Source organism: Pieris brassicae, chromosome 4 (assembly GCF_905147105.1).
Source record: "Pieris brassicae chromosome 4, ilPieBrab1.1, whole genome shotgun sequence".
NCBI lineage: Eukaryota > Metazoa > Arthropoda > Insecta > Lepidoptera > Pieridae > Pieris > Pieris brassicae.
The window spans coordinates 8,683,583-9,837,015 of NC_059668.1; the positions used below are offsets into that span (position 1 = coordinate 8,683,583).

Here is a 1,153,433-nt window from a genome sequence, read left to right on the forward strand (position 1 = left end):
ATCTATGGCACCCACGTAGCCATTGATTAAGTTTGTGTCTGTGGTTCCGAAGCAAATCGCGAGAACGCGCACTCCTGTTCTACCGTGTGTTTGTTCGGCCTGGAATTGAAAGAGGTTAGAACCAAATGAGAAATGTGTGTGTAATTTATATGCTCGCCAGTAATAATAGTGTTTGAGAGTTCGTTCACACAGTTAATAGAAACTGTAGTGTTATAAGTATTACCGTGTTACTAGTTATAAAATAGTAACTATACGCGACGATATTAACTACTAAATGAGATATCTATCGGAGTTTGAAGCCAAGATAGTGTTAAGAGCATACCTTAATTAAACTCGCAGAAACAAATACTAATTCTATTTAATTTTTTAAACATAAGTATTATATAGTTAATGAAACCAATTTACATATGTTAAAGTATTTACAATATTCGTTACCTATGTAGTAGTAATATTATAAATGGATAAATGAAAAACTAAAATAAATTAAAAAAATTTGGTCCCTGCGCACGTTTGATGCTGGCAGCATTTCCTCGATGTATTGTGACACTTATTCGTTGAGTGAGGAAATTACAAGCGGTGATATTACCGGTGAACCATAAGCTTGAAATTAGATACATAGTATATAGATACCAGGTGCCAATTTATATATTTAATTAGCGCATGTGCACTTGAACAGTCCCTTCTTCAAAGGGAACAAAATCAAAGTTCGTGTGACTTTTATTATTTTTACCCTGCACCCGCAGTTTTTTTTTTCTGTACATTTTTTGTGGAAGGCAATATTATTATGGAATAAATATGCTCAATATTCATCAACTTACGCCCAGACAGTTACTAAATTGTAGCACTGCTGATTTTGCTGCACTGTATATCGGAAGCAAGGAAGACTGCATCAGACCAACTATAGATGAGATGTTCACTATGGTACCTCCTTTCCCATCATTGTCCTTGCGCATGAGGTTGTAGGCTTTTAGCGAACTTCTAATTAGTGAAGTCTAAAAATATGTATTTTATTAATGTGTATCTGTTATATATATCTGAAGCGATGCGAAAATTTAAAAATCTTATTTATTAATTTATCTTCTACACATGACAAAGACTCCATGCAACGTTGCCTATATACGTAAACCTGTGTATATAGACGATATTATTAGTCAGTTTAAATAGAGATAACATAACATCACCTACTTTTCTTTAAAGAAAACTAATCAATGAACCAGGGGCCATAGTGTGGGGACTAGCGTTATATCAATTTTGTCACAACCATATTTCTGTCCTGAATAAAGTTTTATTTATCGATTTATTTAAACTGACTGAGAAATATATCTATCCCATTGCCTTGATACATATGTGGCCTCATTTAGCTGGATTCAAACATATTGTTTGTTTGTCTCAGTTATAACATTTTATTCTCAGAACAAAATGTACAACGTAAAAATGTGTCATTATATTATTTCAGAATGGTGGTATAACTGGTAAATTTACGCATAGTTTGGCTTGGTTCCCGATATAATAATCACTGTTTCCTGTTGAAAGTCACATAAAAGTAATGAAAGCAGTTAGAGTTTTAATTGCTTCGTTATGTATTATGCTTGAAGGACAATAATAAAATATTAATTTTACAATAAACAATAAAAAATGTTTTAACAGGGTTTACACCTTTTCACGAAACAAAACAATTAAATTTATTGTTTCATTATATACAAGGCGATTATGGGACATCATGGGAAAGTACCTAAAGTACCTAGTAAATATCGGTCCCATGATTTTCTAAAAATGAGTTGTTTCGTTTGGGAATCGAACCGAGTCAAATCTGAATAAAACACCCTTTAATATTTCTAGGAATTCTATTATTTAGTAACTAACCCTAGAATGATATATGTCGGTAGATCTTTTGTACGCTAGTTATAACACAAAAAGCCGATTTAAAACGCATTTAATTATTATTGTATTTCAAATTTAATGTTGAATGACACTTGACTTCAATCCAATCTCTTAACGCTAAACGTCATGCGAGATACATTCAACTTCGATGTCAAAATTTGGAAAATTATTATAGAAACGACGTTTTTGCTTTTATGTTATATCATAAACTTGCAGACCACGACAGACACTGTCATGTACACATGTCCTAAATATAAGAAAACCCATCTAATAATATATATTAACGATTCTCTTATAAAAAAAACATTTAACACAAACAATTTCAATAAAACCGGTTTTGGTGTTTTATGACAATCACGCGAACAAAAGAGATCAAATGCGTTGAAGCAAACAACGAATTGTATTTGAAAATAAAATGATTTATGCTTATGTTTTGGTTCTTTTATTATACGTTATACATATTACCCACCATTTAAACTTTCTTAAATATTTCAAGATCAAAATTAGCCAAATTTCTGTTCAGCCATTCTCGATTGTTGGCGAGACAACAGCAATTAATTTTCATTTGCATTTAATATCACACTGAAGCCGCTAAAAGCTATGAAAATCAGTTACTTACAACATTAACTTCTAATGCTTTCAGATAGAAATCGGGTCCGTCATTCATAATACCAGCATTGTTGATTACAACGTCAATGTAACCAAATTGTTTAAAAGTCGCATCGAAGGCTGCATCCAACTCAGCTGTCGTAACATCACATTTATGAAACTTGGCTATATCAGATCCATATTGGCAATTTATTTCCGCTTCTAGTGCCTTTCCATTTTTCACATCAATATCCAAAATTGCTATGTGCTGTAAAAGTATTCACCAATAAAAAACACGTAAAAATATGAATAGTAGGTAGTGTTTATAAAATGTTAATTATGCGTATTTTAAATCTTATGAAAGATATAATTTTAGCAAAACTAAATATTGTATATAGGCTTACAGTAATAATGTGTATTATACACTTTTACTTGTTGTTTTGCTTCTTACATCCCTAAAAATACAATAGATACACAAACTTCCTTTATAACAATTATCATCCGACTTATCTATAAAGACGGATCCTTACTATATTTATACCTAATTCCAACTCTTACAAATATTTAAATTCTATTACCTTTGCCCCTTTCTCTGCTAAGGCACAAGCGACACCTTTGCCAATTCCCGCCGCTGCGCCAGTAACCAAAAATATTTTATCTTTCACATCAAACATGTCTGCTCCGTCTCACTAATAACAAGCGACTGATTGCTGTCTGATTCAAAGCAGTGTATGCTTGAATTTATTTAAATATATTCTTATTTACGTCGTTTTTGAACTCCTATTTATCAAATCCGGCAATCCCTTTTGACTTTGCTCAGTGTTTGAATAATTTATTATTTATATATTGTTTAGTACCCTTTGTTAAACATCAGTTATAACAATCAGTCTTATCTATAAGCAATAGTGGTGGAGAATTAGCAGAAAGTTCTTATCGTACTTTGATTTGAGATATATGTTGCCTGAGGGAATACCTTATTGGGAGCCTTTGACATACACTGAACAGATTAGGGTTTCACGTAACTGTATTATATTTTGTCGTCATGGCCTGAGAATAAAATTCTAACTAACCCACTAAACTAATTACCATTTCAATACAGCTCATGAAAGACTTCCTGTATTCTGTGTACATTTCGTGTAAAATATGAATAATTTGATTTCTCAAATGATATTTTTTCCATAGCAATGGATGCATGCATCAACTCAATTAACTTGGTAGGTATCATCATTATTTAGAATACTAAAATTAATATATTTGAAATGATTTTAAAAAAAATGCCTAAATAAAAGAACAAAATATTTTTAACAAAACACGATCAATATTCGCGAATTCAATTTCACGTGACCTAGAGACGTAAACAGTTTCTACAACGTCCGTTTCCGCTAAATGTGATTAGCGCAAATGAATTCAATATAAAATAACGAATAATTTAGACAAATGCATTTATTACGCAATGAATTACCAGATTTTTACGTACTTTTTAATTCAGTACAATATACGGTATACAGTTTTTTCTTGGTGGGAAATTAAAAAAGCGCGATCTATTTTTTCGAAAATTATACTTTAATTAAAATAAAGATTATTTCTTTGTAAATAACAGTATTAATAGACAAATTAATTATAAGTATAGTATATAAATAATAAAAATGGAAGGAACGAGGGGGGCGGGCTTGACCCACCCACCTCAAAAAAGAGACCACGACCGCGGCTCGAAGATCTCCAAAATGTTACTGATGGTGGCGGCGGAGGCGCTGAGAAAGACTCGTATATCCCATATCGCAAGCCTAATTATAAAAGGCTATATCCTGAAAATTCTATTAATATGGAATTTAAGGTTTTTATTGAAAACTAAAATATTCCGGATAGGCTGGGAAATAAAAGCCCAATATATTTAAAGCACATATTCTCTGAAGTTAAAGGCATCGTGGCAATAAGGCGTATTAGCGCAAATAAAATTGTTGTGATATTTAAACAACATAATACAGTTAACAACCTGATACACAATATAAGTTTTCTTGAGAAACATGATATGAAAGCATACATTCCAGCAGCTCAAATTGAAAAAACTGGTATTATCAGATTTGTGCCTGCAAGTATTTCAAATAAAGAACTATTTACTAAATTAACTTCTACAAATGAAATAATTGCAGTTAGGAGATTTATGAAAAAAACTGGCAATGAATTAGTCGCAACACAAACTGTTCGTATCACGTCTTTGGCAAACTCTTTACCTGAGAGTGTCCAATATGATATATTTTTTACAGTGTTTGAATATGTATCATTATGCAAAAATTTGTAATGGCAAACAGCGTTGCTTTATTTGTTCAGGTGAACATTCATATAAAGACTGCAGTAAACAAAATGAGATTTGCTGTGTAAATTGCAGTGGACCTCATTTAGCAATATCCAAAATGTCTCCGATAAAAATGAATAAAATTCAAGAAAAGAAAAATAAAATAACGTATGCAAACGTTGCCATCACAAAAGATAACAATGAGTTCCCTACCCTTCCACCACGCTCCAACCCCATAAATAAAAAAGTGATTAGTGTAAATAATGAACCCAAACATGTTAATAAATCTGTAAATATTAAGCCGGTCTCACAGGCTGTAAGTATTATTGATATAAAATCACAAATAATTGCAAACAGTGATGTACTTATGGCCCTGGTACAAACACTTGTTCAAATAGGCAATAAGAATGATAATGAACCTATAACTACAACATTTATTAAAGATATACTTATTAAAATTTTGTCAACATGATGGATACATATACATATACAACATTGTCTCTACGTATTGCGCAATTCAATGTTCAAGGCGCAAATCATAAAAAAAAACATATTACATAATTCTTAAATGAAAATAATATTGATATTTTTTTACTAAAGGAGACATGATTAAAATACCATCGTGATTTATGTATTTTGAATAATTACTTCCTGACGCCTAAATGTTAATTTATACCAGATGTATTCCTAATACTTTAACAGACGACTAGAAACACCTTCGCATGGACTGGTGTCGCCAAATATTAGATAAGTTTAACGGTGGTGACTCAAATCCTGTATTTGACATCGTCACAGGTGATGAACTCTGGATATATTGCTACGAACCCGAATCCAAAAGACAATCAGCTCAGTGGGTGTTTCATTTCGAGGATTGGCCAACTGAGTTAAAGAAAGGAATAATTCAAGTAAAAAAGATGATTGCCTCATTCTTTGGTCGGAAAGGTCATTTCGCGACAGTTGTGCAGTTGGAAGGACAGTTACTACAGACTGTTATGTCAATCGCTGTTTGCCTGTTGTCTTGGAAAAAATTCGACAGCAGCGCCCTCGAAGCAGGTTCCTCCTTCACCCTGACAACGCTTCAGCGCACTCCGCAAAACGCACTGTTGAATATTTGACTATAGCAGGTGTCGAGATAATGAGTCATCCGCCACAGTCCTGATCTGGTACCCTGCGACTTTCTTTTATGCCCAAGAAATAAAGATAAAATTCGAGGTATTTGCTTTACGAGCTCTGAAGATGCGGTGAAAGCGTAAGAAAATGCCATAGAAGCGAGCTATTGAATAGGCCCACTGCTTTTCTCAGAGGTTCCATCGAAGCGACGATATGTAGAGAGGAACGGAGATTACTTCGAAAAACAATAAAAAAGTATTGGCAACTTTCTACATTAAGCCGTTTTTCATTTTCAGTGCTGTAAGAAAACTAGGGGTTAAGAGAAAGAAACGTTTAGAAACGAGACTCGAAAAGATCTGACTCCCGCACGTAAAAATGTATTAGATTTTGGGATCTTGCCCTAAATATCAAACAAATAAATCAAAAAATATTCATAGTACTGACGAGGCAAGCTTGGAGATCTTAGCTTCCATTATGCAAGTACTTGCATACAAGTTATTACTCCTGTTTGTACAGTGTCTCTCATAAGTAGAAGACGTGCTGTGGTAAATATTAGGTCCTTACATATGAAATTGGCGTTTTGTCGTACTGGCCACTTTGACCTCAAATACCTCCTCTTTGGTTAGGAATTTCAAATTCATATTTTTGTACAGCTATTTACTCATGTATTTGTGCTTCGATGACCGTCATTCATTTGTTTTTTTCTTCTGTTTTTTTCTGTTTGCGTCACTCATTTTACAAAATGGAAAACTTAAAGTATCGCATTATTTACGAGTACGAGTTCCGCCGTGGCACTAGTGCTGCGGAAACGACTCGAAGGGTGAATGATGTGTATGGCGGTCATGTTACAAAAGAAAACACAGTTCGTTTTTGGTTCCAACGTTTTCGTTCTGGAAATTTCAACCTGCAGAACAAGCCCCGTAGACGGCCTGAGACCCAAGTTGATAATGAAGTATTGAAGGCTATTGTGAAAGCGGATCCATCGCAAACCACGTCTGAGTTAGCTGCAGGCTGCGGTGTTAGTGATAAAACTGTTTTAATTCACTTGAAGCAAATTGGAAAGATTAAAAAGCTTGAAAGGTTACCCACCTCACGAATTGACTGAAGCAAACCGGCAAACGCGCGTCGACTGCTGCGTTACATTACTGAACCGACGCAATAATGAAGGTTTTTAAACCGAATCATTACCTGTGATGAGAATTGGATTTTTAACGATAATCGGAGGCGCTCAGTGCAATGGTTGGATCCTGGCCAGCCAGCCAAATCCTGCCCAAGCGAAAATTAACCCCAAAAAAGTTACTTGTAAGCGTTTGGTGGACTAGTGCCGGTATTGTTCATTGCAGTTTTCTCAAATCTGGCCAGACTATTACGGGTGATGTCTATTGTCAGCAATTGCAAACGATGATGGAAAAGCTAGCGGCTGAACAACCTAGGCTGGTCAATCGCTCCACGTCACTGCTACTTCACGACAACACTAGACCACACACTGAACAACAGACGGCTACCAAATTAGAAGAGCTTCAATTGGAATGTCTAACACCTCCTCCGTACTCCCCGGACCTTTCTCCAACAGATTACCATTTTTTTCGAAATTTGGACAACTTCTGGCAAGGGAAAAAATTTAACTCTGATGGGGCAGTCCAAATCGCCTTCACAGATTTTATTGATTCCCGTCCGACTTTTTTTTTAGTAATGGGATCAATGAACTACCTATGAGATGGCAAAAGTGCATAGAAAACAATGGTTCATACATTGATTAATTAAATATATTGTATTTAAAAATATTCGACTTTTTGTTCCTCCCATACAAAACGCCAATTTCATAAGTAAGGACCTAATATTAAAATAAAATATAAATATTATTGTTTTCTCTGTAGTGGGATACAGAGAGAACAGAGAACTTTTTATAAGGAAGATTTCTGAAAATGAGCTGGCTCGAGTGTTGTGCATACAAGTTTGCACCTAATGGCATGCAAGTTGCAATGTGTTTACAAGTTGTTGTTTCCACTTTACAATTTGCATGCAACTTGTAACTTGTATGCAAGTAATTTGCATAATGGAATCGCGGCTTAAGGTACAAAAACCCAACATTGCACGCCGGGACCGCTATTTGAAGGAACAGAGTATCGGCGCTAAAGAGCCTCCTGTCCGTTTGCCCCGTGTTTTATAAAAAAACATCTCCCACTTAGGGTATTGTGTTTTGTTAACATAGCTTTTACACATTGAAAGAAAACACTTGTTTACCGGATTGAAGCTAGGTATTATTATAAACTTATAATTATTTTACATAATCTCCCACTTAAGAAAGTAAAGTAACATCAAGAGTTAAATAATAATAGTATAAAACGATTGATAAAGAATTGGTGATAAAAATATGTTTATGTCAAAGTCAAATAACATTTACGGTGATAAGACCAAGGTTTTTTGTTTTTTACAGTCTTCAACGGAAGGGACTAACAACTAAAGTCTAGAATTATATTAAAATGTAAAATTTCAAATAATATGTTGCAACAGAGGCTATTTATTTAAAGGTTCATAAATATGTGGGCATTTCAGATATATAATAAATGAATAAAAAAATCATTTAGAGTACAAACTCATGTGAACTAAACTAATAAAAAAATAATAGAGTAACAAGTACGCTAAAACCACTGCAACGATTTAAATAAAATTTGGTCTAGAGATATTTTGAAAGTTCAGCATCGTAAAAATCTATCTCCTAAATAAATTAAGATGATGCCTAAAGCGGACAAAGTCGCCGGCAATTAGTGTTCATACAATAAGCACTGTACGTTTTTTAGTTTAATATGTATAATATTAGTTCATAGAATGATTTGCATTAAATTGATAATTACACCGGACTCTTATCGTAATTAAAACAAATATCAGATGTTAAAAGTTACCGAAACAATAAGACGTGTTAATAATGTACAATTTAAACGATAAAATTGTTTTTGTCACTGGTGGTGCAACTGGTATAGGAGCTATAGCTGTTAAATTATTTCTCGAAGAAGGAGCTAAGGTATGTATTTTAACGCGTTTCAGTTTTTTACGTCTTGATTTATTTGTCTATTTGTAAATAGTTCCCACTTCCCAGTTTTAACACATTTGTTGCGTTGCGGAACGTTGCGGAATTTACAGGCACAGAAACCTGGTCATGTAATTGTTTAAAAGAATATTCTATCCTATGAAAATGTAAATAAATTCAGTCCAGAATTGTAGTTTTAGAGTTTCTCCTATTTTTCTTTTTACGTATTATTCAAATACTTTTTGTATACCTTTAAACATTTTAGCACGTCACCATAACAGATGTAAACGTGAACGCGGGAAAACAATTGGAAAAAGAATTGGAAACAGAATTCAAAGGACGCGTTAAATTTGTCAAATGTGATGTCAGAAATGATGAAGAACTATTTGATATCTATAAGACAATCATTGATGACCATGGGTTTATAGATGTCGTGATAAATAATGCGGGTATAATGAATGATAGTCCTGCTGTATATAGGACAGCGCTGAATGTCAATATTGTGAGTATTGTATAATAAACTCAGAATCTTTAAGTATCAGCTACAAACGTTTTATCTGTGCTAATCATAGGGAATTTATCTAAGCTTGTGTATGGCTCACTACAGTTAATTGGAGAGTGCTAAATACACAAAACGGGATATAAATTTAAAAAACATGGATCAAGAATGCCCAACAGACCTTAAATGATATTTTTTATGTTGTATATTTTAACAACAAAAAAAGTCTTCTTTATAAAAATCCTTTTAAGCTTATTTTATCAACGGTGACGTTAATTAAATTTGTAATTAATTGTAACCGTTAGATGAAGATGAGTCCTCAACAACTTAAATGTGTACCAAATTCATGTGAATTTTCAGAATGCCTTAATAACGAGTACGTTAAAGGCTAGAGATCTCATGCGCACGGACCGTTCAGGCAGAGGCGGGATAATTATGAACATATCTTCCATTGCGGCATTAATGCAGAATCCATACCTGCCCGTCTACTTTGCAGCTAAAAGCGCAGTATTGCAGTTTAGCATTTGCATTGGAGTAAGTTCTTAAAGTTTTTGCTTGTGTTGCACTTACTATTTCAATGGACTTATGTTTTTTGTCAGAATTTGTTGAAGCTTTTGTTGTTTCATTCTTATTTTGCGGAGGGAAATAAAAATGTGGTAATATTTCGACGTCAGAGGTTGGCCTAGGGGCTTCAACGTGCGACTCTCACCCCTAAGGTTGTAGAATCGATTTCCGGCTGTGCACAAATGGTGGAGGCAGGAGGTATCATCTATCTACTTGCCTATTAAATTGACAAATGATCATGAAATAGATAGATAAATCTGAGGCTCAGACCCAAATAGGTTGTAGAGCCACAATTTTTTTTATTTAATGTATTTTATAAACGACTCGTAGAAGTTATGAACGGTAGAAGAAACCTAGCGATTATCTCCGCGCAGATTAACAATCTTAAAGGGGCATGTCAAACGTCAATATGGTTATCATAACATAGAAACAGTAAAATCATACCGATCGGCTTTAGCACGAATATAAGAGATATTTCTAAGAACTCAAATTTTGATTCATTTATAAAATTGCATTTAGGTCTATGGTTGTCGTCATCAAATTTATATCACTTTTCGACCATATCCAAATACTCTAAAAATATCTAAATCGCATAAAAGGTCGCTAAAAGTCAAAGAATTCCCTGATGGTCATGTTTCCATTATGCTCTTTATAAAAAATCTAGAGTCTTCGAATAATTTGTAATTATGGGAAGTATTGAAACGAAGAATTGATAATCTTATCTGAAGTCGATGAAAATCATAGTTTTAAAAGTAAATTTAATTAACTAGAGGGAGAAACTCATTTAACTTATCATTATCAAAAATGTACACTAAACGATAGTGTGTGTCAAATATGTAATTAAAGTATCTTTATCGTATTTGATAACTGAACTGGAGGTCACTAAACGGACAATTAATATTAAACAATTTCATGCAAGAGAATGCAATAATATGCATAAAACTAAAAACTTTATTTTTTTCATGAAAATTGAGAAAAATATGATCTATTAACACCCTTGAAAATTCATTTATACTAGACATCGGTGAAAAGGGGCAACGCTAGTTCGGTAGGATTAAAATTTAAAGGAGGCAAACAAAACCGGAAGAGCGGGTCCCGCGAGGTATTGCGCCCCGGCTCGCCCATGAATATTGTAAATAAAAATATTACCGATGCAGCCGGGGCGTATTTCGCGACGTCTGCCATTCGCGAACTAGTAGAATTAATTAAATGTATATTGTTTTTATTTTTGGAAAAAATGTGGTATAAAAAGTCCCTGGACAATATGGCAGGGGCAGTAGAGGGTTATTAATTAATTTAAAAAAAAGAAAAAAAAAAGAATTAAAATTTTAAAGAATACCTCCCTACGACCGGGTTGTAAATATTAATTAAATTATTATTTTATGACGCACGAGTTCTTTTAATTAATAAAATCGTAAAGGTTTTAGTAAGAAACTTACTGTGGTTTCTGATAATGCACCCTTGAGTAACGCCTTTATGGAATACATAGCCACAGACTTGTGCCTCCTTTCAATGTGTTTAGGAGGTGCAGTATGTGTGATTTCGACATATTGTTTACGACCAGTCAGATAACTTTCCAGCCAATCCAAAGATAATCCTCGGATTCCGTAAAGTCTACACTTTTGAAGAAGAATGCTATAATCAAATGCTCATGTAAAAAAAATTACAGAAACTCCTTTCGCCTACCGATATGTTCCAAAAGTCCCTTAATTTAAGAGAAAGATGCTCGAATATTATTTTAACCTCTTTGAAAACCGTAATGATCATCATTTATAACCCTGAATTTGCCTTAGTCTTATCTACGTGGCGTCCACTGAGACATGTCTATAATTCCGCATAATAAACCCGGATCTTTAGATGGACACTTTTTTAAGGTGTCTCATTAAAAAAAGTGCAAGAATTTTCGCTAAGTGCATGAAGTTCTTTTACGTGATTAATACTACCTAACCTTCTTACCTTCTTAATATACGTACACACAACAATTATCTAAGATCTCTCTCTCGTTACAGGCGCAAGAAAACTATGAGAAAACTGGTGTTAAAGTCATGACCATGTGCTACGGTGCTACAGATACAAGTCTACTTAGTAAAGAGAAAATGAAACCTTTTGACGAAGAATTTACGGACGAACTCTATGACTGCATTAAACAATTTCCTCTTCAAAGGTGACTAAGCCTAGACTTTATTATTTAAATCTATCTGCATTTTATTATTTCTACTACTAGTGTTTCTAATAAATTTGTAAGACCTGGAAGAGATCGCTCGAAAGCGATGAGTCAGCCAGTTGCTCTCCTATTTATGTAATTTTTTTATATATAGTTGTAACGAAGTGTTAATAAATAGGTTGTAGGTTTGCTAGTAGAAAACACTGTATGAACCTAAATGTACATTACATATACATGTTAATATTGTGCTAATGTACAGAAAAACTTATCGGAATTTGTTGGAGACAGGAAATTTGTTGTTAAGTGCGAATCAATATTTAAGTCTTGCTTAAGCCAAATCAGGGGGCGTAGCTTAGCTTAGCGAAATTTGTCGACACGAACTGTCAAGCTAAGCTTTTAAGTTGGCATAGATCATTTGCAAAGCCCATATTTTGGTTTTTATTTTTATTTAGGTAGGCAACAGCTTTTAAAAAAAATACGAAATGTATTTATTAACAAAGAATATCAGTTAACCGCACAAGATCACAACAACTTTCTCTGCAGCTGTGATACTTTTGACATTTAACACCTTTCGTCTTCAGTCACCGTGACCACGCACACTGAAAAGTACGCGAAACGTCGGAAAAAAATTAAAATTTAGAATTATGTAAATAACTATAAGTTTTAAAAATAATACATAGCTTTAATCCATTCAAAAAGTGTTTTTCTTAATGTGTAAAAGCTATTTTAACAAAAGACAATACTACATCGGTTATTATTCATTTTTAGTGCCAATTCTGCAGCAACGGGTTTGATAGACGCTTGCAAGCGCGGTGACAGCGGGAGCATTTGGCTGGTGAATAACAATAAACCCGTTGAAGACATTACACCAGTTGTGAAAAAAGCATATGCCTTGCTCACAGATCTTATTGTATAGATGTTATTTTAGATTGTGTTTTTTTCTTCGCTTATATTGTGAGCACCCTTAACACTTTCAATATTTTTTGTATTTGTGAACTTATATAAATAATAAATACTGACCTACCTAAGCAAGATTTTTATTACATCAACCGTAACTAGCAGATATATGATAATAATCTAATGGACGAGTAGTATGACCTCAGAGTTGACAATCGTAAGCTTGCGATAGTCTATCGACAAATTCATGAACGCAATGAACAAAATTATGACAGATGACAAAATATGTCCAAATACGGAACATACATTTAACCATGTAAATGCGAATAGATAAATGACATATTTTGTTTATGATTTAGGTAATAGAATAGTATTTACATGTACAAGTATGATATAATTGAAACCCAATCTATCGCGCACGTGCGCCTATAGCAAAGTTTGTCGACACTTTTTTTCATAGCGATTACCTATAATTATATTATACAAAAAGTAAAGTTAACCAGTAAATCAGCAACAACCAGTTAATTAGCAAAAATTTTAGATGCAACAAAATTCCACGAGTAAAAAGTCAAGGTAAACAAATAAGGATTTTATAACCCCCTTCCATTATACAGAGCGTGTAAAAAAACCCTACTTTTATAATGCCAATCGAAAGAATGGCCAAAATCTAATAACTCTTCTTAGCTAACATAGTATAGAACGACCTATTATCTGCATTCCGTAAGCGGCTAGGCTGGTTACCGATTCGTCAGCGACGTGATGCTCAATGTCTCCATCTCCTATATTCCATCCTGTTCAACCCTAAAACTCCTTCCTATCTCAAAAATGATTTCAAATTTTTGGGAGCCCATAACTATAGCTTACGCTCTTCCGAAAACTATACCCTTGAAATCCCATCTCATAACTCCTCCTTTCTTGGCGATTCCTTTAAGGTCTCTGCAGTTAGGCTATAGAATTCACTACCCGTCCCTATTCGCTTAGCTCCTTCTCTGTCTTCCTTTAAATTTCTTCTTCATTACCTGTCCACATTGTATCCCAAACTTTCTTACTAACTACTAACTGACGTGAGACTTATCTTAAATTATCTTATATAATCGTGATTTATGTTCCTCTTTACTTTCTATTTTTAATGTATCATCTTTTTAGTTTAGTTTGTTTTTATTTTGTTCCTGTTTAGTTTTGTCTTAACAAATATGTACAACATGCATTTTTGCACTACTTGCCTATCTTATGTAATTTAATACATTTTTATTTAATTATTTTTCTTTACTCACAGTGGTTGCCTGGAAGAGATCGCTCGAAAGCGATAAGGCCGCCAGTTGCCCTCCTTTTGATTTAATTATGTTTAAATATTTTTTTATGTTGTAGTGTAACGAAGTGTAAATAAATAAATAAAAATATTTAAGAAGAAAGGAACAGCGTAAATTACCATTTTAATCAAATTAAAAACATACATGAAACTGCTGTAGTAGTGGGTATTTTTTCTAAATTAAATAAATAAATGCTCAAAATGTGATCCCTCTTGTCTTACGCAAATCGCCAATCTTTTAATGAGTCCGCTGCCGGAGTGTAGTACAGTCTTGCCTTGGTCTACTCAGCACACCAAGCTTCTTGTATGCTACTTTAGCCTTTCCCTCCAAATGACCGCGAAATTAAACTTCGTTCGATATGTCAACGCCAAGTATTCCGAAGCTGGCTGTAGCTTTAAAAAGAAGTGTCTTTGAAAAGAGTAACGTCAAAGGGTGCAAGCTTACCTTCTTGGGGATAAATTGGACTAGATTTTGTCAACCCCAGTCCGAAACTCCACATAGCAGAATTTCGACTTTAAAAACAAATTTGCGTCGAAACTGATCGACAACTGCCCGAGAAATACCTGCCCGGCCAGTGTTAAAAAAATCCTTAGTGCTGTCGTCCGCTTAACATTGAATATTGGTGGCATTCAGACTCGATCGAAAGCTTTTCCTATATCTAAACAAACCGCTAGCGTTTGAGAGGGGTATCACTAAGGGCGGCGGTATCACTTAACATCAGATGGGCTGTTTGCCCCGTTACATAAAAAAAATATGTATATTTCATGTTATATTTCGAAGCGAACGAACGAATAGTAATTTGATAACATACAAGAGCGGTTCTAAATTAGGGTCATGTCCTTATCAGTTAACAAATGCCTCAAGTAGAAAATAAGATTAACATAACAATCATAAAATATATCTTTTGAAATTTCATTACTGAATACGTTTATTTTACTTGTGGTTAAAGACGAAGAATGTAGTAAAATACAAAACTAACATAAAATGGATTGAGGCGGTTAAGTTTGATTTAGGATGAAAATTGTCCTGCAGCTTCCTTAACTTCAAATTTCAACCGCTTTTACAATATATCGTATAAAAATATTTAAAAATTGACATTGACGCCCACTCGATCAGTTATCTTATATTAAAAGAACTAGATCGATTATTGGTTTAAATTTAAGTTAAGAACTGCTCAGCCACCATATACTATTTTTTTGAAATATGCCAAAGCGAAGATTTTGCACAAACATTGTTATATTCTGAAATGCCATAATATTATTATACAAATATTAAGCATTGATTTAATTTGAAGACATGTGCTTGATGATGTCAACTATTATTTAAACCAAGCTTGCTCGTGATTTTAACCAAGAGTTGCACCGAGAAAAACTGTATGAACTTAACACTTTGAAATAATTAATCCAAACCAATCTTCCACTATTGAATGAACAACAGTATTTGATACTCTTATGAAAGTAACAAATGATTAAACTGGATGGATTTACGTCTTAGGTGCACCTGGTGAAAAACGGCTCAATGTAGAAAGTTGCCAATAATTTTATTGTTTTTAGAAGTAATCTCCATTTATCAACCTTTAAATATCTACGGAGCACTGATAATCCATTTGGTCCAACTTGTGGAAACTCTGTAACATAGATTTGCGTTACTTTTAAATACAATCATATCGGTGAATAACCTGTCTATCTGTGTTATGTCACTTGAGGCACACAATTTTTAAATATTTATCACCTTTAGGTTCCCACTGTCCCTTTAGATTATTTTCCAATCAGATTTGAACCATTCTGTTCAGATTTTTTTTACGCCGACTATAAAATAGGTAGAAACATAAAACTGCCACATTAAAAACCTTTTTGACAGAACGAAGTCTGTCGGGTCCGCTAGTAGTACAATAATATTGTTAGGTCTGAAGATGTGGTATTGAATTTGTGAAGAAATTAAATATGCTTTTAGAGCAGTGTTGGTGGCTGTGCGTGTGATTTTCAACTCCTATAGATTTTCGAAGCAGATTTACGAACCTAGACAGGTTTGTGTTTCAAATATGTACTGCATCTGTTTTTGGCTAGATATTGTTTAACATTCAGAAACGAGACTTACAAAAATCTGACTCGCGTACGTCAAAAATGTTTTGGATTTACGGATCTCACCCTAAAAATGAAACAAATAAATCAAATATATTTATAGTACTTATGTGGCAACCTTCAGGATCTTTTGGTACGAAAGTACCCAAGTACTTTCGTACATTGCATATAAAAAGATAAAAAATTGTAAACACTGTTATTATTTAAATATTAATCAAGGTCCATTAAGATTTGACTTGATATTGATGTTTAACCAAATAAAATAAAATAGCCTAAAATACATTTAACCACTAAAGCAAGGACGCGGAGCACGAAGAATTTCGTACAATGACCCCTCATCTTATGTCTTTGTCGCTAGCGCATAAACATATTGCCGTTGCGCTCACACAGATGCAGTGACCGCCGTATTCAGGGATTGTAAACCTTTTAGTCATAACCATAAAGACTTGTGGTGGTGCACATGCACTTTGGTTTGTTTTGTTATAAGTAGTAATTCTTTTTTTAACGCTGAAATAAAAGAACATTCCGTGCTGGGATACGCTCGTGTGTAGTTTCGTTTTTGAGTTTAAGTTTGTTGTGAGTGGTGTTTGTGTGTTTGGTCGTTGAATTTATTTGCTGTTATGATTAATTATAACGGTAAGAAGTAAAATGGAACCAACCGAGTCTACGTCCCGTCCTTTCAAGGAGTTTGTGTCTCCGCGTAATAAACGCAAAATGTCTCATTTTAGTAAGAATGAAAAAGTTATGATGATTAACGTATTTAAGTACGTAAAGGAAACGTGGCCTTCTGATAAATATGCTTCAAAAGAAGAAATGAAGGATAAAACTTCCGATATTTTAGGTATATCGAAATCGGCGGTATACAGAGTATTAAAAGAATATACTAAAACCGACACGGTCAAGCCGGCGGCGACACCGAAGAAGCGATTATCAATCGTAGATAAGTGGTTTCAAGAAACGCTACCTAAACTTGAGCCAAATTCTATAGTAGTTATGGATAATGCCAGCTACCACTCAAGACGTCAGGAGAAAACCCCAGTAACAAGCTGGAAAAAATATGACATTCAACAGTGGCTATCTTCAAAGGACATTTCTTTTGAGGACAATGACACAAAAGCTCAATGATTAGAAAAAATTAAAAATGTTAAAACTCAATATCAGTCCTACGTGATTGACGAAATGGCGAAGGCAGCTGGTGTGGAGGTATTAGGATTACCTCCTTACCACTGCGAGTTAAATCCTATAGAGTTGGTTTGGGCAGATGTCAAAGGGTATGTAGCAAGAAACAATACTACATTTAAGATGGTCGACGAGAAAAAATTACTTCAAGAAGGATTAAATAGTATCACTATTGAAAAATGGCAAAACTGCATAAGCCACGTTATAAAAGAAGAATTAAAATTTGGAGGACTGGATAGTCAAATAGATAAAACGGTTGACTCTTTCATAATCAACGTATCTGACGAAAGATCTGATAGTTCATCAGAAACAGATTACTCTGACTAAAATTAAATGTTTATTTTTAAGAGTATTTCTGTTTTTTTTACCAAATCTTAGTCTGAAACATAACTTTTCCTTTTTATAAATCCATCAAGCCGTTTAGTCTAAATAGCGAGCTAAACATTTAAATTTGGCGCCAAAAATCCGCTATTTTGTTTTCAAAATTATGATATACCCAGTGTAACTATCACAGTATATACGAATCTAACGACACCTCTCAAGCGAAAATCCATCAAGCCGTTCAGGCTGCAGAGCGTGCCAAAGAATTATACATACATACACTCGAAACACATAACCCTCCTTCTGGCGCAGTCGGGTAAAAAGCTATCCTTGGGTTCTTACCTATATTAAGTCGATGATCTTATTTACAAAGCTAACTCAAATTTTAAACTACCGTTTTTAATATTCGTACTTATAAAAAAAATGTTTTTAACCACTGGCAGTAGGCCCAAAGGTCATTGTACGAAATTCTTCGTGCTCCGCATCCGTACTATAGTCTATTATTTTAATCTGTGAAAATGCGGTTACTGTTGCAGGTGGCGCTGGGTCTACACTCAAAACCCTCTGCTTTTCACTGGGGTATGGAGGACACACGCTTTCAAGAAACTTACATTAGCCTGTAAAATTGAAAATTTTAATGTTACAAAAATTCTGAAGTGGCTATAGGTATAGGTATGTTTTGGTACACAAAAATGTGACAAATTATACAATAAAAAAAAATCACTAAGAGTACAGCTTGCTTTTCGGGTTCATCATCGCTAATATGTAATTAAATATGCCGCCCTAAGCAGTTGCTTAGGTGGTATAACTATACCACGATATATAGACGACTTTAGATTAATAGGTACAATATAATTTCATAAAATGATTTGCAATAAAGTGGTTCTTACACCGGACTTTCTTTTTCTTTATCTTTTGTGATAAAAATAAATATCAGAAGTTAAAATTCTCGATAAGAATAAGACGTGTTTTAATAATGTACAATTTAAACGATAAAATTGTTTTTATCACTGGTGGTGCAATTGGTATAGGAGCTATAGCTGTTAAATTATTTCTCGAAGAAGGCGCTAAGGTGTGTGTTTAGTTTTTAACGCGTTTTAGTTTTTTACGTCTTAATTTATTTGAATATTTTTAAATTAATAATTTAATAGTTCCCAGTTTAATTGAAAAATTCGCAGCCAATTGTTTATTAACAATAAAACCTAATTCTATGTCAATTACCGGTAAAACATTGCGGAATTTACAGGCACAGAAGCCTGATCACGCATTTTTCAAAAAAAATACTATTACAGGATACGAAAGCATACAAGCTTATAAAGTGTAAATAAATTCTAGCTTTTGAGTTTCTCCTGTTTCTTTTTACTTGTAAGTCAACTTTTTTGCATACATTTGTACATTTTAGCACGTCACCATAACAGATGTAAACGTGAATGCGGGAAAACAATTGGAAAAAGAATTGGAAACAAAATTCAAAGGACGCGTTAAATTTATCAAATGTGATGTCAGGAATGATGCAGAACTATTTGATATCTATAAGACAATCATTGATGACCATGGGTTTATAGATGTTGTCATAAATAATGCGGGTATATTGAATGATAGTTCTGCTATATATAGGACTGCGCTGAATATCAATATTGTAAGTATATTTCGATAAACTCGGAATCTCTAAGTATCAACTACAAAAGTTTTATCTCGCTTATCAAAGTCAAAAATGATTTATTCACATAGGTAACATAATGTACACTTATGAACGTCAAAAAAAGAAATATACGTTACATTTTTCTAATTTACATTTACTGCCAGTTCTCAAATCATATAGAACAGAAGAGAGAACTGGCAATAACCTCTCCGCCACTCTTTTCAATCACCAAGTTCTTTTGTTTTACACAATGTTTGTAAGGAGCTGCAACCATTACACCATGTTCCACATGACATCTTAAGTAAATAATAATAATAAAAACAAAGATTTGTCTCAGATTGTCAAAGATCCTATATCAGCAGGAGGCATGGTGAAATAGGAGCACGCACTTAAATTCTCGTGGCAACAACACGAAAATACATAGTCGAAATAACTAACATCACCGCATACACGAATTCAAGTACGACCAGTCACCACAAGTAGTACCCGTTCACGAGTATGACGCATGGCCAGCCATCGGCCCCATCACTATATTTTAGGAAGAGAGACAACCTGACGCATGGACGCCGCCACAAGCAATGACATTTAAGCGAGCATGACGATCCTTGAAATGTGAACCTGGCTACTTAAGATAATAATAATAATACTAATCATAGGGAATTTATCTAAGATTGTGTATGGCTCACTACAGTTAATTGGAGAGTGCTAAATACACAAAACGGAATATAAATTTTAAAAACATGGATCAAGAATGCCCAGCAGACCTTAAATGATATTTTTTATGTTGTATATTTTAACAACATAAAAGTATTCTTTATAAAAATCCTTTTTAGCTTGTTTTATCAACGGTGAAGTTATTTAAATTTGTAATTAATTGTAACCGTTAGATGAATATGAGTGCTAAAGTCCTCAGCAACTTAAATGTATACTAAATTCATGTGATTTTTCAGAATGCCTTAATAACGAGTACCTTAAAGGCTAGAGATCTCATGCGCACGGACCGTTCAGGTAGAGGCGGGATAATTATGAACATATCTTCCGCTGCGGCATTAATGCAGAATCGATTCCTGCCCGTCTACTTTGCAACTAAAAGCGCTGTACTGCAATTTAGTATATGCATTGGAGTAAGTTCTTAAAGTTTTTGCTATTTTAATGGACTTTAGAAAATATGGTTCTTTCTTCAAAATTTGTTGAAGCTTTTGTTGTTTCATCCTTAATTGTGGAGTGAAATAAAAATGTAGTAATAATCCGATTTGAGATGTTTGAATTCAAGCCGTTTAGTTTTTTATTTAATATGTATTTTCTGAAAGCAGCGCAGTGTGATACGGTAGTGTTCGTTATATATAAAAATATTCACACATTCCATTATTTACGTTTATCAAATGGCATTGATGCATTTCATTCTCTTCTATGACCGAAAGAACCTTTTTAGGTCTAGGCTTCAGATTTCAGTATCTTTTTTATGATCATTTGTCAATTTTATCTACTAGCCTAGTAGAAGAACAGTCACCTGTGCGTGATACACGCTGTCTAAGGTACCTAAGCCGGTTTTCTTACGATCGTAGGGATGAGAGTCGCACGCTGAAGCCACTAGGCTAAAACTGCTACATTTGTCTATTATACAAAGCGTTTATACATACAATTATTCAGTGTCACTTCAACCCTTTCTGGGTTTTGGCCTCCTCCACAGTTATTGTCCACTGGTCTCAATCTTTTGCTACTTTCTTCCAGTTAGTAAACTTTCCAATCACTCTTAAGAATTCTTAAGAATGCAAATTTTCCATAAATTTTCCTTGGTTTGCCTCTTGGTCTTATCTGAATGGGTGTCGTAGGTAATATATCACACTGAATTCGAAGGAAAGCGAAGCTAAATTCCCTTACTGTCAAATAATTCCACATGAACCAGCATCATTAGATGGACACTGGACTTGCGCATTATAATGGTGCAAGAATTTTCGCCCAAGTGCTTGAAGTTCCCTTACGAGACTAATACTACATACCTACTTAATATGAATTTATGCTTCAATTGGGTTCAAGGAGGTCATAGAATATATGCGAAATAATGAAATGTTAATTGCTATATAACGAATTAGTGCAAAGTAACAGTCGAACGGAGTGCGGACGTCTAGCTATACTCTCGGGGCGTAACGTTACTTTTGGAAAACGACACACCTATGAAACCTAAAAGCCTGAGTGAGCTAAATTCCTTGGCTCGTACAATGAATTTCTTGATATCTTACAATAACAAACCAGTGGCAATAACTTTAAGTCTTGGAAATAATTTAAATATCCAATCCGCGATGATTTTTTGTTTGTTAACCAGTAAGCTTTCTGCGCCTGACTCACGCCGTCGAGTTTTAGGTTAAGACATGCTGGTTTCCTTATGATTTTCACAAGCGATTGCTAATTGCACACATAGAAGCAAAAGTCTATTTCTACACAGGCGTTATTCAAAAAGTTATTAGAGTTGAGAGGCGCACGCTCAAGAGTCTAGCCCAACGCCGCTCACACTACATTATCTAAGGTCTCTCTCTTGTTACAGGCACAAGAAAACTATGAGAAAACTGGCGTTAAAGTCATGACTATGTGCTACGGTGCTACAGACACAAGTCTACTGAGTAAAGAGAAAATTAAACCTTTTGACGAAGAATTGACGGACGAACTATGTGATTTCATTAAAACATTTCCTCTTCAAAGGTGACTAAGCTTAGACTTTATTATTTAAATATATGAGCATACAAATTTTTCAACTACTAGTGTTTCTAATAAGTTTTCTAGTAGATTTTTTTTTGTCTGTATGGACCTAAGTACATTACAGATAAATTAACATGTTAATGGTGTTGTAATTTCCAGAACAACATATTGTTGGTGTTAGGTTAAGTTCGAAGCGATTTTATTATTTTCTTATCTTTATGGTGTTGCTAAAGTTGTGCTTGCAAAATCAGTCTTTATCTTACTCTGTACTTTTTAAATAGCGACAACGATAATCTTGACTATTTTGTATGCAAGCTCGATTCAGTTCTCTCAATATACGTAGCGCTGATGTCGCAACCTTGACATCTCGCACAAACCTATTCATGGGATAAAGGTAGTTTAAATACACAATACTTTTTACTAGGGTAGGCCCTACCGTAACTCTGAAGATTACAAAATATAAAACAAATTTAGACTAAGTCGAGGGCACAAGTAATATAAAATACTTTAAAATGAATTATTCCTTTTTAGTGCCAATTCCGCAGCAACGGGTTTGATAGACGCTTGCAAGCGCGGTGACAGCGGGAGCATTTGGCTGGTGAATAACAATAAACCCGTTGAAGACATTACACCAGTTGTGAAAAAAGCATATGGCTTGCTCACTGATCTTGTTGTATAGATGTTATTTTAGATAGCGTTTTATTTGTTATGCGCTTACGTTCAGAAACCTAAACACTTTTTATATTATTGTATTTGTGAATTTATATAAATAATAACTACTAACATATCTATACAAGATTTTTATTACATCTATCGTAACCAGCAGATATGAAATATTGGCCGAGATTTGATCGTACGACCTGAGAGTTGACAATGGTAAGCTTGCGATTGTCGTTCAACAAATTTATTAACATAATGCAATATGACAAAATATGTGCAAATACGTACTATTATACATTTCACCAAGTAACTGCGAATTGATATGTGAGATAGTTTCTTTAAGATTTAGGTAATATAATAGAATTTACATGTACAAGTATGTCATAATTGAAACCTGGTCTAACTCGCAATCCTATCACAAAGCTTGACTACAGATTTTTTGCATTTCAACTTCTGCAAAGCGTTTCCCATTATTATATTATTCAAAAAGTGCAATTAAGCAACAACCACAAACATTTTAGATCACCACGAAAATTCCACGAGTTAAATATTTAACAAAATAAACAAATAAGGATTTTACAACCATATACCAATGTATTACTTATATATAGCACTATTATTTTTTCTCTGCAGAAAACCACTATTTTTGTTATATTGACCACACTTAGATCATTACAGTTCGACAGTAATCATTAAGATACTTAATATAAAAAAATAAACAAATAAAAATTATATTGTCCAAACTCAGACGCTACAGACTATCCATCTGATATAGACAGAGGAAGATGGTAGTTAAATTTCTCAATACAGTCATATTTCATACTTGTATTGACATTTAACGGAATAATGTCAGTGTCAACAAGTCAACTTTTGGGATACTTGACTTTGAGTACTTGAATACAGGCTTGACTGACGGCAGAGTAGCGTGCGTTATATCTATGAATCTGTAGAGTGTAGTGTAGTGTATTGTAAATTGTAATTTTTTTGTGGTGACGAATCACCAAACAGTAAACTTCGATTTTCTGCTTTCATTTCATATGATTCACTCTCTATACAACACAAAGCTCAATATTTCAAAAATTCAGAGTTTTTCTTATAAGTTCTAAGTTACAGTGACTTCTTTGCATCAATTAAACTGTGTCGTAACTTGTGTAATAAATATTTGTTTATTTAATATTTCACTCAGACTATCGGTGTACTATTTTGTCTATATTAAAACCATTAATTCTCAGTGTTGAAGAATACAAAATGAATCCATACCAAGTAAGTAAACAATTAACATGAATTCGAGTGTAGTTTTGTGCAGCCTTGTTTTGTTTATCACAAAATAATAAGAGCCACTTACCCAAATTTTCCTTTTAAGGGACCGCCACAATATCTACACAATATTGGATTTACGAACAACGCTCCACAATCTTTTGGGAATCCTATGCCAATGCCAGGATTCCCTACAATGGGTTATCCGGCACCCCAGCCAGGTTACCCAGCTGCTTCCCCTGGTTACCCTCAATCTAACTATCCCACTCAAGGATATCCTCAGCAAAATACAGGGTACTCTCAACAAAATCAGGGTCACCCCCAACAATCTCAGGGATATCCCCAGCAATCTCAGGGATATCCCCAACAATCTCAGGGTTATTCCCAACAATCTCATGGTTATTCACATAACCCGGCTCAATCATACCCAAGTGCTCAAGAATCGGCTCAAACTAGATATCCCCAACAAGGATACCAGGCAAGTGGCTACCCACAGTCAAACCCACAGGCATATGCTCATAGTATACAAACTCATCAGGCTTATGGTGCATCAAATCCTGTAGCTAGTACACCCAAGGTAAGTTAAATCACATTAATGTGCTTACTTTATTTGTGATAAGCAAAACATTGGTCCTTTGCTTTTGTGTTAAACTATTAGCTTACATAATTTTTAGCAAACTGAATGTTTAATTTCTGACATACTTTTGTTTGTATACTAATCTATATCTATAAATCTATATCTGATGCTAATACAAAATAATATAGCCAAAATTGTTTACAACAACATTATCTAAAACAACATACTGGTTATGTTGACCAACATCAAAGGTCCTCAGCTGAATTCTATTGTATTAGGTACTTAATAACAACATCATCGGTTGACTAGTGGTTTTTATGACCAAATATGAGTAGCCCCATTGATGTTGTTATAACAGATTTTGACTGCAGTTAGACAATTTGTATTATAAAATTTGCATGATGCCTATGTGAGAATTATATTGGTTATTCATTATTTATGAGGAAACACAGTTCCATAATATTACTTCTCTTAAAATTCGAGTTAAAAGATATTCCATCATATTTATCATATAGGTATACAAATGCCCATATGACCTTAAAATAGTTAAAATGACTTAATTTACATTTGCTGCCAGTTTATCATTTAACTTGTAGATTTAAGAACTAGCATTGTTTATTAAATTTACACTAGAGTATTAATTATCTTTCTCCTTTTTACGCCAATTGCAATTTCAGTATTTTAGAGTTGCTTTTGCTCTAAAAGATTGTGCAACAAAACTGATTCATTTTTATGAATAAGGGTTTACATTTGTTAAATTTAAATGCTATGCTTCTGTAGAGTGACTAAAGGGTGAAAAATATACTATTATTCACTAAGAACTGCTAGAATTGTGATTCATGTATGGGTTATCCTTGATAAGTTTATCATACAGATAATTTCATGTTAACTGTGTATCTTCAGATAATATCTTGTTTTGCTAAACAAAGATAAGGATATATATATTTTATCAGTTTAAGGGCCTCTTAAAATGATATGACTAATGATACATGTATTGATTATAAGCTCTTCAATGACATGATATGTAGATAAGGTTTTTTTCAGTGACTGACTTCATTCAAATACGAAAATTAGTTTTAATTAGAGTTGCAATACTTTATTTTTAATATAAGATTACTAAGCATTTTTTTAACCCATGTTTGTGGCTTGATATGATTTTCTTTGGTTTGCTTTTGGTTTTCTAACCAGGTCCAGAAGGTTCATTATATTCATTAACATAACAAAAAACAATCTTACATTGGGAATGCATTTCCACTATGTCTTATTGTTTTGTAGGTCTTCCCACAATATTATTTTATATTATCAATTTAGCAGTTGGATGATGAAGAAATTGTCACTTATTTAATAGCAAACACCTTTAACAGATCACACATAATATTGGTAGTATAGCTACATTCGTTTTGACTCTATTCAAGGAACAGTTTACAGCAATTACATTGTTATGCTCACTTCGTCTCACCGCACACATTTATCACAATAACCTATCCAGTCTTGACTACGATCTTCTCTACAATGGATGTAAATCCAGTGTTTTTAGATTTTAAAATATACCCATATTAATGGTTATGGTTATGTGAAAGTGCAGTTGGTTACATTTGTTGTATATTAGTAAAAATTTGATTTGAAATATGTCTTCGGCAATGTCTAATTCTAAGAGGAGTACCTATAGGACGTCACTGGGGCGACGTGGATTTAAATCTTTTCGTTACACGGTACATTTATTTATTGTGCATGAACATTGCATTTACTAATACTGCCTTATAAGTATGTGCATGAGGATAATATTATAGTGTCCTTGTACTATGTAATAGTACTTTAACATATATACTTAATATTTCAAAAGGGAAATCTTTGATTTCACTTCAAAAGTAATATATGTTAATTATGTTAAGCTAAACAGTGGGTTGTAAAGTCAAGAAATAAACTAAATTTAATAATTTCGACGTAATTTTCAATTACTGATAAGTTATTAATAACGGCATACAAGTAAATGATAAACATAAAACAGGAATGAAATATCATAAATAATAATTTTAAATGTAAATGTATTTCTGAGACCGTTATCATATTTCATGAATTACGAACTTACATTCGAGTACATTTATGTAATTCTATTGCTTCATCCCTATTTTTTTATAAGAGCTTAAGCATTCCTTAAGTATTTTTTATAGAAAAAATCCTTAAACGATTTATTTTTTTAACATACAGCGGTGTTGCAACGTTTCCTGTTTCGTGTGTACCTTTATACACAAGGTCATCAGCGTCTAACAAGTCGATTTTTAGGTTGGTTTTAACATCTTGGACCCAGAAGTGCGGAGTGTTCGTGTGAAATTGAAAGGAGATCGTTAATGTCGTTATGCCAACAAGTATTTATCGCTTATAACAAACAATTTACTGAATAGATAGTTATATAGATAGATATACCTCAGGGTTAAAATTTGTACCTAGGATAATACTTCATTATCTAACGTTTAATTATTTTGCAGTCCAAACCTACAGTGGTTCCTGTGAACCCCTTCGATCCTCGCGACGATGCGGCGGTTCTCAGGAAAGCGATGAAAGGATTCGGTACGGATGAGAAGGCCATCATCCAAGTACTGACACGTCGAAGCAATGAGCAACGTTTGCGGATAGCGTTTGAATTCAAGACTCTATATGGAAAGGTAATGTATATACTATGATTCTTTGAAACTGTAGTAGATACAAAAGGGCGACGATGAATATACCGGCTGTAAATAGACTTATTTCGATAAATAATAAATAAGGTTTTTTTTTCTTAAACAAAATATTGCCATGGTATCATATCTATGTGGACAGGATAATGAAATCAGAGTTTACAAAAATAAAGAAAGAAATTAAAACTTAACTGCTATATACTTATAAATGTATTTAGATAAAGATAGTTTTTAAAATTTCGCGATTTAATAACATTTGTATAGGTACGATTTAGAGTTGCAACTTAGCGTTTTCACTTTTGTATGTCAAATCTGGTACATTTTGTCAACCGGGAGTTTTTTTAGGGCTCCTCGACTGTCAATCGAGGTTGTTTCATCAAGGGCGCTGTAATATTTTTCATACTGTACAGTTTTGCAATTAATACTAAATTATAGTGCGACTGAAAACTTGAACTCATAAACAGACCGGAACGTTCATGAACAATACCAATTACTATGTACTACAGCTAGTCTAACTTTAGTACTAACTTTGTTGAAATTTTTGTTATCGGACTCGGTCATGCTGTTTGTGATCTGTATTACTAACGTCAAACATACTTTCACTTGTTTTAATTCTGTCCGCGTATATAATTTTATGTACCTACCGCTACTTTCTTTAAATATATATTTTGTATAGCGTAGTATGTTTACATTGCAACTTTAGAAAGCTCTTTATAAATCTACATATTAGATTTTTGAAGTTATACTTCTTTTGGCGCGTTAGGGAAAAATTATGAGAGTAAATTTTTACGATGCGCGCGCACACCGTCACCGGACACCCTGAAGTTAGCTATAGTCAACATTTTAGGTTTTTATGATATTTAAATAAACTATATTTAACTAGATAATGCATTATAATAAAACTTTAAATGTATTAAATACCTTTTTTATATTGTTAGTGTCGTTTGTTCTACAAACGAATAATACAATTTTTGAAAAGATTTTTATCTTGTTACGACAAAGAAGTATAGCTTCTAATGCGTATACATACGTACACATAGGTTTTATTTGTTTATTGTCTAAGAGAAGGTGAGATTCAGATACGATATTTAGGGCTAAGTATTGTATTGTACTATTGAATGACAAAGTAGTACGTTTTTGACGTATGAAAGTCATACTTAAAACTCTTTATACATATCTGCATATTATATATATACGGTTTTACCTGCGTAAATTCTATCATAGCGTGCTGTAGTTAAATTGTTTTTCCTTTAGAAATTGAATTTGATAGCCGGACTTAAAATTTTAATTTCTGTTGCAATTATAACCAGTATTAGCATGATTAGTAGTAAACTAAGGAGCAGTGTTGGCCTTGTGGCTTCAGCGTGTTACTCTCATCCTTTAAAGTCGTAGGTTCGATCCACGGCTGTGCAACAATGGACTTTCTGTCTATGTGCGCTTTTAAATTCGCTCGAACGGTGAAGGAAAACATCGTGAGGAAACCGGCTTGCTTTAGTCCCAAAGAGTCGACGGCGTGCATCAGGCACAGAAGTCTGATCACCCACTTGCCTATTCAATTAACAAATGATCATGAATCAGATACAGAAATCTGAGGCCCAGACCTAAAAAGGTTGTAGCGCCATTGGTTTTTATTAGTAGTAAACTAAGTATATAGGTATCAATTAATATTATTAAAAGGTGCGGCGTCAACTTTCGTGTTAATGGTATTATGTCATCACCATTTATCTTTAATTTCATAGATAATAAGGTCGCCGCAATGTCAGTAGGACAGGCTACAGTCGGGCGTAAAAAAGGTTTATATTTATAAAACAAACAGTTCAAATTGTTTGAAGCATTGTTTGAAGGGGAAGGAATAGACCATTGCCCCACAAATTCACGATCCGCCCATGGACCGGAGTCTAAGAAAATTAAATAGTTTGCTTTACTATTGAATACTTAATAAACGCATAAGTTAGAAATTAATTAAGGCTAGCTTATATGTCTTAAATAAATTTAAATTAACAATACATAATTATTAATTAACAATACACGATATAGTAGATATGATAGAATGGCTAAACTTGCGGCTATTAAGCTTGACATCGGATCCCAGATGTTGTACCTAAGGATCATTCAAAAACAATTGCGTACGTTCAACAAAAGACAACAGACAGTTCTTGGATATTAAAAAAAATGTGTGCGTGTACTAGTATACACACGTAAGAAGTGTTTACAGAAATTGGTTTAATAAAGTTAAATTAGATAAAGTTTAACAAAAGGCTTTTATTATCATAGACATGAATACAAATGATATAATTATTTCATTCTACCTCATTACTTCCTTACTACCTTAATAATCTTAGTATTACAGAATTTTATTAATTGTAATAGAATTATTAGTATCATTGTTATCGTTATTATATATTTTTGTTATTAATCGCTTCGAATCTCTTCGAATCAACCGTGGGAGGGACAAGAAAATCAAAATGGTGGGATGGAGGGAGGGATGGTGCGTAGCGGAAAAATGTGACGCGTAACCGAAAATGTGACAGTTTTTTTTCCAATGCCGATAAAGAAGATACACTTCAAAAAGTTTTAATTTGAGGCCTAATATAGCATATAAAAGTCATTGCCACTAGCAGCCATAGCCTACTAGTTTTGTTATTCCTCAGGATCTCGTATCAGACCTGAAGAGTGAGACAAGCGGCAAGTTCGAGGATCTTATAGTGGCGTTGATGACGCCCTTGCCACAGTTCTACGCCAAGGAGCTGCATGATGCAACAGCTGGTATTGGTACAGATGAAGATGTCCTCATTGAAGTCATGTGCACTATGTCCAACCACGAAATTCACGTCATCAAGCAGGCATATACAGCAAGTAAGTACATTTTACTATGTTCGTATGAGAAACATGCTAAAAAATTTAATAATTCCAAGTAGTGAGTCTACTATTATATTTTTGATCCACCAAGAGATCGCGAGGAAAACCCTCGTATATAAAAACCCAGTATATTTTGACTTACGGGCGTCACAATTAGAGCTCATTTAAATCTTGTCTCTGAATCGTTTCGTTAATTCTCAATTCACTTATCCAAAGTTAGAGCCTATACATTTGTTCAGAAGATATAATTACAATTATTCAAATCAAAACATTTGACAAAATGTTGGTATGCAGATGTTATACAAGAAATTAGTAGGCTGGCTTTTGGTAACTTTGGCCAATATTTGGCATTCGAATACGTATTAAGGGTAACATTTACTTGAAACTCCTAAACTATGTCTTAAGAGATATATTGGATAGTTAAATTAAGGAATTCATAGGGTCAGCCCTAAGATATATAAACCTACCTTAAAATTATATAAATTGTTTATTACAATATTTGTCAAAGTTTATACACGTCGGGTGTATTAAAATAAATTAAAAGTTTCTGAACTATTAGAATGCACCTCGCATTCTAGCGAACCATAGGGTAGTGAAAGACTTCAGTAAATTTCAATATTTTCAAGTGAACAATTCAGCGTACGATATTTGATAATGGTTCAAAATATGGATACAATTATTTATTTATTTTAACGCGAATGGCCAATAAAACAACGTGAAACTATTTTGTAAAGAAAGGCTAAATCTTGACTATAGTGAAGTTTATGTGGCCCTGTACACTTAGAGTACAGTAGACACTCAACTCATATGTCGGAGACGATTTTTTTGACTTTGCGGAGAAACAATTTTATATATCATTGCTTGTGGCTGCATCCATGCGTCGGGTTGTCTCTCTCCCTAAAATAGGGCGAGGGGGGCGATGACTGGCCATGCGTCATACTCGTGAACGGGTGCTACTTGGGACCGGTCGTACTTGAATTCGTGTATGCGGTGATATTCGTTATTTCGACTACGTATTTGCGTGTTCTTCCCACGAGAATGTAAGTGCGTGCTCCGATTTCACCATGCTTCCTGCTGATCGAACAAATCGTCGTTTTAAATTTATTTTATTATTATTCATTACTTAAGATGTCCTGTGGAACATGATGAAATGGTTTCAGCTCCTTACAAACGTTGTGTAATACAAAAACTTGGCGATTTAAAAGAGTGGCGGAGAGTTTATTGCCAGTTCTTTTCTTCCGTTGTATGCCCTTTATTTGAGAACTGGCAGTAAATGTAAAATTAGAAGCATTTCATATACATTTCTGTTTTTTTTATATACGGTTCAAGTATTACGTCACGCAATTTTTGGAGATTCTTGGACGGTAACGTTTTCTGTATCCCATAGTAAAACGTTTAGTGATCACCCCCAGTGACTCTTTATACCTAAATCTTACCATTAAATATATCGTACGGTACTGGAAAGTCGAAAATAATATTATCAATAACGCTCAATTCAGTCCCCGCCCCGCATCGTAACGTTTTACAAGAGGAAAAAAATTCGTTACGTAATACTTGAACGCTCCCTTGCCTATATGAAAAAATATAAATAGATGAATCTTATATGGTGAAGTTTCTATGGTAATTGTACTGCCAGTCAGTACTGTTAGTCATAGTCGACACCAAAGAAGTTAATTGCGTGTACCAATTCCATGGTTGGTTGTGAGCTGACGTATGGGTAATATTTTAATATACCTAGAGCTATAAGGCATGAGGTTTAGTATAAACGTATTTTTGTATAGAAACAATTTTGTTTATATTAAAAGTATTGGTAGACATGAACATTCTAATGAACATATAAAAAATAATAGTCGTACTTTCAAATGTGCGAGTTAGATTCATTGCTCAGATAATGAAATGGCCTTGAATGACAATGAGTAGCTTCCTGTCACAGTACTTATCAAACACTGGATTTGCAATAAATGGGAATTACCTACTTAGGTACTTCCCGATTTTAATTCGAATTAAGTTACATCTACGTTGTAAAGAACTTAAATTATAATGAAAATAATATTGTTTTATTGTTAATAATAAATCATATCAATCCTTTAAATTTGGTTCACGATTTATACTTTTTCAAGAAAATAAATTTTGGTTTTAAGGCAACCGAAACGTCGACTGTAACTATGAACCAACAATGTAACCGTTACTTTTGAAATTTTAAAGGAAAATGAACACAATAACGTTATTTAAAATGTCTATAAAGGCGTATAAATGTACTAAAGCTGAAATTGCTTTTGTATGTTTTGTCCTTATCGCTGTCATGTAATTTTGAATATAAATAAGCGGGACGAAATTTTTTCAAATTTTTTAAATTTAAATTTTTTCTTGTACATTCATGAATGAGATTGTAACTGTCTTATAAAACGTGGTAAAAACGCCATGGTGATATAACGTTTTATTATAAGGCCGTAAGCAATAACAGAGATAGTCATTTGTTACCATTACATTACCACTGATAATAAACAGTTTATTGGTCTGAGCATCGCTATTGTACTCAAGGGTATGTCGTGGCCAATAAGACAACGGTTCGTTGTTTCCTTGTACGCGTCAATAGTTTCGGGAAAATACAAGATGGTTTGCCAATGGATGACGTCACGTCCCTCGTGACTCACGTCGGGCGTAGGTCATTTTATTGACTTTTTCATCGCTTCTATTATCGAGTACTGTTTTATGTTGGGTTTAAGTATATTTATTACTTGAAAAAAGACGTAATGACAAGGATACGAAAGGGGATGCTTAGATGGTTTTGACATTAGGAACGGTTAAAAAGCAGGATATTCAATTCAACCGTGGATGGTTAAGTCGGGTTGGGTAAGCCTTGTACATACCTGGACCAAATCCAGGAGGTACTAGAGACAAGTTAAAACTGCCCATGACTGACGAGCATGCATAGTGAATGCCATGAAGGTGGATGAAGCAAGATGTTCATGATCCGTGGTTTTTGGGGGAAAAGGCGAGAATATATAAATAAATAAATGATTTTACTTTTATTAAATGTAATGTCGACAAGGTGCTTCTTGAAGGTCCCACAGTTGAGATAGATTTTAGATTACACACTTGACATAACATATTTAATACAAAAAAACATTGGATTGAAGAATTATATGTAAAGTTTTATAAGGCATGTCCTACGATTTTAGTTTATACTTTTAATGACCTCAGTCCTTATGTATGCATTTTGATTTATGCTGTACCTACTTAGTAAATGTTTTATATATAATCAAAATTATCTTTTGTACTTCCAGTGTATGGAACTTTGTTAGAGGACGATCTTCGTGGAGATACATCAGGAAACTTCAAGCGTCTCATGACATCATTATGCATGGTAAGATAATTTATCTGAACCTAGGAGGAAATGCTGAACATAGAGATGGATTTACCAGTTTCGTTTTGCCGTTGCTAACTCCTGGTAAAGTAAGAATCCAAATGTATCCAGATGTCTTCCATAAGTCTGCTTTGAATGAGCGTGACATTTATCACTTACGGCACTACTTAAAGCCCTATTCCAGCACGAGTTGTTGTGTCAGTGTCTCGGGGTGGACAGCGGTGCGCAGTGGAGAGCTGGAGCACTGAGGCGCACCCCGTTATAACAATTAGTTATGTAAAAAATTAAATTAATGAATTTTTGTTTCTGAAATGGATTACTTGGCTTGCGATAAAATGTATCGTGTAAATTTCAAAAGTATGTTGTATATACATTTTCTTCATAAAATGAATTCAAAGTGTCAAAAATTTGCTGTGTTTGGTTTCTTTTCCATCGAGCGAAGTTATTTAAATCGTGTATCGATCTTTCAAAATGGATACATAAACTGCTCAATACCCATATATTTTTCCCATACGCCCTACTTCAAGAAACGATGACTAAAAATGGAAAGAAACAATGTACTTTTTTGGAGTTTGGCGACCGGATAGGTCCTTCAACTCAAATTTTTAACTAGCGCTTTAAAATTGTTAAATTACGTAGCGTCTAATTTGGTCGAGCTAATAAGTTTGAGGCGACTGTCACAGATATGTTAAGATATAAGTTAAATGAAACATTGTTTGAATCTGGGTGAAACAGACTTTAATCGATTAAAATATAAACTTATAACTAACATTAAATTAGAGGTAGGTTGCGATGCTAACAAAACCTAACTTGAATTATCTAAGGGTTCAAAAATTTAAATGACACTTCGATACAAGTACAGTAGACCTTACTATGCATTATTGGCAACAAGACTGTTGTATTACAAAGTATGAGCGTGGAGATAACTGAAGGACTCATATTGGCTTCAAGTGCGACGGCTGCTAATATTTGGACCACGCTTTTTAACTAATATATGTAACTTAACTAATGTTTTACATAACTCGTGTAAATAATTATTTTAAACACTACCGAATCTGAAACAGCTTTATTGGGCAGCAAAAGCTAAACTGATATGAGTGGTTCCATCACGCTTCGACACAAGGCAACGAAATTGCAACTGTACATTTCTCAACTTCGTGTAAAACTTTTACAAGTTTCTTATAACATATTACTTTTTGTTTAATAGAAGTGCCTTAACGAGAATTGGTTTTAATTGTGACTTTATGTTTTATATGAGATTCTTCAAGTTTTGTTCTGATTATTTTCCAAAATAATTACTTGAATCGAATATGTGTCCAGACTGATCACAATCTGAAGGAAATAATATTGTCGCTTGATCTATCCTAATACTTTTGGTATAACTTTTCAGGGCAACAGATCTGAAGATTTTCATATTGATCAAGGGAGGGCTAGAGAAGACGCTAGAAGCCTGTTGCAAGCAGGTAAGTTATCAATTATTATGTAACATGTGAATTATATATTGTAATTATAACGAACACGGCGATAAAAGGGATTTTAAAATAATAATAAAAATAAATCAATGGCGCTACAACCTTTTTAAGGCCTGGGCCTCAGATTTCTGTATTTGTTTCATGATCGTTTGTGAATTAAATAGGCAAGTAGGTAATCAGCCTTCTGTGCCAGCCGTCGACTTTTTGGGTCTAAGGCAAGCCGGTTTCCTCACAATGTTTTCCTTCGCCTTTCGAGCTAATCTTAAATGCGCACATAGTAAGAAAACCCATTGGTGCACAGCCGGGGATCGAACCTACGATCTCAGGGATGAGAGTCGCACGCTGAAACCACTAGGCCAACACTGCATGCTATTTTAGAATAACGGTCTTATATAAAGAAAAAAAAGTTGCGTTAGAAATCTTCGTTTGGGCCTCAGATATCCGTATCCGTTTTGTTATAATTATTTTTTCTTAATAGACTTGTGAGAAATGTCGTTAATTTTTAAATTCCTCACATTCTGGTTTCCTTACGTTCACTTTCCTTCACCGTATGAGTGACATTTATTTTGTATTTTGTTAATATGGCTTTTACACATTAAGAAAACACTTTTTAAACGGATTGAATCTATGTATTATTGTTATTAACTTATAATTATTTACATAATTTTAAACTTTCCGACGTTAGGCGTGCTTTACAGCGTGCGGGGTCACGGTGACTGAAGACAAAAGGTGTTGAATGTCAATAGTATCACAGCTGTAGAGAAAGTTGTGTTATCTGTATTTATATCCCTGGAGTTGAAATAAATACAGATTTCTTGACATTTATTTTATTTATTACAGAAATACATACACTATCCTTACAGACTATGCCAATACGATAATGTCAAAATTAAATGAAGTATAATATTAAACACACAATATCGATACTGTGAATTCACTCTGCGAACATATAAATATGTCGTTATTGTCGGAGACAGCATTAAGTAGTCGCAACGTCCTGGATAACGGGGATCTGTGCAACAGCCAGTCTGTTTTCTTCTTGCCCTTGGTATCGCAAATAACCTATGCCTTCGCCGTCACACATATCCAATAGGTACAATGAAACCCAGAATTGGCACGTGCGCACGGAGATACGTCCATTATAAGATTATACAAAATAATTGTATTCTTTTGTTTTAAGGTGAACTCCGTCTGGGCACTGACGAGTCGGTATTCAACGCTGTGCTCTGTTCCCGTTCGTTCCCGCAACTGGCGGCCATCTTCCAGGAGTACCAGTTCCTGACAGGACACGACATCGACGATGCCATCAAGGCAGAGTTCTCGGGCGATCTTGAGAAGGCGCTTCGTGCTATTGGTAACTTTTTAACATACCTGCCAACTAACTTAAATTTTTAAAAGTTTTTTTGACTAATTTCTTTTTTGGTTTGATTTAAATATATATTATTAGAAATGTAAAACAGTCATCTCTGACCAGTACTACCACTACTACATCAGAGTTAAAACTTTTGTGTTTGAATATCGAAACGAATAATTGCTTCTCTGTGATTGGTCTAGATGCTAACCAATTAAAATCTATAATTTAGTGTATTCTAATCAAGAAAGATGCTATATACTTCAAAGGTTGGCAACGCACTTGCAAGCCTCCTTGTATAGTCCATGGGCGGTGGTGACCACTCAGCTCCAACATGATCGTGCCCTGTCCCATAAATTTTAATTATTTTAACAAAAATCTTGTGATTTCAGTGAAAGTAGTGCGCAACAAGCCGCTGTTCTTCGCGGAGGGACTTCACAAGTCCATGAAGGGTCTTGGTACCAACGACAGGCAATTGATCCGTATTATGGTCACCCGCTGTGAGGTCGACCTGGGAGACATCGCCGAGATGTTCCAGGCCAAGTATGGGGAGTCTCTGCAGAGCTGGATCGAGGTACAATTTTTTTTTTACTTTATATCTTTACACGTACACATGTAACATTACAGTCATTAAAATAACAATTAGCTTCATATTATCCTAGTATTATAAATATAGGTCCCGTCTGTTTTGTTAATTAAAGACGGTTCATATCATAAAAACCTGATAAGGATGGCAAAACCGTTTTATGATTATTTTTGAAGTGAAACTTCTTTATCGGCGTTGGAATTTTTTTTTACCGGTTACGTATTTCGGTTACTCGTCAGATTTCTCGGTTACGCGCCATCTTTTTCTTGCCCCGACTACGGTTGATTCGAAGAGATTCAAAACCATAAATGACAAAAATATATAATAACGATAACAATGTATTATTTGTATTCATGTCTATTATAATAAACGCCTTTTTTTGTTAAACTTTATCTAATTTAACTTTATTTAACCAATTTCAATAAAGTTGCATATAGTAGATCATTTTTCGAAAAATAAGGTCATAAAGAAGTTTCACTTCTTACGTGTGTAGTACTGCCTGTACGCTTTTTTATCTTGTATTTTAATAAAAAAATATTTTTCATTGTTTCAGGGCGATTGTTCTGGCCACTACAAAAAGTGCTTCTTGGGATTATTAGGTTTATACTAAGCATGTTGTATCACAAACTTTCTCAATCTCCAATTTAAGATTATAATTAAAACTTTATTTTTTTAAACGACATACATATTCTCAATATTTTTATTTTTTATATACATTATCTAACGGTATTTGTGTAAATGTTTGTTTGCGCGGCGTAGTTATCCTAACTGCGCTGATGAAATCAAGTGGTTTTGTGGTATAACTTGGCTTATAATTCTCTAATTATATACTTATACTAAATAAATAATACTACTGCGCGGGACATCATGTCACTGACAATTTACTTTCATATATAATAAACGAAATATTGTTGTAAATCTAGAAATTAAAAAAAGACTTCATTGAGTATAAGAAAATTAACCGCTGTCAAGTGTCAAGTGTCAACTGTTAACTGTCATCTGTCAAATGGTTGAATATTGCCGCGCAAATCGAGTTTATGTCTAATCGTTCTTTAATATAAATTGGCATAAAACCGTCCAAATGATCTGACTATTTTCTTTATTTTGAATTTTATATTATTATAATTACACATTTCTATATATAACAGTTTTTTTTAAATATTAAAAAGTATTGTAAGACCATTTATTGAAATTCAATTTCAAGTATTTTTATAAATATTAAGATTGTTTAATGTTTTATATTATACACGAACTCTCAGACTGGATTTTACACGCATAAAGCCCCAACTTGTTCTAAATTATTACGTAGAGAAATATTTTATTATCGTACGATATTAGTTTTAATTTGTCTTCCTAAGTTTAAAAACGTTCTCAAATATATTATATATAAGAAACAAACCCAACGAGTACTCATTACAGCAAATTTTTACAGATTAGTTTTCGAATTAGAAGCCGTGTTAAAGTGCTTATGAAATGCCGTAAAAAAATTAAATTAAATAAATTCATTAGAAAATTGTTAGTATCTAAGCTGTTTGAGAAAAATATTTATAAATATACTATTACGATGTTTCTATTGCTTGTGCCTTTATCTCGTGCTATTTGTGGCCAATTTGTATTGTACGAATGCATATTTATACTTCTATACTTAATATTATTTGATTAAATGGATGTATTAAAAAACGTGTTTTCTTTTCTTCAACTAGAATTCCTTATGACGTGTAGCAGAGCTCAGATAACTTCAAAAAGTTCGGTCGGATATTAAACAAATATTAGATCCTTACATATGAAATTGGCGTTTTGTATGGGAGGAACAAAAAGTCGAATATTTTTAAATATAATATACTTATTTTATTAATCAAAGTATGAACCATTGTTTTCTATGCACTTTTGCCATCTCATATGTAGTTCATTGATTATTTAAATTTTTATATTATGTTAAATTTTTTCCCTTGCAAGAAGTTGTCCAAATTTCGAAAAAAATGGTAATCTGTTGGAGCAAGGTCCGGGGAGTACGGAGAATGTCTTAGACATTCCAATTGAAGCTCTTCTAATTTGGTAGCCGTCTGTTGTGCAGTGCGTGGTCTAGCGTTGTCGTAAAGCAGCAGTGGCGTGGAGCGATTGACCAGCCTAGGTTGTTTAGCCGCTAGCTTTTCCATCATGATCGCTGACAATAGACATCAGCCGTAATAATCTGGCCAGATTTGAGAAAACTGCAATGAACAATACCGGCACTAGTCCACCAAACGCTTACAAGTAACTTTTTTGGGGTTAATTTTCGCTTGGCGGATTTGGCTGGCTGGCCAGGATCCAACCATAGCGCTGAGCGCTTCCGATTATCGTAAAGAATTCATTTTCATCACAGGTAATGATTCGGTTTAAAATACCTTCATTATTGTGCCGGTTCAGTAATGTAACGCAGCAGTCGACGCGCGTTTGCCGGTTTGCTTCAGTCAACCTTTCAAGCTTTTTAATCTTCCCAATTGAAGCATCTAGTGAATTAAAACAGTTTTATCACTAATACCGCAGCCTGCAGCTAACTCGGACGTGGTTTGCGATGGATCCGCTTCCACAATAGCTTCCACAATATACTTCATTATCAACTTGGGTCTCAGGCCGTCCACGGGGCTTGTTCTGCAGGTCGAAATTTCCAGAACAAAAACGTTGGAATAAAAAACGAACTGTGTTTTCTTTTGCAACATGACCGCCATACAACTCACTCATTCACGAGTCGTTTCCGCAGCACTAGTGCCACGGCGGAACTCGTACTCGTAAATAATGCGATACTTTAAGTTTTCCATTTTGTAAAATGAGTGACGCAAACAGAAAAAAACAGAAGAAAAAAACAAATGAATGACGGTCATCGAAGCACAAATACATGAGTAAATAGCTGTACAAAAATATGAATTTGAAATTCCTAACCAAAGAGGAGGTATTTGAGGTCAAAGTGGCCAGTACGACAAAACGCCAATTTCACATGTAAGGGCCTAATATATTCTTTCAAATATATCTGCACTCAGTATAAAATATAAACCAAAATGATTTTTATTATGTATTTAATATCCATTCCATACAGTTAATTCATGTACATGTAACATGAATTAATTGTCGATTATCGTTTAAACCTTTATGCAATATTTAAATTACAATAAAAAAACTCATCTAATCCGTGTAAATGGATATTTTTTTGAGTGAAATAGATATTGAAAACAATGATTATTGGTAAATAAATTTTGTTGAAGTACGTTGATTCCATTGATATTCGTGTCCACAAAGTTATTAAATAAGAATTTAATTTCAAATTTACAAAACCCTTTTTTTACTCAAGTAAATTAAAAGCAAAATTATCCCGGTTGGAGCCGATCTGTTCCAAATCCATGATGGATCGTCCAAGGAGTAATAAAAATTAGATAATCAGCCGCCGAAAGCGACTTGATGAATGAGGTATCAGATAGTCAAACAAAATGCAGGCAATCTATTCTACTTGTAAGCCGAACTACGCTTATTTTAGATAAAAAAATTCAGTTAATTCCTACTGACACAAAATTAAACATCGCGCTAACTACGATGTACAATTTTAATATTTTATGATATATCTACTTTTTCTTATTTATGCTTGGAAAGATTTTATATTACGTCTAAAAACATTAAAAAAAACTGGTCATTTAAACCCTTTAAAGCTAATAAGGCATTGTATCTTGTTTTTGATCCATTTATCAATTGCCCTATACAATAGAAAAAGGTATAAAAAAGTATATCAATAAATGTCCACTCAAAGCAATGGCGGTTATAGCGTTCGGGCCAGGGGTTAACACAGTTAAAGTTTATGTGTATCCTATGTATACACGTTTATGTAATCAAAATAAACCGACACAAGCTATTTTCTATAATAAAAACCATATTAAATATAATTTAATAAAATGAAATTCATGACTTTATGACCGCCCTTTAGTCAAAGTCACGGGCCCAATGGCTACATAAATATATAAAGGTAACCTTACGTAATATCAAGTGTAATTCGCGTATAGGCGTCTCTCATTTGTATATTTCTTACGACATACATATTTTATCCCTTTACAAATGTTACTGTATTGTTCTGAAGTCAGCTCTTTACACAAATTACATAATTTAAACTTCATGTATGAGAATGTTGATGAATTATGTTGAGAGGTTTGTTTCTAAGAGGTTACTGAGCTATTCATTGTTCAACTAATTTAATTAAATTTGCGTATTTATAAGTATTAAACACGGGTAACGAATGCGTATAAACTTGCAGATCATTTATATAGGTTTAGTAAAACAAAAGACGGCAAACATTAAATTTAAAAAATACGTTACCAAGTCAAATTCAAAAGTCATTTATTCATATAGGTATCACAATTTATACTTATGAACGTCAAAAAAAAGATATATACATTAATTGCTTCTAATTTTACATTTCCTGCCAGTTCTCGAATCAAGGGCGTAGAACGGAAGAGAAGAACTACTGGCATTAAACTCTCCGCCACCCTTTTTATCGCCAAGTAGTTTTTTTGTTTTACACAACGTTTGTAACGAGCTGCAACCAATACACCATGTTCCACGTGACATCTTAAGCAATAAAAAATATATAATAAATTAAAAACAAAGATTGTTCTCAGATTGTCAAAGATCCTCTATCAGCAGGAGGCATGGTGAAATAGGAGCACGCACTTACATTCTCGTGGTAACAAAACGCAAATACGTAGTTGAAATAACTAACATCACCGCATACACGAATTCAAGTACGACCAGTCACCACAAGTAGCACCCGTTCACGAGTATACAATAGCTTATATAGTATAAAAAGAAACAAAATTAATCAATCGAGTCAGAGTCCCAAAGGTAAATACTGCGTGGTAAATTAACAGTTCATTACAATATAGCTGATATTTGACCACGCGGACATTTCGATTCAAGAATATATTATTTATTTAATCACCCACCTACGCACTTCAACAGATTTCCAACACACAAATATACATACATATACATGTTTAAAATATTCCTAATATGGTAATGATAATAATTAAAAATTTAGAATATTACAACAAATAAAAAAGTCCCTTGAACGCTCGCCTCATTTCCTCGTTATATTGCGAAATTTATTCGTTCAGCGAGGAAAGCACCAGCTCTGAGGTCACCGGTACTATCTACCAGGCGCCAACTTAAATCTTTGACACCTGTGCCTGATTGGGAAAGTCTCCAAAGGGAACAAAATTAAAGTTAAAAATAAATAATACAAATTATTTTATTACAAAAACATAATGAACTTTCAAAATCTTCGACGAACAGAACACATTGACGAAGAGCTGATAACATATTGTTACTGCTTTGAAGGAAAATGCTGAATATATTTCTTCATTTTTTATGTATTTAAAGATTAAAAATACCAGAAAAAAAACAATTATTGCAATGACAAGAATTACAGATACCTAGTTAACTTAATGAACCCCCTGATCAAATAACTCGGAACACAATACTCACCAATCATCTCCTTCCTTTAACGAACGACGAAGGATAATTTGTATTGTGGGTGTTACTTTATCCAACCTCATATATTCGTATTAAAAATATATCAGTGGCGCTACAGCCTTTTTAGGGTTGGGCCTCAGATTTCTGTAGCTGTTTTACGATCATTTGTCAATCTAATAGTAGATGATGAGCCTCCTGTGCATGACACACGACGTCGACGTCTTTGGGTCTAAGGCAAGTCGATTTCCTCACGGAGTTTTTCTTCACCGGTTGACCGAATGTTAAGTGCGCACATAGTAATATATATTAGTTAATCGGGGATCAAATCTACGACCTCAGGGATGAGAGTTGCTAACTAAAGCCATCACTGCTCTCACCCGTTCGCATTATATATAATTTTTAGATATTATGTCGAAATTAAAAATCACGGTACTGACTAAGGCTTACTTCTAGACCAGATGTTTCACTCATAATTTTCTTACTAAATAATAAATATCATGGAGTTGGTTTGTTATCAATGGATTTTGGAAGCCGCAGTTCCGCAGCGGATGAATTTGCTGCTTTAACCAATTGAATAAACGTAAACGTATACCACGTTTACGTTTATTCAAATTCGACACGATTATGATGGAATTAATACAGTGTTTTTGAAGTTATACTACTTTTGGCACGTTAGGGAAAAATGATGCGAATAAATTTTTACGATGCTCGCGCACACCGTCACAGAAACCGACACTCTGAAGTTAGACTAGTCAAAATTAAAAAAAAAACAATTTCATTAATTATGTAGATTTTTTTTGTGTGATATTTAAATCATCTTTCAACTAGATAAGTTATGATGAAACTTTCAATGTATTAAATAACTTTTTTCTATTGTTAGTGTTGTTTTTTATATATTGGTCACTTCAAACACGTAGTTCTTGAGCGTTTAGGGTACATTGAAAGTGGTTGAAGTCGAGCCGTCGATATGTGGACAATCAATTGTACATCAAAGATTTTACATCTAAGAATCTTTTAAGCAACGATCTATACAAATCCCAGATCCTACTACGTTTCTTCAAATCAATTCCTTTTATCAAAGCATATGTTAGGAGCTATTTACGGATAAAAGTTCAATTTGAAATAATTATTATACTTTCATAAAATGCAGTTTATTTATATCTTAAAGCACTTTAGTAATACGTAACAAACCGACAGTTCAAACTAATTGCATTTATCTTAAAGTAGTCCTTCTTGTTGCGGAAAATCTTAAATGTACTCCATAGCGCTTAAATATGCTTGCAGTGACTGAACCAGGATATAGTTTAATCCAAGGTAGCTTTAATTTTCCTCTAGAACTTCAGGGACGTATTTATTGCTTCATAGATGTAACGCGTTTGGGGCTTTGTGAATAACTCATTCTTAACGTCTTACTTTCTGGGTTAAATTTACGGAAAAAGTTGTTTCTGTTTCAATATATTATTAGGTATTAATTCGGAGTTAGATCAACGACGAACGACGAACAACGAACGAGATAGCATATAAAATTACTTTTTTTGAATTTCAATTTTAGAACTTTTCGGTAACCTAATGTTATTATATTGCATTCATTTGTTTTTGTGAATTGGCGGCAAATCTAAAACTCTTGTTACGCGTGAAGATCAACCTAATGCGAGAAAATTTTCGGTCAATGATTTATCCTAAATTCTGTGTATTAAATAAGTTAATAAGTCTACTATCTACTTTAGGTCATGTGGGACGTGGTAGCAACCCAAGAACTCGGGTTCTTGGTACCTAGGGTCGTGCGACGGCAAAGGCCAAATTTTCCACTTCCCAACTGACTCCCCATTAGATCCCCGTTGACAAAAACGTTGCGCCCAATGCTGTCTCCGAAATTATCGACATCTTTATATGTTCACAGACTGAGTTCATAGTAGCGATATTGTGAATTGTATTTACTATTACATATTTCTTTCGACATCTCCGTATTGGTTTAGTACTGCAAGGATAGTGTATGTATTTTTAATGTATAGTTAATCTACATACTACAATTAAAATAACAGGCATAAAACTGCAGAGCAGAGCTGGTTCTGCAATATAAAATGTGTCTTGGCCTTAGAAACAAGAATCATACTCGTTTCCCTATCCCGTGTAGGGCTCAGCTAGTAAACAATAAAGTGACAATATATCAAGTAACTGTTACAAAAGCATCATCATTTGTAATATTAATGTAAAAGTCTCGGGGCCTCATAGTACCGCGCCTTTTCCCGCATTAATCTGCATCCAATCCTGTCAAACCAATTGTAGGATAGCTGTATTTTAATAGGAACTCAATTTTTGCTATTAAAAAGCTGATTGTCAACAATATTTCGCGTGTATTGAAACAATGGATTTTAGCTTTTACGGTGAAAGAAAACACCGTGAGGTAACCGGAAAATACTAGTTCATGAGAATAGAAAATATAATTATCAATGAAACGCATGAATTGAATTCAAAATCCAGTAAATCTTTTTGTATGATTAAATAAAATAAAATATGTAATTAAATCATGTATAAATATATTTGGAATGTATAATTCAGTTTGTTATGGAAGAGCTGGGACCCCTGACAGAGGTATTTTACTTAAAAGGTAATCGTAATCACAATTAAAAATTAAAAAGCTTACAAGAATAAATGTTGCTCTCAAAATGCAATTTTAATAAAGAATTTGAGCAAGCAATTTAAATTTTAACCTTACTGTTATTTCGTCGTTTGCACAGGTTAATTAACATATGCCAGTAGTCCGTGGATTAATTGGCAATTGGTGGATAATTTCACTGTGGTTATCCACCAGATGCATAATATTAATGCGATATTAACAGAGTTATAGGTAAGTTGTTCCTTCTCCGTGGGTCCTTCTTAGCTTTTCCAGCGGAAGAATAATCCTATTCCTTCATTAGTAATATGTAAATTTAATTATGGAAACCTTCAGTTACAATAACCTTGTCAACAGAAATCGTACCTTTGAGTTCGTACTTATACGAGTATGTCTTGTCGTTGACTATTTTGCTTCGAAGGCGGACTAAATAAATAGTTGAACATTATCTAATTATTTTTGATGAAACTCAAAAACTAACTCTAAATACGAAGCCCGGGACTTTATGAGAGCGTTTTTATTATATTAAAATAATTAAATTATGTATTAATGCGATAAATTAAGAAATAATTTTATACAATTGTTTGAGACGTATGATTTTCCTTTGAACAAAGGCGGACAAAATTAATAATTTTCAAATGTCCCATTCGATGACTCGTCAAATATTTGCTAAGAAGATTTCCACCCTCGGCGAGAGGACTATGATGAACGACGAAAATAATTGTATTTTCATAAAACCTTCAACTGGTATTTTTCAAGTTGTTTATCGGACTGTGATTTTTGTATATCGCCCACACTTTATATATTATTATAAAATAGCATACAGATTAGACATATTGATATAAGGATAATAAATAATAAAGGCAGTATGTAACTGATATATATTAGAGAGATATACATTTTTCAAACCTCCAAAGACGTGATTTCATTTATTGGTATTAATTGGTCTATGCAATTAATATCTCTATATATATAAAATTCTCGTGTTACAATGTTCATTCCCACACTCCTCCGAAACGGCCCGACCGGTGCTTATGATTGTTTTATGCATATTCAGTAAGTCTGAGAATCGGCTACTATGTATATCTTTAAAACCCCTAAGTGATAAAGGTGTCCAACTGTCCAGCCCAATTTTTTTAGACATTTTTTTTGTTTCTATTTTTTATGATAAGGCATACAAAAATATATACAACCCTTAATTGTCACCCCTCCACGATCAACCCCTGTTTTTATTACAGTAGATAGGTTATTTTTATTGAACTAAAAAAATCCTGGAAATAATATACACGGCAAAACGATGTTTGCCGAGTCAGCTAGTACATATGTATTCCTCTTACGGTGAAGGAAAACCAAAAAAACCCCGCAAGTCTTTGGCCCAACATTCGGAGGGCAAGGCACAGAAGGAAAATGACCTAATTATCTATAATCACATATTTTCACGAAACGGAAACAGATGTTTGTGCGCTACACAGGTATTGTAATATATATTTATACCAAACAATTAGCATAAATAGCTTTAGCAAATAAGCGTATCACATATTAAAATTCTTGTACGACAAAGATTATTAAAGCTCCAGGCTGTATTAAAACTCAAATGTAATTCAAGCAACATTCCCTGCTTGAAGTCTGAAATAATCTAGGCTGAATCGTTTTCACTTTATATGAAAAATGTATTAGTTTTTAAAATACTGTTTTATTGGGGAACAGAGAACGGATGATCGTTGAATTTGAGTTTTTTCTTGAGGATAACACTTGAAGAAGACAATCTGTCACTGTAGCTTTTATTTCTATACATCGTTTCTGAAATCATATCATAATCGTCAATCTTGCACTTGCTTTCTGTATTGGCGAATAGATGGTATTGATATATTTATATGATTTTTACGTTCTCATTTTTACCATGCGTAACACGTAATTCTTTATACGTTTTACGTCGCTTTCATCGTCATGTTAAGAAAATTATTTGTTTTTAACAAACATTAATTTTTGGGTCCAAGGGACTCAGATTCGATGTCTCGAATCTGACGTTAGCGTTAAGTATGAGTCCCATATGACGTATTGAATTTTGACTAGGAATTTAAAACTTTTTAAAGTAATTTTTTGCCTATTTTATTTACCGCGCAGTGGTACGACGAATACACGACCCCTCTGTTTTATTTAATTAACAAAACATATAATATATTTTATACAGATTACAATGCATATTTTGTTACATGGGTACTAACACATGTAACCCATGTTACTAAACAATTACCGCTATACTATAGCAGATAGAACATAGTATTGATAAGTAGAAAAAACTTACGTATGACATAGATAGCCGTAGGTGTATATGAACCCGATTCATCACGTATACCTCTTTCTTTAAGAATAAAATCACGTTAAAACGTTTATCAAAGTAATACTACAATAATAAAGAAGTAATAGAAACCGCAGAAAAGACTGGCAGACTATTGCTAAAGATATAACCATGTGATACAACTATAATACTACTGAAAATAAAACAAGGCTTTATTATAATTATATTATTTAAGAAAACATTTCTTGTTGCAATATTTTCAGTGATAGATATTGTCTCTTCAAGTGTTCTTCTGCAGAATAAACTCCAATTCAACGAAAATCCTTTTTTGTTTCCTCAATAAAACAATATTTTTACATCTGTTTTATTTACATACCAATAGAATTGGCTTCAGACAATCTTTCGCATGTTTGCCAACGTTGGAATGCGATAAATCGGATTTTTTCTTTATAATCAGACAAAGGCATGTTCAATGTCTAGTCGACCCCTCATAAAACGGGAGCATTCGCGAATTTGTGTTTGAGACATTTTCCCTATTGTAGGTAAATCTTTTGTATTATTTTTTTATGCTCAACTTGGTATAAAGGCCTAGGTGGACGAGGGTTAGATTTAAAGTAATGTAAGACGTATTACACTATTGAAATAACCAAAAAAATATATTTAATATCCCTTTGGTGTAGAGACTCTTGGGCTGTGAGGTACAAATGGGTTCGTTTGAACCTACCTTCTACCTTGATTTCGCTAGTTATAGATTTAATTTGGCACCTGTTGTACTGGTGAGTAAAAGCTGGTGCTTTTCCCGTTCAGTGAATAAGCATCGCAATACAGCCGCAGAGACTAAACCTTTTTAATGTATTTTGGTTTTCTATTCATGCATTTTTAATTATTATTACAATGTAGGTTTAAAAAAATGAAAATAATTATCTATTAACAACATCGTCGTTAAGAAATATAATTTATTTAAAACTCTTCCATAGCCGCTTCTTTTTCTTACAAATTAACCTAGTGTGATATTGTTTTAACTATTTTTACTTTCAGTATATTTTGAAAGAATGGTACATGCTGTCAATATGAACAGTGTAAAGATTCAATGACAACAACACAAACATTGTTGTTGAAACGTTGAAGCCAGCTCATTTACAAGATGGCTTTACTTGGTGTCCAAATGTGTTGGGCAAAAGAATTGCTTAGTGCTGTGCGGTTGAGTTACCGACTTCAAAACAGTCGTGCGGCGACGACATAAAAGTATTTTATAAAGCAGGCGGCGAGGTGACAATGATGATATTTCGGAATTTTTGAGGTCAGAAAAAAATTAATTGAATTTCTTCATTCTAGGCCTATCTCAAGACGTCACTTTGCATGGTCTAGAAATGTATATATGATTCATATATTAAACCTCGAACTAAAAGTTGGCATGGCCCACCCTTATCACTTGGAGTAGAAAAAATAGTTTTTAACCAATTATCAGAGCCAGCAAATAAAACGAAATAGAATGTCATCTTCGGTCAAGCCATTTCAGAGGAGTTTTCAAACACTTTGACACAAGAAGTTTAAAGGCCAGCAAGGTTACAGACACTATCTTTTAAAGCTGTTTCGCAAGCTCGTTTGCTATAACATAAATCAAGTTTTTATATATACTAAAAAGTTACATTAATATTATGAAGTACCAAATATAATATTTCCTAGATAACTACTGATAAGGGGGTTCATTAATATCGGCTTTATCATAGTATCTTTGAGTTGATACTTCACTAAGTGAACTTCGTGAACATTTTACACTGATGATCAGAATTCAAGAGCATAATTGACATTTGTCAGTCTCATCTTGCTGCAAGTTGCAACTTGGCGTGAACAACTAATTTCACCAAATATTCATATGATATGTGTTACAATGGGAAACTGTTGTAAGCCTGTTTGAAAATTAAATATTTATTTCTATATTTTAATGACAAATTTATCTATGGCAAATTACTTTTTGACTATCAATTTTGTTATACACATTTAAATTAGGCAATGAAAGTCATATTACGACACGTCACAGCAAAAAGATTTTATTTAGAACAAATTACAACAAATCCTTTCGGATAACTAGTTAAATAAACACTATTATTGTTCAGATTCAATTTAAAAACCATCCAAAGTTTTCTGCATGATTTTTAATAATAATTAGTTGGTATTCACGATATATGGCCTATTAAATCGTGTCTCTCGCCATATTCGCCGTTGAATAGCCAATACGAAATTTTAAAAATACTAACGACGCGCTACCAAGATGTTCCGACCGCTAGGTTGTGTACAAAATCGAACCGTTGCTACTGGAGCCTTCGGGCCGGTCAATTAGTGGTTTGACTGGACGAGGTTTCTCCCTTTAGGTGCTGGTCGCACCCTCCCTGCTCCACAAAGGCCACCTAATTTTATTTAAATTATTGTTGAAATGTTATGTATTTCGTAGGTTTTACTATAAAAAGAACCAGGTGAAGGTTTATTTCAATATTATGTCATAAAAAAGAATTCCTATATCAATCTAAATAAATAAATAAAGTTTAATCTAAATTAATTTTAGATTAGATAAAGCATCGAAGCCGAAGTTTTGAATATTGCAATACTTTTTTTTAAATATGTATTTCTAATTTGAAATACGTAACATCAAACAGAAATAACAATACATAGGTAGACACATTTTGCATCTTTTCAAATTTATCATAATTCTTTGTTCTTTTTGTTCTTTCTTCATCTCAAGGATTTTGCATCACCTTCAGCAAACATAGAATGAAACATTTCTAAGCCGGGATCAAACTTTATTAAATGTTCTGTGGATCTATATATAAAGCCGACATAAACCTCTTAGAAGTTATCTAGGAAATATTATTTAGGGCTTCAGAATATTAATAGAACCTTGTTTAATTTGCAGTAGTAATGTAAATATATAGCTTCTTTATGTGGGGAGCAAACGTACCTCGACGACGACACCCATGTTGGGTGGCATTTAAACTTAATTTGACATTCATCACAGTAATTGCAAACTCCACCGAAATGGCTTGAAAGTTTTTTATTTGCTTTGTGAAAAGGTCGTTAGGCATTGGTCCTAAACATATGAACATTACTGGAGATAGAACGATCTTAGTATCACAATTTATTTCACGGAATACGAAACTGTTAATGGGTAAAGTTTTGCGACTCTTATTAGTTGCATGATATTAGTTGCTTTGCTCTGGTCATATTCGTTGGTTAACGTTTGCCATGTTAAGTTTAAGTATATAAATATCCACCCCGTTGGGCGCCATTTTATGGGTTTTTTAACATTAAAAAAAAAACAAATTAGCACATATCAGGATATTTATAAAAAGAACCTCAAACAATTAAACTAGAAAAATACTAAACCTAAATATATTAAACTAAATCTTCTCATTAACTAAATAAATGCGGGCGCCAGAAGGATTTTGGTTTATCCTACCAAACTATATGTGGTAAACTTTACCACATAAACAAATTTCTTAATTTATCATTCAATACTGAACATCGTATTTGAGGGCGTTTCCCAAAGCTAAAAGGGAAGAAAACATTTCAGATAGCTTCACAACAAAAAAAACCAAATGTTAAATTAATAATTAGAAAAAACATACCCCTCAATACAGTTATTTCCGAAATAATTCAAAATTATACATCACACCACATACAATTTATGTCTTTAAAGCGTCGAATACACGGCAATCACTGCCCGTGCCTCTCGTTTTCTCCCTACCCTCATCCTACTATAGTGTTATGTGGCAATTTCTCTTATATTCTTGTATATTTTTTGCCAAATACTGGTTATATTAACTCAATGCCCAATGGTACATATATATCAACAAAATATGCTGAACTAGTGAAAATATTGTTTCTTAATAGTCATCGTCTGACAATTTTGTTTTACACACTCACATCGTTCACAATTGCACGAATATAAATTTAGTATATAAAGAGCCCCTTCCTTTATAATAAAATCTCCCAATCTATGGATTATTCCCCAATCTTAGATGATGAGACTATCCAGATATGAACTTACAGAACGCATAATATTTTGCTATCTGAATTGGATTTCGATTTTACAGAGGCTTTACTATTTTGATATGACTTGGTTCTAAAACTAACACAGACTCGCTTACAACAACTCTCAGCCCCACTCCTAAAAACAGAGAGTATAACACGCACACACACCTATCCACATACATATACATTCACACATACCTAAGGTGGACCATGGAATGGATCAAAGAAGTTATGGAATGGTGCCCTAGACATAAAACGAAAAGTAAAGGTACATCGTAGATGTAAAGATATAAAAAAGATGGCAGGAGTGACATGGACGAGGAAAACAAGAGATAGATATTTGTGGAGATCACTTGGGGAGGCCTATATTGAAAAGCAAGACGCTACAGAAAGCGGTGTCTAAGGAAATAATAAGATAATATTTACATTTGCTTTAACTAAATTTCGTTAATAACTTAGTAGAAATAAGATAAAATGTAACTTACAAGATTGTAAATAAAGGCTATTTTTTATTTTATTTTATACTCAGACTACATTTAAAAAACATGTATTAAACAAGCACCATATACCACAGAATATTTAGAATATACTGAAGTACTCTTTTGTTTCTTTCTATATTTCTGTTCTATTCTATAAGTTGTGTTTACGCTGCCATGAAAACAAGCAGACGTAAGTTTTAGTAAAACACTGATTAAAAATGTGTGCGTGTACTAGTGTACATACGTAAGAAGTGAAAATTCTTTATGACCTTATTCTTCGAACAATGATCTACTATGTGCAACTTTACAGAAATTGGTTAAATAAAGTTAAATTATATAATGTTTAACAAAAGGCTTTTATTATCATAGACATGAATACAAATAATACAATTATTTCATTTTACCTTATTACTATTGAGATTATTACAGAATTTCATGAATTGTAATATAATTATTAGTATCATTGTTATCGTTATTGTTTATTTTTGTTATTTATGGCTTCGACTCTCTTCGAATCAAATGTGGTATGGTGGCGCGTAACCGAAAAATGTGACGCATAACCGAAATATTTGACGGTAAACATTTGGCCAAAGAAGTTTCACTTCAATAAAAGACTAATGGTAGACAGATTTAGTTTTAATAAGTGCAAGTCAATGTCATACAAATATGAACAGGTGAATTTTATGCTAGCGTTTAATAATTAGAGATTTTTATCATACAATCGTTTTATCCTGCAAACGAAGCTAAAAGAAAACGAATAAGGTTGTTTGTTACTCGACAAACAACCGTTTGATGTGCTTAATTTAATAACGACCAACAATCAATTTTGCTTAAATTAATAATTGGAAAATCGTTAAAATATCGTTTAATCGGAAAAGCTTATGAATTACACTTGATTAAAGCCTGTGACTTATGGGTTTAATCTTGCTTGATTTCGTAATTAATTTGTTTGATGTAAAAGTATTTGGCAGAGGAACAACAAAAAAATTCGGCCAGCAGTATGATGACATAAAATCTACAATCTTATATGGGTGTGATTATCACGTATCGTATTAGTAGTATATATAATAATCCAGTGGCGTCACAACCCTAAATGTGTCTTTGATAATTTTTATTTCATAGACAGATAAGTCTTACAGGTGTCGTCAATTTTTGGATTTTCCTTCACCGTACAATCGAATGTTAGATGCCTCACATAAACAAAAAGTCCACTACACGATTGAATCACTGACAGTCGCGCGCTAAAGCTACTAGGCGAACTGCTGCTCGCAACAGTAGTGTAACATTTCAACTTTCTTTTCCGAAAACATTATTGTGTACTAGCTTCCAGCAGAAACGTCGAGTCATTTACACAATTTGGTGTTATATTTTAATGAACAAAGGTATTTTAAACGATTAATTATTTTACCCAAGCCCGATTAATATCATTTAACTAAAATAAAACTATTTGCAATCAACGTATCCCGCAACTTTGAATAGAAGTTTCTTATAGAACTATGCCATTCGGATTTTATCCCTTCGCGTCGATAGTTAATTCACAAGTTTCAGAAATTCCAATTTTCATACTAATTAGATGAAATGTTTAAATATCCTAACTAAATAAAATCCATAAAATAATAATAATTGTCTTTTGTTTCTGTTACTTTTACAGTTAAGCACATTTATATTTCTATCGTCTCATTCTTTTTAGGTATCTGTGTGTGTGTCGTATTTTGGCAAAGGCCTCCTCCAAAACCCGCCTTTTCTGTCTGCGCTGTGCCAGTCTCTGCAATTTCTCAATTTGGTCTATTTACCTTCTAAATTGACTTCCTTTCTTTCTTTTGTTATACCTTGGGCACAAGTTTAGCACTTCATAAAATACTATAAAATAACTCTGTTAATTTAAGTAGATAATTTTGATTTTTTTTATTCGTTAGAACGGAACTCAGAGGCAGACTCTAATGCAATAGCAATGAGAACAAGTAAGACATAACAGTCCTCATACATGTATCAAGACTTCAAGATTGAAGAATGTTTTGTCACTTCGTGTTATATGCATTAAACACCCTTAAAAACAACAATTTTGTAATTGTTTAGTAGTCATACAACATATATTTTGTTATGTTTATATATTAATAATGTGTCAGGCGCGTGACAAGGACAAAGTATTTAGATACGGTTTAAAGTTTATTATTAATCTATTCACTGAACTAAAGTTATAAATACATACATAAACGCAACTTTAAATGTGACATCGTATGCAATATATTTTTAAATGGATTCAGAAGTACCTACTTCCCTAAATTGATGTTGAATTCAATCTCTTGAGTTAATCGTCCAGGATATTCAAGGACCTGTTGGTGCTTCTAAGTGTGATCTTATGTGATTTCCTTTAACACCTGGTTTAAATAGACATGTGAAATGTGTTTCTTAATTATGTAAATGAATAAAGATATATGAGGTGGTGAGGTTAGACTCTTTAGTATCAAAATAGAATGATGGGTTTTATGGATAGAAAATTAAATTAACGAGATATTCGATTAATGAGTATAAAATATATAAAAATGAAATATGTGTTTATTCATTTTGAGTACAATTGCATTACAATGTGTAAGATTTGGGAACCCTTTTAAGTAAAAAAATACCTGTGTCAGGGTTTCCAGCTCTTTCATAATAAACTTAATTATACATTCCTTAAAATATTAAATTTATATATAATTTAGTTACATCTTTTATTTTATTTAGTTTTGTTATTAATTTTTAACTGTTATCAACACGCTTGAGTGCATGTGTGTGAGTGCAAATGTGTGAGTGAGTCAGTGAGTGAATGAATAAAGTCTGTAACTACATACTAGGCCTCAGAAGAAGCTCTAACTCTGCGTAGGGTATGTTCATAAGCCAGTCCTTTAGTCGTGTTTTTAGATTGTAGATGGTGAGCGGGTAGATGTTAAGCAGCCTATTTAATTTATTATAGATGTAGTCTGCTTGCATATTGCGTCTGGCGAAGTCAGTCCTTACGGTCTGACCGACGACAACATCCCTATTTCTTTTTAAGAACAGCCTACTATCAAATGGTAGCGCTCTGTGTGATTTTAAAATTAGAACTCAGGACATATAGCTTCCTAACGGAATGTATAGTACCCAAAGTAAACTATTCGCCTAAAATGTTTGTAGTATAACGTATTTATGTTTTTATCACCTCTTAAGCCTGCACTTAATAATGCAATCACTTGGAGGATGATAATGTTAAACGAACACCAGCGTGTACCGGTACGTGTAGTCGAGATGCAGCGTAATCATAAGCAAACGAAATGCGCTATAATGTGTCTTTTGTTTTACCCTCCCATTTTTCGGTCCTGATATCCACTTCTGTTCAGTATAGACATAAACAAACAATATTTAGCTAAATTTAAAATATAATAATAATTAATAGTAAGAAATTTTCTAGCAAAATGTTGTCTTTTTCGTACTCCTCGAGCGTAGTTTCAAGTTTATGGAACTGCCCATGTTCACATTATTCCCAAAAAGGCGACCGCTCGGACCTCATTAGCTACAGGAAAGTAAGTATAAACTTTAAATTTTATCCGCATCACTTTGGAGACTGGAAGTCTTCCGCGTCTGCTTCACTAGTCATTTTATTTTGCTAATGAGCAGTTGAAGATACTGCCTCCGATTGTTTAAAAAGAGGGCATACTCCTTACTCAACGGCCGGTAATATACCCACTAAAATGGGTGTTCATGGGCTGCGATGACTGCCTTTTATAGGAGTCCCATAGATTTGTTTGTCTTCATATCCTTTAGAAATAAGCAATATACAAAAGGTGTTTCCTAAATAAAACTTACTCCATATATAGCCAGTCTGTATCTTATAACAATCTATTTAATTTATAATACAATAAAACACATTGATATAAACATCTTTAAGGATATAAACGCGAATTTACGCAACTCAATTCGTCTAATCAAAATACAAATTCTTCTACATCAATTTTTGTATTACACTTATATTGTGCCCTTTCATACATGATATACTCATTTCTCTTTAACGCTCAACAAATTTTTGCTTGAAAAATATTTCAAGACGCTGATACCAATTTACCAGTTCAAAGGAACACAGCCACAGGAGGCCTGTGTATAAATCAGTTCACTTTCAGATGCAAATGTGTACTCGAGAGACCAATTACAAATACGATTGTGTTTTAAATACATTAGCATATCATAGATTCCGATAACTATAATATGTTAAATAGGTGGAAAAGCACTGCCACAAACACCTGAATGATGATATCGAAAGAAACACATAAATACTGTACCTATTTGGTATTCGTGTCTTTATAAGGTACTGAGTATTGTAATGAAAGGCTCTTCAAGACAGGATTATTTAATATGAATGTTGGTACAATACTAATCTATATTAAAACTTCCATACATTTGTATTAATCATGTAGGCACAGTACATCCCCCTTAATAAAATAAATAAATTTATATATATCTAGAAACATAGCAAATATTACAAAAAGAAAGTAGAATAATTTCTATAACAATTCATTACCAATTCAAGAACATAATTTAAGGTGTATAGACACAATAAAAATAAAATAATGTAAATTAACAATATTTGGTTCAGTAAACTAGATTAAACATCCTTTAAAATAAAATAATTATACAAATGGCACAATACCATCCACCTCGACGTCCGTCGTTCCAGAACTGTGTGTTTTTAAGGAACTTTTCGTGGAACCCGCTGCCCACTGGTATTTCCGATCCAATTCGAGTTAGGGTATTCCAGAAAAGAGCGTACCAATACTTAAAAGGCCTGTAATGGGTTAGTGAGCCTTCTGGCAATTTGTGAGCAATCCGTTTGCCTCCACAAAAAATGTTACAGTAAATAGTACAAATTCGGAAATTATATGACATTTTTTTTAGTCCAATAAAAATAACCAATCTACTATAATAAAAAAATGGGGGTTGATCGAAGAGGGGTGACAATTAAGGGTTGTATGTATTTTGTATGCTGCAATCATAAGAAAATAAAAACATTAAAAAAATTGTCTAAAGTATAATTTTTTATACTAATTATCAGACATAATGAATATACATAAAAATCATAAGCATTGATGGAGCCGTTTCGAAGGAGTATGGGAACAAACATTGTGATACGAGAATTTTATATATATAGAGATATAGAGATTAACTCAATTTACACCAAGTATGCAATTAACTCAGAAATTTGTAAAATATTCGCTGTTTATTACAATGGAAAGAATATCTTGTAAGACTCGGATAAAGATAATTAATAATAATATAGTACGATCGTAAATGTACAGTATCGACATGTACAGCATAAATAATTGTTCCTGAATAAGAAAGATTTTTCTACGTAGTATAACGGACAAGTATAAAACTATGTTTATGTCAGTAAAATATAGTTCCTCTGTTAATGTATATGTCAAGATAAGTGTGTGGCACTTTTCCGCACATTTAAATTCAACTCAAGTAGAATTTACATTATACGAGAAAATAAGCAAAGTTCACTTCATCCTCTTATAAGTTCCTCTGAGACAGCGCTAGTTTGCTCATATTTTCCATCAGGCGCTAAATTTTAAAACAATGAGGTCACACTTTTTTACGTGTCAAAGTTTTCCAATATTCTTATTTAATCCATGAACCAACTATACAATCTGCAACTAACTAATATAACCTCTTCTTATAACATACTTTTTAAATATCCCATTTCTTGATTTGTTAATCGATCTTTTTCGTATGCTTGGACAAGATAAGGCGTAGTATATTTGCATTTTAATTTTGTTACAAAAATGATATCAGATATCATTTCCAACATAGAAATACGAACAGAGACTTTACGTTCCAACTATATTGTGACGGCAGTTAATCTTAGCTAGATGAATTGTTGTCATATTTTAAATCTCACTGGATCCTCTTTGGAGTTTTAGTACTTTCATTAATTATTAAAGAATTTCTTCCGTCTAGTGGCATGCCGCACACATGTTTTGAATTTAGACAAAATATTAAAGTTGTCTAGAAAATTCGACCTTAAATTTCTCTATGATAACCCTAATCTTGTACCTCTAAGATTGTATATTGAATACATTACTGTAATTAATATTTCTATTTATGGTTAGTTTATATCGATAAAGTTGATACAAACTTATTCTATTTAATAATAAGAATATAAATAACACTTCTACCGTGAGCCTCGCGATTGTCCTCAATATTTCCTAAGGCGCTAGCCAATCACAGAAACCGCTTGGTCTGTGATGGTTTATAGAACAATATCCGGTGATTTGTTTGTAGTTTTGTAAATAACAGTTTTATTGACCAGTCCCATAAAAATTCGTGAAAATGTCATCGTTATTTAGGACGTTAACTGGTTAACGGCGGAACAACCAAGCGCTGGGCTAGGTTCTGTCGGTAGGTCCGAGGTTCGGATGGGCATTCTATTTTGTGGAACGATTAGAGATTGTCACAAAAATTGTTAAGTCTAAATTAGTGAGCAAATATAGAATATTTGCCAAATCTATTGTTTTCATCTTCAAAGCGACATCCTGCATGACCGGCTGAAAGAGTACGCAACACTATAGTATCTGTAAAAAAGTCGCTTACCGCAAACCACGATTAGTAAAATTTTAAAATATTATACATACAGTCAAAAAAGAGACGGCAGTTTAACTAGTGACTGGCTGGCCCGAAGGTCCTGTGGCTAAAGTCGAGAAACTAATATATCCTTAGCATTATAACTTTGTTAGTGCGTTTCAGTGTACGGCGTCATAACAGCGATTGTGGCCGTAGAATGTAGCTGTTGCTACAAGTTCTTGTGCCCGCTATAAATATTAAGAACGAAATTGTGTAACTTATAACAATTAGTTATATTAAAAGCTATGACAGGACGTTTTCCATGTTACATAGAAATTCTAATGTGTGCCATCTATAGAATGCTTCTTAAGATGCAGTCAGGTTTATCTTTTTCTCGACGAGTGCGTTTGAAAATAAACGTATTCATTCAGAAATGTCTATTCAGATCCATCGGAGCTTTCATTTTTATATGCACTATTTATAGAAATGGGATTCTAAGTTTAACTTTTTCTAAGGGACAAAGTAAAAACATATCCGACATCGTTGTTGAATAGGAACTAACAATAGTTCAAAGCTAGTACGAAAAACGTCCATAGATATTTTAACAACTAAATGTAAGGCTAGAAAAATGTTAGGTATTATTGAAGTGAAACTTCTTTATCGGCGTTGGAAAAAAAAACGTCACATTTTTCGGTTACGCGTCACATTTTTCTTGTCCCTACCACGGTTGATTCGAAGATATTCGAAGCCATAAATAACAAAAATATACACGATACGATAACAATGATAGTAATTCATAATCTTAGTAGTAATAAGATAAGATGAAATAATTGTATTATTTGTGTATATATAGATCATTTTTCGGATTTTTTTAAAAAACAAGGTTATAAAGAAGTTTCGATTCTTACGTGTGTAGACTACTACACGTAAACATTTCTTTTTTCTTATTTGTTTCTATCTAACTAATTTTATGTGGCTAGGAAAAGCTAGACACTGAGAAGATTGGAAGATAAGAAGTCCATGTCCAAGGACAAGCTGTAAAAAAGAAATTGACCGGCTTGCCGATTACTTATAAGTGTTTTTAGTACTGTACACTTCTATGTAGCAGGATAAGTATTTTACAGCAATAAGGTTATTACTATTAACTAATTAAATCTGCCTTCGGACTGTATTGACCGTCTTACAGATGAAAATAAATCAATGACGCTACAACCTTTTTAGGTCTGGGCCTCAGATTTCTGTACCTGTTTCATGATCATTTGTAAATTGAATCGGCAAGTGGGTGATTAGCCTTGAAGTGCCTGCCGCGTGCCGTCGACTTTTTGGGTCTAAGGCAAGTCAACTTCCTCACGATTTGATGCTTTATCGTTTGAGCTAATGCTAAATGCGCATATAGAAAGAAAATCCAATGGTGCACAGGCGGGGATCGAACCTACGACCTCGGGGATGAGAGTCGCACGCTGAAGCCACTAGGCCAACACTGCTCTATTTGGCCATTAGTTTGGTAAGTTTTAAAACATTGATTTCCCAATTATTCATTGAAATCAAATTATATTAAGACGTGTAATGAACATGGTTTTTATTTGAATTAAAACAAAATAATATATTTTGTTATACAATTTACTTTCAACAAAACAACTTTTGGCGCGTTAGGGAAAAATTATGAGAGTAAACTTTTATGATCACAAAAAACCGACACCTTGAAGTTAGCTATAGTCAACATTTTAGTTTTTTCTATTGTTAGTGTTCTTGTTTGTTTCTAAAATCGTAGAATAATTTTTTTGAATAGATTTCATCTTGTTTCGCCAAAGTAGTTTAACTTCTAACTCGTGTAGATAAAAGTACACGCAAGTTTTTTTAATTGCATTACAAAACCAGTAAAATGATAATAATTTCATAACAATAACGGTGGTCTTTAGCATTTATCTATTAGAAATCGTATTTACTAATAAATAGTGTGAAAAATAGGTCACTGAACGTATTTCTTCCAAATTTATCGGATCGTAAACACCATCTGGGGAAATAGATGGCGCTAGCAACACTGACTTCCAATTTCAATGCAATGAAATATGACATGTTTCATTGCAAGCGTGGACACGACAGGACAATTGAAATAAATTATAGATTAAAAGAAATCTCAAATAACTTATTTAAAGAAATGTACTTGATTTGTCTTCTTGAGCCGAAATATAAAAAGGTCTCCTCGGCGGGGAATCGAACCCCGGTCTCCCGCGTGACAGGCGGGGATACTAACCACTATACTACCGGGGATGTTGTTATGATTTAAATAAAATTCATGTAATTTCATCTTTGACAAATTGTGTTTTGTGTTGTTAAGATATGATTACTCTAGTATGATAGTGTAGTTAAACCGATTCATTTTTATAAATAAAAGGCTTCGACTTATTTATGGAAATTTTACTTTTGGTTAACTTATGCGCCACCATGCCGCACATATAGGCCGCATAACATTCGCAATCAGTTTAAGTGGTACTAACAAAGTAACAATAATAGCTAAGCGGTTTTCGTTTTTAACTGACATTAGAAAAAACTGAATGTTTTAACGAGTTTTTTTTGTTCAACGCTATGTTGACCGATTTGATGACAAACAAGATTTTCTTTTTGACATTCATAAGTGTACTTGTTTACCTATATGAATAAAAATATTTTGAGTTTGAGTTTGTAATTAGGATTTCGTAGTCAAACAATTATTTTAAGTTCACCAACGATTATATCGTGAACGCATTTTTAAACACACTATAATATTGATAATAACAATAGAGTTACTACGTTTTTACATTCATACGTAATTATTAGTAATTAATATTTGTATGGAAGAGTGGTTTCCATGAGCGTATTGGAAATGGACGAACATATTTTGATCTAGTATTTTTCGAATTCCAAATGAATGAAAACCTATGCGTTAGTGCATTTAGCACATAGTCTTTGAAAATTAAATGCGATACTAAGGTTTTGACATCTCTAACATTTTTCCATTGTATATTTCACTATTCGAATTCGTACGCGTATCAAAAATAAAATTTACAACTAAATTTAATAAAGAATGCCGAGAATAAGAAGCTTAGAAAATGGATAGAGGACAAACAGTATTCAACATGACAAGTGGATATGTATGGGACACCTCAGGAGATGACAAGTAAAACTATAATGAGTTGGTACATAACGCGGACAATACAAAAGATGGGAAACCAGGCAAGGTTTGGTCAAGACTGATAAGGGCTATGAAATCTAATTAAACTGTCATTATTGCATCACCATATACTTGACGATTATATAAGATAAGACTGACCTATTTACCTTTAATGCGCTTTAAAGCTTGTCTATGAGATGTCAAAACTAAGTTTCGAGTTTAGAGCTTATCTTAGTTATATCTCTGGTTCTACAGCAATCGTCAATTTACTGGGCTAAGCGATAACTCCATTAATCAATGGAAATATATTTGAATTAATTACACATATGAAAAGCGTTATTGAAGAGCTGCCTCACACAAGTAATTTTTAATTAAAACCTTTTACCAATAAAACACATTTTTAAACAAAATGTAGTATTAGCCACTAAGCCCTCAAATTTTTGGATGTTTCTCTTATATATACATTAATATATACTTGTAGAAGGATATTTTAGTGCGCAGTAGGAGAGTTGGAGTTTGGGAGGGAAATATAAGATCATGAGCAAAACGAAATCATTTATAACAATAAACAATATTATGTACAAGGACTTTAACAAGAGTGGCAGCGTCAAATTAAAAAACAAAATACGTAACTATGGACAAATGTAAAATGTCGCCATTTTGAAATGTCAATGCCAATGTAACATTGTCAGTTTCTTGGTGCGTAAAATAAATAATTCTACTATCTACCAACATCTAAAGAAAATCTATTCATTATTATTCCTTGCCTTTTTAATTAAAATGGCAAAGTTTTAATTATCGAAACGTTCGAAACGTAAACGAAAATTTCTGATTGCTATGTATCTTAAAATATTATATTAATAGTACATGTAACAAAACCTATCATATCAGTTGTTCCTAAGTTGTGTGACATTTATTTAAAATTTTAGCCATAATAACAATAAATTTTAGCCTATTTTCTAGATACTAGTATGTAGTATCGTTTTATTACACATTTCATTCAACATTATACATTTCAAAAAAATCAAGTTAGCCTGCATGACTTCAAATTATTCCCCTTATAATGGTTAATTTAATTTACTGGCAATACTAATATCAATGACAACGATACCGGCCAAGAAAAGTATGTTTTTCTAGTACGAGCTGGTCCGAAACTTCACCCGCGTAATGTAGAGAAAATGAACGAAATTTTTATAGTCAATAAAGAGACAAAATAAACAATTGACGATAACTTTTTATTAAACTTCAATTAAACAAATTAAATAGTCCTTCGAGCTGAGTACATATATTTTAATTTTTTAAATAAAATATAGACCAAGATTCGGAGGGATTTAAATTCCTTAAAAGATAACAGCAATGGGAGAAAATAATGTACTTAATTAAGCGAATTAGACGGATAATCGAGAAGAATTTTAATTAAAACTTACAATAAAAGTGGTTAAAAGTTCACCGGAAACCATTATTGAGTGATTATTCTAACGGCTATTCAAAGTGTTTCATTACCTCTGTTATAGCCTCTTAAAAGGCTGTTTTAGTCTGAAATTCACAATTACGTCTCAAATGAATGGTAATAATATACTTTTCTGCAATTCCGGGAATTCACCAGAATATTTATACATATAAAACACAATGAATAAATTTGAATTGATTTGTTATGGTACAACTAGTAGTCGATCTGGTTGAAATAAAAAAAAACAATGTTATAAAGAACAATGAACATAAAAGTTTGAATGACAACTGACACATCCCAAAAATGACAATTATATGATTAACATTTGAAGATAAATTTACAATATTTACATGATTTTTAGATATATATACAATTAAGACCAGGGTGTCATAAGTATGGCGGAGAAAAAGAACGAATATCCAGCGAGCGTGGAGGCCGACCGGCGGCTGTTGGAATTTGAAACATGGGAGGATTATTTAGATTCACTCATTGAAATTGCTGACCTGCGGAACCTCAGAAGTATACCCTCGGCCCGAACTATCGCAGCATTTGGTTATAGGTAAAATATTAATGTTTGTTCAGGGATTTGCGCTGTGAAATGGAAACTGAATCGTTTATTTCGTTGGCTAGTTCCTTACATTTTAAACTGGCCACAATCAAAAAACCACATTAGCTATCGAGAGCATTAAGAGTGGTAAAACAATGTTTATGATTTAAAATCATAATAAGAATAATTAAAAAAATACTACTAAACTACTCGTAGAAAACGAATACGTAGTATTCGTATTAATAGTAGTACGTAGTAATAGATATAAGTATAGTTTTCTAACAAGAGAACCATTTATGAATCACCAATTACCTCGATATTTCACTGATAATTCTACTTTATACGCAAATGAGAAATCTTTATGGCTATCAAATATAATACATTATATCAGCAACGGGGCTTCCTAAATATAAAATTTTCACAACAGTAAGTAGAAAGTAAGTAAAGAGCAGTGTTGGCTTAGTGGCTTCAGCATGCGACTCTCAACCCTGAGGTTGTAGGTTCGATCCCCGGCTGTGCACCAATGGATTTTCTTTCTATGTGCGCATTTAACATTAGCTCGAACGGTGAAAGAAAACATCGTCAGGAAACCGGCTAGTCTTAAACCCAAAATTCGACGGCGTGCGTCAAGCACAGAAGGCTGATCACCTACTTGCCTATTGATTAACAAATGATCATGAAACAGATACAGAAATCTGAGGCCCAGACCTAAAAAGGTTGTAGCACCATTGATTTATTTTCTAAGTAGTAAGTAAGTGACTGAAAATATCATATTTTATTCTGACTTATACTAAATCCGCAATTGTAGTATTACGACAAAATGTCCTTTCAGTAACAAAATTTAAATAAAGCCAACATTTTGTGAAATTGTTTTGGACGTATTGTAATATTCCTTTCGTAGGGCAAACGGTGACACATTGCAAGAGAAAGAATTCTACAAACGTCGGAAAGTTATACATGGTATAGTCTACCCGACTGTGAAGCCTTATGTACTGGTCAGTGAGGGTGCTGATGAAGGTGATGCATTTAGTAGAGAACTGGCTGTAAGGGAGAGGGCAAATAGAGTTGGAATTCTTCAGGTAAGTCATCGTTACCTAATCTATACGTAAATCTCACAAATATTCTGATTTGTAAAAGTCCACGTAAAATAATTTATACAATTTACTCGTATTTTGATTATTTAATATTAAAATATAGCGTTCGTTCGTTCGCGTTTAGAAATTTAGAACCTCTTGTTTTTAATATATCCTAATACAGACAGAAGTCAATTGATCATTTCTATTTGTGATAAAAATCTCTTAAACGAGTTTTAATAGGTTTAAAAAAAAAAATAAGGCCCCTCTCACCCATAGTTTTACTGTCGGGTGCTTCGGTTTAACACCTTGTATTTCAACACGATTTGCTATCGCTTTTTATTTAGAGTTGTTACTTAAATTTACCACACACTTTGTTATTTGCAGTCGATAATTTTCATTCGTCACTTCACTAAAGGCGGTTTTGAAATTTCCGGCTACATAGATTACGCACATCGGCTTATTGTGGAAAATTGGGCTCCATTTTTTAAAGGAAACAAAATGTTATTGCCACGGGACAGTGATCTTGGCTACTATCATTGGAGGCATGGCACTGTGCGAAGCAATATCAGCAGGAATTATAAGGTATTATTAATATACATATATATATATATATATATATATATATATATATATATATATGATGTGGAGAAGTTATTGATAGCGGTCCTAAGCCTACCACCTCTAACTAAAAAGATCTCGGAACAAAAAGCTTAATTAATTTATTGTGATGGCTGTGGGTAACGGAGGTTTTGAGGCTTTTAGCCAAATATATATATTTGGAAGGCACACTCAGCTGAATACTTATTTTTTGTGTCGGGGCAAACGCGCAGTACCGCCGCCCATAGACACTCACATTGGCAGAGGGCTCGCAAGTGCGTTGTTGGCCTTTGCCTGTTTATGAAGAAAACAATCGTTAAAGGTCCACAGGACTGCCTTACATCCGTCTGTAACCTATTAAGTGACTTAGACTGTAGGTAGTATGCATGCGAGTTAATATACCTAATTATTCTTAGCACTCCTCGTGGACATTTACTTATATAATTCAGAAATAGCGATCGGCATCAACTTTGGTCTACGTAAATATAAGCATTCATTCTTTATACGCAAATAACTTGATGGATATCAGACAATTTCTTAAATGTCATAAATTTTTTAGTAAAAACCTAAATCGACGCGGTTTTGTAATCGGTTAAAAAGGTTGTACATATATTTGCTGCCTGTTCATAGATGACATCACGTGCTTGTAGTGAGTTAGATGTATATTTTATTCAAAATATGAGTATTATTTTAACTAGGAGAGCTTATTGTACAAAGTTTGGACCTTTTAATTTAGGGGTCTATAACTACGCGTATTTAGACTAAACCCTACAAATTTAATAGGTTTAACAAAAGTTTATAGAGCTTATAAGTTTCACCGTATAAACCTTCATGTAAAGCTGTATTTGAACGTACATTGAGTTGATTTAAGCCCAAATTTTCTACTATTAAAAGAAAATTGTTTTATTGCCCTCTATACTCTGAATAGAGCAGTGTTGGCCTAGTAGCTTCAACGACTTTCATCCCTGAGGACGTAAGTTCGATCCCTGGCTGTGCACCAATTTTCTTTCTATGTGTTCTTTAACACTCGCTCGAGCGGTGAAGGAAAACATCGTGAGGAAACCGGCTTGCCGTAAACCCAAAAAAAGTAGACGCCGTGCCACCTCCTACTTGCCTATTAGATTAACAAATGATCATGAAACAGATACAGAGATCTGAGGCCCAGACCTAAAAAGCATGCAAAGCAAAAAAATTAATCAAAATCAATTGATTAATTTTTTATACTCTTATAAACTCCGAAACAGTTGGACATAGAAATAAAGACCGGTTAGACTTGAGAAAAATGTCTTGATTCAATTTTTTTAAAGGCTAGTAGCACTCTTAACTTACTCAGAGGCAATCTATCCACGGTCTACGGTATTGTTTCAGTAGATGTTTGCGTGTGCAGACACCAGACTGCAAAACCTATATAGTTTAAATAAATATAATAGTAATGTGTAGTATGAATGTATAGTACAACATTCGTGACATCTAAGTAACACGAAAGTATTAACGTGTCAGTACGACACAGGGGCTAGTCCGAACAAGCAATTTTTGATTCAACATTTCCCAAACTTTGGGTCTCCATCGCATCTCATACAATATTCCCTTTGCAAATGCGAAAATATTTCAGTAAAACGATGAAATGCAAATCCCTCCAGGTGCCGAATGTATCGTTTTTTCTCGCTTTTCATGTTATTAAATAAGTTTCGCTATTAAAAGATGAATGCTCTCGTGTAAATTCTAAAGTGAGACTTTTGTCACTTGTTTATTGTTTTTGAGTGTCATTTATTGTTGTTAAAGTTGCCGTATATATTGCATCAGAGCAACTTGTGTGAACACTATAATTTAAGCTTTGCAAAGCTTGATTAATTAGTTTAATGATCGAAGCATTGGTTATATTGCGGTTGCCTGCGCAGCAATGTTTGCCTGAATGCGTCTAATAGTAATAATACTGTTATCGTATAGATTTTTGTTAACATATAGCGTAGGTTTAATCCCCGGCTGTGCACCAATGGACTTTGTATGTGCGCATTTAACATTCACTCGAACAGTGAAGGGAAACATGAGGAAACCGGCTTGCCTTAGACCTAAAGTTTACGGCGTGTGTCAATCTCAGGAGACTGATCTCATGATCACCTACTTGCCTAATGATTACGAAACAGATGCCGAAATCTGAGGCCAGACCTATGAAGGTTCTACAACCTTCTACTACTAGTTCATAGCATAAAGGGTATTGTGTAGTCTTGAAACTTAATTTATATCTAGATTGTTAGACATAAAATGACCGGCATGTAGTGCCGGAATTAAATATACAAAACACATACGCAAAATATCGAACTAACCATCGCAATTGCTGGCAGTGTCTCGGGCGCGTACGAACTTAGAAAAGCACGATTTACGCGTGTCTTGCGCGCCCTAAATACTATTGCTTGTGAGACAGATGTTTTTATTTGCACACTGGCTGAGTTCACAAGAATTGCAATATATATAATTAGTTATACAATGGTTTAGATTTTAAGTTTTTACTTGTTACGTTTATATTATGTTTTTAGTTTAGTTTTCTATTGTATTAGTATTAAGTTACTGTAAAAATAGGAAATAAGGAAATAAATAAAAACTTATTTTTAAAATTTCGGTTATACATTATGAATTTTAAGTTTTACCTTAGAGAGATGATAAAGACATCGGAGTAGCCTGTATTATTAATTGAAATAAGCAAATTAAAATTACTATAAATATAAGCTTGTGTGTTGATTTAGTAGGAACGAAATTTAACAATTTATTAACAAATTATTTTAAATTTTTAAGCTGCGTACATATTATTTGAAGAGGTCTATTAAGAGGGTGTGCATTTATTTAATAAATAACCGTCCAAATATAAGGCGTGTTTCACCAGTGTAAAAGGGACCGTAAAGATACATATCAGAATGATCATAAAATTAGGATCGCGGCTGTCTGTTGGCCAGCGTCTTAGGGCCATACCTCACCGAGTTGCCATGACCCTTAGTATGAGAGGATATTAAGATTCTCATGTAAATCAAAAATATTTTTGTAAAATTTAGTTCTTCAACCATTTAATTAAATAAACTAGACTTGCCTGTTTGTTATCGTTCTATAGAATATACAGACTTTAAATACACAACGAATTTAATATAAATTATTACGTAGATATATTGTCTTTCACAAGCCACAAGCTCCAACTGGCATTGTAATGGGATGTATTGCGTCGATGTTACTGACAGCTTATTAGAGTTCAGGAGATCGATATAACTCATATTACTTTTGATTGGAAATTATTGCCGACGTTTGAATGAAGTATTTTACGAATAAAAATACTGCATTCTTAATTTAAACTCCAATAAAATCAATTAATTCGGTTTCATTAATTTATAAGAGAAAATTCCCATTAATTCTAATGTGTCTATCAAGCTAGTAACAAAAACTGTATATTGAAAATAAATTAATAATTGTTCAGTGATTTGTAATCGAAGTTAGGACCTACGGCGAATAATGTTTATAATATCTATATAATATGTATATGTATGTTTATAATATCGAGTTTGTGGGCACATAGGGACCGCAGCGAAATATATATAATGGAGACCCAACAACAATCTTGGTAGTACAAAAGAATGGTAATGCAAAAATTTATTGGAGTCAGGGGTTTGCCACATTTAGGTGTTAACAGAAAAAATATTATGTCTATATTTACATTCACTATCAGTTGCTTTTTTATAGAACAGGATGCAAACGGGCCGGGCTCGCCTAATGTTAAGTAATACCATAGCCCATGGACTGTCAATGCCAGAGAGCTCGCGAGAACTTTGCCGGCTTTGTAAGAATTTTTACGCTCTCTTCTTGAAGGACTTCATGTCGAATTTGTTCGAAAATACTTCAGCGGGCAGGTGGTTCTACTTAGTGGCTGTGCGGCAGAAACTGCCTTAAACGGCGGTCTTTTCCATATTGTACACTACGTATATGATGAGCAGTATTGTTTGATTTTGATTGCCAAATGATTGGTCGGTTTTTGCGGCCAAGTAGAATGCCGATGGCGCGGTGAAGTTTCCAATGGAATTCTTGCATAGTTTCCGTCACTCCAATGCATATCAAATTCAAATTAGATTGGGAATTTAAATTGAACTTGTTACGAAGTTCTAGTTTAGTTTCTTTGAAAAAATTACTGTGCTATTCATCTAACACTAATTGTTTGCGGGTTTTTAATTCAGTACAGTGAATATGACCATGTTGGAACCAAAAATATAGTAATGTATCATATTCTATAAACAAGATATTGAAGTTAAACTTCTGTATTGGCGTTGGAAAAAAATTTACTGTCACATTTTTCGGTTACCGTCACATCTTTCGGCCATCTTTTTCTTGTCCCTGCCACGGTTGATTCAAAGAGATTTTTAGCCATTGATAACAAAAATATATAATAACGATAACAATGATAGTCATAATTATATTGCAGTTAGTGAAATTATGTAAAAATCTTAGTAGTAATAAGTATTATTTGTATTTATGTCTATGATAATGAAAGCCTTTTGTTAAACTTTATCTTAGTTAACCAATTTCTGTTGCATATAGTAGATCATTTTTCGAAAAATAAGGTATAAATAAAGTTTCACTTGTTACGTGTGTAGTGCGCACATATTTTTTTATTTGTTCTTTACATTATGAGGAATCTTAATTTGACTTTTATTTATTTTCAAAGACGGAAAGCAGTTTAGTAAAGTTCGATTATATAAAAATAGATTGTGATGCGTGTGCTTTATTAACCATTATAATTAATGCAATTTAGCTTTTTTGACAGATAGTTAAGCGTACGTAATGCATTTTGTTTTTCATTACCAGCCCGTTATGGACCCAGACCGTGGCCTTCTATTCCAAAACCGTCATGACCACAAAATAATCTGCCCAGACCCACAACAAGATCCAGGCCAAAACACAAGCAAGCAACGAATATATTCGCCTAAATACACACACATTGAAATATACGACCACGTCGTAAGGCGAAAGAGCTGAGTTATAATATTTTATTATCATAATTCATATATCCATATCAAAGGAATAAGTTTGTATGATATTCGAAATTTGCTATCAAAAATAACAAATAAAAACAAAATATTGTTGTTTTATTCGCGATGTTCACACGATTGAGTTCACACACCTTTGCGTGAACTATACGTGAAATCGAGTAGTTAATAGCGCAGCGTTTTGTGGATTTATTTGTTACGGAACACGAACCATCGAAAATATTAGGCATACAATATTTAGGTTCTATTGAGCTGTCATGATATGACATTATAGTAATTATGTCAGATAACTACACTTAGACTATCTGAAACTGTGCTGAGGACTCTTGACATTTAAACAATATTTTGGCGTGATTAAAAGACATTTTATAAATACTAAATATAATATATAAAAAAATGTAATACTTTTTACTTTGGTTACTGAGAACATAACATGCTTTAATTATTGTCATTATATTTTTTCTTTACGATATTCATACACCAGCTATAATCCTGAATAAGTTAAAAACCTTTCTAATGCTATGAGATAGACAGAGCTAGGCTATTCGAGGCCATAGCACCTTGAATAAGACTGCTGCAATTGAACAAAAAACATTATTAATTTTTTTCGTAAACATTCCAATTTTTCGCTATTTATGTTTATTTCTTTTAGTGCCTCTCCATTACTGGAGGTTGGCCGTCAGTCTCTTGAAGCGTGTTTTGTCCTGTGACAGATGCAGCAACTCTTCGTCTTCATCTTCGTCCACTCCCTAACGTTGCGAACTTTAACTTTTACGTCTATCCTGGATTTTATCCATTATAATTATTTGAAAGAGCTGGTATCGGTCATGGCGCACATTGGGGCCAATTGTAATACATTTATTAGATATAATAATAATATTATATAAAAAGCGATAATTTTAATACTAACCACTTAATATATGTCTTTCTAAAATATTAAATTAACTATCCTAGTTTCAACTCCAGCAGTTTAGTTGGCAAAATGCGTAAGGGAGATTCTATTTTTAAGTCCCGATGAAGCAATCAAATCACTTGCACATTAAGAAATAAAAGATTTAAGGAACATTTGCGCCCGGAGCGTAAAGGACAGATTTTTCATCTGTTAAATTTTCTAGCAACTCTTGTACATGCCAAATCTAGATTTACAATTTAAATATGTAATTTCAAAGCGAGCAAAATTCTATCAATACATACAGAATACTAGTTAGTACTAACTAGTTTTAAGTTTTCAGAGCATTTCATCACCGAGCCTCAAATTATACGAATGTAAATTAAGTACAATACAATATTAGGTAGCTATGTTTGTGATTGTCCTGATTCGAGTCTCGATCTTTTGGCAGTTTCTCGTGATGCGGTGTGGACCACGGAAGTTCTTAATGTTATACCAAATATGTCTTCATGATAACGATTTTCTTCCTGAAAATATAAATAAAACAATTAACTATTTGATTTTATTTAAATAAGACTAACGGTATTTTATTGTGTCTTTTATCTTTATTTTTAAAGAAATGTGATAGGGACAAAACATTTCCTTATTCTTAGAGTTGGTACGTTGCACGAGCGTTAAAGAAAGAAACATAATTTTGTGTCAACAAAGTTGAAGGTTACATCTGAATTGTGGAACAAGTGTTTATATTCATTGTTGTATATACCAGAAAATTCAAAATAATTATGATTTAAAAATGACTGATATTATATCTTCGCAATAATTTATATTTTTTTGCTTCACATTAATTTTTAAGCTGGATGATCGGTAGGCTTTGTATAATAAAGCTAATTTATTAAGGTTTTACAAAGATGTTTTCCTCGGATACAACAATCGATTGGACACATTAATACAAATCAACCCATACCATTAAAAATAGCATGAAATCATCGACTTCCGTATCTGATAGTTTGCCGTGTGTTCTGATGATCTCTTTTAGTTTCTGTTGAACTTCTTCAGCCATTTTACAGTCTCCGCATACGTAGAAATGGCCTCCTCGGTTAAGAAGCATATTTGTTATTTCAGCACCTTCATCTTCTAGAAGAGCTTGTACGTGTTTCTAGAAAGTGGTCACAACAAATATATAAGGCATACTTTTAAATTAAACTTCCTTAATAGATATTAATGTGAATCAAGTGTTTGTTAATACTCTAAAAATAGATAAACTATGAAAAAAGCATACCTTACCTTATTCACAGGCTCTCTTGAAAATGCGACCACGGCTTTATTTAAAACGCCATCTTTGATAGCTTCTTTCTTTTCGTCCTTATACAAATCCATTCCTCTATATCTGCACCCAAAGAATAAACATATAGGTCCATGGTCTTTCACGTTGTTGTTTTGTATGAGATGCCGTCGATGATGCCAGAAGCCTCTGAACGGGGCTATGCCGGAACCGGGCCCCACCAATATGAGAGGCACAGATGTGTCGGATGGCATATGGAAGTTTGGAGCCCTAAAAACGAAATTAAAAGAAAGATAGTGTGTTAAAAGATAAATTAAAATAGAAGATAAGTGTAGATAATATTATCTATTATTATAACGGTGTAACTCCGCTTGAAAGTTTGTCAACTGATTTATAATGTGTATGCAAGGTTTCACTTGTCAATATGATAAACTTTTAACAAACAATGCACTGAAAATATCTGCTTATAAAGAAATATGAGATTGTTTGGGGACTGCGAACATGGAATAGACACACAGATCACAGATCGGATCGCGAGTCCGTGGGACTAAAAAGATGATGATGTACACCAATTACGATAGAGCGAACCGCGTCATGATGTCTTTGTTATAACATTCTCATCAGTATCTAATATAGATCTTATTTTGCTTTTATCCCGAAAAAAATATATTTAAGACGTAAAAAAAATATATTTATATGTAGAATAGATTTTTATGTTCTTACTTTTAATAAGGCATTTTTGTAAATAAAAAAAAAACAATGACTCTGCAACCTTTTTTAAGTTGGGCCTCTGATTTCTGTATCTGTTTCATGATCATTTGTTAATCTAATAGGCAAGTAGGTGATCAGCCTTTTATGCCTGACGCACGCTGTCCACTTTTGGGTCTAAGGCAAGTCTGTTTCCTCACGATGTTTTTCAAAAATATAGATATATATATAAATAGTTAAATATTTTTTAATAATAAGATTAATGGTAACATAACAATTATTTGCTAAGTGGTTAAGTCCTCAGATTTGTTAAATTTATTAAAATGAAATGCCGCTAATATTTACCTCCTAATAAACGCGATGACTTCATCACCCGGCTTTAGACTTTGTAAATAAGTTGAACACACACCGTAATGTGTCGGGCCTTCACCATCTAAAAATATTAAGAGATATAAAACAAGATGTCTTTTATAAGTACTTCATTTCAACTCCACATGAGCCGTAGATCAGATAACTTGCAACCTGAATTAATTATATTTTTTGTCATTGAATTTCATATATGTATACTGTATGTAATGGTTAGTATTTGGTAAACCGGGACTGAAGATGCCACTGAAATACTGTGTCCGAATTGGACTTCAGGTTTACAAATTTTGTTTAGTTTGTAGTAACTTTATGTATTCAAACAATTTGTTGTCTGTACCGAAAATGTAAAAATAAAAATAAATAAAATAACTGCTAAAAATTTATCAGAAAATCTTAAGTAAGGTGAGGTTTGACCAATATACAGGGGCCTCACAGATAACTGAGAGGTTGTCTATTTATTTATAAAAAAATCAATGGCGCTACAACCTTTTTAGATCTGGGCCTCAGATTTCTGTATCTGTGGCATATCTGTATAATTTTTTTAATCTAAAAGGCAAGTAGGTGATCAGACTTCTGTGCCTGACGCATGTCGTCGACTTTTTGGGTCTAAGGCAAGCCGGTTTCCTCACAATGTTTTCCACCATCGTTCGAGCAAATGTTAAGTGCACATAGGAAGAAAGTCCATTGGTACACAGCTGGGACGAAGCTACGACCTCAGGGATGAGAGTTGCACGCTAAAGCTACTAGGCCAACACTGCTCAACACTTATTTATAAATCGGGTCAAAAGTCAAAGAATAGCTATCTTTGACTTAAAACTTAAAACCTATCTTAAAAGCGATGACAAACCTACTCCTGAAAAACAGTTTTCAGAACCTGGTCACAATCAGTTTTTGACAATAATTTTTGATTAGCATTAAGTACCTTTACCCGTTAGGTTATGAACAACGTCTATTAATATAACCAGCACCACATAGTTACATTCATGAAATTCAATGGTAATTCCTCGTTTAATAGATAATCAAAAGCAAATAGTTCCTTTTTTTATATAACAGAGTGCAAACGGGCAGGGGGTTCACCTGTTAAGAGGACTCTCATGGACTCTCAATACCAGAGGGCTCGTGACTGCGTTGCCGACCTTTAAGTTTCTGAGCTAAACGTTTAACCAAACAATCTACAGCTTTACAGCTTCTTTATTGTTCTCGTATTAACTCACTTTGTGTTTTATATATGACCACGGCGACAGTTACGTGTATCCTATTTGGGTGTGCCAACGGCGAGGATGAGATAGAATAAAATCTTGGCTGAAGCGGAGGCAGCAATGCGGCTATCAAAGACGCCTGAGGACGACATGATGGTATTTGCTGTAGTACTTCAGCTAGATTGGGATAGAAATGATATCTCCAGTCGTCATACTTGTTTGAGTCCTGTAAAATAATGACAAGAAAAAAGATTTTAATAGTTTATTATTTGGTGATTATCACTTAATGGAATTCAATCAGGTTTACAAAAAGTTGTCTTTTCATACCTGATTGACGAATATCAAATAAGAAAGTATTTACTAAACGTGTTATAATCAGAGAGTGTGATTTTTTTTTCATAAGCTTTGATACACACGTAAATAAATATTAAGATTAACTATACGACCTGCGGGAAAAAGTATAATAAAATCGCTACTAATAAGTAGGAAATTTATATAATAATTAATTTTGAGTATTTTTCCAGTTTTTTAGGTATATTTGTTGATACATAATTGAAGGCCAAAATTCCTTACGTTCATTTATATCACTGCATAAGTAGACTAAATTTCCCAAAGGTAGAATAGAAGTCATACACAGAAATTGCTCAGAAACTCCATAAATTGGTTGCTGGAATTATTAAACCCTCATATTTTGTAATCTTCGCCGATTTCCTACTATTTACCTCGATTAATTCTGTCAGACATTCTGCATCACTTTTATCGCTACACACACTCGCCAAGTACTTCAAAACTTTGGTGGACGGAGGTGTTGTTATGTCTAGGAATCTGGTAAATAAATCCCGTACTGAGACCGCTGGTAAGCGTTCATGTTTCTCCCATGTTTTAATGGCACCTTAAGAAAATGTAAAAATATATTAAATTTTTCAGTGTTTTATTTTTTATAAATAATCATAGGAGGCTGGTTATTTTTATGGTCTCTCGGAGTGAGAGATAATAAACTATACATTTGTAGGCGTACTAAAAGTTGTATCAACCTAATGAAATCAGTTGTGTCGCTAGTTAATTAAAGCCACAAACATTTTTCGATTATCTCGATTAATATAGCTCCAATGATGTTGGCATTTAAAGTAAAAATTGAAGAGACTAAAATTTGCAATAGATTTTATTAGTCAAACGGTTTTTGAAATAGACTGTAAAGACTGCATAGAAATTAACATTCTTAAACAGGTGTTGTACACCAAAATGAATTATTAAGTATGAGTAATGAGTATAAACTTTTAGCCTTTCATTTACGTGATAGATGGCCGTGACGCTACCCTCGTTCTTGTCGTCTTTCTTAGAAAAGGACTTTATTATATAAGCTAGATCTAGTTGGCTTTACGTCTCCCGCCAAGCCGTACATATTGGTGAGTAGCAGTAAAGTAGCACGGTGTTCAGCGGTAGCCGTGTCACCTGTCCTATTGATTTTTTGGCGGTCTATGCGTTTTTCTCTAGATATAGGCATATAAGCCGTAAATATATACATTGTAATAAGCCATAATAAATATATTGTTGAAGTGTAACTTCTTTATCGGCGTTGGAAAAAAAATACCGTCACATTTTTCCGTTACGCGCCATGTTTTATCTTGCCCCTACCATCTTTGATTCAAAGAGATCGAAGCCATTAGTAACAAAATTATATATAATAACGATAAAACTGATAGTAATAATTCTATTGCAATTAATGAAATTCTGTTATAATTTTATAATAATCTGTAATTTTTTCATTTTATTATTTGTATTGATGTCTATGACAATAAAAGCCTTTTGTTAAACACTATCTAATTTAACTTTATTTAACCAATTTCTGTAAAGTTGCACATAGTAGATATTTTTTTGAAAAAAAAGGTCATAAAGAAGTTTCACTGTTTACGTGTGTACACTAGCACATGCACACATTTTTTAAATTTCATTAGTATTTATTTTGATGAGAATGTAGTCATTAACTTTGCTTATAAACCTGTTCTAATCTAAGTCAATCTGTTGACTTCTGTTTTTGTTTAAGTAATTGCACAAATATATATAATCATGACCTAACTCAGATTGCCGGACCTAGCCATGTTGTTTGTTTAGTACAAAAAAGTTATACAATATTCACATGTATATTATTAGTATAAGTAATAAAATTGCTTCGTATATATATTCAAACTTTATTAGTCTTTATAAGTAAAGCTTTTAGTGAGGCTGTTAGGTTGTTCATGCTAACTGTTTTGAACAAATCTTCACTATGCATATATAGAAATTAGACCTAATTAAAATATACTTTATAATGCTAGGCTAGTGGCAGGATCGTGAAACCTGAATTTGCCCTAATGGGTTTTTCGTTGTTTGCGTTTCTGAACTTCTTAACATAATACTTTATTATAACACAAAACAGGAAAAAATAATTGACGACCGTAAATCGGTGTTAGTGCCCTAACCATATTTCTTCCAGACGACCCAAACGTAAATAATATAAACATACAAAAATAAAATACAAATAACTCTTTTGGAGTAAGTAAACAAAATATAAACTTGTTCATACCCATGGGAGTGAGGGTTTCCTTCATCACCTGAAGTTGTAGTGGTTTTTCAAACGCATCACTTTCTTTCAGTCTTAATAATATAGTGTTTACAATTTCCTCTCTATTACAAGCCATTATTCCTATGTGATCTCCTGGTTCATATTTTAACTCAACCTAAAAATACAACTCCAATGAAGACATGACTTATTTATTGAAACATACCAGGGCATCTAATTTAGCACTTGAAAAACGCGGCAGATATTTCGATATACATTTGTTGAGACAAACGAGCAGGATCCCTTTGAATAAAGTGCTGATCACTTCTCGGGAACGGAGCTTTTTTCTTGAAGGCTTCTAAGTCGTATCGGTTTGAAATAACAAATAAGCAGCTAGTTCTACAAAGAGGTGATGCGTGGAATTAAAAAGTGCTCTCAGTTCCTACTGTCTAAAAATTCATTCCTACGGTTGCCACATCGATAGAAAAAAACTCACTGTACAATTTATAGCAATTAAAAAACATGTATTGTAACGATTTCAAATTAAGAACTTTCGTCCATATAACTAGCTTCAAAGATGCAAGGAACGAAGAAGGTATCAAATAGCCACTTCTTTCTTGCGTCTTTATGTTTAGCTTATAAGCTTATCCAAAACACGAACGCCACTTAGAATAAAAAACAAAGGTTGTGAAATCAGCGGTAGGGCTATAATAGAACTATATCGAACTTGGATATAAAAACGTCGCTATTGTAAGTTACAGAGCTGTGTTGTGGAGCGCCAGGTGTTGAGATATATACGCGCAATAAAAACAAACCGTGCAAGCTTTTTAAATGTAATAATGTTTTGTCTTTTGTTACAATACAATCTTTTCCAAACATGGATTAGGTATTCTTTTTAGACACTGAAACAGCCTATACGTAACAACTAACTTCATTATTGATAAAGAACATATCAAAAGAACCCTTTTCATCGCAGCAAAAACATAATATGACAGACAAAGACAAAAGCATATGACTTGAGTTATAAGAGTGCAAAAATAATGAGGTATACTTAGTCTTTGGTTATATAAAAAATAACATGCCGCATATCGCATGAAACCTTTTCCTTATAATATTTGAAATATTAAAATACTTACATCAACTTTCATATCTACAAATATAGTGGCTCGATCTGATGAGTAGTCTCCTAAAGGCTTATTTTCCTGTACTCTACAGGATATCAGTGTCTTCTTATAACTCTGTTCCAGTGCTGATATGATTGGCACACCTTTATCAACATTACTAAACCTTACTGTGTCTTTGGTGATTGGGATCGCTCCGAAGGATTTTTGTGCATTTTTAACAGTATCATTTTCTTCTAAACAAAACGTCTCGCACGCAATCTGAAATTATGTCAGTATAAATAATGTGTGTTAATTATAAATTATTGCTTTATAGGTTTTTTTTTAACTGAAAATAAATGTAAAAATACATGTATGATTTTTACAAATAAATGAATTTGTGATATATTTCTTTATTTGTGCGGGTTTTTTTTATAGGTTTACTAATCCAAATCTCAAACAATCTCCACTTGAGCACTATCACATAAGTCAAAGTTCAATAAGAACAAAATTTGACAGATCTTAAAAGGAGATTGAAGTTTCAGTGACGTTCTAGTTTACGGGCCTAAGAAGACGTTAGTTTATCCATAAACTATCAAAATGTATAGTTTTTATAAACATCTGTATATAAAATGTATCCTTAACTAAAGAGTAACAATAATGTACTACTTCACTACTTACATGAAAAATATTTGACGACCAGGTTTTGAATTGTTGTTCCTGCCCATACATCTCATCGCCACAATTTATGTCTAACAGCCTCTCACCCCCAAGATCTTCTAGAACTCTGTCAACTGTTTTACCAAAAAAACAGAATTTCGGATACACGCTAGAACCTAGCGCAAAAACTGCATAGCATACGTTACTTAATGGTCCTATGTGTTCTGCTGTTGACGTTCCCCCAAGACTACCTGTAGAATTCAATCATTATCATCATGGCTATAACTTCTTAATAACCTAATCACCATATAAAAAAGTTTTCTTAAATTAGCATTCAAACTTTAAAGCTCAATTGTTAACCCTCTGCACAGTATTCTCAAATCGCAAATAATATACGACTTCTACTACGACTATTTGTATGTAACGGAGCAGTGTTGGCCTAGTGGCTATAGCGTGCGACTCTCGTCTCTGAGGTCGTAGGTTCGATCCCCGGCTGTGCACCAATGGATTTTCATTCTATGTGCGAATTTAACATAAGCTCAAACGGTGAAGAAAAGCATCGTGAGGAAACCGGCTTGCCTTAGATCCAAAAAAGTGGACGGCGTGTGTCAGGCACAGAAGGCTGATCACCTACTTGCCTATTCGATTTACAAATGATCATGAAACAGATACAGAAACCTAAGGCCCCAGACCTAAAAAGGTTGTAGCGCCATTGATTTTATTTATTTATTTGTATGTAATAATTTAATATATTGCAAATACAAAAATGTGTTTATTCATTATAAGTATGCATTACAATGTGTAAGATTTGGCAACCCTTTGTTCTCAACTGTATGAGTGAGTGTGTGGCAGTATGTGCATATAAGCAGAAGCCAAAACAATAACGATAAACGATAAGATAAATATGCAATATTTCTATTTTACTGTGACTTATAACATGTAAGTCTGTTTTAACTGGCAAAAGTAAGGTATGATATAAGCTGATTGCCAATTTCTTTATAATTTTGTTCATTATGAGTAAATTACACAAAAAATTATCATACAAACAGATGACCCAATTGTCTTATTGAATCAAAATATTTCCATTACGCCAGCCTTGAATATGTTCGCAGATGCAAACAATACTTTTAAAATTTATTTCTTAAAGGAAACTCCATTTGTATATCTAATTTACGTTAATATTGTGTACGTGTCTGTCGAGCTTACTTTTATTAGATTCCAGCCGAGTCAGTGATCGCTTGTATTCATTATTACTTCGACTGGACTCCAATCGAGATAACTGCCTCTTGTATTCATTGCGTGGTGTCATCACACTGTTTGCCCTCATTAAGGATTTTGGCGTTGGGGTTTTGTAACTAAACAAGACAGTTTAACTTTACAAAGAGAAATCGAATTATAATTTTAAGACTATCCTATTGTTAGTTGTACTTACAAAAAAAAAACATGTGTGTGAACTTATGTACATGCGTTTGAAGTTATAATTCTTTGGCGTAACAAGATAGAAATCTTTTAATTTTTTTTATCTTTCGCTTTATTCCAACGTTTGTAGAAAAATCGACACTAACAATAGAAAAAAGGTACTTAAAGTTCTTTTAAAACGTATTATCTAGTTATATAACGTTTATTTTAATATCACAAAAACTTATTTCTACATAATTGAAGAAATGGAAAAAAAATATTTTAAAATGTTGACTATGCTAACTTCTGGGTGTCGGTCTTTTGTGACGGTGTATGCGCGCATTGTAAAAATTACTCTAATTTTTTTCCCCTAACGCGCCAAAATATGTATAACTTCAAAAATATGAAAGTAAAATATCCCGAAATTGGTACAATTTCGTAGCAAACTGTTAATCCATCTTTTCAATTAATTACGATGTTTCATGGACCGAAATCTTAACAGAAGAATCTAAGAATTTAATACTTATTCAATATAAACGAAAATAAAATAAGTTGAGACCCGTGTCTAGTTTGACCAAAGTCATATTTTACGCTAATTCTACTAAAAGTTAAGTGAAAAGATAAAACGACAAATACAATTTAATAAATGTCATTCTTACATAGCTTATTGAATCTTGGATTCCGTTTACGAATAAATTTTCTTTAACTAAATATTCGTGAACCTCTAGATTCTCTTGACAATATGAATATTGTGTAATTATACTAGCCTCTGCTTTTTGTATATGATATACGCCGAAATTAACTTATATTTATTGTGAAATAGCATATTATTTTTCGAAATTTTAACTTTATGAAAGCAATGCAAATGACATATAAAAAAATTTAAAGCTTTCAGAACATCTTTTCCTTCTAGTTCAAGTCGAATCGTTTAGATAATTAATATTTTAAGTTTTAGTAAATCAAATATACAACAAATAAAGTGTTAAGAACAAAACTTCTACTGACTTCTCAAGACATCACTTAAATTACTCATTAGTGTAAACTAGATTATTACTTCATTTGATATTGCTACGAAAACAGGCATACAACGGCAGCATATTTTCAATATCTGCGAACGGGTTCACATTAAACACGATTAAAGACTGTTCCAAGGATATTCTAATTTAACAGATCAGAAATCATCAGAAATAACACATTTACAAGCCTGCACTTTTAAAGATTAACTCACCCTGCGCTGTCTAACTGCTCATTTTGATTCTTCTTCTCATTATACAGCATTTGAAATAGATGTTCAGCAAAAGCCTGGGAAAGGCCATGTAATTAGTATGAACCAAAGCAAAATTGCATTTCTAGAAACTGCAAAATGCCTTAATGAATGTGCTAACTAGTTATGTTTTAGTTCAAAGTATATTACTCATATTTTACTTATAAACACAAATATGAGCTGGAGTTAGCAAAGTTCAAACAAATATAAATAGTTTTGCGAAATATTTTGGACTACTCTTTGTTGAGTCCTAAGTATAGTTTATAAAGCCTTGGTATTATTTAGCTAGCTTTAATAAATTACAATTGTCCGCACTACTTTGTAAACTATCTCGCAACCAGAAAATAGTGCAAAATATTGTTTACCATAAGACAGTATTGCTATATGAGAAGGCTTATGTAAGTCCATTATCTTTTTAAAATAATATAACGATCAATAAAGGTGATACTGGCTATATATTTGTATACACCATTCATTTATTGCTACAATCTTAAGTTAAAGACTAAAAGAAAAGTTTATTTCTCTTGAAATTCAAAGCAAACATGCTTTTAAGTTCTATGTATAGAAACAGAAGTTTATGAGTACTTACAACGCCGTTCGCAGGTGGCTCGCCATTGCCGAAAGTTGAAGTTACGATGAGAAGGAGTGTTTCGTGCTCTATCGAAAACATATCGTAATCTGCCATACATTGGACCTGTTCAAAGAATCTATTTGAGAACTTTGGATAAAGTTTGTTTGGTTTTATCAATTGATCTCATTGATTCTAAGATGACTTATCGTTGAACCTGAATTCCCTGAATTGTGGATAATCTTTAGAAAGTTTGGTGCGGTAAATATCAAAATATATTTGACTTGACCAATTGAAAAGTTATATTATATTTTCAAATAACTTTGATATAGTTACTAATTTCCTTGATCACTATTTTCTTACAAGAATAATAATCATTTGAGTAAACGTACTCAATTATATCACACACGTGAGCAATGTGTAATTTAAAAGTTAACCATTTACCTGCATTTATCTTGAAGAAGCGTATGTATCTAAATGGTTATAATGAACAATAGTGTTCATACAAACTTGCCTGAGCGTTGAACGCGTATCCAAATATAGTTCCTAACTCCTTAGCATATTGTTCAGATTTTCCTGTTTCCGTCGCATACAGAATAGTTGCTTTGATACGCTTAGACAGAGCCTGACTGAATAGTTTCGAAGTAAACTTGACAGCTCGCGCAATTTGCTTGAAGTGAAACTTCCTTCGAGGCTTGTTACCGTCAGAGTTGGCCCACTGGTGAGTCTTCCAAGCGGGCTCCTGAAGACAATGCGGTAATCCTTATAATCTTTGTTAAAATATTTATGTTTTATTTAGGATACTATTTTTAGCAAATTTTCTAATATTTTAGGTCAGCGACTAACTTTTAAAGTCTAAAAAAACTAGTGCACTCAAATCAGAGCTGTGCACCAATCAATGGGATTTTCATTTTATGTACATGTATAATCAGAAAGAAACTTGTCTATATATACAAAAAAATGATCAAAGAAACGAATGCAATCTGATGTCAAGACTTAGTTTGTAGGTAGCATCACTTATTGTTATTCTAAATGTTAAAATTAAAGTTGCTTACACATGAATACAGCTGGTTTGCAAGGGTTAAAAATTTCATTGCAAATGTGTTCTCTATTAATATGACCAACAATTTAAATTACGCTCATATATTGTTACATAATTAAACTAATTTTAAGGATATTAATTTTGATATAGAGGTGTATACTAAATAGCGATTAATTATAAATTCCAATTTAATAAAAAAACATCGATATTGCACTAAAACGTATAAAATAACTATATTATATTTGTATTGATTGATTTAAGTAATGATTACTGTAAGAAAATGATATGTACAAAGTTCTTATTCACTCGAATTCACAAAAATAGTATAATTTTAGATCACTTCTGTGATATAAATCACATTTAATTTGACAACTAGTCAAAACGACGACATCGTTTAGAAAAACAAACCGGTTATATTGAACAAAATAAAAGGTCTGAATTTTATGTATTAGGTACTTGTTAACAACGTCATGGGCTGTTACGACTATCGGTTTCTACGACTAAATATGAGTAGTCCCTTGGATGTCGTTAAAACAAATTAGAATGTACGTCACTTACATCATTAATTGGAAACAAAATTGACCACGAAAGTTTTTTCAGCAAATATCTTAATTATCTTACTTGATAGTCATACGAAGGCCTGATATGATACAAAGCCATCTCTTGATGAAATACTGATGTCAGCGAGGAAGACATCGGTGGCACAATCCATATCCAATCTGATGGACAGCCACCCCTAGAACAGAGATTTCTTTCAGTCGCACTCTTCATTTCTGAAGGTCGTGTGACTTCCATATCTTCGGCAAGCCTCTCGACCTGATGATGGTAGGACCCGAAATGGCCTTTACTTAATCGGTACAGGGAGTAGGGGATCGGCCTCGAGGTCTGGTGTCCTCTACTCTGCCATTCACGATGAGTTTTTCTAGGCTTTATGGATCTCTGCGTGTTACAAGTCCCAAAATAGGATGCGTTGGTAATAAAGTGTCGAATGATGATTTTTTACTTGTATACGTAATGTACTAATTTATTTCCTTAGCTGTCCAGGAAATTCCGAGCATTCGCCTCCAATACCACAGAGAGAACAGAGATACAAATACAAATATGTATTGCGTGAGGTCTTAGGTCATCATGTGTACCGTATCTAGAAAAGATATCCATTACCGTTTATAAGTTACCTGCTCTTGTTTTCATTGTCCAAATGCTTTATAAACTGATCTGATGCAGAGTGGTGGTCTACTATAGAGGTATTGTCTCGGTGAAAACTGTGTAATACAGCTATGTTCACCTCAACTAAGGCTTTGTCCTTCCACAGAGAAACGTAGGAGCTTGTGTCTAAGCCCATTTTCAGTGCAACGGACTGAAAGAAAACGTATGGCGATTTAGCTGGCTTATAACGTATTGCATCAAATATTAAAATTAGCCTTTTTTCGATACTGATAAGTAAAGTAAAACGAACTTTCTAAAATAAAAATATCTAAATCATTTGTCTCTTTCTGTCAAATTGTGTTCACGCTATGATTTAAAGAGAGACGGTAATTTAAACTATGGATTTTGATTTTATGAGTAAGAGAGTACGCTTTTATAACTTCCTGAGTCTTAACTAAGATTTTATCTTACAGGACTCTTTACCGTAGCAGAATTTAAAAGAATTGTGAGACTACGATAGTAGATAGTAAAAAAGTACTACTTAGACGTAATAATGATTTACTATATTTTGTTTCGTTGTAGGAATACACTTCTTTACCTCAATTATGTTAAGTCGATTTACGTCGCAAAGATTCCGGCAACCTATTTCAGTACCCATATACCAGCCATTGAAGGCTGTGGCGGTAAACTCTAAGCCACCACAGTCTAGGCTCATATTGGAAACTGCTGGCAAGGCGAACCAGCGCAGACCCAGGTCTTTGAACCAGTCATACCTAAAATAAGGTAAAATCATTAATATATTATTTATAAGTGTAAAAATTAAAGAAAATTTAACCCTATTGAAACTTTTTCTATCCTTTATTGTAAGTAAAAATGTAACATAATTGCTTTCCGAGAACTCACGAAAACAATATAATATGTACGTAATACAAAAACTTTTATCTCGACTTTCAAAGATTGGTAAAATTAACATTTTTTGACATATTGAATGTGAATCAATGAAAATATAAAATCAATAAAAAATATCTTCATATTTTCACTTCACTTTATATATATAAACGTCAATATTAAAAAAGACAAAGATCTATTAAAATCCAGTTCCCAAATCAAGGGCGTAGAGCAGGTGATAAAAACTAGGAAGAAAATCTCAGTTATTTTTAATCGCATCTTAAATACTCTAACAATATTTCATGTTTATAGAATGTAGTTAGTGCAAATATTGTTCCTTAGTGTATGTTTGTGTTGTGCGCGCTGATAGTATAGCATAACGACTTACTGAGGATGTTCCATATGCACTTCCATAATTATTTCACGAGGAATATCGAAGTATTCAGGATCTTTGCCATCAGCTGAGAGAACCAAAGGTAATATATCCCATGCGGTTCGAGGTGGTTTCCATCCTAGTTTTATGCAGACCTACACATAAAAAATCCAAATCAGACACAACGATTTTACCCTATAGAATACATGAACTTGGGGTTATTTTTTCGGCGGTACTAAGGAAGTTGCATTATACAATTATCTTGGCCGATTCGGCCACAACTGATACAATCCATTTACGTAGGACATATAGGACACGAGTATGTGCACAGACATCGCCTCACTCTCTATTCTATAACTCTTATAGGCTGATGATGGAGTATCATGAGATGCACAGCTTAAAGTCCTCATCCAAAGCAAATAATATTACCGACGTAGCCAGGACGTGTCTGGCGACGATGTCTGACGCGAGACGAATGAAATGATTTTAATTTATGTATATTTTTAGTGTAAATATAATAGATGATAAAGTCCCAGGACACAATGACAGGGGAGTAGATCGAGGGGAAAAGAATATCTTTCACCGTATTCAGATTTTTCTTGTAAGAACTTGTGTTGAGCAAGCAATAATAATTATTATAAACACAATGCAGGAAAATGAACGATAATACTTCTTAGAACTTTCGTTTTTATTATCATTCAATCATTAGATTATACAATTGTCTTCGCCTTCCTGTTACCAAGGCAATAAATAATTGACCATCAAGGATTTTCCGTCAATTCAACTGCCATTGAGTTGTAAAAGATATCTTCGTTAGATTTTTATTAACTATTAAATTATAGTACCAAATAATAATTTGAATAATTACTTAAAATTATAGCTAAGAAAACATGTTTCGTAAATAATATATATAGATATATATCTGCGTTCAAAAACGTGATGGACGTGAAAAACGCGTAAAATTTATTTCGTTTTGTAATGTTACTATGATTGTATTGTTGTTGAGTTTCAGTATAAAAACTAGCTAACTAAGAGACATAAATACACATAGAGGATACGATGAAAACGACCTTCACATGTTTAATATTTGTCCTTAAGTATATTAGTATTATGTTGTGTGGTGTCCGATGGCAAATAAAATGTTTACTCAGAGGAGGTTTTTTTTCAACCGATTACAACAGAAGGTACGCGCTAATATCTACTAAATCCAATGTAGTAGGTATATCAGAACATTACTGTCAGCTGTCATTGTCATAATATGTCACAGAGCTCATAGATTAAAAACGTAAATACATAGTCATCATTATTAATGTCGAAGCAATCACGTTAGTGTCAGCTGCCCTTGTCAATATTATTTAATAACATCAAAGTCAAATTAGTTCACAACCTTTATCTAAATTGTCAATGTAGCAACATTGCATAAAATTAATAGTAGTGACTACACAGTCATAATTATTAATATAAACTTCATAGGCAGCTTTTGTACTACCGGTCAGGCGATTGACCACACCTCGGCTTGGGCCGTTGCACCCTGCAACGAGGTGTGAATCTCAGGACGCCTTTGCGCTAGTTGCGGAAAAACGCCCATTCCGGCCGAGCTACGCTCGCCAACAGCCCGAGCTGATCTATAAAGGCCCTTAAGGCCAACAGCGAGAACCCATTAAACATTGCGGACTTGAGTTTGATTGAGCCGTTACTCTAATTTCGAAATTAAACGGCTGATTCCAACACACTAATTTTTGACGGCAGGATTGCTCCTGGTTTTCCATGACGTCCTTACTTCTTACTGTGTCTAGTTCTACTACTCCGTCCACTTTATCCTACCCTCTTTTCCCATGAATTGTTTTTATCGTTCCCTTTGCCCTAATCTCTCATACTCTGTCATATCTATACAATGACTTCACAAAAACGTGAAATGACAGTTGTCTTAAATTAAATATTTAGGATTGGATATTAATATAAAATTAGGAAAGTCTCGTCGATTAGGGTCTTATATTAAATGGAATAAGGTTACAAATTAAATACGTTGTAGCTTTTTACCTCTGTAAACTCAACTCTCGCTGGGTCACCCAGCACTGAGCCGTCTGGCTCAATATATCCAGCGTACGTGATGAGCTGTGGGTTCCATATTCTGTAGTCATGATTGCCTTCTGTCCTTTGAGGAAATATGGTTATTGCAGACCTGACAAATATTAACTTAATTATTTTTTTATATCTTTACAGTAATTATATCACTCAGGGATAATGCAGGTATCTGATGTGAGATATCCCTCCAGTAGTTTGAGTTTATACACTATAAACAAACATCTTTCCTCTAGAAAAAATTAAGTATACATTAAACAAAATTTTACGAAGCGATGCCTTATTTACATCTACATAGTCATATTATTTGAATGATAATTTTAGGGAGAAAGCATTGAAAAGAACTGTAGGAGAGATGAGCCAGAGCCCAACACCTACAACTGATTAAATTTTTATGGACGAAGAGTGTAATTCACAAACCTGTTTTTACAGATATTTATGATTACAATAAAAATAAATATCTAATTAAGTACTAGATTGTTTATGTGATCGCGCGTACAAATATTGGCTGTGCGGCAATAAATTATGTTTTCTATGTGGTAATGAAATCATTCTCGTACCGCAAATTTATCATGACTCAAAAAAATATCACAAAACAGATATAAAAATCTGCGGCCATGACAGTATCTACTGGTTTTCATTTTTACGTTTGAATGAAAACAGTAACAGTATCTCACCAATTTTTTTATTACAATGTTCGTAAAAGGATAACGTATCCCCATCATTCTCACCTCGTTATGATAAATTGCGTGACAATAAATCAGCATACAAATGCGTAGCCCACAAATAGAGTTATTACCTTATATTTCCCTTATTCGTTGCATATTTTATATGATTACAAAGCGCCTCGAACATCCCACTTGTTGTGGTCACCTCTCTACAGTCGAATATCTGTAAAATGTTTCAGATAAAATGATTTTTTTAAGAAAAATATATTATTAATACATTATAAATTAATTGAAATTTGCTTAGGGGTGAACGTTGTGTTTGTGCCTCAGATGTGCATTAATTTGTCCGCGTTTACGGGCCCGTAGACATGGTAATCTGGCGGCACGACAGTGCGCCCGCCAAGTCGAGCAACCCGCCCCTCCAAAAGACCCCCTATATCTTCTTTATCGATAAAACTGCATGAATTAATTATATATATTTAATTCAAACATATAAGTACTTTGGTATTGAATCCCTTGAATGTAGACGTAATTTTTGAATATTGTTTAATGAGTAGCTGAAAGAATACTTTAATAAAATAAAATAAAAGTAAGTAGTTATATTGATATGGTCACTATAAGAAGTTGTCAGGTTAGTTAATCGCGTAATAACATAAGAGAGAAAGTCCCTAAAGTAGGGACTGAATAAATTGACTTGGATCTCACAACTTTTTACGGTAGAACGGTAAAACAATTATGAGTTATATTTTCGATGGCATATAATTTTCTTCAATATACAACACTTATAAAGATTTTGTTTACTATAAAGTTGTTTAGTATAAATGATATGATTTGTTTGTTAAAATAATATTTTTAGCTATTGATTTTAAAACAGTATAGTGTACGCCACATTTCCCTGGCAATTAAATAAAAGTATTTTCAAGGAAAATGTTTTTCTTTAAATCGTCTGCGATTTTGTTTTACTAAAGTGATATGTTCAAACGTTTTGTTTTGCTCGTTATGAAGTTAATTTTAGATTAGGCTTGTTAAAAGTTTTAAAGGGTGGTACACCGCACAAGTTGATGAAGACAAACTTTCAAAATTTTGAAATTATGTAAATTATAATTGTTACAAGATTCTCAGTTTTAATAAATTTACCTAGGAGTGTTTCGTTTCGTTATTGGGGTATTAATAATTACACGCGAAAGGCCCTCCAAGTCACCAGACTCACGCAGGAGAAAAACTTATTTCACCCGGAATCAAACCTGTTGTATGTACTGCCACAAATTACTTTCATTAGAATTGTTAAAGCCTGGTATTCCGCTAATCCTACATTTATGAATGTGCGTTGACAAAGCGGCGGATAAAAAATATCACTTAAAGTCATCTACAAAGAAATTTTACCTGTAACTTTTTCCATTGTATTCTCCCAATGCATCTAGCAGCATTCCTCCAGGCTAACTTCGCCCCGAACACCAACTCTGGCGTCTTCAATTGATATGTCCCTCTAGCATTTATCTCTTTTTCAACCTCTTGTAGTCTTTTCATGTGAGCATCTGTGTTCTCTCTATATCAATAAAAATAATTTTATCACGACATATATACAAAGTTGTGTATTTGAGTCCCCACTGTGCATTGTGTTACTTTCAACAAGCAAGTATTATACTCGTAAGGTGACCAAAACATCGTATGATGAGACAAATAGCCTGTAATTGTGATATTCAGAAGCCTGATAACGTGTTATCATAGGATATATATATATAGTATCGTTGAAATCAAATCCAGAAGCTTAGGACTCACGCCAACGATTCTCGGGTGATTCTTTCTCACTTCTATTGGAAATGAAAAGGAATGAAAAACCCTCATTAACCCGTAGGTATAGAACATGTTAAGATTAAATCAGTCAAATTACACTTACCGTCGTATTGATGAAAAATACTCTCTGATAAATAAGGTTGCATCTTTGATAACCTCTTCTGGTTGTCTGAGTGTATTTCCACGGCCCGGGATGTCCATGATACTGCTTTGACAAACTTTCTCGGAACATTTTGTGTTCTGTGAAAAGATAATATTTTTTTCGTTAAAAATAAAGTTTTTGGCTGTGTAAATATAGTATACACTTATATAATTGGTTTTAGTTTTACTATTTATTACTAGTTTTACTATTCCTGTAATATAGTTAACAACTTGCTACTTGTGGTGAGTGGTCGTACTTAAATTCGTGTAGTTATTTTGACTACTTATTTGCGTGTTGTTCCCACGAGAATGTAATGCCTCCTGCTGATAGAGGACAAATCTTTGTTTTTAATTTATTTTATTATTATTAATTACTAAAGATGTCACGTGAACATGATGTAATGGTTGCAGCTCCTTACAAACGTTATGTTAAAAAAAACATGGCGATTAAAAAAAGTGGTGGAGAGTTTATTGCCCATCCTTCTCTTCCGTTCTACGCCCTGATTTGAGAACTGGCAGTGATAAGGATAAGGATCGTATTCAGAAACATAGTTTTCGCTTCTGGCTTCTATTGTTTTTGGTATGATTACACAGAATATCTTTTGTAATCTGTGATACCAGATAAAATTTAACAAAGTATAAATTGCTAAAACATATTAATCTAATTTGAAACTATCAATTAAAGTATGGATTGTTATAGAGAAATTAATTTTAACTTTATTTAAATTTAAATTTTGTTTTCAAAAATAAAAATTTTAATAGTTTATATTATAAACATATTTATATAAAAATTTATTGATTAATTTGAAGTATCTTTAATTTCGGTTTTTGTAATGTGTTAAACGTTACATCGTTCATATTTTTTACAAAGACTTAAACAATATCCGCTAGACAACTACTACACGAAATATCCAAACGGATTAACGAAAAAGAAAAGACAATAACATACAGACAAAAAGGCAGTAGTCGGGTGGGCCACACGCAATGTTGGCACGATTTAGATACACATTTGTAAATTTAAGTCCACGAATTTATATATATATATATATATATATATATATATATATATGTATGTATGACTAACAGTTTTAATTTTTTTAAAGGAACACCGCTTTTACAGTATAAGGAAATTTTATAAAACAAAGTGGAATTTCAGCATTTTCTAGCTCAGATTAATACACGGCACCTCTGAGATTTGAGATAGCTTTTGCAACCTACGGAATGCTTTTGAGCTAGATTTTGTTGATAGAAATTATTTTAGATGAATTTGAGAAATATTTACCAAAAGTTTTCAATACACTGACCTAAATAAGCAAATCATAATAATCTTCGAAATTATAATAAAATCATAAGTTGCTTAGTCGCAATATACATGACAACATACATACGCAACATGAAACTTATTAATTTTATTTTAAGTATATCGTTTTAGATAATTAATAAAATGTCTTGTCGCCCAGGACTAAGCTCTATAATGCATTATTTAACTAACGTATCATCGAATTCGTTCGGCACTCTGTTGAATATCGTTAATCAACATAAATAGTAAATTTAAAAAAAAAACTACTTTTATATGCAATTGTCGCGTTCCTAAACAAGACTGCTAAGGTTACATTAATATAAACCGCAGCGGTTTTCTAATGTAACATATTATGACTATATTATATTATTATGTTAAATAAAGAAATTTAAAAAAAATGTTTGAAAAGAGCTGAAAAGAGGCTTATGTTGTATACATTAATGGAGAAGTTATATAACTTTGTTGTGTGTACGTCGTGTAACTAGCAATATTTGAACAATTGAATAATTCTCCAAACCTCAAAATTAGTAATATACCTCCGTCCAAAGAATAACATTAAGAGTTTAATATTAATAGTAAATTAATACATTCTTTTCTTACAAGAGTTACTTGCACTTTTGTTAATAATAATATTTCTTTTTTATCTTTCTAATGATATAAGTTACCCGTGATTTTGTACTTTTCAAGGTATTTAAAATAAAAAGATTGCAGAAAAATAATGAAGGTTCATATAATAAAATTAATGGTAAATTAAAACATTCTTTTCTTATGAGAGTTGCTTGCACTTTGGTTAATAATAATATTTCTTTTTTATCTTTCTAATGACAGAAGTTACCTGTGTTTTTGTACTATTCAAGGTACATAAATTTCAAAATATTGCGAAAAAAAGAACGATGGTTCAAAGAATAACCTTAAATAAAAAAAATATACTTCCTTTACTTACAAGAATTGTCTGGACTCTTGTTAATTGTCGTATTTCTTTCTTATATGTCTAACAATATTATTTATATGGTTTGCACTATTCAAGGAATATAAATTTAAAAAATTGCATAATTAGAAAAAAGGGGAAACGCTGTTTGATTGTGAAAGTAGCGAAAAATGTGTATTGAGCCAAGTAAAGTGCATTTAAGAGAACTTAAAATATTTGTCGTATCAACAAACACAGACAAGTCAAGTACTATAAGTAACATTAGTTGTGCAAGCAACAGATACAATACAAATATAAATTACCTACAGATACATTTCAATCTCGTAGTCTTTTTTTACACTATTATCTGTGGTTTCGTTGTATATATGTTCTACACATACATATCGTAAGGAGAAAATAGTACGAGACAAAGATTATGAAGTTTGTTAAACGAAACGATTTATTTTGACCAATACAGGATCTAAATACGCCGAACCGGTTTGCCTTAGCTCACTTAAACAGGAATAAGATGCCTAAAGAGGACTAAACCTTTTGAGGTAATAAACGTAGCGTAGTGAATATAGGTGCAAGTGCGATGACTCGGATACACGACCATAGTGACAAAGCATTATAGATCGAGACTGTTAATGAACATTATCTTAGTTTAAGCTATTCATTTGTATCGTTGAAAATTAAGTCAACATAATATTACTTATTAGCCATAATTATTGTATAGTTGATTTGTGAACTTTATTGTAGGAAAAGAAAATTCTCCGCCGCTTTTTAAAATTATTTTTTACATGTTCCTGATTGTTTATTTTTTTATTTAATGAAATAGTAATTTATACCGTAATGTTAGGTAACGAACGTGTCTTTCGTGATATTTGTTACTACATCTAAGAACATCGTTCAATCTCTAAGAAACTTTTTAAAAACTTTCAAAAGGTCTATTTCGTCTAACTTGTCAAGTGAACAATAGGTTTCTAATGGAAAACCTACAAACCTTGCCATTATAAATAACAGTACAAATTCACTGAATGAAAACAATATTTTGTATAGAATATAGAAAAGGCTTTTAAGATACTAAGCGCTAAACGGATACCCGTATCTTAGAACATTTTGACATATTAGTCACAGTTCCCGCTTAGAAATTAAATCATATGTGAGCAAAATCTCAAAATTACAATCAATTAAATACGCTAGCTTTCGTCTAAATATTTCTATTGTTGACGAAGGCGGATGCAATGAATCAGACATCATCAAGATACAATCTTGAATTTTTTTGTGCACAAATTGTCTTTCAATTACTGATTATTTCGATTGTAAAATCATGTGCTTATCTTTATGTAAGTATCAGTTGCAATATTTAATTGGGAGTACAGTTTGTGCTGTCAAAAGAGTTGGTGTACTGAGTTGCTGTAGGGTGGCTTAATCATTATATTATTTCTTTAGCGCCATAGTTCAAGAGCTGTGTTGGTTTCTGAGTTTCTCGCTAAACACGAAAAACGAGGGCAACATTTTCTTATTGTTTAGGACCCGAATGTCGTATGGAGTTGAGATCATGGTTCTTAAAAAAATAATTCGGGTCTGTTGGGACGTGACTCGAAAGCAAGGGTCTAGAGTGGAATGCCTAAGCCTAGGTCAATGCAGTATCTGAACAAATGGAATGAATAATCACTACTTTTCGAACAAATTGGACTTCGACTTCCTTAAAGAAATGAGCGTAACAATTCTTAAAAGGCTGACATTGAGGGTCTGGGCCGCGGTATCACTTAACATCAGGTAAGCCTCCTGCCCGTTTACCTGTTCTATAAAAAAGTGCATGCGTACAAAGTACACATGACAGAAGTAAAACTTCTTTGTAAATTAATTATAACTAAGATGGAAGCCCCAATAGATGATCATTTACCAGTATATGATCACTCCATGTATTTGAATATGTATATTACACTGTATATACATTGTTTACGCGCTACTGATAATTTAACTAAGTAAACAATCTGCGTTTACTGCACAAGACGTTATGCGACGAAATTGCCATCTAAAGTTCTAATATTAACTACTAAACGAATACATCAACCAATAGCGTGTATTTCCCGATCTCCCTTTCTCACTCTTTCTTAATCGGTCTCAATCGGTCTCTTCCTTTTCTTCGATAAAAACGCTTCATCCGTAAAAATGGTACCCTCATGCGCCTAAAGAAGTTTCACTTCAAAAAACTATAACTTTATTATAACACACAATTAGCATATTCTCGTATGCTATGAAAATTAAATCTTTATGGTAATGAGTCATAAAAGCCAAATGATCATGTCATTTAAAGACAATTAAACTACTATTATGCGTTGAAAGCTCTTAGATTAGATCTAAATTACGTTATTATATACACACTTATAGTTGCTTTACCTATTTTTTATTTCTAATAAAGTTTTTTTACGAGAAATTATTAATAAGGCACAATACATATTACTTGAATACTGATTATGTAAAACTAGTGATTTCGTTTTTATGAATAAAATATTATGTCGTAATGTTTTAAAATAATTTAAGTCTAAATAAAACTCTCGAGAACTCTCCTTTCGTTTCCTGAAAAGCACTCGAAAGGTAAAATTGTGTAAATAATGTAAAATATAAACAAAGTAATAATTATTTAAAATATATACATATAATTTTAAAATACATTATATAAGTATACCCTGTGTCAGTGTACGTTTATACAACTAGCATTTCGATAATTATTTGTTAAGCAAGGAATGCACCAGCTCTGAAATTAAATATCTCTACTCGATATTGAACAAAATCAAACTTGGAAGAAAGAAAAACTTATTTTTTGGAAGCTTCTTGGAAATGGAAGAAAAAAATTACCTATGACGCAGAAATATGTATTGGTTGAAACAAAAATTATAGTCGATTAACTTTTACATATAATTTTTCTTAATAACTAAATAAAAGTGCCCCATTGATTACTGGACAGTATACTAATATGCTATGCAATTTGAGAATTACCGTCTCATTTCCCAAGTGGCTACTGCGGAGCTGTGTTGACTGTGTGGAATTTTAAGAGGTGCGGTGCAGATAAAAGTAGATAAGGCTACAAGGTACCTTAGGGCAAGAACTATCAAATCAGTATTTTATGCTGTCTCTGGGGACGAAGCCTATTTGGTCCAATCTATTTACATATAAATACATTTTTTATATATTGCCAGATAGAATTCTGTTGTAATAAAAAAGTTTTATATAGAACGATTAGATTACGCTAGAAGAATAAAATGCATTAAACTCCGTTCACTACGACATCGTTTAGAACAACATACCGGTTATACTGACCAAAATCAAAGGTCCCGGCTAAATTCTATGTTTTAGGTTCTTAATGGGAATGTCATCGGCTGCTACGACTATCTTTTTTTACGACCAAATATAAATAGACCCTTTGATGATAACAGATTTTGACTGTATTGAATGCAAGTAATTGTCTATCCTAATTCTTTTAGCATACTTTGTTTTACATAGAACAGGTCACCGACGGGCAGGATGCTCACCTGATGTTAAGTGATGCCCATGGACACTCTTAATATTAGTGGGCTTGTGGGTGCGTTGCCAGCCTTTTAAGAATTGGTTCGCTTTTATTGAGGGATCTTAAGTCTAATACCGACAGATAGATTTATAATTCTACTTTTTCACGTTTTTAGTTTTACTTTATATTAACCACTCGCGTACAACAATAGAATATAAGCGAAATAATGAAATGTTAATTGCTATGTAAGGAATGAATGCAATATTACCGTCGAAAAAAGTGTCTGCGCTTGGCTATACTCTCGGGGAGCAAAATGTACAACCTTGGCTCGAACAACATATATGTATTAATTATATAACTTTCATGTGTATGTTTAAGACTTGCAACTAAAACAGTACTATAGTTCAATCTTTCTACTCTATTTCAACTCTTTTATTTATAAAAAAATCCTGATATAAACTATAACCAAATCACACCAAGATATAAAAAATAATTTTATGAGCAAGAGGTTTGATCTGTAGTAGTCTTTTGTTTAAAGCACTCGGGACATCGAGTTAGCTAAAAAAAGTATTAAATTAGAAGACCCGTTAAAGTTTTATTTATTTACAAGAAACATAATTTTGTCTTAACCAGATACCCTAAAGCAGAATGCAAATCTAATAAAAAATAATACACAGAATAAACAAGGAAATTAAATAAGAAAAAAAACCTTAATAACATTTACAAAATTACAAAACATATATATGCCTTACATATATTAGGCACTGACGAATAGTAGAACTTTTGTCAGTTCACTCAACAGGCAATAAAAAAGGGTCCGTTAACCTATGTAAGTCGACTAGTTATATTTGAATGTTTGAAATTTGCAAAATCTAACCTACAAATACCGGAATATTAATGGTTTAAATCTACAACGCATTCTCAGTATATTGCCTCGTTTAATTCCCACACAAGGCCTTTGTGACGCCGATATCGCATTGATATCAATAGCAAACAAATCTGAATAAATATTGTCACATATGATAACACAACATCCTAATAGCACTATTAATAGGAAAATCGTGTTCTCGCTTAGCAGAGTTTTTATGAGGAAAGGCACCTGTGTACGATGGCGTATTATGTATCGATACTTAAAGCTAAGTATGAGTAAAAAAGATCCCGTGTAGTTTGTTTTGTAGCTTAAACAGACCGATCACATACTTGTTTAATCAATTAAACTATAGAGGTCTGTCTCATGTCGCATCCGGAAATTTAAACCAAGCTGCCCTAAGATGGCCTGATACACTTATTACTAGCATTCCTTTAGCCCAGTAGACCAAAAATTATGTTTAAATATTTTCGGTATAGATTCTGTAATATGTGCATTATGTAATATGAGTGTAAAATAAATCGTGAAATTATCTTGTTTTTAATAAAGTCAATTACCATTTAGACTTTGAGAACTGTGGGTTAAGTCTCAAACCCTAAGTTCTACATAAATAATGATTAAACTCAGTAAACCCTATTTCAGGGTTATACTTTGACACAGAGCTTCAAGTTGTTGAATAATGAGCTTTCTATTGTAAGCTTTACTTTCCAATCCTCTGAAATATTGACTACGATTTAATATAGGCTTCCCTTTACCTGCAAGAAGTTTTTAATGTCTATATTTATAAAATGAAAACTTTTTTGTAATGCAATCGATTAACTGAAAAACTACTGAAGCAAAATAATATTACGCGAGTAAGATAGGCTATCTTTAAATAAATCTGTTCACGTATTTATGTAGCCGCCGACAAAACATAAGCCGATTAGAAACTTTAAACGAAAACAGTGTTCGTCATATATTTAAAATAAATTCCTATAACGAAGAAAAATTTTCTTTGTTAGATAGAGTTGTTTACTATAAAATGTCTAAAAAAATACTTCCAATACAGTATTTATAATACATACAATACATTATTAACACACATAGTAATAATGATAACTAATAAACAAAAAAAATAAAAAGTCTGGTCCCTGTGGTAGTTAGTGTAGCTTACCTTACCTTATTACTGGCAGCACTCCTCACTGTATTACGATACTTATTCGTCGAGCAAGGAATTCTACAGCTCTGAGGTCACCGCTACTATCTACCAGGCGCCACCTACAAACTAGTAATAGCCCAAAAAAGACAATGTACTGTACATTATCTTTTTTGGGCTTTACTTGATACGTTATGAGACTCGCAATAAACTGTATTACAAACGAAGTCGAAGCAACAGTTAGTAGCACAGGCATTGTTTGCTGTGTCGTCCCATAATTATCGTCACGATGTGCCTGTAGCTTCTTTCAAAGACTGGCATCGCACTCGTGACCAAAACGTTTTCATTCAGTTAATAAAACAAGTGTTCTTATCGGAAAACGGTGAAATCACGTCCGCCTTCCAAGCTTTCTAATTACTTGGTGATACAATTCGAAAGAGCAAATTAGAATTAACGTCACCAAAGACATATATTGATTGATAAGAATTTCAAATCGCGTCTAATATAAATTCATTCCGCAAAGTAGACGTCATAAAGTTTATTATACGGATAATCGCCGGAGGCAGAACCGGTCTTGCGCGTCTATCGTGGGATTTGACGTTTAAATATCGCCGTGCATTAATACGATACGTATTTCGCCCATGAATTTTAGTAAAAGTTCGCTATTAGTAATGTTCGGTAATTCGGTAAATTACTTTCGAGTCCACTTGCGAACTCGCACTGAGTGTTTGCCTTAATCCACCAATTATTGGACCGAGTGAGTTCGCTTGTAAACTCGATCAATTACTACAGAATACGAACTTTAAGACAAAGTGGTATAAACTTATAAATTTTAAGTTGTAACATATGAAAGACGCTGCACACCACCGCTATATGGTACCAGCCACTGACGTATTTCCAAACCAATTTGACTAAGGATCCTTCAAGATATGAGCATACCATTTCTTAAAAAGCCGCGAGTGCTTTATCCTGTGTCTTTTATAAATTGTGTTGATACTGACAGCAGACGTATAGCAAACTATATTTAATTGTTTTTTAGTATTTATACAAAATATGCACTTATACGCAACTATATTATTATATTTAAAAATAATCATTTACATACTCAAATTAGGTATTCCTTCAATCTTAAAGGAACTAAGACAAAAGCGAGAACTACCAAACGAATAACTCGATAAAACTCACACTATACCTAAAACGTTAAGGTATTTCCCGCATCCGGGTGACCGACGTAATTGCAGATTGGTCATGCGACTCTGTTGGCGGGTGTCGAATTGATTGCTATCTCATTATTATGTATTAATTACGTACATTGCCCATGGTAACACAGAATATATTATACGATTTTTTTAAAGACTTCTCTAGATTACAGAAAATTCGACGTTATTTGCTTATAGTTACGATTAGTTTTTTTAACATTAAGTATACTTCTACTCTCTCTTCTTATAGTTATTTTTAAAATCCTTCAACTTAACTACTTGAATAAACTGAAACATAGACATAAAATTTTGTTGCTTCTACAAAGTTTCAATATCTCTTGAGAGCAGTGTTGGCCTAGTGGCTTCGCTGACTCTCATCCTTTAAGTCGTAGGTTACATTGCCATTTGCGGACAATTAGACTTTCCGTTTTATGTGCGCATTTAACATTAGCACGAACGGTGAAGAAAAAAACCGTGAGGCTTGCCCTAGACCCAAAAAGTCGACGACGTGTGTCAGGCACAGGAGACTGAACACCTACTAACCTATTAGATTGACAAAAGATCGTGAAACAGATACAGAAATCTGACACCCAGACCTAAAAATGCTCTGAATTGGTTTACATCTTACTGAGTATCCCACTAGTATACGACACTTTAATCCTTTTCAAAAGTCAAAATGTATGTTTATAAACTCTTTTTTATTTAAATGACAAAAAACGTAGTCAATTATCGCCTATCGATGAAATCAGCTGAATTAATAATTTCTAATAATTTTGACAACTGCATTATGTCAGAAGTTTCAGTACATTCCAATTCATAGAAACTGAAAAATAAAACTTTATGATAGCTATTACTGTTGTTATTACATTTTGTTATCTCTATGATTGCGTAAATAAATTATGTACGTTAATCCCACGTGCACCCTCGTTTTGATGCTTACGTTCAACAATTATTTTTACATATATAGCGACTATCACTCGGCAATTGCAAATGTCCATGGTCGGCGGAAACCGTCTACGAAAATCAGATGATTCCTCTTGACCCCTATTATTTTAATTTACAATTGCAGAGTTTTTTCTATCAAAAAAAACTTTAAGTTACATAAGAATTTAATTCGAAACAGACATTTAAAAAAAAATGTATCAGTATTTGAATGAATTTGTAATTGAATGTATCGTTTTTCGAAAGTTTTTTTTTTATTAAAAAAATTCGATAAACTTAGTCAACCAGTTCTAGGCCAGTGGAATAATATTCTTAAATGTTAAGTTATGCGTTTGTACCATCTGCACTTATGTTTTATGCACACAATTATGTGGGATGTCTGACACCCAAAAATTACTAATGTGACAGGCACAGAAGTCTTAATATTACCAAAAAATAACACATATTTTATCGCCACTGGATTATAATATTTTTATCATCAACAATATAAGCATATTCATATGAAAGATAGGTATATTTATCTTAATATTTATAATGACCGAGTCGAATGCGTTATAATTGGACTTCTAGGTCATAGTAAGCAAATCGCTGATCTGTGAAATGTATGTAAATGTCATCGAAGTTACAAATTGATCCGATCTATTCATCTAGTTCTCTCGTGATTTATGGCATGGTTATCTGTTTATAGACTCAAAGGAAATCTACAGACATAGCAACCATTAAACAATACCACTAAGTTACAACAAACTCTATTTTCTACAAAGAATTGGATTGTTATTAAAAATGTAGGGGATGTATGTTGTGGGGTATATTTCGTGTATATTGTATTCTTTTATTTATTGAGCAAGATTTACGGCAAAAAATTAAGTTACTTACTAAATATAAAGTTATTTGTACGCCATTAAACAAATCAAAAATTAAGTACTTAGTAATTAACTGGATTGGTAACAATAAAATAATTTTAATCCAACTATATATATATATATCAAACTTACTAAAAATTAGCCGAGGAACACTTAGGGTAGTATAACTTATAGGCTTAGAGACTATGCGTTTTAAAAAAATGGATGGCGATCCCTGCAAGTATTAAACCCCATCTCCCCTAGCTATATGTAAAAGCGTATAGCCTAGTGTGTGAAGGATACTGCCTGTGTCAAGTATCTTCACAAACCAAAAATGGGCGTAGAGAGGCGGATGCAACCGCATCGCATGTCGGGAAGCGGATAAGGCTCTGCTGTTACCGCATCCCGCCTAAGGCGATTGCTGGTAGCGCCTTGGGGTTTTAGTGGGTATGCACAATCGCGAGTCCCACATAACCCTCCCGCACCGCGGTAAGCATTGCATTTTCCCAAATAAAACAAAATATAACTTATAAATATGATACACTATACATTCCACTGAGGAACTCAAATGTTAGAGCTCTCCTTGCCGACACCACAGTTGAGGCGAACAGGTCAATATTAACAGTTAAATTGTTAAATTTATTCGCCGATCTAACCATCTAGACGTTCCCTTTGTAATTGATGTCGACTAGGTGTATACAATAAGTGCATAATTCACGTCTTATTATACACACGGAGACACACTTTAGTTAGTAACTCAGGGCAATCAACTTAACTGTAGCTTAATTCATTAAATATGAAACCTGCTATCTCCAACCTTGCTTGCATGTTGTTAATTAATCAGATAGGAAGATATTTACTGGAGATGTCTGATATTTTTTTTGTATGAGTTCTATACGATTGTTATAAACGGCACAACCCTACATAAGCTCTAATTCTGATATTATCTGTGAATCTTTTGTTGCACGGATCTCTTATAAATAATTTTATAACTCAAATTAAATCTTAGATGCGGGACTAGAAATCATTGTATGGCTACAAATTTATTTGGTATATTTCTATTGCAATAATGAGTTTAGGCAAAATATTTGAGTCATATACTAGTGAATCCTTTAATTCACAGGGAAATTTCCGAAGACTTAGCGTGGGCGTAATATTTATTATAACACTTTATTAACATCACAATACTACAAAACAAGGCAAAAACTAAAAGTCGACTATGGTTGTAAATGCTTTCTGTTTTAAGTAGTTTTTTCCAGACAAACTCATATAATGTCTGTTGAATTGATTAAATCACGTCATACAAAATAGTTCCTACAGGGTTGGGAACCGACTTCATTATAATAATTGTTGACAGGCAGTCTTTGTTGTAAAATTAACACAAGAGTGGGCTAATTCCCACGAAGCCTTTGGAAAATTCGGTTGCGTCACCCTTTAGACACATGGTTGTAAGCACAATAAATATTACCGGTTAACCAAATTAAAAAGTAAAGTTTTGCCTTAAGAAAGAAGGAGTATCGATGTAGCAAATATATATTAGTAAGTGCAGCTTGGCTGAGGCCAATAAAAAATATCCACTAGTGCAACACAATTAAAGGATTCGGGCTTTTCAATAGTTAAAGAAATAAAACCAATGGGACTGATAACACAGAAGTTGTTCACGTGGAATTCTCATCGTATCTTCATAGATTTAGTTAGTTAAGCAGAATGCTGCCTGTTTTTGCAACAATACAGCTGAAGAGACAGTATTATCTGTTCTGACTACGAATGGATGTGATCCGTTTTGTGATCATTTGTCAATCATAGGCAAGTAGGTGATCAGCCCCTGTGCCTGACACACGCCGTTATCTGTTTGGGTCTAGGGCCGGTTTACTTACGATGTTTTCCTGCAGCATTCGAGCGTATGTTAAATGCGCACATAAAAAGAAAGTTGACTATTGATGGGGGGGTTCGAACCGGGGATCGAACCTATGACCTCGGGGATGAGGGTCGCACCTTGAAGCCTGACGTTACTTACAAATATACAGTATTTCAAATTTTTAAATTAATAAATAGAAAATTAAAACAAGTTTAATAAGTTTGATCCCTGTGGCAGTGTACCTGTGTGTACCGGTGTAACGCTGGCAATATTTTCTCGGAATACTTATTCATTAAAAGAGGAAAGCCAGCAGCACTAGGGTATCCGGTCGTCACCTATCAATCGTCAAGTTAAATCTTTAATTAGCGCCTTTGCACTTGAACCCCAAGGCCCAAAAGTCTCTACTCCAAAGGGAACAAAATCGAAGTAGGGGGAAAGATTTTAATATTTTAGCCGTTTATTATTATCCGCCTGTTCTGAGGCTGTCCCAGCTATTTTGGTTGTCCGAGGGAGGTACAAGTGTTAAGTGAGTTACTTAATACCTCCGATTACAATATATAGTCAAAACCGTTTACGACGACAACGTTTCGAACAACACATCGGTTGTACTGACCATAATCAAAGGTACCGGCTGAATTCTATTATATTACGTGCTTAATAACGAGGTCATCAGCTGTAACGACTATCGTATTCGTACATTACGTATATTACTCATATTTACGACTAAATATGAGTAGTGCCTTCGACGTCGCTATAACAGATTTTGACTGTGGAAATTAGCAAAAGAAAACATATATAAACTCAATTCAATATTTAAGACTATACTCACTGCTCCTAATTTAGTTTCAACGTGTCCTCAATTTTCTTCACGATTGAATCGTGACAATATGAAAATTATTTCACAATCATCATTACCAACCAATCTTCCATGTTAGTAACTGTTTAGCATGATATTAAGATGACTGGTTATAAAACAAAAAACTGTGTTTTTAAGTGTGAAAATTATCACATTGTGTAGACGGAACTCGTCAATTCATTGTAACTAGCATTTACTCGTGCAGGTACAGTCAGCATTGGGTATTTTTAATTGTTAACGGTACTGTCTTCATTATGCGCCAAGAGAACGACTTGATATAATTTCCCACAACACTGTCTTTATGTAAATAAGTTACATTGTAAGGAACATCAGAAAATTTCATAGTCTCATTAATGAGATGTGTAAAGATTATTTATTTGTTTTATATGTTCTGAATTTACATACAAATGTAAATCAAACTAACTGTGTATACTTGATGATGCATACTCGTCGCGTATCTTTATTAAGGGGACTTTGCGCGTTTTCTTCTAGTAGAAAAGCAACCAAAACTCACTGGATCCATTTATTTGGATCAATTACTGGATCAATAAATATTTTGAGAGATTTTTTCGGTGTTGCTGACTGTTTTGTTGATAGTACCCACACAGGGTATAATTGACATTATTTACACTTTAAATTTGTCTAAGGAATTTTATTTGAGTTCTTACAAATTGCAGTAACTTATATTGTATATTAGATTTGTCATCGTTACGATACCTTTTATATTTATTAAGAATTAATCACATACATAATAAAGTTTGGAATCTGAACACGTAATTAATTCTCGGGCTAAGCGGGATTAATAAAACTAATGACGGTTCTAGTACAATAATGGAACTAAAAATAATTATACTACAAGTGATTTATATTTTCATTTATATTGTGTTGAACGGAAAACATATTTTTGGGTCATAATTAGTATTGGTTACAGCAGTTTTGGTCAGGGAGACAATGTCAAGGAAAATATGTAACAACTTTGCATGTGTAGTTTTTTAATCAATTATTATTGGAATACGAATACATTTATATAAAGATATACCTCCAAAATTGAAAATAGAAATCGTAAATATAGCGTATTCAATTACTGTTTTTTTTCCTATTTACCTTAATACAATACATAATAACACTTGTAAGTAAGAGTAATTTATATTACAAAACATCAAATAAATCTCTTCAAATCTTCTATGCTACATAGGTGGAAAAAAATCATTGGAACTATGTATGATAGGAAAGAAAATAAAATAAATAATATATAATTAAGAAGACCGACAAAGGTATCAGATGTTACAGTAAAAATAAATAAATTTAAAAGGAAATGATATTTCACATGATAAAAGGAATATAAAAGTGGAGCAAGAAAGTACTAAACTGTTGCCCAAGGTACAATAATCGCAACAGAGGAAGACAATTTAGAAGGCGGATATACCAAATTAAGGAAACAGCAGAACACAGAAAATAATGAGATGATATAAATATGTAAAAGTATCTGAAAGGCTATTATTATTGAAGTGCAAAACCTTGTCAGGTTGAAGAGGTGAATGCGAACTAATTGAATAATAAACAAAACATTCTGCGCATCCAGTTCATATTTTTCACTGACCACCAACGTACAGTTACTAAAATAAGCAATTCTGTCAATGTGGCAATAACCAAACATCCACTGTTTGTAATTCAGATCTAATAATAGCCACATACATCAAATAGCTCTGAATAAACTCACTTTTAAATGCCTTTATTGTTTGGAAAATCTTTAAATGTACAAATGTTTATAAACATTTCTAAACATATCATCGTTAAATCAGTCCTTCATTATTATAATCATTATAGATAAATTCAGCTTTTAATACTTCTATGAAATTAGTTATATAGTTTTGTACGTTGTGTAGTGTTAGCCTAGTGGCTTCAGCGTGCGACTCTCGATCCTGGACTGTGCGCCTATGGAATTTCTATGTGGGCCTTTTTAATATTCACTCGCGAAGCGGCGAAGGAAAACATCGTGAGGAAACCGGTTTGCCTTAGATCCAAAGAATCGACGGCGTGTGTCACAGGAGGCTGATCACATACTAGCCTATTAGTTGACGAATTATCGTGAAACAGATTCAGAAATTTAAGGCCCAGGCCTAAAAAGATTGCAATGCCATTACATGGTAAATCAATAATAATTATTATCAAGTATGCTTTTAGTAAAATAGCAATTTAGATTTTCTCATTGAGTTTTCTTACTTCGAATCCAAGTTCAGGGATTTAGAAAAACACAGCCTAGGGCTCTACATATAGTACTTCTTACAGTTTAAGATACAGGCTCCGGATATGATTATGTCCCATTCGAGACCCTTGGTCCGAACGGTCCTTAAGCTTTTGAAGGAAATAGCAAGGTTTGTCGACATCACAGGAGACCAAAGAGGTGGAAGCTACATCGAACAGAGAATTAGTCTTAATTTGGAACCTTGCCTAAAGGGACTCCTTTTAATAATATTTTAGTTATTATATTTTAAGGTTAATTATAGTTTTTTTTTGCATTAGTTTATTATTGTAATTGAGTACTAAGGGTACGTATGTGTTTATTATATCTTACATATTCCTAAGTACATTGTTTTGTAGATTGACATGAACTTATCGCGTGAAAGATTTAGTCAGTAAACGGCTTGCTGCTATAAATTTTCGATTTGTGATAATATCATTATAATAACTATAACGGTGCTATGCTTTTGTTAGTTTAATGAGGTCGATGGCGTGATGTCATAAAAAATTCATTGCAACATTGAAATTGGTTTGAGGTATGGAAAGCATTATTATTGTGTAGCTTACGAAAAAAAATACTTTTGTTTAAATTGTTATTATATATTTTTTCGTAGTTATAGTTGATTTAGGCATCGTTTCTTCACTGTAAAATTATTATATACATAGCGCGCTATTTTTAACGAATCTTTTGAACACATGATTGGTATTTATTATTTATCAACAGACTGCAACCCTCCTTTAAAACAAACTCGATCCACCTAGGGGTCGCGCTTGAAAAACGATGCATTAGATGACCTGTAATGAGAAGTTATTTGTTCTAAATAAAATGAAGGTTTCATTAATATACCATTAAAAGTTGTACTTCTTTTGGCGCGTTAGGGAAAAATGATGAGAGTAAATTTTTACGATGCGCGCGCACACCGTCCCAAAAAACCGACACCCTGAAGTTAGCTATAGTCAAAATTTTAGTTTTTTCTACAGATGTAGAATAAATTTTTTGAAAAGACTTTTATCTTGTTACGCCAAAGTATAACTTCTAATGCGTGTACAACAACACAAGTACCCAGTTTTTTTTTTGTTTTAGGAAAACCCACCACTATTTATTAATATGATAAATGTTTAAATGCTTTAAATAATTAGTCTAACATACGAATATTTTTTTTGATTGTAGGCTATTTTAAAAGGATAATTTGAAAATTGTGGTTTATGACATATATATATTACAGTATGATCATTTTGTTAGCATCTGTTTTTAAAACCAAGGTGTCCAAGGCGATTACTGACAAATATTCACAGTAAAATGAACTTAATCAAACATTGTTATTTATCTATTAATGTTTTTTTACATAGAATGAAGAACATTCCCAGTATCCTTGGAGTTTAAAATTTAGTGCAGTTTAGAAAAGTTAGCGCAGAAAATGATTCATTCAAAAGACTTCGTTTTCAATATAGGAGAGCTTTATCTCTTTTTTATCAACCAGCTTGCAATGCAAACGAATTCTTCGTGTATAGGGGCATTTCGATTCGGACTATTTATTCAAAGAGATGCTCACTATGAATTATACGTAAAAGTTCTGTATATCCAGATCATGAGGCGTTTCAATAATTATTAAACATATATTTGAGAATGTAACTAAACTGGTTAGACTTTCACAGTGCGTGAAAATGTCCCATCTCAGAATTAATTTTGTTTTTATTGTTTATCGATATAGAAGTTACCTATTACGAATATCAATGAATGCTTTAAAATAAACTAAGATTAAAAAATAACAGTATATCTTGTACTTTTATGAGCACTTTGTGGTCGCACCATTACTCGTTAATTAATTAAAAGCATCAATCAAAAAAATGGATTTCTGGTGCTCAAATTCAAACAGCATCAGTGTTACGAGATCGACTCGACTGAAGTTCTCTACGTCATGCTATTAAAAAAATGTCACACGACTATTTTAGATTTGACTATAAAACATAAAAAGTTCATGTATCCGCTGTTAAAAATCTATTGTTATGATATAAAAACAACCTATACTCGCATTACAGTTTATTAATGTATCCAAAGGCCATGTTATAATCTTAATTAACGATCCATTCTTTGAGATACTTCGAAGAAACCTTCTAATGGCATTTGAAGTATATTATAAAACTGCTTATACAAACGTGTAATCAGGAATTTATTTAATTTTAGACTTTCATAGTGATCTAACTGATGTATTATCAAAGAGTTTGATACGATTTCCGATAAAGCGTTTAGACTTGATTATGAAGACATTTACAGCAATCAAATCTAATTAAGGCAATTAAATTTCAAAACGTTGTCTGTGTGACATTGAGAATCGAAATATAGCGCCAAGTATAACTTCCTTCTATCAATTCCAATACGTTTTTGACATATGAGAGTCCTACTAATGCTTAGTATTGACTTCGAATCTGAAGTAGGGTAGGGAGGTGTCAAAGACGATAACTTATGAAGATAAGTTCATATATTTTTTTATACATGGGTGTTTTCTTCGACATCATGAATCTTTACTTAAGACTACAACTTAAGACTAATTTAAGTCTAACCTAATTTACTAATAAGGATTTTTGACATAAGTGTCCAATAACACTACTTACAGTCTCTATTAAAGGGAAGACAATCTGTTCTTGTGTTCTATTTTATCACTCGCTGTTTAGCACTTAATACTAACTAGTTCATACATAAATGATTATTAAACTGTTGTATCTGTTAGTGCCCGATGTACACCAATGAACTGATTGTGTAATAGTGATATTTCAGTGTCTGTATCATAAATATTTTTTTACGCAACTAGCTGTTCAACTAAATCAATAAATTGTTACCGGAGTGGAACTGAGGATTTTTCAGAAAACATGTTCCGTAACGCGTGACTAAACTGTGTAATAGCTACTAAATAAAATATAAAATAATCAGTCTCTCACTGACAATTGCACAATTGTTAAAAGCGCTGGAGTGAGTTTATATTATAAATTCGCTTTTTTATTCGTTATTAAAAATACATTAATAAATCTTTGCTACATTAAATATAATATTGTATACACTAAAGTAGCACTTACACGATGTTAAACATTCAACATTCTGAGATGTCTATTGAATTTTTTATAGCTCATTTTCAAGAGAAAAACGGAACATTACTATTACTATCGCCCCTGGGGTACGGTTCGGAAAAATTCTAATACTCAAATATTTTATTTAACCGTTAAACTGAATGCAATTTTCGCTTCCGTAAATGTAAGAGAAACCTTTATTAAAACAGTATTTTTTTAGTTTAGCAACAGATGATGTGAGTTTTTAATTTAAAATGGTTAATAATGAAAACCAATTGTTTTTAATTGTTTATACTTACAAAATGTGTGACATCTTCGATGTGCGAATGTAATGTGTCGATGTTCTCGTCAGAATATAGATGGTTTTTCAGTCTTAAAGGTTGTGAAACCTTCAAGCGTAAGTTCGGTTTCACTTTCTTCTCATTCACACTATTCACATCACTAAACGGACACCCATGCCCATTCACACTTACTCTATCAACATTGTCATGATCTTCCATTTTAAAAATATTTTTGTATGTTATGATCACTCGATTCTGCAACGAACTAACTGTGTGATCAGTTGCAACATATTATATATGTAAACGGCTGTAAGACTCGAAGCAGACTGACTATAGTCGCGACAACCGGTCTAAGGCCGCTCTAAACATCACAAAATAATCAGCAAAAAAATATCAACAAGTCTCGTCACGTCACGAAATTTCAATGTCATATCTACGGATCTTATCTTTCTCTTTGATTTCTGATATCTCATATAAAGGAATTATAAAATGCATTAGCAACTAGTTATGAAAATATTGTTTTTGTGAATTGTTACTGTAGATACCAGGCATAGCGTATAACAAAGAATGAAGAATGTTAGAATGTTCTGGTTTTGCTAGAACGAAAAACACGGGCTATTCGCAGAATAATAATTTGCCTTATCTATAAAGCAGATCATAATGATATTTAGATTTGTTAATAGTCGAATAAGCGCGGACACGTACAAAACCCATATTTTTAGTTTTGTATTTTAGACACTTTCGTACACTTAATTCGATGATGTTGGGTCTCACAATTCTGCATATTCCATTTTATAGACATCATCAGCCCTCTGTATCGCTTGTTGTTGATACAAGGCGTTTTTCAGCACCGTACAATCAAATATTTATTACCTCCATAGAAATAACAATGGGCTCTTAGTAACACTAGTGGTCAAGTGAATGATATTATAAGGTTGAGAATGTCTTATCACTTTCTAGTGTAACACTGCGCTAAATAAAGGTGTATTTATGTAAGGGAGATTAGTGCATTGAATCGGTGAGACCTACTTACGATATCAAGAAATCTATTTATAGTGATGGCGTCGGTAGATTATCTTCTATTGTATGCAATAACGTGAAATCAATTGTCTGTTATTACATAGTTTATCATTAAACTACCAATAAATGTGGCGCATTTTGTTTCAAACGTAGATTTTCTTTTCAAACCTCAAATTAAATAGATAAGACTCTATTGTATTAATACATTTATAAAATTGTGTGGATTATATATTTTTGATGCAGAAATTGCCTATACGCTAATGTTATAGCGGGTAACTTTAGAAACTTTACTTGAACTTCTACCATTTTGTCTGGTCAACCTTTTGATTTAAGAGGTGGTGTGTTGACTTGGACCTATGGAATTCTTTTCAGTTTTTGTACAAAGTATTATTTATTTTTAACAAAATTTTAAAACATTTTTAGTATGTGACATCAGCTGGACATAGGCTTCTTTACAAAATGTCCAGTACCACTGGTTCCCCGTGCTCTGAATTCTCTATTTGTAATAATGCTTGGAAGTATAAAAAATTTAAATTATTTACTTAGGTATAGAATGTATTGCATGCCTATTTATTTCTAAATGCCATAAAGAAAAATATATTATTTAAAGTTAACTTGTGTGCTTTGTATTTAATATATTTATATTACTTGACTATTATTATTTTTTATTATACCTACGAGCTATGGTCTTCGACAGCTGTTACACCTATATTTCGATTACCTAGGAATTTCAACCAAAACAATGTTCAAGAAAACTGATGAGATAAGTTATCGTTGAAAAGTAATTGAATAAATATAGCAATACAATTACGTAATCATAAACTTTTTAAATGTATTTTATCTAATAAATTAATAGGCGTAGGTTAACGCAATCGCACTACCTAATGGTAGGTTAAGGATCACCAGATCTCTCATTACCATCAAGCTTAAACAATTCATCGTGTGCTATAACCGTCAATAGCACGTTTCGCTTAATTGTTATTGGTTGAAATATAATCGCGTGTATGGATAGTTATGGTATGGTAGTTAAAAATAATACAAAAACTTTAGGTCATACTCAGTAATCAGTGAAATAACAATGAAATGTGTCACCGCCACTACAATGGGTTATGGGACGAACCTGTAAAGAAAATAGCGACCTTTGATATTGTTCTAACTTCAGTCATAATCCAAATCACAAATCAGGTACTTTCCGGATTTCCTAAGCTCACTCACCTTTTCTAAGTATTTGATTGACAGTTGTCTACGTGCTCTATGACGTATGACAGTAAGATATACGGATCCGGTTGGAATACCACGTCAGATTTTAATACAAGATATGGGGTATTCCAGCCCCAAATAAAATTTCACGAGCTTATCTGATTGTATTGTTACTTATGCCAATGTAGTTTTAAATGTTTATTTCTTTCAGTGAATTGGTATTTATTTACCCAGACAAACACGGTTGCATTTAAACTTTTCCATTACAAATAGTAGTAGTAGTAAGGAAAAAGAGAAAGACAGACAGATATAAAAGAAATAGGAGACGTAACTTGGACCTAAACAGCAAACATTAGAAAATAATAGAAGTAGCTGGAAGACGCCTATGTGTCACAGGATACGCTGATCACCAAAATCGGCACATGTGATGTATTAGATTAAGTTAGGTTATGTATCTAAAATAATATTTATATATATTACGTGCATATTAAATGTTTAATATATATTTTTTCGATACGATTGTATCGAATTGTATTGTTTTATACGATTGTACATGAATTACAATCTTGCCTATTATTACTTATGGCTTATATGTAATATTATGTTGACTTCATTTTCTAAGGTAATGTTCATTAACAGTGTTAGTGTTCTATAATGTTATGACACTATGTACGTGTGTCCCAGATACCGCTCTTGCACTTAGATTCACTACACTAGGTTTATTAACTCAAAATGTTTAGTTCTCTTTAGACGTCTTATTTCTGACGTGCAAGAAATTTGTTTGCCTCAGCATTCACATGGCTATGTAGCCGTTTTAGTGAGCTAAGGTAAACCGTTTCGCCGTATTTAGGACTGTATCCATTTTTAATATACCATGGTGCATTGACAATGTCTAGAATCTTGTTCTGAAACCGTTGTATTATTACTAAATTGCTCTTCGCTGTACAGGACCCTAAGTTGAATGCCGAATGTCTACACAGGCATTATCACTTGTTTATAAAGCAGAAATTTGTTATGTAATAACAGGGGCGATTGCCTTCCTATTAGCTAGTACATTTGTTTGTATTTTATATCTACTTAATCTCTTTTCTTGTTCACGTGTTGTTTCAATCGCAATTTAGCATCTAGGGTCATTATCAAGTATTTAGCTTATTAATTATTATTACTGATAATAATTACAAATTGTTTCTCTTAATTTATTACAGATTTTCGATTAAAAATTCTACGGCTTCATAAGTTGCGACCTTATTTAAATAATACGGTTTGCAAATTGCATTAAAACCACATTCTTGTTTTATTTTGTCCATTATCGTTAAGTAAATGTTCCATATTGAATAATTTTACATAATACGATAACTTTGTTTGTTTCAACGACGCCGATTGATTTATTTATGGATTAACTTACATAAATTATTATAAAAATAGGTTAGAATACCGAAGTTTCTCCGAACCAATTAGGCTCAATCAAGAAAAGAGCATACCAATTCTTAAAAGGTCGGCAACGCCCTTGCGAGCCTTCTGGCAATGTGAGTGTCGCGGTATAACTTAAAATCAGGTGAGCCTGCTGCCCGTTTGCCTACTATTACATCAAAAAAGGTATGTACTGACTTATTGAAGAGTTCATAGATCTAAGTGACACTTATGTTATTGGACATTATCGGAAACGTCAAGTTTGCGATAATTATAATTGCGATTGTTGACATTTTGTTTACTCTTTTATTTTTTCTTCCTAGGGTTCTGGTGGATGTCTCTCTTTTTTTCCCAGTGGGCCATTCGAAGTAAGATTATCTTTGACCCATCAGTCAGCAAACGCGGGCAATATGACCGGCCCATTATATTACACAATTAACCACGGAATATAATATAAATAAAACTTCGCAGAGGAATAATGTAAACAAATAAAAATAGCCTGTATTCGAGTACTACAAGGATTATATTAAGTTTATGTTATTATATTTAATATTAGTACACGACCTTCGACGGAGTGAAGGCCTACACCATATTCTTCCATTTGTCTCTCATCTTCCATACTATTTTTCAATCTACCCCGAATTAAGTTCGGTGACGGTTGTTGTATGGATATGTTCAAATAAAACACTTTGTTTGAAGCTGGGTAAAAATTGGCTTAAATTGTTTAACACATGAGCCTATAACTAAGATAACATTAGTGGAGTTGCGACGCTAACAAAAAACTAACTAGACTTATTGACGAGTTCGTAGATTTAAGTGACAGTTATTGGACATTATCGGAAACGGGATTATTAAATTATAATTAGAGTGAAGTAAAAACTAACTACTCATATTCCCTTCAAGTTTGCGATGATTGTTGACATTTTGTTTACTCTTTTAATTATTACCTAATAATATATATATGTAACTTAAAAAATATTAGGTAACATGACTCTCGCTATCTCTTTTATTTTTTCTTCCTTGGGTTCTGGTGGACGTTTCTCTCTTTTTTCCCAGTGGGCCATTCGAACGAAGAAAAATTCTCTGTGATCCATCTGTCATCACAAACGCGGGCAATATGACTGGCCCATTTCCACTTTTTCAGTGTCCGTTTTTCAATACTGTTTTTAGTTTGTTGAAATATTTAATCTTCATTAATTAGTACTTATTACATCCACACTTATGATATAAAAATAAACTGAATATTCACATCTTTATTAGTCTTAATTGAAAATAGAATCGCCGGCACGTGGTCATTGTAATTTGTTTGATACCGCTAACCAATAACAATAAATTGAGTCGGTTTATATGACAGTCAAAATCCCTAGACAGTGTTTTATCAGATAAACTTACAAAAGCTAAAATTTTCAAAGAGTTAACCAAAACTGCTTTTTTTGTCGTAGATTGAAATGAAAGGTTTTTTAAAATGTAATTCTAGGTAAACAGGCAGGAGGCTCACTTGATGTTAAACGCCGCCCATGGACACTTCCGACAAAGCTCGAGAGTGCGTTGCCAGCCTTTCAAGAATTGGTACGCTCTTTTGTTAAAGGAACCTATGTCGAATTGGTCCGAAAATACCTCAGTGGGCAGCTAGTTCCACATAGCTGTGGTGCACGGCAAAACTGCCTTAAGAAAAGCTCAGTTGTGGAAAGAAATATTGTACATTGTTAGCAACTACTATTTTTATTTTACAAAGTTTATATTCAAATAATTTCATAACACAATGTACATAACTAACCTGCTATAAATTTTCTCACTAAGTGAATGTAATTCTTTGAGAAATAAGGTATCTTTCGAACCTAAGTAAAGATGATAAAGTATTTATTGCAAAACTTCTAGAACGAACATAAACGAGAAGGAAGGACGCCAGTGCTATATATATCAAGTTGACTGATTAAAAAGTAATTGATTACTGTATAGCTTATATCAGTTAAGTATTTAGAAATTAAATTTCATATCTGACACTTTTAATTATAAAATAATAATAATCATTGACCCAAAAACGCTGTTATTGTTAAGATGCGAAAATGGATTTTTAGAAGTTTCGTTAATTTATATTAACAAACGAATATGTCTGTCGGGAGACGGAACCATCTAGGTATGGATCCATGCGCCGGGTTGTCTCTCTCCCTAAAGTATGGCTAGGGGACCTAAGCCTGGCTATGCGTCATACTCGTACAGGTGCTACTTGTGGTGACTGGTCGGACTTTCGGTGTATGCGGTGATGACAGTTACACCGACTATGTATTTGCATGTTGTTCCCACAAAAATGTAAGTGCGTGCTCTTATACCATGCCTCCTGCTGATAGAGCACAAATCTTTGTTTTTAATTTATTATTTATTAACTGTGAATTACTTAAAAAGTCACGTGGAACATGATGTAATGGTTGCAGACATGGTCCTTACAGACAAGGTAAACAAAAAACTTGGCGATTAAAAAGAGTGGCGGAGAGTTTGCTAGTTTTTCTTGTCCATTGTACACCCTTGACTTGAAAACTAGCACTAAATGTAAAATTAGATGCATTTTATATGCATTTCTGTTTTGACGTTCATAAGTGTATCTATATGAATAAATGATTTATACACACTTTGACTAAGGATGGTTAAGGAAACAATTATTAGTACGAAGGAACTTTATTAAGTAATTAACGAAGACTCTTAAGATTATATTTAAATTCATAAGAATATAACCTCTTCGATACTTGAAAAAGTGCGATCAAGTTTTGATATGAATTGATAAAATTTAGTCCCAAACGTGCAATTCAAATATTGAAAGATATATTTGTAAATATTTCATACATTTAAATGTTTTATTAGTTTAACTTGAATATTAATACGTATTGGAGCAAGAAATAGAAAATATTAATTTACTTACAATTCTTAGGACTAGCTTAAAGATTATTAAGGGATTACAATTATATGGAACGATAAATATATTTAAGTCCACAATTTTAACCTACTGATTATATTGTAAAATATTTGGCATAGAATTAAAAATTTATTTAATAAAATTACATTGCAAATAAATGCGCTTATTTTTATTTACAATTATTTTATACAATTAACAAAAATAGTTATTTTATATTTTAGGTGTGATACGATATTTGATATTATATAAATCATTTTAATATTGCACAACATGATACACAAATAAAACAAAAAAAAAATATGATCGTAAACAAATGAATATCAATATAATAATACTGATAGCTAAATATTAAAACTTCAAACGATACGATTATAATCAACATTTCAAATAAACAACTAACAATATCGTATTTAAAAACAACTCTCATTAAATGCTATTTCAATCGGTGAACATAACTATTTACAATACACAACCTCGTTTTAATCAAAATTATTAAGCTTTAAAAAGTACAATTGACTTCAATCATTAAAATTTTTAATAAACGAAAACAATATCCGAATATGCTATAAATTTTCATATCAGTTTTTTATTCTGCAATTAGGCCAATTCACTTGTATCGATTAAAGTATATATTTATTAAAGTGATTGATTATAAAGCATTCAAAAGTTTTATCGCAATGTTACTTTGTAAAAACAAGCGAAAATTTAATTAAAGACAATTTTGCGCTAGCGTAATTTGCGCGAAGGTAGGTAGGTATATATCAATGCATCAAGAGTCGAGACAAAGCATATGTAAAGTTATAATTGAGAATTACAATTTATGTTTTTTGTTCCAACGTCAATGTTCCATTTATCTGAAGTTGGTATAAACTTTCGTTTTTATTAGTATTAATACATATTTTCTCACTGTTTAACAAGTTGTTGGTTTTGCTAGGTTTCATAATTTGAGATCATACGGGAAGACCGGCGTCAGGGTTGAGCAGCGACGCGGTTTCTTCTTGCAGATTCTCGGGACGCGCTGTGTACTTCCGCAGTACGAAGAGTTATTCCAAATATGTCTTCGTGGTAACGATTCTCCTCCTAGATAGGGATAAAATAGTAGATGGAATTTACTTCAAGTAATTCGTTTTTAAATCTGGTAATTTTGAAGTCGTAATTAGTTGGATAGTAAATGACCAACAATGATTATAATCTTTACTGATTTCTCACGGATGATATAATCACACATATTTTAATATTTATATTTCCTCCAGTTATCCCGTAATAATATTGCCATTCTATTCTTACCTTTAAAATATACATGAAGTTTTGTACTTGCTCATCAGTCATGTTACCATGTTTCTTGATAATTCCTTTTAATTTCTGATGGACATCTTCCGCCATTTTACAATCTCCACATACGTAGAAATGGGCTCCGGAGTTTATAAGCAAATCATGGATTTCTGCTCCTTCGTTTTCAGCTAGTTCTTGAACGTACATCTAAAAAAATAAAATGTTCATATTTTCTATGTGACGACAGTTTTATCGTGTTTTTTGCACTGCATATCTGCAACATTAATGTTGCTATACAGTTGAAATTTGTGAAATACATGAATGCACCTAGTCCCAGACGTCCCAGAATTCCCAGACCAATGCATATATTTATTTTTCTTACCTTTGGAATATTCTTCTCTCGTGACAAAGCAAGGAATACTTTAGACAAGACCCCGTCCTTTACCGCTTGTTCCTTCTCTTCTCTGTATAAATCCATAGTCTTGGTCCTACATCCGAAGAACAACCATACAGCACCAGCGTTTGCGCGTGTTCGAGAATTCAACAATGCTCTACGATGATGCCAAAAGCCTCGAAATGGTGCTATTCCAGTACCGGGCCCAATTAGTATAAGAGGAACTGACAGATCTTGGGGCAAATGGAAGTTTTGAGCACTGGAAGAAGATGTATCAAGAGTATTATTTATTTTCTGCATAATGATATTTTAAATATAAACATTATTATTTGTTAAATAAAAGGCATCATCAAAAATCGTTTTCATAGCTCATAATTATGGTGATTTTGATAATATAAAAAATACAGAAAGTGTTCCTAGTCACTTACACTATTAAATGTACAATAATTCTATTTCAATTCCAACGTCTTAACTTTGAGCTAAAATTAACTATGATAATTATTTTGGCATAACTCAATAGTGACGTAAGTTCCCCGAAACTGATTATAACAAATGTTCAGGCAGAACGAAGGAAAATGTATGAAGTATGAAGAAGAGGAAAATGTATGAAGTAAGAAGTACCTTCGTATGAAGAGATAAACCTCGTCGCCTGGTTTACGATCCATGAGATAATTCGAGCAAACACCATAGTGGACAGGTCCTTCACCGTCTACAATATTACATTTATTTTTATTATAAGAAATCAATTATTGCCATGCAGGCCACCAAGATTCTCAAAATTCGTTTGTATTTATCATAATAAGTACTCTTAAGTCTTTCGCCAACCATCAATGTCACGTCATATTCGTTCCCGCCAAAACGCAATGCCACGAGCATAAACCATAAACATCGTGCGTCCACAGATTATGTTCGTAAGAATTGTTAAAGGAGAGCTTCTAATATATAAATATTTAATTAATATATATTATATTTCAAAATTCGATCTATATCTAAATAATGCAAGAATGGTTTTATCGAAAGATGGATGGAAATTAACTTTTTTATTAAGATCTATCGAATTATATTGCAGATCTGAGTCCGTCTATGTATAATTTTAAATAGAAAAAATTCATTTATGAGTTGTCTAGAAAAATAGCGACAATATTAAATTGTGTTATGAATTCTTGTTGATGTAATAAACAATAATACACGGAGCTTTTGCTTTGCAGAGATTCCGTTGCTCGTCCAAATATAAATAGCCAACAATTTCTTTGACTCATTTCCGTAGTGGACTTCAAAGTAAAAATTATAATTATCATTAAAATTCATGTGTGTCATTAGGAATTGATGAGGTTAATGTTATAGTGACTAAGACTAATGTTTCTCTACTAGATGTCGAACGAATGAGATAGCCCGATTCTCGAGACCGCAATCCGTAATTATTTACCTCAATAAATCAGAATTCTACTCAAGGACGATGTTGATTTATTACGAGAGAGTTCTTTACATTGTTCTACATATACACTCTTAACTTATTAAAGAATACGGATATTATATTTGGGAGTTATGACAAGAATTGGTAAAATTTGGTTTTATTTTATAGGGAAATAATTACAATACGAGATAATGAGGCTTACAGCTACAATTATGTTTTACTTATATTTTATCGAGTAACCAGAATCAGTTTAGTTGAAAATTACATATCAAGTATTTAAAGTAGTGTTTTTCAAGTACAGGAATAATTAAAAAAGACAATAATAATTCCAAAGTTTCAGAAGTACATATTTGTCTTACCTTGAGTCCTATATGTTACAACAGCAACTGTAAGATGCAGTCGTTTCGGATGAGCTATTGGAGAAGAGGATATTGAGTAGAATCGTGGTTGAAGAGGCGATAGAAGAGCCGCGAGAAGAGAGGCCCGAGGTTTCACTGAAGGAAACTGGTCCAGAACTTCAGACAACGTTGGAAAGTAATAATGGCGCCAATCTTCGTAGGCCGCTGGGTCCTGAAATATTTATAAGTCTTACATCTGGATTTATAATCTTACATCTGCAAGATGCACAGTTAAAAGATGGACTTTATGAAAACCACCAAGGAGAAGAAGGCACTAGGCACCCTGGAAGAAGGTGGATAGAAAATATAGCAGTGTTAGCAGGAAGCGAATGGAGAAAGACAGGCATGGATAGAGAAATTCGGGAAAACCTGGAGGAGGACGTGAAGGGGTTCCTATCCATGGTACTTAAGGAAGTTTGGAGAACGAGTAACAAGAAAAAAATATATATAACATATTTAAATTGTTTATTAATATTGGTAAAGATTGCAAATAAATGGGCTTCATTATTATGATACATCTGGGTTTTATTCAAAATGCCAGTAATTGCTACGAGTCATCAAGTTTCAGTAAAGATTCAATTGTCAATATTTTCTAGAAAGACAATGCGTCGGGGAGAAACTACATTCCAATGAAGGACGGGGCAAACACGTCTATTTAATCAGTGACAGTGACACCTAACAGGTTTTGTTTAGCGTAAAATTGAACTCAGAACCTCCAAAACATATACACAATGAACCAGTTATTTATACGCACATAACACTTTTTAGATCTTAAATAATTAATATCACATCAATCAATACATATTTTAATACCATAAGTGTAAATACCAAATATATCTTTATCTTCCTTACACTCTGACATTTAGGCTAACGTTCAGAGATATGAAGGTATGAAAATAACTATTATATTTCTCAAATCATTTTTTTTCTTCACAATTTTAACTTAAAGAACTACTTGTTTCTGTATTGAAAGATTAGGATCCTAATCACACTCTCATTTACACCCTATAAGTTAAAAATTAACGGTGATTTTGAAAAAAAAAACATTAAAAGAAATCCTTAAAAATCCGTCGCCTAGGATGTTGTAATCGGCCAATACTTTATATTACGTCAACATTACATGCTTACGACATAATTATATATTTATATATACGATGAAAATTACACAAATACTAAGCCAATATACCAGGTAATAAAATCGTTGAATAAATAGTTACCGTAGCTAATGTATTAAGTTGTTTCCTTTCTGTATCATTATCACATGTTTTAGCTAAATATTGAAGCAGTATCGTCGTGGGTGGTGTTGTTATATCCAAAAATCTCGTAAACAAATCGCGAACGCTTACAGCTGGTAGTCTCTCGTGTGGTTCCCATGATTTAACTGGTCCTAAAGTAAACATTATTTTGTAAATACTTAAGTCATAAAATAAACTAGTTTGAGGCTAGCCGGATGTTATCGTACAAAATTATATAATTAATTCATTAAGACGGGGGAAATACGTGCAATTAATGCTCGATTATTTGAGGGTTTGTTATTCTCCATCAGATAGAGACATTTCTGTATCAATGTCTGATTTACGTTAGATACTTTCTTTCGCCTCATATTATATATTTTTTTATAGAGCAGGGAGTAATCGGGCAGGAGGCTCACTGTTAAGTGATACCCCCACGGACACTCCCAATGACGGTGGGCTTGCGAGTTCGTTGCCGACCTTTTAAAAATTGGTACGCTCATTTCTTAAAGGACCCTATATCGAATACGTAAATACTCCAGTGGGATCCAGGTTCCACATAGTACTGGTGCGCGGCAAATATATTTACATCGTTTTGAATTTTAGAAATTGAATTAAGTATGTGTTCAAGTGTGCTTTTTAAAAGAAACATAAAACATTATACATGACAATAAACGATGTTTAGTTAAAAAGGGAAGTGCACTAGCCCCCCCCACACTAGTATTTAGTTGTTATTCCCTGTGTCGTGAGCAGCTAGTCACTTCCGATTGACATATTAACGGAACTTAAAATGATAATTTCTACATAACACTTACAATTTTATACTTTTACTACTGTTTCACGAGTATAACTTACCACTTGAAGTATGTGTTTCTTTCATAAGTTGCAACTGTACTGGAATGTCGAAATCATCAATATCCGTCAACCTAGCTAATAAATTATCTACTAATTCTATTCGATTGCACGCGATTATTCCAACATGGTCTCCTGGGTCATACTTAATTTCACTCTAAAAAAAACAGATTTGTCAGATCCTGCATACAGAAAGATAAATTATATCTCTTCCAAGACATCACATAATGTCTTATTTCCTCTTCGTGTTTTTATTTTAATATAACTTGTTAGACCGTTTATATTTAAATATAGGTAGTATCGAAAGCTTACCTTGGGTTCCAGATCAATGAAAATTGTTGATCTCTCAGCGGTAGCGTCGCCTAAATCTTTATTAGCTTTTACAGTACATGTGACCAATTGCCTATTTAGTGCGGATTGTAAGCCGTTTTGTAGTGTTGGTGGTTTAACAGCTGGATATGCAAATCTTACGGTTTCTTCACTTAAAGTAACAGTACCGAGAGCTCGTTTAGCCTCTTGTAGAGTTTCATCGTCATCCAAACAGAATGTTTCACATGCAACCTGTGAATTGTCACTTTTGGTAAATAAGATTCATTCTCACTGTAATTCTCCAATTACTTATAAAGGTATGTTGATTGCTTGTCTTCTGATTAAAAAGTACCTGCCGTAATCCTTACGATTAACTTTAACTTGAAGAAATTCGTGGGTTACAGGTTTAAATTAAACATGTAATTTTCATTGTATAGCAACCAGACAATAACTTTTGAATTTATTTTTAATTACATCCTTCCTTACTAGATATTTTCATTGTAAAGAAAAGTTTTAACGTCATCATATACATAAACTGCTGTCTTATTTTAAATAAAAGCAACTTTGTTATTGTCTGATTGGGCAATTCGGTGAATGAGCTGATATACTGATAAGATATCTTTATGATTTATGACGAAACTTGGAAAACACAACATGACAGGAGATAGATTAACAATACAAATATTGTTCTTTCAACAGGTGCTGACTGTTACTTTCATTTTGTTTACTTTAATTACACTCACACCATAACTTAGTATTAAATATATATTTATTTGGCTTAATAATAACAATGAGTAGTGTTGGCTTGAGACAATTTGTAAGGGAAAAACGGTAAGACAACCGGCATGCCATGCTCAAAATTGAATGGTATGGATTCAGGCACAGACGACTACGACGACGATCTATAAACATAAATGATCACGGAACAGTTACCCAAAATCTGTGGCTAATCAACAGTTAAAGAACTCACACTTAACCAATAGACGTTGATTATAATTAAGTTATAATTATAAGTAAAACAATTGTAAACAACAATGAACAATAAATCTAGCATTTACTTACATTGAAAACACTAGACGCCCATTTCCTAAACGCTTGATCTTGTCCGCACATTTCATCCCCCATAGCAACATCATGGATCCTCTCTCCACCTAGATCTCCAAGTAGTTTATCTACATATTTGCCAAAGTTACAGAAGTTTGGATAAGCACTCGATCCAAGAGCAAATACTGCAAATCTAACATTGCTAAGTGGACCAAAACTATCGATTGAGGTGGCATCCGTTGCACTTCCTGCAAAATAACAGTATAATATAAACATTAAATAAACGTTATAACATAGATACCTGAAATTTTAAAAAAGGAATTTTTAGTGCCAGTTTTCTTTTACATATTGACATAAATTTTTCTTTAGTTTTATAATTTATGAATCGATATATTATTTTTCTTCGCGTATAAGTGTGACATTAAATCTTGTATTTTTTCCTTCATGTAAATTCATACCAGTGAAATGCGTTGGTAAGCTTTAGTGATGATAATAAAATATCAACACAATAGCTTTAGTGAATGTATATTTTTTAGCAGAAGGCTCACCTGATGATAGGTGATACCCTCCGCCCAATGACAGAGGGCTCGGCCGGCCTTTTATGAATTGGTACGCTCTTTTCTTAAAGGACCCTACGTTGAATTAGTGTGATATGGCCATATTGGTAATATCTATTAAAATTTGATATTAAATCATTTATTTAAAAAAAGTACCTTTAAGAGATTCCAATCTACTCAATTGTTTAGGATTAGTTACTGCGTATCTCTGCATTTCGATTTGACTATTCGCTTTGATAAAGGACTTGGGTGTCAGCATTTGTGATGTCCTATAAGAATATAAATAACAATATTAATTTTATATACAGACAAATCTTTCAAGACTTCTTTACTTACACTGTTAATTTGTTACTATTTTTCTACTATTAAGTAATGTGTGCATGTTGTGGTTGCAACTGGCCCTGAGTCAGCATTATGCCAAAAACCTCAACACTAATTGTTTGCGCCACAGACACAATTAAAGAAAAATAATGTATTAATAAATTATTATAAATTCAATAGTCTTTACTGTTTTCTATTTTTACTCATTTTTTTCCGAAAACACACTAAGATCAAGGCAGGAGGAAACGAAAAACCCTGTGTAATGATTGAATAAAGTACTTAAATTTTTTATCTTACCCAGTGCTTTCATCTCCAACCTGATCAGCATACAGAATCTCACAAAGATTTTCCGCAAAGGCCTAAAACAAAATATATTTTTGTTTTACAAAAAAAAAAACAAATACACGTTCGTTAATCAGACGTGTACATCCTTTCTCATTATTTTCTTAATAACTATATATCAGCTAGTAAGTAGCGTTTCCTACGTTAATCGCCTTACACTTCCCAATCGGATCATTTGTGGTGAATTCAATGTAATTTATTGGTTACATAGTAATATTTGCTGTTTTATTTCTATTAAAACTATTACAATGTAATATTATGAAGTAAATGTATTTCAAAAGGACTATACCATATAACCTATACTTGGATATTATACGTGCTTCCGAATTTAATTTAACGAAGCGTTAGTCAGGTTTTCCGTACAAAATTTACATCTATTTTAACTATGTTTTGTTAATTCCAATTAGCAAACTGTATAAAATATCAACTATAAGAAATAGTTTTGTTTGACAATAAGATTGTTTTTAATAAAAATATTTAAAACGACGTTTTTTTAAGTAATATAATATGGCAATAATAATACGATATTTCGATTAAAGAAAACAGAATGCATCGTTTTCATTTGTTCATTTTTTATTCAAAATAGCCAGTATCATTTTGCAGTTAGAGATAAAAACTTTTTTGTCACGTAAATAAACGGAGCACGTTAATAATAAACTTTCATATGTCCCGTTCAGCACGTTAGAAGTGAATCACAAAGTATGTTTCAAAAAAGCTTTGACATATCCGAGAAGGTGTAGCATAAATGTATTTAATACTTTATATAACCCTCCACCATATATTAATCTATCGATTGGTAGAATTTAAACAGTTTATCTTACAGTTAAAGCTCCCCAACATAAATTTTGGTAAGGTACGTATGCTGTAAATCACTTGTTCTAATGTATAATTAACCTCTTTTGTAATCTGAACTAAACTCGTTCCAAACCAAGATTCTTTTTAAAACATTTGTTATATGAAACAGTGTTTTGTTTTTTATGTTACTTATTATTAGTAACTGCTATTTAATCAATGAATAATACGTCTTTTTAATAACTGTTTATAATTATTAACTTATTATCTATAATATAGTCTACTATTTAGGTGAGTATTACATATTTTTTGCCAACCGAAAGTCTATACTTTGCTAAAGGTAAATTTGATATAAAATAATACAATTTTAATATGTTAAATTCTTTTACCACTTACCACTCCATTTTCAGGGGGATCTCCATTACCAAAGGTTGACGTAACGACTAACAATAGAGCTTCGTGCTCGATACAGGTGATGTCATAATCCATCATGCAGTGAACCTGCAAGAAAAATACATTAGCAATCTTTAAAAATCATTAATATATTAATAATAATTATAACATCCCGGACATAATTTCTCTGTTTAATGACTATATCCGACACGAATTTTTGGGCAAGTACCTGAATATTTAACAATCTTGGTTACCGGGAATAGTCGACTCTGTTCCTATCATGTGATTGAATTACTAATTCGTTGAGGCGGATTCATTTTATATGAGCCATACTTGAGCTTTTAATTCAATTAATTGGTATCCTATCAAGTCAAATAAAACATTCCAGATTATTATCCAAATGTTAATAATAATAATAACTTATTTGCAAGAATTTGGTACAAAAATAATATGGTTGTGCAGTCTAAACTTTGCATTTATTTATTCTCTTCCACAAATAAGGGCGTGCGAATTTGTCATAAATGGTAGAATTTTACATAGAAGGCACATAGTATTGTCTTTTTAACATAGCTTTTACACATTAAGAAAACATTTTTAAACGAATTAAAGCTATGTATTATTATTATAAACGGTGACACCGTGACCACGCGAAATGTCGAAATTTTTTAAAATTTAATATTATGTAAATAATTATAAGTTTATAATAATAATACATAGCTTCAATTCGTTTAAAAAGAGTTTTCTTAGAAGTCACATGTTATATTATCAAGCATATCATAGTCAATTCTTATATTATTTTATCACTACATCATATTATTATTAAGTTATCAAATTTATATTAATAATAATGTTTCACTCGATTTTTTCCAAAAGTTAATTAAGTTTTTACTAAATTATGATAAACCCATATTGACTCATACAAAAGTTGGTTTTCCTATACGTTTCCAGATACATTTTTGGCATGGCTAATTTCTCCCCATATCTACTTCGACAGTTGTCCATTCCCGTTTACTTAAAAATATTCATGTTTATGTGAACGAATAAGTTCAAGTTAAAACACGTTACCTGTGCATTAAACGCGTGACCAAATATTACACCCAACTCTTTGGCATACTGCTCCGATTTGCCAGTCTCAGTGGCATACAAGACCGTGGCCTTAATCCTCTTAGAGAGGGCCCGGCCAAACAGTTTGGAGGTGAACTTGACAGCGCGCGCGATCTGCTTGAAGTGGAACTTTCTATTGATGGGCCGTTTGCCAGTAATCGGCTTTGATTTCTGCCATTGATGTGTCTTCCACGCCGGCTCCTGGAATTTTTCGACGTCTATATTGTGTTTTGACAATATTAATAAGAATTATCGTGCTATTGTTAAACAAATTTATAAGACGTTTATTCCTATATAGTATAAAATAGGTTTTTTTTCTACACATCTACTATTTTAGATAATTAATTATTCGAGTTATATTTATGCTTTTATACACTAGTGTGATAATATAACAAAAAATACCTGATACTCGTAGGAAGGTCTCAAATAGTAGAGCGCCATTTCTTGGTGAAATACTGGCGTGATCGAAGACGACATTGGTGGTACGATCCATATCCAGTCAGCTGGACATCCAGATCTGTAGTAAATGTATCTTAGAAGCAAGCTAATATATCAAATAGCCAATATTCATGGATATTTATTATACTATATAAAGCTGGGTTTACCACGTTGCATTCAATACATTGCGTTTTGTTTCAAGAGAGAAAGAATTAGGGGTGTGTTTGAGACGTTTTCGTACGGAGACTAGAAAATTGATTATTCCCTCTTCTCAAAGGGAATCTGTCAGTCCAGGGTCTAAAGATTTAAAAAAATTAACGGCCTGCCAAACAAACAAAAAGGTAGGCTCTTAACTATATAAGCACTGTAATCAAATTACGGTGCGGCAAATCTCGCTTCTGAAAAGGACTACTGGAGAAGTTTACATGAATCGAGGATTTGAGTAAGGCGACTGAAACAACAAAAACGAAAGAATATACTCTAATTTAATGCGGGTTGCATAAAGACAACTAAATTTAGCCTCAACGACAATTAGGTCATATTTCTCGTAAAACAGCGCTTTATTTTAATGATATTATGCCTAAATACAGTTCACACGAAACGTTTACATGTCTTACGTGTTGATAGTTTAATTACTTTGCGTCTGTTTATCCACACTTGTTATGACTCGAAAACCTTGGTTATGTAGTTAACTGTTATGTAAATTTGTACAGTAAGTAAGGATTCTTTTGACATTTTAGTGCAACGAGTGTTTAGAATATTTTTATGCAAAACATAACGTTTCCTTGTACTTCAAATGGGATTTAGAATCGTACTATTTTGACGCCTGCCTATAAACTACTATGCCAAAATCGCATTGGTTTCATCAACATTTTAATGTCTATAGTATATTGTATGTTCTGAACTTCCGTATTAACTTTTGAACTGAGAAACTTTATAAGCCTAAACCTTTTTCTTTTTCTATAGGATTCCATTCTAAAACTGTCGCAACTTTTATAACTTTCTGTAGCATATTGTTTTGTCTCGACTCACAGAAAAGTTTCAATGATTTGTAGAAAAATTTGCTTGCATAGAATTATAATTATGAATCGCTCAATATTTAAATTTTGTGTTTAATAAAGGCGATGCAGGTCTAAGAGGGATAGTCAAAGTTTTGTAAGTTATAAATATCTGAAATACCAAAGATCTAGTTAGAAGCTAAAATATACCTTCAAGTAGCGTCTCGTTCTATCAGTCATTAAGATTTTAGGAAAGAAGGTTAATACGTGAAACCATTTTTTTTTATGATTTATAAATTTGACAGCGCTCAAGACGAGATTGTGACTTGAGATACGAATTTAAATATATCTAGACTACGAAAAGGTATCACAGATGTCACAGAGCATAGTATTAAATGAGTACGGTTAATCCTTATTTAAAATATCACTTAAACATATAAATAAATAAGTTGTAATAAATGTATGCATCATGGCATTGTTCTGTGGTATGTATATATTCTCTATAGTGTTCAAACTTTAAAAAAATATTTTAAAATTTCCATACTCAAAGATTGTACTTACCGAAGGCGATTTTCATTGTCTAAATGTTTAATGAAGCTCTCGGACGCAGTGTGGTGATCTACAATGGTCGCGTTGTGTTGTTGGAAGCTGTGTAGGACAGCCACATTCACTTCTACTAGCGCTTTGTCCTTCCATAGATTCACTGGAGTCCGCGTGTCTAAACCCATTTTTTCAGCCACTTTCTGTTAAAAAGCGTTACATTAAACAATTGCTGTATATTTGAAGTCCCGCAATGTCGAACATTAGCTTTTCGCGTCATAAATAATTAAGGTATATACATAGAAAAAATCTGCATAAAATCTCTTTTTACTGAGAGTCAGACAGCGCTATTGGGGAAATCAATATCGGTTTGGACCGCCGTTTTACACAGAAACCAGTGATTGGAGCATGATGAAAACTGTTCATAAAAACAATAAAACGCAAGGATCGTATCGTGTATCTATGATTCAACTATACTAACATGATTTAACTATATATCTATTTAAAAACAAACAAAACATGCTTAATAATTAGTTTCGCGTAGTTAATTACTATGCGATATATTACGTTTTTGCTAAGGAGAAAGTTACAGGTGCATCCTGTTATTACTATTTATATAACATTCAACATATAAAAGTATTCCACTTATAAAAGATAAAATTTTTTAGAACAAACCTCTAACATATTCAGTCTATTAGAGTCACAGAAGTTTCGGCATCCAATTTCAGTGCTCATGTACCATCCATTGAAGGCGTTTGCGGTGAACTCTATGCCGCCACAATCGAATCTCATGCTCGACACGGCTGGCAGGGCATACCAGCGAAGTTGGAGATCTTCAAACCATTCATACCTGTGTTCAGATTTCATAAAAGTAGTAAGAACAGAATTTGACATTGGTATACATTCTTCGAGTATGGTAATACCATTGGTAGATCCGAAATTAAAGTGACAATGAAAAGCTTGCAAAAAGTTTAGGCCTTTATTTAAAAAGAATAGGCCGTAATAGTAATAATAGTAAAGGCATTAAAATTTCTGAAATGTCCACTAAGGATTTTTCGAATTCCAATTGGCATATGCACTCTGTAAAACTGTAGCCTGACACGGAAGACGAGATATCTTAGACTTGTATTATTGAAAGGGAAATATCCAAAATAATTGTGCATGGGTAAGCATTTAGTACGGGTAGAGAAAGCTTTATAAAAAAATATAGCCGTAAATGTGACCGAAACCGCAAGATATCATGAAAATAAAGGTACGATCTTATATTGTTCGTTACGTATTTAAATAAAAATCTAAGCTCTATATAAATATATGTCGGAGCAATGGCATTACTATCAGCTGTCATTGTTATTATATGTATAACAATGACAGCTGACAGTAAACAAATTATCATTAATGTCTAATAATTTTAAAACCGTTACGTAGGTTTATTTGATTTGACAATAATAATGGATCTACAATTTACATTCATATATATTAAAATGTTACACGTATATTAATAAAGCTATGAATCATATATTACGGAAAAGGTTGGCGTATTAACCGCGTTACTATAATTTTGAAACTATAAAATTATTCTAAAATACGACGAGCGTTATTCTATGAATTGTAATTAACAAGCAATCAACGCATCAATGTTCCATGTAAACATCCGATTTTCATCACACCTACCTCTCCTACCTACTCAAATATTTCTGAACGACTGTCACATTTGAAATTGAACAGTCATTCCCTAATATCGTGTGCAAAACTATCGTGTGACTCTCAAGAATCATATTTAAATATATTAACATTTTTATAACTTTTTATGATGAACAATTTTTATAGCAAGTTACAACTATGTAAATGTTTTATATTTTGGCCGTAAGATTGTAAATTTGTAAGAATATTGTTATACATGCGTGCCCCTTGTGATTGGAATTTACATATATCATATATTAATACTCTTAATTGTCAGGCGCGCAATTTTTTTAAATGCTGAATCAGTTAACTTAAATAAAACATGTATTTTTTGCCGTGGACTCTTATTATAAAAATACCTATTTCTGAGGCGTATTATCTACAGACAAAAATATGTTAAAACTCTTGGTGTCAGATGACACGAGAATTTCATATATATAATAAATTATTTATACATAATTTTTAATATCAGGAAAGAGCATTACAATCACTTATCAAAAGATACGCAAAACGCCAGTTAACAATATCAACGGCGTTACATTATTGAATGGGCTCGATTTATGGGCAATAAACACAGATTGGAGATCACCAGAGCTAAGTTTTACGATAAGCAATCTGCACGGTATTTGCCAACCTTTCGTCCAACGTACAATAATGCATTCAACGAGTGTTTATGCTCGCATAAATCTTTGATGGAAAATCTGAGACGCGTCGTAAGTGGTCGCGTTTTATCGATACGCCATTGTACGTATTTTTCGGTTGCGTAACTAACTTTGAGGGTAAAAATACGTTGTAGATAAATAAAGAAAAGTGTCGACCTGAGGGAGAACGCCGGTTATACACCAACTTTCTAAGCTCGCATTTAAAACTCGCTCGCACGGCGAAGGAAAGGAAAATCATACTGAGGAAACATGAATTAGAAACAAATGATAGAAAAAGTAAATCACGAAACAGTACAACACGAACAGTATTGGGACCGGATCGAAAAGGTTGTAGCACCTCTGGTTTCAATTGATATATAGAAGGGTAATGTAGGCAATAAAGTAATGCCATATTGGGCCAATTGTTTTTTATAATTTATTAATGGCGTATTATTATTATTACGCCATTAATATATGTTATTAATAAGCGTGCTTTTACTTCTCTATCTATTCGTACATGAAGGTGAATATAGAAGTTACTTGTTTTTTAAACATAGTATTACTTTTTTAGATGTAGTGGATTCGTGATTAAAAATCTTGCAAATCGTGTATGAAACTGGCAGCACTGGGTCTGAATAAAAAATCAACTGGCAGCCCTTGTACATTCGTACATTAGGTGCATAAACCAGATATAATGGAAAAATAATGGCCATCCAGATTAATGTACTGTTTAATTGAAAACAACTATTTCTAGCAACGTAAACAACTTCGGTGCTACCATTAAAACAAGATATATTAAGGAATTTGTGTATTGTATAATTTCGAAAAATAATATCAAAATTAAGTCAAGCTGGTTTTAGATACAGGTATATAATGTCAAATTACAGTCCTGCTACATTTTTTGTATATTTTTGTGACTCTGATACTGTCAGCACATATTAAATATTGTAAGATGTCCTTCTTTCTACTATAGTGATGTATCTTTTGTTTTCTAACAAACAAATAATATAATCCTGCCCCAATGCTAGTCACGTGATCTGTATTACGATAGTTATTTGGGATTATCGTCCGTTCGTAGCTTATGGAATAATAAATATAATATAAAAATCTAAATTAAATTGTTGACGATAAAGATAAAAATCTATTTCTTACGAGAATTATGTCCGAACGATTAATAAATTATAAAAAAACAATTATGCGTCGATATAACACACGATACATATAAATAGCGAGAAACATAAAAAACTACAAAACTAACAGCTAAATCAAACCAGTATTTATGGAATTTTTGAGTTCAAATACCGTATCATTTCGCTTAACTCCCCGAGGCAATCCTTCAATTGGTTATCCGATAATCACCTTTTAATATTTAGGAATTGAAATATATAGTTCTTTACAATAATAATAATGGTCTCCTGAGGTTTGTTCGAATCTGATACATTTGTATATCGATGCTAGCGGACCCGACAGACGATTGTACAAACTTCTTTAATAATAAAAAAGATCAAATGAGCCATTGAGTTTAATTACAAACACACTCACAGAAGATTTAGATGTATAAAGTTGTGAAATAAACACTTTCTGAAACGGAAACCAAGACGGACTAAGACGAAGAATCCCATTGTTTTGGCTTACAAAAGTCCTACTAAATCGCCTTTAGACTTAAAAATCGATGACCTATGCTTTATTGTTTAATTATAATTCTCTACGTTGCAGGTAAAATTCCACACACGTATTCCTTTGAATTCGAAAAGTTTTTAAAACGAAAACAATGAAATACTCACGATGGATGAGTCATGTGTATTTCCATAACAAGTTCTCGGGGTATTTCGAAGTAGTCAGGGTCCTTCCCATTCGCAGAAAGGACTAGAGGCAAAATGTCCCACGCTGTGCGTGGTGGCTTCCATCCCAGTTTCAAACAAAGCTGAAAATTTTACTTCATTTAGTATATAGTATTTTATTAAAAATATTTGTAATAATTTATTAGTTTTTTGGTTCCACACTATTACGTTGGCAATCAATCCCAGGATTACAAGGCTTGTGCCTTACCCATAAGCCAATCACACTTCTGCAATTCTTAAAAGAAATATAATAAGATTATATGATAACAATTATATTCATCTAAAGAGTCAACACAATTAATAAATTATATTTTTTAAAGCATTTGGAACAATGTCAATTCTTTTCCACGTGTCGATCATATTTTATACATAATTTTATTTTAAATTTAATTATTACTACATAAAATGAATCAAATAGGGAATATTAAACAAAAAAAAATTAATTACACAATGAGGTTATTACCATTTTATTATTGTTTTGTAAATTAGGTTTTTTTATATAACAGAGGTCAAACGGGCCAGAGGCTCATCTGATATTTAACCCATGGGTACTTTCAGTGGCAGAGGTACGCTCTTTTCATGAAGGACCCTAAGTATTTAGTTTGTGGAGACACCTTATACCTCAGTAAATTCGCAATGCATGGGATCCCCTAAAACCGTGCCATCAGGTAGTCTATAACCAGCGTAACTGATAAGCTGGCTGTTCCATATTCTGTAGTCATGCTTTCCGTCTGTACGTTGTGGGAATAGCGTTATTGCTGATCTAGAAGAAATAAAGAGTTATATTAGTCTATGGGAACTATTAGAAGTAAGCACTCAGCAGTAAGTGTGAAACTAGACTTCGATGCGATCTTAATTATACTTGATTGCCACGAGGGGCAAAGTTTGACGTATCAGCCTGGCTGGCATCGTAGCTGTTGAATGGACCAATAATGATGTGTTTTGAGAAAGCTGACGTGATAGAGATAGTTATTTGCATATACTCAATTAACAGATAAAATTACAACTTTTAAACAAGTGTCAGGCGTTTCAAGGCCATCCTTTTTTTAGCTGTGATTTTAAAATCTCATATATCCTATAATATTATTCATATGACGTGAGATACTTCCTTACTCTAGGACATACATTATCATCTCATTAAGCATTCATTCATTTGGGATAAAAATACATTTACTATATTTGAATATACAGTTAAAGTTGTAGCCATAACTCAAAGCGTAGATAAGACTATTGTGTACGGAAATTTAGTTTCGATTAGAACTTGGAAGTTTTAATTTATCTGTACAGTTAATATAAAACCTTATTAAAACCTATACTAATAAAATAATACTATATAAACTTTCTCTTTGCCTATTAAATGACTTAATTTCAGATTAGTATCATAGTTATAGTTGGAATAAACATTTACATTCAACATTTAAGTTTTTTTAATTAAAAAAAATTCTAAGAAATGAAAACTTTTGATTGATTTGTACTTTCAATAATAAATACCTTATGTTTCCTTTATTTGTGCTGTATTTAATATGATTGCAGAGCGCTTCGAACATGCCACTCGTGGTTGTCACTTGCCGACAGTCGAAGACCTGTCAAAAGAAGTTTAGTATCACTTAAATTATTGTAATTAATATTCTAGAGAATGACGGTTATAGTTCCTTACTGAAAAGGATTCTACACTGTTTTAATTAAAGCTAGAGTTAAACTAAATAAAGAACTTAAGACATAAGAAGCTAATAAGAACGATTTACTTTTTATATCGTGTGAGTAAATAGCAACAGAACTTTGAGTTTAATATAAACTTTAATCTCGTCGTGGAAACCGACATATTTCAAATATATTTTTGTAGTCAAACTATTAATAATAATAATAATCCAGTAGCGCTGCAGCTGTTTATAAAAATTAGCCTATTTTTATTTCATAGACAAGTAGGCTTACTACCCGTATGCCTCAAAATATTTTCCTTCACCGTACAAGTGACTATGACCCACTGATGCTATTGCGGAGATCGAAACTACGACCTGAGTGATAACAGCGGCACGCTAAAGTGTCTACGCCAACACAACTCTTAGTCACACTACACTTATCCTATTTCTCAGTAGTACAGCTTTTCTAGTCGTTACTTGAATTTACAATACACCAAGAACAAAACGTTTTACAAACTGAAAATATCTAAGCAGTAACTTCACTCTCGAAACGCTTACAGTAGAAATGAACATATTCAATGTTAATTCTCCCAAAATCCCTAGTACATTAACAAAAGAGATTCGAGCACGTAAAATTTTGAAAATAAACCCACATCCTGAACAATTGTTGAAATTAAAATACCATTGTTCTTTATATGACCTCTAACAAAAAGTAGGAATAAATTTGTAAAATAAATCATTTCACGAAATCCTACGAACCGCAAACGAGTTTCATTCTGATTAACCCAAGCAATCAGTTTAAGAAGTGTAATTACGAAATGTATTCTGTGTATCAGATGACTTAAATTTAGGCCTGGTAAATGCTCTCTAAATCCTCTCCGATGCCTTGAATGAATAAAGTCTTTAATGTTATTACGTCAGCCGCTCAATCAAGCGACTTAATTAGAAAAAAATATTGGAATTTAGCGCCGATAATTGAAGACTTAAGTGGTATGTTAATCTGGATGTTATGTTAACTTTAGCTTTTTTTGTTCAGTTGTAAAAAAGAAATCCCAAAGGAGCAAGGTCTTATAATGAATACTACAATAGTAACGTTTGTTTATACTCAATTAATTCGTAAGGTAGATAAGATAGTTTTTTTGTCAATATAAATGTTTAACTTATGCTTATTTATTTATTAATTCTTTTGTTTTAAATACACATATATAACAATTTTCTACAGTGTTATTTACAATACAGTATTTCAAATATGAACATAAAATTAGCAGACAAAATCTTTTAAAAAAGAGAAGAAAAAATATAATGTCCTATGTTAAGTTCACAGCGGGTTTGACATGTAATAATAACAAAAATAATCCACAATTTTTAAATATACGTTTTAAATTGCTTTGGCAATATGGGCGATGGCCATGTCTTTTTCTGTTTCATTAATATATTACTAAATTGGTTGGGTCCAAGACACTTTTTAAATACCAATAAAAGTATAAGATTAAGATATTGTCTGCCCTCATTCGGGGTATCGGTATCAAAACTAAGGCTATAGCCAAATACACATTTCAAGGATCGTCATGCTCGCTTAAGTGTCATTGCTTGTGGCGGCGTCCATGCGTCGGGTTGTCTCTCTCCCTAAAATATGGCGAGGGGCCGATGGCTGGCCATGCGTGATACTCGTGAACGGGACCTACTTGTGGTGACTATCTATTTGCTTGTTGTTCCCACGAGAATGTAAGTGCGTGCTCCTTTTTCACCATGCTTCCTGCTTATCGGACAAATCTTTGTATTATTATTTTTAATTACTTAAGATGTCATGTGGAACATGGTGTAATGGTTGCAGCTCCTTAAAAAAGTTGTGTAAAATAAAAACTTGGCGATTAAAAAGAGTGGCGGAGAATTTATTGCCAGTTCTCTTCCGTTCTACGTCCTTGATTTGAGAACTGGAAGTAAATGTAAAATTAGAAGCATTTAGTGTATATTTATTTTTTGTTTGACTTTCATAGGTGTACATTGACGTTGAGTTTGACTATATGCATTTGATTCAATAGTCTTTTTGTTCGCCTAATAACGTAACACTCATATGTATCGTTACATCGGCTGTTTTTCTTCAAAATCCTTGTATTTGTTTGTTCACAATTTTACAAAAAAATACTCTAACAACACATCAAATTCTGCGTCTCTACAGTTTACTTTTCTTTTCTGTACTGTCCATGTTTTACAGTTTTCGGTTTCATATCAACTTATAAAAAATTGCATAATGTGTCCAACAGCGTTGAGGCGTACATTCATTAACACTAACAAAATAGATGCTTTCGGTCCGGCCCATATTCGTTTTTGTGTCCTAACGTGAAATGAGAGTTTTCTCATTAGAGCCAGAAAATTCATTTTGCCCTACTTCTCGCAGTTTCAAACTAAGCAGATAATTGATTTTACTGTCAATATTGCTTTTCTTGTTCCTTATAATTGGACGTAAGATTTTGTGATTATAAGGTTGCATTATTTTAATTTTAAATGCATTCAGACAAGGAATTTTGCTGTCCTATGTGGAACCAGCTGCCCACCGATATATTTCCAAACCAATTCGGCTTAAGGTCCTTCATGAAACGGGCGTATTCTTAAAACGCCGGCAACGCACTTGCGAGCCCCCTGGCAATGTGAGTGTCTATCAGGTATCATAGGGTGAGCCTTCTGCCCGTTTACGCCCGTTTTATAAAAAAAAGTACAATAATATTAAGAAATGCTTGTTATAAGTTGTGTCTGACACCGTAAACTATAAATTTGACGTACAGAATAAAACAAAAAAGATTTAGGTCTCAGTTACATCTTAAAGACATTTTTGAGCGACAAAGAACTTCCGTAATAAAAGACTTGGCAAAAATATGCAGTCATGAGTTAACACTTGGTAAGTATCCTATTAATGTTTTCGGGAACTTAGAAAACCTTTTAAAAAGACATTTGAATTTGGAACTGGACTTGTTCGGCAAAATCAAATAATTATTGCATGATAGTTATCAGTAGTTTTTTAGTACAAAGAAAAAGGGCAAAAACGTAGATACAACAAACACACAAATACTCTCAATAGTACAACACTGTATTACAGTTAGGTCGTTTAATCTCTGATGGGGTTTGGGGGTGACACTTCTTTTCAACTATATATAGCCTTATTTTCCGCGAACACGTAAAAATTACGTCAAATACGAGGTGTATATATATATTTAATTGACGCCGCACAAAGATTATTAAATATGTAATTTTAATCTTACCAAATTTACTAAAATTACGAGTAGGTACTTTTAATTAATTTATCTCTAAACTAAAAACTCTTAGTAAAATATCTAACATGAGAAAGTGTCCAATAACACTTCTTGCAGTCGCTATTAAGGGGAAGACACATTGTTTTTGTGTTTTTTTTTTCAGTTCCCAGTTTTGAGCACATAAATATTATACTAATTACTTAAGAAAAAGATTCAAAGTTGAGACTTAACTTTATCCTTATATACGTATAGATGCCAAATATCCCTTTGGTTTTTGACACACTGTTAGGGTGTATATATAGATATTTATGAAACTTGGTATTACGTATTCTACGTAGACAAAGCGAGAGCGTAATGTCTTAAAATAATTATGATCATCTTTATTCTAGGTTTTCTGTTTCTGCCGGTATATTACAATCTCCGAGAACGTGTCAAGATTTCAAATATAAGGTACTTGCTGTTGTTTTGAAATGCAATATAAAAATGCAGAGTACCTGTCACGTACACAATTTGCGGGATGGATATGCACGTCCCAGAAGAATAAAATGTGACCTCAATCTACTGTTAGACTACCTAAAATTCTGCAGCACCAAAAAATTAACATTTAAAAATAAACTAACTCAGATTTACGGTTGAGTTTTAATAATAATATTTAAACTAATAAGTTAAACAATAAATAAGGAAAACATTTCAAACCGTCATTTGTGACGTGCTCTATTGAATACAATGCATCATTAAAACTGGAATTGGTTAAAATTTGCTGATAATAATATAAAAATAAATTATATTAAAAGAGTTACCTAAAATTGAAATGTCACTTTTTCCATATTATTGAATAGTTATATAATAGTTTGTCATCGCTTACTTAATACTTCATAATTTCTAAGTTCTTGCTAAGTTCACTTAACTACGTAACATTTATCTCCTGTAATCGTTCATACACCTAGGAAATATTTACACACAACAACCTTCGTAGTGATAAAAGTGAAATGGCTCACGTGAATGTTTTATCATTCAGAAGACAATCGTGAGTAGAACAAAGCAAAAGAAAGCTTTATTTGAACGTAACTAAGAATGATACACAACATTTCAGATTGAAAAATGTTCCCTTATATCAACTTTCTAGTTATATTTTGATTTAAAAATATCGAAATATTTTATTTAAGTGAGGTGTATACCTTCTTACGTCTAACTCTCATTAAGATTCACGAAATACTCGTATTTATAAAACTTAAGGGCGGACGTTTAACGTAGATTATATTAATATATATATATATATGGGAATAAACCGCCTTCTTATTCTACATTTCTAATTTGTAAACCCATCCGCGAATACTTTTGGGATGGGCGGCCCGCCCTAATATTTAACTAGCAGCCTGCGTTCTTTCTACTAAAGAGCGTAACACCAATACCTGAGATTACTTTCGGTTATAATTGTTATGATAATGTACCTGTAACTTGGACCATTGTATTCTGCCAATGCATCGACTTGCATTTCTCCATGCCAACTTGGCTCCGAAGACCAGCTCAGTTGTGGTTAGTTGATATGTCCCTGTCTTCGCCACTTCCTCTTGCACAGTACCCCACCGCGCTTCATGAGCTGGAGTATTAGCTCTAAAAGAAAAAAAATTAAGACAATTTTAAAATCAAATTACGATCAAGACGTTATATAAATATTCGGATAATAAAACACAATAATCGATTCTCATTGAGTCCTAAAGACTATTTCATGGCTCCGTTAACAACATAGAATTACGAAAAGAAATTTGATCTTTTATTTTCGGCAGATTTATACGTGTATGTCGAGGAAAATTGTAGTGTCTGTTTTAGTGGGCTTTTCTTCGTGTCAAGTAATTAGTCCTGTACAGGAAATAGAGCCCTATAACTATTGCAAGGAATCAAACATTATATGTTTTGACTAAGGCACTGAGGCGACCACTTAGAAGACATAATTATTAAAACCTCATCAAAATAACGAAGATTCCCAAAATAATAATACATAATAAAAGTATTACAAACAGAATTATATACGATATATCTGTATATCTTGTTGAATGCTCCCCTATTCGTACAATATTTTCAAAAACACTTTGTCATGTAGCGACATTGTTTTGTTTGCGTTATTCGACAGCTGACATTGTTTTTTCTGACAGCTGATAAAATCAACTAAACATTTTTGTGTCAGTTGTCAAACAAAGCATAATTTACCCGTGTTATAATAAATTTAATTGGAAGGGTTTATCCTTTGAATTTTGTACTAGTGCGTTGCTTGGACTTTCTCAATTTAGAATAAAATATGATTGTATGATTGTAAAATTAGGTGGTACGGTTGAATTGCGTTTAATTTAATTAGATTATAATTACACTGATAGGTTGTAATAATAAAACAAGAAACAATAAGTACAACTCGGCTATGATGACTGCAAAAATCATACCAAATCATTTGATAAAGTATATTTCTAAATACAGTGTAATATATATAATGTCTTTTTCCGGACCAGTTAATTATGTTGTATTTTTTAAATTATTTTATTAATATCTTGCGGTATTGAGGCATCTTCGTGTTAAAGCATATTCAAGTAATTCCAATTTGTAAAGAAAAGATCTGATCTCTTAAAAAGTTCGGTACGTATGCTGCCGACAGTCGAGAGTCGGTATTACGGGCTAGGACAATAAAGCGTCAAACGAACGTAAACACTTCCGCAGTTGTAACTAATTTCGGTAGCTTAAAAAGTACTTTTTATTATTTAATTGTCGTTGTAGGTGATGGGTGTAATGCTATGTAGTGTGTATAATGGTATGGAAGACAAGCTAAACCAACCTATACCGAGTGATTCTAATGCTTTAGGGGGTTTGTCGTTAAATCGAAGGATGTTACATCGAGTTTATACTATATTTTGTAGCAATAGAAAATGGAAAAAAATATAAAATGCATATTTTTTGAGCTTTATATAACTTTTATTTTCTTTAGTCAAACTTAAAACTAGACTAGAAGATTATATATAACATAATTACGAAGACAAAAAAGTTAAAGATCGTCCCTAGACGATTAAAACATCACTTACCTTCGTATTGAGGCAAAGTACTGTCCGAGGAAATCCTTAGCATCATTTAGAACTTCTTCTGGCTCCCTTGGTATGTCTCCACGACCCGGAATCGCCATCAAACTCCCCAGACATGTTTTTTCGTTGCATAATGTAGACTGTTATCAAAAAAAGGTCTAGATTAGTTTTTACGTATATACGTAAGGTTTTAAGTTGGGCCATTGACCTCTTAACGATTACTTAATAAACTCTTGATGATATTATAAATTACAAATATATTAAATACTTTTTTTAAATAGCTTAGTGATACTGTATTTGGTTGGCAAACATTTTTTTTTTTAAATCTTGTAATATCAGCCAGTAAAATAAATGCCGATATATCAGTAAAGTAAATCGTATCAACATACTTTATAACATAAGTTCGGGAGCTAACACAGAGAGGGATGTTGTAGGGACAAAGTGAGTGATTGAATTGTGCCCATACTGGATAGATTTGAATCTCGTTAGGGAAGGAAATGGCCGTATTTGTCGCGCTATTTCCCGTTTTACTGCCACTACGAACTTCAAATTAATTCGTTATTAAGTTTTTAATATTCATTAAAAGTAATATTGACATTTATTAAAAAATAAAAACATGGACAGAACCAGGCCAGAACAGATTGTATTAATATTTTAAAGTTAGACCATTTTTCCTCCACTAAAAAGGTTATTTGAACAGTCTGTGAAAATACGGAACGTCGCATATCACGGACAAGTCTTGTCATCATCGATACGACTTGTTGCGATTTATTATTAAGCAAATTTTAAAAGACGCGCTGGTAGAAGGAAAAAAATGTCGTAGTTACGGAACGTACGGGAGTGGACCGGAGTCACATCTACCGAGGAACTGTTTAGAGCATACCCGGCAAAGTTGTAAACAGCATTATTCGTAATAAAGAAGAAGAAAAAACACATGAAGCGTGGGTCTTCGGAACTTCCCATAAAATTAGGTACAAATATGTTTTCCTTTCCTAAGGTAATGATGAATGAAAACAACTCTTGCCTTGATGCTCAAAGTCAACAAAGTCTCAGCTAAGATGACCTCATCGGCATGTTAGGCATACAGCAAGATCCAGTTTTTCTCAGACTTAGAAATCCAAACATTCATATAATATTAGGCTAATAAATGCCCCCATTACTTGTTATTAATGTATCGTGCGTATCACGTGTGTACAAAATTCTTTTGAGCAATTTCATTTCATGCTATATGTTGTTGTTGGGATATAAATTGCAGTCATTTCTTACGTGTTCCGGATGAAGTTTGCATTTCATATATGTCTTAATATTTAGTGCAATATTCCTATTTTTATTATACATTTCTATAGTGCTTACGGCCGAAGTTGGTGTAAAGATCTTATCTTTTTGAAACTAATTTGTTAAAGTACATTTGTTTTAGTTATAGTATATATCGGCACCTAAATCTAACCAATATGAATATTACGTTCACTATTTTTCGTTTACATGTTATCCCTTAACAGCACTCACTTTTAAAAAAAATTCCAATTTTAGTCTAGAGTTCGAAAATAAACCAATTTATAAATTTATAAACTAAGCAAACCATATTACTAATAACAAACGTATTACTGATGATTTACCGTATATAATATGTGTTTGTTTATTACCTAATGAACTAGGCACATTTCAAGCTTCGATAAATTCTAGTTAAATAAAGAGATATCCTGTATTACAGTACAGAGGAGTGTTGGCATCATTTTTGAGGTCGTATGGTCAATCCCCGGCAGTACACCAATGGACTTTTTTTCTATGTGCGCATTTAACATTCGCTCAAACGGTGAAGGCGTGTGTCAGGCACAGGAAGGTTATCATCTCATTGCCTATTAGATTAACAAATGATCTGAGGCCCAGACCTAAAAAGGATGAAACTGATTTATTTTATTTTATTTTATTTTATTGTAGTACAGTTACTTAATAATTCATATTATTTTCATGTACATGCCCAATTCCCATATGAAAAAGCATAAAGACTTGACCCACCAACAAACTTGGCTGAAGACAGATTTCTTCAACTAAAAAAAAGTACGAAATTACAGCTAATTTCGTGGTACAAAAAAAGCATCCACTTTTATGATATTAGGATATATAAAAAAATATAATTCAACAGTTTGTGTGAGTCACATTTAAATAAAGTCTAATAGCTATAAAAATCTTTAACATTTCAGCAATATCCTTTAGTATTTGTCTTCCGTTGGGTCTTTTTCTGTGTAGAAAATCGTACTCATTATTCAGCCGCGTAAGTATCAGGCATTTCTTGTTACAAATTATAGCTTACGTAAAACTTTACAGACTTCTAACTTAGAATAATCTAGACATTAGATTATTTTTGTTCTGTTTTACAGAGTACACTAACAATCTGTCAGTTGCATTCTTTCCAAAATCAATAGTTTCGAAATTTGAAAACAATTTTTTTTCTTATATACAGAACTGGTCAGACGTTTGGCCATAATTCTACCTGATGATAAGAGAGATGTGGCCTATTGGAGGGTACGCCTTTCCAGGAGATGTCTGTTTAACCGCTGCTTAATAACCCATATTCATTAATTGTATTTATTTCCACAAACTTTATTAAACCTAGTAATTAATTAAATCATTTATCCAAAAATAGTTCCAAATTACTTTTTTTTTTAAATCTACTCTTACTTAGTACATCTTAGGAAATATTAACAAGCTATTATTTTTATTACAAAAAACTGTATTGTACCGAAGTATGTATCATCCAAGCATTTTAAGTTGGCGCGATACAAATTGCCACGGGCGAGGCCCGGAAACTTTGTTCTCGCTATTGTTGATGCATTCTTTTTATTCTTGTCTATCGATACAGAAGATTGCCAAATTACACACGATGTATTGTTATTATAAAAATACATCGCTATAGGACGTTTCCAAAAGCCCGTACTTACTAGGCCAGTATATATATTACTATGTTATTTTTATTTCGGCCATACAATGCGTAAAGGCGTTGAGAACTTGTAGAAACTGATCACGTTACCATTCAAAAACCATATGGACCGATCAGGGGAAAGACTCATCGTCCGGTACACTGTAAGAGAGACTCTGAACAAATATCGGTGGAAACAGAACACGGCGCTTAGACATGAGCTGCCGATTGATGAGAGACCCGTATAATATTACATTGTTCAATTAAATACACAGTAGTAAATACAGCCGGACAGAAATAGCGAATGTGTTGTAACAAGATTGATTCAGTTTTATAATATTTTTATATTAAGTCATAAATTAATACAATAGGCTTAATTTCCTTTTTGTTGTTTGTACTTCAAGATTTTTTTTATTGTTTAAATAATATTTATGGCGATTCGTTGAATACACGGACTTTCAGTAATACAGTTTTTGAAGTGAAACTTCTTTAGGCGCATGAAGGTAATTTTTCTATGGATGAAACGCAATCATCATTATATTTGCGTCACGATGTGCAGCGTTTTTGTCAAAGAAAAGTGAGAGCGATTGAGACCGATTGAGAGAGAGTGAGAAAGGGCAAACGCAGCATGAAGCAAATAGCTATGGAGCGAGAGTAGAATGCAAGCAAGTGAGAAAATTCGAGAGAGAGAGTGAGATAGAGCAAACATCGCAACACACACAGTGTTATGGAGCGAGATGTGGGAGAGAGCTATAGTGAGAAATATTGAGAGATAGAGAGTTAGGGAGATCGAGAAAAAATACACGCTATTGGTTGATGTATTCGTTTAGTAGTTACATATTAGAATTTTAGATGGCAATTATGTCGCATAACGTCTTGTGCGGCAAACGCAGATTTTTTATTTATTTATATTATCATTAGCATATGTACAATGTAATAATAGTAAAAATTAATTTACAAAGAAGTTTCACTTCTGTCATGTGTACTTTGTACGCACGCACTTTTCTTTAACTAGTACTGTCACCTTTGCTCGTGATTCAGTCGTTTTTTTTTATGTTTATGCAGTACTGTTAATAATATAAAAGTTTATTAACAATTCATACGAAGTCCCATACGAGTCGAGGTCTATATTTGAAACAACGGCGCAGTGAATGAAGCAAGTGGACAAGTCTTATCAGTGCAATAAAATTAGTAATACTTCTGTCATTAGTCTACTGGTTATAGATAGTACATATATATTATGAGGTTTCATAGTCCTAATGTGTAACTTTTTTTAGCGATGCGATAGTCTGTGCAAATATTATTAGCAATTAAAATCAATGTTTAGCGTTTATAATAGTATGATCCCAAAGCGGTTTAACCCAACCACCGCTGCCGCTCAATAATTACCGTATGTACAAATCGGTTCGATAGCGTAACAAAAATTGTCGCATAGGCACAGAAGGCTATATTTGGATAGTCGTTTAAATAAACGTTTGGTATATAACGAAAATAGTATATCATATTTGCATTATATGCTATATTGCATATAGATGTTGCATCACAAATGTTTTGGGTGATTATACTGAGCTGAACACGTCACTGAGTAAAGATTGTAAAATAATGGTCATTTACAAGTTGCTTGCGTTTAATATTCAATAGATTCATGCTTTATTGTCGGCTAATAGACGGATTTGTCAACTTTAATTTGTTATTAGTGACTGTTCAGTATGTATTGTAATTATATATTCTATTTTATCTAAATTATGTCAGTTGGCTGTTATGAATATTTACAACGATAAAACGTAATATTTTAAACATTGTAAGTGTTGTTTTACTAAGTAATCTAAGAGAATCATATTATGTTAGACTAAGTGAACAAATTTATTCTTATATTTGAGTTAATGAATAAGGATATTAAGTTGTTAGTCTTCTTAAAAATCTTAGTTTAATTTAGCTAAAACTAGTCAAACTAGTAAAATTTTACGAACACTAAATCACATATTAGGAATCGGTACCTGTGATATTATTTCCCATTTAACATCCTAGTCATAAAAATATTATCACTCACCACTCTCGGGCAGGTATCGTCATACAAACGATCATACAAATACTCCCTCGATTCATGATTCTTCAACACTTTTGGCCTGATAACTCTACGCGGCGTTTTCTTATCTAATTTCAATATTTTCAAACTTTCAACTTCCGGTTCATTTAAATGATCTATCGGACAAGATTTGGGTATCTCAACCTGCACATTCGCAATGTCTATGGGATTATTAATATCTGTGGCAACCACCCCAGGAGCCATAGTGTCATCAAGCGACGCGGTCGCACTAATCACGAATAGATGCCACCGGTATATTTATAACACTTTTATCGTTTGTGACAAGAGTTTGTTTTTAATATTTGCTAACGAAGATTCGTATCTTGACAGCTCAAGTTAGTATGTCAGACAAATAGGATTTGTACATTACTAGCCGCCGTCTACAACTGCTCTCGTACGTGGGATTGTCGAATGGGCAAAGTGTTAGCCTATGAGATATTTATTTGTTAATTTAGCTATGCAATATATATTTTTTTAATCTACTGTTTGAGTAGTAATTTACACTTGCAAACTAGCTTGGTCAAAGATTTATTAATTTGTTACATTAATAGTATATATATATACAATTAAATCACATATCTGACGAAATAAAGCAAAAGATTCTATTAAAAAATGCAGGCGTCAACGTCACACCACTCCCAATCTGACACTTTCTAAGTAAACACTTCGGCGATGAAGTTCTGTTAACGCTGGTTCTCTGCACTGTCTTAATTTTTGTCATATGTGTATTTCATTTTGTTTACATAATCATTATATCATTATATTCTACACGAATAGTATATAATAGATAGTGCGTAAAAATTGAAAATAAACACGGCAATCCTTTTAAACGCTTCTTATTGAACAGTATTTATAGATATGATATGGATAACAAGTTATAACTCCTTACAATGTGTGTTAAGCAATCTTGTGTTTACTCAGACATTCTTAATACTTGACTAGTATTATCAAAGCCCAATAACAATAAAAGTAAACTTTGTTGGATATTGTCCAACTTTAATATTCAGCGCTCGTGTGAATTCATATTTGATATTAGAGAAAAAAACGTAATCCGATTCCACTTACTAGGTAATATTGATGATATGTACGAATATGCCGTATCGTGATATTAAAATTTCGAATGTCAAAACCATTCTACAATCAGGCGGGTCTATAGATATATGTAATTGCTTGCTGGTAATAGTATAATTAAAATTTTACAAAATTTGTATCACCAAGGAGATTTTATTCTTTTTTTCGCAATTTCCATAGATCTAGTCAGGCATATTACAATTTTAGAATGGCATACGCTTTGCCCGCTTATATATTCGTAGGTTACGTTCAGTTTAGCTTTTGTCTCATAGGTTTTGTTCCAACTTCCGAGATGAAGAATAGAATATAATAATGATGCTGCATAAATCAGTACACACAACAGTACCTTGAAAATCGTAATCCAAGGGTAGATCTAGAATTCACATGAGTCACTCTGATTAACTTGACATATAAACTTTATTAAATTGAAATATAAACTTTATAAAATTGAGCAATGAACTTTATTAAATTGAGATACAAACTTTATTAGATTGAGATACAAACTTCATTAGATTGAGATACAAACTTTATTAGATTGAGATACAAACTTTATTAGATTGAGATATAAACTTTATTAGATTGAGATATAAACTTTATTAAATTGAGATACATACTTTATTAGATTGAGATACAAACTTTATTAGGTTGAGATACAAACTTTATTAAATTGAGATATGAACTTTATTTAATTGAGATATAAACTTTGCATATTTACGACCGTGTTTGTGTTTACTACTAAAATTACAGATTTGGGTCGTTTTTATACAGGATTCTGAAGAAGTCCGATTTCTGTAAGTTCCACTAAAGAACTTTGCAAGTTTAATTAATAACTATTTTACTATGACATTTAGTTATTTGTTTTTCAAGTTCAGCTCAAAGTTACAGACAATTATAAAACATAATCTATTTATCACAAAGTTGATTCACTCTTTTCTACATATTTGGCTATCGGTAAATAAATATTATTCATTTAAACAAATATAGCCGACACAAGCTGTTTGTAAATAAACTTTATCGGTTGTGCAAACTATGTGTTACCGTAGTCATGTGCTCGTTATTAATAATATTTAATTAAAGTCATGCATTTCGTGCTGATTGTCCATGATATTTGCCCGTTGCTGTCTTTGTTTAGGATTTCACGAAATTAGGGGAAACATTAAACCCAACTTTATTCTATAGATAAATATCTTATTTCTAATATATTCATCACATAATCTCTACTTTATCCACCATGGCTTGGGTATTAAATAAGCCTATCTAATGGGGAATGTGGCATACTCATTATATGTTTCATTACATCTTGAAGTTATTTAAATTATTTTGAACAATTTCAGTTTAACAATATTAGTTTTCTATAACTTTTCACAATTTCTTTTGCAATAGCCATGCCCGGGGGAGCAGAATATTATCATCAGTTACTGAAGAAGAATCTTCAGTCGCACTCTTCATTTCTGAAGATCGCACTACTTTCTGCACTCTCCCCGATCTTCGGCAGGCCTCTGCGCCTTGGTGTCGGTTAGACATGTAAGGGTCTTTACTTAATCAGTCTAGCAAGTAGTGGATCAACTTTGAGGTTTGGTCAACTCTGCCAGCCACGATAAGTTTTTCTAAACATTCTGTATCTCTGTGTTGCATGTCCAAGAATTGTTTGTGCGTTTGTAACAAAGTGTCGAAAGACCCGTTTGTTTCCTAAGTTGTCCAGGCAATCCTAAGCATTCGTTTCCAACAACACATTTCCAGAGGATCTATTCTTCACCAAATTGGTATTGTTTTTGTACCTCATTGTAAAGTCAAGGTAAAAAATGTAAATTATTCATTCAGAATAGTGTACACTCCATTTATTGAGGAAGTTCATAGACCATATAACGACTGAATCACTCGTGAAACCATAGACACGGCTGATACAACGGAATTAAAATATTTCATCCTTATTTAAAATAAATTGGAATATTTTCGTAACGCATACAATCAGCTAGTACTTCATTAAATTTAAATGCTTTCAAGCTGTATTTAATAGGCGAATCTATGCTTTCTGTGCCAACAACAAAATTTACTATTGTTCGTGGTTTTTAAAGCCTCATTTTATGGCATACTTCCTGTTATGCACTGTTTCCTTATAAAACTTCAAAAAAGGTAAAAGGATTCTGTGCGTAAAATAAAAAGAAAACTAAAAAGGTAAAAGCTATTTATATTCCTTCACTAACACAACAAAGTACCGTAGAGTTATGAGGATACTATTGTTTCTGTGTCTTACAAATAGTACAATATATTAGGACAGATGGTGTTTATAAGGTGCACGAGCAGCCTCCGTTTATGGTTAACCAAACTGGGTTGCGATGATCTGAGTAGCAATTGCACAAAATTAAATAATTTAAAAAAAATCTTCACCTTTCTTAATATCGTAAAACATTAATTTAACTAAAAAACTACTTAAAGTATGTTCATGTTACAGAAATAGAAACAAAATTCAATACATTTTTGTCATACGCCAGTCATACTTATTTGTTAATTCATTAGTGGATAAGGCTGAGATATTAAATAATTAAAAATGGTAATATTAACTTCGGGTTAAACAGACGTAAAAATGTGGCCACTTCATGTTTCTTTCGAGCAACGAAACTTGAACAAGCAAGATGGTGCCGTATTATGTGTATTCCAATTGGTTCTACGTGGACTTTGTAAGTAGACTAAAAACAGAGACGAAACTCATTTTCTACTTCAATTAACTAAGGGTCGAAATCATTATGGTTAGTCGATAAAAACGTTTTAATTTCTTGTTGAGTCAGCGTTATATTTACATCTAACATCGCTATATTATTTATATATGTAGCTTAGATTTCTTAGGGCCTCTATCCGTCGGATCTGGCGTCGAATTTGATTCCCAGTTGATGTGACGGAATCTCGCGTAACGGGTACAATTTACTGTTAAGTCAAAGATGGTAACTGAAAATTAGGAATTCCATTGCTATTAGCACCGCGGAACACTTATTCTTGCAGCCTTGAGTTAGAATCCTGGTGATCGATTCCCGGTGAAAAGATTATTGCGTTTGCATTACACAGAAAACTGCTTACTTAAAATAGCAATAAAATGAAGATGCAAAACAAGATAATTTTAATTTGTGCTTTTAAACGTCTTCCGAAGACAAGAGTTCTTTATTACAACCTCTTTAATCTTTGGGAACTTCTAAATCGTAAATTACAATCTTAACTTTCGTATTCAAAGCAACCAAATTTGTTTTGTTAACAATATGTAATAAAGTTTTCATAGACCCAAAGACGCAATTTAAAAATAATTATTTTTAAATTACGCGAAATTTTTAATACAAGAAATCCGACGTACAAATATTACTTTGGGACATTCAACAGCGGGTTTGCAGAGTCCATATATAAATTTAAAACATATTGTTACGAGCTAGGGGATCGGATAGAAAATGCCGTAGATTTATTCAAGGGTTTATTTCTTGATAAATCAATGAGGAATTTATGGGCACAAATTAATTGCAGAGATTCACTAATAACGCACAAAAACACAGTCACTAATTACTTCACTTATGCACACTTCACACAGTACTTTATCATTTGTATTCACTTTATTCGCACTTTATCGCTTCGGTGTTTCTCTCTTGTTATCGCATTCAAAACTAAAGGTCTAGTCGCGTTTTGGCTCGCTTATATATCCCTGGGAATAATTCTAAACAATATTCGAGAACTTTCTAGGCGGGCTTGCTACTGAGTAGCGATTGCACAATTCTAGAACGTCCGCACTCTTTGTCTCTTTCGCACGTTGCTCCGTCCTTGTCGTACGGTGTTCTAGAGTGCTCAGTCTAGTTTCGAGAAAGTTCTGATTTTCTCTCTCTCTCTCTCGTATCATTTTGTCCTTGACTCACACCTAGAAAGTTTGGTCTAGAATATTCCTTCATCAAAGGGGTATACCAAGGCCTGAAAACGCCTGAAAACGGGTCCCCTGAAAACTGCACCACTCTACTACACATGTTCTGAAACCGACTGAAAAAAGGTTTCAGATTCCTGAAAACTAGGGTAACATTATGGAAATTACAATTTTCTAATATGTGATTGACCCTCTCCTGAAACGGTCAGAAATCATATTACAGCCTGCTGAAAAGTTCTCTAACTAGTGGAAAAATCTAGAAACATTGCAGTCGACCCGTCTTCGTAACAATATTTTGTAAAAAGTCAGCTGTTTGACTAGTCCTCGAGCAGTCGAACGATTGCCCCGCCCGAAGGCTCCAGTGGTTGATAATATAATAACATCTATCATGTATATCATAAACATATAAACTTTAAATTTTAGTAATTATATTAAAGTAAATTATTTCAAATATATGAGTAGGATTTTTTTTACCGTATAAGTTTTTAATACAAATTATTCTGGGGGCTGTGAAATGAAAGTATGAACGAAACGTGTTCCATTGTCAATGGGAGTAATTAGCACATACGTTTACAGTAAGCTTGACCACCTCAGCCTTTTTTTATTTAACAGGGCGCAAACGGAGAGGACCCACCTGTTGTTAAGTGATAGCTCACAAGCAGCCGTTTAAGAATTAGTACGATTTTTACTCGAAGGACCTTAAGTCAAATTGTTTTGTAAATACTCCTGCGGTAGCTGATTTCACTAAGCGGTTGTGCGCGGCCCTTTGTCATTGAGAGTGTTCATGGGCGGCGGTATCACTTAATATCAGGTGGGCCTCCTGCCAGTTTGCCACCTCTTCTATAAAAAAAAATATATAATTATTATTGCGTTTCATCTGTAAAAAATTACCCTCATAAAAATAAAGGTCCGTATAAGCCTATCAATATATTTTTACACTTTGATTGTCTTGGAATATAAATATTTAAACAGAGTACCTTTGAAGCCGGATTCATTACAAAGCTCCCTTAACATTGCAGGACAACATTAATATTCGACAAGTTTAAGAAACCTTATTTCATTTGTTTATGAATATTCATTTACACGAAAAATGTCAGAGATATTTGAAGGAATTGTTTTTAACGCTTTGTCATTTCTGTCCATTTTTTGGAAGTAACTCAACTTCCATAAACTGTGTTGTGTTTGGAAAATGTGTATCATAACAGGTGTATTTATATAGAACAAAGGGGAAATGGGCAGGAGGCTGACTTGGTGTTAAGTGATACTATAAATCTCACTTGAAAACTCACTAAAAAGCTGGCGAGTGCGTGTCTAAGACTTTAAAAATAGAACAATCGTTGCTTCAGTACTGTTATCTTTATTGATGCTTTTAGATGATCGGGCTATTTTAGTTTGTTATATAATTTCTAGTATTTATATGTATTTTAATGCCAAATCATAGGCTATTTTTAGATACATAGTCATATTTTTAGATCAATCAAATATGTAACATTAAAAAAAATATCAGTCAAGCCGTATTCGTGAGATTGGTTAGATATAAGTTATTTTAGTTAGTTAATTTTTAGTATTAACATACTATCTCCAATTACTTAACTTAACGAAGAATAAAAGACACAAACTATCTATTTTCAATCGTCATCATTAATCTGCAAACACCTCATTGTTGACTTAAGAAACTTTTACTCATAAATTGAATTAATTCTTGGTTATTTGTCAGCTGATACACATTATTTATTCACCACTTTAGTTTATCAGTAAAATACTTTTTCGTATAACCATGTGACTTTTAATACAAATAATGTGGGAATCAACAATTCGTCACGATATACGTATGTACAGTACACAGTATTCTTAGAAATTCGAATTGGTAAGAGTGTGTGCGACTTTCATCCCTAAGGTCGTAGGTTCAAATCCCGACTGGGTACCAATGGACTTTCTGTCTAACCGTAAGGTTACCAAATTGTCTCAAATCCAAAAAACTATGACGTTAGATAGAAATAATAATGATCAATTAAACGGATTAAATCTAAGGCCAACACTCATTCAGTGTTGTAGTCCCACTGGATTATTATTTCGTAGATCTATTGTAAGTGTATGTGTAGATATCATCTTTAAATTCATAACATTTATGTCATTTACTAATAACTATTTCTATAATTTAAACGTCCTCAATATCATCCGGTTTACAAAAAATATATGAAATCAATATCTTTATTGACTTTTGAGGGAGCCGTTAACAATAAGTTTCGCAAAAGTTTCCTAGTTTTTAAAGATTCTGCTTGATCGCTCCATAAACATTTCAACTACATTTCTGCTTAAATACCGGTACTGAAGTCATTAGTCCTTTGAGTATTGTCTAGCTTAATATTAAGCTTTCGTGTTAGTGCAGTTTAACAATGTACCGAGAGAATACATTTTAAAACTAAATGGTACTTAAGAAAAATAAATTTCAGGCGAACACGTAACGAAACTCAGCAGAAATCTATTTGAAAGAAGACTTTAAGTTTAATCTTTTCACTGTATTAAAAGGTGATTAAACAAATTTTTAATATTTTTATATGTCAGCAACTTCTCTCTTATTCTTCGAAGGCAACCATCGTGATCCAACCGACATATTTTAGACGTCAATCAAAGAAACAGTTGTGAGGCCTAATGCGATCTGACGCAGATGAGATCTTAGTCTTACTGATTTATTTATATGTAAGTTTTTTTTTATATATAACAGAGGGCAAACGGGCTGGAGGCTCTAACTGTAGAGGCACTCACATTGCCAGAGCGCTCGCAAATACGTTTACGGCTTTTTAAGATTTTTTACCCTCTTTGCTTTGCTTATTTCACCCAAGCGGTTTCAGCACTTGGTTCTGGCACCTATTCACATCTCTCATGTAAAACATATCAATTTAAGCTGTAAATCCAATAGCTGACGTCTATATTAATTAAATATATTTTACACACGTCACGTCACGTCACGCTTGATGTGTTCACGTCGCATTATAGTTATAAACTCTTTTCCCTTTCCTTTGGGTTTTTTGAATACGGTCGCTCACTAGTAAATATGCTTTCAGGCTTGTCAAATTCAAACCCACGTTTTAAGTAGGTTGTAAGGGGTAACCAAAGACCCAGGGCTCAAGTACATAAACCCATATATACTATTCAATTATAATCAAAGATTATTTCGTCAAAGAGCAGTGGTGTGTAGTATTGTGCTCAAGGGTATGTTGTTTGATCGTAGGACCGTGAAAATCAATGTAACGGACAGACATTGAAAAGACATTAAGGCTCATAATATATATAGTATGTTAATTACGAAATCAAAAGGAAAACTTGAAAACTCTGTTAGAAAAAGCCGTTGCGATAAAGACATTCTTCCTTCTTAGTAAACATAAGATAAGTAGGTGGCAAAGCGTGGCACAGTGCAAATATGAATGGCAGGATGTCGAGGCCTTTGGGCACATAGATACCTAAATGAAGATTGAAATAGAAACGTGCTTAAATGTAAAATTATCTGAGTTAAAGGCTAGTACTGCCTACTTACTTCTGAACCCGAATCATTTATTGCATTGTAAAAGGACGTCTGGAAAATTATTGACCACAAAGCCAGTGTTTCCCAAAGCAGGGCCCATGCCTCATATTTGGCAATTGGGGGGCAATTTGATTGTTAAGGGGGGGCTATTCGGAATTGTATTAAAGTTATTTGTAATTTTAATTTCAGTTTTTCATTATGTTTTAAAATTTTCCTTTTAATTTCTTCCTAAATCTATCATTTCAATATGTTAAGTTAACAATTAAATTTTTAATATTATATAGGGAATAGCCATTTTAAAAAGGCAAAGGTGGTGCACGACACAAAAAAGTATGTTATCCAATGAGACAAGAACAACACAATTATGGATATCATAGAGATTACTAGAAACAAACTTTAATTAGGAAATGTATTATAAAACTAATTTATCTGAATATGTTTGGTGAATTAATTTAAAACCTTTTTAGTATTCGTTTGATAAAAACATGAATTTTACTTAGATTGCATTAGTCATGAATAGAAAACTATTTGTTAATTATTTTTAGATGTACACAATAAATAGGTTATTACCGCTTAGGTTATATATGCTATACATGAAAACAAAATATTTTTTATTCATGTAACTTATGAACATCAGTAAAAAAATATGTTTTTAAACGCCAGGTTATCTAATTAAGGTCAAGAACAGAAGAGAATAACTGGCAACAAACTCTCCGTCAGTCTTTTAAAAAGCCATGGTCTTTTTCACAAAATATTTGATAAAATAATAAATAATAAAAAAGCGAATGTTTTATCTCTACCAGCAAGGCGTTAATTTGCATACATGCCACATTACTATCGGAACAACACACACACAATCAAGATGAATAAGTATAGTCAACGTCCGGAAGATTCTCTCGCTTTATATCCTTTACCTAAGTTTCAGTGTGTACCTACTTGAGATAACCAAAATATTAATTTAATAAAACTGCGTATGATAAAATTACACACCGCTAAATTTAAAGCTAAACTTGAAAGTTAAACTATTAAATATATTTCTCGAACTTTGCTTTAATTAACAGTGAACAATAATTCATGTTATTACACGAAGTATTCAAAGTCGTGCCTTATCTCAAATCGACGAAGATTCGTCAAATCAATACATATTGACCGTTTTATAATTAGCTGCTAATAATTGGGATGATCCTTTAGACTCAATATATTTTTATTTGACTAATCAAGTCTACTCTAAGTAATTGTATCCCTTTATTTCTTTTACATTTCTTTATATGATAATTTCTCTTCATAAGTAGGTGTCTCGGAGTGGGAAAAACGGTAGAAAGAAGCTCATACCATAAATCCATAAAACAAATAATTTCTTTAGATGTCATAAGCGGCTTCAAAATTATTAGACAAAATAGACCTAGCCCAGAAATGATGCAGATCTTAATGGAACATGGGGCGTTTGCTGAATATCTGCACAGATTTAGCTTGAAGTCAGGTCCACGATGTACGTGCGACCTAAAAACAAGTCAGACGGAGATGCATCTCATTATAAAATGAGCTGTATTTGGAGCATCCAGATGTGATCTGCAGCAACAAATCGATGTAAAAGTGAGTACCTAGTATTTAACCAATATATTATGAAGGTTTATATTACAACTAGAGGATTTCTGCAGTAAGATAGTGAATTTACGCGTCAGTCACTGCAACAAGGACGTAACGGAGGTGAGACGACGGGCCCCCATTCGCCTATGAATATAAAATAGAAATAACATAACATATATTTGTACAATAAGTAAGTAGGTTTATCCTTTTATCTACGTATATGCTGTACATATATATTGTAATCCACAGTTTTGGTTAATTGGCTTTGTGATTGACAAATAAACCTAAGTACAAGGGTTTAACTTTGGACGATACAATAATTGTTTCAGCCAATATATATATATTTAATTCTCATGTATTCATTACACGTACGTATTCTCTATTCAAAATAATAATTATCGGGAGCCCTTTTATTAGACGCAGATTTAAGTACCTATTCATTGTAATTTTTTATCTATATTAAAGTAGTCAGTGGATCAGCGACGCTTATGCATGATGAGAGATGATAAATTGTACCATTTTATTTGATGTACCCCGCGCACCATACTACTTCACTCACTGCATATTGCTATTGAATCGAATTTGAATTCACCACTACCACTTTGCACCCTTGGGAAAACAGGCCCTTGTTTGTAAACCTAAATAGCTAATTTGTTTTCATCAAAATAATATCATAGACGATATTTCGATTAATAAGTTTTATACGTGAAAATTAATTTAAATTTTAAATTAATTATAATTGGGACGTGTATCTCGCTCGTATATACATAATATTAAGTTTCTCATCTAAATAAAATATAATTTTGTAATGAGAAATAAAGTTCTATAAAAATTAACTTTTTACTATAAAGATTGGTTTTCTAAGCATGTTTGCTTAATAAGTAATAATAAAAGAAGTGCTATGCAAGCTTTTGATACATTAACAAGCTGTATGCGAGAACATGAACGAATATAAACAGCTTTTAAAACCGGAAAAAACTTTTACCTGATTTAGATATAAATTATCTAATAGATTAACTCATTTTCATTGTATTTGCAATTTAATTTCAAAATGTAATATCACAGAAACTATTGCTACTTAGCATAGAACGAAAGAAGAAGAGTGAAACGCCGTTTTTAGAATTGTTGAAGTTTTTTTTTATTAAGTAACAGTTACAAAGTAATAAACGCCTCTTCATGACTGTTAGGCTACTGAGCAAATGCCACAGATTGGATTTCTTAGCAAAGATTTTTGCCGATTTTCCGAGTGTCAATGGGAATGTCATTTAAGATCACCTGCCCGTTTGAAAAACAAAAGAAAATCGCCATTCAAATAATTCTACACATCTAATACGTAGGTAGGTAGGTAGGGTGGACTCAATTTCCGCACTTAGACGCGTAGTCGGTCCGTTGTGCGTAAAAGCCCTAGCTAACTTAGCCTGCCTCCAGAAGCACAGAAGTCTCCCGGGCACTTCACAGGCTTCGCGGAGCGACCTCACTGTTCCGAGGATTTTTGTGCGTTGATTAGCCACAGCCTCGCATTCCAGGACTGCGTGGGTGACTGATTCCTCTGCGCTGAAACAGCCTCTGCACAAGGGGCTGTCAGTCGCGCCTAGGACGAAAAGATGTTTATTAAGGATACAATGGCCCGTGATCTAATACGTAGTTGTCGCATGTTCTGTTCGTAGCCGTCGTCACCGACAGAAATAATGAAAAAAAAATACGAAGACAATTTTACTAAACGTTTCCATTTAAAATGATTCACCTGTTTATCGCATTGCCTTCTCTGTAAAATTAATGTTCAAGATATTCAAGATATCTATAAAGGCAGCTGAGTCTTACCACATTCAGTTGTGATCTGAGAATACAAGCGACTTATACAACAATCAATTTACTTCATATTTCATTTAGTTCAGTAATACCATATGAACATGAATTATAATTCTACTTTTTGACAAAATATTGTTTAATGAACAGTATATAGAGGAAGGCACTGATAATTTTAAGATGTTTTTGAACCACAAAAGTAATAATAGCTCATGAAAGATAAAAATGGACTCTCTCTCTTAGCTCTGAACTCGGCAAGGAAACATCTGGAGTGGATTATCTGTTTTCACCAGTTTTTGTCCAGCATCTCTCTTATTATTTTATCATCAGTTTCTCCAAGTTATCATGGCATCGGTGCATTAAGTAAGTAAAAGTTTAGTAAGACACTGTCAATCAAAATTTCCAACCAACGGTTTAGAGAGATTTTAATTAAACATTTCTTTGTCAATAGAATAGACCTCTCAATGCAACCATTCAAGAACAGAACAGAACCTTCTCTCTTCTCAGTCGTAATCTTCTTTGCTGAAGGTGGTGTCACTGTAAGGTGTGTGCTGCTGATGATTTCCCTACACTTTCTTCGGCCTATAGCTTCCCTTAGTGCAGCTGTTAAGAACCGTGAGATTCGTGACTTATTCGCACCAGCGGTTAAGAAATCTGCCCAGCGGCCTTTTGTCTTTCATCTTGCCAACGACAGCTTGTCCAGGTTATCTGGTTCGCGACGGGTGATATGACCAAATTAAAAACTGAACCTAAGAGGGTTTAAGCATAATCTCATAACATATTTTTAACTCGTAACTAAAATATATTTTTTTTTATTTTAATGTTTCTTTTGTTAACTGTTACGAGTATCACAATATATATTGTATGTTATAATCACAAGTTCCGCTGAGTCAGACGTCACGTCACATAATGAGTACGAAATAATTACGGCGTAGTCGGAATTACAATGCGTAAGAGGCATAGTATAAGATAAGGGAAGGTTATTAAATGTGTGAATATGAGCATACATTTTATTCACGTCAAAATGTGTGATAATTGACGCAGAGATACAGAATGGTACATAAACTTGACACGTCGGGTTGATATAATTTCCACGCGCATTCCCGATGAATTAAATACATCTTTAACGTAGTTTCAGAAATATCGTCTGACATGTATAATGGAATATAATGCTTTAATTCACAAGACATTCTTGTGATGATTATTACTAAGAGCTTTAACTACTTTGACAGTATTGTTGGAAAACAATATGAATATTGTATTGTCTTTTATTAACATAGCTTTAACACATTAAGAAAACACTTTTTAAACGGATTGAAGCTATGTATTATTATTATAAACTTATAATTATTTACATAAATTTTTTTCGCGTATTTACAGCGTGCGTGGTCACTGTGAAGACAAAAGGTGTTGAATGTCAAAAGTATCACAGCTGTAGAGAAAGTTGTGTTATCTGTATTTATTTCGCCGGAGTTGGTATCGACTAAAAGACTTATAATTATAATACATAGCTTCAATCCGTTTATAAAGTGTTCTCTTTATATAAATATTACAGTAATTATGCTGTTGGCATGATTTTAAAAGAAAAAAAATAACACAACTTACGTTATTTTCAAAATTGATTATATTGTGTGAACATCTTGAGTTAGTTTTGACTTTAAAGATATTTCATAATAACCTTTAAGCTTGTTTTAGCGTGTAAGTATTCAACAACAGATACTGTACAAAGAAAAGGCTACAGCACTAAAATTCAATTTAACCTTAGGAACTCAACAACTTATTTAGTTTAAAATTCTAAGAGCCAAGCCAGCCAGCTAACTGTAAACACAATTAGTATCAGAAGTTGATGTAATGTAAGAAAGAAGATGTAATGAGTGAAGAGTGAAGTATGTTTTAGTCATTTAGTCGGAGCCGTTGGCTGAATTCTACATAGCACTGCATAAACTACACCTAAATTGCCGTAATTAAAAAATGACACATGGGCAACGTCTAAATCTGTTAACTTAAGATATATTTTTAGATCGGCTTTTCAGCGGAAAATCTACTTATTAAGCTCAAAATAATACAATGCGCTGAGGTGATGAGAACATGGAGAAACTGTTCGTGGTTGGTAACACAGAAGGCAAAAGACGTTTAACAATCAGATGGACTGATCAAGTTAAAGACTCATCGTCCTCAAAAGTATACACTGTCGTAATAGAGGCGATTGACAGAAACCGGTGGAAACAGATAGTCCGCTCTAGATGTTTCCTTGCTGACCACGAAGCTAAGTATAAGCTATCGATTAAAGAGAAAGAGAAGCTTAAATTAACACAGAAAGTAGTAGAACAACGCAAACAATATACAATTATATCATTTGGTCAAAGGCAAAAATTCAAATAAGTTTTACTTACACAGTTACTATACCCTGATACAGTACGATATACGAAATGTGCCAAAGTACTGCCTGCTAATGAATTTTATCGTCACCTTATGTTTACGTAGGCTTTTATTAAACGTTAAGATTTATTGAACCCTTCCATTTACTTTCATTGTGTATTTAAATTTGATGACTGTACCTACATTTTTAAGCACCTTTTACAGTTTTTAGATACATTTTTAAATCAACACGTTACGAATCTCCTTGAATTACTAAGTAAATACAATGTATTCCCATAATAATCTGCACAAATACAATAAACTACTCGTAGTCCTGGATTACGAGGCTGTGACTAAACAACGTGCTGAAATCCTCGGAGCAGTGAGGTCGCTCAGTAAAGCCTGCGTAGGGCCCAGGAGACTTCTGTGCTGCTGAAAGGACCTAGACTGGCTAAAATCCTGTTTGATTTTACGCACATCGGACCAATTATGAGTCTAAGTGCGGAAACTGAGTCCGTGAACCTTAACCTTAACAATGTACTCCAGCATAATTAACTTATTCTGGACGGTGTGCGTTAATAAGGCCTTACTGTTGCCCAGCTCCGTTCAATAGATACGATACCGTGGGGTTTTAGTATGTAGAGTACAGTGACTGAGTCCCAACTGTCCACACATGCTATTGCATTAGCGCATTGAAATGCAATAAAAATGCTTAAAGATTTGTATTTAATATCAAAATAAGCATCAGCAGTTTTAAATAAAAGTAATAAATGCCAAACATATGACTCATTATATATGTACGTTCGTGAATTGTAGCTAGCAGCGAGCGTATTTCACACTTAAAGTAGTAACAGAAACAACACTTTGCGGGTTTACGGTCGTCATACAAGCAAATGCCCCAAGTTTTGCCGATAACATCTTCGAACGAAACTTTCAATGTATTAAGGTCATCGGTTCCTGTAATTGTGGTGTAATCTGAATAATTTTGTTCTATTTTAAGGTTTCTTCTATGTTTTTGTGCTGTTTGTGAGAAAGTGTTCCGTTTTAAAGAATAGTATTAGGCTAGCTTCATCGTGCTACTCATCCCTGAGAGCGAAGGTTCGAATCCGAAAAAGACAATTAATGGATTGTCTATATGCACATCTAACACTCGGTCATACGGTGAAGAAGAAAATTGATAAGAATGTTATCTATTAAAAGCGTGTGGACGACAGTGTGAAGGCTGAACAGCCTACGTGACTGTAAAAAAACAAATGATCACGAAACACAACAAACGATCAGATCTGAGGCCCGGAACTATAAAGTAACGCTTTTTTAAATTTATATTGAATGTTTTAAGATAAGATTCAGATTCAAGACTTTAGCATATTTATGTATTTTTGCGATATATCAACGTCAGACCTTAATACGTTTACGCTTAAATCTTAACCTTATAGCAGAAAATTTAAACAGTGCATTCCAGGACAAGGACAATGCACAAAGCCTTTTTTATCACAGTTCTTTTTTAGTATAGATTTCATATGGTATAATTTTAATTTATACTAAGTTAAAAAAACATTCTTAGTTTAAAGAAGTTCCATTTATTCGTAATTCCTTGATCACCAAAAATTTGAATATTTCTATAATATATAATAATGCATAAATTCTCGAAATAGTTTGTAGTTGATTATTATATCTATAAGGTATACCTTACTCCATACACTTCCATATTCCATATATGGAATATGGAAGTGTATGGAGTAGGATAAGCTTTGTAAACCGGGGAATTATCGGCCAACCGCAAATCATTGGCCGAACACAATACACATTGAGCCGTTTACGTTCAAGGGTCAAATGGTACTACATATGTTTAAATTTATTATTTGGAAATATTGTATTTTGAAGCTAATTCTATAGAGCAGGAAAAAACTAGATGACTACTGCTAATCAAGACTAACCATCACCTTCACTTATCCTCCAAGAATTGGTTTTCTTGAAACAATGAAAGTAGTATTGATATGGAAATAGTTCAACGGGCAGCTGCTGCCACCTACCGACTTCGGGTCCTTCATGAAAAGAGCTTGCCAATTCTTAAAATGCCGGCAACGCACTCGCGAGCCCTTTGTCCAAGGGCGGTACTTCTCACGCATATCACTTATCATCAGGTGAGCCTTCAGCCCGTTTGGCCCCCATTCTTTTAAAAATAACCCTAGTTGTGAACATTTTAATAGATTATTATCGCTAGGACCGCGTATTTCAGAATAAACGAAACAAACTTGTAAAGGCAAAATTTGCTTTCTCAAGTCAGTTTAAACAACTAGTGTAAAGTTCTCTACTGCATAGGTACTTAAAAACTTTACTAAACTTAAAAAGTTCTCTTCTAACTTCTATTAAATTTACATTTCCTCCTTAGTGTTTCTCAAACGAAATTTCGCGATACATACCAAATTTAGTTCTTGAGATGTTAAGTAAGTACTTGATGGACCCCATAACGGCAATTAAATAATCAAAAGACAAAACACTCGTGAAATTTCTCTAACGGGCTCTGTGTACAACATTTAAAATGTCATTTGTAATCTACTGCGACTGCGCCTCGATAAAAAACAAATCTCAAACTAAAACAATTAAAAACCACTCAAATTGTACTAGCGAGTAAAATTTTAAAACAACATTATATCACTATAAAACTAACCCTGAAGTTGACTTTTATCGCTAGTACACGTGCAATCCATGTTGATTCCATGTATTTACGATGTGAGCAGCACCCAAAGGGTTTCAGCTGGCTTTCGTATTGAGAGTAATCTTTTAGTCGTAACTTTATGTTATTTCTTTACTATCGATACGCCTATATATTGAAGGGAGCTTTGGGAGGTTCTAAACGAATATTTAAAATGTAAATGTTTGGTTTGTTAGGAATATTCAATCAAAATTTACGGAAAGTACTCTTGGATAATTTTATTCCTGGTCGGAAATAATTATAATGGTCGACGATGAGGACTTAATCTTACTCAATATAATTAAATTTAGTAAAATATTTTTTTTTGTATAAGTACGTTATAATTATTAACTGTGTTTTATGTTTGAATGTGTATTACGCTTTTCGCTTTTGTGTATGATGTAATTATTTAGATAATAAAAGGTAGCTGTAGGAATACTCATAAGGAAATATATATAATAAGCGTTTTTAAGGCAGTTTTATCCGCGCACCACCACTATGTGGAACGAGTTGTAAACTGAAGTACTTCTGAACTAATTCGACTTAGGGTCCTCTAAGAAAAGAGCGTACCAATTCTAAAAAGGCCGACAACGCACTCGCGAGCTGGCATTGGTAGTCTCCATGGAAGACGTCTTCCTGAGTGTGTTCTATTATACTATGTTTATAAACATAGTAAAACATTATTGAACTGATAAAAGCTTACACTTTTTACTACAAATATTATCACTTGGCTAACTTCCCACTTAAAATTAGATTTAGAGATTCTTAGATCATTAAATAATTACAATTTTAATTGTCGTGAACTTCAAATGAAAGGACAATGAAGATTAATATCCAAGTGGAAATGGAATAAAGTCCGTAGAAAATTTTGTACTTACAAACATTGTTAAATAAATAAACGGTACGACAAAGAGAGTTATTTATTTAATATTAAAATTGGCTTAATCGTGCCATTCTAATCCCTGATGTCGGAAGTTGGAACCTCAACAGTGTCATTTCTATACTATACCTTGCTTATTAATAAAAAATAAATTGCTCACAAAACAGATATAGAAAATCAGAGGCAAAGACCAAAGGTTGTAGCTCCACTGGTATCATGTATATGTCGGATAAACGATGCCGTTTATTTTATTGGAATGGCAACACCACGCAAACGAGATATCATAGACATTTTACAGATTTCAATTATCAATAGAATGTGTCAATATAACAGTAGTGCCTCGGATCGTTGGTTGAGTTCCAATTATTCTCTTATCGCCTATACCGGACATGCTCACTGACTTATTTTAAAATCAACATGGCAGACAATGATGGCCACGTGGTGAATAATTATTTCTTCGAACCAGCAACATATATATTTCTCAATTATTAATATTACTTATATTTAAATACTAAACGTACAACGATGAGATTTTATATTTATTTCTTAACGAATTCATCGAACACTGGACAGAAAACTATTTTGACCTGAATATTCATAATTCAGAATATTTGATATTGGAATGGATAATATTCGAATATTAACAAGGGTCTATTGTTTTTAAGAGCTTCTATAAATATTCAGTACCTGAAAGACCGAGATGTATTTTTTTTCCATTTACAATACATTGAAACTGAGATATGCTAATAGGCCAACCTCTTTACGTTGGCATATCTTTATTGAGATTCGTTATGTACGCAGGAGATTTGGTTCTATATATTTATAAAACACAATTGCGACCACAGAGACACAAGTGGTGTCTTCGAGAAACTGTTCTTAACAGGAAGACCACACATTCTTAGTCTTCTATTTTATTATCTGTTTTCATGTAAATAAAGTCTTTATCATTACACTTCTAATTCAATAACTTCTTTGCTAACTCCGAAGAAGTATCACGCGACCAGGCGCAGGGTCAAACAGATGCATGCGAGGCACGGGGTTAATCAAACACTGCCAAAGTCCAAACTTTGAAATAGCGTGATATAAATGTATCGCACGATCGGGTGTTAATCAAGAAACCTTATTAAATTTGCTAACTGCCAAAAACAATTAAGCGTATTTTTATAAACGCCACAACCCTATTCCATACGCCGAACACATCCATAAAGTTACGAAACACAACTCGCATTTAATATCGCGCTATACTTACTAGAATTTTTTCATTATTTAAAGGAACACCTCGATCATAACTTCAATACGCTAAATTAACTTTAGCACTTCCACCGAGGTCCTTAATAAAATTACGTACTTTAAATGCAAAGACTTGTTCGTGTAATGAAATCAATATTTTTTAATATAACCGTCGCGTGTCGATATTATTTCCATAGTAATAAGAAATTATCAGGTCATGTTCCGTATGTGTTTTAATTGAAAAATGTATTATTATCGAAAGCATCATAATTATATAATATACAAGACAATTTTAATAAAGTCAGTCAAGTTAGTAGTTGATGACTGAGTTGACATTAAAGCTTCATCGTCTACTTTTCATTGTTGTTGATAATTGTCTACCATTTGAATAATTCTTCATTGCCTCTTGAGGCGAAAACTGTTTTCAACAAAATTTATTTACTCTCATAAAATCAATATAGAAATGACCTCAGCACTTTGGACAATACTTCATTTAAATCCTTGTTCTGGAACAACTGCTATTGAGATTGGATAACGCCTTTATTTCGCAACAACGAACAAAATTAAATTTATTTATTAATTTTTTCTTTTAACTTAACGCGCACTACATGTCGTCTTTGGTAAATTCGACTTCACGGGATTTTTTTATACGGTATAAATGATGATATGCTACATGAGAAAACCACTGTGGTTTGTACGGGGGTAACACCGAAAATGTTTAGAACGGGCCAGTGAGAAACATTGGTAATGAAAACGTTTTTTGAATTTCAATTTTAGAACACTTTGGTAACCTACCTACCTATATTGCATTGCATTCATTTGTCATTTGTTTTTGGAAATGGCGGCAAATCTAAAACTCTTGTTACACGTGAAAATGAACCTAACGCGAGAAAATTTTCGGTCAATGATTTATTATGACTTTCGTTGTGGGCTTACTCAACAACAAAGCTATGATAGGCTCCGATTAGCACTTCTTAGTGAAGCCCCATCTCGAGCCACTATTTACAATTGGTTTAACGAGTTTAAGCGTGGACGTAGCAATCTCAATGATGATCCACGTGAGGGACGTCCTTTAACAACGACTACTGAAGATAACATCAGTGCTGTGCGACGCATGATAGAGGAAGATAAGAGAGTGACAGCAGATACAGGCGAGCCTAGGCCTAGGTATGAGTCAAATTTAAAAAAAATATTCATGACAGGAAGCTTTGTACCAGAGGGATTCCGCATACTTTAACCGACGACCATAAACCCCTTCGCATGGACTGGTGAATATTTGACTATGGCAGGTGTCGATATAATGAGTCTTTTACCATGCAGTCCTGACCTAACGCCCTGTGGCTTTCATTTATACCCAATAACTAAAGATAAAATTCGAGGTATTCGCTTTACGAGCCCTGAAGATGCCGTGAAAGCGTACGAAAATGCCATAGAAGGGGTCTCTTCTAAGGAAGAATGCGCCCACTGCTTTTCTCAGTGGTTCCATCGAATGCGACGATGTGTAGAGAGGAATGGAGATTACTTCGAAAAGATTACAAGTATTGGCAACTTTCTACATTAAGCCGTTTTTCGTTTTTTAAACATTTTCAGTGTTACCTAGGTATAAATGTAACCATAGTCAAATTGATACCAATATAGATTTTCAACATACTTTTTATGTTAGTTATTAAATAGCCTATTGTTAAGCACATTACTAACTGACTGGGACTGAAATCGACTGCATTTATTAGCTGTGGTAGCATATACCTTAACGTTATTTCGCCATAGACGTTGTTTGCTCTCGATGTACAGAGTGGAACAGCTCGGATACGTCATGCTCAACTCGTGTTTTTATGTCATCTCGAAAAAATCAAATATTCAAAAACAAAACAGTAACAGGTAAACATCATAACCATTTGTATAACACGGTTCTATTATCCTTTAATAATACATGTTAATATAAAATACATTCGGGACAAACCTTTCAAAATCAGCATTATTCGAATTTACCTTTTCATGTGTTCTACATTTGTTTTCTAAACTGAGGGACCCGTTTTGCAGGAGAATCGTAAATTTAATACAGTCCCCTTCATCAAGTTTATAATTGTAAGGGTAATATTGTGATTAGCAGGGATCATTGGTTCCACCTGGTTTATTAAAGGGAGTCGATTTCGCTACCAGATGTCAGGGCATTTATATCTTATTATTTAACGCTAAACCTGATTTTAATGAATATGTAAATGGCTTAAAAAAATGTGTGAGTGTACACACGTAAGAAGTGACCTTTATGACCGTATTTTACGAAAAAAGATCTACTATATGCTTTACAGAAATTGAATAAATAAAGTTAAATTAGATAAAGTTAACCAAAAGGCTTTTATTGTCATAGACATGAATACAATTATTTTATTTTGCCTTATTACTAGTAACATTATTACATAATTTCGTTAATTGTAATAGACTTGTTACTATCATTGTTATCGTCATTATATATTTTTCTTATTAATGGCTTCGAATCTCTTCGAATCAATCGTGGTAGGGACAAGAAAAAGATGACGCGTAACGGAACAATGTGATGCGTAATCGAAAAAGGTGACGGTTATTTTTTTTCTAACACCGATAAAGATGTTTTACTTCAAAATTTTAACAAAATTAAATCTTTTTCCAAATGAACTACACAGAACATTTATTATGCTCTGTATTATGTATGCGTCTATTTAAAAATAAACCAGTGGCCCTTTTTCACTCTAAGCCTAATATTTCTGTATCTGTTTCACGATCATTTGTCAATCTAATAGGCGTGTCAGATCAGTCTCCTGTCGACTTTATCGGTCTAAGGTAAGCCGGTTTCCTCATGATGTTTTCCGTCACTTAGAAAGAAAGTCCATTTGTGCACAGCCTAGGATCAAACCTACGATCTCAGAGAAGAGAGTTGTACTCTGAGGCTACTAGGCCAATACTGCAAAAAATTTAAAAACAATTAAAACATATATTTTTCTTACAAGAAATACCTTTGCGCTTTCTGAGATCTTCCTTATGTTGCATACACTTGCATTATTTTATTCTACTAATCATGGAAGTTTTCGTAATAGCAAACATTTTCCTAATAACAATACTGCATTCTTAAACACTTAATGCTTGATGAAATGCTTGATATTTCCTAAAAGGGTGTCTTGCTTTGGGAATTTCTGAATTACAATTATAAGAATTCAAAATTCCAAATACCAAACATTTGTGACCCAGCAAATTCTCAATAAATTCGTCTTATTTTCAAAATAATATTTACAGCAATGTTGTTGTTTTTATATTTATTTAACAGCCAATATGTATTTCTACTGACACTCAAATTTCTTCTGTCTCGCCTGTCAACGGTTTTAAGCATGGCTTCTTTCTCTATTGTCCTGATTTTATATCCAAAATACGTATTTAAAATATCGAAACCAATACTGAAAAGTGAGATATTTGATTATTCTTACACGAGGGGCTGTTCTCATTTCGACGCATATTTTTTTTACCATAATTACGAATAATTTTTACGTTCATTATTTTATCAAAACGGTTACACGATATACAAACTTAACAAATCGGCTTATTTACTGTATTCCTTTTTTAAATATAAATAGTTTTATATTTAGTTTAATTAGTATTTTATGATGAATTAGTTTTGCTTGATTATAGTTGTTAACATAAATAACCACACCATACATCTAGATAGAACAAACCTTTCATGTACTCGTGGCAGTACTTTAAAATTGTATCTACTATTTTTTACCTTGTTTCTAAATCGAATACAAAGCACTCGTTGTTGGATAAAATATTTTTTTGTTTTTATGAAGTAACCATTACTAACATTGAATTAAGAATCAAATTTAATTTTGTATTTCATAAAACACCGTTCACCACTCACCACAATTCGAGATTAATCATTCCATGGTCATTTTTCCAAAAGACAAATTCTTCTTCAGATATTTACTCGCGTATTTGCGGTATCTTCAGATTAAACTCCAGGGACTGAGTGACTTAAAATTGTCGGTTTATGAATAAGTTATTGAAAGTACATATTTTACTTTGATTTAAAATTATGATTTTATGGAATTATTTCAGTTCTTATCTGTTTATCTAAAAATATCTATATGTGTGATTGTGTGTATTTACACTGAGTAGTGTTAGCAGTCCACCCTAAGATCGCCTGTTCGAACCCCGGCTTGGCACTAGAATGTCCTACTTCGGCTGCGCATGATAACTTCGTACGAAAATCCACGACGTGAGTCAAGTCCGGTAAAAGACCGCTCAGTAAGCTTACGAAGATAAATTGTCAAAAACATGCAGAACTCTGTCTCCTCCTAACCCAATCATTATTACATAAAAACAATATATCCTGCATCACAAGCCTACTATTTATATACGTAAAGTTTCTACTTTACGTATGAATACGGCTACAAAATCTCTAGGTAATGTCTCAAATGAATATAAACATAAATGTTATATATATTTCCATACAAAACTTTGAAACGCGGCTTGAATACAAATTAAATTAAGTTAATTATACGTTTTCCAAACTTTTGTAATTGTATTATTTTTAAAAGTTTCCCACTGTCGACATTTTAATCAAATAATTGTAATTTGGCTGTAAGAAGTCCAGATTTAAGACAAGTGTTTTATAATACAATGATTATTTAATTTTTTTAAATGCTACACTTGAAAACTAAAAAAAGTTACTAATAGACTTATTTTTAAAAATGATTACTTCTGTAATATTATTATAATTAAATAAGTTAATTATTACGTTGTGATATATATATGATACTAGCAGACCCGACAGACGTTGTCCTGTCTTAACTATGAATATTAATTTCGAATTGGTGGAATTAAAAAAAATATTTCAATCTTACCAATACTCCATATTTAATTGAACTTTTAATATGATATTAGGCGTGATAGGTCTGAACTTACGGTGATGTACACAAAGAAATTTATTATTTGTTAGAAATCATAAATTAATTCTTTTAAATGTATTTTATCAATATAATAACTCCGATCGAAGCTCTTTTAAAAGATATTCTTATTAAATTTATAAGAATATATTATATTTAAGAGGATTCTTTGACGATTCCCTTGCCCGCATTCTGTCAATGTTATGTCAAACATACAACAACAAAAAAAGTTTGAATGGATTGAAAAAAGATTGCTAGGCTGGTTTACTTAACATGGTGGGAAAATATTATTAAATTTTCCACAGAATTTTCTTAATTTTTAAGAACCTCCTCCTGATAATAACAAATAAAACAAAAAAGAATTAGCGAATTCGGTCAAGCCATTCACGCGTGATGCCGTGACCAAGGGAAATAGGGATTTATTAATATATATAACGTATCGCAGGTGTAAAAATCTTGGCACGAATATTGGTCCCAAATACGCTTTATTTGTATATCTAATTATTTGGCAGCAACCAGACCATTTTGTTTATTTTTTTTGCCTAAAAACTGTCCATTATATCAGATTATTTCGTTCTGAATTTAGACAAAAGGCAATAAATAATCTGGCTTTCCAAGTTGTAACTTGTTACCGTATAAAATTTATTACAAGTTTTCTTTCGTTACAGATTAAAGCCTTCCAATTTGAGACATTGCGTAAGTGGGACTCCAAATTATGGCATAAAGGTTTAATCAACACGTTTACTATTAACTATATTTAATAATTTCCTTTTAAATAATAAGTACAAATGCAATACAAAAAAGTTATTTTTTATTAATTTAAAAAAATCGAAGATCCTATGAGTTTTAATTCTGATTTCCCTTGTTGATTAAAAATATCATTACAGTTTATTATTTACTATTCGTTCACTTAATGAAAAAATAGTTCATTGTCACTTACAAACTACGCCGTTTTAATTGGTACAAAAAAACTAGTTTTAAAGGACTTAAAATAGTTACATTTTTCAATCATTAAATAAACAAATATTACAAATGCACTAGAAATTTTTTATATGTTCCAACTAATACAGAATAAATACAAACACTTATATAAACATACTTTAAAAACTTACTGCTTTCAAACTAAGAACATGTATAAAACTAAAACGAAAATTCTGAAACTTTCCTGAATATCACGTAAAATACCGTAGAACTAGTTCTAGTATCAGCATAAACGTCAGCTTATAATGGATATGAAAAATTTCATCACTCTGTTGCCTTTTAATCAGGTAACGTACATATTAACGTTTTGAATATACTATCTGCTAGAGAGCTCCCTTTTAAAGCTATAACATACATAGTCTTTAATCGTATTTGGTCGTATAAAGAACTTAGAGACGCAATGATAAAGTACTTTAGTACACCAGAGCTTCAGAAAATGTTTTGCTGGGCAGTGTCATTTTTATAAATTTATTATATACAACGGCAAGTCACAATCTAATCACCCTTCAAATAAATAATGAATAAACTTCATGTAGGAACTTCATTCTAATATATTATATATACGTATACACTAGGACATACTAAGCCAATCTAAACCAAAATTAAAAGTAATACACAATATGTGCAAAGACAGTGTTCGTCCATTATTATTGCTTTCGATATATTTCATGAACGAAATCAAAAAACACACATTTTACATTACAGAAAAGAGCATACCAATACTTAAAAGGCCGGCGACGAACTCGCGTCTCGCGAGTTCGTTGGCATTCCATGAGCGGCGGTATCACTTAACATCCGGCTACCAAGCCTTACCAACCGTTTTCCGTTTTCTGTTCCTTGTATGAACAAATTATTTTCTACTCGCTGAATGAAATGCAATCATTTCAATCAATCAATCTATTACAATCTCAGGAGCTTTTGTTTATTGCAAGCCTCTGCAAATATCATTCTAATAATTGGCTTATCTGACAGATACTTTTTCTTCTTTGAAATAAGAACATTTTTAACCTAGGTTATATGAAGGCATTTTTATAGAATGAGGGTAACGTACAAGAGATGTACCTTATGTTAAGTGACCTGAAGTTTTTAGACAAAGATTTCTTACTTTCGTTTCCCATACATTATTGTATAAAAATAAAAAATATAAAACGTGTCGCGCCCAGTCCTTTTTTTATTATTTGGCATACCTTGCTTTGTATTGCTTTTGTAAACTCTTGCGTGACGTATGTTTTGAATTCGTATTCGAAAATACTGCGTAAGGTCTTTAAGTAGTAACATGTAGGAGACAAGTATTCATGACCGTAGATAAGCTAAGTGACATATATATTTCCCATACTTTACTAATAGTAGAATGTAAAGTTTGTATATAGTAAAATGAAAAAAAAATGACTAACTTTTACAACTTAAGTGTTCTTAAAGGACGTCGAACTTTGCCTTGGCTTGACCTAGCACTTCGATTCGATTCCCATAAAACAAACGACTTTTTCTTTTAATTGCAAATGACAGGTGCAATTTTTATTTTTAAAATGATTAATCTTCCATTAATTATCAATTAAATTAATTTAGAACAGAACAAAATTCTTAATAATTTAATTTAAGTTTAATTTTTTTTTGTGTTAAATGGCCAGAATGCTCGCAAGTGCGTTGCTGGACTTTCAAGGCCTTTTTCTTGAAGGACCCTAAGTCGAATTTCATAATACACGAAACGCTGGTTACAGGTTGTGGAAAACAACTCTTGAATATCACTTCTCTACGAGCTATAATTCCTGGATAATCGAAAGTGTAATCAAATTTAACCACATCCTTATAGAACGATGGTATCATAAATCATTTTCGATTAGCATATAATCTGTTGAAACCGTTCATGAATTAATTATTACTTTAGAATTCTTTTCATGTGTAGATAATGTGTGGATAATAGCTGATTTTTTAAACATTGTTAGGGCATATAATATAGATACAAACAGAAGTTCACGTAGATATAATGTGGTTAAAGGATATGGCTTTAAATTAAAAAGAAATAACACTACATCACAACCTCTATGAGGTCTGGGCCTTAGATTAATGTACCTGTTTCGTGATCATTGTTTATTTAATGGGCTAATAGTCAATCAGCTTTCTGTGCCTGAAAGCCGCTCGCTGAACGCCACTAGAGCAATGCTGCTATTGATTGACTTGATCATTTTGATCATGTTGAGAAAAACGATACTTAGACGAAACTGAAAATTATTTTTATAAACAACAGAGTTCTAATAGCAAGGCTATTTAGCTTGTTTTTAACATGTCAAGTTTAAGGTGCTTCATATGTGTCAATATTTTTGTTGAACTTAAATCCTTGCTTTAACTAATGAATCGGTAAGGGCAACTATGAGCTTACCAGGTTACTTCAGTACCCAATTTATTGGTTACCTCGATAATAAGTTAACATTTGGCTGGCCTACTTGCCTTAAAAAAAATCCAACGTCGCTGAAATTTGTCTATTTTTAGAGGTCTCAAGGGGCGAGCAAGATGCATAGATAACTGGTGGACCTTAAAGAGAACTATATAGCCCATGGACATATGGAAAAAGCTGGAGAAGGCCTTTACCCATGAAACGGTTCCGATAAATGGTACCAAAGAAAGTTCCAATATGGAGTAACAAGGAAAAAAATGTATGTTATAAATCAAAACTGTATATTCAACATTTTTAAAAGGAAACAAACAAGCTTTATTTTAATTATTATAATTTAAATCCACATTCCATTCATGTTAAATATAAAAATAAACTAACAACTGACTAAACAAAATTCGTAGCAACTTTTTTAAATATAGCGGAACTAGTACTCTCATTAAATTCCTTTTAAAATGTTATACTGATACGTGTCTATAACAAATTTTACCAGCGAAGCACACGGTTAACGTAATTGAGTTAGCCTGGATTTGCCCTCACTGGTTTACCCAAATACCTCGTATTAGACCGTAATATAACGAAAATAAAACGGGATGTAAAGGACAACGCCCATAAAAAAATATTTCATGGGATGTCACTTGTCCAATACATTTCAAAGATGTTATTATGTTCATAAATATTTCTGTAGGATTTACTTTGTCCACTAAAATTATATAAAAAATCAGGCATCTTAAGTTAGGCATTGTGTATTGACTCTTATTTATAATGTTTAAAGAACTTCATTTCTTATTCCAAAGAATGTATTTTTATTTAATTTTCACCCGTCCTAATTTAGTCTACTAGGCTTATTCTGATATGTTTCCTTAACGCCCTTTTAAAATGGTTACACGCGCTAATATTACGAATTTTCGACGGTAATTGGTTAAATAATTGCACACCCTCATACTTAATAGTATAGCGAGTAGTGGTGAGTTTGATTTTTTTGAATGATAAGGATAGTACCTTAGGAGAGAGTTATATAAAGTTTTTTAATCTTCATAATTTTGATTTCTTGGTAGATTTTATTAGTCTGTGTTAAATTCATAATGAACAATGCATCGTCTTAAATATGTAATTTGACGTAGGTGTATGTTTTGTTTGTATTATATTTATTATATTATAAATTCTGTATGTCTGTTGGAAATAAATTATATAGTACCGTTTACTGTGTATTCCGTTTGTTGCCTATTATGTATGGCGTACCTTTTCTTATTAGAACTAGCTTTATTCTAAACATTAAATAAATATAGATCTCTGCATTGAGCCTCCAAGTTTAGGTTTCCCGTGCGAACATCGACTACTGTACGGCAAAGATACTGAGGAAACTGGCATACTCTCAAACGATCGACAACGTAGATTTGCAACAGATGACACTAAGTTTAAAAAAAAAATATGACAAGACGCAGAAATTTATAGCCGTTAATAGCGTAATACACCAACATTATCTTATGCGAAACCTGAACAGTTAATATATTTTTTATACTAACTGGTGTCTCAAAAGAAAGTTTACATTTATTTATTGAGCGTTATGTGAAAATGTTAGACGAATTCTTGGTGCCTGAACTTCAAAACTTTCCTGGCTACCAAAGAACATGGTTCCAGCATGACGGAGCAACGTCACACACGTTCAATACGTCTCTGCCACGAGTTCATGAAATTTACTCAGGCAAATTGATCTCCAGGACAGGTGACACAAATTGGTCTACGTCAGTCCAGATTTAACCCTCAGGGATTTTTTCTTATGGGGTTATCTTAAATCTAAAGTCTACGCCAATAAGCCACTTCTCACTTCAATTGAAAGAAAATATCCTTCACAAAATGCCAGCTATCACTGAGTCTACCTACCGAGCCGTCATAAGTTATTTTTTGTTCCATTAAATGAGTGCCTCGAACGTGCGGGTCTAAATATGGACGGTAATATTTTTAAGAAATAAATTCCCAAAATATATACTTTAATAATGAACAAACACTTTTTTGTTAAGACTTATTTTTTTTAAATCAATCGATACATATGAACTTCCTTTTGAGACACCCTATACTATACTATAGTTAATTCTTACACGACGAATTCTTAAGTATCGTCACAGGTGTACAAATAGCAAGTGTTCTACTAAATTCTCCATATACTGAAGTTCACTTACGCAGTTTATTTAGGACAATTCAAATACAATGTCATGTGAGCTTACTTGAAATGTCTTCAACAAAATTCCAGGCGGTGGTTATCCTTAGATCACTATTTAGGAGGACATCGAATGTATCAATATGTAAAAGAGGGTAAATTGACGTAATTTATAAGCACAATAGGGGTCTAAGTGATCGTAAACTAACTAACCTGTCAATAGAATATTATCTTTGTTGACTTTGTCTGAAATTTATAAAGGTTACTAGTAATTTAAATTAAATGATTAGAAACTATAAGAGTTGGCTCTTTCTTACCATAATTAGTAAATTAGCCTACAATAACTATAACATGGAATCCTGAGTTTATATAGAACTCACGTATAAAGAAATGTAAGCAATGGATAAGTTCGCTTCTATACTATTTATTTTTCAGCATTTAACCTGTTCATAGGTAACTACAATGTTTAAATTGATAGTGTGTTGTTAATGTATGTGTGTTCATTTAGTAGTCTGTTTTAATGGGGAATATATAGTAAATATTAATAATAACGTTAATCTAGTATCATTTCAATCAAGCTAACATTAATTTCTATAAGTAAAAAAAAATCCTTAAGCCTTATTTTTAGTAAGCGTAAAAGTAATTTCACTGCTAGACAACGCTACGACAGTTCCTTGAAGTATTTTTATAGAGCAAAGGGGAAAGGCGAGGGACAAGGACAGGAGTCTCATCTGATGTTAACCGATACAGTCGTCCATGGACACTCTTAATGCCAGAGAACGCGCGAGTGCGTTGCCGGCGTTTTAATTGGTACGCTCTTTTCTTGATTTCCTTCTAGGTAGGAGATACATGGGCACATAAAAAAAATTACTATCGTACTGGCCACCATGGATAGTGGCCAACGAATTTATAATGCTACAACAAATTATCAAGAAACCCTAATAAACTCTAAACCCGAAGGTTAAAGCAACGGTTGTAATGTTTGATGAATTCATAATTCAAGATATCCTCCAATCACTGGAACGAATAAAAAGTTATGTGCAATAAAGTTTTACTTACGGAAATGTTAAACAGAAAAATTACCTAACGTGCTTTAACGAAACTAGTTATGTAAGGAAGAATAATTGGATTTTCATCTAACCATATCCGTCGGGACCCAAGTTTTCCTCTCCCAGGCAAACGTCCAGCATTCTAAAATGCATTACATACATTTTTGCATACGTGTTCATATGAGATAGACATTTATGAACGCGGGTTTTGATATGATAATGTTGGAATTTATGTTGTGATATTGAATGATATGTACATTTTAATATCCGATATTGAGCTGGATGGACATAGATAGCCTTCAGAGCTTACTGTTGTGTAATGAATATAGAAAAAATTAAATCTCATAAACTTGATAGTGGGTGTATTTTATATTAAATAAATCTCGGATTTCAAATGGAATGTATTTCCCATAAACAACTGGAAACCGTAGGATGTATGTTGCCGCCGTTTGGCCGGGCTACATTCCAGAAGTTTGTTGTGGTAGGAATTTCTTTAAACACTTGAAAAAAACATACACAAGGTAGTCAAGTAGTTATTTAATTGGCCTAACACACATACACACATTAAAAGATGACAAAAAAATATTTTCCTTGTGTCTCTTCTCCGAAACATATATTATATGCTTAATGTAAACACAAATCAATTACCAAAGCAAAACAAATCTCTCTTATCACAAACATTTATACGCCCGTTTGTTAAATACAGGTGTCCATACAATTTTAATTCCTATACCAAGTCATTATGATTTCCCCCGACAGTCGTATCTGACAGCCAATGGCCGATAAGGCTTTAACGTTTGTTTGAAAATGAAATTATAAGGTAAAGGGTTTTTATAGGCTAATTTAAAAATCAAACGTAAATTTCATCTGATAACGGTTTATCGTGACTTCTCAATACATAATACATAAATGTGTGACAGAGTTACAAGCTATAAATAATAATCAATCTTTTATGAATGGGAACACTTGCTAACATATACGTAGAAAAAAAATTCCATAGGGCAGTCGTGATGAGGCAAGACACTAGGCCAACACTGCTGAAGGTTAATACGTTTCAGTTAGTAAAGTTACTTATGACAATTAAATTAAATACTGTTGTGTCTAATGTTTTTATATTTGTTTTATAGGTTTTACCTTTATTTACAAAAAAATGATAATAACCGCCGCCTAATTTATCTATCATAGGGTTATTTGTTTTAACCTTGGAGGTTTTAACGGAGGACCTGCTGCAGATAAAAGCCAGAGATTGACAAAAGGTGGCACCGAACTCTGGTCATTTCCGAGACCAATACACTTTGTAGGCCGCAGAGACAGCGGAGTGAGAGAGAGTGAGTGAGTAAGATTTGTTTTAATTACGTTTTAATTAATTTACGTCAACCATTTAAGTTAATTTTTAATTAATGTTCCAAATTTTTAACGTAGGTCACGTCATTAAAATTGAATTCTGAAATCTGTATCCTATAAAGTTTTATTTACATCAAACAAAATTATATTTGTTATCTCGTTAAATTTTTAATATTGTCACGTAGCGTCATGTTTAAGTTAGCTACAATTTAATAATTGTAAACACGCTGCCGACGTGACAATAAGAGTACCTATTGCTAAAGCTTGAATTCAATCTTAAGAAAATAGAGTAAAGAATTCAGCTTTAATTACAACAGAGACAAAGGAAGGAAATGAGACTGCAAAATAAAGTACACTTTTTGAATATTTTATAAAGGAACGATCCTCGAGGACTTTAATACCTTGGTTTGTCACTCTCTGTAACAGTGATTATTAAGATGAGCAGTGTTGGACTAGTGGCTTCAGCGTGCGACTCTCATCCGTGAGGTTGTAGGTTCGATCTCCGGATCTACACTAATGCATTTTCTTTCCATGTTGGGCACATAGAAAGCAATTTTATATTTTTTACATTTTGTTAAATTTAACATTTAACATTAGCTCGAATGGTGGAGGAAGACATCGTGAGGAAACCGGCATGTGAAAGACCGAAAAAGTTGATTAATAAATGATCATGAAACAGATACAGAATTCTGAGGCCCTGACCTAAAAACGTTGAAGCGCTATTTATTTTATTATTGAGAAACTTATTCATCTTCCGTAGCGGGGTAATAGTAAAACTGTCTTTATGATAAGATTCATAAACGAGACATAGCGCAAAGTTTTTAACGTCAAAAATGTTTAGCATATGAGATGTGGGATCTCACTCTAAATATTGCAAATCATAGTTGTTATCAAACCAAACCCTTCTTGGCTTATAACCCATTGCTATACATTTTCTTTAGCAAACTATTAAAGTATGGAATACGTTACTAGCGGAAATATTTCCATTTCTACATGCATTCAAGTTACTAGTCTTTTACAGGTTCTATGCTTTCCATTCTGCTGTGGTATGTGTCCATGTTACTTTGAGTAAAGATGAAGAATTTATCACGTAGAAGTTATTATTATGAAAACACTTCGCTTGACGTAAAAAAACAGTATATCTACGAAGTTATAAAGAGAAACAAACCAATTACTAAAATATAAGACCTGTATAGAATTCATGATACACCTTGTATCATATTTTGCATTTAAATTGTACATACAAACGTCTCTCCATACTAATAAACCTTATGACAACGATTATACTTGAAGCTACAAAAATCTCATACAATATTAGTCTGTAGCGAAAAAAATATATAAAATTCTACACATTTTTACCTTGAGTATAGCAGAGTTATTGTGGACTCATCCCTATGATGGTACGTTTGCAAGTTGACTGTGCCCTAATGGATTTATTTCTAGAAATATTACGTGATTGAAGGAACTACTTCGATGTATCGGCTGATCAACGTGACTAACAAAAATATTCAATGAAATAGAAACAGAAATGTCTTTCCTAATTCCCGCTGAGATACTACCGGACTTGTTTGTCATACAAAGTGTATATTGTGTACAGACTATTATAAATACTGATTTGAGTTACGCAATGATCCGCTGGTACATGATTTTTCAAGTGTAATATTTATAAATTAATAATTTGTTAGGCTTAATTATCTGGTTTTACAATATTAGGATGGCTTCTGATATTTGACAGTCTCTCACTAACTGCGACTGCTTAAGATGAGAGGCGTGAATCAAGCCAGTCTTCTGTTCTCTTTTAATTTGCTCTGGTGAATTTACCGAGTTCCTCGAACATGCTTGACAGGTGTTGTGACATCATTTGCTCTGTTCAATTTGCGAAGAATATTTAAATCTCAATGATACTGAGTCAGGATAATTCAGGGTAGATTTTAAATCCTTATAAAATAAAAACTTATACCATAAAAATTTTCATTAAAATATGTAATTCATTTTCCAAGAAAACACCTACGCTCCTTATACGATGAAGACACATCATTACTCTCACAGAAATAAGCGGAAGTATAATGAAATTTTATCAAGCGAACGCAAGAAAATCTCAAATAGTTATTTTGTTTTGAAAATGCAATACTCGAGTGTATGGTGTGTACTTTTAATTATAATAATCCAAATTCATAATGAACAACAGTATTTTTAACGTCTAGTTTAATTTGCGACATCCGAAGCTTTTCATCTATCAATTATTATTATTATTCTTGAATCAAATCTAAAAGTTTTTAAAATATCTCAGAAACGGTAGCTCGTAGGAAAAAGTATTTATATATTTTTTTTATAGATAATTTTATGATCTACAATTTGATCGAAGGTCTGACTTTTATGATAAAACTTACGGTTTGCTGGAAATCGCTAAAAACTCATTTAAACTCATACCTTTGACATTGAATAGAAAAAATCCATACACGGGAATGATGGGGAACTTTTAAATATTTTTTATTATTATGTTTTGAACAATTTTACTGATTTTCAGCTTGTTGGGTATTTATGTACCTTCACTCTCATTTTTTGTTCTAAATTGACCGGACTATTATCACTACAAATTTTATAATTGATGATATCTTTTAATTTAATTCATGCAAACGAAAAGCCAAAATAAACAAATTTAAAAAATGAAAACGATCCTGATAATAATATGAGCAATAATAAATAACCTAGTGGCACAACAACCCTTAAAGTTGTCTAGGCCTCGGATTGCATTCGTTTCTTTGATATTTTTACAGACAAGTAGGTATTGACTGTTTTCTTAGTTAACTTTGATATCTATTATTTATTTAATGAACATATGTTAGATTGATGTTCCATTGCTTATCTATTTTTATAAATAGGCTATCTCGCTCTTACAACTTAATTACTAACAGTAATGAAAATATTTATATATTTGAAAACAAGTTTAAGTTTCTATTTACTTTTAGTTATTTTTAATTTTGTGTTTACTTTTATCGAAAGTTTGAAATTTTTATGTTTGTGTGTTTGTCATATTTAACAGTTTTCTTCTTTTCAATAATTTTTAAGCAAAAATGTTGATTTAGGACTTAACAATAAAACATATTAAAAGAATATTTTTATTAATAATCTTACTTGCTTGGGAACGGACCCTTTTGCCTTATACGATTCTATTAGTCCGTTGAAATGAAATGAAGAACATATAAACTATTTCTAAAATATTTTTATTATAATTTTTCAAAAATATTACCTAAATAATGTATGTACTTAATATTCTCATTATACAGTTAGTAGCTAGTTTATAGATACTACAAATGTAAATCAATTGAGATGAAAAAATGTTTACAACTTTATAAAAGATGTTTCTTTGGTAAAATATATTCCTTGCCTTACTTTAATACAAAGAAAGTTTTGATAGTACTTCAAGTTTCGCTTAAATAAATTGTCGAATTATTCTCTTTGTAACAAAAACGCCTATTTTAATATTGAGCTCTTGGATAAGAACTTGAACTTTGTGATAAAGTTTATTACAAAGAAATATAGTGATTTTACAGGAACAATTATAACACGAAAGTTTTAAACCTCATTATTATTGATCTTACATAATTAACCTATTATACATGAAAGTAACTCAAATATGTATTCCAAATTCAAAATATTTGTGTATTGCACTGAGATTGTAGGCAAATACGATTCACTGAAACGTATGGGACAAATTGCAGGATTCGTAGGCAAATAAAAGTCTATTTGCGACTCGTGTACATCTCGAATTTATCTTGTAAAGAAAGAGTGCCGATTTAAGAACGCCTTTATGGTACTACTTTCTGATTAGATATTTGCATTTATATATAATTTACAGAGATTCGATTGGCTGATTGCAGTTTACTGTATAAAAAGTAAGTACTGTAAAAAATGATTGAAATGGGCGCTTTGTGTGCCCTATTTGGGGTTCTAATCAAAATTATGAACAATTTTGGTGCGGAAATAACTCTTGCTGTCGTGCTATTGAATTTTCAATTAATAATCCTCAAGCAAAAATGTTCATGTTTAAGATCGAAAAATCGACTATACTTTGACAAAGAAGGCTAGACACGATTTTTTATAATTAGATCTTAAGAACAAACACATATGAGGCCAAGACCAAAGGGTTATAAGCGCCAATGTTTATTTATTATTAGAGGCTTGTACTTCAGTGACCAAAGCACACAAGTGAATAAATATAACATAATATGAACAAAGCTCAATGTTACAATTGTTATTTTAGTAGAAAAAAAACGGTTAAAATATGCACTTCTAGTTCGTTAGCTAAGTCTACATTTTGTGGACTTTTTGTCTATTGTGTGACCACATATTTACGCACCTACCTTGTCTGTGCTACAAATTCGGCATTCAACCTTTTTGGTCGCTTATGCGTAAGACATAATAATATCATAATTTCTTTTTGAAGTGAAACTTCTTTAATGACGATGGAAAAAAAATTACCGCCACATTTTTCGGTAACGCGCCATCTTTTGCTTGTCCCTACCACGGTTGATTCGAAGAGATTTGAAGTCATTAAGAACAAAAATATATAACAGCGGCAACAATTATAAATGAAATTCGGTAATAATCTTAGTAGTAATAAGGTAAAATGAAATAATTGTATTATTTGTATTAATGTCTATGATAATAAAGGCCTTTTGTTAAACATTATCTAATTTAACTATGTTAAACCAATTTCTGTAAAGTTGCATATAGTAGATAATTTTTCGAAAAATAAGGTCATAACGAAGTTTCACTTCTTACGTGTGTACACTCACACATTTTTTATTTACAGGATTGTCTTAAAACAATTTACATTAAATGTACAATACTGTAACTAAATAACAGTTACTAATAAACTTAATTTAATTTAATTTAAATATTTACCTATTATCCCATAATTATGGAGAATGCCTTATAAATGATCTTTTTTCAAATGCAGTTCAGTTGATTAGTTTTTATTTCGTTTTAAACTCATTTCCCACTATGTTGGGTAAATATTCTGTGTGGTGGTTAAATATCGCTTATGTAAATCTAGTTTGCTGAAGGGAGACATGGTGCAAGATGGTAGAATGAAATGGATGGTGCTTCGCTATAAATCTATTAAAATTTTAACTAAACACCTATCTGAAACAAAACACCATACATTTTTGTTATTTGTAACCGTATTTCGTGTTAGTTTCCACAGATTATTGCTGATATTGTTAAACAGAGGATAATCCTATCCATTAGCATTTACAAACGATTTCATGATAATTGTTATTACGAAATCAAATTAAATATTTAATTAATAACAATTTCACTTTATTATTTCATTATATGTTTAACCAAGCTACTGTTTATCGTATAATCAAAAATAGTGGAGTATAATGCAATATTTTATTTAATTATAAACACTATTGATAAGATCTTCGTTAAATTATGTTTAGTACATAGATACAATAGTACATTTGTAGTTAGTATGTATAATTTTTCAACAGACTGCGACCCCCTTTTGAAACAAACTCGGGTCGAGTTTGTTTTTGTTTAGAATTATACAATCTTAAAATTCAAAAATATAACGACGCCATTGTTTTGTTGTTGCCCAGTCAAGTGCACCCATCTTGTTAGCATCATTCATAAAGGATTCCTTCATTATGTACTGTTTTCTTAGAGATTCCTATATATAATGTCTGTACTAAAAAAAATACTTTCATCTTAAGTTAAATAAAAAGAGAAATTCCATATCAGAGGCACTATTTTTATTTCTCTGTAGTTTATTGTGTTAGTTTCCTTGAGCCTAACTAGATTGAAGCAATTTAAACTGCGAAGTAAGTGGAATAATAAATGTTGGATTCATTCCTAGACAGCAAAGTGCCTTTTAACAAATGTTTTCTACCAAATGTAATATAAATAAAATAAAAAATACAGGACTTGTGTTGACACACGCAAAGTGCATTATTCTGACGAGCCTAAAGAAGTTGGTGGGGATCATCCCAAGATCTGGGGGAGCTGGAGCCAGTTGAAGAAGACCTTTGAGTCTTTAAAACATCCTTGAAAAAAATAAAGTTCCTTTTGTTAATATGATTTAATTATTATTATTGATTGGAAAATTCGTTCTAAATGGTATGAAATTATGTTTATACATCTGCGACTCTGCCAGTTCTCTATGCGATTAAAACCGGGAAACAAACTCAAGAGTTTCTTCCCGTGACTTCACTATAACACATATATATACATATTACTTAGGCATAATAATTAAATATCCATACCATAGTAAAAAAATAAGTAGAAATAAGTTTAAGCTTTTGGTATTAAGGACCGTTTTCTATACTCGATCATTAATTTTAAATTATTTCCAATCCAGATTTTTTGCGAGATCGATCGAGAATCTGCATTTCAATATGACAATCCCTGCTTAGATATCCTACAAAAAAATGATAGGTCGTAAATTAGCGTCCCTTATGTGGTTACGCGTTGCCCTTATTTGTGATATTACTACTTGAAGACGTGGTTAATAAAGAAAAATGCATAGATTTTTTGTTAAATCATAATAATTTTTATATAACAGCATATTAAATTGAAAAGTATTTTATGAGGAATGGATTGAAATATCAAGCTCTACTAGTAAAACTTGGATTGGGATTGAATAGAGAAAGTGGCCGTATGAGAGTTTATAAAATATCCATTACATTATTGACTTACGGAAGTCAGTGTGCTAAGTTTCGGAATCTTACCAAAAAATATCTGAGTCGGTACTGTATAGCAATCCCTATATTTTAGTATACAATTTTATTTTAGTCTCAATGTTGAGACGTACAAAAACTTAACATTAGGATTGCTATTACTGCTGACCATACTATATCAAAAACATTGGATTATAGGAATCGTACTTACCTATAAATCTCGTATCTGAACTTCAAAAGTTATAGCGCGGCTAGTTTCGCTTCGTATCGAACATAACCCAATACGTGAACATCCATTGCATTAGTTTACCCGTTTTGCCATATTATTAATAAATAATTTATACAATTTCCCCAAAAGGACCCTCAAATATAAAGATAAACATATGCAATAACATAATATTTCATGTGAACCTTTAGCTTTATAGAGAATCAATGTTGCAAATAAATTTGACTGACTCAGCAGTAAACTGAGTTCAAAGTGTTAAAAGGGAATCTTTTACGACAAGCTTATAGAAAGTGGTTTCATATGAATGTGTGAATGAATACTCAATAGTCTTTATATAGTTAGATTTGTGTTATCTTCGTATTGCAAAACGTTTCAAGAAATGTCAACTGTCAATGTCAAATTCAATCGTATCTCAAATCTCGTTTATCATCTATTAAATAAAGTGAATAGGAAAAACGACGAATAATAATTTGATCCAAACAGTTCTATCTCTCGTATATATAATTGGTTTAATGTAAATAGCTTACCAGTTAATGATAATAAAACAAAATGTATTAGATTTACAATGACTAGCGTGTTATTGGTAAACTGAAAGTTAAGGACAGTGAACTAAACGTTGTTGACAAAACTTTATTCCTTGGTATAGCAATAGATAATAAACTCTAGAGGGGCCCACACATAGCGACTCTTTCAAATATAGCTCTGCAGCAAATGCAGTAAAGAAAATCTGACAGGTCACTAATCAGGACACGGCTAATACTGTATCTTATCAAAGCTGCTTTCACAAGAAGTTTGACGATTATTTATTAATAAAGATATGTTTTATGTAGTTTTGCACTTCTTACGCTTATTTATTTGTTTTCACAGTGTTTGCCTGGAAGAGGTCGCTCGGAAGCGATAAGGCCACCGTTGCCCTGCGTTTTTTATTATTATACTGTATACTTGCTACGAAGTAATAATAAATAAATCTCTACATCATTAAATTATACTCATTTGTCTGTTTATCACAGCGTAAACATAATTCAATAGAAAGAGACTATATAGTTAACAGTTTAGAGAGAATTAGTTATATTAAATTAATTTATCTAAAATTCATACAATCATCACACATTGGCGGTCTCATAGTATACTTCATAATGTTCTTGCATAACGGTATAGGTACTACACGTCTAATTGAAACATTTCTTTAACGGATATTAATGGTTTATCAAATCCGAATCAAAATCAAAATCAAAGCAGTAGCTGTAAAAAGTGACTATGTATAAATAAAAATATATATCATTTACATCAATAAAGAAAAAAGATTTTAAATTATTTTATATAGTATCTATTCCATTGCTTTTGCTTATAAACCTAAACTAACTGGGTACTCTCAAAGTACTTGAGTTATAAAACTGAATTTAAATTTAGAACACTGACGCAAGTATTAATCATACTTCCATTATTGAACGACTTTTTAACGTTGACATTCGTAATTCAAATTAAACAAAATACTTTTTTATTATTGAATGATATAAAAACTTCTATGCACCAACCTCATTGTCAGAAACATCAGAAGTATACCCAACTCGTAAATTATGATAAACTTATAGATACCCAATCGCCTGATCAGGTCACGCTTCTCTACGTGAGGGTAGTTGTTTGTGAAACTGATAACAGACAATGCCTTTTTGTTCATATTTAATCTATTTTGGTATCATATATTAATAATTATTTAAGGGAAACAACGCATTACAAAATTGCCGAGTGGGTATGTCCCAGAGGTTAAAGCAAAGTTTGTTCAAGCAATAATATTGTATATATTCCGATTTTATTTTTCAGCCTCACAAATCATATCAAAGATTTATCGGTAGAATAATAAATATTTATTATTCAAAAAACGTATGCACTTGATGACAACGCGGGATATTGTTTTTGTTGCTGTGTTGAATCTCTTATCAAAGTATTTTTGTTAATATTTGTATTCAGTGACGGTTGAAGGCTTTTTCTAAGTTTAAACCAAGTAATGGCAATCGGAAATTTACGAGAGTAAGTTGGGAACTTGGCGCCACTAATCTTACTATTTTGTAACTATAAATACAAATAATTATATCTGATAGTGTATATAAAGCTCTGTACTCTATCTGGCGGACACTGTAATACTTAAATACTAAGGAAGTTCTGAAAACAACACCGTACTCTCAGGGCCTTGCTCCAACAGATTACATTTACATATGTGGCCCTAATATTTTGTGAATCTAAATTGCTAATTTAAGTTCAGTTATATCCTGAACATATTTTTATTTTTTTTTAAAACCCAATCAACGGGATAATATTAACAATATGTAATGTTTATATTATTAAATGTAAAAATACGTCAATTAATTAATATGTTAATAAGTTTAAAAAGAGTTCTCACTTCTATGGCTTAAAAAAGCTTTAAACTTCTTACAGCTACACTCTCAAATGATGTTACAAGAAAATGTTTTTCTATAATTTATTCTGGCTTATTAAATAAATCACTGAAATAATACCAAAAACAATACAAACCAGACGAAGTATGACAAGAACAATATTTCTGAATACGATTATGTAAACTTGGCTTGACTGTGTCTCGGCTAAACCCGGACTTCGACTGTCTTACAATAACGTCTATGTATGTCAGCCTTGAGCGCGAACTATGTCTACGCTAAGTCCCACTTAGCGTTAAGTCTCGACTTTAAATCGTACTCATATCATTAGTGATTGTTAACATGCGTTTAGACTCTTTGTAATTTAAAAACAATTATTATATCAGAAAATTATTATATATCGCCCAACAATCAACAATCGCTGTTATACCTGCACTTTTGAATCGAACTGTTTTGATAATTACTAATAATACCAAAATTACCAACATCGTATGGTTATGTTCAGTATGACATGTGCTCTAAGTCGTGTTAATTGAATTAAATATATTGTATACTCAACATTCAAATACGTATAATATACCTTTACCTGGCTTGGTGGGCTTGGCGTCTCCCACCAAGCCCACCAAACCGACTTTAAGTAAATAAAGTCCCTTTTGAGTTAAGAATTTGAAACTCCCTTGCTTTTTCTCGGCCACAGTCTGATCTGTCTGATCCCGGCTATTAGGTAAAAAAATCCTATTAAAAAAAATATACCTTTAACAAACACTCAGTTGACAAAAGTTACTTTACGATTCACTTTACATAAGCCACATATATACACATTTAAAGTTCATACATTGTGGAAATGAAAATAATAAAAACGACAGAAAAAATATTTCGCTTATCATCGCTACTGTGGTTGTACCTTTAACGAGTTAATACGTCAACAAGTATGTTATTACCTGGTGCTTTGCATAATTAACACATTAGAGCAATAAATTACCGGTACAAACTAATTGAGACTGCGTACAAACTACGTTGCTCGTTTTGTTTGGCATTTCCACTCCCTGCTGCATTTCGAGAGGAACAATTTTATTTCAAAGGATTTTACTTTCTTATCCTTTCATTTGAAAAATCTCTGTGATGTATATGAAAATTAAGGAATAATAATTATTTTGTAAATATTACGGTGTAGTATAACAAAATGAAAATGGAAAAATAAATATAAAAATAACACTAATATATATCTATGACCTAAATTGTTCCATAAATCCCCCTTATTTATAAAAACAATCTTACAGTATTTAAACGAAAGTATTCTTTAGTCTCTTTCTGTCAAAATATGTTTACGCTGGCAAGAAAAGAGAGTGATATATTATTTATAAATAAGGAGGGGGGAAACTAATTTTACGCTACCACTTACCAGCTGACTATTTCCATACATAGAATCATACGATTCTGCCTTAGATGAAACGTTGCGCAATTTGCAGGGCTTCTTCAAGGGCGCGGGTGGCGTCTTATGCGGAGACTGGTTGACGTGATTCACGCTAGTCTTCTCTTTCTCTTTTAACTTGCTGTTCAAGTTATTCTTGGTGAAGTTACCGAGTTGCTCGAACATGCTTGACAGGTGCTGTGACATCATTTTGATTTCTAGCCAATAACACGCACTAGCATTGTCTGGTTAAATTTATCACATTTTTTTGAAAATCTAGAAAATATTTTACAGTATAAACGATCTCTTTTTAGCTTTTGAGGTTTATTTAAAAATGTTTCACCATTATGTTCATAAGAACTGTCCATGTCCAGAATTAAAAATATTCCTTTCTATTATTTAGTGTATAATGAATAATGCGGTATTATCCTGTTTCTATGTGTATATGTGGCGCTGTGTCTAGAGCATGAAACGCTCATATCGAACCCCAGCTGTGTAGCCCTGGACTTTTCTGTCTATGTGCGCATTTAACACTCCCACGAAGGGTGAAGGTAATCGTATGTAAGTAAGCAGCTTAGACCCGAAAATTTGTCGGCATGTCAGGTGGTGAAGGTTGATCAACAACTTGCCTGTTAGAAAAATTATGATGACGAAACAGATACAGAAATCTGAGGCACACACCAACGGCTGTAGCGCCACTGTCTAACGTGTTGTTAAGTTCTAGTTCTTCTTCTTCTATCTCGCTTCACTACCTGAAGGAACTACCAGATCCATTATATAGTAGATCTTTTTAAAAAATTGCGTACCAGTTCTTAAAAGTTTTGTAATGTGAATGTTCATGGTATCATTTAGATGAACCTCCTGTCCGTTTGGGCCCAGTTGTATAAAAATCCCGTTTAGCAACAATTATTCTGATATAACATTTGGAGCACAAACTATTGATTAAAATAGCAGGATAAATAATAACTATGAAGTTGCAACAAACAAAGTAACTGACTTAAGATTATATTAACCTTGGCATAATATTAACTATGTTAAAAGTTATTGAAAATCTGGAACAGCGAGGAAGTGAGAATATTGAAACACTTGGAAACAATGGCGTCACAAACATTGATACTGTCATTGCAACTTGCTAAGTTAAGGTTGCCAGTTAACACTTAAGTTAGAACTTAATTATTACTCTAAAAATTCACAGGAAGAACGTAGTTTGCCAGTTCTATTAAAAACTTTTTTTAAGCATTACGTTCTGATTTAGTCTGCTGAAATGGTTTTCATTTATAACACCGCGCAAACCCTTGCCCTTCTCGCTAGTGTGAATCTGGATCCGCTGAACTCCAGCATCAACGATGGTCGCAAAGTGTGGACTGCAAACAGTCCATAATGGCTTTGCCAGCTGTGAACCCGCAACTGACAAAGCGACTTCTAAGCCTAAATAGAACCAATCTCAAAACAATGATAGGGACAATTACGGGCAATTAAATCTCCTTAATAAACATCTTTTTGTCCTAGGCGCGACAGACAGCCCCTTGTGCAGAAGCTATTTCAGCGCAGAGAAATCAGTCACCCACGTAATCCCGGAATGCGAGGCTGTAGCCAAACAACGTACAAAAATCCTCGAAACAGTGAGGTCACACGGCAAATACTGTGAAGTGCCCGGGAGACTTCTGTGCTTCTGGAAGGAGTTAGGCTGGCTAAACTAGTCAGGACTTAACGCACAACGAAACAATTACAAGTCCACCAAACTACCAACCAACACGGCACAAACGGACAGGAGGCTTACCTGATATTAAGTGATACCGCTCAGCCATCCATTTCAAAATTGGTAAGCTCATTCCATATTAATTCATTGTACTCGATGAAGAAGAGGATTGACTATCCTTTTTAACCAACCAGAGTCACAACAACGCAGCGTCAATAGCTCAAAACAAGATTAAAATAATTCCTTTTCCCAAAGATTCCCGAAGAGAACATAGAATTTCAGTTATTTCAGTCCTGACATACCTCTTTCGCTTCATCCAATGACATTTACTCTGCATGTTACTTTTGACCTGTCCCTTACCCTGTATTTGGTCCAGGTACGTACGACAAGGCCTAACCAACCGGACCTCACCATCCATGATGTCTTGTGTATAGTAAGCCGTTTATCATACAATCTTTCAAAAATAATGTACTAGAATGTACGAATTTTTAATCTGCCAAGACAAGGTAACTCAGTGGAAAACACTGTACTTAATATGATCAAAGTAAGCTTATGTTACAGAAACGAAAGATTACTTCTAACATTTCTAAAAAGACATTACTTAATGCTTACAAACGACATTGTTATGAATTTTGAAAGTTTATTTAAAAATAATTTCGCCTTTTATCTGTATAAACACTTGTTACATTCCCACCTCTAATTTAAAAATACATAAATCAAACTTTTTTTTTAGGCTTCATGATCATTTGTTAATCGAATAGGCAAGTCGGTGACCAGCCTTCTGTGCCTGACGCACGCCGTCGACTTTTTGGGTCTAAGGCAAACCAGTGTCCTCACGATGTTTTCCTTCACCGTTCGAGCGAATGTTAAATGCGCACATAGAAATAAAATCCATAGGTGTACAGTCGGGGATCGAACTTACGACCTCAGGGATGAGAGTCGCACGCTGAAGCCACTAGGCCAACACTGCTCTTAAATTCAAACCCACTTCTAACCCAATGCTTTATGCAACTTGAATGCAGTTCTCAGATCTCAATATTCGTGGCGCTGATGTCTCAACCTAGAGGTCGAGCCCAAAATTGAAATTGCGTATTTAAATGAGATTGATGACGCTATCTAAGGAAAGAAACGCCTCTCGACACTTTGTTACGCACGGATCCAGTTTCTTTGAATATGTAACACCAGGTCCAGAAAATTTAGAACAACGTGTCGTTGTAGATTAAGGTACCAGACCTCAAGGCCGGTCCCCGTATCGCTGGACCGATTAAGTGAAGATAGGCCTTACCACAGGCGTAGGGACTTGTCGAAGACACGGGGGAGTTGAGGAAGTTTTGCGGTGGCACTAAAGCGACCTTCAGAAATGAAGCGCGTGATTGATGAAGATGTAAAAGCTAGCTAAAATATGCACATACTTGGGTTTTTTTCTCTCAACTATCACTAATACAAGCAATATCAGTATGCGTTTTACTCTTACATAGACAATGTAACATAATCGCATCTATATATAAACCTAAATTTTAATTGAACCTGAAAGATATCTCATAATCAAATAAATTTTCGGTTGTATTGTCATGTCATGTCGAATTCAGAATATTTCCTTTAATAACCATATCACCCATTGCCTGACTAGCGACCATGAAATCTCGCATCAGTTCACAACTAATAATAGGTAGAAAGTGTACTAAGATACAAGTCAATGGAGCTGAACATAGAACCGTGATATTGGAATATCAATGAAAACCCAGCAGGAAATACCTTGTTTGCTTGGCTGGAATTGCCCTTTGATTGCTAACTCATGTTTCAGTACCGTACTACAATAAACCAAAATAAACTATGATCGAGTATAAATTATTACGCGTTCCGTTATTTTTAAATTTAAATAATATTATTATATTTCATTATAAACATTGTGTTTATGTTCGCCATCTACCTAGGCCACACATCAGAGCTAACTTTGGAAATTGATTCTATTTTCTTGTTGCTTTGTTTGAACGGCTCAATAAATAACTACGAATGTTTATAAGAATAAAGATAGATATATAATTATATTTTTTAATAAATAAACTTTTTTTAAAAGTAGAATCATTATATAGCTAATAGCCTTCCTCTGGTATTGTCTTTGGTTAACATAGCTTTTACAGATTGAAAGAAAACCGATTTTTCCGACGTTTCGCGTGCTTTACATTATGCGTGGTCACCGTAACCAGTTTAAATTTAAAATTATGTAAATAATTATAAGTTTATAATAGTACAAATAGCTTTAATCCGGTTAAAAATTTGTTTTCTTTCAGCCTTCCTCTATATTGTCAAAATATTGAAGACCTTACAGTCTTTACTCTCATTCACGCACTCACTATTCATATTAATTGTTATAAACACGATAAATAATTGAAATAATTTTCGGTGAATTATTTTTACTATTATAGATGGATTTCATAACAATATAAATTCGTATACAAAAATGTTAGCTAAAGATTTTTATTAAACTTTTGTGTAACGACCTGAATCTGAGGAACTAATTGTAATAAATTGTTTATAGAATTCAACGTATAATCTAACTTTAGCTTGTAATCGTGAACATTGAAACCCATATTATGATTCCATAGTTAGTGTTTCTTGCAGCTAATACCACTTCAAAAATATAATTTTTGTATTCTAAATTTTCTACCCAGTAGCCGTAAATCTTGCATATTGTTTCATTGCTCATAGAAGTATCCACGCCCGAAATGAATTCAAAGGAGAAACAATATTTTGACATTTTGGAGAGAACAAAGGTCCCGTAATGCGCAAATAAACGAGATGAATTGCCAACAAAGTTGCGTTATCTGATCAAAGTTTGGAATGACACTTACTCACTTTCAGGGAAAACGATTGAGCACGTTACACCGGATTTCGGGCTTATGAAAATAATGTTGATTATTTTTGAACAGAAATTAAAAAACAAGAAAGTGAAGTCGCATTTTCGCAAGTCGCAAGTCTAGAAGTTCTTGAAATCAATTATAAAATATTTTCAAAGGTTGTTAGCAATCTCCTGGGCATAAAGAAACATGATTGTTGTTTCACTGGAAATCAAACTCAGTAACTCCTGATTTAAGGAAAAGGTGTTTAAAATATTTTAGTCTTAATCTTTTTGATTGCTAAGTATCTTTTCTTTTTATATTTTCTTCTAAATCTTAAAACGAATATGAAAATTTCTAGTCCCTTAAGGAAATCGTTATTAACGGCGACATTTCATTGAGAAAGTTGAAATTTTGTAATAATTAAATTCATCTAAATTTATAGAAAGTTGCATTTAATATTATATATATATAAAGAAAGATATACATTTGAGATTTGACTTTTGTATCATTTAAGGTAAAAGAACCAAAGCTGAATATAAAATCACAGCTGTCATTGCGTTTATTTAAAATTAGGATAATATGCGTTTGCAGTCTGTAATCGCTTTTATGATGTTCATTTTTATTTATACCTTTTAATAATTTTTCTTTACCTGCGCATGAAATACCCGAGTAAAACTTAAGGAGTCCAGGCCAAATTTATGCTTTAGCATGCTATAGTATTTTTAAAAGCCGTGTGCAACAGATAAGTTTTAATTAACCAATAAAAGGTTAGTTTCTATCAATATATATAAAAATGTATCCCTAATATCCTTGGTCACGGCATCACGCCTGAACAGCTGGACTGATTTCGCTAAATGTTTTTTGGTGTGTTTGTTATTGTCAGGAGAAGGTTCTAAAAAGAAAAAAATAAGAAAATTGCGCAGAAAATTATAAAATTTAAGATTACTTTTGTTGAGCAACTTTTATTTTTCATTTCATTAAAACTTTTTTTAAGTAACCTTATGGCGTTTGACATTACATTGACATAATATGTGCTGCAAATATCGTCAAAGAGGATGTAAAAAAAAATATTGTTTAAAATATTATGCTTCGATTGGAGTTATTATATTGATAAAATAATTACAGTCCCTAATTTTTTGTAGCATTAATCTTGAAATTGCATGTTTTTCATATGGCCGCCGCCGTTTTATGTCGCCTGTTTCCATATCGGAATACCAACAAAACTATTTATATACGCCAAAAAAACAAACAAAGAACATTGTATATCATAAAGCATTTTTAGTTAAATATCTAATATAAATTCATCATTAAGTACAGTGCACCCGTAAAAAAATACTAAATTAATTTAATGTTATGTAATGGTGATGCAAAAATTCAATTTTCTGTAAAAACTTTCAACATTTCTCTACTCTACGTAAAAAAGTTTTTAAGGTCTTTATGACAAACTTCTCAAATATTACAATTGATGTAAATTTCAAAATAATAATATATTTAAGGCTTTATTGGTAATCCGGTAATCTCTCTATAAAAGGCAATTGAAAGAGCGGTATATACACCTAACAAATATTCAATTAATATTGAAACGTAATAAAAAATTATAGAAAATATTTCCTGTCACTTCAACTCTAAATTATTTTACGAATAGAAGCGAAGAAGTATCATGGAAGATAAATAATTATTTTTTGAAAAAAGTCCTCTGAGTCCTCTTAGTTAGCGACTGGTTTAAAGAAGCAAAGAATAGTGCCTTAGCGCCTGAATGGATCTTAAATTTATTTGGATTAAAATGGTTTTAGTAACCAATATCTAACATACTGATGTTAGGCAACGAGGGCTATAGTGGCGTAGCACCAGCTACGACGTGTGTAGATGACGTATCATTTATACAGTAGTTTTTACTTACCATAAGATAAGAAATACACATAAATAGTTACACCAATTAAATGTGTTATTATTAGGTTGCGAAAGTTTTTACGAAATACAATACTTATTTTATACTTTAATATAATTGTTGTAGGTATATATGTTGTAAATAACAGTTTATATAACTCTTGAAATATAACTTTAATTCAGAATAAATTTACTCAATTAAATATTGAAATTAGTAAGTGTAATATATTATGATTTTAACTATTTTTATTCTTTATTAAAGTTATTTAAAATACCTGAAAATTTATGAATTAATTATTACAATTAAGTTATTTATTTCGTATAACAAAATAAAGAGAAAAGAGATCATCTATACTCAAAATTTTAAGCTTAGTAAAATATATTTCAATTACTTTTAAATATAACTTCATTAAAAGTTTCCAACCAAACTTATATATTTTTTTTCTTAATGTATTATTACTTTTTCGATTATAACGTGCGGAATATCATCTCGAGACGTCCGCTTAAGATGAGGGTTACGCGAAAACTGGTGCTTGGTCATCCGCCGTCGACGTCGAAAGCATGCAGAATCTTCCAAGCAATACAGGACGCATGCGCGATGTAGCTCCGCCCACAAAACTTTTCATTCACTAAATAAGTTTAGCACTTTCTCTTCAAAACTTTGCGTGACTTGATACCCATTTGAAGAATACCATGAGGTTGTTTAAAAAGGCCTATTTCGACCACGGCTGTGAAATTTCTTTATATATACGTAAATTACAATCTCTCCAACAATAAAGAAATATCTACAACATTTGTTCCGCAATAATCTATATAGATAAATATAAAAATAAATTCGGTTGTCTAGACTAACTAAACTCGAGAACTAGACGGATTTGACTAATCATTATCGTAAAATATTTGTGGAAATTGAGGGAACGTTATACGTCAAGAAAAATACTAAAAACGACAATTGAATTTTCCAATAAAAACGGTTCCTTGCTTGGAAATATTTGAACTCAGTCTTTTAGAAATAAAAAATTGTCAATTGGTTGTCATATATTAATAGATACCTTCAGTAATTTGTGTTTCATAGCATATAGGTCTGACCTCGTTGGTCCTAAAAAAACTTTGTTTGGTAAAAACATTGTATTGAGTTTTGAGGCAAATATATGTTGTGATGTTCACTGGGTGATCTTGTTGCAATAATCATTTTCAACTTCTAGTAAAAAACATAAAACGCAGATATATCTAGCGATATTGAGGGTCCACTATAGTATAATATATCTGTAGGAATGGTTTGTGTGGTTAAATACCGTTCTATTGATATTCCATCCGAACAGATTCAGGGGCATATTTTTATACTATCATATATATATATTACACGTATTAAGTGTAATACGTGTAACTAATAAGTTACACGTATTACTAACTAATAAGTAATAAGTGATTGTATTATTACAACCTCTTTATCGTTGTAATAATACAATCACTCCTTTTACAAACATGTTGTCACTTTTTTTTTATTAGGGCTAATCCGTTGTTAACACCTTAATATTACTTACGCATGTAGTCATACCCAATTACATTTAAATCAATTATGTTTTATTATGTATCGCGTTGGTTTCATGAAATATAAATATTCAATTTCAAAACACCGAAATAATAAATCACCCCAGCAAGCGCTGTATGTCAGAAATATTTCGTCAAGTAAAAAATTGAGACCCTTGAATAAAAACAATTTGCAGGTATTTTGTCATGCGGTAAACATCCAAGATTAGCAGTGACAGTGTTTTTATGATGACACGCTAACGGATTACGAACCCCGAGCACCCCGTTAACCGTCGTAAAATCTCACGTGTCCATGCACTCGTTTTATGTAGTACGTCTGTTGAACTGCTTAAAAAAGTGATGATACATGAGTCACACGTATGTGATGTTGTTGAAATTGGACAATATTTATAGTGGGTGTGAAACGATGTAAGTTGGATATAATTAAAAAATCCGAGTGCACAATATAGAAAGTTTATTGTACACAGTACACGTCACAGAAGTATAAACAAGAAGGAGTAAAAAGTTTAGTAGAAGAAATAGCACATATAAAAAAAATAAAATTAAGCGGAGTAGTATTTTCTCAACGGAAGTAAAAAAAATTATCAATATTTATAATATATAAATACGGAGTGCGAAAGCGGTCTGGTCGCCGCGGGCCGGCTCAGGTAGCCGCGTATAATGGCAATAACATGCGATCTCGCTTGCGCGCTACCTGAGCCGGCGCACGACTCAACAGAATTAACTATATAAAACAAGCTTCGTCACGTCCGTCTGCTCATTTAAATTAAAAATTTAGTATTACATTTAGCATAGGGCACTACATATTTGTGTTTTTCCAACAAATATCTTGGAAACTATAAATCGTATCGATAATAGCTAGAAAAAAGTCCAAGTTTCATTAAAAAAATAGTTTATACTTTATCATATCATTGTAATGATTCACACAACAGTCGTAATATAATATTTTTTTTTTAAATTAAAAAAGCACCAACGCAAACGTTACTTTGATTGTATTCTCTTATTATATGTTTACCTTTAATATATCAGAATGTATCGTTTGCATATAAAAAGACTCACAGAGAGTAACGCCTAACATAGTGATGCAACTACCGCTGGCATATTACCAACGCCTAGTTAATCATTCCATATTTTATATTATAGAACCTTTAGAATGGAACTTACAGAAGTTGATTTATAAACAAATATAAGCTACAATTAATTTTAACGAAGTTAAACAAATATAAAACTCATAACAGTAAACGAAAAGGGGAAACACGTGTAATAAACAATAAACCTTACCCTATTTAAAGATAAAACGGTTGTGTTGTCTCTGAATTACACCTTATTAAATGTATTGTAAAATAAATCAATAGAGGTTAACGTCAATTGCTAAATTAATTGCGAACTCACCTCACATTTTGATGTTATTCGATTCGATTTCGGTCAATAGCGAATAGCAATATAGCGAAGTAAATGTGAGTTGGAATCCGCCTGAGTTTTCTTCCAGAATCGAGAGCAGTGTTGTTCCCCAGGTCGAAAGTTTGGCTCTGTATGGATTATTTTATCTATATCTGTTCTATCTGTTACGTTAAAAAACTTTTATGATTTATAATGAAAACCTACAGTTTTTGGAACAAACTACCTACCTACTTGGGTTGTTAGAAGAATGTAAAACTGTTTTAGCGTCACACCCTTTTTAATACTGAATAGTAATTAGTATAAAATTCATTAATTTTTCATTAATTGATAGTTCAGAAGTAAAATTGTGTATGTTCAGGGCGGATTGAAACATTCTATCACACACATAGAAAAATAATTGAAACAGTTGTAATTAAATAACAGTAAGCGATGAGTCTGCGTGACGTAACGGGACCTCACATACAGGCTATTAAAATCCTTGAAAATAATAACGTTCATAAAAGTTAATGACATTAAATGAGATTAAACAGGACAATTATAGCATATGTCGTTTCTGAGATCATTTCAAACCAGCTTTATTGCTTCATTTGTATTTCATTCCAGAAGTTACTGTACGAAATATAACTCTTTAGAGCCGGTAAGTATATACAAAAAAAATGGGCTACAATCTTTTTTAGGTCTGGGCCTCAGATGTATGTATCTGTTTCACGATCTTTTGTAAATTGAATAGGCAAGTAGGTAATCAGCCTTCTGTCCCTGACGCACGCCGTCGACTTTTTGGGTCCAAGGCAAGTCGGTTTCCTCACAATGTTTTGCTTCACCGTTCGAGCTAATGTTTAATGCGCACATAGAAAGAAAATCCATTGGTGCACAGCCGGGGATCGAACCTACGACCTCAGGTATGAGCGCCGCACGCTGTAGCCACTAGGCCAACATAAGTATATTTAGGTCTATAAAAAATCTATTCTTGTGTCACAGTTTCTACCACCTCTGACACGGCTGACCGATTTAACTGAAATTTTTTGTATGTATTCGGTAGGTCTGAGAATATTTCGTACATTTTTATTCCTCAAGTAATTTAAGTATTTAATTTATGAATTGAGTACTAAAAATACATACCAATTATTTTCACTGTTCTGGCACCAATACCAATTTACCAATAGCCAGTTTACCGATTTATATGGGAAAACGTTTGCCTAGTACACCTAATTATTATACAATATTTTTGGTGGGAGCAATTGATAAGATATTAGAATTGTATTATAAACTCAGGTCTATTACAATAATAATATTGCCTCTGTTATAATTGTAATAGACAATCTGTCAGTACCAGTTCTGGTAACCAGCTTGAACGTTGATTATGTTAAAGTTTTTGTATCAAAAATGTTTCATTCGACCCAACAATTTATAACTTTTATCTATTATATTTAATAGACCATAAAGATAAAATAAATTAAAATTACCGTTCTCATCAACTATTTTGAATAATTTACTCTGTTTTTAATAAGTAGAGAGCAGTAGAAAATTGCAATATCAAGAATCATTATAAAAACAATATAACGTCATATTTCAAACAAATTACCAAATAACTTTAAACAAAATTGTGTCATTTACACTTAAACGACTAGAATGTGACCATAATAGGAAAATTCGTTGAAAATTATTGTTTTGGAACAACAATGGCTGCAGACAATTTGCGTCCCCAACGATCAAAATAACCTTTTTTGGAAGCAATAAACTACCTGTTTTGGTTCATTAATCTTTTTGTAAGAATATTTAAATTACATTGAAGCACGCTCTGACGATAAGTCTAATGCATACTATATGTTGCAAAGTATTTCTTCAAGTGAAAGTTATATCATCATTATAGTCAGATAGGACAAAAAGTCAGCTATGCTAATATTGAATAAGGCTAAAGCGAGTTGATGAAGCATTTTGATTACAAATAAAGCTCCGAAACTTTAACTCCTGTTTAGATAATTCGATAAATTTAATTGAACATTAGACTCTAAACTCCGTGAAGGGTTATGGCATATTATAATGGTTATGCGGAAAAAATATACTTTTAATTGCGAACAATAATTACACAGAACTTCAACAACTTTCATTTGTACTACATAGTGGCGCCATCTAGTAGCAACTGGGAAAACTTCTACTTATACTTTTTAAATTTGTTTCAATACTCCGCATTTCATAATATAAATACAGCATTTGTGAAATTTATTAAATCCTTTCCCGAAAACATCTGACGCTTTCAAAGTAAGCGTTGGATTTATTGGCAATAAAAATTTAGCTTCATCAGCGCTTTTGTTGTACGATCATTAAATCGGTACGCTAACAATCCATTGGTACAGTTGGTAAAGCATTTTATCCATTTCTTAAATATCATCCTCGGTTCTAGCCCCGCGTATAACTACTTTAAATTTTGTAAAACAAAAAACTTATAAAAGTGTATGGTTTTCACCTAATTTTAAACGTATAAGTGCTTAATACAAAATAACGCTTACAATTTGGCATAGCTTAATAAAAACATTCACTTATTAGCTGTAGATTCACTTATAATATGTTTATTTATCAAAGAATACTAAAAATTAAGCAGCTTCTATGTAAAGATAGATTCCTCATGCACTTGATTCATTTTACGTGTGTAAAATATAAGAATTAACCCGTTTATTATATATTTCGTATATACAAGTGTAGTAGTAGTAAAAATACATAAATAGTCAAATTTGTGTGTCAAATAACGGTCTCCATCGATTCTCTGCAACACGTAGCAATGCTACGGAATTTCATTTGTATGCATGCAACAGATAGACTTTGTACCCATTCTACGATTGGATTGGGAACGTGTTATTTAAAATAATTGATAACACATAGACCAAACGAATTGTATATTGCAAAGAATTGTGTTAATAATGTGTAAAAATTTGTAAATTTCAGGTATATATCGATAAACGACGAAAAAGCTTGAAATACGACATTAAAATTTTGTTGCCTTTGTCGATAAATTTTTAAACATTTAAATTGTATAAATGTCAGTGTCAAAAAGAAATATTCAATAATTGTTATTGCAGATGTGAGTTTAGCCTTGAGTTCTTGGATGTCTTATAGAGAAAACATGATTGTACGTATCAATTACCAATCAAAAACATATTACTTAGCTAATGATGGGCCCGGGTGACCTTCAAATAACCCTTTTTAACGATTTATGTTTTTCTAACAACCTAATAATTTTATACATAGATCCTTGCAAGCGTCTTATAATCCTTTAACAGCTGTGTATCGCTCAGCTGGTCACAGTAATCGCATGATGCACTGCATCTCGGTTGCCGCGCCATTGCCTGCCACTATTTTCCGCCAGACGTAACAACACGCCCCACTGCCCCGCTCGGGGGACATTGTACATAGCTATGATTGCATGTATGCAGCGGATGGCTCATTGAATGACTAGGTCAATTTAACCCTATTTAATTTAAAAATCGAACATTTTCTTACATTGAACTTATTTCTTTGTACACGTAAGATGTACATAAAATAGAGCCAGCAATGTAATTTAAATTTATTTTCTTTGCTCAATCAGTTTACAGTCGTTGGTAAGGTAGATTGGTCTTTGGGTTAGAAACAATTATTTCGATTTTCAATATTGTTCTACCATTAAAAAGACTTATGCCTTTTTCATTGATTTGCCAAATGAAAAAAATCCTCAGAAAACAAAACAAAATCACTAAAAATCAACTAGTACATTTATGCTTACTATTTGCGCTTTCGGTTTCAGTGCGTAAGCAGTCGCGCAGACATCTTAACTGCTTAATATCTTAATTAATTACACACCAGAACCTATGGGTACGGCTCTTTTGATTATTTACGTGACTAGATATTTACTGGATCGATCTTTATTAGGAAATTACAGATCACCTTGATCTACTGTCAAAAATAGATTCGGAAATCCATATCACTAACAGAAACGTTTGGTTACATTCGTAAAACGATATCCATATTTATTACACGGAACTATAAATATCCCGAAAAATGTCGCGCGTAAATGAAATTCCGGTAATAATTTACTTGGATACTGGACTAAATACATGCTTAATCTGGAATATATATTGAATGAAAAATATATTATTACATTCATATATAAAATTAAATATTCATTATATATTTTTAAAACTAAGATAAACTGAAATAGTTTTAAAGCAATTCATTTGTTTTTAATTTACTTGAGTTACCTGATATATTATTTATACATATATTTACCGTGAGCTTATATAAAGCCTAGTTACTAGACTGGCGTAGATTGTCTAAAGTTCTGTATGGGTTAATTTTAAATTTTATTAATACGAAATGCCAGTGAATCTAAAGGAAAAGAAATATATTTTTAAATTAAACTGAAATAAATCGATACCGATTGAAACGTGCACGTCCTCGTTCATAAAAACCTGTGACACTAAATTTGTAATCTAAATTCCTAGAGTGCATAGATTTGCTGGCACATGGTTGCAAAGCTCTCGGATTACTCTATACTCTAGTGTCAGTTAGAGTACTAACTAATCGGTTTAAGATTATATAAACAAACTATATAGCATTCCCTAATTTACATTATTATTTGGTTTTTTTTCCTTTAAAGTAGAGACTCGGCGCGACAAGGCGCTAATTAAAGATTTTACTATGTCGATTAATGATATTGTAAATACTGTATATTTAATAAATATCATGTATTATAAATAAACAAAAAAAAGTTTGATGTCATAATTACGACGTTTAAACCTTACTGTATATTTTTTGTTTAATCGAAAACGTATATTAAAATTTTATATATAATCAATTGTGGTTAGCAAATGAAGCCATAAAGTGGAAACTATAGTCTGAGTTTAACTGGAGCTGAAATTCGAAATATATAAACGTTTTGCTAACTTTAAAATAAGCTCTTCCGTTTCAATTGGTAATAAAAGATCTACCTTTGCGTACCTATCTACGTAGTAGATATTTAAATCGGACATATAATGTACCTGCTAATTGTTATTATTATTACACCTTATTACCTGTGCAAAGATAATATTTATAATAAATAAAAAGAGCTACTTATTTCTTGCCAAATCAAATTTAACTGTACTTAATAATATTTATGTTCTAATTAGTTTTCAGGAACCCCTCCAAAGACCAAAGGATCTCCAGGTATCTCTGTCATGTGCAAGCTGCATCCAGCTAGAGCCGATTTGATAACGTCATCCGATAATCTCGTAAGCGGTCTTTCTCTGTATTCCTCTTCCTCCTACAACAGGGCCTTCCACCGGGTCTCCCTTATGGTATACATGCACTACTCATCTACATTTAAGCTTTATAACATAGTTTAGGGTATCCGTGACTCGCCACTGGATATATATATTCAGATAAATATATATATATATATATATATTTATTTATTATTTATTAACACTTCGTCACACTACAATATAAAAATGAACATAATTAAATCAAAAGGAGGGCAACTGGCGGCCTTATCGCTTTCGAGTGATCTCTTCCAGGCAACCACTGTGAGTATTAAAATTAAATAAATAAAAATGTATTAAATTACATAAGATAGGCGAGTAGTGCCAAAATACATGTTATACACAGTTATTAACACAAAACTAAACAGGAACAAAAAAAACAAACTATAAAGTAAAAAGACACATAAATCACGATTATTATTACACCTTATTATATACAATATCTAAATGTAACGTATCTCCCTCGATGCTATACCGTAGGAAGGCGTGTAGGACGAAAAATATTACTACATACATGAAATTAACTGAATAACTATTCTATGTGGACATTTTCTTAGCTAAAAGATGTTGTAATGTTAACACATTTTAAATTCTATTAATATTACTAAGCTACTATCGAGATTGAAATTCACCCTAGATAAATTAAGTTGTATGCTTGTACCGGCCCAGCTTTAAGAAAGAATCAATAGTGAAGTTTAATTAAATGTAAACAGAATGCAACAAAGAGCCTCTGAAAGGAATACTCATTTTATTTTATCGATATTTCATTTTATCATAGTGGATCTTATGTTCTGACGATAAACTATATTTATGGAGACGTGAAGTCGAGTTTGCAGTGTTAAAAATTGTATCCCTGCTTCCTCCTCCCGTCGTCTTTTTCTTAGTGAAAGAGAGCCGAGAGTTTATTTATGGTAGAGGTAATGACCTTGAATGAGATGTTAAATACGTGCGGTATTGTAATAATAATAATAATCGTTTATTTGCCAAGATAGTGGTACAGTGGTTAGATCGATCAACTACAAATATTCGCACACTCAGCCATATATAAATAGGCGTGCAAATGTCATATACATTTTTACAATGTCTTATAATAAGAACATAAAAAAAGTCAAAGGTAAGTTATTAACAATAGGTATCAAATGTAGCATTCTTAGCCTAGCTGGTTTTGCAACCAAGCGACTCAATTGTAAGTATAGCCACAAAACTTGGCCAGGTTGCCGATGGTGCGCGCACTAAAAAACATCCAAGTAGAATAATAAAAAATACCTCAAAAAATCACACGTCTAATGATTCTGGGTCGCTTTTTGCTGGAAACTATGTAACTGCAATGACCCGAAGTTGAAAATGAAATTGAAAGACACAGATTGGTTACAATTTTTTAAAATATATATTCCACTTATTATTTTTAAGAGACGATTAACAATGTTTTCTTAATTTTAATTTTTATATCTACAGACGTGATGAAAACTAAAAATTCAGTATAGTATTATCAAATTAAAATACATTTAACTTCAGGCTATTAGAATCGCGTAGAAAGCTCATTCTATGCAATGGCTTCGGTTTCATTGATAATGAATTAAGTATAGTGCCAACTGCTTTACAACATATATTAATTATATAGTAATAGTAAATATATTAAACATTATAATTCATCAAAAAGTTAAAACCTCTTACAGCACACAAACAAAAATATTTAGTTTGGAAGCACAGAGCACTGCAGAAATTTACTTTACAATTCCAGGATTTTCATTGAAATTTATTGTATAATATTTAGAAATCCACAAGTTCCAAAGTTTTATAACACATATAATACTTGCGGGTACTGATGTCATGGTTTTTTTCCAGTGTAAATTGAATAGTAAACCGTGTAGCATATGTAACAATAATAAAATTGACATATTTCATTGCGATTGGTCATACAAAAAAACAATAATTAAATATATCATTTTATAAAGGTCTCGCTCGTATTCGCTAATTTGACAGGATGTCGATCCAGGACATGGAGAAGGGACGTTGCTATATTTTTAATATGTGCACTACTTCTTGTACTGTGAAGAAAAAACATACTGAGGAAACCAGCATGTTCTAACCAAAACAAATATAGCGTGATTATTCTTCTTCCTATAGTGCATCTCCTTTCGAAGGTTGGCGATGATCATGGCAACTTTAATTTTCGATTCCACGCTTCTAAAAAAAAACAATTCTGGTGCTTTTACCAAACCATAGTCTAAGATTCTTTAACCAAGATATGCGTCTGCCGCCAGATCTTATTACCTGTCACTTTGCCTTAAATTATAAATTGAAGGAGCTTGTATTTTTTGGTTACGTGAAACGTGTCCGACATACTCAAGATTTATTGTCTTAACCATCAGAAGCACTTCTTTGTTCTTCTGCATTCTGTGCAGCAAGGTTTTATTTTATGTGCAGACCGCATACAAAATATTTTAACCCAGATCTCGAACCCTTTCAGACGTAACATCGCGAAATGTGTGCTCTAAGCTGTAATTTTGATTCTAAAATTCAAAATAATTTAGTCATATAGGTAAAAAAATGTACACTTATAAAAGAAATATATATATATATATATATATATATATGAAATGCTTCTAATTTTATATCTACTGCCAGTTCGCAAATCAAGGGCGTAGAACGGAAGAGAAGAACTGGCAATAAACTCTCCGTCACTCTTTTCAATCGCCAAGTTTTTTGTGTTACACAACGTTTGTAAGCAGCTGCAACCATTTCACCATGTTCCACATGATGATGATGATAAATTATAAACAAAGATTTGTCCTCTATCCTTTATCAGGCATGGTGAACAAGGAGCACGCACTTACATTCTCGTGGGAACAACACGCAAATTCATAGTCGAATTTAGGCGCTTGTCACAAAGTGCTTTTTTAGTTTTGAAAAGGCGCTCCGCGCTTGTTCAATTCTACAGCAGATTTATATAATAACGTAGGAATCAATTAAACAGATACAAAAATATATTAGCTCCTTTAAAATTGTGGAACTTTCTTCAAAACAAACATTTTAATGTAATATATTTCCATAGGAGAAGACCTAAGTAATTGTTATAGTGTATCATTTCATATAAATCATTTTATTACTATCCCAACAATATAAAACATTAGAAAATGTGGAAAATATTCTCTCACTGTTATACCGTTGAGATTTTGTCCGACCCGAATTTAATAAGGGCTTAACCCGTCTTTACTTGAAGAAGGTAACGTTAACAATATTATGGACCGCAGTTGTATACACAGTAAAAATGTTTGAAATACTATTTAGTCAGTAAAATATGGATAAAGGTTTCTGTGCATAGCTTCTACGGTTTCTCTTATTATAAATGTAGAAACCAATGTTTTTAAATTCGAATTGAATTATTTATTCCATTCCAGATGACAATTCAAAAGTATAAATCCTTCAAAAGTGATCATGTGTGGCTATGTTAGACATGGTTTTTAACTAAAAGTTATAATTATTGTTAATGATTAATCCGACCAAGTCCAAAACTGTTCACAATTGCTGAATATAAAATAAATAAAATGTAAAAAAATATATAGCATTAAATGTAGGGTTCGGATAAAAAATTACATATTAGCTAAAATCTACTGTTGCAATATGATGTAAGTTCGATGGCAGTTTTTTGTATGGAAACGTTTAATTAAACCTTTTTGTTTGAAGCTGGGTAACAACTGACTTTAATGGTTTAAACTATGAAAATTGGTTCAAAATAGGGGTAGAGGGGTTGCGACGCTAAGAAAAACAAACTTGGCTTATCTGACAGTTCATAAATCTAAATGACACTTAAGTTATTGGAGATTATCGGAGCCGAGAATGTTAAAAGACAATTTGTAAGTGTGGTATAAATGCGGGCTCATATTGGCTTCAAGTGTGATGATTGTTTATGCTTCTAATCTTAATATATATACATCTCCTGTCACGATGTTTGTCCGCGATGGACTCCTAAACTACTTAACCGATTTTAAATTAATTGGCACACCGTGAGCAGTCTGGTCCACCTTAAGAGATAGGATAGCTTAGATCTTTAATTATAGTCACAATTATCTGTGAACTCCAAAAGATTCTAACAGATGTCGATACTTTTCGACTGGATTGAGTAAGTAATCAATAGATGGCACAGAATACCGTGAAATTCAAATATTTCTACTTTTTTAATTTTTGGTGTTAGCATAGCCAACCACGTGTTACTTAGACCGAAGTGTAAATCAAATTCAAATTATAGTGACGATAATAAAGTAAAATTATTCTTTCGTGTCACGGTATTAAGGCTAACTAAAATCACATTAAGGAGAAACCAAGTTCGCGGAGGCAGCTAGTTATTAACTAAAATATGGAGCTTAACTAAATTTTCTTTATAATAAGTTTATATACCCGGCTACTTTTTTTATTTATTGATTTCCTCCATTACATACTTTAATTCTTTCCATACTTACTTATTTAATGCGTTGCATTTGTTTACAAAATTGCCTTTAGAAGGGTGGGAGTTGATGCTATTTGATACATTCTTACTTCCAGCCTCACTAAAGTTTAGTTATATAACTCATGTATCTACCTTAAAAATTTAGTTAACTGCTGCTTTGTTTTTTATGCCATTCGCCTTTGTTATTTTAGTATAGTAGTTTTTTTTGTTCCAAGTACATGGTCTTTACATATAATTATCAAATCAATGTATACAAAATATTGTAAAAACTATTATACATTCTCGTTGTATGGAGTTTCTTGCCCCTTCTTCTTCATATGAAAATACCTTTTGAAAGGCCACTAGAGTCTTTTTTTAATATTTTTAACTTGGTGTTTTGACTTTTAAAAGTGTCTTTTTAATAGGTCTAAATTAAATAAATGATTTAACTTTGACTTTAACTTAACTAAAATCTAGATACTTCAATGCTTCGACTTCTGATAATAATAATTTCGAGTTAATAGGAAGATCACCTTCTCTCTAAAGGGAAACAATCATAACAGGCACAAATCCATTATAATATTGTATAATTTATATTATTATAGCATACATCGAAATTTTATACACTGAATAAAATACATATCTTGAGTTACAATTTGAGTTCACAGGTAAAATCCCACGGGATGCTTTTGATGTTGGACAAAACAGACCAATTTGCTGGATCTGTCGCTGTCACCCTAAACGAATGATATTCTGCACCTATAAAAAAGATTCTGGGAATTCAAAGGGCTTCAAAGTGAAATAGTTATTTATTTATTGTCTTATATTCTATTCTTATCGTAACTTAATATATTAGGTCCTTACATATGGCTTGGCTAATTGCGTAACAATTTTTAATATCTAATATCGCCCGACTAATTACTAGTTGATAACTGCGCTTATCATAATTATTAAGCGACACGAAAATACGATTGTACGTTTGTTTGTACATAGTATCTTTAAGTAAAACCTATAATTTAAGCCATCTGTTGACCAAGTGGATTTAGCGTATGATTCTCATCCCTGAGGTCTAAGCCCGGTTGTGTGGTAATGTACTTACTCGGTCGTACGGAAAATGTATATGCGAGTAAGAGCCATAACGTCGGTGTGTGTCAGGCACAGAAGACTAATCACCTACTTGCCTAATAGTAAAAACAAATAATCACGAATCACAGACATCTGAGGCCCAGCTTAAAAGGTTTTAAATGCCGTTATTTTTTATTGATTAACTATCAGTAAAAAAAATAATAGCGCTACAACCTTTTTAGGTCTGGACCTCAGAATTCTGTATCTGTTTCATGATCATTTGTTTATCTACTAGGCTGGGTAGATGATCAGCAGCAGCCTTCTGTGCCTGATGCATGCCGTCGATTGTTTGGGTGTAAGGGAAGCCGGTTTCCTCACGATGTTTTTATACACAGTTCATTTGCTCGAACGGTGAATAAAAACTGTTGAATGCGCACATAGAAAGAAAGACTATTGGTGCACAGACGGGGATCGAACCTACGACCTCAGTGATGAGAGTCGCACGCTGAAGCCACTAGGCCAACACTGCTCGATAAACAATCAATACCCATAAATGATTTATAATACAAATTCGCTTACTATCCTCGAATACGTAGTCGCTAGTAAGAGTCTAGTCAATGATATAATTATCGCTTAAATTTACATTATTATTATTATAAGAATAAATTAGTATTTTAACCACAACATAACAGGCCCATGTTGATAGATTACAATTTGTTGATTAGCCGGCGGTTAGAAATTATTTTCAGTGCTGAAAGTATTTTTAGTTAAATCAAACTATGTTAACATTAAAAATATAGCATGGCGCCATAATCAATTTGATATTCAACTCAAAATATTCCTTTATTTTTCATGTCTTTACTTTACTTTCTATTTGTAAACTAGAGGGCGACACATATTCCCGTGACATGATAACATTCACTTCTATCAAACACGACTATTAGATATCTGTAATTGTTGATTAACTATCTGTATACATAAAAATGAATCCCTATTTCCCTTGGTCACGGCATCAGGCGTGAGCGGCTGGACTGATTTCGCTAATTTTTTTTTGTTGTGTTTGTAATTGTCAGGAGTCGGTTTCAAACTATTCAAACTTTTTTCTTATAACATTATGGCGTTTGTCATTGACAGAATACGTGCTGCAAGTATCGTCAAAGAGAATGTAAAAAAAAGAATATCGTTTAAAATAAATGCTCTTATCGGAGTTATTATATTGAGAAAATACATTTAAAATAATTACAGTCGCTAATTGTTTGTGGCATTAATCTTGAAAGTCATGCTTTATATAACCAAAACTATTTATATACGCGCCAGAAAAACAAACAAAGAATGTTTTATATCATATAGCATTTTTAGTTAATTATACCTATTCGAAATTAATATTTATAGTTAGACAGAACAACGTGTCGGATCCGCTAGTTATAATATTAAACTAATGCTCTAGGGAGTATAGAGAAACCATTTTTTTAGCATCTGACTACATATGTGGTGAACTTATTCAATTTCATACTAAAATGTTTTATGTTAATACTCTGAATACAACCATATAAATAAATAATCTTTTAAATAACGTTAACTTTTATAACGCCTGATAAAAAAGTCTATTTACAAACAAAACCATCGTTCCGTTCACGAAATTAAACAAACCGAACCAAGAAATGCGGGCAAATAAAACGGTTGTAAATCCGAAGATTATTACATTTAAGAATATTTTGGAATTCCAGAGGGTATTACGTGGCGCTAAACAAAATGCTAGGATTTTAAAACATCGTCGTGTTTTCGTATTGGAGATGTTTTTCGGGGACCAATTAATCATGTCATTACAGCGTAAAATTCAAAGAATTAAACATATTACAATTCTTTGAATTTTACGCTTAATGCTAAATTATCTGAAATTTCAGATGTACAGACTGAAAACAGTTACAAAAACAAAAAGTTTGTACTTTTTGTTTGGTTTTGGTAATGAAAATCAATGATTTGAAAATCAATCGCTTCTAAAATACATCCTAAACGGCCTCCAGCTAGACCACGCACTCATCAAGTTCTTCTCTTCTGTCTGTGTATTGTGATGATAAGTATTTACTAGTAACAAATATTAGCAAGTATTTTACATATTTATATTGTATTAATAACTTTAAAAGTTGTTTCCGAAGCGATATTCCAACAGCTGAAGCCCGAAATATCAATTCCGGCCCCGAATTGATTGATAGGCCCACTTTGACACTTGCCCTACATAATTTTGTATTAAGTAATAGTTGACACAATTGTATTACGTTGTTATCCTTATTGTGTTATTGTTTATGTTTACCATGTTCGCGTACAAAAAAAAGAAAGGAATTCAATGACTTTTCGAAGATTATGATGTTGATGGATACCTCAAATCATAGGTTATGGATAACTAAGAATTATTCAGTTCTTTAAACGTTTATTTCTATTTTAAAATCAATACAGATACGATGATACGATAGTATCTAGCATAAAATTAAACACCTTAAAATTAAAACGATTACATAAAATATGAAAAAAGAATCTGTCAATGATAACTGATAAGTATAGTTTATCTTAATAGTATTAAATTTATAGATATAATGGGTCCAAGCTCCTTGATCATCCAGTCCAAGTCGCACAGTCCAGCAAAAGTTTTCTCGACTCTTCGCTGGGAACCGACATTTGTTGGTATGGGGACAATATACCATAATTTAAAAATGTACTTAGAAAAGATTAATGGACAACAAAAGGATTTCTGTTAATTTAAAATCACTTTATTGTATAATAGCTTTATCATATTTTTAGTTGAATTTGGCCATACATAAGCTGTAAATAAATAAACCACGACTCCTATGAACTCATGCGCACCAACCTACTCAACTCATGACTCCGATAAGCATATGGTCTTGCTATTCCCGTTAGATGTCCATCCCACCGGCGTTTAAGAGTTATGAAATTAAGTGTATATCTTGTCGTTAAATAACATCCTTAGTTATTGTAACTAAAAACTTACGATGTCATCCATAAATGATACAATTGTCATCTTCCAAAAGGGATGCGAGCGGTAAGGGATAATCGCTATTTTATGTTTACAGAGTATTAATGAAATATAGGCAACCCTTATACTGTAACATTCCATTGTGTATAAACAGGATACATCTACAATGTTCAGTGTAGTCTGTGGTGTTCAGTTGCTGCAACAGTTACTATTTAATTATGTAGACTGTAATATTATAACCAGTATCACTCGATCTCTCACACTTGTAATTTATTATTGATATACTACTAGAAGTGAGTTTCCATTAATATCGAGCCAAATTTAACAAATACACATATACGGTAATGTTTTTTTTTTGTTGTTAATTATTAGAAATCCAAGATGTTTACATATCAGTACTACTATAATATAAAACATTACATTCAGACTCTCAAAACATCAGTAAAATAATAAAACTTGTCACGATATTAAATGATCTATTGAAATCTCCGTTTTTAGAATTTAAAGTACGCACTTAGTGTTTTATAAAAAAATACACGTGGTAATATTGTTTTCATGCTTTAACTGTGATGTGAACTGAATAAAAATTAATAGTGCAACCTTTTTAGGTCTAGACCTCAGATTTCGGCATCTGTTTCAAGATCATTTGTAAATCTAATAGACAAGTAGGTGATCAGCCTTCTGTGCCTGATGCACGCCGTCGAATTGTCGGGTCTAAGGCCAGCCGATTTCCTCACGATGTTTTCCTTCACCGTTTGAGCGAATGTTAAACGCGCGTATAGACAGAAAGGCCATTGGTGGCCAAGGTGTACAGCCAGGGCTTGAACCTACGATCTCAGGTATGAAAGCCGCACGCCACTAAGCCAACACTGTATGTAACTAAATTCGTTTAAATATATGTGTTACCGTAGAGGCTATCCGTTCAAATCTCAACCCTAGAAAGGCGCGTGTTAATGATCTTATCACTGAATTTTGGCAGGTACAAAATACAACCAAAAGAGCAAGCGTTGTGGTTTTTTGTTTGTGGTTCGAGGTGGTACTGGAATGTCAATTAGGCTTCTATCTGTAAAATCACTTATACTACATGAAGCCTTAATAAACTTTTGAGATACACATTGGAAAAGTGCCATCAAAAATATTTTATTTCATATATTATATACGATACTTTAATTTTACCCAAGTGGAGGAGCCTTTTTCTGCAGAGAACCGGGCTGGTCTGGCCAGTGTGCACCTATCATCCATGAGGTCAAACGTGTGAACCCGTAAAACCGTACGTTCGAGCTGGGTGTGCAACAATCAAGTTTTGGTGTATGTGCGTATTCAACACCTTTACGTGCGAGAAGAGAGTAAAGGAAAACATCGTGAGGAAACCGGCATACATTAGACCCAAAAAAGTCGACGGCGAGAGTCAGGAACAAAAGACTGCCTCACCACCTAAATAAATGATCACGAAACTGACACAGAAATCAGACCACGAAACTTGTAACGGCACTGTTATAAATACTCTCTATATAGTCATATTACAAAAATAGCTAAATTATAAAACGTATTAAGGTTAGTGCCGTGTTTGTAATGTTTACAGTATTTTCTTCATATAAAAGTAATGAATACTACATAATCAACATTTTGTAACAAGAAACTGCTTATAGAAATGTAAATATGAAACCTATATAATGAAATTCGAAATTTTAAAAAAATTAACAGAGTTTTGATTCCGGGGCAAACGTCACAGGAAGCTCACCAACTTATTTCACAGCAACGCTTTACTGATCTACTGAAAACAGTTAGGGAAAACAACAAATGAACGTCGAAGTAAACGTGTATTACATAAAAATAAAATTCATACGACAAAATTAACTGTACAAATAATCCGTGACTCAAGTACTAGGTTTATCCATGATACTAGGCATAATAATATTGTGGGTTTAAACCCTGCCAAACCAATAAATAGAATCTTCTCTCGAATCGACTACCTTCTTTTCTTACTACAATACTATAATAAGGTACTATGCGCTTTGCGTTTATTTGTATATACCTAAATATAGATACTGATAATAAATCACTTGAGTAAATACACTTTCGTGTCTATGTATAAAATTGTGTTTACGCTGTGATGGAAGATACACATGATTACATTTGTCATAAATACCATCCGTATCACCTCGACATCCGTCGTTACACAACTGAGCTTTTATTAAGGCAGTTTTTGCCACGCGTACCAACACTATGTGGAACCGGCTGCCCACTGAAGTATTTCCGAACCAATTCGACTAAGGGGACAAGAAAAGAGGTACCAATTCTTTAAAAGCCTTTAGAGACAACGCACTTGCTAGCCTTCTGGCAATGTCTGACACATCTTTATTTATTTTATTAAATATGAAAAGGTAAAGACATTTTACATAAGCTTAACGTTTTGAAATGAAACTTACATGTGAAAGTTCTAAGAGCTTACTAACTTAGCTTTGTTTGGCTTCAATATTGCAACAGTTATCACGTGCAAGATTACAAAATCTATTGAACGATAGCGGTTTGGTCTGATGTATTATTAACTATCGAACAGCCAGGTGTACTTAATTATTATTTATAAGGTATTGGAAAAATTGCAAAATTCTATAGTTTTTGCAATACCAAATGTTATTGTAGGTATAGTAAATACGATTTAATTTACTTCATGAATTCTAAATGGATAATTAGAACAAGTTTATGGAACACAGCTACGTTGAATACGTTATACGTTATACGTTGAATGATGTGAAATCTTTGGTGACATTCAGCGAATAGTATACACAAAAGCTTTAATTAACCAAAACTATGTAAAAAACGCCGAAATGCCCTCCTTATTGATTGATATACATTTAAAAGATCTGAGACTTATATTTTCAATTCTAAACTCCTTGCCTTACTTAACAGCATACTGTAACAATTATGTAGTTGTAAAATATCGATTCAAAAAGTTCGAGAATATAAGAACTAAGTTTAACTTTTTAACTTGACCTTTATGTAGGTTTCATGTTTAATATTTTACTGTCAGGCACCAAATGATATCTTGAAAAACACCAAACAGTTCGCAGCTCGAAAAAATAAATTACTTAATTGTAAAAAAACTATGTATATTTTTACAGAATGATATGTATAGCTTTGTACCTTCCGATAGAATATATTGTAAACTAAATAAAATCTTTACAGTCCATACTCACTTAATATTTACTTCCGTATGACAACTCTCTCCTCTCCTCTCTCCTCAATTCTCTCCGTCTGATAGCTCTGAATCTCACAAAGTCAAGATATAAACAAACAAATATTACAGTTGTATCTAAATGGACCACTCTGAGGTTTATTATCTCCTAACAATATTATTTTTAATGTGAACGATGTTAACACGGTCTCAATGGCAAGTGTCACGTCCCCTCAGGCGTTTTATCAAGTTAATGAGACGGCCAAGCGACAAGGTTTAACTGACCCTTTTGTCCCTCGATTTTGATATTAATTAAGCGGAATCTTGCTGTTTGATAGATAATTGGTATCATGTCTGCTGTCAAAAATTTCTTATTGTCAATAGGCAAATATTTTTATACTACTATAGATGACAATTTCTTGATCTCTATAACGTTCGTAAATGGATAGTAGGTTTGTGGTTGATTAGCGTTTATAATACAGACATAATATGTTTGATATAGATTCACTGGCGTTAAGAATAAAAAGCAGTATTTGTTTAATTTATTTTTAATTGTAGCTCATTCAAGGTTCAAAGACGTTAAAACCAAGCTAATGTTTATAATAATTGTATTTAATTGTAAAGGAATGTGTACCGTCCAAAACAGTATTTTCTACTTATTAAAGTTTTGAACTGTCTGAATATATAAACTAAAGTTATCGTTCTACATATGATATTTTATTCACAAAACTTAATTAAAAACTTACTTAATAAACTTAAGTCTATGACGAATTATAACTTATTGAGAACAGTTCGTATTTAGTTCTTTCAACATCTCGGGCAATCTGAATGTAATTAAAACTTTTTTGTTTTATACATTACATATAATTTTAAAAGCAAAACAACAATGCACACATTGTTTATGTATTCTATTACCCAAGCCTTAAAAATTGCGTGACAAACTTGTTTAATAAAATACATATAGTTTAAAACAAAATATTTGAAGCCAACCTGTGGGCATGTAACACAATTTTAGGTTCTGAATTTCCTAAGTACAAGCCAATAAAATTAGATATCGCGTGTTCTATGCACTGTTTGTTTAATATAATCACTAAGGTTACTAAATTACAATTATTGGCACTAAACTATCACAAGGTCATCACGCAACTTGAAACAAAACACTATTTACAAGACCACTGTCGCTGAAATCAACCCATTCTCATGATATGTCGCCGACGAAGCAGCCTCTCCATTGCGTAGAACACGCGATCTGACCCTCAGTAGGGACAAATTATCCCTCCCGCCCCGGGCACAGCGACTGAATCCGGGAAATGCACCCTACAAATTTCTTTGTAAGTTTTCCCTTGCCTCGGCCTTTCCGCGTGTCTATATCCGTTGTACCCATTGTTGTAACCATTGTTGTACCCATAATTATAGCCATTATTTCCATACCCACTATACCCATAAGATCGCCTGCCATTCCCATTGATCGCGTCGTATATTGCATCAAAGAAAGGCGCTGCCTCAATCGTCGCCAGCGCAGCTAGCAGAACGATCGCAACTATCATAGTTTTCATCGAAGGCATCACGGAAGGGTGCTAATTGTATCAATTCAGTTGACGGTCAATACGGCCTCAGCCTGTCGGAAGCTCGGCACGGTGGTTAATACGCGAATGATACCGGGTGCCTATCAGAGACCGCTTATATACCGTCCTCGGATCATCCGGAGATAAATATTGTGTACGCGCAGGGTTCACGGTTAGTTCCCTGGAATCGCGAAGTGTTTATCGAGTTTAGAAGGGTAAGTTTCGTAAGCATGTTTTGACACAACAGGAAGGTGTGATAAGAAATGTGCTAAAATTGTCCGCATAACGGTTACATTGAGGTCAAATTGTTATCAAATTTAAGTCGTTTCCGTGTCGCGCGCACAATGTACAAGACGTTTATTTCATGCACAACAACAGATGTTTTAAAAAAATAATTTTAGAATTTAAAGCATTTAATAATGTTTACAAACAAAAAAGTGATTTTATCGTACATTTTGTTCAAGTCTATCACGTACAAAGAGGGCAATTTCACAAGAGCGCAATGTTAGGGATTATTGGAGTCAAGTTCAGCGGCTGGTACGTTCAACTTTGGCCGTGAAAATCTGCTCACTTATGTCTTTTTAAAACACTTTCACAAACTTGTTTTGTTATTGGACATGCTATTTTTTTTAATAAACTCATTTTTTTTAAATATATAAATGCTAAAAAATATGATTGATGTAAGTGATAAAAATATTGCTTCCATTTGCAATCATAAAAACAGTTTAGGGTTTATATTATTAACCAATCCTATAATAATTTGATTATCTAATTATCCATACTCAATAATATAACAAAGAGATTAAGTATGAACTTTGTAGCTGTAATTAAAATTAATCGTGTTAATCAATGTTTACAGTATAATCTAGGCCAAGTTCGAGCTAGTTGTGTTTGATAAGTTTCTTAGTACGACGAATAGGGACTTATCATTTATAACTAGATGAAATAAGACCATATATCACCTACTAAGTTCTTGACACAGTCACGGAAAATCCAAACAAAAATGTGAATTCCCTTCGTAAACGCATGTTATTAGTCGACAATAGACTAACGTTCTAAATTAGTGAGTCATTTCTTTCCTGATTCTCAGTAAGTTATCTGTAAATAACTATAGAATTATGCATATGGAGTACTCAATCACTAATTGAAGACCCAGTAGTCCAGACCAGTCGATTATACCGGTAAGAACGTCAAACGGCCTCACCTGATTTGATGTGCTACTGTCGCCCAGAAACAATCGCATTGCCAGATGAATCGCAAGTGCGTTGGCGGGCTTTAAAATATCTAGAGTATATAATATTAAAAATAGTAATATTGTTTTTAAAATCGTTCGTACAACATAGACAAACAATTTTTATCCAGTGGCTTTTGTATAGACCACAGATAAAGTTGTAGTGTATTTATTTGCGACCACAAACTATAATATATCATCTAAACCAGTGTGTTAAGCACGTTCGGTATCGTTTAGGTTAAGTTAAGTTTATCGATATCTCTCCGTCGCTCCGTGAAGCCGAACTAGGTTCCTTTTGAGCTTCTGGAAGGAACTAGGCTGGCTCAACTACCCAGGACTTTACGCGCAACGAACCAAATATGCGTCTAAGTGCGTAAATTGAGTCCACAATACTAGATTTCAGATTCAATTCGTATCACTGACATTTCAGAACCTGACAGTAATCTGTAAAATTGAATACAAACTTTGTGTGTACATAATGCTTAGTATGACTCTATAAGCCGCGCCACTCGTAGGGCAAATCCAATAAGAACTGTCAACAATTTCGTTTCAATATGAATTATAGAGTAGATACATCAGTGCTAGATCATTATGTTGAAAATTTACTTACTGTGACATTTCTTAGTGATTTATTCCGAAAACCTACCATTAAAGTTTCTTAAGCGAACAATTAAATTTTTAATATTTAAAAGTTATTTATGTTAGGTAGGACGTAGGAATTTTAGAAAGGCTATGGTTCGATCATGTCCATACATATGTTTGTTAAAATGTCTAGTGTATTTCAATATTATATTATTATAATTATATTCTTATTACAAGCAATAAAGGTGATGTTAAAACGTAAATCGTAGATACAGCCCATACTCGGCATGTAGTTGTAAAATATGTTTTTAGAATTTACTCAAGAGTTGCACGAAAGATAAATCGCCTTACAGTATAGGCATTAAATTGTAAATGTGAATTCCACCAAGCAGTACAAATAGATTTCCTAAATGTCTGAACATATATGGGCAAATTACGAAATGTTAGGATCAAAAGTCCGTCAATTATTGTATAGGAATGTTATATACTGGTACATATATTTATTATAATCTTTATAGAGAACTTAAAAGGTGTAATTTCCAACTTCAGTAATTTTTTTTAAAAGCCCATAGACACCCATTGTAGCGGATGCGGTGCCGGCCTTTGAGGGAGGAGTATGTTCTCAATTTACAAAATTGGACCTAGTATCTTCCAGAGAAGACCTCCACTGAACGTCGATTTCACAGTTTTCTAGATTACAAAATAGAATGCCTTACGTTTCCGACGTCTGTGTGAAGTTAAAACGGATCGTACGGTAATGAAACGAGGCAAGGGGATCAACCTTCTTGATCTTCCGAACACTCCCGATAGTACATTTTGTAGAAAACGTATACAGACGCAATGTCTCTGCGTAGAGAGAGATCTATCAAGGCAGTACCACATTAATAGATTGGATATTAACAATTCGACGAGCCCTTCGCTGAATTTGGTAAAAAGGAAGAAACTGGGAGCACGGCCCTGAGATGTGACCAGTATTCAAATATCTTAATTACATTTGAATATAATATGGGTGATATTACCAAGGTTCCTAAAACCTTCACGAAGCTAATAAACACATAATTATATTATAATATAACTATGTTGAGGACTCACTACATGACATTTGAAATGTCTAATAGGTCACAGGTTAGCGCTACACTAAGTCATGTGACTTATAGTGTCAATTGTCATGAATGACATTCAAAACTATATTTACGTCTAACGATTGCCGTAGGACAAAATTTATGAATTATGCAATTTATTATACAACCAAAAACTTTCAAGTACTTTATGTAATCAACACAATACACTGCTTCCATGTTAACCTGAAATTAACACATTACTCTACATTTACGCCTGGTAAAATATGTAATAAAATTCTCAAACAGAACTTATATAATTAAGGGGACGCAAACTAGTAATTCTGATTTGCCAAACTTGAAATAGCGTTACTAAATAAATTAGGTCGATAAATCCGAAGGTCAATAACCTTGGATCTGTGATTGATATATGGACCCTTAGTTAAGCCCTTGAATATAGAATAGACATTTTTATTATTTCAGATACGTATTATTACTTTGGTTGTGTTACTAATTTACATAAGACTATATGCAATTGTGGTAAATGATATCCTTATCAACCTTCAAAAATAATATTTTACTTATTAGAAACTTAACCACCTCTAACAGGAAATCCAATACCGATTTATTGCTATAAGTATTCATTATTGTTTCCTATTAGAAACAATACATATTATTTTAGGCACTAAGGACGATCTTGTTATAAAAATAATAAATTCACTATATGAATATTGGACGGAACAAAACTACGCGGTATACGGTAAGCTCTGTAGTCATAAAAAACTAGTTTGTGTAATTAATATATTCGTATTCTTCATACATAGTCTAATAACAATATATTTATGACAAAAAATCCCCGAGTCCCATATCATACATGCATAATTTACATTTAAACGTACAAAGAACTTGTGACTACTTTTTCCGTGCAGTGACTAGTAAAAGGATGATCTGTTTTTGACGAATACTAATTATAATAATTCTTAGAAATAATAAATCATAGATAAATTAACAGTTAGACCGTTATATGTATTACATTATTGTGCAGGGCTAGTCCGAGAAATCTATATCGATCGAATCAATTTTTTTATAGAACACAGCAAACGGGCACCTGAGGCTCGAGGCTCATCTGATCTTAAGTGATCCTGCCGCACGTGGACACTCTCAATGCCAAAGGGCTCGCGAGTGCGTTGCCGGCCTTTTAATAATTGGTAAGCTAAGAGCGCGATACGATTTTTTCAAATAACTGACGTCATCAAACTACGAAACTCACATCCGTATTCGGTGGTAACTTTTTCAAAATCTCGCTGTTGTTTCTGAATCGCGATATATTTTATGAATAATTTCTAGCTATAACAGGTTTTATTTTGAACACATGTGATGATTTACGACATAGTGGTATTCATACGGCATTGTTATCCACAGCAGTACACGGTTGACTAGAAACAAATATCCTTTTTACAAGCTGTTTCACTTCATGCTTATCGTTTAATTGTTGAATCTGTTAATATGTTAAGTCGGATTCACAATAAAATGGTGATAAAAATGACACGGTGTATTTTCAGCTCGATAGAGCACAGTCGTTTTAGAATTTATTATTCTTTATTTCTACATAATTTATTAAATTTTTAAATTAAAAAATATATATATTTATTTACAGTGTATTATATATGGCGGACCTATGCGGCTTCCTCAATACAAGGAGTCCCATTAGTTGTGTACTGTACTTGCAGGCTACTCGATTGTGAGAAAGTTGTATGGATCTGGTTTTTTAAATTGCCATGTCTTTTTGACATATCCTTTCTATTTGATATAGAAAGTGTGACGTTTGAGCAAAAATAAAATGAAATAAAAACATCATAATTGTATGTAATAATCGCGTAAATCAACATAAACTGTCTAATTAATGAGTCAGGGTATGTATAGATGACGGGGTTAAAAAATACACAATATGTATAAAATGGTGTTATTTTTTTTTATTTTACATAAAATATGGGGAATATAAACAAACTTTTTTATGCATGATACATAAATATCATTGATAATTTCATTTTATATTCCAATTAAGCGTTATCGCCACCAAATTTCACAAAATGCCACAAATGCATTGATCAACAGTCACTGGGGGCATAATTAGTATCCGCAAACTGATCAGTTAATAACCAAATTCCTAATCAATCCCGCGATTCTAGAAATACAGATAATTTATCCAATTATGTGGTGTCAATTTTCCGTATAATTTGCCCTAGATTAAGTACTAATAGACTGGTTACCGCTATACTCTGTAAAACATCCACCATTTCCCATAGATAGGTATTTCACCGTGATAGATGTCAAATCATCAATTTAGCACATCATTTCTCAAGCGGGGAGTCACATTCACAATAAATACAAACTAGATATATATATATAAAAGATTCGTTTATTAAAGGAATGAATGATTATAGTGTAGTGTTATAAAACTGAATTATAATTTCACATTGACGGGGTGGCAAGACTGTTGTACATAACTTTGTCTTTTTCGTGGGTCACGACATAAAAATGGTTGAGAAACCATGATTTAGTATAATAATAATAAAAATTTTGACAATCCTTTCGACATCTTTTAGTAATTTCCAAAATTTTAAAAATAATGTTATTTTTTTACGATGTGCACGCACACCGTCACAAAAAGCGACACCCTTAAGTTAGCTATAGTTTTGTGATATTTAAATCAACTTTATTTAACTTGATAATTCTTTATAATAAAACTGTCATTGGATTAAATATATTTATAAAATTTTTGAAAACTTTTTCATCTTGTTACTCCAAAAAAGTATAAGACGTGTTAAGTACATACACATCTCTTTCTTTTTTACTATACATACTTAAAAAATAAACTTTGACTACAAGAGAATGTATGTGGAAGTCAGAAATCGGATACAAAATTAAATGATTTCACATATAATTTCAATATTTTTACTAACTTTTAGATGGGACAGAAAATAAATTCTGGCTACGAAGGTGGCAAAGATGAAAACGATATTTTCCATTATTATTTCCACAAGACTATCCTCTAATTTCTGTCTACGTAATTTGCAAAGGCACTTAATCATTAGATGTCAGATGTCAATGAAACGTTAATGACATTCCTTTGTCACACTTAAATTTGACATCTAATAATCTGTCAAACAAATTATGTCACCATTCACCGTAGCAATCCGCCAATTTAATAATTATCTTTGATGTCACCCAACAAACCTTGTATTAAATAGCGTATTTTTAATTACAGGAAAATAACAAGAAATAATTATATTAATATGTCTGACTCATGTACTCTAGTACAAATCTAAATATTTGTTGTTCTATACTATTATAATAAATTTCAACAGATATTTCGATTAAACAATAGTATGGTTGACACACTGATTGATATTTTCTTCATAGTAGTAATATAAAATGCACGAATCACCGCAACAATGCAATACAACTATTTACATTTATTCTTATCTGTATTATTGTAGTATTATTCTTATCTGGTATCTATACTACTCAGCCTACCTTTTTAGTAGTTACTTAATACACTAATATTTTCAATTATTATATTATATTATAATTATTTATTATATTAATTATTATATTATAATCGAATATTATATCATATTTTGCGCTTCAATGATCATTTATATATAGATATTAACTTTGGTCCTTCGAACTTTATTTCACGGATAAACTAAACATGTTTAAAGCTCTAGTCAACTATAATTAATGAATATAATATTATTATGAAGTCATAGTCTCCAGTCCATTAATATTTTGTGGGAGATTTATGGTTAGTGTAAAACATTTTTATATCTCGTCAATATAAGAATAACAATAAAACAGCCGTTTAATATCCATTCATTACAAAAAAAATATTTCTAAGATTAGATTTTTAACATTCTATACATTTTTCCCCTTCCCCTTCAAGGGTAAAGGTTTACCTAACAAACTCCGTCCATAGCTTCCTTTCTCTTCTCTTCGCTTCCTGCTATCGCATCTATTTGTTCTAAGGCCTTTTTTCGAGCACTTTCTTCTCCTTTCCCTTGGTCCTTTTTATAAGTTGTCTTTAAAGTCCTTCTTTTATGTGTATATCTTGCTATATGCCCCATCTATTGCCACTTCTATTTTAGGGCATAATGTTAGGCATCCATGCGTCGGGTTGTCTCTCTCCCTAAAATATGGCGAGGGGGCCGAAGGCTGGCCATGCGTCATACTCGTAAACGGGTGCTACGTGTGGTGACTGGTCGTACTTGTCTTCGAATATGCGGTGATATTACTCGCATCACTATTGTTTTTTGTCTAATTTTTACCTTATCCCGTCAATATCAGATATTAAGTAAAAATATTTTGGCCTTACTCGGAGTTTGTTCTACTGATTCTTTATGCCATTATGTTATTTTTTGTACATTTCAGTCATACCAACAAGCCCGGGGCTCCAACGCAACTTTGATGTGTATTTACAAGAAGATTACCTTGTAATGATTTTTGAGTCTCATTCATGATATAAAGACTGCATAAAGGTCGGTAAAAGATCCCTTTAATAGTTTTACGGCCATATCCGACTATTAAACAAAGTGCTTTAGAATAGCGTAATAAAAGTGTGGCTCGCTTGCTCAGTAAAATGCTGGTTAGCGAGCTATTCCTTTATATATGACCAAAGAATACATATATTACGGATGCAGAGAGAAGTTTCAGATACTTGATCCAAAAGAACAGACTATCACTACAGAATAGTGTTAAAAAAAAATTTGACGTTTAATTAAAGTCGATTTTGTATGTAGATTAGAGTCAACAATCCGTTCAGAATTATTGCAGAAAATCTAAAAGAATGTGAGAATCATATCGCATTTTTTCATTGCTTTTATACTGTTTTTTTATAGAACGCTTACGGGCAGTAGGCCACCTGAAGTTAAATGATACCGCCGCCCATACACACTCTCAATGCCAGAGTGTTGCTGTGCGGCAGAAACTGCCTTAAATCAGTTGTGACATAAACGGCCGCGGCGGACGTCGAGGTCATTATGCATCCTTCAAACTACAAAGAACTACGTAATATGCAAACACCTCATAAGAAGCTCTAAAGCTCGAAATACTTTACAAAATGTATATGAGAAAAAATTCTTTATGGAAATGCAACACTCACAAAACAAAATATAGGTTTACTACATTTAGGTTCTCTTAAATCATAAAGTTATCTTAAATCTTATAGTCTCTAATCTTAACCCCGTTTCATCGTTGTTATCTATGAACTTCCTTTTCTTTCGTCTTCTGTTTGAATTTACACTAACATAAAGTGACGTATAAAAATATTTACCCAGGATCAGGAGCATCTTATTCTACAGAAAAAGTTATGGTGTATTTAAACTGCCCGCGAAAGTATTCGAGATGCTACTAATCAGTTTTTAGGAAAAGAGAATCTCAGGCTAAGCTGACTGACCTGAAGACTTGTTTAGTATGTCTGTATGAATATGTATATAAGCGATAAAATATCTTTATGTACAGATTGATGTAAGAGATTGATTAATATAGCCTAAAGGAAGTAGGTGCTATGCATATCATATGAAACTTGACTGAATTTTTATTTCATTATATTTGGAAAATAATTTGGGGCCAGGGGGCCTCCACTAATTGGTTGCCCCGAGCACTCCAGACCTCTAAATCCGGTCCTGGCTTTATCACGTAGATATATTGAGACAAAGAGCAAAATAAACACTGTATATATTTACTTACAAACTGCGACATATAGTTTTGCTGCGTAGTTTATATGATTACAAATGTAACTTAATATATAATAAATTTAAGATAAAAATAGGTAGAACAAATAAAATACTAAGATGTATAAACGTTTAAAACAAACCAGGCTTGCTTTTCTATATCTGATTCGTGAGCATTGGTTTTTCTAATAGGTAGTAGTATCAGTCTTCTGTGCCTGACGCACGCAGTCGACTTTTTGGGTCCGAGGCATGCCGGTTTCCTACCGAGTGTTAACTGCGCACATAGAAAGTCCAGTGGTAGACAGCCAGGGTTCGAACCTACGACCTTAGAAATGTGAAGAACGTCGTTATTTTTTAGACTTGAGATATCCGGTTTCCTTACGTTTTCCTTCACCGTCAAGCGAATGTTAAATGCGTACAGAAAGTCTATTGATCCACAGCCGAATCGACCTACGACCTGATGAAAGATTTCACGCTGAAACCAAGGTACATGCTGTGAACATGTCTACTAAGTTTCTATTTACACGAAATCGCATCAATAATTCTAGTGTAAATAAAATCCTTGATAAATTATTTTCTTATTAATAAAAAAAATCACAATCAAAGACCTCAACTTCACTTGATAAATTTCAATTGACCCTTTTTTATATAGTAAGTTTTTTTTTGTATAGAACATTGGGCAAACGGCAGGCTCATCTGATATCAGGTGATACCGCCGGCCATGGACACACCCAGAGTCCAGAGGATTCGCGAATTGCTACTTTCTTTTCTTAAAGGACCCTAAGACGAATTGGTTTCACATAGCTGTGGTGCGCGGCAAAAACTATCTTAAAAGCGCTCAGTTGTGGAACGACAGACCGGACGGTGATGAAACTCAGCTGCAGGTCCCAATCCTAACAACTCCTCCGAACAATAGAAAGTAAAAGCTATGCATATAAACCTAAATCCGCAATTCGGATTGTTGATTACGCATGTGTGTATAAAACTAATACAAACGTATATGATAACTGTAAAGACAAGTTTGTAAAAATGGTTTAATTTGTCAGGTTTAGCATGAAATACTTGTTCGTACGTTCGCACTATATAACGAGCTGTAAAAAGCGTGAAGCTCACATAACGACATTCAAGCGGGTAGTGCATAGAGAGATAAAAGGCTGCTCACAGCCACGCGTTCATGCGATAAATAGACTTTTAGAACCACATTAATGGAATGCTTTTTACCTATTCATGAATATTTTTATATATAAGTTTAAATAGAACGCTTTACCTCCTCAAGAGAAAATCCTTTAAATGTTCTTTGTATTAGATTTTGACATGAAGTCTATTTTTTAAACCACTTCATCAAAATACCGTTCATATCATTTATTTGAAGATCAAAATCCTTTACATAAATTGTATTTTGTATTGACATCGCTTTATAAAAATGTCTTTAATATGATATTCTTAAAAGATAGCGGGTATAATGTAGCGATATCAAAGAACAAGTAAAGGCTGCTAATTATAAACACTTAATTCCGAAAGGTTCTCCTCCTCTACACAATGGAATAATATGTACGGCACTGTTCTGTTCTGTTATGTACCTTCTGTTCAATCTTAGAGTCCTTATAAGCAACCCTTCGCTTTGATCATACCTATCCGTACCAACCCGTAACAATTATTCTTTCGCCGAGAATCGACAAGATTTCCGTGTTCATAAGCCGTAATAAGTAACCCAATATAAATAAAATGATAAAGATGTATCATACGTTAAGTGTCTTTAAAGTTAAGATTTATTGAGATGAAAGTTTTCGTATAAAATTACACATACGAAGAGAAATCATACATTCAATACGATTATATCTGACACAGTTTTTCGTTGCGTATAATCCCATAAGGCAACTGAAATTTGTTTTCATAGAACGCCGGAATTTCCCGAATTGACATGAATTTCATTATCCCAATGTCCCCTTATCGTAATTTTAGCTGGATAAATATATTTTGCGATCGAACATCGAATATGTTAAGTGTTTTCTCCTAATGCAAAAGTTTTGAGATTGGTTTTAAGTAAAATAATTAATTTTTGTAGATACATCACTTTTGTTTGAATGTGTAAATGCTTAATTTATTTATACAGACATTATAAATATGCAAATGGTACAATAATCGCCTTCCGCATTCTTTAGTTGATTCCTCAATAAACTACAAAATATTACTATAAATATTAAGCGTGTGACTAACATAAGAAATGCATAAAAGTTTCTTTGTTGTGCATTATTGCAACCTGCGTTGTTTACTCCAGTAAGGCATATAATTTATGCGTGACACGATCATCCAAAAGCCTAAAGCCCCAATTCTTTATTCTCAGTTATAATACCATTAAAAGTGTTATAATACCAGAACAGTGTTGGCCTAGTGGCTTCAGCGTGCGACGCTCATCCCTGAGGACATAGGTTCGATCCCCGACTTTGCACCAATAGAGGTTATTTATGTGAGCGCATTTAATATTCGCTCGAACGGTGAAGGAAAACATCGTGAGGTAACGGGCTTGCCTTAGACCCGAAATTACGTCGGCGTGTCAATCTCAGGAGAATGATCACCTGATCACCTAACCGCCTATTAGATTGACAAAGGATCATGACAGATACAGATACAGAACTCAGGACCAGAACAAAAACTTTTGTGGCCCCACTGATTTATATCTTTTCATACTATTAAAAAAGAAATATTATTACAGATTTCTTAATGCGTTTATAAAGGGTATTTTGGTGTACATACTAATAATTGTTTTGCGTTAAAATAATCGTAGATCTCAAATATTTACTACGTTTATTTAAGTTTGGAACACAATATTTCCTAACTGTATTAAGATCATATTAAAGATAAGTTATAATGCAAATGTAACGCAAACAAAATCGCGGTCAGTTAAATCCAGCACTAAAAATACGTCCGTATTATTTCAAAAGTAAACATAATTAAAAATTTCATCGTACGCGACTCACAATCGCCCGTTATGCGACTTAAAATTGTTAATCAACTCAGTGACATACGGTAGAAATACGCTGCCACAAAAACCTAATTATTTATTTTTAAACTCGCTAGCGTTTGCCGTCTGCTTGGAATTATATTAGAGATTCTTGCTGCTACTTGGAAGAATGCTTCTTAGACCCTTAATTTTTGAAATCTAGTCGAAAGTTCACTGACCTTTATAAAAAGATCTCATGAAACTTTCTACCAAACATGTGATTAGTTTATTTGCACCACAATTTACATAATTGTATCGTAACTGGGTTACTCATTTAAAAAAGTGTATTTTAACGCATATCGGGTAAATAATCCGCATTGTTAAGTCAATAAATATATTTAAATTACTAGTAAAATTAATTTGTAGTTGGAAGTGAAATATTTTTACTGTATTTTTATACTTAATTCTTTTTTGTAAAATGTATGTTCATCGCAAAAATGTCAAATTGTGCATATGGTATAACAATGACTATACGGTCACGCTGGAATGTGTAATATGTATTTTCAAGAAGAACATTAATTTTAAGTTGTTTGTAAAATTATTTTAAAACTTTTATCCTATTTCTTTTATAAATCAAAACGTTCTAACAAAAAAATCTTCGAATAATAATTTATATGAATAAAACTAGCGTCTTTTCTAAACAATCTACAAGAAACAAGTACAGGTGACCCCAGAGCTGGTACATTCCTCGCTCAACGAATAAGTATCGCAATACAACGAGGAAATGCTTCCATCGTTAAAGGTACACTGCTTCGGGGACCAAACTTTTTAAAATTTGTTTCAATCATCTTTTTATTAATTTTTAATAATCTTTGTCAAAGAAATATAATTATTTCTTTACATATTTATAAAAAATTTGGATATAAAAACGCCATGTATCACAGAAATCTGGTCATCACCTAAACGCCTTTAAGAAAGAACAACAATAAAGATATTGAACGATCCAGTTTACGTGACGCCAACAGACAGCGATTCGAAATTGCCACGGTATGTATTTATAACAAAATCTCAATGGGATCACGGAAGACACACTAATAGTTGTATTCCTGGTTCATCCATTTATCTATTGTAAACGGCCTTAGAAGTTCATTGGCAACGGGTAACCTTTCAGCGAATTCCGGGTTGTTTACAAGTAATTTTGTGTCAACCTTCAGTACATGTTATGAGTTACTGTCCCAAAATAGGGATGCAACTGAATTTCAAGGCATGCGTCTTTTTATTATATTACCTCTTTTGTTTTATAGCCAGCTTGTTATTTTTACTAATTAAACAATTGTCATACACGAAGATCGTAAGGAATATATTTAGGTAATAATATTCGGAACTATTAACGTTTTGCTATAATTCCCGAGTGGTTAATGTAATACTGAATTGTGACAGATGTACCTAATGTTAAGCAATGTTAACAATTTAACGTATATATATATATATATATATATATATATTTGAAATATACGAGATATTTAAAGTAGGTTTAACTCAATGTGAAAAGACCACAAGGGGATAGATTTTTGGCAAAAGATGCTTTTATTTAATTATGTAAGCGGTAATGCTTTTCATCTAATTATTATAAAGACTTAACACAGTAACAATAGAATGAAAAATCTATGGAACTGCTTTTTTAATACCTGTTCTAATTATTAGTCCATAATTAAAATATTCCTAAAGAATTTTGTACGCAAAAAAAATGATATTTTATAAATGAATTTGTCATTTATCGTAATATATTATTTCTCTAATACAATATTATTTCTCTAAATCAATTAATATATGTCGAGTCCCGTTAGTTGTAGCGGAAAATCAGATTATCACTCATTGCCAAATGAATTTTTGCATCAATCATCTTAACGGCCTTAGGCCTATAATCGCCAAATTTTTTGATCAGCACCGAAACAAGCGTTTTTATGACAACCGATATGACTATATAAATATATTTATTTTAAATTGTGACGCCTAAGCCGTGTAGCTGTGTTTGTGTATGCTGTTGAAGTCAATAACACGTTATGAAGTAGAGTCACGTGTTTGATTAATAGGAATGGAAAGAAACGAAAGTATTAAGTATGTAGACATGTAAACATCCTTTTAACAGGTTTGACAAAGGAACTGCACATTTTTTTTACTTAATTTTGCATATAAAAAGAAATGGTGGGTTGTACGTTACTTGTCTTAGTTTGTTCTAATTTGTACCTAAATATTAGTTTAACTTTAATTGATTCAATGTATAGTTTAAAAAGCTCAAAATTCTGAAAGCTAAAAATAAAATGTTTTATAGATATTAAAAGAACCTCTAAAGTTAAATCACGTAATTATTATGTTAGGTAAACGTAAAAATTATAGTCATTACATTAATTGTAATTGCACTTGATGGTGCAAGTAAAGTAAGCTTATCGTGCCCGCTTCAGACTTACGACCAAGTCGCTCATTTACTGGCCCGTCTAATATTCTGACCTTACACAAATATTATTGTTAATTCGATTCAATGTCGTTATGTGTCGGTTGAGGATATTATTCTCAACTAACCTGACTCATCCGTAAACATTTCATTAGGATACTCCAGATTGTAGCCTACTATGTATTGGTCGAGTATTTTTGCGAGGCATAAATGGTACATCCAATAAAGATACAATCCGGGAAGCTTTTTATGTATATTGTTAAAAGGCAGGCAATGCACTTGCGAGCCGTCTGGCGTAAGTAATGGATATATTGTGTGTTACATTGTAATATATTCATTTTACCCATCATATTTTTTTAGTTGTTTTTCTTACTAATCTTGCCTGGAAGAAATCGCATTGTTTTTCTATAAATGTAACGTTTTCTATAAGTGTTAATAATTAAATATAACATGGTAATAGTCCTTGTGAGATGTACTACAGCTATTAAAACGTATATATAATCTATACGAAGCAGCTTTAAAAAATACCAGAGAAATAGTATCAGAAATGAGTCCAGCTCATAACTCGGAGTAATTTTTACGAAAATCTCTCAATTAACTTAGATGTAACACAAAACGCGGTGTAGGTTATATTTTTTTATTTTTATTTAACACGTATTTAATAATTAAAAACCCAATTCTCTATTTCGATCTATATTTTATTATAAATTATTAAGCATTCTAAAATAACAAATTAATATTTATTTTACAACATTCATACCTCTAATCTATTTTATTTTTAACATATCTGTTGAAACCACTTTTAATTAACACTTTTAATATAGAAAGCAAACCTAAAACCATTAAGATTACTACAATAATGATACTGATGAGCACACTATAGACATCTAGTAGCGATTTCTCAAACCACGTGCTCTGTTTAGACGGTAAGCTCGGCGGTGCAAAGCGATGTCTTGCTACGTACTCTGTCCAATAGATGGCGCTATTCAAAACATCTACGGGTCTGTCATTCCACAAACTTTGAATATTACGAGCGTTATCTTGCATCCTGTAACAGTGAAACTTATCAAATATATAATATTACTAGCTGCCCCCGCGAACTTCGTTTCTCCTTAATACCGTGACACGAAAGAATAATTTCACTGTACTATCATCACTATAATTTGAATTTGATTTACACTTCGGTCTAAGTAACACGTGGAAATATTGAATTGTAGCTTATATGACACGTTTGTCAGTTTACCATAGCAGTACCATCTATTGATTCCTTACTCAATCCAGTTGAAAAGTATAGACATCTGTTAGAATCTTTTGGAGTTAACAGAACTGTCAATTAATTATAGACAAATAATTTGCAATAAAATAAAATTGCGACTATAATAATAGATTAAAGCTATCCTATCTCTTAAGTTGGACTAGACTGCTCACGGTGTGCCAATTTAATTTAAAATCGGTTAAGTAGTTTAGGAGTCCATCGCGGACAAACATCGTGATAGGAGATTTATATATATTAAGATATAATATTATGGGTCTGTGCGCAGCTTATAAAAAGGTTAACATTATTTTATATTTCTCACAAATTTGTCGGAAATATTAACAATTTTTCTTAACTATTCAGTTTAACGAATTAAGATAAATTTTAGCACTTTTTATGCAGCGCTTTTAAGCTTTTTACCGGAAAAATGCTGTAAAAAAATCAGTGCCGTTACCACCTTTTTAGTTCTGAGTCTGTATCTGTTTCATGATCATTTGTCAATACAATAGAGAAGTAGGTGATCAGCCTCCTGTACGTAACACATGCAGTTGACTTTTTGGGTCTTAGGCAAGCCGGTTTCCTCACAATGTTTTTAATATATTAAATGCTTCCTTTTTCCATTCGTGCACAACCGAGGATCGAACCTACGACCTCAGGGAAGAGAGTCGCACGCTGAAGTCAAAACATTCTGTTCTCTGTAACAGGATTTGTCAACTATACTTACTTTTTTGACGTTAAATATTGTATGGCATTCGTCAAGCTGTCAGCATTTACTTCGTCGAAATATAATATTTTTCCCAACCCCGACTGTTCAATTGTGGCCGAGTTTGAAAATTGATCCCCAAAAAATGGTATTGTCAACAATGGTTTTCCACAATGCGCCGCTTCAGACAAACTGAGCATTCCACCGTGTGAAATAAATGCTAGGACTTTTTCGTGACCTGAGAAATTTTAAATAATGAATTATAAAAGATAAGATTAATATATTCTATATTCTCGTAAACCTCCCTTAAATAAAATTTGTGTCTAGTGTAATGATTTACTTTCTGAATGTAGAATTTTTATACAAAAGTGATACACAAAATAATATATTAAGTAAATAGTCACACATTTTTTTTGATTCTCTAACACACAAAACACGCACACCTTCATAAACACATTGTACGTGACAAATACAGAGACCAATATTTCTAAGTATTATATTTTACTAGGCCGTTCATCGCATACAGATACTATAAAAGCTTAACGTATCAGCCGTATGTTCGTATATCGTACTCTTATCAACAGATACAACAACACTTCGTCTGTCGAGGACCAGGAAAATCGCGGCGGCCGCGTGCTGTTAATGCTGTTAAAGCCAGAGTTCGTTGAAACCCCATTCGGGTGCAAAAAATCTTATCGCGAGAAATGAAGATTCAATGAACCAAAAAAATTTCACGATTGAAGAACACTACAATAAGCAAAATGAAAAAATGTATGCTCACAGTTCTAAAGCTGCTGAAGTGATGGGAAAGGTACAACGTGGTCATCATTGTAGTGGGCGTGTCTTATCAAGGAGTCACAAAACTACATTTTTGTGAAAAAGAACCCCGAAACTTCAGCCAGAGTGTATCAAGATACAGTCTTGAATCATGCTGTGAAACCTCTCAGCAATACACTTTTTAAAAATATACCGTGGACTTTCCAGCAGGATTCTACACCTGGTCACAAGGCACGCGCTACCCAAGTTAAGAAACCAATGTTCCGGTCTTTTGAAGAATTGAAGACTGCCCCTCATCTAGCCCAGAGCTCAACCCTTTAGACTTCAAATTATGGTCAGTTTTAGAGGACATGGCCTCCTCTAAACGACACGGCGACATTTCTCTTGAAAAATCTTTGGAGCCAGCAGTGGCGAAATTTCCCTTGAAACCGTGCATAAATCGATAGATTCGTGGACAAACAGCTTAAAGGCCTGCATAAAAGCTAAAGGTGACCATTTCAATAGAATATTTTTCTTTTTTTTTGCTGAGACTTTAATAAATATATACTTAATATAATTTTTTATAATATTACATTACTTCATTTAAAAAAAATGCATTTTAATTTGTACCCGAACTTATGCCTGAACTAAGTAAACCTGATAACATTTAGTTGAATTAAATGTTTTAATAAAACCTAATTTAAATGAGGTTTTCTAATTATCTCCAGATTCCGCGAAGGTCGTATGTATAGGTAAAAACCCCAGTCTTGGCAATCTCCGTTTTTTACGTACCGTTTACGAATACCGTTATATTAGTACCAAACAACGCGTGCAAAGATATTAGAATAAACATTTTATGAATAAATAAAATCATTTAATTCAGACCATTATAAGTCCATATATTGTTAGTAGAGTAATACTTATAACTATTTTAGCAAAATTATTAAAACATTTAATTCATAAATCTCCGTTGATTCGAGGTACCAGGTACATAGGCATGTTTATGAACCCAGTGTCTGAAAACAGCACATTCGGGTTCATTAGCTATAACCATCAGGATATTGTTAGTACTCGCACGAACCCCACGCATCAGTTAGGCTGTCCGTTTGCGGATGATTGATGAAAAGTCATCCACATGTGCATCTGCAAACATACCTGATGCGCTACAGTACCGCGAGAGCCCCAACAACATCCTGAAAGCGGTATTATATTGCACTCGGAGAGCATTGTATGCCCGCCGCGTATATCCAACCCACAGGGCACATGTATAAAAGGACTGGCAAAATGCCTTGAACAAGGTTACCTTAACCTGTGCGGTACAACGGTAGAACCTGCGGGCCAGCATATTGCAACGGACAGCCAACGCTCTCCGTTCCCTTTCAATATCTGCATCGTCTTTAAGGTGCTCAGTTACAATATGGCCAAGGTACTCCGTAACCCTCTTCAGTGGAACACCTCCGAGCGTTACTGGTGGCACATAAGTTTCTTTGCTGCCTTAAAGACGACCAGTTTACTTTTTAGGCTCAGTAGCACCATGTCGTCAGCGTAACTGATGCTGTTCACACAGTGACCATCAATCGAGCAGCCGACACGTGCGCCACCGAGTGCCTCGATCAGCTCATTTATATACAGGTTCAATAGTGCCGGTGAGGTTAAACCCTCCTGCCTCACCACGCATTCCAACCTGTACACATTAAAAAATAACATAGACCGCTCCGCAACACACACTTTGATCGCGACAATACGCTCACTCACACATGGGATCACAGACACCGATTGAAATGAATAATTTCTCCATAACAGGACTACGCCACCGTAAGGACGGCCATGCCCCAATAAAAATAAAATTTGTTTATCAACCCCAAATCAGGTACTTCAGTTGATAATAACCAGGTTTCTTGGAGTGCTATTATATCCACCTGTGTACTCAGTAGCCGTATCCATAGATCTCTTTAGGCTCTTACAGTTGAAACTCATAATTTTATGTGGCTTATGGTTGTTTTTATCCATTGTGAGTAATTAATTTCTGTTCATCACTTGTTTAATAATCCATAATCTTTTTTAAATTTCATATTTACTTTGTCTAATTGCACGTCAACGCCGGTCTTGCTCATAATATAATTAGAAATGTCTTCCGTCTGGCAATTGACATCAACATTATATATATGTATAAAACGGTATTCTCGTATTTGCCGCTTTAGATGTATTGTAATGACTATCCGCTTTTCCCTTCATCGCAGTGAATCTGTTCTTATTACGCTTTCGTTTCACCATTCATCATTTTTGCAAATTTTCCCATTACTCGCACTAGTATTCGAACCCGCGACCCCCGAAGCCCGAGGCGCGAACAGCGCGAATAGCAGCGCAGCCGCATCGGCATATGAGTTCTTGCTAGGCTGACTCACCCCGATTCTTGCTGGTCGCCGCAATGTTACATGCGCAGGTGACACCGCAGGTCGTTTACCGCCAGAACCGGTTTCCCCGCTTAGCCGCACGCGTACGCGAAAGTGAGAGGTCGCTATGACATGCTACCCTGCGTGCGAGCGAATCAGGTGACATCGAATGAGCCACCGGCCGTTGAATCTTTGTGTTGTCAATGCGAGAAATATGAATGATATCCTTTGATTCGCTTTGAAATATGCGAAAGACCAATTGGATCACTATTGCAATCAAAACTGTCTTCTAAAGTAGCAGCCTCTCTTTTTATTTCCAGATATCTCCGAAGTTTGATTTAAGACCATTTCTTTTGTAGCATAATTTTCTTTTATAAACAACACATTATCTTGCAGTTTAATAATGTCCCTTAACAATCTCGTGGCATCTACATGGTCAAATGTGACCGAGGGAAGACGTTGTGAGTCCCTTACTACAAAAATAGGTACCAATTCAGGGTCTGTTTCTTTGATTACACATAGAATATCTTCCATATCTCGCTCACTTTTTTCTTCTCTTTCGAGTTATAGTTTGTACCGACTCGAAAAGGAATTTTTTGGCCTGTGTGATTTCATCCGTCGTGAACGCAGTAGAACACAGTCGAAGTATACTATCTTCATCCATTACATCAGCTTTGTTTTGCACAAAAGCCAATAGCGCACAAATAACTATGTTACAGTTATTACACATCACGATATCCATATTGAAGGACTGACCACGCGGACCACCTGTACGCGTGCGCACACAGCAACGACCGTGCGCTAATTTATATCTATATATATAGCTTTGTTGGACTGACCGCTCTATTTTCATCAAATATATCGAATTGATATAATCTTGTATTGCAAACCATTTATTGCGATATATTATATGACATCAATAATTATCAAGATATTGTAGAGTTGAAAACAATTTTAACGCAACTATTAGCGGATAATAATACTGTGCTTATAAGTAAGATAAATATTATTTCTTTCGTATTAGTTTCCCTCTAGGAAGCGCACCTGATCGATAGTGACCTAACACCGCCTACGGACTCGCCTGTGTACCTTATGCCGACAACGAATTATATTTCGACTATTCAATGCGCAGAGGCAATGAGAACTTGGAGAATCTGATTGTTATTGGTAATATAAAAGGGAAAACATCACGCGGCCGTTCACAAACCAGATGGACCGATCAAGTGAAAGACTTATCGTCCACAAAACTCTACACTGTTATAAGAGACGCTGGGCAGAAACCGGTGGAAACAGATTGTCGGTTCCACGTGTTTCCTTACTGACCACGACTCTTAGACATGACCTCCCGACTGAAGAGAGAGAGTTTCCCACAACGGTGTAGGTGGTAGGTGCATGATTTGTAATTTCAAACATTACTGTAGACTCATGATATGTCTATCGAAACAGAAGCTAAACAAAGATTCGAAGCGTCTATTGACTCAGCTATATAACCCTTCAAATAAACACAATAACATAATGCAGGAGTTAAATGTGCATATCTACAGGAAGATATAGAATATACTTACATAAGACATCACGTTGCGGGAACCAAGGTCGTGTATAAACATTTTCACTTGTAATATTCGGAGATTCGATTTTCCACAAAACCTTTTGTGGTATCTTTTTAAAGGCATCCAGAAACGCTTTCATTTTCTTTGTACTTAATGTACTAGCATTCAAATTAGAACCGAAACTCACATAAATTGCCCCGTGAGGTGCTGATGACAGGAATGTGTCAATATCCTGGAAATAAAGGTGTACTAATTCAAAATATGTACGAGCTTTTAATTTGTAACGATTGGTCTTATCAGACGACAATTTTAAATTTGCAGCGTATACAATAATATCTTCCGTGAAGTATTTTGTTTAACTTTATGCAATATACCTATTTATATAAAGTCAGAAATGTAAATTAAGTATTTTACAGTAAAATTTAAAAAAAATCTTGAATGTCATATATAGTCGTAAATATCTGTTGATTCGACATATTTGTATGATCTAATTACTGCTTCGTATTTGTAGCCTGCTGTCCGTTATCATTGAGCCAATAAACTACTGTATAGATAAGGCAATGCAACCTAAAACAAACACTTACCTTTGGTATCTCTTTGGCTTTATTAATATGTATTCCGCCAATTTCAACGGCTTGTGGGGGCAAAAGACGGGCCCCAGTTACAGAGAAATGCTGATACACAAACATCATCATCATTTTCTCCATTATAGCCTCTTCCACATCCCCACCAAATGTAGGTATATGTCTCTTGAATATACTATTAATTGTTTTAAATATTTGAGGCTGCAAAACATGTTGCGCCCATATATTGGTTAAATATGCTTCTATTTTGTGGTATAGCGAGGGATTCTGACCGCCAGTAGAGAAATAAAAAGCGTCTGAGGAAAAATCGAACGTAATTCCCAGCCTTGAATACGACCAAGGCAAGAGCGTGTGTGACGTGATACCAATAATGGGTGCGTCATACAAAGTAGCAGCAAAAGCAGCACCACAGTCACTCATGAATTGTTCAACAATGATCACATCAAATTTTTGCTTCTTAGCTAGAAAGTCAACAACCTCCTTACTCGTGACTAGATGCTCACAGTCTTGTCCTACGTGTTGAGATCTTGCCAGAAAATGATAGTATATATTAATCAAACGCATATAATGGGAGTTAGAACCCTCATATGCCGACATAGGCGGCATCCTTATATGTGGATATCTATCACGGGATAGATCAATAAACGTCATATTAGGGGGCGGGTTTTTTTCCAAGTAGTTGTTCATAACTGTGACCGAGTGTCCCCTCCTCGCCAGTTCTCGGAAGAATCTGTCGAAGGCCATATAATGGCTTTTAAGCGGCAGAGTCACGATTGCGAGTACGTTAAGCGCGGCAGCATGATTAAACCATTGAATCACTATTATAAATACGAAAAGCTTTATCGAATTCATAACTTTATCCTAAGGTCAACAAACGCAATTAGCGTGTCGCGAGTCGTTCTCGATCAGAGGACCATGATCAACTGACGATGCGTTTCGACATTCACTACGCTATACATAAATGTAAATCATTATACAAGTTGATTACGTATGTGTTAGTACACGCAAAACCACGCAATATTATGAATCCGACAGAAATATGCAACAGTCACGTTGTTATAATTTTATGTTTGTTGTCTCAACATTTTTGTCTTTAACTTGCGAATGCATCTATAGAAGTTACAGACACCTTCCTTCTAAGCAGAGTTTAGTATTGAAAAGTATAGTTTAATAATATAGTTCTTAACTCTGAGATCTCTTTGACTAACGGCTATGCAGGAAAATACTTACATTTCTATGTGTGCAAAAAGCAATCGCTTCTGAAGGAAAACATCGTGAGGAAACCAGCATGCCTTCACCTAAAAATTGACGGCGTGTGTTAGACACAGAAAACTCATATGTTAAGAAACAAAAAAAACATCGCGAATTGAATATAGAAATGTGAAACCTAGACTTAAAGTTAGTGCCACTGGTTTGTTAGTGCATTACGGTAAATATGAAAATATTAAGAAACTCATAGTAAGTAGACACAGTTAGGCATTTGTTACTGGTTTCTTCTGTACATTAATCACTTACTGAATTTGTTTAGTAATAAATGCGTTCTTTATGCGGATTATATCACAATGGTCGTATCCGAAGTACTACCCGTAACCACGAATCGTTATTGAATGCAACAGTACGGTCACGAAATGGTTGGGAAATAATAATTTAAGTATTATATAAAATAAAATACTAATTAATAATATAGAAAATAATAATTTAAGTATAAATTATGTAATATTTTAAAACTAACTACTATATATAATTTCGGAATTATAATAATAGCAGACCAAATTAGCTTAAATATAAAATCAGGTCAATCGAAGAAGTCGTATCAATTTTTCTAAGCAAAACACTAGACCAAAATCTTACTTGGAAACAATACATTTTATCGATATATAGGCGCCTAAATAAATTTGTGTTTACTTTGAGTCAAAGTAGCAAACTTCCCTCAAAAATTAATGGTTATCGGAAAATTTATTAATTTATTATTACTGACAAAAACATATTAGGGCTTTTATGTCTCTTGCAAGCTGTAGACCATTCTTTTCGAACTCGGTATTTTTAACAGTACCAAGTTTATATACTAGAAGCAGTTATGACTGTAAAAAACTGCCAAATTTATTCTAAATATTTAAAGAAACTTGCCTGTCTGTACCGAGGGATCAACACGGCTGTAGTATCGCATCAAACTATTTAATCACCTTCCTAGATGTTATAGGTCATTGCCTTATAATGTTCTAGAGGAAGCTGATTAAATTTAAAGACAAGGTGCGTGGGAGTATTTTGACCATAAGTTTGACAACAATTATAAACAACTAAACTTATTATTATTATGATAATTAATATGACATTTGCATGTCTATTTTTATAGGGCTGATTGTGCGCTTTTTAAAATTTGATTAATGAAATCTGAATGTACCAATTTATTTGCGAATAAAATTATCTTATAGTCTTATCATGTGATAAGGTTAGATAGCTTAGTGGTAATAATAAGGCATTACATTATAAATAAATAATTTATTTAAATTAACACAAATTTCAACAATAATAAAAAAGACACAATTTAAATACATATAATTTAAAACAATCGCTTTTGAACAATATAAAGGCAAACGGCTAGAAAGAATAAAAATGCGAAAAACATGATAACTTTATCGGTAAATTCCCGGCGACCATATTTTTTCAAAAGTTTACTGGATTGTTGAATTGTGCTGCTCGTGTTTTGTAGCTCAGACTGTGTGCCCTGGAAAGAAATTTAAAAAAACCTTGTAAATACTATCTACGAAATACTGGCTAACTTAGTTTGAAACAATCACAAATTGCACAATGAACACTCGCTTAATGGCTGAAGGAAAACGACATGAAGAAACGGGCATACCAAAGACCCAAATAAACGGCGTTTGGCACCTACCTACTGGTCTATGAAATGATCATGGAACAGATAGAGAAATCTAAAGACCAAGACCAAGCGGTTCTAGTGCCACTGTTTTTTTGTTAGGGAGCGTTCAAGTAATTACGTCATGCAATTTTTGAAACCCCCCTACCCCCATGAACGAGCCGTAACGTTTTCTGTATCCATTACAAAACGTAAACTTAAAACTTACCATTATGTAGTGTAAAGTACTGGAAAATGGAAAATAATATCATCAATAACGTGTAATTCAAACCCCGCCGCGCATCGTAACGTTTTACAAGAGAGCCCCGCTCGAAATTCGTTACGTAATACTTGAACGCTCCATTATCATAAATGAAATAGCAATTATAGACTAGAAGCAATTCAAGACTTTAGCGACTATAACCATTTTTTTGGATTTTAGACATGCCGGTTTCTTTACTACGTGGGAGAAATTGATTGCGAACATAAACTCCGGGATTCGAAAGCACGACTCATTGCAGTTAATAAATAACATACACATGAGTCGAAAATCATTGTAGTGACCTTTTGTTATGCAAATTTTAACAGGCAACCTACTTATTGAGAAAAAAGTCATTTACAATAACTTTTTTCTGAATAAATTTCTATGAAAAGACTGTAGCTCCGAGTTCAGCTCACATTTTGAGCCTCTCAAAACCCGTAGGTACTCTTGGAGATTAGGGTGTCCACTGTCCGTAGACAAAATATATTTGTTTATGCGAAACAATTTTTTACATAAATTTATTAATTGTAGGTTTATTTTGATGCACTGTATATAGATTTCACACACTTGTCCATTGAATGCATTTTGACCCAGTTAAAACATTTTAGATGAAATGAGATACTTTATATTTAAAGGACCCAAAACCCCTAGAAGAAATAGTGTACAGAAATTGTATTTTTTACTTGATTTTTTTTAGAAACAGACAACAGATTGATTGAATATATAAAGTTACTACAAACTAAACAAAATTTGTAAACCTGAAGTCCAATTATACCTGTACACATCCTTTCAATGGCATCTTTAGTCCTGGTTTACCAAATACTCACTATTACATACAGCATACATATAATAAATACAATGACAAAAAATAAAAATTATTCAGGTTGCAAGATTTCACCACAAGTAATCTTTTTAAACTCATAAAAGCTATTGTGAAAAATATCAACATGAGAATAGTATATTAGTGATTCTGAAGGGACTGCATTTTCTGACGTTTATTGGAAGGAACCATTGTTTTACCATAGAAGAAAGCCAATGTTGCATAAGCATGACATACTTGAAGTTTACATGGTTGTGAAATTCTTGTGAGAGGTGAAATTTATATGTTTCTCCCTGATTTTAAAGCTTCCAAGTTTAAAAGTTCACATTCGATCAATATGTATACTACAAACTAACTTACATGCACGGCTGTACTTGAAGACACCAGATTATCAAGTGTATCTTGGCTTCTTTGTGTGGTTGCAGCTAGCTGTCTGCTTATTGTTAACAATTGCTCCGTTACTCCTATGTAATATTAAACCTCTTCTTAAATTATATATTACATCCATATCTATAGATTTTAATAATTTCAATATGATTCATATAACCTGCTTTTTATAGATCAGACAGACAATATTGAAAATTATTAGTTTGACTAAGGACAAAATGTTTATGCTAAATACGAAACAGGACCTTTTCAATTTTGTTGTTTGTTTATCACTAAGATACAACTTAATGTTTTGACCCTAAAAGCTCATAGTCTCATAGAAAGAGTCTGTCTGTACTGGTACAAAAATTAAAATAATAAAAATGTTGTCATTAAATGTAACTGCAAATACTACTGTTGAATAATATTAACAATAAAATAATAAAAAACCTGTAGATGATTTGAGCAACCCATCTCTGTCCACTTTTTTATTTCTCAACCGTAAGACTGACTGTTCCCCTTCAGGACTTTTCAATAACTCTTCTCTTTGTACCCTTTCTATTTCCAACATGCTTTTTATATTTGCTTCTTTGAATTCCTTGATGAGGCTGGAATAAATAAAATATATTGTATATTAAAATTAACAATGGTATATTTAATGGAATCCAATAAAATAAAAAAATTCTTGGTTATGTAGGTCCTGTTAAAATTTCTACTGTAATATAAAATAAGTTTCATTCAAATTACATATTGCCATTATTTTTGAATATATAAAATAGGGTTGACCTAGTGGTATAAGCGTGTCTCAACCATACCATTTACCAAATAATGAAGGACGACATTGCAAGGAAAATTGTCATCTTAGACATGCATGGTCTTAAACCTAAACATCAACATCATGTGTTAGAGACAGTAGACTGATTACCTACATGATACTTGGTATCAGTCAATCAGAGGGCAAGGCGCGTATGGGACGAGTGTTTTTTTTTTTAAATTTATACCAAGCAATCTTGGTCACAATGCCAAATGTACATAAAAATTACCAAGCTTGTAAATGGCGCTGTGATTCCAATTCTGCAGTAAACCTTGCATCCGCTGTTTCCTTCACATACAAGTCTAGTTTCTCTAATAAGTCCCTTAAATTTGATATTACCACTCTTCCTTTCTCGTTTAGTTCATTTAACTTTTCCATGGAATCGTTGCATTTTAAAATATCCTGGAACAAGATAAGTAATAAATAATGTCATTTTTTAAAATAACAAGTATTTAATCATATAAGTACAGACGTGAATAATAGCTTTCAATTGAAAGTGGTACTTAGCAGCGGTTTTCACATAATTTTGATATTTAATATCGATATTATCTAAACTTTCATGGAATTTTGCCTTTGCTAATTTTTGTTCAGCATCCATGACTATATTTCCTGAGTACAGCAATTCTAATCATATGATTATTAAATATAACATTAAAATATGTAAAGAGATTTTCTAAGTAAAGTACAATCGATAACGAAAAATTGTGGATAAAGGAAATATCCTAGATTTAAAAGTTTTACTTTAAACATAAACAGTTGGACAACATTGCCAATTTGCCATAGATAAAACAAGTTGTTTATGCGATAGATAGCAAATTACAGATACTAACGAATGTCAAACATAGGACAGAGTATAATTATGCCTATTGCCTACTGCTAAAAACTCAAATGTCGACAGGCAATATTTAAAACAAAGATAGATATCTGTATTTTAATATATATGGTAATAAATAGCTTAATATATATACCAACAAACATCTTGAAAAAATGTCCTTGCCTGTACAGAAGCGACTTTTAGTTATTACTGTAAGGGTGGGGGGGGAGAGTGACATGCCAATCGCGTGATTGGTAAATCAGTTGACGTTTGTGTCCCGCGCTGTGTACGATGCGCACCCCCACTCCCTTGTGTAATGCTGAAGATGTTTGCCAGTATTTGTACAATATTTATAAACTTCAAAGTACATACACAATAGCAATAGCGCCTTACCTTTTGAGCTAATTGATACGAATAGTGAAAAATATCAATTTGCTCTTGAATTCTCACCACTCAACATTAACGCTCAACATGACTTTTTAGCGGTAATTAATTTAATCTTATTCAAGCGAGAGACAGTTTTCAAGAAATAAAGGATGATGTGCTTTTGCACCTCTAAGAGATGTTCTGCAGATAGGACAAAACAATTTAAATTTTTTTGCGGTCAAAAGGCAGGACGTGCAAAATATATGACCGCAAATCGTGGCAGAGACGGGCTGTGTTCCAAGATCTTCATAACAAATGGGGCATGTAATTTTTAAAGATTTTCGATTTCGTTTATTTTTCGCCTGAAAAAATCAAGCTTTATAGAATGCATTTTGGTAATAGTATTTCTATAGTTGCAAATTCTATGAATAAAGTATCTATATTCTATTCCTTTCTTAATAGAATTTGCAATAATTTCCATTCGACAAAACAAATCTTTTTAACACACTTTTTAACCTACTCTGTACCTACAAAAGCGATAATGATAGCGACCTCGACTTCAAAATTAAGTTACAGAATACTAGCGCCCATCGCTATCCAAATCACCACTTTTACTATAATTTAATGGATGTTTTATTTTCCTTTATACAAGACTTTATTTCATTTTATAAATGTTAATTTATATTAAAGCAACATTATAATGTGTTCACTATTCGAGATGGAGCTTTGAAGAATTTAGATATTTACTCACTTTTGAAATTCTTGTTTTACTCCCTCTTTTTTTATTTTTATTCTTCTTACCCGATCCTCTAGTAGAAGCCATATGTTTCAACATAAAATGTATAAAAAGAGCATAAATAAATAAAGAGTAGTAAACAAATTTTCTGGTAAAAAGTACTATATAAAATTTAAATTAAACACAAGTAATTTCGACATCGTATAGATATTATCAATTTGAGGAAAAAAATCTTCTCAATATGTAAACATAAACATGACAATCATATAAATAGAACTTTTTAGGGAAACCTCCTTATAGACGTTTTATTTTATACTCCAAAATTGAGCAATTCGCGGAATCGCAATGCTTTACAATTTTTAAAACGCACACATAAACGCCGTGTCAACGTGCATGATCGATTTAATAGATTATTAAATCATAATTAATATATTATAAATAATTAAAAATATTTTCATAGGTTGAATATTAGTTGCATATATACCACAGAATAGTGGAACATTTTATCAAAATGACGATAGCTCCTATAGTCATATTGAATCACAAACCAAATCAAAACTTATGAAAGTGACACGAAATTCGGAAACATTGCTGTTTTTTACTACTTTTAATATAATATGCCACTAAAAAACTATTTTATGTATATTCGCGCTTCGGTAGCATACAACACCGCGCTTCGTAGGCGCTCGTCGAATGGTAGTAGGGCGAGCATACTGTATACATGTAGCCCTGTTGGTAAAATCGAATGTACAACATAATGGCTGCTCATGTATCTCAAAGTGCGCAGCTAACGCCAGAGCAACGCGCGTTCTAACCAAAATCTGTAAATTGTATGTGCTTCAATCAGACGTCGTTGTTCTTAAAACGCGCGTTCCCAAAGCGCGCGCTTCAAAACGCCTAAACGCCCCCTCTTAAAAAAATTTTGAGCAACTTTTCTTGATTATTGCAATTAATTTAAAATAGCAGCCGAAGGTCTGAATATGGTTCTATTCTTCATACAAATATTTTTTTAAGTTTATTACAAAACCTTGCATAAAGCTACGTCAAATAAATTTGTTCAAAAAGAACATATTTTTTTTACTTTATTGTGCTTAATTTAGATAAATCCTAATTAAAATAAATTTATTACAAAGATATATAATAACAAAAGTTGTAAGACAATAAAAAATAATGAACTGATCTGAAGAGTCCTAAGAAGGTGGTATATTTGACTTCAGTGTAAAGTTTGGATATTTAACAGGATAGGGCTTGGATGGGATCATACTATAATAAAATGATGCCAAGTATGATGTAACACATTGTTCATTCGGTACCAGTAGAAGAGACAAAAAAGAAATTGGAATTTTGCGTTTATTCTAGCGCACATTAATTTCCTATTAAAATGAATAAATACAAGTATTTTCTTACAATTCATATAAAATATATGAAATTATAAGTTGCAATTGTAGTAGGACACACAGCTTCCTAGATATGGACTGATAAGCCTCGCGCATCGCTCACCATCGCATTTGGGGTCGTCTTTTACACCGTTCGCATCTTGGTCTTTTCCATGATGTGATCATCGATCATCGTTTTATTTTCCATCTTGAAGACTAGGCTACACTATAGAAGTGGATGGGACATATCCACTACTATTTTAACTTTTTGGCATACTTGTCTAAATACAGATTTAGAGCCACAGAGCTCTCGTGATTTTGCAAGACGTATTTTTTGGATACGTTTAGCATCTGACAAACTGCTGCTTTATTTACTGAATACTTTGAGTATTTGATGTTTGACAAGCGTAGGTAAGGCATGGCGAGAAGTATTAATAATCTTAGTTTTAAGGCTAAGTGACGTGTCAGTTTTGAATATTGACTGCAAGCTCCAAGTTATACAAGTTCACTGTAATCTGTGTTCGACGCAAAGAAGAAACTGTGTTATTATGAGAACATAATAAATAATAATACTTCTTGAAAGCCCTTTATTCTAATATTTACAAATTACAATATTAAGACTTATTCTAGTTATATAATATCTAACACAAGCTCCACATTTGCTTGTGGCTCTTCGACATCCGCTTTTGTAAATATAATTTCCACGTCATGTCATGTTACATAAAGGGTGTTAGACGACGACCACATAAGCGATGGGATATTTATAAAATAAATTATAATCGGTAATAATAAATAAATCTATAAACATACGACATTTATTATAACCGTAAGGGTTCTGAATAGGTGTCTTAATTCATACTTGCTAGTATTATTTATTGATTTCATAATAATAATAATAATTTATGTCAAGAATATGGTACAAAATGAGTAAGGTAAGGTACATTAGTAAATTTGCATATTCTGCCACACACAATGGCTTGCCCGCCATTTGTCTTTAAAGGAATTTTACATTTTACATTATTAGTCATATGGATTGGTCAATTCTTATATTGAAATGAATAAACATTATATAATTATTTACGTGTAATCTGTATTATTTCCTAAAAGAAACAGGAGCGTTTCCTCATTTATATGTTACACAACACAGCAACACTTTCTCTTTCCAGATTTAACAGAAACTATATCTTTGGACTACATCTATGTAGTTATAAATAAAGCTAAAATTATTCAACAACATCGTTGAGAACTGCAAAAATTGAATATGCGTTATACAGCGCCTGAAAAAGAAGATAACACGGTGCAGGATGCATTATAATGCTTAATATAAACTCAAACCCTGACAGAAATGTTTTAAATCATAAACAAATGTAATATAGACAATAAAACACCGACAACTGTTTACAGTCCCGGGTGGGGCCGTTAATAATAAAATTAATATTTCACAGCAGTTTGAGCAATCCTAGGCTACAAATGACCACATAAAGAGCTTGCTTTGTTGTGCAACGGACATCTGTTTCATCGTAAAATTACGGAAGTGACAGGAACACTTCTGACCACGCATTCGAGCACTCTAGTAACTTCTGCATACATCGCAAGTCTGAATAGAGATAAGCCGCCAGGGCTAAGTCGCTCTGAAGAAAGGTATGTTTGAGACACATCATGATTCTGCTAAGGATTTTTAGAGTTTGTGCGGATAGAGAACCGGCATGGCAGTTAAATAAACTAGTATAATTGTTACGATAATAGATGATTACTATCGAAGTGTATTGACGTAACAATAACAAATAATAAAAAAATAATAACAAAGAAGTTTAAGCACTGCAGCGACCACAGACAAAGACGTACAGACTCTACAATCGGATTGGCTAAGATGGGAAAATAGCCATGGATTACAGTATTTAAGTACCTGACTATATGTTTGTATGCACATGGTAGCCATGCCTCCAGCGCTTAATTTAAGAGGCTTCTGCGCAGCTCGAATCACTGTTAATAAATCTCTCTGAAGATCAGAAGGCCATGATGTCCATGCACTCTGATACGCTGCTAATGCTACACCTTCGCTCTTTCAAAATAAATATCGTCTTATTAATTTACGTTTGATTTATGATTATAGAAAAATAACTTCAAATTCTTGCAAATAATATAGAAGGATGACTTTATACGATTTTTCTAACGTTTGTCTACTTTTAACCATAGTTTATGTTATATTTATAACGTTTTTGAATTTTGTCATATTTGCTCTTTTCAGATTTTTTACCCGAGTCAAATAAGATTTTGGTTTGAATAACAAGGTTTTATTTATCATAAACTTACCTTTTCAATCAATTGATCACCTAAATAACAAAATATGTACGCGTTTAATAACGCAACTAAAAGAAAAGCGATGAAATTTGCTAAGAGAGTTTTCTGCTCGCGTCCGACCTATTAGGAATACCGGAAAAGTATTTAAATTTAGGTATAAAGGAAAATGTTTTTCACTTTGTAGCTATGCATACTTACAACTATAACCATTAACGCGTTCAGACACAATTCTATCGTCACAGCTAAGTTCTGTATTAAAAAGAATTCTTTGAAAATGTTCGTCAATGTATTTGAGTATCTGTAAACAAGACCGGGGCCATTAGACTTCATAAAGACTAGAAACACTTCTGGTTAAACCGTCTTTAATACTTCCATCTCATTAAAAACATTACCTCATTAACCGTACATGCTTTTTAATTATTTGCGTAAACTCCACTCTCATAGCACTCTCATTATCCGTAGAATGGACCAAGCTGCGTATTCTTTCTTGTAATTCATCCAACTGATCGCAAAGGTACATGATTAAGGTGCATACAATGCCTTGAACAGCGAAAGCTCTATACATATGTGGTACGACAAAAGTAATAGCTGCTATTTGATTTGCTAAAATTAAATTAATTTTACTGTCCATGGGGTCAAACGGCACCCAAAGTTCAACAGTCATTTCTCCATGATATTGAGCCAAAAAACAAAATATCGACACAATTATAGTAGACAGAATAGTTATGAAAATGATATGTGCAGACATGAACTTCACTCTCTCTTCGCTCACTTTATCACCGGAGTATTTAATTTCGTTAATTAATTTTTGTAACTGTGATCTTTTTATGACAAAGAAGAATATTTTCAGTCCGAAATTGTATGCGACAAGTGTTTTATCCAAATTTGCCATCAGTACAAGTGTATCGTGTTTGAATTGAAAGGTACCGATTCCGGTGATTATAACGTAAATTATTGCTAAGATATGTAACGTAATTTCGTAAATTTTATACACCGTAGACTGTCGATTTGGCCATAGTCCAACATAGTAAAGATATTTTTCATTAAAGTAAAAAAAATCTTCTTTGTCGATCAATAGGTGTAGCTTCAACATTTTTGCTACAAATTGTGATGTACATAGATATAAAAAAGCAATTTGATTCGTTCTGCAATAAGGGAATAATTGGTTGATCACTATTCATTATTGGTGAACTTTGTAAGACTCAAGTTTTATAACGATCTGTCCTACAAGCGGTTAACTTGAATTATTGAGGTAAGCAACTGAACAAATGCAATTAGTTTTTTTAGCATTCAAAGGAAAATGTAACTTAAAATAATCTTGAATTTTTTTTATAAGGTCTGATATTACGAATGTACTTTTAAGACTGACTATTTCATTTTCATTTATCTTCAATTGTATTGTGTGTATTAAATAAAAATCAATAAACACAATCACATTGATTATGTGGACGATAAAGATTGAGGCGGCGTGCATGCGTCGGGTTGTCTTTCTCCCTAAAATATGGCGAAGGGACCGATGGCTCATACTGGCGTCATACTCGTGAACGGGTGCTACTTGTGGTGACTGGTGGTGCTACTACTGGTGGTGGTTGTGCTATTCGTACTTGAATTCATGTATGCGGTGATATTAGTTTTTCGAATACGTATTTGCGTGTTGTTCCCACGAGAATGTAAGTGCGTGCTCCTATTACACAATGCCTCCTGCCGATAGAGGACAAATATTTGTTTCTATTTTACTTTATTATTATTAATTACTTAAGATGTCATGTGAAACATGGTGTAATGGTTGCAGCTCCTTACAAATGTTCTGTTAAACAAAAATTGGCGATTAAAGAGTGGCGGAGAGTTTATTGCCAGTTTTTCACTTCCGTTCTACGCCCTTGATTTGAGAACTGGCAGTAAATGTAAAATTAGAAGCATTTTATATACATTTCTGTTTTTGACGTTTATAAGTGTACATTGTCTTACCTATATGAATAAATGATTATGAATTTTTGAAAGAGTATAAACAACCATTAAATATATCAATTACCCTTAGTGAAGAAGAGCTTACTAATTAAGGAAAAACGTTGTGTAAGAAATCTCTCTATGTTACTACTGTTAAAGAATTTTCTAAATCGGGGCAGTATTTAAAAAAAAAACTCTACTCAAATACCTGCAACTTTTATATAAATATAAAATAAGTTCAATATAATATATATAGACATTCGAACTTATTAATTTAAGATCTCAAATCAGTCAAATATCCAAGTGAATTTCAGAAATGTCTAGGTGTTCGTAGACTTGTAATTCAACCCTTATAACTAAATACTTCAGGGATTAATAATAACACATATAAATAAATAGTATTTAATTTAAATCAGTCAATACAGAAGCAGGAATTAAGAAAAAGCTTCATGAATAAACGTCAGCTTTGTCTTTGTGTTCAAGGAAGTGTTCTTGCATTTATTCCTTAATAAATTAACTAAATTCTTTGGTCCACAGCAGAATAGGTTGATATGGTGTCTGGAAAATAATAATTTAAATTAAACAAGCATAGTGAAACTTGTGTTTAGAAAGGATATAAATATAGACTTGTTCGTAGTAGAAAAATCGTGATGTAAACGGCATGCTTTAGTCCCAAAACGTTGACCGAGTTTGAGAGGCACAGGAGGCTGTGTACGTTAACTTGCCTATTAGAAAAAACAAATGATCGCGATATAGAAATCTAAGGCCTAGACCTAAAAGGTTTTCACTTAAAAGCACCACTGGTATGTCGTGTACATGAATATCGTAGCATTTTTATGGTAAAATCATTTCTAAAATCGTTCCGGTTTATTTATTTATTTTATTAAAGTATTCCTACTAAAATATTCCTACTAAAAATTCAAACATATACATTACACACAAAAGCCATACATAAACATAAAGCACAGCACCTGTTTATACTAAAAAATAAATCAAAACCAAAGCATATATTTATTAAAAAAATCTAAGATTCATTGATCATTACAACATATATTTAATATAAAGGAAGAATAACCAAGCCATTATTAATAAAAGATACCAGAGTTTCTTAAATAGTTTTTTAAGCATATTTTTTTCACATTTATTATTTGCTTATTTAGTTTTAATACAAATAAATCTTTGCCTTTTATTAAGTTTTTATATATAATACACATAGATAAAGTACTCAATAGATTGGGCAGTATTGAATTTTATTGTTTGACTTCAGAAACTGAGGGCATAATACTAATTGCAATACGCGTGAAGTCCCGTACCCAATGGGACACTGAACTGCGTTATAATCTCGTCGATAATTTTCCGTATAACATTATAAGAACAATGTTGACCTAGTTGTAAGTGAGCCTCACATTATTGTAGTGCGTTCAAACTCTTAAAATGTGTATTCCTATAGATTGATACTTTCTTCTTCTTCTTCTCATTAGAATGATGGTGGACTTCGTCAGACAGGCCTTTAGCTCAAATAACGTCCACGTGTATAACACAACGTTTGCCCGTAAAAGAAAAATCATGAATATAGTTTTTTTGTTAAAGATGACGCAAACGGGCGGCAGGCTCATCTAATCTAAAGTGATACCACTGCCCATGAACACTCACGCTGATAGAAGGCTCGCAAGTGCGTTGCCGGCCTCTTAAGAATTGATAGGCTCTTTTTTTGCATTCACTTACCCTGGATACAAATGTACCCAAAATCGAAAAACTCGATCCCAATACGGCCTCCCCCGTCTAATCCTACAAGCAACGAGAGGATAATCCTTAATCAAGTCACGCTTTCCGTCAATTTTGATATTTATTTCTCCATTACTCATTTTAATATCAATTTTATTCCTTTTATCTATCGGTTTCAAAAGAGCATCTTCGTAATTTTGAGGTTTCTTAACAAAATCTTTATGAATTTTCACATCTATAAGCGTGTGTCTTTTATATTTTGGAGTGAGAAGAGATTTCTCTTCTTCACACAACTTATCTCTTTTCAAAATGTGGGTTAAGTCCCCTCTCTTGTTTATTTGTATTGTATGTGTTGCAATTGTTTTAGAATGTGTAACGTATACTTCTAAGTGAAGTCTATCTGGACGATTCGCGTCTCTCAGCTCGCTGATACATTTATTTGCAAGTTCTACAAGTTTTGCAATTTCTTGTTCAGTACGGACTATCCATATTAAATGAATTCTTCCTGGATTACGGCTTCGTGGATTTCTAGAAAAAATATTTCGTTGACATATATAGGGGAGTGTTAAATTAAGTATGCAAGTATGCAGTGCATTCGAATCACGGAATCAATGGAATTGGAATGGAAAACTTTTTATGAGCGCATGGTTTTTTTATAGAACAAGGGGCAAAGGGGTAGGAGGCTCATCTGATGTTAAGTGATACCGCCCCATGGATACTCTCAATGCCAAATGGCTTGCGAGTGCGTTGCCGGGTTTTTAAGAATGGGTACGCTATTTTCTTGAAGGAAGGTTAACAATTGACAAGAAGTGTCAGACACAAATGGTTGACCTACTTGACTACAAAATAAAATAGGGTTATTATTTAGTTTTTTTTTTATACAACCCTACAACCCTAAGAGTAGCGCCACTGGATTATTATTATTTTCTGCCAACTGGCAGGAGGCTTTTCTGATGATACCACCGCCAATAGACACTGACATTGCTAGAGGGTTCGCAAATGTGTTGTCGGATTTTAAAACCATCTATCAATCTACAATCTTTACATCTATACAAGTTAAAACACAATTATCACTTATTACAGAATATAAAATACCTGCACAGATTATCCAACATAGCAACAAATGGGGTGATGCCAACACCAGCCGCGACACATATGGCTATCTCGCTCTTACACACTCCTTCCATGGGACTTGAAAAGGGTCCGTCTATAAGCACACTGCAAAAGGAGATTTAACGTTAAGTTTGTGACATATAAAAAGCCAGGATCGATAGGATTAAATTTCCACATGAACTGTGCACATGTATATCATTACAAGACCAAAAACCACTTGACCTTTTTCTCTTACTCTTCTTTAAAATAGCCTAAATAAGCTTTAAAATAGAAAAATATCTTAACATTTTTTCCTTAGTTTAATGTCCCGTCTATATTGTGTCTATATAGCGGGATAATATAAATGTATTTATTACTACACTACTACTTTGGCTCTAGATTGTCAAAAACTGGTTCTTTTAAATTAAAAATACGGTAATTCATTAGTTTCTGTATATATTCTGTGCGAAGAAAATCTACACATTATTACTAATGTATTCGTTTTAACTAAATAAATAATCTATCTTTATGAAATAATTTAAAACCTTGCGAATCGTGTAATGTCGAATCTAATCAGACTTATAGCTATAAAAAAAGTCTGCACCGTTTCAAGTATCACTATCTCTTATTATTACAGCGTAAACATAATTTGAAAAAAGGAGACGAAAGTGTGAACAGTACGAAAATGTTTTACCTAATTTTGTCGTGTTCTTGCTCCAACAGCACCTTTTCTAAGGCTTCCGTCCAATCCCCTTTCACCTTGATCCATAGCTCAAACACTTTTTCAGTCGTCGGAATCTAAAATGCTAATGTTATTTTAGGACAGAATTGTGTATAAAACCTTTTTTATTTAATACTTTTTTCATTGCTTGCAACGTGCGTTGAAACATAACCTTCCATAATATTTTTAAAAAAACATCATCTTCATATTAATACTTTTTTGCAAGTAATAGAAAGGTGTAAATTAATATAAATTAAAATTATTTATATTTTAAATATATACCTTATTATAGATTTAAGACTGTTTTCACGACCAGTTTGTTTGTTTTCTGGCGACTTTTTGTTTTTAATATTATGGCAATAGTTTTGACTTAGTTCCAGTTTCAAGTAAAAGGTTGGGAAACTACACGCGAGACATCAAAAGAAAACAAAGGGATAAGCTAGTTAAAAACAAAATATGTACATAAATAAAGAAGATAATAAATTATAATACAATAAAGGATAAAGCAAAAGGCAGGAGGTTTTAGTCGGAAACGGAAAATGTAGTAATTGTAAGTAATACAGGAAAAATACTGTGGCGTTTGTGACTGTTCGATACCCAAATTACGACATGTAATTATTATTCCTAGAGATTAGCTTTTAATTTATTTCTCGTTTTTTAAAAAGCCCTGAAGTGCTAAATTTGATCTCAATCATATCTCACCTTGACAACGGTGAATGGATGCCACTCGATCATAGAGACATCTGCGCATTGTACTAGAACGTATTGCCCGATACGACAGGAGAGGTTTTGATGAGATCGAAGCGATAAGCTTATGGTTCTGCCGGGCATGTGTCGTACCTGAAGTGTATTTACCACCCAAATATTAGTGGATCAATATTTTCAGCTAATACAGACTGATTTTGTTGTAGTGTTTAAGCTATCATTTACTATATAAATAAAAAGAAGTCGTAGAATCCCTCCTCCGCATGCGACAAGAGTATGTTCCATGTACGAATACGAATTATATGCGCAATTCGCCAATGTTTCGGGTGTTATCTAAGTACAATACAATTTTGGAAGATATTCACATTTTCCACCTTAACAATGGTGCTCATGGAAAAATATTAGGTAGGCGGACTTTGACTTTATTTAGTATTAGTAAAAATCATTTTTCTTTAAAACACTTGGTAATTTAATTTCAGTTACATTTTTTTATATTCATGTACTAAATTGACTTATGTTTTCCTGTTTCGTATATTTTGTTTAACAATGTAATTTGTTTTGGCTTTGTATATTGTCTAAGTGTTTTATATGAAGTACAGCTAATAAATTTAATATGTTGCTTAGCACAATACTCGAGGACCTAAAAACATTTTTGTTCCACAAATGCGAACAAAATCTATGGAAATAACAAAGTGTACCTTATGTTGTATAAAAACCTAAAAACGTATATATTGAATCAATAATGTCTTATTATTAATTGATAGTCACTTAAACCGTGTTGTAATCCCCTTACTTATACAGACTTTTAAACACTTCTTAAAAATGTATTATTCTATAGTCAAGTAACAATATTGTATATAGTTTTCTCTATGTCACAAATAACTTAGTAAATCCCCGCAGCAGTTCAAGACTTGGAATAGCAATCAAGGACGGATTTTTCCAGAGCAAAGAGCACGTTTTCATGTGCCTGTTCAACCTAGTTAGTAGAACTGAAGGAAGTCAAAATCAAGTGTTAGATATACAAGAATGCCTCAGCACTCTTTCTTTTACGTCCATGCCACTCCGCAGAAGCATCTTTGTGCCCAGGATAGATCGCGTCGTGGTGTTGTTTCCTACTCCTACTGCTCTATGGCATAAAGAACATTGCTGAACTACACTAAAATTACTTTTACTTGACTATAGATACGAGGAAAACTTAAATTATATTACTTAAAATATAAGTGTATAAATCCAATCAGAGAGCTTTTAGTATACTTATATATTGTATATAATACCTACCTACATACCTAATTGGAGATTAGCTAATAATTGTTATTCAATTTACGATTGCGGCTTATGAAAAGTATTTAATGAATGTGTTCCTAATAACATAATGTAATTAATGAGGTAAGTGAATAATGGATCCCTATATCCCTATATATGTCTGTACTAGGCCAGAAGAGATCGCGAATAAATAAGTGAAATGTCATTTCATATTGAAAAGAGTTTTTTACGCCGGCTTTTTCTCTCGGCCTATCTACTTATTTAAATTTATCGACGTAGAATAAGTGATACTTGTAACTTATGTTCCATATTAAACATATTGTTACGAGCTAGGGGATCGGATAGAAAATGCCGTAGATTTCTTCAAGGGTTTATTTCTTGAAAAATCAATGAGGAATTTATGAGCACAAATTGATTGCAGAAATGTACTTATAACACACAAAAACACAGTCACTAATTACTTCACTTATGCACACTTCACACAGTACTTTATCATTTGTATTCACTTTATCGCTTGTTTATCGGTGTTTCTCTCGTGTAATCGCATTCAAAACTAAAGGCGACTAGTCGCGTTTCGGCTCGCTTATATATCCCTGGGAATAATTCTAAACAATATTCGAGAACTTTCTAGGCGGGCTTGCTACTGAGTAGCGATTGCACAATTTTAGAACGTCCGCACTCTTTGTCTCTTTCGCACGTTGCTCCGTCCGTGTCGTACGGCGTTCTAGAGTGCTCAGTCTAGTTTCGAGAAAGTTCTGATCTTCTCTCTCTCTCTCTCGTATCATTTCGTCCTTGTCTCACACCTAGAAAGTTTGGTCTAGAATATTCCTTCATCAAAGGGGTATACCTAAGCCTGAAAACGCCTGAAAACGGGTCTCCTGAAAACTGTACCACTCTACTACACATGTTCTGAAACCGACTGAAAAAAGGTTTCAGCTTCCTGAAAACTAGGGTAACATTATGAAAATTACAATTTTCTAATATGTGATTGACCCTCTCCTGAAACGGTCAGAAATCATATTACAGCCTGCTGAAAAGTTTTCTAAGTAGTGGAAAAATCTAGAAACATTGCAGTCGACCCGTCTTCGTAACAATATTTTATTATTTTTATTTTAAACAATTATATTATGACAGAAAATTTTATCGCCTCTGGAAACGGATAACAGTTTATATGACAAGTTTTCCAAGGCGCAATATAAAGAGAATATTTTAAAATTTCGAAGAGTAACTTGACACAACTTTTCGCTTTTTAACGAAAAAGAATAAGAAAAATTGATCAAGTACACTTTTTCGTAGCAGATATAAAATTATACTGACGTTGCTTCGTATGTAAGTGGGAACGTATTTCTCAAATCGTTATTAAAAACATCGTGGAAAGCTCAGAAGAATTCACGCATGATTTGGCAAAATGAGGTTACATTTGTAACTTTATTTAATAATAAAAACTAAAAAATCTCTTCGTGTTGTTTCGCCCGTGTACTTCGGTACAAAAGCCTATATAAGTTGCGATTCAATATAAGATATTATAATATAAGATGTTGAATCGCAACTTACAGTTCCAAAATATTATATTATTATTTGTAATATTTCATTCATAGGTGTATCTGGGGGGTTTTAAGTCTGTTACCCCTCTATAATTTTGAACTGATAGTCTGACATTTAGGTGGGCACAGACTAGATATTCGTATGACAGATGTGTTTATGCGTGTTGTTAAAACTTATGCAAAGTCGCGGACACTGCCTACTCGATTTCAATGCCGACGTACGCCCCTACAATGCTATGCTATAAGCGGATTATACACAATCGGTTAGTGGGCCAAATTGACACGAATACTTTGGCCTATATAATTCTAAGGCACACGACTTCCTCTTAATGTTTCCCTTTTTATCAAAATACCTAATTAGATAATTTAAAAACAATTTCATATTTTTTATTACCAAGATTGGTTTGTATTACCAAGAGAATTAAATGAATTAATCGTTTTTTTTTATATGGCTTATTTAAGACTGTTTTGTAAGGCATGATTTATGGATTATACTTGAGAAATTTCACGTCATATCCACAATATGGAATACAAAATATTATATGGGACCTATTCGCTGCTTAATCATTTGACACCACGATTATCCAAATAGGTCGGGTGACGGACAGCGTAGTGATAAATAAAACTTCACGTCGAATTAATAACCTCCTCCTTCTATTTGAAGTCGGTTAAAAAAATAACATAACAAAACAGTTCTTTGCCCCAGTTGTCAAAATCGTCACGAGTACAAAGATATATGTCGATGTATAGTGTATACGGTTGAACAAAATATCTTAACTTTGAAAGATATATATTAGTAAAGCAGACGAATAAATGATAAAGTAGGTACATACTTTGACTATATCCACTTTTGACAAATTTCTTGCGAAAATCCTCCAAAATAAGTCCAAAAAATAACACGTTAGTGGCAAAGCCATCCACAGCCAAGTCTGTAAATGAAATTAAAATATTATTATCCAAGCTGATAGCTATTGAGACTTTGATTGACGCAGAAGATATAATATTAAGTGCATTCTATATTATAACCCTTTCATTCCGATGGGACGGATTTCCGCAATGATCACAGACCAGGACATCACCCATAGACTACAAATGTTTATTGCAGAAGAAAAATCGATAACTTTAGATAATCATAGAAACAAATATACATATTTTTATTTAATTTTATATTGAATCCTAATTGTATTTGCTGGCTTTTAACAATCTATAGTATATTCGTAAAGTCCCTTAATATTTTTCTATGTATTTATTCTGTTCCTTGATTATATCTGTACAGATTTGTTTGTGACGATTTAAATAACTTATTACATGCTATCGCATCTTTAGCTTAACAATATTCTAAACCATTATGTTACCTAAGGTATACAAGCTCCAATGAAAATCTACTAACAACATACAACTAAAAATACATCAAATCAATGTCACGGCAAAAGGTCGTTCCCGATCATAAATTCCATTGAACGAAACATTTCATGATGAACACAATTAGAATTTACATACCAATCGGTCTCTTCCTTTATATGACTGATTAAGTTGATTGAATCAATCAATACAATATATGTTTAAACGTTTTAGGGTGCACAGTAAGGTTAATTCATATACCTTATGTTCCAACTGACTCGAGTCCTATTCCGAGGATATTTGGGGTGGTTAATAATGAGTTGATTTGAGGACAAATAGACGCTGCTATACTTGCTACATATAAAAAAAATACAAAAATTTGGTCCCAATGGCGTAAGAGTAGCTACCCCAAATGCTGCCAGCTTTTCTTTGCTGTTATTACATTTATATTTTTATTAGTGTTTACAAATAAAACGAGTCAGCCATTGGAAAAATATTAAAACACATTTAAAAAGTTTGTTCCCTGTGGCTGTGTACCTTTAACGCTGCATTGGCAGCATTTCCTTACTGTATTGCGATTCGTATTCGTTGAGCGAGGAAAGCATCAGCTCTGAGGTCACCGGTACTATTTACCAGGCGCCAACTAAAATCTTTAATAAGCGCGTACACTTGAACCCAACGGCCAAGAGTCTCTACTCCAAATTAAACAAAATCGAAGTTGCAGGAAAGACTCTTATATTTGAGCCGTTAATTATTTTCCACCTGCACTGGGGCCGCGAAAATTTTGTGATAATTCGTTTCTTTTTCTAATAGGCAAGTAGATTATCTCCCCCACCCAAACCGGTGAGGTTTTGAGTCTAAGGCATGCCGGTTTCCTCACTATATTTCTTCACCGAAAAGAAAATTTAATTGATGCAACGCCGTGATTCGATCACACTTCAGGGTTGAGGGTCACATGCTGATGCTAGGTCAGCACTTGTATATGCTACTTGTTACGGTTAACATCATCAGCACATTCATCCATTCTGCATTTCTGCATGGCCGAATCTCCTAAGCATTCCCTTTCGTATCCTTGTCATAACGTCCTCTTAACAAACACTGCTCACGTATCTCACCCATTTTATCACTCCATTTCCACGGGATTAATTCTACTCATTATATCTCTGTGACACCCAACATTCACACCCGTATGTTAACGTCAGGATTAGCACCATGTTCGGACAGTCGAGCCTCGTTTGAGATTTCGTAGCTACATTTACTACTTGTATAAAGGAATGTAACGCGATCTATTCCCAGCAAAATAACATTGTGAAATTCGGAAGGTTTTGGTATTTTATTTGTGGCCTAAACGTTATTAACGACAAGTTTTAATAAATTGCGGTTAAGTGAAACACTTAGCGCCAGGACAACTAATTAATTAATGTTATGCACACAGCATGTGCAATTGAATCGTTTAATGGCTTGACGAATTATTGATTTTACTCGAACGGAAAATGGATTACCAATTAACATTCATGCAGATTTATGTATGTAATTAATTCTCCTATACTGCAGTAGTCTATGATACAATTTCTAATTAGTATGTGTGGTTGATAAAGGGTATGTCTTGCATATTACAATTAAAATATTTAACAGCTGTTTTACAGTATATTGAAATCGAGAGCAGTGTTTGCCAAGACTTCAGTGTGCGACTCTCATCACTGAGGTTCTAGGTTCGATGCACCAATGGACTTTATATGTGCGCATTTTAAATTCGCTCGAACGGTGAAGGCAAACATTGTGAGAAAACCGGATTGTCTTACCCAAAAACTCGAAGGCGTGTGTCAGGCACAGGAGGCTGATCACCTACTTGCCTTGCATTAGATTGACAAATAATCACGAAGCGGCTTCAGAAATCTTAGAACCAGACCTTAAAAGGAATGGGATTAGGCGTTATAACGTCAGAATTATTTGTGGGCAGTCCAAAAGAGATGTAATAAAAATACGTTAGTTTTGGTGCAGATGAACAATAGGCATTGGTGTTGCGGACAACCTACAAAACCAGACCAGACCATTTGACTCCTTGCGATATTTCTCTAACGATATCTTGCTGAGCAAATATCAACCTTAACTTTACCTAGGATACATTAGGTCTAACATAACGAGACAAATTGGTACATTAAGAGCATTCCCCCAACAAGTGCGCCTAATGATGCTCCCCTTTGCTAAAAGCAAAACCATTTTACAGAGACGCGAGGTAGGGCCTAAGTGTCATTTAACTAATTGATATAAATGGCGACAATATTTCATTAAAACAATATGAGCGGTATTAACATGATTTAAGGAGTAATTAGAATTTCATTTATGCATAAACGCTGTAGGTTTTTAAGATGGGGTCCGTAAATTCATAAACGTTGTCAAAGACTTTAAATACTATATGACTCTAGTATTGTCTAGTATTTCACATTCAATGTTGCTCATATTGCCGCTGAGCGTTATAACGTTAATAACACACAAATTTATTTTTATTTACACTTATATGTACAGTACAAATAATAATTTATATCAAATCAAAGCAAAATCATATCATATTGGTAACACAATGTACACTTATGAAAAAATATACATATTAAATGCTTCTAATTTTCCATTTACTGCCAGTTCTCAAATCAAGGGCGTAGAACGGAAGAGAAGAACTGGCAATAAACTCTCCGCCACTCTTTTAAATCGCAATTTTTTTGTTTTACATAATATTTGTAAGGAGCGGCAACCATTATATGTTCCAATTGACATCTTAAATATTTAATAGTTACAAATAATACATGTATATCAAATCAAATCGAAATCATATCATATTGGTAACACAATGTACACTTATGAAAAAATATACATATTAAATGCTTCTAATTTTCCATTTACTGCCAGTTCTCAAATCAAGGGCGTAGAACGGAAGAGAAGAACTGGCAATAAACTCTCCGCCACTCTTTTAAATCGCAATTTTTTTGTTTTACATAATATTTGTAAGGAGCGGCAACCATTATATGTTCCAATTGACATCTTAAATATTTAATAGTTACAAATAATACATGTATATCAAATCAAATCGAAATCATATCATATTGGTAACACAATGTACACTTATGAAAAAATATACATATTAAATGCTTATAATTTTCCATTTACTGCCAGTTCTCAAACCAAGGGCGTAGAACGGAAGAGAAGAACTGGCAATAAACTCTCCGCCACTCTTTTTAATCGCCAATTTTTTTGTTTTACATAATATTTGTAAGGAGCGGCAACCATTATATGTTCCAATTGACATCTTAAATATTTAATAGTTAATAAACATTTAGCGCACCACCGCTATGTGGAACCAGCTGCCAATGTATTTCAGAACCAATACGACTTAGGGTCCACAAATACGACAAGGGATAGGAAAAGATCACACTAATCCTTTGGCACTAAGAGGGATCATGGGCGGCGGTATCACTTAACAACAGGTGAGCCCACTGTTCTAACTAAAATATCTAAGATTTATTGCAAATTTGTTTATTAACAGAAAGTTTTAATATTAAAATAAAATAAGGAGATTAACAACTCACCTTTGGTTTGATTGCACGAAACTGAGGAACATAATATAATAGTGTTTCATTATTCTCGAACATGTGACTAGTGCCAAGACTAGAGTCTAGAATCTCTTCTTTCAGTACTCCGCTAGAAAGAACATGAAATTAGTACTTAATTAACCCACTTATTGACTCTATATAAGCTTCTCTTCTAAATAATCTTAATATACTATTTATATTTCCAAGGAAAAGGATTTTTATTCCTACATAATTATGTGTTAACGGTGTATATTCGTGGATGCCTACGACATTAATTAAAAGAGTCCCCTCGTGGATTGTAATACTGCGATATTGTGGACTACTCGTTTGTAAGAAATGCATGGATCTGATGATGAATGATCTTTAAATTCTCATGTTATTTTCACACATTAATATCTTTTCTAAAATATATTTTTTATATGTATCTGATTTTCCTTCTTGTGACGTGTGTTATGTATGTGAGCAAAAATATAATTCACTTAAATTATTTGTCAAACTTGGTACATAGATAGCATCGTCAATGCATAAAGTGCAACAGGCTCCAGTGTTTGGAACACGTGCACCGAATGCCAGACGACAGAACCCCAAGGTCCTTATTGAACTCACAAACCGGGGGCAAGATAAAACCCGGCAGACCGAGCCTGCGTTGGAGTTGTAAAGGACCTCGAAACAGTGGGGTTTTTAATCACTGAATATATGCGATGACGAAGTATATTTGAGGAGGCTAAGGCCAACAAGGGGCTGTATAACCATTGATGATGAATGATATCACGAAAACGACAGGATATTTTGCCTGATTTAAAATTAAAAATGTTCTCAATATGACTCATGGTTTCTGAGAAATTTCGCAAACAATGCGCTTACGACTAACAGTGGAATACCGCTGTTCTGCGGTATCGAACCTGGGTTTTTTTTATTTTATTTTATTTACAAAAGTTCGCCACGCTGATGCACTGGTATATAAATATAAATAAAATACAACATTTATGTGACACTTTAGCCAAACTAATTCTAGCAATATAGATCAAACTCATAACCATTATTTATTTAATAAGCACAACAATATTACAATTACAGAAGAACTATAGTTACTAGAAGCTATATACGGTATAGGTTTGTAAAATTCTACCTTCAAAAGACATGTGTATAAATTTGATAACTGTCGTCGATGAGTTTGTGACACATAGTATTTAAAGTAAAGGAACTTTTGTATGGATGAAAAGGAATTTCGTAATAGATAAGCCCGAGTCTAAAAAAGGATATATCCAAGGATAGGTCCATACCTTATCGGATGTATCATCAGTAGAGCCATAAATGGTAGGTATAAATGGTGCGTGTACCAGAACGCGTTGTACAGTCTCCTGCGCACCACTCGTGTTGACGTCACGCCCATACTTATGATTATAAGTAACATCGACAACCCAGTCACGCCTGCTAGACTCATTAAGAGATTTAAGGGATTCTGAAATAAATATTAAGATGTCCTTTAAAGATATTTTTTTCAAGAATGGGTCAATCGGGCAGGAGGTTTATCTGATGTTAAATATATGGACACTCTCAATGCCTAAGGGCTCGCAAGTTCGTAGCCGGCCTTTTAAAATTGGTCGAATAGATTTAAAAAATAGATTAGGTTGAGTTTTGTATATAATGAAAAGGTGAAAAAAATATCTAAATGGGCGGACTCATTGCTAAAAGCAGTTGCTTATAGAAATGCACAAAATATAATAATTAAAAAAATATTTGGGCTCTCATTGGCTATTCTAGGTATTTGAGAATGATATGACGCTTGGTCAAGTGACTCATTTTCACCGCAAAGTTAGTCTAGAGCGTCCAGGAAAGAACTAAATCCAGTTAACGTTAACACGAGATCATATGCCCTTGTTCATAAAAGTCTTATCTTATTTACGTCATTTTAACTAAAACAAGTCACCAGTTTCAACAAAATTTGGTTACTTAAAACTTATCAAAAAATTAAAATATATACGCCATAAACGAGAGTAAACTTATACTTAAAGTCCAAGATTAAATCCTCATTAAAAAAGTAATTACGTATGCTTTCAAACGCACCCAAAGATTCGCATTTAATCACCTACGTGCCTCAAGCAAGTTGTTCATATGCACAGGTAACAATTATACACTGTCTATACAAACGACAATACCCATCCTGACTCTACAAATGTACTTCAATTTTACAGCCAGTTTTTCACTGGCACTTCGCTTTTAATTTCCTGCATATATTCACTCAGATTTAAATTAAAAACAGCGCTACCGTTGCGTTTATCTATTGTATTCGAAACGAAACTAACCATGTATGGTTGCGGGATTACAATGTAAAGTTATCATTACTTTTATTTACATGTAGAATATTTTTATAATAAAAAAAATGTAATGCTTCTTTATGATCTTATTTTTCAAAGAATGGTCTACTATTCAACTTTACAGAAATTAGTTAAATAAAATTAAATAAGATAAAGTTTAACAAAAGGCTTTTATTATCGTAGACATGAATACATATAATACAAGTATTTCATTTTACCTTATCACTACTAAGATTATTACAGAATTTCATGAAATGTAATAGAATTATTACTATAATTGTTATCGTTATTATATATTTTTGTTTTAATGTCTTCGAATCTCTTCGAATCAACCGTGGTAAGGACAAGAAAAATATGGCATGTAACAGAAAAATGTGATGCGTAACCCAAAAATATGACGGTATTTTTTTTCCAACGCCGATAAAGAAGTTTTACTTCAATAAGTAAAGATTTTATTCGTGACAAAAATATGAAGCCCCAGTGTTGTGGGTAACTAGATAACACTTATTCTGTGGTTACATGGTGTATGTTTAAAAGAATTGTTATAAGTAAAAGTAGTCTTAGTCGTATATGACATTAAGTATGCGTGAAGGACAATATGTGAATGGGTGTGTAAGCGTATTTATTGGAGAGTTCTATATGTGTTCTGTGTCTGTGTTAATTTTTTGAACCAGTAAAGTAGTAAGTGGTAAGTAGCCTCTGTACATTCGAAATTCAATTCGGCTGGCTTATATTTTTTTTGTTTTTTTGAGTTTTTATCTGAATAGTTTGATTATCACAGAATCCATACAATAGACACCGCAATTAGACAAAAAAATATATTTAATAATAAAAATGCCGTGCGTTTTGCGTACTGTTAAATTCTCACTCTCCGGGACAATTTAAGCTGGCAATTTTACATCTCAAACAGCAACTAACAATCAAATATTATTTTTCTGAAGTACTCTTTCGTCTTTATTTACCAAATTGATTTCACGCTGTGATGAAAAGAGATCAGTGTCATTTGGCGTAAATCTTAACTAACATTAAAAAGAGGCAACGTTTGTGGTATTGTAGTAATCTCGGAATTTCTGGAACTGATTTTGAATATTCTTTAGCAACAGAAAGCCACGATACTTGTATCATAGGCTATTTATTTACCCGAAAATATAAGTTTAAGTTTGTGTAACAGGGCGGTGGATACTTAATAAAACTAAATTAGCATTGGTTGTGGTCTCTTCTGCGTTAAGAAAACATATTTGCGATATACTTTTTAAAATAATAACAAACACATTAAGTATATACCATTTCACTTTTAATATTAATCCATTCTAAAATTTGATGTAATGTAAATCTTAAGAATAAATACTTACCTCATTCTTGTATCTAGCCAAATTAATTTCGATCCGCTCCTCGTCGAAGTTACGCGAAAAATTCCACAGATTAACAAAATGTGATACGGAGTGTGTTACTGAAACAATTAGGCATTTGAGTATGCTTAGACAGGGCTTAGACAGACACTTCCTTAGATCCTGACTATGTCAAGTTTTGAACAGTTAAGCAGTTCTGATATGGTAAGCGCTATTTCATATTAAAACCTAGACAGAATAAACACTTCTCATCCAGAGCTTGACCTACTGGATAGTGAGCTGGATAATTAAAAAATAATAATAATACTTTTTAGATTTTTTTATTATTAAGTGCCTATGTTCGCTGTACTTAACAATAAAAAATACTTTAAAAATGCATTGTTTTTTTTAGTAAACCTTATGTTTACCATAATTGTCATGTTTTTTTAGATAAGATAGTTAGTAGTAACATATACTGTATATATAGTATAGTATATAATGTGGCTAATAAATAAATAGACTTTTAATTCTAGTGCAGACGTGAGTCTAAGATTGATGTGATCTGTTAGAATTGTAACGTGAATCCTATTGAATTTGCGAACGCATTTTACGCAGTAAAATAAGACTACTCTACTCTACTACTAACTTAGACTATAGTCACACATATATATTTGCTTGTATTATTACTTAAATAAGGTGTGTGTATCACACGATATAAATTTTTGATATAAAAATCAATTTGCTAGTGGATTCTTATATTTTCCCTTGTTTCGGAACAGGACACTACACTGTAGTGTGTAGAGTATACCCTAATGCAACTTCCTCGTTTAAAATTGAGTCCTTTGTTAAGAAGGGGCTCTAATAAACGTCTAGGTACTTTTAGCCCTTACGGTTTTCGTATTAACTTTCTACGCTCAGAGCAATTCCCAAACGATGCCGTCATTAGCCTACGTCTGGAGGACTTAATGGTGTTCCTAGAGTGGCTTTTGCTTTTTAGGACTAAAAAAGATTCTGGGACCTTTGTCAGCAAAGCTACTTACTTTTTTCGAAATTAAGCCGGTGGACGTCTAGACTCTGGGCCCAAAAAGTGAAAAACATTTTGCGTGTTTGTATTCTCTCAAATTACAGTAGACATAATAATAAACAAGAAATTGTGCCTGTATAGTATTTATAAGCCCGTGTAATAATTGTTTACAGTATATTCACATTAATTACATTGTATTTATTTTTTCAGTACCTACTATTGACCGAGAAGGGGTCTCGGATAAAGGTCTTCATCGGCTTTTTCCAAACCTCTGTATAAGTCTATCCATGGCTTTCTCTCTCTATCACTTTCTACTATCGCTTATATATCTTCTATACACATTTTCTAGGGTGCCTTCTTAGTACTAAGAGTATATACGTAGATTGTGATCCAGACTATCAAACAACAACACTGAACGTTAAAAAACGAATCATAATTTTCTCACACTCTTCCCGAAATCTCTGCTGTTTAATCATTTGTTATAGTCGTGGGGTCAAACTGGCACGAAGCCCTCGTAATGTTAATTCAGCCCATAAATACACATTGGTGATAGGATCGCAAGACCAGCTCTTTTAAAAAAATATGTTAAAGAATTCCAACTGTGATTTAGTTTCCTTTGGAGAAGACTTTTGGGACGTGAAGTTCAAATGCACAAATATTAAAAATACTCTATATTTGTGTATTGGAAATCAGTTTAAATATATGCAATGTGGCCATAGTACCAAGTCTTTTAAAGAATTACATCATGTCCTACAAATGTTATATGAGTAGTAACTTTGGGTGAATTAGAGAAATATAACTCAGGAACGGGAATAAGTGCCAGTTCTGGAAGTAGAACAGGTTAATGTCATCTCGTAACTTGCGTACGTTTTAAGATTGTACTATTTGCGTTGCAAAACTGCAGTTCACAAATGCTGAACCTGCAGGCACTTCTTGTTCACCGACAAAACGAAACAAAAGAATATTATGAATGACGAAATTATGTCCGGTCCGTTCTTTCGTACTTCTTAAAACTTGAGAGCTGAGAGAACTTGAGAGGTTTCTTTGTATAGTTTGAAATTAGGCTTTTACGGTAATTGAGTGGCATTTAATCTATTAATTAGTTTTAAAAATGCTTAATACACATACCCAGCAGATTGCCGACTTTAAAGGGACAAATAAGAAAATCATCTCTTAGTAAAAGAAATAAATTTACGATAATTTGATAAGAATATTATCCTTTGCTATACATACTGTATATGTATATAATACTTTGTTCATAGTATTGTCTTTTGTTAACATAGCTTTTACACATTAAGAAAACACTTTTTAAACGGATTGAAGCTATGTATTATTATTATAAACTTTTAATTATTTACATAATTTTAAATTTAAATCGAAAAAAAAAATAAATATAAAATTATGTAAATAATTATAAGTTTATAATAATAATACATAGCTTCAATCCGTTTAAAAAGTGTTTTTTCAAAACTTCGTTTTGAAAGTGTCTTTCCTTGTGTATAAGTCACAGCCAACAAGCTTTATAATCCGTTCAACTAACAGCTTTTAACTAAACAGCGCCTGACTAGCAGCCTGAAAGATATTCAGCCAGTTGATGAAACGGCTAGGCAGATGACTTGGATCGATGACGTTTCAATACTTGACACGGCAGGAACAAGACACCTAAAGAGAGCCTTTTGAGTTAATAAACCTAGTGTAGTGAATATAAGTGCAAGTGCGAAGTCTGGGATACACGACCACAGTGTCAAAGCATTATAGTTCAATATTGTTGAAAATTAAGTCAACATAATATTACTTATTAGCCATAATTATTGTATAGGCTAGATTGTAATTCATGTAAGGCCTCACTTTCTTTTGTGAACTTTATTATAGTAAAAAAATTACTTACCTACCGTGTGGACTGTTAATTTAAAATTTTAGTTCCACTTTTACATTTAATTTTATTTTCTGCCACTCTCAAACTGGAAACGATATCCTTCAAACGCAAGGCGCTGTTCGGTTAAAAGGTTAGGCTGTTGATTTAACAGCTTATTAAGCTAGGCTGCGACATACATATACGAATCCGAAAAATCATCATTTTCGCGGAAGCATAATTCATGTGTGTCATAAATTAATTATCAGTTCCCTTCTGTGCCTGACGTGGTCTAACACGAGTTTTCTTTCTCAGGATACTTTTTACAGCGTATAAGCAAGTAATAATTGCGAGTGTCATTTGTGTGTAACCGAGGTTCAAACCCACGATTTCGGGCATGAACGTTCTTATTCAACTACCTGTAAACGTAATGACTGTAAGCACCAAGTAATAGAAATAAAGTAAATACTTACCGCCAAAGATGACCAACGTAATGCCAACTGTCATGTGAAAACTCTTCGCCTTCTCCAACCAAAGGAAAAATAGTCCTGGGCATAGTTTGGAAAAGAGGCGATATAATTTCTGATTCATCTTCTTACATAGAGGCAGCAAAATAATTGCGCAACAAACATTTAGAACAGTTGCCGTACCCCGGGACAAGCATAAACCGACCTGTAATGCAAGCTTCAATATGAAAATTGTACTAAGCGTTCATAAAATCTTTATTTTTAATATTGGTTGCTTTAAGAGTGTTCAAAAAAACATTCTTCGATTTTATACTTATAATTTCGTTTAAGATGTAACCAGAAAAATGTATTCATTTCAAAATCTTACCCCTAATATTTGTCTTAAGTAGTAAAATTGTCGACTGTTGTAATAATAAATAAAAGTCTTGTAAAACAGATAAATAACTAATGAGATCCATGATATCTGAAACAAAAGAAAATCGAATTATTGTTTCTCATAATTAATAAATAATTATTTTATTTTGCAATAAGAAATACACATTCTAATCAGATTGTATTATGTAAAATTCGCATAGTGTATGGGGCAATTTTTGGAGGGTTTTAGCCTAAAGTGTCATACAATACTAGTCAACTAAAAAATAACTACTAACACTAAGAAATTAACTAACCAACTAATAATAATAATGGTTAAATTGTTAAATGGTTAGAACGCAATTTAAATTTTTAAGCTTAATAGTTATTATTGATTGAATTTCAACCAGGACAACAATGTATTTAGTTGCTTTTTATATTCATATTACAATCACAGACTACTATACGACACATAGTCACAACGTTTATAGCTAACGAAACATTCTACGCAGACTACTGCATCGTAATAACTAGAATTATGATGTTAAATGAGAAGCAACGTGGATATCAAGATGTAGTGTCGGAAGCCTGGCTGAGGTGTACTAGCGTCCTATTCATGTGCGTAAAGTCTATTCAACTGCTTTGACAGCGCACCTCCATTGAACAACTGAATGAGTCTATGGAAACGAGTCCGATGACAGCTCGTATAGGTGTGGGCCCGCATTAATTATTGGATGTTGTGGAAATCTCATTTGCATGACAGCTTCCGTATAATCTATGGAGTCCTAAGCTTGTATTAGTAGAATCTTTGATTTTTTTTCTAAAAACCAGTACGAATGTAAAGTCCCCTTGGTCGTATTACCGATTTTTAACAGAATTAAGTTTTATTTAAAACTTTGTCGTAATCGATTTTTTTTTATTAATTGCCTCTTCACTGAGACATAATTGAACGTTACGATCCTGCCTTAAGACTAATAGGTAATCTAAGTCTAACCTAATTTACCATATGAAAGTAAGTAAGATGTTTAACATATGAAAGTGTCGAATAACACTTACAGTCTCTATTAATTCACATACCACTGTTAATCACTTATAACTAATATACACCAACACTAATTGAAATGGTTTTGTCCTTTCAAATCTTCACAATAGGCCCATGATGTGAAGAAGTTGAAAAGCCTCGACATTCCCGTAATGGTTCTTCTTTATAATAGGAGGCAAGGCAGGCAGCTCATCTGATGCACAGTGATACCGCCTCAAGCATCGCAAGTCTGTTGCCTTTTGGCAATGTGAGTCAAAGTGGAGCCGGGTGGCCTTTTGGGATCCAGCAATATTTTTTATGTTCTGTAGACGTTCTGTACATTAAGGTCGTCATCGCGAATGTATTCAGGATTCACCTTAGCACTTAGTTTTGGAATCCTTAGATTATTTGGACTACATAACATAGGAAAACGTGGTGTCGAAGATCGTACAATTCACTCTGCTGTCGATGTGACCCCAAAGTAACCTTTGACCTTCGAAACTAGAAATATTACTAGTGAGTTAGGATAAACAAAACGTATTATATTTAAACTTGTTAGTTCAGGTTCTCTTATAATAATCTTTATACTATAAATAAAGCAGAAGAGCGCGGCCGATTCGATACTTCGTGAGTTAAATATTTATAAAAATAGTTTACGTGATTAATTTTATGATAACTGTATTCTTTTTAGCGCATCTGTTTATTAATATACTGTGTTCGATATACTTAGATATGGATTAGATGAACACTATGGGTACGGATCTATGATTCAGAATCTAAAATTTCGTTAGTTTCAAAAGTTTATTTATTTGCTCATCAGTATTCCTACAGCTGCAAAGCACAGTTAACAATTTTTACCTATTTATATTAAAAAATAAATCAAAACCAAAGCATATATTTTAAAAAATGCGAAATTCTTAGTTCTAACATTCATTGATCATTACAACATATATTTAATATAAAGGAAGAAAAACAAGGCCATTATTAATAAAATATACCAGAGCTTTTTTTTAAATTATTTTTCAGTTACATTAAATATATCTATTTGCTAGTTATTTGTGTTATAATCAGAAAGTATAGTTTTTAACAGACGTAGATAAGACTAACAAGTACTGTAAATCGTTTTGTTACTATTTAGCTTTTCTAGTTATTGTTATCTATAGCTATATTATAAAGAGGGATAAGTTATTTGTTTGTAAGGAATAAACTCACAAACTACTAAGTAACATTTATGGTCAAATTATTATGTATTTTTATAGAACAGGGGTCAAACGGGGCAGAGGGCTCGAGTGGGCGTTGCCGGCCTTTTAAGTATTGATACGCTGTTTTCTTGCAGCTGGTTCCACATAGTGGTGATGCGCGGCAAAACGCCTTAAGAAACGCTCAGTTGTGGAACGACGGACGACGAATTTCAGCTGCAAATGTTAATCCAAACAAATCCTCTGAACACTCTTAATGCTCTTGATGCAGAGGGAGCCCAGATCTCCACGCAGCGCCAAGGGATTAAGCCGCTCGGCGAGGGATTGGTCGTCGACGATTTGAACCGCTCCTCGTTTAATACAGTCAAGTGAAAGGAGCTGGTACTTGAAAACTACCGCCTTGTTCAACATTTACGTTTTTTTTCCTTGACAATCCAATTCAATTAAAAGTTATTATTAATGAAATTAAAATAAATGTCGAAGCAGTGACCTGGTCGTAGGCTATATCCATGCCTTTTTATGTCATCGTTATGTATAAAACAATTATACAATATAAACAATATACAATATAATAAACATTAGACCCTTGCAAGTAAATAATTCAATTAGTACATAATATCCCTAATCTTCAGAGATGTAGGGCTCAGGTGAATGTCCTTCGATAGTTATTTGTATACGAGTACATTATCAACCCAACAGTGTTAATTAATTACATAGAATCACATTGGAGACACCTGCCTACGTAAAAATGTAAACATATTCAATGTCTAATATATCAAGTGATAATAAAGTTAACAGGCGTGCGATAGCAAAAAAATGTACTAAAATCTTAGTAATGTTTGTTTAATATATGTCAAACAGTGCTGAAAAATATAGTTTGATGCATATGCCTGGTAAATGTTATTTTATAAGAACCTAATGTCAACTGTGTAACAAACATATATAATATTGTACCTAATATTAGGTTTAAAATAAAGTAATCATTAAATATAACATAAAACAATAACTAACCTCAAAATATAATAACGAAAATGTTATATTATTAAAAGGAGTCCCTTTAGGCAAGGTTCCTTAGATACAGGCATCGTTCCCCCTTTGAATAGCGAGACTAATTCTTTGTCCGAGGTAGGCTGACAGCTCTGCGGTCTCCTGGGATATCGACTAACCTTTTTCCTATTTCCTTAAAAAGCCTTATAGCGCGCGGACCAAGAGTATATTTTATGGAGACGATATATGAATATACATATAATCATAATATATAGTGCACAGGCGCTAATTAAAGATTTAAGTTGGCGCCTGGTAGATAGTAGCGGTGACCCCAGAGCTGGTGCTTTCCTCACTCAACGAACTAGTATCGTAATACAGGGACAAAATGCCAACATTAAAGGCACAATGACCACTTTTTAAATTTTTCGATTTATCCGTTTTTTATTATTATTATTATGTAGGTTAAGAATATTGTAATATACTGTGGCCATAGGTCAGAATATGATAAATGCAATTTCATTACTTTACAGGACAAGCAATTAAATTATTAAGAAATCTTGAAGGCACTACTAAAATATAAAACATTCGATATATAAAAAGTCATACTGCGCAAAAATGTTCCTATCATTGGCTGATCTATGACCACAGATATAAAAGAGAATTAATCTGAGGGAAATAAACAAATTACATAGAGAATTATAAAAAAAGGTAAGCGTATAAAAAAGCTATATCTTCTGTAGTGATCAATATTTTTTTCTAATAGGCAAGTAGGTGATCGGCCTTTTGTGCCTTACACACCGTTTACGTTTTTGGTGTAGAGCATTTCTTTCTTCACAATGTTTTCCTTCACCGTCCAAGCGAGTGGATAAATACGCACAGAAAGTCCAGTGGGGCACAGCCAGGGTTCGAACCTACGACCTCAGAAATGAGTCGCACGTTGCATCAATTAAGCCACTGTTGTGAAAATTTACTACGACAAAAAAATAGATACAGAATCAAAAAATATATGTAGTTAGCAGCAAAAGTTGATTTAAGGAATATAGCACATGTACCAAATATCCCTAAACTTTAACCACAAAACTTGCTATAGGAATCCGACTACGTAACCAAATGTATGTTGTGGGTTCATATGTATTTGTGGCATTTCTGGCTAACCAAGTCATGTAACTATTCGTTACTGTACAATAGTTTACTAAGAGTACATAAATCTATATAGAATAGTTTTTAAGTCATTTTATAACTAATCTAGCTGTGTGACTCAAACTATGTGTTGGCCTTTTTTTTCGGGTTTTTATACGGATATAAAACGAATGTTTAAATCGTTTGTAGTTCTAGTTACGTATAAGTACAAAAACCCTACTAGAAAACAAATGAAAAAAATTGCACGATTCTAAACCATATTAGTACAATTTATTATTTCCATATTTACATTTTAAGGCATCGTTTTCCACATATTGTCACCACATTTATTGTATGAAAATAAACAAAATCGAAAATGTACTGCGACTTTTTACTACAATAAAATTTAACCTATATCAGATATTTTGTTTTAATAATCGATTGAATCTATAAAGCGACCTATTGTATTAATTTTAAAAACGTTTTCGCAATTATTGGGAAGAAATTTAAGGCTATCACGAAATCCTTTAAAATGCAACAAAACGAATATAACTTGTCCACACATAACTCTTTTGACTAAAACCATACGTTACATGTTGCAAAAGCACGCTGTTCACTGCCTTGAAACAATGCATCATTTGCATGTCTTTATTACTTTAGCAGTAATGTATAAAAATAGGCCTTTACTTTTCGCGAAACGTGTTGACATCATCTTGACTTCTTGGAAATCTCAGCGAACTTGAATTCATTTCTACAGTGATAACGTTACAGGAAAGTAGAGTTTAAGTTACGTATAAATTTATTTTATGACATCAATTACTGAAATATTATTACTTACCAAAAAGAACCGCTGTTTTAAATAAACACAACCGATATTGATAAAACGTGCCATTTAACATAAATTTACACGCACGATTTAAATGTTAATGTGTCATTTAATTTCATAAAATTCGCGCCTATTTTATATGTCACACATGTTTTGGCGCGAACACAGTCGCGGTGTTGCTATGGAGGCCGGCGTGTGACTGCCACTACTAGAATGGCGAGTTCACGCTCGGAGATAGGTCATCGCAGCCTCCCTTTAGCCCAGCTGTTGTGTAAATTGCCTGAAGAATAAAGCACATTATCGTTGAACAAGAATGATTTTACGTAAAATTTCATTAATTTTAATTATTAACATTATGACGGACTTGTAATTATTATTATTAAGTATTCGTAAGTGTAGACAAATTCTGAACAATCAGTTCAGAATTTGTCTACACTTATTTACGTACGTTACGTATTTCGTGTTTACCGAGTTAACGCTTCTTAACTATAGGATCTGTAATTTAGCATTAAATAATTTAGAACCTAAAAGATATATTTATGATGAAGAATTCTCCCTATAGACTTGTGTCCAGGTCATCTACATATTTTATACAATTATTTAATAATTTAAAAGAGTAAAGGTTAAAATAATTCAGGAATCTCTATGGTTTCGATTTTTTATGGGTATGAAATTGTGCTTTCCGCCGACACCCACAACACTTGGAGGCTTGCAAATGAGTTGCCGGCCTATACAACGAATGCGAAATCCGCTTACCTCGTCCCAAGATGGCTTCCTAATGTACCTCATACATATTCAAGAAATTGATTTATTTTTATTTTAATTGCTTGTAAAAAAAACTAGCCTTAATTTAAAATTAAGTTAACTATGTATCGATAGAAGTACTTAGAACCCAACAGTTCATACCAAAACTATTTAGAACAGATCATTAATCATGGTCATTTATTGGACAAAAGCGAAAATGTGTGGGCGAGAACAGTAACTGAATATAAATAGCTCTATGGCTAATGAATGACAAATTTTATATGAAAATCGCCGTACTATAATTAACCAACTTGGCCGTTAGAAATACACATGCATAGTATACCGTTTCCTCCACGTCTAAGCGGTTAACATGTTGTGTGCGTTTAATCCGGGAGTTCAAACGATTCCGGTGAAATACTTCGTATTTATAAGTCGGTTAAAAGTAGACGTAGAATTATGCCTACGGACATCACAGGATGGTTTCAGGATCACAAAAACATAAAAAAAACACTTGCATTTAGATATAGGTATGAAATACACGTAGAATTCTTATTATCCTATAGTATAATATAATATGCATATACATATTATATTATACTATATATTCGTAGTTTATATTCAGTAAATGTCTCTCGATTTTCGTGATATTCGATATTTTTTGAAAATTCACATAATTACCTACATCACTTTTCATTTATCATTTGCAAATGAAGGAATTTATTCAATCTGTTTAAACATAAAGCATATTTTTTTAACCACCATAACGTTTTCTAATCGCAGGTACTATATTATCTATGTGCCCATTATGCCACACCACACACGTTTATCATTTCTTGAAGTTTACTGTCAGCAACTAAATACACTTGACTTTGTAAAATCAAAGTAAAAGGAATAGTAAGGAAAATTTTTAATTCAAAATTGAGATATCAAAAACTGTCGTTATCTTAATAACAGACACATTTATTATTATGAAATATAGTTTATAAAATTGATAATAAGATAAATTTCAGACTCAAGAGTATTTACTATTTCACGGACAATTATATAATTTGCAGGAAATGCAACACGTAACTGACGCATTTAAGTTGATACAAATTAATATTTTTGATAACATTTTGCATACTTTTCTAATTTAGCATAGGTAATTGATAAATATTTCGTCTAATTGAAAGATTATTTTAAACTAGTTAAATAGTTTTAAAATCTATTCAGTAAAAAGAATTTTAACGGAACCTGATTACCACGACTTATATATATACTCTTACCATTATTCAAGACAACATAAGGGTCCAGAGCAATTAAACAATGAAAATAGGCACAGAAAAAGCGAAAAAATTTACCCCTCATCGATTTTGGAGTCGATTAAAAATTCACAGATATGACAAGAATTAATAATACTAATTATTTATTAGTATTACATCAATGTCAGTTTTTCCAAATTTTCTATTAGTAAGTTGTCAAAGTTAAAATTGAATTCATTTCATCAATAGTCAATTGTCATCATTGTTATCACTACTTTTCAAAATGTGTTTACATTTTACAGTTCAACTTTTTAACAAAGTTTAACAGAACTCAAAGCATATACGCAAACTTACATTAGGATATTATAATTGAAAAATTGTTTAATATGGACCCGCCATCGCCATGGAAAACACCAAATCAAGTTATGCAGATACATAAACTTAAAAAGCGGAAAAAAGCTTTACAGGTATGTTTATCGATAATATGTGTTATTTGTAGTAGTGTGACTATAAACTAATTATAGTTAAGTTTCCAATGAAATAAAACCAATAACAATTTTACAGGAACGTATGAAACAGTCCTCTAACTCGATTCCTACAGAAACAAGTTCAACAAGCAAATCATCAGTTAACTTAGATTTCTCTAGGATTCTTAACGGTGATAAGAGAAAAAATCCATTTTCCAAGTAAGTTCTTTTAATAAAATATGACCTTAATTAACCTTACATGCAGAGCACACAGTACCTGTGTAAAATGAATCTGCTTCACTCAAATAACTAGCCCACTATAACTTGGCTTACATTGTAAGCTTTAGGTGCTAACATCCATTTTAATAAAAGCAGAGGAGCCATGTAGAATATTATGTTGTCTCATTTTAAAATTATCCTGAATAATCTGAACATGTGTTCGGTACAGAAAAAGGTTTTATTTCATTATACTGCTTATATATATAATTTTATAATACAGGAATTTCATCTTAAACTATTCTTTATAGGACAGCTGCACAACAGAATAAAAAAGTAAAGTTAGAAGATACTATACAACTAGATATATCAAATGATAAAACTCTTTTTGCATTATTAAATTTACCTAAAGTAATTGAAAAATCACCACATGAAGTTGACACAGAAAAATTATCAACATTTTCCAATCTCCTACAAAAATTCACTGCTGAGCATACATTAGAAAATGTAAGTAATAGATTGTGTATTTTTATTAGTTGAAATAAATAATCAAAGACACTTATAAAGCTTTATTGAAGCTTTTGGCCACTGACCAGAAGTGTTTCCTACTAAATTCATTGTTATAATGTGTTGATTAATTCTGTTTTATTTATTATTTAACCACTTTTACACACTTCAATTTGTTCATACCATATTCATATCAATCCATGTTTTATATCTTTACTATTTATGCTTGCAGAAAGTAACAGAGAAGAAGTACAAGAAACTGCCAATAGACTGGGCTCTGAAAACAAAATTAAGACTTATGTCAGCTAAACCATTCCCATGGACAAATAAATTAAAAGCTAGTGAGGAAGCTTCAGGAATAACTGGGTATGGGTACTTTATAATATCTAGTGTTGAAAATTGAATAAAGATTGATTTTCAGGAAAAATATTTTTAAAACATATAACTTAAGATTATATTAATTTAATTTAGGAGTGACTACACTTACACTAAAAACTAATTTAAAATATTTATAATGCAGGTTTGTCCGATGCTTAGACACAACATCTTCATCTACATTAGACACATCACCGAGAGCTCGTTTTCATCAGACATGTTTATATTGGCAACATCCACACTTGCCTTGGTTAAATCTCTTTCCGCGGTCTGGCAGAGTTGCAGCCACCAGCTTCCTGGCTACCAATGAAGAAGTCAAGAAAGCCTTGCTTACAGAATGGACAGAAAGTTTTAGATCTCTGTTTCAGGTAACTTCCATAATCTCTGCATATTTATATGTACTCACTCATTCTTTCAGGAAAATAAAAAATATATTTTATTAAAAAAAAAAATTTCTTTTCAACAACAACAGCAAAGATAAAAAAAGAAAACCAACTTAAAACGCCTGAATGTTATATATTAATATTTTTGGGTGGATAACCTTGATAAAGCCAAATCTATCCGGTGTATCAGTCTAAAGTTCTCTATTTACCTTTTTGTATGGATTTGGTTTTACCAAATTGTCAATTCTTTTTTTAAATTTATTTATTTCACACGATAATAAAATAAATCATTAGAAAACCGCTATAATTAGTATTTATTTAACCATAGCAGTCTTGTTTAGTTTAGCGCGACAAATGCATATAAAAGTAGTTTTTTAATTTACTGTTTATGTTGTTGTAGCGTTAGGCTATCTGATATCTGACTGGCAAATACCTCAACATTCTCTCACCATATATGTTGTTTTCTCTCGATGTACAGAGCCGAACTTATGTTACAAACTAAGTCTCATCTGTTTTTTCTGAGTACATATTTTATATAAATATAATATAATTAAGGTATTGGTGATACCAGATACCAAGTCTGTTTAATTATAAATTATACTACTCATGATTTGTTATCACATCTTAATATTTAATTGTTTTGAACATTGCACAAAAATTTGTAATGTTGTTTTGTAAACTAAACTCTAACCAAATATTTTTATTACAGCTATTACGTGCACTACACTGCCCATATTTTTATGTCTGTGGCAACACATTTACATGTCTGTTCCTAGCAGCTGGAATCTGCGGAATGACTGAACCCACAGCTCTAATAGCACCCACAACTAGGGGCTTCCGACAGACCTTAAGGCAAGAAGGTAAAGGATAAGTTAAAAACCTAGAATTATGAATTTCTTATTATTATGAAGTTACCTAGACTTTTATTGACTTGTAGGAAAATAAATATTCTAGAATATGTCACTAAAATTAATAATATTGAAGCTTTTAGTTTATATTATAACAATTTCTTAAATATCTAAATGCTTTTTGAGCAGTGTGGCTACAGCGTGCGACTCTCATCTCTGAGGTCGTAGGTTCGATCCCCGGCTGTGCACCAATGGATTTTCTTTCTATGTGCGCATTTAACATTAGCTCGAACGGTGAAGGAAAACATCGTGAGGAAACCGGCTCGCCTTAGACCCAAAAAAGTCGACGGCGTGTGTCAGGCACAGAAGGCTGATCACCTACTTGCCTATTCGATTTACAAATGATCATGAAACATATACAGAAATCTGAGGCTCAGGCCTAAAAAGGTTGTAGTGCCATTGATTTTTTTTTTATTTTTGGATAAGATTACAATTCAAAATTACGATATATTGTAAATATCATGGATTATATTATATATTTAATTATAAATAAATTTACGGTCTCATTTCTTGTGTCAAACTAATGACGTAAGACGAAATATCTCCAAATTGAAACTTTTGTATGTGTATAGCGAATACATTCAAAATAAAAGCCGATCTGAAAAATTCTTCCATGATTGCTACAGTAATATAGTACATAGCGTACATTTTTTTACATATATAAAAATGTAAATGTGAAGCCGTGTCGGGACAAGCCGATAGAGTGTATGTAGAGTTTCAAATTTATTCTTTTTTCTCTATTTTACAAGAGTACCGAGAGTTTTTTACGTCGGCTTTTTCTCTTGGCCTACATCCTCTGTCTCCTTTGCCGATGAGTAGGGATGTCTACCGATGCAAATTAATAACTTGGAATAAGTGATACCTGTATCTTATACTCCATTTTTTTTTGTCTCCAATTTCTAGACGTGGAATACACGATGCCACTCAGGCCTGATCAAAAGAAGAAGATGAATACCTCAGAGGAAGATCGAAAGAATTCCTCCCACGATAGTTGTTATGACACAATGGACACCGGGGAACATGCTTCGGGGGATGAAGAGGATCCTCATGAGTTCCTTTCTCAAATGGGATTGGAAACTGATGAGATTAATAAGATAAATAATGCGCAGGTCAGTATTGCATTTTAAAAAAATATTTGTAATTTTGTGTATTAAATCAACTTTAGGCGTATTCTTCGACGTCTCTTGATTTTACTAACAATATATTTTTTTAACTTCTTTAATTATATTACCAACATATGACCTGGGGAGATCATATGTTATGTCAAAAATTAGTCAAAAATCTAGAATTGTATAGGAAAACACTTTATATTCAAAGATCTTCCTTCAAGAATTTTCAAAAATCGACTTACTATACATTCGGATAAAATGTATGTGTGTTTTAAGTGAATTATTAATATTAATTTGATAAAGTAATTATATATTTAAAAATGTAGTGTTAAAATAATATAAGAATTGACTTTTATAATATAATTGATAATGTAAATTCATTACGTGTGGCAGAATATATTGAGTTTAGCTTGTACTACCATAATATTTTAAATAAATAATTATTATTATCACCCCCTAAAACCTCAGAAACTTCACCTCTTCGTGGTATTGAATGACCGCAACTAGTATAATTATTTCTAGTCGAATTTTAATATAGGCTCGACTAGCACATACCGCAGAAAGCACAGTCGACAACGCAGCTGAGTCTTTAGTGGCTGTACGAGGCGCGGATGCGCAGGCCCTGTTTAATTTCCTCCTCAACTGCAAGTCTCTAGTCAGCCCCAATGGACCCTTTGCGGGGGTCCCGCCCACTTTATTATCTCCTACAGCCTTTCATGGAGGAACGCTGCAGTCTTTAAAGGTAATATTTATTTTATTTTAATTTATACATATATGAAAATTTTACCAGTTAAATTGTACCAATCTTGAACAGCATAGGACAGACACATTCAGATTCGAGACCTAAAAGTCCGGTGTTTGAGGTTTTTGTAGTGGGTGGGGTCTCGCTACCCCTCTGAATAGCAGAGGGATTTGAGTGTAGACCCAGCCCCACAGTCCCCGTTTCAAGCTCGATATCCTTGGCGGGGCCTGCGCAAGCGCATTTTCATCTCATACAAAAAAAAGCATTCTAATCGTGGAAGAATTTTTCAGATCGGCCTTTTTCACTCTCCCTCTCTCTCCCACTCACTCTCACTTTCAAATAACTTGACAAAAGATATTCGAAACGCAGATATTTCTCTATATATCTAACCTTAAAGCCAGATATAGCTCGCGCTAAGTAGCTGAATTTAATTATTCTGAAAATTATTATTTTACTCTAAATTATTAAATACAATGCGGAATTTTTATGTTTACTTTTTCATAAATATTTTATTAACCCTTTTATGTTACAGGTGAATTATATTAGGCGCGGAAAGAATTATTCTTCAATATATTTATAATTTTCAGGTCCGCGAAAACGTAATCCTATCAGATAGTAAAAAGTATTACTCAATAGAGTTGAAAGGTCCACTTCTGCCGACTGCTCTTCACTCAATATTCAGGGTCTTAAATACCACATCCAATGCTCAATACAGCGCCACTTTCGCACATCATCAGCCAACGCTGGCCTTCTCTTGGGCGGCAAAAGTTATTTCTGAGGGTAAGAGGTTATTATATTATAAGTACATATTGGACAACAAGCTTAATCGAGTTAGCATTATTAGTAAATAATTTCATTGATAATCCCAAAATTCAAAAGAAAAATTTCTTATAAGGCATTTTGTCTTTAAAGTCGTGTAGCCAGCATATGCATATTTTAATTCGTAAAATCAGACATATTTTTTTTTTATTCGACCTTACTTTTTCTAATGATACAGCATTTACCAAAACCGCCTTACAATACCTAATTCAAATATTTAAGGAGCAAAGCGAAATTTAAACAATATCAAACTACTTATAGGAAGTAGTTTGATATTGATTTTTATATTATAAAAACAGAAAGGTTGGCAACACTATATAATCTACAATTTCTTTAGTATCAATGGCTATTATATTTTTATAGATGAATCGACAAAAGAAAACGAGCCCAATCACTTCGCCAAAGCGTTTAACAAGGAAAACCTCTCAGACTGTGGTATAAGTGAAGATTTATTAACACATTTTTGTTCCTCTGAAGCAAATGGCATCCTTTCTTTAGATAGTGTTAAATATAATTCGGAAGATGATACGTTTACATGGTGATATATTTAGCTAGCAATAATAGAGGTTTACCTTGAGCACATTGCGGTAACTGACATTATTACTGATTTGACAGATGTTTGAGATATTTGAGAATTGACAATTGACATTTAATGGGTGTTTAGCCGCTGACACAAAATAAAATAAAACTATATATAAAAAAATATTGTTCCACCATGAAATTGAAAGAAGTTTTGTGACCATTTTCAGCAGAAATAGATTGACGTCATTGGACACTCATACCTGCCAAATATTTTAGCTAGAGATAAATATGATTTATTTTTATATATTTGAAAAATAATGTAGATGTAGCGATATTTCTTGACTTCCTTAAAAATTACGTCTCGTTGAGTAACTTCTGTACTTAGGTAATTTGTCAAGGTGACAATTGATATGCGCCACGAAAACTTAAACTAAAAAATTGTTGGTTTAAAATTAATGTGTGAATTTTCCCAATAAAATTTGTTTGATGTGTGTGTACAAAACTTACATATTTTTAAGAGATGCAACGCCTCTTTATATAATTCCTATTAGTTTAATTATATAATTAAACCGGGAAACAAATTTGTCGAATTGTAACCTTTCTTCAAGTTAATAAAAAATACCAGTAACTTTTATTATATCATAATTATCCACAACATGCAAAAATCAGTTTATATTTAAATATTTTTAATAATTAATCATTATATATAATTATTTTACGACTACCATGATTTTTGTTGATTGAATTTAAACCTTTCAAACAGTTCTTTACATTTTAGACACATTGTAAATACATATATTGATAAGACAGTGTTCTTGATATTAAATCAATTTATTATTAAGCTATTATTTATTTCGTGAATTAAATCTTTACATAAATGTGTTTTTTTAATTGTCTGGATAAATCATATTAATCATAAAATTTATAGATTATAAATATTGGATATATTTATAATCCATAAATTTTATGTCTCATAAGAAACAGAAACAGGTAAAATAAAACTTGAGTATACTATTATAATTGTTTATTAATTTTTTTCATTTTTGGTAAATCAAAAATAAAGTTTTCATAAGTCCACATATAACTTATGCATCAAGATTCATACACATAAGAGGAAATAAATAAATTCATGGATTCGGGATTCCATTTCAAAATGACCTTATCAAAATGTTACTTAACATAGCTGTACTAAATACTAATTATCACTTTCAAACCCAAGGTGGAACAGGAATCTTGGAAAGCTTATAACTAAAATATTCGTCTAAACGCGTTACACCAAAGGCTGAAACAAAAATTGTTTACATTAATAATGCATACATCCATCGATGCCCGGCGTAAACTTTATTTGCAAGGTACAGAAAGTAAAGCTGGCAACATTTTTTTTAGAGTAATGTTGTCTATGTTTGTCTTAGTAATGTCATTGAAGGAATTCACGAAAACATAAATATCCACTATTGACATATCGCATGAAAAGAAAAGTGGGAGATTGTAGTATACATCAGATCCTTAAAATGTCATAATTTTTTTAAATATATATAAGTTACATATTAACTAGTCCAGGTACTAGAATACCGCATGAACATGAATATATAAAAGACAAACCTGTTAACAGTGTTCAATATCCGGCAAGTACACTACGCGTGCTTATGATTTCTGCAACAAGAAAACACCAATTAGTCAAAGAGTGGACGACTCCCGTATGGCGAAATCCAATACATTTTTGACGTACAGGAGTACGAGTACGTATGAATAACAAGTACGTATTCATGGTAACAATTCATATATGTTATATTCAAGTAAATAACATTTTTATTTAATTATTTTGGGAGCAAGGCATATCGGTACTCACGTTGGAGGAGGGCGTGGCAGGTTGTCCGGGCACAGAGTACTGAGGCCGGAAGTTGGTGAAGTTGGCCGCCGTCGCAGCCGCTGAGAAACCTGGCAGTGTGCCCGTTTGGAAGCCCGCGGGGAACTGTGGCATTTGGCCTGGAACATTTAAATAAATTTCTCAATTACCTAAATTAATTTTTATATCATAAAGCACAACAAATATTCACTTTAAAAAAATCATTCAATACTGAGAGTAAGAAATATACTGACCTGCGGGTACTGGGTTCCCAGCAGTAGCGGCGAGTCGCGAAAGGATAGACCTCTCGGACATCTGGAGACGCTGGGCCACGGGAGGGATGCGAGCCAATGTGGCTGGCAGACGAGACACGTCTGACTTCATGTCTGAGAGGAGTTCCTCCAGCTGGTTCAATACCTGGAATTAATAATGCAACATAATATAATTATAATGTGCGCAATAATTGTTATAAGGGGAAAATAAAAACAATGAAAAATAAATGCTTTAAGATGTCTAAGATAAATTCTAAAATATAGAAATATAGCAATAGTTGTGTCGCTCTTGCAATGTTTTTGTATGTAGGCAACGGGTCTTTGATAGGGTTTGTTTAGATGCTTAAAATTAGTAACTGATCTAAATATATATATATATATTGGAGTTTTAAACAAACAAAAAAAAAACAGTATGTTTAGAATGGACTAACTAAAATAATAAAGGCTTTATGAAAGAGGTTTGAAAATCCGCCTTGGTCATAGATATTATTAAAAATACCTTATGCAACACGGCATTAGCAGGCTTGTTCCCAGCAAGAGATTCCTTGCTCAGGTGTTGGTGGGACTCTGCAAGGCATTCCACTTCGGCGAAGCGTGCGTTGAGCGACATGGCTGGGTGGTTCGGGTCCTGGGTCAGGTTGAGGTAAGCAGCACGGCGGAGTTGCTCCTCGATTACCAACGCTTGCTCTAGCAGCTGGAATTAAACATTTTGGCTTGTAAGTAATAATAATAGGTAGACACGGTCTAATCGACTAGAAAAACATAGACATAGAAATTTATTTTGATGATAGGAAACCCTACCCAACATTTCAGAGGATGCCAAAGGTTAAATTCAGTAATTTCAGTACATAAACATTATTAAGTAACACGTCAATTATTTGTTCAACTCTAGAAAAGAAGTTTATCTGTAATATTTAAACTGTCATAGTCTTGGAAACAACTTACTTTGAATCTTCTCGCCAAAAACTTATTCTTGATCTCAAGGAAGTTGCCTTTACCGACGTCCATCTTAAACGGCTCGTTAATGATGGCAAACCGTAGGTCATTTTGTATGTCTTGCCACCTTCCGTAACCGTGAGTGACAATACCGGCCAGAAGCCAGTAGTCGTGTCGTCTGTGCCATATTTCATATTCTCGACCCGGTGCCGCCGCCCTCTCCTCGTTCAACCACAACGTGTGAAGCTCTGTGAAACCTCCATCAGCGATGTTGAACATGAACTTGCGACGCTCTACCTTCAGATCCTCCTCCTCTTTCACGAGAACCACGTCATCGTCGTCCTCGTCCTTTTTCTCTTCTTTAGGTTTCTCAGAAGCTTCAGACTCTGCTTTCTCACTCTTCGCGTCGTCTTTCTTATCATCATCCTTTTCTTTCTCGTCTTTATCTTCTTTTTTGTCATCGGGTTTCTCCTCGTCTTTAGGTAATTCCTCGTCAACGGACATTCGTCTCTCCTCTTTAACTTCTTCCTTGATCTTAGTCTCTTTATCTTCGGTTTTAACTTCCTCCTTTATTTCGCTCGTGTCCATGACTTCTTCCTTTTCTTTGGCGTCTTTAACGTCAGGCTTTTCTTCTTTTATTTCTTCTTTGTCGTCCTTATCTGAGCTTCCAGGTGTAGGCGCTTGTCCCGATGCCTGAGCTGCCTGTGTCGGGGCAGGTGAAGGTGCGGCCGAAGCACTGGGAGTGGCAGAAGACGTTGCCGGACTAGGAGCTGAACTTTCTGCGCCTGCTATCTTAACAGGTTCTACCGGCTTCCTTATCAATTCTGGCATACTGTAATACCCATTTATGTGCTCAAATTCTTGTACTTTCTTTCTGATGAGACTCATAACACCAATTCGTGTCAAAACGTGTTGCCGTGAAAGGCTCTCTCTGGGCACGCCGTCTGCGAATGTTTCTGCATTATCTGCTCCCGGTTCACATAAATGCCGCATAAATAGCGATACATAGGCTTTGAAGTTTCTCTCAGATTTACCTCTCAAGTCTCTAACTAACCATTGCGAATTAAATGCATCTTGTGGTGGCATTCCGTAGCGCATGATTGCGTTGAGGAATGATTTTCTCTGTCTCGCGTTGAAGCCAAGTACTTCCATGTTCCCTCCGACCCTCGCAAGTAAAGGCGGAAGAGGTCTGTCTCTCTCTTCTCGTCTTTCGAGACGTCTCTTGCTTCTACGACTGAGATCACCATTGTCATTCTTTTCATCGAAGTCGTCATCTTCTTTGTCATCTTCGCTACCTTGCGAAAAGTCTGAATTGTAATCTGAACCATTTTCTTGCCATGTAGAATCTTCCCTGTTTTCTGTTTGAGCGACACTTCCGTCGTTATAGTTAACTTGTTTACGAACTCTTTTGCCTTTTCCGAGTGTTCTGGCTTGATCTTCCTGATGTTGTTCATAGTGATGTCTAAGCAGTTTAATCCAGTAGGCTGGGTCGGTGTTCTCGGCTTCTTGTTTAATAATTTCGGTATCCACTTCTTCCTCGTTATCGCCTTCTTTTGTAGAATAACTGGCCACTTTGAAAGAACTAAGATATTCGTTAGCCCACGATTCTTTCTGTTCAATACCTTCTTTGGAACGATCGAGCAACTCCCCTACAGCTCTGTCATCATAATGAATAGCCTCTTCTTTGCCTTCTTCTTCCTTAAACAATTCTTCAGTACCAAATCGTAAAATGTCATCTAATTCCTGTTTCGTAAAATTAGCTCCTTTTCCACCCATTCCAGGACGCACGACCAAGTGAGTCAACATCATCTTTCTCTTGGCCACCTGGGTTACTCTTTCTTCTACACTGTTACGCGTTACGAATCGATAAATCATAACTTTGTTGGCCTGACCGATACGGTGAGCTCGGGAGAACGCTTGGATATCGTTGTGAGGGTTCCAGTCAGAGTCGTAAATAATGACAGTGTCAGCGGTTGCCAAATTGATACCCAAACCACCGGCTCGGGTTGACAACAGGAAAACAAACTGCTGGGCACCAGGAGCATTGAACCTATCGATAGCCTCCTGACGTATCGTTCCCGTGATTCCACCGTCAATTCTTTCGTACTTGTATCCCTCTCCTTCTAAGAAGTCTTCCAAAATGTCCAACATTTTTGTCATCTGGGAGAAGATTAGCACTCTGTGTCCTTGTTCTTTAAGCTGCCTTAACATTTTCGACATAAGAACTAGTTTTCCCGATGCTTTCACCAAGGCCTGAGTGTCGTAATTACCGTGAGGGCCTAAAGGAGCCTCTTCGGCGGCAACGGGAAACAGGTAAGGGTGGTTACAACACTTCTTCAAATCCATCATAACGTTGAGTAGCGAAACTGTCTGACCGCCGCCCTTTGGATTTAGCGCTTCGTAGTTCCTTGTTAAGATGTACTTGTAGTATTTCTTTTGCATCGGAGATAACTCGACACGGACGATAAATTCTGATTTCGTAGGCATGTTCTTGAGTACATCGGCCTTGAGACGACGCAACATGTGCGGCCCGAGCATCTCGTGGAGCCTCTTCACCTGCTCTTCCTTTGATACGTCGGCGAATTCGTTTTGGAAGGCGGCTAAGTCGTTGAATTTATCTTTATTTAAGAAGTTGAGAAGATGGAAAAGTTCTTCAAGGTTATTTTGCAGGGGAGTACCGGTGAGGAGAAGTTTGTAGTTAATTTGATATCCAGCCAAAAGCCTGAAGAACTTCGACTGGTTACTCTTGAGTCTGTGAGCTTCGTCGACGACGAGGACGGCCCACTCTATGGAACCCAAACACGTGGAATCGATAGAGATCAGCTCGTAAGACGTCAGCAACACGTTGAATTTAACTTGGGACTTAATTTTCGAGGGTCTGCCACCTCTGTTGGCGCCATCGTCGAAAGTCAACTCGTTTTCACGTATAACCGCTCGAGAATCCTTATCACCGACGTACGTAATACAATACAAATCTGGAGCCCAAAGTTCGAATTCTCTCTCCCAGTTAATAATAGTAGATAATGGGACAGATACCAAGAAAGGGCCTTTACAGTGTCCTTCTTTAAACAGGGAGTTCAAGAATGTGACCGTTTGAATAGTTTTTCCGAGACCCATCTCATCGGCTAAGATGGTATCGATGCCTTGACCCCAAGAATATCTCAACCAGTTGAGACCCTCTAACTGGTAAGGATGCAGCTGCATTCCCGTTTCATAGACGTATGGCGGTTGATCTTCATATTTCTTATTCAAATTAGTGGTAGGTCGGTCTGGAGGCGGATTATATTTTCTACATCCCTTGCCCTGAACACCACTACTATTTTCATCATCGTCAGTGTTTTCTCTATTTTTGCTCTTTCTGCCGGCTTTTTTGCCCTTGCTGCCCTTAGACTTCCCCTCGGACGTAAAGTAGGCACGCATATCCTGGAAAATAAAAGTTGTTTATTAAAACCAATTAAATGTTAACATATATAGCTACTTTAGAATTTCGTTTCAGGGCGTCTTACCTGATAGTAGTCGACAGCGTTTTTCAAACCGGCAATATCCGCATGTTCAGATTCCCATGTACCCTGGTCATAAGAAAGATCTCGCCATTTCACCAAGTAGTATGTAGTGCCATCTCGGGATGTACGGTGGTTGATAACTCGATGGACAATCAGCCATTCAGGTTTGACACCATATCTGTAAAGCGTTTCATCGGTTTCATTATTATTTTATTTGAATTTAGCTTAAATATTAAAAGGCGGTGTTCAAGCTTTTCACGCAAGTTTTACCTGTAATACTGCTCATCCAACATTTTCTCATTCAAATCAGATTGTTGTACATGTCTACTAGTGCGTCTTCGTCCTTCTCGCTCCTCCATGCCTTCATCGAGCTTCGGTGGTTCTTCAGGGTCTGATTTACGCATGTAGTAGCGGTACATTAGTGGGTGGAACACGTCCAGCTATATTAAATACAATAATTAATTAATAAAAAACAATATTATACGGTCCCCTCTGGAAATGTAAATATATAACTCGGAAACTACTGAATCAGGAGCATAGCTGCACTCAGAGTTTTTTTAATTAGCATTAAATTAACTTGACATTAAAAGTTCTATTAAGCTGAATTTTTTTGGACAAACCTGTATCTCTGAAATCCAGCTACAATGCCAGTAGGATTTTTCGTGCCACTTTACGAAGAACTCTCTGGAGCGAGGCGCTTTAGACTTGCCGGTATGCTCCTTCCAACGCCATGTTAAAATCTTTGCCACTTTACCATCCATCGGTGGACACTGTAAGAACATGTAAGGTTTATTTGTATTATTTTATATGGTTGCCTTGGAGTGCGTTGGACCTATGACAAAAATTATACAGGTGCAAGAAATCACTTAATATACCAAAAGGATACTGATAAAGATTAGATCTGTTTGACATAAAGTAAGACAAAATTACGTTTATAAAATAAGTTAAATGTGTTTATTCATTAGTAACAATTTACGGGAAGCTTTTAAGTAAAAATACCTGTGTTAAGGTTCCCAGCTCTTCCATAACAATTTTTTTAACGCTTTTTACAATACGCGTGAGTGTGTGGGGACATGTTATTGAGTCTAATGTGTTAGGTCATGTTAGGTCTCTGAAGGTCTCAGAAGGTAGGAAGGTGTGTTCAAGCCAGTACTTTAATAGATTTTTTTAAATTATGGACAGTGAGTGCCTATTGAGTCTGGTTTTCAGATATGGTTTCTCATAATAGATTAATAATTGGATTTTTTTCATTACATTAATAACGTAAATATGCAAAATCTATAAGATCTAAGATTAATAATGAAAATTGTAAAACGATAAGGGTGAAAGTGACACTGATTCTAGAAAATTAATGAATAACATTAGTGGAGTAAAGCGTCATAATCAACCATTACCACAATTTACAGAAATCTGTTTAACTTTAAATAACCACACATATTTTCTTGTTAGAAACTAAGTTTTGATTTAAAATAAATAACCGCTGCATAATACAAAAAGGTACTCACACTGCAGCGCGGACATTTCCAATCTCCATCTGGTACTTCATCCAAAGGCGGGTTTAAACAGAATCGATGATATGCCGAAGGACACGAGTCACAACAGAGCAGTTCACCGCCATCTTTACATATCCTGAAATGATATTTATTAATTAATATTTAAAAATGTGGGTTTAAATCTATGTTCTGCGTCAACAAGTCAATGATTGGCTCCAAATATTTTCCTAATTATTTCCTAAGTATTCTTTTTACTGTATCTAAACGCGTTAAATATACAATATATACGTCGCAGCTTATTAATAATATTTCAATTAACAGCCTAGCCTTTTAACTAAACGGCGCCGTTTTTAAAGTAGTAGTAGTAGTTAAATGCTAGACTGTTAATTGAACGGCTTATTAAGCTAGTTGACTGCAGCATATAAAGAAGAAAAATAATATCGGCATTCACTATTTTGCCTGATATTTAAGTTAGACTGCTTTTATAGTTTGTTATTCGTTAAAACACATTTTATATTTATTTGAGTAATAAGTATTTGCTATTATTACTAACCTACAGAACTCCTGATGCTCATCATCATCATCCTGGTCCTGGGTACCTTCGGCCTCGCAATGAGGACAGGACCAGCGGCCTTCGGGAGTCTCCTCCAGCTCTGGTTCCAGACACACCAAATGGTATGCACGAGGGCAAGTGTCGCAGAGGATAATTTCACCACCTTGTTGACACACCTGAAAAAATATTTCATTATATATATTAAAATAATACAATGACTAAGTTTTTCTGTAGTTACTTACATCTTCTATCGTCAGCTAGATCCAGCTATTTAATATTTATGTAAGATGATTTTAGTTGTTTATTAGTCATTAAATTTTTTATTTTATTTTTAAAAACAAGCTTTCAAAATTATGCTTAAACAGATTAATGTGCAAATCTCTGTTTCATTTATTAAGAACACTATTTATTTATTTGCATTCTTTAAAATATTAGAATTACGTAAAGTACAAAATAAATAATTAAAACAATTGATGTCATAGAAAATGAAACTCAAGTATATTAAGAAACAAATATAAATATGAAAAACTGCTTTCATTGCCTCATTTACATCAAAATAATTTTTTTATTGGAAATGCTGTTTCTGATGGAATCGACGTGAGATTGCAATCATATTTTTTTATGTTCTTATAGAGTAAATTTAACGAAAAAACCCACGGACACCATGTATATATTATCAACCTATATTACTCTACATAACTTCAAGTCATATTACCTCACAATAATCTTGATGTTCATGTTCCCCTTCGGCACCATCTGGGAACTTGTTTGTTGTCTTCAATTTGTTCCTCTTCTTCTTAGTTTTGTTACCAATTTTCGTCTTCGCTTTCTTCTTGGGCTGCGGCTATAAATATTATGATGTTGAAAATTATTATTAATATACAATAAATGTACTCTAAGTTGAAATAATGAGTAATGACATGACACGCTTTTTACACTAGAAAGAAAATATATATAGTAAAACATCCTCACAGGCAAATTGGGATCCTCTTCTTTCGGTGGAGTGGTCTCTTCAGCCACACTGGGGGCAAGTTTGGGTTCATCCGCTTCCGCCAACATCTGTTCGAACTCGGCGTCGGAGTCAGAATTCGCCCCTGCGCTGTTCTCGTGGTCTTCTTCCTGTAATTATTTAATATTCAATTTTGAGTGAGATAATAATATATGTTTGTCAACCTAAGCACAATTATTAGTTCTTTTAATTCATAAAACGATTCTTATTTAATGGCAATGATAAAATACATGCTAAGCTTTGGTCAAAACAGAATTTATCTGCACTAATAATGAACTGGATTATTAGGAGTTCTGGGTTAGATCTCGAACACTAAACCAAACGAGAAACTAAATGTTATCAATGAAACAAAGACAGAAATGTGTTAGGGGCCGTAGCCCATTGCAAGCTTATGTATGGGACTGAAAATAAGAACGCATACACTGAAATATTTAAGGAAAGTATATACAGTGTAACGTCCCTCAATTTAACGACGACCTCCCTAAAGCGTCGAAATCAATTGGCTTTGCTTGATTAAACTTGTCTTTCATACAATGAACTTCCATATACTCTACATAGCATTACACCCACTCTCAATAATAACAAAAATTGAGTAATAAAGTAATTTTTAAGTTGCCACAATTAGTAAAAACTACGCAGCTGTGTACGCTGTTTTGTCGCTTTATTATCCTAGCCTGCAATTAACTCGACTGTCGGCATCATGCATACAAACTTTCTAAGAAATTCGTTCTTTTGTTTACAAATTGGGATTGCTTGCACAAGTAGACTGTTATTGACCAAGACTAATCAGTAGGAGTCATGGATCATCTTTACGTTTTTCTTCTCTTTATTTAACGACAACTCTATAACGCCATAAAATGCACAGTACCATCAGTGTCTTTATATAGAGTTTACACAGTACAAAAAATTTATGTATGAATACTGTCTATTTTGTAGGACATTTATTTATTAAATATTTTTAATTAAAACCACTTACGCTGCTTGTCCGTTTGCGTTTGCTGAACTTAATTTTGAGCGTAGGTACTTTAGGCTTGCGACCCGGCTTTCCTCTAGGCGTGGACGTATTGCCATGTTTTGGCTTCCTGCCGCGTTTACGTGGCGCTGGTGTGCTCTCATCACTGATCATGTCGTCTTCTTCCTCTTCTGGCTCGTCTATCGAGTCTTCTATCAGCTGTAAATATCGCATAGTTATTTATACATACGAAAGAGTTCTTTTGATTGCTGTTCAAGAACTTTGTTAAGGTAAATTAGTTGACTAATTAAATTATCGTTAACACTTTATATATATAATCAATGGCGCTACGCTTTCCTCACGATGTTTTCCTTCACCGATCGAGCTTAAAATGTGCACATAGAAAGAAAATCCATTGGTGCACAGCCGGGGATCGAACCTACGACCTCAGGGATGACAGTCGCACGCTGAAGCCACTAGGCAAACACTGATCTAACACTTTCTAAACTTTTTAAATAAGTTACCTTTTCTCTAGGCGGACGTCCACTCCTCTTAGGCGCGTAATCTGAGGCCGTTGAAGTGTTTGTATTTTCTTCAGAACCACCAATATTCTGATTATTTCCTCCGTCCAAGTGAGGGTTTGTCTCACAAAAAAGTCGCCACTTTGCTGCGACCAACATCATCAGTTTTGAAACTGGTACCTAAAAAGGTTAATGTCGTACCAAATTATAAGACTGGGGCAGTATATATCGTGTATTATTGGTTAATTGATGATTAAAAAAAAAACTTTTATGATCAAAGAAACAAACTTATACCTTTCAAGGCGTGACATACTCGCCAATTCGTAAATACCGTTGATTTTTGTAAAGGTGAAGACTTGTAACAATAACTAAAACGTCGAGTTACTTTAAGGCTGTTGAATAACGATTTGATAATGACGTTTTAAATCGTAATTATATTAGTATATATCTAGTTCCGTCCGTTCAAAATACAAGGTACGTCAAGGTAAAGATTCTCAAAAGTCTAGTTCTGTAGCCTAACCTAGCCTGTAGATATCTTAAGAATGCAAAAAATACGGATTGGTGAATTTTAAATAATTAAATTTCCATGTAAAGAGAAGGTTAACTATAACCTAAAAGTGAGATTCATTGTCGAGACAGTGCTAAGCTTAAATCATATGTAAAGAACCTAATCGATTTGATATACGTCATCCTTACCGCTATGTCTCGACTTTAAATCGCGTTAGTGGCAACACTTTTTGTAGCATTCTATTAATAATAATAATAGTACGGCTCTATTTAAATACAAAAACATGGAGAGAGCAGTTTATGGAAGTGCTGGTGTGTGGCAGAATCTAAATCAAGTCACTACAAATTAACAAATTGTGCACTAAAGATTCAATGATAAGCTAAAAGTCGGCGATGGTCTTTAATTCTCAGTAGTGAGTTCAATTATTTAGATAATCAGACTAAAAAACAGGCAAGAATGTAAATAATATGTAAAGCTAATTTTCTTTTAATTTCAGTGAAAACTGCATACTAATCCCAATTAATACAAAGTCTTGGATATACTATAAATCTGAAGAAACCATTTCCCGCTTTATTGATAGTGTAAACCTTCTTAATTGTAATATTCTATAGTATTTTGTTCTTAATTGTAATATTCTATAGTATTTTGTTGATAATACAACTTCAATCTTACCTTTGGATTCTCCTTAACAATAAATGGTCGCACATGCTGCTGGAATAGCTTATAACTGGTTAAGTTTTCGAGATCTGCATCTGAATACTGAATGTCTACATCTGTGAGACCAAATGATGAACACACTTCTTCCACGGTGGGCATACCTGGCAAAGGGCATCCAATAATTTCAATAATTAAAAAAAAGCAGAAACAAATAACGTCTTTCCCTAAGATGTAGAATCGAGACTTAGCTCAAAGAGTCCCATATGACAAAAAACATTACATTTGACATATTAGTATCTGTATTAATTAATTGATATCAGTGTCTTGATCATGCGACATGCCTCTGTTGCATTTAAACTTGAAGCAATTATTGCTTTGCCAGGAATAAAAACTTTAGTTATATAGACTGCATGTTCAATTATTATGATATTTCTTCTATACTGTAATATTAAACATTAAATTATTAACCTCCCCTTACAGATATTTGAAGTCTGTAAAAAATATGTAATTATTTTCCCAAATCAGAAAAACTAAATTCCAAGAAACCTTCTTCCTCATAAATGCAAATTTTAAGTAATTTGAAACCTCACAACAAAAAATAAAAATTAGTGTAAAATACAATTACAAATTACTGAAAACCATGTATTTTTGATGAGGTATAATACTAATATATTCATACCTGATCCTGAATCAGAAGCAACTGGAGTTGATGTGTTGTGCTTGCTTCCACGCCCCTTGCGTGATTTCTTGCTGGATGAAACTGCACTCAATGCATAGTCACTGTCACCTTCAGCCTCCATTTCCATACCAAAATCTTCATCCTAAGGGAGGGTAAGTATTTAAAATATTATTATTTTTTTATCAGATACAAAAACAAATTGATTACATTATTAACAGTCTTACAGTCGTATTCAACAATCAAATTGATTAGCAAAGCACTATTATTTTTGCTGTAATTTACAATGTGTAGTACATTTTAAAAGGGTTCCAGGTTCAAAAAGGAATATTTAAATATTAAACACAGCACCACTGTCATCATATTTATTAGCCAAACACATGCTACCCATATTTAAAGTCTTAAAAGCGTGTACATAACCAGAAAACTTACTTCTTCACTCTCATTCTTTCGCTTCTTTTTCTTCTTTCTTCCTTTCTTTTCTTCACCCCTTGCTTTTCTTTTCTTTCCCTTTTTCTTCTTTCTCCCATCTTCTGGAGAATAGTCATCATCCTCCTTACACAAAAAAATTCATTTACACTTGTGACTAAAATACAAGAATAAAAAAAATGGTTTTGAATTGTTTGCACATATAATAAAATTTTACCTCATCACTTTTTAATAACAGTGTGTACTACTGTGATGTCAAAGAATTGTGTTGTCTGCCTGACTTTTGTTTTTTGATATTACACAATCATTTCACAAAATGTTAGTGTTAGTGTCTATATAGTAATATAAAATAAATTGATACATTATAATTGGGGTTACTATTTATAAAACAAATTAAAATTTGATTGTTCCCTTCTAATATAACAAATGTTCCCAACTAGCCAATAATATAAAACCAAGAGTTATTTAAAATATATTATTTAAGTTCAGGTGTTCCTTATCAATATTATTATATATTAATATACCTTCATGAAGGTATCTCTTCTGGATCTAAAAATTTGTCCAGAAATTGATTTATCATTTAGAACTATAGTGCAATAGTTTAAAATGTTACCTTTGGTGGAGCTTCATCACTTTCTGCAGAGTTCTCATTCTGGCCTTCACCTTCTTCTACATCTTCGTCCCCTGTAAAGTTAATTCACCTTTACCACTCATAATATAACCAATATTTCACTTATCTTGTATAACACCTTTAAAGCTTTTTTTAATTTCGCAAATATCATACTGCCACCGGTAAGGTCACTAATCCCTTTGTTTGGCGGCGTCCATTTTGTTAAGTAGTAATGAGGGGATAATGCATGTTCTTTTCTGTCACAAGTGCCACATACAAATATTTACAAATGAACCACAATCATTATACCATAACAAGACTTGAATACGCGAAAATATTACCCATCATGGACCATTAGAATTATTTAGAAGAGTTAGAATCCAGTCGAAAATTTTTCAAATTTTAATTGCATACCGCAGGTAAACAGATGATACCGCTATTCACATTTTAGCTATGACATGCTAGAAATTCATCGTTTACCTGCAAAAGAACCATCTACTTCTTCGTCTGATGCCATTTAAATCACGATTTAACACAATTTAAAACTTTAATAAAAATTTTAACCGCAGAAAGGCAAAGGACGCGCAGTTTTTGCGACAAATGGTTTAATTAATACAGAAATTGATGCCGCCGTCACTACGATGAACTAGCGTAGCTAAGAATGAGATAAAAGATAACTTTTCTCGCTCATTCAAACGAACATTCTATGGCACATTGACTTGTTATTTTTATCAATACTAAGATAAAAGATGGCGTTCTTAAGATTTTTTTGTTTGTTGCCAGATGAAAGTGACATTGATTATACTTTTCTAATTAATCAAAAATATAATTATTTAATTTCATATTTTTTAGTATCATAATATAGTAAATTATAAACTCAAATTTTATTGGTTTTATTGTGCTGATTGCTTTGTGTTGCCCACTTTCAATTACTATTTTATTTAATTTTTCGGAACTTTTAATGAAAGGTTTCATTAAAAGCTTTCAAGACAACTACTTAGAAATAAGAAAAGACTTTTGAAATTATTACAAAGGCTTTTTAGTAATTGTAATAAATCCCAGCAAATTAAGAAATAAGAATGAAATCAGCTAAATGAAACGGTTTTCGGTCACAGTATAATAACAATATTAATAAATCTAATAGTAGATTATCTTGTCGAAGAACAGAGAGTACGAAGCAGAGTATCCTTATCTAAATTCCTACATCCAAACAAATAGAATCATCACTCCATAGCGTTGTCTCGCATAGGCAACTCACAGAGTTTAATTAAATTAAATTGTCGATAAAAAATGTCAAGATTATCAACACTACTAACTAGCCCGGAATAAAGTAAATAAGTTGACGCATTAAGAACTGCACTGAACAGGCTTCGTCTTTAATCATATTTATCTGTCTGTCTCGCTCGCTCTTGCAGATCAAATAGAGAGGCGTTCCTTAGGTCTTCTCTCTTTTATGTTATTGTATCAATTTTCGCTTCTTTAATATTTTCAGCGTACTGGGTATTTTTGTAATTTTCGTGATAACATTGTGATTTCACTTTTTTTAATATTATGGCAATCGTTTAAACTTTATGCCAGTTTCAAGTGATTTAGGAGTCCTCGACGATTTCAATATTTTATCTGTGGACTATGCTGTAGACTATGGTCAAGTTGTTATCCGAAACGCGAAAACTAAAGAGCGTAGGCCGTTGAATGCATCATATTATATGCTCGGGAGTGAAAACTTTATTATTAAATTAGTGTACTAAATCAAATTTAAAATTTTGTTAATATATCGTGAAAATAAGTAGCTATTATTTTTAATAATCTAATAATTGTCCTCGTTTGATTTTATATAATATAAAAGACGTTATTGAGCATTAATTAAATTACTGTGGTCCGTGTCTTTTCTCGTTTATAAACATGAATGCTCTTTTGGACTACGGTTCATCATCAAATGATTCCGATACCTCTGACAGCAGTGACGATGAAAAGTATGTAAAAGCTTATAATACTTTATTCTATTGTGTTCTATGGTATCGTAGTTTTAAAGTATTTTTAAGGTCAAACTAACAACAAAGTATAAGAATGATTTACGGAAATTTGAGGATATAGTTTACTTGTTCTGTACTCCTTAGTTTCACATAAATATATAAACATTTACATTGTTAAATAAATATTCTATTAATGTAGAAATCAATCTTATAAAATATTAAATTCCCAGGGCATTGTTTTATTTATTATTTTGCTACATTTTCAGGACCCTAAATGAAGAAACTAAAGATGTTGAAAAACCAAAACTGCCAAAACCAACATTGGGTGAGAACAGTCTTCAAACATCAGTATTTGCAAACCCGTTTGCACAAGCAGAAATGGCCAAAGCAGCTATCTTGGAGAAGCATGTAAAAATGGTATATGTTGACTGTCCATATTCTTTTATTTAACTTTCAATAAAGATAATAGAGTTAATATTTAATCTGTGTCCATTATCTTTAATACTCACAATTCTAGTCTATTCTGAATCTGCCAAACTAATTTCATTACTTATTACTCTGAATAATTACCAAAACAAAAAACAAACTAAACCAAAAAAGAGGTTTTAATTTTTGTTGGCCCAAAAGTGTGTCCAATTTTATATACAATCGTCAAGTACATAGGCCATAACTGTTAAGGTTCCAGGTAGAGATAATATGCAAATGATCAATGGAAAGAAAATCTGCTGGAATTTTCGCAAGGGTAGATGCAGATTCGGACACAATTGCAAATATGCCCATGATTCTGACCTACAAAAGACTACCGAAGAGTTAGAAGCTGAAAAACAGGTATATGATAGACCTCTTCCTTAAAAAAAATTTACCAATTTATTTCAAATCGTGACTACTTATTTCATTTAATCATTGACTTCGGTAATAGTTATATTCGATGTTGCCTCTGAGGACGGTATTACTGTGACAATTCATATAGCGAGGCGACGCATGCCGTGCCAGAAATCGGTTTTACGTCCGGCTATAGATGTTTCACATCAAAAAACTAAGTCTTTGGTTTATTAATGTTGTACTTACTTCTTATTAATGTAATTACTATGGTTTTATTTTTTACTTCACTATTTTTATAAGACTATCAATAAGTAGTAAAATTTCACACCACCACAGTAAAGGCATAATTGTTTGCTGGGATCAAAAATGCTCCCTAAATATAATGAATAATCAAAGTTAGCACTAAGTCTGTGACCCATATTCTATAACATCACTCAAACTTAAGTCTTGCTTTCAAGAGCTGTTAAGTAATTTTTTCTAATTACACTTTAACATAAAGACTATGCTTAAGCTTGTTATGATGAAAATTATAAGTGTGTCTTTATGTAAAATGTTCCTATTCTTTTTATTAAACAGTAATTTAAACATTAAATTTTTCAGAAATTAAAAACTGTTGTATGTGAAGGGAGTGGAACAATGACATGCACAGTTCCACCAGAAATTGAAAAAGAGGCCGTCAACTCAACTGATGACAGCATATGGGAAGGAGGTGTTAGAAAAAAGAAAAGGCGGCCAGGCTTAAGTGCAGGTCTTGTGCCCAGTCAAAAGGTTATTAAAATGTATAAGGAGCAAAAGATAAAGAATTCATTTAAGTAAATAACAAAAAAAAAATTTTTTGTTTTACTAGTAGCCCATTTTATTATAATCAAAACTGAGTTTCTTATTTCTTCAAAACCAGTGGTGCATCTGTTTCTAATTGGGTCTAAAGCATGTGTTCCTTACAAAAGTCTTCATTCAATTGTTAAATCCACATATACAAATAAAAGTCTATTGGTGCCGCACGAGGGAGCAGCGAAAGGCGCATGCTCAGGTCACTGGGCCAACATTTCTCTCTAGTATGGGAGCCCACAATACTAAATAGGGATTTAATCTAGCGGTAGAGATGCGAAGCTTAGATATAAAAGTGTTGTATAATGTTTTCATGTTCCCCCCACATGAGACTAGATTTCAAATCGTAAGATTATATATTTCCTTCAAAAAAATCACACTCGAGAATGTCAGGATGACGTTTTTTACTACATTTAAGCCCTCTCCTTCCTCCTTCCTTGATGAAATATACACTTTTTAATTTTAACTCGCTCTACCTTAATCTGCAGTGAATCTATCGAGAATTTCTGATAATTATTTTTTTAAACTAATCTGATCCTTTATCGTTGACGGGCGGCCATATATATGGGGCTCATATTTGGTTACTTAACCTGGTACACTGTATCAATCCTGAAATACCCTATTGGGCTCCCCTACTGTTGTCAAGTTTTTTTTTAAGTTTAGACAAAACTATTATGTCATCATTAACTAATATCAAGTCTAATGTATGGATTTAAGTTACCAAAATTTATAAGCCCCAGTAATATTAAGCCATGATGCCACTAAATAATTACAACATAAATTTAAAACTGTTTTTATTTACGAAACAATGCTTGTAAAACATTTGATTTACATGTAAGATTCTTACGAAATCTTACACTGGCTCTTAACAAAATAATAGATAAAATATGATGCAATCAAACTTGCATGTTTTGTAAATATGAAGCAGTGATAGCTCTTTCAATAAAACATCTGCACAGCCATACACATTGTTTCCCTGGCACAATGCCAGTTCCATAGCCTTATTGCTGTAAGTATTTGTGGATATTCTAATCTAAAACCTACTGTTGTAGTAACAATGTGTCTAATACTAATGAGAAACAATTTTCATCGTGGCAATGTCTTTGCCACTAAAGCAGAGAAAACTATAGTGACGTCACAACATCAAGACATTTAAAACTTTATATGACGAAATTCGAACTATTCGTAATTTAATATTTGCTAAACTCAAGATGCTAATTTAATTACTGCATGGCTTAATTTCAATTATTGCAATGTAGTAACTAATAAAATATATTTAAACATTAAATACTGTATTTCATAAAGGCAAGTGTACAGATATACTATACCCACTGTGAATTAATCTACAGGACAAAAGGCACAGAACAAAATATTTCAAATACAGTTGATAATTTCATATGAAAAAATATTCTACTAATGGTATTATAAAAATAGTATGTTTTTTGGCGTTTACAGTCACATTGCCATGCATTAAGTACGCGTTGAATTTGGTGTATATTATCAATACAAAGTGGAATATTACAAAAAGATCTTACATCTATATATAAATAATTTAATTCTATGTCTTAATAGCAACTTTTTTCATCTTTGGTGACGAGACATGAATAGTGCTTGTCTTGAGTTGTTCCATATCACTATCATGGAGACTTGGAATTCCATTGATTGGGCCATGTCCGTTCAATTTAAAAGCTCCGTGCCCATTTACTTTATGTCCATTTATTTTACATGCATTTAATTTATGATCACAATGCCCATTTATTTTTTCTTCACATCCACTTGTTTTTCCATGGCTATTCATTTTAGTGTCGCCATCGTGAAGTTTATCAGCATGTCCATTTAGTTTCTCTTTTCTTCTAGCTTGTCCTATAAATAAAAAATGCATTTATAACATCGACATCCATTATCTTATAAACTGGCGCAACCGAGTTATGAGTGTAATTATGAGGGTAGAAAATAAGGTCAGTCATAAATTAAATTCAAGATATATTGTATCAATATTTAAATGAAAGATCAGTTTCCATATAGTGCGATATTTAGGCTTACTACAGCATGTCTAGCTCAACACTCACTACTGTACGCAATGCAGTGGCTAACACAACATAGACACACTAAGGCCACATTTACACTGACAGGTAAAATTACCCCTTAAATTTACCTTGTTCTAAATTCAAATACGTTATTCATTTTTCTTGACTAATTGTACAATTTTTTTAAGCCTTTCTCTGTTCTATGCATTACATTGTGAGCCTTTAGGCGTTGAGGTTGCCTGTCAGTGTTAAGTAACCTAAATCACGAGACTAGCTATAGACAACAATGCAAAGGGACTAGGTAACGCAATTCCGCCAGTTTATCGAAACATGCAACTTGTACATGTACTTAAAATTTTGACCATATTAAAAACTACTCATTTATAAAAGAACCTTTTTTGCTGACTCTGAATGCATGCAAGAATAAAAATATCTTTACATGATAATGTATAAATTTAAATTTTGCACCAACTTGGGTAATATTTTTAAAATAATAACTTTATGGCTTTTTATGAACCATTTATTGTTAAAGTATTTTTTTTATTACCCATGTAGGCTGACTAAAATAATTGATGGGCTGGACTCACCGTTCGCGCCAGACCCGGCGTAGTACCTTTTTGATGTTTTCCAATCTTCCTTTAATGACAAATTATACATAGAGTATGCTGGGTCACCCGTAACCTCCTTCTCAATTGTCAAAAACTTAGGCAAGGTTGCCAAAAGTGCGTCTTGATCGTACGCAGCGCTATACGTCTCTAGCAGAACCATTCCGCGACACCTGAAATATTCAATTGTTTTAGATCAACAACCCTGTCGAATAATGTAAAATCCCCAAACCGTAATTACCTGAATAAACTGCTTTTAGTATATAAGGAGAGTAATAATAGATAGATAACGCTCCAAATTATTTATATATACATAAATACAGATATTAAGTGCGAACACAAAATCACCTTGGATGCGTGGGTTGTCTGTAAATGTCCAGTTGGTAATACTGGTTGTTGTAGATGAAGCAGCGGCGTTTCTTGAATATCGTGAAGTGCGCGTCATCCCGTTGAGGAAGCATATTCAGGTAATCTCTGTGTGTCAGCTGAGTCCTCACTTCCACGGACTGACCATTTAGGTGGAATTTCCTCATAGTGTGGATGTAAGACCAATGACCCTTTTGGCCACGCTTCCTTAACCGCACTTGAGCTTTACGGAAGTCGCTCTGTAAGTAGTTGTGTTCCACGTCGAAGTCCTGAAATTTCGGGAACTCTGCATCCACCGGAAGCGGGCATTTGACAAGAAACTTCCGTTTTTTCGCGTTGACATTGAGTCTGTCACCGGTGTCTATGCCTATACGTTGGCAGACGCAAGCGATCAGACGATTCATCTTCTTGTCGAAGTCTGTGGAGTTATCAATAACGTCGAAATAGGGATGTCCAACCCATGATGCTGCCGCGTTGTAATCAAGCTCTCTGGCCAATTCTACTCCTTCGGACCGACATGCGTGTTCCTGAAGATGTATAAATATTACAAGTATTAGTTTTTTTTACTGCTACGATATGTTTATTTATTTTTATAGAACAAGGGGCGAACGGGCAGAAGGCTCCCCTAATGTTAAGTGATATCGCCGTTCATGGGAACCGCCAATGCCTGAGGTCTCGCGAGTGCGTTGCCGGCCTTTTAATAATTGGTATGATCTTTTTTTGAAGGATCCAAAGTAGAATTGGTTCTGAAATACTTAAGTGGTAAGCGCGGCAAAAACTGTCTTAAAAAACGTCAACAAACGTCAACCAACGTCCGATGATGAAACTCAGCTTAAAGGAGCATCAGCAGGTATTAAAGGTTTTTTGTTGCGGAAAACGGGCAAGCTTGTGTTTTTGATGTTAAATTAGACTAGATTCTTAAACATGTTTCCATGGTACCAGCCAGTAATTATTAATATTAAATATATAATAATTTTAAATATGCTGTATAGTTCTGTTTTTTCGTATTTTTATTTGTCTGGATGGATGGACATCGTTTGGATATCAACAAATCGGCAGTGATTTGTGATTAATCAATCAAATGTAAAATGCATAATTTAGTAACTGGCAAAACGCCTATTAAGATTGATCGTTTCTAGTATCGCAAAATCTCAATATAGAGATACATTATCGCTATATTTGATGCTGACGTCTTATGACTACCAATAACGGGATCACGTGAATTTTTATATCATAATAAAATATTATCGCAATTGTTACGTGGCTATGAAATTATAATAAAAAATAAATTATATGATATCGTAAAATTGATTTTAAATACCGTTAATTGACACATAAAATAATTGAAAGAATCTGTTCTGCGCATATTGTTGGGTTATATTTTTAAAGGTCAAAGTTCATAGATTTAATATGATTTAGGTTATCAATCATGGACACCTCGATAAGGCGTGAATTTTGATTGATATGGCATTAAGCCAGGAAATGGACACTCAAGCTCGTCCTTGTCCTTACATTCCACATTTAAATAGTATTAAAAAAATAACGTTTTTAATAATAACAATAATTTAGAAAAATTAAACCGATTTCAAATACCTTATTTATGGTATGTACCTCTACTAAACTAGAAATTAAATCTAGAATCCAACTCCGTAATTTAAATACGATAACGACTGACAGATGTTTAAATGATTTTTGAGCAGTTTGAGGACTTACACGAAATTAAACAAACGTGCTTGGAAGCCTAAATATATATATTTAGGCTTCCAAGACTCCTTAGGTACCGTAGCTTCACCCTTCCCTTTCTATATTTAAATGGAGATCAGACGAATGTTTCATGTTACATTAAAAAATAGATAAATGGAATACGGAGTAATACCAGTTTGTAACGAGATTAACATTGATGCAATAGTTGCAAACTAGATTTGTCCAGAATGAGCCAATAAATGAAATACACGTTACATACAAAGTGTAGAGTCATTTATCAATCATAATATAACTCATATCTCGAATAGTTTCTTTTATTTACGCGAGTTCTCGTACTAGTACACACGGAATGCCTCACTACTAAATATACGAGATAAACGGCTTATTTAATTGAAATTATATTCTACTATAAATTTATAATATGCACGGACCGAGCGGATTTCCTTCTTCGTGTCTGTTATTCTAGTAATAACTTAATGTCGAATCTTGATATCAAACCCATTTGCTAATAGGCGATCTGTCGTATATATTATGTATATTATCTGAATACCAAGGCTACAATTGTTACTTAACATTTACGTACATTAATGTTGTTACATTTATGTACATATATGATATTTATCGAAATCGAAATAAATTGGATATTAACATAAACATAACATATGTTTAAAAGGATGAAAATTGTTGGTGTGAAAATAAAAAATCAGTTATTGTATATCACAATGTACACTTATGAACGTCAAAAAAATGATATATACATTAAATGCTTCTAATTTTACATTTACTGCAAGTTCTCAAATCAAGCGCGTAGACCGGAAACTGGCAATAAACTCTCCACCACTCTTTTTAATCGCCGAGTTTTTTTTTGTAATACACAACGTTTGTAAGGAGCTGCATCCATTACACCATGTTCTACATGGCATCAACAGGAGGCATGGTAAAATAGGAGCATGCAGTTACATTCGCGTGGGAACACGCAAAAACTGTAAGTTCATATTTTTAAACCGTATTTATGGATAAATACACATTATCATCAAACAAATTATTAAATGAAAATAACACTTTTGAACATGTAGCGGAGAAAGATCTGTTCAATAATGGCAAATATATGTAGAAAAAAAATGTATCCTGCCTTTTGTTTGTTAGCACCTAGACTGTAATTTATATATTCTGTGCATTTATAATTTCTTCATCAAACAATCGAATTCGTGTGAGGATTATAATTTGACAGCATATGAAAACGAAAATATGTATATTTTATCAATATCAAACTGAAATGACGTCACACTATCTTTGCACTGCACTTGCACGAATACGAAATAATGAATAACAATATTTTTTTCATAGACATTTAAATGTTGGAAATTTCAATATAACTTCGATTGAAGAGTTAAGTATTTTTATAGCTTTACCTCAGTTGAATAGAAGTCTTCCGCACCGTTTGCTGCCGATACCATATGAACAATATGGTTATACCGGTTGTCGCGCAGTTCCACACAGTTCCAGTTATTCGCACTTAACATAGCCTCCCATTTTTCTTTGGAAATAACTGCAAAAAATATTTAGATATGAAACTTAATGACTAATATTAAATGTAGATTTACAAATCAATCAAAAACGAGCCCTAAGCAAATTCTATGAGTAGGAATAGATAAAATTAGAGTAATGTCAACGCAACGAAGAGCAATGTCAGCCTTCATCGTGCGACCATCATCCCTGAGGTGTAGCTTCAAACCCCGGCTCACAGGAAAGTCTCGTGAGGAAACCTGGCCTTAGACCACAAAAGTCCACGGCGGCACAGACAAAAATAACAAACAGATACACAAATCTGAGACCCAGAAGCTTGTAGCGTCACTGGTTTTTCATTTGCAACGCAAGGTTGAAGTAGAAATGCCTAAATATTGTGTTGAAGGATACGTCAAAAAGCGGCTCTGTACAAAACTAATTCTAGTACATAGACTACTCATATCGTAAAAACCAATAGTCGTAACAGCCGATGACGTTGTTATTAAGTACAATGGAATTCAGCCAGGATTTTTTGATTTTGGTCAATATAACCGGTATGCTGAACGATGTCGTCGTAAACGGTTTTGTCTGTATTTATAATTAGTTATAAAAAGATTTAGGTTTTATGTTTTCTTGTTTTGTTCTATACATATTAGATAGGGCCAATTACACCACACACGCATTACACAATTACACCTTTTTCTTTCAAAACAATTGTTATCTCTCTATTATTGTTAAATATTTTTTTATTATTGTTATTTTATGTATTTCTGTGTGAGTTTTGTTAGTAATAAATGTTATGTCTTTGCCTATATTAATTAGTAAATAAGTTTTCTATTGTATTAGTATAATTACTGTATACATAGAAAATAAATAAATAATTGTCCAAAAATGTCCTTAGAATGTACAAAATCATGGTTGCCAATACCATAAACATACTTTTACTTTTCAATAATATATCTAACGATGTAGGTTTATTACCTTTGGCACCGAATAGACTTAGCTTAGCCAATTTTCGTGAAATGTACATTATCTTTGACCGGACACAAGTAGTTTTTCTATTCGCCATTTATACCACACCCACAATTATTGTGTATATTTATTAGCGAAAACACAAGAATTTTAGACATAAATGGGTGAATTTTAATGAACTTTAAGGGTAACTATCAGTCACGACTTGCCGCTAAGTCAGAAATGTATTGGATTTTAAGAAACGAAAGACATGGCTGATTTTTGCCATATTTGTGTTTCGCGTAACACGATGATTCAACATTTAATAAAATTTTGATTATAGTTGTAATATTAAACGGTATTATGTTAATTAATGCCGTGGGGAGTAATTAAATATTGTATACAATCTATGTAATACATACTAACAACTAGTTACATGATATCTTTATTATACCTTCATAAACAATCTCAGTCATAAAGAGAATTGTTAATAAAGAAAAAAATTCATATTACGTCAATTGTTTCCCAGACTTTTAACTAGCATATTTTACGCCTGAATTTCACTGTGAAATTTAGTAATAGAAAAAGTGTATGTGTAAAGAGAAGTTTATAATTTTATTGTTTTTCTTGTTGGATCATTGAAAATCAACTGTCAGCTTAATTGGACCTTCGAGCCGGATCGACGAACTACCGACCTTAAGTATACAGAGGTCGCTAGTTCGTCGATCCTGCTACCAGCGATTAGATAAATAATAGCGTTTTAAACTTCTAAACTAAATACCTACAGCAACTCAATATTGATTTATATGGTGAACGTCATAAATGAGGCTTTTGTTTCTAAAACAATGCTTCTATTGATATGATATTTAATGACAGTATAGAAATAAGATAGTACTTTTTCTGACACTTCAAGGTTACGTGATTTACAACACGTAAACAAATTAACGAACACTGCGGTCCCACCGGCAGTCATTTTGTCGTAATATGATGTGAATACCTAAACTCTTTCTCGGCAAATGGACTTTTGAATACAATATTTTTGTTAGATATTGATGTCTTCCATAAAACTGTAGAATATCACTAAGCTCTATTGCCAATATTTTCCGCAGCAAACACGATATAGGCAGTTCTATTGGTATTTCTTTACACGAAGTTTCTCAGTGATCACAACTTTTTGATAATACTATATAGCTATTGGATTCTCATAGTGAAAGTATTTTAGTAGTAAGATGTAACGTGACAATGAAAACAAACTGGAACACCCATCAACCATTGTTTAATGGAAATTTGCTACCGTACTTACATGCACTAGCGTCCATGGCTCCTCGATCGCATATAATCAGACAGTTACGCTGGCACGTCCTGCCCAACTCAAAGAAGGTGTTCTCAATTTGTATCATGGTCTTCAACAAATTCTCTTGGAATTTGTTAGCTGAAACAAACCATATTACATTAAAATGATAGTAAAGTTAGTTCAAAACTTTTATTTACAGCTCAGATATAAACAATCATAGCATTCATTAAATAACAATTGTTCTAGTTATTACCGTCATAATAAACACTTTATATGGACTAATTAATAAGGCAATTAATATAAATTATTTGTATTTACAACACAGATTCTTTAGAATACAATTATATAGTATCTAGTCACCAGGATAATGAAAGTGGTGGAATATTCTCTGTAAAAAAATAGCAAAACGGTAATGTGTACACAGTATGACTCGTGTTACAGTTGACACAACTAGCAAGTGTCCATTGCTATTTGATGCTATGAAATGGAGAATGGATACATGATTTCGAAACACATACTAAAAGATACTCTTAGTTCACAATCTAAAAATACACTGTATTATTAAATTATTAAGAATATACATATTTTATTTAAAATATTAGCTTTGATAGCCAGATGGATTATTTAGTACTACTCAACTATTCGGTAATTCGGAAATTTTACGTCGTAGAATTGTTATTGTAATAAATATCGTCACATTTTAACGAGTGACGGGGACCCGTAAGTAGGCGCGGCCATGATTGTCTTTTAATTTTAGCCGCCTGCCAACGAACTTTGCAGACTTCGCATACCCACACAGTCAAAGCGGAAAAACTAGATCACGGAAAAGTATTGACGTACGAAAAAAAAAAACAATCGCTGGCCCGTGACTGAGGTTGTCGAGGCGACAATTTACGACGCGATGAAAAACCTAACAAAACGTGAAGTGTTTCGTAACTATAATTCCGAGTAATTTTATCTTTTAAATCTGTCTTCGGAAATAATTTAAGACACTCCCCAATCAGAACAATGGCCCTACAACCTTTTAGGTCTGAGCCTCAAATTTCTGCATCTATTTCGTGATCATTTCTAATAGGCAAGTATGTGATCAACCTTTTGGGTATAAAGCATGTGTGCCGGTTCCCTCGCGACGTTTTCCTTCACCGTACGAGCGAGTGTTAAATGTGCATAGACAGTAAGTCTATTAGTGCACAGCCAGGGATCGAACTTACGACTTCAGTGATAAAGTCGCACGGTATCACTAGGCCAACACTGCTAAATAATAATACTCTATATGTAAATACGTGATTCAAATAAAGAACCTATATTTAATTGATGAGCCTACAATGAGGACAGCATTAAGATAACAACCATGAACTTGATTTAGTACTTATTAGTTTGCGCGTGCAAACATAATACGACACGTCATATTTTATGTAATAACTTGTAGTTATCATGTGGCTTACAAAGCGTGACTTATTGCAAATTACTACTTTGTATAAATAAATAGACAAAGCAAGTTTTATGTAAAATAAAGATAATAAATTACTTTTATTATATAAATAAAACGAATGTTGGTAAAGAATTCCAAATCTTGCTTGTTATTGTTCTTATCAGATAAGATTATTTTGATGATATCGCCCGAGCACAATAAACAGGTAATACACAGATAGCAATGACTATGTAAGCGTCATTGGTATATCTACAGACCGTTAAGGTTGTTTATCTTTGGAAAATATACAGATTGCATATGTTTTGTCGTACAAATTGCTAACTGCAAACTGACGGTGTTTGTGTAACATTTGTATATTTTCCAAATACTATTTCATTATTAATAAATAACAAAAACGGTTGACTACTAATATGTACATAAGTACTACTAAACGCTATCATTGGTCTGGTACTACTACACTTTGCCATATAAAAAAATAAAAACATTTGTTATAATAAATAGGTTATCTTATTATCGTTATATTATATTTATAATTAACTAAGATAAAACTAACTATTTTACAATTCTATAATTTTTTTCTAAAACCTTATGCCGATTCCTAACATATTGAAAGCGATAATTTACTATTTAAGATAAATTGGTTAATACATAAAGCCTAATTTTGCAACCGTCAATAAATTGAAAATACGGAAGGAATTAATTAGCATATCGCGTGCCTTTCCAAAACGACTACGAAAATATTTCTCTTTTTATCTTTACAACAGCCTTGTAAGTTTTCTTTTGTCTACCAAAACCTTTCAATGATTCTCTATAAATCTTTAAGTAAAATGAAATACTATAGTCTCAGGATATTATTATGGAAATAAGTTCGATGGCCAGTAATTTGGCAGGCTCTTCAAATGGACATTGTACTGACACGTCATCACGATTCACGTGAGACGAAAACCCAAGTAGAAAATTCTACAGATTTAAATTTTACATGACACTAAATGCTCGCTACATTGCCATCGACTAGCTGATGCCACTTAATGATGCGTTTAAGGCCATCAGAACACCATTAACGATAGCTTAAAACGATGTTCGAAACAAGTAACTATTTTGTTGCATAGTATTTAAAATTAATAGCCAGAGGTATTATTAGCGAACCTACGGTGATATCGACTCACCACAGTCGTTTTGGTTGGCCAGAGCAACTGCGGCTGCGACGCATCTTTTGCAATCCTTACGGCATTTATCGCTCGACATATTTAGTCGTGGTTCAGCTATAATAATCCAAATGATCAATTTTCTTTAAAGGTTTCTTTGTAATAATGAGCGCGAGGCCGTCCTAAGTTGATTTGTGACGAAACCAACTACGTGCTCTCAACGTATACATTATTGTATTTAAACAACGAAACTTCAATTGTCAAACTCTTTCTTTTTATAACGAGAAAAATTCTCTGTCTGTTAGCAATACAATGGGTAGCGCTATGAAACATCACGCAGAACTTGATATTTTAGGAATAAACACAATAGTACGTGGGTGGTATACACATTCATGCGAGCGGATGTAAACAAAGTCATTGCATAGCACTTGATGAGAACAAGATAAAACCTATGTTAAGGCGACCATATCAAGTTATTTTCAGTTCACAATCAAGTTTGCTGCTAAATTAATGCTATGAAGTAATTGAACAAAACGCCTCAATAAGCAGCCAGGCGTGTAAACCTTACGTTTTCATGTACATTAATATTTATACATGCTTTTAAGTACTGTTAATTATCTGTAAGGTTTCATAAACGATTACATTAATTTACATTACAAACATGAAATCAGAAGCTAATTAAAAGAGCAAATTTGAAAATTTGATGTTGCAATCCGACTGTGAACAAACGGTCAATACAATGTCGTGTATATTTATATCCAGATTCCAGGCAAGCCATGAACATGGCCGTGAAACGAATGCGTCAAACGCTTGTAACCACCCGTGAAGCCCCATAAGCATTTTACCGTAAAAATGAATTTCCAGTATTGTAATACATTAAAATGGAACAATTTAATTATGATAAAAAGTAAATTAAAATACTGACGAAAAAACAGGTGTAACGTGTAACACAATATCGTGATAAGGACTTTATTCGCATCTTTCATTTTAATTTAATTTTGTACTATAACACTAAGTGTTCGCTGTGTGCGAAAATATTCAGACACGTGACTATTATAAACTCGATCAGTTCAGAAGCTCTGTAAGCTTTTAAAACGAAAATAAACATCATGTCACAAGTGATTCCCGTCCGGGGCGAATCGGCGAGGACGAGCCGTGTCTTATTTAGATCAAACAATGTTAATGATAGAGCCGTCTAGGATTACAATTTTTTGTTTTCGTCACACTTGTGTTCGGTATTTTATGGGAAAACAATTAGCGCCTACATGTATTGTTAGGTATACCTCCTATTGCATATTGGCATCAAGATGAAGAAAAAACTACGTATTAACATAAACAGGACGTTATAGAAATTGTGTTGAAAGTGCATCCAGAACATAATGTTGGCAATGACATATCACTCAAGATGACAAACAGCTGTACAAACATTGGCGGTAGATGATTTATAGCTAGATAACATTCTATGATCGTCTTTATTTCCTATGTGTTATTTCTTCTATTTTAGTTTATGGAATTTCGCTGGGTTTTTTTTTCAATACGACAAACTTGAATCCAAAATAGAACATGATTGTAGTTTTAATTAAGAAGGGCATAATAATCTAAAATAATTATTTGGCAATGGTTTCTTTATTTGACCTACCTCACGTGTCTTATCTGACATCTACATCTCGATAATTAGCAATCTAATAAATATTAAAGCAAAGGATTTTGTGTCGAACACTGCTAGTACACAATAAACGCAAATGAATCATATGCTCATCATATGATTCTATTACTTCGATACAACTACAGTCGAAATCTGTTATAACATTGAAGGGACTACCTATATTTGATGGTAAAAACCGAAAGTTGTAACTGCCGATGACGTTGTTATTAAGTACCTAACACATAGAATTCAGCCAGGACCTTTGATTTTTGTCAATATAACCGGTATGTTGTTCTAAACGATGTCGTAAACGGTTTTGACTGTACCAAACTGAGTTGGGTCATGTTGCTTTTATTATTAATTAAATGAATAAAGTTAATTACGTTTTTGTATTTATTAAAGTTTCATTATTACTTTATTCAATACCAAAGACTACGACATTTAGGTAACTGTGTACAAAATTACATCAAGAAATGACTGGTTTCAATTGACTTGTGCTATCATGTTAAATAACATTTCTAAAAATGTTATATCCAATCTGTTTAGCTAATAAATATAAATAACAATGATTAACAGTCAAGGTTACAATAATAATGCAAGCATATTAACTGAATTAGACATACTTTAGTATATATAATACATTATATGTACTTAAATGAAATCTAAATTATAGTACAAAGTTAATTAATCTTTGAAACTCACCTTCCTCTGGGCTGAGATCTACAAACTTCACACCACCACTGAAAAAGAAAAATACAGTTGCAATTTCCAATTAGGATAATTTATAAGGTGGAATCTTCAATCAGAAAGTATCCAATGTAAAATTAAATTCTATTATTTTGTTTATTTTTAGTTAAATAAAATGTTATCATTAAGAAATATAAAAGAGAAAGAACAACATTATAGTAAGATCATAATAGTACAAAAGATATTGGAAGTTTCAATTTAAGAGGGTCAAAAAGTGAACATTAATTTAATAAGTAAATAAATGTCATATCTATGCATTATGCACCGTCTTCATGTTGGTTGCACTTCATACCTTAAGAGGACGGTAGCCGTTTCCGGCACCCGGAACACCTGGAAACAGATACAATGTGGAACCATGTCTTATCGGATCTCCATTTGGAGAAACCAAAACCCACATACATTATCCAATACACATTAAGCGGAGCGGAAAAGATGAAGTATTTAAATCTAATTAAATTTCGTAATTGATTTACATATTAATAGTTGACATACATTATTCTACTTAACAATTTGTAGCAAAGTAAAAAGCTCAATATGAATTTAATTAAAAACCAATTTTCCACCAGGACGAAAATTTAGGATGTCGACCAGAAAACAACATGCAAGTGATTAATGGCCATTTTGTATATGAAATTGTAAAATCATAATTACCTTCCATCCCAAGTTTTCGAAGAAAGTACTAAGACGTGACTGGCCGGTGGTTTTTCCGCCGCAAGGCCCTGTTTAGGTTAAAGCATTTGTATAATCAATGAGAATATTTAGTTGCCCCACGTGGTACAATGTATCTAATAAATAAAGAAATGTACTAAGTTCATTTAACAAGTTATTAGAAACTCTTTTTAAAAATCCTTTTATTTTTAACTAAATAATTATAATTATGGACTAAAAACTCACCTCCGGTCAGCACTAACTTGTATACAGTTTTCTGGGATTGATTCGCCATTTTCAAGAAAAGCTTAGAAATAAATAATTAAATCTAAATACACTACGCGATTACGATGAAAATTAATTATCATAAAATTGATGAATAAACTATATGCAAAAGAGCCATCACAGTTTAAAATGCATCGCCCGATAGGCGTGCCGTGAAAAGAATGAATAATTGAAATTGCACAAATTTTAAAGCGCGACCGCGACGTGATCGTTTATACATGTCAACGTCACGCTATAAGTGTCAAGTGGCAGCTGTCATTTTTTGTCAACCAGACATTCAGACATATAACAATAGATTACAATATAATTTCTACATATATATATATATATATATATTATTACGGTAATAAAAATCAAGTTTTCGCGTAATGTAATAAAAAAAACAAAAATCTAGATTGCATTTTTAAATATAAGCGCAACCGATACTGAGATAACTATGTAGTTATTTAAAATCCGTTTTATTTATACCGATTCTTATTTTAACTTTACCAATTCAGTTAGTAGTTATCAATGAATGAAAATATGTACAATAGGTACATTACAGATAGGGATGAAATGGCAGGGCAATTCAAACACGATTATGTATTGTACCAATTATTTAAAATACTCCCGAATAATTGATTGATATTGGGCACTGAAGTTTCGAACATGGATTATTATAATTTTCAGCTATTACTTTTATATTTATGTAACTTTTAGTATCTGATTCAAATGTTTTTTGAAGGGATAACACCTGAACAGGAATATGACGCCAGTACTTTCCCAAACACCTATTTTTTATTTCGCAGTAAGCAGGTTCTCCAAAATTATCGTCCTCGTCTGAAATAAAAGATTTGTCACTTAAAAAACAATTTGAGTGAAAAATATTTAATTTTAGTTACCATTACAATCTGGTACTTGCTCTTGATCTACCCATCTGGTTTCAATATTAACACATATAAAACATGTCCTTAATTCATTACTAATACATCTTGCAAGGTTAACAAAAATGTTAAGAAACTTCAAACCTGAAAGAAAATATTTAACATGCTATGAGAACATTCAATACATATTAAACAATAATACGAAGTAGCTATGCTTAATACTGATCTGAAGAGTTTGTTGTTTAAACTTGCTTATCTCAAAACTTACTAGTTTAAGGTACAAAATTGTTTTTGTGATAAAATAGCAATAATACTATATACAAGTTAACACAGGTAAAATTGTAAGGCACAACTAATCTTATAACATACCATGTTTTAATTATGGAGTCAATAAAAATAATTTCATTTCATTGAAAATCTAAAGCCCTATCTGCTGTATCCTATTATCCTATATCTTATTTTTATGATATGTAGCGTCTTACCAATTTTATTATTGTCTCCAAAATGCTGGAACATTAAACACGGTAGTGAATCTAGTATTACAAGAGATAAACAATCAAAAACTATCTTTTTAGTTTTTATAGATTCTAACAAGCATATAAGATCATTCATTGAAAAAATTTGCACTATATTGATGTTCAGCATGATAATTGCCATTTCCTAAAACAAAATTTTCTCAATGTATTGTATTTTTTTAAATAATAATTAGGATATCTCTCTTTTAATTTACATGAATCATAGTATCAATACCTTGTGTGATAGCCCATGAGCTTCTAAGATTTTTTGAATTCTAACTGCTGAAAAATCTCCTTTTGTATCAATGTAAATTACAGAATTAGACAACTTTGCACTGTTAATTGCTAGTTGCATACATAACTGGGATTTCCCAGAACCGGCTAAGCCACACACTTCAGTTAGAAATCCAATTGGAATGCCCCCATTTAAAATTGTATCTAATCTAAAAATTTAAATATTTAATAACTATCCTAAACACAATTGAAAATAACTTATAGCGTTTTATAAATTTATGCAATTGGAAACTTTTATAAGTTACCTTTTAATACCAGTTTCCAGATAGCTTTTTTCAGTTAAAAATCTGGTGCGTAAAGTAGTCCCAGAGATTGATGGGGCGGAATATTTTTTAAAAATAATATCTCGTATATCTAATACACAAGCTACTTCTAATTTTGTAATAATTGATATCTTTTCAACATCTTCTTTAAGAAAATCTGCGATTGTGTTTATACAATTTTTTGTCATTTTTTTAAGCAGCACAGTAGATAAAGATGAGTGAATAGTTGAATTCAATTTTTCCATTTAGTAAGGTAATTTAGTACTATTAACAAATATAATTGCAAAATCAGAATTATTACCAATTACAAATAAAATAATCTACTTCATTGCTCTTAGTGGAAACTTAAAGTTTTGAAACGTCGAGTCAAAAAAATCATACTCTCGAGTCTTGACTTCACATTTTCAATTTTCATTTAATTATATTAACCGTAACTCCACAGAGCATAAGAATTAAGTGGCGGTGGGTATGATTATATGTGATAACTCTTGTCTGTGAACTATATAGCCGAGAACTTCCGCAAGGCCGAGAACTTTCTCCTCTTCTTTTTGCAATTTATATCAACTCGTTAACTTTCCTTTTTTCAACTAATTTTCATTCATACGTCAATAATCTTCAAATTTAAGTTCAATTAAGGCTCAATGATCTCCCGCAACCCATACAATCTACTAACTATGTGTTGGCAAAAATCGTTGACTGGAGTAAAAGTTTTGGTCTACTAATTAATCCTAAGCAGAGTAAAGTAATGGCATCTCTTATATTCCATTATGTTTAACCCGAAAACGCCTTCCTATCTAAAAATTACTTCAAATTTTTGGGAGCCCATAACAATAGCTTAAAACTATATCCTTGAAATCCCATCTCATAACTCCTCCTTTCTTGACGAATCCACCTTAAAGGTTTCTGCAGTTAGGCTATGGAATTGACTTCCCGCCTCTATTTGCTTAGCTCCTTCTCTATCTTCCTCTAAATTTCTTCTGTACAAACATTACCTGTCCACATCGTATCCCTAGCTTTCTTACTAACTACGAACTGACGTGAGATTGATCTTAAATTATCGTGAATCATAGTTTTTTTAGGATAGTTTGATTTTTTGTTCCTGTTTAGTTTTGTCTTAATAATTACGTGTTATATGTATTTTTACACTTCTTGCCTACCTTATCTAATTTAATACATATTTTTTCTCTTCTGACAGTGGTTGCCTAGAAGAGATGGCTCGAAAGCGATAAGGCCGCCAGTTGCCTTCATTTAATTATGTTCAATTTTTATATTGTAATGTAACGAAGTGTTAATAAATAAATTATTTTGGATTTGATTTTGATTTTGGAGCACAAAATTAAATACAGACCATCGAGTTCGCAGCCTCTCACCAGAATGGGGAAAAAACACTTTCTGAAATTTCGCTCTTTTCACACATACAAATTGTTAGCTGAGGGTGCAGAAAACATCAGAAAACCGTCATGCAGAAATATAGTTGATGTGGTAGCAAAAATAATTGGTTTCCAAATTTGCCGCCGTAGGCTCCAGCCTACTCAGCCTGTTGGTAAATCTAAAACTGATTATTTTATATTAGCGATACGATTGGCTTGTGTGGGTGGTTTGTTCATACGCACGGAATGATAACTAGCATTATCCATAACAAGGTCTTGTTAGATTTGGAATTACATTCTCTGTCACCCATTTTGTAAAATTTTACAAAACCACTTCGTCCTCCTGCGTTTAGAATGATACACCTCACTCGAAGTAAATACTTTTAGATGAACCTGAATTTATTCACGGTCAGTGTGATTTCTGTCAAAATCTACATTCATAATACTGTTTTGCGTTTCGTTTCACACGTTTTAAATCAATCAAAAAATCAAACTCAACTCCGGCAGTTAAAATTACTTGGAAGACCTTCCAATGAAGGTCTTTCGAGATACCTACATAACCAGTATCATCAAATTCAGATAACGTATTTCTAAATCCAATTCTTCTAACCTCCGAGATTCCCTTCCTCTGATGAAATCAATATTCTGTCGAAGAATTTGTAACAGTTTCTTTACTGTTGGAATTACCTTTCGAACGATATTAAAGTATTCCTTTACTTTATTCCCAATCAACTGTAAATCGAAACTGTCCAATTTGCTTTTATTCTTCCTCCCTCTCCTCCATTTACCAGGCGTGGAAATATCATGAGATTCAGGTAGACTTTTATTAATTTACAGGATTATAAGTATACTACGTCAGCTAAATTAGTTTAATTTAATTAATTGAAATCTAGCTAAGAACGTAAACTTCCTTAGGTGCCCTTTTGTTTTTAATAGACTTTATTAGCTTCTATCGTTTGAGAGAAGTTAGCAAAACACTAGAAAATAAAATACTTAAAAAATATTTACGTTTGAGATATATTTTTTTTAACTATTGGATAGACAAATATTCTTCAGAGAACTGACGCTCGCATAATCTGTACACTTGCGAGTTGCGGTTCGCCTGCCGCCATTCTTGTTTGCTGTCAAAAATCGAACGCGAGAAACTGAAAAGCTTTGCTCAATGTCGTGAATCATTTGATCGTTGTTCGCAATTTAAATCGCATATATCGAGTTCTTCATTATTTATTGATGTTTTATTTTATTTTCCATCATGTCCAATATATCTCTTGATAAGGAAACGTTCTATCGGCGTATGAAACGGCTGTACGCAGCATGGAAGGTGTGTATCAATAACCACAATAACGCCGTTGTGTGTTGCATTGGCTTATATCCTATTAATTTCAGGCTGCAGCAGCTGATACTAAAAGTGAAGATGTATTGGCAAAGGTGGATTGTTTGGTATCCTGTGTTGGAGTTGATGAAGATACACTTTACAGCAAGTCGACAGCTTTGCAGGTACCTATTGGAAATGAAATGTTTCAATGGCACGAATATTATCATTGTCGTTCTATGATAATTTACATTTTCTTTCTTTTTAATAGACATGGCTGTTTGGATATGAGCTTCCAGACACAATAACTGTACTTACTGAACAGAGCATGTGTTTTCTTGCAAGTAAAAAGAAAATTGAGTTTTTACGACAAATAGAAAACGGAAAAGAAGAAACAGAGCTACCTCCAGTAAAATTATTAATTAGAGACAGAGTAAGTTTACATTTACTCAACATTTTTGAATACAGTTGTGGTAAGGTTGATTCTTTCTTTTTTTTAATCAATGAGCCAACAGTTTTCCTAGACAGAATTTTAACAGTATATAAATGTTGCTAAAGTGTATGTGACCTGGATTTTACTAAGCCTATAATTTGGAATGTTATTATGTACTTTGTAATATATTATTTATTTTCAGAATGATAAAGATAAGGAAAATTTTAGTAAATTAATTCAAGAGATTAAAAAATCAAAATCAGGAAAAACACTTGGTGTATTTGCAAAAGACAATTATCCTGGTGAATTTTGTGAGAGTTGGAAGAATGTTCTTAAGGGAGAAAAGTTTGAAAATGTTGACATAAGTTCTTCAATTGCTTTATTAATGGCAACAAAAGAAGACCCTGAAATTATCACAATTAAAAAAGCATGTTTGGTTACAGTTGATGTATTTACTAAATATTTAAAGGATCAAATAATGGAGATTATTGATTCTGATAAGGTAACTTTATTGCGTAATGTTTATTTGCCAGTTACATGATAAAATGTCTCTTATGTCAGCCATTCTCTTAGCTTTTTACCTAAATAAATATACATTTAAGAGTGTCTCTACAACCCTCTACTCTTAAACCCTAATTAGTGATTGTATGAATAAATCAAATCTGAATATAATATGATAAATAGACAATAAGTTAGTGTATAACTAATGTATTTTTTTTTAAGTTTCTTAATATATACTACCAATTCTAATATAAAGGTGGTCTAAATGGATTGGAAGAATCACTAATTAACTCAAAACAAGTTACAATAGTTTACTGTTCACCAAAGCACACACCGATTATAATTCTATTGTGTTGCAGAAAGTTAAACATTCAAAATTAGCAGAAGGTGTAGAAGCAGCAATATCGGATAAGAAATATGTAACAGGAGTTGATACAAGCCAAGTAGATATGTGTTATCCGCCAATTATTCAATCTGGTGGCAACTACAGTTTAAAATTCAGTGCAATATCAGACAAAAACCATTTGCATTTTGGAGCAGTTGTCTGCTCACTGGGTGCCCGATATAAGTCATACTGCTCAAATATAGTCCGCACATTACTGGTCAATCCAACAGATGATATTCAAAGCAATTATAATTTCCTTGTCAATTTGGAAGAGGAAGTTATGAAACATTTGGTAGCTGGTGCTAAATTATCTTCTGTTTATGAAGCAGGACTGGCCTTAGCTAAGAAAGAAAAACCAGATCTTGTTGATAACCTTACCAAAACTTTTGGGTGAGTAACTAGAATATAAATGATGGCGTGATTTTCCTCTCCTGTTATTTTTACATTCACACTAAAGAAATTTTAAAAATTTCAGTATTGTCAATGCAGCACATTGCAAAGTTTACTTATAAGAGTAAGTACCTTTAAATGTATTTTCAGATTTGCAATGGGTATAGAATTTCGTGAGAGCTCAATTGTGATCGGTCCAAAAACGTCAATAGTAGCAAAGAAGGGAATGGTGTTTAATATCAATATAGGCTTAGCAAATCTCAGCAATAAATCGGCATCAGATAAAGAAGGAAAGGTAAGATTTCCACTTCCACCACATAAAGTGATATTTTATTTATACTCAATAAACAAGTCAGCTTTTGCCGCGCACCACCACTATGTGGAACTGCCCACTGAAGATATCCAAACTGATTTGGTTCTTCAAGAAAAGACCGTTCCAGTTCTTAAAAGGCCGGCAACGCACTTGTGTTGAGTGTCCCTGCTGCTGTATCACTTAACATCAGATGAGCGTGCTGCATGTTTGCCTCCTATTACATAAAAAAAATTATATATTAGAGATGAACAAGCAGGTAAATAATATTTATCATAAAAATTTCAGACATATGCTCTTTTTATTGGAGACACGGTATTAGTGAATGAAGAGCAACCTGCATCTCTACTCACACAGTCTAAAAAGAAAATCAAGAATATTGGTATCTTTTTGAAAGATGATGATGAGGAAGAGGAAGAAGAGAAGGAGAATAAGACTGAAATTCTTGGTGAGTCATATTACCTATTTTAATTATATAGACTTTATTAATATTGAGGTTAATAATTGATTCTCAAAATACTTAAGAATTTTTATTTTGTAATTCTTTTGACTTTATCTCAGAACATTAATGGTTCAACCACATCATGGTTGATACAATGCAAAGAATTTTAAATTACTAATCTAAATTTGGTTTCTATGCAAAGTTTATATTTATATGGTTATTTAACAATCTAGAAGTGGGAATCATATATATCTTAGACATGAAATATATGATTCCCATACATTAAAATTGCAATGTAAATAATCTAGAGGATCTAAATCCCTTAACATTTAGACTTTAATAGGCCCAATTTTCTTTAAAAAATTTATTAGACTTAAAATTAATCCACTGTTTTTACTCAGGGACATTGTTTGTATATATTTGATGATTTGATTTTTTTATATTTGATGCTGTAAAAACGGATGTGCTATATTGATACAATTTTACAATTGTTTACATGCTAATGTGGACGGACAGAAAATGGAGGTGAGTTTATTGTCATAACCGCTGCATGTTATTTTATATATGCTATGTTTTATTGTCTATTCATTGTTTCTCTAAAGTGTCATTATTACATTAAAATACATAATATTAAACTGTTCAACGCAAGTTGGTTAGTAATATGTAAAAACTTATCAGGATTGTACCCTAAACACGTTTATTTATCAGGATTGGTCCAATAGCCAAGATGTCTAGTTACGGAGAGACGCTTTTGCGTTGGACTGTGTCATGAATAATTGTAAATTCAATTCATAGTTACATATTTTTAACAACATATCATACTGTAGTTTCAAGAGACTTGATTTAACCAACATAAAATCACCGAATTTGCTTTATTTGCTTAATAAACAGACCTTTAAATGGACATATCATTTCATAAAGAGTGCTTTTAGGGCGTGGCAAGAGAACAGCTGTTATCGAGTCCAAACTCCGAACGGAACATTCCTCAGAAGAAAAGAGAAAAGAACATCAGCGAGAGCTCGCGATAGCTCTAAATGAGAAAGCCAAGGAGAGATTGGCGAAACAGTCGAGTGGAAAGGAAGGAGAGAAAATTAGAAAGAGCACTGTCTCATACAAAAGTATCAGTCAGATGCCAAGAGAAAATGAAGTGAAGGAATTGAAGTTGTATGTTGGTAAGTTAAAATATACTGTAAAGAAACACCATATGTCACCACCACAGGTCTTAGACCAGCTAATTGTCTACCAGCTTCCCTCATAAAGGTCTCCAAGGTTCACATATCAATAATTATATATTTACTGCAGCTTGATTATGCCATAGATCACATCTGAATTTCTTTATGCGTTTCATTCGTGTTTTTGTCTTTTCTTCCATCATTTATTTTAAAATTGTACTTATATTTTTATTTAGACTATATATAACTCGCGTTACATATATATAACGCCACCCAAACGCACGTTCTTCCCCCAACGATTTTTCTCTTTCAGACGCCTCTTGCATCATTAAGTACTTTCTTAAAAACTAAATTTACCCTATATATTCTAAAACTTTGATATAAAGATTTTCTTCATTTGCATAATTTTAACCTTAATATTTTAGATCGTAAATACGAAACTGTTATACTGCCGATATTCGGCGTCCCAGTACCATTCCATATCTCAACGATTAAGAATATATCGCAGTCGGTAGAAGGAGACTATACGTACTTGAGAATTAACTTCTTCCACCCGGGAGCCACAATGGGAAGAAACGAGGGGGGAAATTATGCACAACCAGACGCCACATTTGTTAAGGAAGTGTAAGTACGAGGATTATGCAAACTCAAAATTCCCAAAGAGGGAGATATCTCTCTTATTTTCATGATTATTTTGAACATTTTTATTTAAAAAATGTTATTAGAAAATTAATTTTAATATAACTTAATGATTGCTTTCAATCTAATCTAATCTTACATTTCAACAAATTATGTTTGTATTTGTTAGTGTTTTGAATTTGTTACCGATAGTTAAATGTCTCACATTATATTCCAGAACATACCGTAGTACAAACACAAAGGAGCCAGGTGAAATATCCCCTCCCTCGTCAAACCTCAACACCGGCTTCAGACTCATAAAAGAAGTTCAGAAAAAGTTCAAAACAAGAGAAGCAGAAGAGAGAGAGAAAGAAGATTTAGTTAAACAAGACACATTGGTTCTTTCACAGAGTAAAGGAAATCCCAAATTGAAAGATTTGTATATCCGACCCAACATTGTCACAAAACGAATGAGCGGGTCCCTCGAAGCTCATTCAAATGGTTTTAGATTTACTTCAGTAAGAGGAGATAAAGTAGATATTTTGTACAATAATATTAAAAATGCATTCTTCCAGCCGTGTGATGGGGAAATGATTATATTGTTACATTTTCATTTGAAACATGCTATTATGTTTGGTGAGTAAAATTATAATAATTAATAAGACTAATTTTTAATATTATTGTGTCTGAGAACAGCCATCAACTCAAATTTTGACAGGTGTTTGTTAACAATAGACAGTTGACAGCTGATAGATGACATTTAGCACCTACAAGCGATTGTTTATTGATGTATGTGTCCTGTGAATTTTTTAAATAATTTAGCATGAAAACTATTTAAAATATATTTTTAAACAATGTCTTCGGTAGAAAATTGTCTATTTATGTATGTGAATGAACGATAAAGTATATGTTTCGCCTAATGGCTCAGAGTTGTTAAATATTATGACACTATCTGTCATATAGTCTTGAAGCCAAACAAAACAAATGTTGACTTTCACTAGTATAATACTCGAAAAATAACTAATCTTGGCGTACAACCAATCAGGGTCCAGAATATTAACCACTCATTGTATGGAAATTGTATTCGTTTTACAACAAACTCTCAAGCGAAATAAGATAATTATCTCAAAACTCGCGTTTAACGTAAATTAAGCAATAAAGGTTTTTATAGATTTGACCATTTTTTAATTAATCCTAATCCTTGGGATTAATTGGCTAGAGTTTCTTGCCAGTTCTTCTTGCCCGCTCTACCCCCTTGACTTGCGAGCTGGTGGTAAATGTAAATTTAGAATCAAATTAACATCTTTCCTGTTGACGTTCAGTGTACTTAGATCCCTATATGAATAAAGTTATTTTGAGTTTGAGTGTCGAGTTAGTTTAAAATATTATTATATTTTGTGATTTCAGGTAAAAAGAAACATGTAGACGTTCAGTTTTACACGGAAGTGGGAGAAATCACCACAGATCTTGGTAAACACCAGCACATGCACGACAGAGATGATTTAGCAGCGGAGCAGAGCGAGAGAGAACTCCGGCATAAGCTGAAAGTTGCTTTTAAGAGTTTTTGTGAACGAGTTGAAAATATGACCAAGCAGGAAGTGGAGTTCGATACGCCTTTCAGGTATATTATTATGAAATATTGCTAAATAGGGAAACTATGCACTAAATACATTCTTTCGAGTTCTGGGTAGAATCTGATTTGAGTACAAATATGTCAGACAGAAAATATTTTTTTTTGACAGGTCTTGAAAGTAATTGTTTATATGAGCCATATTCAAAAAATTTTTTGGAAGAAAATAATTTCCATTGACCATCTTCGTTAAATATTAACGTTTTTGCTTTTTTTAATTTATCTATTTAAGTTAAGTGTACGCGCATTTGGTGGTCAAATGGCCGCTGACATGCTTGTCACGTGATCAATTATTATTGTGTTATAAAACGAAATATTATCTCTTTTACTAGCGTTTCATATTTCTTCTTACAGAGAACTTGGATTCCCCGGAGCCCCATTCCGCAGTACAGTACTCCTTCAGCCCACATCGGGAGCCCTAGTGAATCTAACCGAGTGGCCTCCATTCGTCATTGCCTTAGAAGATGTGGAATTAGTTCACTTTGAGCGAGTCCAATTCCATTTGAAGAATTTTGATATGGTGTTCGTGTTTAAGGATTATGCTAAGAAAGTGGCTATGGTCAACGCGGTGCCTATGAACATGCTGGATCATGTTAAGGAGTGGCTAAAGTGAGCGTTTTTCATGAATATTTTTAATATACTTTTACAAACTGCAGTTATACCATTTCACACAGCCATTATTTTTCTTGAATTTTTATGAATAATTATAACAAGGAGAAAAGTGAAACAATCTAAATCCTTTTTATTTGATAAAAAAAATAAGCGCAAAATAAAAAATCAAAATCTCATAATGTTAAACTTTTAAACAATTTATGTTTCCAGTTCCTGTGATATACGTTACTCGGAGGGTATTCAGTCTCTCAACTGGACTAAAGTGATGAAAACGATCACAGACGACATCGAGGGCTTCTTCGATAATGGGGGCTGGTCCTTCCTCGATCCTGAGTCGGATGCTGAAAATGAACACCAGGTAGGTGGTAAATTGAATGATCTATAGATAATTATTAATAATTTTGAATGCTCAGACGTAAAATGGTTTAATGATTGCAGGAAGAAGAATCTGAAGAGGAAGACGACGCGTACGAGCCGACAGATGCAGAGTCTGAGGAGGAGTCTGATGATGATTCGGAGTATGACTCCGAAGCCTCGGATGCTTCTGATGAATCCGGGGATAGTGAAGGTAAGATTTTGAATCCATTAACTAAGTTTACCGTTTTCATAAAAAATGCCTAATTTTTAATGTACTTTAATATAATGAACAAAATGGTTATAAGGGATTTTCTAATTGAGTCCCAAAAACAAATAGAAAAATTTATGGTCAAGATTCCATGTCCTCTGCATACAAATATTTGTATTAATGCATTATTATTCAAGAAGAAGACGAAGAATCCGGCAAGGACTGGTCGGATCTCGAGCGGGAAGCGGCAGAAGAGGACAAGAAGGAACGTACATTCGATCGCGGAGACGAATTTGAACGTAAACGGAAAGCCGGACAAGGACAACCTTCTCGGTATGACGAGAAAAAGAGCAAACACGATAAGCACAAAAGTTCTAGCTCTAATCACAAAAGCTCCAGTTCCAGTCATAAGAGCAGCCATAAGAGCCCTTCGAAGCATAGTAGCAGCAGGTGAGATTCATCATTTTACAAACCTCTTAGTATAAGTTAATCCACAAAGCACAACAATACATAACCAGGTATATCTGAATATATTACATGAACACAGAATATGCATGATCATTGAAAAACTTATTAAGAATAAAATTGATCGTAAAATCGTCGTAAATTAATTACTAAGGTAGAAGCCCCAATAGATACTCATGTACCAGTATATGATCACTCCATGTATGTGTATAGGTATATTCACACTGTATACTACACAAGACGTTATGTGACAGAATTTCCATCTAAAGTTCTAATATGTAACTACTAAACGAATACATCAACCAATAGCGTGTATTTTTATCTCAATCTTTCTCACTATAGCTCTCTCCCACCTCTCACTTCATGGCACTGTGTGATACGACGTTCGCTCTATCTCACTCTCTCTCAATCGCTCTCTCCCTTTTCTTCGACAAAAACACTACACATCTTTGTGACGCTAATATTTTTTTTGCGTTTCATCTCGTTGAAGTATACTTCAAAAATTGAATTTAAAGAAATATAAATAAGGCCCGTGGCGGTTGCTGGAGGGATGTTCAAATAAGTGTCATTTGTCTTTAATCGTTTAAAACAAGGGCTTATATCATAAACTTAGGGGTAGTCAGGTTGCAATGCTGGCCTAACAAAAAACAGTATCTTATTTATGGGTTCTTAATATTAAGTGACACATCTCTCACCTATAAGGAATATAAGTGATGTCGACCTATTGGACACAATGTATGTATGAAAAACTAAAGGACTAATTTATTACTACCAAAAACTGACGTTATACTTGACTAATCTTTTTTCTTTTATTTTATAAAAGTTGCCTAATATGATGAAAAGTTTTAAACAATAAGATTGAATAAAAGTAACTTTAAATTTATTTTAAACTTCTATTTCAGTCCATCGAAGAATCGCGATAAGCACCACAAGTCCTCCCACTCCGTTGCCCGTGGCCACAAGTCGTCCCACAGTGACCGTGACAGGCACAGCAAGTCCAATGGTGACCACAAGAAGCACTCCAATTCCCGTGACCACAAATCTCACAAACGTTCACGTGATGACAGCAGAGAAGAAGGCCGTAGCCCTAAGAAATCTAAGTGAGTTTATGCTTTTGTAATTGAGTAATGAAATGGCTTAAAGGTCTCGTTACCAGGCCATAAAATTAAATAAAAAAAATAAAAAAATGAGTAATGAAAGGAAAAAAATGTTCTCTATACATTTTTAATTCCGACGCCAACTAGTTAAAGATAATTAAAATTTTATTTTTCAGGAAATAAGGATATTTTTGAAGCTTTATTTGTTAATTGATACCCGGTGATCTTCGCGACGTTTTCGTCACATCCCAGACCAGTCCGTCTTTGAGTTGTTCAAATCTGTCAAACCACTTATTCATTGTTGGTAGATATGTTTGTCCCTTTCATACTGAGATAGTGAGAAAGAGACACCATAACTATTATAGTTCTAGTGAATGAGGTGGTATATGTTTTGTATGTATGTAGATTATAATTCCATGTTTAATTTAAATTATACCAACAATAAAAATAAGGTTTTATTAATTCGTTATTTTATTTGCTGTTCTGATTAAATTAAAGGAACTACATAACATCAAAAATATAACTTATTTGAGTAACAATCTCTTGGATTGATTTATCTTACACAAGCTCTATAAATAAAATCATATATAGTCCATTATTTACATAAAAAATTTACATGCCAGTACCTTCTTTTATTTAATTATAAATACCTAGTTTTTATGGCTAGAATATGGTAACACTTATTTTAATTCTCTAAAAAAGTCTATTGAGTTATGTTAAGTTTTAAATTATTTTTGCAAAATCTTATGGCATAATCTAGCTTTAAAATTGAAAGATACCTATAAAAAAATTAACAAACATGCCGTAGATTATCTACATCAAAAACACTGACAACATTGACTAAAAAAATAAATATTTTTTTGCTATAGCAATATTATGGTATGTCATCCGTCTCTTGCGCGGCCACAACTGGCCCTCGCGGTAAAACTGTTATTCTCTTCGGATCTAGTTTCAAATCTTGAGTTTTAACTTTTTCTTGAGTTTCCGCTGAACTCCAATATTTCTTGTTGACGAGCATTAGTAACATGAGCGCGGGTAGGTGTATAAGTGAAAATCTAAATAATTTTCTTGAACTACTGCTATCTGATTTCTTGTAAAATTGCCAAGCTGTAAAAAATATAGAATGAGAATTAAAAAGGTTTTACTTTCATAATGTAAAATGAGGTCTTAATACATGTATTTCAAGGTCCATATTACAATGGAAGCTCCACACGAAGCTTTTATATGAAATTTATGTGACTTTATTAAATTATTTCCAAAACACGTTCCTATTTTTTGGTCCTGATATATTTCATAAGAAAATGATTTACAAAACTTACCTAAGTACGAAAAATAAATATTAAGTGGTAACGATTCGGCCGCGAACCAAATATTGGTAACACCGAGGTAGGGAGCGCCCAGACAAATGGCGGTTATTAATCCTGTGTGTCGTAACGCCACTCTGCGACATAGAGCTGTAAGAAATCAGTTATTAAAATTACAAGAAATTTAAAAGAAAATTTATGATACTTTATTAATTTGTATTGTTAAAGTTGTGTGGATATCCTATACATTATCACTTATATTTTGGCTTAAAATATAATATGAAGCGTATTATAGCCCAAGAATTCCCTATTTTTTTTTTACAGATTACTTTATGACTTATCAATTCCATAAAAGTAAATAATATCTAAGGCCAAGGCTCCCTCACTAGATGAATTCAAAAAAACCATGTTTGTTTTAATAAACTTATATCATTAGAATGATTAAGAATTAATTTTTCTACTAACCTGGGTCAGTGACTGCCATCATTCTGTAACCCGCGCGAGAATAGTCGGGTCTTAAGTTCCAAGACAGCGCGTTAAAATGTGGAAATTGCCATGAGTATAGTATGACGCCTAAAACTAACGCACCCATGTCTAAGGAACCTGTACAACCTGCCCAGCCCATTAATGGTGGAATTGCACCCACTGAAAAAAATTAAAAGTAGAAGTAACTTTCAGAAGAGTTAATTGCATCTCATATTTCGTTTATTAATTTACAAAGTATTCCAAAGTTAAAATAGCTTTATGAAGAAAAATATAGAGAATCATAGATAGCTTCTATCTAATTTAATATTGTAATATTTGTAAAACTATTGACAAATGAAGTGTATTAATAAAAAAAATTGGTCTAAGAAAACAATGATTAAATAATAATGCTACAAATGGCGCGCAATTTCTAGTCTATACTCTATGGCATATTACAGTTTAGAAATCATTCAACTTCTGGGATGAAACAGTTATTATTAAATGCAATAATTAAAATGTAACATTACAATAAATTAAAGCATACCAATAGATCCCAACCATGTATTAATAATGGACATTCTCTTCATGGGTGTGTATATGGATGTATAGAGCACTAAGTTAGTTGCTCCCAAGGCTGCAGTCAGAGGGTTAACTCCTAAGTATAATATACTGAGTCCAGTAGCACTTGTAGCTGCTGCAAAACCTATAGCGTGCACTGGTCTGAAACAGATTTGGGGTCATTACATTAGCCACCAGAGTTTTATGTTGTGGTTTACTAATTCCGAAATATTTAAAATACTCACTCTAGCAAACCCTTAACAAGCACCCGATTTTTAGTTCTTGACATCTGAGCATCAAATGGTACTTCATGGTACTGGTTGATTGAATTAGCAGCTGAACTAACAAGACCTGTGCCCACAGCACAAAGGGCAAAAGTCGAAAATTCAAATGGAGCTGGTGCAAGAGCATATCCAGCCATTGATGTCATTACAACTAAGGCTGAAATAAAATAAAAATAAACCTTATTTAACCTTTAGGTTCCTCTTTACATACCTGATATGTTCAAGAAATTTGATTAGACATGAGGATTTTAGAGTCATGGATATCCATGACTCTAACATGGCTATATAGCCATATTTGTTACCATGGTTACTTCCTATTGAGAATTATGCTTATAGTATCATTAAAAATTACCATCCAACGTCAATATAAATTATTTAATGTAAGGAAAATACATACAGGTCTTTAAAAATAAGCAATTATTTCTATTTGATTTTCCTCAAAGCTAAACACACAAATAGATGTTATATATTTATACACTTACAAGTTAATCTAAACTTGGAGAGCATCATACAGTAATGGACTAGGTTATTCTTGACATCATGAGTGGGGGTCTCCTTCCACACCCTTGGGTCTTGGGGAACATTTTTACTCTTCTTTTTTATTGTAGACTGAGTTTGACTTATCAATGGGTTACTATAAACATGTTTAGATGTTGATATTCTGGCAAAATGCTGTATTGATTGTTGATTCTGAAATAATAAAAAAAATAAAGACATTTGATTTCTGAGAAAAGGCCTATGTCCACTAATAGTAAAAATTATTGTTAAATTTTCTAAGACCGTATAATTAACAATAATTATAACTTACACAAACTTTAAACAGGACAGACTGTGTTGATAACCCATGGAGACCATTTTTAAAACTCAAAGTGTAGCAAACAAGCTTAAAATATGTCATTGTATTAATTTTGGCGTCTGTTTTAGGTTAACATCCTGAAATGCATTATTCAATTAGTTTATTAAATTTAAATGGCTTATTACTTAGTTGAATTTTAGTTTGTATCGATAGGGAATTATCTTAATATTTTTTATTTTACCAATTTACATTGAACAACAGAGGTTACATAATATGTTTGAACATAAAAACATAACATACCCAAAACATATATAACAAAACCCGGTTAATTAGCTATATGTATTTTACATATCAAAATTAAAGGTATTTAAGTAACCAATAATCAGCTATCTGGTTAAAATAAAACATTTTTACTCATTACTCATATTAAAATAATATTTCCAATAATTCCGTCTTATTTAATCACTTACTTGAGAATTATTTAAGAAGCAAATTTTAGTAAGGCAATTAAATTCAATTGTACTATAAGTATGAAAAAAAAAACAATTCTTTCCAAATAGAATTCAAAACAGTATTTTTAGGTTAATTTCATTTAACCTTGTAACTCGTACACTGAATTCGCCTGACTACTGACTTACTTTACTAAACAGCTTTACGTCAACAAACAACCACAGAATACAATATCATAGGATATATGTTGTTGATAAAATGAAAATATTGAGAGAGGGTTCCGGTAAACATGCTCAATGCTCGACAAACAAACGTTTCTGAAAGGTAAGGAATAGTTACACAAACTAACCAAGTTACAATACATAAATAGTTCGTTTCAGTTTTTATATGTAAACAGCTGGCAAGTTTTTCTTTCTTTCAGCGGGCAAATTTTTATGAAAATTTGCCGACATGAACTGTTATTTGGCTACTGTAAGGCATTTTGACTAAGCCTCCTAAGTGTTCCTTGTTACGGAACACATAATAACAAACTTTCGGAACCCCAATAATGTTTATATCAATTACATTACAACAATACATATTTCATAATTATATTTTTCTCTTTTCATGACGTTCTGCATCAGCAGAGGATGAAACGAGAAAAATATAATTATAAGGAGGGCAAGTGAAATGGTAACATTGATTCTAAACTGAAGTTTCTATAATTTTTTTGTTTTTATTTTGATTCGAGATTTGAACGCGGAAGTGGGTACCGTTGTCTGTAGCTTTATTTGTCTAAATACGTATTGCTCGGTTTTTTAAAGTTATAAAAAATGTCTAAATTATGGTAAGCAATAAATTTCCACCGTGGTACGGCTAATTTTCACGAAAAATGGCTTCTAGAGGAGATAAAAGCAATGGCGAGGAACAAATTGTCGAGGTAAGTAAATCGATTTGTCCCACTTAGAAATGACAATCTCTTAGCATGACACGATCTTATTGATGTAATGATAATCGTCTTTTCAGACGCTGGCGGAGGTGTTTCGATGCTTCATTTGTATGGAGAAACTCGTAGATGCCCACCTATGCCCTCATTGTTCCAAACTCTGCTGTTACGCTTGTGTCCGACGGTGGCTGACGGAACAAAGGTCCCAGTGCCCTCACTGTCGGGCTGCACTCCACCTACACGAGTTGGTAAATTGCCGTTGGGTGGAAGAGGTCACTCAGCAAATAGAAACCATGCAACAGACAAACTCAGCTACTCAGAGAGAAAGCTTTAGAGATAGGTGATTAAAAATTTATTCTAGTCAGGTTCTTGACAGAATTGAAACAAGAGACCAACTCTTGTTTATTTATGAATTCATTTTACATTTATTTAGAAATTTTAATAAAGAGGAAACTGATTATTCCTCCCTAATACACCTTGAAAAAGCGTACCTTAAGGTCAAATTGAATCCATGAATACATGCCAATACTTGTTGCTTGCACTATTTTGAAATTTACTAATAATCTTTTACTTTTAAAATAATCCATGAATTGTTTATATGATTAATTTATTTTTGTCGTTTTTAATATCATTATTATATTCAAGTCAGTTTATTAATTAAGATAATGATTAAATATTATTACTTAGGTAGTCCTGACATTATTACTAATGAAATGACTTAATTATAGATGTCCATCCCATCAAGAGCGCCTAACAGTATACTGTTGGACATGCCGTCGGTGTATCTGCCATCAATGTGCTCTATGGGGTGGTACACATTCTGGCCACACATTTAAACCACTGGAAGAGGTGTATGAGCAACATGTGACCCAGATAAGAGATGAGGTATCCCAATTGAGGCGAAGACTTATGGAGCTTATAAGTCTAGTGCAAGAAGTGGTAAGATAACACTTATTTTGAAAAGCCATAGGAATTCATTGTAGAAAACTGTTTCTCCTTAAAAACAAATATTTACAATGAAGCTTAGATGATTTTATTTTTTTAATTTCTATGAATTTTATTTTGATTTTTTTTTATTAAGGAAACCTTAACATGTACTTAAACGAAACAACTTTTGATGTACTATACATCTACAAGTGTAGTCTTGTAAATATTAATATTATGTAAATAACATGTTTTCTTATATGCTATAAATGTATATTTAAATCATTCATCCACTCAATCAGCCAATCATTTTCATTCCACAATTCTTATAAGGGGAATTAACAACAAAGATAAATAATGTTTATATATTGTGTTACAAAGTACTTTAATGTTAACTTATTGGATATATGGATATTTGAAATAATGTTGTAAAATTATATAATGAACAGCTAATATGAATTTACCTATACTATGAATTTACAACAAAATTTTATTTTGACAAGACAGTTAATCTTGTGACTTTGTTATAGACGGGACTACTGTATAACAACAGTTCCAATTCTTTTTTATAGGTAGTGATTGTATTCTAGCGGCTAAACCTTAAACCCCTTTTTAAATTTCTGTAGCTCTAATGTCATAAAATATCTTGGTACAAAAAACGATATTAAAATGTATGTATATCCCTGAGTAACATACCCTATATTTATTATTTTTAATTGCAGAGAAGATAGACAAAAATACAGACATAAAAATAGTTTTTTTTTCTTAATTCTACAAACTTAGTATGTAGAATATTTTTCTTTTAGGAACGAAATGTCGAATCTGTTCGAGCGGCGAAAGACGAACGAGTACGTGAAATTCGTAATGCCGTGGAACTAATGATCTCACGCCTTGACTCGGCACTTAAGGCAAAACTTCTCACTCTCATGGGACAGAAGAACAGCCTAACACAAGAGACTGAGCAGTTGGAACATCTCCTTCAAGAAGTTGAACACCAGCTGCACGCTAGCACTAGGTCAGGATTTTGTATATATAAAAATATCAATTTATATACCAAAAATTCTTTGAAGATCTTCTAAATTTTGTGTAATAATAATAATTTATTTGCAAAGAATATGGCAAAAATGTTATGGTGGTACAATCGGAAATTCGCATATTCTGCCACACAATGGCGTACAAATTTGTCTTAAAAGGAATTTTACATAGAAATGATATACATTATGAGTCATATCAATTAGTCAATTCTTATGTTATTGGTAGTGATAAAATATCACATGATACATTTCCAAAAGAAGTACAGTAAGTAGATTTTTAAAACTCTAGTAGGAATATCTTTTAATGTTTTTGGTTATTACTCAACAAAACAAATTTTAAGTTATGATACAGTCTACTATATTTTATTAAAATATTAGTTTTATCTGTTTTAATTATCTTTGGGAAAATATTGCAAGTCATTTTTTCAATTGACTTCAAAGTATCGAAGGAAGTAAGATATGAGTTGATATTAAAAATTAGTATAAATAAAACAATTGAATTTTTACAATTATCACAGATTCACATTAAAAATAAAGGATTAAAATTGATCATCATCAGCCCTTGTTTTGGTTCATTTCTGGACGTAGACGATCTCGTCCAGTCCACCTAGTCGTTTGGATTAAAATGATATTGGTTTATTTTCATGAATTTTACAGATCTGAACTTATCGCTAAAAGTGGCGACTTGTCAAAGATGATTCATCAAGTCCGCAAAAAGCCTATGGCTAGCTTCGTTACTGCGCCGGTACCGGCCGATTTTCACAGGTACCTTATACCTTGACATAATTTAACCTTTTTAATATAAGAAATTGAGTAAAACCTGTAAACCAAATGAAAAATAATTATCTTTTTTTCAGAGAAACAAAATCATGATATTAGTAACCTCTTTTTATATGTATAAAAGTTTCGTTCTTTGAAGTGTTAAGTGTCATGTCTGTGGCAGCTAGTGTTGCTAGCATCATCTATTTCCCCCAATTATTTTTATAAATAAGACAATGTCCGTGTAATTTAAATAAGTGAAACATTGATATTTTACAGTGAAATCGTGCCAAGTTACGATAGTAGTACGTTCCCGCTGACGAAATTCACTCAACTTCAGCACGCGGCTGCACCCGTATATTCTGCCCCACTCCATGTGCACGGTCTTTGCTGGAGGCTAAAGGTCTACCCTGATGGCAATGGTGTGGTTCGGGGAAGCTACCTTTCCGTGTTTTTGGAACTGAGTGCAGGCTTACCGGAAAATTCAAAGTAAGTTGTTTTCTTTTTGAAATTGTCTCCGAATCTTAAGTCATTGAGAGTTTTGAATTTGTTTAAATATCCAACCAACATCTTGCAGTTCTATATAATATGGTAAAATAATTTTTACCAATTTTTTACGATAAAATTTTCCCATAATAATTTTTAAAATATTTTGATTTTAACTATTATATTAAAGTGTTACCTTTGAATAACGATATTTAATTTGTGTTTTGCAAATGTTGTATTAAACTAAAAGGAAATTGTTACGACAAATATTAAAATGTGCAATTCTGTAATGCAAGTCATTTGATTGCAAGCCGTTCTCATCTCAGTGTAGGCAAGAGGTGAGTTGAGTGGAATATATTCGTTAGTGGCACTTTGTTGGCATGAGGCTCTTAGGAAATGCTGTTGGAAGATTGCAACTGAAATAACTTATGTGTTAGAAAGTTTAGAAGATATTGAGATGTTAAACCCTGCATATGTCGCAGTAACGTAGTTAAATCAGAGAGATAATTGAATCTCTATTTAATTAAAAATCGATATTCAATCAAGTCGCTAAAGTTCCGTCAGATATGTGAATGAACGAAACGTTTAACGAGTTTGAGGAAACTTGTTCCTAGGCTACATGACTAACATAACCCTAATCATTTACAAAAAAGCAAAACACCGAATATACAAGCTATTAGTTCTTCACGATCACATCGAATTAACAATAACAAATGAAATAATCATGGCGGAGTTTAGTTTTGCCATCTTGTTTTACATTGTTAATCAACACGCTGGCTTTCGGTCAGACTGATAGTTAAACGTTTTCGACGCTGTTTTATTTCAATCAAAATGCTAGCGACTTGACTGAATACCGACATTTAATTAACTGTCTAGAGATTCAATTATCTCTCTGATTTAACTACTTTACTGCGACACATACACGAGATGCGTTCAATATTATCTGTACATAGAAATTTCTATAGCCTTATAATATGACTGTCTTGTGAATTTCAATATTTCATCGTATTTTTATCAGTAAATTGTTAAAATTGCATTATAATTGTATCGGTCCATAAAATCATAGTTATTTCAGTTTCCCAACTTAAATTTCTAGCGATATTGGGCGTTGAAGCTTATTTAATGTCGATCATTGGCTGCTGCAAAATGATCATGCCTCATATCTTCGTGCTTTGCTTTTTGTCTTCTAGAAGTATGGCGGGTCTTTCATAATCATTATAGTACAGAAAACAAAATTACTATATTTATTAATTTTGTTATAAAGTACGGGGGTCTTCAAAATTCAGGTGAATTTTTGGACCTGGATTGATTTTATAAATGGCATTGAATTCGAGTATTTATTAAATAAATGAGAAAAAAAAGTGGCGGAGAGTTTATTGCCAGTTCTTCTCTTCCGTTATACGCCCTTGATTTGAGAACTGGCAGTAAATGTAAAATTAGAAGCATTTAATGTAAATTTCTTTTTTTGCCGTTCATAAGTGTACATTGTGTTACCTATATAAATAAATGATTTTTGACTTTGACATCCGTTAAAGCATACAGTAAACTCTCGATAATTTGAAACAAGCTTCAAAATAATAAGCATTAAAATAAATACAAGCAAAATTTTATTATTTCTATATTTGTATTATATATTGATACATTATTATACAAAAATATTCTGAATTTTTATTTCGAAAAGAAGTTCGTAATTTTATTTTGATTGAGTGACTTCAGTCTATAATTGTCCAATAGAATTTAAAAAAAACCAATTGATATGTATGTAAACAAACGGCAGTTCTGTGCTTGATAAATACTTCAAGGTAGCAGAGCCCATGCTTCAAATTATCGCATGTTTATGTTAAATGCCAATTAACATCGATTTTTTTTAATTTATCGAGTACTTTTCAAGGGATCGAAAAATCATTAAAATTATCGTGAGTCGACTATGTAGATTTAGCGGCCATTATCTGAAATAAAATAGAAATCCCCTTAGGTACGAGTATCGTGTAGAAATGCTTCATCAAGTATCCCGAGATCCATCAAAGAATATTGTACGCGAGTTTGCGTCTGACTTTGAAGTCGGCGAGTGTTGGGGATACAATAGATTCTTCCGCCTCGATTTGCTCGCCAGCGAGGGATATCTCAACCATGAGACTGATACTCTAATTTTAAGGTGAGTTCTCCAAAATTTATGGATTCATAAAGTAACAGTGTCAAAATAGTTTTCCAGCTGTGATAATCGATTGTTTCCGAGCAGATTTTATTGACGTTAATTAAATTATGCAGTAATATAGATTATTTTCATAATGAAACAAGCCACATATTACCAATGACGTCTCTAATCGCATTATTATGCCCCATACTTTAATCTGGTTATCATTTTAATATGGTTTCTCGTTTAACATTGAACATCTCGAGAAGATGAAATAAATGATACACTTATTCTCAAGTTAAGAAAAGCCTTTGATTAAAATGCTTTCAATTTCCGCGTCGAGATTAAGCGCGAAACATGACTTCCGTTTGTCAAATTTGACAGATATATCTACGTCTACGTCTATAACTCCAATATGTTTTAATAAACTTTTTTTGTGTATATTGATTAAGAATGTTTTATTTATTAAGACACTGAAATATTTCCGAACCAATTCGACTTAGGAAGCGTACCAATTGTTAAAAGCTGGCAACGAATTTGCGATCCACTGGCAATGTGAGTGTCCATGGGCGGTATAATTAAACATCAGATGAGCCTCCTAGATTGCGACCTCATATATGTAGAAAAAAGTAAATAAATACCGCGTTAAAGGATATATGAAGAAAATCAATTTCAGGTTTCAAGTTCGTCCGCCAACGTTCTATCAACGTTGTCGTGATCAGCAGTGGTACATTAACCAGTTAATAACTCTGCAGAATCAACATATTCTGCAAATTAGTGATCTCAAGGAGGTACTACAGATATTTGATATACATATTTAAAAAATCATATATAAAAAAAAATAAAAAAAATTTATAGGAATTTTTTAAATGAAATTTCCTATTCAAACGTTGGTTTCACAAAATGTTCTTTCAATAAGTAACTATATCGTTGTAGGAGTCGAAAAAAGGCTCTCGCCTACGTGGATTGACATACAATTTCTTGAAATGTTTAAATAAATTATCTTTATTTATTTTTGCTGTTCATACATAAACTTAAAGTACAGAAAACACCTGGTGCCCACCAAATTTTGAATTCCTTATAAACTTAATAGACGAAAACAAAATACAATGAATACAAAATACGATACGAAAACATTACAACATACATTAAGGTCTTCGGGGTGAACAATGTCATTTTCGGGTGTTATTTTATTAATTTTATACATTACCCATTATTTGAATTATGTATGTTATTAATAACTATATAAACGTGAATTTGGTTTAAGTTTTCGAGATATGTATGATTATTTGTGTGTATTAATTTGTGTGTGTTCATTAAACAAAACAAAAATTTGTTTAGTTATATGTACAATATAATTCAGCCTTAATAGGCTTCCCTAGTAAGTCCTATATAATACCTGTGACAGGGAAGTTTCGCTTTCCTTTAAATTTACAAAGTTTCAACACGGGAAACCAATATGGTTTTAAAAATGACGATACTGTAAGAATAATAAATATATGAATATATTATGATGACTATGTATTGTGTGTGTTTGTGTAAGACGAAACAAATGTGTGCGCGTGTTGCATGAAAAGATGATGATGAGGAGATGAACTTTTTTTTTACACAGGTAGATAGATATTGCCATCTTATCGCCTACTAAGGTTGATAGCTTTACTAAACAATGTTCCAGCGTCTCAATTTAGAGATGTCTCGCAACTCAATGGCTGCAACTAGAGCCTCGAATGGCTCGGTGACGTCACAAAATCCCAATGAGACTGAAGGCCAGGCCAACCAATTGGACTTGACTACCACAGAACCCGCGGTGTTAACCCAGTGGAAGTTCACACCGCAGACTGTCATCGCTGGCCCGCGATTGATGAGCCCTGGTTAGTTATACATTAATGCAGGTTTAGACCACATCATAAACAACTCGAACCTATTTAAAGAAAACACTTTTTTACCGAATGAAGCTATGTATTATTATAAACTTATAATTATTTTACATAATTTTTAATTTCTTCTGATGTTTCGCGTGCTTTACAGCGTGCGTGGTCACGGTGACCATATGTGACCATTATGTAAAATGTGTTTATAATAATACATAGCTTCATTTCGGTAAAAAGTGTTTTCTTTAAATGTGTAAAAGCTGTGTTAACACTAGACAATACTAACTCAAACTTACTTTGTTTGCCCAACGCTTTTTCCCTGTCTCAGGCCCTTTCCGCTTTCTTGAATACAAAATTTTCATTATCGATTTAGAACTTTATACATTCACTAACAATCCCATACATATTGTTATCCTGTCCTATGCTGACAACGGAAAGTATTCTTTTCGTATAACAGTAGTTTAATTATAAAATTGTGAGTGTTATATAGAAATTATTGTCAAGCGGTTGCGAGCCTTCTGTCAGTGTGAGTGTCCTTGGCGCTGGTATCACTTAACATCAGGTGAGCCCACAGCCCGTTGGCCTCCTGTAACATAAAAAAACTACTGTTAACATATCAAAAGAAGTGACTAGCTCACACAGGGAATCCGGGCTAGTGCACTTTATCTGAATGTCTTTTTTATTATGTATAATAAAGTTTTTTTTTCCTTTTTAATATTTTGTATATCTATTAATATTTTTTGTTAAATATCTAAGATGTTTGTATAATGAACACTAATTTCTTAATCTACTGTCATGTACATGTAAAGAATGCGAAAAATTTTACATTTTCATTAATAATGAATAGTACTTATATAATAGTAAACTTTAGAGCAGTGTTGGCCTAGTGAAGTCGTATTCAAACACCGGCTGATTTCTTTTAATTTAACATTCGCTCGAACGGTAAAGGAAAACGTAATGAAATCACTTTGGCTTGCCAAACGTGTGTCAGGCACAGGAAGCTTCTCACCTACTACTGGGCAACCATTAGATTGGCAAATGATCATGAAACAGATAAAGAAATGAGGTCTAGACCTAAAAATGTAGCGCCGCTGATAAATTTTTATTAATATTGGCTTTCAGGTATTTTAAATAACTCGTTGTTTGAAGAGAGCTGCGCAAGCGGCGTTTGTCGTAACAGCATGAACTCGGACGCGTGTTTCGGTGACTACGCACATCTCGGGCGGGTCAATCAGCACGCGTTGGACGCGTATAATCTACCCTCTACTTCGAGGTATTTTTATAGCAATAACTAACAATAAGTATAAGTTCTTCTATCTTTTCTAAAATCTATTATGGTAAATATAAAATTTACGACAACCATTAAAAATATTCGTTTCCAAAATAGAGACAATAAAAGAAAACACTTTTAAACCGGATTGAAGCTATGTATTGTTATAAATTTATAATTATTTTACATAATGGTCACACCTGGTCACCTTGACCACGCACGCTGTAAAGCACGTGAAACGTCAGAAGAAATTTAAATTTAAAATTATGTAAAATAATTATAAATTTATAATAATACATAGCTTCAATCCGGTTTAAAAGTGTTTTCTTTCAATGTGTCAAAGCTATGTTAACAAAAGAGAATACTAGAGACAATAAAATAACTACTGTAAGGGCTTGTTGAGACTAAAACTCAATTGTCCTTAGGTATTATTATTCCTCTTGACATATTTGATTACATTACAGTATGTACATATAATATGAGTTATATAATATTAACCGTCCGAAAAGGTCCACGTCTTCACCGGCGAAGGAGATTTTTATACCCTTATATTTTTGATTTTGAAAATTATTGGCCACGCGAGTCTTTAATATGTCGTTAACTACGGTGAATGGATCATGCCGATCCGTTAGGACATGTCGGTGTCTCCTTCTTCTTCTTAAAGTGCCATCTCCTTGCGATGGTTGGCGATCATAATGGCTATTTTAATTAAATTATTAATTAATAATTAATCAATAATTAATTAAACAATGACTTGGTGCTTTTTGGTCAAAGGCCATTCATTTTTTGGCCATTCTCTCATAAGTTTTTCAACCGGGACGTGCACCTGTGGCCATGTCTCCTTCTACCTGCCACATTGGCTTTTATGATTAGTTCAGTAGTAAGGAGCTCGTATTTTTTGGAGTTACGTAAAACGTGTCCGGAATACTCAAGTTTCCTTTTCTTAACCGTCATAAGCACTTCTTTGTTCTTCTGCATTTTGTCGGGGCCTCTTACGGACTCTTTTTGTCGAAAAGGGTTTCATTATATAGAAGCGTTTCGTGTAGGCTTCTTTGTCGTAGTGTGATATTACGCCAACGAGAGTCTGTCGCAATACATTTATTTTTTACTAAGGTGGATTAGGTCGTTAATAGGCTCTTTTTTTTAAATTCATCAGCCCAATACGGAGTATTTCAAACTCTGAATAAGTAGAGTTCATTCTGTTATTTAATTTATGTATAGATCAACAAGTTCGGTCCGTTCGTGCACGCAAAGTCCGTCAGTGGCAGGAATACATTCAGCTTTATCTCCTGGATCGAATTCGCGGATCCGAAGGGAAAGGCCGGAAAGGGCTGAGCGATCCGATCGGATGGACAGACCTGATCGATTGCCACCGCCAGATAAAGACACCCATCTTACGGGTAAGGTTGAGGTATTTAAATAATAATAATAATAAAAGGCTTTATTTCAGATACTTTACATTTATATTTCTGTCATCTCATTACTTCCTAGGTATCTATGCCCGATAGCAAATAGGCAAACCACCTGCACTGTGCCACTCTGCCACGTCTGCTGTTTCCTTAATCTGGTCTGTCCACAAATGGTCTTTCGCTTTTGCATTAATTGTACCTTGGGCTCCAGTTCATTGGTTTATATTTCGCAAACTACTTAACCAATTTTTTTTTATTTAATAAGACTTAGACTCAGAAGGTAGCAGACATATTTCTATAGGATTTTTAGATTGCGAGACATTTTCATAACGACAATTAGATTGTAAAATATTCCTAGTTTTAATATGGTTAAACAAGTTGTATTTGAATAGGTGTAGCGAGTACACCAATAACGGAAGCCTCAGGGGGATGCGCCGGCGCACTCTGTACGTCAATTTCTTCTCCTGAGTTGCACAGTGCTGCTCCGCCGGCCACTGCACCTGGAAATTCTGAGTCCAGCAGTGATACCGGGGTAAATATGTGGTCTTAATACTTCCAGCATAATTAAGTTTAAATCATTTATTTATTTAAATATGTACCTCAAGTAAATTTACTGAAAAATGAATTGCTTGTAAATTTACATTTCCTGTTCTCAAATCAAGGGTTGAACACGAGAAATCTTTAATAAAAATCATATATGGAAGTCCTTGGTCATCATAACACCGATACTGTTAGGTGTATTCCCCAATGAACCATATGTCAATGACGCAAAAATGAGTCAGTACCATACTCCAAGGAGAGTCTTATTAGAGAAACCCTGAATTAAATGTAGTACTGATCGTGTTACCATGTTTGCGATGTAAAAATATCGTAATTTTTTTTATACATAGTTAATTAAATCAAATTTAAACAATCAAAATCAAAACTAAGGTATTTTGGCATCAAATTAACTTAACGAATACATACTCTATATTGTTTTCAACTGAAATATTTTGCCTTATCTATGGTTGCGAAAGTTTCGCGCCAAATGTTATATCCTACTGGCGGACACGACAGATGTTGTCCTGCGTGATATTTCGACTAGCGATAACGATTAGGATGTTAAACAAAGTATGAAAGTACCGTGCAGCGCCATCTGAAGGGCTGATTTGTGAATCTAAACCACCTAAACGCATACTAAAAAAAACATTCAATTCGGCCGTTTCCATCCGATCCAGCCGTTTAAGAGGAGTTAAGTGGCATATACATTTACAATAGAATTATATATATATATGTAAGCTATCCTATCTTTTAAGTTAGATTTGCACACGAAATCGGTTAAGTAGTTTAGGAGTAGCGGACAAACATCGTGACGCGTAATTTATATATATTAAGATTGACCTATTATTATTATTTAGTCTCAATTTAATATAGAAAGAAAGAAAAACTTTGTTATTTATAATAATAGGATATTTTGGTGAAAGAAAGTGCACTAGCTACCACATTAGGATTTCCTGTGTTGCGAGCAGTCTCTTCCTTTTGACATGTTAACTGTACTTAACTTAATAAGTTCTACATAACACTATTTATAATTAAACTATTTTTGAACATTAAGAATATTTTCTGCATCAGCATAAGACAGATTGACAAGATGTTGTTTAAGATTTTTAGTGAATGTATGTAATGTGAGTTTTGAAATGTTAATGAAAATTTTGTTTTTAAGAAAGTGGTTATGGGAAGGCCCTCTAACAGAGAAAAAGCGTTCGGCGAAGAAAATGCGTTATTGGGTAGCTTTTAGGTCTACGTTGTGTATGATGCGGTGTGGTCTGTTGTTTCCAAATAACTCTGCATATTACGTATAATCGTTATTAAGTCAAAAGTTTTTTTTCATTGAACAATTTTGAAGTCAAGTAGCGAAAGGTTTTTAAATAGTCATCCAATAGGTGAATAAATTAGTATTAAAATTTCAGGAAATAATGTTCAGTGAATTGGACGGATTTGTAGACGAAAACAGCGTAAACCACATCGAAGAAAACTCAAACGAAGAGAATGACGTCGACGAGGAAACTATGTCTGGTAAGAAATTGTATTTCCCTGAAAGCGACGCGACATTTATGAATCTCATTAACCTTTCAATGTATTCCCATTATCTTACCAAAAACCAAGGCCGCATATCATTTTGCATAGTGTGACATGATCTGAAAATAGCTTAGGGTTTCCTGTGATTAAATTATACGGACATATATGTATGTATACGTCCCAGGCTCTAGATGGAGTATTTCAGGAGCCTTTGACTTGCCAGTTACAGGTACAGTGTAGGAATATAAGTATATAATAAGAATTTTATTGAACTATAAAAGTCCAGTAGTTTAAAAGCAATAAAAAATTACGAAAATATTTGTTATTCTCCGCTTATTCCATTGAGTTAACTCGAACAGACAAATGAGGTTCGAGTCGAAGGAACCTTTATTAATATCAGTGTTTTCGGCTGAGTTTAGCGAGTAGCTTATCTTCAGCCAACAAGATTCCCTTAAAAACTGGTTTATTCTTTTGTGTACTTTAATTCTTAGAGGTTTAAATGGCGGAATTAAACGTGGCGTCTTTTAGTCTGTGGCAACTAATGTCTGGCCTACGGTTATCCATAGCCCATAGCCCATACCACAGTTTAGGAGAGTCTGTGGGGACTATTTTTTTGGGCTACGTAAAAATGGATTCCCATAGATTTAATTATTTTAAATTTTACGCAGATCGCGATTACATAAATGCAAGATGTCTGTGAATCACTGAAATTTTTGGAGTCGTATTTTTACAGGGTTGCATATAGATTTTATTAGATCTAATTAGACTTCATATATATACGTGGTCGTGTTGCGTTCGCGGTCTGTATATAATTATTTTCTTGCATTAAAATGTATCACAGTACTTTTCTATCACATTCCTTCAATGAATCCTTCCAACATCCAATCCTTTTCCTCACACAGACGGCTCATCAGCGAGTTGTTCCTGGTGCGCATTGGCTGAATCACCGACGCCTGGCTCCGCTCATTCTGCTCGCTCTGCGCACTCTGCTCAATCTGCCCGCTCGTACCCTTATCCTGAATTGGCTGAGTCGCCCCCATCCCTTTGCTCTGATGAACCCCCTAGACGTCGAAGAAAATCCTATTGCAGACCGCACGCAACGCGCGACACACCATATACACGTCCTTAGGCGATTCATTATGTAAAAATAACCTAAAAAAATAACGAAAAAATTGATCTCTTCAGTACGTATGAAATTATTAGTGTTATGATGGCAGTGCTCATACTTATATTTTATTTTAGTTCATTTTTATTAATTAATTTTGAGATTTTTGCAAATTCTTTTTAAAATCTCGTAGTTCATACGAAAATCACTTTGGAAGCGTAAAAAGTTTTTAGTACACGATTCAAGAAGTGAATTACAAAATACCAATGTTTTTATACTAATAAACAAGTATTATTTACTTATTTATGTTACAAGAGATAAAAAAATTCATAAGAGAATTTTTTAATGACATTTAATTAAAATAGTAATAATTTCTAACGATTTTCTCCTATTTATATATGATTTATAAGAATGGCTTTGTGTTTTTTTCAAATAAAAGTTAAATATAATTTTAGTTTTATTCATACAATTGTATAATGGATAAATAAATGTTAAATAACTTTTATATTGTTGTTAACACACTTCTTAGAAAGGTTTGCTTTGAGGAAAGTTTTTTTTTAAGTTTGAATGCATGAATAAATCGTAATTAATAGTTATTTAGTAGATAAGAAGTGATTATAGTAGAATTTATCTACTATATATGGTTTAATTAAAATTTTAATAAGTATATCTAATAAATAATAGAGCAGTGTTGTTCGTTCAAACCTCGGTAATCATCATGACGAAACTGGCCCTGTTTCGACTATCTGCGTCACTTACAGTGCTACATACTTTTATTGGCCGGAAAAGTGTCGCTGTCATGTATATTAGTATTGCCCATTATTCTAAATTAACTATTATAAGGGAAATAATTTGAAGCCATGCAGGCTAACTTGATTTTTTTGAAATGTTTTAATAAATACTAGTAGCCATAATAAAGAAGAAAGATACAAAAGAAAGGTTTAGGACTTTAATAGTTGTTTTAACCTATTCTTAAATGAAGCAGTAGAGGAGTACGAAATAAATAATGTTATATTAAAATATAATTGTGTATTAAGGCGAGAACGACATAGAGGGAGCTGTCGGCGGTGGATGTTACAGTACTGAGGCGGACATTTTGAATCGTTTACTCTACGCGGTACGAGGCCGTGGCGTGACACCAGCAGGTAATATATATGGCGATATTTCATTTAGGTTTTGATATCTCATTAAGAAAACACTTTTTAAACGGATTGAAGCTATGTATTATTATTAAAAACTTATAATTATTTACATAGTTTTAATTTTTTTCCGACGTTTCGCGTGCTTTACAGCGTGCGTGGTCACGGTGACAATAATACATAGCTTCCATCCGTTTAAAAAGTGTTTTCTTCATGTGTAAAAGCTATTTTAACAAAAGACAATATTTTGATATCTCTCTATTTATAAATCTGTTGGGTTTTTTCAGTACTCTTTTCCGGTAAATTGAATTCGTGGATCATTGAAGTGAAGAAGAATAAAATTGTCTGTTTTAATTAAATTGTGATTTAAATGTTTTAGATTGGTAAGCCACATAATTGAGACAGGATTTTTACAAAAAATTAAATCGTAATGATATAAAAATCCATAATACTAACAGAAAATAAAGCCAGTGGCGCTACAACCTTGTTAGCTCCTCAGATTTTTGCTTCTTATTCATAATAGCCAAGCAGATGATCAGGCTGCTGTTGACACACGGCATCGACCTTGGGTCTAAGGCAAATCGGTTTGAAAAATTAATGAAGTTTTCGATTGGCAGGTAGTGACGGTACAACAGTTGCAGTCCCATCCACTAACCGAAGCGATGACCCTCAGCTGTCAACGGCTGCTCATACTGATATGCTGCTTCTGAATCTCATGAAGATTAATGGACTGACGCCTAAGACCACGAAACCTCAAAATGGTATTTTTTATTATTATCTCGTGGGATTCCTTACTTGCATTATTGCATAATATACAAATTATATTATAAAGTAAAATTATACTGAAATCTTGAGAATTGTTTACTAAATAATACGAATTTTACGAAACATTTGAAGACATATCTCAACTTACTTGAACTGCTTTTGAAACAAAACAATTTTTTAACCGGATTAAAGCTATTTGTATTATTATAAACTTATAATTATTTACATAAATTTAAATTTTTCCGACGTTTCGCGTGCTTTACAGCGTGTGTGGTCACGGTGACTGAAGACAAAAGGTGTTGAATGTCAAAACGTATCACAGCTGTAGAGAAAGTTGTGTTACGGTGTCCTCTATTTTCGCGAAATGTCGGAAAAATTTAATTTTAAAATTATTTAAATAATTATAAGTTTATAATAATACAAATAGCTTTAATCCGGTTAAAAATTGTTTTCTTTCAATGTGTAAAATCTATGTTAACCAGATACAATACTATAATGTGCCTTTGGTGACTCCTTTACCGGAGTGAAGTCAGTCTCATGAAGCGTGTCTTGTCTTGTGACAGATGCAGCAACACTTCCGCATCCGCAACGCCACTCCAAAGACCGTTTATCCTGGATTTTGCCCATTATAATTAATTGAAGGAGGTGGAAGGTCTACTCTTAACCACTTAACACCTGGACTACTAAAAAGTTTTTAAAATTATAAACAGTACTTACCTTTTAGTTCTTAGCCGAAAACCACAAAAACTGATGTATTATTTGGATATTTTATTTTTTGCAATTTATTATATAAGAAAATGTCGGACAAATAAATGCTTAAATTATATTAGAACGTAGAAATTAGTAAAAAAAGTTAAATACAATGATGTAATGCTTTTTTATTAAATGTAATATGTGTGTATACCCTTTCAGCAGCCAAGCGCAACTGGTCCTCGCGAACCCAATCGGCGGAAGAAGTGAGTGGTCGCGGGGCGAGGGGAGGTGGTCGTAGCACGGGTCGCACGCGCACGTTGCGACGGCCACACCCCTCCACGCTCGCTGCTATCTCCTTTAGGATGTCGTCTGGACAGATATTGCCCGATAATAGTATGTATTTTGTGCTTGGAGGTTCATTTATACAAGAAAAATGAATTACAATATTCAATGTGACAACTACAAAGCAAACGTAACAATCACGGAATAATAAGATGTCATATCTAAATATAGTGAGTACAAGTTATAGTGTTAAGTTTGTTTTGGAGAAGTAGGGACAAACATTCGTATCTTTTACTATAAGGTATCAAATTCAGCCGCTTAAGGGAAGTTCAGTAAGATACACACGTACAGTAGAATTATATATATATGAAGATAAAAAACGAGGACCCGGCGTCCTGTACACACGTCTTAAATACCATTTTTTTGAAAATACGCTTTGACAAACTTGAACCGTCAACAAACATGTAATCGTAAATCTAAACTATTCTCGAAATCCACTTAAACACACAAAAAATTTCATCAATATCGCTTCAGCCGTTTAAGAGGATCACAATCACAGATGTATAAGAAAAACACAGTTTTATTTATTCTAACTAGAGTATATAATATTTTTTCCTTCTTAGATTAGGCATTAATATGCCTTGATTTTTTTTCAAATTTTTATTTATTATATATCTTGAACCCCTCAAGAAACTTGTGGTCTCTAACAGTAAGATCGAGCCGTGGCTCGTCAAGTAGCCGCGTGAGCAGTCCGCCCAGTAGTCCCGGCCGATCGCCCACTCACTGCAATTGGCCCAACGCTGAACTAAGCGATAATGATGACGTCGAGGCCATACTCGATTATAATGTGAGTTCCAATTACTTAATTTAAAATAAAAAATATATATAATTTACAGATATGTTCCAGAATTCCTGTAACGATTTTGATGAGACTCGAAATATACATTTACGAATTTTAACATCTTGCCTGAAGTATAAATGTATTATCTTGAATATTGTTCAATTCCAACAATCACATGCATGCAATTAATAACATCCTTTTTTTAAGTCGGTTCTAAGAAATTGCAGAGACTTTATTGCCAGTTTTCCTTGTCAGGTCTTCGCCCTTTATATGACAATTGACAGTAAATGTTAATTTTAATGTGTGTAACATTGTGTTATCTAAAAAAAATATAATTTATTTATATAGGTCATCAAGTCAACCACGGCTGCTTTATTTTAATACAATTTAGATTTTTTATAAGTGTTTACTTACATTTATGAATTATTCAATATATATATATATTATATTATATGCCGAATTTGTGTATATATATATATATTGTATTTGTTTATATATATATATATATATAGCGCAAATTCGGCCCCACATGAAGAACTGTTCTCACATCTGGGCGGGAGCTCCCCAGTACCAGCTTCAACGACCGTATTCAACGATGAGCGGCATAAAGGGCAGTCATCGCAGCCCATAGACACCCATTTTTAGTGGGTGCGTTGCCGGCCTTTGAGGGTGGAGATGTAGGATCTCTCTGAATCTTCTACCGCACCACTACCATGGCGAGTCTTCAGAGGAGTTATTAGGACTTATACCTGCAGCAAAGTTTCATCGTCGAACGTCCAAGCAGAATACAAAATACCATCCGTATTACCTTGATCTTCGTCGTTCCACAATTGAGCGTTTCTGACGCGCACCACCATGCGCGCACCGCTATGTGGAACCAGCTGCCCGCTGAAGTATTTCTGAACCAGTTACACTTGGGGTCCTTCAAGAAAAGAGCGTACCAATTCTTAAAAGGCCGGCACTCACGAGCCCTCTGACATTGAGAGTGTCCATGGGCGGCGGTATCACGTTACTGATGATCCTACCCGTTTGACTCCTGTATCAATAAAAGAAAATTTAAAGTACCTATTAAATAGTAGATGACTTAGCAAAAATGATTGTACCATAAAAAATGATGTCTTATCATTCAGTACTTATTAAAATATTTTGAGTCTGTATTGCAGTCTTGTGGCTGTTTTTCTAGGTTGATTGGCGATAAATCTAATATCCGCGTACGTTGGTTACAGGATAGCTTATTCGATATGCTCCTCAACAGCCTGTCCCTAGATGGGACATCCGGCGAAGAAGCTCCTCCTGTTCAGCCCTGGAGCCCCGCCAGAGATCCTCCTAACCACGATTGACGCACCCGCGAGTACCGGCACTAATGTCGGTACAATATTGACCGGCTTCACTTGCATTTTGCAACTACATAATAAATGAAATTATATTTTATTTGCAGTTAGTCGTGACGCCACTGCCAAATCTGGTACATGTTTGTGTCTATAATGTTTTCCCCTTACTCATAAAACCTAATTGGAATTCTAAAACGTAGACTATAGATGCGTTGCCATGGTTACCATTTTTAGATAAAAAAACGAAACTATACAAAACTCGGTTATCATTTGTCTTCGTGACACGATTCTTATTATAGATTTAGCTATCTCATTTCAACAGTAAGAACAACATTTGGAAGAAAGAGATGAAAGATTTTAGTCAAAGTTATTTGAGGGAATTAATTACGTCAAAATGTTTGACTCCTCAGGCAGCAATAGTGAGTCTTAGATCCTTGTAGCGTATTTAAGGATATAAAAATAGTAAAAGATGAAAAACAGTATTTTCAAATGAAAGTGATTTTAATGTTCGATTATGTGTAGTACAAATTACGATATTAGAAATATGAGTGTGCTTTTTGCAATGATTGAAGAATTTGTTTAATACTCGCTAGAGAGCAAGACTTGCCTTGACTTTGGCTACCTTCTTACTGACAGCTAATAAGAAATTCATTGACGTGGCTATTCGGCCACTATCTATTTACTCTCTAAATAGCCTTGCTTCTAAAATGCTTGTCAGTACAATCGTAGCCTAAAGTCGTCCTGTACAGTTAGATTAAGTGTTAAGTTGTATCGGGTCATGTCAAAATCGCATATGTTCATGAATATATATGGTTATTTTTTATTATGTTTCGGTGTAATTCTTAAAAATTATTTTCGCCTAATTCAAATTCAATTTCCAAATATTTCAGTAATTTGTTTATCGTAGCAATTTTTTTTTATCAATTGATATAATTCGAATTTATTTAACTGGATTACGGGAAATGCTGTAATTATTATATTAAAAAGAAATCTCTTAAATTTAGTTTTGGAAGTTTGAAGTGAATTGCGTGTTTTTAACACTAGGTTAAAGTTAAATAGGAATATTGAGAGTTTTGATTCATGTTGATTATTGATTTGACATGGTCCGAAAGGTTTTAGTTTCACATATTCAACTTTGCGTGAACATTCCGATTGTTTTGAATAAAGTAAAAGGGTTATGCTAGAAAATGACAGATTTTGTCTTTCGATTTCCGATGTTTAATAACTTTTGGGGTGATTTTTTTTGATCTAACACTTAAGATGTTATTTCGAATTTGTCTAACATAAAAACGAAAGGTGTCGTGTCTATGGATATATTGACTCATTAGCTTGACATTCTTCAGTTTAATGTGTCAAATACCGATACAAATGAATTGTCAATAGCAATTGACCGTCGTTTTATCGAGTGACAGGTCAACCACAGTGACAGGCTTACGTGCAATGTCTAGAATAGAGTTAATATATTGAAACAAATTGATCTTGTGTAACATAGCAATCACTTTTTCCAGTTTCTTCAGTCAGTGTTATTGTTTTTTTTAATTTCGTAAGGAAATTCCTTTGCTTATAGCCAGTCTTTTAAATAAATTGATTGATGAATATTGTCTTTTATTTACGCCCCACAGATTTACACTTAACGCATAAAAAAGTATGATTTTTATTTATTTAAAGCAACGATGTCATTTTGTGATTAATATATCTAGTTCTTGTCGTCTTTTTATGATTTATGCAAATATTTCTAAAAAGAAGCTACTTTATCTTATTTTTTTCAATATCAGATTTAATGAATTGATTCAATTTTAGAAGAGTTAGGTTAAGTTTCATTTCATCTTATTCAATTTCATTTTCATTTTATATCAATAAAAAAAATCCACTGAAGACTTGGCTGTATGGGCATAGTTCCCTTTGCCTACCCAGAATGGGTGAAGAAAACAAAAAAAAAATATCTGCTTATATTCAAACACAAACTCAAAATATCTATTCATATACCTAAGTAAACAAGTACAATTATAAACGTCAAAAAGAAGTTAAATTAATTGTAAATTTACATTTACTACCAGTTCGCAAGTCAAGGGCGTAGAGCGAGCAAGAAGAACTGGCAAGAAACTTTCCGCCAGTCTTTTTAATCGGCATGTATTGAGTCATACAAATTGTTTGAATTGGAGCAAATCAAGGATAGGGATCATTTAAGCATTCGTCAAATTTATAAAAAGCTTTATTGATTCATTTACGTTCATCGATAGGTTTAAATTGATTTGGGGATAATTCTCTAATTTCCCTTGGGAGTTTGTTGTAAAACGAATACAATTAGTATATAAGGAGTGGGTTATCTTTTGGGGCCTAGTTGGTCGTACACTAAAATTAGTTCTATTTCGCGTATTATTCTGGTAAAAGTCACCATTTGTTTTAAAATCGTTTATATTTTTTTGTACAACAAGGCTTCAAGAATATATTGACCAAATAGTGTCGTAATATTTAATTCCTTAAACTTATTCCATACCGACTTCCTCGGAGAAACACAACAATTACCCTGAACAGCCCGCTACTGCAGCACAAATATGGATTGAACCTTTGCAGCAGCACCTCACAGTAGAATACCGTACTACAGAACGCTGTGAAAGTGATGACGCTATGATACACAATTTAAGCCGTGTCCTTATCAGTAAACTGTCGGATTTTCTTTATTGCATATGCTGCAGAACTCAGCCTATTCGAAAGAGCCTCTTTGTGTGGCCCCCTGGAGTTTACTATCTATGATATATAAACAGTTTGGTCAACAAAGTTTAGTTCACTGTTCTTAATTTTCAGGTTACTAATATCCGCTTTACGCTAGTAGTTGTAAATCTAATACATTTTATTTTATTCTCATTAAACAGTCAGTTATTTACTTACATTAAACCAGTTAACTATACGACAGGTAGAATTGTGTACATCGTCCAATAATACGTTTTTCCTATTCACTTTAAATAGAAGTGAAGTGTCTTCAGCAAACAATACCATCTCATGAAATTCGTTGACGTGTCGTGGGAGGTCGTTTTTGTAAATCAGATATAAGAAAGGCCCGAGAATCCAGTCTTGGGGGACGCCGATTGACACCTGCGAACCCGGAGAGGTAACTCCATTGACATAAATCTTTGGATCCTTTCCTTTAAATATGAATTCATTAGGCTGGAAGCTTTGCCATCAACGCCATAGTATTGAAGCTTTCCAACCAGTATATCAGAATGAACACAGTCAAAGGCCTTTGAGAGGTCAATAAAGACGCAAAATATGATTCTTCTCAGGCATTAAATATGTTCGAAATCAACTTCACACCGGTATCGAGCCTTAGTAGAACCATGCTGTTAATTATGTAAGAGATTATTTTTATTAAAATGTAAAGAAAGTTGGCAGCATTCTAGCATTATCTTTTCAAAAACAGCTCAACGCAGGGAGCACCGAAACAGGTCTGAAGTTTGACGGATCAGACTCACTACCCGTCTTGAACACTGGTGTAATCTTACTGAATTTAATTTCGTCCGGAAATACTCCACAGTGGATACATCTGTTAAAAATTATGGACAATTCAGAGCTAATTACATAAATAACGGAATTTAAGTTGACATACCCCATATATCTTTACTTTTCTTAAAATTAATAAGCTTAAAAGTTTTAACGATATCATTACAAGTTATACGTTTAAACTGAAATTTAATATTACATTTAGGTAAACATTTTTCTGGTAATGAAATCTTAGCTGCAGGTGAAAAATCCAGGGTGTTGTCGTATTTAGTGGTACATTTGTAAAAAACTCTTCACTCAGCTTGTTTGTCAGAAGTTTTACCTGATTCTTAATTTATTATTTTCCAGGTAGCTTTTACTTTATCCATGCTATTTTTATTTTTGAACGTAAATAATTTACTTTATAATAAATTTTGCAATCGTTTTTAAATTATTAAGTACAACCTAACATATTCCCTAAATTCCACACTAGTGTTGTGTTGCTTTTCGTCATACATTTCGTAAGATTTTAACCTTTTTCTGTGTAACTGCTCATTTGTCGGGAGCTTCGAGGTTTTAGGCGAGAAACTCAGGATTTTATGCAGTGAGAAGTAATTTTTCTTTATAAACATCTTCTCCACAAATTAATTAACATTAAAATTTAATTCAATTACATATTCCTAGGGGAAAGAGCGATATATCAAGATGCTCAGATAAAAGATGGACTTTAACGACAAACATATGGAAACGACCCAAGAGAAAGAAGGTGAAGCGGGCGCCCTGGTAAAACGTCGAGAAGACGAGAAGACATAGAAGCGTTAGACGAATGCGAATGAAGAAAGATATCCATCGATAGAGAAATTTGGAAAATACTGGAGGAGGCCTTTACCCGTGTACTTTATCAATAGTATCAATCAATAAATAACAATAATATACCAAGCTTTAAATGTATTGTTAACATTTGTGTACGAGCTAAGGCTCTATATTTTGCTCACTCAGGCTTTCTTAGTTTTATAAGCCTGATGATCCCTATGTACGTGCCAAGGTTTGTACATTTTGCTCTTTTACAATCGTGACAATTTCCTATGTTTGTACGTGCCATGCCAGTACATTTTGACCACTAATAAGCGTGACGATTTCCCAAATCGTCGGAGTTACGACCCGAGAGTATAGCCCGACGCAGGCACTTTCTTATACATTACATCTATTCGTTTCATAGCAATTAACTAAATCATGGGAGTTACACCCCGAGAGCATAGCTAGACGTAGGCACTCTCTATGACTGTTAAAGTTGCATTCATTCGGTACATAGCAATTAGCACATCGCACAGCGCGAGTGGTTAATATGGAGTAAACCAATAAACCTCTATTATTTAAAGCAACCCGATGGCCCAGGAACCGTACAATTTGTAAAGATTGGAAATAAACAGGCTTTATTATCATTATATAGGTTAGAGAGAGTAGTTTTTTTGGATGTTGCTGCATGCTGCAAATAATACAATACTTTTCGATTCACTTATTTATTTTCATTTTTCCAAAATATACACAATGAAAATGACTGCTGGTTAAAACCAAACTCGCGACTTAACATCGAATTTCATAGCAGAATATACGAAGACATAACAGATAATTTGTATATAATGTATGGGCGTGTCTTTTATATGCTGCGAGCAGCTGCGCACGCGACTACTCTACGTAAGATGCAGTAAAATTAGTAAATTCCCTGTCGCTAAGTAAAATATATTTACAAAATAAAACTTTGAACGAACGCTTTGAAAACATTCAACAAACTTGAGATCGTCTTAACGTAAAGATGGTAAAAGAATTTTTATAGTTAATCAAATTACACAATACCGTAATATTTACATATTTCTATTTTTTTAAAAGGAAATTGTGCCAAATCACGTTTCACATCTTTCGCAAATAAATAACAATTGAATTTAGCCTAAAATACTTTTCATCAATAAACAAAACAATAAAAAAATAATTGCATTCAACAAAGCTACAATAACAAATTTAATATAAATTAATATTAAAAGAAATGTACAATTTATACAAAGTTAAAAACGTGACACATCACTTCACTTCATCACTAGACGCTATTGCAGATAATTCATAATTAAGAGAATAAAATATTGCGTCCATTATTTACATACGTATTATGTACATTGACCTAAAATTATTCGGCAGATCGCCATTGAACTAAAACCTCACGCTGAACGAAACACTAAAAGGTAACTTCAACTCAAATAAAAAATATTCTCGTTACTTGCGAATAAGTAATTACCGCGAATATTCTTTACCACAAACTATTATAAGATAATTGTGCAATACAATCCGAAATATCGCTACATCTATTGCGAAGGCAAGTAGGTGATGTACGCTGTCTTAATTCCTAGAATATAGTGGTGTTACATTTGTGGTCATATTTTGAATACCTCTTGGTACAATTTACTTAACTAAGCCGTTGGCCGATTAACGATAGCACTAAACATTAGCTTTGCACTGTCCACTCGACTCCGTGAAAATAGGTTTTCACCTAAAGAGGGAGTTGACGGATCGTGCATTATTTAACTTAACTTCTCAATAGTTGCCTTCCAAACGTTCACTCCGATCGACTTTACCGGACCACTCGCCGTGGTCAATCGTTCTTTGGCATTATTTAGTGAGCTCAATTTCATTAATCTATTTGATAATATTGCACTATGTGATAAAATTTCATGTCAATTCAAAAATATTAATCTAAAATTTCGATTATAATTAGAAAGTGTCGGTGTATGGAGTATGAGTATTATATTCAATATAAATATATTCGCGATCTATACTATTCAGTCAATTGAAAAAAATCAAAATATTAGCCTCTCTCTGAACATTCGAGTTATTCGGTTCTGCCACTCTTGCGCGAAGCGGTTCGTTCGTTCAGCACATATTCAGCACCATACAAATTGGCACCTATTGATACACTATTAAACAAGCACCTGGCACATTCCGCGATAGCACTGGAAAAGGCGATCACAGCCTTCGATTCAACGTTCCCTAATAAAAGCACGATGCCGTTTTAAACATGACAAGTCGTCATCTAAAATTATCAAGCAATTGGGCGTTTGTACGACATGTTTGTGAAAAACGGCATCGGTTGATAATGTGAAATAAAGTCACCAAAATCTGTAGCCACTCTGTATCAATCACTGTCTGAATCTCGTTCGATGAAACTATCAGACGTTACAAAAAACTGAGAGAATATTCGGAGAGCGACCGTCAAACGTGCGACTCGAGAGGCGGTCGGGGAGGTGGCACCAGAGAGACTGGCCAGACACCGCCCGTCAAGTCCGGCGAAGATGTACGGGTGTGTCGCGCAGACCAGCCATCTTTATCGAAATCCTTCGTGCCGCCCACCGTGTGTCTGCGTTTTATTCCTCTCTCGGGCATCCCGTTCTTTCGCTTCAACTTTGTCGACCGCCAAGCGCCGGCTTCCCTACGCCGAACGATGTTCCACTCGCCCTTCTCTATTTTACTCAAACGCTCCCCTTTGTTCAACGACTCGGAGCGTTGCAATCGCTCCACTCGGCAATTGAGGCTCTCAGATCTCAGGACGCGAGTTTCACTTCGATCTTCTCTGTTGAGGGATTCCGACCGCTTAAGTTTGGCACAGTCGTCCTCCTTTTCATTTTCCGCGTTGGCCTCATCGAGCGCCGCGCTGTTCCGTTTCACGCACTCAGGGTTTGAGAGCCGTATCTTGTAAGTGGGATACGGTCGTTTGTCGTTGTCCGGAAGAGTGCCTCCTCCGCTGGAGTTCTGGGATCTCGTGTCGACGTCCTTTTCGTCGTTGCGTTCCTCGTGACTAGTTTTCTTGGGAATGATACAGTTTTCTTTCTCCGAGTCGTCGCCATCGTCTCTCGCGAGGCGAGCCCGGGGCCAACGCGCGTCGGGTTCGTCGGCGCTGGAAGAAGAGGAGTGACGGTGGTCTCTCGCGAGCCAAGCCGCCTTCAACTCATGAGCGCGGATCGCCGGAGACACCCGTTCCTCGCGTTCGCTTTGCAGACTCGCCTCGGAGGGCGTGCTTTCGGTGGACTTCCCTTCCTCGATGTCGTCTTGACACTCGTCCGCGTAAGGAATGCTGCCGTCGTCGAGCGGCGACGAGTTGTTGAGCGTCCGCAGTTTCTGATCGAAGGTACTCGTAAGAGAAGACACTAGATCTCCTGTTCCTAGAACAAACGTTAAAAATAAGCGTGGGAAAATGTTAAAGTTCACGTTAATCACGAATACAAAAGCATTAATTCCTCGAACAGAATACGAATGAGGTATGGATGAAGAGTTATGTACATGATGATGACTCTTGATGCACGAGCGTCGCAAGCCGTGCTGTCAGCAGCTGCTGTTAAGCGTTAGTTAGTTATTTGTGGTCTCGGGTCAACGCTATTGTTCACACTCACTCAATAACTATTTGAACGCGGAGACCAAGGTAATTACCGCGACGAGAATAGACTTTACATTAGTGCGATGAAATGTTTTCAACAGTAAAACAGCATTGTTTGCATATTGATTGTTGTTTCGGTGCCAAGCATTTTTAAAATTGGTTAAAAAAACTTCTCAAATATTGTATATATTAATTCTTTTAATTTACATTTATTTGAACCGTATGAGTGAGTATAAACAAAAGGTCATCATTGACATCGTCCGCGTACACGCACACACTTGCAAACGCACGCTCACATTCCTATACCTTTGAATGTGGACAAAAGAAAGGGATTGCTGTGTCTACTCTCTGACGTCAGAACTGGACACCTAATGGGCAAATAGTAGACCTTACATTATAATAATTAAAAAGAAATGCATATATCTAAAACACATATTTTGTTGGATTTCTCCTCTAGCTGCGACCTTACATTTATTCTAATTAAATATATTTTAAATAATTATAAATTATTTAGGTCTAAGACTTACCGTCAATAGAGAAGTTGTTCAGTGTGTGCCGCGACATCTCCTGCCGACCTCGACTTACATTGGTAATAGTTTCCATCTCGATTCTGTAAAGAAAAATTACTATATCACAACATGAAAATACGTATTTATAATAATAATATAAAAATATTCCTGTATTAATTATTAGCTATGAAAAGAAAGTAAAACTTTATTATTGTTGTCTCTCTCCCTAAAATATGACGAGGGGGCCGATGGCTGGCCATGCGTCATACTCGTGAACGCGTGCTACTTGTGGTGACCGGTCGTACTTGAATTCGTGTATGTGGTGATATTAGTTATTTCGACTACGTATTTGCGTATTGTTTCCACGAGAATGTAAGTGCGTGCTCCTATTTCACCACGCCTCCTGCTGATGTCATGTGGAACATGGTGTTATGGTTGCAGCTCCTACGTTGTCTAATTAAAAAAAAAACCTCGCGATTAAGAAGAGTGGCGGAGAGTTGATAGCCAGTTCTTCTCTTCCGTTCTACGCCCTTGATTTGAGAACTGGCAGTAAATGTAAAATTAGAAGCATTTAATGTAAATTTCTTTTTTATTGACGTTCATAAGTGTACATTGTGTTACCAATATGAATAAGTGATATTAGACTTTTGACGTTTGACCTCTAAAGAGAAAAATACATTGCGCGAATTGCGTTTGGGTAGCTTATAGATTTGCGTTATGTATGAAGTGGACGGTTGGTGTTTGTTTAAAAAAAATGCACATTTTCATTAATTATTGAAGTTGAGTAGCGAAGATTTCCTATCTTAAAAATGGCGCGTAAGACACGCGTGTAGCGAAAGGTGACTTAGTCTAAAGGAATGGCCTTGATCTAAATCAACACAAACTTAGTGTTCATAAATTGGAATCCTCACGTAAACGTCAATTAAAGGAAATTGCTACAATTACTATTGTGTACATTAAACGGGATATGTTGTAACCGTTTAAGAACAAGTGTATTTATTTACGAGTCAACTCTTTGTGTGGAAAATCGTTAATGTATTTTCGTAAGAAATCGTATTTGATTTAAGGGTGTATAACTATATTATATATATATACCTCGAAATTTCAATAACAGCAATTTAAAAAAAATCTATATGTTATTGAATCATTTGCACTATTATTTGGATATTCATAATAGTTTGAATAGATTTTATTTTTCATTACCTGAAAAAGCATGTCTTATTATAGAAATGTTTCAATTTTCAATAAAGTAATACTGACTTGTTATGAGCGTCACTCGCGTAGTGATTGAGGCCGTCGTAGCGCGCGAGGGGCGTGGTGAGGTGCGCGGGGGGCGAGCGAGGCGGGGAGGGGGAGCGCTTCTCGCTCTCCCATTTTTTCTCGCTCTTGCGCGGCTTGCGCTGAATCTTGCGGTTCGCCGCTGATATTATTGACGAGACTATGTCCCGGGTGGACACGTCTTTGCCTAGAAGATTACAGGATTTATTATGTTAATAACGTTGTTGTTGATAAGACGTCATACATATTTCTGATATCGTATGTTAAAATATATTTGCGCATATTAGTAAATAAAATAATTGCAAGTACCTTCAATTTTCTTGACGTTGTGTATGAGGAGGTCCCTGGAAGGCGCAGGCGCAGGTGAGAGGGGGTCGGCGGAGGGGGGAGGCTCCGAGGGAGGACTGCCCTCTTCCTCCTCGAAGTACCACGTGTACTGAGGGGAAATATACTAATGTCAACCATGTGCGATATATTAAAACTTTAAACATATTCAATCATTAGTAAGGAATAAATACAGGAAACAGTTTTGTGTTAAGAAAATATTTATAAATCATTGTTATAAATTTTGCCTGAAACTAAGGAACGACCTAGCCTAAATCTTTATGAAAACAGTAAATTCCAAATGAAATAAACCACTCACATGAGTAAGAAAAGACTCAATGATCCGGCACTGACTGGACATGTCATTCACCATTGCCAACATATCATCGCTGGCTGCTCGCACGAGCGTCGGGCCGAACACAATCGCGAGGTTCCGCGCCTCCATTTTGTTGTATTGCGCCTGCGACGCCACTCGTCTCAAATGTTGAATAAGGTACTTTAGTGTTTCGTAGTGAGCTTCTGGTAGCGCTTGTACGAGGCGTTTTAGCTCGCGAGCGCGCTCGGTGGATCTGTCCGCAGCTGTAAGACATGATTTTGTTAGAAACACAAGGATTTTATGAGATATTTTTCTGATTTAAATTTTTCTGACGGTCAAAGCTCTATTTAATAATAATAATTAAGCCTTTACAAAAGTCACACACTTATAGAAAAATAATTATTTTTTGTTCCAAGGAATCTCCTGTAGAGTATATGCCTCCTCTAACCAGCTCCATCTCTCTTTCTTTTCCTTGGTGGTTTTCTATCTTGTTACCGTGTGTGCCATTTAGTACAAAGCACGGTTTAGACAACATTAGTTTCAACTTTCGTGTATAACATGCACCGTAGGACACAGCAACAAATATATCGTTATAATTCACGAGACTTAAAGTTCCAATGATAGAAATTATTGCTAATAACGAAGGGAGAATTCTATTATTTTGTAAAAAACCTACCTATAAACGCTGGATACATCTCAGCGGTAAGTAATGGGTCAGGCAGTCTTCGGAGGTATGCCTTCAAAAGACTCGAAGCGACGTGCACATCTGCCCATCGAGGGTCTCCTTCTGGTGGAGGTTCCCCCCTGTCCAAAGCAGCAGCAAGGGCTGCAACACCTGCTGCATTACCAGGCACTCTGTATACGCCTACTGTTCGAAGACCATAAGCCTGAAATTGTTAAATAAATGGTGAATTACTTATAGACCCCTAATGCAACCACTGTGTAACTCAAAGACAGGCTGTTAACTATTATCTGTGGCAAACAATATTTTGGTTAAAAAACACTTAGACATCAGCAAATAAAAATGATTCTCTTCAACAGCTTACCTCAACAGCTTCAGCAGGTAGCGTAACAGCGCGGGGTACTGTTGGATGACTGGGGTCTGAAGGGCACCGTTCTAGGGGAGCCCCGAGCCAACCTGTGACAGCAGGGGGAGCCGGGGGCCCAGCGGTTCCAGGATGCATTCGCCGAAGTTGCTTAGCCATGCGACCTTTCCACGTTTTGTTTTTGGGAGACGAGGGTAGTGTGGGCGTTGGTGGGCCTACCATTGATACTGAAAAAAAGTTATACATTTACACTACGGCTTTCTTGGTTCTGTTGGTTCAGGATGAACATTAGAAATTCTGCGAGTACCGCAGTGACAGATTTTTTATTACCTGTAGGTGATCTATTCCTTCCGATCTTCTTGTTCCTCTGTGGCGGGAGGGGAGATGAGCTGTCTGCGGGAGGGGTAGTCGTTGGGGCGGGAGGGGGAGCGGGCTCCGCGGGAGGCGGCTCGGCCGAGTGTCTGCGCAGCGCCGCCAGCCATCTTTGCGCATCTGCTGCACCTTCAGCCTGAAATAAAAAATAAACACATTATAATTATTAAAAAATCTTTATTTAAAAAATTAAGAATTTAGTAATCTCATAAGACCATTCTTAACCCTGCGTATTTACGGCGTAGGATTGGGGATTAAATGACTGAGGATTTTCCTAACAGATTATAAAATCAATATATTTTACTATAATTTATCACTATCGATTATAGCGTTATAAAATTGATTTACGAACGCAACAGTATTGATGTATATGAATTTGTAAACAAAAAATGAATCATACATTGCATTTAATAATAAGATACTGACTTGAAGCAATAATTCTGCACCAGCCGCTGTCGTGACCCGTACCACGTGTTTTCGCTTTGTATAGTCGTCTGCGAGTGCGGCCAGCGAATAGCGGACATCGAGAGCGTCGCGGGAGCTTTCTGCGTTTGCGCCTGCGCCGCTCACTGCACCGGGGCTCTAAAACGAAAGAAATGAGATGTAAACAACAAATTCTTTAATTATATATGAATTATAATTTTAATGCAATTAAGGAAGAAAAATATGAGTTGATAATTGCAGTTATTATTGAATCTCCATGTTTGTAATTGAGACTGGAAATTACATATTTGTAGGTACTTTATTAAGAACGAAAAAATCAATGGCGCTACAACCCTTTTTAGGTCTGGGCCTCAGATTTCTGTATCTGTTTCATGATCATCAATCTAATAAGCAAGCAAGCCTCATGTGTGTGACACACGCCGTCAACTTTTTTTTTTACAAATAAAACTAATCGAAACAGCTATTTCGAAATGCTATATTACTGATATTCTTTATTCATTCTTCAGTGAATCACGTAGACAGGCGCTTTTGATGTGCGTTTATTCAAAAGTTTTAGGTAAACAAGTCAGAAATGCAATACAGCTAGTACACTTTTCGTACTACTTTTCACTGAGTCAATATTCATCTAAAATTCTTTAACAAAGGCGCCCATTATAACTTTTGTGGGTTGCAACTTTCCAAAATGAACTGTGTCGAATTTTAACTTTGTTATATTAGTACGTGTGTACAGTGTAAAGTTTGATAATATATTTTTTAATGGAAGACCTCCCTGGTGCTCCAGTAGCTCCATTATAGATAATATGTATATATGTCGAGTGCTTTGCACAACAGTTAAGTATAGCATTAAACTTCAATGTTGTCTATTAGGAAATCTTTTTAAACTTATGATTATAAACAAAAATATAGCCCCAAAGGCCGTAAGGATAATTTTAAACGCAATTCGGCTTAATAACAAACGTCTCAGTTTGTCAGTCAGTTGTCGTCCGGCGGACGCACGCGCAATAAATTTCAATTTCATTCGAGATCATTCTGTTTAAAATCTAGACACCGGTCCTTGCCCTATAATTTTGCAAATTAGTGTACACTTCACCTTAACTAACGAAACGCTTTGACAATTGTTTGTATGTTATTTTTAAATCAGGAGGAATGTTATAGGCATTGCATTTGTAAACTTCTATTTTTATTGTTGTGACAGTAAACATAACTCAATTTTTTTTAGATTTACCTCAAGTGGGATGTTTTTGCTGCTCCCCTAGAGTTATTGGAGGAAGTCAGCAAGAGATTTTTACGAGAGTTACAGCATCAAAAAGAAAATAACATCTTTACTAAGGTAATAATAATAATAATATATTCAAGAATACGGTACAACAATATTATGGTGGCACAATCTAAACTTCGTATATTCTGCCACACATAATGGCGTGCAAAATTGTCTAACATAATTAAAGGGAAGAATTTTATATATTACTTTACAGAGTCATATCATAATAGTCAATTCTTATATTATTATTTTTTCACGTTATTAAAATATTATCAAATTAATTATGACGTTACGTATGAATAAATGGTAAGGATAACTAAAGAAAGTTAAGTTGATAAGTCATGGTTTTATGGAAATTACCTAAAATATAAGGATAGTTCGCAAGGTTGGAGAGGTCGCAAACAATCCAAAATAAACGCAAGCCACGCGGGCGAGGCTGCGGCCGGAAACTTTTATCTTAAGTTTTGTTATAGAACTATCAAATGCTTTTGTTATATCGGTTATATTAGTCTTATTTAAGGATCAAATATATGTACGAGTATATCAACAATGCTTCTACCTAAACCTAGTGAGAGAAACATTTAGAGATTTAAGGCTTACTGTTGCAGAACATTAAAAAGTGTTTTTAATTATCTATAGATTGATAAGTATGCATATATTTGTTATTGTAAGCTTTCAAATACAATTATACGGGTAATTTGTAATCGGCATATTGTCTGGAGCTTTCACCTTCTAATTATAGTAATAAATGTCTACACATTGTCAGAAACGAGCATCAAACAAGCATGACGGTTATTTATCGTGTCGAAAGCTCAGAGAAAGAGTTGAGAAAGTTGCATGAAATTAGATATTATTTTTCAGGATAGTGTCTGTTAGCACGCCATTGCAAAACAATTGAATATTGAATTTCATGATTTATGTTACGTCAAATTTGGGTTTGACTTTTGACTAGACAAATTTAATTTTACAGATTGTCATGTGTATCATCTATCACATTATATACAATGTAAATAGGACTTATATATAAATATTATAAAGTATTTGTCTTTTCACAATATTGCCCTTTTCAGGTTTACATACTACAGGCATTAAAAAGACGATCTTTGTGAGAGGCTGGTGCTTATACCTAACAGGACAAGTCCTCTGGTAGCAGGTCACACATGTTTAAGACAAAATAAATTAAGAGATTTACGATTCGCATAAGACCTTCTATTGTTAAATACTGACTTTTAATAGTGTACAGTTACAAATATGCACAAATAAATGTTTAATAGAATTTCTTTAAATATATTTATTAACAAGGTCTATCTACTACTATTTTGTATCCATATACAAACGTTGCAATGCATGAAAATACTTCCAAACACATAACAGAACAACCACAAAAAACTCCAAAAATCTAGCACAAAAATATGAAGCGAAGTCGTTAGTCGCAATCACGTGACTGTCAAAAATAAAGTCCTCAAGATGTCTGATATTAGTGTTGGCGAATATTGCGAAATTTTAAACAATTAACTGCGTAATTCACTGTTCCTAGTATTAATGTCTTCCGGGTTAAGGCGTATTTGGGTTACATACATAACGTATTGCGAACGAAAATAAGCATAAACAAGGGAGCGTGAGTAACTCTTTCAATACGAAATTCTGGAATCTGGTGTGTTCCCTAAAATCATTTTACTTTATAGCCAATGTAAGCTTCACCAGATACCACCAATTTTTGGTGCTACAATATTCAGTGAATCCATTTACGTCCTTAATATAGCTCGGGTAACTTAATATGACCCTAAATATCACTTTGATTTATGAACCGTCTGGTCCGAAAATGTATGATAATGAATGCGAAATACTTATTCACTATATGAAACTCATGTTTTTGAAGTGAAACTTCTTTATCGGCGTTAGACAAAAAATTTACCGTCACATTGGTTAAGCGTCACGTCTTCCCGTTACGCGCTATCTATTTCTTGTCCCTACCACGGTTGATTCGAAGCCATTAATAACAAAAATATATAATAACGATAACAATGATAATAATCATTTTATTACAATTAATGAGATTCTGTAATAATTGTATATGTATTTGTATTCATGTCTATGACTATGATAATAAAAGCCTTTTGTTAAACTTTATCTAATCAACTAATAACCAATTTCTATAAAGTTGCATATAGTAGATCATTTTTCGAAAAATAAGGTCATAAAGAAGATTCACTGTCTTACGTGTGTACACATAAATGTAAATGCGTGCGTGTAGTGTTTGTTTTTATCAAACTCATTCGCTTAATTTTATATATATTAAAATTTCACAAAAATTCGTCTACTATTGTAAGACGGCAAAATGTGTTAACGCTGAAATGAAGACAGGACAAATCATCAATTGTTAATTGATTTATATCTTATGACGAAGACTTACGTAACTTTATATACAGATATAGTTAGTTGCTGCCAGGATTAAGGTTACATAGGGACTAAACTTTTAAAATTTGTTTTACTTTTCTCTTTATCCATTTTTTAATTAGTATTATCCCTATTTTGGTTACGAATATTTTGTATTAAATATATTACTCGCATTTGTTGGTAGTTTAGATGTTATTATTGAATTTAAAATATTTTAAATCCCTAACCATGAAAACGTTTAAACATCAAGCGGAAACAATGACAGAAAAACGCCGCCTACGCACATAATCCAATATTGCAATGAGGATTTAGCTCATAAGATGCATTGTTTGCAATACTTTCCATTAAAATTTCAAATAAATATTTGTGCAATTTTATATGTCAATTGTCAATTTACACAACAGATATGTTTTATTTTGGATCTAAAGATTATGTCAAAATCACTAATAAATCCAACTATCTCTAAATGAATTCAAAGCTTTTTATTGTAAAAGACTTAACACAATAAACTAGTTTGAAACGAGACAATCAACACGTTTTTGATAAACGCCGTGAAATTAACAAAACACGCAATAATATCTCTTAAGAACATTTTAATATACGTGAAAAACGTAAGCAAGACAAGACCCGTGACACCAAAATAATGAAGATAAAAACCAACCTTAAATCAAAATTCATAAGACAAAGAGTACGTAAAATGCTGACAATGAAAAGTGCATATTTTAAAAGAAACTAATGTTAAATGTCAAGATAGTTAAGGCGGGACGGTGCTATCGAAGGAACAGCAGAATTTGTATAGTTTAGAAAGACAGAAAAGAAGATAAAGCTAATTGTTGATAATTAGTATGAAAATATGGTCTCTATCGTTTTTGTTTTATCAAGAACGGTTCACTTTATTTCTCGTACAGTCGACTTATACAAATAATATTCTAACACATAAATACAATAAATAAATCAGTTGCGCTACAACCTTGTTAGGTCTGGGCCTCAGATTTATGTATCTATTTCATGTCCATTTGTCAATCTACTCGCCAAGTCGACGATCATGCCTCACACACCCCGTCTCTTTTGGTCTAAGGCCAGCCGGTTTCCTCGCGATGTTGTCCTTCATCGCTCGAGCGAATGTTAAACGCACATAGAAACTCCATTGGTTGATCCGGGGATCGAACCTACGACCTCAAAGATGAGAGGCGCACGCTAAAGCCACTAGACCATCACTGCTCTCACACACTGTCACATTTAAAACGTTCTAAATATACCCAAGCACTATGCATCATATAATTTAAATCACAGATCGTAAGTCTTAGAAATACTAAAAGATTTTAACACATCACTTCCGATATAAAAAATGATCTCCATCTAGCAAGTCATAATTCAATTTGATTCGATACAATCTAAGTATTTTGATTATGTGAGAATAGTTATACTTCTTCTTGGCATTCGGCAATAGCCTCAATAGACCATTGATCACGAACGCTTTCTTGAACACGCTGGTGTTATATCAAAAGTTACGTCGTCAGTCTTTGCAGACCACCTTCAGGTCTATAAGTAAGGTTCAGTTGAACTTCGAACAACAATAGTCGTTTCATACAAACATATATTTTGCTATCAAATCAGTGATAACCGTAGTTTAGTCAACTATATTACGAAGACACTTTCCATTAAAAAAATAATCGCTCTTGACCCATTGGCGCAATTAGCAGGTCAGCCAGACTGACTCGCTATCGAAAAAGTGATGTAATTTGTACAAGAAAGGTGACTATTAGCAAATCCCCTATAAACTACTCGTTTCTATTCACAGTCAGTTCCTCATTAATACGCAACATTTATTGACAAAAGTTATTTAATATCCACGCATATTATTATCGCATTGCCAAAAGGCTTGCAAGTGCGTTGCCATCATTGTAAGACTTGGTATGCTCTTTTCTTGAATGACCGAAGTCTAATTGGATTTTTGAATCGAATTTTTGGCGTGACAAAAACTGCCTTAAGAAACGCTCAGTTGAGGAACGACGGACGTCGTATTTTGTATTCCGCCTTGACGTCCGATAGTAAAAACTCAGCTGCAGGTATTATTCCGAACAACTGCTCTAAAAACTCTCCAGTGTAGATGAGGCAGACTATGCAGAGAGAATCAGTGTTGGTCTAGTTGGCTTCGGGATGCTTCACCCTTTCACCCCTGAGGTCTTAGGTTCGCTCACCGGCTCTGGACCAATGGACTTTCTTTCAATGTGCAAGGATGAAGGAAAACATCGTGAGGACACCGGCTTCTTTTAGACCTGCACAGGCTGATCACCTACTTGCCTATTAGATTGACAAATGACCACGTAACAGATACAGAAATCCTAAAAAGGTTGTAACGCCACTTATTTATTTTTATTCAACTAAAAGATTCTCTTTCGACACAATATAAATTGTATCCCTTAAATGTACACTGGCATTTAGTAAAATAATTTATTCGTTCTGCCTTGATCGTGACTAAGAATATCATTATTTTAAAGCGTGCTAATTTCTAAAGTTCATCTCATTCGTGACTATTTCTATTCTCTTAATAATAAAAACGTGAAAGTCTTGTATTTTTGTCTAACATCTGAACGGATTCTGACGACAAAGTAATACCGTAAAGATAATCTTTATGCCTATGGGGAAAGCAAATTTCAATTAATTTTGTTATTAACTATCTCATTGATTAGTTTCAAGACTATGTATCCGCAATTACATAGAAAGTAGATAAAAAACGAAAAACAGATATGGCGAAATTGACCTCATAGTTGTCGGCAAACATCAACAAATAACACTTTTTGGGTCAATTCTCTAATAGAAGCTTATAATTATCAGAAATGGAGCGACGCAAGCGCAACATCAATCTTCATGTTATCATACCGACGCTATCATTATACACAATTAACTAAATGACATAAAATTTAATCAGATATTGGATTTAAATACGATCACAATGATTTGAGGCTTTGATGGAAAATATAAAGTATAGTTATAAAATAAATGCGTGCGAATGTTTTTATTAAATTATTTACGCATTAACGGTGATTTATATGGAAGCAGTGACGAATTGTAATTTTTTTATATATTTGCGTATTGTGCGCCTAAAATAAGATTCCTAATGAAAGACGTGTTACAATAAAATAACTTATTATATCAGTACCACAGTACATACCTGCACCATTTTTACAATCCACACATAATATTCACTCATCGAAGTTAAAGATCTCAAGGCAATACGATTTTCTGAGAATCAGAAATATTCCGATGCGTGCACAAATAAAAAGATGTTTACTCAACCGTAATGGCGATTGGAATAACTCACCAATATATCGGTGTACCAGAGTGTCATGGCTTGGCCGGTATCCATCCGCGTCAGAGCGAGTCGCGACAGCTCGTGGTCATTGTCAACGATTGGCATCCGCAACACGAAACAATTGTTTTCCACACTTCAATTTTTCACTCGATTTATCGATGACAAAAACCGGTAATCGCGCTATTTTTTTTAGGTTAGAGAGAAAAGGAGCGACGAACGGACGGGCGGCGCGCACGCACGTCTGCAGGACTGTGCGCTCTGTCGATCGTCAGCAGAGAAAGTGATCCCGCGCAGACTCCGCGGCGTCTGCCAAATCGGCGTTTTCACGGTTTTGATTGTTTTTTCCAGATAAATGGTTTGTTACAATGGGGACATAATCGCGGCGCCATTATCGCTTGTCACAAGTCTGTGCCGCTTTCTGAGCTGCGGCTGTGTTTTTTACACGGAAGTGGTAATTGTGTGAGCAATAAACAGATCGAACTCGGTTACAGCATGCGCGATTCTTACAACATCAGCGCGACCATAAACACGTAACACACTTTTTACGATTCACGTTTGTCATCAACGGTTCATTAATATTGCTCGTAAAATTTAGAAGCGTTCGAAAATTGATTTCTTAATTGTCCTTAGTTATAATCGATGATCAAAATGATAATCCGTGCGATAAACGCATCTCAGCGGAACCCGATTCGATATGCTTTCCAGTTCACTTGGTACTTCACAGTTTTAAATTTATAGTGTTTTTCAAATTGTAATCTACAGCCTGTATTAATGGAGCTTTCACTTATTTGATAACATAAAAACCTAAAAATTTCCTTTAAACAATCTATGCCAAAGAGAAAATGTGACAAACATTCGTTCCAAAAAAGATGAATCGTACTGCCAACAAGTTCTGAGAAATAATTATAAATCTACTGTTTTAATATCTTATAACACACTTTATTACGGGGACGCGTAATTGGAGATTTACGGGTCAAAAATTTTTAAAAAGATTTATTGGTGCGTAATTTTAGTAAGTTCAATGAACACGTTTGTCGGTATAAGATTAAATTTGTCGAGTGATTGCTTCCGTACTAGTATTTTCTTTGACAGAAGTTAATTGGGAGGTTTTCGCACTTTCCGCTTCGGGAAATAGACCGTATAGAATTGTTCACCCGTTAAACATTGGGGCGTTAACCGACCGCTCCCGACCGATCAACACTTATCTAGGCCCAATATGCTATTTATATATTTAATTTTAAGAAGAAACGTACAGGAAATTAACATAATTTTCGTCAACCATACGTCAGTATAACACAAAACGAACATATCGAATTTCTATATAATGTGTAAAATAATACACAAATTCTATCCGAACAACACATTTTTGCTTCCGTTTACTTCCACGGAGCTTCTTAGGCTGTCCATATGAAAATCTATTGTCTTCATTTATTTACGGCATTATTAAGGTGCATAAATATGTATTAGTCCTAATCCACTAAATAATATGATTTGATAAAATGGTTATCAAACCATATATTATTTACACCATACAAATTACGAATTAGGGCGAAAATATAATAAGCATTTGTTTTAGAATTAATCTTCTGTCCATGGATACATTGCTAGAATTTTCTTACTCTTAAAGATTTTGTAGTCGATTATAGAAACCGCCAAAGATCTTTCAGTTGCTGATAATTTTAGGAGGCGAATATAATTCCTATTACATAATGAAGATTAAAATTTAGATTGAATAATGATTAAATCGAAGTGCATTAAGCGTTTTAAGTGAAAGTGAGCTTCCATTGACATCACAATTGATTGATCACTATCTTATTTTGTGACGTCTCGTGTGATTTATGACGAAATCAGCGAATTATTCTGACATTATTCTGTACGCACTCTATAAATAAAATTTATTTCCGTCAGATTTACATACATTTACGTAATGTAATAGGTATTACAATTTTTACGACTAACGTGACTAAGTGTCGAATAAACAATAGTTACGATGATTCACGGTTTTAAGCTGTTTATGCAAAATATACTTAGTATTCGTCTAGTATACTACTTATTTATATTTCTAGTTCTTAGTTAACTACTGAATAAAATAACAATTTCACCTAAGCGTCCTGAAATTAAGGCGCGGTATCACTTCTGGGCATTGTTAGTTTTTCATATATAAAAAAGCTTAGGTTAGTAAAAGACTGAAAAGGCAGATAGAAAACTAGCTTGAAGATAAACTAATTTAAACAACCGTTAACGCTCAAAAAACGACTCTGAGTACGGCTGTGTTTAACCATCCAAGCAAAAGAAGAATTAGTATGCACACATTGATCGCGTTTCTATTATCTAACGGCTATTATAATAAGAATTGACTGTGGTTTCGAAAGCTGTGGTTTGGTATCAAGTAGGCATTGTCTTAGTCATTACAGAAGACTTTTTATACGTATTATTAAATTAAGTGTGGGTGGTATAAGCTTTATTTGGCAACATTGAGTCACACTTATGTAAGACTTTGAAAGCTGTAAGCTTTAACTAGCCAGTGAAACAGAGCTTTTATTGTAAATTATTTTATATAAATAAACAATTTCCAATTTCGTTAACAGGTATTAGATTCATTATTTTGTTAACAAATAGATACCAACTTCAGGAAATAGATGGCGTTGATATACATTTCAACAGACACGACTTATAATATGAAATAGTTTTCCATCAACATCATATCGCCGACCACGAACCCGTTACATATGATACAATAGAAATATATGTATATCCGTCCAAGAAGTTGTATTGAAATGTTTTCGCGTAAACCAAAGACAAACTATTATATTACAACTGAAACTATAATTTGCATTGACGCATGCGGTATTTTAACAGACGAATAACATTCTTAAAATGATTGCCTTCCTTAAACAGATTAAAAAATATATATTTGGAATTTGACTTAAAAAAAAATTATTTTCGTGAATCATAATAATTAATATTAATATGATAACGTAATAATATGTTCATCACATTTATATAAAATAATATAACTGACTTTCTGATATGATTGATAATGTAACGCCATTATGTGTGGCAAAATATGAGAATTTTAGCTTCAACCACCATTATATCTTTGTACCATATAATTTCAAATAAAATATTATTATTTTAGTACATATGAATAAAATATATTTTAATCGATTTTGCATGCTTTTAATAGCATTTTGACGTCATACAAAATAGCAATCCAATCAAAAATAAGTTAAAAATATCCTTTGTGAATTCGGTAATTGACTGTGAAATTAAATCGAACTAGATTTCTTTATTAAACCGATACATTCAGTTGATTTGAATTGGAACCGGGTCAGCATAGCCTGACGAAATTTTTCTTCGACTTGAACATTTGGTATACTTGCATTTAACTGGAGAATAATGACATAGAAAAACTTGCAAGTTTATTCTAGACATCAGTTGATAAAGTGATGAGATTTTAAATGACATGTACAGTCCCTTCACACGTTATGGATTTATAAATTGACTTCCAGTAAACGGCACGGTCCCCTTTAACGAATTTTCGTATTACGCGATTTCAGTCCCCTGTATAACACGGGAATTCCCCATATTACACACGTTATATTTATCTACTGTGACATTTGTAATAATGTGCGCACTTATTTCGTTCATAGCATAGCTTTTTTTCTTTAAATCCCTATTAACGAGAAAAGTTAAACGTGAATCATACGAACATAACGCGTTATATGGGGACATACAAACGCGTTATGCGAGAATACGCATAAAACGAGTTTCCTATTATGAGGAACTAAATGAATTAATATAAATATTTTGACATTGTACGTACGTACATGTGGAGCTCATTGTGTCCTTTGAAATTCTATAACCCATACTATGTACCACTTCCTAAGCTACTATAGACTTATATATCAGTTAACAGTCTGACAATATTGTATTAAATACTAACTAAATATCTTTTACAACTATATAGGATTATTTAATTAACGAATTATATAAAAAAGGTTCGTATCTCAATCTCGTTTGACCTTGGTAGCACTTTGTAAAAAAGCTCTAGAATTTGATTGATGTTTATATGTATCCCTTTCACGAACAGTCGTCGACTCAGGTGAAAATGCTCTTGCGGGCTCTTGGTAATTGCCGAGTTATGTAAAATATGTATAAAAATCATATTTTCAGACGTTGAAAAAGTCCTAATAGATCACAAGCTATTGAAACTGTTCATTGTTATGAATATCATCATCATCTTATTATAGTAAAATGATTTTCATTTCGTAATATGTTCCACTCATCCCAGATATGTTACGTCAGCATGACGTCACGACTACATTTGGGTCAGTCTTTATTAGAAGTCGTGTTTACAACCTAAATCCGTTTTAATCGTGTTGATATTGTAAACGAAATAATTAACTAAGATAGACTTTGATGACTTTATAACTATCAAATTCGAACTAAAAATATATTAATAACACGTGAAACTTTCCTCTTCGGTTTAAATATCGATTTAGGTCTGGGCCTCAGATTTCTGCATCTGTTTCATGATCATTTATCAATCTAATAGGCAAGTAGATGATCAGCCTCCTGTGCCTGACACACGACGTCGACTGTTTGGGCCTAAGGCAAGCCGGTGCCCTCATGAAGTTATCCATTCGAACGAATGCGCAATTAGAAAGGAAGTGCACAGCCTGGGATCGAACCTACGACCTCAGGGATAAGGGATGAGAGCCACACGCTGAATCCACTTGGCCAACGCTGCTCTATATTGCATAGATACTTAACAAAATCGCAATATTATGCGAAAATGTAACTCAGTTTTTTTCTATAAACAATTATTTATACATTTGTAATAATATACGCAAAGATTACACTGTCAGAAGCTTTAACAAGATACTTTGCTTTCTATCCCGTGCGTAATGTTATCCTCCAGTAATGTGATAGTAATACTATTAACCTATTTTACACTATTCAAGCAAGGAATTATGGAAGCCAATTTTTTATATACTTAAAGGAATTCACAATACGTTAAATGTTGTATTCCTCAATGAATCCTAATTATTTAAGTTATAAATAAGTAGTGACTTCATATATCTTCTTAACCTGTTTCACCCTAGTGAAGCGTCTATTGTTACAGATTCTCAACAAAGCTCTTGACCCGGCTTTAAAACTTTATTTAAAAGCCCTGACATGTAGATTTTTTTAAAGTTTAAATAGATTTTCTATTTCCATTATAATATATATGTACACTGAAAGAGAATCACCAAGAATAGAGACCAGGAGAATTATTCTGGAGATGGTCAAGACCCTTAAAAGGTTGTAGCGCCACTGGATGATGTTGTGTATATGGTTCTTGTGTGGCGAGGTAGCTTTTGAACAAACAAAATATGTACTGTAAATACTATTAAGTAAGGTGTTTATTTAGACCATAAGTTTTGATAATTACCAATAGCTTAACTGTTCTTATTATTATGAAATTATGATATTAATAATGACATTTGCATACCTATATTATATATGGCTGAATGTGTGGAATTCCGGTATTTGTTACCATAGTTAAATAAAATATATGGGAATAACATCGTAATTATCTTGACCAATATATTTTTGTCATACAGGAGCCGGACTAGTATCTGCAGCGGACGTCGAACGACGAAGGAAGGGTCGGTCGTTCCACAACTAACCGTTTTTAAGGCAGTTTTTGCTGCGTACAACCACTGTGTGGAACCAGCTGCCCACTGAAGTATTACCGAACCAGACTTAGGGTCTTACAAGAAAAGAGTGTAACAATTCCAATTCAGCCCAAAAAAACCCTTAAACTTTGTAAATACCTGGTACATATTTTTTAGACAATCAAACTATCACTTTAATTACATCAACCTTTCAAAATAAACCGAAATTTGAGACGCCAAAAAATCTAATCTAATCGAAGCAAATTTGATTATGGACAATTTTAATAATTTTAACATTGTTCGGCATCTTATTAAAAACTACATAAAATAAATCTATTTCTCACAATAACCATTCCAAGAACAATCGGTCAAACATCAATCGCCTTGCAATTATTGTTTATGAACAAAATATTACATCAGTTGTCAGCTAATGACGTATAATTTCGCACATGGTGTAATCTCGCGTCTATTTCTACGTAGCGTGGGGGCATTGACCTCGGCAGCGTGCGCGGGCGCAGACAGCTGATTCTAGGATAACTGACCGACAGGCAACTGCAGTTATCTCGATTGTATACCTGCCTACTTATACCCTATTTAGGGATAATGTTGAGGAAGTATTGATATAAGGGGATACGAATCTGATACAGGCTATTTATATTTTTTAATTAACGTACATATATACGCACGTAGAAATCAAATAGTTATATTTTTAATCGATATACAAAGAGCAGTATGTTTGTATTTTTTATATAGAACTATTAGCCTTCTTAGATTAGATTAAATTAAGATACACTTTCAATGCCGAAGGGTTCGCGAGTGCGTTCCCGGCCTTTAAGAGTTGGTACGCTGCTTTCGTGAAGGACCCTAAGTCGATATACTTCAGAGGGAAGCTGGTTCCACATATGGGTGGTGCGCGGCAGAAACTGCTTAAAAAAACCCTCAGTTGTGAAACGACATGATCGTTGAATGGGTAAAGTACAGTAATTACATCAAAAGCGGTTTAATATTGACATATTAATTACTAATACAAATGACATTACAACCCGAACAAATAGTTAAACTTTAACATTAATTTGTCTAAAAGTAGTTTTCGGAAGTAAAATCTCAATTTAAAGACAACAAGAACACGTAATGTTAATAGCACAAATTAATTGTAACTTCCTGAATAAACACTGAGCCATTTACAATACGCATAATATACAAAGAGTTCGCAAAATGCAGCCACTCAGTCTGGGTGCGCAGGCGCACAAGTGCGGCCATGTGTTCCCCATCTCATTGCGTACACTTAGCTCAGTGTTTTGTATCATTAGGGCTAGTCCATTGAGTTAAAACTACTATTATACTCTTAACTACTACTTACTGCTATATATTTTCTCGATTCATTGAACTTTTGAAATATACATATGTATTAAGTATTAAAAATATGTTGCGTAGTAAACAAGCAATTGAAATATTAACTTTAATACTATATAGTTATATATTCTAGAAACACCATGAGTCACAAGTCATAAAATTTCTATATTTTAGATCGCAATTAACCGGTTAAAATTTAAGAGACGATAGATTTTGTATTTGTATTAAGGGGACCGATTGAGCGATATTTTTTCTTTGGTTTTAATTTTTAATTGATATATGAAACCATTAAAATTAATATATTAATTGTTTTTATTAAGTTTTCTATGGAACATTTTAATGAACCCAATAAATGTTTTTGTGCATAATTCACCGAAAAATCATATAATAAACTTAAGAACGCTCGGCACATTAAAACATTGGTACGAAAAATACAATATTAAATGTGACAGGCACTTATAAGCAAACAATCATCACTAAGAGATAAAAAAAAGAATTAAATATGAATTATTTGAAACCAATGAGGAATGCTAGTGATATATTTCGTGTCAATTAATATGTTAAGTTCCATCGTGTTCTTAGCTTTAGATGCCTTATCAAACAACTATACGATGTTGTAAATGGTACATGTCGTTTCAATTTAATTAAGTGTCAAGTATTCATTTTATAAAACAATGATTGCGTGCGATAAGATGCATTATTTATGCTCCCATCTCGACACTTGGTCGATTGTGTTGTGTATACATTTGTACGACTTATAATGCACTCCTCACCCTGTCATGAATATATCATTCTGATGAGAAAATTGTTGACAATTGTTATGATCAGTGGAATAAAAAGTCCTCTCAGCGATTGAAATGTTTCTTTTGTCCCTTTTGGTGAGGACAATCAAGAAATAAATTGTCTATAGAATGCCTTTTTTATGTATGGAGGCTCACCTGATGTTAACTCACCTCACATTGCCAGAAGGCTCGCAAGTGCGTTGCCGGCCTTTCAAGAATTGACCTCTTTTCTTGAAGGACCCTAAGTGGAATTGCTTCAGAAATACTAACGATTTCTCTTGATGTTTGGCTCGACCTGACCTGAAGCGGCTTATTTGGAGCTTTGGTAAGCCATTTACAATCCAACCCCTTATTTATTTATACTCATAATATTTTTTTTGTACAAGCTCACATCTGAATCCCATATAGATATTAAGTTCGCATATTCTGCCACACACAATGGCGCGCTAATTTGTCTTTAAAGGAGTTTTACATATTACATTATTAGTCATATGAATTGGTAAATATAGTAAAACCTAAATCCAGTTGGTGAGATGTCGGAAGCATTGGCTACGTGCTTGGGTACCCGCTACGTGTTTGGTTTAGGAAAACAGTGATGAGTAGCTCCACGTACTGATTCCCGTGAGGCTATATTGTAACTCACTAACTAATTTGAATATAGATTACTATACTGTCTACTGTCTATATTTCGCAACATCCAGAACGCGTTTAATCATATTATAAATTATAAGTCATTATGTCAAGTAAACCACAACCTATATTACATTTAGCATTAGGCTAAGCAGTCGAAATATAGCGAGCATACTTGTCTAATAAAATCCAGGATATATCTATTTTAAAGATCAAAAAAAACATCGTAAGTGGAAAACATAAATAACATAATTACGTGATTTGAATAGGTTTTACAAGCTTTACTAACCATAGGGGTTAAGCTTCAGTGGTTATTAATTAACTAGGGTAATTCAAACATATATGAAATTAAATAAATGTACAACAATTCGCCTCATTTAATTGGGAAGGCACATGGCGTTTGACACAAACAGAAAATTGGCGTCAGAAATTATGACCTTGCTTATGTGGGATTCTACAGTATATAGACAATATACAGTATATAGATACTTCAGCAGTTACAGTACTCTGACGAAAGCGTTATGGAACATCTTCTACCTTATAGACCATTGCAGACAATAACACAGATGTTAACTTGGTAATTTGATAAAATTTATGGAATTATATAATTAATGAATTTGACGGCAGATGCAATCTATCGTGTTTAATTTTAAATGTGAAAATGAAAGAATGTTTGACGTAAGACGATGCAACGCAGAACTAATCTAGATTTGAACTGAAAACTTTTATTTTAGTCTAAAGAAAACAAATTATATGATATATATTTCTTATGTATATGTTTATGTATATTGTATTAAGACCCAATGAGACTTCTACATTTGTTTCCTCAATAATTTTTGATGATATTCTGTGTTGTATTCCTTGAATTATATTTCTCTTCATCGTAGGAGTGAGTACTCCTTATTTATTAGTTTACGTATAATAAAATATCAATTGGACGTCAGTGGGGTTCCCAACATACTCAGGGTTTAGAACAGCACGTGTCGTAAATTAGCTAATTTGGGCAGTGCTCAGTATACTGTACAAATTATCGTTTCATGCTGTATTCAGTAGGCACTCTTCGGTATTCAAAAAATATTTATTAGAGATTTCCTACAAGTTTCCTCATGTTTATTTCGGAAATTAAAAAGAAAAATCTATAGAAAGCAGTTACAATAATGTTTTAATTGTGATAATTGCAATTCTAGAATATTTCATTGCATAAAATATAAAAATCACGCATGAATTACCATCATTTTTCGCTTCACCTACTTTTGAAGTTATATATCTAGAGGTGTAATCATATTTCATCACAACATAGCTGATATTTATATTATATTTACACAAGGTTATGAAAATTAATTAATTTGGTTAATCTTTAAACAATGCTAATATTTAGGTATAGGCATAAATGTAGTTGAAAATTTATATAAAACATAACGCATTTAAAAGCGAATTTATTACATTAATCGGGTATAGTATTCAAAAGGTTGAATTACTATAATAATACATACGATAGCTAGCAAAAAAGTATAAGAAATATATAAGAAGCCTACGGGACGCCCAAAAGGAGCAGTCACAAAGGACACCCATTTTAGTAGGTGCCTTGGCGGCCTTTGAGGGATTTTAATCTTCCATATAATAATTAAATTATTTTTATAATATATTACGTACGCACAGTCAACAACTTCGCGTTTACATCCATCATAAAAGTTCAAGTTAAAGTTATTATAGTAATTTTTAAAAAAGGGGGCAAAACAAACATAAACGAATTGTACGCTTTAATAGGCAAAAACAGCACATTTAGTAACTATTACTAACTAACAACCTTGTTACTATAAAAAAAAGATATCTTTGCAATCAATCGTAGCTTTCGTAGAAATATTGTACTAAAGCGTTATTTATTTAATATTATCTTTTGAACATAATACGGAATCTCCATTAGTAATCTCCATTAATACTTGGAACAAACGCAGGCAGCAATTTCCCCGTATTATCTAAAGTTAGTAATTCTTTTTTTGGATAAGGGATACTCTTCTGTAATAAAATTCCAGAGGCTCTTTTATCTCTGCCTTTTAATAAATTTAAGAAATGTATTTTAAAAAAACTGTGTAAAAAGGCTTACAACAAATTTAACGATTATCTAGTTGATAAAAGGGCCTGGGACTAGTGCTAGACAGGCTACTTCTAATTAATTTGTGATATTTGTTTTAAAATAAGTGTTGTTTGATGATTTGATATTTTAAAAGAGTACCGAGAGTTATTTACGCCAGCTTTTTCTCTCGGCCTACATCCTTTGTCCTCTTTGCCGGTGAGTAGGGATGTCTTCAAGTTTAATGACGTGGAATAAGTGATACTTGTATATTTTTTTATCAACCCAGCGATTTGGTAATACAAAAATATCGTGTCACAATTTAACAATCGCACATTAACATAGAACTCGTACGATTTACACATTCAATTATTAAAGTCTCGAGGGCCTAACCATAATTTATTAGCTTTAAAGCCTTTTCAAAGATGCTGATCCACAATCTACATAACTCGCACGCCTCTGCACAGAATATATTAGCGTCACAAACGGACAGAAACAAGTGATTTATGTGTACGTATCGTAAATCATCTATTTACAATTTAAAATGTCGATCCAGATTATGAAAGAAATAAGCTTATTTCAATTAGACTTAAGGGAAAAGGTTCTCTTTGGGTTTAATAATATAAATGTTTGACCTTAATGTAGTTTATATTAACTTCTAATTAAAATAATTTATGGTATCAAAATTCCTATTACAAATTTTACACGACTGTCTTTCCCTTAATGGATACTGTAAGAAGTGTTATTAGACACTTTCTTCTGTTTAATATTATTAGTAAATTTAGTTACACTTAAATTACTTATTAGTCTTACGTTCGGCAAGATCGTTAAATGTCTTTGAGCAGAGACAATTAAAAAAATACAAACATTATTCTTACTTTTAAGTTGCTGATGTTCGTACGTTATTGAGTAAAAGTATCCTCGCAATGCCTTATTTTATTTGTTCAGTCAAAACAAATAAATATTTAGATATACCAATCTTACCATAGAAAGTAATGGGACTATTTGGACCTCTTTTGATCAGCGCCTGCGCTATGTCTCAACCAAACAACTCTACTAAGATTGAAGCCGTTATAACGCCTATACGTCTATACGTTATATGCCGAATGCCTAATAAAATTTGCTTTTGTTATAGGATTATATTTCTATTAAAATATATTCGTTTAGAATGTAATAAATCTTTGGCCGCATAAGAGTCTGATACTGACAAAAGAGACAGCTGTGTTGTGATTTGCAATTCATCACTTGTCCTGTTGCGTGGCACTATTACACCGAGAATACAAATTGGATTATTTTCAAGTTATGAAATATATGCTTTATATCAGGTCATACTATATTTAGTATGGCTTTCAATCAAATTCAGCAGTGCGACCTAGTGGCTGAAGGTCGTAGGTTCGATCCCCAGCTGTCTATGTACGCATTTATCATTCTCTCGAACGGTGAAGGAAAACATCTGATCTACTATTATATTGACAAATGATCATGAAACATATACAGAAGTCCGAGGCCTAAAAAGGTTGTAGCGCAACTGGTTTTTTTCAAATCAAATTCAATAATGATTTTTAGTTGCAAACACTTTTCCAGCAATTGTAGGCCGTAGAATCACATTTAATATTTTAAATACACAAAGCATTGCTTTGTTTCGGGGTTGTGATTCAATTGAATGCAGGAAATAATTATGTTTTTATACAATAAATCATGCACAAAAGTCATAAGGAATCAATCAATGCGTAAACCAATAAAACGATTCGAATCACACCTCTTCAAGGATGAATAGCGAGTGCAATTGGAAGGCGACTCACGCGCAGGCACCGGCATGGCGTCACATCCTCAACTCAATGGGCCACGATAATTAATAAAAGAATTGCGACCGCACAAGGCAACACTATGTTCGGTAATCACATTGTTGACGTTCTTGAAATCGAATGGTTCGATGACAAAAAAAAACCATGTCGCACAACAGCGGTGAATCATTTTTGTGAAACCATTTTAACTCTCTTTTGTTTACAGTCTTTTGTTTTTATCTTAGGAATGTCCATTATCTTGCACAAACTTTTCGATAATGCTAATTTTCAATTCTAAATCGATATCTCGAAATAGCCCATTACTGACATCACGAGCCATAGAGCATACTAGATTCTCCATCACATTTGTGCTATTGTATAGCATTCTATCAATGCGAGATTCCCTTTGTTATAATGCGGCGCGGCGCATATAGAAAGTAAAGTGGTGCACAGCCGGGTCTCGTACCTACGACCTTAGGGATGAAAGTCGCGCTCTCAACCACTAGGCCATCATCATAGTTCGTAATATCCTAACATGAAATCAAAGCAAGAAACTCCATAGTCATGATACAGTTAAAAAATGGTAAAAAAGTTCTGTTATTTATGATCATCCATCAACCAAGAACGGCTGACTCGGATAAAGCCTACATGACAGGATCCTATCAGCTGTCATGTCATTTATGCCTCGAATAGACGGCAGGGCATGCAAGGCCAAAATCCCGACCTTTCATTCCAACCTGCGCCTTGTGCCATCATTGTTTTGCCAATAGCTGTTAAATACTATATGTTATATAATGTACGTGTGACTTTTATTCTATATGCAGACTGTTACATACCTTTCTCGTTCCTGTCTATTTAATAAAATGTATTACGTAGATACTTTAAAGATCTATTGTAACCACACGTCATAAGCGTCTTTTAATGTATCTCTGTCGTCTATGTATTTTGATTTCAAATTTACTTTATATTTAATTATTGTTAGTCAGTTTATTTACTACGATATTTAAATTTAATATTCAACGAGTGATAAACTTGATCTTTTTAGATGCAGTTGACAAACATATGTATGTTATGATGAGCAACCTGCTGAGTTGTTTACGCATTTTTATTATAAATTTATATCTTCGGCTTTATCTTTAACAACTTTATTTACTGAAGAGAACTTGTATTACATATTTGTATCTCTCTAAAAGCTTTAATTCGAGTTTAGAGGAAATATTCTAATAAAGAAAATATATATACCAAATATAAAACCCAAAATGTCGACGGCGTGTGTCAGGCACAGGAAGCTGACCACCGACTCGCCTATTTGATTGACAAATTATCATGAAACAGATACAGAAATCAACCTAAAAGGTTGTAGCGCCACTTATTTATTTTCGGTAAAATATACGTTTTATGTTTAGTTCAGATAAATGGCCTCAGTTTGCCCTCAAACATGAGTTATTGTATTCATATAAATGTTTTCGGGGCGTTCACCGCTAAATTAGCTAAGTGATAAATCTTTATAAAATCCCTGTAAAGCTGAAATTGTTGTGATTATTCAAAGCTCTATAGAAACTTTGTAACGAGTGACTGACCTTTTAGGGAATATTAAATATAATTAATGATGAAAGGTGGAAAAAGGATCAGCATAATGAATCTGAATTAATATTTACGTTTAAAAGGATTTTAACAAGGCAATGTCCTATAACAATAGTATTATCTATTGCAAATAAAATTATTTTGAAACAAAGTTTTGAAATGAATTATCTGAGGTTACTATACTTCTACAGAAGCGATATCTCATGAATAGACATTTATTTATTTATTAAAGGTCACCAAATTATCTTCATATATGCTATATCTACATTATGTTACAAGCTATATTTACTAAAATATATGACAGTTGTGGTAAACGTAATGTAATTTTTGATTTTACTATTAACAGCGGATTATCAGATAGGCACTTAACAATGCTTTTTTTTTAAATTTATCAGCCCACACCTAATAAGTCGAGCTAAGTGATAACAGAATAACCATTCGACTTAATGATACTTTGGGATTTTATTCAAATGTTATACCTGTCCCATGCGTGAGCTTGCTTTATAATAACCACATACATATGTTAAAAAGTCAGTTAAAAATATACAGTATTCATAATATTCATAACCTATACAGCAATAGTAATTATTAAAAATTGATAAATAGAAAATTAAAACAACTTTAAAAAGTTTGGTCCCTGTGGCAGTGTACCTTTGATTAAATTTTTAAAGGCAAAGTGCCTCTATAGCGTAGCCGATTATTTGGACCATAGATTTCACACCGTAACTAACCTAACATTGACATTATTTTATATATTAGAAATTCTAAAAATGTATATGACATTTGCTTGCCAATTTATATATGTCTGATTGTGAGGATATTTGTAATTGATCGATCTAACCACTGTACCACTTTCTTGGCAAATAAACGATTATTATTATTAACGCTGGCAGAGTTTTCTCGCTGTATTGCGATACTTATTCGTTGAGCGAGGAAAGCACCAGCTCTGGGGTCACCGCTACTATCTATCAGGCGCCAACTGAAATCTTTAATTAGCGACTGTGCACTTGAACCCCACGGACCAAGTGGCTCTACTCCAAACGGAACAAACTCGAAGTTGGTGGAAAGACCGTTTATTATTTTCCGCCTCCTCTGCGGCCGCCCCTGAATTTTGCTTGTCCGAGGTGAGACGGAGTAACGTATCCACACATGTAGCATCCCATGCCAAAGCCCGTCCCATAAACATAAAAAGTTTTTTAAAGTTATCAGACAATATAATCCTACAGCAGCGATCATGCTTCAACTTGACAGCGAGTCATTCGGCACGCGAATATATTTAGGCTTGCGACACACGTGCGTCAATTGGGCCGTGATAATCGCACTAAGTGCCGTTGCGTAACCGGGCGCCGCCCGACCGAGGAAACCGCAAAACATGGAAATCAAGTCGATATCGGATGATTCTTGCGCATCAACATTCCACTGAACTAATTCATTAGATAGACAATATTATAAGAATTACTAATATTAATAAATAGATCAGAGGCGGCACAATCGAGGCCTCAGATTTCTGATAATATGTCAATCTAATAGGTGATCAGTTTTTGGCTCTATGGCAAGCCGGTTTACCTCACGACGCGATGTTTTTGTTCACCGTTCGAGCGTATGTTAAATGCGCACATAGAAAAAATGTGCATTGGTTGGCACAGCCGGGGATCAAACCTACGAATTCGCAAGCTGAAGCCGCAAGGCCAACACTGCTCACTAATAATAAAGGAAGTTAAATTTTATTAACGTAATAAAAAAGCTAAAAAAATCTTCATACCGAATAACATATTTCAGTTTCAGAACAGTTTCAGACAGTTCCACATTGACATTGATATAGTATTGTGATTTAAGAAAATTAGGTATCACATAAACTTGATAATGTAATAATATATTTTAATAATATGATGATGTAGTAATAAAATAATACAAGAAGTGACTACTATGTAAAATTCTACCTTTTAAGACAAATTTGCACGCCAATATCTATGGCAGAATATGCGTTTAGACTGTACCACTATACTATTTTCGTACCATACTTTTTCAAATAAATTATTATATAATAATATTATTACTAACGTAAGTAGTTATTTTATACTTTTATAAAAATATCCCATTTTATTATGTGTACAAATCGTACAAACCAAAGTACTGTCAAGTAAATTATATTCCAGATTGTGATATATTAAAAGCGTATATACAAATATATTTCCCCTTTCATCCAAAACAAACATAATAATATGTTTACTAACTTGAAAATTCGTGATGTTAAAAATCCATTCGTCATGTTCGTGCGTGTTGGAAATTGTTAAAATTATACAAAGAATACATATGAACCTTCAATATAATTATATCAAAATTATAAACACGAATCTAAAATAAGCTTCCTCAATTTAAATTAAGTTTATAATTTTTCCCAGGTGTCCCTTTGTCCCTTATCAAAGATCTTAAAGCCAACTGGCAGAACGATTTGAATACGATTACATATCATTAGTATTTGGGCTCTTATCTTCGCATTCTTTTATCGTGTACAAATGGGGTTTCTATGTTAAGAAGGCAAATACTGGCTGAATTGTTCTACACGATTTAAAAGGTTAATCGCTAAGAGCAATGTTGTTAACTAAGCGACACCTTAATCTAAGGACGACCGTTCGAATCGCGGCTGAACCGGCCGTGTTGTTGTGGTTGTTTCTGAACCGACTTGTGTTATTGTCTGAGGAGGCCCTAGGATGCCTTGGATTTATTTATTGTTATAATAGGTACTTGAAACAATTACCGATAATTATTGTCAGTGTTTCAACAGTGTTTTACTTTACGCATAAGGTTTTAAACCTTATCCGTAATATAAATTATCAAAACTCATTCATATCGAACTTTATATTGACATAACTTTTATAATTAAACAAATATATATCTATTTATTCCTACAACTAAATTTGCATTTGACTAAAAATATCTAAATAACACTACGTACATACAAACAAACGATTGAAATAAATAAATCCTAGTGAATAATGCAAAAACAGGAGCGAAGCTTCTTTAAGAACTTTATTTTCTACTTGAAAACCTTTTAATATTGATTTTGTCTTCCAAGCCCAGAATGGCGAGGTCTTAAAATTGCTTGTAATTGAGAAAACGTTTATAGCCACGACGATTATGCAAATTCGAGCCAATGGCAGATTGCACGCGAATTTCAGATCACATCCACACAGAAATTACAATATCTTATTATGAGCCAAGGGTGAATATTTTAACAATTTAGTATTTAATTTGTTTATCATAAAATTGCCGTGACTGCTCATATCAATATCGGACACTTATTTGGAGTTACTAAATGAAAAATAAAATGAAGAAGCTCATTAAAGCCAATTAGTTTTTGACAATATTTTTAAGGAAAGCACATGGGAAGTAAACAATACATCTGATTAACAATCGTAATTTCTGTTTAAATGTCAAATGTTTAATAACATTGTGGTTTTTTATAGGGCCGGACGCTTTTTGGAGTGACACCGCCCAGGCTTTCTTTGCTAGAAGATAAGAAGAATTGGTATGCTCTTTTCTCAAGTCGAATTAGTTGGGAAATACTTAAGTTGTTAGCTGGTTCCACATAGTGGAACGTCAGACATTTACATTTACTTACAAAAACAAATTTTCAAAAATAATTTCTTATTAAATATTAAATTTATGAAATAATTTAGAAATCACGAATTTCCAACAATTGAAGCAATTAACTTTAGTGGGCGAAACAACGTGATTTCAAAGTAATTACTTTTATATTTAATAAATTACCACTATCCGGTATGAAATAAGAAAAAAATATTAGCCATTCATTTTGTTAAATCATATAAAAACTGTTTTCCCACAATACAACCAATGCACTGTCGTGTTATCAAGCGTATATATAACATTAGAATTAACATACATATATTATAGTGTGATTTAAAGGAGGACGCAATGACAAGGATAACAAAGGGAATGCTTGGTGGTTTGGCCATGTAGAACGGATGAAGGAGAAGCAGGGAACAACTAGGATATATAAGGCAACCGTGGATGGTGAAGTCGGGTTTCGTAGGCCTTGTCGTACACACCTGGACCAAATCCAGGACGTACTAGACAAGGGACAAGTTAAAAATAACCATAACCGACGAACAGACATGTTGAATGTCATGAGGAAGCGAGAGAGGTATGTCGGGAACGTAGCTGGTGGACATCCGGGGTCTCTGCTTAACAATTAGTGTAGGCGTAATGATATAAATAAATATTACAGGATGTCATGGACATATACAGTCAAAATCTATTAAACCGAAATCGAAGGGACTACTCATATTTGGTCGTAAAAACCGATAGTCGTAACAGCCGATACTAATACTAAATACTAATACCTAATACTATTACGCGCCGCCGGGACCTTAGATTTTGGACAATATAACCGGTATGTTGTTCTAAACGTTTCTATACAAAATGTTATAACTAAATAATAATATTCAATATAGTAAAATAATATAACTTATTGTTTACAGACAACTACGTGATCAGCCACGATTTATGGGTCTAAAACATATGTTTTTTCACGATTTTTCTTCGTATCGCTAAGTGTGATAAGCAAATTTTTGCGGGTTAGAACACTAGTAGTTCGTAATTCAAACACAAAAAGAAAGTGCAATTGTATTTCCTTCTATTAATCGCGTATGATTTGATTGTTATACGTAAATATGCGTAAGGTAAAAAATAATAACTATACATAAAAGATTTTGAGTTAAGGATTCAGCTTAAAATTTAGTACAAAAATATAACATTCTTATTTGACTAATTATACAAATAAAATTTATAACTGTTTGAAATGTTGTAGGTGTAAAGCTATTTATACATTGCTAAAATTAGTGCTGTGTTTATAACATGCATATCACTTTCATGTTTGTTATTTGTGCTGTTCTGAATTAGCCTAATAGACGTACAATTTAATTTATAACCTATCTCATTGCTATACAAATTTATCTGTAATGATCTGAACCACGATGACAAATATTAACTAGTTTGAAAACATAGGTATTTTAGCCATATTCTATGTGGAGGTCTACATAGAACTATTCGTTGTCTATATAAACGGCATAGTTTAGTCAAATTACACGAAGCCGGCGTGCGTTTGAATGCGCTAGAACCAGTTGCTAAAGACTTGTTCCTTCGAGCAAGGTCCTGGCACAGACTCGGTCAAACCTAGGATTGTTACCCCTGACAAACTTGTTTATTATTTTTACATTAACACCCCAGGCCAGTCTAAATGTTGCCATAAATAGTGCGATCGTGTTTTGTCTGTGGCATAAATTGTTTATGGTAATCGTTTTATTTAAAGCTTTCAGAATGATTGCTACTCTGTATTCTATGCATTTTATTTTAATATTTTCGTAGTTTTTTTATTAAATATAATATTCTCTCAAAGGTAATTAATAATGGATAGAATGAAAACCTATTTGTTATGCAGAAGTCACGGCCATAAAATATTGCGTAACATAGTTTCAAATGTCATTCAAGACAGCCTTCAAGGAAACAAAGTACCAGGCGTTTATAGGTATGTCGGAGACCGACGTCACGTCACGCGACCAGCACGAGGGAATCACGCGCCACCCCATCTCCCCCTGGAACTTTTGTGACTTCATTATGTAAAAGTATACTTTTTTATCGCGATTTGTGTATTGGTTTTGTAATTAGACTTTGATCGAAAATTTCCCATTGAAGAGTGCCACTATGATTATTGCTATAACATAGACCGATCATTGTTTTAACTACGGAATAAGAAACCTGTGTCTAATATACAAGTTTAGATACAAATCCCCGTCAAACAAAAACAACTGTTCCATTTTTAGTTTTCAAAGGACTTAGGCTATTACATTCCACTTTCATTTATATAAAGTCGATATAAGCATTCTAATTTTATCATCAAAATAAAAATAGTTATTTATGTCTTCTTTTTATAGTTTGAGCTCCGGGTTTATTTTGATGACATTTATGTATAAGCTACCTAAGTCGAAGAACATTTAACGTAAATCTAGTTTTACATATACGCATAATAAATATGTTTTTATAACTGTATTGTAAAAGTCAAATAAAAATGTCTCGATTGCTAATTTGTTATTTGTTGTTTATCTTTACGTTACTTCGCTTCGTACTAATGTGCATTCATAAACAATTATTCGTTTACTTTCTCTAGATTTAAAAGGCTTTTTCCAGGTCCAGACCCAAAAAGATTAAATTTATTTCAGTGTGAAGACGATATTCATAATAATTTCTTTTTTTTTTGCAAAAATAATTATGCATTTCAGACTTTCACTTTAATAATAATACTGGTGTTATTAAAGAGTATATTTTTAAATGCTTTACGCTTAAACAAGAGATATGCACAGATTACTACGACGTAAACGACGAAGATAAAATCGTTAAAGAAAAAAATATTGACATCGCAGTATTAACAAATAAACTTATATAATAAATTCAAATTGAAACGGCAAAATGAACGTATAATGCGATTGCATTATGTAATATATAGACGATTTAATTAATTTAAATATTAGTTTTTATTAAAAGGAATCATTTATCAATTATTATACACATACATGTATTTATTACCTAATTAAGGTACAATAAATGAAATCAAATATGCAAAATATCAAGTTTTATAACCACGACGAGGATCGAGAGAATTTCTTAGTTTGAATTTATAGAGCCATTTACCGAATGAATTAATTGTTAGTGTCTTCAAGATTTACTAAATTGAGATGTTTTAATGTGGTTGTTAATTGGATGTACTTGGGAATAAATTGCACAAGATAAATGCAATTTATTCGACTTGGACTAAGGGACATTAGATCTTCCTATCAATAGGTACCATTAATATTTTAAACTTTAAAAAACCATTTAATACACAATAAAAACTCTGTGTGTACCTAATTCACGAGACAACAATAATAAGATTCACAACTAAAATACGTTAAGTTTACTTTTATTTCCTTTAAACTTAAGAAAAATGACTAGATGAGTGAGAAAATGATGAATGAGAAATGAGAAATTTCTTTCACTGAAATACGAATCTATGAACGATAAATATATCGCGTGAAGTCTTGATGGTTGTAATTTATAATGGTTTTTAAATTTTATGGCACCCATAAAATTGTAATTGCTCATTTTGTAATCTTGTAAGTAGTGCCTAATGGGACGACCGAAAACCATAATAGTATTTAATATTATTTCATTATTTCTACGAAAATAGTGGATATAACTTTATAAATTTAATTCCTAAGAACATCACTAACAACTTAATAAAAGCTTGTATACTTGAATCTTAGTTCCTCTAATTCACTCTGTATCTTTTAAAGTTCTATATATCTTTAGAAAAATGAAATCCTTACCCACGAACCCGTGGAGCCCCAGCGCTTAAGCCTTTTTCCGAAAATGTTTTGACACTGCGACAAACAGGAAACAGAAGCCGCTGGTTGGATTTTACCAAAGCTCTCAAGTCTGTCCAATGTCATTATCACTGACACCACTATTCAACTTAGTTCATATCACTCAAACGCGGTAACTAACGCGAGGAGCGTGCGTCCTCCTCGCCGGTAAGAGCGCGAATGAGGTCTGGTGTATACATTTTCCGAATGCCGGGAAAGTTCGCCCGCCCAATGTGCTTTGGGCGTATGACGTGGGGAAATTTTTGTCTTACATATAAGGTATAGGCTAAGCTATGACTTTTGTTTTAAGAGGAAACAAAAGACATGTTTAGATGGATAATTGTCATGCATTATGGTTCGGTTGGGTGGTCAAAAAAATTACGTAATGTAAATGTAATTATAACGTTATATTATAGAGTTATACAATAAGATTGTTCTTTACAATTTGAAATTATATATATAAAGAAACTTTCAAATATTCTTCATATTTTTGAAAAGAGAAGGCCATTAGTAAAACAAAATAGAGGAGACAAGATATCTTACTAATATAATACATACTTTTGAAAAAAATAATTTTAACTAACCTGACTGATGCATAGGTCATGGTTATTAGAACCTATTGTAAGAAGAGGTCAGTAATGAAGCTTTTATATTACAAAATTTAATAATAGTCTTAATATTAACAAGTTGTAATTAAAATATATACAAGGATTTTAGGTAACATCAATTATATCAAACAAGCTTTTATTAATTTCGTTATACACACAACAGATAATTTTTGTATGGATTTCTTAATACATATTAAGAAATCGAGTTCTACGAATTAAGTTTATAGAACCTACGTAATATATTCACATAAAAAAATATGAAATTTTAATTTTCGATTTCGAGCGATTTCAAAGTGAACTTTTTATAGTTGTATGTGTTTATGTACTACTTATATACCTCGGCAAATGATGGATATATAAAAATGAGCGGCCGCTCTAGTTGTCACATGGCTGGGCATTTATTACATAAATGCCTGTTACTGTTAATTCATTCACCATTAGAAAGAATTTATGAAATTTAGTACTTTATTACTTTATTTGGTACATACACTCAATATCTGTTATAACGACATCGAAGGCACTACTCATATTTCGTCGTAAAAACCGATAGTGGTAACAGCCGATGACGTTATTAAGTACAATAAAATTTGCCCGGGACCTTTGATTTTGGTCAATATAACCGGTATGTTGTTCTAAACGATGTCGTCGTAAACGGTTTTGACTGTATATACAAAAAATAAATAAATATATTTCTGATTTCTGTATCTGTTTCATGATCATTTGTTAATCTAACGCCGTCGAAATTTTGGGTCTAAGGCAAGCCGGTTCCCTCACGATGGTTTCCTTTACCGTTCGAGCGAATGTTCAATGCGCACATAAAAAGAAAGTACATTGGTGACTGCCGGGGATCGAATCTACGACCTCAGGGATGAGGGTCGAGTTACAAATATACACATCTTTATAAAGTATAAATTAGTATTCATTTAAATAATTTTATTAATAAAAATTAATAAAAAAAAACTTTTCACGTACTCGCATGCAGTAAAACTAAGGCATTAACGCTTAACGAAGTTTTTTAATACGGTACCACTTTTCCGGTTATAAACCTTGCTCTACCTCGGCCTTACAAATCATACCTACAGTTTTTCAACTTTTAATTATCCACGTTGCATTAATGTCGGTACACCGCACACGCGGTACTTTGTCCAAAACATTTTTTTTAATTTATAAGTTATAAAAAAAAGTATGCATACAATTATACAAGAAAATATGACATTACAAATTTTACACCCATACACATCAATTGGACCATAAGAAAGGTACCAAGGGAAAAATTAAATAAGCAACTACAGAAAAAATACCTAAGAAGAAATAATAAACTAAATAGAAACTTAAACCTCATTAAGAGCCTCATAATCAAAATAACGGAAAGTTGGAAGTTGTAATATGTATCATTACTTTCATCAAGGTTAGTTATTATCTTGAAAGAGCGAGATAGCCTTTTTCGCTAGACCATTAAAAGTAAAGACAGCATATACCACAGGGACAGCTGAATAATAATAATAAGTATTTTATTACCTTAGAGAAGGAATAATGCTTTGTTTTGAATAATTAACACAGATACCGACACAGCCCTAAAGCAACAAGCAGTGTTGGCCTACCTAATTTGGATGTGATTCTCAAGTAAAGTGCGTTCTAACGCCAATTGTGCATCTACTGGTAACAAGTGGCTATTAGCCGATTAAGAAATCAATAAACGCAGGCGCAGAAATGTAACTAATCCAACCCAAAAAACAAATACTAAAAAGACGATTTTGTTAACGTCTTTTGTTGCTTCGTAATATAAAAGTATTGTGTTTGCGGCGTACACTAAACGATCCGCACTAATTAATACGATCTGATTAAAGTTATGAAACTAAGAGAATCCGCCGCTATGTCTAGTAGTTAAATACGTTATAATAATTTCATGCGCGGATTCCAACTGAAGGGAATTTTACAATACTTCTAGCTGAGCGTTGCGGTTTTTCGCGGTAAATCGATAACGTGTTATAAAGCTTTCTTGTATATTTTAATTTGTAGTTCTTGATATAAGCGTTTTAGTTTGGGCATAATATATAACACTGTATATATGTTAATCAAATGTATTACTGATAATTTAACGTAATTATTATTTATTTATTAATACCGTGATTTTATTTCGTTTATAACGTTTAAACTTTTAACTGTTTAAGAGTTATTAAGTTTTATTACTTCAATATCAATGTATATTATTATGATAAACATTATTTCGTAGGGCGCGTAGCAAGATCGTGTTAACAATTTAAGCATATATTTTAATCGACAACTGATGATAAAGTCTCCATACTGCCTCCACAATTTAAATTCTAGAATACATTACGGTGCACGCAATTATATCACATTTTTGTCGAACTTCACATTTTCACACTGTTTGAATTATGGTGTCAGTGGTAACAAATATTTTACATACACAACATAGCGACATATTTCCCATATATAGACGTGATGAATGATACGGCCTCCGTGGTATTTAATGACTGATGAAAGGACCTGGGTTCGTAGGCCGTCGAAACAACAATGGTGTGCTTGGAATGTGTAAAGTAACTTCACAGGACACATGAACTGAAAGGAGAAGGACAAGGACTTAAGAGGGAAGATTCACAGTCTAGACTATAACAATTTTCACGCTCCGTATACGTTTTTGGGAATCTAAGTTATCTAATACTTCTATGTGGTCGAATAAGTTTAACTAATGTAAGATTGTAAGCGATAAATAAGTTCGGTACCGCTGTATTGTACAAATGTCGCAAATATATCGTTTGTACAATCCCATCTTTTTCTATTTTTTTGAGCGATTGTTGTCGTTTCTAGGCTGTTACTTGTATAACAAACTTAACAAAAGTGTGAATATATACCCTAAAACTAAAAAATGTGTAAAGCAAATAATTCATAAATTTTTACTTACTTTGAACTATGACCAAACGGAAACTCTGCTAGTTGTATTGAAATAATATTAACATATGTTCTCAGGCGTGTGCCTGATATACCCAGACACACCCTCCTAACGCTCACTTACACACACACGTACACATACACCTTTATTTCTTTTAACTTCTAACAAGTTGACTGTTTCGTTTTGTTTTCTTTATTTAAACGTAAAATTTATTTGCCTACCCTATATGTATGTACTTTATGTTACCACTCAGTATGACTTTGCTGTGGAATGGAAGCCTGGTTATCCTTGTCACAGGTTCTTACCTCGTCTGGAAACCAGTCTCCCAATATCTTCGTAACTGTAATCTTATTTGTTGCAAATGCTATATGAGAGAAATAAAGAAATTATTATTATTATACAGCAACAATTTCTGAATCTCTTACTAACTCACTTCTCGGTTACAAAAAATATACACAATTTTGTATATATTATACATATATACCTATATATACCTTTTGCACTAACGACTACAAATTTAAAATGATTTATTAGAAATGTAACGCAATTCCGGGACTTGTTTATTACCCAGAGAGGAAAAGTTTTAAACACTCACCTTGCGAGGCCTTAATGTAAATAATTTTTGATAGCAATGACGAATCCAGTTTATATAGTAATTTAAGTAAATAAACATAGCCACGCTGATATCTCAATGTCTCCTATTTACTATTCTATCTCAGGATGAATAACAATTCAGTTAATTAAAGAATTTGGTTTAGACCAGTTCTATGATTATGTACAATATATTTAAAGGATTTGTTTACTGTTTCTATGCAATGGGTAATATATAATTCACTATAAAATTTGGTCAAAGCTATATATGATGTCCAGATTCAGCCTCCTTATAAACAAGGTTGCTCCCCTGACATTTTAAATTCGATTTTCGTTTATTTTATATAATTTAATTGTTTTGTTTAATATTTGTATTACCTCTTCGTGTATGTCATGTTTGCCTATAAGTGCATTGTATCAGTGGGTCGAGCGTTGGCAAGCTTTTATCAATCAAATAAGAATAATAATGATTTAATAAGCCAATAATAGATAGGTCATATATTTAAGACACCAAAAGTATCACAAGTTTAGTGCAATTCACATTTTCTACTCTTATTTAAAATAAATCAAATATGAAAAATTTGTCAAACAAATCTTCTTTTGAAGATTTCACACACGCAATATCTGTATTACTTGTGTACAAAATCATTTTTATATTTAACATTTAGTTATAAACTTAGGTAGGAACTCGAGGGTAAATTACAATTTTGATTATGTTCATTAAACAACTGCAACTGTATTTCAGAAAAAAATACTCTATTTTAAAAAGTTATTAACTCGTCCTTATAATTATTAAATCTTAATAATAGACCGTCTCACTGATTTATTAACCCTGTAAAATATTTCTTCATTCCGTTCATTAGAACATTTTGTTATTTCCCCGATACTGTAAATCTTCCTACAGTAAATAGTTAATAGATCATTGGAGGTCAACATTGTGACCTTTGCGCACGCGTCACCATCAATCTTCCCGACCGTGAAGTTTTATTATATGTCCGCCTATATGTCTTTGTAAAACGAATGTAAAAATATTGAAACATTAATTTAAAAATGTTATTCAAACGTTAAGCGTCACTGTATTATATGAATTTACTTTTTAATTACTAAAATGAAAGAATGAAATAAATCATTAAAAATACCAAACTGGGCTGTATTAAGCTGAAAATACATACAATTAATTTAAGGTGTAGGGGGGGGGGGGGTTGTTCAACTGTGAGTTTTTGATACTCAAATTGAAATAATTTTACTTGAATTTATGTATTTTTCCTTTAAACTTTAACAATAAAACGTGAAGGTAATCACTGGACACTGGTTCTAGTATGAACTATATAAATTAGTCGAAAGACAACTTATCTAATTTGTGTCTAAAGCTATACAATACCAATAAATCTTTACCAAAACCGAAATAATCACTCGTGAAGAAAATAACGTAATTACGAGTATACTAACTTTTGTAATATATTCAAAAATGTTAAATAAGTATCATTGGCAAAGATAATTAAAATTATCTTCAATCAAAACTTGGTTTACGAAAGCATTTCTACTCCGGAATCACGCTTCGTGGAAGGACATTCGCAATATTACTGATACGCATTTATTACAGTAATAAAAATAAGGTGGTTTTAATTAAACACGACTTTAAACTTGCAAATCATTACGTCAAATATCTGTAAGGAATTTGGTTTTGGCCTATTTGTGTAATCCTGAATTCCTACGTTCAAAATCTGGCGAAAGATATACTATGTTAGTAAAAGAGTGCACGGTACATTTGTTTTTTTTTATTTTTATGCCAGTACTGTGATTCTAGAATAAATAAACTCGGTAAAGTCGAAAGTTCATAACAAAAAACAACCTATGCACGAAAGTCTTTCAAATTAATATTATTACTTATTATGCCGATATAAATTTGAAAAGTATCTTGGTATTGGCAGTAAAATAACGGATGCAACTCTACTTATCAATATAATATATAAATAAGTCTCTTACCGGTAGACACCCAGTAGATAAACCAACATACCTGTAAGAATAAAAATAAAATTAAAACATCAGTCTCAATAAATGTAATTGCGAAATATCTTAATAAAATATTGATATAAAATCTGTATAGTATGTAATAAATTCACATTTATGTCTGTATGTTAAGGAATTTAAAACTAGTATAACTTTAAAGGTGCAAATTGCTTTGGAAGGTCTCAATTCCAAATTCTACTACAAAATCGCAAAAGCTATTTATTTCCACACCTCTCAAGCGTTAATATCGCCGGTCCAAATATGCCAAGGAATGTTATGAATCGTACTTTTCCGTATTAACATATATTTTTAAAGATAAACACGCTGTAAATTACCTTTTTAAAAGAAATCTGAACGAGTTATGACAGAGACAGTGATAAAAGTAAAGAATTTACTACCGTTGTTTGATGTTATTTTTACGTAATAATTGGATTTGTTACATCAACGGATGTCGCCGCTTGCCCTACAATTCAACATTTTTAAACTATATTTTATTTACCATATATAAAGCCAGACGAGCCTATATTAAAATGAAATCAAATGTGTTTTACGCATGTTTTTTTTATATAATTTGATTTGATGAAATTAATCGTATTAAATTTATATTGTATATATATATATTTATTCTCATTTCTACTATATAAGTACGTATACAGAAGACTATTTAATCTGTCTTTGACATCATTCATGCTAGATAACTAAAATAACAAATAGGATAGGATGTAACATTTCTCAATGTATCTGAAATTAGAGTTACAAGAAAATAATCTAGGTATAACGGGCGACGAACCGCCCCGCCCGCCCACGGAAAACCGGTTAATCGTAACATGTGTAATATTATCTCGGAAAATTTAGGTCAAGTTGCAATAAAAACCGTCAAATCGCGTTTGTTTACATCCAAGGTCACCTTGAGTAGTTTGGATAACTGCAGTCGATTAGTGGAATGAGGCTTAATTTTACAATAAAGGAAACGAATTATGTAACAAATTATTTCCATTCCTAAATATAGTATTTAAATTCTTACAATTAAAAGAAATTATATAATAAATGTTTCTTTCGAATAATGTTTATTAAATTGCGTTTATTGTACGAATATTTATGTTTCTCGACGAAAGGATCAAACATTTTTCCCGAAACATTTGTTCAATAAATTTTATTATAAGAAATGCCTTCTAGACTGATTTGTAAGTTAAAAGAGATTTTTGATTACAAAAAGATTCGAATCGAAAGACGAAGTCGAATCGTTCCATTCCACGGATCACTCGCTGTAAGAAAATATTTCCCGAACAACGTAAAGTTCTCTCTGCTCCTTTTCCCTTTCTTTTATATATTGAACACTGTTTCTATATATAGATACATTGCGCCTAAAATAGTTACACAATGTGGTCTCGCTTTTCAATTTGCAAAGTGACATAAGAGTGACAAGGACAAAATTTCACAAATTCTTTTGGTAACTTGGCTTTGTTCACAATATTTTTATGATGTATTATTTAATTAGGTTAAGCGCAAATATTTAATTTTCCTCGTTCTGAAATAACAAATTTAGCCGAAAAACCCGTAAATTATTATACAATTAACACAATTTCGCCGAATCCCGTCGTAAATTTATTTAAAAGTATACAATTTAACAAAAATGCAATGATTCAACACGACGCTAAAACATGAGTATTTATTGACTAGGTTAAGCCGGCATACAATTTCATCCCTACAAATGATGAGCATAAGGAAATATTAATAATAATGAAAAATCGCATTTCCAGGAAGAAAAACATGGCTCCAAGTGCATCTATATTTACTAATATTATAAAAAGTAAAGATTTGTATGCTGGTAAACGACTTGTTGTAAAAAAACTTAAAATCTACTGGCAAAACTCAAAAATTAAAGTTATAGTCCTGACACAGGCTATATTAATGTCCAAAATACAAAAAAATGTCCAGCCCTGCGAATACCATTTAATATGTTATAATGAAGCCAAAAATCTTTCAATTATTTGAATAAATTGTCAGACTTCCGAATTTCAGAACAAAAGACAGATGCGCCGGGGCACGAAATCACAATAAACCTACAAAGGTTTACGATCTCTTCACTCGACACAATACATATGGAGAATGTTATAATACTTTGTATTATAGAGTTTATTGTATAAGAATTAAGACGCAACAGTTCGAACGAGGGCATTAATTAATGTAGGATGAAAAATGCTTCTTCTCTAGCGTCATATAACGCCATAATACGTCTCTTATAAGTTCTAAATTCTACGATGATTTTTAAGATGCTGGTTTAACGACGATTTCTTTTACTACTAGTGTATATGTGTGTGTTAAAAAATAATAGAGCTTGAATCATATTTGTGTTGGGCAAATAATTTTATCTAAAACCGGCATGGTCTTCTTCAGTTTGTTCATGGTATCTTTTATGTTATGCATTTTTATCTGTAAGTGTTGTCGTAATGCATGAAAATATTTCTAATGTACACTTCTACTTCTCAGTTCTTCGTAGTAAAGGTTTTCACTATAATTTTCGGGATTAAGTACATATTGAATAATAGCAGACTTCATAAAATAACCACATTATTGCAAATAAGAAACTACTTCATGGCTGTCGTACTAAACGTATGTAGGTTTATAGATTTTCAGAATTAGTATCAAAATAGATTCTCTATTCGCGTAGATAATATATGTATAGTTTTCCCTTGAAAATTTAACAAGGAAAAAAGGCAAATATGTGGTACCTCTCGTACCTTCATAAAGCATTCTATTTTCTTTTCAATTTCTTGCAGATACAACTTAAGTTATTTTATTTTAAATTACACTATAAGCTACTTAAGTGTGTTTTTAACCTGGTTAAGATTTATTAATAAATAAGGATATTTGCTAGGAATTTATATTAAAAGAAAAAGACAAACTTCTGAAGCGTAACATCTCATAATAGTATTTATAAAGCATATTTTTCATTGCATTCAAATGAATAGTTAATTTAAAGAACGTCTTTTAGAGGCAAAAAGTCTATATTTCTTCTAAACATTCTCGTCACGTCATTATAAATTCTTGTCCCCAATTCATGTTTTAGGCCATCCGCATCCTAGCTGTCCTTTACAACGTCCTTGGATCATTTACAAGGTATTATCCGAAACGAGGTTATGATTTTTCATTGTATATAACGCGTTAGTCTTATTAGCCAAAGTGTGTCAGTTAAGACCTAATTAACGGTTGTAGACACCGATCTATTATTGTAATAAATAATTTTAGATACCGAGGGTATATATTAATAGATAATTGCAGAATACATGGCCGAGTTATGTCATGTTGAGCTTTACGAGGGATAGTGAAGAGCGTCAGCGCGAAGAGCCGACGCTCCGACGAATGGTGAGACACAAATCAACACTTGAAAAGTAGGTGTTCTATTATAAAGTCGTATTTTTAGAGACAATACCGTAAAAAAATTACCCTAACGTGGTATGTACTCACTTTTACACCATTACACAACACCGATTTAGGTATTACTAAGTGTATAATAATATAATTTATTTAATAATCTTTATTGATTCTATGTATATATGATGTATTCTATCTTTGGCTATATCTTTAGTTTTTTTTAATACATTATGTTAGCTGTATGGTAATTTTATAAATTATATATTATAATTATTCAATAAATTATATTTAAACAAGGCTTTCTACCACAGTGCGACAAGAAAGCTTTAACCGATCTAGCTATACCAGGTATCAATACTGGTCTTGGGCAGTTTTCATAACTCTTTTGATAGAGTAGAGCGATCTTTTCGTTATATATATTGGAAGCCAGTTCTCTGCGTTGATTTGTCCTTGTTAGTTTATATATGAATTAAATAAGGGTCCAGTTTTAACTATAAATCTAATGTTACTAATGGCGCAGATCCTGATTGGCTACGATGTTTTGGACACTATGGTAACAGTTCGAGAGATATTTATTTGAAATGTTTATTTATCAATATAAAGTCAAAATCTAAATGTTAAACCTATAGTCGTAACAGCCAATGACGTTGTTATTAAGTACCTCATACAATATAATTCAGCCAGGACTATTGATTTCGGTCAATATAACCGGTATGTTGTTAACGATTTTGACTGTAGTCAGTTATATTTAAAATAAACTATTAATATAAGAAAAGTATTTATACCGTTAAAAACAACCGAAAGCTGGTTTAAATAATGTTCTATCTCATATATAGGACACGACAGAGATAAGGACAAAATATTGAATTGGTATCTGAGGCTTTCAGGGTAAGATCTAGAGTCGACACTTATCTCTAAATAGGGTTCAATGACGCCAAACGCGTTGGACGATACTTGCTACTATGAGTAGGAGGCACAAGACGTAAATCTTCAACAAAACAATTCCTCGAGACCCATTTCCATGAAAAAGTTTGCGATCGCGAAAATATTTGTTTTGATACAATTATCCATACTAATTCATATTCCATAACCTTTCATTTAATCATTTTAAAGAAAACCTACATTAAAGAGTATGTTTTACGCACACACCCATTCGCACAATCATACATTCACGTATATTTAAGGTCTTATACGAGTTGATTAGATGTAACACAATACAAATTTTCTTAATTCCAGTAAATCCGGAGCTCACGCTAGCGTGGGACTGGCGTTATATCAATTTTGTAACAACCATTTTTTAAGAATAAATATTTTTTACTAGTAATTTAATGTAATTTTTTTTTTAATTCTACAACTTTTAACGCAACTGCCTGAATGAGTATTAAACAATTATCTACGTAATGTTTTTGTTTGAAAGATCTTACAAAGTAATGGTACGGTGCCAAACTATTTTTTTATGGAGAGGTATGGAGGCTGTTCGGCGACTTATAATTGATAAGTAGTATTCTTAACATTGTTACGGAGACGGGTCGACTGCAATGTTTCTAGATTTTTCCACTAGTTAGAGAACTTTTCAGCAGGCTGAAATATGATTTCTGACCGTTTCAGGAGAGGTTCACATATTAGTTAATTGTAATTTCCATAATGTTACCCTAGTGTTCAGGAAGCTGAAACATTTTTTCAGTCAGTTTCAGAACATGTGTAGTCGAGTGGTGCAGTTTTCAGGAGACCCGTTTTCAGGCGTTTTCAGGCCTAGGCCTAGGCCTAATATTCCTTCATCAAAGGGTATACCCCTTCTCCTTCCTCCTTCCTTCTAATATTCTAGACCAAACTTTCTAGGTGTGAGACAAGGACGAAATGATACGAGAGAGAAGATCAGAACTTTCTCGAAACTAGACTGAGCACTCTAGAACGCTGTACGACAAGGACGTAGCAACGTGCGAAAGAGACAAAGAGTGCGGACGTTCTAGAATTGTGCAATCGCTACTCAGTAGCAAGCCGTCTAGAGAGTTCTCGAATATTGTTTAGAATTATTCCCAGGGATATATAAGCGAGCCGAAACGCGACTAGTCACCTTTAGTTTGGAATGCGATAACAAGAGCGAAACACCGAAGCGATAAATTGCGAATAAAGTGAATATAAGTGATAAAGTACCGTGTGAAGTGTGCATAAGTGAAGTAATTAGTGACTGTGTTTTTGTGTGTTATTAGTGCATCTCTGCAATTAATTTGTGCCCATAAATTCCTCATTGATTTATCAAGAAATAAACCCTTGAAGACATCTAACGCTTTTTCTATCCGATCCCCTAGCTCGTAACAATATCATATAACTCACGTTAAAGATTCACTTGTATTCCTCAATGGGCACTCCCATCGTACATTTAGAAAAATATTTACTTGGGATCCGGGAAATTGATAATTCCAAATTATTCATGTTTTAGTCAATGTTCGAAATAGATACATTTAGAGTGGGATGTTCTACGTAGCCTACGAATAACAATAGCAGCAGATAAGCAAGTGCTTCTAAATATTTCAAAACAAATTGTAAAGGTTCTTTAAATGGCGATACACGTAAAACAACTTATACGAGTATATATATTCGATTGAATTATACAGAGATATTAGATATTTTAATATCAATGAATATTTTTGATTGATTTTAATTATATTCGCTATAAACATTATTAATCATACATTTTCACGGATGCAAATAACATAAATATGATTCATTTCTCTCCTAAATTATCGGAATTTGGTCAACGCGTGTCAAAAGTTTTAAAGCTCTTCCTGTTATTTTTATAAGACCTAATTGCCCCTAATGGTCGTAACACAAGCCTTCCTTGTTATTGTATTTTTTCATTGAAGTCTCGTTATACGCCATATTTTTGTTTACCTGGAGCATATGGTTTTAGTAAGATGCAATGACGCAACGCTTATTACAACAAAAATATAAATAACTCTCTTAGTTACTCATATTGTAATAAACGCGAATAATGTTATCTGTCACTATTCATTATCTATTATTCAGGCATTTTATCAATTTTATTTCTCCGTCCCTAACGTAACTTTAGGTCCCACTACGTAAATGATATTATGTTACTAGCGAGATTTAACAATCTCAATTTTACGAGTCTTAAAACATCTACACTTTCCATATTATTTTTACATTTCAACAGCCTTTTTTAAAATCAAAATATATGTTATTTGTGTTATTTAACTTTATGTTAATTTCTGTGTGTTCTAAATATACATTTACCTCCAGTTCTTAAATCAAGTGCGTAGAGCGGATATAACAGGCAATAAACTCCAAAACATGCAACCATTTTGAGATGGAATGGATTTTTCCGTAGCCCTTACAACTTTGAAGAATATCAGACACAGTTCACACAAGGCCATCTCTCTGCTACGTTAAAGAGCATGGATTTCGAGTTTTATCATTATACTAGAGCACGTTATATTAAGCTCACTTTCGTCCCATGTAACTATGTTTCAATCTATGAACAAAAACTTGTCAAGAAAATATAATATCTCTCTACGATTTCGTAGCACCCTAACAGCTACGACCTATGTATAAGCGTTAAATATTTATTGGTGCCCAAAGTCAACGACCCAAGATCCAAACATAATAAGCCTTTCCGATATATCAGTTACGTGACGAGTTCGTCGCCCTTAATCAATCTCATTTCTCGTACCAGTAAAATGCCCAGGGCCACCCCACGTTTAAACTATATATTGCAAATTGCCTAGGCCTAGATAAATTTTCTTATATCCTTGTATGGTGAATTAAAATATCGTGGCAAAACGGGCACGTTTCAGACATAGAGGTTCATCACCTATTTGACTAGAAAATAGATCAATAAAACAGCTGTAATCGAAGGCCAAGGGTTACGGCCAATATTGTTCCTAACACACAACACTACTGTCTTACAGTAACATTACGGATTTTAACGTTTTATTATTTATTATTGCGATAAAATCTAAAGAATATTTAAGATTCAGTTACAGCCCTGAATCATAAAACCAAAATCACGGAAATATCAATCCATAGGAGGTCTCATGCTGAGGTGAGTTACCCTTGTTAGTGGAAATTTCCAAGTCGACCGATTTCCGAATTTATTTAATCCACATGGGTTTAAGTAGCTCTTAACTTGATATATTACTTTATAGTATTAATTAAAATATTCTTAACGTACATATTAATAATATGGATAAATAATATATAATATTCGTACAATAATAATAATACTTACAATCTGAAAATTTGTAATGCATAGGAAATTGTGCTTTCTTTTATATTTTTTAAATGCCTGTCTATGGAGTATCGCAGCCAACAAGCTTAATAAGCCGTTCTATTAACAGCCTAGCTTTTTAACTAAACAGCGGCATTTAACTAGCGGCCTGAATGATATTCAGCCGATGTATCAGAGCAAGTAGGTGATCAGCCTTCTGTGCTTGACCTGCGTCGACTTTTTGGGTTGAAGGCATGCCGGTTTCTTCACGATGTTTTCCTTCACCTTACGAGTGTTAGATGCACAAAAAGACAATGTCGATTGGTGCGCTGCGGGGATCGAACCAACGACAGCGATGAGACTCCGCTCTGCTGCTCCATAGGATTTATTGAAAATCTTTTCAAGTTTAATTTTTTAGATAGTTCATGAATATTATGCAAGCTTTTTGCGAAATCTAAATTTTCTAATTTTCAATCTTGTTCCATTTGCGAACTATCACTGTATAATGTGCTAATGATTACATGTAGGCGTTAATAGCCTTACGAACGGAGATTGTAATCTAATATTCTTTTATTACGTTTGAGGACATTTGTCGAACGTCGGACGTTATCCAGAGAACTCTTAAAACGGAACACATTTGTTACAATTGAATCTGATCTTGTATTTATGAAACAGTGCTGGTTTTGCGGCTAACCAGTGTTCATAGTTATACATAATTCTCCATAACCTTGTGATAATCGCAGAGGTATGTTAGTTTCTGATCATTATAATATGACTATATTTTCTGAATGGACTACTAATTCCTTACATATGGCTTTTTTATTATTAATCCAAACTTTACCTGGACTTAAAACCAATTTAAATGTATGTCTATTGATTTTTAAACTGTATATATAATTATTTTATACAGTCAAATAGATACTAGGTACCAAAGGATTAGTACTATAGAAACCATGATTTGAGAACTGTCAATGAAAATAAAGATGCATTTTTTAAATATAATTTTCTTATTAAGTTCTTTGACAAATATGAACAAATGATATTTTGATAATAAAACTACTTATTATTTTAATTGTATTAGGAATGTTAGATCAATTTAATATTTTTATCACACTTGGTTATGGAGTTGAGTGACTTATATTAACTATTAGTAAGTTCATAAATTTAATTACCATTTATGTCTGTATACATAGTATAGTGTAATCTAATAGGTAGTTACAGATGTAACAAATTAGCAACACTAAATAAATAGAAAACCTTAAAAAATATTAAAAGATTGCCGTCTAAAGTGGTGCAACCTTCTCCTGAAACCGCGTGAGCTTTGTTCAAGAATTTACTAGTACCACAAAAGCTCTAACATCATAAACGAGAATTTATGTTACCAGTTATGCTAAATTTAACTAACAATACCTTTTCCAAAGCATTAGCGTATATCTCGAGTAATTTATATTCGTTGACGTGAGCGTTATTTGACGACAAAGATGTTATGTCCGGCCGGGTTTAGTGAGAAGGCATATATCACTGTTTGTTTGGTAAGCACGAAATGTACTATAATATATTAAGTCAAAAATTTTGCAGTCAAATGCTCTACTCCATGTTTTCATACACCTGATCGTATGGATGAATAGTCTTGGTTGGACTAGTGCATTCACGGTGCGGCTCTCAATATCAGAGATCGTGTCCTAGTATCACGGCTGTGCGCTAATGTATTTTTCTCTCTACGTACACAATGTGCATGAATACATGCTTTTTTTAAACTTGTATACCACTACCTACCTAATTAAAGGCTTCTATTGAATTGTATTATCGAGTTACTAAAATTCATCAAAATCCGTACTTATAACAATATAAACATGGACTCTCTGTAAAAACGTTTATCACGAATCATAGCTGTCACGTTGTCAAATTGGTCGTGACAGTTTAAGACAGTACATATAAATATTCGTAAATGTTTCAGTTTATATGAAGTTGCCACATAATTTGCGGAATAAACAAATAACAATGCATTTCAGACGTCGCCATCTTTGTTCTACGCCACGGACCTTGCTGTAAGAGTTCGTTAAACTTTGTATTCGGAAGCAATTGCAAATCTGAATTGCTTTGACGTCTTATTAATGGGATTGTTTTTGATGTTTTATAATCTGTACCATATCATAAACCTTATAATTATTTATATCATCGAGTTAATTTTCATTTATTAAACAAAAACACGATAAAGTTAAACCAAAATATATTTTGTACGCATGTAACATATGAACATCTTTTGCTTACTTTCAAAAGAAAAAGTGGAAGAAACAGGAAATTGTTTAAAGAGTTTGTTGCCAGTTCTGCCTCTCCTGCTCTACCTGCCTACCTTTGATTTAGGAACTGGACTACTTTGACTAGGAGTTTTGATTCGATTTGATTTATTTAACTATCCGGCTGTCTATTTTATTTACAAGACACGTGTAAACCATTATACTTTGTACTACTAAGTAATGAAGTGATACTTTCCTTTACGTCGAGTGTTACTTTGCTTTTATTACAGTCGTCTCATTACCACCGTACTGCGAACTAGACCTACCACTGCTGAAGTAATATTACAAACACCTATATCTAAAGAATCGTTTACGTAACATGACGCAATCAGGTCACTCAGCATGAATTGCTACAATTCGTGATGAATAACCACGATGATTACTTTATTTCCCATTTTTAATCTGTGATGCAATATTGGTGTGACAACTCCATTGATGTTAAATCACGCAAAACGTAAACACGATCGGGTTAGACTCGTAAAACGAAGATAAACGTGAAACATTTCTTTATTTACTCGTAAATTATGTGCGGATAATTGGGTCATTATGACGTATAATATATATTTATTGTATATCTGGTATACATTATAACCATCTACATAGTTTGCGCCGAGAATAGTTCTACAATTAAAATAAAAAAAAACAAACCAGTGAGGTCAGTTAGGTGAATAGGTCCGGGCCACAGATTTCTGTATCTGCTTCATGATCATTTGTCAATCTAATAGGCAAGATTTGGGTTTAAGACAAGCATGTTTCCTCATGATGTTTCACCGTTCGAGAGAATGTTAATTGCGCATATAGAAAGAGAGTCCATTGGGTAACAGCCGGGAATCGAACCTACGACCTTCGGGATGAGAGTCGCACGCTGAAGCCACTAGGCCAACACTGCTTTTTATTATTTATATATTTAATAATAACAGTAATTGCTCTGAGTACTAAAAATTTGTATAAAAATAGCTGACAAATACAATTTACATAAAACTGAACAAATAGTTCCGTTCGTGTATTGGATATTAAAAAAACGCTTTTACCGTACAGAGGCCTCCATGTAATCGTCACCAAGAATTCCTAAACTGGTTTGTTTTTGAAAAACTGCTAAGAAAGCCTTATTACTTGGTTTGTCTACTTTTAATATCTGTTTTACTTAACCCCCTCCATAAAAACTAAATCAGGTTAACTGCAAGTAAAGTAATATTGTGTTAACATTGAAGACATAAGCAGTCGAGACGGTACAAAATAAACAATTATATATAACAATGGTTAACGAAATATGATTCATTAAATAATGTCGTTAGATTTTTTATTTATTGTATACACAATCACCAGAAAAAAGCAAGTTTACATTAGTGTGATGGAAACATAAACTGTTTTTCTGTCCACTAGGACACTTTTATAACCGAATGTCTTAATAAATTTCAAATAAATATTTGACTTTTCAACTCAAATCATATCTAGGTTAGTAACACTACGTCTACACGTATAGCGTCCAGCCTTCAGCATTTATACGACCCACACCCGTCACTATTATCTTCTCCGCGATTGCTTCAGATTTTTACCACCCAAAATAACCAAAAGGTCAAGGTTTTAACATTCATTACACTAGCAAGTAGGAAAGTTGTCATACTCCGAGTTGTCCATTATGATCTAACGTTTACCATTTAGGTAATTTTTTGTAAGAGGTTAGGAATCCTAAAACAGTTTTTAAATTTTTTATTAGGTGTAAATTGCTATGCCTCGAAGTAAGTCTATAACATTGTTGGCGCGTCAAAATATATACCGATAACGCGAGCATATTTCTTTAGAATCGCATTCGACAGACTGATAATTAATCATAACTATAAATTCATGGCTAAAACCGCTCTCATAGGCATATATTACAATAGACACACATTTAAACATATCTGTTGTATATAATAATTTTCCATATTTTTTTTTTAAATAAGCAAAAATTTATTTTTTTAAACATTTAAGCGATAACAGTCCCCTCCAGTATAGCTACATAGTACATACATCATTTTTAAAAATAAATTGTTTACTTAAGAAACATCAATGAAAGCTTTTAGGAAGAAATCACTAAGAAATTATTAACGAAATACAGTAAGGAAAATTTCAGCACCTAATGATGTCCCTGTGGGGCGTATACGTCATAACTGACGCCATTTTAATATCACGTAGGGTTCATCTAATCAAGAAAGCGTCGGAAGCTATATTTAGAACGGTTTTATGAGCACTTTGCTAATTATGTTGTGGCATTGAAACGTCACTTCGGAGCTGTGCAAAGTGAACCTGATTGTAGGAATACTAAATTATTACGGTTGTTTTAAGAGAACAGAAAAATATTTCCGTCCGTAGAAATTTATAATAAAAATAATCTAATGGCACAACAAGTCTGTGATTGTGAAACCCTGTTAAATTCCAAAATTATTAATATTATTTGGAATTTGAATTTTTCCATTATGTTTTGAAAATTTAAGTGAATTTTTTTTTGTAATATGAAAAAATTATGTGTGTTATATATTGGGCCTGGCACATAAAAAGGTAAGGAGACACCGTTTTAAGGTCCGTACGCGTACGTGTAATTATTTTTTTTTCTTCTTTTTTTTATTCTACTCCAATGTCATTTAAAAAGCATGGAAAAATTCGCGGCTGATTTTTAATTTAACAGCTTTATTGATACAAAAATGATGACTATCTATACACTCTTAATCAAAATGGATCACAGTAAACAAACGGCATCCAAACGAATTGAATTCACGCTGTTCGGTAAATAATTGACCAATTAATCTTACACTTTTGTAAATAACAAACTAATGTATGACTTTATTTTTTACATGTGGAAAACAGGAACCGCGCACTTTACAGGGAAATGTATATTGGACACTCCAGCCTCTAATATAATTATCCCCAAAATGTATGAATTTACGAATTACAGAGGAAACATCCAAACGTTTAATCAAATACATATATAATACACATAATTTACAATTCTTGTACTGTACCCCCTGTATTTATTTTGTTTATTGTTCCACATTAGGGTTGCCTGGAAGAAATCGCTTGTTAGCGATAAAGCCGCCTGTTGCCTAACTTATGTAACCTACTTACTTTTTTTTATTTGTATAATTATGTTTATTGTGGCAACAAAGTTTAAATGAATAAATATATTTCAGTAGTTCTGTTGAAGAATACAAATACATATGAATAACTTGTACCAATCTACATTTTATTTATATTTATATGGACGGGTAAAAGCCTCTTCCAAGGCATTAAACAATTTATCATTCCGAATTATTGATGGTTTATTTAAAATTTAATTGCAATCGAAACTAAATATATTCATTGGCACATCGGTGACGCCAGAAAATACTAGAAAGACTGATTTTGAAATCGGGTCAAGTGTTGCGCGAATAAAACAATACGACAAATACACAAAGGGGATTTAAACAATGTTGTTTATTTTGGGTGTAAATTTTGTTTTGATTTAATAAATTTATTTTTCCGGTTTTAAAACCATCTGACATCGTAGGTTGGGACCTGTTTGGCTATGCACCAATCGACGTTCTATCTACGTGTGCAATTAACACTCGCTCGTACGGTGATGGAAAATATCGTGACAAAACTAAACCAAAAAGTCGTCATATCACCTACTAGCCCTTTTTATTTAGTGATTTCTAGATAATACTATTTCGACCCTCTGCAAAACCATAGATACAAATCACAAAACTATATGCTATCGGATGGAAATTTCAAAGTAACACAATATATACCTACAACTTTCATCTCCAATTTAGGCAGAAAATTATTATAAAAGGCAAAAGCCTGATTTGCGTGATCAACATCGGATAAGCTGACATTTATATTAAAAAGGGTTTAGATTTTGTTAACCTTTATTTAAAAAGGCCAGGGGTGAGGTTGTGATAATCGAAATTCGATAAAAACGGACGGACTAATCGGTGGACGGAAGAATAATCCAATACCAAGATTAGCTATTTGTATGAAATACACGAATAAACCTGAAGCACGAAAAGTACAAATAAATAAATATCTCGTCATAAGTAAACGCGTACCAAATTAACTAATTCAGAAATTTAACCAGAATAGGGTCTAATTTTATTTATCGGAAAGGCTTCGCAGGCTAGCCCCGTGCAAGCCTCGCATACTGCACGTGAGCTTTAAGCGTGCACACGAGACCCGTTAAAGCCTCTAAAAATCCTCCGTTCACTGCTCACGTTCTCCACGTGCTAGCGCACTTGGCAGTTGAAAGCTTTTCAAGTTTCCTGTTGAGTTGGAAAACTTTTACAACTTTTATAGTTTATTCCTGTTTTAGAAAGTTGGTTTTTACAGAAATATATACATTATCCTTACAGAACTCAGATAAGATAATGTCGAAAAAAATATAATACACATCCCGTTAACAAAGACTGCGCTTACTGAATGTCTTCTCCGAAAGTATTGACATCTTTATATGTTCGTAATAGCAAATATGTATTGAATATTTTTATGACAATATGGTATTGGTTTAGTACCATAAGAATAGTGTATGAATTTTTGTGAATAAATAAAATAAATATTTGAATCGAATTCTTATTGGATTCCGAGTCCCGGCTTACTATAACTTCTGTATGTCAAAAAAGTTTTTTGATTTGCTAAACAGGATTAATTCAGTCTCGAATTTGAATCTTATCGTGGAGAAATAAATCTCAAAAGATTAATTTAGATTTCATTACGAAATGTGCGAATTATCAATCATTTTAAATTGACCCAATTTTTACGTTTCTACACATAATCTATTTTTTTCTTAGTAATTCTTTTAAATATTCGTTGATAAATTAGTTTGACATAGTTGTCTCGCGTCGCTAGACCACCGAGTCACTTTAATAAATTATCATTTCAGCGGTCACTACGATTCATTACATAATATAAAGTATTAGAAGTCTGTATATTTTAAACAAAATAGTATATGTAAGCGTTCTTTGTTTCATAAGTTATTATGAAATTTGGTATAGACTAAATACAAAGACATTTTCATATGATGTAGATATATTTTATAATAAGATTTATAATTCATGATTACAATAATAATAATTCTTTACTAATCCACATCTTATTGACATTTAACAAAAATAGATATAAATAAAGAAATTCTGCTCTAAAATGCGGTCCCTATCCGGGAGAATACTCCAACATTTTCCACCATATTTTATTTTGTGCCAACGTCATCCATCATCCAGTCATTTTCTCAGCTACCCTTTCGTTTACGACGGCCCATCGCTTTAATGGTCTGCCCTTGTTCCTTTTTGGCCAGTCCATTCGGTTACTGCTTTAGTATTATGATACTGAGTAGTAATTCTACTTGTCATACCTGACTATAAATCCATATAATTTGTCTAAAAAGGTACTTTCACATATAAAAAAACTGTGACTCTACAACCCTTTTAAGCCTGGGCTTCAGATTTTTAATCTATTTCATGATCATGTGTCAATCTAATAAATCTAATAGGCAAGTACGTGATCAGCCTCCTGTTCCTGACACACGCCGTCGACTTTTTGGGTTTAAAGTAAGCCGGTTTTCTAACGATGTTTTCCTTCAACGTTCTAGCGAATGTTAAATGCGCACATAGACAGAGTTCCATTGGTGCAGAGCCGGAGATAGAACCCACGACCTCAGAGACTGAGTGTCCCACGCTAAATCCATTCGGCCAACACTGCACAATTTAGACAAAACTATAAACGTATATCATAAACCTGTGTTCTAGTAGAAAATTGAAAATGTCAACTTTATACACAACCTTTTACAGGATAAGAAAAGAAGTTAAGAAAAATGACAGGGGCCGCTCTAGTCTTTGGTTAATTAAATAATCAGTTACAAAATTACGAGAAATCTGTATATGGGTCATGACGCAAGTGTTTTGTTCCCGAACAAATTAAAAAGAGGAAGTTTTGTGGAATTTGCTCCAGTTGCAGTTCGATGCTCGACAGTGTTTGAATGGTGACACACTTCTGTGGCTGACACACAGACCGAGAGAGGTGACACATTTTGGTTTGCCAAATATCGTAGGATCCTACTACCGGCCGCGGCATAGATAAACGACTCACTGAATCTACGCGATGATTCGAGTGAATTTTCGTATAGAAATATGACAAGGACTTCAACTTGAGACTGACAATATAGTAGTTAAACAAATGAAAATAAACAAAATATTCATGATTTTGACAAAAGATTCATGATTGATTTGAATTGATTGCCAAGAAATTAAACAATTTTTTTTACATTTTCATTTGTATCTTTTATCGTCTAATATAAAGGTGTTTGCACCTATATAATAAACGACATTAAAATGACATTAACCTATTATTATACTGTAAAATGTAGCACAATTTATTACATTACAAATTTATACGGCTTCAATGTATAAAATAAGGCCGCATTGTCCTAAAAAGCGTAGACAATGATTCAGTGTCCCATATGAGAGCACGTTCTTTAGACATTTACAAGGAATTTTACTTATAATTGACGAAGATTAATGTTAAAAAAAAATTGGCAACGTGTTTGCGAGACTTCTGGCATCGGATACACTTTAGAGCCGCCTTTTTTAATCAATACCGATATTGATAACTAGGTATTTTAAGGTTAGTTTAATCAATATAGGTGAACCTCCTGCCAGTTATATTTCAAGCCAGTACATCGGAATCTATAATGGCTATGTATTGTTCAATAAATTTTAGAGATACTGTTCCAAATGTAAGTAGTATTATGCTTGGTTATTTATTTCATCTTGGTTTAATATTGTTTTATAAGTTTCGTAAATCTATATATATATAAATGAGTCCCTATTTACCCTGGTCGTGACGCATCACGCGTGAACGGCTGGACCGATTTCGCTAATTCATTTTTTGTTGTGTTTGTTATTGTCAGGAGAAGGTTCGTATGAAAGAAAAACAAGAAAATAGCGCGGAAAATTAGAAAATTTAAGAATACTTTTGTTACGATACCAAATTTATTATTATTCAAACTTTTTTCATGTAACCTTATAGCGTTTGACATAACGTTGACAGAATGCGTGCTGCAAATATTAAAGAGGATGTTAGAAAATTAAATATCGTTTAAAATAAATGCTTCGATCGGAGTTATTATATAGATAAAATACATATAAAATAATTACAGTAGCTAATTGTTTGTGGCATTAATCTTGGAAATCCATGTTTTATGTCGCCTATTCCCGTGTCGGAATACCAACAAAACTATTTATATAAGCGCCAGAAAAACAAACAAATAATGTTCTTTATCTTAAAGCATTAGAATAATAAACACTTTGTTTCTGAAATATTATATATCTACTAATTCGAAATTAATATTCATTGTAATAAATAAGACTGGGCAACGTTAGTCAGGTCCGCTAGTTATTAATATATTTACATTTAAAAACCTTTTACATACATAAAAAATAGGCTAATGATTAGACAACGAGCGTCCTTATCCCAAACAAATGATGTCTTCCAGTCAATGATTATAAATATTCCATAGAATTGTTATATTTTCATTTAAAAAGAAAATAAATTTCTTTTCATACAGGAAATGGTATTTTAAACGTATACCCCGAGTTTATTTAATCCATCACAGTGGCCATAAATCTAGGATTTGCTATTTACAGATGAAAAGCAAACGTAATTTATCCCTGGCTAACGGCTTTGACCCAGTTTCCAACAGGTCCAAGGATTCCGAGGATAAATGTCTAAAGCTTTCATATCTGAATTCTCATCTCATTTGGGATATAGAATTATTCAATGTTGTATTTATTTACGTTTTTATTAACTATTCATTATACATTTATACATATTTATTTATCTATTTCTTAACAATTATTCTTAATGTTAGTTTTTTAATTTAATATTATTTACACAAGACTTAATGAAGTCTTGTGTAAATAATTAATTAGGTAATGACTTACACTGCTAACTTTTAATAATACTATTATTATTTGTTTCTACTAAGTATTAGTAATATTACATTCTTATTCATTTTTGCGACTGAGGCGCAAACTAGCTGCTGTGGTCTCTGGTAGAATGACCAGTGCTGTGGAACAACTCTGCTCCTCAGCATAATGCCGAGCCAGCAACACAAATACAACTACAGCAAACACGCATCACAAACGTAAAACGCAACTTGTTCTTTAAAAAAATATATTATATTGAATATAAATTACGATCATTTGTGTGATGATCGCCTTTAGATAAACTTCGGTCAATATTCATATACAAAATGATTTTAACTTAATCTTTATACATAAAACGGTTTGTATTGCCATGAGATAGTGTAATTTCTAAGGAAGGTTTAAGTGTTATTATGTTGTATGGTTTGATAAAGGCCGTGAAAAAAAAATCAGGCCAAGAACGGAATCCACCCGGACGAAGCGCCGGAAGATAGACACCAACACATTGTTAACAAAATCGGTAAACCTGTTGATAAAAATCGCAATCTATTTAGAGGCTATATCTGACGAAGCCTTAACCCGTCAGCGGTTTTCGTAGGAAGTGATTATTGTTTATTTTAATAATTACCGACAGGAAACGCGGCAACTTTAAACATGTAAAAATAAATAAAGTAATTTATCAGGCGACTTATAATTAAGTAACTTCGCTCGTCCAAGTAATTTACGTCAGTGAAATACGTTTTTCTCGTGTAAGTTACAACGATGCGCGAAGCCTTTTATGGCAAACATTAAGCAGTACGCTTAAGACCAGGATATTCGAGCAATACCTTGTATATTAGACTCATTAAATAAAAGATATTTATAAAAATATTAGTTTTAGAATAAATATGAAACGAAATGTTCTAATTACCAACTTTTTGACGCTAGTTAGTTGATAAAAAATTTATTAGTTTTGACAGGAATATATATGAGGATAGACCCAAAAAGTTGTCGGCGTGTGTCAGGCACAGGAGGCTGATCACCTACTTGCCTATTAGATTAAAAAATGATCATGAAACAGATACAGAAATCTGAGACCGAAAACGGTTGCAAGCGCCACTGAATTTTTTATATATGATGATATTGTCCGAGAAAAGGCTGTAACTTTTTCTCAGTCAGGCTTTCTTAGTTTTATAAGCGTGGCGTATTCCTAAATCGTCGGAGTTACGTCCCGAGAGTATAGCCAGACGTAGGCACTCTCTACAACTTTTACATTACATTCATTCGTTACATAGCAATGGACATTTCATTATTTTACTTATTCTATTGATGTACGCGATTGGTTAATATAGAGTAAAACTAAAATACTCTAGTATTTTAAGCATAGGTTCCTTCAAGAAAAGAGCGTACAAAATCTTAAACGGCCAGCAACGCACTCGCGAGCCCTCTGGCATTCAGAGTGTCCATGGGCGGCGGTATCACTTAACATAACTATTTTATAAAAAAAAGCACCCCGATGACCCAGGAACAGTACAGATATTCTACGACTTTCTCAGAGTTATTAACTGTATAAGCCCATGTCGAAAGTATATTCGAACATCCTGCCCCTTAAACGTACGCAAGGAAGCGGTCGTGAGACTTTAAGAAGGAAATATTTAATTTCGATAAGGTGTTGTAATATTCCTTTTTATTTACTCTAGTAACACGTGATCCATATGAAACTTGTCTCAATTTTTTATATTTAATTAATTAATCATTTTTAAGTTATATTTATTATAACATTCATTTTCATTAGTCTCTTTTATAGGGGTTTTTGACGTTTGTAATAAATTGGTGTAACATGTTTTTAATTATATAAAATCGATAAAAAAAGTGTGAATTTGAGATGGTAAAGTCCCGCAATAGGTTCTATATAAAATAGAAAATTCCTTGTATCCACAACTGTAGCTTTCATATTTCAAATTTCGAATTTGTTAAAACTTGCTTTGGAATATGAATTACGGATTAAAACGTCAACGTCATTGTTTACTATAGCTATAATTCCCCAGGGCTTAGCTTTATCCAAATATATTGCTATTGTTGCCATCTATTTCAGTCTCCAGGCGTCATATTAACGTGATTGTCGTATTTTGGTAGAGTCCGTATATCATACTTTAAACACAAGGTAACAAGACACCTGACATTGTTATACCGTCTAGACGTTTGTCCCTTTCCGATATAACAACGATGAGAGGGACAATGTTATCAATGGAACTCTTTCCTTATAGAGAACAATTTGTCTCATATGTACTCATATGTGCTGAAATTCTTAATTGTGATTGTTTTGTGCACGTGTTTTTATAGAGTAATAGGCAAACAGAGTCACTGAGTAAAGAGCTAATCATCAATGGAAACATGCAACTCCAGGATGTTTTTGGGTATATTTTCGGCCTTCTAGGATAATGCTCAATCTTTTTTTTTGAAAGCCCCGACTGGAAAATATAATAAAAACCGTGTGTACTTATGTACACGCGTTAGAAGTTATACTTCTTTGGCGTCACAAGATGAGACTGTTTTCAAAAATGTTATTCTACATTTGTAGAAAAAACGAGACTCCCAATATAAAAAAGGTATTTAATACTTTGAAATGTTTATTATAACGTCTATATAATTATCTAGTTAAATAAAGTTAATTTAAATATCACAAAATAAAATGTTGACTATAGCTAACTACAGGCTGTCGGTTTTTTGTGACGGTGTGCACGCGAATCGTAAAAATTTACTCTCATAATTTCTCCCTAATGCGCCAAAAGAAGTATAACTTCAATAATGAGTCCCTTTGAGTTTTGTACAACTTCCTTTAGCACTCACTTCATTAGAGTTTCTTAAAACTATTAACAATAAATCAATCTGTGGGTTTAGAATGTTTGAATTATTTAAATAATTAAAATTAGGGCGAGCCAAGGCGTAATGTGGGTGTTAAATTAAATAATAGACACTATCAAACTGATTATCATTTTGTATAATGATTAGTGATATTTACTACTAATAATACATAATATAATACTTTGCTACCTACTGTCAAATCTTCAATGCCTTATTAACAGGACATATGTTTCAAACGTTTTTTAATTCTTATCAAATTAAAATTATCAACGTCCATGCTCTATGTTGCATGCTCGTTCATGTTTATCGTTGTTTTTTATTTCAATCTAACAGGTACACGGTCGGAGGCTCACCCGATGTTAAGCGATACTGCCAATGGACACTCTCAATGCCAGAGGACTCACAAGGTCATTGCCGGTGCAAGAATTGATACGATAATTTCTTGAAGGATCCTGAATCAAATTGGTTCTGATATACTTTAGAGGGCAACTGGATATAGGGGTGGCACGCGGCAGAAATTACCTTAAAGAACGAATTTAGTATTCTGTCTCCACGTCCGATTATGAAACTTAGCTGCTGATTAATCAGAACAACTCCTCAAAATACTCTCCGTGGTAAATGCGATTTTTCAAGCAAGTAGGTATGCCTGTTTGAGTCTAAGACGCGTCACGCTCACGATGTTTGTCTTTACTCCAACAGCAACTTTCAATACCATTGCTGGTGTTTGAACTCACGGCGAAAGATTAAGATTCGCGTGTTCAGCTCTGCTTAAAAGATAAATCTCATAAGTCGTAGGTATAGCAGGAGCAAGCGAGTTAAGAAATAATTCATACATTCCTTAATACATTCCAAGCATTATATTTCGGCATTAGTCCATTTTACTTTCTGGGAAATTCCAATTTCATATTGAAATGTCTTCCGACTCACTTTGATCTTAAATCTCAACTTTATTAGACGTCAATAAGTCACAAATTACTACGAACGTATTATATTCGTAAGTAATAGTTAAGCGGAATTACTTCAAAGGTGCTAAATTCGTTTTGAATGTGGTTAATTATCATATACATTATGCTATTCAAAACTAAGAAAATCCAGAATCACGTATTTGAACGCAAAATATTGCAGTATGGGTACTTTTTTTATAAACATGTTGGCACAAGTTATCAATTCGTTCTCTGATTAGAGGAATTTTGATTCGTTTAAGCAACGTGATCGACGATGTTATAACTATGCGAGTACCAAACATATTAATAATGTTTTTAAACGAAATTTACTCTACGTATAAATTATTTTTAACGATCATGATCAGCGAAAGACAAAGCACTCTTTCTAAAGATAAAACGTGATAAAATTGCGATAATTCCGTAAAAAAAAATATAACTAAATTAAATTAAAGACATTCTTTGAGTTTATAATTAGATAATATTATGCTAGTTAACAAGATACGCAATGAGCGTGACAGAAATAACAAGTAACGTACAAAGCATATGTCGCCTTATCAATTTTAAGATATTCAAATTATAACGATAGGAATCAACGAATACATCTTCAATATGTTGAAATATTTCAGTGCTCACCGAGGTATGGCACAAAAGATCTTTTTAATTTCGAAACGACACTAGCTTGATAATCAACCTTGACTGAAAAGAAATGAAGTAATAACTGGACAAAATATTTTTAGTTCCTAGGTTGTTAGTAGTTATAGGCTTGCGCGTAATATCCGTGCTAAAAATAAATTTAAATAGAATTGCCATTGGATCAAAATACGCCCTAAATTTACGAAAATTGTACAATGCATCAGTAAAAAATGTTTAACTAAATACATTTATACAGTACTGGATATATAACGCGATTATTCCTATCACAATTAAATCGAAAGTCACCCAGACCAAATCATAGGGCTATACCAGTTACGAAACTATTTAAATGGTGAATATTAAGAAAATTCTCCGTTACTGAATGTCATATGGACTGTGGTAGTCTGTCGAGCAAGAAAGAAGCCAGGTGGGTTGTCCTATATGGCAGACAGGAAATGTCCAGTTGTTGGCACGATAAGGACTAAGGCCAAACGGAGTTTGTATTCAACAACGTACCAAAATAAATCAACGAACAAACAATGAATGATTGATATTTTTTGAGACTAAGATAACGATAAGATCTAGATTCAATTGGTAGTAATAATAAGTAAGGATCAATACATAAAGCACATATTCTATATCTTATCTTTGGTTAAGATAGCTTTTACACATTAAAGGAAAACACTTTATTAACCGGATTAAAGCTATTTGTATTATTATAAACTTATAATTTTTTACATGATTTCAAATTTAAATTTTATTATATATTTACATATATTTTTATTTTATATAAATATTAAGATTATAGTGTGTCTAGCTTTCTTCCTATTCATATGGCTAACACAAAATAACAACGAAATTTGTAAGTTAAGATTAGAAGGAAAATCAAGTCCGAACAGTGTTATAAATTACAACAATGTTAACATGCGAACAGTGGACTGTAATTAATTAAATTTAATACAATTTTAACCCTCAAATTAACATGAAGAATTTATTTACGAGTGTCCTATACAATTTAAGATCATTGGCACATGTGGTAAAGTTTTGCGAAACAAAAGATTTTTACTAGCCCTTTCAATTCTTAATAATTTTTTTGCTCATCAGTATGCACATCGTATTTTGGCTAATACATTTTAATATTAGCAAATTTTTATAATATAATGAACACTAATAGCAAAATTGTTTAATTAATACAATCTTTATAGAGCTGTGCTATTGTATATTAATAAATTAAAAGTAGATCTTTATTAACACAACTCGCTAAAAAAACGACCTTAGTTCACATGTGTCAAAATCTTCCATTACAGCGCGTGCGAAAAATATTTACCACATAGTGGACATAAGGTGTGTACATAGAAAGGAAGTTTGTTTTCTCCGTATATAGAATATTTCCGATCAATTTCGGCAACGTTACTGACAAACAATGCTTCCGCTCGCAGTATTGAACAAGTTTTGAATTATTTCTTAGCAAGTACAATTTTTTTTCACCAAATTTTTACATCCTTTCTTATATTTGGAATATCACATAGGTGATAAATGGAAGAGCTATTTTAATTTGGTCCTAGAACGAGTATCAATCCTCTGCCTCCTACTGTCTACTTTATGAAACGTTACCAACAGTACTATTTCTCATTTATAATATTCAAATGATTTCTTTATAATGTAAGATTATGTTTATTTTATTATATATATATATATATTAATTGTGAGTCAATTAACCTTTAGCAGAGGTTCTTCGTCTGTTTATACATATTATTATTTATATGTTTTCTTTGGATTTTATTTTATTTAATTTTAGTTTTATTTTTGTTTATTAATTATGCACTTCTTGTACTTTACCCTATGTAGGTGTTTCTTTTTTTTATTCTCCCATATTAGAACTATCTGGAAGAAATCGCTTGTTAGCGATTAGGCCGCCTGTTGCCCAATAACTTATGTAACCTACTTACTTTTTGTTTTTTTTGTTTGTATAATTATGTATATTATGGCAACAAAGCATAATTAAATAAGATAATACAAAAGAGGAATATAGTTTATTGTCGGATAATATTCCGTTAAATTAAATTAGTATTTGATTAAATATTTATTATTAGGAAACCTATTAACTATATTTTTTTTAGAAAATTCATTCATTCTGTATTTATAATACCTTGTTTGAACCTGAGGCACTGTCTCTTTCGATCACAGCCTAAACACAATTGTATAAAAGAGACGATAGACTTTAGTTAAAATATCGAAATTTAATGCATATAAATAAGAGTTAAGGTTTTCTAGATTTACGACTTACCTGACTAGGATGATGTCTATACAGGTACAGCTTGGTGCCATGGAGTACCGCCCATACTTGCTTCCACGATCTGTCGCTGGCGCGCTGATAAAGAAAACCATAGTATATAGTATAACATTAGTAGTATCCATAGACTAGTCGATCAAAATGGTGGTATGTAGTCCAGACATACCCGTTCATAAAAATAATATTAGTATAATTGCTTTTAAATTATGTTTACGCTTTGTGGAATAGTAACATAGGTAATTTGGTGAAAACTGTGCAATTGGACTGATATTTAATTAATGAGGGGGATGGTAAATTCCAAAAATCTCTGATAAGTGGCCGTTCGAGTATTACTTAAGCACTATAAGGGGATCTGTGATTTTCTTATTTGGTGATTACGTATATATTTACACTTTACACACACATTGTATATACTTAAAAACGAAATGCATTTCTGAGGATTCCTACAAAAAATTAATAAATTTATGTACTATTATTTTTGAGAGCTTTGCTTATTTTTGCTGCCAAGAGGAAGAGGGGGATAAATTTTAGTAAATGTGTTTACGTTATACTTCAACGGCCCCATAGGGAAAAAATGGCGTATTTTATGTTCTAGTCATACTAACAATACATTTATTTTAAGGAAATGAAAATATATCAATTTTTATAAGCTTAGACTAACAGCTATAATTTTGAAGTTTCTTTAATATTTAATTTCTATTTTTACTTTTAAATGTCATGCAATTCTCACCTTTCCATTACTGACGACCATTTTGACTTGGACATTCCCTTGTACATCTCCTTCAGATGCTTCCACGTTCTCCTCTGTTTCTTCACTCTTCTTTTCGGAACTGTTAATAATTAGCATGTTTAGGTCCTTTACAATTTATTTAATGATATAATCAATGAATCCCATAAATTTTGTTGTTGAATTAAAGTTGAAAGATTGAAAATAAAATCTAAAAGTGTCATATATTTTTACGATTTACTGAGAATATTTTTTTTAGAAAAACACACAAGGCACATATCATGCAATTAAAGCAAGCTTAACACAATTTCCCAAAATGCGTGGCCCTGTAAATTCATATTTAACGGGTCGTAGTAAAGCATGCATTATGAGCTCCCGAAATAACAAAACAACTAAGACAAATGTCTGAACATCTGTTCGATGGAGTTAGCGAAAACGAAGCGGTTTGCTGAACTTCGCCATCTATATTTATCTATTTTCTCTTAAGCACACGTGATAAGCGTCATCTATCGGAACATCGCGACATCATGCGACGTACCGAATGGAACCTGTCGCTTGGGGGTCGAAAATTCTCAGCAACGGAGTTATGTCGTCCGCGAATCGAGGGGGGCGCCACTTGCGGTAGGCACTGTATTGTTGGTACGATACAAATTCCACAATATTAAAAACGTTAATCACCATTACTACTACTAAGGGTGCAAAAATCTACACGTTAAAGAAATTACTGAAAATGAACTACCACAGAAACTATATGGAAAAGATTTCTGAATAAGAGTACAAATTTTTTATATGTTCTTCTACAATAGTATGGTGTTTTAAAAAATACCTTCTCAACGCGTGAAGATCGACTTCTGGTTCCACGTCACCGTCTAGGTGCAACCGATCACCCCAAGTTGCTTTTAAGTAAGAGACTCTTCTCATTGCACGTTCTTCTTCTGGAAGTGGAAAAAGAGTCATCATATCAGTCATAATATCAAATCTTACAACTAGATGTGGCAGTTTCTCGTTGACTATTTCCGTACAGCACTCGAAACTCGTTACATATCTGTATTTTTTAAAGTTAATATGTCTACGTAACGCACATATATATTATGAACCGGATATTTATATGATATTTATCATCTTCATGAGCAGTATAAGGAGACAAATCATAGATATATCTATTGCTGCTGAATAAACATTGAAATGTTCCACTCACCCCCCATTTGTGCATCCTTCTTCTGCCGTCTCGTAACAAGATCGTCAGCAAAACCTGTTAAAACAGAGAGAAATGTTTAGCAGCTGAAAGCACAGTTATAAAATGCAACGTTTACTTTGGGTTAGTAGTAGCACACCGAAAAGCACATCGCATTCTGTTAGTTGCCGGCAGAGAAGGTTATGTGACCCCCTCTTATGCACTTGAAATGGAAATGTTCATGCATACAAGCTTTGGACGATTTGAATCTAGTAATAAATTTTTTCCGAGTTTAACACGGAATCACGTGAAGTTAGGAACATTTAAAGCGGCCATTTTGCGGCACTATCTCGCGACTATATTCACTGTATCGCGGGAAAAACATGCAAATAATAATGAGGTATGCACAACAAGAGTGTTTCGAACTGTCTGTGGTGGTGTTTAATGAAAAATTAAGATGAGGCAAGCTGTCCAGTACGCATAGAGGGGGTTAACAGAAGTCTGCTCGGGACCTGAATCAGCGGGAGTGCTTGGCGTGGGTGATGGCGAAGTGGCAGCCGAGGCGGGGGGTGAAGGCGCCAGGCTCAGCTGCGTGGGTCTTTGCGGCCAGTGCCTCGTGTGATCTTGGTGCGCCTCGACCCCCGAGTGCCCCAGGTGGCCATCGTGCCCCAGCGAAACCTGATTCATCGCCTCCATTTGTTCTCTGTTCAGCCCCATACGTCTCTTCGCGTGACTGCCATCTTGGGGTGGAATATAGTATTAGGTGGGCTCTCAAGGCCGGGTAATTTTGAAATAAGGCCTAAATTTTGTGTTCACAGTGTCAATAATGTGAAAAGGATCTTCTATGGGAAGGTGTCTCGTGTACATCACTATCTATAAACTCGATGAAATGATCCGATATATGAATCACTAAACTCTACACGATTACGTTAAACACTTAAAAAATAACGTTCAATGGACATATAATATATCATAATCAGAAATACCTTGCATCATTATTTGCTAAGCTATGGGCAATAGCGGCAGTGCACCAAAAGATGGCATTATTCCCTAAACCTTTATTATAAGCGTGTCCTTACGGATTTTCCGAATCGAAACATTCCGAATGCCGCATCCGCAATTCCCTTATTTGCTATTTTTATTAATACAAGCACAAGCATTACCTGTGGCATGATGTCTTCTAATAGGTAATCCTTCACTTCCGGTACTGTTTGACCTCGTTCGCATTTGAACCTTTTCCGTTTCTGGAAAAATATATTTAAAAATTATTATACAAATAATTACAAATGTACCTGAGAAATTATTTTTCTTCAACACAGAGGAGGTTCATTTTTTTGACAACTAGAATGTTTGGATGGTACAAAAAATTCGACATCAAATAATAAAAGGATTTTTTCTAAAACCTACTCATAAATGCCTTTTGTTTGCCACTGTTAGCCTTTCTAAAAATATTATGCCCCCTCCCTATAACTACATATATAATTTTTAATATTAAAAGAAGAGAAGAAGGAATCACTAGAGAATCGTTAACGAAACACAGAAAGTAAATGTTCAAAATATAATTAAACACGTCGAGTCCATTTATTTTAGCAATCAAATTTTGAGCAGTGGGACTGGGAGTTTATTATATTTACTATTATCACACCTTTTTCCCGAAGGGGTAGACAGAGACCACGGATCTCCACTTGCTTCGGTCCTGACATACCTCTCTCGCTTCATCCACTTTCATGACATGCACCATGCATGCTCGTTAGTTACCTAAATAATTACTCACCGGGCACATATCCGTCTGGAGGTGGGCAATGCAGGTGTTTGCTGCCGGTGATCATCAACTGGTTGCCCGACAAGCTTCCGCCCAGGGGGGCTGACTCGTGTTCTAACTCTGAAAAGCGTAAGCAAACCGTTAGTAAAAATCTTAGAATTTCTCAGATTTAAGACGTATATATGTCGCAATAAAATAGTTTAATCAGAGAGTTAATTGAATCTATAGACAGTTAATTAAAAATCGATATTCAGTCAAGTCGTTAGAATTTTGATAAAGCAGCGTCGAAAATGTTTAACTATCTGTCTGACCGAAAGCCAGCGTGTTGATTAACAATGTAAAACAAATATATATATTATGATGTGTTGTCTTTCTTTGCTGAAGGAAACCAACAAAGTATCTAAGGAAGCTTTAGATAATAACATATATATATGAACAATGATTTGAGAATTCATTGAAAATATATTCTCACTTATAGAAAAATTTCTATAGTAATGGTTTAATACGGTAGAATCAACATCGGCTCTGCTAATGGAGTTTTCTCTGTTTGTTAAAGGAAAGCATCAAAGGCTAAGACTTCTATACAAATAGTCTACATGTGTCCACCACGACCCAGTTGCCTATAATATCAGCAATTAATTACATTCCACTGGATATATATGTAAAGTTAAAAAGAAACTATACAAAATGAGTTGATTGATTACATATTATATTACATTTACACATATGTTTTTATTGTAACTATACCTTGTTGCGGTTGCACATCTAGCGATCTAGCTTCTCTTCTATTGGCTCTGGTCTCAAACTCTTTTCTTCTGAGTGCCACACTAGGTTCCAGCCGAGTTGTGGAAAGCCGGGCTAACTCACTTCGAGCTACTTCTGTTCTTTTCTCTCCTACACCACGGGCTTCTTCTAGCTGCCGCGTTCTGGCTGTTACCAGTTGTAGTTCAGGTACTGGATATCTATGGACAGATTTTAAAATATGTCAAAATTAGTTATTTATAAAGAAATAACGTCCAACACTCAAAGTCATTTCTAATCATTAAATTTTTTTATGTTATTCTTGTGTTTTCACTTAATGCATTTAAAGTATTATTTACCTATTATCCTGGTTAGTCGTCATTTCTTCTCTGCTATCGTTATTAGTTCCATTCATAGTTCCAACATTATTGCTTTGAAACGGCGCTGTCTCTTGTATGTTGGACAACGTCGCCACAAACTGGCTTCTATCTTGTTTGAGCTTTTTATCCACGCCGTTGACTTCTCCATAAGCACTGTATGTGCCACTGTCTACACTTGTAGCACAATCCTCTCTTCTCTGCTCTGGGGCCGGTTGGTGGTGAGGAGGAGAAGCTGCAGGCGGTGGAGAAGAAGGAGGTGGAGGCCAAGCTGGCTTCTGTAGCTTTTGTGGTCGCGCGTAAAACTCCTTCTGTTTGATCGGAGGTGGCACGTCCGGGGTTACCCATCCTGTGGGTTGACTGGGACGTCTGAGAAAAGCCTCTTTCTGCTCGAGGCTCTTTCGTATTCGGGAGAGGATAATCGAGTCGTCCAGTTCTCGGCCCGTCAGTGTTGAGTTCGAGTCGAACGAGCCGAGACTGTCTTTGCTTTCTGTGGCTGATGATGGCAGGGATATGTCAGACTCCCGTCTTCTGGAAAACATTTATAACATAATTAGTACAATTATACCATGAGAGACATTAATTTTTGTTCTCAGTTAATAGACCAAAATAGGATTGAATAAAAAAACTGCAGCAAAAGATAAGTTTCTAGTAAGCGAGTCTCCGATGTTTATAAAGCTGCTAGAGTGTAGATGACACTTACCCATCGTGTATGATATAATGCGGCGCGTTGGTTAATCTGGCGTCAAACCTCTGTGGTTGGGGTGCTACTGTTGCATATTCTGGATCCTCTCTCATCCTTGCGGGGGCTTGTGGACCAGGCAAGGCAGGAAGACTGGCTCGTGGACGCCTGTATGCGTCGAATAGCCGCGATTCGTGCTCTGTGATTGGAGCCGGCATCTCTATGGGCCGCTGATTCGATTCGGGGTTGTAGGCTGCTTCGCTGAAATACTGTATACAAATTCATAATCAATATGCTTTCAATAAATGAATCGTACAAATAGTCCAATTAGATAGATACAGATAAGACAGATGTTACTGGCAGTAACACAGACTTGATTCCCAGCAATGTGTGCTTTTCAGCGGATGACTCTGCTGCTGTATCACTATCCTATATATATTTTGTTTTTCTTTCATCTACTTTCACACGTAGGTAGGCAAACAATATTTAGAAAAACCACTTACCCTCTGTAATAGATCGTGATCTCTCGGCACGACAGTTAATCGTAGCACTCTTGGTTCTCGCTGCGCCAGTTGCACGACTCTCGCGTAGGGCGCCCGCGAGCGCCCACAGGCCACGGGTTCGCCGTTGACCGCCAGCACCCGGTCTCCCGCTCGGAGGCCAGCTGCCGCTGCTGGTCCACCCGCCCGCACCGACCTCACGAAGATCGTGTCCATGGGCGCGCCCACTGCGCCCACGGCCAGGTGACGCGCATCCTCGTATAACTCCTGGATAAATGATTATATTGAAGTACGGGTTGAATTAAGTGAGTTATAAACATTAATTTCTTTGATCTATATTAAATTAAAAGTAGTTCAGTGAATACCTAAACTGGAAACAAGATTACAGAAAGAGGCTTAAAACGAACTGTAAGACGATGCACATCACGAGACCTTTATATATCATCATGTCACGCCCAATTAGATGTCTGGAAATGTGATAAAATTTGCAAGCCTAACAAAGGAGGAAAACTATAAATACCTGTAAAGAGTCCGGTGGGTAAACGACCAGATGCCTTAGCGTGAAACCAAAACCGTGCCTAGCGTCAGGTCGCTGAATGACAATAGTGCGGGGCGCGGAGGAATGGGGCGAGAGGGGCCCAGCAGTAGACGTCGGTGGCGGCAGGGCCACGGGCGGAGCTTGTAGTAGTGGGGGCTGAAATGATAATAATTTTTTTAAATATACAAAAAAAAAATTACTTTATTTGACTATTTGACAACATTACATTTTGTACTTACATTCTAAAGTTTATAACATACAATAGGCAACGAAACGTTAAGATATTCATTTTGGTTAACCTTATACATAATATACTTCTATGAGCACTAGCGTTTAAAGGCCTAGCCTGTATCTTAAATGCTAGTTCCTTCCAGTGTCAATAAGAAATTTCTTAAGTTGCTTTTTATTAGATGTTTATTAATTTTAATATAATCTAAATGAGGGTAGAATCTATTTAAGCTGTTACAATGGGTTAGACCGTAGTAAGTGTGAACTTCGATTAAGATTCTATTTAAATTTAAAGGTAAACATTACTTATTTGTATGTCAATTAATACCTGGAGAGTTGTCGAGAATTTGGTAGAAACAAATTGGAGGTTAGATTTTTTAATATATATATAAAAGTAATTTTATTCAAAACCTTATTATATATATATATATATATATATATATATATATATATATATATACGACTGACCGTACCGACATAAATACAGTGATTATAAAGTTCCCTACAATTAATAAATATAGTAATAAACACACTTAGAAAAATCATATAGCTATTAGCCCAGTAATGAATTAGTATACTCGTTATAACTTAATAAATTTACTATAATTTAATGAGCAAATTTATTAATTTGAATCAATCAAGACCCATCAATCAAACGAGCTTGAAGGAAGGTGATAATAAGCGGATGCATATCGAATAAAATTAATCAAACCAATTTCTAATAAACTCTATTGCACCTGCTAAAACTAGACACTAAAATTATTTTATATAACATCATATATTAATCGTTATGATGGTTATAATCGCAAATGACTTCAGAATTTACACTGCAATAACTGCATATTTATAACTGGAATTTCTTTATGGAAACGAAAGAGAAATAGACTCATAGAATAAGGTATTTATATTTATTTTATTTCAGTATTATTATTCACGAGAGAATAACTCTCGCTTCATCCACTTTCATGTCATTCACAACTATTGCATGCTCGTCGGTTATGGATACTCCTTTTCGATATTCCTACAATGGAACGTAAACTTATTAATAGCCTATTTCATAGGTCACAACATAAAACATGGTCTTTTAGAAATTAACGACCTTTCTCAATTCTAAGCGGCAAGTTCGCAGTAAATTCTGTAACTAAGGAGTGTGTTAACATTTAATATTCAATAAATATTATAGCGATAACCTGAGACGACGTGCTAATGGATAGAAGAAAATTATTACAAATTCAACTCGTCGCCAACCACAACGGAAACATAACTCTAAGATAATCGCGACTTAGAACTGGTCAGCAAAAATAATGCCTCGCTCAAAGCTGGCCCATTTCAACTTACAAAGTTACATATCATTATGACTAGTAATATTACTTTATACGGGCAGTTATAATATAATATAGACATAGTTTGTTTAACTGTTACTATACGTATAAGATAGGATATTTACAGCTATCATCTACTCGTAATTGTACGCGTTTGACGTTTGACCATAAATTGTGGTCATACGCGTATGAATGCTGTGCTATTTACTTTTTTTATGAGACAGGAGACGGACAAGAGGCTCAGCTGATGTAAAGTGGACATTTACGTAGCCAGAAGTCTTACAAGAGCGTTGCCGGCCTTTAAAAAACGCTGTGGTACGCTCTTTTCTTGAAGGACCCTAAGTAGAAAATTTATTCGGAAATACTACACTGGGCAGCTGGTTCCACATAGTCATGGCGCGGCAAAAATTACTTTACTGACTTGACTCAATATTTTAAGAGTCTCTGTTACAGGTGTGATGTTATCTGTGTAGTAATATAATCTGTGCAATTGTTTTATGGGACGTACTTTTCCATTTAGCCATCAAAGAATGAGGGTAGCAACTAAAAAGCTCATATTTGAAACAGATCAAGAGATTTTAGTATTAAAGAAGCCCTACAGAAATGTATCACATTACTAAGATTAATGCGATCGCTTCATGAGATTTCGTCATGTTTCCTTCCGCTCTTATAAGGCTTTGGACACCCTTTCCGTCTGCTTCTAGGATCGGTTTCAGCTTTCTGTTGAACGTATCTTTTACTCGGATACATTCTAAATAGAGCAGTGTTAGCTACAGCGTGCGACCCTCATCCCTGAGGTCGTAGGTTCGATCCCCGACTGTGACCAATGGACTTTCTATCTATATACGCATATAACATTCGCTCGAACGGTGAAGAAAAATGTCGTGAGGAAACCGGCTTGCCTGAGACCAAAAGTCGATGGCGTGTGTCACGCACAGAAGAATCATCTACAAGAAATCCGAGGCCCAGACGTAAAAAGGTTGTAGGAGCATTGTTTAATTTTTTATATTCTAAATATAAGGAGAAATACAATACAAATATAAATTTTACTATGAGTAGCATTACCAGAAGTATCGTGGAGTAACGGAAATTTGAAATATTTGAATATAATAAAATCCAATCAGTGTATTGAATAATCAAAACAAATTGAAATTCCTAGAGCAACATAGGCTGCTAATAATCAATAGATTATAAGTTCCACTTTGCTTTTAGTACCAATTACTCGGTCCATTCTTGTTCACATTAATCATTTGCACCGACGGGAGCCGATATTTACGCGTTGGGTCAACCCATTAGCCTGAAGTCATCTAGTCTTCTACCATGCAAAAAAGGCAGTACTTAGCAAGGTCTTTCATGTCGATAAGGGCTATAATTCCATACAATTTTATAAAAGTCTCTGAAAGCAGGTAGGTAATTTGCTAACAGCTTCATCGATGTATTGCTATATATAGGAATAAAACGAACAGTTAATGGCGATGAAAAATCATAGGTATATTAACAAGAATTATTATTATACAGATATATTGGCATAACCGTATAAGCGAGATGTTTAAGTCCATTCGTCGACCCTTTATCGATAGATAATAAACGTATTTAGAAAGTAAATTGTAATCAGCCAATTCTATGGTCTATTACTGTAACCTAAAAGGTTTTCATTCACAGATTATATTGCGGGATTTGTTTGTTTATGGCATATTTGTATCATTTTATATACAAGCAAAGAAAAAATATTTTTTTATTATAATAATAATGTCGTGTATTTGCTAAGATAGTGGTACAAATGGATAGATTAATTATAAAAACACGCTCAATCAGCCGTTTATAAATAGGCTTGTAAATGTCATATTATTTTTTATACATTGACATAATGTTTAGTAGTTTGGTGGCCTAGTGGCTGCAGCGCTTTCATTTTTTTCTTCCCAATTTTTTTGATTATTCTTCTTATTCGATTATTATTATATTCCTTTTATGTGTTTTGTTAGTCGTAAATGTTGTCTATGTCGATCAGATGAGTTATCTGTGACTAGTTTTTATAGAATAATATCGTAGAATCATAGTTTTAATACATCATTAGAACTCATGGCTTAATTAAAAAAAGATTTTTTGTTTATCTTTTACACCAATGCAATTTAATCTGTCTTGGGCAACAATTAAAAACATATTTTATTGCACAATATTTATACGTTTTAAACGTCCCGGTCATGGCCTTTATCTTCTCTAACGATAGAAGTGATTAAGGAAACGAGATTTCGATGATCCAACTTCCATAAGATTATCGGGAACTAAGCCCATTAAATATTACTCAGATGACGTAATTGTAAAACTTTTTTAAACTTTGAAAATCACATTCGTATAAATTTTGCTTATTTAATTTCTATTTTAATTAGACGTTTAACGGACGGTAACCTTCATACCACCTACATATATTGTGTCAAAATTTGTAATTTATTTAAAACAGACCAAAGACTTTACTACAGCTATGTAACACAAAATCCTATAGGCATCTAAATATATGCCAATCATGTGACAATTTTTTAATTCTTAAAAGATAAAAGTTCAAAGATTTTCCAACTGGGTAAAGATTTTATGGAAAAATTTCTTATGAAAAAACTTTCCCTGAACTTCCAATAATAAGTATTTCAAGATTATAATTAGCCAAATCGTTCCAGCCATTGTACATTTTTATTTATATAGATATGTTTAAATAATAGAGTGTTTAAACGAGTAGTATTTAACTCATTATACAGTGAATGTTACTATAAAATTTTATTAATTTTAAAACAGATAAAAATAAACAACATAAAGTATTTGGGATATATTTATACAGTTTTCGTCACTTAGCTGTTTGTGTAGTAGCTAAAGCTAGGATTAATATTTAAACTTATCATTTAAAAATCAAAACTAGTTTACCAGTGAAGCCAGGCCACCTAGCAACCCTAACCTCAACACTATATCATGATATATATACGTATATCATACAAGCGCACGAGATGCTCGAACAGATGACAAAAATAAATAGAGAAACCAAAGGAGAAATCGTTTGTTTACTATGAAAGTTTTGTATGCCTGTGGAAAATATGAAGTACAGCTAAGATAACCTTCTCTCAAATATTACCTAGAAATAACTTTCATAACAAAAATATATAAACAATTTCCTGTTTACAACACGACCAATTAACTATTTGTATTATTATTATAACAAAATACTAGCTAAATACAGAATTATTTTTCGGAGAAATAAAACATTTGTTTACTAGTAAGAACTTTAAAACATCTTAACACATTTATATATATATAAATGTGTCTCCGTCCGTGTGTTATAGTAATCTTTGTTTTATAGCGTCTTTATTTTCCATGTATAAAGACTGTTAAGGCTTCAGATTTCTATGTCTTTCGTGATCATTTGCTTTTCCTTTCCTACTAAGCAGGTGATCAGGCTTCTGTGTCTGTCACATGGCGCCACTTCTAGATCAAAGGCCGATTTCCTCACGTTCTTTTCTTTTACTGTACTAGCGAATGTTTTGTTACGGGCCTCCGACCTCACTAATGAGAATCACACTCAGAAGCCACTAAGCCAACACTACTTTTCTCTGTTCATAAAAGTGTATTAAAATTCGTTCGATTCAATTTCAAGAAGAGCGACTTTGTTTTTACTATATAAAGGTTTCTTTCGTAAAATAACAGACTATTACAAATGCAAAAGCAGTATTGGCTTAGTGGCTTCAGCGTGCGACGCTCATCCCTGAGGTCGTAGGTTCGATCTCTGGCTGTACCAATGGATTTTCTTTCTATGTGTCCATTTATCATTCGCTCGAACGGTGAAGGAAAACATCGTGAGGAAACCGCCTTGCCTTAGACCCAAAATTTTGACTACCTAAACAGGTTGTAGCGCCATTGATTTATTTTACTACAAATGTAATAACAGTATCTATTTTATGCTGTGTTAATTTTGAGTTGTATTTTATTACTATTACGGTTTTGTAAGCAACATTTTACCTATGTTTTAAGTAACCACTGTTAGCTGATCAATAATTAAGGGCTTTAATCGAAAAATGTTTCAAGGCTAATTTTACAATAAATTGTTAAAGATTTTTTTGTGGGGACTTGTACATGGACTTCAGAGTAGAAATACTAACAATGTATTATAAACTAATATTGGTTTTATTCTAACCTTTGTTTATATTCGCCTTTTCCTATAGAATGTGAAAGTACTCACTTGTACCAAGATATTTAGCGGATATAAATTAGAATTAATTACATTATTTACATTGACGTTATGAGTTTATGTTTACAGATAACATTATTTTTATAGAACAGGGTTCAAACGGGCAGGAGGCATCTGATGTTAAGTAAAACCGCTGCCCTTTCACTCTCAATGCCACAGGGCTTGCCGGCCTTTTAAGAATTGGTACCCTCATTTCATGAGGGACCCTAAGTTGAATAGGTTCGTAAACACTTCAGTGGCTTGCTAGGTTCCACACAGTGGACGTACGCGGCAAAAACTGCCTTAACAACGCTCAGTTGTGGAACGACAGATGACGAGGTGTATGTGTGGACTCTGTTTCCGCACTTAGACGCTCAATAGGTCCATTGTGCGTAAAGTCCTGGCTAACTAAGCCAGCCTAACTCCTTCCAGAAGCACAGAAGTCTCCTGGGCACCTCGCAGGCTTCACGGAGCGACCTCACTGTTCCGAGGATTTCTACACGTTGCTTAGTCACAGCCTCGCATTCCAGGACTACGTGGGTGACTGATTCCTCTGCGCTGAAACAGCCTCTGCACAGGGGGCTGTCTGTCGCGCCTAGGACATAAAGATGTTTATTAAGGAGACAATGGCCCGTAATAGTCCCTATCATTGTTTTCAGATTTATTCTATTCAAGTTTAGAAGTTGTTCGGTAAGCTGTCGGTTCGCTGCTGGCAGAGCCATTTTGGACTGTCTGCAGCCCGCACCTTGTGACCTACGTTGATGTTGGAGCTCTGTAAGGGAAGGAGCGGATACGGACCTGCAGGCCTCATCTCCGAACCTCTTCTCGCAAGCTCATCGGCAGCATCGTTGCCAAGTGATCCACTATGTTCCTTGATCCACTGCAGGGTAACTCTGTTTGTCAGGGTTATTGCCTCCAGTGCATCGTGACACTCCAGTATCAGTCTACTGTTTGTCTTTTTGCTTATCAACGCCATCAGCACAGACGCACTGTCGGATACGAACTTAATACAAAAGTTATTAATTCCTAACCGGCTCTGGCTGCTTCAGTTATAGCGACACATTCGCACTGAAAGATCGAGCTGTATGTGCCCAAGGGTAGGTGTATGTTGATGATGACGAGGTGATACATATTCATAATATTATAAAGTAGTATGTGCTCTGTAGAATACGTTAAATAGTAAACGGATTAAACTTTGACTTTTGCGAAATTTCCTTCAATGCGTACAACGGAAATCCGATTATGCAATTTGAAATAATTAAAATTCCCAATTACTTCGTTTAATTAATATTTATGGTTATTGCAAATCTTATTGACTCCGGTCGTAAAATATATTATCACACCTGAGTTAATCCAATTAACAAAATATTAAAAAAAAAATAAGAATTTCCATAAAATTCATTTTATGCACTTTTTAAATTGAGTATTTTTTTGTAACACAATTTTTATTTTACTTATGTGTATAAGGCCAAACATATCAACCCAAGAGCTTTCATTCATAATAAAAACAAACTAAAGCCAGCTATTTTTGGCTTGCAGTAGCGCGTTCTTGCAGGGGCACGAACTAAGGGAAACTGTTATCATGACTCCCGTCCATAAGGGGGGTGTCCATTTATCCGACAGACCGACCACAATCCCCGCGTCACTTTAAAAAGTTTCCGCGACGTGAAATGATTTCCAACGAATTAAAAAAATAGGACACACAACACTGATGTTATGCGACCGCTATGGTAGGGCTTACAGGCACTAATAATAAAAAGAAAGTAAAAAAAAACTTAACAAGTTTGGTGACAGACCTTTAACTCTCTTTATTCCAAAGGGAACAATATCGAAGTAGGAGGAAAGCCTCTTCCTTGGGTAGAATGCCTGGCGAACCCCGAGGGCCCATCTTAAGGGCGTGTGAAGGGTTGAGGTGTTTTTAGTGAGTGGAGTCTCGCTACCCCTCTGAATAGCAGAAAGATTTGAGTGTAGACCCAGCCCCACAGTCCCCGCGTCAAGCTTGATATGATATACAAAAAAAAGGAGGAAAGACTCTTATAATTGAGCCGTTAATTACTTTCCGCCTGCTCTGGGGCCGACTCAGCTGCGTGGTGCAAGGTCAAACGAGTCCACCCAAGTAGCATCCCATACCAAAGCCCGTCCCATCTTCCAAGAGATCGACGAAATAAATGTCTTGTAATTTTACTTGCAAAATTACATGACTTCTGATGGGTCACGTTTAATGCGAACTTTATCGGGAAACGTGATATTTTAAAAGTTAAGCTCATAATATACACGTACTAAGTAGTGACTTCACAATCGCATTATATGTATAACGATTCCAAGAATAAACGACTCTATTTTAAAGAACATAAGTTATAGATTCCTTTAAAGCTATTGATGACATTAAACTTGTATTACGATGTTACTTGAACTGATGTCATGTAGGGCTTCCGACTTGTTTCACACCATATATATTGTGTTTAATGGCATAGCGTAGAATATTTTATTAATCAGTATTTAATTTTTTACGAAACTAGCGGATCCAACAGACGTTATCCTTACAAAAAAAAATTCTCCACTCCACTTGAACACACTAAATTTTTATTAAAATCTCTCCAGTCGTGTAGTAGTTTCATTACTAACACAAGATTTATATATACATTTGTTGTTTATTTGCTGTAAATATAAATAAACTATATACCAGGTGTCATCTGCCGGGATGATTTGTAAATCTAAACCATCCAGGGCGCCACACAAACAAAAAAGCTGGGGTGGAACGAATGGATGGAATATTGCATGATATCTTGCTTGATAATAAAATTCAGCCGCATTCACTACTTTTTAATGTAAAGGTGTAAATAACTAAATATTATTATGACATTATGTTCTTATTACATGAGATTGATGACTTAATGAAAATTTTTATGGCATTTGCATATTTTTGTGTTGCGAATTTGTATAATTGTTATAAATGTACCACTTACTTGCAAATAAAAGATTTATTATTATTACACAAAAAGTGCTTTGAGACAACTGAGTGCCGACAGCTATTTCAACTTCCTGGACCAAGACGTTGAAATCTTGTCCATTTCCCGCTATTATATCAATCGCATTGGTCTGGTTATGCATCGGTGTAATTGATTAGTGGGAGACACCGACAACCACGGCGTTTGTTCGTTATTGAAGTCTCGATTACACGATAAAGTCTAGATTTAATTTTTCCGTAGGCTTTTAATGCAACAATACAATTCTTGAATATTTGTCTAATTAAACATAAATCTGAATTCTATTATATAACTGTTAAACTGAGCAGTGTTGGCCTAGTGGCCTTAGCGTGCGACTCTCATCCCTGAGATCGTAGGTTCGATCCTTGGCTGAAAATCAATAGACTTTTTTTCTATGAGTGCATTTAACATTCGCTCGAAAGGTGAAGGAAAACATCGCGAGGAAACCGGCTTGCCTAAAAGACGACGGCGTAGGTCGCACACAGGAGGCTGATCACCTACTTGCCTGTAAGATTGATACTGAAACCTGACGCCCAGAACTAAAAAGGTTGCAACATCTCTCTTTAATTTTGATTTATTGTACCTCCTGTTTTAAATTATATACAAAATATACTTTTTTTAAGTATATATTTTCTTTAGTTAATTCTCTCGAAAGCCTTAAGAAGCTTCTGTATAACTCAATATATAAGTAAATAACATTAACTCTCACTACTTATTACTTTTAACAGCTTTTTGTATATACAGCAAATTTTGCTACCGCTTGGTTACACGCGTAGCGCGTTTAGCGGGGTCCATTACGAACAAAATAACCACAACTTTAATAACCTCGGCTCATTAGAGGCCGCACAGTGATTATTTAGTTTCACGTCAAAACGATCCTAAATTGCCGTTACACAGATTGCAAACTACAGTAGGATCCTATAATAACGCCAGTTGCTTCCTTCATTCATTCATAACGGTCATGTTGGATGGAATTCCATAGAGCAGTCATGCATTCATTTTCTATTTTTATTTATATATAACAACACTCCTGCACTAACATTGACATAAGTGCACTATAAGTAACGAACAAAAAAAAAATAAACATCATGTTTCGTCTAAGTCATATTCGTATCAATCTGATTATCAAAAACTTTTCGTAAAGTGATGAACCATACGTTGCTTTTTAGGTCTGGGCCTCAAATTGCTGTATCCGTTTCATGATAATTTATCAATATAATAGGCGAGTAGGTGATCAGCCTCCTGTGTGTGACTCACGCCGTCGACTTTTTGGGTCTAAGGCAAGCCGGTTTCCTCACGATATTTTCTTTCAACGTTAGAGCGAATGTGAAATGCACACTTAGAAAGAAAGTCTATTGGTGCACAGCAGGGCATGGAGACTACGACCTCAGGGATGGGAATCGCACTTTGAAGCCACTAACTAGCCCAACACTGCTCATTAATTAAACAGGTACAATAAATGAATTAAAATATTCAATTAAAAATTCACATGAATCACTTAACGTTGGTAATTATGTACGTTTATGAACCGTTTTAGCAAATGTCTCTAATGATTATAGTTTATGGACCTGGCCATTATGCGGCGTGGCTGTCCATTACCAGTAATTTTCTGAGCCTATGGAACCATTTTCGCTGTTCGTAAAGGGCAAACAAATTATTTTAGTATAGTGCTTGACTTGATAAAACGGTAAGCGTTTTCTTTGAAAAAGTACTGTTGCCTTTTTTTTAGGTCTTTTATAACATAAAATAGCTCATTTTTTCAAATATTAAAAGCAAATAAGTAAGTTAATAAGAACACAGGAAATTTTCAATCGAACATCAGCGCTCGTACGTAAAAAACTGAAAAACAGAATTTCATTTCGGACGACAGTGCACGTTTGCATAATAGGCTTTACTTTTGCAGACAGGCTGTCTAGGACAAAATAAATGCACTTGTTGACGCAACTGTACGCTTAACCACAATAATGACTGCGGTGAGAGTTGAATCGTCTGTCGTCGACAGAAATCGAAAGTCCACAACGATCATTGCTGTTAAGGACAATTATATGAATCGATACAATGCGAGAACATAAAAGCGATACGCAACAATTTGAGAACGTTACACCGGAATGCTTATATTTATTTATTTATAATTTTCAAGAGATTTTTTTATAATATATTTAGAAAATAATGTGCTCGGTGTATTATCAATTTATTGGTTGAGGTGTGAAGTAAACGGCAACGGTGAGATACGAAGCCGTACAAAAATAAAAGACGTTATAACTTATATAAAAAAAAAATTAAATGGAAATGGGCCGGTCACCAAAGCCGCATTTGTGATGGCATATGGATCAAAAAGACCTTTAATTGGAATAGCTCAGGTAGAAAAAAGAGAGGATGCCCACCAAAAACATGGAAAGATGAAATAAAAAATAAAGCGGGGAAACCTTGGAAAATTATCGCAAGGAACAGGACAAATGGAAGAAGCTGGAGGAGGCCTTCACTCCGTCGAGTACTAGTGAAAACATAAATGACATGGACTTAGTGTAATAATAATGTACTCGATATAAGGTTATATTTATTTTATTTAATAACAACTAAATCATTGTCACCCTTATTACGAAAGCTCTGTCGATTACATATATATTCGAATTGTGAGAAAAATACGAGAGTTGAGTTCGGTGGCCGTTGTAGTGGAGATATATAAATTAATTATGACTTTGTTTGAAGCTGGGTGTCAAAACATGAGCTAATAACAAACAATTGGTGTAACAGTTCTTGAATCTAAGTGACACTTTAATACATATAACGACTGATCTGTTTGGATTGGATTGAAATTACAATTGATGAGTGTGAAAAAAACTAAAGGGCTCATTTTGGCTTCAGGTGTGCGATGCTAACATTTGGTTTGCCAATTCAACTTAGGGTACTTCAAGAAAAGAGCGAATCAAGTCTTAAAAGGCCGGTAACACACTTGCTAACCTTCAAGGTAATATGAGTGTCCATAAGCGGTATCGCTTAACATCAGCCTCCTGCCCGTTTGCCTCCTTTTAATATAAAAAAAAACGTTTCTAATCATTAACTAAAATATCTATGTAATTTAACTAACGTTAGGTCACCTCGAGGGTAATATAAAAAAATGAGATAACGTTACACTGCACGTCATAAGACCAGTTAATTAAGCTCATGCCACATTATAAGATACGAGTTCCTGTCTCCAGTTAACCGCTGTTTGCTGTCCAACTGTCTAGTTAGCGCCTCGAATGACACCAAGATCCGATACCTAACAAGCAAAATACGTAGTGGGAAATATCTGCTATATTTAAGTTTAATCTTTAATCTGCAAGTCTATAAGGAACTACTTTTACTTTTACGTATAAGTCTATAAGGAACGAATATAAAAATCGTCTCCATTGTTTCTTAGAAAAGCCCTAGCTATTCGAATCGTTGACGACCAATATTTCTTGATCCCTTAGCGTTGCGAAAAGAAGTATCGTCTCTGCATCATCTACCGAATTTACCACAGAGAGTAATCGGAGATGGTGTTCGGAGTAATACCTGTTGAGTTTCATCGACGTACGTCGTTCTACAACTGAGCGCACCACCACAACAACCTGCCCACTGAAGTGTTTTCGAACAAATTCGACTTCGGGTCCATTAAGAAATGGTTAGCGAGTATCACCAACCGTAGCCCCCAAAGAGTAATTTAAACTTAAGAATTCAATTGATACAAACACTGTCTAACAGAACAATCCTGCTACACAGTATTTGTCTTATACTACAATAAAAATATAAAAAACGTTATTAATTGTGGTTATTTATACAATTTTATCGTACGTTTATAAGGGAGCTTTAAAGTAATACATAACAAATTTTGGTGGGGGGGTCCTGTTGTAGAACGTTACGATGCGGGACGGGGATTGAATTACTCGTTATTGTTAATAATTTTTGACTTTCCAGTACTTTACACCACATAATGGTAAGTTTTAGGTATAAGGAGTCACTGGGGGTGGTCACGAAACGATTTACTATTGGGTACAGTTTACGTTAAGGCGCGTTTTATGGGGGGGGGGGGGGGGGGTTTAAAGTCAAGAATCTCCAAAAAGTGCGTGACGTAATACTTGAACGCTCCCAATGTCACAGCACTACTCTTAAACGGCTGATCCGATTTGATGTTGTTGTATGTGTTTGGCGGTCTGGATGGTTTCACAAATCAGCTTGGTCCCAGTCTGAATCGTCCAAATTTTAGTCCGTTAGCCAAATAGATTTCCATACCTGATAAGGTTTGTCGATTCACTACTTAATTACAAATACTTTATCATTTAAAGTTCGATTGAATAAATGTTCTTTGGACAACGTATAAAGACATAACTCTATAGGTAAGAACTTCCGTAATACTAAAACTGAATAAATCCAAAGTGAAAACTAATAAACATCAACAATAATCCACTCGCATACCACTTTCGTCCTAAATAAATACGAGTGATGTAACAATTGCTTAATATCGATAAATATATAACATCGATAAGCTTTTGTCGTTTACAAGTGAAATGAAATCGGAATGTTGGTCATTTAAGTTGTTCAATTTCCTTTTTTAAATTATTTTACATATCATAGGAATGCAGTTTACCAGCTGTGAATCAAGAGCAGTGAAGTGATTTCGAAATCACGATAACATTAATAATTTTGCCTGCATCCGTAACATTTAAACCAAACTTAAAATTGCTGAAAGTGGTACTTTAAGTAGAGAAAGAATAGAACGGCATGGCAGACACAATTTTTTCAAAAACACTTCATTGAGAAGAACGCTCTTTTGTTCACTTACATAATATAATTGTCTTATAAGGCCCGTAACACACATCCGAGCGAGCACGGCAACACTAAGCCGCGCTATGTGGAATACCCACTGAAAGAATTCTACTTAGGGTCCTTCAAGAAAAGAGGGCACCAATTCTTACATGGCCGGCGACTAACATCAGGTAAGCTTCCGGCCCGTTTGATTAGGCATATTAAAAAAAGACAACGGTAAGAATAGTTCGCATATTAATTCACATCACTAGCTCAACGAATGTCTACTAGTCCGTGACTTGCATTACGAATCGATACATTTTGGTCGTAAAACAAAAATACACGTTCAATTTCTGAGCGTAAAGAAACGATCGTTTTCCTGTCCGGTAGCCTCGGGCTTGCGTGTTCGGACGCACTTTTAACCACTCCAATAAATACGTAATATTATGCGACTTCCCTGGGTTATATAGCGAAATCGATATCGATAATATTCGATGACGCATCCCTATTTCAATTATTAAATAAGGGCGAAGTTTACCATCATATTGTATTTACCTGAAACAAGAAAATATAATCATTAGTTAATGTTATTTCCATAAAATATGTTAAATAATATTTTTAACTATTTATAACTAATAAATGTCAAATCATACTTGTGGTGTCTTTCTTAATAAAATAGAATCAAAGTTGTGGTGTCTTTCCTAATAAAATAGACTTAAAGTTGAGGTGTCTTTTCTAATAAAATAGAGTCAAAGTTGAGGTGTCTTTTCTAATAAAAAAGTTTGAAAGACGGCAGTATAAATCCATTCCTGAAATAAAAAATAGGCCCTTCGCAATCTTACAACATTCATTTAAACGAAATCAGTGTTATTACTCTATTTTAACTTAATTACTTTTTCGTCTCTTTTTGTGACTTTGCGTTTACGCTATGATGAAAAGAGACAGATTACTTTAGTAAAAAATGATGCATTTTTTAACGGATACAGGGGTAAATGTTTCACAAAACTTTCACGAAATGAACGCAACAATAATACAAAATTGATTTTTGATAATACATTAAATTTCCCTTCCAATTCGCTTTCCCATTAGCACATTCGTTACTTGCGCAATGTTATGAACTGCCAATGTGCAAATTATTATGCTCCACCATTACTGTGTTACATGGAAATTCGCTTAGCACTAAACATGTTATAGGCTATTGATGTTTTCGATATCTGAATTCAATGTTTGACTAGATAAGGCTATCTGTGAAATCGATAAACATTTAAGCATAGGTTTCATAGTGAACCCTGGCTCTGTTTGTATAGGATTTGTATAGCCACATAACACTTTTATATATCTAACTAGCTGCCCTCGCGAACTTCGTTTCGCGTTAATGTGTTTTTTTTTACTAAGCCTGCTATTTTAATAACTATAAACCTGTCTGTTCGCTTTTCGGGAATAAAAACGTAAGTACGAAATAAAACTAAATAAAAAAAAGTATTTTCCTTGGAGAGAATTCCATAAAAACTTCTTTAGAGTTGGTATAAATAAAATAAATAAATACTCAATTTGGTCCAGCCATCTTCCAGCTTTGAGCTTAGCAACACATTATGCGATTGATTTTTATTTATAAAGATAAGTATCAGTTATTTTTAGTATTACTAAGAAACATTCAGTCACTATGAACAGTTATTATTACTTAGGTTAAGAATATTATAAATACTGCATATTTAAGAATAAGTATAGCCGAAGTAGGATTATTGCTAAATCAGATTAACACTTAATATATCTAATTGATATCTGTTATTTTTATGATTACTAAGAAATATTTGTTTTATGTATTTACATTTTTAGAATTGATATTTCACTTATATTAATTCTAGAATTACAGCCTCAGGGATCAAACTTGTTAAATTTATGCTAGGTTTCCAATTATTAATAATAATTTCTAGTATGTAGGTTAAGAATATTGTGACTGTAATTTTATAAATACACAAATATACCGTAAATTAAATTTACCTACATGTTAAAAAAAATTTAAACATTAAAGTGGTGAAGAGCACCTATTTATATATTTTTTTATAGAACGGGGCAAACGGGCAGGAGGCTCATCTGATTTTAAGTGATACCGCCGCCCATTGACACTCTCAATACCAGAGGGCTCGCGAGTGCGTTGCCGGTGTACCTTTTAAGAATTGGTACGCTCTTTTCTTGAAGGACCCTAAGTCGAATTGGTTCGGAAATACTTCAGTGGGCAGCTGGTTCCACATAGCGGTGGTACGCGGAAAAAATTGCCTTGAAAAACGCTCAGTCGTGGAACGTGGATTTTTATTATTTAAAGTAATAAAATCTTCGACTAAAACTTATAAAATTATATAGTACTCATGTTTCAAGGTTTTTAAATACCATCAATTTGCGAAGTGTTAGTCTATTCTCATATCCAGGTCACCTGCGTCACGTTTTATATTTTGGGCGTGTCTGTCAAACGTCAATGTGACAGGTTTAATTTGTAACCAGAATGTGGGAGACGCGTAGGGGTGACTAGAGACAACATTGGAATCAGCCACAGGTATCGTATTAATTAGTAGTGTTATAATTTTAGTGCTGGGTGACGACTTTTTTAAACATTTAAAATGTGTCAAAATTGGTTCAAAAATCATTACATAACTTATTGATTACACTGAAGTTGTTTGAATGGATTGGATTAAAACAATTCAACAGGCTGTATTTTGCAGAAATGACTCACGGTGTCTTCTATTTTCGCGGATTGTTTGTCTTGAGGTTTTTTTCATTCTTTATCAAACCAAGCGATTCTCTTTCAGTGCCTACCAATTCCAATAACCACAGGTACTAAAACAAAAATCTGTAGTTTATATTCTGTGCGTCACCAGCTAGGCGGTTCAAGAATTATCAATTTAATTTTTGCTTACTTTTTGTCCAGACATAAATAGATATTACATAATACTGAACACGCGTTAACCGTTTGACAGCCCTAGACGTGGGAATGCCTTTATATTAATAATCTAGAATAAGATGTTCCAAATTATGATACGGCTTTCATCACTAACATCTTTTAATTTAAATACATTTCGTTACGCGTTCGAAACAAGAGATTTCATCTAAATAAAACTAGACTTATTTATGATACAAGATACTAACGGATAGATCTTATTATGTAGCAATTATTATATAAATACAATTTTATAAACAATACTTCGTTTATTCGACTTACAAGTAAGTTTTACTAAAATAATAATTTATTTAATATTGAAATCCGTTATACGTGATTAACTTATGCTAAATCGTAGACAAGAAATCAAAATATTTAGTAATAATGATATTATAATTAACCAATGTATACGGTAGATACGTTTATGCGTTTGTTTTACTAAAGTTTAAGCGGGAATCAAATCCAGAATCCCTACTGAGACTGAATATAGGTAGCTGTATGAATACGATATTTATATGATAAATTTCAATATAAATTATAAAAATACTACACAAGAGACAACACACTACTTTATCTTGTATAAATTTGCAAAAATAATTAAAAAAATTGCAAATACCGATGATTATGTCATAACTTCCAAATCTCTTGTTATACGGCTTACTAAGTAGGCAATCTGTTCACATAGCGATTATCTAATAATCCCTCAGGAAGCTCCAGTTATTGAATCATTATGTATGTTCGTTCTCAGCCTTAACTAATGTTCCCATTAAAGCTATCCGCGCCTGGAATGCGGAATGACTGCCAATTGACATTATCCACTTACGCTGCCCTGCTGGATCAAGTTACGAGCGAAAGTACTAAATTAATATGACTTTATTTAAAATTTTTGGCTTAACTGAACTATTTAGAGTTCAAGAATTATCAGACTACGCGAAAACTATTATTTCAATAGTATTCAACGGCCCAGATATATCTCAATCCGAACATGTCACACTAAGCGCACAACTCGAAGCCGGAAACTTTTATGGAGAGAAATATTTGAAAATTAAAAAATTATTTAGTTTCTATGGGGAAATATACAAAAAATTCCACACGTTGGTATGTAGATACTAAAACGTAAGCTAGTAAAAAAACATCCTAAGGCGAAACGAAGCTGGCGGGGCAGACTATTTTAAAATAAAATGCAATATTTGACGGTTTTTGTTAGAAATAATAATTTTGATGACGAATAACCCGTGACGTCTGGAATGGTAACACTAATTTAACATCCAGAAGAAGAGGGCGCCCTAGAAAGAACTGGATAGAAGATACAGAAGCTATAGCAGGAAGCACGAAGCAAATGGAGAATGAAAGCCACTAGACAGGTCTGGGAAAGGCTGGAAGCGGCCTATACCCTAAACTTAAGAAAGAATATAGAATAGTATTTGTTTTTAGACACGTCTTTATACCAATTTTCATACTGTATACTGCTATAGATAGGGAAAGACACATGTAAAGAAAAGATGCACGCCACGTTGCAAGAGTAAAATACCTATACTACTTAGAGAATAAATGTAAATAAATAGTATTAATAAAATACTAATTTTCGTTACACATAATTACTCGAAAACCTTGCACTGAGAATACATTAAATATGTGTATTAGACATAAACGAGAATAGACCAACACTTGTAAATCTATGTAAAATATACAAAACGCTCTCCTTATATCAATAATCTACAAACAACCCGTGATTTAGTATCGCTGTTAAATTGAGACATTATTTAGTTTCTATCACGATTGGAACCTTTCTCTGGCTACACTTAAAATTTTAAAGGAACATTTAGTTGATTAAATTCATATTATAGTGCCTTCAACACGTTTTTAAAATTTGTATGAAAATCATCATCATAAAATCATATTATTTTTTAAACTACAGTATCATATTATAGCAAATATATTTCAAGCTGAGGTCGTAGATTCGAACCCTGGCTGTGCACAAATGGACTTTCTGTGTGCGCATTTAACATTCGCTCGAACGGTTAAGGAAAACATCGTGAGGAAACCAACTTGCCTTAGACCCAAAAAGGCCATAGTGTGTATCAGGTACAAGAGGGTCATCCTTACTTACCCTTTATATTGACAAATGGTCATGAAAAAGATTCAGAAATCTGAGGTCCAGATCTAACAAGGTTGTAGTGCCACTGGTTATAAGGAAGGTTACTATTTTAAAATTTTCTCCTTGTTTTCTTCTCAATTCTAACGTAAAAGTATATATGAAACATAGACAATTAAAGACATTTAATTAAGTCTGAGTAATTAGGCCAACGATAAATCATCTTGGAAACAAAAAAGTTGCGCAAACGCAAGGAGAAAGTGACGTCTCAAGATGGACCTGTCATCGCTATTGTCTGTGGTCAGACATTGCTCTCGAAACTTAATTAGGTACATATTACGAACAATATGGAACAATGGAGACTTATGGTTAAATTTGTGACATAATGTAGCAATTCTTACAGTGTTTCAAATTTACATAAAAGGTTCACACAGACACACACATATTTGTTTTTATATTTGTGTACAAGTATACAAATATCAAAGCTAGAGAATTCAAACCAAATTACGTATATTTGTTACGTACGGACGATTGTGACAGTTAACGGGGATCCTATATCGTTAATTTGTAAATCACTTTTGGCGCTAAATCTAGACTCTGAATTTTATCCTTATTGCTTAATGTGCTCATTAAGATAACTTTTATAGTAAACACATCCGTTCTATTTACGTTATTAACGTGATATGGACAAAAAATTATATTTATTAATTGAAATCCCTCACACACGCAATTAAGGAAACATATAGTATCAAAGTATCAATAAGTGGATATGGACGATACAAATAACGCTTATAATATCTCTTGTCTTAATTACTGAAGATCGTGCCTGTCTTGATACACCCTAATCTTCGACTTGTTGCCTTTACAAATTGTATCCTCAGCTTGACTCAGTGCATTAGGGATGTTGAGACACATAATTGTCTTAATTTGGTCAGACCGATCGGCAATCGTATCCGACTTCTCCCCCCATCACTCCTCGGGTCCATAATCGGTTAGGGAACCATAATATATATAATATAATAATGATTAAGTAACTATACAATAAAAATATAACAAAATAATCAACATTATTTATGGATATAAGTACAATTTATATGCCTAATACGTAATAATAATATTATAGTATTTATTATACCGGGAAGGAATTACAAGTTTATATTGAATTCAGTTTGACAGAATTACAAATCGAGCGATCAAAAATTTTGTAAGCTGGCTCACGTAAAGCTTAGAAAGTAAAATTGCCTGTAAATAATGTTAGACGTGACATAAAATCTGATTGTTGGTTTGTGAAATCTAAAATTTTCTTCGGTATTACAAATGTTACGAAACGAAAATATAATAAGCTTTTATAACACTGATATAGTGTTATAAAAGCTTTAACATATTTTCTTCCACAGATTACGGCGTATAAGACACAGATAACTGATCACCGATACACGAAACTTGGCATGTTTTTGGAATGTTAGGAACAGTTTTGCACATGTAGCTGGACCTAAAACGGTTTAAGGCTTAAAGGCGTTATGGATTTAAAAAAAATGTGTATATGACACACACATACACACACAGAGCAATAGAGATTTCAGTGATCCCACACGAACTTGGGAGTGATAGCTTGACCCATTATCCAAAAATATAAACAATTAAAATAACTTGCTCAACGAATAAGTATCGCAATACAACGAGGAAAGGCTGCCAGCGTTATATGTACACTGTCACAGGGACTAAACTTGTTTTTATTATTACTATGTTAAGAAATTTGTAAATACATTATATTTGATTGTTATGATTACTAATAAACATCATTAAAACAATAATAAGCCTATTAATAATAAAAATAGCCAAATTCCCAAGGCAACTGTATCATTTACATTTTATTTGCTTGGATGTCGCGAATTGGAGAAGAGAATATTAGAATAAGCGTCATAGTTCGGACTCGTGAGTATCACACCAAGTCTGACGCAGAATTTTACGTATGATTAAAAAAAGACTTTGCTATTAATCATTAGCTATCATCAATCCTCGTTTACGAAACGTTCAAAGATATTTATAGAGACCACAAACTATCCGTCTGAAATAAATGAAATTGTGTAATGTTAGCTTACACTGACGTAACAATGCCGTTTAAATCCAGGAAAACGTACGTTTTTTATTCTCACTTTAGTTTATAAATTATCGCATCAATTTTTTTTTCAAGTTAAATGTCGGCAAGCATATGGCTGGCACTAGCTAATGAAGCTTTAAACCTAACTTTAAACATACCTTAGTATAGTAGTATTAGGGAAAAGAATCGCAAACTATGTTGCTAAGCGCACAACACGAAGCTAGCTAGACCAATTCCAGTATTTTTTAAAAATTATTACCTGAACTATGAAGGTTTATATGGGAAATCAATGCGCGGAAAAAATCTAAAACCCCGTATTTATTCTGGAAAAGCAAGTAGTCTCTATGGGGTAACATAGCAAACTGGTCCATATGTTGGTATGGAGCTACTAAAAAGGTTGTATAAATAAAGAAATCTTATTAAGGCGAAACATAGCTGTAATAGAAACTTTCGCAATAATTTTTGTATTGCAGTTAGCTTACCACAAGTATTTATTTAAAATTACTTGCGTATTATGAAGCGTATAGTTCCATAACAATTATCACAAAATATTTACGTAAAAATACAACAAAATAGTATTAAAAAATAATGGCGTACAACCTTTTTAAGTTTAGGCCTCAGAATTCTGTATCTGTTCAAGACTGTTAATCGAATAGGCAAGTAGGTGCCTGACGCACGCCGTTGACTTTATCGGTCTAAGGCAAGCCGGTTTCCTCACGTTGTTTTCCTTCACCGTTCGAGCTAATGTTAAATGCACACAAATAAAGAAAATACATTGATGCACAGCCGGAGATGGAACCTACGACCTCAGGGATGATAGTCGCACACTGAAGCCACTAGGCCAACACTGTTCACTACAAAATAGTATTACTCACTAATAAAAAATCCAGCGTAAAAATATACGTCAAAAAACAATTGACGAATGGCCGAAATATTGAGTTTAGTGACCTCTCTTGTCCATTTACATAATCTACAAATGATGTAATGTAACATTGGTACTAGATCACAAAGCACGAACTCATTTATTTTTTGCGACCGCTATTGCAAAAAGCTATACAACTCAAAAGCTATTAAGATTAAGGCGCGAATTTTAGAACGTATCGCGAATCCATCTTGCTCTCAGTTTATAAAGAGCGAAATTATCACTGAATAAATTCAAAACTCTCGTTAAACGTAAATTAATCAAGAAAACTTTTTATAAATTTGACGATTATTTAAATGATCCTAATCCTTGAGATTGATTTGCCCCAGTTCAAACAATTTGTATGACACAAAACTGGGTGATTAAAAACAGTGGCGGAGAGTTTCTTGCCAGTTCTTCTAGCCCGCTGTACGCCCTTGGCTTGCGAAATGGTGGTAAATGTAAATTTAGAATAAATTTAATATATTTTCTGTTGACACTTACGAAGAGTGTACTTGGTTACCTATATGAATAAAGTTATAATAAAAAGTAATAAAATATCGAATATATTACATTTTTTTAAAATTTCAAACCCCTGATTTTATAAGTATTGAAGAAAACAAATACTATTTTCGGAGAAATGGCGCTGGTATAGACTGCCCCGTTTTCATCTGAAATCTAGAGTATATTTTTTACCTGTAAATATTTTTTTAAACTGCGACGTTTTAAAGAAATATGATCTCTGAAAAAAGAGTTACTATCCACTAGTTAACAAATTTCATTGTACGTACATTATAAAAAAAACACTACATTGTACGATTTAATTTCAAAGCCAATTTCGTCTTATCAGAACATGTGGATAAAAGTTTTAGCTTACTACATAATACCTTCCTTGCCTTTAATGAAACAAATCCCTGTTTCACGTTGATATATGAACATAACGTATCAAAAGAAAACACTATCTCACGAATGATATAGCTTGTTATTTTAATTTTGACAACTGACAATGCGCCGGCGCATGAATCAACGTCCGCCGGTTATTTGGTTTGGATTCGCGCCAACGAGTGGAGGCTAAAAAACATCGACCTTGTTCCTTGAGATTGACGGTTACTCGTATTCAAACAAACACACATGTTTATTGCCCCACTTATTATGAAATTGATGTGCCAATAATATTACGTATTGGCGAGACATTTGTCTTCTTCTTTTGGTGCCTCTCGATTTTCCTTTTGGCCGTCTAGTCTCGTGAAGCGTGTCTTGAGTCTTGACCTGTCCCAGATGCAGCCGCAACAAACGTTGCGAAGGCATCATTTTTTTCTACTACCAACACGTCGTTTACCTTGGATTTTATCAATTTAAATTAATTGCATAAGTTTTTTTGAAATTTCAACTCGATTCAGAACTTCGTTACAGAACAGAGAAATTCGTTAACAGCCCAATTAATCTGTATAATTGAATTCACTTGCAAACTCGCATCACTAACAGTAGGAATTGCTAATTCTCTACATAAACTGTGGCCCTAAAAAGTGTAGAGGCGAATCATTTGTCAAAGCTTCTTCTGGATACAAGTTAGAGTAAAGTGTTTGTGTTTGTAAAAATATTAGCAGTTTTTGTTTAACTTGAGTTCAGCAGCATGTTTTTTATATCAGCAGGACAGTCATCGCAGCCCATGGACACCCATTCTGTGGGCCTGAGGGAGTATACTATTTCTTTAAACAATTGAAAATCCTATCACCCAGGTAAGAGCCGTGAGTCGATTACAATGGAATGAACGAATCAGTATAAGAAAAACACTTTTTGAACGGATTAAAGCTATGTATTAATTATTTTTAGCTATATATTAATTTTTTTTTCCGACGATTCGCGTGCTTTTCAGCGTGAGTGGTCACGGTGACTAGCACGCGTAGCAAATTTAAAATTTAGAATTATGTAAATAATTATAAGTTTTTAATAATAATACATAGCTTTAATCCGTTCAAAAAGTGTTTTTCTTAATGTGTAAAAGCTATTTTAATAAAAGACAATACTACGAATCAGTATAATTAAATAAAATGTAATATATTAAATTAGTAAATGTAATATATATATATATAATAGTATAATTAAGTAAAATGTGTCTTTACTAACATCATGGAACATTTCGATCTAGCCTAACCTAAGACTAATAAGTTATTTAAGTCTAACCTAATTTACTAATACGGACATTACACATAAGAAAGTGTTTAATAACACTACTAATAGTCTCTATTAAATGAAAGACACTCTGTTCTTGTGTTACATTATTTTGCAGGATTAAACTAGAAATATACATATTTAACTTTGAGTGATCCCGCATAGTTAAAAGTACTTTATTTATATTAGGTCCTTACATATGAAATTGGCGTTTTGTCGTACTGGCCACTTTGACTTCAACTACCTCCTCTTTGGCTAGGAAATTAAAATTCAAATTTGTACAGCTATTTACTCATGTATTTGTGCTTCGATGTTTTTTTCTGTTTGCGTCACTCATTTTACAAAATGGAAAACTTAAAGTATCGCATTATTTACGAGTACGAGTTCCGCCGTGGCACTAGTGCTGCGGAAACGACTCGAAGGGTGAATGATGTGTATGGCGGTCATGTTGCAAAAGAAAACACAGTTCGTTTTAGGTTCCAACGTTTTCGTTCTGGAAATTTCGACCTGCAGAACTAGCCCCGTGGACGGCCTGAGACCCAAGATGATAATGAAGTATTGAAGGCTATTGTGGAAGCGGATCCATCGCAAACCACGTCCGAGTTAGCTACAGGCTGCGGTGTTAGTGATAAAACTGTTTTAATTCACTTGAAGCAAATTGGGAAGATTAAAAAGCTTGAAAGGCGGGTACCTCACGAATTGACTGAAGCAAACCGGCAAACGCGCGTCGACTGCTGCGTTACATTACTGAATCGACACAATAATGAAGGTATTTTAAACTGAATCATTACCTGTGATGGAAAATGGATTCTTTACGGTAATCGGAAGCGCTCAGCGCAATGGTGGGATCCTGGCCAGCCAGCCAAATCGTGCCCCAAGCGAAAATTAACCCCAAAAAAGTTACTTGTAAGCGTTTGTTGGACTAGTGCCGGTATTGTTCATTGCAGTTTTCTCAAATCTGGCCAGACTATTACGGCTGATGTCAATTGTTAGCAATTGCAAACCATGATGGAAAAGCTAGCGGCTAAACAACCAAGGCTGGTCAATCGCCCCACGCCACTGCTACTTCACGACAACGCTAGACGATACACTGCACAACAGACGGCTACCAAATTAGAAGAGCTTCAATTGGACTGTCTAAGACATCCTCCGTACTCCCCGGACCTTGCTCCAACAGATTACCATTTCTTTTCGAAATTTTTACAACTTCTTGCAAGGGAAAAAATTTAACTCTGATGGGGCAGTCCAAATCGCCTTCACAGATTTTATTGATTCCCGTCCGACTGGTTTTTTTAGTAAAGGGATCAATGAACTACCTATGAGATGGCAAAAGTACATAGAAAACAATGGTTCATACTTTGATTAATTAAATATATTATATTTAAAAATATTCGACTTTTTGTTCCTCCCATACAAAACGCCAATTTCATATGTAAGGACCTAATATTTAGATGTTCATAATAGGCTGATGACTACCATCACATTTACGATTACGTCATGTATGATGTATCTGACATTCGTTCCCACCCAAGTTCGAGGTTCATTAACCTCTTATATAACATTTTGCTAATTCACCGAACACCTACCACATTAACGCTGAATCTTTAATGATGGAGATTCTTTGATACGCCATCTAAAGGTGTAATAAAAGCTCTATTTACGGCTTAACATTTTTCATTAAAGTTTGCTTAACATTGAGATTTTCAAACTTTTAACGTATTCGTTACGGATTTTTCTATAGAGCAAAAGGGTAGGATGCTTATCTGATGTTAAATGATACCCGCCACCCAAGGCAATGGGGTCACGAGTTCATTGACGGCCTTTTAAGAAGCCATCTTTTTTTAAAGGACCTAGTCGTTGTTCGGTAACACCTCGACGGGAAATATGGCGGTGATGCATGGCAAAAAGTACTAAAACCGCTCAGTTGTGGAACGACGGACGTCAAGGTAATACGGGTGGAATTATGTTTATGTATGGTGACTACCTAATATAGTAATTCTACGTTTCAATATCATTCATATAATAAGAATTCCTTAAACATTTACGCCAAAAACTGTCATTCTACTAACATCCTTCTAGAAAGAACGTTGCGAGCCCTCTGCTAATATGTGTGTCTATGGGCTGCGGTATCACTTAACATCAGGTGTGCCACCTGCCAGTTTGAGTTTCAGTACATGCTTTGAAAATAAGTATAAATTTCCAAAAGGAAAAATTAAAGATGTTTGCCTAGCATCCCTGGCTATCAGAGATCTACCACCCGCTGTTAGGCGTGGGCCCTTCTGTGTACCAAGTATGTACCTTGGTTTATGTTCTTGACAGATGAGCTATGACGTCATGTCTTGATAACATCGACATGATGTTTGCGTCTACGAACAACGCCACACTACGAGTTAAGTGCGACGCGCGAATTTATGTGTTCTGATATAAAATCGCTGTGCGATTGTTTTAATAGAAATGCCTGCGAAAAATCTAACAAAATTTCTGCTTTTGATTTTAAGCTAATCAAATAAAAGTCTATTTTCTCATTCATTATTGCTAATATATTTGTTTTTAATAAGAATAGGAATACATTGACGTATTGGTGAGGAGCCCTGATTCGCAGGATGTTGAGAGAATCGTACACCTAACACTTTCATATTAAATCTAAAATCTCTTAATTTTATTTGTATAGTTTAAGTTTGGACGACAATTATACTCTTTAAGAGTTTATTTTACTGCCAACGTGGAAAATGTTTATAAACTAGCTAACTAGAGTTGCTAACAGTGGTTGGCTGGAAGAGATCGCTCGAAAGCGATAAGGCCACCAGTCCTTTTCATTTATGTCAACTGTATTATATATATATGTGTGTAATGTAAATGTATTTATATGTTTAAGATAAGTAACATTTTTAACTTCAATCATAAAAACGAAATCAGTCTAACGGCACTCTTTTGCATAAAATAGTTTTATCTCTTTTCATTACAGCATTAGCATAAATTGACAGAAAGAGACAAAATAGTACCTTAAATTGTGTGCAAATAAATTTTATTTTTATAATACTTTTTCATAATAAACTATAGTTATATGTAAAAAAACTCTATTAGCAATTCAGTGAAATTAATTTATATTCCATTAAAAAATGGCTTCCGCGCCTTTTTATTAATGAAGAGAAAATTATCGCATATAAGGCGATATAGGAAAAGTATAATGCTAACACCGTTAGGAAGTCATTCTAAATATGTATAAGACAGTTGACTATCTTTACAGTTGTGAAATGTCATTTATTTTTGTTTTACATTACTTTAACTGATTACCTACAACAAAATGAAAACAATACAGTTAACCATCCTAAAACAAGGTAGATTGGTTGCGTGTTGTAGAAGTATTCTGTCATAACGCGTTGTATAACCCCAGGGTACAAATGATTCACGTTTTACTTTTTCCGCTAAAAGAAAAATTGAATATTAAGAAAAAACTAAGTTATGAACGAAATAAGTGCGTACAAATCATGATAAATGTATAGATATATAACGTGTGAAATCCCCGCGTTATACGAGGGACTGAAATCGCGTAATATACTGTTCTGTTTAATATTAATAGAATGTAACATAAGTCAGGTTTAAATCTGTCAAATCAATTTATAGTTTAAAGGTTTCGATCATAGCTTTTGACAGTATTTACGACGAGATTAATGGCGATATGAGGAGTGATAGTTTCTGAATGGCTTAATGATGTAACTCAGATATATATATATTTATATATTTTATAGAACTGGGGCCAATTGTAGGGCTCATCTAATGTCAAGTAATGGCGACGCCTTCAATGTCAGCTCGCCTAGGACCCTAAGTCGAATTAGTTCGGAAATACTTCAGTAGCCACATGTTTCCGTAGAGTTGTGGTACGCAGCAAAAACTGCCTTTAAAACGAAGGAAGGACGGTGTCGAGTCGATACGGTTGGTATTTCGTATTTTATCTCGACGTCCGATAATGAAATTTAGCTTCAAGTACCCGAACCAATAGTAAAGCGAGCATTGAAACTATATCCAAATAGTGTTCAAGTCGTTGGAACTAAATAATAAAACAAATTTTCACTTTTGACTCTCGTAATAGTTGATTTTTTTCCTCTTCATTATTTCGATTCGATTAAATATACTTAAAATATATCACTACTAGTTCTTTGCACTGCATATCGCTTAACATTCTAGCGGATTGTAGCAATTAGTTGAAGCGATCAATCTTGTCTATCAGCACCTATCACATACGGTCGTGAAAGTGTTATGTAAAACACATATACTCATATTAGTCATCCTAGGCTTTAGCGGTTACATAATCAAGTTTAGAGGCGAGCTTTTGAGAGATATTGAAAAATAATACTTAAATTGGCGGAACAAAAATTGCGTGTATTTTTTGAGGTTGATCTGATGTTAAATGACACCGCCCATGGACACTGACATTGCCAGTAGGCTCGCAAGGACCCGCAGTCGAATTGGTTCGGAAATACTTCAGTGGGAGGCTGGTTCTACATAGTGGTGGTGCGCGGCAAAATTGCCTTAAGAAACGCTCAGTTGTGGAACGACGGACGGACGTATTTTGTATTTTGCCTTGACGTCCGATGATGATACTTAACTGCAGGTATTAATCCGAACAACGCCTCTAAACACTTCCCACGGTAAATGCGGTAGAAGATGCAGAGAGATCCCACATCTCTACGTTAAGCTAAGGGATAAATTCGCACGGAAAAAGAATGGTCGTTGCCGATTCGACAGTCTAAAGAAATTCGTAGCTGTCATTATCAATTCCATTATTTTTCACGTTATAACTTATTCATAAACTAGATATTAACTAGTAACTAAACATAGTTACAAATTAAACTACTAAAAGGAATACTACATAATACACCAGTATTAATTTAATTATGTTAAATTTTAATATTGTAATGTAACGAAACACAAAATAGGAAGAGTGAACTCGCGCACAAACACAAAAACGAATACTGCACCAGCGTAAAAAGTACACTGCCACAGGGAAATTAACAATTAAAAGGTACAAACACGAGCCATAAACAACTGTAAAATCTATACGCGCATTATTTATTACCAAATTAAAAAAGATGTCCCATATTCTTTTCGTCAGTATAACGTAAATGCCTTACTTTAAAGTATGTAAAGTACATAACCTTAATAAATAAGGCTCGTCATTGCATCATTCTACGTCTTGATATCATAATCAAACACCCTATATAAGGTAGAAAAACCATCTGTTGTCTATATTCATTAATAATTGGCAATGATAGTTTTAAAGAATTATATTCTTTATTACAGTGTGTTATGTTAGAAAATCCATTGGGCCCTGTAAACATAAATCGTGTCGATTGATAGATGGTGTGACAAGTATAACTAGTATTAGGAATAATTTAATTTATAAAAAAATAATTACAAACTGACGATGGATTTTCTTTAACAACATTTCATCTCAGGCACAATACGTCAAATACAGAGACAAGAAAACACAAGAGTAAAGAGCTAAAGGGAGGCCTAAAGTTATAATGTAGTAAGGTAATAATAATATCAATTTCCTTTCGTTAATATTTAAATCTCTTTGTATATGTTTAGTTTAATTGCTTTTTGTTGTACATAATTTACGATAGCTATAGTTACGTAATAAAAAATAAGTAATGAAATTAAGTTAACTTTAGCAAAAATTGTAAATGTTATTTAAATTTAACTAAACCCTTACAATGATAAAAAATGTAGATTGTTCTTTAAAAAAAGTCACGTTATAAATAATTTAACCGTTTTCTTTAAATAGAATCTCACTATAATTATTATTTAATACTTGTGTGTGTTGTGTGAATTTTTAGTATAATTATTAGATTTAGAAGTCTTTATGACGGAGCTTTACAAGAGTTTCAAGATTTTTTTCATTTCCTTAAATAACTAATATTATATATATGCCTTAGGCTTAATGCTTTGTCACCGGTCAGATTTCCCTCAGCGGGAAAGTCGGTCGATCGAATCATGTCATGTCTTTTACCCTAGATGGCGCTACAATTTCCGATACGACTTTTAATTTCTATCGCAAAAAGGTTAAGTTACAAGGAAAACTATGCTGTATAGTTCGAAGAAACAGAATAAGGATGAGAAGAAAATGAAGGAAAACGGTACGGCATGTTCTATAGTAGAGATTTCTTGTTAAATTAAATGTTTTAATGAATTATCTGTGTATGACATTTAGTTATTTGGGTATCTCTGCTTTTTTTGAATTACGGATAATTTGCATAGTCCTTTTAGCTGATACCGATAGTATATTAAATACAGTAAATTATTTATTTTATTGACTTCAATTCAGATTGTTCCACTATTTATATGAGTTATACATTAGAGTTAAAAAATATCCAAATATTTTATTTTTACTCACGTATTTCATTCTACAGTTTTTTTATAAAACCTATATATATTTATTGGTAAATAAGTTATATCATAGTTATAATAATTACTTTATGTATCTAGTAATTCCATCGAAAACATAACTTGTAAAAAAAAACAAGTCTCGCAACGAAGTTCGTCTACTGTAGTTGTGAGGTCCATACCAAGTCGCTTAATTTATTCAGTCCCTACTTAAGGGATTTTCTGTCTTAAGTAACTACGTAATTAACTAACCAAATAACATCTTAAACTGACAAGAACAATATTACAAATAGTTTATGTCTTAAAATAAATACACTGACTTAACCATCACATGGAAACATAACGGTACCTCAGAAGTATTAGATGTTATATTAAATTAGATTATTTAGTAAAAATTCAGGCTATTCAAAATATAATAGAATATCCACAACAAAGTTATAGGTCGAGAATCGTCTGAAATGCTTCAAGAAATGCTGTGCCCTCAGGTGTATTAGTGGTGTTTATAGTACTGTGTTAAGAATATTAAACATTTCATAAAGCGTAATTGTCTAATTTCATCATCTCATTCGTTGTTTAAAAATAGAATTAAATGTGCATGTGTAAAACGCGATGGCATAAGGACATATTAGAATTATATAGTATTTAAAGTTTTATCAGTAGAGGTTTTGGTTTAATTAGTCTTTAAAGTCCTTTTATTATGTAAGAGTCTGAAATTGTCATTGTGGTGGCAGTTCGTGATAGGTTGTTTTTTTTGAATAATTAAAAATTTCTCAATCAAATACAGCTATTTCATGAGCAATAAAAGAACATTTTGAAATTGTACCTAGAACAATTTGAATAACCGCGGTCTTGGCGCCTTGGAAACAGATAAGCGTCGTAAATTTTAATCGATACTAAATCTATAATTTACATTTGTTTACACATTCGTTAACACCACGTACAAATTGATTTCTCTCACGGCGTTGCTAACGCAGTTGTGATTCAGTGAAAACAGAGAAAATACCTTTTGTTTTGTGACTTTTGCCAATTACGATTCAAACCAACTTCGAAACTAACTATATTTAGAATTAACTAATATTTCTCCAGCGAAAAGTTTTAGTCGTGCAAGCATTTTTAAAATTTGCCTCAAGTTTATATATATATAAACTTAATATATATCACAAAAGTTTGCAGTCACAAATTATGTTTTCAACATAACACATTAACCCTGTAAGTACACACTTGTACTGGTACATGACAAAGAAACTGTCTCACTTATATAAAATATCATCAGCCATCTTATTTATAATCTAGAATATATACCATAACAAATATAAACTTTAATATATATAAAACCAATACAAGAAATAACTTTAAAACATAAAAACAAAAACTGCGTCTTACAATAAAATATGCGGTCGTAAAAACTGAAGTTCATTGACACGTTTGATTCATACAACTCTTATAGACAATGGTATGGAAAGGCAATGAAAATAATCAATCGCATTTCATATTCCCATTGCTTCTCTAATCACAGTTCAAGAGTATTGTTTTGAAAGAAATGCCTGCCTTATGCCTTTGATACCATTGATATCATCAATAGCCATAAAATTTATAATGACCTAATTAGTATGTATCTTAATTAGATCTATGATAGTACTAGAAACTTCTTTGTGTTAACCTTCACCTTACAGTAGTTAAGTGAAATGACCTGACAATAACAAATATAATAATAACAAAATCAAATCATCGTAATATACAGAATCAATGAATTAATGACATTGCAAAGAAGTTAAGTTAATGAGTTTCTAGATGTTCATTTGTTTTAATATTGACTATAACAGGTCTTACCATCTCCCAGACGCATGGTAATGGATGGCGAGTGGTGGAAGTTGTGCGAAGCAACTAACATGACCTTCAGAAATGAAAATCGTGACGGAGTAATATTGACAACACAGCGGTATCGAGGACTTGACAAAAGCTTTTCTGAAAAGTTTAATACATAAAGCTCCCAACATGGGTACACACAACAGTTATAAAAAAGCTTTAGGTATCAAAGATAGATGCAGTGTTAATGCAAATTAAGGCTCGAATATTAAAGCGGAAAGCGCTGATAAGTTAGTGGAATAGCGTAAACGCATTCAGCGCTTTTCAGTTGGGCATTTATATCGTGTCAAAACAGACAGTGGACCGCCAGAAAATGAAAGAAAGGTCGTCCTCGTGCACGGTGGGCTGACAAGCTCAATTAAGTAGGTGAGGAATATTGCGTGAAAATTGTTAAGATAGAGAGAGATGGAGCCAAGTATAGAAGGCTAAACTCTATAATTAAAATTCCATACAAAAAAATTTAAGTGTGCATCTCTTGTAGAGATGGATGAATGTTTCAAGGAATAAATAATTAATTATCAACATATATTAAAAGTCTTGCCGCTTTATTCAATGTAACTATTGACCACATGCTATCTGCTGACCCTCAGCGATTCTGGACAACAGATAAGCAAAAGCATTAGAATCGTGCGCTTTATCGCTTGTTATCTTCACTAACAGTTGTAACGAGGTGCTAGGTGTGAAATATCGCGGCCCAGACGCTAAATGAACCGTGAAATGTCGGATAAATATGCAACATTCTTGTAAAGGAGAACGGACAGCTAGGGTTGGCCAATGCGCGCCTACTTCTAAATATCTTTAAAAGATACCGAAAATTGTTATGACAATATACAAGCAGATCTACGCACTTAATATGTAAACATAGCGATAGCGATTCTGATGCTAGCATTGCATTGATAACACTATCACCACCAGCCAGTTGGTAAAAAAAATAGATTTTTGCGTTACCTCTACGTACGTTACTAAAGATACGTTTCATATTTAAGATACGTTTTTAAGAGTTTAAAATTGTATAATTCACATCAATTTAAGACTATAAAATGGTGTCGATCATAGGTTTGTTTGATAAAGTCGTTTCATGAATTTTAAAACACATTTATAATATATCGTACGCTATTAAAAAATAATTAGTTGACAGCCCTAGTTTCAAGTTCTTTTGCAAGTGATTAAGCGATTTTGAGATCTACGAGCCCTGTTCGATATCAATGCTCGATAAATCACTAGTGATGTTTTCATTTAGAGTTAATAGAGTCGGACTTGTGAGGAAATAGAAGCTATGTGTGCTAATGGTATCTTATGAAATATTTAAACACATATTGGCTCTTGAGAAATACTAGGCTTTAGGTTGAAGCTTAAAAAGGAATTTGTATGTTCAACGATACATAAAATACAAATTTAATTAATTATTTTTCTAACGGAGTAAACGCGGATTATCTGTTAAGACATATTTACATAAAAATTAGATTATTTAGACTGAAATATCTAAAACTGAATGGAAAATTCTGCATCCGAATATTGTTTAATAGGACATCGAAACCACGTACTCCAGATATTACTAAACCACGAAAGCGTTACGAGTATAAAATATTTTTTTTAAATGCTATACTATAATTGTTTATACAATTGTATATATGCATCGTGTATCGAAAAATAAAACTGAACGTTTAAAATGTAAATCAATTCCTTATTCCCGAATAATTTTATAAGCAACAGTTCAAACAACAACAGGGGCATCAGAAATTACTAAATGTCATGTTGCGCGTTGTATAATTACTTTGTTAATAATGTATGCAAAACAGGAACTTATCGCTATATACATAAAGTCGAGAGTTTTAGGCAGATTTGTATGAAAGAGGACAACTGAATGTAATTTGGATCGCGACTGCCATGTCGCAATCCGAGATAGAAAACTAGTAATTTCGATCATTATACAAATTTTCATTCCCACGCTTTCGTGTAATTGAAATTTCTCTCAACACAGTCAAGTTAAAACTACTGAAAATTTTCCAAATTAATCATACTGAGACGTCAGTGGCAAACTAAGTTAATAGAAGAGGAAAATGTTATTTTTATTAATATTTAATTATTGAATAACATTAGTGACGCAGCGCTTAAACACTGTAACACTCGTAATACAGCAACGCAGCAAAGAAGTCATCATTTGAAGTCCGACAATTCCTACAATTAATAATTTGAAGAATGCACAGACCTGTCATTTGTTTTTTAAAATTCTTTGGACAATGATAGACGCTCACTCAAAAACAGATTACTGGGAATAATTGTGTTTAACTGTTAAATTATATATTAAATCTTTTATTTATTTGAGTCGAAAGTGGTTATGTATTATGTATGTAGACGCTTGTTATTTTGAACTCTTGGGTTATTTGAAATTTATATCTGGTCTCTTGAGTTTCATCTTATCGAGACTTGACTGTAATTGATGTTAATATATATACAAGCCTAACACCCTGGGTATATCTTAAGCCGCAACATATATGGAAACTATATCATAACAATAGTTACGATAACTTTTCAAAAACGCACACTAAAACAGATGCGACCTTTTCGTATTCGCGCCCGCGCAGTCTCGTCCTACATTTATATATATCTTCGAGGGTTTCCTGCTGTTTATTAATTACATATTTGTTTACATCACGTGGCGGGGTGAATGACCGACGTTACCAAATAAAAGTGTAACACTATAAATCTGCCATGTTTTCTTGAGAGTTTCCGGATTTCACTAGATGTTGATTTAAAATATTTTATATCAGATATCAAAACTAAAGCTGTTGAATTTCCCGCTTACTTTGTAGAAACATAACAATGTTTGTGGATATTATGAACGCAAAGGATGCCGTTCATGTCATAATGAAATTGGTAAATTTCAGACTTTGATTTTGTTCCCTTTGGAGTAGACTCTTGGGCCGTGGGATTCAAGAGCACAGGCGCTAATTAAAGATTAAATTTATGGCCTGGTTAACCGGTGGCCCAAGCGCTGGCGCTTTCCTCTTTCAACGAATAAGTATCGCAATACAGCGGAATTGGAAATGCTGCCAGAATTAAACGTACACCGCCACAGGTACCAACCTTTTAAATTTGTTTTAATTTTCTATTAAACAATTTTTATTATTATTAATGTAGGTTAGTAATAAATTAGTTAATTGATATATAGAACGCATTAAAGCCGTATATATAGTATAGGCTTTTTTAGTTGGAAGCGCCTCACCTCCTATTATAATCATTCGTTGTAAAGCAAGGTGATTTTATTGACTTCCCGGTGAAACTAGTATCGTTCAATCCATTATACATTTATTTCTGCTCAAATTAAAGCAAGCTTCAGCAATAAAAATCTAATCATTGTCACACTTAAGACTTTCCACGGTTAATCCCAACGACGTCCGTCGGTTAATTTAACGGGAACTTTCCTGTCCCGACCGTTTCGATAGAAATTATTCAATGAACACGCGACAGGAACAGACGGGTTGCCTTCTATCAACGGAGTGATTGTGAAATCACATTGACGTGAATTAAGGTTTATAAACTCAAACCCAAAATAACTTTATTCATATAGGTAACCATGTACACTGATGAAAGTCAACAGAAAAGTTGTTAAATTCATTCAAAATTTACATTTACTACCAGTTCGCAAAAACAAAACATTTTCCATATGAGGGTGGTTTATCTTCTGGAGCCTGTGGTCGTACGCTTAGATTACTTTTTTTTCGAGTATTAATTGGTGAAAGTCACGATTTGCTTACATTTTTTGTACATACAACGAGTTTTCAAGAATATATTGACCAGATAGTGTCATAATATTTAATTGCTTCAACTTGTCTCTAAGTGTTTACAAAATCTTATAAAGCTGACGTTGTTTGTATGAAGTACCGTAATCCGAAATAAGCATGAGGCATATATTTGTAAGTCAGCATTGTGGAATTACTGAAGTAGGTGATCAGCTATTATAGCCAGACGAATGGCTCTACCATCTAGACTGGGTTTAGATTTCTGTATATTCCATGATCATTTGTAATAGGTTAGGTTGATCAAGCATGCCTAACACACACCGACATGTAGGTCTAGAGCATGCCTCACGATGTTTTCCTCCATACAAGCGAGTGTTAAAAGCGCACAGACAGAAAGTCCATTGGTACACATCAAACCTACGGGGCCCGAGTCTCTCGTTGAAATCATTCGACCAAAACTGCTCAATTATGTAATATAATAATTTGGACATCGCCTCTCGTCGTAATATTTATACCCCAAAATCAAAGCCGCGTAAGATACAAACTGATCACTGATGCTTATAAAACATAAATGATTACAGAAACAGATGCAGAGGCTAAGACCCATGGGTAGTAGCGTCACTGGATAATTATAAATATATGACTAATACAAATTGTGAACTTAGATATGCTCATAAAGGCAATCCTATTTCATCATGATACCTTAGTAGACCAAGTCGCACTTACATCGATAATTTATTTAGATAAGCCGAGGTCGTTCTCACCATTCAGAACCATCTCACGACATACCTGTTGACAATGGAATATAACATTAATTTCATAATAAACTTACGTAAAAACCTTTGTACATTACAACATTCCTCACATTTTAAAACGCTTCATAGCTTTGAGAAGATTTAACGCAAAAATAATGTAACTGAAAGCTTAATTGTGATCTGTCAGAACTTTTTCTTTAAGATTTCCGGCAGCATTTTGTAAGGAAATATGTGTTATGGATGACATATGAAGCGTTTGCTACAATATTATATTTATTAAAATGATTTACGGTTTTAAAAAACCTTTTTCGGTATGTGTTATAGAAAAGGATATAATTTGTAAACGATTATAATCTTTTCAGGAACTTCTTCTAGAAAATGCTTCATTGTAAACTTATAATCCTTAGATTTTATTAAAATATATTTTGTAATACTTAATCAGTTGCTGAACAATACTTTGAAAATTGTCAAAGATATACATTTATATATAGTTGTGTCATTAAATACTCTTAAACAAGTAACAAAAACATTAATAATTTTATGTGAATTCAGGTTTTACAGTATATGGCCTTCATGTAACGTGGGAATGAGCTGTAGGGCCGGCGCCTGCGCAGGATATCCGCCGGGATGTTATTGGTTTTTCACTTAGGTCAACCACACCTTAGGGCTACAAATAGGTTTAATATAAATTCTTTAAACGTATAAACGATGTTGTTAAATATAAAATAAGAACAACGCTTCACGAAAAAGTATCGCAATGCAGCGTTAACAGCGTTGTCAGCATTAAAGGTCTACCACAGGGACCAAACTTTAAATTAGTTTTATTTTCTATATATCAATATTTATTTAATATTATTACTATGTAGGCTTAGAATAGTGTACATTTTTGAGTTTGAAATAAAAATGAATATTTAAACCTATATTAATTACACATACTAACAATCTCAGTTCATCTTAAGTTATTTCCAATCAATTGCAAAGCAATAAACAATCAGTGACCGCTACTGTCTCGTTTGTTAACCGTAATCCAACGCTTCTAATACAGGCGAATAGAGTCTAAATTCCTTCACCCCAAACTTAATAATTACTTTAGCCTTTACCATTTACACATGCAGTTATCCTGACCTTTATGTTAATGTAAATAGAGTTGGCATTTGTTTTGTCACGTGTCGCTATTCATGTCGCTTAGGGCATGGACACGCATATCTTTGTATCTTGAGGTGATACGGAGTGAATTCATTAACCGTCGGCTGTATGTGTGTAAATAGAACGGAAGCTGTGCACATAAGTCTCTCTGACAGCTTGCTTTATGGTGCTCCCTTTGCTTTTATGGTGCCTAGATGCACACAGCTAGATGTCTGGAGTTGGATAGTTTCTATATAGAATTTTGGTGTAATCAGTGAACTGGCACCGTCTTTTGTTTTATCAAGTGTCTCAATAGATCACGTAACTTACTTCTAGACTAAATATTACTAACCCAACTAATAGAAAATTGTTGAGAGCTTAATTCCAAGGCTGGTCAGTTGGTACTGCTAATAAATAAAGGGTTGCGAAACATGCCAAACAATAATTATAATGTTTAGACCGACTAACTTTCATACTACCAACATTTTTTTCATGCCTAAGGTAATGTAAATTTTTCGTGCTGAATTCAAAACGCAATGCCAATTAACGCTAGTACTTCACTCCAATAGTTAAAAACATCGTTAGCGAGGTTTTCAATTGAATGCGGAGAATGTTTCATACTTTAAAAATTAAAAATAACCCCTAAGTCATCGGAATAAGTTTATAATTTAAGCTGGCAGTTATGACCGTTAGTCGTCTGCGCGGTTGAAAATGCAGGAATTAAAAATTCATCCCACTTGAAAAATGAAGGCTGCGGTCCTCGAGACGCTCTTTGTCTCATTTTATCACTACGTGGGGTTTCAGCTGGGGTGAACGACCGGTGTGTTGCGGTAGGTCGGAAAATCACGGTGACGTCACTGATGCGACGAAGCGGTGTATGACGTAAGCTGATTCTTATCTGTCTCTGACAAGAGTAATAAAGTAGATTTGATCGGATAATGAGCTAGATAATGGCTCAATGGCTATAGTGATATTGTGAGTTTATACGTAACTTGTGTACAGTGAGAAGTGGACCGGAAAGAATAATTTGAAAGATCTGTTCATTCATTTGTGGGAAGCGGTTGTACTGTGTTAAGAATATCAAAAACAATAAAACATATTTAGTACATCGTCAAATAATTCTAAATTCAAATTATTTCTTTATTTACAATCGTCTTAACCTACATAGTAGAAATAATAATTCAACATTTATTAATTAAAACAAGTTTTAACTTTATAATTATGTACTTTTAATTGTTATTAATAAATACTTGTTCCACAAAGACTCGAGCAATATTTGCTCTTTAAATCACAGAATTGTTACGTTAAAAGTAAAAAAAATATTTCCAAACAGACTCGATAATAATAGAACATTGCAAAAAAATACAATGGATAAAAGGAATGCATTCAAAACTGTTCCATTTTTATAATGGACTGCAGATGTACGAGACACAAATACTGGGACTTTGCAATTGGCACAAATTATTTGCATGAATAATACTAGCGAAGCCCGAGTTATACGAGTACATAAATGTCAATATCGATTCCTTCTTACACAAAGGCTTATTTGGGAAATCATGTGTCAAGTTTTATTTTATGTAATAGGAGGCAAACGGACAGGAAGGACGCACGCCTGGTGTCAAGTTATCCTGCCGCCCATAGGCACTCACATCGCCAGAAGTCTCAAGTGCGTTGCCGGCATTTTAAGAATTGGTACGCTCTTGAAAGACCCTAAGTCGAATTGAAAATAATGCTCACCTAAGCCGAAACGAAATATTAATAAAATAATATTTTTCCCGCCATTTTTACATCTCCTAATGTTTAGATGACAATCATTAAAAATGGCAGCATGGGTGCACTCTGTATATCTTCCATCCCTTTTACATATGTCTAAGATATGCCCTTTGATCGCGATATTTACCATATTCCCGTACATAATTATTATTCTACAAAACTCGTTCTCGAAGTCTGTCACAATCACGAGAATGGCCTGAATAAAAAGCAGTTAATGGCAACAATAATGTGGTGTTAATATATTGTGTAATAAGTGCCATTATTCGCGGCTCAGCAGGTTGACAAAAAAATTCAAAAGGGGATTGAAATCAACAGGAGGCCAGTAATTGCAATAAGCGATTGAATTATTACGATTCAAAAATATTTCTGTGTATAAAAGTCTTATGCTTTAACTTTATTATTCAGAAATATTTAAAATGTAATTTATATAAACGTTCATTTAAAAAGGAGCTTTTTTATTTTAGAATTACATCGAAACACACGATATGTAACGCGAAAATGTGGTTTTGAAAAATCTATATAATTAAAATAAAAAGCTTTCCCATCCCAATTAATCTATAGTTATATAATATGTGTTATATTAAAATCCAATTAAAAACTGCTTAATAGTACTAAGCTTAAAATATTTTTAAAATAAAGTAAAATACTAGTTATTTCACTTTCCCTTAATAAACATCTTTATGTCCTAGGCTAAATATGCAGAGGTTGTTTCGGCGAAGAGGAATCTGTGTCTGGAATGCTAACCAACGTACAGAAATCCAGCAGCAGTAAGGTCCCTCCGTGAAGCTTGAGAAGTTCTTAGAAGACTTCTGTAATTCTGGAAGGCTAAGCTGGCTTAGTTAGCCAGGAATTTACGAACGGCGGACCTAAATGAGTCCGCCAACCATTGACCATTAACTATCCTAATGACAGATATCTAGTGAAATATGTATGCAATTCTTATGAGAAATTAAGTTAATCTTAACCCAAAGATATAATAGTTAAAAAAACACATATATTGGAAAAAGTAGAGCATACACAACCAGCATTCTAGCCCTCAAATAACAAGTACACTTCCAATGCATGGGTGCTCCAGATAACAATGGTTTTGCTCATGGCGATGTAATTTGCAAAGGGTTGCCTTTTGTTGCCAAGAAGCGAACTCTTGACAATGATTTCAGAGCCCTCTATTGGCAGCATGAGAGCACTAGATGGCACCCTCGTTACAGCATGAATAGAGAAGGTGTTATATTGAAGTCCTACCTAAAATTTTACTTAGGTCAATTACTTATAAACGCACACATTAGTGATTGCTGAGACAGTCAAAATAATTGTTTTACACATTCTATTATCACGCTTTAATCCAGATCTTCGTCTCAAGTAATTTAGTTTGTTAGTCTGTTATGGTTACCTATAAGTGCTTGTCACTCAATCAATATGCCGAACGTTGACAAGCTTTTATGAAAAAATAAACGTAGCTAAGACAAAAGATCGATTTTTGTTCGATGTATGTTCTATCACAGCAATGCGTGATACATCCAGACACTCAGTATCACCCACTAAACACTTCACGTGATACCGACAGACATGCAACGGAGTTCTAAAATAACAATCATAAACAGTAACCATAAAGCGAACAGATGTTGCAACAACAGGAACTCGAGCAGAACGGCATGTCCTGTAGAGTATTCACATGATACGGCAAATAGAATCGCGCCAGAATCTCTTTTATAACTTGATGGTCTAACTCAGTGTTTCCTAAAGTGTGGCTCACGCTCCACAAGAAGGGAATTTGATTGTTAAGAAAGGCAGTTTTTATACATAACATTTTTTATATGACAAGCAATGCCAGAGGGGAAGTTTTCTTGACAGACCGTAACTCGAATTGATTCAGAAATACTAGAAATTGGACATACTGAATATTGGGCAGCTGGTTTCATATAGTGGTGGCAAAAACCTCCTTATGTATAATATGGAGTATTGAACCTATTGATTACTTCGAGGTATTCCCCGAAATGACTATACATATTTACTGTAATTTTTACACAAGATTCTTGTGTTTTGAGAAAAAATATACAATCTCGGCAACTAATGAATAAAACAGACCATAATATTACTTCGGTCAACGATAAAATGAAAAATAAAATTTGCATACTTTTAAACTGCTATTACGAGAATAAGAACCAAACCGAATTAACTGCAAGTGCATAGTTATCGCATGTTTTGTTTTCATATCGTCATTGCGTCACGTAATCTGATCTCATGATATTATTGTAATTTCCGCCTCTTATATTAATAATATTTTGAATATGATTTTGTATCAATGTATTTGTACATACATTTATAAATAAACAAATAAAAGTAGTTTAGTTTAGTTTTAAGTTCTTTATTATTTTATGTAAAGATTGTCTGAAAGAAAATGATTTAGGAGTATTTTCATTTCCATCCGTTGTCTTCATATATTTAATATTACTTTCCTGATTTCTGTAATGTAATATGTATATTAAAATATAATTGAGACACTATCAAGTATGACCGTTTCAATTCATTCTAATAAAAGTATATCGTTATCCATTTAAAATATTCATTATATGACCAGTATTGTAAATAATAAAACGTTTTCAATACCTGAAGTACCTTCACGTTGTAAAAGCCCTATACAATTTCTCAAAAACGTCATTGAAAAAAATATCGATATGTCTACATCTTTCAATACATTATCGCAATGAGATTAGTCTGTCATACAACACAGTAAATTTATTGCGGCCAGACGGTGACTAATATCTTGAAGGATAGTATTAGAAATCATATTTTGTTTATATTTTTTAAGTTATACAACAATACAATAACATACATTACTGGTTTTAAAGAAAATTTTATTATTTAGGTGTTTTTTCACGCAAGCGAATTTAACTCTCTCTAAAAAGCTTAAGTCCAGAAATACACGTGTTAAAATCAAAAGTTTGAATTAAATAACTGTTAGAAAGTTTATGAGTCCCATTGTGGAATAGGGACTTATTGAACCTCGAAGCTTTTTCGAAAATTAAAAAACAATCTATGAACGTTGTCTTAGACTGCATGAAACGCAAGCTGCCAAGCAAAGTCCTCACTTTTTACTTCTAAAGTTTTCATGCAATCTCATAAGGCCCTTTACTAGAAATGAGTCAGACGAGACAATTACGGAATATCTAAATATAGATCATGTGTAGTTGACCTTAATACGCATCGAATTGCAAGTGTATATTAAGCGATAGTGGCAATAAAAATATGACTTAAGGATCTTATTAGCAACATCTAGACTATTCGCATCTTCTATCGCATTTACCATATGGAGAGTGTTCACAGAAGTAGTTCGGACTTATGCCTGCAGCTGAATTTCATCATCGGACGTCAAGTCAGGATACAAAAAACACCTAGACGTCCGTCATTCCACAAATGAGCGTTTCTTAAGGCAGATTTCGCCGCTGGCCACCTCTTTGTGGAACCAGCTGCCAACTAAAGTATTTCCAACTAATTCGATGTACTGTCCTTTAAGAAAGGAGCGTACCAATTCTTAAAAGCCAGCAACGCAATTGCGAGCCTTCTGGCAATGTTAGTCTCCATGGGTTCATATCAGTTAACATCAGCTGAGTGCCCGTTTCCACTATGTTTGCCCCTATTCTACAAACAAAATAGATTCTTATTGTTTTATACAGAACTTTTCCACCAACAATCCCACCTGATGTTAAGTGGAACTCGGCCTATTGGAGGACATTTTTGTCCAGGAGATGTCTATTTAACCCACGCTTAAATGAACCCATATTAATCTGTCTAGGGAGAATGGAAATGGGCAAGTTCCACTCCTTTTCTGTTCTTACGAGACACAACGAAATCGTGCAGTTGCACCTGGTGATGTCAACTACGCAGGGGTGAAACTCCAGCATGCTTATAGATGAGCGATTTTTTTGTTTTGTAGTTCCATCGAGCATTCTTTCATGGGCCCTCTAAATCAAAGTATTCTTTCATCTCTTTTACTCAAATTGTGCCCTCGCTGTGATGAAAAGAGATAAACACCAAACCATCTTTACATATTCAACCTTCTGATTATAAAAATGTTATGCTAGCGCTACATTTTTGTACCTGTATTATTTATTTCCTAAGTCAACAGTATAATCGTCAATGCAGACAGCAATTATTATGACGTATATATACTAATATACTCTTGTTGAATAGCTATACATTATTCGTCTACTGTGTGCATTTTTAATATATATATATATATATATATATATATATTTGCGTAGTTCATTACATAAGTACATTTGGAGTAAAGACTCTTGGGCCGTGGGGTTCAAGTGCACAGACACTAATTAAAGATTTAAGTTGGCGCCTGGTAGATAGTAGCGGTGACCCCAGAGCTGGTGCTTTCCTCGCTCAACGAATAAATATTGCCAGCATTAAAGGTACACTGTCACAAGGACCAAACTATTTGAATTTGTTTTAAATTTTATTAATTATTTATATTATTCCTTTGTTGTTATGATTACTAATAATCTCAGCTTTAAGTACAATGGGATTTGCTTGAAGTAACATAGTGTATAACCTGCTTGTGTTACATGACGCGTAATATTTAAATCCTTTTACGATAAGTAGATTGTAGAAAGGGATTCGAATATAATCTATTTCACTCTTCATTTAATTATAAGTTCGTAAAATAACACTTGAATAATGAGGGAAATGGGTTGCTTTATCCGATCTTTTATTGGGAATTTCTTACTAAAATATTTTGTATGATTAATTTTTTTCAGATCGCCTCTGAAGTATTCAATTCTGAGTGAATTAGCGGAATAAAATCATAAAATCACGTTTGATGAATCAAGACAAATGCTTTGAGTATCTAATGAGGAAATGAATCGTGTGTACCGAAACCACTGAAGTCATTTTAATTAAATTTCCAATACATGGTCATAAGTTCATTTTATCCAGAAAAGCTAATAGTAACACTCTATAAGAAGAAATATTTTTCGTGTTATTCCTATTTTTTGTTTACACTTGCTACTAAGTATTGTACGGTACTGTGTACGGTTTTTTATCATGATTGTTACTTCTTTGTACTGTAAAGATAAAAATTGAAAACTTTTTAGAATTAGTTTTAAAAAAAACATGGCTTTAGTAACTGTTTTTATAATTAGGTTGTAAAAATGTAAATAATTTAACGGCTCGCTGATGTTTGACAGAAGTTGTATAAAGTGAAAGTCATATTTCCTGCGGATATCTTTTGTTATCTCTCATAATTACTAAATTGTTATTTTAATTTATAGTTTTTTACAAGTATGTGACTTGTAGGCATGTTATTCACAAAATTCTACTTATACACATACAAATTATCATTTGTAGATGTATTCATCAGTATTATGTTTGTAATGGGAACCCTGACACAGATATTTTTAATGGTTCTCAAATCTTACACATTATTGTTTAAAATTAATTTTTGAATGAATATTTTTTATTTGATTACTGACAACAACCAAACAGTATTATTACTCACGAAAATCCATTGACGAAACAAAAAATCTGCTCCAAATTGTTATAGTTGGTTCGTTTTCGAACTTTATTACGATCTTGACAACATATTATTATAAATCATCATCATAAAGTATACTGAATGAAGCCTAGATTAAATATTCTATTCCAAAGATAATTCAGAGACAAGCCTGGATATTTTATTTTCGCAAATGCTATGCATTATGGGCTATTCAAATGTTGTCTTAATGTAAATTCTTTACCATATTTTGCTATCTAAAGACTATCTAAAAGAAACGTTGACAGCGCCTCGTGCACAAAGTATGTATTTAAAAACAGCATTTATCTTTTTAAATAATTTAACCATAGCTTTATAGATTTACCACAGACTTGTTTCATCATCAAACGTCGAAAGAGAATACGATATTCTACCCGTATCACCGTAGTCACGTTTCACAACTGATTAAAATGCCTAAAAAAAACGTTTTTAGGCATTTTTTGTCGCGAATTTCCGAACTAATTCGATTTAGGCTTCTTCGAGAAAAGAGGTTACCAATTCTTTAAAGAACGGCAACTCTCTCTGGCATAGAGAGTGTATGTATCACTTAACCATAGCGTTGAGGTGAGTCTCCTCCCCCGTAATATAAAATCATAGTAAATTGCAAGAATAGCAATGAGAAATGCTTTTGTAGTACTGCGCACGCGACCTTGGAGTGATATCAAAATTGCATCTTTATTGATGCATTATTCGCATTAATTCAATAAACGCTACAGTCCACAATGATGCACAATAGAAACATGAGTCTCTATTTTGGTATGTTAGTTCGGTTACATGTATCTAAGTGTTTAATATCTGTATAGTGTTTATACTAGTAGTGATTTATCTATCAGAGTACACATTTTTTTAGTTACATGCAATTAATTAAATAGTGATTATATATTCTATGTGACCAAATTAAGGAAACAGCAAGTAGTACATGGCAGAGAGTGGTACAGTGCTGACAGGAATGGCTGCTTGTGGGCGAGGCTTTTGCCAAAGAAGGGCACACACCTAAGAAGAATGATACTTTTACACTAAAACGTTTAAGTGTATACAAAAGTGAGCCAAAAATAACACTTCGAACTGAAAGTCGTTTCATGTGTAGTATGTTTTAGATGCTGGGTGTGGCTTTATGGAGGGAGTCTTCGAAGAGGCAAGAAGCGACAAAGGTTTGTTTTTAGTCGAAAACGAACCAACTTCTTGGGATTAAATTAGACTAGATTTAGTCCACCCTATGCAATTTGTCTCCCAAAGCATAGGGGCATGTCACAACACAGATTTCCTTCGCACAACCTGGCTGGAAATCTTCTGCGAACTGGCCAACTGTGGAATCGACTCCATATGGCGGATGCCTTCCAAGTAGAAACAAACGGCAAAGCATTACAAATGGGTGTTCATGGATTGCGGTAGTTGCCTTATGCGCTCGACTTAGACGCTGGCTCATTTGCCCCTGTGTTCAAAAAAAATCCGCGTAAGAATTTGAGGGTATCGCCAATAATAAACTGAGCAATAAAATCTTAATATCCAAAATACAGCAGGAATAAACTGCAAGATGTTTGCAAATGTAAGTGCGACGCGCTCGTAAAACGAAGCTCTTAAGATATGCTATAATGTATTTTATTGATACTGAAGAAAAAAGATCATATAGAATTAATTTCCTTCGTTATTTAAGGTCTGTTAAAATTAAGGCATTGCAAAAAAATATCCTTTTTAATATTAAATATGATTGGGTACAATATTAATTCATAATTTCTATATGAATATTGAAATGGACTGTAACTTTCAATCGACAGATTATGCTGTCCGTAACCGAAACACAAATGTCGCAACTTAAAGGCAGGCAACGCACCTGCACTCGGGCAATGTGAGTGTATAGGGGCGGCAGTATCATCAAACATCACATGAGCCTCCTGCCCCTTTCTTATATAAAAAAACCTTGAGATCGCGTAAATCTAATACTAAATATTGAAGTAGGTATCGCTATTATCATAAAACTGAACACGGTAATACTCTTATTATCTCATCTCTCTAGATGCTGGACAAAACCCGGTAGAAACTATAGCTCTAGGTGTTTTCTTCCTGACCACGACGCTAGGACATGAGCTGCCGACTGAAGAGAGAGAGAGAGCGATCATTAATGCCATAATATTGTCTTTTGTTAACATAGCTTTTACACATTAAGAAAGACACTTTTTTAACGGATTGAAGCTATGTATTATTATTAAAAACTTATCACCGTGACCACGCACGCTGAAAAGCATGCGAAACGTCGTCGAAATGTCGAAAAATTAAAATTATGTAAATAATTATAAGTTTTTTAATAATAATACATAGCTTCAATCCGTTCAAAAAGTGTTTTTCTTAATCATTAATGCCAGTTAAATGCCAACGCGGAGGGTTGAAGTATAATGGATTATCGAAACGGAATGAGTCCAGAGATGCTGTTGACCAATCACAATTGAACGACGCGTTGTATCGTTTTCTTTTTCAAACGGAAAGAGTATGTAGGTCATTCTCCAGATAAACACATTATACAGTTCTTTTTAATGCAAATATAATGCTAAATTAACTTTCCATCGTTTTACGCTCTATATCAACGAGTCAACGAACTAAACTACAGATGAGTATTAAACTAACTTCATTCACAATTTTTTGCTCATTAGAAAAGGCAAAAAACTATTTAGCATTTATACAATTTAATGAATGTTAAGTATTCAAAGTGAAATGAATTCAGTATGGACTTTATATAGAACCTTAACAAGCGTCCGAGTAAGTTTAGAAAATATTACCTTTGCGTATATTTTATATTAAAACGATTTTAATCACTGAATCTAACAGCTTACCATTCCTTATTGATCATGGTATTTTTACTTAAGGTATGTAATATAACACTTAGAGTATAGACTCTTAGGTCGTGGGGTACAAGTGTGGCACTAATTAATGATTTAAGTTGGCACCTAGTAGGGAGTACCTGTAACCCCAGAGCTGGTGGTTTCCTCGCTCAACGAATAAGTATCGCAATACAGCGAGGTAATCCCGCCAGCGTTAAAGGTACACTGTGTACCTGTGCACCACAGGGATATTTTTAAAATATGTTACATTATTTTTTTAAAATTTGATATTATTATTACTATGTAGGTTAAGAATATTGTAAATACTGTATATTTGTGTGTTGGAAATAACTGTCATATATTCAGTAAACCTATAATATATAATAGACAATTAGTTACAGCTAGTTAGTGTTAAGTGCTAAACAGTGGTAGGTGTGAAAACTAGAACACAATACAAACATAGGGTCTTCCCATTAATAAAGAGATATTTATATTGGTAAATTAGGCTAGATTAATGTCCAATGATGTCTTACTAGAGAACCAACCCTATATAAAGGTATAAAAAATAATTAAAATTTACAGTAAAATTATTTTAAACGAATACACAAATAATACAGTTTTCAAATTAGTTCGTTCCGCTTTGCGCATCTTAGATAAACATTGCGTATGATTACATCATGAGTAACGGAAGTTTTCTAATATTTAACTATGTAATTTTGAATAATTACCACTTCCAGTGTTCTAAGCATGACGTCTTGACGCGGGAAGCACTGGTATATTAGGCGAAGTGTACTTGAGATGGCTAAGACCCACAAGGGGCTGTATAACCATTGATGATGATGATGACGTCAGTACTTACAATTCTTTATAAATACCAAGGACCTCTAATAAAATACTTTATTCATATCCAAACTAATTCTATGGTAATAAATTAACTAACGTTTGGAATTTCATCACTTCAAAAATCTACCTCATCATTAAGCGCATCTTAAGTGCATCGACTCCGTAACACCAGTTGCACAATTCTTTTGAATATTCAATTACTTCATAGAACGCCTTTCGAGGCCGAAGCTAATCTCAAATTCAATTTTATAATCAACATTTATCTGCCAGTTAAATACAAAGGTATGTTTGGGTCTTAATCATTAGTCAAGTCCCGTTATTTATAGGCATTTGTTCATTTTTTTCCCGGCTAAAACAAAATTTGTTCTGAGAGGGTTCATAACTGGACTATCCGGGTTATAATAATAATGTATTATTATTTTTTTATAAATTTCTCTGCATAAAGACATCATATAACATGCGATCTAGCCTAACTTAAGACTAATAAGTAATTTAAAACTAACCTGATTTACTAAAAAAGATATTTAACATAAAAAAGTGTCCAATAACACTACTTACAGTATCTGTTAAAGGAAATACTCTCTCTAATCATATGTAGTTTTAAATAATTAACAAACAGGGCCGCTATAACCTCTAAATCTCTATGTATGAAACATAAAAAAATTACCAAGCTCCTAATTAAATAAATTAAAATGACTGAATTAATGAACTTTAATTTTTTTCTATACACATTTTTATTGCAAATGCTTTTATCAAACAGCGCATCGTAAATTACGCTGTGGAACCTGTTAGCGAATGACATAATCAGTAACGCCACAGACTAGTAAACAGATTAAATTTCATCAACCACAGAAAAAATATCATATGACATCTTCATAAAATAAAAATTACCAACAATATATTAGGGCCATGTGAAATTGACGTGTACGTACTGAACACTTTTACTGCAAATATCTCCTCTTTGGAATTACAAATAAAAAATGTCCAGCTATTTACTCGTGCATTTGTTTTTCGTAAAACCATTAATAATTTCAGATTCACGTTTAATTTTTTTTAAATCAATGAATAAATTTTTAACGTAGCGTAATGGCCAAGCCACATATTTTGACTAACGTGTACAGAAAGAAATAAAGCACAGAATGTTAGGCCCGAACAATACCGCCAAGTTCAAAAACCCTATTAAGCTATTGAAAGCAGTAAACGATGAAAAAATAAGCGTGAAAAAATATCATCCATCACCGACGGCCATTGAAAAGGCTTCATCCAAACACTTGTTGTGTAACATTGCCATAAGTCATAAACACAAAACCGCAGGTGAATAAGTGCAATTCAAGATAAAGTTAGGAAATAAGCTTTTCAAAACTTTCGACTTCACAAAAAGGAAAATCTCTTTAATAATACTACTTAATACATACTATTAAAGTGATACTGTTTGCTTTCGATAATTTGATAATAATATGCAATAAATTTGTAAATTTTGATACACGTTTGTCCACCTATTGATATTTCAAGTTATGGATGAGTCCAAATTTTTCAATCAAAATCGGTTGTGTAGTTATCGAAATAGTTACGTATAAAGGATTATCATTATCATATTTGTTCCGCTTATGTTGTCTCAATTGAAAGTCAGTTTCAATGTTAAATTACTTGTATTATGTACCCAGTATTATTTCCTTTAAAGAAATATGAGGCAGTGATTTGTATAGTATAGACTTCATCGCAGTCGTATCTTCGAACCGCCCTAAATTTTTCTCTCTACTAACTAAACACTGTCATACAATAAAACATTATGAGGAAACCAGAGCTATACCACAACATCTAATTGTAATTGAGATACCCTGATAACTAACTTAGTTCTTAGTTCATCATACTAATCATATGATTTAAAGCCCGCATGAAAATTGCGAGCCTTCTGGCAATGTGTCTATGTCTAAAGTCATCTCTTGCCAGTTTACCGTTTGTTATATTAAAAAAAAACATAGATGGAATCTCAGACTAATCACTATTTAACAAGTAAGAATTATTTTACATAACAATTGTATTTATTTACAAAATAACGTCAGCATTAACAATTATCATAGAATTAAGGGCAAAGCGCCACAACATTACTTCACCAGTCATTCCTATACGATGATTCATCCGACTCCAGTAAAAGAATAATAAAAAGTGACTCACTACAATCGTGTCAGGAATTGCCTAATTTTTGATTATTGAAACTAAGACGGAACTGTGAATAATCGATACTCTAGTTTCGAGACTTCGGTCAAAGTCGTTATGGTCAATAGAACTATTCTATATTATTATCTATTTCATAGATTTGACATTGAATTAGTTTTTGTACTTGATTTTGAAAATAACGTTACTACTAGTCTTCATTAAGTTTTATATACTAAAATGGTAATCAGTTTTAAGTCAATTAGAAATCGCGGAACAATAAATCTCCCAAATCTCTATTACATCCCAAAGTGAACAGAATATAGAATAATAGTGTTTCATTTGAATTGTTTAAATTAAATTTTGTTCCTGCAAGGGATCGCTCGAAAGTGATAACGCCACCAGTTGCCCTCCTCTTCATTTAATTATGTCAACAGTACCGCACAAAGTGTTTATAAATAAAAAAATATCTGAAGAATTAATTCATTATTTTACAAGGACATATTGTCTTAATAAACTTATATTTGGGCGAATGAAATGGGTTTAATAGAAAGGAATACAATATATCGAATTTGAAATTTGAAAAATATACTAGATTAGTTTAAGTTAACTTGGTCAAAGTAACATTTAATATAAGCTTCTAGTAACTTGATAACACAAAATTTCACAATATACCTGGTAACACACAAGCTTTTTTCTCCGACATACCTGAAACAGAAACAAAATAAGTTTAACAATCTGCAATATTCTAATTATAGTCTAATGTAGGCAATTTATCCAATTATTCCATGTTTGTACTCAAAAGGGCACAAATCTTGAAATTGTCTCGAATAAGTTTCAAATTACGTCTTGTGGTTTGTATTACATCATGATTACAACTCCATCGTGACTTGTTGGGTTGTTTGTTATTTATGTAAAATGTTATGGGTTCTTGATTTGTCGTTATTAATTTTAGTCTTCAAGAAATACGAAAACTGTAACAAAATTTGAATACGAATTTTACTGTATGTCATACAGATAATTAAAACAGAATGTAATAATAATGATACGAATAATATCATCTACGTAAACAAATTATTTAAAGTTTCGTAAATTTCCTCTATTTGATTACAAATGATTCCACTGTAAACATTGATAGCGTGTAAGTCATAAAAAGCATGAAATGGGGAAACGCAGTTTTCAAGTTCAGTTACACCAATTAAATTACGTGCTAATTCGTATAAATTGAAGAAACTGGTCAATAAAACGAGATTCACCAATGTTAACATATCATTAGAACTCATTTGTATCAAACGATAACGGTACATACCAATGTACTGTAATTATTTTTATTTGTATGTAATATTACGTCATCCATTGTCACAATACTAACCCGATGTGAAACAAAATTATATTGAGAAATTAATGTATATTAAGATTTTTTAAGCTTTCATAAATATTAAAATAAGTTAATCCAATCGGAAGCTATAATGCTAACATTTCGTTTTTTGTTGATATATTTCGAAGCCTATAGCTTACGTAATTTAGATAAAACAATTAGTTAATTGTTTTATCTAAATTAACTAAGGATATATAATAATAATAAACTAAGGATATAGCCAAATATGTAATACATAATATATACAAAAGGGTTCAAACATTTACGAAAAGAAAGTAGTACCGAAGTCGGCTGTGTTGTTTGAGGGTGTGAAAGCGAGTGTACGTGAGAGTGTGTGTGTGGGGTGTGCTCATGATGGAGGTTATTTAGTGCTCGCATAGGTATATAATATTATATATTAGTGATAACTTTTACAAATTAACGATTACTCTGTGTAAACCTTGCTTGCGGGTTGGAAGGTCTCAAATAAATCCCTCTTAATCTGTGTAACGATAAATAATAACACAAAGCTTTGCCAACTCAACATTTTTCTTGTGATGTTTAAATTTATATTACCAAGATGTCTTTTAACAAAATATGCTTAAAAGACTTAAATTTAATTAAAACTGACGCAAAATATCACGTTCGTTTCGACTCTTTGATCTGTGTTACGAAAATTCGAAATCAAAGAATTGTTGTTTGGCATCCTTTATTTGTTGTGTAATACGTGTCAGTAACACATTGAGTCAATTGAATTTCGTATGTTTAGTCAAAATTCGTCATACATTTGCAATCAAGGGATCTTGAAATGAGTTTTATTATCGTAACGAATTAATCGGGAATAAACTTATAAAATAAATATGTATATCCTATTAACTGTGTTTCGATGATTTTACATTTAGTTTAGTTTATGTAATAAAAGTGCTAATTATACTCTTTCGCATTAGGTATAGACGAAGAAATTGGTTATAAAATACATTATATTTATCTAAGTTACAGTCAAATTATACACAAAGAAATAAATAATTTATAATCATAGTAATTACGTTAGTACTGATAAAATAACATCATACAATATACATTTATCGAACACAATCGTCATATATGCTATATAAGCGTACTTAAACGAAGTATTCAGATATATTTGTGACTAGAAGGAGAGCATTCTGGTGCAAGTCATTGCAAACAATGGCTAGTGTGAGCGCACAATGAGTGAACTATGTATGGTACAAGTATTGAGAATGGAGTTAGGTGACATTTAGTAATAGGAAATATTCACTTCACTTCGAAATCGATGTATTCAGGAATATTGAATTAACATAAGAAATATCCTATACATTTATAAGTACGACAGAATTTCTCTTCTGCCTCGTAACTAGCTACTTATAAATATTAATTTTGACGCATTACACTAAGATGAGCTTTTACTTTTTTATGATTTTTTAGATTTTAATTAGTATACTGTCACGTGTAATGTTTTTTTGTAAATTATGCACTTCTTGTTCTTCCCTCAGCAGGTATTTCTTTTTTTCCATACTAGGGATGAAGATACCACTAGCGATAAGGCCGTCCGTTGCCTAATACCTTATGTTACCTGTTTTATATATGTATGTTTAAGGTAAAGATAATGAGAAAGAGAGAGAATTTTCTTGAACACTTTTATTTTGAGACAGTTTTATCTAATACAGACATATATTAAAATATTATAAAGCAATATTTAACATTCTATCTAAAGCTTTAATTATTAAAACATAAATAACAGTCAGACGAGCCTCATATACGTAATTATACTTTAAAATATTGAACGTTTTATATAATAGATATAATTATTTATGTCTACGATCTAAGTGTTTTAAATTCTTCAATTTATCATATATAATCGTGTCCATCTTGAATAATACAGAAACTTGGACCACGACCGATCCAGAGCTGATAGAAAGATAAAGCACAAGTTTCGTAATAGTCCGATAAAATCGCACTTTCAAGATGTTCAGTCCAGTCGAACAAAAAGTAATATTATGCAATTTATCAGACCACTTTCTTTGACATTAAAATCGACGTAACGCTTTTCATTTGAATATTATTTGTTGCTTGTTTGAATTGTAAGAACATATATTTACATATATAAAGATATAAAAAGAGAGAGTATTAAACAAAATGCGTTCGATCCAAAACATAACTTGTTTCGGGGTTTGGTTTGTCTCAATAATGTGTTTGCCTGCTCCATTGTGTTTATAACGGAAATGATAAGCGTTTCTAAGATAAAAATGTTAATTTTTTTGTCCAGTTTGTTAAATTTTATTGCATATAATCGCCTCTCTTTAGTCGGTAGCTCATGTCTCAGCATCGTGGTCAGCAAGGAAACATCTGGAGCGGACAATCACCGTTGTTTCCACCGGTTTTTCTCCAGCGTCTCTCTTATAACAGTGTATAGTTTTGAAGACGATGAGTCTTTTACTTGATTGGGCTACCTGGTAGGTGAACGGCCACGTGATCTTTTGCCTTTTGTGTACTTGGAGCCACTTGGAGAAACTGATCGTAGTACCAACCACGTTCTCATCGCCTCCGAGGTTTCTTAATACTCACATACAATCGACTAAAATTATAGTTTTATAAAACTTTAAACGTTCAAGCTTCGTTAACCTTAAAAAATCAGATCATAATTGAGGTATAAGGAAAATAATCTAGGGCAGTCAATATACTTGACAAGTCTAGACCAAATATGGTTGCGTCATAATTCGTTGTGGACTGCTTGCCTGAAGTCCGATGGTCGTTCAGAACCAGTCTTGTATCTGATGTATTTCCGATATGTTGAGTCTTGAGCGATTAAAAAAATATTTCTTATAAAACAGTTCCTCAATTTGAATAATAATGTATTTTTCAGACCACACTTCCCGGGAAATTTATGAATTACCGTAACGACTCCTGGTACTATTCGCTGCAATCCATTATAATTAATTCTACTGTAGATGCTTCGAAATTTGATTAATCATTTCGATATTTGAAAATGGAAACTCCTTCAATTAATAAACCCCTTTTGATATTAGTTAGGAATTAAATATTCGCCATTCACGTTACATAAAATGTCCTCGTGTTGTATCAAAAGAAATATACACGTAAACCTGTTCAATGTAATGTTGAAATGTTGAGTGAATTAAATTGAAAATAATTGCAACCGTAGGCTTCGCAGTAAGCGCCAAGTGAAAAATGATATGAAAGTCTGGTAAGTCTGGTAGCCGCTCGTGACTCACGCGCATCTAGTTCATATGTGTTTTACGTAAGTCGCTTTTGTTGCACCAACCGACATGTTTATGACGTGAAAGGGCACGGAATTATTAAAAACACGACCGGCTTCTATACTAAGATACGTATTTGCTACGAAACATTGTTTTGTAATGCCGCATTTGACATTTTAGTAACTGAAGAGAAATATTGAAGCGTAGTGACCAGGCAGATTATTCAATCTGTTCCTGTGATACTTCTACAAAAATTCATCGGCCATCCATCCCTTAAGCTGTACAACTTATAATTTGATTCATATTTAGATTTGTTATTCGATTAAGGCTTTTATGTATTGCGTAATCTGTGGAAATACTGGAAATTTAATAAATGATCTTACAACTCATGATTTAAACTACAGTAATTAAAATAAGCAAAAGCGTGTCTAGCGAGCCCTACGGGTACAGAAAAAAATCGATTAAAATAGTACATGTATCTCTATATATCTAAAATTCTCTTGTCACAATGTTCGTTCCCATACTCCTCCGAAACGGCTCGACCGATGCTTATAAATTTTTTATGCATATTCAGTAAGTCTGAGAATCGGCTACTATCTATCTTTCAAACCCTTGACTAATAAGGGGCCGTCAACCCTGAAAAAATTTCTTTTATTATTTAGACAATTTTTTTTGTTTTTTGATACATCATACAAAAATACACACAACCCTTAATTGTAAGCTCTCTACGATCAACCCCTATCTTTATTATAGTAGATATGTTATTTTTATTAAACTACAAAAGGTTTCTTGGAAATAATATACCTACATGGCAAAACGACGTTTGCCGGGTCAGCTAGTAACATATATAATTCAAAATAAATTAAGAATTTATAGATTATATAAAATGAATGCAGTATGAATGCGACGACAATCAACCCAATATTTGTTTGGTTTCAACAAATAAATCGGTAATTGATAATTATTGTTTAAAATAACACAAAAAATATCCTTAATCGAGCGAACTAAGACTACCAGTTCACTTGAAGTCGAACCCACGGCTTATAATTATTAATAGCTTGGTTCATTTTGGACGCACACGTTAGTAATGCAATATGCTGACGTCTTCGATTATTCCGCATTCGTAATGTTTTATCAACTAAATTAATGCCTCGAGATAAAACGGTAGAAGCTAAAGGTGCTTCGATAACTCAGGGTTACGTTCATTGACGATTTATCAAATTGCGGACGTGGGTATAATGATTCGTTATTTTTACGATATTGGAGCGGATAGAATGTTCGCGTCTAAACGTTTACGTTAGATAATACTTGTTTAAAGATAGAAGGCTTCAAAGAACTATTTTAGGTTTGGTACAACATGTCAGTGTAATTTGAATATAGTATATACAGTAACGAAATCTCAGTGAAAAAGAAGTCTAAACAAATTAGATAAATTGAGCACTGTAAATAGTGCATTGTGGCACCGTGGTCCTGATTGTTGATAAACGTTGCGCACGCGACCACGTAGCATCTGTCTGCGCCGGCGCACGATTTGGGTCAAGGCGACCGCAGGACTGCTGAATTATTACAAATTGCTTAGATCGTGAACCGCAGGTACTTTTAGAATAAAGGGCATGCAGAAACTAAAACAAATCATTTCTACATTTTAAATTGACATGCCTCATTGGTTACCTACAGGAAACTTTAAAGTATATAAAAATGGCCAAAATCAGGGACTGTTTTAGGACGAGTAAGCGAAAATAAAAGATTAATTTGTTATGGCATTTCTTCAAAGAAATAAAGTCTAGATTAGCTCAAACCGTTAAATGCTAGCTAAATGTGGCCAAGGCGGTATAATAAATAGCGACCTTTAAATTGAATAGGCGCACATGTCGTAGTGACCCCTATACATGTGGGAACAAGACACAGGTGACTGAACATGTGCTCTTACGGAATGTGAACAGGGAAATTGGCTAGGGGTGCTGCGTATACGCAAGTATTGTTCACACGTAATATGATCGATTGTACATTTATAAGGTGAACAACCTTAATTACTACCATCCTAGTACAGAGGTATTATTTTTAATGCAAACTGTCAATATTCAAAGTTAAACAATTACGTATATATATAATGAAAAACATATCTAATTGATCTACTACTGACTCCAACTGCTGAGAAGTATATATGATAAATTCTCGTTTTGATTTGTCAAAGGAACTAATTTTAATAAGATTAACAGAAAAAAAAAGAACCTCCATTTTGACAAAAATATTCATTAAGATTTTAGTTTTTACTCAATAAATAAAGCTGAAGTAATATTTTTAAGTTAAAAAAGAACGTATATAATGAAAAACAATTATTCCTTAGTCTCTCGCTGGCCCCAGTTCTGTGAAATATTCGAAATCAGTAAATAATGTTTGCGTTTTCATTTGTCAAAGAGGACTAATTGTAACAACGAGCAACAAAAATAAAATAACGACAATTATACGTTAAATTTTTATTTTTTACTCAATTATACTGCAGCTGGGGTGTAAGTCCGGTCCAGTTTCGCTTGACTGTTCAGCGACAAAACAAGAAACAATTTTAGTGAGGGTCTCCACATTCCAATGTTAGAGGGTGCGCGCCCAACTGTGACCCCCGAAGCAAGTTGCACTACGAAATACGAAGCGTTTGTCATGTAAATGAGACATAAAATTACGATCTAAATCGCCATAAAATATAACATTTTCTGTATGTTTTGTATGTAGTTGTGGCAAGGGAGCAAAATTAGTATACAAAACGCGATTTTCTTGAATCTCACGTAATCTCAAACGTCTTTTCAAAATACTAAGTCTAAGTTTCGTACCTGCACTAGATATTTGTTCGTCGTGAAATATTGTTCACGTAACTTCTATATTCTAATTCCTCTACTGATGTAATGAATGCATGCACTCAATTAGATGTTACTAGATGATTATAAGTCCCAACATCTTATTGTCTATCGTACATAAACCTTTTTCATACGCTAAAACACATATACACAATGCATGTTCACCATAATTGCACTCTTTGTTTATCTCCACGCGTCCCAACAACACAAAGAACGCACACAGTCGTCTACGCCTAGCCAGTTTCAAACGATAATCACCTGCACCAACTGCGAACGATACAAGAGGGCTTCGTAAGTCTAAAGCTGCACTTGTTATACGAATATCGCCTTATAGGGTTGAGGCGTTTAGGCGCAACTGCTGAAGGGTGTTTCCCCATGAGTTAGTTTTGTCACTACTAGACGCCAGATGTACATTAATGCGTGTATTCGAAGATCCCGAAATGTCTTATATTTATAGGAATTTCAGTCTCAGTGAAATATTTTGTTATACAATCTCAGTAATACCAACATAAATATACTCCAGCGACAACAAACCATGGTAGATCAACCAACGACGTAGTTCACGAACTCTTTGAAATGAGAACAATCAAAGATGAAATCCGGAGACTGGCATCATGAACTTGCTCGCTAACTCACCATAAAACAGCATGTGAGACGACTAAAACATCACCATATTCTAGAGCTAGACGACCGGCTGTGGCTCTAGGCAGTAGGTACTTCCAATGGACTTCCCAAAATACCTAATTTATATTTTAGGCTTTAAGTATAGATCATATAAAGGATTGCCCTAGAGTAAGATATTATATGACGTAAAGTATTTCAATATTATTACATTATTATATATGTGGGGACATTGCTCACCTATAGGTATAGAAATCTTAATAATAAAATCTACCATGGGAGCCGACCCGACCAATCGATGTAGCTGTTTACTTCACTAACATTTTTCCTGTTTGTTATCTAACAACGAATCACTATTTCAACAGTTTCAATGCCCGCTATACTATTTGTTCGGATTAACCGGCTGAGTCTTACCATGGGATGTTGAGACAGAATACAAAATTCCATCCGTATCACCTCGACGTCCGTTTTTCCACAACTGAGGGTTTTTAAACGCAGTTTCTGCCGTTCACCACCACTATGTGGAACCAGCTGCCCACTGAAGTATTTCGAAGAAAGTATCAATTCTTAAAAGACCGGCAACGCACTCGCGAGTTCTTTCTTTAAATAAAACTATTGACAAGTACGAAAACTCAATATTTAAATGAGGATTGCTATGGAAGCTACATAATCAGCTTTACCCGCTTTTGCAACCGTTATCAGACATTATGCAATACATTTATGAAGAAATTAAGTAAATTATTTTCAAAAATCTCGACACATGTAAAATGCATGTCGGCGAGAATTAATTTGTGAATTAAGATAAAGTAAATGTTGTTTGAATTACATCATTAATTTGCTCCGGATATAAAGTAGCTTTTTTGGGAGTTATATTAAACATATAACTTAATTAAGATTATAAAAGTGAGGTATAATTTCTATAGTTACCTCACTTTAAACTTTAATATTATTATTGAATTTTAACCTACATAAAGAATTTGTCGGGATTTAATATTTGCTAACATTTACTAGGCACTCACACTACAGCAGTCTTTAAAAGGAAAATAGCGTTTAATAAACTTACATATGTACATTTATTATATTTGAATGAAATAAAGTAAATATATAAATCAACTTGCGGATCCGACAGAAGTTGCCCTGTACACACGTCTCACATAAAAAATCTAATAATGTAAATCATTCTCGACTCAATTCAAAATCGTTTATTCATATAGTTAACACAATGTACACCTATGAACATCAGACTTCACTTGCATACACAAAAATGCTATTAAACTCTGTGCAGCCGTTTAGGAGTTTAATTACGAACACTTGCATAGAAGATATATATATATATATAAGATATATTTATTTGCTGTATAGATAAATAACCTAGATACCAACTACAGCGCCATCTACTGGGCTGTTTTGTGAATTCAAGGCGCCACCCAAATACACAATGTCGTCATTTTGTATACGTACAGTAGAATTATATTTATAAAAAAGAGAGTACAACCCGTAAATAATATAATAAAACAAATTTCTATAAAAATGTGTATGAAAATGGGCTGACCTTCGCCAATTATTTTACTTAATTAAACAGTAACTAGTCAATCAATTCGAGGAATGATCTAAAAGCAGACATTACGAAGCGTGTTCTGAGTAATGAAGCGCAGATATTATTAGACCCACTTGACAAATGGATTTCAGAAACAAATCACAATCTAAAATAACTAATCGGCCACTGCGTGAGAACGATTCGATATAATACATATTTGACTGACTGTGGTTCAGAGGGGATATTTTGGACAAGGGTTGGCAAATTTGACAAATACGTAATTGCTTAAAGTTACTTAGTAAGTTTTCACATTTGACACTCTGCCTTAGTGAAGACAAAATCTCTATTAAAGTGTCATATGTCATCAAATATCGGCACAGGAGACATCAATTAAAACAGTATTAGACAAATTTTTGATAAGTAAGAGGATAATTTTCTACCGCCACTGTGCGCCTTACAAACATTGCATAAAACAAAAATCTTGGCGATTAGAAAGAGTGGCGGAGAGTTCTTCTCATCCGTTCTACGCCCTTAATTTGATTACTGGTAAATGTAAAATTAGAAGCATGTAATATGTATATTCTTTATTGACGTTCATAAGTGTACATTGTGTTCATAAATGAATTTGAATTAGAATTAATTAGTAACTTGCACGGCGATATTAACTGAAGTTCCTGTGTTGGAATCCTGGCAAAATTATATTTTACATCACATTTCATGCATAAAAATATGAATAAGTTACAGATGTGAGTTTCGACACACATCATCGTTATGGTTAGCCATGACGGGGCTTTGACATTACGGTTGTAAAAAATTAGGAAATAATTCTAGACTTTAAACAAACATAAATCTATACCGTTGTCATCCCTGAAGCTTATCTAATCTCCGCCCCTGCGTAACCAAACAATGCGAATAATAGGCGCATGCGCACTGCATTGTGCGATTTTGACGCGAATTTTTTTCCCTTTTTTGAACAAAAGCTATGAACAATCGGTCAACGGGAGTTCACGGTACACGAATAATAACAATGGATATGATGAAATTATCCATCGTGTATTAAAAAGTGACTTACGTTGAAATATTTTAATAACGGTTTCCCTCATATGGGGTTTTAAAGTATTTTTTTATCTTACTTTTTTGGGGATCAAAACAGGCAGTTATGGCACCCGAAAGACCATAGTTAAGCCGATCAGTAACACGTTGGAGATTGACAATTCCACGAGGCCTTCGCTAAATTAGGTTCAAACGGAAGAGGCTGGTATTTGGAAGCACCGGCGCAGAGATGTGAGCCGTATTATTCAATATAGAATAGTATATAATTTTTTTATAAATTTTTACGTATTTATGTTATATACAAATTAACAGTCATTCAAACAGATTACAAAAACAATAAAATTATAACGTTTATACAAATTAGTGGGCCTTAGATTACTGTATCTGTTTTAGTAGTGTAAGATTATATTTGTTAAGTATATTTCATCTATAATTAAAAATCCTATTTCCTCAATACGTATAAACACCAAGTACATATGAGATGAACACATCAAATCCGTCTGGCAGACACGTGATGCCGACGACCCTATCACTGCGGGACGTCCCTGCATTATTTAGCTACGCGTTGCACTCCCCCTAAGTTTGGCAACGCGGACGGATCGATGTGTTTGCCAATTTAATTTGGAGTAGTTGTAGTGCAGGTATTCTGTACTTATAACGTAAAAATATTTCAAGTGAAAGCTTCATTATTCCATGTACTTTAAAACAATATACGTGATACTGGGTATTATATCTGCTAGCTAAATATTATTAATTTGACAATCATTTTTAAAGACTATATCGACACCACTTCGTTATACATATTTGTCATTCAATTGTTGCCAATATCTTGATTGATCCCGTAAAATTCCAACACATACTCACTCAAACAGATGCGAATTTATCCACGCATGCAGTTTTCATATCAAGAAATTTAAAACAATCTTAGAGCAAAAATCTAAACCAGAACCAGAACGAACCATATTGAAGTTAAGTTACAGACTTATCGTCTTTGGTTCGAGTTTTTTTTTAAATTGCCGTCTATAGGTGTACCTTCCTGGCATAGATTAACGGCACGGAACACAAAGCTGGTCCTAGGCCCTATACCTGGAATGTTTAATCTTGGTTTGAGTCCAACAGATTATTTATTTTTACAATAATTCAAAAATGAATCACACATCGGATCATGAAACTAATCGTCCCATAGATAAGCGTACATTTTAATAACATTGTTAAGGCCGTTAACAAAATCCTTTTCGACATGGGATTCTATAAGCATTTATCACGTTATAAATTTTCCTCGGCATTGTGCAAGATAGCCAATAAATTGTCATGCTTCGTATGAAACAGGGGTTGGAATACCCTTATTATATTCGGGGTTATTTTGGACAAAACTAGGGTGAATGTTAAAGACTTTAATATTGATTAATAGTATTTCTGGATAAATATTTCTCATAAACAATCGCTTTGAAAATAATATCGCTATTATTAACAACATTGCGATTAAATTTTGTATTTAAAGAGTATTATATTTTAAAATTTAAAATAATAATTAAAAATGAATAAATAGAAAATTCAAACAAATTTAAAATATTTTGGTCCCTGTGGCAGTGTACCTTTAACTTTGCCAGCATAACATCGGTGAATTATAACAGAACTAGTTTTAACTACAAGTGTACATTATATAATTTATTTTACTACTTAGCTAAAAAATGTGCAAATATAATCATTTTAGTTCTTTAGTTTTAGATTTTATTTCTGCTTATCCTTTATGTTGATAGTGAAAATATGTTCAGAAGAGTGGTTTTGAACAAAATTGGAATCGCCTAGCTCTAGAATTCACTATTATGTCAAGCAAATGATTTGTAGGTTGTAAAAAGATATACCTACTATATAATAAATATCTGTACTGTATATATTATAGTACTGTACTGGATTAATGAGCTATATAAGTACACCGCATCTCAATATAACAAATAAGTATCTATTGCACGCTACGATATAAGCGTGGACTAAGAAAATGTGCAGATGACGGAAAATTTCGTTTATCTAATTGATTTGATACATACGATTCTCTGTATTAGTTTAGTTAACGAATTACATAGGTTTTTTGATTAAATCAATCCATACAACAATTTGTTACTTTACATTTCCTAGTATGAGTAATAGTTGTGTTGAGTTGTAAAAGATTAAGTTAGATTTTTTTCTTTTTTAATAGTCTAGTTTTTGTATGGCCCCTTTCAATGGACCTTTTACATCGTCCGTTGATTGAACTGATATAATTTCTACTGTTTGTTAGTGCCTACTGTAGTTAGTTGTGTTTTTCTATGTATCTTTGGCTTGTTTATCGTAATTAATTTCTTTTGCTTGTGTTTTGTTGTTGTTCGTGTTCGTGTTGTTCGTGTGTGATTAGATTTTAATTAGGAGAGGATTGTATTGTTTTGTAAATAAATAATTAAAAGTTATCAAAGTACATTTTCGACACGACTGGTAAACATTATGTACTTAAAGAAATGCTATCTTTCAAGGTTAGTCAAGTACAGAGATATGATAGCAACGACGACCAGATAATTGTTTAATGACTGTACAATATTTTGTAAACATTGAATTAAGATTCAGTAGACAATAGAATTGATCACTAAAATGACATAATGGTTTATATATTAGTTTTTTTTAATACATAAGGGTCTGGGTCTGCTGAACAGTTTTCAAAAGTATTTTAGTTGGATAAGTTACAATAATAATAAGCTTATAAAAAGGTTTATAATGTTAAAATAAATTAATATCCACTATAAGTGAACTAGACTTAGGATAAATGCTTAATGCTGTGATATTAGTTGCATTAAGCCAGTTTAGAAACGTGAAGGCCACGCTTCACAGGCGACAATGGTTAAGAGAGCTATTCGAATTTGAATTTCAGTTTTTCATTGTTTTTAAAATTTACCTACTGTGTTTCTTTAACAATTTCCTAGTAAAGTTGCTTAACCGAACAACTAATTTTATTAATATTAAATATTATGTATGTTTATGAAGGCCTTATAATTTACTGTCAAAAAGCTGTCTTATAAGCCGGTTCCATAATATAAGTTTATTAATGAATGACTCAAAGCAGCCGAATTCGAAACCCTATTCTTAAAATCCAAAGCGTCGATTAGTGGGACGAAAATCTCAGGAACTAAAAGTTTAAATTGAGAAATACTCTCACAGAATTAACGCAGTTGAGAACGCGACGTAAACTAATATATTGTTATCAAAAGTGATTTGTTTGAAGAGATCCCTGAAATATTCTAAAGATATTGACAGGTACATTTGACAGACATTGGTCGCATAGCATCTATTTGTGATATCAATTTATTCAATTGCTACGGCGTGACATGCGGGCTCTGACTAGGGTTGTAAACAAAAAAATTGCCCTTGTACTCGTAAAATTATTCAGATATAAATGAATATTTGTGGAGCTAGTGGTTTTGGTGCCTGGTTCAAACTAAAAACGTACCCATTTCAAAGGTAGTATAAAGATTAATAAACTTGTGTAACAAAGTATAAGTGTAATATCATAATACAGTAACAATAATTTTTGCGATAGCGATCTGGCCGTCAATTGTGGAATATCGTTACCATGGTAACCCTTCAACCATTAAAAACAATATATAAAAAATGTCATCTAAGTTATTTTGTTTTTGTAGTCATATCCTGATTCGCCGCCAAATAACTTAACAACGCACATCAAAACTATTGCAGTTTCGCCGTCGAAAACTTGATGAAAACAAATAAATTATGGTATATAATGAACACAGTGCCAGCCCTAAATCAACAAGGGCCCGAATGAATAGACAAATCGCCTGGCCATTTCAGCACTCGGATTTGATTGATTTATTTGTCTGAAGGTAAATCATGCCTCGACATGCTTGAATTGATGTGGCATTTACATATATGACATTTGAAATAAACCCCACAGGGGAACAGATGCAACCTAGATTCTGATACGATAACCTATTCCTATATAGTCAGCGTCCACGACGACTAAATGATGTTGGAACTTTCGAACGAGCGAACGTTTACTAACGAAATTTGTATGAACTACCATAAGTTTGAATTATTCAACCACGAGAAATCTTATAGTGCATGAAGTTTCCTAGTCTGTGCAAACTGGCAGGTGGCTCACCTGATGTTTATGTGATACCGCATAGACACTCACATTGCCAGAGGGCTCGCAAGTTTTAAGAATTAGTACGTTCTTTTATTAAAGGACTACTTCAGTGTTGGTGCGCGGCAAAAGCTGCCTAAAGAAACGCTTAGTTGTGGAACGACGAACGTCGAGGTTATGCAGGAGGAATTTAGTATTGTGCCTCGACATCCAATGATGAAAGTGCTGCAACCAATCGTATTTACTTGCGTAAACACTTTCTAAGTATGACTGATTAAGAATCTGTAGATTACTAGCACTACGATGACATTATACCCTAAACGCGTTACCAAAGTTATTCCGTCCGATATTCTTGTCGAATATATATAACTGTCAATGGCCAACCTGTCAATGGTAAGGCTGGTCGAGTATCCTCCTACTGGTAGAATCAAACCCGAATCAAAATGGTAGAGAAATACCAACAGAACTTTTTTTTATAAAACAGGAATAGTGGGCAGGAGGGTCACCTGATGTTAGGCATGGACACTCTTAATGCAAGAGGGCTCGCGAAGCCGAACTATTTCAATGATTTAAACACAAATGAAACATCAACACATTATTTTTCGTATTTTGTTAGCAAATTTTAAAATTCTAATTAACTCGACTGCAATTCAAAGAACACATTCTTAATTGCAATAACAATGTAACAATGTAGTACTATGAGACTTTGTCCTAAATATTTTCAATCAACTGTCTCGTTCGTTAATCCTCTGTTGTCAGAAGTGTTACAAATATATGCGCGGCAATGTGCATTACATTGCATATGTAATACGTGCGATATTTGCATGAATCACGAACAAGCGATAGCTTGATTGATAACGAAAGTTGCAGACAGCCTTCAGTCAAGTTAGGGTCAGTTACTAAAAAACTTCTGTGAGGAACTTGAACCAGTTATAATAATTAAGATTAAGTTGAAGATTATCTTATGAGTAAGATTCAGTACTAATCAGAAGTGTTGGCCGAGCGGCTTTAGCGTGCGACTGCCTTCCCTAAGGTCGTAGGTTCGATCCCCGGCTGTACACCAATTCACTCACTTTCTATTTGCGCATTTAATATTCGGTGGAACGGTGAAAGAAAACATGAGGAAACCGGCTTGACATAGACCCAAAAAGTCGACGACGTGTGTCAGGCAGGAGGCTTATCACCTACTTGCCTATTAGGTTATGAAATAGATACATAAATCTGAGGCCCAGACCTATAAAAACTGTAGCACCACTAGTTTATATATTTTATTCCGCAGGAAGAGGAAGATTCAGTCGAGGAAACTACATATTCATGTCGAGTTTAACATTTTTTGTCGGAGTTGGTTTAAGCGTCCAAACTCTACTCGAACCTCAGACTAATTCACGAACGCTTGATAAGTATCAAGTTTTCATAGCTTAGATTTTAAGTACGTTGCACTAACCACAACATTTGTAACAGATACTGTTGAGTTTATTCACGTAAGGAAATAATATCGTACGTCGATGTGAAAGAAATATGCGGAATTTCACTGAATTCATCTACTAAATTTAACATTCATATGTTTTGAGCGCGACGATCGAATAATGCCAATTGCTCAGTTTCTGACAAAATTTTCAACATTGCTTTTTGTCCCATATCTATACTAATATTATAAAGTATTTGATTGTTTGTTTGCATTGAATATACTCCGAAACTACTGGAGCGATATGGTAGATTATTTTACTTTGGAACGCTTCGATATAGCTGATGAACATAGACTAGGCAATATTGTCGAAAAAGCTTAAGGCTCTGTATAAAGTTACGATAGTGTGAAATTAAAAAAATCCTATATCGCGTATACTGCGGAAACTATTCTCAATAGAGCAAAGTGATGTATTACAGTTTTATCGGAGACATCAATACCTATCTACAACTAATCAATACTATGTCAAACAAGTAAAAAAGATTCACAAAACCACACAATTAAAAATTAAAAATAATAATTTCGTTATACAACAGTGATACAGTTGTTAAGAGAAATTGTAAGTCTTATCAACTCATATATAACAGGAGGTTTGTGTGACAAGTCTCGCGCGGAAACGTTTCTGATTAAAAATTGCTAGCGTCGATGAGTAGTAACAACTTTTTGTGTCTTCTAGCTTCTCAGCCCGTTATGGCCTGCGCAGGCGATAGTAGGCTAATTAATGAATAATGGATGCGCTGTATTTCATGAGTTTCACCATCTGTTCCTGGGTGTGTCTAGTGGGAACTAGGAAGTTTGTTTATTTTTTTTATTTCCCATATAAATATTATATATTAACTGGTGCTGTACAATACACCAATAATTATATAATTCAAAATACATAAAAAATAACCAGATCTTATAAATAATAAACAAACAGGTCTTGTGAACTCAGCTAGTGTACAAACAAATAGGACTACCACAAGAGAAATCTTATTTAATCCCTCGCTAACTAAGTTGCAATGATCGCGCGGTACATCCGGAGATTTCAAGGATCTAAGCTCAGATGCTGCAACCTGTAGACACCGCCCTCATTACATCGACATTATGCACTCCGTAAGCATCCTAAATAAGTCCTATTCTGAGGCGTAGCTAGTCATAGAATACAAATCAGTTGCGCTTCAACCTTTTAGGTCTGGGCCTCAGATTTCTGTATCTGATTCATAATCATTTGTCAATCTAATAGTCAAGTAGGTGATCCGCCACTTGTGCCTGACACACGCCGTTGACTTTTTGGATCTAAGAAAAACCGGTTTGCTCACGATGTTTTCCTTCACCGTCCGAGCGAATGTTAAATGCACACATACAAAAGAAATTCCATTGGTGCACAGCCTACTCCTTTTAACTGTAAATCTTAAATGTTAATCGGAAGTAGTCATAACCCAAGTCATTCCATATGCAATACGCTGTCCCTTATATACGCCAGTCTGTCAATTATTGCATTGTAGGTACTCGATTCGAATTGTATTTATCGATATATTCCAGGATTTTGTCAAAAGCTACTTTCTATTGGATTTGTAATTCTTGACTATCGTTTTATCGTTAGGCAGCTGACGTTACCATGTTAGGTTATTCGCTAGGAGTTACCTAACTCCATGGACAATAAATCAAAATGATAAAGATAACATTTCTGATACGTATATAAGTGAGGAGAATAGAATAATAAGTAAACTCTGTTGCAAAAAAGACGGTAGGTATCTAAGTAAATTTACGTTCGAAGGTTCATTTAATAAACTTAGACTTCAATTCTTCGTTATCAACTTTGGTCGGGGCTTGTTCTGCAGGTTGAAATTTCTAGAACGAAAATGTTGGAATCAAAAACGCACTGTGTTTTTTTTGCTTTTGCAATACCGCCGCCACACACATCACTACTCCTTCCAGCTGTTTCTGCAGCACCAGTGCCACGGTGGAACTCGTACTAGTTAAGTACGCGATATTTTTGTTATATTCTATTGAATAAATAGAGCGACGCAAAGAAAAAAAGAAATGGGAAAATAATCATGGTTTTCAAAAAACAAATGCACGTGAAAATAACCGTGAAAATTGAATTTGGAATTCCTAATTAAAGATGAGATATTTGAGGTCAAAGTGGTCAGTACGACAAAACGTCAATTTCAGATGTAAGGACCTAATATTTGTAATTAAAACCCAAAAATTACTAGTACTAACACAAGCTATATTTATTTCCAAAATTCCAGCTATGTGACAGAACTATTAAGAATTTTTTCATCTGATATTCAGTGATAACGCCTCCCATGGACACTCAATTTCAGAGGGCTCACGAGTGCGTTGGCAGTCTCATAAGAATTGGTACGTACGTACGTTCTTGTAGAAGCATAGACTGAGTCACGAATACTAAATAGAACTTAATTATACTAATTACTCCAGTACTATAAAAAAACCAGTTCAGAAAATAGACCCGTAACTTGGATTCTAAGAAAATGTTCGGAATTAAATTAATTAATTAACTGCCACCGGAGATGATGTGATTACGCGATAATGATCTAATATGACGATGTCTATTAGCAAACGTTTTAATTTTTTGCCTGACTACGTAAGTTTGAATATCTCTAAAAAGGTTCGTTTTTTTATAGTACGTTACAGTTACATAAACAATTCTGATTCACGGTTAATAACTTTAAAAAAATCTATTCGAAATGCAAAAAAAATGACCACAGGTTAGCTGACTGCACCAAGACACTCTGATAAAGGTATTTTTACTTGTTATTGGCTGGCTTCATTAACAAAGGTTATTCGTCTTTTACCGATCAGGTTGTGCCTTTCGCTAACTCTGCGCTAATATGGAGACGCGCAGGTGTTGCTTTTTTACCTCGATACCATAAAAGCACCCTGGTTCACCTGCGCGACCCAAGTTCTATTGAAACGAGTTTACATGAACACTTGTTAACTAATATATTTACTATTGTCTTTGGTTAACATATCTTTTACACATTGAAAGAAAACAACTTTTTAACTGAATTAAAGCTATTTGTATTATTATAAACTTATAATTATTTTACATAATTTTAAATTTAAATTTTTCTGACGTTTCAAAAAATTGTTTTCTGTTAATATATTTAGTATATAAAATGAAATAATAAACAGCTCAAATAAAAGAAGTCTTTTCTCCAACTTCGATTTTGTTCCCTTTCGAGTAGACTCTTGGGGGTTCAAGTGTACAGGCGCTATTTAAAGATTTCAGTTGGCGCCTGGTAGATAGTAGTGAAGCCCAAAAGGTGGTGCTTTTCTTGCTCAACGAATAAGTATCGCAATACAGCGAGGAAATGCTGACAGCGTTAAAGGTACACTGCCGCAGTGACTTAACATTTAACTTTGTTTAGATTTTCTTTTTAATTATTATTGTTATTACAATGTATGTTAAGAACATTGTAAATACTGTACTACTGTTGTGATTACTAATAAACATTATTCATGCTGAACCATAGGGTATTAGAGGTTTTAAAATTTTAAGTCCAATTTTATTTTAGTATTTAATGACCTAAGCACGAGGTCACCTCTAAAACCTCCAATATATTTTCCTATGACATTAAACCAAAATATCCCATTACGTTGAAAGCCGACTTTTGAGTAATAAAACACGGATTTTAGATATGTAACAATAGATGATCTACATATGTTTCAAGGAATTTTATGGGTTTTTCGAGCGTATTACGCCGGCATTAGAGTACATCGTTTGATACTAGGTTATGGCTGATGTGCATCGCTGCGTCTGCGCAGGGATAGTGTTATGATTACTCTACCGTTAGCCTCTGACACCGCTATGTGAGAATATTTAAATGACGTGAAAACTATTTAGTTCAGCGCAATGTTAAAGAAATGGTAATTTTATACAAAAGAAACACTGGGTTAGTCGATAAAAGCAGTATTGGAGAGTCTTCAGCGACTCTCTTCTACAGGGACTTCGACCACAGGGTCGAAGGTTCGATTCCCGACTGAGCACCAGACATTCTATGTGCGCATTTAACAATCGCTCATACGGAGAAAACATTAAACACAAAATTAGACATAAAAAGTCGATGTATGCCAGGCACAGAAACTTGATCTACTTGCCTATTATTAATGATCACGGAACAGATACCTATAGGACCTTAAAAGTTGTCGATAAATATAATCAAATATTTTTCTTTAAATTCATTCACGAAGCGATAATACGATAGATAAACACTTTATTTTCGTAAACATCAAGTGAAGACAACACGCCAAATAAACAATTGCAATGACTACAAGATAGACGAAAACAAAAAATAGCAATAAAGCATACTCAAGACTACATTCAATGCAAAATTTAAACTCTATTTAAATATAAGGCATCTGTGTTGCCTTTTAAGGCCGGCCATCTCCTTTTCGGATGCACCTTCGTCAGGCGACATTCCGTATGCCCTCCAATTACATTGAAGCCAAAAAATAAACTTTATTGTAAGACCGTTATCCGAGAAGTCCTTGTGCCGTGTTCCAATTTTCTAGTGCAGCGTATTATTCATTTTTTACAAAGCCATCCGTGCCAACAGTGTAATAAAACTGGAATCATATTTATTCATAAGCCTTTAAAAAAATTCATTTATGTCGTCGAAGACGAGTTTACCGATACGTGACCTCTTAACCAATATTTGTCAACATATAATTCCGAGTAAAATAAATAAAGATTTGCGTTACAGAAACATTTCAAGAATTTGAAGTCCATCCAATTAAAGGTACACAACTTTTACATACCGCATTTACTGATAATTACACCGTTTATCATTTTAACCTGATTTAGCGACAAATTGTTTTTGCTTACCTTTATCTTTAAATTTATCGCTACCAAGGGTTGTTGGAAACATTTAAAAACGATTATGGTTAATGAGTAATTACGATACAATTTTGATAAAATACATAATTTTGGTCTCGAACAACACATAACATGGCCAATCAGATACATAATGAAAATTTGTTATACTTGTAGAAAATAATACATGTGTGAAAATAACACGAGGACTTAAGAAGGCACAGCGCTAACCAGATCTATGCAACTTCCGCACAATCGAAAATAGGAATGAAAACGGAAAGTGCTTACTAATTCTTAAAAGACCGACAACGCATTCGCGAGACATCTAGCATTGGGTGTCTATTGGCAGCGGTATCATTAAATTAAAATCAGGTGATACCTCCTGCCCGTTTGCCCACTGTTCTATAAAAAAAAGTCGAATACCCCGCAATATCGAAGTACACAACTCACTAGGGGAGTCTTTGTAAAGAAGAAGCCGCATACCACCGCCAAGCTTCCGCGAATAAACATAAATACATAATTATGTGGCAATAAAGAAAATAATAATAATAGCAAATGCCACGGCAAAGTTTCTAAAGTTTTTTTGAAAATACGACACACTCTGTAAACAGGACCATTAAACGATGAATTAAGACTATAGGAGCAAGGCTTGACACGAAAGCGAAACCAGCTCAAATAACAAACGCATCAAGAATCGGTTGGACCGGTCTCCGTCTTGTTACACTTTTTGTCGGCCTGACACGAATAATTAACGTAATGAAACTTTCGGTAGACTGAACGCATTGTTTGATATTTATGACCTGATGACACCAATAGACAATTTCAGTTGTGATCTGTCTTCATTAGTGCATTACACGAGGGCTTTATTTTTGTATTAAATTACATTTACTAAGCTTATTGTGTATGTATTTCTTTTGTTTTTTTATAGGATTAACTGATGTTAAGTGATATCTTCTTTTCCTAAAAGGAAGTTCCCTAAGTTAAATTGGTACGAAAATTCTTCAGTGGGCAGTTGGTACCACATAGTAGGTGCGTGGCAAAAACTGTCTTAAAAAAACGCAGTTGTGTAACGACGGACATCGAGGTGATACGAGAATTTCGTATTCTGCTTCGATGTCCGATGATAATATCTAATTCGATAAGTAATACCTAATTCGACTGTGTTGCGCGGTACACATCATCTAAAATTGCTTTTTTGTACCTAAACAATTTCGATACGTTACTACCATTATAAGAATAACTGTAAATTTAGATGCAAGGTTACCAATGATAGTGCTTATGCACGAGTGTGACTGGAGCAAGGAAAATTGATGTACTAATAATAAACATAACAATGGCTGGTCCCGTTTGATGTGTGCACGTCATAGTGACTGCCTCTCGTAAAACTAAAGTTAGCTCATTTGTACCGTCAACAATGATCGGAACATTATAAATAACTAAGATTTTGCAAATAGAACGAGCGATCCAGCAAGTTGACACAAACACTTAGCTGATAACAAAAACGTTTACTCTATTACATTTAATATATTTGTTTACAAAATAAATTGGAGGGTTTACCAAATGTTTTAGTCAAGTGAATTTTCTCTTAAAAAGAAAGACACATCATGATCACATCAGTTCTTGTTTTACGTTCGGGCAGTGAGGTGCGGTTGCAATGCAACAGATCTATTCTGTAGTCAATAGACCTTTGAGTACATACGAGGCAGATCTGTTTTATGACAGACTTCGTTACTTTAGTCGTAAGATTCCGCAGCCGTTGTTGTTCCGTCACCAATAATGAAGAGATAGAAATAAATTAAATTTTTAAATTGCATATTTGTATTTCTTACTTAGTTTGTTGTCGTGGTTTATTGTTTAATTTCTTTTCTCTTCTATGAATCCATCCCCATAAATGTTGTGCAGACTTATCATTGATTCACATGCATGGATTGCGTTTGTTAGTGTGGCTTTTTAAAATAAATAAATATTATAAAACAAATTAAAATACTTACCCGAACTGCTTACATGCCGAGGAAATGCTGTCCGTATTAGCACAGCCACAGAGATCAAACTTTTTAAGTTTGTTTTCATTTTATATGATTCAAATTTTCATTATTATTTTGGAAGGATTATTAAGGATATTGTAAACACTATATTTGTGTGTTGAAAGTAAATATAACTGAGAATAAAACTTCACCAATTACGTGCTGAGGATATCGTGTGTTAGCGCCACCCAGAAGAATGTCGCATGCGAATGGAGTATAATAAATCGTTTTAAGCATCAATTTAAACTGGATGAGCAGCAGCATTCCTGATATCCTGGCCGAAGGCCAACAGGCAATTGAATGAGTGACGCTAAGAAACCAAAAACAAGAGGTAGACAGTCACGAACTGACTATTTTGGGGAGGTCGAATAATGTGAGTCAGACCGTGCCACTTGAAGCCCATTGAGTTAGACGATTGCAGGCACTTCGGTACGCACCCGACATTTTACGTACCATCTGTTACGCACGAATTATGCAAATCATGACTCTGCTGTAATGCCTTCCATCATTTGTCATCTATGTCTATCTATATAGGGATTCATTTATATATATATAAATGAATCCCTATTTCCCTTGGTCACGGCATCACGCGTGAACGGCTAGACCGATTTCGCTAACAATTTTTTGTTGTGTTTGTGACTGTCAGGAGATGGTTCTTATGAAAGAAAAAAAAACAAGAAAAGTGCGCAGAATATTGGAAAATATAAGAATTCTTAACCACCATATTAAGTAAAGACTGACTTTTGTTACGGGAGCGCTTTTACTATGAGAAATGTTATCAGATATAATGCTAAGAGAAATGAATATCGTTTAAAATGAATGCTTTGAACGGAGTTATTATATTGGTAATCAATATTCATAGTTAAGACAGGACAACGTCTGTCGGATCCGCTAGTTTAAAATAAAGATATAACTAGATTAAAATATTAATTACATAGAAATTACATTCTTAATTAAACGTGTTACGGTGCTTGCGAATCACGCGTACAATATTTTTTCTTAATTTTATTTATAATACTATCTAGCCTCAGCTTAGTTTGGTTTTCATTATTATTTACTAAGTCTTCGTTATTAAACGTTCTAGTACGATCGTCTAGGATAAAATATGTAATATTCATTAGTCCCGTAATGCCTGTTGTAAAATCGATGCGACTGGCACATTTGTAAAAATTCTAGTACATATTGTAAGCAACTAAAATAATAATAAGTTTATTTTCAAATAATTTACTAACACGATGTACACAACTAACCTATCCTAAATTTCCTTACTAAGTGCATAATATCATTCCGATATCATAAATAATGAATTCTATCACGCAAACAATTAGATCTACTACGCATTAGAATATAGATAAGAACACTAATTCCTAGGAGAAATGCAACGAACATAATTGAACATAAGCAATATTTACATATCAACAGACATTTAATAAACAAACGAAGGCGTCACTAAGTGAAGCTTGAAGCAAGAGTGTGTCAAACGTGACTGTGCCACTCAAGAGCCAAACACCCATAATACGCACGTGAGCAAGTTTTGAACGAGACTTAATAATATTAAAGACAAATCTACAAAATTTCCGCAATAAGTGCAATTTTTAAGTATTAAGAATCGAAAATCATATTTTTAATGTTTTTTTTACTATAATGTGTCTGATATGTTTTACGAATTCCTTTTTCAAAACTGTTCCATATCCATAGGCTGGAGGAGTAGGAATAGGAGGGGACAACTCTGCGCTCTATAACAACTCATTTGAGGGTCCTTAAAGAAAAGAGCGTACCAATTCATAGGCCGGCAACGCACTTGCGAGCACTCTGGCAATGTCTATCACAATGGGCAATGGGTATCACATAACATCAGATGAGCCTCCTGTCCGAAATTGGTTATCATCCGAAGTTTAAAACAAAAGCATCGAATTACTATGCAAGACTTCCTACGAATTTATTCCTCAGGGAACGCCTAAATTATGCTTTTAGCCATTTTAAAGTCATTGAGTAATTGCATTCAATACTTCTTAACGTATCGAAATATCGTGTAACTAATTCTGGCATTTACATAAGTCATTTTTCTTATTCTCGTATTTTCAAATTTTAATAACATTTATTCATTGGAGCACCATTTACTATTAACACTCAATTTATAAAATACTCAGAAACAATTTAGGTTAAAAACAGTTAAGAGTCCGAAGCAAACCAGTTAATTAGTCAAATCAACGAATAGGAATATGATATGTGGCGATCAAATTTCAACATAGTGGCCTTGGAAATTGTTTATCTCGTTACTAAAAATGTATAACAATTCAATTTAACCCATAATATCCCAACAAAAATCCAGTTTATTGGTGACCAAAAGCTGGTGCTTTACTCGCTCAACGACTAAATTTCGCAATATGCTGGCAGAATCAATGGCACACAGGGACCAAACTTTTAAATTTTCTCTTCATCAATTTTTTATGAATATTATTGTTATTATTATGTAGGTTAAGAATATTGTAAATACTGTATATTTGTGTGGTTATTTCCGTTAATCGTTCTTTAGTATTTTTTTTAGTAACACACATTACCATCGCATGTTACACGGAATTGTAAATTCTTTGATACTCAAGAATGATCATGCTATGAAAAACCGTATTCCGATGATAATGTATGCTGTAGTGAAATTATAAATTCTACGTACTGAAACTGAAAACGGAAAATTCTGTCGCAAATTTGATAAGAGCAATAAACAGGAATCACATAAAGCGTTTTATCATATAACCGGCGCTTTGTTTAGATAAGAAGGTATTGTTGTAGATAACTGGGGCTTGTTCAATTTGTTCGCCAACCGCAAAAAAATCTAAACGGTATTTCGATTTGCTCACCTTAACTTCAATATTGGCGTTCATCCAACCTCAGTCGGCTGAAGCTGCTGAAATAGTCCGTCACTCAACACCACAACACAGTACTGGGTCAAAACAGATCAGCACAGAATTAGCAATCGAAATGTATCAAACACAAAACAATAACCAAAATCGGTCCTTCACGTCACAACTACCACAGGTGCACGAATACGTAAATACGCTTTGCGACACGTGCGCTCTTCAGAGAAACCCGCGATTAATCGAGCGAGCGAGGAGCGGCGCCCCTACTACACGACCGCTGCACGCTGATGGCACAGCACTACTGAGGTATCGCGTACGTTTGATCGCTTCACTGTTCTCAACCCCTTGTCTCATCCCTGTTGTCAAGATATTTGCAACGTGTAAAAAAATGGGAACGCGTCACGAACCGCGTTTAAGCCGAGCTATCTTAACCACTTTTTCACTTAATTATTCACGCCTTTTAAGGTGCAGAATTAAAGTACAAGCGTAAATAGTGAACGTCCCGGCTCGGATTCTCATGAGAAATGATAATCGTGATGCGATTATGGCTATGCTGGTTTACTTTTGATGTAAAAAGTTCGTAAGTAATTGCATGCGCATTTGTGACGATAAATAAAACCAGATATACGTAATTACAATATGAAAAGTGTAATGAGACCGGATTAATAAGAACGATTAAAGAGAAACATATGCAATTATTATGATCTTTATTCATACAAATTCGAGTTTTTTTTACCTTGAGTGCGTGCGTGCGTTAATAGCCGAGACTTCTTTAAGATACATTTAATACACACGTTACTTTTTGTACTTTTACTTTAAAAAAAAAACAGTGGCACTACTTCTTTAGGTCTGTGCCTCAGATTTATATATATGTTTCATGATCATTTGTCAATCTAATAAGCAAGGTTATCAGCCTCCTGTGCCTGACACACAAGTTTGAGACTAAGGACAGCCGGTTTCCAGATGTTTTCCTTCACCGTTCGAGCGAATGTTAAATGCGAACAAAGAATGACAGTAAGTTGTTACATATCCGGGAATCGAACCTACGACCTCAGAGATAAGAGTCGCTCGCTGAAGCCAATACTGCTGCTGTGTGTAAGGATATACAACACTTACTTTGGATTTAATTGGTTTTGATATTAAATTTGTTAATTTGTAACTAAGATTATGTGGTGTTTTCATTAAAGGAGGAAATACCTACCTACTATTATAGACAATGAGTATTGAAAGTGTGCCACATCCTGAAAGCTAATGGGCGGATGACGGCTAGGATCACGTAGACTCAACGGTACTGTACTGCACTCATTTGAATAAAACACTGGGTTTCGAGGACGCCGTACAACGAAAAACATGTTTGTATGGAAATACAACTACGCTTAGGATTCAAATGTTTTGTGAAAATACGTCAAAGTAGTCCAGAGGTTTCTACGCGAACACGTAAGCAGAATTATATTTTCAAATTACGAAGAAAAAATGCAAGATGACTGCCAACTTTATTGTATTTAAGTAATTATTATATGTGAAGGTTTTTATCAAATTATATTGATACGTATACATTTGCTAGTCTCTATATCTATCTATGAAAAACTAATTTCAAAATCTTATCAATTAATATCCGATGAATTAACACATAAAATGTTTACATCATAATTGGTGAAGTAACAGCGTACGATGGTATTTACATTAATTAAAAAAAAAATGCTCAAGGCCCATGTATAACAGAGAAAAGTAACACAACCGCTGATACATAATAAAACCATCTAGATACTTCATTAATCCAATTCTGTTTCGCAATCCATCTGTTCAGCCGAGTGTAGTTGGAACTGTTTAAATTCTATACTACTTTCATTTATTTATAAATAATAATACATATTTAAATATAATTTAAAACTTTTAATTAATAAATATTAATAAAAATAAAACAGTTTGGTCCCTATGACAGTGTACCTTTAACGCTAGCAGCACTTACCCGCTATATTGCGATACTTATTGTTTGACCGAGGAAAGCATCAGCTCTGTGTCACCGGTACTATGTACCAGGCGCCAACTAAATGTTTCATTAGTGCCTGAGCACATGATCACCACCGCCCAAGAGTGTCTAATCTAAGTTTGAGGAAAGACTCTTATATTTGATCTGTTTATTATTTTTTAAAACTTATATTTATCATTGTTAAAGTTACAATGTATTTATAAGTATAATATCATAGTATGACAACCGCCTTTCGCGGTAAAGGCCTCCAATAAGGACCAGCAGAAAAAATGGGACAATGTAATATTAGCTATGTAATATAAAGCTTCTATCGTGTCTCTTGGAGAGTTTTGGTCTTTTAAGGTCTACCAGGCTTAGAAAATTAGAAGTGAATCAATCTTATTTCATCATAGTGTAAATAAAATTTGACGGAAATACATAGAATTGGTTAACTTTTTGTAAAGCATTACACGTAACTTCTTTTCTTAGATAAAATTATTTTTTTATATTATTTTTTCTGACAATATAGTTCATAAAGGAAAGTGCGACTTTACATGAATTAAAATCTATATATATATAGGGTATACAATAATTATGGCTAATAAGTATTATGTTGACTTAATTTTCAACAATACTAATTAATTAAACTAAGGTAATGTTCATCAACAGCCTTAGTGCTCTGTAATGTTTTGACACTATGTTCGTGTGTCCGAGATACGGCACTTGCACTTAAATTCACTTCACTAGATTTATTAACTCAAAAGGTTTAGTTCTTATAGGCGTCTTTATATATTCTTTATATTATATATATAAAGAATATATAAAGACCGCATATTTATGAAATTGTTGCTAATAATGAAAATGTTAATCTTACTGATAATGTGGAGTTTACTTAACTAAAAAAATAAACCTTACTGCTCAGTTTTACCGATAAACCTTTAAGATAAAAACAACTTTCGAAATAGCATTCAAGGATTAAAATTATTTTATTCTTTGCCGATTCTGATATCAAACTTTCTCTTTTCCATTGTATCTGAGGTGTCGAGCGATTTATCGACACCTCGGTATCGGACAACAAGCCGGGAATCGAACCTACGCTCGCGGAAAACAAGTTTCCGTATGACTCACGAACTAGAACGCTTGATTGAAAAACATTCAAGAAAATACATTTACAATTTTGTTTATTTTGTTTACATTAACTGTACTTTAAAATGACCTTTTTTAAAAATTAATATTCTTATTTAGTAATATTACAGATCGGTACCTTGCACTTTATGTGATATATAGACTGTCCAGGCGTTAACGCTTCGCACAGCTGAATATTTATATCTCAAAGATTTTTTTAAGTCTGTTTAATTCAAGCCATAAAAGCTAGTATTCTAATTGTGAAAGTTTTTTGCAATAGGTTTCAAGTTTATGTAAGTATATTTTGAAATTAAAGCAAAGTTGGTGTAAGTATTATTTTATAATTTAAAAAAAAATATCTTTCTAGTCGTGCACAGCAAACAAAATAAATATAATACGCTACAATAAACTCAAAATAACTTTATTCATATAGGTAGACAAGTACTCGTATGAACGCCAGAAAAGAAGTTAAATTAATTGTACATTTACATTTACTACCAGTTCGCAAGTCAAGGGCGTAGAGCGGACAACAAGAACTGGCGAGAAACTTTCCGCCACTCTCTTTAATCGCTATAAATTGATATTGAGTTCAAAACATAATATCTTTCCAAAAAATTAGATTCATCATCATATCAATGGCTGTACAGTGTACATCTAAGTAAGGTGTAAGGGTATAGATACTTGCGGAGGTATCACCTCCACCAGGTTTCGAGGTCTGTGACAACTGTATCCCACCGACGTGGCCTCAGTCCAGCGGGTTTACCGAGTTTTCTCTAGTCGAAAAATGTCGATTATATTAAATAAAGCAAAATCAGATTAAATAACAATTTTCCCATAACAAAATATACGATTCCAGTTCGTGAACGATTTAGGTTTGACAGTATCTAATTATCACCGCCAAAGGCCAATGAAATACAGTGAAATACAAATGTCCGCGAACAGCCCGGAGAAAAATGTCAAACGCGACAGGAGATTAAAAGCACTTGTTTCCTTTTAGAAAGGAAACAAGTGTTTGCAGTTTGTCGCGATAAAATCAATAGGAGCAAGGTTCTAATCGGAGACACTGCATGTGTCCCTGTGACCTTAAATGTCATTTAATTGATATATTATTTAACTAACATAACTTCACGTATGGACGTCAAAGAGCCACTTAGCCATGTTGGCTATTTTTTTACAGCGAGAACAAATCACTTTATAACTTTGATATTTGTTTCTTGTATAAAGCCGTCATAATATAGAGTAGAAACAGTTTTGACGGGTGCAGAGATTTAAGATTTATTAAAATGGACCATAATGAGCCTTTAAAGATTTGTTAATTTTATTACTCTGACAATAATTATATATAAAACAAATTAAGAGCGATGTGAATATAAATTCATTAACAAATAATTTCCACTTAGGATTAAACCAATTGCGACTTAGGGACCTTCAAAAAAGAGCGTACTAATTCTTGAAAGGCCGGCAACGCAGTTGCGAGCCTTCTGACAATGTGTGTGTCTGTGGGCGGCGGTATCACTTACATCAGATGAGCCTGGTGCCCGTTTGCCTCCTATTACATAAAAAAACACACGGATGTCTACGGCTGTTAAAAAATATATATTTAAATATGAAATTATTAAATAAAAAATTGTGAATAATTTGTTTAGTAAAATATTGAAACTATGATATCAAACAGTGCCTAGATAGCACTGGGCTAAGATTTATAATCGTAAACTTATCGTCGGATGCAGTCGGAAGTACCATATCACGCGGCCGTCGATAATGCAGGCAATTAATACTGCGCCCGCGCACCAAGACAGGTAGTTGTAGGAAACATTTCTCTGGTTAATTGATATTTGCATAGTTAGTTTTGTTCCACAGTCTAAATCATATTATAACAAACTTCAAACTAGCTTCGTACATATATTTTACAACAGGAGATTTTCTTTGACAAAGACTGAATATTATTAATAAAAACTACCAGTGTTGACTTTGTCACACTTTAACGGATATACAGTTCCACATACTTTTGTTGACCAGCGGCTGAAATTGGTGCTACCGTCGCCATTATGAAATGTCAGACTGACATTGTTTATTTTCTGTAATTTCTTGGTGAGTACCATAAATCATTTATTATCTACCAACATCTGATAAAAATCCAACTAAATAGTATCTATTTTAATTCCTTGCATTATTACAATGGCAAATTTTTATATAAGCGAACAGTTCTAAGTATCTTAAAAGATATTATATTAACAGAACGGGTAACAAAACCTATCATATTGTTACGAGCTAGGGGATCGGATAGAAAATGCCGTAGATTTCTTCAAAGGTTTATTTCTTGATAAATCAATGAGGAATTTATGGGCACAAATTAATTGCAGAGATGCACTAATAACACACAAAAACACAGTCACTAATTACTTCACTTATGCACACTTCACACTGCACTTTATCACTTGTATTCACTTTATTCGCACTTTATCGCTTCGGTGTTTCTCTCTTGTTATCGCATTCCAAACTAAAGGTGACTAGTCGCGTTTCGGCTCGCTTATATATCCCTGGGAATAATTCTAAACAATATTCTGAGTTCTGAACAAAGTTCTGATCTTCTCTCTCTCTCTCTCTCGTATCATTTCGTCCTTGTCTCACACCTAGAAATATTTGGTCTAGAATATTCCTTCATCAAAGGGGTATACCTAGGCCTGAAAACGCCTGAAAACTGCACCAGTCTACTACACATGTTCTGAAACCGACTGAAAAAAGGTTTCAGCTTCCTGAAAACTAGGGTAACATTATGGAAATTACAATTTTCTAATATGTGATTGACCCTCTCCTGAAATGGTTAGAAATCATATTACAGCCTGCTGAAAAGTTCTCTAACTAGTGGAAAAATCTAGAAACATTGCAGTCGACCCGTCTTCGTAACAATATCAATTCTTTCTAAGTTTGTGTCGCATTAATTTAAGCCAAGAACTGTATTTTCTAGATACTAGTATTGTATTGTATATTGACATTTCAATAAATTGTTAAGTTAGCCTGCATGACTTCAAATTATTCCCCTTATTATGGTTAATTTTGATTTACTGGCAATTCTAATATACATGACAGCGACGCTTTACAGACCAAGAAAAGTACTGGCACTGTAAACGAGATTTTATTACTTTAGTAGACTCAATGGAATATTGCAGTATTAACCTGCCGGTGGACGGCGTTAATATCTTTTAATAGGCAATTAAATCAAATAGTATTCCGTCAATTTGATGCGACAGCCTTTCGCTGACTACAATCACTGTATATTATATGTCGCAACCATCAAGCTTAATAAGCCATGCAATTAACAGCCCAGCCTTTTCACTAAACAGCGCCGTTTAACTAGCGGCCTGAAAGATATCTAGCCGTAGAGTTTGGCTGGCTGGGGTAGAACTGGCTGGCCAATGCTTAGCCCATTTGTACGATAGAGTGGGCTATATTGATTTTAAAAATTAAATTGCTCGAGACAGCTACAGCAAAATTCTCATTATTAAACACTACACACTTCCATTGTAGTACTTGTTGTTTTTCATTAAACTTTGGAAAACACCATTAAAGTTGTGCTTTGACGACGCCATATTGATAGTATGAAGAGATTCGCTTTGAGTTTGGGAGTGGCAGAAACTGGAACTAAATTTAAATTTACAGTCAGACTAGGCAAATAATGAAACCTCATCGGTCCCACTCATCTGTTTAGCCTAGCTGTTTGATTAAATGGCTAAATATCTTTCAGGCCGCTAGGTATACGGCGCTTTTTAGTTAAAAGGCTATGCTGTTAATTGAACGGCTTATTAAGCTAGTTGGATGTGACATATATATATATATAGGGGAGGTACGGGAGCATTGGGCAGTTGAGAGGTTTGGGCACCCCCTCATTTCTCAAAATCTATTCTAGATATTTTTTGTTTTCTACCAAAGCACGAGTTTAATAACTGGCAACACCGCTTATCAAAAGTGTCAGCTGTCATTTCACTTGGTTGTCAAATGACATGCGCATATGTTGCGTACAGAAGTAAATATTTTGTTTGTGATTTGAAGAAATATAACAAAAAAATCAGCAAGAAAGTCTAAGTATCTGTGTTAACTTCTTCTTTTGTATTTAATAAAGATTATATTATATACTACAAAATATAATGATGGTTACTTCTTGTTTAACTGTAATACAAAACCCTCAAATCAACACAGCTGATACTTGCAATAAAAGCTTAAATAATATGTAAAATTAATTTCTCATTTTCGGTTTAACCTTTCGCAACTGATATTACATAAACTGTATCCGGAAGTTGAACACTAGTGACCTTAGCTTAGATTAATTTACAGCGTCTTACGTGAAGATTTTAAGCATATAAGTACCTTATGAGAACGGGACCTGTAGGTACTGTGCACGATTTTGAACTTTGAGGTTCTAACATTTTGTTGTTATTTATTTCATAATTAACGGAATCGAAGTCCTTATTTCATAACAATGATCCCAGGATATATGATTCGCGGTATCACTTTAGTTAACAAATAACATAGGTTACAGATACCGGCAAACATCTTGAACAAAATATGTCCTTGCCTGCAGAAGCGATTTTTAGGTATCACTGGGACGGGGGACGGCGGGTGGAAAGTGACGTGTCGATCGCGTGGTTGGTAAATCATTTGACGTGTGTGTCCCGCGCTGTGTACGATGCGCAAACTTCCCCCCACTGCCTTGTTTAAAGCTCAAGACGTTTGCCGGTATCTGTACAAACCTATTTTATAGTTTATAGTAGGTATAATTGCTTAAAACAGCAAGTATTTTTTTGTGATTTGTCAAATTTCCGTCTCCAGGAATCTCTTTAACAAAACATAAGTCGACCAGAACTATTAGTCTCCTAATAAAATAACATATGCAAAAATTAGCAGACAAGAATATAATAAAAACTAATATAATAAAATAAATAAAACAAGGCAGCGTCTCAAATCTGTGTTAAGAGATCAATAACCTCAAATTGCAAATTATTTCAAACGACGAGTTCAACTTGACGAAATACCGTCTTTTGTTAGTTTTTACATTAACCCATTTCGCGTCCGTTATTTCGCGACAAAAACGATTTTACGGGTTTTAAAAGCGAAAAATAAGATTATAGTGATTATCTGCTAAATCCGTGAAATTGTTAAATTTTAAATAAAGATGAAATAGCAGCACAATGTTCACTAATCAACGTATATAGAAAATATTTGGTGTCTCTTGCACTATTTTTGTTTACATACACTTCGTTGCAAGAAATAGAGTATAATTAAAATAATTAAAAATTACGGCAACTGACTGACAAAACCGCTAATCATTATACTCCAGAGACCAGTCCCTTAATTCCCGTATTTGAGCCATGATGACCGAGGAAGACCATTTCTGCACCTGTTTTGGTCTTGTTTTACTTTACTTGCTATATCTTGCTTGCCATCAATGTCACATGTAGTAAAAAATCAAATTCGAAAAATGTTCTGTTTTGCTTAGTAGACTGATCGAGTTTATTATGTCTACCCACATTTGTGTTGCTGTTTTGTTTTGTTATTTTATATACCCTAATTATTAATCTTAGTTTTATATATTGTTTCTCAGTCAGCGAATTATGTATGGATTCTTATGAGAAATACATTTATTCTAAAGCCGTTTTATAAGCAAGCAGGTAAACCTTCTTTCCTTCTAAAGGAGGTACACATTAGACATAATTTTTTTATTAGAACTTAAAGAAAAAAAAAACGAATTAACGCGTGTTTTCTTATTGGGCCTCGTCCTCTTTGAAAATTTGGCGATCATGGCTACTTTGATTTGGTGCTTTGGCAACCGGCAAAGGTTTTTTTTAAAGTAAAAGTTTAAAAAAGGACTATTGTTATCATTACCAGTACAGTGATCCCCCTTATACCACGGTACTCTCATAACGCGACTTCAGTCCCTCCTACAACGCGGGGATTGCACACGTTATATTTCTGTACTGTGACATTTATAATGATTATTTCATTCATAACATAATTTTTTCTTAGTATTCGATTTAAATCCGAGAGTTAAAAGTGAATCGTTTGTACATAACACGTTATATGGGGTCATACAAGCGCGTTATAAGAATACTCTTACAACGCGTTTCCTATATCGCGAAAACAATCCACCGTGTAATAGAAGGGATTAATGTACTAAAAAAAACAAAAAATGTTCGCTTAACTCGACTAAAAGGTGACCAGTTTCACGTTCACGCTTCAGTCGTTCTAAGAGATTTATAAACAAGTCACTGGGTTTTAGTTTTAATCTACTTTTTATAGGTTATATCGCACGAGCGAAAGGTTTTTACTCCACTTTTAAAACCCTTTTTAATTAAAGCTTATTTATTATTATTAAAGTATCGAAACATTCAAAATTTAGCGTTTATAAACTTTATTCCTCATTAAAAAATTTGTGAGGCAAAGAGACATATATGTCACTAAACCGGCATATAACAAGTATAACGAATAACGCGTGTATAAAGTGCACACAAAAAATCTTTGGACTTGCGATTCAGGACATGTCGTGAGAAACGCCGATTTTTATCTGACCTTGGCGTTCAATTTGTGTCTTAGTCCTCGAAAAACATTCATCTCCATTATAATCTCAACTATATATGACATTACATATAATTTATACATGCAGCTGTTTCTAGACGGAGTGTAAAAGTTTTAGTTTCGTGGAATAATATATTGTTGTGTATTCATTCCTTATTCCCGAATCGGTAGATAGAGACCATATATATCCCGCCTCGTCGATTATGGGTATTTTTGAGCTGTCCCTTCTCTAATGCGTCCTGGAATTGGTACAGCTCGACAAGGCCCTACCTACCTACTGTTAACAAGGTCAAGAAAGAAATATAACAACGCAACGAGCTATTGAATTTTGGTCTTACAAAAGACAAAACTTTCAAAACACCTGAAGAATTCCTTTAACGTTATCATAAAAAATAAATTAAAATTAATGTTATGTTTTAAATTATTACAATGTAGATTAATAATATTATAAATACTGTATATTTGTGTGTTGGTCTTGAATGAAAAAAAATCACTAGTAAATCACGTTAACTAAATCTCTACATATTTCCCGCGTTTATAATTCAATAGAATGTACTTCTCGAACGAACTTACTGAATATTTTCCTTTAGCTGTACCACTACATTCCTTACCTGTAACAAAACAAATATAATTAATTAAAATGTAATATGATCTGCAGGACTATTTCTAATTTGATTTGACATGTGTACAATAATAAGACCAATTCGTTAAGGTCCTGTTACAAATTAGTTGTGACAGCCTAACTCATTAATAAATGGACTTATTTTGTTTTTTGACCTTTATATCGCATTAAATTTCAAGTGAATAACGTTTTTAATCGGGATATATTATTTATATTCGATACAGAATCAATATTTCAATTTAATTTCGAAATAGACTTAAAAATGCATTAAAACAACAGTTTCTTTTGGACCATTTTGTCGGCTTAACACCATACTGACGAGTTCTAATAAAACATCAACACACGTCATGTCATGAAATTATCTTCTTTTCGACCGCTTAAGCTTTTTATAACATTTCCATTTTCTTTTGGGTCAGGAGTCAAACCAGCAGGCGGGTAACTTTGAATAAAATGACCTCATTTTTAAAGTAAATCCACCGCTCATAGCGGATGTGTTGCTGACCCTTCAGGGAATGGTACGCTCTTGTGGTGAAGGCGTAAGTCGTATTGCTTTAGAAATATATCTACTGGCATCTAGTTCCACCAAAACCTGGTGCGCGGCAGTAAGTGCCTTAATTGCGCTGTGTTGATGCACACCAGGCGTCGAGATGGAAAGGATGGATTTTACATTCTTCCTCAACGTCCGGCGATGGAATTCAACCGCAGGTTTTAGTTAAATAAATAAATCATCTAAGGTCACACAACAATCATTTAAGGTCTAAGCCTCAGATTTCTGTATTTGTTTCATGAATATTAATCTAATAGGCTGGTCCTGTGTTTGACACACGCCGTCAACATTTTGGGTCTAAGGCAAGGCGGTATCCTCACGATGTTTTCCATTACCATTCGAGCGAATGTTAAGTGCGCACATAGAAAGAAAGTCCATTGGTGCACACACGATCAAAGCTACGACCTCAGTGGAGACAGAGGCACGGTTGAGCCACTAGGCCACCACTGCTCTTAACATCATCATTAATCAAGATAAAATCATTTCTGCAAAAATACTTGAACTTCTACCATGTTACCTACATCAATGCAAAATTTACATGTATGAAAAATAGCCCCGCTTATGACAGCTACACATTTCTGATAACATTGCTCGCCCATATAGACAGCAGTGCCTACCCAGTCCTTGTAATATATCGCTTGAACCGGCTCGAACTGAGTGGCCAAAACTTTAAAGGCGTTAATAGAGTCTGCCAAGGGAATACCGCCTTTATGAGGTCCAGGCGCGCGAGACCGACTGTAAAATAATTGAAATAAGCACCAGGAGAACAGATGTAAATCAGTGATGTTAAAGATCAAGGCCCTAGCGATTATATTGTTTCGTGAATAAAACAATGAGTAAGTCATGTCGAAAATGTTCGATAAATATCTACTTGTCATATGGTGTTGATAAATCAAGAATTAACTTTAGGTATATAAAAACATGGATTAATTACCCTTACTTGAAGCGTAAGGCGTCAACATAAAGTGGTATTTAGAACGCATTTTTGCCGTGTAAAATTTGTCGATTATGACGGTAGTTACAATATTTATTTTTATCTCGTACAGCGAATAAAATATACATATATATATATACAAACAATTATACTAAAAATAAAGCCAATGCCAATACATAATAATTACAAAAAGGTTGAAACATTTATAAAAGGGAAAAAAACACTAAAAATTATTCAATACATTTAACTAAGTAATACCTAGTTTGGCTGTGATGTATGATGGTCTAAAAGTACACATTTTCACGTACGGTATATGTGTCTGTGGGGTATGCTCATGACGCAGGTGATTTTGAGCTATGAATAATTCTTAAGACTCCTTTTAACCATATTCCGCGATAGCTTAAACAAGTCAAGGCTTAAATATTGGTCGTTGTATGTTCGGGCAGCGCGATACAAAACTTTACAATATTAATTTCGTACTCCAACAGCGAACGGAAATTACACATACAACAATTATACTAAAAATTTAACGGACACGATATGATGGTTCAAATATTTACGAAACTTACAAAAATAGATTAAACACATCTAACTTTATACCTAATCAATCACAAAAATTAGTTTTATGAAATTACTATATCAATAATAGGGTGGCCAAAAAGTCGTGGATCAAAAGCAACTAAGCATTAAATAAATAAAGGGTCATCAGCTGCAACAAATTGTTCTACGGTAGGTCCTTCAGCTCAACCCCTGTAATGTTATCATTTATTTTGCGTTTTATTATATTTAATTTTTTTATTAGTTCTTATTGTTATTCGAAAAATTCTACAACCTGTACCTTTTTCATGATATCCACTAGATTGGTACTGATGAGTCTTGCATTAGACATGCTATTTATGGTTGTATTGAAGATGATATTGAGGAATACGATATAAAGATTTCTGATATCATAACTTTTTGTTTACTTCGGACTCCATCGTGAAACATAATTACTCTATAGAAAGATGACCCTGTATTACAAATTTTGGCGCATTAATAGGGATTCGGATAAGGTACGCCTTAGTAGCTATTTATCTTTGTTAGAATTCTGTTCGTTTGCAATTTTCTGTTTTATTTGTTAATTTTGAGTCGTATAATAGTATAAGGAAATGGATCTATAAAAATAATTACTATGCACAATACTCTGTGTACATTGCATTGTATTACATTGCTTTCTTTAGGTTACTTTAGTATAACTAAAGAAAGTAATGTGATTATATCTGTCCTTAATCACGCTTAATATGTATTTATTGTAAAAATGTTATTGAGATATCAGTTTTTTCGACCACCATTGTATGACAAGGCTCGCAATTGGCTTAAGGATTTCGCAATGGATCAATATTTACATTAAACTAGTTTTAAAGTCTTCATTCGGAGCGCAACAAAAACTTTACCTTCTGCATTCAGCCCAAAATCGAACGCGATCATTCACATAGGAATCTCATTTTTTCGGCGAGTTGACATATCATCAAAATTTCTTCGTGCAATTCGCCCAAATTTGGTGAGGCCGAACGGGAGCTATGCAGTCGTTACATTATAATACGGATTTAATTTACACAGAGTATTGTGCATCGGATCGACTCATTCGAAAACTATAATCACTTCACTATGTAATATTTAATCGGATCGTAAATGGTAAAAGAATTCATGAATTCGATTCTCGAGTGGAAATTAAGCAACACGTAACGATCTCAATTACAAACTACGATTACTTTTTGTTCGTTTAATAGTTCATTTATTGCTTCGAAATTAATTATTGAGTCATTAATTATGATTTATTCGCCTTAAGGACCTGAATTTTGATGAATAAATGAATTATTAAAGGACTATTTTGCGCTCATAATATTCCGTGTATTGCAAACCAATTTTTTACCATAATGCTTCCTGTCTCCGGCTGCGATGAATTTTTCTATGTACATTAAAACAATTACTCATAGGCCTAAGGCTGATTAATTGATTCGACACTGAGCACTGAATATATACCTATAATATAATACAGATATCTTAACTCAGGGTTATGTAAATTTCATTTATTGTCGCTTTCGAGCGATCTCTTCCAGGGAACCACTGTAAGAAAAAATAAAAATAAATTATATGAGGAAAAAAGTCAGCTCATGTCTGAGAGTCGTGGTAGGCAACGAGGCATCTGGAGAGGACAATCGGTTCCCACCGGTTTCTGTCCAGCGCCTCTCTTATGACAATGTACAGTTTTGTACACCTGTACGTTGTCAGAAGTGCGATGGGGAAGAATATTAAGTAATAAACTTTATGACCAATAAAATTTTCAAAGCTTTCCTTTGAATTTACGATATGGCATTCAAATGCAGTCGTTAATTTCATCATTAGGGTAAAATATGTAGTGAAAACATACAATATATACCTTTTCTTATTTATAATCCATTTCATTGTCTACGTAATTATGTAATATAATTGCTTGGCTTTGTTCCATTACATTTGTCTAAAAACCTTCATATCTTTTGCACTTCTTGCTTACCATATATATGTATATATGTATGTATTTCTAGCAGTAGTCGCCTGGAAGAGATGTATCGCTCGAGTTGCCCTCCTTTTTATTGCATTATTATAATAGTACTATATTTCTGTATACATGCAACGCAGTATTAATAAATATATATTTTTTATACTTATTGCTGTACATACGCCAAGATAATAAGGGGATAATTAAATATACAGACATGCCATTCTTATCTCTGACGTCATAGGTTCAATCCCCATTTGTGCACCAATGGACAATCTATATTCGCATTTAACGCTCGTATGGTGAAGGACAACATCGAAAGGACCCAAAACAGTCAAAGGCGTGTGTCAGGGGGGAGACGACCTTAGAGCTTTTGTCCCCAGGGTTATTTGACTACGAATACATTTTATCTATTGCTTAGCTATTTTTTAAACATAGACCTACAAAAATCGTGTGGCATGATTCTAGTCGAAACAGACACAAGGAACTCACGAATTCACGACACTGACATGACATAAGCGCGTCTGGAGTATACATGGTACAATAATATTTATGGTATGTATTAAATATGATTTTAGATCTATGAATGTAATAATAATATTCATAAAGCCTTGTTTTATGTCCATTACCTTAATTTAAATTTATAACGTTGTTAGTATTTATTAAAGTCAAATGTTAGTCACCTGTGGATATTGACCCTTTTGGAGTAAAAACCTCCTCGAACCCTTTCCAAATGCCAATTTCATATCTATGCTTATTATTGTTAGCTTTTTTAGCGCTAAAGGAATAGCCGATGAAAACAGCAGATTTAAATAGCTTGTGACGTGGATACGTCGACCAATATAGTTTGACCCGTCGGTCAGTATACGTCACGAGCATCGGTGACTCAGTTGAAGGCTTATCGGTCTGTGGGCGAACAGGACCACAATTAAAATCCTCCTACATTCTGCCAATAAACCTTAAATCTTATCAGATTTGTATCGGGATTTGTTACTTTCCGATTTAATCTTCTTTGACTTAGTACTTACTTAAAATTTCAACATTTAAAAGTGAAAACAGCATTAGGTTGTATGAAAAATAACAGATAAAATAAATTTGTATGTTAAACAAAGTAGTAGTAATAAGAGCTGGGATTTCTAATAAATGACAAAGACGCAAATCAAAGAAATAACTCCACCACAAAGGCGACCTCTGGTCTATTAAGAGAACGTGGGCAAGAACAAACTTTTATATTAAACAAACGAAGGCTGACCTGATGTCAAGTGATACAGCTCCCCATAGACACTCACATTGCCAGAGGGCTAACTAGTGCGCAGGTAGACTTATAAGGTATCCTCTTCTCTTGAAAAACCCTTAGTCGAAGTCAGTGGGTTCCAAATAGCGTCAAAATTACCTTAAAACGCTGAGTTGTGGAACGACGGACGTCGAGGTGGCACGGGCGGAATTTCGAATTAAAAACCAATCATTTAGCGATAATTTGTATAATACCGACCTTTAGGTACAGACAAATAAAGATAAGCCTACGTCAAAAGCGAATAAAATGAAGATTAACTTCCGTAATTAATATGTTTAAATGCCATACACAATCGGCAATAAAATCAACATAGCTAATAAAATGTGAAAGTCTCGTAAAAATTATTGCTCGTAAAAATTATACACAAGATTAAATCGTTATCAATATATCTCAGTAGGCAAACAATAGCTTTAAACTACATAAAAACCGCCAATTTAACTGTCAGCGCACGTCGCCATTTTTGGCGTTTTAAAGACATCACTATGCAGCAATGTGGGTACGAATAATCAATCGATTCGGGAAGTTCAATTCGAATATTTTAATCGGAATCGTTTATCTCGTTATTGTGCCCATTTCCGTGATGTCAGACATCTCCATCGTTCCACTACATCAGCCACGTATCTTTGATTCATCGGAATGCATTTGATTGTTGGCACCGATTTTTCGGCTGTGTCGAAATTGTTACTTAAAAATCGACTCTTATAAAGTACCCAATTATCTCAAGTATTACGCAAGGCAGTTAGTTATTTTTCAGAAAATTTATCACGAGGATCGTGTTTGACTTATTTCTCGACGTCTTTTACGTTAAAGATTTCGAAAAAGGCTTTCATTTTTTTATAGAATAAACGGGCAGAGGAAAATATGTTAAGTGATGAGCTGTGAGCTCGCGAGTGCGTTGCCGGTATAAGTCGAAATTTAGCGTTAAGTATGACTTTGTATGAAATTATTTATGAATCACATTCAGTTGTAGTTTAAAACATTAATACTATAAAAAATATACTTGAGTAAGGAAACATTTAAATTTTTCTGGGTATAAATTTTTCATAACATTACAGAAACACATAAAATAACAATAATAAAAATGAAAACTAAGTGAAAAATAATAATAATAGAGAGATAACAATTTTTTTAATGAAAAAGGTTTAATTGTGTATTGCGTGTGTGCTGTGGTTGTAATTGGCCCTGGCTCAGCATTATGCTGAAGAGCAGTTGTTCCACAGCGAACCAGCAAATCTAGGTTGTAAGGCGATATCCTTAATCCAATGTGTCTTGTATAAGGTCTGACCTCATATCAGAGTAGTTTCATATCTCAGCTGTCAATAAATCTATCGCTCTACTTAAATACATGCATAAAATTGCATTAATTATTGCTATTCAGAATGAGCTTTCACAGACGATTATCTTGAATTCATTTGTTTTCTATAGAATAACGAAATTAAACAAAGTTGCCATAAAAAAAACATATGTGTTCTTATGTACCCGCGTTAGAAGTTATACTTTAGCGTAACTAGACAAAAATCTTTTTAAAATGTTTATCTTTCGCCTTATTCTACGTTTGTAGAAAAAACGACATTAATAATGGAAAAAAGGTATTTAATACATTGAAAGTTTTATTATAACGCATTATCAAGTTAAATAAAGTTTATTTAAATATCACAAAAAAAAAATATTTCAACATAATTCAAGAAATGGACATTTTTATTTTAAAATGTTGACTATGCTAACTTCAGGGTGTCGGTTATTTGTGACTGTGTGCTGGTGTTGGTTTTTTGTGACGGTGTGCGCGTAAATCGTAAAAAAATTAACTCGCATAATTTTTACCTAACGCGCTATAACAAGTATAACTATCGGAAACTCTATAATCTTTTATATTTTCTCAGCTCGGTGTGCCTCTTAGCAAAGACGTTCTCTAACTCTTTCCACTGTACTCTATTCTTTACGATTCCTCTCCTTTTGTAGCCTGCTGTCGTCCTCACATCTTTTGCTCGGCCTCTTCCATCCGTCCATGTCCAGTAGCTCTTATGTCTGTGTTTCTTTGTGCTGATTAGTGTTTCCCCAAGTTTCGCTGCCATGTGTAAGGCAGGGTAGAATACAGGTGTAAAGACAATGCTCTTTGTTTTTCTGCTGCAACCATGACGACAATGGAATCACCATTCATGATGATGGTCATATCAGTTGAAGAGACAATTTGCCCCAGATAAATGTATTAATCAATACAATTAATTTCCTTTAATATATTCGATATAAATACTTCCCTCCAGGTGTTAAATTTCACACTAATAAAAATAGTTTTTCTAGTAAATATTGTTTAGATAAAACAGGTTGCGCGTGCGCTTTCACTGTTGACGGACCGGTCGCAATTTGATTCCAAGACGGAAACACCCTCATCAATAAACATGTTTGAATATTTAATTGCTTTTGGCATTAAACTGTTTAATATAGAAATTAATGAGTTCTTTAAGTTTTTTGGACTCTATTTATTTCCGCTTAATTATGTATTTACTTATGTTAACATGTTAACCTCCGACGACGATGAGTAGCTTTCGGTTAAACTGGTAACAACTGCGGTCTTTTGGTAGAATTTATTGAGAAATAGGTTTGATTTATTAAGATTAATTAATCTATGTTTAGATGAGGCTTATTAAATACATTCTTCTTCAGATGGGCCGTCCATTCTTAAAGGTATACGATCTCGACAGTTTGGCTCGTCCATACGCTACTTCGAAAAGGCTCAACACCATCCCAATCAGTTGGTGCGTAGAAGCACCAATTATAGCCCCATCCTGAGACATAAAAAGGCCCGCAGGAGGACATGTCTTAAAGGATGTAGTTGAACGAATAACAATTCTTCTTCAGTGGCACTCTTAATTTCTGAAGGTCGTGTTAGTAGGGCCCTACAACTTTTTCCACTCTTCCCTGTCTTCGGCTCGCCTCTGCGCCCGGGTGATGACTGGAATGACCCGTTAGGGCCTTTACTTGATCGGTCCAGCGAGTAGGCGATATAAATAACAATAGTTAATTACAAATTAACAGCCGCTTGGCAAAGCAAAGCTTAGGGTACCACCTTCACCGGGGAAGGCACTTTACTTCCCACTTCGTTCACTCCAATGAGCTTCTGTCCTGCCCTTCAGGCGAATGAACCCCGCGGGGGCGCAAGCCGAAGTTCGAGTCTTACCGGAGACGACCTAAGGTCGCGGGAAAATTCCATTCCGACCAAATAACGCTCGCCAAAACAGCTTGAGCCTAGCCGTCAAGGCTGTCCGCCCAACAGCGAGAAAAAAAAGCAGTAGCTTTATTCAATGGGTAGAACATTCTATTCTTTTTAAAGTAGCAAGTCGCTGGTCATAGTGTCACTAACAGAAATCATTTTACGATTACCGTAAATCCTTATATAATAATAGAGGGTTGCAACCCCGTGGAACATTCTCTTCCTATGTGCGTTAAAATTACGTATTTTTGCACTTTTTGCTTACCTTATCCATTTTTTTTCTTAGAGTGGTTACCTGGAGAAGATCGCTCGAGTGCGATAAGCCAAATTGCCGTTCCATTTATTTCATTATGTCAATTGTATTAGATTTAGTACTGTTAATAAATAAATAACATTTGCCTATATGAACATTGAGTAAAAATTTCAAAATTCACAACAGCGGAAAACTTTATACAAATATTCAATTTGTCAGATAACGTGAATGAGTAACTGCGTGTCAACTAGTCTTAGTTAATTTGCGTCAGACACGCAAACGCACTCGCGATCGTGTTTGACCCTTGCATTAATTTTATACATGAGAAGGGAATCGCTTATGATTAAACAGACGTGTTTAGACACGAATTCAACTTTGAACTGAGGTATTGTCGCTTGTTACGTTTTGGAATTTACCGTAATCAAAATATTAAAGTTATTAAGTCTTAGACTATGCATTATAATTTATAAGATTTAGGAATCCTTATAAGTAAAAAATATATGTGTTCCCAGCTCTTCCGTAATAAACGTAGAACTTAATTGCATAATATATTTATTTGTATTCATAATAATCATGAACTTCTGATTTTTTATTTATATATTATGTATATCAACATAAAACTGGAAAACGATATGATTTTGATCAAGTTATGATCATAATCGTCGTGAGATGTCATGTGACTTGATGTCACTGCAGTGCACCTTTTTAAATATGCTGCCAAATATGTTTTTTTTCTTTGATTTAAAGTGGCGTTTGGGTTTTGGATGAACTTAAATAAGCTAAACAATAATGTACACATGTACATAGAAGGATAAACACTAGCTTCTCCGGATATATCATACATTATGTAACAGTATGTGCCTGGCTGAGGGTGGATGTCATATGTTATATTATATAAGTCTTGGTTTATATTAGATAAATATATGAATATGCTTCTGTATTTAAACCGCAAACATGAATGCGAAAACCGAAGCTTCTAATTACTGAGCAAGTGGTTACAATTATTACGACTCGTATAAAGTACGCAATTTAAAATAAAAACTTCACAGTTATTCGATATGTCAACAGGGAATCTCTATAAGTGATGTCAGTAAATCGATCCGTTATCTAATCGATTAAGAGTCATGTTAAACAAACATGTTCGTAAAAGAAAACCGCCTTGTTCCATTCGTATGATGAAGTGTGGGTTGTAATAGTAGGTATTAGATAACATTGGGGAATACAGTTATCAAACTTATAGTTATGGTTTTTTTTAATAGAGAAGCATATGCATATATTTATCTAATATAAACCAAGGCTTATAAAAATAATTAAAACTTTTATTTTATTTATTATATACGATTAATATTAACCATTATATCGTTAAATAACATTATCGCCGTCCAGCATTTGCAGATCGTTTTTTTAAATAAGTCAGTGCACACTTCCGACAGATGAGAGGTAGCGACCAGAAAGAACTGAACTCTATCGATTCAACTACTGACAAATTGACATTGACACAATGACAATTTGCAACCTGTCAGATGTCTATGAATTTATAACAATAATTTATGTGACGGTGGAATTCAAAATGGTTAAGAATTTTGTTTCCGACCGATGGCTTTTATTACTGAAATATTATGTAAAAATCAGGTTACATAAGTAATTAGGCAACGCGCGGCCTTATCGCTAACAAGCGATTTCTTCCAGGCAACCCATAATATTATTATACTTCGAAATAAAATTCACTACTGAAAATTCAAATATGACATAATAATTGGCAGTTGTGTGGAACTGCCACGTTCTTAAAATATGCGACTTTAAAAGTTGACTTTGCTACTAATAATCTAGATTTTAAAAAAGGTTCAGTTCGCTTGTAAAGGCTTGTAGGCTGGTATTAAAAATACATAAGTAATATATGTATTCAAAAATATTCTTAAATTTACAGATTTTTAAGAAAACTTAGAGATTTAAAAACTGAAAAACTCTATATTTCAAATTATTTACTCAAATATAAATCCAGATCCAAGCTACGATAACAATCAACCACTGTATATTCTATCCACTGTGATAAATCTGTGTCGTTTTGTCTAGTCACAATTTGATAGTCGAGTTATGCAATACGAATAATCGATAAGTTTTATGTGTTTACTAACGACCGCCTGCGGTTCCGCCCGTTGTATCGATAGATCTTTACACGCCTGTTACAATGCCGATGCATTTCCTAGAATAGGCACAACATTAGTGTTGAGAAATCTAGACTAGATTGGTTACAAAATGCGAACTAAGAATAGTTAACCAGCGATTGAAGTTTCGTATACTTTTCGGCTATATTAACGCTAGTATTTCATGCCACAGTGTCGAACTCTAGAAATTCAAAATTATATTTAATGAACGTCGGTTCTGGTGCGGAAATGAGCGTGAAAAAGTACCAGTAATGTCTAGCGAAAGACTGGATCTCCACTCACTACACCTAACAGGGGGCTTTAGTGACCTAAAGTCCAGGGTTTATAAGTCTAACGCTTGGCTACGTACAGTATCAACATGCATTAGTCGAAATTTTTTAATTAGCTCCCGAATTCTACCGATACTCTAATGATATATGAAAAGTGACTTATTGTTATTTTTAAGTTTTTTTTAATGCCATCAATAAAATACATAGGCGACCAATAAATCTAAATTGCGGTTTGCTGGTTTAGTTATATACCTCACCCTAAGTAGAAAAGAACACGGAATAGTCGCAAAGATACTCCCTCGTCTCGAGAGTAAAAAATAAATTCCAAAATCCAGAAACCGTCCGTTGTTTTTTTACTTTATTACATACATTTTTTACTTTAGTTAAAATAATACCATTACACTAATTTAGATTTTTAGTTATTATTTTTTTATATAACAGGGACAAACAGGCAAGAGGCTCACCGGATGTTAAGTGTTACGGCCGCCCATAGACAATCATAGGCAGAGGTCTCGTGAGTGCGTTGTCGGCGTTTAAAATTCATTACTAAGATTATTTCCAAATGAAATGTTTTAGTATTATAACAAATCAATTAATATACAAATATTGCTACTGCATAAACACAGGTGGGTCTAAAATCAGACAATGTTTGCGGGGTGAAAGGATTACAACAATTAAAGCGAATAATGGTCGAGTATCGAACCCGGTAGCTTTGAATGTCGCAACCCCGCCTCGTGACATGTAATTTCGATATAGTTTTATATCTTTTATTGTATAGTAAATGCACTTAATTTGTTTGAAACATGCGCTAATTTATAAGGAACTTCAGAGTAACCTTTTAGTATTTAAGTATGCTATTTAAGAAATATCGCATGCATATCCGAAACATTCTTGTATATATGTGCAATGCCCTCCACGAATGTAAGCTACCATCAGGGGTGATTGAAATAGTTAAGGATATAAACTCAAAAAGTGTAAGCCGAATCAAACTAGAAAAAAGGGGACCCACTTATATTATTATATATTAACCAACATAATAATAAGTGCCTTTTATATCAGATAGTTTACATTTATATTTTTATCATCTCATTCTGTTCTGTGTCCTTTTTCTGCACAGTTTTCTGATCTATCTATATATTATAATTGTCATAATAAATAATAAAAATATAATAAATAAAAATAAATCCTATCGTCTCCACCAGCTTATTTATTTACTATTCTGGAGTCCTGTCATTGATTCCTAGCTGGATCATTCCTTTCTTTTGAAAGTACAAAGTAAACATTTGTCCGTTGAAGGAAAAGTTTGTGAGTCGGAAACAAAAGGCTGATCATATATTATAGTACTATATACTTCATAACGTTTTTTTCTATAGGACAGGGATCAAACGAACCAAAGTCTGATAGTGAAAGGCTTGCCCGTCTTTTAAAATCGCTAAGCATTTTCTTGCATTAGTTCGGAAATACTGCCATAGGCAGCTGGTGCTACGTGCTGGCGGTGAGCGGCAAATAATTACTTAAAAATGCTCAATTGTAGAGCAACGGACATCGAATGGTACCAAGATACTCCGTTTTGACGTCTGATGATGAGTGCATTTAATTATTCGGCCATATATATGAGTATCGCTTCATCTTCATTAACAGAGAAGATAAATCCTAGGTAATTCGGAACGGCTCACTTGTTATTAATAATCCGTTTCAAACAAATGCTTCGTCACGTAATACAAGTTTTATAATTTGGCACGAAAAACTCAGTTCACTGACCAAAAAGTCTTCGTGAGCCAAAATTTTAATATTTGACTCAGATTTATTCTTGGCGCAGTTTTAAATATATTATTGGCATTTTCTATTAATTGCATATTTCACCATTGTGTTTGTTACCCAGTTTTATTATATAAATAAATTGCTAATTTGTCAGGAGGTTTACCCCACAGGCTCAGTTTTGTCGTCTCTCAATTTGTAGGTGCTCTTCTTAATACTGCACACTGCCCAGTATACAGGATTTGATAGGGTTAGCATATCGAAAGAAGTCAAATTCCGCAGTCATCTGAAAAAAAAACAAACTGACTTCCAAAAAGCTCAGACTCCTTTAGGAAAAAAGCGTATCAATTCTTAAAAGACCGGCCGTACTTGCGAACCTTCCTGTATTGCTTAACATCAGACGAGCTATTGGCCTTATTTCTATTTAAAAAGTACCCATGCCACTCGTAATTCAGGCTTTATAGACTATTAGATCTACAAGAATTTACTACATTTAATTTAATTCGAAAATACAACATGTTATATATGTGGCATAACATAATGTTTACAATAATATCCGTTAAGGCTATAAACTCAGTGTGGGGTAGAAGGAAAACGAGTGTTGAAAGTGGAAACTATCAATTTTATTTACGTCGCTGATATAATTGCCGCTATTTGATAACGTTAATACGATTGCAATGATGTAATTTAATTTATTATTATTGAGTAGAAAGTGTTTTTGCCATCGCGAATTGTTTAAGAATTATTTATAATAAAATAATAATGGTATCTATCGCGACTCAGATTTTGAAGTTAGCGATGCGTTTGATTAGAGAAAAATTAAAATTAAACAGTTTATATTTCATAATAATATAAAACAGGAGAAAAATAAAAGAAGAAAACGCTTTGTTACGTATAAACTCTTTTCTTGAATAAATGAAATACACTACAATAGATTTATAATATACAAGTACAACTATCGAAATTTGCGTGGAGGGGATTACGGATTTTTCTATAGAACAGGAGTCAAACGGGTAGGAGGTGTCCATAGGTGGCGATATGACACTGTCTCGCCAGAGTTGCCTGCCAGAGGGATCTCAATGTGTTGTCGTCTTTTAAGAATTGCTATGCTCTTTTTTAAGGAACGTAACACTTTCTTATTTATGACAATGCTTAATCAATAACATATACCAACTCGTCTGTATTTATGTTAAAACGACTAGTACAAACATTTCTCAAAAATCAAATAACGCAAATCAACCCTGTATTTAGTAAAATAGGAAATAATTAAGAATAATACGAGAAGAGACAGGAGTTAACCTTGAATTGAAAACTCGGAAAAAAAGGATTTGAGGCTATATAAAGCTATTGCTTAGATTCATTTCGAAACTACGTCAAGACAATCTTGAATTTAACTATACGATGTACCTTGACACATAAAACCACATTATTAATACATTTCATATTTTTATGTATACAACCTTCTTAAACTAATTTTCACATATCATGTATCAAATTGTAGTAATTATAGGTAATTTTAAAACGTAACACCATGTTCTATTGGTATTCTACGATAGAAGCCTATTAGACAATTCAAACCAAAGTTTCAACAGATTTATAATACACAATTATTTATATTGAATTGATAGATAGTATAACTATCGCAATTTGCGTGGAATGAATTACGGATTTTTTCTATGAGTGTCAAACGGGTAGGTTGATGTTAGGTGATATCGTCGCCCATGGACACTGTCAATGCCAGAGGACTCTCGAATGTGTTGTCGTATTTTAAAAATGACTACGCTCTTTTTTTTAAGAAACTTAGGTTAAACTAGTTCGGAAATACTTCAGTGGGTAGCTTAACATAGTGGCGGCAAAATTGACTTAAATAATACTTTGTTGTCGAGGGCTGTAAAAATATTTAGACTGAAAAATACAATTTACACGACTAATAAAAGTCTAAATTAAGCAGAGATTCTAATGCCAGTATTGAAAAAAATATTTCATATCGATTACAGCGTATTTGTCTTTCGCACAGATGGATTGACATATGCACTTTCACGTTTCAAACACGTAGGCGTGGATTATCCAAGACAAAAGCAAAATATATTTAAAAGCACAGACTTGTAAAAACAGTTCATTACATATCCATCCCTTTTGAGAAAAAAATCAGATGACGTTAATAAATGGACACCTCTTCCACTACGATTTTTAATTTTTGCCAGAAAATGTATTGCAAAAATTTTGGACTGCTGCGTGCACAAAATTGCAAAGACAAGTCGGCAACGGCAGTTATCCCAGTATTGATTATTATAATATTGAAACTTAGTTCAAGGTTATATTGTCCTTTGTAACTCTGCTCAGCAGTCATACATATCTATAAAGACGATATAGATATATGTCTGTATCCTGGAGGTTCCTTTAATCCCTGTATTGTATCATTTACGTTAACTGGAATAAATATTATAAACTGTCTGTAACATTCTGTTGCTGAACGCCTCTAAACTTAACATTGAATAGGTATTTTTTACTGTAATACAAGTCATGGTAATTCTAAACACGGTCAATAGAAAGAGCAGATCACTATCTAGACAGTTTTCTTGGAAGCAATTATGTGCGTATGACTCATGCCAATCACAATAAACTCAGAGATAAATTACTCGTAATATAAAATTAATCCTTTTAATATTTTAATATGCACGACAGTTGTAATAAACACTTTAATTGCATAGCCGCAAATAGATTATTAAAATAAATAAGAGAATGGTACAATATACAATTATTATAATACAATATATAGAGCGCGTGACTTTCTGCCTATGTGCGCGCATCTAAAATTCGCTCGAACTGTCATAACATCGTGAGGAAACCGGCTTGCCTTAAACCAAAAAAGTCGAAGTGTCAGGCAAACGAAGCTGATCACCTATTAGCCTATAATATTGACGAATGATCATGAAACAGATACAGAAATCTGAGATACAGGTCTCAAAAGGTTGTAGCGCCACCGTTTTATGTTTATATTGGGTGCCGATATAAAATCTCAGGGCCGTAAGGTGAAGGATGAGAACGAAATACATCATACACGCAGCACTTAGCCATAAGCTTCATTAATTTATGACAATTAATAATATGACATAATCTGTCAATTAGTACTCTTGATAATATAACGAAAACTTTTTCGATATTATTATCCAATACCCATTCAATTACAGCGATAATAAATGTCCGATTGTAATACGCAGACCTAATGAAGTGACGCGCGCAGACAGGCGTTAACAGTAAATCACCGACAATGCTTTTGGCAATTCCTGGCACATTCTCGAACTTTCTACCGCAGAAACGATAGATTTCACTGTTAAAAAAATCAATTACATAATCATTTGTCAATCTAATAGGTAAGTAGGTGATCAGCCTCCTGTGCCTGACACACGCCGTCGAGTTTTTGAAAGAAACACAAAGAAAGACCAGTGGTGCACAGATGGGGATCGAGCTTATGACCTCAGAGAGTCGCACGCTGAAGCCACTAGGCCAGCACTGCTCGCTTTCACTGTTAATCCATCCAATTATGCAATTTATGCATTGCATCAGGAGTCGTGTCTCCTCATGATCAATTGTCAGACCCTTAATTTAATCTCGAAATTAAAGGGCTAAGGTGAAGATTTAATGATGCACGGTCTATTCTTTGTATTACAAATCGTATTTGTACTATGACATTTATTGCTTGGTATTTGTGTAATATAACCTTTCTCGTATCAGTTAGTTCACTAATCATCTTATTGTTCTGTAAATTATTCAACTTAAATCCTGGTAGCTCGTTAGTCATTGAAATTTTACATGTAATGTTAGCTGTAATGTTTCTTGATGGCTCGTCTCAATCACTTAATCATTATTACGATTCTTCTCATTTCATTGTAGATATTTCTTATTGCCATGTGTTGCCAATTAATAGTTAAGTACCAAAGTTGTTGTGTTAGTTAAACATTATATATATTTATAGAACAGGGGGCAAACGGGCAGGAGGCTCACCTGATGTTAAGTGGTACCGCCGCCCATGGACACTCTCAATGCCAGAGGGCTCGCGAGTACGTTGTCGGTCTTTTAAGAATTGGAACGCACTTTTCTCGAAGGAGTCTAAGTCGAATTGGTTCGGAAAAACTTCAGTGGGCAGCTGGTTCCACATAGCGGTGGTGCGCGGCAGAAACACTCAATTGTGTCACTCAAACAATCAAGGTGATGGTATTTTGTTTTCTGCCTCGACGTCCGATGATGAAACTCAGCTGCTGGTATTAATCCGAACAACTCCTCTGAACACTCTCCATGGTAAATGCGGTAGAAAATGCAGAGTGACCCCACATCTCTACGCAACGCCAAAGGAAATAAGCCAAAATATATAAAATCCCTGTATTAGTGGTTTGTCTGCCGAAGAGGGAGGAGAGTGCTTTGAAACAGTTAATTCCACAGTACGCTAGTTCTGGATGACTTCTAACCACCTTCTACCGTGATGAAATTAAATTATAAGCTTCCTTAGCACTAGTTTAAATTAGCAAATCAGAAAATTTCTATTCGCTAATTAATTGTAACAAGCATTACACCCACGCCTTGTAGTTTTGGGTTGATTATATAACTCAACTGGATCATATGATAGCTGCTTTACCAGTGACACCAATTTAGGTGTGAATTCCATTTATAAATAAAGGCATTTCTTGTATGTTAATTTTTTAAAGAATAAAGTGAAATCTAGTTGCAATATTGGTAAAAAATATGTCATCACCATATATGTACGTATTAATATAGTTATCTCCTGCATTGTTTTTATAACAGCATGGACTTCACATATGGTTATCAAATCAATGTATGGAAAATATTGTTATTTTAAAAGATGAATTGAATGGAAATTGCTTGCCTATTAAATTAAATAAAGGGCATCTTGTTTTAATATTTTGACTTTGAAAGTGCCTTTTTAGTCGGTCTTATTATTTATTTCATAAATGATTTGACTTGACTTTGAAATTTTAAAGATTGTTAATAACTCCACATGATTATTTGCCATAAGTATACGTCTATAGTGAAAATTCAAAATTCGAATTGCTTCTGGACTTGAAACAGCCAGTGTTAAGCTGACTCACGTAGTCAAGGGAAACACGAAAAGTGAACATAGCTAATTACCAATAAAAATTGTTGTGAACCATAAATCACATACATTCGACAATTTCCCTTAATTGGGTGTGGTTTCCCAATCGGTTGATTTCAATCTCGATTTGTGTGGCCGCAAGGGAAGAGGATTGCCCTGACTCTAGGGTTGTCACATCCAGAGCATTCAACTTAAATAAATTCACAATACATTTGATAATCCTTGAAAAGTACAGTAATCATTAGATATAATCGAAGATTTACACTTCAATAGCCGACTGTTTCAACCGTTATAGTATCTTAGTATGTTTCAATAAAATTTTTGGCAACATTTTGACAACCCTAGTCATGACACTGACCATACGTAAAGTAATTAGCCCAATTGGACCACACAACGAACATACAAGCGCCTACATTTAACTTTCATCTTGGCACTTTAGGTTGTATGAATCATGTATAATGTAAGGGTACAGATTAATATTACAGAGCTATTGACACTCCAAGATAAGCGAAGGAAGCTTTTGGGGCCATTACCGATTTTAATTTACACCTTGGCTGGTAACAATAAAAATGTTAACGATACAACGTTAAAGGAATGTTTTACAATTAAGCTTCCAACACAAATTTGAGCGTACTCCATCCTCAAAGGCCGGCAACCCACCCACTATAAATGGTCGTTTATGGACTGCGATGATTGCTCTTTTTGGCCGTTCCGCAGGCTCGCTTGCCCCCCTATTATATGAAGAAAAAAAAAAGAAAATAGTCTTTATGTTTGATAGAACAGGGGCAAATATGCACGAGGCCTTTTAAAAATTGGTACTCCCTTTTCTTGAAGGACTCTTCGTAGAAATGATTCGGAAATACTTCAGTGGGCAGCTGGTTCCACATAGTGTTGGTGCGCGGCAGAAAACTTAACTATTTTTATAATTAGAAAACATCTTAAATAAGCTTAGTATGATCTCTTCGGAACGTATTGCTTTCCAGAATATTCTCAAAAATTCTCCACAAAGGTCACTTGCTATATAATTTATATAATCTACCCATCTACGACATAGCTTTCCTTTTCATCTTTTCTATCTAGGATGGTTCTATAAACCGGTTTAAAAAAATCTAACACACAAACATTTCTGAAGGTCATACGCAAAGCATGGGGTCTTCCTCAAACAATGTATTAAAACTACGTAAACCATGAGATGACGTATTGGCGACGCGGATCCGGCGGGCCAGCGGTTTCCGACTCACTCATAAATATCATGAGGATATTTTCCGAGTCACCCGGGAACGGGGAAATGTCAAGCCCACCAGTTTACCCTTTTAGAAAAGGGGTGATAGGAAAAAATACCGACAAAATAATTTAAAACATTAACATAAATTTTGGTAATGTCTTGTGTGATATCTTCACCCATCTGTGAAAGTTACAGTTTCACTTGTCATACCACAAATGAGTTTTGTGCATCATTTAGAAAGTAGATCCTTGTAAATTCAATTAATGGTTCTGGGTTTTGCGTTGGTTCGGATTACTCGAGTGAAATTGAGTTTACACGCTATTAAATTTATTTAGGGCAAATCACTGGAACTGGTTGGATTTAGTTCGACTAATAGGTTAATTCAAAATAGTTTTAATTCAACTCAAAGCGATTTAACTTGCAAACTGGTAGTAAATATAAATTTAGAATCAATTTAACATCTTGTCTGTTGATAAGTGTACTTGTATTTTTTTTGTAAATAAACCTTCGATAGCTTTTCAGTTACCCGAAAATGCACATAACAGGGAGAATACTTTATGTGCGTGCTACATCGATATATCAAAGAAAGTAGCATTAGTTCTATTTATAACTCAAAAATTTGACTGATTATCGGTGGGAAGGTAGCTTAGAACCAAGAGACGGACTACTTTATATCCTGTTTCCAAGGGACGTGACATATAACATGGTATAACAAAACGCAAAAAAAACAGAAAATCAAAAATATAATATCACTCAAAACACCTAGCCGTAAATTTTATAACAAAACAAAAATGTCGTCTAAAAGGTAAATTGGTAAATAACACGCAATTACAAAATAATTATATTAACAAAGAGTAGCCTGAAGCTTAAAGCTTTAGCCCTAGCCATATAATTATATGGCTATATTAAAAAAGCTTAATATATTCATAAACGCGTACTATGGAATAGCACAACCCTGTCAAATGACAATCTTCTAAAGGAAATACGACTCGCTAGTATCGAAAGCTCTATATGGAGACATAATAGATGATTTCTAGAACTAGCATTTATCCCCATATCTTATACAGTAGATACGATGTTTAGTTCAACTAGTGACTTAAAGAAATTATTTAATGACTTCATTTCAGAAATGGAGGGCTTTAATGTTAACGATGTCATGTGTCACATCTCAATTGTAACTCAAAAATAACATTGTATTGACATATACCAATGTTTTATCGTACTTCAAACACTTTTTAGAAACTAATACGTTATCAATACTATTTGCGCTCAATCGGTGTCAGTCAATGAAGGATGACATTTCTTGATTTTGACTGACACACGAACCGGTAATGGTAGGCAAGAATGAAGTATACCGTATATGCGTTATTCTTTACAATGATTAAGGATCCAGTGCATGGAGTAGGACATGCCACCTTTGATGGCTTACCATCAAAGGTAAGTCTGCGTGCTAGTCTGATCAATTTTTAATTCTTTCTTTTATATACTGACACTCCGCAGCCAGACCAGCGCATATTTTACCGAGAGAATAAAGAATATTTGCTAATTTATGACACGCAAGACTAAAAACGTGAAGAGATTTCTTCTAAGAATTATACAACTTGACTTAGAATAAGTCTTGACTCGCTAGACTCCATGTCGACACGGCCATATATGGATGGAGAATTTAACTCATCTTTATAGTGTACGTTTATGGCAGTACTTGGTTTGTGGTGAATTTATTGTATTAAGGCCTGATATTTCCTACTTTTCTAGACCAAGTATTTAATTAGATTATTTAGCATCCAAAAATCATGCTATTCCATTAAAGTTCAGGGGCTTACCTTGTGGGAACACATTCAACATTGATTTGCGACGTTTATTTATCTAGTTAATAACAGGTAAGATGATCTTTTGCTGATTACGTGATACAATTTACTTGTAGTGAATTGCTGTCTTAAAAATACTTACAATATTTGAATAAAGGCAGCCTTACCTGGAATAAAAAAAATATTTTTAAATTTTAATTAAGCTAAGAGTGTAAATATACTGACTACCACTGACTTTATTAGCAAACTAGGAGGCGCGGGGGCACCGCGAACTTCGTTTTGCTAAAGTTCGTTTCACAAGGCACTTTTTCGAACTGTGGAATCGACTCCGAGTGGGGGTTTTCCCTGAGAGATACGACCTCCAACTATTAGAGAGAGATTCCAAAGTTAGAGTGTACTCCTGTGTTTGTTTTCGTAAATTTACAATCTTATCTATGTATAAAATTAGATTAAATAAAACTATAGAAAACCGTATGTAACTTTTTTCATGTCGTGTGATTAGCGAATAATTACTCAGCATTTTTTAACATTTCATAATGATTACCTTATTGCAAACATAAATACAATCCTGACTTGTAATTTTACAAATGCATAACGCTAATGTCATTTTGATTAATATTTGTTCGTTCGTCTTCTTCGTTTAATAGATATCAGATGGGCAAATTAAAACATATCTACGAGCCTGGAGTAGATATACAGGTAGCCAAAACATCGTGGATCAAAAAGTGTTCTTCGGGAGGTCCTTAAGCTCAACCCCTGCAGAGTTATAATTTATTTTGCATTTTTATAATAAAATTGACTTTCTTATGAAAATTCAAATTAGATACAAGCTATAGTTTGTTTCGAATATCTATTCCAGAAAACTACTACTTTAACCTAATACATGTAAGACGTACAGAAACAGTTTAAGCATAAAATAAATTTAAAAACAATGAATACATAATAATACACAATCAATAAATTCATTTCATTTTCATTTTTTCTCACTAACTTAAAATTAATTCAAAGCTTCAACGAGACAATTATATAACATCAGTTTTGTAACATTATTTATTCACGGTAATACGAATTTAACGAATTAATTAGATTTAGTTCCGCAAATAGGCATCTCAATTAATAAACTTTCCAAAATGCTTAATCTCAAAAATGGGCTTTGATTACTCTAATATAGAGTACATTTTCGATTTTTGTATCAAAACTCGGCTTTAATAGAAGCATTGACATTGGGTGTTTACGTAACGAAGTGTATATTTGTTATTATATTTGTACGTATTTGGTTGCTTTGCGATCGGATTGATATGGACTAATATTAACTGAATTTATTTAATTGACCTATACAGCGAGAGTTCTAACATTGTAAGGGTAGATTGAAATTGTACCACAAGCTTACCCTCACTTTTTCAACTTTGACATTACTTTCCTTTTTAGTTCCGTTGAGTGGTTTTTTTGCTCATAATAATGACGCCATAACTATTTTATAAAAATATTTTTTTTTTACAAAACCTTGCCAACGCTCGGCACACTAATACATAAGACAAATAAAATACAAGGATTAATGTGACAAGCACTTAAAGGAAAACACTACAAACACGAACACCATGGCGATTTCTATGTAAATGTTTCTATGTACATAGTACATTACGCAAATATTTGACATACAGTATACCAACCGTCTAATACTCATAAGCTAGTATTAAAGATAAAGTTGCTCCCGATAGGCAGCAACTGCTATAACAATAATCTGGACATCAATCGTTCAGTACAAGGCATTAAGGCCTGCCTTGGCCGTTTTGTCCCATTACTCCGCTGACGTTGGCTTAAGTGTCAGTTGTAAACATTTATTGCCTTGGCTAATAACTGAGCTAAGGAAGAAATATTGGCATAAAGTATTATATAAAGCATTATTAAAACGATTTTTTTTTGAGTACAATCTAATAAATTTAATTGTAATTGTAATTCGATATTTCACCTACCTATAAAATAATTTATTCCGCCTCATTATTATTATTTTAGAATAGATTGTAATATCCAATGTCTCAGAGAAAAAAGGTCTCGGAAACCTTGGAATCTCAAACCATATCGAACGTTTTAAATTTAATTTAAAATAAATATTTTTTATCAACTAAAGGCTTTCGAAAGGCATTGCAGGCCCTTCTACGAAACCCGTGAACTCAATCCGCGCGGATTAAGATATCGATTTCACAGACAAATAAATAGCTGTTCTATGATTAAAATATCAGTGTTCGTGACTTTCACTGTGATTGTATGCAAACTAGTATAATTTAAATAATGTAGTTTCCCTGTGTCGGGTGCGAATCGCTACTGTATATGGCACTTGCGTTGGTGTTTATGAGACACTTGAAGCACTTTGGTGAACAAGAGCAACTTCCTTAATGCCAGGGTTTAAGTATGTTATGAATGCCCAAGAATGGTATTGTTGGAACATTGTACTAAGATGTAACATATCCTCAAGAAGCAAGGTGAGTCCTAAAGCTGCCGCGTGTATATGTGTGTATATTATAGTGATAACTTTCAAAGAAACAAGTGAGTTACGATATGTATACTAATTATATTATCTATAATACATAATTAGAATTATTTGTATATTTCTAATGAATGAACTAAAAATCGATTTAAAAATTTATTTAATATCTAAATATGAGCTTTTAGTATAAAAAATAACAATGAAAACAAATTGTGTTCTGTTACTTGGTAGCTATTACACCCTGATAAAATGTAGATGTTATCAGCATAAAATAAATCAACGGCGACATATGGAGAAAGCTTCACTGCCTGTATGGTCCCATGTCAGTTGTCAAGATCTTTGCCAAGCTAAATAAGGCTAACTAGTAAAGCCTCATTTTAATCCAAATTATTCCAAACGCATGCGCCACCCTAATCGTAAACGCAGTATTAGATAGGGTTGAACTATCATATATATTGCATTAAGGACAGGAAAAGTATGTAATTCGAAAATATATATATTATAGATCAATAGGCAAACGGGCAGGAGGCTCACCTGATGTTTTGTGATACCGCCGCCCACGGACACTCAATGCCAGAGGGCTCACGTGTGCGTTGCCGGCCTTTTAAAATTGGTAGGCTATTTTCTTGAAGGACCCTAAGTCGAATTGTTTCGGAAATACTTCATTATAATATTATTTAGTTTATTAATTTATTATTTATACCGTTGTGTAAGCGTTATTTTAAACGGAACATTCATTTCAGCTCTTTCATTACTAAAACAAAGCCTTAAAGAGTGTGGATAGAAGATATAGAAGCTATTAGCAGGAAGTGAATGGAGATAGAACGCCATGGAAAGCTGGAGGAGGCCTCCACCCGTGAAGTGGTTCCAATCACTGCATGTGCACACCTCCTGTCACCACCTGCCACCATATGCACCAGCATATTACGAATATTTTTTAAGACACTTGTTGCCGCGCACCACCAAAACCAGCTGCCCACTGAAGTTTTCCGAACCAATTTGACTTAGGGTTCTTCATGAAAAGAGCGAATTAATTCTTAAAGGCCGTCAACACATTTCCGAGCCCGCTAACAATGTTAGTGTCTATGGCCGGCGTTATGATTTAAGCGAGCCGCCTGCACGTAAACAATACAAAAAATTATAACAACGTCATACCCTGCAACGCGCTGTAGTTATTTAGACCGCTAGATATATAACTTAGCCACTTAACTTTCGGGCCAGTAGTTAGACTGCTCGACGAACCTCCCTTGAGGTTGGTGGAAAAGAAACATTCACACATGCAAATCTTTTACTATCGTATTATGGTGAAACATGTTATGTTCCTACCGCTTCCAAAGATTTCATAATCCTTCAACTTTGATGATATAATAATAATATAAGGCTTTATTCAGACAGAGTTTTACATAATTTAAATCTTAAACTAGTGTCTCTTATGAGTTGGTGACACCGACAACCCATCTGTGCCAAAGTTGGGCAAAGGCCTCCTCCATTTCTTTCCACTCTGCTCTGTTCTGAGCTTTCCTTGTCCATATTTTCCCAGTTTCATTTCGTCCTCCCACCTTCGAAACCGTCTACCTCGTTCTCTTCTCTTATTTCTTGGGTATCAATATGATCTTTTTGTTCCACTTTTCTATACCTCTTATTATATGACCTGCCCATTACAATCTTCGTATTCTAGTTGTGACATTGACATTGATGATATAGTGAACACAAAATCGTACAACGCTCCTATTTTTCTTTGAATGGAATCTTGCTGTTGACCTTAAGGGCCTTTACAGCTCAGCTCGGGCTGTTTTGGTGAGCGTAGCTCGGCCACAATGGCGTTTTATCCCGCGGCTAGCGCAAGGGCGTCTCCTGAGAGACTCGAACCTCGGCTTGGGCTGTCGCGGGGTGGTCAATCGCCTGAAGGGCAGGACGGAAACAACGCTCCTAAATGTGTCAAAAATCATTTATCTATTTGACACAGACGATATTTTTTGAAACCAGGAAAGCACTGATCAAAAACTCATATTCTTAACAGAGGACAGTATGATATGACAATATAAAGGTAAACAGTTAACCTCTGGTCACTTGGCTGACCGAGTGGACCGATCAGGTGACACTGCAATGGCCGATTATTCATGAATTTCACGTTACGTCGCAAGCGATATGTTCCGCTATTTGTTTCGTGTATAAATAAAACATTTTGCCAAATGCGGCAAGCCTGGCCTTTCTCGTTCCGATCGTAACGGTCCCGGCAAATAATATGAAAAGTATCCCAAAATGATTTTCCTTAACTCGTTCGAAAAAAAATTTGAAGGCATGAAATAAAAATATTCTTATTTATTCAAAGCTAGGCAAATCCTTAAACAGAATAATAAAAAACAGTATACGTATATAACTTGTATCTCTATGTTACAACCTACAACTTTTTCAATATAAACCACAGACAAAGAAACTTTTTAATATGTACAATACGTAACTTTATAAATAAGCGCGCTCTATATGCGCTGTTTTTCAAATCTAGGTTACACGATATATCTTTAAACGTAGTAGATATATTTTATTTATTTATTTCCAGTTCGTTACATTTATAGAAAAAAACAAATAACATAATACATAACAATTGTAAGGGATGCAACTGGCTTGTAAGGAAAAAAATCAAATATGATGGGAAAAGTGCAAGAAGTCCATAACCAAATCTTATAAAAAAATAGAATTACCTAAAATATATGTTTAAGGACATCAAACAACACAAAGGTTTTTGAAGTGAAACTTCTTTAGGCGCATACCTCATGCTCATAATTTTTTTACGAACGAAAAGAAAGAGTGAGAGAGAATGATCGAGAATAAAATACACGCTATTAGTTGATGTAATCGTTTAGTAGTTACATATTAGAACTTTAGATGGCAATTCTGTCGCATATCGTCTTGTGCAGTAAACGCAGATTTTTATTTATTTATATTATCATTAGCGCGTATAGTGTGTAAACAGTGCGAGTTAGATATACAAATAGATGGAGTGACCATATACTGGTACATGATCATCTATTGGGTCTTTTACCTTTACCTTTAGTAATAATTAATTTACAAAGAAGTTTCACTTCTGACATGTGTACTACGTACGCACGCACTTTTTTATTTTAAATGAATTTATTTAAAGAAAAGTTATTATTGTTTTAAAGCATACTTTGGTATAAATATTTTGTTCTTATAGTTGCGTGTTTATGTCTAATACGGGTGGTCGTTTCACACGCAATCGTAATGAGAAATATAAATGTTGACTTATTACCAAATATTGGCGGTTTATTCTTAGAAAAGTTGACAAGTTTTGTCGTTATATCGCATGAGACATACTGATCTGTTCTATGAAAAAATACGTCAAATGTACTACCCGTTTCAATATCTAATAAATGAGACGTACTAGTACGGGGTTACTTATTTTTAGACTTCGTATTTACTAGCAGTTTGTTCAATAATTTCGAAATTAAAATATTATGTTTGCGAAACGAACAAGAACTTCCGCGTTATATATAACAATTTATACACATTAAATTATATTCTTCACATCTTATCAACGTTAAGCACGCTTATTTGGCACAGTTTTGGTTAAAAACAGAATTTAACGTCAAAAGCTTTAAAACTGATATCAAACTGATGTCTGGATATCACGTGCATAACTTGTACATAAATATACATATTCTCAATCGTTCTTTAAAATACCCAAATTTATAAATTCTAACACTACTAAGCAGAGACAACGCCGCACATAGCCAATCAATAAATCCTACAATTTATTAAACGAGGTGAAAATGGCTAATAAGCGTTTCGCAAACTGCACCAAACCTTAAACGGAATGCAATCCCGATCGATAAAATTTTATGATTTTCTAGCCATGTAAATCGCTATTAGCGGAATGTGAATTTTTTATTGAGAAGAAACTTCGACGGTGGTCCGTTTCATAATTCCACGTATATACGAAACAAAATTTCACTTATTTTTAACAGTTATACTCATGATGTTGCCGTGGCATAATTATTTATTAAACACTTTGGAATTACAAAACTAGTACAGTGAGAAAGCTTAGATGATCGATAGATCTTAAATATTGGGCAATGTGCGGAAGTGTCGCTTTAAAGTGATTTCGTCCAGGTATGGAGAACACCCACCATTCTATGGAGAAATAAAATAAACAAACAGTCTTGTTCCAGATTTCATCACTGCCCCAGTGGCTGAAAACTTGTACAGTCCGCTTCTCTAGACAATTCCTTTTCTAAAATAGCGAGCCAGCCTAAAAATATAACATACTTCTTAAAGGCCAACAACGCACACACAAACACGAGTGTCCATGTGCTGCAGTAGGCGCCTTTTATGGATGATGGTCATCTGGATCCACATAGTGGTCTATGTGGATCCAGGTGACCACTGAAGTATTTGCGAAACCGTCTTGTTAGACCCTAAGTCGACGGCGTGTGTCAGGAGGCCGATCACCAATTTGCCTATTAAATTGACAAATGATCATGAAAATATACAGAAATCTGAGGCCCAGACCTAAAAAGGTTGTAGTTTTTTTGTAACTTAGTACTCTTTTATATCTTTCCGTCAATTTCAATTTATATTATAATACGGGGTTGTTAGATTTTTTTCGTTTTTATGATTATGAATAAGCATATATAAACTTAACATAATTGACTAGACGACATCAACAACCTTCAATAGTATATAATAGTGACAGTAAATCGAACGTTACTTCATCTATTGTAACTAATTAGAGAAAATAAAAAGATTATAAAAAAAAAAACCATAACTGTAGTCCGATTGAATGATTATTAATATCTATAACATTTTACGTTGGCCCCGCTGCACGTGACCTACTTGTAAACCGATAAATCTTATTTAAGATAGTTATCACCTATGTATTACTTGTTTGACCTTTATAAGCGCCAACAATGATATTTAAATCAAAATTATTCTCACGATAATTCTCACCTTTGTTAAGGTGCTAAACTATACTAAAATATCTTCACTAGTATTTGAATCATAATTTGAGTTAGGACATTACAATTTCTTGTTTATATTTCAAATAAAAGCTAGACCAATATATATTTGATACAAAGGAAACTATTAAAATTTGATAACATTTAAAAAACAAAAATATAAATACAAAAATTGATATTTTTAAAATTTTCGATGCCATGCTTCGAAAATCTGTTGATCTGTTGTGTGTATTTCTATGAACACGATATATGGTATTTTAAAAACACTATTTGGGATTCACACTGATGAAAATAATTAATTATGAACTGTGTAATAGAAGTGGTAAATCTATAATCACAATATCAAAAAATCAACTAAAAAAAACTTGATAAATTCGACATAAATTAATAAACCAGCGTCGCTTCAACCTTTTTAGGTCTGGGCCTCAGATTTCTGTGTCATGACCATATATTTTTCTTAATAGACAAGTACGTGATAAGGCATCTGTGCCTGACACACGACTTTTTGAGTCTACGGCAAGCCGATTTCCTTTAACGTTCAAGAATGTTAAATGCGCATAGCTATAACATTCATCGGTGCACAGCCGGGGATCGAAACTACGACCTCAGGGATTATTATTCGACATAGCCCATTTAAAAACATTATTTGCAATTCTGTCAATCAAGACAGGATGCCCCTTGCAATTAAATAAAAAAAGGAATTATGTCCAGGTGCAAAGCAAGGCGAGATAGTGAATTAATAAATAAATTAAATTCCCATTTAATCTTCCATAAGCATCATAGAACTAGTTTGAGCAACATTTCTTTTCAATGCAACCGTACGTTAACTGCTTAATGAGATCGCAATTAAGAATCTTGATTTAAAAACGAACTAGAAAATGGACATATGAAGACAGCATGCCATAAATTACTTGAATTTGAAATTGTTCATAAATCATAATTATTCCTTATCTCGCGGAATTTCTTCATTTTGTAGGATAGTATAAATGTATATCAGAACTCACAACCGAGCTATATAGACGATATACATTCAATTCAAAATATAACCATGACGAGCTCATATGGCTGTCAACAAGGCTCTCTTCGCTTCAAACGGACAGGAGGCTCACCAGATATTAAGTTGGACACTTTATACTAGAGAGCTCGCGAGTGCGTTGCCGGCCTTATAAGAATCGGTACACGCTTTTCATGGAGCACCCTAAGTCGTATTGGGTGGGAAAGACCCCAACAGGCTGGTTGCACATAGCGTTGCTACGCGACTAAAAATGCCCTAAAAACGCTGAATTCATATTCTCTTGTGTCCTATAATGAAACTCGGCTGGAGTTTGTTAGGTTGAACATTCTATATGGTACATGCGGTAATAGAGATACCCAACTTCTTTACGCCAAGGGATCAAGCCGCTCCGAAAGTGACTGGTCGGTGACAATTTGAACCGCTCATCGTTGAATACAGTGAAGTGGAAGAGCTGAGACTGGAATGATCCCGCCCAAATTGTACTTCACGTGGGGCCGTATTTGCGTTTTATGCAGTTGCGAGAGATGGCCCGTGCCTTTGCTCTTCAATGTCATCGCTATGCTCAACTACGAAACTATTTTAGTCCCAGAATTATTTATATGTCCTACAGCTAGTATTAATTATATATAACAAAAAAAAATATAATAAAGATAAAGCCAAAGATGGAATACAGAATATATACAAAAACGTTCAAACATTTACGATAAGAAAAAATATTAAATTTATTTAACTATTTAATTCGGATGTGTTGTGTGATGATGTAAAAGTGAGGGTATGTATATGAAGATGTGGGTGTGTTTTATTATACACAAAATCCACTTATTCCATCTTGTATTTGTGCGAAAGGAAAACAAAAATAAAGTTTGTTTATAGTTGGTAGATGTAAGGCGAACAATAAACGTTCTTTTTAGTCATTACACGCAACAATGGATGCAATAAATGGGTGTAGTTAAGGCATGTGCGGCTTGAATTACCAACAGAGAATCTGTGAAGCATTGATAGTACAAATGACTAGGTAATAAAAGCGTACCTTACTTTGTAATGGCCTTTCTTTGTCCGAGCCAATAGTGTGGCATAAAAATGCATATAATGTGTTAAGTTAATGTATAGGTTGACTAAATGTAAAACATCACAATCATTTATTATCTTTATTTTTTAATTACATAATTAACAGTTTGGTTGTGCCAGTCTAGTTCCAGTGTCACGATTAGGGTAAATAACCGCTTCCACCTTACTTAGTACTTCGCGTACTCCAGCGTGCTTCTGTCCTGCTTCGGCCCTGGCCGAGGTCCGAGTCTCTCAGTAGACGCGCTTGCGATAGTCGCGGGAAACAAGCCATTCCTTCTCAGCTGTTCTTAATAATATATTCTATTCCAAAAAAGAAAACGGTAATCATACGTCGTCCTAACTCTCACTGTACGACCACCGCCGTACCGAGCAGAGTTGCAGGTATGGTACTAATTATTTTGTACTTAAAACAAAACTTTTTACGCACATATAACTATATTTAATAGATAGTATTCATACCGCATTGTTATTTTACTTTCAAAGTTCTATATATTATCCAGTGACGATTGAGCGGTTTCTAGCGAAAAAATACCAAAACGTTCATCTCGTCCTTGGCTTTTCTTGTTCCTAATTCAAACAACTCCAATGATTAGTTAGGTTTCCTAGTTTCGTTACGCCACTGTCGATCCTATAAAGATATGCACGACGTAATCAATACCAGTAGTAGTATATCATAGTAATCTATAACACCGAGGCCGGTCGCAAACAAATCACACAAGTCCCAATAAATCGTACCCCGTGAACACGGCCTATTCATCTTTATCGACAAATTCTCGAACGATAAACATGGTATCAGTTACGACAAATTGAAAGGAAAGTGGTTTGTCTACTCTGAAAGTTGGGTTTGATTAATAGATAAAATTTATATAATATCATTTTTATTTGATCATAGATTTGCCGAAACATTATGTAATCTGTCATCGCGATTTTATAATAATCAAAAGTCGTTTGGACGCGTATGAAAGGACGCGTATGGGGTCATGAACCAACGTGCTAAAAGGAATAAAAGAAAAGTTTATCTAGACATTTTACAACAAACAATTTATATCTTCACGCCTTCTTTCTGAAGTAGGTAGAGACCACGGGATCTCAATTCATCCATCTCCAATCTCTACGGGATTTGGTCCAGGTATGTACGACAAGGCTATGTAACACGACTTCACCATCCACAGTTGCCTTGTATATCCTACTTTTTAACCGCTTCTTATTCATCCGTTCTATATTACCACCTAAGCATTCCCATTCCTATACTGGTCATTACGTCCTCTTTTAGCCCACACTCACACTATCTCACTTTTACATCCTTATCCTATCCTATCAGGCATTACACCACACTTCACTTCTTAACGCTCTCATTTCTACGGGATTTATTCTACTCTTATTATTTCTCTGCCACACTCATTCACTACATAGTGTAGCCTCGAATAGTGTTTTAGCTTTCTCGAATATATTTAAAACAAAAAAGATTTTACTTTTCTTTTACAATACCGTATTAGTAACACGGCGTCGGGACCTCGCAGGTGTAGTATAAAAATCTTAGCCTGCGTCGTGACGGCACCTCACGTACGATCCGTTGATAAATCTCAAAGTAACGAGCTTCAATATAATTACACCCTCACACGGCACCGATCTTTATGGCGTCATTATCTGCGCTCGCGCAATATACACGATTTATCGTTTTCGGCTTTCCGGGGTTTTGGATTGGCAATTTCCTAGGACGTGTCTCCTTGACATTTGAATGCAGTTTCATTCTAAAACTTTTTTAGACTCTTCATTCCGGAAGCAGTAAATGATTCTCTTATATATTGGGTAACATTTAATAACAGTAAAGTGAGCATTGATTCCACAAAAGGTGTGTATCAGTTGAGATGTCACTCGACGAAAACGTTTCAATGCGCGGAAGTCGTGTCGTACGAAAAAGGAATCATTACAAGCATTTACATATAATAATGGCCCAATATCAGTATTTTTTGTATGAACAACGAGGAAAATCGTGTAGTTTTATTTGTTTAAGATTTCTCTCAAGTTAAGCAAGACGTGTCGACATTGACAAACAAGAAGATTAAATTGCAGGAAAAAGATAATTTTTCGATTACCGAAACCCAATAATCGATTTCTTGACCCTCAGCTCGATAAAATAACAATCGTATAATAGAGTAAAGATATATAATTCTTAAAACCACTACCAGTAATAACGGTAATTTACTAAAGTTAGAAAAAAACTTGAAATCAGCCAGCCTGGTTTTGTACTGACGGCTTGAGAAGGTTTAAAACACAACTACAATCAACATCCTATAAATCCACACAAAACTTTCCAGTCCAACAGTCGGCAAAATAAACACAGTAGGCCGGCTCGGGCGTTAGAAATTGTTATAAATAAGAAATATCTATACACAATAAATTCATTGAAATCGACAGAGGGCGTTACAAGTGGACGGCCGCAAATATTCACCATTGAATAGCCTTTCACCATAAATAGGGGAATAATGCTTATAAAATATTTCTTGTCACCAAGAGTTGCCTAGAGTATTGTGACAATAGCTCCGTACAATACAATTTATAGATGAACAAATTTGGACTGTTTGTAAGTACTTACAATCTAATACTATACCATACCTTTTTCTTTAAAGATTTATGAATTATATAATATTACTAACCCGAATCAGAATACACCTATTCATATATCCAGGAACCTTTTAATTAACTACATATTTCATTCGTTTTCTGTAGAGTGAAACGTAATTGTTGCGAAACCAAATGAAATATTTTATTTGAAAACTAACTTAGAGTAACAATTAAAGGAATTACGGCGAAAGCGATTTATTAATTGGAATTTTAAGTTATTCGGTAATAGTGAATGTTTAGACATTTTTATGATTTCGTATTTGGTAATAATTTGCAAATTTAAAGTTAATTAATCTTTAACATTCAATTCAATTTCATTCGAAATACAATAATTTTTTTACTTTCCAGCTTTTAAGATACCTTGTTTAGTACTCATGTATATTTTTAATTAAATAAATATTTTTCACGTATTATAAGCATTATCGTCATCTGTCATAAACACACTTAGTTTCGCTCTAGCTGATTGATGATAAGTAATTTGGTTAAAACATTGTAAGACCATTCGCCATTGGAAATATGGCTGGATACGTAGCCAAGTACAACGACGATCAGTGGACACAGATACTGGTAAAATGGCCGGGGCCATGAGGTCTTGTGCCAGATGGACAGATGAAATGGCGATGATGGTGGGGGTAAGACGGCTAATAGCAAACAATAGAAAATTCTGGAATGCCTTGAAAATACAACATTTTCATTTTGATTACAGTTAATGTTAATGTCGTATATATGTGTTTGTATTTTTATGGAATAAAACAAAGTTATATTTTTATTATAACTGTAAAATCCATTTTGTTAAGTCGACACGTTTATTTAAAGCAATAGGGAATATAGAGCCTTAGGGAATCAATCATAACCAACTATTTTTGCGTACTCTATATTTAGCTGAAGCAGGCCCAGAAAAATCTTAAGTGTCATATATTGATCGATTGTTACATCACTGTGACGGTTATTGATTATACTTCAATACAAGAACAATCTAGACGTTTCAATGAAATCATCCAAGTCATTGGCCTGCGATGAACAATACGATAAAGAAAGTTTATCTGATGACAAAAAATTAAACAAAGCAAGTGAAAGTATGAAGGGATTTTAACGCCACGTGTCAATAATGTAAAAATGGATGGATATTTATTGTATGGTATCATTTATTCACATTTAATTAGTTACAGCATATCGTTCTTAGGAGCACACATAACTTCCAAATGGAGCATGGGACCGCCACAGTTCAGCGTCGTTAATTTTTTTGCGTTTTACTTACGCCTGCTGTGTCTATCAATCCGAAATAATTATTACGCCGGACCAAATCAACCGGTACGCCATGGACGATTGCGCCTAGATTGCAGTTATCCATTACGATAGATGCATTATCTGTGAAGCCTTTGTTTGACCCAATTATCTAACTTCATAGATAAAAAAATGCTCCCATAAAACTGGACCACCAGTATTAATCTTATTACGAAATTTGGTCTGATTTGCGTGAATTGGCGTGTGTAATCGTAGTGAGAACAAATGTTGGTTATCTGATGACTCGTAAGACTATTCCCTTATTGCTGATTCCTTGAATTCTTAGTATTAACGAAAACCCAATGCAACGAGCAATACTGACAACTCAACAAATCTTGCTTTAATATTGAATATAACTTTGATTAATTGTTAGCTGCAAAGTGAAATTAAAAGTACAATTAACGGTTCTCGAAAGTTCCGTTTCGTTAAGATGTTTCGCACAAAACAAATTTTGATTTATAAATATTAGATCCGGCGCAACAGCCAATAAACCCATAAATTTTCCTTCTCCGTTATTAAAACTTAATTGAGAAATATTTTTATTGTAATATTATATAATAAGTTATGATATAGATAGCTTAATATCCGTTAAAGCAGTTTTATTTCTAATGTAATTAATAACATTATTTGTAACTAAAGTCAAATGTTTCGGTAGGTATAGCTATAAGCTTTAAGAGCAGTGTTGGCCTAGTGGCTTCAGCGTGCGACTAGCATCCTTGAGGTCGTAGGTTCGATCTGTGCAGCAATGGACTTTCTTACTATGTGCGCAATTAACATTCACTCGAACGGTGAAGAAAAACATCGTGAGGAAACCGGCTTGCTTTAAACCCAAAAACTCGACGGCATGTGTCACTCACAGGCTGATCACTTACTTGCCTATAGGCTATAACATTGACAAATGATCATGAATTAGATTCAGAAATCTGCGAGCCAAACCTAAAAAGGCTGTAGCGCCATTGATTTATTTTTGAGCCTGACAAATATGTTTATATGAGATTACATTTAACCTATAAATTGTTTATTTGTGCAGTGCCTGTGTCACCAAAAACCCTATAAATACAATATGGCTAATGTCACGGATGGTCGGACGGAAAATATTTTACGACGTTGACACTAACATATCGGCTAGTCCACAACATCGCATTATTACGAGAATTGATATTGCTTGCACGTTACTAATTGGACATCAAGGCGCCTATTCGACTAGACTTATCTTAGAATTCACAAAATCGTAAGTAAATAAAAAAATACTAGATATTTCAAGTTTTAATAAGTATATGATTGAACAAAATAAACAAGTACCTTCTAAACTAACCATATTCTGGCAATATGTGTTGCGACAAAAAAAAGATATAAGTTCCGAGTTCCAATACTTCTCGTTACAAATTTAGGCACTTATTTTAAATTATTATTATTATTGAAAAATCAATTTACTAACCTCCACGCCGGGGCAACGATTTAAAAGTGACGCGGGGAGTGTGGGGTTCTGTCCGTAAGGTGCAATGGACACCTACCTACAAAAACCTAACAGCCCCATCTGTTCGCTATGGAGGGAGTTAACAGTTTACCTTAATCCGTGAACCTAACCTAACCAAACACTAATTAAAACGTTATAATTTAAGAATTGTAATTTACACGATCGTCCCTAAAATTGTAGTGTTCTACATTTCGAATTTAGATTTCTCCATAGATCTAAGTGAATACTTGTTAAGATAAACGACCGCGTCTCGAGCGATTTAACTGGTGTAATTCGAGACGTGCTTGCAATACTGAGGGCAAGCATAGCTGTGATGCACTTTCAAATGCGTTTACTACCATCGTAAAACGCTTTTTGTGTTCTCTAGTATATTTTAGATTGCCTTCCCTTGATTTTAAACTAATTATTTATAGCAAAAACATAGCTGTAATACCACAACCACTGACTTGTTATATTTGACTATACAATATTTACTCGTATGTAACATAACTTGAATTAGCATAGAAAAAAAAAATTAAAACAAATCCAAGAGGTGTTTATAGACATATACAGATATTTCATACTCCATTATACAGGATACCAATGGTTATCTAAAGGCACTAGTTCCCATATAAATTAAAAAAATAACGTATTTTTTTGTTTAATACAAGCAAGATTTGGCATATAAATTTTACATGGATTTGTGTGATGTATTTGAAAGAAATAAAAAGCATTATACTATTACTCGTAATAAAATCCAAATACAGATTACTATATAAAATGTTTTCTATTACGTATAGAAATACCAGAAATTTCTCGATTTCTTTAAGAAACATTTTTCATATTGATTACGATGTACGCTGCAAAAAATACCCATATTAGTTATTTGCACTACATGGTCAAGTTATATAAAATAAAAATTCACAAAGGCGCGCGTAGAGAAGGTCTCTCCGCATCTTCTGATTGTTCAGATGAATTCGGATTAATACCGGCAGTTGAGTTTCATCGTCGGACGTCGAGGTAGAAATTCCATCCGTATCACCTCGACGTCCGTCGTTCTACAACTGAGGTTTATTTAAGTCATTTTTTTTAAGTTAGCCGCGCACCATCGCTGTGTGGAACCAGCTACCAACTGAAGTATTTCCGAAATAAAATGACTTAGAGTCCTTTATGGAATCAGCGTACTACTTCCTTAAGGCTGGCAGTGCACTCGCCAGTCCTCCTTGAGTGTCCATGGGACTTCGTTAAGAATTTTTAAGATATCTTTTATAATAACAACAAAGTCCATATATCTCATAAATCGAATTGCTGTCCACCGTATTAATTGCGTTATTTATGGCTTAATAATACAAACAAAACGAAACTCTTTATGTAACACTAGAAACTTGGGTTTAAGGGCCCACGCTCAGTACTAAAACATAATCTTGAGCTTAATTTTATTGTATACATTTATGATTATTGTTATATGTACCGTCAGCAATACGCTTCATTTCGCATTTTGTACTATTTTATATTAATTTGGTGACAATTTCGAAGCTACGCGAATACTACTTCATTCGAAGTATGCTCGTGGTTGTTTTACAGTTAGGTTTTTATATTACAGGAGGCAAAAGATAGACTCGTTGTTAAGGTTGTGGGACGCCTTAAAACAGCAGTTATCGCAACCCAAAGACGCCCATTTTAGTGTTGCTTTCATTAAACAATTGGAGGTCGTATCTACCAGGGAATACCTGACCGAGACAGAGACCGGGAGTCGTTTCCGCAGTTCACACACAAGAAAATGTCTTGTGAAACGGATCGTGGAAGATTTTCAAGCATCAAGGCGATGCTGATGAAATTTTGAATGAATGCTGTTCAAATATATATTTAAAAAAACCTCACCTTCTTACTCTGGGCCAAGTAGGTCTTTAGTCTTTTGTGCCTGACACACACCATTTTAGGTCTAAGACATGCCGGACACTTTCATAACTGCGAGTGCTCAAGTCGATTAGGTCCACTTAGGGTTCGTTCATACGAGCACAGACATGAAAGACATGAAATGAATGAAGAAGCAGCACTTCTTATTTATATAAATAATAAAGATAAGGTAAACAGTGTTGCCGACCATACTTTATTAGGTGAAAGTTTTGAGTACTGCTTAAAACGATTATTGGAGGTACTCAAGCTATTACTGCATTACGTGGGATGAGTACAAATGAAGGATTGCGTACTTAGGACATTTTTATGATAATAAACTCTAAATCTTTTTGGAATTTATGTGTATGCTGTAAACGGTTATACAAAATCTCGTAATAAACTCCGAATTTTTTTTAAAAATTTTGGTGTACTATTTAATTGTGTGACTATATTCCAGGAATCGCATTTTTTTTACAGAACTAAAAGTCGTGGCCACAATCCCACCTGATGTTAATGCGTGAGATGCGTCACATTGAAGGACACGTTTCGGAGACACCTATTTAACTGCCGCTTCAATGAAAAAGATAGACAGTCTAGGCTAGAAGTTCTTGCAAAACTTTGCTGTTTTTACAAGAAATGACGACCCCTATCGTGCGTGTATTTGGGGATTAATTAGTGTCAACATGATCTGTCGGCAGTTAATATTGTTATCATTGTTTTATTGTTGTTGTTAATATTGTTGATTGTTACCATGAAATTTTTGTATAAGGAAAAAAACCTGACGGACTCCAATTAATTTCATAATAATGCTTCATTATACCTACGTAACATGCTATCATTTATGCATTTCATAAAAAAAAGTGTGTGTACTTATGTACACACGCGTCAGAAGCTATACTTCTTTGGCGTAACAAGATAAAAATCTGTCCAAAAATTTTTTCGCCTTATTCTATAAAAACGGAATATCTAGTTAAAAAAAAAATTATTTAAACATCGCAAAAAAATACATAATAAAAAAATGGTCATTTTTCATTTTAAAATGTTGATTATGCTAACTTCAGTGTTTTGTTTGTGACGGTGTGCGCGCGCATCGATAAAATTTTCTCTCATCCTTTTCCCTAACAAAAAATCAAAGCCAGGACATGAGGTGTTTAATTCAAAATGGCAAGCTAGGGATGACACAATTTAATAATATGGATAAAACGACATAAGCTCATTTGTCGAGTTAATATGTTAATGTGAGCGACCAGTCACGAAGCTGGGTTCAACTGGTTCTGTTACTAATTTTGTTTACAGCTTTGACACATTTGTAAAACACACTTTCTATCGACGCAGGTCGATGGCAATCAATAAAGCTGTCGGTTTCGCGAATTATATTATTTACAACTTAATAAATTTGTAAATCCGATTAAAGGGGTCGACTCGACAATTCGATTGAGATAAAGGAGTACATTAACTTGATATATATCGATTCGAAAGTGCAGTGTTGGTCTAGTAGCTGAAGCTTGCGACACCAGAAGAAAAACATCGTTAGGCTGCCTTAGACCCAAAATTTCGACGGCGTGTGTCAGGCATAGAAGGTTAATAACCTACTTATCTTTTAGATTGACCGGTTTCCTGACGATGTTTCCTAGCGAATGTTCAATGCGCACATAGAGATAAAGTCCATTGGTACACAGCCGGGGATGGTACCTACGACCTCAGGAATGAGTGTTTATAAGGCTATCAGTTAATATATCTATAACTATAATAATAAAGAAAACACTTTTTAAACGGATTGAAGCTATGTATTATTATTATAAACTTATACACGGTGACACCGTGACCATGCACGCTGTACACCACGCGAAACGTTGGAAAATTTTAAATTTAAAATTATGTAAATAATTATAAGTTTATAATAATAGTATATAGCTCAACAAAAGACAAAACTATGTGCAACTATAATAATTGTAAATAATTCAATAATAATATGTTACTAAGCATCAGGCATTGAAGACATCAATGTATATTACATATAATACATCTGTCATCAATGTGCGAAGTTTTCAGTTCAGTACCTAGATAAACTTGGCCTAATTCAATACAAACAAATTAGGTGAAGCAGCGGAAACAATCGTTTAAAACAGTAGCAATTTTCGAGACAACACGATACAATCAAATCCGTATAAGGCCCGCAAACCGTAACAACAATGAAACAATATCGGTTTCACTTTTATCAATAAAATCAATAGATAACGGTGATTCACTATAATGGAGCACAATGCACTATTTTGTTACATGTATAATGGCTTAATCAAGTTTAAAATAGAAAGTGGCCGATACACTTTTATGCAATGAATTAAAATCGGTCAGGTTATGCAATGTGATTAAATGTCGGAGTACATGATGATTCATGACTATCTCGTGTTAGATTATGTTACAATATATTTTTATACATTTGTATCGCGGAGATAAGCGAAATTAGGTAACAAGTTCTGTTTATCCAACTTCGGTTTTGTTACCTATAGACTCTTGGACCGTGGAGTTCAAGTGCACATGCGCTTATAAAAAATTTAAGTTGGCGCCTGGTAGATAGTATTGGTGACCTCGGAGCCGGTGCTTTCCTCGCTCAACGCATACGTATCACAATACAGCGAGTAAATGCGTTAAAGGTACAGACACCGCCACAGAGACCAAAATTTTTAAATTATTACGTTGTAATTGTAAATACAAATTTTATAACGTCTTAGTCTTCGACTGAACTTTCACCCGCGTGTAGTTTATTAACACTTTGTTGCATTACATATTTCGTTCGACAATTAGATAACATAATTTAAGGAGGCGATATGCAGCTTTATCTCTAACAAGCGATCTCTTCCAGGCAGTCCTGTTAAGACAAAAACCAAAAACAGTGCAAATAGTGTCTAACTAAATTAAAAAAAAAACTCACCCAACTTATTACAAAAAAGTGTATTTTTACGACCTCTTTAATAACACTTAAAATAGACCTAAAACGCACTCGCGATACCTCTGGCATAATGTCGTATAAGAATCAGTTGGATTTTACCGCCATTAATATATTTCTTAAATTTCCCAGAAGACTAGCTAATACGTTGCCGACCTTTTAAGAATTGGTAAAAAGAACAATATAAAGATAATTAAGAAAGTAAACAAATTATTTTATTTTAGTAGTATTTCTTATATTAGTCTGTCCTCCAATTTTGATTTTGTTCCATATAAAGAGACTCCATCAGGGTTCAAGTTATTGGTTGCACCAGTGACCTCAGAGCTGGTCCTCGCTCAACTAATAAGTATGGCAATACAGTGAGGAAATGCTGCCAGCGTTAACGATACACTGCCACAGGGACCAAACTTTTGAAATTTATTTTAGTTCTTATTACTATTTTCTATGTTTAGTGTTTTGAAAATAGAACAATTTGATTGAAAAGGCATCAAGTACAGCTTTCTAACAAGACTGGGTAAATTGTTAATTGCCAGGTCCACATAAAATAATGACTACTGTAGTCTAAGTGAGCACATAAATTATATCATGTTCGTGTAAGCACTGATTATCGACCAAGCGCGAGTTTTACACGAACGGAAATTTAACATAGAAATTCAAGTTCCACAAATAGTATCTTTATAGTAGTGGTAAAGTGGAAGTCGATGCGAAAGTCGAGCTAAATTCGTAACACGTATTTCGCAGCTCCTGGAATACCTCGGCAGAACAAAAGACCGCGCGACCGCCTAGATGCACTGAAGATATCGACAAGTATGTTAGACGCCTACGTTCAGAATTAAAAAAAAGAGGCTGATGATAGTGAGTAGTGGTAAAATATGCCATTAAAAGACTAATTCCACTTATCCTGTAACAAAAGAGCGTATCGATTCTTACAAAACTTGACGCACTTGCGAGCTTTCTGGCGATATAAGCGTCCATGTCCGGGTATCACTTAGTACTGTTTTAAAGGAGGATGCCGACTGCAGAATGACTTCAAAAATAAAACAAAATAATGATCAATCATTACTTGGTTTTGTTTTTGTTTAGTTTAGTTTTCTATTGCATTAGTATTAAGTTACTGTAAAAATAGGAAATAAAGAAATAAATAAATGTAAAAAAATACAGGTTTAAACCCACACTTCACGAATTAAAGTTAAACAAATACAATGAATGAATAATTTGTAGATGCGTTATTCACATTATCGTTATCGTGAATGCGCAAAACTCATACTAGGCGCGGTGCAACGCGTGGGCGTAGAGTACCGCTAATTAATGCATCTAAACGCATTTGTACGGTGAAACTGGGTTCTTGTAAACAGCATAAATAAATAACAATTAGAACATTATAATCCTCGGGAACAAGAATAGGGTCAATGACCTGGTTTTGAACAACGAAAACTATATAAAGAACTGACTCTGAAAACAATAAAGATACCATAAGAGGCCGGCAACACACTCGCTAAGCCCCATATCAATGTAACAAAAAATTAAATACCATACTAAAAATGATTTGATAACTGCCGGACACATTATTTAATATTCCATATACTAAAATGTCCTTTAAATCAGAAACAAGATTGGCCAAGACTTAAAACAATAAAGCTGAAAATAAATTTAAATTTGGAAGGAAGCTTTCACTGGCAGTGACAGGTCTATACGCGATAATATATCTCGAAACCCGACTTGTATAATAGTCTTGTTAAGAGCATCACCGAGGTCAAGTGTCGAAGTATAAATTTAAATCATAGCTAATTACCTGAGGGCGAACCTCAAAGCGAACAGGGTTATCCACTTATACACATCCTATGACTCCCGGTAGCATAAACTGTGTGGGTCATAAAGTAATAATGACTGCAACTTTCGCTGTATGAAAATGGAGGTTAAGATAAGTTTGAACTTGAAGTTGGAACTAGGCGACGTTAAAGGCACTATACGTATAAAGTTATTAAACGAAACGGAATGTTTTTTAGAAAATTCAACAAACGAAACGTTCCGTTTCATTTATTTCGTTCTATAATTTTAAATATATATTTTTTTATACGTTTTATAAGTTACTAGTTATGTTGGCTTAAAGAGTGCGACTGAACCCTGAGGTCGTTCGTTCGCATCACAGCTATGCAAAAAAAAAAATTTATTCATGTGCGTGATTACGCTTGCGAGCAAACCGGCATGTCTTAAAACAAAAACCCGACGACGTATCAGTCTTCGGAATGGGTAATCTGCGACCCAAAAAGTGCTTTGCCTCCGATATGGGAATCATCTTTCTGCTGCAGCAGGTCCTTTTTCACTCGATCCAGCGATACCTAGGCCAACCTACTATTATCTGGCTCAGGTGAGCCTAGAAGGCTGATCACCTACTCGTATTCAAAAATAAAAAGACCAAAATGGATACGAACTACGCGCAGGACCCACCCTAAACTACCTACACCACTAAATGTTTATTTTATTTAGGTAGCGTTTATAAAAATTACAAAACCAAATGCATAATAAAAAAGATTTGCCTATACATTGGTGTGTGCGTACGGATGTGTATATGTGTGTGCGTGTTTGTATTTAATATATTACTTTATAAGTTATATTTCTAATAACATGATGAAAATTTACAAACGTCACAACAGACTTAATATAATCCAGGATCATTCTATTCTTGGCCACCCACAATACACGACACTGGATTAAAAAGAAAATGTTCGAAAATCGACACACTTGCTAATTATTTTTTATTAATTCCTCTTCCGCTCCGCTTTAACATCCGTTACCCAGTTTCAAGTATTTATTATTGGCAGTTGACCTTAAATAGGATCAAAGGAAGCCTTTCAAAATTGAAGCACGCGTCTCCGATAAGACTGATTTATGTTCCGACCTTTTACGTTTGATAAATTCGCTAAAAGCAACATTAACTGTTTGTACATGGATTATTTCTACAGATCTAATATCAAATCCTTGGCGTTATATGAATGTTGGCGTCACATTTCTGCATCTGTTGCATTTGAGGTCTACTTAAAAGAACGTAATAACGTAGTAATATTATCTTGTGAAGATTACAAATATTCAAAGATTTTGAAGACGAAAAGAGAACATTTCGAAAAAAAAAACAAACGACTTGAATGAAAACTGTTCATTACCGTACCGTACCGGCTTTGATGCGGTTGTGTTGGTACTACCCGAAGTGCTTTCTGTCCAGTTCTCTGAGTAGAAGAGTGTCTGGAGTGACTCGAGTTCCACATACTCCTATCGTTTTTAACGGGAAAGGGAAAAGGCATTTACATGTATTCCACGCATTTGCGGAAAAATCACTAAGTTGGAATACCTGATTCAATCCTGAAAGGAACACCTTTATGACCTTAGAGTTTCCCAGTAATTTGTGGACATACAAGAACACTTTACCAAGGACATATTAGCATACTGAATTATTTTCCAATTCCTACAATATAGGTCTGACAGTCGTCTTTTTTTTAGGTCAGCTAAATACAATTATTTGGGACCTAAATAATAATGAATTACACAAATAAAGTAGAAAAATTGCAGTTTTAAATTAGGCCACGGACTGCCATGACGCGGATTTTCGGTAGTAGGTACCCCTGTGGCAGAAGAAGCAATGAAGTGTTTGGAAGAATTGACATTCAATATAGTATTAGGTATTTTATTATTTGAATAACATACGTTTCTTTTTAGGTTAAAACACCTGAATAAATAATTATATACTTACGTAGGTACGTCAAAGACATTATTATCATAAACAACTTTAACATGAAAAATGTAATGTATATATATATAAATATATATATATACACAAAACAGTGGCGCTATAACCTTTCTAGATCTGGGACTCAGATTTCTGTATCTGTTTCTGTAATTGGGAAGCAGGTGATCAGCCTCCTGTGCCTGACACGCCGTTGACTTTTTGGGTCTAATGCAAACCTGTTTCCCCACGATGTTGACAGTCCATTTGTGTACAGCCGGGAATCGAACCTACGACCTCAGGAATGAAAGACCCACGCTGAAGCCACTAACTAGGACAAGACTCATTAAACCATATGATCATTAGTTGATATTGTTGTAATAAATTTGTTCACCGAGTTATGATCTAAACAATTATCTCTGAACTAAAAATTCACTTAATTATCAAAAATTTTGCAATCTTAGATGAATGGCTTCTTATATAACGCTGCATGTTCGCGTTTCTTAACATGATCATTAATTAGCAGAAATGTTAACATGGAACAGCCTGGTGAAAGCATTGTTTGGAGCATGGTGCAATAAAATCTGGTAAGTGGTAACAACGATTTAGCAAAAACAAATGCTATACATACCTTTTATCGAAGGGCGAAAAACCTATCAAAGTTTAATACTATATCCGCGAACATCATTAAGAACATAGTTTTAGATTTATGATATGACTCATATGTCGCAAAATAACTTTACAGTTATGTTTATTTATATCGTATAAATAACATAAATTATAAATAGGATAAAACTATACATTTAACAAAGTGATACCGAATTTGGCTTTGTTGTGTGAAAGTGAGGTTATGTACGTGTGTGTATTGAGTTTAACAATTGTACTTTTGATCACAAAAAAACACTCAGCAGCAAAAGCATCAGAAAAACTGAGAAATAAAAAAAAATATACAAATGAGTCCTATGGAGTGAACTTAATAAGTTTAGTGGATTAATGTCATATGGATAGTTTTGTTTGTTTGTGCGTTCGCATGTCTCGGCGTAAAAAGTAGTTTATCTTATACTAGTTTTATCAGCTAATACCATCGACCATTATACTATATTTCGATTATGACCCGATCACAATAATCTGTGGGAAGAGTGAGGGCGGCGTGGGCTTATGCAAAAGGTGTTCGTTATCCAATAACCATAGCACAACGTGTCTTATCAGTTGTCGAGACCATTATCTAAATTATTAGGCTTTAAAACGGCTTTCGATAATATTGAGATTGGCCCATTGCGCTGTCTATTAATAAATAAATTCCATAACTCCCATGCTTCGAAGACATGTCTAACCCGAGTGCTGTATCACGGGAGTAGACACGACAGCTTAGTGCTCATTCAAGGGATATATTTAGGCCTATCATTGAATGAAATAAACGGGTTTATTTTCACTTGAAGATCTTGCTTAAAATAATACTAGCGTTCAATTCCGCATGGATATTTATTTTACTAAATATGTAATAGATATATGGATCGCTTTTTGTAGATATGTCTTCTATAAAATTGTAGAAATAGTTTTCGTCGCGTGTGCTATACACTTATATACCTTAACATTATCAATTCATACAGATCCCTGTGTCCATGAATATTGAATTTTAATAGTGAAACAGAAAACAGAAATAGAGAATATTCAATGCAAACGAACAGTAAAATCTTTCCTTTTAAAATTGTTCTTCAATTTATATTAACTTACAAAACAATATGAACCTTCCCGTGTTCGCTATGTTACCTGAAACAAAAAATTGCATTATAAGTAAATTTTACCCCGAAATACATAGTACATTATCTATGAACAACTACTATTTGGCATTGATATAGGTCAGTTATGGAATTATAATGCTTCTTGACATTTTAATGTATTCATAAGTCATGAAGGGCGGGCCCAAGGTCGGTGAAGCATGTCGAGCGAAGGTCGAGTTCAAGGGTTGTTGCAATGATATATCGATTGCGTGTCTGTCCTGGATTTAAATATTACGCTTAGTGTAGATTTTTATCACAGGAAGCGACCGGCCCTTATGTTAAGTGATCTGCCCTTGGACACTCTCAATGATAGAAGGAACGCGATTGGACAAAACTGTTTTAAATAACGCTCAGTTGTGAAACAACGTTGAGGTGATTGAGGATGAATTTCGCATTCATATTTTTATCAATTTCTAAATCCCTATTTAATCTATTTGCTCGGTTATATCGATAACGGTAACAACCGAGCATTTACCCGAAATATTAAGAAACTTCAGTTACGCAACTGGAAGATTTCTGCAGAAAGGTGGTGAGATGTTTCACTCACTGCAACAAGAGCGTAGCAGAGGTGAGACGGGCCCCCACTAGCAAATATGTAGTAATATATATATACTTGTATATATTAGGAAATTTCTTATTTATGTTTGTACAATATATATGTATAAAATAAGGTCCCGCACCACAAGAGTCGGGGATATTGAGTAATTTATATTTAAAAAAAACCATATTTAACATACATTTTCGGGATCAAACACCGGGATGGACACGATTAAATTTACCAAACGAAAAACACTCGTTAATTGACAACATAAAACAATTGCCATAACAGTCTTTAAAACCACAACCCGACTAGAATGCATTGCAGGATGAAATTAATTTACAACATAATCTATATAACGGTGTGTATTGAAAAACTCCAATAACGTTAGCGAGTTGTTAATCGTTTATGACTGAGTCATAACAAGTATAATGGGTATATAAAACCCACCAGCGAGGGTGGCGTTAACCCAGATTGTTTATATCCTAGTCTCATGAGGGTGAGACCTTGTTCCAGTTACCTTCACCTTTATTATTATGACATAATGGGAAAATTTTGTAACAGTTTATTAGTTTCTAGAAAGTTGAAAGAGTTGTTATATCCAAAAATCCTACTGTATACATCTGGCGCTATGGCTACACTTGTTGCCTAAATAACGTATATTTAGGGCCTGTTTAATGCCAGAGTGCTCATGAATGCGTTGGTGGCCTTTTAAGACTTCAAGGACCCTACGTCGAATTGGTTCGGAAATACTTCAGTGGGCAGCTGGTTCCACATAGTGGTGGTGCGGTTCCACTCACTTGTGGAACGACGAACGTCGAGGTGACACGAATAGTATTTTGTATTCTGCCTTGACGTCTTATAATGAAACTATACTGCAGGTCCGAACAACTCCTCAGATTACTCTCCATAGTAAATGCGGTAAAAGATGCAGACTTCGTTGGGTTCATTATTATTATTTGGAACGCAGTACTTTCACCCATAAAGGACTCCCACGCGGAAGAGTGAACGAGGAATTTCTTTCTTATAAAATTACACAAGGAAAACGATTAAACAAATATTTCCCGATTATCGATTAAACATTCACTTATTGTAGAAATGCGTCAGGCAATAACTTTTTGTTGGTTCTTTTAAACGTATGACGTGACGAACAATGAATATTTATTCTTGAATATATGATGAATTGAGCAGGTTTTAAGATGAATTGCAACCGTAAACACAAGAAAAACTGTGCAATGCGGCCTTGTATAATATGATCCAGACAATAAAGGATAAAATAGAATTGTAATAAACCAAATGAAATGACAATAAAAGAGGAGTTAATAATAATCTTAACATAATAATTTAACACACAATTATTCGAGCAATACGACGTATACGGTTATTTTTTTAAAGGTTTCTTGGAAATAATTTGATATTTCTTAACTGAAGAAGTGAACTCAAGAAATGTTTTTTTTTTAATATCAACAAAATTTCATAAAACGGACTGCAATGAACAGTTGATATATAGCTCGTTGCCGAACATAAAGTTTGGTATCGTCATTTCGATATATGAAATGAATAATTTAATCTCGAAAAAAGAGTTGCCACAACAAACGAAACAAGGCTAGCGCACTGATGCCGTCATTGGATCATCGTAAGATATTTAAAATCCAATCATCCCATTTGTACTTCAGAAGAACGCGTTTTGGCCTTATCCGATATCCAGATTGAGCATTCTGATAAACGAACTAGGTTTGAATATGCATAGTTGCTCCCCTCACAGTTTGAAATAAATCTTCGTTTAGTTTTCATAGTTTTTTTTAATCTTTTCGTGTTTGTTAAGTGCTGTTCACATTAAATCTTATTTTACTTTTCTTGTACCAAAGAGCCGAGTGTTGGCAAGCTTCAATAAATTAATGTTATATTATTTAAACGTTTTATCCCTAATAACTAGGGATCTTATTAATTTCGTTTAAAATCCTCTCGTATTAAATCATTAAAGGTAAAAAAGGCGGAATGCAAAAAGAATATTTAACATAACGAAATTACGACACAAGAAACAATGGTAAATGCAAATTGCGACCGCTCGGCGAACAAAAAAAAACCATTTTGTTCAATTCAGTGTACCTTAAAGGCTGTACGCATTTAAGGCAAGCGGAAAAATGAAAATAAAAATAGCGAGAAAGGCTGAACGGGACTTTGGAATTCTGCATAAAAAGCTGCGCCTAGCAATTTTGTTCGTGAAATTTTTGCGTCACCTTTTTGTAGACATTTTGATATGTAAATATATTCGACAATGAAGCAATCAACAATATCTTACGGTTGGTTATTTTCGTGTTTCTTCTCGAATTATTTTGCCAATATACTTTGATTTACCAATTGATTTACCATTTGATTAGTGATTACCAATTCACTAGATACGCTCCGTATCTAGTGAATTGGTAATCACTATAATATATATTTTATTGAAGAGAGGGTTCGATTACTGGCGAAACAATTGTCTCGCTTAGGTTGAAAAAAATTAATTAAATACTTCCTACTTAATTTCGGGACTTCAAAAACAAAAAAACTAAATCAAATATTGAAACCAAATTTTAATTCAACATATTTTTTGCGTCTTTTCACTTCAGGTTAATAAAGACAGAAATTTTGACAGCTTTCTATTTCAAAAATCATAACTAAATCAAAGTCTAAGTGAATCATACGTTATATGTTCCGTAAGAGCTATAAATAATTCAAAGCTCCAACCAAATAAATTATGTATTAGTTCAATTCGAGCCATTAGTCGAATTTCGTGTTTGTATCAAAGAGAAAGTGGCTACCAGTCTTCACTGCGCCCTAAGTGTCCTATTTCATAAACTGAAACGATAATGGAACTAGATTATCGCTAAAGAAACTTTTACACTTGACATTAAAAATTATCTTAATAAAGAGGCTAATTATTATGGATGTCAATACAATTTGAGTTCCTAGTTGTTCGTCACTGTAAGGTGCTTGCTGCCCTTCTAGTCATAATCTCCACTTCGTTCAGTCTATAGCTTCTTGCTGACGACGACTTGCCGGCAATTTGTTTTTCAGAGGCCGCTCTTGCGAACGGAGGCTATGTGCTTACGGAAGTAGATGCCGCTATCGAGCGTGACACCTTGATATTTGACGGACGTTTACCACGGGATGGCTTGCCCGTATATGCCCTCTTTCAAGAGGCGCGACTGCGACACTCTTCGCGGGAATTATTTGAAATCCCCATTTCCGAAACGGTTGCGACGCGGTTGCGGTCTGCAGTCTGTTCACGATGACACATTATGTCTTGTGCTGATGTCTTTGTGCGTGGTATAGAGAGCAGTGTAACCGCTTGCCGACGATAACAAGCTTGTACAAGTTATCTGGTTTGCGACGGGCGATATGTTAAGTAAGTCTTCAATTTAACTGACAAATAAATAATTAAATTTCGTAATAACAGGGATTTAGTCGACACATAATATCTTCTCCAATTCATTAGTGTACTTGAATCTTACTAAGAATATCAACAGAATTACCGTTGGTGTAGCCGTTTTTCATAGCTTTATAGATTACGATAAATACACGAGTATGGCGATAAAAATCACAATTCGATTGGGTCACAATGAAGTCCGTCTCATAAAATATATAAAAATGGATATTCATAAGCTTATAACATAGTCCCTTCGTTAATAGCACGTGCTACAAGCGATGTCTAATCGATTAATACTACATTAGCTTGTAAGAACCCCATAATTTCTGGCTCGTGGTGGAAAATAAGACGGTGCTTTTATTTTCCGTAGAAATTGTATATGCTCTATATTACTTTTAACAAACGAGTATATTTTTTTTAAAGTTGTAATTTTTTATGGTACAGGAGGCTCACCTGATGTTATGTGATACAGCCGCCCATGGATACTCGCACTGCCAGAAGGATCGCAAGCGCACTGTCGGCCTTTTAAGAATTAGTACGCTCTTTTCTTGAAGGACCCTAAGTGGAATAGGTTCGAAAATACTTCAGTGGGCAGCTGGTTAAACATAGTGGTGGTGCGCGGCCTTAAGAAACGCACAGTTGTGGAACGTTGGACGTCGGGGTGATACGGATGGTATTTTGTATTCTGCCTTAACGTCCGAATCTTCTGCGCAGACCAGCCCGTTTTGAATTGTATGTTTGAAAAGCTAAATCATTATTTGTCGACACATTTAAAATTTATATAATTGGATAATCATTTGAAAGTAAAATTATATTGCCACATTAAGGAAATAAACGTACAATATTTTCGCAATAATTTACAAATTATCACGTGAAATCATATGATTTACAACGGTCGGTTCGCAATCGCTTTCTAACCTGCTTAATAAGACGAAAATGGATAAAAGCTTGGAGGCATTTTCAAAACGTTTGCATCTAGGTAAGCCAAGCGCTAAATTTCGAGCCCTTATAGCCAACATTTACGATACTAAGTATTCGTAAATTAATATAAATACTTGGAGCCTGGTACACAGACTCTGCCTCACTCAATTGAGAGGTCTCTGATCGGTGTTTCTGTACGATTTTAATCAGAAATAAGGAGATACGAAGAAGATCAAAAGTCACCGACATAGCGTATCAGCTCAAATGGCAAAGGGCCAATAAACGGATCGACGATTAGGCAGTTCATCATCAGTATCAGTTTGACTTGACTGAAAACTTGGCGATTAAAAAGAGGGCCGGAGAGGTTCTTGCCACTTCTTGCCCTTGACTTGCGAACTGGTAGTAAATGTAAATTTAGAATCAATTTAACATATTTTCTGATGACGTTCATAAGTGTATTTGGTTATATGAATAAAGTTATTTTGAGTTTGAGAACAACGCGTCAATATTCTGTACAAGTAGTTCCCCTTTTTTATGTATCAAAAGGCAAACGGGCTGAAGGCTCACCTGATGTTCTGTGATATGTGTGATAAGCCCAGGACACTCATTGCCAGAAGGCTCGCAAGTGCAAAATCGACTTTAGTTTTCCTATATATCTTAAGGTTATACGTATTGTTAGTGCTGAGGACAACATAAGTAGCTTATCGAATGCCGTATAAGTTGTATATAATAAAGTTGTATGAATATATAATTCAGCGGTCTCGTAGAAGCTTCTAGCTTTAAGAACAAACTAGTATACATATAATAGATATTATCTTCCCGGGACAGTGTTATATTAAAAAATATGCAGGAACGCATCATTATTGCTCTTAGAAATTCATACAAATTTCTAATAAATTTCTGTTCTTGACTTAACTGAAGCTGGAGACGAAAACTTAAAAAAATAATAAATCTATGGCACTACAACCTTTTTAGGTCTGCGCCTGAGATTTCTGTATCTGTTTCATGATCATTTGTTAATCTAATTGGCAAGTAAATGAACAGCTTTCTGACGCACGCCATCGAATTTCGACGGAAACTTACATACCCATCATTTATTTCTCCAAAGCCTAAAAGTTCAATTCCCCCATAAATCAGTCTGGAAATTTCCAAGACAATACATAACAGTAAGGATGGCTAATGGGTGAGATTTGTGGGGGTCTGATTCAGAAACGTGGGCGCAGACTTCCTGCTTCACCCACGGGAGCTGCTCTATGATATACTGAACTGTCGACAGCGCATTTAATAGCTATCTCTATTGCTATTCTAAAACTTTAGCGGTAGTTAGGGCTGCCAGAAGAATCGTTAATATAACTGCTGAATGACTATGAAATGAAATTAATAACTGCGTCTTCGGTACCAATACTACAGTCTTTAAATTTTTAAATAAAATTGTTTTTTGAGTTTTTATCTTCAGCCTCGTATTTATTATAAAAGCTTCGAGTCGATTAACCTTAATATTAGCTTTCACGTTTTTATAATTTTTAGATTTATTTTAGTTTTAGTTGGTTCATTACCAATGTTACATGTTATTTATATATTTTGTGTATTATTATTATTATTAGTACTTCACTCCAGTAGGTATTTCTTTTTACCTTTGGTTACCTGGAAGAAATCGCATATTATGTATAATTTAGGTAACGAAGTGTATATGGTGTAATTCTAGTGTACTCCTCCCTCAAAGACCGGCAACCCATACATTAAAAATGGATGTCTATGGGCTGTGATGACGGCCCTTTGGACGTCCCGCAGGCTCATTTGCTCCGCTATTATATAAAAAAAGTACAAAAAAAAATGATTGAGACCTTTTCGAGACATCCCTAGTGGAGATGTTTTCGTTGAATCATGGATTGGTGACGAAAAGTTTATAACTGAATAATCATTTTATTTACATTCAAATCATTTTGTAGATATTTCATACCTTATCATATATAATTTGCAGCTGATTCTTTAATAAATTATATTAATGTAAGTAAATGCTACAAATATCGTAACTTGAAAAAAACCAAGACTCGCAACGCAGTTCTTCTACCGTAGTTGTGAGGTCCATAACAAGTCGCTAAATTTATTCAGTCCCTACTTAAGGGACCTTCTGTCTTAAGTAACTACATAATTAGCTTACCAAACAACATCTTATACTGACAATATCAATATTACAAATCTTTTATGTTTTAAATAAATACACTGACTTGGCCATCGCATGGAGATACATGTATCTCATCTGTAGTTCATGTTATATTCAATTAGATTTTATAGTGCGATCGCTGGGGGATGTTATATGATACTGGCTGAAGGAAAACATCGTATACAAATCAGAAGAGTAAAATAAAGTATTAAATTCGTACATAAAACAGTTTAATAAACGATATTAAGAAATAACAGAATGATATTTCTAGATAGGGCCGAGCCGCGTGCGCCGGGTTCCTCATTTTGGTAGTGTCATAATCATTACATAAGTAATAATGAGTTCTGATTATTTTACTGATAAGTTGTCATAAATTATTAAAGGCTTCCAGATATTTCTTATCTTACCATGAAACAGTCATATTTCTTTGCCGTAAAATATTTAAAAGAAAGCTTTTAAGCACTGGTCAAATAGGCTTCAAGCGAGCCAGCGAGGTTGAACTTCCCTGTCAAGAAATCTTGTTCCCAATAGCACTAGTTTATATCCTCAATTGCTAAATTTGTTTGTGTGGAGATAACTATATAAATGAGTCGCACTACCATCTTAGGTCTGGGTCTCCGATATCTGTCTCATAATCATTTTTCAATCTAGAAGGTGATCAACCTCCTGTGCCTAACACATGTCGACATGTTGGGTCTTAGGTAAGCCGGTTTCCTCACGATGTTATCCTTCACCGTTCCAGCGAATGTCAAATGGGCACATAGGCACGAACCTACCACCTCAGGGATGAGAGTCGCAAGCTGAAGCCACAAGGCCAACACAGCTCCCAGAATGAATTTAAGCTTGAAATACTTAAGTGTATGAGGAGTGTGAATTGTAACGTAGATACAGCGATGAAATCACAAACTCTTTATGTGATTTCATCCAAACATAAATTGCACCATTTATGGATATAATAATTCCACCCAGCCCACAAACATTATAATCGGTAGCAAATACAATTTATGATTTTATTTTATCCGCAACTGAATGCGCGGGCGCCTTGAACAATAGATACTGATAACTGTAGGGACCACATTTCCATGTATATGTCTATATCTTATCTAGTACGTTCTTGTGCAATTTTAAGAATTAAGACACCTATATATATATATATATATATATATATATATATATATATATAGAGTTTATTTTAATAAAATAAATATACAATGATTATCTTCTCACATAATACCGTTCATTACTTAAATGAAAGGAAAATAAATAATTTGTTAAAGAATACAGGACAGTATGTCTTATACACAAAAATCAACAATCCCTTCCTTTCTGTAACAGGGGAAGGAAGGTGTTGTTAAGCGAGACATACCATGGAGACATTGCCAGAAGGCTCGCAAGTTTCCGGCCTTTTAACAATAGGTACACGCTTTTCTTGAATTTTAGTTTTGGCAACACTGAATTTCAGTTAATTTATTAATTAAGGTTCGTCAGGCCTTGGTCCTCATCGACAATATTAATATTAAATTAATTATTATATTAATATTAACTTTGAGTTTAAAAAAGAATGTATATTGTAAAAGTCACATCAATAGTTATGTGTGGTAAATGACCACTATCGTCTATTCATACGTCTGGAAGGCCAAGTGACAATTGAATTGGTTTTTAACGCTTATATATAGAGACGTTGGATTCATCACCCAGAGGGTTTAATCATATCCGGAAACTTCCAACAGTTACTGCGTAAAATACAATACATTAATTTTGGTAAATACGACGTACGGCGAATTGAACTGACGTCATATATTACGTCGTAAAGTATAATATTTAGGTGAAGATTGTTATTAAAAAAAACATATTTTAGTGTCTTAAATAAACGAAATCAATTAAATGATAATTTAGATTATAAATTTTAATAAACGTATTAAATTATAAAGCTTACATCACAGCGAGCTTTACAGTAAACATATTTACGTATTGACTTAAATTCTACATTTTAATAAAAATAATCTTATTATACACAGAATAGATAGGGACCTAAGAGCCTAAGACTTAAATTTTTTCAATTGTTTTTTGTTAAGTCGCTTAAAAACACAAAAGCTATAGAAATTATCTAATATTTATTGTATGATTAATACAGTATTTCTTTTAATTTCCGTAAATAAATCTTGCTATTTGTATCCGGTTTATACTAGATAAGTTTTTTCAAAAATTGATAAATAATTATCTGGCAATAAACGTACTGTTATTATAAAAACTCGACATTAGTAGAACATTAAACCACAGTCTAGTACTACTAGGTTATAATAGTGTAATTTTGTTTTTGCATAGCGATTAGATAATGGTAACTCATCAAGAAAATTATGGACAATTTGCTTTCAACGTGCAAGTAAACATTTTCTTTATAGCGCATAATTTAGCACGTGCTTTCGAATTTCCCTTTTCATAATACACTATTGTGATTTAGGAATATGAGTAGGACATCGATTATCGGAGCCATATTGGCTAGACAAAGGATCGAATAAAGGATTTGGTTGAGATCTGTGCCTTCTACAAATTGGGATCGCCTTTGCAATTTGTAGAAGACACAGATCTCACATCTCATCTCTCTCTCTCTAAAACTTATTGTTAAACATGGACTCTGAGTCGAGAGTGCTCCGTGACTTCCGTATGTCTCATTTGAATGATAAGTATTTTATTCGAGTAATAACAATTAAATTTAGTTTTAAAGGATGTTATTAATTTATTTAATATCAGTAAACTACCTCCGACTGAGTGAAATTCCTTGAAATTCTTCAATTTCTCCAAGATCTTCACTACTATTTTCCAATCCTTCTCCGCTCGTTTATTTCATCTCATAAGGTTTTTGGTGGGCGTTTTCTCCTTCTTTCTCTACTGGGCCATTCAGGTCAGGATCTATTTGTAGCCTCTTAATATAATAACATCTAATGAACAGTGAATGCTAGAATATAAAATTCCCGGTATGCAAACGGATTTAACTTATTAATCCTTTACAGTGTTTTTAATAAGAAATTTATTTTATTCGAGGCATTTATAGTATTATTATTAAACAATTTACAGGATCAAAACACGCATCTTAATAGTAAATACTAAATCATAATAAGCCCGCGTCCCGACAACCACAGTCAAAAGGATCTAAAAACTTTTATTAATTTGTTATATGAAATTGATTCCTCTCCTTTTGATCGTATTAAATCGAAGAAATTTTCAATATCCAATACTTGTTACTTCACGTACAAGATATAAAGATATCGAAGATAGCAATATCGTGATCGTCTGTAAAATCAATACGGCGAAGGAATCGTGATCAAAGTGGGTGTTTAACCTTTGGCCAAAGGCGTGCGGCGCATATGCTGCGTCAAACCATCCATCATGACCACTATCTAAGGCAAATTAACCTAACACAGACGCCACTGAACTAACCAGGGTGCACGAACCCTCTCCAGGAAGCCGTGGTTCGAAATAGCAGGTCTCATAGAATGGTTGCTCGTGTATTTTACTGGCCGAATGGGACATTAACAAATCGGTTTGCGCGAGGCATGTCACGCTTTGCTGTATTTGACTTTCTTTCGCTTGTTAAGGATCTAGGAGATCAGAGGTATGTAACTTGTAATTAAGCATAAGTATTATAATAAATGTCTTCTAGGAAAACAATTTTTTAACCGGATCAAAGCTATTTGTATAATTATTTACATAATTTTAAATTTAAATTTGCCGACGTTTTCCGTGCATTACAGCGTGCGTGGTCACGGTGACTGAAGACAAAAGGTGTTGAATGTCAAAAGTATCACAGCTGTAGAGAAAATTGTGTTATCTGTATTTATTTCCCCGGAGTTGGTATCGACTAAAAGATTCATTCATTTCATTTCAATTTAAAATTATGTAAATAATTTAAGATTATAATAATACAAATAGCTTTAATCCGGTAAAAAAATTGTTTTCTTTCAATGTGTTAAAGCTACGTTTTCCAAAGACAATACTAAATGTCTTCTAGTCGAGCACTTTTTTTGAGACCAAACGACTATAGTGAAAGAACGTAGCTACGGAACGTTGCTACAGCGCCAAATAAATGGACTATCCGTTCAGTCAATAGATATCATAACGTAAATCTACATAACATGCAAATTGAAGAATATTTTTACATACATTTGTCGCGCGCTCCTGACTGCTAGTTTTTGTGTATAGAACAAGGGGTGGAGGAGACTCACCTGATGTTATATGATATCGCCGCCAGGGTTCTATGTCAAAAGGCATACCGAATTGCGAGATATTTTATAATAACGAGATTTTTAGTTAATTAAACTTTAAATTCGGAACTAAAAGGCTTTCTGTATTACATTACACTTTTTTTTTTAATACAGAACAGAAGTTTGGCCACAATCCTGATTTTAATATGTTGAGATGATTAAGATGTGGCATATTGGAGGACACGCCTTTCCAGGACCTTATTTAACCGCCGCTTTTATGAACTTATAGTATACCTACTATATACGGAAGTGGTTCCGATCTTTATGATTTGTTTTAATTTTATATAAAAACAATTAATAAAAACATAACCCAGTGGCGTATAGCGGAATCAATTTCCTTAAAAAAAATATATTTTAAGACATATTTTTAAATAATTAATTTGTATTTAAAAATAGTAATTACATCGCAAATCGGATTGATTAAAAACAGTCCAAGCATGTTATCAGTCCTTCAATCCATCAGACGTCAATAGCCCAGCAATTACTAATGTAAATAAGTTACGGCCTTGGTAAAGGATACAAATGATGAATGACTGCAATTGGCGGTTTAATGCAAGTCATAATTCGTCGTGGAGATATTGCCGATACTGGATATAAGAAAAATATTAAATGAAGGTTTTACTGAACTGTTGATTTTGCTATCTCATCAATTTATCTCGGGATTAGTGTTTTGTTAATGCGATTGATTATAGGCAGTTGTTATTGGTTGTATGTAGTTTGTTTAGTCTATACCAATGTGCGTACAGACTCTGTACATCGAGAGCAAACAATGTATATGGCGAGAGAACGTTTAGGTATTTGCTGCCGCGGCTAATAAATGGTATACCCAGTGAGATATCAGATAGCCTAACGCTAACCAACATAAACAGTGAATTAAGAAACTACTTTTATATACATTTGTCACGCCCGTAAACAAGACTATGGTTACATTAATACAAACCAAAGCGGTTTTCCAATGTAACATATTGTGATTATATTATAAAATTTTGTAAAATAATGAAATAAAAATAGGTCGACAACGTACTTGTGAGCTTTCTGGCAATGTGAGTGATCATGGGCGGCGTTATCAGTTAACATAGGGTGAGCATCCTGTCTGTTTTCCTCCTGTTAGATTAAAACACCTCAGGCCTTCACACGCCCTAATGTCAACCCCAAACCTCTCCCTCATTCGCTACACAGCCTTTATCTGCAGCATTACACACTCACAAAAGGAGACCTTTGCACTCCAGGCCTCCTCACTTCCTAGCATACCTAATTAATACCCGGAAAAGTGAAGTCCGCCCCTATGACCGACACCAGGTCATGTCGCTCCAGGTGACACACCCGGTCCGATCATTACTGCAACATTATCCCCGAGTAACATATTATATTTATAGTCATACACAACCGACGAATCATTTATACATTCTATATACAATTCAGCAAAAATAATTACAACTGATAAAAAGCTGTACAATAAATTAACAATCCATTCTCTCATTTTAACGAGCAAGGTTATTGGCGTATTAAAACGAACAGTTATAAGTTAACGACGTTCGTGGAAGGTTAGATTGCGATCGGAGATGATATCTCGCGCAACTGGGTAGACAGTGTGGCGACTTGCGCGGCTTAATAACTTACGTTAATCTAAAACCCCAATGGGCAGGCTTAATATCAATCCACGTTTAGCAGAGATGTTTTGTACAGTGTAGGGATGCAAACAAAAAAAAGGGCAGTCATTGAAGCCCATGGACTTGCTTGTTAATTGAACAGAATTCAAAGTTTAGCTGAGATTTGGAGGAGAAATGATAGGGGGCAAAAACACCTACGGGGCGGTAAAAAAGGGCAGTCCATGGACACAACACCTCGACCTTTGAAGGACAAGGATAATAATTATTGCATGTCAATTGAAATTGAAAACTGCTTGGTTACAAGAAAATTGAACGATAATTCGATATCGATAGCAATACGAGTTAATTTCAGACTAATTTGGAAAAACACTAATAAAAATACACTAATGACACTTAGCATAAGTTTTTCATGATATATAATGATATGAATGATATATAATGTTACTATTCGCAAACATTTATTATTTTATTTCTTTATTTTATTAACACTTCGTTACATTACAATATAAAAAAATTGAACATAATTAAATCAAAAGGAAGGCGACTGGCGGCCTTATCGCTTTCCAGCGATGTCTTCCAGGCAACCACTGTGAGTAAAGAAAAAAATAATGTATTACATTACATAAGATAAGCAAGAAGTGCAAAAATACATGTTATAAACAGTTATTAAGACAAAACTAAATGCGAAAAAAAAAACACTGACCGAGAACTTTGGTGAAATGCTGTTTCCTTCGAGGTACTTCCAAATCTCTACACTTTTATACACACGTAAGCCTTGAAAAATATATACCTGATGCATCTTCGTGAATTCTATATATTCGTAAAAACGAAGGCATGATCAAGCTCTACGACTTTTCCCCAACATATAACTCAATTTCTTCCACTTTGCAAATCCGACTACCACGAAGTAGTTTAATTTTTCGGATTCATATAGCATAGGACAAAATAAGATGGCTTTTTAATAGTAAAACAATTGTCAAAATCAGCACAACCTCACGAACTTTACCTCTTAGATAGAATTTGCAGAATGAAACAGATATAAAATCCATTTTTTATAAGCGGTCTTAGCCCGTACTTAAAACACTATACAAGGCTATATTTTCTTCCCTCATATAAAGTTCTATCTTCCTAGGACTCAGTACAAAATTTAGTACTTAATTTAGCTTAATAATATTTGTATCGATACAATAGATTAAAAAGCTGACAACGCGATCGCGATCATTTACGGGGTGTGAGCCATTTGGCGTGCCGTCTGTCCCAGGTTCTTAAAAAATCGTAGGATGAAATAGTATATCTTGATTTTTATAATGGAAGTCAAAACATAAGGATTTTATTTGGCCATATTTTCCACACTTATGGAAAGTAAACTGTTACTTTTTTCTACAACTCAGGACAGAACTTAGTACTTAGTTCAGAATATTCATTCAGATATATATTGGTATGTCTAATAGTAATAACGTGCATCGCCCCTCGACAGTGATTCCATCGATCACGACCAGTCACGAAACACTTTAAAAGTAATACAAGCTTAATTGACGGGAATTGTGCTGTTCAAATGTCACGAAAACCATTTCTATTTGATCATGTGATATGGTAGTTTATGAAATAGAAAATTCATTTAGTAGAAATTACAATTTAATTGTGATATAACTTGACACATAGTAAAACATAACCTCTATAGACTCCACTAAACATAAAGCTTTTACCATCTAAAAATTGTGCTTAAAAATATCAAATACATATTATTTATAAGTAAGTATTAACAATAAAAATGTTCATATAAATTTGACAATTAATGAATCAACACATGCACACGGCGATGGACTTTTAGAATACAATCCTTTGAGGAGTAAAATAACTTAAAATAAAATAATAACTATTTTAATAGTATGAAGATAAAATTTCAAAGCTAAACACCACCTTAAGATCTACACCGCAACCAGCAAGTATTTTCTAGTAATTTAATTGGAACTTGCTTGAATTAATCATACTTTCATACTAAATTAAAGCCACAGAGTCATCCGTGACCGAGGTACAGAACAATAAATAAACTCTAACTTTATCACGATCCCCGGATAGAAAGTAGCATGTGCAATGATTCATAATGACAGATGGACTTATTAACACACCAATATATATAATGTGTTAATGCCGTCTGCATATCGATTATAAATAATACAAGTTGCAGTCGCCATATCATAAGTTTATGTTCTAAAAGAAACAATCATTTTTTTTTTATAAGAGTACTTTAGTTAGAGTGTCTATGGCTCAAATTATCAGAAGTCTCGCGTTGGTACGATCTTTAGTGAAGGACCCTCAGTCAAATTGGTTCGGAAATACTGCCTTTTTGCGATAGATTTTTTTGATTTAGTGGAAGAAGTCGTCACTAATAAAGTCATTTGTAAACATTTATGTATATCATAGGAAAAGCCTGAACTTTCTTAATAAACTTTACAAAGTTACTTGGTACTTTGTCATCGTTATGTATGTTCAAAGTAACAAAAGGCAACAACAAAATACTACAACATATCTATAAATTTACTACTTTTAGTAAATTTATAGATATCTTTCGTTTCGTTGTATAGTTCACAAAATGATACTGGTATAAAGATACTCATAGGACAGATAGAGGATTTTGCTGATTTATATTTGGTGTTATTAAAATTATAGAATTCGTCTTTATAATACTAAAATACAGAGTCAGAGCAAGTAGCTAGTCAGAAATAAATCAACATCGACGCACGACGAGCGTACGTATGATTTATATCGCAATAGATTAGCCTTTTCCCGTCTTTTACTTTGAAACTTGAACTATTATTTACTGAGCAAGTGTGAATATAACGATAAACATTTAATTCGATATACGAAAAATTCATAAACTAATGTTGGCAAGCGAAGATTAGAAGTTCCATATTGTTATATGAATACATATATATATATATTTTTTTACATTACAAGAATTTATAATACCTATGACATAGCTGTCAAATTTATACAATTTCAATCTTTTGACTAGTTTGCCTGCAAGGTGAATTGGAACAGCATATAAAATAATTAAAATAGAAGGCCTACATCACGAATGGTCAAAATGATGACAGATCACGGCCGTGCCGTGTGATAGGTCACCTACACAGATTTAAAGTTCAGGCCAGAGAAAAAAACTGTGATAAGACTGAACAAACATCGCTGCATATGCTGATGGACTGTCCGGCGTATGTGGCATCCAGTTACGAACTAGTTAACTACGAGCCAACAAACGTGGATCGGACAAAAACTTAATTTCCCCAGTTGACACCTCGAGACACCTCGAACACAGAATGTGCCTACAGAATCTATGCGAACTGATAGTTCAGCAACTTCATGTAAGAACAGTTTTGCCGCCTATGACACCAGGTGGTACAGCATTCCATTGAATATAGTCTTATAGAAAAAGTAAGTAAATTGATAAAAGTAAAATTCGTGGAAGATAAGATAGAGGATACAGTTGATGATTCTATAAAATAACTATGAAATAGCGTCATGCAATACGATCGAGACTTTAAGGTTTTAATATAAGTAAACATATGTTGACAAAAAATTCGCGATCATGTTCGCAACGCCTACATGACAAAATGATCGGCTAATCGTAAATCGTTTGACATAACTAAGCGCTGCGCATTGCAATGATATATGTGCAGCTTGTTAGATGCAGATAAATAAGTATTTTTAACACGCAATCGTAGAATAAAATAAATTGCTGTTGTACATAACAAGTAGAATTTAACCTATTAATATATATGATTTTAAAATAGCTTTAAAAGTTAAAAGAAAGCATATAACACGGAATTGTTAAATATATAGTTACGGAAAAAAGATATTATAAAATATATATATAGAGCATTGTTAGCCGAGTGTACACTAATAGATTTTCTTTGAATGTGCGCATTTAACATTAACTCGAACGGTGAAGGAAAACATCGTGAGGAAACCGTCTTCCCTTATACCCACAAAGTCGACGGCGTGCGTCAGGCACAGAAGGCTGATCATCTACTTGCCTATTAGTTTAACAAATGATCATGAAACAGATACAGAAATCGGAGTCCAAGACTTAAAAAACGTTGTAGAGCCATTGATTTATAATTTTTTACATATAATAGAAGCATATAGAATCGTAATGCTAATATATAAAACGAGTAAAGCCTTAATACATAAATCAATCAGTTTGACAGATTTTGATAATCGACTGGCGTGCTTTACTAACAATCTGATCGGTGCAGAGACGTATACAAAATAAATATTTATAAAAAAAAACGTCGTAATCCGTTGCCATAACACTCAGATAAATAAAACAATAAAAAAAGTGCGTGCGTACAGAGTACACATGTCAGAAGTGAAACTTCTTTGTAAATTAATTATTACTAAGATAAAAGCCCCAATAGATACTAGACTATTTACCAGTATATGGTCACTCCATATATTTGTATGTCTAAATTCACACTGTTTACGTGCTAATGATAATATAAATAAATAAAAAATCTTCGTTTACTGCATAACGTATGCGACAGAGTTGACATCTAAAGTTCTAGTATGTAACTACTAAACGAATACATCAAGCAATAGCGTGAATTTTTCTCGATCTCCCTTTCTCACTCTTTCTCAATCGGTCGCAATCGCTTACCCTTTTCTTTGACAAAAGCGCTGCACATCTTCGTGACGTTTCATGCTTAAATATTTTACCCTCATGCGCCTTAAGTTTCACTTCAAAAAGCGCCAAAAATACAATTGTAATTCCATTGATATTTCCACTTTACTCTATGGCCGTGACTTTTCTCAACCACTAATTAATAAGGATACCTGTCGATCATTATGGTAAAAAATCAATTTTGCGATCAATCAGTCAGCCGATTATGTAAATTATAGAGGCGTTTACTGTTACTCGTTATGTGCTATGATTAATGGTAAATAAGATTGGGTGAAGTTCGCATTTCTGATTGTAATAATAATATTATTATGAATTTCATATGTGAAACAAAACTGCAAGCCAGGCTGTACTGTGATTCACAATATCACTTAACATTAGATAGGCCTCCTGAAAGTTTAATTCCTGTTCTATAATTAAAATTAACTACCGTTTAATGACGCATTTAATCATAAGGATTTAATTACTAAGCAAGGTTTTATAAATTTCTATGAGGAGGAAAATCCTTCTCGGATATATTTTGTAGAAAATCCTCCACAGAAAATACTATGGAGAAGTTCTTTCTTCTTCTTCTTCTTACTTTTATAAGTTATTTTGACTTTGAATTTGACATCAAAGACTTAGTAGATTTCGCATTCTACCGGGGCTGACTACAATAGGGATTTCTGATTCATGCATTCGGTAATAAAAATAGGACCGAAATTACTTTACGCCATAAGTTAAACTCTAAGCCACGGCGTACATGGGCTATTAAAGTTCCTACCTAGATTCCAATGCCAAGGTTTCACTCATGATAAATGAAATCACAGATGATTTATTCAGTAATGAATTTTCACACGTTTCTATGTAAATTTCTAATTCGAACTTTTCAATTAGCTTTCACGTTTCACATATATAATGGAAAATTTTAATAATAATACATTTTTTATGTGTTGTTATTAATAATGAGATAGTAATTCCATAGTTGCGAGGCCAGTATAGTAAACGAACTTATTCAATAATCTAGACGTAACTTTTCCACAACTGAGCGTTTTTTAAAGCCAGTTTCGTCCCCGCACCACCACCGTGTGGAACCAGCAGCCCGCTAAAGTATTTCCGAACTAATTGACTTGAAGGACCCTGCCTTCAAGAAAAGAGCGTACTAATTTTTAATAAGCCAGTTACGCATTCGCGAGCTCTCTGATAGTGAAAGAGTGAATTGGCGGTGGTATAACTTAACATCAGAGCCTCCTGCCGATGAAATCCCCCTTATTATTGAAGCTAAATCGATCTAATCACTTTTTAAGTACCTACCTACATTTTCGTCTTTTTCTGAACATAGCGTTATCGGCGGGATGAAAAGAAACGAAAGTTTTAATAGTTTTTGTTTATGATACCAGGACCGGACAAACGTCGTTTTTTCTCCATATATTGCATTATATCTTAAAAAAATTAACTCGGAAAATGTTTTTTTGCTATATACATAACAAATATGCATTCTGGAGTACGATAGATAGCACGTCTAGATAAAATTCCTAGATGGAGAATGCGGTCACTAAATTCGGAACACAATTTTTTAAGTTCAAAATCGCAGTTAACCTCGAGTGATAGCCATCATTCAGCTACCTTTTGACCCCATCAAGAAGTTTGAAAGTGTTTTGCTTTCCCCGTGATCAGCTCAAAACATTCATATAGCACTAAAGTGTAGGTATATATTTCTATATGCGTATTTCTTTCGTTTGCATAAATACAACGTTCCAGGAGAATGTGTAAATGTATTATAATTTAGAACTAAGATTTAAAATACCAACCAAAATTGGCGTGGATAAATAAAACATAAACAATATTTTTTTATGTAGTAGGAGGCAAAAGGTCAGGAGGCTCACCTGATGTTAAGTGATACCGCCCATGAACACTCGCGTTGCTAGAAGGTTCGCAAGTGCGTTGGCTGTCTGATATAATCCCACGAGTCATTGAATTTATTTAGTGATTACGGGCACGCGACGGTATGCCGTTAAAATCTTGTCAAAGAGCTTTGTATCTACTTTTGACGCCTACAGTAGAAAAACCTAATATTATAATGAAAAGCTGAATAAAAAATTCTAAATTAAAATTCAATCCACACAGTATTTTAAAACAATTACTACAACGATTCATAAAACAAGCAATCAGTCGCACGTTAACATATGCAAACACGTCTATAATATATGAGACTCATATGACCTACTCAATTGTGTCTTTATATGGCTGTATGTCGTGAACACGAGTGCCTAGAGCCGATATTTGCATAATCATCCCATACGGAACGAATTCATTATAAAATCGCGTGCACCTTGTTTAAGACGACACGTCCAAATATATATTATAAAATGACCTTGATGTTTGCGTAACGTTACCCTGTCGCTATATATATGAGAGCAGAGGTGGTAAAGAGTTGGTGGAGGAGGTACCAAAAGTATTTTTTTTTCTACCGATGGTAAAGTAATTCCGTGTCGGTCTCGCTTAAAGCAGCCTAGTAAACCCCTTTAACTCACTGTCACATATGGAAAAACTTGGGGTCGTTTTAGCATTCTGGCAAAAGTTCACGAGGGTAGTTGCTACTGTAACCCTCACTCAATACCATGTCATCTCCTTAGTAGTTAGTAGGATTTTTTACCCCCAACACAATAGAGCCTGGGGCAGACACACTTCTGCGTCTGTTTCACTATAAAGAGCAATTCATTGATTATCAGCAATTATCGATACTAGACACCTATAATTTTATGTAACATACTAAAAAGTATAAAAAAATATCCAGGTTTCATTCGCCCCACCTCGATGGCTGAAAGTCTTTACAGTCCACTTCTCTAGCCATTTCTTGCGAACTGGCGAAAGTGGTTAACAACACTCTTAAAGGCCGGCAACGGTGGTCCATATGCTGCGGCATCTGGCTTTTATAGATGCTCCGTAGATTTTTTTATGTTATGAAAACAATGAAAAAGGATTTGCACGTGATCATTTTCAAATACAATACTACAGCAAAGGCGAAAACCATCAAACAAGACCCACACATTATTAACAATGAGACAACTCAATTACAAGCCGCCCAACAGATTAAAAGGATACAAAACTAAAGGAGAAACACGAATTTCACACGACCTACGATTTCACCGAAACGTGACAATTATTGTTGGCATTTAAGCCTCGCCATAAACGAAGCTTAACTGTAACTTGAGGATTGATTTAAGTTGTTACGAAGATCTGTCGACAAGAATATGAATGGCTGTATTGGTTACTATATTGTGTACAAACGGACTGCTCCGGTTTCGCACAGGTAGACATAACTATTTCGTAAATATATATATTACTTAAGGATGTTAGTTTCAGAACATGCTGCATACAGAAATATCCTACCTTAGCTACATACTAACATATGGAGCATTTTGCTGCTACCCCCATAGAAAGAGTTTGCTCCTCTTTTTTCCAATTTTGCTCTTTATAAAAACATTATTCTTTTTTTATAAAACAGGGAGCAAACGGGCAGGAGGCTCACCTGATGTTAAGTGATACCGCCGCCTATTGTCACTTTTAATGCCAGAGGACTCGCGAGTGCGTTGCCGGCCTTTTAAGAATTGGCACGCTCATTTCTTGAAGGACCCTAAGTCGAATTGGTTCGGAAATACTTCAGTGGGCAGTTGGTTCCACTTAGTGGTGGTGCGTGGCAAAAATTGCCTTGAAAAACGCTCAGTCACGGAATGGACGTCGAGGTGATACAGGTGGAATTTTGTATTCTGCCCCGACGTCCGATGATGAAACTCAGACTTTGGTTCAGCCGTCTTCGAGTTTTGTGCTTAACACATATTCTGTGGTATTTTTTTATTTAAAAAGATTTTAGACCAACGCTAATCTTACATAATTTACATAAAATATATAGTATACACCTATATAGTACATCGGTAAAATATGTGATCCTTGATCTCACGACTATTACACGTAATAAATGACTGTATATTATTATTCGTAATGACTCGAAACTCACCAATTACACATATATTAAATCGCTGGACATATCCTTAGCTTTTGATATCTCGAACAATAGGGCAATTAACATAAAACCATGTTCAGATAAACGTTTCTCGCATGACAATGGAAACAGTGCACTGTCTCCTGTCAATCAGGTTATTAAGGGCACGTAGCTCACGTGGTTGATTTTAATCTAAAGAGTTTGTCAAAAATAATTAATGTTCGATTTAATCATTATTTAAGCCAAACGCTTAACACTTTTCATTTACAAAGTTTACATTATTGAGTGTCTATGGGCAGTTTATCTCTCAACATCAGGTGAGCCTGTTTGCTCCCTGTGTTATAAAAAATCCAACAGTTCATAAGCCAGGTTACTGTTTGTAACTGTTGTTAAACACTGCTTACGATCGCACAACTCCAAAAAAGTACATTGTTTCTTTCCATTTTTTGTCATCGTTTCTTGAAGTAAGGCGAATGGAAAATATATATCGTGGAGTTGAGTAGTTTATGTATCCATTTTGAAAGATCGATACACGATTTAAATAACTCCGCTTGATAGAAAAGAAATCCAAACATACCCAAGTTTTGACACTTTGAATTAATTTTATGACGAAAATGTATATTGAACATGATTTAGAAATTTACACGATATATTTTATCGCAAGCCAAGTGATCCATTACAGACAAAAAACGATAAAATTACATTACTACACATTGTTTACATTACTAATTGTTATTACGGGACGGCGCGCCTCAGCGCTCCAGCTCTCCATTTCGTTCCGCAGTCCACCCCGTGACACTGACACAGCAATGCGTGCTGGGATTGAGCCTTAAACGCAAGGCGTTCCTTTTTCAAAATTAACTAGTATGAAATCTAAATTTGATTGGGTAAGTGGCGAAAGTAATGACACTTTCGTAAAGCTGTTACTAAATAAATCTAAATTCAAACAAAGCTGTATTGTTGGAGTCCTTGTAAATTGATACATTACCCTTGACTCTCAGACCTCATTGAGTTTACCCCTCAAAGATCTTAAATTTCTAAGCGTATTTACTTACAGCACTTAAAAACTTTGAACCAGTATTCTATAACTTCCAAAAGTGACGGCAACGTTTTTGGTATTTTCTATAAGCTTTAATTGAAACCTTGAAGTCACACACATTGACGGGATATAAATCACTATTGTGAGTTAAAGATGCAGATCCAAAAACTAAAATATTTTTTGTTCGAAATTAAGTTTCCTAATAAGAAATGCTGATGACACGTTTTCGTGTCTGTTTCATTCATCTTTAAAACATTTAGGTAAGCAGCTTCGAAACTAACACGAAATAATTGTTGCTGGAATCAATCTCTGTACCAATGTCATGTATGTTTTATACATAGCCGCAAAGGGAGATTTCTGAAATATATATGCGAAAATGCTTCCAGACCGATAGAAGACGCCTTGCTAGATTTCAGCAACAACAGTCGACGGCGATCTTGAGACCTAAAACTACCAACTCGAATCATTATATTACTTCCATACTCGATTGTGGAGGCTCTATACGAAAACGTTAGAAGCAAACTCCCGACCCTCAAAATAAAAGTCGATGTATGAATGAATGTAACGTAGTTATACGTAATTATAGATAGATTTTAATATATCAAACATCAATACAATCGCTATTCATATTTTTTTATTAATTAATTTATTTTTACTTTGTTACCATAATATACATAATTATACAAACAAAAACCAAAAAGTAAGTAGGTTACATAAGTTATTAGGCAGCAGGCGGCCTTATCGCTAACAAGCGATTTCTTCCAGGCAACCCTAATATGGGATAATAATAAAAAAAAACACCTACAGAGGGTTAAGTATAAAATAACATGCAAGTATAACTAAAATTCAATAAAAAGAAATCGAAAGAAAAAATATAAATAATAATATGTGTAAACAGACATGTAAAAGCTCTGCCAAAGGTTAATTGACTCACAATTAATATATATATAAATAGTAGCTAATTACGAGGCAGAAGAAAAATGATCAAAAAGAAGATTTTGAAATAAATTTAGAGACTGAGGCTCTTGATTTAAGGAATAAAGTATTATTACAATTAAAAATATTATAGAATTAAACAATATTTAAAATGTTATTAACCTACAAATTACTTATTAAAATTATTAAAAAAAAATCGAAACAAGTTTAAAAGTTTGGTCCCTATTAAATTTATTACATAATAAACTTAGTAATCAATTGCGTCCATTTCTGATTATGTTCTGCGTTTCTGTGTTCCTAGAATATTAACTTATTAGAGGAAACATTTAAAAATAGTGGTCTTTACACAGGTCATACTTACAGATGAGCACAGTTATATAAGTAATCCAAATAGTATATATTATACGGGACGTAATGTTGCGGTCGATAAATTTCTAAGAGAATTACACTTTCTACTTCCAGCATAGCTTAATGGTGTAGTAATAAGCTATTTTTCAATTACAAAGCTTTCACACTGAGCTTTCGACACTCACTTAGTTAGCGCAAGTTCTTTTTTGAACCGTAAATGGCAAATATTATGGGATTCAATCAAAAATTAAAAAAATATTAGAAAACAAAAACAAATTTTAAAATGTCAGTAGAAGTTAATAAAATAACAGTGTACCTTAAATAACGCTGGCATAATTTGATTGTATATGTATATAATACGATGTCTAAAAATAAATAAAATATACATGATAATTAGCTTAAGTAATTGTTTTTTTACCCAAAAAGTTTTTTATTATTTAATTATCATCAAAACCATAATTTATTCCTAAACACCTGAAACCTAATATTTAAACTTAGTGAATAACCATAATGAACTGCGTGGGATGTTTTGCAGTTAATTTAACTAGGAAATTGTCTAGATTGGTAACTTCAAAACAATGAGGAAACGTTATGATGAATTATCAAGATAACTGTGTTGCCCACGTCTTTGCTTGTATAGAACTCCAATAAATGCAATAAAAATATATTGATTATATAGGGCAGACATATTTCTACGTGTGTTTAATTATGTTTTTATAACATATACAACTAAGAATCACTACTAAAATTATATATTTTAAATAGTGAACCCAGAATGTTATTATCATGTAATTATATGAGACTATGTTATTTGGGAATAATACATGTCTCACCCACTCCTGCGCATGTAATCTTATGACCTACGGTAATACGTTTCAGATCATTATAACTGAATAACATTAATAACAGGCAACATTGCGTAGGCGTAACTGTTTTTACATGAGCTATTAAAAGGCTAATGCTCTCTCAAATACAATAAACCCTCAATAAACATTGATCTTGTGACGCACAGATTAATATCAACAGTAGAGACTATTATGTAAAATAAAAGTCCATAATTATCAAACGGTTAATGAGCTTGGGAGAAATGCAATGTACAAACAACAAATTAAACTATAGACTACCTTATTAAATAATGAAAAGTAAGGCTTACTGTACCTACATATTCTATAGTAAATTCACAAATACAAACATAACAGAGTCAAAAACTAAGACACTCGATACAGTCGTTTAAACTATTAAAGAGGCGTCTAACACTACATCGGTTTAAAGACGCCTCTACGACGCTAGAATAGACTGTATCGAGTAATCTAAGTCACTACCTCTACTGTTAGTAATAATCTGTGCCAGTGAATAAACTAGGCGATTTATGCATTAGCTGTGGTGATCAATCATAAATTAACAACAAATCAGAATTGTATTATTGATAGATTGAAATTTGTAAGTAAACATTCCTCATACTTAGCATATATTAGCAGTAAGTCAAAAACGGCTTGCCCAAACCATTATAACTCATCCAAATTTCTTATTTTTTCTTAATTTTACCACTGACCGATCCCCAAAACTCTTAGACACTGTTAGAAGACAAAGCTCCAAAAGTAGAACACGTAGTGTTTAGCGTATAAATCATAGAACAACTAAAATATTTTGCAATTCTGGTTTACTTTTCCAGATACACTAACTGCATACCTAACTTTGTAATCCTATATGGAGTTACAAAGATTTGCCATCGCATGAACATAATACTTATCATATTAAATAAGATTGTTTAATGTGTATGCTTCATACTTCGTTTTTTATAAACATATTAATGCTATCAAGTTGTTGAAGGGATTAACTGTTCTTTTCTTTGTAACAGTAACGTCCAATTAAATATGAATAAGTGTGTTAATTGTTTGAAAATGTAAAATCATCGTCGTAAGGTTTATCGTACTTACCTACTTGAATACTGTTTGAAATAATGTTTAAAGAACTTTAGTTCTCATTACAAAAAATGTATTTTATTTACATGAGAAACTTAATATACATACTACTAGGCTCATTCTGATATGTATCTTTAATTTCCTTTTGCACTGGTTAAATGCGCTAATATTAAGAATTTTAGACGGTAATTGATTAAATAAGATAAATATACTAAGAAATCTGAAAGTTTCATACACACACACACTTACACATTCCTACACTTCAACCCATAAATTATAAGTTAATTATTTTGGTTAGAACGTAATTTTCTTCGTATAGCTGTAATCCGATTTGGCTATATTATTTAAAAATTATAAATTGTCTTTTAAAAACTGTCCGTAAAATAAATAAATAAAAGCAACACATCCTTCTTGAATATTTTACAACTTAAAATACGTTTGAGAATCTAAAGCAGAGCTGAGAGTGCGAGACTTAGCGCGAACTAAGACTTTCGTTTGTCAAAATTTAATGAATTTATGACACACCAGAGTCAGACTTAGCCTCTAGCCTCGTTTTTGGATTTTAAAGTAATACGGAGATTGTATCATATAACTTGGAAAATCACTATACAGTTCTGTAAATAAAATCTTTTTGTTTGATGCGATAACAATTACATCGTCAAATTAGCAATAAACATGTGTCTTATCGACACATGTTACTACTAATTAATGTTTTATTGTTTTAAAATTACGGTCGCGTATAAGTTTTCGTTATTGATGTGATGTGCATGATAATTGGCTAATATAAAATCATTAACGATATTGCTGTAACTTTCACATTATTTATAAAACATGACCCGATACATACTAAATGTATTTCTTTGCACGATTTATTACTGTTGACTGGCGTAAAACAGCGCTAAGTTCGATTCACGGAAAAAATATTTTAATAACTCAGATACTTTTACATTTCAAGACGTTTCTACTTCAATCTTCCTTTAGGTAATTGTAGGTCCTTTTTTGGGGGCCTCCTCTAAATCCCGGCATTCCTCTTTACACTGTGCCACTCAGCCACCGTACCACATGCTGCTTCTTTAATTTGGTCTATCCAGCATCTAAGTTTGATGTACCTTAGGCATCAGTTTAGTACTTTTTTGCTCTACTTTTCTGTTTCTCTTGCCATGTGCCTTGCCAATTCCACTAAAGTTTATTTATTTAATTGTAACATGTGCGACCTTAGTTGTTATTTTTAAAGATGTATTATGTTACCTATTATTTTCTTCCCTATCATACATCGTTCAATCGATCTTTGACACACCTGTAGCTTTGTATGCTGCGCATTAGTGGGCGCCCAAGAGATCCATATGTTAGTTCAGGTAGTTTAGATCATATTTTACAAGATTTATTTATTAGGAAACATATAGGAACATCACTATTGTAAGGGCTAGTTGTTCCAGTTCTTAGGGTAAGAAATAAAACAGTCCAATGATGATTTGATTCACTATAATTCACTTCACTGAATTTATGTAAACTGTATAACTTGAAACTTGAACAAAGGAATTGCCCGTGCGCATGTGACACAACCTCTATCTACCTTCCTACTCCGACTCGACCATCCCACTTCGGGGAGATGTTCGAGTCAATTCGTAAAAGACCGAACGAGTCAAATTAGTAACTATTGCACATGCACACTTGTAGCAAGATTTTTAAGAATATGTTAAATAAAAAATGTTTAGAATTTAATTAAATAAATATCAAAAGCTAACACTATACTAGAAACATTCAAAAAAATATACACACAAAAGGTGTATCCTTTGTTAGTACTGTATCGTGACAATAATTGGCAAGTAGCAATCTAAATGGCGATAAAATCCTCATTCACTATCGTTAGACTCGTGCTAACGCGCCATTTGGCGTCTGACACTCCGACGCAGCAATAAATGCAAGACAAAAGACCATTCTGATACTGCACGCAATTTGTATACATTAAGGATCCTTATATAGGTGATACGGTATTAAACTTTGATATACCTACACATAATACAGGATAACAGTAGATATTTGTGTTTTTTTTTTATAAAATATAAAACTAATAAAGTTTTAAAATAAGTTTGATTTGTCTGGAAGAAACTGCTTTAAGCAATTAGACCGCCCATTTACATGCTTTGCCTTTATTTATTTGCCTCCTGTGTAATTATTATAATATATATATTTATTAACACTTCGTTACATTACAATAAAAAAAAATTGATGAAATGAAATATAGTAACTATCCAAAAATATTCATAGCATATTAAACAATTCAAACAAATGTATTTATTAAAATTGTTTCATATGCAAATGTATTTATTAACATTATATAATTTTAATCTATAATTATATAAAACGTTACCAGGGTCACTGAAATACTCACGTGAAGGTAGTCATAATTAGAAACAGACCTCAAGGACTAAGCCTAGCAAAAAAATCTTTGACAAGATTTTTTTTTCAAGTATTAGTTGTTTTTCTTGATAAAAAATAGATTTTTCGTAAAAACACGTTTTAATTATACCTAAAAAACTAAAGCGGAAACAAAACAATCCGACTTCGGATCTGAAAACAGCACCAAGAGGTTTAGTCATAATTTTTCATGCAAAAATGCTGTTCCCTTGTGTAACATATAACGTCAGAAAAATAAATCTTCGGAATTCCAGAAAGTAAGCTAACCAAGAACTGACGGTGACTTCAAAATATCTTGTTGAAAATCTCAAAATTAAACTAAACACAGACGTAATTTTCGTAATAGGCGGTAAAGCAATCGCTCAAAACTGAATGGCAAATGCCCAATCAAACAATGGAACAAGTTGAATGACAGCCCTTTAGTAGGTCAATTTCTAATTGAATATTCTGATAACAAGCTGCATTAATGTAATTACTATTGGAAATATATTATTCATGTTATTAAGAGTAGTAAGGATAAGTCATGCTTGACAATTGCCTTTGTGCGAACGCCGGATTCTACACCATCAACGCGTTCAGACCACAGACTCGTACGGATACTGTCCGGACACGGCATTTTCGGCAGCCAACCTGCCAACATTGAGACGCTGGCGTTATTGATGACGCGCTCCACACTCAGAAGAATTGCCTAGCATGGGAGGTGGAAACGAGGACGCTACTCTCGATAACATTAACGCCATAAAAAGGCGGAAAGGGCCAGGGAGGTCGCTCCCGCAGCCCATACACGTTGCCGTAGGAGACCACCGTGCAGCGAAGACGTACAAGGCTACACTGTTACCGTGTCCTGCCTCGGGCGATGGCTGGTGGAGTTCGAGTAGGTATGCCGCAGCAGCGAGTCTCACATAACCCTTCACCACGAGGCAACCGTTGAATGAATATTGCCTTTAACATTTGCTTTAGAAAAAATATATAATAGTTAAACAAAAAATAAACTTTATACAGGAGTAATGGTTGTATAGAGAGCAGTGTTGTTCTTGTAGCTTCAGCGTGCGATTCTCATCCCTGAGGTCGTAGGTTCGATCCCCGGCTGTGCACCAATGGACTAGACTGTCTTCCTATTTTCGCTGTCGCTGGAACGGTGAAAGCAAACATCGCGAGGAAACCGGCTTGCCTTAAACCCAAAACGTTAACGGCATGTGTCAGGCACAGGAGGCTGATTATATTATTGTCTATTAGATTGACAAAAGATGCTGAAACAGATACAGAAATCTGAGGCCCAGGCCTAAAATGTATGTAGTGCCACTGATTTATTTATTTATTATGTATTCAAAAAACATTCCAACTTTAAAACTTCTCGACCTTCATCGATTTTAAACTAAGACAAGACTAATACAAAAAGAAGTATTCTATTCAGAATTCGGATCGCATTCAAAAGAATTCCATCGCATGTCTTGGAATCCGGCAGCTGATTTGGGCCAAGGGCCGACCTTAGGTAATGAACTTTTGGGATCTTTATGTGGGTCAGGACGAGTAGATCTTGATAATACAAGTTATTTGTGTGTCCGACATCAATTTTATAAAGGCGTTAGTAGAGAAATATATTATATTTTTAATAAAAAGTAATGAATCAATATAAGTACATTGCTTTAGTACTTGTGTTAATAGGATTATAAGTATGGCCAAGATCGTTTTTCACGTGAATGTCCAGACAGTAGTCTGTGTAATAGTCTGTGTAATATAAGAAGTATCTTAATAAATTACATGAATACAGAAAATGAAAGAAGTCTATGGTTTACGCTAGTACATTATTTAGGTTTAAATAAAACCCTTTTCCCATTCAAACGAATGTATTACATTATTTACGTAACTCGTTTCCTGTTCTTTTCAGCATTTGTTGATCGGGTTTTTATTCGAGTTCTTTAAAGTTTTATTAGAAAAAAATAATAGAAAAACGACAGAAATAAATAACCAAAAAAAATCTTTTCAGATAAATGGTGGAAGGCATTAACGAATGTTTAATAAACCCTAGAGAAGATAATTAAGTCGGTAGTGGTAAGGCACAATGGAAAATTGGTAGTTATTTATTATTACTCAGTGAAAACACCGGCGGCAATATTCTGATGCATTTGATTTAGTATACGACATGTTTTTAAAATAATTCAGTGAAGAGGCCCGAAGGGATGAACTTCAAAAGGCATTGTCACGTACATCTTACGATGTTTAGTTCTAGTACATGACTCGAATACACTTGTCTCCATTTAAGTATAACAGCAAAGTAGTAGACAAATACTAGTATTCTTAGTGGACCGCAATTAACTGTAACGCCGCGTGACGCCGAGAATCGACTTCTTTTTAACAAACGACATTTTACACGTTACTTGATTAACGGGTACTCGAGTGTAAGCTAAAATATTATTGTTGGAAATAAATACGTTCTTTAATTATAATATACTAACTGACACGGTTACAGCGGCGATAACTTCATCTAGTAAACTTCAATTGGATGGTTCCTGGGGCACTACTTCAAATAATAGAAGATTTTAGTTTTACTCTATATTAACCACTCATGTAAAATATCGAAATGATTAAATGTTAATTGTTATGTAACGAAGGAATGCAATGTAACAGTCGAAGAGCCTAAGACTGGCCATACTCTCGGGGCGTAATTCCGATTTGGGAAATCGCCTCGCTTATAAAACTTAGAAAGCCTGGGTGAAAATGTACAGCCTTGGCTCGTACACGAGACACGAGGAAAAGGATTATTAAATAATTTAAAACAATAAATACAAATTATCAATTGGACGTGTTACTATTCTTAATTCTTATTCTACGTTATTCGTAGAACAGCTTTATAAAATCTGAAATTATGACAGTGTGAACAATCTTGGTAAGATTTTACATAATTGTTTAGAATTTTTAGATACAATCAATAAATCGACAAACATAATATTTGACGCCGTCGGCGAGGAGAATCACGAATCACCAAACCTTAATCAGAACGATGATGCGACGATTTTCGATGCGAATGAGTCTTGAGTCATGTAGAAACAGTGATATATGATGGCGCCTTGTGCGCAAATGTTTCCCCGATTGACTCACGGTATACAATTGGGAAATGTGACATATGAGACAATTAGTATGGAGTACAATATATGTACGGTTAGCATACCTACTATTTAAACGAATGCCTGGGTAAGTGAACAACCCAAGTGTTGAATGAATGATGGTGAATGCCAAGGCTGTTGGCGATACCAAGGGCCAGAACCAGCCTGTAGCACAGATCCCCGTTAACAAAGACGTTGCGCCTAATGTTATCTCCGACACTATAAATCTTTATATGTTCGTGGAGTGAGTTTACAGTAGCGATATTGTGTATATTATATTTTATCTGTATATTACAACATTATCGTATTGGCTTAGTACTGCAAAGATAGTCTATCTATTTTTAATAGTTAATTTGCAAGAAAATGGTACAAAAATGTTATAGTGGTACAATCTTAAGTTCGCATATTCTGTCACATATAATGGCGTGCAAATTTGTATTAAAAGGAACTTTACATAGAAATCAATATAGTCAATTATAAGAATTGACTATATTGATTTGAATTGAATTATTTGTATTGAAAAAATAACACATTATTAAAAAAATATCAAAACGTTATCAAATTAATATCTATTAATTATAATATTTCACGCAAATAATAATATGTTTTTTCCAATACTACTACGTTTCTAGGCTCTAGATCTAGTTGATTATAAACTCTAGTATGAAGATATTTTAATGTTTTAAGTAAATTATTATAAGCCTTGATTGCCATACAAAATGTATTTTTGAGTACAAATCATAATATGTAAACCTCCTCCGTAAATTGACGTACACGATGTATAAGCCAAAGGCTTCATTCCAGGCAAAGCAAGGATCAAGAAGAAAAAGTGCACACTATTTTACTTAGACAGTGACACAGACACATCAATGTCCGTCTTGACTCTTATGGAGATTTGGTTAGAGATCACTTTAAGCTTATTCTTTTGTTTATGGATATTTTATAGTGTCTTTAGCCAGATTGATAACAGGTTTTGGGACTGTGGTAATTATTGGTAAAAGTGTTAAATTTATTTCTAACGGCGAGTTATTGTATAAAATATTCTAATATACCAAAAAGTCTATAAAAAACTTACCTGAGGATTTCTCGGTGGTTGCGGCAACCGCATCACAGGATTTGTGGGTGCTGGCATTCTCGGCGGGGGTACGTAATGCCTAGGCGCTGGTGGCGGCGGCGGGGGTTGCCTAGGACCGTGGAGCACTGTCACTGAGGGGTTTAGGGCAACGGGAGGCCTCCGTTCCATCCCCCGTTCTACCGTGGACCTTTCCGGGATAGGTCTTTCCATCATAGACCTTTCTGCTATAGACCGTTCTACCATGGTCCGTTCGGCCATGGCCCGTTCCACCATTGCGAGGTGCTCTGAAGGGCGAATTAGCCTTGGTGGGGCGGTACGTGGCTTCGGTTCGGGGCGCACGACGCGGGGCGGTGGTGCTGGCGGAACCCCGCGGCCACGTCGCGCTGCCTCCGATTCGTCCGCCATCGGGGCGCGCCAATCTGGAGGACAAAAACATTCTATAAAAAACACGTTCTTTGAAATTAATAAATATTATTCTTCGTCCGTAATGGTAATTTATAGCCAAGAGAATAGAATCACATTACACACGTAATAAATTAAATTAATATGAATGACGTACATATATATTTTTAATAACCATTCAACGACCAATAAGCCTCGACTTGTCTATGCTATCGCGAATTATGATAAAAAGTGTATGAAGAATACCCATAGCGCTTGCATCACTTGCATGAGCACACCCTACATAGATACACACTCTCACACACATACCAACACTTTTACAACATCACACAACACCGCCAATTTAGGTACTACGTAACTACGTATTTAACTAAATATATTTGAATATTTTTTACTGACTTTTTCCTTTGGTGTGTAAATAATATATATTCCATCTTTGGTTTTATCACTAGAACATATAATTTATGTTAGCTATACGATATAAATAACTATAGGATATTGATCATTATTTTTGAAATCAATTACGAAACTGAGATCAACGCCATCTCTCCGTTCTTTACGGAACTTGATTCGCACACAGTAGCCGTCACTTGTAATGGATCGTAACACAAAAGCGCGCGAAACCGGCATCGTAGTGGCTACACGCACGAGTGCCTCAAAAAATAACCGCTTTGTTCAAAAAAATACCGTTATTCAGCTTATTGTGTATTTATTCGTCGGGGTGAACCATCTGTTCGCTTTACGTAAATTACATTATTTACAATGCGAATAAGGTGTTATGGCTTTTTGTTCAGTTTTCCTTTCGAAACCAATTTACAAAAACAAGAGATATTTAAAACAAACGATCTAACTAAATCTACTACAGAAATTGGAAAGGACAATACCATTTGAATGACGCTTATCAATACAATTCTAAAGCAGTTTGAAATGGGTAAAGTTTTTGAATAACCACGTGATCTTACTATAAACTAAAGATGTCTGTTGCCATGGTTACGGTTTCAACACGATAAAAATGTCGTGAATAATCTTTAGCTCACATTGTATAAACATCGAACACTATGTAGAGCTTAAAAAACGATAATACAAAATTCGAAAGCCTAAAGGCGATTCCCTTAGACAAAATAGGATGTAATTAAAATAGCTGCTTAGAAACTAAGTTCTCCATTCCTCACTAGAAACTTAACATTAAATATTAATAATCCTCTTAGATATAATAAGCCAACTTTCACAACATCTGCATAAATGTGGTATGAAATTATAGTAATTCCTTTATTAGCCCCGTCATAATTACAATCTAAATGTTTTTTTTTTAAACCATAATATGGGAACGTGGGAAGACAAAATATGGCAAACAAATGGTAAGTTCAAGAGAAGGCCTTTGCCCAAAAGGAGTACACTACTAGAGTAGGATAGAATATGGTTAAGAAATGTTTATGGACGAGTAGAAGACTTTTTAAAAGGGTTAGAGATAGCCAATCAAATCAGCCAAAAGTTACGCATTATTAGTTACACTGGACAACGAGGAAACGTATGACATTCAAACGCTTACTTCAATATAATATACCTACTAGTTTTAACTGTTTTAACCATGAATATTGATTTGAAATTGGTATAATTAACTAAAAATGCTGTATGATATAAATTCTTTGTTTGTTTTTCTGGCGCTTATATAAATAGCTTTGTTTGTATTCCGACATGGGAACAGGCGACATAAAACATGGATTTTCAAGATTAATGCCACAAACAATTAGCGACTGTAATTATATGTATTTTATCAATATAATAACTCCGTTCGAAGCATTTGTTATAAACGATATTCAGTGTTCTTACATCCTCTTTGAGGTTATTTGGAGCACGCATTATGTCAATGTTATTACAAACGCCATAAGGTTACATCAAAAAAGTTTGATTTAATAGAAGAAAAAACTATTTAATATCGTAACAAAAATATTCTTAAATTTTCTAATTTTCCGCGCTATTTTCTTATTTGTTTCTTTCATAAGAACCTTCTCTTGACAAAAACAAACATACCCAAAAATGAGTTAGCGAAATCGGTCTAGCCGTTCACGCGTGATGCCGTGACGAAGGGAAAATTATTAGGCAAACTTAATAATGTATTGATATATAGTAATATTTTCTTTAAATTGTCACTACTAAATATAACAAACATTTGAAACAACCCAAAACAATAGATCAAGGTCGGTATAGCGGTTATATTAAAAGGTCTAATTGACACAAGGGCCGCGGGTATCATAGGCTTATTGTAGGGCCGGATAAACCGGTCTAAGCCAAGCGGAATCAATTATGTGTTAATTATCCGCGTCCGGGGCATGGATGCGGCATTTTTGGGTTCATTCATTCATTCACTGTAACTCTACTCAAAGTCAGTTTCTCAAGGCAATTTTTGCCGCGCACCACCGCTATGTGGAACCAGCTGCCCACTGAAGTATTTCCGAACCAATTCGACTTAGGGTCCTTCAAGAAAAGAGCGTACAAATTCTTAAAAGGCCGGCAACGCACTCGCGAGCCCTCTGGCATTGAGAGTGTCCATGGGCGGCGGTATCACTTAACATCAGGTGAGCCTCCTGCCCGTTTGCCCCCTATTTTATAAAAAAAAAAAAAAAAGTCAATTGTGACTATAGATAATCTGAGGGGAACAAAATTTTAAAACACGAAATGTCAGCGACTGATTTAGGGAAACATATAACAGGAATATGGCACGAGGAACATAAAAGTGGAGCAAAACGTACTAACCTAGGTATAGCAAATGAAAAAGAGGGAGACAACTTAGAAGGTTGATAGGGAATGAAAGAAACATCAGGTACATGGCAGAGAGTGGCACAGTGCAGAGATGAATGGCGGGATTTTGATTTTGAGGACGACTTAGCCAAACCATACACAATCACCGATCACACAGATACCTAAAATAAATTTAGGTACTTTTATAAGTATCTGAATTGAAAGACTATTATTATTATTTAAATTGGGATAGATCTTTAAAACTAATCTTGAAACAATATTGCTTCAGTAAAGAGCGTACAAATTCTTAAAAGGCCGGCAGCGCACTCGCGAGCCCTCTGGCATTGAGAGTGTCCATGGGCGGCGGTAATCAGGTGAGCCTCCTGCCCGTTTTCACCCTATTTTATTTAAAAAAAACTACATATTTACAAGTCAATATTCAATATATATAATAATAAATTAATTAATTATAAATATTAATTAATAGAATAAATTTGATAAAGATACAATTCCCAAGCATCGCTTATAATTTTTATTTTATATGTTTAATTTATTTTTGATATGTATGGTTTTAATGAGAATAAACCAAACCTGAATTACACGAACGATTCCAATAGAAACGCATCGGCACCTTGAAGACTGTATAAGAATATATAATATTTACCAATGAATAACAGTGAACAATATAATAATACCATTAGAGGTCAGACGCAAAAACCAGTACCAAATTGATATACATTTGCAGTTATTTACGCCTCTAAATCAAAACTTAACAAAAACATTGTATTGAACATGGCTATCTTTAAAAATATATGTACACTATTATATGAACAGCAATCACTCGTTGTACTTACCTATACGTAAACACTCGACAATGTTCCATAACATTAAGTAAACTAAGACCTTGGGACTACAATAACACAAACATATCTTTGTTCAACACTCATGACGCGACGCGTAATTTGCATTTTGAAAACTGCATCTATGTCGTCGCCATGACGACAGATTTGCCACAGTCTATCTACCTTAAAGTGATAAATATAGGCTTCTAGTAATAATTTCCTTACTAAACTTACGTTTAATGATCGTTTATTATGTATAAATAAACGTATAACAAAAAATAGTGTATAAACCTTATTATAAAGACATGTAGCTCCCCACAACACCTTTGTAAACTGTTCACGAACTTTCCCTCCGAAAATGTACACATGCGCAGTAATGAAAATAAAATTTACAGTGGAATGAATCTTATTATAATCGAAAAAGGTTCAAAATCACATAAGTGCGCCCTCCTTTGATCATAGTGTACAAACTAATTTTATTTTCAACTACGCGAGGGATAATTGTGTGGATACTTTCTTTCCTATTACGAGCAAGATTGGTTTTCGTATCATATTCAAAGATACCTTATTACTTATTATATAAGCAAATTACTTCCTTTGATTCGTTGTGGTTTTCAATTGTTAACTATACAGCGATATGAAATTGTGGTAGAAATTCACGTGATCACACATAAAATTTGTTTAGTTGCTGTGTTTAAAAAGGAATTATATGGCAGATTGCGTCCCATGTTGGTTATAAATCTATAAAAACACTATATTAAAACTATCGCCCTCGTTCTGCTTCATCTAATAAAGAGATCAGAGCACGCCGAGCATATATACACCAGTTTAATTAAATAAAGACCTATTGTATAATATAAGACCAGCCCCTAACCGACCTTTAACAATAAAAAATATTCAAAGTAAAGCCCATGAAATGATAATTTCCGCGCCAAAGGATACGAATTTCAAATTTCGAACATTCCAGTCAGTGTTTTAAATTTCTTGAGTTTCGAAGTAACAGCAGTTGCATTCATATAGATTGTAATCAAGCCTTTTTATCAGCCTAATCAATATTCGAGTCACAGGTAATTATCGCAGTGGAACATTGTGGGTGCACATTAGTGGGACCATCCCAGTGCATACGTGGGGCGCATGAGACGGGGCTGTAAATGAATTATGTTTTATCGTGCGATGCACGTACGCATTAAAATTTTTATATTTAACGCTCCACTTTCGTAATTAGGATATGGACTGTGAGTGATAATGTGTTCTTTATTTTGTGATTAAGAATTGTAGGTAATAAAATTTTTATATCCCAAACACTTTTATGTCTTAGCACTTATAAGTTTATATGAATCACGTTCATTTGTTAATATTAAATAAAAACTGATTCTTTGGTTTTGATAGAATGTGAAAGAAATTTTTGAGAGAAATGGTTGTAAACAAAATATGCCTTGGCGTTGTGTAGAGATGTGGGGTCACTCTGCATCTTCTACCGCATTTACCGTATAGAGAATTCAGAGGTGTTGTTCGGATTAATACCAGCAGCTGACTTTCATCACTTTCACTGATATATTTCCGTACCAATTACACTAAGGGTATTTCATGAAAAGAGCGTACTAATTTTTAAAAGGCCAACAACGGACTCGCTACCCTTGAAAGTATCCATACTCCAAATGCCAGAGGCGGCGGTACTTAACATCAGACGAGCCTCCTGCCCCCTGTTCTATGAAATAAAAAAAACAACGAAATTTTCATCACTGATAGTTCATAAACCATATAATTGAGATGCGCCAGCGCACTGCGAATATTAACAGCTGTTCGATACGAGACTTGATGACAGAGATAGTGTCGCGACTCGCTTGGCGCCAAGTTTCATAACTGTTTCGTTAAATTGATATGTGTAAAAGTCCTTTAATACTTTCTCGTATTAAAAAGAGAATACAAATTTATTAACTGGTATATTGAAGGCATGAATCAGATTGTTTATGAAGTTCTCAAAATTATAAAAAGGCAGATATATGAAAATATAACGAGTTTCAAATCTATTCAGATTTATTTATTCATTGATGATATCACATTTAACATACAGTGCCTTCAAGGTTCATTTAACTAAAGTAATTAACTGTTTACCATGACATGTCAGCATTTTGTTTTGGAACCTAGAGGTCGTAAGTTCGAAACTCGGATATGGAATGGACTGTCCAGAGATGATTTCCAGTTGAACGAAAACATCGTGACGAAATTAGCCTTCGAATGCAAAAAACTTCAGACGTATAAATTAAATGTAACACGGAACTAAGATAAATCCATTGCAACATTAAACTTTTACTCATTAATCAGGATTAAAATCCGTATCAGTTTAAGTATCAGACTTACATATTTGATATTATCTATAAACATTATATTCGATAAAGTCTAGAATAGGTGGGTGATCAATCATTTGCTTTGCTTGCACTTTCTACGCTGATTAAGTATTGCGCAAACATTCCATTTGTATAATTCGATCCTTTATCATATAGGTAGATAAACAGTAATTTAAACAGTATTGTAAAGTATACTTACGTAAAAAAAAGTTTTCGTATAAAGTAGTGGAACCCACGCCACACAGAATCTATCGCAAGGATCTCACTCAATAAGTATAGAACATTTATTTAGTATTATAATCTAAAGTTTTCATTTTATGTTTTTAAAAGTTAAAAGTATAAAAAAATCTGCATAGGTTGAGAAAGGCTAAAGTGGGGCATGACACAACTAAACTGAGAATACTGGTATAAAGTTAATATTTATTTTTATTTGACGTAAGATTTTGCTTGGCTCTGACAAGCCATGATAAATGCCAGCAGCACCGCCCATGACGTACCCTAAGGCGAGTTCAATTGTCGACAACAGGCTAAACATTCAAAAATTATAATTAGTACGAACGCAGAAATGTGTCTACCCCTTACCTAATTGCGAACGCAACTAATGAACAAAGAACAACTGCAAACAATATGCAATTAATTAAATAAACCCGCGGGTAGACGCAAGAACATAAATCCTGCTCAAGACGTGAAATAGAATTATCCACTGGAATCTGTTATCATCGCAATGGTGTGAAAACGGCCATGATCGCATCGCTGTGAACCGATGACTCTTGATATGAACCAGCACGATCCAAAGCGGAAACGCGCTTTCTCTGGAAGATAAAAACTTGGAAAGGAAGCAAGATAAAGTACTTTAGTACTTGACAAATGACAGGTACAAGATTTCGACACTGGTATTTGTCTTTTTGGCGATCATTTTATACAATAAGTATTAAATAAAACTTTAACAATCCTTGATGAATGACAATAAATGATAGTGGCCTTATTTATTTTATTAAAGTTCACCACATAAAGCTACTCCACTAATCTAAAATACATGACAATTATGGTTATTATTCTTTAAAATGATCAGCTCACTACCGAATATATCAAGATGGATAAGTAGTGTTGATTTTATTATATTCGCGAAGAATGGTGCCTAAACGAAGTTGGTGTAAGCAGATGGAATATGGAAAATTCAGCTGATTTTGAACCTTGTGATTGAATAAGGGGCGACAATGATATTGTCCCATAAGATTGCTGTTCTGTATTTGACCATGAAACAATTTGTATAAGAACGTAACACAAACTAGAGATCTCTGATCATACAGTGACGTCATTTGAAATTTCCTTAGACATTGTAGGCCAATGAGAAGATCCTGTATTGAATGCAAAGAATTTAGTAAATTAAAAGTAGTAGAATGAATTTCCTGTCGATTCCTGACGGCTAGCCTAGTAAAAGCTAGATTGATCCCCGATTGCGTCTGAGCACGGGATCGATCGCCTTTCTCTTAATGCTAACAAATAAGTCGGGATGTTACAGACGTGATTTATATATTCAAATCCGATTGTCGGATGCAGGTCACGTCTGGCGTTCATTTGTATTTAAAGCACGAACCGAGGTGTTGCTGATCTGCGATATTCTTGAACTAGTTATATAGTTCGAAAGTGCATTTATTATTTATGGGCTGTTAGTGTTCCCGTGAAAGGTTATCTGCAATTGTTTTATTGTTTTACTGCGTGCTTTCGGATTTTAAATCAGATCCACTTCGTTAGTGACCTGCGTATAATTTTCATATCGCGGCATTTGAGGTTTTGCCGTCCGTGTTTGCGCAAATGCCTTGTAACAAGATAATACGTCAATATTCGTGGAATGTTGTTAGAAATCGCGAAATGGGAATAACCCCTGTTGACCTCACGTCCAGCGGTACAAGTACAGTAAGTGAGAATTGTGCAATAGTACCCGAATCCGTGGACTATTATCGGTTACAATTCGAAATAACTCTCAGCGTGAACTCATAGGCGTGTGATGATGCCAAAGTGATTGCCAAAGTTCAGTCACGAGCGGGGATAATTTGCAAATTTCGGCATTGTTTGTGCAATATTTGCTTGAGTGACTGTGACTAATACGATACATGCAATGCAGGCGTAAATAGAGGACAGGTGTAACGGAATATCACAACACATCGTTCCTGGAACATCGTACTAAGTAAAAAAAACCAATGAAGCAAATTAAACAAATGAACTGCAGTTGCAATACAGGAACATTCTTTGTACGTATTACGCTACCCAATTACACAAAGACATAGGGAGAACACCCTCCATGTTGCAGCTAAAGGGTTGACGTATTTGCAATTTGAATCCTGATAAATTATCCGCTACAACCCTAACAGTTGGCTTTTAGCTTTATTTGTTTATTTATGAATTTTGATACATCAAAGAGAGATTGGCTTAGTTCTATTGAAGGGAGTGAGCGGAAACCACACTGTATGATGAAAAACCACGTTGCACAATTTGAATTTGAAATTGATGTAAATAAATTTATATACAATGTGATTTGTGAATAAATTATGTACAATGCAATACACGAAAACCTTTATTGTTTTAAATTAGTTTAAATTCTGTTTAGGTTTAAAATTAACATGCAAATTACTATAATAAAATGTCACAAAACGTTATCAACAATCAGTTATAATACATAACAATCCATATAGCTAAAACCCAAATTAGCTAGCAATGCACAACTAGAAAACAAAATGTCAAATCTTCCATAAACAGCAGTGTTGGCTTATTGCCTTCAGCGTGCGACTGTCATTCCTGAGGTTGTAGGTTCGAATTTAACATTCTCTCGAACGGTGAAGGAATACATCTTGAGGAAATTGTTTTGCCTTAGACACAAAAAGTCAACGGCATGCTTGCCGATCAGATTAAAAAAAATATCATGACACAGATCTCTGAAGCCCAGACCTAAAAAGATTTTAGAGGCATTCATTTTTTATTTTATTTTTATCTTCCATAAGCAACAAAAAAACTTCTAAATATAATATTGACTTATCATTCAGTTATACCAAGAAGGAAGCCACTTATTTATTGTTGGGGGCTAATATTATGCGGACCCTTTGTTGTGGGCGAGCTGGCTTAAGTACTAATATGTAAAAAAAGGAAAACAAATATAATAACAAACGAATAGAAATCCTTGGAGCAGTTAGTCCGTGCCTGCAAAGTGCCCAGGCAACTTCGAGCTTCTAGAGTAAGGAGCTAGACTGGCTTAACGCACAATGGACCAAATATAAGTGTACATATATATATTAGTGAATTATATATATCTACACTAAAATTTGGTAGTAATACAGAAGATAATTTGTAAACAAATTTTTTTTTTATAAACTTTGGAGTTAATAACATCGCGTGAGCTTCCTGCACGTGTATCCGTTTAAAAAAATGTAGTGGCTATATATTATATAGCTAGCCATATACCATACCAGCACTCTATTTTGGACAACCCTAGAAACTCTCAAAAGCTTGATTATATTTGTTATACATATATCAGGCATAATTAAGGAAACTACTGAATTTGCGAAAGTTCTAATCACGGCAATTAATTGCTAAGGGCAACTAGGTGTTGCAAGTTGCAACGCAGGCTAGATAATTGTTGAGTTAGTCATCTAACGATAACAGACACAGTATATGTTCAACAGTATTTTTTGTAAAATTATATAATATGATAATAAATTATTATTTATTCACGCAGATGAAACAGAAAGGTCAAATGGTTATTTACAATACTGTTCTAAATATTATATTAGTAGGTAAGATTTAAGAGATAATTAAATTAAAAAAGCACATTATCCATGTAAGGGCAGGCAATCCAGCCTTCTCGCTATAATCACCAACATGCTGTTAGGGCTACCAGAGGTACAGTTCGCTTATGTTGTGCTTGTCTTGAACTAGAATTTTATTGACTTGAAGTCAGTCATTAGCAGTATGTAGTATATTTTGACTTCTTTAATATAGAATCTTATTAGAACGAGATGTCTTTGGCACGTTGACAATTTACAACCAGTAAGACGTCTATGATATTGATATTCTAATAAAATGACAAATGACATCGTGTGTCTTTATTACATCATCTCTGACTTATATATATGTATATAAGAAAATTAAGAAACTGTGACCATGTAAAAAGAATATGTTTTTTTTAAATGAACTTCAAAAATACCTTTAAATTCAACAACTTTAGGTTTTCTGGCATAAGTGAATTACTAATTATTACTCAACTAACTTTTAATACGCCATATTATGAATGCAACATTTCTGGCCTTACTGGGGTTCAAATTACTCAGTTTATTACTGTTTGATTTATATACTGTGTCTACGTCGTGCAGTCTCCACCTGATAAGTCTAGGACCTATCACCCACAGACCATTACAAGGAATACCAATGATTTTTATAAATAGCTGATCCAGAAAAACGAAATACCAATGTCTTAACATTTTTGTATCTCTTTCTATTTAATCATATTTATGACGTAATGAATAGGGACGTACAGGCACAATTTTTTTCTCCGGGGTCTCATATTTTTTAGAATAGGGGCAGGTTTTATCTTGACTTCAAATTTTTGTATCTATCTGTAGCCGTTTGTGCTTGACACGCATAATTTGGATATAATTCATGACGATATTTTACTGTCAAGTTCTATCAAAATAAATCGTATAAAACGTCTAGGTAGGTATCGCTATTGCAGAGTACAGGCGCTGTTGAGTGGAAGCGACGTGAAATGGCAGCAGGTTATCAGAGATGGGCAGCTAATGAAGCAGTACATGTCGTCATTAGTACAGTATCTGATTGGCAGATATCAGAGCTCATAGCGATACCTAGATTCCGCACTGTATAGGTTGATTTAGATTGCAAGTTTTATTGCCTGATGGTTTCAATAAATTTATTCAAAGTCAATATTACATTACACATGCAAATAAATATTACATATATGTTGTAGTTAAAAAATATTTTAATCAAATTTTGATATGTTATTTACAAAAAAGATATCGTTTGACGGTCCTCTAACTCGAATGAACGAATATCTATTAATTCGTTAACAATTCTCAAATCTATATATTTCGTTAACAATTTTTAGAGCAAGTAGGTTTAAGCCGAGTTATTTTAAAGCTCCGCTTTCTCCACTCACCTACAAATGTTACTCGTACATTAAAACATTATTTTCTAGAACTCAGGGCCGCCATATATGTCAATTACTGCCAGTTCACAATATTGTTCATATTACATTAAGAACTTAAGACAATTAAAAATAAACCAGCTTTCAAATCGTGTACAAATAAATAAATTATTAACAACCATTTTGTGTTCAATTTTTCTTACGCAATCGTTGACACTTTTTCTTTATAATAAAAAACGTATGTGTACTTATGTACACGCGTTAGAAGTTATACTTCTTTGGCGTAACAAGTTAAACATATTTTCAAAAAATTAATTTTTCGTATTATTGTATAATAAATAATAAATTTGGTATAATATTGTAGAAAAAACGACACTAACAATAGAATTAAACTAAAACACTTTAACAACACCTCATCTATAAATTACTCTCGTTTCCCGTCAAAATAATCAATTATTACGTCTATAAACTATCGACATTTAACTCGCATTTAAATTAAGAACAATAAAATACTATTTCGGTCATTAACGTTCATTTTATGTCACTTCCCGTTTGGAAACACTGGCCTAACGCTTTCGTTATGCTAATTACTTCCTCGCTAGAAGATTACCATAATTACTGATATGAATGGCTTGAAATTATATATACAAGTTGCTAGCCATGTTTATAATAAAGAAAACAAAACAATCATAAAGGGACACACACGAATAATTTGATACCACGCCAAACAATTGTATAAGAATTTTTCATAAATTTAAGATGTTTTTTGTTCGCGTCTTTGAATCTAGTTTAATATTTCCTATTGATTTTTATTAGTTCTCAACGTGAATTATGCAGTTTCTTTTTCGTAAAGGCGGGGATTTGACACTCCCCCTGCTGCCTCGTTTCCGGCAACAGATCTGCCTGATCGCGTGCCTGATAGGCTCCTATGTAGAGGTCCTATGTATTAAAAAAAAGTGCATGATTTATCACTTGCCCAACGGTTCAATGGCCGTTAATACATGTTTTAATAAGAAATAGTAAACCGACTCGACTATACTTTCATCTTTGACTCGAACTTAATAACAAAAAAAAATGCACACGATTATCAATTGTAGGAAATAAGGAATCAATTTGTATAAGAGAACTTAGATATCAAATACTTCGACGTACAGTTAATAATATATGAAGGAAGTAATTTAAATCGGCAATACACAGTTTCAAATGCACCTAAATATAATTACAACCCCACAACGAAATGTAATCTAGATTATAAAAATGAAATTTATATATTATTTTTTTTGTTTATGTTGCATACTGAAATATAATAACGTTGACATAATGAATGAAAAGTACTTTAACTGGCGGCCTTATCGCTTTAAGAAAAAAAAAGATAACAGCGAGAAGTGCAAAATTACAAAACATTTAGTTACTCAGACAAAGCAATTAAAACATATGAAAGCATGTCAAAAAAAGACACATGAAAAATAAAAAATGTATCACGTGTATCACGATTATATCTATTGCAAACAAATAAAATTAATCAAAGAAACCAACGAAAGCTTTATTTGTATAACACAATCATTTATCGAAGAACTAGTAACTAAAGTATGGTATATATCCTATACCTATAATAACATTCAATTGGAACTCGGCAGAGGTTGAGTACTGAGATCGATGAACGATAGCGAAGAAAGAGCTGCCTGTACCGTAAGCCATTTCTTGATAATCACTAATGATTTGATAAGTTCGTTAAATACATAATTTACTACACAAACTCAAGGAAATTTTTTACGATGAAAACCGATGGTATCCCGAGTACAGTTATTTAATATGGTGTATGGATTGTAATTATTTACATAATATTAATTTTTTTCCGACGTTTCGCGTGCTTTTCAGCGTGCGTGGTCTCGGTGACTCCGTTCAAAAAGTGTTTTTCTTAATGTGTAAAAGCTATGTTAACAAAAGACAATACTATGTGTTTACTTTGATTGAATTGTATATCTTTATATATATAATCCTACTGTACGTGTGTGTCATTTTCATTTTTATGCGTTTGGGTGTAAGGTTTAGTTTCACATATCAGCCCAACAGATGGCGCTGAAGTCGGCAGGTTATTTATCTATACAGCGAATAAACACCAACTTCTGTGCATGTCGTAATTAAACTCATAAACAGCTGAACAGATTTTAATGATAATTTTAGTGGCTTCAAGTGGATTCGACAACGATTTACATTTTAAGATATTTTTTGTATGTCTTAACGGGTGTAGGATCCGCGGGATGTTAATAAACTCAAAATAACTTTATTCATATAGGTAAACAAGTACACTTATGAACGTCAACAGAAAAATTGATTCTAAATTAACATTTACTACCAGTTCGCGCGTCAAGGGCGTAGAGCGGGCAATGAATATTGTAATACATTCGGATTTATCCGTCAAGTATAATTTAAAAAAGGTAATGTATATATTCATCAGAAATCTCTCGAGGGTTGCAAGTTTGATTACTATTTACCCCTAACCTTTACGATTTGGGGCATCGCCCTCGAGTCTTATCAAAGGAACGCAGCCACGACTTTATTTAAATGAAGATGAGATACAAAACGTCTACATTTTTATCGCCATCCTTATTTTAATAGATTTGATTTAAATAAAACACACATATAGTTAGTGTTAATGACAATTTATTTTGATTTTTTTTAATAAAACTGTCCTGACGTTCAATTCGGTGTCACGTTTTTATTTCCTGAAAATTTGATTAGAGAGACGTTACGTATAGAGGTACTATACGTAACAGGAATTATTATTAATTTAATTTTTCAAAATTTTTATGTTTACTTTATTCTCTCTACATAACAAGTTAAATACCATATGAGAATAAGCACAATAATATTATAATATAAAAGCGGATACGACAAACGTTGTACTGTACACAGACGTCTTACCACCAAAAAAAAATCTTATAATGTCATTCTCGACTGAACTTGAACACACAAAAAATTTCATAAAAATCTGTCGAGTCATTTAGGAGTTTAATTACGAACACATGCACAGAACATTTATATATATATATATACCAGTATGTTTATTTGCTGTATAAATAATAACCTAGATACCGACTGCCATTTGCCGGGCTGACTTGTGAATCTAATGCATCCAGGGAGCCACCGGAATGCATAAAAAAAATCATTCAAATCGGTCCAGCCGTTTAAGAAGAGTTCAGTGACATACACACGCATATTACAATTATATACATAAAATAAAAGTAAAAAAATCAATATGTGCTACACCCTTCTTTTCTTAGATGGGCCTCAGATTTCTGAATAATTCTCATGATCATTTGTTAATCTAATAGGCATGTTGGTGATCAGCCTTCTGTGCCTGAAGCACGCCGTCGACTTTTTGTGTCTCCTCTCGATATTATCCTTGACCGTTCAAGCGAATGTTAAATGCGCACATAGAAAGAAAGTCTATTGGTTGGAATTGCACCCACGACCTCAGAGAGAGAGTCACACGCTGAAGCCACTAGGCAATTAGAATACTTTCCATATTTTAAAAACTTCTAATTTTAAACGGCTCTATTTTACTTTTGTGAGGTTCGAGAGTAATCACCCTTAACCAACAACTGTATAATACATTTAATATACGATTTTAAATTGTTATATATTAGAAAATAACTGTTATAAAATGGTAAATACTACTACGACTGGTAAGATACACCAGAACCAACGCCAGCTGAATGTAGTTACGTAACAAAATGTACAAATAATGTCAGTGTTGCTAGTTCCAGGAAAAATCGATAAAACACATAAGCAATTCTTATCTCCTGCAAACACTGATGCATATATCTTATCAGACAAACAGATAAGTGTTATGCGATCTACAAAAATGTCACGGGATATTACGAAAATATGATTCAATTGATTTGAAGATAATAATTTACAGTGAGTACCTTTGAATTTTTATTCATTTAAAACCACCACTATGTAACTTGTAAATCATAATTAAATTTTTAATTATACAATTCCAACGAGCAAGTATTTCTTTTAAATTGTTAATTATCTGTCATGTGTCGAAACTGACGTTTTATTTAATTTTAAGAGTGTGTTACTCTGTGGAAAAAGTGCGTCTAGAGCGTTGTTTGTTGTTGAAAAGATGAATTTTTTGTTAGAATATTTCAGATTTTAATTAGGAATGCCATTGCATTGTTTTGAAGGACTTCTATGATATAACATACCTTGTTTTTTGAATTATTTTAGGTAATTAAGTAGTAATTAACTACTTTACTTAGTCTTCACGTACCTATATTTAGTTTTTAGTTAATTATTAGTTTCAGGATCTTTTGTTTAAAAACCAAGTTAAGAATAAAGCTTATATACTTATCGAACGAATATTTAAATTACTTTGGATATAGAAGGCCCAAAAACATTTCACTAAAACAGATTACCATACAATGCGAAAATCTAATAAATAATGATTATTTTATATATTTACTGATCAATAAATTTTATATAAATGCTGTTAATCTCCATAAATAGATCAATATGGTTTAATTCAAATAATTAATATCACGGAAGCAACATTAAGAATCTAAAAATACTCTGATAATTTGAAATGCAATAAAAACATTTACTACACATTCACCTACTAAATGCGACGGCCAAGTGAGTCAGGTCCATGACGTCATAAAGCAACCGATACCATCGACAAACATCGTGCTTAAGATTAAAAAAAAGCTCACTTGAGGGACAACTGAGAGCAATTACCGAGGCCAGATTGACGTATGGCGCAAGTAATACAAATTGTTTAATAAGTTAAGAATTCAATGCAAAGAAGATGTTTTATCAGATCTGTGACGATATCAAGTGGTTTTTATTCACAGCAGTTCAGTGAATCAGACTTAACAGTATAATTAAAAATGAATAAATATAAAAATAAAAACTTTTAAAATTTAAAAGTTTGGACCCTATGGCAGTCTACCTTTAACGCTGGCAGCATTTCCTCGCTGTATTTCGATACTTATTCCTTGAGTGAGGAAAGCACCAGCTCTGGGGTCACTGGTACTATCTACCTGACGCCAACTTAAATAATTAATTAACGCTTGTGCACTTGAACCCTACGGCCGAAGAGCCTACTCCAAAGGGAATAATACAAAGCTGGGGTAAAGACTTTTTTACGTGAGCCGTTTATTTTCCGCCTACTCTGCGGCCACTTTTGTACTTGTCCGAAGCAGGTAAGTCACGGGGCTAACGTGTCCACACATATAGCATCCCACACCAAAGGATCAAAGTCATCCCATCCGGCCGCTTGTCACCGTCTATAGCGATACCTGTTGCCTCCAAAATTGCTAGAACATTGACGGTTAGAGAGCGGCGAATGATGTCGTTGAGCGTGGTGAGAAAGTCAGCACTCCTTTGGCAATGGAAGTCATCTTTATAATTGGATTAAAATCAGTTTTCTCACTCACTCAATTAAAATTAAAAGTTATATTTGAGTTTGTTTGCATTTAACAATTGCGTAATTACTTGGACCACACCCACTGTACCCCGGCTTTTGCACTAAAAACCAGTTACCAGAAAGCCGGTAATAAGGTTAATTTAAAGAAACCCTAATAACGCTCGCTCTATCTGTTGTCTGTGACTTACAGGGTATAACTTTAGCAGTAGGACGCTTGAAATAGGTGCTCTCATTTTTAGTATTTAATTTATTAGTCTTTGTTTAAAGGACAATATATTTATTACATACAGAACATTCTAAAATGATATAAACGTTTAAGGCTTTTAAATGCATTTAGAATTTCATACAAAAATATTAATTTGTTGAGACAAATTTTACAAATTCGACATTGAGTTTATGTAAACCATAGCAAACTAATGTCTATTATACTGGGATTACATCTTTGATAATATTAAAATCATGTCGAATTCAACACTTTCATCTTGAGATATTTAAGTCTGATTAAGAAAGTTAAACCCTTGTCTACTACTGCCATGTACAGATACATAAATGTATTCTAAAATTATACAATGTATCACCTAAAAACGCACACATTAACAAACTTATACACCCCCACATTGAACATTCCCACACACACCTACAAGCAAATTATTAGTTAATTGTCTTTGTTAATACATAATGGCCGACTATATATGGTGTATTATTTTAATTCAGAATTGTAAGTATGTTTTTTTAAAAAGCTTAATCAATAAACTGTTAAATAAAACAAATAAATAAACAAACAGTTATTGCAAATTAGCCGAATTTTTTGAAAATTGTTTTCTTTTTTTGCCAACCCTACTGTTTCATAACTCCACTGTCAGGCCAATTAAGCTGGTTAAGCAAGCACTGTAGTTTGTGCTGATTTCATGACGTAATTGCTACTTCCAGCGCATTGAGCGTCTTGGGCTAAATTGTTTTAAATTTAATTTGATACGTTTACATGCCTATTGATTACGTAGAAAGGAATGTTCTCCTCATGGTTATAACAAACATCGTCATCGTTTCAGCCTGATGTCCACTACTAGACATACTTCCCGAAATTCCAAGTAAGATCGGTTCCCCGCGCCACCGCCCACCTAGTGCACTGTACAAACATCTAAGCGAAATAATATACTATAGTAACATAGAATTGTTATAGGTTTAATTTTTTTTAAATAAACTCACTTTTAACCCACAACTGTCATCATTGCATGAACCAAAAATATAATTCAAAATCTGTTATGCTTAAATTATAGTAACCTATGCTATGAAGAAATATGTCTTAAACATTTTCATATTCTACTCTACAGTTCATGAATGTGTTTATTAAAATATCATAAATCATTATATAACAGATACAGTAGATTATAATGGAATTAAATATAATAAAACCACTTGCCAGTCAGCGACGCGTGAAACTCAGATAATAGATGAAATCGTATGATTAATGTTCTATTATAAAGTTTTTTGATAAATCGTGATATCAGATTTCGTCATTCGGTAATGGATATTTTTTTGTTACTAAATAGTTTTTACTGACGTGATAATTGACAATAAGAAACGAAGGAAGTACATCAATAACTAACTGACAACAATATAGGAATTTAAAAGACATAGCTTTATGTTTATTAATAATCAAAACAATCAAACAAGCAGTTTTTAAAAAACAAAATTAAACCAACTTTTAAAAGTTTGGTCCATATGGTCCAACTTAAATCATTATGATTTATAGCTAAAAATAATAAGAGAAATTTATAAATATACGATAATGATATTATTTAATTGGGTATTTCAGCCATTTTTGTACCTGGGGGCAAACAGACAGGAGTCATACCTGATCTTGTGATGAAGTCATACTTATTATAGTAGTAATAAATATTCATAGTTTAGACAGGACAACGTCTGTCGGGTCCTCTAGTATCACATAAAAAATACTGAGTACAATATATAATTACTATTTAGACATTAATTGGCTACTCGGAGTACTTGAATTAGATTAATTTTATTAAGCTATAAAGGTTATTTATTTGTTTATACACAAGTATTGTCGCCTCAGAAATAAACCAAGGCTCGTCAATATCATAAATTGTGCCGTGCACCACCACTTTGTGGAACCAGCTGCCCACTGAATGATTGCCGAATCAATTCGACTTAAGGTCCTGCAAGATAAGAGCGTACCAATTCTTAAAATTCCTGCAATGCACTCGCGTGCCTCCTACCAGTTACTTAAAAACATTCTCCGTAGTACCACTGAATAACATAACACATAATTCAACCAATCAGATGTCCTTTCAATTGACAAGGAGATGATTTAAAGAATAATCATGGTTATAATCTACATTCATATATAGACATTCACACTATAACTCTAAAACTTAGTTCAAATATGAGATATTTACTTAGATTTTATCTAAACACGTGTAGATTCCAACACCTATTATGTCAATTTTCTTCCTAATAAGTAATTAACTTTACAAGAATGTTACATTCCTTACAATAATGGGCTTCAATAAGAAAATATTTCATAACAAAGGAAGTCTTAAAAATAGTATCACTGTACGGTCCAACTTGGGTCTAGAAATTTTTTGGTCGCGTTTTTCAACAATCTTTTCCAATCAAGATTAAAAAATAAATTTAGTTGAAAAATGTTATCTGATAACCGTACACCATGACCACGATTACAAATAACTATTTTCTAACGTAATTCTTCCTTGACAGTAGAATCAGCCCCAAATAATGATCTAAACTAGTCTCGTAAAATTATCTAGATATCAAACAAAATACGGTCATCACCGCAACCGCGAGCCTTCTGATAGCGACATCGTTATATGTTTTTTTTTAAATATATTTTGTTTGTGAACAGAAATTAAATTATATTTGACTTTCGCTTGCCTTAGACTTAAAAAAATATATGTTGTTTTTGAACAGAAATTAAATTATATATGACTTTCGCTTGCCTTAGACTTAAAAAAACTACGTGTGTCAGGCGGCTGGTCTACTTGCCTATTAGAAGAAACAAATATTCACGAAACAGATACAGAACACTGAGACCTTTAAAAGGTTATAGAGCCACTGGTAAACTTGGGCTTATAGCAGTTCATTTCAAGTATAATAAACGAAGCTAGAAACAAAATTAATAGCCTAATAGCCCTAGCGCGGGTTAAGTGTCGATGACCCAACAAAAACCATTATTAGACTTAATTCTCCGCATACATTACAGCGCGTCAAGCTTAGAACGTTTTATGCAGTTACGTGTTGTATACAACTAACGTTCCACAGGTATACCACTGTACTAATAAACGGATTTATACGAGAAATTGTAATAATTTTCAACGGGCTAAAAATAACCCTGATCGCCGCATACGTAATACATATATACTTATGTTTTTGAGGAAAGACTCAGCTCTAATTTAGTCCAAATTCAATAATTCCTTTTTGTAGGACATGGGGCCAACGGGCAGGAGGCTCACCTGATGTTAAATGCCCTTAGACACTCATATTGCCAGAGGGCTCGCAAGTGCGTTACCTGCCTTTTAAGAATTGATACACTCTTTTCTTGAAGGACCCTAAGTCGAATTGGTTCGGAAATCTGTAGGGAGCTGGTTCCAACATAGTTGTAAAAGTAAATTAAAAACGCTTAGTTGTGGAAGGACGTTGATGTGATACGAAAAAATATCCTTACATAAAACAATCAGACTTTCTACTTCTGTTCTGGTGATACAACATAATACCTCTTTAGAATATTAATATTGGCTATTAATTAATTTAACGATAATATTGGCTTGACATAAAAAAGCTTGTCTTTATCTATAGTCGTGACATGACAAAGGCGTACAGTCATCAGGTATTTCTATAAAAATCCATCAATATAAAAGCCTTCAAGGGTGCAACGGACTCGACACCATATATAAACTTTGCTATACCTTTAAAATATTATATAATTATGAAATATATTCTCGATTTGGTGGAAATAACTTGTAACTTGTTCGTTGCTCTCCAAATAAAGTGTTTTGATTCTATATTGCGTAATAGTGTTAAATAAAATATGTAACATGTAAAACGTATATTTATTTTCGATACATATGCATATCGAATAAAATCCAGAGCTACGGTTCTAGTAAGGTGAACGATCCGTTAAGCAAATAACGTGCTAAGTGCCAATTTTATTACCTCTGAATTACACTCGCACTCAACTATGGAACGTGCTTGATTGCATGCATTTAAGTCAATATTTATCGTTCATACACAGCTAATAATTGTTAACGTACGTTACTTAAATAAAATGACAAGTAGAAACAGTTCATACTTTCAACATTCGAATTTTTAAAAACATTACAAGTTTGTAGGAGTTTTTTAAAGAACGGGCCAAAATGCTCGCCTTCCTCTGTAACTTCTTTTATGCGATGTAGTAATTTCTGTATCCGCAATACTGAAGTCGCAACCTTGGAATAATTATTGTATCTGCTGTAGAAAAAAACAGCTTGCTTTTTTTGTATGGAATCTCGTTGTTAGCCTTTTCCCGCGACTAGCGCAAGGGCGTCAAGGATTGGATTACCCGGATCCATTAGGCCATGCCAGGGACTCCTACGGGGCTTTTTTGTCGGGAAATATTGGAAGTAAAAAAGGTCTTTGATGGTGAAGAGTACACTGTAATACTGTTTATATATTTATTAATTTGTTACAGTTAGCCTACAATACGTAAGTAACAACGCTTCCTCAGCTAATCTATAATTATAACTATTCTATTTCTTAAAGAATAAAGGGGCAATATTGTGTTATCGTGTGCAGTGTTCTTAATGTAATTTATTTATTTACAATCGCTTGCCAACGCTCAGCAAACTGGTACTCAAGAAAAAATACAATATTTAATGTGACAGGGACTTAGGCACCACAGACACGAAGGGTTAAAAAAATAAATATAAAGGACAATCGATTTCAAAGTGTGAAGGGAGCAATTATGTCTATCTGTCTATCTGTCTGTATAGTCTGGATATACTATTATAATCGCAACTAAGCTTGGAAACATTCTTTATAGCTTTAAAAATTAAAAAAAATATCTATTAAAAAATATTTTATTAAAAAAATAAAATTAATCAATAGCGCTTCATCCTTTTTAGGTCTGGGCCTCAGATTCTGTATCTGTTTCATGATCATTTGTTAATCAATAGGCAAGTAGGTGATCAGCCTTCTGTGCCTGACGCACGCCGTCGACTTTTTGGGTCTAAGGCAAGCCGGTTCCCTCACGATGTATTCCTTCACCGTTCCATCTAATAGTAAATGCGCACATAGAAAGAAAATCCATTGGTGCACAGCCGGGGATCGAACCTTCGACCTCAGGGATGAGAGTCGCATGCTGAAGCCACTAGGCCAACACTGCTCTATTATTATTTTATTATACAATTATTTTATTACTCACTATTAAACGTAACAAATAATTCTCGGAACTTAACAACTTTTATTATAGTTGATATACCTTAATAATAATGTTTTCAAAATTTTTTACCACTTACCAGCTTCAACAATAGTATGGCCTTCATAACAAATTGAGCAAGAAACGTGTTCGGCATTTCGTGACTTAAATGTATGAGTGTTTTTTTCATAATATGTAATTATATCCTCACCACTAAATAGAGCAAAACATTATTGAATACAATAAAAATAATACTCTCATATTAAATGTTTTTAAGTAAACACTGCTTTATCCTAATGTAATAAAGCTCAATTTTCTTTTTGGACTTAATAACTTCAAGAATAATTGTTTCAAATTGAATAATTTTACAAGCAGTTAGTAGGTTATACTTATAATTCACCATTCTGAGTAAGTGTGTATCACGAATACGATATATTCCACGAAATAGCAAGTTCGAATTGCGCAAAACCACATGCAAAAAAACATTGCGACAGTTCGTTTTTTGTTTAAATACAGAAACGTAAATAGAACTATGTAAAAAGTACGCTTGCGTCTTTTTCTGTCAAATTATATTTACACTGTGATGAAAAGAGACAAATTATTACATTTTAACTACGTTATGGAAGAGCTGGGAACCCTGAAACAGGTATTTTTTACTTAAAAGGGTTCCCATATCTACCACAATGTAATGCATACACTTAAAATGATTAAGAACATTTATTTTTGTTTTGTTTTGCATCAAAGCAGATCAAGTAGATACTTGAATCCTTCCTTCTTCCTTGCTCCTGCACTATTCGTACAAAATATCTGAAGCATGAAAGTAATAAAAATAGACAAATCGATTTCAAATGACGTGAAACCAACTGTGTATGTAATTGCTTGTAACATAAATCGGAGTGCTTCAGAATTCTCGGTTCTATGTCAAAGTCATTGTCCGTATACGGTTACAGCATAGTGTAGGTCATGATCGCTAACTTTACGGCCGTATGATAATGAAAATGTAAACTCGCTAAGATGACGCGATGATTTAGTAAATAATGTTGTATGTAATCAAATTGGGCTTTACATAGGTCCGTTACATCTACACTAATATTATAAAGACGAAAGATTTCATTGCTTGTATTGAATTGGACCTAAAACTACAAAACTGGTTAGAAAAAATATTTCACCATTAGAACCTTGATGCACATAGGCTATATAATATTTATAAAATTACGTGTAACCTATGATAGTATCCTAAATCAGGGACGCTACAGAAGCTATTGCCAATACAGCTAAGTGATATCTAAAGTTTTAATGAAGACATCAACATCTACAAATAAAAATGTGTGCGTGTACTAGTGTGCGTGTACTAGTGTACACACGTAAAAAGTGAAAATTCTTTATAAACTTATTTTTTCAAAAAAAAATTAGTTAAAGTTTACCAAAAGGCTTTTATTAGCATAGACATGAATACAAATATCATTTCATTTTACCTTATTATTACTAAGATTATTACAGAATTTTCACTATTTGTAACAGATTTATTACTATCATTGTTATCGTTATTATATATTTTTGTTATTAATGGCTTCCAATCTCTTCGAATCAGCCGTGGTAGGGACAAGTAAAAGATGCCACGCTACGGAAAAATGTGAAAGTAATTTTTTTTCCAACGCCGATAAAGAAGTTTCACTTCAAAAATTTCTAAAAAAAAGTCCATAAACAGAGAAAAGCGACGCGACGAGCGACGTGTCTATCGCGTGATTGGTAAATCAATTGACGTTTGTGTCCCGCGCTGCGCTAACTTTCCTCCACTCCCTTGTTTTGTCCCTTGTTTAATACTCAAGAAGTTTGCCGGTATCTGTACAGATCAGTCAATGGTCTGACTAGAGCATTCCTTTAGGTTGGTGGATTACTGTTCATAAGTAATAGCAATTCGCAGATAATATTTTAAATATATTTACAGTGTTGTTAATTGTTTAACTTGTATTTGGTATAAAGCCATCTTATAAGACCTTTGAACCGTTTCGTGACCGCCCAAATTCCATCATCAAAGCAACAATTGAATCTATTTCGACAGTAGATAACTGCGGTGTGTATATTTAGTTCACAAACCCGCCGAAACATGTCTTGTGCCAAATCTTTATTGGCTGGTATGCGATTGTCGTATGTTAGATTCACCGCAAACATATATTCAACTGAGCGTTTTTTAAGGAAGTTTTTGCGCACCATCACTATGTGGAACCACGTGCCAACTGAAATATTTCCGAAGCAATTTGACTAAGGGTCCAAGAAACGGGAGTACCAATTTTTAAAAGGCCGGCAACGCATTTGCGTTCTGTCAATGTATATATATATATATATATATATTTATTTATTCGCTCTTAAAAGAATCATAAACCTAAGTTTCAGAAGGAATTTCATTTACAAGGACTTAGTAGTAAATTATTCTTGCTAGAGCTTCCACATCAAAGCGAATACATTAACCATGTATGTGTGAGTGCAAATATTTGAAATCTAATTATACGACGTGTATATAATTGTAGTACATTAAGAAGTAAAATTAATAACAGTATAATTATAGTTCACAGGGATAACCTCGAAACCAAAATAACGATACAAAAAAGCATATTAATCATGCGCGCCACTTGTTCTTTCAGACACCAGATTATGAAAAGAGCGTACCATTCCCTGTAAGGTCGGCAATCCACCCGCTATGAGTCCATGAGCGGCGGCTGTCATTTCATTCAAAGTGCCGTGTCGTTTGCCCCCTGTGCCATTAAAATATACCGACGGGACCGATGATTTTCGAAAAATAATAATAATTAAACATCATTTATTCCTTGAAACATTCATCAATTATTACAATCTTAAAATATTATAAGTTTTTTAAGGACCTCTTCCTATAAGGCCTCCTCCAACTGGCTCCATCTCTCTCTATCTATACCACACATACATCGATTTATAATATATGTAACTTCACGGGGGCAGGCACAAATATATGGGCCTTATCAGGTCATAAATCTCACATAGTACCCAAGATAAGATCAAATATTGAAGCGTCAATGTTTTTTTAACCAAAAATTGTTTCAAGAGAAAAGGTCGCTATCACAAATTTTAATTGCACATTGTGTAACAACTTTAAATATTATAAAAGATAAAACACGTAATACATCGTGTTTGCGGACAGTCTTATCCTTATCAATGTCTTTGTGTTCCCCGGTCGACACTCCTTATTGGCAGATGTACACGTTATTTACAATGAAGCACTGAGTACTATTCCGATGTCATGTTCGTTAAACGGGAAATAAAATATTAATATTCAATGTATTCATTTTGAGCCTCAGCTCAAGCATACCTAATGTGACCAGACGTCCCGTTTTGAATGAAACTGTAACGGCATAATTATGAAATAAAGTCCAAATTTTAACCTACCTTTATTCATATAAATATCACTATTTCCTTTACTATAAGTTATCAATCAAGCATAACAACATCTAATTAAAAATAAATTAACAAAACTAGAACGAAGGGCTTTGTAGGTCAAAGAAACGTGTTGAACGAACACTGTTATTAATTTTATAGTCTATTTCTAACATTCCATTTATAAACTAAAATGAACTAGAATTAATTTTCTAATGCTTTAAAATACTAGTTGCTAAATTAGAGGATTTCTGTATTTGTTTTTTTTTTATAAATTCAGATCAGCCTTCTTTGTGTAAAACATGACGTCGACATTTTCCTTCACCGTACGAGCGAGTGTTAATGAATCAATCAAGTCAGGTTTAGAATCCACCACCTCAGGCATAAGAGTCACACGCTTAAGCCACTAGGCTAGGCTATCTTAGAGAATAAATTGCTAGTCATCGAGGTCCTAGGATCAAATAGAAAAGCCGGGCATTTACTTTTTAATTCTAATTTATTTTATAAGGTCGAATCGAATGATTAATTCGGCTTAAAAATAATAACAATGTTGCTTAAACTTTCGTTATTACTTTAACGGTTATTATTACTTAATAATTATTTATATAATATTCAGATGTAAGGTTCAATGAGACTATGATAAAACTTACAAATCTGTCACTATATTCGGAACCTTGAACTTAAGATTTGATGGAGAAAGAAGAGACAATGGCTTGTAGAACATCCACGTTCCTTTAAGAAATCAAAACTAGATTGTTCGTTGATTTTACACTAAGTGTAGAAGATCCTCATCTCTCTGACATCGTGCACAGTTTGGATCGTCTCTATTCTTCATGATGAAGTTAAACTTGTTAAGTGAATTGTGGTAAGGGTTCTCTTGAGGTTTCTTGAGGCAAACCAAGGCTCGCGTGGTATTCAATTAAATGTATAAAAATTTTCGACACAACAAATGGTTAATGACACATTTTTATCAATATTGAGTAGTTATTAATGTTAACAAATCATTACAGTGTAAGTATTTATAAACAATAATAAAACTTATGTTTGTAAATGTCTTCATCAGCTCTTTTGGACCTTACAACGATTAAATTTTATAAATTAGCGGACCCGACAGATGTTGCCCTGCATGATATTTCAAGCGATAAGGATATTAAACAAAGTATATTTTCAATACCGATGGCAGCATCGTGAGGAAATCAGCAAGTCTCGAATCGAAAAATCGACGACATGTGTCAAACAAAAGACTCACCTTCTTGAATATGAAATAAAACTGATCAAAGAATGATGAGGATTCTGTGGCTTAGCTATTTAGCGTTGAAGCGGATTAATTTATCAATAAATACTTACCATTTGGTGGCACTGTTTCAAAAGTTGGCTGTTGGGGGGTTCGGCTCTTACCTGTTGAAAAAAAATTATAAAAATTAGAATGAAGATCACATACACACCTTGTTAATTGTGTCGCTAATTTCATATAAAAATAATGGTAATCAACCCAACCGTATAACATTGTAATATTTATTTATTTCCTTACACTTTGTTACTTTATACACAAATATTCATATAAAAAAGCAGGTTACATAAGTTATTAGGCAACGGGCGGCCTTATCGCGACAAGCGATTTCTTCCAGGCTATCCTAGCAAGGAAAAATAAAAATTGGAACACCTATATACCATTATGTAGAAAGTGCATTAATAATTTAATTAATTAATATATATAAGTAGCTAATAACGAGGCACGAGGAACATAAATGCATAAAAAGAAGATACTTAAATAAATTTAAAGACTGAGCTCGTCTATCAAGAGGTAAGACTAAGAGGGTAATATTCTGAATTAATATTGTTACATTCTACGTAAATGTCTATGCTGCGTAGAAACATATAATATTTTTGACTATATGTTTGACTGCGTGTTGTTCCCAAGAGAATGTAAGTGCGTGCTCCTATTTCACCATGCCTCCCGCTGATGTCATGTGGGGAACATGGTGTTATGGTTGCAGCTTAAAAAGAGTGGCGGAGAGTTTATTGCCAGTTCTTCTCTTCCGCTCTACGCCCTTGATTTGAGAACTGGCAGTAAATGTAAAATTAGAAGCATTGAATGTATATTTCTTTTTTATTGACGTTCATAAGTGTACATTGTGTTACCTATATGAATAGATGATTTTTGACTTTGATATTATATCTCAACATCTCATAGATAGATTATAAGGACTTAAAACAGTGTTTTCCAAGTTGGGGCCCCACAGGGTGGCAATTTAACTGTTACTCGGGGCTATTCGAAAATTAATTAAAATTATTTGGAATTTCAATTTCGGTTTTCTATTATGTTGTATAAATTTACTTCCTCTGTTTCCTTAACAATATCCTAGTGATTTCTTTATATAACCTATCATTTTATATTAAAAATTATGCACGTGATATTGGGGGCATAAGAACTTTAGAAAGGCTAAGGCACGGCACAAAAGAATAAAAAAGGCATGGTTAAATCAGTTACCGACGCGATTAGAAACATTTCGGTTAAACGTCAAAGCAACAATTTTCGTATGAGATTTTTACAGTAATTTTAAATTTTCTAAAATGACAGTCATAACGTCAACGTACGTACGGTATATGATATTGAACTTATGATTGACACTAACAACTTAATAACTGTTATTTGGTAACAACAAACATGAATGTAGGCCGTGCTTAAACACGTTTTTCTTTACATATTTTGGCGTGAGTGATTACATCTCCTATAAGAAGATTTCACAATAGCAATAGGTACCCTTGTTTTTAATCTAAAACGAGCAACTTTGGGAGCGCTGCCGAGAACCTCCGATTAGCCAGGAAATGGACAGGCTATACACTCCGTAGAGATCTCAATCATATTCCCAAGTAGGCGCTTGAATGGAACCCGCAAGAAAAGCGGAAGTGTGGCCGTCGTAGAAAAACCTGTACAGTTACAGATGAGGCAATGAGAGTCGTAATGACTTGGCTCGAGGTGGAATACGAGGCTCAACACAGAAAGCGATGGAGACTCGCCAGAAAGACATGAAATATTTCGCAGCTGGCATCATTTTTTATTTTTATTTAACCCGTTACGTGTTAGTATTTTTCTTTACTTATCATTTTTCCACAGTTTAATCATTCCCAGAACCTCTACAAATACTTCAAGATCACAATGAGCCCATTCGGTCCAGCCATTCTCGAGTTTTAACGAGACAAGTGAGGAGCAAATATATATATATATATATATATTGCGACCAGCGAGACTGCTGGGTCTGCAAGCCCGCCAGTTTGTGGTATAAATATGAAAATCCATATTATTTGTCAAGTCACAAATCACTGACGGAGACGAGTTCCGACTTTGTTCGAACGACTGTTCATAGATTTTTTTTAAATATTTATTAGAACAAACTAATATTACATCAACCAATAAACATAGCCAATACATTTCCTTATCATTTCGACATACAACGATATATTTCGGAATCGACACAGTAATGTAGAAAAGCGCCCTCTAGGCTATGTGTACACAAATCATGGGGTATTTTAGCAAAACCGCTCAATTCTGGAGGAAATTATAGCCGATTTTGCAAATGCCGGCTGAGACAATTGCCAGTGGTACTTTTGTGCGGCCTATCATTGTGTAAGATCTATTTCCGATTGTGATACAAAATGCATCTTTGAGCGATATTTAAAGTAACTTTCGTGATACTTCAGAATTGAACATTAGCATAAATCATTAATAAATTATTGCAACGAAGACACAAGAACACAGAAGGCAAAATATGATGTGGCCGTTTACCAACCAGATCGACCGATCATGTGAAAGATTCATCTTCCTCTACATAGTAATTAGAGAGACAAGAACCGGTGGAAACAGATTTTCCGCTCCAGGCTGTCCTTGCTGACCATGACGATTTGACATGAGCTACTGAAGAGAGATAGAGAACAACACAAATCTTTAAAAGTTTCTCTGTCATCTATACGTATATGTTTTACTGTCAATTTTTCTGAATTTATCACCGCCGAGTTCATCTTGTGCATAACAAACTAAGCTTTGTGATTAAGAAACATTAGAAATTAGTAGCAAGATGAACGCGTTTCATGGTTCTTAGGAACAGTAATGACTGAACTAAAGTTAGAATAACAATACTTACAACATTTACTGCGGTCCCTACTTCTTTCGCTTCGTTTATATAACAATTACCAAGCATGCTCGTACCTCCTGGCTTCAGTCCAAGTTGATACAAGGCCAACCCAACCTGACTTTAACATCCTCTGTTGTCTTATATATCCTACGTGTTAACCGCTTTCATATTATATGTGTCAATATTAACAAATTTAACAATTAAACTTAATAAAACACATATATTAAATTATATACGATATAACATTTTTCCATATCCTTTGTGTATGAGTTTGTGTCATGGTTGTGTTTTTGGCATTTAAAATATGCATTTATTATATACATTCAAAACCTCGTAACAAACTTCTACAGATATCGTAATGTTCTTGGTAGTTCTTAAAAAAAAGGGTAAAATCGTGAGAAAAGCAGGTTTGTTAAAATGCTTCCTAACCTTGACTTTTATGTTAAGATCGTGATAAGACATTTAACAAATAATACTCTTCGTGAAGCTCTGTCACATTTTAATAGCCAGATCTACATTATTTATGTTAAATATATTTAAAATTTGGTAAGTTTATGTCTTTTACTACGCACTGTTGTCTTAAGTAATTATTTATCATACATTATACAGAATAAAAACGGTTGTCAATTAAAAAAAATCATTGTATAATTAGAATAATGAAATCCGTTTCGCGGGTTCTCTGGTACATCACCCATTGAGGGTACACCTTAAAATCTTTAAATTTCAAGCTGAATAATTTGTCTTTGTATGTTTGTTTGGTGTTGTTGTTTGAACACGCTTGAAATCCCGCTCGTAAAGATTGAAAAATTGTTTTAGACCGTTTATCAAGGGAATCACGCTTCAACTACTTGATGACACCGCTACTAAAATTACCGCACAAAATTACACACAAAATGACATATAGTACCTAAGTCTATCGTTAATGGGATCTTTGGCCTTCACCCACGCTTTTGATAGGAGCTAAGTTTATGGGTCTAATGTCAGGTAGATATAGAAGCATAATTTAACTAAATTTTAAGCATGTTAATTTCCTGTCATGTTTAAGAAATACAAACAAAGGCATATCGCCACACAAGTACGCACAAAGTAACTTGAATGATAAGGCATTAAGTCAACAAGATATCATTATTTTAGATAAAGGTTGATGATTCTATAATGTTTTATAAAATTTAGTTATGTATTATATATAATTACTTGTTTATATTATGTATTATTACTTGCATTTTAAACATCATACTGTTTTGGGTTATTTCCTTACTAGAGTTACCTGGAAGAGACCACTTGTTAGTGATAAGGCCCGTTGAATATATAATAATTATGTACTATGTTATTTGTTTTTCTATAACTGTAACGAAGTGTTAATAAATAAATTAATATAGATAAACTTAATAATAAATAGACGTACAACCTATTTAGATCTGGGCCACAGATTTCATTTGTCAATCTAAATGGCAAGTAGGTAATCTGTGCCTAACACACGCCGTCGACTTTGGGTCTAAAGCAAGCCGGTTTCCTTGTTAAATGCACTCATAGAAAGAAAGTCCAAGCGGGGGATCGAACGTACGACCTCAGGAATGTGACTCGCACGCTGAAGCCAGCTAACACTTCTCTGTTATCTCTGATAAATGGACGAAGAAAAAATATCGGCCCTTAAACATTACGATAGATTCAATGCAATTAAAAAAACGAATTAGTTTACATTTACATGTAAATCAACACCTAAAAACCGACATCTCGAATAAAACCTCAGACGTAAAGAAAACAAATAGTAGACGCATGTCGAGACTCCCGCGCAGAATTTTGAAAGTATAAGGTTTCAGTTTTGGCGGGAAATACGGTTCTGGTTAAGCCAGTTCCTTATGAGGTCATTGCCTCATCGCACTAATTAGTCATATATTTATACTAGCTTTGGCCTGCGATTTTGTCATTAAAACTTATATCATATGGGACCGTACGCTTTAGGAATAAAATTAGCCTATTAAGGCAAAATACAGTTATCCAGGGGGAACTACGTATATTGTTCGGGAAATCGCGTTGTAGAAGTATTCTCGTACAACTCTTAATAAAGTTTAATACCGTAACATGCAAAGGTACGCAATTCGAATTATGGACTTGACAAATCATTATAAATTTCACACTACAGAACTATAACTTGAGAAATTTCTGGGTCTTATGACTAAATACCGGGGAACGGAAGTCTTCAAATAAAAACTTTCGCATTAGATTTAAGAAGAATAAAAACTGTAAATGACTATTATACCTACCTACAGCCCTAATTACGATATATATATTTTTTTTCAATTCGGTTATTACAAAAAACATTAAAACCACTGAAATATTTATACCAGTTGTATCGAGGATATTATTAAGTAACATGGGAATAACGGGCAGGTGGCTCACCTGATGTTAAGTGATACCGCCGCCCATGGACACTCTCAATGCCAGAGGGGGTTGTGCGTTGCCTACCTTTTAAAAACTGGTACTTCTTCTAGAACCTACCTCAAATTGGTTCGGATATACATCGGTGGCCAACTGTTTCAAAATAGTGATAGATCACGGCGAAAACTGCTGAAATGAAAATTGAAACTTTTTCTTCTTATTAACTGAAATTTCCTAAGACGGCGCCTGACTTACATAATACAACATCTGGAAAAGATAATTCCTTTTACTTTAATATAAGTATTGTACATACGATATTTACGATAATATTTTATGTATGATTTTCGCAATTCTTCCATTGTTTTTTATCAGTGACCTTTAACGTTATTACTTTGAAAGTAAAAAGATAAAGACACAGTATACCTTTGTTCGCATCATAAATTAAAAAGTTAGACAATAGACATCTTTGATATTTTACGACATATACGTTCGTTACTGCTTAAACTGTGCTTTGCTTATAAACGCCGAGAGACTGTTTTAGAGCATATTTAAAATTCCCTATAACTGTATTGAAAAGCTATTGTTTAACACAAATACACAATTATCATTTATAAACTATACGATAACAATAATTATAATCTTGTTTTGTACTATATTTAATGACTTAAGACACATAGGTCCATACTTCAAGGTACGGCGGCGGTATCAGTGAGCCTCGTGTCCGTTTGACCCCCCCCCCCCCCCGTTCTATAGAAAAAGCTTCATTGAAGTCATACAGGGTTAAATTTAGCGTCGAGACTTACTGCTAATTACGACTCCTGTATCTCAAATCCAATACGTTTTGGACATAACACTGGCGCCTCAATAGCATTTACGCAAGGATTATTCATTATTAAATTAAAAGTTACATTGTTTTAGCAGATATTGGAGCCCTTATACTAAGTCTAGGGAGACTTGTGCATCAGGGTATTCCGATCTTCCAATGGGTAATGACATTTCTACTTAGCAATCGTTACCAGTACTATATATTTTTTTTAGATTTATTACTAAAATAAAGATACAGTTGTACATGGTTGGAACCTTTGTACAATTTTAAACATAGAACACCAAACAAACTACACAGGTGACATAAGCTCTTCTTGATTTAAATCATTCCAAAATTTGTAGCGATGTTACATAAACTTATTTATTATAAGCTTTCTCGTATAAAGATTGATTTTATTACTCACTGCATACTTTAAATTTTATTTATTGCCTTTAAAATGAACAAGAGTGAAAACATATCAGTTGACACTTTATTCGATAATCCTTAATTAAAATCTTGAATGGGTGTTAAGAAATTCCAGTATTGGGTGTTATTTCGATATTGATATATTCAAGATATTTTTGTATTACAAAAAAGAGCATATATATAAATTAAAACTGCGTGCCTCGCTAAGAGAGTTATTTAAAGAAATCAGCATTTTAACAGTTGCCTTTATTATGTACGTTTATAAAACATAAATACATTTCTAAAGCTCAGTGACTGTCACAATTTAAACACAAGAAGTAGGAATAGACTTGCTTTTCCTGCTTTTCATACAACTGCCCAATCATTTATGGGGAAATGTAGAGATATATAACAAAATTACATATTATGTAACCAAACTTAACCGCTACATAAGTTCAAACCTTACATCAAGAAAACCCTAATAAAAAAAGGATATTACACAGTTCAGGAATACATAGATGATAGAAATGTGTGGGCACTAATGCCGCTATAAGATGGTGAGATGGCGTAAATTGACATGCGTAAGTGTACAAATTGTACCTAGATGAATAAATTACTTTTTGGCATGACAAAAACTCAACGTTCTAGCTGGCAATCGAGACTTGCTATAGGGAGTCACAGATTAGACTAGACTTAGTAGGTCAGAGTTGAAAAATACTTCACTGTCTTTTATTCTCTCTCTTGTACAAACTCAAAATAAATTTATTAATATAACCTTGTTTTTCCCTTTTGTAAATGTTTGGACCTTTATGTAAATATTATATATATTATACTCAAACTCAAAATAATTTTATTCATATAGGTAAACAAGTACACTTATGAACGTCAAAAAGAAGTTAAATTAATTGTAAATTTACATTTACTACCAGTTCGCAAGTCAAGGGCGTAGAGCGGGCAAGAAGAACTGGCAAGAAACTTTCCGCCACTCTTTTTAATCGTATTGTATTGAGTCATACAAATTGTTTGAACTGGAGCAAATCAATCCCAAGGATTATGCATTTAAATATTCGTCAAATTTATAAAAAAAAGCTTTATTTATTAATTTACGTTTAACGAGAGCTTTGAATTGAGTTTGTTTGTTTGTTGTAAAAACGAATAAAATTTCCATATAAGGTGTGGTTTACCTTCTGGAACCTGGTTGGCCGTACAATTAATATTATATATATAGTATTGTCTTTTGTTAACATAGCTTTTACACATTGAAAGAAAACACTTTTTAACCGGATTGAAGCTATGTATTACTATAAACTTATAATTATTTTACATAATTTTAAATTTAAATTTTTTAGACGTTTCGGGTGCTTTATAAAAAGTGCTTTCTTTCAATAATATATATAGCCAAAGATGTAATACATGTTTTATTATTTAAAGTTAATATAAAGTTAGCTGTAGGATTACAAAATAAATAAATATATGTAAATGGAAGTGAAATTAATTATTTCCCAAACTTGCCACTTAAGTCGTTAAAAGTCTGCAATCTCGACAGTATTTTAACCTACTTTATAGAAACGCATGAGTTTCACAACGAGATGTAAATATTTTATTGCGATTTTATATTAACCGTTAATAACGACTTCATTATTATTGTACCTTAACCGTATAGCAGTTATGTATGATATTGATGTAGAGTAGACAAATTTCTGCAGACTCTTTTTAAATAGAAAAAAAAACCATGAATCATACATATCATCATTCAATCACAAATAGTACAATAGTTTGTGTTAAACTTACACACTCAAACAACGTTATCGAATTTGTTAATTTAGTATATAGATAAGAAAACTTTTAGAGGGCGCTTCATCTTCATCATTTCTTTATAACAGAACTCACGTGATTTAAGTTATACCGACGCCCATAGCCAGAGTGCGGAAGGCGGAGTGCCGGAATTTTAAGAATAACTATCCTCTTTTCTCTAAGAACCCTAAATCGAAGAAGGTGCGCAATAAATGCCTCAAATGATGCTCTATTCTGGATCGTCGCCTGGATGTCGAGGCAGAATACGAAATCCCACCCGTGTCACCTCGCCGTCCGTCGTTCCACAACTGAGCTCTTTTTAAAGAACTTTTTTGCCTCACACCACCGCTATGTGGAACCAGCTGCCCAATGAGGTATTCCGAACCAATTCGCCAACGCACTTGGAGGTCTCGCGTGAGTATCCATGGGCGGTCACTTATATCAGATGAGCCTCCTGCCTGTACTTTAAAAGAAAATATGAAATACAACAATGCTTTCAACAAATAATACATAAACTTTAATCGCTCTAAGATTTATTATAAGATAAAAGTTTTGTTGAAGGCTTCGAATTTTAAATTTTAAAACCGTTAATTGCACAGTAGTTACAAAATGTCACGGCCCTACTATGTACATTAAACGCAAACACTTATCGACATCTTAAAAATATCCTATCGAGTACTTTAATGAATAATAATTATATGTAATCGATATTAATGGCTTTTAAAGGGCAACATCAACACCTCGAGTAACCAAAATTAACCCATAATTTTCTTAACGCAGAGGTTGTTGAAGCCACATAATATATGTCTCTGTATGGTATAAATATATCTAACAGACGCGCAACATAAAATATGTGTGATTCTTGAATAACTAAAACAATTTATTTCTTCTTAGAGAGAAGATCATAATTCGTCAATATGAGGCTGGCTCCAGGTGTAGACTGATTTATTAATATTTAATAGTGTACATAGGACATATAATAACGAAGTACAAAATGCAAATGTAGGTAAGCAATGGATGTTAAATCCCTCTCCAACCAAATATTTAGTCCGTACTAAGATACAAGTGATAAAAATAATTTATATTATTATAAATTTTCATACGTGGATTTTTTTAATGTAATAGGAGGCAAACGAGTCGGAGGTTCACCTGGTGTTTAGAGATGCCGCAGCCCAGGGAAGGCTCGCAAGTGCGTTGCCGGCCTTTAAGAATTGGAACGCTCTATCTTGAAGGATCCTTGACTGAACTGATTCGGATATACTTTAGTGGGCAGCTGGTTTCACATAGTAGTGATGCGTTGCACATACACCAAAGCCCCGCTATGGGGGCTGAAGATAAATAAAAAAGATATGTGTGTACCTGACACACATGGACAAAATCCATACAACACCGCAATATATACGTGCTAGTTGTTTCTATTTTAAGCAACCATCAATCCAGGTCAATCAGAGGCAAATGAAAACATCACTTAGCTACAAATGTCATAACTAAAGCCCTCAACGTTTGAAACTGTGACGCCAATTGGCATAGATGCCAACTAAAAGTTTTCCATAGAACATTTAACGAATACCACGGTAATATTGAAAAAAAAAATTGTCTACTAATTCGTCTAAAAAGTACCTACTCATAAAATACACATAATTTCCAGTATTTGGTAAAAAACACAAGGTGAAATAGATTATCAGCGCATCGTCACTTTGTCTTCTCTGATTGTGTATCAATTGTAATGTGTAGGCATTAATACACAAAGAAAAAATCGCTTTTTTCTCGAATGAACTTTTTAAAATACGCTACACAAAAAAATCCGTAAACTTTTATAGCCATACCAAACCAAGATTTATCATCTTAAGTTCGGTTATATTAAAATTGATGATTATTTTCCAACTAGCATATGTATATCAAAACATTATTTATATCTAATGTTTCATTATTACCTAAACCAAACTTATATCCCGTTATTACGTAAATAGCACTTAACCAATACAGTGAGTTGGCATTTAGCGTTGATAAAGATTTTGTAATCGACGAGCACGCGCGAGATTGTATCGTTAAAGGACTACACGCAATGTCAAGTTCATAATTACTTATCAAAGGCCGTTATTATGTATAATTAAATACTTTCATAAAAGCTATCAACTGCGAATAAGTTCATTTTATAAAATTGTGTTTTTTATCACACTTTATAATAGTTTTTGTAAAAATTTGGCGTACACTTGCATTATTAAACATACCGCGTTTTACTCTAAACAAATAGACACTGGAAAAATTTAAAGTCCCAGTTACGTTTTTTTTTATAAAAACAAACTAGTGGCGCTAAAACCTTTTATGGTCTGGGCCTCAAATTTTTGTGATGATCATTTATCAATCTAATAGGCAAATAGGTGATCAGCCTCCTGTGACCAACACCGTTGCCTTAGGCAAGCTGGTTTACTCACGATGTTTTTCTTCACCGTTCAAGCGAATGTTAAATGCGCTCATACACAGAAAGTCCAATGGTGCCCAGCCGGAAATAGAGGCGACGACCTAAAGGATGAGAGTCGCACACTACTGCACTTTTTTCCTCCTGAGCCCTCCATATCGCCTGCTATGCCGGATACATTCATTCTGAATGAATGACGTCTGGCACCGCATTGAGTCCCCCGGGGGTCGCACTAGGCATTCAACTCAGGGAACTCAGGCGAATATGACTGCATACGGGCTCAGCGACGGCGCAGGGGGATACTGTTGGGCAAACGCTCCTCGCGTCTTGCCCCCGCACCCCCGCCTCGCCGCCATCGCCACGCACCTCCCGCTGACGCTCGGAAGCCTCCTTCTGCAGCAGGACACGCTCACAGAAGAAGGCCACCGCACGCCATGCCTCTTGGCTACCAAGCATTGCTGCAACAACGCTCGGAAGCGAGAGGTCCGTCCCGACGACCGACACTAGGTCATGGCGTTGCCTCGACCAAGTGGCACAATCGGCCAGGGTGTGCTCCGCCGTGTCCTCTGGGGCACCACAATGGTGGCAGATGGGAAGGGTTTCCCGCCTCGCCACCTTGTGCAGATACCGCCCAAAGCACCCATGCCCAGACAGTATCTGCGCCATCCGAAAGGACACACCTCCACTCGGGCGATTCACCCATTCCCGTAAGCATGAGCGAATCGCCTCCACGGTGCGTACTCCCGCCCTAGGCATAGCCAGATCATGGGCCCATCTATTAAAGGCGGCCTCCCTGGCTTGCCTCCTTGCCGGTCCGACCAGTTCAGCCCATCGGCCACCTGCCCTAGTCTCACACTTGAGACGATACAGGTCGCCTAGGGCCAACGCCTCTAACTCCCAGGGGGGAGTCCCCGCCAACAGGCACGCCGCCTCGAACGAGACGGTCCGGTAGCATCGAGCCGCCCGAACCGCCATCACTCGCTGTGGCCTCCTGAGTAGGGTGCGGTTCCTCGCCCTCAGCCTATCATCCCATACAGGGGCCCCATACAATGCCATACTGCGTATGATTCCGCAGTACAGCCTCCGCACACTCTGCTTAGGGCCCCCAATATTCGGCAATAGCCTTGCAAGCGCCCCCGCCGCCCCTACAACCTTCCCCCCGAGAGCTTCAAAGTGGACCTCGAAGTTCCAGCGGCCATCCAAGACGAGACCAAGGTACTTCATCTTGGACGCCACCGGAACCCCCACTCCTTCCACCATCAAGACCGCCCCAGGAGGTGGACCATTCCTAGGGCCATGGAACAATAGGGCGTCCGTTTTTTCAAGAGACACCCTAAGGCCCAGGGCCCTTATCGGTCTCACAACAAGGGAGGTGCCGACCGTTGCGAGTCGAGCCACCTCCTCATAACTTGCCCCGTGGGCCACTACGAGGGTGTCGTCTGCATAGCAGAAGACACGCAATCCCGGAAGAAGCGCGCCCCTCAACACCCAATCGTAGGCCATGTCCCACAGAAGCGGCCCAAGGACTGAGCCTTGAGGAACCCCACACCGCACAGGGTGGTAGGAGATCGTGCCCTCCATGTTGGAGTACACGATCCATCTTTCCGCAAAATAGTCCCCCACTATTTGGCGCAGATACAGTGGGACCTCGAAAAACTAAAGTGCCTCTCTGACCACACCAAAAGGGACAATGTCGGGAGGCAAAGGAAACAGGTCCGCCACCACTCTGTCCAGAAAGGCCGGCTCCAGACTCTCCACAAGAGGCATTCCCGCAGCTTTCAGCCTTTTACGAGCTGATCGGTAGGGTCGCCCCCACGGATCATCATTCAGTCCCCGGAGCACCTCCTGATGGGCCCTTTCGTTTGCCTCACAGATAGCGCCCCGGAGAGCCCTCTTGCGATCATTATAGATACAGCGAAGGCCCTCCGTGACATCGGGACCATCTCTCCTACTCCTCTGACTCCTGTAGTAGGCCCTTCTGGCCTCGCTACATGCGCCACGGAGATTGCCAATCTCCGACGTCCACCAGTAGACCGCTCTCCTCCCCTTCGGCGGCCTCCATTTGGGCATTGCCGCATTCGACACCCTTCGGAGACTCAGACCCAGTTCGCCAGCTCCTTCATCCACATCCACAACACTAGTGGGCGCACACCACCCCTCTATAATGGCCATCTCCTCCGCAATCTGGCGGTACACTGACTGCACTAGGTCAACTCTGTTCTACTGCACCAAAATAAAAAAATATGTTTATTATGGAACATAAGATACAAGTATCACTTATTCCACGTCATTAAATTTGAGTAGGTAGATATCTCTGCTCATTGGCAAAGAAGACAGAGGGTGTAGGCCGAGAGAAAAAGCCGGCGTAACAAAACTTTCGGTACTCTTTTAAAATAGCAAATCATCAAACAACACTTATTTTTAAAAAAATATCGCAAATTTATAAAAAATTAAGTTATAGTATCGAAAGAAAAACATAATGCACATATTATAAACGCAAAGCACATACAAATAAGAACAATTATTAAAAGTTCAACATAAATTTACAAACATTTTCTACAATGTAAGGTTTGTATAAAATACAAAATTGGATTCAAATGTTTATCAAAACATCTGAATATAGCGTATGATAAATATAGGAATTGTTTGTTTACTTATTGCAAAAGATAATGTATAGAGTACAAGGTAAATCGGCAAAATTTCATCAAATTTTCCAACTTTATACTTCGGTACTTATTGAGAACTATAAACAAATTTCTTAAAGCACAACAAACACTATTTAACAAAGTCTATAACATGACCACTGTTGGATATTGGTTCTTGGCTTTGAATTATTGTAAACTGATTATTAAACGCTTATTTTCAAAACTGAAAATGCTTTATTAAGTCATTACGAAATCTTTTTAAATTATCCATCAATTCCTTAATCTCATAATGTAAAATGGCAAGACTACTTACTACTTTACTTCTTAATTTCAGAATAATATTCGAATTTAATATGTATAAATTCCGGTGGTATTATCTATATATCACGACTAACAATGGATTAGGAAATAGTCAGTCCCGTTACAGGTGTGCAAGTTCGTGAGTACACAGCAAGGCCGTACTGCCAGCCATTGTACTTAGCAATTAGCGTAGACAGGGAGATTTTATCGGCTATTATGAATTAATATTATAATTCAAAGACTAACATTAGTTACCGTTGAGATTATTTATATCGAATAAAATGAGACGTGTTTTGTTTAACGTTGTTTTAATAAAGATTTATCTCAATTCCTTGTTATTTGTTTGAACATTATTATAAAATTCGGTAATTAATTAAAAAAAATATATATATGTTGGTAAATACAGTTTTGCTATCACAGACGGCTAATCTGGAAATTTCTAGTTGTCGAAGTTATAAGTAATATTTTTATAAGTAAGCTGGAAATAGTGTTTAAAGTAAAAGTACTTTTAAATATAACAGTCTTATCATTTACATGATAGTCAATTTCAAAATGACAATTTCAGTGGGACAACAATTTTTAATAATAAAAACCCACGCTACCAACTTTGGTATCAAAAAAATATTTCAAAATATTTTACCAAGTATTAAATGTACACATAGAAAATCCATTGGTGCACAGCCGGGATCGAACATACGACTTCCCAAGCCATTGCTCTCAAACATTAATACCGTAATGAACAATTTATTATTTAAGACATAAATTATATCACAGTACCAATTTGCAAACATGATATATGATCTAAACATACGATAGCGTCAGCAAAAAACCCGATACAAAACATCAAATTACGAGTTCGCTGATTCACCGAGGCACCGCCCAGCGAATCTAATTATTTTTAATTTATTACTCATAAACAATCTACAAAATATTTCAGACATCTATAAAATTATATGTAGAAGATTTTCGTGAGAGCATACGAAATTGTTTTTTTTGCAGTTTCAAATGCCGATAATTCGACTTGACGTTGACGTATCGAGATGAAACGAACAAAAGATACGCCTCAATATAGTATGACGTAATTTTAAGTGCAACGTAAAACCAATGTTTATTTTTTTTAGAACCGGGCACAAATGGGCGACTGACCACCTGATATTAAGGGATACCGTGGCAGAAGGCTCGCAGTGATTTCTCTCTACATTAATTACAATTATATCATTGATTTTTATACCTACATATACTTTGTTCAATCTTAATATATATAAATCTCCTGTCACGATGTTTGTCCGCGATGGACTCCTAAACTACTTAACCAATTTTAAATTAAATTGGCACACCATGAGCAGTCTGGTCCAACTTAAGAGATAGGTCTTTATCTTTATCTTTTTTTAATTAGGCGTAGATCTTTAATTATAGTCGCAATTTTATTTTATTGCAAATTATTTGTCTATAATTAATTGTCAGTTACAATTATCTGTTAACTCCAAAAGATTCTAACATATGTCGATACTTTTCGACTGGATTGAGTAAGTAATCAATACATGGCACTGTCGTGGCGTTGTTCGTGTCACGGTATTAAGGCTGACTAAAACCACATTAAGGAGAAACATAGTTCGCGGGGGCAGCTAGTATTATATATAATCGAACAATCCACTATATATGATAGGTGCACAATTCCTAATAGATTTCTAGTTAGAAATGTTTTGTTGCGGTTATTTAGACAAAGACAAAAAGCTTACGCCGCTAAAACTAAATCTTGACCTCAGTCCCATTTCACTCCTTTCTGTGCTTTCGTCTCTTTCTATTAAATTGTGTTTACAAGAAAAAAAGACAGAAGAATTTACTTAAAACGAAGCAGTTACGCTGATTTTTATCAATACTAATAATTAAGATTCATCACTTGACTTACCCCAGTAGATTTTGTAAAGAGAATCCAACAATCCTTGCATCATTTTGACGAGCACACACTTACACACTCAATAAATATTTATCACACACTGAACATCATTACTTCATTATTATGAAATAATGCGAAGTGTTCATCTGACTGAAGCATTCAATTTAATAACAACTTAATTTACATCATATTAATAATCGCCAAGTGTCTAAAAATAATACAAAATATGTCTGTTTTTTGTAAATCTCTTAGCCTGTAAAATATCTGGGCTACCTGTTACACTCAGCCTTTTTGTATGTGTTTAATAAAGTGTGTAAAACCTATAGTATATCAGTAGCATAGGCGATAGTAAGGCTCAAATAAATAGCTTAGATTAACCAAAATCAGGGACAGGATTTCTTTAACAGCTAAATTGTATTAAATAAATATTGAGTTCGAATAAAATTATAAATATTATATCACACTTTTCTACCCCAATAAGTGTTTTCACAATACAAATAGTAAATAAGGTGCTCTCCAAGATGCACAAGATGCAAGAAGATGCAAGTATGCAGATGTATGTGATTGTTAACAGATGGATTCCACATGTTCAACACAGGTATAGCGGACATCAAGTAATCAATCAGAAAAACACGAATATAAACAAATGTAAAACGAATCTCATATAGCAACGAACGAAGACTATATACTGTGGGTTCCGGTGATACACATTCGTGATCCAGTAAGTTTGGTTGGTTCAGTCACACGGATTTTTTTATCAATAATAAAAGAAAAATCACGATTTCTAATCGCTTCAAGACACAAGTTTCGTGTTGACCTCGTACTGTCGTAAAGTACTCGAAACCTCGTGCAACTAACGTAAAAAATGTATTGTCAAGTACCATTTTGTGTTTACGGAATATAATATAATAAAATTTGCCTATTCATGAGCAGATTCATAGAAGGGAACAGAACCCTGGCGTAACAAACGCTAGAAATGTCTTTATAAACTGAAGGTGAACGAACCTTGAAACGAACAAGACGGTGGCCAAATTGAAGTAACGGTAAGAAGTTCGATCGTTATCATCAATCAGTTTTGCGTAACTATATATTATACACACGCTATCGGGAATGGGACATTACTACATCGGTTTGCGGACATTTCCTTCAAGTTAATTCTTTACTCGAGACCGTCATTTATGAAATGTCGTGTTGATATTGCAAAACTTCCTCCATTGCACATGTCTTCGGCAAGCCTTCGTCTGTGTTCTTAGGCATGTAAAGACATCGACGTAACCCTATCAATGGCGTGATATCTAGCAATGGCTAAAACTGTTCATGATTTTAAAAGAACATAAACCTTTCCTCTACAATCAAACCCAAAAATCTCCAGGCTTTTGATATTAGTGCGGCCAAATGAGGCCATATGTTAGCAATTACAGTACATAATGATCGTAAGGAATGCACTTCTCGTACAGTTAAAGAATGTATTGTGATAAAATCTGTGATACAAGCGACGATAACGCTACTTGATGCTATTAATAATAGAATTACCATGAAGGAAGTTTTATTGCATTCAATGTTACACAACAAAAGTTTATACTAACCATCCAACGATTGGATTTTTTACGGGATAGAAAAACACACAGTATGTATATTTATTTTACCAACAGATAAAGAATATAGAACAAATCCTATTACTACTAATTATATTCAAATACATGACACAGAGCAGCAGAATGTAATAGTGATTTGCTATTCAGACACGCGGATGTCGAATAAATCTTAAAATGTATTCATCGAAACGACAAAAGTTTTACTTGAATCATATTTTAATGCCAACACTGAGCGTGAACATTACGTTTTGTAATTATGATTGATGGGAATATTCGCTAACAAGGTCACATAAAAACAATATATTACACTACGTAAATGTATTGTTGTAACGAATCATATTGTTCAAATTTTGGACCTTTTTGTGCAAGTTAATTGTCGTACTCGAAATTATTGTTACTTTGTCAAAGGCCTTAATCATTTTGTTTTACGGAAGACATTCCGAGAACATAGACCGTTGCATTACATACTTGACTGTCTCGATGTATTTATGGAGACGCGTGGAAGAGTCCTTTTCCCAAGGAACTAAAGTGAGATAAAATTAGATATCCTAATGCATTCATCCGTCTCAATTCATACGAATGACATGAAATTGAATACAAAGTCCAAAGGTCGTCGATTCAAAAAGAAATAAAGTTCATCACAAGTTGAAAGAGTCGTGACATCGCATCGTTAATCACATCAGAAAATTTCACTGTCAGCCATTCCTCAACAAATGAGAACCGAGAACCTTAGCCAGATGAACACCACTCTTTCAAAACTCTTAACAATTAAATTATCATTTTCCTCAAACACAAGCCTTAAGCACTTAAAGGTCACATTCACACCCGCGATTTTCGAAAGGTCGTTTCGACCTCAGCCGCGGTCGTGATAAGTTATCTTCATTCCCGAAGGGAACGTTTTGGGACGAGCGCCCGCGCCGTCCGCGGTCTGCCGCAACGTCGCGACCACTGGCCATTTGGGATTATTTATAAATTGAAACAGACAGGGGTCGTAGAAATTTGCACGACGCGTGCTATGCCAAAGTTAATCCACCAGGTCTCAACCGGAAGCATGTCACGGCGTCTGCGTTTGAATCACTAGTCTCACATTTTTCCTCGTATAATTTTCTACAACTGTCGCCATAATTTGGCAACTAGTCATTTTAATTGATTTAACACCAGAGCTGGGGCTTTTTTCGCTTAACAAATAAGTATTGCAAACGCGGAACTGCCACAGGAAACAAACTTTTTAAATTTTGTTTGAATAATCTCAATTATTACTACATAGTTTTATCCTACCTACAATAGTTTAAGAATATTGTTATACTGTACATTTGGATGTTGGACATAAATACTATGAGCTTCTCGTGTATTTAAGACTACGTACGAAACCCATATTATTACAATAGAACACGAAAAAATGGCTTAATAATATATAGACCTAGTTCATGAGCTTATAGGTAGGTCAATCATATTCTCAGTAATGTACTTTAGTGGATTACTTCACTTTCAAACAAATTTGTATCGCAATCGATTGGGAAACGTACAAACAAATGGAAAAATAGCTTCCATTAATTCCTTTGAAGATATTTCATCACCCAACACATAAGGGCATCTGTTAATCTTCTAACAGCATTAAATTGACCAATTATGAAACCTACATAAGTTATTTGGCCCTGACAATGCTACCCACGTTAACAGGTGTTCCGACCATCGGACGAATGTTTGACACATGGGCGACGTGGGCGCAGAAACAAGCATTTTTAAATAACACATTTGCTAAATACATACTTGTACTGTTGTTTATGATACGGCTGAATTTCGTATGTCAGAGAGCTACGAAGGAAGAGGAAAATGTATATATTTATGTTTCATTAAATTCTGTTACGGATTTTTTTCAAAATCTACATCTCATAACCTAAATTTATTTAACAATCAGTTTCTAACAATCTAGTCTCCAATATATTATAGAACAGGGGCAAACGGACAGGTGGGTCATGGACTCTCTCAATGCCAGAGGGCTTGCGAATGCGTAGCCGGCCGTTAAGAATTTGTACGGAGAAGGAACCTAAGTCAGTCAGGTCAGTAATTTTGATGATTTAAAAAAATAATGTACAAATTTGCTAATACAAGTACACTTAGTGTACTTTAAAAGAACAATACTCACAGAACATAGGATATTACAAAAGCTAGAATATAGCGGAGATGAATGGATAAAATTCAGTACGACCTGAATCTGGGACTGATTTGGCATCAACACTAACGTCTCAATATCTGGCCGTGTGACATCTAAAATGTAATGAGTCGGATCTCAGCTTAGTAATTACACCTGTATGCCAGTGTTACGCATTAATTGATATTTAATACGCTTTCAGTTAAATGTTGAAATTTCCTTAATTTATTATTCTAATTGAAAATGATTATATAATCCAGGGTTCAGCTGCCCGTTTATTTGCGTTTGTGAAGTGCATTTAAGCGTTCTATTCTAGAGATAAAAATATATTAGTGCCTATAGTAGTAAACTAATGTGTTATGTTTGAGTTTCGTGTGTTGCTATCTTGTCAATGTAGGCTGTTGGGACAAGATAGTATTAAAAAAATGTTTTGCTACCGGGCAAGCCTCAAGCAATAGCATACACAATAAAACCATGTAGCATCTTTTATCTTACGCACAAACAGATATGGTCTAAAAAAACACTTAATTCATGCTTGATATCCATAAGCTTTCTACAAAACTCCTATAAAGTAGCAACGGAAAATCCACACATAATTCACCAGAATTTCTAAGCCAGAAACTAATTTCAACAAATTCTCGTAGCAACGTTTTGTTACATGAATTACGAGTCTGTATAACAATGACGTGACTGTTATATTTTTCAGGAAATAAAAAAGCTGCGTCATCCGCGGTATTCTCAAACATTTCGCATAAATTACATAAAATATAAAAATCATGTTCTATTAAAAAATACACACATCTAGTTATTTTATTTTACGATACATTATTGTTCTAATTAAATCATCGGACGTCGTGGAGAATGTGAAACTCAATCACCTCAACGCCTGGCGTTCCACAACAGCGTTCTTTATGGAAACTTTCAGTATGGGTCCTTCAAAAAAAGAGCGTTCTTGGGGAATGTTTGCGTAATGGTTTATCTCTTGTTGGATAAAGGACAAACAAAGCACTGTTTACAGATTTACTTGGCACTTTCAAGACGCTCTTGAAATAGTCTTTAAAATATTTTATAAATTGACAACTACACTATCTTTATACATTAATATTTCCTTACGTTCTCCTAAAACGTTATTACACTTGTATGACTGATTCGTAAACGCATATTTCGGCCCAAATTCTTCCTTTAGTTTATTCTTACACAACAGCTGCGTCTGCTTTATTGGTCATAAACCATCGTTCAAATCATCCATTGTATTTTAAGAAAGAATGTAAGTTTTTAAATAATATTTCATTTACACGTGATTTCTGTTTATACTATGAACGCACACGCAGGTGGGATTTCAATTTGTGTATTCTTGGCATGTTGCTGTGGTGAATTAACGAGGATAAACATTTGATGGACTGTACTTGTTTGTTTGCTTAAAGTAAATGTATTAACTGAAGATTGATATAAACATCCTATGCTAGGTGAGGGTCAGGACAAGCAGTACATTTCCGTAATAGATACAACATACATAGATGACTACATTTACACAGACTTAATCGTTGTTGTCATCATTTTCCCGTCAAAATAGCGAGGCCCATAAGAGGCCCTGGAAGCCTCTTGAGTGCGTTAAGTTGCCGTATTTTAAATGGTAATTCCTCCCCCGGCTGCCTCTTAAATGAAGTGTCAGCCCGGTGTGATTTGACTAACATACTTTTACTTTTTAACATTGCTTAAAATTACCGAAAAAAAAATATTTGAAAGGGATTTTCTTAGCATTCTTAATTTTAAATTTATACTATCTTTTTTATGATCAAAAAAATATATGGACTTAGACAGTTACCAAATACTTTTTTAAAGTTTTGTGTATTTTTTACAAAATCTGGCAAAATGCCAGAGAACTTCAAAAGATCGCGACATGATTTGAGCATTTTATATCATTGTATTAGTCGCCGACGATTAAATACATAACTCTATCTTATTCGCTATTTCCTCTTCCAAATAAATTTATATTTACAAGGTGATTCGTGAATTTGCGTAGAAAAATACACACGTTGTCTGGGACTGATATATTTTTAAAATACCTATGCATTTTTCTTCAGTATAAGCATTGTTTGTTAACATGAAGATATGGTATACTTTAGCATTGATTTCTTGATATTTTATGCTCCAAAAAAACTTTTCTTAAAGAGATTTTGACACCAATACATGGGTTTATGTTATTTTTTAAGCATATATATAACTAATATAACTAATATATCTTTATATTTATATATATTTATATATATATATATATATATATATAATGTTATCTTAAACGTCTGGACCGAATGGAATGGATTCTTTCAATACTTCGTCATTCTCGTGCTGTTAAATAGTTTTACTCTCTGTAGTTAATTCCTCCGTACATGTTTAATGCATACAGGATATAAACCATGCCATGTACCGTGTTCGATGTCAGGAGATGTTACTGTTTACGACTTTCCTAAAAACATTGACAGTACACAGAAATGTATCTGCTACATGCCCCATTACTGGACATCGAACACTTTCTCCGTATTATGAATTTTTCTTATCAGAGATTCACGTATGACTTGAATAATTAGCATACAGGCACTATCGCTTATCTTAATGCCCCCATAAACCATAACAGAAAATACTTCTCTTATCGTTGCTGACGAAACAAAGTAGAAAATATGAATCGTATGGGACGCATTATTTATAGTACATAGTTTTTATTTGTGCTTAATTTGTGCATCAAAGTATTCCTTAGTCAAGCCATGGTATATTTGTTTAACGTTTGTTTTCCTTACTAGGGTTGCCTAGACGAGATCGCATGTTAGCAAAAGCGTCCGCTCGTTGAATGTTATTATTTGTAATGTAACAAAATTTTAATAAATAATGCTTAATTGTTTTAATTTTATGTGGTTTATGTACAAATTCGCAAGACAAGAAAGCAATGACAAACTAATGTTGACGATAAGAAATTGAATCTCTTATGGCAGGTTAATAATACATACAAATATTATAGTTACCATACTAACATAATCAGCTGATAGGCCTTGTCTCACGTTGATTCAGATACAAATGTGACGTATTTTCAACCATATCAATTATCCATCACTTATTGGGAAAAAAACTACACAATAAAATACTTGTCGAGTATATACCCTCCCTCCATTTTAAGAACGGGTAAAAAAAACATTCAAATAAAACTAAATAAGCGTTCTAACCCTAATGGATTTTGCAATTCAGGACAAATGCGAATAATACAGCTTCCTGCGTGATGTCATCTGCGGTGGGCTGTAACGACCTGTTTTGGAGATTATATAACGACCTTTAATATATTTGTCCTTTGGTAACGTTTTCTATAAATTACTTCAAACATATTACCTCCAAAATGAAATAATGGAATCAATGGCTCTGAACGTGCACAGCTAAACACGAGCAGTTTAAAGGGCTCAATTGACAAGTCTTTTGTGAAACTGGAACCTCACCTAGGGCCATCATTGGGATGATTGTCTCAAAGACAATAACTCGAAATAGTGGACGTAGCGAAAAGTACGATTTGTTTTATAGCGTTGAAACTGCTACCATTTGGCAACTTTGTTGAATTATTTTAACTGTATAAAGTAAAAAAAGTAAAGAATTACAAACAAAACTCCTGAACAATATGCAACACTTTAGGGAAACAGACAACATCCGATATGGTCTAGTGGCTAGGATACCTGGCTCTCACCCAGGAGGCTCGGGTTCGATTCCCGGTATCGGAATACTTTTTAGTCAATAATTTCCTAACATTTTTATTAAAAAAAATACAATAAATAAACATTTTTAATTATATAAATTATTTTTGTTACATAAAACTGCCTTTTTTAATGTCACGTAAAATACGATTAAATATAAAAGATAAATAACTTATTTAGATTCATGCGAATACTTAGGCTATAAACAGTTCAATAGTCTTTATTTCGCTTTGTCCTGGGAAGGACTTACAACTTTATTATGCAAAACCACTTTCTATGTTCCAATCCGAAAAGTTCGTTTAACGAAAGTCGTTTAACTTGATTTTGCCCTTATGTTCCGAAACACAAGCATACTATTATTAATTCCCAACACACAAATATGCAGTATATACAATATTCTAAAACTAGTAATAATATTTTAAAAAACATTTTTTTTAACTAGTCTGCACAATGATACAGTTTCACTCTCGCTATGTTTTTATTTAAACATCAAAAATTTTAAGGTTCTATTTCAATTATAATTTATGTTAATAAATGCAAAGTGTGTTTTATTAGTGTCAATATCAATATCAATCAATACGTTAATTTACCAGCATTCAAATAAAGATAATATGCTCGTAATATTCAGGATTTAGTTAATTTAATCACAAACGCTTGTTTTTGATCTATTATTCTTGAAAAATCAATGGAAAAGCTACAAGTTTTTGTACGTTTACGTAGTTTTTTGTTTCATGAACGATTCGCTGTTGAAACTTAACAATACTAAAATTCAAACGAGTTTTATGATTCGATAGCAAAATATCTCCCAAACGTTTTTAGAAGACTTAACAAATTCACAACAAACAGCTAACACATTTATCAAAATACATAAGTAAATCTTAGATGTCAATTAATACAGTATAAAAAGGCTAATTAAAAAACATCACTGTCTCAATTCTGCTGTGTTTTAACCCAAAAATCAAAGCTTAGCCACAAGCAACGCTATATAACACTCCTAAATTAGATAATGCAAAGTGCATTAAGCAAACCGCGGTTGTTTGTTAGGTTTATCTCACTGGGTCAAAGATAACAGTTTACTACTTGACGATTTCTCAACATTTCCATGTCAACTGCCGAGAAACGTTCCTAATATATTCAGATTTGTTAAAAACTTAAATTTATCTATGAAATGCATGCGGGGAAGGAACACGCCCAATGCCAAAGCTTGCTATGCGTATTTTGAGTTAATTTTTTAAACTATAAACTCATACGGGAAAGGCTATCGTAATGAAAAGGAATACTGTGTTATACAAATTGCATGCTAAGGAATTCACTAGTAATTAATAAATAACTCATTAGTAGGAAACAGATAAAATAAAGATTAAAATTAATTAAACAAGTGCATTACGCACATATTGACAGTTTACAATTAATAATAACTTAATAAAATTTAAATCGTGTTATAATTCTCTCTCTCTCTACGCAGACACATTACGTCTCTTTGCGTTTACTACAAAGTATACTATGGTGAGTGTTCTGAAGAATTGTTTGAGTTGAACCCTTTTGCCTCGTTTAACACCGTACTTGCCGTATCAATGCAAAATTGTATCAACTCGATGGCTGAAAGTCCAAAGTCCCCACCTTACGGTGCTCTTCACTGAAAGATAAGACCCCCAACTATTCAAACTTAGAGTGTACTTCTCTCTCAAAGGCCGGCAACACACCCACTAAATTGGGATTGATGACTTCCCGTAGGCTCGTATATTAAAAATGTAATATGTATAATGTATATACTTGACTAAATCTTTTGATTTCCAGTAGTTGAAGTATATCATGCATTTAGCACCTTCGTTTAATTTAAAATTATATTTTTCCCGCGATGCCTTAACCACTAAGCCACCGTGATATGACAGTGGTACACGCTTTAATTGAGCATACTTAGGTGGTATAAACACATAGTTGTATGTTCAATTATCTCGACTTTGTTCTTTACAAAACTTGGCCTTGAATAAACTAGAGTTATAATTAAATAACCATTATTTCGTATGTTCGACCTCTGTTCCACCACGCCTACATATTAACATTTTAATACCACGTATTATTCTGATAAGGTGTTTAAGCATTAGTACAAGGTCTTACGATGATATAAATGTGACGGTACGTGACTATGGGTCGACGTAGTAAGGGTTGTCGCAACATTTAAGTGGCAGGCAGAATGGAGACCTCGGCAAAACATCGCGGCTGCCCATCGACTAGGTGGACAAACGACACCGTCCAGGCGGTTAGCTCCCAATGTATGAAGACCGGCCAGTACAGGGCGTACTGGAAAATGGAGGCTTATGTCCAGGAATGGGCCAAAAAATCAGGATGATGATGATGATGACTATGGGGCATGGAGACAAAATAAACAATTAAAAAAACATAGATTCAACATTAAAGATTGGTAATCAGGTGCATCCAATAAATAATTATTACTGGATAAAAACTGGTTGTAAAACATAGCGAAATTCAATAAACATAGAGAAAACTTATATCAATCATGTCAAAAACAATTAAATTCCCAGAAAATTTGTACCAACAAGTCATCAGTGTAGTAAAATCAATGTAAACAAACTCTTGGGAATTCATAAACAAAACAACCTGTGAAAAGAAAAACCACAAGAAACAAAAACCAATTGGAATGAGAATATGCAAATCGACAATACAATTGAAGAAAAACTTCCGATTTCACTTATTACTTTGACGTTAATGAACTCAAACATTATATTAATAGCTTACCAAGTAATGAGTTATTCAAAACTTGATAACTCACAATATGCTTACTGATAATATCAACGGGTTTTTAACGACTGTGTTTATTACATGAACCTTAAATAAAATTACATAACTTGTGATTAAGGCATTGTAAAATGAGTTCCTTCATAATTATGGACTCTTAATAGTCATCATAGATAATTTAAAAATGCCGGTGTCGGATTCTAATTTAAATACTGTAATTTCGCTACAGATAAAACGACCTCCACACACCATACATATTACAATTAGCGACCCATATAATTTGTTACATATATATATTAATTATTTACATACTTGGTGTATTACCTTTGGAAAAAAATTATAATTTAATTAATGATTATTTGCGTGAAACACTGTACTTGATATAAATTTAATAAAATTTGATGTACGATACAAATAATATAAGAATTGTACAATTCATATGACTAATAATGTAAAATGTAAAACTCCTTTAAAGACAAATTTGCGCGACATTGTGTGTGGCAGAATATGCGAACTTACTATGTACCACCTTTTTGTACCATATTCTTGCAATAAATTATTATTATTATTACCACAACATCACTTATTCCTCAATAAATTAATATGTATTTCCAACACACGAATATACAATATTTAAATAATATTCTTATGCAATATATTATGATGTATAATTATGTAATGTATTTTTTGGCCAAAATTTATTTTGTGGACAACATGTCTATCCCGATAATGTGACGGGTATTATAAATCAAATCAAAAATTATGGAAGCTAAATAATTTGCTTTTGGGTCTTGGTAATTTATTATGATAAATATTCATTAGACATTTAAAGTGAGAAAAGTCAATTTATATATCAACTTACTTTTTTGTTCATCAAAACCATATTTGGAAATAATAAAATATACAAGGTATGTAATACTTACCTGTGTGTTTTAAAAATTACTATATACTGTGTTAGATACTTTTTCTAGGAGCGTTTTTTTGTACCTTACTATACTACACATTATGTACTATTAATAGACTAACAAGTGAGTTGTTGTGTAAATATCCAAACATATAACGATGGCCGGTTAGTCGTATTTTTATATACACCAATCCATTTAAATATTTGTCACATATATATTGTCCCATATTAGTTGCCTGTTTGCCTGGAAGAAATCGCTTGTTTGATAAGGCCGCCTATAGCCTAATGACTTATGTAACCTACTTACTTTTTATGTTTTTGTATGTACAATTATGTATATTACGGTAACAAAGTATAAATCAATAAAATAAATAAATATAATGTCTGATGTATTTTGTGTCTTGTATAAAATATTTGTATTGAACTATAGCCTGCAATTTTGTAGTATTTATATTTTATTTCATGCTATTTCTTTAAAAGGATTGCGTCCTTTGGTCAGCGGAATGCTCAAATATATTAAAATGTATACAGTCCAATACTCTTTAGCAGTAAAATTATTAGTGTCATTCTATACGCACGTATTTTCAATCAAATTGAAGACTCAAATAATTCTTGATTTTCTCAACTATAATTCCCTAACACTCACCGATATCCAGAGTGAGCATTATAATAAACGAGCTAGATCTGTATATCCTACTTTGAAATGAATTGTCCTTTAGTTTTTAGTTTAGATTAGTTTAAGTTTTTGTTATTTGCCTATAAGTGCTTGTCGGATTAAATGTTGTATTTTTGTCTTGTACCAATGTATCAGGATGCCGAGCCTTGGCAAACTATAAATGACACCTAATCCTTGGGATTGATTTGCTCCAGTTCAAACAATTTGTATGACTCAAAACTTAGCTATTAAAAAGCGTGCTTCTTGTCCACTCTACGCCCTTGAATTGCGAACTCGTATTAAACGTAAATTTACGATTAATTTAACTTCTTTTCTGACGTTCATAAGTGTACTTGTTTACCTTGTTTAAGTTATTTTGAGTTTGAATAAATAATTGTAAAATTAATTAACATCAAGATACTATAATAATATGTTAACTACATCATAGTCTAACTTTAATATTCAAGTATTTTCAGTTTTCACTTATGCCATAAATACAGCAATTTAATTAGCTACAACGTTGTCACTCCATATGTTGAAAGGTCACACGTTGGTCACGGCGAGTCATTTCTCCCCTTTTAGGGAACAGAACCACACACCATTATAATTTAGACATAAAATAATATACATTTGACCTATGTGCACTATAAACACTTGCTCTTCCGATTAATATTGACGAAAACGGTACGATTATATATATGTGTCTCGATAGTCATGTCTGATCATGTTGATTATGTTTATATAAACAAACTTCATAAATATAGGTCCAATTCTGATTCATATCACAAGTCACAATCTCGTCTAATATGCCAAGCTTCCAACACAAAAAATTGTTTGATAGCACTGGAAACTATTTATTTACATGACGAAATGTGGCCATAGATTTATCAACATTCTAGAACAAAAATGAGACCCAATCAATATGGCTATAAGAGGTCTCAAACCATTCAATTTCTTTGAAGTTCGACATATTTACAAATGTGTCAGCCAGCGTACTCTTTAACTTCTAATATCGACAGCGTTTGTATGCAAGTGCGATGTACTTATTTCAATATCCGTAGTGCTGATGTCGCAAGCTTGGAATTGCGAGATAGATATGAGAATTGGTCTCATTATTGGATCGGGATCGCTATTGTTCTTGATCGCTAGTTAAAGATCAAGGATCCTGATCAAATACTAGCATTTTAATTCATAGACTAGCCGTGTAGTTCATATTAATATCCGGCCATATCAACGAAACAAAAAATCGACAGCGGAAATCTAAACTGATTCTGTAAAGGCCGGCTGGTGTGACTTGCCTTCTAGCTTTGTCTAGGCATAACACTTTACATTAGATGTTCCTGCCCGTTTGTTTGTTCTTTAAATAAAAAAATAGCGGTTTATCATGTAATTGTTTAATCTTGTACAGGACAAAAGGTGCTTATAATGTTTACCGTAACGAATATAGAAGATGTCGCCCACAATCGAGGAAAACGTTGACTGATTCATTGAAAGGCAGGATAGTGAAATAACACCCAATTGAGTCCGCTTCAATGCATTTCCTTTGGCACAGTTACATTGGGATTAAGTGCTATGCGTGAGCCGGCTATTGTCATGACAGTAAAGATCTATTGGAGGACATAATTGTGATATGATATAGATTTATTCACACGCTATTAATAGTATAATAATATAGTTACTATTAATATAATTTAGAAAATATCAATGGCGCTACAACATTTATAGGTCTGGGCCTCAGATTTCTGTATCTGTTTCATGATTAATTGGTAAATTGAATAAGGAAGTAGGTGATCAGCCTTTTGTGCCTGACGCACGCCGGCGATTTTATGGGACTAAGGCAAGTCGGTTTCCTCGCGATGTTTTCCTTCACCCTTCGAGCTAATGTTAAATGCGCACATAGAAAGAAAATCCATTGGTGCACAGCCGGGGATCGAACCTACAACCTCAGGGATGAGAGTAGCACGCTGAAGCCACTAGGCCAATACTGCTCTATTAATATTAAATAAATATTACCATATGAAATATCATCTTTAGTCGTGTTCTTCATTACTGAAGGTGTTGGTGTTGCACATCTTTCTCCATTACCCCCATGTGGAAACAGCTTCCTACTGAAGCATTTTCGAAATACTTCGAGTTAAGGTCTTTCAAGAAAAGAGCGTACCAATTCCTAAAAGGCCACAACACAACGCAACACACCCGAGTAATGTGGTAATGCGAGCCTTCCTGCCCGTTTGGCTCCTGTTCCTTAAAAAAAGTCTTAAATACTAATAATACTAAGGTCTGAAAGGCCTTCGACTTGGTCTTTCGGAGAGTAGGGGATCGGCCTCAGCGTCTCGGGCCTTCTTCTGCCTGTCACAAGCTTCTCCAATTTATGGGCTATATGTTCCATTAAACTCCTTTCCTATCGTAACACGCTGAAGACAGCTGGTCATTTGCAGTTGCAGATAAATATTAGTATGTTAAAATGTAACATAAAGCTATTCATTCAAAACCAGATCACATATTTCTATTAATCATCATCTTTTCAGAAAACATGATTGATTTATTGAAGTTTACCAGAAGCTGCCATTTCACCAAAACAACTAGACGAAATTAAAGCCAAAATGGACACCTGTTACGTACCTTCTATTCTACCTAAAGCTGTCATTACTCCATTACGTAATACGATAATCTTAATATAAAGTACATTATTGAAATCTGTACAGTCTAGTCAATGGTCTAGATAAAGCATTACATCAAAACAAACTTGTAAACGTTCACTACAATGCCGATACAATGTTTTCGTGTCAATAAAACAGTATGGTCTTTGTTCTGAGAAATTAGCAGGAGTACTTGAAACCATTGCTAAATTCGTATTTCCATAGAATGTTACCCCATTCTGTGTAAAGCAATTAGCGGAATTTGGTACAGATTTCATGTGGTACTTCCGTGCTTCTGAAATTGCACCTAAAATATTTCGTACATAATTTCAATAATAAATAAATAAATCAATGGCGCTACAACCTTTTTTAGGTCTTGGCCTCAGATTTCTGTATCTGTTTCATGATCAGTTGTTAAACTAATAGGCAAGTAGGTGATCAGCCTTCTGTGCCTGACGCACGCCGTCGACTTTTTGGGTCTAAGGCATGCCGGTTTCCTCACGATGTTTTCCTTCACCGTTCGACCGGATGTTAAATGCGCACATAGAAAAAAAATCCATTGGTGCACAGCCGAGGATCAAACCTACGACCTCAGGGATGAGAGCCGCACGCACTAGGCCAACACTGCTGCATAATTTTAATAGTTCAGTATTTTTAATCCTTAGTGAATGTCTTAGATAAATAGTATGCCGAAATAATGTAGACTAAATGCTACGAACAAGAATAGGAGTGACTTCAGCGTTAGACTTTCATCCCTGATATCGTAGCTTCGGTCCCCGCCTCTGCACCATTGGACTTCCTATATGCGCATATTATTTAACATTCGTTTAAAAGATGAAGGAAAAACATCATGAGGAAAGCGGCTTGCCTTAGACCCAAAAAATCGAGAACGTGTGTCAGGTACAGGAGGCTCATCCACTACTTGCCTATTAGATTGACAAATGTCCATGAAACAGATATATAAAAAGAGAAAACGACGAGAGAAACGACGGAGCCAGTTGGCCATGCGCAAGTCCCCAGTGCGCAACACAGTAGGGATCTGCAATGTAGCTGCATTTGTAAACTCACAGGAAACATTTTACTGGTTTGTTCTGATTTGCAAACACATAAAATATGTATAGATATCACTATATCTTATAACACTTTATAACGTCATAATATAGCGTCATAGCATTAGATCATAATTGAAATTTGAACCCTACAATATAACGCAACTGTATTCGAAACAACTAAACCCTTTATTACTTACCTATAAATAAGCCTTAAATTCTTCATAATCTCCACATGTCGAATTAATTTATTCAACCAGTTTTTACAGTTGATACTGGACCGTTGTGCCCCTGGCCCATTTAATGGGGTCTCATTATTTTCCGATCGTTTTAATCGGTTAACGTTTTAAGAATTATTAACGCCAAAATGACTTCATTTTTGACTTAATGCAAGTAATTATGCGAATTTCTGGTTGGGTCACGCTCTCAAAATGTCAAAAGGGGGTCACCAAGCGGAAGTCGGGAATTTATTGAACAAATTTTTATTTAAAAATTCAGAAGCATTCAGTGTGACTCACAGCTTGAGACATTTGGTTAAATGCTTGTTATGAATGTACAGAGAATAAATAAAAGTAACTCAAGACTCAAACTGTTCCCAACTCCCTAATGTTCGGGATTTTGTCGTCAAAAATGTGATAATTTACATTTTATTACTACGAATTAGCATAATTTGCATCAACAATCGTAAAAAGCCATAACAACAATATATATATACGTATAAATGTATGAATTCAAAAGTTTGACTTTCAATTAATTATTAAAAACCATGGAATTGTCTAAAATCGGTGTCCGGTAGTAGTAGAATTGTTCCGTAAAATATATAAGTGTTCATGTATCACTCGAGACACGTGTGTTCAATTCATGCATTGAGCAAAAGCAACCGATATTGAAACTACAGTCACAATCTATTATAACGACATCGAAGGGACTACTCATATTTGGTCGTAAAAACCGATGGCGTTGTTATCAAGTACTGTATACTTTTACCTTTGATTTTGGACAATACAACTGTTGTTCTAAACATGCCGTCGTAACTTTTACCAAACGTTTCATATACATATTAATATATCAAAACAACATTCACAAGTTCAGTTTAAGTAATGTAAGTCACCTCATTTTAACTCCTTTAACCTTAAAGTTTCTTGGATATTGGGTAGTCAAAAAATCGATACCGAAAACCGCGCAACCACCACAAAGCCTTGATATCGATCCAACCACATATCCTACCAGTATTATATTCGTGCGTAATTCAACCCGACACAACCTAATAAAATCTTTAGGAAACTTCATTTGTAAATGAATGTGCTAATTGTTTTTGTGGAACTTGTTACTCAAACTCAAAATAACTTTATTCATATAGGTAAACAAGTATACTTATGAACGTCAGCAAACGAGTTAAATTAATAGTAAATTTACATTTACTACCAGTTCGCAAGTCAAGGGCGTAGAGCGGGCAAGAAGAACTGGCAAGAAACTTTCCGCCGCTCTCTTTAATCGCTAAGTTTAATAGTTTTTTCTATTAGGATAGGGTTGCAGACAAGCTTACGGGACGCTCAGAAAGGGCTGTCATCACAGCGCATAAGCTGGGTGCTTATGTGCTTTAGCCGAGCCAAAGCTTGGAGGGAGGAGTATATTCTCTTTTTAAACAATTGGGGGATGTACCAAGAGAAGACTTTCACCGAGAGTCCATTCCTAAGTTAACTGCTATATGTCCAAGTATCTCTTAGGTGGTGGCTATCATCTGCTCCATTGATAACATTATTCGTAAGACCTTTCCTGTGTCATTAAATACTTTTTATTGTTCCTTAAGGGCATTTTATATATTTTCCTACTTAAAGAAATACCCAAATGACACTTTAAATTTGGTACAGGCAAGATATTGTATACAAGCCGTCTTCATAATGTAATTAATATATTTTGATTTTCAGCATTTTACGAAACAATATGTTTTTAAAGAAGATAAAATGTTTTTGTAAAAGGCTTAGTAATAACAATTCCACAAACGAAATCGGAATACATATCAGTGTATCTTATCTCTGGTAATCTGTTGTGATCTTGTGGTCGAGTGCGTAGGCGCGTGTTGCATTATGAATTTGAAATCGAAAGTGACAACAGTGCATAGAAAGTTTAGAGAAAATGTTTCTTTTGACCACGAAAATGTAAACTTTTACGTAAATTCCTTTACATAAATAATAATATTAATTCGATTTATCCAATACACACATTTCAATAAATATTATCCATAAGGAGGTTTCTCAACTCGACCGTATATTTTTTAAATATGTGTTCGCTTTGTCGTTTATGAACCGATCTTCATGATTATTTTTTGACATGTGGTACTAGGATCTAATAATGGCATCCCAGAGAAATCCAGTGAACTGCGAAAATCTGTTCAAATTATATTTAAACATTAAGGTGCATTTACTGGTTTCATTCATTATATATTTTCTCTGAAAATAATTCAATATTTATTATTAAGAGTTCGCACGATTGACACAGAATGCGTCCACACCATATATGGTGCTAAAAATTAATATTTCATAGAGTGAAAGTGATTTCAACTGAATGATTTACGAACGCACGCAATTTAAGACCACAATGGAAGATTATTATATACACACATATTTTGTAATTTATTAAATAACCTATATTTGTGCTGTACTTCTGAAGGCTATATAAAAGAACAGATAAAATAAAGAATGCATCATTAAGAAGAACAACGAAGGAAGCAGATGATAAATAAGAATAAACATATGGCAAGAGGAATAGAAAAGTAGAGCAAGAAAATACTAAACTGGTGTCCAAACTAAACTAAATAAGACCCGACATTTCCACGGACGGCAAGGGATCAATCCTCACGGAAAGTGACTGGTCGTTGTAACCAATACTAGCACTCGATTAAACAAGACAAATCTTTGTTTTACTCGAATACAACAAATTTAAATAAACCCACATCAAGTTAAAAGGTGATATTGACAAAAAAACACGTGTTCGCCGAAAACAGACCTGGCAACTAATCATTGCAGAGACGAAGGAAGGTACAACGACGTGGAGTGAAATTAACAGAGCCCGGGACTGAACAGGCTGGTACCCTACGCTGGATGACCTCTGACCATCCGGGGGACATTGGACTTCAAGTCAAGTTGACGGAAAACTATTAAGGATTAGACTATCGAATCGTTGCCATAGCAACTCCCTCTATTACCGCGAAGTTGATATCTGCAATAGTCCTCTAGATTTTTTTCAAGTGACTGATTGTATCGCCTTGTCTTTCTGTATAACTAATATTATTTCGTGTATATACCCATGCAACAATTTCCTTCCGTCTCCAACTATAACCTTCCTTCTATCCGTATTAATCAATGTTCGTGTAACACAAATAAGTACTTAGGTAACCTATATGACCTAATAATTGACGCATCGCGCATGCCCTATCACATTTGTAACATGACTCGTGTCAGCTGATGCTCAGATGCAATAATCTGTAACGAAACACTATCGACTGAATCATAATTAAAAATACAATTATTTTTCTTTAGTAATAAGTAGTAGAAGTAACTAGATATATGATATCCAGCATAGCACTGATAAAGCACATGGCGTATAATCCGTAGTTACGCGATTAGTTTCACAGCGAAACGTTAATAGTTTTGAATTGATAGGGACAAGCGGCTGTTCAAGTATTTAAAAATATTCCAACCCTTGCTTTGGGTTAACGGACTTTATACAATAAGGAATAAAAGTTTTAAAACTTTTAGAAACAATACGCTGGACTTACGAATATTCACACGGTACTCTTATGAATGAGTTCCTTCATCAGAAAATTAAGAGTATTATAAATTGCCAGAAAGACGGTTGGTTTTGTGCCGATCAATTCCAATCTTATATATACAATGATATAATATGGATATCGTAAAAAATTGCTTTAGGAAATAAGCAACACAGTGCGTAAGATGAAACTTACTTTAAAAAAATCATTACTTTATATAATTATACGGTAAATAAAGAGATTATGAGAAATATGAATACAGAATAAATAGAACTAGTACTAAATTGGACAATTCCATAACTTAACTTAAATATTGAAACGCGATAACTCGGCAGGCGGAACTATCGAGCCGACATTTGTAAAACAACTTTCCTGGAACCCAAGTATTATTACGTTATTTCCAAGTTTTGCACGTGTTTCTATAACAATTTATTTCTTTTAGTGCAAGCCATTCAACTGAACGCTACCAAGGCAGCAAGAACATATAACTGCGTTTAGTATTTTTAAGCACGCTGACTTCTGTGTCTACCACGAAGAAAGAATAAGTATTTCTGGGAATCGAACCAATCATTCAGATAACGCTTTATTAGCGCATATGCTTTTCAACTGACCTCCGTCATCTTCGCCATATGGCATAAATATTTTTTTCTCCTTGGTAAACATCGAACAAATCTGCACAAATAAACATGAAATTCGTTTTTAACCATAACATCATCTTGATACTGGATGATGTATTTGTGCTTTTAAATAGGTCATCGTGAGGCCTTGCTTCGATAATGCAGCGCGTCATCTTCAGCCATCTGTATGACTGCAGTTAATAATTGAGCTTCAGTTGATGTTATATATAATCTCACTACGAAGATAACATAATATTAATTGTTTTATGAAATAAAAAAAGAAGTATTGATAATTTATGTATGTGATCTGAGGTTAACACCCAAAGTTGTACTGTCAGTGTTTTGTTTTAATGTGTGTATATAATAATAACAATAGCCTTTGTTGCTGTAATATACTTAACCTAGTATATAAAAATTAAAAGTATTATAAACACTAATAATTAATCGAGAAGTCGGTTAATTTCTATATTACAACTTGTCCTTGGACAAAGGCCTCCTCTGAGAGCTTCTAGTCCTCTAGCTTTACGAAGCCAAACAGAGCCAGCAGCTGTACTTATCCTCTCATATTTTTATTTGTCTTCCTGGTTTTTTTTTTGTCATAGCGAGGCATCTATTACGACGCTTTATTCGTCCATTCATCTTTGTGTTCCCTCATAATGTGTCCTGTCCATTCCCATTTCAGTCTTTTGCTAGAAGTAACAGAATTTCTAAACTTGTCACGTCTTTTATGTCTTCTAGTTTCATTTTATCTTTCAATTTTAGAACTTTTACAAAAACAGAAACTTGTGAGTATTTACAAGTAACTAAATACCAACTCAACGTTTTCTCCCTTATTAAAACATGACAAAACATCACACTAATAGTCTCCGACGCATCATGTATCAACTGTCGAAGAATCTCAACCCACGATGCGGAAAAGACGACCGTTATTCATTTGACATGCGTTTATCAGTAGCATCATGTATTAGTTTGGAAATCTTATAACCATATTTGGTTATCGCTGGTTATCCAGACCACACAAAGAATAATGGAGAAAAGGCATCATGCAAAAGGACAAAATAAGAAATGCAGATATCGGAAGAAGAACAAAGATCACTGATGCACTAACTTTCACCCTCCAAATGATTTACATTTTGTAAGACAACAGGGGACACAAAGACTAGTAAAAGGCCGGGGCCACGACGCTAAAAATCGAGAGGCAAGCCTTGTGATAGATGGACACACGAAATTGCGATGACGGTGGGGGAAAGCTGGCTGGAGATAGCAAAAAAATTGAAAGAAATACCTTTGGCTTGAGGCTTTTACGTGTATGGGGTCCATATCAATATAAATACATTTTTATTACTAACTGTTAATGTCTTGCATCATACGAGTATATGTATTGTATTTCTATGGAATAAAATAAAGCTATATTATTACTATTATCTTAGGTACATTTAAACAAAATTCTTTAATTTAAGCCCGAATTTATTACATTATTTCACTCATCTTTTCCAATGTATGCACGTGGTCATCCAGATCGTGACCCTTTGGTTTAAATACGTTAAAATGTACACCATATTAGCCTCCATGTTTAATATACGTTAAAATCCTTTACGACGACACCGTTTAGAACAACAAACCGATTATATTGACCAAAATCAATGGTCCCAGCTGAATTATATTCTATTAGGTACTTAATTAACGACGTCATCGGCTGTTATGCTTACGACTATCAGATTTTGTCTGTCATTATATATTATATAACCCTTAAAATGTATGTATAAAATATAAAAACGTATTTTTTTACTCTCTATTTATTATTATTCTAGTAATGTTTTCGTTTAGTGTTTTTATTGATTGAACTGTGGTGTAGCCCAAGATAAATTCGTTAGTGGTTTTATGGTGTTTTCTGTATTTGTAAAAAAATATTAAAAGTTTTTCTTCGATATAAATTAACCACTAGCTATTAAAATTGACCGTAAATAGAGTCGATAACTCTGTCCTTATGAATATTAATCAATGATGCGGCCTACATTCTATCTATTGAGAATATTCTCGGAGAGCGTGCCTGACAGACGTCAACTTGGATCAATTCAGGATTGCTTTGACCGACTTAACGATGATATTTCATTGAAAATTTTCGACATTATGAATACATACATTTGCATTTAAATGAAGCCGCTATTTCAACTAAAGCTAAGGTTATATTTTATTATATTTTATGTCGCATTTTGAATTTAGATATTTTTTTTATTACTTCAACAATTACATACATAAAATATAAATACTAACTACGACTTAATAAAGTACAAATTGCCTTTAGAAACCAGAACTTTCTTCCAGACCGAACAGTGGCCGACTGGAATAGGCTTCCGGAAAGTGTAATTAGTGCACCCTCTCCGAACTCTTTTAAAAGAATGCTGGATTATTTCTTCAAAACTACAGACACGAGCGCCAATCTGCAACCAATGTACCATACCAGCACACTGGGTTAATTAATGGACCAATAAATCATATAGGCGTCATCGCAACTTCTAATAATAATTAATATAAATTGTCTCGATGGCGCCCAAGTATTATCTTGTGACAACAGAAAGACAATAATTTTTAATATAATATACGGGCACTAGGCTCATCTGATATTAAGAGATACGCCGCCCATGGACACAAACACGCAAGTGCATTGTCGGCTAAGAATTTGTACAACCTAACCTAACCTAAAACTGCATTAAGAAAAACTCAGCGACGTACGTTTGACGTTGTTTCAAAGAATAGGCACTGATTCATCGGTCAAAAGCTATCAATTTACTGGTTAATATTACAAAAAAAACACAAAAGGTTTCTTGCAATTGCGGACATGCAACACATTAAGGCTTCATTTGACGGTATTACTTACTTAACGGGCTTATTTTTAAGTATCGAAAAATATTGTTAAACATATTTTGACTCGTATGTTATGTATGCACTATTTCACCATGCCGCCTGCTGATAGAGGACAAATCTTTTAATTTAATTTATTATTATTAATTACTTAAAATGTCATGTGGACATGGTAAATGGTTGTAGCTCTTTACAAACGTTGTGTAAAACAAAAACTTGGCGATTAAAAAGAGTGGCGGATTATTGCCAGTTCTTCTCTTCCGTTCTAGGCCCTTGCCTTGAGAACTGGCAGTAAATGTAAAATTAGAAGCATTTTATATACATTTCTGTTTTTGACGTTCATAAGTGTACATTGCCTTACATGAATAAATGATATTGAATTTTTGCCTTAAAGTAGGACTCTCCGGAGTCCTTCGTCCCTCGTCCCAATGGATATTTCTATGTGCGAATTTAACATTAGCTTGAACGGTGAGGTAACCCGGTGAGGTAGCCTTGGACTGAAAAACTTGACGGCGTGTATTAGAAACATTAGGCTGATCACCTGATACAAAAATCAGAGAGTCAGATTAAAAAGTTGTAGCGCCACTGGTTTTTTTTGTATCCGGAGTAAGAAATTATTTAACATTAATTTTCTCGACTTTAGAGTAAAGCGGTTACGATTCCCATAGGATATTAAACGTGCATTTAATTACTCAAGTCAAGATTCAATCGAAACCTACATACACAAACAAAAATGCGAAAAACTGCCTTTGCATATTATCACGTAGTAAGCAAGACCAAATACCTGACTCATCCAGAATGCTGGCGACAGGGGATCTAATAAAGGCTTGTTATGCTAAATTTTACTGGTACATTGCACTACAGTCCTGGTAATTAAAGGTCGGCGACCGTTGCAATTCTCATAATCACTTGCAACATAATGCTTGTTTATTCAGTTACCTGCGGTCTTATAAATACATTCTACGCTACGACGAGTGGCGCTTCTTAATATATAAGGTATAGAGGTACGTTCATAGCTTTAACGTCGAAGCATAATGGGTTCGAGCAGTGTTGGCCCAGTTGTATCAGCGTACGACTCTTATCTCTGAGGTCATGGGTTCGAGTCCCAGCTGTGCACCAATGGACTTTCTTTCTATGTGCGCATTTAGTATTCGCTCGAACAATGAAGAAAACATCGTAAGGAAACCGGCTTGCCTTAGACCCAAAAAGCTGTCGGCGTGCGTAGATCACCTACTTGCCATTAGATTAACAAATGATCACGAAACAGATACAGATATCTGAGACCCAGACCTAGTAAGGTTGTAGCGTCATTGACGTTTTTTATTAAAAACCTACAATTCACTTATATACTTTACACCCCCATAGTACAGGCATGACAACTAATGTTTGGCAGAAATTGTAGACAGTCCCATGCCTGTCTAAATATTTTTAGTGAAACATGCATGGTTATTTTATTGTACATTTACACATTTCTTTAGACTAGTGAGTCTAGTGAATACTAGTGAGTATTCACTACCATATTAAAAGTACCTCCGGAAACTAAGTTCTCATTACGGCAAATGGAATTCTATACGCGAATAAAGATTCTCCTACATTCCACACAACTCTCGATAAATGCATCGGCATTCAAGTGCCACAGTATTGTCCAAAACGAGTCCGCCCGTTTTTGTTATAGAGGCTATGGCGCGTCGTAACGAGCTTCGAACCAGTTGTATATTTTATCGCGTCACGCCAAAACTAGGTTCTAAATTTAAAGGAATATTCTTTGATTTGTCTTTGGAAAAACACTGTTCGACTTTAATTCATAACCTTATTGTAAATACACTTATTTTCTGTCCCCTTAAGTGTTCCTGATTATACACTAAGTATCGTAAACATTGATCAGAAGCAGTTCCAGTACATACTATAACCGAACAAGAGTTTGTAGATTTTTCTAGAGATCGATTTCTTGAACTCGTGATTTAATCCACTATTATGGGGTTTAAGTAGTTATATAAGACATATGTCTTCTTTCTTTTAGCCAACATTTTGGGTAAGAGAGGAATACCCTCACAAAACCTTAAGATAATTTCAATATACAGTCAAAATCTGTTATAACGACATCAAAGGGCTACTCATATTTGGTGGTAAAAACCGATAGACGTAACAGATAGCCGATGATGTTGTTATGAAGTACCTAATACAGTAAAATTCAGCCGAGACCTTTGGATTTTGGTCAATATAACCGGTATGTTGTTCTTAACGATGTCGTCGTAAACGGTTTTGACTGTATTTTACAAAGAATAATACACCGTGGCAACGGTTTAAACTTAAAGACCCTGAAAGTGAAGAAATTGTCATTCCTCACTTTATATTATTAAGTACTTATTAAGTCATGCATATATACGGTGAACTTATTTAAATGTTTATTAAATGGTTTAAGTGAACGTTGTCTCCTTATCAACGACTTTAGTACTCTGGAAGTGACCGAGTTTTTATACATATAATATTTCTCACGATTCCTACTTTACTGTAGCTTAATCCGATGTTCCGGTCATTATAACAATCAAACAATTACCTGCTTTCACTTAATTGACATTATCAGAGTAATTGGTATGGAACAAGAAACGGATCGCTGAGTGCCGAGAGCGAAAATTATCTACATTATATTACCGAAGGTGGCTCAAAGAAAAAAGGGAGCACGCAAAACTTTCACCTTCTTGGTAACACTATTGGGGTCGACGGTCTCCTATTACAATCAGACTACAGCTACATCAGCCTATGTTTATTATTGCCTCTGTATTTTTAGTACGGCATTGCGGTAGATCCTGAGTTCTCTGAGCAACTCAACAGTATTCAACATTTCATACAATAAATAAAAACTATTATCTCTAATATTTTACTTAAAAAATCTTATTTAAGTTACAATTATAGTATATTTAAAGTAGTTTTGATTTGAGAATCAATTTTTGTAAAATCGTTTCGCACTACTTGTCATCAAACCTCATTTTTACGTCATGTATGTTGAAATATGACGTTGTTTATAATGGAAGTATTATCTTACCGTTTGAAACAATATGTTAGGTATTAAATCATTGGAATTCCTTATTCCTCATTCGATTGGAATTCACGTGTGTAAACAGCTTCTATAATGTAACTTAATAATACACAGCTTTTTAACATAAATTCAAATTCGATTTTTTATTATAAAGTATCAAGTAGTATGTTATATTATAAAACCCTCTGTCTGTCGACATTAGGCATATTGTTGTGTTTTGTTTATAGGAATGTAATATAACGACCACAGAAAGACGTAAATTAATCAATAAAGCTTTTTATAAATTTGACGATTTAAAAGATTCCAACGGTTAAATGGATTTGCTCCAGTTCAAATGTGTATGACTGCTCTGCCTTACAAACAATTTGTATGACTCAATCTTGGTGATTAAAAACAGTGGCGGAGAGTTTCTTGCCAGTTCTTGCCCTCTCTACGACTTTGACTTGCGAACTGGCAGTAAATGTTAATTTAGAATCAATTTAACAATTTTTCTATTGACGTTCATAAGTGTTCTTTCTTACCTATATGAATAGTTATTTTGAGTTTGAGTCAGTACAATATTTATAATGACCTTTAAAGCAAGAAAAATACAAGATTATTATTATTTTTCTGTATTATAAAATATAACACATGCAAGTTACCATTCTCTTATCAATAGTAGGTTCTATTTCAGCCTTAGTACAATTTACGAGACGTATAAATCCCAGCACGTAATGCACGTAATAGACACATTTGCACTTAAAAGTTCGGAGCATCTATTGGCTAGCTACCTATTTTCTTAATATATAACTTATGAATCAAGCCTTACTGAGATACTATAATTTTTAGCGTAATAACTTACTTATTACTAAATTGAAGAGCAATAATATCTTGTAATTATTTCTCAGTAAAACAATTTTCAGGAGTACTAATCGTTATTAACGATAAAAATACTTACACACTTACACTTTAACTTCTATCCCAGTCAGACTGGTTAAGACGGAAATTCTAAGAGATTTCTTAATGAACAGCATCCTTACTTGTCGTGCAACTCGACAGGCTCACTTCTTTGGGCAACTTAGCCATTTAGAAATACATAAGCATTTTAATTATGCCTAAGATTTAAATAGGTAATGGAACTTGTTGAATACTAGATAACCGTAATGATATAGAAACTGCAACTCAAATATATAAAGTTAATAAATAAAATAAAACTTAGTTCGCAGACTACTTATAACATTTTTATATATATTTTGAGAAAACTTTCCGATTAATTCATACCGATAAATTATAATGAAATGAACATTAACATCGGCACCAAAGAGGAATATTCCTCTTAATAAAATTTCAGTAACAACGATTTAATAAACAATTGTTTCAATTAAAAACTACAGTCAGAATCTCTGGGCGTTCATGGAGCAAACATCGACCTGTTATACCTTTTTAAACTTCTTCTACATTTACATTTAAACCTTCTACATTCGGTAGATCACGTCAACGATGGCCAGCAAGGAAACATCTGGAGCAGAACCTATTTCCACCAGTTTCTGTCCAGCGCCTCCCTTATAGAGTGTATAGTTTTGAGCACGATGAGTCTTTCACTTGATCCAACTGGTTGATGAAAGGCGGATCTTTTGCCTTCTGTTTTACCAAACTTTTAAACTGAGAATTGTGGAATTTCCCGTTAGAACGTATATTCAAGTTCCTCGGATTGGAGTCGTTTGTTCAATCGACGATGTTTTCACATCTCCCATCAGCGAACAAACATTGGCAGAAACTCTCCAACAGATTATGTCGCTACCATAATGAACATTTCAAAGAGTTTCATGGTTATCTGGCCTCGGCTAAGAGTAGAATTAGGAAAACTGTACCGATAATTCAATTCATAATCCAAATAGTTTAATTATATTTAAGGTTTGTATGTATTAACAATGTTTTTGTACTTGATGTCGTTGGTCGTGTCCGCATGTTGTAGGGACTGCAACGTTTTGATACTTTAGTATGAACGTCAATTTGTTTGTTTTACAATATGTTCTAATTTTCTGGCCCAAATAATAAAAACAGTTCCTCTTATTATAAACCAACCCTTTTTTTAACTAGGTCAGTAGTTTAACTGCTATCAGAGCGCATCCGAAATTTCACTAAGAAAGTCAATTAAAAATCAATCAAGATCGATTAACAACGTATTAAGTGCATGTAATCAATTTTAAACCAGCTGTTAGCCCAGTTGTCATTAGGTCACCTAGGTTCCTAATTTGGCACGCTTAGGTGATCTAACAGTAAGTGACCTCAGTCAATCACGACTGATTCCTAATCGGTCTAGTTAATAAGACATTATCTAGATCGTGGTCATTAAAGAGAAAACTTGTGACATAATAGTGACAATATATATAAAGTATATTGAATAATTAGATTAAAATTAGTCTAACTTATAAATAATGTTTTGTCTAATTTTATAAACCAATATTGATTATAGATAGGCAAGTTAGAAGGGCAAGAAATGAGCATAATTAACCGTATTGTATCACCAATACAAATCCATATGTGAACCTATATAGTTACTATAATAATATAAATATAAACGCCCTATGCTCCGAACTATTTAATCTAGTTTCGAAATCTATAAAGTCATTCTTCTCTATGTTAATGTCTCAGGTTAGACATTTTCGACAGTGCTGAAGTTTAGATCCGGAGATACGTATACTGGATACGTAACTGACATTGAGTGCCCATTGATAAGGTTCAAACCACCACAAAATCTGATAGGATGACAAAGCTTTCTAGAAAACCGGCTTTTAGCATTTATTTGTTGCAGTTCGAGGAGTTATTTGCCCTAATTTTACGAGATTTCTTGGTGATTGTAACATTCTTCTTCTATTTGAACATAAAAAAAACGAAATGATTCTATATTTAAATTTCAAAATGGCGGGAATTGAAATGATAAAATTGATTGTTGTCTGCATATGATAGTGTCGGGTCCTATTTAAACCAGTCGATTGTTTATAATACACCACACCGCCTCGAAATTAGGTAGCAACAGTACTACGAAGTTTGCGTAGGTTTCGAGTATCATTATAACGATTCCATTTTTGTACAAATCAGATCCGATCAGGCGTTGTTGGGTTTGATATAAAAAAATGTGTGACATTTAATATACATAGGCTTTCAGTAATAACGGAAATGACGTATAGATTAAAATACCTTATGTAAACCCAAGTTATTAAAACCGACCTAGAGTGCGTGCAACAATTTAATATACACCATAATAATGCCTACGTTTCCTTCGCTTTCAATAATAATTTGCATTTTTATTATGAATGTATTGAACACAGCAGTCATTATATAGATTAATTGTGCATTACGATACTAATAACACAAATAAAACATTTGTATTTATATTTATTTGATTTGACTTACATGTAAACATTGTTCAAGGTGAAAAGAGTTATGTATAATAAACAATTGCAATACGTTATAATGCAAATGTTATCTTTACACCATACAAACTTGAGGAACTTATGTACTAAATTTGATTAGGAGATCGCCTCCGTGTTGTACTAGTACCGTACATCGACCTGGTCGTCCTCGGGAATTCAAATATTTGAATGCAACGAACTTCAAGCTTGTGTTACTTCAAAAAGTTTGTCCAATAGAATACGACATATCCTCGGTAGCTTAGCTCTATAGAAAAAAGAGTAAAATCAATGTTTGGATAAGTACGGTCGTGCTGCCGCTTTACTTGTTTTTGGTTTAACTGCTTTTTACCAGCGTTGCATTCCTGCTGCCACCGGCATTAATCTCACGATTGCGCGCGCCTTTACACAACCTTTAGCCCATTACTTGTTGATTTTTGTCTGTACGTGATTACTAATAGTTTTCAAAATAAATAAACATTGCTGTTCCGTGACGAATTAACTCAAAAATGTTCGTTTTCTCACGTTAGCCGCTGGTCACGCGAAGTAATAATTCGAATGTCGATGTAACGCGAAACAAACAATTATTTAGGACGAGAGATAATACATTTATTACTATCAAAATAGATAAAATATCAAACCTGATGGCTCGGCGCTGTCGTTTATAATCCAAGCTGCATCTTAACCTCAAAAAGCACCTCAAGCACAGTCACGATCATGAAGGTCACGGTTATGTTAACTTGCATAACACTATATAACCTTTACAACACTTATAACATGGGATAAGACAAATAAAACCATACCGTGGATTACTGTTAACTGTTATCATAAACACACAAATGCACAGTTCGATGCACGTTTATTCAACAAACGACACGAGTATAGATTAAGGACTATGTTAAATATCATATTTTCGTGTCCCTTCATTTAATTATGCACCAATTACAATTCGTTGTCATTACTTTAATACAGTTTACGATAAAACATGTAACAGCCGTGCACTGCACTCCGTCAGACGCGACGAATATGGCCGATGAATTTGAACTACGCTTGCGCGGTGCGCCGCTATTCGCGGCAATCCGTTTACCTGCTAAGGAAATAAATTAATTTGAGAACAGCGCCCCCTACACAATAAAGTCCAAACTAATATCTCTCGTCGCGTTACTTCTGAGTTGTAAATGTTCACATAACATTAAGTACGCGTTTTGTAAGTACAATAACAGATGGCGCTTCTTTACCAATAATACCTTATTTTGTACTTATTGTATATGTAAAAAAATATACATTAGGCCCTAATAATTTATATTGATATATTAATGTGAATTAAGTTATTGCTGAATGTCGTTTTCATACTCTTTATTTTCATAACAGCAGAACGATTTACGAATAAATGTACGTATTTCTTATAATAATTGCATACATTATAAACAATAATAAACTCGATCAGTCCACGAAGCAAAACATAGAACATTGTTCGAATTAGTTTTTTTATTAGATGTGGCATTGATGGCATACTCTGGTATAGTAAGTTTGGTAAATATTCCATATCGCGTATATTAATATTGTATTGTTGTTAGGTTAGGTTGGTATATTAATATTTTTTTAAATAACTGTTACCTCAAAACCTCTTCAAATCAATGGATCTATTCGATGTATCGCATTGTAAATATCGAAAACTATACACCCCAAATCAGCCTCAAAATCGCTGGTGGCGCGATACACGGAATACGGAATATTATGTGTAAGTTTATATTTAATTTATTATTTTTTATTAGACTATTTTATTTTTAGTATTTTGTTCTATTTATACATACATAGGTTGTGTTATTTTATTTTTATTAGTATAAATTATGTGATTTTGCATTTATTTAAACAGGATTGCGATTTCCCTGAAAATTCATCATACTCTACGTCTTTATGATTTTTAGAATATTCATTCAGGCATCGATAAAGTTTATTGAAGTGAACTTCAACAAAGTATTGCTTTATCCCTAAAAATATTTGTTTGTGGTCAGACATTGAAGATCCGTAGTGACATAATGAAAGTTATTTTCACATAAATTAGAAGATACATGTTCTAACATTGTCTTGGTTGAGGTTGTTTCGCGGGTACAGTGTTTTGGGCTTATTTTATTTAGGATTTTCTAGTTATTCTCTTTTAAAGTGTTCTTATACTTGCGTATCGCTAAGTCCGGATTGAATAAATCCAGGTTGTAAAAGCCAAAGACGTTCGTTTCAATTTGTCTAATTGTTGTGAATATATCTCGAGAAAGTTATCCATATTAATTTTATTGGGCTTATAAATAACACCGATATTTAGATAGAATTTTTTTTTCACGTATACTCAGAGATAATGAGTATCATCCACGCATTTTTCTTCAACAAGGTGATGTTTGAGATTGTTACACACAAATATTGACACTCCACCTCTCCTCCATTATTTTGTCTATAATTAAAGCAATGGTAAAGTAAAGTAATGAAGAAAATGCTAAGAAAAACATCGTGAGAAAACCCTCACGCCTTGGACTGTAAAACTAAAGGCTAGAGGCATATAAACTATCTATGAGTAGCGACTTTATTCATTTAGAATTGAGGATTAACTACAAAAACCTTTTACTTTTATTCTGGGTTTGTTAGAGAAACAAAACAATTTTTGCATTGTATTTATTAAGCGACATAGTGATTCTTTACAATAGTTTAACAATCATAACTTAAATTATATATTTTGTAAAATCTCTTTATTAGGCTACATAACATCAAGAAACAAAAAAGGAACAAAATGTATGGTAACTTAAACGTTAAACTTATTTTAAAGTTAGGCAAGAATATTGCATCTATTAAAATCCATTGTCAAGAATTTTTATCACTCACACGAACACTAATGTATATAATACATCTCTAAGGTCTCTTCTAAAACATTACATCAAGATTTATACAAAAGTTTTCTATAATTCATACAACTAAAAAAGTGTTACTCTCAGCACGAACTTAATTGTCAACTACTTGTCATATGTCATACGATAATCTAGTGTCAGTCGGTGTTCTGACAGCTTGAGGGTATACTGTGTACCGATTACTATGCAAAACAATAATATTTTCTTTGATTTACAACATGATTTTTAAATATATCAAAAATAATTTTTGGAGTTCTTTACAGTATTCGTCGTCAAAATTGCGAGTCGCAGCACGAAATGTAAACATGTATCAAATGGATTCGATTTTTTAACATACCGAACTCATACTTTACTCTTAACGCAAACGCTTCTGTATGTCAAAGACATTTTTAAGAAACCTTTGAAACACATTTGCTGACATTTAACCATTGGTAGCATTTTTTAATCATTAGTTGCGTTAACTACGGATCAAAAACCTGGCCATAAGTCAATTTGAGTTTTGTATTCGTCCTTCGTTCTATTTTGTTTCAGATGTTGCATGAATTTAAAACATACTTTATTGTTGCTATTCGTATCGAATTCGTGCTAAGTGCATTACCCTAAGTCAAACTACTAATATGTCACTCCTACATTCGCTGTAAAATACGATTGTTACAAAATATCGTCATACAAAATAATATTATGACAATCGATATGATTTTAAAACATAGCGCCCAATACATTTTAAAATCATTATTTTCACATCACGTCATTGAATTCGTTGCGTATATTTAACTGGCCGTAATTGTCCCTATTGACTACATGAAATAATACTTAAAAGAAAGCTTAATTCTTGTTAAAAATCAAATTGTATGGTTTTTAAACTATTTTTACAAAGGTTAAATAAGCCAAACTTAAATGTCCAACTTGTATAAATGATAAAACCGACTCCAATGGCGTCTTATCTATATTAGATTTTTTACCTTAAAACAACAGGTACACATAGGCAAACCAGCAGGTACGAAAACAGAAATGACTATTTACAGGGTAAGCCAGATGTTATTGAAGAATGATTTTGTCATTTTTTTTTTACAAGAATCAAGCTCCATTTCCAAATATTAAATTAAACTGGTCTGCAATGTAAGGTTACAAATACTGACAGGACAGACGAAGTCAGTTTCAGAAAGATTTTGTAATAATTTATTTTCTCCTCGTACGGTAGCGCAGGGCTATCAGTGCCAAGAGGTGGAAACCTAAGTAGAGAATGACCAGGGCGACAATGTCGGGCCAAAATTCGTTCGTGGTGAAGTCATACATGCTCAGGACTTCATCGCCAGTGCTGAGGCATGGTGCACCGGTCTCGTCTGTAAGACATGCTGTAACAAAATTGGAAAATTAACGTTATGATTTTAATTAGTCTGATGAACATTTTTTTCGTACGGATTTAGATATTTCTTTAAATCTTACATACAGGAAATACATGTATGATTATTAAAGAGCTATATATATTATATATAAGCTAAAAAATTCAAGTTATTTATCGTGGGGACATAAGTACATAATTAACCAGATTAACACTGAACCTATTCGACTTAGTGTCCTTGAAGAAAAGAGCGTACCAATTCTTAAAAGATTGGCAAGCCTACTAGCAATGTGATATAAAAATCCCGCACGCCAACATATAACCTCATATAACACGTTACTAAAATACAGTTTGACAAATGTGACAAATGTCCAAAAGCTTTAAGTACGTCTTTGTAAATAAAACAATTTGTGGTAAAAGACAGGATTTAAGGCCATAATCACTTTGACACCTGCCTAACCATTAAACCTGTTTTAGGGACTTCCCTGATAACATTTTTACCTGCTTTCGTAGAACCCTCGTTAGTAGATCCGAATATATTTACAATTAAAAAGTTAAAACATTCTGATAAACTTTCATATGTAATTGTCATAGACAAGGCGAGTGGAAATCCACAAAATACTGTTCTTAGTACATAGCCAGAATACTATCAAATCTTCGATTCGATTTAGAGTTTTCGTATAGATTTTCTTAATACAATGTAAAATAAACCATTACGTTTATTTACCTAAACATAAAAAATTGTAAATACTGTATATTTGATTGTTTCATTTAAAAATTAATAAAATAATTATTTAGCTGGTGAATTCCTCGCTCAAGGGACACACAGGGACCAATCTATTAGAATTGTTTTAAATTTCTTTTTATTAATTTTCAATGTAAAGTATATAGAACGACACTAAAATAGCTGCGTTCAAGAGAATTGTCTTTGGATGGAAAGAATCCTTGTTTTACTACATAGTAGCTAGTCTACCTAGGACGTGTTTGACTATTTATTAATATTATTTGGAATTTGAATTGTAGAATTTCATTATGTTTTGAAAATTTACTGTGTTTCGTCCAGTAACAAAAATTTTAGAAGGCACAAAAAAGGTTTTTTAAAAAGGCAGGCTTTGTTCGAATTATTCTAATTAGGTAGGTACTTACTTATGTTTTGTACTCCGTCCCACTGGAGAATCGTCATCGCTTCATTAGAATACATGAGCCAGGACAGGTGTCGAATCCACGATATATATTTTGGTATGGAACTGTAAAAAGTGTTTATTTGTATTGTTTTATATTAGATATATTTTATCAGTGGTTTTATATCGAATTTTATAATTTTAGACGACGAAACGGGTGGAAATGTTATGAAAAATCTAGAGTTGTTACACAGATATAAATAACTGTAACCTCTAGACTATATAAAAAGCATAAAATCTAATGCTTGCTTTCAATGGAAAGATGATAAAGTTTTAAAGGCAATTATATTGATATATTATATATATAGATATATATATTATATTATATATTATTTTTATTATATAATAAATTTATAGCGTAGGCAAATACCATAACTTAGACAACAATTATAAATAACTAAACTTATTATTATGACATTATCTTAATGTTCTTAGTATATACCATGAAAACTCATATGATATTTGCATGCCATATTAATGATCTAAATTTACAGATTTCTTTACAAAAAAAACTATTTTATTTATTATTTAAAATAACGATTTTTTGACCATTTTCCGTAAATGCCATTGGCAAAACCTTAACGCTGATAATGATATTGATTCAAATGTTTTAAAAATGAATTATTTGAACAAAATTTTAATTTAATTTATTTATATTATTCTGAAGTACCAAAAGTACATATAAGATTAAGCGGGAGTAACAAAATATGTGCAATTGCATAATGTTCCGAAATAGGATATGATAAAAATAAAAATAAGGGTATAATATACTTAAAAACAACTAAGACGCATAATCTACAATAAACAAGTTTATGTTGCCGCCACGATTCTACTTTGTTACAAAAATAAACACATGGCATATGTAGAATAATTTACCTGAGTTTAATAAATAGTCCCGATGTCATCATGAGAGAGTAGTCGAATGGTACAAGGTAGGCGATTGCGACCGGCATTGAACCAAAAGCGCAAGAAAAGAATGATCCTGAAAAAAATGAATTTACTTAAGTCAATGACAAACTAAAAATATCATTAATAATATAAAATCCAGTTACGGTATTGGCTTAGAGCGGCCTTTTTGATAATTTTTATTTCATAGACAAAAAAGTGACCCTTCTGTCTTGCGCATGACATCGATTTTGGATTTGAGACCGGTTTACCTTTACCGTATGAGCGAGTGTTAGCTACGCACATAGAAAGTCCATTGTTGTACGGACGGGGATCAAACCAATGACTTCAAGGATGAGAGTCACGCCAAAGTAATTAGTACGGAAGTTACATTCCACGAATAAAATATATCATTTCAGTTGAAAAGGCGTAATTAATCTCAAAATACCGATAAAATCGATCTAATTTCGATTATTAACGACCGAAAAGTATACTTACCACATGCTATAGCAACGTTAAGAACCAATATAGACAAGAATACAGTAAAGCCAAATGCATAGAAGGTACTGCGTAGACCTGCGATCCAGTAGACCACCAGTGTAAACAGCGTCGGCTCAATCACCAGACCCGGGAACTAAAAAAGGTTGTGAATCCATTAAAAATCCTTACACAGTTATTAAACTTATGGATGTTGCATTCCTGTGTTAGTGAAATATTTCTATATTTTTCTTTTAATAAATTGATAAACGACTTTGTTTTTGTTTAAATTTTATTTGATTTATGAATGTGTTCCATCCTAGTAATCACTAGTTCTGGTAGATCACTCTGTACTGTCAGTTGTGGCTGATACATACATCATGATACACAGTGGAATGTTTATAACTCGAATATTAAGGGAAATGCAAAAAAAATCGACTTAACGGGTTTTCGCCTGAACAAGAACTTCGAGATTCATACGATTTAACTGCTGAAATTTCGACTTGCAGATTCTTGCACGTGTACAAGACAAAAAGAGTATATTAGAAGCCAGGAAACTTAAATAACTACGACTTACCAAGTCTCCTTTTATGGAATTCAAGTAAGAGAGTATAAATATGTAGTATCAATACTTCGTAGTTACCACTTTGTTCGAGTTACAAACTCAAAATAATTCGAGATACCGCGTATTTAGGAGTTCAGCGGAAGAGAATGGCAATTGTTGTTTGACTTACTGAGGATTTCGACTTAACGGGGTTCGAGTTATAGAGATTCCACTGTAATACTCGACCTGCTTCCGTATTTTCTTCTGATCCTCCAACATTACTTAAGTCTTATTACCATTTAATAAGCAACTCGAATCAAACTAGGACTTATATTGAGGTTTATAAATGATACAGAAAGCCATATAAAGTCACTGTCACAATGTAAACCTTTGTAAGTACACAAATGTATTACAAAATTTATGTAAAGTAAAGAAATATTTAACTTACCAAAGCTATCATCCTAGCTATATAATAAACCGGCGTGGAATATAACCCCGCCCTAAGTTCCCTGTGCAACAAGGGGAACTCTTCAGGGAATATATGGAGCATAGAGTACATAGGGCTGAAGGTATTCTCTGCTATGATGATGAAGAGCGCTCCCTGGACATCTTGGATCCCCGCTTGGGTGAGCCGCGCTGTGCCGATAAAGCAAAGCCCTGCGGTTAGTGCAATTGCCTGAAAACAAAAATGACAATAGAAAATCTTTTTTTCCAGAAACAAGTAAATGATAACTACTTAAAATTGAATAAAAATAACCAGTGGCGCTAACGTCTCAGGTTTCGTGTTATTTTTTTTTATAAAAGTTAAACTGTAGGAAATGTTAAATGCGCACATAGAAAGTCCATTGGTGCCAGCCGTGGTTCGACTCTACGACCTCAGGTATTGCATGCTCAAACCATTAGGACAACACTGCCACTGCACTTGGCACACATTACACATAGTATGAAATGTACATGTATGAAATTTCTACAATCAAACAAATGCTATAATTTACGCTAGACTTATTTTGACTAAATAACTTAAATTGATATTTCGTTACTTCCTGAAGCCAACAAATGAACGAAGCGACCGTGCTGTTAAAATTTCAATATTTACTTTAAATTATGTTAATCGGGCATATTATTAGCTATGAAACTTAAATATGTATGTATGTATGTGGATGTGCCAATAAATATTTCTCACACGAAAATAAAATAATTACAATATGACATGTATTCATAATGATGTTTAATCTAAGGAAACAATAAGGGATGTGGTTAAAATAACCAGTATTGAGGAAACAATTTTGCCTTTTGCCAGGAAATAATTAAGATAAGCATTGGCAATAGAACAGTTGTCGCGCAGGAGCATGGAACCTAGGCGAGAGCAATTATCATCCGACAAATATGAAAAAAATACATGTTCCATTTAATGAAAATAGTTTATTATTTCCTTATTAAATAATGACAAAACTCATTGCTCCATAATTTTATCGCGTTAATTATTTTCGGTGTATTTGTTATCAGTTTTTAAAAAATACCTTATCTCGTAAAGGAACTTAATTGGCACGAGCACTGTGCTGCACTGTATCGGCTGGCGACCGTATATATTTCTTACTGTTAAATTTTAACACTTATTAGCCGGATCAAGTGTGTTAATTTTTAATACTTATAAATTGTAATAGTTTAGTTTTATTAAACAGTTAAAATATGTACAATTGTACTATGAAACACTAATGTAAACATGATAAGCTCGCAACGGTCGCTAAGGTCTTTAATGATTTATTTATTTACACTTCGTTGCAGTAATACAGTTTTCGGACAAGGAACGGAAAACATACTTTTAATTTCTTTACAAATATAGCCTGCCATATTAAAAATTGGACCTTGTTATGTAATTATAATAAAAATAATAACAGAACAGTGAGACGTTTTTAATTATTAAATTTATATTCTGGAAACTTACAAAAATTAGATTTGTTTCATTTCGTCGTCTTCATTGGACATATTCGCCCACAGACGGAGACGTTTCCTATCATATAAACCAACCTTATTGCACAACGTTCTGTGAACACCCATATGTTATAGAAAGCTATCTAACTGACTTTAAAGAAACTTGGATGGTTCACTAAGTTTCAATAAACTAGTGGACTTTATCACACATGATTGAATTTTTATTGAATGCCAACAACCTGATCATTTATTTTATTAAAGTGAGTTAAAAATAGTGCATTGTTTCAAATCCTACATCTACGATAACTAAATCCAAGGTATACATACCAATTTCTGCACTATCCTTAACAATTGTACATTTGGATCGCGTAAAACCATTAATATATATCTATACACCAGCCAAAGAATCTTCGTATGGAAAAAAGGTGGTTTAAAATTGCTAGCTTTGGTCCGCTTCGTTTCCTGGAACAAAAATACACTAATTGATTACGAATACCAAATCTGGAGCGCTTTGTATTGTAAATTTATTATAAAACAAGTTTAACCCTGCGCGAGTATGGAGGGTCCAAGTAACCTGGAGTGAACTGTTGGAACTGATTTGTATATTATTTCGTTCGTTTATGGTCTTAAACTTCTGATACATTTCAGAATGACAAATATTCTTAAAGAATTAATTATTTTTGTTAATTAATGTGTCAAATTAAAACTTAATATATAATATAAAGATTGTAACAACAATGATTTATTATAATGTTGATATATAACCTAAGAAAATATTGGCAAAGTGTGAATTCGTGTATGTGGTGATATTAGTAATTTCGACTACGTATTTGCGTGTTGTTCCCACGAGAATGTAAGTGCGTGCTCCTATTTCACCATGCCTCCTGCTGATAGAGGACAAATATTTGTTTTTAATTTTATTATTATTAAATACATAAGATGTCATGGTGTAATGGTTGCAGATCCTTACAATAGTTGTGTAAAACAAAAACTTAAAAAAAGGGTGGAGAGTTTATTCCCAGTTCTTCTCTTCCGTTCGACGCCCTTGATTTGAGAACTGGCAGTAAATGTAAAATTAGAAGCATATAATATAAATTTCTGTTTTTGACGTACATAAGTGTACATTGTGTTACCTATATGAATAAATGATTTTGAATTTTATAAATGACGGGTCAGTTGAACTAACTTCACATTCGACGGGTTAAGCGGTACCAAAACAGTACCAAATTGTGACCATCTAAGTTGACAGCATTAACTCAGACCTTTTAAATATTTACGATCCCGCAAATCAACTGTTTTTGCTTGTTAGCGGACGATGCTCAACGGAATTCCGCCGGTTTTTTACTTTGATATTTTACCATTTTTTCTCGACTATAAAAATAACTGAAGAGTATACAAAATTTGCGTAAAGTATTATTTAATTAGAAGGGTACATGTAACTGTAAAAAATAGTGTATGAAGCAAGCCATTAAACTATGATCTATATGAATAAAAATAAATTGAAACTTGAAAACGGCTGACAAATTCGAGTATTTATTTCATTATTTATTCCATGAATGATTTTTATCGGGAGTAAATTATCCTAGTACTAAGGTTTTATTCCGGAAAAGCTAACACTCTATGGCATAAAATAAATGTTCCTTATCTTGGTATGTACTAAAAAGGTAAATTCGCAATTCACACGTGGTAGAAGTGAAACCATCAAAAATTTTGATTTCAAGATAAAGCGACAAATGTGATTTTAATTTTTAAGTTTAAAATCAATTATGAATTTTGATAAAATCTACAATGATTAAAAAAGTATTTATATGTAATAATATGTAAATTAGAAGTTTTTCACTATCTAAACGTAGAATCACTTTTCTTTTTATTAATTTTAATTAAAGTTTGAAAGTCGACGAAACGAAAAAGCGACAGTAAAAAGAGACGGACAAATAAATTCATAAGAGTTAACGTGGGACAAAATGAGATAGGAAGAAATATAGGGTAACTTTAAATTAGTGTAGTATAAAGTCACTTCAAAAAGTTTTTTTATAAAAAATGATATGTAAAGAAGATTTATAAACTTTTATAATTTAATTAAAGTAATCTCTTATTTAATTTTTTTAACTCAGATAATTGTCAAATACAAACTAATTTAATGTCTATTTTTACTGCCGCTTTTTTGTTTCATCGACTTTTAAATCACAACACATCTTCTAAATAAGCTTTCACTTCAAAAATCACATGAAAGCGAAATTAATTTCGCGGGGCAGCTAATATATGTATGTGATGAACGCTTTCCAGCTTGATACTGTTATTATTGTATATAAATATGTCAATACATTCTGTAGCGTTTAGGCATAATAATTTTTATAACATTCTGTATGGGTTTAGGAATTGGAACTGTGCTCGTATGGCTTGTATTAGGTTCATATTACAAAAGACATCTCGTGTTACAATTTTAACCACTCAAAATTATAACTATCTAAAACCAATCTCAAGCAAAACGACTTTTTTAACCCAAATTGAACAAAAAAAAATTAATATCGAATTCAGAACTTTTGAAGTCGTTCAAACATAACAATTCCAATCTAGACGACATATAACCATGTCAATTGTCAAAAGTCGTAACTGACAGATTGTGTTACAAGTTTAAACATAAAAAAATAAGATACAAAACAAAATGTGGGTGGTTTTTTAAAATTTTTATATTTATAATAGTCACATAATAATATATAATTATATGTATATGTCCGATTAATGAAATTTTAATGAAAGATTAACATATTAAACCTAGATTCCTATTGATATAGCAAATATAATTAAAGCGTGTTGAATATTCATGGGTTTTTTTTATATATGTAATATGTGATGTAATAGATTCGAGATAGGTCAGTTACATTCGTAAACATTGTGAATTAGAATTTGTGGATTTAATTTGCGAGTCAAAACGGCTAAGTAAAAACTTAATCTTATTAATACGATAAAGAAGTTTGTGATAATTGTAGACGAGAGTATGGTGTTTCTTTAACCTTAGGAATCCTTCCTTAAGGTAGACTTAATCTCTATCTGCCTCACCGCTGACAACCCCAAAGGTCCCAGTGGCAGATGTCGAATTCAATATATTACATACAGAATATAGAACTTTACTCTCTTTAACGATCAAATTCTATAGAGATTGATAAACTCAGAGACACAATATGTATAACTTTTGTATTTAAAAAAAACCAATGCTCAGCCGCGTCTATCATCTATCTGCCTGTTCGTGATGACTACAATACTACACGGAATTTATTGAGGATTTCACCAATATATAGAATGATTCGTGAGAAAGGTTAAGGTATATACATTTTCAAGGTTTACGGCTCCTGACTGTCCGTACAAATCCCTCCGTACGTAAGTCCGTACAAGTGTTGCATGAATGTGCTGAACGGCCATCGTACTGATTAAAGCCGCATTATTGCATTGCCCCTTCTATGCGAACAATGTCCCGCTTTCGTTTAGTTCCAAATAAGTCCTCAGATCATACAAATAGCTACCAGTAGTATTCAATTGAACCAATCAATTTACATTGATAAAAGATTACACAAGAATCGTAATGAATTATCTGCGTTTATTATAAGAAAGTGTATTCAGAGAACAATGCGTGTCTGGAATTCATGTTATGATTGAATGGAATTAAATTTTAAATGATTAAGAAATTAATTGTCTTATGATTAGATGATTAATTAATGAGTAGTTGTTTTTATAATACGTTTAAAATCAACCGAATCGAATTTTTCTAAATATATTATTTCCTACTTATTATTATACAGTATAATTTAACTCGTGACCATGCTGTTAGCGCAATATTGTTATAGATAATATCATAGTATATTTTCTAGAGTTACAAGTAGTAGCACTTCTTAAGACGTCATAGGGGAACATTCAGAGTCGAGATTTAGCGTTAAAACCGGTTTTATAATTAAATTATATATAAATGAGTATTTCCGTGTATAACATATAATGAATCGAATTTAATCTTTCTAAATAAATATTATTTTCTACTTATAAACGACTCTTATGGATAACTTTTTCTTAACTAACAAATTAAAAAATTCTCGTTACCGGATAACAGAATTTTATTATTACAATAATATATAGTTTAAGTTGTGAAGATGCTGTTGGCAATAAGTTCTAGTACTAATTTTCGACTCTGGGTGTTACCATAGTGTCGATCGAGGTTATGACTTAATATTTTCTTACCGCATCTTGATTATCTATAATGTGGAACTCTAGATGTATCTCCATATCCAGTTCCTTAGCAGCATCACTGACCGCGAACCGATCACAGACGCTCTTAATGGCATGTCGTGATGCACCTTCCGAGCCAGGTGTCAACGCCAACACTTTGATAAAGTAGTCTGTTGGGTTATATGTGATGGGACAGTGGTAGCCCAAGCTGTAAGAAAACATTGGAAATTATTAGTAAGTTTAAACTTGTAACTTATTTTCTTTAACTTCGTTACATTACAAATATAAACAAGTGATATAAATTATTAGGAATGGGGGGGGGGGACACTCGCCTATGTAACTAGTAAGTCTACTAGTCTAAGTAAACTGTTGACTACATTTATTTTGGTATGGTTAGAAGATGAGCACACATGTCCTCATAAACGTAAGAGGTAAGAGGCGCAGAAGAATTTTTGGCAATTAATGTCCGACAAACATAAATACAGTGGTGCTACAACCTTTTTAGGTCTGGGCCTCAGATTTCTGTTTCATAACCATTTGTCAATGTAATAGGCAATTAAGTTATTTGCCTTCTGTGCTTGACACACGCTGACTTTTTGGATCTAAGGCAAGCCGGTTTCCTAATTATGTACCTTCACCGTTCATGAATGTTTATTGCGCACATAGAAAGTACGTCCATTAGGGTCGAACCTACGACCTCAGGGATGAGAGTCGCACGCTGAACTAGACCAACACTGCCCAACCAATATAAATAGCTATTAATTAATAAAACACTTTATAATACGAATCATATTATGTAAGTCCATATTTCCCAATCAATACATAAACAAATACACCAGGATGTCGGTGGTGATTGTGACCGAAAAGAGAAATGAGCGATGTATAACGGACTAACAAAGAAATTATGTTAACATTTTACCCTTAGCAAAGCTAGACAAGATAGCTACCCTATTGTAAAATAAAGCCAATAGCCTATACGGCTTCAGGTCGAAGCCCGTCTAAGTATTAATTTGGTTTAATTAGCGTCCCACAAAGACAAAATAGGTAACTCATACATACGTGTGGTTGTTTTGTTTTATAAAGAAACCGAATATACACATTTATTTTAGTTGTAATGATGGTGATTTCTTGTTTTCAGGTCTATCGACTAACGTGTTACCCGGGACGTTCGATATTCAAATGAATTTATTATTCACGCCCCATATACTACTTTGTTGTTTTCATACATGTATTTAATATTTCGTACAATTGCATTCTTTCGTTTTAATTTTTCTTACTTTGTATATATTTTCGTTAATTGCTTGTTTTTAATTACGGTGTTTATATATTATTGATGTGTATACTAATTGTAACGTCATAATATTTTCTTGTAAATAATTAAATTTATGTCCCTGTTATGACATTTATAACATGACATTATTTTAGAAATACTACATTCATCGTACTAATAGTTGTTTTTATTATTTAACACGACAAACAAAAATACGATTTCATACAACTCATTGACAAGTTTATTTGTTCAAACTGCCTCTGTTAATAAAATAAATATTTATAAAACGTTCGTTCCTCAGATTGATTCTCGTATCAAAAATTTAGGTTATAAAATCAATATGCAGTACTCCGAGTACTATGAATAGCAATGAGTAATTTATTAAGTACTTATATGTTTTGTCAGGTCTTGTACTAGATTATTATTGTGCCTAACGATCGAGCTATTGGCCTTAATAAGACTTCCTGACCTGGATAGAACATTGGAGACTTTCAAGGGCCCATACAGTGGAAGAAAATCTAGGTAACATAATTAGCCTAGTTCCCTCAAGAGAGAAGAGTGGAAATGTTAGATTTTCACTGATCACGTCAGTTGGAAATTTACTTTATTATATTTATTCTGAAAGGGATCGAAATATTACTCTTATTCGTAAGTCACGTTGGTAACTATAGTGATTTGTAACAAGTGTTTAAAAATTCAATTATAATGGGAGAATTTCTTCCTGTTTTCCGATTTTAATGATAAAGATGGGTTATTATTATTATTCCTATAACAGAAAAACGGATTGTGTTACAAAAGTGTGCTGACAAATGACATTAAAACAAAAACGTTGAAAACAGTCTGTCTTGGCTCGTTCTTTTTTGGTGTTAAGAGCGATAAAACTTTTTATTTATTTTATTAAATTTTTGATTGGATCTTATATCTTTTTATATTAGCATAAGAGATACGATCACCGGATGATGCGACCTTTTATGATAAGTTTTTGGTAAACATATCTTTTACACATGCATATAAAATGGAAATCGCATGGTATTTGTTTAAATACCATGCGATATCTTTGTGTGAAGGAATGCATATGTTTTCCCGCTGCCTCTTCATAAATCGATATTCAGTATATATATAGAGCTGTATTGTATATTGTACAGTTGCAAAAAACCTTGAAGAATACCTTTCAAAAAATCCTAGTGCTCCTGAAGCATTTCCAGCATAAGCCACCCTTCCCTCTGCCAGCAACACCAACTTATCAAACAATGCCATTAATTCTGATGAAGGCTGGTGTATAGTACATATTACTGTCTTGCCCTGGACTGCACTTGCCCGAAGTAAGGTCATAAGCTTCTGAGCTGAAGACGAGTCCAAACCAGTCGTGGGTTCATCGCAGAATAGTAGTCCAGGATCAGTCAAGAGCTGGTAAAGACATACAACACCTTATTCATAAATAATTAAGAATTTGTCTTAAAGTTGGTAAAATACTGTTTTTTTTTATGAACAGGGACTTCATCCTAGCCTATCAGGCACGCAATCAGGCAGATATGTGACCGAGAGGCTATGCAGCAGGGGAGTGTCAAATCCTCCCATTTCCTAAAACTTTACTAAAAGGGTGGGCGTCTTAGTATTTATGGGTGAGTCGGAGCCCACTGCCAGGCGCTACCCGCGTTATCTCTCGCGTTATTAATGTAAGTGACATGTTTGACAATCTTGCCGCAGAATTTTTCCAGCTGCGATCTGTGCCTAAGCAACATGTCGGATACTCCATCCCGGGATACCCTCATGCCAGTCTCGAGTTCCAGATCGCACCTGGCCCTTTCAAAAGTAGCACAGTCAACAAGTAAATGAACTACCGTTTAAAATACTGTTAACACTTTGAAGAAGAGATTGTTCTGTATTTATGTTGAAGTAGTATGTTCATTTAAATATTATATCAGACTGATAACGTAACCAATCGGTGTTAAAAATATTTTAACAATAATAAGAATTTAAAGTTAATCCAAGCTAAAATAAGCCAAGTAATTGCGTAAAAACCCATGACGGCTTTTTATCAGATATAAGATAAAGTTCCTGGCCATTAAGGGGCTGTTAAGAAGAGAGACAAGTGCGCTGCTGTGAACGATGTAATTGAATTTTTTGTACAAAAACATTTTTACATTTGTTCGATGTAACAGATTATATAAACAAGATAATGCAAAAGATTTGTTTATTCCATGTTTAGCTTAGTATTCTCTAAACTGGTTGAAAAAAAACTTTATTCATGGCAGAATTATAGTTGGAATGAAAAAGCTGATTGAATGCTAACAACTAAAACTGTTTTAAAAAACTGAAATACGTACATTCCCGAGGTTAAATATTCACTTGGAAGAAAAATATCTGCGTTGCTTTCTTTATAATACAACTGGCATATCACCTAGTAATCCTGGGCGTGGCGATAAAAGTACTTATTCATGCTCTAGAATACAGGACGTCAGAATGATGAAACAAAACCAAAAATTGGTGTGATCATCATCATTTTACAAGTCTTGTCTTCAAAATAAATTTCTTCTCACCTCAGTAGCAAACGCCAGTCTTTTCCTTTCACCTCCAGACAACGTTTTTCTTCCATCGAGGCCTCCAATACGTGTATGCCGTGATCCGTACAGAGATAACTGTCGCAACAATTGATTCACTCTTCTCTTTCTTGCCAATGATGATGTTCGCCTATCCATTCGTAGTCGAGCCTAATAAAATAAATAAAATCATTAGACAATTGTTTTAATTTCTGAGTTTTATACATTAAACTCTTTTCCGAGACGCAACGGACAAAAAACTACAAAAATGTAAATCTTCGTCGGGTTTTTGAAGTCATTTAAAAATTACAAATCAAAATGGCTAGACACGATGGGTAGATTACTGACACCTCACTATCAAAAATCTTCAAAGAAATTTACGATATTATTTTACACGAAATTATTATGTAAATTTCACGCCGTCATCGGACAGCAGTTTTAATTTTTCTAGGCTTATTATGTGTATTTTTATTGCCCTCTAATGTATATACATTAATGACAAACCATACTTTTACGCTAAGGAAATAATACAAATATATATTTGTATTATAAAGGGTTACAGCACATACCGAGTTAAACGTTATCTTTTAAATCTTTGTCAACCACATCGTGAGGGTACAATGGTACAAACAACAAATTATGGTCATCTGCTGCGCTGCTTCAAACCGCCTGAGGGATTTACCAGTGATCCCATGCGATCATAGAAAGAAAAGCTTAATATTTTTATTCTTATGTTAAGTTTTTTATTTCAACATGACTACCAAGCTTTTTAGGATTATAACATATCGCTTCTAGGTTGTTATCTGTATCTTCGGCGTGCGACTCTCATCCCTGAGGTCGTAGGTTCGATCCTCGTCTGTGCAACAATAGAATTTCATTCTCCGCATTTAACATTCAGTCGTAACTGTAAGGAAAACATCGTTAGGAAAACGGCTTGCCTTAGACCCAAAAAGTCGACGGCGTCTTCTTGCCTATTAGATTGACAAATTATCAGTAAACAGATACAGGAAAAGATGTGCCATTAGCAATTAGTGGATTAAATGAATATTTGAATACACATCGAAATTAAATTGTGCCATATAGTGTTTAAGCTATAATTGAATAACTTCTAGGATTTCATGATAGGTGTTTGTGAGTAACCTAGTAACAGCTTCGGTAAAGAGAATTAATTTCCCTAATAAGCTTACAAGCTTATCGGAGATTAGGCACAGTGTCGGTTCTAAATCGGGTCATTAAGTTTTTATTTTCCTACAATTGACTACCAAAGTCACATACCGAAGATACAGTGTAAGTGTAATTCGATTGAACTATTATTCATGAATACAACTGGTTACGTAAAACTTACAGAGATTACAGTTTTTTCTATGACATATTAAACTGTTATGGTGATTCTAATTTTGAAATTGTAATGTACATATCACGTCACTTAATAACTAGTTTTGTACTTTAAGATTAGAAATAGTTTCAAAACAAGAATATTGTACTAATATATAGAACAATGTAATATTTTAAACATACTGTGAGTCATTTCGTTTGATGATATTAAAAAAATAAATAACTGGTATAAACCCAAGATATTACTTTTTAATTAAAACTACATTCATAGAGATATTCATCGGCACTCAGGTGTAGCAAGTGTAATTTCAAAAAGAATTAAAAGCAAAAAAAAATGGCTACTTGCACAGTAGACTGATACCTAATATATATAGAAAATGTTTAACTCAAGGTGATTAAAAAAATACAACCTACATAATACAAGTTTTCTTTTAACAAATTCTTGTCATTTAATTTAAAACTGTCTAATTATTCTTTACAACACATCGTAAACAAAATTTCACAGAATGAGACGAAAGATTGTATATAAAAGTGCATTAATTAGTTTTTACGAATAATAATGAAAGACTGTGAGTTCCACCAATCAATTGTTTCTGCTATGCACATACACATATTTGTGTGTTATTTGTTAAATTACGTCTATTTATTATTCATTGTTGTTGTTTCTATTTATGCTTTTATCTAATTTCCTTATTTGTGTTGTATAACTGTTAAAAAAATTGTAATTGCTGTAGTTTTAATTAATAAGTTATTTATTTCTTGCCTGCTGTTGTACTTTTTACTATTGTATTATACAAATAATTAATAAGCGTTATGTTTGTATTTTGTCATGTAAGTAAATGCTGAAATGTTGAAAACATTGCAACATTCACTGACTGAGATGACAAATAAATATGCAAAATTGCATATTAACCTAGTTTTTTATGTTCCCGGAAGCAAACTGACAGGAGGCTGATGTTAAGAGATACCGCTGCCCATGGACACACACATGGATAGGCTTTGTATGACTTTGAAACACATTAATGCTCATGACTTAAATATTTAAGTAGAATTCAGTATCCAGTCAATTTTATCCCTCGATTATATTCTGATAAAATTTTAATCACTACGATCCTAAACCTGTAGGTCGTGTTTTCGACACCGTCTGTGTACCACTGAATTTTAATAACATGATTTTTTTGAACTTAAATATTTAGGTAGAATTCAGTATCCAGTAAATTTTATCCCTTGATTATATTCTGATAAAATTTTAATCACTACGACCCTAAACCTGTAGGTTGTGTTTTCGACACCGTCTGTGTACCACTGAATTTTAATAATATGATTTGTTTGAACCATTTCCTTCATTTGCATTGTACCTACCTTTAGACTAACGACCTATGTACAACACAAAAGTCTTATCCTTTAGGACCGCAACGCACTTGCCAGCCGTCTGACAATGTGAGTGTCAATGGGCACAAGGATCACTTCAACATTGTGTGAGCCTCCTGCCCGTTAGCCTTCCGTCTCAAAAATACTCGGTTAATATATAACGTGTGGAACGCTACTAATTATTTTTCTATAAAGCGTGGGTCTTTTAGGCTTAGATTAGATTAGGACTTACCATGATTGTGAGATGTTCCATAACCGTTAGATTTTCGACGAAGAGTTCATCCTGATGCATGTATCCAGACTCCAGGTGCATAAAGTCGCCCACTGCTCGGCCATTCATCGCAATGGATCCGTCCACGACCGTACCGACTATAAAAAAAATTATCATACTTCTGAGAATTCTATACAATCATAATAAGTTAATAATATTTTTTTCTATATGAATTTGTTTTAAAATTGTACTAAACTGTTTAAATATATTTTTCCGTTAAGAAATTGTTATGTTAGTTAATTGTTAATGTTAGTTAATCGTTAATGTATTCTAGTTTTGAAACAAATTATATTTAATAACATATAGATTATTTAATACTGTTAAATGTTAAAAAAAGAATATAAATACGAAGCAGCATTCCAAATATATAAAATTGGAAAACAGATATATAATATAAATACAATTGACATAAGTAAATGAAAAGGTAGCCTTATCGCTTTCGAGCGATATTTTCCAGGCAACCACTGTGAGAATAAAATTTAGATAAAATAAGCAAAAAGTGCAAAAACACATAACACATTTAGATAAAACTAATGGAACAAAATTAAGCAATTAAAACATATGTAAACAATTATCAGGACAATATTGAAAAAAAGACACATGAAAAGCATATCATGGATTTGAAGAACATTTTAGTTTATTTATTTTAGTAGTTTATTTCAAAATCATTTTTAGATTACAAAAATTTGTCATCAAACAGAGTGGAAACACAAAAATATACACCTCAAATTGTCAAGAGTTTTAAAAGTAAGATAAAAATGATTTCTTAATTATAATGACTTTCTTGTGTTGTTACACTGTTTAAAAAATAATGATGTGAAAGTAATCGCAATCCCGTAGTTAATTCTGTCATGCGAGTCATATCACAATTTTTTTTGTTCCCGTTTAGTTTTGTCTTAATAACTGTGAATAACATGTATTTTTGCACTTCTTGCCTATCTTATGTAATTTAATACATTTTTTTTTCTTTTCTCACAGTGGTTGCCTGGAAGAGATCGCTCGAAAGCAATAAGGCCGCTAGTTGCCCTCCTTTTGATTTAATTATGTTCATTTTTTTATATTCTAATATAACGAAGTGTAAATAAATATAAATTAAACCGAAATAAATTTTTGAAGACCAGATTTACCATTTATTAATGGTTATAATTTCATAATAATAAATAAATACGAATACTTACTAGGACTTCTATGCGCTAGAGCCGACATTAGTGTTGTCTTCCCCGCGCCACTGTAACATAAATAGTTTTAAATATATATACATTACACACAATACAAAGCAAAGCTAGGAAGACAACTAAAAATATGGGAGGATATAAGTAGAGGAGCTGGCTCTATATGGCCACGTAAAGCACGATACTGAGAGCTGTAAAATTGAAATTAACCGGCTTGTAAATTAATTATTAGTGTTTACAGTACTTTACATTTTATGTATAATTTTACAGCAAGAATCAGTTGACATTCCACTCAACTTATTTTATCTTTACTAAATATAGTACGCAATGAATACATTGCGTTTAATATTGATTTTGACAACGTTAAATTAAAGCTGTTAAGATGAGAAACAAACATAACATTTTATAATTATGAAATATAATCATAAAAAAGCTAAAATCTTCTATCTATAATAATCATTATTATTAGCAATTTTTTGTGTTAATAATGCGAGAACCTTAATTCGATTTTTAACCAGAAAATTATGTTTTTTTTTTATTTGCAGAGAAAGTAGTACACTTATATCACTTAATTATACAAATCCGCACAATCAAAAATGTCATGAATTTTGATGTCGTATAATAAGAGCATTAACATGATGTATATATAAGTTAAGTCTAAAATCTAAAATCTAGATACTCGACACGCTTTAAAAAAAAATAGTATTTTTACTCTTATTTGATCTATTTTATTGAATATTATATAATATTCGCCTTAATCAAAGAAAATCTTAAGTGTGTCTACTAATATAAAATTAAATTAGATTTCAACATAAAATATCAATAATGCTAAATACGCGTAGAAATATAATTAATTATCAATTAATGTCTTTAACATCCGTTAAAACAATGTATAATTGATTATTTTTATTAATTAATTGAATACGTCGAATTAATTAGCAATTTCATTTTTAAAGTCATAGTGTTTATCATTGATTAATATTTATTAATGTTCCACAAGCTTATTCCGCTGCGGTGACTTATCTCTAGACTTTCCATTTTTGCAGTCTTTATGCTATAATATTTATTATGTGAGGCGGTCATCTATCAAGACCGCAGTATCAAAAGGTTTAAGCAGAGCAGACAACCTAACGTGATCACCTGAGGCACAGGATGCTTGGTGCTGCCACTAAAATCATTCGGAATCGGGATTCAAACTGGAATTCGAACCCGAGTCCTTATTGTCTGTAGTCAAGCATACGTTCCGAATCTTTTGGTGCCATTTTTATTAATAAAAACTGTTCACTTAAGAAACTTAATTGATAGGTTTTAGGAAGAAATCACTAGAAAATTGTTAACGAAAAACAGTAAATAAATTTTAAAAACATCATGAAACACTGATATTTAAATGACAAATATTTTTTTATAAATTTTCGAATAACTTAACAATAAAATTGCCCCCCTGTGGGAAGTGCTCCCACACTAACCTAATTAGACATTTATAAACTATTATCAGTTAATAATCATATCTTACCTGGGTCCCATTAATGCCACCAACGAGCCAGGTTTTGCGATTCCATTTACTGTAAACAATGAGTATATTACTAAGAATTTTAGATTAATCTATATTAATTTTAAGAAATGTTTATTTAATTAAACTACGTACTACAAACTTCACGAGGAAGATATTATAACATCACGCCAGACATGAACGCGGATGAAACCACAGCTAATTAAATAACAAAAATAAAATAAATATAATCAACTAGCGGATACGACAGACATTACACACGTCTTGCGTACAGAAAAAAATAAAATAATGTAAATCATCGACTCCAATTGAACACAAAAAAAAATTCATCAAGATCTGTCCAGCTGTTTAAGAGTTTAATGACGAACATATGCACAGAAGGTTTATATATATACCAGCTGATTATTTGCTGTATAGATATATAACCTTAACTGCCGGACTGATTTGTGAATCTTAACCATCCCAAACGCATACAAAAAAATTCATTCGTTCAGCCGTTTAAGTTGTTACACACGTACAGTAGAATAATATATATAAAGATTTTGTTGTTTATGATACGTTAGGATGTTTCATGATGAAATTAAAAAGAAAAAACTATATTTTTGTATATTTCTTTAAATTTATCTTAGCAGTTAAGCAGTCGTTTTACCATAAATAGTAAGTTTTGCGTCAATAGTATACCTTCCAAATTTTTAGTTTGCATCAGAATTTTTGCTAATTTTAGTTTTTGTCGATTTTCGGTGATTAGTAATGACCATGAGTTCGTGCATTTTATTATCGCTGATCACATCTCCCAAAAATATCTAAGAAACAAAACAAAACTAAGAAAAAGACAACAGGAAATGACATGCTTATATGCATTATTATTTAAAAACTTGCTTAAAAACAACTAGCAACGGATATTGTCTTATTCAAAATAAATAAATCGTGTTAGGTTACAACTGTTTTATTTCAATTCGTTAAAACAATAAATTGAATGGAATTTGAAAACTATACAGGGTCTTAAATTATTTCTTATTATTTTTTTATTCTGAACATGTATTAGAATGTCCTGTACAATCCCAAAACTCCTTCCTATCTCAAAACCGATTTCAAATTTTTGGGAGCCCAAAGCTATAGCCTACACTCTTCCAAAAATTATATCCTAGAAATCTCATCACATATCTCTTCTTTTTTTTCCTTTCTTGGCCTGCACGATATCTCTTCTTAGCGAATTCTTTAAGGTATTTTCTATGTACAAGGATTACCTGTCCACATCGTTTTTTGTTAATAATATAATAATTTTAATTTAATTTTAATAATAATTTTCATGTAATAGGAGGCAAACGGGCAGGAGGCTCGGCTCATCTGACGTTAAGTGATACCGCCGGCCATGGACACTCACATTGCCAGAAGGCTCGCAAGTGCGTTGCCGGCCTTTTAAGAATTGGTACGCTCTTTTCTTGAAGGACCCTTTCAAGGAGGAAATACTTCAGTGGGCAGCTGGTTCCACATAGTGGTCGTGCGTGGAAAAATCTGCATGAGAAAACATCGTATCCCTAAATTTCGTACTAACTTATGTATAATTATCCTGATTTCTTTTGCTGTGTATTGTTCCATTCGATTTGTCTGAATAACTATATTTATTGGCAGTTATCTAATCTTATTTTTTTTAAATCTTACAGTGGTTACCTGGAAGGGATCCGCCAGTTGAAATCCTTTTTATTTAATTATGTTAATTGTACTATATTTCTCTAAACATGTCACGAAGTGTTAATAAATAAATAAGGTTAAAATAGGCTTGGATACTAAACGCAAACAATTTGAACCCTGATTTCTTGCGACCAAACGAATCTTTGTATCGTCCTTCCATCCGTTGACACTAAATGAACTGAATTAACTAAATGGTTGGTAGAAGTTTTGACGCTAGGAAAGACAATCCTTCATTATTAAAATTAGCGATAATACTAAATAGAGGATCTATCTCCACCCGTAACTAGTGGTTGACAATGTATATCAAATGTTGTTCAAGACTGTTGACCAACTGTCTAAGTAGTGAATAGGCGTCTTTACTATACATCGAGAAATAAAATTAACTAAAATTATTGTTTAAATAATAAAAAAACGATTATTTAACGAAACGCGCCATACACTCTTTATACACACACTTGTTATGTTTACTACGAGTTAGATAAGCTATTTATTAATGGAAGATAAGTTGAATGAATCATGATCAGGTTCGCATAAACATTTTTATTGCTATACATATCCGGTTCTATTTTTTTAGATAAAACTTTTAAACAATTATTATTAGAATTAAATGTTAACAAATAACATAGAGAGGATCCATTAATTTTGCTTGCATTTTATATTTAATACATAAATTTCTAGTATGTTTTTTTTATTTTTTATAACTACCATGTCGCTAAGGACATACAACGACCATTATATAAGCCTCGACTTGTTTAAGCTATATGGAACATGGTTAAAATGAGTAGTAGGAATATCCATAGCGCAAATCACCTGCATCATGAGCATACCCTAACTTTTACACCATTACACATCACATCCAAATTAGGTATTACTTAGTTAAATGTATTGAATAATTTTTATTGTTTTTTCCCCTTTATAAACGTTTCAACCTTTTTGTAAATATTATGCATTTCATCGTTAGCTATATTTTTAGCGTAATTTTTTTTGTATATATTTTTTGATAGCTATTCCTATAACGAAATTAATAAACCACAACGCCATTTTAAAAGCTTACGCTAAGTGCAAAGCCTTATAGCTTATAAGCGATCTCTTCCCGACAACCCGGGCTAGTACCACAAAGTAGTACCAAAAAAAAATGTAAAAAGTGAATTAGAAACATTTAGTTACTTTAATTGCTTACCACTATTGACTAATCTCTTGAGCTTGCCATCCTTTTGCTTAATGTGGACAGTGACGTCCCTCCATACAAGAGTGCAGGGTCGCGGTGCTGGAGAGGTTCCTAACAGCTCCTCAACCTCTGCAAACTCCATGGGGTCCGTGTACTTCGACTGCATGATTCCGCTGTCCACAAACACTATGTCAGCTGGCTTGAGTTCCTGTGACGATTATTATACCTTTAAGCGTCATTAATTTACGTATATTCACACACACACGTACAGAATGAATTTGGTTACAGATTAAACTTTTATAGACGGTTAAATACGAATTCATTAAATTATTTTCATAACTACTCTTCAACAATACTTGAGATTACAGTATATATTCTTTAACTTCAATCCACTCAACTGCTGCAAAGGAATTAATTAAAAGTCAAAATCAAAATATCATTTATTTCTTCTGAATATACATTTACTGCCAGTTCTCATATGGGTAATCTCTCGCTCTTTTTAATTGACAAGTTTTTTGTTTTACAAAATATTATTAAAGTAAATAATAATATATATTATAATGATATCTAAAATTTCGGTAGTAGTTAAAATATTGTAGGAAAGGTATTATTAACACTTCTTCGTATAGCGTCATCTTTTGAAGGTTGGCGATCATGGATACTTTAGTCCTGAACAATATCTACTTCGACCAATTCAAACCTTCGACCAAACAAAAACCATTGCCTAAGATTCTTCAACTTTCTGTCTAGAAAGGTTGTACATCGTATGTTAGTTTGTCCAAGATATTTTAAGCATATATCTATCAACCCAGATCTCGAACGCTTATAGGTCTTCAGATATGGTGTCTGTCAACATCAGCATCTACGTCGTTGAGAAGTTCTTAAGACGCTTAGTTAAATTACTAAAATTTTATATAATTCATCTATTTTCCGTAAACATATTCTTCATCACGTATTGATGAGATTATTTTCCTAGAATTTGCAAAGATCACAGAAATGTAAAGTTAAAGAAGTACACTCTTTACATTTGTAAATACGTACTTTCTCAGTGTTGCCACCATTGTTAGGCTAAGGGTTAATATTAAGCTACTTGTAAGTATGTTGAGATTATAATATGCAATGTCTGCGGTTAGACATACGATATCCTGAACTACTTGTGGTTCGTACGGCCTTAAGTGATTATTAAATGTATATATATTTTGCTGGGGGCAACATCCTTTGTAATTAGTAAATAGAGCACGAATAATAACAATTATATAGGTTTTTGTGTAGCTTTGTGATATCTTATTGTTAGCGTTGACAGTTTTATTATTTCTAACGTCGTCAGTTTCCAAATCCATATCATATCACCACGATCATCCAGGACAGAGAGAATTCGGGATCATAAGAAAACCTGGATTAATCAAGTCGGTTAATAAGATTCGCTGACCACGTGACATGCACTCCACGGATTGAGTCAATAACATAACAGCTTCACATTTAATACTATACTCGTGTAAATCAAAATTCATGGTTACAACATACATTTATATAGAAATTTGAACATTCTAGAATTCATGCGCTAAGAGATCCCATGGACCAAACAATATGGAGAGAGATTTCTACCAGCAGACACCTTACAGTGACACGATCAGACGACACCTTCAGCGATGAATAATACGGCTGAGAAGAAGAATTGTAAATAAACCATTACCATGCATGCATTATTAATAAATAATCACAAGTATAAAATTTCCACAACAAGTCAACCGTGTCACAGAGACGCTTTCTAAATTGTCTACGTATATTTTTCATTAACACATTCGCGTAATACGATAGCATCTGATTGGATTAATTGCAATTTTTAATGTTAATCTTTTTCACCAATTTAAAACGATCGCCTTTACGTCGCGCTTTGGACATTGGATTAAATTGAGATCAAAATTCAACAAGTTTAAATGTTTTAAATAAGACTGACTAATAAAAAAAACGTCGACAAGAACATACAATTGTGTGGGAAATAAATCATTAAGCCGATAGACGTTGTCACGTACACACGTCTTACATACAAAACAAATCTAATAATATAAATCATTCTCGACTCCACTTGAACATATTAAAATGATATTATATATCAGCTGTTTATTTGCTGTATAGATAAATGATCTTCCGACGGCAGCGTCATCAGCCAGTCTGATTTGTGAAACTAAACTATTCAGGACGCCACCCATGTGTATTCAACTCGGTTTAGCCGTTTAGCCACAGGAGTTAAGTGACATACACACGTCCAATAGAACTATATATAAAGATTAGTCAATCAGATTGATACATTGATGATGACTGTTAGAAATGTTTATATGTGTTCATTAATAGCGAAGAAATACTGCCACAGAGACCAAACTTTTAAAATTTGTATTAATTTTCTATCTATTAAGTTATAATTATTTTTATTAATATGTAGGTTAAGAATCTTGTACATAGTATATGTATTTGTGTAATGCTCTATGTAACCTATAGTTTTTGTACTTCATGAATTAGTTTAAGAATTTCATCACAATTAGCATCTATGGTTCAATTCCTAGACCTTGTTAAGTGTTCTGTAATTAATATCACTGTATTCGTACACCCTCGTATATCCTGTCATACTCATGTTCTGCTCTAACAGATAGTGTGCTTTGAAGCGTGAATAATTTATAGCTGAACGGCCACTAAACAACATTTAAATTGAATAAATTGATACATTATCTAATCAAAATAAATGTAAAGTTTTCTGCCATGGACAGTGGACACTCTCAATGCCAGGTTCGTGAGTGAAGTTTTAACACACGCCTTAACATTTCTGTGGCGTCAACTACAATCTGCGGCTATATCAGAGTGTTTGAGTATTAACAGGAAGTCCAAAAAGTTATACGACATGAAGGGAAAGTACCTTAAACATCGTAGATAGGATAATACACAGAAAGAAGACTTACTTATTGCGTTATTTTTAAATTAATTAAATAAATGCTCAAAATGTGATCTTCGATCTTTTGTCTTACGCTAATCGCCAATCTTTTAATGAGTCCGCTTCCTGTTGATTTTCTTAGTTTCTGGGTGTTCTTTTTTTTAACATTTAAGTCGGTAGATTAGAAGTAGATTTCCAGACAAGGCAAGTAATTTTTAGAAAATCTTTGAGTGCAGAATTACGTTTAAGTCTGTGTTAAAGCGTTTAAAACAGGAATTATGTAATCTAACGACGAAATGTAATTTCGAAGTTATTTTATTTAGTGCTTTATCAGCGCATATCTTGGAACAGTGTACAAAATATCACGATCTATTTTAATTCATTTCAGAGCTTTAAAAATATTTTTTGGTCGGTTAAGCAAAACAATTTTTTTACTTGAGTTCATATACGTCCAAATAAAAAAACTTTATTTTATTTCATAATTCGTGCTGATAAAAAACAAAATGTTGTTGTTCACAATTGAATTGGTGTTATAAATATCAAGTTAGACGTCATAACTGTATAAAATTGTTAAAAAGTGAAATACGAAGAAAAAAATTAAAGACAATACAAAATACTCCATGTAGTAAATTTATTATAATCTTTTTAATTTACAAACAAAATTGAAATCTGTTACGATATAACGCGACAATATCGTGTTTTACGTATACACTAAAAACGTAAAAATAGATTGTGTAAATTTTCTAATACTTAATTTGATCACAACATATATAACATTAGACTACAAATTTAACTATACTTTGTCAAACAAAAATAGCGGAAAATTAATGAGTTTGGAGCTTGTATCTGAGTTAATATGAATTGTATTAGTGTTATTTACACTTTAATAAAAAAAATACAGCGAGGAAATGCTGAATTTATTTCCTTTAGGTATAAAGGAAATAAATTTAACTATACTGTAATGGTATTATTTTAAATTATACCTTTTAAAACGTACGTTATTTTATTAACAAAATTTTAATTATAGAATCATTGAAATTAATTAAATACTAATAAAGTGGTTTGCGATGATGAAATACCTTGAAAATATTTCATTTATATTTGAAATCAAAGTAATACACACTAAATTAATATAAATTAAAATAAAATGGATTTAAATTTATTTTTTAATAATTTTTGGTTGGTCAAAAAAGATTCATCGTTTTGTAATTTCTTCAGAAATGGTCATAAGGATTTTAGTCCCTACTAACTTATGTTAATAATTAAATTCAATATTTATTCATTATAAATAATGTCTACATTTTCAATCAGTAAGTCTAGAGATAAATGTTTTGATCGCACATTTTCATTTCGGAAACATTCCTACAACCTTTTAACAATAAAAATATTACGCCGTTTGTAGCTTGCGTAACATTACGAAATAGGTGAAGGTACCAACGAGTACTATTAAGACAACCGCTCGTTTATAATAGTCAAATTGCAATTATATAAATAAAAAAAATTATATAGATTATTAAAAAATTACGAAACGTTTCATTTACTTACATGAGTCTCGGCATTTCCATCAGAATTTTCTGAAAGACCCGACTGAGTACGTTCGCTTTTACTCATTTTGTATCACAAGTGTTTAATTTGAAAATGGAATACGTGATAATCGGATCATTTTAGTTAAGGCAAGTATGGGCAGCCTGCGCGCTCGCCGGTTAAAATGTTTGTGCCGGATCGCCGTGAGGTGTTCGTATACCCAGTAGGGTTGTCTAACCTACCTTTTAAATCCATGGACTTTCTGTCTATGACGTATTTAATACTCGAAAATGTCGACGATTTGTCTCATGCACTATTATACGGCTGATTCCTATTATCTAAAAAAATACGAAACAGAACCCAGACTTTTTATTTTTGAAGTAAAACTTATTTAGGATGAAACGCAAAGATAATAATATTAGCGTCACGAAGATGAAGCAAATAGCCATGCAGCGAGAGTAGAACGACAATATATGCTATTTTTACAAGATATTTAGATAATGTTGAAACACGAACTTATATTGCTTTAGTCACAATACCATTAGAAATCGCGTCGAATAATGTATCGAAGTATTCAATTTATAATTTGTATAAATTTTTGACACTTTTAATACTTTAATGACAATTAAAATCCTAACATATATCCCTTTTTGCCTCCCTCTAAATCTCGGAAATCTAAAGTTTTAGATTTGTATTAAGCAAAATTTCAAGCCGAGGTCCAAGTCTCGCAGGGGACACTCTTGCGCTAGACGCCGGAAAACGCCCATTATGTTGTAGCTATGCTCGCCAAAACAGTGCGAGCTGAGCTGTAAAGGCCCTTAATGCTAAAAGCGAGATGCTATTAAAAAAACTTGTGAAATTCCGTTTTAGTGCGATTTCAAGAGATTAACATCAAAGATATAAAAATGCGAATTGTGAAGACAAGTGATAAAGTGTTATTCACTGTGTGAAATGAAGTAATTAGTTACAGTATTTTGTACATTTATCAGACTGTTTTTCCGCGCAATTTGCGTCTTTTTAATGTAATTAACTTCCTCGCTGGTTATTGTAACATAAACCCTTGAAGAGAATTACGGCGTTTTATTATACATTAAAAGATTACGTTAATTCCATAACAATAGGCATTATAACAGAATTTCAGGTTGACAACCCTCAAATGTATTGAAGAGTGGGACGGAAACTCTTGACAAAGATGGTATAGTACCATCAATGAATTGATAACATTGTGAACACGTTGACAAATGTTCCTTTGAGTTTATATATGTATGTTTTCAGATATATAGGATTTTGCGGGTTTCTCTAAATATTAGGTAGTTATAAAAAAACGGTGTCTATTTACTTATGCTGTCAATAAGAAGCTGGTTAGCACCCGGTAATAAGAGATTCGGTCTTTAATCAACAGCTAATCAGAAATTGTTTAAACACAACAGCAATGTGACAGCTATTTGATAGTTCGGAAAAAATATCGAAAAAAAAATTTGGTGGCGATGGTTCTATGGATATGTTCAGATAAAACACTTTGTTTGAAGCTGGGTAACTTTAACTTTAATTGTTTAAAACATGAGTTTTTTTTTCGTAAATCTAAGTATGTTTATTTTATTGAACATTTTCGGAAACGACAATTTACAATTTCTGTGTGTGGTAAAAACTAAAGGGCTCATATTGGCTTCAAGTGTGCGAGGTTTTGTATACATTTTGTTTACGCGCCTAATTATTTACTAAAATATGTAACTTAACTAATGTTAGGTTACATAACTCGTGGATATCGAATTAAATAAATGGCTTATTAAACACGAAATAATACAATTGAATAAAAACAGAGTACTCCAAGTGTGGCTGTATGTAGACTAATTTAATTGAATCGTAAAACTAAATAAAATAATATTAAAAAACGTCAAAACGTAAAACGCTTTCAACAAATACATTTTGTAGTAACACTTGAACAACGTGGTTACTAGTATATTTTGATTAGGTATGTGTCGACCGAATTTGGTTTTTGGTTCCAGTGATCAACAGTTTTAGGGAAATGTTACAAAGTCTGATAAAAGAAATATATGAATCAATCTCTATGTATTTCAATTGCAAATATAACCAAATGTTAAAAGTAATTCTTGTCCAAACTATGGTAGTCACGTTTTACATTGTGAAAATCTTCTCTAGTGTACGCGACACGATTCGTCGTTGCCGGACAAATCTTAAAGAAACGCACCATAGCTTCGTTGGATTGTGATCGGTGACCTTATACGTTTCGGAACACGACATGACACTGGCATTGAGAGTGGGCAGCGGTATCACTTAACCTCAGATGAGCCTGTAACATCTTTGAGCCCAGCTACACTCTGAGTTACGATGAAGGCTGGTTGTACCTAAAATTTTCATTTGTGTTTGTGTTTTAAAATAAACTATATTTATCTTTTTAGTTGTGAAGAAGAAATGGAAACACACGTGTAGTTTTATCTAATCGCGCCATAGTTGTCTATATTTACATAACTGTCACTTTAGTACATTGTAACCCAGGTGATATTAATGGTGAAATCTACATAGTTACTCTAATTAAACAAAACAAACTTTCCATCAAAACATTAGGCGTATTTTTATTTTCATCGCATTTGTTTTAGTGTCTAAAACAAGGCAACAAATTAAGTGGTGGTATATTGGTGGTATTATCGCGAAGGAGTACCACGGATCTCTTGCTATAGTCTTAGCATACCTTACCCACTTTCGTGGCATCCATGCTCGTCGGTTATGTGTACTTTAAACATAGCTTCTCTACCTACCTCCTGATTTGCTCCAGGTATAAACGTCAAGGCCTTCCCAACCCCATATCACCGAGATCTCTAGTCGCATCAAGACGTTGTCATATATTGTGTCTATGCGAAAATTCATGCATAGAAGTGTTTTTCCTACTATAACAAGCGAACTTTCCTACCGAAATTTAGTCAACTAGTATCGAGTATAAATGATAATGGCCTCGATGAACTAAATTAACAAATTATAAACGAAACGTTGTCGTTTTGACAGTTCATTTAATCTTATTAAATATAGCTTAAACTTTGTTAAAATTTTAAAGCGTCTGGTGATACAGTATCTTAAAAGCTCTGATAATTTCTTAACTTCAAGAATGTGAGGCTTTATTAAGTCACGAGCAAAGGACAATGGCCTTAGCGTACTATAGTTGATTGGTTTGTTATATTAAATCATATATGTGTATGTATTTATGATTACAAACCATTCACACTCTTATTGCCAAAGGGCTCGCTAGTGCGTTTCCGGTATTTAAGGAAGTGGTTCTCTTCTTGAAGCACCCTAAGCCGAATTGGTTCGGAAATACTTCTAAGGCAGCTGGTTCCAGACAGTAACGGTGCCCGGAAAAAATCTGACACAGTTGATATCGCTCGTCGTGTGATACGGGTACAATTTCGTATTCTGGCTCGACATGATGAAACTCAGCTGCTGATCTCTATTTTAATAGATAAAATTATTATGCCTTCGGTGACTTATACTTGCTGTCATGTACGTAATTTTATGTTACATGTGAGACTATGGTACAATACATCAAAATACATATTTGTTTTTTCATTTCTTTTATACAAGTGTATCAATTTATTTCGTAATAAATATATTATTAGAAAAACTGAAGGCATCCGTGAGCTTCTTTACCCCTAACCATTACAATGCGCAAAAACCTAATGCAAACCTAATAGATTCCAATGTAATTAAGTTCGATACAACTAATTACAGCTTATTTAATATAAATATAATAAAATTGTTCAATGTGGTACTTCCGGAATTCTGGGAAAAATAAATTAACCGTGGGAATCGAAAATAGTTATTGAGTCCGTAAACGTTTTATAAACTGTTTTGTTAATAGCAAATTAAATCTGTTTTTATAAGTTTTTTTAACAACAAGACAAAAAACAAAAGTGTTCTCGGACTATAAATAATTTATGTACACTTGTAGATTGAAAGAAGTGGTAAACATGAAGAATTACAAATTTTTGACCATGGAATCTCTTTCTAGCGTGAGCAATTACATGATCGACAGAACACGCTTTGTTTTGGATCGCTGCGCCTGCCTTCTACAATATGCCGACACCGAATTGTATCTTATATCAGCCATACAAGCAGATGCAATGAGAAATTGGAAAAACTGATCGTGGTTCACCAACCAGATGGACCCATCATAGTCCTCAAAACTGTATACGGTCCTAAGAGAGGCGCTGGACAGAAACCGATGGAAACAGATAGTCCGCTGACGCATCCTTCCTGACCACGTCTCTCAGACATGAGCTGCCGATTGAAGAGAGATAGAAAGCACCTGTGTGTATATTTTTTTTTTGTTTTACTGTAGTATTGTCATTTAAACGAATAAACAGCTAACATAAGATTAATTCATTAAAATTCCATTTAATAGTGTATTTTAACGAGTGTGTGTGTAACTAACCTAAAAAAATCTTTCGTCAGTGCTAACCAATTTACCGTAACGAATATCGTATCTATATAATAATAGGGATCCATTTAGCAAAATTTAGTTTCGAAAGAGCGTAATTGTTGTTTTTACAATCTTTAATCTTAATTCATCTACAAAATATACTTTAAACGATCAATTAAGAATGTGATTTATTAGCAGACTAAATGGCAGAATTAAAAAAATATGTATTTAATTAAAATGGCAAATAAAAAATTTTCGACAAGAAATTCCGGCCACGCGCCACTTAAGGCAAATATTTTTGTAAAACAAATAAACATAAAGGTTATGTTAATAAAAGATCGGTATAATTAAAATATTTTAATAAAATAGTAACAAATGATTACAGATATAGTTAATGGAATGTATTTTTTTGAATTGAATCAAAGGCAAATTTAATTCTGTAAATACAAGACACAAGATTCATGTACAAAACTGCAAAATTATATTAATAATAGTCAAAATTATATATTACGTAATAAATATGTATGTGTTGAAATTTTTTCGTTTCCTGGTAAATAATTTGATACATACAATACAAGTACGTTAATAATAAAGTGTTGAAGAATTGAGGTTCCTGGTGCTTCGTCATACTAATGCTGGATTTTATTCCAATATGTTTCATAACATATAAAAAAAATCCTCACCTTTTAAAAAATACCTTAAATAATCAATTGCTCGAGAAGTTCAGCTCATGAATATTTTAACTTGATTTTGTTGTTTTACGCACAATATATACGTAAAATCACAAAACTTTAAAAGTAACAAGGCACATTCTATTTCTCGCTTATTTTACAATATAACATGGATTCTAAGAGAAATTCCTGCTTGGCACCCGTTTTGACTAAATGTAAAATCGTTTTAAGTAGAGAACCATACGAATAAAAGAGATATGGTTTATATAATGTATTTTATTACACATTCGTTGTAACTATCTGCGGTTAGACCTGTTAAAAAAACATTAAACGTCATACACAGCTATTAAAACAAACACACTGTCCATATAATCTGCTAATAATGATGTTTACACAACTAATATTCTTAAATTAGAAATTATTCCTTTTAAAAACATTTTTTGTCTATTGAATTTATTTAGATCAATTAACTATTTTTTGTTCTCTTGAGCGTTAAGTGAATCGTAATACCAGAATCAATCCACACCTATATTGAAAAACTCCACAATATTTCTAACTGGAGAATTAATTCTGGGGCATTTTCTCAATCGCAGGGCTACTCTGTAAAACCGACACTGATTTAGATTTCATGTAGTTCAACAACAAACTTGGAATTACAAAAATGCATTATTGATATCGCGTAATGTTACGGAGTAACCCTGCTGGTTTATGTATTGCTTAACGGCTAGATGTCGGTAGTTATTTCCCTCTGCGCGTGCGCCACAAAAGCGCTAAGTACGCAAGGAATCGAAAACCTATGAAGAGCAGCACCATATTCACTACATCCATGTTGAAGTCATCCTGAAATAATAATTAAGGTAAATTTATTTTTATTTTTTTTGCTTCATGTATGATGTCTAGAATAATAACCTTTATTCATCAAACTTTTATTGACATACATTTTCCAAAAATAGATAATTTTTTTGAAGCGGCCCCTGCCCGGGAGATGGCCTCTTCCAATTTTGCCATCGTCATATGTATTAATATTGTTATTATATTTATTTATATGTTAGCTTGTCATTTAGTGTTAAATAACCAGTTAATAATCATTTAATAACGTAATACTTTATGAATACCAAAATTAACCAAGATTAACGTTAAAATCAAGCTTAAAATAAAAATTGGAAATACTTCTAAAATATGCAATAAATAAACCATAAATTACTTGATATTAATGTCATAAAATATTAACGTCACAGATCAAAGTAATATGACGTCTACTATAATTTATATGTTAAAAACTAACATTAAAACATCGCTAAAACGTTTCATTGATAAATTTCCTCCTAAATCGGTAAATTCCGTGTTAATTGATTGAGCTAGAACATTAAGCCAGCGTTTGAATTATTAAATTGATCTACGTCAATCGATGAAATGTCACCGGAAACTAATTTACACCCCATAATTAAACGACGCTGTAGCCTGTAGTAATAGATTCCATATATTGGTAATTATAAAAAATCCGCACAATCAGCCATATAAAATAGGTATGCAAATATCATATTAAATTTCATAATAATAAGGTCAGTATTTATAATTGTTGTCAAATAAATATTTAATCAACTTGAAAGCATTACATGACAATGATCTATAACTTCTAGCAAGGTTCTAAATAGTTTGATTGGCGTAACATAATCCGTGTGGGATCGCTCTCTCACTGGGTGTTTTGAGGCCATATTGCGAGTTCGACTGAAATTTATTAAGTAGCGTAAAATGTGTTGTTGCCTAAACGTCTTTTAAACAGCTTTTTCTGTTAAATGGCAGTTACGCTGTGTAAATATTTTTAATGAACAAGGTCCATAGACTTTTGCAACACTGCAATTTTATGCTTTTATTAGCGGTTTTATAGGACCAGGATTAAACGCAAAAAATGTGGGTAGATTACCTCAGAGAAACTCAGAGTGTCCAGAACAACTTTTCCTGATGCTGGACAGGTGAAATTCTCACGAGTGCAGGCGATGCTCTCTACACCAGCCCATTGGTTGACAAGTAGCGCCTCGTTGCCGTACCGGAACCAAGATAGATAGGATATCCATCCGAGGTATGGTGGTACAGATCTAAGAATATATACGTAAAAATTTAATTATTTAATATAATTAAGTTGTCACCTGTGGTATAAGCCATGGAAATCATTGGACAGTTTAAAGTTTAACCTTAGAAATAATTGTAAAAACGTGACGGCCTTTTAAAGCATCCTCGCGATAATTGTATAAAAAACGCAAGAAAACCCTAAACCTTACAAAAATCCCTGTATAGGCAATAGTTATCGCTAAGTTGTACAGGTACAACAGACTGCATTTGTTTATTTCCGATGGCCCTTAGACAGTGTCCAGAAAAGGAACACAGACATAACTGTCTACGACACACAGACACAGTATAATTCCAAACGTTTCAATTACAAATAAAGGAAATTTGTGGCTTCTGACATCGACAAGATATTTGATATAATTTTGTGAAGACAAAAACTGTAGTTATTGCTTTTTGAAATATGAAGTAATTAAATCCTTACCTCCTGAAACCGGTCAGGACAGGTACCCTAACGGTAGGTGTCCCATATGGGCCAAATAAGGCCAACGAACGCACCAAAATAGCCAGCCAAAAATAACCTGAGGTATTTTTGGTTCGATGTTTTGAATATTTTTGTTATTACATCAGAAAGTTATCGGTTAGCGGTTCTTCAATACATTACAGATTTGTTACTTTATGAATTTGCTGCCCTAATATGCAGAAACTTAAATAGAACTTCTTGAACCAACATGGTTTAATTATTTACATAATTCGACGCTTCGAGTACTAGGTTACAGCGGTTCACAAGACAAAAGATACAATTTGGTAGTTTTTTAAGATAAAAAACGTGATTCACGATTTATAAGACGTCTCCGTGCCAGGGCATTTTATATACGGTTTACCCCATCATATCTTTAAAATATACTAAAACCATATATATATATATATTTCCAGTTTCATTAAAATTCGCCTCAGTATGATGTTACCAAAACTGTCGTATTTCTATCAAATTGCGTTTATGCTGTGATGTTAACAAGGTTCAGTTAAAACCGTCTGATTACCACAATTAAAAAAAAATCATTTTAGTCATTTGAATATTGTAATGTATTTACAGCTAAGCTTGCCACACTGATATATTACTATATAAATTTAAAAATAAATTTTAATGAGACAAAGACAAACACAATACACAATACGAAGAAAAAGAAACATCGAATGATAAATTATAAAAAGTAAGGGAAATCGATTTCAAACTGTGAGCGGATCAACTATGGATAGACCAAGTTTGTTAATCAAACTCAATCTGGATAACGGTGAGTTTTGGCTAAATCGCGTTCTTCCGAAAGGGACAAATGGGTATCTAGAGAAAAATAGTTGAATCCAAACCTTTCTTATAAACTTACCCTGAGTTGAGGAAGAAACCTCCAAACAGCATGAATGGTATGATGATGGGAGGACCCACAGACGCGGCCATGCTTACACTACTGCTGGCACATGATATCAGATAACCTGCAAAAAAATCAATCCTTATTATAAAATCCTTTTATATAAAAAAACTTGACATTTACCTTAATAATAATATAAACGGATTCGATTAATTCTAATTTTTTTACGGAAAATTTAATATAGTAAAATTAAAGTTAGCTTGTGTTTTAGTCTAATTCTTGTATGGCGTAAGTTAAAGATGAGATATCCGTTGTCAAAGTATTTCACTTTATTAATTTTTCAATTGTAATTTTCCAATATATTTAAGTATCCAAAAGTATTTGGTACAGACGGGAATTAAACCCATAAACTGAATTACACCTGAATTCTCTCTCTTTAATCGGCAGCTCATGTCTGAGCGTCGTGGTCAGCAACGAAGCATCTGGAGCGGAGTATCTGTTTCCACCGGTTTCTGTCCAGCCGGTCTCTTATGACATTGTACAGTTTTGAGTACGATGAGTCTTTCACTTGATCAGTCCATCTGATTGATGAAAAGGCACGAAATTTTTGGCCTGTGTTACCAACCATAATCGGTTTCCCCAAGTTCTCATCGCATGCGCATGGTATGTATGTAGATAGTAAGATACAATTCGCTGTAAGAATATGGTAGACAGGCGAATCCGTATGCGTAGATGTATTGGTGAGTTTAGAAGGTATGCATTTTTATATAATGAGACATTCATTAATGTTACTTATTATATGCAGAATTTACAATATTCTTAACCTATATAATAATAAAATATTTAAACAAATTTTAAATGATTGATCCCTGTGGCAGTATACCTTTAACGCTGCCAGCATTAAAGGTACACATTAATCGATAATTAATTAAATGTAATTACGCAATTGTCGGGTCGGTTCCATAGTAATCGGTTGTTTCTTCTCACGGGGTAATAGCAAAAACAAGTTCTCATTTGAGTGATTGTCAAAGGTGGCGTCAATCGTTACTTAATTGTATAATTCAATTTTAATCACCGGATGCTATATTAAAATAGGATTGTATTGACGTCAGTCGAACCTAGTTTTTTAACTCGACTATATGAGCTGTGTTCCAATATTTCACAATGATTACTTTATTATTTATTTCCAACACATACGTAATAATAATTCAAAATTCATGAATAGAAAACAAATTTAAGAAATTTGGTCCCTTGGGTAGTGTATCTTATCATTGGCAGCATTTCTTCGCTGTATTACGATACTTATTGGTTAAGCGAGAAAAGTACCAGCTCTGGCGCCACCAGTACTATCTACCAGGCGGCAACTTAGATCTCTATAATTATAATATAATTAGTTTGTAAATTAAAAAAAACTGTGTAATCAATAAATAATGCTGGTTGATAACAAAATCTTAGCCACAAAATATAATACCTAATACTATTTTATCTATTTTTTTCGTAGTATATAACACGAGATCTGAAAAACACTTCGACAAAGAATGCCGGGTAATGTTTTAAAAAAAGTATGTTTTACATAATTTCTGTTAACATATAATGTGTAATATTCTGGGTTTGATAATTGAAAAAGTAACACAACCATTTTACATTGAGTTATAGAAAAACGGCTACATTAAATATTTACATTGTATGGTCAAATCTCTAAGCTAAAAATCGCTTTTGGTAGGGAGATTCAAGCATGTTTATATACACTTTGTTTTAGAAAAAGTAATAAATTATATGAGAAATTATATTGTGGATATAAGTCAGTTATTATTTTGATCTAATAAATTATATGTAAGTTAATGTAACGTGGAATTTGAAGAAAATAAATATATTAATGTTAAAGACACCTGTTTTGAATAAAAACTATTTTCTTACAATTTCATATACGATCGCGTCAAGTGTGATATGCCATTCTGTCAACTAAAAAAGATACAGTCACGAGACATATTTAATTATCCTAAAGAAAAACACCCACGCGAATTCTCACGAATACTCCTGATGGACTGTTTAGCTCCAAGTCTCAAAAACATTGACAAAAAATTAGTACTTATGAAATATTAATTTTAAATAAAATATATCTTTTAAAAAAGATCAGCGGTCTACTGAATGCAAGGTTTTGACGCAGCTGCAACTTGATGGCGTCTTTACAGTAATTTAATGTAATTAAAGTAAAGTAGAATCGTCTTAGATCTTATCATCAGACAGCTGAAATGTCTAAGTATTATCTTCTCCTTCTTATCCGGTACACTCTCGATGGAGCGGTCGTAATCGAATTAGAAGGGGCAGATATGATGCGCTTCACGACGTTTCGCCATCGTTGCCTATTAGAGGTCATCCTGCTGCACTTATTTAGTGAACCTCCTACAGCAGACTTGATCCGATCAGTCCAATGTGTTGGTGACCTTTCGTCTGATCTTCACTTGGAAGACAAGGCAAGGTTCTATGGACTGATCGCCACGCCGAGATACGTGTCCAAAATTATTCTATGTCGATTAAAATACTGGCTGGTAATGAAATAATACTTTAATTATATGTTAATGTAATCAGTACCATAGGAAAAATCATAGATTCGTATGACGTCAATGATTATTTCTCACAGAGCTTGATTTTTGATGTTTTGATTAGACTATAAATACAGTGTTTTAATATATTATTGCATAATGAGTGCACTCGCAACTTTTGCGAAGGCTAGTAAAAAGTTGGCTGTGATTTCATGTCTTATAGGTATTATTTTCATGGATTAGCATTCGATTAGACGAACTAGACGTGTTACTTTAAAACATTCATGATTTTAAACATATTTTATGTTATATATCAACCCTGCTATTTAATTACTTCCATTACGAATTAACTATATTAAAAGGTTTTTTTAATAAAGTAATGAATGGTTTCCGGTAAACATTTTAGAGTTTTCCATTAAATGCAAAAATAAATTAAAGTAAATTGCTACTTGCTAAGGTAAAATGTCGTTAAATCAACGATTAGAAAAAATATTATTTTCATAGGCTAGCATGACCTATGAAGGGAAAGAGAGTTGAATAAGGATATTGTTGCGAATATAGGAAAAAGGGGACGACCAAAATGCTATTTTTAAATAAATCGAGCACACTTGTATTTAAAATATATGAGCTTCATAGAAGCCCACGCCGCTTTATTAAAAACAATTTTAGCGTGGGGAAATGCACAGCCACTACGGCGTGAGGCTCCCATGTGCGGAGAGGTATGTGGGAGTCATAACCTGCGTACTAAAACCGCACGCGATCATCTACTCGCTTCGATCATATATTTTGCTTCGCGGAACATTTAACATATATTTATTATACCTATGTACATTGGCTGAGTTCACAGGAGCTGCTTGTATTATTACTTTTAAAATCTAGGTATACATATATACTATTTATATGTATTTTAGTTGTAGAATTATTGTTGTACGTATTATAATGTATTTCGATCGTATTAGTAGTAATGTAACGTAAAAGTATGTTATAGGTAAAATAATTATGTGGAAAAAAACTTACCAAATGACGTTGCAACATTGGTGATGAGGGCTGCAAGACCAGATGCAATAAAGAATCTCGCCGGGGATGGGTTTAGCCCGATCATATAATAAGCCACGGTGGTGAATACCAAAGGTATCGTGGCGAAGACCGGCGCCTCCGCGAGCGTCTTCGAGAGGAAGTACACGTCTGCTCGGTACATCCCTGAATGGTGCTCGCGGATGAATATCGGTAGTTCGGAACAAAATACCTGCATACAATAATTTATATGTATTTGGATTTCACCTATATATACCATATTATACCAGTAACTCAACTAGACTCCTAAGGCTGATCACCTAAATGTCTATCAAGAAACAAAGAAAACACTTTTTAAACGGATTGAAGCTATGTATTATTATTATAAACTTATGAAATAATTTACATAATTTTAAATTTTCCGATGTTTCGCGTGCTTTTCAGCGTGCGTGGTCACGGTGACTGACGTGACGACGACAAAGACCGACGGTAATGTGTAAAAGCCATGTTAACAAAAGACAATACTAAGAAACAAAAATTTGAAGATATCTGGGGCTGAGCGAAGAGTAGGTAAAATTTAATTATGAAACAGATTATTATATTATTAATGAAATAAAGAGAATGGGACTCAATTAATCTTATTTTTATGAAAAAAGACTAACCTTAAATCAAACTATCTAGACTATCAAGATACCGACGAAAAGAGATGAAGGGGAAAAGATAACGAGGTATACTAATAGGATTACGCTGGATGCATTGTGATGCATGTTTACAACTTAGCTCCAAGACTTGAATTTGAATCTGTGTTATACTCAAATTGGATACTGGAATGGGAATCGATGGGAGGCCGAAAACAAGATGAAAGTCTTGATTTTTTTATATTTTCGTGAGGTTTAAGACTCTTATTTTGTGTTTATTTTGTCTAGATTCTTAGATTTCTGTATCTGTTCCAAGATACAGAAATCTGCTTTTTCTAATAGGCAAGTAGGTGATCCAGGATCCTGCTATACTTGACACACGCTCGATTCTAAATTCTAAGGCATTACTAACGATGTTTTCCTTTACAGTACGAGCGTTAAATGCGCACATAGAGAGAAATGCCACTGATTGACAGCCGAAGTTCGAATTTACGACTTCAGCAAAGTCACATGCTGAAGCGAAATGTTAAGTTCTGTTTTATTATTATGTTCTACTTACGTTGATAACAGCAAAAATGTTTTGGAAGGTCATGTTGGTGAGGAAGAGGAAGATGGCGCCATTGATGTTCATGACTCCATCTTGATCCAAATTCTGTCCGAAGTATATCAATCCAATAAGAATTGAAACCATCTAAAACAACAAAGATTAGTTTGAACTATTACATAATACGTACAAATAAAGCGTGGAGGATTGGTGGCGGTGAATAGTTCCTCCAACCTAAAAGGAGTTTCCTCGACCAGCATAACCAGAACTAACGCATGAGGATGTCACCTGCGAGGCTCAGACCCAGTCTTGGGTCTCGCGGGGTGGTGAAGGGCAGGATGCTCACTCACTGGCGTGAGCGAAGTACAAAGAAACCCATGCCTTCCCCGGTGAAGGCGTTTTTTTACCGGAATCTGAATTTGATTTTGTTTTGACACGCGGGCGTTTTTATATTTTGACATTGGCTACGCTGATTGGATTATCCGAATCTCCTACGGGCCTTTTTGTTGGGAAGTGCGCTAGTGTCTAAGGACGAAACGATATATCGCAGTCCCAAAGCCAGGCCGTTAGTTAACCGGCGCTGTTTAGTTAAGAAGCTGTTATTGAAACGGCTTATTCCGCTAGCTGGCTGCGACATCTTTAGCCACTGGAATACCTTCGTTAGCGCGTTTCAGGGTATCACCTTCAGCAGAACGTACATGTTGCGACAAACTTAACAGTATTGCGAGTTCAAAATAAAAAATATATGTGGTATAACTGACGAAAATAAAAACATTAAATTTCTTAACAAAAAACCTTCTTGTTATAGGTTCAATGTGTACGAGGACCGTCTATAGAGCTGGAAAGCTCTACATGTACACAGTTCGCATGTGCTTGCACGTACAACTTCTAGGCTTTTTGGAGTTGTGGACGTACAAAGATAGTTACGTATATGGCGTGGACATATCACTGAAAATCTAAACAGTGAGTCTAGTGAGGTAAGATGAAACAATGTTTATTTCAATCAGTATTTTTCATAAAACGTGAGGACTATAGCATGAGTATGCTTGGACAGTGAACCTCCAGTGAATTCATGAAAACATTCCGATATGTTGCATCGGTTTTATAAAGCGGACAAAGTAGAACTGAACCACTATTGTGATGAAAATCGAATCCTCGGGTCACGTTGAATGTAATTAATAATTTTAGTATTATATAATTTTATAATTAAAACAAAACGATACATACTTTTAGTCTTCTTGTTCATATGGCACTTGTGTTACTTACAGAAACAAACTATATTTTTATTAAAAATATTCATTCAAATAAAAAATAAAATAGTTTTGGCTCTAAGATCGCCCTTTTAAAATAAATGTATTGTCTACTATTCCTGTTTCTTCCACCTGTTCTGTGATATTGTTTGTGAATAAAAGTGTTTATTATTATTATGAAGTTTAATGAGATTAATATATTACTTCTTGGTATGTATGTAGATTTCGGGAGGTCTAATTGTTACAAAGATTGGTGTAACTGGGAGATTACTCCAGTCAAGGCCTATTGATAAATTTAATAAAACAAATAGAGAGAGCCCAGGACCGATAAGACTGGTTTTCTATGCTGGACTCTAGCTCTGCCCCACATGGGGAACCTAAGTTAAGTCAAGTAAATTATTGTTTTTTTTAGATGCGTCATGTCTGAAATAAATGGTAAGTTTAAAAATCATATACGATAAACACTTACGACGGTCTGCAAGAAGCGCACTTTGATAAGCATAGGTTCCTTAGTGACTGAGAGCCAAGACCGCCATAGAACAGCTCTGAACTGGGCGCACCAGGACGCCTTGTATGGCGACCGACGAGCTCTGAAGGCAGCTGCGTTTGACCATGCTGAATCCGCCCAGCCTTTTGAGATTTTGCGCTGTTGATTTAAAACAATTTGATGATATGGTTGTACACAGAGTGAAACGCTCTTATAATACGTGGTCGTCGATATTCGTTACTATAGTTGCCAATTTTGTATGGAAATAACATACAGTAGAACCCGTTTAAGACGATCACGTTTAATACAATTTCTCGCATAATACGCCACTTTACGCCAGTCTCTGCAACTTGAGACATATTTTCATATATTTCCTAATGCTTAATACGATTCATCATCCCATTTAATACGCCCAAGCTCGAGCCAAGAGGTCTAACCGAGCGCTCTAACGCGAGCCCCCAGAAAGGCCTCCCGCCCTTACGTGAAGAACCCGAGATACTGCAGGGTTTTCCTGGATATTCTTCCATTGATGACAATGTAGAAGATCTTATTCAGAATGTGAATAAGACACAAAACGATACCCTAAGTGATAACGATGATGACGAAGATGAGTGATGTGACTGCGTTTTTGTCAAACGCCCAGGCTTTATCAGCTGTTAATGATTTAAGACACTATGTGGCTACTTTGGATCAAAGCGAAAATGCACTGCAAAAGTTGAATTATGTTGAAAATCTTTTAATTGCTAATGCATCAAAATCTTTCTGTCAAATCAAAATAAGTGTTTATTTTAAATAATGTAATTATAATTACAATACGTATTTAATATAATTCATAAATGTATAATTTAATACCTATATATATCAAAATTAGAACATAGTACATAATATTATGTAGTTCGTTTTATTTTTCCTATCCCGTATAATACGCTTTCTCGCTTAAGACGCGTTTTTGGTTGGGTCCCTGAGAAATCGTCTTAAGCGGGTTTTACTGTAGTATGCACGGCCCACGTTTTATAAAATAGAATTTAAATCAATATCTCCTTAGCTGCTCAGTACCATAGATTATTATTATTAAAAACGGTCAAAATCTGTTATAATGACATCAAAGGGACTATATATTTAGTCGTAACAGCCAAGGTTGTTATTAAGTACCTAATACTTTTACCGGCCGGGATCTTTGATTTTGGTCAATATAACCGGTGTTCTAACGGTTTTGACTGTATAAATTATAGTCATTAATGATTTTTTTATTATGAAAAAGGAATGAGGAGTTCTTATTCATTGGAACAAAATTGAACTTTTAATAAATTGTTCTTTATAAAATATACTTTTTATTCTTTATGGTTTTATCGTTAATTTTTAATAAAATTCAAGACCAGGGATGTCATATGCCCAAGCTATTTGACCAATATTTGAAAAAATATCTCTTAGACATTCAATCTAATCACGTCAAGGGCAATTAAAATAATAAATTATATATTGCGTACTTATTAGATAACATATATTCTTTAGTACGAACACAACAAACAAACTCTCACCAGTATATATATATATATATATATATATATATATATATATATATATATATACATTAACTTTAAAAGTAATTTCAGAAAAGATCTGTATAAAGACACAATCTATGAATATCATAAACGAAGCAAACCAAACCAAATCCAGCAATTTCTGAGCCTTAAATATCATAAAAAGGGCTTTTTACCGATCTTATAAGGTGTCCGCTAGCTAAAGGGTTTCAGGTTTGAATCCCGCTCGAAGCGCAAGTTTATTTCTATAAATTTAAATTTAGTGTCTGCCTTTGGTTGTACGGTACCGCGTTTAGAACCGTAAAGGCGGCATGTCGAATTTTTGAAAAGACTGAGTTTTCCGATGTACGTCACAGAATATTCTGGACCGGGTAGTATAGTAATTACGCCTATTGTTTACTTTTTTAAAGGGCCTCTAAAATTGGGTGTCCAAGTGTTGCGATGACGCCCACAAATAGCTCGTTAGCCCCCCTATTAGATAAAAACTCCATGTCCCTCGATTTACCTCTCTAACCCATCGAAATAAATTGGCTTTAGTTGGTTTAGCTTGTCTTCCATACAATGATACACTCTATAATACACGTGGGTGTATTGCTATGACACGATTGAGAGTGGTCTCAATGACGACAATTGAGTAATTAAGTACTATATTAAGTTGCTAAAATTAGTAAAAACTGCGGAGCTGTGCACGCCCTTTTGTCGCTTTATTATCTTAGCCCGCAAAACTTCGACTGTCGGCATCATGCATACGAACTTTCTAAGAAATTCGTTCTTTTGTTTGCTAGCACGTGTAGACTGTTGTATACCTTTTTCTTTTCTCTATAACGCTATAAAATGCACAGACCCTGCAGTGTACACGAGTATAGAGTCACTGTATTATGCTTTATAGCGTGAAAGAGGATTTGGACTGTAAGTCTTGACAACAATTATAAATAACTTATTATGATTATGGTCTTATAAAGTTGTTATTACAATCAGATATAAGTATTTACATGCTTAACCTACATAGCAATAATAAAAATCATTATAAATTAATAAATAGACAATAAAAACAAATTTAAAAAGTTTGGTCTTTCCCGGCTGTACTGCGATATACTAGTAGGTACGTTGAGCTAGGAAGGTCTACCAGGCGCCAACTTTAATCCTTATTTATGAACCTCTATATTAAGAACTATGGTCTTGTTTATGCCAATATCATAATTAATATGACATTTGCATGGCAATTTTATGATGACTGATTATGCGTTTTTTTAATAATAATTCAATCGGAATGTACCATTCTTTTCAAATAAACTTCATACCTCATTAAACATAGCATTTTCAGCCTCGGCGGCGATCTTGCATCCGATCTCTGACTTGGCGAATGCGGTACACACGGTATCGATGGTGTGACGAGTGGTCTCCTCGCGGCCTGGTACTCCAGCCAGGAGTTGGATGTAGTGATCTGCTGGGTTGTAGTTGGTGGGACATGCTGCGCCTAAGCTGTGGACCAGTTAGAAAAGATAATACTATTTTTTTTAATCATTGGTCTACGCGTACTACATTACTATTACGCTTGATATAGCCACTATATTAGCTAATTAATAAGTGAAGACAAAAGGTCGAACTCTCGGAGAAAATTAAAGAAAAAAGGTGTAAAAATATATCAGTCTCACTCTCCAGATGGAGTCTATTCTCCAGATATCTCTGGAGATATGAAGGGACTGTTATATATTAAAGAATACGTACTCTTTAAAGAACTCAGTAGCCTGATCGGGAGAACCGAGGAAGGCGACTCTGCCATCTGCCATAATGAGGAGTTTATCAAACATCGCGTACAACTCAGATGACGGCTGATGTATCGTACAGATCACAGTTTTGCCCTTCTTCGCAAGACCGCTTAACACCTGAAATAATTGTATTAACAATTGAATTAACATTTCACACTAATAATCAATAAAAAAATCAGAAAGAGTCAGAGAAATTTAGGTCTAGGCCTCAGATATCTGTATCTGTTTCATGATCATTTGTCGATCTAATATCCAAGTAGGTGATCAGCCCCCTGTGCAAAGGTAAGACAGTTTCCTCACGATCTTTTCCATCACCGTTCGATCGAATGTTAACTGCGCAGATAGAAAGAATGTCCATTGGAGGTTCACCTGATGTTAAGTGATACCACCGCCCATGGACATTCTTAAGAACAGAGGGCTCTCGAGTGCGTTGCCAGCCTTTCAATTTCGTAGGAAGGCTCTTGAAGGACCCTAAATCGAATTTGTTCGGAAATATTTCAGTGGGCAGCTGGTTCCACATAGTGGTGAAAACGCTCAGTTGTAGACGACGGACGTCCAGGTAATTCGGTAATGATAATTATATTACAACCTTGGAAAGGCTCGTCACAACTGTACATTGAAGTCAGGATATTTATGTATTATTAATGTTCACCACATCATACATAATGCTATATCTACAGATTATGTTGTAAGCTATCATTTCTAAAATATATAATATTTATGTTGAGCATAAATTTTACAAAAACATAAAAATTACTAGCAAAACAGCGGATTAGGTATTAAATAGCCAATAATTTTATAGTCGGCGCAAAAAATTCTCCTGATCAGAACCGTCACCCTGATGATAGGGTGATGTGTGAGGTTCAGCTCGGGTGACCAAAGTATCTTCGCTTCCACGAACTTTGGTCACTCTTCTGTGACCCTATATTTTTATATTTGATATTTTCCTATTAGTAGGTATATATATGTATTTAAATAATTTTGCACAGATAGTGATATTAAATTAATAATTCAAAAATTAAACCCTTTTTTAACGCGATTTGTTTGACAGATGTAATGATGTGAAAACATCGCATGCCGAAACTAAAATAAAATAAATAATATCGCGAAGCCAACCAAAATATATATCAGTACTAATGATCTATAGCTATTAAAATTTTTGACTATTCAATTTGGTCGGGTTCGCGATATTGACACTTTTGTTGAGTTTCGGAACGCGACAAAATCCTCCTACGCAAACACGCTCACTGTTTTGATAGATATGATTGAATTTGAACTTTTTGCAGCGATAATAAAGTGCAAATAGACTCTTTGACGTTAGAAACACACCTACATTGCTTAGACAACAGTGAGTACTTGTAATTTAATATGAACTTTATTGAATAGCAATAAAGTTCAAATTGACTCTAGAAAACGTTTGTATGGGAAATAGAAAAGAGCTGTTTTTAGGGTTTGCCGGAAATTATTAGATTTTTTCTCGCCTTTTAAACCTTCCATAAACGTTCCTCCAAGAACGTTTCAAGACTAAGATAAGATAAATCCGTTCAGCCGTTCTCGAGTTTTAATGAGACTAACGAACAGCAATTCATTTATATATAGATTATGTTATTATATTGTTCTTTGATATTCTTATATATTTCAGCGTGTTGAACGAAAAGATGTAGTCTTCGTGTTCAACTTGTGTGTTACCTCTTTTTTAATACCAGAGAAGCCCAGAATATTCCACTTTCTGGATGGCCGTTGCCTACGAGCGACCTTACATTTATTGTAAAAATATATGTGGGCTGAATATGGCGAGTGGGTTTTTTTATGTCTGTTTAATACTGTCTCCACTACTGTACTGTGAATTTATAAAACGACGTTTAATCCTACATAAGAAACACAACTATTGCCTTGGCTGGTTGTAAATTTATAAATCAATAAACTCTATAAGTAATGTTTATCTTAATAAAATACCTGTATAACATTCTGAGCCATGAACGAGTCCAGGCCTGATGTTGGTTCATCGCAGAACATGAGAGGTGGATCCGTCAGCACCTCACTGGCGAATGACAGCCGCTTCATCTCCCCTCCGGATATGCCCTTCAAACGACCGCTGATGCCGATCACTGTGTTCTGGCATTTTGATAGCGCCAACTGGAAAAAATATTAAGCTTCTATATCATAAAAGCTGTCGAAAGTATGGATCTAGAAAACTCTTTCACCAGTAGTACAATTTACGAGTATTGATAAGTTTGAACTTTGAATTTTAGTTGCAGAAAACAATGCTGTATGATAACCGAAAAAAAATGACATAAAGACACATGATATAGGTTTCCTCTGAAAAAAGAACAAAGTCACATATCAAACGAAGGCGCGGTAAGCACCTGGTCCTTATGGAGACGTTGTACAATATTTCCTCAGTTCCCATTCATATTTTTTTTTATTTAATTTTTAACGTATCTACGTATTCTCTGGTCTCAAATTCATGAGATTATCAGGGAAATTCAAAATATCAATTTGCAAGGCCTAAAAGGCTTGGATCGCATTTGACCTTACCTTAAGAATTTAGGAGATTTATGTAGTATAAACCTCGTACCTCCTTTTGTAGTATAATCCAGTTTAATTTGAATCAAACAAACATAAAAAGAAAACTCACAAAGGGCGGCCTTTTTTCTACTAAGCAATGAATTGCAGCCAATCCTAATTAAAGAAATAGTAAAAACTTAATTTATATTAATGATAAAAAAATCAATGAAATCTTTTATACCAAAATAGAAAGAAAATATAATAAACAAACAACTCTAAATTAATACAATTGTAAATTATCTCATAAAATATTATTAACCTTTCCGCGTCAAATAATGTAACACGTATACCGAAGTTCGATTTTAGCAAGATTTCAATAAAAAAATTATTATATTATAAGATGAAAATGTGATTAAACAAAGCAATATCAGTACAAAACATTTAGTTTCGTTAGCTAATAACAGTATTTTATTACAGACGTTGTTAACAAGTTTTTGCTGCAATTGAATTTTCTCCAGTTCAAACAATTTGTATGACTGAAAACTTAGCGATTATAAAAAGAGTGGCGGAAGGATTCTTGCTAGTTCTTCTTGCCCGCTCTACGCCCTTGACTTGCGAACTGGTAGTAAATGTAAATTTACAATTAATTTAACTTCATTTCTGACGTTCATAAGTGTACTTGACTTCATTTCTGACGTTCATAAGTGTACTTGTTTGCTTGAGTTTGAGTTAAAAGACAGCTACGAACAATGCTAGCTGTAAGCCCGAACTGCTGTCGCCTCTTGTTTGAAAAGTAATAACCAAACGTAAATCATCAGTCTCGATGAAAAATGCGCGGTTGTAGGAACATTAAGAACATCAACAATGTTTTTAATTTAAATAACTGTGATAAATCCTAAAAATCTGTTTCTATATCGTTATAAAAAAAGATTTAGTTCCAATATTTCATCTCTTGGTCAAATATCATTATTTTAACAGGCTTATATAAATAAAGCGGTGGTTTAAATATGAGGAGATAATTTATATCCCATTAATTTAATAAGCACTCTAAGGCGCCTTGAAACCAATATGTCAGCAAATATTTATTACTATAAAGATCCAAAGATGAATAAAACTGTAATCGTAAAATAAATTATGAATAGAAGTGATGATTGATGACACACTTTCATGACATAACTTTATGACTGTAATCATAAATAAAAAATCATTATAATTGCATCGTTTTTACTTAAGTTTTCTTCCTCTTTTAAACACAAATTGACAGAAAGAGACAAAAGACTTTAGTTTAGAGTGACATAACTTAATCATTTTAATAAATCAAAGATTAAGATATAACCATTTTTATAGAGCGAACGGGAGGCTCACTTGATGTTAAGTGATACCGCCGCCTATGTATACTCTCAATGCCAGAGGGCTTGCGAGTGTGCTGTCGGCCTTTTAATAATTGGTACGCTCTTTCTTATCTCTGTCTCTTGTTTGGTAAGTTCTGTTCAATTAATCTTTATGTTTATGAGAAGAACGAAAAGAAAACGGGCAAGAGGCTCACCTGATGATAAGTAATACCACCGCCTATGTATACTCCCAATGCCAGAGGGCTTGCAAGTGTGCTGCCGGCCTTTTAAGAATTGGTGCTCTTATGCGCACATAGAATGGAAGTTCGTTGCCGCACATCTGGGGATCGAACCTCAGGTATGAGAGTCGCACGCTGAAGCCTATAGGCCAACACTGCTCTCTTACAATTGTATAATTTAAGTTAAGATTAACTGGGAAGATACCGTCTTTATAGTACCTAATTTTATAAATTAAAATAGCTACTTTACTCTTTCTTAATGGTTAAATGTTCTAACTGTTTGTAGGCTTTACGTTAAAATATTTAAATCAGTGAAAATATATACATCTAAACATTTTTATCTCAGTTAACCGTCTTCTGAATACAATTTCAATAACAAACTGGTCAAACCAGTACGACTATTTCATTGCATCGCTTGGCCCTGTCCAGAGACATTGTAGATATCTAATGGAAAATAATTGTAGCCTTAAGAATACCGGTGTATGAAGGTGCTATGCTTTATAAAGCCTTTTTTATTTCATTAATATAAATAAGTATTGTACTGCATAAAGATTTATTGATAAATTCATGAGATTAGAGTTTTTTTTTTTTTTATGTTATTTTATTAGATTAAGATTGGTGATTCAAATTGATTGATGATTTTTTTTAGAAGATTTGAGATACTTGATACCCACTTCTTGCACTTTACCTATCATATTTATTTTCCTTCCTTACTTGCATTCCTTACAATTTTGATGTACTATGTCAATTGTTTTTCTATATGTGTAACGAACTGTAAATGAATAAAGATTCCAAAAACATGATAGATGTGTTGAGTTTTCAATTATACTAGTTCCGAAGTTATGCAAATACTACGGTGATATGAACAACTTTTTTTGTTTTACATACATAGAAGTAAATAAACATTATTTTTGAAGTTATACTTCTTTTGGCGCGTTAGGGAAATTTTACGATGTGCGCGCACACCGTCACAAAATCCAACAGCCTGAAGTACGTAAGTTATAGTCAACATTTTAATTTTTTCTATTTTTAGTGTAGTTTTTTCTACAAACGTAAAATACAATTTTTGAAAAGATTTTTGTTTTATCACGCCAAAGAAATATAACTTCTAACGCGTGTACTTATATACACAATGTGTTTTTGTTCCTGATGCTCATTTGTTTTTTCTGATCAGGTTTTAATGTAGTTCACAATGTGGAATGTTCCTTTTATTCTTTAAATAAACAAGAACGTATAAATGCTTTAATATATGTCAACAAATTTAAATTATAATTCAAAGAATTTATTGTAATTTCTCTTCTTTGAGAAGTATATATCTATACAAATACAAGGCCTGGTTATATTTATGTAGATATAAAGGTGTATAAACTTACCTACCTACTTTACAACATTGAGGTGCTTTTATCGAATCTGTCAACATGAAAATTGGGCAAGACGAATCTTTTTGATAACATTTCTAAGCATCATTGCGGTGTGACATTTGAAATGACCTATTCGAACGACCGCGACGTACCTGCATACTAACTTCCATTAAGTTCCGTATACGCAAACGGACCGTTTTCAAGGCTTTTCATACAAAAATCTATTTCTCCATCCCCCTTAAATATTCAGTTAAAACAGTGTAATAAAACAGAAAAAAGCAAGGCAAGCTTAGGGTTTTTAACTCACAGTCACTAACATAGCAAGAACGGCATAAATACTTAAATGAGCGGGGCAAATTGCCCGAAGAACGATGGGGCAAAAATGAAAAAAAGTCCTTGTATGAAAGCTGATGACTAGTGAGCGAATCATTGGACGGCCTACCACTAGGTGAAGTGATGATCTGGTATGAGTCTAGGGAGGCGTTCGATGTCTAGCAGTGAACGTCAACAATCCGAAACGAACGAACAAAATTTGAATTGGCATGTTAGGTTAACGGAATGCTTTATTCGCGCATGTCAGTCATGTCATGTCACCCAATTTTCCCAGATTATTTATTATACTATTCAGTGCATTGACCAGTCTAATGAATATATTATCAGCTATGACTTCCTGATTAAAGAAATTTCTTATTGGATTTCCTGAAATCATTATTAATATATTTTGTTTATACAGTTTCCCACCGTTTCAAAAGTTGAACTGATAAGGAACCAGTGGCACTGCATTATTGTACCTAGATTATTGTATCTAATTCGTGATTATTTTCTCTACTATGTAATCAGTATTAAGTGATTAACACACGGCGATTAAATACAAATGAATCGTCGAAGGCACATATATATAAATCCAATGCAACACGGGTGTTAAACCAGCGGCCGTCGAGTCGCATGCCACTATGTTCGTTTATTTATTTATTAAGTAACCATATAGGTAACATCAATTATATATAGCAAAAAAACAATTATACTAAATATACAGCCAAATGATACATAATGTATACAAAAAGGTTCAAAACATTTACGAAACTTAGTGTTGAAAATATAATAAACATTATTAAATGCTATTTATAATAAGTAATACGTAATTCAGCTGTGTTGAATGGTGGTGTGAAAGTTCTATGTACGTGTGTGTAGTGGTGTTTGCTATTCTTAATACTCTTTGAAGCATATTCCGCGATAGCTTAAACGAGTCGAGGCTCAAATACTGATTCATTCATACTGCTTTCTTAATCTAATACCTACAAATATTTTCAGGATACGTCAGGTTGGCGTGGGTTTCTTCACCGCTGACACCCGATAGCGCACTGGGTAAACGAACCTAGCTAACAGGTAATGATATTGCTATGGGCGTAATGTTATCCACAACTATCCACAGGTACAGCCTTGGCACAATTTGGGGCAATGCGGTTAATCGTTGAGACCTGTGGTTAGCCTAGTGGATCGAGTGTGCGAAAAAATTGTAATACACAAGTATATTTTAATGTGTGGTTAAATTTATTTTTATTGAGAAATAACCTTATTAATACGGAAGTTAATGGAAAAAGGATTTATATTTTAACTTTCTTTATTATTTCGTTTTCAATTACATTTACTCCTAAATTTGTTCTTAAATTTTCGTGTTAAATGCCTACAAAAAGAAGTTACTCGTATATATATATATTTTCCTCTGTATGAAAAGTAACATTGACACTATTGCCATTACGTCCGCAAAAATTAAAAAAAAGGACGTAAGATTTCAATAACTGATAAACAAGTTTTGAGACAACCTTATAAAACCTTTTACTTTGTTCTGGTTACTGACATTGTCATTATTATAAACATAATAAAATCTTAAATATATGAAATGTAGTGTACATTACAAGTTTTTTTTTCATATATAGTTAATTGAATAATATTTTTTTGTATAAGTTTTTCTATCATGCGACCCTCATATATTTATTAACCACAAAAATGTGGTTGTAATTGTATATGTGCGAAGAAGCTTTCAAGTTGACTAAGTATCGAAATGGTTCACTGCTTTCTTCAATCAGCGCTTTCGACAATAATCATGTTACATTTAATCTTTAAGTTGGTTTGTATAAAAAATAGAATAATAATTTACAAAAACAATGTCAGTAACAATATTTATTCATCTAGACACTTGACTAAAATACGAGAATATTATAAAGTTAATCTTGTAAATCTCATACGATAATTCACCAGTTTAAATTAAACTATTAATAAAAATTAACAATGATTATTTTATTCACATGGCTCCTGACGGAGAACATCCGACCCTGTGGAGGCCCCAGTACTATTTCTGCGCAGGAACTAGCATCATTACAGTTAATAGGAAGCCTTACAACACGGCTAGATTATCATATAATACTTATATTTTCTATTCAAATGTCGGTACAATGTACCCTGTCGGCTACATAATTCGTCGGTCAAGCAGTTTCTCACGTATTTGTTAATTTAACTTATTAATAATTCATTTTTTTAAACCTGTTTGTTACACTATTATACTCTGTGAATCTAATGTGTTCACTAAGCGTGAAGCTTTGGTTGGTGTCAGAAGCAAAAGAAATTATAATTGGTCCTAAAAGCATTTAACACTTAAGAAAAAAATGAGGTTTCATAGATTTTTGATTATGATTTCAAATAGACTGAGAGAGGAAATTCAACGGGATTTTTTTTTATTAAGATCAACAACAGTGGTAAATGGAATTTATAGTACGTATAAACTCGATTTTGTATTTGACTTTCGTTTTTGTATTGTATTTAGTTCTTTCCATACCAGCACTGATATCACAACCTTGGGATCGTGTGGTACAGACGCTATACCTATTATAGCGATAACATCGCTCCTGGGTTTTACAGAATACCAGAACAACTTCGAAAGGACCATAATCTTGTAAATGATTTAATTAAATATAATAATACTTATGAATACTGCGAAATGGTTACTCGTAAACATACCTCAGTTATAACCTCCTGAACACGACGCATGCGTTGTGCGTACGGGATATGACGGTCCATTCGTACCAAAGCCTGCAAAAATATTGTTAATTTTAACCTCTCATTATTTTATGGTAAAACTAGCGGACGATACCGACGTTGTCTATACACGTCGTACGAAAAATTGAAATACTAAACGATTCTTGTGTTCTAGACACACGCACAAAAAATACGTCCAACTGTTAAGTCTATACGCATAGAACAGAGACATTTATATAAATAATGATAGGAAAAAAAATAGAAAAACATTATTTATTTATATATTCATTTTGGAAACAAAACAGATACATTTCTAAAAGTATAAAACAAACAAAAATAAACATAAAATGAACACATTGGATATATCCACCAAAAAGTTTCACTGATAAAAATGATTACAGAATAATATTTCTCTATGTTCGTAAATATTATATTTTTACCCATTGGTAAAATAACATAATTTTCTTCAGTAAATTCATAACTCAAATTAGTGGACCGGACTTTCAAGGTCCGTTCCTATGAGTTCTTTACGAAAAAACTTTTAATGATTCCGTTACACACTTTTCACGTTATTGACTTCGTAATTGACAATTTACACACAGCGAGATTTTAACTACCAGGAGCCACCTACTTATGTAATATATTTAAACAATTTTCTGCTTACAAGTGTGTGTTTCAGTCGTATTTATAAAATGTTATGGTAAAATTTTATACAATGTAACATTTACGACACCGAGCGACACTTACGACTATGTACGATGGTCGTACTATGTCGAATCTAATGGTTACTGACATATAATTTGGAAATATAAATAAATATATAATAAAAAACGCTTAACGTTTTTAAATTTTAACATTCGCTCGAACGGTGAAGGAAAACACGAGGAAACCGGCTTGCCTTAGACCCAAAAAGGTTGTTGCGCTATTAATCTTATTTATTTATTTTATAATTTAAATATAAGACTATTGCTAAGTAATTTATTATGCATTAAATTAATGGCTATATTTGGTAATAGTCTTCAAAATCTGTTGTTCGTTCTTTTCAGCTTGGTTTTGTATTCAGTCAAAATTTCGCTTATGTATTCACCTAAACAAATGAAACAATTTCAAATGATTTAGTTAACGCAATGTGACGATTACCTCAGTGCCTTAGCTTAAACATACCTGAAATATCAAATGTTCCTTCACAGTCAACGTGCCGATGAACAAGTCCTGCTGCTGAACATAAGCTGACAACGCTGTAAGCGCCTCTGGAGTAGCCGGCTGCCCATTTAAAGCCCTGGTACCACTCGCAACAACCCCACTTGGTGTTCTGAAGGTTAAAGTGTTGAGGAGTGTGGTCTTTCCGGCCCCCGAAGAACCCATAATTGCGAGAAGTTCGCCTGGGTATGCAGCACCATTAACTGTAAACGTAGGGTTTAATCAGTATTAAAGAAGTTTATTATAAAAAAATAAAAATAAGTATATACAATAATAATCTTTAAGTCCATGTCATTATGTTTAAAATTAGTACACGACCTCCAACGGAGTGAAGTCATTTACCAAGTACAGTAATACCTGGATAAGTGAGAGCTCAAAGGACTACGATCCCATTTCCTCTTAAAGAGGTTTATCATTAACCCGAGTTTCTCGCTTAGTTACACAAGGGGTCTGTGTCACGAGGACTATAGAACTATAGAAAACAATAACAGACGCTGCCAGTGTCTTCGGAACCTGCCTAAAGTACCTTTAATAATATATTTTAAGGTTAGTTATTTTTGTTATACTAATTTATGTTAGCAGTATTAACGTAGAACGTTCTTGATGAACTGTTTGTCACAACAGACGCACATTTGGTTTGAAATAAATGGTCCCTCGAAATTTAGGAATGTGTCATAAATACCAAAAGTTTTACTATAGAACATAGGTAAGTATCAATCTCACTAATACAGGTTCACGTGTGACCAATGACTGATACTCATACAGGTTTCATGATTCTGGTTTAACTGTATTATTGCCTAGGTAACACTGAAAATGTATAGAAAATGAAAAACGGCTTAATGTAGAAAGTTGCCAATACTGTCATTGTTTTCGAAGTACTCTCCGCTCTACACATCGTCGCATTCGATGGAACCGCTGAGAAAAGCGGTGGGCCCTTTCTTTCATAGGGGTATTTTCTTTACGTACGCTTTCACAGCATCTTCAGGGCTCGTTAAGCGAATACCTCAAATTTTGTCTTTAGTTCTTGTAAATAAATGAAAGTCGCAGAGCGTTGTTAGGACTGTATGGCGGATTACATAGCACAACTGTCGCGACCTTTACGACCAAAGAATGAGGCAATCACCTTTTTTCCTTGACTTCTTCCTTTATTTCGAGCAGTGTTGGCCTAGTGGCTTTAGCGTGCGACTCTCATCCCTGAGGTCTTAGGTTCGATCCCCGGCTGTGCACTAATGGACTTTCTTTCGATTTGCGCATTTAACATTGGCTTGAACGGTGAATGAAACCGGCATGCCTTAGACCCAAAAAGTCGACGGAGTGTGTCAGGCACAGAAGGCTGATCCCCTACTTGCCTATTAAATTAACAATTGATCATGAAACAGATACAGAAATCTGAGGCTCTAACCTAAAAACGTTGTAGCACCATTGACTGTTTTCTTCCTTTCTTTACCTTAGATGGCCGATCCTCGAAAGTAAACACCAACTGAGTAGATTGCCTTTTGGTTTCGGGTTCGTAGTAATATATTCAGCTTTCATCACTTGTGACGATGTCAAATACAGTTACAATTTGAATCACCGCCATTGGACTTATCTAACATTTGGCGACACCAGTTCATGCGAAGATGTTTCTGGTCGTCGGCTAAAGTGGAATCCATGTGGTACAAAGCTTCGTGTAATATTTTTTGAACTTAATGCCTAGGCTCACCCGTATCTGCTGATAGGTCATTCTCTTATCTTTCTCTATCATACGTCGTACAGCACTGCTGTTATCTTCAGTAGTCGCTATTAAAGAACGTCCCTCACGCGGATCATCATTGAGATTGCTACGTTCACGCTTAAACTCGTTGAACCAATTTTAAATAGTGGCACGAGATGGGGCTTCATTAAGAAATGCTAATCGCAACCAATCATAGCTTTATTCTTGAGTAAGCCATCATAAATTATTGACGAAAATTTTTCTCGCGTTAGGTTCATTTTCACGTGTAACAAGAGTTTTAGATTTGCCGCCAATTCACAAAAACAAATGACAAAAAGAATGCATTATACTACATTAGGTTACCAAAGATTTCTAAAATTGAAATCCAAAAAAGTTGTAAGAAATGCTAATCGCAACCAATCATAGCTTTATTCTTGAGTAAGCCATCATAAATTATTGACGAAAATTTTTCTCGCGTTAGGTTCATTTTCACGTGTAACAAGAGTTTTAGATTTGCCGCCAATTCACAAAAACAAATGACAAAAAGAATGCATTATACTACATTAGGTTACCAAAGATTTCTAAAATTGAAATCCAAAAAAGTTTTCATTAGCAATGTTTCTAAATGCTGCGAAACGGTGTTTGGCTAAATATAGGTCTCCAGCGATTTAAAACACGGTAACCTAAACGCTAACACATGTGAAAAAGTATTCCACAACCTGCTTTACAAGATTTTTTTTGCTAACTTACGAGCTGAGCGAATTCCAGTGGGGGTCATCCCTGGGAGATACACTAAAATTAATGTCTTTGGGATCCGATTACTGCCCTTTTTGGCTGTTAAAAAAAACGCATTATCCCAGTTAGGGATGGAATTGAGTTAGAGATATTGATCAAAGACCTTCTCTCTCTCTCTGATAACTGATGTCTAGGGATCGTGGTCAGCTGTATAGTAAGATCTGGCGCAAATAATTCACCTAAAGGAATTTCGGTCCTGCGCTACTATTACAACGGTGTATAATTTTGAAGAAGACGCTGGTTTGACTTGATCAGTCCATCTCGCGATAGTTTATGTCACCCTGTTGCCAATCACGATGAGCTTCTCTAAGTTCTCGTCGCACGCATTGTGTGACCAAAGTATGAAATGATGCGATAATAATAATAATAATAGTTGGCATAGCGGCTTCAACGTGGGACTTTCATCCCTGAGGTTATAAGTTTGATCCCTGGCACCAATGGATTTTCTTTCTATGTGCTCATTTAAAACGAAACTCGCTAAACTAATTTAAACTCGCTCGAACGGTGAAGGAAAACATCGTGAGGAAACCGGCTTGCCATAGACCCAAAAAGTCGACGGCGTGCGTCGACACAAAAGGCTGATCACCTACTTGCCTATTAGATTAACAAATGATCATGAAACAGATAAAGAAATCTGAGGCCCAGACCCAAAAAGGTTGTAACGCCATTGATTTTTTTTATTTGCAAAGAAAGTGGTACATTTAGATATATTAATTATATAAAACCGTACAGCCGTATAAAATAGGCATGCATAGTGATATGAATTATCATAATGTCAGAAGAATAACAACAGTTATGTTATTTGTAATTGTTGTCAAAACTTATGGTGTAAATAATAAAGGCACTTTGCCTTTAAAAATTTAATGATCTTTCTGTTGAAAGCACCGTCCACATATAGTTGATTAATGGGAATATAGTTGATAGACCTTCAGTGTTTGCCAGAACTTATTTATTTATTAACATCTCGTTGCATATAATATAAAAAGAAAACATAATTAAATTAAAAGGAGGGCAACTGGCGGCCTTCGCTTTCGAGCAATCTCTTCCAGGCAACCACTGTGAGAAGAGGAAAACATTTTATTAAATTACATAAGGTTGGCACGAAGTGTAAAAATACATATTACACATAGTTATTAAGACAAAACTAAACAGGAACAAAAAAAACAAACTAAAGTAAAAAAAGGATACATGAAAAATAAAAAGTAAAATTCCATAGCCTAACTGCAGAGACCTTAAAGGATTCACCAAGAAAGGAGGAGTTATGAGATGGGATTTCAAGGATATAGTTTTTGGAAGAGCGGAAGCTATAGTTATGGGCTCCCAAATATTCGAAGTCATTTTTGAGATAGGAAGGAGATTTAGAGTTGAACAGGATGGAATATAAGAGATGGAGAACGTGGGCATCACGTCGCTGACGGATGGGTAACGAGCCTAGCCGCTTGCGGAACGCAGATATATATATGGGCCTCCTTCTTTAGACCGAATATAAATCAGATACAGAAGTTTTGGAACTCAAACACACATAAACCAGCATGAACAATCAGGGTTGAGTATGTATTATTTGCGACACAGTTATGAAGCTAACCTACATAGTACTTGTGCATCGTAATCTTGAACGCATTCTTGTGACAATTCTTGTTAAAGGAAAATACTAATTACAAAGCCTACTAGAACTATACTTAGTTTCCGAGTTTCTCACACTTAGTGTCTTATAATAAAAACCTAAATACGTTTTATCAAATATCCACGCATTTCTTAAGAATTAAGTAACTGCAAAACAAAAACCACAAATGAAACGATAATAGTAATCCCTAAAAACTTTTAAGTTGAACAACTAAGAGGCCTCACAGGTCGTTCCAGGTATTTTCCATACAACCTACCAGACGACTTTCTTTGCTCTTTAATATATATTTCTGAGCAGTAGAATTCCAACCTCACACTCTAGAAGCGAAGATATTACAATTGTAATAATAATTTGCGCTACGAAAGGCAATCGAACCCGATACTCTAAGCTCATGATTTCGAAATGATTTTGAAACCATTCCCTTATGGACATGTTGAGGTTAATTATTTTGAATAAGTGACCTCGTTTTTGCTCATTTACATCGTGGCCTTAAATCCCAATCACAAATATCAAGATATGTTACGATATTGTAAAACATTTCGTCTCATGAAGTCACTTTCAGTTGAACGAATACTTATGAAATCATAAATTAAAATTATGAATAGATTTAACTAATATTTTTCAATCTTTCCATGGACGTCTGATGGCATAGGAACAATACGTACGTTCATTAATAATATATTAATTGTTCATTAAACGATCCTAGAACAATCTTGTACTTTACTTGCACTTTTACTTTTTTATATAATAATACGAAATATTTTGTATAATTTATTTTCTCTGTTATCATTGTAATGTTTCCTTTTAAATGTTGTGAACATGCATGTATTGTTTTTGTGTGTTCTCTATGTGTTTCGTTAGTGTGTCTTTTTAAAATAAATAAATCATATATCACTGTTTCCATTAAAATTTATGTTACTTTTTAACATAGTATAAATACCAATTAACAGGAGAGTGCAATGTTAGTTTTATAGGGCCTAATGTTCAAAAGTCGAAACATGGTAATAAAGATGCGAGCCAAAATTTGGCAGAAAGTTCTAAGAAAATTTAATTATTGTTTACTTGGTATATTACAAAACATGCAAGAATTCGCTAAAGTAAATAATCGTGAACAGCAACTGCATTTAGATCAAAAGATTAGAATTAATCCGTATTCGTTAACATTTAAAACAAAATTAAGATAACGATCATGAAAATGAATGAAACTGCATGCGTCTAAAAACGTTTAAGATAGGAAAGTGTTTGCTTTCACTGTGAAACATCAGTCAAACGCGCACACGCAATATTGTTATTCTTTTAATTACCATTTAACGAACATATTTGCTGAGTTACTCTGACAATACTCTTTAATAGAGAACTTGCTAATAAAGTTGACTACTATTAGTAGACTGTTAAAACACATCACTCAACTAATGAACCAATTCGACCTATGGTACTTTAAGAAAAGAGCGTTCCAGTTTTTAAAGGATGGCAAAGCGCTTGCTAGACCTTTAGTAGGTAATATGTGTGTCTATAAGCGGTATGATTCAAATCTTTATAATATATGAGTATCTACTATGGTCTTAGACACGTTATAACAAACATTACTTAACAGCTAAGACTGGTGTACGCTTCAGTGAAATTGGACGTTACTTTTATTAAACATTGGAGAAAGTTTTTCTTTGTATATACAATACATTTTAAATATGCTGCAACATTATAGACCCTTAGTTAATACTTTGGTGTCTGTAAACTCATGCCTTTCCCGAAGGTGCCGGAAGAGACCACGTATTGCTTCGATCCTCACAAACCTCTGGCATTATCAACTTTTATGACATATACTATATATACGTCGGATTTTCTCTCTACCTAAAATATGGCGAGGGGCCGATGGCTGGCCATGCGTGATACTCATGAACGGGTGACAATGAATTTCCGTGTTGTTCCCACGAGGAAGTAAATGCGTGCTCCTATTTCACCATGCCTCCTTCTGTTGTCATGTGGAATATGGTGTGATGGTTGCAGCTCCTTACAAACGTTGTGTAATACAAAAAAAAAATTGGCGATTAAAAAGAGTGGCGGAGAGATTATTGCCAGTTCTTCTCTTGCGTTCTACACCCTTGATTTGAGAACTGGCAGTAAATGTAAAATTAGAAGCATTTAATGCGTATTTCTCTTTTCTTGACGTGTACGTGTACATTGTGTTACCTATATGAATAAATGATTTTTGACTTGAATTGACTTGATATGCTCATGGGCTATGGGTACTTGTAACTCGTTCCATCTCGAGTACATCCTGCTTTTGATCCAGGTATATATGACAAAGCCTTGACTTAATAAACTTACTATTTTTTAACAGCTGTTTCCGCTGTTGAAACATTCGGTCAGAGGAGGTCTTCCAGCAGTTCCAGAACCTCTTATTTCTGGACCTGGTCTCCGTGGCAAAGGCGTTGACATCTGCCCAGGTGTAGGTGACCTTCTCCACGCCTCCGATTGCCCCATAACTTCTGTTGTGTGGTATCGCAAGAGTAACTTCACCACCACTGGTACGAGGACTGCCGCTTGGCGTGTTACCTCCCTGTAAACAGAATGAATCATAGAGTATGAACATATTTCGCTAAAAATTAGGCCTTACTTATTTTAGTATTGAGATTTAAAAACTTTGAAAGCAATGTTAAGAGACAGTGTATTTCAAACGACTACTGAAATCCAAAAACAAAAATTTCTACGTTTCAAAGTTATTTGTTAATAAAGTAAAGTTTAGATTTTTTCTATAAGAAGAAAATAAAAAAAGGTTTTGTGGATATGCCAGGATTTCCAGCATAGCTTAGTTTAAAGGTTGGTGGACTCAGTTTAGATCCTTCAGAAGCACAGAAGTCTCCTGGGCAAGCTTCACGGACCGACCTGACTGCTCCGAGGATTTACGTATATTTACATAGATTAAGATTATCTCTGACTTACGACACCATCATGAAAGTGTAATTCATATGTTTTAAGTATACACATTTAACTAATCAAAATCCGTATAATTGACGCAATTTGAGCCAAATCAAATCACAAACAATAACGAAATAAGTAATAAAAACAAGACGATATTTTATCTATTTTTTGACATAGTATACATTTATGTGTGATGTTTACGGGAGAAGATAAATTTTCTTCATTCTGACTTATAAAAGACATCCTGACATGGCAAGTTTTATTTGATGGGGTTAATGGCATTTGAATTACAACATAAGAGTTGTCATCAAATATTTGGGCTCGTTAAGAAATAATAGTGATATACATGCGTTATCTTATCTTTTATTCATAAAAGACCTGCCTTTTGACGTTTGTTTATAATACCTTTTTGTTCTCATAAGAATTGACGATGTACGATATATACAGTTACTATTTATGACAAAAAAAATGAGAAAACTCTACGGGACTAAACAAACATAACCTTATGACTTTTTTCTTGTTTTAGAACAGGCAAGCGGGCAGGAGGCCCTCCCGATGCTCAGGGATACCACCGCCCATGGACACTCTCAATACCCGAACTCACGAGTACGTTGCCGGCCTTTTAAAAGTTGGTACGCTCTATCATGTAGGACTCTAATTTGAATTCCTTAAAAAATGCCTTAAAAACGATTTGTTGTGGATAGACTGACGCATTTTTATTCTGCCTCGACGTCCGCTGAGGAAATTGCTGACTAATTTGTTAACTAGTTAAGTTTGATAAATGACTCATAACCCTGAAATGCGGCCTAAACGTAAGAATAGGAAAATAATATCAAGAAATATTATCATACATAATGATATGTTCTCCCATAAAATACAGACGCAAAAACACAATTTTGTATCGCGCAGCTCGAACTTAGAACGACCATTATTAAAGCCTTGTCTTGGTTAAGCTATCGCAAAATATGCTTTAAGGAGTATTAAGAATATCCATAGCACCTGCATCATGAGCACACCCCAGATATACACCCTCACTTTCACACCATCACACAACACAGCCGAATTATGTATTACTAGTTAAATTTAATATTTCTCAAATTTTGCAAATGCTTGAACCTTTTTTATATATTATGTATGGAAAATGTGACCACATGTACCGTTGACAACGGGGCTTTCCCTTTTTCCAATTATGAATCCCATCGTCCCCGTGAATGAACCGTGGGACGCAAACTTGTCCCGTTTTCAGAAACCGAGCGAAAATTTGAGCAGCAGAATATAAAAAGAAACCTGCCAAGTTTCATTCTTATTTGAAATCCACAGCTATGTAAACCAAATTTCTTGTTCTGATAAATATAAATATAACTAACCATTATGCGAATCTATATTTTGTCATTTGTAATTTTTAAGACCAACTACTTTTTCTAAATAAATAACTTAAAAAAATGTTTTTTTCATTGACTATTTATCCTCAATCTGTTTTGAGTCAAAGAATAAATGGTCACTTTATGTATGGAGTACTTTGTGTGGTAGGTGTAATTGTTTTTGTTGTATATTATTTATGTTAACTGTAGGTTTACGAAATAAAAAAATACATTAGCTTTGTACGAGGTACAGTCTGAAGTATCTGTTTAGTGTTGTTAACCATCTTCAATTACGATATTGTCAGCTATAAACAGCCCCTTTTCTTCGATTTTAAATATTGTGCTTGTGTTAAGTTTTATAAAATAAGACACAAATTTGGTTTCTAAAAAGTTGGTTGTTGGTGAGGGTACGAGAGACATCACAGGTAAAACAACTTTCTTTTAAAAAAATTAAGCCGTATTTTATTCATTATTATACTCGTATCGGATATTTTAGGTATACTGTATTTTTTAATCATGAAAAAAAATTGTTACGTCTTCACTCCGCATTCTTATACCTACATGACTAATTAACACTTTAATATATAAACGATAGCTAAGCTGAGTATTTGTTTACATATTATAATATACATGTATATGTATAGTACATATCATAATAAGTATTTGGTATTTTGAGCAAGTAACATTTCTGGAACTACAAAAATTGCTAATTGTCATTGTAATTTTCGTAGTAGATGAATGTATGTAAGAAGTGTGTATTTCAATTTTATTTACCATTACCCAAGCAGTACCTTCTAATATGAGCTATTATTACGGGCTATTAAAATCAACGTTTCCGTAACATATTTATTTAATTATTAACACTTCGTTGCGAGTGCGGCCTCATCGCTTTCGAGCAATCTCTTCCAGGCAACCACTGTGAAAAACATACCTATCTAAACAGTGATCAGGACAATATGAAAAAAGGACACATGAAAAAGAAAAGTGCACATGAATCACTATCATTTTAGATTAGTTAGTACGAAAGTTAGGCATGCAATATGGACAGGTAATGCTTGTACAGTAGAGATTTAAAAGAAGATAGAGAAGAAGCTAATAAGGATCGGGAAGTGAATTCCAAAGCTTCACTGCAGAGAGATTCTTCTAACCCTCTCTACGCCCTTGACTTACGAACTGGTAGTACTTAAATGTAAATTTACAATTAATTTAACTTATTTTCTGAGGTTCATAAGTGTACTTGTTTACCTATACGTATAAAGTTATTTTAAGTTTGAGGTTGAGACCTTAAAGGATTCGCGAAGAAAATAATAGTTGGATAAGTTTTCGAGGATATAGTTTTTCGGTAGTATGGTATGTACGCCCAATAATAAGATATTTGTTACGAATTTTCTACGCAAGCTTAACTTAACATCAGATGAGACTCATTCCTGCTTGCTCTACAGAAATAACATTAATATATATATACGTATATTGTGTCACACATCGCTTTGGTACATTTAGCAACCATAGAGCACTAAGCCCATGATAGCTTTCTTTAAAGCGTCTTCCTCAGTTACATGTGCTGAAGAAAGCTACCTTAAGACGGCTTAAGAGTTATCTTATTAATAACAAATACTGTAATTCTACGTCTATGCGGTATATTAATGCCCCTATGTAAATGCCAATTTAAGATACGGGTTGGTGAAAGATGGTTGCGGAATAACCGTCAATTTGTGATGATAACTTCTTCTTTTAGAGCCTCTTCATTATTGGATGTTGGCCGACAATCTCGTGAAGCCAGTCTTGTCTTGGCCAGATGCAGCAATACCTCTGCAGTCACGATACTCTTCTTCTCCCTAACGTTGCGAAGCCATAATTTCTTCCTTATTCACCGTTTACTCTGAATTGAAGGATTGCTAGTGGTCATGGTGCCATACGTGGCCCAGATACGAAACTTTCCTTTGTTTAATGCTCTAAAAAAGTTTCTTTTCGTATGTTGATAACAAACTTTATTAATAAAGTGGCACCCGGAAAAGATGTAAATGTTAGCAGTAGGTAAACCACATTTACATAGATCCCAACAGGGTAAATGGAAATGTCCTGACACAAAGGCCGTTTACCTCACTATATCTTATATAAAAGTGATAAATAGTACGCATATTGTTCAGAGAACCCAAGGGTTGGGATTCGTTCGCTTAAGGCTAACTCAGCAAATAGTTTTTGCCACGCACCAACACTATGTGGAATCAGCTGCCCATTGAACTATTCTGAATCCCAATTCTTAATCCGGCAACGCGCTCGATTGCCTTCTCACATTGTGATTAACAGTAACGGCATCACTTAGTATCAGATGAGCCTCCTGGCGCCAAAAAAAACCCGACTGTGCTTTGTAGGTTTGACTTACAATCCATAACCCTCTTATCCTCACTGCGGCATGGCATAAGCCATTGATAATCGGGTAATATCGATTCCACACGGAAGATATCCAGTTACCGACATCAACACCGAGTAAACTGACCTTAGGAGGCAATTACCGTGACGGTTGACTTACGTTTTGAACAAATTATATTAGGAAATTAGGATGGGATAAGTCGTTGACCGAAGGCTTATAAGGTGCTCAGTCGATTGCATCTATACGATTAATAACCTAATTTAACAGTCTCCAACTTCAGCCTTGTATGTAACTTGCTGGCTATGTCATGCACCAAGTCATCTGTGAACATAACACAACGCAAGTTGTGTTTCTGTATACAGTGGACTCTCGATACTTTGACACTCGTTAATTTGAATCTCTCGATAATTTTGTTTTACCGGTCTTCCGGTACTCTCTATAATATAAGTGTTTATCATGCAGAGACCTGTGGTTTGTTCGATGTGTCGATCTGTCGCTTTATGCATAAATGGAAATGGGTAAGTTAGGTTTCCAGTCGTATTAAACGTAATAATTCATGTTAATTTTTGATGAAATCATTACCACGACTGAAGTCGCTCACTCAAAAAAAGATTTCGGCCTTTTTAAATTGTTAATACATAATAATAATATAGAATGATTATCATTACTTGATTCCCCAAGCCCTCGTGGTTATTTAAACGGTTGTTAATTTGAAATGTATCTCCGGTCCCTTGAGGTTCAAATTATTGAGAGAATACTGTATGTGCTGAATTATTTTTGCATGTAAGATGAAGGAAGATATCAATAAGTAGCCGGAATGGTTCTAGTTGATCTAAAGCTTATAAAAATTACCTGTATACAAACAATAAGATGTAATGCGTTGTACACTTTTTTTTTGTTGTAGGCTATATTGATATAATCCCTTCAATCGGGCAATAAATTTCTCGAATCATAGCTCCACCTTGAAACAGATCCAATTTTTTTTCTATCTTGCTTTACGACTTGTACTACATAGTACCTCAAGTGATATTGCCACATAGTTTTGGGCCCCTTAAAGAATAATAAAAATCTGTTAATATTACATGCATGATGTAAATGTTATTGATTAGTTCCCATTGTTCCCAGTGAATTAACGTTTTTTTTTCTTTTAAGTTGCGTTTGTGATCAGGTTAGGTAAGGTAAAGCTAAACAAATTACCTTCTTTCACTAATTTCACAAATCATATTTTAATTCATTTCTATAAGAGCAATTCGACAAATTTACCGAAATTTTTAATGTACGAATTTTATAAGTATAATAAAGACTTTAAAGTTTAGATTAATACTAGATCCTGAATATAATTTTATTGGTAAAATAATAAATACGAATAATATTAATACATACGAGTTTATTTGCATACAAGTGCACGTGATGAAAACATGACTGTTGCCAACGTTTAAGAACTCGAACTATAATTTTCTTCATTTTAATAATAATAATCTTTGTATCCTGCATCGCTGGTTAAAATATCGTAAAACCCAGAAATTGTACACGTTCTATTTCTGTAATTGATTCAGACTAATTAGAAGGTTGATCCTTCTTCAGAAACGAGAAGTAGCACAATATGTCTTTGACGTAATGTCATTATGTCAAAATCCATCATTTTTTGACGAAAGGTAGCTGACTACTTAGCGCTGTCTCTTTTATAATAATGAATCGTTTATCAGCAAATAAAGGGGTACATTTCGATTGATTAATTATATAAAAAAACGGCCATTTAAAAATAGGCATGCAAATGTCATAATAATAAGACAAGTTATTTATAATTGTTGTCTACTGTTCCCACTCTATAAAGGCCTTTAAAACGATTAGATTTAGAGTCAACACTTAGCTAACTCGTACATGTCAAAATCCCATGATTTAACATACGGTAATACTTATCACTATCCATTGAATATATAACATATTGTGTCTATTTCACGGCTAATTACTTTTAATATATATTAGAAATGTTGCGTTTTAATAATTATGTCTATGACTGTTATAATCGTAATTTTATTACATTCTCTAAGTACTACTATATATATTTATTATTCACCTTCTTATTTATAACATTGAGTTTCAATATAAAGTTAAATAACGTTTAGTTATTCGTATACTCGTTACTCATGACCGCGCGGTCAGTGACCAACGGCTGTTCGATGCTATTAAAAGTAAAAAATAATGTTTTTACAGAGTTTTTAAACGTCATATGTACCATACAATTAAATAGTACTATATATGTTTAGTGAAATTAAAACAGTGTAGCGACCGATACACTTCCGTTTATCGACTTCCGAAATATTTTATTGTTTCTATGAAGCGAACTAGGCTTTAAATTAAACGGACTACTTCATTAAATAAGCAACGAGAGTAGTCTTAATCGCACACATAACATAAATATTTTATATGAATTAACTCCAAGAAGATACCAAAATTCAATACCAAAGCAGTGATTGTCGCAATAAAATCTCGCGTAGGAAATTACGCACGAAATTGATACTAAGTATGGTTTCAGTTTAAGCCGTTAATCCAATGATAATATCATTAATGTATTAAAATTACAAAACCCTATATATCAGATCCATTTATCTAAATGTAGACAAAAGTATTTTTAAATATGCGGTTTTCTTATTTGATAGTTCCACCAACACACTACTCCTAACAGGGATAGCGGTCCAAACTTCCATAATCAGTGCTACGGAAATTGAGAATTACAGCGAGATTTCATATGAACAGAAATAAAAATCGGTGCAAATGATTGTATACTCGTCAAAATTCTGTTAAACATTCTTTCGACTCTGAGGACAAGACATTGAATACCGTATATAGGTGCATGTATTTAGACGTAGGAGACCTCTCAGCAGCAACGTTGAAAGAACATGGAGACCTAGACTTGGTCTAATCAACACAGCGTGTGCCAGCCGGTACGCCGGTAGCCAGCGACATTTTTGAATCCATTTTCCATGTAGTTCATTAGCGCTGATCGCTTTCATATCGCGCGGTACGAAAGCTCAACAGTGGAGACAAGATTCTGGAGTTACTATGTCCCATGAATGTTTGGCAACCTTAGATAGCGTTCAAGGCCAAAGATTATTGAACTATGGACAACTTTTAAAGTTAAGTCTAATTCTGCTGTGTTGGCCTAGTGGCTTCAGCGTGCGACTTTGAGGTCGTAGGTTCGATTCCTGGCTGTGCACTTATTGACTTTCCATGTGCGCATTTAACACTTGAACGGTGAAGGAAAATATCGTGAGGAAACTAGCTTGCCCAAAATAGGCACAGGAGGCCGATAGGCTAGCCTATTAGATTGATGATCATGAAACAGAGACAGAAATCTCAGGCCCAGTATTAAAAGTCTGTAGCGCCACTGGTTTTTAAGATACCACTTCTTCTGCGATGGAATTAAAAAGTATATTCTAACTAACGAACATTTGTTAACCAATACATTGTTTTTTATTGATTAGGTACTTGTTTCTGAGCTGATATGTCCTGGATATACACAATGTCATTAGTAGTCACGCTACATTCCTATATCTACCTGCCTTCTCCAAGGTAGAAAAAATTATTTCGATTATTATTATTATAAAAGGTAAGATAGATAAGTAGTTTAACAAATATATTGTAACATTGTGATTTGTGATGCGTACCTTCACCTGATGTACAGGGTTTCTCTTACCGGCGAAATAAGTTTCTTGGGAATAGTGAAACACGCAGAAATGTGCTTGTCTCGGGTCTTAAAGGGAAATAAGAATCTGGGTCGCAGAGTAGCCGAAAATCTTACTAGCAAACAAATTATCGAGTTCGAAGAACAGGATATAAACGATTGTACTGAATTGGACACAATTAATTGAATCGTTCTTATCGATTCGTGTTTGGGAACTACTAGACGAAAGTAAAAATATAGAAGATTGAGAATTTTTACTGTATAGTGCAAACGATTCGGAAGTTATGTTTTTCTTATTTATTTTAATCAAGTTTTGGTAGAACTGCAGGTAAAAATCGCAACGCAGAAGCCCTTTAAAAACTCCGCAAGTGTGTGCTTAATGTTTATTAAAGAGAAATTTGAGAAGAAGTGCAAATTTCAAAAATAATTAATACTATATATATACAATTAATTTAAAAAATTACTAAGTGTGAAAAGTACATTAATATATATCTACTACGACTAATAAAATTCTTAGTACTAAATTAACAATACAACAGTAAGTAAATAATATTCTATTGAATAGAAATAATTTTGGAAGAATATCTCGCTATTCCGTTTTAAGAATGTATCCAACGTGGGACAACGTACCAAAACTAGTTTCCGAGTTTTTATAGACCGACTGATGAAATTAGTTGACCTTGCTGCAACTTCTTACATAATTCGTGTTAAGCTTAAAACTTAGTAAATGCCGTAAAATTAACCTTTTGAAACAAAATGTTAAAGTAATATTTATTTTAACATCATCTTACTATACGATCAAACAACAAAAATTAACTAATTATTTATTACGACTATAGGAAGTCAATAAAGCCTATAGAAAACATGTTATCGGAACCATTACACAGTTACAGTTAAGCTATGGATAAATCGTTCATAAAGTGAATTTTAATGGTTGTTGGTTGAGTTGAAAAATACGATTCATTCTTAATAATAGTCACCAGTTTAAACATATTGTATGTGCTCTGGAGCCTAATACGTGTGGTAAATGTTATGCCGCGTAGATTCTATAACATCAAACGTTTTTCGACCAAGAAATCTAAGATTAAATGTACGTATAATTGTAATTATTTATAATATACACCTACCTTATTCCTAAATGACAATAGACTTCAAAATCACGCGTAAAACTATATACGTTTTGCACTGAAGTGTAATAAAGTAAGATAAACTTATTTTTCATTTCATTTATCTTTACTAATACGATGAAATTATTTTTTTATGTTGTAATGAATAAGCATAAAACTGGAACTATTGCAAATTCATCCATTAGAATGCTACATTATCCCTACAAAGGCTATATTTATGTTTAAAAATGGCAAGTAGGTATATATTAAATATAAAACTGTCCTGATGTCTCGTGTACTAGAAAATCAAACGCGTTATACGACAAGTAAATCCTTCTAATATAATTTGACCGTCTTTTTTAATAATTTCGTAAATTTAATTTAATAAAACTCCGTTGCATACAGAAATATAATGGATTGATTTGATATACTTAAATGAGAAGGAGAGCAACTGGCGGCATTATCGCTTTCGAGCGATCTCTTCTCCTTAGACAAAACTAATGCAGCGAAACAAAGCAATTTGAATATTTGTAAACTGTGATCAGGACAAAATTAAGTTAAAAGGACACATGTGAAAGACAAAGTGCACGTGAATATCGACAATTTTAGATCAAAATTAGGCTTAACTTAAATCGGTCACTTTTATTATATGACTGCGACATCATCTGTCAAAAATAGGTTTCCGATATGAAAGTACGTTAGATGAGTATTAATTTAACAAATTTAATTAATGTATAAAATTCGCAATTTCTTCAGGAAGTCAAAATAATCTCCAAACACATTAAATAAGAAATAATATTGAACACAAAAGTTAATTATAATCACACAACAAACTCGTTGCGTTTATTTCATAAGTTCTGAATCTAGACCAAAAAGAAAAATCTTTATACAGTAATTTTGATCGAACCGTTTTAATGATCTGATTGTATATAACCGGTTTATAACCAACGCTCTTTAGTAAAATTCCACTGTATAAAACAGAATGTCATATGGCGATTTCACTTCCTCGATGCGTATTATTTTTTACATATAGCGTGTCTAACTTAACGTGTACTTAGTAAAATTGTTACATTGTTTCCACCCTGGAAAGGATTTGGCAATACGACAATGCCTAAACAGTGTGCTTGAGAAGTATACCAGGTGACATCGGCAAGGCTAGAACCTCAAAAGCGCACAGATTTTACAACATTGAATGAACTACATAGATTAACGGACATTTTTCATTGTGTAAACTGTCAAAAACTGCTATTTGTCAGTGCCTAATGTGACAGATGCGCTGTTATTAAGGTTTTTATCTATTTTAGGTTCAATAATCTTAATATTATTCAGCTTGTTATTCGTAATTAAATTTTAAGGTTCGTTTATAATAGTAAGTAAGTTAAGAAAGAACCTATCAACATTGCGCATTGCCACAAGCTGGTTATGTGACCAACTGATACTATCTGATTAGCCGATAAAAGCCAATAACAGTGCAAGAGCAAAGAGATATGCTTGTCAGTTGCTAAACATCCTCGTTATTTGTGCTTAGTAAGACAATCATCGCACACGTGGGTCTCACGTATAACGCAGGATCTCATGGTTGGGGAAACAAAACACTAACAGGACTTTACATGGTCTTATTGGGTTTTCATAAATGAGAGCAACCAATGAAGATGGTGTACGAAAAGTTTTTTATTTATCAATCAGCCCTTTACCGTTACTACGATTTTGAAAACGTTGCCACGACGCGGGCGTGTAAAAATTCCTCAACATCTTAAATGTATCTTAAATTTAATTCTGTACTAAAACTAGTTTGCGACATACCTAATTAGGAGACCGCATCTTCAATAGAAAATTAATTTAATTCTGTACTTCTTATCAATTCGACAGCCATGCCTGTTCCGTTGTTATTTTAAGCTTAATTTTAATGCGAAGAACTTAAGGTTTATTTTAAGCCTTCTATAATTCAGATATATAATATGTCATAATAATATGGCCGCTAACTACCTACATAGTTGTTTTTTTCAATAAGAATTCAGTTATATAAAAACCAGTTAAAACAAACGAAGTTCATTAACATAAAATGTTCTGTGTTTAGCTATTATATTTATGTATATAAAAAAAACATTAAATATTAAATTTTTATCGGTTCTGGTTAGAACGTCACAGATGTTTTTTTTTTCAATTCAATACACAGAAACTCTTATTATTATGAAGCTAGTTAACTTTTTGCTCTGTTGATTTACACACAATAAAACATAATTAAGGCTTTATAAAGCTCACGTGGTTCACGCGTTCCGCTCACATCTATATATTTCAATAGACCCTACATATCTATTATATTTACGATGTTTATTTAAATTGTTATTCAACGTATAAATATAATAAATATGATAATGATTCTAAGAATCCTCATTAAAATTATTACACAGTGTTACGAAATGGTAAAAACATCTTGAAATATATTTTTATTACTAAAGTAAGTCTTATAAAAATATAACACATAATCTAATAATATCAAACTATGTATTTACCTGGGGAGAATTATTATATGTCACCCTCTGCTGATCCACGGAGGATGTAATTAGGGGCTCGTGTTCTTCCGATCCGGCAGTCATTTTGAATATTTTAACTATTTAAAAAAATATAAAAAAATCACACAGACATCACACACATCCAGCAAACAGGTTACACTTTTATTGATATTTTAATTGGCGGGAATTTGACAGCGCGCGATAGTGATGCGTTTCGGTTGACGGTGGTCGCGTTACTGTGCGCCGCGAGCACGTAAATCATTCTTTAGATCATCATTCTTTGTCTTCTACTATAGACAATATACTATTTTCTTGGATAATATTGAGATAGTGATAAGCCGATGTGTCTAAATATGTCAAGATTTTGCGTTAATTTGCTTTGCACGTCTTTATACGATCGGAGATATTGTATAGATACGAAAAATATACAACCCAAAATATTTTTGCTCTGATGTTAGAATTTTTTGCAGAAAATTTAAAATGCTACATATTTCAAACCTTTTTTTTACATTTCGTTCATATAAAACACATAATTTACAAATAAAAATAGATAATGGAAATACGAAAACAAAATCTATCGTATTTCTGAAGCATCTATGAAGAAAACAAGTTTATTATAATATTTTATTGTTTATTCAAAAATCATATTTGAGATAGCAATAAAAATACAATTATTATATTTATACATTAAACGAATATGCTTTACATTTGTGTAACTTGTAAGTAAATGATAAATGACACAACAAAGGAACTATTGTATGCAGACTTGAGATGTACCGTGAAATCTAAATATATGGCTAATGTATATTATAAACTTAACTAATTCACACGTGCTCTCATGCATTATTTGGTGAATTCTATACAGATTCAACAGTACGAAACAATCAATATTTTGGCACTACTGTACGTTAAAAATTAAAAGTACACTCATAACTGTTCTGCTATTTTATTGAAAATTTAACGAACTTGAACAAACATTTCTGGTTCTCGTTCGATAAGGCATATCTTTGTATTTTCGCCATAAAACAGTAGTACCATCACACATATTCAACTAACAAGCTCCCATGCTTATATATATAACATAAATAATATTTACATTGCACAAACGCAGTTCGTGTACTCAAACATATTTGTATAAAATCGTATAAATTCATCAGATATTTAGCACTATAGGGAAGCATACTTGTTTGCATTCGACGTCAATAGAATACAAAACGTCACTTTTAAACTGTTAATTGTCACCGAACAGTTTATGCGACAAAAATATGACCGGATTCGATTGTTATGGCAGATAATTATAATATGAAACGATTTGTTCCTGAAATTCCATACGTATAATTTTATTATAAGTTAATAATTTGACTATTAACAGTATTCGATGCAATAATTTCGTATTATTAAAAAATATGGTGAAATTATCATTTCATTGTAGCAATTTAACAATAATTGATAATTAATTGCTGATGTTATTATTTACGGATCGACATTCAAACACTTTAATGTACAATCTATTAATGTTTTTTTTAGCTCAGACTATATAAGAATACATTTTATACGGTTCGTCTGAATGGAGAATGTTTTGTATGAAAATTAGTTACTTATAAATCTCAAGCAAGTTATGAAAATGCTTAACTTAAACGTAAATTGGCAGTTGTTAATCTTAAAATGTTACTGTCTTATAGTTCCCGGCACGTAAGTTGTCAATTTACAACGCGTAATTTACGTGCAAACTAAGACTCCCACCTGTCAATTGGTGATAGGATTTTGACAGAACAGATAGTCAGCGCGACATAACTCCCGTATGTCAAATCCCAAACGTTTCTGACATACGAGAATCTGACATTCAGAAATGAGACTTAGCACGAATTATCGACTTCAACATCAAATATAGAAGTATTGGTGCTAAACCCCTCTCTGAATCTTAGCGAGCTTTTCCCCTCGTGCCGAGATCTATATTATAATATGTAAATGACAAACTGATGTTTGTATACACAATCCCACTGGCTAGCTTATACAGCTAACGCGCTTCATTTGATCGCTTGTGTATTTGGCTACAAATAAACCTAAGTTCAGTACACGACACCATGAGGTAGTCAGACGTTATACAAAAAAAAAACCCTACATTATAATACTGCTACACTAACACTATGGGACCGACTAATTTCTGCATTGAGGCCTGTGCCTGACACGAACCATGCACGTTTCCTCAAATTTTACTTCCTCGTACATAGAATGTTTTTTTTATAGAAGAGGCGGTAAACTGCCAGGATACTCAGCTGATTTTAAGTGAACCACGCTCGTGGATAAGTGGCCCCGCGAGCGACCTTTTAAGAGTTGGTACGTTCCTTTCTTGACCCAAGTCGAGTGGCTAAAGGCGTACCTCTACGAACAGCTATCGAACAACTCATTCATTAAACAGAGAGTGATGGCGGCAGAAACACCTCCATTAATAATTTAAATATATTGAGTATCCATGCACCTAAAGCTACCAAGCATATGCTCAATTACATCTAAATACCTAAAAATATCGAAACACCGTCTTCAAACCGAGAATTATTTAAAACAGACGTGCATATCACAGCCAAAATGTCTGCCACACACCACCTCCGCTCGACAAATTCCAACATATATTTGTCTAACGCGATATAAATACCAAAAGCGACGACTCGTAGCAGTTACGAATGGTAAAACCTTAATGTAATAAACGAGTCTATAGCTGTCGGACAAAATAGTGTGTCGATTATATTAAATTTTTCAATTGAATCGACAATTTTACTTTTTTATGTTAATGTTTTCTGTCTGCCTGATTCCTCTCGTTGACTACATATAAAAACCACAACAGATTTTTTTTTTAATTTTCCCTGGTTTTGGTAGAAAAATTCCGCTCTATCCGATAACGGGTCGCTAGTATATCAAGTTTATCATTTCCAATCGATATGCTAGAACGACCAGACGATTCGAGCGTTAAAAGCACTTTCTCCCTTCAGCTGTCAGCATCATTAAAATACACCTGTCATTCACGTGGCCCTGCGTTTCACGTTTTACGTGCATGGTTACAACTCGACCGTAAAATTAATTTTTGTATAATGTTTATACTAATTTCTCAGCATATAAATTTCGTCTCTAGAGCTATCTTTGCGCCCTACGCGATTTCCAGATTTAACGATATATTTGTCTTCAGTCGAAATTTGTACTGGAACTTCACGATGATTTTCCCATTGAAATTTAGCATAAACGAAACACTATTTTGTACCAATTAAATAACTTCTAATATCAGTAATTCACGTTATCAATTTTTAAATAAAACATTTTTAACGGAGATATTTTTAGATTATTTATAAAGCGTTTTTATTATCTTTATCAAACATTTAACAAATTCACGTTTCCGTCAAAAAAGTTTTATTTGGCACGCGTAAAGCTAAGATATTAAAATGAATGCAATATTAATAGTACCTTACATTAATTCAATAACTACTTTTAATTTCTTCTATATTCATTTCTGCAACCAGTTTTTAGTTTTTTGTATCTACAAATATGTTAAATGTCAACATGTGCTAAGGAACGAGAATATCTAAGGAATACATTTCACGGCCGTACTAGTTTATATGAACTTTAAAAAATCGTTTCACACTCGCTTAATAATTTTGGTCTCTAATAGTAAAATCGCGTGATATTTTAAAGCCTATTTATATGGCATAGTAACATTTGACGAATATTCTCTCGGAAACCCGCAATACACAAACAAACGAGAAGTGATGTAGTTTACTACTCGAAAACGAATGTTCGACTTTCTTCGTTATTACTATGCCATTGTATAGTCTTATATTTTCGGATTTACTAAAACAATATATGAAGTGTCTATAGCAGTGTTTCCTAATGGGGCGAGAGGGGGTCACGCCCCACAGGGGGGCAATGTGATAAATTTTCTATTCAGATATTTATAATTTATTAAAATAATTATTTGTAATTTTAGTTATTCATTTTGTTTTAAAATCTAAATACTGTGTTAAGTTAACAATTTCCAACTAAATTCTTCCTAAAAACTATCATTTAAGGAAACACTGTCCTAAAGGAATAGTAGCCGAGATAGAAAAAGTCGTAAAGTATGAAAAAAATATTATAAATATTTAAAACTTTGAGTAATTATTTATTTTCGATAAATAAACGAACATTAACCTAAAAATTGGTTGCAGATACGTAAAATCGATTATTATAATGCAAATATATGAGTAATATACCATTTACAAGTACAATAAGTCTTAAGCCAATATTTTGGTTTACGTAATGCACCTTAATACGTCGTGATAAGGCTGCTATTTCAATGAGACTAAATATCACCTTTGACAAATCAAATTGTCACCGCTCTTTACTCAATTCATACATAGCATTCAAGCTATAGAAAATGTATGTCGGATTAAAACGCGTTTATCTACGCAAAACCAAATTTATAATCATTTAATATAACGATTCCATATTTACATATTAATGAATTTCCTGTATTTATGCACAAATAAGACGCCATTTTGACGTACAGCTGAACGTATTTTGATTGTTGATTTGATAACAACCTAACATGTTATAAATACGCGTTTTGATATGACAAACTATTTCATTATGGTGTTCATTTTGAATAATTTTTGTCATTGCACTCTTACAAAGTCTGTGGTGTATACTTCGACGGCTGCTTCTTCAGCCGTCGCACGGATCACTGTCAGTTGTTCTTGTCGAAGTTGTGGAATGCCCAGTTGAAGGATGTGGTCCATGAGTTCTTTTGCGCCTCCACGAACTTCATACGAAAGTGCTCTATCGCCTTTTCTTCTGATAGATCCATCACCTGTTATTAAAATACAATTTTTAATTTTCTAAAATGTACAGAACGAATAAACGTGAACGTGAACACAAGAACAGAGTGTCCTCCGCTAAAGACTGTATTATTTTTATTAAATTAGGTTAGTTTTATTAGTCTTAAGTTATAGCCTAACTTCGTAATGTTAAATTGTATTTGCAATTTATAAAAAAAATAACCTTTTTGTATAGCAACTAACGTGTCCTATCCTAATCTATATTTAAAAAAAACATCCGGCTAAGTTTCTTCTGTCAGTGTAAGCCTATTGACACAATACTAAACTCTAAGATCGTGAAGTAACTACATATGTGCCTATTTTTTATCTATGTTAGATTTTTCACGTACGTAACTAAGTGATCATCATCAAAGGTAAATAGGTCCCGAATAAAAAAACTCAGTTTTTTTTTTACATTTATATCTAGTCCAATTGCATCCCAATGTATGTGAGCACAAGTAGGCGTGGGTACGATTATGAAAATAATAGCGACCTACAATCTGTGCCTACGAATCACTATGACGTGAATCGCGTTAACGAACTAATACCGTGCACTAAGAATATATATATTTTTAACATATATAGTGTGTGGTAGAGTGGCGGAGAGTTTATTGCCAGTTCTTCTCATCTGTTCTACGCCCTTGATTGAAATCACTGGCAGTAAATGTAAAATTAGAAGCATTTAATGTATTTTTTTATTGACGTTCATAAGTGTACATTGTGTTACCTATAAGAATAGATGATTTTTGACTTTGACTTTGAAGCCAATCACTGATTGGCTATTAGTCTGGTAGAGGATCGACAAGTTGGATCACACAACCTTCCTACACAAATATCTAAATAAAATTTTCATTGAATGCACTCGAAATGTATATGTAAATTGTAATAAATTAAAAGTGTAGTACTCGTAAATAAATATAAAACTTGCTCATCTGATCTCAATGTTAATCGTAATATTATAAAGTTTTTGGTCGTTAATTAGCATATATCGATATGGAAATCAATTGATGAATTCTTATCGCATTAGACACTAAGAATAAATTAATATATAAGACGGAATTATGTATAAAATGGTAACATAGTTAAATCCACAGTTTAAAATATTAGTGAGTCCAGCCAGTGGTTAAGTTTATCGTTACAAACATACAAAAATGCAAATATTTCCCATTTATTATATCACTGTTTCGTGATAATAAATTGTGAATTCATAAAATTTACAAATATTAGTAAAACAACAGAAGACACGGACGCAGAAATATATCTGCCCTAAATGCATAGGCGTCTCGTACTAATGCGTCAAAATGTGTTGAATTTTTACATATGGGATCATAGTTCTCGCAATCTCGTTTCTGAATCTCATTCGTTAGTTAAAGGCTTAATGTATTTGATATTTTTTTAGCCGTTTCATAATTTAAACCTTTCGAATTAATAACCAATTCTGTAAAACATAGCTTTGAACGTAATCTGTGCATGTTTGTAATATATTAAAAATAGCTATTTTAGAAAAATATTGATAATTCTTACCAAAGTCTCTCTCAAATACTGAAGATCCTTTTCGGAGCTGAGTTCGGGAAGACCAGTGGATATCATCATAGAGAACAGAGACAGTATCAGATGCCCGTGTTTCCTGAGTATTTTGAAGGCCTGCAACACATTAGTTCATTTTATACGTATTATATTTTGATTCATAAAAAAATTTAACTGAAAGAATTTTATTTATTAAAGCTCACCCACGTCGTATAAAATGCTATAGTCATTATTAAAGCGATCATTTGTTAATCTTATAGACAATTAGGTGATCAGCCTTCTGTGCCTGACGAACGCCGTCGAGGTTTTGAGTCTAAGGCAAGCTGGTTTCCTAACGATGTTTTACCGTTCGAGCGAATATTAAATGCGCACATAGAAAGTCCATTGGTGCACAGCGAGAGATCGAACCTACGGCCTCGCCTATGAGTATCGCACGCTATATATTCGCCTAATTTAATAATAAAAAAATCATTGAACTTAATTGATTGATAAGCTCAGGAAATAGCTAATAGTGTATGTTGTTCAAGTAGAACTTGTATTAATTATATAATCATTTAAAAACATGCTTAAAAAATAATTAACCAAAGAACCGGTTTACATTCTTTAACATTTATACATTTTTCTAATATAAATTTTATTGATTTTTGCAAAGTGGTTTCACCGCAAAACGCACACTATATGTATAGTTAATATTTTTTAAATTAATATAGGCATCACGTATTAAACTTTGTCGACGATCTGACTTCGGCTTCGTTGGAAATAGTCAATTATATATTTTTCGTCATCATCGAATTATTTTCTTCAAAATAAAAAAAGAATCAGGCCAGCTCAAAAATGACGTTTTTTTTACAACTTTTGCAGAATTTCTGATGATTATTTTTTTTATTGATGTGATGGTTTATTCTTGCCGGGCGGCTATATATATGGAGCTTATATACCGAATTGTTTACTTTAGAAAAATCAACATATAGAAGAGAAAATAGTGTCTAAAAGATTCTTGCCAGTACTAAAAAGAGATCTGTGTAATGAAGATTGGAAATAATTGTACATTTCTCTCTTTAATCGGCAGTTCATGTCAGAGCGCTGTGGTCAGCAACGAAGCATCGGGACGGACTATCTGTTTCCACCGGTTTCTGTCCAGCTCCTCTCTTATGACAGTGTACAGTTTTGAGAATCTTGATCGGTCCATCTTATTGGTGAACGGCTTTATGATCTTCTGCCTTCTGTCTTACCAACCACGATCTGTTTCTCCAAGTTGTCATCGCATCAGGCATTATATCTTATATATTTTGTTTATTATCTACATAAGTAAAGTTATATAAAAAAAAAATACTTACAGTTTCACAAAGCTCTTTAAATATCTTGAAATCCAACTGCTCTCCAACACCGCCCCTCTGCCCTTTATTAATCACGTGAATGAAGTCGTGTGTTAACACGAACGGTACTCTTTCGCGTTTGAACCCATATTTTTGTTTAAAATGTCCTAGGAAGTGGCCGAAATCTATATGGAATAGCTAAAAGGAATTTTTTACTTGTCAAATATGCTAAAGTATCAAAAATCTTAAATGCTTATTTATTTAAAAACTCACTAGCCGCAGGGCTCTGTTAAGTGTCAATCAGATCTTTTGATATGTTAGTCAGTAAGTAAATTAACGTAGTTTTTCATCGATTTTAATTATCAAATTGCCCCAAACGTGAGCGTAGATCGGGCTTATTTATAAGAAATAATTTCACGATTAGTTTCCTTCGTTTTTATTTTTATTTTTCACAAACCGTAAATAATTATAAAAATCTTATATTTGACGCTGGCTAATGCAAAAGACGAAAAAGAAGATTCTAAAGTCTTTATTGTTCACATAGTCACCTGTCCAGTCTTTTTAACCATAATGTTGTCTGGATGTCTGTCCGCTATACCCAATACATAGGTCGCGACACAGTATCCCGCACAACTCATAGTAAATTCTTCAACCGCTTTATTCAACGCACTCTCGCTTTGATTTTGTTTCCGGAGCCATTCTGTACAAAAAAAACTATATAAAGAATGGCCATAATGACAACAATTTTATCAATTGTAATTTACCACTATGATACTTTATGACGGTTTCTGAACCTATTCAAGGTTCAGAAACTCTTAAAGAATAAATTGTATCTGTATGAAAAAAAATAACTAATAAAAATTTGAAAGAAAACAATTTTTTAAACGTATTAAAGCTATCTGTATTATTATAAACTTCTAATTATTTACATAATTTTAAATCTAAATTTTTCCGACGTTTTGCGTGCTTTACAGCGTGTACACGTAATACAAATAGCTTTAATCCGTTTAAAAAATAGTTTTCTTTCAATGTGTAAAAACTATGTTAACCAAAGACAATAGTAAAAATTAGATTTTAAGTATACAAAAATATTTAGTTTTCTATATATCGTGTTTATATATCGGAAATGAATATAGATTATATTAGGTACCTATGGAATTTAAGTGGGATCAGTCACAGTCAAAGTCATTATTTCAATTATGCCTATTAAAAAAGGCACTTTTGAAAGTGAAATTACAAGTAAAAAATTAATATTATCTTTTATCTTAAATTATCGTGATTTATGTGTACTTTTTACTTTATATTTTTAATGTATCATCTTTTTAGTTTAGTTTGCTTTTTTTTGTTCCTGTTTAGTTTTTGTCTTAATAACTGTGTATAACATGTATTTTTGCACTATTTGCCTATCTTATGTAATTTAATACATTTTTATTTATTTTTTTCTTTACTCACAGTGGTTGCCTGGAAGAGATCGCTCGAAAGCGATAAGGCCGCCAGTTGCCTTCCTTTTGATTTAATTATGTTCAATTTTTTTTAAATTGTAGTGTAACGAAGTGTTAATAAATAAAAAATAAAAAAGTACTATATTTGCCCCTTCCAGAAGTTTCGTATAGAGAAGAATTGTCAAGAAACTCCAACTTCTTACTCTTTTAAAATACTTTTTACATTATATTGTACTAACTTCTACGCGATTTCAGCCCCTCGTATAATCACGGGGATTTCACACGTTACATTTCTTTACTGTGACATTTATAATGATTTGTACGCACATATTTCGTTCATATAATTTTTTATTAACATTCGATTTAAATCCCCTTTAACGTGAAAAGTTATCGTGAGTCACTTGTACATAACACGTTATATATAACGAGAAAACTCCTACAACGCGGAACCATTCTATCGTGTTATAGGACAGATGACTGTATTCTTAACATACAAAAAGGTTTAATATAAATAAGTACAGATAACACAAACTCACGAAAAAGATTAGCCTTGGATATAGTGGAGGCTGCGTTGAAAAGCGCGCTCTGCTTCTGAATGTTGGCGACTGTCTCCGCTTCCTCTACAACTTCTATCATACCAACTGCGTACTCCATTGATATACAATTGTACGGGTTCAATCTGTTAGGAAAACATCAGAAACTTATATGAACTTAGCATCCTAGTGGATTCGTTTTTTGGTAATGTTCATAGACAAGTCATAACCAGCCATCTGCATTTTAATCCCGCATATAATAAATAATCTTTATTGGACTAGGATCTTATGAAAGAAAAAATAAAGAAAATTGCGCGGAAAATTAGATAATTTAAGATTACTTTTGTTACGATAGCAAATTTATTTTTCAGTGCATAGCGCCTTTCCAATTGAAACTTTTTTCATGTAACCTTATGGCGTTTGACATTGACAGAATGCGTGCAAATATCGTCAAAGGGGATGTAAGCAAAATGAAATAGTTTAAATCGGATCGGAGATATTATATTGACAAAATACATATAAAATAATAACAATCGCATATTGCTTGCGGCATTAATCTTGAGAATCCTTGTTTTTCTCATGGCCAGTTATATGTCACCTGTTCCCGTGTCGGAATACTAACAAAACTATTTATATACGCGCCAGAAAAACCCAACAAAGAATGTTGTATATCATAAAGCATTACAATACATTAAACATTACACTTTGTTTCTGAAATATATTTTTAGTTAATTATACCAATTCAACATCGATATACATAGTTAAGACAGGACAACGTGTGTCGAGTCCGCTAGTATTCCTGAATAAAAAAATACATAATTATTTCTGTATACAATTTTAAGTCTGGTTAATCTTTCGTAAGATGGATTAATGTTTTAAGAAATAACTGAGGCTTAATTAATTAATGAACATGATTAGAAATGTTTAAATAGTAACAGTTACTAATAGCTAATCAATACCACCAGCTTAACTAAAAATACTGTTTATCCAGTTATTATTAAAAACATAAAATTTTTAGACAGTATGATTTTTATTCACTCAGTTAATTCAATAATTAAATTAGACTAAGCAAAAATACATACATATAGCAGTTTTTCTTACCTAAAATCATAACCCGCGTTCTTCCAAATCCTATCCATAATTCTGAGCATTTGCAGAGTAAACATATCCTGGCGTAGGTCATCTCCAATTTTCAGAATAATCCTAATATCTGTTCCCGTGGGGTCCACGTTTTCAAACTCCAGTAACAGAGGTCGCATTTTACTGTCCTTCACTGTACATCTGTCGGGTCTGAAAATTGTTCATGAAATAATTAAATTTAAAAAAAACTTCATCTATTACCAAATATCAGACCCTCTTTCTATTCATAGGTTTTAATATATAAGTAAGAAAATGGCTAAATTAGGCTATTTTTAAATAAAACACTTTTTTAACGGATTTAAGCGATATATATAAACTTCGGTTAAAATTATATTATATAATTTAAATTAATTTAAATTATATTATATAATTTTAACCGAAGTTCAAATTGCAGGTTCATAATGCAGACATTTCTGTATGCGCTTTAAACTAAATATAAATATTGACTAATATATGATATAATGATTAGAAATTGAGCGAATATAGCGGTTTTTTTTTAATATCAGCAACTTACTTTATCCGTTTACAGACAAGACTAGGAGTTAACGGCGACGCAAAATCACATAACTGCTCCATACAATGTTCTTCTTGCAAATGTATGTGAAGCGCCGCACGCGCTTTTGATATTTCCTTCTTTTTGCGAATCGCTTGACTAACCCCTGCATACAGATATTTTAAGTTAAATATATAATAACAGTGTAAACATTATACATTTGTCAAAAAGACTGAGACAATTAAATCACTATAAATAAAAACTTCTTCCTTATAAGTTTTAAGAACTGATAAAAACTTTAAAAGCAGTTTTGAACTAGTGGCTTCAGCGTGGGACCAATGAACTGTCTATGTGTAAAGTCCATATTTAATATACGCTCGAACGGTGAAGGAAAACATCGTGAGGAAACCAAAAACGCAAGCTGCCTTAGACCCAAAAAGTCGACAGGGACAGGCCTTGGTCTTGGACCTGCCCGGCCTGTCCCTGGCTGTTATGAATAATAAAAACATATTTTTTCTTTTTTGAAAAAAAGACAAAAAATTAGAAAACCAAACACATTCCCTACAACTCAGATGGGCAGAGTTACGTACTCTATTATACAGATGGGCGAAAAGGGCAACCAAATGAACGGGCCCAAAAGGACAAAGAAAAAAGGGCACACTAAAAGAGCGATGGGTCGAGGTTGAAATACATGATCCTGGAACACTTGCACATGGGCCAAGAGAACCCAGTTTTTTATGGTTATCTCGCAGAAAGTTACAGCAAGAAAGCTGTATTAAAAATTACTGCTTTTTGAAGGATGATATGAATAGCTTTCGGTAGGTCTAATAGATAGATTCGTGTTCTATGGAATAATTCCACTTATCGCACTATTATTAAGGACATTTGAATATAAACCATAGCCAAACCACAGGGTTTAACATTGGAAAAATCAAAAAATTGTGTTAAATGAATAAAATCGATTATAAGAAAGATTTTTAAATTTTCTTGTTTAAATATTATGTTTGGTTACCGCTACAATAAACATTTTCGAGCGCTTTAAAAATCATTAAATATACCTTTTTTAATTATGATTTTTTTTTAACAATTTTAGTATGATGGAGAGTTTGTTAGATATTCTAGTGTACATTATGTTACCTATATGAAGAAATGATATTTTAAAGGATTAACTACTTACATTTGAGCTTATCGAGGCATGTGATCTGTCTCGTCAATGTGCTGATGTGATCTTGACAGCCGCGACAGTACGCCTCCAATACGAGCCCGAAACGAACGCACACGGACGGAACGTGCATTTCTGATCTGTAATTATACATAAATGTATTTTGGGAGATGGGACGCCAGATCCGGTCCAGTCTAATTGTCACAATAATCTTTATTTATTAACAAATGTCTAATAGATATAGAATTTTGAATGAAATAAATTTTAAAAGGAGGAAATATATATACAAATCCCGACAGAGTTTAAAAAACCAATATAAAATTCTGCAGCTATCTTTTTTTTATTGATTATGAATGCAACGTTTATGTGTGTATGTATAGACGCAATTACCTCTACGTCTTACGTTAAAAGGAAATTATGTAAAGAATTAAAAAAAAATGGTTGCCAGATCTGTCAGCCGCAAAGTATTGTTTGCCCGTTAATTATTTATATTTTTTTATTAAAAATAAAATAATGTCTTTTTCCCGTTTACCATGGATGGATGGATAATCCATGGTTGTCGGTAAACGAGTTAACCCTTCACATTTATTTAACATTAATTAAATCAATAAACACATATAGATAATCAAGGATAGGATATTTGTCCAATAGCCTTTGACTTCCAACAATTTGATGAAATGATAATTAATGCTTACAGTCAAATAATTAATATTTATTTAATAAAATATTTTTATAGATTTTACACATTTTTTTATCGATTAATACCTACCTTAAATGCCAAAAGAGGTAGTGTCCAATAGTCCTATTCTTGAAGGCGCGTTCCAATAAAAATCTCGCGAGATCACACATCAGATAAGATTCATGCTTCAATGCTTGCACTAGTTGTAATAAATATAATAATAAGTCTTCATCGCTGCAATGATAACGTTAACTTCGTTAGAGAATTTTATGGTATTAAGTAATAATAGATAGGCACGTAAATGTAATAATATCATATTATAAGACCATTATCATAATGTCATAATAATAAGTTATTTATAATTATTGTCAAACTTATGGTCCAAATACACGTTCGAGCAATAAGGGCACCTTGCCTTTAAAAATATAATAAGTTGGGAAAATTTAAATAGAGTTCATATCGTCTTATTTACACCATTTTAACTAGTCATCTGGGTGTCCCTTTTCATCACAGCGGAAACACACTCTGATAGAAATGGACGAAAGAGTATTTTGTAATAACAGTGCGATTAGAATGTTTTTTTTAATACAGTTGCTCAAAAAGTGGCTTATTGCAGGGACGTATAGCGTTCGGGATGTGGGCTATTACACACTCGTGCGTTCTCTTTTCCAACTGTCAAAGCAATATCTATCAAAAAGAAAAAAAAACAACCACGAAGTTTTTACAAAAAAAAATTCATAGAAGTTTTTACTAAAAAAAATCATAGAAGTTTTTATGATTCATGCAAATATTTCTAAAAAGAAGCAATTAATTTGTTTCAATATCAGATTTATCTACTGAAGATTTGGTTGTATGGGTCTAGTTTCCTTAGGCTACCCAGAATGGGTGAAGAAAAGAAAAAAAATGTCTGCTTATATTTTTTTACGGTTGGCGCCACTTTCCAAAAATGTTCTTGCGAGTTTAGTTGTTTGTTGCACAAAATGAGTAATTTCGACGAAATTTTATTTGAATTAACACCAACTCAGTATAATTGCACAAAATGCTTCGGAGAACATTTTACCAGAAAAGTCAAAAAGCCGCTATATATCAATATACGACGAATTTATTGCGTGGAGAGAAGAGAAAACAGCAAATAGTTTTATTAAATTGCTTTTTTTTTCGCAACTGTATTTAACAGAGTTGTTCAGTACACGTGCGTAACCGTCGTTGCAACTTGTTCTGACTGTCAGTTTGTCGGAACTCTTTGCAATGATAGGCTTTCCGCACTTGTAATGAAATATACTATTTTGAGTATTTATATAACTTTGGGGGGCATAAAATATGTTTAACTACATATATTATATAGTAAACTCATTTTTTGACCAAATTAAAGCTAGGTGTCAATTAATTAATTTCTTATACAAGTTTCTGCAACTATTTTTAACATTAATAAACTCTCATAAACTGGAAATTAATAATTTTTTTAAATGACGCCATTTATCAGTTAGTAGTAGTTAGTTACGTCATTGAATATACAACTACTTTTTTATAAAACTTTTTGTTATAGTACATAAACACTCATACTGACAGAAGACTCGCAAGTGCGTTGCCAGCCTTTTTTTACTAATAATTTTAATCAATATTATTTACCTAATCTTAGCCAAACACTCCACCGCAAAACTCCGTACAGCCGCATCCGCGTAGGCATAGTCCAATAATTCCAAAGACGACTCGACTCGCAACATTGGCCAACTAGAGAGCATTCTCGCGACGCGAGCAGTCTCTGCCCGTTCAGTCCATTCGACGCACGAGAGCAGCTTGGGCAGCAATTCTGGGGCCGTCGTTTGGAAGTATTCTCTGGTCAATAAAAATAGTTATGAGAAAATTGCTATCAGTCAGTCAAATACACTTTTTCTTGTAACATACAAAGTTTTTTTTATAGAACTGGGGGCAAACCCGGCAGGAGGCTCACCTGATGTTTAGTGCCGCCCTGATGTTTAGTGCCGACTCAATGCCAGAGGGCTCGCGAGTGCGTTGCCGGCCTTTTAAGATTTTTTTCCCTTTTTTGGAAATTTTATTTTCGGTAATTTATGCAGCAGCAGAAACTACAGGCGACAGATCATTAGGTAAATTCATGGGGCCAATAAGGGACGAAGGGCTCATGGAGAGTAAGAAAGAATGCCGAAATAGTAGAACTGGTCCAGCCCAACATTACTGGCGAATGCAACTCCCATTGGCTGCGTTCCCCTTGAGCACATGGGCCATGATCGGGCAGTGAAGGAAGCATATTGTCAAACGCAGGCCGGCCCAGGTACAGTTTGATCGATAGAGTGGAGAACGTGCTGCTAAAAGTCAGAAATAAGTGGGAAGTGACAAGACAGGAAGCGCTGGAAGTTCCTTGTTTCGGATGCCAAGACACATTTTGGGTCGTAGAGCCATCGAACACTTGGTTAAAGTAACTATATAAAAAGTTAAAATTTGTATTTTTTTGTAATTTTCTGATGACATAACAGGTTTAACGTGACCGGATAAACATAACTCATCCGCGAAAATAGATAGAGGACACTGTGAGTAATTTCTGCAAAAACCCGTCATCTTTTAGTCGATACCAACTCCGGGGAAATAAATACAGATAACACAACTTTCTCTACAGCTGTGATACTTTTGACATGCAACACCTTTTGTCTTAAGTCACCGTAACTACGCAGGCTGTAAAGCACGCGAAACGTCGTAAAAATTAAAATTTAAAATTATGTAAATAATTATAAGTTTATAATAAAACAAATAGCTTTAATCCGGTAAAAAAATTGTTTTCTTTCAATGTGTAAAAGCTATGTTAACCAAAGACAATACTATAACTCACCTAGCTGCCCAAATATCCTTCTTTTCTTGCTCGTGCATTTCATACATGGGATCCTTTTCGGCGGTGACTCGTAATTTCTCAAAGTCTTCATTCAGTTGCGCCATTTCCGCTCCGTTCTCAAGTTGGTCAGCATACGATTTTATGGCTTCTTGCTTCGGGAATAAGATTGGGTGTTGGCAGTCATAGCTGGAATAATTAATATATATATATATATTATCTCACAATATATTGACTTCATTAACACTATTATGCAAAAAATACAATTTTATATAATAATAAAGCCTATTTATTTCCAAATGTTCAATGGTTTATAATATACAATTGAGAGTTGATTACTTAAGAGGTATTTAAATAGATAGTTACGCTTGTTATCCGTGAGAGTTTTAGGTTGAGGGGTGATTAGTAGAAAGGTATTTAAATAGCTAGTTACTCTTGTTATCCGTGGGAGTTTTAGGTTGAGTGTTGATTAGTTGAGAGATATTTTAATAGCTAGTTACGCTTTTTTTTCGTGAGTTTTAGGTTGAGAGTTAGTAGAGAGGTATTTAGAGAGAGAGGTAAACACATTAATGTGCGGAAATCGAATGCTAAGATCACTTACTTCGAGAATCTGACTTGTAGCGCAGCGCACGAATCAGTATTAGGATTAGCGAGTACAGTTCCAAGGGGGTGTAACAATACGTCATCACCCTGCGTCTCGTCCGCGACGTGCGTCCACATGAACAACGTCACGGCCTCCGTACGTAACTGTTCTTTGTAGTCGAATACCATTGTGTTGACCCACGCTAGTCTGTTTATTGCGTCCTAGAAAGATTTCTTTTATATGAAATTTTTATTGAGTCCGGGTTTTCCTCGTAAATTACTACTGACTGGTTTACTGCTGACAACACCGTTTTTCAGACAAAAACTCAGAAAAATCTTAACGTTCCAATAAAAATGTATGTCAAGAATAAGTGTAATCTGAAATTCAGTTCTGATCAAAATATATGAAGTATAAAACTATATTATATATTAATGAGCAATAATAATCGTTTTCCGACAGTGTACAGTTACATTAATAACTAATCTTCAACTTTGCGTAGCTTTGTATATCTAAATTGATGTCTGTCATGTTTATTGTAAATTTGATTTTTTTTTAATCTCCACATACCTTTGTATCTTTTCCTCTCCGTTTATTTTTAGCCTTTGATATTTCGTATATAACAAAGCAGAGCCTTGCCATTCGCGGGACACTACACACTTTTATAGGGAACTGCAATTCTTCGTCCCATTGCGCCTCGCCCTCTTTAGAAACGACCGCCACTTTCGTCTTTTGGGGTTCACAGAGTGACTTGCCACCGTGGTATATACCGGCTTGGCATACGACCTTAAAGTAAATAATGTAAAAGCTTTAATATACATTTTTATACGCCAACAACGCACTTGCGAGCCCTCTAGAGCGAGATAATAAGAGTGTCTATAAGCGGCAGTATCATTTAACATCTGGTGAGCGTCATGTTGTATAAAAAATACTAAGAAGTAAAGAACGTTGGCCATCTATGGTCTCATTGCTTCAACCTCATCAAAATGCGTTATATGAAAACAAAATCATAAATACTTAAATCTATTAAGTTTTAAATATTTACTAAATTTTCTGATTACGAAGTGTGTGACAAATATATATGTCGGATAATGAATATTTTAAAATTCCCGCCACTCTGAAGTTAGTCGTAGAATGCGGTGTGGTAAGGTAAGGTAGACTGTCAACGTTGACAATTGACAATGCCTAGTCTGTGTGATCTACTAAATGTCAGTGGCGCGACTGTTTCGTGACAGTAAGTGAATTCTTTAGTCACTTGAGTTTCGAACGTCGCCTGCGCACTGACTGTGTTATAATGTCGGACGACGGTAGTAACACCAATTTTGCAATTATTAATCGCGTTGAATCTGCGACATATATATATATATACATTTCAGGCGGTATCTACCGCATACACATACAAAAGTATACATTTTAATATTATAGATTAATATGAACCATTACCATTTAGAATTGTATAACATATCTGTACATTATTAAAAAAGTCAAGAAGGTACGCATTTCGTATGATGATTATTTATAACACATTAAAATTTAATTAAATATCCTCTATTTATTTCATACTCCTCCATACTAAATATATAGCCAAAGATGGAATCTATAATATATAGAAAAAAGTTCAGACATTTACAAAACATAGGGAAGAAAGGAGCAAAAATTTAAGTGTGTAAGTCAGGGTGTAAAATATATCGCTTGCCCCAAAGCAACAAAGTCGTAAAGCAGTATTACGACTGTTTTAATTTTGTTTTATTTATGACTTCGTTGGGTAATGTACTATAACTACCTACTTTTTTCATAATTTGTGCAAAACATTTTAGTAAGAAAACACGAGAATATCTTTATTCGACGGAAATTATTTGAGCACAATGTTAGTGATACTCGTTTATCTAATTTTACATTCCTAAAATAGATCGCAACAATAAAGATAGTTATAGTTTAGATTGTAATTCTACCAAATAATCATTAAAATTATGCTTAAATTATAATTAATGCGACAGTTTAAAAACAAATAAAGAGTGGTAATAAATTATTACGTTCCAGACATTGGTCAAATTACCGTCGTAATATTTTGCTCTTCTGTCTAATTACTGTACAATAAGTAATTTTCTAACTATTTATACTAAATACATAACAACAACGCTTATCGTCTAATAAGAAAAAAGATGCTATAATTTCATAGGTATATATGTTATGTCAAGTTATATATATGTAAGAAATAATAGCATTACTTTGTTTTACCCTGGGGCAAATAAAGAATAATTAGAAGACGTTTTGAAAACTCGCGTAAAAGTTATTTTCAATTAATAAAATAACTACCTCAACAAGTCTCCCCGGATCCACGTTCAGTCCACCAACAGTCTGTATCAAACAGGAGTAGTTCCACTCAATCTTCCACGAGGACTCATGATTCTTTTTCTTTCGTATTGTGTTTGATTGCTCCGATGTAAGTCTTCTTCTCTCCGGCAGCGCGTAGTATTGCATATCACAGTCTGAAAACGTTAATTAATTATTAAGTTTTTTGGACAGTTACATAACACTGTAATGTCTTTTTATAAAGATCTGTAGTATAATTTTTTTGCACGACCCGAAGTCCTCAATCTAATCCAAACGTAGAAAAATGATATGACAAATTAAAAATGATGGATTGAGTAAGCTATTTTCAAATGACACAGAGTAGTCTTCATTGCTGAAAGTCGTGCTTGTCTTGAAAGCCGTAAGCGATACATCGATTAGGGATACATTACTGCCTCCATACCACTCTATCTTGTGCATGAGGAATGTTGAGACCCATTTTGTCTTTACCTGGTCAGACCAACGGGCTAACATTCCTGACTTCTTCTGCCAACACCTACCATTACCAACTTGTCAAGACTACTTGGTTCTCTCCTGGCAATATGGCCTAAGTAGGCAAACACGTTTGTAAATTATAGTCGACAGTTTTGTGGTGATTTTAGTTGGTTGAGAATGGACTGAATGAACACTGGTAGTAATGATCTTAAAATAGGGCCGGATGAAGGTTCCTGCTTGATCAGGACAAGACCTGGCTGCAGAGCTCCGATAATGATTTCTAGAAAACATAGATAATCACTCTTATTGGAGTGATTATCTATGTTTTTTTTAACATTAGTCCATCGTTTATATTTAATTTTTTTCCAATCGGTATATTTATAAATCACCTAATCGATATAAAACACTTTGTTTCAAGCGGATTGAAGAATAATTTAGATTACTTTTTTGTATCGAAAACGTGTTTACAGTCGTGTCAAACTTCCGCTAGTTTACTAAATTAAACAATACTCACAAGTTATTTTATCCATACTGACAGTCATGACCTGAGGTACGCCGTCCTTAGCGAGCATGTCTTGTATGTAGAGGAATTGTATGAGCGGATAATCTCCTAATAGGTATTCCTCCCTACCACACACCTTTAACACATAATTTCGTGGTTGTTCTCCTCGCATATTTAGCGAGTTCGCTTTCTTGCGAAATATTGTATCCACGTGTTGCTGTGGTGTGAGGTTTACGGATACGTTAGATGTAAATGAGATCTAAAAAACAAATGAAATACAGTTGTTTTGGCATATGTTTTATCTTATATTTATATATTCTTCGCCGGTTGAGAAGTTGGGGCTGCTAATACGGATTCACACACTAGGCATGGGAAACGGCTACTATTGGCTGCCGTGCCGAGGGTGCAGAGTTGCTCAGACTAAGAAAAGAAAGCGGTAAAGACTGACTTATTCAGTATAACTGACTGAATTAATAATAATGGCAATGTCTATTACCTGTTATGGACGTTTAGGTTAAAGAGTTTGAAATAAATAATTTATATTCTCATTTTAAGATTCTCGTTTCAAAGTCACAAATTTAAGAATCGTTATTATGTAATAACCATACTTTTAAGGTAGCTTAAAAGCTCAAATAAAGCCTGAATTGTGACTTGATGAGAGGAATAAAGTCCAATATACCGCCGGCTACTACATTTTTGCGTTGATTTTACTACTTTTTTTCTCGATTCTGTATTTACTGAACGGACTTATTTTTATATTATCAATGAACTACTATAATTAAAGTTAAAGTTTCCAAATATTTAACTTATTTATACATATGCATTCAGTTTATAGTATTAAATAACTAATAATCGCAGCTATCGAATATATTAGATTTGATCGCTACAGTTAGTAAATGAAATCTAAAAAAAATAATTTCACAGATTTTAAAAATTGAATGCGAAATTCTTTCACTTGTTATAACAATCTGACTAAATCTGATTCCAATTCGATTACAAAGGAAACTTTTTTAACAATTACAACTCAAACGAAATAGTTTTTTGTCATCTTGACGTAATTGTCATCAAAGGCAACCATGCTTAAATCGCATTTTAATTTGCAAAAAGACGAAGTTGAAGAGATTGAGGAGGAGCCAATATCGCCGGTATATCATGAAGAACAAGTAGGGGAAATAAGCCCTGACGAGGAACTGGTACCGGTTTTCAAGTTCCCCGAAAGACGGCTCAATAAAGGCGAGATAAACTCACGATTGGGTGTCTTAGGAAAGATAGCATCAGGTGATGGGTGAGTTTATCTTCAAGATATCAAATATAAGGTTCATATACCGATAAAGAGTGAACTAAGTTAAACAGTCTACATGTTTTCAATATTAGGTTCGGGTTATGACTGAATAGCAATGAGGTATACAATTATAAAGTTAGGTTAAACTTAAAAAACATGATGGGTTTTGCTTGAGTATGAAAAACAGTAGCTGTTTTATACAAGAACTAGAGACAGTTTATTTATCTCGCAATCCTACTGTTAACATAAATTATATATAACAAAAAACAATTATACTTAAAATATAGCCAAAGATGAAATACATAATATATACAAAAAGGTTCACACATTTGCGAAAGGAAAAAAACTATAAAAATAATTCAATACATTTAACTAAGTAATGCCTAATTCGGCTGTATTGAATGATGGTGTGAATATGTGTACGTGAGGATGTAGGTATATGTGAGGTGCGCTCATAATGCAGGTGATTTAGCACTATGGATATTCTTAATACTCCTTTTAAGCATTTTCCGCAATATAGCTTAAACAAGTCAAGGCTTAAATAATGGTCGTTGTATGTCTTTATAAATGAAGTTGTTAATGTTTTGTAGCAGTTTTTATACAAAACTATTTATTTTTGACAAATGGTTTAGAACAGGTCAAAGCTTGTTTATCTATTCCGAGGTTTAAACCGTCATAAAGCTTTATTATATATATCTTTTTATTCTGTTTTTAACAAAACAAACCACTGCGAAATTTGATCGGTACGCCGTGGTTGACGTGAAATGCTGAACTCAATAAACATTTGGAAATTACCACTGTCGAGGAAGACATTGAAAGATCAACCAAACAATACAAAAAGGATTGATAGTTTGCGAGTTAAGGAGGGCAAACAAATCATTGTATTTGTATTCCCGAATTGCCTCAAAGTCATAAAATCTGATAAAAGCCAACAGGCTTTTGCAGATGGATAACAGTTTTATAAACATTTTCAGATACACCTACTTAAAAGCATCGTGTACCGGCATGAATTTAACAGACCTATCAGCGTTCAAAACCTTCAAACATCTTCAATACATAGATATATCGAACAACAACATAAATTCCGAGAGTTTGCAAGTCTTGTCCGAATTACCATTCCTCTTGTTAATACACGCGGACAAAAACCAACTAACCTCAGGTTATTTAAAGCGTATGAAATACTTGCAAGTGATAATTTTTAATAACAATTTGATAACGTCAGTATATGACATATACCAACCAGAGATGAGTACTGTTGAAGTTGGATACAATAAAATTAAAACTATACAATTCGAAAATCGTATGCCAAACATTAAATGCCTCGATTTCAGATATAATTTTATTGAAGACATATCAAACATTGATTTTCCTAATTTAGATAGCTTGTATTTAGCTGGTAATAAAATAACGAGTTTACTTGGAATAGAGAGGCTTAAGAATTTAAGAATTTTGCACGTGCGAAATAATCCCATAAAATTACTTAATGGATTTGATTCGGAACACAAGAAACTGCAGTACGTCAATCTGCGTAATTGTAAAGTTTCTACGTTGAAGCAAGTTAAGAAATTACGGGTTAGTATTTACATTTTATGTATACGTTTTGGTGTCGGATATAAGAAAGAGCCTTTGAATTTAACCCAACAAAATGTCATTCCTTAAATGTCAGGAACAACGCTGACAGAATCATTTCCTTATTACACGCAAGTAGTTTAGACAATAGGCAGATGTTCGCAAATCATCAACAACCAGTCTGCGTTGAGCATAGAGAGCGATTGCCTAATTATAATTAAGTAAAATTAATTAATAAATAAAGTTTCTTTAAAAAGTTGTCGATCTAACACCACATATTGACAGGATTTGGTGATCGCATATGAACTGATAGCAAGAGATTTAGGACCTTGAGTTTCTAATACCCCAGGATTCCCAGATTCACCTCTAATGCCAACCAGTCACCTGGCACAATAGTTTACGTTACATATAGTTCTTCCGTTTATCAATTAATTTGCTATAACATTACAAACAAGAAAAATATAATTTTCTATTCAAACTTCTAGGTGCTGACGGCCCTTGAAATACTAATTCTAAAGGGATGCCCGTACATGGGAGGGACTGGGGATGAAGACGCTGAAAACCCAGAAGAAGAAGACAATGCTGAACTTAGAGTAGAAGTCTTAGCGGCACTTCCTCGAGTAAAAAGACTAAATAAGGGAGCTATAACTCCAGAAGAACGGTATAATTGTGTTTTTTATTATTCTAAATTAACAGAAAATCGTAGTGTATATGTCGCAGTAAAATAGTTTAATCAGTGAGTTAATTGAATTTCTAGACAGTTAATTAGAAATCGATATTCAATCATGTCGCTAAAGTTCCGTCAGACAAGTGAGTGAACGAAAGGTTTAACGAGTTTCCTAAACGTTCCTAGACAAGAAGACTAACCTAACCTAACCATACAATAAAACATAACACGGAATTTCCAAGCTCTCAGTTCTTCACGATCACACCGAAATAACAATAATAAATGAAATAATCATGGCGGAGTCTTTTTTACATTATTAATCAACACGCTGGCTTTCGGTCAGACAGATAGTTAAACGTGTTCGACGCTGCTTCATTTTAATCAAAATGCTTTCAATTAACTCTCTGATTTAACTACTTTACTGCGACATATACACCGTACATTAATATTATTGAACGAAGTATTAGTTACCATCAATTTAATTTGGTGTATTATTTAATTTAACAAGTGCCATTTACTTGTAAAATTAAAATTTATTAGGTTCAATTTCATTTCATTTTCACCTTTTTACTATTATCAATATTACTTATCGATAAACTCACATTCAGCAAACATTGCCAGAGATATCATTTTTTAAAAGTAATTTTAAAACAATGAATTTAATATTAGTAGCTTTTCCCTATATATCACCAACACCAGTGTGATATTACATTAAGCCAGTTACCAGTATACCAGGCAATAAGACAAACATCTAATTATTTTTTACATTATAATATTATTTATCATCAAGAAAGTTAGATTAGATCAATGTCTAATAATCAACAAAGTTTAAAAATGATGTGACCTGTATATTTTGTTTAGAACTGAAGCTAATGATTTAATGAAGCAGTGGATAGAAGAAGGAGAAAATGATGAAGAAGAATTGGAAGAAGAAAATCATGAACAAGAATCTATAGAGGAACCATAGAGAACTTATAATAACTAGGATATGATATTGAATTGTACAATATATATATTAAATGCTAACCAGTTCCTTTTAAAAAAACAATAAAAAACTTAAAACTCACCTCTGTATTGGCAACTTTAGTGACAAGTATAAAACAATTATTATTTAAATGGCTATTAAGTGTAATAGGTACAGATGGGCTGTCAGCCAGTCTCGGTGGGCAGTGGTATTTTAATCTGTCTAAGGGTGTGCTCTGTGCACGCTTCATTAAACTCTCTTCAGCTAGGCATCTCATTCGCATACGAAAGTCATTTACTTCTGAACTTCTTAAACTATCAAATTCATTTAAACCTAGAAAATAAAGTTTTGCATAAAATATATTATATGAATACTCAAACCAAAAAATGATCAGAAAGGCCTAAGCAGGATGTCAATGTCATATTAATATAATTTATAATAAGGATTTTATGATTATTTAATTAATTTTAATTGTTAACCATGATGGGTCAGTTAACTCAGACTAGAATAGTGCTTATTATTTAGCTGTTTTAATACTTAACATACCTTTTCCAATTAATCTGCTAATCTGCGTGTTAAGCAAGGTCTCTCCAGGCTTATCTATAGATCTCTCAATTATCATGAGCACTCCAAATACTGGTCGTATGTCCCGAACACGCTTATTCTCATCATCAACTTCTTCAGGAACAGCCAATGAGTTGATGAATTGAAATACATAACCAGACATTTCTCGAAGCATGCCAAAGAGTGGCATCTTTCCCGCCAAGTCCCATATTTCCTAAAAAAAATTGTAACCATTAATGGTATGTTGAAAGATGTTTAAGTAAAAATTAAATAAATATTTATAATGTAAACTCAAAAGTAATACACATGGTAAGGATGGTAACTACAGTTCTACAAATTTTAAAAATAATGGCAAATATTAACTTGATGTGTAATTTGTAAATAAACATATATTTTTTTAAATAAAATATCTAAAATTATTACAATATTTTTAAATCGTTTACATATTTTGTGTAGTTACTTCAAAATAAAAAACTCACACTACTTTATAAAAATAAGTAAACAAGTTGTATCATAATCACTCATGCTGCATGTGAGCAGTAAGTGATGTAAACAATGCTCCACTTTCTAAAAATCAAAGTCACTTATCATTGTTCACATTACACAATAGTTTGACCCACATCTAGTACCAAATGATTCATGTTTTAACTAGATACTAACCTCCTTAACATCTTGAAGAGTTGCATCCCAGCTAACTGATACTGGTAAATAAATTGAATTTGGCATCAAACACGTTAAATCTACGTAATCCGACGGCGTGGACGTCCAGTAATCCCAACTTAAGGGACAACTCGGCGCAGGAACCATTGTTTTGATGATTTCTCAACTTATTACACAAACAACAACGCCCGACACATTTTAACACCTTTCACTGAAAAACATTCTCCAAGGCGACCGTAATCTACGGATGCATCTGTAAGCACATGAGCCACATGTTAATCGTTGTTATTAAAAATGCGATATTGAATCATAACATTTCCTGGTATTTTGATTAAGGGACAAATCGCCATTCGAAAAACTGTCATTGATGTTACACAAACAATATTTTTTCTATAAAATCAAAACAATAGAATCAATATTGGTATTTACCTCCCAATTAAGAATTGACATTATGTTTTAATAATAGCAATCACTTAAATATTTCACCGTAATGATTTTTTTTTACGAAGTAAACAGAAATAAAAACAGATTTTATTACGTGCAAGAAGTAGGAGTTTTTTCACTGGCACAGATTAGTAATTATTATAATATTGAATATTTACAAATTTCCTAAAAAAACATAGGAAATGAAAGATGACAGGTTAAAGTCTATAGAGCTTAGTTTTATAGATTAAGATTTGATTATTTATATAATGGCAGCTGACAAGATAACAGACGTATCACCGATAACAGTATAGGCATGGATCATCGCTTTTTTACCTTAGAGCTATATATAGAGATATATATAAATTTATTATGCATTTTTATCAAGATTCTATATAATTTTTATACAGTGTTGCAATGTTTATCCTGCCTTTTGTCGCATTTTTTGGTGTTAGACATATTTTGTCAGAGTATTATCCTGTTGACATTTATGAGGACTGTCAGGGGGTCTAGACAAGATCGCTTAACAGTAGTGTATGTAGAAAGTCGAAAATAAAATTTGAAAGAAAATTACAGCTCGTGTCGACGATTGGTAGCCTATACGTGAGTCGGGATACAATAAGCGACGCCATGACAGTGCTACGAAATGACCACATTAACGCTCACGCTTTTCGGTAGCCAACGGCCAATTTATGTTTCGGCAGTGTAGAAAAAATGGCGTTTATTCGCCATGTTTTTGCGTGATATCAAAAGCTGCTGTTTGCATTAATTCAGTACAACTATCGCCATCTTTAATGGCTACCCTTTGAAAAATATCATATTTTGGACGTTTTAACAAAAAGTTTTTTTTTAGTTAAGAGTTTTAGTTTTAAATATTTTTTTTTAATTCCTTGGTCTTTATCAACTGCTAATCCATGTTCTTTTCACTCTTTATTTATATATAAAACCGCACTAAGCGGTAAATCAAAATGTGTTGTTTCTTCATTTTGCAGATTATTTGTTGTGAGATTGAATCCTAAAAATATAAAGTATGAGTACTACTAATTATTGTATATCACGATTATGCAGGTTAAAAATATTTTAAAAATTTGTAACCTTAAATTTTTGAGAGAAAATGAAACAAACCATAGTTAATTTTAACATGCAATTTAAATTCATATATTATGCCAGTTTGCATCTTTCCATAAATTCCACTTAAATCGAAAATTGTTCCGACTTTGATCGTCTTCTTATGACAATTTTGCAGCTTCCTATTACAAATGTCATTAGGTTGTGTGTGTAATTAGGTTTATATTTGTGACATTAGGAATACATTTAATTCAGAGACAGTATGACGGAATAAGTTGCTACGAACACCAGCTTGGAGCTACGCTGTCGACTTTGTGGTAGTATAGTAACGTGTCTCTTGGCTCCGAACGAAGCGTTTTTGACAATACAACTACACTAAAGCGGTAGTGTATGCCAAAAACTAATATGGCTAGATACCCTGTCAGTCAGTTGTCGTGATGTAGATGGTCAATAAACATTATTGACTTTTACATTTTTAACCTGTCAGGTCTTGAAAACTTTTAGGTTATTTTCAATGTTGACATTCATCTCGTGATTACTTTAGAAATCAAGAACAAGCGTTAGAAAATAGTATTAACTACTAGAACCTTCAAATTTATATTGAAATACGAAACGAAAGTTACTAAACTTTGTTTCTTAATAATGAAAAATGTTTGAACACTCTATAAAAGTACCAAGACATTTCAAAATATCTGCAAATATTGTAAAGAAAGTGGCCACTGAAGGTGGTAGCGTGAAAAACCTGCTATACGACAGTAAACTTCGATTTTTCGTGAGTATATTTCTTTCTATTGATTACAGTTACGAATTACTGATCAAACATCTCAAATTAAAATAAAACAAAAAACAACTATTACAGAGAACTAATGTCATATATGCGCTCATAACGGAAACAATTAAACATTCTGCCGATGTAGATAAACTATTTGAAGCGACGGGTATTTTAACTAAAGAGCCACGCTTAGACCCATGGCTGGCTAAAGTTATAGCTACAGAACTCATTTTTGGGAAAAAGGAACTACCAGGCCGTAGTAAACCTGAGGAAACAATCCTCAATTATAAAGAGCTATTTGAAAAAGTACCCCTACCACCAGTTGAAGTTAAATCTGAAGGTAATTTTCTATTTATTTATTTCAGATATAAAAACCTGCTTCCAGCTGCAACAATGGCAGAAAGCACTGAAAAGGGACCCCTTATTCCAAGACATACTCAACAAGCTGCATATGCATTAGCCATATTATTTTTATACAGTGTTGCAATGTTTACCCTGCCTTTTGTCGCATTTTTTGGTGTTAGACATATTTTATCAGAGTATTATCCTGTTGATACATTTATGAGGACTGTCTGGTCAGTTGTATCTGCTGTTGTTGTAGTTAATAGTATTATATTTCTGTATGCATATAAGGCGTATCATGAAAAAGAATATGATGAGCATGGCAATGAAATTGATCAGCATTCTTATCCACCAGCCCAAAAAGAAGCTGAAAAAAGTTCTTTAAATTTAAAACATGATTAACATTCCAAAGTACTGTAGTATTAACAACTTTTAATTTGTGCTTCAAGCTTAATAAATAGTTTAAAATATATTTGTTTCATTAACTACCAAGTTGATAGCTAAATAGTTTTTAAGAGTACCTATTTAATAATTCAGATTACATAAATTATTATGTTTATTACAAGCACTGTGTGTCTGACAGGGCTTTCCTAATTTATTACTAATTATACTTATTTTTAAGTTAATATTTTTCCTTATAATGAGTTTGATGAACATAATGTTGAATAACAGAACCTTATGTGTTATCATGCCATATTGATGACTAAACTTATATACAAAGTGTACAAAGTAGAAAAATGCATGATAAACTATATATTATGATTGATTTAGTTTACTCTTTGTTTGAGGTATCAAAAAAATTGAAATAATATTTCAAAATTAAACTGTTTAGGAAACCAAACATTGACTTTTATATTAAATATCATTTTATTTTAACTTGTTTTAATATTAAAAAATATCAAAGTCAGTTTTCATATTTTAATCTGAATGTTTGAAAATACACAATATAATACAGAACATATTATGAATTTTATGTAAAAACCATTAAACTTATGTTTCTATTTCTAGTCCGTCGGCCTAGGTATGTAAGGATCAACACTAATCTGCTCACAACCTCCGATGCTATTGGAGCCTTCCAAGATGAGGGTTATAAATTCATTCGATGTACATCAGGGTGTTATGATGACTACTTAAAGCAAATACAGGGTTTAACAGAATATGACTTTACTCAGGACTATCATGTTAAAACAATGTTTGTATTTCATCCAAATACTAAGTTTCATGATTATGACTTGTATTTGGAAAACAAACTTATACTTCAGGATAAGGTATAGTATTATTAGTATATATGTGGCAGCCAACTAGCTTAATTAGCCGTTCAATTAACAGCCTAGCTTTTAACTCAAAAAGATGAAACATATGAAAATATATTTCTTTTAAAATTAAATTGCTTAAGTCAAATTCACATTGTTATTGTCAGTACATTCTTCCATTGTACTTGTTGTTTTTCATACAACTTTGGTAAACACCATCAAAGTTTTGATTTGCCGACGCCATATTGATAGTTTGAGTTTCGTTTCGAGCTTGAGATTGGCGGTGGAAATAATTTTAAATTAACAGTCAACAGGCTAGGCAAGTAATGAAACGTCATCGTTCCAAGTAATTTGCCTACCTGCGGAAAATCTAAGCTAGACGACTGCAACATATATATACATTGTATTGTAACTACTAATTACCATTTTTTCGGTCTATCATGTCAAAGAATTTGCAATACTTCAATTCAAAGGTCCATTGTTCTTCAATGCCTATGAATTGTTCCTTATCCAAATTACCAATATACCAAATTTTTCATAATCATATTGAATGTAAAGTATTCAATTTTTTTGTCAATTTTATTGAACCTATGGTGAAGGGTTATATACTATAGATAGAATCTGCGAGAAAAGCAGGTGTAGCTTTTATAGGTTTACAAGCCGGTCTTAATAAGGACAAGAAAAAAAATTGCATAAATATTTATGCAGCTCCTTAGCAGATAATATATTCTGGTTGTATCTGCTGGAGTTTCTATGATAGCTGTTAAAAGATGCTCCAAGATGATAATGCTAGCTAACATCTTGGGTTATTTCAAAGACTCAATTCAAAAAAATAAACACTAAATGTTTGTCAATTGTTATTTTAATTTATTTAATAGGCGACAGCACTCCCTGTACACTTACTAGCTCCACCTCAAGGAAGTGTTATTCTTGACATGTGTGCTGCTCCAGGAATGAAGACAACTCAACTTGCTGCGTATATAAGGAATCAGGTAAATTTACATAAAAACAAATTTACAGATAAAGTGAGGTAATCATAATTTTGACATTTTGTACACATAGACACAAATTTTCGGCTAGACTTTTATAGACATAGACACAATTATAGTCTTGTTAAATTAACTTAATACTGCGCTGTTTGGTTGAAAACTTCCATTTGAAGAATATAGATATTCTCACGAAGCCGGCATGTGCAGGTTGCACTTGGAATAATGCGTATTTTATTGAGAGAGAACATCACAAATAGCAGCCATTTCCTCGTACTAATCCTGGAACGTTGTCCCTCTAGGTTGTTAATGCGAATTCAACGTCCGTCGATGTCATTCAGCTGCAGGAAACGCAGTCGGGTTTTACTTGTAAGACTTTATTTTCATATTTTTGTAGGGGAAGATATACGCGGTTGAAAGAAACGAGCAAAGATACCAAACACTATGCGACTTTGTGAATAAAACTGAGTCGAAATGTGTAACCACTATGCACAGGGATTCGTTGGACATTAAGAAGGGGGAATGTGACGATGCTGAGTACATTATTTTGGACCCGAGCTGTTCTGGTTCTGGTGAGAACTCAAATCATTCTAAAATACCAATTTTAAGCGGTCGTAGCCTTTTATATACCTGTCAAATTTTACCTGACCGCTAGCTATTTATTTCTTTATACAAATCTTTAAATTATAAAAAAAATACTAATGTCAAAATTTTTACTCCCTATCCTATAAAAGTATATTTTTTCAATCTATTGCAAAGTTTGTATATATATCTCTAGATGTCACTAAAGATCTACGTTAGTTTCGTGACGCTTTTTTTAAATTTGTATATCAATTTAAGATAGGTATATAGTGTACCTATATATATTTAAGATCTTACTTAGTCCATGCTTCAAAATATATATTACAAAACAAAGAGCATTATGGAAATTTATATTATTTTTTAAACATTTCACAACAAGATAAGTAATACTACAAATAACAAATAATACAATACTCCATTTTGATAGATTTTTAATTATATTTATTATATTTCTTTCAGGAATGCAACTTTCTATCCATAACTACGTCGAAGATGTAAGGCTCGCGCGTTTAACCTCATTACAAGAGAAATTTTTAAAGCACGCCATGAACTCATTTCCTAAAGCTAAAAAAATTGTCTACAGTACTTGTTCACTCTTCCCTCAAGAAAATGAAAGAGTAATTTCTAATGTCGTAAAATCATCCCGAGCAAAATGGAAAGTATTAAACGTTAAAGAACTTCTTAAAGGAAATTGGAATAATTTTGGATCAGGAATGTACGGTGAGATGGGTACCAGATGCCTATATTCAAAACCAGATTCGGATCTAACTACTGGATTCTTTTTAGCAGTTTTAGAGAGAGATCCAAAACAGGCGAACCCTGAAGATGGAACAGATAAAGAGCCTAGCAAAGTGAAAAAGGAGAAAATGAAGCACCAAGTTGAAGAAGATTTGGAGGCTGTTGAAGCTTCTTATGCTGAATTCAATGACGATGAAGTGTCGAAACATCGCAAAAAGAAGAAAAAGTCCAAAGAGGAATGTAATGTACAAAAATTACCAAATGACAACACCATAAAAAAGAAGAAGAACAAGGAAGCTGACTCTGCAGCAAAAGATACTGTCGAAGAAAATAATCTTCATAATGAAGAAAGTAAAAATTCAACGAAAAAAACGAAAAAGGATCGTGAAAATGACTTAGCAGAAGCGATTAGTTTGGTTCCAGGTAATAATATAGAAGATTCAATAGTAGAGCAAAAGAAAAAGAAAAAACGTAAAAATAAAGAAAACGAAGTTGAAGAAAGAAATGAAAGCATAGATGTGAATACAAATGGTGACGGTTGCGAACCGGTCAAAAAGAAAAAGAAGCGCAATATAGAATGAAGTCTCTTTTATATGTTTTTAAAAATAAAATCGAATTTTATTTACATTTATTGTATTATTTGTTAATTGGTTATTAGAGCTTGCTTACTTCAAGGTTGTAAAATATCCGAATAGTTAAATTTAAGGGAGGGCAACTGGGGCTCTAACTCTGGCTTTGTAATGACGTAAGATTTGTGAGGTTATAACTTATAAGGGGTAATCTCTAGGTTTTCTGAACTGATTATGAACTTTCTATTATGATGAAATACGAGAAAAATGTTACCTATAGAAGGAGTTAAGTTTCATAAGCTATAATCCAAAGAATTAAAAGCTTTTCTCGTGGTAGTCGTTTTGAAAAGTAAGTCGGAAAAATAGGGTCGAACGACCAAGTTTTATACGCATGCTGCCTTAACGATGGGAGATATATGCTAAGCTTCATAACTCCTACACAACAACAGCGTATGTATTTATATTATATAAAAAAGTTCTCCACCGCGGCTGTCTACGATAAACTACTGTAATATTGATAACGTGTGTACAAATAAAGGCGTAGAGACTTCATACCATTATTGATCACATCTAAACCAGTCATTAGGAATTATCAACAATGAATTAGGCACAATAAAATAGGCGAGTCAACAGAAATTATTTGCAATATATTATGTTTAGAAACAAATATTTTATATTTAGAAATGAAGTACGCTTTGCGTGCTTCGCTTAGGTAATAGTAAATTAATTGCACTTTTTATAAAAAATACATGTTAAATGCATAATAAATCATATGGTTAGTGTGAACCGTATAAGCTTATAAAAACGACTTTATTAACGCATTACAAACAAATGTATATTGAATTGGTTTACTTCAATTAATTTAAGGAACCGAAAACTCGGTCGTTTTCCCTTTTTGTGTTATCCATTGGGTAGGATGGGTCGGTTAATGCGTCAGTTTTATTAGTTTTTCTTTTTGAAAAATGTACTGTGCAACTGTAATAATGAGTACCTAGTAGGTAATTAAGATATTATTCTTGTTATTGTCCAAATAGATATATTTATAAGATAGCAAATGCTTTTAGTTAGATAATTGGTAATATGCAAAATCTATAAAGTATATTAATTCAAACGACTTGCTTTATACTTCACCCACGCTTGTGAAGTCTACGTTACCTTCAATTTCTTATTTACTTATTTGAAAATAAACGCAAGGACGAACATGCATCGTTCGAATAAATTCACAAACTTTAAGCAAAATCAATAAACTGAAGTCTATCAAAAATTATCTCACCTCACAGGTCTGAGCCCTTACTCTGTAATATCCAATAGCTACAATCTACATCCATACCAATTTTTTATGCAAGTTCGATGTAGTTCTCTTGTTGCGACAACAGCGCTACGGATATTGAGGCATCGCAAGAGGGGGATTTACAAATTTTCAAGGCTGCTGCGAAGCTGTTGCCGCCCTTGCCTCTACAATTGTCAAGTCCTAGATTATTTTTGCAATCCAAAAATTTCGTTAAAATGGAATTGGTTTAATTTTTGAGTATAAAATGATACGCAAACTATCCAGCTCGCAGCCTCCAATCAATAGTAGGACTGACCTTTATAGGGGGAAGAGGGAAATACATTTTATGCAATTTCGCTCGTTTTACTTGTACAAAGTGAGACCTGAGAGCGCAAGATTTCTGGGCGACGAACTAGCTGTTTTACTCTAGAATATGAAAGTTTGCTACTGCGAATATACAGTGATAAGTGCGAGGGGGATGTCATCGCCATATTTGTTGCAGACATCTGTAAAACATCAGAAAACGTCATGCAGATTTTTTTTTGAATTCTATGTGGTAGCAAAAATTATCGGTTCCCAAAAAATCTGCCGCCCTATGCGCCAGCCTACTCAGCCCGCTAGTAAATCCGCCATTGGGCATCGCGCTGTGAAGTTATAGAGGCTCTGTTCCGTGAGTGACAATATTTATCAAATAAGCCTTTCGTTTCATTGGCCCATAATATATCGCAAGTTTAGGCGTTACGTTACACGCTATATAAACCAACACGAACAATGTCGTGCGTTCTTATTTTTAACACCCACTTCTGATATGACCAATGTATTTATAATTTTAAAATATCTTTTCTTATAAACATTCTTAAGAAAATATTTTTTCAAAGCAATTTCTTTATAAATTATGTTTTAAGTAATAATTTAACTTAGCATCTATTTGCACATTGCATTAGCTAGCTTTCCTGTAATAATTTCACAATCAACTTTCCAGTGTCTACGACTTAACGCCTAAGCGTACTCGTACGTACCCAAATTACTAATAATTTGGGTCAACAAAATTATGGTTTAAACGCTTATAAATTAGAAATTCTTACATTAAACGCCATAGGCTGTAATCAGGTGTTATACATCAATACAATTTGCGCCCTTGAGCTAAATGAAAGTTGCTTATGTATATTTGGAAAACTAATATTTTTTCAACGTAGTATTTTAGAACATGAAAATCTTGAGGATATATGCCTACTCAATTCAGTACATATTTTTTTTAGAAATACCATTTTTTGACAGGTATTTGAGCATAATTTTATCTGTGGGTCGTGCATAAAATTATTTGAGACTGTAGAAATTGTTGCCTAGCAACGCTTCTCTTAAAACTGGGGGCGTATCCTACGGCATATCATTTGAAGTTTGAAGGGCGTGTATCTATGAGCTTCATCGTCAGCCAATCACAAACGGATGCGCAATTATTGTGACAGTTCTGTCACTTAATACCTCATATCGTTAAAAGCAGATCAGAGCAAAATAAACGTTATTTTAATGGAGTAAAATATAGTATTGCTCGAACTTTTAAATAAACTTTCGTTATAGAACTGTCCTGTAGTTACAATTATTTATATACGTATGTATACAAAATAATATCTCAGCTCCTGTTTTAATATCTATCGTAATTGCTATCAAGGGCATCGTATTTTTTCTATATAGAAGTGATATTTATTACATAGAAACAACCAAAATATTTCTAGCGTAACATATTAAAATTATATATAACTTAAAAACTAAAATAAATCAAAATCCCAAAGTAACGGATACGAATAGTCAATTCTATAGAAATACTGCGTAAAAGAAACGAATCTTTGGCTTGTAAGAGTTACGACACATAAATACATTATAAGTTCAGTTCAAAAGCTACGAATATTGATCCGAGAAATAAGTATGCTAAGCTAGGCCTTTAATCTAAAGCATCATTTATTCCTATAGCCTTAATCATTAAGGGCCTAGAGATAAGGGCCTGGCCTAGGGCCACCAGAAAAATACAGAAATCGTCTGTTATCATACGAAAATAATTCACTTATCCACGTATAGAAAATCTATTAGTGAGAATCAATGTATTTGACACATGTATGTCACATTTTTTCAAGTTATTTATTACATCCTCGTTTTATAATACTACACTTTAATTATTCATTCCTTTAATAAACTTATCTTTTGTACCTATGTGTAGTTTGTATTTATTATTTTTCAACAGACTGCGACCCTCTTATGAAACAAACTCAATTTCCCGCTTTAGAAATGATGCCTTAACGCATACATACTACCGAACCCTAATGATATATAAACTTTATTCACCACATCAAATGAAGGGGTAAAACTGGTGAGAAAAACTGGCATTAACTCTCTGTCACTTCACTATTTATAAGAATCATAGTTAGTTAAGACGTGAGCTATTGAGTGAGTCCAATTATTGTATGTCAACGGAGATACAATCTAACGGTCTAGCAGTAGTTGCTACGTAGCAAGAATCACGGGCACATACCTTATAAATAATTGCCATGATAATGGCGTTGAAAACCATCGATAACAAAATACAATCATTTGTGTCAAATCAGCATGCAAATGTTAAAATATAATTTAAATACAAATTTCTTACATATACGTCATATAATTTAACTTTGGTATATGCATAATCTTACGCGTAATGGAAACGCTTTAAAAAAATATGAACGTTTAGAGCTTTTTACTAGAATGTATTATAGTACAGTCCCTTAGAATTGGGTGGGCCGTGACGCAGTCACATTTCTATGGTTAATGACAAGGTATTCGTGATTAGAGGTCCGCGTAATATTGTGTTCTGTGTACCCGAAACATTTAATAAAATCCAAGACACGGAAATAGAATGGCCAACTCTGTTTAGAAGGTTGTATAGGTACCTATAATGAGTTTTATAATTTATGGTAATTCGTTGAGTAATTTACGTTACACTGGCAAAAAGGTTACACGTCGACTATGAAATATTTTCCGAACTATTTAATGTCTGAAAATAACATGTAATTGTTGTTTAGTGTGCTTGTGGTAGTTAAATGTGAATTTGGCATTTCAAATTAGGTATTTCCTGTGTTTATGTTACAATAAAAGGAGCAAAGTTTCTATCGTTAGAAATTTAGTTTTTTTACAATTACTTTATTGACATGTGTACAACACATTAAAATAAAACTTGATCAAAGAAACTATTTTTATTTATTTATAAAAACATGCTTTTTTCCCGATTGAGTGGGCAGAACCCACGGTTGTCCACTTGCCACGGTCCTGACTAATTTCCATGGCGACACATAAAGGAATGCAATGCTTAATTTATTCTATTCTAAGAAAATATAAGCAAACTATGGCATTATTTACATAACTTGATATCGATACCATTATAAAAATAGTTGTCAGCCTAGGTTTCGACATGCGATGTTTAAAGTCTCATGTACGCTTAAAGTTAATCCGACTGATGTATGTATCAATGTTTGTTTGTAGTGTGAACTCAAACCAACATAGCTCCCGCCAAAACCTCAGAAGTTTCCCCACACTTCGCAGGCTTCACGGAGTGACCTCACCGAACCGAGAATTTTCAATTGTCACCCATTCCAGGACTACGGGGTAACTGATTCCTCTGCGCTGAAACAGTTTCTGCACAAGGGATTGTCTATCACGACAAAGAGATGTTTATTAAGGAGATAGCGGTCCGTTAATGTCCCTGATTTTGAGATTTATTCTTTCAACAGTTACATACAAAAAAGTGGACATTCAATGTACTACCGTATATGCATACCTTTATAGAATTTTAACGTAACAACTTCTTTCTTTTTAAATTTCTTTGCCTCAATAGTACCAAGAAACAGCCAAGTATTGCCAGTCACTCGCGTGTCTCCTATCACATTTATACAATCCTATTGCGATACTGATTCCACAAATGTTCGTGGTTCATATTTAATCAATCATTTTAAGTACCAAAAGTCTCCAAATTATTTAGGTATAATACCCCATTAGTGTTATATTTGTTTTAATGTCCTCGAACCATTACCTGATAACGAGGCACATACAGCACCGGTACTCTGCAACTCCCAATAGTAAACTCAAGGTTGCCAAATTAGCGCTACGGATATTGAGAGAAGTGCATCGAAATTGCATATAAAAACACGCAATGGACATAGCTATTTAAAGTTACGGAATGCCTAGTCATGCATATAACTACGTAACTGTATAATACGTGTTGGTTTAAATAGATTGTATCATAATTAATGTATGTGGCAAAAGTAAGGATCCAATTGTGGATCTTGGCGTCGGAACTCTCCTTTCTGAATCGAATCATATATTATCGTTTCTCAAGCGGGGGATCGTGACCTTTGGGGGGCGGGGTCAAGTGTGTTTTAAAAGGGTATCGAATTCTGTTGAAAAATAATAAATACAAACTATATATAGGTACAAAAATTTCGTTAAAAATAGCGCGCTATGTACATATTATTATTTTACACTGGTCGCAAGACTGTTATACTTAACTTTTTGGGTTCTTCGTCTGTGATGACGATGATCTAAATAAACTAGTAGACAGATCGGCTCCTGTAATATACTTTAGATTATAGATATGTCGAAACGCATATTTAATGCACAAGCATGAATAGCACACTTAGAAAGAAAAAGTACGTTGGTTGGTACCCTACACTGGTAGCCCTTTGTGTAAACGCTGAATCTCAGACTTGTGATGCAGTCGTTAAACGTATCAGATACAATATTTAAATATAAATATCTCGACTTACTTATTCCCGTTTATACGGATACACAACTTGGACAAGAGCTAATATTACGAACGAATGGAAGCAGCTGGAAGATGCCTATCTGTCACAGGACACGCTGATCGCCAAAACCCACACATCTGATGTATTAGATTAAGTTAGGTTATGTATCTAAAACAATGTTTATATATATTACACTGAGTGTCAGAAATAAATCTTCTATAATATCAAAATGATCGCAAAATGTGTTGGTAAGCGCATAACTCTACAACGCCCGGACCAATTGGAGCAATTCTTTTTTTTTAATGTTCGTTGAACTCTAAGGATGGTTTTTACGGCGAAAAAATTCGAATAATTCGGGAAAACCCTAAAACAGCACTTTTCTTTTTCCCATACAAACGTTTAGTAAATAAAATATAGAGTCAATTTCAACTTTATTGCTATTCAATAAAGTTCATATTAAATTACAAGCACTCAAACAAATCGCGTTAAAAAATGGATTTAATTTTTAAATTATTAATTTAATATCCCTATCTGAGCAAAATTATTTGAATACATACTAATAGGAAAATATATCAATGAGGCACACAATTTTTAAATATTTGTCACTTTTAGGTTCCCACTATCCTTTTAGATTATTTTCCAATCAGGTTTGAACCTTAAGTTCGCCTCTTAGTTTGAAGCTCTCTAGCAGACATCCCAGTCGGGGTTTTTAGTGGGTCCCAAAAGGATGGCCAAAGTTCGTGGAAGCGAAGATACTTTGGTCACCCGAGCTGACCCTCACACATCGGCCTATCATCAGGGTGATGGCAGAACCATCACCTTCATGAGACTTTTTTGTGCCGACAATAAAATTGGTAGGAACAAAAAACTGCCACATTTCAAATCTTTTTGACAGAACGAAGTCTGTGGGGTCCGCTAGTATTTAATAACAATAATACGGGATTTGATGATGTTGTTGATTTGGGTTAATGTTTTGAGGGCTTTTCAGCAGCAGCACGTTAGCGAGAGACTGCCACATATAGTTTAACATTAATTGTAGTGTAACCTAGCCTATTTAAACTAATGATATATAGTCGTATAAACATACATTCAAAATGTACGTTTCATTATGTATGAATTTTTTACTAAAACCTAAACATAACAACAGTATTTACAATTTTCCTAACCTATATAGTAATAATGAAAAGAAAATTAAATCAAATTTCAAAAGTTGGGTCCCTGTGGCGGGATTTTCGCGCTGTATTGCGATACTTACTTACTTGAGCGAGGAAACACCAGTTTTGGGGTTGCCTGTTCTATCTAGTCGCCTTTGATTAATTAGAATCTTTTAACCGGATTAAATCTATTTGTATTATTACATAATTTTAATAATTTAAATGTTTCCGACGTTCATGTGCAACACGCGCTAAAAAATGTGTAAAAGCTATGTTAACCAAAGACAATAATTAGAATCTATCATAATAAAATCCAAATGTTACCATGTTAACGTTATCTATTACCGCGATCGAGCGAGATGTTGTCAGTTGCTTGCCTAACTAGATACGGTAGATATTGTCTAAAGCACTGACCACAAATTTGATATCCAACGACTTTTTGGGTCTTGAGTTGGGTCACCATTAAATGTGCACATATACAGAAAGTCCATTGGTTATTTAAGTATAATTATAGGAAAAATTAAAGAAGAAGATGGAGATGTTTTAAGTGTAAAATCATTATATTAAGATTATCAAAGAAGCGAGTACCATAAGATAAAATTTAAACACAATATTTGTTGTAGCCCTTTTCTTAATAATTAATACAGTGTGTTCGTTAGTAAATTTCAGTCAAGACATTCTCATATTCAATTTATTTTAGTGACCTTTCTATATTTCTCTATTCCTGTAATTCCTATGAAATTCCTTTATGCAGAGTTTTAAGGTATTGCCATAACCTAATTAGAATATTGATTATCGTGTCCTGTAGACTACGATTGAAGACCTTCTGAACTGGACACGAAAATAATTACCTTGGAAAAAACTGAGTACATTGAACTTTCCTTGCATAAAATTACGACTTTTTTATTTACCGAAAGATATATTGTAAAAAAATATAGATCTGTCCCGGTGTTTGATGGTATTGAACTTACAAAATGCTTATTAATATAACAGTGTAATTCTGGAGATGTTAAAGCATAATCTTTTAAATCAACATTAAAATTTATTATGATTAAATGTCTACAATTCTCTTAAACATGTATGAATACGAAAAATACATAAATTTAATTTCTCTGCGACCTATAGGTTATTATTGATAAGACAGTATTGGTTGTAACGATATTTTATTGCATCGATTGAAAAAGACAATTGTGAACATTAAAGTTCTTTAAAAAACTTAAAATAATTGAAAGGAAATTCAGTGAAATATGATTTGCATCTGTCTCTAAAAAAATTTTAAAATTAAGTCCATAGCCATAGTCCATTTGTAACAATATTATAATGTATTCGCTTTTGAATAACAATTATTATTAATAATGGCATTTTTATTATAGTCGCCTAGTAGTGTGATTTGTGTATACACAAATCGCTTTAAGATTGAATTTGTAGGCCGTCTTTCGGGAACGAAATATATTTTAATTAAAAGAAAAAAACGAAAATGACACGGGAACATACGTCCTTTATATACGTAAGCATAATCATCGAAAAATAATACGTAAATTACCTATTACTTGACACAGAAGTCATAGTTTAGTTAGAGGTAGTGTTAATATATTAATTTGTAAATCAAATTAACAAACAAACAAAAGTCATGTAAGTTTTATATAAACTTCAAGCCTTTAATTATGCCGTCGCGAGTATGTCTTTAATTAAATTTTACTTCGAGTTTTGTGAGAATTTTGAAAACTTGACGCGTTGTATTTGATTGACATATATATAAAACGGTTACTAGAAACAATACACTAAAGGCATTTTATATCAATGTATGGAATTGCAATTGGTATAGGATTTCGTGTCAAATGTAGGTCCTGCCATAATCACGCACTCCTCCACCCCTCGTTCACAATAGCCAGCGGTCACTCGATCCCCTTCACAAAACATAGCCGGTCGACTCCTTCCATAACAAACACATTAATTTATTATTTATGGTGAGATTTTTAATCTGTAAAGTGTAACGTGAAGTCAATGAATTACAATGGCCTCCGAAGAACCTCCCGGTGGTGTGGTAAGTGATGAAATTTGATTAATTTTGTTTTTAGATCTGTTCTTATTTTTGGTTATTGATTTAATGTATACTATTCATAAATATAGTTGTTGTTACTTATTAATAATGAAATCTCAACACATTTATAATGAAATCTAGCGCCATTTAAGCGTCTATATTATTGCCTTTATAAGAGCTTATATTATATACATAGATGCAAACAAAATTAGGTTACACGTGGATATTTAGTGAATCATTCCATTGCGGTATTTCTTAACTCATTTTACTTTTCATGTTTAAAGTTACTTAGTCTCTCAGCAAGCTAGTTAAATTTATCAAAAGGATCTATCGATTATTACGTTAGGTTAACTCGAAAAATTGCAATAGTGACCTAATATTTACATCCAAGAAGCCGGTTAATGTTCAACGTTAAAACGGTTCTAATTTTCTAAAGTGATTTACTTAAAAGCTCTGTACCGTAGAATCATGAATGTCCATTTCATGCGTAGACAGGAACAGCCGCAAAGGCTGACCAGTCGACCGCTGAATATTCGCGCGTAATGTCGCGTCGTATGCAGAACAAGCCGCGTCCCAAACCACGCATTCGTTCACAGGTCGCTGAACCAGCCCCACCCGATCCAGCCCCTGCTGCAGAAGACCACCCACCCTCTGATGATGAAAAGAGTTCAGAATGGCATGCATCTCGCCCGCCATCCCCTCCACAGAGAACAGATGACATCTCGGAAGGCTCAGAGGCGACGGTCCGTCCTCTCAGGCCAGAACCTGCTAGTCGATATGCTAACCTCAATTATTGGAAAGCGAGGCGCGTGACGTTCTATCGAAATGGGGATCCTTTTCATCCCGGTGTGGAATTCCGCTTCAAGCCCGGTAGAGATCTGGTCTCAATAGACGTCTTATTAGATAGATTATCTGAAAGGTTGGAGCTGCCGAGGGGTGCACGATTCATTTTTGGCATGGATGGTGACAGGAAGTACAGGCTTGAAGAGCTAGAGGATGGTGCGTCCTACGTCGTCTCATCTTACAAGACATTCAAAGTAAGTACTAAGAAATTATATTATGACCTCATTTCTTGAGTAATTAAAAGTTGAAATAATTGGTCATAAGCACACGTGGCGTGCGTGACCCGAACAAAATACGCTAAGTTAACGTCCTGCGATACAATCGTACATTTTCTTTACTTTTTCCAGACATAAAATACAACTTCCCTTCTTTCACATAAATTTAAAATTAATTAGAATAATATTTCTAGTTCTACAAAACTAAAGTATTAACTGTTATACTTAGATGATGTATTAGGTGGGCGGAATAGTTCGGAGGCCAATACATCGAAGGCGCTACTAGTAATTAATTTATATGATTTTTAGTTAGCTCTAACCATCAAAATACCTGTTTATAATGAAGTGCTAACAACTTTCGTACTATTATTCTGAGTGAAGGACTTTTGTTTGTTTAAAAAATTGATAAAATGGAATTTCGTGTTCTATAACTACACAATGTGTATTGTTTGACGTTTTGAGGTGTTCAAATACTATTTTACTCAATTCATGAATCAGGTACGTTAATATTAACTAGCACTATTAGTTGTTAGTTTAGTTCATCTATGGCGGGTTCTATGATTGAAAGTAAATATGTATCTGTCATACACTAGACTGTCGTTACCTCTTTTAAGAGTAATTATGTTTTATTATGAATAGAACAAAACAGGCTAAATTTCTAATATAAGTATTTAAACCAATCGTACCGAGGCCACGTCCTTGCCCAGATGTGGGTCGCAGGATAACCAGCACGCACCGTCTACAGTCCTCTTATTTGCATTTTGATTACACAAACAATTTTACCTTAAACACAAGAAAGTAATTGCAAAGAAATACAAAATGTTATTTCGAAACGGAAATTTGTCATTACGCAGTAGTTAATGTTTGTTTTAGTCGGAAGGTTTTTGATTACTTTGATTGCCGTGCGTTTTACTTTTCCAAGGATCGTTCATAATGTTTAATTTATTTGTTAGTCATAACGACATTGTACATTATATTTATAATATAAAATATAATCTTAAAGTCTTTGTTTTTTATAAGAACGCGGCACTAGAAATAATAGTTAAAAAGATTTTACCTAATCATTAACATGGCTGTTCTGGATATGTGCGTAGAGAGTTTTCATTACAGATATAATATATTAACCAATAAAAAGTACGCCCGTAAAGAAGAATGAAATTTACACTTAATACATATCTACTAATCTATGTCGTATATTGGCAATGCTTGATTACAATGTCCAATAATATTTAATACAAATTATAATATCGGTAATCGGTTAAAAACTTCTATTTCTAAAACATTGCTGCAAATTGAATAGCAACACAACAAAGTAGGTTGGCAACGGCAGAGGGCATTGCTCCACCTTGCACTTAGTATGCATCAAGACCTTACCATAACATTTAATCTTTAAACACGTGCTGTAATAATGTAATGTATGATAATGTTATATATGTTTTAAATTATGAACTTGTTAATTAAATAAAACGCTACAAGGACGGATTAACTTAGAATTGAAAGTCAGAATTTTCTGGATCGACATGGAAGTTAAGATTTGATTACCAACATCAACTATGCATATTTCTTGATGTATTTTATCTGTTAAGAAAATTATGATGCTTTCAAAACTGAAACCTTTATTAGATAAATGCATATATATTAATTTAATTATCAATTAATAATAATGAATTCAATTACATAAATGGATATATATATACAATAAGTATAAGTTTTGAAAGCATCCTAATTTTCTTAACAGATAAAATAAATCAATATATATCTCTTTTATCTATATCTCATCTCTTTTGTTATCTATATCTCAAATGTCTTTACATCTCTTTTCAACCTTACATTATCACCATACATACTAATCATCGTATGCTCCTAAAATAAAAAAACAACACAGATACCGAGAACGAGTAGATCAATTATTGTTTACAGTTTAGATCTAAGAATTTTTTGTGTTTACATTTGTTACAGTCACTATTGCTTAACGCCGTAGCATGTTCGTAGCTCCGAGTAGCATGACCGTATAACGGCGTAGCACATTGATAAGTACAATTACAGAAATATCGCAGTAAAGAGACTGATATGTAGCAAATTTGTAACATAACATAAGTTTGCATTTTGGTTCCTTTTTAATAAAGGATAAATAATAATAAAAGATTTGGATTCTTAATTTAATACTATACCTTACTTTGGTAGTATTCAATATTAACAATTAAAAATAATTATTCAACTATATACTATTTAATTTATAGTAATAAAAACTTAACTATCGCTGAACCAAAAAACATCTAAATCGGTGTATTTAGTTTTTAAGCGAACCAAACATATATAAGTGTAACAGTTTAGAGCTGAAAAAACCTAATTGATTTAATTCAGAAAACATGCCTTATATTTCTTCCACAACACTTAAATCATATTACAGGGTCCTAACGACCAGGGCGAGGCTTTGAGAAGTCATGGTGCAGATAGCCTTAGTATGATAGTGTATGAAATAATAACTTTCTTACACAACACTAAACAGCATGAAACTATTTTAATAACGATGCAAAGATTTTCAAGGTAAAGGTATACTTATTTAAATATAACTGTAGTATAAATGATTCAACAAATCGAATAACTCTCAAAATAAATGAATATTTATTGAACAACAGAATTATATCACGAAAACAAAAAAGATGCGACAAAGATTTGGGTGTATAATTGTTATGCTCATAAATTACTTTATTGATTTGTTACTAGATACTTCTAGTATACACGTTGTTATAACATAATAAATGTGATAAAACTCTTTATGATAAGCCAAAGAAAACCTTCACGGGCTCACAGATTCGGTGGTCTATAACCTAACACAATGCACCCTGTATATCAATACATTGCATGGCGATGAAAATGCATAAGCTGCATTTTCCGGACGTCGAGGGCGATCAGACGGCATTGTATTGGCGGCGCGGGCCCTGTCCAAATTAGGGATTTAGGTCAAACGTCCGAACGGTCAGTAAATCGTCGATAAAGATATGGTCATAATGAAATACTGTCATGAAAATCATATATACTAATCTTGAGACTGTTATTTAGAAGAAGAACAATGTAAATAGATTATATAAATTTTAATATTTGTCTTTAGAATGGTGTTAGACGTTATAGTTCGTCGTAAATAAACATACAAGTAGTCATATTAAAAGATTATAGTAAGATTTTCCAAGAGAATGGTTAAGCTCTGAAAGTATTATTTAAAGTTTGAGTAGATGGTGTAAATATACAAAATTATAGAAAATTACGGAGTCAGTTTGCGTTTGAGGTGCAAACTAACTGTTTTGGTGTCTGGTAGAACGTCCAGCGCTGTGGAACACGTTTCTGCTCCACGGCATAATTCTGAGCCAGGGCCAGGGCCAGTTACAACCACAACGCACACACATTACGGATTTATTATATATTTTATTCCTTTTTTTTTCTTCCCATATTTTTTTTTTACTTTTATTTTTAATTATTATTATTAATTTGTGTGTTTCGTTAGTATTAAATGTTATATCTATGTCTAAAATAGGCTTTCTACATAGGTACGTAAATTAAACTATAAAATTAACTACATAATTATTTATTATGAGTAGTAATATTTGGGATTGCCAGGAAGGTTCTTGGACCTCGCCGTACACGCGATGACATTATTCGTACCTCATAATAATTAACAAGTCGAGTGTTACCCAAATATTTAATTATGGTTTGAATATAGTTCAAGGTTTCACCTTCGCCTAATATTCTTAATTTACGTTACGCGTAATCTTTGATATCGTGCCATTACCTTCGTGACATTATAAGCTGGGTGTACACGTGAGACCTCGATAAAGGGGTTCTAATTGTAACCGATGTGTATCAGCCCTTACTTATAACGGGCAGTATAACTTGCGTGAAATGTAGAGAGCGACCTTGGGCAAATTCAGCCCCTCCCGACTATGTATTCAAATCCAAATAGTCGCTCACTACCCACCGTCTCAATCGCATTCCAAGCAATTATGATTTGAGACTTTATTCCATAAACATAAAGTTTATATCCGCGCGTGATGCTTGCGCCTTGAAGTCTTTCTGTGATGGAACAAGTAGGCTTTGTTTTGTTAGTGCGGTTCTATCAGCTGTTGTGGGCCTAGTAGCTTATGTGGTGGCATATTACTACGACGTTTCTTTTATAGTTAAAAAGCTTAGTGAAAGTGTCTGTGGCTAGTGTCTTCGAAACTTAAATCGGGAAATTAACAGTCAACATAATTCACATCCTAAATAAACCTCCAATAAACGGTCTATAATTATCAAATAAATAAATTTATCTAACAGTTACTGATACTTTAATCTAATTAAATATATAAAAATAAATTAAAACAAATAAACGAGAAAAAATATCCAAACATTCAGCAGTCAAATTTATGAGCTGCTGAACGGGAGGATTTTTTTAATGCAACTATAAAGCTTTAATAAGCTATTATATTTGAGTGGATTTTTGAGTATTCGACAAGATATACAAAATTACATGTTTCACGTAGCAGCTTATGTGCACTGTATGCAAATTTGTAAATTTGCATTGGACCAACGTCATCTCCGTTTTATTTAAAATACCTAATAGTTATCACTTATAAAAGTTACTTTTCAATGAGTAGCTTCATATAAATAAGTACTAAACTACATTCTTATTACACTAAAGCTCACACACTGCAAATATTTTAACGATTTTAGTAAATTGACTACATTAAAACTAAATTATATCAACTCGAATATAAACTCCAAATTAACTTTCCATTTAAGGCCTTATACCGATAATTTCTTACAGCAATGCTGTTTTCTTTTCAATAATAAATAAATTTAGTTCTAAAGAGCATAAATAGCATTTAAAATTGTTGGCATAAATAAAATAGCACGATATTACTGATGCTATTTATTTATTTAAAATCTTTGGCAGTGAATTATGATACGCGTATCGTAATGATCACTTACAGATATATAAAGCGATATAAATTAATACAAAATATACAAAATCAAGCAATTGTAAAGAGTATTTATTAATATGTATCTATTTGAAATTTATTAATTTATTTTGGGAATACTTACCGTTTAGTGAAATTGTGTATTATAACTATTATATCTTAAAGTATAAAAACAGAAGTTTTCCCGAAACAATTCGACTTGGAGAGTCCTTCAAGAAAAGAGCGCGCCCATTCTTATAAGGCAGGGAACGCACTTGTCTTCTGGTAATATGAGTCCATGGACGGAGTTAATTCTTAACATAAGGTGAGCCTCCTGCCCCTGATATAAAAAAAAAAGTTTGTTAAAAAATTACTATAACAAATTTCACGATTAAAAAGTTAAAACTGCAAATCAACGCACAAAATACATCCTTTTTACGAGTATATATAAAATAATGCATTCGTGAGAGATATAATGATAATCTCGTTACTTGAACTTGACAAGAATATTGAACGCAAATAATATATAAAATTTTATACCAAAATGCTTTATTAAGTAATTAAATTTGTCGATTCAAAATATAATAAAGAGAGACTCCCTATAACTGTTATTTATGATACACTGAAAATAATTATTATTTAATGGTGAACGTAGCATGTCACCCTTGCATACAAAAACTAACTAATAATCATACCCATAATTAATAATTAAATAAGGTTTAATTTAAATAAAACTTCGTTAACTTTACCACGACTGGCGTAAAATTGACACGAGCTACGTAAATAATCTTTTAACGAATCTTTATTTTAATAAAACCTCTTACACTAGGTTAAAGTTGCCTTAAAATTGCACGTATGCAGACATTGTCTATCACCATATCGTCTTCATTTATACATTCCATAACAAAGACAAACCCACTGATATCTAATTTGAAATACATACATACAATAGTGAGTGGGTTGTTTAACTTTACGTAAATCCCCGTTACGAAAGTGTGGCGTCCAAGCAGATACCGGTGGTTAGCTATATCGATGCCTGACAGCGAAGACGACTCTGCCTTCACCGTCATATCACTGCCGGTCTACACTCCTGACCCACCCGTAAGTTTCATACATTTATACCCTAATATAGATAGGAGAACAGCCCTTCCATAATGCCTTGACTCTTAACTGTAGAATTAGGATTACATCTGATCGCAATTCACATAATGAAATAACTGATTAGTTGGCTGTTTAAAATAAATATGGGGCAGCTTTTTAGCTTCTATGGTGAAAATATTAATTATTTTACTAAAGGGTTGATTCCAAACATTCCAATCGTTATTTTTCATGAATCCAACCAATTGATCAACAACTCTGAGTATGGTTGTAAGAATCTCATTGGGTGGAATTACGTCGTACGTTGATCTACTTTTCTTTAAAGCGTTGCTTGTCTATAATTACTAGTACACGCTGTAATAATAACAAGTAATTAAAAATCCTGTACTGATAATGAATATTTTAATTAATTCAAGCAATTTGTTAAAACAATAAGAATATTTTTGTCTATAACTGTATGGACCCTACGGGTAACACTCAAAGCTGCCGACATTATAGCGACAAACAAAAGAATTAACTAAACAATTACATCAAATATATATTTTATACATTATTTCAAGTATATACAATTCAACACATACGCAAATTTTAATTTAATACCAATGTTAAACTACTATAAAAATACATAGACAAAGCTCAAATATTAAGCAATCGTGGAAAACACCGCAGTCTACGTCTATGCAGCAATTTCTGACGTGACCTCGAGCGCGACATCATCGCTTTACTGCCATTTCTATGAACGAAATAAAAACCACATCGAAAGACCTCTGAAATCCATCCAAAGTATATCATATTACGTGTTAGGGTCTGTAGCCACGGTTCATTTGTGCTGGCTGTACGCGTAACGATAAGAAGTGTCCTTGAGCTACGGTCAGTACCATCGTCCAAGGACTCTTGTTTAACAAGGGTCCGTTTTGCTTACCAGCCAGTGGTCGCTCGCCCCTCGTACCTTACACTAGTGCAAAATATCACGAATAAGGATTCGATATTACGCGAAAAGTGCAGAGAATTTGAAAATAACTGACAATCTTACGGTGAGTTTTTCGCCTCTTTTTTACTTTTTAATGACACTTTTATTGTATATACACAATATTTTGTACTTTTATGTACTTTCTGTCTACAACATCACCTTTCAAAGATCTGAAGGGTATGTGTAAGTATGTTCAATATCCAGTAACAGTCTCTAATACTGTATCTAGATTATTTTATCACGAATATTATTCAAACAAATTTTGCTTTTAATATTAAAATCACATAATAATTGCTCCAAGATTGACCGCTAATCAAAATATGAGAAAATTCGTGTATTTCTAAAAAATAATAATAGCGTAAGCGATACATTCCACACATTTCTACGAACTGTAATGTAACGAATAATAAGAAATCGTGAAACACGTTTTATTGAAGTAAAATTCTTTGCGTAATAACTGTTATGGAATTGGGTCAACGATAAAAACTGGGCTATTCAAAAACATCCAAGCAAATTCTTTTCAAGGTAATAAAATTTTCTATAACGACTACAATCGCCTTTCCCGTGTATCGAACTAATTAGCATAAAGTAACTAGTAAAAACTAATTACGACCTAACAGCTAATTTATCTATTACCTAAATAAATGTAATCATATACCTCGAGCACCGTTTATACCCTAGATCTGCATCCATATCATGGAGCGTCTTTATAGACCTACAGTGATAAGCCTACTGTATTTGCTACAGTGGCTGTCACTAGGGCTGACACATATCCTTGTATTTCTTATAAGATTTGCCAGTTTTTACAACATTCTTTCACGTATTTGTACAGAATTAAGAACAGACAAACCACAGTTTAAAACGCACGTATAACCACTCGAATACAACTGGAATTTGTTAAAACCAGATACTATGAAATTGATATTATCTCATATAGATATGCTCCGGTACATGGTCTTCACATATAATTATCAAATCAATATACAAAATATTGTAAAAACGATTTTCAAAGAGTAAGTAAAATATTTCTAACTTGTAATTTTGACTATCAAAGTGCCTTTTTAATTCGACATTCTTCTGGCAATGTGAGTGGCCATGGGAGACGGTAGCACTTAACATCGGATGAGCCTTCTGCCCGTTTGCCTCCTATTACATAAAAAAAAAATAGGTTGGGGAATAAGTTTCTTCGCATTTTTTAAGAAAATTTACAACAGTTTATTTACATTTAACTAAAGTATGTAGGTACCATTTTGTTCGATAACTTTTTGCCATCTTGTAAGTAGGGACATGATCCCTCATGACTGCTATATAAATTTTGGGACTTCTGATCAAAATACCGCGACAATTGGCAGTCGTCTCGTTATGTTAACCTGACACTGCCTTAAGAATTCTGAAGACACCGAAACATGTAGAAATCTGGACCTCCCAGCCAAGCTTACTTAATTTTTTTTTCTTAATGTGTGTCTAGCGTTATCATGACGAAAATCCACACCCGTTCTGTTGAATAATTCCTGTCACTTTCTCTCAACTTCTTGATTTAATCTCATCAGGTGTTCGCAGTAGAGTTCATAATGAATAAAGCCCTTCCAATCCCACCACACACACAGCATCACCTTGTTGCGAGTTACCGTGGGTTTCGCCACATTCTTTGAAGCCTGACCGGACTTTGACCGCGACCTTTTTCGAACGTTCTTATTGTATGTGATCCACTTTTCATTACCAGTTATCAGCTTCTTCAAAAATGGTTCGGTTTCATTACGTCGTAATAAAAAATCACAAATGAGTACTCGGTTCATTAGGTTTCTTTCGGTGAGCTCAATTCTTCGCGAACTTACTTAATTAAATTAAAAATACGAATTATGTACATTTAATAGGCAGCAAGTTACGGAAAGAAGAACGGGATGTGGTATGGCGGTACGAGCACAGCCAACAGCGGCTGGTCACGTGCAGGCACTCGCAAGCAATCCGTAGCAGAGTCTGATGCTCCGCCACCAGGGGGCGGCAAGCCTTCCAGTGGCCGGGTCATCCGGATCATTAATAATATGGACCACTCTATACAGGTATATATGTTAATTAAATTGCTTATAACACTGGGATATATATTATAGTATATTTGGATAATGTTAGGATTTCTGCTAGTTATGTTTCTACTTAAATTACATATAATGTTAAACATTCACAATAACGACAATAATTGAGTAATAAATTGGTTTTTAAGTTGCCAAAATTAGTAAAAACTGCGCAGCTGTGTTCGTTCTTTTGTCGCTTTATAATCCTAGCCCGCAATAAACTCGACTGTCGGCATCATGCATACGAACTTTCTAAGAAATTCGTTCTTTTATTTACAAATTGCGTTTGCTTGCACGTGTAGACTGTTGTTGACCATGACTAATAAGTAGGAGTAATGGATTATCTAGATGTTTTTCTTCTGTCTATTTATCAATTTTCTATAACGCCATAAGATGTACAGTCCCTTTATTGTCGTTATATAGAGTTTACACTGTAAGTGTCAAACTTCGAGTTTTGAATGATTCGAGAATAGTTGGGAATTATCAAATTTCCAAGTCTTGGTCATATTTGAAATAATATTTAAAAAAAAAATATTTTACAAAACCTCAACCAAGGTCACCCATCCGTGGGTTGTGTAAATATTTTTATAAAATTTTCTAAGACCGTTTCACATATAAAAATGCCCTAATACATGATTTAGTTCTAACTTATAATTAAAAGTAATAAACTGGCACGAAAACGATTTAAATTTTGATTAAACGTATACTTTCTTAAGCCTTATCGTTGCTAAATTGAAGGGTAGTTAAAAACGCGATTTGTTACTATGAATTTTTAACTGTAGTGTGTACATAATAGTCTAAATAGTCGAGATCGAAATTTTGTTGACTAGCATTTTAAGGACATATGTCATATGTTAATGGTAACATAATGAGCATATTTATTGGTTGATATCATTTCCTAATTGTGATGGTGGAAAAGGTGGCTAAAGGAGATGAATTTTCTGTCCATTATTCACATAATCAGTTTTCCCATCTAACATTTAGAGTTCTGTCCCATTCTTACTATATCCAAATCAAGTTATCTATTGTCATAAAATTCAAAGAAATTGGCAAGTCTTTTAGTAAAATAGATTTTTGTAACTTTTTATAATTTGGTCAATAATTACAGTGTCGAGTACTTTTAAATCTGAGGACGACTCAACCCTTTGAAGAGGTCCTCGAAGATTTGGGACAAGTGTTAAAAATGAGTGGGGCTAAAAGAATGTACACGGTGAATGGACAAGAGGTAATATATGATTTATTACTTTTAAACATTAATCGATAATATTTCTCCATTAACTTTACAGCCTTTTTGCTGTACGGACCTAATGTTATTTTATGTATCTCTTCTTCCTTGTATACTTATAATCTTAATTTATGAAATCTAAATTGTATATTTGTATATATCTAATAGTTTTACACACTGAAAGACAAAGAACCTAAACAAAGAAAACACATTAATTGTCTTACACAGACTAATAATCATGTCATTATTTGACATGAAAGCGGTACATTGGATATAATGAATTTGTAAGAACTTAGTCAGATTTGTGTGTCAATTAATTAATGAATAAAACTTACAATGTAATTAATATCAATTATTAATTAAAAATCACCTTCTCCGTGAAATTAATATAAGGTAGAAATAACAGTCTAATATAATGTGAAATTACTATAAAACAGGTACGAAGTTTCTCGCAATTACGAAATGAATTTGCCGACGTCGAGACGTTTTACTTAGGCACTGTTATTGTGCCGCCATCTTTGAGTCCAGGTGTTGCAGCTCTACCTATAGAATCACCCATCAGGAGGTTAGTTAGAATGTTATTCTTTGACTAAAAAATAGCTTTTAACGTATAGGGCGGTGAGGGGTTAAATATATATTAATTTATTGAGGTATAAAGAAAGATGAAGATTTCTATAATTTAGTTTTCCTTCACTCTCAATTTTTGCCTGTGACTGCGTGTGTGTGCGTACAGCGTGAGGTAATTCCATGTCATGGAGGTGGTTGCCATTAAAAGCTAGTACTAGTGTTGTATCTGTACATTAATTTTCCATATAAAATATTATCCGCCTTCTGTGCTAACCTGAATCTTGGTCTTATAGTCTTTTGTCGAAGGCTTCAAAGCCAGGATGCTGACAATAGAGTCTCAGGGTTACTATAGATATGTTATTTTTAAAGATCACGTTCAAGAGCCAACGTAGCAGCACTGCCAATTACAGAAGATACTCGTGGAAGACGAGCTCGCAGTAAGAGTAGACCAAGAATACTGTATGCACCCGAAGGAGAAATTATACGCAATACCGGTAAAATATTCAGTAACTTTTTTGTATGCACCAACTGCGTTGTCAGGTTTTGCTCTATCAATGTGTAATATTGACAAAACAAGACTCTATATTATAAATAATAACCTAGCTAAGGCCTATTTATAATTTAGTGTGTAGCCTATTTTGTAGTTAAATAAAAAACTAACTTTTCAGAAGGACTTTTTAAATAATTCCTTTTTATGATGGGATAAACTACCGAAGTATATTTATGTTTGTTGAAAGTAAAACATGTCTTTTATTTAATATAAATAATATTTGTTGTAGATTACACACTTTTGGAAGTTTTAAAGGAGGAGCCAATTCGGGTAACAATACGTGGGCTTCGACGAACATTCTACCCGCCCATTCACCACCCACCGATTGACAATTCACCCCCGGACAAGAAATTACAACTGGATTGGGTGTACGTATTGGTTGATCTATATTATCCCGTAAATTATTTGTTTACCAAAGTAATGGTACAATTATCAAATTTTCTGTTCTATTGGAAATACTGTTTGAAGGTCAAAGTTTCGTTTGTTTAAAAAAATAAACACTAAGGGTATCAGTACAAGAAGTGCAAAACAAATCAACAGAAATAAAGTTACAAGTAATAATTACCTTAATCTAAAATAAAATAAAAATTGCAAAAATACAAAGGAATAAGAAAATTTATGAATTACAAAAGTCACGATTGAGCAGCATACAATATGATTTAGATGTTTATATGTAGAAGACTTTTAGAAGAGGTAAGAGAGGAAGCCAATCTTATGGAGTCGGGGAGAGTATTCCACAATTTTATGGCAGAAGTCCTAAACGATCATATTTTACTTCGCTTGGCTTAAATTATATTTCACTTTTAAAGTGTATTAGGAACCACTTTCAAGAAATACTTTACAAATATAAAATCAGTTAAAGACAACATACCCAATGACTTAAAATCGTATTATTTAAAACTTGAATGTAACAAAGAATGTTTGGGTTTTTTTCAATGTTACTGCTAATTTAATAATAAACAAATCAGTTAATTTAAGTTTATTATATGAAATTCCAAAATTTATGCTTATGTTTTGTTGCCGAAGAGATATGATAGTGGAAAATAACATCTAAATTTCTGAAACCAAAATACAGATACGGATACCGAGGAGCCGATTCCAGAAAAAATCTTTGGGTTCTTCCCACTGGAGAACTGTTATACTATGTCGCAGCTATCGCAGTAATGTATGACAGGGACGAAGAATCCCAAAGGCATTATATGGGACACACAGAAGATATTCAATGGTAAGTTCCGCAACACTATTTAAATATTTAATTTTATTTAAATATTTAAAGGTGAAAATTGGATACTAATAGCAGAGGTCATTCTCTATTAACTAGGCTTTTTGGTGTAAATAAAAAAATAATTATAAAGAGTTATATGTTTTGTTAAAAAATTACCAATTATTTATTAAGTCTACCAATTTAACATTTTTAAATAATACTTAATATTTTAATAACAGTATGGAATTACACCCGTCCCGAGAGCTCGTAGCTAGCGGACAACGAGCAGGTCGTGGTCGTCGTGCACAAGCTCATGTGCGAATATGGAGTACTGATACTTTGCAGACTTTACACGTCTTTGGGATGGCGGAGTTTGAAGCTGGTGTGTCTGCGGTGGCCTTTTCTCAGCTGGTATGACCTTTGTTTTTATTTGAAAAAATATGAATAAGATATTACCATCACTGTCTTCATTATATGAACAAACGAAAAAAAATCGTTTAAAATTATGAAGATATTAATATATACATATATTATAATAATAGCGTCGGGGCTTTTCCATAGCCTTTAAACCAAGGGATAAAATTTCAAGCGTGTGTCAATAGCGTATACGACGCAAATAAATAAAAAAGCCTTTTAATTCTTTCTTATAAAACAAGAAGTTAGTTTACTTACATATAATTATTAGCTTTGTTAGTAATTAAGTTTGTATCCTAAATTTACTGGTGTTAGTTTTTTCTTAACCTTACTATCAAACTATTATTCTTCATTCTGTAAGAACTCCTCTGTAGGTAGGCCTCCTCCAAAGACAGCCATACGACACATTTACTATATTATATAAATTCGATCGATCGAATTTACTACAAGACAGATATTGACAACGCATATAGCTTAAAACATACAAACTGCATACCTCATTCGTGTCTTTAATTTTAAACTATTATTTTACACGAAGAATGGAGGAAGCTACGTCATGGCTGTAGACAGTGGTCGCGAGAGTATTCTTTCCGTGTGGCAGTGGCAATGGGGACATCTTCTTGGGAAAGTTGCTGTAAGTACATCAGATCAGCGATAGATTTTTGTTGTATAAAGATTACACAAAATGTTCATTCTCCAATAACTGTTTTTTTTTATTTAATAGATACTTTTTTATTGATGTTACACTGAATAAATGATACTTTTATTTAAATTTTGTGACACTACAGCTTTTTTATAAATCTAGGCCACAGACTTCTTCCTTTGTTTTAAAACGAAGTTACCGTACGAGCAAAATTTTATTGCGAACAGGAGAAATGAATAGTGTGATCCGAACTTATAGGAATTTGTTTAGGAATCCTTTAACCGCTCGGTTAATGATCGTATAACTGACCTTGCTAGTCTCAAGGCCGGTTGTATAGATGGAATGTTCGATTGTCGCCACGAAATGCACTTCGTTCACGAATTTACTAACCGTATCTTACGAAAAATATACACAAAAGTTCATACTTCAATGTGTTTATAAAATAAAGAATAATGCTTATTTTTATTCATATTTCCACGACATGGAATACTATATTTCTTTGAACACACTAAGCTTGTATCCTACTTATGTTTATGATTAATAATTGTTAGGGACGTTATTGACTTTATTTTTATTGTAACTGGGTATATTAATAAAATGATAACTAAATTAAATAAATGTAAATATGTAGTATAATGTAGTTTTAGTTTTAAACGTTATAATTTATTTTAATCTATCTATCTAAAAATAAATAAAAATGTATTAAATTACATAAGATATACAAGTAGTGCAAAAAATACATGTTTATACACAATTATTAAGACAAAAACTAAACAGGAACAAAAAAACAAACTAAACTAAAAAGATGATACATTAAAAATAGAAAGTAAAAAGACACATAAATCACGATAATTTAAGATAAGTCTCACGTCAGTTAGTAGTTGGAAAGAAAGTTAGGGATACGATGTGGACAGGTAATACTTGTACAGAAGTTATTTAAAGAAAGATAGAGAAGGAGCTAAGCGAATAGAGACGGGAACTGAATTCCATAGCCTAACTGCAGAGACCTTAAAGGAATCGCCAAAAAAGGAGGAGTGGAGAGGAGGATGGAATTTCAAGGGTATAGTTTTCGGAAGAGCGTAAGCTATAGTTCTGGGCTCCCAAAAAATTGAAATCATTTTTAAGATAGGAAGGAGTTTTAGGGTTAAGGGGTAATGCGTAAGGAATTAAAAAAAACAGTAGTATTGTGTTTATTGTATTCATCACAAACATGCAAAAATACAAAAACATTTTCTTCAAATTAGTAAATATAACAAACTTTCATTCGGAGGTCGTAGGTTCGAGCCCCAGCTGTGTACCATTGGACTTGGTGAGCATTTAACATGTAACATTCGCTTGAAGGGTGAAGGAAAACGTCGTGAGGAAACGGCTTGCCTTAGACTTAAAAAGTCAACGGCGTGTGTCAGGCACAGGAGGCTGATCACCTACTTGCCTATTAGATGATCATGAAACAGATTCAGACATCTGAGTCAAGACCTACAAAAAGTTGTAGCGCCACTAATAACATTATCTATGCTAAAAAAATTCATATTACGTCATTGTTTATTTCAAATCATAAATTTGATAATATTGTACGAATACTTTTTCTTGGCGACTGTTCACTGAATTGTCACGCAAGGTACTCGGCATGTGACCTGATTTTGTAACAACTTTATTTGAATTATATGAAATGGAAATTGAACATCAAAATAATATTAATTACACGTATGTTTTACTAATTATTTATTTGCATGTCTTATTAGTTTACTTTACTATTACTCAACAGATTTGATAGCATTAAAAACATATACTTAAGTCCTAAATAAACCCATAGTTGTATCGGTTTGAGCGTGCGACTCTGCGGCTGTGTACCAATGTACTGTTAAGTTTATGTGCGCATTCAACATTTCTTGGTGAAGGAAAACATCGTTTGGTTTCTGGCATGCGCTAGAACTTAGAACCAAAAAGTCGGCAGCGTGAGTCGGGAATTTTGAAGGCTCCTTACCTACATTCCTATTAGAAACAGTAAATTATCACGAAACAGACACAGAAATTGAATGCCTAAAAAATTAGCATAGCAGATTTTCTGTTCGCAATAACTTAGTGATACAAAATAAACCTATTTTCTAGTACTACATTCTATGTATTATAGGTTCTAATGTCGTCGTTATAATTATAGTTTCGGGTATGTAGGAGCAGAAATCTGATCACCACTTGCCTTAAAAGTGTCCACGCTTGTGCGTCATGGTTAAAACACTTCCATGTGCGGGTCACAAACTTATTCATTATTAATGAAAATCGAAAATAAATGTCAAAACTGTATTATTTTGGCATTAGAATAGATAATATTTTACTATGAGAGATAACATAATTTAAAAAGTTTTATTAATTAATTATATTTACTATAACTGCTCGTATTATCAACACATCAAACGATTCCACAACGTTATTATATATATGCAAATATGTGTACAATATCAAAACAAAAATAACTTTCCTAGACGCTGCAAGAGGAACTCATGGGAGCAGCTTTTCATCCACTGGATGACAATTTGCTAATCACACACGGTAAAGGACATCTTGCGTTTTGGAATCGACGTAAAGACGGATTCTTCGAACGGACAGACATTATCAAACCTGTAAGTAATTCAATCAAACTTGACTTTTACGATGAATTGTAAATATATTCATTCATATTAACGTTTTTATTATTAAATTCAGACGAAGGCTTAAATTACGCTGTAGGTTTTGTAACCTAATGTAAAATATGAAAGCTAGCGTGTATTGCTAAGCTTTTATAATGTTATAAAATTAAACGATTACGACGATCAAGTGTACAAATCAACATTAAATGAGAATTTTGCAACAGATAAAAACGACATTTTTTTACAATATGTTGACCTCCCGATTACGAACGCTAAAAGGAATCGAACAGGCTATTTACGTAAATAATTCGTGTTGCAATAAAGCTTTTGAACTAACTTGCAACTAAACTTAAATTTTAATTTATTTATCAGCCCTCAAGAACTCACGTAACAGCTCTTCAATTCGAACAAGATGGCGATGTTGTGACGGCCGATAGTGATGGTTTTATCACAATTTATAGTGTCGATAGTGATGGAGCTTACTTTGTTCGAATGGAATTTGAGGTAAATTGATATCGTTATTTCCAACACACAAATATACAGATTTTTAAAATTTTCTTAACCTACATAGTAATTAGTATCTAAAAATTAAAAAATAATAAATTGTAAATACAACTACAATTTTAAAAAGCTTGATTCCTGTGGCATTTCATGTTGGCAACATGTCCTCGCTGAATTGCGATATTATTCGTATAGCGAGGAAAGCACCAGCCCTGGGGTCACCAAGACCAAGAGTCTCTAGTCTCTACTCCAAAGGGTACAAAATCGAAGTTGGAGGAAAGATATTTGAGCCGTTCACTATTGTGAAAATAGTTAGTTTAATAATTTATTCACTTAAGGATACAAAATATTTTAAATTCGCAAGGAGGGATCTCTCTTTAGTTATTTAAATGTATCAACAAAAAACATACTCGAAAAAAACAAACAAGAATAGTAAACAGGAAAACCAACAAGCTTACAAATTATTACAACAAACTATCTTAAAATCAGAAAAAAGCATAAGAACTATCTGTTAATCTATGAGGTCTTTATATATCTGTAATGTGTGTAATTAATACACCTTTCAAGGAACACACATGTTCTTTATCAGAAATATTCTGCCCAAACGGAAAAAATTTAATATTATATATATTTACACTAACTTTACCATTAGGTAGGTCAAGTACAATTGTGTACGCTATTAACTAAGTACTTCTTCTGTCAAATAATGTTTACGCTGTGATGTAAGCAGATAGAAGATACAAAAGTACTAGTTGAAACAGACTGATAGTTTATGAAAAAGCTGATTAAACTGACTAACGCTTTTATGTAAACGTTGTAACGCTTCAATGATCTTTCCAGGCACATATAAAAGGCATCAGCTCGTTAGTAATGCTCTCAGAAGGTACTCTCATTTCGGGAGGTGAAAGAGATAGAAAGATCGCAGCCTGGGACTCCCTGCAGAATTACAAGAGGATAACGGAAACAAAGGTATCCGAATACATACGATACTTAGTTAAATTACACAATTAATAATTAAATAAACACTAATTAAATAGCTTGTTAGCGATAAGGCCGCCCGTTGCCTAATTAATTAAATATTTTTCTATAAGTATGTATTTTTTTGTATAAGGTAACCAATAAATATATGTGAAATTACGTTTTACGATTTATGTCCTAAATCCTACAACAGTTTTCTTAACCGTTGTTTCTCTTTTTTATACCATTAACCAATAAGTCAGTTAGTAAATCTTGACAAATTATAGTCCTGTATAAATGTACACCAAATTAAAACACAATTTTTTATTCTAGCTTCCAGACACAGCGGGTGGGGTTCGAAGTATCTACCCACAACGACCAGGCAGAAATGATGGCAACTTGTATGTAGGGACAACTAGGAACAATATTATGGAAGGATCTTTACAACGGAGGTTTAATCAAGTTCGTATATGTATTTTTTGTATTATTTATTGCTCCTAGCAATGTCCAGGCTGCTACAGGTATACACTTGGTAACAATAGGCTTATTTCTGCGAAATTAAAATCTTTACGTCTGCCTTTACAAAATTATATTTATTTAAAATTATTTAGATAAATTTAACTAGGTACCTATATAATATTTGTCCCTCATAGTAACCATGACACCATTTCGTATCTTGGGTCAATTCTTGGAAAAATTTTACAGTATTGTGCCTTTTGAGATACAATGAGAATTTTATATAGAGTATTCAAAATAATAGTAGAAGCTGTTCTTTGGTTTCTCAATACAAAGCTAATTAATCAGATTTTATAAGTAATAAAATTAACGAAATTCGATTAATATTATTAAAACCATTAAGTTAGATACTGTTAGATGACAGAGCTTTGTCGTTAATTTAAAAGTTAAAGGAAAATAAAATTTCGTTTTGCCTTAGTACTTTATACGGCGTAAACAATTTCAGATAGTCTTTGGACATCACAAGCAGCTAATGGGTGTTGCAGTTCACCCCGATGACGAAATGTTTGCTACCGCTGGGAATGACAAGAGCATAGCACTGTGGAAAGGGCATAAACTTGTATTTGCTACTCAGGTACTCATATTTGTTAAATAAGTGGTCCAACTGGGATAAGACGGAAAATTTCTATGATTAATTTGGTGATCTATGTTTTAGAGAGGGAAATTTATACCGTAGACTGTTGTATAGTAATGATAACAATCGAAACTGTCCTCAGTTTTGTTGCAATGGTGAATTTCCACCTCTGGTAATAAGGGCTGACCTTTCTATTTCATTAATGTTTTGCCTCAGATAAGGTCTCCCGTATAATATGGGTAATATTTTTTAACCCCACCTGAAGAGTCGGAAGCAAAAAAGAGCAGAGTCATAGTTGCACCAATATATGCGCAATTTTTTTCCAATTAATTTAATTGCATTACAGAATAATATAATAATATCATAATAAGTTACTTTAGAAGTTACTTTTTTTATGTTGATCACCTACTTATCCACTAAGAATTTTTGTTTACCAAAACAGATGCAGAAATCTGAATCCAATAATAGGATAATAGATCACCTATAGTACTGGTAGCTAGTTGTTAGTCAAACAATAAACGTATATAAATTAATTTATATTTTAGGTGGGTTATGAATGCGTATCCCTAACCTGGCACTCGGGAGGTGGAGCTCTAGCAGCTGGTAGCACTGAGGGTCACCTAATTGTATTGAATGCGGATGCAGGTGCACCAGTTTGTACTGTCAGAGTCTGTGGCTCCCCACTCAACTGTTTGCAGTATAATACAGGTAATTGGTTAAAGTACTATTGAGAAGGTATTTTATCTTATTTACAAAGACCTTAGTACAAGTAATATTACCAGCCTCAGTGGAACAAAACCAGCTATCCACTGAAGTATTTCCGAACAAATTCGACTTAGGGTACTTAGAAAAGAGCGGGCCAATTCTTAAAAGCCCGGCAATGCACTTGCGAGCCTTCTGTAAATGTGAGTCTCTATGGGCGGTGGTATTACTTAACATCAGGTGAGTGTTCCTGCCTGCCCGTTTGCCTCCCATTACATTAAAAAAATTGTTTAATTACCTGTTGCAAAGACACATTACGATGGTGTTAGACAAGAAAAGAGCGTACCAATTCGTAAAAGGTCGACAATGTGAGTGTCCATGGGCAGCGGTGTCACTTAACGTTAGATCAGCCTCCTGGCCGTTTGCTCCTATTAAAGCAATATCATATTATTACTATAATATAACATATTTTATTGTTGAATTAAATTTTCTAGCTGGCGACGTTTTGGCAATAGGCTCTCAAAACGGCAGTATTTACTTGTTCCGCGTGTCCCGAGATGGCTTTTCTTATAAGAAGTGGAATAAAATTCGCGGAGCACAACCATTAGTTCACCTCGACTGGAGTCTTGACGGGAACTACTTACAAACTGTTACAGCGGATTACGATTTAGCTTTTTGTAAGTTATTTATTAAATACGTAGTTTAAAAATACCAAGTACATAAGGTTAAGGATCACTCACTACTTTGTTTACCATTAGAAAATGAAAAAGATTCTCGAACAAACGAATACATTATAAATGATTTTCCGACTATTTTTTGTAATGCCCGCACTATATTCAATAGTTCAGAAGTGATTTTTATTCATTTAATTTTCAGGGGACATCAAAGCCTTATCACCAGAGAAGAGTCCAATGGCCATGAAAGATGTTAAGTGGTCGACTTATAACTCAACTGTTGGCTTCCTAGTATCAGGTTATCTAAATTATTTATTATCACCATACCATAGTATCAGGTATGGTGTTATCTATACCGATTCAATATGTATAACACTTGGCCCATATCCTAACTTATCTGATGTTATGTACATTAGAAACTCTTTATTTAATTATTTCCCCATCACTATTCTACCTTAACAGTTACAACTAATTTGATAGAACGCTAGAATAATACCTACACCGATTATACTACAAAAAAAATACTTTTAAAAAATTATATTCATATGCCTCTTGTGAACTCAGCCAGTGTACAGACAAATAGGTCTACCTCAGTAGAAATCTTGTTAATTACTCGTATTGCTCGCGTGAGTGGCGCTTTGCTAACCAAGTTGGAATGTGCGCGCGGTACATCCAAAAGTTTTGCGAAGTTTTGTTATGACTTTGCGTTCCCGAAAAACTTTCAGACAAACATCCTACATACATTTGTGGTTCGAATTCTTATTAGGTGAATATACGGAAATAAGATATAAATATTACCGATTCCCAACAATATCATGCAACATTAATCTCATGGGGATTTTAGTCTCTAAATAGTTATGGTTTAAGAAATCAACAATTGGGTGCAAGGCTCCTCCAACCCTTTCCAGATTCCTCTATCTTTGCCAGTTTTTTCCCGCTAAGGCTATCTTCCTCCAGGCCTTAACTAATTGTCATATTAAAAATTATTGATAAGAAATGTAATCTTATTATTTAAATTTTGTCTAGTTCCTACAATATATCTATATTATATCACCTAATATTTTTTAGGAATGTGGAACAATCGTTTCTACCCGATGACGTCATTAATAACTGCCTCGAGCAGATCGTCTGCTCACGATCTCCTTATAAGCGGGGATTCTGATGGATACCTACGTTTGTTCAGGTATAATTTATTTATTTATTATACCTGTACAAATACAAGTAATATAAATTATTAGGAATACAACGAACGGCCTTACGGCTAACAAGATATCTCTTTCATGCAACCCTAGTACGGAAAAAATACTAACAAAAATAAAATTACAATTACAATATTGTCTTTCGAGTTGATATACTTAAACCTAGCTTAATTATTTATTACAAACTGGTTTCAGATACCCGTGTGCTAGTGCAAAGGCGGAGTACAATGAAGTCAAAGTGTATTCAGGAGCTGTCCTTTCCTCTCGCTTTATGTTCAACGACCGCTGTTTAGTGTCCTCTGGTGGTACCGAGGCTGCTTTGATGTTATGGGAGTTGGTAGAAGACTAGCGCCGACCTCGGGCACCTCCAGCCCTTATAGTGGAACCGCCTACACCCTCGCCACAAGCATTTCACGTTCTAGACTTCGACGAACTCGACTGAAACGTTTTCGAATTTCAAACGGTGTTTGGAGTATTTGAAAATCTTTCTTCCGTCTGGATCGACGTGTGTGATTAAAGACCACTTTATCGCATATTTTACGACGATAAATCTACGATCGAAAACTACACAAGAACTTTGGTCGGAACAGGTCATATTGAAAATGACTAAAAGTCGTATTGTGTCTAAGAATCGAATTTCGAAAGTTGAAATTGAAAGAAATGCACTGAAGTTAGGCGAATGGATTTCGGATTGAAGTAATTTAACGAAGTTGACAATGGCTGAAGATGCATATTCGACTGCGTTACTTAATGTGAGATAGCAAGAGACTTCGAACCGAGATTATAGAAGATGGAGGTGCCTAGACTTTTTAGAATTGAATTACCTACAGTTGGTTCTGGATAGTTCAGGAATCTTGTTTGATATCTGTAAATACTTATTCTATTCGGGATTTTTGTAACTTTCTACGTATCTTCTATGCAGTCAACTTAATTCCAGGAATCTGTGTTACTGTTAGTAATAAAAGTAATGATTGTCCGCATAATTTTATATATTTGTAGTGAAGCAAAATGAATATGTGATAGAAATATTGCAGAATATAAATTTATATTTTTATTTACATAGAACATTAAATGAAACGGTTTCACTTTAAGTTTCGCTTAGCACGGCTTTGAGTTATTAGGATATAAGAGTTATATATTTAGATATAGGCACAGTATTCACTGCCATTCCTGTATAAATTAATCACTAACGTAGACACACCACTAATTTATTGTAAATTATATTTGTTCTTGTTCTATGGTCATTAATCATTCCCGATTGGGATTTGCACTATATTTAAGCATGTTTATTAAATACTTGCAAAAGAAACCAGTCAATTGAGCATATAAAATGAGAGCACAAGACAAAATATTGCGTTTGATTTTGATTGATCGTACGTAACGTATATCAACACAAAACAGACTAGGCGACTAGTAATATAATATCGTTATAAGTTAAATTAATAGTATCAATATATAATATAACTTATAAAGGCCAATTGTAGTTTTTAGCCTGTTATTGTTGTAGGCTATCATTTTACATTCTCACTGCTTAGCTGTGTAAGTGGCCCACTTTCAAATGTTTCTTAGTATTGTGCTAGAAGGGCGAGAAGTATGGAACGTACCTTATAATAAAATTATCAACTGGATTCAAAAAGCAACATTGAATGATTCATAAATTACAACTATACTTTCTTTATTTTTTTAATCTATTAATATTAATCATAATATGGTTTGAACGCGGCAATCTCAGGAAATACTAGTTAAAAATGATTATTTAGTATTCATGCACAGCTCTTGGTTTTATTATGTCGTAGACAATGTAGTATAATCATGAGGACGTATGTATTATTGTTAATTTTAAAAACAATTGTAAGTTTCACACAAGTGTTAAATATCTTCAAATAGATTTCAAAGCGGTAAACAATTTAGATTATCTTTATCAAGTTATACAGATTGTGTAAGAAATATTCGTATAGTATATATTGTATTCCCAACAATTTAAATTTCAAAAATAAATCTTTACCACTTATAATGACTTTTAATTCACGAGCATGCACTTGAATAAAACAAAATACGATACGTAATATTATTTTTAAAACCCCACGTATTTATTATTACGTATATATTATTATATCCATAATTCTATGTTCGTCAAAAACTAATTTTTAGTAAACAATAACTTCGTGAATTTAAGGATATTTTTTTGCGAATGACTTACCTCATTACAAAAAAAGTTTGGCTTGCAGTAGCATTCAAAATTCTGCCTCTCAGCCGGAATTCGATGATGACGCACTCCATAGCGCATGAAATCCCTTACGACAGCAGGATCTTCACGACAATGCTTCAGCGCACTCCGCAAAACGGACTGTTGAATATTTGACTATGGCAGGTGACGAGATAATGAGTCATCAGCCATACAGTCCTGACCTGGTGTCCTGCGACTTTCATTTATTCCCAAGAACTAAAGATAAAATTCGAGGTATTCGCTTTACGAGCCCTTTCGGATTTCTTGAACAACAATAAAAGAAAATTGACAACTTTCTACATTAAGCCGTTTTTCATTTTCTAAACATTTTCAGTGTTACCTGGGTATATTTCACTGGCCTTAGTAAATAGGTAGTAGGTAAATAGATAATAATTATTTAAATATGTTGACGTCCTGGTGGACAGAAAAACTGTCTCGAGTGTTTGTTTCCACCACACCAACTTCTTTTCAATTTAAGATTATGTATACAACAAATATTTAAAATATAGTTGGCACCAGAAGATGAAGGCTATATTTTGGTCATTCATGGGCAATAAATGAAATAATATATCGGATTAAATACTTTAATAATTATTTCTAAAAGTCTAACGATATAACCGTATTCTAAGTCAACTTTTACTTTACTAGAAGGTAGCAAATATTTTTTTATTAACAGTAACAATTTAATTTAAAAATATACTTTAAATCTATCTAATAATCTTATTTATTTAAACTCACAATTTTAATAATATTATTATTCTACAAATCAAGAATACCTACAAAATCTACTATCCAGCCAGTCCCACCATTGCTCATTGTAGTGGTATAAACAACTTTAACATAATTGTCTTCGCTAGTATAGTCAGCCGGCGTTTCAGAACAATACGATGAAACGAAGTTGCCATTCCTATCAACCAAACTAACGTAATTCTGATCGCATAGTACACCTAAATCAAATTCACTGAAGTGCAGTCGGAGCTGAGTGCCAATCGGCGTCTCAAGCTCCCATTCACAAGTCGACCTCTTCCTATATACTTCTGGATACATAGGACTCGCTATTCTACCAAACTCATTTACCAGTGTACCCCCACATCCCCGCCCTTTATCTGTAGTAACATAATTAATATTATACATTATTTGCTCAGAACTTTTCATGACATTGTGCAACAGCAAATACCTTCCTGTCGAAATAACTGATTGCATAATATAGGATGATTGAACTTTATACAAACTTTGAGATGACAATTTATCACCGTCAAATATTTCAAAATATGCCTCACCATGGTAGTAACTAGGGTACATTTCAATTATATATATTGATATTGTGTGGTTTTCAGGAGCAGTTATCAAATTAGAACAACTTAATATATTTTCATTGTAATCTTGGATATAGCTATTTTGTAGTAGCCCATAAGGCTCTGTATAATTTCTTCCACATTGGCCAAGGTACGATACCTCCAACTCTACACCTTTGTGAGCTGATGACGACTCAGCAGTAGTTATCAGATTTATATTTATATCGCCGTTTAAATAAAAATCTAGTGTTTTATTTGAGCCACACACAACAAACATTTCCGGCTTTAAGTTTATGATTGAATTGAAACATGAAGAAACTGAAAAGAAACTGTCGGCATTGTGATATAAAACAAAATCTTTTCCAATGGTCGTATTTGTTCTAGGTAAATTTGTTATAATCATCTTATCGTTTAAACAGTGATTCGCTGTACCTGGTTCTAGGTCAAGATAGTTAACTCGTAAATGTATTGGAATAAAAGACCTAGTACCCTTTAAAATATATTTACAATGTAAACCCCGCGGTATGTCACCGCGTCCAAACCCAGGCGAATGTATTTTTTGAACATTAAAATCGACCATTATTTCAGTTGGAAAACATCTGGAAGACTGTAAGCTTAAACTTATTTCAAAGCCAGAACTCACTATTTCACCATCAGTTGACAATCTGATACTTAAAACATTAGTCGATGATACTATCGCAGGTGGCAAAGTGTGTCCACAAAACTTGTCAATCAAAAGACTATCTGGATTAAGCCCATCCCGTATCTCAACGAAGTCGCAGCTGCATTTTCTAATACCTATCGCTGTTTGATTGACATCAGCACATGGTGATACATGAAAAGCTGTAAATTCAACTTTCACAACATGATCTTCTGGGGCTTTAACAAACCAATGACAATCTAAGTAGTTTTCGTATACAAATGAATTACCTATCCGTGGGGATTTTAACAAGTATTGAGTAACATATATTAAATTGATAACACCTCCACACCCAATAGCTTCGCTATAGCTAAAAGTAATCTGCGCCTGAAAGCCTTTGACGTTAAAAATGAAATCAGATACAAATTGAACAATTGCCTTACTACTATTACTCTTTATTACAGTAGAAGATGTAATTTTTCCGCATAACAAAGCTAATCGATGATCATTTTCTATTTGAGATCCATCAAAAACAGCGATATAATCATTGGAACAGGAAAAATGTGGTTCTATATCAATATATGCAAAGTTAACTATGACTACTTTATCTGAAGGGGCCTCAATTAGCCAAGAACAATTAAGTCCGTTAAAGTATTCTTCAGCAGATCCTGTACTAATTCGCGTAGGCTCAGTGATTTTTCCACCACACTTATACAAGGAATATGACAGTTTAAAGCCTTTATCTTGACCAATTCTATCTGTTTTGAAATTTATCATGACTTTTTCATAGTTCTCTAAAATTGGTGGAATATGTTTTCCACAAAATATCTTTACTAGAAATTCGTATTCACGCTTTCCATTTACGGTAAGATTGTCAAATTTACATTCTGGGTAGATGCCTTCTAGGGAAAAGTCTTGAAACTTCACGACTAATTTGTTGTTTGTCGGAGCAAGAATTTCATATGAACAATCAAGTAGCGGACCATAACCAATGCCATATCCAGGGCTGTAAATAAATTGATCTAAGTTAGTAGCTGTGTATACACCGCCACAAATTTGAGTCCACTCTGCTATAAAACCATCAAGATTAATATTAGAATCGGTACGAAAAACGACTTTCATCCGAGTTGAGGTTGAATTATATATAGGTGGAATTTCTCGCCCGCATAGTTTAGCCATTTCCTGGTATGATCCATTTATCCAGTCATATATAATAACCGCATCTTTAGTGCAATTAACGGTATCTTCTACAACAAATCGTTGAAAAAATGAAAGCGAAACTCTATAACCTATAGATGCTTGTATTACCCACGTACATTCTATATTTTCATCATAATGATTTGGGTAGTTAGGTGAGTAAAATATTCTTTCATATCCATCTAAATAGCCGCCACATTGACTGCTAGCAACTTTCATAACCAGTTTCAAATTAGTAAATTTTTGAGCTTTGGAATGGTACTGAATGTATGTGTTCATAAAAGATGTAACGATTGATTTTTCGGGTATTTTATTTTTGCAATACTCTAAAACAGACAGGGATTGTGTTAAGCCATGATGAACAGTTAAAAATTCATCTGAACAATCGTGGTTAAAGATTCCCTCGATACTTGTTTCTATTCTAACTCCAGGAGGAGCGATTACTATCCATCCACAATCTAAAGTATCATTAAATGATTTTGGTATATTCAAAATATTTCTGGATTCTTGTGAGAGATGAGCAACTCCTCCACATGGCTGAAGTTTCCATTCCACATTAAACAAAATAGGTTGGAGATTTAGCTGAATAGCCCTTAGTGTTAATGATGTAAGCGGGATTCTATAAGAAACTTCGGTTTGATTTCCACATACAGTTCGAGTGAATTTTTGGCCTGTATTTTCAATTGGAACATCAATAATGAGTCTTGAATGCGAATAATAACATTTTGCTTCCCGTGAAAAAGTGTTAGTAATACTTATAAACATAGTATTGAAATCAGAGTAATTGCTTAGTTTGTAGGTATCCGCGAAATTATACGTCCACTTGCAGACGTAAGAGCGCTGTAAATCAGGAGCAGTAATTTTACCACTTGTACCGTGAAGACTAACACCGCATAAAGCAGGTTCATCCGAAGTAAACCTAGCTTTAAATCGTTGTGTGTACCTTTGAGATGAAGACATTTTCATAAGTAGATACACTGCAATAGTATTACCTGAAGATTCATAAATCAAAGGTTTTCCGCTTATATTCTTTCCGCTATATGTATCTATAAGAGATTCGAATGTAGCGTCGTTGTAAATACCTATTCTTTCATTCTCGTTATAATCAATTAATTCTAGTTTGACTCGTCTTGTTGCATCCGGTACCACTATAAACCACTGGCAATAACGCAATGAAGTAGTGCGAGGATAACCGGGTGTTGTCAAATAGCCTTCAGATTGCGTTAACTTCCCACCACATGACGGTCTTGATGAATTAAATGTCATTTTGAAACCTTTATACTCAGATATTTGAGTATATGAACTAGGATCTCCTACAAAAAATGATATAGTCGCTTCATTACTACTCGTTTCTGTCACAGTGGTAGATACTGGAGGAGCATCACTACAAAACTCCATTAGAGTTGAAGCGGTTTTGTTCATCGGCAGAGATTCCATGACTGTTACATTTATTTGACAAACGTGCCTTGATTCTGGTATATTAAAATCTACCATATAAAACTTAATTACGTTTTTTAATGGAGATATAATATGCCATTTACATAAAGATCCCGCTGGCAAGACTAACATATGAGGATATCCCGGCGATGTAATTTCTCCGGAATCAGCTATAATAGTACCGCCGCACACATCAGTAGAAATATTGGCCTTGAAACCATTTCTTGGCTCAGACAACATCGTTGAATATTTTATGTAGAGGGCATTACTGCTAGATCTGACTGTACCTGGCTTAGTTCCACAGTACACCCCAATCGTTGGAGCCAACACTGAGCCGCCATCGTGTACTTCGATTGACTCATCTATACAATCGTCTCTTCCATCAATGTCAAATCTATCAATAAAGTCTATTCTCATTTTTTCTCCAGGTGGTCCTGTTAACACCCAAACACATTCTGAATAGGGCATTGGTACTGATGGATAGTTAGGAGAAGATATCACTTCCCATTTATTATCACTATCGATAGCCGAAGTTGAGCCACATTCTATGTTTTTCTCCTCAAAACGCAACTTGAAGGTTTCGAATGTTGTTACTTCAGAACTCATGTGGTGATTATTGCTAACATAACTTACGTAAATAGCATTGCCTGATGATATTAGGCTCTCCCTAACTTCATGTGAATATCCACAAAATTTACCCGTCCCTAACAAAGGAGACTCGGAGCTTTCACCATTTCGAATCATTACATACTGATTACACTCGTGCTCATTTGTTATATTAAAATGCTCAAAATTTATTTTAACTGTGCGGCCAGGTCGAACTTTTATTGTCCAATTGCAGCGGATGTTATTTCTAAAATCACGTTCGCCCCAAGAAAATTCAATCGTACCAGACTCCTTAGAAATAACTCCTCCGCATTTTGATGTTACACTAGCGGAGAAACCCTTCCCAGCAATTGAACTATCTGTTTGTAACATTACTTTAAGTACCTGTGATATTTCAAATCCTTGCTTTACATTTTCAAATAAACAAAGATTTTCTTTTACTAATTTCCAATCTTCTTTCAAGTTTCGCGAATATATTGATACATGATCGGCATAGCATGCGGAGGTTTCTTCTAATTTAAAATCATTAAAGTTTAATTGCAAATGGTGACCTACAGTTGCTTCAAACATCCATTCACATAATAAATCTTCTCCATATTCTTCCGGATACTTGGGCGAATAAAAATTAACCACTGCTCCTGCGGCTATAACTCTGCTTTCGTTATAACCACATCTTTTCAATGTTCCACTTTCAATCACAGGCTTCGCCTCGCTTTGGAATTACTAATTCATCGATATTTAAAGTAATACTACTGGTCAGTTTACCAATGATACGCCATGAAAATTCACCTTCTCTGTTGTAGGGGTGAGGATAAAGCGGAGACGATATTTCTCCTTGGGATTTATCTGTTATCTCGTTTTGGTGCAGAATTCCAAAATGAGCCAAGAAGCCTGTACCGGAATTTTGATAACCACTATGAAATTTTATGTAAATTGCTGAACCAGTAGTGGTATTTACCGGTAAAGTTTCTCCACAATAAACTCCCAACAACCGACCGCCACCATTATTTTCTCGTATTTCTAAGTAATCTTCATTGCAGCGATCAGAGTAAACTATATTGAAAGCTTCAAACGTTATATACATACTGTTTCCGGGAGATGCTCGTAATGTCCAGTCACAATCGGTTCCGAGAGGATAAGAGAGAGGATAATTTGGCGAAGCGATTGATCCTTCTTCGGAGGATATTGTTCCTCCACATGCGTTTGATAAAGTCGAATAGTGTGCTGTAAAAGAACCGCTCAAAGTGTCACCATATGTTCCATGCATGATTGTTAGCGCGCTGCCGTGACTGATAATTGCACTAGGTACCTTATAACCACAATATTCTCCAATTACCGGAGAATTAATATCGTTACCGTCAAAAAATTTTAAAAATGACGAAGGGCACTCTTTGTTTGACATTACTTCACTACTACGCGGTATTGACATGTGTTCCACGGTAAGTTTAATTTTTTCTCCTAAATCGTGTGATAAGATGACCCAAGTACAATTATGGCGATTTTGGCTGATAAACCGATCATTGGTTATAACTCCATCGTACTTTGCTTCTATAACAGCACCACAGGTGGCAGAAAAGTTAGCTTTAAATCCTTTCGCCGAGCCAAATGAGTCCGAAGTAAATTGTAATACCATATAAGGTGTGTTGGTAATTATTTGAGATATGTTTGATTGGGGGCATATAAGATGAGTATAGTTACTATTAGCAATATACGAATTTTCATAAATTTTAATGGAGTCACCACAATAGCTTTCATCGTCGTCATCGACCGAGTAGAGATCAAGGTCCAGAAAATTCAATTCTATTCTATGATTATCTGGTACGGTTATGTACCATAAGCAATCCATATTATCATTGTAGTTTTTCGGATAGTTTTCGGACGTTATAACACCGGTGCGAGACGTTATGCCACCACCGCACCCAGACGTATCCGAATCATAATAAGCTGAAAAGTAGACATCTCGTAACGAAGACTTTTTAACAAACTTTATAAAGATATAGTTACTGCTTGATTGGATGGTGTTAGAGCCCCGGTGACATATTTTACTTATCAAATGGGATGAACTGCTTTGTCCATTATAAAATTCGATGGAATCGACTGTACAGTTCTTAGTCTCCTCGACAAACACATCGTTTAATATAACGGTCACTCGGCTACCTGGTTGCGTTTCTATCACCCATTCACATTCTAGGCCGTTCTTAGAATATTTTATATTCTTAGGTAGTTCAATCTCACCACGCTGTTTTTTCAAGTATGCGCCACATCCATCTTTCACCCATTCCAGCCTGAATCCATTAGCAGCATTGAAATAGCCACTGACAAAATTAATTTGCATAGAATTACTTTTCGTTGAAATTGGAGCTGGCAGTGAGGTACCGCAGTGCTTGTTCGAAAAATTTTCTTCGGTTAACTCCTTAAATTGTAAATATGATTCGCATTGTGTTCCTCCTTGTGTATATAAGGGAGAAAAATGAAAAGGACGACTATGTACGACCCAAGGACTCTGATACCTATTCCAAGGTGGAATACCTCTTAATCGGGGTCTATATTGAAAAGAAAAAATGTTAAAATGGGTGAAAGTAACATTTATTCTATTACCTAATCCAACTGTGATGTTCCAAAGACAATTCAAACTGAGAGGATAATTGTTAGGATATCCAGGACTTTCTATAACGCCGTAGCTGCCGCTTATATTTGTATTACAAATAGTTTCATAATTAAGCAAAAATCCTTTGCCACCCAAAAATACATCTGATCTAAACTTTATGAATGCATAGTTACTTTTAGTTTCAATACTGGTCTGATTATTATTTAATTCACAAAACCTCCCTAAACTAGGGGCATAGACATCGCGTCCGTCATATATTTCTACATAGTCGTCCCTACAGTTCATTGTTTGTTCTAAGTCCAAGTCTGCAAATACAATTCGAATACGCGAGCCGCTACTCGTAACAATTTTATAGAAGCATTCCGCATCGTCGTTATAATTTTGTGGATAATTAGGAGAGGATATCGACCCGGCGACGCTTGTTAATGTACCGCCACAGCCCCTTAGTGCTCCATCCCATTCTATACTAAATCCTTTCCCCGATAAATAGAAATCGGAATGGAAGTGAATGTAAAGATTGTGAGCGGTGGAGACGATACGTTTTGTTTTAAAAGAGCCACATAATTTAGCAAGCAAAGATGCGCTATCGGATGATCCATCTCTAATCAACAAATAATCACCTAAATCACATTTTTCTCTAATAGGCATTTCTAAATCAAAATCTTTAATCTTTAACGCAATTTGTTGGCCTTCAGGCACAGTAATCGTCCAAGTACAATCTTTGTTGGGTTCGTAATTGTCCGGCCACCCCGGTGAATATATGTAACCGCTCGTTTTAATATAAACGCCGCCACAGTGTGATTTTTCATCTAAAAAGGAATATGAAAGAGAAAATCCGAGACCACTGACGCTTTTATCCGATTGAAACTTTAACATTAGTTTGTTTGATGTGGTAGTTAAAGCTGGTGGAAGAGATTTACCGCAATATTTACCTAAACTTGTCCCATTAATATAATCATCATCAATTTCAATCAGTTCTAGAAAGTCATTTTCACAAGTGAACTGTGTCTCAGTATCGAATCTATTCCACGTCAATTTAATGTGCATTGCTTCGGGCGCAATCAAAACCCACGTACACGACTGATCGTTGCTATAATATACCTTACCGGAAGCCGGATAGTTTATAAGTCCCGTTGTTTCTCTATAAATACCTCCGCATTCTATATCTAAAGTCGTATAATTTGCGAAAAATCCTGTCCCCGATATACTCATGTCAGAGTGGAATCCGATGAACAAATAATTGAAAGAAGACGTTTGTATGGGTGGGATGTGATCTGAACCGCCACAATATCTACCAAGTAGTGATGAATTAGATGTTGGTCCGTCACGGACTTCTACATAGTCATATTGACAATTATAAAATCGATTATCTTCAATATCGAAATCTTGAAATGACAACTGTATAATTTTCCCCGGAGATGTACCTATGACATATTCACATACTGTATTTTTGGGATATTTGAAAGGATAGCCTGGTGATTTTATAATTCCACTATCTCCCATTATTGTTTTGTGGCAAATAGATTCGTACGCAACTTTAAACCCACCTGAAGATATGCTTTGGTCTGATTTAAATCTAATAAATAAACTATTAGAAGACGACGTGTAAGTCTTTGGAATCGAATTGCCACAAAATTTGCCTACCAGTTTAGAATCCTCATTAGGTCCGTCATAAATTACGATATAATCAAATCTACATCGAAACGACCTCTCTAAATTGAAAGACCGAAATGTGAGTCGTACTTTTGTTTCGGGGCTAGTTTGTATTTTGTAATCGCATATAAGATTATTAAGATATTTATTGTTGTAACTCGGGGAAGTTATTTCACCTTTGTCAGCAGTATAAAAGCCACCGCAACCAGGCACACCTTCCACGGGGGCATACGTGATTTGAAAGCCTTTTCCAGACCCATAGGCATCAGAATGGAAATGAATAAGTATTTCGGGACTCGACGATTGCACAGGTGCCGGTTGAGAGGAATTACAGTATTTATTTAATAATGGATCGGTTACGTGTAATCCGTCGTATATTGCTAGATAATCAAAACTACAATTTGGGTGTGTTTCCAAATCCAACTGGAAAAAATGTAATTGTATTCTCTTACGTAAATTTGTATTTAAGCGCCAATAGCAATCACGATTTGGGGGATATGGGCCAGGTGAACCTGGCGAATTTACCCGGCCATGCTGAGTAGCATCAATAACACCTCCACAAATTGGACTTATACTATTCCAATGTAAGGCAAATCCCTCTGCCGATATAGTTTGATCGGAACGAAACCAAAAGTATAAATTGTTGTGACTAGATATAATATTTCCTCCTTTTGGCAGATCAGTACCACAAAACCTACCTACTAGCTGGCTGGCTGAACTTCTTCCGTCATGAATTTGAACAAAATCATAATAACATTCGGCGTGATGTTCTAAATGAAATTTACTAAAGGTCACATTAATAACTTTATCTGGGGATGTGTGTATTACCCAAGCGCATCGTGCATTGGGTCTATATGTTGTGTTAGTTGGAGGATAAATTATACTACCTTCTTCCGCGTCGAGCACACCACCACATGTTTCTACTCGAAGTTGACACAAATCTCCCGTAAACATAGCCGTACATTCACATCGAAATCGTCGTGCCAATCTTCCATTACTTCTACACGTTCCACCATTTAAACAGGGGTTGTTGGAACAGATACCAGCTTGAATGTCACAGTGAACGCCGCCATATCCTTCATCACATATACAAGTGTATCCGTAACGAAGTTGATGACACACGCCGTTTGCCCCACAAGGATTGTTTTCGCATCCAGTACCATTTCTTAGTTTATTTGAAGCTACAAAGCATCCGTTAGTACCAATTCCATCTCCTGACATGCCCCGTGGGCAAACACATTGCACTATTTGTCCTCCATAGCCAGGAATTTCAATACATTGAGCGGAAGGATGGCAGCCACCACTGTTAATGCTACATGAACCCCTCCATGTGCAGGTAACACCGTCACCTTCAAAGCCCGGTGGACAGGAGCCACAGAGTCGAGAACCTATCGTGTTATGACAAGATACTCTGGGGCTCAAACTGCATCCACCGTTCGGCAAAGTGAGACATTCATCGACATCATGACAAACGTAACCATCTCCTTCATAACCGACAGGACAAGAGCCACAAACAAATGAACCAGGTAGGTTAATACATTCGACGGGTGGGTTTACGGAACACCGAGGACCTTGAGATGATAAACATTCATTTACGTCTGTGAGACATGCTATACTTGTGTCATTTGTTGTCCATCCCTGATCACAGAGGCACTTAATTCCGACACCAGTGGTAACTTGTAAACAGGTGCCATGCCCGCAAATTTCAAAGTCATTGCCAGTACAATTTCTCTCTTTTCTGGTACAGTGTAGGCCAAACCATCCGGGCTTACAAATACACTCGTATGAGCCAGGCCTGTTAATGCATGTAGCACCATTTTGGCAGCCTAAATCTGTGCCAGCATAATTTCTACATTCATTAACATCTTCATCACAATTAACTCCTTTCCAATTGGACGGACATAAGCAATAATATCCATTGACAAGATTTAAACACGTCCCGCCGTTCTCGCAGGGATGTGACTGACATTCCTCCTTTCCTTTCCTGTTAATTAAACTCTGAATGGTGCGTATTCTGTTTCTTAATGTATTAATTTGTCGTGTGAGGTATGTGACATTTAAAGAAATTGTAGAAGGCAATGTTGTACTAAAGCTTTCCAAGCGTTCAATTCTTCCTATAATGTCATTGGGATCTGCAATTTTATTACCTCGGTCACTGTTGCTGTATTCAAATGATGGCTTCCAAATATCTTCTTTCTTGGTAATATTTATGTCCAGTACATTAATGTTTCCGACAAAAATACTTGATCTTGGACCATTTGGTTTTAAATATATATTTTTATTGTAGGAAGATTCAATTATTAAATCACCATCAGCTGTTTTAATTTTTGGTCGATTTTTATAAATATCACTCTTTGAACGCACAATACAAAGAATTAAGAATAGTAACTTCAAAAAAAAGTAAGTCATTGTCTATGAATACGGGCATCAGAAGATACTGATTTTTATAATTAGTTAAAATCTGAAATAAGGGGCGTTGCGCCCATGAGTGTATAATCTGACAAGGGCCATATGGTTTTAATTTTATAATTGTGATATCGGGCTGAAATTACATCGATTTCGAGGAAATTAGGACTAGAAGTCGTAGCATTTTAAAGAATATATATATCAGTACAATAGAACTTTATGGTTTATATCTTACTATTACTATTTTTCTTCGTTATCTCTAAATATTTTTTAAGTGTGTATTTCAAGAAATAAACGATGCCAGTCACCGTACGGGACCACGCAAGCTGTAAAGCACGCGAAACGTCGGAAAAATTAAAATTTAAAATTATGTAAATAATAATAAGTTACTAATAATACAAATAGCTTTAATCCGGTTAAAAAATTGTTTTCTTTCAATGTGTAAAAGCTATGTTAACCAAAGACAATACTAATTATACCTAATCATTTAATAATTGCAATTGTTTTATTCAGTAACAATGCCTCGTAATTACGTCCGGAAATCGTTACATGCAACAACGGGATTCGTGATTGGCTTAAAACTAAGATGGCAAAAGTTTGAGACGTTTCAATCTTTCTCCGTTGGGGTAAGATTGGTACATAAAAAAAAACAATTACCTGTATGTTTGTTAAATAAAGGTATTTTTTCACTAGATTTTAGATTCGATTAGATTTCACTTAGATTTTTAGCCAGATCTATGTTTACTAGTCACTAAAAGGTATGGACTTAAAACCATTGACGATATCTCACATTAATATAAACGATTTTAGAAAAAAATTCAATCTTTCCCTGTCACGATTTCATCTTTACCCTATTTTGTAGTCGTATCTCTATTTTTTATTTACTAATTTTCTCTGATTTGGAACAGATTTAACAATATGTTATTGATATGATAGGAAAGTACATTGTTTGCTTGTTACTAATCAAAGCCATAAATTAGTACAGGTTAATATTTATTGTTCTACAAGATGTTTAAACACAATAAAAAAACCGTTCAATCCTCCTCCCACTCACCCTACCAAAAGTTCAAATAGCCTGTGACATTTGTATCAATGGCAAAGCCCCTGGCTAAATAAAGACAATAGGGAAGTCATTCTCAAATTAGTGAATTTCAATTATACTTCAACTAGTAAATGATTTGTTATCAAACCCAATTTACTTATATTCTAATTAAATATATTTGTCTACAAATCAAAAACTAGATGTCATTAATTAGCTCTATGAGAGTCTAGGTTTAAATTGTTTTTATTATATAGGTGAATTAGTTGTACTAGTCTTTAGGGCTTTAGGTAGTTTTACTTTAGGTTGTTTTGGTTTAGGTTAATTGTTTTAAGTTGGTTGGTCCTTATTTGGTTAAAATAAAACTTCCTAATAATTCGTTGAGAAGAGGTGAAGATGGAATGTGGAATGTGTTTAATTTTTAAAAACTGTAGATTTATATACAAAAGTTATCCTACACTGGCCACTAGTGGTAACATGTGGTACCAAGATGCGAAGGGTGCGTAGACAATAAAATCGAGGCGCGGCAAAAAGTTGTCCTTTTCTGCGCGCAACCGTCGAAGGGTACGAACGTGTTCTTCTCAGAACAGTTTGATATCGTGGTCTAACGATAACGCCAATTAACTGTTCTTTTCAGAACAAATTATTGTTTCATGACGATTGTACGGTTCCTGGGTCAACGGGATGCTTCAAATAATAGAGATTTATTGATTTACTCTATATTTACCACTCGCGTGTTACAATAGAATATGAGCGAAATAATGACGTGCTAATTGCTATATACCGAATGAATACAATTTAACAGTCAAAGAGAGTGCCTACGTCTGGCTATGCTCTCGGGGTGTAACTCCGACGATTTGGGAAATCGTCACGCTTATAAGTGATCGAAATGTACATCCATGGCACGTACAAACATAGGAATTTGTCAAGCTTGTAAACGAGCAAGAATGTACGAACCTTGGCACGTACATAGGGATCATCACGCTTATAATTCTAAGATAGCCTGAGTGAGCAAAATGTACAGCTTTGGCTCGTACATACTCCCCCAGGCAAAAAGTGCAAGATGAATATGTAGTGCTTTACAAGATGAATCCATTACGTGCTTAATAGTCTCTAGGAGGTACTTAAAGTCTCTAAACTTATGCTAACACTTCCTACACCAATCCACGGCACTATCACTAACACTAAGACCTATCGGAGTCCGGTCCCGGGTGGGTTCTGTAGAGCCCATTGCGAGACTGGCTGCCACTGCTGCTGCCAATGCCGCTATCGACGTCTCCTGCTGCCCATCAATTGTTTTCTGTATTGGAATTGTTGCTTGGCCAGATGGTATCTGCTGGACAGGTGCTACCGTACCTGCTCGACGAAACCTCCGCAACAATAGAATCGCTCCTACCACGACGAAGATGCCCAAAATAGAGTATAAGGCAATATACTGATGTACGTCGTGAAATGTCACACTACTAATTATGGGAGCCTCCTTTCGCATATCTTCCAGATCCGTGCCTATTTTATCAAGACTATTAATTGTGTAGTTGTTTTTTGAATTTTCAATAACATCCGAGGATAAGGACACATTTATCATATTATTAATTGAATCCATATAAGGCGAATAAACCATTGGTCCAGTCTTGAGCACATTCTGATACTCGTTATGAGCATAAATGACACCTTTCTTGTTGCGTAACATGCAACCATGACCTATGCTTATTAATCCAGTCGTATTTAATTGTTCTGCAGAAATTTGATCGCCACACATAATATGTAATGGACACCGATCACAACAAAAGTATAAATATGTATTCTTTTTATTCAGGTCAATCCACTCGTTATCGCATGGCATTTTCTCAAACTGACATTGCTTTTTCATTCCTGTCTTACATAAGCTATCTTCTGGTTTCATATTATAAAACAGTTTAGGTAGGTTACAATAATAAATATCGGAATAATAATCACAACTTGATAGCAATTCATTTTCTGACATCTGTATGTATGAATTTTTTTCTTTGTTTATTGCGACGAGATCTGAAATAGGGACAATTTTGACCATCGTAAGTGCGTCACTCTTATAAGGAACAGAAATCACATTATAGATTTCAAAACCATCTCGGCTGACAAGCGGAACCGAGATTTCCAATATTAATTGCTCATAAAGCATCCTTGCCTTAACTCTTAAAAATTTATATATATTGCCAAATTGTTTTTGACTATTATTAATTGGCAAAGAAAGATCTGTTGAAATATGATTGGATATTATATTTAATTCCCTGCGTAATTGTTCCGACGAAATAAGGTGAAAATTAAATCGACCATGGTAAATATCGGTGATGGTGTCAATCAGATACTCCTGCATATTCCTTAAATTAGCAAGTACGTTTGTTGCTGAAATGCTGTCAAGAGTAAACTGAGTAATGCGCTCTAGTCTATTGATTTCAGTGACTTGAGTAGTAATTGCCTTCTTAACTTCATTTGCGTGTCGATTTATTAATTTTCGTAAATTATAATTTTCTTCCTCTGACCGCTTCATGAGATTGTACTCTGCTTCCAGAACTGATGTCTGATTTTTCCACAGGTTTGCCAAATGCTGCTCATTCTCTTTAACTAAAGAGATATCCTTTTGATATTGTTCAGCGAATGATTCGTCCAATACTCCGAATAAGGAGTGTGCCGCGTATCCGACACCGTTGATAAGGCCGCGCCGACGCCGCTTCGAGCGCGTGCCCGGGTGCTGCGTAAGCAACACCTGATCGTAGTATTTGAGTTCCTCGAAGCTATGACGTAATTGATTCATAGTAATTTCGCAATGTGTTTTTTCATCGAGGGCAGAACACATGCCTTGTAAAGTTTTATAATATTGTTCGAATGCCTTTTCACCTTCCCAATAGGGTTTCATCTCATAGTAGACAACGATTCTCCATTTTTCCTGAATTAATTGCATATTACTTATTTTGTCTAAGTATAACCCCTTATTATTGTTGAATGTACTTATATTATAATTTTCCGGATGCGTAGCTGATACGTATGTTAAAAAAAATATAAACGAAAGCATTATCGCTAAAACGTTACCGAGACCCTTTCGTAGTATGGGCCGTGGTTTTGCAGATATGTTTGATTCGTTTTCGGCTGCTTCTTTACTGCTGTTCTGCACTGGCAAGGGACTTAATTTGACAATTGGCCGTTTGATTACTCCGTTCTTTGTCTTTAGCGAAACTACTCTGACGATATTATCAGTGCCTGGATGTAATTCTACAACTCTGCCCATAGCCCATTTTCCGGGAGGAATATTCGCGTCGTGAATAGCGACCAAGTCTTGTAATTTTAAGTTTTCTCGTGGTTTTTGCCATTTACTTCGAGATGTCAATGTAGGCAAGTATTCCGATTGCCACCTCTTCCATATGTCTTGGAAAGTTTTCTCCACTAAGTACCATCTCGTTCTTAAGTCATTTTCGGTGGGCAATAATGAAAGTGTAGGGCCCCCAGTTAAGAAATGAGCTGGTGTTAGAAAATTAATATCCTCCGGATCTTCTGAAATTGGACATAGAGGCCTAGTATTTAAACAGGTTTCTAACTGCGCTACGAGTGTCGAAAGTTCTTCATATGTGAATTTTTGATCCCCGATTACCTTCTTTGTATGAGCCTTTAAGCTTTTAACAGCTGCTTCCCATAATCCGCCAGCAGAGGGCCATGCAGGTGCATTGAAATGCCAGTTTATTTCCATATCCGTAATTGTGGTGGCAAATTGTTCTTCTGCGCCGCCATGAAAGGTAAGCTTATGCGCTTGGTCTATTATTAAGTCAGTCAGCCTACCAGTATGTGAAATTATAATGGGATGTTGCATGTCTTTACTAATGAAGGCATTTCGCAACCTTCCCCCCACACGAAGAAGGCCATCCTGTCCAAGATATGGATTCAATGCAATTAGTGTACTTTTATTAATGCTCTCCTTTCTTCTCAACTTTTCTATCTCATAGAAGAAGTCGTCTTCTTGTACGTTGCGAATTATCTTCCGTTTCGCTTCCTTGACTTCAGCTAATGTAAGGTATCGTTCCCTTTTATCCTTATTTCTTGGTAAAAGCCGTAATATCCAAGCAACTATCCTGATTGCCCGTGAGAAACTACTGCAGTTTTGTATTATTCCCTTTACTGTGTTATCTGTACCTTGTACTATATTAACTAAATATTGATTTTTTTCTTCTTCCTTCGTAAAATATGACTGAGTTTCCTTGTCATTCCTATATAAAGGAAGCCATGATGGACCATTCCACCATAAAGAGTGCATTTCAAGTTGTTTGACGGAAATACCACGACTGGCGCAGTCTGCGGGGTTTTCCTCTGATTTAACATAGCGCCACGTGTTTGACGGCATATCTTGAACAATTTGCTTGACTCTGTTGCTTACAAATGGCTTCCATTTCTCAGGCTGTCCCTGTATCCACCCCAAGGTTACCATGGAATCCGTCCAACCGTAACATTTAATTTTATTATACCCTAAACATGCTTTAACTTTATTAAACAGCTTTGTTAATAAAACCGCTCCACATAATTCACCTCTCGGAATAGAGATTTTTCCTTTAACGGGTACCAATTTTGTTTTGGCTGCCACCAATGAAACCTTGTTGTTTATTCGACAGTAAATAACTGCGGCATATGCTTTATTTGATGCATCACAAAATCCATGTAGCTCTAATGTGCTGTCCGGACTAGTTTGCAACCACCTCGGGATCCTTATTTTAGAAATACTTAGTTCTATTTCTTCTTTAAATTGCTTCCATTTTTTCAAAATAGAAGTAGGGATTTGATCATCCCACTTAATGTTTTGCTTCCATACTTCTTGAAAAATTATTTTCATAGCTGTAATTGCAGGAGCTAACCAACCCAGTGGGTCAAACAGCTTCGATATATCTGATAGAAGCGCTCTTTTGGTCGTCTTATTCGAGAAATCAAATGACGATTGAAACATAAAGCAGTCTTCTTTCGGGTTCCAGTATACCCCTAATGTTTTTGAAATAAGATCTCCTTTAAACGTAAATATTTGCTGGTTTTTAACCTCGATTAATTTTGTCCGAAATCTCTTTCAGTATTCTTGGTTCATTGGAAGCCCATTTTCATAAAGTAAAACCCCCTGACTGCAACAAATCCTGTAACTCCGTTACCATGCTGCATCCTTCTTCTATAGAATGGGCCCCATATATTAAGTCATCTGTATAAAATGCCTGCTCTGTGATTTCCGCTGCCCGTGGAAACCGAGGTCTTTCATCCATAGCTAGCTGTTTTAAAGTCATCATGGCTAAAAAGGGCGCCGCTTTTGTGCCATACGTTACGGTTGTCAATTCATATTCCTGTAACGGTCGACCTTGTGAATTTCGCCAAATAATTCTTTGCATTTTCCGATCGCACTCAAAAATGTCAATATTTCTAAACATTTTCTCCACGTCTGCGGTGTATACATATCGGAATCTTCTCCACTTTAATATAAGGGATTGTAAGTCTTGTTGTAGGTTGGGACCTGTATACATTACGTCGTTTAAACTAAGTCCCGTTGATGTCTTTGCTGATCCATTGAATACAACACGCAGCTTTGTAGTTTCCGAATGTTCCCGGGTAACACAATGATGAGGTAAGTAATACCCAATCTCCGGACCCTTGTTTTCTATGAAAGACATGTGCCCTAAGTCTTTATACTCATTTATAAAATCCTTATATTGCCTTGCAGTTTTTGGCTGTTTCGCTAATTTCCGTTCCAGGCTGTGAAATTGTGCTACCGCCATTGGTTTGGACAGACCTAAACTTTCCTTAAAATTATCTTTTAGCGGAAGTCGAACCTTGTACTTTCCATTTGCTTGGCGCAGTGTTGTTTTCTTATACAACTCAAGACAATATTGGTCTTCAGAGGACACGACGGATGGGGACTCTTCAATGTCTTCTATTTCCCAAAATTTCTGTAAATCTTCAGTGTTATTTAGTATTATGTTGCATTGATATGACTTAAGTTTTCCACATAAGATCCATCCAAATCGTGTCTGTTGTGCTATTGGTTGTGAAAGATTTTCCCCTCTTAATATTCCACTCATCATAATTTGGGCGTAGACATCGGCCCCAAATAATATGTCTACTTGACTACTTCTGTTAAATTCGGGATCTGCCAATTCGATGTCTTTGATATATGGCCATGACGGCATATTAAAGGAGTTATTTGGCAATTTGTGTACTAAATTATTCATGATAAAAACTCTTGTTTTTAGTGTATAGTTAGTATGGATAGAAGTACAGGTCAATGTAACCTGACCCTTGATTCGTTGTGTGTTTTCCCCCACTCCTGAGATAACACCATTGCAGCCTTCCCTCTTTAGTTTCAACAACTGTGCTGCCTTTTCGCTAATTATTGATATTTGAGACCCCTGGTCAATAAGTGCGCGCATGAGGTAAGGCTTTCCATTAACCCCTAACACTTTAATTTTTGCGGTAGCTAAGAGGACTTCTGAAAAATCCTTAGATGCCGTATGTACCCTTTTTGAATGCTCCCTCGTATAATTACTATTTTGATATTGAAGCCTGTTTGTAGACGGGCGATTAGGTGAATTCGAACTATTTAATGCATTATGTAACCTTGTATTATGCTTCTGATAACAAACTCTGCATCTGATTTGTGAAACACAATCCTTGACATCGTGGTCACATAAACAATTAGTACATATCTGTAATGCTAAAACTGTATCAAGCCTTTCTCTATGATTCATAGCTATAAAAGATTTACAATTAAACGTGACATGATTAGCTGTTTTGCATATTTTACAGTACGTGTTTTTAACAATATTGTCATGGCCTCGATTACTCACTTGCGATGACACGAATTTATTGTTGATCGGCTTATTATTAGACCGATATTGATGTTTTGTAACAAGACTCTGCTGAGGTTTGTTGCTTGTTGTTTCCAAGGCAGTAAATGTTTTTTCCAGGAAATCAATTAAATCTTTAAGCACTGGTAACTCTTTTGGATGCTTTAGTGATGCAATATATGCTTGATAGGTATCGTAATCTAGTTTTTGAGACAGAATATGAACTATAATGGTATCCCAATGCTCTACACAAATCCCCAAATTTTTGAGCCCATTCAAGCATTCCAAAGTGACATCGTGAAGTCTTTTAATTTGCCCCAGGTTGTCCTTTTCAATCTTTGGAAGCTGCATAAAACTATTTAGATACGATGTTAAAATATGTTTTTTGTTGTCATATCTATTTGTGATAATTTTCCAACATGCGTCATAATTCTCGTTGCTAACTTGCAATTGATTTATAAGCCTCTCTGGTTCCTCTCTTAATTTTGATTTTAAATATTGCATTTTTTCTGCGTTAGAGAGGGTTGAATTTTTGTGGATAACTTGTTCAAATAAGTCCCGGAATGATACCCATTTTTCAAAACTGCCGTTAAATATAGGTATTTCTATACGGGGAGTTAATTTTTCATTTGGAGTGATAGAGTGCAATTTGTTATTTATCTCCTTCCTTTTGCGCCTATATATGGCTCCCTGTTCGTAATATTTTTCTTGATATTCGGGGAAAGTTCCCGCGAGCTCGGCGTCTATTTCTATGTGATTATTATAAATCGCGTCCCAACGCGACCTCATTTCCTCTAATTCTGCCACGAGTTCCCATTTTTCCGTAATGGCGTCTATATCACATTCAATTGAACGGTGATCGGAGGACCTAAAAAATGCCTCCTGCTTGCAGAGCAGATCCTTAATCCTTTGGGAATACCCCTTCTGCTTGATAGTATTAATACCAAACCCTTGTTGTTGCTGGGCCGATTCTTGTCTTTCAGATGTTCCTTGCTCCTCGAACTCGCTAACGCTAGTGCTGGCCTTAGGCTTTTCCATTCTTAGTAAAATGTCCTGGTAGGCCTGACTCAATGTTTCCTTTATTGAGTGGTATGATCCCTGGCTTTGTTCATATTCCATTTCCTGAAAGTACTTATGATCCTGGCTATATTCTAAAAGCATACGGTCATGGTTGCATTGAAATTTGTTCCATAATTCCTCCAAATGCAACAGTCGACTTTGAAAGTAGTCGGGATTTCTTTTTCTATCTGCTCCGTCCTTTTTGTAGTTATTTGTTAATTTCTGAATATCCCCCCATACTCTTAGTTGGTCTTGGTATAATTTATCCATAATGATTTATTGTATCCAATAAGATGCCCCAGTCAACAATAAATGTTGTTTAAAAGTGCTGTATAACGTGCCCCTATTCGAAAGGGATTGCAGTTATTATGCTATAAATCTAATATTTATCAAATTTTATGCGCTCAAACAATTGGAAAGGACTTACTGTACCGACCGTTGTCGCTTGCCTCTCTATGTTGCGCTTGACGTCCGTCGCCTTGTTCTCGGTTGAAAGGACGCCGATATATATTGATCCGTCTGGATTCTTGAAAAAGTTGGGAGAGGGCTTACTGCAGTTTACCTCTCTCCGTTGAAGATTGACGTCCGTCGCCTTGTTCTAGGTTGAAAGGACGCCGATATATTTGGACTAGTCTGGATCCTTGAAAACGTTGCTCTCCTCTTTTCTATTGATGCGGATGATGGTATTTGATTTGCTTGATGACCCAACGAACCAGCAGTGGGATGTTTTTTCCACGGCGCCGATCTTCAGGAAAACGGAGTAAAACGCGAACGCGATCAACTGAACGCGAAAGACCCGCTATTCCCGGATAGCTCGAAGGACCAAAATGTACGGTTCCTGGGTCAACGGGATGCTTCAAATAATAGAGATTTATTGATTTACTCTATATTTACCACTCGCGTGTTACAATAGAATATGAGCGAAATAATGACGTGCTAATTGCTATATACCGAATGAATACAATTTAACAGTCAAAGAGAGTGCCTACGTCTGGCTATGCTCTCGGGGTGTAACTCCGACGATTTGGGAAATCGTCACGCTTATAAGTGATCGAAATGTACATCCATGGCACGTACAAACATAGGAATTTGTCAAGCTTGTAAACGAGCAAGAATGTACGAACCTTGGCACGTACATAGGGATCATCACGCTTATAATTCTAAGATAGCCTGAGTGAGCAAAATGTACAGCTTTGGCTCGTACAACGATAACGTTTACAACTGTCCTTGTCAGGACACATCACTGTTTCATTACGACACGTACTAATCACCTACAGGATTCCCCCTCTAGCGAAGCGTACCGGCAGGCGTATAACGCGGCCTCGGCGAGTTGTTCTTGTAGGTATTGAGGTGTTCCCAGTGTCTTGTTGTTTCAGGTTGTTGTCATCTTGATGATTCAGGCTATTTGATGGTTCATGTAGTTCGCTCGCACTTGATGTGTTTTGCTTGTTGCAGGTACTCGTTGTTGTATCAGTAGGCACATCTTGCTCGGCGATAGTGTAGGCAGGTTTGAGTCTGTCGATAGAGATATTCATTTCACGGTTAGGTAACTGCAGCGTGAATATCTTGCTCAGCACGCGATAGGGTCCGTCGTAAGGTGCTTGTAATGGCTTCTTTACGGCGTCTACGCGTACGAATACGTATTCACATGTTTGCAGGTCGCGGTGAACGAATATGGGTTTTGTGTTGCTGTGTGGTTGACTCGGCATTGGTTGCAAGTTACGTATTGCGTCGCGCAGCTGATCGATGTAGCCAGAGTCCATGATGACGTTATTGCGGGTCGTTGATAAAAAATCACCGGGTAAGCGTATGTTGCATCCGTAGGTAAGTTGGGCGGCGCTGACGCCGGTGTCACTTCGCATAGCGGCGCGTAATCCGAGTAGGACGGTTGGTAGCTCGTTGATCCAGCTTCTTGCGGTCTGTAGTCTTGCTTTTAATGCGGCTTTAAGGACACGGTGCCATCGTTCGATGATACCGTTACACTGTGCGTGGTATGAAGTTTACGCGTTTTTTCGATTCCTAGTAAGCGAGAGAGAGATGCAAATACTCTGCTTTCAAATTGGCGTCCTTGGTCCGTTGTTATTGTTACAGGACAACCGAAACGGGAAATCCAACCTTCGTATACCGCTTTGGCGACGTCTTCAGCTGATATTTCGCATAGTGGGTATGCTTCGGTCCATCTCGTTGCTCTGTCGATCATTGTCACGAGGTATCGATGACCGCTGGCCGCGGTGGGTAGCGGACCAACGATATCAATGTGAACGTGTTCGAATCGTTCGGTTGGTGAAAAAATTGATAATCGACTTGATATGTGGCGTTGTATTTTGGCGCGCTGACACTGTAGGCATACTTTTGCCCACTTGCCGACGTCTGCGTTCATTGAGGGCCAAAAGTAACGTTGCGTAATTAATTTCCTCGTAGTCTTGATTCTAGGGTGGCTAACGTTATGTACTGCGTTGAATGCGGTACGTCGGTATTCTTCTGGTAGGTACGGACGTAACTGTGAGGTTGAAGTTTCGCAGTGTAATTTGATATTTGAGACGGGCAGGTTGACTTTCTTGAAACATAAGTTGCTCTGTAGACTGAGTGCTTTAATGGTATCGCTATCGCGCTCTTGAGCTTCTGCAAGTAGATTGTAGTCGATCGGCGATGGACAGGTGATTGCTTCGACACGTGATAATGCATCTGCGGCTGCATTTTGAGATCCACTGACGTGTCGTATATCAGTGGTAAATTCGCTGATATAAAGTAGCTGTCGGGTGCGTCTCGGTGATTCGCTGTTTGTATTTGTTTTTGTGTAAGCGAAAGTTAGCGGCTTGTGGTCGGTAAATATAATTATTTCTCGTCCCTCGAACATTTTGCGGAAATGTTTGACAGCCATGTAAATGGCGAGTAGCTCTCGATCGTAGGTACTGTAGCGAGTCTGTGCGTCGGTGAATTTCTTCGAGAAATAGCCGAGTGGTTGCCATGAGTTGTTGATAAATTGATTGAGTGCGGCACCAGCTGTTTTGTCGCTAGCGTCGCTGAATATAGCAAGTGTCGCCTGGTGAGACGGATGAGCAAGTAAAGCGGCGTTTTTTATGCTCTCTTTACATGCTTCATAAGCTTGCGTTGATTCAGTGGTCCAGTCGATCTTAGTTTTGTCACGCTTCTTGACGTTGTGCAGGTCGGTATTTAACGGCGCTTGTATGGTGGCGGCATCTTTGATATTTTCACGGTAAAAGTTTATCATACCGAGAAAACGTCGTAGTTCTTCTACGGTTTGTGGTTTTGGAAAGTCTGTATTAGCTTGTACCTTCTCTTGGGGTGGCTGTATTCCTTCCGCCGTGACTTGGTGACCGAGGAATTTGACAGTTGGCTGGCCGAAAACACATTTTGATGGGTTGATGGTGATGCCGTATTCTTCTAGTCGCTGTAATACGATGCGTAGATGTTTTCGGTGCTCTTCCTCGTCGATTGATGCTATGAGTAGATCATCAACGAAAGGAAATACGAAGTTGAGTTCGCGCAGTACTTCGTGAATAAAGCGTTGGAAAGTCTGTCCGGCGTTCTTTAGACCAGGACACATGCGCGGAAACTCGAAAAGACCAAAAGGTGTGATGATGGCGGTTTTCTCCACATCTTGCTCGATGACTGGCAGTTGTTGGTACGCGCGATTGAGGTCGAGTGTGGAGAAAATTTTCTTCCCTGCGAGTTGGTATGTGAAGTCACGTATACGTGGTATGGGATATCGATCGGGCTTGGTTATGGCGTTGAGCCTTCGGTAATCACCACACACGCGTAGGGCTCCATTCTTCTTTGGCACGACGTGAAGAGGTGATGCCCAAGGGCTTTTGCTTGGTCTGCATAACCCTTGATCGATCATGTTTTGGAATTCCTTCCTGACCATTTCGTAACGATGCGGTGCAATGGGGCGTGGCTTGCAGTGAAGGGGCGGTCCATTTGTTTCAATGAAGTGTTCAACGGAATGTTTGGGACTAAGCTTCATTGAAGTGATTCTGGTTGTGCCTGGGAAATCTGCTAGTATGCTGTGGTAATTTTGCTCAATGTCAATACTACGAACTGTAGGTATGTCTGCAGTACTGAGTTGAGCGTTTGTTACCAGTTTTGTTTTCCCGTCGATCAGTCTTCTGTTTTTTACGTCGACAATGAGGTGGTGGTACTGCAAGAAATCTGCTCCCAGGATTGCCTTAGACACATCTGCTACGACGAATTTCCATGTATATGGTCTTCGGAGGTTAAGATCGAGTTGGAGTGACTTCTCTCCGTATGTTGGAATGACCGTGTTGTTGGCGGCGTAGAGTTGAAACGGCAGTGGTTTTTCACGTGAGCCTTTTGTCTTGGGTAGCACGGAGATATTGGCTCCTGTGTCGACCAAAAATGTAAGTTTCGTTACCCTGTCGTTAACGAAAAGGCGGTGTGATGATTCGGTAACGTCGGTTCCCGCCGCGGCCAGCGTTACTTTTAGTTTTCTGACTGGTTTATGGGCTTGAGACATCGGCATGGTGGTGTGCATTTCTTCGCGTCCATACCGTAGCGATGATGGTAATAGCAGTACGGCATTGGAGATTTTTTCCGGCTTCGATCTTCCATCTGTGACTCTCGTCGGTTTTCGTTGCGCTTTGTTGATGCGTTCCGCGAGCGTGATTGTAAATGGTGGCGAGAACGACTGTTGCGGTAGTTGTCGCGAGGTTGTGCTCGTAGCTCGGCAACTTCCAAAAACAACCTTCTTATTTCACCGATGAGGGTGTCGATGGTTGGTTGTTGTTCTGGAGGTGGCACACGGAGTGACAGTGAGATACCGGAGACTTCTTGGCTCGACGGATGTGATGAAACTTGACGCTCTGCACCGGAATTTTCTGTGTTCGTCATCTTCAATTTTTTTGGTGTTCTTCTCGGGGTCACCACTTTAGGTAGTTTTACTTTAGGTTGTTTTGGTTTAGGTTAATTGTTTTAAGTTGGTTGGTCCTTATTTGGTTAAAATAAAACTTCCTAATAATTCGTTGAGAAGAGGTGAAGATGGAATGTGGAATGTGTTTAATTTTTAAAAACTGTAGATTTATATACAAAAGTTATCCTACACTGGCCACTAGTGGTAACATGTGGTACCAAGATGCGAAGGGTGCGTAGACAATAAAATCGAGGCGCGGCAAAAAGTTGTCCTTTTCTGCGCGCAACCGTCGAAGGGTACTAACGTGTTCTTCTCAGAACAGTTTGATATCGTGTTTTTTTTTTTTTGTATGGAATCTCGCTGTTGGCCTTAAGGGCCTTTACAGCTCAGCTCGGGCTGTTTTGGCGAGCGTAGCTCGGCCAGAATGGCGTTTTATCCCGCGGCTAGCGCAAGGGCGTCTCCTGTGAGACTCGAACCTCGGCTTGGGCCGTCGCGGGGCGGTCAATCGCCTGAAGGGCAGGACGGAAGCTCACTGGAGTGAGCGAAGTGCGAAGTAAAGGTCCTCGCCTTCCCCGGTGAAGGCGGTTTTTTACCCTAATCTGTGATTGGCTATTTTTATTATTTTTGGCCGCGCGGGCGGCTTTTAATTTATCGTTTGCTACGGTAATTGGATCATCCGGATCCGTTAGTATGTGTCGGGGCCTCCTACGAGCCTTTTTTGTCGGGAAGGGGTAATAGTTGATGCTATTACGCACCAGCGGATTGGGATGGTGTTTAGCCTTGTCAAAGTGGCGTGTGGACGCCAACTTCATCCATTGGGCTATGGTAGGGAGCTCCAGGTCGTGGTGGAGATCGACGTTTCTCACATAGAAGGGCGCACCGGTCGCGATTCTCATGAATCGCGACTGAAGCACCTGTAGTCGGTGAATATAGGATGGGGCACAATGCGCAAAGACTACGCTAGCGTATGTCATGCACGGTCGGATGCATGCCTTGTACAGTGTCACCTTGTGTCTGAGAGACATTTGACTCCTTTTATTTAGGAGGAAATGAAGGCGAGAGAGGACAAAATGGGCCTTCTTGCGAACGGCGGCTATGTGCTTTCGGAAAGACATGCCGCTATCGAGCGTGACTCCTAGATATTTGACGGACTTTTGCCATGGGATGGCTTGCCCGTATAGGGTTACCTCTGTCTTGAGGTGAAATTTATCCCTAGCGTTAGCACCGGGGTTGCCCCTGGCAAAGAGAACTGCTACGCTTTTCTCGGGATTTATTTGGAAGCCCCATTTCCGAAACCATTCGCCTAACGACGTGGTAGCGGTCTGGAGTCTGTCCACGATGACACCTCTATCTTTGTGGGTGGTATAGAGAGCGGTGTCATCGGCATAGAGGGCTAGCTCCACATTGGGAGCCCTAGGGATGTCGCCGGTATACAGCGTGAACAGAAGGGGCGAGAGGACCGAGCCCTGAGGGACTCCGGCCATGATGGGGCGAGGAGACGATAACGTTCCTTCTACGCGATAGCGCATTGAGCGGTCGGACAAGAAGTCGTGTACGATACGCACGAGTCTTAGTGGCACATTAAGGTGGTAGAGCTTGTAAACCAAGCCGTTGTGCCAGACCTTGTCGAAAGCTTTCGCTATGTCGAAGAAGAGCGCACCCGTGGCTCTCGGTTTCAGGGAGCTATTCATCCCGGAGAGGATGTGCTCCGTGATTCGATGGACTTGATGAACGCACGAGTGGGCCGGCCTGAAGCCAAACTGCTCATCGGGAATGAGCCCCTTATCTAGGGCAAAGTCTAGGAGGCGCTTTTTAAGTACCTTCTCGTAAAGCTTGCTAAGCGTATTGAGAAGGCTGATAACTAGTGGGGTTGTTACGGGGTTTGCCTGGTTTGTGAATACCAATGACAATGGCCTCTTTCCACTGCGCCGGGAAGGTGCAGTTTTCAAGGAGGCAATTGAAAATGGACACTAGTAGGCATATCAGATGGGGCGGGAGGCACCGGAGGACCTTGTTCGAGATGGCGTCGAGACCTGGAGATTTACGAGGCAGTGAGCTCTTTTCGCTCCCTCCTACGTCGATCGCCGAGTTTTGACCTCGGCGATCGACGTAGGAGGGAGCGGCTCGGGAGGGAGGGGCAGTGCTACGATGCGTTCGACCTCGCGGTTTACGTATTCGACGTGCGCCGGGTCGCTATGATCGAGATACGGGGTGCACTGCTCCACTAGGTTGACGGCTAAGCACTCGGCTTTTTCGTCGTCGTCGAATGCGTCAGGCAGATTTGGACGCTTGAGAGGGGGCATGGACGCCACCGTGTCGGTTTTAAGGGAACGCGCGAGAGACCAATAGGCCGTGTGCGAAGGTGACAATTCGCTGGTAAGACGGTCCCAGCGTTCGTTTTTAATTTCCCGCATGAGCTCTTTGACTCGGCGCTGCGAGGCGCGGAGTGCTCTGCGGTTTTCGTCGGTCGGTGCTCTGGCGAAGGCGCGAGTCGCCGCGTTCTTCTCGGTCAATAGACGCCTCGCGTCCGGGGGAAGCTCCCAGCGTTGAGCGAACTCATCTGGGACCTTCCGGGACGACTCGGCGACCTTGGTCTGAATGTGATTAATGACCGAGGAGATCGCGTCTAACGCGTGAGCGGACGAGACTAAATTGTCGGGGACATTTGGGAGGGCAGAGGTGTCGGCGGGCTTGAGGGCCTCGTCTAACTTCTGCCAGTCGACAATGGACTTGAACCTCTTCTCTCGAGTGTTAGGAGGGCCGAATTCAAAGTGAACCGGGAAGTGATCCGAGTCTAACTCGTGTAACGTCTCTACGCTTCGCGGCTGTAGTGCCACGTTACGTAAAACCGCTACGTCTATGACGTCCGTTGAGAGAAGGCCGTTGCCTGTTATGCCACGGCGAGTCGGTTGTATGGGGGCAATGACGTTGAAATTGAGCACGTCTATAAGCCTATTGAGGGCTAACCCATTTGGGTTTTGTTTTGAACTATTCCAGTCCCCGTGTTTGCTATTGAGATCCCCGACTAATAAGACCGAGGGGCCCATCGCAAACAGGGTTCTGAGATCGCTCTCTAGTATGTCCTTGGCGGGAGGGAGGTACACCGACGCGATAATAATCGGCTGATGGCCGGTCATGGCTACGCGCAACACAGAGCACTCTATGTTGGTAAGGGAGGGCGGGTCTAACGGCGAGCAGTGAAGCGCTCGTCTATAATAAATGAGCGTACCGCCTTTCGCCGTAGGTCGGTCGTTTCGCACTACGTTGTAATTCGCGAATCTGGGAGCGCGAACGCTGGGCTTGAGGAAAGATTCCTGTACTAGGAAAATATCTAACTAAAATAAACTAATATATTTGGTGGCGAACGAGGAAATCTCGAACCAAATCTGCCTGCGGCTTGAAACCGTTAGCATTGAAAGTCACTACGGACAGTGATCGAGCCTTGATCCTAGACGTGGTCGTAGCTATTGCGGTGTGGTGGAGTCTGCAAATTGTCGCACGGACTTAAGGAGCTGGACGTGCTCGATTACAAGTTACTTCTTGTCTTCCGCGTTGTTGGCGGATTTGAAAGCCTCGGAGAAGGCGACAAGAGCGTCTATGTCTAACGCGTCTACGATACTAAACGCGAGATTTAAGGCGTCGCGGACCTTTTCTGATTCCGCGGCGGCCTCCGCCGTGTGGCTGAGGGCTTTAGCCGGAGGGCTCACCTTGCGTGTGGGCCTCTCCGTTATGACGGGGGTCGGCGCCGGCGCCTGGGAAGGCTTTACGGCTGCCGATTTTGTTGGCAGAGGCGGGAAGGCCTCTGACGTGAGCTGGGGAGGGCCCTCCGTAACGGGGGGCTTGGTCCAGGCACTATTCTTAGGAGGTGGGGCCGGCGCGTACGTGGGCTTTGCTCCCGCGCCACGACGGACCGCATCGCGCCCCGCCGTGCGCGCAGACGCCGGCTTATGCGCCTTGGGGGCACGAGGGCACCCGCGATAATTCGCTGGGTGGCCCTGTTGCCCGCAAAGCACGCACGCCGGCGGCTCAGCGCACGGAAGCGTTCTTTTGCAGTCCGCCGTGCCGTGGTCGCCTAGGCACTTAACGCACCGTGCCCTAGCGAAACAGTTACGGGCCGCATGCCCGTAGAGTTGACAGCGGTGACACTGTCGTGTGAAGGAATGTTTGAGGGGGGTTTCAACCCTCAGCCCCGAGAGCTTGCAACACTCTCTCAGGCTAAATATCTTTTTCCCACTCGGGGTGGGATCGAGGACAACGAGTACCATGTCGTACTCTTCTTTAGTTGTTCTCTTGAGCATGCGGAATACATCCCTTACGGGGTATCCCTGCTCGACAAGGTCCGATTGGACTATCCCGGAGTCTATCTCCTTTGGGATGCCCTTAATGACTACCCTTAGGACGCGCTCCTCGGGTAGGGGGAAGGTGTGGCCACCGATACCTTCAGAGCGAAGGTATGAAGTTAAAAATCTATGGTGGTCGGATGAAAAGACCTGAACGCAAAGGTTATCCCTTAGCGTTCGGGCCTTGTAATTTATCGACTTTGTGTCGAGAATTTTGGAAAGGGCCGGCCAGGCACCCTTGTCCCTAACGTATACGGGCGGGGGGGTTTTAATGCGGTCCGCGGGGGCGGGGGGGCGCAGGTTTTCCCGATAATAGGGAACTAAGATCCCTCTTCGGAGGGTTGGCGGCTTGAGTGGGCCTTTTGGCGGGGGGACCGCCGTTGGCCGAACGCTTTTTCTTCCGACCGACGGTTTGAAAGCCGTCGCTTTCGGAAGATGAGATTAATGCGGCTTCGTCGTCTGTTACCGCCGGAGCGGATTGGGTCGACATGACCGAAGAGGGGCGTGAATTTTGTCCCGTCTCCTCATCGCTGGCGCTTCCCACTTCAGGGAGTGGTGAGCGCGAGCGCGAGCGAGATCGGGTAACGGGTCGAGATGCCTTCCCGGAGGCATTTTTCTTCGCCTTACGCGGCAATGGCGACGGCGAACGCGGTGAATCCGCGGTTACGGACTCGTTTAAAGCCCGCAATTCGTCGGGGAAGCGCTCTTGGAGAAAGAGCAGAATTCTTCTTATGTCATGGGGTGGATCCCCGGACGCCATTCTGAAGGCGGGAAGCCAACAGGTTGACGACGGGTGTGTGTACCTAGTTTGCCTAAGTGAGGTGAGTACCTAAGCTAGTGATTTTGCCCTACAATGTGGTGTGTCTCCGCTGGTGATAGCGGAGGTGTGGTTTGTCACCGACCTAACCAGCCCGTAGGAGATTGGGTATAAGAGCCCCTACGGATGTGACAGGACCCGTCCAATAGTGGACCTGTGTTTAGCCGGTTGCTAGAGAGTAGTTGGCGTACCTACTCCCCAATACGTGCCTACTAGGAGGCCCGGCCGTGCACAGGACTTGAAGGAAGCGGAGGGGCTGTTACGCGCCTTGAAAAAGGCACGGTGTATGCACCCCGGACAAAAACCAACAAGGCACAAGGCGTTAACCAACAGATAACCGTTTGGCACCGTTAGGTGGCTATCTGAGGGCCGCAGGTAAACCCGCGTTCATAAATTGCAGCCTTCAACCCGATGTCCAAACACCGAAGACGCGAAGCGACCAATGAGAGGGCGGCAGGCAGCAAGGCAGCGATCGGACTGACCAATGAGAGGGCAGCACGCAGCAAGGCAGCGGTCGGACAGCGCGTGCGCACTGTACAGCGGCAAGCGGCGATGACTCACACGCGAGCGAGCGAGAGAGCACTAGAGCACTGATGACTCACACGGAGAGAGCACTGGAGCAGACGTCCGCACGGGTCGGCGGTCGGAAGCGAAGCGATATCGTGGTCTAACGATAACGCCAATTAACTGTTCTTTTCAGAACAAATTATTGTTTCATGACGATAACGTTTACAACTGTCCTTGTCAGGACACATCACTGTTTCATTACGACACGTACTAATCACCTACAGGGCTAATATTTTTGTTTGAGTTACTTATGATATATATAATAATAGTATATAGAAAGATTAATTTTATCATAAAATGACATGTAAAATGTATTATATTAAATAACAAGGCTTATATATCTTAAATGTCTTTATCTTATCTTATCTTAATGAAATAAGTAATATAATTTACATGGCTACTCCATAAATTAATAATCTGACGAGCAGGTAAGTTAAATAAAAAAAAAATATATTGTTTTTAATCATGCTTGAAGTCAGTAAATAAATAATCAATTAATGTCAAATTAATACAATATTGTCAGATATATTAACAAATTAAACTGTGGTCTTGGCTTTGTCACTTGGCTGTTTATATTTGACTGATTAGTAACCATTGAAACTGTGTTGTTGTTTTAAATTTTAAATGGTGAGATATGTAAGGTTGCATCTGTATTAGCACAAAAATATTGGGTATCAATTTAACCTAAAGTGTAGGTAAATAAGAAGCATAAAGCTTCTATGTAAAATATCTTAAAAAACATAATCGTCAATATTTATAATATAATAAATAAACCAAATAAAATAAATTATTTAAAGTTTTATGGTAACATGGTATTCACACACAGCATATGATTGAGTGCCTACCGTTAAAAAGTAAAAATGTTACACATAAGAAAATCTGAACCTTATAAGGTTTGGCATCGAATCTAAGTAACCAAGATATTTTCTATTTGAATCAAAATAAATGTATATTAATACATATATTTATATATACTTGAAACAATACTGTATTATGTTTCAAAGTAATTTTCGTATAACATCGTCATAATTTGATATTAATCTGTCCTTGAAATCCTAAAAATGGTGAAAACTACTTACTTTTTAAAATACCTTATTAAACTCACTGTGAATTTTTAAAACTAGAAAAATTAAAGTTAATTAATTATGGAAATTCCTTCTCTATCTTCCTCCATAATATTAAAGTCTCTTAAGAATTTCTTAAATTTGTAAAAAAAGAAGATATTATAAGAATTAATGATTTCTGTTAAAACCTTTTACAATATTCGACGCTTCTCAGAATTTCCAAATATGGTAAAAAATTAATAAAAATATAAAGAAATTCTGTAAACACCATATAATATTAAAATCACTGAGAACCTCTAAAAATGGTAAAATTAATTAAAGTAAATTGCTTATGTATTAATAACCTTATTATCTTAAAACTTTATAAAATTTTTAAAAATATATATTTTAACAATTAATATTTATTATTTCTGTAAAAAAACTGTATAAAAATATTCAACTCACCTAAGGAGCTCTAAAAATAGTAAAATTATGATTCTAAAAAAAATTAAAAGAAATTAGTCCTGTAAGAACCTTATTATAATATTAAACCGACTTGGAACTTCTAAAAATAATAAAATTATTATATATTTAATTTTTTTTTTTTTTTTTTTTTTTTAATATACATGTGTCTTTACTACGACATCATGGAACATTACGATCTAGCCTAATTTAAGACTAATAAGTAATTTAAGTCTAACCTAATTTACTAAAAAGGATTGTAATAAGTAAGTGTCCAATAACGCTACTTATAGTCTCTATTAAAGGGAAGACACTCTGTTCTTGTGTTTTCATTTTTTCATTCACTGTTTAGCACTTAATATTAAAGTACACTAACACTAATTCACTAGTTCGAATGGTTTTATCCTTTTCAATCTTCTCACTAGGTCAGTGGTATCAAGGAGTTGAATAGCCTCGACATTCACGTGATGGTGGAGCCTATGTTCGTGTGCTCCAGCAGCCTTTTTTATTAATGTGGTGACGTCCTCTACATTAAGGTCCCGATGGAGGTCGTAATTGCGAATGTACCAGGGAGCATTGACTATTCCCCTGAGCACTTTGTTTTGGAATCGTTGGATTACTTGGATATTACTATTACTGGTACAGCCCCACAGCTGGCAACCATAAGTCCATACAGGTGTCAGGACTTGTTTGTAGATCAATAATTTATTTTGTACTGATAACGTGGAATGCCTTCCGAGCAACCAGTACAATTTAGAGTAACGGAGATCCAACTCTTCGCGTTTCTTTTTAACATGGACCTTCCATCGGAGTTTGGTGTCTAGCGTCATACCTAGGTACTTAGCTGAATTTTGGAACGGCACTTTGACGTTATCAATATATACTGGCAGGTAATTTGATGTTTTGTTGGAAAAGTTTATGTGAACTGATTTAGACTGATTTAGTTTTATCCGCCATTTTTTGGTCCACAAGCCAACAATATTTATGGCTTTTTGTAATTTTACTACCGCTTCCTTTTCAGTAGTCGCCGTAGACATGATAGCAGTATCATCGGCAAAGGTCGCGATAACGTTATCTTTTAGATCAGGAATATCGCATGTGTATAAGAGGTACAGGACCGGACCTAATACACTCCCTTGCGGCACCCCAGCTTTTATTTCTTTTAGTTCTGAATAATCATCATCTTGTCGTACTCTAAACATTCTTTGTGTTAAATATGACTCAAGGATATTTGAAAATTGACGAGGCAGTAATTTCCTTAATTTATGAACAAGTCCTCGATGCCACACTTTATCAAATGCTTGAGCTACATCCAGAAAGACAGTGGAGCAGACTTTTTGTTCTTCTAGTGCTTTTTCAATATTATTTGTGATTCTATGAACTTGCTCTATGGTAGAATGTTTTTCTCTAAAACCGAATTGGTAATCTGGTATGAGCTGCTTTTTGACAATAATAGGGTTAAGACGTTTGAGAAAGATTTTCTCAAATAGCTTTGCTATAACAGGTAACAGTGAGATTGGCCTGTAAGACGTGACTTCGTGTGGAGGTTTTCCTGGCTTGGGAATCATTATAACTTCCGCAACTTTCCACATATTGGGAACATATTGAAGTCGAAATGAGGCATTAATTAAGGTTGTCAATTTAACTACGGCTTTACGGGGGAGATGCTGAAGGACTTCACCCGTAATTAGATCAAAACCTGGTGCCTTCTTTTTAGTTAGACATTTAATTTCACTTAAGACCTCTTTTGGTGTGACTAGACGGATGTTCAGCTCTTCTGACGTTATTTCTTCGAAGTTAAGTAAATCTTCTTCATCGATTTGAAATATATTTTCTAGATGATCAGCGAACCTCTTAACTTTTTGTATGTTACTTGCAGCCCAATTCCCATTAGACTCTCGTAAGGGAGGAATATGTGTTGTAGGTTTTTTGATATTTCTTATCGCTTTCCAGATGGAGTAATCGGTGGAACCATCAGAAGTTAATTGGTTTAGGTATCTCTTTATTGAAGTATCTTTATGTATTTTAATCTCTCTCCTCAGTTGTTTAGTGAGGTTATTCAGATGTTTTTTGTCTTCTGGACATCTTGTGGAATGCCATCTTTTTCTTTGAGTTCGTTTTGTCTTTATCAAATTTTTAATCTCTTCTGGGAAGTAGTTGTTTTGTACCTTTTTCTTAAATTTTGGAGTATTACTCCAAGCAGCTTGTTGGATGTTCTTTGTAAATCTATTGACTTCTAAATCTAATTGTTCCTCAGTCTTTAAAGGTACTCTAAGGTCTACCATATTGACAAGATAAATTTTGAAGCTGTCCCAGTCCGTATGCGTGTTCACGAGAGATGGATTCAGTTTTCGCTTTATAGGGTCTTCGCCAATTGTGAGTAAGATTGGTGAGTGATCTGAGTTCATATCATAGGCTTCCTCTATTTGGAGAACATTTGGTGATACTTCTCTAAATATGAAGAAATCTATAAGATCTGGTATTTTATTCTTGTCTGTTGGCCAGTATGTGGGCCTTCCTGTGGAAATTGCATCACATCTCAAATTTTTCATAGCATTGAACAGTTCTTTTCCTTTGGTCGATATTAATCTTGATCCCCAGTAGGTATGTTTTGCATTGAAGTCGCCTCCCAACACAAATCTATTTCCAAGACTTTCTAGCAGGGTTTTGTACTGGTCGTACTTAAGTGCATGTCTTGGTGGGCAGTAAATAGATGATATTGTTAATGGATACCGCTTCATTGATAGGCTCACAGCCACAGCCTGTATATGCTCTTTTTCATATTTAAAGACCTCATGGTGTTTTAAGCTATCCTTTATTATAACTGTACTTCCCCCACTGGATTTATTACTTGGGTGAAGGGCATGGTAGGCATTATATCCTTTAAATTGAATGTATGACTCCCTGGTAAAATGTGTTTCCGATACCAAGCAGATGTCAATGTTTTCATGTTTAAGAATTATCTGAAGTTCTCTTTGGTGTTTTAAAAGCCCATTAGCATTCCATGCCATTATTTTTAAAGCCATTATTGCTTAAGACGTTTGGGAGCAGCTATTTTGGTGCCGCTTTCTAGTTTTTTAAGTCTTTCATCAAAGGATGTCAATAATGAAAGTATGGTGTTAATCTTTTCATCCATGCCTGTGCTAGCTATCTCATTTTGTTGTGTTGGGGATGGAGTCTTAGGACCTTTAGTTACCTGGGCAAAGGAAACAGTTTTGGAAACTAATTTTGCTGGTTTTACCGATTTGTCCGTTTCTATCATTGATTTTGATTTTAAGACATTTCTCATTTTCTGTAATTCTTTTGCTACTACACAGCCTCTGTAATTAGCTGGATGTGACTCACCACAGTGAACACACTTCGGTTTCACGTCTTGTAGCTTGTTACAATCGACTGTGAGATGCTTTGCAGTGCATTTCACACACCTCGGCTCCTTGGAGCAGTATTTCTGTGTATGCCCATAAGCCTGACACCTCTTGCATTGGGGAATCAATTTCGGTGATTTCAGTGGCTGTACATCAATTTTGCAGCCAAGTATGGATTTTATTTCGTAGATATTTTTTATGTTTTCCTGATGGTGGAAAGACAGAATAAACATGTTAAGCGGTTCTTTGGTTTTCCAGCTATATTTGACGGCTGCGTCTAAAATTTTAAATCCTTGGCGAGTAAGGTCTTCAACTATCCTTTCAGGCTTGCAAGAAGCATGGAGATTTTTTGCCATTACTCTTATTGGCCTGCTCTGCTTGTTTTCGTAAGAGAACCACGAGGCATCTTCTTCTTTAAGATGTTTTGTGATCACTCTGTAGGTAGCTTCACTATTAGTGTTAATCTTCACCGATCCATTTCTAAGCATTTTTACTGTGAACGAGTCTTTATTCAATTCTTTTTTAAGTAAGGAATCGTAGAATGATTGGTATTCAATTACATTTTCGACAATAATCGGGGGTGGAAGGGGTTCTTTTTTAGGCTTTTCTTTGGTTACTTTATTACAAGTAACTTCTTTCATGGGGGAAGGGGAGGTGTTTAGTTTCCTTTTCTTTCTGGTTTTTTGTCGCACCCATTCCGTTTCTTTAGCCAGTTCTAAATATATAATTAAGGTTAATTTTAAAATAATGGCTAAAATTAATAAAACATTAAAATCAATTATTTCTGTAAAAATAAACTTTTAAAAATATTCAATTCACCTAAGAATCTCCAAAAAAATGAAAATTATAAAAAAAAATACGAATACTATAAGAAGACAATTGATTGTTTGCTTTGAATAGGCTCCGAAACTGGATGGATTGACAGAATCATTTATACAAATTATTTTACGATTAGAACCCTACGTTGTCTCGGATGAACATGGGCTTAAGGATATTTTTACAAATTACTATAGCATTCAATTCCCACCCAAGGCGTGAAAAATACTATATATTAGTCTACATAACGTCTCGCTATATAACGCTCGTATAACTAACTAAATAAACGCTTCACTACCCAAATAACCTCTTATAAATAAAGATTATAAACTTTGCTAGACACTTATTAAATTAATTTCGACTTCATACAAACGGTAAGTATGATAAAAATATGTAATGTAACACCTTTTAAAGTTAAAAAATAACGTAAAATGTTCTTTGCGTTCAACTCAAGATCATATCTACAATTAAACAAGAAAATATACTAGTATAAGACTCGTTTTCTTTCATATATCTTAGGTAGGTATCAAGGCCTTCAGTTGGGAAGCTTTGATTTTTATCGACAAGACAGGGCCGAGAGGTTATAATTGGAAAAGAAGCATGGTAAACCTAAAACATAGCACAGTTCCACAATTCCTATGCAATAGAACAGTCTTCCGTTAATAAAGGAACAGAACTATATACTCGTAAGCTACTTTTGATAGCATAGCAAATGTAATGTACCCTCAAAAGAATAAAAAAAAATTGTACCTACATCTTTAGCTTACAAAATGGGAAAAAATAAATATATATATATGGCATCCCTCGTGGGCGTAAATCCTTTACACCAAGGATATGATATACCGTATCAGTTTCGAATTTAATTAAATAAATATTAGAAGCTAACAATTGGATCTCAAAGGAGACATCTCCCTTTATGCAGACGACACAAGTCTCTTTTACTTTGGAAACTCGGTCGAAGTTATAATAGCTCAAAATGATTTTGATATGTTAAATGACTGGTTCAGTGAAGTCTTTCAGCTATTAATATTACAAAAACAAATCATTATTTTTGCAGCAAAAGATAAAATAAAAAGTGATCATTGCGAACTTAAATTAGACGGAAAAATACTTGAAGAAAACCTATCTATATCTCGGACTTATTTTGGATAGTAACCTAACTTGGAACTCAGAAAAAAATAAACTTAAACTAACTCGACTAACATTCACATTAAATTGTCTCCCTTGAAAAGTGTGGTATCTTATCTATAATTCTTTGGTTAAGCCTCATATCGACTACCCCATTGAAATCTGGGGTACTGCAGCGAAGACTAATTTACATCCAAAGAGTTCAGAATAGATTAATAAAAAAATATTTAACTATAAATTTCGGACACAAACTGAAAAGATATACGAAGAAACAAAAATTATGAACATGAAACAAACATATATGTATACATATACTACACATGTATTCTAATACGTAAAATATTAAATAAGGAAATTCATTCCAATATAACATTTGTAACAAAACAACAAACACGAAAGATTAACTTAAGACGTGCTAGTTACTTGGTGACCCGCCCTCCTGGAACTAACTATGGAAGAAGAAATTTGGTGTTAGAGTGTGTTATAATTTATAATAAGTTAGGCCCGGTTTAAAAAGCTACTAAAAACTCACACAATTAATACATATAAATAAGTGATTAAAAAAATGTACATATATAATAACAAAAATAAAATAACACACTCTATGTGGATTAAGTATACACCTCTAAAGTTAAAATATACATGAGTAACACACAGTGAACATAAAATAGTCTAATAAAAAATTATAAATTAAATATAAACTTGCTATATCAGTCATTAAGCAATCAATGACTCATCTAGTAAAACATCAAATTCGAACAGTGTTCTGTTTTACTAAGTTGACTAATCGATTTTATTATGTCTGCCCATATTTTTGTTGCTGTTTTGTTTTGATATTTTATAAGCGTACATTTGTGCGCTCTCATTATTTATCTTAGTTTTACATATTGAAAAACTTATTATTATCTTCTTCTCAGTAAATGAATTATGTATGCAATTCTCATGAGAAGTAAAGTTATTCTTAAACCATATGACTATAGGTTTCCCAACAAACCAACAAACATTGTTAACTTCTTTTCTGGACACAATAAAAATTGTATATCTAAGCACATTTTTTTCATACTCTGTTCTCTGCTCATAGATAGTGGCAAATTGCAAAAATCAAAGGGGCTTGAGACAAAATTACTTTTCGACAGGCGTGACTCCCTAATAATGCCAAATATCTTTAACTTACAAGTTACATAATGTGTTTTTCAAATTAAAGTACAATTAAAGTAATGAATTATCGTAAAGAGCAGCTTTAGAGATCACGCATAAACGTTGCGATTAAATGACTTTTTTTCTACACTGTCGAAACTTTCTTTAGCCGTAGAATACCGAAGAGCGTGGGCGTAATGTGTGTCTTTTCGTACCACTGTCATGGGCCTAGGCCACCGACTGTCGACAAGGTGTCATTTTCATACAAGTTCCTTAAGCGATAGTGGGTCACGACTGTCCAACACGGATTTTGTATCTAGCCCCAATAGTAGATGGGGATTTACTCGAGCGTTGTTGAGACCTATTGTGTTGTAAAGCTTAGATAATAAGAATAAATAATGTAATATAATGTATACATTTACATCGGTGGGGGGAGCGGCTAAAGATTTTCAAATATGTAAAAATGTGCCATGGACATACTCAAGTGCGTCAAATATTGATAGTATCCATGTCCTACGTATTTCAATTAATGTACGTATGGTGGGGGTGGTTAAAAAAAATTTAAACGAGCGCGTCAGATTAAGTTATATATCCACCATCAACATCAACAACACCATCAACAGGCATGAGGGCAAGTCTGGGGGAATCAAATTTATTTTAAGGGTACGTCGCCGAGACCATCTGGCAACACTGTAGTAACACCATTGCTCCGGCATATATGTTACCCAGGGGCTTAGTCTAGATTCTCCAAAGTGATAAATGAAACACTACTACAAATAAAAACAGTTCATATATTTCAATCATAATTGTAGTTAAATGTGATTACAATATTTATATTATTTATTTAATGTTATACTTTTTTTTCGTTACAACACAACATGTAACTTTTGGATATACATATAAGTTTATAAAAAAATAATTTTTTTTTAGAGTCTGTAGGAAATTCCATAAACTGAATCTTTACAAATATTAGTAAAACGTTCCAAATTACATTTTCTTTATTTACTTATTAAATTTTATGTTTTAAGAACACTGCGTACTACCCATAGTTACACATCAAGAATTCCTACAAAATCTGCTATCCAGCCAGTCCCACCATTGCTCATTGTAGTGGTATAAACAACTTTAACATAATTGTCTTCGCTAGTATAGTCAGCCGGTGTTTCAGAACAATATGATGAAACGAAGTTGCCTTTTCTATCAACTAAACTAACGTAATTCTGGTCGCATAGTACACCTAAATCAAATTCACTGAAGTGCAGTCGGAGCTGAGTGCCAATCGGCGTCTCAAGCTCCCATTCACATGTCGACCGCTTTCTATAAACTTCTGGATACATAGGACTTGTTATTCTACCCAACTCATTTACGAGTTTTCCTCCACAACCCCGCCCTTTGTCTGTTGTAAGATAATTAATATTATAAATTATTTGCTCAGTGCCTTTCATCACAGTGTGCAACAGCAAATATCTTCCTGTCGAACTTACTGATTGCATATTAAACGTTGATTCGACCTTAAATAAACTTGGAGATGACAATTTATCACCGTCAAGAATTTCAAAATAAGCTGTATCATGGAAATAGCTAGGATATAGTTCATTTATATATATCGATATTGTGTAATTTTCCGGAGCAGTTATTAATGTAGAGCAACTAATTAGTTTGTCATTGTGATCTTCATGAAAACTGTTTACTATATGTCCATAAGGCTCTGTATAATTTCCTTTTCCTCCACAATGATTAATATATGCCACCTCCAGTTCTACACCTTTGTGAGTTAAAGCGGTCTCAGCGGAAGTTATAAGATTGATTTTAATATTACCGTGTAAATAAAAATCTAATGACTTATTTGACCCACACAAAACAAAGTGTTCGGGAAACATTAAAAGGGGATCATAAAATGGTGAATATAAAAAGAAATTGTTGCTATTTTCATTCAATATATAATTTTTTCCTATCGTGAGATTATGAGTTTGAGGAACACTTGTTATAATCAGCTTGTCGTTTATACAATGATTTCCTGTACCTGGTTCTAAGTCAATGTAGTTTACTCGTAAATGTATTGACATAAGAGACCTAGTGTCCTTCAAAATATATTTACAATGTAAGCCCCGTGGAATATCACCGTGTCCAAACCCAGGCGAATGTATTTTTTGGACATTAAAATCGACCGTTATTTCCGTTGGAAAACATCTGGAAGACTGTAAGCTTAAACTTATTTCAAAGCCAGAACTCACTATTTCACCATCAGTTGACAATCTGATACTTAAAACATTAGTCGATGATACTATCGCAGGTGGCAAAGTGTGTCCACAAAACTTGTCAATCAAAAGACTATCTGGATTGAGCCCATCCCGTATCTCAACGAAGTCGCATCTGCAATTTCTAATACCTATCGCTGTTTGATTCACAGCAGCGCATGGTGATACATGAAAAGCTGTAAATTCAACTTTCACAACATGATCTTCTGGGGCTTTTACAAACCAATGACAATCTAAGTAGTTTTCGTACACAAATGAATTTGCTATGCGTGGGGATTTTAAAGAGTATTGAGTTGGAGATAATAAATTGATAACACCTCCACATCCAACGGCTTCGCCATGGCTAAAACTAATTTGGGCCTGAAAGCCTTTGTAGTTCAAAAAGTCATCAGATACAAATTGAACAATTGCCCTACTACTATTACTCTTTATTACAGTAGAAGATGTAATTTTTCCGCATAACAAAGCTAATCGATGATCATTTTCTATTTGAGATCCATCAAAAACAGCGATATAATCATTGGAACAGGAAAAATGTGGTTCTATATCAATATATGCAAAGTTAACTATGACTACTTTATCTGAAGGGGCCTCAATTAGCCAAGAACAATTAAGTCCGTTAAAGTATTCTTCAGCAGATCCTGTACTAATTCGCGTAGGCTCAGTGATTTTTCCACCACACTTATACAAGGAATATGACAGTTTAAAGCCTTTATCTTGACCAATTCTATCTGTTTTGAAATTTATCATGACTTTTTCATAGTTCTCTAAAATTGGTGGAATATGTTTTCCACAAAATATCTTTACTAGAAATTCGTATTCACGCTTTCCATTTACGGTAAGATTGTCAAATTTACATTCTGGGTAGATGCCTTCTAGGGAAAAGTCTTGAAACTTCACGACTAATTTGTTGTTTGTCGGAGCAAGAATTTCATATGAACAATCAAGTAGCGGACCATAACCAATGCCATATCCAGGGCTGTAAATAAATTGATCTAAGTTAGTAGCTGTGTATACACCGCCACAAATTTGAGTCCACTCTGCTATAAAACCATCAAGATTAATATTAGAATCGGTACGAAAAACGACTTTCATCCGAGTTGAGGTTGAATTATATATAGGTGGAATTTCTCGCCCGCATAGTTTAGCCATTTCCTGGTATGATCCATTTATCCAGTCATATATAATAACCGCATCTTTAGTGCAATTAACGGTATCTTCTACAACAAATCGTTGAAAAAATGAAAGCGAAACTCTATAACCTATAGATGCTTGTATTACCCACGTACATTCTATATTTCCATCATAATGATTTGGGTAGTTAGGTGAGGAAAATATTCTTTCATATCCATCTAAATAGCCGCCACATTGACTGCTAGCAACTTTCATAACCAGTTTCAAATTAGTAAATTTTTGAGCTTTGGAATGGTACTGAATGTATGTGTTCATAAAAGATGTAACGATTGATTTTTCGGGTATTTTATTTTTGCAATACTCTAAAACAGACAGGGATTGTGTTAAGCCATGATGAACAGTTAAAAATTCATCTGAACAATCGTGGTTAAAGATTCCCTCGATACTTGTTTCTATTCTAACTCCAGGAGGAGCGATTACTATCCATCCACAATCTAAAGTATCATTAAATGATTTTGGTATATTCAAAATATTTCTGGATTCTTGTGAGAGATGAACAACTCCTCCACATGGCTGAAGTTTCCATTCCACATTAAACAAAATAGGTTGGAGATTTAGCTGAATAGCCCTTAGTGTTAATGATGTAAGCGGGATTCTATAAGAAAGTTCGGTTTGATTTCCACATACAGTTCGAGTGAATTTTTGGCCTGTATTTTCAATTGGAACATCAATAATGAGTCTTGAATGCGAATAATAACATTTTGCTTCCCGTGAAAAAGTGTTAGTAATACTTATAAACATAGTATTGAAATCAGAGTAATTGCTTAGTTTGTAGGTATCCGCGAAATTATACGTCCACTTGCAGACGTAAGAGCGCTGTAAATCAGGAGCAGTAATTTTACCACTTGTACCGTGAAGACTAACACCGCATAAAGCAGGTTCATCCGAAGTAAACCTAGCTTTAAATCGTTGTGTGTACCTTTGAGATGAAGACATTTTCATAAGTAGATACACTGCAATAGTATTACCTGAAGATTCATAAATCAAAGGTTTTCCGCTTATATTCTTTCCGCTATATGTATCTATAAGAGATTCGAATGTAGCGTCGTTGTAAATACCTATTCTTTCATTCTCGTTATAATCAATTAATTCTAGTTTGACTCGTCTTGTTGCATCCGGTACCACTATAAACCACTGGCAATAACGCAATGAAGTAGTGCGAGGATAACCGGGTGTTGTCAAATAGCCTTCAGATTGCGTTAACTTCCCACCACATGACGGTCTTGATGAATTAAATGTCATTTTGAAACCTTTATACTCAGATATTTGAGTATATGAACTAGGATCTCCTACAAAAAATGATATAGTCGCTTCATTACTACTCGTTTCTGTCACAGTGGTAGATACTGGAGGAGCATCACTACAAAACTCCATTAGAGTTGAAGCGGTTTTGTTCATCGGCAGAGATTCCATGACTGTTACATTTATTTGACAAACGTGCCTTGATTCTGGTATATTAAAATCTACCATATAAAACTTAATTACGTTTTTTAATGGAGATATAATATGCCATTTACATAAAGATCCCGCTGGCAAGACTAACATATGAGGATATCCCGGCGATGTAATTTCTCCGGAATCAGCTATAATAGTACCGCCGCACACATCAGTAGAAATATTGGCCTTGAAACCATTTCTTGGCTCAGACAACATCGTTGAATATTTTATGTAGAGGGCATTACTGCTAGATCTGACTGTACCTGGCTTAGTTCCACAGTACACCCCAATCGTTGGAGCCAACACTGAGCCGCCATCGTGTACTTCGATTGACTCATCTATACAATCGTCTCTTCCATCAATGTCAAATCTATCAATAAAGTCTATTCTCATTTTTTCTCCAGGTGGTCCTGTTAACACCCAAACACATTCTGAATAGGGCATTGGTACTGATGGATAGTTAGGAGAAGATATCACTTCCCATTTATTATCACTATCGATAGCCGAAGTTGAGCCACATTCTATGTTTTTCTCCTCAAAACGCAACTTGAAGGTTTCGAATGTTGTTACTTCAGAACTCATGTGGTGATTATTGCTAACATAACTTACGTAAATAGCATTGCCTGATGATATTAGGCTCTCCCTAACTTCATGTGAATATCCACAAAATTTACCCGTCCCTAACAAAGGAGACTCGGAGCTTTCACCATTTCGAATCATTACATACTGATTACACTCGTGCTCATTTGTTATATTAAAATGCTCAAAATTTATTTTAACTGTGCGGCCAGGTCGAACTTTTATTGTCCAATTGCAGCGGATGTTATTTCTAAAATCACGTTCGCCCCAAGAAAATTCAATCGTACCAGACTCCTTAGAAATAACTCCTCCGCATTTTGATGTTACACTAGCGGAGAAACCCTTCCCAGCAATTGAACTATCTGTTTGTAACATTACTTTAAGTACCTGTGATATTTCAAATCCTTGCTTTACATTTTCAAATAAACAAAGATTTTCTTTTACTAATTTCCAATCTTCTTTCAAGTTTCGCGAATATATTGATACATGATCGGCATAGCATGCGGAGGTTTCTTCTAATTTAAAATCATTAAAGTTTAATTGCAAATGGTGACCTACAGTTGCTTCAAACATCCATTCACATAATAAATCTTCTCCATATTCTTCCGGATACTTGGGCGAATAAAAATTAACCACTGCTCCTGCGGCTATAACTCTGCTTTCGTTATAACCACATCTTTTCAATGTTCCACTTTCTGTTGTGATCAAATCTGATTGAGATTGATACCACTTTAAGTTAAATACGGTATCAATGTCTGGTTCAGCTATAACAAATCGAATATATAAGAGGGAACTTCTGGTATTAAATATTTTATCCTGATTTCTTATTATACCACAAACTGTACCCACTATTGGTGCTTCTTCATCATAACCATCGTAAATAATTAGTTTACTATCACAGGCTTCGCCTCGCTTTGGAATTACTAATTCATCGATATTTAAAGTAATACTACTGGTCAGTTTACCAATGATACGCCATGAAAATTCACCTTCTCTGTTGTAGGGGTGAGGATAAAGCGGAGACGATATTTCTCCTTGGGATTTATCTGTTATCTCGTTTTGGTGCAGAATTCCAAAATGAGCCAAGAAGCCTGTACCGGAATTTTGATAACCACTATGAAATTTTATGTAAATTGCTGAACCAGTAGTGGTATTTACCGGTAAAGTTTCTCCACAATAAACTCCCAACAACCGACCGCCACCATTATTTTCTCGTATTTCTAAGTAATCTTCATTGCAGCGATCAGAGTAAACTATATTGAAAGCTTCAAACGTTATATACATACTGTTTCCGGGAGATGCTCGTAATGTCCAGTCACAATCGGTTCCGAGAGGATAAGAGAGAGGATAATTTGGCGAAGCGATTGATCCTTCTTCGGAGGATATTGTTCCTCCACATGCGTTTGATAAAGTCGAATAGTGTGCTGTAAAAGAACCGCTCAAAGTGTCACCATATGTTCCATGCATGATTGTTAGCGCGCTGCCGTGACTGACAATTGCACTAGGTACCTTATAACCACAATATTCTCCAATTACCGGAGAATTAATATCGTTACCGTCAAAAAATTTTAAAAAAGACGAAGGGCACTCTTTGTTTGACATTACTTCACTACTACGCGGTATTGACATGTGTTCCACGGTAAGTTTAATTTTTTCTCCTAAATCGTGTGATAAGATGACCCAAGTACAATTATGGCGATTTTGGCTGATAAACCGATCATTGGTTATAACTCCATCGTACTTTGCTTCTATAACAGCACCACAGGTGGCAGAAAAGTTAGCTTTAAATCCTTTCGCCGAGCCAAATGAGTCCGAAGTAAATTGTAATACCATATAAGGTGTGTTGGTAATTATTTGAGATATGTTTGATTGGGGGCATATAAGATGAGTATAGTTACTATTAGCAATATACGAATTTTCATAAATTTTAATGGAGTCACCACAATAGCTTTCATCGTCGTCATCGACCGAGTAGAGATCAAGGTCCAGAAAATTCAATTCTATTCTATGATTATCTGGTACGGTTATGTACCATAAGCAATCCATATTATCATTGTAGTTTTTCGGATAGTTTTCGGACGTTATAACACCGGTGCGAGACGTTATGCCACCACCGCACCCAGACGTATCCGAATCATAATAAGCTGAAAAGTAGACATCTCGTAACGAAGACTTTTTAACAAACTTTATAAAGATATAGTTACTGCTTGATTGGATGGTGTTAGAGCCCCGGTGACATATTTTACTTATCAAATGGGATGAACTGCTTTGTCCATTATAAAATTCGATGGAATCGACTGTACAGTTCTTAGTCTCCTCGACAAACACATCGTTTAATATAACGGTCACTCGGCTACCTGGTTGCGTTTCTATCACCCATTCACATTCTAGGCCGTTCTTAGAATATTTTATATTCTTAGGTAGTTCAATCTCACCACGCTGTTTTTTCAAGTATGCGCCACATCCATCTTTCACCCATTCCAGCCTGAATCCATTAGCAGCATTGAAATAGCCACTGACAAAATTAATTTGCATAGAATTACTTTTCGTTGAAATTGGAGCTGGCAGTGAGGTACCGCAGTGCTTGTTCGAAAAAATTTCTTCGGTTAACTCCTTAAATTGTAAATATGATTCGCATTGTGTTCCTCCTTGTGTATATAAGGGAGAAAAATGAAAAGGACGACTATGTACGACCCAAGGACTCTGATACCTATTCCAAGGTGGAATACCTCTTAATCGGGGTCTATATTGAAAAGAAAAAATGTTAAAATGGGTGAAAGTAACATTTATTCTATTACCTAATCCAACTGTGATGTTCCAAAGACAATTCAAACTGAGAGGATAATTGTTAGGATATCCAGGACTTTCTATAACGCCGTAGCTGCCGCTTATATTTGTATTACAAATAGTTTCATAATTAAGCAAAAATCCTTTGCCACCCAAAAATACATCTGATCTAAACTTTATGAATGCATAGTTACTTTTAGTTTCAATACTGGTCTGATTATTATTTAATTCACAAAACCTCCCTAAACTAGGGGCATAGACATCGCGTCCGTCATATATTTCTACATAGTCGTCCCTACAGTTCATTGTTTGTTCTAAGTCCAAGTCTGCAAATACAATTCGAATACGCGAGCCGCTACTCGTAACAATTTTATAGAAGCATTCCGCATCGTCGTTATAATTTTGTGGATAATTAGGAGAGGATATCGACCCGGCGACGCTTGTTAATGTACCGCCACAGCCCCTTAGTGCTCCATCCCATTCTATACTAAATCCTTTCCCCGATAAATAGAAATCGGAATGGAAGTGAATGTAAAGATTGTGAGCGGTGGAGACGATACGTTTTGTTTTAAAAGAGCCACATAATTTAGCAAGCAAAGATGCGCTATCGGATGATCCGTCTCTAATCAACAAATAATCACCTAAATCACATTTTTCTCTAATAGGCATTTCTAAATCAAAATCTTTAATCTTTAACGCAATTTGTTGGCCTTCAGGCACAGTAATCGTCCAAGTACAATCTTTGTTGGGTTCGTAATTGTCCGGCCACCCCGGTGAATATATGTAACCGCTCGTTTTAATATAAACGCCGCCACAGTGTGATTTTTCATCTAAAAAGGAATATGAAAGAGAAAATCCGAGACCACTGACGCTTTTATCCGATTGAAACTTTAACATTAGTTTGTTTGATGTGGTAGTTAAAGCTGGTGGAAGAGATTTACCGCAATATTTACCTAAACTTGTCCCATTAATATAATCATCATCAATTTCAATCAGTTCTAGAAAGTCATTTTCACAAGTGAACTGTGTCTCAGTATCGAATCTATTCCACGTCAATTTAATGTGCATTGCTTCGGGCGCAATCAAAACCCACGTACACGACTGATCGTTGCTATAATATACCTTACCGGAAGCCGGATAGTTTATAAGTCCCGTTGTTTCTCTATAAATACCTCCGCATTCTATATCTAAAGTCGTATAATTTGCGAAAAATCCTGTCCCCGATATACTCATGTCAGAGTGGAATCCGATGAACAAATAATTGAAAGAAGACGTTTGTATGGGTGGGATGTGATCTGAACCGCCACAATATCTACCAAGTAGTGATGAATTAGATGTTGGTCCGTCACGGACTTCTACATAGTCATATTGACAATTATAAAATCGATTATCTTCAATATCGAAATCTTGAAATGACAACTGTATAATTTTCCCCGGAGATGTACCTATGACATATTCACATACTGTATTTTTGGGATATTTGAAAGGATAGCCTGGTGATTTTATAATTCCACTATCTCCCATTATTGTTTTGTGGCAAATAGATTCGTACGCAACTTTAAACCCACCTGAAGATATGCTTTGGTCTGATTTAAATCTAATAAATAAACTATTAGAAGACGACGTGTAAGTCTTTGGAATCGAATTGCCACAAAATTTGCCTATCAGTTTAGAATCCTCATTAGGTCCGTCATAAATTACGATATAATCAAATCTACATCGAAACGACCTCTCTAAATTGAAAGACCGAAATGTGAGTCGTACTTTTGTTTCGGGGCTAGTTTGTATTTTGTAATCGCATATAAGATTATTAAGATATTTATTGTTGTAACTCGGGGAAGTTATTTCACCTTTGTCAGCAGTATAAAAGCCACCGCAACCAGGCACACCTTCCACGGGGGCATACGTGATTTGAAAGCCTTTTCCAGACCCATAGGCATCAGAATGGAAATGAATAAGTATTTCGGGACTCGACGATTGCACAGGTGCCGGTTGAGAGGAATTACAGTATTTATTTAATAATGGATCGGTTACGTGTAATCCGTCGTATATTGCTAGATAATCAAAACTACAATTTGGGTGTGTTTCCAAATCCAACTGGAAAAAATGTAATTGTATTCTCTTACCTAAATTTGTATTTAAGCGCCAATAGCAATCACGATTTGGGGGATATGGGCCAGGTGAACCTGGCGAATTTACCCGGCCATGCTGAGTAGCATCAATAACACCTCCACAAATTGGACTTATACTATTCCAATGTAAGGCAAATCCCTCTGCCGATATAGTTTGATCGGAACGAAACCAAAAGTATAAATTGTTGTGACTAGATATAATATTTCCTCCTTTTGGCAGATCAGTACCACAAAACCTACCTACTAGCTGGCTGGCTGAACTTCTTCCGTCATGAATTTGAACAAAATCATAATAACATTCGGCGTGATGTTCTAAATGAAATTTACTAAAGGTCACATTAATAACTTTATCTGGGGATGTGTGTATTACCCAAGCGCATCGTGCATTGGGTCTATATGTTGTGTTAGTTGGAGGATAAATTATACTACCTTCTTCCGCGTCGAGCACACCACCACATGTTTCTACTCGAAGTTGACACAAATCTCCCGTAAACATAGCCGTACATTCACATCGAAATCGTCGTGCCAATCTTCCATTACTTCTACACGTTCCACCATTTAAACAGGGGTTGTTGGAACAGATACCAGCTTGAATGTCACAGTGAACGCCGCCATATCCTTCATCACATATACAAGTGTATCCGTAACGAAGTTGATGACACACGCCGTTTGCCCCACAAGGATTGTTTTCGCATCCAGTACCATTTCTTAGTTTATTTGAAGCTACAAAGCATCCGTTAGTACCAATTCCATCTCCTGACATGCCCCGTGGGCAAACACATTGCACTATTTGTCCTCCATAGCCAGGAATTTCAATACATTGAGCGGAAGGATGGCAGCCACCACTGTTAATGCTACACGAACCCCTCCATGTGCAGGTAACACCGTCACCTTCAAAGCCCGGTGGACAGGAGCCACAGAGTCGAGAACCTATCGTGTTATGACAAGATACTCTGGGGCTCAAACTGCATCCACCGTTCGGCAAAGTGAGACATTCATCGACATCATGACAAACGTAACCATCTCCTTCATAACCGACAGGACAAGAGCCACAAACAAATGAACCAGGTAGGTTAATACAATCGACGGGTGGGTTTACGGAACACCGAGGACCTTGAGATGATAAACATTCATTTACGTCTGTGAGACATGCTATACTTGTGTCATTTGTTGTCCATCCCTGATCACAGAGGCACTTAATTCCGACACCAGTGGTAACTTGTAAACAGGTGCCATGCCCGCAAATTTCAAAGTCATTGCCAGTACAATTTCTCTCTTTTCTGGTACAGTGTAGGCCAAACCATCCGGGCTTACAAATACACTCGTATGAGCCAGGCCTGTTAATGCATGTAGCACCATTTTGGCAGCCTAAATCTGTGCCAGCATAATTTCTACATTCATTGACATCTTCATCACAATTAACTCCTTTCCAATTGGACGGACATAAGCAATAATATCCATTGACAAGATTTAAACACGTCCCGCCGTTCTCGCAGGGATGTGACTGACATTCCTCCTTTCCTTTCCTGTTAATTAAACTGTGAATGGTGCGTATTCTGTTTCTTAATGTATTAATTTGTCGTGTGAGGTATGTGACATTTAAAGAAATTGTAGAAGGCAATGTTGTACTAAAGCTTTCCAAGCGTTCAATTCTTCCTATAATGTCATTGGGATCTGCAATTTTATTACCTCGGTCACTGTTGCTGTATTCAAATGATGGCTTCCAAATATCTTCTTTCTTGGTAATATTTATGTCCAGTACATTAATGTTTCCGACAAAAATACTTGATCTTGGACCATTTGGTTTTAAATATATATTTTTATTGTAGGAAGATTCAATTATTAAATCACCATCAGCTGTTTTAATTTTTGGTCGATTTTTATAAATATCACTCTTTGAACGCACAATACAAAGAATTAAGAATAGTAACTTCAAAAAAAAGTAAGTCATTGTCCATGAATACGGGCGATCAACATGGACAATAAGAGAATACTGTTTTTCAATTATTAGTTAAAATTATAAACTCTGAAAGGGGGCGTTGTGATACGCCCATGCATGGAAAATCTAACAAGGGCCATATGGTAAAAATATTTTAGATTGCATTTAAAAACAACAACTGCGACTTTGCGACTATCTTTGATAAAACTGATAATATTTTAATGAGTAGGTAAGTTTTGAGTTTAAATAAAAGGCCTCTTAAGAGACTAATGACGAATTTAGTTACGCTGTAATAAACGTATTTTTCCCCACTTTTTAATTGTTCAAAGAAAATATTATTTGTTATTAAAATTCATCAATCATGACTGAAACAAAATTATTAAAACAAGCAAATATAATATATTAAAATTGATGCGACAATACAATTTTGCGAGAATGGTGTGGTACTGGAACTGATGAAAATTAGGAATTGTACTGTAAATCCATACGTTTTCCTTAAAAAACTCTAATTTGTTTCTTAAACTTAAGTAATTTTTCATGTAATACCTAACTGAAATCTATTCACATGTTTGAAATCCGTATCGATTCATTCGCTAAAACTGTCAGACGTCAAATGAAATGTATTAAATTGTCCATAATAACAGACTGAATAGAATTGTCTAATACCTATGGTATTTACAATTGACATATGACAAATAACTTATATGAAATCTTTAAAAAATAACATTGTTTTATTACTTTAATTTGTGCTTTAAAAGATCCTTGGCGGGAAATTGAAAAAGCGCGGTACTATTTTTTTCTAAAATAATACTTTAATTAAAATAAAGATTATTTCTTTGTAAATAACAGTATTAATAGACAAATTAAATATAAACATAGTGTATAAATAATAAAAATGGAAGGAAACGAGGGGGGCGGGCTTGACCCGCCCAACTCCAAAAAGAGACCACGACGGCGGCTCGAAGATCCCCAAAATGTTTCTGATGCTGGCGGCGGAGGCGGTGAGAAAGACTCGTATATCCCATATCTCAAGCCTAATTATAAAAGACTATATCCTGAAAATTCTATTAATATGGAATTTTAGGTTTTTATTGAAAACAAAAATATTCAGGACAGGCTGGGGAATAAAAGCCCAATATATTTAAACCACATATTCTCCGAAATTAAAGGCGTGGTGGCAATAAGGCGAATTAGCGCAAATAAAATTGTTGTCATATTTAAACAACATAATACAGCTAATAACTTGATACACAATATACATTTTCTTGAGAAACATGATATGAAAGCATACATTCCAGCAGCTCAAATTGAAAAAACTGGTATTATCAGATTTGTGCCTGCAAGTATATCAAATAAAGAACTATTTACGAAATTAACTTCTACAAATGAAATAATTGCAGTTAGGAGATTTATGAAAAAAATTGGCAATGAATTAGTCGGAACACAAACTGTTAGTATCACATTTTTGGCAAACTCTTTACCTGAGAGTGTCCAATATGATTTATTTTTTTACAGAGTGTTTGAATATATACCTCCTCTCCAACAATGTTTCAAATGTATGAAATTTAATCATTATGCTAAAATTTGTAATGGCAAACAGCGTTGCTCTATTTGTTCAGGTGAACATTCTTATAAAGACTGCAATAAACAAAATGAGATTTGCTGTGTAAATTGCAGTGGACCTCATTTAGCAATATCCAAAATGTGTCCAATAAAAATGAATAAAATCCTAGAAAAGAAAAATAAAATAACATATGCAAGCATTGCCAACACAAAAGATAACAATGAGTTCCCTCCCCTTCCACCACGCTCCAACCCTGTAAATAAAAAAGTGATTAGTGTAAATAATGCACCCAAACATGTAAATAAATCTGTAAATATTAAGCCTGTCTCACAGGCTGTAAGTATTAATGATATAAAATCACAAATAATTGCAAACAGTGATGTACTAATGGCCCTGGTACAAACACTGGTTCAAATAGGTAATAAGAATGATAATGAGCCTATAACTACAACATTTATTAAAGATATACTTATTAAAAACTTGTCAATATAATGCATACACAACCATATACAACATCATCTCTACGTATTGCGCAATTTAATGTTCAAGGTGCAAATCATAAAAAACATCTTCTTACAAAATTCTTAAATGAAAATAATATTGATATTTGTTTACTAAATGAGACATGGTTAAAAGACCATCAATCTTTTTATATTTCCGGTTATAATTTCTACAATAAAAATTCAAAAAATCCTCGTAATGGTGTAGGAATATTAATTAAACCATATTTGAAACACAATGTTATAAATATTACTTTTTATGAAGATATTCAAACTATAGCCATAAGTATATACACAGAAAATACTACACTGTCTATTCTTTGTGTGTACTATCCTCCGTCATGTAGAAGTATAAGAATGAATAGATTGCACAATATTATAAGAGAATTACCGAAGCCTCTTTTTGTAAGTGGTGATTTCAATGCACATCATATTGCTTTTGGATGTATGTCTACGAAAAGTCGAGGGAATAACTTATATAATATAATTGATGAATGTGATTTATGTATTTTGAATAATGGTAGCTTTACTACAGTAAATTATCCTACACGCAACCCCTCAGCAATAGATGTAAGCTTTGTTAGTCCATGTGTGGCTCCTCTTTGTGAATGGTCAGTACATGATGATGCTATGGGTAGTTATCATTATCCAACCATAACAAACATTACAATGTGCATTGAAAGATACACAATTAATAAACATGTTGACAGATTTTTATATGATAAAACAGATTGGACAAAGTATAGTGAATTGTCTGGTTTGGTCTTCCATGACATGATGGTTAGCGAAGAGAGTCCAATAAAATCTTATGATGAGTTTTGTAACCGGCTCAATAAACTCAAACTCATGGCAGTTCCTAGATTCACTAGGACTAACTTTAGGAGTAGACCACCAGCCCCTTGGTGGAACAGTATATGTGAACAAGCCGTAATACAATCTTACAAAGCCTTGAAATTGTATAGAAATGATTCAACAGAATATAATTATATCAACTATAAAAGATTAGATGCTTTAAAAAAACGCACTATAAAGGAGCAAAAAAGAATCAGTTGGAATGGTTTTTGCAATAGTTTCAATAGAACTACACCCATCAGTAAAATTTGGAATCTCATTAAAAAGTTTAAGGGTATCAGAATTGGTAATAAATCATATAGGGATGAATTTGTAGAGCCACTTTTAGATAAGTTATCAGATAGTAACAATTTACTTGACCCAAATTCATTAGACAATTATTTTAATATTAACAATGAAAATCCTCAATCTAAATTTTTATTGGATTCTTTTTCATGGTCTGAACTTTTAATGAGTATACAATCTAGAAGAAATACTAGTCCTGGTTTAGATGATTTTCCATATTTATTAATAAAACATCTATCTGAATCTGTACAAAAGCTATTTTTGAATGTTCTTAATAATCTATGGCATAAAAAACTCATACCAAGTTCATGGCAAACTCAATGTGTAATACCTATATTAAAACCAGATAAGTCACCTGAACAGATCAGTTCTTATCGTCCAATCTCGTTATCATCATGTATTGGAAAAATATTTGAAAATATGGTGAAATCTCGACTTGACTGGTATGCAGAATCCAATAATGTCATTCCACAAATTCAATATGGATTTCGCAGAGGAAGAAGTTGTGTTGATAGCTTCATTTCTCTCATATCGGATCTGAAAAATGCAAAAAACAATAAATTACACACAGTTTGTGTATTTCTAGATGTGCAAGGTGCATTTGACAGTGTGGATCCTGGCATACTGGTGAAGGTACTCAGTAATTCTGGTATACCTGGACAATTATGTAAATGGATTTATGATTTCCTTAATAACAGAATACTATATGTTAGGCATAACAATATCTTATATGGAGCTAGAACTGCATCAAAAGGTACTATACAAGGTGCCACATTATCACCCTTGTTGTATAATTTGTATACTTGTGAGATATGTAAATATGTTACTATTTGTTGTGTTATGGTACTAAAAATGTAAATATACTTCAATTTGCAGATGATTTAGTGTTGTATAGTTCAGATGTAGATTTAACAGTAGCCATTGAAAATGTTAACACTGCCTTAAGACAGTTAAATAATTATTATCAACACACATTAAAATTGAAAATAAATGCTGGCAAAAGTAATTTAATGCTATTTGGAAAGGACACACCAGTAGTGGATGTTGTCTATAATGGTGATGTCATTCAAAGAGTCACCTCACACAAATTTTTAGGTATTATCATTGACCAGAAATTGTCATTTGAAGAACATATTAAATATGTATCTAGAAATGCATTAAATGGTGTTAACATTTTAAGATGTCTAGCAGGTGTTACATGGGGTGCAGATCCCAAAATACTTTCATTATTATATAAATCTATTGTAAGAAGTCATTTTGATTATAGTTCTTTAGCTTATTTAAATAGCACTCATGTACATAAATTGGATATATTGCAGAACAGAGCTTTGAGGATCATATCAGGAGCAATGTGTTCGACTCCCATAAGGGCCATGGAAGTCGAAACAAATATTATGCCATTGATATTGAGACGACTTATGCTTGCAGAAAGATACTGCCTGAAACTATTATCATCAAATAATATCCAAATTATAAATAGGATAATACCTCACCCAATCAATATAGATGGTCCACTCACTTCACCAAATGATCTCCTGAGAGGTACATCTCCAACTCTGTGCCAGATCTTCTTAGAAATACAATCTCATTATTCGAACATCAAAAAACTTTCACACTGGTCGTGTTACACTCATTCATACAGTTGTATCACTCATCCTATTACGATTTTATCAAATTCAATCGAAAATAATTCAGATTTACTGGCTTTTATAGAAGAAAATAACAAGTATTATACAATCTACACTGATGGCAGTAAAGGCAATGATTTTGTGAGAAGTGCGGTATATGATTCCCAAAAAGATGTTGCTCAAAGCTTTGCTCTCGATAAAAAGTGCTCCATATTTACAGCAGAGGCATATGCAGTTTTTGCCGCTTTAAAATCTATAATTTCTATAAATAATTGTATATATTTTCTAATTTTGACAGACTCTTTGAGTCTTTTAAATAGCCTTAAGCATTCTAATATTAATAATTTTAAAACTAATTATATTATTTATTTAATTAAAGATACTGTCTTGCGGTTGCATAAAAAAGATATAACTGTTGCCTTTATGTGGGTACCCTCACATAAAGGTATTACTGGTAACGAAAAAGCAGACAAAGCTGCATATGAAGGGATTAACACTCTTAATGTCAGAAATGTGGTACAGGTTCCTATGACTGATTATTATTATTATATCAATAACTCGATAAAAAATTTATGGACAACATTATGGGAAGAAGATCAAAAATTGAAAGGAAAATGGTATGGTAGTATACAGGAAAATTTACAAATAAGACCCTGGTATGATGAGTTGAATACTAGCTGTATCGTGAGTCGTGAGTTCGTTACCACAATCAACAGATTGCGCTTTGGGCATAACACTGCACCCGCGCACCTCGCTAAACTTAATATTATAACTAACAATATTTGCTCTTTCTGTAATAATAACGAGATCGCAGATATCAACCATATCTTTTTTAAATGCCAAAACCAAATATTCATTTTTAATAGACTAATATTGGCAAGTGAAATAATGGAAATTAGTGATCCCTCCCGCCGCCAGTTGTGTGATTTGCTCAAAAACACAAAGTGTTATAGTGCATTATATAAATACATCAAAAATACCGTGGGGAAGATTTAAGAAAACAAGTGAAACGATAGAAAAACGTGAATTAGTGACCGTAAATAAGACTTGGCTTAAAGGTCTCGTTACCAGGCCATAAAATTATTTAAAAAAAAAAAATGTGCTTTAAAATTCGTAGACACAAAATTGACGTATAATAACATTCTTAATTTTTATTTAGTTGCGTTTTAGGATTTATTCAATCAGTCATTAATTTTTGGAATAAATCTAAAGTAAAATTCTGTGTAATACACCTAGTAAGCTGTAAAATAATGAAACCTCGGCCTTGTGGTTGTAAGGGTGCTAGAACGTGTTTAATTTGTGAAACAAAGTACGGTGCTAATGACTTCAAGCCTTTGATAGAGTTAGATAAGAGTAAAGGTTATGTCTACTGTCCTTTTTGCGACCTAGCCTGGCCTGGTTGGGATGCAGAATTATATAAAAAACATCCGAACCACACAGGCCAGCCAATTAAATACCCAGGTATTTACATTAAACTAGATTTTATATCCAAAGATGAAGAAAATGAACTGATGAAACATATTGATGAAATGCCTTGGGATATATCTCAGAGTGGACGTCGCAAGCAAAACTTCGGGCCGAAAACTAATTTTAAAAAAAGGAAAATAGTTGCGGGTAAATTTAATGGCTTTCCCCAGTTTTCTAAATATCTTCAGGAAAGATTTAATTCAATCGATTTATTAAAAGGTTATCATGTTATTGAGCAGTGTTCTTTAGAGTATGATCCTATCAAAGGGGCATCTATTGATCCACATATTGATGACTGCTGGGTGTGGGGGGAGCGAATACTTACATTGAATTGTTTAACAGATACTGTCCTTACAATGACACCATTTAAGGGAGATACAAAAAAGTACAATTTATCTTGTGCTGAAGAATATCCTCCAATAATTAAAGAAGATGGAAGTCTTAATTTACAATTGCAGGCATGTAGTCAAAGTATGTTTGAAGCTTGTAGGCCTCTGAGCCAACTGGATGTCATAGTACGGATACCAATGATCAGGTATATAATCTTTTACAATGCTTATAATGTGCAGTGATTACCTGAAATATTATAATCCATATGATCAAAGGTGAACCAATTTATATTGATTGTTAAGCTTATTACTTTTCCAAGATCTTATCTTCATGTAGATATCTTTTTTTTTAAGTAGTAGACTAAAATTATACATTTATATTTTATTAGAATTCCCATAGTTGAGTATGCAATTAAAGTGATATTAATGATAAAATTTAAATTAATATTTTACTATTTCAGACGCTCCTTAGCACTTATGTATGGAGAGCCACGGTACCATTGGGAGCACTGTATACTCAGAGAAGACATTCTTGCTCGACGTGTATGTATAGCTTACCGTGAATTCACACCATTATACTTAACAAATGGTCAACACAAATGTATTGGAGATAACATCCGATCAAAGGCAGAACAGTTTTGGGATCATAGGTGTATTAGTGAACAAGAATTATAGACAATAAAACAGTATTTATTAAATAATGTTGTTTTTTAATTTTAAATCTAATTAATTGCTTTTAATCTGTGGTTAAAATAATATTGGCAATTGTTAAAAAAATACACAAATTACATGGTTTTTTTAACCTGACTTAAATTAAAAGGTCATAAAAAATATATTCTATACATATTAGGCATGGCTTGATTCTGTATGACCAATATAGACAGTGTTATCCACAGATTCAGATTTTTGAGCCAGAATCATTTGTTCTCTTATTTTCCATTGCATTAGTGCCTTTTCGCTTTTCATCTTACGAATGCACTTTGCCAGCAACAAGGCAAATATTATCCCGAGAATCTGAAACAAATAAATTTGTTATATATATATATATCTGTTGTTTGGTAAACAATTGATTTTAAGCTAAATAAGTTCTTTAAGGATAAATTGACATTTCAAGAAGTTAGTAGCTTCACTTAACTTAATAACTCGTGCACAATTTTATTTATTAACATCTAAAATCAAAATTATATCCTTCTAAGTTTAAATTTACTATGAGTTCAAAAACCAATAGCGTAAAATGGACCAAAAATATTCACTTTCTGGCATCTTTGAATTGCCAAGTTCTTTGTTTTACAAAATGTTTGTAGGTTCTGATGCTATAAAAATAGCAAAAATTTGTTGCGTAATCAAGAATATTAAAAATTATTTCTAGTATATACCTGAATAAACGTTACAGAAACTCCGAGAATGCCGATCACACTGGAGTTTTGCACGAGCATATTGACTAACGCGTTTTGGCAACCAGTACTTCTTATTCTGGTGCAGTATACGTCACCTCTCTTTGCGCAACATGATGTTGGGACCACTACTGTATCCGTGTCGGTTCTGATAACTATTGTATCGTGATAACTGGTGAAGTTCATCCCAGCGTAATCTTTGTAAGACGTACTGCCACAACAGTTGAGCTGAAACAAAAGTTGCCTGTAATGTTTTCGCTAAAAATAACATTCTTTTCAGTCTAATCATCGCCAGGAAAGTTTTCAAAAGAAAAAAAGGTGATCTTGAAAAGTTTTTTTTTTTATATATAACGGGGCAAACCCCTAAGTCGAATTGGTTCGGAAATACTTCAGTCGGCAGCTGGTTCCACATAGCGGTGGTGCGCGGCAAAAATTGCCTTGAAAAACGCTCAGTCGTGGAACGGCGGACGTCGAGGTGATACGGGTGGAAATTTACATTCTGTCAATACATCTTTAGATGAATGTAACTTTTCAAAAACTAATAGCGGTGTGACACGTCTAAACAGTGGAGATTTACTAGCAGACTGAGTAGGTTAGAGTCTAGGACGGCAGATTTTTGGGGCGGCATTAGATAGAACTGTTGTCTGCAACAAAATTTGCCGATGACTTTTCCCTCTCATTTGTCATTGTGTATATTTGGAGTAGCAAACTTTCATACTACAACTACATCCTATACAACTCTCATTCGTCCCCCAACCAGTAATCGACGTCTACGCCCATGCAAAGTGCATGAGTGGAAAAAGCGAGACTGTAAAATGTATTTCCTGCTTCTCTCTTCCCCCTGTTAACCCATAGATGAGATTTCTAGTACTGGTTGGAGGATGCGAACTATTTTGAACGTTTATTGCACAATTTTGATAGCTCACATCTCCACAGCAAAAAATTTTTTTTAAGATTGTCGCAAAATTAATATCAACTGTGGAAATACGAATCTGATCATAGAACGTATTATTAGTATCCAATTTGAAGTATCTTAATACTTACCGATTTTTGCAAAGCGTCCAATTCGACACTTATTTCGGAGTCTTCCACGTATTGTTCAACGGGCACCCGGACGTAACTAAGCAGTTGATTTGTGCTGATGGTGAATGACAAAATGACAACCACGATCTTCAAAATCACCATAATGCACAGGAAAAATGCGTACTGAAAAATGGTAAAGATTTAAAAGTATAAGCTGATAGAACGCGTTCAAATTTTATATTAACATAGTAAAACCGGCAGTCTGAGATCAAAAACAATCAGATAGGCAGATTTCTGCTGTTTCGTTATTCTACAAAGCCAATTAGATTAGACAACTGAAAAGATTTACTGTTTCGTTCTATAATCTACATACATACATACTTGTATTACATGAAGTAAGGGATTTAGCAGGCTGAGTATCCTTGATACTAGGGCGGCAGATTTTTAGGGTGGCAAATTTGAAATTCGAATTCGATTTTTTTTTTGCTACCTAATAAAAATCAAAAAGATTCTTGCATGGGGGTTTTTTGATGTTTTACATATCAGAAGTCTGCAATCGACCTTTGCGCCCTCAGCTCACACTGTGCATGAGTTAAAAGAGCGAAATTGCAGAAAGTGTAATTCCCTCTTCCTCGTATCAACCTATACGTGTTAGTACTACTACATGGGAGGCTGCGAACTGGATTGTGTATATAGTGCTCAAAATCAAAACAATTTTTTTCTTTACGTGCAACGAAATTGTTATCCAAGTAAAAATTTCACAGCCTATACCTTGAAAATTTATAAATACGCTTCAGATTATATGTACCTAACTAAAATGATGACAGCAATAAACTACAGTTTAACAGTTAAAACGACGACATAATTTTTAAAGTTTACTTTCAAATGTTTTTATTTAAAAATATATTTTCAGGTCGAAGAGAAAGTAGCCTTGGACAAATAAATAGTCGTGTTCGTATTATTATACAGCAGTTGAATTAACTCGTAATTCCAAAACACAAATTTTAGTAAAGAATCCTAGACTACTTTAGTACGTAATTATGCTTCGGATTTTAAAAGCAAGTGGCTTTATAACTTGCGCGTAATTCTCTAATGTCTGTTCTATTACTAACAATGGAATGTAAATAACACAATTTATGTTCATATAGTATACCTATAAATATACTCCACGTGTTAAGAGGCTCCTAGACGGGCCATTTTTTAACGAAAATGTATAGCTGAACTGACACTAAACATCCTAACAACATACATCCTAGCTGGCATCAGCCAGCTTTTACGTCTAGACTATGCAATACTCAGCCATATTTTTTGTATGGCTGGGATATAATGCCAAATATTTTTGTATGTCCAATGAATGTTTAAAAAAAAATCAATGGTGCTTCAACCTTTTTTAGGTCTGGGCCTCAGATTTATGTATCTGTTTCGTGATCATTTGTAAATTGAATAGGCAAGTAGGTGATCAGCCTTCTGTGCCTGACGCACGCCGACGACTTTTTTGGCAAGTCGGTTTCCTCACGATGTTTTCCTTCACCGTTCGAGCTAATGTTAAATAACAACATAGAAAAGAAAATTCATTGGTGCACAGCCGGGGATCGAACCTACGACCTCAGGGATGAGCGCCGCACGCTGAAGCCACTCGGCCAACACTGCTCATGAATGTTTAGTGGCCCAGTCGTATGGCCGGAACGATCACATTGCTATCGAAAAATCTACAATATTACTCAGGCATATTATTGCTGTCTCACTTTACGGCCTAAGTGCGTCACTTTTTTATGCTACGTGAATTTTGTCACGATTGGTTAGAGTAGCACTATATTCGTTTTTATTTGTTACTGTTTATTTTGGTTATATGTACAAGGCAAGTTCATGTATGTAGACAAATTAATGAGCCATATACTGTTGCAGAAATATGAATATATGCTAAAATGTTTTTTTGTAATTTCGGTATGTAGTCGGCATTGATGTAGCCACATATAAACATCATAATCCTTAAAAATACCACATTTTAGTATTTTACATTGCACTTTTCTTCATAAATACGACTACTACTATATTACGTATGTGTATATATTTGTGTTGTTATTAAATATCAATCATCACAAAGGCAAAATTATGATTTTTCTTAGACACATGGAACGATTTATGTACGGATTACCATTATATATTGTTCGGACGCGCAGTGTGTGCCTAAATAAAGGTACTTCATTTGGTCACAGAAACGATTTATAGATATTTATTCATCCTACATCCCAATTCAAATTCAAAATAATTTATTCATATAGGTAACACAATGTACACTACACATTACACAAGTAACGTATTAAATGCTTCTAATTTTACATTTACTGCCAGTTCTCAAATCAGGGGCGTAGAACGGACAATGGCAATAAACACTCCGCCTTTTTAATCGCCAAGTTTTTTGCTATACAAAATGTTTGTAAGGAGCTGCAACAATCACACCATGTTCCACATGACATCTTACGTGAATACTTAAAAATAATAAAAAACAAAGATTTGTCCTCTATCAGCAGTGGGCATGGTGAAATAATCAATTAATAAAGCATATAATAACATACATACCATGTTTACCAAACACGTGCTCTGTTTGAGACTACCGAAGAATCCAAATAGCGTTACTATAAAGAGTCCCATGCCGAATAGGACGCACAGTAGAGACGGAGTTATGAACCGGCCGCTTTTAGCTGCCTCGTAAAAGAAGGAGAAATTGTGGTAGTGCGTATATACAGATATTCCCAGCACGACCATAAGACCAGCAATAATCTGTAATATAATATTATAAATTGAGGTTCGTAATTTCATTTCGATATCTTGTTCGAAAATAGTTTATTAAATTTGTTTTAATTTTATTTACAATATCATTTACAATACAAGTTGAATAACAATTAGTATGTGAAACAGAATTGGGCGGACTTTCTACAAAGCGACCCAACGATGATAAGGAAAAAATAAACATATTTAAAAAGTATAACTACTTATATACAATAACCTATGTAACATACTTTTATAAGCAAATATATATAAATACACATGAAATATCTGTAAATAGAAATTTAAGAGTACACATTGAACTTCTTCCCAGTTTTCTCTTCTCAACGGGTACGAAAAATAGTTCACGATTGTATGATACAATAAAATGGATATTTAGGTAAAAAGAAAGTGCACTAGCCCCTGTCATTCCCTGTGTAGTAGGCAGCCAGTGTCTTCCTTTTAACATGATATTAATAATAATTTCTAAATTATTGTTGCGCAATCAAAATATTTTGTTTCGCCATAGGCCAGGTTAACAAGATGTTGTTTAAGATTGTTGGTGAATGTGTAAAGTTATGAAACGTTAGTCATTTTTACGAAAGTGATTAAAGATGAAATGTAATAAATGTCGGAATGCAATATTTGGATTAATTAATGTTTATGCAGGTACATTAGTCCAACTTTTGTATAAGGTATAGAACCTTTATGTAATTCCATTATCTATGGTGAGAGTGGTGAGGTTGCGCCAACCTTAGGATTTTGTCCAACACTACTTTTGTACAAGTCTTAAATTTCAAGTTTATAATATTTCGAAAGGCTTCGAGATCGTGCTATTAATTTAGTAAATAATTCAGAAGTTACAGTTGTGACATAACATCTTTGCCATTTAATGGTTTTTATTGACTATATTCTAGTTATCGTTATAATTTGACGTGAAAATTATAAATTGACGTTACAAGCTTATAAACAAGAAGAGAAAATTCAACCGCATCAGCCTTGTCAAGCCAACCATCTCAATTTCGTAACGATGTTACACTTCATAGTACGAATCAGTGTTAATTGCGCCGTTATCTGCAAACTAACCCTAATACTGGTGCACAGGCAGCGATCGAACACACGGCCTTAGGGCTGCGACTAATACTAAACACTTACTCACTACGCAAAAACTTTACTGAGAGGATTTATTTTTTCCTTAGTCACGTAATACAACTATATAATCCTATCTCAACAGAAAATTTCTTAGGCGGAACGTAATATTTGCTGTATAATATAATTATTAAGTTTAATAGTTAGGAAGTTAAAGGTGTTCCCTTGGATCTGGATGTAAGTTCCTGCTCTCGTTAGGTCAGATCAGACAATCATACCATCGGAGTAAGTCCCTTCAATGTCGTAAGAATCATTTGAAGTACTTTTTCGTCTCTTTCTTAGATATTAAAACGGTGTAGCAATAATTAAACAAGTGAATATAAGTGTAAGTTGTGTTAGTCTCCTACGTAAGAGGCTAGTTTAAATAATAATAAATAATTTTAAATAAAGATAAACGCCGTGTTCGAATTTGCTGATACGATAATACCAAACAAAGGTAATATATATATATATATATTAAATAATACTTACAATAAACATAGTTGTTATAGTTAAAAGCAGGAACCTTATAGACTTCATTGTGTATTCCGACTCAGTTTTGAAGTGAATTTTCTGCGTGTTTGCGTTAAGCGTCATTTTCACGGTTTTTCTTATAAGCACGTTCGACTTATATCCTCACTGTATCACGAATGATTTTATATCAAAGATAACATGATTGATAGATATGTTTCGGTGTAAATGCTAATGTTGTTATTTTAAGCAACACGTCCTCGTACGATCGAGCATAAGAAACTAAGACGTAAATTAGTTGTGTATTCATTAGCATAACTGACACAGGAAACCATCTTGATTTTGTCAGTTTTCAATGACTAGTCGCGTTTAGCCTTAGAACTTGAAAATGTGACGACATACTGTCAATTAGTGACGTGAAGGCTATTAATATTTAAATGCCTTTTGAGACGTTTGCACAATAAATACACCAACTACAAGGCTGCTCAAAACGAGTAATTCTTTCCAAGTCAATTGTATACGTTTTTTTAACAAAATCCCTAGTGAGATACAAGTGTCGTCAATAAATAAATTTAAATCGTACATTAAAGTAAAACTGCTTGCTAAGGCCTATTATAATATAAATGAATTTTTAAACGATCCTAGTGCTTGGATATGAATTGCTCCAGTATAAAGAGGTTAAGCGAATGGCTCGGCTTCATTTACAGACTCTGGCGATCGTCAACATCCACGATCGTCATGCTCGCTTAAATGTCATTGCTTGTGGCGACATCCTTGCCGGGTTGTCTCTCTCCCCAAAATATAGCGAGGGGACCCGATGGCTGGCCTTGCGTCATACTCGTGAACGGGTGCTACTTGTGGTGTCTGTTCGTACTTGAATTCGTGTATGCGGTGATGTTAGTTATTTCGACTATCGATATATGCGTGTTGTTCCCACGAGAATGTAAGTGCGTGCTCCTATTTCACCATGCCTCCTGCTGATAGAGGATCTTTGACAATCTGAGACAATTCTTTGTTTTTAATTTATTTCATTATTATTCATTACTTACAAACGTGTACAAACGTTGTGTAAAACAAAACAAAACTTGGCGTTTAAAAAGAGTGGCGAAAAGTTTATTGCCAGTGGATATAAAGGGTCCCTCGCTGAACAAAAGACGTTATTTTTAAATAAAAAAAAACTATATCTGATATTTAAAAAAAAGATAATGTTGGAATCCCTGAGATCTATCAACTCGTGTACGATGGCCGACTATCGAACGAAACGGGGAATTCCCCGTCACTAATTCGCGAGTCGCGTGTGCGTCGCCCATGTATGACCCTGATTTTTTACAAAGTACGTACAAAAGTCCTGGTACACATAGGCCTCTTCAAGCACTCTCGATTTAATTGTATCCCGGGCAACTCTACACAGTGCCCCTCATGGTTTCCAGAGCCTCCATCGCCTGACCTGTCCACTTCTTTTTTTTTCTCATCTCGTGACTCTCATTCGGCATTTTGACCATTTCTCACGACTCTGTTGGCATGATGAAAAATAATCACTAATAATTGATAATACTTATAATTTATATCCAAAAACAATTTTGTATCGCGTACCAAAGTTCTTAGATAATGCGACATGCCTTATCTCTGATACCTGCTTATCAGCTTTATCTAGAATTATGTTTAAATGGAGCGACATGCAAATAAGTCATGTTCGACTTGACACCAATTACGGAAATCCCTTCCATATTTCCTTCAAAAAATCTATTACTAAATGGCCAAGGGTTATTGAGACAAATACGTTATGTTTTGACAATATTTAACTAGGATTTTTATTTTTTTACAATAGTTTGGAAATACAGCCTATGTTATTCAAAGATAATAATAGTAGATTTTTTCAGTAATTATTCCTCTTAATCTTAATATATATAAGTCTTCTGTCACGATGTTTGTCCGTGATTGACTCCTAAACTACTTAACCGATTTTAAATTAAATTGGCACACCGTGAGCAGTCTGGTCCAACTTAAGAGATAGGATAGCTTAGATCTTTAATTATAGTCGCTATTTTATTTTATTGCAAATTATTTGTCTATAATTAATTAACAGTCACAATTATCTGTTAACTCCAAAAGATTCTAACAGATGTCGATACTTTTCGACTGGATTGAGTAAGTAATCAATAGATGGCACTGCTATGATAAACCGACAAACGTGTCATATAAACTACAATTCAATATCATGATTACCACGTGTTATTGAGGCTAAAGTACAAATTAAATTTATTTTTTAGTAAACGTAATACCGTGAAATTCAATTATTTAAACTTTTTTTAATTTTTGTTGTTAGCATAGCCAACCACGTGGTACTTAGACCGAAGTGAAAATCAAATTCAAATTATAGTGACGATAATACAGTGAAATTATTCTTTCGTGTCACGGTATTAAGGCTAACTAAAAACACATTAAGGAGAAACGAAGTTCGCGGGGGCAGCTAGTATTATGTATAATTGTTGAGCTTTACATGGTTTGCAAAGTTACACACAAATTATTATATTAAGACTAGCGGATCCAGATTTAGGAGTTTAATAACGAACACAAACACTGATTTATATATATATACCAGCTGTTTTTGTGCTGTATAGATAAATAACTTAGATACCGACTGCAGCTCCATCTGCCAGACTGATTTGTGAATCTAAACCATTCCCTTGAACGTGTGGGATCTTGGGGTCCTTCTTGACTCCAAATTATCCCTAGATAAACACATAGGCTTGATTATTAATAAAGCCTAGTATGTAGGGTTTCATAACGCATGTCACCAAACTTTTCAAAGACAAAACCACATATATTCACCTCGATAAGACGCTTGTGCAGTCTCAGTTGGAATACGCTAGTCCAATCTGGAAGGGATTCCAGATTGGACTACGCTATATATTTCACACAAGTGGAGGCTGTACAAAAGAAATTTTTACGTATTTTAAATTGTCGCATAAACGGTGGTAGGGTAGTAGTAGTGTACAATGAACTTTTAAAAAATAAATTACTTTCTTTGAGTACTAGGCGTAGTTTGATAGATTGTGACACTATAAGAAAAATATACGTACATGAACTAACTTGTTCAAATCTTCTCGAACTCATAAGATTCAATATTCCTGCCTGATCTCTACGCTCGCACAGAACCTTTAATCTTCCGACTCCCAGAACCAACATTGTGTTCCGTGAGCGCCTTCACAGGATGTGTTCTACTTTCGATTCTGCTACTAATATCGATCTTTTTTCGCACTCCTCTACTGCTTCATTTAAGAATAGGTTAAAACAACCATTAAAGTCCTAAACCTTGTATCTTTCTTGTTTATTATGCCTACTAGTATGTTTGTCGTTCTCCTGATTTATAAGCTTTGTATTGTATTGTCTAAAATAACATTCTGCTGTCATGTTTTGTTTTGTTTTATATCTTATTTTTAATCAGAGAAACTATTTGTGGATACATCCAATGTCCTAATTTTATGTTTATTTTTTTTTTGTTTTATACTTTTAGAGATGTATCTGTTTCGTTTCCTTAATGAATAAATAAATAAAATCATTCAAATCGGTACCTAGATTTGTTCCCTTTGGTGTAGAGACTCTTGGGCCGTGGAATTTAAGTGCATATGCGCTGCTTAAAGAGTTAGTTGGCGCCTGGCACAAGGTACCGGTGACCCCAGAGCTGGTGCTTTTCTTGCTCAACAAATAAGTATCGCAATACAGCGAGGAAATACCGCCAACGTTAAAGGTACACTGTCACAGGGACCAAACTTTTTAATTTTATTTTTATTATTTTATTAATTTTTATAAATACTGTACGTTATATTTGTTTGTTATGAATAAAGTTATATAGAAACCATTGGAATATTTGAAAACAAAATGTCGTTTAATTTGAATATAATAAAATTGAATTTTTGCTTTGATATTAATATTTTTGTTTTGTTGTACTGGAGTTACAATATACGATATAAGGAAATATATTTCGATATTCGACCTTTTAGTGAATTTAGGTTTCCCAAGTGCTACAATCATTACAGTAATAGTCCAATACGATAACGTCAAAATTAAAAATAAAACACAAAAGATCAAAGATACACAAACTCGATACAAACCTAGGTCGAAATTAAATTTAATTGCATTTATTTAGCGGCATGAAATCTATGCTAATTCATCACTAATTATTTTATTAATCGCATAAAAATAACATTTGATTGGATCCATCTCTACATATGATGAAAGATAACAAGCAAGAAACAGAATTGTTACGATTCCCACGAAATAGAAAACAAAAGAGAGACAGGCAAACCATCTGGTTTCTACTCCTATCTACTACTATCTAGTAGGGTAATCAACAGTTGATGGAAGATTGGAAAGGAGGCTGCATGATCATAGAATAAGCTGTAGCCGTTAGTTATTATGCACTGATTTTGACTATACATATTTTATAACGTTAGGCATATTTACTTTGAATAAATGGCACGCACTATCAGGCACGTAATCAGGCAGATATGTGACCGAGAGGCAGAGAGCAGGGGAGTATCGAAATCACCCATAAAAAGGAACTTTACTAATTTAAAGTTGGCAACTTCCACCGGGCCTGGGTGACAACTACTCCGGAAATATTCTCCGTTCCTACCGCTCGTAAAGGATTTTTAGTGGTTTTCTAAATTAAGGTTAAATATGTGATCGTGAGTTACTTTAATAAAACTCTTGTCTATAAAAGTTTATCGTCTTTATTAATAATAAAATATAATTCAAATGTAGGTACGATTCGATTTATTATATACAATAGTTTAGGGATGTCACGGAGCTTTGCAACTGAGTCTTGTTAACAATCGATAATGTTTACAAAAATTTATGTTCTGTTTTGATCTCTCTCATTTAATACGGTAAAAGAAACCTTTTACTAAAGGAGATTGAACTTTAAAATCACTTAAAAATACTTTAAAATCAGCATAAACAGATTCCTGACCATTCCATCTCTGATACGATACAAAACCGTGACATCCCAATTAAAAAGTATAGCTAATATGAAAATAATGTTTACTCCGATCTTTGGGATTTCCTTAAACTATTACTTATCTCTGCGATATTGTCTATATACCTACCAAATCTATAAGAAATCCATAGAAATAAACATTTTTTAAAATTAAAATTAGATTAATATCTGGAGATGAATACTATATACCAGAAGTTGCGAATCTATCGATAAAACCTTGATAATTTTGTTACAGTAATGCATTATACATTGGCTACTAATTTAAGGTGAAGATGATACTTAATACCAAAATAGATTATTATCATTATTTCTACACTTTTTCCATAGAGAATGGTAGGTATGCATAAATCATAGAACTAAGCAACAGTTTGTCCATGGAATGGGACATAGACGACTGGCTTCTTTTCTGTGTCAGGACTCAGAGAAGTGTAAGCGTTAATCATCCGTTCTTGAATCTCCCAGCGTCTGCGTTCACGTTCAGATTTTGCCTTGCGAATGGAAGTGGCCAGGGAGAAGGAAAATACGATGCCAATAATCTGTAAAAACAATGCTTACAATATATGTGTAATAAGAATTGATTGGCATTACAACAGTATGAGACTCTTCTTTAAATTGAGCCATCAATTTCTTTTACAAACAACTAGGTGCCTACAGTGATACATTTCGTAAATATTTGAGTCTTAGACAGCTTCCTGAAGGTTCATTCTCTGAGTGAGCAAATAAATGCATAGCAAAGAGTCCATTAGTTTACAACATCGCACGATCTTAGGGTTGCTAGTCGCTTAAAGCCATAATATTCTTCAAATATTAACAGACATTATGACGATATGCGTTTATTTATCAACCATAGACGTGATGTTACGTCATTTTTAATTTAATGTCACTTATACTTTTTTGTAGAACATGGGGCAAACGGGCAGTTGGCTCACCTGATATTAGGTGATCGACAATCTCAATGCCAAAGGGCTTGTTCGTTGACGGCATTTTAAGAATTGGTACGCTCTTTTCTTGAAGGACCCTAAGTCGAATTGTTTCGGTAATACTTTAGGGAAATACGTCGTCAGTTTTTATTTCTCCCGATTCATTAATAAACTAATTTATAAAAAAAACGCTTAGCTAGGTTGCGAAATAAAGTATTATATAGTATTATAAAGGAAAAGCCATAGAAAAGCAATGGTTGACCTTGCATCGAGCTAGTGACCTTACCAATATCTTTTTTTCATGAGTAATTTCCTTCACGAAAACGATACGACAGCTCTAATAACGTACTAATTATTTATTTAACTGATAACATTAATTGCACTTTTGTTTTTATTTTTGAATAATTAATTAGTTTGATAAACGAGCTACCGAGTGATCCGATTTCAATAATGTTCTATATCACTTGGCACTGCATATTGGTATTTTACCAGCAATAAGCGAACACCAAAAATGGGCAAAAGATGTGACCGTTACCAACTTATAAGCCGGGAACAATACCTGTATGAAAGCAATAGTCATGGCTCCGGCTCCTAGCAATCCAGCGCTTTGGTAGACCAAGTATGTTATTCTGGGCAGGCATCCGTTTGCGTATAATTTTTCGCATTCTTCAACTTCCATTTCATTGACGTACTGGGTGCGCGTTTCGGCACAGCAACTGAATGGTACGGTGATGTTTGCTACGGCTATCCCTTCGTGAGATTTATCGCTTATTACTTCGCCCCAGTCAAGGTATGAGTCGACACCGCAGCAGTTGAGCTGGAACATTTACAAGCACTATATAGAATCAAGTGAAACACATGTTACAAGGTGGACAATCAGCTATTTAAGAATGTTATAGAATAGATATACATGTCTGAAAATAAAATGAGAACTTCAGAAGGCCCAGCGCTATCATGCAACTCCATCACAATCGTTTCTTCAACTTCTTCGTTGTATATGTATCGACACAATCGTTTGCCGAAATTAAAAATACGTGTTTCTGATTTCATACAATTGACACAGGCAACATCTAGAATATAATGAAATCTTTGGCGTATTTAAGTGTTGGTTGTCATGTTATACACATGGGCTAGCAGTTACTTATGAAATACATAAAATAGGATGTATTTAGAAAAGTTAATATTTTAACCATAGATTATATCTTATCTAATTATTATCTAACGAAGACAACTGACATTCTATCTTTAACTCACTCTGTTCTGAATAAAGTCGTAACTTTTGGTGACATCTGGGTAAGTGTAGTAGTATGGCAGACTGGATCTGAGGTTCTCATCCAGCATTCGCGCCACCTGACCACGAAGGGTGTAGGCGGCGATGGCTGCTGCCACCTCCAGCACCAGCACCAAACTTAATATCACCGCGAACTGAAAGTGTCATTTGAGTTAATTTATCCAGACCGGAAATTATTAATTTAAAATTGTAATTAATATAATAATAATATTAAACTAAATATTATACAATTAAGTTATTTAATAAAATTGACGGAAACCCTCCTGCTATCTACTTTTATCCATAAGCTTCACAAATAAGTGACTCTCCGGCAAAGTGCCGAGAAAGCCATTAAAGAGCGAGAGGACTCGGGGAGCTTGCTGACGCTGGACAGTGCGACCCAAATGTAAAGCAAAAAGTATGTATGCATGTCATAAGTATATATGTCGTTTTTAAATATGCTTAAAGCAAATTTGATTACAGCTGAAACCCTACGGTGCTCTAATGAATTATAACCCCATCAAGAACTTAGTTGAGTAAGGAAAAATCTTATACCTTTTTTTATACAAATTTCTAAGGAACTTCTTTTGCACCTTTTCAATCATTTCCCCATAATATCTTTCATGAGGGGACTATATGACGAAGCTGGTTTCAAGAATTGACCTTACTTATAATTATGAATATAGCACCCCAGTAGCAGTGTCCGACAGACCAACTGAATTCAGCATAATAATAACATACTATTGCTATTAGGTATTATTTTTATTAATATTATGGCTTATGGGCAAGCTTTAATGTCATAATTTGATTTATTTAAGGACTTGCTCTTCTTTGATCTTACTCCCAAAGCGAGCCTACACATTTTTTTTGGAATATAACACGCAGTGAAAACATAAACAATTGTTTATTAATTTTATTTACTGTGCTTAGAAGTAGTTAACTGATACTTAAAACACAAGTTATATTCCTTAATCTTTTGACTGTGCCTACTTTTTTAAAAGGTATTCCAAAAATCCTGAACTAGAACATAAATTTTATAAATTATGGCAAATATATAACGATGTGAAGCTATTTTACTATACTCATTCACTTATGTTGGTGCGTAAACGTATGCTCTCCTGGCATAGCGTTTAAGCTACACAGTAAAAAGCGACATTAAAGTTATTCTATATTATTTATGTTCAGGTTAAAATTATCTATGTTATTGAAATTATTGTTATCATTTACATATATATTTTTAAAAACTGATACACTAATATGACTTTACATCAAAAAGCAATTTTATAACAAAGAAATTATTAACACTGTATCTATAAATCAAACGTTATCGCTTATCATTAGCCGCTTATCACCTGGTTCGTAAAAGTCTGATACATTATTGATAACACGCTGGTTTCATGCATAAAATATCTGAAATATTCATTTCACCTTTTATCTTTAAAAGTGCAGTGTTGGCCTAGTGGCTTCAGTATGCGACTCTCGGTCGTAGGTTCGATCCCTGGCTGTGCACCAATGGATTTTCTTTCTATGTGCGCATTTAACATTATCTCGAACGGTGAAGGAACATCGTGAGGAAACCGGCTTGTCTTAGACCCAAAAAGTCGACGGCGTGCGTCAGGCACAAGAGGCTGATCACCTTGCCTATTAGATTAACAAATGATCATGAAACACATACAGAATCTGAGGCCCAGACCTAAAAAGGATGTTGCGCCATTGATTTTTTTTTATCTTTAATGTTTTTAATCATTATTGATATAAATAAGAAAGTTTTGCTGTTGTTATCACCATTGTAGATATTTATTTACAATTTAAAAACAAATCATTATTGATATAGAAAAAAATAAGAAAGTTTTACTGTTGTACACATTGATTTTATTAACCTCTTTTGAAGAATCAAGAAAAATTATCTTTTGTTTTGACGCTCACCTGATGTTAAACGATGCCGCTGTCGAATAGATGCCGGCCTTTTATGAATTGGTACGCTCTTTTCTAGAAGTACGCTCTTTCCTAAGTCAAATTGGTCTAGAAATGCTTCAGTGGGCAAATGGTTTCACATAGTTGTCATTAAAAGTTAGTCCTATACGTTTTTAAAGCACCATTGTGTGAGTTAAGTCACGGTCATGATTATAACAGCGTAATGTCTCTTTTATTATCTTTTGAATTTGATTTTTCATTTATTTAAATACTATATTCATATATTTGATATGCAGGTGAAATGTGACGTTGAAATGTGTTTTTCTTTTAATTTTAACTAAATGCACAATACTCACAATATTGACTAAGCAAGTGCTCTCTTTCAAAGCACCAATGCATCCGAAGAGTGACACGAACAGCATGATGATTCCAATAACAACGATGAAGGTCGCCGGTGAAAACATCTGGTCGTAGAGAAAGAACGCGACATCGTAGTAAATTGCATAGATGGTCGTGCCCACTGAGATTATCAGCGCTGATGTCAGCTGAAAATGAGGAATGAAACAATTTAGTTTAACTTTTATAACAGAGGTTTTGTATTTTTTTATCGAACGTGGCAAACGGGATGCACCTGATGATACCACCCTCCCATGGACAATCTCACTCGTTGCCGGAGAATATTTGGTGTGCTCTTTTCTTAAAAGACCCTAAGTCGAATTAGTTCGGAAATAATTCAGTGGATAGCTAGTTCCACATGGTGGTGATGCAAAAACTGCCTTAAATTACGCTTAGTTATGCAACGACGATGATTTCCAGCTGCAGGTATTCATCCAAACAACTCCTCTGAACATTCTGCGTCGTAAATGCGGTAGAAGATCTCTACGAAACGCCAAATGATGAAGCCGCTCGTAAAGGGATTGCTATTAACTTATAGTTATATCCGTAGGTAGCGTTTGAGATCGCGCATTATTCATTATTGGTATCGGGATCGCTAGAACTATAAGTTGTGTTTGAGTAAATTAAGAATCCTTAAAAACTGATTTCTTTTTGTATTTTTGAGTGTATCGATCAAGGAGAAGAAGTCTGTGTCTAGTAGTCCTCAAGCAGGGCTGGTCTGGAGCCCCCCTGTCCCCTAATTATTTTCCAAATACAATGAAAAACAAAATCAGTCGCGTTTTTCTATCAATCATTTATTATAAACCCGTGTAGAAGTTTTTTATAGTATTTCAGTATTTAATAAACATGTAAAAATATAAATATAAATTTATGATTTCTGATATAATCATGTTTGTACAACGGTAAAGGTTAAGGTAAAACAGCGAAGAAAACTAATAATAAATATGTTTACAATATTTTTTTGTCGGAATTCGAAACATTTTTTCCGAAGTCTCTATTGTGACTTTGAAAAAACTTCCTTTTATTGTGGAGGCCCCGCGCCCGGGGTTGTAGCCCCGCGTGCCCACCCTAAATCCGGCCCTGTTCTCAAGTAAAAAAGAGTATGTAGAACGTTATAAGTTGGAAAATGAGTTTCAATAAACGAGAAACGTGTCATTCTGGAATTCGCAATTGTTTCACAAATCACAATGCGTGTCTAATAAACTTATATTATGATTTCTAACAACCTTACATGTTACATAAACAAAGATTATGTTAAACTAGCTCAAACAACTACATATGACTGAACTATTGTAATAATTGTTATATCTATAAATCCGTGGCGCTACAACCCGCTTGGCGCTAAATATCAGATTTATAGGTAATTTTTAAAGGACTTTACAAAAAGCTGTTAATTTTTTCTTTCATTTACAAAGCTACAGGTGAGCAGTTGTTGTCTAGTGGTTCGAATAACGAGAATTTTCTTTCCATGTGCGATATTAGCAGTTGATTCTACAGTGAAACATCGTGAGGAAACCGCATGTCTTAAAGCCAAAAATCGGCGACATTGTCAGACACAAACGGATCCCTACTTGCCTATAAAATATAAATCTGAGGCCAAGACCTATTTTGGGTTTTACACATCGCAGAAAGACTAGCCTAAAGAAAAAGCTAAATAAAGTTATAAATTCGCGTTTATATTTAAAGAAAAAGACGCTATCTGATTGAGCAAGATTGATATTATAAAAAGGTTATATTTCCTTTTAATTAAACTCGAACATAGTAGTTAATCTAGACTATAATTAAAGCATATCGTGACAGGTGACATTTGACCTTGTAGACAGTCGCAAGGACAGTGGTTACTGCGGTATTAATATATTGATTTTACACCACACTAGTAGAATTTTACATTGTTCAGTCTACATACAACGATATAGGTGTGGTAAAAACGGTGTAAGTACTGGTCAACAGTGCTACAATCAGCTTTGATATTTTACAGTTATTTAGGCTGTGCTTTCTTCACTGTTTTGGCTACAATTAAAAGTTTTGACACAAAGAATTTTAAGAAAATATTTGCATAAGAAAAAAATTTCACTGGGTTCGTTTCATTAAAAATGTAAAATTAAATATGTCGCTATAATTTGTTTTACAAAAAAAATTACTCCATTATTACAATTTGAATACAAACCATAATAGATTTAACCGGTTCAGAAAATGATTTACCTAATTATTTAAATAATCATTACTTGATTAATCTTAATTAATAAACCTTATAATTTCCGTATTCTTATTTATTATTTTGACAAATTAAACGCGAACGAATTTATAATTTAATAAATTACTTTCCGTTACAGTTACATTTCTACTTTTTCATGTTAAAAAGGGTCTACCTTTCGTGTGACAGGGTGCATATTTTATTATTTAAGCAAATATTGATTGTTCAGGACACGGAATATTAATGTTGGGACCGTCTTTGCCTAAATTGTAGTCGCCGTTTTAACTTATTTTAGACTTCATTACTTAAATATGTAGCTATATCATATGACGAATTAAATCAAGAATGTAACGACGAAACGATAGGAGGTTTAGTGCTTGTTAAAATCATTGAACAAGAAATGTTTTTGACCCATCTCAATTCTACGAAATTACCGTTTTAATTTTTCGTTTCTCTTTACGCAACACGCTTTTTATTTACGCTTGCAACAAATAATAATTTTGAGCTTGACTATAGATAGTTGGCAGGTAGGATAGGTTGGATTGCAACGACTCTTACATGGAATGGCCCAGTGGGAATAAAAATTATAATAATGATAGAACCAGAAACGGGCAGGGAACATAAGTGATACCGTCATAGATAAGTAGACAATTCTATTAAAATTTGTCAAATTGGTTCGGAAATACTTTAGTATGTAGCTGGTTCCACATAGTGGTGATGCGCGGCAAAGACTGCCTTAGAAAGGCAAACTTAACATGTGGTTAATAATAATAGTTTTATAAAGGTGTGAACTGTGTTTTAAGAAACTTATTAGCAGTACCAAACTGAGTATGATAATGGTGATAAAAATCTGACGTCATTTCCTTATTTTTTTTTGAGATATTGCTGAGATTCTGAAACATAGCGAGGAAAACGGCTAGCCTTAGATACAAAAAGTCGACGGCATGTGTCAGGCACAAGAGGCTGATCACCTTGCCTATTAGATTGACCAATGATCATGAAAGAGATACAGAAATCTGAGACGTAAAACGTTGTAGCGCCACTGATTTATAAGAATTGCTACGAAAGAAAAAGTTCTGTTAACATGTGACATCAAATCTATATATAACAAAAGTAGTTACATATTGTTTCAAGCCTATATGATATCTGAGTCTAGGATTTATGACAGATAGTACTAAGTATAACACCTGAAAGTCAAATCCATTTCTTCTCGTCTTTGGTCAGGGAGTAATTATATATTGATTCTTTATAAATAAAATATTCATATATATGTAAAGAAATAATAATTATATTATCCTTAGAATAAGAATTTGTTCGATAAACATAACGTACAAAGCTATATTATATTAGTGATGTTTTCAAATAAAATAGTAAACTGTAAATGTTATTTCTTAAAATACACATTTTACCAACACATTTGAATTTCATTCATTTATGCCAATATTTTAATTGAATAGTTCGTATAATTTTGCTTGGTATGAAGTTTATATGACTGATAACACTAAGAATTATTATCAATCAATTAACGGGTCATAATCAAAATATGAAACGTTAGTGAAATTATGATATATAGTCAAAATAGCTTGTAAATCTAATGTAATATTTATCTAGCTTTTAATCATTGACCCAAATTTTTAATTGCATTTATCATCAAAATAATATTAAACGAATAACGATTTGACGGTACTTGCAAATAAAACTGTCACTGATAAAAACCAGTTCCGTGTTACCTACATTGTACATATAAGTTTTAAAACATTTACAATACTTATATATGAAATAAGTAATTATTATTAACTTTATTACTACGGGAATATTGACATAAATTGCAATCACACTGAAGACGGAAAATTTCGTAAGAAAAACATATGTAACATACTCACAAACAACTTATGTTCACGTAAAAGATTTATCACGGCCAAGATACCTATATATCTAATAGAATGACTATATTACAATAAGAACATCTCTAAACGATAATTAGCTTACGCATCAGTATCTAAATGTAACGAGAATTCTCATTTTTTGTCTCACTTTTCACAAATACCTTCAAGGTTACTAAAGCCTTATAAAACTAAAACGCATATTCTTCTAAACAATCAAATCTTACCACAAATATAGCTGTAACACACAGCAACATATATTTAATACACTTCATTCCGACTTCTAGATTATTCTGCGCCATTTTTAAACACTGAAATAAACAGATTTCAGACTCTTAACTGATAAGGTAAGCGTTCGCACACTAACACGATCCGATGCTCAATGCCGTGAAAACTGGCTTTTTGTTCAGTGTATCGCTAGCTAGGGTTGTCAGCGGTAATTATTATTTACAATCGTTCATTCTTTGTAGCAATTTCGGAGTTATGTTAATATTTAAACCGCAATATAGGAAAATAATAATATAAATTGAGGTTATTGTAATTAATTACTTTTATTCAATCAAATTTTGTGCACTTATGAACGTCAATATTAAAAAAAATATATTTTTTTACATCTTACAACTTACAAAAATGCATAGGCATCTGTACATTACCAGTTCTCAAATCAAATGGGCGGCGTAAGAACTGGAAAAAACTCTCCGCCAGTTATACTGGTGGGACATTTTTGCGGGTCTGGTTCCTGATACATCGTGTTGGACCCACAAAACGTTGTATTTTATATTAGGCATATAAATAAAAAATATGTTATATTAAATGAGTATGTGTTATGTTTCTGTTTACAGTCACCTTCTTGCACTGGGCCTGATAATAATGATAATAAAAGCATCATATACCATCTCATTAATTCCTAGATATCTGTGTGCTCTTTTTTGGCCAAGTGCTCCTGCAAATCCCACCATTTCCGTCTGTGCACTGTGCCACTTTCCACCATTGCTAATGTCTTCCTCTCTTAAGTTTATTGTACCTTGGGAACCTTGAATAGTTTGTTCCTCATGCCATGTGCCCTACCTATTTCCAGTTAAGTTTATTTATTTTCATTGTGACATCTTCTACCTTAGTTATTCTTCTCTACCCTATCACACATCATTCCATCTATCTTTGAAACACATGTAGTTTTGTACGCTTTAGTGAGCGCCTAAATTTGAGATCCATATGACCATAATGTACTATTATTTCTTGCAAATACATAAGTATATGATGAGTCAATCTGTGATTATAATTATTTGATGAATTTTTCGGACCCACTCTAATTTACGCATTCAATTAATAAAATACGTTGCTGGCATCCCTAAATAAAGATGGCGTCATGTAAATTACAGAATATTATTGGTTTTAAGTTTTTACTTCTCTAAATTGTCAAGTTTTAATTGCCAGACCGTGTGACCGACAGTTTTCCGCCTCTGTCACAGATACTAATAGGAATCTTCGGTTAAATTAAGTTATTTATAATGACCTTAGGTAAGTGTAATTAACACATTTCGGTTTACAAGCAATTTCTCATTTTATAAATATTAGCAGTTTCAAGTAAAGAGTATATAGAAATTAAATTTCACGTATTTTGTGACCACTTGGCGGTACGTAATTTGTAATAGTATAAAGCAAGGCCCTCTGGTATTGAGAGTGTCTATGGACAAAAAAAAAAGGTTTAATATAGGTTTACCTACTAAAATATGCAACAAAATTGAATGCAGTTTTCATTGATAAACAGAATGATTCAAGAAAGATTTTTCTACATATCACAGGCTCATCTGATGTTAATTGATACCGCAGCCCATGGACCCTCAACGGCAAAGGGCTCGCAAATGCGTTGCCGGCCTTTTAATTTACTTAATAAGGGAAACTTACTCCTTGGTGTTTGTACGTCACTCAAACCGACAAGCATAGATTGTAAGTTATAACTTAAAATAATGTTGTGTATACACATTAGGTGCTCTTGACGAAGACATAGGTTAATATAAACTTTTACTCTGCCCTCATTCCAGGGCGAGGAGATGGGGACGTTGGGTCTTAGTGGACTAGGTGTTGCACCTCCCGGAGCCCGCGTCACTTTCATAACATCTGGGTCTGTAAATGGCTTCCACAACTACTAATAGAAAATGTAACATTTTTTTAAGCTATACGATATTATTAAAAATAAATAATAAAATGATAACAACCATTGGGTGGGTCCTGTGTACCAGTCATCAGGAGTCTAGGCCATCTATATGGCAAAAAAAATAAAATCGTCTTTCAAAGAGTTATAAACTGACACGTGTCTTAATGCCCAATTTGAACCTGATTTCATATAAAGAGCTAAATTTATATAAAAAGACAAAGTAGCTACGAATCTTTTGTAGTGATATCACTGTTAACACTGGTTTTATCAGAGATATGATAACCTGATTAGAAAATACCGCTCAAATATTAACAAAATTATCACCTTTATAAAGTTTTCAACCGTATTTTATGATTTATTCTCCAAAAATAAACGTAATTGTTTATTAACGTGCATTTCGATATATGGGCAAAGACAATTTTTTTACGGCATAATACAATCATGGTATGATAGATGTAACAATAGCTGTCTTGTCAGCGACAAATTCTTCAACCAATTTCTACAATATCCTTAACCTACATAGTAAAAATTGATAAATAGAAAATTAAAAACAATTTAAAAAGTTTGGTCCCTGGAGCTGGCAGCATTTCCTCGCCGTATTGCGATACTTATTCGTTGAGCGAGGAAAGCACCAGCCCTGGGGTCACCGGTTCTATCTACTGCCAACTTAAACCTTAAATTTGAACCCCACGGCCCAAGAGTTTCGGCTCCAAAGGAAACAAAAAGTTGGAGGAAAGAATTAAATTTGCGCCATTTATTATTTTCAGTTATTACTTACTCACTTTAGTAATAGCGGCCGTCGCGACCCAGATAAGACTCTAGACAAGCTGGTTGTCATCGGCAAGGTGGAAGGCTATCTGGGCAGATCACTGACTCGCTGTTGTAACCTAGCCACGATTCTCACGGGTCTCCACATAATAGCTGCGCTAAGGGTAGCTACAGACCGAACTAGCAGGGCAGCAGGCATCTTAAGCAACGAAGAATATGATTGAGGCGAAGAAGACTGCGGCCGCACCAGCTTGATTCCTTCAATTAGTTTTTTATATGTTGCTCAACGTTAATTTTCTGCACAGCGAATCTTATCCCTGAGGTCGTAGGTCGATCCCCGGCTATGCACCAATGGACTTTATATGTATGCATTTAACATTCGCATAAACGGTTGAGGAAAACATCTTGAGGAAACCGGCTTGCCTTAGCTCCAAAAAGTCGACGGCTCGGCGTGTGTCAGGCACAGAAGGCTGATCACCTACTTGCCTATAGGATTGGCACATTATTGGTATGAAACACATACAGAAATCTGAGGCTAGACCTAAAAAGTTTGTGCCACTGATTGAATTCTTTTATTATTAGTGGTTGCAAATACTTCAACCGTCTCTCACCGTAGACGTTTTTGCTCTCGAAGGTTCTGGTTCTGTACGTCATGCTCACCTCGATTTTTTCTGTCACATTTCTGTTCTGTTTACTTTTTATGTAAAATTATTATAAAATGTGTCTCTGTGACGGTCATGTCAACAGTAAACTGTTTTAAATTGCAAAATATGACAGTCCTACGTCTGCACTGCAGTTGTTGTCAAAACAATATAATAAATCCAACTTATTTACCTATATTGTATTTTTAACTTACTTATTCATAAAAACTACATAAACCTTATTGCGCTTCCTTTAAATAACGTCCTCTTTCGTCTCTGACTTTCAAATCGTGTGTACACTGTTTTGGAAAGAGACAAATGTGTATCTTTCGAAAAGTAATGACTTTAGTTGAAATACTGTAGTTAGCCTTAGCTGTGATGTCTGCTATATGCATAGGTTTGATCAGTTTTGTTCATTATACCTGTTTATATATCTATAAATTATAAAGTGACGCACCCAAAACATCTTGTAATTCATAATTGTATAAATTCTTGTATTATATAATTTGATTTGCTAAACAGTTATGGCCTCAACGTATACCTCTGATGCCTGCGATCTTAGGTTCGAACTTCTAAATGGACTTTCCTATATCTGCGCATTAACACTTGCTCGTAGGATGAACGAAAATATCGTGAGGAAACCGGCGTGTCTTAGATCCAAAAAGACTGGGTGTGAGGGGACGGGGCACAGAAAGCTGATCATCTATTTACATTACCTATTAGAAAAAACAAATGAACACGTAAATAGATAATTTTGGAAGTTTCAAAGAAAGTATACTAATTAAGTATAAGTATACTAATTAATTTCAAAATATTTACGTTTTGAGAAATGAATCATAAGGTGCTTTGTACGGTACCTAATGGAGGACTGCTACTAGACGCCTAATTAATTAGTCAATTGTTGAGAAAGTATCTTAAAAAACATTATAATTCAAAACAATGTACACTATTATTATATTATTATTTATTTAAAATGCAACTTGAGATGTGTGACATTCCATATTAAGAAGCTATTAACCAAGGATAACTAATGATTCTAATGTATATGTAAGTCATGGGATATTGCGCACTACATATTTTTAGCTACATCTTAAAAATCATGTATGATGTTTACTTCGCTCCATGAAAGTTTTGCAATATTTTTACAAACCTTTTAAAATCTCGGATGCAAGGTACGGTATGTCTGCCAACACGAATAAATCAGCCGTATTAAGGTCATCATTTCTTTCATTTTAAAATGCTGATTTACTCGCGAAACGCAAACCATTTTATCAACTTCATTATATACGGTTGAAAACCTTCCAATCTTAAACATGTTTGTCTCGGGAATAGCTTGGAATTAAGTGCGTAAACATAGCGCCAATACCAATAACGTATCTATCTTTATTCATAAAAACAAAAACAGTTATTGTACTATTAAACTAAAGTTACCTGTACTTTTCTATCGAATCAAATCAAAAATAAAAACGGACAAATTCCTTCAAAAAAAAACTGATTAATTTTTATGACGAAGGATGTTTATGGGTTTAATAAAAATCAGTTATTATTTTAACTATATTTAATTAAAACGGCTAATTCTCCTACAAAATTGACAGTCATCTGTCGCAGTCTAAGTGGTTCCGCTATCTTCATGATAACAACTACCTTTTGGATTTTGAGTTATGTGTTGAATTAATTTGTTTGGAAAATTTCAACTCATTTTAAATATCCTTAATTACCGAACGAAGTAAAGTTCTCTATACATTTTGTGTTTTTTATTTTATTTAAATATCTCTTGTACTATGAATGTAATTAAAATACTTAAGGAAATTGTCTTTCTTGTCTCGTGATGTTCGCCAACCATAACGCTCCGACCACAGCTAAGGCCTGAAAAAATCCAACAAACTTTAACGAGATTTTACCTAAAAGAAATTCGATAAAATTTTCCGTTTGAAAATGTTTACAAAAATAACATTCCTTGTTTTTTATCAATACTTTTAGTTGAATAGGTCTCAATAGGGGATTTTACTTGCCATTATTGCATTATTCAGTACCTGTCCTGTATCGTATCGCCTGTCAAAATATTGTTCATGCGAATCAACATTCACATACACAAGTGTGTTTCATAGGAATAATTCACCAGTGAAGGATTTGTTTTAAAATTGTTTAGTTATTTCTAGATAATTTAAAAACATTATATATTTGTAATTTAATATATATGTATATGCTAACCTAGTAACATTGCTGCGGAAACTAGCAGTCTGCACTGCTATACACATACCAAAAGATCCTGCCTGGCGGTGCAATCCGCTCGTAAAAAATTATAATAATTTAGCCTCAAATCCTTGAAACATTCACCCACCCTTACAACACACACTTCAAATTGTATGCAAAAATAATACTTTTTTAAGGACGGAAGGTGAGAGAAGGCCTATGCTCGAGGCCTTCTCTCACCAACTCCAATCTTAAGCATTTCTCCCAATCTCCCCAACCAACTTCTAAGCTTGTTAGCCCACCGTGGATACCTATTTAGCATTAATATATACCTGCATAAATACAAGAACAATTCCTGCCACTCCAATAGAGGCAGCGTGAGACTTGACCCAGTTCCCAAATGCTTCAGAGCATCCAGTGGTGTAAGCCAAAGTGGTGTTGCAGTTGAATGTTTGAATGGTGCCGTAGACATGGTCGCAGCAACTGATGGGCAGGCCGAAGGATTCTTCTGTATGAAGATGTGGTAACCAGTCGCTCGAGTTCAGAACACCGCAACAGGTGAACTATAGATAATATTTGATTCAGTATCTATCATAGGAACATTTTATTCTTCTGAGTTAAATGAAATTATCTAGGTACTAATGAAACTTTTTTATTAAAATTAGTCGGGGCGTTTCTGAGAACACCGTGGTAAACCGTGGTCATCAAATATATATTTAAGTTAATACTATATATGTAATATAATTATAATAAATCATGTATCTATTACAGATCACATCTTCGCATATGGCCAATATAAACAGATATCGTTTATTAAATATTGCAATAAAATATACATTATTTACAATTTTCTTAACGTATATAGTAATAAAAAATCTTAATATTAATCTATAAAACAATAATAAATGGCGCTACAACCTTTTTAGGTTTGGGCCTCAGATTTCTGTATCAAATGATCATGAAACAGTCTGATGATCATGATCATTTGTTAATCTAATAGGCAAGTAGGTGATAAGCCTTCTGTGCCTGACGCAGGCCGTCGACTTTTTGGGTCTACGGCAAACCTTTTGGGTCTAAGGAAAACATCGTGAGGAAGCCCCTCACGATGGACGGATGTTTTCCTTCACATCATTGAAATCCATTCCCACACACACACCAAAATCCATTGGTGTACTGCCGGGGATCGAACTTACGACCTCAGGGATGAGAGTCGCACGTTGAAGCCGCTAGGCCAATACTGCTCTATACCTAATATATTAATCTTAAAGAGTTCGTTTATTTTATGTATATTAGAACTATTTGTTCAATAAAAAATAATTATTACCTAAATCTTATTTTGCTTAACAAATGATTCAAAAAGGCGAAAACATTGTCTTGTCGAATCGTGTTTCTATTACTGTTATGTTTTTATAACAGAATAAATGAAAATGCACAACCATTTGGGTGTGAAAACAGAGTCAGCACGCCAGGTTCCCATAATTAATTCTGACGCGCGAACGAGCCTGAGATTATCACAAAGCTGTTTGGTTTTATGACACCAGCCAAAGGGTGGACATTATTAAAAAAAACCTTCATCAAGGAGCCAGTAAATACGGAAGCGTGGATAACTTGCTAAATGGGGTTTTGTTTCACCAAAATAACGCCCGCGCACCAATCCAAATTTGCAATGACTGCCTTGATTGAACATCCTACATAATCACCGGACCTAGCATCCTCCATATTTCCGCATCCATAGCTTATTTAAAGGAATTCATGGGCCAATAATTTAATGAGGATGGCCCTGTACCCGACATGGTACACGATTTTTTAAGTAATCTGGAAGTTTTTCTTTATCTTTGCTTTAGAAAACAGGTGACTACGTCGAGAAATACAACATTTCATAAAACAACATCAGTGTAACATCGTAATACTACCAAATTATGCGGGTACATATTATAAAAACATAGCTATGCGTCATGCGTTCATGTTATAGAAGTCTAAGAGTACAATAATGCACAGTCTTGTCATGCTTGGCTAAGAGGCAGCTGTAAAATATGTCTGATAACACTGATAACGCAAGTTTTAAGTACCCCTTTTGTTGTGATATTACACGTTAAAAACGATAATACATTCTGCAATGTATGTAATTAGAATTATTATCCAAGTAACTACATTTAACATAAAACATGTAAAAGTATCACGTTTAATTGTTTAGTAACTTAAGATTAATTAAAAATTAATGAAAATTATCACTTATTACTAATTCGATATTTTTTTTAATTTCGAGACCAATATGGCGTTTTTTTTATTAAACTATAATTTTGAACTATTTACATTTTATAGAACAGGGAGCAAACGTGCAGGAGGCTCACCTAATGTTAAGTGTATGCGGGACACTCTTAACGCCATATTGATTCGATAATATTTCAGTGGACAGCTGTTTCCATATAGTGGTGGTGCGCGGAAAAAACTGACTTGAAAAACGCTCAGTTGTGGAACGACGTACTTTTATGTTAAGTGATACTGCCGCCCATGGACACTCACATTGCCAGAAGACTCGCAAGTGCGTTGCCGACCTTTCAAGAATTGGTACGCTCTTTTCTTGAAGGACCCTAAGTCGAGTTGATTCGGAAATACTTTAGTGGGTAGGTGGTTCCCCATATTAGAGGTGCGCGACAAAAACTGCCTTAAAAAACGCTCAGTTGTGGAACGACGGACAAAGAGGTCAAAGGTTCGTTCGTATTCTGCCTTGGCGTCGAATCATGAAACTCCGTGGTAAATGCGGTAGAAGATGCAGAGAGACCCCGCATCTCTACGCATAACTATCAAAACCGAAGCTGTATAAAAATATAATATAAATTGTGTTTAGCACCAACTTCTGTGCCACACACACATACCTCTAACAGAATGTTCAATGTTTTTAGCGATCTGAGAGGGACAGTTTAAATCATCAAACTTACGTCTTCTTGCACTTCATCCCACAACTTAGTGACCTCCAGGTTTGAACCATACACATCCATGGTGTTCAACAGCTGTTGCTGCACGAGAGCCACTGTGCTGCCTTTCAGCACGTACCCAGCGATGCAGGCTGATAGTTGGAATACAAACATTAACACCATAGCTCCGGCAAACTGAAATGGATCATCACATTCTATTATTTATTACGCAAGGATACTTTTTACGCTGGTAAAAAGCGTTTATTAATGAGTTTCGAGTGTCGTTCTGTAGTCGTGGTCTAAAAAGATCAAACGAGATTGAACCACATGGCTTATTTATATATATATATATATATATATATATATAAATGTTCATAAGTTGTACCATATGACATGACATATTCCATGGGATCTCTTAATGGCATTCTATTTTATACTTTACATCTATCCAACCTGCTACGAGGCCCGAACAATATTAATATTTTGTGGGATCGCCCATCGATTTTATAATTTTTAGGATTTTTTAATAATATTTTTCAATGTAAACCATTAAATTATAATTATGTTTGTGCACGCATTAATTCTTTTCTTTTTCTTCTGTGTGGCCTTGATGATGCGGCTATAAATAAATAGATCACTATTCTTTATAGGCGAAATACATATGACTCTCGATAATTTGAAACTGGAGGTACCACAGATAACCAAAGATCACAAGCACAGATTTAAATTACAAAGTGTTCAACATAACAAGCGTTTTAATGATCACGAAAGAAAAAGATTTATTATTTCTATATAATTATGTATTAAAAATACAATTCACGTATTTTTTTCTAAAAGAAGTCTGTAATCTTTTTTGTAAGCGACTTCAGTCTATCATTGTCCGAAACATTTTAGAAATGTTTATGTGTTTGACAAAACAATTTCAATTATAGAGAGTAGTGAAGTTGGGACTTGTTATTATCGTTGTTGGCGAGCAAGATACCATTCCTTTAACTTTAAATTACCAAGAGTAACATTGATTCCAGTTATCGAGCATTTTTCACATTCAAATTCGAATTATCGAAAGTCGACTACATGGATACACAATCTGTATTCTAACTACATCACATTGAAAGTCTACCCCTGCATAATTGTTTTAAATATAATATGAAAATATTTATCGTCGAAAAAAACAAAAACGCGTTCATATTAAAGTTAAAAATTGATAGGGGATTGTCTTAAGCCGAATTAAAGAACTTGACCGGTCTCGCCTAATCTGTCTGAATTGGAGGATTAAATTACTGGATATATTACAAAAATGTGGCTTCAATTATAATAACTACTCATTAGTGTTTTTGCAAGTTAGCGATAAATGTATGCGTACGTAAACGTATTTCTATGTAATTTTTAATATATTTGCTAAACAATTTTCCAATATATTTTTTTTTTATATTGGTTTTGTATGTACCACTTAAGAAAGAGCTTTAGCCTAGCAACTTTCATGATTTTACTCATGCGTCTCCCTCCGCCCGCTGTAGTGGTTAGTGAAACAAACGCATGCCTGAATTTCGCGTGAGATAAGACGGACCACAGTGTTTCGCGGAACAAATTGAAGTAAACGCCTAATGCTTTTTATTCAAATTACCTCGTAAAATATACAATATTTAATCAAATTGCAAGTAATAGCTCTCGGCCAACCTTATGTGCTTTTATATTTAAATAAATTTATATGTGACTTAGTGTTTTTTTGTATCGAGGAATTTTTATCGTATATTTTTAATAAAAGTCAAATATAAGTAATTAAATCAATTCAAATTCAATAATAGTAATTACAATTATAGTGAAGGATCAATACATATTTATAATTTTTAATTCAAACATCACATACTTGTGATTTTCTTAATGCTCCTGGGAACAGGCCATCTCGGTCATACGAATAAAGCATGCATTAGGACTCATAAATAAATAAAAGATTCTTTATTTTAGTAATATTTTTTTTGTTGCAAACTTATTTACTTAACACTTTCTTGGTAGTAGTAACAGTACATCAAAAGTTACTATAATCAAGTTATTAGAATGATGGCCCACGGAAAAATTTGGATGGCACAAAATAAAATCGGGTGGAAAATGTTTTTCTTAAAAGTATGTCTATAAGACGTGAATGAATAAAGGGTTGTTATTATCCAGTTATATATAACAGTATACGATACCAACTTTGCATGTTTGATACAATATATTTTTAATAATATTATAAGGGTAGAAAAAACACTTTTTAATATCACATTTGTAGAACTTAAAATTGTACATAAAGGTTGTATCACTTTTTGTTGAATATTGGCGCCTACGGGACGCTTATAAAGGGTAGTCATCGCAGCCCATAGACCCCTAAGTAGCTACGTTGCCGGCATTTGAAGGAGGAGTACGCTCTTTATTTAATTAATTAGAGTTCGTATCTCCCAAGGAGGTCCAAACTTCGCTAGCAAAAGAAAGTATCTAGTGAAGCGGACCCTGGAAGACTTCTAGTCATCAAGGTGAGTTTAAGAGAGGTTAAGTCTGGAGTTAATACGGCTTGTACGGTGATGGACGAGGCAGGTGGGATCAACCCAAACAACTTTCCAGCACACTGCATAATACACTTTGCAGAGAACGTTTCGCATTGTCTTAGCGGAGAGAGAGAGATAATCAAGCCGATCAGAAAATAATTAATTGTATGTATAGTTTAACAAAATTAACAATTTTCTTACAAATAATTTAATTTAGGGTTCTAGTGCACAGGTAATGAAAGACTTAACTGGTCGCCTAGTTGATAGTACCGGTGACCTCAGAGCTGGTGCTTTCTTCGTTCAACGAGTAAGTATCGCAATTCAGCGAGAAAATACAGCCCGCGTTAAAAGGTACACTGTCATAGGGGCTAAACTTTTTAAATTTGTTTTAATTTTCTATTTATTAACTAGCGGACCTGACAGACGTTGACCTGTCTTAACTATGAATATGATTTCGAATTGGTATAATTAAATAAAAATGCTTTATGATTTTTATATATGATTTTTTTTTAGCGCGTATATAAATAGTTTTTTGGTATTACGACGTGGGAACAGGCGACATATAACTGGCCATGTGAAAAAACATGGATTTTCAAGATTAATGCCACAAATAATTAGCGACTGTAATTATTTTGTTATTTAATTATTTAGTTTGATTATTTAATAAGGTGGTCAATTATTCTTAATATTTACTGATTTATGTGCTATTTTCTAATTATTTTCTTCTCCGGACAATAACAAACACAACAAATAGCGAAATCGGTCCAGCCGTTCACTCGTGACCAAGGGAAGTAGGGATTCATTTATACATATATAGATTTTTAAGATGATGGATTTTTTAGATGTTAAGAATATGCTTAATACTGTGTATTTGTGTGTTGGAATTAATTTATATATAGTTATCTACTTAAGTAAGCAAATCTATTTTTAACTTTCAACACACAAAAGGATTTTTTTAAACATACCTTTGGATTGGCTAATTACTGCTTATTATTTTATCAAAATAAAGTGGCATTGTTTGTTAAATCGTTATCAACCTGATAAAAAGTACTACATTTGAATAGTCTAATAAAATATGTATTTTGACGAATTACACTTATTTCATTCATTTTGTTCACTGTTTGAATTTACAAAGTCATGTCATCATACGTAAAGGACGGAATAGAAAAACAAGACTAGCCTGAACCGTCACCCTCAAATGAAGAAGTCTTGCATAACATTTTGTTAATAATAAAGTAATAAAAAAGGTCGGTATGGTCAACCCTTATCGTCCGATATTTATGTTTCGTGATCATTTCTTTCTTGATAGACAAGTAGGTGATCAGCCTTCTGTGCCTGACACACACCGTCGACTCTTTCGGTCTAAGGCATGCCGGTTTCCTCACGATGTTTTCCGTCACCGTATGAGCGTGAAATGCACACATAAGAGTCCAATGGTGCACAGACGTGATTCGATTGCACGGCCACCAATTCGTTAGTTTTGAACCCACTTTGCCAACAATCTTATAAAAAACAGTTAGGTATATTTCTAGTATGTTATTACAAAAGAAAATATTGTAATAATATCCTATTTTTATAAATTTAAATTAATTACTTTTGTTAAAATGTATGAAGTGTTTTGAATTTGTGTATTATTCATACACTCGTACGTGCAAGTACGTACTTATCTTTGGAATTGAATACCAGTAGATAGTGCCTTGGTAAGTATTAAAATAAAAAACACGTCATTATGTTTATAATTTTATGGTTTTAGTCATGGCAAGTGAGAAATAAAAAGTTATGCAATTATGTAACAAATTTGCGAATATATTCGTTAGTGGAGTTAGATATATAATTATTATTATTTATTATATAAATGTTTGATGGTGATTGTCAAATATATATATACATTGTCATGTATATGTATATACTTGACAATCACCTAAACTCAGTATTAGTCGATAAAAATGAATTCACAATTTAGATAAATCAACCCTATGTCTGGCGCAATGCGTGAACCAGTCTAAAATTGTATCATATCGTAATTACACCACACACAATGAGCACACCCCACATACACACCCTTACGTACAAACCTTTCACACCATCACACAACACAGCCGAATTAGGTATTACTAAGTAAAATTTAATAATTTCTATTAATTATATCCTATTGTAATTTTTTGTAAATACATATTATGTATTCCATCTTTGGCTATATCTTGAGTATAATTGTTTTTTGTTATATGTAATTTATGCTAGCTATTGCGATTGCGAAATAAAAAAATAAATGTCATTATTGCATTTCCAAGGCTATATATACTATTAACGTTTATAACGAAACCACCAATTTTATATAGGAACCGGGATATTTTTAGTGTCCCTGTAGGTACCTACTTATGCCCCGTTTCTGAACTAATATACTATTATATCATTCCTGTATATAAATGCTGAAATCATTACGATTACTATCTATATGTTGTATTCTCTCTCTCCCTAATACTTACAAATAAATCTGTTTCATTGAGCAGTTTTAACTAAAATACTTATCTCTTTTCGTCACAGCATAAACATAATTTGAGCGAAAGAGACGACGGATACTTTATTTATAAATGTATTTTTATGAATAATTATTATCTTCTTCTATATTTATATATACGTAGTTAAAAAAGTAACTAAGCTCATGCAACCATATCAAGGATTCTAATATTTTCTTCATTACAATTATACGCCAGTAAAGCCAAGTAAATAAATGCCGTCGGTGATACCATACAAATTCTATAAATAGCTTGACATTTGGGATTTAGGACATGCTCCGCGTATGCAATAATCGAATTAATCTCTGTTCAGACTACCTGTGTTTTCTTTGACGTTCCAGTGCAATGGAGTACAGTTCTACACCTGTTTTATAGATTTTTAGGGCAAGTTAACCTTTTGTTACTACCGAATTTATTATTACGTCGGAAATCGAAGACAGGAACTCTAGCTTATTGTTGTGTACCTATCTACCATAATAATTTGAGATAAGGGTTCATCATAGCATTTATGAGTTATTAAGAATTAACAGAAAAGCGCCGGATGATAATACAAATTGTTTGTAAAATTCAGTATCATGAATTATTTATGTACAAGTTATTCTCACGATTTTATTTTTATTATTTTATTATAACCTATTTGTTAAATCACGTCAAGAATTGTCTTTAATCATAGAGCATAGAGTGAATCGTAGTCTGTGGCAACTTACCGCCATAATCATGTAATAATTCTCCATGAAGGCGCCATAAAATCCAGCGAATGCAACGAGGAATACTATCACTCCAGTTGCAACACAAAATGCAGGGAGAGAGAAAAACCTCTCCGATAAGAATTGATGGTATCCATTGTATGCTGATTGCACCGAACTACCGACAGCCAGTACAATAATACCCGTTATCTGAAAAACACTTTATTTTCACTTTCCATACACTAAATTTACACTGATTCTCGATTCGCACTTACCAGGAATAAGAAATTCACTGATACTAAAGTGTATTTTACGGTGGTAAAGATTTTGCTCAACATTTTGATTTTACGTACGCGCTGGGCGTCCGCGTGATATGCAATAGACTAGAGTTGTGTTTCTCGGATATTTTTATCGCAAATATAATCTTTGATAAGGAAAACGAGCTAATTTATCTTACTAGACACATTTATAATGGAGCGTAATTTTAGCAATTTTCCGTAGTGGACTCCTAAGGTACGTAAGAGACAGTTCTTAAAAGTGTTGCGAACTGGATGCAAACAGAGTGGTGTCATCCGCGTAACGCAAGTTCGCAATCCGGTATCCACCAATTGTTACACCGTCTGTCCAGTCTTCCAAGATGATGCGCATTATGAGTTCCGTGTACAAGTTTAATAAGAACGGCGATATTATGCACCCCTGGCGTACTCCGGCACTTGGATGGAAATCACCTGATAGGACATCATCTGTGCGAACAGAAGCTGTGCCCTCTTCATAAAGCCGTCTTAATAGGTGCACAAGATGTTTTGGTGTGCCCATATCTAGCAGGGTCTTCCACAATACCGGCCATCTCACCGAGTCGAAAGCTTTGGAGAAATCAACAAAGCAAATGAACATGGCCTTATTAAATTCTCTTGACTTCTCCATGATCTGCCGTAAAATGAGTATTTGTTCCCGAGTGCCTTTTCCCTTCACAAAACCAGCCTGTTCTGGAGCGATCTCTTTATAAAGGTATGCTTTCAGGCGCTCGTTGAGAATATGTAACAATATTTTGCTAGCGTGTGATATCAGAGCAATGAGTTCTCCTATCTAGATTTGCTTTAGAGTTACCTAGAGTTGCTTTTTTACTTTTCAGATGTTTTATGGCAGCTCTTACTTCGGACAGAAGGATGTCTGGTTGCAAATTATCTGGCTCTGGTTCTGTGTCTATAGACTGCCGCGACTGCGGATCCAGGAACAATGACTGGCAATAGCTCCTCCACGTTTCCGAGATTTTGTCGAGTTCGTTTACCACTTCATTTCTGTCGTTCTCGATAGCCCAGGTTTTAACAGGTAGAGATTTTGTAATAAGACGAATTTTGTGGTAAAGATCTCTAGATTCGTGCTTCATAGCATGTTTTTCAAGTTCGTCACAAATGCTATGAAGGTGGGAATTGTGGTCTCACCTGCAGCAGGCTTGGATGTTAGCAGACAGTTGATTCAGCTCTCTTATGTCTGCTCCTGCGGCTTTCATAAGGCGCCTCTCTTCTATAAGGGCAAGTCCAGTGTTGACGTTTGCGCGTTTCTGATCTCGGACTGGACTCCGTGACTGCATTTTGGATGAGTTGTTTAGCCTTATTCCATAACGTGTCTGGTGTAGCTTCGTTGTGGTTCATAACTGTCCAATCCTTCCAACTCCGCTCAATGGCTGTATTGAATTTCTCGATATCTGCTTCAATTCGTCTTGTCTTTTTGAAGGATCGAGCGGCTTTGAGCTTCAACCTCATCTTTAAGTTCGTGATCAGAACCACGATCAGCCCCAGGAAGTGTGTGGGCATTAAGAATAGAGGTGCGCCAACGTGATCCTATCAATATGTAATCGATCTGGTTTTTGGTACTTCCTCCAGGTGATGTCCAGGTGAACAGTCTCCGGGGATGGTGTTGGAATAGACTGTTCGCCACCACCCTATTGTTTTCATCTGCAAACTGCATAAATCTTTCACCTCTTTCGTTACGTACCCCAAGTCCGAAGTTTCCCACACATTTGCTGTACTGGGCAGAGTTTGCGCCAATTTTTGAGTTGAAATCACCCATTATTATAAGTAACTCTCTATTGGGGATGTTAGCAATTGTTGCTTGTAAATCTTGGTAGAAACTCTCCAGTACGAGGGGTAGAGCTTCACTGGTGGGGGCATATGCCTGTATTAGATTGATGTTTACAGGTGACGCTTTGAGCTTCATTGACATAATGCGGTCGCTAACTGCCTCATACCCCATTACACTGTTATTCGTATGCTTAGGAATAATAATCGCTACTCCGTTACTCTCCGTGGCTACTGTCATCGCTACTGGAAAAGTAGACGGCATGGGTGTCGGTAGAGAAATGCCCGTTGCCTCTCCAGTGTGTTTCTGTTAGACCGCAAATGGATAAACCACATCTGGTGGCTTCTCTATCCACGATATTAAATTTACTGGGTTTAAGCAACCCACGAACATTCCACATGCCTATCTTCTGGATTTTTCGCAACTTTATGGAGTTTCCAGTAGTATTATTTCCACGTGAAGCCTGGTCTCTTACTCCATCATGGCCGGTAGTCCATTTCCCACCGCTCGCCCCGGACGCGGCGCGGCGCCGCTGACTAAGCGGTTCGCATGGGAATCGTGATTCTTTCATAACAATTTTCTCGGGAGATTAGCTGCAGTGGTTTCCCGTTGCCTTCTGCGCCAGTTCTTTTAGGGGCTATTTGAACCCTAAGGCCGCTGTAGCCTCTTCTGACCTCTGGTCAGGAATGTGGTTATACCGCCACTGCTCGGTCGCCATTGCCTCGTCTGTTATCTAGCAGGGGGACCACGGTATAGGAATACCGCCGCGGATGATGTGTTGTCCGAGCGTGCAGGTGAGGTTGACAGTTGGGGCCGGAAAGATGTTAACGCCGATCTCCCCCATTACCCCCCCTATCTCTCACCCCTCTCCCCCATTAACCCCCAATATACTAAATAATTATACAAATTATGTGTAAAATCGTTTAAGAAAATAACGCTTGTGATAAAATACAAAAATGCCTGACAGCTTTTTATATGACTTTTTCTTAAGGCGCACAAAAACTTACAAAAAATATTAAGATGAACTCCATAACAAAGTACACTTAACTATTTAATAAGAACACAATTTTATAAAATATCTCGCAATATATATAAAATTGTGTTGTAATTAAATAGTTATAAGAGTACTTTGTTATGGAGTTGTTATGGAGTATATATATATGCCATAATCCATCGGTAGAAACACCTGCGGGAAAGTAGGCCGTGGTGCTAGCAACAATAACTTTAGCTATGATAGGTACTTGTTAATTCCAGCATTATTGTGAAACTTTCAACTAACTTCTTCAATTCCGTGTTTGTTATTAACAACAACCAGATCTAGTAGTAGTAATAGTACTTAACAACATCCAGACCTAGTAGTTGAGTTTCAGTTTCCGCACATTTGGTCCGTGTTGCAAAAATCGTTTCAGATTGATTCTGTTGAGGCTTAGAATTCGCTTTGCCACTCGCGGGTTTACTTCTGACAGTGCTATTTTTGACTGTCTGAAATCTGCGTTTTGCGACTATGCTTTATCATAGTAACATTGACTGATTTTGGAGTTCTGTGGATCTTTGGCGAATCCATTTCCACTTGCAAGAAAAGCAAGGAAGTAGGGGCAAAGGAAGGAGTGACGGGCCTGCTGGAAGTATTCCGGATCCTCTCTGCAAGCTCGTCGGCAGCATCATTGTGTCCTTTTATCCACTGGAGGTTGTTGGTCAGCCATATAATCCAGTATCTTTAAGGCGATCGTTGCTTCTTTTACTTTGTAATCAAGGTGAAAGAGCACTTTACTGTCTATGACCTAAATATTTCATTTCATCCTTGAGTTTTAGTTATGTGTTGAAGAGTTTGGGAAATCTGTAAGGGCCAAGCACTCATTGGTGGAGGAGACCACCCACTATCGAAATCTCACGCGGGTTGAAACTACTTGAACTAAGACTAAAATGAAATAGGATCGGCTTAAAATGAAATAAAATTTAAACGTGGTAAAAATAGGTGAGAAAATAAAATTATAATCATATTTTTGTTAAATCTTTATTAACTTTACTATATAGGTATTATACAGTGACATATTTTCGATATGATATACCTGGCTCTATAATCTACGATATACAATGACGTTAACATTTAAGGTTACTCAGATTTCATCTATTTGATCTGTGATACTACAATCATAAAACCAATCTTAAGTTTTCATTCCATGTAATTCCAAGTTTCTGACATCAGTAATTGTTACCTAATTATTATTACAGACATTAAACTCTTATGAAGAATGAAATATACATATTTGTGACAGGATTCGAGTGAATCAATGACGTACGTGAAGCGATTCAATCACGAAAAACATCATTTAGTCTATGGAGTCTGCCTTATGTTATGAAAAGTTTGTGGTCATTATTAGAGTTTTAAATCGTCACCTATCTAATCATTGTTATGTGTTATATAGTCTGGACTCTGGACTTTTTACGACTCCAACTCGACTTCTTCGAATTTGGCCCTCCACGCTAGCCATCCGGACATTGCTGTCAGCAAAGCCTGTAATATAAAAAACAGATAACACAATTTTCGAGCTCCATCATCAAAGTAGCTTAGCAGCATTGATATTCCAAACGTAAGGTTAGTATGAAGTAAATAAATACCCATAATGCTTATAACCTGAAAGCCTTGAATTGATCTTTATAAGTTATAGGTAACAGTAGGCCTTCTTGTTCATATCAGCTTTCTTACTAAGGAGCGGTTATGTGTTATCATATTAAGTATATCCGTTTAGAAGCTACGATGAACTTACCCTATTATTGGGTTAAAGCTATTCCGTAGATATAACTAATATAATTATTTTTAAAATCACCTCCGTGGCTTTGATATGGCGAAAGATTCGATTCTAAGTAAAGAAATTTGTTTCAGTTTTTTAACGCCTCAATGCTACATCTTCAAGAGATATTAAACCATTTTTTCTTAACGATTAATTTTATCACTTGAAGTGACCTTAAATATTGACGTTTATAGACAAAAAAATAATCAAGAAATGTCTCAATAAAATCTACATACTTCAATACTACCACTATTTCACTGATACTTATCTCCTCCAATGTGATTCCGAAACGATAATCGTTTTACAACATATGTCGTAAGTTATACATAATTAAAAAATAACTAAACTATTTTATCTTACATATATGTGCTGTATATGGTTTTAAAACTGTTTAATTTTATATTTATAGCATTTTTGGCTATAAGAATAAAGTGTAAATAAATAACCACCTGTATCGAAGTAAATACAGCAGCAAAAGTGCCCATGACATGCGCATTTGTGCTGAACCAACCGCCGAGGGCAGACGCGCATCCCGTTGGATAAGAATTACTAATATTGCACTGAAACGGTGAGATGGTTCCGTAGTCGATGTGACAACAGCTGATTGGTATACGGTTGGACCAGTCGTGTCGACCAGACACACCGCAGCACTCAAACTGAAATTATTTATTGATCAGAACTTTAACCATCACCGAATAAAGTGCATGTAAGCCATCAATGTCAAAAGTAAAACTTAATTTAAAGATGCATTGTAATAACAAAAGTTGGACGCAATAGACTAAAAAGGTTACAAAAGGCGGTTTAGATAAGAATATCGGATAGATATGGCGCCATTTTGCCGATGGCGACCTGTTAATTTGTTTTTCTCTCAAAGATCTACAAATGTTGCTATATCTGTTACTTAATTATAATAATAATAGCAATAATTGTATTTAATAATGAAATTAATCGTAATAAAGGCTATGTTTTATATTCAAGGATAGGTACGTTTATATCCAGTTTTCGGTTTCTTATTAATTAGAATTTGAGACTACGCATTTGGTTATATAGGATGACATTAACCAATAATGGTTATTACATCGATAGTTTTAACTTTTCCCGCCAATTCTGATTATGATTCCGAGTAACGTTCTAATAATTGCTTTCTTCTTCTACGTTACCCTAAGTCTTGCCATTTATACATTTGTAATTTATCAATACATACGCTCATTTGCAAATCGTCCCATAGCCTGGCAATATCCCGTCTCGCTTCATATAAATTCATACTTTCCACCATTGGTGTTCTTATTGCTGTCGCTGAACTATTGCGAAGGTCAAATGCGATTATTGTTATCGTCATCTCAAAAACAAATATTACTACCATGAGAGCTGCGTACTGAAAATGATAAAAATCATAAATCATGCAAAACACATTTTGATAAAAGGTGGCGATTTTGTCTCAGTAAAAACGGATGAAGTTCATCATATTATCAATGACATAATTTCTGGAAAGATTTTACATTATATTTATAAAAAATATATAAAATATTGTATAATAATAATTACTTACACCGGCAACAACGTAAAATTTTTCGGAAAAAGCTCCATAGTAACCCAAGACGGCAATGGCTAAAATCAGAACTCCTGTTGCTATAGTAAAGGCAGGTAAGTTAATAAATCTATTTGTAATAAGTTGGTCGTAAACATTATGTTTTACCAAATACGTTACTCCAAGTATAGGCAGTATAATGCCCTTTATCTGAAAATAAATTCATAATTGATATTATTTTATTCTTGGCCAATATTGTTAAATATTGGCTAAACGACTTCAGAAAATATAGTTTATCTGCCATAACATTATTATCATTATAACTCTACGAGATATTAAAAGGACATCTTGAGTTAGTCTAATTGTTGTTTTTAATATCCACTGGAAAGTAAAAAGGAATAAAAAACTCCTTACCAAAAATATAGAATTAACGGCGGCCAGAGAATATCTCACTGATTTAAATAATTTAGGTGTACTACCAATATTAATGTTCATAACTCTCATCTTAGGGGTTCAACGCCACAGTTTATCGGACTAGATACTCAAAAACTGAGATGAAACTTTATTATCAATCATAAAAAGAACCAATATCTTTCTTATCTTGACACGTTCATCTAATCTTGGTCAATATATATTAAGACCAAAATAAAGCATGAAATAGATATTATTTTAGATATTTCTTTTATATAATAAAAACAATAAATGAAAACAGGTATTTTTGAAACTCAACGTTACACTTCATACAAGCGCGTAATTCATTATTAGAATTCAAACAGTAGATGGCAACATCGGCCACGATAAATCTTGCAAATTGTAAGGAGGAATCTTTTTTCAATAGCGGGCAACTCAGTTAATCGTTGTGTTTGTTTGACGCTGGACTTTTGTTGCTCTGCAAAACAATAATAAATTTGGTAAGCCATTAAACCATTAACACATATTATGAATAATAAAATAAATTTTTCTCGTTAACTGTAAAATAATTAACTATTTCAATACACAAGTCTAAAATCTTTAAACCTGTTTATTAGAAGTTGTGAAATGTCCGCCTACCGTGAGTCAACAACGCAAATCGATGTAATTGTCGTAAAATGTGCATTAATTAATGTCTAATCTGCCATCAGGTGTTATGAATAATTTTCTTTGTTCTAGATTCAGATTATATTTATAACAAGTGCAAAATGGCTATCGGAGCTGGGATGTCTTGTGTAAAATACCTACTATTTTCTTTCAACCTGTTATTTGCGGTAAGTACAACGCAATTTCTTCTTGAAAGACAAATATACTTACATGGGTTCCAAAATCCTGCTACTAATATAAATAAAAATTGCCATAATGCGTAATAAATTAGTGAAATTTACTATAATTATATGCTTGACAATAATTTATTGCACAACTTTTTTGTGCCTCGTTGTCATAGTTGCAACTATTTTTGATATTATAAATAACCTATGTTGAATCATATGGTTTTTGGGTAGTGATTCTGAAAAACATTCATTTTACACTAGTAGCAAGTAATTGGCTCACAATAGTAGGTATATATATATATATATATATATATATATCCTTTCACTAGTATAAGCTACTTAAATTTTTTTATGCATTTCTTAAAGGTCAAGGCAAAATTTAAATTATAAACTGGTTCTTAGGACAGTACTTAACAAAAATATATGTCACTTAACATTTTGACTTGATATTAATTTAAATTCATTTTAGTACATGATAAAGATAAATATCAAAAATAGAGCTTAGTTGCTGGATATTGAAAACAATTGATTTAATTTAGATAGTATGTATGCAGTATGCAGTTTTTTGCAGAAATTGCATTTACAATCTTGTTTAAATTAATCAGACTATCAGTTGACACACATTATAATAGTTCATAGTATGTGAACTGACCTCCTTTTATAAAGCTGTGGTGGATTGTAAACATGATATAGTAATCCTGCTTGCATGTCTATTTTATTAAGTGTTAACTTTGACACTTTAGATTCCAACAAATCATATAATGAGGAATTTATGAAATGAATTGTTTTAAAAGTACTTAATAGAAATATTTTAATAATTTTGAACTACATGTGTGTTTATATGAAAATTATGTGTAACACTTCCAAGTTCCACACTCCAAAAGCATTCCACCAATTATACCAAGAGCATTTTCATGAATGCTATATTTAATATAGACTAACTATTAAATATAACTATATAATATTACAAAAAATATTTAAGACAACATTTTAAAAAATCTGAATCCATGTCTTTACAGATAACGGGTATGATAATCCTAATTGTTGGTGCCAAGGCAGAGATCAACGCTTATCCATATGTCAACCTGACAGATGAGAGTTTCTATACATCAGCTCCGGTTATGCTCATCATTGTAGGGCTCATTGTCTTTGTTGTTGCCTTCTTTGGTTGCTGCGGAGCTGTCAAGGAGAACCATTGTATGATTGTCACGGTTAGTTCAGTATTGTAATTTTTTTAAATCATATTTATATTAATCTTGTGTCATAGTAATTCTTAACTATTTTTTATTTCAAACATTTAAGGTCATATAACCTTAACCCTCTAATTAGAGGGGTTATGATAACAGTATTATACTAATTATGATATTTAATTACAGCAAGTTTAGATATATGTAAAAATTTATGAATCATGTTACTTTATCAATGTTATCTGTTGTTATTGAACCATCAATTGACATTGGAAGATGTTTTCATAATAATAAGTCATAAATATCTGTCGGGCAGGTCATACAATTATTCATTTTAATTTGTGGAAAACCATTTCATCTATATGCAAAGACTAATACAATAATCGGCGTTTAACTGTATAAACAAATGTTAACTTTCATAGGCCGAGGCTTTCATAGTTGTTGTCGCTTGGCTCAAAACATTCATAATTCACAAAGAAGACATACATTGTTTAATAAACATCAAAAGACAACAGTCGAGGACTATACGTTCCGCTTTATAAATTTTAATTAACTTCGTTATTGTTTTTCCCGTCTTAACCTCGTGAGAATTGTTTGCTTTAAATAAACGAACGCATTTGGTATTGAATTAAAATTGGTTTTAGTTAAAAGTAGTTTTTTTATCACAATATTAAGACAAAACAAAAGTCGTAGATATAAAAATGTTAGAACGATATCGTCCCTATAAGCAAGCGAAATTGAATAGCTTTAAGCGCGTTTACGACCCCAGATGGTGTATCGGTATATGCTGGAGCAAGCTTACAGGGGCTGCTGCTGTTAACGCGTATATAATAATTTTAATACATTTTTATTCGTTTAGTAAAACAATGAATACAAATATGATATATTGATGTTTAATAGTTTTAATATATTCTGGAGACTTTAAATTTAGAATTTAAACTGTTTAAGTGAAATTATTTAACATGAAAGTCAGAGTGAAAAATTGTTTCGAAAGTTTTTCAATTCACCGTTTCGTTCTTCGGCCTTTAGTCCGGGAATAACTTGGTATTGTAATGACACTGTTTCAGTACCGAGCTGATACAGTGTCATTACAATTACAAGCCAGACGCCAGCACACCAACATTTCACTGTAACAAAGAATTAATTTACGTATGAACTTAAAGGGCTTATTGTCATAAAATATATTTTAAAAAAAAGTGTCTTTACGCGACTGCAATAATTTAAAAATAGCTGTGTTCAACAGCATACTGAGAAATTGGTAATTTGGGTTGTATTGAAAACCCTCAATTAAAAATAAACGAAGAAATAGCTCGTGCTTTAATAGCAAACTTGTAAAATAGTGTTTCTAGTGTCTCAGTTAAAAAGGTTTAAAACACCTAAAATAAGATTTTCTTTCCGTATTATCTGTCTAAAAAAGTAAGCGTCTCAACCACAGCAAAACCTTATAAAAGTATTTTAATTTAATAAAATAGGTGACTGGTGCAGTGATGATAACCTTTGACATATAAAACCTACGCATATAACAATATAGTCTGTCATCGTGACAAAAGAAACAGTGACGTCACCATCTCCCGTAGCGTCACGATTTCCGTCAATATTTTTTATCGAACGAGACAGGTTTCACTGGGTGGTTAATTGGATTGTCTATTCGATTGCTTTTTATAATATATAGTCCCTTAGTTAAGCGTCTTAGAGTACATTGCTTAGCCACGATCATCATTACTTACTGGATAGAAGGAAAAAAGCTTTTAATTGCAACAACAGAGAAACCATTTTACAAGTTTGGTATTCTATCACGTGTTTTTTTTAATCCACCAGTGTTTCACAGAAAGGATTTGGAAACGTATGTTTAGTAGTATTTTTATATTAATGGGTCCACGAAATCAAAAATTCGTCACTATATATATGGAAACAGCCATTTCTAAGTTATTGCATTTGCGTTATGACACTTTCTTTTTTTTTCTCTTTAAAGACAAAGCCTACTTTTTATAGCTCGAAGGACCAAATGTTCGGTCACTTATGATTTAATTTGAAACAGTAAACAATCACCACGATAAAATTCATTGAAGAATAACTATACTCTTTTACTTCGTTTATTGCAACACCTATCTAAAAACTTTTCTTGGCAAACCAATACTAACCTCAGATTATGTCCATTGTTTCATTTCATTTCATATATTCTGTTTCTACCTACCCTTATAACGTTAACCATTGTCGTCCGTTTTGACAAATCTAGTTATAATAAAGGAGTCAATTGCTTCACAAGCCACACTGAACTCTGACACGCGTCTCCTTAACGAATACTTCCTCTATTAATCGTTCCTAATGGCCGACGTTTGAACCTAATTAAATTGCCCTCAAAAAAATATTTTTCCGTTTTACGAATGTTTCATAAACAAGAAACCTATGAATGATGTTTGATTCCGCTTTTGTGTTTCACTTGCCCAAGGCTGCGTTCTTGCTATCGTTAAAACTGTTTTATTTCGCGACCCATGGGTGACGGTTTTGTTATGACTCAAAAATTTGTTAGTCTGTGTTGTTTTCTAGTAAACGTTAGTAAAAGTTAAATTGTTTCAATGATAAGTATTTTTCTTTTAATAAAAGTAAAACACAACTAAAATATAAAGAAACAATAACTGGCACGAAATTGTAAATAGCAATTTAAAGTTCATACACTAAAGACAAAATAATTAAAACAACTTTTTTAAAAGTAGCTTGAAACCAATAGGAACACGAAAACATATCAACTTTAAAAAAGTGTTACATAAACTACGCATTCCTTATATGCACGAAACGCAATGTTAGTACGTGTAATAGGTAAACTAAATGTGTCGTATTGCACACCACCTGATAGGTGTCCCAATACCCCACTGTGGACCGTAGCAATGTGTGCTATAGATGCGGGAAAACGCACAAATCTGCCAGATGCAAGGGATATTGCGTTGTATGTGCAAGCGAGAACATGCCGACGAATCACGCGTTGGGTGCAAGAAATTGTACTACTGTAAACACTTGTAAGGCGATATCATTGTAATAGAAGTGTCAAGGTCTTGGTGGAATGCTAATGCGACCCCAAATTTCCCCAACAGTGACCTGATTAGTGGGTAGGAAGTCCCACACTGTCCGGAAATGCATTTCCCTCAACAACAAAAAAAGTGTCCCAATACGATCACTTGTCGTTCATACGGTCAGAGTCGCTTAAAAGTACTTTTCATGTCCCGATAGATGACCAATAATTGCAAACTAGGTCCCCGATAATGAGAAATTTCAAATTAACCAATAATTTGTTCGTGTACGTTATCTTGAAGTGACAATCTTAAATAACCAGGCCAGTCGTATGTTATATCAGTCACATTGGCAGGATGCCTTTTCGCTGTATTTGAGTTACCTTGTATTACTGCGCAATTAAATTTTCCTTGTAAGTTGAACATCGTTAAACGAAAGTCAACTGCATATGAAGGCTGATGACCTATTTATAAGTAAATTATTAAAGGAAAAAAAGCCGTTAGCGCCACTACTGTTTTTTGCATAAATAAGTTTCATTACGTCGGAAAAAAATTTGAAATCATGTAAAATAATTATAAGTTTATAATAATACATAGGTGAAGCCTAAGTCCGGTAAAAAAAGTGTTTTCTTTCAATACGTTTCATCAGTTTGCCTTTGTCCAAATATTGTTCAGAATAGTTAAACGCTGATAATTGAATAAGTATATTTATATATTTTCGTTATGTTGGATATTACAAAAAAAAACTATTTATTGTGTAAAAAGAAACAAAGGCTAATGGAACGATGGGCTGACGAGATCGAAAGGGTAGCAGGAAAAGCTGGATTACGATAGCAAAAATAAAATGGGAACGCATCTTATCATCTCTATATCTATTTTTGTACAATACATGTCAATAAGATATTTTTTATTATTATGTGTATAAATACACCAGCAGCTTAGTAAGCTGATGCGCGCGTAATTGGGGATTTGAAGAAAGTATCCAACCTATTTTTAAGAGATTCCAAAGAGGGTGCACTAATTACACTTTCCGGAACCTATTCCTATTCCAGTCGGCCACTACTCGGTTTAAGTGAAAGTTCTTTAGGGAATTTGTATCATATTGAGAGGTCTTCAGTTTAAAAGAACTTCGCCTCAAATATGTATTTTTCACTTAAAATAAAGAGCTTCTCAATTCCTGGAACATTATAGTAGCCAGTGAGTATTTCATAGGTTTAAATGAGATTTCCAATATTTTAAGATGTGGATGAATAAAGGCTTATTATTATTATTTATCTTGTACGATGTCACATCTTTCAAAGTGGTTTGAATGATTCACTTGTGACGAAGCTATGTCGATGCGTGAAAACCCGCGGTTATTTACCTCGTTACTTAATTTTCTGTTTCAAATTGCGTCATATACTTGTTCTATATTAGCGTTACGTTCTAGGTTTACGAAATTTAGGAATTCAATTCACTTATTTAGCCTATCGTGAACGGGAAAATATTGACCCTTAAATATGACATTAGAGGAAGAAGTCTTTAAATTACGACTCTTTTAGTTTTCGAACGTCTTATTAACAATATATAAAATTTCGTGACAATGTCAGCTTACTTTTAGTATTAGGTCCTTACATATGAAATTGGCGTTTTGCCGTACTGGCCACTTTGACCTCAAATACCTCCTCTTTGGTTAGGAATTTCAATTTCAAATTTGTACAGCTATTTACTCATGTATTTTTGCTTCGATGACCGTCATTCATTTGCTTTTTTCTGTTTGCGTCACTCATTTTACAAAATGGAAAACTTAAAGTATCGCATTATTTACGAGTACGAGTTCCGCCGTGGCACTAGTGCTGCGGAAACGACTCGAAGGGTAAATGATGTGTATGGCGGTCATGTTGCAAAAGAAAACACAGTTCGTTTTTGGTTCCAACGTTTTCGTTCTGGAAATTTCGACCTGCAGAACAAGCCCCGTGGACGGACTGAGACCCAAGTTGATAATGAAGTATTGAAGGCTATTGTGGAAGCCGATCCATCGCAAACCACGTCCGAGTTAGGCTGCGGTGTTAGTGATAAAACTGTTTTAATTCACTTGAAGCAAATTGGGAAGATTAAAAAGCTTGAAAGGTGGGTACCTCACGAATTGACTGCAGTAAACCGGCAAACGCGCGTCTACTGCTGCGTTACATTACTGAACCGGCACAATAATGAAGGTATTTTAAACCGAATCATTACCTGTGATGAAAAATGGATTCTTTACGATAATCGAAAGCGCTCAGCGCAATGGTTGTATCCTGGCCAGCCAGCAGTATCCTGCCCCAAGCGAAAATTAACCCCAAGAAAGTTACATGTAAGCGTTTGGTGGACTAGTGCCGGCATTGTTCATTGCAGTTTTCTCAAATCTGGCCAGACTATTACGGCTGATGTCTATTGTCAGCAATTGCAAACCATGATGGAAAAGCTAGCGGCTAAACAACCTAGGCTAGTCAATCGCTCCACGACAACGCTAGACCACACACTGCCCAACAGACGGCTACCAAATTAGAAGAGCTTCAATTAGAAAGTCTAAGACATCCTTCATATTGCCCGGACCTTGCTCCAACAGATTACCATTTTTTTTCGAAATTTGGACAACTTCTTGCAAGGGAAAAAATTTAACTCTGATCCAAATCGCCTTCACAGATTTTATTGATTCCCGTCCGACTGTTTTTTTTAGTAAAGGCATCAATGAACTACCTATGAGATTGCAAAAGTGCATAGAAAACAATGGTTCATACTTTGATTATTAAATATTTAAAAATATTGGACTTTTTGTTCCTCCCATACAAAACGCCAATTTCATATGTAAGGACCTAATATTAAGAACATACGAAGCCAAGCTGGCTTAGTGGTTGATACACATGGCATATAAGCGTGTTCATAGTCGTTTGGACACCTGCAGCTGAGTTTCATCATCGGACGTCAAGTATACAAAATACAGACGTCCGTCGTTTCACAGTTTCTTAAAATGCTGGCAATGTGAGTGTCCATGGGCAATAACTTAAGATCAGATGAGCCTTCTGTCCGTTTGCCTCTTGTTACATAAAAAAGCCGGTTTTCTTGCGAATCAGTAATTGTTTCGGAGTTAGCAGGGGTAAGCCGAATGCATCAGGAGTTGGAAAGTTCTTAATAATCTGTTCAATTGACCCGTTTCTATCAGAAACGTAACTGCTTCATTCCGCTTTGGGAATTACACGATAAAAACACAATTACCCATTGTTTAATTACTTATTTTTCAGTTCTCCATCTTCCTCTTAATGATCTTTATTGTTGAGTTGGCCGTTGGCACCGCTGCATACCTAAAGCATCAGGACTTGGAGACGTCGATCGTGAAGTCGCTGAATGAGTCTCTGAAGCAGTACCCAACCAACCCAGATATAAAAAAGAACTTTGACATCATACAGACTGACGTGAGTACAATATTTAAAAATAAATAGAAAATATATTTTAAACATTTAACTGATATCACTAACCTGACACCCAGAAATGTATGTATCCATAACTACTGAACTGTTTTTAATAAAACATTATCCCCTAAGAATCTCGATATTACTTGACAATCATATCATACTCAAACAAAACAAACTCAAAAAAATTGTCAAAGTTCGATTTCATTTCCACCAAAAACGTCATGTATTTTTAAAGGAAGTCATTTGTTTACCGATTGTTTGATAATATCGACGGTGATATCGTAACAGCCTTGTCCATTTCCTCTTTCAATCAAATCAAAATATTCATTTTGGTACCTATGTATAGGTATTTATTAACGTCAATATTTTAAGAAAGGAAGATCGAAATTTACATTAGTACGACAATCAATCGTAAAGCGGTCAAGAATCTGTCACTCATCACTAGACATGTGAAATTGACATTCCTTACATATGACATTGACGTTTTGTTGTACTCGCCACTCTGACCTCAAATATCTCCTCTTTAGTATTTACATGCATTTGTTATTCGAAAACCAGGATTCATTTAATTTTCCCGTTTTAATTTATTTTCTTTGCGTCATTATTAATGAAATATACAACACGAAATATCGCGTTATTTATGAGTACGATCCACTGTGGAAAATTCGCTGGACCAAAAAAGTCGATGGCGTGTGTCAGGCACAGAAGGCTGACTTACTTGACTACTGCTATTAAAAAAACAAGGGATCACAAAACAAATGCAATCAGGTCAAGGAGTTGTAACAGCACTGGATTTTTCTTGACTCGAGTTATGTAACCTAACATTAATTTAGTTACATTTATATACTCTAGTTAATAATGAGTAGCGAAACAAAATGTAAACAATCATCGCACACTTGAACTCAAAATAAGTCCTTTAGTTTTTCCCTCGCTCATAAATCTCTATATATATAAAATTCTCGTGTCACAATGTTCGTTTCCATACTCCTCCGAAACGGCTCGATCGATTCTTTTCACATTTTTTATGCATACATAAAGAACTCTTAACTACCTCTAATTTTTTGTTAGTTATAAGCTCATATTTTAAATAATTAAAGCCAGTTGTTTCATTTAACATATTTGAACGTCCCTACAGTCGCATCGTCCAGTCACGACCTGGAGCAACAAATGCAGATGACTGTAGACCGTGGCGGCCTACAGGACATGTTAATAAAGCACAGACCGTGCCTGGAACGGTTCTGCGAAAAAATTATTAAATATATAGGAGGCAAACAAAACCGAAAGAGCGGGTCTCGCGAGGAATTGCGCCCCGGCTCGCCCATGAATATTGTAAATAAAAATATTACCGATGCAGCCGGGGCGTATTTCGCGACGCCTGCCATTCGCGAACTAGTAGAATTAATTAAATGTATATTGTTTTTATTTTTGGAAAAAATGTGGTATAAAAAGTCCCTGGACAATATGGCAGGGGAGTAGAGGGTTTATCTATTTAAAAAAAAAAACGTCCCTACAACAACCCCCACCGAGCTCAACTCTCGTAACGATAAAAATATCATCAAATTCTAAAGCCTTAATATCGTGCATACTTGTAAATTAAGTTATTCATGTTTTTCATAGTATGTTATTATGATTGTTAATGTACTGAATAAATAAATGATTACAGCTAAACTGCTGCGGAATCAACAGTCCTGACGATTGGGCGCTTAACGGTCTGCCAATTCCGGCGACTTGTTGCGCTGCGCAGGAGTTGCTCGACGACAAACCAGTCGCCTGTACCAAAGACAGTCCCAATTTCCATACCCAGGGTTGCCTCAACAACATTCTGGTGCACTTGAAGGATATCGCTTTGGTACTTGGTGGTGTTGGCCTGGGTATCGCTTTCGTACAGGTAATTTTTATAGTCGTCGTTTTAATTTAAACCACAAAATTAGGATCAACACATTTATAACTAGCGAATCCGACAGACGCTGTCCTGCATAATATGTCAAGCGATTAGGAAATTAAACAAGGTAGTAAAGTATCGATTGGAGCCATAACTGTGATTTGTGTAGCTAAACCATCCAAGGCGCCACCCAAACGCATTCAAAAAAAAATATGTTAAGTCGGTCCAGCTATTTAAGAGGAGTTCTGTGGCATACACGGCTGCAGTAGAATTATATATATATATCCAATTTACTAGTATTATATATAGCATGTTATTATATTTAATATGATATCGTACTGCTTCTTTTTCAGCTCCTTGGAGTAATATTCGCGTGCAGCCTCGCTCGTTCCATCCGCAGCCAATACGAGACCGTTTAAATCCATACAAAATATGTTCTAGATGTTGCCCATACTGGTAGCGTAGCGTAAGCATAACATTTTGTGATAAGTAATTCATTCCATAGATGTTTATTTTTCATAATTTATTTTTAATTTGAAAATCTTTTTTTTTTTAAAAAGATCTGTAGTTGTCAAATATTATTTTTATTTTTGGTGTTAAATGCACAACGCTGAATTAATTGTGCTCAGTCAAGACTGATTTTTCGAATAGATAACGATTGCCAAATTTTGTGTCTTGTCTATGGATTTATGCCGATTTAAATGACTATAAAAAAAACTGTAGATCAGTTTTCTATTATCTATGTACGCATCTGAAATTTTCAAGTATGTCATGACATGATTTATTTGGCTGTTTAATTTTCCATCAACTCATTGTGCAAAATGGCGGCGGTACTTTAGCCGCGTAAAAAAAACAATCTCTTTACACCTTAGTAAACCTCATTATAAAAAACGGCATAAATCTCGACTTTAATGTGTATAATCTCATAATTATATATTATTTTTAAAACTCTTCTAAATGTAGCTATTTTTAAAAAGACATTATCATAACTAGACAAAATGGCAGATCTTTTCTTAGATTGGTGGACTTATTTTAGAGTTTTATGATGATACAAGTGTATTTGAATGTTTAATACCGAGATTAGTGTCGCGTAAAATGTATTGGTGTTTAATATTTCCTATATTTAATAAACTTCATATTATAAATTGTGATACTGGGTTTTATTACATTCTTCTATATTAAAAACTACTAAAAATCCGACAACAACACTTGTTTTTGATGAAATTACGAGAGACCATTAATAATTTTCCCTTGTATTTGATCCCATACCCCATGATTTGTAGTCGAACATGCTAACATAAGAGCAATGATGCAGTTTATTCTACATATTCTATTTATACATAATATTTCTTGTGGCCTGGACATTTGTTTTCAAAATAAATATAGTCTGTTTCTCTTAAAGATACTTTTGCATGCTGATGGAAAAATAAATTGGCAATATTAATTGTAATAATTATAAGCGTAACTAAAATAAAGTATAAATCTTTGCTCTTTATAATACTGGTTTCGATATGGCTAAAAAGTATTTCTTAGATGCTTAAATTTATGTTTCTGATAACATTACAAATGTTAATTACATCATAATCTAACGTCATTTCTAAGTGCTAAGTATTCATTTTTCTTCTTCAAGTCAAGCGGTAAAAATTTAAAAGGTTAATGACTATTTGCAACATTTTTTTAGGTGCTAATTGTTTAAGTAAAATTTAAGAGAAAAACAGAGATCACCCATATTGACATATTATCGATAGATTAATGTATCAGGCATAAAAAAAAAGTTAATTTCATTAATCGTTTACGGGATATTTCTACTTTCAATTTGTTATGTAATAAAAACTACAGGACCATTAATAAAACATCACTTAAGTGTTCTAGTTACACACATTTTATTTTCCTATTTTATACCATGATATAAATTTTAACAAAAGATGATTATAAGTTTATGAACATCGAGTTTCAAGGAACATCAGTCGCGTCGATAGCTGTTTTGCAAGCAACACATTACGTCACAGTAAAAATAAAATCACATTGACAAAAGTCCAGTCAAACACGGTATAGCGCCACTCGCTCATCCGACCGGGTACGAGGCCAGACGTGCTCGCGGCGTTTGTCACCTCGTATGTCGCCATTTTGATACTCACAGCACCAGTTTCTACCTTCGATGACCAAACACAGTATCACGTTCGCGACACACTAACACTAAGTTACTATTTAAACTAGGGTTAAGACATACATTATACATTACCTAAACAATAAAATAACTTACGTCTACAACTGTTTACATTCTAAACGGAATATTCAAAGTGATCAAGCGTGCGCGAATTTGGCACAAACAGACAATCCTGATATGTTTATTTTGACAAAAATATTTCGATTTATACAAAAATAACGGCGAAATTCACTCAAAAGGTTAATGCATAAATGTGATTCAAGAATTATGTTTGACGCAAAAATACTTGCACTATTTTCAGAATTGAAAAAATGTTTTCTACATAAAATCTTATGTTTATCATTACCTAATGAGTGATCTAGCTATAGACTAGACTTTGAGCCAAATTTAAAGACTGGACAGAATAACCCTAGGAAAGGTAAGAACAAACAAAATAGTGCTTTCAGGCTCACTGAAAGAAATGAATGGCTCTGATGCAGTAGTTTATTGTACTTTTAAGTCTACCAATGAAAAGATAAAGACCTCGGTAAATCAAATGCTACATTCAATACCGAGATACTGCATTAAAATTCTACGGATTTTTTTTACTATAATCAGCTGTCTGTATAATTTTTACATTCTTTGAAAGCACTGAGAATTTTGTTTTTAAGGCTCACCCCATTGAAGTAAAATAAAATTGTGCAGTCAAAGCATAAAAACTATATTTCGGAAGCTGAATTCTTGGACATTGACTTTTAAAACTACCATTTATAATCACATATAATACTAATCACAAGAAATTAAACCTAAATGTAATATATGATAAAATACAATTAGTCACAATTATGGTTTTACAGTAAAGTTTTGTTTTATAAGGAATTTTTTGCTACTTATGTACCTAACTTGTATAGTATAATAGCGTAACACACTGCCAATTTTTTTGGTAGAAGATGCAGAAATATCTTTTGATGGTATGATACCCTAGACACTTAGACCAAACCTTCATTTGAAATCAGTTTCATGGTTTTAACATCAGGATTGTCAAACCAAATAGTTGAGATCATCACTATTGCAGCAAAAATTGATTTAAACACAAACAGTTAATTACTTATGTTATACAAATGGACATTTCCCAAGCATCTTTACATCAATTGCAACTAAATAAGCCAAATTATTGTCTCGACACATGTGTTCAACATATAACATGTAAAAAAATTGAAATTATGACACAATTGATAATTATGAGAACAAATTTATCGAGACACTAATGTTTGCATTGGGGATGGACTGAAAATATTGAGTATGACATTGTTCAGTTTAATTAGCTTTTTGTAGAGGGGGCAGAAGAATCATGTTGCATAACGTTTGGTCCAGAGGCGGGCAATGCGATCATGTTCCTCTCTGTTCTGCAGATACTGTGTGGCAATGCTGCCTACCAATGGGTCAGCTGAAAACGTATGTAATTTAAAGATCTAATTCAATGTAATCAAGACAATGTCAATGCACATTTTCTGGTGTTTTCCTGATTTATTTATTTTTATTGTCTTAGGGAATTTAATCATAAATCGAATAATTACATGGTTTTAACAGTTTACATACATTCCTTTAGAACATAATGTGGATGTAATGAAAATATGTTTCAATAAAACATATTAGTTAATAAATAATTGTTGGCTGAATGCTGACACAAATCACTAGATCTTGTTAATTACATTCTGTATACTAGATTGGCTTAAATTATGTAGTAATTGGCAGTAAATAATATATGGAAATAAACTAACCTGGATTACAATCAGTAAGTAATGAGCAAATCGAGAGCAGTACTTTAGATATAGTGAGGGCAGGAGACCAATTGTCCTTCAGGATATCTAGACATATCACACCCTGACTATTTATATTGCAGTGGTATATCCTTGTCCGGAATGTTACCTACAACCAAAAACATTTTTTATGGGACTGGAGGCAAACAAGCATGCAGGTCACTTTGATTAAATTGATAACTGCTACCTATAGACACATGTGTTGTGAGTGTGTTTTATTGAGAAATGAAGTCAAAAAAATTTATTTTAATGTATAAGAAAATATTTATTAGAGAAGACAAAAACAGACACAGATTCACATGAAGTAAAATACTCTATACCAATCATTTAATTCAATAAGGCTGAATATACACACAAATTTGATGTTTTTTTTTATTTATATAGCTTGATGTTTTATTAGATATTCAGTTTTTGGAAAATATCATGTTTAAATGACACAAGTTTAAAGAAGGTTCAAAACACATGTACAGAAGAAAAGTTGATTTAATAAAAATAAATGTATCTTAAGCTGTGAGCTAAATAAATATTTAAAATTTACTTGCTTATCAATACTTTTATCATACATTTAAAAACCCAGCGTAGCTCACAAACAGGTTTAATGCATAGGGTGTTAAAGGACAGAATAATAAATCAGCTAACTTCAAATAAACAGCTGCCATAGGCCATTAACCTCTGTTCTATTGATTTTACCATGTGATTTCAGTTCAAAGACATCAAAATCTTTAGGATGGAGTAATCTATATTATAAAGAATCTTAAATGCATTAGGTGGTCACTTCCTTTACCAAAGTAATGATTATTTATTTTAAAACTTTTCAAATTGTGTGATCATCTGATGATGAAAAATTATAATTTTAGTATGAAAAGTGACATAATAAATAACCATCATCAAGTGGCATCAATAAAAATACACCATTGTGCCTATATTTTATGTGCTTGGTATGAACAACAACACATTTCTAATCTCGAGACATAAAAATAGTACCTTTGGTGGTTTGAAAGGATATTCTGGTGAGAAATGAATATCCAGGAAGAACACTCCACCCTCATATACTGATCCAGGTGGCCCCAGGATAGTAGATACCCATTCATATAAGTTGTCACCTTTTGGCCCTGCACTACAATTTGGTGGAGGATCTAATGTTATTTCAGCCAGTTCCTTTTGAATCCTTTTCGCTGATGTACCTAGTGCCTTGGACATCTTTGGGTTGGGTTTATTTTCCTTTGACTCTGGTTTCTCGGACACTGCACTTCCTCTGCCACGACCTGTACCACTTCCTGATGAACCAGATGCACCAGACATTATCTAAAAGCAACACTATTCTAAACCACACAGCTACATGTTAATAAGCTAAGCATATGAAAGGAAACATTAAAGATAATGATTGTTATGTAACAATTACAAATGTTGGTGATACTGTGATATTTGTGATGATTATTTTAGATGACAATGGTAGTAAAACTATGAGTTATTGTAACTGCAAGATCCACCAGTTAAGTTTTAATGAACAAAGATTTTTTACAATTAAAAGATTATCACTATTCATATTCAAAAATGATAAATAGGAATGTCATAAACAAAATACAATTTTCTATATCACAAAATCTAAAGAACAAAGACATGTATATTTTGCTAGTTGTTGCATGGAGGTCTCAAAAAATTGCAAATAATAGAAAAAGGCTTCAAATACAACTTTACATGGAAATCAGTACTGCAAATATATGATAACAAAATACTAGTATGTAATGGAAAAAGTTGATTTAGATACCTTACGAATAACAGTCGGCCATCTTGTGGGCTGGCGTTATCCGATATTTTACTATATTTTTTTCGCACCAATGACCCAATTCAAATAAATGAATCCCGATACAGGTTAAAGAGGATTAAATCCAGAATTATAAGTTCCCTTTCAAGGTTAATGTATAAACTCCGTGTTAGTTGTTCCACACTGTAAAGCGTAAAGCAGCTTTTTACTTTCCCAGAGACTTAATAATTAGGCAACCTCGTTTGAATAAAAACGTAAAGAGTGTTATACCTTCAACTGCTTCAACGTTGCTTTAATTCCTTTATTATGAAATATAATCGAAGCTTCACAAGTACACACTTTTACCACATTTCGTCCATTTGTATTTTAATACACTCACAAACTCACTGTAACAGAGATTAATTATTTTAATGAAACAAAAACAATTATAAAACAGTACATTAATTTAAATGTTTTACATACTCACAAATAATGCTAGCCATAAAATTAAAGCAGAGATTTATGTTTAAATCAAATCTACAAAGCTAAAATGTTTTCACAAATTCACGCACAACCACTTTCCGACATGTTTATAAAAAACCGGTGGTTAAATCAATGTTACCATAATTTGTGTAATCGCTCTGTAGTCTTTGGTTATGACCATACAGTCTTATTATAAGAAAGTAGACAGGGGCATTGCGAAAGTGTTTTCCCAATTGGTGCGCTCTCACTGCTGTCGTGGTTTACATTTTGGAGAGATTATTCTCTTAATAACCCTGTATGGCCATCATCATGGTCAGCATTCCAATGCATTAAGGGAGAGGGTGCTTCAGCGCGTTCTTGATTTGTTCAGTCTACCTCATAGGAGACCTACCGTGAGCTCTGAGAAAGCAATACTTTGACATTCGTTGGTATTTCTATTTAGTTAATGCGTAATAAACTATATTTGTGTTCACAAGATGAGAATTTGCTTTGAAAAAAAAGGCTATAAAAGGTTTTTTTTAATAATAAAGTAATTGTCAAAGTCTATGACGTTAGAACAAAAAAAACCCAACCCGCAATTGCAATTTTAATGGTTACTTAAATTACATTCCTATAGTAAATTGTTATTTGTAGATCTTCCAATATTTTCTTAAATAAAAACTTAAATTACAACCATGTCTATATTTCTTTTATTGGTCTACGATCACACGTTAAAGTATTGACTTGTAGACTAAAGAGTATACATTACGTTGTGGACTGCTATTTATCTAGTATTATGTCAACTTGTATAAAAATTTAAGTCTTCTACTGTGTTTTGTTGAATTTATTGTTAGCCTGTGCAATTCTGCAATCTGCATTGTATCGTTATATACTAGTGCGTAACTGCGTAACTAATAACTATATCTAAGATTGTGACTTGTCCAACTATATTATTTAATTATTATTTACCGAGAATCACTATTATAAATCACGTTAATAAAAAAAAGTTATATTACATTAAATATAATTATTTATTAATCATCAAAAATGGGTAAACGTCAGCATCAGAAGGATAAAATGTGAGAAAAACGTTCGTTTATTTCTTCTTTTTTGGTGGATAACAATTTATGTACGCCTTTCAGGTATCTGACTTATACCGAATGGACAACACTCTATGGAGGTAAACGATCGGGCACTGCAACTGAGGAAGATACCTCATTTAAGAGATTACCGTATGATCACTGTTGCCTATGTTTACAACCATTTGACCAGCCATACTGTGATGCAGATGGGAATATTTTTGAGCTGCAAGCAATACTTGAGTTTGTCAAAAAGTTTAAAATAAATCCTGTAACTGGAAAGGTATATTAAATAATTTTACTTACCTTCAAATCAGGCTACACCTGTCTATTCGTTTTTTATTTATTACAAGAATTTAACATTAATAATGCATGATGGTGTAAAATAGTTTTTGGTTACTTAAAAGACAATCATCTTGATAAATTAAAAAAATAAACGCAACTCGCATATTCTTTGAGTGAGAAAATCTTTGTAAAGCATCATAAATATATTCTATTTTCAGAAAGTAGATGTCAAAGGGTTATTAAAACTAAACTTTTTCAAAAATGCAAATGGTGAATATCATTGTCCTGTTCTATTCAAACCATTTACGAAGAATTCCTACATTGTCGCAATTAGAACTAGTGGTAATGTGTATTGTTACGAGGCTGTGGAACAACTCAACATCAAAGGCAAAAACTGGAAGGACCTTATTAATGATACACCATTTGTTAGAAGTGACATTATTACAATTCAAGAACCAAATAATCTTGAGAAATTTAATATATCAAAGTTTCATCATATTAAAAATAATTTAAAAGTTGAAACTGAAGGTAATATTAATTTTTAATTGTCAATGAGTAAACTTGCAAAAGAGCTTTTTATTAATATTTTAAGCTTTGGTTGTTTTGGTTATTTCTTTTCAATTTGGAGAAAATAAGTAAAAGTAACATTAAAAGATCAGTGTTGTAAATAAATGTGCTGCTGCATTAAAATGTGTGCAATATGATGATTGGCTGTAAGTCTTTTAATTAAATACATATGACATCCTTGTGCATTTTTCAATAAAATAAATGTGGTTGATGTTACAGCTAAATAATCATATTTTCAGAGGAAATTGCAATGAGAAAAGATCCACATGCACGATTAAAAACTGTGTCTGCTGAAACAAAAGATATCTTAGAGGAGTTGGAAAAAGAATATAAGGCTCCAGAAGTGAAAGAGGCTAAGAAAGAGGTATTATTTTCATAATTAATACTTGGCTTCTTTCAAAAGCCTTTATAATCTCTATAAATATTTTTTGGGATTGAATGCTCACAATAGATTCCATAATAAATAAAAAATAGGTTTAATATGAAAAAATTTCAGACTGCAGATAAATTCAATGCTGCCCATTATTCCACTGGCATGGTGGCAGCCAGCTTTACATCCACTGCTATGGTGCCTGAAACCATACACGAAGCAGCTATTATTTGTGAGGATGATGTTAAATATGAAAGGGTTAAAAAGAAAGGTAAGCAAGAACAAAAAAAGTAGTCACTCTCACTTAAGTAGTTTCTATTTTAATTCTCATATATATATATATATATGTATTTTACTTTAATATTAATCTGTTTGAATCATAATTTACAGGTTATGTAAGGCTAGTGACAAATCTGGGTCAACTTAACTTAGAACTATACTGTGATGTGATTCCTAAGGCATGTGATAATTTCATAAAACACTGTCACAATGGTTACTACAATGGTACAAAATTTCATAGATCTATAAGAAATTTTATGGTAAGATATTATGTTAGTTTATCTTGTTATCTGCATAATATAGTGGAGTAAATTCTTCAAGACCTTTGTCCAACCAAAGCAATGCTTAGCTTAAGCATTATATCTATAACTGAATTAAATTCAACCAATTCTACATTTATGAAAAAAAAGCTCTATTGACTGCTGCTAATCTATTCTCATCTGTTACAAGATTCAAGGTGGAGATCCAACTGGCACAGGATTAGGTGGTGAGTCAATATGGAAAAAACCATTTGAAGATGAAATAAAACCAAATTTACATCACTCAGGCAGGGGCGTTTTATCTATGGCAAACTCTGGGCCGAATACAAATGGATCTCAGTTGTAAGTATTAAATATTATTTATTGTATTATTACTCAACTCGGATTTAGTTACTATGTCAGTGCAATAAATGGTTTGCTTCCTTATAAAATTATTCAGAAATATGCATATCATTATCTAGTAAAAACATCAATTCAGATTTGAAGTATGTTGGTGGTCAGGACACATCTTATACTTTTTAATAACAGGTCATCCAAGTGATAAAACATATTTAAAAATCTCGAAGATCATTAATTTAGTACATGCTAATTAGGCATGCATCCTATACCGATACTTTGTCTTTACCGATATATCGACATCGGCGATATTTTAATTGCCGATACAATGATACTTTTCAAATTTCGCGCTTTAAAAAATTCTAGATCTAGTTCGTCGCAAACGAGGCTCGGCTCGCTATACCTATCAATCCTCATGTTATATTCAGTTTGTGTTCTCTCTCACCCGCTTTAACCCCGCGTAGTATTTTATATTAGTAGAAATATTTGTGAATTGCTCCACTTGGCTGAACTGACTAACATTATTTTTTAGCTTTATTACATTTCGTTCATGCAAACAATTAGATGGAAAGCACACAATATTTGGCAAATTAGTTGGTGGTATTGACACATTGAGTGCCATGGAACAAATAGAAGTTGACAATAAAGACAGACCCATACATGATATTGTTATAGAGGTGGCCCAGGTGTTTGTTGATCCATTTACAGAAGCTGAAGAGCAGGTATGCACACTTATTAAAAATGTATCTAATAACTATACTCAAATTTCATTTATCCACCCATTTTTAACCACTAGTGTGCTCAGCTATTTTTCATTGTGGGGATAATGAAAAATATGATAAATAAAAGAAAATTTTAGGTAAATGCTAGTGACCTTATCTATGTAACATAAACAATTGATGTGAATTTATTATGTAAGATAGATACAAGACAAAATACATTTTTCTTACTTTTACAATGTTTTTTATAGCTTGCTGTTGAAAGAGGGGAGGAACTAAAGAGACAAGCTGAAGCAGAAAGCCAGGGAATCAAACCAAAAAAAGCTACCAAACAACCCTTAAAAGTTTTCCGCAAGGGTGTAGGCAAATACCTAAATTTACAAGAAGTGTCTCAAAGCAATAAAAACCCTAAAACACAAGAAGTGCCAGCAAAGAAGAGTAAGAAAGAGATTAAAGGTGGCTTTGGTAGCTTTGATTCTTGGTAGAAAAGATTGTATAATCAATAAAATATATTATTTATATCTTTTTTTTTTTATTAACTGAAATTTCATAATTAAATAAATAATAATATTACTTTTAATAAGTTCTATGAAAGTAAAACTAGTTTCCTGGTCCTTCAAACCCTAACCAGAAAATTTAAATAAATTTTGACAGTTGAGAACTTTGAGAAAACATTTAAAACTTCCAGGTACTAGAAATCTGTTTTTTTCATAGGTTGAAATGTGAACACAAGCAAATCTGCAGTATATTATGAATTCATTTTAAACATAGTCAATTTTTTTATTCTAGAAATGTTTATAATCAGCACAGACAAGGTCTGTGCAGAAAGGGAACCACTGAGATTTGAGGTTTCAGCAGTTATTAATTACATTAAGACTTAAATTAGATTAACAACACTATTTTCTTTCTGCACTCTATATTTAATAGATAGATTTATTCTAGAACAGTTATCTGTCATAATTATTCAATGTATAACTGCAGGTCACAGAAATTGGTGTAGTGCAAGATACATCCTAATTTAAAATATGATTATTTTAAAATAATAGTGTTATCACTACTTTTAACAATATATATATTATTAACACATAAAGTTCATACCATTATATACCATTTTCGCCTTACATAAAGAATTAAACATCTGTGTCACTTAGCAACCTACACAATAATTGTAAAATTATAATACTCAATATTAATGTTAATGCACTAACATTAATATGTAAACTTATTGAATGCAACTAGCACAAGCTCTAGTTAAAATTTGTGCGCCGTCTAGCTGTTCTCTGTTTATCAAATCTCATCTCCATTTCTTCCAATACTTTTGGTGTATAGCGCACAACTAGTTTTACAGACCCCACAGCTTGTTTCAGCAATTCCACAGCTTTTTCATGGTTTTCACCTTCCACTGATACCCCATTGACAGATAGCAATTGATCCCCTCTCTTGAGTCCGCCATGGCGATCGGCAACACCGCCTGGGATTATTCTAGATATATAAATGGGTGAATTTTGCTCTTTACCACCCATAACGTTGAATCCCAGACCTTCTTCGGTTTTAGGAAGTTCTACAACTCTTGGATGGGCATGGCCTTCAGCTGCGGCAAACGCAGCCACTGTTGCCTTTGCTGTTGCTGAAGCACGGATATCAGCTGAACCTTGAATATCCACTGTTTCATAAACATGTTCATACACTTCCCTCACAGCATTCAGAAAATCACTTTGAAGCACTTTTTGTAATGCAGCTAGTTTAGTTGCAGGCACCTCTCCACTTTGTTGTAGCTTTTCTAGCAATTCTATAGCTCTTTTAATATCCCGAGCTAGGGTTAACTGTTCCCCTGTAGTCGACATTTTATTTGTAGCTATCAATTTCGTGTAAATGTTTGAAATCCACACAAAAAATATTGATTTTTTATTTATCGAAACTGCAGCAGCAGCAGCAGCTGACAGTAAATCGTAATCAATAGAATACGCTCTTTAGTCTCGCGACTTTGACAGCTAAGTTAAGACAACTCACAAAGGAAGTAAATATTTATCTTAAATGACAGTGTCAATAATTGTAGGTTGTTAGTGTCACTGGCGAATGTTTACTGATTTGTAGCTTGTCAAGTATTTTTATTAAAAAATAGTTTAAACATTTTGGAGCCCAAAAATTTAATTTTGTTCTTGATTACTTGAATTTTCAAAATAAATTGTGATGGAAAGTGATATGGACTAGATTACATGTAAACGTGGTTGTGAAGTGCGTCATTAAAGTTATATTATATTGTGATAACAGCAGTAGTCATGGATGACCTAGGTATGTAAATGTTTGTTATCAGTATAACCTGCTGCAGAAATTCTTATGTTGTAAAGTATCTTACATTACGTATAAATTGATTTTACAATACTACTAAGCCAGGCTTAGATCTCTAGCTTCTAAAATTAATAATTTTAAGAATGAAGAATAAAATGTGTCTCTAGTATTTTACTGACATTGGAATCTTTTCCTTAAATACAATCCTTTTTCTTTATAGTCCAATATCACATAGTCTTAAAAAACTTTAATGTTCAGTGTTTTATGTGAAGATATATTAATTGTTTGTCGAGTAACTGATGGAATTCCACTTATTCCAGATATATAAATATATTTTCTTCTTACCACAAAGTACTGGAAATAAAAATTTCCCTAAGTTTAATAAATATACTTGTGTTATATTTCTGCTAAGTTAAGTTCTTCTTAAGTTTTTAACTTAAGAACTCTTCTGGCAAATTGTAATTTTGTAAATGATTTGTTAATTAATTTTATGAATAAAGGTCTTTAAAATTTTGTTTCACAAACTAACACAAACCTAGATTAAATTAAAACATATGTCAAGATTTTATATTGGCATGTAACACAATGTTACAACCTTAAAGAATGCTATACTAAATTGATGACCATACTTAGCTAATGTTGTGTAGCAAATAGAGGACTTGACAGGCATTATAAAGATTAATGTGCCACCTTGCCACACCTAATAACTGTTATAATAGGATATTAAAGGTTGTGCAAAATTGTTTGTGGTCTACTCAATCCACAATTTATAAGTTGTCTATAGATTTATTGCAATGTAAAGGAATGGAGAGGGAAATATTAAAATGAATACAAAACGATTACATTCTTTGTATATTTTTTTGGGTATTTTAGAATTACAGATGGCCTTTATAAGTATGGTTAAAATTGAAGCACTTTGTAATATTTAACAATGTTGTTTCATGATTTCTACACCTATATTCAACCATCAAGAAAATACTGAATATCTTTATCACATAACAGCAAGAGTCATACATATATCCAAAAGGTTCACTATTTATATTTGGCATTGTGATATTCTTTGAAAGGACTACTGCAAACATATTATTTAGTTTTCTAGCATTTGGCCATACAGTTCTGAACATCTTTAAACCCTATTATAAATTTTGTAATTAATTTAAATTGTGTCACCATATGGCCAGTGAATAGCTGCAATCCTCTTTCATTCCACTCCTTAATTAACTTAATTATCAATCGCTAAGCCTCATTGAACTTATGGGACACACCTTTTCATTTTAATTGATGATTCAGATCAATTTGAAAAAATAATACATAGTATTTTTTTCATATAATGGGATAGTTATTATGTATAAAACTTTTGAAAATCAGTTCAACTGCCCAAGGTTGCTGAAAAGCACTTAATATATATCTAGTTATAGAATTATTGTAATAAATTCGCGTTTATATTTAATGAGTTTGAGTAAACAACAATTTAAATGACAGATCACAGAATCATATACAAAACCATAATACAAGGAGAGATTGTTGGAGAAATTGTGTTCAATTACCAAAAAGAAAGTTGATATCTAAATATATACATAATGTTTGTCTCATTAATTAATTTGTAAAGTTCTCACCCTCGGCGATTATATCATTGTCGCTGTTGAACTAATGTGGGGACGTCATGGAACGTCAAGGGTAATTTTCATAGCCTGGCCCCCGTCAGTTTAACGCGTGCAACCACCGCTAATGTACTACTCGGTATTTTTAACAAAAGTATTCTTGTAGTTTTTTTTAATATTTGTATAATGTTAATAACAAAGAAATTTAAAAAAAAGTTTAAGTTCTATTGTATTTACCTTAATGTAATTTTAACTGTATATTTGCAGTACATATTTGTGATTATTATTCAACACAATATTTTTACATGAGTTCCGAAACGGTTCCAACAATAATATAATTAGCATACGTGTTTTGTTGGCGCATACTCAATGTTTACTATCACAAAACGTGTTACACGATTGGTGACTGGTATGAGATCATCCACAAATGTTTTTCAATAAAAGGGGCAGCTCTAGGTAGTAATTATATATGATATCGATTAAACATAAGAGACAGTGTGTTTAAATTAAATAATAAATTTTTATATTCCATTCTACTGAACTCCTCTTTAACGGCTGGACCGATTTGAATGAATGTTTTCACAAATTAGCCCGGCAGATCCTGCAGTCGGTATCTAGGTTATTTATTTATACAGCAAATAAAAAGCTGGTATATATAGAAAAATCTTCTGTGCATGTGTTCGTAATTAAAATCCTAAACGGCTGAACATATTTTGTTAAATTTTTTGTGTGCAATTGGAGTCGAGAATGCTTTACATTATTAGATATTTTTTTGTATGTAAGACAACGTCTATCCGCTAGTACTATTATAAATTTCAATTTGTTTATGGTTTTTATATCTCGATGCCGTTTGCATGCCGCGTCCATTCACGTTGATATCACTATTGGAATTTATTCTCATACATTATATCCTACGTGTTTATGTGTATTTGATATTTAATTAATGGCGCTGTAAGGAAAATTCAGGTCAAGTGGACAGCCTTGTAAGATTGCTAGATTGTAATAAAGCGTCTTAAATGGCATAGAAATTACCATTGCAAGTTTAATCTAAGCTTGGAAAGGTATTTTCATTTTATCTCTCATTAATTGACCGTAACAAAATATAACACTTAATTAAGTTATTCGTAGAAGCTACTGAAGACGTTAATTTCGGTTTTAATTTGACGAAGTTTTAGCTGATCATACATTTGACGATTTTAGTAGATTTTGCTTTTAATTTGTAATATTTTTTTATATGTAACGCTGGAGGCTCACCTCATGTAAGAGATACACCCGCCCACGGACACTCACATTGTCAGAATGCTCGAAAGTGCGTTTTCGGCCTTCTGATAAATAATATTCACACGGGCAACATCTGGTTAGTTCGTTGGATTTCTTAATTTTTTTCTTAGGATGAGATGCAAAAACGAGACTATAGACGCGAACTTTGATTCCGCTTCAAAGTCTGTTTTTGTATAGAAGAGAAGAAGTTTGGTAGTCAGGCTTAGCGCTGGCTTCTTTCTGAAACTTACTCTTAGACTTTAAAATATTATCTATGCAAAAACTCTACCAAAGCTTTATCATGAACACATTAGTGTGTCATTATCATACATGGAGGTCTCGCGTCATCATGTCCAGGTGTATAAAAGCTACAAAATTTAATTTCAGAGGTGACTCATGGTAGCACGCTGATGATTAGTTCAATTATATTTTAATCAAAGCCTTCTATCAGAATTTAGGTGTCTTTACTTCTACCGACACTGTTTTAAAGCTTTTTCGAAATATTAACTTCTAGAAATTAGAAGATTTTTTTTGAGGCAAAATTGTAGGTTATTTCTCTTGCAATAGTAGTTTAATATCTATTTCACGAGGAGACAAGTTGTATTATATAAGTGGGATCTAGCGCCGAGACCGACGCCGGCGCAAATATTGACTTCCTTATTAGAACTCACGTCAACAGGAACAATGGTTTTGATGCGTAGAACGGATAGTTATCTTAAGTGCTAATTACCTTTATTTAGCACTATAAAGTTGCCGGAAGGCTTTTAAACAGAAAATAGATTTTCTGTGATTAATCACAAGTTTTGGTTAGCTCCTAGGGTAAAATATTTAATATAGGGAATGATTCTTAGAACTAAAAGGCCCTTTTTTATTAACCCCTACATTACTATCAGGAACGCAATCAGGCAGATATGTGACCGAGAGGCAATGCAGCAGGGTAGTCGAAATCTCCCCTTTTCTAAAAAGGGACTTTACTAAAAGGGTTGGCGTCTTCCGCCGGGCCCATTTGAAAAATACTACGGAAATATCCTCATGATATTTATGGGCGAGTCGGGGCCCACAGTCCGGCGCTACCCGCGTTACCACTCGTGCTATTTTTGTTAGTGACATATTTGACAATCTTGCCGCGGAATTTATCCAGCTGACCTGCTGATCTGTGCCCAAGCTACATGCAGGATAGCCCATCCCGGGATACCCTCATGTCAGTCTCGAGCTCCAGATCGCACCTGGCCCTTTCAATAGTCGCACAGTTAACAATTAAATGAACCACCGTTTGGACGGTTCTGTCGTCACAGTCGGCTTCAGTTTCAGTATGTGTAAATAGTGTCCAAAAGCCCCGTAGCCAATCACGATCTCCGCAATCCGAGGTGCGAAAAGGCTAGTCTTTATTAAAATAACCTATGATACAGTCTTCATTCCAAACTATACAGCCGTTAACCTAAGTAAAATGGACTTCCGTGTCACTCAAATACATAAGTATATGTATAGTAATGCGTCAGCGATCCAATATGGCACTTCCTATGGGACTTTGAGGATATTGTATGCACCTTAATATAACGTACCTTTATATAACGACTTCCTCGATTTAACAAATTCTTCGTAATCCCTATGAATTGTCCATAAGTGTCAATGTAAAATATTCCTTTACATTACGAATATTGCTAGCGAACAGCGTCTTAATATAATGTATGTGATTCATATCGCGAAACGTTTTTGATTTGACACGCTTTTGTTCGTAAAACAATCATTGGTGTTTGATGAAAAGTAATGTAAACACTGCTGATCGTCACTATTGTCAAAGATTCAAGTTGAAATAGCTTTGAAAAGGTGTGCCTTATCGGTCACAGAAGCGAACCATCACTAATTATGTTTACAAAAATCCTATGACGAAAAAATTATAAATTAGATATTAGCTAATAAGTTCGGGATTTAAAATTTAGATACGTTTTCCGAAGAAAGTGGTTTGCCTGTAAACAGTACAAAATTTACACCAACCTAATCTCAACATAACAAACCTCAGTTCAACGAATTACTTGATATAACGAATATTGTTGCCTTCCGAACTGTATGTTCATTAATTTCCTTTTGAATGATATTATGCTGGTATATTTTGCAACATTTCTTGTCAAGGTAATTCAGATTAGAATAGGGAAATTTGGAAATTACCATTACCATACCATAATTTGAATATTGAACTTGCGAAATTAAAACAATTCAGCTGGTTGCGTCGCTTACATAATCTCTAGCAGGTCATAATATAATACAGATAAGGAATGCGAGATATTTAAAAAATGCAAATTTTTTGTTCTTAGTAACATCAAAGCGTTTAAAAGCCCTTTACAAATTCATCTTAGATCGAAGATAGTTCGGCTACAAAGTATTTAATCAGTATACATATTTCAATCTGTCTCTTGCCTGTCACATCTAAGTCTTACCAGATTGAGGACACGTTAAGGGCATGCATTTGTGTCTAATTAAGATTGCGTAGTGACGATAAACAGAGTTTATTTTTCTGTAATGTTTATTGATGCCAAAGAGATTTCGGTAGTATCGATCTGTTTTACATTTTTTTTAATCCCTATTAATATTCAAAACAATTCGTTTTTATTAAATCTTTTTCGGATTACTCATTTATGGATAGGTAGGTACAAGCATACAAATCTTTCCTCTATATAATATTCACATATTTTACTATCAGCTAACTAAGAGCATTAAAAAACGACTTGCTGACTTACTAACCATTAATCCGTTCCATTTTACTGGTATTTCATTGCTTAAAATTAGCAAATAATTACTAGTACTAAAATTGGAAGTGTATTTTTATTATTATAATTTTTTTTACATTTATGTTTACCACAACTGTCATGTATTTTAGAAAGCATAGCTTTTAACATATTATATTGCTCTATTACTTAGTATATTATATGTGAATGCAAACGTTTTGAAAATTAGCTATGAGAAAACACGCAAGTCACGTAAGTGAAATTGTTTGTTTACTGCCATAGAACGCGATTTACGACCAGTTTCGTTTTTCATCGAATCTTATTACATCCGGCATGTTCGATGAGATGTCCGCTTGTCACTCTCACTCTATCACATTTCTCCGCTTTGCGACGCTCATTAGTTAGAAATTAACTCTTTGATGTTAAATACCTATTAACTATTAAAGTTAAATTGGAAACAATTAAATTAGACAAATATACGAGTATGTTTAAAATCATTTACAAATTAATGTTAGGTTCAAGTTTCTGGTCAGTGGTGTGTAGACAAGTGGTTAGTGTAACTTATATCAGTTCCAGCCGGTGTGGCTGGAGTGGCGTGCGCTCGCGCCGGTAGCCTCGCTCAACGATATGTTGATGATGTTTTAGTTGTGACTGCGACGCGTTGACGAATGCTCTGCTCGCTAGTGCTGAACGACCTCGTCCTTTTGACATTGTGTTATCTTATCAACTGTTATCAGCTATCAGCGATAACAACGATTCGGTGGTGACCATTCGGTACTGACAGTGCATCAGCTGATTGTATTTACATAAATTGTGTGATAGCTGGATTTAATTTACATGCGTAGGCTGTGATTATGGAGCGTTAGTGTGGTGTAGTACTGGTGGGTGTTAGAATTTTCGAAAAGCGTTCTCGATTGGCCCAACATGGATAGGACAATGTATGGCAAGGTGCTGCCAGGCACTTACTACCCGTTCCGCTGCGCGATGAAGGAGAACGGCATATCGCCGGGCTGTGAGTATTATTTAATTAATTAAATCGATATGTATCGTTCGTATGTTTGTTTACTAATAAGTGATAGTACGTGTTTTTGTTACCAATGAATGTACGGTATAAAATAAATGTACCGGATATAAATATTTATTTTTATAAGGTGTACCAACAGTTACAATGTTGAATGATAGTGGCTATTTACTTTTTGATGTCGGAATGGACTGTAATTTGTTACGTTTTCTATGGTGGCCGTTGCCAACTATAATTTTAGATGTTTTTATTCTTTGCTCGGTTCCGTGAGTTTTTATTAATGAAGCAGTTTGTTGTTAGCTGTATTATAAAGATAAATGGTGATTTATTAAATTATTTCTTAAAGTTCAGCACTTCATATATAATGCTATGTATTTTACAAGATATGTTTTCTAAAATACATGACAATTATGGTAAACATAAATTTTACAAAAACGTAAAAGTAGTACTGTCTTTTATTAACATAAATTTTACACATTTAAAGAAAGCACTTTTTTAACGGACTGAACCTATGTATATATTATAAACTTATACTTATTTTACATAATTTTAAGACGTTTCGCGTGCTTTACAGCGATTCATATTTATTTATAAGCGATAATTATAATGCTGAAAGCATCATTGTCTGAAAATGTTTAATCGTTTTGGGTCACGTTAATTTGGCTTCATTAACGTTAAATTTCTTTTTTATGACGCCTACTCTGAGAAGGTTTTGTGGGATTTACGAGATTTATTTAATGACGAAACATCGTTTGTGTCTATAAGCTTGACTATATGTGCAAATAAGCTTATCTGTAATTTTTTTAATTCAAATGTTGGCTTATTAAATCTTTGCGGTCGTATTATGAAACGCATACTTATATATCGGAAATATATTTTTCGTGTTTTGTAGTACACTTGTTGGCGATCTTTGTGAGAAGCTGCCTATAATACTGTAGAACTCCTATGGTAACAGATCAGCCTTTAATTGTGGATAGATAATATTCAGCATTATAGAGAAGATGTAAACTTGTAAGTTGTTACCGTGATTACCATAATGTTAGTAAAAAAATCGTAACAGGTACATTATTAAGCCCATGTTTTAAGGCCGTAACTGTCTTCAGTATCAACAATGTCACCGTAAATTAATAACTTGTGAATGATACGCCAGTCAATAGCCTTTAATACTATAGATAAAGTAAATACGGCTAAAGATAACATTTTGTCCTATACTTAATATCCATTGACAGACATTTATTTATTAACAGCTTGTAGTAACGCCTCCTCTAATTTTGTTTAATCTTGGCGTTCTTTACGGGTTCGGGTTCGTTCTTTGCCCTCTCATAGCGGCGGTTAAACAGGCATCACCTGGACAGGCGTGCCCTCCAATAGGCCACATTTCACTTAACATCAGGTTGGATTGTGGCCGAACCTCACTAGTTCTCTATGAAATTAAAAAAAAAGATTTTCATCATATAAAGTCTTACTAACGACTAGTTTATGATGACAGTCCATGGTCTATTACTACTAGAGTTTTGCAGAGCAGTATTGGCCTAGTAGTTTGTCTGAAGTGGTAGTTTCGTGCTCAGCTGTACATGGACTTCCTGTCCACCTGTGCACGTTTAGTACTCGATCGTACGGTGAAGGAAAGAGTTCGTACGCAAACATGCCTTAGTCTCCAATTTTTACGGCGCGTGTCAAGAAAAAAGAAATAATGAAGAAACAGATACAGAAATCTGAGGGCCAGGCTTAAAACGTTGTAGCGTCTTTTATGCTTGTAGAACTTATCAAAAAGATCTACAGCTCTTATATGTATGATAGTAGAACTTATCTTTCAATATAAAAGTTGATGCTGAATGTCCACGCAATTCTAGACAAAGTCAAGTTATTAACATAACATTAAAGTATCAAAAACTTAATTACTCACCTTCTGAAGTCACATCTGTCGCTCACGAGGTTACAAATGTGACTCAATGTGTAATTCAAGGATTGTCACCATATGTTCCTTTTGTACGGTTTTGTACTTCTACGAATACGTAATAATTTTAGCACTTTTGTAGTATTAAAGACTTATCATTAAATTTCACCACATCATATATAATGCTATATCTACAGTATGTTACAGGCTATCTTTATTTCAATATATGACAAAAATACTAGAAAAACGCGGATTATGTATCAGAATGGCACTTAACACATCAAGATCATATTACGATGTCGTATTCATACGTCGTTTGTCGTACTCAGTTGAACTTACCTGTCACAATAATAGGTTAATTGATAGTTTATTTACATTAAGAAATTAAAATTCCATAATATTAGCTGCTTAGAGCTAACCTTCTGAAAAAGGGCACATATTATTCGCTATCATGCGATCGTGATCTCTATGTAGTAGTGGTATTAAAAGGGGCAGATGTGATGCGCTTCATAGGTTTTGAATTTTTTTCATTGGTTATGCATTCTTGTCGATTTTAGGTCACCTGTTAGGATAGGATTGTATTTTTTTGTAAATAAAATAAAAAATATTTGTGACAAAAAAATATCATATGTCCAGGACAGTTACTAGGATAATATATTAATTGATGTTATTATCACCAGTTCAGATAATCGCGAGAGGTCAGAGCAATAAAGTTGACGTTATTTTTTTAAAGGAAACCAGTTTTCATTGAGCTGTGACGAGAATAAACTTGACTCAATTTCATTATAAGCTGACCTCTGCGAGGTCACAGATGACATAATGTACATAATTGTGTGTATTGTAAATGTTTACATACACAATTATGCATGAGCGGGATCGTGACCTCCGCAGCTTGGACAGGGTCCTGCTTGTCCTGCTAACAAAATTTTAATTTCGGTTCCAAAATATCTTATTTAGAATAATAACTTACGTGTGATCGAATTCTGGATCCGCCTTTTATGTGATTTGTGATTTTATTCGTAATTGTTTGCTGGCTCCAATTTTGATGAAGGAGACCACCTTGATCGCTGGACGTCTACCACAGACTTTACATTTTCTTTTGGGAACTAGTCTGTCGAATCAACTCCTGGTGGAAGTCTTCCGTGGGAGTTCAGAACTCAATTTTTTTAAATAAAGAGGTCACTCCTCCCTCCACCGGCAACTTACCTCCTAAAATTGTCCATGGTTTGCGATGACTGTCCCCTACCCTATAAAAAAACGAGAAATGTTATTAACGCAAATATCACATACTGTAATAGGAATATAGATAATACAAAGAAATTGAATTAACTGGAGAAAAGTCGCAAAGCATAGAGAACAGTGGAAAGGTATAGAGGGTCACACCGAACTCCGTGATATAGTATAGTGCAAAAAAAAAATATAATATAATAAAGGCTATAGATAACAGAGTCTTATTTTGTGGCAATTGTTACTTTTTACATTTCCAACTTCTCATATCATTTTTTTTTCGATATACACGTGGTATATCGTTTTTATGACATTTCCTAAGTATTTCATTGTCCTGTTTTGTTTGTGAGCATTGTATATAGTAATAGTTGTATATCCTTACATACGTGTAAATTGACATTAATTTTATGCTATTTATTCGGTATTGTACACGAGCTGACATCATTTTATATTACTGTGTCGTGTGTAGGAATTAATTAAAATTGAATAATGGTCTATGGTGCTTTTGCGTCTGTGTTTGCTGGGCATAATAACATTTTATATTCACACAAACACTTCCATATAGGGTTGCCATCTTGTATTATCTTGCCTTGTACATCAACAATGTATTGAATTTTGACATACGGGATCAGAACTCAGAGGTTTTGCTAAGTGCCCTTGCGTCCTTAGTCTTATACCATACATTAGATAGGTCCTAGATCGTTATTGTACTAAATTTAGATTCTTTTTTTCGAAAGCTATGATAGAGCATTGTCACTAGTAAATGTTCATGTATCAAAATACAGAAGCTCAGAAGTTACTTCTAAAAATGATTAAATAATCAAGTAAAGACGACGACGAAGTACGACATCTACGGTTATTCAGAAAATTATTAAAATTTAATTTTGCACAGGTATTATTCCGAAATGATACTTTCCGTAGTAGGAGCCCACGATGCTAAATGGGGATTTACTCAAGCGTCATAAAGACCTATTGAGTAGCGAAGTTTGGATGTAAAAATATGTTTTTTTAAAATAATGAATGTATACCTATTCATGAGTGAGCAAGGCGGCTAGATTTTCAAGAATGTAAAAAAACTGTTGCATTGACGTACTCGAGCGCATTAGATATTGATAGCATCCACGTCCTACGTATTTTTAATAATGTACGCAACATTAATTTGCTTGTTTGCATGATGGGAGTGGTCGTACGTAATGGTTGAAAATGGGGAAAAAAATAATAACTTATCAGATTCAGTACGTCAAATATGAATTAGTTTTTCCGCGGTACTGCGATCGTATGACAAAAACGTTCACAGTAGTTCACAGTAGCGATATTATCATATTGTCTTAGTACTGTACGGATAGCGTATATATTGTTGTGAATAAATATACTTTAGATCTTGTTAATATTGACGCTTATAAGTGTACAAAGTAACTATATATGCCAATAAAAATGAATTGGAAAACTCTGAGGAAGGTTTTTCGTAGAGTTAATTTTTTTGTGTTATTTAGTATTACGATTCAATTGCGGAAAAGCGAAAAGTCTGTATGGAGTAGTATAGCAAAATGTTTCATATGTACTCAATAGTTAGGCTATATAAAAAAAAACATTAAACCGAAACGAAGTTCGTGACAGCTAGTGGCTAAATAAATGTAGGTTAATGGAAAAATTGTTTCTTTAGGACATATAGTACACACTTCACTACAAGGGCAACTCGTTAAAATTTTGTTCATACATTTTAAGAAAGGTCGTAATTTGACATTCGCATTGCCCATTTCGTTTATTTGAAGGGAATCCACCTATCGACCGTCAGGAAATGCAGCATTTAAATGTCATACGATGTCCTTTTGCAAAGTTATGTCTTCGTTTTTTAATGTTAAAGACAAGCGTTTGATCCTACTTGATGGTAGGAAGTGACACGCTTTATAAAACAAAATTAAATAAAGAAACGTAAGAAATATAACTTATTTATATACAGTACAACCAGTTTAAGACGATCACGCTCAATACGATTTCTCGCATAATACGCCACTTTGCGCAACTTGAGACTTATTTTCATACATTTCTTAAATCGAAGACGCACGGCAAAAGTTGAATTATGTTGAAAATACTTTAATTGCTAATGCATTAAAATCTTTCTGTCAAACCAAAATAAGTGATTATTTTAAATTATGTAACTATAATTACACTACGTATTTAATGTAATTTATAAATGTATAATTTATGCCTTTATATACCAAAATTAGAACATAATACATAATAATATGTAACGTATTATTTTCCGTCCCTGAGAAACCGTCTTAAGCTGGTTTTACTGTATATGTATAATGTACATAAATATTAATTTCATTAATATATAAATAAAGATATAAAATATATTTAATCAAATGAAGAAAAAAAACAATCGCAAATTGTAAAAGGGCTGTCGGTCGGTTAAAAATTAACAAGGAAGGAAATAGTGTTTACATTGTTCTCTGTGATTCATAATTCTTTCAACCTAGAAATAAGTATTTCTATTTTCTATGGAAAAAATCGTTATAGCTTAAATATACTTATTATATTAAGAATGTACAGTTTGAGCATCTTGGGTCTTAAGTAACAATTGACTGAGTCATTATTAGCAATCGAATTCAATTGTCCTTTTGAGGTCATAGACAAGATCATTATAACGAGAATGATTTAGTAGATTAAATCTGTTTTATTAGCCTTGAAATATATTATATGTATACATTTGTATATACATACACTTTGCATCTTCCACCGCTTCCTCGTGGGAATCAAAATCTTAGATTTTCTTATGTCAACAGTAATTATTTACTTTTTTTACACATTTTACCTACACATTGTCTATGCTTGAACGAAATTCATTATTAAGTATTCCTACAAAGAATTAATATAACATGTAAATCTGCTTACGTTATACTTGAACGGTCCCTCATCAAACTAACATATTTCTTATTATAACTAAAGGCAATTAAAATACATATAATGTCATATTATATGTTATCTTAAATCATCAAATCCAAGAAAACCCGCAGATTATAGAAACACCTTGCGTTTATGTACGCATTTATGTCTCCTTCCTTTTGAAATCCTTACTAATGTTTCATGTTTGGTAACATAAAGGAATTGATTTGATAGTTTCATTGTATATAATTACTTGATGACGTGGTCACGTCGCCATTAGAATCATAGATTAAAAATAATATACCCATTTAGTATGTGGTAACACTGAAATAACCTGTCAATGTGTCAAGTGCCAAGTTGTATTGTATTAAATTTTGTCATCAGAAACCGAACTTCACGCTTAGATGCTTTTTGTAATAAACCAAGATATATCGAATTCAAATATGTGTAAAATAAAACCCCTGAAGTTAACGTACTATATTACAGTAGAAGTATTAGGGTTTACGGCATACCATTGGATTTATTTTGAAGAAACATGTCTCACCTTCACAGATAAACAAAAATGTATAATAAAACAAGTAGTTTCCTGCAGCTGAGTTTCATCATTGTACGTCGAGGCAGAATACGAAATTCCACCCGTATTACCTCGACGTCCGTCATTCCACAATGCTCTCTGGCATTAAGTGTGTCCTTGCGTGTGTAAGTGGGCGGCGGTATCGCTTAATATCAGGTGAGCCTCCTGCCCGTTTGCCTCCTGTAACATGAAAAAGTAGAAATCTGCGGCACAGACTATGTATGGTTGTAGCACTGCTGGATTATTATTATTACTTACTACAATAATTAAATATTTGCCAGTAATAGAATAACGAATTGAGGCGATCATAGTTGCGCTAGCGCTTAGGGTTATGCTAAGACCTACATTTGATTACTGTATAATTATTTTATTTAACAGAATTGTCAACCCTAATAGAAGATTTAACTATAAATCATGATTTTATTTTGCATACACATTACTCACGTACAGGTAGTCTTTGATCTTGCCTATTGTCGCTTGAAGTGGATATAAATTTACTGAATATAATGGCCTTTGACTCAGGAAGACTATGATAGGGCTGCCAATTGATAATTGGAATTTATTAATGAATATTTTTATTATTACTAATATATAATACAATATACTTAGAGATTTGCTTTCATATAAAAGTCAATTAAATAACAAACAAATTGAACTCTTAGTTAGTATTTAATATCTTACTCTTTATAATGTAGATAAAATACAATATATTATTCAGAGAGAGGAATATTTAATTTATTTACCATGGAGAGTGGTGTTCTTGTCCGTTCGCCGTTCAGAGTTCGGGGTGGTTTGCAGTTAGCATAGGTAAATGCTATTACAAGACGGATTAGTGCCCTTGTAGTCCGTGAGGAGACAAGTACTCCATTTGCAGCGTGTAGCCGAATACGACTTCGGTTAATTATTTTAATAACAAATCTTAAACACTATATTTCTTTGGCATCAAACACAACGCAGATGGCGTTGATTAATAAGTAATAAAAATGAAACGATGAATTTGGACATCCCCTAGATTTAAATATATAAAATAACGAGAACAGGCGTATATGACGTTGAAAATGTCTTAAGCTATTTAGAATTTCTTCCTGACATCTTTGACAGTGGCAAAAAAACTTCGTTCCACAATTCTTAACTTGACTACGTTACCTGCATATCTGTCTAATAAATCTTATTATTTCGCGCCAATTTGTCCACAGAAAACAATAAATCCTAGAAATCTCTTCATATTTGTCAACAGTTAGTTTACTCCCGAAACTAAATGTGTGAAAAGTTCTGAAAATACTCTATTTCTATTAGAAATCGGTAAATGACCTCATTAAGCCACTGTGCTTTGCCAACCACTGCCTCATCCCTTTATTTTTGTCTGTGGTATTATTAGTTTTAAAGTGGCCAATTTATCATATTTCAACTTAGCTATATTCTGTGCTATGAAACAGCGGATAGTTTTTATATATTCACTGTCTCGCGGAAGCGTGAGTTTTTTATTTCTTTGCAAGTACGAAGTCATTTGTCATACCGCAGATTTGCACACTCAACAGTAAACATATAATAACAATACAACAAATTAAAAGGATATACTGAAGGAGATATTATTTTTTCAAACAAATGTTTCTACGAATTTTTCAGGTTTCCATGCCATTAAATACTTATGTAATAAAAATAAAAAGTTGTGAATTGTTCATTATATAGGGCAACATGAAATAATTATTTTTATTTATTTATTAACACTTCGGTACACTACAGAAAATAAGAAATTGAACATAATTAAATCAAAAGGAGGGCAACTGGCGGCCTTATCGCTTTCGAGCGATTTCTTCCAGGCAACCACTGAGTAAAGAAAAAATAAATAAAAATGTATTAAATTACATAAGATAGGCAAGTAGTGCAGAAATACATGTTACACACAGTTATTAAGATAATAACTGTGTATAACATGTATTATCACAATTATGTGACGAATAAAGAACTAACTCACTGTTTAAGTCAGTTTAATTATAAAAATATACACTTTACACAAATATCGCACCATCTGTAAGATTTCTTACGAAACTGTTTCACATCGCGGCTTCTTTTTGATCTTCATATAGTTTAAGTGTACTTCGAGAGATGGCGTTAATATAAATTAAGTTTACAAAGTAAAAACCCTATTGATTTATTTAATACGCATGAGATACTGAAGTTTGGACTAGATAAGTATTTATTTTTTTTAATTGCAAAGCTTACATTTTAATGTAGTAATTCCTTTCAAGCTTCAATTTATAGACATATTTTAGAGTTCTACGTCCTACCAGTTCTACGTGTGCATCGTGCAATCAGTCTTCTAACTATTAGCAGACGAGTTGTAGGATAATTTTCCTATTAGAGGAAATATTCCTCATTAGGAATATCTACCATAATAATATTGGCTTAGTCAATGCTGAACTCTAGCGTTCTTCTTCTTTTGTGTCGGTTTATATACTCTGGTAGGGCGAGTTCAAGACATAGGTGGTTAGGGATCCATGTCTTAATAAAATAATACGTTTATTAATCTAGGAAACTACAGTAGCCGACATAAAGCCTGTAAACCTACCTCGTTAATCAGATCGATATGAAACGCATCCTGTGACGTAACGAGTGCATTGGCCAGTAAATTTCCTTGGAAACAAACTTGGTAAAACGCGGCAGACCTCTTGTTTACCTTGCGTCAAACGTATAGAATAGTGTTAAAATAAACGTATGTGCGAATTTAATTATATGAAGAAAATGCCAGGTACTGCTTTTTTTCTATTATATGCGTAATACGATGTTTTAATTATATAAAAAATACTTTTTTAACATATCATATGTGTATAAAGAAGTGTACATAAAAAAAATCAATCTCGCTACAACCTTTTTAGGTCTGGGCCTCAGGTTTCTGTATCTGTTTCATGATCATTTGTTTATCTATTAGGCAAGTAGGTGTGTATCTGTGCGTGACGCACGCCGTCGACATTTTGGGTCTAAGGCAAGCCGGTTTCCTCACGATGTTTTCCTTCACCGTTTGAGCTAATTTAAATGCGCACATAGAAACAAAGTCCATTAGTGCACAGCCGGGGCTCGAACCTACGACCTCAGGGATGGGAGTCGCATGCTGAAGCCACTTGGCCAACACTGCTCTAATCAAGCAAGTGTACATAGTTCGTTAAATAATAACAATTTTTTAATCTAATAGTCTGGTAGGTGATCAGCCTCCTGTGTCTGGTAATACTTCTAGCTAATAAGTTAATTGCTTCTAATTTGCCTTGGTTTTGTTTAGATTCCAATTGGCGTATTACTCATTTACAAAATCGAGCTAAAAATAGACAACATTTATCTTGCTATTCGTATACCACAATCAACACAGAATAAATCAGAGCATCGCTATTTTTTAACAGTCGTAAAATATGTATATTAAATAATATATATTAAGCAGTGTTGGCCCAGTTGCTTCAGCGTGCGACTCTCAATCCACGTGGATCGAATCTACGACTTCAGGCATGAGAGACCTTTGCACCAATAGAGTAGATTATCTATCGCAGTAAAGTAGTTAAATCAGAGAGTTAATTGAATATTGATTGAATATCGACATTTAATTAACTGTCTAGAGATTTAATTAACTCTCTGATTTAACTACTTTACTGCGACATACCCGCATCTAACATTCGCTCGAATGGTAAAGGAAAACATTGTGAGGAAACCGGCTTGCCTTATACACACAAAAGTCGATGGCATGTGTCAGTCACTGAGGGCTACCTAGGTTGACAAATAATCATGAAACAGATACAAAAATCTGAGGGCCAGACCTAATAATGTTTGAAGCGCCACTGATTTTTCTATATAGATTACAAAACAGTTCCTGGATCGTAACGTTATTATTATTATATATTATTTATTGCGATCACGTGTTTATGGATACTTATTCTCTAGAGATGGGTTAATAAAACAGCATTGATACGCCATTTATAAATTATTCCAGAAAATTAATTTTATATTAAGGCCATCAAAGAGGAATGGTAGTCCTAATGAGACTTATTATTGTATCTTCGAAAATCTATGTTTTTATTAAAGTAAACTAATCCACGAGTTGGTTTGGACCTCCGTGTCTACACTATATATTAAGAACGACTGCAAGGTTACTATAAATCCAAAATAGCATTCGTTATTTATATAATTTACATAGATAGCTGTCAAATGATACTATAAAAACCTACGACTGACATAATAGGAATTAGCAGTTACGACTCGTTGAATATAGAAATCTGGCTTAAATCTTATAGCCGATTGTAGGTATTTAAACCTATAATTGTTTTTAGCAGTAGGTTTATGCTTCGTTGGTCAGGGAGCGGCAATGACCATGATTCGTTACGCTTGTCATTGTCATTAGTGTCATTGTTTTATGTTTTGGCTGTTCTAAATTTAAATCCGAGTTGAGTTACTTTAAAAAGTTTTTAAACATGACGCAATGTTTTTATAGGACGTTCGATTTTTAAACCCGATGATACTTATGAAATGCATTTTACTTATTTAATATACTTTTTTTTGTCGTAGACTAGACTAGAATAGATGCAAAAATGTGTCAATGGCTATTAATGGTCCGTCGAGGATAATGATTTTCATAATATGAACATAATTAATTTTTTTTATTATTACATAGCTGTGTGCATTGTGTTTTCATAAAAACAACAGTTATTACATTAAAAGTAAATATTTTTTCATATTTTAAAAAATAATAATGATTTTATATCGCGTGCTTCAAAGGTAATGCACACTACTTGTGCATTCATGCATATTTGATTTTTCTATTCAAAATTAACCCATATCTTGTCCTACAAATCGCGAGTAGACGCGTTCCATAGAAATAGGAAGCGAAACGGTATCACCAGCCGCGTCCCGTATTGCCATTCCAGGCTTTCTTAGAACCAAGTTCCGCTAGCTAACCTTCCCTGAAGGCACCGCTCGCCCACATACCCATTGAACATTACGACCCACAGAATAAAGAAGTCAGAGTCAGTTGCTGCTGCGACATCCAATCGGTATGTCTCTTTGCGCGTGATGTGTCTATCAGTTTTAAGTGCGTCGTACATTTGAAAATTCCGAGTTTAAAAAAGGAATCCGCGACGTTTATAATAGACTAGATTTCGGTTTTCGCGCCATTTTCGTTTTGTGATATTTGTCATCCACAGTTTCCTGATTAAGTGATTGTCTATGAATAATAGTTATTATTCAGTTTTCGCGCCACAACGTGATTGTGAATATCAATTTTATTTCGACTTTTAGAAATTTAGTTTTTTTTTCTTATTTGTCACACTGAATTGTTGCGGTCAAGTCAATTGGTAACGCCATACATGTGAAACTAATTGTACAATTTGTGTTCGTTAGCGTAAAAACTGTGAGTCCGATGATAGTGCCGTCCTATAGTTTTCATTAAGTGTAAGAGAACCTTCATTATCTTAACGGGTTAACCTTTTTACTTACTTTAAATTCGGATTGAGTGTATAAATACTTAAAAATTACTTTTGTTGAATAGAATTGTCCTTTAATTAATTGAATCCAATTCGACTTAGGGTCCTTTAAGAAAATAACATATCAATTCTTAATAGGCCGACAGCGCACAAGCTCTCTGGTATTGAAAGTGTTCATGGGCTGCGGTATGTATGATACCGAATTTACCCCCTGTTATATAAAAAAAATTACAACACTCTCAGTCAGGCTGTCCATGGATTTATTGTATAAATATTATTTAGATATTATAAGATGTATCAAGTAAAAATGCATCAATAAAATCAAGATGTATCAATAAAATCATATATATATAGTTCAGCGTAAATAGTTATATCCCTAATAAAACTTCGACAGCTAATAAAAAGGGTATTGGTGTTTTGGCGCCACGAGATTGCGTATAAACAAATTTAGGGCGGCGTAAATAAACAAGGACTAGAGAGAAGGGCGGATAGCGAAAATTTCAAAGACAGTAGAGATTTTAAGTTCTATCTATAGCTTTGAATAATAATATTTAATTGGGGATTATAATTTAAATTAGGTCAGTGTAGTTTTGGCGTGTGACTCCCATCCCAGTGGTGGTAGGTTCGGACCCCGGCTGTGCACGAATGGACTTTCTATGTGCGCATATAACACTCGCTCGTACGGTGAAGTAAATCATCGTAAGAAAAGCCGTGTGTCAAGCACAGAAGACTATTGATCGCGAAACAGATACAGAAAATACCAAGACCAAGGGTTGTAGCGCAACTGGTTTTGTTTTTCGCGTCGTTTCGCGTGCTGGTTTTGCTAGGTTGTTGTGTTCACTAAAGTCTTGTTTATTTCTTTTGAAGAGTAATACATTTTCTAATTATAAAGCATTTATTGAATCAATTTTACAAGTAAAAGATAATATATATATTCTTTTTGTTTAGTAACCTGAAGGAATATGTATAATATTTTTTTTATATGGATTTGTATGCATCGTATCGTATATATAATATGTAGTTTAATTTTATTTAATAGAAATAGAGTTATGATATGGTTTTCCGTGTGTGCCTTACACTGGGCCTCTTATAGCCGTCTCTTTTCGAACGTTGCCGATTATCATGGATAATTTGATTTCGGATTCCGCGCTTCTGAACATTGATTTGATGCTTTGATCAACCATAAAAAAGTATGAATTGAAAAGGATTTGACGGGGCTGGCGCGACAAAATGTTGGAATAATATCACTCCTCCGTTGAAAATCTTCAACTAAAATCAAATTTTCGTCGCAATTATAAAAAATCATCTACTTACTCAACAAAATTATCACGTAATATTATATACGTTTTTAATCCGCCCAAAAATATTTATTTATCTACTTCTTAACAATTATTCTTATTTTTAATTTAATTTAATTTAAATGTTTTTACATTTTTTCCTTCATTGCTTACACTGCTAACTTTTACTACTTACTACTTTAACGTTATCTCTCTATTATTATTCTTTTATTTATTTAAATTTTTTGATTATTGATATTTTATGTGTTTCTGTGTGTGTGTTTTATTAGTAATAAATGTTATGTCTATGAGACTTATAAATTGTGTCTGCGTTTTGTTATCTTTTACTAAGCTATACACTTTTTATAAAGCTTTGAGATTAAATAATAATAATAGTAAAATTGCTTAAGCCCGTTTTATTTCCAATCTTTACAAATGTAAAATGTACAGTTTAGATTTGTTTATATATATTACTTATTATCATAATATCCTAACTTTATTCACAATTGATTGGAACTTCTTCACGGGTAAAGGCCTCTTCCAGCTTTTGCCATATATATGTCCTTACCTGCGCAGAAAAGATTTTTAGGTATCACTGGGAGAGGGTCGTGTCGTTCGGGTGATACCAAGTGATATCAAATCAGTTGACGTTTGTGTCCCGCGCTGTATACGCAAACTTTCCCCCACTCCCTTGTTTAATGCTCAAGAAGTTTGCCGGTATCTACACCTTATTTTTGGAGCTCTCTTCTTCTTTCCTTTCCAAAGCTATTAGGTTACGAAGGTTAAATTTATTGTGGTTCAACATATGACAGGACCACCAATTCATGTGAATCCAATAAATTAACATGATAGTTAGACTCGTTATAATTTCGCGGTTAAACTTATTAAATAAAGGAGGAACAATTATGGAAATTATGCAAAAACCAAGAGGAAGGGAAAGAGGCGAATAGGAGCGGTAACAGGAAGCGAATGGAGAATGACAGCAATGGAGTGTTAGTTGGAAAGAGCTGGAGGAGGCCTTAACCCGTGAAGGGGTTGGTTCCCATCGACGGTACTGATAACTTCAGGATAGGATAGAGATAGGGATAGGATAAAGAATAACAGGAAAAAGACGTGTGTGTACTTATGTACACGCGTTAAAATTAATACTTCTTTAGCGTAACAAGATAAAAATCTTTACAAAAAATTTATTCTACGTATGTAGAACAAACGACACTAACAATAGAAAAAAATATTTAATACATTGAAAGTTATATTATAACGCATTATCTAGTTAAATAAAGTTTATTTAAATATCACAAAATGCAATTTTGTCTATAGCTAACTTCAGTGTGCTTTGCAGTGATTTTTGACGGTGTGCGCGCGCATCTTACAAATTTACTCTCATAACTTTTCCCTAACGCGCCAAAATATGTATAACTTCAAAATTATAAAAAAAATCTAAGCTAAATAAAGCTTTTTGTAATGATTGGAAATTAAACGGGCTTTTATCATTATTATTATTGTTATAATTAAATGTAGAGTAGATGCTGGTTTATTAAGTATCTTCTCATATGAGAGTTGACATTTCTTACACATATACACGATTAACGGTCAATATTCTCACGCTGAACAAAGATATCATTAAGGCTATCCTAGATAAGAGTCATCGATGTGAAAGTGTAATTAGAAAATTGTTACATGGCTTACTTGCAAGCTATGCGACTCTTAGGGGTTTTATACTGTTTGACATATTACACACACATATATTATATATTTGACATATATTACATAGAAATTTAACAATATATTAAACCAACTACTCTTTCTAAGAACGTCAAAAGTTATATTAAATTCCATAATAATAATGAAGTCAATATGAAAATCATGATAGGTTTTACGGAGTAATATTATAAATCGTGCTATTGCATTGTTATGTTATATAACTCTCATATGTATTGTCAATTCGAACTACTACCATTTATCTTATAGCATGTTATAGTCATGTATATATTAGCCATGGTGGCCTCCATATCCGCCCACTTGGGCGGCGCCCACGCCCTTGCATGCCATAAAACCGCAGATTTTAATATCGCCATTTAAGAAATAGGTTGTTATTATATTTATCGACAAACACACAAAAGCGTTTATCTAAATTAGATGCTACTAAAAGCGTCAACACGCGGCAAAAATCAGTGGCCGATATCCGGACAAAGGTGGTGGGGATGAAAACGGCTCTTAGTTCGTATTCTCTACTCACGTACAATTAGGGGACGTTTTGCCGACACGATGCGATCTAGATTGCTTCCCATCACTTCCCCGATATCGCCTTTGATTTTAGGTCCGTGTGTAGACGCTTTAAGTGTGTGAAAGCAAAATAATATTGACATAATAATACCATTTATAAATTTAATAACCGATTTAAATATGTTGAATTTCAATTAATACTGTATCGAGGAACCATATATGGAAAGCAATCCACATAGCCGATAAGGTTTGTTAAGTTTTCCTAACATTTCTTATCCAAAAAACTTGATTTCACTTAAGAAGCTTTTATGTACGTAATGTATTGCTTATTTTAAATTCAAATATAGGTAATTTAAGACATCAAAATGTTTCTACATTTTGTAAAGAGATATTATCATTTTAAAGACGAATAGATACAGAATGTTATGTAACCATTACGAACAAGTACTTAACAGGTGTCATAAAGAATACGTAGGGGTATTGAGAGGTAAACAATGTTCTCGGCATAGATAAAATGAAGTGAGCATTATCTTTGGTTAATGAGTGAGTATTTAAAAATCCTCTTATTTAGGTGACCCCATTCCCATTGATGAAACGTAGACAGGTTAATGGGACAGTTATGAAATAGAGTGAACCGTCCACCTGACGGGAATAGAACGAACTGTCGTCAGCTCAGCAGTGTGACCGCACTATCATCCGGCATCACTCGCGCCTCTGATAACCCATAGACTCGACCAAAATAACCAGTCAAATCTCAGTCGCAGTCGCAACACGACTGTCTGTGTTATAATACCGCTCGGTCTTTTATACCTGTGAGGCATGGCATCCGTGCGCACGCGCTCCGCGTCACCCAAAACTGTCTCCTTCTCCCCCGTTCTTGAGCGGAAGTACAGCGCCGACAGGCCTTCCTACCCCCCGGAACTGAACCCGTCTGATTGGAGGAAGTACTTCACAGATTTCAGTTCATACCTTGGTGAGTATTGACGCATGATTCTTTTATTATACGACCTTGTTCTATTTGCGTTTTAGGAGTTGTAAACATACTGAGCAAGTATATGTGTTCCAGTAACGATTGTTGCATCATTAGTGGTTTTATTCGATGAAATGTAGCTTTAATAATATTCTTATATTAGAACAACGATGTAATAATTATATTTAACTGAAGGCAGAGTCAATTTGCAGATAACCTTGCGGTTCCGTATCTGCGTAAGAGTTGTGAACTATCACAATGCATTTAGGAATACTAGCTATTAAATTGCGACAGTAGATGCTGTTTTGGTTTAGAGGGCAATTGTAATATACAAGATGTGGAGTATCAACTTAATCCAGTCGATACTGGACTAAACATACATTCATCATTTTTAATAGAAAAAATGGAACTGTACACTTAATAATTGTAATAAATAATAAATAATAGCTTTAGGAAGAAATTAATAAGAAATTGGTAGCGGAATACCATAAATCTCAATTCCGAATAATTTGAATAACTTTTCGAATAGCCCCCCTTAACAGTTGCCCATTGTGGGGCATAGCCCTACGTTGGGAAAGATTGATTTAATCTATACATATATGTAAATGCAAATTAATTTCAAAATATGTTGCTAAGCGCAAATCTCGAAGACGGTTGGGCCTCTTGGCCCTTGGCGAACTCTTTTGAAAATTTTACTTTTATTTAGAACATTTATTCCAGGAAAGCGAACAGTTTCAATGCATTTAGTGGAATTTTTCACTCTTTGTCCAGTTTCTGTTTCCACCACACTGCTACAAACTCATTTTTTTAATTCTGGTTATGTATACAATAAATAAATAATTAATGTACGACATTAATAATATTCACTATTGAACATTCCTTAAGAATATAAGAATCAATTTTGATGTTAAGAATCTTTACGTGTAATTTTTGGACAGGCGTTTTAATTTGAGAACATATCTATATGAAAATTTATATATGATTATGATTTTCTACTCATGTTAACTATACTCAAATATTAACTTATTCCGTATAAGAATATATATTCTTGAGTTAAGATTCGTTCATCACACAGTGATATCTCAGGAACAAATGTAAATAAGATTTAATCATAGCAGAAATATTTTGCCTGCTCTATGCTATAGGTACAGTAATTGTACTCGTTTTGCAAACGAATATAAAAGCTCTTGGTCAAGACAAATTCCGCACTGCAATCGTCATCATATGACGCCTCCGTGGACGCTTCATTATCAAAGCGGCGTCAGCGACCATTCAGATATTTGTACCTTTAATCGCTTCAAGCGCTTTTTCTATTATTAAAATTTATCATTTAAAACATTTTGTCAGACTCAAAGATTATAGCCTTATTTTGTTTTCCCGCGTAGTTTTGATTGGTCTATATGATAATACAAACTCCTCCCAGTGTCTAGCTTTATGTAGCCTCATGGGGCTAGCTACTCTACTTATATCATCCTCCCATCTTTTTATTTGTCTTCCTCGTTTTCTTTTGTCATAGCGGGGCAGCCATTCCGTCAGATTTTTCGTCCATCTTTGTCTTATCTCATAATGTGTCCTGTCCATTTCAGTCTTTTGCTAGAAGTAACAGTATTTATTTCTCCTAGTTTTACTAATATAAAAAAAATAAAAACAAATTATTATTCATGACTAAGGGGCCGTTCAAGTATGGCGTAAGCCTCCTCTTGTCAGCAAAAATAAGCAAATTCTCAAAATTAATAGTACATTTAAAAAGTATTAAATTTTTGTAGGAAATGGAGGATACATTTCGTTTTCAATCATAAACAAACACATTACCCACAGATAAATTACCCAAAAGAAAATAATGGCTTTTGACCTAATCACTAAATGTCAAAATCAAAGATCCTTCCTATACTGCATACGTAGTACTTGAAAGGCCCCTAATAACCTAACCGGTTTAAAAATGATATCAAAATTCAGATTACAGCGCTTCGGATTCGTAGCGTGAAATCGATGTTTATGTGAACAATGTCTATACAGATTTTTTGCGGTGTGCGCTGGAGGTGAATCAGTACCGCATTTGTCCATAAGAGCGGCGCGCGCGCATTTTGCTAAGACTAAAATTTGTTTACATCCGGCGTTATAACAATGTCGAAAGCGCATTACTCAGTGAATGACGATGTGTACGGAAAAATATTGAAAACACAAACGGAAAGGGAACCGCAAACTGATTATGCTGAGGTTTTTGAGGCGTGCGAAGGATTAGGTGAATTTAATATCGTAAAGATATATATAAATGTATATGTTATATATGATTCAAGTAATATCTGTATAACTTTGCGTCTAATGTGTTTTAGCTGTAAAATATTATCAGAAGATCTTTTCTTTACTTAATAAAAAAAAATATCTACGGTCTTAACAGGCATAAAATTGTTGACGTAGCCCAATTAATGAAGTAATGGTCGTTTGTTTTGTTGAGAACTTTTTTATAAGGAATTTGTCTGTGCGAAGTGTGGCTGTTACGAGCTGATGATACAAGGAAAGTACTGTTTATCTTCATGTCACAATTTAAGTGCCTCTTAAACGAAACAATGAAGGTATTGAAGGCTCTGACCGATAAGGTTTTATTGGACAAATTGAATTTAAAATAACCTCAGAGGTCATTGAACTCCCGAAAACTAGTTTTTTTTATGACGTCAAGGCTGGTAACTTTTCGCAAATTTGGACCCGTCAGACAGGAATATGTAAATTCAAGATTTCGTAGGTCTGTTCATTTACTATCTTAAATCTGCAAAGCTGTTTATGAAAACCAAAATATTATAATATATTAACCACCAGCTACCCTTTGAAGTGTTTCACAACCAATTCTACTTAGGGTCTGTCAAGAAGAGAGCGTAAAAATTCTTCAAAGGTCGGCAACGCACTCGCGAGGCATTGAGTATACATGGTCGGAGTTAACACTGAACATCAGGCCACCTTCCCGTTTGCCAACTGTTATATTAAAAAAAACATTTCATAATTTTAACACACAAATAAAATATGTTTGTGTATACATGTGCGTTACTCAACATATGTATTAATTATAAAGGTTAAACATGTTATCTAACTGTTAAGCGTTCTTATTATAATGAGATTTGTATGACTCATAAGAAATGATTTGCGGTCAAAAAGTACAGTTTAATAGGCAGATAACGTTGTAACCCAATTAAAAGTACCCAAAGATAATTTTCTATTATGTTTTAATCATCATGGCCGCCTTGAACTAATGATCAAAATTTTTGGTCTTATTGAATTTGGCTACTTAATGTGATTTGAGGTTTTAGGTCTCTCTTATTTTACCAAGGTGGAAATGCACTCACTCCAGGTATACTGCTGCTTAGAGAACCGGATGAGATATACCTACTAAAACCATTTCTGGTAGTACCAACACGACCAAATCAAAGAAGAAAGCATCAAAGAAGTTTCGGGGTCATTTTCCATTCTACCTCCTCCTCACCGCCTCGGACCTCAGCGGAATAGCCATATGGCGTCGTCTTTGTTATATGTCCCCTAGGTGGGCCAGGGGCAGAGTAGGACACTAGATCGATCTTGGGTAGCCTTTTTACATTTGCTTCTTTAGTCAGATTAATCCAGCTTCTGAAATGATGCCGGTTTTGGACGTGCATGTTGACTTAGGGTTACTTGGGGGTCACTAAAGTACACATAAGTCTTATTCATTTCTTGCTATCTCTCATAGTGGCTAAGACTTCTTCAAGCCGAGATCCACCACCTGGAACCTTTGATCCTACCCGTAGAACTTCGTATGTTACCTGTTAGGGTTGTTAGGTTCTTACATCTCATTTTGTCATATATTTAGTTATCTAGTGCAACTGGCTCATACAAATACAACATATAGTATACAGATACTCCTGACATTTAATACATATAAATTTAACCACACATTTCAAAGTCCACTGGCTGGCAAGCTGTACAGGTCTCTTCCTCACAGGTTGAGGTTGGTGGGCTCAGTTTCCGCACTTAGACTAATAATTGATCCGTTGTGCGTAAAGTCCTGGCTAATTTAGCCAGCCTCGCTCCTTCCAGAAGCACAGAAGTCTCCTAGGCCCTTCACAGGCTTCACGGAGCGACCTCACTGCTCCGAGGATTTCAGCACGTTGTTTAGCCACAGCCTCATATTCCGACGGTGACTGATTCCTCTGCGCCGAAACAAACAAGAACAGTCCTACTGGACCGTTGCTTTTTAAAAGGATATGTATATATTTTAATATGTAGGTACTAGCTTTATTTATACAGACATTTGAATGGCAACAAGTTGGCGTCGCGTGTTCATTTTCAATTATGGACCTCGTGATGACATCATTCTCCATATAAAATCTTAAACGAAGTCTTTTTGCTCTGAAACACTATTAATATCCATTAAAGCGAATTTGATTGTCAGTATCAGAAGTGGTGACTTGCATTTGCATGCAGTTTGTGTTGACGGTGTCTTTTTAGAAACGGAATATGATATGTATCTGATGATATTAAGGTGTGGAATGTGAAGCGATTAGACAGAAACATTTTAAACCCTGATGCGAATCGTCTAGACATCGATCTAAACGAGAATTAAATTTAGTTTGAATGTTTTTATCAAAAGCTTTGGCGAGTTTACATGAACCTATACAATTATTATATTATATATGAGCAGTGCTGGCCTAGTGGCTTCAGCATGCGACGTGCGCGTGATTCATCCTTGAGGCCCCGGCTGTGCACCAATGGAGTTTCTTTCTATTTATTTAACATTCGCGCGAACGGTGAAGCAAAACATGGTGAGGAAACCGGCTTGCTTTAGACCCAAAAAAGACGACGGCGTGCTTGAGGCATAGAACTGATCACCTACTTGACTCTTAGAGTAACAAATGATCGTGAAACAGATACCAAAATCTGAGGCCAAGACCTAAAAAGGTTGTAGCGCGATGGATTTGTTTATTTCATACAATGATTATGGCTAATAAGTAATATTATGTTGACTTAAGTTTACTTGTTGTTGTTCTGTTAATGTTCATTAACAGTCTTGATCTTTAATCTTTTGACACTATGTTCCTGTGTCTAAGATACCGCACTTGCACTTATATTCACTAAAATAGTTTTAGTTATTCAAAAGGTTTAGTTCTCTTTAGGCGTCTTGGTCCTGTTGCATCAAGAAGTTGGATTGCCTCAGCATTCGTTTGGTTATGTATTCTATAGTGACCTAAGGCAAACCATTTCACCGTATTTGGGATTGTGTCCACATTACGATCCCTGTGGATACTTTCATTTTTAAAATACCACAGTGCTTTGACAATGTCCCGAACCACCATGTTCTGTAATCGTTGTATTATTTTTAAATTGCCTTTGCTGTACTTATATAACTATTTGTGTGGAATGCGCAATGTCAGTTAAGATAAACAACAAAGAGAGAGACCTTACTTCATCATTTTCAGTCATCTGTGTGAATTGTATTAAATGCTGTGTATGAATGGCCACGGTCCACCCTGCGCCCCCTATATAATCGCCATATTTCCGTACTTAAGCAGTGAACTAAACTTTGTTGACAATATTGTATTCATAGGCATAACAATAGATAGTAAACTCCAGTTGGCCCCACAAAGAGACTCTTTCGAATAGGCTGAGATCTGCAGCATACGCAATAAAGAAAATTCGACATTTGACTGACCAGGAAACTCTCAAACGAAATTAGAGAATTATCACTTAATAAATTCAAAACTCTCGTTAAACGTAAAGTAATCAATACTTTTTTTTATAAATTTGACGATTACTTAAATGATCCTAATCCTTGGGATTGTATTGCTGCAGGTCAAACAATTTGTTTGACTCAAAACTCGGCGATTAAAAAGATTGGCGGAGAGTTTCTTGCCCGCTCTACGCCCTTGACTTGCGAAAGTGTCAAGTACACATATAATATTTTTATTTCGAGTTTGAGTTTAAGGTTTGAGTTATTATTACAGTTCCTTTCTCAATTAAGGTCATAATTAAAATATTAGTACCAGGTAAAGGTACCCACTCTAAAGAGTCTAAACTATGTTCTAATTGAGAATCATCCTCTTTAGCAAAATTTTTCATTTCTGAACCTCTACTTTAAATTAATCAAATCTCTCATATGAAGGTTGTTTTTAAGGCAGTGTGTAATCTCGATTTTGACACCGCCTTATTAATCTTTTCTCAATTCCAGATGCCCTGTTGGCTGACCTACAAAACTCGATAAACCCTGGCCGCGTCAGTAGTCCCAGCGGGCGGACTACATCACCGAGTGCCAGGACCAGTTCTCCCGGTAGGACAGCGTCACCAATTGGAAGAGGCAGCTCCCCTGGTCGATTGAGCTCTCAGGGGGGTAGTTTGAGCTCCCCTACATCTACTGGATATGGTTCAATTAACGGATCGAGGAATATAGGATCTGATTATGCTAAGCCAGCGTCTGTGAGTATTAATAACACATTGTTTTATTGGTTATGTTCTTGGAAGGCACATGTGTTCTCGTTTCAAGCCGAAACATTTTTTACTGTGATTTATATTGCTTTAAACAAATAACATTGGTTTTATCTTAGTCTTCGTAATGCCGTTAGTTATTAGGAATGAATCTACTTGTCAATTTGTTTGTTGTATTGTGAAATAATTATATATATCCGTATATTATGACACTTGAAATTTGTCCCAAAGAATCGATCCTAAATTATCGATTAGTAATAAATGAAATGAAAGATTTTGTACTGTTTGTAAGAAATAGACTAAAATCCACTGGAACGGTATCAAAATTTCTTTAAAAATGCTACATTGATCTAACCCAACTCAGGTAGAGTTTTAGAACAAAAATTCAAAAACAGTTTCCTCGTGATGTTTTATTTCTCCGTACGGCATTATTTTTATGTATTTCCTCAATAGAAGTGAAATCAGTATACAAATTATCTGATTAAGACCTAAATAATTATTTAATAATACAAATCGTTTATTTGTAATATTATTCGATTACATTTTATAAATATATAAACAAAAAAATGTCTACCGGTGCGAAGGCTCAATGTTAAATATTTGTAATATAGTTAACTGGGTGCATTTTTGTTGATGTGGCAACGTAAAGTGATAAAGGCTCTACACGTGACGATAACGTTTTGATTGCCGTGTCATTGTAATACGTGATAGGATGTCAATTGTCAATTATAACGTCAGTCTTAGTCATTCGGTTCAGGGGCAAGTAAGGAAAGTAAAGGATAATATGCAAAATACTCATGATTATTTAAATTTGTTTTATGGTTTAGTGCAACTATATTTTAACTTATTAGATTGCGATCGTAATTAAACACTTGATTAATGTGATTTTTCGGTTTCCATATGAAATTTGAAAAAATGGAAATATAACTTGTCTTTAAAGAAAATGTGTGTAGGACCTAATATTATATTAATAAGTTAATAAATACAGTAACTAATATACTTGTATTCATATATTAAAGTTCACCACATCTTATATAATGCTATATCTAGAGTATATGTTACAGCTGTCTTTTACAAAATACACGACAATTACGGTAAACATAAATGTTACAAAAATTTACGAGTCAAAATGATAAAAATATTACACTTCCAAGTTTAATAGCACAATGGCGGATTCATGGTCATTGATCAGCCCAATATCGAATAAATCATAAAATCAAATCATTTATTCATATAGGTAACACAATGTACACTTTTATTTATTTTATTCTAAGCCTTAAATTATTTCCCGATCCACTAATATCTCGTTATCCTGTGTTAGTAAATATTTGTAACAGTTATTATGTATCAGGAACCCTCTCCGGTAAAGGCCTCCGCAAAGGCTTGCCATCTTTCTCTATCTCGTACAACCACGTCAAAAACTAACTTTATATTATTTCTATTTTCTATTCTAATTTTACATTTACTGCTAGTTCTCAAATCAAGGGCGTAGAACGGAAGAGAAGAACTGGCAATAAACTCTCCGCCACTCTTTTTAATCGGCAAGTTTTTACACAATGTTTGTAATTAATAAATAAATAAAATTACAAATATTTATCCTCTATCAGCAGCAGTATCTAAACATCTTATTTTAATGGGAATAAGACTCGTTGTTCTTAACGACAATGGCCTTAATAGGTCCAAGACTTCAGTATCAGATTCATTCAGAATTTCCTTGTCTTTTTTATATGGAATAGGGGCAGAAAGCTCATCTGATGTGTTGACAATGCCAGAGTTTGTCAGAGCATAGCCGGTGTTTTTCAATTAGGTACGCTTTGAAGGACCCTTATTGGTTCGGAAATACTCAACGGCCAGTTGTATCGTGTCCTTTATTATTACAAACCCGTACATTTCACTGAACGGCCCTTTCTTTGTTATATTTCGAGTTGGCTTTGACACAGTTTCTGGGAACGACTTTTCAACATTTGGAAAGTGAGTCAAGTTGCATTCGTATAGATTTGCACTTTCTTTACCCAAACGCTGACCTTATTCCTCGTTGGCATAAATATTGACTATTAAAAGTTCAAGAGCTAGAAAGAGGTCATGGATACAAAGTGCTGCGGCCCGTAATTATAACTATCTTTATAGGTAACTCGATAGTTGTTAATGAGATAGAACAACAAAACATATTAACGACGAATGACTCATACAAAAAAAAACCTATTTAGGTTTGTGCCTCAAATTTCTGTATGTGTACAAAATACCTCGGCGTCCATTGTTCCATAGCTGAGATTTATTTCCTTCAAGAAAAAAGCGTACCATTTCTTAAAAGCACAGCAACGCACTTGGGACCCTCCTGGCAATGTGAGTATCAATGGGTGGCGGTATCAGTTAAGAGCCTCCTGTCTGTCTGCTTACATTAAAAAATAGTATTACTAACTAAGTTGGGTAAATTTGTGGATTGTTTTTTAAAATAATTTTATATATTGAATAAGAAAATAATATCCAAGAAATCTTGTGATTTTCATCGTACTGACATCTCAATAAAGAAATTGTTCAAGACAAATAATGTCTAGAAAGTTCAGTGTATCAGAGATATCGTATGTACAATAAGTAATTTTTATCATAAGTTGGGAACTAAAGAAGTAAATAAGGTTATTCTTACCTTTATGATTTATTTCCATCACAAAAATATACAGTGTTTACAATTTTCTTAACCTACATAGTAATAATAATAATAGAAAATTAAAACAATTTTAAAAAGTTTTTCCCTGTGGCAGTTACATTTAATGCTTTAAAAAGCAGGTGAAAAATAATAAACAGCTAAAGGAAAGAATAGAAAAACTTTATTATAAACAATATAAAGGATATATAGGTGAAGTAAAGTGCATTCGCCCCCACACTAGGATTCCCTGTCTCTTCCTTTTAAGATATAAACTGTATTTACCTTTATGATTTCTTCATAACACAAATTTATATTTATAACTATTTTTGCACAATAAGAATATCTTCTGTATCAGCATAGTACATGTTGACAAGATATTCTTTGAGATTTGCATATTTGTGTGTTCGAAAAAAAATTAAAATAATTAACAGGAAGAAATATTTTAAAACGCATGTAGTATTAGAATGGATTTACCGTAAGATTCTTAAGAGACTTACCGCTCAGTCTGATTGCCGTACACAAACGGACACACGGGCGTCATAATAAACTGCGTGTACTAAGTATTATAATAATTGTAATATTTTTACTTGACTAAAGCTTAATTTGGATGCATCATCGTTGTTATTTTAAGTTTCAGATAGTTATTATTAATAAATTAAAGAGCTGAGTGTGAACTCTGACGACGACATTGCAGCAACAAATATTTAAGCAAAGTATACGATAGCAACAGGGTGCTAAGAGAGTAATATTAACGTGAATTTTGAATTGGTAACAATTTTGTAACGCCATCTAGTGACATAATGAATGAACGTGTAGAATTTAAAGTCTATTCTCTAGTAGTTAACGACTTGGATGTTAGCCAATAGGATTTCTCAATGAAAACTAGATGTCGTTAAATATGTATTAAATACATACTCTAGGAATATATACGGCCTCATTCATAAGCATAGTGCACGAGTAGTCAACTGTCAATATAGTGTCATTTCATATTACACTAAATTTAAGTTTTATGACATGTGCCAGGTATAGAGAAATTGTTGTGGGGTTTGACTGTTCTTAGCTGGGTTAAAGCTTATTAAAATCTTATCGCTAACAAGAAGGCTAAATAGTTTTGTTTTTATATTTATATCACGATGTATATTATGACTTTATCATCAGATTACAATAAAATAACAATTATAGACTTAGAACAGAGATTTATTAAAGAAAAGCAATTCCTAAATTCGTTAATTGATTTGATTTGGAATTTAGAACCGAAAACAATATTATCAAAGTCTGGAAATATTAAAAGTCCCTCATACAGAGAAATTAGGCTCTAAAAACCATAGTTATGTGGTAACGGTCACAAATGGAGACGTATGAGAAACATATTTCTCAAGGTTTCTAATCTATTTACATCATAGATACAGAGTTATAAATGTCTGGGCACAACATCAACGTTGTATAAATACTATATACATTTTCTTACGATACTGAATGTCAACGGATATTATATCAATATATATGGGGGAGAAAATTTAGACGGTGGATAGATAAACATGTTTAAGTGTAAATGTTTCTGAAATAAGAGGTTATTATTATTACTATGTATGTACCGGCAAGAGAGCTGACGACGAATGATACTGATCACAGTTGTAAAGCTCAGAACGTAGTGTGATTATTCGCGTTTATACTCGTTTAAGAGATTTCGTGGATGAGCATGAGCAATGTTATTACGTTATATTTATTCAGATTTTAAGATTTCTTTAGGTGCATTCTCTGAAATTGTAAGCTTTCCTTTAAATTGGAAAATGATAACTCAAACAGACGCATAAATATGTCTCCTCCATGCTATAAAAGAGCGACACACAAGTCGTTAAAATAAATGCATGCTTTCTTTCTATGAGCGCATTTAACATTTGCTCGAACGGTGAAGGAAACCATCGCGAGGACGGCTTGCCTTAGACCCAAAAAGTCGACGGTCTGTAAGCACAGGAGGCTAATCGCCTACTTGCCTATTAGATTGAACACTTATCATAAAACATACAGAAATCTAAGGCCCAAACCTAAGCAGGCCACTGATTAATTTATTTAATTAAATGTAGCTCGTCGATAAAACAATTGAATGTCTCTAAAATGTTAACTGTCAGTTTTAAAAAATTTAACGACGAGAACTCGAGACAATTCTTTTTAATATCCAAATATCGATTTTCAAGATGCACTATAAGATACTTCTCATGACATTGAAACATTGAATAATAATTTTTCTTTTGCCCACAGCCAACATACCAGAACACAAACGTGGTACACGAGAAGGCAGTGCCAAAGTATACTAACCAGAGCTTCACACCCAGTTATGGCGCAAACCCTGGTTATGGGAGAACGGGCAGGGGGAACCTGTCGGAACTGGACACATTATTGGATGACCTGAGTAACGCAAGATACGGAAACTATGCGGAGAAGAATTATACCGAGAGATCGGGTAAGTCATTCATTATATCTCTGTGTTAGGCATTTTTTTTCTTCCGTCTTTATTTTATTGATTTATTCCGTAATCCTATAGCGAACATAAATTATATACAACAATAACTACACATACGTTTAACTAGTTAATACTTATTGCAGCTGTGTTGAGTGATGGTGTGTAAATGTGTACGTGAGGGTGTGTTTGTGAGGTGTGCTCATGATGCAGGTGATAGCAGTGTGGATTTTTTTAATACTCTATGGAGTATGTTCCGCGATAGCTTAAACAAGTCAAGGCTTTATTAATGGTCATTGTATTAAAAATGTATTTTACTTATATTCCAGCCCTAAGGTTTGTCTGTATCGCATCATGCAGTAGGTCGGATTGTATGTTATGAAAATATAGATTTTTATTATATGTGTACACTAGGCTAAGTACTTTCTTATGTAAAGAATGTATCAATCTATGACAATGACTCAAAACCCGAAAGACGTGTAATATTTTTTCAGTTATTTATATATATTATAATAATTTCAATTTTTTATTGATCATTTCCTTTCGTTAATGTTTGAACCTTTTTGTATACTATCTCATGTATTCCAATTAAGTTTGTGATATAAATAGTTTATTTAGGTTTACTTTCCTTGTCTATTTGGTTAATTTCGTTGTAACAAAATAATAATATTTTAGGTACAATATTCCTATTACATCAGATATATTTATTAATCAGTGAATTTAATATAATATTACCATAACAAATAACAGAAAATAATAAGTCTTCGTTGTAATGGTTAGAATTGTTTAATATAGATTTAAAATCATTTGATAGCAAATGTTTTCTTTGGCAGCCTCCCGAACTGAAATAGATCGATGTTATTATCTCACGAAATATAGTTGCCATTACTCTATGTTATAATTAAATTTATCTTCGCCTAAATTTTGAGCAGGTATTTATTTCGTACAGCTAAGTTAGCTTTAAAGAAGTTTAGTTTGTGTTTTGGATAAGCTTATAAGCTAAACAGAGACCAAAGCAATTGATGCTCTAAGCCACGCCAAAAAACTGAAGTGATAGTGGGCGGGTCATGTAGCACGCCTGACAGATGGACGTAAGTAGTAACTACATGGAGAGGCCCACCAGGAAAACGGTACAGAGGCAGACCTTACGCTCGATGTGATGATGATATCAAAAACATCCTGTCCTCAATGGATGCAAATAGCTCGAGATAGAGAAAGATGGTAAGCCTTGGAGGAGGCCTTTACCGGAGAAGTTCCTGATACATACTAACTGTTACAAATATTTACTAACACATAGGATAACCAGATATTAGTGGATCGGGAAAAACTTGGAAACTTAACCTAAAACATAAATAAATTTTAACCAGTTGATAAGACGACATATAAACTCACATACAGGGTTATTGGTAAATCGCCTGACAAATATTTTAATTGTAACTTGTTACTACCTATGCCTGGACAAAATAGGATTATGGTTAATATGTGGAGGACACGGGCAAGCCCAGCGAAATCAGTTCATGTCACGTTCACACTAAGAAGAGAAGAGTGCTCACCAGTGACTGGAAGGGGCTGTTTTGCCAAAACGGACTACAGCCAAATATTTGGGTATGCATCTGGACAAACGCTTGACATGGCAAGACTATATAAGCCAAGAAGGAGCATGCTATTGGTAGGCTTCGTAGCATGAAGGTAGCTGGTTATTTGGTAGCAAAGCCGCATTCAATCTGGAAAATAAACTTCTCATTTACAAAACTGTAATAAAACCAATATGGTAAAAGGATACAGCTCTCAAGCCGCTTTAATATCGAAATCCTGCAGCGGCGATACACGAAGTGCTCCACAAATGTTTGGGAATAGCTACTATAAAGGAAGACACGTATCCGGTTGATCTTTTAATATCAACTGGATAATACAAAAGGAGACTTCAGCAACACGCCAACCCCCTTCTTCTTCTTCTTGGAAACTTGCCGCAGTCCGATAGTTTTTTGCAATTACAGAGGAAGATAAAAATTATTAGATTTGCGTTTTGCATTGCCATCATTTCATAAAATCCAAGCCAAGAGGCTGATTTCAAATTTTATAAAAAACTTGTAACTACTAAACTGTTGCTGGTTCTAAATTTTATTTTGAATTTGTAGGGTATTGTTTTTAATTAATTTTGTGGGGTTTTTAAAGAACGATCTTTTTAAATTTTCTTTCAATTTATCGCAAATATGGTTCAGGTTTAGACAAAGTGCTGCCTGTCCTTGTAGCAATACAGCTGAAGAGACGGTGTTCATGTTCTGACCGACTGTCCAATGTACGGATACGACAGTTATAACATTAAACAATGAGACTAAAAGTAACAGAGAGGGTTTAAAGGCAATATATGTTCACCATTAGGTTAGGAGGCATCTTTTTGGAATTTGCTGTAAAGGTCATACAAAAAGTTGTTAAATGAAATAGGAATAATCATCCAGATTACCAGTTCCATTTACGTAGTTTTTTTAATACCTCCTACGACTTATTTTGGAAATTAGTCGGGGAATTATTTTGAAAACTATATATATATAACAAATAGTCATCATATCACCTAATAACATCGAAAGTAAGAAAGAAAAACTTTGATTCGACCACATTTTATTTTGAGTTCTAATTGAATTTTCTTGAAATTTTTACGTATTTACAAACCTGTTTGAGTGTATAAATACGTAAAATTATTATGTATTAAATTTAACACTTAATAAATCATACTGCATACAGTTTATATTTAGTGTTAAAGTCGGTTTTACTATTGAAGTTGCAGAGTACCAGTGCTGATGTAGCTGACGTTGCAACACTATTCTTAAAACAGTATAATTAGGTTATCATAATTTGATAACACGTATCATATATCTGTACACATTAGTGATTTACTAGTCTTTTGTAATAACAAAAGGTTATTTGACAGTATCAAAAAGTGAATTAAAAGTCATCTTAATATTACTTCCAAATAGTGTTATGAAAAGTAACTTTAAAATAATTATACATTATTATAGGTGATAATGATTAAAAGTAGCTTGTAGGTAATATCTTCGCCTGTCAAATTAGAATTCTATTTTGGAGTTCAATTTCGTCTTCATTAAATATCTCAGCATTTTAGGCATATAATTTTAACAGTCACATTGCCAGAGGGCTCGCAAATGTGCTGCCGGCTTTTTATGAATTAGTACGCTCTTTTCTTGAAGGATCCTAAATCGAACTGCTTCGTGAATGTGTTAGTCCAAAGATATATTTGCTTTACAGACAACTACACCAGAACCAACGGTGATGCCAGTCCTGCCTCAACACGGCCGACAGTGGATTCACTTCTGGATCAACTCAGCACTGATGTTCATAATGGGTATGATGATGTTACGATTTTTTTTTTTATTAAAGTTATACTTCTTTTGGGTATGGTATGGTTGGTGGACTCACTTTCCGCACTTAGACTCGTAATTGGTTCGTTGTGCGTAAAGTCCTGGCTAATTTAGCCAGCCTAACTCCTTCCAGAAGCACAGAAGTCACTTAACAGGCTTCGCGGAGCGACCTCACTGTTCCGAGGAATTTTGTACGTTGTTTAGCCACAGCCTCGCATTACAGGACTACTTGGGTGACTGATTCCTCTGCGCTGAATCAGCCTCTGCACAAGGGGCTGTCTGTCGCGCCTAGAACAAAAAGATGTGTATTAAGGAGACATTGGCCCGTAATTGTCCCTATAATTGTTTTGAAATTGGTTCTATTTAGGCTTAGAAGTCGCTTTGTCACAGCTGGCAGAGCCATTTTGGACCGTTTGCAGTCCACACTTCGCGACCGTCGTTGATGATGGAGTTTAGCGGATTTCTGGCGAATTCGCACTAGCGAGAAGGGCAAGGGGAGGAGCGGATATGGGCCAGCAGGCATCATTCCGGAGCCTCTTCTCGCAAGCTCGTCGGCAGCATTATTGCCGAGAGAACCACTGTGTCCCTTTATCCACTGCAAGGTAACTCTGTTGGTTAGAGTTATGGCCTCCAGCGCTTCGTGACACTCTAGTATTAGTTTCCAGTATTAGCTTTTTGTTTCCGAGCGCCATCAGTACGGATGCACTGTCGGATATAAACTTAATGCAAAAGTCATTAATTCCTAACCGCTGCACAGCACTGGCTGCTTCGGTTCAAGCAACACATTCACATTGAAAAATCGTGCTCTGTGTGCCACGTGTGTGGCTTGTGTGATGGCAGCTAGGGCTGCCTCCTGCTGTATGTGTAGGTTCAGAGGTACGATCTGCAGGGCTATCAGTTGTTGGCGCGTTAGGGAAAAAAATACGAGATTAATTTTCTACGATGCGTCACAAAAATCCGACACCCTGAAGTTAGTCAACATTTTGAAATAAAAAATGTCCATTTCTTTAATTATGCAGAAATATTTTTTGTAATATTTAAATAAACTTTATTTAACTAGATAATGCGTTATAATATAACTTTCAATGTATTAAATACTTTTTTCTATTGTTAATGTCGTTTTTTCTACAAATGTAGAATAAAATTTTTGAAAAGATTTTTATCTTGTTACGGCAACGAAGTATTACTTCTAACGCGTGTACATAAGTACACTCACAGGTTTTTTTTAGTAAAAAAGAAGCCTTTAATGCTGTTTAGCTTATGTGATTATAAAGTATATGCACCTAAAGTAATATAGTATTTATTCTATTATCTATAGGCAAACATTTTTTTTTCGACAAGCCTCTAGTAGTTCGAATGCAAATTGGATTCGCTACCTCTTATATATCGTCCTACTATCTTCTTATCTGCTTGCCTCTCTAGACAATCGGTTCCATTTTTGCTTTTTCTCTCGTCATATGATCCAGACGTTTTTTATTAGTATCGGATTCTTTTTTAAATAAAATATGAAGCCGTATTCGTTTAGATTCAATATATTTACAGGGTGAAAAAATGATTGTCGCCATTTGTTAAGTGACATGACGTTTACCTCAAAGATTACAAAGACACTTGATTCGATTAGGCTGCAGGAAATTCCTACAGATCTTATTCATAAAAAAAGTTTATAGCTCGTTATTATTGTAAAAAGAAGATTATCTTTTAAAAATAAAACATTTGATGTGTTGATTGCTAGTATTGTAAGTTGGCGCCGAGCTCAGACGCGGGTCGTGTGGAAATGGAGTGATGTATTGACACACGTCAACTGTCGTGATTTGTATTTGCAGAAGTTCATGTGCGATTATTATATTTGTTATACGGAGAAATTACTTCGGTACGGTCATTTTTTTTGTCGATTTTAGTGTTTCTCTGAAATACCCGGGATTTTTGTGGCCTTTTCACACCAAAATACCACATAAAATGACCAGCTTACACAGTTATTTAGATACAATTTTTTAACACAGACTATTAAAATTTACGAAGAAACCAAAATTATGACTATTAAAAAACTGTATGTTTATAGCACTTGTATCTTAATTTAAAAAAAAAATGGTATCCATATATAATCCATAGTAGCCTATCATTTAAAAATATCAAGAACACAACCACACGCAACACTCGTCGAGCGAGTTTGCTTATCTTGCCGAAGCCGCGCACAAATTATTTGAAGAGGTCGATTGGGTATGAGGGTGTGCAACTGTTTAATCGGTTGCCATCTAAAATTCGCAATATTGGCGTGTTTGACAGATTCAAGGGGGCATTAAAAATGCATGTCAAAGTGAATGTAATGAACGAAAATTGGGACGTGTATCTCGCTCGTGTATACATAATATTAAGTTTCTCATGTAAATAAAATATAATTTTGTAATGAGAAATAAAGTTCTTTAAATATTACACTCGCTAAATATAGAACGGAGTGTGATATGACTTCACATTTTTTTCATGGTTCTTCTTTTTTCTTCCAGTACCACTTCCAGGGTGGCTGTTAAAAAATTGAATTGCCGGGTATCCTGCCGTAGTCTTAACAATTTCTCGGCGGATCTGATGCCGGTCCACTCAATTCAAGGCCCGTGTTTTGCCTCGAATTTTGTGTATCGATGATGACGCAAACGTGTCCGAGATATGCGACTTTCCGTAGACTTTTTAGTCTGCATAAACTTTCGTCTCGTCCCGATTCATTGAAGGACTCTTTCATTCGTCATTCTTTGGATCCAGCTGATGCGAAGGATGCGACAGTACCACCACATCTCAGCTTCGAGGCGCCTTCTTGTGTCTTCTTTAATAGTCTATGCCTCACAGCCGTATAGTGCTACTGGCCAGGTGTAACACAGTAAGAGTCGAACTCTCAATTTGATACCAACGCCGCGACAAGTACTTTTGTCAGTTTATGAAAAAAGTCCGGACCATTTAGATTCGAGTTTTTTTTTTAGATTTCATCATCCGTTCTGCGCTCTTAGGGGCTGGCAGTTAAAAAGATAGAGTCAGTTTTGACGTACGATAAGCGTACAAAACTTTTCTACTAATATATTGATTTTGAATGTACATCGGTAGAAAAAAGTTCAGCTCTGTTCTTTACGTTTTAAAATATACCTCAAATGCAATGCAAATTGTTTTGTCTGTAAACTTAGATTTACAACAGCAATTTTTATGCTTAATTTTCGAGGCCAAAAGCCAAATGTTTATTTGTTCGTACTTCGCGATACTATTTTGGCAAGATGATATTTGGCATTTACACCTATGAATTGTCCGTAGACAATCTATCATAAATCTATGTCCAAGTTCCCAATATTAATATGCTCCAGTGGAGATTTACTAGCAGGTGTACTAAATGCGTATTACCAGAGTTGCCAACAACAATTAGTACTATTACTGTTCCCATAATTTTACTTTGTATTATTAATGAGTACAGGATATATAATAGTATATACGCTGTTGGATCGCGCGCGTTTTAGTATTGAAATGACTTATTGATAGAGTCGTTAAGGAAAATAAAATAAAACAAATGCAATGCGAAAAAAACAGCTTATTTATAATATATAGTATGACGCTATGTAGCTGCAGATTTTTCTCCTATGTTGATTCCTTTTAAAAACCAATATCTTAAACTATTATCTAGGCTGGTTTAGCCTGAAAATTTTGCTAAATCAAACTTTTCTACAGACGCGGTTCCACATCACCAATCCCGCCATCAGGTAGTCTTCCACGACCCGGCACGAAACAGGTAACGGTGACGGTCCAAGAAACAATCGTGGAACCAGCTCAGCAGCAGATACCAGTTGAACATGAGACACCAGTACATACCCATCGGCACCAACACGCCTCCAGCGCTACTAAAGAGCTGGATGATCTTATGGCTTCGCTTTCCGACTTTAAGGTCAGTGTTAATAAAAACATAATTCCTTACGTAGCGTAGTGGATTCAATGTGCGACTCTCATCCCTGAGGCCGTAGGATCCCCGGCTGTGCACCAATGGACTTTCTTTGTATGTGCTCATTTAACATTAGCTCGAACGGTGAAGGAAAGCATCGTGAGGAAACCGGCTTGCCTTAGACCCAAATATATGACGGCGTCAGGCGCAGAAAGCTGATCATCTGCCTATTAGAAAAAACAAATGCTCATGATACAGAAATGTAAGGCCCAGAAGTTGAAAGGTTTTACTTCCATGATCTTAATAAAAAAAAGAGAAATTAGTTTTTCTGGGTAAAATAGGAATATACCATAGATATAATAAAAACACACAAATCTTAATGAAAAATCAGCTTCAGATTTTAGTTTCTTTAGCCCATATTACGACGATTTTAGAGACGGCTACTACTTAGATATAGATAACGCACTAACATATGATTTAATTATAAATAATCCTGCAATAAGAAATGCTATATGGCAAGGTAGCTAAATAGCCTTCCGTAGAATTCTGTCTGCTGAAGACCGGGAATGTTTAAGCAGATTCATAAAAGGCCTAGGTAACTAACTCTCACATCTCATCCTTATAGATTGTTTAGAATCTTCACCGAAAAGTGGAACAAGCTCCCAAATTGCGATACGATTGGCTTGCTCTCTAACCTCTTTTAAAAGTCGTCTTAATCCTAAACTTAATCATTAAAAAAAGTAGTTTGTATGGCCTGAACATTTTTATTTTTTTCTCCAACTTTGTCTCAATCAAGATAATACAATTATTATAACGAATAAATTTTAATTGATTGTGTATGAACTTGAAACATTTTACTGTACGTTACGCGGTGTTTGTTTTGCTCTGTTAACCATGTAATGACAGCAATTAAGCAATTAGAGGCTGATCTCGCTTGGCACATCTCATAAAAGTTTTGTACTGGATATTCTTTTTATAGAAATTTAATTATTTTCTAACCCAATTATATAGTGTAGCCTAAGACTTCCTTATCTTTAGGATGTCTATAAAGACATTTTCGCATCAGTACTCGATCGGTCTTCTAATCCGATAAATTTTTCGAGCGGGTTCTCTCTAACTTATCGACTGTGCCAAATGCGTAAACTACAGACGTATAATATCGTTTATTTATGTATAATCAACTGTCATGGCCACCTCGGCACACTGCACTACACATTTTCCGTTTATTATAATATTTACTAGTCGCCTTTCTTGGCCCATATCTATTTCCAGCTTTAAGTCGCTCCAGCGATGCTGTCATCTCTCTCACTCCTTCCCAAAAGCTCACATCTAAAGATAGTACTGTTACATCACAGGCGTAGTGGGGCCGCATTATATTAGAGTACATAGTCAAACATTTCTCTCGGACCGCATTCGCTTCTGTCGCTCACGACTGATCGGATTCCCGTACGTTCTATACTTATCTTGATCTAAAACTGACGACTGTTTGGCAAAACAGTTTAAAGTTTTGACTGCTCCGTTTAGGATTGTTGATAGTTTATCGGAATTTCAGGTTAGCGCAGGTGCTCCCTCAGTAGACAGCGGTGCTCACGTGTACAGAGAAAACCGTGCCTGGCAGGAACAATACCGCAGCAACCCGCGGCAACCCGAGTCAGCATCTCTGGAGCATATGCTCGGATCTTTAAGAGCGGACATGAGCCGTCAAGGAGTACAAACCCCCCAAAAGGGATGTTGCAACGCCTGTGAGAAACCCATCGTTGGACAGGTGACCTATCTACCTATGAGGATTGCCAGTGACGGGACATGTCCTAAATTTGGAATTTTCTCAGGTCATCACGGCGCTGGGCCGCACATGGCATCCGGAGCACTTCACTTGCGCACACTGCAACCAGGAGTTGGGTACTAGGAACTTCTTTGAACGTGACGGAAGGCCCTACTGCGAACCGGATTATCACAATCTTTTCTCGCCCAGATGCGCTTACTGCAATGGACCCATCTTGGATGTTAGTTAGACCTCTCATTTCGCCGTTCTAGAGTATATTTTGGTTTGATAATGATGGATTTTATTTTACAGAAATGCGTGACCGCGTTAGAAAAGACGTGGCACACAGAGCATTTCTTCTGCGCTCAGTGTGGCCAGCAATTCGGAGAGGAAGGCTTCCATGAGAGGGACGGAAAGCCATACTGTCGCGCGGATTACTTTGACATGTTTGCCCCAAAGTGTGGTGGTTGCAACAAACCAATAATGGAGAACTACATCTCTGCTCTTAATACTCAGTGGCATCCAGATTGCTTCGTATGCAAGGTTTGTATTAGCGGGATTGGTAGAGCGTCTACGCCAGGTTGAGTATACATTTTCTTCAGCGTCTAAATGTTAATTCTTATACAGGATTGCCAAACGGCAGTGAAGGGTAAGACGTTTTATGCAATGGAAGGAAAGCCGGTATGCCCCAAATGCGTCGGAGTCGATGAAGAAGAATAATGAATGATCCCCAAAACGAATGATCCCCCCTTTTTTTCCAGCTAAAGCCTAAAGGCCAAACACAAACACACTGACACTATAGATAATATACTTAACGGAATTGTAATATATTTTTGTATTATTATTGTAAGGTTTATACAATAAAGAGAATAAAAAAAAACAAACAAAAAAACACAAAATATTTTTATGAAACAATTGACGTACGTTGCGTACGCGTCAAGGTCGCGTGCGTATACGCATGTAGGCGTTAATGAACGTAATCGTATCGGTTATATACTGTCCTAATATCGGTGAAATTTTGAATGGGGTCAAGTGCTGGTCGTATAGGGTTTCCCATTACGTGGGGTTAAAATTAGACGTGACGTCACAGCAGCCAAACCGGCTGATGAAGACGTTAATAGGCCATTACGTTCTATTTTCGAATTGCAAGCGGTTGCCATGCGCGAAGTAAAAATATGTCAAGATCAAAGATAGAACTTAATTTATGACAGATTAAACCTTATTTGTTGTCTTTTAAGATGCATAGTAAAAAACTTATTTACAATTGTTTGGATAATGTCCAATTTTTTGAGAATTAAACTTTAACAATGTCGAATTGTGTACACAATAAACACATTAACACATTCTTTGCAATTTCAAACTACATTATCGTACGCGCATTCCCATAGACATACTTAAAGATGTGATATTTTCATAGACAAAAGCCCATACATAATAATAAAAGGAAAACTTTACACAGTTCATGTACACAAGATCTTGATAGAAAACCTATTATTATCCTAGTCCCTACAAGTCAAATCAAAGACATGCCGGTTTCCTTCCAAAGCCTATTCTTCGTGTGTGTCGCCATTTTTTTAAGGGCAGCTAGATATGAACGTAACAAACTGAAACCATATAAAAACAATTGAAATCTGAATTTAAGTAGTTCAGCCCCTGGGAGAATGCTCAGTACGGGCACCTCCTTGTAAATTGGTACGATCTTTTTTACCTGTTTAAAATATATTAACATACATTTCAGGAATGCCGCGAACCATTCCACGGAGGCTCCTTCTTCGAGCATGAAGGGCACCCATATTGTGAAACGCATTACCATGGAAAGCGCGGTTCTTTATGCGCCGGGTGTCACAAACCCATAGCCGGGCGTTGTATCACGGCGATGTTCCGCAAGTTCCATCCGGAACATTTTGTTTGTGCGTTCTGCCTTCGACAATTGAACAAGGGCACATTTAAGGAACAAAACGATAAACCATATTGTCATACGTGCTTTGACAAGCTGTTTGGTTAGGCATTAAGATGGCGTTAGCTGGCCTCTGTACTCTATGGATTTGACAGATGACACTTTCAAGTTAAAACAAATGAATGAGAGATTTTTTAAAGCATTTACGTGAGTGCCACAATTTTTTTAATGATATGTTTGCTTGATTTGTCTTAATTTAAAATTACAAAAACTGTCATAATATCATATATAGACAATTGCAATTGGATAATTTAACGCGTTTTAATCCGCTAGAACACTTCAGTGTCATAATAAATAGATCTGGTGACAGACAGATATTGCTTTGTACTCTATTTGCACAATCAATCTTCGCGCTTTAGAAATATGGTCTGATTTTTTTTATTCAAAAACGTGTCCATAAAAAGCGTTTGTAGTCATAGAGATTTTGCTTAGTAATGTCAAAACGTACAACGAATACAAGTATTGCCTCTTTCTAACATTCAATGAATATTCTATTCCTCTCTCTTTCATTGATACAATTATAAAAAAAACGTAAGGTTAATATAAATTATTCCATCTCTTCTCCTCCTATAACAGTCAAAAGAGGGAAGGAGAAGAAAATATATAGAGGTCAGTGTTCTTGAAAACCCACAAATTATTTATGTCTTGTAAAGATAAACTGCCATATGTAAAATTAAGATATCGTTCTAGATGAGACTAAAAATAATTTATATTTTAGGTCTAAATATACAAAAACAAACAAACACAATATTGAAGCAGTCTTGCAGCAGTGTTTTTTAAATGCAATCCATAAATTTTTACCTTTTTTGTTAACTTTTTCATCAAGATGAGTGACAGGTGTCGCAAAAACATTTCATTAATTTTTACTGGCACAGACCATAGTATAAATTGAATTAAGTCTCCTCTAGAATCTATAGAATTGTCTGTGGTATCGTTTATTGTTGTTCTAATATTAGATATAACTTAAGATAAAATGTATTTATCTAATTCTGTAGTCTAGAAAAAAAAATAATGTGATGAATTAGCGTTCGTACTAAATTCTAAAATTAGATAGATTATTCGGGAATAAAATAAAGAATTCTGACGTATTTGTAGATTTAATGACAAGTTTCAATGAAAGTTAATAAAGGGCGGGTAAAATATTACGGTCATTTGTAAGTTTGATCAAAATAATACAATATGACATAACACATCTCCAATAATACTGCAAAAATTTATTCTTTATAAACATTGTTTTTCTTATCTGTGAAGCAATTTAAGAACCCTTATCTAATTATTATTTTGTATTTTTTTAACATATATTATCTATGTCAATGTAAATAATTAAGAAACGTACTACTTAATAAATAAATACTTTTTAGTATTTTATGTCCAGTCAGGAATTATTATTTAAAATTATTAAATAATCAATTCTACTTAGGGTCCTTCTAGAAAAGAGCGTAGCAATTCTTAAAAGGCTGGCAACCCACTTGCGAGCCATCTGGCAATGTGTCTATAGGCGGCGGTATTACTTAACATCATTTGAGCCTCCAGCCTGTTTGCCTGCTACTTCAAAAATACTTAATATTTACTTTCCATACAACAAATATTAATGTTCATTTGCATTGAAACGCAACAAATTTATTTGACTTTGCTACAAATGACAAATGTTTCAACCCGCCCGACTATTTTCGTTTTCACAGATAAAGTTGAATTCCATAATGAAGCTCACTGTCGAAGTATAAATTGTTAACGTAAAATCATCTTGTATGAAAAAGCCTTGTCTTTGCCTATGGTTATTGATGCTGACGATACGTTGACATTTTAAACTTTGACAAAATTAGTAATATACTATCAGCAAAAACAACTTTCAGTGTGTTGGTTTAGGATTCTTTTGTGTAAAATACAACGACTATTTAACTATTTGTTTAGTTTAAGGGTTTAGTTCACATTTAACTTAGCGTTAAATATGACTGCGAAACGATTTTGATATATGACTGTCATACATACGCCTATCAACATCCATAGCTTACTGTAAGCATGACTTTAGTATGTCAAAATCATTCAAGAAGTCAAAACGTTTTTGACATATGACAGTCATACATACGCCAACCCACATTCAAGTCTACGATAAGTATGACTCCTGTATGTCAAAACTATTCATGAAGTCAAATCCTTTTTTGGCATATGGCAGTCATACATCGGCCCACCCACATTCAAAGCTTATGGTAAGTATGACTCCTGTATGTCAAAACCATTCAAGAAGTCCAAGCGTTTTTGACATGACAGTCATACATACGCCTACTCACATCCAAAGCTTACGATAAGTATGACTCCTGTATGTCAAAACTATTCAAGAAGTCAAATCCTTTTTGGCATATGGCAGTCATACATCCGCCCTCCCACATTCAATGCTTATGGTAAGTATGACTCCTGTATGTCAAAACCATTCTAGAAGTCCAAGCGTTTTTAACATATGACAGTCATACATACGCCTACTCACATCCACAGCTTACGATAAGTATGACTCCTGTATGTCAAAACTATTCAAGAAGTCAAAATAATTTTGACATTTGACTGTCATACATACGCCTACCCACATCCAAAGCTTACGGTAAGTATGACTCCTGTATGTCAAATATGTTCACGTAAGGAAGTTTTTAGACACATTTCCCCAAATGTTTTAAGAGGAATATTGCTGAACAATATCGTTGCATTTGCTGATAGTATTTGTAAATTTTTGGAAATATTTTCAGAGAGTAGATTAAGGCTTTGATTTTTGACATCTTTATTGCTTTAGTAACGCTTTTTTAAACTTCTCTGTATATTTGATGACAATCTTTCTGTCAAGTTTATTCTTATTTTACATAAGGGGTAAGTTTAATAGAAGATGATGTACTCCCTAGGTTGATCTTCCAAAAGCTAGATTCTACTCAACTTACGAATAGCGGTGGTTTAAAAAAATATTAATATTTATTATTCTATACATACCATTTTGGTACAGGCCTATTCAAAAGTGCTTTCTAGAATTATGTGCTAAATAGGATTTTAGTACAATCAAATTCAGTAGTTTATGGTTTACTAATGCATCTCAACATAAAAAAATAGTTTCTATATACATTAAATATAGAAAATATACCCGATATTCGTTAGTTGAATATTGGAACCGGCTTACGCAAATCGGTTGTATTATTGATCTAAGCATCAAAAGTGCCAAATACATTTGTTTTTACACTCACGGTGAAAGTTAATGTCTTTAATTGACGGTTAACTTAACTTACTTATACATTGACGGTTAATTATCGAATTTCAATTTTTGTATGTGCATCATACAAACTGTTTGTGTTTATTTTGATTAATTAATAACAACTTTGGGAAAATAAAGGAAAAGAAAATAAAAAGTAAAACATCGATTGAACACCAAAAACATTCATTCACTCATTCCTTTGACTTCTCTGTGATATATAAAGCTAAATTATACGATTTTCTGATTCAAATCAGTTAAAAATATGACCCTATAAAAACATATTTGTTTGTATGATTGTAATTTTTATCACTGTATCGTGTGTGACACGAATAAATGATAACCTATGTTTATGCATTTATCTAAATTACATAATGGCATGAACATTTATTATTAGTAATACTTTTATAGTTACATTTAAAATGTAAATCTTATTTATTTATTTATATAAAATTCTCTTTACTTAATGCATCACCCATTTGTAACACATTGACATCATTATCTATTTACGGGACTTCAAAATGCTGTGATGATATCATATCTTATCCGGCTAATGTTAAAAAATGGTATCAAAAACTACTATGATTATCAGAATTGTTCACTTTTTGTAATTCGTGTCATGGATATTTATGTATTTTTAAACAAACTGTCAAACAATACACTATCACAAATAACAGACTATCAAAAAAAAGTTATTTTTTTGGCAAATTAAAACAAAAATGACGTGTTTTTTTGTCATTTTTGTTTAAATTAACGGCCAGTGTGATATGCGTCATGCAGATAATAATTCTGAGCACCCATTTTACGCACATAATTTAATTATCATAACAATTTTATGTCGCCCAAGCAGGGCTTAATAGTCTTTATGTATTCTTCTAGACTAGCTACGTTTATGTGTTAAAATTGTGTTTTTTGTGGATAATTGCTCGTGTCGGAAATTTATTAAAATAACAATGTAACGTAGCTTGCGTTCAAGGCTGGTAAATAATACATATTGTCCTTTATATAAACTGTAATTAATTTTTTTTTCACCGTGAGTGGGCACCGATATTTATTACCATTTATGAAGTCGTAATAGCAATCTAATATTTGTATGATTTATGTAAATTGACATGATTTTATTGAATCTGTAATATTTTAACAAATATATTTAATGTTTCTTAAACTGTCTTTTATTTATCAAATTAAATTTACATGCTGACTATATGTTATTGTTATAATTATTTGTCTTATGTCATTAATACAATATTATTATGTTTCTAAAGCAATGGATAATCACAGGCCTGGGACTAGTGTTAGACAGGCTACTGTAATAAATTTGCTATATTTGTTTTACAATAAGTGTATGTTTGCCATTTTGTATGATGATTTGCTATTCTAAAAGAGTACCGAGAGTTCTTTACACCGGATAAGTGATACCTGTAACTTCTATTCCATAATAAACATATTTTTATTTTATTTTATCTTACTTAAATAAAAGTACAGTGGGGATTAACCAACATCTTAGAAGATTTGGATTATGCCGGACCTATGTCTGCTGAGCAACATGCACCGCGACATGCAATCTAAGTTGGAAGACCTGGAACGCGAGGCGGGATTTGCGGGACTCAAAATCAACATCCGGAAAATGAAAGTAATGCCTGTTGGAGTTGAGAATCGCACCCCATTGCGGATGGGTGTAGAGGACATAGAAAGCGTTCAACAATTTGTTTACCTCGGAAGCGTCGTGTCTGAAACTGGAGGTACAGAAGAGGACATCACTTCGCGCATTGCCAAGGCCAGAGCAACCTTTGCACAACTTCGGCCTATATGGCAGTCACGGATGTTGACGCGTCGAATCAAGGTTAAAATATTCGGATCCAACGTCAAATCTGTGTTGCTCTATGGGTGTGTAACGTGGAAGGTCACCAAAGACATCTCGCACCGACTCCAAGTCTTCTTTAACCGCTGTCTTCGACGTATTCTAGGCATCTACTGGCCTGAAAGATCCTAGGTACCTTGACAAATTTCAATAAGTTTTTTTTAAGTATCTAATTACTTTTACCTTAACTGATACTGTATATTGCTTATCGTATAACACATTTTCAGTTTTTTTTATTTATAATTAAAAATTAAACTTTCTGAATTGCGAGTAGATAATCAGCCTTCTGTGGGTCACACACTCCTGTCCTTATTAAATGCGCACATAGACAGAAAGTCCAATGTCTCATTCTGAAACCATTAGGACAACTGCTGTGAATTTTTGACAATCACTTAAATAAAATAATTAAATATATTGACCTTGATTTTTTATATTGATAAAATTGTCTCCGTGGGATTTTCTTATAGATAATATTGTTATGCGCAAAACGCTCGTTTCGATAAGTTGTAGAGATAAAAAACATTTCTTGTAAAGGCCGATGGATATATTTTCCTCAATGCATATTTAGACCTTATTATTAATATTATTTGTCAGTCTTAGAATGAAGGCCGACAGTTAAACAGTATTATAGAATACGTAGATGAATATTCGTACCTCGGTCAGACAATATCTATGACCGATGCATCAATAAAAGAAATCGACAATAGAATAGCAAAAGCATGGAAGAGCTTTTGGGCGCTTAAATAAGTCATAAAAAAAGAAGAAAACGAGCATGGTACCTAAAATGCTCTTTAATACTTGTATACTACCTGTATTAACATATGGATCTCCATGTTGGACGCCTACCAAAGCGCAGCATACAAAGCTACAGGTGTATCAAAGATCGATAGAACGATTTGTGATTGGGATGAAAAAGACGAAAGAGACAAAATAAAGAATACAGCGTTAAGAAAAATAACTAAGGTAACAGATGTTACAATAACAATAAATAAACTAAATTACACATGGCAAGAGAAACAGAAAAGTGGATCAAAAAAATACTAAACTGGTGTCCATGGTACATATAGCAAACGGAAAAGATGAAGACAACATTACATGCCATGGCAGAGATCAATGGCGGGATTTGGAGGCCTTTGCCAAAAAGGGGCATACAAATACACTAGAAAAGGATGTGGAAATGTGTTTAAATGTAAATATATCTGAATTAAAGTCTTTTATTATTATTGAGGTTATGGTTTCAATTATTAGGTACAGCAAAAAATATAATAATTGTATTGATAAGCTTTTGTTTTTTTCAACCTAAGACACTAATCATTACAAAGTTCTTAAAAAACCCTTAATATTATTCAACAGACAACATAATACAAGTAATCCCGCTATTACGCGTTTCCGTTTTATGACAATACTCCCACACCGTGACTTCCTAACGCGTTTCAAAAAAATACTTATACAGTTAGCACTAGACACATGAGGCCTTTTTTAAATAATGGCAATAGTTTTAACTTTATGCCAGTTTCAAGAAAAACGAGACGATTTTGGCTCGAATTCTCTAACAACCAACAAACAACCCAATATTAAGTGACTATACTAATACCCCAAGATCGAAATAAAAAATTATGCATGAAAAGAAAAAAAGCATTGGCGCCACTCGAGTGCCTAACTCGGTACGACGATTATTTGGCCTTGGTCGTAGAAAGCCTCGCTAGAATATTCCGGCTCGATCGATAAAAACCATCAATTATTCCTTATCGTTTGTTAATACGTGTATACAATTACTAACAGCCATAACTGATTTTGATTTATAGTCTATGGTTTATTCCAAAACCTAGTTACTGCGTCAAATGATTGGGTTTTACCCAATTAAACGTTATCAGTAAAACTATGTAGAATGTATATTTAACGCTCATTGCGTTGTTTAAACTAAGTTACAGAAAATTATTGAAAAATAATTCGGTGTGATCGTATTTGCTTTTAACAGAAACAGTTATAAATAATTACTTCTGCGCATCGAACGCTTCTAGCCAATCTAATACCGTCGGAAAATTTAGATCGTAGAAAAATATAAAATAAAAAACATTTATACGACAGAAAATTATATTTACAGCACTTATAGTACATCCCTACGTATAAAATAACTTAATAAATATATTAAACATAACCGTTAACTATCTAGTCAGTCTTTGGTGTTCAGAATTGGGGCCTACGCCAACGCAGGGAACAATTCTGAGAACGATTCGCACCAAAAGTCTGACAAGTCTGGCAAATCTAGGTCAGCGTCACTTAGGGGTGAGGCTAGGGACTCATACCCCAAGTCTGAGCTGTGAATTGTGTGTGAGGGAGATAGGCCTAGGTTTTCTTCAATGGATTTAGGTGATAGACACATTGGTGAAAGTAATTTCATGTCACACTCTAGGGCCGAACAGTTGGCCAATTTTAAGTCCATCTCCATTTCTTCCGCCTCATCTGACACTTCGACGGTTACACAGTCATTGGCTTCATAACTGGCGTAGAACAGGTCTCCTTTGTCACCATTTTCGTCATCAGTGTAGGGATGTGCATATGAGTGCTCTGATATTCTGTCAACATCATGCTTAATGTTGATCTTTGACTCTAAGATATCACCTTCACTGGATTCCATGTGCTTTGTTGTGGTCCCCACCACTTGAGCTCCTTCAGAACATTTTCTACTTTCTCCGTTCGATTCCTGGCAATAAACATTACGGGATAAGTAAATCGCGAATAATATATATAATATTTTTCATAGTAAATAGGAATATTTAAAAAAGGATAAGCTGTTTCTGTATACTATTTGTTTTTTTTTTCGACGGAAATCGAACCGTCGGGCCTCATGTGGTTTACCTGTCAGCCACGGAGGCGATTAAATAAGATACGGACATGTTACCTATTCGTCCGTTCGGTAAATGACGCAACACTGTTAGTTATTGCATCAGCATTGCAAGGTCCTAATTCCAAAGTAATCAGTTAAATATCTAATTTCATAGAGTTAATTGACTCGTCTGTTACAATAGAATATAACATATTATTTATTTGAGAATCAGGCATTTTTATTTATTACTTCGAGGTTTTCTTTACGAGTTCGTTTCGTTTAAAGCCATTCATTTAAAGTAACAAATTAAATAATATTTTTTTACACTTACTAGAACTATAAAATCATGATTGGTATGACATGCAATATACAAAAATATATATTTAGTTATATATACTATGACACATAGTAGGGATGAACTTAGTAGATTGTGCAGTTGAGACCACATAATAAATAAATGCGGTCATAAATATAAAACAATAAAACGCTAGCTAATAGAAGCGGTGGAAAAAGCATGATGCAAGTATGACGATATACTCGAAATCTCCACATTTATATACATACAATATAAAATGCTTTAAAAAGTTACTTCCCGCCATCCATGCGTTCTGATAAACATAGATTTTTTAGGTAACTATTTCGTACTACTTACATCTTGACTCGCTCCTGCAGCGCCTGCATCAATTTCTTTGAGAAGGGAGTCAGCGAGCTGATGCAAGGTGTCGAGGTATTCGTCGGACTCGAGGTGTGCGAGGATGTCTGCGAGATTAGACACATCGTCAGAAGCAGACGTGCCGCGCGGATCGCCGGCGAAGGCCCCTCCTTCTGCTGAGGTGACGCTGCTGGTCCTGGGGCCTTCGCGACGGTCCGCGCCGCCGTCTTCAGTGATGTGTTCTCGCTTAGCAGACGCTCGTTCATCGCTTTCAAATCTTCGACCTGTGTTTATAGCACTTTGTCAGCTCAATGTACGCATCGTTTTGAATGAATGTCTTAAATGTGTTCTTCGGAGTTCTATAGATATATAAGACAAGAAGGAAAAGTTCAACTTTGAATGTAGATTGAAAATATCTATGCAAATAACCATACCTCTTTCACCAGTCTCTCATTGATAGCCATGAAGTGATTGATTTTACTCTCCATCTCATCCATCTTTGCCTTTTTACGATCTCGAGATGTTTGTGCTGCGACGCGGTTTTTCAATTTTCTGTTAAAAGAAAAAAATACTCCTATTTGTATGTGAATATAGAGAAACCCATCCATATCCATAACTTTATTGTATGATGAAATATTTAGAATAGGAGTAATAATAGTAATACCTAGTTTTAATTATATATATACCATATCGTAATATAGATAGAGTACAGAGATCGTATATGTATTGTTTCATATAATTACCCGAGGAAATTGTTATTTCCTTTTAAACTATGGGTATATATTTCGATGGCAAAACAGGGTTTCATAAATTAATCTGCACTTCGTTAAGTAATTTGTACATGTATCCAATTATAATTGCTTTACTGACTTGCTAACAAGAAAACTTTAAAACATAATATATAACGTAATAATATTCCGTTAGGTTCAATAACACCTAGACATCACTTAGCAGTAGGGTGTCTAGCCAATCCAACAAGATCCCCCCGGTAAATCAAATTAAAAAAATAAACAAACAAACTTTAAAAAATATCTCACTTACTTTCTTTGCATCTTCTCTTCCCACGTGAGATGGTCTAGTCTTCGTTTTCTGGACGGCGTGGCTGGAGCCACGTCCACAACATCAGAATCTTCGTCCTCCATCGTCACGTAGTTGGGCACGGTGATAATGAACGGTGCGTTCATGATTCTACGCTTACACCAAACTTCACTTACTTTAAAAACTAACACTACATTCAAAATCCTTGTTTTTGCATGCTATTGCGTAATGCGAGCTAGTAGAAAATCACTAGAAAATCTTAGTTTTGCGATATTTCATCACCCTTTTACAATTGCAGTCAGCGTCGTACATACTTGAGTTTACGTCAATAACTACAATGTAGACTTCTATAAAACGAGTACGTGCTTGTTTATGATTGGTGAAAACGTTAAGTAGGCGGTACCAATCAGCGAGTTGACAAGACGACATCTAATCATAACCTTCATTCAATATTCATTCTATAGGTCGATCCCAACTCAATCCTTTATACCAAAGACTCATTGTGAAATATTTTAATAAGGATCTTTCGTTAAAATTGACGCTCTCAGTCGTCAATATGTCAAAAGTTAATTTATGAATTGTCAACTGCCGACGTCAAAATAGCGGTCAGCGAAATTGTTTATAAATCTCTATAATCATAATTCATACAATCATATTAGTTCTTGTAAAACGTGCGTAAAACTATGGCGTCTACTAGTGCCGATTCCCAATCTACAATAGCTCAAAAAACATGGGCATTGGCCAATAATATTGAAACTGTATCGAGCGTTGACGAAATATATCGATATGATAAAAAACAACAACAAGATATTTTGGCAGCTAAACCATGGGAAAAAGAGTATGTTCTTTGTCCTCCGTACTTCTTTTTTAAAAATTATAACAGGGTATAATAAAGGTAATTTTTTTACAGCCCACATTTCTTCAAAGATATAAAGATATCGGCTTTAGCATTATTGAAGATGGTTATGCATGCTCGGTCTGGTGGTACATTAGAAGTCATGGGTTTATTACTTGGTAAGTAAAATCAGTTCATAGCTTTAGCTTAATTTTAATTTAAGTTATTTCTTATATGTCACAATTTCGGCTCTTTCTCTTTTGCCTATAAATTATAATTGTATTTCAGGTAAAGTAGATGCTAATACAATGTTAGTGATGGACTCATTTGCATTGCCAGTAGAAGGGACTGAGACCAGAGTAAATGCTCAAGCTCAAGCCTATGAATATATGACTGCCTATATTGAAGCTGCAAAACAGGTATAGATATATCTTGTTAAATAAATGACTAAAAAATATAAATTGGTTAATATCTAATAACTAGCTAGATAAACACACATCAAAGTTAGATAATTTTATTGTCTAGGTTGGAAGACATGAGAATGCTATTGGCTGGTATCATAGTCATCCTGGCTATGGCTGTTGGCTGTCTGGTATTGATGTCTCTACTCAAATGTTAAACCAGAACTTCCAAGAACCATTTGTTGCCATTGTAATTGACCCAGTTAGAACTATTTCCGCAGGAAAAGTATGTCTTGGTGCTTTCAGGACCTATCCCAAGGTTAGTGTGGTTATAATGTATATGGTTCTGATTGTGACAGTATGTTATTGTTACTTAGTAATAAATATCATTTATTTACTTTTAAATAAATATCATTTATTTACTTTTAAATAAATATCATTTATTTACTTTTAAATAAATATTATTTATTTACTTTTATATTTAAAAGAGAAGATGAATTAACTGCCATTATAGTTAGTCTTTTGTTACACCATATAGGGTTACAAACCAGCCAATGAAGAGCCATCGGAGTACCAAACTATTCCTTTGAACAAAATAGAAGATTTTGGTGTTCATTGTAAACAGTATTACTCTCTTGAAGTGTCATACTTCAAGTCTTCATTAGACAGAAGACTCTTGGACTCTTTATGGAATAAGTACTGGGTGAATACTCTAAGTAGCTCAAGCCTAATCACAAATTCAGAATACACTACTGGTCAGATATTTGATTTGTCTGATAAGTTAGAACAGAGTGAAGTTAGTTTAGGTAAGTGCTAAAAAAAATTACTTTTGTATTCCATTTAAATTTTAAATGTTTAAACTAAATGTGGGTAATACAAAAATTTAAGGAACTGTGACAATGTTTGAAGACATAAGTTGTCTTGCAATATTTTCAGGCCGTGGTGGTTTTATAGTAGCAGGAGCTGATCCTCACGAGAAAAGAACTGAAGATAAACTAGGCAAAGCGACAAAGGATGCTTGTAAAACAACCATTGAAGTTATACATGGTCTGATGGCACAGATGATCAAAGATAGGCTATTTAATAGTGTTAGCGGAAAGCCTTCGTCTTCTGCTACTCCTATGATAGAATAAGAATTTCTGAGTTTTAAAATTTATCATTTTGGCCTTCTTTCAAAAATATCCCATGTTTGACATAATTGGTCTAATTCAGATCCAAAATGTAATTGCCGCCATCAAGTAATCTGTAATGTAAACTAAAATTATATCTTGTCTGTATTAAAGGAATGGTTTTAATTTTTATTCCAGCTACTGTGATAATATAACTGACCATCTATTTAGATATATACAGGGTGTCCCAAAAATCGACGTCAAGTCGAAATTTTCTCATAGGTAATGCCACACCAGTTATCAGAAAAATTTAAAAAAAAATTAAGTCATGTATTTTTGAAGTTATGGAAATTTTACTTTTATTCCAGAAAATGTACACCATGTGACAGTTTTTTCATTCCTGTTGTTACAAATATTTACTTTTTGCCAATTTTTTTTCTCTTACGTCATCCCGAATAGTGCTGTATGTAACCTATGATCCTAAACCCTGTGCCGATCACTCCAACTTGTAGGAAAATGTAAAAAAAATTTTAATTTTTCTGATAACTGGTGTGGCATTACCTATGAGAAAATTTCGACTTGACGTCGACTTTTGGGACACCTGTATAAAGGCAATAATAGTTAATAAAAAAAACAACACAAATGATTATATAAACATTCTCACATATTTATTAACCAATTTACATAAAATCATTATGTACATCTTTCACATAGCTTTAAATCATCTCACGTGGAGGGCCTTCTAGACTTACATAAAATAAAGCACCAAATTGCGTACTGCGAAGCTCATGCGTAAAAAAAAGTGAAAAACACGTGCATTTAAAATTAATGGGATTTACAAAGACCTTGAAACATTTTAGCATTAACAGGACCTTGGAATTCAACTAGGTCTTAACCAACTGAGTTGTGGAGATATGTATTAAATTTTATTAATCAAATATTTTAAACCATACAGACATATTACTTAGTTAATGATACACATTGGGAAAAAAATGTTTAAAGTTTGGTATGTTAGTTAAGGTAGAATTGTATAAGAATAGAATAGAATAGTAGAATAGAATAAGCCCACACAAACTGCACTCAAACATAGCAGCTACTTAATTAAAGGTATAGATTCTACTAATAATGCTGATCAGCCCTAAAGTTTGAGGTTGTATGTAATTAGATCAGATGTCCCAAAAGGATTAGGTTGGGTTCATCAATGTCGGCATACTGTCCTTGCATTAGTTAATTTAAACATAATAATTTCATTGGATAGAATTTAAAATTAATATTGGAATTGATTTTATGGAAGAAACTGAATTTTATGACATTTCATTTAATTATACTTGTTAAGGATATATAAATATAGAATCTGCAATAGTTACAAAAGTAAATTTGTATAGTTTTGTACATTGCAACTCAAACTTAATAAGGAACAATAGAATTGACAGCATTAACTAATTGCCCTGGGATTAGAACCCAGGACCTCCACGCTTTGCGTTATACCGCTGAGCTAGGGAGGCGGTACAATTTACTACAATCTAAAAGGTTAGTAGAAACTTAAATAACAAGGTTTATGTTCTACAGTCAATTCTGTTAACAATGTTACAACTAGTATTTTGATTGTGAGAATCCTTTATTCTTCATTTACAAAACAGGGACGTTGGTAAATTTAAATTGGTCAAACGATAAAAGGAATTAAAAACAAAATTGCGGATAATCTAAATTAATAAATAAATCGTGATATTGACTACATTAGAGGGTATAGACGCTAAAGTAATAAAAATATGATATTAAGTACATTTCATCATTCTTACTATACATCTTATTATACAGATATATGCCACTATATACATTATATAGATGGTTCAGCCCGATTCCTACAATCTAACTGAGTGTAACAGTCATCTCTATTTACGCGGCAGCAAATACCAAATAACAGCAAAAGTAAAGCCAATATCTAAATAATTTTAAAAACTATTCAATGAACCCAATATTATCATATAAATATGATTTTATAATTTGAGAAATATTTTTGAGATTGTATAATACTGAAAATAAAATATATCAAATAATATCATTATTTTGTAGACTGTACTAAACAATATAGTATATACATGTTATTTAAAAAGTGCAATTAGGGGTCGTTCCCCTTTAAAAGGTAACGTATCAGCTGTTATTATTAGTTCATATGAAATTACATTAAACAATATATCCATTCCATTTTGTATAAATATAATTTTCCTTTATGATAATGACTTTGTGTTCAATACTGCAAAAGTTGGGTATACAAGTGTGATGATAAAATATATGGAAATTAGTTTTTAAGACTGCTAAGGCTATTTCTTAATATATATTTTAGATATGTTTTTAGTCAATACAGGAATACTTACAGGGATTTTGCTATAGTAAAAAATTTAATATATATTATTATTGTATATGTATATTGGAGTTCATGAGTAGTTTTTAAAATCAGTTTTATCAAGACTCCCCCACATTCTTACGCTGGGACCTAGACACTAGTCACACGAAGGATAAGTCTTTTAGTTGATCTCTCATAAATATATGTACAAAAGGAATATAGAATGGAAAATAACTTTGAAGTATAAGAAACACATGCAATTTACATAATTTTTATCCTTATGTACACATACTTATTAGCAATATAATCTAAAGTGGAATGTTAAAGAATCTCTAAAGTGAGGGATCTACCGCTGCTCTGACAGGACCATTTTCTAGAAGCCAATATGGCCAACTGAGACACTGTACCGTGAAATATTGATGATATTGCTGGTAGTTGGATTTTTCTTTAACAGTAAATTATATTCTACCTTCAAATAATATTTTATTAATTGCGCATTTACGACAGGAACTGATTATTTAACGATTTATTAACTTAAAAATACTATTGAAACGCTCAATCTCAATTGGAATCTTAGAATCAAGCAGATAAAATCGCATTTACTGACTACAAAAAAGTCAAATATCTTTCATATGTTTCACAATTAAGCTGCTTTGCTTATAAATTATGTCAATTGATTTATTGAGTCAATATTTTATAGTTTTTACCATGCCTCATCGAATACTATACAATATCATCCAACATCCAGCAAGTAGTACCAATGTCCGCACTAGAAATAGACAGGTCGTCAGTTGAACAAATCCGTGGGAAAACTGTTGACTTCGGCCTGTTCCAATACTGGGTTGCCATCGATCGTGTATGATATTCTTATTCTTAGACGGAGCGGAGTCTAAAAAAGATAAATAAAGTTAAAATTGGTACATGTGGAAATTTCCCATATACCAAATATATTTTGGAAGTTCTCAGGAAAGCTTCACCAATACTATAATACTGACCTTAGAAGGATTAGTGACTTTTAGAAGTTGGGTGATCTCTCCTTGTGGCATGAGTACGCTTCCCGATGGAGACATCATGTCCAGGCGGAATGTCTAAAACAATTTTTTTTAACATCTTAAATTGGTTTGAATTGAAAATAATACAGGAAGAGATATATAATGTCATTATAAATGAACGCCATTATAACACGGTACTCTTACAACGCATTTTCATATTACGCGGGAATTTCACACGTTATATATCAGTACTGTGACATTTCGTCCATAAGGTTTTTCTTAATAATTAAATGCCGTTTAACGAGAACAATTGAACGTGAATAATTTGTACATAACACGTCTTATGGGGTTCCCAGTTTCCCATAACGCGGAACCAATCTACCGTGTTATAGGCGGGATTACTGTATTACAACTTCTAACTACTAGAAAATTACGCACTTATACACTATATTCAAAAACAGTATTATATTATGTATATATTATTTCTAAATCATAGTACTTAAGTATATGTTTTCACCAAATTGTATCGAATTATATAAAAAGTTTTGAACCCGAGGCCTGCGACCACACAAGAGATACGTACTCTGGGCACGGCTGCTTGAAAGAGGAACTCGCTCATAGCGGTGTCAGCAGTGGAATGCGCCTTCATAGTGATAGTAGCCGTCTCTCCTCCGCGTTGAACGTGCAGTTCTACTTTGAGCCCATTACGGTCTAGAGCTGTTACTATGGTATCTGAAAAAAGAAGTCTTATAAGCTGCCAACGAAATGTCCAACGAAATGGAATGCGCGGTACAAGGGAGGTGAAAGGGGCAGAGATGGTCCGTGCCTGTTCAGACTTAACGCCTGCGCAAATATTACGTCGAAACACCATCACGGGAACATTGGCGTCACCCGTCAGACGCTTGAAGATTCTTCATACAAATCTGTCTACTCATGTCACTTGACGTACGATCATTGTACAATTCACATCCTTTTTTGAATTACATTAATTTATTAAGTACCTGGGCATTTAATTTACACAACAACTTTTAACAGTGCCTTATATGCAACGAACTAGATCAACGCATCTTGTTTACATTCCTTTTTAATTTGAAATGTTTTTTTTTTATAGAACTGGGCAAACGGGCAGGAGACTCACCTGATGTTAAGTGATACTTCCGCTCCTGGACACTCAGTGCCAGAGGGCTCGCGAGTGCGTTGCCGGCCTTTTAAGAATTGGTACGCCCTTTTCTTGAAGGTTATCGTTTTATCGGCAATTCAAATATTGCAGATGCCGATATATCAGTATCGGTATCGGATGCGTCACTACATGGGTACGACTCCTATAATATTTGAATTTAAAAAAAAATCGCTTTGATGGGCGCAAAATCATTTGCTTCCTTAAAAATTTATGAAACAGGTGTAGCCATATAAAAATTCAAATAATATTTCTTTTAACACAAATCTTAAATTAATATCATAACGATTCTGGCAACGCAATATACAATTGAACATAGACAATAAGATTGTAATGAGAACAAAGACATTAAAATAAAACATACCAGGCGCTTGCATCTGTGTTATTGGGGCTGGCGATGTGAATAGGCCGTCAAGTAGGGGCGAAACATTGTTGTTTGCTACGCTCATAGGCGTGGTGATAGGGGCGCCCATTACACCCATGGGCGCTTGAGCGGGCGCTGTTAGGTCCAGACCGCTTAGGAGATCGAGGATATCCTGAAAATTTACGAAATGTTATAGTATTTGATAATTTCTTCGTTCGGAAATTATTCTAAAATGAATCAGTTTTTTTTGGCAATTTTTTTAAAACATTTGCGATGGCTTATTTACATTTCGTGGTTCTTATCTATTATTACTAAAAAAATCACACAATAGTTAAAAATAAATAAAAATATGCTTCAATTAATAAATATTATATAAATAATATACATATATTTTTTTAAATCTTTATAACATAGTGATAAAAGAAAGTTTAACCAACTACAAACACCTGTCAACATTATTAACCTTTTTCTATAGAACAGAGTACCAAAAGGGCAGCACGATCATCTGATGTTAAGTTATAGCCGCATGGCCACTCTCAATGCCAGAGAGCTCTTGAGAGTGCGTTGCCGGCCTTTTACGAATTGTACATTATTTTCTTATTTTATTAATGTCCTATTGAACCGACTCAGATGAAACTATTTCCATAAGTTGGAATATTCAATACATCTTACTGACACATACGAAAAACAGATCAATACCAACAAACATATAGGCGATACTGAGTAGGCCGTCGTCCGTGGACACTCATATTGCCGAAAGGCTCTCAAGTGCGTTGCCGTCCTATAAAGCTACGCTCTTTTCTTGAAGGACCCTCAGTCGAATATTGTTTGATTAATGTCAGTTAAAAGAAAAACATCTTACATTAGTAGTATTATTGTTAGCGGCAGGTGGTGCGTGTTCAACATCTCCATTGGACAATGGCTCCGAACCGATTATAAGATCCAACAGCGCGTCCTGAAAAAAAAACTTTATATGTAGGCACGTATTAGACTAAATTGACATAAAATACTTTACCGGGATTTATGTAACCTAACATTAGTTAAGTTATATATATATTAGTTAACAATTAGAAGTACTACACAATCAACTTGGCACCTGTGTGGAATGTGCTTATTAAGGTGTACTTGCAACAAAGTGTTAATAAATAAATATAAATTAGGTATTGTAAAAAAATATGTTACGCGCGCGCATCCTTTGTGTTTTTTTAAACTAAAATTATATTTGTTTTATTAACCTATATAGAACTGTTACCAAAAATTACATTCAACCCCCTTATTGATAAACGTTGATATTGTAAAAAGTCAATAGATACCTACTATCGGGGCCTTAAAGAATACTTGAATTTTTGTGCAGTTAGTAATCACTATGACGTCATCACAGCGAGCCTAGTTAACTTCTGCGTGTAGTACAAACTAAAAGTCAACAATCATTTATTACTTGAAACTGGCATATAGTCAAAACTATTGCCATTATATTTAAAAAAACCAATCATTTATCACTTGTAGCCAACAAGTAAAGGTCCGTTTTGGTAGTAATAAATATGGCCCATATTTATTAGTAATCTTAGGGAGTAGTAGTAGGAAGTAATACGTAACGTCAAGAATCTCCAAAAAAGGAAAGCCGCGCGTTCAAGACTGATATGGTTTTGTTAGTAAAGTTATATTATGTTCTTACATATCATGAAATTGATGTTTTGCCTTACTGGCCACTTTGAGCTCTTCGGTTAGGAATTCCAAATTAAATTTTTTACAGCTATTTACTTGAGCATTTGTTTCAGCAGTAGCAGGTGAGCAGTAGCTTCGTTTTAGAAATATTTGCAAGATTCATAAAAACTTCTATGTATTTTTTAGTAAAAACTTCGGGGTTGGTTTCTTCTTTTTAATAGACATTGTTTTGACAGTTGGAGAGAACGCACGAGTGCGGGAAAGTTAAAAAAAAGCACGAGTGTGTAATAGCCCACATCCCGAACGCTATACGTCCCTGCAATACGCCACTTTTGAGCAACCGTATAAATAGTATATTTCATTACAAATGCGGAAAGCCTGTCATTGCAGAGTTTCGACAAATTGACATATTAAAAAAAAAAGAAAAAACAAGTTGCAATGACGGCTCCGCACGTGTACTGAACAACTAACATTTCGCTTTCTAAACTGAACAATTATTTATTTATTATTTATTAACACTTCGTTACATTACAATATTAAAAAATTTAACATGATTAAATCAAAAGGAGGGCAGCAACTGGCGGCCTTATCGCTTTCGAGCGATCTCTTCCAGGCAACCACTGTGAGTACAGGAAAAAAAATGTATTAAATTACATAAGATATTATTAATTATTATTTATAATATTAAAAATGATATATGTTACATAGGGGAGGGGAAGGGAACATAAAATAAAGGGGGCTTAGATAACCGAAGGAGGGGGGGGGGGTCCTGGGCACTGTTCCGGGAGGTCCGACAAGCAACATAGGAATATCTATATCTATACACGCTTTAGAAGCGAAATTAATCGAAATAACTAATACCTGATCGGGTTGCGTAGTGTGCGCTGGCGCAGCTGGTTCGATTTCTGTGTCGCTGTCGTCTCTCTCACCCGTGCTGACCACTTCCATGGCTGGCATCCTCTCTAGGAGCGCAGGTCGCAGGTTCGCATATTGTCTGAAACATACAATTACATATAAACAATCTACTTAATAAATACCATTATATATGTGGGAGCAATGGCGCTGGTATCGGCTGTCATTTTTATTACAATTCAATAACATCAAAGTCAAATTATTATAGTGTGGGGAGTAACATATATTTTGTTGAATAAAGTTTACAATAATTATTCAGTAGAACAGTGTGGGCCTAGTGGCTCCAGCAGACTCCTTTCCCTGAGGTTTTGCCTCGTCGACGGCATGTGTCAGACACAGGAGGCTGATCATCTACTTGCCTATCAGATTGACAAATTATCATGAAATCTAGGTCGAGAAATAAATATTTCTAAAATATTATTTAGAAAGAAAACAATTTTCTAACCGGATTAAAGCTATCGGTATTAGTATAAACTTATAATTATTTTACATAATTTTAAATTTAAAATTTACCGACGTTTCGCGTGCTTTACACGCGCATGCGTGCGTGGTCGCGGTGACCTAAGACAAAAGGTGTTAAATGTCAAAAGTATCACAGCTGTGGAGAACGTTGTGTTATTTATTTCCCCGGAGTTGGTATCGACTAAAAGATGACGGGTTTTTAAAATAATTAATAATAATACAAATAGCTTTAATCCGGTTAAAAAAGTGTTTCCTTTCAATGTGTTAAAGCTATGTTACCCAAAGACAATATTATTTAGGTTAAATATTCTTACCTAAACAGCTGCGACAGTTCAACACCACGTTGTTGCAGCTCTATGTGAATATGGGAGCCGAATGTATCAACGATGACGCGTATTTTACTGAAAAAAAAAAGTTTGTTATTTTTAATACTGTTGTTTGACCGAATGATGTTTTGGATTTTTTTATGTAATAAGAGGCAAACGGGCAGGAGACTCAGCTTATTTTAGGTGACACCGGACGGCTCGCAAGTGCGTTGCTGGCCTTTTTAGAATTGGTACGCTCTTTGGTAGGTTATAAATAAAATTAAATAAACTGCAATGTTGTTAATAATAATAATGGATTGTAGGATTTGGAGATAAAAGATGGACGTTAAAGATATGAAAAGGACCAAGAGGAAGAGAAAGAAAGCCGTGATAAGAAGAGATATTTGGAAAAAGGAGTACCCGTGAAGGAGAAGGATGAATATTAGGATAAGAAGAAAAAAATGTATGAAATATATATAAAAAATTAAGCTTTTTTTATAGCTATTTCTTTTTGTAATGATTGGAAATTAAACAGGATTTATTATCATTATTATTAAAAGAGTTTTTGTTATTTTCATTACACACCATCTATGAATTCTTTTAAGTTCGGGTTCTATATCTAGAACAGCAGTCGTAATTTCTACGAGCCGTAAATATTAGAATAAAAACCGGGCGTCATAGTTTGAGAACCGTTAAAAATACAATATTCGCGAGTTATTATCAAAAATAAAGTGAAAACCAAAGACAATTACAACTTACTCTTGGCTGGGTTGTGTGGTGAATCGAGTTGACAGCTTGGCCAAAGATAACAGAAGGAACTCCTTCGTGGTGATCGACAGTTGCGTGGACCATAACAACTTCTGGTATATATCGATCACGTACTCTTCCGACGGACGGACAAATTCATCTGGAAATTATTATAAACATTACATTTAAGAGGATAGAATAGAGTGTGTTAATAGCTTATTTTCATTATCGGCCAGTTGAGTAAATCCTTTTTTTACTGTTGTCGAAATTCTTAAGAGTTCCATATAAATTAATTTATACCATTCATAACATATTAGCAATTTTTCTGATTAAAAATAAATTTAGCGTACGAGCCAAGGCACATTTTGCTCACTGAGGCTTTCTTAGTCCCGAGAGCATAGCCAGACGTATTTCAACTGTTACCTTGCATTCATTCGTATATAGGAATTAACATTTTATTATTTCGCTTATATTATATATATATTTTTTAATTTATAACACTACTTCCCTGCCAGTGTCTAGGGATTTTTTACCTCATATTTTTTCCAAAATAAAAACAACATACATTTTATTGTCTTTTGTTAACATAGCTGTTACACATAAGGAAAAACACTTTTTGAACGGATTGAAACTATGTATTATTATTAAAAACTTATAATTATTTACATAATTCTAAATTTTAATTTTTTTCCGGATTTTCGCGCAATAAGTTAGGCAATAAATACAGATAACACAACTTTCTCTGCAGCTGTGATACTTTTGAAATTTAACACCTTTTGTCTTCAGTCACGCACGCTGAAAAGCACGCGATACGTCGGAAAAAAATTAAAATTTAGAATTATGTTATTTACATAATTCTAAATTTATAATTACATAATTATAAGTTTTTAATAATAATACATAGCTTCAATCCGTTCAAAAAGTGTTTTTCTTAACATAGCTTTCACCGTGACCACGTACGCTGCTCACGCGAAACGTCGGAAAAAAATTAAAATTATGTAAATAATTGTAAGTTTATAATAATAATACATAGCTTCAATCCGTTTAAAAAGTGTTTTCTTAACATACATTTTATTAATTTCGCTTATATATATTGTACGCGAGTGGTTAATATAGAGTGACACTAAAAGCCTCCTGTCCTAAATGTCCTGTCCACTGATATAGACTATATATACAGTTATTTTGATGACTTTATACTTTAGAATATAAATACATACCAATTCCATCATCATCGACCATGGATATGGCGTTGCTTGCTTCCGACACCAACATGTCTCCGTACTCTCCTATCGTCCAAGCAGCCACCTGTAAGTGGACATTCAAATAAATATTTTTATCAATATTTATATAAATTACACTCATATAGGGAATATAAATAAAAAATCAGACAAACAGTTTCGGCTTTACAGATTTTTTTATCGAAACTTTTAAATATGAATTTTGTTTCTTATACCATATTGAAGCTACAACAAATATAATTAAGAAAATATGTTCGATATAAAAAATGCATAAAAATAACTATAGGTCCTTCATACAATAAAAAAACACTATTTAAATGTAGAGAAAAATAAGTTTTTTTAAATCCCATTCTAACTGACATTGTACCCATATTTAAGGTCTTTGCAATAAAAATAATAATAATTAAAAAAAACATACATAACAGAAAAAAATATTCACACATGAAAAAAATCAGAGACAATACAGACCATTAATTGAAACTATAAACAAAATTTAATTGGTATAAAAAAGCAAGAAAACAGTTACTGTAAATTTTAATACATATATATAATTCTAATGTACGCGTGTATGCCACTGTACTGCTCTTGAACGGCTTGACCGATATGAATTATTTTTTTTGTATGGCGCCCTGGATGGTTGAAATTCACAAAGCGGCAGATGGCGCTGCAGTCGGTATAAATAAATCTTCTGCGCATGTGTTCGTAATTAAACTAAGCGGCTGAACAGATTAGGATGAATTTTATTGTGTGTACAAATGGAGTGGAGAATGATTTACTAGATATTTTGTTTCTACGACGCGTGTACAGGAAAGCGCTAGATCCGCTAGTATTATATAAAAAAACTTAAAAACCATATGAACCCCTCTCCAAAAATACCTGTATAATCGGCTGTTTTTCAGTAGAATCACCACAAACAGCTGATCTTTCCAAAGAGATCCACAATCGCTGAGACGCATACGCTTGCCTCTCACCGGGAGCAGACGATATTATTTGTATCGTGTTCGATACTGTATCATCTCGAAGGTAATTCCCAGCCTGTAATAATTGCAAATTTCAAGTTAGTTAACACGAAGTTTCGTTAAAGAGAGAGCGCTATAAACTTGAAGCAAACTTATCTTCAATAGTACATATAACGACCGTACTGTTTTCACATTAACATGGTAACCATGGCAACCAATACTTAGACTACGCTTCGTCTATAACCTTTGCTTTGAATTTGGAAGGACAGTTTTCATAGAAAAAAAACAATGTCTTTTTTGTTTCTGTTTCTGTGTTTAATCTGTGTTTTTTCTAATATGCAAGAACATTATCAGCCTTTTGTTCTTAACACACGCCGTCAACCTTTTGCGTCTAAGGGAGGTTTCCTCGCGATGTTTTCTTCACCGTACAAGCGTGTAAATGCACACATATTTAACAAAAATCCATTGATGAGCCGTGATACGAACGCACAATTTCAGGGTTGAGACAAAGAAAAGGTGATGGAAGACGTAAACTTCGTACTACACGCTGTATTCGTCAATAATACAAACACGCATCACATTGGATCGGTCCACGGAGAATGGAACATCAGCAGCGAAACATGAGGTATGTGAAATTCTTCCTCTCTTGCTGTTATTCTTTCAATAATCGTCCATAGCAGTGAGGATTCGCTTCTCCCGTGTGTCAACCATCAGTCCACACTCTCGCTTTAGTTATACCGTGCTAAATAATTATAAGAATTTCTCTCCCATAACGCCATATTGAGATGGGTTGTGTATATTTCCAATTCTTTCGATCTAAGGACGTGGTTGCCCCGCCACACCAACTACTATACTTTAATGATCACATACAAAAATGAATAATGTTTTTCAAGAAAGCATGTCGCATTTTTATTTCGAAACTGTTACAAACGAAATTTTTACTAAATATAGTTATCAATGCCATTTTGTCCAAATCGTCAAAATTTTCAGAAGGAATTTGATAAGTCTATTTAATTCCCCAGTATTTTGGTAGAAGGCGCTAAATTTTAAAGTTACTAAACTGAAATTTAAAACAAAATTATTAGCGAAACCGTTACTACACAAGTGGTCACCTAGCATTAAGGGAATTGACTTAAAAGTTTATAAAAAAGCGTAACTATTTGTTTAGCTACGGCAAATTTTGACATTAATGTAAATTATTTTATATATAATTGATAAAGTGTGTTTTTTTAGTTTAGTCATAGTTTATTTTTATACGAAATTAATGCTAGGGCAATAACATTTTTTGTTTAACTCACCTGTGGATAAATATCTTTAAAATAAATTATAATAGTCCTTATATTAGCTAGAATTTTATTTTGAATATAGTAATTTTCGTTCGCATTGTTTTCAAATTAATAATACATAATTGAAGAATTAATGATTTCAAAAGTGTGACTATGAAAATTAAAGTTCCTATAAATATGTAATCATAGAAAATATTAAATTATATAACTGCACACCTTAAAAATAAGCCGACAATTTAACAAGTAATCTCAAAAATATATCTAATAAGTTGCTTACTTTTTTATAAAGAGATAAATAATGATGCAAAAATCGTAAAGTCTTTCTCATGTAAAATTTAGTATTTTTGTTTAATAACAGTTTCGAAATCAAGGTGCCATGTGTACTCGAAAAGCTCAACATCCACGAAGAATTTATTCTAACGTACCTTCAATAGGACCTGGAACAGCGTATCCAAATGCCACTTGCTGGACGGCGCATATCTCTCGGCGGCCAGAACCATTGCACTGGAGCAATGCGCTTTGAACTCAGCATCAGACCTCTCCAGGAAGAGGAGCAGCTCCTTCATCATAACACGGATGTTCTGACTGTTGATTAGGGCGAACGAGAGCTCCATCGCGCGACGACGAATGGACACATCTGGATCCTACATATTTTAACATTTATTAGATATATATATATATATATATATATATATATATATATATCTAATATATATAATTCTCATGTCACAATGTTCGTCCCCATACCCCTCCGAAACAGCTACATCGATTCTTATGATTTTTTATGCATATTCAGTAAGTCTGAGAATCGGCTACTATCTATCTTTTAAACCCCTAAGTGATAAGGAGTGCTCATCCCAAAAAAAATTTTTTTTGGATAACATTTTTTTTTAAATTTTATTATGTGGCATTAAAAAATACATAAAACCCTGAATATTCACCCCTCTATTTTTTATTATAATAGATGATTATTTTTATTGAACTAAAAAATGTGTCATGGCAAAACAACGTTTGCCGGGTTAGCTAGTATATTTATATATAAACCTCCAGACCTCAGATTTCTGTATCTGTTTCGTTATTTCTAATAGTAATTAGGTGATCAGGCGTCTGTGTGTGACACAGGCCGTCGACTTTATGGGTCTAAGGCAAACCGATTTCTCCACAATGTTTTCCTTCACCGTACGAGCTAGTAAATGGGCACATAGACAGCGGATCAAACCTTCAAACACTGCTCATTATACATAACAGGTAACAAACCTATAGACAACTTAAATAGAATATAATAATAGAAAATATATGACATATAGACTATATTTACTTCTAGCTATTTCATAAAAAAAACAGGAAAGTTAAAAAAAAATTGAGGTCAAATTTCACAAAGTAACTAAGTCTGTAAGTATATATATATCTGTTTTTTTTATATATTTTTGCTTTATTGACGTAAGAAACTTCTTATGAAAATCATAGATAGAAAAGTAGTTGTTTTAAGTCAATAAAGAGAGTTCTTAGTTTCTTCATTCCTTGGAAATACATTCCAAATATACAGTTGTATAAATTAATACGACTTTACAGTAATTCAGTTTTAGTAGAAAAGTCGGAAATTAGACTTTGCCATGTGGCCTAAAGCAATCTTTAGAGACCCGACTTTCAATTCGTAGGAATATAATCAAAATCTGTTCAGCAGCTTAATTGGTATATCTTACAAATGCTTCGTCAAGATTCAGATGTAAAATTCACTACTGAAGTTTTTCCGAAACAATTCCACTAAAAGGCTTGCAACGCACTTCTATCAATCCATCCATGGCCGGCTCACTTCAGATGAACTACTGCCTGTTGGACCTTGTTCTAAAATACTAACCTTCAAACACTCCAATATAGTTGTTCTGTGCCGTTGAACCGCTGACGTATCAACGTGGACCGTCCTCAGTAGTGTATTGAGCGCCACATATCGTATATTCTTGTCATTATTAAGAAGGAAACGCCCTAAAATATTTATGGCCAGCACACGCAAGCTACTCTCAGACTTAATGTCCATGATGGAGAGTACTGTTTCGTATAATATTGTGTTGCCAACGTTCTTGCTCGTTTCAGTATTCGTGGCGACTTGGGCAAGAATATCGTTCATCGCTTCAGAAGCTTCAGCATCGTTTTTGCCTAGTATTCGCAGCAGGCGGAGAATTTTCACCTGGAAATTTTGTCTATATTTTTATATGTTCTCAAGTTTGGTCAAAATTTTCGTAACACGTATAATAATAATCTTTTATTCATCCACATCTTATTGACATACATTTAACAAAAAAAGATATAGTAGATAGATCAGACATAAGAGATAGATCTCTGGCCGGGAGGAGGCCTCCTCAAGGCCTAAACAAAGCTTATTAGTAGCTCCATATTGTTAATTGCATGCTTAAAGAAGGGAATTAAGAATATTTTTACCTTCGCTTGCGAATATGGAACCGAAATGAAAATCGAAATATCAAATCGCTTGTCAACAGCATCTTTAGACAACAACCAGATATCAAGATGTTTTTTTTCTAACGAGGACCGGCCTTCATTTGTTTTTATTTTCATTTTTTAATATATTTAAGTAATTGACTTATGTTTTCTTTTCTTATATTTCGTTTATAAATTTAATCAGTTTTGGCTTTGTATATTGTCTAAGTGTTTTCTTTTACAATACGGATATATATAGCTGTAAGATTATATATTTGATGAATAAATGGTCTTCATAAAAATATCAAGATCTGTGGCAGTATATTGACGTAACACCGCTGTCAACCAAATTAGCTTTTCGCACTCTAGCAGCTCATCCCTCCTTAACATAAACTCTAGAATAATGCCTTACCTGAAGGAATGGGTCGGAAACACCGCTAACATCATGCTCCGGTGAATAACCAGCAAGTATGAGGTTCTTCAATATTCGCACCAGGTTCGGCACAATCTATAAATGTTTTTGATTAATGCCTGATAAAACTAAAAGTATTGCTCACAAATACAGAAAGCCATTTACATCGACAGGCATACTAAATACTGGTTGAAAGAAAGAATTCAAAATACCGGGTCTGAGTGAGTTCCAAGGGCTAAACAAAAATACTATTAACCAATAAAATAAAATCCCTGATCTGATTAACTATGAATATAGCAACATTTATTAAAGTCATAGAGACAAGTTCCACAGACTACCATACCTACATATATTACGTTATATTATAAATAAGTTTTATAAACTATTAAATTTTGGGCATTTTAACCCACTTACAACTGACAAGATCCATACATATCCTAGATTACACGACGCACAATCGAATCGACATCACACTGACAGCTGACAATGACAATCATTAATAAATATTGTTGCCATTTAAAGAAATTAATTCCAATAATTTTTCGCAACGGCAAGGTTTTTTGTTTTATTGGCTAGGCTTTACTTTTTCATTACGATAGACATATATTTTGAAGGATATGTAGTTCCAAAACGTATTCTTTAGTCATCTACCTTATTTTATAATATAAAAAAATATTATTCTATTGCCACTCGGTTTCTCACTGGTCTAAATACTTAAAAATATATTTAAAAAAAAACATTTACCCCCACCACTTATTAGACACAATTTTGAGTGCTTCTCTCAAACGTGTATATGTTTGTATGGTTCTTCTGTACATACGTTTTGTGTATGTGAATGTTAATATCTCAAATATAAGTCTTTATACAGCACGGTACGTACTCGTATTACGTACTATATAAATTAATTTAAATACCATTAGTTGTTGTGTATTTTAATACCAATAATTGAAGCTTCACAATGATTACATAAGCAAGACAACCCCAAACTACTGCACTATGAATTCAACATGACTATAGACTGTAGAAAAAGTTAAGAACAAATTTGCTTTGAAAGCGATTGTCCTTTGAACAATGAAGCTCACATATAAAATACCCATACAATGTATTTAAGAAACATCTTGTAAACAATAAGAATTTTGTAAATAAAAATTTCAAATAAGTTGAACTCTAGGGGTCATTCACCTTTAACTTCACCTAACAGCTGTTTGGTATAAAATTTCGGTGATGTCACTAATAAAAGCGTCTACATACGGCCCTAAAGTCAGAGGCAATATGCGGGAAGTGGTGGGGAGTAGTGTAGATCGCCTCGTGTGTACCCTGATTTTATTAACAACCCTAACTCACAAATTGGTTCGGGCAAGCTTATGATTCATCCCCACCGCCATTGTCTCGATATCGCCACTGATTTTAGTGGCGGTGTGTAGACGCTTTAAAAGTATTTTGGAGAAAATCAATTCATTTTATGATTATATATGAAATCTATATAAATATATATTCCATTAAACAGTTTACAAGTTGTTTGTTAAACATGTACCAACATTAACATGCTTAGTTACGTCACGAATAATTTGTTGATCTTTGTCCTTACGCTGTTACCATATTAGAATAAAACTCTGTACCGTACATTATGATCAATATTGTTGTAATTATGTTGATCTGTATTTATCGGTTTCTGTTTATCTTTAGAAATAAAATACACTTACAACTCCGTCATCAGGTCTTAAATAGGTTATAATTGCCTGATAACATCAACGATCATTAAAAAAATATTTCTTTTTTTAAAAACGTTCTATGTTTAAAAAAATCCATTCAACACTTTACCCTAGAATAGATTTAAATAAGATCAACAAATCATTCCCTTGTGCAAGGTACATCGTAAGGATTACCTCGCGCTGTCCGCTCTCCTAAGGACAACACAAACATACATTAGTTTTGGTGATCAGGCCTTAATCAAAATAAAGAACAAAACTGTATATTCTTGAGAAAAGTTCTTACTGTATATATCACCCTGCTTTATAGAAATTATTCGTATCAATGTGTATCTAGAGTATATATAATTTCAACCACAAATGAAAAATGTAAGTACAGATACCGGCACACTTCTTGAGCATTATACAAGGGAGTGGGGGAAAGTTTGGCGTATCGTACACAGCGCGGGACACAAAAGACAACTGATGACAAGATGTTTGCCGGTATCTATACATATGTTTTCTTGATACTGTGTAATACGTTTGTATGTTTTTGATAGCTATTTACGCGATTATAGTGTATATAGCCCGAAGCTTCAAGTGATATTAAATAATTAGGTATGTATATTGTAAATAATTATAAAAAATATTAATCCATTTTCTTATATCGTAAGTATGAATGCGTGTATATACAGTGTATATAGCATGGTTTAATCGGCATATCTCTAAATGTGTTCAGACCGCATGGGTTTTACCGTCGAATCTTCCTCATATCGGTGAAATTATAACTCTTCGTATCCTGTTCTATGGTTTACACTTATTACATGTTATAAAACTTATAGTACCAATATAAACTTTAACGAGGACATACTTATAAAATAACAGGGGATGAAAAATAACAAAATTATTATAACATTTTCTTCCGCTTTTCTTGCGATTTTCATAAATAGATACTCCATAGTAAATCATAATGTACTTTTTATAAAACTGTATTAAAAGTTCCAAACAAATCTCTGTTATTTCACGGCGTCTTTATTATATTAAATTGTATGATAATTAATTTAGTTATGAATAATAATAAAACACATACCTTTTTGAAGTGATTCAGAGTGTCCGGACTATTTTCACACATTTCCGTGATAAGGGTCACGCCCGTGATAAGAACACCTGTTAACAATGAGTCTTAATCAGTTATTTCTTAATACCATAGGCGAATAAATAAATGGTAATAGGAATATGACGAAAGCGTAGCGTGTTCCAGGATCTCCATTTGGAGACCAGGGCGGGCAAACTAATTAATTACAATTGTAATTAATGTACGACTATGTTTACTGCAGTTGTTTTTACGAATACGATTTTTTTCAAATAACTGTAGACCGCTTAGAATTATTTATGGATTACATTGCAATAATACTTTTACTAACTATTTTCTTTAAAAGCATGTATGTATATATATATATATATGATTATATGTACAGAGGTCGATTTTAGGTTCCGGTAAGCCGTTTCTTTCACCGTGTAACTGTTAATTGCGTTCATTACCGCACAGCCACGATTCTAACACAAGACCCCAGAATTTCTCGCTACTGGTCTAACGCAGCATATAGGTAGTTGTCACTTAAATCAATACAATACTTTTATTAGACGACAAAATAAATTGTTTTCGAAAAGTAAATTTAGTTCGAACTAAAGTCTTGAAAATTGTATAACAAAACTATATATGAACTACTGCGTAATGACAGAGCATTTAACTTTCCAGTTTCGTACTGTATCGATATTTAACAAGTAATAATTTTAATGTGAAGTATATATCAATTGTTTCAAGTTCGTAGTTGTGTTAATAATAACTGATTTATGAGCTAGTATTGCGTTTCATGAAACTTGCACCTACTTGATGTGGAATATGTCACAAAGTTAATATTTAGACTTGGCGGTTGTTCATTTCACGTATCCTAACACTTACCGGCTCCGTTTGTAATAAATTCTTGTTTATTATTTTTTGTCTACAGTTGTATATGGTAATTTCGAATTATATTTAATTTTAACTGATAGCAGTTATTGCTCTAAGGGTGCAACTCTTAACCGTGAGATCGTGCGACACGCCGGCTGTTCAAAAGTTTACTTTCTTTCCATTCCATTTGGCAAACATGGAATAAATATGGCGGGGATACGGGAATGATATAGACCTACAAATTGACATGTATAGGGCACAGTAGGCCGATCACCTACATGCCTATAATACATGAATTTTTAAGACTCCAATAGTTGGAGCGCTCAAAATTATTATTACAACTATCAGGCAAATTGGTTTTGTGAAATAATAGTGAGAAACGTGAGAAGTGTGAGTTAAAAGACGATGTAGTGACAAGGCAATCCTTATATGGATATATCACAATCCCAGCAGGCTTAGGTGGTTTGGCTATATAGAAAGAGTGAATGAGAAGCGGCCTACAAAAGGCGTGGACGGTGAAGTCGGGCTGGGAAAGCCTTGTCGGACAGGACTGCTAGAGAAGGGATAACTTTAGTATTATCATAACCGATGAAAATTATGGTAGATGAATGATGAATGGGATAAAATTAAATGGGAGATTAACGAGACCCGCGGTCTTGGCCCTTCGCAAAGATATATAAATAAAAAAATAATTGAAGGAAAATTTCAATAACACAATATTGTGTTTTATTGATCGAAATTCAACTCTTCCTCTCCGGTCACAAAAGGACATATATGAGTATAATTCAATCACAGTATCATGATAATAGGCAATTGAATTGATGATTATCAAATACGAGTCACTTCTTGTTGATCGAAATTGAACCATATGTATAAGTGGTACGGTCTGAATTTCTTTGTAAAGTCACTCAGATTGTCAGGTATCGGCCAATAACATATACCTACGTTTCGCATGGCTTTGCGCATATCAAACTCCAGATATAAAAGATTGTTTAGCCACAAACGATTCTATTGTTTTAGCTTTTTATTAAATTATATCTCAGTCAATAACAATACTTGTTAGCATTGAATGTTTTTCAGATGAGCCTGTAGTATAAAATTACGTCCAGACGTTGCTGAATCTAGTTTAGTCGTGAATAAATTAACTTTTTTATGTTGGAGAGGCACATGTGGATAAAGGGGCTACTTACCATGATTTTTCTCAGTTAGAAGACTTCTTGTAGCCGGCAAGAACATCTCCATCAAATCTGGTACTCTTCTTATAATCCTGAAGGCACATAAGGCCGCCTTCTTTTTGATGTAGGCGTTTGGGGACTTTATCAGACGTTCCACCTCCGATGCGAGGTCTCTCGCCATTTCAGGTGACGCGATAGCCCCCAGTGTACAGAGCGCTAGTCCGACAACAAACTGTGTGTTGCTGTTCAGGTCACTGTGGATAACAAATCATGCCTATTAATGATTAACTATGACGAGTCCTACAACTCTTATCCTAACACCACACACTAGGCTTAAGACAGGATTATTTAGATAGGAGATTAATATAATTCTGGTCTTACATTATGCTCTAAAACAGAAGTGGCAATGGATGGGTCATATGGCAAGATGCACAGATAAAATATGGACTTTAAAGACTACTCTATGGAAAGGACCGAGAACCTATAGGGAAAGAGAAGAGAGCATCCTAGAAAACGTGTATAAAGGATATAAAAACGTCTGCAAGAATGGAGAAAGAAAGCCATGGATAGAGTTCCGATAAGAAGAAAAATAACAAATTTAAACTGTATATTGTTAACATTTGTAAATAAATAAACGGCTTAAGTAACATAGTATTTTAAAAGAAAGGAACACCGTGAAATGAATCATTTTAATCAAATTAAAGACATACGTGAAACTGCTTTAGTCAATTAAGTGGTTTTTTTTTGTAAATTAATTAAATAAATGCTCAAAATGTGATCCCTCTTGTCTTACGCAAATCGCCAATCATTTAACGAGTCCGCTGCCTGCTGATTTTCTTATCGTTTTATGGTGAATACTCGATATGATATGGCAAAATTCCTTTTGTAACTCGCCCAGGTTGTCGTATCCCTTTTTGGATAGCATCTTTCACGTATCCTCAAACGAAGAAATCTAATAGTGTAAGGCCCCCAGGACCTTAGATGGCCGTATGGGGATCTGGCCGACTATTAGAAACTCTTTGAATGCAGAATTACTAACTTTAAAAAAAACAGTTTCAGTAATCTACCATATCTGATATTTAAGATACTTTCCCTTCATTTTTATGGGACACTTTGGGACGCCCTGTATACACCTACTCAAAATAACTTTATTCATATAGGTAATAAAGTACACTTATAAACGTCAACAGAAAAGGTGTTGATTGATTCTAAATTTACATTTTCTACCAGTTGGCAAGTCAAGGGCGTAGAGCGGGCAAGAAGAATGGGCAAGAAGCTCTCCGACACTCTTTTTAATCGCCAAGTTTTGAGTCATACAAATTGTTTGAACTGGAGTAAATCAATCCCAAGAATCATTTAAATATTCGTAAAATTTATAAAAAGCTTTATTGATTACTTTACGTTTAACGAAGGCTTTAAATTTATTTAGTAATAATTCTCTGATTTCGTTTGAGGGTTTGTTGTAAAAACGAATACAATTTCCAAATATGGAGTGGTTTATCTTCTGGAGCCTGGTTGGTATCGCTTAGATTAGTTCTGTTTGAGTATAATACTGATGAAAGTCACAATTTGTTTTAAAATACCTTATATTTTTTGTACATACAACAAGGCTTCAAAAATATATTGAGCTTAGCAGAAATCGTTTTGGGTGTAGACGCGATTTTAGGTTTCGCTACACGTCCTGTTTCGGAAGTGTGTGTACCTAATCCGTCAGTTAAGAAAATAATTACTAGTAAGAACTAAAATTGGAATTGTAAAAATATTAATATTATTTTTTGTAAAATTGATGTATCCTTTTTTAGTTCAGTTTGTTTTTTTGTTGCTGTTTTAATAACTTTATGTACTTAATATGTATTTTTGCACTTCTTGCTTACCTTATCTAATTTAATAGATGTTTTACTTAATGGTTGCCTGGAAGAGATCGCTCGAACGCGATAAGGCCGCCAGTTGACCTACTTTTATTGAAATATGTTCAATTTTTATATTGTGATGCAAAGAAGTGGTAATAAATAAATATATATTTATTATTATAAATAATCAAAAGGACAATTAGTATTACGAATTGATTAGACATAGACCGAATCCCAGACTAACATTAGTAATCATTGCGCCAAAGGGTCTGCCGTCTTGCGTGCCGCTGATCAGGTCAATGCGGTACAGAGTTCGTTGACCGCAATCAATATTATTTGCTTAAACGATATCAACATTTAATTATATAGATATTGACATTTTACACCTTACCAAAGAGGATATGAGGAAATATTTTAAAAAGCGGGTTGGCTGACTTTATTTAGTTTTTTCTTTAAAATATTCATTTGTCGTTTGTTTTCTGTTTCATATATTTTGTTTCTCAATGTTATCTGTTGGCTTTATCTAGCAGCTGAGTTTCATTATCGAACGTCAAGGCAGAATACAAAATACCATCTGTATCACCTCAACGTCCGTCGTTCACAACTGAGCGTTTTTCAAGGCAGTTTTTGCTGCGCATTACCACTATGTGGAACAAGCTGATCATTAAAGTATTTCCAAACTAATTCGACTTAGGGCCCTTCACGAAAAGAGCGTACCAATTCTTGAAAGACCGGCAACGCAATTTTGGCAATGTGAGTGTTCAGTGGTATCACTTAACATCAGATAAGCCTACAGTTTGTCTTCTATTACATAAGTAAAATCTTAAGTGTTTTCTTTTATAATTTTGATATTTGTCACTGTAAAATTACTTATAAATAAATAAATTTAATTAAAATTATTATCGCTATATACTAAAGGTAACGTTATCCTGTGTTTGTTTGACGATACATAACCTATGTTCCGATATGATATGAATCTATTGTCTTTCGTTTGCGCGATAATACTTATTAATAGATTCTATATAAACCGGATTACATTAAATACACAATCGACGATTTGAGTGTCTATCAGTTGTGGTTTGACAAATAGCCATTCGATCCACAGCGTCTCTAATCCAATCACGAACATGCGAAGCGATCTGTCGATCAATAACAGACAAGCGAAATGCGCTATAGTTTCGTTTCCTTCGTTCCTTCCGTTTTATCATTTCACCATATTGAACACAACAAAAATTCAGTGGCGCTACAATTTCTAAATTTTGTTAAGGTTCCTGTAGTAGTTGTTAAGGTTGAGTTAATTGATATTTTTTGTTAATCAGCCATATTTGCGTATCTCTGCACGCAATTGATAATAAGTTTGAATTTTCAAGTACAATCAACAATATATGTGTGTAATATGAGCTGGGGTCGAGTGCCGATTGCACTTAGAAGCCTTCTCATATTACCTTCTAAGCCACAAGAGTATTACAATCATGCAAAGTTATAATTTAGATTATTAAACTTGAAATAAAAAAGGAATAAATTGAACACGAAGAAAAAACACTCATCTATGATAATTGTTTTTATCCTAATTAAATATCTTTGCGTGTTTGTAATTAAACTCAACGGCTGGAGTGATTTAGATGAAATTTTAGTGTTCAAGTTGTTTCGTGAATAGGTTAGATTTACGTTTATTAGTTTTCTTTTAGTTTGAAATTTTTATTTCAAGTCGTATACAGGACACCGTCTGTCGGCTCCGCAACCTAATTATATATTTTTACCTAGACAACTATTCGTTCGATCCACGGGCTTAATTACATATAATATCTACAAGAAAAAATAGTATGTTACTTATGTGTTAAAGAACGCCAAATCTACATACATAACTCCTTTACGGCTTAATTTTTTTTATATCTTTGAAATGTAAACAATGATAAGAAAAAAATCCTACAAATAGTCATATTTTCATCTTTCTAAATCGCTTTATAATATATCAAAACTTATCAAAATCTGTTCAACAGTTTACGTACTCAACCAACTTGTAGTGGACTAACATATTTTCGTACGTGCATTTAACAATACAGCAATTAGTATGTAAAACAAATGCAGGAAAAAGGTTTCCCTGGAGAATAGGCATTCAAGGGGTCAATGAGAAACAATGCAAAGGTCAAAATCAAAGCCAAAGTGGAAACATTCCCCCGAGCCTTCAGCGCGGCGTGGTGTTTAGTTGACATATTGAACGTGAAAGAACAATACTTGGTATTTGTTAATTATTGATTCGCTTTAAGTAAGATTTCTTCTTGACGATAGTTAGTATTATTTCACGATATTGTAATTTATTTTCACTTCACTTCAACTTTACATAAATTAAGGGTTTTTTTTTATTTCTCTAAAACCAAGTGATTTGCAATTAAAATGAGTACATTCCACATTTTTAATTTATTATTTCAACATAAAAATGATTGAAACAGACTCAGAAATGTCTGACCTATGTGGGACTATTCACGTGACGTGGACAGTGGAAAAAAATAAGTAGAATTTGTTTATATTCGAGTTAATCATAATTAATACCTCTAGTAGGTATGGCCGCAAATACGTAACTTATGTTTATTTTTCAAGCCTTTAAAATATACTACTTTATTTACCAAGGTTAGGAGTCAGATACGTTGTTCGGATTAATGTCTTCAGCTGAGTTTCATCATCATCATCGGATGTCAAGGCAGAATACGAAATACCACCCGTATCACCTCGACATCCGTGAATGGTTATTATGTACCTACCACCTATATGTGGTAGGTACTTTCTACCTAATGAAGAATTTTTAAATTAATTGGTCCTTCCAAATAAGAGCGTACCAATTCATAAAATGCCGTCATCGTACTTGCGAGCCTTCTGGCAATCTGACTTTACATCAGGTAAGCCTCTTCTCCGTTCGTCTCTACATATTAAAAAAACACCCCGTGTTCGTATAATATATAATTTCAAGTATCTTACCTAAGGATCAATAAACAATCTTAACTAATCTAACAATAAACTTCATAACTTCAAACCCATTTGAAAGCGAGGAAATATGAATATAAATTGATCTTACGTGAATATTTTTCCAATAATAGAATTTCAAATAACCTGAGAGAGATTTTTAATAAAAACCTTCGGGACGGATAGTATTACATCTCAACGTGAAGGAAATAGTATAAACTCGTACGAAGTTTTCTAACTTCCCAATAAGGAATAGGTAAACATATTGTAGCGTTTCATTCGTTTTTTTTCAGGCAATTACAACTCAGTCCATTCACGATGTTTTCATTTCATTTATTTTTATGTTCTAATATATTTGGGGTGTAAAATTTGTGATGTCAAATTTTCTTGTATAATTTTAATGTTACACATTGTTTTAGAACTTATAAATAAAAAGGTGGTGATAATCCAACAGCTGCGTAATACTAGCGATGCTAAAAGGGAAGACCCTTTTAGCACCGATTGGATTGGTTGGTTAAGTAACACAGACAAAGAAACGAATCTTAATTATAAAAATATTGTACGTTTCGAGGGTTATCGAGGTGCTTTAAATGATGAAACATGTAAGTTTTACTTTATATTACTCACGTACAACAATAGAATATAATCGAAATAATGAAAAGTTAATTACTATGTAAATGAATTCAATGTAAGAGTCGAAGAGAGTGCCTTCTGGCTATACTCTCGGGGCGAAATTCCGATTTGGGAAATCGCCACGCTTATTAAACTAAGAAAGCCTCTGTGAACAAAATATTATTGAGTTATTCGTGTACTGCAGACAGGGATATTTTTCCTTTACCATATGAGCGTAAAATAACTATGGGTTTAACATATCCTAACTGGATTTGGCTATAGCCGCAACCCAAACTTATATATAAGGGTAATTTATATACGTGAAGAGATGATTGACGTTCTAAACTGCAAAATCGTAATTCGAGTCGCAATTCATAATCATTATTTTATAGAAGTCGACACATACTAAAAATCTAGTTTTATTAACGTCGTAAAACAAACTAAAATAATCAGCTACGTCATGTTTATCTACGTACTGATTAAATGCGCGATAATATCATAGGATCGGGGCCAGTAGTCAAGATTTGTTCAATCTGAAATGCTCCGAAGTCTCTTTTTTCTCACTTTAAATGAGAATTATTATTATTTGTATTACGTTTGTTTGACATAGATAGTTTTCGCGATATAAAACCGAGTTTTTATGCATTCACAGTTCCGATATTATTAATATCAATGACCTTGAGGATTATTATACTTATATATTTAAAACTGTTCTTCGATGTTGAGTTATGCATCAAAAAAAATTGATATCGTTTTTATCTTTATTGTAGAATACAAAGTCACATACCGCCAGTGATGCTTTTTAAGAGGTACATTTATTTAGGGGGGTTTTAAGGGGGTACTTTATGAAAGATTTTTCTTAAATAGCACAGGATCCTATATTATATTAAGCCTAGAACCCAACCGACTAACTAAAGCAAATTTTGGCCAGACGTGGCTATAACTGAAATATCGAAAAGCAAATAATACAATACTCCAAGATCGAAATTGTATACTACTTCAATGTATTTTTGAGGCATATTTGAAATTACATCTCAAACCTATTGAACGACACAAACTTTAGAGGATTTTTTGAAGTTGGTTCTATTAGGAATTGTCGTCACCGCTTGTCGCTGTCAAAATCCATTTTTGACATATGTCAAACGCTTTCGTCTCCCTTTTCACGCGATTAATATTAATATCATTAATATAATATAAATTTAATACTCACTTTTTCAAGCAATTAGTAATGAGCAAGTGTACATCTTGCCGTTCGTCCAATAGCAGCATCGCACCCAAATATCCAACCCTCTTGTCCGTGAAGCGAGGGCTGGCTATCAGTTTGAGGCACTCCAGTTGACCAAAATGCGCTGGATAACCCAGCATATGGATGTATAGGAGCTTCGCTATGTTGCGACATCTGCTGGATTTATATGTCTCTATAGGGCTTTGGAAATCTTTGATTTTCTTCAATATGTTTTTATGAGTTTATCTCGCCTAGCTAAGATTTTTTTGCCCTCAACACCACGAAGGTTAAAGACTCCCTTGTCTTATAACAAAATCAATTTAATAACACAGTTTTATCAAAAGTAGCACTCCATTTATTTCCTTCGTTTTCAGAAAGTGACAAAGAGACACACCTGTATTTATTTTTGAATTGATGAATATATCATATACATTCAAAATCAAGCTGTTTGCTTAGATAATATTAAGGCATTATTTAATCAATTCGTTTGTTGCCCGATTATATTAAAATTATGTAATTCTAATCTTCTCCTAAAGGCAAAATTGTATACTGGAGTATCAAACTAAATCTCAAGAACCTTAAGACAGTACACAGGGCTACAATACCTCCAAACACTGTCTTCTTCTCTAAACGTGGATCGAATATAAGCACACTCCTTATTCACAACACTTCTTTCTTCCGCAGCCGTTCTAGCCGCACGAATTTGACGAATTAGATCCCTAAGACGCGTAGGAGTCTGCATCCGTACTGAAACCGGCGCGACTGTTAAACGACACACACACAAAAAGCAATCATCAGTGCATTTGTTAAAGGAAATCATAAGTGTCGAAACTTAAAAGGCTTGTGCAAGTGCAAAACTGTGGTAACAAAGAAAAAGTTCAGCTCATCTCATTATAGAAGTTGCAGGTAGTTCAACAGATGTTATACATTCAAATCCTATGTTGTTTTCTATCTTTTCGTATAATAACTGTCAGGTACCTGCTTAAACTTCACATAAAGGCAGTAAATAATTAGTCTAGTCCCATCTAAAACTTTACTAAGCTTAAAATCAGTCCTAGTATACCAAATCATTTAAAGTATATAGTCAAATATACAGGCGTAATATACTAAATAAATTAAATTCATAGCTATACCTTTAAATTTCGATGTGGCCGTTAATATTAAAAGCTTTAGTGTCAGCTAAATATTACTGCATCAGTTAATAAAGCATAGGATAGCTGTTACCAAAGTTCAGCCAATTTCAATAGAACAAAAGAATTTCAATAGATTCCAGAAATGTTAGTCCTGTCCAGTTTATTTTAGCAGCAAACTATGAGCAGGATGATTGCGAGTGTAAACTACTTGGGGATTAACAGTACGCTTTATATTGTATATTGGAGATTTATTATAAGGATATGATGGGTCCATCTCAACTCAGAGATAACGGGAATCACTATGGTTATGTTGGTTTTAGTCAATCAATATTAATTTAAACAAATTCTTAGGCTATTGAATTTGGCTGTAAATATAAAATAGCAAAATTTAAGCTTTACCAAGAGAAGTTAAGAAACTTTTATGAAAAATTACCTTGTTATATTCAATTTTAATTTATGGTAATTAATAACGAATACTCACCTCTCTCTATTGCTTCATTTACAACTTGTTTTATTGTGGCTATGTTAAATGCCGGGTTGAACCTGAATAAAAGAAAACTAGATTTGATATAACATATATAAACAGCTTAATACACTTTTATGATGAGAGGAATGTAGAAATACTATTTTGTTTTACTTCAAACTAAGCTTAACAATGTCTTCTAAGTAGCTTATTTATTGACAACAATCACTTTATCAACTTATTAAAAACTTTTCTTTATAATTTTTCTAATATAATTGAGATTTATAAAAAACCATAACAGCATATGATATTTTATTATAAAATATGAGGTTTATTAGTTTTACACAAAATATATTAATCAGAATAAACACTTCACTCCTGAATATATTCAGTTTCAAGGCTAGTTATTGTATTACTGTAAACCTTGTACAGATTTGACCACAAAATAACATTGAGAAGAATATCTGGTTTCATAAAAGAACTAAGTAATAAGTGAATTAATATTCAGTTAGTTTACGAATTTTATACTACTATAGTCAATCAACTACATATTTATAAGACAATTTACAAATAAAATGAGGAAAAATTTATTTACATAAGAGATTAACAGATTCTCAAGACTTAATAATATATAATAACATGGTCTACATGATCTATGTAACTGGTATTAATTTGTAAACACAGGTTAGCTAAACTTGGTAATTACTTTCAAGTAACAAGAGATATACATGATTGAATTAGTGACAAAAAGTTTATTATTCTCTATGCAATGCACACTATAGTTGGGTTAAAACCTTGACCTAAGTTAAAACAAATACATCAGTTAAAAAAATATATTTACCCGGATTCCGATCCGTTCATGATCGCTGTTTTATTACGAATTCTTAGCTGTATAATATAATCCTTTAAATGGTCTGATGGTACAAATGAACTTAAAATCCCCAGGTGACAGGTGCAATCAAGATATGGGGTCAACAATATAACACACTTGCGTTTATTATTTACACTTGATAACACTTAATAACAACATGAAAATAAAGAATAATTAAGACAGTTCAGTCAGAGTTTTTAGCATTTTATCTCGTCACAAACCATAAAAATGCAAGTGAAATCGCAGGCCACTTTTGAGAATATTTCATATTTTCCCTTGTATGTTAATTTTCCATTGTGGTCTTTTATATTGCTGATTAAAATAATATATCACAGAAAACTCTTCGAGTAAATCTTTTATCACAGATTTTACAATGAATAATTACGGCAACCGCCAGCTGACATTTCCTGCGTTGCAAGAAATTCAACATGGCCGATATGTCATGACATGACTCGTCTTTTCATTTATTCATTCAATAGATGACGTTAGTAGTGTTATGAAAATACTTTAAAAAATACTGAAAACAATAGGAAATATACTAAATTTTAATTAAAGTAGAATTATCTTTACAATTGCATTACAAGTGAAAGAATGAAATTGTAAATTTTCTAATTGTAAGAGATTTTTTGTAATGGTAATGTACATTCTACGTGTAACAAAATAAATTCGCGTGTATTATTAGGAACAGTGGCAACTCAATGCATTGCGTTACTCATATTGAATATTTGAATGAAGCGCCTAACTTACGTGGACAAACATTAAAAACGTTTAAAAATGTAATTTTAAGGAATTACAGAATATTTTGTACTTATTATTATTTTAAATAATGTTACAACAGTTAAAAGATAAAAATACATAACCAACAGACAATTCCAAGAACAACAACAAATCGAACAGAATACTCGGTACCTTCTATTTTGATCTGGTGGTAGCACACTCCAATCCACTTCGTACATGGGATAAGCCATATTGTCTAATTATCGCACAAATACACAATCACAAAAACATTTCACAAGAATGTTCACATTTACACGACAGTGCAAACCGTACTGTTATCAGAGGTGTTTTATCAGGTGCAGGTACTCCTCAAATATCCAGTAATTACGTATCTCTTATCAAAAACATTTATCACTGAAAAGGGATAGCAATAGACACAACATGTTTAATGTTTTATTTTCGAATATCAATACTGTACAAAACAATGGGCGCGTCACATCATTATCTTAATAGGAAAGCTAATTATTATTCATTGCGATCGTATATTGTAACCGAATCACTATAGGTTGTCTTCGTGGTTTCGCGGCGGTCGATCTACGTTGTTCCTCTTTATACAATCGACGAGCCATCTAATACCTTCGTCCACACCGTCACTAGAAAGAATAAGTGCACTTAGACACATGTATGCGTAATGTTTACATATGAATACGGTTTTATAGTTAAAGCAAGGTTGAACAATACTATAATAAATTAAATACATTTTAATGATGGTGTGGTTAAGCCTTCATGCAAATGAATATGAAGGTTATTTAAACACCAAACTAGATAAGTGACGACTTAGCAATTAGCGGTACTAATCAGTTTATGCACGTAGTCTTTATAAGATTACAAAATTAAAAAAATACAACTGTTGTTTGCACTTTAAAGAGGCACGGGGAAGTCAGTGATTAGCCTGGTGCGTGTCTGAATCAATTCCATCTCCAGTATTCGCAGCTTGGTATAGCTCTAGGTCAGAACCATTTCTTTCTTATATAACAGATTGTAAACAGGAGTCAACTCCTGTCCACCACCACATCTAAATTGATACCGCCGCCCATGGATACTCACATTGCTAGAAGGCTCGTAAGTGCGTTACCGGCCTTTTAAGAATTAGTACGCTCTTTTCTTAAGGAGGGCATATCTACCCTTCTATATATACCTAGTAATCATAGTCAGTTCTTATATTTTAAACATGTGTGTTTATTATAATTTAACTGAGTTTGATGAATTTGGTTTGTGCGATATTTTAAGTGCGTTTAGGAAATTAACAGTATTTATCATTATCTTGCATAGATAATGCCGCGAGTCCGCGTTAGTTACACACAGTTAAAATAAAAAAAGAACATATTAGTAGTATCTGTAGAGCCGGCGTGGCTGTAATTTAAGAAAAAATATCATACAACACAAAAAACATTTATTTTGTGAGTCTATGTTTAAATGTTTTAAGTTCTATTGTTATTGTTTAATGATTATAAAGGGATTCTTTCTCGTTGTCGATAAGCAACATTTTGGAAGTAAAAAGTTATCCGCATTTTTTAAGTAAATTATATTAACTGATCACTCTTCAAATTACATAACATTGTCACCTGAAGGGTCTAATCTAAAGCATAAAATTTACTTATTGTTATAAAATAATTGAATTGGTTGATAATTAATATTTCAAATGTAGTTAAAGCGACCAAAGTCACGGGCACTAATTTCTACAACGTAAAAATAATTAGCAAATACATCGTAAAAAATTTAGTGAAATAATCTAACAAAGTAACACTTTTTTATGAATTGCTACACTTAATATGGTAAATTCTTTTAAAATTATTTATTACCAAACACCAAGGCCATTCGCGCAAATCAACAACAATACAGTGCTTAGTCATTCATTGGTACTTAACTAAATATAAGTGCAACATTATAAATAATTCATAGCAAGTTATCCTCGGAGACTTCATACAAATGAGTATGACAAGTCTCCGCATACACAAAAATAATAATAAAAATAAGTACACGTGCAAATTATACCATACGATAATGTTCAAATAAAATACAACTATAAATATATATAATAAAGAATGGAAGGCTTCGCCAGTGGCATGACGCGTGCTACGTAATATAAAAAAATATAGCCTAAAGATTTTGAACATGTATAAAGGGATGGGAAACAAACCGGTGATACAGATAGAATCTGTAGAAAATTCAACGATATTATTAGTCTACAAGGGCTTTTTAGTTTTAGCGACATCTAGCGTTAGCTTTAACAAAAAAAATTACATAGAACAATCGAGTGTTAAGAACAATTTGTGTTATTAGACAACTTTATAAAAATAATATATAATAAGTATTTTTACCTTTATTAAAGGTTTGCCTGTACCATAATTTTGGTTAACTTTGTTCAAATTATGTTCTGACTATGCATAACTTTAACTAAAACAGTATCCATTGAATCTTAATAAACCTAAAATTATTTATTTATATTTACATACAATTTATTGTTGGAGTAAAAAAATATTTAGATAGATAGAACAATAGAACTGTTAGAAGCATGTAAAGAAAAGGTGTCAGTTTTCTATTATATGTATTTGCAGCACTATGTCTGTGATTGTTGATTTCCCTACTCTATGAAAACTGAAACAAGATGTATAAAGTAACTTCATATGTCATTTGACAGCAGTAAATAGTACTTCACTGTCATTAGATATATAGCAAATGTTCGAAGATGAGTTTTGCTCAATACAAAATGATAGATTGATTTTTAAGTTGATTGGCTAACTGAACTATTTATTACATAGCATTCAACTCACTTTTGTGTAGTTTAATTATTGAAAATATTTAAAGAAAATTTAATAAAAGGATGTAATGAGATTATTTACGACATCATGCACTTGCTCAAGATTGAAGTAGTCTAATTAAAAGTAACAAGAAGGAACAAACAAACATTCACATGTACATTGATAACATGCAATTAAATAAAACTAATTACCCAGTCAATGCTGAAGTAGCCATGAGCATAATGTCTCTTGCTCCAATGAGGTGAGCGTTTTGGTTAAATATGGGTTTCACCGTGTGAACACCCATACAGTCTGGAATATCTTGTTTATTAGCTAGCACCAACAGTGGCACACCAGTTAAATGTTCTGATGCTATCATTCTGTCTGTAAATATTTAAAAACTATTACACTAGAAATACATTGTAGCTTACATATTATTTTTTATAAAAGAGTAGAAAACACTTTTATAAGTAAAAAATGATATTATAATATATTGCTTTTTAATATATATTTATTTCATTTGACCATTGTCTGACCATATTATAATAAATAAATATTAATTAATATTATTTGGGTAAAATGGTGTAGTACCGCTAGTCACTTACCAAAAGTTTCTTTTGACTCAGACACTCTTTCTCTATCAGATGAGTCAACAATGTATATCACAGCATGACATTCAGCATAATACTACAAAATATGACAATATAAATATAATATATAAGTGTGACAGCAAAAATAAATGGGACTATAATTTCAATAAGAATTACAAAATAACACACTTTTGCTATGCATACATTACCTAAGATTTAATAAGTAAGTTATTGTAGTTGAAAGCAATATTCGATAAGCTAGTATTTAGTTACTATTAGAATAACATACTTTGTAGCTATGAATTACTTGAACAAAAATTTTCTCTAAATAAATATCAAATATTTTCACAAACTTTGTCCCACAAAGATTGTAGTTCCTGTTGTCCACCTAGATCCCAAAAGTTGAGTCTTATTCCATCCACATCTATCTTTCCTATATTAAGTCCAACTGTTGTAGTTATCCTATTAGGATTCATACCGATATATTTTTTAGTAAATTTCGTTTTAGCGGCCTCCAAATATGTCTGGAAGGTTAAGAGAAATTGAAAATAACAGTAAAGAAAGTTGTGAACGAATTTTGGGCATAATAAAATGCGTTTAATTTACCGTTTTCCCTGCATTATCGAGACCTAATATTAACACACAATACTCGTCTTTTTGAACAACATATTTATAGAACCCATGTAGTAATGTGTACATTTTGTTGCATGTTATTTTTATATACAGTATAAAAGAAAAATAAAAGTATTTGAAATAAAACCAAAACAATCCGAGTTTAGTATTTAGAACAGCTGACAGAAGTACTCAGCTGTCAGACGTGAAGTGTTAAATAGTGTGAATAAAGCTAATAATCTGTGATCATATCTACTGAACCATTTAGTCTTTGTTACAGAAAATGGACCGTTATAATTGATTGAATTTGCAATGATTCTTATAACATATATCGGGTATTCATATAAGAATAAACATATTCATAATAGAATAAGTAATCTTAAATAATAGCCTTATATAACAAAGTAGCCATTCACCCAATGAAAATGATTGGTTTAATTTGACTTTTTAATGTCAGTAAAGTCAGCATAAAAACATCCGTTATATCAAATAATAATAGAGTAATAAAATAATGCCGAGTAAAAGTATAAAATCTTTGACTGATAAATCTAGCGTTTTGGGTGAATATGAGAGTATTTACCTTACTCCAAGGGAAGCCAGTGTCTCATTAACATTACAAGGTGAGAAACCTGGCCCGGGAGAGTGGATATTTCTTGTTTTGTTTGACGGCCAGATTTTATTTGAAACTAAGTGGAGCAATGAAGTAGTTCAATTTATACAATCACTCCCCTTAGATTTGAAGAAGAATTCTGACCAAAGTATATTAATCGATAGGCCGCTTACGTTCCTGTTGCGCATTGCTGGTGGAAAGCCAACGAAAGATCCCGATCCTTTCCTTCATGTTGATAATCGTGTAGGGGGAAATGTTGATCTTTTTCCATTATTGCTAGGAGAGGAGAAAATAGTTGTTAACGCACCGCTATATGTTTTAACCACCGGGGAAGTTACTACCAGTTCAGTCATTGTAAACGCAGAGACCAATGGAGTTGTTGAAAACAGCAGAGTTCCAATTATAATTACTATGCTTTCTGCCCATTGTCTTCCGGTTGCCAAAGAAGGAACGGTTTATATGAGTGCTGTTGGATTAAATGAAATACATAACCCTATGCCCATTAACTTTGGTATGTCCACGAGTACTGCATCAGCAACGAAAGTAGTTTGGTCATCAATTAGTAATGCTGCATATGGTGCCAACACGCTTTATAATATTCCAGAAGAAGATAAGTTTGTATCTGATTGTGAACCAAAGGATACCGATGTTTGTGTTTCTGTTTATTGGAATGCTATGAAACGCGTTCTAATAGATCCTATTGCTTTTCGTGAGCGAATAGAAAATGGTCCATTTATGGTAGAACTAGCTGGTGTTCCAAAACAAGGCAAGATTGATGTCAGAGGACGTTATATGTCTTTTATAGATTTAGGAGTACTCTTGCAGCCTGGCCAATATGGAGTAACAACTTGTGGAAAGTTGTTATATTTTAATGAATCTGATTTACCCGAACGAATGACGCCATTGTTGGAGTTACCGCCCACTAGTGCTAAAATCAGTGTTCGTGAATCTGATGTCGTTACAGATGAATTTAACCACGTCGCTTATATAAGTATAAGGTTTGATTTGTTTGAACCGCTTGTTCCTAAATCTAAAATAGCAGCTCTTTATGAAAAATTAGGCTATCCTTGTCCGGAGAGCCCCGCTGGCCCAGTTGAAGAGATACGTGTAGAACCAACTCCAGAAGACCCATGTATAGATGTTCGAAAAATTAGGAAAGAAGGAGGCGCTTTATCTGTACATAAAGAACTATGCGGCTTATCTTGTAAGGGGAATATGCCTATGAATCAAAGCATAAAACGCACGGCAGCTAACCGTCTCTTGTATCGTGTACGATCGATGCTTAAGCAATTTCCGCCAGGAGAATGTTCACAAACTTATTTGCAAGATACTATTACTGCGCAACATATGGCTTGCCGACGTGCCGTTACTGCATCATTTGCACCACAACCCCCTTTGCCTCGGTCCGCTTCCCGTGTTGCAGCTGCTAGGAGCCGAATGGGTGGTGACGGAAGGATTATGAATCACCATATCGAACAAAATTTAAGAGCTCTTCCCAAACATCCGAGACCATTGTTTTGTAAAGCTTTGCGATGTCTAGAAAATCAAAACGAAAATGATGCTAGTGATTGCATCTTGAAAGCATTGAGTTTTCAGCCAAGAAATAGATTTTTACTTTGGACGTTGGGTGCGATTAACTACGACAAAACAGGTGATTCTTATGACAAAGCACACGCAGCGCTGCGTATCGCAGTAAAAGGTGATGTAACGGATGGTGTGACTAATGCTATCGCATGGGCATCCTTGCATTCATTCTATCATTTCCACGAAAATACATACGCAGCTTTTATTGCCGCTAAGAAAATGCGCAAGGCGTATGAGTTACCCCGTGAATGGAAGCGATTTTTGCAGAGGTGGGTCGAAACTAGCGGCGAAGAAGAGTCATTTTGGATTCCTTCTCTAATTGATATAAGTAATCCTTTGCTTATAGCCTCAGCTTTCTTTCTCTGTCTAAGATGTTTTCGCTTTAGTGACCTATTGATGCAATGTAGTCTAAAAGGTTGCGCTACCAGGGGGTCACGCTTGAATCTTAAAACTGTAATCACAGAAGATTATTATTACGTACAAGCGGCTTATTTACTCTTGCAAAAACAAGTTGATAAAGCTATACCAGTCACAGAGACGGCGATAAAAAAATTTGGTCCATCTTGCAATTTATCGCAAATGCGGCTTACGTGTTTGGTGTTTGCTCGAGGTTGGGACGGAGAGTGTGAGAAAGGTTTATCTGAAGCAGATAGAGCTGGCGCAAAACTACCTCCTTCGATGCTGCTGCGAGCTGCATTAGGCGGTATTAAATCTAATCCACAAGGTGCGCTCCAGCGAGCAGCGCGTGCGCATAAGTTAGCTCCATCGGCGTATTCTGCTTTAATTTTAAGTCGCGTTTATATGAAAATTGGCATGGAAAGTCTAGCTGAACGTTGGGCCGCTGCAGCTGTCAATACAGAACCAATGCTAGCTGATGGATGGGCAGTTTTAGGATTATTGGCTATGGGGGAAAGAAACTTAGATAAGGCCAGGAATATGATACGTACTGCCAAGCAAGCTGGCCCAGTTAGTGCTGATGTAAAGGAAGAGGTGAGGAAGGCCATGAAAGTCGTACATTTGGAGGGGTTACCTGAACTATTGGTGAAAGATATATGCTTTTGTGAATATTATTAATTTAAATTTGATTAATTTCGCATAATATATTGTATATCTTTGTGTTATAGGTATACAATGGTGCAGTAAATGTTATCGTTGTTTTTATGCCTTACTTAATTTTAGGTAGAAATAAATGTAATGTATTTCAGGCCAACAAATAATTGCTGCCAAATTTTGCGCACTAATACTTTCGTTATTAAAATTCTCTTAGTTTTGTCACAATAATTTCTGCCATGAAAAAAAATATTATATCATTGAGGACGTTATGAGAATAACGCATTTATAATTTATCATATATTATAGTATACACCTGAGTTGTTAAGGTCAAATCGGCTTCTTAGAAAAATGTTTCAATGTAGGTATGTCAAGCTTGGTTAATGGTTGGTGGTTGGTTGGTTAATATACAATACTTAATAATTAATAACTATACCTACTAGCGCTTTTACTTGCTCAGCCAGTCGTCGTGTATCGTTAATTTTTGAATTTGACACGCCAGCACGGTGTTTTTGTTCACCGACGAGTGAGCATTACGATATAGAAAGTCGATTGGTGCACAGAATCGAACCTACGACGTGAGGAAGTAGTTGAAGCCACTAGGCCAACTAGGCGTAAATTTGAGGAATAACTGTTAAATAAATATTCGTAATTAATTTCGTTTCAGAGATTCCTCAGTACTAAAGTAGTTGCATTTGGATTACATCATTGTCATTTCCCGTGTGCTAACACAAGTTTAACAAGCGAATAAAATATCTTGAACATTTCTTAAAAACCATGTTCTAGTATGCTTTGAAGGATATTGCAAGTTTTAACAACCTTTTTTGTTAATCAAATAGACTTTTACTATGTAAAACTCTCTCCTAGTCCTGAGTTCAGTCTTCGGGTACACAAAAGTTTTGGGTTTATAGTTACCAGAGGCGGTCTTACCCATTGCGAGCCTCCGGGCGGCAGGTCTTTACGAGTCCTTTGTACTTCGTGAAAAGTATGTGATGCGAAAGTATTACTGGTTTGGTTTAGGTATTTGTTCTGTTTTAGGAGAGATGCTAAAGTTATACAAATAAATGAAATGTCAGTTTTAAAATATTAAATTGGTGTTTGCTGATTTTTCTAAGGCTAAAATATTTTAATAGAATGAATGAGCTACATCATTCTCGGTTGTAACAATAGTAAGGGCTGAAAGCCGGTCGTGTGTCTTCGAATTCGTTAGATATGTTTTAATAATTTTAAGCTTCGAAAATCTCCTTTCAGAAGACGCAACCGTAAAAGGTGTGGTACCAATAATTCTCAGAACGATAGTGGGGTAAACTTCAGTTATTTTTTTCTATTATGTATTTTAACACCGAGATAATTTCGTCGTTTCCTTCATACAGACGGATGAATATATTCAGTTCTTCGTACAATTCATGTCCATCAATACTGTATGATTCGCCTACTGTCATAGATATTTGCAAGTTGTTACGTTGCTGCAAAAGTTCACTAACATTAATTTCCTTAATTTTTTTATATTTTACATGAAACTAAATATGATCTCATGATAATTTTATTATCATATTTATTGTTTATTTCTCAAGTTAATAAAGTTTTTATCTCAAGTTGATAAAGTTTATATCTCAGGTTAATAAAGTTTATATCTCAAGTTATAAAGTTTATTGCTCAAGTTGATAAAGTTTATTGTTCAAGTTAATAAAGTTTATTGCTCAAGTTGATAAAGTTTATTGTTCAAGTTAATAAAGTTTATTGCTCAAGTTGATAACGTTTATTGCTCAAGCTAATAAGACAAACAGGCAAACAGAGTGTACAACCTTTGTAGAAAACCAAGAAAAGATTTTGCTAGGACACAAGACGATGCTGCATCTCTTAGGATGGGATTCCAGCTGTGACTCCCACAAGGTAAAAAATAAGCAAGTGGAATAATTTCAAGAACACGCAATTTCACCACGCATATTGGAACCATAATCATATCCTTGGCCTCTGCAGTTTTGAAATGATATACCTAACTGTTCTAATTCTGTGATTATATAATATATATATAACGTCTTCACGTGACTTGCCATTGATTGTATGAGCTCATTTTGAATAGTTTTTCCGATATAGTGGTCTTTGATTTTATTCTTTACTTGTTTTAGGTGAAGTCTCAGCACGGATCGAATCGGGCAATCAACTTTACTAAATATATAAAGTTGCCGCTTGTCTCACTCGAACTGAGTCAGAGAACTTCTCTCTATTGTGAGATGCTAAAAAAATTACAATTGCAATTGTTCTAAAATATCTCTCCAATGTTGCCTTTCTTGTTCAATTTGTGACTGGGCCAAAAAGTCAATAGTGGAACAGCTTTATAAACCATTCTCTAAAGTAATCCATACAATCTTTGTGTTGTCGACTTGATTCGTGAGACTTTAGGTAATCATCCAAGTGTTTCACACACTCCTTCACTTGATCCAATCTTTGTATCTGCTAGCCAGAATATTCGACACGGAAAACAGCAAACAGGAACAAATGGCATCCTTTGTTTGTGAATAAATCAACCAGCGCCTGTCAAGCTTTTCACCATTAATTGGTATCTTATTATGATATTCACTGAATCGCCGTCCATTATCATTTACGGGTAATAAATCAACTTTAACCCGAATTGGAGCCTTTACCCGAAAACCCTTTTAAAACAATCGCAAATCGGTTTACATGAGTAATTGTTATGGGCCACAAACCGAGGTCAATTTGATAACTCATACAGCAAGCAAAATAATTTGAAGGTGACAAAAGTGAACGAATGAAATAAAACACGGGGATGCCCCGTGAAATAGAGGAGCAAAACATTATGCCCCGACTCCCGAGTGCTATGCGGTAAAAAAAAACGATCATCAAGTGTTTCGAGGTGATGAAACTTTCAATTATGTTTTGAGTGAATGAATTAGTTAACTAACATTATTTTAATTTACCGTAGGTAATTAAGGATCAAATTCAAAAGTTTTAAATTTAATAAAATAGTTTTAAAAATTCGTATTTTTTAAAATAAATCTAGGGTTGTTGCGCGAGGCCCTTGCCTTAGACCCCGCAAGTTCGCCACCCCCTAAGGCCACCGCTGGCAGTTACATTGTTCCAGTAAGTAAAAATTGCGCACACAATGTAAAATGCATTAAAGCCGAAATTAAACTGTCTTATATAAATAAATAAAAAGATGTCAATAATCTTACAATGATAAACGAGTGCTAAGGGTATAATAGTCACTCCGATAAAATTTAGAAAACTCAAAATTTACAAGGCAAACTAATTTGTCGGATTCCTCGAATATTTCCTGTATGCAATTGATTATACATGATTGGTACTAATTAAAAAATCAATTTTATTATAAGTCTTTATCATTATTTTCTGTTGCATTGTGTTCCAGCTAAAATCTACGATTTGAAACGGTAAACGTCACAATTTCGGTGCTCTGTTGTGTGTTGAGTTTTGGCGTGATTCATAGTTGTGATATGGGCATCATAAATAACAGTGAGTAAATGAAATGACAGATTAAATTATTGTTTTTTTGATTGGATACTATAAAAAATTAATTGAAAAATTGTCTCTGAACGAAGACATTTAACATTACGATCTAGTCTAACTTAAAAGCAAGCCGTATTATTTTATAACTAACCTTATTTACTAAAAAGGATTGAGAGCATAAGAAAGTGCCAAATAACAGAGACTCTATTAAGTATCTTCACACTCTGTTCCTGTGTACTATTTTGTCTCTCACACTTATTCACTAATTCTAATGGTTTAGTCATTTTTAATCTTTTCACTAGGCCTGGCTTGTCCAGAAATTGAATAGCCTCGACATTCACGTGTTGGTTGGAGCCTTTGCTCGTGGGCTACAGCGATCCCTTTGATTATTATGGTGACGTACTCTACATTAAGGTCCCTATGTAGGTTGTCATTGCAATAAAAAAACTGTACAATAATGTAATGTATAGTTACGAAAATTGTAAGCATTTTGATTATAGAAAGAACTCAAATTATTTAACAAATATATGTTACGTTTTTTTTCATATTGCGTTTGATGTAGTTATTACTCGAAGATTTAATTTTTTTGTATAAGAAAGACCGGACATATGTTTCGTGCCACGAAAATCAAAAGTCAGTCCTAAGATCTACACAATTAATTATTAGGCCATATAAACAAATTTAGTGTCGTTCATTTAAATATATGTACATTAATTATTCTAATTACGTATGTATCAAAATAACGGTTCAATGTTAAATTAAATGTGCGATTTAGGTAACGTCTGCTCTCATTATACGAATGGACAGTTAATATTAAATAAATCTATACGAAATATCTATAGTAACTGATAGCTACTTATGTGTCTATGATATCTATTTTTATCTAATTTACAAAGAGAATTAAACTCAACACTCAAAAGTATACTCCTACTTAAATGTTTTTGTAAGTACTGAATATCTGCAATAACTCCGGGATAAAAGCGTTAAAAATAGAAAATGTCTCTCGCTATTAATACATCGACAGCGTACGAGAAAAGACATAGCATTTAAAAGTAGGTTAGATTACGAAAACATTTATCAATGCGATAAGCTGATAAACAGCATCAAGCGCATTCCGCTTTCCAAGAACATTTTCATTCACTTCAATATTTAATAGAGTATAATTGTTTTATTTTATTGTGCGCGATGCACACTCAGTTGTAACTTGAGTTACGCGGACGAAGCGACATACAAACAGTACTCCTTGAGGTGGAACGACCGTGCTTTTGTTTCGAGATTAAACACGTTATTAGATCTCGGACATGTGAACGGTTCACAATGGCTCTTTCCTCAAATTGTTGGAAATATCTCGTGCTAACGTTCAATGTTTTATTCGCAGTGAGTATTTTGCTATAGAATTGTATTCCGGCCGTTTTGTTGAATCGTTCCCGTTATGCTGAATCAGCTTTGTTGTCATAACAACGCGGACAACTCGTTGCAACAAAAACAAGTTTTTTATTCATTGTTGTAGAATGAAGGGCGATTTTTATTCAATATATAGGTTTAATGTTTAAAAACAGTCACTGATTCTTTTGTAATCAACTCTTTCCCACACAATATAGTTCACGATAATACGGCTGAATTCCATTGACCTCATTTTCTCAGATTTTCCTCTTGCACAGCGCTAGTTTCTATGTATTTGCTCTGTGGTTTTAAATGTATTTAGGAGCATGCTCACTTGGGCGTATAATAACGAGTTTTATGTATTTTTTTATGTGCTCAACAGATGTCAGCGGTCGTACTTTTCGGTGCTAGTGGGTTTCTGTTATACCGTTTATTTGTATACCGGCATTTCATTGGTGTAAATGTGGAGTATCCAGCGATACTTCTGCTAATGATGGCTATCATTACATGTTCGATTGCCTGGATTGGGTGGAGGACAGCGAAATCTATGCACCAAATACACGTAATATTGGTAATGAATGTTTATTTATCAAAACATTAAAATAATAATTATTAATTAAGTTACGACGAATGATTTCTATATTTATCATCCTTATATACATTTATAATAAGTTATTTAGTAAGATTAATATGTATGGAAATACAAAATATTAAGAGAACATCTTTTAAACGGATTGAAGCTATGTATTATTATTATAAACTTATAATTATTTACATAACATGCGTGCGTGGTCACGGTGAATATAAAATATATTTTTGTAAGGTGATATACAATTTAAGCCCAAACGGTTCATTAAAAATTTATTTTTCGTAATAGCAAATTAGATTTCTTATTTTTGTTTGTAATATAGCGCCATCTAGCGTCAAATTTTAACAATATTTTTCTCATTTCAGGCTGGCATTTTAATTTTGCTAGTGGTGATTATAGAATTTGTTTGTTTTGTATGGGCCATGGTTGTATGGGACAATATTGAAATTGACATTAAAACTACGATGACTGCCTATTTCCTAGAAACTAGTACAAAAGAAACAAATCCGGACTCAATACGATGGGATAGACTTCACGTAAAGGTACTTTTATCATATATATTTACAAAAATGAACTCACTTGCAACTTTTACTTATCCTTCTAGAATATCTATTATCAGATATAGATTAAGACTGAAACTGCAGGTTATGGTTAATAATTAAGGCTGATAAAGTTTAGGGAACATCAAACGCATTGGGAAAGTTTTTAGGTCATAAGTTTTTACAATTATAAATATCTTAACTGTTCTTATTATTATGACATGATTAAAATAACATTCTATAACTATTATATGGCTAATTATGCGGTATGTTTATAAGTAATCAATCTGAATTTACCACTTTCATTGTAAATAAACGAGTTATCTATTTATATATAAATATAGCCATAACATGCTCTCTGGGTGAAAAATATTTCGTAAACATTCCTTTCATGTATACGTACGATGTCATTTATTTATTGTTTATAACAAAACAACAAATTATTATAAACTATGGAAATGCCCAAGTAAAAACCCGTTCTAGATTTCGGGAAGTTTGTCTCCTAGTGATTTCTCCCCATCATATAAGTTTTATTTAGTAAATAATTAAATTGTAAATATCAAAAATGTGACATAGGGCATAACATTTTAAGAAAGGCTAAGGTGGGGCTTGCCACAAAATAGGTTGGAAAATACTGTCATAGAGAATTATTATAAGAATACGAGACTTAGTGCAGGTCGCACTAAGTCTCGTATTCTTATATATGTTTTTTGTTATACTCAAAACGTTTTTGACATACGCGAGTCTTATTTAACATCATATCACCCAAGCTACTCGCCTGATAATGGATCTCGTATCAGTGTTGCCGTGTCAGAAGATTTCCCCTAGATTCTTATTCACTTCAAATACAGCTTTTTTTGCTATTGTATATCACGTTCCTAATTTTGGAACTAAATTTAAGTACGAACACATCGTAAGAGTAGAATACCTTACTCATTCTATATTCGTTTGACCAAAAAGCCGTTTAAAACTTGAACCTGTCAATCCATTTTCTATTAGAGATATTTTGCGTAAAGCCTTTCATTTCTTAACCATTCAAAGAAAGAAAGATGACCACCGCTTTAAAGAATCACGCCATGGCCCATGCCACCATCCGCTTGGTGAGGGCATCCTAGGGGATTTCTGGGGGAAAATCAAATTAGTCTAGGGAGACTCTGAGTCCATCTGGCAACACTGTCTCGTGCAGCAAAAGGAATTTTCGGGCAGTGCTCGTTCGCTCCTAGTAGTCACACCGCCGTAGTTTTGGTTACGAAATATACTTTTCTATTTCAAATAAACTTGTAATTCAAATTTAAAGATAAATATTTCAAAGCGAATTGATCATAATTAAACAACCTTACCCCATATCGTGTCTGAAATACATTAATTAAAGGACAACGCGTACAATAAATAATTTCTGCGTTCAAGCCGTTAATTAATTAGGCAACGCTCTGGGGAGCTATTATTTTATTGAGTACATTGAAAAAATTGTCAGTAGTATATATTTAAAGACATGGTTGCTACAAGCTTCAGGCCTAAGTATGTATTATCAATAGTAACATCATGTTTGGGAAAAGCATTGATTTTACCACAGACTATTGCCACAATTATACAATTCTATGTAATTACTACGCATGATACCTGTTCACTATGAACCTGAGGTAGGTTTCATATAAAAACTGGAAGTCTAAATTGTCGCATTTGTATTTTTTATACTCGACTCACACAAAGCAATGCTATTCAGAGACTCGGTGACAATAACCACTAATACCACCTTGAGTAGTTACAACAAAGCCGGGGCCGCACGTAAATCCCTGTGATTATTGCGATACCTTAATTTTATTGTTTGTAATTATAAAATACATGTTTATATGTTACGGTATAATATAATGTATTGGCTACGAGTTATAAGAAAATATATCACATCAGGCGTCTGATGTATCGGGAGCTGTATTGTAGGAGCCTGTTCCAGTTCTAGTTTGTGTTCCCAATTTCATATAGTTTAGTAGTACCTACTAAACTATATTAGTGGTGCTATACTATACTAGAATATTAGTGGTGGATTTACCAGCAGTCTGAGTAGGCTGGAGACTAGGGTTTCTTCTCCCCCTTCCCTCTGCCCTTTACCAGGTATACGTGTCAGTTCTACTACAGGTGGGTGGGCAGCGATGGTTTGTGTATAATTTTCTGGTCAAAAATCAAACTCAGTATTGAAATATTTTTTCAAAACGTACTATTGATCATAACTAAACAACCTTACCCTATATCGTGTCTTATATATATAAATTAAAGGACAACGCGTACAATAAATTTATAATTTCTGCGTTCGCCACTCCGTATATAAACAAAAAGGCTTGCAAATTAACGAACTCAACACTTTTTAGTTCAAGGGTTTCAAGACACTACTATGCCCTGTGCTATTTTACTGTTATCAAAAAAGCAACTAAAAGCGGCATCTTGTATCCCATTACATGATTACATGAATAAATCATATTAACGCTTATCTAGAAGCACACTGGTTTCTCCACTTAGTTATTGATATCTCCAATTCTCCATTTTTTATAAAAACAGCAAAGGAGTGGAACTTCTTCTTCAATCTAAAATCTCCAATATTCCCTAGACAGTACCTACTATGGGGTAATTTAAGCTGCGATTAAATAGGCATCTCCTGGTCAGGCATGCCCTCCACCATCGCATCTCACTTAACAGCAGGTGGGACTGTGACCAAACGTCTGTCCAGTTCTGTATAAAAAATGTTTAATATGATTTTCTAGTTCGAATGCTGTGGCGTCAGCGGTCCCGCAGACTACAGTTCTACGGGACACGTGCCATTCTCCTGCTGTGGCCAGGGTCCCCTAGATTCAATACAGAAGCCATACACTGCAGACTGTACTACGGTATACCAGCGTGGCTGTGGTAACTTGCTTCACGTGTATGCGAAGGAGCAACTGCTTTTTGTTGCCATGGTTGCGCTTATTGCGTCTGTTATTCAGGTTAGTTCTGTTTTAAAATGATGTATAGGGCTTTCACAACCTTCATTAATTTCACGTTTAAGTAGCGATACTCATAGGACTGAGGGCCCAGCATTTTCCAACAAAGGTGAGTGTCCACATGCGGCGGTATCACTTAACATCAGGTGAGCCTCTTTTTATAGGATTGGGGGGAAAACGATCCTACGCAACACCCAAAAAGGGCCGTCAACGCAGCCCAGGAACACCCATTTTCGTGGCTGCTTTGTTGGCCTTTGAGGGACGAGGGAGGCCGAGATAAGGAGGCCTTAAACAATTGGAGGTCGTATCTTCTAGGGAAGTCCTCCACCGGGAGTCGATTCTACAGTTCGCAAGAGTTCGTTTTCAAAAAGAAAATATGTTGTGAAGCGGATCGTTGACGACTTCCAACCATCAAAGTGATGTTGATGAAGTTGACCACCTCCATTATTATGTTTTGACACGAATTTTTCGGTTAATAGGAAGGATTGTGTAAATGACAGTAGATGGAGAGTTTAGGGCTCACAGACCAACTTATACTAAAGCAGTGATAGAATAGTTGCTAGGCGGACCCAGCCCTGTGATATGGCCGCAGTTGATACTTGCTTCTACGATGAAGGAAAACATCGTAAAGAATTCAGCTTAGGTAAATCTAAGTCCCGAAAATCGAATGTGATTTAAGTAACCTTTTTATATTTGTCGAACTACGTAATGATATTGCTAGATATTCACTCTTCAAAATAAGGAAACAATTTTTTATAAATATTTTATATTTTTACAATACTTTATATATATACGAATGTAACAGCAAACTTTTTAAACAAAACAAACACAACGACACTAATAATATGAGAATGGAACAAAAACACAAATTTATAAATAATTATTAATTTGACATTGTAAAAGGGTTGCGGTCAAAACGTGGAATCTCCCAATTGAATTTAACCCCAAGAAGACACAAGTTTACGCGTTTTCCGCAACAAAAAACACACCCTTTGTCTGTAATCCTCTTTTCGAAGACAATCCTCTTAAAGCCACAGTCAGTATCGGAATCTTCAGCGTTGACATATCAAACGACGTTCAATTACGCGGTCATTTAGAGGGAAAGGCTAAATTAGCCTCCAAAAAACTTGGTGTGCTCAGAAAGGCAAGATTGTACTTCATCCGGGTCACCTCTTGCAACTATATAAAGTGAAAATTCGGCCCTACATGAAGTACAGTTCTCACATCTGGGTGGTAGCTCCCTAGTTCCAGCTTCTTCCACTTGACCGTATTCAACGAAGAGCGGATCGAATCGTCGACGACCAATCCCTTTCTAAACGGTTCGATGCCTTGGCGTTGCGAAGACGTCACTCTGCATCTTCTACCGCATTTACCATGGATAGAGTTCAGAGGAGTTGTTTGTATTAATACCTCCGGCTGAGTTTCATCATCAGACGTCGAGCCAGAATACTTAAATCTACGGTTGCACTTTGGTCTGTGGTGATGAAAGAGAGGAAGACCTTCCATTAACAACGACCGACGCACGGGACACCCTACAACGGTAGTTACTGAACAAATTATTAAACAATTTGAAAACATCGTCTTGTTGAATTGTTGAGTTACTGTTTGTGTTAAAGCAAAAAAATGAGGATTTCTATAGGAAGTGTCTATCCTTTGGGTATGAAAAAACTGTCATCGCACTGGGTGACACATTGTTTTCACACTCAGAAACGAACAAGACTGAGAATTTCACAAAGCTGTTTGGGTTTGTTGCAAAAAGATTTTAAGCGATGACTCCAACTTCAAAGAAATGATCGAATATCGATCATAATCTTATTCATCGAGTTACTATTAAGGGGACTTTGTACGCAGGTCAAAAAACAATAAAATTTACGAATGGAATGGAAATACGCAAGCAACAGCAAACTCGCTAAAGTGCTTTTGTTTCAACTAGATACCTCCCCCAGCTCACAGAGTTGCAATGGTTCGAAATCCCCGTTATTCACCGGAGTAATAAAATCATCTTGAAATACCGTAGAGACTCAGTAGTAGCCACGGTGTACATACATAGTTTATACTATTAAAGGGTTTTAAGGATCAGGAATAAGATTTTAGATTAGAGTATTAGAAAAAAGATATGCTAAATGTTACATGGTAGGTGACTACAGAAACTAAAAAAAAAACTTAACATTTAATAGAAGAATATTACTCATTTTTACCTTATATTGAACACTCCTTATATGAAAAATCATTTTGTCATAGTTCGCGCTAATAATTACATTGCATTATTGTATATAAAAATAATAATAAATATTTGAATTTTAAAAGGTTAATGTTGCACGGCGTACAGCCGGTGTGTAGTGCCCGGTCCCGACTTCGCCACTTACGTCGCCATGTTTTTTTTATAATGTCAGAAATACCGTACAAGTATTTTAATAAATTGTAGTTATTGTTATCGTCAAATAACAATGTAATCTTTCCAACATATGTAATCCTTAATGTAGCACGAACAAGTGCACCTTTATGTAGGTAAGATATAATTGCCAAGATATTTTTAGACAAAAACCATTAACTTTTATTGTATTAAAAATATTTAAAATTGGAAAAAACGTGTGGTCTCTGAGATTTATAAATAATCTATGACTAATAGCAGTAACCAAAACTTTTAAAATCTAAAGCTATGTTGATGTAAACGTAGAAACATACTTGTAGATCACAAAAAGGCAGTAATTATGTACTTATATTGCACTGTGCAGGAAAATTGTTCCCTTATTACATTGAGGGTGCGATATTGTAATAACATCTGCATTGCTTCGTAATAAAGTGCATTTTGCAATGTCTATCTTGGCGATCACGGTACTTCCCCGGCTGGTTCAGTGTCTCATAGCGTGTGATGAACAAAGAAAATAACATTGAGAATATGACTGAGTCACAAAATATTGAATTCATATTATTCGTATCATCGCATGTTTATGACGTGACCAGTTTTAATTGCTCAATCGATTCACGTCAGGCAACTGTTTTGTTGTCTATACTTTTATCAAAGTTTGTTTGTAGGAGTAATATTTTAACGGTCTCCCAACACACGACACTTTTTTTTTACCTTATGATTTGTGGACGCTACGAGCAGCCGTCTCTGCTATCTTTCCTTAAATAAGCAAACTCAAAATATTTTTATTTATATAGGTAAACAAGTACACTTATGAACGTCAAAAAGAAGTTAAATTAATTGTAAATTTACATTTACTACCAGTTCGCAAGTCAAGGGCGTAGAGCGGGTCAGAAGAACTGGCAAGAAACTTTCCGCCACTCTTTTTAATAGCTAAGTTTAGTCATACAAATTGAACTGGAGCAAATCTCGGAACTTGGGATTCCAAGGATTAGGATCATTTAAGTATTCGTCAAATTTATAAAAAGCTTTATCAATTAATTTACGTTTAACAAGGGCTTTGAATTTAAGGACAAGCAAGGACATAATCTCTGGTGGCTCCTGGCTCACCTTGTTCTGTTTACGTGCTTATCGTATTGTCAAAGGAAGGGGCGGTTCCAGGAGGGCCTCGCTTTCAGCCTGGGCACTTTTTACCGTTTTACGCATTTATAAAGTTTTAAGAGTTTCTATATAAGAACAATTTAAATTAGTCATTATACTATATACTTTAACTGTGACCTCCTGACGCGTTCGCTAAATTATGAAAATTTCCTCAATTTAGAAATTGAAGACTTATCCTTGCTAGATATCAGATCCCCTTTTGAGCTTTGAATTGGTATGAACATTTGTACGGGATACAAATTCATTATTTATATCATTCTAGCAACATTTGTAATTTTAGTCTTTAAGTAAATGAATTAGGATTTTCATAGCGCAACACATACACAGACAGCCCTCAATACGCTTTATTCACAAGCAAGAGAAGAGAGACCACGATCATGGCACGAGACACGACGTGATCTCTAATTGGTGCGGTCCTGAGTTCTAAGAACTAAAAGTCTTCTGAAAGTCAAAAATCATTATTTCATATAGGTAACACAATGTACACTTATGAACGTCAATAAAAAAGAAATATATATATTAAATGTTTCTAATTTTACATTTACTGCCAGTTCTCAAATCAAGGGCTTAGAATGGATGAGAAGAACTGGCAATAAACTCTCCGCCACTCTTTTTAATCGCCAAGCTCTACGTACATAGCTCTATACGTACCTACGGCTCGCATATCTGCTACTTTCAATGATCCAGTGAATAGGCTATCTCGCTCTTACAAATTACTAACATTGGTGAAAATATTAGGTCCTTACATATGAAATTGGCGTTTTGTCGTACTGGCCACTTTGACCTCAAATACCTCCTCTTTGGTAAGGAATTTCAAATTCAAATTTGTACAGCTATTTACTAATGTATTTGTGCTTCGATGACCGTCATTCTCCGAAAAGTTACTTGTAAGCGTTTGGTGACTGGCACCGGCACTAGTATTGTTCATTACAGGTTTCTCAAATCTGGCCAGACTATTACGGCTGATGTCTATTGTCAGCAATTGCAAACCATGATGGAAAAGCTAGCGGCTAAACAACCTAGGCTGGTCAATCGCTCCACGCCACTGCTACTTCACGACAGCGCTAGAACACACACTGCACAACAGACGGCTACCAAATTAGAAGAGCTTCAATTGGAATGTCTAAGACATCCTCCGTACTCCCCGGACCTTGCTCCAACCAATTCCAAACCAAGTCCAATTTTTTTCGAAATTTGGACAACTTCTTGCAAGGGAGATTAATTATATTTAGTTTTAGTTGTTATTTGTTTATTTTTTATTGTGGTTGCTTGTTTAATTTCTTTCCCTTGCTAGATTGCTTATGTTCTAATATAATTGATGCCCTCCTATATCGGTTCGTCCACTTTCATGACATTCATGGTCGTCGGTTGTTACTTATATCTTGTCCCTTCTCTAGCACGTCCTGAACTTGGTATGTACGTGGCCTACCCAATCCGACTTCACCATCCATGGTTGCTTTTTATGTCCTACTTGTTGACCACTCCTTATTCATTCTACATGGCTATACCACCTAAGCAGTCCCTTTCGTACCCTTGTCATTACTTACTCTTTTTACTAAACTTTAAAATAGTAACCAAGTGTGAAGTGCCATTGTCCGCTCAATCACCGACCTCCATTGTTTTAAAAATAAATATTTACAAGTTATCACGAGAAAGATTTTTATTGCATTCATTATTTATACGAACTATTAAGATAACGAGGTATTATTGTTGTTTGTGATAAAATAGCAGAACTTGATTATTTTAATATTATGTCTTATCGGCTAATGATAATGGTTTCCATTATTTTGGAGAACAAAGAGTTTGTGGCTGTTGGGTGATACTTGATGTATTGAAGTGGTATTCCAGCACTGCGGGAGTACAGGTAGCGAAAAAGGTGTGTTAGGACCGAAGCCAAAGCAGGAGCAGAAGTACGCAACATAATTGGGGGGATGTCTTCAGGCCAATTTAAGTAGACAATGCTTTTTGTTCACTTAATTAGGTAATATACTTTTAGCCATAAAAATTATAATAACGTCCCATCGGGGATTTTGGGGCTACAAATAAAATTAACAATCACTTAGAATTTTTTATGATACAAATTATTATTTGATCGAAAATATAGTATATCCTTTAAGACGATGCAGCTCAAAAAAACCAGTAGCCATACAACCTTTTTAGGTCTGGGCCTCAGACTTCTGTATTTATCTTATGATCATTTGTCAATCTAATAGGCAAGTTGCTGATCCTATGCCTGACACACGCCGTCGACTTTTTGCGTCAGGTCAAGGCAAGCCGGTTTTCTCATGTTTCTCTTCTCTTTTCGACCGGACGTTAAATACAAAGACTGTAAGTCCATTGGTGTACAAGCAGGTATCGAACCTACGACCTCAGGGTGAAGCTGAAGCCACTAGGCTCATACTGCTCTGGCTGCTCTATTAAAAATATTGGTCTAATAAATATAATTTTATTCTCAGTTCTTCTCGTAAATTATACGCTTTTGATTTCAGAATTGGCCATAATAAATATCAGACGACGTAATAATAATGATTTAAATGGTCAGTTTTTATATTATTAGATTAGAGACTTTAAGCATCTTATAGAACCTAATCCAAAATTTCATATTACACCATGTGCACGGCAATGCGTCCGCCAAGACGAGCACATAAGCGGCACTTCTCGAATTCCTTAGACAGTGTTAAAGAATCCTTTTGGTGACTACAATGTATAGTACTCTTTATCTTCCAATGAACTTAAGTAACCTTGATAAACTACTAATTAATAATACCACATTCAAGCAAATTTTACTTTATTTGTCTATGATGTAAGTGAGCGCAAACTTCTTTCATCTGTCAAAATCGTGTGATATACGTCTCTTAATCTCAATATTTCTAACGCCTGACTTAGTTCCAATACTAGTTATAAACTTGTAGTCAAAGAATGAAATCTTGACGGCCTTGAAAGTTAAACGTCGAATTAAGCAAACGCCTAATTCCAACCGCTTAACCTTGTAATACGTTAGGCATAAAATTCGCGGTAATTTTCGCGGTTTGTTAACAACTCAAATTCTTACGATTCTTCGGTGTTGCAAGAAGATAATTGATTTTTATGTAATGTAACATCGCGCTTAAAATATTTGAAATTACCTTTGAGTTATTTTTACGAAAGATTGTTCTTGTTTTACGCCCTTGTGTAGCATTTTTTTACAAATATTTCCTCTGATATGTTCTGAGGATAGTATGACAACATAAATTTCAGATATAGGTGAATAATTAGTATTCATGATGTGTACGAATTTCCCAATAGTACATGAGGAAAGGCTAAAACAATGACATAATATTCACAGTGGGTTGTGACCTCACTCTACCATACATGCGATGGCCTCAACCGTCTTGTCTTGCGATAATTAGTGACTCAAGGTCTATACGTAATATAAGACACTTTTTCCTCCGTTTCCGTTTTAAAGCGAAATATTAGGAAGCTTTTTGGAGCTATAGTCTTGGTCAGCATGTGCTTTATTCTCAACTGTCATCAGCACTTGACGTCGAGTTATGAAAAGAATCAAGAATGCGAAGACCAGCAGCACTGGTACTCTGTAACTTTCAATAGCGACAGCGATACCCATCTCGTAGTTTTCGTAGGTAACTGATGGCGCGGTATAAAACTCTATTCGTGATTATAATCTCTATAGCTGATCCTTGAAGTTCTTCCACTTGTCTCGCATTCTCGCCAAAATCTCGTATAGTCGGCCATTTTAGAGTGATATACTTACAATGCATTTTGGATATATGCTGACCGTATTTTTATTCGTGATACGATGCAACTCCAGATAAATCCCAATTGTGACCACAAGTATTAGTCAAATGACATTGCTCTAAATATACGCAATGACGTCATCCGATATGGACTTCAGCAGCCCCTTCGAGCCATATAAATTATAATTTTTGTTTATTTTACGGATTTCCCAAATTGATTGATATTTATAATACCGTATACTATATACACACAACGACAAAACTCGCAAATTGCCAGCTAAAAATAATACGCTCTTGAAGGATTTTGAAAACACCTTGGCTAGCAACTGATTTTGCAAAGTCAAGGTTACAAAATACGTTGGAATTAGAATCTCTTTTAACATAAGCCTAAAAAGGCTGTTGTGCCTTGTGCAATGTGCCTAAAACTTTTGGTTATTAAAAGCACTTGTATTAATATACGATTTTTTATTTAATTATTGTTAACTATGCAAATATCTTTATATATATAATTCTACTGCATGTGAACGTGTGTGTGTCAACTAAACTCCTCTTAAAGGACTTTATTGGCGTTTAGATTCACAAATCAGCTCGGCAGATGGCGCTGCAGTTGGTACTTTCATAGTTTTTATGTCCTAATCGCTGAAAATATCATGCAAGACAACGTCTCTCGGGTCCGCTAGTAAAGATGCCGGGAAACTTCTTGAGCAATTAACCAGGGAGTGGGGAAAAGTTTGCGCATCGTACACAGCGCGGGACACAAACGTAACTGATTTACCAATCACGCGATCGACACGTCACTCTCTCGCCGCCGCCGCACCACTACACCGTCCGATTTGCTCAAGATGTTTGCCGGTATCTATATCCATATAAAAAAGGTTCCGGGTTCAATGTAGATTCAAAGCACTAGAGATAGCACACGCCACGACTGGTAAAAATTAGGGGACGCATTCGTCGAAGGACAGGCTCTAAATAAAAAAAATACCGATTGCCGATAGATATTATGTATAGATAGGGACTAAATAGTATATTACTTAAGGCACATTATGTTTAACATTAAGCATTGTATTAAAGGCTTTTTATTGTATTATTTATTATACAATTATTGCATACATTTTCTCTATTTCACATACCATTATAGGTCGTAGATATATTAAAACAATAATCATATGATATGAGGATGTGCTTCAACGATCATTAGGTATTTGCTACATGCACCTGCGTGGGAGCAAATTAACCTCTGTGATTACACTAGCTATCTCTCTCACAAATGGTACATTAGGGTGAGACAGCTAGATATCAGTTGTTTAAATTGGAGATCTCCACAGGGGAAACGAGGTCGAGCTGATCCTACGATGTGGTTGTGTAATATGAATGTGTATATTAAATATATGTTAGACATAAACCATAGACAGGTTTAAGTAACGATTTTTCTTTATTTTGTTTATAAAGCTTGCCGACGCGTCGCTCGACAAACGTGAAAGTCTACAACATAATAATGCTTTTTAATATTCTAAACCAGATATATATACATTTACTGGCTGACCTGACAAACTTTGTTTTGCCATGTAAATAATTTATAGAGAATTTCTAGTGTAGAAAACTTTTTTAGGGTTGTATGTATTTTTAATGCCACATACTAAAAAAATCAAAATTGTATCTAAGAAATAATATTTTTTTTTTGGACTGGATGCCCTTTATCACTAGTTTGAAAGATAGATTGAAGATAGACATAAAAAATTCATAAGAATCGGTCTTTCATAAGAGTATGGGAACGAACATTGTGACACGAGAATTTTATATATTAGATTAAAGTTCATCATACATATCTACAGTATACGTTACAGCTATCTTTTCTAAAATGCACGACGAAATTAAAAAGTAAAAATTCAATAAAAAACACTTCCAATTTTAGATTATTGTTTAAAAAGGAAAAATCTAGTAAAATAGCTGATAAGGTATCGGATCAGGCACTTAACAATGTATTTTTCTTGATTGATTGGCCCTCCCGAATATCTTAAGCTCTGGAGCACTACTTGTGTTGAGCTGTTATATTTTCGAGGAATTCGAATAAGAGTGGCCTGATCTCCTAGGATGGATTTTGCAGACCATGTTTCGAAAATTCTGCTGATTTTGAACCTTTGAAATGAGAGGACGACAATATACAGTTACATATACCTATAATCGGATCATGTTATACGCTAAGTGATAACCTAACATAGTTTATAGTTCACAGCCATAGTTCATTTTGAGATATGGTTACTGGCAATACATTAAAACAGTACTTTAAATTCGTATCTACCAAACCATATGTATAAAGCGCGATAAGAGTTAAAAAAATTCACGGAATATGCTTAAGGCACACATATCAACTCGGACCTGGTTGGCACAATGCAATACAATGCAAATGTAGCGCACGTTTACGTCCCGGTTTACAATACTTGAGATGGATGGCCATGGAACTTGATGAAGAGGAAGGAGAAAGGGGCAGGAGATGACGAAGGGACGTGAGTTCGGGGACGACGAGCCATAAGCGCGGTTCTGAGCCTGTTTCGAGGCGAGGCAATACGTTACGATTCCGATTAGTGTGCGTTGCATTAGTGAGTTTCATACAAACAATACTGAACCGCTCGAGGTGATACGGTCCCTTCCGAGTTAACATGTGTGCAGTGACCCTAAATCACCTGAATCATGAGCACACCCCACACACACACACCCTCACGTTTTACACCAACACGGCCGAATTAGGTATCACCTAGATAAATGTATTTAATATTTTGTATTGATTTTGTCCTTTTGTATGTTTGAGCCTTTTTGTATATATTTTAAATTCCATCTTTGGCTAGTATAATTGATTTTGTTATATATAATGTATATCGCAATAGGATTACGAAATAAATAAAACTGAAGAGATATGCGTTACTAAAACGTCAGCTTAAATGCCAAACTACGTATAGTTCCATATGAAATCACCGTTTAGAATCTCTTAGTAAGTTTCTCTTTTGGTAAAGAGGAACTGATTACTACTATTATAAAACTAGTAGTACTGGACCTCATCCGGACCCAATAACACGAAATACATACGATAAAAATATTACGTGAAAGTTTGAATGGACATTTGCTACTAACATCCAAACGTGTTCCCGATTGGGTTGAAATCAATGCAAGGATTATAAAGTCTGAATCACTTGAATCGCACATGAATTCTGGTGCTTTATACAATATTTGTTATCTTAAATACGGATATAACTATTACAGCAGTTATATACTTACGTTAAAGACTATATATTTGAGAGGATTCAAGACAGGGCCTTGCTGTGTATCAAATTTAATTGATATTCATACGAAATATCTTTTGATAGTGCATGTCTACAAATCTTGTGTAAGAATATAATTAGTCTTCGATTTCGTTTCTATTTTATTTAAAATAGGATCTTTAATCCAAGTTAAATATAGAACGGAAATTAATGGAAGACCATTATAAACTCGGGAGTTGACTTAAGATCCCATTTCCTCTAAGTGGGCAGAGAGCGTGCAGACTTACTGCAGAATTGGGTTGTAGGTTTTCGTCTTTCTTCGCCTTCGCAATGATAATTCGTTGCCATATTGATAGTCTCTCTCTGGAGTGTTTATCACTTCTGTTTTCGATTTTATACTTTTTTATAGCGGGCAGGAGGATATCTGATGTTGAGTGATACCGCCGCCCATGGACACTCACATTGCCAGAAGGCTCGCGAGTGCGTTGCCTTTTATTTGCTACGCTCTTTTCTTGAAGTCCGCTTGAAAACCCAAGTCGGAAGTTCGAAAATACTTTAGTGGGCAGCTGGTTCCACATAGTTATGGTGCATGGCAGAAACTTCTATAAAAAAACGCTCAGTTGTGGAACTAAGGACGTCGAGGTGATACGAGTAGAATTTCAAGGCTTTGAGGTTGTGGATAAAACTCAGCTGCAGGTATTAATCAAAACAACTCCCCTGAACACTCACCACGGAGAGTGCAATAGAAGATACAGACCTGACCTTACCACATTATTTATCAATTGACATGTCATTGCATACTTGATAATTCGAGTTTTCAATTTAATAACATATTTAAATAACAAGTTCTTTACCTCTTATTCTATTGTCTTTGCATTATAAATAAATAAGATTACGTAACCTTTCCACTGATTAACAGTTCGTAACGTAAACAAACGTATTACTGCAATGATTCATTTGAATAAAATCTCTTTGATTACCATTGTTTTAATTATGTTACGCATTAGCTTATGTTGTGTTTAACGATTGTATAATGGTCACATGAAATAAATTGCTTCCTTAATTATGTATACATGTCTGAATTCGTTAACGTTATATTTATTATATTTATTTATAAGAGCATGCCAACGCTCGGCACACAGCGGTACAGGAACAATAAAATACAATTTTTAATGTACACGAAGAGATGATGAAAAGGAATTAAACAAAACTATTCCATAACCATAAAAACTAAAACGAATATCGATTTTAAAATGCCGCACATTTACATAAATGTACATATATCCAAAGCCATTTGTCAGAATGATCAATCTGAACATTTGTGAGTTTTGGCTTTAACGAAAAGGAGGGAAATGGAATGATGTGATGCCTGTTGTATATTGAGGGTACACGAAAACGTTAAATTTTAATAAAAGAGACAAAAATTTGATTTAATAAGACAATGATAATGCAGTTTAAGTTTACTGAAGACTGCTGTTTTCCTTAAAAATCATGTTGTCGGGAATTCTTGGTACAGAGATGTGTGACTCATAAGTCCTAATTATGAGAACAATAGCCTCTTAGATTCATTACATTGTACCCAAGTTAAGAACAATCAACCTAATAGGGATTATTGTATTCTAGCACACAGCAATCATTGTAAATTTATCGTTGTTTATAGTTTTAAAGTATTTATACTTGAACCGCATCAAGTTACTGTAAAAATACATCACCAATAAATCCAACTATATGTATGTACTATATCCAATAAAATAGCGTGGGAAAAATTGGAGTAGGCCCCCGCCGGGAGCTGATTTTTATAAAGATTTTAAATAAGATCTTCTCTATCTTCCTTTAAATTTCTTCTGTACAAACATTACCTGTCCACATCGTATCCCTAACTTTCTTACTAACTGACGTGAGACTTATCTTAAATTATTAGCGATTTATGTGTCTTTTTACTTTCTATTTAATACATTTTTATTTTTTTCTTTACTCACAGTGGTTGCCTGGAAGAGATCGCTCGAAAGCGATAGTTGCTGCCGCCAGTTGCCCTCCTTTTGATTTAATTATGTTCAATTTTTTAGCATTGTAGCACTGCTCCATTTAATAATGTATTTATTCATAGTTTGATCATTATATTGTATTTATCAATAAACGATTTTGTTTCAGAGTACCGGAATTTTCTGCACGTTTTTCCTCGCTCATGCTATCAAGGAGAAGCGGCGTGCGTCCATACGAACCTCAACTATCGCCCGAGAGTCCACTTTTGCTGCACCAGATGACTCCCTATTAGCATCTCCCACCGCGCCTGCACAAACCTTGCCAAAGTATTAACACGTGTATTCTATAATCTATGAAATGCGAATCGTTATGAAAAATCGCTACATGAGAGCGCGGTGTATGGACCAAAAATCCCAAACCAGTCTGAAAATTAACTATATCTTTGATCCAATGCTGGATCATGGATAGGTTTGTGTAATTAAGTATAGTTCTGCTTTAGTCAGACACAATTTTCATATTTTCTGTTGATACTTTTTTACTATCACTTCTGTCCACTAAAAAAAAAACAAATACTGTTCCGTCGGGAATTCACATTCGGACCTTCGAGCCATAGTGTGCCAGTACATCAACATCAATCAAAATTAAATCTTGTTTCAAGACAACTACGGTACATTTAACAGTGATCAAGTCGAGATTGTGATAGAGTACAAATGGATAATATAGGCTTTACTTTACCATGTCAAATTAGATGCGCGCGCGAAAGACGTTTTCTATATATTTTCTTTTTAAATGAGCGAACTTTCTCCAACCACGGAAGTCCAGTTAGCGAGCTTTATTTCTAATCGTAGGCCCCGTCGAATTCCTAATTAAAAACTTGGATTCATAAAAGCTATACTATGACTAAAGTAGAATTCTTTGAGGCCAAATTTTGTTATTACCGTCCACGGTATATTGAATAATTTTAACGAACTTTACGATACTTACCATCTTATATTTTTGTGTAGTAAGTATTTTAAATACGTAATTTACGTAAATAATTTTAAGGTTAATTAAGTTTTTATACTGTTTAATGGTATCAATGTGGTTGTGTGCTGTGCTTTGAATTTGTATGTTTAATATAATAAAATGTATTAACTGGTCTGTGCCTTATTTAATAACTAGTCTGATTATTATCAATAACTAACTAGGTTCCCGCATTCACTCGGTTGGACCATGATGATCTTATAGCAAAAAGCTTATCTTGGTTAATACACTTTTAAATGCAAAAAGATTATATTTTGTTAGACATAGTATCGCGGATATTTTGTAGATATGGTTTTCTATAAAACTGAAGTACATCACTTTGCTCAATTATCAATAGCTTAACGCGATTAAAAAAAATCTTTATTGTTATTCACGCCTTTACTCTATCGTAATTTCATACACAATCCTACCCTTGAAATATAATTATAACCTATGTTCCTCAGCGATAACAGCGATAAACAGTCCTGTAGTTTTGGAGCCAACAGCAAACAAACAATCAAATCCTACCTCTTTATAATATCAGAGTAGATAATAATTTAGTGGCGTTACAACTAACTACTGAATGGACTAAATGGAATCCCAGATTGCATCCGTTTTTGGATAAATTAGGCTCTATAGACACATCGATATTTGGGTTTGAACTTTCTAGTCAATCCGGTTTTCGCATGTTTGCCTTTATCTTTCAGACTTGGTGTTAATTATATCAAAAGAAAATTCCATGTCACAGTCGTGATTCGAACGCTCCGTTAGGGATGGGGGCCACACGCTTAAACAACTAGACCATCACTGCTCTATCTGATTCGTATAAAATCCAGAAATATTTAGCACTGTTAGGTTAACACTTCTGCAGTGGTTATGGGTATGATCCTGTGTGTTGTTTCTATAACCTTAAGGGAAAATCCTTGCAGTTAAACTACTATTGTTGTACCAGTTGATAGCCTGTGGTGTGGTCGGGATGTTGTATATATATGCTATCGGAAATACATACTTTGATAGCGCGATTCGGTATGTGAAGGAAAACAGTATGTCTTGGTAACTGAAACAATGGTCTATAAAGAAATGGCATTTCTTAAATGCATTTGACTAGAACTTACTATGTTAACTAATCTATAATTTAATACCTATATGTAGGTATGTACATATATTTGGCTTTGAGCTGAGCTTTGAGTGAGCTCTTGTATGAAATGTTTAAGAAATATAAGTTACTGTCTTTGAGTATTAGGTATAATTTGATATATTGTGTCACTTATAAGTAAAATATTTGTACATGGACTCACTTGTGCAGATCTTCTCAAAGTCATAACTGTTGTTCCTGCCAGATCTCTACGCTGGCACAGAACCTTTAACTTTTCGACTCCCAGAACCAACATTGTGTTCCGCGAGGTTCTTCAGAGGATGTGTTCTACTTCGAATTCTGCTACAATTATCGACCTTATTTCGTTCCTCTACTCTTCATTTAATAAGAAGTTAAAAAAGTATTAATGTCCTAAGCCTTGTGTCTTTCTTCTTTATTACAGCTACTGGTATGTTTGTCGTTGTCGTGATTTATAAATTTTGTGTTGTATTGTCCACTTAGTTAACGTTCTGCTGTCATGTTTTGCTTTGTATCCTATTTTTTATCAGTGAAACTCTTTGTGGTATCCAATGTTAATCATGAAATTAATTTTTTACTTTTCATTTTATAAGGTGTATCTGTTTTGGTTCCTAAATAAATTCATAAATATTAAAATGGTGTCTATGATGATGAATAGGCAGAGATCGACAGAGACTAATATTTTTTTTGTATAAAAAAAAAAAAAATCGGAAACAACCAAGGCTTGTAGCACCACTGGTTTTTTATGTAATTTTATAACGAGGTGGTAAGACTTGGTTCGATTAAATTTTAATACTAAAATAATATTACCATTCATGTTCTAAAAAATATGTATATGTATTTATATCAATAATAATGTAATACCACAGGTAATACTTACCTCAACTTTCTATATCGAATCAAGTTATATGGTATTGGTTATCAATCCAAGTTTAACGAGAAAGTGAATTGAAAGTTTGTACTTTTAAAGAACCTATTTTGTTTCGATAATATTGCTGTTTAAAGATAAATGTTCGATGTTATATCTAAAATAATATTTTGAGGACACCACCTAACATAAAGTAATTATAAAATTCTTGTATGTGAAAACGAAAATTTGTTTGGTTGTTACTTAATGAACTTTACAACCGAATTAAGCAACGAGGCACGGCAAGTACAATAATATTCATAAGTTTATATTATATATTTCTTGCATTTGTTTTAATTATGCGGTAACGAACTCGAAGGAGCGTGATAGCTTATATTTTTGTCTTAGCAATTAAGAATATTGCATTCCAAAGGATTCTTTGTCTAGATAAGAGACAAAAATAAGACAGAGATGTCCTATTAACCATAAGTGTAAGCGAGATGTTCAATAGATTGAATGAGGGGTCACGATTCATGTCTCATGAACGCGCGGGGCGAGGGGCGAGACCCCGGAGCCGTCGCCATCGCGATTGCAGACTCTCGCTTTTTTCAGTGCTGCCATTTAAGTATGATAATCCGGTATTTTTTTAAAGAGTAAATAAAAATCCTATCCTATAATTATGTGTAAGAATATTCCTTGAACTTTATTTGTAGTTCGATTACTGTTGACAGTAGAGTTAAATTATAGTTACGTAAAAATCTCTATAAATAACAATTGCATTTAAGTATCACACAGAAATTCCAGTGATTTGTACAAACAGAAATTCCAGTGATTTGTACAAACAGAAATTCCAGATTTGTATTAAAGTTATATGAGGCAATCTCTAATATAATTAACTTATTATGAAGTACTTGAGGGTGTTTTGGGTAATAATTGGAAACTTATATTTAAGAACGCGGCAACACTGGCTCATGGCTGCCGAGCGCCCTTTATTTTCATTAGTCGTTTAGTCGCGCTTGTTGCCTAGTGGAGTTTGTATACGTTCGTGCGTTCGTAAACAAAATTGTGTGTGACCCTAACTTGTGTAGTTTGTGTTCGAAGTGTGTTCAAAATGGGGTGTGGAATTAGTTTTGTGAAATACGTGCTCTTCTTCTTCAATTTGATTGTCGCGGTAAGTTTTTATGTAGTCACAAAAGGGCGGTAGAACCGGTTTTATTTCGTTAAGATGGTCGTGGTCAGCCAACAGTGAAGCCCATGGGTACGTGGCCCTATGGTCTAGCCATTACTATCTGATGGAATGCTTATACATTTTCCACATTTTAGCTGGTATTGGAAACCAGCCCATAAAATGTTAAAAAAAATTGAAAACCAACATAAAGACGTCCATCCTTTAATCTTAAAAAAATTAAGTAAAACAAAAAGTAAGGATATGATAAATCCTTACCATACAAAAAAGGTAAGTTTGGTAATTTAGGACTTTAACAAAGTAAGTTGGATTAATGGAAGTTTTGAGGCTGTTTCGAAGTTTAATATAATGCGTTCAAATTAATGCGTTAGTCTGACCCTTAAGTGAATAGTGTGATTATTTTACAAACTCCTGTACGGTTCAAATACTGTTTTTTTTAAATGTTTTCTAGTAATTATGTTTTATTCGTCATAGTAATATTGACGTCGACCAGGCATACCGAGAAACTGTTGTAGCAACTTTTTAAGTTTCAGCGGTTGATAACTAAAGATAATTATTGTGACGGCTCTTGATCGTAATTCGACGTATTTCCGTTAGGTGATAGGAGTGACTATTTTTGATAGTTTTACCTTTTTCGAAATTAAGACAATAATGCATCATCAAAAAATTCAAAATTAGTTTAAATTTAGAAAACATTGTTCAATCACGAAGCTGTTACTTTTTAATCGCCATTAAAAAAAAATAACGTAGCTATACAGGCAGTTTAGGAAATTCCCGTCAAAACCCACTTAAACATTAGCTGAAACACAAAGGATTTTAGGTGGCGTTCCCGTTTTTAATAAAATTCATTGAATATTAAAAATATCTTATAGATTGATCTAAGGTAAACTTAGTTTTTTTTAATTACTGGTTTTACCAACTACAATTACGATATGATTAAAATATGACGACATAACCTCAGCGCGTCATGCCATAAAAAATATTAACAAGCGTACAGTTGAAACATTTTTAATCGTGACCTAATGCATCTAAACTACGTGATCTAAATGTATAACATCAATCTGTTAAGTCTGCATAATCGAAATGTATATTTTGAACTAAATTGATGTTAGGGCTTTAGAGCGACAGCGCTAAGTGTACTCTGAAGGTCTTTGTATATTTCTAGTTTAGGTCCTGTTTCTAGGTTAAGCATTTTCACTACTCGCTTGGACCAATTACAGTTGGGATAGGTACACATTAGAGATAGATGACCAATAATGAGATGTCCATTATGATTTATAAATGACAAATTAGGGTAATGATAATTTAACATCAATGATCTTATCATATAAATAATTAATGTGTAATGTAATTTTTCATATTACTTACTAATTACGCACTAAATATACAATAAAGTTCAGCAAGTAAAAAATAATAATTTACTTTGAAAACAGATAAAAAATCTGTGTATAATTTTATAATATATTTTAATAATATTTTGATAATGACCTTATATCATTATCATGTTTTATTTCCACCTATGTATATATGTTTATAGTTGTAATATCCGCAGAGAACGGTTTTATCAAGTAAATCATTTAAAATGAAATATTATCTATGAATATGCAATTTCCCACTGGCTATTAAATTCTCTATTAAAGGTGTTATGAACTTTGTTTTCTATCATACAAATTCGATTACTCGTGCGTGACTTACTCCCTTCGTCCTCAACAGGTGCGTTTCGTGTAAATAATTAATGCGGCCTTATGGTTTCCATTGGGGTTTTTAGTTTTATTTTTGGTATTTAACATCGAACAATTGTTTAAATATCATAGCGACTTAAAAATATTAGGTAAGTTCATGTCAGTTTTTGTAGGCGGTTGCTATATACAACGCCTGACACTTGTAACTAGTCTAGCCATAAATACTGTTACATAAAAACTTTTCTTTTTTCAGCTTTTTAATTATTTTAAATTTGGAACACGTATATTATTTTGAAAACTTCTTTCGAGTTGCAATCATTGATAAGTAATGGATGTCCGACGCCATCTGAGTAAGATTCCAATTTACGTGAGTTGATTATAGAAACGATAGGTAAGGTTCTTAAGTAGAGGAGTGATTACCTGCCATCTAGTAAATATTTGGTATTATTAAATGGGCCATTTTAACAATGTTGATTTATTCACTTTTTTTATTATGTTGCCCCATATAGGCTCGTCCTTAAAGTGAGGAAAAATTCTATCACCTTGAACTGAATCACGTATTAGCTGGTCTCCTTGAATTTTCCTTGACCCAATTGAAAATACACCCAGCTTAACTTACGATTGTGATTGTGTACTGTAACATCTTAGGCTTATATTTAGAAAAAAAAATGGATTTCACTTTTAATGTTCTAATATGTATTTATTTTGATATTTTTTTTACCGAGCTTATTAATCATGACATTGACCTGGATGCAATTTTAAAAGCATATTTTATTCTCTGAAATAGAACGAATGAACCTATTTTTGGCAGCTCGAACACTCACTGTTACACGAAAGTTTGCCGCCATTTTGAATTTTTAACGGTGTTTAAGTTCGAAAACAAAAGAGTACATTCCCGTAGAACTTCTGACGCTATATTTTACTTTCTACTTTCCGTCGTATGCTTTGCAAATGTCTATTGATAATGGGTACATGCATATCCGTTTCCATAGGAATGTACCGATTTCAATGGAACCTGTAATACTATGTATGTTCCTATATCTACTAATTAAAATATATTTTTCTCTCACTTTTTGCTTAGCCCAAACTTCAGGCAAGTTGTGTTTTGTTTTTTTCCGAAATAGTCGGAATTTTATCATGCTAAAGGTAAACCTGAAAACCCCATTAAATAATACCTATTAATTCCAAATGCACGTTAACTATACTTACTGTCTCTATTCATCACAGCGTGACATCAACTTGACAGATAGTCACAGACATTATATAAATATTTGTTATATATTGACTTAAAATAAATACATATATAATTAAATTCCAGTTAAATTTGTTTGTCATAAATTTTTATAAAGTTAAAATATTTCTACATATTACTGTTTCTAATCGTAAAAGGCGTAACTTTATTTGCTAGTGAGGTCAGTGTAAACGTAAAACTGTAACAAACTACTTCTGTACACTATCTTGTCATAACTATAAATACAAACTGGTCATATAAGTGAGGCCGCATAAGCTCTAAAATGATTTATTAGTAAAATTAAGGCCACAGCTGAATGTTTTTGACACTTTGTAAGGCAAGCTGTAGTTCTTAATAATATAATAGACAAGGTATTAAGAATTCGCCGAAATTTCAATGTCCCGAGTCGATAACAATTCTGCTAAACAAGTGTCTAAGTCTACATCTTGACTGATCTCTGACCCCTTAGTTATCTCACGTATAAGTTACGCCTGCCCGTAAACAGAGTAGTTAAATTATGATTAGAGTGTATTACTATATTATTAACTCATGACAGATTTATGAAGTGAAACTTCTTTATCGGCGTTGGAAAAAAAATTACCGTCACATTTTGCAGTTACGCGTCACATATTTCCGTTACGCGCCATATTTTTCTTGTCCCTACCACGGTTGATTCGAAGCCATTAATAAAAAAATATATAATAACGATGACAATGATAGTAATAATTATATTATAATTAATAAAATTCTGTAATAATCTTAGTAGTAGTAATGAAATAATTGTATCCTTTGTATTCATGTCTATGTCAATAAAAGCCTTTTCTTAAACTTTATCTAATTTAACTTTATTTAACCAATTTTTGTAAAGTGGCATATAGTAGATCATTTTTCGAAAAATAAGTTAATAAAGAAGTTTCACTTCTTACGTGTGTACACTAGTACACGCACACATTTTTTAAAAACATATAATAGGGGAAAACAAGCCTACGAGCGACCATAAAGAGGAGTTATCACAGTCCATGGACACCCATTTATAGTGCGTTGCCGGCCTTTGAGGGGTGAGTACACTACAACTTATGTCTAACGAGGTCTTATGTCTCAGGGAAGACCCCCGGGGAGTCGATTCCACAGTTCGCTAGGTCAAATTCGATACATATATATATATATATATATCGAATTTGATATTCATACTTACGTGCTTATCGACGTTGATATTCATACTAGTATAAGTGAGTAATAGTTTATCATGCATTTCTGTGGCGATTTTAGTGCATCTATGGCAGTTGGTGAAACTGGTTTGTTCTCAAAATTTTGGGACCAAAAGCTTTTTGTTTTTTAATCAGCAACTTTTACTGAACCTTAGTTTTAAGTTCGGTTATTCACTGATTATTTAATGCAAAGTTCATTGCAATATGGAATAAATTGATACGGCTATAATATAAAAACACAGGAGGTATCGAGGTAAACGCAAACACAAAACCCCGCGCAAATGTCAGAGTTTGAAACTTTATTCTTAATTTGGACATTTTTAAGGGTCAAACTCCAAAAAAGCACATTGTTTCTTCCCATTTTTTGTCACAGTTTCTTGAAGGCGAATGGAAAAAATATATGGTGGAGTTGAGTGGTTTATGTATGCATTTTGAAAGGTCGATACACGATTTAAATAACTTCGCTCGATAGAAAAAAATCCAAACATTAGCCAATTTTTTCACACACTTTGAATTCATTTTATGACGAAAATATATACAGAGCATGATTTTGAAATTTACACGATATATTTATTGCAAGTCCATCCATTTCAGAAAAAATATAGATAAATTTATATTAATTTAATGTTTTACATAACCAATTGTTATTACGGGCCGGCGCGCCTCAGTGCTCCAGCTCTCCATTGCGTATCGCAGTTCACCCCGAGACACATAAATTCATGGTGGGATAGGGCCTTAAGACTACATATTTATATATTTTTGTACATTAGAAAAAATGTATTAAATCATTATAATACGTTGAGGATAGGGAATAAAATAGTGCCGTGTATAGACAATCTTGATTAGAAATTCTTGTAATATTATATAAAAAAATTGTAATTTTGGGAATCGCCCTGAAATACCTTATTTATATACCAATATATATACCTTATATTAACTATACGATTTATGTGGAATATACCACAAAAATGATTTGGTGTAAAAATCCTCCTTTTATTTACTTATTTAAGTAATTCTTAAGCTGTAGACTACTTGTTGTTCATTTTATAAATATCCAATAATAACATCAAGGGAGCGTTCAAATATTACGTCACGCAGTTTTTGGAGATTCTTGATCCACGTTTCTGTATCCAATAGTAAAAACTTTTGTGTCCACCCCCAGTGACTCTTTATACCTAAAACTTACCATTATGTGGTGTAAGGTCCTGGAAAGTGGAAAATAATATTAACAATAACGCGTAATTCAATCCCCGCCCCGCATCGTAACGTTTTACAAGAAGAAAAAATTCGTTACGTAATACTTGAACGCTCCCCAAAAAACCCATAAACCATTCGCAGCAGTAATTCTTAATCTTTTAAAACTAATATTTTCTCTAAAATTCTAAGTCCACTTTTGTTCCGCTCCTATGACACCAATTACCTACCTGTTATCTGACAACAATAAATCAACGGATATTTGCTTCGGTAACTAATTTAAATTCACGTAGTTATAGTATGACACCATCCGCCATAAGTCGCCGTGTCGGCGCCGATATAACGTCTACTTCATGTAAGAGAAAAGTCGTTTTCTTTGCCGTTGCGTATTAATTTACCTCTGTCTGGTTCTATTTGAGTTTCCGGTGGCGGCTCAGTCTGAAATCTGGTACAAATAATCAGTAAAGATATAAAAATACAAATTTGTATTGTATCGTTGGTTAACCATAGTTTACCTAAGAGCGCAAAGAATATTCATTAACATTTTGTTGTTAGGTCATTTTTTTATAGATCAGGCGACAGGAGGCTCACCCGGTGTTAACGCATACCTCCGACCATGGACACTCATTGCCGACCTTTAAGGAATGTCGATAAGACGTCAATGCAATTTCTATATTTAGATTGCGAAAGCGATCTTCATGAAATATAAATAAATGAAATCGTGTTGGCACCCGGTACACTAAGTTTTGTGGGTATAATCCACCCTTCTGTAACCGACTATGAAGGCTACATTTCTAACTGCCCGTTCGGGTTACGCGCTTAGTATTTCAATGGATATATATATATATATATAGTTAATAACTTTTATACTGTTAACGGTTGCCTATTATAAGGCATGTTACAAGTTAAGTATTTTGTCAATCATGATCGAATATTAATTTTTTTTGCTCACAAGCGTCAGGTCCTATTACATAGTAAAGATAAGCTCATTCTTTATCAGCTCTAAGTAGGTCTTGACGCTACATGACTACGTTATACTTGACTTTCATCCAAATTCCTTATACTAACTTCCTAACTAAATGTGTCCGATTAATGCGAAGGTCTTTTCAATTGTATAAAAAAAGGCTGGGTCTCAGATTTCTGTATCTGTTTCATGTTAATTTGTTAATTTAATAGGCAAGTGGGTAATAAGCCTTCTGTGCCTGACGCACGCCGTTAAGTTTTTAGGTCTAAGGCAAGCCGGTTTCCTCACGATGTTTTCATTCACCGTTCGAGTTCAAGAATAAAGAATTCCTAATCAAAGAGGTACGAAAAAACGCCAATTTCATATGTAGTAGGACTTAAAAGTAGCATTTTAATTGCTATAATACAGATTAAGTTTTTACGAATACATTGGTACATACGTGTTTAATTCATTCCGTAACGTTGCTGCTCGAAGCAATTTTCCCCATTGAAATTAATTGAAATGCCATTAATCTGTTCCAGCTCCCAAAACACAACTGCCTCAGTTGTTTTGCGAAGTGTTTTTGAATAAGAAACATTTATTTATAAATAACATCTTACAGAAGCGCTTAATTTTCGTCACTGGTTTTCACCTCCTCCATCTCTGGCTTCTCTTCAAAAGACATTTTTCGTTTAACCACCGATTACTGTAAATGTAGATCCTGTAACTCCTCGGTTGTCAACTCCTTAAACTGTTCCCGGACGAGTTCGTTCACATATCTCTTATCCACCTCCAGAGAAATAATCTCGACCTCTGGAGCTTCGGGTTCCAATCCTTCGAAGGCTCTTTTAGCTACAGCCTCTGGCCACAACTTCTTTCACGTAGAGGTTAAAGTCCTCGTTGAAACATCCACCCAGGCCTGATCAATAATTCTTAGGCATATCACGATGTTAAACTTGTCTTCCAGAACTCTCTAAGGGTTAGGTTTGTGTTCTCCATCACCTCAAAGTACCGCCGAAAAACGTTTGGTGTACAAATTCTTAAAATTTGAGATCACCTGCTGATTCATGGGCTGCAGGATAGGAGTGATGTTTGGTGGTAGGTAGAGAACCTTCATAAACTTAAACTCTCCGAGTTAATCATCTTTGAGATTTGGTAGATGAGCTGGACGAGGTACGTTGTTTCCCTGTAGATATTTTTTAACAGACGGTCCAAACATCATGTTTATCCACTCCACAAATAATTTCCTGGTGACCCACGCCTTTGGATTTGCCCTCCACATAACTTGCAGTTTTTCTTTTAAAACCTTACGTAACTAAAGGCTGTGGGATTTTCCGGGTGGTATACTAGCAGAGGCTTAATTTTGCAGTCGTGGCGCAAAGTGCTAGAGTTAATCTATCCTTCATGGATTTGTGACCTGGCATAGTTTTCTTCTCTACCGTTATGTAAGTCCTATTTGGCATCCTTTTCCACAAAAGCACTGTCTCGCCACAGTTAAAGACTTGCTGGGGGATGTATACTTTGGCTTCTATTAGTCCGGCAAAAGTTTTGATGTAAACCTCAGCTACCTTCACATGTGAACTTGCTGCCATACCATGCCTGGCCATGGAGTGAATGCCGGTCCTTTTCCTAAAGTGTATAAATGAGTCTTCCGATTCCTCGTTAGTGGAAGTGTACGGGATCTGCTTCAGCAATTCATTGTAAAGAACTCGTGCCTTCTCACGTATGATTGTTACCCTCCTACACAGACTAAGGTTTAGTCTAGTGGGAGCAATTGTTAGACGCTGCACACGACTGCAACATGCGGGGTTAAAGTAGCAGCTCGTAGCTCAAATGTTGGTTACATCTTAAAGCAAAATATCGCGCGCTCGGCTACTTGTATCTCAAAACACTCGTACATCAAGATACAACTGTAATATTGCTTTTTTAGTTATTTTATTATTTTGTCTCTGTCTGTCAAATTGTGAGTATGCTGTGATGAAGAGGCAGGTGTTATAAAAAAACGAATTAAGCTGTTACAGCGATCAGCGATAAACGCTGAGACCACTGTTATCGTAACGATGAAGTACTCTGAAACAATCACGGCATTTAAAATCGAGTTCGCTTACTCAATTGACCGATTGGTCACACATGATACAGTTATGTAATGCTTAAATGTTATTAAACACCTGTGTGACGAAAACCAATGGCATATACCAAAAATAATGTAATAATTCTAGGCATTACGTCCTTTACATTCCCACAGACTACATCTATTGTTCTCACTGGATAGAGGGTGACGTTTGGTAGTCTGTTATTCGTAGATAAAAAAGTCGAATTCTAATTTTGAATATATAGTAAACATTAAAATATACTTATTTCTTGATTAAAATAACACGTTACGAATCTTTTCAGCGAACACAGTTTATTAATATGTAATCGCGTTCACAATCAATTAGAAATAGATAATTATAGCACGAAAACTTGAGAAGCGCTACGTGGACGTTCATTCATATATGAGACTTAAAATTAAATACGTTTTGTATTGACATATGTGCGGTATGATTTTGTATTCATAAAATGACTCCTGCATGTCAAAAATGTATTGGATTTTGACATACCAGAGCCATAATTCGCGCTAAGTCTGAATCTCACCCCTCCTCTCAGAATGACTCCCTAGTGAACTACACATTGCAAGAGCTAATGATATCCTTTCTAACAGAATTTATCCATAGTATTGTCTTTGGTTAACATAGCTTTTACACATTGAAAGAAAACAATTTTTTAACCGGATTAAAGCTATTTGTATTATTATAAACTTATAATTATTTACATAATTTTAAATTACTATAATATATATAGTGATAGTTTTGACATTCAACACTTTTTCAGTCTTCAGTCTCAAGTTTCAGTCTCAGTCTTCAAAATTAAGTAAATAATTATAAGTTTATAATAATACAAATAGCTTTAATCCGGTTAAAAATTGTTTTCAGAACTTATCCATTATAAATATTGTACCCTGAATAACCCAAGTATTTTTATAATCGTTTTCGGATGTTGCATATCTTTCGTAACCTTGTATTCGCAATAGATTCTTGTAATGCAACACGTAATGCAAATGTAAACTCATTTGTAATTTTAAACATGACAGCAATGTTTGATTGTTTTATCTTTATATCAGTAAATCAATAAATTGAGGACCAACTGTTTTTTACACGACGTTTTATCAAACAATTATCAATCATTAATACGGGAGTCAAACATTTTGTATTTCGTTGATTAGTTTAAAAAGCTTTTCTGTATTACTAATAAGTAATTATCCATTTGTAAATATTATTATTACTATTTAGGTTAAAAAAATTTATACAATATTTGTTATTTTATTTTAAAAGTATGCTCATTCTAAATATTTGTATATTATAAATATCCTTTTAATATTTTTTTATAAAATCAACTGTTATACACGAAAATAAAATTTTAAAACAATACCATAGGACTGTTAGTTATTCGACGGATTCCATTAGGGATTGGGAATGTGCCCCGTCAGAGATGAAGTCACCAAGCCATAGGTAGCGACATACAGGCGCCGTTTGCCTCATCTCTGGAAGGGTTTATTACATATTGACTGCATAATCAATAATTGTATAACCTATAGTTTTGTTATGTCGGACGGCCATTAACTGAAATTCTATATTTTTATATTCTGTGGTGGCCTACAAAGATAATCTGCAGTAATTATGATGAATAAAATATTTGTATGCTACAATGTTCTGTCTTAGACAAAATTAGATTCAAATCATTTTAGAGTACTTTAATTAAAAAAATAAAGTACTTGCAGATGAAAGGCACCAGCCGAACGAAATAAAATATTATAAATATGTACTCTGGTCGCGATAAATACTCGTTATCTTTAACAAACGTCGTCTCTTGTTTACCATATGGATCAGTTATATATGAAGACAAAACCTGACACCTGATAATATGAGATGATACTGCTTATAAAACATTATTGCATTCCAACAGTCAAATAACTGTTTTGTCTACAGGCAGTAATGGGATTTGCGTATCGCTATGTGCTTACTTTAAAAATTCCTTACAAAAATTATCTATTATATTCATCGTCAGTGGTAGAAAACGAAATTCCACCCGCACCAGCTCGACTTCCGTCGTTCAAAGACCGAGCGTTATTTCATGCAGTTTTCACGCACCACCACTATGCCATGGGCGGCGGTATCACGTAACATTAGGTGACCTTTCTGCACGTTTGTACTTGAGAAGGAAGTGATTCCTGATATCAAGAATGTGATTATTACGTGAAAGTGATGACCTGATGGGTCGATTGTAAATCGAGTCCAATGAAAGATATGTCTTGGTATCTATCATTTTGATATCACACTTTTGGTTCTCAAAATAGTAACGAGTCTTAGATTTTTTTATTGAAACCGCATTTGCTGAATCGGCTCATTGCTATAATTAGTATCGATATTGAACACTCGTTAAAATATCTTAATTATTATAAACTGCTTAGCGGAGGTAACTCATAGTATATAATAATGTCACGTATGTGTATAATTATAATGCTATACTAGCTTTCTTATAAATAATATGCATAATGGAGACGTGACCTGTGCATATAAGGCATAACTTCCTGAATCAAAGCCATACATATCAATATGTATATAATGTATATTTTCGAATATAAATGGAACCGACCGAAGTATATCCATATACCTAAAACTCTTGAATTAATCACCACGAATACAATTATTTATTTACAAAAGCTTTCCATAGCTCGGCACACTGATACATTGGTACATAAAGATAAAAATGCAGGATTTTATATGACTTATAAGCGTAGTAAACACGGATAAATAAAAATAGGATTTATAAAGTATAAAAACTAAGTAATATGGATTATAAACTATAGGAGAAATTAAAGCAAGAAACGTTTCAGATATAATATGGTTAAGATGTAAAGGGGCTTTATAATTGAATAGTAAATTTAATAAATTAAATTAACGTAAACTTATTCAGTTGAAGATATTGCTTTGAGAAATAGTGGTAAAGCTAATCGTAAAACTAAATAAAAGCTTTTGCATGATAATTACTAATTTCTTTAGTCGTACGTTTAGTCCGATATTTTGTGCTATATATTTTTTATTAGATATATACGAGTAATACAATTAAACAATATTTACAATTTTCTTAACCTACAAAGTAATAATTTAAAAAAAAATCAAAACAAGTTCAAAAAGTTTAGTCTGTATGGCAGTGTATCTTTAACGCTGGCAGCATTTTGTCTCTGTATTGCGATACTTATTCGTTGAGCTAGGAAAGCACCAGCTCTGGGGTCACTGGTATCTGCCAGGCGTACCAACTTAAATCTTTAATTAGAGCCTTGAACCTCACGGCCCAAGAGTCTACTCCAAAGGGAACAAAATCGAACTTGGAGGAAAGACTTATATTTGCCGTTTATTATTTTGTGTTCAACGATGTCCATAGTTAAACAGATCGCACTGTTTTTATCAATATAATCAGTCAAATACAGTTTACTATAATAACTGTAAGTCTTAAACGTTACAGTTTTTGCAAAACTTCAGGTTCGGTGCGTTAGTTGGGGCCCTACTACGTCTATTGTCAAACGGACAATGAACTTTATGCGTCCATCAACGTATAATGAGAATTCTTGCGTTGTATACGTTTCCATTTGAATTCACTCTGCTTTGAGCTAGATCTTAACAAGCCTTTCTGTATCGCAAGAACCTGCAAAATATTCACATGAAAGTTAGGCGTCTCGTCTCGTTAAAAAGTAAACTGTTATTGCAAAATATTTGATCGTGGCTCAGAGGTGTTAGCTAGTTAGTACACACTCGGACCACTTGGGTATGTCTCTGAAAAAATCTGAGGATCAACAAATTAGAAGTGTCTTTGGTTGTGGTTTGGTCAGTGGTTTTGGGAACTGTCCTAGTGATTAGTACGTTCATTAATTTTTAAAAGGCGTCATTAAAAAAGATACCAAAACAAATTTATATAACCGCGCTTTAAGTCCTCATTAGAGCTTTAAACTCGGATCTCATTAAATCAAGGCGCGTTCTGGATCACATTTGTACGTCCACAAAACTAGGTCGGTGGGAGAGGTGAATGAACCCTGTCATAAAGGTTTTATCGCCGCTACCTGTAACTGACGCTCTTTCCATGGACACTGAATTTCATTTACACTAACTATAATACTATTTTAAGGTAGTAATTTAAAATATGTTGGTCAAGTCGTTTACGTTAAATTATCAACATTTATAGTCCAATTATCAGCAGATACGGGGATCTGAATCTTTATTGAAAATATTCCTAAGACGCAAACCAATTATATAGTGGATTAGAACATTAAACATGTTATAACGGAATTTGTGTATTATCAAAATCGTTTCATTTTTCTTTGAATTCTAGTAATAAAGACAACATTTCTTAAGGCAGTAATTTTTATGTATTGACTGCAGTTATCGTCTCGGAACATAAGTATGTATCGATAACAATATTTTAATTTTTAACTATGTTTCGAGAGAGGTATAGTAACTTTTAATTTAACTCTAATTGTATCTTTGACAGTTTTAGATAATATTAACTATTAAGGTAATTGGGGTTAATTGTTGTAAGTATTTGTAAATGATAACATAAGATTTAAAATCATTATAATATTTCACTTATACTTTTATTTTAATTCCAACGAAGTATAATGTTTTAATTTAACTGTCAGTTAAGTAAAGTGCTACCCACAATGCCTAGAAGGAATGCGAGGCCGCCCTACTATAATTGGCGCTCTTAGGGTAAGATTCACAACAATCTCTTACTAATTTTATCTTAAATGATTTTTTGTAACTACGATACCTAACTTTGCTCATTCACGTTTGGAGAGTTAAGTCTAGACCGATATTGATCGGATCGGTTCCTTCGACTTTAAAAGCCTAAAACGATCAGTTTTTATACAATAAACTTATCAAAATAACCTTTATTGAACTGTCAATGACATTCTTCTTATCTTTTCAAACGTTTTTAATGTTTATATATCACAAATGAAATTTATTTACAATATTTACTTTGCTTTATTTTGTATTCTTAAACTACATAATAATAATAATTAATAATAGAAAACGTCTTAATGTTTTTATCAGAATTAAAATTTCACCAAGAACCTTACCTTTTTGATTTTATTTGATTCAAGCGTGTCCAGTCCTGTGCTCATGGAACTCTTCCTAGTCGCAATACCTGTTAAATCTCTAACGTTACGCCATGTTTTTTTCCTACCACTGTTTACCCAAAATTATACCCATTATAATTAATTGAAGATAGGCATAACACGAGGCCCACGTACTAAATTTGACTTTGATTATATACCAAGTACAAAATATGTATACAATTTGCTTTAGATTTCGATCCCGATAATTTACTAAGCGTTTATTATAAAATAGCAGCGACAAAAGACGACCTACTAGAAATGTATTATTTCACTGTTACGCTAAACAAAAAACGACAAAAACGGCTATTATTGACGGATTTGACGAAAACATTTTAAACCAAACAATCGACCGGGAATTCCTGGTGGGAGCTTGAATTATTCGGTATGGACAATAGATAGACATAATAGATAATAATAGAAATAGGGTGATCCAGTATTTTATGAAAATCTATACTCTTACGTCATTCACCCTCATAGTTTTGTGTGATTAGTAAAAACCACAGACAGCTCGTAAAATTCTCCGCTTGAGCACTGTCAAGTATGTCAAAGTTAAAATAGAAAAAAGATTTGACAGCTCTTGAATGAAGATTTGGGAGAGACGTTCTAGAACGGGGGCTTAGGAATAATGTCCAGTTATTGTCCCTAAGAAGGCAACCAGTTTCAATTTTATTTTTTATATAATCATATTTCGAATTTCATATTTGCCTCGTCTTAGTTCAAGCGTAGCCATTTGAGTGGCGATTTTGATATATTTTCTGTAATTAAAAGCCAGGTACCGGCCAATAAGAGTACTCTTGAACTAACCCTTGAAGAAGGTGATAGATACCAACTCTACAAAAGATGTGTACAATTTGTATCTGATTTGGATCCCTATATTTACTGAGCGTTTATTATGGTCGTAAAATTTCTGGAATATTGCATCTGTTCGACTGTAATTATAGCTAATGAGGGTTAATTGATGACGTTCGAATTGACCTCGACTATCCTAAAGTTGATTATGCAACTCTTTATTAATGGACAAGGATAACTATTATTTCTCATTGTTCCTTTCTTGGCACTTACATTGCCCATAGTTGACGTATAAAATAAATATAGTAAGAAAAACCCTTTTTGAACGGATTGAAGCTATGTATAATGTTTATTATACATATAATAATGCTTATAATACATATAATAATAATTATTTACATAATTCTAAATTTTATTTTTTTTCCGATGTTTCGCGTACTTTTCTAGTGTGCATAGCTGCAATCCGTTCAAAAAATGTTTTTCTTAATGTGTAACAGCTGTCAACAAAAGTCAATATAGATATAGTATATAAATATAGTATATTGGTTGTGATATAAATATTTAAATGTAACTTTTGAGTATAATAAGCATTTTGACGTTTTAATTATTTTTAAAGAAGTTTCTATTTTTACCTATCATATCCACCCATAAAATTTCATTCTACCTCTACATGGTAGCCTATCAGGAAAATCTAGGCAGCAGGGGAGTGTCAAACCTCCCCTTTCCTAAAAAGGTTTAATTAGTTAAAAGGCTTGGCGTCTCCCGCCGGGCCAGCGAAAACTACTCCGGAAATATCCTCATGATATTTCCTCCTGTGCTATTTATCTTAGTATATTTGACAATTTAATGCCAGAATTCTTCCAGCTGCGATCTCAAGCAACGTGTCTAACTTTACATTTAGGAATATCTAAAATGCAACTAATGGGTTCATGACATGAAGTCTAGCCCGTCTAGACGTCTAGTCTCTAGTCTAGTTACTTATTAAGACTTGAAATGTGTAAATAGAAAGAAGACTACTGTAGTATTTACTTTGTGCTGCCCGGTTGAGGATTTTGACCTGTCATTTGCTTTGATAATACGATGTTTATAAATGAGAGGTGGAAATTCTGCCAGCATTAAAGGTACACTGTGACAGGCACCTAAATATTGGAATTCGTTTTAATTTTCTATTTATATATTTTTAATAATTATTATTACTATATTAGCTAAGAATATTATAAAATATGTAACACAAATGGATGGATAACTTTATCAGTGCTCTGTTGATGTATTTGGAACTAAAGCGAAACAAAATGTCGCGTTTCAGGATGCAAGTTTGCCCTGATATTTTTTTTTAAAAACAGATGACACCGTGAACACTCAATGCCAAAGGCTTCGCGAGTGCGTTGCCGGCCTCTTAAGAATTGGTACGCTCTTTTCTTGAAGGACTGAAAATTACCATTTCATTAATTCCGCTACTATTAAATACAATTATTCCACTTTTTAGTCATTGTCTTCATTGAATTATTTCTGTGAGTCATAACTTTGTCATGGTTTAGTAAGCGTGTCGAGGCCATTTGATCTTTAGTTTTTACGCACTCTTTACGAATCGCTTACGTTTACGATATTATGAAGCAACACATATAAATAGAATATGCTTTGAGACTGAGTTTCGTACGTTTGTTGTTATATTTGAAACGATGACATTAACAAAATAGGTCTTGTAAGTCTTAAAGAATTACCTCCATCTTAACAATAGGGCCACATACCGTTTCTCAATTTATTGTATTAAGCATTTTCAAATAAACAATTAAATTCTATATGTTACGGTTGCAGCTCCATAAAATTGTTGTGTAAAATAGAAAATCTTGGCGATTAAAAAGAGTGGCGGAGAGTTTATTGCCAGTTCTTCTCTTCCGTTCTACGCCCTTGATTTGAGAACTGGCAGTAAATGTAAAATTAGAAGCATTTAATGTATATTTCTTTCTTTTGACGTTCATAAGTGTACATTGTGTTATCTATATGAATAAATGATTTTTTACTTAGGGCTTTAAAAAAGATGATTATCGTAATTTATATGTTATAGATAAATACAAATACAATTTTTATTTTTGAATATTAACCGTATTTTCTAAGGCGCAATATTATTTAGTATCAAATTTCTCAAGCTGAATTTCTTGCAATAAATTGTATAATTATTTACACTAATTTTATTAAATTCTATATAGTAATAATAATATAATAATAATTCATTCATATTATAATAATTAATATAATAATAATTCTATATCTAATAGTTTCTTGAACGCGTTGATATTACGAACTACTGGTGAAATTAAAAAAAAGAATGGGTTAAAAATCAGCACGAGGGTAACTTATAATAAACACGTCTTATATGCTTTAAAGCCGCGGCAAACTACTAATTTATACAAAAAAACTAAAATTTTACAAAAGAGATCATCCAAAACATTTAAAACTACAAGTCAATGCGCCGACGCAGGAACTATTTTAGATTCGGTAGATTTCGCAAACTCTATTTATACGTTAGGTACCTGGCAACTACGTGTTTACTACGACCGTTCACCCCGTATTGATTAGCACATTATAAGTAGTTTTTTGTGTTTTTTTTGTATATTATATTCTTTTAAAAAGTCTAAATTACAAATTTATAAATGCTACTTGTGAACAGTGTTCGGCCTAGTGACTTTAGCGTGCGATTCTCATACCTGAGGTGGTAAGTTCAATTCCCGGCTCCCCAATAGACTTTCATTCTATGTGCGCATTTACCAATCTTTCAAACGGTGAAGGAAACCTAGGTACGTGAGGAAACCGGCATGTCTTAGCTCTAAAAAGTCGACGGTATTTGTCAGGCACAGCAGGATGATTACCTACTTCCCTATTAGATTGACAAATGATCATGAATCAGATTCAGAATCCTGAGGCTTAAACCTAAAAATTACCTAAGATCCCTGTGGCGTGTGCCACAGAAGGTTGATCACAGAACAGATACAAAAATATAGGCCCCGAACCTAAATAACCTTTGGCTTTGGTATGGGATGCTACTTGTGTGGACACGTTGGACCCGTCTAGCTCATTAGGACAAGCAAAAAGCTGGCCCGGCCGCAACGGCTAAATAAACCTTTCCTCTAACTTTGATTTTGTTCCCTTTGGAGTAGAGACTTGATCCATGAGGTTGAAGTGCTTAAGCGCTAATAAAAGTTGGCGCCTGGTAGATGGTACCAGTGACCCTAGAGCTGGTGCTTGCCTCGCTCAATGAATAAGTATCGCAATACAGCGAGGGAAAGGTACACTGTCACGGGGCCAAACTCTTTAAATCTTATTTAGATTAAGAATATTGTGTTTACGTTTAAGCTTAAAAGAATTAAAAGAGACGAAACGCTGCCATCAAGGACACTTAAAATTTGATTTAATTTTTAAGTTACAATATGCAGGTGAGGAAGATTTAAAACAACAAAATAAAAACAAATAAATTATTATGTTAGTAAAAGAGTAATTAAAGTTAAAAGTGTGCAAATTAATGATTTCCTTTCAATAAATAAGGTACGGTCGAGTAAAAATCCATTTTAATCTTAACATTATTACAATAAAATGTTTTATTTAATAACCCTTATGAGGTCACCGCCCACAGTTTCAGTTTTGATAATGTATTACACATCGTAGACGATAACATAAAATTAATAGCTAGTCATACATTCGTCAGCATAATGACTTCATATAGTGATTTATTATGGAATATGTCTTAAATTATGATCAAAAATTAAATTGAGACATTCGGGGTCCATGGTCAGGCGTGGATCTATTTACTATTGAATTAACTATGGGAGCGTTCAAGTATTAGGTAACGTATTTGAGGGGGAATTACGCGTTATTGATAATATTATTTTCGACTTTCCAGTACTATACGATATATTTAATGGTAAGTTTTAGGTATAAAGAGTCACTACGGGTGGTCACGAAACGTTTTACTTTGGATAAAATAATAAATATATAATATATAAATAAATAATAAAACGTCTAATTGGAATAATACAAATCTCTCCCCTTTATTCGTACAGTTTAATGTACGAATAACGATTACGATACTTTGGACACGATTCTTAGGATGATATTCAGAAACGAGAGTTACGAATGTGTTACTCCCGTGTCAAACACCTTGGATTTTGACATCTGGGCGTCACACTGAGCGCTAAGTCTCGTTGTCAATGTTACATAGTGATTGAATATTTTCAATTGCATTTAAGAGCTTTGAATCGAGTACATAACATTTAATTAATTTTACCGAATGTAAACACTTATCTATTAATATATTTTTATGTTAAGATTCCTTAAAGGCTATGTGAGTGTAATAAATTCGCGTATACATTTGTAAAATGCCGTTTTTAACATTGACTATTTGCTTATAGCTTTCGAAAAGCGAATTTACCTTAATGTGTGTGTGAATTTTGTTTGGTATATACTTTCAAAGTGCACACCCACTAACCTACTTGACTAAACTCGTGACACTCTTATCGGAATTTGTTGGCATTATCTATCTGCATACTGGTGAAGGATGCAACATCTCAAATTAATTTAAATTTTATGTTTAATTCTATTAAGGTAAATATTTATTTCCAACACAAATATACAGTATATTATATTACCGGCCAGTAAATCATTAACTATTATATTAAGTCACATAAATTGTTTGATGGTTCTACTTAAGGCTGAGAGGTTCCGAGAATTTATGCAAGAAGCAAATATGCGAAATATTTTATCTGTGTATTATTTATATAATAAAAGCATTACGTTGGAAGTGAAAGCTTAAATGAAACAAACCCGTTTGACCCCAATATCCCGCCATCTGTGCACTCTTGCGCAATGTGACGCATGGGTGAGACAATGTCAATATGTAAGCTCTACTGTGATTACATACCCTGGGATTAAAAAATATATGTAGTGATTAGTTTAAAAATTGGTTTTACTGGTCCATTTTGGTCTATTTAAAAATTTTGATACATTTTTGTGATTGCTTTATATATACGGAATAAATACAAAATACCTTTCAGAATAAATAGTGTACAATTTCGTAGAGTCTAACTAAAATAACGCCTGTTTAATCTGCTTTTTATAAAGCTCCAGATAAAGTATAAGGCTTGATGTAATTTAGGAAAACATATGAAAATATTTCTTTTTTTTAGTCAGCAATGCTCAATTGTTTTGAATCGCATACAGTGATCGGGAAAATCACACGGTCTGTGGATGTCCTATAAGGTTTGCGAGGTGACGCACCGTAACGGATGAAAGCCGATCAACCAAGTATGAGCGGATCTCCGCCGCTTGGATTTTTCGTACAAATTGTAATAATGTCCTAGCTTTTGCCACTTTGTCAAACAAATGCTTTAGAAGTATACGAATCGTCGACAAGTCACTTTCCAAGGGACTTGACCCCTTGGCATTGAGTAGACATGTGGGGCCCCTCTGTATCTTCTACCGCATTTACCGCAGACAGTGTTCAGATTTGTTCAGATCACTCCCTGCAGCCGAATTTCATCATCGGACGTTGAGACAGAATACGAACTTCCAGAAGTAACACTTCAACGTCCGTCGTTCCACAACTGAGCGTTTAAGGCAGTTTTTTCCTGCGGACCACCACTGTCCTGCCCATTGAATGTTGAACCAAGTAGAGTCCTTAAAGAAAAGAGCGTTCCAATTCTTAAAAGGCCGAACCTACACAGATATTGATTCTCGTTATGATTATACATGATAAAAAAAATATAATTATTACTGTTGCGGTCACCTCACGTTGTGATACAAAATACAGATTTCCTAGTTGTGGCTTTTAATCATTATTATTCTTAATATTTATTCTCAAACTCAAAATAACCGTATAGGCAGCCAAGTACTGAACTGAGTATGAACGTTAACAGAAAACATATTAAATAGATTCTAAATTTATATTTACTACCAGTTCACAAGTCAAGGGCGTAGAGCGCGCAAGCAGAACTGGCAAGAAATTTTTCGCCACTCTTTTTATTCGTCAAGTTTTGAGTCATACAAATTGTTTGTTTTTTTTTTTATAAAATAGGGGGCAAACGGGCAGGAGGCTCACCTGATGTTAAGTGATACCGCCGCCCATGGACACTCTCAATGCCAGAGGGCTCGCGAGTGCGTTGCCGGCCTTTTAAGAATTTGTACGCTCTTTTCTTGAAGGACCCTAAGTCGAATTGGTTCGGAAATACTTCAGTGGGCAGCTGGTTCCACATAGCGGTGGTGCGCGGCAAAAATTGAAAAACGCTCAGTCGTGGAACGTCGGACGTCGAGGTGATACGGGTGGAATTTTGTATTTTGCCTCGACGTCCGATGCTGAAACTCAGCTGCAGGTATTAATCCGAACAACTCCTCTGAACACTCTCCATGGTAAATGCGGTAGAAGATGCAGAGTGACCCCACATCTCTACGCAACGCCAAAGGATCGAGCCGCTCGGAGAGGGATTGGTCATCGACGATTCGAACCGCTCTTCGTTGGATACGGTCAAGTGGAAGGAGCTGGTACTGGGGAGCCCCCGCCCAGAGGTGAGAACAGTATTCCATGTGGGGCCGTATTTGCGCTTTATAGAGTTGCAAGCGGTGGCCCGGAGTGAAGTACCGTCTCGCCTTGCTGAGCACACCAAGCTTTTTGGAGGCTAATTTAGCCTTTCCCTCCAAATGACCGCGAAACTGAACGTCGTTCGATATGTCAACGCCAAGTATTCCGATGCTGGCTGTGGCTTCAAGAAGAGTGTTTTCGAAAAGAGGAGTAGCGACAAAGGGTATTTTTTTTTCGCGGAAAACGCGCAAACTTGTGTCTTCTTGGGGTTAAATTGGACTAGGTTTAGTCTACCCCAGTCCGAGACTCCACGTAAAAGAGTTTCGACTTCAGACACAAGTTTGTTCCGGTACTCATCGACAACTGCCCGAGAAATACCTGCCCGGCCAGTGTAAAGAGTATCCCCAGTGCTGTCGTCCGCATAGCAATGAATGTTGCTAAGTTGCAACATGTCATTGATATGCAGAAGAAACAGGGTCGGGGACAGAACACAGCCTTGTGGGACCCCAGCATTCACGGGTTTAAGGTCGGAACATGCTCCGTCGACGACGACCTTGATGCTCCGATCGGCTAGAAAGCTGGAGATCCAGTCGCATAATTTCTCAGGAAGCCCGTAGGCTGGAAGCTTCGAGAGCAGTGCTTTGTGCCACACCCGATCGAAGGCTTTCGCTATGTCCAAACTAACCGCTAGTGCCTCCCCCTTGGACTCAATTGCCTCTGCCCATCTATGAGTAAGGTATACTAGAAGGTCACCAGCCGAACGACCACGACGAAAGCCGTACTGATAATCGCTAATCAACTGGTGGCCCTCTAGATAACTCAAGAGCTGGCCATTAATAATGGATTCCATTATTTTGGAGAACAAGGAGGTTATTGCGATTGGGCGATAGTTGGATGGATCAGAGCGATCGCCTTTTTTAGGGATCGGATGTATCGAAGCGGTCTTCCAGCACTTCGGGACAGTGCCGAGCGAGTACATGTACCGGAAAAGGCGCGTCAGGACCGGAGCCAACTCAGGAGCACAAGTACGCAGCACAATTGGAGGGATACCGTCCGGCCCGCTCGACTTATGAATGTCCAAAGAAGATAGTGCTCTGCGAACAGCACGTTGCCGGAATGTGATTTCCGGCATTGAGTTATCACACCGCGAAATCGCCGGTGGTGATCTCCCCCGGTCATCCAAAGTCGAGTTGGACGCGAAGAGACAGCCCAAGAGGTCGGCCTTCTCCTTCGCAGTGTGGGCGAGCGAGTCCTCCTCTCTGTGCAGCGGTGGTATCGATGGCTGACAAAAATTCCCTTGTACAGCTTTGGCGAGAGACCAGAAGGCTCGGGTCCCAGAAGGGAGTTGGGCCAATCTCTCGCCAAATCTGGCGATGTGCTCTGACTTTGCCTTAGCGATTTCCCGTTTGAAGGACCTGGAGGCTGAGTTATATGCTTTTTTTATGTTCGCTGGTATTGGCATCACGAGATATCGCCGCTTCCGCCCATGCATTAAAGCATTCTCGATTTCGACGCGATGCCGCCTTGCAAGAACGCTTAAACCAGGGCTGTGACTTGCCACCGATCGGCACCGCAGAGAATGGAATAAAAAGTTTCATGCCCTGTAGAACCACTTCGGCGACAGAGGCAGCGACGGAATCTGGAGCTTCCGACGAAAAGCACAGAAGGGTAGGACGCAAAGAAAGACCGCATCCCATCCCAATCTGCTGACCGATAGTGCCAAATACGACGACAACCCGAAAAACGGGGCCGAGGAGGGCGCGTAGTAGGCACAGTACTCCGGACCACACAATGATCCGATGAACCCAATGGCGGGTCAACAGAGACTTGATAGGTCTCCGGATGTGAGGTCAGCAGAAGGTCCAACAAAGAGGTTTATGACCATCCACATCTGGTATTCGCGTAATCGCAGGGACCATTTGTGACAGGTCGTAAGCTAAAGCAAAGTCGTGAAAGGATCTTCCCGCGTGATCGGTGGTTTCCGAACCGAGCCAATCGGCAGGGTAGCGTTAAAATCGCCAAGTATCACGATTTCAGCGGTAGGAACCCCTTCGAGCAGGGAATCTGTAGCCATTTGGATGTGCTCAATGAGTCGCTCAGTTTCGGTATTTCCGCTATGGGACCTATACAGGCATGCGTAGAATCGCGGATGGTCATCGCAGTCTACGCGCAGCCAGAGGCTAGATAGGTCCCTTCCTTCAAGCGACCCGAGGCGACGAGAACAGATATCCTCTCTGACGTACACGCAAACTCCCGCCCGCGGCACAAATGAATGTTCCAATTTGTACCCCGGGTAGGAGAGGTAGGAAGTATCAGCCGGGGAGGATATCTGAGTCTCAGTAAGGAAGAATAAGGCCGGCTTCGCAGTTTCGAGGTGAAAGTGAACCGCGTTAAGATTAGAGTTGAGCCCCCTAACATTGGTAAAGTCCACTGAGAGCGTGGAAGGGGATGCCTTCGGTAAATTCTTCCGTTTGCCCCGAGATCGAAACCTATAGTTTTTTGAGCAGTTTTTGCCCACCCCAGAATACGAAGGGCAGCCTGTGCATCCACCACCGAATACTGATTGTTCCGATGATGGACGCTCAGAGGGGGATTCTCCACAGCGGAAACGTGTGGTACCCCCCTGGGGTAATCTCTGTTTAAACTGCATCTTCATATTCTGAGGGGGGGGGGGATTGATGGGCTCTGGGAGTCTCACTCACCGCACGAAACGACAATAAGATGAACCTATTGCATCACTTCACGCCGGTTTTCTGTGAGACAGTGGTACTGCCCCGGTCGTGCCTGCCCGATTGGCTGAAGCCCGAAAGCAACAGCATGGCACTCCCACTAGGAAGGGGGTTGACTGACTGCACTGGTGAAATAACCTCTGTCACAGGTTATTTCATCAGTGGGCGATGGGGTCGTCACGTCCCGACGCCTTCAAAGGACAAAGTAGCCATAAATGTTTGTACTGGAGCAAGTAAATCCCAAGGATTAGGATTCTATCTATACTTCTTTCGTTAAGTTACTTTATGATTGTATATTATGCGTTATTTGTTTTTTACTGTGGTTGTCCGTTATTAAAATTCCTTTAAATCTTTTATATTCTTATGATTCCTTATTATTTAATGTTTAAGCAACGAAAATGTAATCATGAAACACTAAACGTTTGTTCTTTTATTCATTTTTTTAGTGTAATAAAGCTTTAATTAAGTAATTATTAACCCTGGGTTAAAACACTGTTTATGTGCGGTTCGGAGTTGGCCAACATGTGCCTTAGATCACTCGTATTTATAGATTTAAGTGACCTAATCTTCGTAACAAATGGGCGTACAATTTTGACATTTGCGAGATTCAATACGCCGTTTATTATTATCTCAAAGCTTTCAAAATATTTTAGAGTATAATGAGTGACAGTTGAGAGTTAGATAATGTTAATGTCAATGTCAAACACATTGTGATAAAAAAATGGAATTTACTAATAAGTTAATTATGGAAGAGCTGGGAACCCTATCAGGTATTGTTTACTTAAAATGGTTCCAAAATCTTACCCGATAAAAAAACAATTTGGAAATCGAACACTTGCTTAGTTGCTTTTAATCCGATCTAGAATAATTTCTTAGTTCGATTAGTGAAAAAGCCACCACGACCGCTATTGTCGAAGGAAACTTGGAATAATTCGGGGAGCTGACTTGGATGCTTCTCCATCTGCATTCTTATTCTTATCAAGAAATTAAAAAAGCTTTTATTTCATGCAGTCTATAGATTATATTTTAAATATTATTTGCAATTGTTGATTGTATTTGAAATTCTATTCATACGGGTAATTATTATAATCCTAGGATTTGTTACGAATAAAGTCTAAAGCGTATATCATATAATTTGCAACTTGGATGGAGTCTCTTCCAGTCAGTTTTGTTTATATATTAACACTATATAATAATAATGTAATTAGCAATTTCATTTTTCTAGCTCCTCGGACTCGCAGTAGTCGGCATCGGTGTAGCGGTGCTGCTGAACTGGACTGCCTTCAAGAGCGAGCTCGAAGGTCACATCACGGTTGCACCCTGGGTGTTCATCGTGATCGGAGCGATCATGTTCGTGATTGCCTTTTTCGGCTGTTGTGGAGCGATAAGGGAGAGCCACTGTATGGTTGTAACGGTCAGTAATTTTCATATCTGTGTTGACTATCTATCTATAATATAGCTCTACACAGATATTTGTATTTCCCTGAACAGCTAAAAAAACAAACGTGTCCATGCTACGACGGTTACTAATAAAAATCATCTTTTGACGCTTTGTTATCAACGGATCAGGATTTTTTTGTAACACGCAGAGGTCCAGAAAGTTTAGAAAAACTAATCGCGACTGGCAGTGCGAAGGGCACCATATCTCTATCGAGATATCTAAAGACCCTTCCAGGTCTTAGCATCACAACGACAGGGGAGAGTGGAGAAAATTGAGCAGCGCCACTAACGAAGTTCAGAATATTTCAGAATAGTTCTGGAATTTTCGTTTCAAAATCGCATTAAAAATACATGTCAAAGTGAATCTACTAGACTAAAATTGGAACTTGTATCTCGCTCGTATATGCATAATGTTTAGTTTCTCATGTAAATAAAATACAATTTTGTTATGAGAAAATAAAGTTCTTTTAACATTATAATTAATAAACAGGGATATTATTAACAAGGGACACAGTTTCTATAATTCTCATTATAGCGATAAATTTGTGTTTCTCAAGTTGGACCCTATTTAAAAGTCAAGGAATTCTCAAACACCACTTAACAATAGTATAGAATCCGATTGTTAATCAAACAAAGCACATACAACGCCTCGAAAGCGACTTTCGTTCTACTTTTCTGTTTGTAAATTCCATTAGCAGTACTAAATCGTGCAATTCAATTGTCCTATGTTTGCATAATACATTACATTTATCACCTACTAATATTCATGTCTAGTCCGCTTTTTGGCTATCCCTTCAAATTTCATTTTTCGATACTTAATGTTTTCCTGATATATTGTTGGTTTGAAATAAAAAATAAAAAAATGGGTTAAAGCAGAGACAAAGTCAGACCATTATTTTGTTAAAGTCATCCGTTTTTATATCTGAGGTGGAAATGCATTTGCCCCTGAAAGTTCCTCTGTAATATACGTGAGACTCGACCCATACCAAAATATCTGCTATTCAGAGACTGAGTGAGCAATACCCATTAAAACCACATCGAGTAGTTCTTAGTAAAACTGTTACGCTCGAAACCTCCGGTTCTGTATACCACATAGGAGGTAGAGGATGAGTACATCTTCTTCTATTTACTCTGCGTCTTCTACCCAAGGGTTCGTCCTAGAGCCTAGGCGCCTTTCTCGTTCGGCTGTCTCCTTAAATTAACATCCCAACTAAGCATAATAACAAAATCTACGAACAAAATTGAATAAAGCCCTTAAAAAGTGGATTAAATATCCTTGTTTGTAAGATTACGACGTTTCTTCCTAAGATAATAGCAACCATGACATTGTTGTCATACTCTATTAAGTATGTGCTCTAATGAGGTCATAATTACCTTTGTTATTATTTGTAAGAAGACATACTTGACATATGGGTGATAGATATTAAAGAGTCTATACGTGAAAATTTACTCCAATAATTTTATTTACAGTACGCCGTCTTCCTTTTGGTCATCATCATCGTTCAAGTCGCTCTGGGCGTACTTTTGTTCGCCTACCAGCAGAACTTGAAGGAAGCCCTTGTCAAGTCAGTGGACACACTGTTTGAAAAGTCCAGAAGTGATGCTGCCTCAAAGACCGTCTTCAACAACCTTGAGCAACAGGTAAAAACTCACGTATAATCCTTTTTTTTAATTATTTAATGAAACATAATTAGATTTTATTCCAGAGTAATATATAGTTCAAACGACTAAGCGGTTTAAAAGTACATTCTAACATGAGAATTGAACTTCATTTGTTTATGAATGAATTTCTTTTTCATTGATTTCTAATCTAAATGCTTTGTGATTAGGATTTTGTGTTGTTATGTCGGCCAATGAAGGCCTATACTCATGATGCGATGACCTTTTCATGCCTAGACTAATATAGATAAAACTTGGAGATTTCGACAGTGGAATCTTGAGTAGGATTATTATTACTATTCTTTATAGTAAAATGGAAGTTTGTTTACTACAGAACTTTAAAATTTTTTTACAATTTCAGTTGGAATGCTGCGGAAAATACAGTGCGGCTGATTACGCTTTCCTGGTCCCCAAGAGTTGTTGTTCCAAGCTGGGTGTAACTGGACAACTTCTTGGTGAAACCTGTACGATCGCTGATGCCAACTCCACAGGCTGCTCGACTAAAGTCGGAGAGATTTATGAGAAGTGGAGTAAGGTCATCGCTGGCATTGCTATTGGTCTGGCCTGTGTTGAGGTATGATTATAATATCAAATTTATATTTTTTTTATATTTCAGTGTTTACAACAAGATATTCGTTTTGAAGTTTCATTAATATTTCGATTTGTGTCTTTCATGTTTCCTTAAGTAAAGTACTTGTATGTCTAAAAGTATGAATTTCAATTTTATATACAAGTTTATAAAATTGAAATTCATACTTTTTATAAAATTACCTAGTTTTCCAAAATTTATGAAAAGGAATTGAAGCTATTTTTTATAGAATATCCTACCCATACTTACAATTTAATTATGACATCATGTCTGTCTTATTTTTCAAGTTTATGCTAAATCATCTTTGGTCATTTGCAAAATAGTTCTCTATAAAGATTTATTCCATATGGAAAGAAGCAACCAAAGAGCAGTGTTGGCCTAGTGTTTTCAGCGTGCGACTCTCATCCCTGAGGTCGTAGGTTCGATCCCCGGCTGTACCAATGGACTTTATTTCTATGTGCGAATTTAACATTAGCTCGAACGGTGAAGGAAAACATTGTGAGAAAACGCGCTTGCCTTAGACCCAAAAGTTGACGGCGTTCGTCAGGCACAGAAGGCTGATCACCTACTTGCTTATTCGATTAACCAATGATCATGAAACATATACAGAAATCTGAAGCCTAGACCTAAAAAGGTGGTAGCGTCATTGATTTATTTGATTTGAAAAGAAGCAACCACATATTGTTTATGATTATATATTTCTCTATTTGTTTACTTTTCAGGTGGTCGGAGCGCTATTCTCTTTGTGCCTCGCGAACTCAATCAGAAACATGGACAGAAGGTCTCACTACTAATATTTTGTACATTAGAACTGGTACCTACACATTATTTGGTTTTTTTATTTTTTTTTCTAACCGGTTGCATGCTTTATAAAATCCAAAGCTTTGTGGAATTGATGTTTGCTTGTTTGCAAATGGATTTTATTTAACACACATTTTATAAGCAATATTGTGGGTAAATTTGTTTGTTTAATTACACAACACTGGGAAATTTCTTAAGGGGATGCTATTCACACTGAAGCGTTGAAAGTTCTCTCTCCATTTCTGAGTTAGTTAAGTCGTCAATTAACACAACTTTTTCTAAACATTTGTTGAATTTATTAAAAGTTTATCTCATACCCTTTTTTTATAGTAAAGCAAGCTTTTGTTTTTTTCACATCACAGCGGATTATAATTTGACAGTAAGAGACAAAAGACATACTTTACTTAAAAGACTTGAATTAGACTGATTATGTTTTTGTAATACAATTCTTCATAACTGTTCAATGTTAAATTATTGTAATGTAAAGCACTCACTAAAACCGATAATTTTTATAATATATTCCAAACTTTTGATTTTTGTATGGAAAATTCGAGCAGCGCTCCGTGGGCGTATTTGGAACTTAACGGAAGGAATACATCTCTTTATTAGTCGTTAAGTCTAAAAATCGTACAAGCTGTTAAGAACTGACATCGATATTATCGTATTACTTGACTAATACAGTTTGTGTTGCACTGAATTGGTGTATGTATATGCAATATAATATATTCTTGATGTAACCTGTCTATTCTAGAACTAAAATAATTAATTTATTGTGTTATTTTAGTTCTTAAATTGTTATGTTGCTACTAGCTTTACTAACATGCGCAAATTTTAGATTTAGTATGCAACGTCCATTTTTTGTTCCACCTCTTATGCTATTAAAAATCTTTAATAAATAATAATTGCCTAACGATTCCGAAAAACACATTACGCTGGCAATACCTACAATACCTACCTACAATAAAACATTGACATTTAAGTTTTTTGCTGCATTGTAGTATATTAAATCAATTTAGATTTATACACCTTGACGTACTTACAAGAAACACATAATGTCTTATAATGACTTAGTAAACAATGACGCGTTCTTATTTTTAACGTCTCGTAGGCAGTTTTATTAATGGACGTTGCACAATTGCTTTTGTAATCAATGTTTATGGTTGATGGTTTGTTAAGTGTTGCCAAATTGAGCAGCCCTTTTTGCTCACATTCTTCAAAAAAAAATCTCAATTTTTTTTATACCGATAAGGTTAGTTTTCTATTTAAAATTTGATTAATTTAAAAAACAAAGGTAATAGAATTTTAAAAAGAGCAAAAAGGACTATACTTATGTATCATTGTGAGCTTTTCTATGTCTTTACTTGTACTTGTATTTGTACTAACTTGATGGTTTTCTGTAATTTCAAAAAAAAGGTTGGAAGGGTCGAATTAAAAAGCAAACAATGACTTGTTTTTGACTTTGCTTATTTATTTTCATCACAGGTTTATGTTTGATTTAAACATATTTTAACCTTGTGCATGTGTCCCTTCCAATCTTTTAAAATAATAAATAGGATTTTTTAGTACAAATCAGATTTGTGCCAAATTGTAATCAAAGGATTTGTGAGACGATAATTTTAAATAAATATAATCATTAATATTTGTTTTAATTACATCCAATATTGGATTACTGGTGAGTATTGTATAAGGTAAATTGCATGAATTTTCGTTAATTGTTATACGTTTCGTGATTAATTTTCGCAACGGTACCAGTGACAATGGTTTTATTGTTATAAAAATTTCGTCGGTATTTTTAATATTTTCTTATCTTGCAGGTACGCGTAAGCTGGCAACACCACAGAACAAATAACGATATTTTAACGTACAATTTCATAACGAATCGAAACCCACCTCTACATTTTCGAAATTGTTACCAAGTTTGAGTGTTCAAGTTTGAGGCCGATTATATTTTAACGAGTTATTTGTATTAAACCCTTTTTACCCGAGTAAAGTTCTATTTAATAAGCAAAAATGAGTGTATGACTAGCTTTATTCGCTCAACCAGCAGCATTACCTATGGTAAAAAATCAACAAAAATCTTTTTGATGTTTTAAAGATAATTTAGTATATTTAAAAATACAAATTGTATGTTAGTATAGTATATTTTTATATTGACTACCTGACATATTTAAATTTATCATTCTAATTAAGACCATGATTATTTGAGTTGACCGCTTAACGCGTTATATTTAATTAAGTAATGTTAAGTTAGTTTATATCTCATGTTACATAAGGCCTCTCATTTAAAAAATATATATCATGAAAAAAAAGCTAGTATAACCAATTCTGTTACACTTAACCTAGCATAAACGATCATGACCTTGTGTCATCATATCAAGTGTCAAAGTAGTTGTCAGTTGTCATGTTCTATGAAATTACAGTTTGATATGATTAAAGTGTTTTTAAACTGTCTTTATAAAACAACCTAGAGCAAACAACAAAATAGAAATCTATTGAAACTATCTGATTACACAAATTTTGTTTGCAAAATAAATTCAATAGTCACAAGATTTAAAAAAAATGTGCGTAAGTTGTAAAAGTATGTTTATGAACTTAATTCCTAGATCTGTATCAGAGTCTCCAAATTAAAATACCACAAGGCCTTTAATGATTAAGTATTTTCTAATATATAACATGTAAGTAAGTAAATTCTTCTTCGTCCAATTTATATTTGTATGTAAAGTGTTTATTAAAGTTTGTATGCATTTCAGTTTTACAGTTTGTAAATATGAAGAGAAAATCTATCATTTGAATCTCTTGTGCATTTCTTAAGTAACAGCTTTTGTGAATTTATTGTATTTAATAAAACGATAAAGAAACCGTGTATTTTATTTTCGTAGTAAATAACCAATAGAATTGTGTAAAAAACAGAATTTAACAAATTCAGTATTACATATACAATCAAAATATTTATAATGTTTATACTAATCTCCATTATGGTGGGATACACAGTGTAATCTCTATAAAACTTCTATACAGGTTATGGGATAACTTTAAGTAACTTGTAAATAATCATCAGTTCATACATTTTTTTAAAGTTTAATTTTTGTTTTTCGTTCGTAGAAACTTACGTTCTACTATCGATTTCTAAGTAACGGTCTAGCGTAGTCTAAGTACTCGTGGACGTATAAATTAATACGCGGGAATGCAATTCATATTTTTTTAAATTATGTGGGTTAAACACAAGTTTTACTTTTACGACAACGGAAATAATTTCCGGGGATTCTCTAACGAAACTTGTAGCGTATCATTGTGTTTCTCTTTTCTTTTATTTTAACGTCGTCAGTGAACAGTGAGTACCTACCTACTCAAGCAATTTATATTGTATTGTTTAAATAAATTATAAATCTAAAGTTTATGAATAAACAGTGGTGCATTTAAACGCAAATTAGGCCAAGAAAGAAAACATACTTAACAAAAATTTACTAGTTTTTTAGTCAGCTGCAAGTACATCTGGCCAAACTATTTATATTGATAGTGACACAAATAATGTGGTAACTGCAGTGTTGATTGAGAAGCCTACTGAAGAAGATTCTACAAAATTACAGATCATGGCTATAAGGTTCTACTTGTGTTCTACAAGCCAGTGTTACAAAAGGCGGGAAAACTGTATTAAAACCTAACAAGAAATGGATTATATATCTTGAATTTGATAAACCGGAAGAGACAGCAAACTTAACGCCTAGTGATGAAAGCGAAATTATGAAATGGCACAAGAAATTAGGTCACGTCAATGAAAGAAACCTAAAAGAAATGGTTAAAAATAAAATGACGCGAGGAGTCGACTTTAAAGAATTTTTTTTGGGTACCTGTGAGCCAAAGCCAAGGACAAATAATCTCTACCGAAGTGCTCCAGATAATTCACAGTGACGTGCGTGGCCCATTTGAGAATGAATCAATGGCCGGATCAAAATATTTCGTAACATTTATTGACGATTATACAAGATATTGAATTTTCATGATTCGATACGATTATTCAAGGAATACCGTAGAGGAAAATTCAGAGCCTAAGCCCTAGAACTAGTTTTCTTGGGATCTGCGGAATATACAAAAGGTTTTAGAATGAATATACGAAAGGAATGATGTTTTTATCAGCAGAAATGTAAAAGTAATCGAAAAGATGCATTTTGGTGGTACTCCTGCTGAGAAACGCGAATATTTTACTCCAGAACCTGAAACCGAATAAATTAAATTAAAATTTCAGGAAAAAAGAAACAAAATTAATGAGAACTTGCCTTTTCATGAACCTAACCCCCTTTATTCCAGATCTAGTCAAGATCCTGTTGATAAACCATCTGCCTCAAGTGGAAGACCACATAGAGACGTGAGACCACCAGCATGGAATTGGTCCATGGGGTCTATTGGGCTTACGAGTTAAGTCGCTGTGTGACTATGTTTACGTCAGAAAATTATGACGACAATGGCTGCTCTTTACTCACATACAAAAAAGCTGTGACTGGCACCGATAGACGAAAAATATAACCTGGGTATTAGTTGACAAGTCAGAAGCCAAAGAACACAAAATACTGTCGAACAAATGGGTATTTCGGATGAAAGATGACGGTACGTAAAAGGCTAGATTAGTCGTACGGGGATGCGAGCAGAAGCAGGAAACCTGCATTTCGAAGACATTTATAGCCCAGTAGTAAGTCAATCTGCATTAAAACTTTATTAGCAATTGCCGCATCTAAATCTCACTACTTCATGACATTTGACGTCAAGACAGCTTTCTTATTCGGAGAGTTAACAGATGAAGTTTATATGAAATTACCTGTTGGTTATGAGACTGACTGCAATACTACTGAAGTAGTCTACCGATAAAAAAATCATTGTACGGATTAAAGCTCCATTTACATGGAACAAAACCCAAGCGATGTTGGATTTGGGATTCAAGACAATCAAAAGAGATCGATGCGTTTTCATAAACCAAGATAAGTCAATAATAATTGGACTACTCGTTGATGACGGACTTGTAATAGGAAAAGACAAGAAAAAGATCGAAGTTATTTTAAAGAAACTTGAAACTAAATTTGAAATGAAAAAGAAATTCCAAGTACTTATCTGGGTATGGTAATAAAAAAACTCAAAAGAAGGAATAATTCTTACTCAGAGATCCTACATAAATGACGTACTAGAAAAATACAACACTAAAAATGCCAAACCCTGTGACACGCCCACGAGTAGCGATTGAAAGTCGATACAGGAAACGGCATAGAAGGCATATCCCTATAGGGAAGCAGTGGGAAGTTTACTATACCTATCTACGAAAACCAGACCAGTTAGTTCGGAAGAAGGTCGAAAACCCCACTAGACGTCACAAAAGTCAAGAAAATATTCAAATATTTAGTGGAAACCAAAGAGAAAGGCGTTTTGTTCAAACGAAACAAACGGATAGAGAACATCGATGCTTACTGCGACTCGGATTATGCTGGAGACCCATGCTAGCCATGCCATGATAGCCGACGGGCCATTATCATGGACATCCAAAAGGCAGCCTATAGTAGCGCTATCGTCGACTGAAGCCGAGTACGTAGCCGCAGCAGACTGTTGCAAAGAGGCATTGTATCTCAAATCCCTATTACAAGAAATAACCGGTTTGGACATAAAAATAAATTTGCATGTTGATAATCAAAGTTCGATTCAACTTGAGAATCTTGGATCCTTCAAAAAAAGGTCGAAGCACATAGACAAGCGGTACTATTTTATACATGAAGACTTCGTGCATGGATTAATAATTATTAGCTACTCTCCTACAGAAATTCAGTTAGCTGACATAATGACAAAACCATTATCAAAAGTAAAGTTTGAAAGACACTGTGCAAGTCTACCCTATCAATATATAATAAGCCCTCGAAATTTCTCTATTTCATTTTATTAGCCAAACCTATACCAAGTATTAATTGTAATTTATGTTGTTACTGTTTAATATTTTGTGCAATAAATTATTTTAATAAAGGACATATTATGTATATTGTTGTTTATCTGTTATCAGAATGTTTTAGATACTCTTTGGTCATAATGACAGTTAGAGAATGTCATGAAAACTAACAATTACAATATGTCAAAAGTGACAATACCGTTGTTTTGTTTTAGCCTTTAAAAACTTTCAGTTTTTTATTAAATTATGAATGTTGACGAGTGAATAGTCAATTAATTATTGTCTGTAATGTGTATCTTTTTGATTGGTGTATTAACTAACTAAATTATCTCTGAATAAGTTAATCATAGCCAGAAGTCGTGATCACTCACGGCTCTGGTGAGTAGTCTGTATTGACGAGCTGTGTTTTTAATTAGTGACAAAAGCGAAAGGAGCTCGGACGAAGTACGATTATGTACACACTACACCAGTAGACGTTTCGAAAAGCACGTTCGCCAATGTATTTATGATAATGTATTAAAAGTTTTGGTCATTAAATCTTTACCTATTGTTAATGGCTTGAACAACTTTTTCTAGTTGGAATTTTATTATTTTACGATGGAGTGTAAAAATTATTGTGTGGTATTTATAATATTTGCTGTTGCTATAGTTCAAGCAGTGGGTTATGATACGGAATTATTCGAAAGTCCTCCGTGCGATAGTAATGCGTGTTTTGAAACTCTTCATGGAGCGCTTGGAGATTGTTCATGTAATGTAGACACAATCGACTATTTTAACAACGTAAAAATATTTCCCCGAATCCAGAGCTTGGTGAGCAAAGACTATTTTCGTTTTTATAAAGTTAACTTAAAAAAAGAATGTCCGTTCTGGGCAGATGATAGTAGATGTGCTATGAAATACTGTCATATCAAAACATGCTCCAAAGAGAGTGTGCCTGGATTTGATGGTTATGAAGAGGAATATCTTGAAGAATCTCCAGCTTTAAAATACTCATTAGATGCAACTACACCCTGTGATCAAGATTCTGATCATGATCCTGATTTGGGTTACCTGAATATGACGATTAGTGCTGCAAGTCAATTTGAAATAGCTAAATGGAAAGCATATGATGATTCCTTAGAAAATTTCTGTCAATGTGATGACAAAGATGCTGATGCAGAGTTTGTGGACCTTTCACTAAATCCTGAACGTTATACAGGCTATAAAGGTCCCTCTGCCCACAGAATTTGGAGGAGTATATACCAAGAAAACTGCTTCCGCCCAAAGACAAATCCATATCAATCATTCCCATATGTATTAAGTTCCGATTTAAGCAATATGTGTTTAGAAGAGAGGGTTTTTTATAGAGCTATATCTGGTTTACATACAAGCATTAACATCCACCTTTGTTCAAAATATTTGTTGTCAGAGAAAAAGATAGGATTTGCTGCCCCACCTGAAGGAGAATGGGGTCCTAATTTGGAAGAATTTCAGCGTCGATTTGATCCATCCCAAACATATGGTGAAGGCCCCAATTGGTTAAAGAATTTGTACTTTTTGTACTTATTAGAAATGAGGGCTCTCGCCAAAGCTGGTCCATATTTGGAGAGAGAGGATTATTTTACAGACAGCCCTATTGAAGATGAAGAGACAAGGAATGCAATAAAAAATATGTTGGGAGTTATTTACTCATTTCCAGATCATTTCAATGAATCGCTTATGTTTAATGGTGGGACTCAAGCTGCCACTTTAAAGTTTGAGTTTAGAGAGCATTTCTTAAATATTTCCAGGATAATGGATTGTGTAGGTTGTGACAAATGTAAGCTGTGGGGTAAACTACAGACACAAGGTCTGGGAACAGCTTTGAAGATTCTCTTTTCAGGTAGATGGGATAGTGAAGGTGACCCAGGTCAAGGCAGGTTACCTTTGCGGCACAAATCACAAAAACGCCTTCAGAGGACAGAAATAGTTGCTTTATTCAATGCATTTGCGAGGCTGTCGAATAGTATCCGAGAGTTGGAAAATTTCAGGAGTATGTTAAGGTAAGTTTGCTTTGTTTGGGGTTAGATAAAATGTAGTAATATAAGAAGTTGATACAGCAATTTTAATTCATAGAATCACAATTTGTTTTCCCATTTTAAAGTCTCATAAGTCAAGAAATTGTTGTTATTATCCATACATTAAAAAATAATTTACATTAGATGTTTATCATTTTATAAGAAAATAGTAATATTACTGTTATCAATTTCTGCTGTTACAATCAAGCTGCTTATGTTTACAGTAGTTAAGCTATTGTTCTTTGCTTTCCACAATTGGTGCATGGATTGGTACTAACCTATTTTAAATGCATGATTGAGGCATGCATACTTAAAAATAAGCCACAACACTATGTTATTCAAATTAGATTTCATAATGATTTATTTGCACGTTTTTACTTGGATTTTGTGAAGTTTCGGGAAATTGTCTTTATCTTACCTGCATTAAAAGATTAACTATTCTTATCATTTGATATCAGTTGGGAATTACCTTTTATTGTAACTTGTGTTACAATGAATTTTTAATGGATGAATCAAAGTATACATTTATATTTACATACAACACACAAATACCGCAAAAATATTTTAATCTAGCTAGTCTTCTATTTCCTAAATATATATTTTGAAATATAATCAGTCCAGTAGTCTTTTGTTACTTTATTTGTAATAGAATCTTTCCTTTTCTAACAGTAGTATACTTAACTTAAACATTTTTTAAAGCTATTACCGCGGTGACTGGGAGAAAACTCGTGTTTTCTGTTGTCTTTGTTTATTTCTAAAGTATGTATTAATGTAATATTCAATCACTGTAGTGCCTACGTGACATCGGATTTCATGGTTTGTGAACATGGCTTGTTAAAAATACTGTGACGATACCATTACCTAGAAATTTCTATAACATTTCATATAGTAAATACTTACTAATAATCGAAAGATTTTAATATAGTTTTTTTATATATTATATTATAGTTTTTAATAGTTCAATTGACTGTTCTTTTTTGGAATTTTAACGATTTTTTATTACCATATCGAAGAACCTTGAAAAAATAAAATTCTATTAATATTTTTAATTATATTCCGAAAGTAAATGCCCAGACTGATTTTTGTAAAAGTCTGCTAAATACGGTCGAATCTTAGTTACGGATATACACGGGCTATCCTATATTTCGACACGTGTCGGAGAAAGTCCTGACACTAGTTAACATTTACGGTTTTACCTAAAGTGAGTTTTGGCGGTTTTACTAAGCCCTAAATTCTACAAGATGTTTTTTTTAATATTTCATTGTTTTCACATGGAGACTTGAATATTATTAGACAATTTGTAACGCTTGGACAGTATAATTTTCACGACCTTGACTATTGTTTTCTGTCGAAATTCAGTCCATTATTATTAAACTAAAACTATTATTATTTACTAGTGTAGATTTACATAAAAAAATTAATTGCTTTCGTGAAGGAAAATTTATTCGATGTAGAATCAGTTATCTAAGTTCTCTTACAAACTTAATTTCTTCGATATCGCGTTCTGGTCTGACAAGAGAGAAAGATGTTTACAAATTATTCATTTGAGAACTGGCAACTCATTTACACAAAAATTGTGTATTTGTCCAATTTTTCGGAAACAATAAATCATCAAGTTTATCTAAACTTTTTGGTACAGTCCAAGCTTTATCAAAATAGCTTAAGTCGCTTCTGAGATAAATATATTCTCGTATTATTATCTTGAGAAGAATTTGAAGTCGGTTTAATTTTTAAATTACTTTTAATAAGCACTTAGGGTGAGTTTCTGAAACGAGGCTCTATTAATGCAATCCTTTATGTTTCATTATTCACGAGTTGCTTCAGTTATTTTTATTGGCAATGAACATTGATAACGCATACTTGAAGGGCCAAATTTTCTCCTTAATATTTGACTTGTAAATAATTTCGTAATCGTTTCGAATATTTCAACAATATTACATTTGTTTTGACAAAGAAAACAATGTAGGCGGGTCACAAAAGCGGAATGAGTCAGCGCTTAATTTACCTAAAAAGCGAACGTGCTTCAACACGCGTTGTCATAAGTTGCATCATTCTAATCCTTGCTTGTACATAAACTTGTATTTATGTACCAACAAGGATTGTGAAGATTACAAACCGGAAATTTACGCTTTTCAACCGAATTTTAAGAATTCTAAAGCAGGGATTACGTAGATATATGACTAGATGTATTGATTCCGGTTGAATGTGAAAGCGAATCTGAAAGGCTCGAGTATGGCAGTGCATTAGGCAACCGAGGTTTTTTTAGCACGTAGGGGTGCAGGCCCCTTGGCCCTCTGAGTAGTAGAAGGTTTACCCGGACTGTACCGTAACCGTATACCTTTGTTCTGTTTGTGGTGCGGGATATGAGTAAAAGCCTCCACCTCGGATATATAAAAAGAGAAAGTAATAAAAGCATACAATATTGTACATTAATTAAAAAAAATCATATAAATAATCGCAATTTAATTGGTATGTCGCTTGGAAATAATTGTTTCCAAATTGGTTTTTAACGCGCTGCGAGGCAATTAGTGGTACAGGAAAACTTGGAAAAGTGATTATTCTTTTCGTGAAATTACTAGCTGATAATTGCTTCGACTTTGTGTTTGTGCTTGTTTATCTCTTGGACAGGACTACTGGATATGCTTAAACATAGTAGCCTTTGTTGGAAAATTACATTTTTATTCTAGAACTATTTAATGCATGTTATAAACCGGTGTTTTACGTTCCGGGTTGCTTGGAGAATATTCACTGCACAAAGAATTGCTTCAAGAAAAAAAAATTGTCACGCACGTATGGGGATTTTATAAGCGATTGTCGTAAATTTTGCTATGATATACATTTAATAACCTTAGCTTGGAAAATGTTCAACAATTGTTCCCGAAGTTTGCTTTTTATTTAGAATTTTTGCTTAATATTACAGTATCATAGGCATGGTTATTCTTAGTTAAAATTAAAAAGATTATAAAATGACGTAACTATAGAGAAAGTGTTTGCCTATTCAGCAAAAGTTGCGACTTTCGTATAATTAAAAATAACGCTTCATCAAGTATCTCATTTGGGATGTGACATGTGGGGTGAAATTTCAAGAAATTCCTTCTCAACAGTGGTAATATGGAGCAAGAGAAGAAGAATATATTCACCGCATCAGGGTCCAGCATCGAGATAGCTGAGAAGTGCGCTTCGGGAGGTGCTAAACCCAGAATTTGGAGTTGATTCTCTCGTTAGTGCGGATTTCGTTACACTATTACATGATTTGTAAAATGCATATTTTTTTTGTTACATTTGATAAGTCTGGTTAGACATGGCATATGTTTGAGTGTGGTATTTTTTAACACAGGCTTATTCAAGGCATTTGATCAATAAGCCGTTAATTATTGTGTGATGACCATAATTTAATTTTGTCTTTTATACGAGTACTACACATTCACATAGAACCGTGACCACCGTAGAGACTTAATGTAAGTGTTAAGTAAATTACATGATATCTTCATCTTCTCTCTTAAATAGTAGATTCTTAGTGCGTCTAACGTTTCTTTTTCTCTGAAAATCCCAGCAGCGCTTGAGTTTTTACTGCCAATGTCAGCGCTATGGATTTTGAGAGAACTGTTATAAAAGCAACATATACAGGTTTGATAATTGTAATTTTAGTCTCAAAGTCCATATAATTATCTATATAGGCTCATATAGTATCACCTAACACTCTAGATATATTAAATATATATAAAAGAATATTAATAAACGTACTATGTTCGAATAGCTAAGAAATGTTATTTATATTAATATAACAATATCGAGCATATTAATATAAATCTGGCAAAAATAATTATTTGCGTATAGTACGATTATGAATAAGTGTTAGTTTACAAATTACCAGCAGGGTTACTGTGTAAAATTTTAGGCGGAATTCTAACAAAGTGCCTTTTCTAATTTATGACTTCAAGTAAACACAAGATCTAGTTTCAATATTGTATTGTCGTATTGGAATTACGTGGTACCGAAACTTTAATATTGATTTCAACTATAAAAGTTACGGAGTAAGTCTGCTTTATTCTATTTAATTTCATTTTTAGTAGTACGAATTTGAGTTTTAAATAATTTTCACAGTTGCTATTTATTTTGTAATTTGTATATTTTTTGGATTATTTTGCATCACATATATTTATTTGTCACCCAGTGTTTAGAGAAATTGATAGGTTTCATTTATTTTTACGTCTTGTATATAATTGTTAGGTAATTTTAATAGGATTCAATATATACATAAGTACATTTTGTAATGCGACACTTTGTTATGGTTTGACATTTGTATCTGACCGAATGATGTATATTATTAATTAAACCATTATATTGTCAATCCAAGCTAGCCTCAATACGATAGGGACAAACTAATCGGAATTTTAGCAACTGACAGTCACGTGACGGAGACCTTACACAGTAACTTCTATTAGCGATACGAGTTTCTGTTGCGCGCGATTCCACTTCCGACTACGAGAGCTATATCGTACTTTCATACAAAAACGTCGGGTTTCGTATCGCTGTTCCTTTTGGAAGTTACAGAGTAAGGGTGTAGGCGTGTGTTGACCATGCTATACCTATCAGAACCGTCTGTCTCAAAGTATTTTTAGTTTCCTTGTACATGACTATGCTGGAGGTGGGTAATATGTATGAAAAATGTAAAATAATATATGAAGTTATCAAATTCATGGTAAAGTTTCATGATTACGTACTCTTTTGAGTGAAACGTACATATAATGTACTTTTTGTGTTTTGATTTAAAAATGCTTATCACACACGATAGCGTGAAAAGTACACGGGTTTATGATTGAACATGTCACAAAATGCCTGGCGTTATTTTTATATAGATATGTATTTAATTGGAAATTGGACCTTGGATATATACATTTGTATCTAGATTATATTCCCTACTGCTTTTACAGAGCGTAAATCTGGTTTGGTTTTTTAAATATAATAGTATCTACGAAATAATGAATGTCTAGTACACAAGAACTAAATCAATGTACTGTACATCGTCCTAAACCTGAGATCCCGTACTAAATAGGCGATTGTAAGATTAATGTTATATCGTACACACCTTTAAGATACAAATGTATATAAGTCACACAGCAAATATATAGTTATTTTATTTTACAATCAATTACTGTGTCACAAATATTTTTTTATGTTATTATTTTATGAAAATTGTCTCATTCTCTAGTCAGAGCCATGATAAAACTATTCGATACATAATCATTTTATTTTTAACAAATATTTTAATTTATTATTTCAAGTTATTTTATAGATTTTTTGATGTGTTTTTTTTTGTTTTGTCTGACAAACGTTCGCGTGCGTTATGTTTATTTTATATCATGGCGACTATACTTAAAATATGGAATTTATAACATCATGTACAAATAATGAACTAATTTTTTTCGTGTTTACTTAAGAATAAATGTAATTTCATGGTTAAGCATGTGTCTGTGATCATTAAGGTCTGTTATTCATGACAGTTCGTTTTAATAAATGTTTTATTTTATTTTTGTTTTATTATCCTACATCGATATATATATATATATATTTATTTATATATTATATTAATACCAAATTATTTTGATTAAGGTCAGGATTTTCGTAATTTTATTCGACGTAAGTATGTTTGTTTTATATATTAATTAATTACGAGTTATAGTAATTAATACAAATATTAAGACAACAATTTAAAATTTAGAGGTCCTAGAATCGGCCTTCGACAGACTAAAACAGTGCCACAGTCGACCAACTGATCCTTGTTTTGTATCACATAAAATCCTACGCGTTATAAAACATGGAAACGGTTAAAATAGTTTCGAGTAGACTTAACGTAGTATGCTATAGAAGAAGGAAATTTATCACGTCGCTAATTTGGGCAGCATCACTAAACCAATCACAGATAAGCGACACGCACTGACGTTTTGATTTTAAAAATAAAGTGTGGAAATACCCGACTTATGCGCAATAATTTGATTCTGGTTCGTCGTTTTTTTCAAAGTTACTTTTACTAATATGTAAATGTTACTACTAAACTACTACTGTAAATGGTACTAATATGTTTGTATGATTACCAAGATAGCAGCGACCATATTACGGTTCTCTTTCCGCACTTAACGTTCTCTAATCTTCATAATTTCTTTTGAGATTAAACGTAGTTATTAGAGATTAAAGTAGTCTTTAAAAAGATAACGTTTAATCCTGAGCAACCGACTGGCTGTAGCTCTTGGATTCTTCTCGAGACGCAAAGTTAACTCTTATATAAAGAATATTAATTTAATACATTTTTGTACGGGACTTTAGATGTTTTTTAAAATAACTATCTTCATTTGTTTGGTTTTTAACTGAGGAAGAATTGTCACAGATTTATTTGTATTAACGTTGTGTTTTACTAATGCGTTTGCGTGTTGTCTGCCAATTAATCTGCTTGCGTGTTTGTCATTGTGAAATAGATATTATTTATTCAAATGGTGAGCGGATATTTTTTATCGTGATATAGCCATCTGTTTAAATGTGAACAACAACAAAAAGTTCTTCAAAATCGACCCAGCAACATGGAAGACATGAGGAAAAGCAATTACTTCTGTAGGTTAATACATGGAGTAAGAAATAAAATATGCTAGGATTGTTTTTTCTTTTTCCTTAATTACAATACGTCCAACTAGCTTATCCTAGATATATCTAGGGCCCATTTTTTTTTAAAATCAAGTCGCAAATCTCACCGATTTACTCGCAATATTTAGTAACGAAACCGCGGAGGCTAAACAGTTATAAGTGTGCTTATTGTATCAGTTAACAAGCTTAAAATATATTTCTTATAAACATACTCTTTGGAGAGCCAAACCTCTATTTGGTAGGTTCAGAACAGCCCTCTAACTGAAAGTATGGATTTGTTTAAAAAAGGTTATATTCAAGAAAATCTGATTAAAAGTACACACAAAAATGATTTCATCAATGAGTCCTTGTGGTTGTTGACGGTAGCTCTACTTAGTGAATTAACAAAAACGCTAATAAACTGATTTTTTTGCAGATCTCATTCGGATAAAATGACGATTCAGTATATACGAAGACCTTAAGAAACTATGGGAAAATAATTTTAGAGTTGTGTGTGAGAAAAATTGTTCACGAGCTACATGTTATTGTTCCAAATAAAAATTATCAGCAAAAGAGTTTGCCTAATTACCAAAATATGTCGATTGATAAACATATTGATAAACAAATAGTAGATTCATTTATCAGCTGTTCCCCGCGACTTTATTAAAGGTTTGTTTTTGGAGATAACGTAAATATGATAAAAGAATTATAAAATAGTTTCACAAGTGTCGAGTATGAAGAGCCATAATATTCGAGCTCTTAATTTCTATCTGCTTTCTTTTAAGGTTCTGTTTTCTCTCTTTCTGTCTAATTGTGTGTACGCTTTGATGGAAAGAGAACTGTGCATAAACTGATTTATTTTTAAGATTATTATAATTGGGTATTTGTTTCTACATGTAGTCCCTTTAAAGTCTGTCACTAGTTTACGATCAGTGTATAAGACTAACTCTAGACAGTCATGTTACCTTTTAATCCAATACGGTTGTAATTTAATAAAAAATAATAATAATATAGCTTTATATTATTCCATAAAAATACAAACTCACTCGACACAAGGCATTTTACAATTTTCTAGTGTCTGCTATCTCCAGCCATTTTCCCCCCGTATTTTACATACATGAATCATACTTAGCTCTCAGTTTTGACTTTAAAACCATTTCACTTTCTTACCCTTCCCCAAGTGGTTGACTCTCGCTCAAGAGGTTGTATGATTGTACTTCGGCTGTGAAGTAATAGATGTTCTATGTGCGTAATAAAAGGAGCTTATTGCCACGGGCTACGATTACGCCCGCCTCTCCTTGATACCCGAAGCTGGAGCTAAGGGTCTACTGATCCGATATCAGTATTTGTAAGGATAGACAACTGTTCTTCAGCTACAGCGTCTTCTACATGTTTTGGTTATACATCTCTGCCTTTTCTCTGTATTTTACTTTAGGCAAAGTATTACTATTTGTATTTTCGTCTCGTTCTATTTGTCTGTGCTAAGGGAAGATACAGACCGAAGAAAGTGGAGAGATACCACTAGAAGGGCTCCTAAGATGGTAATGAAAATAAAACAATTTGTCATTTGGGAACGGAATCGTTTATTTAACCCAACTGCAATAGTATATAATTAAATTATATTGTTACTCTACACATTTTGTACTGTTCAAAGTACCTACCTATTTCTATCTTAGGTTAGAATGTACGAAAATGCACCCAATATTAAGGAATACGTCTTGTCCAATTGTGCTTCAAACTCGGTACAAATCACAGTACTGAATCCTACTTTATACATAATGCGATTACATGACTGAAATCTGCCGAAAAGTCCACACAAAACTAATTTGACGGGAGTGAACTATCGCATAGGAACAGTGTACTATCTCTAAATTGTAAATGGGATGTACCATAAGCTGTTGATTTTATTGCTGTTTCAACGTTGTTTTCAATGTATCATTTGCTTTAGCTTATGGTACCCCACAGGACCCTAAAAGGTTAATTTTCTAAGTAAATGACAATCTTGTACAAGTTGGGAGACTTATCTAATAAATTGTCAAAAATATATGAACATGGTTGTTTATTGCTTCGTAAAATATTTCGATGACTTTCAACGTTCTATGAATGTTCAAACTTAGGATACCAATTTATATACTAATAATATTCGGTCGAGTCGACATTTCGTTTATAATATAGGTAAAAATCTTCCTTATTGTCATTCAATATTCGCCATTAAACAAAGCCGGGGTAACTAATATTATAGCGGACAATTGTGTCTGAGCGTAACAAGTGGTGGCAATGTGTTCTGTAAATAATAGCTTTGGTTTCGCCATAACTACGCAAATTAGTGGAAAATTCATAAGGTTCATAACCACATCCAAGCAGCAAACTTTTCAAATACTATTTGGCGTTGACACGAGTTGTGGATATTAGTTTGATAATCCATCAGCTTTAATATTCAAAGGATTAATTAATAATTATAATTGAGCATAAATAATTGCAATATTAATAATATTATTTAATTGGTCATATAGATCTTCGATAGCCGTTTCAGTGGTGCTGAAGCGCGCTCGTGTCATTGCAAAATATACTAATACATGATTTAAACATAATACAATTTTATGATATGTTCCTAAGTATACACAAGACAATCGCAAATGATACAAATTAATAAATAGCATTCAATGACGTCATAACATATATACACTTAAACGTATTTAGTACCCTTTGATTTAATGGATTTTGTAAGGTTTATCGACCATTATATTATGACTATATTAATTAAGTGTAGTCATAGTACTAGCTCGATAATAATTGTCAATATTTACATAAGTATCTAACGTTAAAACCTAGTCACTCATCAGGCGTTAGCCAAAAGTGAGTACGTAAAATAAGAGCACACTCGGGTACACTAAATACACATCCTAAACCCGACAAGTACGCTTCGTTCGAGTTTCAAAGGAATCCATTTAAATGTATACGAAAATAAGTGGGACTTACAGTATATACAAAAATATCACATTACTTCGAGGCCGCAGCTTTCATTACTTAGTCATTACTTCTTACCTAATCGGTGTCACCGGTACGAAGCGTAAGCCAATCGCGGAAGTAACAAACGAGCCTCGGGCCGATATTAACACGGACCCGGGACAAACCAAACAACGGTCACCCTTTAATCTAGGTGCTTCCATAGTTAACTCTCAAACTAACGTCGACCGTACTCCGGTAGACGTCACAGAACACGACATAGACTATAACCTACCGGCCCACACGGGCGCACGCTAAGGGCGGAAAAAGCTGCAGCCACCCGGCTACACTAGAAAGCGGAGAATATCACAACATATAAAAATATATTGCTAATCATGACAGTCTTTGGCGTCCGGGGAGGATCCGCCGGACAGGTCGTCGAGGAAGTCGAAGGAGGCCACAGCGGCTCGCTCGGGCTCAGCGAATCGCACGAAGAAGTCTCCACGGCCGAGGATGGTGGGCCTTCGCAAGCGCAGCTGCCGCACCACGCCTACGCCTCGGCTGCGCTGAGCCGCCGCTACGCACGACCAGGCAGTTAGCGAAGGGCGCTACAGCCGCCCGCTGGACGAGACAACGCGCGTGAGCACAAGCTCCGTCGCCCACATTCGCGCGCACGCATCGCTCCTACTTATATATCTCAAAAGCGACCCATATACCGGGAATTAAGGTTATAAGAAATCTGTACCGAAATCTAGGACAATCAAACATTTTATTGTGTGTTTCGGAGCGATGCGTTGAAGAAGACTAGAATGAGTGAGATGGTGCGATGAGCGGAATCGAGTGACGTGGCTTGTGACTTGACATGAATACCCATGACATAGATACTAGAAGTTTCACGAAAGATGACAGACTATATTAAAAACTATTACCATAGGAAAGGCCTATAGGACTATAGAGTTTTTAATCTTCACATTGGATTGATAATAAATAATATCATCTTTCGTGAGACGAGTTAAACTTGATACTTTTTATTAAAAATTAATATATAATTCTGAATATCTTATTTTATATATTATACAATAGACGTATTAGTAAAAATATCAAATTCTCGTGAAACATTTATCACAAAAGCATAATTAGCAACTAAGACAGTTTACAGTGAGACGCTTAAAGCATAAACAATAGAAAATATCTATTATAATAAAGTTTTGTGATATCTTTAATAGTATTTTTTTTTCATATTTTCTGGCGTCGTATTACAAAATTAAAATTTAATATCATACTGATAGAATTTAAATATTTAAGGTTAAATAATAGGTTCCTAAAGAGTTTACTAATAAAAAGTTGTTCTATAAAAAGATACTTGACACATTTACAAAGAAAAAAATTCTAGAAGTCGAGCGAAGTTAACATAAAATTTTTTTTACCAATCAATGAGCCAAAAAAATGTTCATATTCTAACATACACTAACACCAATACACCAGTTATGAAACAATAGACGAAATAAAAACATCAAAGCATCGAAAAACAATTGATACTTACTAAGTTTAATCGATTTATTAATCTGTGCGCAAATTTAGATAGTGAACCTTTTATTTTGACAATGGGAAAAGCTGATTTAAAATTTCATCACTTCTTTGCACCCAGGTTAACTAATAGATATTTACCAGTTTTCTGTCGCCTGGAGCGATGAAGCCGATGCAACCGTGAGTACGGGGGTGGAGGTTCAGCTGGAGAGGATCCGCATGAGGAAGGAGAAGAGTCACTCGACGCCAGCATCACATCCAACAGATTTGCTCGAGCCTGGAATTTACATACACACCAAAATTACTATTTGTACACTGAACCAATCAAAGTGCTAAGTTAGACATCCATTATAATCCTACATGGAGCGTGAAGTATAATTTAGGAAACTATTGAATTTCTGCGCAAAAGAATATGAACTTGATCTTTCAAGTTGAGTCGTCGTTTAATGTGTTGTTAGGGTCGCCAATAATATTACCTTAGGGTCGCTAAAATCAATGTCTTTTTCAACGTGCACCCATCCCGTCGGAGCCCACAATGCATTGTCTTTCTGCGAACAAGTCTTCTCTGTTCTCTCCTCATTCTTCGCTTCCGTCGTAACACCCTCGCTTTGACGAATCATTCTGAAATATTACGTGATAGTACAATAATATATATTTGTAATAGTAATAAAATTGTCTGGGCAATACTTACCTATTTAATTCTTCGATGACTTCTTTAGACGTAGCCGCTTCGTGAAAACTAAGCTTATGCTCCTGTTTGATAATTATCGATTCAGGATTACTTGCCGTTTCGTTAACCTTACTCTTTCCAGGCAGGGGTATTTTTGATCTCGTTTTATTAGGAGACGACGGAGGCCTCTTCCCACCCATCAACATTGGAATTCGACTCTTTTCTCTTCGTCGTACTTCTCTTCCATCGCTCTTATTGCTTATTATCACAGTTTCAGCCGTCGAGGTGCTGGTAGTATTAGATTCAGTCATTTGGGGAGAACCCGACTCGGGCGACGAGTTCTCCTCTTCTTCTGGGACGGTCACCAGAGCCGCTGTACTGCGTCTGCAAGCACTCAGCACTTCGTCCACTAAAGATATTTCAGTCTCCCCCGAAATTGTAAAGCTCGTTGACTTCGTAAGACAAGTCTCTATCTCTCTTTCGTTTACTTGTTTATTTAACATAATATTGACAGTGTTCTCTTTTAATGCTGAATTGGGTTCTGTGTTGCGGCTAGTTTCGTCTTTGTCGTCTTTTACAGAAGACGCGTGATCCTGATCAGTTTGGCTGACGTCTATTAGTTTATTGATTTCATTCTTTCTCTGAATTTTTATTAAGTGGTTTTGATCTATTTCGTTCTCTACATTGTCCGCTTTGGTCATATCTACATAAAAGCCTTCTGACTCAGCGTAAGGTTCCTCTTTCTCTATAAATCGAAGCGTCGATTTCGGCTCGGATACTACATCACAGTATGGAAGTTTTGGTCTGTCGTTATGTAAATCACGTATATCACAGGAATCATTTTCGGAGAAGCTTCCGAAGGAATCTGGTCGTTGCCTGTCATCTGAAACTTCGCTTCGAGGATCCACAGATTCTTCGTCAAAGTCGGCTGACGCATAGGGTGGTGGCAATTCGCGTATCTCAGATATAGGCCGAGATGAAACCGAGTCGGATTCTTCTCTGTCATGGCAGTATTTCTGTTGCTCCGCGATAAAGTTTAAAACATTCTGAAGCGCCTGTTCCCGGTCTTGTAAGGCCATCGATTGAACGTCGTGAAATCGCAAATGAGTGTTTTGGTCTTGATTTGGGACGCTCCTAGAAGAATTCGAAGCTAAACTCTTGGTGCTTTCATATTTAACTAAACGATAAAAATCTCTGGTGAAGTCCAAGCCGACGTTGGTACAGTCGCCATCTTCACTTAAAGCTGTGCTGGATTGTTTCTCTGGCGCATCTGAGGCGCTAGACCAAGACCCACCCGGGGAATGTGTGCCAGAATATTCCCATCGTTTCTCTGAAGTTTCATTATCATCTGCCATCCTGCATTCATCGATTTCGATTGTTGCAAAACCGCAGTCGTTCCATAAACAATCAGCTACATCTTCTTCCATTTCTAAAGCGTCGTCTTCCCGTATACTAGGAAGAGTGGACAAGGATATCTGACCTGGCGTCGTTATCTCCGCGAAAGGTGACTGTCTATCTCTGAGATCCTCGCAAGATAACGATAAGCTCCAGTCCTCTAACTCGGCTCTATCGTATTCTAGGTCGGCTAAGTCTCTATGTCTCTGTTGAAGAGCAGATCTAGCATCGTCCAGCTCTAGCCAATGTTGAACATAATCAGATTCGAATTGCGATCCATCAGCTCTTTCGTCGACTGTGCTTCCCCAAGACACCCTTTCAGAACTGGTGGTGGAGGCGATCGCCGGCCTTCGGAGGGGCCTCTCCGGGGCCGGTTTAAGATCTAAGACTAGCACTCCTGAACTGGGCGTGGGAGAATCCAGGCTAGGTGAGCAAGTCGGGGCGGTTAAAAATTTCAAACATAAATGAGAATCAGAGAAGCTTCGGACTACGTGTTGGAAGGGAAGGACGGGACGAGAAGGGGGATAGCTGCCTCTGATGCCGGCGAAGGCGACTCCTATGGGAAAATATATGTAATCAGCTTCGGCGAGGAGTCGCGCATGTCGTCGAGATTCTCTTGGATTGATAGAGACAATGGTTTGGTTGTCAGTCTCATCGGAGGCCTCGTTGAGGTCTGGCAGAATTCGCTCGGCTGCGTGGTCGCTCTGCCGCGAAGCATCAGCCTGCACGTCACTAGACATCGTGGAGTAACCCTCGTCTTTAGCGCCGCTCTCAGGAGATTCAGCTCCAGCTTCGCATTGTTCGCTGGTTTCTTCTTCCTTGTCGCCACTTATGCCTGAAAAAGAAATTAATTTTATGAGATGACAGTATGGATAAAGTTAAAATAAATTCAAAGTTATTTATGGTAAATTAAAACATTATGTAGACTTTACGTTTTACATGACACAGACCTTTATTAGAGTCGGCTTGAGGTTGTGGCACATTAAGACTCAGAGTAGCCGGTCTTGTAGGAGTAGCCCACAAAGTGGGGTCTACAGCTGATAGTGCTCTCGCCAGGTTCGCCGGCGTTACCTCCAAACCCTGAAAAATAAGACATCACAGTTGACAATTACAATATCACATAATTTTATTTAGACCTGGTTAATCATTGGCTGAACGCGTCAATGAGGCACGGCATAGTATGAAAGCTTATGACCTAATTTGATTCGTAATAGAAGGGAATACCTTTAATTCAGTCCATATGTCAGCTAATATTTGGTGACGTCTCTTGTCATCCGAGCTGAGGGGATGAGGGTGCTGGACGGGCGGCGCGGGGGGAGGGGAGTCCCGGAATGAGACTAGAGAACCACAGGAACCCACGTCCAATAAATGAACTGGAAATATAGTTAATGGAGTAAATTATTAATATAATTTAGTTAATTTCCTAAGTAAAAGTCTCACATAACTGTTAAGAGCTGATTGAACTCCTGATAGAAACGAGTATTCAATTCATTAAAGACATACCTTGTAAATCTCTATTAGAGTGTGGTGTCAGCGGTGTAGCGGGCGAAGGTCGGGGCTGCGGTCTCAGCTGCCGCACGAGGAGTGTGCTCAGTGCGCGGTTTTGCGTTTCAAGCTCACGAATCCTTGCTCGTGCGCATCCCAACTCCTCTCGGACGCTCTGAAAGTTATAATTCAACTCATGCAGTTATATTTTTTACACGATAATTTTGGCACTTATTTATTTAATATTTAATTACCTGAAACATCTTGGATTATTTTGTACTCATGTCATCAATTAATTGAATTTCTAAATCAGCAAAGTTTTGATTAATTTGTTTATAAATTAGTAATTATTACGCATATCGTAAATGGTCTTTCCTTGAAAATTCACTCCCCATACTCGTTATTAGGAAGCTTTCTCCTGTCAGTCTTCGAAATAAACGCCTATATTTTAATTATACTTCATTAGACAAATTAAATTCGAGGAACGTAATTGACGGGAGGTAATTAAAGGGGAGATGGGGATAGACGCCATTGTTCCTACTGTTACCAGATTTAAATTTATCATGATGCAACATTTATTTACCCACCAAATACTGTCTTTCATTCTATTGAATCTTTGTTGGATGTCAAAATAACGCTCTTATATTTATGTGAAACAATTGTATATAGTATATACTATTGCTACATTGTGATACTATTTCTTTCATCAATCAGATGTTTAAATTATTTTTAATGTCTTAGTTTGGTGACAAAAGCTTTCTTTAGCTCTTGCAAACTAACGTTTTTGTATGAAAGCAACGAGTGTTTGGCTAGTAGTGTTTATAACAGCGACACCGACTTAATTAAAAGAATTTGCATTAATTAACATCCAATAAGCTTGCTAGGATCCTGATGAAAATTCAAAACAGATTTAACGAATTGGAAGGCGACCATCATCTATGAAGAAATTAACCATACCGCGTCTTTATTACACATCCCGATATTATTTAAATATTTCGTCATCATACAGCTAACATAAATTATATGTGTATAACATAAAATAATTAAACTTAACATACAGTCAAAGATGGAATACATAATGTGTACAAAAAAGCTGTAATCGAGTGGGCCGATGGCTGGCCATGCGTGGTACTCGTGAACGGGTGCTACTTGTGATGACGCGTACTTGAATTCGTGTATGCGGTGATGTTAGTTATTTTCGACTATCTATATGCGTGTTGTTCCTACGAGACTGTAAATTCGTGCTCCTATTTCACCATGCCTCCTGCTGATAAAGGATCTTTGACAATCTGAGACAAATCTTTGTTTTTAATTTATTTTATTATTATTTATTACTTAAGCTGTCACGTGGAACATGGTAATGGCTGTAGCTCTTTACAAACGTTGTGTGAGAGTTTATTGCCAGTGCTTCTCTTCCGTTCTACGCCGTTGATTTGAGAACTGGCAGTAAATGTAAATTTATAAGCATTGATTGTATATTTCTTTTTTTGACGTTCATAAGTGTACATTGTGTTACCTATATGAATAAATGATTTTTGACTTTGACTTTGAATCGTTACGAAAGGAAAAAATCAATAAACATTATTAAATACATGATACCTTCGACTATGTCGTGTGAAAGTGACTGCTCATGGTGCAGGTGATTTAGCGCTATGGATATGGATCCAGCCTCAATAACATTCAGAGATGTCGGGTTGCGGGAATATTTTTTTTAATCGGCGGAAATCATGTATGTAAATGTCTAATATGAAAACTTTATCATGTTATATCATAGTCCTGACATTTGATAAATGTGATCTCAAACGGATCTTGATTAAGTTTGATAATATTCACGTGAGCCTCACAAGTTATATCAAGTAATTAGAGGCAACGAAAGCCTCGGATCAGTATTGAATTATGGAAAGCAATTTGGCTGAGTAGATTCTCACTTTACAGCTGATAAGACGTCTGCTATGGATACGCGATAACATTTGAAGTTAATTAAAGTGAGCGTAAAATTAATTTTAAATATATGTACTTGCCGTGGCGCTACAACCCTTTATACATAGCTTTACAGTTATATCTGTATAAAGTACTACATTTATGATGCATGCAGATTTCCTGGAGATATTTTCCTTTACTATTACAATAGTAAATGTCCGTTGCGCTCAAAGAAATCTACATTTGCCCAGTTTTTTTTTAAAGAACATAGGCATACATAAAGGCACTTGTTTATAATAACAGTACGGATAACAAATACTAAATAATAGTTATGTATTTGTTGTTATACTGTTATAACTTAATGATAGTTGACAGCGTTATTCGACTCAGATGCCACCATGTTTATCTGAAAAGTTCGCGCGAAAACTAAATAACATGGCCGGTATTTACGGATTGAAACATTCACATTATCGGCCAGATTATGCCAAGATTATAGTGGCTGGAGCTTCAGTAAAATTATTACGGTGCTCGGTAAGGCCAAAGTGTCCCATTTCGTACAATTTATGTGCGAATGTAGCTGTTGGTAATCCGTGAGCCCGAGAGGTTGCCTATAATTATGAGAAAACAATTTTCAGAGGCGGAAATACTTGGCCGGATTAAGTGACTACGTTCTGGCAGGTTTTTTGCGCGGGGAATTAATTCTGTGGCGATTTTAAGCGACTCTTCGGATATAAATTAAGATGGAATTATCTGTAGTTAGCAGCCTACCTACTCTTTAATTGTCTTTGGTAAACCTTTTTGTGGGTTTCTCAAAGAAAGTAAGAATGTGTAAAAAGTATTCAAACGCCAATTTTTTTTAAATCTCATTTGACAATCCATTTTCAATATAAAGGTTTAATGTAATCTTTTATGATACCTATGATTTCTTATGAATGCCACGTTAACGCCTAAAGTCCTGTGTACGAGATTAATATGGAAACTTAGCCTTTGTCCCATACCTTTTGGGAGAGAAGAGCCCGTACAACTTGTTGCGCGACATCGTCCAATTTCTTCTCGTGCTCGCCGACACCCAGGCTGACGGACAGTGCTGACAGCTGACCCCGAAGACGCTCGTTTTCAGTGGACAATACTGACATTTGACTTTGGTAATGCACTGATGAGGCCTGAAAAAATGCAGTGATGTATCAAACGTCAGATTTTGAATAACATAATCGAGCCATTTTTAGTTATATTTAATTTTAAAAGATATAATTATATATAACAATTTTAGAAGAGAATATCAATCAGCGTTTAAACTAACTTCCTTCATTTGATTATTATCAGCGCTACCAATATTGAGAGAACTACACCGACCTTCATAACAAAAATGTCAATCTGTGGGTATTGCTATTGGAATTAGGCATTAGTCTTAGAGTAAGATTCAGCGTGCTCAGGACTTTAGGCATTAACGTGGTACCATAAGAAACCATAGGTATTATAAAGGATTACATGAAACCTTTTTGATCAAAATTTACTATCAAATGAGATGAATAATACAAAAGAAAAATAATAAGTCGCTATGAATCCCGTGTGTCGAAAACTTTTATGTTTATTTCCAGTAGACGACGTTTTTTATCGTTTAAACAAGAGCGTCAACTATACTTCTATAATACGCCGTAATATAAAAATCAAAACACTGTACAAATCCTGCTTACAGCGGTTTAAATTTAGTCATTATTTATTACATTAGTTATTATTGTTTATTATTATAAGCTAATTAACAAACGGTGTTAAGGCTTACAAACATAAAAGACGTCGTAACATATACAAAAAAGTTAAAAGTGGAAATAGGCCGGTGACATTGCCCGCATTTGTGATGGCAGATGGGCGTAGAAGACCCTTACTTGGAATGGCCCAGTGGGAAGAAGAAAGAGAGCTCGCCAAAAACTTGAAAAAATGGAATAGAAGGGAGCGAGGCGGAATTGGAAAGAGAATGGAAAGGAATTGACAGAAAGTGGAATAATTTTGAGGAGACCTTCACTCCTTCGGAAGTCAAGTACTAGTGTAAAACATAATGACATGTACTTAGTGTAGTGTACATGCTTATGTGACACAGGAATCTATAATTCAGATCAGATGTTATGTATGATTGACAGAGTCATCAGTCCCCTCAGTATGAAAGTATATTATACCTATAGTTTTCAGTATATTTATTAATTTAGAAAACAAAACAAATACATCTCTATACAATAAAAGTAAAATAAAAACAAATATAGTTATCATTCATGAATTATCAGTTTTTGATATCAACGTACATTTGATGTCATATGTACAGTTTTATTCATGAATCGCGAGCGATATACCTACTTATTCTTGCTTGTTACTTCAGGCCTAGCTTGTCAAGTTTTTCAACAAAATAACTTCATACGTCAACAATTCGATTATTTTAAATTGATTACCAAACTAGTTTAATTCAAATTATGTCTTTCAAGTCTTAACAGTTTCATCGTATTTTCTGTCAAAACACGAAAGTGTCAATTCATCAACATATCACCCACTGTCAAAACAGCTTTCCTATTTAAAAGTCCCCTAAAAGAGCCTATCATTCGCACTCTTAATTAAGCGACCACCCACAGGGGTGAAAATAAACAACCACAAATGATTGATCCACCGTTTCCTGGCGCATTCTTCTAAATGCAAACCGTACGAAGGTTTTAATAGGTCAACATTAATTGGACGATTCAATCAACGACATTAAAAGGAAAACTAGTTACTGTGTGAGTTTATTTTGTATTTACAATTTGTTTATACAATTTTAAACGTTTTTATATCTAATTTTCTTTGTGATATATAATGAAACAAAATATATACAATTACTAGAATATATACTACACCACAAGCACTAAAGAAAGAAATATGTACAATCACCAGTTCAAGTCACAGAAAAGATAAATAAATAAGTTGCGTGGGAACTGCAAGCAAGCTGCACCAGTATAAACATTATTACGTTATAAATCACAGGTTAAACAGTACACAACTTTTTGTTTAACCAATTTTTATTAAAACATTATACAGTAACACTATATTCAATTTAAAAAGTTAAAATTATCATCAATATCAGTTATTATTAAACATGACCTATCGTATACAACAATGAGCGATGCTTTCCGTGGGGCTGGATGCCTTTTCGTTGCATCTGCATCTTCTATCGCAATTACCATGGAGAGCCGAGTTTTATCATTAGAATACAAAATACCATCCGTATCACCTCGACGTCCATCGTTCCAGAACTGAGCGGAAGGGATCATTTCACATAAGACACCTGCGCGTTTGCCCACTGTTACATCACAAAAATTTGAGGAAAAAACTTTACTGTATTATAATTAATATAATTTAGTACACATCTGGACATTTCACATTTATAAAATTGTGGTAATTAAGCTCGTTGTAATCCTAAAACCAATTATTGAATTCAAAGTAATTTCGTGAAATTCGTTAAAGTCTGTATGAAGAAACGCAGCTGCTCAGAGAAGGTAATTATACTGGCAATTGGCTTCAAGATTGGTTCTTTATCAAACAGTTGACAGGATTCAATCTTAACACGGCGACGGAAATTAATTATTGGAAATATTATTTACATTTTCTTTCACCAGAATCGGTTTCTTTGAAGGTGTTTATTAATTTTATACTAAAATTCCGAAAATACTTAATTGATAATGGTCGGCGGCAACGATTTATAAAGTTGTATGAAAATTAATTTCTCAATTTATATTTTTTTATTTAAAGAAAACAAGTGGAAATGATTGGCCCTATTTCCAAGACTTTATTCAATTGTATCAAACAGCCCAGCCGAAAATCTTTTAATCAAGAAATTCAGAATTCAATATGTAGATTCTTTACATGTACTACATTTTAAACAAGATTTTTATATAGTTTTTTCATAAAAGCTAAACGAAACAGATAAGACGTGTACGAGCCAAGACTGTGCATTTTTCTCACTCTTTCTTAGTTTTATACGCGTGGCGAGTCGGAGTTACGTCCCGAGAGTATAGCCAGTCGTAGGCAGTCTCTTCGACTGTTACATTGCATTCATTTATATAGTAATTAACATTTCATTATTTCGCTTATATTCTATTGTTGTCGCGCGTGGTTAATACAGAGTAAAAATAAAGTCCTCTATTAAAGCAGTCTATGACCCAGGAATCGTACAAGAAGGACCGTACCGTACTGGCTTCGAAGGTTTCTTAACAAAAATAACTGAAACTGCTTTATCAAAGAGTTTATCAGCAGGTTATAAAAGCGCAGTAAAAAAAATTAGTTACTTTAAAATATTGACAAGATTCACCTCAATATACCGAGTATAATGCTTTACGCGAAATTTATTTTAATTACGTTAACTACAAAGTTGCAAGTTCAGAAGATTAATGGCCGCCAGCGCATTACCCAAACATGATTGTTTTCACCAAGGACAAAGGAGAGTGATTACATTTGGCAATACGATTAAAAGCCGAGCTATTAATCATGGTCTGTGTATGTTTATCCACGCTGTGCACAGATGAGCACAGAGGAAATGCTTTGGGCTGTACTTTAATTAATTTTATTACAGTCTGCGGTCTGCCAGCAATATAAAGCAAAGAATTAAAAAAAAATTATATGCATCTAAAACATCTTAATAAAAAAACTTTAATCTATTCTTATGTCATTATCAAACCATTTTTTAGGGTAAAAGTTTGACAACATTTGAGACATTCGACGCCTAGTTCTTTGGTACCACTTAGGAAACCTTCTGCCCGGGTGCCCTCTGAATAGTACAATAAGCATACTAACACTTATTAACTTAGTCTTAACAAAATATCATCCTTAATTGATAACGTTAGTTACGTTGTGTTTAAAGTGTGTGTGTGTGTTGTGTCCCACTGAAAATATAATTTGTTCAAATATTATATTATTTTATTAATTATATAGAATTAAATTCTATATATATTCTATATATATATATAGTGTCATACGAATGGACATTTGAGGTTAATTTACAAATAAATTGTGGATACAAATCTAATCTGTGAATTTAAATTATGTCATGGACTTCTTTGTTGCTAGCCGCTAAGCAAAAAGTAATTCAGATTTGAAAATGCATTCCTAAAATTAAAAGTATCCTCCTTTTGAATTACAATAATGTGTCTACTAATTGGCGCGAATAAACTTTTTTCATAATGTAATTAGTATTTCTTAATCATACATTATGTAACAAAAGCCGCATCAACAGCTCTTAGTTACGTACGACTCAATACTTCGAACAATGAAAGATGCATTTTTATTCAGAAGTTTTTTCTTCATTCAATTGAAAATGCTTCATTGGAAGTAAGCTATCCGAAATAATTGCTGATTCGCAGTTCGAGTGGATGCCAAATTAAGGCGTAACGAACCGACATTTATTAAAAAATTATTAATTTGTATGCACAATAACTGTTTAATCCCCAATAGTTGCATAATTCAGCTTGAGAAGCCTGAGTCACTTGCGGATAACAGATTTGCTTTGTTTTCATTTACCAACGGGAATATAAGTTTTATAGTTTTATTTGTATAATATCTTTGGTTATTAAATTTATAATATGTTTGAAGTGTTGCCCGCGACGCGACAAGCGAGCCCTCTGGCATTGCGATTGTACATGTCCACCATCCTGCCCGTATGCCTCCTGTTCTATGAAAAAAAAAGAAAAAAAAAAAGACTTCTAACAGGACCAAATCCTTTTTGAGACCCAATATTTCATTGATATCTTAGACAGGTAGGTGAAAAGACGTCGGTGACTCTTGACCCACAGAGGATTTAGAGAATCTTCGAAGCTACGTTCTGGACGTTCCTATTTCTATCATACTATATAACAGTTAAAACATAAAATTTTTAAAACAAATTAAATAATACTGCAGCTAAAAAAGTATAACCACGAATTTCAATTTTTTATTTCTAAAAATACATCAAATAAATCTTTCCCGAACTTGCACAAATATTTCAAGTAGCCTAATCGGTCTATCAGTTCTCTAGTTTTAGCGAGACAGAAATTAATGAATATTTTACTTGAAAGTGGTATAAAGTTAAAACAATTGCCATAAAACCATAAATAATTAATGATATGTAGATATATGTAGATAGATTGTGTAATAATTGATTTTTTAAAAGGTGACTTACCGTGCGACAATGGAGTTAGTCTAATTGGTTTCGTTAGCAGGACAGTAGGGAACAGGATAGTATGCGGTAACTCAATTATAAGGACGCCAGAACTTACCATCTCAACGTCAGTTAGGGGATTTAATGGAGATTGAGAAGAATTTTATAATTAGTTTTAGAGATTTAATGTGGTACACGAAGGCCTTTATTAAGAATTAACAGTTTCTTAAGCCAGTTATTTACATCAGAGAAGCTTATGGAACATTGTGTAACTGAGTTTTTAAGATAATATATTATAATCACAAGGCTATATTAGAATTTGTGTTCGTAACAATAATAGCAAATTCTGAGTGAGCCTGTTAAAGTGTAGCAAAGTATTGGTAAGCTTAAAAAGAATTTTGAAATCAGATTAGCAGGCACTAAATATCTTACTAAGCGCAATACTCGAAGAATTAATCAATTCGATGATTTTGTATTTCTTGAATTCTGAGGAAAGTTTTTATGGAGAGAGGATATTGGAAAAATCGTACGTAAAAATCGAAAAACATTTTTTAGGGTAACGATTGCCCGTGCAAATTGTTGAACAATTTAATGTATAAAATTCTCGTGTCACGGTATTTGTAAACCTTCTTCGAAATGGCTCAACCGATTTTCACGAAATTTTGTGTGCATATCGGTTAGGTCTGCGAATCGGACAACATCTATTTTTCATCCCCCTAGATGTCAAGGGTTGTCTTTATTTTTTAGACAAAATTTTGTTTTTATACATACAACCCTTAATTTTAAATCCTCTACGATGAACCACCATTTCTTTACTGTTAATTATAAACTTATGACTTGATCTCTGAGCTTTATATAGAGAAAAATTCACAGAAACCTCTAAAAAGTTTTCATTCCGGAAAACCGAACTGTCTCTGGGGTAGCATAGCAAAATGTTATATGTTGGTATGTAATAAAAAGGAACACATTACAGTCACATTAAGGAGAAACGAAGTTCGCGGGAGCAGCCACATTTCTATTAATTATTTAACTAGGTTTAGATCTATGGTAGGGATAATGTAACATTCTAATAATGAAACCTATCAAGTATTATGTACAAAAACATACTCTTATGTGTATAGTTAGTTTATACTTTATACATCACCGTCAAAGATTACAGAGGAATTATGTTCGGTGGAGGTTGTGGTATGTTCACATATATGTTTAATGAAACACTTGGTTTAAAGCTGGGTAACAACTGGCTTTAATTGTTTAAAACATGAGCTTATGAATAAGATAATATAAGGGGTAGAATGGATGCGATACTGGATTAACAAAAAACTAATTTTACTCAATAAGGAGTTCGTAAATCGAAGTTATAAAAAATAAATAAATCAATGGCGCTACAACCTTTTTAGGTCTGACCCTCAGATTCTGTATCTGTTTCATGATCATGGTAATCGAATAGGCAAGTAGGTGATCAGCCTTGTGTGCCTGACGCACGCTGTCGACTTTTTGGGTCTAAGATGAGAGTCGCAAGCTGCAGCCACTAGGCCAACACTGCTCGAAGTGATATTTATGTTATTAGACATTATCGGAAACGAGAATGTTATATTACAATGTATGAGTGTGGTTAAAAGTAAAGAGCTCGTCTTGGCTTCAAGTGTGATAATTATTTACTAAAATATTTATACCTAGGTAACACTGGAAATGTTTAGAAAATGAAAAATTCCTTAATGTTTTCTACATTGCCAATGCTTTTATTGTTTTTAGAAGTAATCTCCGTTCCTCCCTACACATCGTCACTTTCGATGGAACCATTGAGAAAAGCAGTGGGCCTATTTTTCCTTAGGTGTCTCGCTTTTACCGCATCTTCAGGGCTCGTAAAGCGAATAACTTGAATTTTATCATTAGGTCAAGGAAATAAATGAAAGTCGCAGGGCTCCAGGTCAGGACTGTATAGCGGATTATTATCATTATCTCGACACCTGCCATAGTCAAATATTCAACGGTTCGTTTTGCGGAGTGCGCTGAAGCATTTTGGTGGTGAAATCCTGCTTCCAGAGCGCTGCTGTCAATTTTTTCCAAGGTAACAGACAAACAGCAATTGACATAGCAGTCTGCAGTAACTGTCCTTCCATCTTCTAGCACAACTGTCACAAAGAATGAGGCAATCACCTTTTTTCCTTGACTTTTTCCTTTCTTTATATTAGTTGGCCGATCTTTGAAAGCTTGAAACCCACTGAGCTGATTGTCTTTTGGTTTCGGGTTCATAGCAATTATATCCAGCTTTCATCACCTGTGACGATGTCAAATTTGAGTCACCGCCGTTAAACTTATCTAATATTTGGCGACGCCAGTCTGGTCATCGGTTAAAGTATGGGGTATCCATCTGTTACATACCTTCCTGACCCCTAAATGTTCGTGTAATATTTTTTGAACTTGACTCATACCAATGTCTAGGCTTGCCCGTATCTGATAGGTCAGGAAGGAACGTGGATCATCATTGAGTTTGCTACGTCCACACTTAAACTTGTAAAACCAATTGTAAATAGTGGTACGAGATGGGGCTTCATTAAGAAATGCTAATCGCATTCGCCCACAACGAAAGTCATAATCATTGACCGAAAATTTTCTAGCGTTAGGTTCATTTTCACGTGTAACAAGAGTTTTAGATTTGCCGCCAATTCACAAAATCAAATGACAAATGAATGCAATATGTAGTTAATACTAAAGTTAGTACTAATGTTAGGTTACATAACTCAGGTATTAACTTAAAAAATTAACCGCAACCGGGTTTTCCTTTGTGTATTCAGTTCAGATTGTTAAATTGAGTTTAAAATATAAATGGAAAAGCGATTGTGAAAATAATGACCGCAGTTTGGAATACCTTTTTTAATATTAAATATTTACTTTCGGTACATTTTTAGTAGCTTATAAAAATCTAAGTTAGTAAATTTACTGATATTTCTGCAGATAAATTATATACCAATAACCTACTAGCCTATTAGGTCTGCGCCTCAGCTTTTGTATCTGTTTCGTGATCTATTCTATAGTAGTTGATCAACCTTCTAAGCCTGACACATAACTTTTGGGGTCTAAGGCATACCGGTTTCCCCACGCTGTTTTCCTTCATACGAGCGAGTGTTAATGCGCCCATAAAGTCTATTGGTGCACAGTCATCGAACCTACGCTCCCCAGGAACGAATATCGCACGTTAACACGTTGGCCAACAGTGTTCCTAAATATAATTTATATGAAATTCCGCTTTCCGAAAGGACTTGTTTGGAGTGAAGAATTCTTTCCAAATTTCTTAAAGATTGTTAAAGATTCAATTCCTGTGGATCCAGAAAGGACTTAGAATTTGAAGTACCAAGTTCGTAGTGCCCAAAGCAAAAGCCACGAGACAAACCGTAAATTGTATAAGGTTCGGCATTAAGCTGTGTAAATACAAATGTATAAAATTATAGAGTTTGTAAATAACAAAACCGAACAGCAGTCAAACACAATTAGCGTGGGTGTATTTGAGATTTGAACGAAGCCGGGGGCCCGAATGATGCACCCTTGCTTTGACCAGTCGATAATAATGATGTACTAAATATCGATAGTTCACGGCCGATACCGAAATGAATTATAACATATATAAACTACTGATTTTTTTTCTACTTTACAATGAGTTTAGTATACAGTTTTATACCTCTAAGCGATATATTAAGGGTATTGTGATTTAATATTAAATTGGCGAAAGCTTTTTTTAATATAAACATATTATATAGCATAGCATATTAGAAATAGCTATTAATTGTATTTCAATTTGTGTCACTTAGCAAATGAATAACGTGGCAAAGCGTGACTTATTACGTATTATAAAAATAAATCAATGGCGCTACAACATTTTTAGGTCTGGGCCTCAGATTCTGTATCTGTTTCATGATCATTTGTTAATCGAATAGGCAAGTAGATCTTCTGTGCCTGACGCACGCCTTCGACTTTTTGGGTCTAAGGCAAGCCGGTTTCCTCACGATGTTTTCCATCACCGTTTGAGCTAATGTTAAATGCGCACATAGAAAGAAAATCCATTGGTGCACAGCCAGGGATCGAACGTACAACCTCAGGGATGAGAGTCGCATGCTGAAGCCACTAGGCCAACACTGCTCTGCTGCTATTACGTATTATACGACAATTTAAAATACTCATAAATTTTTATTAGAAATAAAAAAACAGAGATATATATAATATAAGCCTTCCCTTAAGGCATATTCCATGGTAAACGGCAAGCTGATAGGAGGAAGAAATCATGTCTTCGCAACGTGGACAGGTATTACGACTAAGAGTTGTTGCATCATGACACTCCGGTAATGGTCGCTCCACTGGAGTGTCTTGCCCTGCACTGAGAAGAAGAACCTTACGTATTGGATAGCCGAAAGGTAAGCCATGTAGCTTACATACTATGGGTATACGTTTATGAGTACTTGAAAAATTGAAAATGATTTCAAAATTATGTATTTCCTCAACGAATGCAGACAGTAATTTAAAGTTATTCCTTTGGTTCAACATATCCCTATAAAGTTTTAAAGTGCAATTATATCGATAAAAGACCAGTTCATCCCTACCACCTGCCCCTGGTTACTGCGCCCTTGCACTTCGGAAGGGTGAAGTTGAATTATTGTTTAGAGGCGCTACAGGCGAGGGGGGCTTTTAAACCGGGAAACCCCAGCCATTGTGCATAGCCGATTTCCCGCTTTCCGCCATTTTAATGTCCTAACATTCCGGTTATGGCGCCACTCTCTATGTGTGAGTGCGGTTGCCATGTAAATTAACGATGCGATTTTCAAAGCTGAAGTTATTGAAGCAGACTTTTCAGGTTTTATCAGTCACGTATAGTAAGAGAATTCTAGAAAAATGTTTTGATATATATACGTTCCTTGGTGCAGCCCGAGATGGGGCAAAATTGGGCAGTGTAGAAAGTATATAGGTATACTAAAGCCGCCTAGTTACCCGACCTTCGACGAAGTGAAGGCCTCCAAATTCTTCCATTTGTCTCATCATCGCTTCTTGATTTTCCCTCTTTTGTATTTAATTTTTAACCGAAAAGTATGCCTTCTATTGCATAGGAGTCTTGACCTACATTTGTTAATAATAACACAAAAATGAGTGTTTCATTCGTTTCGTTACACGTTTTTAAATAATTTTTGCGTAAATTAATAAGATTCGTACAAAAACAGTTTTTAATAAAACCGTAGATCCATTGAGTAAAATCAAACAAGAAGCGACGTAATAAGGAAAAATGTTCACGAAAATTTTCATTTTAACGGTACTTGAAAAGTATCTCGTGAAAATTTCATTTTTTTTAAAATTCGAAATATTAACTCGTAAATTGTTCTGAAAACATTCTTTAATCAAAATTAAGTGAAGATTTTACAATTCGTCACCACTATAACACGGTCCCTGGTTTTGTTACCTGCTGTTTGTGTGTCCCGCGTTCGAGGGCTCATGTGAATTTGGTTTTACAGGGATCGAGAAAGTATATTCGTGTACAAATATCTGAAATATTTCATTAAACTGGACTGTTTTGTCTGGTCCCCTTCAACATGCATGTTTGAATACGTTATTTGAAAACTTTGTATGCTGACTGCGTTTGCCTTTTGATGCGAGGGTCTTTAATGATGTCCAGAGAACAATATATCTCAATTACAATTGTATATTAATTATATTTAACTTTTCGATCTCACTTTTGTGACACCTAGTACGAATTAACTAAACACTGGCCACTTTTATGGCGCTAACAGTTTAAAAATGATTATAAAGTATATCGATTTTGAAGATGTTAGTGTGTTTGTCAGATACAAATTGAAAACTAGTTGACGTGAAGTGTATAAAATGCTATTTTGATTGAATTTTGATACTAACAGTATCAACATTTCTGGTTAGTTGTATAAAACATATTGAACATGTTTTAAAAGCACAAATTACAATATGCACTAATAGAAATTAGTGTATTTAGTATCTAAATATAAGCACGCCATTGAAGTAGCTCCTTTTAATAAATTTTGCTCTCAAACTTAATTTTAAACTTAAGAATCGGTGTAATTTTCTTCTTGTTTGTTATCTTATACTTTCTACTTTATGTACTAATTTTGTGTATTAATAAAATTGGTACAATTATTTACACGTTAATTTCAATCACGGGAAGAGGTTTTTACATATTTCGTATTACTCGTATAAAACATTTTTTTGTTAGCATTATGTAAGAAACAATAGACAATAGTATCTAGTTCTGTATGTGTGTTCTTCTCTATCGTTATCTGTCCACTGTTCCATCACTCCTGTCAGTGTTATCAGTGTGATTTTTCCGTTTTCCCCCACCTGTCAGTCTGCGCCATTGTTGCGCAAGGAGGGACTCCTTTAATATCCTAAACATTTTCTTCCCCAAATTCCTTTGAAAACGATATGAATATTGAAACTTGATTTAATAATGGTTTTCTTGAAAGATATCTCTGTGCGCAGGCATCGTCTTTGACAAAAGATGTTTGCTATGAATTTTTATATTACTTTAAATATAAATTGCTACTCTTTGGGACTATATTGTCAACTGTGTGTGTACTGACTTTATCATCGGCCTTTCGAAAACTCGCTATTTATTGACCTTAACACATAAATTACAGAACTCTATCCATAAAGTTGACATTATAGACCAGAAAATATAGGTAATAATCTGTGACACGCACTTCGTTAATAAGCAAACGAAGTCGACGTTATTTGAACATTAGCCAGTGGTGCCATCAAAAGAACTGGAAATCCGGTATTATGTCCACATTCAATCAGCTTTGTCGCAAACCACTAAGAAAACCTTCGCCAATAATTACGCAAAAACATCTCATCCCCTCAAATGCGTTCTATTAATAATCCCTCAAAGAACGTCCAGTTATCGTTAACAAAACTATCTTGAGCTCCCCACCCCTTCTAATCTCTTACTACTCGGAACGTAATGGGGAGGGTAGTCTAGTTTTCAAAGGTCAATTTATAGTGGTAAGCTGGTACTTTTGCAAATTAATTCCTATCTGCAGGGGCAGATATAATCCAAAAATGATCGCCTGTCCCCTCCTAGTGCGATAAATGCTCTTTAATGTCACTAAACGACTGGCCAAATTGGTCTTCCTTATATGATATTATGTTTAATGCATTTTTTTTAATAAAGCAAATTTGATTATTTTATGTACTCGTATAAAGTATACAATATTCTATATGATCATTGTTTAGGTGTTATAAAAACAAGTACCTAATGTGGATCGTGGATTTATGTAAAGGAGGCAAAATGATTTTATTCATCACAATTATTCTGGTATATATATATAATTGTAAAATCATCCCTGACATCTAAAACTGTTAAGTTGAAGACTTACCAAAGAACTGATTCCAAAAAGAATTAAAGTGTGTCCATTAATCTTGAAAAGCATCATACCCACCACCACCACAAGACAGCTGTCTTGTTGTTAGTAGAATAAACTCACCTCCAGCGCAGAGGACAGTGAAGCCTTCTCTTGCTTCAGAGTTTCCACTCGGCTTTTGTATTGCAGCAGCGAGCGCACCGTCTCCTCCATCCTGAAACAAAAAAAATAGATATTAAAATACAAATCAGAAAAGGTATATAGTGTCTACAAATTTATTATTGCGACATCTCCCATTTAAAGAAAAACGCTCAGATAATAGAACACGATACCCCAGACTTCGCGATCCCTTTCCGTAACCTCTTAGCCACGAACCCCCAAGCTAAGTTTGCCCATTAAAGATTGTATTAAAAATTAGTGGCGCTACAAGTCTTAGATTTCTAATAGGCAAGTAGGTGATCAGCTTCCTGCGCCTGACACATGCCGTAGACTTTTTAGGTCTAAGCGAAGCCGGTATCCTCACGTTGCTTTACCGTTCGAGCGTAAGTTAAATGCGCACATAGACAGTAAGTCCATTGTACCTCTGGAATAAGAGTCGCTTAAGCGAGGCCATTGCTCAAACATTGTATTACGTGTTATTAATCCAAAATACTTTATCAATATGAGACATTTGGTAATTAAACATTTAATTTAAACACCGTAACTAAGAGACTCGTAGCAAGTTAACAGAGTCACTGAAACATTTCTCTTCGTAATCCAGACTGATAGCTGTAATAAGCTACTTGGGAACAAAATGAAAGCGAGCAATCTTTTAAATTGTACTTCATTAGGCGTGGATCAAGCGATGTCATTTTCGTACTAGATATGTTTTTGTCCGTAGATTTATGGTTGTGTCAAATAATAATAATCCAGAGGTATTACAAACCTGTATGGTAACTAGGTATTAAAGATTCAGTCACGAAATAGCACGAATTAAGATATGTTACAATTCAATACATTTTTGACAGTGATGATTACGTTAGTCTAAGCTCCTGGACAATACATTTAATAATATAAATTTTTAAAAATCAAGATCTACGGAAGTATCAGTGTAGACTGAAATATTCCTAACTGCTTTTTTATCTTACAGGAAGCGGCTCGCAAGTGCGTTGTCGGCCTTATAAGAATTAGTACGCTTGAAGGATCCTAAGTCGAATTGCTACGGCAATACTTCAGTGAGCTACCCTTAAAAACGCCCAGTTGAGGAAAATCATATTTACATATGTAGAGGTAAGGTAAGGTAGGGTGGACTCAATTTCCGCACTTAGACGCGTAGTCGGTCCGTTGTGCGTAGAAGCCCTGGCTAATTTAGCCAGCCCAACTTCTTCCAGAAGCACAGAAGTCTCCCGGGCACTTCACAGGCTTCGCGGAGCGACCTCACTGTTCCGAGGATTTTTGTACGTTGATTAGCCAGAGCCTCGCATTCCAGGACTACGTGGGTGACTGATTCCTCTGCGCTGAAACAGCCTCTGCACAAGGGGCTGTCAGTTGCGCCTAGGACGAAAATATGTTTGTTAAGGAGACAATGGCCCGTGATTGTCCCTATCATTGTTTTGAGATTGGTTCTGTTCAGGTTTAGAAGTCGCTTAGTAAGTTGCGGGTTCACAGCAGGCAGAGCCATTTTGGACTGTTTGCAATCTACACTTCGCGACCATCGTTGATTCTGGAGTACAGTGGATCTCTGGCGAATCCAGGTTCGAACTAGCGAGAAGGGCAAGGGGAGGAGCGGATGCGGGCCAGCAGGCATCATACCAGAGCCTCTTCTCGCAAGCTCGTCGGCTGCATCGTTGCCGAGAGAGCCACTGTGTCCCTTAATCCACTGTAAGGTAACACTATTTGTTAGAGCTATTGCCTCCAGTGCTTCGTGACACTCCAGTATTAATTTGCTGTTTGTGTTTTCGTTACCGAGCGCCATCAGCACGGATGCACTGTCCGATATGAGCTTAATGTAAAAGTCATTGACTCCCATCCGCTGTACGGCTCTGGCTGCTTTGGTTAGAGCGACACATTCAAATTATTTACATATGTAATATCTTTTTGGGATTGTACTTAAAGTTTGAATATTACAATATAAAACATCTCATCGTTGTAATAAAAAAACGAGTTATATATGTATAAACTAAGTAAATACTAAGACAAAAAAGTACCCGGCGTTGAAATATATAAACATTTTTCGTTAAGCATAAAACGTAATACGTCAAAAATAAATCGAAATCACTGGATCAAATTTCTTTTCACAGATGCAAAATAATAATTCAACGGTCTTCGAGAATGGAATGAATTAACTTTTCCAATAACCCCGAATGGAAGTCTTCAGCTGTAACATTCTGACGTCGTTTCGTTTTCTATAACTCGCTACGATCCTCATTGTTGAAAACCTTTTTCGAATTCCGTTTTTTTATATTTGACAGATTATTTAGCGCGATTCTTTTCGTTCATTCGTTCATCATTTCATAGATTCATCAACCGGGCAGGATGCTCAAATTGATACCGCTGCCCATGGACATGGACATTACCAAAAGGCTCGTAAGTGCGTTGCCGGCCTTCTATGAATTGGTACGCTATTTTCTTGAAGGACCCTAAGTCCAATTGGTTAGGAAATACTTCAGTGGGCAGCTGGTTCCACATTGTGGTGTCGCTCGGACTGCCTAAAACTGCATTAAGAAACGCTCAGTTATGCAACGACGGACTTCGAGGTGTCTTCGATTATTTCGTATTCTGCCTCGGCGAACGATCATAAAACTAAGCTGCAGGTAATCCGAACTACTCCTCTGAACACTCTCATGTTAGATAAGTAGAATTGCTTACAAAAAACTGAATTACGTACTTTATTTATAAAGTCGGTTAAAAATGAAATTCCATACATTGTTTAATAAAGTTTTAATCCAAGCGTACACATAACTCATTTTGTGTTGTGTATTTCCCTGGTGTCGAATCTAAAAAAATGTTACGCGCTCGATCACCGAAGTTTCGCGACCGTGGTCTTATTATGAATAATTTAATTTTTTTTGTAAACACTTTTCGTACGATGCTTTATTGCCGCCACTCACGATAGTTCATCGACCAAGGGCGTGAGGGTTGCAATATTCACTGCGTTGGTAAGTCAGTATTATCAAAGACAAGCTACTTATTAATTTGATATTCAGCTGATTTAAAAAAGCTTTCTTAAGCGCTTATGTACTTAATCTGCTAATTAGGTAACTTACTTAACTTACTAGTAAAAACTAAAATTGGTAGTTGTAAGTAAATATTTTTATTATATTAAATTTATGTGTATGTCAAGCTTGTATACTGTTGAAAATGAATTATATGGCGTGGTATTTTAATTAATTCAGTTGTGAAATGCAGCTATTAAATAGATTAATCATAATCATAAAATTATTTAGACATTTAGGTAACACAATGTACACTTATGAACGTCAATAAAGAAATACATATTGAATGCTTCAAATTTTAAGTTCTCAAGAGCGTAGAACGGACGAGAATAACTGGCAATAAACTCTTTAAAAGCTTTATTTACACATTACGAGCTACGTAAATTAATATAATAAATTCAATATAGATTTAGACAACATAATAAAATATTTTATTTAATTGGCTTTATTGAAAAGAAATTGTTATGTAGAGTTAGTCTGCTATGTCTAATGTGTGTTTTCGTACTTGTGTTATCTGTTTAAATGTTATCTATTAAATACGATATTTGTATTTTAGCAAAAAATCTGTATTTTTTTATCTACATTTCTGTCCTCGCATAAAACAGAATTCGCAACCCCATACTAATGCTAGGCCAAACATTCGTCGTCCCTCTGTCACAAATTACCATGTGGACCCCTGGCCAGATGAGCTTCCTCATAAATCTTGCCTATTAAAACCTGTGAGCCTCGAATTAATTATTATGGTACACCACGCATGCCCAGGAATTCATTACAAATATTAGAAATAGCTTAATTTAAAACAAGCCTATCCTGGACCCTCATTTCCGAATAGTTAAATTTACGTTTAAAGATATTTTAGAAATATTGTCTATTTCAGAGACAGAAAATCAGGTATTCAGGGATAAAGTTATGGTTAAAAGACTTTTATTTTTGGTCTTTATCTAAATTGTACCTTAAATATTGGATAAAGGGTTTGAGAAATTAAAAACCAATCTGTCAAGTACCTGACACACGCTGTCGATTTTTAGTAAGTTCGATTGTTGGTTTAGATATCTATATGTCGGAGCAATGGCACCGGTATCAGCTGTCATTGTCATTATAATTTAATAACATCAAAGTCAAATCAATTCTGTTAATACGAATATTATTTAACTTGTCAATGTTGCTAGATCTATAAATTAACGACTATTCAATGGTCAATAAGAATAGTGACTCCATGGTCATTATTTTTATTAAAAGTAATTTACGAGATATGATGTTTATGAGATACGTACGCCCAAACCACTTCGTCTACACTGCTATGTAAACTACGAATCTAAAATATTCCTAACTGGAGTGCCTCCATTTTAATAATGAAACTTCAAAACCATCAAAACTACTTTTAAATATGTCCTTCTGTGTTGTCGGCCATGTATACTCATAATTTTTTCATAAAACCCTAAAGATGTAATAATCATACTTTCTTACTCACCACGCATTGCGTGCACAGTATTGGCGATACACGCAAATTTTACCCTCAGTGACTAATGATATAGTAATGACTGCCCTTTGACAGGAGAAAAATGTAACGAACACCCCAAATTTTAGCTGTGACTCATGAATGATTTCTGATATCTTTGAATCACCGATCTTTTAGTATCGTACTATTTATTCAGTAGTAACATTTATTTAGACGTTTAACTAACAATTTTATTTATTACTCAATAAAGATCCCTCGCTCGCATAAATTCTTTTGTTTTTTACATCACAAATTAAAAATAATTTTCAACGACAGAAAAGACGGTTTGCTAAAGTAGTTCAAATATTCGAACTTATTCTGTTTTAATGTATTATTATTATTTACTATACCAGCTGCATTGTTACATATGTGTGGCGTAAATAAATAAGTGAATCTTAAACAATAAATTCTTAAAGGAAACTAGAGTGTACAGCACACGAAGATAATAATTGATTCAAATATTCTACCTTGTCTGACATACGCAAGTCAAACGTGGGATTTCAGCAAGAAAAAACAAGAAAAATCCAGTATTGACAGCATTCAATGGAAAAAAGTATCTTAAAATTGGTTAGAATAAACAAAACAAGAAATGTAACAAAACAAAACTTTCAGATGCACTTGTACACGATCTAAGGCATATATGGAAATGGGCAGGTCTACTAGAGCGCGAGATAAAAAATGGACACTTGAGATAAGAAAATGGATTGGACCTTCTGGAAAGAGATGTATAGACCGAAAAAAGAAAAGATAGACAGATGACGTAATAGAACTAGCGGAAAAACTAGATGAATGTTTTTTAAGACGAAGAGAAATGGAAAAATATGGAGGAGGCATTAACCTAAAAAGGGCCATACAAAAATTAGACCACTAAAAAAGAAATCTAACGTAATTTATTTAGAACCTATACACAACTAATATAGGAAACTAACCAATTTTTGTATGTATATAAAAGAAATAGGCGAATCTAGTTAACAAAATTTGACTTACCTAAGTGAAATGCGTGTTAAAGTTTCGGTCCGTGACCTCGCGTTATCGTTCTCATATCCTTCAAGTATAATTGTGTGATATAGGCCAGCCTTAAATAAAACCTTCATAGTTGTACAATGCCACCATAATAATATTAATGTATTTTACTCAAAATGTTATAAGTATATATTTATTTATGTATACTTCGTTACATACGTTACATTTATAGAAAACAATAAACATAGTACATAAAAATTATAAGTGTTACGGGCGGCCTGGCCTAACTTATAAACACCAACCTTAATGTAAAATAATATAAAAAATCAATAAAATAAACTAAAAAGTAAGTAGCATCGAAATAGTTTTAATATCCTTTAAGAAACCTGAACTAGTATTCATTAACAAAGTTAGTCCTGGAATTAAGAGCGTAACGTAAACGTACAAGAATTGGCAAGAAACTCTTTGCGATTTTTTAAATACTTTATTTTATAAGATTTGCAGACATGGAGAAGGATTCAGATTAGAAATGTATTAGCCGTAAACATCTAGAGCGTGACGCTTATAAATTTTTCATAAGTCATAACCAAAAAGGCTTTATAAGGCACAGGTGCGTTTTGACCCACTTTGCTAATTCAGTTTTAAAAATTCAGATATGTTCTCATGGGTTAATATATTCACACCCTACATAATTGGTCTATCCTTCTATATAGCTAGTAAGTTGAACATATACAACGTAACGTATGACGTAGTTCCTACTATTAAAATACTTTGAAAGCCTGAATTTGTGAACTCATAACTATGTTACTATAGGGTACTCGCAGATGTAACGTAAGTAGAAGAAAACAATAAAATAATGTAGAACTATTGTTTTATAGTAATAAAATGATTACTAAATCATAAAAACTTATGTAGACGTAAAATATTAATATTTTTTTTTGGTTATTTAAGCGAAAATTATCCTAAAATCTAAAATTAGAACTGTAATATTTAGTATTGTCTTTTATTAAAACAGTGTAATATTTATGTTCACTATAATTATCATATATTTTAGAAGATATAGCATGTTATACTGTAGATATAGCATTATGTGGTGAACTTTTATAAATAAATAAATACGTACGTTATTTAATTATTATTATCCTAAATAATATATAGGTAGGTTAAAAAAGTATATTTAATCATGAAAATAAAAATTGATTAAAAAAATCACAAGCACACATCACCGCAACAACACTGCACAATTTTTTTTATTAAGCAAGTCCTAGGTTTTCAGATATCCTCGTAAATAAAGTCTAGTTAAATTTAGAAAGTTTATGGATTTCGGCTACCCCATACAATTAAATAATCTAATTAGTTTTATAACCAAAAAATATAATACTAAACGAAGTAATAGACCATTTCTATATAATACTGAACGCGTTCCAAATCCATTTCATTCAACACTTTCCATTTAAAAGGAAATTCTTAAACCGATCTTGAAACTTCACCTATTCAGTTCATACAAGTTTTCATTACTTGAAGTATCAGAAGGAGTTCATAAAAGACCGTTAGAGAAACTAATATTAAAAAGGCTAGAGAGTTTCCACAATGGAACAATGTACGGCCATTTCCCGCTTTTACTCAGACCATTCACAGCTGCTACGAGTGTGGTGTGGCCCAAATGGGGGCGGTTGACCAATATACTCGTTTTCGCCTATACAGTTTTTTTATGTATGTACTTGTGGTCCTTTAAAAAAACGTACCAATTCTTGAAAAGCCCTCTGCCATTGAGTGTCCATGGGCTTCACATCAGATTGTCCTCCCCCCTGTTCTATATCTATCGTATGCCTGCTTCTCATAGCATGATTACTACGTAAGTCAGTTAATTTTATGACGTCTGATATTTGTCTTTTGTCATCATTTGTCAGAAAGAGACAAAAGAGGACTTAAGTTATATTGAAATGTGCCATGAAGAACCTTTGAAAAAAACTTCTCTTATTTCTGTTCTAGATATAAAAAAATGGTTAATATATTTAAATCTGAATTTATTGAAATAAAACCTGTATATTTACTCGTTAAATAAAATAATTGTCTTTTAATACACAAAATATGAGAGAACTACTTTGATATGAAACCTTAGGCCTACATTTGACGCTTGCCAAGTTTAGATCGGTGTCTGGTAATCGCAAGTAAGTAAATTCACTTATTATGTTTGCCGCTATTAGTACTCATAATGCAAGGCCCTGGCATATCACGTGTTCTGTGGTGGTTAATATTTGTACAATTTGAAGAATTTGTCTCTAGTGAATATAATTGAGCTTACTGCTATTCGTTACTAGGAATGTTTTTTTTTAAATTATTGCTCCAATAATTAGAATTCAAGACTATCGGATCGTTTAATAAGCAACACTTATATTAAAAAATTAACAAATAAGTTAACTTTCTCCATTATTTGAAGCTCAGCTTATAACAGTTTATCAAGAATAGTATGTGTGAAGTGCTAACGAAAAATTAATATCGCTTTGACGTTTCAAGAAAACCATTTTATCAAGATCTATGACTTCCACGGTCATTAAAATTTTCTTCACACTTTCCTTTAACAGTCAACTGGGTGAGAGGTCTACGTCTCTGGTTTAAGACATTTTATAGATTATAGAAAACTTTTAAGACTTCGTTACTCGAAGATTTTCTAATTTGCTGTAATTTAAAAGATTTTAATGAAAGGAAATACCAAGTATAATTAAAATAGTAGTAAAAACATACCGTTATAAAAAACCTGTTATAATTGATGAGGTAATTATATAATAAATGTAACTTAAGATAATTATTTAGTGCAGTGTTGGCCTAGTTGCTTCACGACTCTCATCCCTGAGTCAGATAGCTTCGATTCCCGGCTGTGCAGCAATGGACTTTCTTTCTCCGTGCGCAATTAACATTCGCTCAAACGGTGAAGGAAAATAAAGGAGAAAGCCGGCCTGCTAGACACGAAAAGTCGAGTGTCAGGCACAGGAGGTCACAATCACCTAGATAGACAAATGATCATAAAACCGATACAGAAATCTAAGACCCAAACTTAAAACAAACTACTCTACTGACAATATTATATATATATATATATAAAAAAATCATTTATAAAAATCATTTCAAATGATTTTTATTTAATAAAAAAAGGTTGTATGGCCATAATTGTTATGTAACATAACAAAAGCAATGCGAGTTCGAATTTTAAAATATTGTCAATTAGGAAATGGCTTACGCAAACAAAGTATATTTATAATACGAACATTATGAGCTTAGTAAATTAATGAGAAAAAGAATTAATTCTGTGTGAAGTAAGCAACAAAGAAGCTAATTTAAACAAGCAATTAACTGTACGGCCTTTGTTGGTAACATGCATTCCACTATGCTTTTGTTTTTCTTGACCATATACTTGCTGTGTTTAGATACGTTTTAAACAATTTGAGATATTTGAGATACTCCTAGATGTAGACATAGGTTTGAAATGGGAATTTTAACCAGTTCTTAGTAATTTCATATATAAAATAATAGAGCGTTTATTAATAATAAACAATGCAATATAATGTGTAAGATTTGGGAATACTTTCAATTAAAAAAAACCTGTGTCAGAGTTCCTAGCTCTTCTCTTACAAACTCAATATTTAATTCCATAATATGTGTGTAAACGTATTAGATAGTTATTTATTACTGAACGGTTTCATTCTCATTTTCTACGAAGAGACATTAGGCCTCTTTGCGTTTTCTATAAAATATACTATGGTGAGTGTTCTAAAGAATTGTTTGGGTTGATACTGCCTGACTCGTTGAATACCGTACTAGCCGTGTCAATGCAAAATTTCAACATTCCAAGACACTTTCTACCTATTAAGGCCAAATTTATATAAAGTTGTAATGTTAATTCAACAGCTTTAAAAACTCACGACTTTAAAGATTTAACAGTTTCTAGATTCAAGTTTCTTTTTGCATACTTTATGATAGAACCAGTAAAGAGAATTTAATGGGCGACACTGTAATTATATTTACGCTATGTCGTATAATCGCCAAAATTCTACGATACCTGGCCATTACGCACAGCTGGATCCTATCGGCCAATATCGGTGAGTAACGTCCACTTAGGATCGCCAAAATCGCCACGATTAGAGCTAATAATGTGTAACGACTAAGGGTGAAAATAGCTGCTATAATGTTGTGGTTTATTTATTGCACCGATTGGCAAATCTTCGCCTTTTATTTATAAATAATTAAACTTTATTCATGATCGAATATGGTTGTGGTAAAATTCTTCTATCTAGTCCCCACACTACTATTACGTATATACATGTTATTACGTGTTATTAAAAGTAGTTTTAGTGCCTATTTAAAGTCGTATGTATATTTATATATAAGTCCCATAAGACCGTATCTTATTTCGGCCATACAATGCGCAGAGGCGATGAGAACTTGGAGAAACTAATAGTGGTTGACACAGAAGGCAATAGATCACGTGGCCGTTCACCAACCAGATGGACCGTTCGAGTGAAAGACACATCATCCACAAAACCGTACACTGTCATAACCCGGGTGTGATCCAATGGACTTTCGCGAGGGAACCGGCTTGCGTCAGATCCAAAAAGTCGACGGCGTTAGCGGTGTGTCAAGCACAGGAGGCTGATCACCTAAAAAGGTTGTAGATTTTTTAAAATATATTAGTATTTCTTGCTATACTTGAGTTTATAAGTCTGAGATAGTGTATATTTAACCGTTATAAGGGTAGCGCTTAATACACTGAAAATATTAAGTGATAGCGAACACTGAGAAATATCGGTATATAACAGTCTCTGATGAAATTAAAAGCCGAAATAGTATTGGTATTAGACAGGGGAAGACATATTATTTTCAAGCATGCTACATCACCATCTATTTTGTGTGAATCGTGATTGTTTTGACACGTGACTACTGTATATGAATGTTATGGATTTTTAGATAAATTAATGACTATTTATAAGTTTTAATCAATTTCACTCGATAACGCTTTTTGTGGTGTTATATACTTTCAATAACACGTATAATCGAATATTATTTTCAATACGTCAATCTAAATTATACAAAAGCAATAAACAGTCAACTGTCTCATGTCAACTGTCAAATGGCATGCTATAACATTCGCTGTGCTTGTTTTAATTTAACAAAGCGTTTATTAAGAGATTTAAATTCGTAGGTAACAAGATTTTCTCTCATTAACTCAAGTCGGATGTACTCGCTAATAACAAATTATTGCCGAAGCAAAACATTTAGCGGGAATTAAAATAAAGGCGCCATATTGCGACGCTCTTGGAGATTTCGACGTAATCATTGTGATGTAGACGCAGTTTAAGAGATATTTAAGAACTTTTCAAGTTTTTGTAATAATGTGGCAGCCTCCGTAGTCCATTCACGCGCAAATATTTAAGGTGCGGAAGGTTCGAGAGCCGGCAAAAATTGGTACGGTAAGGACAGGACGGCCATGGGCTACATTTCTTTAGCTTGAAAAAAAATGTGTGCGTTTACGTACACACGTGAGAAGTGAAACTTCTTTATGATCTTATTTTTCAAAGAATTATCTACTATATGCAACAGACATTGGTTAAATAAAATAAAATTAGATAAAGTTTAACAAAAGGCTTTGATTATCATAGACATGAATAAAACTAATAAAATTATTTCATTTTACCTCATTACTAATAAGATAATTACAAAATTTCATTAATTGTCATAGTTTTATTACTATCTTTGTTATCGTTATTATATATTTTTGTTATTAATGGCTTCAAATCTCTTCGAATCAACCGTGGTAGGGACAAGAAAAAGATGGCCCGTAACGGAACAAAGTGACGCGTAACTAAAAAATGTGACGGTTTTTCCAACGCCGATGAAGTTACACATCAAAAATATCCAGAAATGTGTCTGACTCGTAATACGCCATGCAGTTTAAAAATAATTAGAGTACCACTGCACGTAGCTAGTTAATTACATTAATATAAAGTTATTGAATGTTAGTTTTAAATCAACTATCAAAACCAACAGAAAACATAAATTTTTGATACTGAACTACACACATTTGAACAGTTCAATGCTATTTTCTTAAACAATACCTATAAAATGAATAAACTCGAACTCAGTTAAACAAAGTGCCGGCTCTTAAGCTAAACGCATTTACTTAAAATTTTCTCCATTCGTCTCAACTTCAGGTGCTTTTCTTAAAGACTGTTCGACGAAATGTTTCATTAGTGAGACGCCTAGCGCCTTCTCAAGCTTAATGCTTGATATAACTTGTATGCATTGTATAAAGCGTAGCTTAATTTAAATTTAGCTTAAATTTTATTTAAATTACTACAATCATTGAAAAATACTACTACTACATACTTAATACGACTATTTATTCGGCCTGATATGAAATACACGACAAATAATCTATATTATAGACTTATTAGTAGTTCAGAATTTCACCGGTTCGATATGAGGTATCCGATCAAAGCTACTGGTATCTGTTGTCCGCTTCCTTTTATAATGGTGTTGCGACAGATTTAAAAATACGAACTTGCATTGTTTTTGTAACGTAACATAACAATTATGGATTTACCACTTTGCGCGTAAAGTCCTGGCTAATTAAGTTCCAATTCCTTTGCACAAAAACAGCCTCTGTACAAGGGACTGTCTGTGAAGCCAAGGACAAAGAGATGTTTATTAAGGAGGCAGTGGCCCGTAATAGCGATCAGCGTCAATAAATGATAATAATTACACAGCGATCAATAAACCTGAATTAAGATTAACGGATGCTCGACTGGGCACTAATAGTCGTTTAAGTAAACCCTTAAAGGCGCCATCTATCATTAGCTGTCTGTCAAGATGAAATTATGTAAATATTACTGCATACATTAAGCCCCTGATTATAATGTTAGTGGGATCGTAATGTTCTCAGATAAGTTTTAAATTATAGATTACTTGATTGCGTTATAATTTATATTTAACTAGTTTCCCATATCTTAGTTTGAGTCGGTGTAATTCACGCGATCTTCGTTGGAATATCCGCGAATTAGGGCTGATCACTTTAAAAAAAACAAGTCTTCATGATACCCAATAACAATACGGTGTTATCAAATTTACTAGTAAAATCTAAAATTGGTAATATTTTTATTTTTTGTATCGTTTGTGTTTAGCTCGTAACATATGCTGTCGATAAAGCAATATATATGATGTTGTGAACTTTAGGAAATAAATAATATAAATAAATGTGATTAGTTCTGTAAATCTGTAACTATATACAAAAACAGTTGCAACCTGTGGTTTAAAGTTTCATAACTGTCAATATCATGCCAGCATTAGCTTAGTGATCTGTGATGAAAAATACGTCAAATATTTACAAAATCTGCCGCGTGAAACTAATATGCGCGCGCTCGCATTTTAGTTTCATAGAAATCGACGTGTTCGAAGTTATTGTTAAATATGAAAAATCATTAACAAAACACTGTAAGTAATGTTAATTTATATTTTAAATTTGGTTTATGAGATTTTTGTAAACGTTGTAATGAGAGCTAGTAATGTTTGCATAGTAGTTTCAACGTATAACTCCTAGGATAACAGGCTGAACATTGAACTTTCTGCCTATGCGTATTTAACATTCGCTAACGTAGAAAAACATCGTCCTTCACGAAACCTTGCCTTAGACCCAAAAATTGTACGCTGTGTGCCTGACACAGAAAGTAGATCACCTACTAGCTTACTAGAAACGATCACGGAACAGATAACGTAATGCTTTTGATAGTTTAGCGTTTACCTGAAAATATCACTTCTCAATATAATTCTAGTAAGATTAAATACCTCCTAAACTTTTGATTCGAATATTCACGCTTCCCATTTTCATTTCCGTTAAAAAAGACGTTACTTTGTATTCAGGAATAAAGTCCACAGACAATAGAACCGGGTCAAAAAGCCTCACAAAGGCACTTCATCCATTGTTCGTTGTGCTTCCGCGTTTTTAACTCAAATAACAAGAATGGTGTTAAGGCAAACCGCAGTTTCGTTTATACAATTATATTTAAGACACTTGTGATAGGTTATAAAGTTGCACTCAGAGTTGTGAATTAAGTGTTCACGCCATTATAAATATTTAGAATCCAGTCGTATTTTAAATAACTAAAAAACGCTTTAAAAGCCCTCTAACAAAACTTGTCAAACCTCATAAAAAGGTCACTGCCAAAATCGGCCTACGCATCAGGATTGCGTATAAGTATTAAAAAAAACTGCCCACTGAGGTATTTCCGAAACAATTGGGGTCATTCAAGAAAAGAGCGTAGCAATTATGAAAAGGCCGCCAACGCACACGCGAGCCTTCTGGCATTGAGAGTGTCCATGGGCGGTGGTATCAGTTAACGTAGCGCCTTCTGCCCATTTGACCTTGTTCTACAAATTATAGTTTTATATTCTACTAAATTATACTAATTATCTAAATTATTTTACAATAAACATCTTTTAATACTTATCACGAATATATATAATAATTCAATTCGCTGTTCCTTTATATAAAGGACTGGGTCGCAAGTAATAGTCGTAATATATTGCTCAAGTGATGGAGGTTGTACCCCAGCTCCATAGCAATATATCATCACGTCAATAACGGGAAAATGAGGTGAGAACTCACACGTTGAGAAGAGATTCAAGGATTATCATGATATCAAGAAGGATTAAACACATAGTAATATAGAGGAAATATCTGTATATATATATGCCACTACAACCTTTAGGTCTGAGCCTTCAGATTTTTGAATCTATTTCATGACCAGTTGTCAATCTAAGCAAGTAAGTGATCAGACTCCTTTGCCTGAAACACGCAGTCGACTTTTACCTCACGATATTTTAGTGCGAATGTTAAATGCACACATAGACCGAAAGTGAAATGGTACACAGCTAGATATCGAACCTACGACCTCTGGCGGGTAAGAGTCACACGCTGAAGCCACTATTCCAATCTTAAATAAGACGAATCAATATATAAGAAAATAATAAGTGATAATATTACCGTCAATTTCCTGTTTCTAATTCAAACTTCTTGTAGAATCATTCGCTCAAATGCATTTATTTTGTAAAGATTTTTCTTCGACTCCATGTAAAATGGGGGTAATTGACTGAAAGTATTTTTTTTAACGGGGTTCTCGAGATTGCCTTGATAAGTGTGTGAAGGCTAATATTTCATGCAATGCTTACGTATTGTCAAGACAAAACTACTTACTTTAACAAGCTTTTAAAATGTTGTACATTGTTGTAACGGTTCCATCACAAAAAATATTGAAAAGCACAAAAATACATGTAACTAATACTAAACCCGACATATTTAATTCTACCCTAAACCACGGTATTAAGAGTCATTATCAAAAGTTTAATAAACGATCCTTTCGTATTTTAATTTCGAAGCGTCACAAGTTTAAGCGGTTTGATGACGTCATAAAAGCCCTGTCATTATAAAACGTGTGTATTTTAGGAACCAATTTGTTATCCGAGAATGATCTTTATTGCTATTGATATAAGAGTTTAAAGTGTATGTAAGTCGTAAAACTTTACCGTAATAAAATCTGTACCCAAATTACGCCTATACATAGGTATCACCTAAAGTATAAATTTAATGGTAGCAGACGGTCTATAATGACTTTGGTTGTATGAAAGTAACTACAGAATAACATTACTACAAAAAGGATTGATCGTATACGTGTACTCTCAAAGAAGCTGTTTAGAATCAATAAAAAGTAAAATAAAATAACTTTGTTGGACAGAAAAACCTTTGTGAGTAAAACACTTATAAACAAAACTATTCACAAAGTCAAAAACATTTTTAGAACAAAACAGAATTACTTGTTGTTCTTGTTACGCAAACTATGTTGTGGTTCACTCAAACAATACATATATACATCTACAAGTATGCATTGAAAGATTTTCCCTGATTTCAGCAAAATAAATCAAATTCCAAAAATAATATTACGTTCCGTTTTACGTTGATTTTATACGTCAGCAGTAAACTATTGGCGACGATCGACGCCAGATCGTAAAACGAAACGCATCGGGGGACTGTCATATTGAATTTTACGATGTTTAAGTTACTTACTTTGGTATTCTTAGAGTTTTGATTTCACTATATAGATTGTGACAAAATATTTTTTAGGTTAATATTTACCATGCAAATAAGATAAAAATAAAACTAAAGATAAAAATATTTAAGATGTTTCACTAAATTCCAGCATTCAAGCTAATGTTGGCCTAGTGGTTCCTAGGTGGTAGTGTAGGTTCGAACCCCAGCTTGAGCACCAATCAACTGTCTAGGTGTGCAGTTAACACTGCCTCGTAAGGTAGGAAAACATTGTGTGGAAAGCCGCAAACCAAACATTAACAAACGTGTGTCAAGCTAAATAGACTGTCACTAACGATAAGAAAAACAAATGATAACGAAACAAATACAGAAGTCTAAGGTCTAAAGATACAGGAACCTAAAAGGTTGTAGCATGTTATGACTGAAATTGTCTAGTAAAAAATTGGCTAAAGCAATAAGATTATTAGCGAATGTTTAAAAAAAATATACAAATTATACAGGAACATCTCCCAAAACACGATTAAAACTATAAGCAGTTTTCGTTTTATACGTCAACTGAACTACGTTCAACTACAATATTGCTATCGTTAGGGTTATTTTCAGCGTCAAAAACGATGTGCGTGTACGTACGAATATTCATCAAAATGGCGCTCTCGCACGACCCAAAGACAATATGTATCGTGATGAAGACTATAAATTCAGAATCCGTCAAAAGTTCAAAGCTACTGATTAGCTCATGAACCTCGTTTGGGATACCTTCACGGAATTACGGGCTATCGGCACGCCACCGAAAGTATTATTTATTACCTTATCATGTTGGGTGTGTTGAGTAAATTGACGAATAGGGAAATTCGGGAGCATGAAACAAGAAAATTGTTATTTTCATTTTGTTGTGTTTCTATGGAATTATTTTTGGTGGATAATTTTTTTTCCTACTAGATTGATATTTATTTCCATCTCACATATATACAGTACTTACATTATTCTTAACCTACATAGTATTATTAATAATTAAAAATAAAGATAAATAGAAAATTAAAACAAATTAAAAAAGGTTCGTCCCTGTGGCAATGCACTTTTAATCCTAGCTGTATTGCGATACTTATTCGGTGAGCCAGGAAAGCATCAGCATATCACAGGTACTAGCTACCAGGCACCAACTTAAATCTTTAATTAGCGAACAAAATCAAAAATACCTTTTTTAGGTTATGGTAGATTTTTGAACCTGTTTTCTTTTGTTTATATTCGTGTATTTTTAATAGTTATAAGATTTAACATATAAGAATTCAATTTATGTGGTACAAATTCAAATTACACAAGTTGGTTATAGTTGTATATTATTAAATTCTAAATACACTATTAAGTTAAATTCCAAATTCTGTTTTTTCATTTGAGAAATGTTTTTTAATGTGTATAACTCAAATGAAAACATCGTGAGTAAACCGGCTTGTCTTAGGTCCAAAAATTCGACGGCGTGTCTCAGGCACAGGAGACCGATCACCTACTTACCTATTAGATTGACAAATGATCGTGTGGTTGTAAGTGTAATTAATTTATTAACTTAAGTATATAAATATATCCTACTATATTATAAAAATAACCTAAGTATATACGTATCAACAAACCAACTCCTTTAGGAGTAGGAAAAAATTAATAACTAAATCCGATTCATATTCAATTAGGAATTGAGTTTTCAATTAAAACTTTTAGAAACTCCTACAATTTCTGGAATGGTTTAAAAATAAAAGGGGTTGATGTTCTTAAGGGACATGGCTTTCGTGTATGAGATTATATTTATTGATATAAATGACTCCTTTTAGAGATATTTAAATGTAACCCGCTAGTCTTTGAGGCTGGCTTGTTTGATTTTCTTAACCGTTAGATAGAAATAATAATATACATGACCGACTAACGCCAATATAAATTGCGATAATAGTAGCGTGACAGCGTGAGCTACTGTCTTATCATACTGTCATGTCATGCCTGTGACCTGTATGCCATATACAGGTCATAATAGGTTTTTCATCCACTTAAGCAGTTACTGTATCAGTTGATTGTCAACTGCGACAAAAGTAAAAAATAATAATTTATCTATTTATTAACACTTCGTTATTTTACAATATAAAAACATAACTAAATGAAAATTAAGGCATCTGGCAGCCTTATCGCTTTCAAGCGATCTCTTCCAGGCAAACACTGTGAGTAAAGAGAAAAAAGTATTAAACTACATAAGATAGGCAAGAAGTGCAAAAATAAGTGTTATTAAGACAAAACAAAACAGGAAACAAACACAAAAAAATAAAAATAAAAAGTTGACCATTAAAAATAAAAAGTAAAAAGACACATAAATCACGATAATTTAAGATAAGTCTCACGTCAGTAAGTAGTTAATCTATTACTGATTATAAATCGATTGTGTTTTAGTTATTTAGTAAAGCTGTCAAAAGGCTGTAAAGCTATTAATGGCTGTAAAGCCTTGTCTAAAAGCTCCAAAATAATAATTCTTCTCCTGAATTCACTTAAAAGATAAGTTAACATAAAGGAATAAATAGGATATAGATCTAATTTGTTTATGTTTAAAACAACATAATTGTTATATTTTACAAATAAAAAATGACGTTCAGGTAGATTTATTGTTGACATGTTTCCAATAAATTATCATATTTAAATAAGATTTAATTATGTTCCATTTTTTCATATTGTAATGTAACGAAGTGTTTAAAAATTAATGAATAAATAGATTAATTTATCATTTGAAGATAGACTCCCGACGTTCAGTAAATGGAGAGGCACCGCAAGTTAGAGGCCAATATTTAAATATCTTGTTTTTTTTTTACTTTGGAACGACAGGAGATACAGCCTTAATCCTTGATCACGCTTGTGTGAATGTGTGTGTAAGTAACAAACCAACAGATTTCAGAGTAATTAAATATATTTATAAAAAGTGTGAAGTTAGGTTCTTGAGGATAATTTTTAATTGTAAGATTTTATTCCAGGGGGAAAAAAGATTTAGTGGTGAAGGGTTACAACGTCCGGGGTCGTAATAGCCCGTTATATTAATCGGATTATTTAAGGGGTATAGTAATAATTCTTGGGCTGAATGAATTATGTACGGAGTATACTTTGGGCGTGTAGGTGGCCAGTAATAACAAGTCTTCGCAATGAACTTTTATATATTATTTATAATGAAAATATTTCCGACTGTTTTACTTTCTAGAAAATGTTTTCAATATCGTTTTGTTGCAATGTTATTTTCGATATAAATCAATTGTATATATTTGATAATATACCAATGTGACAATACTATACATAGAGAATATGTGTAACTATTTCATGAAACTGAATAAGAGATCATAATTACTAGCAAAATATTAGATTTTTCATTAACAGATTTATGAGATATTAAAAGCACCAGACATTAACAACAAGAAAAATCTAATTATTTATCAAAGCGGAGGCCAAACATACTACCTATGTAATTTAGAGGTTTTATAGATTCTAAAGAAAAATATGTATTAATGGTAAAAATCTGTTCAAACTTGGCTATTGCAGAATGAGCATAAATGAACAAAAACGCATTTGCAAGGTTGCATTCAGTCAAAACAAAAGAAACGCTACAACGTAGGAAGAGTATTAACCTATATTTTAGTCTGTGGTAATCACGAAAAATGTTTCGACTCTATGGTTAAGAGATTTCTATACTTTTCTTGTTTCATATTTAAAGTTCTATTTGTAGTATACATTATCCACATTTTAATAAAGTTTTCTAAAGCCAACTTTATTATGATGATTAAACTAATGGCATCAAGGCAACCGTGCCCTGGCCTTATCGTACATACCAATAACAAATCCATGACGTACTAGAGAAGGGAAACTAAAGTATGCATAAGCGACGAGCATTCGTGGTGAATGACAATGTCATGTCGAAGCAAGTGGAGATCTGTGGTTTCTGCCAACTCCTTCGGGAAAAAGGCGTATGTAGATAGATTAAATAAATAAGTTCTATGTAATAAGTATATATATATTTATTTATTTCTTTGGTATATATTACAACAACCAATTATACTAAAGACCCAAAGATGGACGTATACAAAAAGGTTCAAAAGTTTTACGAAAGGAAAAATCTATAAAAATATTATTAAATACATTTAACTAAGTAATACTCTAAGTCGGGCGTCTTAGGTGATGGTGTGTGATGAGATTACGATGCACATTATTTTTGTAAAAGAGCTTTAGAATTTTTTGAGTTTGGCCTTAATTTAAGCTAAGACGACGATGGAAATTCTAAATTTCAATTATTCGCATTAGTATTTTAGTTGCAATTCTGTCCTTTTTAAAACAAATTGCACAATTTACTGGTTTAAAAGTATATTTTAATAATGAAAACGGTTTTGATCACAATAAGCTTCCATTTACGCAATGGAAACATCTCATCTTACTCATTATGGGAACGATTGTTTATAGGTCAGCCTTATGTTATTTATATTTTTTTAGATAATATTATAAATCTACAATTTGACAGCTACTTTTTCTTGCCTAATAGTACTTCTTTAAGAACACGGCTAATAACTAGAAATATAAATTGTTGTTTAATTTTAGAAAGCTTTATATTTATTTAAAGTAATTTTTATTCTACGTATGTTATAAGAATATATTTTGACTATATATTTATTATCATCAGAGACAAGGTGAAGCGCGAATATATTTTACCTATTTATTTAAAAAATATAAGGTTGCCTTTGACATTTGACAGATACCAGACAAGTTATCTGTCAAATGTACAATTATTATCTATTTTTAGTATTGTCAAAGGCAAGTTTAGACGCGAACTATTTCTACCTATTTATGGTTAACAGTTTAAAGAAAACGGTTGTCTGATAAAATACGTTAGAAAAGAAGTTATAATGAACGATGAAGAGAATGCTGTTTTTTCTATTATTTTTCTTTTTAATAAAAAGGTATCTATCTAAGCAAAATTGATTAAACCCTTCATAAAGTCAAGGTGGGTACCAAATTAAGGAATTTACTTTATTTCCGACGACAAAGGTTCTACTACTAGAAATTATGGGACCAAGTTTAATTATAACACTTCTAGAGGATGAAGGGGATTCTTAAAGCCTATTTGGCTGACGAGGATTCTACTGGCACAGTATAATTTTAACAGTACGTTAAAATAGGTTGGTATGCAGTATTCTGTAATGTTACATACAACAATTATCGTTTTATTATGCTGTTTTTGCTGAACTGGCTGACTCTACGATCTTTTAATGTATGGCAGATGTTTGGCTATGTCAATTGATAATTATACTATATAGAATGTACATTAAAACAAAGATATTATATTTTATTAATATAGCTTACTACGGATATCAGAGATGAAAGGTGTTAGAATCTGCTGCAACGGGGTCTGGAGCATCAACGCTCAGCGGTGAGAGAGCGATCGGATAGGACCGTGGCACGAAACTATCATTGCGTACGTACTGTTCTAAGTATACTGTGTCATCGTTGACGCCGTCTTGAAGTAATTTAATTTATTCCTAACCTGAGTTAAAAGTTATATTTGCTTGAAAAGGTTTAACAAACTTTCAAGAGCTTAATAAAAGCTGAATGTTTTAATTAAAGTAGGCGTACGTTTTACTTTTCTTTCGAAAAGCCAATTTCTATTTCTCTTACCAAATTCATCGAATAATACCTGTAACAAAATAATATCGGTTTAAAATATTTCTTACTTAGCATTTAATTAAAGCCAAATATAAAATTCACGACGAATTTAAATTTCAAACGTCACCATTAAAAGGCCGCCTCAATATCAAGTTATTATTACTAAGTAATGTCGTTGTGAATCGAAAATGTCTTTTGTAAGTCTATTATATAAAAATTAAAAAATCAGTGACAACTTCTTTTGTCAATTGTGACAACCTCTTTAGTCAATTATGTCAATCTAGACAAGTAGGTGATAAGCCTCCTGTTTTTGACACACGCCGTCGACTTTTCGAGTCTAAGGCAAGCCGGTTTCGTCACTATGTTTTCCTTCACCGTTCGAACGAATGTTATACACATAGAAAGAAATTCCATTGCACAGCCTATGATCTCAGGGATGAGAGTCGCAAAATAAATCAACAAGGCCAACACTACTCTGAAATTAAAACTATTTCCTATAAAACCTATAAAACAATGTTCAATAAAATACATTTAAAAGGATTGTTTTATTCAGTCTGCATGAAGGAAACTTCAATAAAATTGATATAACTTCGGGAAGTCGAATACACACAATTTAAAGCGTGGAGTTTGACTTTTCAATATCAATAAGGTCGCTACCAAAACTTATTCTGAACGAAATTAAATTCCCTCTGACGTGGAACGAATATAGAAGTTTTCAATTGAATTGAATAAAAAGCTTTATCATCCGATTTATTTTTAAAATAATATGATTTTAAATTACACATAAAATTGTTATACAGTCCAAGCTCAAAGATTACAAATTTGTATAAATTATAATATAGACTCAAAGATTCCAAAGAAGAAAGTTAAAAGAGTTGCCAACATTCTAAATTAGGCTAGAAATTTTGTTATTGGAGAATCATAGAAAATTAATTTGTTTTTGCACTCAACCACCTGAAACCATATACCACATGTATATGAAAGTGTCATGAGAACCATGTTACTTGCTCACAATCGAGTAGACCGCTATATCACAATTCACAGCCCACATAGGCAAGGAAACTCTTTGTATTGAGGAAGACGCTTGGATACTCCAATACACTGTAAATACATTATTATGTAGGAATATAGAAAATAATAATAATAACTTGCTTAACCCATCACACTTTCATCACGGGAGCAATTTTTAAATTGTTTTTACTAAATGAATCGATGTTATATTTGTCATCGTGTTTATTGGTTAGAATTTATTTTGCTTATGTATCAGTGTCCCGAGCGTAGTCTAGCTTTGTATTATATTAATTTATTTTATTATATCTATTGTATAGTATATTAAAATTAAAATCTGTGGTACTATGTGGTACAAGACTAATAGTCTAAATATTCTAAGTGTCCAAAGACGGAAAGGAGGCAGCAACCTCTTCAATACACACTCTTCTTCTTTGTCCTGTCACTGTTTATATATGTTTTAATTACTTTGTTTTGTTTAAGTAATTTTATGTCTTTTCTAATTATTTTTATCACAGTGGTAGCCTGGAAGAGATCGTTTGAAAGCATTTACATTCCTTTACGTATGTAAAGCAATGTATATTGCACTAATTTTTATTGTAATTATTTCAATTGTACTGTATTACTGCAAAGAAGTGAAATAAATAGAAAAAAGTTGGGACTTTAAATATAATTTATAACAAAATTATAATTAATTTATATCCAGATTTCCATCTTCCATATTGACGTAATGAACCATTTTAACCTAATATAAAAGGAGAAAGTATGCTTATTAAATTGTACGAAGCCGTCTCAAAAATTAGAGGCCCCCTTCTCGTGGGAATATAATTTGTAACTTGGATATTTGTCTTAAATCCAGTTTATTTTGCCATTAAGTTATTTGACGAAAACACTCTGTGTTTAGCGTAAAATTAATATTAAAGAGCTTTTGATGATATTTCTGCGGCTTTAGTAATATGAAATAGCGTTCTTTAGAAGGATGGTTCTCATTTCGGTGGCCATACTCTTATCTGCTTTTAGTAATTGTATTTTTAAATACAATTTACACAGAATATAAATAAAATTATATTGTTATTGACAAGATTAAAGTATAGTCTCTGGTTAGGTTGGGTGTGTTTCCAGTTTTTGTAAAATTATTTTATATATAAAAACAATTAGTTTAGGTAGATATCACTTGCTGTCCATAACCGCTAAGAAAATATAAAACAAGTTATATGTGATAACTTCTTTTATAACCATTAAAGTTCTACTGTATTTTAGTGTATACAAAAGATAATTCCTCGGAGATTAAAGACCATATTACAAGCCATATGCCAAGATAAAGTTGATTGCTTGTATTAGAATTGTTGCCAAAAATATTTGGCACAAAATAAGTTCCTTACTCTTTTAGCGGTATTGAATAAGTAATAGGTTCACTGCCTTGGAAACTAAAACAAATGACTGCGTCGAATTGTTTTATGACACGGATAGAAAAAATTAAGACAAAATGTTAGCGACAATGTTTCTTAAATGTATTTTTACAATATATATTCATTATCCGCTAAAGTTTTTAGACATATTCAGAAAATATATAATATAACAATCCCCTTCTATATATGAAAATTTTAGTTCATCTTCTATTTATACGACATAGGAGACTACGACTGACCGTTGGGTGAGAGAAAAAGGTGGAGAAAACCGGGGCTAAGATTAAGCTTTGAACCACGTTGAAAATGGTTATACTACTATGATACAAGGCGTGACCTAATCATTTCTATTAATACTCTATATGTACTATCTAAATATTTTTTTTTTCAACACTAGACATATTCAATTTCTCTCGCAACTCTTTCAAAAAAGATATCCTTAGAAACCTAGCCGATTTTACACACAACACATAGGCTTCACTCACACACAAATACACAACCACACTCTACACACATTCTCTCTGTATATAATATTGTTTGTCTGTAAACTTTATTAATTGGTTTTTTGAATTATTTAACATTATAGTTAAAGTAAGCCCTGGAACGTTTTTTTAAATAAATAAATAACGCTTATCCTACACCTTGTACCACAGATAAAGCGATTTCCTCCAAAAGATTAAGTTTAAAGAGATTTCAATATTAATGTTTTGATTAAAAGTTCTCCAATTACTTGTGGGAGTTTACTATTTCCTTAGAAACAAGTTGTAATGAGTTTAGGGGCTTTTATTTTGAGAGTAATTACGCTGAAATTCAATAAAATTTTAAGATGCGTTCACGCAAATATATATTTTTACGGTTCTAAGTATGTATGTCTGTGCATAATTTATGGTATTACTATTTATTTATTAGTTCTAAAATAACGTGTACGCATACAATTATGCATGAAAATATGATATCACAAATTTTACACACATACACATTATCTATTTTAGAATATAAGCAAGCTGGCTAGCGCAATAATTAAATAATTAAACAAACAACCACAAAAAAATAACTAAAACTATATGGAAACTTAAACCTCAGAAGATAATGATAAACAACGTTAATCTAAGTTGGATGATATTTTTAAAATTTATGAATATTTTCATCAAAGTTAGTAATTAAGTTATAAGAGCGAGATATCCTAATCACTGGACCATTAAAAGTACATTTACGGACTCGAACTATTATATTTTATATCTATCAATTCAAAATACGTGTAATTATTTTTGTTGAGAAGACTGTTGATTTGTATTACAAGAAATTTAATATTACAATTATTGTTGCTATAAGGTAGGGTGGACTCAATTTCCGCACTTAGACGCGTAGTCGGTCCGTTGTGCGTAGAAGCCCTGGCTAATTTAGCCAGCCTAACTCCTTCCAGAAGCACAGAAGTCTCCCGGGCACTTCACAGGCTTCGCGGAGCTATTGTTGCTATTACACTTTGTTTTTTAAACTATGTTTTAATACTTGTAGTGACTATTAAATACAGAGTGACCCCACATCTTTACGCAACGCCAACGGATCAAGCCGCTCGGAGATGCATTGGTCGTCGACGATTCGAACTGCTCTTCGTTGAATACGCTCAAGTGCAAGGAGCCGGTACTTGGGAGCTCCCGCCCAGAGGTGAGAATAGTTCTCCATGTGGAGCTAAATATACTCGTACAGTTGCAAGCGGTGTCACTAAGCTTTTTAGAGGCTAATTTAGCCTTTCGAAATAACCCTGCAAAACTCGACCTTGGTTCGACATGTCAACGCCAAGTATTCCGGTGCTGGCTGTGGCTTTAAGAAGAGTGTCTTCGAAAAAAGGACACTAATAAAGGTGTTAATATAATTGAACACGATTTTATTATATTATATACTTAACTACACGTTATTCTACTTAAAGCATTCAAAGGTAGTCGCTACAATGAATAGCAACGGTAATAAAGGACATCTATGTCCAATTTTTACGGTACTTCATATACAATATATATTATAGAAGTGTAGAACAGTTAACATACGAATGCATAATCTATATGCAATTAGGGGTTATTATAATGAAGACAGACAGACAGAAAGGGTTGTGTTAATTACATTCTAAACGTCAGACGCCATAATTAATCAGGCAACACTCACTTGAGCGAACGGCATTTTTAAATTACCATTTCGTTAAATAAAGAATTAATTTTATTACCTACTATTTAAATGACTCAACGACTCTGTATTTACCATTAGTTGTGTAAGTAAAAAAATACTTAGTATACATAGTATCTATCACAAAGTAATAAGCAAGTATTATATAATCCGCTGAATTAAAAAAAATATCATGTTAACAATGTAAGAGAAGGTTTAAATGGGTAACCAAAAACAAAATAATATGGAAAAAAATTACTAGGGCCTGTAATCTCTAGTGTAACTCAGAGACTTTTTTACTTCGACCCTCTCTTTCATTAGTTAAATCTTGTCTGAGCCTTTCTAACCTTTTCTAAACCTTTTTAGGTCTCGACCTGAGATTCCTGTATCTGTTTTATGATAATTTGTCAATCTAATAGGCAAGTAGATGATCAGTCTTCTCTGCCTGATGCACGCCGTTGACTTTTTGGGCGTAAGGTAAGTCGATTTCCTCACGATGTTTTCCTTCACCATTCGAGCGAATTCTTAATTTTCTTCACTTTTGTTTTTAAAATTTGCGGCTCTTAATACTACTATTTATCAAGAAAATAAAATTATGAAAACGACATTTTCCAAGCTTATAAAATATGCAATCACGTTTCCATTGAGTTGACACGCTGATTGCCTGCATTGATATTTCTAGAACATGTCGAGGGGATTTCCTGCTTATAACAACTTAACTACTCGTATAATTAATTAGAAAGCTTAATACGACAAGAGATATACATACATACTTTGATTAAAACAGCTCAAAAGAAGTACTTTTGAGTAAATAAATATACAATTTCTATATCCCAATCGTCATTCAATTACTTGTTCAACAACTGTATGAAAGTTGTTTTTCCCATTTGTTACTAACAATTACTATACATATATAATTTTAGGAATTGAAAAGAAATTCTCTCAATATTTTAATGTTATTGATTCAATATTAAATATAGTTTTCCATCCTAAAATAGCGTAAACGTGGAAGTCGTGTTATATTGGAGCTAGTTGACACTTATTTCTACTTAGAAACAAACATAACAATGATAATCTGTCTTGCTTACTTACTTCGTTGTTTCATTGTGTTGAAACCCTCACTCATCATAATTAATATATATATAAACATAGAAATTTAAAAATTATGTTAATTTTTCGCTACAAAATTAATTTTTAGAAACTACAAAACCCTTTGAATTTGTTATGATCTCGGGTGAATGACTCGTAGCAAGTTCGTAGCAACCTAGCTGCTATGTAGCAGTGTCCTACATTTTGTAGACAAGTGTTCATTTTCCATACAACATTTTCTTTTTGGTATAATTGGGGCAGTTTTATATTATCAAAATTTAGAAATCATTCTAAATAAATCCGTAACATAATATATGTTTTATGTCTATATTTCGCATATACATATAAATATTATGATAAATGTGAAGCACGACTCCGGGTTGACAATCGTCAATTTCACTGTTATATTGCTAATTATATATTCATTTATTAGTATTTACATTTATCGATACAAGATAAATAGCCAATTCACAAGGGTCGGGTAAACAAAGCGAATAATACTTCCGTAGTAACAGACGGACTAACAAACAGAAACCCAATTAAATGGCTCTTGAGTTGTGTATTTAGGACTCCCTTGGATAGGAAACGAGTTCTAAGTTATAGTATAAAACAGATTTGAGTCCATATTATCTATGACTGTATACTCAATTGGCCGTAAGTGGCCTCTAAACGACTTTTGTAACTTAAATTCCTTATGTAATCAAGTAATAATTACTGATCAAAACTGTTTGCTAAGAGATATATGGTCTGATTATTTTATACTTTTTTCAATTAATGTTAATTATAACTAGATAGGAATGTAGGTGATCTTTAAAGACAACTAACTATATACAACTACATACTAAGGGGAAGAAGGAGAAAGGAGCGCCCCATAAAAAGGTAGATAGAAGATAGGAAGCGATTTTAGAAAGAAAGCCAGGGACAGAGATATTTGAAAAAAACTGGAGGAGGCCTTTACGGTACCGAAGGTAGCTACGATATAGGATCATACGATATACGATGTTTATCTACTTTTGTAATGATTGGAAATTAAACGGAAATTAATATTATTATTAAATATAAATTAATGACTGTTCACGGCATCCAAGGAACTACCCTCCTCTCCTATTCTCTAACTAACTGAAGTCCCTCTTGCCATACTCAATTGTAGGAGGACAATTCTAGACCAACCTTTGCGCAGCTAGCGAAGACTTGCAAGCACCTAATATACATTTATAAATGCGTGATTAAGGAAACTCTTTGCCAATAAGTACATTTACAAATATGTAACTTTATGTGAAATCACAGACAATTTGTCGCAATGAGTTCGTTGAACTCGTATTATTTTCTAGATTTGGCACTTACGCTACGAGCAACCAACCTGACGAATGGAAACGTCTTTAGAGATATTACGTGGTGCGTTTCACGTTTAGGAATGCCAGAGATTGGTCATAAAGATATATGATGGACATACTTTGTCGTAAAATTATACAATCTTTTCGTAATTTGAAGTTTAATATATATTTTACTCGAAACTGGCATAAAGTTAAAAGTATTGTCATAAAAAAAAGTTTAAAATATATACTGTAGTTTTGTCATTCTGCAGAAAGTAAATCATCCGAACTATCGCAGATTTTATTACAGTCTTATTTAACCAAAGCAAGATAGCGTCTGTCACACGCCAGTCAACTCACACAAACACAAACTCATATAAAACCTTTTTTTCTATTCTAATTGAGATATATGTAAAGTTTGGTTTAACATTTTGTTTATATCAAACAATTTATAGTTTTCTACGTATTTATAAACCACGAAAGAATATCTGGTCACCCAAAAAACAAGGATTGACTACTAGTATGGAGACTAGTTACCAAGTAACTTAGTTTTTTTTTAAATAAAGTATTATTTCCATATTGACCACCGAAATCCAACTTAAAACTGCGATAATTGAAACTGAGTGTATATTATATTAAACTGTATGTGATAAACAATTAATTAAAACACATTATTACAAGTCTTATCTAAACATATGATTTACCAACATTTAAAAAAACGAATAGCCCAAATATATTTTCTTATCCGCGAAAATATTCCGCACACTTCAGAAGACGATATTCCAAAATCCTCGTATATATCCTTAAGGAGCCGATACTTTATGATGTGCCCAAACGTTTCATATAGAAAATAACCATTTCAAAGAGAGATAGCTGTTTATAGGACAGGATATATCGCTTTAGTTCACAGAATTGTATATAAAGCATGTATTATGAAGCTGCTGATAATAACGACTTGTAATTTGTATGACGTGCTAACGGTTAACGCGAGTGTTTATTTTAGTAAACCTTTTTACATAACTTGATAATATTAAGATATGTAACTTTTTACATAGGTTATATTCTTATAAGATATTATACACACATGCCAAATCTTGAAACACAAAAACATCTTACAAGAAATATATTGTTACATCATATTATAAATTGTATGCTATTTTATTAGTATTGTGACATGAAAAAAATTTAAAAATTAAATACACACCACTGCACTGAAGTTGTGTTATTTGATTGATTGTAACACGATTATAATAATAAAAAATACATCGACACCACTCCCTCAGAATTAAACAAAACATTCAGAACCAATCAAGCTCATAATAGCTCAATCAAGCTGAAAACCAATAGGGCTGGCAAAACATTGTACGTTCAGAGGCCGCAGGCAGGCAATATCCGGAAAGGCTACACGCCTCAACGTCCGAGCCAAAACACCCGGAGGCATGGCAAAAGTGTTTATTGCCTATTCCATGAATGTTTTTAACGTATGAGCTTTTGAATATGGGAAGCTGTCTAATGATGGATGTGAGTGAATAATTATAAATAGATAACTAGTAAATTTGAAAAGTTTGGTTCCTTTGCATTCCTCGCTATTTTGCAATACATATTTGTTGAGCGAGAAAACACAGCTTCTGGGACCAACGGTACTAAACCGCCAACGTAAAAAAAAATCAATTAGCGCCTGTGAACTTGAAACCCACGGCCCAAGAGTCGTTTTTTCATCATAGTTGGAGGAATTCCTTATATCTGAACCGTTTTTTTTTTCTGGCGTACTTGTATTTCCATATACATAACATCTGTTTTATTAATTATACATCTTTAAAGCGATATCAGTTCGATAGGATGTTCTTTTTCTATATTATCAAGTATTTAACATTCGCTCGAACGGTAGAGGAAAACATCGTGAGAAAACCGACTTGCCTTAGACCCAAAAAGTCGACGGAGTGTGTCAGGCACAGAAGGCTGATCACCTACTTGTCTATTAGATTTACAAATGATCATGAAACAGATACAGAAATATGAGGCCCAGACCTAAAAAGGTTGCAGCGCCATTGATTTATTTATTTTTTTAATTACTAAGTATATAGATCGATTGGATCGCAGGCATTGGTACGAAATCGGGATTTGAATGCACGACCGTGGTTTAAGAGGAAACACTATATTCTACATTTCTAAACTACAAAAGAAAAATCTTTTTTACGGTTTCTAGAGTAAAAAAATAGATAGTGTTAGTCATAAAAACCAATGACTAAAAGTGTACTAAAATCATTTAAAGAAAAAAACGTGTGTAAGTCGCTAAGAAAAATAATAAGAAACTTCACAAAGTATAAAATTAATTTCAAATACCGTCTTGCGAATTTCAAAGAACTTGGTTTGCTCATAATAAAGATTAGTGCTGAAATTCCTTTGACGTCGGGCCTCCTACGGCGCGGCAGCGTGCGGTGTTATTAGAATAAGCAATCGCAAAACACAGTCGTTACAAATCGCATTGCTATATTAGTATTACGGATGAAGAAAACAAATGAAGTTTGTTCTAGATAAGTTATCTGTGTGCCAATTTTAATTTATATCCTTTTGTCGCTGTAAAACTAAACTAAACATTAATCAATTTACATTTTAAAACATTAATTATGTATGAAATAATATAATATGTATTCGTAATACAAAGAGGAAATGCTGCCAGCGTTAATGGTACACTGGCACGGGGACTAAACTTTTTAAATTTGTTTTTAATCATTTTTATTATTACTATGTAGGTTAAGAAAGTACTGTATATTTTATTGTTATATTATGAAAGAAATAAATTATGTATGAATAAAAAAAAACTACGGATTTCACGTCTCTAAAAAACCAACTTTGTTTTTTGTTGTAATAAACTTAATTTTATAATTTTTCTGTTAATTATGCACAAAACGTTAAAAAAATACCTTTTCTTCTATAAACATTGCTTTTGTGACAGTTATAGTATAGTATAGTTGATATTTTCGTATGTTATTTTGATAGTAAAACTTAATAAAATAAATAAACATATTAATTTGAATGTGAAGAACACAGATTTTGAAAAATACCTTTTCATCGCCTTATTACGACGATGTAAAATATCTAAATGCATTCACTAAAACAAAATTGTTGATCCATATCAAACATTTTCTAGTATTCGTTGGGCCAATAAAATTCAAAACAGATACACACGTAGATACGTAATGATAATTCTTCATGTCGGAAATAATTATAAAATGTTGCGATCCTATCACGATAGATCAGAATAGGGCGAGCATAAACTCAACAGCGATATTTTTTTAATTTTCTCGCGAGGATTCGATTATACAAATGTCTGCGTTATTAAATTTGTTTTGGTGATCGCAGCGGGATTTTCGATTCCCACATTTCGTTTGATGATTTAATTTAAACTTTGATGATTTGATAATGGAACAATGGTAGTAAAAAATTGCTCCGTTTTGATTACGTTAGGAAGGCATTGATTATATTACGGGAGTCATGATTGTTTTGTTAGAGGTAAAATAGGAAAATCACAATTGTTTTTTTTTTTAATTAACAGGGCAGGAGGCCTATCTGTTGTTATGTGATACCGTCAACGTTCACATTTCCAAATCACATTTCCATGTCCGTTGACGGCTTTTTAAGAATTGGTACGCTATTTTATCGAAGGACTCTCAGTTGAATTGGTTCGGGAAATAGTTCAGTGGGCAGGCATAGTGGTGGTGCGCGGTAAAATCTGCTTCAACTCTAAGTTGTAGAACGACGGACGCCGATGTGATGCGAGTGGAACTTCGTATTCTGCACAAATCCTCTGAACAGTATATTGTAAATGGGATAGAAGTTGCAGAGTGACCCAAAAATTCTACGTAACGGCAAGGGATCAAGTCCCAAAATAATATCTATAACTGTAGTGTGAAATATTATATCAAATGTTAATTTAATAATATTAATTATGTCATTGCATAAAATTAAAATTTATCGATAGTACCCTTTCTTTGTCGTTCATTTATTTAAAAAATATATTATAGATACAAACATTTTATATTTTCATTGTCGCGTTCTCTTTAAGATACCACGAGACACTTACAAGTAATGTTTCATGAGGCAGAAATTGGAAGATAACATTATTAGAAGTGCAAGAGGGTTCGTCTGATGTCTTTTGTTAGATGATTACTTCAGAAATTTCACTTGGTCGCTAGGCTGGTTTAGTATGTGAGTCTAGGGTATATAACACTTTACTTTGAGGCCTGATACTTAGATATCATTGCCTTAATTATTAATAAAAATTTAAGCTATTTAGACATTGTTTATTGTATTTACTTTTTCCATTCTTTCGGGTTGCCTGGTAGCAGAGATAGCTAGTAAGTTATAAATGTCGTGTACTACATAATGTTTAAAGAAAACACTTTTTTACCGGATTGATATAATAACACATAGCTTCAATCCGGTAAAAAAAGGTTTTATTGATATATGTAAAAGTTATGTTAACAAAAGACAATACTAACTACATAATGTTTTATTAAAAAAAATTACATGCATTTTATATTTTTTTTTGATATAATAGTAAAATTTTACCGGAGAGACGTTCTGTACACTCAATATAAAAAAATTAAATTGTATGCCTAAACTATTCTCAAATCAACTGGAACACACACAAATAGGTCCATTAAAAGTTTAGTTAAAACAAACGTAGATGATAGAAATATCTGTATAAAAAAAAGTAAATTTAAAATTTTTGAGGAGTATATTTATTCCTCATAATGTTTTTAATTACATCCCTCACCTACCTTTAAAACAAATACTTAACGAAATATTCAATTAATTTTTCTTTTATGAAAAGCACTAGAATTTTCCACAACTCAAATTGTCCACCCCTCTCGCATGTTTTTTAATTTCCACATTCTTTCCGCAGACGCTAAAAAGGTTGTAAAAAGTTGGGTCCAAAAGAATTGCCTCTATAGGTGAATATAGGACCTCATTTAGTCTTGTTTAATGAGAGGCGCGGAATTAGATGGCGTCTGTGTCCCCCGTCATAAATTGTCGCCGTTTCCGCCAGACCCGGGTTCAGTAACGCTTAGTTCATACTATTGTTATTGTAATTTCTTTGTTTGAGAGCGTTCTACATCGTCGGAAAGGAATTTAAGATGTATTAATAGCTTTATTCTTGTATAAGCTTGAAATAAACGTGTTTTGTTATACGAATACATAAGAATTAAATATATATTATAAAGCATGAATAAGTATTGATAACATTCCACTTTAACCAAGGCTGCAATAGATGGCGTTAAAAGAAAAAAAAAATATTAAACTCGTTGTATAATTTTTTGTTGTTTTCGCCAAATAGTTACAAACAAAAGTGCCATTACTCAAAATACTATATTTCACAAACAAAAAGTATGACACTTGTTAAATTTATACGTGACTTTTGGGTTAGGTTTAGGTTAGGGCTAGCTAAATACTAATATTAATTTATTACCAGCAGCGCCATCTATGTCTCAGCCTACACATATAGATGAAACATATAGATATGGCAATCGCCCATTAACCAGGTCTACTGTAGAGGAATCAGTAGTAATTCTAGAATTTGACGAAAATAAGCTCTAAGCGCTAATTTAAAATAAGTTTTCGTCAAAGGCTGGTAAAGTAAATATTCGTTTTGAGCATAACCGCAAACGCTGTTAAGCTTTGCTATACTAATATTTGGCATTATTATATTGTTACAAAGACGGGTCGACTGCAATGTTTCTAGATTTTTCCACTAGTTAGAGAAGTTTTCAGCAGGCTGTAATATGATTTCTGACCGTTTCAGGAGAGGGTCAAACACATATTAGAAAATTGTAATTTCCATAATGTTACCCTAGTTTTCAGGAAGCTGAAACCTTTTTTCAGTCGGTTTCAGAACATGTGTAGTCGAGTGGTGCAGTTTTCAGGAGACCCGTTTTCAGGCGTTTTCAGGCCTAGGTATACCCCTTTGACGAAGGAATATTCTAGACCAAACTTTCTAGGTGTGAGACAAGGACGAAATGATACGAGAGAGAGAGAGAAGATCAGAACTTTCTCGAAACTAGACTGAGCACTCTAGAACGCCGTACGACAAGGACGGAGCAACGTGCGAAAGAGACAAAGAGTGCGGACGTTCTAGAATTGTGCAATCGCTACCAGTAGCAAATCCGCCTAGAAAGTTCTCGAATATTGTTTAGAATTATTCCCAGGGATATATAAGCGAGCCGAAACGCGACTAGTCGCCTTTAGTTTTGAATGCGATTACACGAGAGGAACACCGAAGCGATAAAGTGCGAATAAAGTGAATACAAGTGATAAAGTACAGTGTGAGGTGTGCATAAGTGAAGTAATTAGTGACTGTGTTTTTGCGTGCAATTAGTGCATCTCTGCAATTAATTTGTGCCCATAAATTCCTCATTGATTTATCAAGAAATAAACCTTTGAAGACATCTACGGCATTTTCTATCCGATCCCCTAACTCGTAACATTTTGGTGTCAGAAGTGGGATAGAAAAATGCTAGTTACTCCAAGAAAGTATCGTGAGGAGTTTGTGGCAGAGTCTACAGCAGCTTCGGAGAGGCAGACAATGAAAACTGATTCGTTAAAAGATAAGTTTGAAAACCTGGACAGTAGGTTATCTAAACAGGAGAAACGCTTGCTTGAGTTAGAAAAGGAGGTTCAGTGCCTTAAGATGTCAGGATTTGTGGAATCATCTGCAACGCTGGAAACACCTACCTTTAATGGTTCTTCTTCTTGGGGGGCCTATAAGGTACAGTTTGATGCTCTGTGCAGGATGAACGGTTGGAAAAATGATCAGGCTGTAGCTGCTCTTATGTTGGGACTGCGAGGCGAAGCCTTGACCGTTTTAGAAGCCATGACAGGTGATGTGACACTAACGCGACTGCTGGATGCCCTTGAGTCACGTTATGGGGACTCACATTTGGAGCCAGTCTATAGGGCTCAATTACGGGAGAGAGTGCAGCAACCAAGTGAGAGCTTACAAGAATGGGGCCTGGAAATAGAGAAGCTGGTAAGGAAAGCCTACGCATCCTTACCAGATGTAGCAGACAAGATATTAGTACAATACTTCATTGATGGAATAAGAGATCGTGAAGTCAGGATTAGTGTAAATCTTGGTCACCCCAAGAACCTGAAGGATGCTCTAGCCCATGCGTTGTAGGTGGAGGCGATTCGGAAAGATCCTCAACCTTACCGCATTAGGGCTATCATGGAAAAAGCTAATGGTCAACGTGGACCAACCTGTTACACCTGTGGGGAAGTAGGGCACATGAGGTTTTCGTGCCCCAAGAAAGACTTCCGAGGTGATGTGAAGGTTAGACGTGGGAATACCATAGTCATCGACGGAGAAGTTAATGGATCAAAGTGTAATCTAACACTCGATACTGGAGCTTCACGAACAGTGATCAGATACCAGCTTCTGAAGACATTTTGTAGAAGCCCTTCTCGAGGAATTGTAAAGCTTGTTACAGCTACGGGTCAGCGCATAACCGATCGGGGAGAAGGCATCGCAACCTTTAAGATCGGTGGAAGTTTTTACAGACACAAAGTTGTTCTTGCTGACATAGTAGATGACTGTATAATCGGTTTGGACTTTATGAAGTTCTATAATTGTAAGATAGATCTGGAAAAAGGAATGTTCAAATGTGGAGAACAGGAAGTTTGTTTTAAAGGCAACTTTTCAAAAAATGGTTATGACGTCTGTAGAGTAATCAATGTGGACGGACAGGCTAGTAATCAACAAGAGTGCAACACAGTTCGAACAGTTCCGGATAACTATAAGGAAGCCTTGTCAATACTTCTATCAAAGGCAGAGGGACAATTAAAGAAATTTTCTGACATGTTATCTACTCATGAAAGAGAGCAAAGAAGGAATTCAGAGGATGTGTCTCAAAGACCGTGCGATAAAGTTAACGAACAGGATGGAAGGGATAATGACGTGAGGATACTAAAGATCATTAGTCCAGATTGGTGTGGTAAATTTATTCAGTAAGAGCAACATCAAGATTCTGACATTAAACCAATTCTGGACTGGATGA

The 1,153,433-nt window shown here is 33.8% G+C and overlaps 49 protein-coding genes, 3 long non-coding RNA genes and 2 other non-coding genes across 109 annotated transcripts in view; 24 read left to right on the forward strand and 30 right to left on the reverse strand.

Annotated features, from left to right (window-relative positions):
• LOC123708825 (15-hydroxyprostaglandin dehydrogenase [NAD(+)]-like) overlaps positions 1-3,205 on the reverse strand; it is a 4,452-nt gene extending 1,247 nt beyond the window's left edge. Inside the window, exons 1-4 of the mRNA XM_045659738.1 lie at positions 3,048-3,205; positions 2,501-2,737; positions 819-992; positions 1-99 (exon numbers count right to left, since the gene is read on the reverse strand). The exon at positions 1-99 is cut by the window's left edge and continues 53 nt beyond it. Of these exons, the coding sequence (XP_045515694.1) occupies positions 1-99; positions 819-992; positions 2,501-2,737; positions 3,048-3,143 (606 nt within the window). The 5' untranslated portion in view covers positions 3,144-3,205. The remainder of the gene's footprint in view (positions 100-818; positions 993-2,500; positions 2,738-3,047) is intronic.
• A 5,546-nt stretch (positions 3,206-8,751) lies between these two features.
• LOC123709019 (15-hydroxyprostaglandin dehydrogenase [NAD(+)]-like) lies at positions 8,752-13,155 on the forward strand. Its single transcript, XM_045660096.1, has 5 exons — positions 8,752-8,894; positions 9,166-9,402; positions 9,760-9,933; positions 11,973-12,127; positions 12,896-13,155. The coding sequence occupies exons 1-5, from the start codon at positions 8,799-8,801 to the stop codon at positions 13,041-13,043; spliced, it is 810 nt and encodes a 269-aa protein (XP_045516052.1). The 5' UTR covers positions 8,752-8,798; the 3' UTR covers positions 13,044-13,155.
• Positions 13,156-18,866: 5,711 nt separating this feature from the next.
• LOC123708502 (15-hydroxyprostaglandin dehydrogenase [NAD(+)]-like) lies at positions 18,867-23,032 on the forward strand. 2 transcript variants are annotated; one of them, XM_045659251.1, is made up of 5 exons: positions 18,867-18,987; positions 19,318-19,554; positions 20,508-20,681; positions 22,100-22,254; positions 22,783-23,031. In XM_045659251.1, the coding sequence occupies exons 1-5, from the start codon at positions 18,892-18,894 to the stop codon at positions 22,928-22,930; spliced, it is 810 nt and encodes a 269-aa protein (XP_045515207.1). In that variant the 5' UTR covers positions 18,867-18,891; the 3' UTR covers positions 22,931-23,031. The 2 variants fall into 2 exon arrangements, with proteins under 2 accessions (XP_045515207.1, XP_045515208.1); XM_045659252.1 differs by lacking the exon at positions 20,508-20,681 and having other exon boundaries at positions 22,783-23,032.
• An 819-nt stretch (positions 23,033-23,851) lies between these two features.
• On the forward strand, positions 23,852-38,140 carry LOC123708207 (annexin B9-like). 4 transcript variants are annotated; one of them, XM_045658787.1, is made up of 9 exons: positions 23,852-24,174; positions 24,275-24,745; positions 27,232-27,408; positions 30,072-30,276; positions 33,567-33,646; positions 35,037-35,109; positions 36,299-36,472; positions 36,862-37,043; positions 37,609-38,140. In XM_045658787.1, the coding sequence occupies exons 1-9, from the start codon at positions 24,160-24,162 to the stop codon at positions 37,663-37,665; spliced, it is 1,434 nt and encodes a 477-aa protein (XP_045514743.1). In that variant the 5' UTR covers positions 23,852-24,159; the 3' UTR covers positions 37,666-38,140. The 4 variants fall into 4 exon arrangements, with proteins under 4 accessions (XP_045514743.1, XP_045514744.1, XP_045514746.1 ...); XM_045658788.1 differs by having other exon boundaries at positions 23,856-24,174; positions 24,275-24,646; XM_045658790.1 differs by lacking the exon at positions 24,275-24,745 and having other exon boundaries at positions 23,856-24,174.
• A 22,598-nt stretch (positions 38,141-60,738) lies between these two features.
• Positions 60,739-60,810, reverse strand: Trnad-guc. Its single transcript has one exon. It is a non-coding gene; the product is annotated as a tRNA-Asp (tRNA).
• A 2,640-nt stretch (positions 60,811-63,450) lies between these two features.
• LOC123708273 (cilia- and flagella-associated protein 299-like) lies at positions 63,451-74,835 on the forward strand. 3 transcript variants are annotated; one of them, XM_045658921.1, is made up of 4 exons: positions 63,451-63,699; positions 64,589-64,766; positions 65,148-65,345; positions 74,677-74,835. In XM_045658921.1, exons 1-4 carry the CDS (start codon positions 63,536-63,538, stop codon positions 74,776-74,778), a joined length of 642 nt encoding a protein of 213 aa, XP_045514877.1. In that variant the 5' UTR covers positions 63,451-63,535; the 3' UTR covers positions 74,779-74,835. The 3 variants fall into 3 exon arrangements, with proteins under 3 accessions (XP_045514877.1, XP_045514876.1, XP_045514878.1); XM_045658920.1 differs by lacking the exon at positions 74,677-74,835 and adding an exon at positions 70,197-70,749; XM_045658922.1 differs by lacking the exon at positions 74,677-74,835 and adding an exon at positions 65,920-66,081.
• On the reverse strand, positions 70,784-109,799 carry LOC123708272 (nitric oxide synthase-like). 2 transcript variants are annotated; one of them, XM_045658917.1, is made up of 22 exons: positions 109,510-109,799; positions 90,448-90,584; positions 89,934-90,096; positions 88,682-88,773; positions 87,841-87,982; positions 85,816-85,955; positions 85,138-85,312; positions 84,569-84,750; positions 84,015-84,129; positions 82,866-83,093; positions 82,373-82,477; positions 81,748-81,821; positions 80,328-80,476; positions 79,143-79,372; positions 78,498-78,743; positions 77,386-77,539; positions 75,545-75,714; positions 74,838-75,048; positions 73,603-73,690; positions 72,552-72,819; positions 72,232-72,423; positions 70,784-71,794 (listed from the first exon to the last, which is right to left on the reverse strand). In XM_045658917.1, exons 1-22 carry the CDS (start codon positions 109,708-109,710, stop codon positions 71,675-71,677), a joined length of 3,582 nt encoding a protein of 1,193 aa, XP_045514873.1. In that variant the 5' UTR covers positions 109,711-109,799; the 3' UTR covers positions 70,784-71,674. The 2 variants fall into 2 exon arrangements, with proteins under 2 accessions (XP_045514873.1, XP_045514875.1); XM_045658919.1 differs by lacking the exon at positions 70,784-71,794 and having other exon boundaries at positions 72,231-72,423; positions 72,547-72,819.
• Positions 109,800-116,466: 6,667 nt separating this feature from the next.
• Positions 116,467-145,714, reverse strand: LOC123708858 (nitric oxide synthase-like protein). Of its 2 annotated transcripts, none has more exons than XM_045659796.1 (22): positions 145,509-145,714; positions 140,545-140,681; positions 138,931-139,093; positions 134,083-134,174; positions 133,213-133,354; positions 132,535-132,674; positions 129,105-129,279; positions 128,451-128,632; positions 126,856-126,970; positions 126,415-126,654; positions 125,353-125,457; positions 124,120-124,181; positions 123,658-123,770; positions 122,963-123,192; positions 121,904-122,152; positions 121,595-121,748; positions 120,725-120,894; positions 119,469-119,679; positions 118,317-118,404; positions 117,684-117,954; positions 117,317-117,508; positions 116,467-117,109 (listed from the first exon to the last, which is right to left on the reverse strand). In XM_045659796.1, the coding sequence occupies exons 2-22, from the start codon at positions 140,640-140,642 to the stop codon at positions 116,999-117,001; spliced, it is 3,303 nt and encodes a 1,100-aa protein (XP_045515752.1). In that variant the 5' UTR covers positions 140,643-140,681; positions 145,509-145,714; the 3' UTR covers positions 116,467-116,998. The 2 variants fall into 2 exon arrangements, with proteins under 2 accessions (XP_045515752.1, XP_045515751.1); XM_045659795.1 differs by having other exon boundaries at positions 121,595-121,628; positions 145,509-145,641.
• On the forward strand, positions 130,714-132,671 carry LOC123708859. Of its 2 annotated transcripts, none has more exons than XR_006753659.1 (3): positions 130,714-130,822; positions 130,906-131,098; positions 131,322-132,209. It is a non-coding gene; the product is annotated as an uncharacterized LOC123708859 (long non-coding RNA). The 2 variants fall into 2 exon arrangements; XR_006753660.1 differs by adding an exon at positions 132,467-132,671 and having other exon boundaries at positions 130,729-131,098; positions 131,322-131,616.
• An 84,957-nt stretch (positions 145,715-230,671) lies between the features above and the next one.
• LOC123708236 (UDP-glycosyltransferase UGT5-like) lies at positions 230,672-238,226 on the reverse strand. The gene is made up of 4 exons (XM_045658835.1): positions 237,236-238,226; positions 236,667-236,883; positions 231,974-232,190; positions 230,672-231,042 (listed from the first exon to the last, which is right to left on the reverse strand). Exons 1-4 carry the CDS (start codon positions 238,085-238,087, stop codon positions 230,757-230,759), a joined length of 1,572 nt encoding a protein of 523 aa, XP_045514791.1. The 5' UTR covers positions 238,088-238,226; the 3' UTR covers positions 230,672-230,756.
• A 1,499-nt stretch (positions 238,227-239,725) lies between these two features.
• Positions 239,726-243,112, reverse strand: LOC123708237 (vesicle transport protein SEC20). The gene is made up of 5 exons (XM_045658836.1): positions 242,827-243,112; positions 242,584-242,756; positions 241,991-242,148; positions 241,535-241,638; positions 239,726-239,960 (listed from the first exon to the last, which is right to left on the reverse strand). The coding sequence occupies exons 1-5, from the start codon at positions 242,950-242,952 to the stop codon at positions 239,796-239,798; spliced, it is 726 nt and encodes a 241-aa protein (XP_045514792.1). The 5' UTR covers positions 242,953-243,112; the 3' UTR covers positions 239,726-239,795.
• Positions 243,113-246,869: 3,757 nt separating this feature from the next.
• Positions 246,870-249,483, reverse strand: LOC123708342. Its single transcript, XM_045659019.1, has 5 exons — positions 249,475-249,483; positions 248,340-248,947; positions 248,146-248,245; positions 247,553-247,708; positions 246,870-246,923 (listed from the first exon to the last, which is right to left on the reverse strand). Exons 1-5 carry the CDS (start codon positions 249,481-249,483, stop codon positions 246,870-246,872), a joined length of 927 nt encoding a protein of 308 aa, XP_045514975.1.
• A 797-nt stretch (positions 249,484-250,280) lies between these two features.
• Positions 250,281-276,455, reverse strand: LOC123708975 (NADPH oxidase 4-like). Its single transcript, XM_045660036.1, has 14 exons — positions 276,371-276,455; positions 275,449-275,565; positions 274,374-274,641; positions 269,226-269,321; positions 268,865-269,063; positions 265,540-265,637; positions 263,153-263,331; positions 261,867-261,978; positions 257,778-257,873; positions 254,135-254,272; positions 253,406-253,509; positions 252,715-252,837; positions 251,620-252,147; positions 250,281-250,452 (listed from the first exon to the last, which is right to left on the reverse strand). The coding sequence occupies exons 3-14, from the start codon at positions 274,425-274,427 to the stop codon at positions 250,329-250,331; spliced, it is 1,851 nt and encodes a 616-aa protein (XP_045515992.1). The 5' UTR covers positions 274,428-274,641; positions 275,449-275,565; positions 276,371-276,455; the 3' UTR covers positions 250,281-250,328.
• Positions 276,456-276,644: 189 nt separating this feature from the next.
• On the forward strand, positions 276,645-283,057 carry LOC123708935 (protein downstream neighbor of son homolog). Its single transcript, XM_045659956.1, has 10 exons — positions 276,645-276,813; positions 276,911-277,032; positions 277,341-277,536; positions 277,769-277,902; positions 278,057-278,279; positions 279,004-279,154; positions 280,106-280,311; positions 280,850-281,053; positions 281,641-281,833; positions 282,236-283,057. The coding sequence occupies exons 1-10, from the start codon at positions 276,733-276,735 to the stop codon at positions 282,412-282,414; spliced, it is 1,689 nt and encodes a 562-aa protein (XP_045515912.1). The 5' UTR covers positions 276,645-276,732; the 3' UTR covers positions 282,415-283,057.
• Positions 283,058-283,403: 346 nt separating this feature from the next.
• Positions 283,404-297,051, reverse strand: LOC123707940 (chromodomain-helicase-DNA-binding protein Mi-2 homolog). Its single transcript, XM_045658266.1, has 20 exons — positions 296,840-297,051; positions 296,363-296,433; positions 295,753-295,875; positions 295,324-295,465; positions 294,660-294,805; positions 293,483-293,659; positions 292,983-293,177; positions 291,970-292,116; positions 291,713-291,841; positions 290,998-291,173; positions 290,457-290,580; positions 289,572-289,721; positions 289,222-289,391; positions 288,955-289,129; positions 285,458-288,871; positions 285,012-285,206; positions 284,495-284,657; positions 284,244-284,380; positions 283,997-284,047; positions 283,404-283,676 (listed from the first exon to the last, which is right to left on the reverse strand). The coding sequence occupies exons 1-19, from the start codon at positions 296,874-296,876 to the stop codon at positions 284,039-284,041; spliced, it is 5,880 nt and encodes a 1,959-aa protein (XP_045514222.1). The 5' UTR covers positions 296,877-297,051; the 3' UTR covers positions 283,404-283,676; positions 283,997-284,038.
• Positions 297,052-298,029: 978 nt separating this feature from the next.
• LOC123707937 lies at positions 298,030-299,982 on the forward strand. Its single transcript, XM_045658260.1, has 4 exons — positions 298,030-298,332; positions 298,599-298,749; positions 299,011-299,160; positions 299,755-299,982. Exons 1-4 carry the CDS (start codon positions 298,262-298,264, stop codon positions 299,968-299,970), a joined length of 588 nt encoding a protein of 195 aa, XP_045514216.1. The 5' UTR covers positions 298,030-298,261; the 3' UTR covers positions 299,971-299,982.
• A 777-nt stretch (positions 299,983-300,759) lies between these two features.
• On the reverse strand, positions 300,760-314,608 carry LOC123707938 (TRPL translocation defect protein 14). 3 transcript variants are annotated; one of them, XM_045658261.1, is made up of 9 exons: positions 314,299-314,607; positions 314,056-314,123; positions 313,697-313,734; positions 313,360-313,397; positions 308,445-308,573; positions 306,097-306,233; positions 302,963-303,507; positions 302,597-302,787; positions 300,760-301,845 (listed from the first exon to the last, which is right to left on the reverse strand). In XM_045658261.1, exons 1-9 carry the CDS (start codon positions 314,345-314,347, stop codon positions 301,541-301,543), a joined length of 1,500 nt encoding a protein of 499 aa, XP_045514217.1. In that variant the 5' UTR covers positions 314,348-314,607; the 3' UTR covers positions 300,760-301,540. The 3 variants fall into 3 exon arrangements, with proteins under 3 accessions (XP_045514217.1, XP_045514218.1, XP_045514220.1); XM_045658264.1 differs by having other exon boundaries at positions 301,757-301,845; positions 302,623-302,787; positions 314,299-314,608; XM_045658262.1 differs by lacking the exon at positions 313,697-313,734 and having other exon boundaries at positions 314,299-314,603.
• Positions 314,609-314,991: 383 nt separating this feature from the next.
• Positions 314,992-317,204, reverse strand: LOC123707939 (DNA repair protein RAD51 homolog 2-like). Its single transcript, XM_045658265.1, has 5 exons — positions 316,255-317,204; positions 315,951-316,158; positions 315,683-315,860; positions 315,239-315,344; positions 314,992-315,156 (listed from the first exon to the last, which is right to left on the reverse strand). Exons 1-5 carry the CDS (start codon positions 316,515-316,517, stop codon positions 315,144-315,146), a joined length of 768 nt encoding a protein of 255 aa, XP_045514221.1. The 5' UTR covers positions 316,518-317,204; the 3' UTR covers positions 314,992-315,143.
• A 1,547-nt stretch (positions 317,205-318,751) lies between these two features.
• LOC123708036 (FACT complex subunit spt16) lies at positions 318,752-328,036 on the forward strand. 2 transcript variants are annotated; one of them, XM_045658488.1, is made up of 18 exons: positions 318,752-318,963; positions 319,029-319,139; positions 319,226-319,387; positions 319,590-319,889; positions 320,248-320,663; positions 320,814-320,958; positions 321,262-321,421; positions 321,932-321,940; positions 322,348-322,587; positions 323,013-323,211; positions 323,444-323,841; positions 324,613-324,826; positions 325,190-325,444; positions 325,658-325,805; positions 325,886-326,015; positions 326,210-326,462; positions 327,380-327,577; positions 327,751-328,036. In XM_045658488.1, the coding sequence occupies exons 1-18, from the start codon at positions 318,895-318,897 to the stop codon at positions 327,755-327,757; spliced, it is 3,414 nt and encodes a 1,137-aa protein (XP_045514444.1). In that variant the 5' UTR covers positions 318,752-318,894; the 3' UTR covers positions 327,758-328,036. The 2 variants fall into 2 exon arrangements, with proteins under 2 accessions (XP_045514444.1, XP_045514446.1); XM_045658490.1 differs by having other exon boundaries at positions 326,213-326,462.
• LOC123708037 (protoheme IX farnesyltransferase, mitochondrial) lies at positions 327,777-331,598 on the reverse strand. The gene is made up of 8 exons (XM_045658491.1): positions 331,452-331,598; positions 330,994-331,118; positions 330,668-330,875; positions 330,147-330,342; positions 329,888-330,063; positions 329,344-329,523; positions 328,894-329,028; positions 327,777-328,681 (listed from the first exon to the last, which is right to left on the reverse strand). Exons 2-8 carry the CDS (start codon positions 331,081-331,083, stop codon positions 328,449-328,451), a joined length of 1,218 nt encoding a protein of 405 aa, XP_045514447.1. The 5' UTR covers positions 331,084-331,118; positions 331,452-331,598; the 3' UTR covers positions 327,777-328,448.
• Positions 331,599-332,051: 453 nt separating this feature from the next.
• Positions 332,052-352,053, forward strand: LOC123708141 (E3 ubiquitin-protein ligase TRIM37-like). Of its 4 annotated transcripts, none has more exons than XM_045658676.1 (18): positions 332,052-332,350; positions 332,437-332,696; positions 333,085-333,295; positions 334,087-334,295; positions 334,972-335,079; positions 335,353-335,562; positions 337,535-337,714; positions 338,370-338,484; positions 339,369-339,564; positions 340,687-340,837; positions 342,056-342,234; positions 342,636-342,775; positions 344,193-344,298; positions 346,444-346,551; positions 347,163-347,306; positions 348,226-348,396; positions 348,996-349,132; positions 350,353-352,053. In XM_045658676.1, the coding sequence occupies exons 1-18, from the start codon at positions 332,303-332,305 to the stop codon at positions 350,464-350,466; spliced, it is 2,787 nt and encodes a 928-aa protein (XP_045514632.1). In that variant the 5' UTR covers positions 332,052-332,302; the 3' UTR covers positions 350,467-352,053. The 4 variants fall into 4 exon arrangements, with proteins under 4 accessions (XP_045514632.1, XP_045514634.1, XP_045514635.1 ...); XM_045658675.1 differs by having other exon boundaries at positions 332,053-332,350; positions 348,223-348,396; XM_045658678.1 differs by lacking the exons at positions 348,226-348,396; positions 348,996-349,132; positions 350,353-352,053 and adding an exon at positions 347,874-347,962.
• Positions 352,054-355,445: 3,392 nt separating this feature from the next.
• On the reverse strand, positions 355,446-666,469 carry LOC123707975 (rho GTPase-activating protein 21). 11 transcript variants are annotated; one of them, XM_045658362.1, is made up of 27 exons: positions 638,352-638,816; positions 636,301-636,541; positions 620,859-620,909; positions 593,756-594,174; positions 428,045-428,218; positions 427,528-427,791; positions 427,046-427,293; positions 426,325-426,873; positions 425,972-426,186; positions 425,237-425,344; positions 424,626-424,706; positions 423,975-424,202; positions 423,487-423,540; positions 423,115-423,223; positions 422,827-422,916; positions 422,292-422,391; positions 421,556-421,639; positions 362,623-362,778; positions 362,155-362,332; positions 361,825-362,051; positions 361,455-361,665; positions 360,782-361,041; positions 360,448-360,574; positions 360,121-360,325; positions 358,879-358,961; positions 358,658-358,719; positions 358,005-358,139 (listed from the first exon to the last, which is right to left on the reverse strand). In XM_045658362.1, exons 2-26 carry the CDS (start codon positions 636,341-636,343, stop codon positions 358,706-358,708), a joined length of 4,278 nt encoding a protein of 1,425 aa, XP_045514318.1. In that variant the 5' UTR covers positions 636,344-636,541; positions 638,352-638,816; the 3' UTR covers positions 358,005-358,139; positions 358,658-358,705. The 11 variants fall into 11 exon arrangements, with proteins under 11 accessions (XP_045514306.1, XP_045514309.1, XP_045514308.1 ...); XM_045658350.1 differs by lacking the exon at positions 358,658-358,719 and having other exon boundaries at positions 355,446-358,139; positions 638,352-638,819; XM_045658353.1 differs by lacking the exon at positions 358,658-358,719 and having other exon boundaries at positions 355,446-358,139; positions 636,301-636,496; positions 638,612-638,816.
• Positions 643,719-643,790, forward strand: Trnae-cuc. Its single transcript has one exon. It is a non-coding gene; the product is annotated as a tRNA-Glu (tRNA).
• Positions 666,470-668,094: 1,625 nt separating the features above from the next.
• Positions 668,095-695,892, reverse strand: LOC123708988 (protein scarlet). The gene is made up of 14 exons (XM_045660050.1): positions 695,712-695,892; positions 691,256-691,451; positions 688,387-688,435; positions 686,880-686,929; positions 685,663-685,799; positions 682,725-682,895; positions 681,353-681,591; positions 678,927-679,122; positions 675,027-675,161; positions 673,216-673,443; positions 672,245-672,380; positions 671,738-671,843; positions 670,827-670,927; positions 668,095-669,693 (listed from the first exon to the last, which is right to left on the reverse strand). The coding sequence occupies exons 1-14, from the start codon at positions 695,775-695,777 to the stop codon at positions 669,518-669,520; spliced, it is 1,986 nt and encodes a 661-aa protein (XP_045516006.1). The 5' UTR covers positions 695,778-695,892; the 3' UTR covers positions 668,095-669,517.
• Positions 695,893-700,466: 4,574 nt separating this feature from the next.
• LOC123708987 (protein white) lies at positions 700,467-741,979 on the reverse strand. The gene is made up of 13 exons (XM_045660049.1): positions 741,750-741,979; positions 730,120-730,351; positions 723,647-723,885; positions 722,465-722,536; positions 715,967-716,146; positions 713,970-714,127; positions 713,543-713,723; positions 710,683-710,859; positions 708,979-709,110; positions 707,785-708,013; positions 704,243-704,348; positions 702,718-702,889; positions 700,467-701,633 (listed from the first exon to the last, which is right to left on the reverse strand). The coding sequence occupies exons 1-13, from the start codon at positions 741,831-741,833 to the stop codon at positions 701,532-701,534; spliced, it is 2,064 nt and encodes a 687-aa protein (XP_045516005.1). The 5' UTR covers positions 741,834-741,979; the 3' UTR covers positions 700,467-701,531.
• Positions 741,980-742,408: 429 nt separating this feature from the next.
• LOC123708079 (phosphatidylinositol 4,5-bisphosphate 3-kinase catalytic subunit delta isoform) lies at positions 742,409-767,877 on the reverse strand. 2 transcript variants are annotated; one of them, XM_045658572.1, is made up of 19 exons: positions 767,835-767,877; positions 767,297-767,549; positions 766,619-766,850; positions 766,176-766,405; positions 761,603-761,849; positions 760,618-760,790; positions 758,872-759,087; positions 758,323-758,525; positions 757,725-757,910; positions 756,512-756,718; positions 754,973-755,116; positions 754,219-754,343; positions 753,063-753,207; positions 752,510-752,698; positions 751,412-751,554; positions 749,982-750,133; positions 749,455-749,631; positions 748,115-748,234; positions 742,409-746,583 (listed from the first exon to the last, which is right to left on the reverse strand). In XM_045658572.1, exons 2-19 carry the CDS (start codon positions 767,441-767,443, stop codon positions 746,461-746,463), a joined length of 3,159 nt encoding a protein of 1,052 aa, XP_045514528.1. In that variant the 5' UTR covers positions 767,444-767,549; positions 767,835-767,877; the 3' UTR covers positions 742,409-746,460. The 2 variants fall into 2 exon arrangements, with proteins under 2 accessions (XP_045514528.1, XP_045514527.1); XM_045658571.1 differs by having other exon boundaries at positions 767,726-767,858.
• LOC123708080 (leucine-rich repeat-containing protein 23-like) lies at positions 762,645-766,196 on the forward strand. Its single transcript, XM_045658573.1, has 4 exons — positions 762,645-762,875; positions 763,847-764,444; positions 764,927-765,102; positions 765,970-766,196. The coding sequence occupies exons 1-4, from the start codon at positions 762,667-762,669 to the stop codon at positions 766,073-766,075; spliced, it is 1,089 nt and encodes a 362-aa protein (XP_045514529.1). The 5' UTR covers positions 762,645-762,666; the 3' UTR covers positions 766,076-766,196.
• Positions 767,878-769,283: 1,406 nt separating the features above from the next.
• LOC123708678 (28S rRNA (cytosine-C(5))-methyltransferase) lies at positions 769,284-774,076 on the forward strand. The gene is made up of 6 exons (XM_045659503.1): positions 769,284-769,559; positions 769,647-769,899; positions 770,910-771,169; positions 772,033-772,146; positions 772,538-772,712; positions 773,182-774,076. Exons 1-6 carry the CDS (start codon positions 769,437-769,439, stop codon positions 774,039-774,041), a joined length of 1,785 nt encoding a protein of 594 aa, XP_045515459.1. The 5' UTR covers positions 769,284-769,436; the 3' UTR covers positions 774,042-774,076.
• A 9,726-nt stretch (positions 774,077-783,802) lies between these two features.
• LOC123708518 (echinoderm microtubule-associated protein-like CG42247) lies at positions 783,803-807,507 on the forward strand. Its single transcript, XM_045659273.1, has 19 exons — positions 783,803-784,297; positions 793,195-793,380; positions 794,498-794,614; positions 795,052-795,179; positions 795,551-795,675; positions 795,961-796,099; positions 796,807-796,956; positions 797,175-797,346; positions 797,888-797,983; positions 800,473-800,610; positions 800,989-801,120; positions 801,958-802,086; positions 802,408-802,536; positions 803,036-803,164; positions 803,710-803,872; positions 804,361-804,543; positions 804,743-804,838; positions 805,609-805,723; positions 805,935-807,507. The coding sequence occupies exons 1-19, from the start codon at positions 783,803-783,805 to the stop codon at positions 806,086-806,088; spliced, it is 2,976 nt and encodes a 991-aa protein (XP_045515229.1). The 3' UTR covers positions 806,089-807,507.
• A 6,325-nt stretch (positions 807,508-813,832) lies between these two features.
• LOC123708344 (cubilin-like) lies at positions 813,833-819,811 on the reverse strand. Its single transcript, XM_045659020.1, has one exon. The coding sequence runs from the start codon at positions 819,809-819,811 to the stop codon at positions 813,833-813,835; it is 5,979 nt and encodes a 1,992-aa protein (XP_045514976.1).
• Positions 819,812-821,799: 1,988 nt separating this feature from the next.
• Positions 821,800-825,882, reverse strand: LOC123708852. Of its 2 annotated transcripts, none has more exons than XM_045659788.1 (2): positions 824,470-825,882; positions 821,800-824,372 (listed from the first exon to the last, which is right to left on the reverse strand). In XM_045659788.1, exons 1-2 carry the CDS (start codon positions 825,805-825,807, stop codon positions 824,346-824,348), a joined length of 1,365 nt encoding a protein of 454 aa, XP_045515744.1. In that variant the 5' UTR covers positions 825,808-825,882; the 3' UTR covers positions 821,800-824,345. The 2 variants fall into 2 exon arrangements, with proteins under 2 accessions (XP_045515744.1, XP_045515743.1); XM_045659787.1 differs by having other exon boundaries at positions 821,803-824,372.
• A 22,227-nt stretch (positions 825,883-848,109) lies between these two features.
• Positions 848,110-859,665, reverse strand: LOC123709042 (cubilin-like). Its single transcript, XM_045660129.1, has one exon. The coding sequence runs from the start codon at positions 859,644-859,646 to the stop codon at positions 848,358-848,360; it is 11,289 nt and encodes a 3,762-aa protein (XP_045516085.1). The 5' UTR covers positions 859,647-859,665; the 3' UTR covers positions 848,110-848,357.
• A 3,647-nt stretch (positions 859,666-863,312) lies between these two features.
• LOC123709081 lies at positions 863,313-864,468 on the reverse strand. The gene is made up of 2 exons (XR_006753678.1): positions 864,329-864,468; positions 863,313-863,372 (listed from the first exon to the last, which is right to left on the reverse strand). It is a non-coding gene; the product is annotated as an uncharacterized LOC123709081 (long non-coding RNA).
• Positions 863,846-865,459, forward strand: LOC123709077. Its single transcript, XM_045660186.1, has 2 exons — positions 863,846-864,079; positions 864,155-865,459. Exons 1-2 carry the CDS (start codon positions 863,846-863,848, stop codon positions 865,457-865,459), a joined length of 1,539 nt encoding a protein of 512 aa, XP_045516142.1.
• A 231-nt stretch (positions 865,460-865,690) lies between these two features.
• Positions 865,691-866,954, forward strand: LOC123709079 (alpha-ketoglutarate-dependent dioxygenase alkB homolog 4). Its single transcript, XM_045660188.1, has 2 exons — positions 865,691-866,465; positions 866,721-866,954. The coding sequence occupies exons 1-2, from the start codon at positions 865,714-865,716 to the stop codon at positions 866,932-866,934; spliced, it is 966 nt and encodes a 321-aa protein (XP_045516144.1). The 5' UTR covers positions 865,691-865,713; the 3' UTR covers positions 866,935-866,954.
• A 44-nt stretch (positions 866,955-866,998) lies between these two features.
• Positions 866,999-873,333, reverse strand: LOC123709080 (CD63 antigen-like). The gene is made up of 5 exons (XM_045660189.1): positions 873,063-873,333; positions 871,257-871,457; positions 868,698-868,859; positions 867,636-867,881; positions 866,999-867,273 (listed from the first exon to the last, which is right to left on the reverse strand). The coding sequence occupies exons 1-5, from the start codon at positions 873,165-873,167 to the stop codon at positions 867,106-867,108; spliced, it is 882 nt and encodes a 293-aa protein (XP_045516145.1). The 5' UTR covers positions 873,168-873,333; the 3' UTR covers positions 866,999-867,105.
• A 4,428-nt stretch (positions 873,334-877,761) lies between these two features.
• Positions 877,762-887,004, reverse strand: LOC123708595 (CD63 antigen-like). The gene is made up of 5 exons (XM_045659385.1): positions 886,848-887,004; positions 882,504-882,692; positions 880,218-880,388; positions 879,523-879,780; positions 877,762-878,579 (listed from the first exon to the last, which is right to left on the reverse strand). The coding sequence occupies exons 1-5, from the start codon at positions 886,920-886,922 to the stop codon at positions 878,400-878,402; spliced, it is 873 nt and encodes a 290-aa protein (XP_045515341.1). The 5' UTR covers positions 886,923-887,004; the 3' UTR covers positions 877,762-878,399.
• Positions 887,005-888,106: 1,102 nt separating this feature from the next.
• LOC123708888 lies at positions 888,107-889,880 on the forward strand. Its single transcript, XR_006753668.1, has 3 exons — positions 888,107-888,138; positions 888,663-888,778; positions 889,543-889,880. It is a non-coding gene; the product is annotated as an uncharacterized LOC123708888 (long non-coding RNA).
• Positions 889,881-891,881: 2,001 nt separating this feature from the next.
• LOC123708285 (CD63 antigen-like) lies at positions 891,882-901,419 on the reverse strand. Its single transcript, XM_045658942.1, has 5 exons — positions 901,292-901,419; positions 901,038-901,226; positions 895,317-895,487; positions 892,710-892,940; positions 891,882-892,050 (listed from the first exon to the last, which is right to left on the reverse strand). Exons 1-5 carry the CDS (start codon positions 901,352-901,354, stop codon positions 891,985-891,987), a joined length of 720 nt encoding a protein of 239 aa, XP_045514898.1. The 5' UTR covers positions 901,355-901,419; the 3' UTR covers positions 891,882-891,984.
• Positions 901,420-905,093: 3,674 nt separating this feature from the next.
• On the reverse strand, positions 905,094-907,969 carry LOC123708528 (leukocyte surface antigen CD53-like). Its single transcript, XM_045659288.1, has 5 exons — positions 907,830-907,969; positions 907,437-907,625; positions 907,092-907,262; positions 906,337-906,543; positions 905,094-905,610 (listed from the first exon to the last, which is right to left on the reverse strand). The coding sequence occupies exons 1-5, from the start codon at positions 907,917-907,919 to the stop codon at positions 905,539-905,541; spliced, it is 729 nt and encodes a 242-aa protein (XP_045515244.1). The 5' UTR covers positions 907,920-907,969; the 3' UTR covers positions 905,094-905,538.
• Positions 907,970-908,195: 226 nt separating this feature from the next.
• Positions 908,196-919,315, forward strand: LOC123708394 (CD63 antigen-like). The gene is made up of 6 exons (XM_045659070.1): positions 908,196-908,326; positions 908,565-908,659; positions 909,679-909,870; positions 916,112-916,282; positions 917,946-918,170; positions 918,518-919,315. Exons 2-6 carry the CDS (start codon positions 908,594-908,596, stop codon positions 918,581-918,583), a joined length of 720 nt encoding a protein of 239 aa, XP_045515026.1. The 5' UTR covers positions 908,196-908,326; positions 908,565-908,593; the 3' UTR covers positions 918,584-919,315.
• A 708-nt stretch (positions 919,316-920,023) lies between these two features.
• Positions 920,024-924,496, reverse strand: LOC123708489 (ubiquitin-conjugating enzyme E2-24 kDa). 8 transcript variants are annotated; one of them, XM_045659226.1, is made up of 6 exons: positions 924,362-924,496; positions 924,166-924,281; positions 923,899-924,078; positions 923,115-923,435; positions 922,092-922,239; positions 920,024-921,757 (listed from the first exon to the last, which is right to left on the reverse strand). In XM_045659226.1, exons 4-6 carry the CDS (start codon positions 923,430-923,432, stop codon positions 921,660-921,662), a joined length of 564 nt encoding a protein of 187 aa, XP_045515182.1. In that variant the 5' UTR covers positions 923,433-923,435; positions 923,899-924,078; positions 924,166-924,281; positions 924,362-924,496; the 3' UTR covers positions 920,024-921,659. The 8 variants fall into 8 exon arrangements, with proteins under 8 accessions (XP_045515182.1, XP_045515188.1, XP_045515186.1 ...); XM_045659232.1 differs by having other exon boundaries at positions 923,115-923,395; positions 924,358-924,472; XM_045659230.1 differs by having other exon boundaries at positions 923,115-923,407; positions 924,358-924,472.
• Positions 924,497-925,201: 705 nt separating this feature from the next.
• On the forward strand, positions 925,202-928,752 carry LOC123708533 (RING-type E3 ubiquitin-protein ligase PPIL2). The gene is made up of 9 exons (XM_045659294.1): positions 925,202-925,415; positions 925,479-925,698; positions 925,919-926,228; positions 926,507-926,631; positions 926,764-926,908; positions 927,028-927,176; positions 927,367-927,518; positions 928,045-928,234; positions 928,483-928,752. Exons 1-9 carry the CDS (start codon positions 925,384-925,386, stop codon positions 928,714-928,716), a joined length of 1,557 nt encoding a protein of 518 aa, XP_045515250.1. The 5' UTR covers positions 925,202-925,383; the 3' UTR covers positions 928,717-928,752.
• Positions 928,753-928,795: 43 nt separating this feature from the next.
• Positions 928,796-930,206, reverse strand: LOC123708534 (protein lin-7 homolog C). Its single transcript, XM_045659295.1, has one exon. It carries the CDS (start codon positions 930,073-930,075, stop codon positions 929,479-929,481), a length of 597 nt encoding a protein of 198 aa, XP_045515251.1. The 5' UTR covers positions 930,076-930,206; the 3' UTR covers positions 928,796-929,478.
• A 163-nt stretch (positions 930,207-930,369) lies between these two features.
• On the forward strand, positions 930,370-976,708 carry LOC123709137 (paxillin). Of its 5 annotated transcripts, none has more exons than XM_045660284.1 (9): positions 930,370-930,523; positions 959,832-960,076; positions 964,989-965,190; positions 968,452-968,548; positions 972,261-972,474; positions 974,021-974,233; positions 974,298-974,471; positions 974,543-974,773; positions 975,969-976,708. In XM_045660284.1, the coding sequence occupies exons 1-9, from the start codon at positions 930,511-930,513 to the stop codon at positions 976,233-976,235; spliced, it is 1,656 nt and encodes a 551-aa protein (XP_045516240.1). In that variant the 5' UTR covers positions 930,370-930,510; the 3' UTR covers positions 976,236-976,708. The 5 variants fall into 5 exon arrangements, with proteins under 5 accessions (XP_045516240.1, XP_045516239.1, XP_045516237.1 ...); XM_045660283.1 differs by lacking the exon at positions 930,370-930,523 and adding an exon at positions 936,795-937,116; XM_045660281.1 differs by lacking the exon at positions 930,370-930,523 and adding an exon at positions 953,355-953,647.
• Positions 976,709-983,351: 6,643 nt separating this feature from the next.
• Positions 983,352-986,166, reverse strand: LOC123708410 (X-box-binding protein 1). The gene is made up of 4 exons (XM_045659102.1): positions 985,792-986,166; positions 985,185-985,302; positions 984,751-985,034; positions 983,352-983,975 (listed from the first exon to the last, which is right to left on the reverse strand). Exons 1-4 carry the CDS (start codon positions 985,932-985,934, stop codon positions 983,882-983,884), a joined length of 639 nt encoding a protein of 212 aa, XP_045515058.1. The 5' UTR covers positions 985,935-986,166; the 3' UTR covers positions 983,352-983,881.
• Positions 986,167-986,249: 83 nt separating this feature from the next.
• LOC123708409 (COP9 signalosome complex subunit 5) lies at positions 986,250-988,306 on the forward strand. The gene is made up of 6 exons (XM_045659101.1): positions 986,250-986,626; positions 986,699-986,802; positions 986,912-987,042; positions 987,149-987,343; positions 987,563-987,830; positions 987,961-988,306. Exons 1-6 carry the CDS (start codon positions 986,472-986,474, stop codon positions 988,155-988,157), a joined length of 1,050 nt encoding a protein of 349 aa, XP_045515057.1. The 5' UTR covers positions 986,250-986,471; the 3' UTR covers positions 988,158-988,306.
• A 470-nt stretch (positions 988,307-988,776) lies between these two features.
• LOC123708408 (AP-1 complex subunit gamma-1) lies at positions 988,777-1,018,453 on the reverse strand. 11 transcript variants are annotated; one of them, XM_045659092.1, is made up of 20 exons: positions 1,018,265-1,018,453; positions 1,016,503-1,016,564; positions 1,015,494-1,015,635; positions 1,014,874-1,015,062; positions 1,008,259-1,008,497; positions 1,006,208-1,006,284; positions 1,005,316-1,005,333; positions 1,003,430-1,003,525; positions 1,002,443-1,002,769; positions 1,001,010-1,001,228; positions 999,216-999,374; positions 998,319-998,406; positions 997,114-997,261; positions 996,364-996,450; positions 995,537-995,669; positions 993,873-993,965; positions 993,011-993,182; positions 992,053-992,201; positions 991,473-991,565; positions 988,777-991,366 (listed from the first exon to the last, which is right to left on the reverse strand). In XM_045659092.1, exons 1-20 carry the CDS (start codon positions 1,018,321-1,018,323, stop codon positions 991,265-991,267), a joined length of 2,652 nt encoding a protein of 883 aa, XP_045515048.1. In that variant the 5' UTR covers positions 1,018,324-1,018,453; the 3' UTR covers positions 988,777-991,264. The 11 variants fall into 11 exon arrangements, with proteins under 11 accessions (XP_045515048.1, XP_045515047.1, XP_045515046.1 ...); XM_045659091.1 differs by having other exon boundaries at positions 1,014,874-1,015,065; XM_045659090.1 differs by having other exon boundaries at positions 1,015,494-1,015,650.
• A 59-nt stretch (positions 1,018,454-1,018,512) lies between these two features.
• LOC123708411 (ADP-ribosylation factor-related protein 1) lies at positions 1,018,513-1,022,262 on the reverse strand. Of its 2 annotated transcripts, XR_006753601.1 has the most exons (6): positions 1,022,070-1,022,262; positions 1,021,817-1,021,987; positions 1,021,479-1,021,560; positions 1,021,086-1,021,257; positions 1,020,454-1,020,560; positions 1,018,656-1,018,725 (listed from the first exon to the last, which is right to left on the reverse strand). XR_006753601.1 is itself a non-coding variant. In XM_045659103.1 (5 exons), the coding sequence occupies exons 1-5, from the start codon at positions 1,022,160-1,022,162 to the stop codon at positions 1,018,632-1,018,634; spliced, it is 612 nt and encodes a 203-aa protein (XP_045515059.1). In that variant the 5' UTR covers positions 1,022,163-1,022,261; the 3' UTR covers positions 1,018,513-1,018,631. The 2 variants fall into 2 exon arrangements, 1 of the variants encoding a protein (XP_045515059.1); XM_045659103.1 differs by lacking the exon at positions 1,020,454-1,020,560 and having other exon boundaries at positions 1,018,513-1,018,725; positions 1,022,070-1,022,261.
• Positions 1,022,263-1,022,571: 309 nt separating this feature from the next.
• Positions 1,022,572-1,025,426, forward strand: LOC123708525. The gene has a single exon (XM_045659282.1). The coding sequence runs from the start codon at positions 1,022,587-1,022,589 to the stop codon at positions 1,025,341-1,025,343; it is 2,757 nt and encodes a 918-aa protein (XP_045515238.1). The 5' UTR covers positions 1,022,572-1,022,586; the 3' UTR covers positions 1,025,344-1,025,426.
• A 4,477-nt stretch (positions 1,025,427-1,029,903) lies between these two features.
• On the forward strand, positions 1,029,904-1,047,439 carry LOC123708864 (23 kDa integral membrane protein-like). Its single transcript, XM_045659803.1, has 5 exons — positions 1,029,904-1,030,182; positions 1,030,571-1,030,759; positions 1,031,143-1,031,319; positions 1,034,070-1,034,288; positions 1,046,954-1,047,439. The coding sequence occupies exons 1-5, from the start codon at positions 1,030,123-1,030,125 to the stop codon at positions 1,047,116-1,047,118; spliced, it is 810 nt and encodes a 269-aa protein (XP_045515759.1). The 5' UTR covers positions 1,029,904-1,030,122; the 3' UTR covers positions 1,047,119-1,047,439.
• A 3,298-nt stretch (positions 1,047,440-1,050,737) lies between these two features.
• Positions 1,050,738-1,081,832, forward strand: LOC123708325 (CD63 antigen-like). Of its 2 annotated transcripts, none has more exons than XM_045658996.1 (6): positions 1,050,738-1,050,919; positions 1,075,711-1,075,899; positions 1,077,396-1,077,566; positions 1,077,946-1,078,158; positions 1,078,896-1,078,987; positions 1,080,789-1,081,832. In XM_045658996.1, exons 1-5 carry the CDS (start codon positions 1,050,860-1,050,862, stop codon positions 1,078,965-1,078,967), a joined length of 705 nt encoding a protein of 234 aa, XP_045514952.1. In that variant the 5' UTR covers positions 1,050,738-1,050,859; the 3' UTR covers positions 1,078,968-1,078,987; positions 1,080,789-1,081,832. The 2 variants fall into 2 exon arrangements, with proteins under 2 accessions (XP_045514952.1, XP_045514953.1); XM_045658997.1 differs by having other exon boundaries at positions 1,078,896-1,078,954.
• Positions 1,081,833-1,085,087: 3,255 nt separating this feature from the next.
• LOC123708224 (ero1-like protein) lies at positions 1,085,088-1,094,210 on the forward strand. Of its 2 annotated transcripts, none has more exons than XM_045658816.1 (2): positions 1,085,088-1,086,912; positions 1,093,979-1,094,210. In XM_045658816.1, exons 1-2 carry the CDS (start codon positions 1,085,489-1,085,491, stop codon positions 1,094,022-1,094,024), a joined length of 1,470 nt encoding a protein of 489 aa, XP_045514772.1. In that variant the 5' UTR covers positions 1,085,088-1,085,488; the 3' UTR covers positions 1,094,025-1,094,210. The 2 variants fall into 2 exon arrangements, with proteins under 2 accessions (XP_045514772.1, XP_045514771.1); XM_045658815.1 differs by lacking the exon at positions 1,093,979-1,094,210 and adding an exon at positions 1,090,032-1,092,457 and having other exon boundaries at positions 1,085,089-1,086,912.
• An 847-nt stretch (positions 1,094,211-1,095,057) lies between these two features.
• The window catches only part of LOC123708709, a 342,062-nt gene continuing 283,686 nt past the window's right edge, over positions 1,095,058-1,153,433 (reverse strand). For 2 of the 5 annotated variants that reach the window (XM_045659552.1, XM_045659551.1), the window contains exons 5-13: positions 1,117,121-1,117,211; positions 1,104,484-1,104,648; positions 1,101,584-1,101,740; positions 1,101,305-1,101,453; positions 1,101,031-1,101,160; positions 1,098,707-1,100,915; positions 1,098,492-1,098,636; positions 1,098,157-1,098,292; positions 1,095,058-1,097,065 (exon numbers count right to left, since the gene is read on the reverse strand). In XM_045659552.1, the coding sequence (XP_045515508.1) occupies positions 1,096,878-1,097,065; positions 1,098,157-1,098,292; positions 1,098,492-1,098,636; positions 1,098,707-1,100,915; positions 1,101,031-1,101,160; positions 1,101,305-1,101,453; positions 1,101,584-1,101,740; positions 1,104,484-1,104,648; positions 1,117,121-1,117,211 (3,370 nt within the window). In that variant the 3' untranslated portion in view covers positions 1,095,058-1,096,877. Of the gene's footprint in view, positions 1,097,110-1,098,156; positions 1,098,293-1,098,491; positions 1,098,637-1,098,706; positions 1,100,916-1,101,030; positions 1,101,161-1,101,304; positions 1,101,454-1,101,583; positions 1,101,741-1,104,483; positions 1,104,649-1,117,120; positions 1,117,212-1,153,433 lie in introns of all 5 variants that reach the window. The other 3 variants (XM_045659554.1, XM_045659555.1, XM_045659553.1) reach the window with 3 other exon arrangements.

What these genes read in the sequence shown, in the direction of transcription:
- LOC123708237 (XM_045658836.1), bottom strand. Translation starts at nt 242,952, where the DNA reads ATGGATGCTGAACAAAAATTAGCAAAGGCAAAATTCCATGAAAGTTTA. An exon ending in GTTGCTCAAATCATCTACAG is followed by an intron (nt 241,639 to 241,990) that starts GTTTTTTATTAT and finishes AATATTACATAG; the next exon opens with GAGTAACGGAGCAATTGTTA. An exon ending in CTTCAAGTACAGCCGTGCAT is followed by an intron (nt 239,961 to 241,534) that starts GTAAGTTAGTTT and finishes ATTTCTTTCCAG; the next exon opens with GGCACACAGTCTGAGCTACA.
- LOC123709137 (XM_045660281.1), top strand. Translation starts at nt 953,494, where the DNA reads ATGGCATCCGTGCGCACGCGCTCCGCGTCACCCAAAACTGTCTCCTTC. An exon ending in GAATTATACCGAGAGATCGG is followed by an intron (nt 965,191 to 968,451) that starts GTAAGTCATTCA and finishes TTTGCTTTACAG; the next exon opens with ACAACTACACCAGAACCAAC. An exon ending in CAGATTGCTTCGTATGCAAG is followed by an intron (nt 974,774 to 975,968) that starts GTTTGTATTAGC and finishes CATACATTTCAG; the next exon opens with GAATGCCGCGAACCATTCCA.
- LOC123708036 (XM_045658488.1), top strand. Translation starts at nt 318,895, where the DNA reads ATGTCCAATATATCTCTTGATAAGGAAACGTTCTATCGGCGTATGAAA. An exon ending in AGATTATTGATTCTGATAAG is followed by an intron (nt 319,890 to 320,247) that starts GTAACTTTATTG and finishes ATTGTGTTGCAG; the next exon opens with AAAGTTAAACATTCAAAATT. An exon ending in TGAATCCGGGGATAGTGAAG is followed by an intron (nt 326,016 to 326,209) that starts GTAAGATTTTGA and finishes TTATTATTCAAG; the next exon opens with AAGAAGACGAAGAATCCGGC.
- LOC123709019 (XM_045660096.1), top strand. Translation starts at nt 8,799, where the DNA reads ATGTACAATTTAAACGATAAAATTGTTTTTGTCACTGGTGGTGCAACT. An exon ending in AGTTTAGCATTTGCATTGGA is followed by an intron (nt 9,934 to 11,972) that starts GTAAGTTCTTAA and finishes CTCTCGTTACAG; the next exon opens with GCGCAAGAAAACTATGAGAA. An exon ending in AAACAATTTCCTCTTCAAAG is followed by an intron (nt 12,128 to 12,895) that starts GTGACTAAGCCT and finishes ATTCATTTTTAG; the next exon opens with TGCCAATTCTGCAGCAACGG.
- LOC123709079 (XM_045660188.1), top strand. Translation starts at nt 865,714, where the DNA reads ATGAAACCTCGGCCTTGTGGTTGTAAGGGTGCTAGAACGTGTTTAATT. An exon ending in GTACGGATACCAATGATCAG is followed by an intron (nt 866,466 to 866,720) that starts GTATATAATCTT and finishes TTACTATTTCAG; the next exon opens with ACGCTCCTTAGCACTTATGT.
- LOC123708285 (XM_045658942.1), bottom strand. Translation starts at nt 901,354, where the DNA reads ATGTTGAGCAAAATCTTTACCACCGTAAAATACACTTTAGTATCAGTG. An exon ending in CAGTGAATTTCTTATTCCTG is followed by an intron (nt 901,227 to 901,291) that starts GTAAGTGCGAAT and finishes AGTGTTTTTCAG; the next exon opens with ATAACGGGTATTATTGTACT. An exon ending in GGGATGAAGTGCAAGAAGAC is followed by an intron (nt 892,941 to 895,316) that starts GTAAGTTTGATG and finishes TATTATCTATAG; the next exon opens with TTCACCTGTTGCGGTGTTCT.
- LOC123708410 (XM_045659102.1), bottom strand. Translation starts at nt 985,934, where the DNA reads ATGAACGCACCGTTCATTATCACCGTGCCCAACTACGTGACGATGGAG. An exon ending in GAAGAGAAGATGCAAAGAAA is followed by an intron (nt 985,303 to 985,791) that starts GTAAGTGAGATA and finishes TTCTTTTAACAG; the next exon opens with AAAATTGAAAAACCGCGTCG. An exon ending in CTGCAGGAGCGAGTCAAGAT is followed by an intron (nt 983,976 to 984,750) that starts GTAAGTAGTACG and finishes GTTTATTGCCAG; the next exon opens with GAATCGAACGGAGAAAGTAG.
- LOC123708325 (XM_045658996.1), top strand. Translation starts at nt 1,050,860, where the DNA reads ATGGGGTGTGGAATTAGTTTTGTGAAATACGTGCTCTTCTTCTTCAAT. An exon ending in TCTTCAATTTGATTGTCGCG is followed by an intron (nt 1,050,920 to 1,075,710) that starts GTAAGTTTTTAT and finishes TCATTTTTCTAG; the next exon opens with CTCCTCGGACTCGCAGTAGT. An exon ending in GCCACTGTATGGTTGTAACG is followed by an intron (nt 1,075,900 to 1,077,395) that starts GTCAGTAATTTT and finishes TTTTATTTACAG; the next exon opens with TACGCCGTCTTCCTTTTGGT.
- LOC123708272 (XM_045658917.1), bottom strand. Translation starts at nt 109,710, where the DNA reads ATGGAAGATCATGACAATGTTGATAGAGTAAGTGTGAATGGGCATGGG. An exon ending in CGAGAGTTGAGTTTACAGAG is followed by an intron (nt 85,956 to 87,840) that starts GTAAAAAGCTAC and finishes TTTTATGTGTAG; the next exon opens with GTCTGCATAAAACTAGGATG. An exon ending in GACAATGAAAACAAGAGCAG is followed by an intron (nt 84,130 to 84,568) that starts GTAACTTATAAA and finishes TCTCTGTTCTAG; the next exon opens with GGGTGGCTGTCCATCAGATT.
- LOC123708595 (XM_045659385.1), bottom strand. Translation starts at nt 886,922, where the DNA reads ATGGCGCAGAATAATCTAGAAGTCGGAATGAAGTGTATTAAATATATG. An exon ending in GCACTTGCTTAGTCAATATT is followed by an intron (nt 880,389 to 882,503) that starts GTGAGTATTGTG and finishes TGACACTTTCAG; the next exon opens with TTCGCGGTGATATTAAGTTT. An exon ending in ACGACTTTATTCAGAACAGA is followed by an intron (nt 879,781 to 880,217) that starts GTGAGTTAAAGA and finishes TAAATGTTCCAG; the next exon opens with CTCAACTGCTGCGGTGTCGA.
- LOC123708987 (XM_045660049.1), bottom strand. Translation starts at nt 741,833, where the DNA reads ATGACTGCCGGATCGGAAGAACACGAGCCCCTAATTACATCCTCCGTG. An exon ending in GAAACAGCTGTTAAAAAATA is followed by an intron (nt 723,886 to 730,119) that starts GTAAGTTTATTA and finishes CTACGTTTACAG; the next exon opens with TTAATGGTGCTGCATACCCA. An exon ending in GCTACTGAGTTCTTTAAAGA is followed by an intron (nt 713,724 to 713,969) that starts GTACGTATTCTT and finishes ACTGGTCCACAG; the next exon opens with CTTAGGCGCAGCATGTCCCA.
- LOC123709042 (XM_045660129.1), bottom strand. Translation starts at nt 859,646, where the DNA reads ATGACTTACTTTTTTTTGAAGTTACTATTCTTAATTCTTTGTATTGTG.
- LOC123707975 (XM_045658350.1), bottom strand. Translation starts at nt 636,343, where the DNA reads ATGATGCAAGGATTGTTGGATTCTCTTTACAAAATCTACTGGG. An exon ending in AGATGTGCAACCGCAACAAG is followed by an intron (nt 425,345 to 425,971) that starts GTATAGTTACAA and finishes TACGCTTTTCAG; the next exon opens with AGTTAGAACACGAGTCAGCC. An exon ending in GTGCAGAATTATTGCTTCAA is followed by an intron (nt 362,333 to 362,622) that starts GTCAGTATCTTA and finishes TTTTTATTTCAG; the next exon opens with GCTGAAGGTGCAGCAGATGC.
- LOC123708489 (XM_045659226.1), bottom strand. Translation starts at nt 923,432, where the DNA reads ATGTCTGGTGCATCTGGTTCATCAGGAAGTGGTACAGGTCGTGGCAGA. An exon ending in ATCCTTTCAAACCACCAAAG is followed by an intron (nt 922,240 to 923,114) that starts GTACTATTTTTA and finishes TTTTGGTTGTAG; the next exon opens with GTAACATTCCGGACAAGGAT. An exon ending in ACTTACTGATTGTAATCCAG is followed by an intron (nt 921,758 to 922,091) that starts GTTAGTTTATTT and finishes ATACGTTTTCAG; the next exon opens with CTGACCCATTGGTAGGCAGC.
- LOC123707940 (XM_045658266.1), bottom strand. Translation starts at nt 296,876, where the DNA reads ATGGCATCAGACGAAGAAGTAGATGGTTCTTTTGCAG. An exon ending in AAGAGGATCCCAATTTGCCT is followed by an intron (nt 291,842 to 291,969) that starts GTGAGGATGTTT and finishes TAATATTTATAG; the next exon opens with CCGCAGCCCAAGAAGAAAGC. An exon ending in TGGGAACCCAGTACCCGCAG is followed by an intron (nt 284,381 to 284,494) that starts GTCAGTATATTT and finishes TAAATGTTCCAG; the next exon opens with GCCAAATGCCACAGTTCCCC.
- LOC123709080 (XM_045660189.1), bottom strand. Translation starts at nt 873,167, where the DNA reads ATGACGCTTAACGCAAACACGCAGAAAATTCACTTCAAAACTGAGTCG. An exon ending in CTATAACAACTATGTTTATT is followed by an intron (nt 871,458 to 873,062) that starts GTAAGTATTATT and finishes ATTATATTACAG; the next exon opens with ATTATTGCTGGTCTTATGGT. An exon ending in TGGACGCTTTGCAAAAATCG is followed by an intron (nt 867,882 to 868,697) that starts GTAAGTATTAAG and finishes CTTTTGTTTCAG; the next exon opens with CTCAACTGTTGTGGCAGTAC.
- LOC123709077 (XM_045660186.1), top strand. Translation starts at nt 863,846, where the DNA reads ATGCTATTTGGAAAGGACACACCAGTAGTGGATGTTGTCTATAATGGT. An exon ending in CATTATTATATAAATCTATT is followed by an intron (nt 864,080 to 864,154) that starts GTAAGAAGTCAT and finishes GATATATTGCAG; the next exon opens with AACAGAGCTTTGAGGATCAT.
- LOC123708533 (XM_045659294.1), top strand. Translation starts at nt 925,384, where the DNA reads ATGGGTAAACGTCAGCATCAGAAGGATAAAAT. An exon ending in TGAAAGGGTTAAAAAGAAAG is followed by an intron (nt 926,909 to 927,027) that starts GTAAGCAAGAAC and finishes CATAATTTACAG; the next exon opens with GTTATGTAAGGCTAGTGACA. An exon ending in GATCTATAAGAAATTTTATG is followed by an intron (nt 927,177 to 927,366) that starts GTAAGATATTAT and finishes ATCTGTTACAAG; the next exon opens with ATTCAAGGTGGAGATCCAAC.
- LOC123708037 (XM_045658491.1), bottom strand. Translation starts at nt 331,083, where the DNA reads ATGACATATTTTAAGCTTGTTTGCTACACTTTGAGTTTTAAAAATGGT. An exon ending in CTCCAAGTTTAGATTAACTT is followed by an intron (nt 330,343 to 330,667) that starts GTAAGTGTATAA and finishes ATTTTATTTCAG; the next exon opens with CCTTAGTTGTAATGACATCA. An exon ending in TATTTATTTTTCGTACTTAG is followed by an intron (nt 328,682 to 328,893) that starts GTAAGTTTTGTA and finishes TATTTTTTACAG; the next exon opens with CTTGGCAATTTTACAAGAAA.
- LOC123708988 (XM_045660050.1), bottom strand. Translation starts at nt 695,777, where the DNA reads ATGAGTAAAAGCGAACGTACTCAGTCGGGTCTTTCAGAAAATTCTGAT. An exon ending in CAAGAGATTAGTCAATAGTG is followed by an intron (nt 688,436 to 691,255) that starts GTAAGCAATTAA and finishes CATTGTTTACAG; the next exon opens with TAAATGGAATCGCAAAACCT. An exon ending in TGGAACATCTCACAATCATG is followed by an intron (nt 682,896 to 685,662) that starts GTAAGTCCTAAT and finishes TTATTTTATTAG; the next exon opens with GCTCGACTACGAATGGATAG.
- LOC123708935 (XM_045659956.1), top strand. Translation starts at nt 276,733, where the DNA reads ATGGACCCGCCATCGCCATGGAAAACACCAAATCAAGTTATGCAGATA. An exon ending in AGAAAAAATCCATTTTCCAA is followed by an intron (nt 277,033 to 277,340) that starts GTAAGTTCTTTT and finishes TATTCTTTATAG; the next exon opens with GACAGCTGCACAACAGAATA. An exon ending in ACAGACCTTAAGGCAAGAAG is followed by an intron (nt 279,155 to 280,105) that starts GTAAAGGATAAG and finishes TCCAATTTCTAG; the next exon opens with ACGTGGAATACACGATGCCA.
- LOC123708975 (XM_045660036.1), bottom strand. Translation starts at nt 274,427, where the DNA reads ATGGCACGTTTTATCAATATCGGTTGTGTTTATTTAAAACAGCGGTTC. An exon ending in TGGCTAGATACAAGAATGAG is followed by an intron (nt 263,332 to 265,539) that starts GTAAGTATTTAT and finishes TATTTATTTCAG; the next exon opens with AATCCCTTAAATCTCTTAAT. An exon ending in CAAGAACACGACAAAATTAG is followed by an intron (nt 252,838 to 253,405) that starts GTAAAACATTTT and finishes CTCCTTTTGCAG; the next exon opens with TGTGCTTATAGACGGACCCT.
- LOC123708678 (XM_045659503.1), top strand. Translation starts at nt 769,437, where the DNA reads ATGTTTGAACACTCTATAAAAGTACCAAGACATTTCAAAATATCTGCA. An exon ending in ACAGTAAACTTCGATTTTTC is followed by an intron (nt 769,560 to 769,646) that starts GTGAGTATATTT and finishes CAACTATTACAG; the next exon opens with AGAACTAATGTCATATATGC. An exon ending in CCCGAGCTGTTCTGGTTCTG is followed by an intron (nt 772,713 to 773,181) that starts GTGAGAACTCAA and finishes TATTTCTTTCAG; the next exon opens with GAATGCAACTTTCTATCCAT.
- LOC123708858 (XM_045659796.1), bottom strand. Translation starts at nt 140,642, where the DNA reads ATGGCGATTCCGGGTCGTGGAGACATACCAAGGGAGCCAGAAGAAGTT. An exon ending in TCATTGATCTGGAACCCAAG is followed by an intron (nt 121,749 to 121,903) that starts GTAAGCTTTCGA and finishes TGTTTTTTTTAG; the next exon opens with AGTGAAATTAAGTATGACCC. An exon ending in ACTTCATGTATATTTTAAAG is followed by an intron (nt 117,110 to 117,316) that starts GTAAGAATAGAA and finishes ATCCCTATCTAG; the next exon opens with GAGGAGAATCGTTACCACGA.
- LOC123708518 (XM_045659273.1), top strand. Translation starts at nt 783,803, where the DNA reads ATGTCGCGTCGTATGCAGAACAAGCCGCGTCCCAAACCACGCATTCGT. An exon ending in ACACGGTGAATGGACAAGAG is followed by an intron (nt 794,615 to 795,051) that starts GTAATATATGAT and finishes ACTATAAAACAG; the next exon opens with GTACGAAGTTTCTCGCAATT. An exon ending in CACACAGAAGATATTCAATG is followed by an intron (nt 796,957 to 797,174) that starts GTAAGTTCCGCA and finishes TTTTAATAACAG; the next exon opens with TATGGAATTACACCCGTCCC.
- LOC123708079 (XM_045658572.1), bottom strand. Translation starts at nt 767,443, where the DNA reads ATGGTTCCTGCGCCGAGTTGTCCCTTAAGTTGGGATTACTGGACGTCC. An exon ending in CTACAAGTCAGATTCTCGAA is followed by an intron (nt 757,911 to 758,322) that starts GTAAGTGATCTT and finishes TAATTATTCCAG; the next exon opens with CTATGACTGCCAACACCCAA. An exon ending in TGGTTAAAAAGACTGGACAG is followed by an intron (nt 749,632 to 749,981) that starts GTGACTATGTGA and finishes AATTCCTTTTAG; the next exon opens with CTATTCCATATAGATTTCGG.
- LOC123708080 (XM_045658573.1), top strand. Translation starts at nt 762,667, where the DNA reads ATGCTTAAATCGCATTTTAATTTGCAAAAAGACGAAGTTGAAGAGATT. An exon ending in AAGATAGCATCAGGTGATGG is followed by an intron (nt 762,876 to 763,846) that starts GTGAGTTTATCT and finishes AAACATTTTCAG; the next exon opens with ATACACCTACTTAAAAGCAT. An exon ending in GCTATAACTCCAGAAGAACG is followed by an intron (nt 765,103 to 765,969) that starts GTATAATTGTGT and finishes TATTTTGTTTAG; the next exon opens with AACTGAAGCTAATGATTTAA.
- LOC123708141 (XM_045658675.1), top strand. Translation starts at nt 332,303, where the DNA reads ATGGCTTCTAGAGGAGATAAAAGCAATGGCGAGGAACAAATTGTCGAG. An exon ending in CCCGCGATTGATGAGCCCTG is followed by an intron (nt 339,565 to 340,686) that starts GTTAGTTATACA and finishes ATTGGCTTTCAG; the next exon opens with GTATTTTAAATAACTCGTTG. An exon ending in AGTCCAGCAGTGATACCGGG is followed by an intron (nt 342,776 to 344,192) that starts GTAAATATGTGG and finishes TTAAAATTTCAG; the next exon opens with GAAATAATGTTCAGTGAATT.
- LOC123708864 (XM_045659803.1), top strand. Translation starts at nt 1,030,123, where the DNA reads ATGGCTCTTTCCTCAAATTGTTGGAAATATCTCGTGCTAACGTTCAAT. An exon ending in GGGATAGACTTCACGTAAAG is followed by an intron (nt 1,031,320 to 1,034,069) that starts GTACTTTTATCA and finishes ATGATTTTCTAG; the next exon opens with TTCGAATGCTGTGGCGTCAG. An exon ending in TTATTGCGTCTGTTATTCAG is followed by an intron (nt 1,034,289 to 1,046,953) that starts GTTAGTTCTGTT and finishes ATTTTGTTTCAG; the next exon opens with AGTACCGGAATTTTCTGCAC.
- LOC123708411 (XM_045659103.1), bottom strand. Translation starts at nt 1,022,162, where the DNA reads ATGTACACATTACTACATGGGTTCTATAAATATGTTGTTCAAAAAGAC. An exon ending in TACAATCTTTGTGGGACAAA is followed by an intron (nt 1,021,561 to 1,021,816) that starts GTTTGTGAAAAT and finishes CATATTTTGTAG; the next exon opens with TATTATGCTGAATGTCATGC. An exon ending in TGAGTCAAAAGAAACTTTTG is followed by an intron (nt 1,021,258 to 1,021,478) that starts GTAAGTGACTAG and finishes AAATATTTACAG; the next exon opens with ACAGAATGATAGCATCAGAA.
- LOC123708525 (XM_045659282.1), top strand. Translation starts at nt 1,022,587, where the DNA reads ATGCCGAGTAAAAGTATAAAATCTTTGACTGATAAATCTAGCGTTTTG.
- LOC123708408 (XM_045659089.1), bottom strand. Translation starts at nt 1,018,323, where the DNA reads ATGGCTTATCCCATGTACGAAGTGGATTGGAGTGTGCTACCACCAGAT. An exon ending in TGTTCCAGGTCCTATTGAAG is followed by an intron (nt 999,375 to 1,001,009) that starts GTACGTTAGAAT and finishes CAATTATTACAG; the next exon opens with GCTGGGAATTACCTTCGAGA. An exon ending in ACACTACGCAACCCGATCAG is followed by an intron (nt 993,966 to 995,536) that starts GTATTAGTTATT and finishes TTTTTTTTTCAG; the next exon opens with GACGCGCTGTTGGATCTTAT.
- LOC123708409 (XM_045659101.1), top strand. Translation starts at nt 986,472, where the DNA reads ATGGCGTCTACTAGTGCCGATTCCCAATCTACAATAGCTCAAAAAACA. An exon ending in AGTCATGGGTTTATTACTTG is followed by an intron (nt 986,803 to 986,911) that starts GTAAGTAAAATC and finishes ATTGTATTTCAG; the next exon opens with GTAAAGTAGATGCTAATACA. An exon ending in CTTTCAGGACCTATCCCAAG is followed by an intron (nt 987,344 to 987,562) that starts GTTAGTGTGGTT and finishes TACACCATATAG; the next exon opens with GGTTACAAACCAGCCAATGA.
- LOC123707938 (XM_045658261.1), bottom strand. Translation starts at nt 314,347, where the DNA reads ATGGCGAATCAATCCCAGAAAACTGTATACAAGTTAGTGCTGACCGGA. An exon ending in AGCCATGGACGCTAGTGCAT is followed by an intron (nt 306,234 to 308,444) that starts GTAAGTACGGTA and finishes TATTTTTTGCAG; the next exon opens with TTATTTCCAAAGAAAAATGG. An exon ending in AGACAACCCACGCATCCAAG is followed by an intron (nt 302,788 to 302,962) that starts GTGATTTTGTGT and finishes TGAATATTTCAG; the next exon opens with GTGTCGCGGAATGGTTCTGC.
- LOC123708502 (XM_045659251.1), top strand. Translation starts at nt 18,892, where the DNA reads ATGTACAATTTAAACGATAAAATTGTTTTTATCACTGGTGGTGCAATT. An exon ending in TTCTCGAAGAAGGCGCTAAG is followed by an intron (nt 18,988 to 19,317) that starts GTGTGTGTTTAG and finishes TGTACATTTTAG; the next exon opens with CACGTCACCATAACAGATGT. An exon ending in AATTTAGTATATGCATTGGA is followed by an intron (nt 20,682 to 22,099) that starts GTAAGTTCTTAA and finishes CTCTTGTTACAG; the next exon opens with GCACAAGAAAACTATGAGAA.
- LOC123707939 (XM_045658265.1), bottom strand. Translation starts at nt 316,517, where the DNA reads ATGGAAAAATTGAATTCAACTATTCACTCATCTTTATCTACTGTGCTG. An exon ending in CTCATGGGCTATCACACAAG is followed by an intron (nt 315,861 to 315,950) that starts GTATTGATACTA and finishes ATTTTGTTTTAG; the next exon opens with GAAATGGCAATTATCATGCT. An exon ending in TGGAGACAATAATAAAATTG is followed by an intron (nt 315,345 to 315,682) that starts GTAAGACGCTAC and finishes ATTTTCTTTCAG; the next exon opens with GTTTGAAGTTTCTTAACATT.
- LOC123708224 (XM_045658815.1), top strand. Translation starts at nt 1,085,489, where the DNA reads ATGGAGTGTAAAAATTATTGTGTGGTATTTATAATATTTGCTGTTGCT. An exon ending in AATTTCAGGAGTATGTTAAG is followed by an intron (nt 1,086,913 to 1,090,031) that starts GTAAGTTTGCTT and finishes CCTTCTCAACAG; the next exon opens with TGGTAATATGGAGCAAGAGA.
- LOC123708344 (XM_045659020.1), bottom strand. Translation starts at nt 819,811, where the DNA reads ATGACTTACTTTTTTTTGAAGTTACTATTCTTAATTCTTTGTATTGTG.
- LOC123707937 (XM_045658260.1), top strand. Translation starts at nt 298,262, where the DNA reads ATGAATGCTCTTTTGGACTACGGTTCATCATCAAATGATTCCGATACC. An exon ending in GACAGCAGTGACGATGAAAA is followed by an intron (nt 298,333 to 298,598) that starts GTATGTAAAAGC and finishes CTACATTTTCAG; the next exon opens with GACCCTAAATGAAGAAACTA. An exon ending in TGGAGAAGCATGTAAAAATG is followed by an intron (nt 298,750 to 299,010) that starts GTATATGTTGAC and finishes ATAACTGTTAAG; the next exon opens with GTTCCAGGTAGAGATAATAT.
- LOC123708342 (XM_045659019.1), bottom strand. An exon ending in ACGCGTTAATGGTTATAGTT is followed by an intron (nt 247,709 to 248,145) that starts GTAAGTATGCAT and finishes TTATTTTGAAAG; the next exon opens with AGCGAAGGTGTAGCATTAGC. An exon ending in GCATACAAACATATAGTCAG is followed by an intron (nt 246,924 to 247,552) that starts GTACTTAAATAC and finishes CTTCTTTTTCAG; the next exon opens with GCGCTGTATAACGCATATTC.
- LOC123708852 (XM_045659787.1), bottom strand. Translation starts at nt 824,109, where the DNA reads ATGGGCAGAGTTGTAGAATTACATCCAGGCACTGATAATATCGTCAGA.
- LOC123708528 (XM_045659288.1), bottom strand. Translation starts at nt 907,919, where the DNA reads ATGAGAGTTATGAACATTAATATTGGTAGTACACCTAAATTATTTAAA. An exon ending in AATTTTACGTTGTTGCCGGT is followed by an intron (nt 907,263 to 907,436) that starts GTAAGTAATTAT and finishes TATCATTTTCAG; the next exon opens with TACGCAGCTCTCATGGTAGT. An exon ending in CTGTATTTACTTCGATACAG is followed by an intron (nt 905,611 to 906,336) that starts GTGGTTATTTAT and finishes TTTATATTACAG; the next exon opens with GCTTTGCTGACAGCAATGTC.
- LOC123708394 (XM_045659070.1), top strand. Translation starts at nt 908,594, where the DNA reads ATGGCTATCGGAGCTGGGATGTCTTGTGTAAAATACCTACTATTTTCT. An exon ending in TTGACATCATACAGACTGAC is followed by an intron (nt 916,283 to 917,945) that starts GTGAGTACAATA and finishes AAATGATTACAG; the next exon opens with CTAAACTGCTGCGGAATCAA. An exon ending in TGGGTATCGCTTTCGTACAG is followed by an intron (nt 918,171 to 918,517) that starts GTAATTTTTATA and finishes CTTCTTTTTCAG; the next exon opens with CTCCTTGGAGTAATATTCGC.
- LOC123708534 (XM_045659295.1), bottom strand. Translation starts at nt 930,075, where the DNA reads ATGTCGACTACAGGGGAACAGTTAACCCTAGCTCGGGATATTAAAAGA.
- LOC123708236 (XM_045658835.1), bottom strand. Translation starts at nt 238,087, where the DNA reads ATGAATTCGATAAAGCTTTTCGTATTTATAATAGTGATTCAATGGTTT. An exon ending in AAGCCAAAGAGATACCAAAG is followed by an intron (nt 236,884 to 237,235) that starts GTAAGTGTTTGT and finishes CTTTATTTCCAG; the next exon opens with GATATTGACACATTCCTGTC. An exon ending in CAATATTTAACGTCAAAAAA is followed by an intron (nt 231,043 to 231,973) that starts GTAAGTATAGTT and finishes TCACTGTTACAG; the next exon opens with GATGCAAGATAACGCTCGTA.
- LOC123708273 (XM_045658920.1), top strand. Translation starts at nt 63,536, where the DNA reads ATGGCGGAGAAAAAGAACGAATATCCAGCGAGCGTGGAGGCCGACCGG. An exon ending in ATCGCAGCATTTGGTTATAG is followed by an intron (nt 63,700 to 64,588) that starts GTAAAATATTAA and finishes TTCCTTTCGTAG; the next exon opens with GGCAAACGGTGACACATTGC. An exon ending in ATATCAGCAGGAATTATAAG is followed by an intron (nt 65,346 to 70,196) that starts GTATTATTAATA and finishes TTTCATTACCAG; the next exon opens with CCCGTTATGGACCCAGACCG.
- LOC123708207 (XM_045658787.1), top strand. An exon ending in CTGTAGCTAGTACACCCAAG is followed by an intron (nt 24,746 to 27,231) that starts GTAAGTTAAATC and finishes ATTATTTTGCAG; the next exon opens with TCCAAACCTACAGTGGTTCC. An exon ending in GAAGGCGCTTCGTGCTATTG is followed by an intron (nt 36,473 to 36,861) that starts GTAACTTTTTAA and finishes TTGTGATTTCAG; the next exon opens with TGAAAGTAGTGCGCAACAAG.